Raw genomic sequence first — 1,101,743 nt, 5'->3', positions numbered from 1 at the left:
TAAAAAAAACGACTTTATTGTTATTTTTTGTTTCCGGTACATTAGAAAAATTAAAATAGGTTACTCTATGACCCACAGTTAAATATTAATTTGATCTTTCTTTCTTTGAATTAGTATAAAAGCTTTCGATGTACGAGCGAGAATTTTTTTATACTTTTAATAATTTCAATTATTTTAATAATTTTTCAATTAATGTCGTTTTATTTTCTAGAAAATTTCACAAAAGATCAACAGATGTATTTAATTTGTTTTTGGAGCCTTCGTGAACGACCAACTTGCATTGTTGGTTGCATGTATAATATAACATTGTTGTTATTAAAAACCGTCCTTTGCTCCTGTTGAAGACACACTAACGCATGCATTTGAAAAATACCTTGGCTTGAATTTTTTTTTAACCGGCATTGAATATTCTGTTAATACTTCTTAAAAAAAACCTTAAAAAAAATATTGCATAGATCATCTAGATTCAGATTTAATTTATACATACTATAAAATCATTTAAATAATTTTGTCATTCTAAAATCACAAAAAATTAAAATTTTTCTATTTATACATACAATACTCACATATAATACAAAAATTTGAAAAAAATACCAATTTTAAAATAAACTGGAATTATCTTTTTTGAATTACTAAAGTAATCTTTAATTTATTAATTTACCGGAAATCATTGAAAATTACACTTTTACACAATGAAGCAAGTTCCTCCAAATTGTTCTTTTATATGTATAACATGAATATTCAACATGTAACAATACATTCTGTTGATCATTAAAGTGGATTGAATTCTTTGATGACCGAGTTTTTACATGGGCGGTCACATGTGACAGGCGACAGAAATTTACTTTAGCATGAACATGTGCCGAAAATTACACTATTTTTGTAACTAATGATTTTAAAAAATGTTCAATGTAAAAATATAACGGGATTCGGTTAAAAAATCCACCGTCCACTCCCAAAAATATTGAATCATGGTATTACTTGGTTAAATCATGTGATAATAATTATAATAAAAAAATGCAAAGGTATTGATTACATTTCTGTAAAGTTTTTCTGTAAGGTATTGTGGCACAACTAGCGGTAGTGTGATCAATTTTCCGAATGCGAATTAGGAAGAACAGTCTGGTATGCATGCAAACAGCCAATGTCTAACGTTTGCTCCAATATTTTTATATGAAGGACGAATGTTGTAAGTAGGTAATTTTTCATAGGCTTAATGATACAATGAGAGATTTTTTGTGCATTGTTTGCTTCGTTTCCTGCTGGAGCCAACTTCAAAGCATTCATTATATGAAAAAAAAGTTAAATCCCTTGATACAAAAATTTTACTATTTAATATGTTAGGCAATCGACCGAAAGTAAACTTTCAATTTTTCAGTCAAATAAACATAAAATCTCTCTTTTCCCAGAAATGCACAAAGGATTCTAAACTTATTTATTTGTCAAAAGATTGCATTACCTCATAAAATTGATTGGTTACAATCCATTGAAATATTGGATTACTAAATAAGTACCAGCTATGAATATAACATAATCGTCTGCCATATTTACTTACCGTTTTTCTAAAGATGCGCATTAAAGCGGGTGAAAGTGATAAAAATTTCAATTTTCTAGCCATTTATTAGAACGAGAAATAATGTGAATAAATTACCTCACACAATATTTTTTAATGATTTTCATGCCTCTGTAAGCCGATTAGTTACAGTTTATATAATTCTCCTAGAAAAAATGAACTTCATATTTCCGTAAATTGGTAGAAGATAATTGAAATAAAAGTGGGAAGACACTTAGAAATCGATGAATAATTGAACAAAATTTGCATAAAAATTTAATTAAAGCTAGTTTCAATCAGAAAAATGTACCTACTCTCGTTGTTACATAGTCAAAAACTTTAAATGACTCAATTAGATCATTTGCAGAAATGCACATGATAGCAAAAAGTGGAACAACTTACGCCAGAATGATGCCACCGGGAGAAAAATGTGTGCAAAATACTTTTTTTCAGAAAGTTCTCTGAACATCAAAAACTGTACAAGGAATTATTTCGAGCAGAGTTCGAACCTTGAAATTATTCGTCAAAGTGTATGGAGATAGAATTTACGTTAGTCTGATACACACGACAACATATTTTTTGGAGATAACATGTCGCAAATTATTCTCACTCTACTTTTTAACTAGCTGCTAACATAATTACCGAAGTTCGCTAACTTATAAATAGTTAAATAAATACATACCTACATAATTAAACGCAAATTGCATCATTTAGTAAATTGGTTGAGAAGAACAGACGAAACACTTTCTACTTTCATCTGCCCTGCCCACTTCTGTGATAGATGAGGTCGACCCTCAGGAACACGATGTCATTGTTGCAAATTATAACTATAACACTTTCCCACGTATCGATTTAATTACTTTCTTTCATTAACGTAGACACTAATTCCAAGTTTATGTATTATCCTGAGACAAGTTTTGTCATTAATCATTCACAAATGTAGAGTAAAAACGTATGGGAACGAAAATCAGAGAATAGGTTCAGATTTTTCCGGAAGTAGATAGATGGGCAGATTTCTTTGTGACGAGCATGTCAGAGTTTTCGAACGTTTGTGTTGATTCCATTGTTCAGATAGTACGTACTTTCTGGATAATTAATAGACTTGTAAATGATGATCTTACTACGCTATAAGTTTCCACTAAGTGCCGACATCCGGTGCCAAAAACAAGCCAACACTTGTAAACTACACGGTGATAGTGTGAAGATAATTTTCTTCTATTATAAAAAAACGAAGTAATAGTTAACATCATATTACAGACACTGTTACAAAACTTGACATGAAGTGCTCATATCCGACTGTTGTAATGTATACAGTCAGAAATTCATTTAAATAATTAATTGGCAGTCGGTAAGATTATTAAAAATTTCACACTTTTCTGTGTATTTAAAACGTATTTATCTAGAACAAGGACAATGGTGTAGGAAACTTCACGTATGCACTTGCACAATGACTTTGCTTCATTTCATGGTAAGCAACTTGGCAAGAATTTTTTTACTAATTTTTAAATACTCATTACAAAAATTAAATTTACCGTTGGTAAACATGATAATGACAGTCGAGCGAATTGTTACTATTATTCTCCTAATTTCGCAATAAAAAGAACTTGTCTCTGTATAAATTAATATAGAATATGTACATATAAAAAATGTAGGTTGCAGTGCAGAATCGGCACAGACACAAAGCACAATGACTCCGGATGTCTTGAAAAGGATTTTCCAAAACAAATACCAATACCTACATTACATATAAGCCCGATGACTAAGAATGAAACAAATTCTTGTCCTCTTTATGTTCTATGAACGCGGACTTATAAATTTTAATTCACAATTCTGTGACACCAATTATTAAAAATTCTTTGTAAGTGCGGCGAATACCGTAAATCTCTGCCAGGCACAAAGCGCAAAAAATTGTATCATGTTAATGTGGGCATTCTAAAATTTTATTTGTATAATCATAATCTTGCCATGATAGACACAATTTATTTATCTTATTGCTTTGGTCTAATTTTCAACAAAAATTATAATACAACATTTTAAAAAGGTCTATTTCCTTTGATAATGCGACCTTATAAATGATAATCTCACATTTCTGTAGGGTGGTGAAGTAAATTACCCATCTTGTGTTTAACAAGCGATAAATCGAGAGATGTTACAGGTCATGGTTGGATTTTACCGCAGTAAAGGTTTAGACTTGAACTTAATACATGAACGATCTAACTAGCAAAATTCTTTATGGCTTTTTGTTGATTTATAATTACAACAAATTAGCTAGAATGGGTAATAAACTGACGATAGCTTCAACACTTAAAATAAATATGACAAGATAACGGAAACCCCCCCATCTAGAAAGAGAACAATACAACTAAATAATACGACAGTTAAAACGAACAAAAGGCCTGACATATGTGCGCATTATTATCATTGGTTAATTTTCACGTAACCGCATTGATTCCCGTTCTAGTTATTTATTCTTTTACAACACGTGTTTCAAGGCAAAACTTTTGTAAAAAATCATGCAAGTACATATTGCAAAATCTTATTTTATAATGTACGATATATCATAACAGATTATCAAGCTGCAATAATTATAAAAATTATCTTTCCATTGTTGGCTTATATCCTGAGTTTCGGAATATAATTACCTTGATGATATTCCTGTCGACTTAGTTTAACATTTATGTATTACTCGCAAAATCGTTTCTTCCGACATGAGGAAAAGTTCGTCAACAACATGAAACATATTTTGGAAATTTCACTTCGTGTACGTGATGAGTCAAACAACTATCGTAGTTGGGAATTCATTTTTAAGCTTTTCTCCAAATCTTCAATTATGTAAATTAACATTCTTTACATCCTAGCTACAATATGACTTTCTCTACAAAAAAATTAAAATTTCCGAGGATTCGGCGAGTATTAAAATGAGTCACACTGCTACTGACTTTCCTTTTTCGGATTTTAATTTGTAGTATAAAAAAGTTAGTTTAAGTTAGTTTACGATTTTGTAAACATTTAAAAATGAATGATGGTTTAGATATTCTTGGAATTCTAAGTAAAAGATATAGTGTGAGACATTCCAAACACTATCTCAAATCAGTCTGTCGTTAAAAAAGTATCAGTCGGTGTTAAAGTGCAGCCAGGTAAAAAGATTAAAATACCTGAAGACTTGTTGGATAGGTTCTGTAGGGTAACATCAAAGCATTATTTTTAAGTATGTCTGGAGAGTTTAGCAACTTTTTATTTAATTGTGTCTTCTTGGGTTGACCTTTCTTTTGATCTTAATCAGATGCCACGTATTTATACAAATTTAGTTTTTTCAAATGTAGGTACATGTGTGATGGTTGATAAAATTGTCAGATAATCAAACATTGTATTGTGGAAGTGGCATTTTCCCATGGGATGTGTATTCGTTTTTAGATAATTTATTAATAATAATTCTAATAAAACTAGATTTAGTTTTAAAATGATTCATGCACTAGATCAATCTTACTGCACAACAAATAAGAAGAAAATAAACAAATATTTACTGCAAAGGCAAATTGAATTTATATCTACTTAATTAATTAAGTAAATGGCAGTCTGTCAATTAAAATTTATTGCAGACGAAACCGAATAATCAGAAAAAGTTTTCATACTTTCTGCTAATTAATGTAAAGTGAAACTTGTAAAATTAAACTGTTTTTTATTCTGTTGCACATCCTAGGAAACATATGAGAAAGTAACTGATTTTTCAAAATATAAATTGTTATTAATAAATTTATTTCGCAATACTAGACTTAGACTGGTCGGTAACAAACTCTCATAAAATTTCAACGTGTGGAAAATACCTACATGATACTGATTTCTCTACAATAATAAACAGTAACAATGAGGAAATCTTCGTCTTTTGCATGTTAACATCGAACAAAATTTCTCTTCGAACTGTAAGGAAATAAGTTTTCCGGTTTTTTTATCATGCGAACAAAACATTGTGAAATTAGTTTAAATAAAAAGATAAGAAAAACATAAGTAATATCACGGGTAATATATTTTTATAGTCACAACACTCGAGTGAACATTGTTAGCGAAACATAATTTCTCATCCCTTTGAGCATTTGTCAAAAGTTCCAGACATTAATTGCTATCATTAAAAATTAAGTGGTAAAAACAAAATAAAAAGCAAAAAGACCACGAGAAACGAGTTGATACAAAATATACCAGTGAGTTAATGATAATTAGGTAAGAAGTTAAGCAAAAAAGAAGCAAATAAAAGGAGAAGAAGCTGGAGAACTACATATTTCGAAGAGCAATGTCTAGATTCTTGGTTTTATCTAACAAGGCAACCCTATGAAGTTTTTCTGAAAGCTTTTGAGACTTATGTTTGATAAGAACTCGGATAAAAGAGAAACGATTAGATTTTTTTTACATAATAAATATGACAGAAACTGTGTTTGCATGTTTGTGGCGTTTAATTCTAAAATAATTGAGAAAATACAAAATTAATGTAGTGCTTGTTAAATGCATTATTTGTTAACGTTTTTAAGCTTAAATATAATCTGCATCTGTATCAAATTTAAGTTGTTCTTTGAAAATAGCATTAGATACTGAATTTGGATCCGTTAGGAATGTTATCACAGAATAGCTAGTACACTGCTTAGTTCCTCGTTCTACAAACTAATTTTACAGTTTATAAGTGCATTTCCTTGATTTGTAAATAAAGGTTGATTCTCACCTAAAACGCTCCTTGCATTGTTGAAAATACGTCAAGAGAAACTGTCATAAAAATCGGGGTGTACCAGATCAAATCTTCATCTAGAATTCCTCGAGCTCATAGAAAATTCGAGCAAATCCCAGCAACTTGAGCTCACAGAGGGACCTTCAAATTCTAAAGAAATCCTGTATAATATTGAAAGTTGCAACATCAATACACTTGCGGAGTTCATCAATAAACAATTACCGTAAAATTTTATCCAAATCGCGTATATCCACATCCTTTTTTTCGCAACTGAAATGATTAATTGATTTCCAGCAATGTCAATCCCACCTTGCAGCCCATCTTCGCCTTGGTCGAAGGCGCTAATTCTTGGTCGTGGTAAAGTCGGTCGTCCTGATTCCAGAGCAGCAGTCTTCGGCTTCTGAGTCAGTGTTGCCGGTGAGCTGACAGGTGCAACAACACCGCGTTATTAACTGTTCTTCGGCGTCCGCGCGATGGTCGTGTGTCAGTGTAGGGGTTTCCAACCCCGGCGATTGCTGTGCAATTTACCTCTAATTGTAACTTTAGGAGTCACTTTATTGATAAATGGTGAGTTGAATTTTTTGTGAATTGAAGTGAAGTTTTGCCGCATTTTTAGGTTGCGGTAGGCTAACGGTCGCAACTGTGTAATTGTTATTTTCTTGTGGAGGTACCTCTGAAGAATTATTTCATTTTTTAAATGTTTGGCGTGCTTTAATTCGGTGTTTTTGGTATACCGTTAATTGGCTCAGGTGTTTTGACCCAGATTGACAATGAATCGAACTGGGATGAAAATCTTATTACAAGGAACTATAGATTTTCTAATGAACCTCATCATCGCATCGGATTCTTTTTTGATACAAAAGCCTATTGACTGTTATTCAACTTAAAGAGCTGCGCAAAACATCTTGCTTCAAAGATTGTAATTAAATATTTCCAATCTAATTCTTACACAAGTAGAAATATTTATGTTTACAACAAAAAGTTAATTGAAATTGTAAAATGTCGTAAACTTATCTTTATCTATGACCGGACGCTCAACTTGCACTTTTGGCAGTGGAGCCTGTTATAAGACCATAAAGAACTAAAATCTAACAGAATCATAAACTCAAAATAACTTAGTTTTCTTACTTCCAGTATTATACCCACCGCATTCATTCTACAATTTTGTATTCACAAAGACAAGTAATAAGTTTTATTTATATATCATTCTGAATAAAATCGTAAACCAAATATGCTAAAATCAGTAGAAAAATTTCGTGTGTCTTGGATACAATTTTCCATTTTTTAACATAAAAATGTAATAATCGTAGGTAATCGTTTGTTTCTTTTTTTGGTTGTTTTTAACTTTCTTAATCATGTTTTAAAATATAGAGCAGGAAAATTAGAACAAAATTTGATATTACAATCACATTTACGTTAAATTATTTGTCTGCAACAGAGCAAACTAGTGCATCGTTTAATTTCTTAACTTTAGTTCTACTAATGTTAACCTTAAATAGCTATACATAACTAATCTGGTAACGTTACATGACATACAAATATTTTCTTAAATGCTTCAACAATTTCGCAATTCGAAAACTGTCTATAAACTAATCAAGGCTTAATGTTTGATAATGATAAGCACCTCATCAGAATGTATGAATGACATGTTCTGGTAAATAAATATTTAAAAAGAATTTATTACTTTCTTTTTGCTATAAAACTTTATACTCCTACATGACTACAAATAAGAGAAAATAAAAACTAGCAGTTGCGAGAATATTAAATGCGCCTAAAAGTCATATTATCAAATAAATTCCGGTGTTAAGTGTTGCGTTTAGTTCGGATCAGTTCAAGTAACAGTTAATTTAAATAACTTGAAGATCTCGATTGGAATCAACATATTCGTGTAAAACTGCCAGTACGGTTAAAATATTAAACACGTTAGACATAAATAATAACTAATGTTAATAAGTTTAAGTAGATAATGAAATAAATATGCATGATTTTCAGACAACTGTAAATCTAAAACAAATGGCGTTAATCTCTTTTACAAATATTTATTTGACTTGGTGACTGGAGAGAACATAAGTCTTGGCAAATTTAGTGTTTTTCTTAAATATGTATTTCTATATATGATGTACTGTATTATAACAACTTGTTGGCTAATAATACTAACTAGGACTAACACAAGCTTTAATTATTTATTCTTTTAACAACAATCTTTTGAATTTATTGCCCCATCGTGCAAAGCACTGAGCTCTTTGTAGCACTCCAGCAAAATTAATAGTTATTAGCTAGAAAATGTCAAATAACTGCTGTTTAATTAAACGCTAATGAACATCGGCAACTCCTACACAACTTCAGGTGAAGCGAAGCCTCTGGTCAATACTAACTATGGTAATTCTACATAACAATAATCCCTATATTACAACACATAGATAGCAACCATCTGACATGAACGCAATTATCCAACAAGAAGTAATACATTAAGGTTTTAGCGCTTTAAGCCTTATTTCATTTGCGTTAGGTGTAAGTTATTATTAAGAACTCGTGCCAATAAGTTGGTATTTAAAACACGCATTCACGTAGACAATAAAAAGTAACTGTATTCAACAACCCACTGACATTTTTCAATAAAATTTATGTTAAAAAATGTCAGATTATTACACTAATAAAGGTGCTTCGGGATTCTTTGAATATTGCCACATTCGTTATTAATTTATAATTATTATCGTGAACAAGACATTCTTTTCGTGATTTGTAGTTACATCACTGTGGACAATTATTGGATGTTTTCTTGGCTTTTGAACATAATTACAAATTAAGACTGTGTAACAAAGTATAGTCAACTTTCTTTTTTCGGTTTAATTCAATTTTGGTTTGCACTTTTGTCACGCAGTTCCGCTTCCGTTTTCTTTATGCGCTCTTCTTGTGACAAATTATTGTCCACTCTGCACAATAAAAGCCATTAAAATTGCATTTTTTTAGAAAACGTCAGTTCTAACCCTTATTGCAACGACAGATAGTATAATCAGGAAGCAACTTTCTCTTGCGATTATTGTGGTTGCTCTTGCGCAAAAAATTGCAGGTTTAACTCTACCATAAGAAAATAAAAATGAAGATGTAGTCAACCCTTTTCCGACAAATCATCTATCTCCTATTACTTTGAAATAAACGGGTTTGCCAACTCTCTATCTTCAACCGTTACTACTGAACAGAACGGACGGCAATCAAACGGTTCAGCATGCTTCTCTCCTGAATGCTGATTCCGAAACAGATATGAAAATTTCTTTTGCGTCATTGGATGATATCAGTATGGCATCTGATACCATTAATCACTATCCCTTACATTTATGTCATCTTTATCCTACAACACGTGTTACTTTCCAACGGTTTACGCAATGGTCCTTTCCTTGTGACGCAGCGTTACCGATAGTTCCGCTTGTCGCTAAATTCACGACTCATTTACAACGTAACTTCATGTAGCTGTCAGTGGTTTTACATGCTTCTTCATACTACGATCTTGTAACTTATTGTTTAAATTGTGCCAGTAACCTAGAAATGAAAATTAAGGTGTAGGTCTATCAACGCCTGTTTAAACACATGAGAACGAGATCGGCCTCTTATTTTATGCCATCATCTAGATCCAATTTTCTCAAAGTTTCTATTCCTAGTTATCGTTATTATTACGCGGTTTGTAATTATTATGCAGGTATTTAACAGGCTAGGTAGGTACGGAGAAGAATATTAGACATGTGCTACTAGCATAATTTATGTGGAAAATTCTTTACTGTTTACTTCTAATTTTTCTGTAGACATGATATAACTAGAGAGCCGCTCAAGTTGTAATAATTACGTATTAGAAATGCATGAAGGATAATTTTAAGTGTTGTTCTGCTTTATTTAAATAATTTTTATAAAATTATTAAATTCTCCAAATTCGTTTACCAATGAAGTTCAGTCAATTTGTAGACAGTATCACATTAAAGAGAATGTCTCACCGTCATCGTTATTGTTATAAAGTTATTATTATCTTTAATAATCACTTTCTTTTAGCATAATTGCCTTTCATACCTTAAAGTGATTTTCTTCAACCGACTAAGGTTTAAATGCAAAATTAATTATTTGTTATCCGTTTAAAATAACACTTTTCCATTCTGCTTGTTCGCTGAAATTTACAAGATTTACCGTAGGAAACATAAAAAAAAAGAATTGTATAATAAGCTGTCGTCACTATTAAAAGATAATTTATTCATTTTCAATACCAACATATGGCCTATACAACAAACTTATTGTTGTACCTAACTATACAATCCTATATTTGTTTAACAGCTTCTTTCTTCATCACGTATTGAAGTTTAACGCTCTTTTCCCGACCATAAATGTTACCTAAACTTTCGTTATTTTTTCGGCTTAAACATCACTAATCATGGTTCCGCTCTACATGCTCCTCACCTGCTGCATTTCCGGTAACCATGCCCAAGATTCTTGTATGTCGCTCTTACGTTAACCTGCGGTAACTACAAAACACTTGCGGTGAAGTAAAATAATCCTTCACTCTCAACTGATGTTACATGACATTTTCAACCGTTATTCATTTCAGGAATAAATGGCGAGGAGAAAAATGGCTGTAGATTTCCCGGAGCCCCAGCTCACTCTTCCGTGGTGTTTTCCGACGAAAATCTCGGACCTGGAACGGTAGCTACATATTCGTGTGAACGTGGGTTTGAATTGTTAGGACCTTCCAGAAGAGTATGCGAAAATGGGCAATGGTTGCCTGAAGGAATTCCCTTTTGCGGTAAGTTAATTTTTTATTTCGTTGTCCACCTATGTAAATGAACTCGGCTATACCAGTCGCTGAATTCCGATTATTTTATAAACAGTTAAGTAGGTAAGCGGGCTTAAATGTAAGTAAACAAAGAGGCAAAATACAATTTCACTTAAGCGCGGTTCTCTGATGACGATGAGTAAACTGCGAAATATAACGGACCGAAAGCCTCCAAGTAGGTCATGCATAAGTCATGGGCAAATAAGAATCAGCACAGACAGGAAGCCGTCCTAAATTCCAACGATGTTCCGGTCCTTACATAATGATATCCTTTTCGGATGCGTTTTCTGTTTCGTTTTGAGTTAGTTCCGTTTTAACTGATCTGATAATGGAATCGTGTGAGTTTAGCCTTGAGATAAACAACTAGAATTAGAAACTTGTAGTAATTTTCGGAAAAAATATTTATTATATTTGCAGAAATACGGATTTTCTCTGATTTCAAATTTTATCATGGTTCCCAAAACTCTAAAATTATTATTATAGTCTATATTAAATTATAATGTTTTTGACATGAAACTAATAACTGGTAAAGCTAGATCTCAGCCTTTATAGTGATTACATTAAAAGAGTTTCATTAGTTCAAAAGTTATGTGTAGTAGTGTAGAAGTTATACATTTTGAACAACATTTGTACATCAGTGCAATTAGCCATTTTTTTTAATTTTGCAAAGGTGTCATAAAAATATTGGTAGTAATAAAGATGACTGGATTACCTTCAAGAATTGTTTTACAATTTCGGATGCCCAACAACATTGCTAAAGTTATTATTGAAATTCAATATTTCCTACCTTAGTAGGTACCTACTGTAATCTCAAATTAGATAAGTTTGCACCTACTTTAAATTTTATCAAATATTCTAAAGATGCACCCAAACAATGTTTGAAAATTTCAATTTATCTAATAAAATGAGGAGTATAAATAAGACTCCCGGAAAAACCAATGTATAAAATTTTCACGAGCTGTTATAATTAATTATTATTATCAATTCATTTCTCCTTAATCACGGTAGTTCAATATGTTAATTTAAATAATGTTTTTCTTCAATTCTCTTAAAAACTTGATTGACTATTATCGATAGATAGGTATTTAGTTTTTAATAAACAGAGTGCTTACTCCGGAAACACTTGAATATGTAAATCCAACAAGTCTTCTGGTCATTAAGTAAACACAATATAAAAATGAAAATGCAATTTAACAGACTCATTTGAATTGCCATTTAGCAATTTGACTCTTATGAATCTCATTTCCATCTACTTTTCCACATTTGCCAAATTAGATTATTTTATTTTTCTTCTTAAATTCATTGAGGACATGATCAATTACGATCATAGAAATCATGTCGCAAACACTGAGGACGTAAACAATTTTATGATTTTGTAAAAAGACATTATTTCCGACCCACACATGACGGATGAATTCTTTTTATAAAAATGACTTGAAAACAGTTTAAATTATTTTTATTCATGCACTTCCCGTGCTTTCTCAAAACCGCAAACTGTATTTATACCACCACATGTAGTATGAACATTCTAGAAAAGGTTTTTAAAAACTGCATCACGGATGTCTTCATAAACTCAGGAATTTGAGCACAACAGTCTATTATTCTTATTCAATAGGAACAATTTTTACAAGAGATTCTGCATGTATGTCTCCCGAAACATAATAAGCATTCATTTTATTCGTATCGCTAACAGTACTTGATGTATGTATAATGAAACACCTACAAAAAAAGTCTGAATTGGTAACACACTTAACTGCATTGACGTGTGGGTTTACTACAAAAATTGACATGTAACTCATTACATTAACTTTAATGAGACGATACTTTTTGATCGTGGAATATAGAACATTGGACAGGTTTGCGCTCTGATCTACCGTTGAAATCTCCGAAAAATCTTGCCGTTTTTTTATAAATAGGTGAATATCTAAGCTATGTGCCGTTATACTATTTATGTAAGATAGGTGGAAGCTCATGTAGGTATCAATTTAATGATGTGGTAGTTTTTAAGAGTAGCTTAGTGATATCTTTTTTAAATTAAACCGGTTTGACTAATTTTGGAATTTCTGAATTTTCTCACCATGAGATATGAAAAACTTTAAAAAAAGCCGTCGCATAATTTATGAGGACACTCATTTATTTAATTGATTCAGGTAGAAAAAACATCACAAATTATCAATATCCACAGACAAAGTTTCCTTTTAAATTAACGTTAGTTATAGGTACTTTCAAAAAATGATTAACGTCATACCTATGTAATATTTTTAACATTCTTTAAGCATAGATTACCTACACTTACTTTCCAAAAATAGTTTTTTATTAATTTATGCAAAAATAGGTGAACGATTCCGATGTGAACTCAAGAAAGTGATTTCCTTTCCATTAAGCATGTGATTTGTTGCCCGCAGAGACATTCATGAAAACTCGACCTTATTTTTCAAACTATGAATCACAATAGTGAAAGATATCTTTGATACAGTTCCAAACTTTCATTGAGAATAACAATCAAATTGATAATTGATTTCAATGATCTCGCTGAGAGACTGAAAAAATGAGGTCTGAAATTATGAGCTCACGTTTATTAGAAAAATAAATTACTTCTGCGATCTCACTTTTGTGATGCTTGAAAACGATAATAAGTGACTAAAGAAGCGATGGGTTACGCCTTCAAAATTAAGATTATGATAATTAACGATCATAATTCTATGAATGTTGTCTGGACAGGTGGGCTATTCGTACTAACGGTATCGACACGTTTAACTTTTCGTAGTTCGAGTAGTGCATATTAATGTTATGTAAATCTCAGGTGGAACTGTCCACGTTGTGGGTCAATGTCAATGATTCGTACCATGACTCTGACACTCACCTAATCGGAACAAAGTTAAATGCAAATAACGAGAGTTTCACTCAAGCAATGCAATTAAACGCAGACTGTAACAGTTTCCACATGATAAACATTGAAACACAATTAACCTTTGACAAGTCGATCATTGATTATGACTGAAATTATTGCTGAGAGCAACAACCAGAGCAGTATCTCGGTATCCTATAAATAGTCATTAGTCATTATGACACTGTTTCAGGATTTTTATTAAGGCGAAGTTTTCCGCGTTCTTCGGATACCTTTACATCCAGTGCAGAAAGGAAATAGATGGTGGGTTGGGCGTGTTTTCTTGCTGTGAAGATAATTGATGCTACAGTGTACGGCAGCTTGATATTAGAGTAGAGATTCCTCGTACAATTAGTTACTCCAGTTCATTCCAAGGTTATCTACTGAAGATAACCAAATACCTTAAATAATAATTGCAGGCTTGCTTTTACTGCACACCGAAACCCATTTAATACAAAAAAATATTGATTTGATAAAATTTTCAGCTTATCGTTAGTGGAGAAATAATAATGAGCTGCGACGTGAAAGGCTGAGATAAAATATCTACAAGTTTTGCTCAAGGGCTTTTGTTAAAGCCAGTTCCACAGCATCTAAAATGTATTTTACAGAAAACCGATGAAGATTTTCTCATATTTGCCATTGAGTTTTTAAGTCTACTCTAAAGTCAAATTTCTAACTTTGATAAAACTAGCTAGATCTATTTTGTTTACATTAGTAGGTATAATATAAGTAATGAAAGTAATTTAACATTGTCTTTCGATGGGTAATACAGTTTTAGGTTCATAAATTTTTATTTATTTATTCAATTTAAAATGATCCATGAAACTTATAAACTTCTCGAAGACTCACTTCATTTTCTTTCAGAAATTCCATTGTTTAACAAGACAATTATCTGAACAGCTATAAAAACTTGTAACTTCTCTGTTTTGACTGGTTAATAAAAACATATCTCCTTATTTTCGCCTTTGCTTCATTATCCCATTCTATAACTACGAGTAGATTAAATATTCCTTATTTTGTGTGCAGAATAATATCTAGTAAAATTTCTCTTCGATACCGAAAAGAAAAAATAGAGCTTATAAAAAATAAGAAGCAATTTCACACGGCACCAGTAGTTCTGAAAGAAACGTTGAGTTAAAATTATTTTAATTATTTCAATTAAATTCGATTAAATGTACCTTGTTGCTATACCATACAATTAATAAAGCATTTAACCAATTACAAAAATAAGCCTGTTATAACTACTATTACTTTCATTGGAAAGCAAAATAACAACAACTTCGAAAGTTTCAGAAAAATAGGTGATTACTTCTGGGACAAAAAGAACGAAAACCTAAAATTACGCTACATGTTTTTCTAATGTAGCCTGACATGATGTAATTAATAATTTCATAAATAACAATTAAAATAATTTAATTTGTTTTATTAAAAAACTACAATATAAAAGAAATAAATAATATAAAATAAAATAAATCAAACAAAATATTCATTTGTTTCATTGTTTTCAGTGGAATTTTTTTTCATCGTTTTGGGTCAAATAATTTTGTTTCATTGAAATTTTTTATCCTATCTGGAGCGCAGATTCTAAGTAACAAAAGCGCGAAAAACCTTAGCGAAGAAAACACATTTTTCTATATGTCATAGTTTCGGAGATATTAAGTATGAAAATTTTTACTATAAAAAACCAACTATTCGAAACTTTAATCTGCCATAACTCAGTTATTTGTTGTCATGTTTGAATTTTCAGCACAGATTTAAAATTTGCATGAAATTCTGCGATAAATGAGCACTAAGTTTGCTCAAAAAAATAAGCTAGATTTACAAAGTTTTATTCGGAATTTTATTTTTTGAAAAATTAATCCAAAATAACATGACTTGATGCATAAACTTCCTAAATAACAACATTCATAACTTGCTTTATCCCCGGATATTTACAAACAACCTTTAATTAATGTAATATACATAAGTTACTGCAAATACAGTAGAACGATTCGTAATCTTAAAAAAAACTGAAAATCCCTCACGCGTATCTGAATAACAGTAGGTGGCCATTTCTAGTTAAACAAGATAATAGCATTACATTGTAAGATAGAACAGCTTCTCAATATATCAAATTTAAAAGAAAAATTAAAAATGAAACACCGCTATATTCTTGGAAGTAATATTCTACACCTTGAACATTAACAAAGGTAATGTAAATAAATACTCAATTGATACCATAAAAAGCGCAATGTAATAATAACCAATAGAAGACAGGTACATACTTTGAATAATTCTAGTAAAAAACATGCGACTCGATTCTCCGATATCTAACAAGTCGATAAAAGATATGTTGTTCATGAGAATCAAACAAAACACATGTTAAAGTTTAAATAACGCTACTTCAAGTGCGGCACATGTGTAACTGTAGAAAAGAGACATATGCGTTACACAATAGCCACCGAATTAAAAATACGCAATATTTAGTGTGTGCATTGTCGGGAAACTGTTAATTACACAAATACAGGCGTACAGATGCACTATTATAAAGTTATAAGTGCGTCTGAGTAAACATAATATTCAATACGAGCAGTGCGATGCTAAAAATTGCTAATGAGTCTTGTGATCACAAGCGAAGCAATAAGCTTTGAGAAGTCTTAAACAATCAACTTATTGTGATTCCAGCGCTTCATAGCATGTGTTTGATTTTCCCAACGGACCATTGACATTTTTAAGTGCACTGTCATGTGCTCATCGTTTAATTTTGAAAATGCGCCAAAAAACTGTTAATTTTTAAACTAATCGCACACCAATAGAAGCATTCAGTGTCGTGTGCTTTAATTAAGCACTTGCGAACAATCAAACAATCTACGGATGTGAGTTAGTCTTTCTGCAATAATTGAATCTGTTGTTGCATTAATTATGTACGAATCGCAATATGCTAACAACTAGGAAACGATAAAATGCAGCTCATCTTGATGGTTTTAAAATACATAATTTACGTGTGCTACGCTTGAACTTCCTTTTCTTTTCATTGGCAAGCCAATTATAAAACCAGTTGTTTTATTTTAGATTCTTCACATTCATTGCACATGTGATATTACTGTTATAAACGATTCAACTTCAGTGATAGTGGAAATAATATCAAACACGTTCAGCTTTTTAAATCGCACTAACGTTCTTGGATTGACTTCTTCAAGCTTACGGTTTTCCTGACATAGTCGCAAGAAATGGTACTGAAGATTGGTTTCTAGAAATATAAAAAGTTCAATACCAAGATAAAAGAATTTCAAAACTTAGAACGGTAGATATTTAAATTACTTGTATGTTTAAAAGGTGCTTGAACATTTGTTTCAAAAGTCGTTCGGTCATCGACCATAGCCTGGAATGCAAGAAGAATCATTTCTACTGTCCCATGGCAAAACAAATTGCAAACGAGTAATCGAAAATAATTTATCAGTATTGGCAGGAGTGAATTAAGAAATATTACTGGAGACGTCTAGCGCTTTCTAAAATTAATTGCATTAAATGGGTTTGTCCGACTACTGCTTGACTTTAATTAACATCACGTTTAACATTTATGACCACATTTTCTAATTAGGTTCTATTAGTAAAATAAAATTACCAAAAAATCTATTTCTTTTTGCGATGGGTTAAATTTTCTTTAATGAGACTTGGTGCGAAGAACGCAATAACTTCTCTGCAAACGAGGCTACTAACAAGAGTAATAAATATTTAATATTTCCAGCATCTTAAATATTAATATCCTGAAAACGATAATACTGATACGGAATTAATTAGACGTCTTACAGAAGATTTATGTTAGAAAACTTGGTAAAGAGGAGGTTTAAGTGAGAAATTACTTTATAGTGAATTGAAACTGGTTTACGTCAAAAATATGTCCAAAGATTCAAACAAAGTTATTAAATCCGTCAGTTATGTAGCGGTTTTTCACGTAAAAAATAAGCTCTGAATGTTTACAGCTGAAAAAACTATCCTATAATTTATTACATTCACTGATTCAGTTCACTCACGCAAATGAAAATTCTAGGTATCATGTTTGCAAATACTCAGATAGATCTGCCTGTTTTCTGTTTACTGTTATAACTTCAAAATTAATATGTGGCTATAGAATCACGACCAATTTTGGAGACTCACGTTAGAGCGTATTGGTACATTCATCCACCATTACGCTGACGTTATTTAGTTTATTACTGCTGGTTTATGTGCCCCTGAGGATACTGATACAGTTTCATTAAACTGATGAAAAAGGTTTTGAGTCACATGTACAAGATTTAAATCGTTTGATATTACCATTTGGAAATCTCAAGTAGTAAACTGCAGAGCAATAGATTTACGAGATTAATTGGACGCACTTTTTTATAAGTAGGAGTTAACGTTTTTCCCGCAGCGCAATTATGGATTCACCTTTTTTTTGTTAAGTTTCCAATATACACTAATCAAGTTTGGCGAATTACTTTGCATATTTTACCGTAAAATTATTGTTTATTATTATTTGTTTTTATTGTTTAATTTCATTTATTTAAGTAGTGAAATATTTAATGTTTTCAGTATTTGCATAATATCGATTTGTATCGAAAAAGCAATTTATTTTTAACAACTAAATGCCTTAAGTTAAGTTAAGTAAACTCATAAAAAATTACAAAAGTCATGCAGTGTTAAGAAATTATAATTCATAATGTTTAATTAAAATTTATAAATAAATTGCAGGTATAAAATTTATTATGCATATCTAATAAGATACAGGTACGCTACCTACAGTAATTTTAACGCTTGTTCTTTATTTACATAACGTATCTCTACTCGTTTTACAAAAATATCAGAAAGTTTAGTTGTAGTACCCAGAATTGCTCTGCAAACTCCGACATTTGCATTGCACCTCAATTTTCGCTGGCACATTTACTTTTAAATGTTGGAAGACAAAAATTCGTTAGTTTGGAACACGGGTTTGTAACAAAAAGCTTATAAATTACGAAGCTGTATACCTTTTCAATACCTGTATAGAAAGGATTAGTCACATTTATGAAATTTAATTGCTGTGTCAAATTTCAATCTGATGCAGACGTTTGCGACTCACTTATTCGTCAAATATGTTGTAAGATTAATAATTTAATAACTTATTTTTACAAATAAATAAGACTACAACTTTCGGTCCAAAGTAGTATCATAGAATAATTCCATACTATTTGATTACCGCGATAAATAAGCAACGAAAAGTCAAAGTTCAAATTTTAGAAAACGTGAAATAACATAAAATGTGTTCCGGACATTGGTGAAAGACTCATGACCTCTCTCGTTTCAATTAGTATTATCGTTAGTTTGGACAACATAATTTTCATGGTGGGAAAATCTTACTTATCTACTGATTCACAATTTTAATTATGTATGTTAGGCACATCAATTATTTTAGCCTATATTCAGAAGGTGGATCCAGAAATTAATTTTAAAATCCTACACGACCTCGACCGACAAACACTGGTTATTCATGTGGACCTTGGCCTTGGTAATGGATATTCTCCGTACACTGACCTCTTTATAAACAAATTTTCAAAAAACTTTAAAAAAATAAGTACGAAGAAATACTAGTAATTTTCACACTTAAGTACTAGGTACTTGATAATTACTTTGAAAAACAATGCATTTTATTAAGTCTTAATTTACTCTCTGAAAATAGCATAGGAATAGCCACTTTCACGTCGCAAGTGCATTATATTTTACATGCGAAGAAAATGCCTTTCGTCCAACCGAGTAATTTTTTCACATAGTTTGATAAGGATCAATAATTTCTCTTTTTAACTAAATGCGAGTTTTAAGCGAATTTTCATCGTTTTAGAATTTCTCTTTAAAAGAATATACACGAACCGAGTAGGTATAACACACATGTCGCACACACAATTATGTGGGTCTTTGTGTCATCACGGCTTCTACATTTCGTGATTCAGATTAACGATTTGATGAGAATTTCGTTAAACATTATTAAAACAAGTTGCTAACATGTGATTATTCTATTGTTGCCCGAATGATTACAGGCTGGGATTCGGTATTTTACTAAGAACAGTTTTCTCTTCCATTGAAATTCAAGTATAATTTGAAATGGATAAAGAGGTTTAATGGTTTGTTCCTTGCATTAAATAAATTATGCGCTAAAATTGGTGAAAGTGATCCATTTTTCTAAAATTTTGTCGTTAACATGGTATGCATTGCATCCTCGGTTTTGCTCAGAAGGTAACAATGAGAAAAGAATTTTATTTATCTTATTTTATCCTTTTTTCTTTAATAGTGTTTCCCTCATAGAAAGCTTGCATATCTAATGACATTAACCTAGTTTCACTCCAATTATTATTTTTTTGTTACAGTGTTGAACGTGGCGGCTGGAAAGGCTCCAATGCAAGTAAGCACGGAGGCTGGAGGAATCCCTCAAAAGGCCATCGATGGTAGCACCAGCGCGTTCTTCAGCAGCGATACTTGCACACTCACTAAATCAGAGCGCACGCCGTGGTGGTACGTTAACCTTCTGGAACCCTACATGGTCCAGTTGGTGAGACTCGATTTCGGAAAACCCTGTTGTGGTAAGTTTGACTTTTTTCTAAAGATGAGTAACGAAGTGGAAAATTCGAAATTATACCTTAAAACCATCACGTAACGTTACGTTAAACGGAAGGAAAATCGCTTAATCATGATTGTTTAAAAACCACACTTTCTGCACAATATTGTAATAAAATGAAAGTAAATCGTGGATATTTGTCATGAAATCGAAATGCCTAATAAATGTATCAGCTGGACGTGGTCAGATTAAAACTGTCACCTGGATAATGTGAAAATCTCGGATCACTTTCGTCTGAAAAAAATTCTTGAACTTAACATCTGCTGTTTTGAAAATACTCAGATTTACGACTCTGCCACATTCATGATCATGACGTCTCTATTTTCTTAATAAATGTGTGAAAAAGTTGTAGTGAAACTACATCTTGATAACAGCAAATTAATTGCCCGCATTACGTGGTTTTTGATGTATCTGAGCACTGACTGTTTCAGTTCTGCTTCAATAATCAGCGGACACTTTCATAATAAAATGCTCTAATAAAAAGTCCCACTTAACTGTATCTAATGAGAAGGAAAATGTTTGCAAATTTTAGATTTTATCGCATCGACAGCTTAAGGTTGTAGAAAACATGTCAGTTGTGAAAAACTTTGTAAATATTTCAGGATGTTTCCAATAACCTTGTATTAATATACACATGTCATACCCCATTGTTATAATAATTAAATGACGACCATTTAAGAAAGTTAAACAATAGGATTTCCTATTTGTAATCTTATCGTATCTAATCTAGAAAGTTCAAACAAATCCACCGACCCTTGTAACTTCAAAAAGCATTATAAAAATGCTCATTCTTCTTCAATGTTTATGACATCTCGAAAAGCGGCCACAGATTCTTCGGCAACTAAATAAAATTTGAGGGCACCGCTAAATAACCCATCACTTCTTACCTTGGATTAATAAACAGCGGAACGATTATTTAGACTTAATCTACAGCGATGTATAAGATAATGTGGCGTGAATAATAAAAAAAACATTGTTTCTTTAGCGATTGCTTCTGTTCTGGACTATTTCCACGTAATTGATTAGTCTCATGTTGTGTAATCTGTCGGAATCATTGTAAATTGCTACTTGATGGTTTTAATAAGTGATTATCGGGGACACAGAAGAAATTCAATGATAAAAAATTACCCATTTACAGGTGCCAACAAGCCCGCCACCATAGTAGTGCGAGTGGGCAATAACCGCCCTGATTTAGGCACCAACCCCATTTGCAACCGCTTCACTGGCTTCTTAGAAGAGGGCCAACCTCTGTTTCTCCCTTGTAACCCGCCTATGCCTGGAGCCTTCGTCAGTGTCCACCTTGAAGTTCCAGCTCCTAGTCAACTGTCAATATGCGAAGCATTTGTTTACACAGATCAAGCTCTTCCTATCGAACGTTGCCCACAGTTCAGAGACCAACCTCTTGGCAGTACAGCAACATACAACGGAAAATGCTACCTGTTTTACACCAGCCAACCTCTTAAATTCCGAGACGCACTATCATTTTGTCGAAGCCGTGGTGGTACTTTAGTAGATGAGAGTAATCCAGCGTTGCAAGGATTTATAAGTTGGGAGTTGTGGAGGAGGCATCGAACTGATCCAAATGGGCAGTACTGGATGGGGGCAATCAGAGACAAGCAACATGGTGGTTGGCAATGGTTGAATGGAGAAGAAGTGACGGTGTCCTTCTGGAATTTGCCCGTTGGGAACGGGGAATGTGCGAGATATGATGGTACCAAAGGATGGTTGTGGTCGGACACTGACTGCAACATGCATTTGAATTATATCTGTCAACATCGTACGTTTTTACAATACAAACTTAACTTTTTTCTTAATGACTTTTTTAGAACCTAAAGCTTGCGGCCGACCAGAACAACCCCCAAATTCAACCATGCTAGCTCAAAACTTTAACGTCGGAACGACTATTGAATACGCATGTGATGAGGGTCATCTTCTAGTTGGTCCCAGCACAAGAACTTGTTTAGATACTGGATTTTATAATGAGTTTCCGCCTGTTTGCAAACGTAACTATATAAAAATTCGTTTTTACAATAATTACGGTCTCGTTTTTTAGGAATTCAGTGCGGTTATCCTGCTGACATAGCAAATGGAGAGTACCTTTTGGTAAACGATAGTGTTGGGTACCTTAGCAGAGTTGTTTACAGTTGTAACGAAGGTTTCGAGATGATCGGAAGAGCACAGTTAGCTTGCGATATTGATGAAAGGTGGAATGGTCCTCCACCTCGATGTGAAGGTAAGTTACTATTGCATTAAATAATAAATGTACTATTTTTTCTTTTTAGCAATTCAGTGTGAACCACCGCTTGAGATTCTAAATGGGAAGCACTTATCTTCTACGAATGAAACCCTGTTCGGTGCGGTTGTTGAATACACTTGCAAATTTGGTTATAAACTAATAGGACCGAAATCTATTACTTGCTTGGCAAATGGACAGTACGACGCTCTGCCGCCCAAATGTGAAGGTATTCATTTTAGTCGACATGAATTGACTGTTGTTAACAATTTTATTTTGTAGCGGAAGATTTGGTGTCCACCACAAATTCTCCAATCGGTTCAAAAATTCCATCTCGAACACAACCGCCTCGTTCTCGGACGCGCACACCCAAGCCATACCCAACTACAATTCGCGCCGATACCGATTCCACGAAAGGAGATGCCAAGACGAAAAAACCAACGATAAAACCAACAACACCCAGTAAAACTTCCAACACTCCAACTATCCCTCATATCATCATAGCCGGTCATCCACAAGACAACGAAATAGCCGGAAGTTCCAACATCCAACATGGTGAAGTTCCCAATGTCAACATTCCACTTTCAGTGGATGGTGAACGCCGTGAAGCCTTCGGAGCTAAACTCAACCTCGGGGCGATAATAGCTCTGGGTGCTTTCGGAGGTTTTGTGTTTTTGGCTGCCATCATCACTACAATAGTGATTTTAGTGAGGAGGTGAGTTCGACAAGACGTTTCCGCCTCGGTTCTTCCCCGTCTTCTCTCTGCTGTTTTCTTCTGGTTTCTTTCCGTTTCTTTTCTTCGTCTTAATAAAAAAAGCATTTGCGGTCGCAGTGCGGGTGCGTCAGCTCGGTCGTCGCACCGATTACCCTCTGCTAGTGCAATGCCGTCTCGATGGTATACGCTACTGGCGCTACCATTTCCCGACCAACAAATTGGCAGAAGAGAGTTCTCAAGAAACTACCGGTCGCATCGCGCTGGATATTTCTCCAATCCCATCTAGCAGTGTTTTGAAGTACCAGGTACGACTCGACCCGCACTGCACTGCATGTACCGCAAGGGCACTCTTCAATAGCACGTATTGTTTGATTCAACACTTCTTTTCTAGTTACACTTGGCACGGTAGCGTAAATAACAACACTGGGATAAAGACGGAAAACAAGTGCTCTAAGCAAATTATTTGCACCAACTCTTTCAGGTCTTCATTCGCAATTAAACTGTTTTAGCTCTTGTGGCTAGTGTTGAAAAACGAAGAAACTTCCAATCGATTAATTTTTTGTGCACTGTTTTTTATTTTTTCCGTTTTTACTAGCACTAATAAAAGAGAATGATCCGTACTATGCTCAGATAACATTTTTAAAGACATAAAATGTAAGTACCATTATAACTGTGAGCGGAAAACCACTTTCACAGCTGAAGAATTCACTTTTTTTATAGAAAATAGACAAGCTGATCACGTAATATTTCACATTGCGCACTAAACAATTCGGTCCTTTTATCAGCTTTGTATTAATTTTGCTGCTTTAACCTTTAGCGCGTCGATCTAATTGCCTTTCTCTTCTAGAAATCGAAGTGCCAAACATTACCGTCACCGTGCCTCTCCAGACTGCAACACTGTAGCCTCATTTGATTCTTCGAGTTCAGAATCTCGAAATGGGCTCAATCGCTACTATAGGCAAGCATGGGAAAACCTCCACGAATCTGCGGGCAGCAAAACGGGTCTAAAATCCAGTGGTAACAACCATTCTCCACTGAAGCGGAAAGAAACTTTAGATGAACCATATCGAAATGGTGAACGTCATAGAGACGGCTCAGAATTAGTAGTTTCAGAAGCATTCGGTAACAAAGCTTCTGAAAAGAAGAGACACCACCACCACCATCATCACCATGATGGAAGACAACAGCATAAAGATGGCAGGGATTGGCGTGACCCTAAATCACCTCTTCACCGAGATAATAAAAGATATTGACAACCCTGTATGATTATTACAGTACAACTGGAACAATAGGAAATTTAAATTATTTATTTAGTAGTTTAAGCTGCAATGCGTTAGCTTCCATAATTCAACTCTGATTCTGTTGATACCAAAAATAATATTTTGGGAATGCAGGGTTGGTAAATTTCGGACTGTGTTTAAGAGTTTGGTGACTAAAGTTGTGTCAACTAACTTTTAAATTTTTTTCTTTATTAGTGATGTATATAATTGCGGCAGAAAGGAGCTCACGAGAACGACGGCTGAATTCCTTGGCCTTACTTTATTAGTTAAGTTCTAGTTATGATCAAATCTAAAGTAAGGCTAATGTGATTCACAGTACAAAAGTGAAGAACAATGGATGACTGATGATATTCTTATCTGTGTATAAATATATTTTCCTCATTTTTGATTTTAAACTTAGTTTAAGTTAATTTATTAGGGAAGGTAACCACTTATTAGTGCCATTGAATCAGGCATCTACAAATTCTACCCAAAAATTAAACCTACTATTTGGTCGTGTTTTATGCATAATAACCCAAAAAACTAGCAATACGTACCCTTAATTAGTGATTAATTATACTATAATAAGAAATAAGTATTTACGTAAGTAAAATACACACATAATGTAATATAACAAATCATAATATAGAATATATTTACGTTGCTGAAATCTTAGTTTTTCTTTAAAGTTTATTAAACGGTGCGGATTTTCGTTGTCTCACAATTTTTAAAATCAATTGTACTCGATCCATCACCGACTACAGAAATAAAGTCATAAAAAATTGTCGTTATAACAACTTTACTAGGAACAAATACATTCTGAAAAATTCACAGCAAAACTAAATCTTTTCAAAAACTTGTATAGTATCACATATCAGTTGCCTATAATGTGTTCATTGCTCCAACCACGATCCAATTAAATCTTGAATCTGTTCCCGCGCTTCTACAAGCTGTGGTGGATCTGATGCTGAGGGAGAATACATATTTGCACAATGAGCGGTTCCTGAAAAATCCCAGCCAATTACACACAAATGTATATTTTTTTTACCATTGATGTAAATTGCTGGTGCAGCTGGATTTATAGTTTCTATAATTCCTAGAGCGTGCCATGGGTCAATAGATCCATGAACAAAAACAACATTGCTAACTTCAATGCCAAGGCCTCCATAAATTGTATTGGTACCTAAAGTGATAACTTTAGTTAATGTAGTACATGAACAAGCTTACGGTAAAAAACAGAAACAATAATTCTTATCAACATTGCAATAATTATGTCAGCATGTTATCATGACTTAAAACTAAAATTTTCTTTTATGTTTTATCATCATTTTCCCACCATTATTACATAGTTCTGTTGTTTTTTTAACTTTATGATACTTTTTAACTATAAAAACAACTTAATTTGAATCTACTCACGATCTATAGCACCGTCGATAAAAGCTTCATCGTAATTTTTTCCAAATATATCTTCACATTGTTGAATAAAGAAATCAATTGGAAATTTATCTCCAAAAATATGTGGTTCATACGTAGAAGTTTGATAAAAACCAAATTCGGTACAAGTCTGATAAGTCCATTGGCGACTACCTTCTGCTGCTGGGGCTTCCCAACTCACGTTCTTCAATCCTTCAATCATTTCTTCATATTGGAAGTCCATACATTTTTCGTCGTATGCACTCAAAATAAGTTGATTTACCGCCCCCAATCGGTTAACAGGTGGCCCAATAGTTTCATCTACCATCATATCACAAATCACATTTATTGTAATTGCATTCGCTTTAGGCCTATTGAATCTCTGGTCGTTGTTGTACTGAACAACTCCTGCGAAATTATCAGCAACATATTCATAGAAGTTTGAAATGTCCAAAGAATTATTAACGGAATTTTGAATAGGCTGACATAAGTTGAAAATTTGATTCAAATTTTCTTGACCAAGCGATTGTTTTAATAATGTTCCTATTTGTTCAACTCCTTGCTTTACAGCCGTAACACATTTATCACTATGAGTCGCCAAAGAATCCGCAACGACTTTGAAGTAGTCTAAAAACAAATTTTAGCAGACGTTAAAAGTAGTTGCTGAAAACAAACTCTCGAAATCAACTTCTGCTAAAATAGGCCCACTGGCAGACATTGCCCCATGAACAAGGTGCGGATATTTAAAGCGTAACCATGCTGCTAAAGAACCTGGATAAGAACCACCGAAAGCTATCCATTTTACGTCAGCTGGCAAGTTGTATTTCTCATTCATAGCCGTAATGAAAGTGGCCAAATCGGCCAAAGCTTGTTGACTGGTTAAATATTGGAGATTTTCTGTACTCATGTCCCTAAAAAGTAGAAGATAGGTCGTTTTTACAAATTGTTGGTAACCATTGCTAACTATTCTTAAATTAACAAATTGCACTGTAAATTAGCTTCCATTGTCAGATTGGTCAAATTAAGGCAGTTTTTCCACGTTTTGAATGACTAGTAAACGGATAGTCAAATTTTTTTCCGTAATTACAAATGATAAAAAACAATCAAATGTATTTCCAGTTTGAGATAAAAACTGATGAATTTTCCATCTTCTAATAAATACTCTCAAAAAATAATTCAATATGGCGATGTGTAAAATAATATTTTATAAACTTTTCGAGACAAAGCAACAAAAAGATTTATCTAAAATGCTATTTATATTTATGCTTTTGGTTCGTATATTTTGTAGGACAACGAATTGGCGATATCACAATATTATCATTTTGAAGAGAGCATGAATGCAATAACAAAACTATCTCTTCTTTTTTGTTTTCACTTCAAAGATAAATGAATTAGGTACTTCATCTACAACAATTGAACTAGAAAAATTTATTTCTCAGAATACAACTACTTCAAAAATTTAAGCAACTAATCTTCAGATCTTTTATAGCCTTCTCTTAGCAATTTCATCACCAATCTTGAAGTAGTGATGATTAAAGTTCAAGAAACTATTCAAACTTTATCAACAATAAATATAAGTAGCCTTATCATTCACATAACATGAATATTTATTTACTCCCAAAAAAAGAACTATGAAGTTCATAAAGAACAGCAAATTGAAAAAAACTTACTCAGTGGGATGGCTCGCCCCATAATATCTATGTTCCAGTTGGAATAAAAGAGCACCAAACTTTTTAGCGTAGGTTATCCAATTACCAGCAGTCATCCAAGCTGGTGAGGCTTCACCTTCACCTCCAATCATCAAAAAAACAGGACCCCCTTTTTCTGCATCAAAATATTCCTCATTACTGAAGAACCTCTGCAAGAAATTAATAATATAAAACTACGCTAAATGTAACCAAAAAATACTTGTTGCCAAGTCTTCTTGTCAGTTGGAGTAAAATGGTCCAAGTTTTGAGTGAACCATTCATCAGGCGGAATACTAGCTTTGACTTGTATGTTTCGCTTATCTATTCCAGGTGCACCCAGATTTCCACCAACCATTCGACCACTTCGAAAGATTCGTCCCGACGCTTTCTCAGCGGCGAGGCAGAACGTAATTAAAATCAACACACCCAATTTCATTTTGAAAAATTTTGAAACATTCCCTGAAAATAAAGATTAATTAATGTGCAAACGAAAAATTTAATTTTTGACGCACTTCGCGGAGATCACAATTCAAAATGATAAAACTGAACTGGCACTTCACGACCTTATCGCTGTATCTTCTGCAATAGACCACATGAGCTATTGAATTAATAGCCGCTTATTTTTTAAATACTACATAATGACAGCGGAATGACGTTAATGATATGGGGGAAACGATCTAGGGATTTTGGCACCGTCATAAATTTAAGCTTAGTCGTTTTAAAAAGTAAAAAGTGGTACAAATGATAATTATTTATATAAATAAACACGAATTCACAATAGTAAAAACGTAATGTGGAAACAAACGTTAAAAATCAATTAAATCGAACAAACATTTATGTTGGTAGCCCTGCGCGCGTGCACTCGTAGCGGAAATCCGTCACCGCCATCTCTTTTTCGTCTGTCATATGTCAAGTTGGTGAACACGAGTTTATTGGTGAAATATTTCCAATAAAATACGTAAGTATTATAAATTAAACTATGCCCATCATGTTTTGCGAAACTGTAAGACGATAAGTCCATAATTTCGTTTGTACTTATTGATTGTTTGTTGCTAGAATGGCACCAAGATACGAGATCGCTATTGGTCTCCAACGAGGCCACAAGACAACAAAAATTCCGTCTGGGAAGACGAAGGCAGACAAGGTCCGCCCTGCCAGGTTGAAGGGGATCCAAACAAAACATACAAAATTTGTTCGCGATCTTATCCGTGAAGTCGTAGGACATGCTCCCTATGAAAAGCGCGCTATGGAATTGTTGAAGGTCTCGAAGGATAAGCGAGCTCTCAAGTTCTTGAAACGTCGTCTTGGCACACACATTCGTGCCAAAAGGAAGCGTGAAGAATTGTCCAACATTCTTACACAAATGCGGAAAGCACAAGCTCATGCTAAGTAAATGTATTTTTTAAGTTTTGGACATTAAAAACGGTAAATTTAGGACTGTTTTTCTTCCCTTCCCCAGTTTAAACAAATTTCATGAGTTGTTATGCCTTTTTATTTTTCTTTTCAACATCACTATCTGCAAAGGTAACTACATCTTCAGCGTTGTCTACAATAGCTTCATCCCATGGACCATAAATATTCAACTTTTGCTGTTGATAGCGTACAAATAAAACTGGACAACCAACGTTGATAAAAAGTGCTGTTAAAATAAACAGCAAAGTAAACAAACTTGAGCTTTGCATTAAAAAATAAACATCAAAACTAAATAATAAACTTACAATATAAAATGATGTGTTTGTTTTTTTTCTAAATAAGGGAAACAACACAAATAGCTCAATAGCAACTGTTATTAATATAAATGCATGATATGCTGACGCTAATCGGGAAGCCAAACATATTGATGCAAAAATTGCAGCACTTAATGATAAACTATTGGAAACTATAGCCGCACTAACTCCATAATCAAAAAATATCAAATGTACAACCATCATAAAAAAAGTCATTGTATAAATTGTATCAGTACTTATGGTGTCTGTTAATGTATGCAACACCGGTGAGAACAAATGGCCGAAAACCATAAAAATTAAAACTGTTCGTAAATCATGTCCAAACTGCACTTTCACATCACCAGTAAAGAAAAATCTGTACAAAATAAAACCGATCACTGTTAAGACTGAAGAAGCTGTAAAAATCGAATCAGGGTGAAACCACTCGTTGAACAAATAGACGTAAACGAGTACGAAAGCAACGATGGTACAAAACTCTTCTAGTAGTAAAGTGGCCCCCCATAATGCTTCATGTAAGGAGACAGGCTTGATATTTGTTCTGAGATCTCTTAGAAAACTTTCATCTGTGTAATTATCAGGATATGGTTGATTTTCGTATAGAATCTTCTTCCATGGCTTCTTCATCGTCGTTTTTGGACCAGAAAAAACATATTTTTACTTCGTTAAAAGTAAGGTTAGAACATTATTGACAAATGACAAGTCAAACTTGCCGCTTCCACCGCTAACTGTACAAAATCAACCAATACAAGCCTTGCTTTTTGATTGTGCGCATAACATATGACCATTGAGCTAGTAAAATTCAATGCAATAAAACTATAAAAAAATGTTATTGCAATATTATTTTGTTCCACATCACAAAAAGACGCTAATATACCTATAATTATTATGAAAAATAACAAAAATAATACATCATCTTCAGATTTAGATAAGTTTTTAGACGTTTTTTGCGATCTTGTCAAGTAACTTCAATGAAAGAAATCTCTGACGTGTCCGATTTTTTAAACGTCGTTTTGACATATCTATGACATATGACATAAAGAAACGTCAAATTTAAGTAATTGTTTGATCATTTTGACTAAGAAATTCATTATTTGACTTATCTAGATCTGTATACGATGGTCTACATTACAGGAGGTAAGAGCACTGAAATAGAATATTAAATCAAAAGTGACATCATTTCTTTAGATGGAACAATCCATCAAAGCCCCCCATGGAACTTGGATCGTCTCAGTAAACTTTTCTATGGCACAATATTCTTCATTGTTTTCTTGTAAGTAACCCTTAACTGATATTTTAAAGTGTCATTAACATTTTTATAGTTTCAAGAGCTTGGTTGGTCTAGATAGTACTTCATCAAGTTCAGGGGGCTCTAGACCTAGTGGTTCTTTATTTAGAGGCAGCGGCGGAGGAGGAGGTGGTGGAGGCGGCAGCGGTGGTGGTGGAGGACCATTTAGGTACGTTTAACTAATATTTGTTATGTTTTTATTAAGATGTGTGTAAAAATCAGACCTGGTGGTGGAGGACCTTCAAAACGAATTATGACCATGAAGGATATCAATCCACCCACGATAGGCGGATGTCCAGGAGGTTCCTGTGGGAGATAATGTGCTTTTTCTATGTTATCAATGTTTATGTAAATTATTAAGTGGGAGAATTATTCCATTAAAGTTGTTCTTATGTTGGCAAACTTTTATTTTATATCTACATATAATAAGTGATTGATATCAGACCTAGAATGTGTAATTGAACAAATTTATAAACCATTGGCACAGGGAACACTAAATTATTAAAACATATAAAATGTTTAATAAATGCTAAATGAAGAAAAAATGGAATATGTACTTGTAGTTTTATTTAATAATAGTATAATCCACTAAGCAAAGAAATATAGTAAAAAGTTCATGTAATATTGTGTAATTATTTTATAATAAAGTGGCGATTTGTACGATTTGATTTTTTTGTTGATGATTCGGTAGCCAATTTTAAAAGGCGGAAGTAATATCAAATTTATTTTGATGTATCAAAAAAGTAAATCGATTTTTCATCAAGGACGTTAAATTGGATGAGAGTTGACGATTAGAAAAATTAGCAGTCCACAAATTAAACAATTTTAACTTCATAAATACATTATGAAAATTTCATTTTAGCAGTTACAAATTAATTAAATTCTAGTAAAAAAAACCTTTCATAATACTTCTATAACATTATTTCAAAGCTGTTAAACCCATTTCTCGTATTCCATATTCAAACCAAATAGACTGATGACAATTAAATTTAATCTTAGAAGACAAACGTTTAAAAGTATAGTTATAAATAATATTGGACGAGTAGGTAAAAATATTTTTCTGACATTCAATTTTTATTTATGTAAGTGCATTTTTATAGATTTAGCGACTGATTCTTCGTAATTAACCAATAAACACTCAATTCAACTCATTTTTTATGAAGTAATTAAAACGTGTTGTATTGTTTTCCTTGAAAACTGAACGGATAAAACGTGTATTACCTAGTTGACTGCATTAATTCTGATGGCCACGAAAATGTTTAAGAATGGATTTTTTTTGCCAAAAGCAAAACTAATAGTGTTTTTTCCGATTTTGAAAAAATCGTTGAAAGTCAAATTTATTGAAATAGGTAGTTGTTTTTGAATCACTAACCGATTTGGTGAACAAGCCTCAACGTATTTAATAAAACTGAAAGTATTTTATTTTTAAATAGATATACATACTTGGTGCAAAATGTGTTAATATGTATGTATACTTATAAGTATTTAGCATAAGTTGCAATTTTGTACTTATTTTAACACTACAGTTTGTAAAACCTAGCCAATATAATATTGAACACCGTTTTTTATGAATAATTAAACTAAACTAAATAGGTAAGTTATAACTCATAAGCTTAATTAAATTAACATTCAGTTGGACAAAAATTTTACAAAGAATATAAGTCACAAATAGGACAATTATTTGTAAATATTAATAAAAGTCTGAGCTTGAAAATAGCAATGTCAGTTTCTATTTATTTTTAATTACCAAAGGTAAAACAACCAAAGGTTCAGTTTTTTGTGGATTATCTGCATAAACGCTCCATGTCCTTTTCACACAATCAAATATTCCTAAAAACATATCGTCACCATCATGAAATTTGTATACATGATTAATATTACCAACAGCGATAGTCTTGACAAATCCCGAATCTCTAAAAACAGGATACTCTTTGTTAGAACTGTCACTCAACATTGTAACAACGTCTTCTTCAGACAAGGGATCTCTGAACTTTTTAAAGGTAGCCATTCGTTCTTCACTACTCCGTCGCATTTCAATGTTTATTTGTTTAACAGGTAATCGCAAATATCTGAAACATTACCTAATCATAAAACAATCACAAAAAAAACAAACAATAGTCGTACAGTTACATCAATGTAATAAATTATAAATTACTCACGAATTACAGTGCAACAAATGTTCTCCCGGACTTGCCGTGAGTACGCTCAGTTCAGTCTCTTCCGCGCTTTCTTGGGGAGCAATTTCGATATTATGGAAAACTCTATCACCTTCCTGATTTAAGAAAGTCATATTTACTGAACATCCATCTCCAGCTCCACAGCCTTCATCGGTCAGAATTTCTTGAGCTCGAACAAAATTATCAGCAGATAATAAAGCTCTTGTTAGAAAATGTCTCGCTAAAACGGAAACAATGAGACTTCAGTATTCGAAACGAAATATCGTACGTGTTCTTCCGGGTATCAGTTTTTTCGCACAAAGCGTGTTAATGGAAAAGACCAAACCGTGGTGGTTGTAACTCATTGTATAACCAGGCAAATGTCCAGCGTAACATAAAGAAGTGAATTTTTCTTCAGTAACATTCCAACGTCCTTGCGGTTTATCCGATATGATATGGGCCGAAACAAAGTAAAAGTGATTTAAGGTCTCGCTCAAAGCGTCTTCGGTATGTCCAAGGATTTCCTTAACAGAAGGACAGGTATTTATAAACAGAAAGGATAAATTCATTGTGTGCATTTCATTCATGAATGAACTAATTGGTACGAACGATTAGAACAAAAAGCTTTCTTTCAAGTGATTAATTTTCACGCATGATGCACGGATACATACTGAAACTAGGAGCTATTTGAATACGCAGTCAATCCGAATAATAGGATCTACAAATATGTAACATGCATGTTTGTGTATGTTTCCTACATGCCATAATTTAACGCCCATATGTAAATTGAACACACATTTTTAACACTTTTATTGTTGTGCGAACAAATACATGTGGGAAAAGGGTGATTCAAATTTTTGAGAAATATTCTACCGTGTTTAACTTTCTTAGTTCAATATTGTTTTGGTTTTGTGTGGTTATATTAATAATGAGAATAAATTTTTTTTATTTCTAAATGGGTATGACAATCCTTTTAAATAATTCCGACCACGGTTTCGAATTAGAATAATATCATTATGAACTTAAGAAGACTTCAAACTGCGCTTCTACCACCGTTAATTAGATTGACGTAATCCATTAATTCAATTACACTGCGTGACAAGGTTTTGGTACCCTCAAAACTGTTAGGTCCAATAAGTAGCCCACACTTTTTTAAGACATATGTCGTTTACCACAAATTACGCCGCGTTTAGAAGTTATGGGGACGTCTTTACAAGAATACCAATTTTTAAATTTAATTTTTAAATCAAGTAGGTTATGAGTATATTGCAAGTATTAAATCTATTTGTTTTCAAAATTAAACTTATCACACAGCTTAAGTACAATTCATTCAAAATTAGAGTAAAAAGCACAAAAAGTGTAAAAATTCGCATCGAAGTAGACGGTTCAAACCAGTTATGAATTGCATAGATTTTTATCTTTTTTTTTGAATTCTTGTTTTTTTTTTATATGTTTTGAATCTTTATGACTATAAATACGTTAATATTTTAAATAAACCTGAAAAAGCCCTTTTCTATGTTTTTTTTAACAATTTTTCAAATTGACATAACAAAAATATGGTAGGTGATACGGAGTTTTTGAGGTAAAGATATTGTTTGGCGGTTTGTTTAGATGACATAACAGCAACTTTCAAAAAAGGTACTCAAAATTAATTTGAATTTATCGCGCAGTGTTATTATAAAATGCGCTTAAATAAAATCTCACCTGTCCTGTCCGATTGACGCAAATAGTGGAACACCCATATGGCTGTTTAAACTGTTCTGTTTGGTTGTCACCCAGAATAATATTGTCCGTGTGCAGGAGAAATAACTAAAAATATTTTTTGTGTTTTGAAACCTACATATTACGTATAATCTACTATAAACACGTACTTCATGAAAAGGCACTTTTGCTCCATCAGCAGTGCCTTGCAGTTCATCAATATATTGAGGAAAATTTGCTTTAACACTGTTCAGAGTATCCTCGTAAGCTTTCCGTCCTTCTGGAGTGTCATAAGCCGGAAGAAACTCCTCGTGAAGAGCTTTGTACGACCCCAAAAAGTTACGAATTATGGATGCAAAATTGCGACCCTGTAAATATGCATAGAAGAGATTAAAAAGAAAACTATGTTTTCCGGGTGGTGCTTATTATTGCGGAGTGTGTCGCGTAATGAAGATGGCTAAGTTATCAGAGACTGACATAATAAAGAGAAATTTCTACTATTAGTAAATTTCCTGTCAAAGAGTTCTACGATTTTAACTATAGTCTAACAGTAACTGGTCTATTACATGCACACGGAAAAAGTTTCGTGTCTATCGTGAATCAAACACGCTCAACATTTTATAAAAGTTGTGCAGTTTACGTGCAAATTGAAAATTGCAGTCAGATAATAAATTGTTATGAGAAAAATAACTAAACAGAATTGGTACCTTTAAAGCTACCACCACAAGCATTTTTAATTGTTTTCCTTTTTTTATCCTCCAAACGTTGGAAATACTAAGGTCTCCAAAGAAGGTAGTTCCTACTTGATAATCAAACCAATTAACTGCATCTTCATTCCGAATTTCCTGTTATTTTTCACAAACGCGCACGTTATTACCGTGTTTAGAAAAATAAGACAACGTTAACATGTTAATGATGACATTAATGACAGACTTAATTTGTCGCGAATAATTATTTTTGTTACTGAAGGCAAATTTATCTATTTAAAGTATTTGATATGAAATGAGTAAAGGTTGTCTCGTCATAAATTGTTTTGTTTATTGTTTCATTTTTAGCTTATTTTGTGTAATTTTACCTTGTAAACTTGACATGCAAGAAACAATTTGGATTTTTATATGTAGTACGAAAATATAAAGAAATGTACGCAAATATTTTTCCAACAAAAGCATTTATTTTTTAACATGCAAAATGTCATAACTTTACTTTAGATAAGAAGTAACATTGAAAATGTACGCAAAAAGCAAAAACATTGGCAATGAGTTCTTTAAATATTATATATATCATCAAAACAATGTGTGGTAATCCAATACACATATCATTATGTGAAATATAATAAAGACAGCTGTATCAAGATTTTTTGTAGGATGAACACATTTTTAAATGTAATGGAAATAAACCTAAATTTAACCATCGATCTAATATCATAAAAATAACTGATGCTTTCCAGTTGTCCTATTAAATAATAGATGATACAGATAAAGTGCTTATTGATTTTTATGAGTAGGTTCAAATATTCACTTATCCTATGAAAAGGGTAATAATACTATGACAAATAAACGTCGCATTAATAAAAAATATTGTAAATAAATCAATTTTTGTTTGCTCTTATTAATTATAGCGATAACAACACAGATATCGTCTGCAAACATTTTATATAGCAATATTAGCGTTATGACACGATACTGTTAAAAAAAAATAAAAAAATTTAAGCCTACCAAAAAAAATACTTACAACATCAAATCCCACTTCATAATGAGTTCCACGTGTGTAAATAATGGGAATGCATTGCCTACGACCGATACTTTCTATAACAGGCATGTTTTTTTCAAGTTTCAGGAGCTTCAGGTATCACTTTGAACACTGGGTCAAATGTAACCGCGCGAGTGTAGAACGCCCCCAACTTATCGCTCGCGTTCTTAAATAATTCTTTGATATTTCCCCCACTTTTAAAACAAGCTTTTCTAATGTCACGCTTGTAAATATTTTTGTTAAATAATCATTATTTTATTCTCATGGAAATATTACCGTTGCAGTCTACTGAATTCGAAAATTTGGTGGCCGTGTTATCAAAATGTTATCTTTGTCTGCGTATGAGCGTCGTGAACACATCAATAATTGTAACATTTAATCTTAAAAGGGTTTCCGCTCTAAAAGGCTACGAGATAAGCTGGCTCTTTCCTTGTAATGATTTTTAAGATGTGTTTAGTTTTTATTGACGTATGTCATAATCATAAATAAAAGCTTATAAATAATATGCCTATAGATAAAAAAAAGATTTTATTATTGTAATCAAAATGTGTGCGAATGTTTTAACCAGTGGGTCTTGACATTAAACATAAGTAGTTGGCACCATCACAAAACAAAAATGTTATGTTAAAACCTAATTTTTCACACTCAACGTGGTAAAAGAGTTTAGCAGTTAAAATCTTCGTACGCAATTTGATTCCACCCAGTATTGAAATATCAGTCAAATTTTCATATGCTTACTCAGGTATTATAGCTTTTCATTTTTATCTGTTTATTATCTATTTGGAGTGGGTATGTAATTTTACACACTAATTTCACGTACGTACGTTTAGTAGATAAAAAAAAGTAACAATTTCGATAAGAACATTTTACGTTTTGAATTTACCTATACAGGACCCGGCAACACTTGTGTTCACGCCCAAAATCGTCTTTAATTTTAAAGATAAAATTTTGAAAATTTGTATACGCTCATAATTGACAAAACTCTAGAAGCTGACGCAAAAATTTGTTATTTTATGACGGTTCATTTGGCATCGCGACGCTTAGGAATTATAATTTTTAACGATTTTTTGTAGAAATATTCACAAATTCAATTTTTTTTTCAATATAACTGTGATACAAATATTTGAGTTTTTAATTTAAATCGCTTTTAGACGGTGTTTTATCAAGTTAGTTTTCAAAATTTTCATTAAAACTAAAATGACAACAATATATTTAACACGTTAATGTTGAAAAAAAAAATAATTAGCGGTTGCTTTCACAAACCCTCACAATTAGCTAAAACTACATTTTAAGACGTCGCGACGCCAAAACTATCGGTGATAAAAAACAAATTTTTGCGTTAGCTCTAGAGCTTTGTCAGCTATGAGCGTATGCAAATTTTCAAAATTTTGTCTTTACAATGAACGACGATTTTAGAGGTGAACACAAGAGTTGAACGACTCTGTATTTAAAAATAAAACTAAAAAATACTGCATGCATTGTTTCATTTTGTATGTAACGCATTTTACATCGAAAGACTAAATTGTTTTTTGTGATAACAATCGAGATAAACCATGCATGCACGAACCTTATTTTAAATCATTTATTTTTGTTTTTACAAACATGAGCCATTTTTTTGAAATACAGGACAGGAGATAGGTAAATTGAAATCGAGCCACGAAGCAAAAAATGGGCTTTTCCTAATAATACGAAGATTCTGACGCAGTTATGCGTCAATGGAGAGAGCAAACCTAAACCCAATCAAGGCGACCTAAGCAAATTTCTCAAAATTAAAATTTCCTAAACATCTTCAGCAAAGTAAAAATTTCTTTGCCGAGATCTCAGAAATTTGTTCGCGTCAAAATCTTGGAATATGATATAAAGATTTTCTTTTGGACACAGCTCAATCGTCATACATTGAACAAGATAACCCAATTAAAATAATTATGCTAACATTGTCGTTAAAACCTTTTGTTAAATCTTATCCTTAATTCGGAGGCTCAAGCATTTATTAAATTACTTCGTTCAGTGAAATGTAAGGTCAAGTGTCACGTAAAATTCCGTTCTTAAAGTTGAAATGAAAATTACGTTAATTAATGGATTAAATTTCCTTAGTTCTGTGAATTTTGGAGAAACGAATTCTCCTGAAAATTAACTTTCACAAAAGTAAACCAACATTTTGTACTTCGAATTATTTACATTGAAAATTATCGTATCATTTTCTTCCGTAACTAAGTAGTTCACAAAACGTTTTATTAATTTAAGTAGGTGAATTGAAAATATTCAGGTCATGAGATAAGTTTACCCTATAATAAAAATTAGTTTCTGGCGTTACAGCGCAAATTTTAAAGTAGCTGTTGTATACAAATAAAAAAGATAAAAAGATAAGATAATAAAATTAATACACTTCAATTAAATGAAAAATAGCAGTAATTCAGACTGTGAGAAAATTTTTGATCTTATTTTTTTATCTAAAATGTTTCTGCATGTTTCATCAATGTACTTCATAATAATTGATTAGACAATTGCTGCTAATAAATATGCCACAAACAAATGTCCGTATCCGTCTTGTGTAGGCATGAACAACACTGCAAAATCCGTGTATAAATGACATTTAGATCAGTATCCGCGTATTGTACTTTGTGGTCACTAAAATCTAATAAGAAATCATAATTCGTGTGTAATCACGGGCAGATTTTAATTACATCGTCATTGCATTAATGTCAATGTGTGTTTACGAATAATTATAATTGATATGTCTAACCATAGCCATGGCAGGTTAGCAGAAATTGTAGAAAATTCTTGTTGTTCTTAAAGTTCCACCACAAAACTCTAAAATGGATGTTTCAAAAAGGGTTTGGCTATATAAAAAAACACATTAAAAATAAATGTTCCTAAATGCATCCTGTTACAATAGTCACAGCGGAAATCGCAAGAAAATGCATGCAATAAATCATAAATATTGTCAACATTGCATTTTACTAATATCTATATTTTAATCATTATTTCCCACGAGTTTTGTGAATAATGACAGAATTAACACGTGCAAGATTGAAGATTGTTATACTTATTTGCATTTCCTCCTCACGTGTATGTCAGTGACGATGAAGCGAATGACAAAAATTGATATTCTGCATCAACATAATATTTATTTTTTAAAGAGATGTGATGCAGAGTACGTAATTAAATTACTTAAGGATGAAACATTTGCATTCAGTTTAGAAACTATCTAGGTAATAACGCTAACAATAATTTAATTTATGTTCTTACGTAATATTATCTTACTATAAATATGTATCTAATAAAAAGTGATTTCTGCTTCTCGCATCTAAATAAATAAATACACTTACTAAATAATATTTACAAAAAAAACAAAGCAATGCCTTAAGGAACTAATTAAATTAAATATCCATCAGAAAAGTTAAAGTCGAATAAATGGTTTGATAAAGCTGAAACATACGAAATGATCATAAAATCAATTTAAAATTATTATAAAATTTTACTTACAGTTATCAACAGTTGATAATTTAAAGTAAGTATACCTGAACTAGACAGAACTATTTGATCCTTCGATTTGGAAAAGAAAATCAACATAATTTTTTTATTTGTCTTGTTAAACAAATACCATGGTATATTGTAGATCGAATTAAAAATTCGTTCAGACTAAAATGTTACATCCAGCTTTACAATTGATAATAAATTATTAATATTTACCTCGTTTTCGAGTGATTGCCCAAAATTGCACAAAACTGCTGCAGCACCAATTATAATAATAGAAGAACTCAGACATGTAATATACAGATAAAAAGTGCTTTTCTACAAATGAAAAGTTAATAAAATGTAAAATTCTGATAATACGTTAATACAGGAATTAGAATGAAAGACAGGAAAATAGTAATGCATGTTGCGCAATAATAATACATCGGAAAATAAATAATATCGTTGAGTCGTGTACTGTACCTAAAACACATCATGAATTATGATTTTCAATTTATACAGGTGTCCCAGAACTCGCGCTCCAGAGAGAAAGGGCTTTGGAGGCAACAATTCTGAACCAAAATTTTGGAACTAAAATTTTTTTAACTCAAAAAATAATCGAGATAAGACGATAAAACGGTAGCCAATCCCGAAGCTGAACAGAATGTAAAAATCGGTAACTATGGACACATACTATCATCCATTGGTGAAATGAACATTACACTCTCGTTGTCTAGGAAATTGGGATGGCTTTTACTCCACTTCGCGAATAATCTTTCAGGATTGGTTGTTATTTTTTTATCCGTTCTCGAAAATTATTAAACTTAGTCAATTTTTGTTTTGAAATTCACCATCTGTATTGCTGTCGACACCCTCTCTTGCTCTCTGGAGTGCGAGTTCTGGGACATTCTGTATAAAGATTTTATTACTCCAGAAGACTCTGATGAAGTTTAATGCAACTGATCAACTCTCGTCTTATAAAATTTTGATATTGTGTGTCATAAAGAGCATTGGCATCAACTTTTTTCGAAATCCGTCTCAATCTTTCATTGAGCATACACAACTGATTCAGCAAATGCAATATTAAATAGGTAAAACATATAGCATTTGCAATTATAGTGAGTGTCGCGTGGTAAAAAACAGTATAAAACATAATAAAAAACAATTTTAAAAAAAATTCATTAAAATAGTCAACGGCTACTTTAACCGGAAACATGTTGTCATAATCGTTCCCAAACCACAGAACACCTAATGTAATTAAAAATAGCAACATTTGTGAAATTAGAAATAGGCTAAATTTTGCTAAATTCGACGTTTTTTTAAATCGAATTAACTCGTTTTCACCCAAGGCATCTAATTGCCAAAGACGTGGAAATATATTGAAGTATAAGTCATAAAACATTTTTATGTATGTTGGATGGTACATTGTCACGTAGTTAGAAAAAATCTAAAACATTACAGTACTTCCTGTACATATCGTTGTGGTTAACTTACCACAAACACTGAGGTACCAAAAGCTCCATATTGAGTTGCAAATTGATACCACTGATTTGTAAAAGCAATTACGAGAAGATCTAAAATAGTCAAAAATACCACGAAACCAAAATAAAAAATGCTGACTTTTCGCATTATTGTGTGCATAGCCACAGCTCTGGGAAGCAATAAAAGGTTTAAAAGAAAATCGTCTAAAATTGTAAAATTGATTAGGTACATTAAAAAATTGCGTGAAAAATATTATAGTTAACCTTTCAATATGCGAGGCATGTCTAATTTCATTACTGTATGCACCATTTTTACTTATCTCCTGTTTCACGTTTACTAACTAAATGGGGCTAATTACTTTATATGACAACTTCTAAAGACCAAAATTGTGAGCCGTTCTTAAAATATTCAACCGCCAGACGATTAAAGTAAACACAAAGCGAAAAACAATTATATCGATTATACCAGTTAATTATTATCATTAAGAATAAACAAGTGGTGTTTGGCCTAGTGGTCAAGATAAAAAAGGAATTTAGCGACCTATTAAGCAATTTTTCTGGAACGATCTAAGAATACATAATTTAAATTAAGTCGACAAAAATAAAAATATAGAACATTAATTTTAAAGTCATTTTACGTTATACTGACAAACTACAAAAATAATAGCCAATGATTAATTATAATTACTTAGTTTCTCACTGTACCCTCCTAAATCCACAACATGGCACAATTGTTACAGAACTAGCTATTAAAATAAATCAATCTAAGCCATATAAAGATGTTTTAAAAAACATATTTTTCCCTTTGAATCAAATAAGTTTATATTTTCCGTAGTTATTTAGGGACTGCAGTGCAAACTATTTATTTCAAGCTTCTTTTTGGAGTTAAATAACTGTGTAAAATAAAAAAATGTATTTTTAAAGCAATGTTTAAAAGCATTTTATTACCGAAGTTGTCAAACTATGAGCTATTTTATAATTTTTTCTATTTCGCGTTCATAATGAAGATATTTCGATACGCGTTTGAGCTTATTTTGGTGTCGTAATGGACCAATCCCGTGCCAATATTTCCAGGAACAAATATTTTGCTTAGGTTTGCAGCAGACAACCTGCCGTCAACGTTGACAATAAGATTTTGGTTTTGATAAACCATGATAAATCGATCAATACACTATTATTTCTTGTTGTACTTGGCTTAATAATTCATCGGAGAAAAACTCTTTGGATGCAAGAGAACCATCATGATCAACATCTTCGCTCTCTTGCCTCCCTTGCGCTCCGGTAACCTCAAAACGTCACACCTGTCAAACTGACTGAAATTGGATTTGGCTACTTCGAATTTTTTTCCCGAACATTTTGCAAATGCCAACTACCCTAAAATTCCCTAGATTTCGAAATCAAGTTTTTTCGTTTAAAATAAGGCGAAATAGAAAAAATAGCGTATGATACTTGTTCATAATGCATTTTGCCGCACTTACTACTTTATGAAACGTTATAAAAACGTGCGTGCGCAAAATGTTCATTATGAAACGCGTTTCATAATATACTATTGTCACATTTGTTTTTATTATAAATGCAAAACCGTAACTTTTAATGTGAGTCTACCAACGAAACACTAAATAACTACAAAAATTTGTGGCTGCTAATTTTAAACCAAAGGTTCGCATGGTAAATAATTGTTCGGGTAATTTTGAACACTGTATAGACGAATCATCACATTTATTTTATTTATAGAAATTATTATGATATAGGCAACCAGTACTACACTTGCCTAAAATTTTGGTGGAATGAAACACGTATGATTGGTGGTAGCAGTTTGACATTTGTAAAATTTGGTGGTTATGTTATGTTAAAAAGTTTCAAATGTTTTCAAATCAATTTTTTCATACTACATTTAAGAACATGTAATTTTAACCATATTATTTTTAAAGTAGTTTAGTTAGTGAGAAGTGGATTATATTTTTGTACTAAATTTTTAGATTAGACATTGGGTAAGTTTTAACTCAACCAAATTTCATCACAAACCATGAAATTACTTCTAGTTTGTGAGCAAATTGAAAAATGCCAAAAAATCACAAAAAAACGGTGTTCATTCCCGCGGGTATGTCTCTCAAGGGTCATAAAATTCAAGATACAAATACCCAAAAAACTCTGACATCTCCAAATGTAGAACCTTCTACCTCAAGTGGTCGAATTTTCTCTGCACCAAAAACTATTTGCAAAAATAAGAGTTTGAATATTGGAAAATACAATTTCCCTATAAATGAAAATGCAGGTTTCTCCAGCGATTTTAAGAACGCTCCCGGTAACTCTAAAGATATTTTTTCTACTCTAAGTAGGCCTCAAAAAATTGATCAATTGTCTCCATCTGCTAATCAAAATAAAGACATGTCAAATGACCCTGTAAATGGCATTTTAAAGGAGAATACCAAAACTCTAACAAGTTGTAGCAAACCTGAAGTTAGCCCTGAAAAAGAGAATATTAGAGCACATGGAAAAACTTTTAAGGAAATAATGCAAGAGAAATTAAAAAAAGCAAAACAGGATAGAAGAATTGGTGATTTACAAAGGGATCCCAAAGATAAATGTGACTGTGAAAATTGTGATAATTTTATAAACTGCGCTGCTTGGCGTAGCTTTAATACTTCTTTTGAAATCTCAAATGAAAAAAAACATGGTTTACCATTACTCAAGAACAAAATGGAAGATGTACCACCACGTATTGAAACAAATGTTGATAACAAAATTATTTTACAAGGGTAATAATAGTTTCGTTCTCTTTATGCATTACTTCATGTTCATTTTTAGTGTTATGATCCCAAAAGAAAAGAGTGCTTTAGACGAAACGTGCATAGATGAAAACATTCAAATTAAGTTAACTGAAATTAATTGCACTTCAGCTATCCATGTGCAGCGTTACATGTGGCCAGCAGTTCAAAGAGGATTGAGCGTTTTCATGATAGCACCACCTCAATCAGGGAAGACTCTTGCATATTTACCGATATTTTGCACTTTTTGTGAAGAAAGGATATGTCGTTATAAAGAACTGGCCGTTTATGATGGCCCTTTAATTTTGATCTTAGCCCCAAATGTGGAAAGTTGTTATGAGATACATAATGTCACTAAAACGATTATCTCTTATTGTTCTGAAGTAACAGTTGATGTGTCCACTGATGACTCTGCTATTCAGGTGAGTTCTACATTGTTACCATAAGCAGATAATAAAATTGAATAATCATTACAGAATTGTGATATTCTAATAACAACACCCGAAATTTTGGAGCAGAATGTAAAGAGAGGAAAAGTTCATTTGAAACGGTTGTGTCACCTTGCCATTGAAAATGCTCACATTGTCTTAAGAACCCACAGCGAAAGCATAGGAAATATTTGTAAAGTCATAAACAATATACAAGCCAACAGACCACATCACAAAAGCATCCAAACAGTAGTTACCTCAGAAAAGTGGTCAGTGGATCTTGAGACACTACTTAAAAGTTTACACATACCACCCCTGGTCTGTTTTGAAGACTTCCTGGAAGCGGCGGTCTACTCCAAAGTCGATTTCAGAAGAAAAAACTTGAAGTCTTCACACAAGATTTTCTATTTAATTGGTAAGTGCATTAACGGCGAAAGAACGCGTTTAGAAAAATTTATTACAGACCAGTTGAAAGGAAATTATATGATTACCAAGACAGTCGTCTTTTGCGAAGACGAAGACATATCTAAAATTAAAGAGACACTTGAAGTTAGTGGGATTGAATGCATTAGTATTTCAAATAGTTTAAGTGAAGATGAGATGTTCATTGATGAAGAAACGTGGGGTTCATTACGCATCGGTCAATATAAAGGTGAGTTGAAAAACAAGAGAATTTCGAAATAACGTAGTTTTTTAGTTTTGTTATGTACGGATGCAACATTTGAAAAAACAGTTCACATCCAGGACGCGAAGTGGTTAGTTCATTACAGTCTTCCCAAAGATTGGCAGCACTTCCAACAGCGTTTTAGATGTTTTTCTAAGAATGTGCGATCCCCGTTAAGTGCCGGAGAAACAAGTCATGTTAAGGCTATGACCAGTTTTATGATAATAGACGAAGTTTGTAATAACCAGTTATGTTTAGATTTTTTTGATATTTTATTACGTAATTACGGTAAATATCTGCAACTGTGATTAGGACTGAATTATTTATTTTCATTCATTCATTTCATTTCATCGTTGGAAATAAACCAGTTCTGTAAAGATCTTTCGACTTTTTTTTACCAAAATGTCATCTAATGTACAAAAGAAATTTTTGATATGTGAAATAGTGACAATGAAAAATAGGTGTACCGCCTGAACTATGATTTATTTTAGGATAAATAAAAAATCATTGGTTAATAAAAATATATTTTAAAAAACTGTACTTTATATAACTATAAACAAAAAATATAACGAAAACATCTTCAATTTACGTTTGACGACCGCTTTTTCGAAGCAAGTCTTGAACTTCTCCGTGGTTGCGTTTGATAGTCTGATGACTCTGATCCACTAGTGGAAGATTGCAAACGTTTTTCTTTTTCATTATGCAAAGTTTCTTTATCGATGTAAGTCCAGCGACCAACTTTACCATCCCACTGCAATTACTTTTGTTGGTAAAATTTCACCAGCGACTACAAAAACTCACCGATGACGTCAATATTTCGTTTCTGTATGGGTGCCAAGAAACATCGCGAACGCAAGCTTTGTGACCATGAACAAACTCTTCAATTTTTCCGGTGAGGGAGTCGTAAACTAAAAATGCGATAATTTGTAGTTTTTTTCAAGAGATAAAGACAACGTTCTCACTTATCAGATCTCCAGTTCCAGATCCGGTGTAGATGTATCTTTGCCCTGTTGTTTCTAACGGAGAGAATCTACATCTTACTAAAGTTTTAATAACAACGTGGCCTCTATAGGTCATTATAGATGTATCTCCCTCCAATTTATCTTTGTAAGTGAATACTGAAAAAATTTCAATGTGTAGTTGTTTATTGTCGACATTTTAAGATTTTAAGGGAGAGCAGACAGGGGATGGACATTTGGTAAGGATGGCTAATGTTTTTACTCGGTTTTCTCGATCATAATAAAAGTTCCAGACCATACTGTGTGTACTGAACGAATAAAGGAACCTATCCTGAGTTAAATGTTAATTTCATAATGATAATATAATGAACATAAAACCGATCATATCACTAAAAAGTGCAATTCATGATCTAACATTCCGTGAACTCATGATAAGAACAGATTTAAAAACCGCCGAGTCATTGTCAGAAGGTTAAACAAAAATGGGAAACTGAGTCTATTTACTGTTAATCCCAATGATTAAGCGCCACTTTTGCAACAATATTTGCACTTTTCCAACAAAACAAAAATTTAACACTTGTTACTTACATCTTTTAGGAACTTGTTGCCAGCGGTAATCCCAAGTCTGCTCATGTACAGCTTTCAACGATTTTTCCGCAGCTTTCTCTCCAGAGAACACCCTGACGTCCCATAATTTTATGCTCTGGTCTTTACTATTGGATATTAAGTGTCTACCGTCTCCCCGTGAATCAATGAATGTTATTCCATCCATATGACCCGCTAGAGTTCCAACGGGTTTAACTTTCGATTCGCCCAAAGTTCGCCTATCCCAGACTTTAATCAAACCGTCGTCTCCCCCACTGTAGATAATGTGTGAAGAATCATCCGCAAAAGCCACACTGTTGACGTCGTACTCATGAGCGAGAATCTAAATTTGGGTGAAATTACGTAAAGGAAAATACGTTAAATTTATACCTTTAGAGTCCTGCCATGTGATTGGAGATCGTAGATGTAAAGGCAGCCGTCATTTGCACCACCTAGTAACTCTTTTCCGTCGGAAGAGAATACCACGGAAAATACACAAAATCTTCGACTTGTGCTGGTAAGACAAAGAGGCTCTTGATGGCTACTTTCGTTTACCGAACACAAATGTACTACAAAGAAAAATTAACACATAAATTCGAAAAGTCTTTCACTAAGACTTACGTGAAGAAGACCATGTAGAATACACGAATTGATTCTGATCAGGGCTGATTGCTACGTCTATTATGCTCCAACCTATATCTCTAGCATTCAAAGTGTTGAACAGTTTATAGGATGAATCGTTTGATTTATATAAACGAATCTGTCGATCTACGAAGAAATGTTAGTTGCACAAAACGACTAATTTAAAGTGTACCCTGTGATGCCGTTATGAAGGTTTTACCGTCTTTGGAAAAAATCCCGCAAAACGCCTTCCCATTATAAATATCTAAGACTGACATACTATTTGGTAAAAATCTATTGCTTAATTTACATTTGTGGGCGTAAGAGAAACTTCTATAAGGACACATTCCTTTCTGCAAAAATTTTGGTACGTAGATTGAAGAACTTTTTATTTTCAAACTTACTTCTCTGTTTATAAGCATGGTAGATATATTTTGTGAAGACTTCATTTTACTGCTACTACTTTGTCCTAAACCTGAGGCCAGTCGGGTTGATAATGAAAATTCACTCTTCTAAAATGCAAGACGAGGTAATTAGAATGAGATAATGTTTTCCTGCCAGCAGTTAATCTCAAATGGGGCGAATCAGGAAAATTTAAAATGTTATTGTAATTGAAATACCAATCAAAAATTGATTTTGTTAGTAGAACGTGTAATCGATCAAGAAACAAGGAAAAGTTTTAGTTATTAAAGGTGTATTACATACTTTCTAAAGGTTCAATTTCTGAAACATTAAGCTACAATTTTATTGATTTACCAAATGTGTTATACACTGCATTGATCTAAAGGATAATAGGTAGGTACGTGGTTTTGGATATTATTGGATATTATTTTAAAAACAATTTTTTCCATTTTAATGTACGTTTTGTAACCTGATCGTCAAATAGTGTAGAAAATTTTGACTTCGTGTGAACTACTCGAAAAAAACAAAGAAACCGCTTAACTGCTTCCACAAGAAAACTCGCTAAATGTGCTAGTGAAGCTTCAGGCATTGAGTTTCCAATTATTTAAAATCTGCACAATGTGATTAACATGGAACTTACATCAAGTACAGAAGTGTTTGGCTTAAACTTAATTTTTGGCACTTTGGGACCATCCAGTGTTATGCAGTCTGCATCCACTATTTCTACCTGACCACTAAGAAAAACATAAATAATTATTAATTTAATGTACTGTTCTAGCCAAAAACACAAATAAAACACTCTTAAAACAAATATCACACTGACATGAACTTCATCTAACCATTTAATCCACCAACAGTCTTGCAATAACTTTGAATAGTTTCACTGTTTCATAACAATTTTACATGTAATACAATTTGCAAATACCTGTTTGTGAATGAATGTCAGTACCATTTCTGGGCATATCAGTGATACATTTTCAAATATAATTATTAAAATCAATTATTCAATCGTGAAATTACATAAATTTAAAAGTGCAATGACACTTTGTTTGGTAATGACTTGTAACTTACCTGTTTATTAAACTTTGTAAAAGTGATGCATACTGGTGTTCTGTTTCAAATTCGGAATCATCTTCAGATCCAGATCGAGACTGCAAATCATCTTCCATTCTTCGTGAATATAGTGATCCCATGGAATGTTAGGGCGAATTTTTTTGGCAAAACTACAATAACATCTCAAGAACTAACGTACAACTTCATAATAGTGTCTTCCTAACGTCGATAGTGCGTTGTAGTGATTAAAATAATTGTTAGAATAATCACAACGAAGAAAAAGTAAATTGCACTGTTACAATGGCTAGGGTTTTATTTTGACAACCTAAAATGACAATGTTTTGACATGATAACTGCGCAACTCGCTTACGCAACAGGATTGCCACTTCTCCTAACTTTTTGTTAGAAGAATTTAAACAGCTAGCAATAATTAATTAGTTCAATTACCTGAAGCAAAAAAACTCTGAAGAGTTAATCGGATCACGCAATTACATAAAAATGTATAAACTTGTTTCGACTTTCTCCCGAAAATTATGTAATGATATTAATGGCTTGGCATCACTGGTGATTGGCATTTCTGACAGCTGACAAGTGACATTCGTGCACTTCCGAAGGAAGCGGTGTAGTGACGTGGAATTTCAATTTTGGTTAGTTGTACATATTTTTTTATTTGTAAAAATATCAATTAAACTCACAATATTATATAAATTTCGTCATGGCACCACAAAAAATCAATGTAAAAGAGCGGTTATCAGATGGAGAAATTGATCTTAGCATGTCAGATTTACAAGATGTTCCTGTTAAAGAAATTGTAACATGATTAGTACTTATTTATAACATAATAACAATTTTTGCTTTTTCAGGCAGTCTTCAAAAAGGCCTTGAGTTTAGATTTATCGAACAATCATTTAAAAACTCTTCCTGTAAGTAAAAAAATCTCTTTATTAAACAAAAATATTGTTTGATGTTTCCAGGGTAGTTTTGCCACTTTGATTCATCTAACTAAACTCGATTTGAGTAAGAATCAGTTGACAGAACTCCCAGAAAATTTTGGAGACCTAGTGAAACTCAAGTACCTTGATTTATACCACAACAAGCTTCAATATTTGCCTTTGAGTTTCAACAAGTTAAAGGCTTTAAAGTGGTTGGATTTAAAGGACAACCCCTTAGTACCAGCTGTTGCAAAGGTAGCAGGTCCTTGCCTAAACGCTAAAGAGTGTCATGCATGTGCTAAAGATGTTGTGAGCTTTTTTACACAAGTTCAAGAACAGATTGCAAGTGATCTTGAAACTCGCGAAAAACAAAGGCAAAAACAACTAGAAGCTAACCAACAGAAAGACATGGAAAACAGGAAAAATAAGAAAAAAGAGAAGACCAAGCAGAAAAAAGAAAATGGACCAGTGAAAGAAAATGTTACCAAACCACCAGTCAAGAAGAACAAGAAAGCTGCTGCTATAGACAAACACCCCAAAAAACCGTCCCCGTTATTTAAATTATTTTTCGTTTTTCTATTTATATTTGTGCTTCTTTTTGTACTAACTTCTGTAAAACTGGAACTCACCCAAGTTGTGGAAGAAAAGTGTGTACACTTGTTTAATGTAGGAACCAACGCACTGCCTCCTAATCTACAGGTGTACCTAACTACAGTGGGGAGTTACATTAAACATGTGCATACCAGAACTGGGAACTTTACATTAGAAACTGTGAGTTATGTAAGGGACACAGATAAATTACTGAATTCATACAATTCTGTAACTGAATACATTAATTCTCTTTTACTAAAGATTAAAGAACAATATAACAAGTATCTTTCCTAAGAAATGTATTTGATTATGTGTTCATATCATCTTTTTGAATAAAAAGATCAGAAATACGTTTGTTTTAAATTCACACAGAACTTGATATTCACAACAAACAATTCTTCCCCACCCACCAAACTTTGCTCTCATGTGGTGGCCTATATGGAACAAATGTTTATTAATCCTAGCATTACCAGAATTTCGGAGACTAGAATGTCATGTTGGATTTTTCCCCGGCGCATCCACCATTTTCAGCAACTAAAAATTCTACAATTTTTAAATCGTGATTTCACATTCACTTCCGGCAAAATCGATTTACCGACTTTAAAAATGACTTTAAAAAAAATTCTTGACGATTCACATTAACTTAACAGGACTTTAATTTGATAGAACAAATATAGGGCAATCCAAAAGTGTTATTTTTTTGAAAAATTTCGATTTTAAATTGCCAAAATTGCTTTAATAAACATGTACAAGGGACCAGTTTGAGAAAAAATATTAATTTGTTAAAAAAAAATAAATTTTCAAATTTGGTGTTAACTTTGCGGCGCAGTCTAATAATAATAATAATCTTTGGTCCTATCGAATGATTTTATCAACTCAACTCCTTAATTTATCTAAATACATAAATAAAAATAGCTATATCTTAGTTCTCCTCTCAAGTTTTAAGTGTTTATTAAGGCTATAAGAATCGAACTGGAAAATGTTCATCATAGTTTGATACCGTTGACCCCAATGGCGCTTTCTATAACTGCTTTACTGCTTATATGTCTGGTTAATCAGGCAGTAAGCGAATATGAAGCGAATTGGGACAGTTTGGACAGTCGCCCGATTCCAGAGTGGTACGATAAAGCCAAAATTGGAATCTTTTTGCACTGGGGAGTTTTCTCCGTTCCTAGTCTAAGAAACGAGTGGTTCTGGTCCGAATGGAATGGTATTTATTTTTTAATCTTTAATAAAACAAATTTAATTTTGGTGTTTAGACGGCAATGACGAAATTGTAAATTATATGAAAGATTATTATCCACCCGGATTTACATATCAAGATTTCGCCAAAGAATTCACCGCAGAATTTTTCAAACCAGAGGATTGGGCAGATTTATTTGAAAAATCTGGTGCAAAGTAAGTTTAATTTTCCACCTGCGACTTTACCACCTTACTAAAACAAAATATGTAGATATGTAGTCCTCACGAGTAAACATCATGAAGGGTATACATTGTGGCCGTCTAAATATTCGTATAGTTGGAACGCTAAAGACGTTGGACCCGGACGTGATCTCTTGGGTAGGACAAACATTAGAAAAGACAAGTCGGTTTTAATCAATTTGTAGGGGATCTTGCAACCGCTGTTAGAGAAAAAAATCTACATTTTGGGGTTTACCACTCGTTGCTTGAATGGTACCATCCTCTTTACCTGTCGGATAAAAACAATCAGTGGAACACTTCCGAGTTTGTGGACACGAAAATTATCCCGGAGATGAAAGAACTAATCAATACTTACAAACCTGAAGTTTTATGGTCCGATGGAAATTGGGAAGTTACTGATACTTACTGGAAAGCAACAGAATTTTTAGCTTGGCTGTATAATGAGAGCCCTGTTAAAGACGTGATTATTTCAAATGATCGGTGGGGAAGCAACACCCAATGTGTCCACGGTGATATCTACACTTGCAGCGACAGATACAATCCAGGTTTCAACATCTTTGTTTATAATGATATAATTTCCCATTTCTAATTTTTGTATTTAGGAGTTTTGCAACCTCACAAGTGGGAAAACGCGATGACTGTTGATTTGCGTTCGTGGGGCTACAGACGAAATGCCCAATTTGCCGAAATAGTGTCACCTCATGAATTAATTACTACTCTAACACAAACCATCAGTTGCGGCGGTAATGAAATAGGCAATCTTTATTTCTGGTTCGATCTTCGTCCTTTTCAGGAAACATTCTTATAAATGTTGGACCTACTAAAGAAGGGACCATTGTTCCCATTTTCCAAGAACGTCTAATGCAACTGGGAACATGGCTGGGAATCAATGGTGAAGCAATATATGAGAGTACACCTTGGGAGGTACAAAACGATACTCTCACTTCTGGAGTTTGGTATACATCGAAGGATAATGCTGTCTATGCAATCGCCTTAGACTGGCCTGAGGGTAATGTTCTCAAGTTAGAGTCAGTTGCGGCGTTGTTTAGTGGTAACGATGTCAAAGAGATCAAACTTCTAGGATCATCAGATCCGCTTTCGGTACTAAAGAAATATTTTTAAATAAAAAACACATTTACTTTTTTCTTTGTAGGTGGAAAGTAGCGATGATTATGTAGCCATAACTTTCCCCGATCGAGCAACTGTTGAGGGCGAATGGGCTTGGGTAGTTAAAATAGCTCCGCCAGCATAAAGAAAAAATATCTGTAAAATGTACTAACAAAATAAAGATACATCTTATTAAAAACGACATAATTAAAGGTGTATTATTGTTTTTTTATTACTTTGAAGCACTATTATGCTTCGAGTAGTACGTGAACAACGATAAGCGAATAAAATAGAGCACAAAAAATTCCATTAAAATTTTGTAAACTCTTATTTATACATACTATGTAGATAGGTGTAATTCTCTGCTGAATTACCAAACACAGACGTCAAATTGTTCTTTTTACAAAACGTGAAAACCACTTTCCAAATACCACTACTAATAAAAGACCATGCAAATTAATTTGAAAAATCAATTAATTATAAGCTACTCTTGTATTCTGCACCAACGAGTTATCTTATCAGCTATTGTCTGCTTGTTATTATTAAGTGGCCAATAGAAGAACATTCAACTGATAATAAATAAATCTTCAGATCAATGTTCCGACGCTACAAGTAAACGTTAAGTGAACAAAATCTAGTTTTATTATGCTATATTTACTAACATTTTTGTCTTGTATTTTGGTGGGTATAATCTCAGCAAAGTACGAACCAACATGGGACAGTTTAGATAGTCGACCTTTACCCGAGTGGTACGATAAATCAAAAGTTGGAATTTTCATTCACTGGGGTGTTTATTCCGTACCAAGTTTTGGAAGCGAATGGTTTTGGTACAGATGGGAAGGTACGCTCTTTAAAAATACTTTGATAAAACTAACTTGTAAACTAATATTTTAAGAGGGAACCGAGGACCATGTTAATTTCATGAAAAAGAACTATCCACCGAACTTCACTTATCAAGATTTTGGCAAGGAATTCTCTGCCGAATTTTTCGAACCAGATCAATGGGCGGATTTATTCGTAAAATCTGGTGCTAAGTGAGTCTTGCGCACCAACTCTTCTCTTGATTAAACAGTTTCCTCCAGATACGTTGTGTTGACTAGTAAACATCACGAAGGATACACATTATGGCCGTCGAAATACTCTTTCAGTTGGAATGCGGCAGACGTGGGTGCTCATCGCGATCTCGTAGGTTTGTGGTCAATACTTTATCAAAAGAAAGTTCAGATTTTGGTTTCCAGGTGAATTTGCTGACGCAATTAAGCGAACAGATCTTCATTTTGGTTTATACCATTCTTTATTTGAATGGTTCAATCCAATCTATGTCAATGATAGAAATCATAACTTTACTACGTCCGACTTTGTCGACTACAAGGTTACTCCGGAAATGAAAGAGCTTGTTAATACTTATAAACCCGAAATTTTGTGGTCCGACGGAGATGGTGAAGCACTGGATGTATACTGGAAATCTACGGAATTTCTAGCTTGGCTTTACAACGAAAGTCCTGTGAAAGATGTTGTAGTTACCAATGATCGATGGGGCTCAAACGTAGGCTGTAAGCATGGGGGTTACTTTACCTGTGCTGATAGATATAACCCAGGTCATTTATTGGCACGTAAGTGGGAAAATTGCATGACTATAGACCGAGAATCTTGGGGCTACAGGCGAAATGCAACAATCATTGATATTTTATCTATTCATGAATTAATTACTACTCTCACTGAAACAATAAGTTGTGGAGGTAAGTAAAAAACACGCAGCAATGTAAGACTAAACTTACAGTATAGGTAACATATTAATCAACGTTGGACCAACGAAAGAAGGCACAATTATTCCCATTTTCCAAGAGCGCCTGTTACAGCTCGGGCAATGGTTGTCCGTCAATGGGGAAGCAATATATGAAAGCAACCCGTGGACCATTCAAAATGACACTTTAACTTCCGGTGTCTGGTACACTGCGAAAGAACCAGTTGTATATGCAATTGTTTTAAATTGGCCCGAAGACAACGTTTTGAAAATCGCCTCCGCTAATTCCCTATTTACAAAAAATGACACAAAAGTGACGATGGCAGGGAACGAAGAGGCTCTTACTGTAAGTTTCACAAAAGGCAATAACACGATTTTCTTTTACAGTTTGTGTTTTCAGTGGAAAAGTGAAAAAGATTACGTGGCAATAACGTTCCCTGATAAAGCGAGTGTTGTAAGCCAATGGGCTTGGAGCGTTAAGATATCTCCTACAAAGACAAAATAATGTAAATTGTAAATAAATAAAGAGATTTATAGAGCTCATCGCTTACAAGACGTACAAATATAACATAATCTTTTTTAACCCCGTCGCAACTCTGAATTGGAAAAGACAAGAAAAGCAGTAATTTCTTGTGGTTTAACAAAATACACTTTTTCTACTTCTCCTCGGGTTTTCAACATCCCTGCAGACATAAAAAACTATCACGATCCCTTGTTGCATAACATATGAAATTTATTATTGTTAGGATATTCCGAGATGTTTTTACTTATTTTTTGTTAAGAGACAAAACCTCTAGATCAAGATAAACCTCCAGATAAAAAAAACGAACAAATACATAGCTAAATAGCCATCCACTTCAAATATTGAATTGTTTAATTTGTCAGCAAACAAATAAACCACTCAACAATATTGTTGTTGTAATAAAACCAAACGTACTAAATATTATTATCTTTCCTGTTAACTGACAAGACAATTAATAAACAATACGATAACACGAATGAGCTCTTGTAACAAGAGAAATTAAATTCGTTACTGGGGGTTGATCAGTCCACACGTCTAATTGTGAGATTATAAAAGTAAGTAACTATAATTATACACTTTAGTAACACTTTGACTGATGCGGAATAGCCAAGCGATGCGACGTGAATATTAAACGACTTATTAACGGACGATTCATTTGCAGGTCGACAGGTCAGTGATATTATTGGCAAGACGATAATTTAAAGCGTTGTAACAAGATGAAACTTTTTCATTGTCTTTTGATATCTATTTTGCTGGTGATAGAAAGTGAAACCACCAGTCAACCTTCAATTATAAATGCACCTTCTCGATACGAGCCCTCTTGGGACAGTTTGGATACTAGACCCATTCCTACATGGTTTGACGAGGTTAAAATTGGAATTTTTATCCACTGGGGAGTTTTTTCGGTACCCAGTTTTGGGGGCGAGTGGTTCTGGATTGATTGGAAAAGTGAGGAATTTTACTTATAATGTAAAATGTAATTTTAATGTCGAATCTAACTCATAAATTTCACAGCTGATAATGAAACTGGCGATTTTACGCAATTCATGGAAAAAAACTATCCACCCGGATTTTCTTACCAGGAATTTGCCAGAGACTTTACGGCGGAATTTTTTGACCCAGATCAATGGGCGGAATTGTTTAAGAAATCAGGAGCCAAGTAAATTCAATGGAATTTGAATTAAATATGATTGCACATTTTTTAGATATGTTGTTCTGACAAGTAAACACCATGAAGGGTTCACATTGTGGCCATCCAAGTACTCCTTCGGCTGGAACGCTAAAGATATCGGACCTCATCGTGATTTAGTCGGCGATTTGGCAAAGGCAGTACGCGATAAAGGATTAACGTTTGGTTTATACCATTCGCTTTTCGAGTGGTATAACCCTCTATATTTGTCAGATAAGAACAATTCTTTCACAACACAAGAGTTTGTGGATAACAAAATGTTACCTGAAATGTATGAACTTATAAACAATTACGAACCAGCGGTTCTATGGTCCGATGGTGATTGGGAAGCCAACGACACATACTTTAGATCCACGGAATTCTTAGCTTGGTTGTACAATGATAGTCCTGTTAAAGACACAGTTCTTGTGAACGACAGATGGGGAATTGGTATTCCTTGCAAGCATGGAGATTTTTATTCATGCAAAGATAGATTCAATCCAGGTTAGTAAAAAAAAACGAAAGCAGTTAATTATACGATAATTTTAGGCGTTCTGCAAGAACATAAATGGGAGAATGCAATGACTATTGATAAGTCTTCTTGGGGCTATAGACGAGAAGCAAATATTTCTGATTACCTTACAACATATGAACTACTAGAAACGTTAGCACAGACCATCAGTTGTGGCGGTTAGTATAACAATAAAAATGAAGAAAAATAATGAATGTACCAACAGGAAATATACTAATAAATATTGGCCCAACAAAGGAAGGGACAATTCACCCGATTTTCGAGGAAAGACTGTTGGATTTGGGACAATGGTTATCAATTAACGGAGAAGCTATTTATAAGAGTCAACCCTGGACTGTGCAAAATGATACCTTGACACCAAACGTGTGGTATACGACCAGAGACAAGAACATTTATGCCATAGTTTTACAATGGCCCGTTAAAAATATTCTTCAGTTGGAGTCCGTCGTTCCAGTTCTATCCAGTTCTAGTTCCACCATTAGTGTACTAGGCAACTCAGGAAATTTACAAGTAAGTTGTTCGCAAATTAATGTTGCGACTATTCATTAATTCTTCTAGTGGAGAATTGGGCAGAAGATCGTTTCTATTCAATTTCCTGATAAAGCCACAGTAACCAGCGAGTGGGCCTGGGTTTTGAAAATAACCCCATAATAAAACTTTTATTAATGATAACAAATTGCATTGTACACTTCTTTTCGAAAATTAATAAAAATATTTGTGCCTTCGTTAAAGTAAAAATAACTGATAATTCAAGATTCCATAGGGAAGTAAAAGGTATTTCAAACATTTGATACACCGTAACGCATACCACAATGTCTGTTTGTTGAATTGTAAGACTAAAAGAATGTAGTGTTAGTTCTTTCTGAGTGCTAGCGTGGTAAGTAACCTTATTTATTCTGAATTATGTTCCTAATGAGAATTTAGGTATGTTGTTTTGACTAACTTTTCTCTTCAAAAGCCTTTCATAGCGCTATTTCTAACTAACTTTACGATGAATAAGTTGAGATTATCAAAAAAATGAATTACCTCAACAGTAATAAAAAGGAAGAAATTTAATATGCAATTTATTTAATTTTCAATCAACACAAAGCAAATATTAATGATAAAATATAACTGTTTATGCAGTTCGGCCCATTATAAAAATATATTTTTTCTGTATCATGTTACGAATATGCGCAGGTATAACGTAATTCAAAGGTTCACAGAATGTTTGTCCTTACCACCCTCGTTTACAATTGGCCAACTTCATACAGGTACGCCCCCAATAATTTGGTCTGTAATGCAAAAACAACTTTAATACAATGCCGCTCTGTTTTTTATTAACTTACTCCTTCAACATAGTTTCTTATGTCAATTTTTTCGTTTTGAGAGTGAGCACCATCATCCCCACAACCAACTGGTAACAAAATAACATTCTTTCCAGTTGCTTCTTGGAATGTTAAAGTGACTGGGATTGAACCGCCTTCACGAGTAAAATCGGGATCCACTTTATACACGTGTTTGGTTGCTTTAACACCTGCCGTGTAATGTGGATGTGTGGGATCTTCAGTCCAGGGGTTCCCACCATCAGTCATGTATGCCTTCATTTGGTTGGGGCTCCCATATTCCTTCCACTTCTGTTCCAAGTAGGAAACTACATATTTTTCAGTGAGGGCAGGTGTTTGATTTGGCACTATTCTTATAGAGAACTTTCCAATAACTTTTCCAGGGATAACTGTCTTTGCGCCTGGCTCAGCAAATGCTCCTTCAATACCGTGGATAGATAGGGAAGGGTATCTCCATCTGTGCATCAAAATTTGTTCTTTTTCTTCGTTGTGTAAGAGTTTTTTGCATCCAACATTGGAACGGTAATCCTTGACTTCAAAGTCGATTTTTTTATAGATACCACGTTCTGCGTCTGTTAGTGGGGCAACTTCATTGTAGATTCCTGTGACTAGGATCTTGCCATCCTTGTCAACTAAAGTGTTTAGCAGATGAACTAAATCAGTCATTGCCTCGTGCCTGTGAAATAGAATAATTTTTTTAATTCATAAACGAAATCAGCTCTAATTTAAATTAACAATATTTTTAGAGACAATTTCTAGTTTCAAAAACTGGACAGTCCCAAAAAATTGACGCTAAATTTAAATTTTAAACCTCGCGCCCTTAGTTCTTCATAAGGTGAAAAGTTAAAGTGCGTATTTTGAATTTTCAATTTGGTTGCCAGTTATCTAAGGTTTTATCAATATTTAACAAGAATTAATGTGATGTAAAAAAAATAATCTCTACATTGTTTTTTAATGCGGCGATGATACTCACACTGTACCCCCAAAGACCCCGCTGTGCAAGTCCTTAACAGCGCACTGAACTTCAACAAAGAAATAACAAACTCCTCTTAAACCATAAGTAATGCATGGTTTTGTGGTTCCCAACCAGTAATTATCAGAAATACAGACATAGTCAACACCATTTAAAAATTTTCCCTTTTCTGAATTAATCAAGTTATCCAATCCTACACTGCCAGACTCCTCCATTCCTTCAAAGACAAATTTGATGTTGATAGGAATATCAATTTTTAAATTTTGATAGCACTGAATTGCGTGGAGCCAACATAATACTGGTCCTTTATCATCACTGGATCCTCTTCCATACAGTTTTCCAGCGCGTTCAGTTAACACAAAAGGTTCAGAATTCCAACCATCTTCTTTAAGAGCAGGCTGAACATCTAAATGTCCATAAATCAAAACAGTCTTCTTTTTAGGATCTGAACCCAAAGTGCCAAAAACTACAGGAGGCAAGTCAATGGATCTTCCATCTGGTAAAGTTTGTTTCCCTAGTTCTCTCAATTCAGTTTTGATATTTAGTTTTTGCATTCGAGCCTGGGTCCATTCAACCATTCTTCTTACTTCGCCCCTTTTGTCGGGCCATGCTGACACTGATTGAATTGCAACGGCTTCCTTTAGAGTATTAATAAACGTTGCTTTGTTTTTATCGACTTCACTAAAAGGGATAATTATTTCGGTTTTTTGAGTAAACAGTTAATTGCTTACTTGAAGAGTTTCACTAGTGGTTCTGGCACAGACATGTTGGCTTTGAAAATAACTGTTTGATTCTACACTTCTGATTTAAACTGTTCTGAAAGTGAAATTGAAAAATATAAGGTTATTGTCCTATTACTGTTGACAACTCGACACTTCAAGACGATAAACGTCAAAAAAAATTAACCAACAAAAGAAAGGTGATAATGTGATAAAGTTGTGGGTTTTAATAATCGGCCCTGAACTTCAGTAAATAAGATAATGAAAATAAATAATAAAAGGAAATTGGATAAAGTAATCACAATCAGTCTGAGTTAGAACTGGTTAGAGTTTAAAAGGTCAAGTCATGCCGTTAAAATGGTGGTTCTTGTAGAGCCGGTTTTTCTCTTTGGAGAAATTCCACTTCACAACTAATTAAAAAAAAAGAAATTTACAAGATTTTACTTTGCCTCAAATCAAGAAAATTGGATAACAATGATACAGAATTAATTACTTCATCATATCAGTTCAGCAAAAGAAACTAACTTTATTTTTCTTGTAGCATTTCTTTAGAAATAAGTATTTTATCTTTAAATGCAGTTCTTTAAAAGGGCTACAAAAGCTAAAAAACTCGCGTCTGTAGCCAATATTAAAAAAAAAATACCATTTGAAGAAGAAATATTTTAAGAATATGCCAATTAAGGGGACCATACTTTATAGCATAGAAGAATTTTTGATTTTTTTCATTTTATTTGATTTATTGATTTGAAAGGAAAATGCGATAAAATCGCGGCGAAAGAGGACAACTTTTCAGCACTTGTAAGCTAGCAATCAACCATAATAATCTCTTTAAAATTGTTTCTTTTATTAACAATAAAAAAGTCAAACTTTATAGTACTCTAGATAACAACGTAAGCAGTAAATTATTTCGGATTTATTCAATACCTCTGTATGTCATATTACACCCCGTTGAAAATAATGAGTTTTTTTTTAATTTCTCACAAAAATAGAATAATATTACCTATACTATGTAATTGACTTTTCACTGCTTTATTTACGGAATTGGTCTTTAAATTTTTAGTACCGGTAACACCAAACCCAGTAAAAACGCAAAATTTGAATTTAGACCAAGGAAAATTGACTAAAACCTATACACTCAATTTTTATGAACAAATGGATGTGTTGAGTTTACCAGTGTGAAGACTAAAACATTTTCTATTGATAAATGATAACTATTAGTGACGTATTGTTCGTACTAGGTCGTACCAATATGAAAACAGATAAAAAAATTCATAAATAAAATAACACTTGGAGAAATAAACCAACTACTGTAGCGTGCATCCTTACCTTAGGGTTTCACTATTTCAGCTTCAAGTTATGGTGATCACTGGGGGATAATGAATTGTCAACTAAAGTTACAAAACGTTATCACATATCGCTTATCAGATCTTACCGCATTAAGTTGTAATAAGCCGCTTCTCATTATTTCCCCATTACTTCTCTTCAATTTTCTCAAAATAAAATATAACCGCTAATGTGTAAACAAAGGCTTACTGTTAATACCCATCATGTGTAATTTCAAAAATTAACAAAATTGTCGAGTAAAAACAGGAGGAAAATTACCTGTTTTTAATTATTGTTCACAGATAAGATAAATGGCTCTTACAAAAGTCAACAACAAAGTACTTATCAGACTAATGGTACAAAGGAATGAATTAATAATATTTTATATAACCCTTTCGATCAACAATCAAATACTGTTGCTAACCAGATCCTACATGTGCAGCCAAAATTAAAATAAAATCACGTACTTATATAATAAAATAAAAACAATTTATTGAAAAAAATTGAATTAGCATGAATAGTACAATTTTATGATGCAAAAAGATTTAACTAACCAGGAATTAAAGGAATGTTAACGTTAGGCAAACTTGAAAAATTCCAGTTTTTTATCAGTCAGAGAAACTAAAAAGTTTCCATTTTGGTTCTGTAAACCTTTCAGGTCTAAAACGCTTTCATGGGCAGTAATAGATGCGACTTTTTGCCCGGTGTTAATGCTCCACAAAAAGACGCTTTTACAGTTTTCTTGGTGTGCTGCTACATAATCATTAGTATGAGATAAAAAACAAGATTTGCTTAATAACTTCTGCATTCCTCCTCCTTGAAATGAATGTACAATATTGCAGTCAATTTTATCATCATTTTTATCTAAAGTGCACAATGTATGTCTAGCGTACGTAATCCTACTGTTAGGTCTAGAAGACACCAATAATTGCTTAGTATTCTCTTGATATTTCATTGAAACGAATGGTCCCTCTAGAGAAATAGAGTGTCTGACATGGTCAGCATGCATATTCTCGTATAGCCATAACGAGTTTAATTTACAAGACACAACTCCCCCTTGAGCTAAAACATTTCCTGGTGATGCTGGAATGGAAGCTACTGATACCACAGGCGACATGTCTCCTTCAATTTGATATGTTGATACAGGCTCTGTTAACTGTCTGATGTCATATTTAATTACAGACCCTGACTGAGTACCAACAAACAAGCATAAAGGATTGTTTAAATCCCAACAGCATGACCATAGTGGCATTTGATGGGGAAATTGATAAACTACCGTGTTTTCGTGGTTATTAATTACTTTGAAGGTTTTATCCATAGAGGCTGTGAGAACCCAATTATTTTCTTTATGAAAACAAATATCCCTGATTTGTAAACTGTGTACTGGAATGAACGCAATGGTTCTATAACCGGAAATACAGATTTTCTTCAAACCAAAACCAGAAAATAAACTTGTGGGGGACTTCATTGAAGCCATTAACAGATCCAATTCGCATCGCGCATCAAAAACACGACTGCCTCCAGATTTACAAATTTCCATTGCTTTATCCATGTACAGCTTAACTTGTTCCACCACAGGATTATTGTAACTAGACGTATATGCATTTCCATTCCTAGATAAATTACTTAGTTGAGTCTTCAACTGAAAAATCTGTTGTTTTAGCAGTAGTTCTCTATAAGCACATGTTGCCAGTTCTGTCTGAATTTTGTTTCGTTGTTCTGTTACTGCTTCTAATTGTTGCTTCATGTTTTCCAATTCTGAAGTATCAACCACTGTTAATTTTTTCGCGTAAATATACCGAATGTCATCTCTCCCTACACGCTTTTTGCAAGTGGGACAAGTTCGCTTCTTTTGCGAGTTTAACCAGTAAGTAATGCACTTGTGACCAAAGAGGTGCCCACATTTCAACGCACAAATTCTGTGTTCACCTGTGTTAGTCCAATCATCAAAACAAATTGGACACAAAGACCCATCATCCTCTTTTTCATCATCGCTGAACGTTCGCTTTTTGGAAGACTGATTTTCTGCATTTATATCTTCGCTTTGATTGCTTTCTTCATCAAAATCCGTTGACGATGGTACAGGAGATATTCTGCCCTCATCTTGACCGCTAGGTTCCGCGGCAGCAACGTCCAGTTGATTCACTTCTGCAATATTTTCTTCATTGTTGATGTTTGTTGCCACCAAAGCCAAAGGGTGGATGTCTTCAACGGACTGAATTACCACTTGAATTGAATAGTCTTCAAGATTTTCTACTTCCATTTGATTTTCCATGGCATCATTTTCAAAACTCTGAATAAATATATTTGTATGAATGATTAACTGTGCGAGAAGTGACGTAAACGCACACTTTTTATTTTGCTTACCTCGTTTACTCTAATTATGTGATTCCTTAAGCGTCAGTTTTGTAAAAAAAACTAGGCACAAAAACAACTTGACATAACCTCAAAAAACTATTCTGTCAGGTGGCTGTCAGTTTTCCTGTCAAACGTGCAAATGCAAATCACTTATGACAGGGAAACAAAAGTTAGGAAGAATGCAAATGGGGCCTTTTTAGGTCTTGGCATTTTAATTTGATACATAAATTTGAGAGGTCAAAAGGAAAAAAAAAAGATGCCGATACGAACCCGCCCACAAAATTATAATTACACTAAAAGTCTTGTTTTTGTTCAGGCGATTATTGCTAAATCATTATTTTTGTTGCAATACAATTACGTTGTGAAAACCTAATTTGCACGGTATGTTCACACATATTCTCATTAAGTATTCAAAAATCACATCAACACGCATTGGTCCAGCATGTTAATAACTGTGAAAATTGTTTTCTTAAACAGACCATGGTTGGTAATGACAAATTAACATGCCTAATAGCATTTGTAAAATTTTCCTTGGAACCGTGGAATGGGAATACAATCTTACAATTTGTAGACAAGATTAAATTTTTATTTAACAGTTTTTCAATCGCCAATTTACAAAACCAAAATAATCAACGGAAAAATCTTATACAAAGTGTTTCATCCAATTACTATATAAAGTGCTATGTAATCCTAAACTGCTGCATATTCAAAACTGGTGTTTCATACTAGCAAGATACCACTGTAATCAAATGAAAAACTTTATACATTAACAACTAACTTTAAGCAAAATTTGTAACACCAAGAAAGTTAAAACACCTTAAAATATAAATTAATTTTGTCAAACGACTTTTAAAATTGGCAAACTTGTAAACCAAAACAATGATTTTCCAACCGCGAAGTAAATGCAAACATTCCTTCATTTTATTTAAAAAGTAAAAATTGACATATCAAAATGATGGGTAAGCTGGTGTAGCTTTAAAAATATTGTACACTGTTTTGGATGAGATTGCTTGGAACAGGTGTAAAGAAAGTAAAACGGCGGATTAAAAATATGTCACTAACTAAATATCTGTTCAGTTGCTCGTTCTATATCCCAGTTATATGAAGACAATGCGACCCGCGCCTGGTGTTCTTCTACACCCATATCTACTAGCCTTTTAATTTTATCATCACATTCTTTATTTACATGGGGGCCTAAAAACTAGTAATTAGTGATTGTTTTTAAGAATTGGGACCTGTACCTCCTGCATACACATTTGTCCAATGTCTAGCTGTCATTTGAAACATTTCTATATTTTCTTTGAATTGTTTTGCAACAACTGCATCTTGTGGATCATCTGGTTCTGCAGCAGAAAGGAGAGCTTGAAGAGATAATAAAACTGTTCTCAAAGTCATTGCTGCAGCCCTACAACATATCTCTTTAATAACTGAAATTGAAGTCTTGAGAAATACCATTGGTCTTTTAATATATCTAAGCAAATTGCTCCTGTGACAGATGATATATTTGGATGCCATATTTTGGTAATAAACCTAACCTGTTAACAAATGTCTTCACATAAGGTAAAAGGGAAGGTAGCTGAAACTTACCTTGGGTGGATTAAAGGGGTATGTTTCAGGTACTTTAATTTCTAACACAAAAACGCCCCCTTCATAAGCTGTATCTGGGGGACCTGTGATTTCTCCTTTAAGCTCTGTGTAGCTATCATTTAAAAGCTCAACTTTGATGGCACATTTTGCTACCTATATTGAAAGTAAACATCATCATGTTAGCCAAGTTTGTTATTATTTGTTAAGTGTAAGTGACATTTGTCTGATAACCCCTTTGGTTTAAATCTAAGTCTGGGGGGCAATTTAAACAATTTTAATCGATAATTTAACAAAGAATACTGACAACTCAAGTGCCAAAATTAAACATGTCTGAGGAAAAAGGTAAGTGTTTTTAGACCATTAGCTGTTACGAAAATAATAACAAACAATGACATAAGAGTAAAAGTATATTCTACGATTCCTACCTCTTCACTTTTAATAACCTCTTTAAACTCTCGCCTTATTCTTTGTGCAGCTATGTTAGCCATTACCTTTCAGGCGCTTAGAAATTCAGATTAAAGAGTAAATCAACATAACATATAAACCGTAATTCTAAAAAATTATAATTTGGTGACTAAAGTAAAAAATACACTGACTAAAGATTGACTTTCACACTTAATTTCTCACTGAAGTTAGGCAAAATATGAAATGCTAAATGAAATGTCACTTGTTTTCAATGACATTGTAGCCAACTTTACGAAATTTAAGCACCTGTTCAAAGGAATTCAACCTTTGAAACACTTCAAGGATTTTCTTTTTAATCTTAACACAATGACGTACATAGACCCCCAAGACTCTTTTTGCTGATAATTCTAATGAAATTTTTAAGAAAAACATCCGATAAACAGGGATATTTCGTCACAAAGTTTATCACTCTGGAGCGTTGTTTGCTGATAACATTAGACCCGGATTCTGATTGGTCGTTCGATTTGCAGTTATGCCCGTATCTCAACCCGTCCGTGCTAAAACCTTGTTACGGGCGAAGCTTGAAAAGTCTTCGAGTTTACTACAAAGCAGAATGCCTAACATCAAAGTGTTCAGCGGAACTTCTCATCCTGATCTTGCCCAAAGAATCGTGGACAGGTTGGGGATCGACTTGGGCAAAGTGGTCACGAAGAAATTTAGCAATTTAGAAACATGGTGAGTTGACATTACCAATTTATTTTCGCGGCTAATGCTCTTGTTTCTTAAATTGACACTGATTTACGTCTCAGAATTGGATAATAAATCACCTGTTATCGATTTTAGTGTCGAAATCGGCGAATCAGTTCGTGGCGAAGATGTGTACATTGTGCAGTCTGGAAGCGGCGAAGTTAATGATAACTTGATGGAACTTCTTATTATGATAAATGCCTGCAAAATAGCATCAGCAAGCCGTGTTACCGCTGTTATTCCATGCTTCCCTTATGCCCGTCAAGACAAAAAAGACAAGGTGAGTGTGGTGAGTTCGAAAATTATAAACTTGCACATGTGCAGATAACCTATAAAACACGTGACATTGTATACATCCACAAGTGGATAACTTTACTCTGATTTTTGGAATAATTTGAAAATTTCAATGCAAACATGAAAAGTCTGTTTGACTTGTTACATTTCAATCTAAATCAGAACGTCATAAAGCATTAGCCAACTGTGATTGCTTAAAAAAATCAATTAATTTTCAAACAATTTTACACTGAGGATTGAGGATTTTCAGTACAATTCAAAAGATTCAAAAATTATTCAGATTGCACCAGTTTTTCAAAAAATATCCCACACAAGCCGGCTTTGACTAGGTGTCACATTTATGATGGATATCTGAATTTTATTTAAAGATCTATTAATAATGAGATGTTTTCTTGATTTGTCTATGGAAAATGACCTAGAAATGATCTTTTTGCATTAACTATAATGCATTCACGATCTTTTTAGACCAGAGTAGGCCATGTTTTTTTTTCTTTTTGTTGGCTACAATGACTGACAGAGGTAGTTTTTTCACTGTCACATCTGACATGTGTCTTTCATGCATGCAAGTTTGCCACTTTTCTGATACCGGAAAAATCGTGTGTTTCCTTTTAATCGTGAAAGTAACAGTTTAAAGGCATTATCTTCAAAATATTGCAATAAAATGCCCTAAAGTGATTTCGTTTTCGAACAGAAAATGTGCTATTTGCAGTTTCAAAAAGATCGCCTTGATTTAAGACGAGAACAAACGATCTGAGGTGTTACAAATATATTCTTTGTAAGGTACACGGTCCCATAGACGTTTGTTTTCAAAATATTTTTAGATGCGGCGGGCAACCATTTCCAATGTTCTGGACACCAAAGATGAAAAGTTTTGGCTGATAAGCGGCAACAATTAGAATTTTATGCCGAGAAAACAACACTTTTCAAAATTATTAAGTCTATGAGTTACAAACACAGAGAAGTGAACGATCACAAGACTTTATGTAAACAAAAACAATTCAAATTCTAAATTGCTGCATTTTTTAGTTAACGAAATTCGCCAAAGTTTGCTTTTAGTGTGAGATTCCATAACATAAAACCCTGGGTCAAATGCTAATTCGATCAAATAAACTTTTTTAAGGTTTTATTACTAGAATCAAGACCTGGCAGAAGTCCCTCTTGAGAATGGTAAACTTTTTGCCATTGGAATATACCAGCAGTAATGTCTTCCATTATAATTAATATTGCATTTGTTGAAAAATAATTTCAAAATTTTAGATAAAAATTCAATAAAATTATCAAGTTCTGAATGTTCGGTTCAAACTGGCAACAGAGGAAAGGTTTCAGACATAATTCATAACCAAAAAAAGGTGACAACTCCAATCGACATAACAAATATCAATCATTTTCAGGAAACTTTGGCTCACAAAGGTTGCCTACCAACCAAGTTACTAGATTTCCATGGCTTGCCGCGGTCTAAAAAGATCGTGAATGCATTATAGGACCCAATTAAACTCCTAGGCAACCTGGAGTTAAAACTGGCTTTTTAAAGTTATTGGCCGCCCTGGAGTATCAAACTTTATAGGTAACAGAATGCCAATGTGAAAAACAGCATAATATAATACTCAAATTTTTAATCTAAAATAAGAAATGAACGCGTATCATCACTATTTTCTTCTTTTTTTCAACATTAACTTTAATTTGTTTCTATAATATTCGACTTTATATTAAATACAAATGCACTTGAGAATAATCAACTACAAATTGAGGTGATTTGGATTACAATGGATTAAAAAAAGATCGATTACATCAGACATCACCTTCAAATTGTAGTAAATGTGGCACTGATTTTTTCTCTGGTAATTCTGATATTACGAATCGTTTTTACGGTTTATTCACCTCTAGGTAATTTTTCCATACATTTTGTTCACGAAAAGTTAAATAAAATCAATTATGATTCATTAACAACTTTAAAACAACCTTCTCTCATTTATTAGTTTTTTTTGTGAGAATTTGAATAAAATTTACTTTTTTTATTAAAGCATATTTTCTATTATCTATTTTTATGTAAATTAATACAAAATCAATTTGCTACTGCAACAATGAATGGTTCCCCGAATTGACGATTTATTATTAAGTAATGTAAGAATTAGAATGTCACCGCAATGAGTTTCAATAATTACAGTTTAAATAACTTTAGTCTAAAATCTGCATCTTCTTTATTTATTCTTTTACAAAATTCTTTTAGCCCTCAACTAGTAATGATGTTGAACGCAACGTGGAAAAATGGAAGTCAATTGAATGGAAATTCAGGGTAAAAAACGAAAACTATCTGAATGTTGCGGGGGCTTTTGGGGAACGTGACGTCCTAAGTTTCATGTGTTAATTCATAAAAAAATCTCTGAAAATCTCATTTATGTGTGCGTGTGTGAATTAGATTAGAATTATAGTACTAGTTTTGCATTTTAGAGGTAGGTAGATGCGCTACTGATTGTGTAAAGATTTTTTTGAAACTGACGACTTAAGTGAATGTTGAAATGTATTTGCGTTTTGTATTTGCTCACCATCGTTATGACCTGTCAATAAGCTGTTCTAATTTTATTTTAGTCACGCTTTGTAGCAAAAAATAGCCTTGTCAATTAAGTTATAACGATAGTGGATTTTACTGCGATTTTTAGAGATTATCATATTAAAAAGGTGAAAAAAAGTAATATATTGGTATGCTTCTCAACTGCATGCATAGTACATAAGTCGTGGTAAATTTCCAAAACCTCGATTGACGACATAACAATTTTTCTTCAAATAACAATAATAATAGAAGTCAAATGTTAAGAACTGTTTATCTGTTTACTGTTCGGACTAAGTGAGTGAAATTTAGCTTTATCACCAGAATGATGAAATTAATATCTCCAAATTTGTTTTTCTTACTTTTGATAAGGGGCAAATAATAATACCGCAATCGTACTAACACATCATAAGCATCGCTAATTATTTGTGGGAACTATTCGCTACTCATTCGCTTGGGATTTGTGTTAAATGCCTTTTGGTGCATTTGCAACACTCGCTGGTATTACCGTTTGTCCCTTATTAATCAAGTTGCAAATGTACCCACCTTATGCATGCTTTCATTAATTTTGTTCAACAGAGCCGAGCTCCGATCTCTGCGAAATTGGTAGCAAACATGTTATCAGTAGCTGGAGCAGACCACATTATCACCATGGACTTACATGCTTCCCAAATCCAAGGATTCTTCGATATCCCAGTAGATAATTTATACGCAGAACCTGCTGTGTTAAAATGGATCAAAGAAAACATCGTGGAATGGAGAAATAGTATAATTGTGTCACCAGATGCTGGTGGCGCGAAAAGAGTTACTTCCATTGCCGATAGGCTCAATGTAGAATTCGCTCTTATTCATAAAGAAAGAAAGAAGGCTAACGAAGTCGCTTCCATGGTACTTGTAGGAGATGTAAAAGACAGGGTTGCTATTTTAGTAGATGATATGGCGGACACGTGTGGTACAATTTGTCATGCTGCTGAGAAATTGACAGAAGCAGGGGCAACTAAAGTATATGCAATTTTAACTCATGGAATATTCTCAGGACCGGCAATCACGAGAATTAATAATGCGTGTTTCGAAGCGGTCGTTGTCACAAACACGATACCTCAAGATGGTCATATGAAGGATTGCTCGAAAATTCAGGTATGTTATTTAGTAGCCAAGAGACGGGTCTCTGACGTCAACAGCTTCTAGCGTGCTAATTTTAATGAGATTTCAAGGAGTAGCGTATCGATTATGCGAACCAAACGGAACGAGATAATCAATTTTGAAGTTGGCAAAAAATTCGCCTGTTAATTAGAATCATGTCTCAATTAACGATTACATGCCTTTTATTAGTTGTTTATCTAACCAGTTATGTCATTCAGTTTGGTTGTGGATAAAAAAGTCATCACAAAAAAAGTATTTTGAAAATTTTCTAAATTTACTTTGAGCAAAGGCTGTATTAACAAACTAAGCAGTAAAAACAATAAGAAAGAAGTCGTTATTGTTAACACAGGAAATATGGTGGGACAACTTTGAATCTTCATCGATTTTTTAACGAAATAATTTGAATATTATGAAAAAAATGTTACGTGCATATAAAATACGGTGAAAGACACTAGTAGTAGTTCACTCATTTTCAACATAAAATGGAGTCGGCCTCTTCTTGCTGCGTACCCTTCAATTGTAATGCTGGTTATAGTCCACTAGTAATCTAAATAACTTATTGGAAAAAAACATTGTCCTTTGATTACAATAACAAAATTGTGACCGTCAAGAAATTATATCAGATGAAGTTGGCAAAGTCGCTTTCGTAATTATTTTTGATGTCATAACCTGTGTTCTTAATAAGAAACGGAAAATTTGCAAACGAGATATTATCGACTGACATGAATGTCGAAAGATAAATCTTTTCCATCAATCATTATTTAATGATCTGTATCTATGTTTTTTCTTGTTGCAGTGTATAGATGTGTCCATGATGTTCGCCGAAGCCGTGCGACGTACACACAACGGTGAATCAGTATCGTATCTGTTCTCGAATGTTCCATATTAATTTTTTTCCTCACTAAAGAATAAAAATCAAATTTAGGTTGTATTCGTACAAAATGACGTTTATTTTATTCAGAATACTATTCACATTTAGTATAAATTAGATTTTTAGTTTATTTTAAACAAAATATGTAATAGACACTTTTAGTGTCGTAATACTTTTGTTTTTATGATATTGCCATGTTTTTCTAAAATTTGTTATATTTTTAGACAGAATTTAAGTAATTGCAATAAAATATATACAAATAAATTAGAATGTATTTTTACGGTACTAAAGAGAGCTTGGAAGTGATACAAATTATTTCGCAGCTTGATAAAAATTCATAAGTTTTGTTCACATAATCCACTATAATAAATAATTAAAAAAAGCCACACGCGAGCACATTCACAGCTTAGTTTTTAAAGTGTCCTTCAGGCAGGGGGACATCGAAAACTACTGGCAAGTTATTAGGTATATAGTTGATATCACATGTTGAAGCGTTGATATAAATAATTTTTCCATCCGTAAACACACCATACCCTGCAAATTTGTTTCGAGTTATATTCTTTATAAACGCAGAATATCATCCTGCAAGTATCATGAATTTGAAATTAACTGTTGATATTAGCAGAGTGTTGTAAATTACTAGCAAATTCTATAAATTCTCTTCTAATCTCCGCAAATTTCTTCAAATTCATATACGCCGATGTCAAGTTAGTCATGTAAATTTACAGAAATCTGATTCGTATTGCAATGCCGCAATGCAACTTGAAATCGACCTGTTGGTGTTTTTTACACCTACCTTCATGTATATGCCCAAAAACGTGATATTTCGGTTTAACTCTTTGTTGTACAGTAGACAACAATTCTGCACAGCCCGCCCTAACTCCGGAGCACACCAAATCTCCATACCCAAGAGGAGGTGTATGAGTTACAAGTATATCTGTATCATTAGGAATCAAATTCCACTTAGAAAGGCATTCTTCACCTCTTTGTAGATTAAATGCCCAACCACCAAATTCTGGTTGCCTGTAATTAAAATCAATAATTTCTAGTGATTATTCAATAATTTACTAGTTACCAGGGGGTACCATATATTTTTATACCATAAAGTTCAATACTAGAATCCTCTAAATATACACAGTTGGTTAAATACTGTCTGATATTTTCCGTGTTTACAGCATCACTAATATTATCTTTAGTATTCCCATAATTAGGAACTTCATCTTCTAAAGCTCCAGTATGTCTTGAGGAGACACTCTTTTTAAAAAAGTCAGAAAATTTTGTATCAAAACTTAATTCATGATTTCCACTAATTACAAGTTTATGCTTGTGTGGTAAAGTCGCTAGAAATGTCATTATTAGCTGGCTGGTATAATTTTTTATTGTAAAACTTACCTAACCACTTGTTAAACTGTAATACCTCTTCTTTTTGACCACATTTTGTAAAATCTCCTGCATGAATGTACACATCTCCATCTGGGACATCAAAACTAACATTTCTTAAAAGGGAATGTGTATCGCTCATGCACACAAATCTCACTTTATTGGAGTCAACAGGCTTGGAAGGTGTTTTAACGTTTATTTTAATTACTTTCTTGTTTTTAAATATTTCTTTCCAAGCAGCTGTTGGATTGTTTGTTAATTGGTGAACTGTAATACTGTTGTTATCCATTCTAAGTACCGTGTGCTACGTATTTGGTAGTGCTAAAAATGTTTACTTCCAAGGTTTGGATATAAATAAAAATTGAGACACATTTACCTTTAAAATGCAGCGCTGATTATGAATGAAAATAACAAAATATAGTATTTCCGCTCATTCTTGTTTGAAAGTTGTAATTAAACTGTTACAGTTTAATAAAAATCCTATGAATTTTAAATACAAAATATTGATATTTTTAGAGTTGTGCTTAACATGTGGGTGATATCTGTCAAGTTGACAGTTGACGTTTGTAAAGCTCCCCCAGTGACTTGAGCTCCCCTCCCAATGTTCTAGGATATTTCTTTTTGTTACGTTTGTAAACACATAAAATTCAATTCGCTGTCATTCAATTAATTTTTATATAAAAAATCTCGTACAAAATTACATTAGTTTTTAATAACCTTTCCTCTAATTATTTTGACTTCGTCGACAGGTCGGTCGTTTTTATCGGTTTCCACCAAACCTATCCTTTTTATAACGTTCATTCCAGACTGAATTCTTCCAAAAATTGCATGTTTTCCATCCAACCACTGCGTGGGAGCCAATGTAATAAAAAATTGAGATCCGTTGGTGTCAGGGCCGGAATTTGCCATGGAAAGTATTCCGGCCCCACTGTGTTTCAGTTCAGGATGAATCTCATCTTTGAACGTTTGTCCATAAATTGACAGCCCCCCTTTACCGGTGCCTGTAGGATCGCCTCCTTGTATCATAAAATCCCTGATTACTCTATGGAAAATTGTATTGTTGTAATAGCCTCTACGAGTCAATTCTGCAAAGTTTCTGCAGGTTTGTGGGGCGTGTTTCCAGTATAATTCAATGGTAATTTCACCCATTCTACAAGATTAAAATGATTTCGTGCACTTGCGGACGTAAGGAATGACTTACGTGGTGTCAAAGGATACACATGGCGGTTGCCACATTTTATCTGGAATTCCAGACTGATTCATTCCTTGCACGGCTAACATTTTGCTCAAATATTAAAGACAATCAAGCAATCAACAACAAATCGTTTGAAATAATGAGGTTAGAATGATTTAGTGCTTTTTGTAGTAACTTTTACGGCCGGTGTGGTGCTTCAACTGTGTTTTGACATGTGACAGCTGACGGCTCAAAATTTTTGACGTATTTTAATTTTATTCTCTTCTAATGAGTGACTGAGTTCCATACGTGTGATTCTCGTTTTGTGCGAGGTTCTCCGTTGTAAGTAAATAATTATTTTTTTTTCTAAAGTAATGTTGTGTTAGAACACTACGAAAATGGACCATGTGGCCCTTAATGTACCTGGTGGAAGTGAAAATATTCATGATAGAAGAAGAACCAAAAGTTTAAAAAGGGTAAATGAAACATCAATGAGTAACAACACCGAAATCATTTGTTTAATTCCAGCATTGGAATGAACTTTCAAAGTGTCAGAGAAATTGTATTTATACTATAGCAATAGTGTTATCTCTAACTGTGTTCTATTTAGCGTCAACAGAATCAGATAAAACACAGTTAAGTAGTATTACAGAGATTGCTAGTGATAGAAAAGAAGTTCTAAGTAACATAAGAAATGATCCTAGAGATGTTGATACAGTTTTTAATGAAATGGATCATGGAGGACAAGTTTTAGAAGAGCCTGCAGGTGTTGAGGCTGAAAATAAGAATCAAGTTTTGTTGCCCCCTAAAGTTTTAAGAAAATTCACAGGACCCACCACGCCAAGACAGGAAGCTGTTGTAAAAGCTTTCAAACATGCATGGCAAGGGTACAAGCAGTTTGCTTGGGGCCATGACCATTTAAAACCAATCACTGAAGGTTACAGTGATTGGTTTGGGCTTGGATTAACCATTGTGGATGCTATTGATACCATTTATATAATGGGTTTAACAAAAGGTAAAAAATGTATAGTTTTTTCATATTTTACGTAAGTATTTTTAGAGTATAATGAAGCAAGAGGCTGGATAGAAAAACATCTTCATTTTGATGTTAATAGAGATGTAAATTTGTTTGAAGTTACAATTAGGATATTAGGAGGCCTCCTCAGTATTTATCACCTCACTCAGGACAGGATGTTTCTAACTAAAGCTGTGAGATTCATTGACTAGTAACTGAATCAAATTGAATAATAATTTTTAGGTGGATTTAGCTGATCGTTTACTGCCAAGTTTTGACTCAGAATCAGGAATCCCTTACTCTGATATTAATTTATTCACAAGGAAAGCACACGCACCTAAATGGTCCCCAGACAGTAGTACTTCAGAAGTCACTACTATTCAGTTAGAGTTTAGAGATCTAAGTAGAATCACTGGAAATCCTAAATATGAAGTAATGTTCCTTTTTAGTTTTTTTGTTTATCCACTTTTTGCTTACAGAATGCAGTGTCAAAGGTTTCTCAACTCGTTCATAATTTGGAAAAGAAGGATGGATTAGTTCCTATTTTCATTAATGCAAATACTGGACAATTCAGATCATATGCCACTATCACATTGGGGGCGAGAGGTGATAGTTATTATGAATATCTGCTAAAGCAGTGGTTACAGACTGGAAAGAAAATTGACTAGTAAGTTGAATATTTAAAAGCTTAAGTTTTTGCTTCATTGACGTCATAGAGCTCATGAACTTTTAATATGTAATACAGGGGGCAATAATAGGAAAAATAGATTATAGATTTATCTAAATGTTAGAATAAAAAACAGGTCAGGTTTATTTTTGGATAATTAGAATATATCAAGACATTAGAGGCAATTATACAGTGTTATAAACGCTCAATAAATTGGCATCCATCAAATTAAAAAAACTTATTGACGATATATTTTTAGTTTGAAAGACGATTATGTAGCCAGCATTGGGGGTGTGGAGAAACACTTGGTCAGAAGAACAGTTCCTAACGGGTTTCTTTTTATCGGTGAGCTGCTCGTGGGTGGTAAAGATTTCAAACCAAAAATGGATCATCTCACCTGTTATTTGGCCGGAACTTTGGCTCTCGGCGTCCACAATGGTCTTCCAGAAAGTCATATGAAACTAGCAGAACAATTAATTACCACATGTTATCAAACTTACGCCCAGCAGCCCACATTTTTAGCGCCTGAAATCACTTACTTTAACATTCAAGTAATCTACACATTGAATACGACGGTTAATACATTAATTTATTTTAGGGTGAAAACTCCAATGATATTTACGTGAAAAACAATGATGCTCATAACTTGCTTCGTCCAGAATATCTAGAAAGTCTTTGGTACATGTATCAGTTCACAGGGAATAAAACCTATCAAGATTGGGGTTGGCAGATATTCCAAGGCTTTGAAAATTACACCAAAGTTAAGAATGGTTATACTTCCATTGGTAACGTGAAAAGTCCGCTGAACGTTAGACCAAAAGATATGATGGAATCATTTTTTCTCAGTGAAACGCTGAAGTATTTATATTTATTATTTAGTGATAATCCCAAATTGATAGATTTGGACATGTATGTAATCAATTCAGAAGCACATCCGCTACCTATATATAGGTCGTGATTGTCCGTTACAAGAAGTGGCTCTAGTCGAATTTTAATGAAATTCTTTTGTAAATCTTTGATAATTTTAAATATTTTTCTTACGCTCTGAACGCAATTTGTAACTCAAGTGGATCACCTTACATATCTGTCAACATTCTCCTAAGGGACTAAAATCAAAATGTTGATTTCATAATTTATTATCACTAGTACTATGTAAGCTGGAACACTTGAAACAAACTATCGCTATTTTCATTATTACTAACATTTTTAATAATTTTATTTGTATGTTAGTTGGGCCAGTATTGTAGAACCAGCAACAGATTCATCATTCCCAGATTAATTTAAGCTGAGTAAGTACTTAAATAGTGAGTAAGCATAAGTACTCGTTTAAAATTCACTCAATGATCGCTACATAAACACTTTCTTGAATCTGAGTTCACTTATCTTTCTAGCACGCAAAGACTGAAAATAAAAAACAGCGCAGATTATTGTCGTATTGAAATTACTTGTTTTTGTGTCGGGACTATTTACTTCTAAGGTGATTGTAAGTTTTAAAGTTTTAGGGAATGCTGGTAAATGATTTTACCACGGCTCTCTGAAAAGCGCTTTTTTTTAAATGTATAAATGGCTGTAAACTTTGTGTTTTATTATAGTAAATTGGTAATTGAAATTTTATGAAACGATGTAATGTGAATATTAAAAATAGTTAATTGTTGTAAATTGTGTTATTTAGTTAAATAATTAGGTGAAGAATGTTAATTTCACTGTTGAATATGAGATAGAATTCAAATTAGGATTGCACGCTTTTAGGTGTATATGTTTATTGAGATTGTTCTGCGCTTGATTGAACTCGTAAAATCATCTTTTATAAAACTTTCATCTACAAATAGCCATCTAGACAAAATTTAGGTCTATTATAACACTTATTTTTATAAGTGGGTAAATCTATTTCACTTTGTAGGAAACAATATAAATTTTACTCACCATTTGGGTTTTTATTGCATTTAAATTTGTGTCAAATAAAACACGGAAACTAGTCTAAATGAGTTCATTTAATTAAATATTTTTATTTCTACATTATATCTGCGATTTTCATGTAATGGAACGCTCACAAACAGTCCAATTATGTAGTAGGTACATTTTCGGCTGTACCTGAATTACATTTATCTTAAAAATAGAATTGAGGCACGAAACGAATACAAAATATCACAATATTAATTACCTATGCACCAAATTAAACAATGGAACATTTGCAACATTCCATGGTATAATATATGCAATTCACGATACACGTGTCGTCCTCAGCTTCTTCATCGTCAAAATCCTTCGATCTCGCGTATGGATTCGGCAATCTATCTAAACCTCCGTTTAACAAATTTTGTTCTTCTTTCTTATCACCTCTCCCAAAGTCGTCACCCTTTGGATCGTTTAATTCGAGCGTTTTGTCGGGGTCGGATCCTCTTCGTTTTTCGTTACCTCCGGGGTTAAGTGTCGGCGAACAAAAGTCGGGGTTGTCTTCGTCCTCTTTGTCTTTGTCTTTATCTTTACTTTTTTCTTTTTCTTTTTGCGGTTCAACGAGTACTGAGGCTGTTACGTAACTGCTTTGATTCTGATCTTTTGATGTGGTAGGTGCTGGTGAAGAACGGCCTTCTTTGAAATCGAATACATTTTCGTTGGTGAAAGCGTTCGGTGAATCTCCTGACATGATTGAACTGGAAGAAAACAAAGAGTTGAAAACAATGATGACTTTTTAAGTATTGTTTCTAAATCGAACTTTCACAAATTAATTAGGTTCTGTTTGTAGCAGGCCGACATAGATTTTGAATTGAGTGATGTTCTTTCTTGTCTGATTTAGTTTTGAAATTAAATTTTTATTTTTATTGTTGCATAATTTGATTAAATTAAAACAATGATTTTTCAAGACATCTGACTCATACGCAGGTTCTAGAATTATAACGTAGGCATTTTTGCACTCTGATAACAAATAGTTCATTACACTTTCTGATGAATATTCATGTCATTATAAACTGATCACCTATGAGCTGGAGGAATGCAAACACCACTGAATTTTTACGTAAAAACAACTAATGAATGGAATGCTTTGTAGAAGTTTGAAGTCATGTATATCCGCAGACAACACATGAGTAATCGTTTGCCAAGTCACTATTTACACATTTCTGAAGAAATTAGGATGATTATCAACAAATCATGTAAATTTGGCATAGATAAGTGATGTTAACTTACAATAAATAATAAATTAAATATACAATTGCAACTATTTCCACAACACACCACTCCAGAAAGCTGAACATTTTCCTCGTCCCTTTGTCAAATCATTTTGAAAACTGCCGGAGCACTACTTGCTTTTTTATCTATTAACCTTGACGTACAAAGAACTACGCATTGTTACCATTATGCAATGAAGCTGTTTTCAATTATCAATAGTAAAGCGAAGTCCATTTTATCGTTAACAAGCACTATTTGCGAGCAGATTCGATTTCATAAAAAAAACGTACGTTGATTCAACTTTTGCATATTTTGGAAAATGGGTTGTGTTATCGGCCTGATATTATCGCAAAGTTTACTGTGTTTATGACCTTACAGCTTATAATTTTAACTTTTTAGTAGTGACCTAACGACTATCGGACTATCAAATAGACATGTAAAACAACGAAGTGGTTCTAGTGAAAAATTTTTAATGTTGATAACAATACTTAAGATACAAGTCGTGAAACGTTAAATTGCCGTCATAGCACACTGAAAATTATTGCTTTTCTGCTAAAAAGTAACTGTTGTAGGAAACAATGAACTGAATGTTTTCTTAACTTAGCAATAATGTTCAGGTTCAATCTTGGACAGGTTAATGACTTCTATTGGCACTTTAAATTTAAAAATTGGCAATACATTTCAGTCCAGACAAAATAGTGATTATAACTGATTAAAATTATTAAAATTATCTCCACATTTGTGAATGGATGTTAAAAACAGGCAAGTCAAAGTCGGCGATCTCCACAATAAAACAGATTATTATTTAACAAAAATGATTCAGCCACGACGAAAAAATAATATAATAAAAACGTGATTTTATATAAATAAATTAATAAAGTCTTAATAATTAATTGTACAACCAAGTACATACCAGAAAACCAAAAATTTTCCGCATGATTACATTTTATCGAGTTGTTTCGTAAGGAAAATGATTACCTATAAATGATCTTACCTAAATATTTAAGGTGTATGTGTATGGAATTGTTTTACGCACTTTTTACTCTTCTGTGGAGAGCAGTAATAAACTCTCAATCAAATTCTGCTCAATCCCATGAGCGCAAGTTTACTCTATAGATAAGTATAGACACAAGATAAGTATATCATCAAAACAGACAACAAAAGCTGAATTTCATGAAGAAATAAACTGAAATTAAAAAGTTATAATTCTGTTTAATGTTTATTTCGGCTCTAAAGCCGATACTAATATCAATCGAATTTCAGAAAGTTCAAAAAGAGTAATAATAATGTCCAATCTACAATTAATTTCATTATTAAAGTAGAAGTGACTTAAGTGTTCGATTACATTACGAATTTTTAGTACATAATAATAGCCGAATATCATTGTTTATGACCCATAAACTGAGTTTATTTCTTTTGCTAATTGGTTAATTTAGGTCGAGAAAATTGTATTAGCATTAAACGGTCCACGAACTAAATTTCAACCGATTGATTCTCGTTGACAAAGTCGTGACAGCTCTAATATGCACATTTATTACTAAAATAAATCAGCACTTAACTACTGAAATTAAACAACATACCAGACAAACGTCGGTAAATAAGGACTGTCAATTAATTTGGTTCTTTTTAAACAAAACATTTTGTTGGAATTAAAAAAAAATAAAAAACTGACTTACAATTTTGACTGATTGACGACCAATTAACAGGTATCACTATTTTAATTTCTGTGTGATAGCAGTCACAAGATTACTGCTTATTTCCAATTGAATATTTCAAGAAAATTTGTTGCACCACTCTTCACACTTGACACAATAATTATTGCTTGACAATAAAAACTTCCTGCACTCGAGCATAACCAATATGACACTGAACTGATTGGTTTAAACATTTCGTTTGTTACTTAGAAATCTGTGCCGTCCTTGCGATTTTTAACGTAATTTTCAGGTGCACATGTCTGGATTTCCAAAGCGTCGAAAAACGTGGTGTCAATGTCTTTTTTTTTAGTATAACTGTGACCGCAACGACAGAAACGTTGGTAATGCAAGTTATGTACCTGCCGATAATCATGTTAAAAACATGTAGGTACACAATATCTAATTTTACGCCGACTTCACAGAAATAATGTGCTAATAAAAAGTTACAATACACTTTGTAGCCCACAAAGAAGTTATTGTTGACTCCAAAAAATGAAAGGGTTTTTACCTTTTATTCGAACGAGTCAAGATGTATTGTTCACTGCTAAGAAATGAGATATAAATATGCATTTGGAAGCATGATGATAAGTGATAACGCAAGTAATTATTTTATAACGTGTCTGTAATACAGTGACAATATTTGTGTTAAGATACCACTGATGTCACGTCTTCATAAGACTGAAATAATATTTAAATTTAGTCGTTAGAAAATGAGAGCAGTTAATTTATAATAAAAGGTTGAGGTTTTGCTAATCTTCTAAATCGCACTAGATTAGCTCTACTCAAAAAATACCAAGAATGAGAACATCTTTGGAGAACTGTATCGCACCACAAAATATTTAATAAACAAAAACCGATAAATTTTTACATTTCCTCAATATGTATTTTATGTCTGTGGCTTTTTATAATGCATTTGAAACAGTTCGACATTTGTGTTCCAGGACAAAGGTTACAATTAAAAAGGATATTTAATTTTTAAAAATTCTGTCGAAAATAAAGATAATGATAATGATAATAATCAACAGATATGATTGTAAAAGCAAAACTAATTTAAGAAAATCGTCGAGAAATGTATAAAATCGAAGGAATCCAAAATACACATCTTCAAAAAAATGCATTTAAGGATTTATATATCAAAAAGCAGAGCAGGAAATGCAAAGAAAGTCATTGTGATTATAAAATATCAAATTTTAGTTTGGTTTTACGACTGCCATTTTTACATGCTAGTTTGTAGATAGGTATGTTCTAATAAAAATTACTCAAGATTTTTCTCAATTTATAATTAAATCAGTGATGTTTTGTCATAATATTACAGTACAAATACCTTGCAAGTTCATGTTAACTGCCATGTTAATGTTAAAAGTAAATGAAGTTTCTTTGTAGTTTTTATGTAAATGCGACTAAATGCTCATTAAAAAATTAATTAATCTTACTATTCCTACCTTGTGAGTTAGAAAAAATAAAATGGTCATAGTTGTTTTTCAAGATAACTTTTATATTCCCATTTGATTTTATCGTTAACACGGTTTCAAGGACAAACATTTTGTGTGTGGGACGAATTTAGCGAAAATCAATGTATTTTACTTTTTATTTTATTTTACTTTGACTGTTATTTTATTCTTGTAATGTAGCTATATTTACCTAAAAGGTAAATTTTCTGAAAATACAACTAACATAACATAAATTTAGTATCCGAACCGAATTTCTTTTCATTTAATTTCACTTTTGAAGTTAATTACGTTTAACGAATTTTTTTCACCTAGTCGGAAATTGTAGTAAATGCATGTGCAGTAGTAAGTACATCTGCAGCGAAGGTTACATGCATAAATTACCAATTGACAAATGTTTATTAATGGCTATTTAAACTTGATCAAGCCTAAACTACTTGAAATGTGTTTACATTGTGCACATGTTATTACAAAAACATATTTAACTTAGCGATCACTACTTATAAGTTGCTAAAATTACAAAATTACCACATTGATATTCACTTACCGTGTAGGTGAATCAGAATCAACGTGTGACACGTAATATTTGTTCTTCTTCCTCTTGTGTGATCTCGGAATCCATAAGACCCGAAGGCCACGGGAATTCTTATTTCTTCCAGCCACTTTTATTTCTTTGATATTAACAGGTGGTAAGAATCATCATGGATGCCTCTCACTTCTCGACCAACACTGCAATTTCAGACTGAGTGACGTAGACGTAATTTGTAATTTAAAACCGCGTTAAATGGATAAAAAGGCTACTGTCGGCTCTATTACGTAATAAATACTGGATCTGAGATCGTGTAACATTCAACATTTTACAACATGAAAATACGAAGTGACGAATTTTTGATTTATTCTTTATATCTAAGACTTTTACCTGTACATACCTGGAGTAGGTATGGGTAAAGGTGTACCAACGGTCTGGGTCTGGCTTGGTTGACTTTGATCAAAACAAAGAAAATGGTCACAGCCGGATGTCGATTCAGCAACCAGCAAACCACGTTTCTGTTGTGAAAGATTTAATCTGTGGATTGTTTAATTATTCGTCGAGTGTGTCAGTTAGATCTGTAATTATTTGGATAAATGTGGTGCCGTTCTTTATGTTCTTTACAACTGGCAAGTCATTTTTTAATCAGAACCGGAAACCGCAGTTTTACCTTTTAAATGAGTAATCTGCTTTGCTAAAATTCTCCATTTTTGTGTTATCTAATACAATTTTCGTACTAATAACATATTACGTTATGGTACAGTTGTTATTTTAATTTCTAAATATCAAGATTCCAATTTATCGAATTACAGATATCGTTTATGTATTTATTTTGCACAAGCCGTAAAATATTGTTTCAAAATATTTTGTAGGATTGTACACAAATCTTCAGCGAAGTCGTATATTTTTAACGAATTTTTTGTTCGTTTTTATAAAACGATCACTTACTTAACCTAATGTGCGATGGGTAATAAAAAATAAATACTGTTTGTAAATTTATTTAGTAAAAGTGGAAAACTATTATTTCTCAAAATCAAAAAACAACTTAGGTGAACAACAATTGAAAATTAACAGAAAATTTTAGTGTCGCATCAAAGCAACGGTTTAACAACTTTTCAACATCAACAAAAACACTCAGTCTTATGCAAATTAAACTATCACTTCTTGTTAGCCTGCGGTGGGTTCTCCATTTTAGAAATAGCGAGCCATATATCTTTGGCAAGAGTATCTGGAACTTCAAACGCTGCGAAATGTCCCCCGTCGTACTCATTCACTTGAACCAATTTCGTGTATCTGTCTTCAAACAATGATCGCGTTTGATAAATAATTTCGTGATCAAAAAGAACACAAGCGGATGGAACAGTGACAGGAGGGCTGTAAAATAACATTGTATTTATTGTGTACAAACGAAAATTGAACTTACTTGTCGTCGAATACGTTTTGCTCTGAGTTTATTGATTCAGCGTAAATTCTCATCGAAGTTGTAATTGAATTTGTTACCCAATAAAGCATCACGTTGTCCAACAGTTTATCGTAAGTGTATTTCAAAAGTAATCCGCCGTCCTCACGATTCTTCCACTCTAGGTTCGTCCAAGTAGTGAATTTTTCTAAGATGTAAGCGGCTAATCCGACTGGAGAATCGTTGAGACCAACACCTGTGGGAATATTAAGATATATTGTATAAAATTGGTAAAAAGCGGCTTACCAACTGTATCCGGCTTCGTTGCTTGAATATGCATGTATCCAAACTCTAAGAGATTTGTTGAAATAAAATTCCCAAGAGGGTAAAGCTTGTGTTTATGTTTTTCATCAACGACCAGACTTGGATATATGCTACCTACTAATAATTTAAGTTTGGATAAGAGACTGTTTGATATACACATATTCGTATGAATTCCTTTAACATGTTCAGGGTAAAAAATTCCCATTGTTAGTGTAATAGCTGAACCCCAATCGCCTCCTTGAACGTAATATCGATCAAAACCTAATCTTTTCATCAAATTCTTAAACAAAACAGCAACTCCGTTCACTCCTAGACCCGGCCTTACAGCTGCTTGAGAAAATCCATATCCAGGTAACGATGGCGCTATTACTTCAAACACAAAGTCTTTACCGCTCTGGACTGTTGTTAAAAGAGGGATGATTTCATAAAATTCCCGCACTGAACCTGGCCAACCATGTAAGAGAAGAAGAGGTAAGACTTTGACCCCAGCTGGTACATTTTTCGGTTTAGCGTGTATGTAATGGATATCAAGACCTTGTATTTTTGTTTTGAATTGAGGAAATTGATTGAGGAACTTTTCGCGTTCACGCCAATCGTACTTTTTCAACCAGTGGTCTACAATGTTTTTTAATAGTCGAGAGTTTATGCCGTAATTTTGTTGCACTCCTTCGAGAGGTGGTGCGAAGTCTCGAGCTGTTTGTAGGCGGTGCTTTAGATCATCTAGAACCTGAAAAAAACGAAGGAGTTAAAAACGTTCAAAATGGATTTTATTAACTCATGATGACTGTACAAGCAATGACTTTGCAAAAATCCCTATCATTATTAATTAAATAGGTAATAAATATATTCCGAATAGGCACCGGTTTTCAGCAATAAATTTGCCGTTTATTAATTGAATTTGCGTATTTTATCGCATTGCAACTTTTTGCTTGTTTGTATCTTTGGCCTTATACTTGGTACGAGTATATCGTTAAAGTCTGCAATTTTAATTAACTGCAATTAAAGATATTTACTTGTTATTATTTGATATGTGTAATCTAATAAATAATTAATCAAATCAAAAAAGTTTCTCTTTGGAAACACAATTTTTTTAACGACCTTGACTATTGATCCCAACACCTCGTATCTGTCTACCTTGATATGATACAACCATGAATGTGTACAACAAAAGTGTAAATATTTACCTGGTCCGGAACATTAATTTTGAACGGAACGACAGCAGAGTCTTCTTTAGTTGGATTACCAGGACCCCACCATGTTTCCTGAGGAATTTTTACCTCTGGTTTCTGGTTTAATTTGTAAATTACATTGCCCACTGCTAGTGCTAGTAATAGAACAAGAAACTTTAAGAAACCATTCATCTTGTTATAGCGATCGCGGTTCTTGCTGACCGAGTTGCTTCTGATACGTGTTATCTTAAAAACGTGCACGGTTTGATTAGTTAGTAGTTCTGCGGTGTACTGGTGAATATTTATCGCTAAGTACAGACTGGCTGCCTTGACTGACAACGAACAGTAGGGCAACGATTGCGTTGAAAACCACGAGGAAATAAAAGTTTCGGTCCCAATCGAATTCGGTGGTAAATTCAGGGTCTTGGCAACACACGCAACACACAAAACGCCACAAAGATTAATATGTACGAGGGCAGACTATAAAGTTTAGAGATTGACGACGGAAAATAGAAATCTGACTGAAAACATGTTTTATGAGTCATAAAGGGTTACTTTCGTATCCGGAAATGTCTTTTTATAGTATCTTAAAGTGTCTTCGTTCCAAGTCGGTCTTAAAATAATGAGAAATAAAAACCAGATTCGTAAAATTAGATTAAATAATACAGAAACTAAACCTTATTTATTTACAAACTGTGCAATTGATTTGGAAACCTTAACTATAAAAGGTAGTTGGTAGATAATTTGTTAAAAAAAAAGGTGTTACTTTATTAACAAATTTGATTTTCTTCTTTTCTAACGTTAGGTGTACATGACGCCAGTCTTAGGGACTCTCTATCTTAGAAATCGCAAGCCATATATCTTTAGCAAGAGTTTCTGGAACTTCAAAAGCTGCAAAATGCCCTCCATCATACTCATTCACTTGGACTAACTTGGTAAAGCTGTCTTTAAAGAATGATTGAGGTTGATAAATAAGTTCCTGATCAAATATTGTACAGGCTGAAGGAACCGTTACAGGGGGTCTACGAAAATAACGCTTTAAAAAATTGTATAGAGAATTATTATTAATTTTACCTCTCTTGTAATATGTTTTGCTTAGAATTCATTGTCTCAGCGTAAAGTCTCATTGAAGTGGTTATTGAGTTAGTGATCCAATAAATCATTACGTTGTCCAAAAGTTTATCGTACGTGAACTTTACAAGTAAACCTCCATCTTCTCTATTTTTCCACTCTTTATTTGTCCAAGTGATGAATTTTTCAATGATGTATGCAGCTAATCCGACTGGAGAATCGTTAAGGCCAACAGCTGAAAAATTAAAAAGTTACAAATTGTATTTCTAGGAAATTTCTTACCAACTGTGTCTGGTTTAGTGGCTTGAATGTGTGCGTATCCAGATTCCAACAAATTGTATGAGAAAAAATTACTGAGAGGATATAACTTATGCTTGTACTGCTCCTCCACAACCAAACTTGGCCATAGGCTGCCCAATAATAATTTAAGATTGGCCAAATGACTATTAGACATACATATATTCAAATGAAGGCCTTTAACATGACTTGGGAAAAAAATTGACATGAAAGTCCCGATAACCGAACCCCAGTCTCCCCCCTGAACGTAGTATTGATCAAAACTTAGTCTTTTCATCAAATTCTTAAACAAAACAGCAACTTCCTTCGCTCCCAGTCCTGGCCTGACTGCACCTTGAGAAAATCCATATCCAGGGAGTGATGGTGCTATTACTTCAAACACAAAGTCTTTGCCACTTTGGACTGTTGTTAAAAGAGGGATGATTTCATAAAATTCCCGTACTGAACCTGGCCAACCATGTAAGAGAAGAAGAGGCAAGACTTTGACCCCAGCTGGCACATTTTTCGGTTTAGCGTGGAGGTAATGGATATGAAGACCTTGTATTTTTGTTTTGAATTGAGGAAATTGATTAAGGAACTTTTCGCGTTCACGCCAGTCGTACTTTTTCAACCAGTGATCTACAATGTTTTTTAATAGTCGAGAGTTTATGCCGTAATTTTGTTGCACTCCTTCAAGAGGTGGTACGAAGTCTCGAGCTGTTTGTAGGCGATGCTTTAGATCTTGTAGAACCTGAGAGAAAAAAACAGAAAATTTCACCAATGGTCTATTAAGATTGTCATTTTACTATGTTTTAAAAATGTTACTTATAATTCATCAATAAACATGCCAAAACTATTAGTTTCACTTTATTTTATAAAAGTTCACTGTTTTTTGCAAACTTACTATTCAAAAATTCACGATTTTTTTTTTAAATGGCCTTTATCAAATGCAGGTTCTAATGTGTGTAAAACATTTAAAATTTTACCTTATCTGAGACCTTGATTTTAAAAGAAACTATACTAGTGTCTTCTTTAGATGGATTTTCTGGACCCCACCAACTTTCTGATGGTACCTCAACTGGAGGAAACTGATATAGTTTATAAATCACATTGCCGACGACTATTGTTAGAATAAAAAGAAGAATTTTTATTAGATTGTTCATTTTGTTGATGTTGATTAGGTAAGCACCGTTGTACTGAACATTGGACAGCTGATTTTCCAGTTCAGCTCTACAAAGTTACACAAGTGGGAGAAGAAAAATATAGTAAGGTTTCTAGTATAGACAAATTTATGCTGATGTAACGTTGACATGCAATTGATGAAAAATTCGATAATCATGTTCAAGAGCATGACAGTGCGAAATTTATTTGTCAAGATATACAGAATGTCCCAGAACTCGCGAATGATGAACCAGAAATTTTATCTTGCATTCGTAGAATGGATTTGCGAAAACTTATTAAGTGTTAAATTAGAGCAATTTAAAGTCACAAAACTTTCTTTTTGAAACAAAAACTAAATGTATATTTCAATGCTAATTCTAAATTCACTTGTAGAATGCCAGACAGCATCTGGTGGCCAACGGGCGAGTTCTGAGACACGCTGATACATATTAAATACACCATATTATGTTTGGATTCAGTGTTGAATTGTAAAGTAATTTCAAATAATTCTTTTAATTAAGGTCAAAAATTGATTGATAAATAATAATACTCCTAAATAACAATAAAAGTTTGAGATAATAATCGAAGGTTCCAAAATATGTATTTATATTTAATGATTAAAAAATGGTGGAGGCGCCAGGTTAATTAATATTTCAAGATATTTTCTTAATTCTTTTATTAAGGCTTTATGCTATTAACACCAAGCATTAAATAAGGTAATTAGTGGTATTTATCTTTCTGTGTCAATTAATTCTTAATTTTAATCGCACAGTTTAATTACGTATAATCATTTTGGCCACCAGAATACAATGAAATTTCATTTCTTAAAAATCTGTACTTCTGATATTCGTTATCAAAATTTTGTGTCCATAACGAAACTGCTTTATCATTGTGAGACATCGAAATATAGATACCACGCAAGTTGTGTTCATTATTAATTATATTTTATGTAACCTCTAATTGAGAAACAATGATGTAGAAAAACTATTTTGAAGATTGAAAATTCTTCATTTTTAAAACGGCCATCCAAATGTCATGAGCAAGTGTTTTAGGAACTTCGAAGGCAGCAAAATGTCCACCGTCGTACTCATTGACTTGCAATAATTTTGAAAATTTGTCCTGGAATAATGATTTAGGTTGATAAACTACTTCATTATCAAAAACGGCACAAGCTGACGGCACTGTTATAGAACCACTAAAATAAAATAGCGTTATACATTACAACAGATGATAATAATAACTGGTTATTTACATGTCTTCGAACCCTTCACTGTTGAGTGACTCAGCGTAAAGTCTCATGGAAGTCGTTATTGAATTTGTTACCCAATAAATCATTATGTTATCCAAGAGGTTGTCGTAATTATATTTTAGGAGTAAACCACCATCCTCCCGGTTTTTCCACTCTGGATTTGTCCACGTGGTAAATTTCTCTAATAGGTACGCTGCTAACCCCACAGGAGAATCGTTAAGAGCTACACCTGAGAAAACGAGCAGTTAGTTGCATTTGGTTAAAGTAGTGGTAAACTACACACCCAATGTGTCTGGTTTAGTAGCTTGAATATGCATGTAACCAAATTCTAGTAAAATTTTCGAAAAGAAGTTACTGAGAGGGTAAATTTTATGTTGATGTTTCTCATCAACAACTAAACTTGGCCACACAGCACCCACCAAAAGCTTCAGTCGGGATAAAAGACCATTATCTATGCACATGTTCATATGAATTCCTTTAATTTGTTCTGGAAAATAGACAGCCATTGCAGAGCCGATACCTGCGCCCCAGTCGCCACCTTGTATATAATATTTTTCAAAATTCAATCGCTTCATTAAATTGTTAAACAGGACGGCTACTTTAGTAATTCCCAATCCAGGTTTAGCAGCAGAATCGGAAAATCCATATCCAGGCAACGATGGAGCTATTACTTCAAACACAAAATCTTTGTCTGCTTGAACAGTTGTTAGTAAAGGAATAATTTCGTAGAATTCTTTTATTGAACCAGGCCAACCATGTAAAAGAAGTAGTGGTAGAATTTTAACTCCAGATGGAACATTTTTGGGTTTAACATGCAGATAATGAATGTTGAGACCTTGAATTTTCGTTTTAAATTGAGGAAATTGGTTGAGTAATTTTTCACGTTCTCGCCAGTCGTACTTTCTTAACCAGTGATGAACAATTTTTTTTAAAAAGTTGGTATTTATACCATAATTGTGAAACACGCCTTCTAGAGGAGGGTTCAATTCTCTGGCGTTCTGTAATCTGTGTTTTAGATCTTCTAAAACCTAAAAAAATATTTGAAAATAGTTTGTTTGTATTATCTGCTTGATTTGTTAGAAAAAGTCACGTTACCATTATTTCAATTATGCGTTATTTTGATTCTATCTATTAATTATTTATTTAGGGTTTATTTAAAATTGTTAAAAAAATAATCAAATCTGTGTTGTGCTTATTTGTTAACATACTTTCTCAATTCTATGCGGTGCCTAAAAGTAAGGAAATTTTTAAGTTTCTAATAATAATACATTTTATGGTGATTTCTTTTTTTTTATGTTGCCACTTGCCTTGTTCCAGAAATAACGTTTTTATAAACACTATTAAATCTTGTTTAAAATAATTATCTATTCCAGTTTAATAAATTGACTCTAATTTTATCATCGCAATCTTTTTAATACATCGCAACCTTGACTTGCAATTGACATACAATAACTGGTAAGAACGACTTAAATCGTTTCAAAGTATGTAATACATAATAGTTAGTTTACCTGATCTGAAACATTAATTTGAAAGGGCACAATGCTTGTATTTTCTTCGGACGGTTGCTCAGGTCCCCACCATATTTCTTTGGGCACTGTTACTTGAGGACGTACTTTAAATTTGTAAATAACATTCCCCACTACTAATGCAATTATTAAAATAACAAACTTTAAAAAGCTATGCATTTCGGTTTGTTATTGTTATCGTAGCTTAACGAAAGAGTATTTCGAGAACGACTGACTGACTGACTCGTTAGTCATTGGGTGTCAGCTTAGGGCCTCTTATTTTTAGATTAGATAAATAAATTTATTCTGTGATTGTTGCTAGTTTTATCTACCGGCAAATATAGCAAATATGTGCGAAACAGTGAACGCAAAAAAATGAAAATAGTGACGTGCACTACAGTCGACTTGCTTTTCCAGTGAAAACTATAATACACTGTCACTGTGTCGGCGTCTTTTTTAATATTTTGAAAAAACAAATAACATTTTGAAGGGTGAGTAGGTCCACAATTAAATATTTATAAAATTAATTCATTATCAGTTTTCGTAAATTAAAAGAATAAAAAAGTTAATTGTCTGTTAACAAACTTTACCCTAGTACCATCGTTAAACAAACAGAAAAAGTTGCAAGTCAAGAAAATATTGATATAATATTTCAAAGTACAGGGAACATTTCTATATTTTATTTAACTTAATACATATTAGCTATTAAAATGAATTTATCTTTTAATAAGTACAGGTAACAGTATATATCAAGTGAAGCGACAGCCGCAAGTAGATAAATGTTTAAGTTAGGGACCTAATTGATTAAAAGCAGCAATTACAAACAAAATGTTAATAATTTAATTACGTTTGCTACTTTTCCAAACAGAAATAAAATATAATAACATGATATATTGCAATTTTCCAAAAACATGAATCATCTCAAATGAAAAACCTTATATCTCGCTTAATTACACAACCAGTGTAGTGAATATGATGCAACATTTTCAATATCACAATAATTTTAAAACACACTATCTAATCTGTGAAAAACTACCAATGCATAAATGGACTAAAAGCGACAGAACATACAAAAAACATAATACACACGTTTGATAGTATGTGGACTTCAACTGCAATTATCGCTTTAAGTAAAAAACAAATTGATACATAATTAGATATACGTAGGTAAAACGTTATTTTTAAATATGTTGTTTACAAAATATAATTTTTTACTCAAAGTACACCAAACAACTTCATGTTTTATATAAATAATAATAACGACAACAATGTCATGTAAAATCGTGTAAGCAAGTGCTTCGTTAATACATTGTGTTTTTAATTTTCAGTAATCGCGACCAGTCCGACTATTGTGTGAGATTAAAAAGCAAACACGGCTATGCTATGCATAAATAAATTTAAATATAATTTGTTCCGGTGTACTTATCAGTGAAAAACATTTTTACTACATTTAACTGCAGAAAATATTAGTTGTTTCAAGAATGGGGCGTTTTTGGACAATTCTAGTGGCTTTCGGAGTGCTGCTTGGATTTGCCGGATACAAAATTAATAAGTTAATCACACCAGGGGCGCCACCAAAATTGGAAGCAACGTGGTGGGGCAAAGAAGACCCATCAAAACAAGATAAAAGTATTCGGCCTTTTCAAGTTAACGTTTCAGATAAGGTTGGTGCAAAATTTAAATAGCGATTACTACTTTCATACCATTGGACAATGAAGTACCCAATGGTTTAGGAATTCTTCTTTAACACTGTTTTTTTAATTTGATAAAAAAAATCATTTCGGAAATTCTAGTTCTACGTATTGTGAATTATTACAAAATCAATCAATAGTACTTTGTTGAGATGTAAATTACGAAGTAAATTATTATTCGTTTTACTTAGGATTTGCAAGATTTAAAATACCGTTTGGACCATGCCAGAAAATTCACCCCGCCTCTCGAAGGAATTCAACAACAATATGGTATAAACACAAATTTATTAAACGAAATAGTAACCTTCTGGAAAACAAAATATGATTGGAAAGAACGACAACAACTATTCAACAATTATCCTCAATTTCTAACTAACATTCAAGGATTAGATATCCACTTCATTCATGTGAAACCAAAGACTACTCAGTTAAAAGTGTTACCACTTCTACTACTGCACGGATGGCCCGGTTCTGTGAAAGAATTTTTTGATGTCATACCTCTGTTGACTACCCCCCAAAAGGATAAAAAATTTGTATTTGAAGTGATAGTAGCATCACTTCCTGGTTATGGTTTTTCGGAAGCTGCTGTACGTCCAGGTTTAGGTGCAGCACAAATGGGTGTTGTTTTCAAAAACTTAATGAACCGTCTGGGATTTAAGAAATATTACGTGCAAGGGGGTGATTTTGGTGCCATTATTTTACATCAAATGGCGGTGTTGTTCCCTGAATCAGTATTGGGTTTTCATTCTAATATGTGTGTAGCCTATACTCCATTAGCTGCTTTGAAAGTGATAATCGGAGCAATTTATCCAACTTGGTTTACAAGAGAAGATCACATCCATAAAGTTTATCCAATATTTGAAAATATTGGTTTCAAATTGGAAGAAACTGGATATTTGCATATTCAAGCAACAAAACCTGATACAATCGGTAGTAGATCCAATAGTAATGGAACTAGTGACATTTTTTTTTTGCTTTTAGGAGTGGCTTTAAGGGACTCGCCAGTAGGCCTAGCCGCTTATATTCTTGAAAAATTTATAACTGGAACAAATATTACCTATCGTAATCAGGAAGACGGTGGTTTGAAAAAACATTATGATTATGCTCATCTTCTAGACAATGTGATGATTTATTGGATCACAGGCAGCATGCCCACTGCTATGAGGCTGTACTCAGAAACTTTTAGCAAAAAGCACCAATCGATGGGACTCAGCAGGTATGCTTCTCATCATGTTCAGCTTTAGGTTCACTTTTCAAAACAATTTTATTTTTAGAATGCCAGTGCAAGTTCCCAGTGCTTGTGCAAGATTCGAAAATGATTTTTATACGCCAGATGGAGTACTACCGGACCTTTATCCAAAACTTCTTCATTTATCTGATCACCACGGAGGACATTTTGCCGCATTTCAGAAGCCTAAATTATTTGCACAGGACGTTTTTGTAGCTATCGAGAAGTTTGAGCAGTTTCATTTGAATAATAAGTAATTCAAAAAAGTCTCACATTCAATTTAGTTCGTTATAAAGGGCATTCTTTTTATTAAATTTTATTTATTAAATTAAAGCTACTGCTTTTCTTAAAAACGATAGGATTCGGGTAAACGAACAGAAAAAAATTGAATTGATTTGTTCAAATGGTTCTAAAATAACAATAATAAAACACATAATAAAAGTGAATTTCCATTTTTATTCCACACATTAACAAACATGTAGACAAAATTTTACCATTTGTAGACAAGTTTTATAATTTTGTGTAGTTGTTTACGCACGAAGTGCTTCCATTTTCTCAATAGCATGGAAGATATCAGCAGATAAAATTTTAGGCTCTTCAAAGGCAGCAAAGTGCCCAGCTTCATAATCTGCTTCATGCACAATATTTTTGAATTTCTCCTTGAGAATGGGCGTGGGAGAATATACCAAATCGTAGGCAAATCTAGCGACTGCTGTAGGTACAGTAATTGGTATTCTGAAACAATAATTAATAAAAATAAAAGTCACATACAGAAACATATAATAAGTAAAAATGGAGATTAGTAAGTTTACTTAAAAAGAATTAACAAAAACTCTCTTAAATCCGGAATCAAACAATCAAAATCGTGTACATGTGTACAATTACATTAATTACCCCTCCTAGAATATAATATAGAAGTGATAAATATCAGGTATACGCACCTAGAAACGCCAAGTTTGGATTGCGTTTTGCCAAAAGCCTCAGAATACAATCTCATTGACGTTGTAATAGAGTTAGTAACCCAGTATATCATTACGTTATCCAAAAGGGCTGTATATGTGTATTTCTTTGTCAGTCCACCATCCTCCAAATTTTTCCACGCTGGATTGGTCCAAGTAATGAATTTTTCCAAAATATAAGCTGCCAAGCCAATCGGTGAATCATTCAAGGCAACTCCTTCAATTTTATCGTCACTCTTTTTCTTCACACCATTTTTAAAAATCGCTTACCTACAGTGTCCGGTTTTGTCGCTTGCAAATGCATGTAACCAGTCTCAAGGATAAGGTTTGAAAATTTCTTACTCATAGGATAAACCTTATCAATGTGCTCTTCCGCAACAAGCAACGTTGGATAAAAACTGTACAAGAAAAGTTTGATGTTTGACCACAAAGAATTAACACTCGTCATATTAGAATGAAGACCAAGGACATGATTTGGAAACAATGTCGCCATATTTTGGGTAATGAGAGCTCCCCAGTCACCACCCTGAATGTAATACTTTTCGAAACCCAATCTCTTCATGAAATTTTTGAAAACCACAGCCATTTGGACGGGGCCTAGCCCGGGTCGCACGGCGGCTTCTGAAAATCCATAACCGGGCAGAGATGGGACTATAATTTCGAACACAAAGTTACATCTCTGTCTTGGGGTTGTTAGCATCGGTATTATCTCGTAAAATTCTCGGACTGATCCAGGCCATCCATGCAAAAGTAACAGCGGAAGGACTTTATATCCTTCAGGGTTTTCGGGTTTTACGTGAATGTAATGAATGCGCAAACCTTGGACGCTGACTGTGAATTGTGGAAATTTATTAAGAAAAGTTTCACGTTCTTTCCAATTGTACTCCGTGGTCCAGAATTTGATAATTTTGCTGAGAAGATTTGTATTGAGGCCATACTGATGCTGTATGTTCTCCAAAGGAGGTATTAACGGTCTAGCATTGCTGAGTCTTTTCTTAAGGTCATCTATTACCTACAGAATGGTGTGATATCTACTTATGCTTTCAAGAATGAAACTTACCTCTTCACGTATGTTTATTGTGAAAGGTTTGATGGAATCATCTTCTTCGGTCTTATCTCGAGGGCCCCACCACGTATCTTCTAAATATGGGATAGTAGGAACTTTGAAAGCTCTCCGAATTTTATCCACAAATTTTAAGATGAAAATTACCACAACAGCGGTTAAAATTACACCACAGCAAGCCATTATCAATTTCTATTGAGTCACAAACTTTAAATTGTTACGATACTCCTTAGGTATTTAAGAAACTAGATAACAACACTTGTTGAAAGTAAACTGATAATTTGATTAAACTGTGACACAGCATGTTTCACTTGCCGCTTGTCTGAAACATGAGTTTTACTTGTTAGTTGTTGATTTGCGTACATGTAATGTACCGGCATTATCGCAAATTGTTATCATATGAATGATAAAGAAGAGGACTCCTGACCATGACAAGCTCTTATTAAATAGCATACAGGGTATTATTATGATCAAGACGCATTTTTATCGTTTTTTACACATTACATATTTATCACGATTTACCTTATTAAATGATGTTGTGTAACTGATTTTTTATTTTTAGAGGAATAAACTAGATATTGAAGTTTGAGAAATCCACTCCACGCTAATGCGTTCAATGATATCGAAAGAATCTTTTTTGCTGTTTTTATCGTGTTTTTCTCATTCAACTCGTCAGCCCCTACGATATCCATTATTACTTTATTTCATGGGCCGATCACATATTTTACAATTGTTGGAAACTGATGTTTACATCAATTTAAAGCGTATGAAAAAAAACGTATTTTGTCCCAATAATCCAGAGATCAGAAAAAAACTCAAAGAAAAATATGTTTTTTCCAAATTCACATTTTGACTATTGATTAATTTCAAACGTGTGTATTAAATACTTAATTAATAATTATAATTTGTACCTATAAAAAAAATAAAATGCTAATTTATTACGCAACAAAATTTGTAAGTTACCTTTTTAGGAAGTAATTAGCAAGTGTACTTTGTTGAATATATTTTTCACTAACTGAACCTTAACAAAATTTGCGCAAATGACTTCCCGTATTCCCTTTTTGCAAAAAAATGTCCTAACTTATCTATGGAAAGGCATGCAAACATTAGTTAATTTATAAGGATGCTATTTAATTTTATTTAAAAAACAAGTTTTTCAAAAATGCCTAAATCCTTCCGACGCACATTATTTTAAAGTTTAAAATCTATACGAAAAGCGTGGTGTGAACTGAGTCTAATTCTTAATAAGGGATCACAAAAATATCAGTAAATTTATTGTTTTATTGTAAATAATTCATTTATACAGGGTCCGGCAACACTTGTGTCCACCCCCAAAATCATCTTTAATTTTAAAGATAAAACTTTCAAAATTTGCATACGCTCACAGTTAACAAAGCTCTAGAAGCTGACGCAAAAATTTGTTTTTTATCACTGATAGTTTTGGCGTCGCGACGCTTTGAAAATGTAATTTTTAGGTAATTGTGAGGGTTTGTGATATCAACTCCTAATTTAATTTTTTTTCAATATAAATATGTTTAAAATATTTCAGTTGTTATTTTAAATTCAATGCAAATTGTCTTCAAAATTTGAGAAAAAAATGCTGTTTTATCAAGTTAGTTTTCAATTTCATTACGTCAAAATTGGGAACTACGTTTACACCCATCTGTCAACATCTTGTGTCACAAATGACACAAATTCTTTGGCTCGCTTTAGATTGTAACAAAAGTCTTACTTGGTGAAATTGTCGCTTTGTCGATGTTAATTAACGATTTGTGGTGTCCATAAAGTGCAACATGCCCGTGTTAATCAAAATTAGCCTTTATAAAAGTGAATGAAGTGACTTGTGAAATTTTGGTGTAAACGTAGTTTGCCACTGCGCCGTCATAATTTTGAAAACTAACTTGATAAAGCAGCGTTTTTTTCACAAATTTTAAACACAATTTGTATTTGATTTAAAACAAAAATTCAAATATTTTTGTTACAGTTATGTCGAAAAAAATTTGAATTCGCGAATATTTCCGCAAAAACTCAAAAATCGCTAAAAATTAGACTTCTTGGGCGTCGCGACGCTAAACAAACCGTGATAAAAAACATTTTTTTTGTCAGCTCCTAGTGCTTCGTCAACTGTGAGCGTATGCAAATTTTCAAAATTTTGTCTTTAAAATTAAAGACGATTTTGGGGGTGGACACAAGTGTTGCCGGACCCTGTATAAAATTGTCAAACATTTCTTAATTCTAAATTTTTAAAAATGCTTAAGTGTACGGTACAATGCGTCTCTTTATTTATACACAGCAGAATTAAGCCTTGCTAATTGTAAAATCTCGATTATTTATGGGTGTTAAGATTAAATTATTTTCATTGCATAAATGCAACAGTGCAACAAACGCCATTGCATGCGTCAATTCCTCCCTCATGTCTACGGGTAATAAGCGTGGTACATCATTACACATTGCTAAAAAAGTTGTTGTTTTAAAGTTAACAATTCCCTGTTGCTAAAATTAAAACCATTAACATTAATTATAAGAAAATGTATGTGTAAATTACTCCAGTCTCGTCGCTAATAGAATTGAAAACTGCTTCTTTCAGCTTCTTCATATTCATTTTCTTTGCCTGCATGGCATATGTGACTGGTGCACCGGATTCGGCATTTACAAGATTTTCGTCAAAGGCTTGTTCTTGTTCAGGAACTACAATATCTTCAAATGAGTGATCTGCCATGGCCCCGTTGTCTTCATTATCACTCTAAAAACATTCGAGTGTTAAAAAATTAACGAAATAAATAATTGGGATTTATTAGTATGTATGTTAGTCGCCTAAATGCAAAACTCGACATCTGCAGTGTGTCAGATAATTGTGACTAATTGGTTCTAGACAGATTTTGAAAAAGTTTACCTTCGTAATTTCCAAGCTTTTTACTATAAACTTACAAAATTTTATCATGCAATATTTGAAAGTTAAAGCGCTGGAAGAGCTTTTTGTATTGCCCGAAAAATTATGGCTGAATGTAGATGTCGGGTTTCGCATTTAAGTGACTAATGTATACATGGTTTGGTAACAAACGGCATTTTTATTTAGAAGTCACATAACCATACTTACATGTCTGGAACCAGTTTCAATGTTGTTTTCATAATTATATTTTGAAACTTCGAGATCAGGTTGGCTCTTTGTATTGTTATTGATTCTAGGACGACGTATTCCAGGTTTCATAAATAGACTATTTATCAATTTATCAAAGAAAGGCATGGATAACTCGTATTCTGGCATAGGAAGCGTGATCCTATAAAGGAAAAAATTAAAAATGTTCTATATTTTTGTCGTCATACTTGTCGGCCATCGTTGTCTGAGGCACTCTTTTAACAGTATACTTCCCAAACTTTTTTGTAATATCATCATTATCTATGTTTGACAAATCGATGGGAACGGCAACTTTTTTTTTCCTCGGTTCTCTTGCCACTTCATGTGTACTAGATCCTGAGTATCGAGGTGTTGAAGCTTTATTAAATTTGACCTTCCAATGGCAAGGACCAGCCCAGATTCTATCAATAAACTTTCCAGACGTTGTCTTGACAAGTTCATTAAAACCAAAGTCGTTTGCAATCCGAGATGTTTCTGGTACTGCGTCAACAATATGTTCAATTTCACCTTGCATTTGAACGTGAAATATCTCTTCATGTTGTTCTCCGTCACTAAGATCATCAGGAATTCTATCATCTTCGAAAATATCAACAACTGAACTATCGAGTTCTGCAATAGGCACACCATTCTCATCCAAAACAGCTGGAGGTACAACTGCCTTTTCAGCTAATCTGTAAACAATTTGTTAGAGTCGATATCAAATGTCACCAAATTACTCACAATCGCGCTTCTTCTTCAGGGTCCCACTCACCAATATCAAAATCTTTTAAAGGAATACATAAATCGCCCTGAAGTCGTTCTGGTAGAATAGGTATGTTTTCTACATGAATATCTAAAATTTCATCACCACCAAAAGACCAATACTTTTCAACACTCCTAGAAATTAATATTAAAAAAAGTCCAAGAAAAATAACTAACTTACTGTGCCACAATTTGATGACTACTTGGATCTTTCAGCAACCTATGCGCCAATAAATTGTCAGTTGCGCTAACTTCTATGTTCTCTTTCGTTACAAATATAGGTGATTCTATAATATCAATTGAAGTTACAAGAGTTTTCCCAGTTGTATCGATGATATTCCTTTTGTCTGCAGCTAATTTTTTAGCTCTCTTTCTTCGTACATCTTTATGCCGTGTGGTAACATCTCCAACCGCATCGTCCTCATTCTCTTCTTGTCGATTGTGTTTTTCATTTGTCATAGTGTGCGCCAATTGCATGGTCTTTAAATAAATATCGTCAACGCGTATACCATACACTTTGGCTCCAATATCTAATGACGTTCCAGCAACTTGTAATACATTAGAAGTAACAGCCGAAATTTTACGTATTGCATCGATAACATTAAGATGCCACGCATTCTTATTAGATATTTTCTAAAATTTCAAAATCAATCAACCAAAAAATACGAACATAAATCTTACATTCTCCACGAAAAGTTGTGTGCAAATTTTTAAATGTTCTTGCACTTGTGCCTCGTCCAGTGAATCTACAAGTGGTGATTGGGCGATTGTCCGCCGACGTTGTTTTTCGACGATACTTCGTCTGTTAGATCGTTCTTGCTCATCGTCCACTGGCTTTTAAATGAAATAAAACAGAATTAAAACTAAAAAATTCTCTTTATGTCATATAGAAATAGTGTACATACAACATGATTTATAGACCAAATTAAGAAAGTTCAATTAAAATGTAGACACCCAGTTGATTTTACTTGGTGAAGTGCTCAGGATATCAAAATGTTTTAAAAAATGCGACAGGCGAGAAAAAAAAACGTATTTGTATTCATAACAGATCATAAAGTTGGGTAATTGCCGATATGCTTCAATCAGTTTAGAACTTTTTATACCTATCACAATAATATTATTAAATAGATGATTAAACATTGAAATATCGTCCCCGATATGAACTGAACCTCCAAAATTAAAGAAAAAGTTTTTATACAATAAATTCAAAGGAACAAACAAATTATGACTATAATGTTTACATCGCATTAGACGTTTTCTGCTCACCAATAATGCTGCAGAACTTCCTGAAACCAGACTCCTTCTAAGTGGTGAAGCAACAATTGAACTATTTAGAATAGAACGCCGACCAAACTTGCGCACGGGTGTTGAAACCTCCTTGGAGCTTGGCCTAAAAGTAGAAATTTACTAATTTTCATCCAAACTTGTATACTATTGTCTATATTTTAAAGCTTTGAATTATAGCATAACCTTTAATAACAGAATTAACACATAATATGCAGACTGAGTTCCAAAAAAAAAGAGCCACCCTAAAGGAGTACCCATAGAACGTCTAAATTTGGCGCAAAGGTTTGATGTCTTAAGACAAATAAATGATTAAAATTTAACGGTAAGAGAAAAACTTAGAAATCTTTAGTAGAGGCAGTGGACATCCTAAAATGACTGGTAATCGCAAAGAACGCTTCTTAACACAAAGTGCACTTCAGGGCCCATCAGAACCAACACAAGCTGTTGACCAAAGAATATCCACGAGTATAATTTATCGGCGCGGAAATCTCTTATTTGAACTTCAGAGAAAAAGAACTTCAAATGGTCATTCCGGGAACATTAAATGCGCATCGTTACGTTAATAGTGTTGAAACCTGTTGTTCTTCCATTGATCCAGAACCTTCCATAAACATGTACCGACAAGATAAAGCGCAGCTTCATACAGCCTGCGTCTCTTTGAAGTTTATGGTAGAGAATGACATTCATCTTTTACCTTGACCATCTATATCAACGGATTTAAATCCTATAGAACATGTCTGGAACATGATGGATAAAAGGGTGCGTCGATTACACAACCTACCGAACACTTTAAAAGAGCTACATCATTCATATAGCCTGAAACGAGATGCCTCAAGACACAATGAACCCTTTTATTTCCAGCATGCCTAGGAGGGATGCTGAATGTATAAGATTACGAAGAGATGTTACGCATTATTAATTTTTGTCCAAGTAAATATTGTTAAATTTTCTTGAAAATCCAATCATTTGTTTTCCTCAATGCATCAAGACTTTCTACTAAATTTGGACGTTCTATGTCTATCCCTTCAGGGAGGTTCATTTTTTTTAAACTCAGTATACTTACATTGTGCTCGACTCTTTTAAATGCAGAAGACAAACACTTAACAACGACCACAGTTAAAATATTAAAACCATTCAAGTCAATTCGGACTTTAATACAAAATACTTTGACCGTTTTTAACCTAAACAAAAATTTAAAATGGAGTTATGTCGTCTGCCGCTAGAGAGCCGGGAACATACCAACTGAAGGAAGTAAAATCCACTAGTTTTGCGGTTATTCAATTCAAAAATTACCGCTAATCTAAACCATTTCCACATTATTTCCAAGTTTATGTTAAGGGGTAAGGAGAGAAACTTTTATGTAAAACTATAATTACGCTTTTTATTATTTTTAATAATTATTCTGCTCCGATGAGGTAATTTTCGGAAAAAGTTATTATTGAAAATAAAAAATAAAAGAAGAAATTATATTTTTAACAAAATATCTCAAAACGAAATCTTATTTCTTATTTGTTTTTAACATCTTCCCAATTCCCGTAAAAATATCATTCGCCATAATTTCTGGCAACTCAAATGCTGCAAAATGACCTCCATCCTTATAATCAGAAACATGAACAAGATTATGATATTTTTCTTTTAATATCGACGTTGGTGGATAAAGCAGTTCATTTGGAAATCTTGCACACGCGCTGGGAACCGTCACAGGAATTCTGCAAGTAAATATTTTTGGTTTATTGTCCGAGTCTTTAAATTCAAAAATTAGAACTTACTGCTCGACTCCTAGCGACATCTCCTCCTTGTTGAATGTTTCCGCATATAATCTGGTGGATGTTGTAATGGACCCAGTTACCCAGTAAATCATCACATTATCGAGAAGTTTTGTATAAGTGAATTTCTTGCTTAATCCACCATCTTCCAAATTCCTCCACTCGGCATTGGTCCATGTGATAAACTTTTCTAAAATATAAGCAGCCAAGCCAACTGGGGAATCATTCAGAGCTACTCCAACAGTGTCTGGTTTAGTAGCTTGTAAATGCAAGTAGCCTGTTTCTAGAATTAAATTCGAGAATATTTTTGAGAGTGGATACACTTTATCTTCATATTCTTTATCAACTATCCAAGATGGATAAAAACTTCCCAGAAATAGTTTCAAATTAGACGTAAAAGAATTAACACCACACATGTTAGAATGGACCCCCAAAACGTGTTCAGGAAACAAAGACGACATATGCTGAACAATAATGCCTCCCCAGTCCCCGCCTTGAATGTAATATTTTTCAAAACCTAAACGCTTCATCAGGTTTTTAAAAAGGACAGTCATATGTACAGCTCCTAAACCAGGGCGAACTGCTGCTTCCGAAAATCCATATCCAGGAAGAGACGGTACAATTAGTTCAAATACGAAATCGCGGCCTGAATCTGGCTTTGTTAGAAGAGGAATAAGCTCATAGAACTCTCGAACTGATCCAGGCCATCCATGCAATAATAACAGAGGAAGGACCTTGCGATTTCCTGGATTTGAAGGTTTCACGTGCAAATAATGGATTCGTAATCCTTGAACGCTAACAGTGTATTGAGGAAATTGGTTAAGAAACTGTTCTCGTTCCTTCCAATTGTATTTTGTTCGCCAAAATTCGACTATTTTGGAAAGAAGTTTCGCATTGATCCCATATTGGTGTTGGATGCCTTCTAGTGGAGGTGTAAATGTACGCGCCTTTGCAAGACGGTCCTGAAGGTCGTTCAAAACCTGTAAGATCATAATTAGATAGCACAAAAAATGCATTTCTCACGATTTTTAATTATTTGACGAAAGATTATGAAACGAGGTCATCTCTTTTTTTGAGCGTCCCTCGTAAATAATGAAATAATAAACAAGTTGTTTACTCACATTATCCGCCACATGTATTTTAAAAGGTTGAATAGAAGTATCCTCTCTAGATGGATCACGAGGACCCCACCAAGTGTCTTCTATTTTAGGTATAGGTATGGGTTCAAAAGATTTACTAATTTTATACGCGATAAAAATAGTCAAAACGACAAAACTGAGTTTTATTAAGACTCCCATGTTATCGGAACCCTGCCACTGACTATACACTACACAAACAAAAATTAGTCAAATTGTTTGACGACTCTACTAGCCTTGAAGCTTGAAGTTCAGACTAGGACAATTACTATCAATGTGATTCGTGAAATTCAGTCGGATTTATCACACAGCACGTTAAACAGCTAATCATGAAGGGGAAAAAAACCTTCCGATTTTGCTCGTCACTTTGTACTTGATTGTAAATGTTCAGGACGGTAACGTGAACAATTTTGAAATTAGAATACATTATTAATGGAATGTAGTGGCATTTCCACTTGTGCAGAAGTTAAATTTAGACTCATTATCAATAAAGCGCAAAAACAAACTGGGAAAGAGTAGCAAGCATACCCAACACGTTTAATAATAGAAATAACGAAGTACGGTGCTGTGCAAGTATTATTGATAACAATAATATGTAATGATTACTCAAGATATAGAAAGATAGAAGTAGCTATATGTATGTACTCATAACATGACGTGACTAGAAGCTTACAAGTCCTGACAAGTCTTTAAAACTTGTTGCTAGCCAGAATTAAATACATTTGTCAATTTTTTATCGATTTTTATCACCATATGCTCTGATTAAATTTTTCTGCACTAGCGTGCACAAAAAAACTAACGCGTTTTAAGGTAATAAGTACACTGCGCCACAAAATTTGAAAATTTATTTTTTTTAATAAGTTAAGGTTTTTCATTCTGGTCCCTAGTACATGCTTATTAAATCAATTTTGACAATTTAAAATCTTTTTTTTTAAATTAACACTTGTTGCAAAAATGCAAAAAACAAAAGTGGTAATCGCTGTGATTTTTACCTATGGAGTTTTTCAGTTGGCCTTGACACAGTGTTTTACCTCCTCGAATACTAATAACAGTGTTTACTCTTCGTGGCATACAGCTAATTTTCTGACGTCTTAATAATTAGCCATTTTTTGTCACATTTGTGTTAAATCAGTTAATGGGACTGTTAGTTTTGAAAGACAGCAGAATGCTGCTGCAAAAGTTTAATTTGCATTTTCGGATTGTCGTATAAATGCTCTATTAAATTAAAGTTTTGTTAAGTTGGTGTGCATCGACAATAATTTTTTAAGGCACTTTTAAAATCAGTATAAGTCGATTTTGCGAAGCAGTGCATAACTATTTATTTTGGTAGGTTCCGTACATTACATTACTCCTCATTTATTTTGAATACCACATTTCAAGGTCATAATTTGCGGAAATTGTGGAGCTCTACGGCAAATTTGAGAAGATTTATTCACTAAATTGAACATAAACGAGTACTGGAACACCCAAAGACCTGTTCGTGATTGTTTTCAATACATAAATCCTCTTAAATTTGTCGTAGAGCTCCACAACTGTCACAAATTTTGACCTTGAAATGCGGTATTCAAAATAAATGAAAAGTACATTACATTACATTACGTACATTTACATTGCATTTTTTATGTGGAAAGACTATTTTATAAATGTTTTTATTATTTTTCAAATATACCATACATCTTTGTTTTATTTAATGTTACATTTACTGGAGAACTGATCTTCAATTGAAAATAAAGATTAATTGTTAAACTAATACTTTTACTAATAAATTACAAACGATTACGATTAGATATGGATGATGGATCTTTTGCCAGGCTATTCGAAGAAGCTTCTTATTAGAAAACTCACTTTTTTAAACACGTTTATTGTATCATAAATGGAAAACAGATATTTTTAAAAATGGAGGCAATGTTGACGAATTACTGCTCATATTTTTTACAAAAGAAAAAATTTACGAGTGCAAAAAACGCATTTCAAAAGATATACCACAATATGTATAAAAATTGTACCAATCCAAATTTATTTATTGCAAGGAGCATTATGGCTTATCAAAAATCAATTCAATTAATCAAATCAACAATTTTTTACATAAAAAGGCAGTAAAACGAAATAATATTAAGTGCGACAGAATCGACTAGATTTAAAATTATCATTTTAAACTTTATATACTGTCATTATATGTTATCTATTTACATATTATTAGATACATTTTTCAAAAACTGATAAAAATGCAAAAACGTTGGAATAATAGCATTCACTTTTAAACAACCTCTCGTATATAGAAGATCCTAGTTACTGTTAGGAACTTTTGCTTTTATCACCATAGCTGCATTGGCGAAACATGTGACTTTTAAAGCCAAATTTCGTAAGGGTCAAAATCGTGGACCATCCAGAAACGTTTTAAATAAAAAAAAAATAACGGCTCTTGCGCGTGCTTGTGAGAAATACATCGTGAAGCGTGAAGTTTGATTTTCGATTCTGGATATTTCTTTAATGTAACAAATAATACCAAAAATGATGAGTTCTAACGTTGACGAATTAACCAATGCTTTTGAAAGCACTCGAGTTAGCCCCAGCGGTGTCAGTTTTGCAGGAAAGTCATTAAAACTTGATTCTATCGATGATGGTGAGGTTAAGTAAATTCCTAGATTGTTTATAAATTTGCGTTTTTGTAGCAAAAACAATTATTGAAGAAATTGAGAAATGCAGTAATCTCCAGTTTCTGAATTTAGAAGGCAATACTTTGGGTGTTGATGCTTCAAAAGGAATTGCCAAAGCTTTAGAAAAACATCCAGAATTCAAAAGGGCGCTATGGAAAGACATGTTTACAGGAAGGATGAAGACAGAAATCCCCAAATCTTTGGTGATTTGCTCGTTTGGTGTGGTAATTTTGTAATAGTTTAAGTTTAGGAATTTCTTGGAATTGGTTTAGTAACAGCAGGAGCAAGATTGACAGAATTAGACATGAGTGATAATGCTTTTGGTCCCATTGGTGTAGAAGGTTTAGCTGCGTTACTTAGGAGTTCTTCATGTTATGCTCTTGAAGAACTTAAACTTAACAACAATGGCTTAGGAATCACTGGAGGAAAACTATTAGCCTCTGCTTTAACAGACTGCTACCAGTCAAGCAAGAAAGATGGGAAACCTTTGGCACTTAAAGTCTTTATAGCAGGCAGAAATCGTCTTGAAAATGATGGTGCTACAGCCCTAGCTGAAGTCTTTAAAGTAATTTTTTAGCATCACAATACCACCATACTAAAAACATGTTTTAGATGATAGGTACCCTTGAAGAGATAGCAATGCCTCAAAACGGAATTTATCATGTTGGAATATCTGCATTATCAAAAGCGTTTACTCACAATAAGAACTTACAAGTGTTGAATTTAAACGATAATACAATTGGGGAAAAGGGTGCTGCTGCCATTGCTAAAGCATTACCAAATTTGCAGAATTTAAGAGAAATTAATTTTGGTGATTGCTTACTTAAAACTGCAGGCGCAATTTTATTAGCTAATGGTTTGAAAAGTGGTCACATTTTGTTGGAAGAATTGACCCTTGGGCACAATGAGATACGTACAAAAGGTGGAATACACCTAATCGACGCTGTTTCCAATAAACCAAAATTAAAAGTAATCAATTTGAATGGGAATCAATTTGGAGAGGAAGGCAGGACTGAGATTGAAGCATCGATTAAAAAAATCGGTATTTTTCTCCACTTTGAGACGTCATTTTTATCACTTATTTTTCAGGAAAAGTAAACGCGCTTGGAAGTTTAAGTGAAGATGAATCTGAAGACAGTGAAGATGAGAGCAGTGATGGCACCTGCCATGCCAGTGACATGGAAGAAGAAAAGATTGAAATTAAAACTGTTGAAGATTTCCTAAGTTTACCCTCAGCTGAGAACTTTCTAGCCCTAGGTGACGCAAGAAACGAGTTAATTTGCAGGGAAGCAAAGGTATGACATGTCTTTTCAGAACTTGTATCACTCTATGGACTTTACAGAAAGATGGACACATTGATATCAATACATTTCTTCCCATTGTCATGAAAGTAGCAGGTCTCAGTGTCAGTTCAAAAGAAAATGTTTCAAAACTCTCACTTGAGTGTTCTGAGAGATTATTCAAAGAACTGTTTACATGGGCAGAAAAAAGTAACAATTCTTCAGTGGTTAATAACTCAATTCTAGTACATGTGGGGTTAATCAAGGTAATTGTTAACAAGGTATTGTATTTTTTTGAAGTTGAATTTTTAGAGTGAAGATAAAAAATTCAAACCCATCTGGAATTTGGATGGATGTATGAAAGCATTGAAAAATATTATTGATAAGAATTACGTAGGACAAACCACCAAAAACACGCTGACGTTATTTTTATTAAAAGAAAAGGGCGCGGGATAGATAATTGTGTACACTTTTTACATATTTATAAAACATTGAAAACTTTGTTATTTCTTATTTCATTTGAAAAATAAAATAAAACTTAAACAAAAGTAGTTTATTCCCACATTTACTATACAAAATATTAATGAAAATCAGTTCGGTTATGTAAAAATTTTCATAGTTGAACTAATGCGTCTTCTACAAATAGGACAACGTCCAGTATATCGCATTAACCTTGGCGTACAATCCATGCACAAACATAAATGCTTACAAGGTAGTACTAAGATACATTTAGGGTGGTCTTGACAAATAATACAGGCACCACAGTCGTCACTGGTTTTTGAACTTTCAGGTTTAGATTGGAACGTCCCGGCATCCTCTCTTTTGGTTTTTGATTTCAGTCTAAATACAGTTCTTTTAAGAATATTATATTTTTGTTTGAGCCCACAAAAAAACAATAAGATTTTGTTCCGAACATAAGAATAAAAAATTGAATAAAACTGAACCAAAATGTACAAGAAACAAAACGCTATTACAATGCCTACAAGAGATTCTGCAGGAACATCAGTTAAAAAATTATAACAATCCTCCATACATTTCAAACATTGACTATAGAGTTGTTTCATGTAGGCACTAAAGTCACTAAAGGTAGAGATGAGCAGATTTTTTGTATTATTCAAGGTTTCAAGGCATAAAAATATCGCAGATTTTGGCATATAAATTGCAATGAACCAAACTCCATCTCCAAACATGATGACCACTTGTTTTAACCATATCAAAACATTCTTTATCCCAACAATGAAAGCGATTAAACTTCTTGCTCCAACGTTGCAGGTTGTTGCAACGAAATTATAGCAGCTATGCAGGAGACTTGAAGTACTGATCCATATTCTTGTTATACAAGCTATTACTTGCTCACATGTCAAAATCACACTTGTTATGATATTATCTAAATTATATATTACATCTCGAAGGAATATTGTGAAGTCTTCTATAATCACAGTCAGCACAGTGTAGAGTTTAGTGACCAAAACGATGCAGTTGGTCAGCAGGGAATGCCCAGTTGTGACTAGAAACTGGCCTATTTTGACACTGCCGTATAATGTGTAAGAAATTGCAGACTGTAGTGTGGGGAAGACGGAAAACATTGCAGCTGTGCACTTTTTACATTACTACGTTCGTTATTAACTGTTTGAAACGCCACACAATTTTGGGTTAGAATTTCAAACTTTGGAAGTGACGTTTTGGGGATTAGGAAGTGGAACACAAAAATCCCTAGCAAGGCGATTGCGTTTTATACGAGGGAGTTTCAAAAATTCCTGAATAGTGTGTGATACAAAAATCATCTTAGATTTTGATGGAGAATTTCCCATAAAACGAAAGTGTGAGCATTTTGGCTTACCTGAATTGTAGGTTCCGTTTAATAAAGAATAAAAAGTAAAAATCGTTTTATGTTTTAAAACATTTTCAAAAATATGCATAAAAAAATATGGTCACAAAAATCAATCAAATTTTTACAAAAACTGGTGAAAGTGCCATAATAAACACTAAAATCGTCACAAAAATTGGCAAAACCGCCCGAAGCGGCACAAAAAATCGTTTGTATCACAAAAAAACTGTCGACTAGTTACAAAAACAGTAGAATCGTCATAAAATCACCAAAATATAAATTCATATAAAGCAGAATGCACCGGGAGGCCAATCAAAGATGTTTCCAGAGCAGCAGTGCAAAGAGTATATTTAGTAGTCAAATGAGAAACCACTTTATAGTTATAAATTACATAAAGATTAATTAGAAGTATCGATTTATTTGTTCACTTACGAAAAATCAGTATTACAAAAATATAGATTTTGTGGCATATCATTGCAATATTCAATTTAATTCTTATACAAACTTAAAAATGATTTATTTTCTAGTTGAAGCCAATTATCCTCCGAATATTTAGTATCCTTCTGCTCGACGACGTGGAAAGTATATGCGTGTCTTGATTTACTTGATTTATTTGGGTCACTATAATGCACCACTTGACCATGAATGATAACGCATGTACCTATAAATTTTTAAATTTGGATAAAAAAAAATAATATCGTTATAAAATATTTTTACCTTTTTTTACTGGTACTGGTATAAATCCACTTTTTTGATAGAATGGTGGCGGGGAGGTGTAAACCAACAAGTCACTAGAGTTCTTATCAGGATTTCTAACATATCGCCTATGCACGCCACTTTTGTGCGAACCTTTAGAAAACCAAAGACAGCCATTTTCCAAAGTTGCGTCTTCTAAAGCTATCCAAAATCCAACGACTTTCACAGGATCGGTATGTAAATATGTAGCATCTTGATGCATTATAACTGAAATATAAACAATACTGTTTAAACAATTCTGTGGCATTTGAGCTCTGAAGCTTATTTTAGATCTGCAACTCTAAAAATAATGCAAATGTGATTCATATTTGGCAAAAGTACAAACACTTTTCATTTTAATCACACCAACTATTTGCCAAAAATGATCGTAAATGTTCCAAGTTCACGCTCTATTAACATTTTAGTATCATCATTTTATGATTAATATCCATAAAATTCAAACAATACCTTCACTTCCAAGGCCTGGATTTTTAAAAATGTACATGCTTTGAACTACAACGGGCTCTTCAAATCCCAATTGAAAACAGCATTCTTTCACTCTTTCATCGAATGTAATTTTTCTAAAAAGAGGATTTAATTCATGGAGAGCATGACCTATTTTATTTAGCGATAACTGTGGATCTACTTTTAATTCTCCATTCGATCCAAAGGCGTCCGCTTCAAAAAAATAACTTATTTTGTCTGCACTGTCTAAAAAGTATCTGTCTTTGTCCTGAAATAAATAAATGTTTGAAATGTAGAAAATTAGTTCTTTGTCTTATACTTGTTGAACATTGGAATCGGCCGAACTGAAAATTGTACGCTTTGATTCATCTGGCATTTCCTTTATTAAACGTTCACATTCTGCTCTCAGGGCATCTGCTTCCGCTTCGCTCAAGAAGTCTTCAAAGACGGCATAGCCGTCATTTTCAAACTAAAATGTACAAACATTTTATTTACAAGTCTGCTAAACAAAGTTTGATAATGAATTATTCATTTATCATAATAAATTAGAACAGTGTGATAGTGATAAAGATAATAATAGCACTGTTTATTTGTCAAAAATATTTGAAAGGTCAGATATGTATGTTTATAATTTCGATTCTGTAATCACAATCTTAATTGCTTCATCCAATTCCGTTTAAATGTTGTTTAAAAATACGTGGCGTTGAAGAATTTTGTTTACCTGCACCTCCCACGTGGTGACATATCGGTGGTATTTTCAGCCACAATTACAAAATCACCAAAAATGTTGAAAATGAAAATTAGTTAAAAAATCAAATCATGTATACTATTCCAATTTATTATTTTTGTATGGAAGTTAAAAAAAAGTTTTGTTTAGAACGTAAGATAACATCAAACAATTTAACACTCACCTGTTGTTTAATGTTCCACATGTTGGAAGAAATATCACAATGTTATCTCAATAAATAACCCACATCCACCTTAATCCCGTTGAAGAAACTAGTTACGGTGTATGAATAATTAAATCGTGGTGGTCTGTTTAAAACTATGAACCGCTAAGCAGATTACTAATTCACGCATGCGTGCTCAATTGCGTGGATTCAAACTCGAGTGGTTTTTGTTTTATTTTGATCTCTCATTTTGTAGAGACGATGACAGAAATAAATTATATGATTATGAATAGGAAACGTTTTCCAATATTTTTTTCTATGAATTATAGATTCATAAAATGTAATTGTATCTTATTCTTATTAAGGCATAAAAGTTTTTACTATTATCATACTACATACAGAGTGTTCAAAAAATGGCGGACCAACTATTCACTACGTGAATCTTCAGATAATAACTAGTAGCTAAATTAAGTTTTTTCAATTATTGAGTGCTTCGTTGGAAATCTACAGCCACTTAGAGGGGCGCTAATTATGGCACAAATTTTTCCTTATAATGAACTCAAGGTTTACAAAATTCAACTAGAGTTCATGTTTTGGGTGACATTTACATACTTACAGTCTTTAAATGCCTTAAATGTTGATGCAAAACGTTATTTTGCACTTTTAAAATTAAGGTCAAAAGCGCAAACTTATTAATCTGGCAACATTTCACTTCAAGAATTCAGTAATTAATTGTTGCCTAGTGCCTGAAAATGACCAGTTTTTTAGAAAAGTCAAAAATTTTTTAGGTGTCACAAACTAGAGGAGTTTATTTCTCTAAAGATGTATAATTTTGCTGAATATACCGACACCTGAAGGAAACAGTCGAGAAGCAGTAAGGGGCAGTAAGGCTTGTGAATTTCCTAACTGGCAAATTCCCTTTAAGAATACTTTTCAACGAGTTTATGAACAGGTACGTGAGATGGGCCGATTGGAACCAAATTTATCAGGATCATGGAGGACCCAAGACTATTCGCACACCAAGAAGAGAACAAATGGTTCTTTGTTCTACTTTGTGACTTTTACTGGTCAGGTGTTATCAAATTTAATTGCAAACCATAGTAACCAATTACATGATTTATTAATAATTGTAACTACCAAAGTGTTGCTCTGGTCTCAAAATTATACTCCTTATAATTACCGAAAGAATTGAACACTGTTGCCGTTTTTCGCAATATTTAAAGTTATTTTGCTCTCCCACAAAGCTTCAGATAAAAATTTTAAACAGCATTTCCAATTCACAGCGTCTTAGAGTTTGACGTTCTTATCAGTTGGTCCGCTTTTTTTTGAACATCCTGTATCTAAAATTCATAATTCTGACGAGTTTTTCGTTTATTAAATTATTATTGTCAACGGTGTGAAGCAAAAAAGATTACACATAATCCGATATAATTATATAATTACGATGATGGTTTTTACGTTTTACAGGTGTTTCTTTGTTCGTTTAAGCCGATAAACAATTTACAATCTGTCACTTGCATTAGTGTGTGCGCAACTTTGTATCGGTAAGCATTGTTAAAAATATCGATGAATCTCTCGTCTATTGATTCGTATTAACGTATTTTTCTCTAGGCACCACATCCGACCACATCTTACTCCGTGGGTCAGCGAATTGTGTTATTTGATTTGTAACAGTTGCAAGAATTGTAGGTGTTTTGAATTGCTTCCAATTTCAAATGCCAAACCAATTTTTTATGTTGTGGTAGAAGGAAAGTGAAGATGTTGCGATATAACACTATACATAACTATTTATTTTCCATATAAATGTACAAAACCGCCATTACAACAAAAAACCTTGAAATAAAAACGATTCCTAAAATTTTGTAATAAAAATTTAAAAAGGTAAGTATCTAAAACAAAATTGATAAAAGGTAAGTAACAAATTTTAACAAAATATACACAAACATAGGTAGGTATTAAGTCGAGTCCACATCAGTTTCTTTTCAGTGTGATAAGTAAATTCGATATTCACGAAATCATAACGTAACAGAATTTTTTGTTTTTTTGGCCGATGTGGACTCGGCTTTACATTGGACCTCAACTAACATAATAGTTTTAACAAAAGGAACAATCGACTAAATTAAATACTGATTCGAGCATTCATCTAAATGATTACACCCAATAAATACTTCTTAAGTCATTTATCACATGTGAATTTAAATGAATTGACAAGGATAATTCATATCCAACACTGGTTCTACATCTGTGGCAATCTACTAAATAAATAATAAATAATTTAGAACAATAGAGCGTCCTTAACAAATTATAGTGTTTAGAATAATTGACACCATTGTATTGTCCTATTTGGATGTCAAAATTGGCAATCTGCTAAGTAAGTTTCCCTGAGACAACAACGACTATTTCCTGCAGAAAACGTCAGCCAATCAGAATATTGAAAATTTGATAAATGAGATGCTAGTTTTCAAGAATTCAAGAATTTGACACAAAGTTGTCAAAGCTGTTTGTCTTCCTTGAGAAATAGTTAAAAGATCCTTTGAACACATCAAATTGCCTTATGAAAATTATCAACACTTTGACATAGTCCTAGGATCTTCTAAGAAAGCTGTGTGTAGATGCCATTTCAAAAGCTATTACAAAATATTCCAATAAAACATCAAGACAATTTGCATAGTATACATCAATATCTTGATATTTTATCACAAGGTTTCATCACATTCGTTGCAAACATTTTTAAAAAGAGGTTTCCATTTGCATTCGACAATAGCTAAGTAACTAAAGTCAGTTCCTGTTGGTCATCATCCAGTGAGCTTTTTGTTAGAGCTTGTTCAGGCGATGTGTACTGTGCCTCAAAATCTACCAAAACAACGAAAAGAAAAACAACATAAATTTATTTGTTCAATTATGTAACGTCGATAATAAAATTTGACAAAAATAACCTGAATTTGAAACTTTTGTGTAGCTGCATAATAATGAGTTAAAAAGTTTGTCAGTTTTATGTACTTGTCTCTTTATTACCTTGTCTTTTAATCAAATACTGAACAGCGCCATGCAATACAAACATTACAAGAGCCCCAATACCAAAGAGTCTAAACGTCCAAGGCCCTCCGTACTGGTCATATGAGACTCCTGCTGAAAGGCTTCCTAAGGATACTCCAATACCCTCGAAAACGGCACCGACCAGACCCTTTTAAAAATAAAGAAGATTTTAGAAGATTAAAGATTGCGATGACGCCTTTTTTACTATACAGATGGATTTAAAGATTAACGTTGATAACAATTGTTTGATAAATTCGTTAAGTGCTATTTTAATATTACATTGTCTCTGTATTGTTTCTATGCTGACAATACAAGCTTCAATAAAGTAATTAATTTTTAGATATCATTCAAAATATGTAACAAATCAGTTTAAAGTGGTTTATAAATTTAGTCAATGTTCAGTTTGATAACAATGCATTTGAAAAATTTCTCTCCTATTCTAGTGGTAAATAAATTAAGCATATCAAATTTAGAAGGGTTTGTTAACATTTAGAGAGTTGAAAATAAGGACAGAAGTGTAAAAATTTTTTTTAAAGCAATACAACTAAGAAAAAGATAATCCAAACTAGGCTTAACTCAACTTTTATAGTTCATCAACAATGATGAAAATAAAGTTCTAAATTTGATATGCTTCATTTATTTATCACTAGAATAGAAGAGAGGGATTTTTAAATGCATCGTAATCAAACTGAACATTGTCTAAATTTATAAACCACTTTTTAATTTGCCGTCCTAGAGATCTGACATTATTATCGGGGCGAAGATAAGTGTGTAATTCTATAAACTGGGTTATGAAAATATTAGTAAAATTTAACAATGAGTGGATTTATCTTCGTCTGTTTATTCAATTCATGGATGTCCCACATCCAGCTTTGTTTCGAATTGAATTCCTTATTAGTGGGCTTTATCACCTGGATTTCTGAAAGATCTAAACCCTCAACAAAAATCTGATAACGAGCCGAAAAAATACACTGTTTAAAACCAGTGAAAACTGATATCGTTTTATTGTCAGTGGTTTTAAATAAAATTCTTATAGATGTAATCACAAACTATACATACCTGCATTGTAGCTTCTGTTCCAGGAGGTGCCACGATACTAGCATACGACGCCATACAAGCATAAAACAACCCAAAAGTCAACCCATTTAGAAGTTCCACAGGAAGGAACCACCAAGGGTTAGGAATGATGGAATAAACAATATATCTTATTCCTATCACAAGAAGTACCAGCGACATTGCGTTTATGTGACCAATCAATTTTAAAATCTTTCCAGATGAGAAGAAAAACGGCATTTCTCCTAATAAAGTTTGGATGGCCATCACGAGTCCCTCTAGAGTTTTAATCCAGTTGTTAGAGTCGCACCCGTGTGCCTTAGCGAGATCTTCAATTAGGAAAAAGAAGAAATTCCACATTAAGGCGGTGCACATTCCTACTGCAATACACCATATCAAGAAAACAATAATGCGAATGTCGACGAGTAATCGGCTAACATCTTTGATAATGTTAACTGACTGTTTTTTCTGAGCATTCTGAAATTACTCGGATTAGTAAATTGGTCAGATGTGAATAAAAATATTATTACTTTCAAATTGCAGGAAACTACAAAATCTAAGAACAAAAACGAGCATGATAAGTAAAATGCTGATGATAAGTTTTTTGTGGAGGATCCTTTACTGAGGGAATCTACCATGAGGCCTGCTATCACAGTAATTATTCCCCATCCTAAAGCGCCCCACATACGTTGATATCCATACTTGTTGTACTTATCTCCTGAAATAAATATATATATCAATATTTTTATTTATATTATATTATATTATGAATATACCAGCTGTTGTAAGCTGACTCACCTAAAAGTTCAAAACAAATTGCATCTCCAATACTGACTACAATAGCTTGACCAACCCATCCAAATACCATGCACATGAGAAAGATCCAAAATTGAGATTTATCATAAACATTTTCATCAGGCACTGTTGAGTCCGACAAAAGGCTATTCAAATTATAATCATTACATTTTACATTACACTTGGTGGAAATGTGATTTTCACTGCCAGGTGGACATCTGGGTTCTTGATACTGACCGTCCAACAATGTCACGTTATCGAACGGAAAATATCCAATGTTATTCATTTTTAAAATCTTTGATCTAATAACATGTGCTGTAAAATCTAAAGTCGAATGACCTTCGTACTGACCACCATTCCAGTAGTTATATATCACCTTCCAATATTCTTCATTCATTTCACAACTCAACTAGAACAGAAAAAAGTAAGTCGATATTCAATACCATCAGCTATTGCCGTACTTCACAGTCAACGATTCCAGATGTTTTTTGTAAATTATCAATTATGCAAGCATCTAAAGTTGCATTTTGGTTGGTAGAAGTATCAAATACTATTTTATTGTCATCACAAGAAAGATGTACTATCTGATCTCTGGGAATTCCAGGGCAAAAATTTATTGCTAGAAACGATACTGCTGTTAGTAGCTGTGCCGCCAAAAACAAGAATTTCTGGCATCTAAATCGGTCAGCTACAGCCCCAACAAGAGGTTTGGCAAGCATTCCACTAACCGGCAGAATTGTGTAAATTAGACCTACAACAACCGAGGAAAACCCCAATTGTCTTGCGTATACGGAAAGAAAGGGCTGTACGGGTCCAGTTCCTGCAAAAAATATTTCTTTTTTATCGTTTCATGTTGTCCACTTATTTATTTTCGCCATACAAAATTTATCTAATAGATTACAAATTTGTATTTCCAAATTATAAGTTTGACTTTTATTATTATTAATTACGTAAATAAATAAATGGATTGTGAACAGAAAAATAACTTATTCCAAGTAAAACATCGTAACATTTTATTTTATAATATTATAATTTCTATTGCTTCCTTAGTACTGAACAAGCATAAAAACTATCGGCAGCAAATTGCTGCACATGCTTTTATCAACACATTTTATAATGCAGACTTGGACGGAATTAATGACCGCTGATAATGATAAATGTTGAATATTTTTGAAAGTTGTATTAGTCAGGTCAAATGAAAATTTTCTTGCATTAACAATAGTTAGATTTTTTATTCGGTGAGACATTGCGGCAATGAGATTAACATTTTTCAATTTTTCATAGAATGGAAGATATTTTTTATGTTTGTGATTTTTTTGAAAAAGAGGTACAATTACAGTACAACTAACAATTAATGCCACTTTATCATGTATTTAAAACGATGACTGATAAAAAATGCCGCGGACTGCACTCAAAAAATAAGCTTGCATAAGAAGTCGAAAATATTATCATAATTATCAATATAAAGTATCTACATGAAATATATGTATAGTACTTCTACAATAATAACAAGTCAAAATGTTTGGTAATTGTTTTACACAGCTGCTAATGGGTCTCTTTTCTTTGAAACTAGAAAATTGAAAGAAATCACGTTTTCACAAAAAAAATAAAAAAACGTGTTTTTGACTAAAATCAATCTGTATGAAAACAGTCGATTTTATCCACCCAACAAAAAAATAAAATTTTAACAATTAAAATCGACCTGTCCGAAGGTTTTTCGAAAAATTGTTTGAACTCGAAAGTATGAAATTTGTACAAAATTTTATCGTCGTATTTCGATTGTCTGTTATCTTGAAATGAAACTGCTATTATGGAATGGCTGATTTCATTTCTACATATTATTAATTCGATATCTAGAATACACGCGGTATAATATTAGATAACACTAATCTCGTTTTATGAATAAATCTCGTGTTTATAATCATCACTATGTTTGTCTAGTTTTATGTATAGAAATAAACGAATTAACCAAAAATAAATAAAAATGTAACAAAAGGTGACCGAGTATAAAGTCCCTATGGTAATTATTGTGCAACGTTTTTTTAGAGATTACAATACATTACGTCATTACATAATAAATTGGACGATAATGAATAGTGCACATATAAAAACAGTAAAAAATATTATTGTCTATATAAATTCATATGTAATTTGTTCAATTAATGTCTATAAAAAACTGTAAAGTCGGTAAAAACTTACCTGCATTAAACAGGAAATAGTGTGCCTTCATAGGAAGCAAATCTTTATTTATGCGGCTAAACATGATTTCGCCTAAATTTTGCACTTTTTATTACCTAAAAAATGCACATTTTATGGTGGATTAAAATACTTGCACAAAATTACCTCTTGTTTAACAAATTAAATGAAAATTGGTGATACAAGAGTTCGTTTCGGTATTGTCACGACATCAGAAAATATGAAAATTCCATCAAAGCAATAACGATGGTAAAAATTCTTCAATTGTTACACTTACGAAATATTATCGTTTTGTGAACTGACAATGAACATGACCATGTGAATAATAAATATTTGAAACGTGAGATAAAAATTTAGGTTATATTAATGACTGTCATTTATCCGTCACGTGTCAAACTAGTTTTTGACGCTCAATCCGACAGAGTACGGCGGGAATTCAAAATAGTAGTGGCAAAATCAATATTATATTAATTTCAATTACTTTACAAGATAAATTATTTCATTTTCTTGAGCTTAATTAAATGATTTCTAAGTGCAATTTGCTTGTCCTTAAAACTCCTTTTTCCTTTACTTTGAACTTTATGTTTAACCATCAAGTAGTTTTTATTCTTCCGTTTTTCTCTGTTCGTTTTTGAACAATGAATGTTCATTCTTCCATCCTTGTAACCAAATTTCTCTCGATCTGCTTGACCTTCCTTGACGCTTGCAATTCTGGTCTGTTTATCGTGCTTTCTTTTTTTGTAAATATTTTCAATATCTCCAAGTTTTACAAATTCAGACGTCCCAGTTGATACCGATTCTTGAACCTTTCTTTTGGCACCTTTTTTTGGACCTTGAATTTGTTTTTTGATATTTGCCATATCAATTCTTTTGAAGTCTTCATCTGTTAATATTCTATCAATTGTAACTTTGTGAGCCAATTCTTTTTTTGACGTTTTGTCATCATCTGATTTTGGTCTTTTGGCTTTTAGAATTTTTCGTTGTTCTTGTGATTCGTTTTCTTCCTCCGCTCCGTCGTCATCATCATCATCCTGGTCTTCACTTTCATCCTCTTCATTGCCATCTTCATTTTCCGAATCCTCCGCTTCTTCACCTTCTTCATCAGAAGAATGCTTTATATCTATCCATTGTTCATCATCTGATTCTGACTCTGAATTAATTTCCACCTCTTCGTTATCGCTTTTTAGGAGAACCTCAGCTCCCGGTACATAATCTTTCGCTTGAACTTGTCCGTAATTTGTCGAAACTATTTCTTCAGAAGCTTCAGTTGGACGACCTCTGTCTTTCTTGTGAAGAAGCTCTGGTCTATGATCTCTAAACAGATGAATTAACGACTTGGCTGCCATCATCACTGATCGATCTCTGTATGTTTTATACATTGCTAAATCTCGCAATAAATCTTCGTTCATAGCCAATGGACATCTAGAACAAATTTCACGTACAGCGTTCAATCCAATCGCCATAACATCTGAAGAATTTCTTTCAGTAATAAAATTATTCGCCAGTGTTTTTAAGATTGGCTCAATTGTATCAGGTGGGACCAATTCATGACTTGCTTGTGCCGCAAATTGTAAAATTCTTGTAACTTCCCGTTGGTGCGGCTGAAGAAACCGCTGAATGTAAGGATAGTAACTAAACAAGAATAACTGATGCAATCCAATAAGACGGGAAATGACGTCCAAAGTAATTAGTTTTACTTCAAACTTTTTATTGGATGATTCTAATTGTTGGAACAATTTTTCAGCCATGCCTAGAAAGAAAACTATTAATAAAATAAAAATTCTGCTATGATTTTACCTTGGGGATCATGCAGTAAATGAATTGCAGAAAAATTAAAGACTGGTGCAGCTGATTTTTTCTTATAAGCTTTTGATGCTAACTTTTTAACTTTACTCAAGTGTTTTTCTCTTTTTCTTGTCTTTTTATTTACTTTGTTGGCCATCATCACTTCTTTAGGATCAATTTCATCTTCAGAGTCTGAATCTGAATCTTTTTCTTCAGTGTCTTTACCAATGAAAAACTTCAAGGCTGCTACTGCAACCTATAAAAAAAATAAATTTGTAATAATTAAACGAGATAAAACGGCTAATACCTTTGTGAATTTAGAGAAACATCCTGTAGCTATAACATTAACAGTTTTAGCATCATTCCACACGTTTTTCTTGTATAGTTCAATCATTATATCAACAGACATTTTCGCGGCCCTCGCATTAGTATCCTTTAACATTGTAAACATAAAATTCTGCAATGATGTGTTCAGTTTTGCATTTTTGTGCTTTGCATTCATATTATTGATATCTGTGATAATGTGGGTTTCCAAAAATGCTCGCAACGCCTTATCTTGACAACGTAATAGTTTGAAGAATAACTCCAATAAATCTGTAGGTGTGAGTAAATTTTTGTTTCGCAACAAAATAAGGGCTCTGCAAAATGTCATTCTCATATTGTTGTTTAACACTGTGCTGTTCTTCTCTAATAAATCTATCAACTGTTGGGGTAATGTCAGGAGTTCTTTGGGATAACAATGAGCCACTTGTGCCATAAACATTACGAGATCGTCAAGAGTCTTATTTGTTTGATCTGGACTTAACTGAAAGGCTTCAATGGTGTTTTGGAAATGTTGATACTGCTGTATAAATTCCTCATGATATGATGCTGGATCACGTTTAATTAAGTTTTGCAACTGAGGGAGATTTTCTGGAAGCTGATTATTGTGTCGACGGACCATTTTCACATATAATAAAGCACTTGGTCACACTCTGGTAGGAACACGTGTAAAGTAGTTAGAAGTGCTTTGACACTTGACAAAGTAAGGTTATAAACAAAGTAGCCAACAGCTTGTAAGAAATTTTAATAATAATATGTGAATTAAGCTTTTGGTTACCAGTACTGAATTAAAGATAAATCATTTAGCTTGATGCCATCGTGCAAATGACCTCATCTCTTGCTGTTTTCGCTCTTACTTTCAAAATTAAAACACTCAAGTTAGTGTTTTGCTATTGGTACCTCTGCCTGTTGAGTTTGATTTTGTTTTGATGTTTGTGACATCATAAAGAGTGTGAGGTTAAATTCTGGCGGCTGTAAAAAGTTGGTTTTTGGAATGTCTTTATTAAAATTGCTAAAGTTAAACGCCACAGTTTTTTACAATCAAAAGTGGATCAAGTCACATTTTTTTGTTAGACATTACAATGATATTCCTTTTGAAGATATCCCAGAGGTATCACCCGCCTTGATTAAAAAGTTTTTAAATGAGCAAAAAGTTACCTTTGATGAAGGTTTTACATGTTTTATGATTGCTTGCTCTTTATGTAATAATAAGTCAACGAAGAACTTCAAAAACTTGTATATTAACAAGACTACAGGTTAGGTAAACAGTGTTATGTTCACATTATGAAATTTTTTGTAGGGATGTTTATGTGTTCTTCATGTAAATCTACGGGACAGTGGGATTTTTTAGATCACTACCTGAAGTTTAAGGAACCTAAAAAAAAGCTGAAGGAGATGCATGAAAGTGTAGATTACCAAGAAATGCTGATAAAGTCTCTAAACTCAATCAGGGATAACAGTGAAGCATTGGTAAATAGGACTGACTTTGAATCTGTATTACATCGATATAAGTATCCAGTAAGTTTAGTTTTGTTAAAAAACTGCATTGAACTGACAATTTTTAGATAATCTCAAATACCGCTTTAAAAAATTTAGATGTAAGAATAGACAAACAGAGTCTTTTTTTTCCATTAGAAAATGTGGAGTCTGAACTAGTAGGTTACAGAAAACTGAGTTTCCAAACAGAAGTTGATATAATAGTACCTGATATTAGATATGGAGGATTATTAATTGGTAAAGCATTGAAGAATAAAGATACTGCTATTCTGGTGCCAAGTATATCTGATTTCTTAACTCTTTTAAATGGTAAAGTTACACAAAATGTAGTATGCTTACCAAATGGTGTAAGCAATTTATCACAATATGTTCTTCCAACTCTTGAAAGGTTTAAGAAGTTGATTCTGTGGTTTGGTAATGACCTAAAGTCTTGGGACTCTGCAAGGCACTTTGCTAAAAAGTTGGGAGAAAAGCGCTGTTTTTTTGTACGGTACGTTATTCTTTTGTGTACAAAAATATAAATACTAAGTTGTGACGATTAATTTCAGGCCTTCTGAGAAGCAACTGTTGCCTCACCTTGTTGAACAGCAAGATTTTAAGTCTATCGTTAATTCAGCCCAGCCTATATGGCACAAATCCATCACCAACTTTAGCAATTTGAGAGAAGATGTATATTTGGATGTGAAGAATATCGACAAGGTTTTTCAAACATTAAGATGTTGTATCTAATACAATTTTCGATGTTCAGGTGGAAGGCGTAAAGTGGAAACGTTATACTACACTAAATAAAATCCTTAGAGGTCATCGCAGGGGAGAACTGACTGTCGTAACGGGACCAACAGGTTCCGGAAAAACCACCTTTATAAGTGAATATTCGTTAGATTTGGCTATGCAAGGAGTATGTACAACTCTGTGGATCTAATTTCGACTCCCTTTTTCATTATAGGTCAATACACTTTGGGGTAGTTTTGAAATAAGAAATGTAAGATTGCTAAGAACAATGTTGCAACAATTCTGTGGGTTTTCTCTGGAGGAAAACTTAAAACAGTTTGATACGTGGGCTGATCAGTTTGAAAAGTTACCGATTTATTTCATGACTTTCCATGGGCAGCAATCAGTTAAAATTGTCATGGATGCTGTAGAGCATGCGACTTATGTCCACGATATTGCTCATGTTATTATCGATAATGTTCAATTTATGATGGGAGTAACAGAAGATTATAAACATATGGACCGATTTTGGGCGCAGGATCTCATTATTGCAGCATTTCGCAGTTTTGCCACTAGGAAAAACTGTCATGTAACTCTAGTTATTCATCCAAGGAAAGAACGGGACGATTTAGATCTAACCACAAGCTCAATCTTTGGAGGCGCTAAAGCTTCCCAGGAAGCGGATAATGTGTTCATTATACAAGATAAGAGACTAACGTCAGTTAGGGGGAAGAAATATTTGCAAGTATTGTGATGAAAGTAATGTGAACAGCTGCATTGTTATCTAAACTGTTGAAGGTCTGCAAAAATAGGTACAGTGGGGACTTGGGTATAATGCCTTTGGATTTTGATAAGGCAAGTTTAAGTTACACCACCAAGAAAAAGAAGGACAAGAGTACTGAAAAAACCCCAGAAGCCTTAAATAAAAAGGAAACAGAGATTTGATATTTTCATAATGATCTGAATAAACAATTTTTGTATACTCGGCATTTTAATTTAAACTTCCCGCCACAAAGCCAAGTAGAAATGGCATCGCCCCTAGAAAATCAGCTGAGCACAAATTTTATTTAAAGTGTGGTTGGAAATTTTATTTTATGTAATTTCCAATGATTTTACGTTGAGATTCACGAAAAATGGTTCGGAGGCTCGTGTTGTTTTGTGTTATCTTGTGTTTCAAATTTGTGGCGTTGTCAGAATGGAAAAAACCGACCATAGTTATCGCAGTTTTGGCTAGGAATAAAGCTCACACTTTACCTTATTTTCTAACAACTTTGGAAAATCTACTTTATCCAAAAGATCGAATTTCGTTGTGGTAAGTCTTGACGTTTGTTTACACCGGCTCAGGTGTGAAGAGAATGGTGGAGAAAGTAGCGCCAAATTTGAATTTTTCAATTACAGGATACGCAGTGATCATAACAGCGATAAAACTATCGAAATTTTACAAAAATGGATTGCCACTGTTAAAGACGAGTATCACGCTATAAGTACTGAATTTGTGCACGATGAAGATTCGTATTCTGATGAACGTGGTCCTGCCCATTGGACTAAAAAAAGATTTAACCATGTTATAAGCTTGAGGGAATCCGCAATTAATTTTGCGAGGGGTCTTTGGGCCGATTATTTTTTAGTGAGTATTTCAATGTTCATAAATGTTGAGCCGGTTTGTATGTAAATGTATTAAAAAGTTTCTCTAACTTTTGCGGCTTTTGCAGAAATTTCATTTTTTTTTGTTTCTTTAGGTCATTTTAAATGGCTCATGTTTAATTAAGGCCACAGACGCAGACAGGTCATTTTAGAGGTTTTACAATTGTTAGTGTAAAAAAAATTAACGTCAGTTCATTTGCACATTTACTCCATTTAATTGCTATGAATGAAGTTATTTATGTTGCCCGCACTCAAAAGCTACCAATTTCACAGTTTTTGCAATAGATTCTCGTTAAAGACGTTTTTTTTCAAAACTGTTTAGGTGGTTTAAGATTTATTGTGCGTTTTAAAATTAAGCAATTAACCAACGCAACGGTTGAAGTTGACGGTTTATCAATAGCTGATCAATTGGGATGAATTATTTGCCTCAGGTGCAAGAGCAATAAAATATTTCTCAAAATGATAGGAGAAAGAAGTACCTCTCTAATTGATTTATTTGCTGGGATTTTTTATCAAACAAAGAGAGAAATCTTTGTAATTTTATTTGTGTTTCGATGTGACGTTCCATAACTGGTGTAACTTCTAATGAAATTTTTTGTTGAACGTAACGAATAATTATTTTAACAGGCTTTAAGTGTACGCTTTTCCAGATATAATCGTCGGTAAGAGGAGATGAATTGTTCATCTAAACTCTCGTCATTTCCTTTGAAGGTTTTCTTCGAAAGTATAAGAGCATTTTATATTAGAAATAAATGAACTATTTTTTATCTGCTTTTGATATTTAATACATAAAGTTCCGCATCTGAGCTGTGATTTCAATGATAGGATTCTGTTTTTGCTTATTTTTATTGCCGTCGCCTTTAATGAATTTTATATTAAGGAAAAAAAAAGTCGTGATGTTGTATTTAATTTATTATGATTCTTTTATATTCTTACCATTTTGTATACGTGTCGAGCCTTTCAGTTTTAGGATTAATACAAGTTCCACTTTTACTTTCAATTTTCGTTGTTTCAGACCATTGACTGCGACGTTTTCTTAACAAACCCCAACACGCTAAATATTCTGATTTCTAAAAATTTTACCACAGTTGCCCCAATGCTAAAATCTGAAGGCCTCTACTCGAATTTCTGGCATGGAATGACTGAAGACTATTATTACGAACGAACTGAAGAATACAAACCTGTACTAAATAGGGAAAAAATGGGTTGTTTTTCAGTGCCCATGGTCCACTCTTGTGTTTTAATAGATTTGAGAAGATCCATATCAGATTACCTAACATATGATCCAAAAAATGTACCAAATTTCGATGGACCGGTAGATGATATTATCACTTTTGCAATAGCAGCGAATCGAAGTGGAATCTCACTAAATTTGTGTAATGACGCACAATTCGGATATGTTATGGTGCCATTGGAACAAGATGATAAATTAGCCGTTGATTTTGAACAGTTGACAAATATTAAGTTGGAAGTTTTAAACGAAAGGAAACCTATTGTTACTAGTTCTTTGTTGGAACCATACACATCAATTCCTAAAAAAGATTCTTTAGGATTTGATAAGATTTTTATGATTAATTTATTGAGACGCCCGGAAAGAAGAAAACGTATGAAGTTATGTTTTGATGAACTTGGACTGCAAGTGACAATCTTAGATGCTGTAGATGGAAGGTGAGATTTATCATTTTATTTTTTATTAGAGGAACAACGTGGAAATTATGAAACACCAGTTCCTCTAAAGTAGTAGAGATAGATTAGTTGTCGAGAGCTAAAAGAACCTTCGAATGCTGAAAAAGAAGTTTTTCTTTAAGCTTATAAATTGGCAAATAAAACGGAAATTCGTTTTTATACCACCAGTAGCGGATTTCTCTAGGTCGTTAAGTATTATGTAATTATGGATGACAGTAATATATTGAAGATACTTTACAGCAAAGAAAGTAGAGCGAAGTTTCTTTTTTTGTAATTATGTAAAAACAACAAAGCGGCGTTTTGTGCATTTCCAGAATTTATTTACATTTATTGCCGGCAGTACTACAGTGGACTGGTTCTAATTAAGTTTTATTTGCTTTGTTACGTGTTTTATGAGGTTTTGTCATATTTCAGGTGAAACTTTAACATGTCGTGCGAAACCATGAGAGCTATAAAATATTAACTTTTATTTTTGAGACTTTATAAAGACTTGAATCGACTCTTTTATGTAACGAATATAAATAAAGCTTATATACTAGTGGAAGTTAGTACTCACATAGAACCATAGATTATGAACCGTATGGAAATTCACGCAATTGTTTTAGTTTTGCGACTTTAAACAATAAGTTTTTTGTTTTTTTTTTTTGCCACAGAGATACAATTTGTTATAAAATACTTAATTTAAACTGTATTTACTACGTACATGTAATGAACAAAGGAATAATAAACAGTTATTTTTTTTATTAGTTGATATTCGGCATACTCGATATATGATACTGTTAAACAGAAGGCACTTCACTCTTTTCATTGCCCTCTTATGTTCTGTCTGTATCGTACAAAAAGAAAAGTTTGTAGTTCGAGGTTCTCTAGCCAAACATGTTTTTTCTAAATTTACCTGTCTTTTGTATTGTGTGCGACTCTAACATACTCGTAAAATGGCATCGGGCTTTGTCGGTTGTCGTAGTGTACATATTGCCTTTTTTCTCTGATAAATTTAAAATGTGGTTCATTTTTACCTACAGAATAATACGCTTTGATGTTATTTGTACACAAAACGAAATTATTTTGGATGGAAATCTGCTTAACCAGTGTACACACATTTGGTGTAACTGAAACAAAATATCTATTTACGGCTCACATAACATGCATTAGAATGTTTTTAAACAAACTGGTTACATTTTTAAACAAAATTTTAATGATTTTCAAATTAATGTAGGGGGTGTTGTACATGCACAACGTCTAAAAGAATGAAAAACAGTTCGTTGTCGAAGGAATTTAATACTTGCTGTTCAATATATCAGACCTTGTACAAATAAATTTCGCTTCGGTTTAACACACGGGTTAATGACCATTTGAGAATAAAAATTGTAGTTATTTATCTTACTTATCTTTTTTCGCCCAAATGGTTTTTACAACCAAACGAAACATTACTGAAGTATCATCGAAATATAAATTATTGAAGGTGTATGTTAGGTAGCGTTTACGACAACGTCATTTCAACGATTTGTATTGTTTGTCTGATTTTAATATTTTTTGTTTCTACTTTCGTAAATTGATGGTATATGAATTAAATTAGGAGGGTGTACTATTTTTTGGGTGACCAAAATAAATAATTTCATGTTAATATTAGAGCGAAACTCTATGACAATTATTGATCTAAAATAAATTTAGCATTAATTGTAGCACTAATAGTGATAAAATAAATTAAAGAACGCAAACAAATGAGTAAAATAAATAGAGTTTTATTTTCCAACATAATAAACCTAAACAACATGTATTTAGCTATTGTTTACATTTATATTTATGACATAATTCAAATGGCTAATTCTAATAGTAATAACTACATCTTACAAACATAGAATGCTGCATTTTGTATATACAACAATATAAATTATGTTTACATAGAGAACACATTGATCTGATCATTACTCGTTACCTGCGAACAATAATGACTAAAGTAACATGTGAGCAAGAAAATCTGGGATCAAAACGAGCAATGACGTCTTGCCTATTGTATATAACAATCAGTCACAAATTAAAGGTTGAAAATCCTAGAAATAATAATGGGAATGAATCTATTGTTATTCTGTAACTTTCTTTACAATAGGTAATGGATCAAAATTGTGTTATTTTTAGCATTGTTTCAGTTTATACTTAACCATTTTAACGCGTTTTGAACACACACAATTTACTTTTTCACATGTCACAAAAAAGCAACAATTCATGTTTATGCTTAAAGTTGTACGACACTTATAATTGAGCACATTGTAGTGTAAAAAAGATTGTAAGTTAACCACTTTATAAAAAAGTAAGTTTACCTTGCTTTTATAAAAATTCGTCTTTTTAGATGCTTATTTGTATATCTATATTTGAGTTTTCGACGCTTTACTTTTGTAATTGTAGTCCAAATATTTTTTATTTGAGCATTATTTTTTGCATCGAAAAATATGGTATTATTTCTTAGTTTTATGGGATATGAGTGTGAGGTGGAAAATTTGGATACAAAAGATTTTACTGATTGTTATTTACTCATTATAAATATAGACGTTAACAAACAGCAAAAATAACAAAAATTGAGTCCCCCGATGACGGATAAATATAATCACCCTGTATACGTTCGCTTAACAATCCTAGCAATATTTTATTGGAAGCTGCATCATCATGATTGCAACCAGCAGACTTTTGATTTAATAAAACTCGTTCCAAGACGATATGAATAAATCAATCACAGTTATTTATTTGGGAATTACAACGTAAAATATTTTCACTTTCCTTTTGATGGAATTTGATAAATAAGCCCTATTTCACGATCTTTTGACGGACTTTCGCCCTAATAAATTACAATACTTTATAACAGTGTATTGACTATCTCAGCTCTTCCAATGCTGACATGATTGGCCTGCCCACAATTGTTTACAGATGTTGTTGTTAAACGTGTACGTAATGAACTGTTACATACATTTGGCGATCGTCTGGAAGCAAGAGTGTAATTGTTACTGTCAGGACGAGAGGGACAGAAAAAGTTCAGGAGACTGGATTGCATGCGTTTAGTTCCGTCCTGTAACAAGAGAAAAATATAAATCGATGTATCGACAAATTGCATTTCCTTCAATTCAATTACTGACCCGTAATTTCTCCAACACTAGTAAACTCGGGCAGATACTAATTGAAAAGGAGGAGATTAAAACAGATTATAAATTTTTACAGGATTTCTGTCATCAACTGTTTGATATTGATTGTCGGATTAAATTAGACTGAGATTTTCTAGAACGGGCAAATGAACCTTTAAAACCGACAACGACTTAATTCATGGAAAACTACGTATCAGATTTGTTCGGCTTTATTGAAGTTCGATTTATAGCATCCATAATCTCCAAAGAACGTGTCGGGGAATAAAATGGATTATCACACATGTTTATTGTCTGATAGTGCTGACGATTTGGTAATAAAATAAATGTAGGTTGATGTTTATTGTTATTATACTTTATTATATTGGCTATATCCATGTATATCTTTTATATGAAATTTTTTGCATATAATGGGGTGCTTATCAGTTTTGAAGAACAATTTCTTGCGAAACGAAACCAATTTGCTGAAAGATCGCATATAATATTTGTAACTAAAAATTTGACTATACACAAAAAAAATCATTAAACACGCAGAATATGTTCTATTAGTACAGGGGCTGTATTCTAACAAAATGGTAACTGTTTTATGAAAAACTATAAAAAGTCATGAAAGTTACGCGTTGATTGATATGAATCACTAATTGGTTTCAACACAATCGAGTTTCAATCAACTGAAAAAGGTTCTTTATTTTATTATCTTTTTTCCCCTCTTTTAGTAAACCCGTATATCACTAATATAAGTGCTGCATTTAAAAATTCGTATTAAACGCCGGAGTTACCAACTATAAATCCGGATAGATTGAGACATCAACTGTGACATCATTAATTTAAAATAAAAAATTTGAAGGCGTTGAAAGAGGCGTTTACTTGGTTATTAATTTATAAAGGTTAAAATTTTTTAGTATTTTTTGTTTCACTCTAAAAGTCGTAGTCCGAACTTGAAATAAACAAATGTTTGTATGTTAATCTTGTTTTACGTGGTTGTGTAGTTGAAATAATGACTTTAATGGAATAAGGGTCGATAAAAATTCAACAAAACGTTTACTGAAATTAAATTGAATTGGAAAAAACAACTGAAAATAAAAATACATTATTATGACCCAGCAGTAATAAATTATTTTGCGTCATTGGGTTGTTATTCCAAATATATTTTTCTCGACTGCATACAAATTTCCTTTAACTTCTTGGCATCTGCATAATAAATGCATGAGTAGGTGAGAAAAAACGATTTATAAGCAGATCCGTCAGTAAATCTGGTTTTAAAAGATAAAAGCAATTATATTGTATGAAACACAAGTTCTACTAATGAGTTCGGATTTTCTTCTCTTTTGTAGTTAAAGTCTGGAGTAGTGGAAATTTTAATTTACACAAAACTGTATTTATTTGATATTTTTCAGTTCTGTTGAACGTTGTTACATAATCCTTAATTACTCGGTATCTGTGTTTTCTTTTTAAATAAAAACAGTTGTATTAAACAAAAGGTAGTTACGGAAAATAATCTATTATGCGGCAACAATACGAGTTATTCTAGCAAAAATGATAGTTTTAGCAGAATTTTTTCTGACGTTTCTGATATTCCGCTCTTTAATTTTAGATCATTTAACTTAGCGTATAAAGAAGAAGAGAGTAAACTGTTCTGTATTCTCTGAGAGATTTTAAAACTCACGACTCTGACTTGGATTTTAAATATCCCTTTAGGAATAAAGAACTATTTTAATCTTTTATTTCTTAATGCACTATTTTCAGTCAAAGTTATTTTTAGAACTAGAAAAAAGTAACCGACAGCTAGTTTTTTTGACCTCTCGATAAATTACACGATCGCTTCAATAGCGGATAATTTGAGTAACTGAAATTGTTGTAATTACAATTTTGATGAACATTCATAGCAAACGTAATTTAAAGGACCAGGGAACTAACTTTTTTCCGATCTCGATTCCTAAAACCCAAATTGAAAGTGCTCTCGCAAAATTATTGATCAGAGGTCTGAGATTAAGAGGTTTCGCACTAATTGTGTTACATAGAGGTCTGCACTAACAGGGAAGGACGTTTGATTTGATTAATTTCTTTCATTTCAGTGATATTAAATAAGTTTTGTTATTTTTATTAACTGAAATAATATTCTGTTTGTGTTGAATGTTCTAGCCAAGAATAAAAGGTTTCTTCTTAAAAACGACATAATTTTGCCGCTGTAAGGTTTATGCACTGCTACCGATGCGTGGAATTCATTTTATAAAAGTATGCGACGGCCGATAAACGGGAGAAAAAAGATTCCTGAAATGTTAGAACCTCGTTCAGTATAATCGTGTAAATTCTCGTGAAACAACAGACATAGTTCTCACCTGAATTTCCTTCATTCGTATGCTATAAATGATGGGATTAGCTAGCATTTTGAGAACAATGAGCATGTTTTCCAGCAACCTCATTGACATAACTTCAATTAAATAATTATCATTTAAACTCTGCAGTTCGGATCCATGTATGTAACAATCTTCTTTACACATCAACACAAATATAAGAAGCGCTGGCATCCATCCTATAATACACGATCCCAAAATCAGTAAAGTTGTGTAAATTGCTCTTATATTTCCTTCGAGTTGTTTCTGTTCTTTATTTGCTTTGCTGTTCGGGCAATGTTTTATGGTTCTTCCCGACCATTTTGTACTGCCAATGCGTGATAAGTTTTTCCATATATTTTGTTGCTTCCTCACTATTACTAAGATGTGGACGTAGCAAATCGCCATCAAAAATATGGAGATGATGAAATAAGCAGAGTAGCTCATTCTGAATCTAAATGTGTCGATGAAAGTCGTTTTATTTTCGACATCCATCTCTATATCATTGTTCAAAATGTCGGTCCAGTAAGACTCTTCAGCTTGAGAAGTGAATAAAAAGATTACAAACGCTGTAGGGAAAAGCCATAGAAATAAAGTAGCTGCTGTTACTTTTCTCCGGGTCACAATAGAATTGTAGTGTAAAGGTTTTAATATTCCTATGTAGTGATTCAAACTTAGAGCCAATAAATGGGTTACTGTTATGAGAATTCCGCTAAGTTTCATCATTTCCATAATGATCTGTAGCCATCAAAGATTTATACCAATGGAGGGTAGATACGTGTTGATGAACAACGTTACTGCAAATATCGATGAGCTGAGGGCGTCCGCAGCTGCTAAGCTTATGCTCATTTTCAGTATTGGGGGCATGGGTCTTCGGATCCAGTGTACGCTGATAAAAACTATCACGTTCACGAGCATAGCAATGGCTGCTGTCACCACCAATATCGTAATAAAAGCGTTTACTATTGCGCGAAGGTTTTCCATGTACACCAAATTTCTGCTGTGATGCGATACGTTTCCGTACGAAGTGGAATTTTCCATTGCTCCTCTGAAACGGAAAAAACGTTTTCAATTATTTCAGTAAATCCTTTATCCGATTATACTTAAACGTATCAAAAAAAATAAAGAAATGAAACGAAGCTTAATTATTTAGTTATATTTCCATGTCTTTTTTACATTTTTATTATACATTTATGTATATTAAGACAAATTATTTCTGACATTCAGTACTGGTTTTAACAATACTTAATTATTTCAGTTATGTAGATTTGCAATCTTAGAATTGATAAAGTGCCTCTTAAATATTCCAGGTCCTTAAATGCCAGCGTGTTGCAGGAAATATCACCGCTTCCTGAATACACCGATCCTTATCATAAGAGGTAGGATTTAACCATGCACTAACAATTCGACAATTCTAACTATTTGCGTACTTAACTCTATAATTAAATGTATTTATCTCAACGTTTTAATGATGGCTTTTTAATCCGCTTAATAAAATTTGCTTATTAAAACGTAATTTCTGTTGGTTACATTTTTTTCATTTTCTAGGCCAATGACTTTGGGAGAAATTGGATGTTTTCTCAGTCATTATAATGTCTGGAAAGACGTAAGACAGTGGGAGACAGATGATGGAGATTATTTTAATTACGTCTATGTTGTAGATTGTTCGGAACGGATATGAAACCACTTTGGTTTTAGAGGACGATATTAGATTCGAACCATTTTTTAGGAGAAAAGTCCTAAATGTAATGGCGGAAGTTCAACGTGTTTCCGGGTGGGATTTAGTGTAAGTAAAATTGACTTTTAAATGAAACTTGGACTCCAGTCTCAACGCATTTAAATATTGATTGAAGTTTAATTATTTAACTGACTTCATAAATGGTTAATATCCAGATAAAACGTCGGAACAGTATTATGGAATCTTACCTTAAAATTATACTTATTACTCCTTTAATCTATGATAATAATTATTGTCAACTGACTTTTTTTAAACTCGTTATCTGAGTTTTTTAAGCCATGGCTTAAAATTGGATCAGCATCGAATTTTGCAGGAGAGCTAACACTAAAAATGTAGATACAGTCGCGTCCAAATTATTTTGGACATCAAAGTCATGTGTTTGTCATAAAGGGTAAATACTTTTAATTTTAATACATACTTTTTGCAGGGAGTTTATGTTATGTAGCGCATTTGTCCTTTCGTAACTTATCAATTATCCGATTACAAAGTTCGTTTTAATTAGCATAAAGTCCTAGTGAGTAGTCTCTGATTAAACTATTCTTAATTAGTTTAAAAATCTATAAGTACTTGTTTATTTATAGATACTTCGGCCGCAAGCGTTTGCAAGAGAATGATGAGCCTTGGGTGGAAGGCTCCAATTTGCTTGTCGAAGCTGGGTATTCATATTGGACATTGGGATATGTTTTAAGTTTAAACGGGGCGAGGAAACTTTTGAATGCCGATCCTTTGTCAAGATTGTTGCCAGTTGATGAGTACTTACCGATATTATTTGATAAGCATCCTCAGACAAGTTGGAAAGGCTATTTTCCTCAGAGGAATTTGGTTGCTTTGTCAGCTGCTCCATTACTTGTTTATCCAACACACTACACCGGCGAGCAAGGATATATCAGCGACACAGAGGATTCTGTTTTGATTAAAGAAAATGTTTCTTCGCCTAGGGATGATCTTTGATTTTTTCACGTTATCGTTACACAAGGATAGATTTTTTTTGTTTTATGTTCCTACTAAGTTTATCTCACGTTTTATTGGATTGTGAGTGTGTCATATTATTTTTATGTGCCATCTAGTTGGTGTCATAGTCATATATTTATTTGTGACGAGCTGTAAATTGCTTGTAAGAAGTGCCTTATAACGTTGTACGCCTAGGGATTTTATAATATTTAATAAAAGAAATAATAACCGAAAATCTTCTTCAATTTTTATAACCAGTTCCATAATAAATTCCTTCGAATTTTACAACTACACTACAGTAGGTAAATTCAATAACATCCTTTTATCAAAGAGTTGTCGTCTTCATTTTGTCCTCAAATGGAAATAAACGGAATTACATCTAGCGTGCCGAGACTTGCAAAGATATTTCCGTCATCACATATTATTCTTAAGTATGTATTTATATGTATGTATGGAAGGTCTGAAACATTGCAAAAGTTTCTTCCGACAAAATTGAAAAAAAATGTCAACATGACTCAACATTTTAAATTAAAATTAAACTTTAAAAATAATAATTCCGGCATTTGTAACTCATTTTACAATTTTTCGACGTTTGAATACTTTAATTGATTTTCATCTCGAATGTCCAATATTATCGGACAATACTATAGATCAGCGGAAAAATGTTAAAAAAAATCCATGTCTTCAATTTTTCGAGATATGATGGATTAAAGAGTAAAAGTTAAATGCTAAGTTAACGATTTCTGTACAATTATTTCACGTTCACTTAAATTTGTTACCTTAAGGACATTTTGCGCAAAGGCTTGGTACAAAGAAAATCGGAAAAAGGAAGATTTTTGAATTAACATTGTGGATCAGTGTGTCATTCCAATAACTAATAACGCCAACAATACAACAGCAACATAACTATGGCTAAGAATATTGGAAATTTAAATTATTGGGGGAACAGTTCAGCAATGTTGCCATTTTCCTAATTTTATTTTGATCCTACTGCGAAAACACAAAGCGTGGATTTTTTTAACATTTTTTTTGGTTAACTGGGAAGTCACCCAATTACCCCCTTTACACCTGTACATAATACAAACGTGTTTTCACAAAGAAAAAATTCGTCACTACGAACAATTTATAAGTAAAAATGTACCTACATCATTCTGTAACAACAATTCGCAAAAACCCAAAACCATTGCGTTAACTCAAAATTCAATAGCAATCTATTCATCCCTGCATGAACAAACACTTTGAATAGTTGTAAAATCTCGGTAAGTCCCTATTTACACTCGTTATTGCAGAAATTTGTTCGAAATTAATTTCTGTTAATATCGTATTTATTGAAACTGACCTGTCGCAATCGATTCAGTAGGTTTTTGCGGAAGAAAATACACCGGCGTGTTTTTGTTATCCAAACCATAATTGTATAGGACTTTTGGTAGCAAAATTTATTTCAATTCATTCATTTCAACACCTTATACATAATGTTATTTTATCGAAACATGAACATTAAGATGTATCTAATACGTTTCTATGCTTACATGTAAAGTACTTCATAATAGAGATGATAGAAATAATTCATAATAACATAGTTACTGTTTCATAATAGCATAGTTACCGTTTCATAATAGCATAGTGGTCCTTAATCCATAATATTCAATGTATTTTCGAAAATTAAAGCAACTCCGAAGACCAAAATCTGAAGATTTCCATTTATTTATATTAATTGTAACATAAAATATCTTGGGAAATGCTTTTCTTGCTGTTTCAATGCGTTCAAAAATTAAGTCAAAAATTGGAAATTTGCAGAACTGTTGGGTGGTAGCATTGCCTCATTCGTACATGTTTCGATAAAGCTTTGTATTTACTACGGATATTAACTAATTCATAAAAAACTCGGACGTTAACAAGTAACGTCCTCGTTCATTATGAATTACTTAATATCCTTCCCAAATAAATAGCTATAAATTTAATTACATTCTTTTTAAATTATTTAACAATATTGACAACTAAAATTTTACATGTAACCTCATATACATTTACAAAATATCATGTTTTTATTCTTTTTTATTAGATTTTAATTAATGAAATTGAGTGAATGAACTGAAAATGTATCAATGACTAGAATAATTAATGTACAATTTTAATTTTCTGAGTACAATATTGATTTTAAAAAGTATTGCTTACTCAAAATAAAGCTTTCAACATAAAGTTGTTTTCACTTATGGTGGATGCGCCGGGATAATCTTGTTCACACGTTTATATTTCATAAACAAAACGAAGAGTTTGAGGTGATTAGATTTAGCCAAGTATTTTTAAAGTACTGGCATTGTTTTTAGTGTGCATTAATGAAAGTAAGCTGGTAGTTTTTTTTAATATTACGTGCCTATTTTTACCACATAAATGATACTACAAAGAGTCAAATTTTGCAAAGTTAAGGGCCGGTTTACACAATTGAAATTAAGTTAATCTCGCAACTAATTTGACGATTGGAGACATTTGATTGGCGGAAAAACAATCACATGACACTTTAAGATGATGTTAAGTTTTTAATCGAAATTAAAGATTTAACGTTGCATGATAAAATTGCTTTCGTTGTCAATAGCCACCGATGTTGTTTTTTGCAGAATAGAAAATTTGTGTTGAGAGTAGAAAATACAATTTCGTGTAAACGAGTGATTCTTGTAAGGCAGAAAGTTAAAAGCATGCCATTACGATAAATTCCTTGCTTGCTTCAAAAATGTGTTATCTTATCGTGATATTTTCTATTTTTTACTGTAGTCACACCCGGCGCCAAGATCAAAACCCATTACGACAATGTTGGAGCGTACTTTAACACCGAACTTTCTCATTATAAAACTTCGTCGAAATGAAGCCTGAATTTAACTTGCTATGAGGAAACTGATTTTCCCAAATTTCTAGGAATATTTTATGAGAAACGAAGATGTTTTAATTATTTTAATCATCTTTTTATTTCGAACATCTTTCAAAGAATTGTAAATATTTTTCCTCAATTGCTATGTCGTGAAAAAGGTTTCCTTATTATCTTATCAATTACATACACTTAAAAGGTTTGATACTGTTGGGGGGACTACATTGCATACAATTGGTAATGCTACTGCGTTAGGCGTAAACTACCCTTTTAGTAGGTACATGTAGCAAGCAGCATGAAAGGAATTACCTGACGTGGGATGATTTAACTTTGCAAAAATTAAAGTTGCAGGAGAGATTATAATTATGCGGATTATGTTTTTTGCCATAATGTCAAAGAATAAAAAAGGAAACACATATTATTGCCCGTCCTGGCACTAATTTAGACTACGACAGTTAGCTTTTTCCATCCATTTTTAGAACATAATACTGTGGAGAATTTCATTTAGGTACGTTTGAACATGCAATCTATTCAGATTTTGTTCCCCACCAGTCGTTGAAATTATATCTTCAGCAGGCGTTGCTAAGCTTCATAATTCACAATTCACAATTCACATTCATGGATGAGTCTCCATAAAATACAAATTTATCTATATAATTTGTTATTTTGTGTTATTTCAAATCAAAATAGTTAACATTTTAATTTTAAAGTAGATATTTTACTAGTTTATACATACATTTAGTAATGTGGTTTTTATTGAATAATAAAAATTAATCTCAATTACGCATATTTAAACATCAATTGCAATAGACCGTAAAATGTTTACGTTATTGCTGGATTATGTTTCAAACGAATATACAAAAACTAAAATGTTTTCCATGAATTTCTGTTATGCGTTAACTAAATTTTACAGGATATTAATTCAAGTTCTTTTATTGCACATCACAAAGCTTTTAAATCGTCCTAGATTATTTGCTATTTTCATGTTTACTACTAAAACACTCTAAACGTATAATAAATATCGTATATTACGCACCATAATTTTTACGCAATTTTTTTCAATAACATTTTTATTATTTTTATTATTAGATTGCAAAGCCGGACTGGCGGGAATTTTAAATCAGACACTGGACATTTTTATACTAATTTCGAGGAGAAGACGCACCTGAATTTGGAGGCAAACAAAAAATATTTCGAGATAATTATTTTTTATTGTTTTTCAAGTTGATAAGACACCAGACAGAACCGTGATTGTATTTCTTTGTGGAGTTTTTTTTTAATTAGCTGGAAAACCGATGACGATTAGACGTTTCTTGGATGAAAAGCTTAATTAATTTTAAAGGTTTTATGGTTATAAGAAAGAAGGTATTTAATGTTCAAATAAAGAAAAAATGACAGCACCTGTATCTGATTAGTTGATTTGGCAAATCATATTAAACGTATTTTAAAAATGATAATAATTGATAATGTAATAAAATAATACTGTTTCAGTTAAAAAGCACAAAAATACTAAATGAATGTTTACACATTTTTTTTTAATTTGAAGGAACTTGAATTAGAGTTGAATATTGAATTCACTGTGTTTCAAAATCTTAAATTAACAGATTGATACAGTCACTTAAGCATTTTTTTTCAAAATGATGTGCAATGTGAACAATACAAATTGATTTTGTGTTTAATTTTTTTTTTGCGGTTCTAAACGTGTGAAGACATGAATTTAAGTTTTTGAAAAAAAAAAAATTTGTGTTTGTATTTAATATAATAAGGATAAAATACTTATTTCATAGAATAAGAAAACTTGCTTGTTGTTTATTTGTGAAGTTTATACGGCATTGTTGACTTTTCATGTACAAAGTCAATATTCTATTACATTTGATATTGGGAATAATATTAATTTAATTTTGTTAAATGTAATTGTCAATCAAATTATGTACAGCAATTGAATTATAGATACGAAATTTAATCCGCATATAATTATGTACTACATATATTAGATTATAACATTTTTAATTCACGGTGTCACTGCAACAAAAAAATTATTGCAATATGGAAATTAAAAACCAGTAAATGTTTTTTGTTGACAAATCACTTGAATTTAACATTTATCAACGAAACTACGATTACCTGGAGTTTATTTAGATTTTGAGTTCATTATATTGTGTATAATTCTTATTAATAGTTATTAGTGTTATTACAAACCATTTTTCCAGTAGCTTAGATTAACGTAATTTAACTCCCCGGGGTCCAATTTTTCACAGCAATTTTTGAGTTAACTACCTGAACTTGGGTCAAAGCATTTATCGGTATCGGGTTTAATACTGCAGTAAAAACAGAGCTGAATGATGCAAATATGTATCTAATTAAAAGTGACGGAAAAATAAAAAGAAGACCACTCGTATTCACTGAGTTTAATTTCATTCGCGGGAGTCTTCCTAACCTTTAATTGAAAGGTAAAACGAAGCTAATGACTTGAAACTAGATGTGAAACATTAGCAATGGCTAAAAAATTTGACACCAAATACCAAGAATTTTCCTGGATGATAGAGATTGATTTATAATCGCGTTATGATATACATAACTTATTATTTATTATCAATTTTTGCAAGATATTTTTCACTGCCTTTGGAGCATTCACTATTTCGTGAAATGCATTTGCACTATTTTGTGTTGTTCTAAATCTGATTCTATACGCTATGGAACTATAAGCGATGATCCCAGAGTGTGAAATCCACATCTACAATATCTGAAAATTGTAGGTTGCAAAGACTTGCGAATCATTGTTCCACTCCAATTCCATAATTGATCCGAGTCAAACACCAAGAAGGATTCATTACTTTCTACGAAGAAATTTCTTAAACAATCGATTTATTTTTTTATTTCTGAAGTGAACGAGTTGAAGATTAAATTTAGAGGCTTTTTTGCTAGAAAAATCTCCATATTTTGTAACGACACTAGATTATAATCTTGACTTCTTGACTTTAATCATTTTAGTCGTTCGACAAAAAATGTTCCGTCTCTCGCTAGTTGAATTAAGTTAAAGCAAATTTATCAGTCAAATTTAACTGACAACATGTAGCTGTAATTTTGTATTCTATAATTTCATTCTCTTGTTAGTGCAGTATTAGTGTAATTAATTTACTTATCTCTTCATTTAAGGTTATTAACACTCATAAATGTCTGTTTCTCTGATTGAGTTTTATGTAATTACTGCAAATTGTATTCATTTAAAAGTTCATCTATAGCCCCACTTTTATTAAAATATTTATTGAAAATTGGGTCTTAAGAATGCATTTTCATTAACATCATAATTAAACTGAGTGCTTTTATTAAATCTAGATTGTTACGGTAAGTTTTATATGCACGTAACTTCTGACTGACTTCTGAGTATAATCAGTTTAGGTATTTTATGTTATAATTGAGCGTAATAGGTAAGTCTTTAATAAGTTTCAAAGTACGTACTTAATTTAAGTTCGATTTTGATTTTTTGTTTTCTAATTACAAATTCTGTAGTAGGTGTTACCAAACTGTGTAAATGAGAGTTGCTTTTCTCTCTTACCGCCTTTTAGTAAACAGGATATGGAAATTAAATTTGGGGTATTGAAATATTAGTCTTATTTTCCACCCTTTTTTAAACAATTTTTCTGCAATAACAAATTTTAGAGCTTTTAGTTCTTGAGGTAAAGCTGGGACAAAGTGTAGTTGAACATTAAGATAACAATTTTGTAACTTGAGTGCGAACCCACTTTTGATTGTGATTTAAGCTAGAGCAAGGTTTAGTCTCTCAACAAAATCGAATCAGTTACATTTCTGTGCTTATGTTTTACTTTGCGAATTAACACCTTTGCATAATTTTAACTCGAAAAAGCAAACAAGAATTGTCACCAAATTGTGAAAGCGTAAACAGTAAATTTGATTTTATTATTTTTGGTGCAGATTAGGAGATATTTTGTTTCAACTTTATGTTGTGTGTTACTTTATTTTGTGGTTAATATCAAAGCTAACAGTGGCTAGTGGAATCATCTAATAAAAAATGTAGATGAATCTATAACAGATATCTAAGTTATTCTATCCAAATTCTGTTAATTTTAAAAATTTTGTAAAGGAGTAACTTTTCTGCAGGGGAAATGAATTTTAGGTATAAATCTAAATCAGTCATTTCAGCAACAAGTGAGGAGACATCGTTTTTTTCAAAAAAGTAAATCTCGTCTAATTAGAAACTCTATAATTGTGTATGAAATTATTATAGGATGGGTCCTAATTCCAGACAAAACAACAAAATTTTTAAGTACAAGTAGGTTCTATTTCTGACAATTTCAACAATTATTATTTTCAGCCGTTAACATTTATGTATCTCTATAATTATTGTAGTATCAAATATCTTGTTATATTTTTACAGTAACGAACTCTTGAACCCTGAAAATAAAGCTACGGGCTTGAGCACCTAATATTTTACAATATAATCTTTTCACATATTATAAGGAAAAAGTTCAGGATATACTTTACGTGGGTCTACATTCAGTGCACGTGGCGTACCTGCCCGAAATGAGAAATGTAATATTACAGAGAGTCCTTTGAGTTATTACACGTTTGTTTCCGGTTAATTTAAATGGGCATCAGTCGAAAGACTGATTTACTGATTTTATCATTTGTAGGAATAAACAATTTTTCTTTAAATAGTAAACGAGCAATTTTATCACATTCTTCGTTTTGTTAAATTTTTATGGAAAAAAACGAAGGATTTGAGATTTTTCACATCAAAGCAAAATTGTTTGGTTTACCTATGTATATTAAAAATTTGGTAAATTAAATTTAATATTTTTACCACCGCTCACCGTCGGGAATAGCGTTCAAATCTTATCGTTTTTTTTTTCATTTCCTTTGAGAGTTATTTATATAAACTATAAAACTTATAATTTACGTTTTATCGTAAATTTACATAAATGCATGTGATGTTTATGCAGTAATATAGGTAGACGAAATTTTAGAACTTTGTTTATTAGGTTTACTTGGTTATCAACAACTGTGTTATTAATTAACCACAAAATATTATGCAATCAGCCCACAGAGAAGGTTTGAGTTCTATGAATAAAATTTGTGCTACTAAGTAGTAGGTGAGAAAGAACGATTTAGGTAATTTCAACGGTCTAATCATTTATCATATAAAAATCTGGTCGTCATCATGCCATCAGTCTTTGTCTTTTAAAATAAGATTAATTGAGGCAACGCGACTGCTGCTAAAAATGTTGATAGTTAATATGAAGAAATAACTTTTAGACTAAGATAAAAAGCATGAAATTTGTATTGTATTTCTGTATCTCCCGGAATGATTTGACTTTTATTTTAGTTCACTGCTGATGTTAGAACAACTTTTCTTCAGAGCAAAGTATCGTAATATTAGTTTCCTCAGGCAATGTCAATATTATTTTCAATTGCATTGATAATATAGGAAATATAATATTATGCATCATATGCATCGAAACAGAGACTTTTCAGTGGCCGAACCTTTTAACTAAGAGCGCAACATAGCGATAGCGATATCAAAATACAAAATTTGTTATTTTGTTAGACTAAAAGTGTATCTTTTCATCAGAGTGTTGTTTAATTACCTTGTTTAGTTTAATGGGGATTAAAAGGACATTGTTTGAAATCAGGAAAATACATTTCATACATGAATAATTTGAGTTTAAATTTTGTGCAGGGACAAACTGCTAGACTGGTAATAAATTGTTCGCAGGCTGTGTAATGTGTACTGAGCTGTTAAGTTGATATATTATATGTAGCACTTTGAATTTATTTTAATACTTTCGAATGGCTTTATTCTAAATGTCAGAAGAAGTTTGCAAATGGAGAATTCGTAACCGCTAAAAATTGCTGTGCTCTGTCAAATTACACGCAAATTTTGTGTTAGTACTATTAGAATTACAATACTTAAATTGTTAATGCCTCAACTTTTTTTCTTTATCACTGCTACCACAATTTAGAGCTTTAATCTTGTCTGTGCTTAGTCCTTATAAACATTAATGTAAGCAAACCGTGGCTTTCTCATTTCAGTAATTTACTTTGCTGGGAATTAAGGTCTGTCAAAGCCAAGTCCAGAACAAATATTTTTCGAATTACCGCATACATTAATTATGTTTCGCTAATTTACTTTGTCATCTACTATCTACTTTGTTTGGACTTTTCGACTTTAGAAGCTTCTAAAATGAAAGTTACATTCAGAACAGGTCAATATTGAATTTATAACACACTTTTAATTAAATTTGGTCTTAGCATTTTTGTTCGCCCTATGTACGATACTCCTATTAAACCATTTTCTCCTTTTACCTGCCCATCAGGAATTAGCTTTTTCACTGACAAGAGTCAACAGTGTCTGAAATTGTGTTAGGGTTGTATGTAAACACTAAAGAAAAATTCTTAGGAGCTGAAGACTATGAACTGAACATTCCAGTTACCGCAAAACTTAATTAGTGTAATCCAATCTGTTAGAACTTCCTTTTGCTTACTTTTTGCTTTAAACCTAATTTAATTATTTAGGTATAAAGATTTTAGAGAGATAGATAATGTCTATTCACCAAACGTTAGGATCAAATTATCTTGGATTTTTGGTGAATCAGAGTGTACTAGGTAATCTGCAAAAATCGATTTTTCTTTGGACTGTACGTTGAAGTTTATTGTAAATGTCAGATCCGTTTATTTTATTTTAGTTTATCTAAAAGAAGTTTTGATGCCTTTCAAAGTAAAATTATTAATTCTAGTCGAATTTGAAACATTGAAATTGCACTTTTGGCTTTAGAAATGTTACCTGCCCACTGCCAACTGCCATGTTTAGGAAGTTTTGTATTCGCCAACCTTAGTAACTTTTATGTTTTGAGATTGGTTATTATTTAATTTATCGACTAGAACTGGATCTGTGATGTCACAACTTTCTTTTTTTTCTTACCCATTTAATTTCTGTAAATCTTCTTACATTTGCAAGAACGGCTCATTGAAGGAAGACAGGATTAAAGAGATTTTTTTTTATTAATTACCGTCGGAAAAGCATAATTAATGTTCAGATCTTTTAATCCGGTATTTAATTAATTACTAAATTGTCGCAGTGGTTTTGTGTACTTACATAAATTTGGTAAGGACGAACAATGTATTGATAAGAAAAATGTTGGCTAACGGTCTCTTTCCCTACACTGACTTTCTGAAGTAGTCCACATAAAACATAGATTTTTTCAAGGTTTTCTAATTTAAGAGTTGACTCTCAGAAAGTCGCGGAAATTCTCACACGAGATTCTCTCTCCGGTGTGTACAAGCATTTTTAATATCGCGCGAGTTCTTTTATGTTTTCTAAATTAGACGTCTGTGAGAAATTGCAAAAGCCAAAACTTACTAGATTCTCGCGCGAGAAACTCACAGTATTTTTCGCAAACACTGTTAACACGTAAGCAAGAACTCACGCAAGTCTATTTCCGCCTTTACAGAGGTGTGAATCCACAATTCTGATGGTGCTTCCATGTATTCCAATATGAAGGAAGGCCAATTGTTGATTGTTCGATTTGTACGTTTTCGGATAAAATTTGAATGATTTTTGTAATTTACGTAGGTGCATATTATATATTATTTGCGAAATTAAAGTATGGGTAATATAAAAACCGATTTTTCTATCATTAATTAACTTCCAATTAGACTAATGTTGACTTTAGTACAGTCGCCCAATATACTTAGTTAGCTGTCGATTATAACAATTTCATTGTTTTTAATATTGATCGCCTAATATAACTTTTTAACCAATAGGGTCGAAGTCTTAAAAGTTCGCTAAGTTGCAGAAGTTTGATGTAAAGCAATATTTCTTTTTAACTTTGCTAATTAATCAATTAATCACTCATTAAATGGTGGTAATGTAATTCTGAACTCTTGAAAGTATATACAATAGGTATGTGTCAAAAGATTGGTTTTTCACAGTCAGTCTTATTAGAAATTTATTTTTTTAATTGGTTTTTCTTCAGTTTGCTAGACGGAGGAATATACAAGCACGGATTAGTTGAACAGAATGAAATTAATATGGATATTGAAGGTTTCATGAAATGTTAACTAATTGAAAGTTTAATTAATGAAGCGGGTTTTAGTTATAAATCCTTAGTTATAATTAATTTATCCATTGATGAGCAGGTAAATGTTTACCCACCATAATTAATAAATAGGCTTGTGTGTAACGGTATGAGCAGTTTAGAACCGAAACGGATTTAAGTGTTTGCTTTAAAATTTTATAAATACATAATCTACCTTCATTGGAAAGTCACTAAATAATAAATAAATTAGGCTTAAATTTAATTTTATTAAGACATCGAGATACATTTTTTTATTAGTTAGAAACGCGAAAAATGTCTTTGTTTTGTTCACTTGTATTATATTTGTATTGTATTGTCTTGTATTCTCCAAATATAAAAATTGTGAGACAAAATTATGGTGCATATTTTATGATGGATTACTTTCGATTTATGATAATTGTACATAAAATATTTTGTTGTAACTGCAAGTTCTTATAAATAAACGTAATATGTAACTGTAATTTGAAAGATTGTGAAATTTTAAGTTTCTCTAGGGTCGCATTTAAATATTGCAAGGCAAATTTTACTGGTGTTATCAAAAACCAAAACGGAAGGGACTATACAAATTTCTACTTTTTGTTTATGCTGTTGAACCCGTGCTTTAAAAGGAATATTAAGCGAATTACTATTATGAAATAAATTAATTTCTTATTTTCAAAATATTTGTAGGTGTAGTATTTAATTGGTTTAATTATTAATTAGTTATTTAATTTAATTGGTAATCCGAATCGTTTACCAAATATAAAAGCTAATCATTCCACAGAGGTAACATTTGTAATCATTTACGTTAAGACTTGAAGAACATTTGAAACGTTTATGCTTGTTTATAAACATTAAAATTCTAATTAAAAAAATGTCTTTGTTAAAAATCTCATCACTACATTATATACCTACCTATTTCTCAGTTATTTTAATATTTGCAAAATTAAAAATTCTTATTTCTTCAAGCCCATCTGTAACAGTGACAGTTATGCATTTCAAAGTTGAATAGAATAAATTAAAAAATAAAATTACGGTATTCATTTGCATAACCGCCTTTTGTTTGAACAAAATCAGAAGAAAATTCTTGCATTCAAGCTGCGTTGGTGGATTTGCCCACATCGTTAAAAAGTGAATTTTAAATAATAATCTTATTAGAGGAATTTTGAAACTTGGGGACAAAACGCGTGGACAACTGGAGATGTAATGCAATTATTTTAGGATGTGGTTGTACAAGGTACAAGGACAAGTACAAGATTAATTTTAGAACAGTGTAACAACACGGAAACCTGTGGAAAAATAATTTAATATCATAAAGTTTTAATCTGTTAAGTTCTGGCTACTTAAGTTTTGGTGTTCTTATACATAAATACAACAAGTTTTAACTAATTGTAAGTGGTTATGGGTTTGGAAAAACTAGGAATAATTGTTTAGCTTAAATAAGATCGAAGCTCCTTTAAGTGGAAGATCTTGTTATCTAATTTATTATTAACAGAGTTGCAAACTTTCGATGCCTACACTATACCCTTCACTGCGTTTCGAAATTCTCTCTTGTTATAGATTTAAACAATATGCGCCAAATGAACCTAATTTGTTAGTTCAATTTGTTGTAAATTAATTAAAACGGACAGCATTATTTGGAGTTGAGATCGGTAAATAATTTCAATTGTGTTGCAGTTCACCAAGAATTTTTAAAAATGAACAAAACATATTGTTTGCTCTTTTTCAAATTGGATCTCTGGTTACGAGGATATTTAGTTTTTCCACAAATTTTTCCATGCAGTTGGGAAATTTTGAGTCATGTTGCTATCCATATTTAAAAAAGTGGAAGCACAAATATTGGGAATGTAATGAATTTTCGTAACTATGTATTATTTTTCATATTTTGCTCTTATTTCTGAACGTTTGCCGAAAAAACTGGTTTATCTCTCAACTAAAATATCGATTGGTTTTCACTCACGTCAAGTAGGCTTTATACTCTTAAATAAGATTTATAATAGAATCTATTGATAGCAATTTCTACCTACAATTGGGTGAATATGAGAGTTTGTAAGGACTTTGTTTGTAATTCAATTAAAATGTACCTAATCAATTACCAATTTGTAGGAAGACTGCATATTATATAAGACAATACTAATCTTTCAATTTTTGTCTGTAATTTTAACAGATTTTATTTTAAATAATAATAAGATGATAACATAATAGTTTATAAACATCTGTTATTTAGATAGATCTACTCTATTTTTCTTGACGTTTTCACATATAATTTATATTTTGAGTTAAAAATTCTAAAATTATCAAAAGCTTGTATTTCTTTTATTATGCTAACATTATTTTAATGTAGAAACGATTCTGCAAGCTGCTCATGTTTATGTTTATGTAAAATGTAGAGATGTAGGAATTTATTCTTGCAAATTGAATTGACGAAATCAAAAAAATTATTTAAATTAAAGCAACATTTTAATACAATGTTAAATTACTTACAGTTGACTTTTGTAAAATTCTTGATAAACTTTCAACAATTCCGCGCGAACTGTGCCGCCACCGGTAAACTTAGGGAACGTACAAGAGTAACAAGTGAATAACGCAGAAATGCGTTCCGACGCTCAGCGTCCGTTTCATTTTCATTGCTTCTTGCGCACGCTCATCGTTGACAAACGCACTGAAAATCAACGACGATGTCTATGCGAGTGCTATTTTCTCTCCATAAGAATAAGCTTCAAATTTGTTTATCGATCCTCACATTATGTAAATTGTTAAACATGACGGAAATGTGCGTTATGTTTTAACTCCTCGTAAACAAGAGTTACTTCTTGTTAACGACATTAACGTCTCTGGAATAAGAAATTGTCTTAGCGCAATGATGGTGGTGGTTTAAAATTAGGAAAACTTCACAGCTGCAACATGTTTTTATACTCTGTTGGAACAGTTTTATTAAATTCTATCCTAGTTTGTATGGCGACTTTGGATGTTTCTGTAAACATGTGATTTCAGACCACTTTTAACGCCCAAGGAAATGCATAAAATAAAAATAATACACAGGAAAATTTAGTTTGAACTAAGTACAAAAAAAGAGCCACACCTTTTACCTAAATTGCAGTTTTTGTAGTATTCCTGAGACACTAATCTAACGGTTCCTTTGAAATTTTTATTACTACATCTAAATTTGAATCATATTACTGTTGCCACTATTCTTAAAAATAAACCTAAAGTAAATATCACATGGCCGAGGCTTTGCATAATAATTTCAACGACTAATTTTCAAAGAACTTTTATTCTGTGAGTGCGAGCACAATCCTTTCACCCTTTTGCATTTATAATGTTTCCTTTAGTTGTCCTCGGTAATGGTTCATTAGTTCATTACATTCATCCAAGCCGAACAAAAAAATTCAATTCCACAGTTCAAGTAATAAATGAATTTACTGAATTTACCGTTGGTTTCAATGGATTTAAATTTTCGCACATCTTAATAAGGTTTTGAGAGCTAAAGAAGCTAAAAAAGTTTTCGGTTTTCTTCGTAGATGAACTTTTCTATGAAACGAATCCCTCTTATGTCCACCAGATCAGTCATTTTTGCGTGACACCTAAATAGATTTTTGGGTACGGTTTTTCAGTAAATTTTAATACACCCTGAGAACGTAAACAAATTAAAAAAAAAATTGAATATTATTCGAGACTTGATAGATGCAGAAATAGGAAGTAAACTTGTTTACCTAAATTTAAAGAAATGTGAGAAAGTTTTCCAAGCCGACTTCAAGCCTGCAAGCTTCAATTAGTTAAAAAGTTTGAACAAGCATTTGCTCCAGTTAAAAATGAGATATTTTTTATACTATAAAATTAAAATTTTATGTAACAGAGGCCTGGATTTGTAATGTAACAATTGTGAAAAACAAGACGTGCAAATCACGTACACAGTTTTTCATTACTTTGATTTTTAATTTGTCAATATCAAACTCTTGACTGTTGACTGACATAAACTCGGAGAATTTTAATGAAAAGATGAAACGTGGCAGGAATAAAAATAGTTACGGTTCATTTCATCGTAACATTTATTTTTACGTAGAAACAAAACGGCATCGGCAGTCTAAATTTTATTATGTAAGTATGTAGGTTTTTGTTAAAACGAATGTATGTACGTCATACAAACATCAGCAGGAGAAACAGCTTCGTAAATTGCGGTTAAAACGGGAGAAATACAAAAAGCAAAGTGATTGGATCCATGCACGTTTGAACAAAAGCGCCAAACAATGAAACCAATTTTTTTGGAGAATTCATACCAAAATAAAACGATAATAATCTTCGATTTTTTTTATTGGTGTCAATTAACTGATTGAGTGGATGCTTTGAAGGCAAGAGCGCATATTAATAGATATGGGGAGTTTGTTACAATATTCATGTGCATAAATCACATCTGCATTAAAATTTATATCATGCGATTCTCAGTTGGCTTTGAAGTTTCAAGTCATTTAACAACAAAAATCGGTGCAAATGGACTTTCGAGTCTTCAATTTATTATTTAACCGGTAATTGCGGGATTATAGAGATTATTCATTTTGGATTTGATCTGTGTTCAGTAGGCAGGTAAGTTAAAACAGTGAACACACTTGTTTACACATTTTGGTACTGAATTAATTTAAGAAGATAGATATGCATATTTAATGATTTACGGATATAGAACTTTTACTTCACACTTTGATGTCGAGAGACGTTTTGCATACAAAGGATAAATAAGCTCTGCTTTAAATTAGAACCTGTACTTATTCCATGTGCGGCTCAATTTGTAAATAATAAAGACTCTCAGTATACTTTTGAGATTTCTAAATAGTTTAACCTAGAGGTGGAACAAAACCAAAAAGTTAACTAACGGTTTCTTATTATCAATTCAAAATAAAACTATAAACTGCCATCTACAAAAATTCATTAATTATGACATTTGGGAGGATATCATTCGAGGCAAATATTTGAATATTCATTTTTATATCGATCAGAAACCCAGGATTGAAATAATTATGTGTTAAAACAATGGTTCCTTGCTCAATGCTCAACGAAGCTATTACTTATTGTCATCTATTTGATGTTGAAACAAAAAGTTATAAATGATTAATAAATATAAAACCTATGATGAAATTAATAAAGTTTTATAATACATAGAGTCATGATTTTAAAGTTTTAGTTCATAAATCCTTTTTAGGTCAGTTTTATGTGCTATGAAACACTGCTATAAAATGTAATCAAAAATATATACTTATAACCTGTATCAAGGATCATAACTTAGTATGTACCGCAAAGTTCGTCTTTCAAGAAACGACTTCATAACTTATCTGTAGCATAGACAGGCAGAACAATAAGTGAGCTTATTGCTCTATGACACTGAACTTGGCAAGTGTAACTTTAGAGACTAATTGCTGTGTTTTTATTACACGCATTGTATGGGTGACTACATACGTATTGTTTGAAAATGTAACTTATTTGTTTGTTTTGAATGTTTTGTTGGATGTATTCTATGAACTATACTTTTCGTATGCTAAATTGCAGTTGTGAAATCTTTTTTTCATTATACACATACCATTTATCGAGTAAAAAAATGTTTAAAGGGATTGATTCCCAGAAACAAGCAGTTTGGAATTTTCCATTATCCTTATTACCCTCGCTTGCTTTTTTATGAATCGTGTTTTTTACTTTTAGTTGCAAGAAAAAAGCTCACGTTTTCTATTAAATTTTGAGTACCTACGTAGATGTCCAGACAGCTGCCACAACTACTTAGGTGCTTGTAGATTAAAAATGTTATTATAAAGGTGCTCATTTTACAACATAATCTATCAAGGTTCGGCTTCTGAAGGAATAATATCTGAAAATGATTAGAAAAGTAATTCAAACTCGCGCCAGCGTGGGTGAACAAAAATATAATCGGAAAAAAGATTTGTTCAGGATTTCTTACTATCCAGAAATGATTAAAGTTCGTCTTTTCGGATTTAATCTGTGTGTTAATTACATAGGAGTAAAAATTACCAAGCGAACTAAGTCACGTTTGGTTTATGATATTAGACTTTAAACTATGAAAATGTGACTTCGGTCTTTGAGTATTAAAATTAAAATTTATATATTCAATGATTCGGTATAATTTAAAATAATGCAGAAGGATGTCAACTAGGTAAACAGTTTTTGCGTTAATCGATTTCGGCAACTTCAAAGAGCAACTGATCAAAAAATAATTGCAATAGATATCTACATACTAATTTTTAAATATTTTTATGGCGTTAAGAGGTCTCTTTCTATATCAACGAAGTACGTACACAGTTTGATTGAATTTTTTTTGCAAAACAAATAGAGGAATATTTTTTGCATGTAGGTCTGATGTTTACTTTTCTTAAAAATTTCTAAAAACGAATTTTTGGTAAATTATTATTATAGAAATGAAAATACGTAAGAAATAAAATAAATTACGCTTCAAACTTGGTTCGAAATTAATTTAGATGTTAATTAAAGAAGTTAAATAAATAACTATGCAAATTAAAACTTTTATCATCATTGAAATAAGAACTAGTTTAAAATGGTTGTGATGCTTTTGTGAAACAAAAGGACGTCATAATTGGCACTTAAATTTATTCATTAAGTTCATATTTTATTTTTTAATGAATTCATTTATTACACATGAAATTAATACATATACATACATATGTATTGTGTAGGTAATGATTGTAAGTAGCAAAATTAGATCATATCTGTAATAAATTATTTATTATTTATTTAGTACAACATAATAAATAATGTGAAAGTTTTTATAGGATTTTATAATCAACTCACAACACACAAGCCCCACAAATTAATATTAGATGCTCACTTTCGGTAAACCCTTGTTTTTGCAAACTTGAAAAGTAAGTGAATTTTGGGTGTGGTGAAAGGAGTAAATTTGTTTTGCCAACAATGGTTGTTATTGTAAATATTTCGCTGTGGGAAACATATCTACATATTTATTAACCTCAAGGTTTTCTCCCATTATATCCAATTTTCTGACGTTTTTGTTTGTAACTTTTTGTTGCAATTAAACTTTTTGAAAATATGTATTGTAGCAATTTGGTCGATGTATCTTAAAATGACCTTAATTTTTTAACAAAATTATGGATGGTTAACCTTAACTTATTTACAACTATGTATGTATATTCGTCGTAGAGGGAAATTGAAATATATTTTCCAATATTAGTCCTACAATTTTATTACATTTTAAGCAGGTTCTTCGAACATTTACTGATTAATTTGGAAACTGCAGAATTATTAATTTAATTTATTTTTGTAATCCGCTTCATTGGCAATTTAACAGATTTGATACGAACGTAATCAGATTTGTTTGAGCAAATAAAATAAGCCCATTTCTGAAACAGAAACAATACGTAAAATAATGTTAATCAAAATGATTTAAATTTTTTTTATTTAATTAAAGATAATTTGATAAGAATTATTTCTTCTGACGAATGAGCAAAAAATATTACTCTTGGTTAAATTAAAATTATTTCCAAGTCTATAATGTCATGTTTTGCGAAAGACCCCACGAAAATGGCTTTCATATTTATTTAACGCAAAAGTATTTTTAATCATTATTTAATCATATAACGGGCTAATCATTTTAATGAATAATGAAAGTGGTTATTGGCAATATGGATGACAGATGTGCACACTTATTAATTACATTTTCAATTATGTAATCCAAATTAGTGGAAAGTTTTTTTTTATTGATTTATTAATATTGGTGAGTTTTTAAAAAAAATCTAAAACGCGAAAAAGTGGAACTTAAGAAAAATCTACGGAAGTAATAAGAATAATTGCTTCCAATATAAAATTTTGTTTACAACTTTTTTTCAATTGCCCTATAGTTCATTAAAAAAAGGATACTATCAATATAATATAATACCACCTTCGCAATTTTGTTTACAACCCTTTTTCAATTGCCTTATAGTTCATTAAAAAAAAGGATACTATCAATATAATATAATACCACCTTCGAAATTCAACAATTGTGGATAAAATCGATAAAAACTATATTTACTTAATAAAGTTTTACTAATGCAATTATTGTTGTGTTTGATCTGCATAACACAGTGGTCGAATAAATTAATACTTTGAAAATTAGTAAACAAGTGCTAATTTTATAGACATAGTACAATATGTAATCAATACATATCTATCAAATGCTGCTAAATAATCTACCTAAACGTAGACTCAGATGAGGGTGTAATAAAAGCCCATAGACGTTTGCTACGAAATATCTTTCTACCTAAGAAATCTTAAATGTGATATAAGATCCCATATTACAACAGATAGATATTTTGTATAAAATAGGTATGACAATATCTTATAATGCAATATCATAATGTGCTCGAATCTTTTAATGTTGGCACTATAAAATTATCATTGTAATAAATCTAATTCACTATTAAATAAGTCTTCTGTAGGTCGATATCATTTTAATTACGTTGATATTGTAGACTCAGGTGCACAAAATGGCATTTTAAAGAAGGTATGACGGAAATTATATTGTCTCTTTAATATAACCCACCTGTGCTCTTTACATTCAAAAAGCTCAATTAAAAAGTATTTACCCGGTATCTGGAAGAAAGTTAGTTTATAGTTTACAAAAAAATTATATTTGCATGTCTGCTTTAAATTACGTTTATATTAAATGACGAATGAGTTTGTAGTAGCTAAATCGTTATCGTTATCGGTCTGTATGTTATACACACTGCAAAATTAATCGTTGCGAACTACCAGTTCCAGATTAGTCCTTGATTATAGCAAAGTTTAAACAAAAAGATGAGGCTTAACATTACAGTAGACTGTAGGAGTATGTAGAGAATGTTAACGAGATCTTCCAAACAGTAAATGGTATAACCGTAATTACTACCAGGATGTACTGATCGATAATGAAATATTAGACATAAGTTGAACTTTAATATTTATGTTGTTAACGTGTGATTTTTATGTATTATTATTGATACACATATTTATAAGAGAGCAACGAAGGTTTCGGTTGGATAACAAGCACAAAAGGACGATAAATGAACACAAAATAGATAGGTTAGGTGCTTTTTACTGATTTAAAATTTAAAATAAAAACAACACGAGTCGCACTTTGCTTTAAACAGACCACATTTCTTACTGAATTGCTCTTGAACGTTAATACTGGGTCAATTAGTTGAGAATTGCACATCTGTTGCAGCGACAGCGGTAGGTATTGTTAATTTACAAATAAAAATGCATACAAATTAATTATTGACGAAAAACATCAAAAACGCAATATAAATTGAATGTTAAATTAATTATTATTACCTAAGTACAGGATGTTCAAAAAATAGCGGACCAACTGATAAGAACGTCAAACTCTAAGACGCTGTGAATTGGAAATGCTGTTTAAAATTTTTATTTGAAGCTTTGTAAGGGAGCAAAATAACTTTATATATTGCGAAAAACGGCAACAGTGTTCAATTCTTTCGGTAATTATTATAATGCATTCACGATTTTTTTAGACCGCGGCAAGCCATGGAAATCTAGTAACTTGGTTGGTAGTCAACCTTTGTGAGCCAAAGTTTCCTGAAAATGATTGACATTTGTTCTGTCGATTGGAGTTGTCACCTTTTTTTGGTTATGAATTGTGTCTGAAACCTTTCCTCTGTTGCCAGTTTGAACCGAACATTCAGAACTTGATAATTTTATTAAATTTTTATCTAAAATTTTGAAATTATTTTTCAACAAATGCAATATTAATCATAATGGAAGACATTACTGCTGCTAGTACATTCCATTGGCAAGAAGTTTACCATTCTCAAGAAGCACTTCTGCCAGGTCTTGATTCTAGTCATAAAACCTTAAAAAAGTTTATTTGATCGAATTAGCATTTGAGCCAGGGTTTTATGTTATGGAATCTCACACTAAAAGCAAACTTTGGCGAATTTCGTTAACTAAAAAGTGCAGCAATTTAGAATTTGAATTGTTTTTGTTTACATAAAGTCTTGTGATCGTTCACTTCTCTGTGTTTGTAACTCATAGACTTAATAATTTTGAAAAGTGTTGTTTTCTCGGCATAAAATTCTAATTGTTGCCGCTTATCAGCCAAAACTTTTCATCTTTGGTGTCCAGAACATTGGAAACGGTTGCACGCCGCATCTAAAAATATTTTGAAAACAAACGTCTATGGGACCTTGTACCTTACAAAGAATATATTTGTAACACCTCAGATCGTTTGTTCCCGTCTTAAATCAAGGCGATCTTTTTGAAACTGCAAATAGCACATTTTTTGTTCGAAAACGAAATCACTTTAGGCATTTTATTGCAATATTTTGAAGATAATGCCTTTAAACTGTTACTTTCACGATTAAAAGGAAACACACGATTTTTCCGGTATCAGAAAAGTGGCAAACTTGCATGCATGAAAGACACATGTCAGATGTGACAGTGAAAAAACTACCTCTGTCAGTCATTGTAGCCAACAAAAAGAAAAAAAAAACATGGCCTACTCTGGTCTAAAAAGATCGTGAATGCATTATAGGAGTATAAATTTGAGAACAGAGCAACACTTTGGTAGTTGCAATTATTAATAAATCATGTAATTGGTTACTATGGTTTGCAATTAATTTTGATAACACCTGACCAGTAAAAGTCACAAAGCAGATCAAGAACCATTTGTTCTCTTCTTGGTGTGCGAATAGTCCTGGGTCCTCCATGATCCTGATAAATTTGGTTCCAATCGACCCGTCTCACGTACCTGTTGATAAACTCGTTGAAAAGTATTCTTGGAGGGAATTTGCCAGTTAGGAAATTCACAAGCCTTACTGCCCCTTACTGCTTCTCGACTGTTTCCATCACGTGTCGGTATATTCAGCAAAATTATACATCATTAGAGAAATAAACTTCTCTAGTTTGTGACACCTAAAAAATGTTTGACTTTTCTAAAAAAGTGGTCATTGTCAGGCACTAGGCAACAATTAATTACTGAATTATTGAAGTGAAATGTTGCCAGATTAATTTTGCGCTTTTGAGCTTAATTTTAAAAGTGCAAAATAACGTTTTGCATCAACATTTAAGGCATTTAAGGCATTTAGGTATGTAAATATCACCCAAAACATGAACTCTAGTAGAATTTTGTAAACCTTGAGTTCATTATAAGGAAAAATTTGTGCCATAATTAGCGCCCCTTTAAGTGGCTGTAAATTTCCAACGAAGCACTCAATAATTGAAAAAACTTAATTTAGCTACTAGTTATTATCTGAAGATTCACGTAGTGAATAGTTGGTCCGCCATTTTTTGAACACCTGGATATTATCATACTCAAAGCGTTGTTTTTGGGTACCTGTCAAATGCAAGCACCTTTAGAATCGATTACCTCATTTGGTTAGTCAAGTTAGTAAACTTATCCACTGTAGAACACTGAATAATGCAAACAAGCGGCTACGGTTTGCGACATTGTCATTCATTTCATTAACAATAGATCAATAGTTTTTGAGTTGTGCTATTAACAAAACTGGAAACAAATTTCAACACTCCGTTCAAGTTTGATTTCAAATTCAAATTGGGTCTCAACAGTTTGAACTCTTTCATAAAAAATAACTTTCGACTGTCCATACCAATAAAATTTCACAAAACGGCTTTTTATTGTAGCAAATTAGAATGTTTTGCTACCGCTTTTGCATTAGTATTCTAAAGCATGCTTCAGTTGGCATTGCTATGTATGTATGGTGTAATTTGCATTCAAATACATTGCATCTAAATATAGATATATGTATTTATTATTTATTCTCCATCAGTTGGTCTTTGAACGAAATCATGATTTTTCTTGAAATTTCGCTTTTACTGTTTATTTTCTTTCTATTGGAATATTTGCTTACAAGTTTTTACATTTTGTAAAAAAACTGAATTTTCTGACATCTTCTCTTCATAGTTGAAGCTAAAAATTAGCACAATTGCTTGACAAAGCATTTATTTAAAGCTACTAAAACTTCGAGAATCTAAGAATATCTTGTTTTTGTCTTTCTTGGTCCTGTTGTCTTTATTAGACTTATTAAACGATCAAATCCATACAGCATCTTTTTTCGATCACGATAAAACTTTCATTTCAACGTTATTTGAGAAAGTTTCTTTTTCTTCGTTCAAAAGACTTCTGCTAAACAGTTTTGAAACGGCTTGGTTTCTGGCCAAACCTTTTCCGGGATTTCCTCAGAAAATTACCGGAACGGGTTTGGAAGCCGTTAGATTTGTTGGTGGCAATTATCTTAATTTAAGTCTGACTGAGTATATTCAATTTTGAATTGATAAACAGAATAATAAAACGTATTTATGTACTAGTTAACAGTTTCGCGATTTCATAATGTTGAGTGTAAAGTTTAAAATATAGCAAAAGCAAATTACATATTTATATTTTCTATTTCATCAACTAAAAATGGACTGGGAACTACAAAATAAGGAATTTTACATGAAATTACCGGGAAATGTTGTTTTATTCTTTTTTTGTTAGAACAGGAGCAACTTAAAAAAATATAAAGTACATACTTATTCTGAAATTTCCAGTCAATTTCACCTGCGTCATCATGAAAATATTATAAAGCTTCACGGATTTCTTGCGTTTCTCTGCTTTCCAAACAGACAATTGTATTGAACGTAAATCGATCTGTCTTCAATTTTGTTGTAACCGATGGCGAAATATTTTTTGTTCGAATACTCAGGCAAGCGTTAACTATTGTCCTTTATTGTTCTTTAAAAGAACAGCGATCGGAAATGTGAATGGTAGACTTATTTTATTGTGATTCCACACACATCTTGATGTATGAAAGTAAAATCTGTTTGTATTTACTCGAATCAGACCGTTTTTTTTACACGGAATTTTGCACACAACTAATTGTACTGTTTTTTGAAGTAATTACAGAAACCTATAAAAAAATATCAATTAAACGGGTAGTTTTATATGGCTTTGTTTGTTTGCGATTTTGACTGAATTTAGGTTGATGAAAATAGTTTCTTTAAAATGTCGTAAAATTTAGTTGCTTCATAGGAGACAAATTACTTTTGTAATTTAATAGCGCACAATTCCGGCTCGAACACGGGGAAATTCATCTTGCTCTGACGAAGGAACTGCACTTTTTGAGTAACTTTTCTAAGAATAAATGACAATTGTAAATCCAATAGAAATGTATCGACATTTTGAGAATAGTTTAGACAAAATAGACATGGGATCCAAAAACGAAAGAAAGATTAATCCACAATAAAAACAGAATATTGCGTTTCTAGTAGAGGACGAAATTTTTATAAGAGACTTTTTTATGTGAAATTATGGATTGTTAACGATATTATAATGTTTATAAAGCCACTCAAAGAATCAGTTAGAGAATGACTCCAAATATGACTTAATAATTCACTTTTATAGTGTCACTGGACTCTACATACATTTGTTCATATGTCTAGGAAATTGCAATTTCCCCAGTTTCTCTTATATCAAAAGATGAAATAGCAAACTCGTCCACCGACGTCAAATACAATCAAACTTGAAAAGCGACAAACTTCAAAACAAGTAGAGAATATGTAGATGTCATGGTCGGTTTATTAGATAATTATTTCGAATAACTTTCAAGGATGATTGCTTTAAAAGCTTTGAACAACCTCGTCAAAGTTCGAGTTTCCAAGTTCATTGAAGACGAATCTAGCCACGTAAAATCTTAAATAAATATAGTTTGTATAAGTTTAAAAAAAAACAAATTTCCAATACTCTACATCTACTTGTAATATTGAATAGTAAAGAAACTTTCAATAGGTACAAATATATTTTTTGAATATTATACTTTCATTTGCTAACAAATTCTTATACAAAGGATATTATTATGAACTCTCATGCAAACCTCAATACAGTTATTAAATTTTTTGAATGACTAATTGAATTTGCTTTGATACGATGTCGTTTTGAAGTGCAAAACTAAAATTATATTTCTTGTGAAAATCTTGTATCTTTTTTATTTAAACAGAGGAAAACTAATTTAAGGCAGTAACTTCTCTAAATTAATACAAGCAGATTAAATTATCGCCCAGACCTTACATCCAATTTCTAATTTGGTGGATGCGCCGGGTAATGTTCAATTTGAATAATACATACATCAAATGCCAGGTCAGTGGTCAGTAATATAATGGGTTTCATTGTTTGTCAATAAGTATAGTAATTAATAGTAAGTAAGTAACAGTAAGTAATTTCTTTGATCTCAGAACTACACCTTCCCCAAGGGTATACCAAAATCATTAATGAAGAGGTAGATTCGATTTGATAATATTTTTAAAAATAAAGCTTACTAGATATATATTTTGAGTTACAATTGTATATATCTGAAATTAAATTTAATCAATTGATATTTTCTGAAATATTACTGGTAATGGTTAGAAAATATTAAATAAATGTTCAAAATATGCAAATATGAACCAAATACTGCGTAAATAATCTTCTGATTTATTGAAAATTTATTTCGCAAATCGACACGTTATGGCATTATACAGTTCAATGGTCTTAGCTAAGTTTATAACCTTGACTAAACAAACGGATAATCAATTTAAAAGCTTTTTAATTCTTAGATTTAATCGATAGATATTGAGTGACACTAATTTGTTGGTTAGATCAGTAAACACATAATTGTGCAACTAAAATTTGATATAAAAGAGTCATTTAATGAACGAATGGCCGTCCGTAACGCTCTGTTGGATGAAATCAATGTTAACTTAAGTTATTAACGTATAATTTAATTATCAATAAATGAAACTGTCGAAGGCACTCAGCCGGGAACCACGTTTATATAAAGTAGTTCTTTGGAAAATTACGTTTTTTTATTAGTATTACTTTAATTAAATACATTTGTTATTTAAATCTATTTATTTTGTATTTGTTATTGAACGTGACAGTTTTCCTAGTGTCGGAGTAGCAACCTAAAATAAAAAAAAAAACATATTAGAATCTTTTGTGGTTATTTATAAAAACATCTATTTTTTTAATATTAAAACATATTGAAACTCTGAAGCCTAAAACTTTAGAATAAATTTCCATTGTTTTCGATTAAATCTCTCAGATCTCGCTCTTCCAGGGGAATTATAGGTATTCGTAAAATTCCTGGATTTGTTAATATGTAAAATCAATGTTTTTATTACGGCGATTATTATTTTTAGAACAATGGTTTTTAAACACGGTAAAATACGGTCGAATATTTTAAATTTATGTAAACACCACTTTGTTGGTTTGTACCAATTTTATTAATAGAAATAAGTCAGTGTAAATTATAATGCAATTTTTTATCAATAAGTATTGGTGAAGATGATTTTTCCACCTATTATTATATTATATTTAATTTACTTTCATAATTTTTAAGTTTCCTGTGCAATAAACTCATATAAAGAAAATCATATTCTTTCTCGACGACTGTCGTTGATACCCGTGCAATAAAAAGTTATCTACAGAGCAGTTCGCGACAATTTACGGCTGCAGTGCGACACTCTCAACCAATTTGGTGGAAAAGCTATTTGTAACAAAAACGTGTGTTAGATAAACATTGAGAAAATACAGTTAACTTATTAAATTTAGGCAATAACGGAAGGACAGCTGTTACAAACTTTACCAACAAAGTTTCCAGACTTTTTTTATAAAAACATCTCTAAAAGTTTATTCACTGTTGGACCATTAATATGATTGTACCTAATAAATACATAATATTTAGTTAAATTGTAATAAAAATCATTGTTTGTTGTTCAGATTTGTTAACAGTTTTGCTCATTATACGTCCATCAAGAAAGTTTTCGGTCATATTTATTTGTTTACACAATTTAATTAAAACTTAAATTGTATTCCACGTTAGAATAGTTACGCTTTAATTAAATTCAATAGTGAATTAGTGTCCATAAATTTAACTGTACAACATGTTACTGAACGACAAAACCATTGCCTGAAAAAGTCTTGGAAGGCTGGTAGAGAATTTAAACCTATTTAACATTTATCATATTGTCACTTTGTTTTATTTTTTCAGATGGATTGGTTGATTTGGTATTTCCAACAGCTTTGAAAAAAGAAATTTGTTGGTTTTAACGACTGCAACGAAGTAAGGAATGACAATATTGTTGACTGATCCTTTGATGTGAATTGTTAAACCCGATAGACAACAAAGCTGCCAATACATTTTAAATTCCAATTTAAATTGAAATGCCCTACTGTCGTTTTTATTCAAATGAAAGTTAGGGTATGGTGCTTTGGCACTGTATTGTTTTTATTGAAAACAGTTCATAGCATATTAGTTATTTATTGTACAAAACCGTAAAGGACAAAAACAGCTAGGATGATCGTTCAAAATGATAAAATTGGCGCCATCTCTGACTAAATAGCTGAAGAGCACACACACAGGAGAAGAAACGATCACTTTTATTCTATGATGTATATTTTGTCTCAAGATTTCATCTGCAGATGGAAACATATTTAAACAGTGGGCTAATAGAAACATTAAAACCAAACACAACAATGTAAAAAAAGCAAAATACCTATTCTACTGTGGTTGGGTCGATTTATAAACTCGAAGCAGTGGTGGCCGCAATAGTTGTCGCAAGAGCCGACTTGAGCATATCGTCGGCTTAAGTTGTTAAGTTGTTAAGTCCATTTTTGGACAAAGTGGACTTTCAGTTTTATAAAAAGAAAAATAAAAAGTTATATCGTTAGGTTCTTTTATATGTAATTATTTCAGAATTAAGGTTGAACTATCCATATTTGAAGATAGGGCGTTTCAATGTAAAAGTTCGTACAAAATTGCACGAAAACGAAAAGAGCTATTTAAATGCGGTTTTTTGTGTTTGAAAGAGCACAAAAAGTTGTAGTGACGTTACCCTATGAGATTTATATCTTGGTTTTATAAATATTTTTTTCGATTTCAGAAAGTTATATTTTTCTTTATTAAAATTTGACTTAGTAACAATGCTACACATTTTCAAAACAAATCGATTGGCGCAAGAAAAAAGTCAATTTATTAATTAGGGCGGCTGTAGTTTTGGTTAAACTTTTGAAATTTTAGCGATTTCGGAATTATGTCTATCTTTTTCTTTCGCCTCAGGCAAAGACGACCCTCAGTGTAAAACCCTCAGTAAAGGTTATTGCTACGTAATTATTTTCTTTTGTGTGGCGATTTGTTGATTTACAACATAGTTATGGTCAACTAACTTTTAAGTAACTTTATTAATGAATGCAGTTCAATTTTCGGGCGAAGGCGGGTGCATTATCAAATTAAAAATCAAAAAAATCATCGCCACTCTTGATCCATTCTTGATGCCAAATTTGATAACAAAAGTGGTCAGTTTTCGACCCGTCGGCGTGGATAGAAAACTATAATTCTACCTTTTTGGGTATTAAAAAGTTTTAATTTTGAGGAAAAGTAGATATAATTTTTAAATGACTTGCGGAAAACACCGGAAAAAGTTTTAAATATTTCATTGGCTACAACGGATCAAAGAAACAGTGTTTTGTGCCACTGTAAACAAGAACAACAGCTGAACTGAACTGAACTGAACTGACGGCTAGTAATTTTGGTAGAATTTGTAAACTACCACCAAGTACAAGTAGAGCGAAGGTGGCAGTATGAATAATAGTAATCAAATTTTCGGGTAACAAATACACGTTTTGTGGCATTGAAAACGAACCCAAAGCTGTGGCTTGCACGTATAAGTTATTAGAAGAAAAGGAGAAAGGATGTTGTCCAGAACAACTAAAAAATATGAACCTGGACATTCACTGTGGAGATTCACCCCCACATGAACCAAAATTTCTCCCGGGTGGACTCTTCATATGTCAGAATAATCCATTTTTGGTAGCCTCACCAGATGGGCGACAATAGGCTCGAAAATTTGACACCGCAGGAAAGAATTGTTGCAAAAAAATAAAATTTTGTTTGATCACTGGAACAAACACGATTTCACTAAACAAAAACCAACAGTATTTTTTATCAAGTCCAAAGACAATTGCTAGTTAGAGAAGAAGATACAGTTTTTTCATAGTTTGGACTCCAAAGGGGTGTTTATATGATATTATTTTCAAGGATGAAGAATTTTGTGATGCAATGACAAAACAAGTAGGTAAAACATTATGAAACTAGCCTAAAACTAAAAGAGACAGAATTTTTGTATTCGAATTTTTGCAAATACTGAAAGTGCTAAAGCACTACTTACGGTTATATGAACAAACTAGAACATTTAGCAGCAACAAAACTTAATCAAAATTTTTAAATTATTTGACGCTCGACGTTATTGTGAAGATATTTTAAATAGTTCTGTTTTTCAAACACGTCATGGGACGATTCTCATTGCACAATCTATGAGGTCTTGCAGAAAGTTTATAAATGGGTTGGCGTTGGTGGCTGCAGCAACCGCTACTTCAACTTTATAAAATTGTAAATCGATCTTAAATCGAAACAGCAGCTCAAAATGTGTCTACAAGTTTACAAAATCGCATATTAATGGAGCTAGTAATCATAGAAGTTCCTACTTTTTTGAAACTTATTTTTTAAGCTACCTTGTATTTGTATTTAGAATGTTTTAAAATTATGATGATTTTTTCTATCAGATGATAAAAGATTAAATTGATAGAGATAATCTTGTTAAATCGTCGAATCTTGTTGATTCCTGTAAAATTATATTATAATTATTTTATAACTATTTTATAAGTCTGCGAAAACGGGTTTTATTGTAATTTTCAGGCTAAATATTAATCTAGCAAACTAATAGATATTTAAGAACCTACAAGTGTAAAAAGTTACGAGCAAAAGCGCGTGAGTGCAACAAATAGACTTTTTATAAGTGTGTCTTACTACGTTTTATCTACGATTGTGAATCATCATTGGTTTAACACAAATTTGCACAAAATAATGATTGACTCTATTTAGAATGAATAATCAGAGTCGTTTGAGAACACCACGTTGTGTAGCAACGTATACGTCAACAGTTTTTTATAATTTTCAGTCGGCATTACCGTTTCTAAAATATAAGGTAAAATGGGTGAAAATAGTAGTCTTAATGAAGCAAACGATCTGCGGAGCATTTTTTCACATGTATCTGAGATTGCGGAAAAGGCAGGTGTTGCTTCCGCAGATCTTTTGCTTCATTTCAAAAGCGTGCACTAAACGGCAACTAAAGCAACTAGTACACTAAACGGCAACTTTCACAACGATTTTTAATGCAAAAAGCGCCTATTTTTTACACGATCGTAGATAAATATGTATAAGGTATAGGTACATAGGTACTCAGATACACCTTATGAATCCTATTAGAAATGGCAAAGTTTACAAACAATTGATTTATTAACTTCAAATAATTAATTTATGATTGCTTAGAATCAAATGATCAAAATTACTTATAAAATAAATATCCGATCTATTGCAACCCTCAGATTTTGGTAGCCCTATTTAGCTGCTGTTCTTTCTATTGAAACAAATTATGTCGAATGTCGAATCCAGCTAATATTTCATAATAATAAGCAAAATATTAAAACTTTTTTGCATACCAAGTTAGAAAAAAAGTCGATGGAAGCAAACATTGAGGTAGGAATCATTTGGAATTAATTGGTTTCACTCTATCTCTCTTACTTCCAAAGGCATGAATTTTAAAGAAAATATATTTTTACAATTTGACAGCACCCTACAAATGCAAATGGTTCTAATTCCGTTATGTCTCGTGAGTTTTTGCTGCAAATTTTCGAGCCTATGTTGGGCCCTTTTAAAAGTATTTTTTTTCAAAAAGTAAAATAATTTCGTAAATATACATCTATACCTAATATAAAAAATATTAATACCTTATAATCGAATTAAATTTAATATCAAACCTAAAATGATTAGTTAATTTTATTGCTTTAAGTAACTCAGCGTAAAAGGCGTGGACGTCGAAGCACTCAGCGTAGCATGAAAGAACGGCATTGGTTGAGCAGGTGGCCAGGTGTACGATGCTCAGCCCCTCAACTGATTTGTTACCTGTCACCTTGGATCATCACCGCGTGATGCTCATTGATGTCTCTATCTTGATTTCTAATTTAACCATAACAAAATTATAATTACTCTTCTCAACGATTCTGAATTTAATATGAATAGGCACAACTAAAACTCACGTATTGCCAGAAGCACACTTACAATGTTACGTTAGTTACAACTAAAGACATCTTTCTAGGAATTGTTAATTCTTTAGGATATAACCAATTAAGGCTGATTTAACAGATGGACAACCGTACAAGCTGACTCGGCTAACTAGCTCCAGGTTTAACTTTATTTTGTGGGGAGAGATACCTGCTTTTTATAGGAAGGTAGAGTATAATTTGACAGCAGAGACATTCTTTCTACTTCTGCTATGAACAGACAAATCAGCAATTTTGTCTAGTGCAACTTTTGTCGGCTTTTACAATGTGTTCAAAAACATGGTAGCAATTCTTTTGAGCGTCTGTCTCTCTAAATCACGTACTGTACCCTACGAGGTCAAACTGAGTTTAGGAAATGTCGAGGTTTGAGCTTCCAGATTAGATGATATCTACATTTAACCGCTTCTGTGACGCGTAGGCCGTACCGGTTTACATATGTATATTGCAGTAGCCACACTTAGTAAAAAAGAAAATGCGCACATCTTGAGTTGTAATGTGATATTATGTTTAAGAAATACGACCTGTGTGATAGTGAGATACCTATCAGTTTATCTAGGTATGGCGGCTATAATAAAGTAAGTTGTGTGTGTTTATACCTGCTAGTTTTAAGTAGAAATGAATGATACGAAATCTTTTTGTTCTTTAAACACATAAACATAAACTAACAGACTTTCTAACATTATTAGTATTATATTCGAAATTTACATAGACCGATTTTTCCCTTTGAATCCACAGAAGTGAAGCTTTTGGTATTATTGGCTGCCTAACTTAGTGGGCAAACAAAGTTTTCATTCTTAAAACCAGAGAACCAAAAGTTGAATGTGGCACTAAAGGCTAGCGTTCTGTTCATTTATTCATTCTAGTTCTTGAAACATTTGACAAGCCGCCAACAAAAAGTTCTTTTCTGGAAGAACAAGTTTTGTCGTGTGGTGTTCATGAAAACATTGAAAAAAATGCAATAAATAAACTTTATAAGTAATTGCAAATGCGAAGCATCATCTTCATCTCATTGCGAATTAATGTATAGCAAATGCACCGTGATGTGTGTCCAAGTAGCAGCACCAACACGCAAAATTGTGAGCCTCTAATTATATTTCCCGCCGCTCATCGATATCTTTTATCTGAACCGCAAGATCAATTCAAAACGTGTGGCTAACAGCCCACCTACAAACCCTCTTTGTGTGTTGTGTACCTACTTGAAGGAAACTAAATAATCACTCTATTTCCAAGAAGAGATAAAAAAGAGGGCTTTTTCATGTTTACCGTAATAATTAAAACAATAAAATTATAAACTCCTTCTACGAGTTATCCTTGAACCAAGCGCGTTCATGAAAGCAGCCGCATGATATCGGTAACAACTTAATTTATGGTTAAAAGTCTTCGTGGATGGTTAAAAGAAAGCTTTTTTGTCGCTACTACTGCCTACTTATCTCACAGATACCTAAGATGATAGTCATATCCTGCCGGGCCCAATTCACTAAAAAACTTACGCTCCTACAATGAACCTGTCATTGCGTGTTCCAACCACAAGATTTGGCGTCGGGTGAAACACAAGGCAATAAAGAGGTGTTTTCGCAGACAGGACCGGATTGACTAAGATATTTTTAGAAAAAAAACACTAATAATCTTGGCTTCCTGACTAAAGCGATTAATATAAAATTAAGAATTTCTAAATCTGTATCAGTTGTGTGTTTTCTTAGAAGATTACAAGTAGATCTTAAAAGGGAAAAGGAAAGGATTTTAAATTCCGATCTTTCAGACAAATCTTCTGACGTTACTTTAAAACAAATGAACACAATGACAGCCCGAAAAATGACTCTCAGGTCTTTTAGGTTTTAATCTAACCAAATTTTAGATTTTTGATTCTATACTAGAGCTTATTACTGTCGGACAACTCATATAAAAGTAAAGTTGGCAGCAGGCCCTAGCACTTTTTATTGGTAACAGTTGGCAGGAAAAGCGTTTGACCTTGACGCAATTGTGACATGCGTAGCGGCTAATCGTCCTGTTTGCCAAGACTAGGTAAATCCTTATTTACCTTATTTATGTTACTTATTCTTATTTGAACGTCTCTATTGAAACAAATCTTTAAATAATTTTTAATTAACGTCAAATGTTAATCAACCAATTTTGACAACGTGTTAAAATCTAAAATCTCCTAAATTTAATTTTCTTGTAATCTTTTCCCTAAAGAATTAAAAGTTTGATTTACACCCAAGAATTTTCGAATATTTGCACAGAAGAACGGACTAATAGCAATGAGTTTGAAACCTTATTTTTCCTGTACATAAAATTTTGTATGCGCCAAAATTAAAATCCGACTGTTCAATTGGTCGCCCGTTCAGCAAAACGAGTTTACACTTGCTGCTTTTCTTAAACTCCTACAATTTTTGCAGAATGACAAACAAAAGAGTTATCTAAAACTTGGTTCTTTCAAATCCTGCTGATTTCTAAAATTGCTTTTTAGTAAATCGGGAAATTCTCTGCAGGAAAAATGACGTATATTCTAATATTGTAGATTCTTATATGTATTTGTTCTCTTGATTTTCTTGGATTTTGAAAGTTAGAGTTATTATTGGATTTGCATGTCAGAATACTTATTAGAATCATAAAATCTCAAAATATAGGCCTGTCAAAATTCGGGAATTTGTATTGACTTAAATTAAAAAAAAAATCAAGAATTAAACGATTTAAGAATTACTAATACTCTTAGATGAATTTTGAATGTGAAGACTATGAAAACTATAAAATAAAAATCCGAGATCTTCAGAAGCTAGAACTTAAACTCTAAAAATGACAAAATTAAAGACAAAAGTGAAAATTTTCAACACGACAGTTTTTATCTCTTAATTCTTATTTTTTTTTAACTGTGCATACCTAATTGTGACGTAAACCTGAAAACAAAATATGAAAGCGTGGACTAAAAAATATAAAATCATTGACCTTCTTTCATTGTCAAGTTTCTTCAACACCGATGACTGCGACTTTTAAACGATTATGAAAATAATGATGTCTGCGAAATTATAATCTGCCATCCAAAAGACAAAACCACTCTGCGTTGAATTCCAGTCACATATTTCAATCACTTATAACTAAACTTAAAATAATTGTTGAAAATAGGGGAGTAATAAAAATAAAAGGTGGATGCGTCCTGTTTATAAATCACTAAAGAGGTTTGCCGAATAAATCGGCAATTATTCAGGCCGCACGTCAACGTATATTATTGAATATAATTGAGTCATTTTCGTAGATTGTATCAAACATGAACCGACCATCATTTAGCGTCCGACAACTTAACAACCGAGGTACAGTTTTAGTCAACTCTTTTATTTTTTGAAATACCGGTCGGCCCAGCATTTTATTAAAATTTTGTTTGTTGCGTGTATAAAATTGAATAAAGGTCGTTATACCGATATAAAAATAATTACGGCATCAATAACAATTAATAATCTATTGTTCCTCTTTTTGATCGGACAGGCGTTGTGCTGGTGTATTCCCAAAAAGTTTAATGCTGGCACGCACGAGGCATATGATTCCGGTACATAAAACATTTTTTTTAATTAATCGGTCGATTATTACTTTCGAAGAGGTGTTCTTGTAACTGCTGAAACTAACAGTCGATAGACCACAAGTGGGCAAAACCAAACAATCTAATTTATTCTGCGAAAAAAAAAAATTGGTAAGCGTTGAACTCATAAAGTCATGCTGATGAAATGATAGAAATTAGTATAGAGTTAATTATAGGTGTTTGATTTCCTTTGTTTTGAAACAAGGCAGACTCTCGCCTGCTTGCAATCTCCACTAGAAATTAGTTTAATTCAAGCGGAAAATTGCTACTTCTTCTTCTGGCGCACAGAACATTAATTTTAGTACACGCACCGAGCCAAAAATTTCAAAGAGCTAAAGTACTAAAAAATTGCAATAACGCATCAAGGTTAAATTCAGCAAGATGACCTACGAGCAAATTGGTTTTAAAGTTTTAAATTAAGCTCCTCTTTCTTAATTGCTGTTCCCGAGTTGTGAATATTGGTGCCTGGTGGGTGTCTAGTCGGTTTGAGGTAATAAAAATACAAATTAGTTTTTGGTACCGTCCGCGAGCAGGTAACATGAAATTAAAAGAACCCACCTCAGCTTTTTAGGAGTCTGAGATAATTTTCGAACCCAATTCACTTATTTACGAGTTTCTTGTTAGTCTTACTTTTTGTGGTTTCTTTGTGATTATCCCACAAATAATTTTTTCAATTTGTCTAATGGGTAATTTTTGCGGTGGACTCCATTAGAAGCACGTAATAAAACTGAATGAAAATGAGTTCATTTGTCGTAGCTCTTGTTAGTGCTCTTCTACGAGATATTTATAAAACGAAAACTGTTGCCAACTGTCAAAACAAAACCAGATTATGTTAATGGTATCTAAATAATTACAGGAAATTAATAATGGGCACTGACATATCAACGCTTTTTGCCATCAAACTTCAAAGGTTATCTTCAGATTTAAAAACAGTTTCGTCAAAGATGACTGCTGACGTTTAAATAAACCATCGTAATTGGGGTAAAGGGGTCAGGCTGGTTTTCAGAATAGCTTCTAATTGGCGAAAAGTATAGATTGTGGTGTTTTTTGAAATAGATCTGTTAAGTCACATGCATATGCGCGTGTTGGAGCCAGATGCGGCTGGAGCCAAATATACAATAATGACTTCCTGTGGAGAGACAATTATATACCTCAGTCAGATCAGTTCGGACACAAATGGAAATGATGATTTAGCAGATAATAGACTATTATCGAGATTGCAAATAGGGATGCAAATTATAGGCGTGAGATTGACCAAACTGAGCAAAAGGAAAAGCTAAATAATTGATTTATCGTTCCTGATATTTATGTAAAATAGAACTGGATACTGATTAAGTAATACATTGAAGATATTTACATAATAATTCTAATTTTACTAATTATTCAGGATTTTCTACATGACTTTAGCATACAAATTTCGCACGGACCAAACGCTGTTTCATATAAATTAAACGATAGTTATTAAAATTTGAGTATCTTTCGGCCACCAGCATTTAGGCTTGTTTTATGAATTTAAAACTCGTTGGTGCTTAAGAAAATGAAAGGGCGCTGGCCTAAACTGCCTCGGGTGGCGAGTGCAGCTACCAGACAACTGAAATTAAGCTTTATTTTGGTCTTATAAATTTGCTATCGCTACCGAATTACTTATTCTTGTATGCCATTTTTGATGCAATTACCGTAATAAATTTCTTAATTTTTAGAACATGCATCTTCACTCAATGGCGAGAGCAATATTTTGTGGTTCAATGCTTGGGCCACATATTGTTATTTCTACTCTAGCTACATTATTTTGCAAGTTTCCGCTTCAACGATTTTGCTTTACCACGTAAAATAGAGACATGTCAAAGCAAGCAAAAAATTGCCGGCAAAATCTGGGACCCTCGTTCACCAGTCCTGTTTCGGCTAATCTCTTAATCCCAAAGTGTTCGTGGTCGACTTTGCTTGTTTCCCTCTCACACAGTAACAAATAATGTGAGATCCCCATATCGTTAATATATAATCCTACTGACAGCTGGCTCACTCTTCATAACATCCAAAGCCAGTTTGGGTTGATACATCACCTGGGGAGGTCGTTTCCTCATATCACCCCAAAGCCGAAAACATTCTTTGCACGTCATCGAATTTTATCTCTGTCAGAAAACAGAGCTACAGACGTAATTTACTAAAAATCGTCACGGTCTAAGACAGAGAATGATGTGGGATATTATTATCGACGACAAATTATCAAGAAAAAATCAATAATTGTTTGTCCATAACTGTCGTGCTCCTGGGAGTTATAAATTACCGCTAATTGCGATCTAATGATTCAAAATATATGGTAGGTTGACTGCAATCGATTACAGTTTGCAATCTTTGCTAAATTGTGCGGTGAACTTGTTTGTTTTGTACTGTCAGAGTAATATAAAATAACGAGATCCTGGCACAAGCGTAACGAGAAGACACAGTGGTGGCAGTTACGTGCCTAGAACACATGTTACATTTTTATCTGCGCATCATTACCGTTTTAAGTGGACAAGATCTAATGAAGTTGGCTTGGTTTACTCAGCAAGAGGCCTTTCTCCAAATGGGTACGTCTTACCCCTTGTGATGATGTACCCTAACATAATAATCCCACATATGACCAAATTATTATACTTAATTGCTCGTATTCAATGAACTCTTTTCAGAGTGAAGACAGAAGGAAACACGCTGGTATTGTCGATAATAGCAATTATAAGAATTTCCAAGAGACAGGGTGGAGCACCATTTCATTGAAAACAAACCCTTTACTTTATTCAAATAGTTTTCAATGGATTTTCACTCGGCTGATTTTTCATAACCGCGATAATAAATCACTTGCAGGATCGTGCTTTATGCAAAGCAACGGATTTTGTTGTTAAAACAATCGTACTGCAATCAACGATTCTATTTGCATGTAATCGTTTATGGCGTGAATTAAATTTGTTGTGATTTAATCTGAACAATAACAATAGAACTGGCATGTGCTCCGCCTGAATGTATTATGCATGTTTCGTTGATTCTGAATTAATTGTTTGCCATAGCTTCGACATTTTTAGCGCAGAGTTAATTTGAATTGTCTTAACGACTTTCGTTCAGTGTTTTACTATCAGAATTTATCGCCGCATTGTGCTATCAAAGAATTCACATTAAATAAAAATGTGATATTTCGTATTTGCAATAAGACACGTAAAACGATCCCAATGGCAGCAGATAAGTTTATGGCATTTGAAATGGATTTTTTCAACCTGGAATCGAATAAAAGCAGCTTTGACATTTTAAATTTGTTAGTGGGTTTGTTTGTCTTTTTTAACAATTCAATTATTTGTTGACGTACGGGACAAAAATAGGATGGTACTGGATTTTGCGTAACATTTTGAGTGGGTGTAATAACACCTAAATAAAGTTTGTTCCACGAATAAGTTATAATATATTGACCGAAGCCGATTATACATATGTTAGGTAGTTTAAGACGGAAAATTTTATTTCGAAAAATCTTGGTATCTGTCGTTGTTTCAGTTGAATGGAGCACCAACAATCTCGGAATTAATATCCACTGGATTCTTCCAATGGCAAAACCGAGCTACCATTTCTTATGTACCTAGCAGAAGTATTGTTGCGCTACAGGCTTGCTGTCGTGGTCTTCAATATATTGACATCCTTTGCAGCCTTCACTGCCTGTGGACGAAATCTTGACCCATTTGAAAACAATCACTATCGCATCGGTCCAAATTAAACAATTTTGATTTAAAGTAACTGCCTTTTTGATGAAAACAAGACTTCTTGTAGAAACGTTACATATTATGTCTTCTTGAATCATCAGTTACTAGTGCATTATATTCTTTTTATAACCTTGGAGAATTTGTACTATTTTGAAATCGCGATTTTTTGCTTTAGGTATTTACATCAATCTTTTAAAAAAGGTAGATGTCTAGCTTCTGGCTACCAGTAATGTAGTGGTATTTTTCCCTATTTGCATTGCTATCAGCCATTATTATCCAAGAAACCGAACGTATTTATCTCTTTAAATAAAACTATCGCGTCGTTAGTCCAACTCAGTATTTGTAAATCGGAAAACAAAAAATAAATGCTTCACCACCAAGTCTGGAGATTGGTATCTAGAGGTCCCCGAGCGGACACACGAGCAACAAAAAGTCCAGAGCTTAGTAACTTAATAATTGTTTCGTGTCTACGCCATATTACCTTCTCTATCTACGTTTACCGTCACAAAGGGCGCAATAACGACGCCATGATCAGCAGTCATTTTGAGAGGGATGTGTGTAAGGATCAGGTCTGAGAATTTATGGTTATAATCCGCTTTGCACAAATTAGCTGTTAATCTTTCACAGTGGTCGCGTTTCTCGCATGGGATCACACTCAGAATGCCGGCTGTCGGTGGCTCAATAGTAATCACATCGACCATCGTCGTTTAGGTATATAACGAGAGGAAAAAGCTTCTCTTGCCGGCTGCGCAAATTTTCGATACATAAGGCACATCATTATCGTGGTCGTTAGCAAATAGTGTTTGCCAAGGAGTTTACACAAATGAGTACAAATATGTATTGTAGTGTTGATTTGTTATCTTCTTAAACAACGGAAATCTATTGTAGTGCTGCTAATGTGTGGAATTTTGTTATTACTCTCTTTGCACTCAACATATTTTTAGCAAATACTTTTCTTTTTATTTTGCATCACTAAGAAGGGGCTATATACGAGTCTATGCCACATGATTTGGTTCGCCGGAAAACTTTTCTAAAAAAAATATTAATTTATTTTTTATTATTATTAGTGATTTAAATTAGCTCTGTGTTAATGACTGAAACATTCAAAAATTTGCAAGGAAAATTTTTTTGACACATTTTATTTTTTACCACTAAATTTTATAATTAGGTATTATTCTTATAGAAAGTTTTCCAAAATTGGCAAAAAATATGACACATAATAATAAACTGTTAATATTAACCAAAATTTTCATAAGTAATTTAGCAAGAAAGTTCGAAATTGTCGGAAATTTTTCCGACAGACGAGTAGTTTGTTTCGACGATCAATTGGGACGAGTGAGTGAAGCGAAAAATGATTAAAGTTTTTTACAGAAATCGCTGTTAGGGGTAAACCAGTTCAATGTCAAAGTCAGTCTCAGTTGAGAAGTTATTTTTCAAAACTCAATAAATTCATTTCATAAATTTTCATAAGGGTTTAGAAAAAACGATAATTTGTTCAATTTTCTTCAAATTTACTTGAACTATTTTGGCATAAGAGGGTAACACTATGTTTTAGCAAGAGGTTTTTCACTGACTAAAAAATACACATTGTTAGATTTACCCAAAATAATCTCTAATTCACATCAAACCCAATGTCAGTCAAAATTGGATTTATTGAGTTTTGAAAAATAACTTCCTCTGTTCAGTCTATCAAAAAGTTGGAAACAAAAACGCTAATGAACAAGTGGCAAAAAAATGTCTTTATCGGAGTTCCTGTCAGTTTAGCAATGATCGTCGTAAAGAAATGTTAATTTTACACTGCCACTTCAAATTTGAAATTCTTTGTCCGTAGTTTCTTCGAAAGGGTTGTGATGAACTTCAAGTTATAAAAAGTGTTCAATGGAGTGCCTTTGGTCATTTTTCGTAATAACTTCAGGTAACATTATTATTATTATTTCATTTCTAATTAAAATTTCAGTTTAGTCCACAAAGCAAGTCGGAAAAAGTCATCTTACGAACCAATTAAGGTTAAAGATTGACCCTTTCGAGGGCTCTATTTATTTTAAACAAATTAATTACATATTTGCAATTTTTGAAATGTGTCCTTTTTTTAAAATCAGTAATTAAGTGAAAGTTAAACAAATTTGATTAGATCAAGTATTAACGTTTTTTGCAATCTTTGGGAAACAGTGTTTAAATTCAGTTCCATTTTGTCTCATTCGAATTTCGAATATTTTTTTGCAGAATCATTATCTACATCGGTGTCTCATATTGCGCTTAAAATCTTTGCATTTTATTCGAGTTCAGTCTTTATAACAATTAGGCAGAACTTGGGTCATTGTAACCACTCGCAACATACACAACATACACTGTAACCATTAATTCCCCATTGGGCAATATGTTGCCAAATAAAAATCAATCTAAAATTCATAAAAATAATTCAGTCTAAAAACCAGAAAAAGGCGGTAAATGTAAATTTTTATAAACGAATAACGGGTTATTAATGTGTTAATCAACATAATTTGTTTCTAGTTTTATTTACAAATTTCTTAAATAAATCAGTTGAAATGTAGGTATAACGTTTTAAAGAAGACAAACATGTATTTTCTTCAAGATAAATTATTATTGTTTATAGTAATAAGTTCTACCTTGCTGTATGCTTTTTTGCGGCAATTTTGGGAGAGAAATTTTAGGAAATTTTTAGGAAAAAACCTAACGCAAATTTACGGTTAAAACAATCAAGTTTGGAGGCGTTACTACTTTCGATTTGTTTAGTAGCTTTGTCAAGTTGGAAGATTATATAACAGGTAAAAGGAATTTTCGTATTTTTTAGAACTATCCAAAAGTTCTCAGCAATTTAATGCTAAAACAAAGAGAATAATACTACTACCTACTGCTTTTATAAAATTTTAGCACACGAAAGAAATTTTAGAAATGAAGGTTGAATCGGACAATTTGTTAAACTTCTTCTTTGCGCACTAAGTTGTTCGTTTAGGACTGAAATTATTCCTAACATTAATTTAGGATATTTAAATCATAATTCTCCAACTGCATGAAGCACAGTTATGAAATTTGATTATTAATTTAACAGAACATCTACGTCTACCTTGACTTTATGTAAAGTTCCACGGTAATAAATTATTATCATTATGATGATGAATACATTATGAATTGTCATAAAACTTTTTTTACGTAATTATAAAAGAATATTTGATTTTGTGTAATTAAATTTAATCAAATGAATAATAATACCTTACGTTAAAACAACTGCACGGTTACAACACGGTTCATGCAGGTATTGAATGGCATTTCCATTTTGTTTGAAGATTTATTAAGGACCCAACGTTATATGTATTTAACTTTAGGTAGGAAAAACTGTTTCAAAAAGAATAAAAGTTCACACTTTTTTTAAATTATTGTTTGATACTTTGAGATGATGATTGATGATAACACCAAGGCACGCTTTAATAAGAAAAGTCAACTTTTGACACTTTACAAAGCTTCACACATCCACATTGTCTGAAACATTACCCATTCCTGTGTTAACAATTTTGGGTTCAGAGACCACAACCAAATTTGTTATGGTTTACAGTTTTCATTTGACCCTAATGACAATGTTTGATATCTTTTATGTAAATAATTTTTGAATTTTGATCTAAAGTAATAAACGAGTTGTATTTTCTCATTTTCAAATTATTGTTGCAGAAATCGATTTATTTAAATTGACTTAAGGTAGGTAGGTAATGCTGAGTGTGGTCCGTCGACACTCCGGGGTACGAAATAAGGCAAAGATTTACGTAGGCAGATGACGCACCACATACACATTATCTTGATAATAGTGTTGCTATACAAACATGCCGATCATTATAGGGGAAACTAGAACCGGCCAAGTTGATGTCTCACTCTCGTCGACCAGCAAGTCTATCAGGACCATTCCTCAATGTCGACAAGAGACGAGATTCAAAGCGTTCGTCGTTTCATTCACCGATCACATCTCCGTCTTCCAGTTTAGATTCCGCAGCCACAGCCAATTTCTAACGCAATAACTACCGTTTTTCGAGACAAAAAAAGGCGCCAGTTAATTCGTTAATGCCTTCCTCTGTGAATGAAATTTTTGATAGGCGCGCGTCGTCTCCAACGTGACGAACTCATCAGTCACCCTAAAGTGAGGGTAGGATGGGCAGGTTCTATTCGGTGGTTTCCCACGTGCTAATAGGGTGCGCCGTTCCTCGTCATTATACACATCATCATGTGGGGAGAATAATGATGACCCTATTCAATTACAGAGATTTAGTAAGAGCTCAACCTCCGCTCTGAATAGAAATGGTTCATCTAAGCCTTTTGATACATTTCAAGTAATGGCGGCTCTTCATATTGAAACAATGACAGATGGCCCTTGAAACTATTCGAATATTTGAAGATCAAATCTTATAAGTTGCAGAAATGAAAAATTGCTTTCTCCCTCCAGGAAGTTGAGACACATGTCTCGAACAGTAAACAACTTGTCACTTTCCATATGCGTAGACACGCATTCTTGGCTTTCAATGGCTGCTGTTGCCTTTGATGACTTTATTTCCTTTGAAATGATTTTTTACTTACACGCGTTTACCGGAATACTAATTCTAGATACAAACTCGTCGGTTCTAGGACTTAAACTTTAGCTGTTTCGAGTTTAATAAAAAAATTATAAGGATGTTGATACCGGACGCCAATGACATAATTAGTGGAGGTTCAGACGGTGTTTAGAAGTCGTCAACTTGTTTCCAAACATTGACAAATCACTTTTGGCACCATGTGTAGCGGAAACGTCTTTTTGTCATCTGATATTTTGGAAGCAGAAGCGGCGGCGGCAACGAAAACGTTACTGCTAAATATCGTGTTTCAATAAGATGCGTCTAATCTCGATTCTTGTTTCAGAAAATGAAGGAACAACATTTTTCCACGAGACTAAATTTTTACTTTAAAGCAAAAGCGATTGACCTTAACTAAATTATTAACCTGACATAATGAACCGCAGGTAATTTTTATAATCAAAAAAATTATAAATAATAAAATAAAAATGATAAAATTATCTTATTAATAATGTTACGGCTAGTTTTCTTAACAGCGGCGTTTTTGAAAGGCGATCATAACAGCTTCTTTCGATTAGAAGACGACTTTATGCGTAAGAATTATTTTATAATTCTGATGAAGGTCTACAGCTTAACTTTGAAGAAATTACTTCTTAATTTTTTTTTTGTAAGGAACATTTCTTTTGATGGATGTGTAAAGATAATATATAATTCTCTTTGCAAATGTCATTGTCTTGGTAAAATAGCCGAGAGTGAGAAAAGATTTATAGCGCCTAGACGATGAGACAGACAGCGAGGCCGCCAATGACGAGGTGGAATTGCATCTATTAACATGTTGTACCTTTAACCTTGCGCCTTCCATGCATTTACAATAAATCCTTGTGTTGTTACTTCTCGTTGCTTCATTCGAAGCTCAGCAGCGTCTCCAGCAAATTGCGAAGAACGGAAATTAAAAATTCAGTAGTCTCCTTGATGTAAAATAAGAAATCTGAGGAACATTTGCTCTTCTTTTTTACTCTTTTTCTATCTGGTTCTAGCCATCAGAAATTTTCTTGAACATACACTTTTTTATGATCTGGTAATACAGTCAGATCTCGCCGTTCGCGGGGGTTAGGTTCCACAAGAAATCCGTGAACCGCAAAAACCGCGATGGGCAAGTACCTACTGGCTTTCAATAAATTCGCGTACATTTTAAATATCAAATAGCAGCATTTTGATGATTTTTTGGCTATTTGCATTTTGGCATATTGACATTTTGATTAATTTTTGAATCTGTCAGTGTCAAGAAGAAGGTAAACTCAATGTAGCAAAAAATTGGTGTAGGGGAGAGGGGGGCATAGCGGGGTACCAGGCCATAGCGGGGCAACACTCTTGCTGCTCAAATCAAACGCCGTGAAAAAAATCGAATAGCGTATTTTGATTGGTTGTCAGTTGACAGTTGACCATGTGTGTTTTATAAAATAAAGTGTGAAAACCTACATGTTTTATAAAACAAAATGTGAAATCCAGTGTTTTTGTTAAAAAGTTCGCGAAGTTAGGGAGCAAATTTTTTTCAAATCTAGTCATACAAATGTAGTGGCTAAAAATGATGAACCTGCCCATTTGTGTGCAACATGCATTGATGCCTAAGTAATTTTAAAATGTTACTTTTTCTAAGTAGGTACACAGTTATTAAAAAATTTGATTTACCCATAGGGTACTCCACTTTACCCCTATGTGCGGGGCAAAGCGGGCAAATACCATTTTTCAAAATAAAGCTCACATGTCGTAAGTTTTTTATTGTAATAAAAAAAAATACAACAAAAATCATCCGCAATACATTAGTCTATGATATTTAGTAAAAAAAATTTGTTAATTTTTCATATTTTAGGATGCGTGGCTAATTGATTGTTAAGTTCCTCACTATGCCCCCCTCTCCCCTACTCAAATTTATTGAAATCTAGTGTACCTACATTATGGTGATTTTATACAATGTTAAAACACAAAATACAAAGTAAAGAGAGCAGACCAGTGTACCGCGTTAAATCAAATCCGCGAACATCGAGGTCCGACTGTATTTAGTTTTTCGCATATTGGTAACTTTATAAGGGTCAAGAAAATTTTAAAAAGCGTAACATAGCGGCGGAATCACCAATTTGGTGTGTTTTTTTGGTAATAATTTGATTTAATCACCACGTCAATCGAAAATTAAAGCCGATTCGGTGTCGAACAGGGCTAGTGAGGCGCGATCTCACGGTAAAATCGAGCACACTAAATAACAGCAGAGATAGTATTCAGAGAGGAGTCGTGATTGCCGATGATTACAATGTAAATCGCATGGGGCCCGTGAAGTGGTCGCACTCGACTTGCACAGCTCCAGCGCAGGTGAAGCGATCCGTTCGGGACTCACTGTGTAGTTAGAGATTATCAATCATCGCTGACAGCTTTATAACTTGGTTCAATTCAGAAACACATCAATATAAATTACGTTTGGAAATTTTTAAATATAATTACACAGAAAGGTGAGTGGTCTGAATTCGTGTGTTTGTTGGAGCCAATTATCGCTATTTATGGCGTACATCTACCATTCTGGATTCTCTGTTGGAAATAATTAGAGGGAGTTTTAACTAGGACTTTTACACGTCACGTTCTAATTTGAGGATTTACCCCTCTTAACTGCTCTTTTTTTAATCAAATTTATTCATACCACATGTCGGAAATGATGTTATCGGCAGACATAAACTGACTTAAGTTTCCGTATGTCGTATGATAAGAAGCTTATTATTTTATAAACGAATTAACTGCGGCCACCGCTCTCAAATTACCATATAATTAAAAGGTACTTTTAATAATGGTTGAGACGTAAATGGCGAAGCTGATAAATATCGAGAAAAAGAAGACTTTAACGATTTAATTTCATAAAATGCATGCAATTTGTCTGATGATGGTCAGCTTCTGGTTGGATACCTACTTTATATTGTTTAGCAGACCGGTTTCATACGTAAAATTGAATATTTTATTTACATAGGTATACAAGCGACGGCATAAAAATAAAAGTTTAACATTTCTTAACATCAATATTCTGCATTTCTAAAATCTTCAATTTGTGCTGGAACGGCAATGGTTGATGTGGAAACCGTAAAATTAGGGTAATTCAGGTGGGTAATTTAGGTCTTTTAAAGTTTTTGGAATCTCTGTCTATTCTTTAGATTTAGATTTCAGCTTCTAAATTGTTTGATGTGTTAAGTTTCTGTTCCTTTATATATTCGTTTATATAGTCCCTGAGAAAAAATAAAAAGCTTTGAATTTAAAAAACTAATAAGAAAATGTGGAAAAAACGGGCATAGGACTTAAAGACCAGATTTTTTTTATAAACTGTAATTAGCTACAATAAATTCGCTAAAAACTTACACTTTCATTCGCCCGTTCTTTAAAACTCCTGAAAAAATAATAATGTTGATCAATAAACATTAATTTTTGAGGTTCCTAAAAGAAGTTCTAAACTAATATCTTCTTCTAAAGTTGTAGTAACTTTCCTATTTGGTACGGCATTAGCATAGCCGTCTAAAAGACATGTCTTCGCATAAACGCTCTCTGTCAACAGCAGTTTACGTCTGGACAAGCTTGGCATCGCCAGTTCGTACGAACTCTGCCATAATGACTACATTACCTTTGCGACTGAACCATGAGCGCGACTAACGTGCCGACAAACACACCTGAAAAATCCAAGTAAATACGTGTAACTCGATTACGGTCATCTACTGCAAAAGCGTATGACCAGTTCAATCGTGGTTTGATCTCATGATGTTCGCGATGAAATTTTGTCTGGCTGGATATGGTGATAATAGGCTGCGAGCGAAGTTACAACTTTATTATTATTCTTTATGTTGGGGTCGCACCAGATATACCAAGTAAGCCGTCAACACTACGGCCATTGTCCGAAGAATTTTGAAGAGATTTGTGCCGCGGCAAAGGACACAGATGTTAAATAGGCGACTTTTCGCGCGATTATTGAGTAACGACGGGTTTATGTCGCCGACAAGTCATTATGCGGACACGATCAATCGCCGAATTGCTAGGCTTTTCTCTTGGGTTTATTGTTCTTGGCATTCCATATTATGGTTACTACCTAATTTATTAATTGTATTAACATGCAACATGCAAATTAAGGTAATTAATGTACGTAGGTATTCATACATAATAATAATATGTATATAAATTTATTAAAATGAATGCAGCTCCGAATTTATTAAATTCAAAGTTATAATTGTCTGGGTGTGATTACAGACCTCCTTCTCTAAAGCATTTTACACCTCGATGCATCTCGACGCCTCCTACCTCGATCTGTTATGAATTTATTAGCTACACCTACAATTTTTCCAAAATCTGGAAAAAGGGGTAGAAGTACCAGATATCTGATCGTCTACATATGTCATTTTCAAAAACATTTCTTAGATACTTGTAAGATAAAAGAAATATTTTACAGATCGTCACGAAAAGAATTTTTAACATGAATTTTTTACACATCATGATCATATTGCACAACATAAAAAGATCGTTCATAATGATTAGGTATTTACTGATTCAGAGCGTTGAAACTATACTATTAGATAAAATGTAGCTATGTAGGTACCTATTATTATTAGAAATAGCATAGTAACTTTGGTTATACATTTTCCCCATGTTTATTTCATTTAACCGCTCATATTTCACGTAACATAAAATCACGATCTTTTATTGCGAGATTAACGTAAAATGTTTTGTAACATTCACATAGCAATGCAGATACATATTTCCCTTTCTGATATTTATCATTTCCTCTTATTTTTTCCTGCCAACTTGAAAACAGGATAGTAAATTTGGGTGTTAATTTTCAAGCAGTTAATTATTTTGTGTGACACGGCGTGCAACATAGCACACCTTTCTCTGCAAAGAAAATCATAAATCGGAGAGAATTCAAGCAAATTCCCAAAAGCGAACCGCGACGGTGCTAAAACTGGTTTCAGCGCCCCTGCTATATTTATCACCGCCACCGTTTCGTGTTGCATGCTCAAGTTGCCTAAACGACTCCAGTTTCAGTTTACCAAACAGTAAAAACAAACCGCAAATGCAAATAAAAATAAATTGTTAAATGTCTTAAGTCGCGTTTCAGGGTATAGCCATCGAGTCCGACCTGTTCACGCCATCACCACTGAAAAATTCAGCATTCTTGACCATACTATAACATCTCGGAGTAGAACATATTCATGAACAATGGCTTCACTTTTAAACTAAACTATTATAGTTATTATCGTGGTTATTTAGTTATTTACATGTCTACTGATTTATTGCTGCAAGTGTTTTAGATACAGACCACAAACTCAACCACAAGCTCGACTACTACAAAATCGGTGTTAGAACGCTGGCAAAAGAGTTAAACTCTTGTTTCACCATTAAATTATTCAGAAAATCAACGGGGACAGCTCTGGTGAAAAAAAATGTCTTCATGTATTTCAAGACGTGTTTTATAGCCGTAACGAACAAAAGTTATTGTTTAATAAACATACTTCATGGATTTAGTAACCTATAATTATTAATTTGATGAATGTATTTCATGGTCTTTGAAATGTTAGTTGTTCTTGCAATAAAACAGATGATTACCATCTGTGCATGAAAATTTTGCAATTACATTTTTTAGAAAAAGGTTAATAAACTACAACTTGCCTCATAATGCTGCCCATTTCAATTTTCTTGAGAATATTTCTAATGCATGTGAATCCTCATCAACAAAACGAAGGTAAAGAAAAAAGAAAAAAAAAGAGAAAAATAAATAAAACAAATCTTTCTGCTTCTCCATCATTTTTCATGACATTTATGATATACTCATTTGTGTCAGAAAATAATCTTTTGAAAGTCTAGGCTAGAATTGTTGGTTTTATTTTGCTAGTTGGCATCACTGCATAAATGCCAATTGTGTCAATACGTGTGCCGATGTTTACGCATATGACCATCGAAAATAAACTGATTAAGTAAAGTTACAGCAAAAATTTATAGAAGACGCATTTAATACAGGTACGATATTACCACCTCACCATCGCAAAAGCCATCGTAAGCTTGCAGTTTTTGAGGCTGAGTTTATACAGTCGAACTTCCATAACTCGAAACGTGAAGCGAAACCACAATTGGTTCGAGTTAAAAAAAAATAAACAAAAAATAAAAATTTTATTGAAGGACCTACTTAAACTGTTATTAATTTTTAGCGGATATGTTTGTTCTTACAATTTATAGGTATTTAAAAAAATAGGTTTTTAAAGAATTATAAATGTAGTCATTAACATAATCTTCCATTGTAAAAAAAGAATTTCAATATTTTAAACGCATTTTTCACTTGTAAATGTGAATCTTTAAAATCTACATCGTTTCGAGTTGCAATTTTTATAATTTTCTGAAATTTTTGTTAAAGTTTTGAGTTTGATCTGGTTTTTTAAAATATTCTTCTTCTTCCACTTAGAAATTTGTTTTCTGGCTCAATTATCAATTCTCTCTCAATTCAATTTACCAAAACCAGAAATGAAATCCTAAATAGTTTTTTCAGTAACATCGAAACTCTACACAATTAAGGCCTGGTATTTCAGTACTTGGTTAAAAACACGGTTAACAAACCATGGTTAAATGTTTACCAGAAAGTTAACCAAGAAGGCGTATTTCAGTGCCAAAACGGTGGGATAAGATATTTCGGTTAACTAACCAACAATTTTCGTATGTTGGTAGTACTTCTTGTGGTGTTAACGGTCAGCGGGCTGTCAACTTAGTTGGAATCAGATTAGATTCTGATTTATTCTGATGTTTTCACGCACCAAATTTACGAGTGTCACAATTTCTCGTGTTTTTTGATCGAACGCCACGCTCTGCACTCATTACACTGCGTAACAAGATTTTGGTACCCTAAAAACTAATAAGTGCAATAACAAGTAACCCACATTTTTATAAGACATATCCATGTCGCGTTTAAATGTTATGTTTTTATTTTCAAAAATACTAATTTTTAAATCAATTAGATTATGACTGGTGTAGGTATTAAACTTACTTTTTTGTTTTCAAACTGAAAATGTTTACACTACTCCAATACAATTAATTCAAAATTAGTATAAAAAAACAACAAATTTTTGTGAGTGAAAAAAATCGCATCAAAGTTAGCTGCTAAACAAGTTGTAATCTGTACCTGATACAAAAATTTTGAGAAAATGATATTATTTGGTAATGTCTTTAGATCACAAAATACTAACTTTTAAAAAGGGTACTCAAAATTAGTTAAATTTGTCGCGCAGTGTTATTATTTACAATAATGTTATATTATACACAATAAAGTTATAACTTAACAAACTCAACAAACTCCAAACTTCGCAACGAACAGATCAAATACGACTGACATTCAGGTTTAATATTAGGTATATACCAAATATTTTTATTTTTCATGTGACGCAGAGTACATCATCTAAAAAGCCCTCATTAAAATTTTGAAATTAATTACAAATCTTGTAATGCCAGATGTGCCAGATTACAATTGAATTTGAAGAAATCTCAGAATGCGCGCGCAATAAATTTGGGTGAACCCACCCTCGCTACCTTGGTCAACTGACCAAGAAATTTAACCATCGGATGAGTGTAACCCAACACTGAAATACGCTTCAAACGAGTTAACCAAAAATTCTTGGTTTCCTAGTACTGAAATACCGGGCCTTAGAAGATCAATTTTGGGCATCTTGTTATAAGTTTCACAACGCTTTTGAAAAATTTCTAGATTTATATGGCATTAAAGCTATTAATCAGCTTCAGAAGTTTTAAGAAAGTACCACAATATCAACTATAACAAACTAATTTTGAGAAAATTTTCGAGTAATGGAAGTTAACACATCGTAAGTTGGCAAAATTTAATTCGATTTATAGAAATTTTCGAGTTAAAGAATTTCCAAATCCTATAGAGATAAAATCACATGTAAATTTTTAGAAAATCGGAAGGGAATAAAATAAATTTTGCCGACAGATTCAACCACACCTTACAATCATAGAATTAAAATTAGTAAATGAATATCAAAATTAGTAAATGAATAAGGATTATTTTAATTATTACACAAAGGTTCTCAAAAGTTGTCTTCAAAATGCAATTTGTCATTAGGCTTTTTTAATCCTGAAACCTTCAAATTTCTCCACGGAAGCTAATCTTATGCGAGACACCGTGTATATGTATGTGATAAAATTTCTGTTATTGAGTTTTAGTGATCCTATAAGTAGATATAAGTGATCGTATAAGTTCTTCATTCGATACACGACAGAGTGAATGACTTTGTGTTTAACACTCCTGGAAAATGCTTTGGAAATTTCCTCGCATTTTCAAAAGAACATTTTCTAGCTTAATGAGACAATTTTTTTATGTGGAGCTAATTAAGAAGATTGGAAAAGAAAACGTAAAGTGCTCTTTAAAACGCTAAAATGAATTTATTTCACGCTTTTAGCAATGGCCAAGAATATCGTGCTCTTAATATGCAAAATTACTTTAGGGTTCCAAGATTTTTACATCATTAATTTTTATTGCCAATTACTTGCTTTATTCTTACTCTAAACTCCAATAAATTAAGTTATCTTCTTGTAGTTAATGAAGAAACCTGTTAATTACTCCCAGCTGTAGAATAAGACACGATGATTAGACGTATTAGAGAGAAATACAGCAATCAAATGTGTGCAACCGTGCGTTTCAAATTAGACAGACAAAGCACTGAGCTTTTCGCTTCAAGCATTACATGTATTTTTAGCGACTTCGTATTCTTCGAAAATGTCACGATATTTGCAAAATTGATTGTGTTTTAATATGTCTGTTGTAAATTAAGTTATTTTTATAATGTTTAGTTTGTTTAGCCGTAAATGGAATTTAATTTCTGACGGTGACATTCTGCTGCCACTTTGGTGAATTTCCTGTAAAAAGCGTGAAGAATACCATCAAAATAGTTTTTTGTAAGTCAAAATAGCAAGAAAACTTTTTTCGTTTTTCGAGTAATTTCACGGCTACTGAAAAAGGTTATTGTGTCAAGATGAAGAGTGGATGAGGTTGGTATAATTTAAAATAGCGTGCAATCCAACAAAGAGCGTCGAAGGTCTCACTGATTACCTTTTTTCTACGACTTGGCGCCAGTCAATCTATTTTTTTATTTGTTGATTAATTTGGAACAGATTAAGACTTCACATTTTTGTCTTAAGATACTTAATGGTGTGTTTGCAGCTGTAAAACCACCTAATCTTGATTGTTTTTGTGTGTAATTAAGTGAGCGACAAAATTTTGTAATCGGCTTACCAGACAAATGGACAGAATAATGTTGGATTTTCGCCGAATTAATTCGACAGGTGGAATTTGATACTTGTAGAAAGGATTCTGTTACTAAAAGCGGTTGTAAGCCGTTCAACCACTGTTTCATTTCATGGCTGTGGAGTGAGGTCAAATTTGGTCCGGGATTATTTGCAAAGGCGCCGCGCTGCGTCGCAAAATAAACGACAAACATAAAAGGGGTTGGGTTGGGCGATTTTTCTTGTTTTATTCACAAGCAATAAGCATAACATAGCCATAAAACTCTCGCGTGTTTTAAATATTCCAAATATGCTTATCTTCCTACCAGTATCTTGACCACAAGAAAATCGAATTTATGTGGGGTAAATTACTTTATCTTATAGTTAAGCGTAGCTTGGTGTACTTACAAGGATTCTATATTTTGTTAAACATCAGCAGAGATGCAAGAATGTTGTCGTGATACCTGCCAAAGTATTGTTGTGTATTTTCTGCGTGTTTTGATTTATTTGTAGATGAAAGCCTCTGTTGCACAAAGTAAACTGGCAAAGATAAAGCCAAGTCTCAGTAGGACTTCTCTCAGGTTTGATGATGTTGTGGTTATCATCCTGCGGCGTGCGCGTCTCTAGAGCTAGCGTTAGCGGCAGGCGGCATCCAGCGTTACCATCGGTGCCTGCCATGGTACCTACCACACAAGGAATGCGTGTGAGCCCGTTAGTAAAAGGCTGGCGGGGTCGCGCCCATGACAGGGTGTAATATATAACGTCCTCAACAAACAGCGCCCAGTCCTCCCACCGCTCGAGATCTTCATCTTCGCCGCCACAGCTGGCTTGATTCCAAGAACGAGTACCTGTAACCTGGGGCCGAGCGCGTTGCATAGATCGAGATGATCTGCTAGGAGACCAGAGAGTGGTTATCGTCTCTGAGCGAGCTGGTCTTATCTGGATACTTTACGATTTCATAAATTCGAACTAATTATTGTTTTCTTGATGTGGTTTCAGCGATTTCACTTGGGTTTCGCGCCGTACCCACCATTAAAGTCACCGGCGACTCGCTCGCCAGAGACGAGTTCTTCATCCGCCGCAAGGCTGAAATCTGTGACTATGAACCTATTAGCGATGAGGGGAATAATGACTTAATTTAAGCACTGCCATCAACTTGGTTTAATACAACTTCATGCAAAATTCCGAAAGGTACTCTTGCATGACATGAGACAGCCAACATTACGTCAGAATTGGTGCGAATGTGCAACCATCATTTGCAAACAATATAATGTCTGTCACTCTCGATGAAGAATGGGAGATGTAATTTCAAAATTAATCTGAACTCAGTGAAGTGTGCTGATATACAAATATCCACTTTCATTATACGCTTCTTATCTTTCTCTTAATTAAGTGGGCAGTCATAAATATTTATGCAACGTAAATCGATCAGTATCTAGATTTCCAGCTCTGAATTTACCTCTCCATATACACGGGAAAAAATGATGCAACAATTTTTGTATTTAATTATAGAAAATTCATTTAGGTCCCCGTCGTGCGCCATAAATTTGGTTCTTCAATGTCACTTTTTTACAGAATAGAGTATACACCGCTGTCACATAATTCATTCATTGGTCGTTCCTGTAACTTTCTACATTTTTGTGCTTTAAAAGCGCTAAACATGCGGGACACTTTCTTTTGTGTTCTAACAAAGAAATCAACTAAAGCTATGGCAATTTTTCTCAACGTCCTATTTAATTAAGTTATCTGGTATCATCAAACTAACGAACCAGTCTAGCCACTTGCCACATAATATAACCACTAACGTTTAACATTAACACTGATTAAACACTGCTTTATCGATACTATTATCTGCAGTACGGAGAATAATTGCTAATTAAAGTTATTATAAATTATAATTTTCTTGGATCATTTTATTTTAACAAAACGTTGCATCGTTCTTTTTTCCGTCTGTGAATTGCTAATTAACACAATTACTGCCCACAAGAAACTAATCAAATTGTCAAATGACTTTATCGCTGTAATTACGATTAATCACATTATAGCTAAATGGTTTTCTACCATTTCTCACGGAAAGAGCAAAAGTGCCGACTACTGTCTGTATCTTAAAATTATTGAACTCTGCGATCGTTAATAGCGAAAATAAGCAATTTGCGCTAAATTAGTCGTGATTACCATAATGAATTTTAATTCTTTCTATCGGTTTCCGAAGTTCCCTTTTTTGTCTGTTTATGAAAGATTAGTTCTTAGAATTTAACTGAATGCTAAGGTCACCTGCTTCTTAGGAAAACAACCAATTGGTACAGTTACCTGTTATGGCTTTCTCAGCATTTCCATTTTATCTAATTATAACGAGATCATTGATTACCGGTAGATTTACGATTTGATTGTAGCCTTTTTTTATCTTTATGGTTGATGCAAGCAACAGGTGCATGTACGTGATTAAAGCTGAACAGTAAAAAGTTTTAATTAAGAAATAATTCAATTAGTCTGTATCAATTGGGACTGAAAAAAGTTTTCAATTATGTCCTCTTATGGAAAAGCGCCCACTTTCTTCATGCCATCTTCGATGATGAATGTTCTGATCTTGGTCGTAAAATATGAAAATGTATTCATAACAAGAGTTTCAGTGGCGTGTAGATAATTGAAACATTTATCTAAATTCTTTTCAGGGTGTAACTTTAATTATTTTTGTGCTGGAAGTACCCCATGCATGCGGTAAACTGAAGAATTATTAATAGGCTATTTGCATAGTCATTTACAACTTCTTAAAGATCCATCAAGAGCCGCCCCTGGCAAAACCGAGCCGTGCAGAAACCGAACTGGCAGAGGTTGAAAAATACTCTAAATTGTTTCGAAAATAAAAGATCAAGAGAATCACATCGTGGAGAAATTCAATAAACTGCATTAACGAAACAAAGGACGAAACGTCAAGACTTGGGCAGACAAACAAAAAGTCACCAAACAATCAAGGCGAAGAAGTCAGTCTTCCCATTGTACAAGAAACGTTTAGTTCTATTCATCTTGAATAAATGTGTCAAGTGACAACGGGGCACGTACAATATCTCACTCCGTAAATGAGTTTGGCTTACCTGGAATTGGGAACCATTCCATCATTCCATTCCAGGTTTATTGACACCGCCATAATTTTTTTAACGCTTCCGGTTACAAATTACCGTTGCATCTAAATCTTAGGCGACTAATTATGTAAATTCATTAATAAGCGACAACAGGCAATTCAAAAATGTCGCAAACTTTATGAGGTTTTTCCTGCATGGTCAATACACCGGGCGACAAATTTGAATTCTATTTCGGGTTGATCATCAATCAAGCACCTCCTCGAAAACGTGTCTTAATTTAAATGACCGCGAATGCAACTGAGTTGTGCCTTTGATTGTTGAAACATTTTTAGAGGCGACTCATTAATATTATTTACGGCCATTATAAATAGCAATACGAGATTTATATAATTTAGGACCTTGTCGACATTAATGTGACAGTTGAAAGGAAATAATAAATTTTTGGAAGATTCATTTGGGTCTTCAAACTCATCAAAATTATCATAGAATTATTCAAGTGTATGTTCTATTAAAAGCCAAATTGGATCAGGGCAGCAACTGGCCAGATAAATAAATCATGGACTAAAGCTATTAAACTTATACGGACATGTATGTTTATTTATTTCTTGACCATTCTTAGTGTTGATAGTTCTTTTACGTGTTAATTTATGTATGAGATGAGTTTAAAGTTATCTGCCGTAATCAGACGACTTAAGTCATAAGTGCTAAGATAGTTGCTGTATAGCTGTTAAATTCAAAGTGCCCCTTTATCATTCGTGGTTGATTGCAGAATTAAGTCGGTTTTAATTGGTATTAAATGACGCATAATTCAACAAGGCTCGCATTAAAATTGTTCCACGGACCATATTTCGTTCTTAAAGGTAATTAAAGCTTGTTTCGCTGGTGCTTTTGCTATTTATTGGTGAAACCGATATCTGCTTTAATTAAATTTATTTGCTTGGTACCTGTGTAATGGTTGCTACAAAAATTAAGAAAGAAGACAAACTGATCCATTTTCGGCTTTGACATAATTTTGACATCTAGTGCTTATGACATAGTTGAGTTTGATAACATTACTAAAATATTTATTTAAGAATATAATATATAATAATTGAGGAGTTATTTTTCAAAACTCAATAAATCCATTTCATAAATCATAAATTTTCATAAATTTTGACAAAGGGTTAATTAAAACGATAATTTGTTCAACTTTGTTCAAATTTACTTCAACTATTTTGGCATAAAAAGGTAACACAATGTTTTTGCAAAAGGTTTTTCACTGAATAAAAAATACACATTGTTAGAATTACCCAAAATAATCCAAATTTTACATCAAACTCAGTGTCAGTCAAAATTGGATTTATTGAGTTTTAAAAAATAACTCCTCAATTATTTAAACAATTATATACAGGGTGTCCCAGACTCGTGATCCAGAGAAAAAATACTTATGAAGGCAACAATTCTGAACCAAAACTTTGAAACAAAAATTGTTTAGCTCAAAAAATAATCGAGTTAAGACAAAAAACGGCATTGCCGCTTATTTCGCTGTGAGGTCTTTTCGGCGTTTATCCTGTAAATAACTATTATAAAACGCCGGTTTACAATAATGTGTTATCACTCGTGATACATTCTTTAATCTTTAGTGTTGTCGTAATAAACTTTTCCGACAAAAAATTTTTAATGGTAAAATCTCCAAACGATAAACAGCTTTGATAGTGCATGACCGGCTTTTTAGAATTACAGAGTAACCAGCCAAGTAAAAATTACAGTGTAATCTGATCAGATAAATCAGTTTTTATATGTAGGTATTACATATTAATTTAGAGATCAGATTGAGTTATGTAATACTCCAACATATCGACGCAAATTACACTTCAGAGAATTAACACGATAAAAAACTACAAGAATATTGTTTACTCGGACGGTGTGTAATTTACTCATCTTTCAGATCATTTACATCTTTTCAAAAACCTGACGAGAATGCCATCAAGTTATGTCTTCGAGTTGGAAGAGAATTTTTAGTCTAGCATTATACAGAACAGTCGTGGTTGTCGTGATCCTTCCAACACTCGGTTCTAATTACGTGAAGTGCGTCCAATTTGGTGCACTCAGCATGAACGAAACCAAACAGCATGTGTGTGATGGAACAATCAGGAGGTGTACGAAATCGTCTAAATACGGCGATAAAGAACCGCACACCTGTCCTTTCTGACCCTTAAAAGAAAATGACTACGTTTCGAAGTCGTCTTCGTAAATTGAGCGATTTTAGCCGGTCTGGCGGGATATCGTTTGTTCTTTGATTGCGGAGAGCCTTCAAATTATGAAATCGGATGACTGAAACCATTTATTTTAAAAAAGAGATGAGAGCAAATAAAAGAATTATATTTAACTTGATCTAGTATAGTTGATGGGCACACAAGATACCCATGACGCAAGAAGAAAATGGGACTGTTTCCAATAAATTAGACACCCAAGTTGGTTAACATTTCCAAATGTAAATATTACTAACAAGAAGCAATAAAAATAATCAAAAGACATGTTTATGATTATGATAGTCAGAAGACACGAGTGATTAGAAGTGAACGCTGCGGGCTACCAATTCAACCACAGAACTGAGGAATCTACAGAAGTGAATAACTCAATTGGAACGAAGTTTCAGCGAAGATATGGAGATTACAAGTCAACTGCCAATCTGGGACCATTGTCCGACCTGTCTTCATTTCACCGAAGGCAACTGAAATCTTATAATTTCTGATGCATTTATGTATGCTAATAAAGTCATGCTGAAGCTGTAACACGCGCGAATACAATCACTTGACAAGAGTTTCAGTACTGCATTGTTGTACATTTTATTAAATAAGAAATGCGAACGAAGCGTTACATAATAAACAAAGAACAATAAGATTTTTACTTGATTTCATTTCACGAGTTTCATCTACTAATAAAGAATTTAAATGTAGTATACATGATTGATTTTGCATTCGCCGTGCAATATTGTGATTGTTTCCCAACGTATCGTTTGCTTCATTAAAGTAAAAAAATGGATACGAAACAAGTATGTGTTTCCGAAAGGATGTAGAGCAACAAAAATTTATTATTACTTTCTTAAACAATTTTGAACAAAAACACTTTTGCGTCTTTTTTTCCATCTGATTAATTATCAAAGACTCCCGTTTAGTTCAGTTTACAAACATTTTTGAAGGCCAAAAAGCTCGGTCATTTCCCTTAGCGTGTGCGTTAAATGCAAATCGTGTCTTCATTAATGACCAGGCCTCTGATTAAGAACTTAACCTCTTCTTGTTTATTTAAATTAAACTGGACAAAAATAAATCCATCGGCACAATCAAATTCGAAAAGCAACACTTATTTAAACTCGTTTATCGTTTAAATTTGGCATAACATGTTCATTTCAACGAGATGAGAATGAATAAAAAATCGTTCGTTCTAAAGACTCGTTTAATAATATAATTGAATGATGATCTGTAAAATAACCAAACGAATTAGTAGAATAATCCATTTTCACGGTCTATGAGATGCATAAGCTCAAAACCCCTGGATCTATTGAATAAAAGAAACCTTTAAGTATGAGGGTAGCCGCATCCAAAACCTATTCAGAGTACCGAACCGTACAAAAGAATTTTTCGCTTTTGTAGTAAACACATGATATATTTATTACCATTGGAAGCCATCGGCAGAAAAGAAATCCACAACCTTGCTAAAGAAATCAAATCGTGAGACTTGTTGGTTTCATCAAGACTGCAAAAACGACGAAATACTTAGAATTTCGCAAGGATATCACCATTAGATGTTTGTAGTAGGTACGACCGACTGCATCCGCCAGGTAAATTTTCGAACACGAAATCACCGTTCGAAAACCTGCAAACTTACACTTAAGAACTGTCTTAAAATTTGTACTAATTGCCAAAACCTGTCAGAGAGATGCTTAGCGGAAACAGCCATTCAGGGAGATAGTTATCTTGAACAATTAGAGGGTAAATGATGGTCTCTCTTGCTGGAACTTGATCCGAATTGCCGAAACTATGATTAAACTTATCTAAACTGAATGAAAAATTATAAGATTTTAATTAACAAGTGCTCTTGAAGGAAACGTCTAGGTCTTAATTGCCTTATTAACAACGCTTTCTTGAACACAAATTAATTAAACAGGGTGAGTCTGCAAAAGTCGGATATTTCCACACATGATTATAAGAGAAAAAGAACGAACGCACTGTTTTCTAAATTTGTCGATCACCAGATTTAAAAATTTTATAAGCATTTCCGCATGCTTTCGCATTCTAAGCACTGACTTTGTGCTAATAGCGAAATAATTGATATTCTTCTTGTTTCTTACTCCTCACGCACTGACAGGTGGAAATTGATGGTGTTAAAGAGCCAAATAGAATGTAATAAGATATCGCATAACTTGGTCTTACGTTTGATGTAAAAAAGTACACTTAATTTAAAATCTACAGACAACGCATAAAACAGAAACTTCGGTCGGTTGTTCCATGCAAATTGCTGTTGAAGCTACTGGTGAGAAGTTTAACGATTTAAACACACGCAAGTACTTCAAGTCCTCAATCGCTTTCTTTAACAATGCTGTAAGAACATAATTGTATTAATAACATAAATACAGAGTTTGGATATGTAATTATCATCACGCTATCCACAATTACTCTAGATGAATATTCATTGACATTTTGCTTACATTAAGGACAATTAGGTATTCTAGAGGTATGTAGATAGATCGGTACTTTTTTTTTATTTTTTAGTGCTTCCTTTTCGTGTTAAAGAAATTGAAGTGTACAAAAAGCATGATTGATATCATCTAACTACGTGTTGTAAAATGTTTTATCTAGTTTGAAGGCATCAGCCGAGGACTAGAATTATTAAAGGAAATTACTGGAATGAAGATTTAAGTTAAAGCGCGGTGTAGGTTTAAATACGTATTACTGGCACTTTTTTGAAGGTATCTTTACAGGTTTCTCGGTATGAACCTGCTCATTAAAAGCCAGTTCGTGTGGGTAATTTAATGGGGATATTTGATGCTTTTATTCAAATTATAAAACACGAGATAAGTATTTTAAGAATAATAAATGATCAACGTATAGTTTTATAATAAGACTAACATTATGATTTGTAAAATATATTTAACTTAATTACATTCAATTTCAATTCTTCACGAAAAATTGGTCTAATAGCCGCAAGGTTTTCAACAAAAATTGTAGAAAGTTAATAAACAATGCAACTTGAACAAGATGCGAAATATTTCAGAGCGTTAATAAACTGTATTTATTTTTTATCTGTGCTCGGACTAGAGCGACCATAAACAGTGTTTAAATTTAGTCCTATAAGCGTCTAATAACGGGTAATCTTGGGGAGTTTCGCTCCAATTTTTGTCTACAGCGGTTTCTGATATTAGCGTTAAAAGCTTTGCACTTTATTCGGGCTCACCCTGTATATAACGAGAATAGAATAACTGAGTTATCGGTAGATGTACTAATTTCACTTCTGTAATTAATTATAATTGATATTATTTTGATCGTCCCGCAAAAAATGTCTATTTCAAAAACAGAAAGGTTTGCCCAAATAAAATCTATAAAACCTTTGGCAAATTTTCGCATACAAAAAGTAAAAATTTAGAAAAAAATGCAGTGTTTGGAATTGCTTACATGAACATACAAAAGAATGTAGATTATATTAGTTTACAGAAACTTTCGGTGTTGCCTACCTATTTAAATACATAAATTTACCAAAGTTAACTGCCCTTGAATGATTGATTTGACAGGATTACAATTTGTTTTGGTAATATTTGTAATTTTTATGAGGTGCAATTAGTAGACTTTACACATGTAATTAGTTTCATGAATATTCACCATCAAATTAATCATATTATTTCATATCATCCTACATTCTAGTCTTTTGTATTAAAGATAATTACAAATTGCCGTAATATTCCTGGTTATCTTGGCGCCAGTAAATTGTTTAAATTAAGCTGTAAATTTAATTAAAGAAATTAACATACTTGAATTAGTACTTAATTATACTATCAATCTAAATAGTAACAGAACTGAATTTTTCTACGAAGTTTCTGCTAAGTAAGCAAGCTTCCTGTTTAAAGCAATATGATTCTAGTTCTACTTTTAGTTTCCTTATCTTCAATGCAAATTAAAATTTTTCTTGAATTTCCCACAACTGAATTTTTAGCATTTGTAGCGGCTCAGAGCCAGGTAATGAATAATTTAAAGGAGCAAGCAAGACTTAACAAGCGCAGAAAAAGTGTCTCAAAAACTCACCATTCCGATAGCCATCTTTGAATCAAGGTCTAAGTTACTAGACCCATTGCAGAAACTTTGGTCTGATTACATCCATGCAAGTGCGGACGTTTAATGTTTTGACGAATCTACCATGCCGCTTGTCACATTTAAAATGTATCTCCCATCAATCTGTAACTTTCGCGATTGTGAAGCAAGCCGACTGCAAGTTGTTGCTGAAGAACACGAATCGGAATGATGAAGCTGTATCATACTATATTCCAATCAGAGGAATTTTATCTCACTAGCTGCAAAATGCAAATTAATCTTAAAAACAAGTCTATTGCTAAATGGAACTAAATCTTCAAAGGTTGTGGATTGTGTAAAGGGTGAATGTTGACGTTTTCAGTGCTAGAAGTGTGGTTTTGCTCATAAAACGTTTCGTTCCGGCCCGCCCTCAGCTGCCTTCCTTGCGTAAAGCGGTAACGTAAAACCTATCGTGTCCAACAATAAATAACACAAAATATCTTCATTCCGTTATTTTTTACACATAAAACTGTGACCTGTCACTGAAAAAAATCGTTAGTGTTTTCGGGTCTTTTGAAACGCCTCGTTCGGGATAAATGACATTCGGAGATTGTAACCTACCTTATTATTATATTCGACTTTAGTGCGGTTGTCCGAGCCGGTTTTCTTCTATCTTTTCTCTGACATCACGTAAAAGCGTCTTTACTCTGCTTCTTAAGTGGGTGTCGTTGTGGATACACAAAAGAAACAGTCGGTCTGCTCCCAAAGATCAAAAAGAAGAATTAGCGCTGTAATTAGTTAGTCGAAACAACTTGCAGATTAATGGGTAGTTTCGTCCCAAAGGTTCGTTTTTTCATCAAAATATCGGCATTGAAACGAGTTCTTTTCATAACTTCAAAGCCGAAGAGTTGAGACAGAAGCGTCCTCTTGTTAAAAAAATTTCACTGCATAAATTATTCTAAAATGGACAGCTTTAAAAATTTATTTGACGGGGAAATTACCTGCTACGAAAAGCTGGATGAGGTCTTGAATTATTTTTTTCTAATTATCACTTCTTGCAGGTGTTTATTATACCACGTTCAGGTGGCTGATGAAAAACCCATATTAGAAGTAATTTATTTTACTCGGAAAATAAATGTGGCAGCAAATTTCTCTTATGCCTGTGTTGATTTAGGTACGGTAATATTCTCTACAATAAATTACTAAACGTACATGTCAAATAAATTTACATGCAAATATGAAAGTTTAACAATGATTTGAGTAGGTATATCTATTTTTTATTAAAAGTTGAAGGTTGAAAATTTTTTCCTTTGTATGGTGATTTTGGAATTAAATATTGTTATTGTTTTATTTAAATATTTTTTGACTGAGCCTTCTGCTCAATGTGTCCGTAAATTACAAAGCCGGTAACCATATGTTTCGCCTTTGATAATTCGTTTGACGATAATCTGTCTATATATTTAAACCGAACAATAAAGTTATTATTTCGAATGTCCCTCCTCTAAAATAATCGACGTAGCGATTACATAATCAACAGACGACGTGGGCAGGTACGCTTATTCTAAACCCTATGTATAAAAAAATCATAATTCTTTCGAATCACGGTTATCCTCCGAACAATCACCAGCCGGAGGGAACATTCCCCAGGTATTCCATGTGGCCATGATCAAACTCAACAAGAACAACCATCATCACCAACAAGCAAAAGAATCCGTATTTAAGATGTGACAGGGCCATGTTTCCTATAATTAATACATCCAGAAAATTAGATATAGCTCCCGTGATTTTGCTGAGAGATATAATAATATAATTCAAGCGAGGAGAACGAGTGTGGCCACGACCGCCTAATGTCTTAATAACTTCATTTATATATTCAAGGTCAACCCAATCTTCTACACTCAGCTACGGCCGTTGTTCTTCTTTTTTGATCCACCCCGTTCCAACTCACTTGCTCCTTTGCTAGCATATCAATGAAATGGCAGAAGCTGAGATTTGCTGGTATCACGCGCTGTTTGAGCCATCAAATTTAGCGTCAATGGAAACGTTTTTTGTGTTAGAACTTTGACGTTGTGTCCAATTAAAGCAATTCCGCTTATGGCGGTAAAAAAACAAATCAAATTAGATGACTAAACTAAATTTTTCGACTGTTAAAGTCAGTCAAAACTGATGCCAACTTCATTCTCATTTCTGTTTTGCTACAGAATCATAACGTTCGCACCAAAGAGCGAAAAAATTCGAAACTGCGGTTTAATGGAGATATACCATATACCTAAGTGACAGCTGTTGGTAATTGTCCAATTAACCTTTCTGGTACGAACAACTTTAATTAAGCAGGTTTTATGGTGAAATTTGGAATACATACACACTGTGCACGCTAATTACATACTATCAATTTTACTTAAATTTCAGGTGTTACTCATATTGCATACAGCTCAGGGCAGAAACATTGTAACTTGAGTATTCTGGTGCTCAGGATGTAATAAATATCGCATTTTCAACAAGCTTGTATTTAATTTAGATTTAGAAATTTTCAAAAAAAATGGTCTCTCGTTCATTCATGACCCATCAAATTTATTATTCATATAGAATAATCATAAAATTATATTACAATTAACGTGAACGTCTTGAAAATTTGCTCAAGATCGTGCCAAACCTAATCCACATATTTTCTGTAGAGTCAAAATCCAAACGTTTTTTGAAGGCAGGCTAACCGCTTACTATTCTCTTGAATCGGAAATAAATAGCACGTTTTTTTGTCCTGTCCAGTTCTGAACACTGGAAAATCTATGTCATATACCAATTATTTCTTCACCTTTTCCAAGCTGATCAAGCACCCCCAGATAAATGTAATGTATCAATTTAGAAACAATCAATTTTTTATTGGAACAATTATTAGAGTCTGTTTATAATAAATTAGTTACATCTAATACGTTTTCTTGGCCTTGTTTTAATAAGCTGATACATTAATAATATCTCGTACAAACATATTGAAAAATATAATTAAAAAAACATTTGATAACCCATAAATTAATAAAATTTAATGAAGTCATCTCCACAAGCTTTCGCTTATAGTTGTTGAAGTAACAACACAGCTCGAATGAAGTAGGTCCTATGGAATTTGGATGCAGGTTCTTTCACTTCACTGCCCGCTGCGTCTTCCATCTTGCTTCATCTTACGCTATAGAGGTCATCTGCAGCGTACCTTTCTTCGTCGAACCTAGTAGTTTGGGCTTTGTCCGCGACTGAACCGACTGCTTCAATATTTCTATTTACTTTATAGTTTGAGAAGAAACTGAATACTCCTACGATTTGAAATCTGGTTCTTCTTTTGAATACAATTAAATAACATCGGGATTAATACCTCTCTTTGTAAATTCCACCTCTATTTTCGTTTCGTGTTCAAGTATCTAGCTCTGGGATTTTTTGAGGTGTAACAGTTGATTTTGAAGTCGGTCGTGATGGTTTATTATTACATCAGCAGTTTTCAAGGAAATTCTTGTAATGCTTTTGTAAACATTTAAATTAAGATTTATGAAAAACTCATCGCTGAACCGCAGGATACCTTTTTAGATTTTTTCTCAGAGAGATTGACGCTCAACAAATATTGTACGGATCATGGTTGCTATTTCAACAAAAAAGATTAGAATTATACGGAAATTGTATCATCCAATTCGGGTTAGCGACACAGAACTGAGCCCAATTGAGACGTTCGGAATTTGCTATGGAGTTTTTCGGTGATTTTGAGATGAGTTTGTAGTTTGACAAGACCATAAATTTGCATTGATACCTTCTCACATTTTTTCAAAAACTTCGGCAATTTTTTGTGTTTCGTGTTACTACCTCATAAAAGAGACAAAGGTTTGAAATTCCTCTTTCATAACACATTCCGTGGACGCTTTAAGGTATAGATTACAAAAAAGACTAAACATATTTTTCCATTTAAGGATTATCTACCGATCATCCAATTAGAAGCTGTTGAGGATAACTCGTTGGTTACAAGAACGAAAGAAAATTGATACGTCAATAAATTAACAAGTCTAGACAATTAAAACTTTTAATTACAATGTAGGCAAATATTTACGAGCGGCCGGGGGCAGTATAAAATATTTGTGTAAAAAAAATTCCTAAATAAACACACAGAGAGAGATCCGAATGTAAATTAACACATTAAAAGTAGGGATTGAAAGAGCAGGTTTCGGGAATTTTGTCATGATAGGTATTTTATATTTCAACCAGATGTTTGTAAAGACGCCTTGTTATTATATCGAGCACAAAAAATACTAATTTAGGAAAATTATAAGCGGTACCCCAAAGTGTTGGAACGGTTGGTGTTCTTTCGTCTCACTCTTCTTCAATTAGAACGTACCATCTTTCGCAGTCTACACCATTAATGAAGTTAGTAGAGGCTTCTTCGCCAAGCCAGAGGCGGAGGGCCAAATCTCACACGCAAACGAGATTCTTGAACAAATGCGATTTGGTCTATTTTACTAATGATTTGTTACACGAAACAAATAATATGTAAGAGAAAAATACATTGAACAACTATTTAAGCAATTTGACTATATAATGCATTCACGATCTTTTTAGACCGCGGCAAGCCATGGAAATCTAGTAACTTGGTTGGTAGTCAACCTTTGCAAGCTAAAGTTTCCTGAAAATGAGTGACATTCGTTCGGTCGATTGGAGTTGTCACCTTTTTTTGGTTATGAATTGTGTCTGAAACCTTTCCTCTGTTGCCAGTTTGGACCGAACATTCAGAACCTGAGAATTTTATCGAATTTTTATCTAAAATTTTGAAATTATTTTTCAACAAATGCAATATTAATCATAATGGAAGATATTACTGCTGGTACATTCCATTGGCAAAAAGTTTACCATTCTCAAGAAGCACTTCTGCCAAGTCTTGATTCTAGTCATAAAACCTTAAAAAAGTTTATTTGGTCGAATTATTATTTGACCCAGGGTTTTATGTTATGGAATCTCACAATAAAAGCAAACTTCGTTAACTAAAAAGTGCAGCAATTTAGAATTTGAATTGTTTTTGTTTACATAAAGTCTTGTGATTGTTCACTTCTCTGTGTTTGTAACTCATAGACTTAATAATTTTGAAAAGTGTTGTTCTCTCGGCATAAAATTCTAATTGATGCCGCTTATCAGCCAAAAGTTTTCATCTTTGGTGTCCACAACTTTGGAAACGGTTGCTCGCCGCACCTAAAAATATTTTGAAAACAAACGTCTACGGGACTTTGTACCTTACAAAGAATATATTTGTAACACCTCAGATCATTTGTTCCAGTCTTAAATCAGGCCGATCTTTTCGAAACTGCAAGTAGCACTTTTTAGGCAAAATTTGCTCGAAAACGAAATCACTTTAGGCATTTTATTCCAATATTTTGAAGATAATGCCTTTAAACTGTTACTTCCACGATTAAAAGGAAACACACGATTTTTCCGGTATTAGAAAAGTGGCAAACTAGCATGCATGAAAGACACATGTCAGATGTGACAGTAAAAAAACTACCTCTGTCAGTCATTGTAGCCAACAAAAAGAAAAAAAAACATGGCCTACTCTGGTCTAAAAAGATCGTGAATGCATTATAGGAACAAGCTTAAAAATTCAATTTCATCCTACATCAATTGCAATTACAATTACCGACCCGCTAAAGGCAAAAATGGCACTTTTCACACCTAGAGCCGAAGATATTTTTTTTCAGTTTACCACCAAGTGGCGTACAACCGGTGCAAAGTGTTAAAAATTATCTTTAAACGTAAAAATCAGCAAAAAACGCAAGTGTTCTCACATCACTACGTAATTCTGTTCATAATGATACACATTATTACTTGAATTATGGATATTAAAAGCTTCAGTGACGCGTTTTTTGACAATTTATTTTTGAGCTTCAAAAAGTGACTGACGTTCAGTCAATTCATATTTTTTCAGCTCTGAAAACAAAGAGTTTTGCACCTTTTGCAATTAGCTGATAAAAATGCAAAAAGATTGCACACGGACAAATGTATCGTCATAGCAATATCGTAAGCAAAATCCTTTTTGGCACAAAGATAATTTATTTGGTTGTCAATCAATGGACAAAAACGGAGAAAAAAAGATTTTAAAATAATTGAAGAGGCAAAGAGACAAATTTTAACACAATTAGTAGCACTTTACAATCATAAAATAATACGAAAATGCCTCTTCTAGCAAATTGGCTTTTTCTTTTTTTAATCACATTGCAGGTACATTTTATTTAAGCTTAAGTAAGACGTTTCAATAAGTGTTTGTATTTCCTTGTATTATTACAATTATTTTTAAATTAAAAATAAATATTTGTTACAACTATGGTTTACCATGTTGTTTTAATTACATACATAAGCAAGGTTACAATATGTATTTTAAAACGTTACATATTAAAATTTATTCTAAAAAATATTTACCTCCTAACACCGCTAATTGCCATTTTTCCATTACTTATTTCTTTATGTGTTTTGTTTATTTATTTACTAAAATAATGATCACAAACATTATTGAGTTAGAATTATTATTATTATTATTATATTGTGTTTATTTTCCATTGAATTGTACACATTGTATTGTAAACTATGATAGGAGTTTTTGTATAAAATTTAAAACTGACAAGTGAAGGTATTAAAAAATATGGACATGTCTTCACAACAGGTTGTACTTATCTATTTATCCCTTTCAACTACTGTTGATTTCTAAAATTTCTCCTTTGTAAATCGGTACAATAAATGCGCTGCAATAGTTATTTAAGCATTAAGAGCGGTAAGTGCGTTTTACCGATTGAGGGCAAATGTGTGGGAACCGAGGGCGCAGCCCGAGGTTCCCATTTTGTCCGAAATCGGACGCACCTAACGCTCGTGATGCTTATGACGTTTTTTGCACGAGGGCATTAATTTGCATTGTTTTAAATAATAAAATTGGTGAAAAAAAATGGCATTGCAGCTTTTAAAAGTTGCCTTTGATTCGTTGTTATGGATATACAATTTTGTTTTAAAACAAGCTCCGCCATATTAAATTTTTGCTGGTTTCAGCGTCGTTTGCTTCAAAAAATCTAATTATATTATCTCCTGCATCAATAATGAGTGAAAGTGAAAGTGAAAACAACGAAAACATTGAATTAGAAGCTGCATGGAAGATTGGTTGCAGTGCGGTGATCCCAGAAAAGTCAAAAGATCGTTATCGTTCAAGCAGTGGTGCAACAAAAAGAAGCTAAATGATTTTAATGAAAAAGTGCTGCTGGCCTATTTCGTTTATCGCAACGAAAAGCTAAAATTTCCAGGCAGTTTATGGTTTATGATATTTCGAAGTATGCGACATTAATTGCCTTTCTTAAGAGAAAGACATCTGGGTGGAAACCAAAAAAATCGAAAATCTTCACTAAAGAAGATCTTTTAAAATTTTTGACTGAAGCACCAGATAACGAATATTTAATTCTAAAGGTTAGTTGTGATTTCATTATTAAATATCTATTTTTAAATAATTTGTTTTATTAGGTCGCCATGATTTTTGGGATTGCGGGTGCTTGTAGACGAGAAGAGCTTTACAACATAAGAGCTACGGATATAGAAGATCAAGGATTGTTAATTATAGTTAAAATACCTTTCACTAAGACAAACACTTCAAGATGCTTTACAGTTACCAATAGTAAAGATGAAATAATCGACTATCTTAAAATTTATCGTAAATATGCTCGTCTTCGCCCAAAGAATGCTGCTTGTGACAGATTCTTCATGAAATTCTCCAACGGAAAGTGCTACAATCAAGTTGTTGGAAGAAATACCATTGGTAGTTGGCCATCAAAAGTTGCAAAATATTTAAATCTGAAAGATTCTTCTCTTTACACTGGTCATGCATTTCGACGAAGCTCGGCAACACTTCTAGCTAATAAAGGCACAGAGGTTTTAGGACTAAAACGTCACGGAGGATGGCAATCGACGAAGGTTGCAGAATCATATGTTGAGGATTCTCTACAAAACAAAATCGAATGTGCCAAAAAAATTTTGCACGACGAGAGTTATAAGAACATCAGAGAAGTTCCCCAAAGCACATCAAATTCTGTTGATATTTCAACAAATGTTTCTTCACTCCTTACGGTACCTTCTACTTCTAGTGCTTATTGTTTAAGTAATACTAATTGTAATACAAGTAACGTCCCTGTTGTTTATAATAATTGTACTTTCAACATTAATACAAATAAACAATAATTTCTTAATCAACTTAGCCTTGCATTTACCGCCCATGACAAACAAAAATAGTTACCGATGAGTCGTCGGTAAATTTATTCTACTCCCTTCCTAGCAACCCTCGTAAATATGCAAAAATGCCCGATCGTGCAAAAAAAAAATTACATACTAGGCAGAGAAAAACGGAGATAGCAAAACAAAAATCCCGATTTATAACTGCCACACTTTTTACGTAATTTCAGTTTTTAATTTCCATCAGTGCATTTGCTCTTTTTTCATTGCTCGACGTATTAGGTACATTATTCGAAGCGTATGCCAATAATATTCAAAATGACTTAGGCGAAATTTACATTTTTAATATCGTCGTTAAGTTGCTAAGTCCATTTCGAATTTTTTCAACCAAGGTCGAGAGTCGAGTTTACTTATTTCTCGTCAAATCTGGAATTTGAAAGTTTGGGGAATGAAAATAAAATATTTTATAAAAATTATAACACATGAAAGGATCCAATGCTGTATTATTCTGTTATTTTTTTATAAAATTGAAAACGCATTTTGTTCAAAAATGGACTTAGCAACTTAACAACTTAAGCCGACGATATATGTAATTCAAAAGGAGTAATGGAAATGAAATTAAGAAGGGGGAAATGAGCAAAAAGTACCTATTATTAGGATTATGGAATCCTTTGTCTAGAAAATTTAAGAGTAAAGTACGTATTTAGGTAGTACAAATTATTAAAATTGTTTTTTTTATGTTGTTGGAGCTGCTTCCATTTTTTTTATTTTCGGTATCTACTACGTAGGTGACATGCGTCATTGGCTTGACGTTGTTAATTAGAAAAAAAAGATTTATACTTAGCTACTAAATTAGTAGTAATAATAATAATAATAATAATAATTGTTTAAATAGTATCAGTTTGTATTTACTTAAAGAATTTTGTACAAAAAAGTACATTTGGGTAATTTCAAGACATCAGGTTTCATCATCACATGATTCATTCTGGTGCCGCATATTGCACACACAATAAAAAATTATATGCAATAAAAAACACTCATTCAGCAAATTCTACCAGTCAACGTTGAATTTTTGATAAAATAAAGTGCTTGATAAGAGTTTGAATCGCGAGCAAAGTATACGTATTTTAATCTTCATTGTCTTTTGGAATTGTTTTATGTAGTAGATGGAATAGGAAAAGCACTAAGGCAGGAATAGAAATAGGTAGGTTATTTACATTCGAGCTGCTGTAAGTAGGATTTTACGGCTGGATTCTACATCAACATTTGCATTTGCCTGCGGTTCAGGCGGCATTTGCTGGAGAAATGTAAAATCCTTCCAGTACGATTTTTGTATCAAGCTTTTTGGGCGATAAACAATTTAAAACTTAAATAAATATGTTGATCTCACACATCTGACAATTCGTTAACGTCACTTGCTATTGTCGAATCATTTAATAGATTAGGTAAATTTTATTTTTATTGTTAAGGTGAAAAAAATAGCTTAAATAACAAAACAAGATGTGTAATAATATTTTATTTTAGTATATAATCTTTGTGCTGGTAAAGGTTGCTTTTTTCTGCCTCTGAACTTCCAGTGTCTTCTGACTTTTTTGCCGCACTGTTTCAGTTTTTCCTCTCATCACAACGCAAAAGGAAGGTTACTGTTACCATTATGTGTAAAAATAAAGTATGCTTTACAATTCAAAAGGCCAAAAAAGTTTTTTGCACCGTTCACTATGATTTTCACCAGAGGCGTCGAAGGTTGCACAGGATTGACTCCGTTTCCCTCTAAGAAATATAAAACTGCGGATGTTCGTAATCATTTACAGTCAATATTTTATAAGACTTCCTCGATAATCGTGTACATATAATAATATTAACAAAATGAGTACTAGCTAAGATTCCCTGTGGAGCATGTGCTTTTGGAGAGGCTACAAGCGATGCTGAGAAGAAAAAAAGTGAAAAATTAAAAAATACAACGTTTTTACTTTAGCCTGCTTATAGGTGGCTCAAAGGTAAGAACATCGGACGTCCCAATCCCTGCTACGCCACTGTTGAATAAGAATACAGAATGTGAGTCCATTCCCTCGCAGTCAGGTCTGGGTTTGGCCCCTCCCCGTGCTCCCTTCTTCCACACTCGTTAGTTGAGTTGTAAGGCCGCTGTCAACTACTCGCCTGCCTCTACTCTAGTTAGTTTGTCCGTAGTCTATAGGCTGGCTGTGTCGTACTTTCCTCATTATCAAATAAAGCATGTGCCTTACGCATCAACCTTAAAATTAAAAGTGTCTTGGTAACAATGTCTGCACTAAACAAAACACCTCAATTACCCCAAGTGCTTGGATTAAGTGTCTAGACTGGATATCTAAAATTGTCTTCATCAAAATCTCGGTCAGAACCCTTAAAAAATAAATTCGCGATGTGGTCGAGCCGCCACTACGCCTCGACAACTCTAAGGCTCCTATGCGTGACGCCGAACATATCTGGGGACTGTCATTAATTGAGACATATCCAATTAGCTAAGAAATTGCTAGATGACAGCGCGGACGATCGCGAGCGCTTTTTTGTGACAATCAGTTGTGAAACGATTCAGTGATGTGACTAGTGCGATATGCCCGAAAAAGAGGCGGATTTTCAAGCCGCTATGTCTGCAGGTCTTCCGTTACAGTTCCCGTCGGCTTTTGCGGCTTTCCACGCACCTCTTCCCGTTGACCAACGCACTCACGAAGGACGGTACGTTTGGGATCCTAGAATGCAACCACCAGGAGCTCCCTTCCATCATCCGACACCTCCAGGGTGAGTGCTCTTCAGATGGAAAAGTTTTCTAAAATAGGACAACCATGAGACTTGCAGTAGATAACAAAGTTTTTTAAAAGCTTTACTAAAGACAGACAACAAACCAAAAAAAAGTTTTCTACTGAGTTTAAAGTAATGCAGAAAACAATAGTTTCTATAAATGAATTATAGTATCAATGACCATAAAGATAACATTTTGTTTTTCACTATATTCATCCATTTAAAAATTCGTTTTATAGTTCTTGTGATAAAATAAATGAATACTTGTGGAAGTAGTTTATTTCCATTTTATAAACAAAGAAACTGTACTTTACCCTTTTTGATTTATTGCGTATTTTTTTAATTAATTTCATTCATAATAAACTAGATTTAAGTGAAAAACAATAATTACAAACAAAACGGAATATCTCCAATAATTTACAGTATATTATCACGTCCTTTACATTTTTCAGAAATTTTCATTGTGGACAGACATTATTCTGCAGGGATTTTGAAAAGAACCTATACCAAAATTCAAAGACATAAAAATATCTATAATTTTTTGAGATCTTATTTATGATACTTACTTAATGTAACTACATGGTTCAACTTTATTACAATTTTTTGGAGAAAGCAAATTAATGTTGATTTATAAATTTGCTTAATTTTATCACTTAGTTTGCCAAACAAATAGTTATGCGTTGGTACCAAAATAATTTTAAGGTTTAGAAGCTGCTAAGACTCGGTTTCTCCATTTACTTTACAAATTAATTTTTGTCTATTTCCACCGTTTTTGTGTAATCGTTTGGGTACAACACACCTATCTCAGAAGAGTAAAAACGAAAGATTTCTCCTGTTTTTGATGAAAGCTCTTATGTCTTGTTGGAGAATAGAAATTTGGATTTTAAATTTTCAATATTCTTCCTTCTTTTGGGTTTTCAATAATAAATTAGGTGTTTTCATTTTTGTCTGCAAGACGCATAGCAGCATAAAATGCAGTTGCCTAGTTCGCTTATACATAAAATCAAGGTGAATTTTAGATAAAATTTTCTTATAATAAATTGTAAAAATCTTCAAATTAATATGTGTATTATATGTACGTTTAATTAAGTGTAAAATTTACTGTACCAAAACAAACAATTTTTCAAGCAGAACAAGTGACAAATGAGACCATTAATTTGTTATGGTCCGTTAGTTCAACTATCCTGACATGTAATATTTATATTGTATAATTATTCAAGAAGACGAGTATAAATTTTTTTAATCTAATAAGTTATTTATAGCAATAATTATAATTTTTCAAAACAATACATCTTACACTGAACATAAACTACCAACAGGTTTTAATTAAACTGATAAATTAAATTATATTTTAACTGAATTCTTCACGCTTAGCCCTTTCTTTTTTTATATTTAATTAAATCTTTATCTGAAGAATAAGTAACCATTGTTCAGTTTGCTTCATGTACTTATCTGGGGTAAAACAGCAACACATAGTTTGCGGTTTCACAACCGTTTATCGTATGCATTGTATCGGTTTAGAGGATATTTCTATCGTCCTACAGTACGTAGATAACAAGACGAGGAGTCCCGAGTTGTAGAGTCCAGCAATACCTAGCCCAAGTATAGTTTGTAGAATGATGATAAGAATTTAGAAGTAAAATGTTTTTTGATCTTTTCTCTATCGTTCCAAAATTGTAGCGGATAGTGTTTATGTTGACGCAACTCGACTTTACGACTTTCTTCCCCAACTATTAAAGTCTTTTAAAGCAAGGCATAAACAAACATCCTCTAATGTGGATTTTCTGCAATTTGTTAGATTTATTTAGGGATTTTAAACCGGAACATCCGAACTAACAAACATTTTAACGACATCGTTAAAGGTATAGGCCTACCGAAAAACCATTCAATCCATCTTTAACAATCTCCTTTCTTAGAATCGACAGCACGTAACATTGACGCATTGCTTGAAATCTTTAGGATTTCAACAAACTCATGATCCCTTTTGTATTCAAAAACGGACAGGTCTTAAATTTAAAACGACGGTCGGACCTTATTCACATCCCAGAGGCGGTCTTTGCTTTCTGTAGTTCGCTTTTACACTTTTCTGAGGATTTGTGAATTTCTCTGTATGTACAATGGTTGTGCAACTCGTTCGATATTTTTCGAAGGCCGAGCAAGAAGTTTCGGTATGGAATGTGATTGAAAAACAAAAATCGTGTAGATGTGACAGCGTCGCATTGTATTGAGATATAAAAAGATTCTCAGACGAATGATCAAAAGAGTTGCTAGCTAAAAGCCGAACAATATTCAATGATTCGGCACTTTCCTACTACTCTTTGAGACAATGAGAGTTGAGAACCACATTTTCGCCAAACCCACATTAAATTTTACAGATTATCACCAACCTACACTTCCAGCATAAACAAGTGTTGTGTGTAATTATTCCTCCAACTCTTGAAATATTACACCAAGTTTAATGTGCAATTTACAACGATCGGTAAATTCATTATAAATGAATGCTTTGTTAGGCCTTCCACCTTCTTCAGACAATGAAGCTTTACCTTATTACATTTCAATTATGCTGACTATAAAAACAACACGAACAGGTAAATGTTCTCAGAAAATACAGCTTCTTTTACTTTAGAATGACTTGCTGCTTAACAATTTCAAAGTAAATTGCATCCGATACAAACATTTAATTTTGCCGACTTAAAACATCATTCTCAATTTTTACTTGCAATTCAAGTTAGATAAATAATTAAAAAAAAACGGTTTGGAAACTGGATAAAATTTCACTATATCAAGTGTTTAGTTACACAAACGTTTTTAATCGTGACGAAGAAATGGATTTATAAAAAATGTTTTAAACCTCATTTGCGGTATATGTGGTTACAGATAAGTGAGCTGTTATGACTTCTTTGATACCTAAGCAAATCTTCGATTACGGGTGTTCTAAAAGATTGATACAATGTTAACAATTTTTAAATAATTTTTAAAGCGTTTGAAATTTCTTCAAATTAAGTTCACCCTGCTTGTTGCCGGTCTTTTATCTGCCTTATAAAATACCACAATTACCGTCTCAATCAAGTTGCAAAAGTAGTTACGGTTTTGACGTTTGAAGATAAAAAATTTTATTCAATTTTTATTGGTGCTATTAACCACAATTACGATGCTAACACTTTGTGTCAGATTTTTTCTACAAACTGATTGATGACCATTTAACAACTATTAAAGACAATAAAGTTTGTGAATTATCGTTCAATTGATGTGTCATAACCTAAGATTGCTTATGTGTGGGTAAGTTTTATAACACCCAGCATACGTTTTAAGTAGTTATTATTTTTTTGAAAAAATAAAATAAAAAAAAAAGTGAGATATTAGAACGTACCTATAGTTTAAAATATTAAGCGGCGTTACTAAGAAACTATAGAAATTCGTCTGTATTTTAACACATACAATAGGTGGACCCTGTATAAATACCTACATATTACGTTAATAATAATTGTTATTGGAAGCAACAGTCGTGACGAAGTGTAAAGCTCTTATTAACAGGTGGCAGTAGGCAATTAGCAATTAGAGATATTTGTCTGTAATTTCAATTAAGAGATCAAGAATATAATTTGCGAAATTACTCAAGTCTCTCTTGTACAAAAGCTTGTTTAAAGTGTAAACCTAACTTGGAATTAAATGTAATATGAAGCAATTACCAGCAAACTTGAAAACAATTTGCATCATTATTTACAATTTAAGCTATCATTAAGTTCTCTTGTTAACAAGTAAAATAACGAAATTATAACTACGTGAGAATACTTATCTGATATCTGCAAGCAGGGGTCCGACAACTAGTTTTGCTCAACGTTTGACGAGTCTTGTTTAATTCATTTGAACTGGAAGATGCCATTAAAAGTGGTAGTGAAAAAAATCAATTGTGTTTCTTGCTGGTCGAAGAGCAAGTTGAGGACCATTCCGAACAAACATTTCTTTATTTTCTAACGAAACTGCGATTGATATATAGACACGTCCGAAAGAATGCGGCTGACAATACAAAGATACGGACATCGTGACAAAAACCAGCCCAATCACGGCCGCTCGAGACGGCAGGGAGGCGAAACTCAGATCAGTGGGTATTGACAGGACAATCCGACTGATAAATGGACACTCAGTATGTTGGTTGGTATGACTGGCCAACAACATCGCCAGACATGCACATACACCTGTGGACGAAGGTGAAGCCGTGCTGTCAAAAAGACTTGCGTAACAACTCTGGAAATAGTTTTTTTTTTGGTTTGGTTGTTTATTTTGAATACGATGTATAATTTCGACACTGCAGACGAAAAATGATGTGTGGTAATTCCAAATGTCTGCTTCATAAATCTCTTGTTTGAAAATTGGTTCTTGTCCAGAAGCGCTTGGAAATGCTTTTCTCAAACACGATACTGAAATATCGGGCTTGTAATTGAGTTCAAACGTTTGAGTTTTCATATCTAAAGATGGTTTAAGAACGCGATTGAATTGCTGTAGGGATATGCTGCGTGGCAGAAGGCCGATGAAATTGCAGATTAATTTTCGATCGCTACCTGTAAATTAAATTTCTAGATCGGATCAAGTTTTAAATGTAATCGGATTACACATTATAAACTTCTTGTCACGACAACAATGGCTATACGAGACTCTGTAAAAGATTCCGTTGATTTGCTCATTTTGTACAATGAAATTGTATCAACATTCCGTAACCATTGCAGGTATCGTGTGAACTATAGATAATGGCCAACGATAGTGTTTGGTCTGAATTAAATAATCATTGGCCATTTGATGTCCAATCATAGCTGAATTCTATTTGGTCATTAGTGCAATCTTTTGCACATCTTGATTTAATAGACAGATCTTTTAATACTTAAGCGACATCTAAGGAAAAGTCATCAGGTCATCGCCGTAGACTGCCGAGTTTTATATTTTTATATGCACTCAGATAAGTTTACACTTAATTACGACTTAATTAAACCAGATAATAACAGGTTCACTGTATGCGCACCAGTCAACAAGGTTTTAGTAGTTGAATGTAGACTCTTTGACTTCTTAAATTACTGAATGTTTGCCATAGTCGAAATTTCACCCTCAACGACAAAAACAGTATCTCTTGGCGGGTCATGGTGTAGATGATTGGGAAAAATTGTTCTTTGGGCTGCCGAAAAATGCTAATGTTGTTTATCAGCAAGACCTTCTTCCTCCTCGTGTACTGGTTTCTCTATTTGCTCTACAGGAATGAGCAAAGTTTTGAATTTCTTAGTAAGGCTCTTGGCTAGCTCAGCTAATGATCTTAGCTGGCATTAACCCTGGTAGCACGGAATCCAGGTCCAAAGAGAAAAAAGGCATTCCTTTGAAAATTCGGCGAGCATCTTGCGTGCGGTGACAGTGGTTGTTAAGTGGTCCGGGTTTTTAGTTTGGAATAGCAACGTTGTGTTTATATCGTCTCGGCGCTCATGCCGACATATCACAGACTTGTTCCGATCGGTAAAAACGGGAACAACCGTACCGACCGCGTACACGTTTTGCAAAAGAGAAGTCGTATATTATCTCGGATTGACGTATGGATGTGTGCTTGGCGATTATTTTTGAGAACTACATTCTCGTTGGTATGTCTTTATGCTGCCATTGCACATAATGACGATTTATATGTATTAAACGAACGTTAAAAAAGTCGTTTCGCTAGATTTTTTCGTGTTCTCGTTTTATGCTCGTTTGTTCTTGGCCGTATTTGCGTTGCTTCTACTTATTAGGTAGCCACAAAGCTACATGAAAAACATTCCCAATCGGCAACGTTATAGTTTTATTATACGTTTGAACTACTTTGATTTCGTTTAAGAAGAAGTCATAGAATTCATTAGTTCGTCTTTGTAGAATAAAGAATCGACCTAACGGACTCTAAAGGTGCTTCGGTCATTAAAGGAAAATATAAAATAAAAGAAGCAAGCGGACGAAGCTCAGTGTCTTCTTAATCGGTAAATATTTTTACAACTTTATTACTCTTTAACATGTGCAAATTTTCGTCGTAAAAATGCAAATAAAAATGTAAATTTTCTGACACGGACTCTGCGGTCACGGCATTTTAATAGCTTTCAACTTTTTACTCTAATATCTTCCTTTAAACAATCATTCCTTGTTGTCTAAAACATGTGTGGTCTTATTGATATTCTAGGGCGTCGATAAAAAATCGGAAGGAAGCTCGTTAGATTACAATGCATCAATTGTACTTCTATTTGTAGTTGTAGCACATGAAAAATGTAATTGTGCATGGTGTTAACACACTGCATTGCCATTCCAAATGCATGATGGCACTTTATTTTATCACCGGGAACTATTACGCGATAATCAGTACGTCTCTAATCAAAATGATTTAAACTTAACACAAGACGAGTTGAATCAGAAATTGATTGGTGATAAAGTTCTTAACACATTCTGTGGGAGACTTTCGATTTTGGATGTGTTGTTCATAATTTACCATAAAGCTCGACGAGCTGACATGTTAACTGGTAACTTTAAATCGCAAGTCGTAATTTTTCTGCATTTTTAGCACGTTGGAGCTTGAAGACTTGTACAGGTATCTTAATTATATTCTGTGAAGAAAATTTGAGTTGCTTCAGTATACTTCGGTAACCTCACATAATTTCAATGTTCAGTGTCGTCACTGCTGGTTTCCCGAGTCAGGAATGCGGCTCTATTATGGAATCAAGTTCTACAAACACACGCATTAACACTAAGAGCGTCCGGTGACCAATTTACATCTCAATATTAACTCTAAATGTTTACTCTGTTTTATGACCGATCAGGTGTTGTCGAAATTTTGTATCTTTTCACATTATACCAACGGCCACTGACGGGCACCATCTAAAAGAATTTTTATGATTAACCTAAGACTGTTTTATTCGTTAATATATTTGGGATGTCTTCTCTAATCTTGGATTTCATGTGCTGACCTTTAATTTTGCCATTTGATTGCTTTATTTGTAAGTGGTAATTGTCCATCTTTGTTAACAAGGCACTCGTCTGAAGGGATTGAAGTGGAGCGACCGCAAACTACTGAATGAAACAACAATACAATTTCCTTTTTGTCGACCGCAAGGAACAAGAGCATGTGACATTTTCAGTGAGATTTAGGATGTATACTTAAGATGGGAGCAGTAGTTGGTCGGATAATTGGCTCAAGCCAGAGCAATTAACGTTGCCGTCTGCGTATCGCGCTTTTTGCCACCGCTCTTGGTAAATAATTGCCGCCGTCCCCGTCCGCATTTAAATGTTATCATTAAGAGCACTTTTTAATAGCATTAAGCCAGTTTTATGAAGACATATAAATTAGACCATGTGACATCCTCTAGAGACTAAACAGGGTGTAGGCACTACTTCCAGTTCAACGCCAAATTTTCATTAGTCTTGAATATTTTTGAAAAGGTGTTGTGCCACTGGTGCTTAATTATTTAAGAGCGTACAAGTCTCAGCGACTCGGAAATATTTTAATTGGCTTGTTATTTTGAATAAAATTGGTTTAAAGATTTACTACTCTCATAATAATGTTGATATTCGATATAATTGATGGTGTTTCTTAGGTGAATAATTTTCATGTGAAAAAAATGTTGTCGATGTCGGAATTCTTTATAGAGAAAACATTTTATAACATCCCTAAGAAATGTGGGATTTATTAAACAGTGTCGTATTCTTACTGGAACTATATTTCACCATACAGTTAACGATTTCACGTAATAAATTTCATACGAGCGACTGAGACGTTAGGATTAAGCCGTTTGTATGATTAACGACGATATGCACAAGAGATTTAGAGGGTAAAAGTGGGCGCATTTTTAACTCGCGTTACTGATTAGTAGACTAATAAATTGGTGATTAAGCGTTTAATATAGACATTTGTTGTTGTATTATTCCGTGAGGTTACGAGAGAACAGAATAGGGCGATAACCCTTTGTTAAAGTTCGTAACGTTAACACCATTATCACTTAATAAAACTCATAAATACGCCATTTATCTCTATATTTTCTTTATGCGTGAAGAGTAGAATCAAAAGCTAAGCAAGTGCTACTGAGTTGTAAAATAAATAAGCGTTGTGTGTACAATATGTCCTGATATGTAAACTTTACTCTGCTGCTTGATTCAATATTTATATTTGCGGTGTATTTAAATTTACTTTTGACAGATACGCATGCACACTACTCGAGATTAGGTACTTAGCACTATTTGTCTTCCGAAGGTGCTAACTGTTTGCTTTCGTTAATACCATGGTGCCAATTTCCCCCATTTGTGGGAACGGCTTTTCAGATTCTGCTGTGATGTTAAAATTTTATAAGCTTGAAGGAATTTACGATTTCACAGTACCATAAAATCATCCCTTGGCTCACTTGGTCGTGCATGTTGTGCTCTTTATAAATAATTCAAAACCGACAAGTTTTTTTGTTTATTGTATGTTGCTCGCTCGAACACATGTCCAGCAACACTATTTATCTGTGCAGATTGCTATTTTGCAATGGTTTTACACTTTACGGAATATAACAGGTAGGTAATTTAATATTTAACTAAGTTACTTTAACAGATGATTTACACTGGTCGTATATTAAATTTCAGGAGTGGTTTTACCAGTTACCGAGGATGTTGTTTGTATTAATTCATTAATTAATTCGTCCATATTGATGAACTTAAAAAATAATGGCAATAAATTTCAATTTTGCTCTCCACGAAGTGTTAAGCCAACTAATTACACTCAAATGTATGAATAAAATGATGCATGTGAGTCAAAGCAAGAAATTGATAAATAAGATGGATGGTCGCGCGAATTTTAATGAAATCTCATTAAAAACCTAATCTAAAATGAACACATGTCTGTTTACAATGATTGATGCGGTCTGTGATGCAACGAGAAAATTGCACCCTTTGATGACACTGTTGTTTCAGACTTCCAGAGAACCAAATTGGATTACTATTTTGGTTCAACCCCCTTTCGTTGATTTTTAAAACATTCTCCATGTTTAGATCGCATATTTTTATACATATTTTGTATGTCTCTTAAAAAAAGGCTCATTAAGTACCCATTTGTGTGCACCACAATTTAAAGAACTTGAACTTGAAGGTTGAGCAATGCTACTTCCACAAAATGAAAATGAAATCATAATTACCCTAATTTAGGCTTCCTGCATGGTCTACTAGAGATTCCCAGAAAGTGTTGATTGCTAGAAGAATGAGAGATAATGAGTTATCGCGTTCAAACCTCTGATTATCACACAGATAAACATCTTGAAAGCAATTTTTAGTAAAGTAATTGTTTTGTTTCAAGTTGTTATTGTGGTGTTTGCATTCGTTCACTAATTACAGATTTGTGGAAACAAAAGTTGAGTATTTTGTGAATGCTCATTAACATTTCTTTTTAAATACACTGGCGCCTCTAATTTATTTAGAGAGTTAGTAATGTCTACCTACTTACTTCGTTAAACCAGACATCTGAGGAAATAACGATGGAATAGCCTTGGAGATGGGCAGCAATCAGAGTTGTATTGGGTCCCCGGAGCTCAGTTTATTGTCTTCTGTAGCACAGCACAACGCCGCTCATAAAATTTTATTGCAGCGTCTGTGACCAAAATGACTGCCGATGCAAAAAGTCCGACAAGAACTGTTTAATGTTTATAGTTGATGTTTTGATTTTTTCTGACAGGATCTTGCTTAATTGATGTGTCAGTTCCTGGGAATGCCGACAGTTTGAATTGTTCTTTATCTCCAGTCCCTTTGAAGAGACAATCTCTTTAACTCTTGTTTCGAAACCGCAAAAAATCTCGCGGTTAAATCGAACTTGCTCTTTGCATGCAATTTCCAAACGTTAACCGATTCCAATTAAACGGCAGTCATGGTTGTTACTAAAAGTCGTATTAAATTACTTTGTAATTACATAGAACTGTATGTAATAAAATTTTAATTTTCGTTATTTGTTTGCAGGTGAGTTTGTTGATTCGTGGTGTGGTTCTAAACTCAACAAAGTCGAGGTTGGTAAGTAATCTCGAAGATTTATTTAGAATTCGAGTCGTGTTGGAGTATTCAGCATCTGGAGAACAGTGAAATATGGAGTGCTTTGTGCTTTCGGTTCCCCGCTGACTCCCCGATTGTCCTAAACTATGTTATTCGTTAAAAATCGTGACGGAAACCATACGATGTTCATAAAATACGTCAGGAAGTGTTAGTTTAAAGCCCATTTTTCGAGGAAGTACGGCAATTGAGACATCTTCTCTGTAGTGTTTAATGGTCACTTAAAAATTGCCTCCTACTCTCAAATGGAAGCACTTCCGTTAATCCTCCAGAAGTAGAAACACAGCTAAGATTATACAAACAGAATTTATGCCTTTTCAAGTACTCCCACTCGCAAGGATGGGCACCTGTCACTTTTAGAATCAATTAGATTTTTTATCTACATCCTACGTAAAGTTATATTGGCGCCTAAACTGGAGACATTTATTACAGATGTGAAGACAAATTGATAATTAAAAGATCACCATAAGACGCGACAAAACCCCATCGAGATTTACGAGCCATTTTATTTCGCACACGGGAAACTTTTAACCAAATTCCATCACATCCAAAATGGAGATGACCAACGATTATGTAGATACGGTGGGACCATCTTTCCGACTCAATTTCGTGCTTAATTGTGTAATTATTCGTCTTTTCTTGTCGAACAAGATAATTATAGTTCAAAACTGGTTCTATTTATTAAAATCAAATGCACCGATTCATAAGTTTCCGCTGGGTGCACCACAGTTTACCTTTCATATTAAATTTCAAATTTTTATCGCCACATCATCGCACAACTACATCATAAATTGGACAGATATTTGAAACACACTGGTATCCGGTTATAACGAATGCTCTTTCAAAAATGCGTCAAGCCGAAGATTAGATTAAAAAATATACAAGGTCCTCGCTATGATCGGGCCACAGTTCTCATATACAACATACAATCGTACTTTTTTTCTTCAGCTTCTTCTTCTTCTGATGGTCTACTTTTCTCTTGCCAGCTGTTCTTCCACTACAATCGTACTCACATTTATCATTTCTCTCATAAAAGTATGATTTTCCCAAATCCTCAGCTTTTGTTTGGATAATTTCATAGTCCATTTTGTTTCAGTACTTAAATTCTCTTTTTTTATACAATTCGGAAATAATATCCCCCTTGCGTTCTTATTTATTAACAGGGTTTGACGTTTTTATTAATTAACACGTAAATGTCACTTTCAAAGTCAACAACCACATGTTCACTTTTTATACAGCCGTGCAGGAGACATCTCAACCATGAATTTTGTTCAAGGGTAAAATCATGTTTTTTGACTTGTTTATAAACATGATATGATGGATGAATATTTTAATTTTTATGCGTGTCTGGGTGCATGTAAGCATGTCTTTCTCCTATTCAAGCTCGAACTTCCTGAGCTTTCTAATTAATATTGGTATAGTTTACAAGGATGTGTATTACTCTTCCTCAACAATCTTGTAAGTTCCGGTGTACTAAATTTGATGCGATCCGGGTACTTCCTTCAAATTTACCGGAAAAGTCGCACTGCGAATAGCAAGTGAGTACTCGAGCGTTCGGTGCAGCTAAAGAAGCACTTGTACTGATAATGATCAGAAAAATCGTCCGTGTATACCGCCTAGGGATTGTGGGTTAATTAGCGTTATTGTTGACGAGCCATTGGGCACGTCATTTAAAACGTATAATTATCATTATTGGGTTTGCAGCTTACATCCTCAGGTTTCACTACTTGATAAAACTGCGGACACTGGCTATTAAAGGATTCAAGGACTTTTCTGTGATTTAATGAGTGAAAACGATCAAGTTAATAACGTGGGGTTCTCTACTTTGTATCGGCGCAAAACAATAAATTCGAAAGAACAAAATTTATGATGACACCATCATCCGAAGTTACCCTTGATACTAATCTTCCCAAGCACCTAATTCTACTTAACGAACGAGAGATTCTTTCTTGGATTAAGATCTCGTCTCTTAATTTTAAAATTAATTTTTTGCTGGCGAATAGTTTCGTTTCAATAATTAACAAGCGAAGAGGTTGCTTTTAGTAGTCGTAAATTCTTTTGGATCTAACTCACTGTATGGACTTCTAGCAACACATTTGGCTGTCATTCGGTGCCGATTTAGTACCTACGTGCGGATCTTTTAAAATTATAGTACTACATGCTCAAGGTTTGTCGTAATTCAGACGCTGACATAAAAACAATCTTCCATAATTCATATTCGGCATTAATGTAAGCCTTATTGGGCCCGAATGTAAATGTAGTCTCTCTAACGACCTATTTAATAGCACGTTCAGCACTGTCCTTTGCCTGATGCCACAACATTATTGCAATTTTATAGTCTCGCCGAGTATGGGCGGCCCATCAAAACTAATTAATAACTCATCAACACCATATATAATGGAGGTATAATACATGAGGTTTATGTTAATACCAGGAACGCAACGACAAAGTGATAATTGTGATCAGTGATCAAGAAAATTTATTCGCTGCATTATCCAGTAATGGTAGACTATCATCCATCATTATCACATTATTAGTGCTAATGAAGCTCCATATTATCCAAGATGTGTAATGTGAGCCGATGTGCAATAATGAATTATCCAAGTGATAACAATTCTTCTATGAAAGAAAAACGGCAATCTGAAATTTTAAGGCTCCGCTCCAAATTCATTGATCTGGAGCTTTTAAGATGCAGTCAATTTTATCTTTGGATATAAATTCGTTAACTAGTGAACAACTAAAAACCTTTTTTTGAGTGGTTCGATCTTCAGAGGCAAACGTTTCGTGATAATCTTGCTTTATAGCTGGCAATGGTGCTAAATAACCCGGCACTGAATGGGTTAATAACCCGTTTGCCAAGTGATATGTTGCCGGTAATTTTGGTACTTCGCCGTATTCAAACGGGTGCGTTCACACCAAGAGTGGATCCAATGGGTATCCAGGAAGAGACCGTAACTCGTAGAATAAACATTATAACATGAAAGAGCACATTCATGCCGTTTTATAATCAACAGTAGCTGTATGACTAAAAGGTAATCAACAAAAAGAAGTCTCTCGGTACATTAACAGATGGCCCTGTCATCTCAACAGAAAGCATGCATGCGTTTGTAAGATTATCACGCTAGATTTAAGGAGCCGTCTGCCGGGTTGAAAAATGACAGGGACTTATTATTAATTACATAAGGACATTCCAGACTCGAGCACATGTTCTTTAGTACCTGTAACAGTCGCATAAGTACCGTAACGTTCCCTTAATGAAATCATTAACGGATTTCTTCAACCATGTTTCACAGACAATTTACTAAGACATTACGAAAATTCGTCACGTAAGATTGAATTCCATCAGCAGTGCTTTAGCGGAAACAAATTCAAAGAAATGAAGACTTTCAGTCGGAAGAAAAATCCTGCAAATAAAGCAAGAATGTAGTGAAACGTTTTAGGATTTGTTTGAGAATAGCTTAGAAGCCAAGTGCAACGTGGACACGGGAGAACACGGCCGAGCTGGTGCAACACAGTACAGACGGCAACACAACATAAACAAACTCCAAGCCGTAAAGAATTAAAATTCGCACATGCGGCACGATCGTCATATTTTAAAGTTAACCATGTTGTAACATTTACATTTCGAGCTCCATGCTTCAGCGGCCTTATACCGAGCTTTACGTTTCACATTTTTTCTTATTGTAACTGCCTAAATATTTTGTCTTCGTTTCACAGTTTCATTTAGATCGTCTGTTTTTGTGCTAAAATGACCCTCCTGAATGTTGGGTGAAGTGGTTCTTGGAACTTCTAGCATCATGGCCATGTTTAGATGCCAGCAATTCACAGGATTGTAAATGGTGCGTTTTTTATAAGGGCTGAATTTTCGAAGTGGTTTACTACCATTGTCCGTTTAGGGGATTGTGACCCGCAACCACACTGAACACAAAAAAATTAAAAGTAACATTTGTCGTAAAACCCATGTGGGATTGAAGGAGCAGCGACTAACGTTCCTTTTTTGTTTGGCTTTGAAAGATGGCAATGGACCAAGTGATGCAGAAGTAATTTATTGACGATATCATTCGGTCTGACGTGTCAATTAGTTTATATGTTATCAGTTTATTGATATGGTTCTTTGAATTACTGAATAAGACTATAAAGACTACACGGTAATTAAATTTAATTTATAATGTTGACAATTCGAGTTCTCAAAATTAAATGCATTCGATCGTTATGAATCGTACCGTGTTTTGAAAAACGTAATTATGCAGATTGGCGGTGTTTTCCTTGGAGTTACGTTTTGCGGAATAACGTAGGAAGAGCAGCAAAAAATGGCAATTATCTTTGGTGTGTTTGACATGAAAACCAATCAATCAAGCGGAGGCACGAACAAAAATTAACGCAAGTTTCCAATCCAAACGTGCTCGCCAAGATTGGCGAAACCAGACAATTTGTACTCAGGCTGCATACATCCAATTACTGGTCCAGACTTTGCTTGTAGCTATCCGCCAGCAAGCTTTTTATTCGGATTGATATTCGGAGGTAACAGCCAGAGAATGTCGTAACAATGGGTCTATTATCTACATGATGGTATTCGGCTTTAATTATGTCTCTTCGGCGGGTTGTGGAGGTGAAAATCGACCTTGTTTACGTTATGCATTTGTGTTTACTAAACATAAACTTCCCACACTCGTGTTTTTTATGGGTGCAAATGTCAATGTGCGAATCGTCGATTGGAATTTTATATCTTTGTTGAAATCTAGCGTTTCACGGGAACAAATAAAAGTGAGTGCTCCGTTGTCGGTGTGACAGAATCTCGATAAGAAACCCGAATTTAGAAATTTGAGGCAACTTGACATGAAATTTGGAGTAGAATGAATCTTCACATCGCCATCTAGCAGCGTTATCAAGTTGTAAACGCGCAGAACGCCACCTTACGGTATCTCTTCCATCTCGTATCGTGGCATCCACTGGTGATATCTTCCAACAATAGAGGCGAGTAAGCAACCCTGCGGTATCACGATGGCCGTGAGTTATAGAGGATGGATTTCACGGCCATAAATCGTGCACATCCCCGACTCAGATAGCATCTGACCTCCAGATACAAACAGAACACGCCCACGAGATTCTAGACAACTAAATCAGTTACCTTTAGATATAACTTGCGATCGGACCATCAAATGAGATGCATGGACACGAAGCAGCTCTTGGCTGGACGCCAAAGCCCATGAAAACGACCCCTAAACCCTCTAAATTCACACATTTACATCGTCCAGTGATTCATCATGTCCGCCCTGCAGGGCTTGCCTGTCCGTTTCGATGGTGGAATGGTACTGTTTGAAATTAGAAATTCCGCAGGGGGGCACCGGTTTTACATAAAATGCATGTCATACGAATAAGATATCACCAGCCTGTTTAAAATTCATGCTTTCGACCGTAATCTGAGATCAAGCGAACTGCACACAAACGAGTACCTACCTTCCACACGTGTCATAAAGCAGACTGGCTGCTCTAGTCGTCTTGAGCCGAAGGCACATCTTGAATTATTTATTAAGTGATTAATTCGTTACTAACAACTCTTGTTTTACCCTTTTTTCCGATCAGCTTCAGCCTCAAACGATAAAAGCGACCTTTGGAGAATTGAACTAGCGAAAATGCTGACATCATCTCGGCATCGAAGTAGTGCGATTTGTATTCAAATCGACATCCTGTTTGTGAAAAGGATCACGTAGGTGTTGGATTATTAATATATTAATATTAATAACTAAACCAATTCTTATTAGTTACGTGAAACGTTTGTCAATGACATGTAATAAATTTTATATTTTCCATCAAATGAGAATCCACGCAAGAGTTGTCGCACGAAATTTTCCCATCATCATGACTTGTCGATGACCCCGATTCCATTATTTGTCGTCAAATCTGAGCGTGTCGCGTTTTTATCAAAAGAAGCGTAATCTACGTGGTAATTGGCTTCGTCTTAAATTAATGTACAAACGGGAGCCGTCACGCTTTTGATGAGTCGGATAAGAATTTATGATGCCTTTAATTGTTGGAATAAATATAACTTCATCCGAAGTAAGACGGGATTTAATGTTTTTGTTTGGTTTCGAACAAAGGATAACAATGGGCTTTAAACGAGATGGTTTTTCTACGTCCTCTCTGGATGTATTATTCATATATAATGGAGGAGTAGATGCCTTTGGACTGGGCTCTTTACAATTCATGCTCGGCATAACATTTCTAATACTGAATTGTTCAAATTTCAGAACGAAGCAAATCTATGAGCTGCAGGTTGCCGCGAGAAGAATCTTGACTGTATCATAAATTGCCTCGGCAATATTTACCTTTCATTAAACACGCAGACATAAAAAAGTAACAAAGAAGCTGCAGTAAGTACTGATGCAAAACTAATTATGAAATGACGCAACTAATAGATGAATTCAAGAGATTAACCGCTGAACAAAAAAACAAAGTTCATCAGGATTCAATGACAAGTTACACTTGTAAACATGATCGCAATAAATTCAGCATAAATTTCCTTATTCGTTTGATCAAGTATTGCTGTTTTTGGAGGCAGAGAAGTGGGAATGCGAAATTTATTAATTTTTTGCTAAACGCGGATCAAGTTGTCTGTAAAGACTTCACTTGAACAGGACTATAACTTGCGTAGAATGTACTTTGTGAAAAAGCGTGCTTGTACGTAAGGCCCGCTGTGAATCGAACTAACAAAATCATGCAGCTATATCTATTAAAGAGTGATCAAAGCGCCCGCTCTGGAAACTAGTTTAGAACGACCATGATATAACCGGTCGTATGCGACCAGACACAATAAGCTTCGTCCAAACGGAATAGATCGATTTTTTCTCAATTTTTCTTTGGTTTGAAACAGATCGCACGTTAATTGGAGTGAAAATAATTTCATTTCGTCGGTCGATTTACTTGGTGTAAAAACATTTAGGAAAAGCTCTATGTGTTCAAACGCTTTCTTGGACTTGAACCGTCAAATTTGGAGCAAATTGATGCTACCGTGTGCCTTTATCCATCCGAACATGCAAGCGCACTTACTGCTGACGTTTGCCCATCAATAAAACGACCGCTCGTTGCAAGCAACGTTGGCGAGGACAAGGAAGGCTTGTCTTCGGTACTAATTGAATATCGAGGAGTGCGGGCAAAAAGCGGATCATGAGGTGGGGTACAAGTGTACTTTGGCGACGATTCTCAACCTTCTTACACTGAGGTACGAGTTGACTTGTGGAAAGTACAGCCTTTGGCAGTCACCGTCGTCCATTCCAATTTAATTACAAGTTCAGATTTCTCTGAAAGTGGCTGTGTTTAATTTGCAATTACGTCGCATTAGTGACGGGAGATCTTGTTCTTTGGGATTAAGCCCGACTCTTCCATAATTCTGCCGTCAACGGTCATTGTATTGTCCTCCGTCGGTGTTAACGATTATTAGGAGCAAACATGCAAGATGTGCTCGTGTTAGCGGTAATAATCGTTTATAGGTCTGGCTGGATTATTACCCTTATAACTCGTTCTCAGTGCTTGCGGTTGTCGGTTGATACACATCGCTCCGCCAACTTAAGATCCGATGATCAGATAATGAGTGTTTTGATTCAATGCAGTATTCATACTGACGAATAAATAACAGAATGTCTCAATTGCGCATAATGCTGGTCTTTGTTGTTCCGTACATCTTGTTCAGAAACTCAGATTCTTGGTTAAGTTCATGAACATCGCGGTTCAGGTTGTTACTCTATTAATTTCAACTTTATTATAAGACATGGGTGCAACGAAGAAGAATAACAAGTCTATTAGAAGACTTCTAATAACGGACTTTTATACACGTCTTGGCAGAAGGACGATTATTATTGATGATGATGGTGACATCACGTGACTTCCTAGGAAAAAGTGGGCGGCGATGTTCGTGCCAGTTCCTGTGTCCTTTCTGAAGAATACGTGGTATCCCTAACAAGAAGGCAACTTAACTGATTGTCATTGGCAACCATGACCACCAAACAAACGTTTACATGATACGAATACTGATAAGATATGTATCTACATTACTGCATAAGACGATTGTTTCATTGTAAGAAAAGATGTTTTTTGAAAATCATTGTTGTCAAAGAAATATATGATTTCGGAGCAGATCTGGCCCCATATGGTTAGGGCGAACTGACGTGACAAAGCAAATTGTCGAGGAAACATAAATATTAGCAGTTAGCAATAAGTCGTACCAAATATGGTTGCAATCATTTTTATTTCTGGAATTGTTATAAATAGAAAGGAAATAAATGGGAATATACGTTTTATTTTTATTTCATAAAGCATAATTTTCTCGCCTTTCATACCAACATTAATCTTTCTTGAATTAATTTTCTTGCTACAGGAACACATCAGTTCATTCCTTTGTGGAAAAGTACGTGGATGTACGTGCCTATGTTAATGTATTTTTTATTGATACTTTTGGTATGAGATCATATTAGAAATAAGTCTGTCATAGACTTTACTTGGATGCTTGAGATGCAAAAAAGCTGACCTACTTCTTGTAGTCAAAAAATTATCACATGCTATGTAGGTAAAGGAAAGTCAAAAGGTCGTGTCAAACAATTTTATTAAACAATCTTTATTTGGTTTATTTTGTATTAATTGTCACCATGAACTCATTAGAAGTTCTCAGATAACTAAATTTGATGTTTTATTTTTAAACAGTGATTAGCTTCCTAGTTATCTTGTTATGAAAATGTTTATAACAATTAAGGTATCTATTGTTGGATCAATGCATTTTAATGTTTTTTAAACGGCCGTAATTGTTGTGACTTATTCAATGACAATGTTTTATTGAACACACACAATTACCTGACATAATTTAGCATTTATTGCGAGGTAATGTTATGGCAGAAATGCCAGGAGATTTGCACGCAGAATAAGAATCAACTCACGTTTTGGCCAAAAAGGAGAGAAAGCGCTGCGCGTAGTTAACATGCAAATAACAGCTCACGTCAAACACCATTAACAAGTCTAGGTCGCGTTTGAAGCTCCTAGTGTTCGAGGCACGAAGAAGTGTTAATAGTTGAAGAACCCGAGGGGAATTCTTTTGGTGGTGGTAGATTGCTTCATTTACAGAGAACCTAACTGCGTACTATGATGAGACTTAAACACTTCTTTAGACGAGAGCAATATTTAAGAAAACAGCTCACGAAATCCCATCAAAACGAGCCGAAAGGCGTCATCAAGAGAACACCGTGATAAACAAAACGAGCACACCAAGCGAAATGAAGTATGAGAAAACAAAATTGCCGCAATTATGGGTTTCGGGATCGTGGTCGGAGACCGCCCATGTAACCACAACCTCCAAGATACCACAAGCCTTGACTTATTCGATCTTCATATCTCAATTATATTAGTTGGCTTGATTGGAGCGGACAACTTCGGCGGATCTCGGGGAAATCCAACATGGCCACGAGGTCTTAAATACACCTTGAGATATCTTCTTCCACTATGTATTTCATTTTTTAAAGTGTATATTGACAGCGAAGTAATTATTTTCGTGACGATGTTAAAACGGCTTATCTAAAACATGACAAATAGAATTTGTGTCTTAAATTCAATTTTGCCACTCAAGAAGATCCTCCTCTTCTGATATCAATCGCACATTTACGTGGGCTTCATTGCTTTCTTCATTTACCATGTTTTGTGGCAGCAATTTCTGAGATATGATTAAGTAATTATTAGACTCACAACTCAATCACGATTTTCTGTGTTCATTACACGAAGATTCTGATGGGTTCCAACGAAATTTTCGCCTTGTCTTTAATTATTTTAATTTGATTTATCTCAAACGCTTGATTATGAAATTAATTTTGAAATTCCATTATGGCACCTGCTCGCCTTAATATGGTCAACAATAAATCATAGGAAGAGTGACCACTTTTTACTCATCTTATTTAATATTTTAGAACTCAGGAAAGCAAAAAGTATAAAACAATTACAAAGCCGACGTACAGCCTTAAAAAAATTCAAGAGATTTCTAGGAAATTAGTGCCCACGTTTTTGACTCTTCACGTGCGAAATATACAAACGATAAGTCCATAAATTACATTCAACCGATGTATGCATGGTGTGTGCACCTAAATTAACACGTGCTTTTTTCAGCGACTCGATTAGTCAATGACACGTCGGTTTCTTTTGACCGCATTTAAAGGTAGAACAAGAATAAGCTACCGACATTTTCGTGCACGGCGCAATTAATTAAGCAATTAAATATGAATCTTTGATCTGGGCGATAGTATTATTTCCTTCTAGCAATTAGCGGGGAGTTTAATTTTAGGTTAAACCGAATATATGATTGTAGATAGACACTGGATTGTCTGATGGACTGGTTTGGAACCATTCATTATTTTAAATATAAATTACGGAATTAATTTTGTGATAAAATCTTCTAATAATCAATATTAAAGAGCAATAAATTTCGTTACAAGTCAATTAATAACAGTGTACATCTAAACCGTACCAACTTTGAACCGAACGTGATTAATGAATTTTGAATCTAGCCGCAATTAAAATCTCAATCAACCAATAATTACATTTCGTAACATCCGAATGTTCGATGGCGTACATTAATTCATAACCTAAATCCAGGTAAGAGCCCAGGGTTGTTAACCCGTACTTGTTCAACATAATTTAAGGTTAATTTGCTCGCTCCCGAGGTGATTTGTCATTAAAAAACTCTCGGAGCTGCCTTAACGGTGCAAGCGATAAATTTATTATTAAGTTATGCACACAGGCAACCACTGAAGCTGAAAACAAATTAACTTTTGATACAATTTTAATATAGGGTTTCCATCACCACCTGTTATACAAACAACTTAAAACTAGCGACCAAATAAAAACAAACCGTACTGGATTGGAATTTCTGCGAGAACTCGGTCCACCCGACCGATGCAAATTTTGAACAAAGAACTTCGGACGTTATGTGATGACGGGGGCCTGTAGTGGTTCCCAAGAATAAACCGCCGACTTGAATCTTAATTTTCAGCACCATATGCTACGCGTTTTATTTTTCATTATGTTATCCATCTTATGGTAAATTATTCTAGTGTATGCGCGTACATGAACATTGCCGCGAGAAATTGCTTTGATAAATGATTCTGAAGGACTACAGCAGAAGAGCTAGTTTCCAAATTACCACTCTTGGAAACGGAAAGGCAAGAGCACAACAAACTACAAGCGCTAGAGGCCTCAGTATAGCTAGATCGTAAATAAAAAATCTCGATTTCACTTGTATCTTGAAATTAAATTATGTATTTGTAATTTTTGCTAATTGATCTTATTTATGTCTAAAAATTATGTCCAAATAAATTTATGACATGGTTTAGGATCTATGTTTTATCAATATCTACTTTAATTTTTTTTTTGATCTTTAGTGGAAATTATATTAAAGACATGTTTTCGTAAATGAATATGACATAAATATTTATGTTTACCATAAAATGACCATCAAAATATAAATTAATGTTGATATAATGAGAAGCATTGCAACACGCGATTAATTAAGTTTTTTATAGGAGAAATTAAATTACAATGGTTATACATTGAAGTAATAAGTTGTTTCGCAATAGCTTTCGTTTTAGGTCTTAATTATCTTTTAGCACATTTTTAAAAAGTACCTTCAGAATTAAAAAAACGACTGTCGAACAAGTGGGACCCTGAAATCCGTCCGATATTTTTAAGTTGGTATATAGATACAAATATTTAAAACTTACCAATCAGCGTTTATTTTAAAAAAATGTCAAACGTAGCGTAAAGTTCTTGGTGATATTAAAATGGCGTAGTACCATTGGCATTAATAAATCTCCTGTAACGTGGTACACGTGTTCAATAAATAATTAATTCGACATTTTGACAAATCGTCTCCCCATTCATTGGAGAAGCTTTAGGGATTATTAAATGAGTAATGTTCTATCTCCTAAGACGTTGAAATTAATCTCCCAATTCGTTTTCCACGTGAGAAATTCCAGCTCCGTGTTTTCCCAAAAGCTCATCCGCCTCATCAGGCGAGCCGAAGCGCTGTCTGTCTACAGCTCATCCGCACGCTGTTCTTCACGCAGCACGATGAAGATGGTACTCGTTCCATAGATGAAGTCATTGTTTGATGTTGTGTATGCATTGTTGCGATTACGCGGTCAATTTCGCGTTTACGCCAGACACGGCGAATGCTAATAACGTACCGGTGGAGCCTAAATTGCGAGTCAGGATCATTAGTTCTGTCATCCGGCGCACGTACCTCGGCCATCTTGCGAAAGCCCCCAGCAGTCCGCAATCCACGGCTCAATCATCCTCGCGGTCTTATTTCGTCGTGATTGTGTTTTATTATATTGTCGGCCCGGGAATAAGACATTCTGAGCAGAGATTGGTCTAGCGGCATGGGTGGTCGGCCTCTCCTCCCGACCTGTTCCTCAGAGAACACCAACTTCAGTTTGACTTGAGCCTCCCTACATCATACTCGCGCGATCCTATCTTTTCTTCACCGTGTTGCGACCATGGCAAACGCAAATCTGCTCGATATTCGACATGGTGGTGTTGATGGTTATATCACTACGACACGTGGGTGTTGTGACTTCCACCTAGTGCGCCGTGCTGTGATCGAGTGCTGAATGCTAAATTGGATTTTGTGATAGTTACTCTTCGGTTTGGTGCTTCTTGTTTCTAGTCATAAAAGTACAACTGATGCTGTGAAGTTAAGTTTAAGTTTGGTTTAGAGAATTTGTGGCTCACCTGTGCACTTCAGTGGTGCCGAATCGACCTTAATCTCTAATTTTATGTGGGGATTTAAACGGGAAATCAAGAACGAAACTCGCTCGGCGGACATATAAAAAACTACTTTCAAATTATTTACAGTAAGTTTATAATTTATTTGTTAAAGTTAGCTCTAACATCCTGTCTTAAGTGTGTTCGTTCACACATGCGCATAAGGGTAAAGGCTTAATTAAGGAAACATTAAACTTTTCTGCCGTCCCATAAATTTCGGTGTGGTGACAAGACTGTCACGAGCTAGTGTTACATAAAATTACTTCCACATCATTAATCAACTCTCTATCGAAAAGTGTGATCAATTTCAAGTCCAGCACCGCTCTTCCTAAAACAAACGGCCCACGAATTCGGTCAATCTGTTTTATTATGCAAAGTGTTGACAGCTTCGCTTTTGCGCCATAAAAATTTTCATTTCCTCATAAAAGCGCAACAGTTAAGTGAAATTATTTTCAGCGGAATAACTCCTTAACCATTTAATGCATGTAATTACGTTTAATCAGCACAGTTTAAGCCATGAAAGATAGAGTCGATATTATTAAATAACGATAATTGCAGTTGCATGAAACCCGTCTTGAAGTTTATTAACAAATTATCACGAGTAAACAAGATTTTGTAATGTTATTATTCCATTAAATATCGCCGTCCCAAGCTTTTGGAGCATTCGAAATATTCCTGAAACGTTCTAATTAACTTGGTCGACGAAAACGTGTTTCCTGGGTTTAATTAAACAAAAATGCACCCACCTGTCCATGCTTTAACGCTTTTGAATAAAATTATCGCATTTTATTTGAATGTTAAAAACGGGAATTTTACCACTAAATGACCAGACCCTGGAAGTCGCAGGTAAAACCGGACGGTGCCCATAAAAATTTCTTTTCGGGTGACACCAGGCGATAAAAGCACCACCGAACTGACGAAATATAATGGCACCGCCGGGTGAAATGTCCACCGCATTAACGGTAACAACCCTGTGGAATTTATTAACCCACTTTTTTGCTGGGACATAATTTAAGTTGCGGTTGTTTATGTCAACGAACTGTACAGTACAAATTGCATTTCGACCTCAACTGTCTTCGTATCGAAGTCAATTAAATGGTTATCATATAGAGAGACGTCGCCTGTTGAACTTTCCAATTAATTTGTCGATGACAGCTGTGACAAATATGCGTGAGGCATCTAATCCCTGTGCCCGGTTGGAGTGCCGCCTATGTCTAAGAAAGTCTACTACCCGCAGAGCTTATTCGTACTTATCAAGATTAGAAGGAATAATTATAAATTTAAATAAAACTTTATAAGGCAGATCGGATATCGGGGGGCAGGTTTTAAAGCTACTATGATTAACGACTTTATTATACCCTCTTCAGAGAAAACCGGATTTTGTAACTTCATCATCATTTAAAGCTGTGGCACTTTACGTTCTTGTGCTGCTTTTATTTTCGGTCACGAATTTCAAAGTAAATTGTTGCTTTCGTGACGCGGTGAAAAATTTTCGCTATCTATCAATGACACACGAAATTACACCCGATTTTTCATCCTCAACAAATTATAGTTTCGGCTTAATCGCTCCAAAGCGGTCTTCGTCATCACAAGGAAGACATGCCCTGTTTCCTTGTTCGGGCACAAGTGACACGTGTAGTGATTTGTCAGTCCATCGAATTATTCAACAATTCTTTTCGCCGGCAACTTTCGTACTCTCTCTTTGAGTACTACTGCAATCATCCACTTATGGTAAATTTGTGATTAACGAGGATTCGTTAGGAAAGATCGACGTCCATTTGTCATGAGTATCTTGAAAGCTGCACTTAATCTTTCTCAGATTATTCACAATATTATGGCGTTGTGTAATTGCAGGATGTTCAAATTGATAGCTCTTCTCATCCTGCTTCATTACTCTTTCAAGTTTAATCAAATCGTTATGCGTTTTTGTCAAACTGCGCCATCATCCTTACAAATACAGGCATGGCACGTACGGACGCACCTTTACCACGCTGTCAGAATTCACAATGGAGCTAAGTAATGTTCATTTCAGTGATATCTTAAATAAGTGTATCCGAACTTGGCAAGATAAACAGCTCTTGCACTGTGTGTGAAATGGACGGCCGATGTAAGATTCTATCAGACAGGGTATTTTACTAAGGCTGCAATCCTTTATCGGCAGGTGGTACGCCTGCTCGCCCACTCCGGACCACAATTTACTCCCATATTCTCAAACATTCGTAGTAATTGATTTGATGAATACGTTTGCTTATCTTCAACCACGATTCCGAGACTCACGTCAGAAGTAGAAGCTGCTCCAGAAGGAAGACGTTTTTCAAGCCTATGCAAAATATTCATGCGTGTGTAGGTGTGACTATCGACAGTTATAACAAACATTGTTACAGTTTCTCGCAGAATCGTTTGTTTTGTGTTGGAAGTTATTGGAAAAAGTAGCTGATATATTGCATTACAAAATAGCAATTTGTATTGTAAGTGCATATATCTGAGAAAACATTCTTGTAGCTGCTCCGATATAGGTGGGCTGAATGGACGATAAAAGTCAACAATATTGTTACCAGTTATACTAGAGTAATAGTTTTTACATCCGGGAATTATATCTCCAAGTTTCTGAACACTATTTTAGCGAACGGGTTAAAAATCTTCATGTAAGTGTGACTTTATCACCCATTGGCAGATAGTAGAAACTTGATGATGACGATTTTGTCGCATCATAAACAAGATGGTGTGTCCAATAATTGCCACCATTTCAAGGTGTATTCTCAAAATGAATGTGGAAAAACAAGCAATTCCAAGATAAGAGCGGCTTATTAACACCTACGGTCACGTGAAGCTGGTGGAACAATCTAACACAAGGGTGGGTCACTGTAAGTTAATTGGCATACCCAAGTAGGTAGTGGGTATCTGATGCCAATGCAACCAGTTCGCAAGGTTTTGCACTAGAATGGTAGGCATTTTGTGTTCTGTCGCACTGGTCGAACACGCTAAAGCTGTAAATGCATCCTCCACCGTTTAGCTACGTGTCCAGTTAGTTAATGTTTTCAACATTTTAAATAATCATCCAAGCGTTGCCCTTTTATTGCTCTTTATTGCTTTTGACCTGGCGGAATGCCTGATTCTGATTTTTCCTTTATGCCACTCCGCATTTACGCGTAATTAATAAAAATTGGTAACAAGTTACGCGTTGTTGGTTCTGAAACGGGGTTAAAGGTTGTGCAGCTGATAACAATTCACACTTGTTAGTGGACATTTTGTCGTTTATGGTTTACCGTAGGTGTTCTGATTTTGTAGGCGCTCTCCTTGCGACTATATTTACGCTCATTTCCATCGTTTCTCGAATGTAAGAGGTTTATGTTCTCGTTAAGTAAACTCACATTTAGCGAGGAGCAGTGGTATCGTCTCGCAACCACTCTCGACCAGTGTGCAGGAGATAAATTTAAATTAATTGACACGTATAGTCTGGCGAAATAATAAGCGAACGGGCAATTCAGTTTTAAAGACATTATAAACTTCCTGAAGGTAACATCGCAATGAACACATTTGTTGACGCTTCTACACGCCACGGTCTTCTCGGAAATCATTAGGAATGACAGTACTAAATAGTCCTTTCAGAAACATCCGAAGCTCTTAACCCGTCTACCTGCTTGTCAGAGGACGAAATTAAGGTATTGTCGAAACTTTGTAAAAAGTCATCCCCTTAACCAAACTCTCCGGTTCAAGATGCTACCTTGAGATAACAAGAACCGCAAGGAGGGAAACTTATGCTCATCAAAAAATAATAGAATTTCAAATTAGAGGCACAAGTAAATCACTCCGAAGAGTGTCCCCCCAATCATAGTAAACCCTGTTCGAAGATTGTTGTTTCTTTCGATAGCCCGTGGAGCGAGCCTTCGTGGGCGGAAACAATTCGAGCTCGCTGATGCTGTGAAAGAAATTGATTGCGTATTGCTCTGTTGGACCGCAGTGGACATCAGTTGAGAAACGCGATGGACCATTAAAATTCATTTTACGTCAATGTTTGTGTTTATTGCTTCGATTTAATGGCATTTCGTAGTCGACCACATCATCCATGTTTATTTTTGCAATGAAGAACAAAACCAAGATCGAAAAAGAAACTGGAACTCGTGTGGAGTTAAAGTTCCATTCATGAATATTTAATCCGACGATTGTTGCCAAGATTGGAGTGTTCACGACACTGCACGTAGTGGTCAGTGCCAATTACATGCTAGACTTTATCATTGCATTGAATTACACAAAGCACGACACCGGGATTAAGAAAAGAAATATATGCGAACAAATTTTAAGTCCTACATTTACTTACATTAATTTTATAGCCGTAGAATGCGCATTTACTTTTATTATGATGCATTTTTATTATCAGTACAGAAATTGGTGGCAGCGGCTTTTTTAGTGGGTAAAGGTATCAGAAACTTGCAGATGATCTTAAGTATGCATTTACTTAGATGGTTGTTAAGTATAATATATTGAATTAACCATCTGCAATATTAAATTTTTGACATGCCTGTAAGTTTAATTATCTCTAGATATTTTAATTCGCAAGAGGCAAAAGGCTTCGAACGCAGAGATGACGAACTGCATTATTATAATTTACTTACTACAGAAGTATTAAATTTAACATAAAAAAAAAATTATATTTATTTTTTACTATTTCATCTTTTATTTTCAAAGTTTTATTATTAAAGATATCACCTAATGAGAATATTTTACATTAATTATTTTCTTACTATGACAAAACAAGATAAAGGAAAATTGAATGCACGAAACTGCGAGAAAAAATTAGGAAATCTAATTTACCTCTTGCTGCTCTTAACAATTAAGCAGAAGAAGATAAAAATTGAGTCTTATATCATACGAAAAATAATACTATTATGGCAAAGATTGATCGTTTCTATGTGAAATTCTGTAAAAAAATATGCCCTGCAGTGTTACTTGCAGATGTAGGGCACATTGTCAAACTAAAATTACCGAGAAGTTTTGATCTTTCTCTTTATTCTTTGAAACCACCACCATAAAGAGTAAAAGCGACTACAAAATAACGAAACTGAAGCACATATAATTGGTGAAGGAAGCGGCGAATGCAAAAAGTAAACACCACTAAAATTGCTTATTAGCTCTGGCTATAGTAAAGTTGGTGGTAACCGATTGTTGCTCCAGGTCTGCAGTATAGCCGGAGGAAAGGTTCGCGATCATCATTTGTTATAGGCACTATCATTAAACTTCTTTCTCGGTATACCGATTAAACGATTTGTTCCAGCTTCTGTTTTGAGGTGTTTTTGTCATGATTTCTTTTAGATAATAATATTGTAAGTACCTCTCTACTGTATTAATGTTGTAATCGGAAAACCTTGAACTTTTGTCTCGGTTATAAGTAGCAATAAATGAACATTATTGATCGAAAAGCGTATCGGAGATATATCAAAATGTCTGAGTTGTTGTAACTGCTTACGCATTTCATTTAAATAAATAAGTTCGCAGCAATGAGGTGACTTGGGCTTGCCTGTCGTAACTTATCAGTTTTTTCCCATATTCCTCAAAGGAACGTATAAATACGAAGCCGACTATTTAATGTTGCATTTCCTGCATTGCTGCTTTCGTTATGATTATTTATGACACGTTATATGATTCTAATTTAGAAGGCGGGACGGCAGTAGCTGTGTGAGCTCCAGATACGGTTTTCAGTCTGTCCCACACCTTAATAGAGTAGCCAGCAACAAGAACGTGTTCTATGCAAATGCATTTCTAGCGTGAGTTTGAATATGTATAGCTTGCACACATCAGACGTGCACGATCCTATAATAATTAATTCAAATTACTTGCGCCGGAATGAATCACAACTTGCTTTTTAATTAATGCTGATTTGAAGCATCAACGCCTTTTAAAGACGAACCAGACTCTAATTATCGCTTCTTCACAATCCTTTGCGGTGAGCTTTTTATAGACCAAAGCTCTCCACGAATGATCCATGCAATTAATAATTACTACTCTAATGGGAAACTGCCATTGATTCGTGAAATAAATAAATAGACCTTGTTATTGACAATTACACACTGGATTAAGTTTATTTCTTTGTATGGTGAAGACATGAGGCTAATGTTCCTTAGACCACGTTTTTCTCTAGGTTCAATTTTGTTAAAAGTGCTTATACTAATAACGGTATTCCGACTTAAACGATATCAATAAACGTATCCAAATTCTCTTTTCTTTATGACTCATTCAACATATTTGATGATAGAGCAGTCAAGCCCGCCGAATCCATCGCCGAAATTTATGTAAATTTCCAAGGCGCCTGTATACAAATTGTCAAATTATTCAGTTTGAAATGGTGTCTTGCTTTGTTTGGTACAACTGTATAAACCACCCACATCTAAGGTGCGAACAAAACTGAAGTGGTGTGCGTGTTTATGCAAGCCGGATTACACTGGTCCTGCAAGAAGATTGTCGTCTTGCGATCTTGTCTTTAGTTTTGTTTATTTGGTTGGATGTGGAACAACACACCTGATAATGCAGTCCGGATTAAAATTTTATTCAACCATAAAAACTTGTTGGCGTTTATATTGGCCGTATATTTCTGAAATCTACCATCGGCCACGATTACCTTGGAGGATTTCGGAATAATGTTTACGGAACGAAAATAGTTTTATTTTTCTTGTACAAAATAGGTTCTCTACCTGTCCGGTTAAATAACTCTAATTAGGTGTTGATTATCTTTGTTCTTCTGGTTTCTTCTTAAAGTACAATTACGTTTTTTTATTTCGAAAGGTACGCCACATATCTACGTACCCAGCAAATAAATTGCACCTGCCCAACACCGTGAAAAATTAATGAGCCGTTGGCAAACATTCTAATTGTTCAACAGTTTGTTACTCCCACACTTAGCTATCAACTCTAACCACCCCAATCGAATTGAGTTAACACTACGTAGGCGTTTGTGTCTTTAGTAAAATAACACTTGATTGAAATCAAACGAGCCTGAAAAACTTGTTCTTGTTTCAGAGTAAGCGGAAGTCCTGGAAGTGGTCTTCAGCTCCTGGGACGGGAATTACATCCCGCTTATCGTCTTCCTCCCCACATGGAGTACCTCTATTCTCTGCAGCATTCCACCGCCAACTCGATACACGGTAAGTGCAGGAAGCAGACGCAGTTTTTCACCAAGAGGATAATAAAATCGCGGTCGATAATCTCTGATTTAATTTCAATTGGTTAACGCTTCTGTTTCTTGCCATTCGGGAACCACTGATACGCAAAATTAGATTGGTTCCACAAGCGTGAACAGAAACGTAATAGAATGTGGATGATTTATAAGTAAACTAATCTTATTTTGCACTTAATTTTTAATGTACAGCGGAGGTGACCGTGCTATATTGCAGCGGAATTTAATTATCTTTAATGATTTCGTAGGCATATAGAACAAAACTATTGCAGACTGTTTTACGCACGAATAATCTGCACATCGTAAATTCAAATGTACTAGAGGTTCCTAAAGCTCCTTTGTTATGAAAACTATTATAGCAATTTTAACGATTGAAATAAAAGTGTCAGCGTTTATTGCGGAGTCTTATTCTCAATTTTGTTTGAGCAGTATTTGCATTTTTTTCTTTTTCCCAGAAGGTCTGTTCTTGTTTTCACATCTTACCTATTTGCGTTCCATCTCTATCTTGAGCTGCGCTTATTAAGCTCCTCGGAATGTGAACCGATTGGCATATTTCGGATGTCTTCAACTTGGACGTTAATGTTCATTCCGAGTTCGTCAGTCGAGTAAATGTATCGATAAAATCCGGGTACTATAAACGTCCACGTGTCATTTTTACAGTCATCCTGTTCGATATTTTAATATCTAATAAAATAAAGGCAGCATTCTCCCAGCTTGATTCCCAACATGGTTGAGCGTAATAAAATAAAGACTTTATCGACCCAACTTAGTTAATATCGACTATCATTAAAAATTATGATAATTTATATATGTATTAATAACATTGCAAATCCTTTTTTAAGCTTGTTGTAACAGGATTATGCTAGTAACTATTCGCTCCGATATCTAAACGAAGTAAAAGTGAACGCACTTGTTGCGTTTACAGTCCAATTAAATCAGCATCAATGGAGAATAATACATAAAAAACCGGATACGAGGGTGCTTTCTTGTGCCTTCGAAACCCGCATGGTCGTATTATTCACATACTTACACCCATTACTTTTGTCTTCTGCTGGAAACAATTAGTGTGAAGTACTCATAGTGTCACGTCTGCCTCCAGGTCATCCTTGCGATTTTCCGTTATTTATTTTAGTGAATTCAGACGTCTACGAGCTTAATGATTTATTTTTGCAGAAGACGCATGTTTATTTATTCAAGAATATTGGAATCTGTTGCGTTTATTTATACATTGCTTATGTTTGTTTTCACGAGCTCCTTATAAATGTGCGTTGACACAAATGTTTGTTGCAACTTGCTCGAATTTATTTATGCGGCATGTGCGCTACTTTTATTACTCCAATTTTGGATACAGGATTACAAAATAACGGATTTTTAATTCAATCGAAATATAAACAAAAATTATAGTTGTGTAGGGAAGATGTTTGCTGACAAATAATTACACTTATGAATCAATCAAAATGACTTCGTTTAGCCAACAGTTGTAAAAACTCATAGTCATAAAAATCAATAATCATAAAACACATAGACGCTTGCTATAAAATTTATCGCATGTTGTTACAAAGTAGTCATTCCGCGAATGATTTTTTTAGTTTTTGGTGAAATTCAAACAGTTTTTAATAGAGGTGCGTTTATTTATTCGTTTTGAAGTCGGAGGAGGGCAAATTAAACGTGCCTAAATGTTGAAAATGAGAAACTTCGTCCACTCAACGTTGTCTTTTATTCTAAAGCCCAGAAACTGAAAGAAACGCAGCTCCTTTATACCTGCACGTCTGTGCTAAACCATTAAAGAAATCTACGCGTTCTTGCTTCCTCCAGCTATTCGCCATGACATTGATGTATTTAGTATTTATTCCTAGTCACTTTTTTCAACTGTTGCCTCAGATTACAATGTAAGCTTTGTGAACAGCTTGCATGAAATCCTGAAGAAAGCGTGATCGCAGGAACAAAACCAAGATGTTTGAAGCGAACGAAAATAGATTATGGTCGTAATATATTTCACCTAACCAGATGCGTACAGCAGTTCAACGGGATGTTCTCAACCCCATAATAAAACCATGTGTTCAATAGCACATGTACTTTTTATGGGAGATTGTAAAGATTACTACCAGAAAACCTGTGAAGTGGTCACAGCAGCGTGTTCAAATTTTGCTTTGAAGTCTAAATATTCTAACGATAATTAGTTTTGACGTTAACATATTTTCTGAAATATTATTGTTTATTATACATGTCTTCATGTGTTTATCATTAGTACGTTACAAGTTTGTAATGCCCGGCAGCTTCTTGACATTACTGGCGTGGCTTAGCGAGTTCAAACGCGGGGATTAGTAGTAGATTTCCTGTATAAACTTGACGGATTTGGTGAAGAAATGCGTGGAAAAAACGATAACAATGATTCTCTTCATTAGAAGCAGATGTAGTAAGTGCTGGAAACTTTGAAGATTTACTTAATGAACCGTTGCCCTCGCTATTTTCAGTTCATTATGCGTTGGTCGGTTGGGTTAATTTTAAACATCTGAATATTGGTAACACAACATACGTCACGCATATGTACAATCGACCAAACAGCTTTCTCAACACTTGCACGGAAAAATTCTTGTATTTTTATATGGAAACGCACGGCTTCTAATTCTTAACTTGACGCCCAACTATTTCATCGCCCTAAACCAATTATCACCACTAAATGGCACCGTAGGAAATGTGAATTCCCATAACCGCGCGTGTAAAATAACACGAAATTTTCCGTGGTAATGAGTTTGTGACCGTTGAAAATTTTAATTGGGTGATTGTAAATGAAAGTGACACAACCAATAAGATTGATCGATCGACGAGAGACCGTCAACAAACGGAGCTCATTAATTATAATCATGCGTTTAAATTATCTCATTTCATATGTTAATCTGTCAGTTTCACTCCAGCTCCGTTTTTCTTTTACAACGGTTCCAACACCATCTATCCACGGAATCCTAGCATAAATAACAACTTCCTCTTATTAATAGGATTAGTTGACGAAATCTTGATTAATAACAGATTTTTTTAAAGCCTGCGTTTGTTCTTTACCGTAGGAAACATAAGTTCTAACGTAAATCGTGCGTTATTTTCAAGCGCTTTAGGCGTGCAGTTAGTCGTGGAGTTTATTTTATTTTTGAGGGCATTTCGGTTGTCGGCGAAGCGTAATTATTGCTTCTGTCTATATTTATTTCACGTCTGGCGCCATGTACGTACGAAATTAAGCTATAAGCACATTTCCTTTCACGAAATGTACTAAAACATTCAAAATATCTCATGGTAATTAGAGAGTTTTTTTGTCAGCCAAAATAGTCTTCACGTCTTTTGGTTTTCAGGATTGGGATTATCTCCTGAATATCTGAGCGCACGAGGGTTATCAGAACTTCATCCGTCATCAGCGTTGGCCAGCAGCGAATTTCCCTTCAGCATAGACGGTAATTAGTTATTAGCACAGTTTGCGGATTTTTTTAAACTAAATTTTCAACAGGTTCCCGGCTAAATAGCCCAAGACCCGGCAGCATAAGGCAGTCGCGAAAAAGAGCCTTGTCATCCTCTCCGTATTCGGATTCTTTCGATATTAACTCCATAAGATACTCGCCTAACTCGTTGGTCTTAGTTAATGCTTCAAGATCATCTAGTGCTAGTGGATCTTATGGGCACTTATCAGCAGGTGCTATTAGTCCTGCTTTCAACATGCATCCCGAACTCCACTTACAACAACTGCAGGCTCATCTCATGAGGAGTGCCGGATCTTTACTACCTTTACCCCCTGCAACCCCTACGCATTCTATGTACTCGTTAGGTCATCATCCTTTACATGTTTCTTCACCTCATAACATTTCCAAGACTGATGTAAGTGCCTCTTATCACAGTGAGAAAAAACTTTATTGCTTTGTTATTGCAGTCTATTGATAGGAAAAAAGCTGAGACTGGTACTTTAACACAATTAGATTCAGACGCTCAATCGAGGAAAATTAAAATTAAGAAAGAACCGAGTAATACCCCGGGAAATGGACAGTGTGGTACAACGAATGAAGGACAAAATGACCAAACTGATCTCAAGGATGAACCAGGAGACTTCATTGAAACGAATTGTCATTGGAAAGATTGTGCGACAGAATTCCAAACGCAAGACGAACTAGTTAAAGTGAGTTTTTAAACAAAGTTTGGTCTTTATTTTTAAACTTCCGTTACAGCACATCAACAACGATCACATACATGCCAACAAGAAGTCTTTTGTATGTAGGTGGGATGGGTGTTCGCGGGACGAAAAACCCTTCAAAGCTCAATACATGCTGGTGGTACACATGAGAAGACATACAGGGGAAAAACCGCACAAATGCACGGTATTTGACAAATCTTCTCTCTCGTTGTCCCTCTAACTAATTTCTTTGCAGTTTGAAGGTTGTGTCAAGGCATATTCCAGGCTTGAAAATCTCAAGACGCACTTACGATCTCACACTGGTGAAAAACCATACACTTGCGAATATCCTGGATGCTCCAAGGCGTTTAGTAACGCATCGGATCGAGCAAAACACCAAAACCGAACCCACAGCAATGAGGTAAGTCGTCATTTCAATTATCCAAACATTTATCATTATGACTATTTCTGTTGCTCTCTTGGAAGTTTTCACTGTAAGTAGAAATGGGGAAAGTTAACAAAAACCAATTTATTTCATTTTTTAAAGAAACCCTACGTGTGTAAAGCTCCAGGATGCACAAAGCGGTACACCGATCCAAGCTCCCTCAGAAAGCACGTAAAAACGGTACATGGTGCTGATTTTTACGCCAACAAAAAACACAAAGGAGTGGATGGAGGCTCTGAAGATGGTGCTACAGGTTTGGACTCAAGTCCTCGAAGTGAGGACATGCAAAGTCATAAAACTGCCAGTCTTAGTAGTCCAAGTATCAAATCAGAGGTAAGAATCAGGTGTCACTTTAATGTTGCCGTACTAACAATTTTTGTTTAGTCGGATGTTAATTCACCGGGGCATCAACAACAAGGAAGTCCTCTTGGAGCTACACAGCTGGCTGGTGGCTGCAACGACGAGTTTTCTGTAGACATGGCTGCACCAGTACAAAGAAACGGTCCTATTGATGATCCACTCTGGGCTTATGACGCGGATTTAGAGGGAATTGGGGTAACTACATTATCACGAATGGTGGATTTATTATTAATACTTTTCTTTAGATTGAAGACTTACCTGCTGCCATACGAGGGATGGTCGAGGTAGGTGGAGGAGGAGTCGTAGTCAGTGAAAGAAATCCACGGATCAGAATGAAACCACCCGTACAAACCAAACCAGCTAACCCTACAATGATACGCAGAAACATCGGAATAACGGAGATCAACAGGAGGATCAACGACTTGAAGATGGAAGGCACTGTGACTGGTGCTCAAACTAAAACACAGTTTACTGAATTACAACAAAGGCTACAACCACCTGGGGGAACACAAGCGCAAATTAGAAGAGATAGCAATTCAACAGTGAGCTCCTATTATGGAAGCATGAAGAGCGCGGACTACAACAGCAGAAAAAGCAGTTTGGCTTCTCACGTAAGACTGACATTTAAAAATCCGTTGGGTGTACTAGTCAAGATTTTATAGGCTTCAAGTATGAGACCGGGTGTGACCCCTGGATCATTCTACGATCCGATTTCTCCTGGAGACTCTAGAAGATCAAGTCAGTTGTCAACTGCTACAACTGGAGGAACTTGCGTGCCTCCATCACCACCTTCGCATTTACTCGCAGGTCAACTACAAGGGCTGAGAAATGTTCCAGGACGGGTGACAGTTGGCGGAGGGAATTTAGTATTACAAGTACGACGATTTAAAAATTACTTGAGCAAAATGTTATTTGGGTACTTTTTGCAGACACAAAATGTTTCTCTCCAGCAGACAGCCCTGCAGCAAACCTGGATGTCGAACAATTTCGGAGAAAACATTCCACCGTCAAGTACAGCGGCCAGCACCGATACAACCACAAGAAGAATGTCGGAGCCATGTCATACTCTCACGGACAGGAAGAGTCCCCCACCACGACCAGCTTCAGTAACCTTATCTCCATTGAAAGGAACTGTTAATTCGTCTGAATTACATCCTAATCAAGCGGTCGTTCTGGATGAAGTAGGAGAAGGAGAAATGGTAGAAAATAAGTTGGTGATTCCCGACGAAATGGTGCATTATCTGAGTCAAGTCGCTGATAATCAGAATAATGACTTCAGTACTGCAATGAGTTGGTCAGAATCAAATCCTAACTCCACGTTACAAAAACCTTTACCCAGTCCGAGTCAAACTTTACCGTCACCATCAGCGATTATGCCGTCTCCAAATGAAATCAATCAAGTGATGCCTTCACCAACAGGTTTGAATGAAATGATGCCTTCTCCGGGTTATCATGTTCCACAAATGATGCCGTCGCCAGCGTCGAACTTGACCCATATGCTACCGTCCCCAGCTAGCAATTTCAATCAAATCATGCCATCACCGTCATCGAATTTCGGTTCGATACAAAATCCAATGCTTTCACCGGCACCAAGCATGAACCAAATGGTACCTTCACCTGCGCCTAACATGAACCAGATGATACCATCACCAATGTCGGTCCGGTGTCATTCTCAATTAATGTCACCCGGCAGTAACCAAATGTCTATTCAAAGCCCGAATCCTCAAGTGGTACCCCAGAATTGTAACATGATGCAACACAATCAAGTGATGCAAAACGGTGTGATGTTACGCAGCAACCAAATGGTACAACAGAATCAGTGTTACAATCGAACAGTGAATCATGGTATGTGTTATGTACAACATGGAGTAACATGGGACAATAATCAGAGCCGACAATGCCACAATCCAAATATGATGACCCAGCCAAACGAACACCACAATGTCTGTCATCTGCAGAATGCCAACAATGACTACACTTGTAGACCGCAAATGCCAGTAAACAATAGTTATGTCCCTTCAGGTATGCCTGCAAATAACGGAGCTCAATGTGCAAATCATTACAGCCAAATATGTAATCCCAATGGTTATGTTCCAAACGGTTGTCCATCCACTAAACCTGTGAATAGTTACCCTTGCAACACTAACGTGTATCCCCGAATTCAAAGTCCAGGATACAACTGCATGCCCAATATGAACGAACCTTTACCATCTCCCGCGATGGCAACGCCTGCACCTACAGAAATGATGACACAACCCCAACAGGCTCAGATGAGCCGTCCTTGTACTCATTTCAATCAAACTTGCTACCAACCCCCGTTTAATCAGTGCATGCCGACGGCCCCAAACCAAATGCAAAATTGTAATAACTGTAACTGTCGAAATCAACCTCATAAGTGTTACCATCAGTGCAGAAGCAACACTGAAATTCAGTGCAAAGATATCAGTCAGTCGCAGATGTCGCCGGGAACTGTTAATCAATCGGCCCCGGCTAATGGTAATGCTAATAATGGAAACGGTGCTAATAGAACAACCGTGGAACCTCTGGGGATGCGACAAGACACGTATCAAAGAACATTGGAGTACGTGCAAAACTGTCAGTCGTGGGTTTCGAATTCGGACATGGTCAGTAGCAGTACTCATCCCTTAGCAAAGTGCACAGACACCACAAGTTCAAATATGGTAGTTAATGATATGACTTCATCGCTCAGTTCCTTATTAGAAGAAAACAGATATTTACAAATGATCCAATAGTTCAAAAACTGCCAGCCATATAGTAATCTGGCTGTGTGTTATTTTACATCAATTTTAATGTGTTTTAACGTTTTCGTATCGATTGTATAAAATGTAAATTATTGTGATATTAAACTTGTAATTATATAATTTTTGAGCAATATTTAAATAGAAAAGGCTTTAATGTTTGTATATTAATATTTGTGTATAAAGTTATACATATTTTAAACGCAATTTATTTATAACATTGAATTAATTGGAGGTCCATGATCTCATTTTAATAAGGCCATTTACTGCCATGTTCATATCAGACAATAAGTACACATATTTTATAAAAATAAGTTGTACATATTTTAGTTTTAGAATAATATTTTGTATTTGCTATAGAAGATTATTTAATAAATGAAACGCTTAAAATTTGTCCATGATTTCAAAATGTCAATCCGAGATTTGAATTTGAATTTACCGGTTTCGGTGCTCTCACTAACACCAACATAAGAGTATTTAAGTACTATCAAAGTTAATTAAAATGTTAATTAAGACACAAGCACAAGCTTTATGCCATAGAATAGTTGTTGATATAAAATTGATTAAAAAAACGTGAAGAATACTTTTTGTGAATTAGGGTCTATTAGGGTATTACAACTATCCTGTTGGCACCATTGAGTGTCAAAACAAGGTGTTTAAAAGTGAGGTTGTGTGTACATTAACCTAACTTTTTCACATGTTTTCGCATATTGTTTAAGTGAACAAAAACCGGAACATTTAAGGAATTTCCAGCATGGGTTTAACGAAACAGTATTTACGTTATATTCCTGCAGGAAACTTTAATATAATAGCCAGCCAAAACTGTAATGTTGCATTTGTAACTTTGGAAGGCCAGGAAGGCAGGTTTGTTGCTGCTGGAGCTTGTGAGCACATTGTTATTTGGGATCTCAGATTGGGCGAAAAGGTATTTTTTCCTGTTTTTACTGTAAAAATAGAAATGATTTTTTTATTAACAGGCTCAAGTGATTCCTGGAGAAAAAGCGGTTGTTACAGCTATTTGTGCCAGTCCTAATAAGCGCCATTTAGCTGCGGGTTATGACGATGGAAATGTACAAGTTTACGACTTGAAATCAGCTGAAGTGATCAGCATATTTTCAGGTCATCGATCTGAAGTTACTACTTTGGTTTATGACAATTATGGACACAAATTAGCATCAGGCGCTAAGGTTTATTCGTTGTATTAATGATGGAAAGTTGTACAATTTCTTTTAGGACACTGACGTTATTGTTTGGGACACTGTTGCTGAAACTGGACTGTGTAGATTGTCAGGACATAAGGGACCAATTACACAAGTTACTTTTATGGCACAACATCCAATTTTAATAACAGCGTCAAAAGACAGTTTTGTTAAATTTTGGGACTTGGATACCCAACATTGTTTCAAGACGTTAATTGGCCACAGGACAGAGGTGTGTAACCAGAAATGTGTAAATAAAAAAAATGCCAACACCAATTAATTTTAGATATGGGGCTTAACTTTAATGAAAGATGACAATTATCTGGTAACAGGCTGTGGAGATGCTGAACTAAGAGTTTGGAAATTGTCGCAAAAAGATCCTGACTCAGAAAGTAAGAATTCTCTTGACCATTTAACTACAACATTAGAGTTAGTTGATCTGCATGACTCGGATGATCCTAATGTAAGAATTTTTCCTAAGAGGATCTATCAGTATTAATCAATCAATTTTAGCATCCTCTACAATGCCATAAAGTGGGATCTCTATTAAGAGCAGGAAAAGGACGAGTAGTTTCACTTTTTAGTGATGGTAGTGGTCAAGTTGTTGGTTGTCATGGTACAGACATGCAATTAGAGCTCTTCTACTTTTGTTCTGATGATGAAGCTCAAATCCGTTTGAAAAAGCGATTAAAAAAAGAAAGGAAGAAAAAGTAAGGCTTTGGTAATCACCATTTATGATTAGTCATGTTTTTTGTAGCAAAGAGTCATCTGACACAGCAGAAAAGCAAGAGCAAGAAAATCAAGACTTGCAACTTAGCCTTAGAGATGAGGTGAAAAGGCTGGTTCCTATAAAATTATCAAACAAACCAAAATCATTGGACTTAGTCCTTGGAAATGGTGGTGAATTAAGAGTTGCAGTAAATTTATCCAACAATATTGTAGAACTGCATACAATTCAAACTCATGTAAAAAATGCTGAATCAAGCTGTTTGAGATCAATTCTAACTCAGGGACATCATAGTGAAGTTAGATCTGTTAGTTTCAGCAATGATAGCTTAGCTATTGTCTCTGGGAGTGCTGAAGCTATAAAAATGTGGAATCGGCCGTCCCAGGCTTGTTTAAGGACTGTTAATACTGGGTGAGTTTTTCTTTGTTTTCATTATGCAAGGAAGTGCATACTGGTAATTTAAATAAATGGAAAAAATATATTTAACGAACGGGTTGAGTTGATGGTTTCAATTAAATTTTGTGATTACTGTAATCCATTTTTTGCAATTTGAATATTAAGTGGGATTTAAACTAAAACAAAACCAGTATAACATCATGGAAGCTCAAAGTTTCGTAGCCTATTTTTGAATCCTGTCTTTCTTGATATAGGTGATTCACAAGTTCGAAATTTCCTATGATCTAAAATTAATTAAGTTAGTTGCAAGAGGCATTGAGAATACGAATATAACTTTGTTGGATAGTTCGCTTTGTCGAAGAAAAAAACTTTGGTCATGTCTGGTTTTAACGAACGGAAAAGGAACAATGATGTTATCGATTTTTACACACATGCATTATGCACTTTGCACTTCCGATTGTGTCATTTCAGTGAAACACTTCTCATAGTGGTTTGTCACGCGACAACCCAAATCCTGCAATGCATTAAGTTTTATAATGACTGCGACACGATCAGTTTGAAAAGAAGCGACAATTGTCGGATTACAGTTTGGACATACCAAGTTGGAAGTTCAACTTTACCATCGTCAGTTTCAGTCTTTTGCAATCATCTTATTATCCAATTTACGAATTGTTTTAAGTCCTTCTGAGTATAATTTTAGCAATGATAATTTATGTGCTTATTTTAAACAATATCTGACTTTACTAATAGACCAGTTACCGGTCGAAATGGAATATAATTTTGACGAGTTTTTGTAACAGACCCTTCACACTTACTTCCGAAGAGGTAAAGACTCATATTTATCTATCAACTGTGAAACAATAAGAATCTGATGTTCTGGTTATCTAATGAATGTGAATTTGCATGCCGGTTTTGTGTGATTTTGAACATTCATTGAATAATTTTCGAACAATCCCCGCAGTAATGCCACAATGAGCACTCATTGTGTGAAACAACTTGAAAGTGAATCTACTTTTCCATTTTCACCGTGGAACTGCCGCATACATACAATTTCATTTCCACATGACGTGTCTTTTAAGACACAATGCAGTTACATCTGTTGCAATAAAAAACAACCTTCGTGTCTCTTATCAATTTAAAAAGTTCTGATCTCACATTTGCGTAAAAAACATTATTAATGAGATTAGCGGTGCATTTTACGCAGTTTTTACTTGCGTGTCACCCAGTTACACTTGATGAACTTCATGTTTCATGTCATTCGAAAAAATCTTAACAAAGCTTTTCTTGCCTTTCATTCCTTTGTTTTCCTCAAATTTAATTCTGTTAAACAGGTATGTATTATCATCTATCTTTGTCCCTGGAGATCGTCACGTCTTGGCGGGTTTAAAGGATGGAACTTTGTTGATTATTGACATAGCGGCGGGAGATGTATTAGAGGAGATACCAGCTCACAACCAAGAATTGTGGTCCATTTGTTTACAACCTGATCAAGTACGAGAGAATCAACATTAGAGACACATTTAACGATTTTTTTCAGAGGGGTTGTGTCACCGGCGGCGGGGACAAAACAGTAAAATTTTGGCAATTCGAACTCGTGGTCGATGAGAAGAGCGAAAGCAAAGCTAAAGTTTTGTCTCTGTTGCATTTGCGGACGTTGAAACTCGAAGAATCTGTTTTATGTGTCAAGTTGTCACCGAATGGGAAATTCGTCGCTGTAGGGTTGTTGGATTCCACTGTGAAAATATTTTTTGTGGATACGTTCAAGGTAGATCTTATCTGTGGAAAAATGTGTTTCCTCCCTTGAACAGGAAATCTCTTTCCTTGTTCTTATAATAATATGAAGGAATGTTGCCTACCATATTAAATTGCTCATTATAATACTCGCAAAGTTTACTGTACGGCATTTTTTAATGGGGAAAGTTGCGTATTATTATATGTTGCCACAATTTTTTTACCAGCTAAACAGCCATTTATAATCCAATCGAGTCTGAATAGGAAATTAGTAATTAGCTTGCATAAACTATAAAAAGGCAATGAAGAAAGCATTTTCCTGTGGGAGCAAGAAATGTAAATTCTAAAGGGTTTTCTTAACTTCGTAAAACCTCTTCCAGTTCTACCTGTCGTTGTACGGCCACAAGCTACCGGTTCTCTGCATGGACATCTCCTCAGACTCCACTTTGATAGCAACAGGATCGGCTGATCGCAATGTAAAAATTTGGGGAATGGATTTTGGTGATTGTCACAAAAGTCTTTTTGCCCACGAAGACTCCGTCACTGGTTTACAGTTCGTCCCTCGCACCCACTACTTTTTCACGTGCGGGAAAGACGGGAAAGTGAAGCAATGGGATGGTGATACCTTCGATAAAGTTATTACTCTTCAAGTAAGTTACCTTTTCGCCGTCTAAAACCGTTTGAAACGAAAATTGCAGGGCCACGCGGGCGAAGCTTGGGCTTTATCGGTGAGCCCGAACGGTCAATATGTTGTTTCATGCGGTGCAGATCGCGTGTTGCGACTTTATGAAAAATCGGACCAACCTTTGGTTTTACAAGACGAACAAGAAGAAGAAAGAGAACAACAGGAAGTGCTCGCTACTGGAGAACAAACTGTTATTCCTGGCCAAAGCAATCTGAATTTACCTTCGAAGAAAACAGTTGGAAGTGAGAAAGCGGTAAGTGTTTCTATGGGTATGAATTTATATAATTATGTTAACATTCAATCAGGCTGAAAGCATTCTTGAGTGTTTGGAAATTTGTGAAAAATACAAAGAACAGTTGGCTGAACATGAAGCCTTGCAAGCGGCTTCAACCCAGAATTTACCATTACCTCAACCACCTTTGCTGATGCAAGCTTTGAATGTGTCAACACCAGACGACTTTCTTCTGGAAACCATTAGAAGGATACGTCCAAGGTTGGTTACCCGTTAGACGAATCGTACGATTTTAACATTTTTTATAGTGACTTGGAGGAGGCTTTATTGTTGTTACCATTCAACTCGGTTTGCGAAGTGCTACAAATTTTGCCGGCTCTGATAGCAAGAGGAGACCAAATAGAACTAGTATGCAAAATTTCAATTTTCTTGTTGAAATTGCATCACGCACCAGTCGTTGCTAATCATACGTTGTTGCTCACATTAAAACAGTTACAGAAGTTAGCTTTTACAAAAGTACAAGAGATAAGGGTATGCTGTATTTCTCGTTTTATCATTCTGTTTTAATACGCTGTTGCAGGACATGGTGGGATATAATTTATTTGGGATGCAATTTATGCAAAGGGAAATTGAAAGCGCTGAAGGCGTGCAGTTGTTCAGAGACGCAACACTAGACAAGAAGAAAGGAGACAAAAAAAGAAGACAACGAGAAAAACTGAAGAGATCGATGATCGTATTAAACAGTTGATAAAACAGGATGTGATATTGTAGGATGTAAATGTCATAAATGAAAATCAAGTACCATAATATTTCTTATTACTGTTTTAAGTTCATTACATATGTGAAAATAAACAAATCAGTATTCTAACATTTTTCAAAATTATATACAAGTATTTAGACAAAAATTAAAAAATGAGGCCAAATTAAAACTACACTGAAACAACTCAGTGTAGAAGTTGATCGTTTACAAAAGAAAATTAATATATTAACAATATTAATACTTGAAGTTTGATATATTCTGTACGGCTCAAACAAAACGTATCAATATAAAAAAGCATAAATAATATCATGAACAAACAAAGTGGTAAGCGACGATGTCATTTGAGCTGCACAAAAGATAACACTTGGGCTTTGGTTTGGGGGCGTAAATTAACAAATTTACGGCATTAACAACTGGCAAACAGGTATTTGGCCTAATACCAAAATCACAAATATCACTAGAGCGTTAAATAAATAGTTATATATTATGTTAGAATACTTGAATAATTTAAAAATAATACAATAGGGTAAAAGATATTTGTAGTTTTGGTATGGGAACTCGGTCTTCTAAAATAATACAAAAGTTTATTTACTTTAATAAGTTAGGAACCAAGTGCTTATAATAAATATTTAAATTACTAAATTACAATTATTATTATTGCCAATAATCGCGAATGAGCTAGCATTCGTTATTGGAATAAAGTTACTGCATATCTACATTTATACAACAAAAAATTCGATTCGTTTATCGGTGTTGTAAATTATTGATAGCGTGTACGTAAAAATTTACGAAAATATTTATTTGTAGTTCAGACATTAAGTGTATCTAGGAAATTATTGCTACTCTGCCTGATCTCAATCAATCACATCGTACAAATCCGACCAACATACTAAAAGTAGTATCTTATACACATCTATCAATAAATCAGTTATAAAAAATTACTCATTAAATCAACAATTTAACAATAACAACATTTGTTAGCGAGGTTTTGAATAAACGAATACATCCGGGAATGTAATATTTCAACAAACTAAAAAAAAGGATAATAATTTAAAATCATTCAATCTGCACAAGAAGTTCAAAACATACGTAACTGTGTATTATACAATTTGTTTTTATTAAAATACCTCGGGAAGGTACCTATATACATATATTTCATTTAAATAACTTAATAACTTAAAGTTCAGACTTACATATATCAGACTTGCTGTACAAATACACTGTTTAATACAGTTCTGCCACTGCGAGAATGCAAAAGTCATAGCTAACAAGGATGGTTAAACAATGCAAAACGTTGCATTCTGCATAATTTGACTACAGACAACCGAACGGACGAGTTAAACCAGATTGAAGTCGAACAAACTGTAACGAATTTGCGAAATGTTAGATTAATTAACATCAACTTTAAACCGTAAATTGCTGCCAAAGGATTGACAATCGAGTTGCAGAGAAAAGCTGCACGAGGTGAAGAATAAAAATGAAACGAGTTAACATAGCAAAGCTGCATATAACAAGTGCTACTCACTTCTGTATTAACTTTTTTATACAAGGCATTGATTTAGTCCGTGACTTTTTTTTTAATTTTATAACACAATTAAAGCCGACATCACTGTTAATTTGAATAGCAGTTTGCTAGCTATGCACTACACACATCGCGATTGATCGCATGCGTGTATCGTGGCGACCTGTTCCAGCCGACCTCCTTGGAATCGCCCGCCTCCTGCACCGCCACTGGTATATCCGCCGGCGGATTCGTCCGCCATCGGGTGCCGAATGTCGGCGTATTCAAAGGGGTAGTATGTCCATCCACGCAGTCCGTCCCTGCACGGGTTTTACTGTAACGTTTATACTGTAGATACACAACGATGCACACTATCACCACTAAAAAAACCGCTATCGTTGCTCCTCCTGCTATACTCGCCGTTTCCAACATGTACCTTCGTTGTGACGCTGCAAAGAAATTCACAAATTAGCGAAAATACATTCATTTTAATGAGGCTATGATTTCTAGTTCATTTCCCTTTCATTTCACTCGTTAGCCGGAACAAGAAAGAACGGTAAAATATGGAGAAGATGCCACCAAGGAGATTACTTAGTTTAATGAAAATGAAATCAAAGGCTTTTATTGCTCGAAAGCTTTATTTGTTAGTAAATTAAAAGATACTTACGCAAATACGAACCGTCTAAATCTTTGTATTCACATCTAGGACCCATATAACCGTCTGCACACCTGCAACAAAGATAAACTCCAATTAAAACACTAATCATTAAAATTAAAGCTTTCACTCTATTTTAATAAATATCCACTTGATAAGATTTTACGAGCATTACGGAACTGAGTTAATTAAATTATTGTAAATTAAAATAACGAACTACTAAATGAACTTGGGAACGGTTGTGAACTTTAACAAAATAGCGAATTACTCAACTGTTTAATCCGAAAGACACGAAATATGAATTATGTGAGGACTTGAGATCATTAATAATCATGAACCTTTTATTCGAGGTTTGAGGAAGAAAAAGATTACTTCATTAGAGGAAACGCAATGTTTGTATGTTTTATTTATTAGCTCGTGTTGCTACTTTTGGAAGATTGTCTATAATTGCACTGCAGAATGTATGCATTTATCATGAAAAAACTTACAGTGAATATTACTCAAATTAGCATGAACGTAATATATCTCAACTCAGACATTACGTGGACGCATTAAACATAAGACCATTAATAAAAGTGACACATTAAAGTGTCTTTTAATTAAGAAGGTGGAAAGTTCTAACACGATACACGTCAAGCAGTTAGCGTTTGCAAAAACGTCCAATAATAAATTTGAAATTTAACTCCTTTTCTTTCCATCTTCACAGAAAGTACTAAGCTGTTATTGAACAAGTTAACACGTTTTTTCCTACAGATGTTGAAGCTTAACTTTAAGGTTTCCTAATCTTTAAAAAATCTTCCTGTGAAAATCACGACACTGCCAAAAGCGTTATTACAAAATCTCCTCTTCCTTCACCGCAAAATCGACCTCTCGTTCAATCCATTCATCTTTTCATATGAATTATACATATCGTAACCGCAAGAATGAGTAAGTCGGAAACAATAATTTTTACTTTAATGTTTGTACTTACTCGCAATTGTATAGGAGGGAATCGCCAATTTTGACGGTAAAGCACGTTGCTCCGTTAAGGCAGTAGTAAGCCGCATACGCCGGCGGACATTCGTACGTGTGGAATGTGATGTTCGGCCGTGCAGTTGGTGCTGGAGGCCTCGGTTTCGGTGTGGTGCGTGACGAACACGCATCTGCAACAGAAAACAATGCAAATAAACGACATGACAACACATTACATGTAAATTTAAAGATGCTTTATTCGTACTGTCTTTACATCATGAAGGTACTCTCAAATTATATAGAGATAACAAAGAACAAATTGAGTACTTTATGTGTTAACTGTACATGATGGAAATTACTATCATTACACATGAACATTTACTGCACTTTTTTTTAAATACCCGTTTGGAAATATTGACAATGTTATTGGAGAAGTGTTTTTGTTATAATCTCATAATATTATTTTAACACTGTTACTAACAGCGCCTTTTAATTATCCATAATATCTAAGTATTACTTTTATTGTACTGTGGAAGACTTCGTTAAAATAGCAGTAATTTTAGTTTTCATATCCATATTTTTGCTGATCCTGCTATTACTCTAATGAGTACTAACCGGTGCAATTTTTGCCTTTTTTATTGATTGGAACTGCCACTTTCGGAGTCTGTATGCTCGAATTAAATATGTTACAAAATTGTACACACCGTAAGAAATTCAGTTTTTTCTTTTTAGATACATTAAATTTATTAGCTTGTATACGCTTATCCAATTTATTAGTTTTTTGCAAAAAGTAAAACCAAGAAATGCCGCAATTTGCATTATAATTGAATGTATGTATCTATCTTTTTGTGGCAATGATGTATTTATAAATGAAATAATTAGAGTATATTATAGTAAATTCATAAGGTCATTGGTTGATTAATTAATTATTATTATTTATTTAATGATTCGTTTACGTTACTGTTTTTCTGCTTTCCTGTTGATAATTGCATGTCATTATTAAGAAGCGATAATTCATGTCAACAGCACATTAATGAAAGAGTGAAATTAACCTAAAACAAAATGTGAACGTTCTTTTATTGCTGTTAAATCAGCTTACAATCTGACCACTATATGCTGAATCTAACGTTTGCGTGCCGCGACTAGGAAATGGACTAGTTTTTAATGATAAATGATCCATCAAACCCATTTGTTATTCTGATGTGATTTCTGTGATTTTGACAAAATTGTTGTTTTGAAGAGTTGATTAACCGAAACGTGCATATTTTAAACGTGACTGTACTGAATAACAAACACCTTTTCTCCCTAATCTATTATATCGTCGATCTCCCGATCAATCCCTCACATAAAATAGGATATCGGCATAATAAATAACCAGGCAGTGCATAAACATGTTGACAGAGAGACCTTGGGCATGTTATGTTGCGAATTTCACGGCACCCTGCTCGACACAATGCGCAGGGTTTACCATGCATATTTTCCCCATCCATAGGGTATATAATAGACGTCATTCAAACTGACGGCAAGATTACCGGTAATCCACTTTCACGACAAACGACCGTGGCAGAATGATAATCCTCCCTGGTTTCACTAACCGAAGGACGGTATCGAAAAAATGTCTGCCGTAATTAGTTCAATAAAGATCCTTTCGGCTGATGTATTTCGACGTCAAACTTACAGTAACTTCGAATAAGGCGCTCTGTTATTAGACCGTGATTTGTGAGAGGTTCGATTAATTTGCCGCGTTGCTACCTGCCTCCTACTGATTCTTTTACATTGCGTTCTCTCAGGAATGCACCTTTACGAATTTCCCACAACTGATTTTAAATAGCTTTGATTAAGTGGAGAAGTTGCGGGAAGAAAATTGGACACTTCAAGGCGTGCAGTTTCTCGCTTGAAGGACTAGGATATGTCTCGAATGTATTTGCTACTTGCATTATTAATTTGGTAGTAAAAGTCAAAGCAACGCCTGTAAATACTAAATTTATAGTACGCATTAAAGTGCTGCCATTCCCAATGTCGCCTATAATCCACTCACATTTAATAATATTTTGGATTACTATCTTGCAGTTCCGCATTAAAATAATTACATTATATACCAGTGATAAACGCAGGCTGCACTTTAAAAACCCATTAAAAGGGCCAAACTTATATTACGAGTTATTGGCATGGTTGAACACCACAACAGCTAGGAAAAAAAAAAAAAAACAAAAAAAAAATGGTAATTTTCAGTGTAATTTTCGTGTACTTAAATTTATTTATTTGTTCATATAAATCGATTTCAGTTGCTGACAAAAAATATTTGTGTCGGAACTATTTGATCGTGACAGGTTGCAATAAATATTTAAAAGTATTTACTAAGAACGAACGTTTTTGTTGACAATAAGATTGTGATAAACACGAAAGGCAAACACGGTTTTTTGTATGTCGCCAAACCACTACACTGCTTTGTTAGTTAAACAACATTGATAATAAACGCAATATCAATATCAATTTCGTATTCCATATTGTACCAGATTGACAAAACTAACCTTCTGTTTCCGTGTTTGTGAAAAGCTCCGCTTGAGCCCAAATGTTCCACAGTCAACTGCAAATAATTTATAGATTTCGTGTGATCCCTCCGTTTCAAAAATGTCAGTTTAATTTCGGCATTTCTCGGTTAAATAGACTTCTGCGTTTTCTCCCCTTAATTTCCGATACAACCCCGTCTTTAAAAAAAGAAACTTTTTTACGCCCGCAAAACAGATGCTCTAGGGGTGAATTAACTTGAAACCCCATCCACTGATTACCTAATATCAGCAAACACGAGATACTCTTCATTTTCTATACCCAAAACCTCACTTCTTATTCGATCCCTATTATTATTGTCACAATTGTACGGTAATTATTGTATAGTTTGCTCTTCTATGGCACGTGTTAGGCCATTTTTTTCCTAACACCATATGCCTGAGGAAAAAAAATTGGTTTTATATTAACAGTATACACACAAGGGCGGCGCCTGTGACGGCGCGAGCCATATGGTACGCAAGAAATGACGCGGTGTAGAATAACATCGTAGGTCCATGGGTTACAACCTAAGCTGATCCATTGTTCCTTGGGTCAAACCAGCGGTCATTCTGTCCGTCTATTGTTGTCCAAACTTTCCAATAAACTCGATGAAAAGATCCTCTCATTGCCCGGATTAATGGATCGGTTTGGATGGGGATGGTTTTATTAGTCCGAATGAAATGGGGGATGTCCTTTTATGTCAAAAAGGTAACAATAAGCGATGACGAACGACCTTTCACGTTTTGTTTTGACACAAATGATCAATATCGCACATTTTGTGAAATAATTACGACTAAACAGTTTAGTTTTTGTCCAAGTTGACATTTATTATACTGTGTGGAGATTGCAACCGACGATAATTATAAAACAATTTTCCTTGTAGCGATAAATCGTGCTCGTTGAAGTTTACAATAATGCGATTTAATAAAGTCGCAATTAATCAAACTCATCTAGGTAACGAAATTTCGCACATAACTCATGTAAACGTAATGTGGTTTGCATTGTTCGTGATTACGAATGAAAAGTTTTGCATTATGCAGAGCTAAACATATGAATTTTATGCAGTTTCCTTGATGTAGACATTGTGTTTCTTTTGTTGCATCGTTAAAATGGTCGGGCAGACAATGTGACAATTACAAGTAATTACTCGAGCAAACCACCGAATCGGCACACATTGTGGGACAAAAAATACACACCATAATAAATAAATAAATAATACGATAACTTAGTGGTAAGCCAATGCTGAAATTTTTCCACACCAAATGTGTAGATCGTATCAATGACAATCTTCCTACACCGGTCGTATTTTCATCCGGCCTATAATAATCTCCTCCATCAAGAATGGTTTATTTTACTGAAAAATAATTATAGTCGGGTAATCACTAATCATTAATCGGCCACAACGCACCGCGTTATTTATCTTAGCCATCCAATCTGGAAATCTCGAAATTGAATCTTTTGCCTGAAGCACTGTTGACATCACCTCTCACCACACACAACCATCGTGGAAATTTCATCTATAAGTTGTAGTTTATTTAGCAAATTAGTAAAAACACACCGTCAGCCATCTGTGCCAAATCCTCGTGCACACCCACCTCGTCGGCAAAGCTTAGAAACCGTGCCGGTCTGCAATTATCGATGTCCAATGACAACATTGACGTACTAATCGGCTCACGGACCGTGTAGACAGGATAATTTCATAGCGCCCGCCCGCAACACATCATCTTTTTTTTTTCGCTTTTCTTCTTCTTAATCATCTCCATGTATCTGATGCTTGTGCTTTATCCAAAACGCGGCGGCCGAACTGCCATCGACTCTGGTAATTCTGTATGATTAAAGAGTAGGTTTTTTGTTGCTATTTTCTTCGTTTCGGTCGGACAAAGATTACTTGCCAACTTCGGTAATTTATGGTTGCCGAAAGTGGTTTTCGCGTTCTTCTACTCTGATTATCAAAAGGATTACCGGCGCGGGTGGCTACCCGCAAAGGACCACCGCCTAATCTCGGGATTTGTAAAAACGATTACAAGTCCACGGAAATTGGGTGGCCGCCAGAAAAAATAAAAAGACAACGGAGATATCAAACCAAGATAAACAGTAATAAAAAGCCTTGTCAAATATTTCTTGGAGGCTTTATTTTCCGGCGTCTTGATACTTAAGAAGCTCTTTTTTTTTACCACTTCCACGCGTGCGATTTCGACTTGGCGCTGCGGAATGTCACGGTTTCCGTGTTGTCGGTAGAATAATTAATAATCTTGAAGGAATATTTGAAATTTCCGATGACCATCGTTTAGGAACCGTACCGGCAGGACCACCATCGTGGCGGTCGGTACAAATCAAACAAGATGAAATATCGCGTGATAAATAAAATAGAACCAACCCGACAAAACCTATTCGATGTAGAAGCAGCAAGCAGCAGCAGTGGGTTCATGACATGATGGAAGTGAACAGTGTACTCCGTCGCAGCACTGTGCTATGCAGCATGCCGTCCTTAACAAGGACCACCTACTACTGCAACTCTACGGCGTTTGATTACAGGTCCGGATTCGCTCTAATTATTGAACGGTCACGCACAAATCACAGGGTCTTTAGAACCATATACACAAACAATTGTAGGTATTTTCTTTGGAATAATTGCTTAGTTAACCAAGATAAAGAGAAAGTAAAGTCACTTCCTCGTCTGATTTAACTTTTTGATCATCGTGGCTGAGTTTTACCGTTCTAAAATTATTCTCATTGATGTAGTAAATCTAGTCTAAAGAAATAAATTTTGAATCAACTATTTTGATCAAGCTTGATTGAAATCATCATACATTTTCCAGGAAGTAAATATTATATCAATAAACTATTTTTGTGAACAACCTAAAGTTTTCTCAAAGCAGTGTTCATATCACGAAACGGATTCGATTAAATTTTGATCGTCTTAGATAAATCATTTTAATCAAATCAAATCAATTGTCAACATAACCTACATCGAAGTCCATCATTTCCGGTTCATAGATTTTTATGTTTCTAGTCAAGCTATAAAACCATTGAAGCATGATATTATATCTAAATCCTGTGACAAATGCATCAAAACTTAACGTGTAGAAAATATAAAATGCCAAGAAAAACACGCTAAACCGCAGTAGTGACTCGTCTACTATACCAACATAAAAACTTGATGGGTGTGTACAATTTAATTTATCTATTATATCTACTACTCCTTTTCGAGTGTCATTTAGTACACGTCTTCTTAACTATGCCTCCCCTTATCCTGATCAATCATCGTCCCGATTTTAATTAGCCTAGACCTCTAAAAAAATCGTAAACCCACGCCCCAAATTATTCGTAATTTCGTAATTAATTAAACCCGAAAGTGTGGGACGGTAACAGAACAACAATAAACGAGACGTGAGAATTTTTTCTTCTCTGCATCATCATCATCGTCGTAGCTTCGATCTTGTTTGTCATCGCGGTGGTCCTTGATGAGGTTCCGGCGAGGCCTTCTCAGGTCGGAGGCGCCTCAGATTCGATAAGTTTTGACAGAAGCCTGCTGAGATTCGCAAAATATAATAGAGCCGTCGGCCGATTAATGCGGGACGGGTTTTACAACATCAAGGTGGGTGTTTTGTTACCTCTTTAATTTCAGCTTACGCCACAAAGATGCCGAATTAAATCGACAAATCATCTTCTAATGACGCGTCGCTCAAAAAAAAGCATTCTCTAGAAGTTAACAAAAACGATAAACCGACAAAGGAATGAAGCAAGACGAGAATTGAAAATCGAAGAGGTTTTATGAAGAGTTTGGCGACAGTGGTCATTTTGAAGACGTGGGATGACAAGTTTTGACAATACTAATTTGGAAGACCGATCATCATAGAGGGAATTGTTACAGTGATCAAAAGGTTATCGATTTAATCTTTGTCTTTATGGGAGTAAAAAACGTCTTTGACCGAAACAGACGTTTGGGAAATCTAATCGGTTATTACCTGTTGCTGCTTTTGGACAGGATAAATATGTAATCTAAAATCAACATTCCGGTACTGGCAGTTCTAAGTTCAAAAAAGATATAAAAATTATGATTATAATAATTTCAGCATCAGTGCCAAAGAAAGAGTGTTTATACAACCAACATAAATGTGTCTAAAAACTGTGTAAACTTTAAAAACTAGGACTCTGATATGATTAAATGTGTGAAATTCTTTACACTCACCAATGGATCTCCAACAAATAGTTACCTAAAAATAAGTTTATGATGTAATGTTAACATCACACTAATTTCTGTTCTAAATTCGCTGTGGTTGTGTAATGTTACCACTTTTTCGGTGTTGATACAGTTTTGGTGTTTTTTGCACTGTTGTCCATTTTTTTGTGAATTTTGATACAGAAAACATAAAAAGTCATATAGCAGATACTGATTGATAGATGCCTGCATTTAATTTGTACGTTCACGTTCGCTTGTGGCCGAGTTGGAAATTCTTTTCTAGCCTGTTTTTCCTGTCGGACATGACGTAAATACCTTCCAACTTCCCAGCTGAGAAAATCAAATACGACTTACAAGTTACCAGTCACGTTTCAGTCATAAAAGGGAAACATTACTAAATTGTGGTTTTTGCAGGATCTCAGGTATTTTTATTGGGAAAGGTGTTTACTCTGTTACAAAAAATAATTGCCTATTTTAGAACACAGCTCATAATTAGTTTTTTATCTAAAGTAGAAGTATCCAATTTCGCACTAAACTTAACAATAAAGAAATACTGCATTTTTGCGTACACTTATAAATCTTCCTGTTACCGGTAGTACTGTTACGCGCATTTCACATTGAAATGTTTAGACCCTAAACGTGATGGAATGCGACAAAATGACAGATTCACCGTCAATTTTAACGTAGGTAACAATTTATTGCATTTTCTGAGAAAAATTGTGAGGAAGCGTATTATTGTGTGCCCACATTACCTAACTGCATTTTCAAACTAAAAATATCTTCTTTTTTTGTTAAAATAAATTTACTATGCTCCTTTTTCACCTCGTTCAAGTTTTAAACTGGAATACACAGAAAAAGCTAAATCGCAAGTAAAAAAGAGCAATACGCCCAAAATAGCCAAAGAGCTTGGATTTTCCGAAATAATAAATTACACACAGTGTTAACAAAGCACTTTGCTAATTTCAAGAATGCGATACTCTCACGCACGAAACGTGATCTATAATGGATTTGTAAAGAGTATCCCAGTGGCACACATTTCAGAAACGGTCCTTTAACTCAGTCACGTTAGAACCTCTGGGCATGCTAAAAATTTTAAAGAGTAGTTTATCGATAGCCACTCTAGAACTTTATCCTATCTCAGATCGTATTTGTCTGGATTAACTCGTTGAGATGACAAGGGCGGCGTTCGTAGACTTGGACGCAGGAATGCGAGACGAGATCTGAGTTTAATGGAATCGCTTCGTCAACAGTTAAAACACAATTACGGGACCCGGGTGGTAATTGCCCGGCACCGGGTGGCGTGAGAACATCACTGCCGGTGTTCTACGACGGCGGCGCTCTAATTTATGGCTTACTGTCAATACTATGGCCGCGTGATCCTTCCCCCATTCCACCATTTTATTACCTGAACTTGCTCCTGACGTTTACGACTTTGGTACTGAAGCTGCTCAATTCCTTATCAATTAATTAGTCTGTCTCTTACCGGGTCGCTTTGGAGCCACAACGCGGCGCTTATCCTGATCTCAGTTGATGAAAAATTACGTTCTGAAGATACACAGTATCAATTGTAGAAATTACCAAAGATATCATTGATTCGAGTGTTGGCCATCTGTCATGGAAAAGCTCTTCTTAGTTCATTTTCTATTTTTACCTTTTGCTTCATTTTCACTTCAGAGAATTAACAGCCTGATTTGATTAATTTTTATGTAAATCTTAAAGTGTTTTTAATTGTGTTTAAATCACGGCAGTTTATTTACTGAATATTATACCATATTTTATACAAACACCCGTACCTACGCCATTTACATAATTTTATTACAATCTTAAAATAGGTAGTGATGTATTAAAGAACGTATGTTTATGCCATGCAATACCTATTTGTCATTTAAATTGTACATTTTTAGGAATAATTTTCTTCGACTTTTAAAGCTCAAGCCTTCATGGTACATTTTTTTTCATAAAACTGCATAAACTCAATTGCAACTGATAATGATCAAAGTATCTAACAATTACTTCCAGGAGTAAAATTATATGGGGCGATTCGTCACCATCGTGGGCTTTAGATGGGGCGGAAAGTATGGGCGGTGACTTCTAATGAGTAGTCGCCGCCGTCGTCGCCGATCGTAATTCGTTATAAATGATAACATCGACTGTGCCGGTGTCTGTGACATGTCGAAGGTGTTCTTGTTTTTCAATAACGATCTTCCGCGGGTAGATTTATGAGATCTCCCACAATTCGTTTCGAAGACGACACAAGTGACACAGCACCGCCGCATTCCAACAAGTTTCCCCCAATTAGTCAATATCTTATGGGTTTGTTGAGACTGTGGCTACATCGCACCTATCATGCTCATCTTAATTCCATTATAGATAAACAGATAAGTCAATGTTCGTCATAATGTTTCAATCATGGAGATAACTAATCTAAATGTGCAGGTATGCTAAAACCGATTTTAATTTAAGTGATACGAAGCCACAAAACGATGTAAAATTTGTGTTAAGCTGCTTAGGTAATCTTTAATGTAAGAAATTCTTTTTATTCAAGAAGTGTGAGTCAAACGTCCTTATGTTTTTATCTCCCACTATTAGTAAGACAAATTGGGAGTTTCCTGCTGACGAAGTAACATTCCGGAGGCGGCCGGGGCGGACAGTCCATACCCACTGTCCAGGTAAATCACTGTACAAAACACACACTTCCTTCTCTGTGGTCACGGTGGCGGCGCTAGGTAGGATACGTCATTTCCCCTTCCGGCAGTCAGATGCTCATAGACTTATACACACCTGTACTACCCATACGAATCTGACCGGGTGGTACCTTACCAGACGAATCATAATAAGGAAAAAAAGCAGCGGTTCCGCGAAAATGGAGGCTAGATTGAGAAATACCCCAACAAATTGAATTTCCATTGAACTTCTAGTAAAACCAATGACGTACGAAATTTTACGAAGTTGTCGCAACAATGTTGCATTTTTTTTATAAATATTTCAAGTCGTTCATACTTTAGTTACCCTTTTTTGTAGAATACACACAGGAAGTTCGCATACCACCGTGTGGTCTTAAACGAGACTACTTTTACGAGCTGTAATTAGAGCAATGCCCATAAAGTCTAATTAGTAACATTTATTCGGACTTCTTAGTGCAATTGTCAGAATTGTCCGTTTAATTTTACCAGGATAAATTTAGAAAATTGTAATGTTGGACATCTGCTAAATGGAATTCTCCTGACCCGACCAATATCTAAAAAAAGTACTTTTTAATGCGTCTGCGACTTTCATCAGATCAATCTCAGGGTCTCATTAAGACGTGAGTAGGCGTTAAGTATAATATTGAAAATATCAAAAAACCATTCATTGTCCGTAATTGTTTCTCTCATCAATGGGAAAGTGAACAGAATCTGGTATCTCGTTAAGCATCTGCTTTAATTATAAATTAATTGCTTGTTTAAAAGCCGTCAGAATAATAATATACACGGAATTTTCTGGGTCAGAAGACTTGTTAGAAGAGTAATTGGACTGACAGTTAGGCTGGTGACAATTTTTGTTTGCATGGAATTGAGTTTCTAGATCTCCCTAATTAAACCTTGAAGAAGGAAGAAACCAACAGTGAAAATAAGATAATTTAGCAGTAACGACTCAAAATATAAATTTATAGATGTAACAACGGCAACCGTACAAAATTATTTTGTTAGTTTTGACCTCCATCTACCTCTCATTCAAGCACTCCTTCCTTTAAGCAGACACTGAAAACTGGTTAGCAAGCTATTTATTACCCAAAAAATTGCAGTACAGATTTGCAAAAAAGGCTAAAAGCCATAAAAGTTTTGCAAATGCAAGCATGTGTCCAGTTTACCAAATTGTAAAAATGAACTCGTTGTCCTACTGAATTAAATCAGATAGCAGGTCACCCGTTCAGACTAAACAAACCAAAGCAACAGGAAGCTCAGTAAAAAGTAATTGTTAGTTCTAAGCCACTGATCAGTTTTCCCATACAAAAAGTGCAAAAACGTCCAATGTGACGAGACTAGTAAAACGCGAAATGGTGTTTCCGACGTCGCAAGAGAAAGTGTTTTCAGGCCTCGGATAACCTCAGCTGGTGCGCTGAACAAACGAATCGCCCATAACGGGCACAGTTGCACATGTGTAAGCTGGAGGCGCTGAAACTCCAGTCCACCAGCCCAGACAGGTCGCGTTTATGAATGACTCGCGACATCACACACAGACGCACGGGAATGTCATTGAGCAAGCAAACAGCTTCACATACAAGCACACCCGCTCCACCCCACCTGTGCACCTATCACCTCGCTCACTTCCGGCTGCCGTGGTGTTTCGGGGCTTTCTAAGAACTTTGCACACCCAAAAGCTAGCGATGATGAATAGTAGCAGAGCCGAAACGTCAATTCCGACCAGACGGATGCCTCCACGTAATTGCTGGACCGTTACACGAAAAATGAAATGCGTTTTTAATGTCAGCGTTAACGACACTTGAATCGGCAAAAGTGCATTTGTCGGCCCGCATGCGGACACCGAAATCAATAAGGCAAAGATAGAGCCGGTATTGTTGGATGACGTTTAAATGAGGAAAAAGATAATGTCACTATAAAGACCACAAATGTTTTAATGAGACGAACGCAACGAAAAAAATGCTGCCAAGAATGGTAATCACGAAACATGCCACTTGTAAGGAAGTGGCGGAGTAGTAAAAGTGAAATGTGAAGTTTGCATGTGAGGTTCTTTTTTTTTTAATTAAAATATATCAATGGATTACGAAATGTGTACTGCACGAAAAAACGGAAGTGACCATAACAAATGATTTATATCAGGTTCATGCAATATTCAAATCTGAAAGTAGCAGGTATTTTATTCAGCTTGATGCAAAGTGCATTTTCTTATCAAATGCACTATTGGCGTGACCATGCTTATAAAACGGCGAATTACAACTCATAAAAATTTAGTTTACAGAACCATCAACTCGGTTATTTTAATCACATGAATAAACAATTTTGTATGCTTTCGTCTGGCAAATTATTGTATTATTGCACAGCCCTCAATTCAATTTCTTCGTGAAAGGTAAGGCATACAAGAAATGATAATCGTCTTCTTGATTCAGAACCCATGAAAGTATTTTCCGGCATTTCTTGGTGGTATTTCAGTTTCAGACCTAGGAGATCTGTGAATCTTTTGGACGGGTCGTGAAGATGCTAAATGCAGATCGGCTCGTCGGCGGAATGCCGGACAGAGGCCACAGAGTCTTCCGGCGTTGCGGCTATTTCAAGCAAGGTCGTAGACGTCTAGACTGTCGTCATACCGACGATCACGACGACGACGCCGACGTCTCGACAGATGTGGTTGCGCTTGCAAATTTTCAGTTCTGCACAAAGCCGTGGGAATAACAAATTGTAAAAGTAGAGAGTATCGTTAGGTGCTCCTTGATCACCTTTCAAACTGCGGATGGAGCAAATTATTGAGATTATTGGAAGATGAAGAGATCTATCTTGGAGTTAATAGACGATGTAATGAGCTCCAAGTACCGTATAATGATTTAAAACTTATGTGTTTTAAGACGAGTTTCACATGACTGACGACAAAACAGGCTTTTGGATTTCCAAAGATGTAGTTCTGTTGGTAAGCAGCTTGGTCGTATGTTCATTCGCAACATCCCCAGTTTGTTTTCTAGCGTCAAAGTTGAGTTCTCAACGATCGGTACTGTGTTTGATAAACAAATAGACGACTTATTATTTGGTCGTATTCAAAGCTTTCGATGGTTTAATGTACACACCGACCAAGCTATTTTAGATGTATTTACCTACTGGATAGATCATTGGGTCTTTGATTTGTATGTAAGAGTACACATTTACTAGCATACACTACACGAAATCACTTAAGAATATTTACTTTGGAATCCACGTGCGGTTTGTTTACATAACTGAACTTGATATTGATGCATTCACCTCATAGGTAGTTGGTAGCTATTTGATGATGTTTGACTTGATTTACACCGTCATTATCGGATGAATGCTCGCTCACGTTTACTAACTCATTGCCTCATTGTAAATTATGAAACAACCGCCAAGCGCTAAACGTCAATTTTAATCAGGTATTTAATTGAGATCTCTTCAAGGGAATTCTCATCTATCAATCTTCTTTTATGCAGCATGCCTTTAACCGAAGTACTGTTGACAGTAGTTTTATGTGATTAATGGCGCATCGACCAATCGAGCACGTTTTTCAGTGTTCGAAAGGCGAAGGCGGACTATAATATCTATCAATTTCATTCTTCGATATTAAACGTGAGGACGAGTTATATTTCAACCAGCAATGCTTTAACGAGCATTACATGTCTAGATCAAAATTAAAACCACAATTCAATTAAAATTTGATGATAGTTGCAAACAAAGAGTTTATTATAAAATATATATCCAACTCAGCTCGCCTCGCAGTCGTTAATTAAAATGAATAACAGTACATGGACAGCGTTCATGAATTCTTCATGCAAAAATTCCGTTCCAGACATTATTAAATTCTTTTTTAATACCAGGTGAAAGTCTTGAATGAATAACAGTGCAATAAATAAGAATATTAGAACTAGCAAACTTTTTGTTTCCCAATTTCTAGCAATGAACCACGACGATTTAAAAAACCCAAAGAACTCATGTTACAGCGGTGCTAACTCCTAAATCTCTGCAGAGATAACATAACGTAGAAAGTTCTTTCTAGTTTACAGAACAGAGATAAAGACATTTGTGGTTACTACACCTTCCGTGATGAAATGACCATGTAAATAATTACTAAATCTTCACGAAAGAAACCGCTAGTGTAGGTGCAAGAAACCAGAAACGGCGAGTAAAACGTTCGGTTCCGTTTTGTGCATCGGTCAGTAAAGATCATTCAGTTTATTCACATTTCCACCACGTTAAAGCGGCGGTATGTGAAGATTATTCCGGAGAATATTTCTAACACTTGAAAGACATGTTGTGACTAAGTATTTATTCATTTAACGGCGATTCAACAATTTACGAGAATTTTTTCATTTCCTATTTGTTGCGTTTTATTATGACGTTCATATGCATATCGAGGTCATGTGGTAAAAAGAATAATACTAGAAATAAGAACTTCAGATCTTTACATAGATAGTTCACATGGGAAATTTCGAACTTTCGCTTTCAATTGTGGATGTTCATTTGAAATCGAAAATGATTCGGTCAGCATCCGGCCTTGTTTTGTTCACTAAATCATAAAGATTTACTTGTGTTCCAGAATAACTAATAGAGGTTCTATGAATATCCAATTTTTTCCACCAGCAAAAAGGGTGAATTCCTTTGTATTTCAAGATAGAAATGTTGCAAAACAACTATGCAAATTTCGACAAACAAGTATTTAGAAAACGCTCTATTGTGATAGATCCAGAATGTCTAGTGTTTTGTATTTTCAATAGAGTGCTTTATGTATACTTTTCTAAAATGGATACCCTCTTTAAATCGCAATTCTACAGAATACACAGTGCTTTGCTAAGTAATGCGGACGCAAAAGTATAAAAAATTCTAATTACAATCACTGACTACAAGATAAAAGTAAGTGTAGTTGCCAGTACTCAGAACACTTTTAATTCAAGGTACGTACATATAAGATCTTTTATACCGTTAAAATGTATATTCACTCGCAAAATAGTTTCATTACGATTAAATATTCTTTTGTGTCTAAGAAAAAAATGGACGCGTGCCCAGTGACTTTGAAATTTAAAGACCCATTCAAGTTGGGTATTTTTTGTGTTGTTAATTAATATATTATGCAGTCAAAAATAAAAAAAATGGCCAGGTCAACATTTTCTTGAATTTAAAAAATGCCTGTTTCGGCCCATGAATTTTAGTATGTGATTAAATGGTCAAACAAGCTAATATCCCATTGCAATTTTGTGATCAAGATCCGCCGGTCCACGTGACAATTCGTGGAATGTGTAGTGAAAACCGCGACTAAAAACGAACAATTTCGTGTCAGGCGGCAGTAAAAATGGTCAATTCGAACAATCACGCTTTAAAATATATTAATAGTATCTGGTATCAACTACAACATCTTAAATTTCAAAATTAAAAGGCGTACAGTGTGTTTTACGTATCGCTACATCAATCTCACCCAATTAAGTTTCTGAATTAAAAATTTTAATGTTTCCTCGTTGCAGTACCGCCACTTGTTATGAAACATTCGCATGCAGCTTTATTTGGTTTTGGGTCTTTTTACTTTTTTGTCGGTCATGTCGTCCAGCTTTAATCGGCGAAGCCAACACGCGAAATTAAGCGCTACTTTAACACCGAATTAATTTTACGAGTCGCGATGTCCAGATAAACGGTGTCAAAATGCCTTTCTTTCTTTTGACGTCTTAATTATCTTGATTTGATGATTTACTCCACGACCAGTGATGTATTCGCTGGAAAACGTTTTATGAAATCTCTCCATGCGTGCCTAGTGACCGTGGCAAAACCATACATAATTAATTATCGTATTAATATATTGGAACGGCTATAGCTGATAATACCAAAAGAGTCCTCTACCGTGACGCACGCTGTCTGCGGCGCTTTCGTCGGAAGCTTTTTAAGAAAACTCTAAACGATTAATATTCACGGCTAAAGTTCAACAACCCTCGATCGAACACCTTAGCTTTGAACGCTCAGAAAATAATCACGTTCAAGTCATACAATAATGTCAACTATTACACACGTTGCCAATTGATTTTTCCAGACCAAAACGCGGATCTTGAACCTTGCTACAAATATTCAGAAATTTTTGATATTTTCTCTGCTAAGATGCCAGGAAATTATTAATTGTGCACGATAAAATTTTATTGCAAAAATTTTGATTACGCTACCACCTATCGTCCTGGGTGTAAAATAGTAATTGGAACCTCATTACGCAATTAAATTTATAGCGGACGATATCGCGTTATTCGCACATTTAATGGATGTTGTGACAGAAGAAAAATGAGGAAGTTTCTTAGCAGGAGTCTTCCATGCTATCTAACTAACAGAGATTAACAAGTCCTGTGCAGAGGTTAACTACGGTCAACAGTCACTAACGCGTGTAAAATAACGAGGAGCACATTAATGGGTTTAGAGTGTTACAAACTATAATAAAGGTGTTATATTCTTAGAAATGATGCGATTGATAAAAATGCACCGCGACAAGGTGACGATCGACAAATCCGACGATACCTCATAAATTTTCGACGATAACAGCGTCTAAAGTCAACATTCATTTATAAACTTCAGCCAGTAATTTTGCCAAGTCGCACCCTAAAATGCGATAAAACATGCAACTCAACTATTTGAATAACGAATTTTGGCAAGGCTAAAAACGTCGAAAATAAAAAAGAAATCGTTCTCGACACGACTCAGTTTCGTGGTTATTATTTATTGTTGCAAAATCTCGCCGATTTCTATCCGATAAAGACAGGCAGGCGATTAAAATCACGGAGGGCCGAGACGGACAGCCTCGTTTTTTTTTTCACCAAAGGTTGAAAAGAACGTAGTGCCATTGAACCCCCTTGGAAAATAGACTGTAGAACGAGGAAATTGCATGACGACACATTCGAAAATGTTAAAACCTACATAGAAGATGATATATGGCGGAATGCTGGCTTTTCATTGAGCTAATTTAACAGCAGTTTAATTACACGAGGTGTGCAAAAATATATATAAATGCCCTCTTTGTAATTCCAAGGTTATTACCTCTATTTTATAGGTATCTGCAAATTTATTCAAACATTTAAAGTTTAAAAGCTTGAACTTGATTGCCTTTGTTAAAACACAGAGACAGATCACTTGGCGATGTCTCTAAAAAATTTCTGAGATCTATCCAAATATTAAAGGCAAACTGAGAGAACAATATATTTTAAGGACATGCTATGTGAAAAATTAAAGAATTTACGTTTATGTCTTAAAAAAACAGAGTGAAATATAGATGAACATTTCACTTTTCTTTAGTATTTTTTTGGTTTCCCAATTAAAAAAATTTCTGTCTGCTGGTCATGCTTTCTACATTGCAATTTGACTGTCAGGAACAAATTGAAAGGTCCAAAAAGTGTGTGCTTTGTTCGAAGAGTATTAGGGCAATCCGTAAATCTCGAGGTCCACCAATAGAAGACCATAAACAATCCACATATCGACCATCAGTCCTCATGCAATTGTGTGCCCACTTTATGTTGTATGGATTCCGAAGCATTGTGTTTCTTTGCAGGAGCACATTACGGCAGCAAAGCTATCGAATACAATCGTTTCGTCATTAAAAAGCCAGTTGAGTGTTTTGTTTGCCGTCTTGAATCGCTTTTAATTCGACCTTTTCATTCAGAACCACGCTCTTGAAAGTAAATTGCCTTCATTCGTCGTCTCCCAACAGCCCTTTTCTTCCACGCAACCACTTGCTGATGCTGCTATTCTCAAACGAATTTGCCTTTCAATTATTGCGCAAAATAACGAAACGTTCTGAAATCCCGAAATACGCTCCCTGAAATCCCGAATAGCGGAACAACGGACCATTAGAACTTTCACTTTCACGTAAAAATAGAGCATAAAGTAGCCAAGACCTAAATTACCAATCGTAAAATTAGAATCCGAGATCTCGGTTAACGACACGTTATTACATGCCCCTTAAAACATCGTACGAGTAGATTAGCGAAAATAGCATCATGCTAACGGAAAAAGTGCAGCGATATGTGGGTATAGACACTGCTTGTAGGTTGAGGAGGAACATATCCGTTTTCACATTAATTAACGAGCAGGAAGAGAGAACGACCGACAGTGCTATTGAAACAACGCCGCCGGCACGAATCGGAAATGCATAAATAGTAAGTGACGCCTGGGACGCCACCCTGGCAATTGGCCAGGTTTTGGACGGCAAACACAATAAGACGGGAATTAGTTGAATTCATCGTGCGTTACTTTTCTTTCAACGCAAATGTGTGAATGAATTGACAGGTTCAAAATTAGCCGGCCAAAAAACGCAAAAACGTCAGGCATACTTTTTAAAGCCATAACCCTTTATGTAACATTAACAAGGTCACCAAAGCTCATTAACCATAACACTCATTAACTTGTAACTTCTGAAATATTTCCCCAAATAAATAAGTTTAATAATTATCAAATGGAACACATCTCCAACAACACAATTTAGAAAAAAGTGATGAAATTTATGTCAATTTTAAGTTCGCCGCAGCACAATTCCAAACCCTTACATATAAATAAGAATAATTTATACTTACCGACTATACTAATGAAAGAAGACGCTAAGACTAAAACTAAGAAGGCCCAAGGTGGCGGATATTTCGGATTATATCGATATAGTGATCGTCTTCGACCTGCAACAAAAAAAAAAACATGTTAAACAAATTATACAAACGAACTAAAAAAATTCCTCAAAACTATTTTAAGAATGTAAAAAAATTGGAGAGCGCAAAACTCGTTAGATAAGTAGTGTCTGGCAAAAATATCGCAACTCAGTTTATTTTTGTCCCAACAGCAGACACATCAGTCTGTCCACTCTCCGTGGCGGAAAAAAATGAACAAAACCCCCAAGAAAGCGCACTGTAATCCGATAAGTAAAAGTTGTACAAGAGGTATAAGTATTACAGTAATGCCAGAATGACAGCTGAGTAATAAATGATATCTTTTTACTCGATCGCTGCGATCTATTTTCGTGTATCATTTCCTTTACCGCGTTTTTTCCGGTACCTTAGCAGCATTTCTCAGTCAAGAGTATTTGAAGGGTTTCTTTGGTAGTTATGTGCGACGCGAGATTGTGTTTTTGGGTCAACGAACCCCATGGAGTTGGCGTGCCCCAAATCAGATGAGAGACCCATTACTTTTTATGCATTCGCGTATCGGCCTTTAACGACCCTGTTTTCGTAGAAAAAAACTCCAATATTGAATACGAAACGATAAAATAAATTTTACCCTAATCAATGTACCGACGCTGTATTTATGAAGTGAATTAACCAACTTTTGCCGAGGACAAACTATTTTAATATGTCATAAAAACTGTGAGAATCGTAATATTTATCGATTATAAAACTGTCGCGTGATATAAAAATTTGAAGGTCACTACTACCCTCAATTATTGCTTACTGTGTTTCATTTCCATGACATTTACGACTATCAAGATCGGCCAAAAACACCCTTTTTTGAATATAGTCGGGCCCAACTTTTCCGAAAAATATCACCATATATTTATCGTTTTCTGAATCACCACGTTCATAAATTAGTTTTATTTCGAAACCATTGTGAGAATGTTGAGTTTTACAAAAAAATGTGATAAAAGCTTTCTAGCAATCTAATTTAGAAATAAACATGCAACCATGCAACAGTAATCTTCCACACAATTTCAAATGATAAGTAGGTATAAAAACACTATGAAATATTTAATATGAATTTAGAAACCATAAAGCACACGCCAAAATTTTTGTTTATCTTTTCTATAGAAATTTCTACATTATGAAAGCGAGAATATAAAACTAAATTTCTCAAGTAAACACATTACAATTACATTTTGTTACCTGAAAAAACCCAATTCAATATGCTGGAGAACAATGAAAGTGAATTATTAAATCCAACACTATTAGCGGTTTAACAGTGCAAATAGAGCAAAAATTTGTTAAACAAATAAAAAACGTAACACGTTATTTGAATTTTTTTCACAACGATACAACAAAAACGAGATTATCCGTGTAGATAAACGCTAGACTTTCTCTGGCACTTTCAGACCCAAAGATAATAGATCCACCAATCTCTTATTACATCACTAATAATGTTCGAAAAATGAATAAGATATTTTTCCCAGACTCTAGGTATACAAAATGCATTTCTCTTAAGTCGAAAATATAATTGAACCAAAGTTATGTGAAGTGTGGGCGCACATTTGAATATAAACGGCACCGGACTATTTGGTCACGCGGACTGAACATCTCACCAACAAATCTTAATTGTTTTCTGACAATAAATTTGAGCAAGTGTTTAGTTTAAGTCGAGGAACATGAACAATATGTTTCGAGTTTTGTTGAAGATCAGTGTACAACATGATCTCATCGAATAAAAATCTCAAAATTAATATTGGAAGTTCCATTGTGTCTGAAACACTCCCATCGTTTAAAAATGGTAACGCTGCTTGTCTATTATGATAAAATGGGATGTGTAAATTATCCCGAACGCCAACTAAAGTAATTAGAATTACAGACCATCCTTTCAATTTTTTTCGGAAAATTTACCGTTAATTGGTTTAAAAGACGAATAAATAACGAATTTATGAGATGCTGAAATGCACCGTTTAAGCATAATTACGAAATTAAACAATCGGACATAATTCAGAATTAAACTAAATAAAAACGACATTATCCTTAAATCTACCACGATAAATGAATTAAACAATTATAAAATATAATGAGATAACACTGGTTCTCAACGGGACTGAAATGAGTGAATCAACAAAATTGTAAAACGGCACAGGTACGAGTATAATACAAATTCAACTACAAGAAAACAAGAATAAACGTGACCCTAATTTATGAGTTAGCAAAAATTTTAATTACCATTTAACTTTCAATTAGCATAACACATTCAGAGCTCCGGAACTATATAGAAATAATAATTTTATATTTTCCAGTCGTCGTCCCTCATTGAGGCATGTTAATTTTACCTAAAATACTACGACATGAAGTGTAATGACTTCACGAAAACGAATGGCTGTATTACGTGCTTCACTATTTCAAGACAGTCTATTTACTTAGATCGCGCGCATGATTTTTGCTCAAATTTTCACATTTCCAAGTTGTGTGCGGTGGAAATTCCAGACAACGAAAAACGTAAATGGTGCAGTATTTGATCTTCAGCATTGCCATCTCGCAACAATTATTTGTTATCTAGAAACCCGTTAATTAAACATTCACACCAGTTCAAAGATGCGTCAGTAGGTTGGATAAGATAAGTAAATGTCGATCGGCGTTCCCACGCGCATTTAAATTGTCTGCTCACCTACATAAGTACATATTTCAGAAAAATCTGATTTAAAGTAAAGGCACTCTACGCACGCTCAACAATGATTGTCCGTGTCTGTCTTTTCATAAATCTAACAGTTACGGAAACTGCGTGGAATAAAATTCAAATACCTCGTGTACAATCAACTGAAATGAAGTTGCAGAAAAAAACGAGTGTCATGTTCCGTGTTAGTAGTAAACTCTACAATGCTGGTTGTACGCTCAAGATCAAAACACGCAATGTTTATAAACAATGAAATTAATACTAAGTACAAACAACTCCCTACAACGATATTATAACGTTTAACGATTGAATAAGTTTTACAGAACCATTTTCAACACCAATTACATTACGTTTACAGAAGAGTAGAATTGCCTCTAGAAATAATTCTGCCCTGTTATGCATTCAGAGAAGCAAATCGGTTTAAAGATTTAACTGCACCGCATATAATTTTCTAAAGACTAAACGCGAAACTTGATAATCTCTGTGTGACATGTTCGTGTAACTTGAACGGTACCACTTATAAAAATGTTTCCTAATAATTATGCAACAATTATTTCATTATCACACGAGTAAGTTGCGGCCCCACGACTCCAGAATCGCAACGGCAACGATTGGAATGTGTGAACTGGACTTGTAATGCAAATCAATTTCCTTTATGTTCTATCAGTGGGATTTTTCGCGGCCGCGTATGCAAATTTCTGGATGCCGATCTTATTATTTACTTTGCATTTTGGTTACCAAAAGGGCAAATGTCAAGTCGAGGAAAAGACTGCAAGAATGGAGCAGCACAAAACAAGGCATGCAATCTTATTCTCTTGGGCATGATAAGTCCAAATTTTCCCTGTTGCATTCGCAAACTGTTGCCTTGATCAATTTGATCAATTTCCCATTTTCATCTTCACGCTAGCGATTCAACAGGTGTTTCAACGACCAAATAAGCGAACTGAGCACTTTTTGAATTATGAATCATAAGCGGTAGCTTGGAATCCCTCCAGACGTTGGAAGAGTAAACGCGGGCGATTAAAAATAGTTCGTTTTCGTACCTACGTTGTTGCGCCTAAGTATAAAATTAATATCACAAAAAACAGAGTTTTACGAGTGCTTTTAAGAAGTTTTTTTCCCCAGCTGGTTTAACGGTGTCGTAAATTTTTTTAGTAGACCGCTCATTTTTTATTGTCGCTTTTTTAATAAGCGCCAGAGCTCAAACGTATCCATTATTAATTATCGTGTAATTTCAGTTATCGAAAGCTTATCTATGAAGAATCCGATAATTGCAGGTTTTAATCGCCATTCCTGAAACGTAACCGTCTTTTTTGTAGACAACATATTACAGAATTCTGGTTTAATTAGAGGTAATTAGTAGATGTTTGTACGCTCGTGTGACGGTCCACAATAGCAGCTGATTATGTGTACATGACGCGTATGAGATAAACGGAGGCGGTTTTTCGGTAGGCTATTAAAAAATTGTTTCCGTGCCTTTATGCTGCCTCGTTCAACTAATTGTAGTCTTACGGGTTTCGTTTATAGTGATTTCTAAGGTGCCGTGAATGAGACTTATTAAAAAAAAGCAAAAATTTATGAAGCTGCTTCACAACCAGAAAAGTTGTCTGACTTCTCTTAAAAACGTTTAAAATTAGTAAAGGGTAAATGACACAAAATCACTTGAAAAATAATGCAATGACGAAAGCAAATAATTGAAATTATGTTTGGTTAACATTAGAATTGTTCCGCTGAAGAAGTGGACGGTATTCAGCTCGTGGATTTCTCACGTCCACGTCCTTGCCGAGAGCACTAGACTTGGACCACCCACTACCGTGTAAAACATAACGCAATTCTCGCGAATCGTCTTCACAAACCGCTTTCTCTTACGAATGTTGTGACGTTCTGATTATTCAGCGTCTAGATTACATACTTCACATTTGAGAATTTTAAATGCGAAAGATACTTTTACCTAAGCAGAAAAAAATTAAGAAAGTTGTTTCGGGAAGCCAACTCATTTTAATGCTGAGTAATCGGCGGCATGGACTATGACATTTTTTCTGCAGATAAATCGATAAATTTCCCTAATAATTAAGTTATGATTCACAAAGTTGGAAAATAATGTATTTGAATGGCCATAGGTACAGCACGTTAACATTAAAAAAGAAAAAGTCGTTTCCTTTCATCAACCAAATTTAGTACTTATTCATTTAACTCAAGTGAGTAATCACGTAAAAATGATGTATTTAAGGTGAAAACATGGTCGTTACATTTCAAAGGGATCTTTACCACAATCTATGTGCAGAAAACATACCACATACCTTTTACTTTTAATTTGAAAGTACGCATTTCATTCGCCGATTTATATTTAAAGACTGGTATTATTGCGATTGCCTACACGAAACTCCTACCGTTTTTGAATTATTTAGTCTTGAAGCATTATATAAGGTAATTGAGGGCATTTCGTGACTTTTACTATCAATCAAATCAGCAATAAAATGAAACGATAAAATGGTTACAAAACTTCCGAACTTGATTATATCTCACGGTTGAACAAACAAAAATGACCGGTACCCTAGCAAAAGTGGCTACATACCACTTGCGAAACCATTTCTTTGACAAAATAATTATCACGAGCAACAAAGTCGACGTTGCCTCATTCACGTAATACCGGCCATGTAGGTAGTGAATCTGTAGGTAAAATAATTTAATGTCAATGCCAACATGTACAGAATGGGGCGTCCGCCATTGCTCAACTTGTGTGTATATGTGACGGCATTTCTTAAAATAAAATCTCACCATTTTCCTTTTTCGCGTCCAATCTCTAGTTGACAACATAATGGGCTATTTGTTTACACAATCGTTAGGTCATCCTTCAAGCATTCCAGTCCATGATGGACATTAGATAAATGAACACTACACCGTCTGATTAAAAAAATCTATTTAACTTGTAGCTATTTTAGGACGAAACATTTTGCAAATAAGACAGACGTTGCTGAGCACGCAACTGTCTGGTCTGGAAACAATGACAAGCAGTTCGAACATCTATGAAAATCAGAGAACGTTTATGTTTCGGTGGCAAACTACATAAACTAACTGTACGATAATTGTGGCCGATTCTAAACCGTACCGTCAAGAAATAAGTTCAAGCTGTTTTGCAGCAATTTACAACCATTACCAGATACAAAATTGGATTTTTAAACCGGTACACGATTGCTGCAACTAAACTCTCTATTTTACATTGTATAGATAATGAAGCAATAATTTATTATACCTTAGAACTGATAAACGCGACCTCAAATTCGCCTGGCAAGTTTCCTCGAAAATCTTAAGATCAATTACAACGCCTTTAAACCATTCGATCACAGTTTGCTACATCTTGTTAAATATAAACAAACTGTCATAGTTCATTATCTGCTTAAATCAAAATCGATTAAAGTAAAAACATTACCAATTAACACGTTTCAGGTCATTACCGAAATCAGAATATCAACTTTTTTTGCTTTTAATTTTTGTTGTTTTAATTCAACAATAGTTCATTCGACTCGTTCTGTTTACCTACTGACCGAATCAAACAGGTGAGATTTTAGTTAAATTAAAATATGAAATCTTCTTCTCAAAGATGATAACACAAAATTCACTTGATAACTAAAAAGATCAATAGAAAAAACAACTGCAGCAAAATTGTGGTGTATTTATCCGTAATATTAATTCTTTTCACGGTTGTAATGAGCGAAATCTCGACCAAATCTGATTCAAGTCGGATTAGAATTTCATTGTACTAAATAAAATTACGATAACCACGATTTCACTTATAAGTAACGGATTTTTGGTACAACTTACCGCTAGCCAAATAATGTGGTTTAGTGAGAATTTGAGGAATTTTAAACACTTTTCTCGGTTATTTTTGGTCTTCTCTGCTCAAATGCTTATCGTTTCTGCAAGTCTCCTTGGCAACTATTGAATTAACTGCGTGAAAATAGACAGTCAGGATATCCATAACTTCTTTAAATATATCATTAGCTTCCCGTAAATGATCACTTTATTACATAAATCTTCTTCTATAACGGATGACAATGGTAATAAGCTTTCTAATTCATACGTAATGTTGAAATACATGAATAAATGGTTTTATTCCACATAACAATTTTAAGCTTCAGATTTGTGAGAGAAAAATTGTCTTACTTCCAATGCTGCCTATTTAATTTTCTTATAAAAACTTCCAGTAGCATGTTGAAGGTAAAATGAACTATAAATTAAGCGGCACTCTATGAAAGGAGTTATTAAAAACTATTATTGCGTGTGCGTTTTCCTGTCCTATTCAAATTCTAGTAATATTCTATTGTTCTTGAAATGATTGGGCACTGAGTTTCTTCCTACTCGTGAATGGGTTAATTTTTTCTTAGAATAGATGTTTTCTATATACTTGATACGTAATTACACTAAATTTTAAAGAATCATCTATAAAACCCATTAAATTCAGGTGTCAAAAACAGACACATTGTTATAAAACATATTTTTATTATTATCGAGACAATACATAAAGTCTTGACAACATAACACAATAAAAGAAGTCGACGAATTGTTATGCACATAATGTCGTCGACTATTCTGGTATTACGCCTACGTAATCACAGAGATTATCCATTTACTTACAGTTAGGGTGGATTTATGTAAACCAGAGTTAATCAATAACCGCTATGGAAATAGTGGAAATAACCACCGAAACTAAACTCCCTACCTCCCATGAATAGTGAGAAATAACTGATATTTCAAATAAAAAATACAGAAACGGTACAATTCTCGCCAATTCTTGGAGCCATCCACGGGTTCCATCTACATAACCGCGTATCCATCAGCATCCACTTTGTTTACCACACGTACCCAAAACCAATAAAAATTGATTTATTTCTTATGTCTCACGATCTAAAAATAAAAAATGATTGAATCAAAAACCTAATAATTCTATCAGTCGACATAACACATTGTGTAATCGTTTGCATTACATCAATTCCCACATCCCCATTTAAAATTAAAATGACCACAAAAATTCCGACGTGCTGGATACCCGGACAAATTAAATAATTCCCGTCGGAAGCTATCTTTTACTTGGCCCAAACAATAAAACAAGAGAGAGCACGAATTATAGCTTGAATTAAGTTGGGTAATTCGCAAATTGACGGTTTCCACCATTGTCAACAGTGCAATGTTTAAGACTTTACGAGTAAATAGCCGGATAATCAGGTGGTGGCCCGTAAGTGTGCCGACGTACGTGGTAATTCGGAAAGGAAGTGTCCAATTGCGGATTCGAGTGCGTGGGCGGCGCCACTCACGCGTGCTCTGAACCAAGAAGATTCTGCTGATCTCTTCCGACATCGCCACAGTTTTACACAGCTTCTCAGTTTCAAATGCTCAAACATGTAGTCATCACCATCATTTTTAAGGAAAAGTTTCAGTTGTTAGGTTAATTGAATTATTCTTCAAAATTTTCACTGGTAAAATGTTAAACGTGTAGGTACTACCACCAGATTTCGTGATAATGAAGAATGCAATTCTATTGTGATTTGAAAGCACGCAACTATCATTTGTCACCAATTTTAGTTAACGACGAAATTTTCTAAACATTTTAAAGAACTAACTTAAAGATTTTATTGTAGCAAGCGCAACATTTACGTTTGCGAATTCAGAATAATGTTGGGATAACTCACCAAAACTGATTCATTTTGCAAACACAATAGTTAAAGTTGCACGAAACACAAACGAATGCGATTATCAAGAAACGAATCGATTAATTGTTCACAGAGTACACGTCACCTTTCTATGCGTAATAATGTTCATTCATATAAATAACGGAAGTTGATATTCTTACCGGAAGTCACGATGATCAAATATCTTCTTTTTTTTCGGAACTTGTTTCTATCTTTATGTATGAAAAAACTCAATTCAATAAGACACAACAGTTCGTTAACTCTTTATTGACTAAATAAACTCACAAGTGTTGTCATAATAGAATAAAGACTGCATCAATCACTTATAAATTCATAACGAATCAATTTGGAATAATTTAATGGAAGCTCCTTACATTAAAATTATTGTCATCGTTGCATCGATCGCAATGTAATTACAGAGAGTGTTGGTATTAAAACCACAACCACATTTCACTTGACTGTGTTTACCATTGAAAAACCTGATTTTAAGAATGCACACAACCCCCGATAATGTAAAGATTTCGTGAAAATGTTTTTGACTTATATATCCTAATGAAAACATCGAGGGGAAAAGGTTACTGACCTGAAAATCTTGCTAGGAAGCGGTGGAAGCCGGTGGCGAGTGCTTGCGCCAGGCACCGGAGGACGAGAGGCAGGGGGCTCGCCGCCGCCGCCTCGGCGGGATGGCCCCATGCCGGCCACATCACGTGCGCCACTGAAAGCAAACAAAAATTAAAATCCACTTCATTAATACGACGATTAAGGTACTTAATTGCTCGCATAGTGATTGATAAGAAAATAATTGAGGCGAAGCATTCGCTGACAATAATAACAAGACAACTCCTGGTAGTTAGGTACTCCTTTGAATTGAAGCTTTAAAAACGGTAACTGACGTTTCAAACACGTACTTATGTTTGGAAGCGTAGAAATTTGATAGGTTGATCACAAGTGTAATGACAGAATAAGGTTTCTTGAAAAGAAAATTCAATTTGGATAATAACCCGTTTGGGAAAAAGGAGCAAAATTGTCAGACGTGCACAACGTTATTGCATGAACGGGATATTTTTATTCCTCTTATTGAACCAATTAGTACAGGTATGTTAATCATTTATTAGTCACCTGGTAGCAACATACATTACAGACCAAGACGGAACAGAATATTACAAAAGAATTAAAAGGATTGTTGACTATTAATTAGAGATCGTATAATGTTTAGCTTCATTTCATTGTAAATATTAATTTAATTACAAATCAAGGAAAACACGCCAATAAACATATCAATTATTTAAAACCGCAGAATATGATAACCAAACTTTCGCTAAAAATCACCTTTACGATTCCAGGCAATATTTTTTCATTAACTGACAAGAGTGACAACCCCCCTTCATAAATTCTATGCACAAAAATAAAAAACTGAAAAATTTGGAACGTTACCTACTGCAACCAAGAAGATGTGGCCGTTACACAAATACAGGGTCCGGCAACACTTGTGTCCACCCCCAAAATCGTCTTTAATTTTAAAAACAAAATTTTGAAAATTTGCATACGCTCATAGTTGACAAAGCTCTAGAAGCCGACCCAAAAATTTATTTTTTATCACTTATAGTTTTGGCGTCGCGACGCCTTAAAATGTATTTTTTTTTTTAATATAAGTGTGATAAAAATATCTCAGTTGATATTTTAGATTTAATGTGAATTGTATTCAAAATGTGAGGAAAAAATGTTGTTTTATCAAGTTAGTTTCCAATTTCGTTACGTCAAAATTGGGAACTACGTTTACACCGGTCTGTCAACATCTTGTGTCACAAATGACATCTATCCTTTGGTTCGTTTTAGATGATAACAAAAGTCTTACTTGGTGAAATTGTCGCTTTTTCGATGTTAATTAAGGATTTCTGGTGTCCATAAAGTGCAACATGCCCGAGTTAATCAAAATTCACCTTCATATGAGTGAATGAAGTGACTTGTGAAATTTTGGTGTAAACGTAGTTTGTCACTGCACCGTCAAAATGTTGAAAACTAACTTGATAAAACAGCGTTTTTTTCGCAAATTTTAAACACCATTTGCAGTAGATTTAAAATAAAAACTCAAATATTTGTATTACAGTTATGTTGAAAAAAAATTGAATTCGCTAATATTACCGCAAACACTCAAAAATCGCTAAAAATTATACTTTTTAGGCGTCGCGACGTCAAACAAACCGTGATATCAAAACAAATTTTTGTGTCAGCTTCTAGAGCTTTGTCAACTATACGCGTATGCAAATTTTCAAAATTTTATCTTTAAAATTAAAGACGATTTTAGGGGTGGACACAAGTGTTGCCGTACCCTGTATATGTATAGTAAAATGATTAATACAGAATAAGTACAATACCCGTAATTGTTCACCGAAACGCATCAGTTCCAACTACAATAAATCAAAACACTTTCTCCGACACATAAATAAATGTGTAAATACCTGTACATTACAAATTGTATTAAACCATAGCATCCTTTGTAGTTACGTCTGTGCTTATTCCGACCTCGCTAGGTGTAAATATTAATCCTATACGCTTTCCTTTTTTTAACAAACGAAACCTTTAAAATCCCTCCGGAAGGAAGCGGTGGTTTTTGCAAACTCAATCTAATGTATTGTCCTTCATCAAGATATGCATTCACCGTATTCAAAAATAATTCAAAAGATTTGTCACTCATTTGTCAGTGATTGTTACTGACACTACAGATAATTAAGAACGTTACGGAAACGAACTAGAAATTCCGATCATTCTCTTCTTTAATTACTTGCTTGAAAGTAACAAACGCCGAAATGTGTTCAGCTAGGCAGGTTTTACCAAATTATTGAAAAATTGAGACAAATGGTATTCAGTCCAGCCACAAGAGTAAACAGAACGCGCCGCCAGTGAAAAGTCCTCCCCAGTCGGTATCGTCAAGGCTGTGGGAACGTTTACAGTTCAATGATAAACAAAGCGAAGGTGATTCAATACCACAATCGCAGTGTTATAAGAATTAAAATTGAACGTCAGAGAAATAGAATGACAACCAAAAGGGGAATGAATCTACACAAAAAAAGTTGGATCGTCGTAACAAGGTTATTCTCATTATTCCGTTCAAAAACTTCCTCGAGCCAATAAATCAATTTTGTTAGGAAGATGTCTTATCCCACAAAAATTCAGAGAATGTAAACACGATTTAGATGATATCTCCTTTATAACAGACCAAAATGATAGCATTTATTTGCATGCTCTACACACGTACTTTTTATTGGCAAATATTTACAAGTTAAAGAACACCTGTTTAGCCATGAATGGCATAACAAAACAGATTGTTGCAAGTGATTTTAATGAGACGGGAATAGCACCATATTTATTATATCAAAATTTAATCGCATTAAAAAATTAATTAGATCCAATGGAAATAAGATTGTCTTTCGTGAAAAGATTACGATCAAAATTCCTGTATACTACATTTGCCATAAAATGAATGAAATTTAAAGGTAATGTTGTCACGAAAGATTAATAAAATATTACTTGAAATTATTGATTACACCAAAACAACCTCTGCGTCTCCTCCCATTAGATTATTTAATTCACAAGTTGTTCTAGTGGCGTTTTGATGGAAAGCTAGATCAGGTTTTGGCTTATGTCGTAAAAAAGACTGTTAATAATTAAAACAAAAAAAAAGTAAATTACAAATCAATATTTGGAAATGTTTTGTATTTAGATACTTTTCAGTGTTTCTAAAAATTAAAAGAATAGAATGGTAGGTATACTCAACAAAAAACATTTTGTGTAGTAGATTTATATTAAACATTTCTATTTTATTAAAAGCCAATAAATATTTTGTAAATGCTTTGATGTTATAGAAATTTCCCCTCATTGTAAATATTAATTCCGGCTATGTATATTTTCATATCTATATAGATAAATATCAACTCAAAATTTTAAAGCTACAATAAAATCCCTAAAATAAGACCTGCAAAATCCGATTCCATAACATTTTTAACACATTTTTGGAAAAAAATCTTATTGAACTTTATAATAGGTTCTAATGAATTAATACGTTGGAATAACCAAAATTACTTTAAAAGGTAGTTAGGAAAATTTGCACAATGTTGCGAACTTGCGTTTTTATGACTCAATAAAAAACTCTGATGGGAGATGCGTCCGCCTCCTTCATATTCGTAGTGATAATAAAATAAAACGTACAAAACAATGTTCAATACAACCTTTTAAAATTGTAAAGAAAATCAAATTTAGATCATTTAGCTTTTATTAAAGTTATTTGTACATACATAATTTTGTTTCTCCTGGACATCAATGTGAAGCGTTTTTTATGGTCGAAGTAGTTTCGTTACATCTCTAATTATTTCATAACGGTGTTTGAATTTAATTAAAAAATAATACGAAAATAAAGTTAAATATAATCATCAATTAAGTATTCATCGCGAAGGAAAAGAAAGATTTGTGAACACGACTTTATGAAAAATGTCTTCATTAAGAATAAAGGAATGACTTAAATTCCGTTCACACTCTAAAAGTAAATGTGAGTAGTTTTGTTATTTAATAGAGTTATTGACACTGTGTGAGAAAAGAGGCCAAGAAATTAGTTACGTCGAAAAAGTCTTGCAAAAAGCAAGGGCATCGATTTATTTACAGTTTTTTGAAATGTTGTAACGAAGTGTTAAAAATGAGTGTAGGTACACGCATTACCACAAATTACACAAGTGTCAAAAAATTTAAAACACGATATGTTAATTAAATAAAGCGTGATAATGAAGATATTATGAAAACATGATTGTTAAGAACAAGCTCAGACATGTTCCAGTAATCGAGATGTTTGACGGTCACACATGATTATATAAAATAGAAATAGGATCGGTGCGAGTCTCAAGTTGGTGTTTGTGAAAACAAACCACACATTCAAACCACCTACGAATACCTACATTCAAAAGACCTCAGCAACATGAAGGTGGTCCAATAAAGCTCACATTAAATAAAAATTCCATAGCACTCGGTCTGTTTGCGAAAAACATCACACCGTGAAAAATCCGACTTGTGCAGTTTCCACAAGTTTTCAGACATCACAAATCATCGCGGCCGCAAAAAAGCTCAACGAAAAAAAAATTCGCCGCACAAAACACAACACTGCAACGAAAAAATAACAGCGGCGTCGAACAGGGCTCACGAGCTTCGATTTAAGGGTCGAATCGGTAAAATTCGCGGTCAGCCAATTAAAATCGGGGCAAATGATCTGTATTCGATTTGCGAAAAACCCATCGAACAGCCGCAGTAGGTCTGACCGACAACGAGAAGCAATGTGCATGAACTGACGGCCCAGAGAACAGCATGCCATGACCGAGAACCGAACTCTACCGAAGCAAAAGGACGTAAACCGACGAGTACTACTCGGAAAGAAAGTGCAATTGTCTCGTCACCTGAGAGAGAAGTCCGGTACGACGTACCTAACCGGAGTAATATTTCTACCTGCAAGCGCGTATGTTAACCGTAACACACCAGCAATGGTGGAAGTGTTATGACGACCACACATTCAACTCGATCCTTGCAATCGGAAAATCAAAGTTTCACTGCTTCAAAATTATTTTAAAAAAATTACAAACAACTTGTTCGAATCATCGAACACACTCATCCTATTAACAATGGAACATCAAGAAAAAAATTACGATTAACCTTGAACCATTCACTCGTATCGATGAACATGTAAATAATTCACTAAATGAAACTTTCCTTAAGACTTGTGGCATCACCTAGTTCACAACACACGACGGCAAATGATCAATACAAGCCTCTGGAGGTGTGAATAAAAGATTTTCATCTAATTACCGCATGTTTTGCTGCATTTCTTGTAAATATAGCATCCACTGTTCAAATTCAAATTAAAAAAAAGATTGTGTTGTCAAAAATAGTGGTGCTAAATTTAATTTTTTCTTGTGCAAAACCAAGATTTAAAAACCAGTGAAGAATTTGATAGCTTCACATTCTAAAATTTTAATTTTTACTTGATAAGAAAACTAGACTAACAACTTGAAAACATGAATTTGAATTCTGCAAACTTGTAAATACAAAAACACCAAAATCTGAGAGAATTTCAATGCCGGAAATCCCGAACACCTAATAAAGGTAAGAACTGTTCTTCTGTCTTGGAATCTTGGCAATTTTTAAAAATCTAAAATTTGATAAAATAAAAGTTCTATTGCAAAAGCTTGAAATGACAGTTTCAGAAAGACCATTCAGTGAAAAGTTGTTCTAATAAGAATCTAATAATAAAGTTAAACATAAAAAGAAATATGTCTTCGTGAAAGAACTTTATTAGAGCTCCGTTAGCTCTTCATTATATTTCTTGATTATTCTAAGCAAATTATTATTTTATCTACAAATTTAAATAATTTCGATTGCGATAATGAATTGGAAATTAAATAGATTATACATAATAATATACGCCATTTTTCAATGTACTAATTACTCAGTAGCAGCACACAATTTAAACATTAAAGTCTTTAGAAGTTACCTATAATTTAATATAAATAATTTATAATTTAATGACAATATCTACAGAAACTTAATCTTGTTGTTAATTAGCTAAAAATTAACTAATAGTTTCCTTAGATCCATAATCGACTTAAACTTTCTGAATTATTTAAACACCATTTACATGGCATAATCCAAAGAATTTATAGATCATTTAATAATGTTTATTTTGCGTGTTAACTCATTTCATTGTTCCAATCAATAACGTTAAGGTCGTTAAAAGAAAACAGTAGTTACACCATTATAGGTAATATTTACCTACTGTCGCCTTTTACTAGACTTAATCAATGGGATTGGTAAGCAAGAAAAATATAAACGGCGTTGAGCTTTTATTATAGTCACTTTATTGAAATTTATTGACTCATTCAAACAATCTTCTTTCTGTAATAAAACATAAAAACTTACAGAAAATTAGCTAACTTTTCCTGAATAACTCGCTTATTGTATTAGTAGAAATACAAGTTAGTTTCGAGTAAGATCACAAATAGTCCCAAACTTATCCAATTTATCAAGTTGAGTTTGTCGAAAGGCACTAAAACTTTGGGCATACAAAAAAAGATAACTACATCTAATCCCTTATACCTATCAAAAATTAGGAGAAAATTTCCAAATAAATTTAGTTTCATGACAAACAACATAATGAGCTAATTCAGTTAATGTTTATTTCGTATCGACTTATTTTAATACAGATGTTGTTTTGCTGTTTATAATATTACTTTTATTCGAAAGGCATTCATGTAAGTTCCATACAAATCAGAGCATCACAAATACAAATTTCTCAGAGCTTTGGAGACACCATTTCATCATGCATTACCATACAATAATTTTTTTGAAGTTATAAATTCTGAAACAATGTACTCATTATAGTCGGCACAAATCTGAAGTTGAAAAAAGTTTTAACACACTATAGTTGGTAAAGTAGACCAATTACGAAATAAACAACTACAACAGATCAATTAAAGCAAAAGCAATTATCTGGCAAATAATTGCCTTACAAGGATTAACGTAAATGTGACTCCTTTCCCACACAAGCTACAATAATTTAAAAGGCTGTCTTTGCGTGTGTGCATATGTTCAGAGTCCTCCACCTAACTAATTACATCCAATATAAAATTATTATTATCCATATAGCAGATATCAGTAATGTGCATCGATGATGAAATAGCAGTTCGATTTTTATTTGATTTCTGCGATCAGCGAGTGTGCGTTTTATCGCTTAGAATATTAATTAAACGTGCGACTAAAATAAAAAATCAAGAATGTTCCATTGTGTAGTTTCTTTTATTGAATACTGGTAAAACGGTGATGTGTCAAGAAAAAGCATTTCTAAATGATTCATTACCGTCTAATATCAGCAATGAATGTTAAATTAGTTCACACGTCACTTTAATATTGTGCTAGTTTATTGTGTACTTATATCACACAAACCATAATCTCAACTGAAATGACTAATTTACGCGCTTTGCTTACGGAAATAATAGAAATAAGAATAAGATAAAGTAGCACAAGATAAAAACCAGGCAGATTTGTAAAACGAATGAATTACGTGGGTAAATATTATGTATTTTTTACTACTGTTGGTTTGTTCCGATGTGAACACTTTATAAATTATTCTTAGAGTTCGGTTAAAACTGACCAACAGTAACTTTAATATTCACAAAGAAAATTAATTCGTCACACCCCAGCGGACCGATTTCTGTTCTTAATTATGCAGACAGTAGAAATTCCTGTTAGTTGGTTTATGCAGAAATCATTCTCTGGCTCATTAGCAGAATGGAGGTACCAAGCTTATCCAAAAAAAAATGTTTCAACGGTAAAAACAGACACGGAGCTGAATCCGATCAGATACGAGGGAGTATGTAATTAGAATTTCACTTTTACGTGCAAATAATGCTGGTATATCAATTTATGATTATAATAAGTACTAAACCACATTTTTCATGCAGAAATTTTTTTGTAAGCGCCAAAGTTAAAATGTCACTCAGTGATTGGTCCTTCAGCAAAGTGAGATTTTTTTTAAATTGTCAGCAAATTGCAGATGCATCAGCAATAAACTCGTTTTTGTTATTTTCCGTGTAGATTAGCAGGATTTTATGTTTTTATATTTTGCAATTACTAAAATACTTGTCAGTTGCTTGTGGGGCCATCTTTTAATCAAAATTGACATGTATTTATTTAGGTATCTAGCTTATCCCTTTTAAATTTTGCGGATTTATAAAATTGCTCCTTTATAACTCGGTAAATTCTCTGCAGGAAAGATGACGTATAAGGCATTCTAAATTATCGCAAAAGTGTCGCAATGAAACTTCAATGTAAATATGAATACGCCTCTGCATATGCTAAAACAATTAATGCGGAACTAATTGTATTAAGCGGTCGCACTTTGTTTTTTTTTTCCCACGGGCCTTGGTGACACGGGTTTACTTCTTACCCTACAAGAAATGAAGCTGCGGTTTGCGGAAATGTAAACTAATCATCAGTTTAATAAAGGCTAAATTTATTTATAGAACAGTAAAGAATAACTAATAAACGACCTATTTTCAAATTTGAGGCTTTTGTTATATTATTCTTTCATTCTTCCAACCCTTTCCAGCTTGAAAAGTGAAAGCGATCTAAAAATTTACTATCTACTTGATTTGAATTTTGAATGCTTTTCTTTTCAAATGAAAATTAACATCTATGAATAACAATATAATAGCCCGCCACCTCATGCGTCATTCAACCCTTTATTCGTCGTATTATTATAATTTTCTGCAATGCGCAATTGACGTAAATCACGTTTAGTGAGAACCGCACGCTCCGTCCGACAAACACTAAATTTAATAATAGGCGATATCCTTTGAAGCAACTTGGCGCCCAGTGATAACATCCTATTATCAGATGAAACATTACGGTATAAACGTCATCGAGTTAAACCAGGGCGCCACAGATACTAAATCATGCAATTGTTCCTGTCTGACTCATGTTAATATTGTTAAAAGGTAGAAATTTGAGTGATACTTGCATGCGTAACCAAATATTCAAAACAATTTAAATGTGCACGTAAAAGTAGTATTCCTGAAGTAATTATTACATCATAACATTTGTTTTTAATAAGGATAATTAGTATAGTGTAGTGGTATAATATGTGGGCGAAACACTGATAGAAATGGTCCAAAATATTTGGCAACTGATAAGTAATTTGATGCAGGTTCTATAGGTTTTACTCATTTGCATGTTCCATTAAAATAACTAACAAATATGAAAAATGTTAGATATAAATAAACCCACAGGGTAATGAAACTACAAACATGAATGAACTAGTCGAGAAGATGCAAAGACATTATTGGAATTTTTTTGAGGCCCACACGGAAGCTAATCGCTTTTCGATTGATCTCCAAAACTGGCAAATGAGCCGCCTCAACCAAAGCTGACAATGAGATTTTACAGAGCTATTCTCACGTGAAAGCAGCAAGGTTTTCAAAGAGATTTATATTTCATTGACATCTTGCTATGTGTGCACATAGTAGAGGATTAGTTTAGTGAATGGGCGGCCCGCTTTTGTCAGCCTTTATTCCACATATCTGAAGTTTTTAAAACCAACTGCGCTCCTTCAGTAATCCAATTCGTCCATTACACCCGTCAATACACTGATTTGCTAATTAAACAATGTAAACAGCGTAGTTATTTTAAAAATGCCAGTTTAACAATAAGAGGTGCATACCTTCGGTGCTATAATAATAAAAATAAAACGGTTCCTTAAAGACGGAAAGATTTCGGCAAACAAAGTGTGAGAAACCAAAAATTGTTCAATGAGCAAGTTCAGTTCTCAAAGGGATTATACTAACAAAACATCAGCGGGATACGCCAAGTGAATTACAATAAACACTACAAAAACGCAAACAATGCGACTCTCACCTTCCGGAGTATTTACTTTGTCATAGATAGTAATTGACAAGCAGGTACTCCGTAGTAGAGTTGATTTTGCCTCACCTTGGAGAATAAAATTCCTTACCGATATTTAGTCCTAAGACTGAATTCCGAAGTCTCACCTTACGAAACAGTAAAATAATTTATCACTTTTAAAAATGAGTTCCGAAAAAAGGTACAAACATTTTTGTCTATTGAACTGTATCCGCTAATGCCCATGCTCGATTCAGAAGCACGTTTGCACTCGGCCTCCCAGCGTATTACCACCGCGAAAGACCATTGTGTCTGGAGACCAGGTGAGAATCGTCGAATTTTTCTACCTTTCTTGAATACTCTGTAAATAACACACTTTCGAGAAAAATGCAATTTATTTTGCAGTAGTAGCAAACTTTAGCAGATAAATTTGATTTAATTATGTGCACTTCCGATAGCGAGCACAACGCATTTGGAAATTATTCATTGAGAGCTTGTTATATTATGTATTGTTATAAAATTCATATACAATTTAATAAATTTAATAACAATGTATTATTATTCCTACACCGTGATTCAACTAATTAATACAATATCGTATAATATACTGTCAGGTTCACAAATTACCATGATTTTATAAACTGATGGATGCTAACAAGCACGCTGTATAATATCCAAGGGCGTGGTAAGTTACTAAACTGGCAAAATTGCATCTGTGAACAAATATTTGCTCAAAAGTAATAAAAATGCACCACTGATATCAGAAAGGCACCATTCAGTCTCTTCTTTTATCGATCTGTCCGCTGCATCGAAGACCCCTGTAGTTTCGATTTATTTATAAAGAGATAATTCTATCTCCAATCAAAATTAGTGATTCTTTCATTATATTATCCACAAACGTGGAAGTTATCAATTTTTACAAGGTGGACCCACCTCAGACTTTCCAGTATTAGTCACATTTTCAATAATTTTTTCTCCCAAAATGTTAGAATTAAAACAATGTAACAAAATAATAATATCATATTTGATTTTTGTTAAAATCTCTCTACCGTAAGAATGGCATGTTAATAAGCGCTTAAATGAGAATAACACATATCTTTTGAAAAGATTCACCCTTCGGAAGCACTGCCAGTGAAATAAATAGCGCACGCATGCTAATCCCGCAATTAATGTTTCCGCAAACAAACAATAAAAACAAATAATTCATAACTTAGAACGATAATTATTTCGAAAATTCACTGAAGTCGTTTGCACGAAAACAAATTAAATTAAAAAATTCCAAAGCAAACGGAGCCCACAAAAACTGAAATGATTTGTTTCCGTCAGGCCACGCACTAATTGATCTATCATGCAATTCATTGCTACAATTATTGTGTTATTATCGATCATAATAATTGTGAGTGCAATAATGCACTTTGCAAGTTACCTTGTACCTGAGTAATAAGTAACAGCTTCTAGGTACAATTTTCCCAGGTATATTACGGGTTCTTTACAAGAATCTCTTAGTTTATGTGTGATTGCCGTTAAACCATAAATAATAGCACATTTACATGTAAATATAGTGTAAAACCATAAATCCATGAACATGCGTTAGTCGTGTTATTATTACTGTTTGTATCAGGTTTAAATAGTTTACTAGTAGTTAAGTTTGTCTTGAGCACTATTATTTTAGTGTCAAACGTGAGATCACGCGACAAAAACTGAATACATGTCTTAACACTAGCATGCAGACAACAACAATGCGGTAATCTACATTTTCAAAATGTAATTGAAGAGTGAAGAAAATCGTGCGTGCGTCGTCGCATCTAGTTCATGTATGTGTAAATCTACAATTCTGATGTTCAAGTTCAATTTTAATTAAACCTCGCCAAGCATGAAAGACCCAGAAACCGTGACGACCGATCGCCGTGGCGTATTGCCAGCATCAGTGGATGAAGCGAGTGCGGTTCGACTTTTCCATTAAGACAATATCCTAATTAGTTAATTATAACATAAATCGCGATGATATACGATAGAATTATTACTTCAGTTCCTAGACATGACAGAACAAAGCTCTACTAGGAACTCGAAACGAAAATTAAGCAACGTCACTGGCGCAGAAAAAGCTTGCAATAAAACACCATCTAAATTAATTATGACGGAACACCCTATGAAAATTCTTGAAATAACTTCACGTTAAATAATGAAAGTCCGCACGAACTCACTGGCTCTCTATACAAACTTAATTGCGCCTAAAACGAGAACGTTTCCAGAAAACCCTCGAAGATAGGCAACAATGAATAATTCACCCCCTCGTCTACCACCGCCACATATTTTGTCAGTTCGCCTTAATCTATATTTATAGCGAATTCTACATGTTTAGCCCACACGAAATCTAATTTATTCAAGTTCGATATGCAGACACATCCAAGGGGTTGAGAGACAAATTCACCAAGAATTGCGTGTCATGAATTGAACCCTGGTGGAAAAATCCAACTTAGCGAAACCTGCTATACGGGGGCAGTCATGTATTGTACCCAATAAATCACAAACTCCTCCATATTCATGATGTAGGGAAAGTTGAAGGAATTAAAGGCAGGGGCGTAGGTGCCCACAATGCCTAGTAACGACCAAATTGCCCATGAGCAGAATTTGCGAGAACTCAAATTAGTCACAACGTCAAGAAATCAGGCAATAACCATTGAATTTTACTGCTCTTTACTTAGAATAAAGTAAAATTCCGGATTTTCTGTTGTGAAACAGTTAGACATGCCTCAGACTAGAAGTATAACGGCACGTGCACTTTAAGGTTATAAATATTATAAGGTATCTAATATTTGCATGGTGGCTTCTATATCATAGAAGGGTAATTATCCAACGGAGCAAGATTGTAATCACTCCAATTAAAGACTGTAAATTGTAGTACACGAGCAAAAACACGGCTAATTACTGAAGCACTAATGGAAGTGTGTATTTTGTGAATTATAAACGGTTAAGGTGAACTGTCTAAGTGGCTAAATTAACTGAAGATTAGAAACTGTAGCAATGTAAATTTATCAAAGCGTAAAGGTTAATGAGTAAAGAATATTCACAGTAATTGTAACATATTAAGAATAAACTCCTGCATGCGAGAGCTTTAATCGGTTTAATAGTTGAAGTGGGTTGATCCGTAATCCTTTTAAACACGATCTTGAAATGCATCCCACCAGTTATAAAGAACACATGTATCCGAAAAATGCATTGGAAATGCAGGAACTTGATTGATTTCTTGATTTTACGTCTGTTCGTTTCTGGATATTTTCGTTAATTGCTCTTGTTTGATATAAAAGTGTTCAAAGCAGGAATTTACAAATATTTATCTAGCGTTGTTTCAATATGGTAGCTTTCCACATGATATCAATGAAGACAAAAATCTTCCGACTAAATGCTATCAAAAGCTTTTTAAAACAGTAGTATTACCCTTAAAATATACAATTTTTCTACGACCCTATATGAAAATGGCATATTCTACACGGGCATATGTCACCGAAAGTTGATGTTTTCGCTCATCTATTTACGAAAGTAAATATCACACGTGCGATATAAATATATTCGCCTTACGTCAGAAACTGTCGCACTGTGTGTATTATGTCACTTTTACATAGGGTCGTAGGTAAATGACATTTAGAATAAATAAGAAGTAATCTATTATCGAGATCTATTGATTCTTTTAAATGCAGGGTCGTAGGAAAAATGGTGTATATAACTCGTCGAAAAGTATCTTTCTTGCACTCGTGTGATATTTGGCACTTTCCGCACTTGTTACGTGAATATCTATTTGATAATTCCAACTAAACTCAAATCACTTTTCGTTTAATTCAAACATTAACGGGTTATTATTATCCAAGTACGCAATCTACCAGTACTTGAGCACATATTAGGCGGGTGGTCCTACGCACGTGGCATGGTTATGCCGAACTTCGTGTCGCTTCTTCATAAAAGCTATCATTTCTCATCGATGAAAGTGATAAGCACCGCCGCTTCTCCAGTTACGAAATAACAATATTTTGTAGTACTTTATGTTCTTGCTCTAGAAACTACAGTCTATTTTATGGTTTCGTTTCAACTATCTGGTGCATAATTTTGAAAAAATAGACGTAAATTGAGGTTGAAGAAAATTTACCCGGAAGAAAGGTCCGTGCGAGAGTTGCAAGTTCCTTTTCCAAATAGTAAAGCACCGCTGAATAAACAACACAACAATTGAACCATTACGGACCACCTGTCGATAAATAGAAGGGCATCTGCTTACGGATGCGGATACACACAGTAAATCTCGACCACCTTTCCTGCGTGATAACACCTTAATAAATCTTGATAAACATGTTTAGAAAGAAATTAATGCATTTTAATATCATTTATTAATGCTAATGCAAAATTAATATCTCGCTTATAGTATTTGATGCTCAGCTGAAATTTCTTTATACCCATAATTTCAGTTATAATTTCAGCAGCATTGTTAAAATGTCACTTCATCTAACCCACTGTAATGTTGACAAGCATGGTAGGGTCGGGCAGTCATATGGAACATGTAGGTATGAGTATATCCAGCAAAATATACGGTAACATAATGATTCGGGCCGCTGAAAAATTAATACGAGAATAATTTCCAATCAATTAGGTTCTCTCTGTAGTTGAAGAGGGTGCAACTGTTTGCGGAGACCATGTGTCCAATGTAGAGACGAAAGGAAGAACGCGCACTACCTGCAACGTAACGTTAGAACCGTAGCTGACACGCGCCTACCTGATGATGGTTGGGCACCCAACAAATTTACTTTCTACTTTACTTAATATACTACCAGACAGAAATAAACCATGACAGTAATTAGGTGGCCACCGATACAATAATGCACCTAAAAAATGACTTCCAAGAAAAAGCGTAAACTACTGAGCTTCAGATTACTACCATGGGTGTAGTGTTGCTGTGGTAGCTGCGTTACTGACCATATTTAATCAAAATGCATTTACCTACACTCGAATTAAACTTCTCTTGGTAAGTGTCGTAACTGATTAAATATCCAATCCATTCAATTATTGGTATAACCAGTATTAGCGATTCTTCTGGTTTATTAAATTGAAGAGAAATTCAATTAATTTTATAACTTTATCTATTCTCAAATCGACTAAAATATCTATTTTCCAACCGTTAATTCTTCGCCGAGGAATTAATTATTTTTACTTCCTCATGTTAATCCTCACCATGCAGTAAAAGAGCCATTGTTAAAGTGATATAAATAATCATAAACAAAGTTCCTAGTTGCGAATGTCGTTTCTTTTGCAACAATACCATGCAACTATTGACTTGAATATAAAAGTTGCTGTCAAACAAATAGTATGTGTAATATTCACGTGGACTCTTTTATTTATTTTTCAATAAACCATTCCCGCATTAACATTGCGTAATTAAAAAAAAATATTAGTCAAACCATTATGTGTTATATGGGTATATGAGACGAGTCGTTTTCTTAAATTAGGCAACCAACACCACATTAAAATGGTTACAAATTCATTAAAATAATTATATTTATAAATAAATTATTGTTGAACATGAAAAGATTGAGCAATAAAATTACAAAAAGTTATGCAAAAGCAGTTGAACCCACACCGTTCTTGAAGTTCTTCTAAAAAGCGCTTTAAATTGTATCTAATTGCTATAATTTTATTTACCAATGCTATCTTATATTTTCTTCAAGATAATATTGGCGCTAGCTATCTGCACCGCCAAGTGATTAAAATACGACCAAGTTAAGTCACACACATACATTTTATATTTGGGGGTGGTTTTATATTTGAGCAGGTGTATTTGCAAGCAGTGATCCGCGTGGCCGCCCGCCAGCTGTCACCGTGACTGCGTCCCGCTACCGCATCAACTTCATCATCCTCTAGATTGATTACTTACAGAAGAACCGACCCAACCGCAAAACTAATAGTTTTTTCCCTACTCTACTTGCTCATAAAAAAAATAATTAATTCCGAGATCAAAGCGACAATAAAAATCAAGATAATATGGCGCGTGGTAGTCCCGTGCTCTACCAAGAGAATTGCCGTATTATGAGAGACAGCTGGTCCATTTCTTCAACCCTCCCGAGAGGGTCGGAGTCGGCAGGTCAGAGGGCATCGAGCCGTCGTGACTTACGTCGGACGTCTGAGTCTGCACCTGGCTGCAGTCTGTTACTAATAATGTGCCACCGACTAATAGCTAAAATATGTATTTGGTTTGCTCAATGCACATGAGGAAATTCAGGCTTACAAGTGATAAATGGAAGGCCATCATAATGTGCAGTCGTAGCCCGAGCTCAAAAACGGAACCATTACTCAACCAACAATGAAGTTCCATCAAAAATTTCATTAAAAGTGTAACTAACATAAGGGTAGACAAATAAAAATTTTATACATTGGCGTAATGAACAATGTTGACCGAGAGGATACACCATAATCTCATTTCATGATGACTAGACTTGTGATGAAGCACCGGAAAACCGAAACCTGATCAAATCATTGAATAAAAATTATATGTAATATTCCTGCGATGCTATTCAAAGTATGCGAGGGGCGATTTTTGCGACCTTCTCAAGAAGCCAATAGATGAGATTGTAATCTAGAATTATTCATAACATTTTTTTATATTCCAAGGTATCGTACCCAGGCTTCTGTAATCTGCGCGCAATGGATTAAAAAAACCTTGCAAGCATATTCATTATTTAAGCTTAGACATATGCAGTGAACGCCAGCAGAAAAACTGCAAAACTCAATTATATTTGCATATTACGCCGGGTCGGTAACGTCACACGATTAATCAAAGCAGGTTCTTAATTAAGTTTTCCTCAAAACAAAGATTAATTAGTGTTTTTTAATTAGCCAACTATAAGCAATTATTCTAATACTTCAACATATGAAAGGGCAAAACATCACAGTGACAAGAAATAAATCACAACCGAGCCAACAAAAATTTTCCAAACCCAATAACCCACTTACGCTGAAAACAAAAAATATAAAAAGCGTTCTTTGGTGTTCTTAAAAAAAATGAGACCCAAGTTAAATGCCGGCAGGTTTGAAAATCCTTCTGAAGAAACCATCTAATTCGAATCAACAAACCCAAATTAGACAAGGTGGCAGATAATAAAAAACTGACCCTGTAAATTTGTTTTTAATCAAGATTAGGCCACGGTGGGTCTATTTCTAGTTGTTCGTGACTTCAAAGTCTTAATTTTAACGCGTGAATAACCACTAAATCACGAGGAACATACTTATCTATTTAGTACAAACCGAATGGTACTTGGCTTCGGCTTATTTATAGCTATTAGTGAGCTATTTGTCCACTACAGTGTGTTAGGAAGTATCAATTATAATGAGAGATTCACAGGTTATTTCTATCGATGTCAACGCAATAATTAAACGCATCAATGTGCTTACTAGAATGGTCAAGTATTGTTACGTGAATTAATCTATTCAATTCTTGTGTGTTCGACCTTGACTGTTTTGCGATTACTTTTATAAATCATAAACATTTAATTATTAAATTAAGATAACATTACGCTAATTACAACGGAGCAATTGAACTTTTCCCAGAAAAATGAACTCAGAGCACGCACAAGTTGAATATTTATTTTTAATTTTTAAGGGTAAGTTTAATTAATCCGTTACCCTTTCGACACTCCTGGGGCTATTTTAAACCTATGCGTGTAAATAACCTTCACTCATTTATGAAAAGTTCTCAATAGTGCCTGTTCTTAATTGTAGTCAATAATTGAAAGTAATTCTCATATTTATTCATAGATTGACTGCCTCTCAAATATTGGTTACCTTGCATGACTCCTGTCTCACTTTCATTAATAGCCTAAAGGGGAGATTTGTATCCGTCTGGATTTTTGCACGCTGGATTACCGACTGGCTAGTGTGGAGTACAATCGATATTAAACGAACCAAAACTAGTCCGTTCCTTCTTGCATAATTTATGTCATGAATAAACAATGGCACGCACAACGACAATATATAAAGAAATTGTATTACTGGAGAAAAGACCCAATATTTATTCAAACGACACACACTAATATTCATCGTAAATTCATCCATCATATTATTTCGTTATACATACTACTATTTTCCAATGAGATAAGCGGATTAGGCATTTCGAAGAAATAAAATAAAAGCGGAGATATACACATTATAACAAAAAACCTGACCTTAAAAAAAGGTGGATATTTGAATATGAACAATTTATTTGATCTTGATGAGAAGAAACTATTTTTCCAAGTTTATTGGTCCAATGATTTTCCGTCTATACACAAAGTAATATGAGAAAAAAATCCTAATAGTTCATTATTTCGCCCTTCTTGTCTTTATCATACCTACTGGTGTTGTTAAAGATTAACCGTTGCAGTAAAATTCTTTGAATAAATAGCATATACCTTTGATCTCTCATTATGAAAAGCGGCTGCGCTTTTTAATTAGAAAAACGTTCTCAACATCAATTGAACACTTAACTAATAATAGCATATTGTACATTTTTCTTATATAGGCATTTTCTTGTTAGGAATGTTGATGACTTATTATTTGCATTATAAGATGGTAGATGTAATTAGATTAACTACTATGCACTTATTATAAATTATTCGCCTATCTTAATTAAAATATTAATTACACATGAGACGCTATTATTTAGGTAACGTAGTTAAATATGCATGATAAATTGCATGTGCGACACACTTGGTGGTCACAGCGCTCGAGAGAGAAAAGTTCGTTTTGATGATAAATTGCAAAATTTCTTTTTCTTCGTTGCACTAATTTTTATCTGTCACTAGCAATATTCTAATATGTATTGCGATATTACTGCACCTGACATCAGTTGTTATTTATTATTCTTTGAGGCAATACTTTGAGACCAATAATTATGCTATTAGTAGCTCAACAGTTTGGCAAACGAACGAGTGTAATATTCACATTTTATTGAGAGTACATCTGCATCTCCAATAAGATGCACTTGAAATTCAAGCGAAACGTTGCCAAAATATCGGACACAAACATTGCTAGACAAGTTTATCAAGTTCATTTCAAAAAATAAATGCAAAATGGCCAGTCAAATAAAATTTCAGCAAACTCGTAACAAGTCAAAACGAAATTTTCTCTCGATAGCGATTTTTTTAAAATAATGCTCACATGTCGTAAGTCTTTTATGGTAATCAAAAAAAGTACAACAAAAATCATCCGCAATACATTAGTCTATGATATTTAGTAAAAAAAATTTGTTAATTTCTATTATTTTAACATGCGTGGCTAATTGAATGTTAAGTACCCCACTATGCCCCCCTCTCCCCTACAAGGCAAGATATCAAAGCGAATGAATCCGCGGAACACAATCGAATTATACATTCATCGCTAAATCCGCAATTAAACAATTTGCTTGATGGATGATGCTCATCGAATTCGCGCGAAAACAATTGGGGTTGTTTGATTTTATTTTTCGCCGGATGAACCGGATTAAGCGTGTGCAATCCAGATCCGGTCCTATCAAATCGGACATAGCAACTCGTGCCTAATTTGTCCGTCAATGTCGGGGTTTCCGGAGCAGCGCCCTCCGGACAAGGTAACCCATTGACTGAGTTACGAACGCCAATGTCGGATCTCGTTATTCATAACTAATAAACATTAGCATACGAAGATGAGCACACTAAATAAAATTTTCATGTCAGGTACGCCGACAAATTGGCCACAGAGCCAAACCACAAGGACATCGGTTACGTGGCCACAAAAATAAATCATGAATAAATAACGAATCATCTTCTAGTTTGCACCCCAACGACTACTTACACTTATTAAACATGGCTGCCGTTCGCCTTACCAATACAATGAAAACTTGCGGAAGTTGTGCCGCATTTCGAGGGTTCCATAAATCACGGACCCTCTGCATTAGAAATGGATCCATATTCGCACGTGTTTATTGATTTCCAAACTCAAAGGAGTGGTTCGGAATAATAGAAAAACAAGTCATCGCATAGCATATCAAAGAAGTGGTGAACATGTGGTCAAATCCACTAACACTTAATAGAAGGAAACACCGGTTACTGAAGACAGAAATAAGTTAAATCTGCGCGTTTAAGGGGTGACCCTGCTTTGAGCTGCGGAAGTGTGGCGACATGATGCACCGGGTCATCAGGTCAGGATGTAGTGCAAGATTTCGAGAATCTGACACGTGCAGCGTATTAGCTTATTTGACAAATTTCCATATTATTTCGTCGTGTAACAAGAGTTGATCTTCATTGTCGTTCATCTGCCTGAAGCATATGGTCCAATCCGCATGTTATCAAATATCCCAACGGACTACTAGCAAATTGGACCAAATAAACGGTAAATTGAGTTATTCTGGGACATGTTCAGATTGGTATTCATATGTTTTGACGTGCTCTGTGATTGACCAACGGGGCGTGGACGACCAAACAACCCCTACGCATTGGGGCGAAATTTCCACACAGGTGTCGGTAGCCCATTAGGGGATGGCCGGCAAACTATACAAGGTAGCCCCTATATTATCGCATTAATGATGTAGTATATTACATTGACATATTGGAACAATCTCTGAAATCGACATGTCATTAATTTTCTCACTTGAATTTCTGTCTCCGTGTCAAAATATTCTGGAATTTGTCATTTTTGTAGCTTTCATCAGAACGCTGCCAACAAATAGCCTATTGTAGTGTCCCATTTTAAGTTTGTTTCCCCGGAAACAGTGTAGCAAATGGAACAGCCATAATAGTTAGCAAAGTATGTGTTGAGGACAATAATATCAAGTAGAATATTGTCGCAAGCAACCAAGAGCATCTGTCACCGTGCAAACATCGTAAACCGAAATCCGACACCCACCACATTCGGAAGTGGCACAAGGTGTCAGCCATAAAGTGTCTTACCTACTCCTGAGCTTCTTTCAAAGCCAATACGAGCATATCAAGTCACGGACAAAAACTATTTTTATTAAAATAGCCCACGAGCAAATTCTCATCCAAGAATCTCTGGTAATAAAATATTTCAGCAAAACAATTTTAGCATTCCCTGTGTATGAATAACGAAAATGTTATTACACAGAGCATCCAAATGCTGTTTATCAACCAAAATCTTCCTTATTCAGTCGATTGTTTTTCAATACATTTTGTATAGACACACGTTCGTTACCCAATCGAGTCTCAGCATATCAAGAGTGTACCTGGCTAACCCCATTATAAAAAATTAAAGATGTGATGATAAGTCTAGTTGGCAGACACGCCAGCCCTGTCTACCGGTATCCACTCCCGTCACATATCACGGGGTTAGTGGCGTAGGTGTGCAGGGGATGAAGTGCATGTATGGCGTGTGCGGATGTTGCGCCGGCGGCAGCTGTTGCAATGAACAGTTCAAGTTACCACACCGTTCTGGCGTAGGTACATTATTGCACTTTTCAAGAGGATAATCCTATAGCTACCTCCAAGGTGTCACGATAAATGATTGGCAATGGCAATTAAACATACACTGCGAATAAAGGATTTAATCAAACCTAGAAGAAATACGATAACCTTATTCAAATTTTTGCTTTAAGGTCTGAGCCACATAATTCTAGTTATAATAGAAAGCTGGTATAGTTGAATAACAAAATAAATTTGGAAATCATCCAAACAAGAAAGAATAAACAGATCATCTCATAAAATAGCAATATCCTAAACTGTTCCCATTCTATCACTTAAAACGCCAATCCTGCAAAACTCTTCCTGATGCTCTTAAGAAAAAAAAAAAAATTGCGCAACATGACCTGCTTATAAATTTTATGACATAAAAACCGTAATTGGTGTTAAATATTCACTTTAACTGTATTTAAGTGGTGCGTAGGCGATCTGAAGTGTCATACAATTATTAGAATCATTGTTTAATTTGCAAACCACTGAGTTGAAGGTTTCTTCCCTTATTATATAAACTTTTAAACTGCCTGAATCAACCCGGTGGTGAAACGTTGTAGGTTCATAAAAAATAAAACTACGTCTGAACTGCAAACAACCAACACCTTGTGATTATAAAATTTGCCCCTTAAAGTTCCTTGCCTTGAAAAACGTTATAAAAGCTTATCATCTTACCTACCGTTAGACACGCGCGCTGCTTGTAAAGAGTGAATAAGTAGATTTCTCTCTATATCCTACTCAAAATTCAAGGGGACGCAACCAGATCACATGATAATGTATCCCAGGATTATAACGCTTATCTAGATAAGTTATCGTTAGGTGTTGTATTGGTCACATCTCACTTTCAGGTTCCACAATACAAGAAAGTTTGACAATGTAACAATATATTATCGTAGATCTGGCTTAAATATTTATCAGTGTCTGTCTACAGCTTGCTTTTAGGTTTGTTGTAAGATAATTTAAACCGTGTTCAATTTATAGGAATTTTAAATAAAATGCTTTAGCGCTGTACCACAAATTTGTCAAATTCTAAAATATTTTTAGCCTCAATTAGATCAGACGGGAAGCCGCTTGTTTTTATTGTAGTGATTTATTAGTGAGGGATCACTTTTAAATTGCTTTTAAAGCTGTTTAATTTGTAGTTACGACAGTGCACCGTTTACATCTAAAATACTGCATAGCTTCATTCAAACTACCCGAAGTTTTTTTCATAAAATCCAGTGAGAAAAACAATCCCGTCTATTTATCTTGTGGAATTTGTCAAAACTGACAAAAAAGCCAAGTTGGCTGCGTGCGGTTTCCCGTAAGACGATATACTTTCCCGGCAAAAAATGAGGTAAAAAAACATTTAAAAAGGGAAGAATTCACAAATACAAAAAAAAAACAACTTTGGGGGCACCCTAATTGGAAGTTCTCTCTTGACGACAAAAAATCATTTTCAATTTACGCTTCTTTACGAGATATTTATCTTTAGTCAATGAAGTGACACACCTTCAACATTATAAAAAGTCGTTTCAAAAATGAATCTGAAAATCTTATCTGTACAGAAACAGGTATCTTACGAAGATGTCACCAGTCACCAACACGCCCTTTTAGTTATAAATATTTAGTAGCTAAAATGACTAAATTCGCATAACCGATGCTTCGTTTGTTAAGTATAACAAGTTCATTTTCAAAGCTAAAATGCGAAGAGGTAGAATCATATTTGTAGCACTGAATCGGCAAAAATTTCATGTCATGTTTCATTACTCGAATTGTAAAGTGGGTATAGAGAAAATTTAGACGAAGCACCTTGAAGAGCCATCTCAAGTAAAGAAGGATGCACACCAACATGTGTGGATGATGTATAATTGCGAACCACATGTGAGTGAATATGAAGTGTCTAACCGGGTATTAGTAAATAGAGACAGATGCAAGTCGGCAACACGTGTACACGTGGCACACTGCGACCATCTTCCGTCTTCCTGTTTATTCTAGTGTCTACCTGCTCGCATTCATCATTTCGAGGGTAGTATGTGTGTTATTCCGAAAAGCCGAATCCACAAAACGAAAATCATCTTAATTGAACCCCTCCAACACTATTTTTAGCAAGACTGAATATGATGTGTCGCGACTGTCACCAGGCTAAGAAGTACAGCTGGTTACAATGTGCATGGCCAGTTAAAATGCAAGTCGCGAGCAGACCGCTTGTCTAGGAAGCCATCCGGTCCACATCGCATCCGGCGTTTGCGGTGTGTTAAAGCGGATCCGATGAAATTTAGAAAAAGAATGAATCACCACAAAATATCAATAGTCTCCATTTTCTTTTAGTAAACTTCAACTTCAGGTCTACCATCTGCTGAAATACACCCGACGCAATATCGAGATGATAAAAAGTACAAATAAAGACCAGCTCCGATTTAAACTGAACCGGAAGAGGCGTACATTTGGCATAAAAGAACAAATTCACCTTTCAAAATCCACAACGGCACTTCATGTCTTGGTTTGTGGGTTGCCCCAATTCACATCTTACCACGCTCAGTGTCGTACAAAAACTAGACAGTTGCTCATTGCTTTCTGCATCTTTTCAATAGTAATACCATGAGTAGGTGAATATTCGTGATAATTTAGACGATTTATTAGCTAAACGAAATTTATGTTGCTATGAAAATACCACGAGTTGCGTAGCAACGAGTGGTATTTTCTAAGAGCAACATAAATTGAGTTTGCTAATAAAAGTCTAAATTATCACAGAATATTCATCCTACGAATTGTATTTTGCACGACTATTCCATGCATACAGTAGTAATAATAATAATAATTTCGTCAGCGGAATTATTAGCAAAACGACTCATTTTTAAACGTCAAAAAATTAATTTGCTTATGTAACCATGGTTGACAACACCAGCACCGTGCTAAGGCTTGCCGCGATAATACCATGGTAGATCTCAAATCTGATTGGATGTTAACTTATAAGCATGGAATAGTCTCAGATCTACCACGGTAAAAATCCTTTCCTGGTAACTGAGGCAAATTTCAGGAAGTCGCCTCAAACTGACCACGTTCTTATCATACGATTTTTATCCAAGTAGTAAAGTTTTCTAGTTTTTTTATATCGATGGGAGCTTCTTTTGGTCCTGACCAAAAGAGGCAGGTGATGTTAGATGCTTCCGAGGCTTCCGAGGTCGCATTTTCTTTCGGGGCAAGTTTTAACATGAGCCTGAATCACGTCTGGTCGATTCAAGGGGGAATTTATATGGACACCTCTTCTTCCGTTTTCTGACAACGGAACGTATTATTACCGGTATTATGTAGGTTCATTCGCGCGTACGATATGCAACTCATTGTATAGTCATGTAGCAACAAAGTCTTTCGCCTAATAGAGAAGAGAAAAAATCGAAATGCGATTATGTAAAGAAGAAGGAAACATGATTCATTCAGAAAAACGTACTAAAATCAATAAAGGAAATTTATCCGGGCACTGGAATACAATAGCTTCATTAATCCGGCAATTCATCTTATCCAAGTATCCTGTACGTGCTTTCAGTTTCTCGAATTGCAATTTTACGATTTCACATTACAGGCGGAAGAAATGAGACAGTTTGATTAAAGTCAAGGGAGGTGATTAAAGACGATCATAAAAAAGTTAACTCAGATCTGTTGTCTTAAGCTTCCACTAGTCCGACAAGTGGTGATTGCCAGCACGTGACCTAAAAGGCTTGGGCGGCGGATATCCTCGCGAGTTGTGCATCGGACTGTTGATGAGAGTGTGCGAAGCCCACTATCCTGCATCCACTGTCGGCCAGCCCGTGAATGACTCATTCATGCTGTCTGAACGTTCTTCGTATGCTGTGAAGGCGACAGCCATGGAAAAGAATAAACCGCACAAGAATTGCATTTCCATGAACTGTATTTAGATTCTCCTCCATAAGGAGTGATTGATGACACACAAGTATTGGACCTTAATCGGCGACAATCGATAAAAAACAGAATTAGGTATGAACGAATATACGAGAGAGACCTGATTGCTCAAAGTCCTGCCGACTTTTTATGTATTGTTAACTTGCGGGGTTATCGGTAAATAAAGACTGCTATAGACCTTTTGCCATCTTCTTTGATTTTTGGATGCAGAAATGGTCCAGTTTTCAAATTGAGAAGTTAATTATTTGATTGAGAAGTAAATAAGCCATTCTCTTCTTCTTCTTCAATAAAAAATATTTTTTATTTGTATACATTCAGTAGCTGTGCTGACATGCTTATCCTACGAATTTGTTTTTCCAATCACAGCTCGACAATTTTTTCTGATAAATCTTTTTTTTTAATTCGATAAAAAATTGCGCTTGTTTTAATCGGTGGATTATCGTAAATGCAAAGGTAAGTAAATAAAAAACGGGGAATCCTTATAATGTCCACGTCACTGAATTAATTTCAATTACAAAACTTACCTCGGACGACTGGGACGATGTGCTCCCCATGGTCTCGTCAATTCCCTGAAACTGAAGAAAAAACTAATTAGAACACATAATAATAATAATTATATTCTAAGATTTAGCGTGTGATAGTGCTAATTGTAGAATTTTCCTCCACGACATAACATCAACTCGTAAGTACTACGACTTCTTTACCATAATTGGGTAATGACTTGCTTGCATCATAAATATTTAAAGAGCATAATATCACTTACGAGAGCATTATCTTATTTATCATGTACTTAAAAATTGACACAAAACTAAATGAAATTAGAAAATGCCATGTAGTTCGAAGGCTCTTGTGACCCTGGAAAAATTCGGCCCCAACGAATTTTCCGTTTATATTTGCATTACTTATTGGTGTCGTGACTTATCAATAGTTGACTCCCTCCCCCATTCGCACCATTAATAAGGGGTGAAGCCAAGCACTCGCATAATCGTCAGGTCTTTGCCACCGTTCATGGGAATGTGCACGCACTCAATGGCTGAAACGCCGGACTTTATCCCACGCAATCGGGAAGACAATCCGTTATTACTATTATTTTTAGTTAAAAAGGTGCAAAACGGGTAAACATTTCAAATTTTTAACGAAGTAAATGCCCGTTAATTACTGTGTGCAGTCCGAATTGTAGTGTGCTCAATCGCAATAATTGGGAGACCTTCCGTTCAGTAATGAGGTCCACAATTTTGGCGGCGATTCTAAACACGCATTTTCCTTATCAGTCGTTATTTCCACATAACAACTGCAAAAGTTGAGAGTATTCGTCTAGAAACTGCCGACTATAACAACTTAATTTCTCTTTGCGTTCAGCAGTAACGTTAATAATGAACGGAAACATTTAAGTTGCAGATGCACAAACAAATCAGCGTTTTTTGTCCACGACGAGGTAAGGTAAAAAGTGATTGAATTACTTACGTGAAATTATCTGTCTGTTCGTTTCTTCACAGACCAACAAGAATAAGATTTAAACTTCATGCACAAATAATTACAAAAGTAACTTTAAGGCCAAACTAATACAGTGCATTATACGGAAAATACACCTGCCTTATTTGGCATAATAATTGGAGGAGCTGAACCATGATTGCGGCACTCGCCGAAAGCGGCGCCATTAGCCCATGAAACCGCAGCTTGCTGCAAACGATTGCAAGCTGGAGCACTCTTTTGTTTTAAACTAATGGACCACATAAATACAAAATTGTCCAGAAGAATACATCAGATACAGACCACTTCTAATTTTACAAGACCACGGCTTACATTCGGAACCGTTCAGCCCAAACGAATCGTGCGATAAAAATCGCTTCGTAAAAGCTTCAATTACACAGTTAATGATTATTTATAATAACAATGAACTTTTTACCAAAAGCATGGACCTGAACTGGTAAAAAAATACTTTTATTGCAGTAATTGAAAATGTTCAGTAGAAGGGTGAAAATTATTCACAAACTGCTCTTGCATGCTTATCCTTGGAAGGCCAGGACCAGCCGCAACCCATCAAACAGTGGCGTATTGCAGTGGTGTCGAGGACTCGGGGAGCGGCTAGCTGATTTACATCCGGCCCAGATATTGCCTCTATCATTATTCCTGCCGCTGGCGAGCACCTACTACATCGCAAAAACTAAACACGCAATCTAACATCCCCAATGGTTTTACTTTGATCTGCATAATTAATTTAAATTAATAGACGCTTCATTTTTTATTCTCAGGAAAAGGTGTAAATAGAAGACTAAAAATAATAAACCCATATTTTTTTTCATTGACCTCAATCTAAATCCTCATTAATCTAATAAAAAAGTTGATAATAAGTAAAAAAAAAGTAACATCGCCAGTACAAAGTGACATTATCACAGCCCTAAAGAAATTATAGAATGTCTACAGTGAGCTTTAACTTGTTTGAGGCAGCCTCTGTAACCATCAATTATCCTCAATTAAATGCTTTCATGACTAACTTCTATAAATTGAATTGAATCTTTTTGCAATCTCGTAAAAAGTAGACTATAAAAAGGTTCATATGCCACAATTACATTACGAATTAAGCAAGGACAACATGCAAATAAAAGCTCGCGAGTTATCGATAAATTATTGTTATAACTAACGATTTCATGCAAGCGGAAAAATTGCTCTCGTTTTATTTATAACTTCATAAAAGGGTGATGATACATAAATATGAACGAACATTGCGGTTGTTGACATTTCAGAAATTATTACCCAATTTATTTCTAAGAAAATTTTCTCTTTTATTAACTTCTTAAAAAAACTAATAAGATTCCAATGGGATATTCCGCGTTACAAACACGCTACCTGCAATTTTCACAATATTAACCGTTCTTGAATCGAAGGCTTCTATTTAATTGGACTCTGAACACACAATAAATGTTTATTGACCCAAACAGCTATAACATAATTTATTACTAAGTGTTAGTAAAGCCAAAAAAATATCTAATTACCGGGAAAACTAGTGCGTAACGGGAATGGAAAAACTATATAAGTAATTCGTTGCATAACTAAAGGAAGTCCAGACAAAGCAAACAACCCGAGCATTAACGTAATCGCGTTATTAAACTAAAAAAGACAAACATTTTTAAGAATACAGCAGAATTCATTATTTTGTTTACGAGCTTTCTGAGCTTATTAACGCTTACAAAAGTTTTTCACCGAGATTTTATGATCAATATTTGACATTTTTAAGATTCCTATTCAATAAATTAATTAATTCAACCAGCGTTTCGATGACACTCTCACGCCAATTTTTCCTGACTAATAGACATCCAAGTTTATAGAAAGAGCACTGAAAAAAATTCTCTGCTTTCACAAAGAAAATGACCACTTATCACGAGAAAACAACATGTGGAGAGCTTTAAAATCCCTGATAGAACAAAGAACAGATTCAATTTCTCCTTAACTTTTTTCCAATATCGACGACAATTTGCCCTAAATCCAGCTTTGAGTTGTGCAATTATGCAAACTGGGCAATAGTCGGTGACCATTTTGCAGATTGTCAAAAGTGAAACCGATGCAGAAAAAAATTCGTATGAAAAATAGAACAAAAAGATGCAAATAAAAATAAAAAAATAAAATACCAATAAAAATTCGACATTCTCAAAAATTGAAAATTAAAAGGAAACCATTTAATTTTCCTCGTTTTCCCCAATTTCCAAAAAGTTCCCAAGTTCTTATGTAGCTATCTCATTCAAAAATCCTACTTTTCAATTTTTGGCCTTTCTTATTGTTAAACTGTTATATTTTGAGATTGATAAATTACCGAATTCTTTATTGTCATTGCCATTGCACTACATTGTAGGATAATTAGGGTAAAAACTGAATAAGAATCTGGCAGTTTGAAAATTAAAGAAACAAAAATGTGCCTTCAGTCCTCAGAAACTGGTATGAAAACGCAAGTATCGGCATTTTTTAAACTGCCAAGGAATATCTTGGAGTCTGAGAGTTTATAAGAGAGAATCTATAGCCCAACACACCAACATTTTTAAGCTGAAAGTTGAACATAATTCAAAGGATGTACTATCTATCTAAAGCTTTTCGTTCCAATACCTGCTTTGTGTACATTTCATACTTCATCGTCCTTAGAAACGTTTTGCTATTGATAAAATATCCCAAAATAGAAAATTCATTATAAAATGTGTGTCATAGATACGTGATTGAATTTCAGTGGTTTTCTTCCTTTTTGGTAATTTGGGAATTAAAGGGTTACAATTAATAAAAGATTGTAGGTGTCAAAAAATCATAAAGGATCGCCCAAAAAAATTTAAATTTATGGAGCCAGATAAATAAGAGTCTGAAACAATAACCACAAATAAAACATAAAACTGAATGGAAACTTAACGGGAAACTTTACAGAACACTCAACTTGACATTGTAATATTATCCAACAATCGGGTCGATATAATATAATGTTAGTATATTTATGAGCATCGTAAATAATAGCAGAACAACTACTTAAGCAGGTGTACTGAAATGCTTGCTTTATATTACGGTAAAATCTAGCCAAGTATTTTAAAAACGGTGCGCTGGACCTGCTCGGTAATCCCTATGAAACGCACGTGCACACCTGTCAGAAGAACTGGTTGACTATTTAAAGGTTATGTCATTTAGAAAAACAATCATTGTTTATTTATTATAGAACAAACCAAACAAACCGCAACAACAATAAACAATGTAAAAAGTTAAAAAACCTTTCAACAAAAACAGATTCAATTTAACGAATAATAATAATAAATTATTCTGACATTTCACAGCTGAGATCGTGCAACTCGGACAAAGAAATGCTAATGTTTATTTCTGATTTAAATGCGAGTACTCACCTAATTTTTTGCTGTCCCTTTTCGTTTTTCTTGAGGTTTTAAATAACACTACAAATAAACCAACACAAGAACAACGTTTTATGGTAATTTTAGTAATTGTTCCGTAAGCACTACGCTACACTTATACCGATAGTAAGTTATTCGTGTCGTACTCGATTTCATTCAGAATACGACACTTTTCTTGTTATTGAAAAATTGCTTCAAGTGACAGAAAAACAGATCAAACCACGCCATGTTGTTTTATTTGAAATAACGACTGACGAGCCATCTGTTTGACAGGTGATGTACTTTTGTATACCGGGTGAATCCACAAATTTAAATTTTGTTGTGGATGTTTTAGGATGCACTTTGGGCTTGGTACTGTAGAATAATACTACAACCGTGTTAAATTGCGAAATAAGTTAAGAAAAGGAATTCATGAACATCGCAATTTTTATTACTGTAATAAGCGAACCCAAAAATAATCAAAAATTATCGCCATTTATCAGCGGCAACCAATAATCTAAATGAATAAAATATAAATTTAGTGAAAGTACGAAAGATAGAGATATCACCTTGTTATGATCGTGTTCTTATCTAGTCATCAAGGAAATGGGACTCTACCTACAAAAATAGAATCTTTCAAATTTTTACAAAACTTTCATCTACAGAGAGCACTCTAAATTCTTTGGAGGTTTAAAAAAAGCAAAAATTACCATTCTAAAGACTGTACAGTGAAAGTCACGTTAAAAATGTTGGTAAATGAAGCAAGGAAATGAACACAAAAATTCTCTCATCTCTAGTTGTAAAAGTGTGCCCAATAAAAAAAAAATAGCTTATGTATTTTTGTTGCAAGTTCCTAAAGTAAACTTTTTGCAGATTAATCGTTACTGTTTACGAACGAGTCCGAAATAGCAGATGAGTTAACTTATTTTTTTTTATACGTGTTTCAAACAACATTTTTCAGTTAAAGCTCCTAAAACTTGTTACTATTAGTGCGTTTCGAATTTTAGTTACAGTGCCAAACACAAAAGAAATAACGTTTTTTTAAATAAAATGCCAAATTCTGAAAAACCACGAAGTTTTACTTACATACAACCAGGTTCCCCTACCTATTTCTCGAAAATAGTGCGCTTCGGATTTAAGTTACCATGCCACTAAAGTGATCATACTTAATTTTATTCTAACAGTTTTCTTAATTAATACCAATGTCAACGGTATCGTGATTTGAAGTTATAATAATACTTTTACACCTAATTTACAAAAATTAGTGAAAACAGTAAAATAAATTCTTATCTTAATCTTATCTACTTTTTGTAGCTTGTGATATAACTTAAAAGCAAATTAAATGTACAAATTGTACCTACCCTGAAATATAAAGATGAATGTATTTTAACCAGAAGTCAGTTTGTTCTCTTTTTAAGAAAAAAATTAGAAAATGGATAAAAAAAATAAGAAACCTGTAAATAAATTAAATATTGAATCGCCTCATACACATTATGAAATACTTATAACTGTGTTAATGCATATGTATGTACATATACCAAGTAATCTATAAACATGTAAATAAACAATAAATTCGTCTAAAATATTAGAACTATAAAAGTATAGGCTCCCCAAAACAAAAATTCTTGTTGTTGATAGAGTAAATTCTCATTTTTATTTATCCTGCGTGTGCATGAAACCCTAAAATACAAAAATCCATAAAAACTTTAGATTTATACCACCGAGCTCTTGGCGACAGCCGAGGCATCTTATCAGTTACAAGTTACAATAAAAAGTTAGAAAAAAAGGCCATAAATCTAACAACTCTAATTTTTCAAATCATGAAACATTTCAGAGCTGTAATTTCTTTTACGCGATAAGTCTTCTAGTGTTCTTTTTCAGTGTTATATTCAATGACTAATAAGATAATCTAGTTCTGATAGAAATAGAATAAAAAAGAAAACTAAAGACAAACGGGATATCAGAGAAAACAGAACAGAATAATTTATTAAAGAAGTTGGATTACCAATCATGATCAGGAAATTTTGAAACACTGCTCTCTGCTAATAATATGCAAATTCGAGTTAAAAAAACGGAAATGTTGATGATTTTAAATTATTTACTAATCAGCTTCTTTTTTCGATACAAACATTTATTATTTAATTTAAACCGAAAAAAAAAACACAAAAACGTTTTACAAAATTTATAAATAGAATCCAGCCAACTCGCTTCTAATTAGAAAACAGTTCCATTCATGATTCACCCCTTCAACGGTTCATCGTACGCTTTGTAAAATATACTTGCCGGAATTTCCCAGAATTTGAAGTTTTTTCAACTAGTATATGCCGCATAACACTTTTTTTGGTTTCGATTCATGTGAACCGCTTTTGTACTGAAAAACGTGGAAACTGGACCACTTTCACTTTTTTAATTCTTGGGGAGCAGTTGTAGAATAAATTATTACGTCACGGTGGAACACGACGGGTTGCAACCTTGGCAATTACGTATTTTCAAATAACAATAATTTATTAAAATAAGATAAACTATTTAAAATTGTTGCTTTATTTATTACTTTTCGGCGGTCATAAAGAGTCCCAAGATTCAGATTACTGCAACGACTGCAGAAAAAAAGTTTATTCGCTGTGAGAAATGTATTCTACTTATAATTAATTTCTTCTCAGCAAAAATTAATAAAAATTTAATTGTATGTCAACATGTTTATTATATGGTAATAAGTATTACAAATTAAACTTCCTTCTGCTAGTTTCCATAGAATGTCTCCTTCCATCAATAATCCATTCATACTGACCATATTTACTATCAAATGTACCCTTTTGTAATGACCGTAACTTCAACGTAAATCGAGGTCCTAGCTCTTTTAGTCTGGCCTTTTTACCTTCTTCATCAAAGCCATATCTGAAATTGATAACATTAAAATCCAATCATTATTAACTCATTGAGAGCTAATACCTGTAATGTCTGAAAAATATAAAATCTCTTTGATTATGAAACGTTACTGCTCTTTTCCCAACAAATTCAGGGCTGTAATGAAACAGTGCCCCCAACATACGCCCTACTGTTAAACCCAACCTTGTAGAAAAATTATTCAATATAACTTCAGGGCGATGTGCGGTAATATCTTTATGATTTTTTCTCAGCTCTGTTGTGATTTTTACATTACTAAGTTTAAAATGAGCGGTGGGTCCTTCAGGTAAGTGGATTACCAATAAGCCATCAGGCTCTTTTCTGTTCTCATTGATTATAACAATGTCAGTGAAGTCTTTTTCTATCGCACTTTTTACGATTTTTTTAACACCTGAACGATTACGATACAAAGAGGTAGAATTTGGAATAATCCTCGTCAGTTCTCTTCCAAAAATCCTAGTTTTCTGAAAACATAATTTCAAATATTGTTTATGTATTTAATGAAATAATTACCCTCATTGGATTATCAGCGTAAGTTATTAAAACTTTTGGCTCATAAGACTGTTCATAATAACCACTAAACTCATCGTTATCAAGATCGTTACGAACTAATTCGTTTTCTTCTGTGTTTAAATCATTAACAGTAGTCTCATCTTTTACTCTCAAACTTTCAAGAGTATGTGGGACTTTTTTGGGGCCACCTTCAAGCTTACGTTGTTTTTTGGCTGCCTTCTTTGCCTACAATGGTAGAGTTAGTTAACATAACTTGAAAATTTATTGTTACCTCACCTTGCTCTGTTCTTTCTTGGCCTTTTTATACTGTTGAGCCCTCACAAGTTTATTTTTTATATGCGAATATTTGTTCTCATTTGGAAACAAGACGGAACCACTTTTCGACGGCTTTATCTCATTTTGTACTTCTATTTTCGAATCGTCCAAATCCACGTGCTCTTCCACCTCAGACATTTTTGTATTTTGACGTAATTTTTACATTAGCTTTGACAGTTGACAGATACTAAAGTTGGGGAGTTTAAGCGTGATATTGGCCAAGCTGTGTAGTAGCTCAAGTGAGTATTCATATACCAGAAACCCAAACAAACGTTTGTTATCGCGCTGAATTATTGTGATTCTAGTGGAAACTTGTTTATTGAGGTTATTTTTTAAAAATAGGTTATGCTCATTGTTGATATTTCGTGTTTGGCGGAAGTATTTTGTGTATTACGAAGATCATGTTTTATTAACACCGGTCCTTTTGGTACAAACATGAATCTTGAACTACTAGGTAAGTTTTAACTCATGAATTTTTCACACTACATCTGTACTTTCAGAATCTTTTGGGCAAAACTACCCTGAGGAATTCGATGGAACTTTAGATTCCCTCTCGATTGCTGTTACTTGTGCATTTAACAAACGAGGAACCCTTCTTGCAGTTGGTTGTAACGATGGTCGCATTGTAATATGGGATTTTCTTACGAGAGGTATTGCTAAAGTCATCTCAGCCCATGTCCATCCAGTTTGTAGCATCAGTTGGTCGCGTTCAGGCTACAAAATCGCGTCTGCATCCACTGATAACACCGTCTGTATTTGGGATATTCTCTCTGGAGAATGTGAACAAAAATACAGATTTCCATGCCCTGTTTTAAAGGTACAGTTTGAGCCTAGAAGTATGGAGCGCTTGCTTGTGTGTCCAATGAGGCATGCAGCTGTATTGGTTGACACAAATGGAGGCCATAAAGTTTTGCCTATAGACGATGATGTAAGTTCACATCGCAATTTTATTTAGAATAAATGTTTATTTGAAGGGCGATTTAAATATTTCGGCTTCGTTTGACCGTCGGGGAGATTATGTTTATACAGGAAATGCAAAAGGAAAAGTGCTCGTGCTAGATTCTCGGACCTTGGAAGTTAAAGCGAGTTTTCGAATCATTTTGGGGACTTCTAGCGCCACCGCCGTGAAAAGTATCGAATTTGCGCGGAGAGGAGAGTACGTCTTTTATATCGCTGAAGATCGTATTTTGATTTTTGTTTTAGTTGGTTTTTGATAAACACAGCCGATAGAGTGATCAGAGTCTATGATAGTAAAGAAGTTTTAGCTTGTGGAAAAGATGGTGAACCAGAACCCATTCAAAAATTACAGGATTTAGTTAACAAGTAATACCTCAGAAACCGCGAGATTGTTTCATTTCGCTAATTTTTTGTTAGGACGATGTGGAAAAAGTGTTGCTTCTCAGGGGATGGCGAGTACATCTGCGCTGGGTCAGCAAGACAGCACGCTTTGTACATCTGGGAGAAGTCCATTGGAAACTTAGTAAAGATTCTCCATGGAACCAAAGGCGAATTGCTTTTGGACGTCGCGTGGCATCCTGTTCGCCCCATAATCGCCAGTATTTCCTCCGGTAAAACAACAATAATGTAATTCTTTTCGTCTCACTCTCAATTTCAGGAGTTGTGAGTGTCTGGGCGCAAAACCAAGTCGAGAATTGGTCTGCCTTCGCGCCCGACTTCAAAGAACTTGACGAAAATGTCGAGTACGATGAACGAGAAAGTGAGTTTGACATCACAGACGAAGACAAATCTGTCGCTAGCGGGGGTGACGATAAAGAAGACACTGACATGGAAGTTGATGTTTGCGCAGTTGAGCCAGTTCCAGCTTTCTGTAGTTCAGATGAAGAAAACGAAAATACTGGATGTCTCCAATTCCTACCCATCGCCCCAGAAGTAAGACGTTCACTATTGAAAACTCATTTCTTAATTTATTGTAACAGATTGAAGATCCTGAAGATGCATGGACTCCCGCTGATACAACATTGCCGCCTGCAGGACAGGTTGCTGGACCACCGCCCCCGAAAAAGAAAAAATATAAATCCTATGATGTGGCTCTGGAAAACACAAGCGACGCCGGTAAGCCATAAAAGTGTCATTTAAACAAAAGTTATAGCTGTGTATGTATTCTTTGTAGAAGTACATCCACTACTCAGCAGTAAAACCAAAGAAAAACAAGTTATGGGTGGTAAAAAGGCGGGTGGACGACCTAGAAAATAGATGTATTATTGTAATTTCCTGTTCATTGTGGTTTCTGAGAAGCAATTATTTTCACAAAACAAAATATATCTTCAACAAAATTTTAATTTGTTCACTAGTTTACATTTTCTAAATTTGTAAATTGTAAAAAAGAAAAATAACAAAATAATGTTAGGTAACAGGCATTCAAACACAATAAAGAACAACTTGTTTGAATTATGCATGTACACATAAATAAAATCGCCTATGTGTATTTTACATAACCTGCTAATCAACAATGTATTTTAACTTCTCAGCTATTAGACTACACACAAACTCAAGTCTTGGAACAGTAATTCTGAGAAATATAAAAACAATTATGTATAATATATACAAAACTGACTTCACTTTATTCAAAAACGTTACAAATAAAAAATACTAAAACCAGTATTCCTAATGAAAATTTCAACAAGCTGTTAAATTTGAAAAGTTCTACCGTGAATTATCCAATTAGTATTCCCACACCGAGTCTAAACTGATTTTTATTGTGATTTATGAGCCCGCTAAGGGCTAACGTGAAAGGCAGAGGACTTAATTTTTTCTCTAAAACTGCTCCAACTGACCAATTGGAATCTACATGGCCTTTAAATACAACTTCACTCTTTGGCAAATCAACTTGGTACCCGATGGATGCGACAGATTCTTGCATCCTTGGATTGGCTTCCAGTTCTACACCTATTTGAAGCTGACTGCTCGCTTTCTGGTAGTAACATAAATGAATACCCGATACTCCAACTGTTCCTGAAATTTGTGTACTTTCTGTTGTATATCTGAAAAGAATTGATGTGATTTGGTAGAGTGGTTATGTATATCCTACTTTGCTGCTGCACTCAAGAGAGCAATTTCACCCCCAGGGATGCCAGGACCTTTTTGGTATGCAAGTTCAGATCCTAAAGCTAATCTAGAAGTAACTGCTTGGAGGTAATGAAGTACAACAACACCAGATCCTGCAATGATGTCAGGATTGGCCACTGTTACACTGGCAGTGTAGTCAGATCCCTTGTAATTCATTGTCAGTTGTCCAACTGTAAATTTAGAATTCTGAACCTGCAATAAGTCATTAAACTACTAGTTTTTAAGTATTAGCAACCATACTTGTGCTCCAAATTTTGCCTGAACTTTTGAACATAGCTGATGAATAATCGTCGCATTAAGATTCCCTGAAGGATCAATATCACCTAACATGATAGGATAAGCCTCACTAGGTGAAATTTGTTTGGTTCCTACATAAGTTGCCCCAAACCTGTACCCACTTGGTGTAATGGAACTCATATTGATAGTATGGGAAATTTGAAAATGATTGCTAAGACCCCGCGTAAGCATCACTCGCGCTCCTTCGAAATTCGTGGGAAATATATCTAAAGCACACCAGTTCAAATAAAGGTTATGTACAATTTGCAACTCACTTTTGCATTTTGTATGGATGTCTTCGAGAGGCCCAGGATTTTCAACTCCTTGAGATGGTGCCGGGGCTGGAGTTTCCGGTTTGGTAAACGAAGAGCTTGATGGGGGCGGTGGCGGCGGGGCTGGAGCTGAATAAGCGTGCACGTTACCCATTTTTTTCTAACATAAATTTGTCAAGAACCAAGCGACTTTGGTTGTCTTTTGCAACGGTCGAAAAAATGCACATGTACCGATAAGGGAAAAGGGGCCAGAAGTAGTCACTCAAAGAGATAACGCAAATTCTCACACATTTTCTTCTTCGGAAAAAATATGACAGCTCTGACAGGTGCCGATTTGATCGACAAAGAGCAGTTCGAGTTTGCAGCACAGATGGCGCGCACGATTTTACCGCAAATTTTTAATTACACAAATCCGAATTTTAAATTAACAAGTAATAAAGCCTAAAATTATTTTTCTGACAAAATATCGTTTTAGAAAACTCAACAGCTCAAAAATACAATGACAGTGGTATTTTAATCTGGCTTTTAATTTGACAAGTAATCAATATTAATAATGTGATTATAGATAATTTAGTTGATAATATTATAATTAACAATTAAAAAAGTTTGCATGTTTTAAATTTTAATAATAGACTTCGGCTGTGCAGTTAGTCTCATCAAAAATAATCTGCATGTGAAAAACTTTTTAATCTATTTTTTTATTACTGAAACTATTCCAGACAGTGCGCAAACAATTCTTAATCTAATCTTTATGACAAGTATTTTTAATTAAAGATTTAATAATTTCCGGGTACTAATTCGATAATAAAAAAAAACGTTTTAGGTTTTAATACAGAGTTTATACATAAAACAGTTGCATACATTACAAATGGTTTTTACATTTTATAAATAACTACGTTACAACATACAGTGTAGTAATTAGCAATGCATTTCCTTACCTAATGACTAGAATACTGATAGATTTAAGTCTTTTTAAATTGTTTTATATCCTATTTGCAGCGTGAGGCAAAGCATGTGCAGCAACTTGAGAGTCCACAATGCAGTAATAGAAAAATCACATCTGTTACACATACAATAATAAATAATATTCGTCCATTTGAAATATTCACAATACACATATAAAGTCGAGTGCATGGCTTTTTCAATAACAAATGTGATTTAGCAAGAAAACCTGAAGTGACAAATACTTAAAAATTCAGATTAAATACTGTTAATACATTGGTCAGATATATTAAGTACATCATTACAAATACATGTAAAAACACTGAGGTATAAAACATTATAAATAGGTACAAATCTTTAAAAATTTTCAGTGTAGAGTATTTTTTTAGATTTTGTGAGTTAATTATGAAAATACATCAAAACCTTCGCTCAAAGAATATAAAGCTAAAGCAGAAGTACTTAATGTAATGGCAATTAGGTACTAGCAACTCCAACATTTAATACCAAAATCAGTGTTGTATAGGTACCATCAAAACTGTGCCTGTTTTGAACTAAATTAATTATTAAAAAGCTATAAAATCACATTAAATACTTTTTATATTAGGAAAATAATCACCCATTTAAATAATCCAGGTTCTTTAAAAAAGAAAACTATAAAATTCTGTACAAAACAAACATAAAATTTAAGACATTCTATATACACATCAGTAAAAAAAACTGTTAAAAACAATTTGTACATTAGAAATAATTTCTGAAGATCTCTACAACGCGTTACTGTCTGCTTTCAAAGTCTTACATCTTTCTTTTTCCTGATTATTTTCAGGAGGCTCACATTCAAAACTGGCAAGAGCTAGAGCATTTTCATTTAAAATTGGTCCATGCTGCAAAATTGAAATAACTTTGGAATCCTTTTCGAACGGACATGTGACCTGCTTCCACGCCATGAATTCTGTTACTTGCTTTGCTAACTGCCAAAACTTTTCGAAGTTTATATGGCCATTTGGAAGCCTGAAAAAAGACAACATTTGTATTCGCCCTACAACCCACACTAATTCAACTTACTTGTTGGAGCAGCCTTGATTGAGAAAGTAAAGATCTTTGACGAGTAAACTGAAAAATGGAATCACGATTCTTTGCCGCTGGTCTTTAGCACCATGACTGCGCCACATTGCAGCTTTCAGAGTGCTGCGGTAACTACTGAAGTTGCTGCTGGGGTCCATTTGGTGTTCCAGGATGGCAAATTTGCCAGAGTGAATCTTATTCCACTAAAAAATATAAAGTCAAAACAACTGCTTCTATCTCGTATTAACAATGGGATTATCTTTATATTGATATTATCATTTCAAAATCCTTTAATACTGCATCTTTATAATACAATAATCTCGTTTCCGCACGGAATATACATACCGTTTTCTTCAGCCTTGAGATGGGAGACATATTTAGACCGGCTATGATGGCCATTAAACTGTTGAAATTGCCAATGTTAAAGCACTCTCGCCCCGTCTCTATCCAATATTCAACAACGCGAACTCTTTGTTTTTTCTTTTGATACTATAAAATTCAGACGTTAATAAACCAAAAAACAACAAGCGGAAACTTACTTTACAAACTTGCGTCGCTACAAAATAACTCAGTCTATTGAACCACTGCACATACTGCTCCAAGTTGTGTGTCTTCTTCATGTCTTTAAACGAGGTCTCTAGATGTGGATTTTCTTTAGCAAAGGCTTGTACAAATTCTTCAGGCCCTATAAACGAGAGTCTTTCTAACTCAACATGTGTGAGTTGTTGCGCTAGGAACGCTGGCACTGGGCAAACTTCTGAAATATCCGTGCAGTTTTCGTCCTGCGGCTGTGACGACGGATCCAGAGTCTTCTCATATTGTTCTAAAGCTGTCAATCTTTGAAGAAGGTTATGAAGAAGGGACGAAACGATCGTACGAATACTGGGATTGATTGCGCAGCATTGCTGCGTTATTGTCCGAACGTGTTGCATCACTCTCTCATCCCTAAACGTTAATAATTACGTAACTTTATAGAGTTTAACAAATGGACGTACCTAAAATCGTATGGGAATGTCTCAGTCCATTCTGCAAGTAATTGTACTAAATGCTCCGCAAATCTTGCTTGTCCAGGATGTGAACATCCACTACTGGCACTTCCCAAACCCTGTTGTGTTTCACATAAACTTCGTACTCTGGCAAGTAAATCGTGAGGTTTAATGAATAGGCGTGAAGACAATAGAAATGCAAATAGGTATGCCCTATCTGGGTAGTATATGTCAGTCGGAACCATATGTTGAATTAAAGCTTCAAGAGAACCAGACAGCAAGTTTCCATCGCGGTAAACCAAGGCCTGCGAAAACATTCACTATTTAGTTAAAAATACACAATACCAGATAACACATCTCGAATTTATCTCTCAAACGCGATATCTTACATTATCTTGTTGCAAAGAGGGATCTCCGGCGCTGTCCTGAACTGCCTCTCCGTTGTAAACAGCGGAGAAACTCTTACTTTGAGGCGTTTGCGGCAAGCTCTGAAGTTAGAGAAGGTTAATTGTTAGAAAGCATAATTAATCAAATGCCAAGCGCACACACGAGACAGAAGAAATTGTTGCTTTTGAGTTACATCATTTAGGAATTCGGCAAGTTCAGAGCTTGGGATTTAGTAAATGTTTGGTTGCGTTTACATTATGAGTTAGTCCAATCAGCCAACCACAATACTTCTCTGCAGGCATCGTAATGTGTAAAAAGCTACGAATTATTTCGTTTTGCCCACACATCGGGTTATAGTTTTTCTGCTTCATTTAAATACTTATTGTTTACTGAGTTCCAATTCATTTTGTCAAGACTTCTAAACGTTGTTATTCATTTTTTATCACAATAATCCCAATTAAATTCATACTGTAATCTATCTCACCTTTATAAGTCAGATAACTTTGTTTTAGTTGTACTTTTAGTACGTAAGTTGCCGAAAAAACATGGTTCATAAAAACATTCCTGTTCTTTTGTTATTGCCCCATTATGCAAATTTTTTACTTTAAAATTTTAACAATATGTCTACTGGAGTCTTCTTGTATGAAAACCGAGTAAGCAAAATCCTTTAATTTACGTTTGCATATTCGCCTTAATTGCATCCAGGTACATTAATCTTAATTTAGCATCATCTTACAACAAAGTTTAGTCTACTTCGAAATTGATATTGCCGCATGTGATGCTGCTGGAATTATGTTGTTAAAGTTTATTTCTCATGTGACACGTTAAGTAAATAAAACTTTGTGTTGTACGTGGGCAAAAATAGTTCGGCGTGATGAAATAGGTTTTATTCTTAGTTTTTTTTTCATGTTCACGTCTTATCCGAGATTACTTCTCCAAATAATTTAGTGCAACTACCATTAATAGGATCAATTGTGATGATCTTATTTTGAAAAATCACGCTGCTTCGTGTTAAAGAATCTTAGTAATTGAACTGATTAGAAAAGTCAGTGGTTAATATCCCAACTATAAATAAGAGAGAGAACTTACCCTTCTATTAGAACAGTCTTTTGGTGTAAGGTCGGAAGCTACAGTTCCAAATATCGTAGGCTAAAAATAAAACATGAGTGTTATTACTGCGAGTAGTAGGTGGTTTGGCAAACAAATATCGAGAACAACCGCAACTTGTCACAAAAATGATAGCAACTCAAAATAAACATATACAAGAATGTTTTGAATTTCACAACTATATTTTCAGTGGGTGTCCGTGTTTATCAAATTAAACTTTATTGTATAAACTTTGGATTTTTAAGTACAACGCCGACCTTGCAAACTTAATGTAAATAAAAAGCAAATTGCAAGTCGCGTCTTGACTTAAAATTGGGGAAGTTTCTGTTATCGGATCCGGAGATTCCGGAGCCGAGCGAATCGGTTAACACCTAAAAAAGTCTACTTACGGTAAACTCTTTGCGATAACCGTTACTACCATTGAACGGCGTGCACTTCCTGAATTGGTCGCTTAAAAAATCCGTCTCGTCCAGTGAACTGAGGGAATCTACCGAACTGGGCGTGAAATCAACTTTTGTAGAAGTGGAATTGCTCAGGTGTCCTGAGTCTTTGCTTAGACAAGTCTGCTGCTTATATCCCGATCCATCAGACTCATAACTCGAAGCGCTGGAACTCGACTCGAATTTTCCATCGCTGCCTGTCTCATACCCGTTATGATCGGAATATTTTCCATTCTCGTTAAATTTTCGGTTATTGTATTTTCCATTAAGTAGTTCAGCTGTTGGTATAATTTTTATAGGTTCGTAAACTTCCGTGATAGCGCTTGTGTAAAAATTCTGTTCTTTCGTTTCGCGGCTTCGCTCATCCACGACCTTTCCATCTCTTGAAACAGTGACCTCTTCTTTTGTTACAGTTGTAGATTTTACGCTCAATGAAGTATCCAATTTTACGGGAGCTTTGAGAATTCCTGTTTTTATCAAAAGAGTATTGAGGAGGTCACAGGGGGGCACCTGACCGGTAATTAAGGCCTGCTTTATTGCCAGCCCGTCTCTGCCCTCTAATGTTACAGGCATTCCATTGATAAAAAGAACTTCTTCTTCCTTGATTGTTGACTTCTTTTCGCAATCGACCACTTTAGCGCCTTTGCCCAAAATCGATTCCACTGTCTCCTGGATTTCTGGATCGTCCATGGCTAATTGAAAAGAGAAATAGAAAAGGAACTGATAGGGACGGTCACTTTGAGAAGCAAGTCACGTTATTAAGTGCAATTTAGTAGCTGTCATAACCAAATGGACTTTTTGAGACACTAGACATTGGATACTCTATTATTGTATCTCTTGCAAGTAGAGCGTTTCACCGAGAGAAGCTAAACATGCACTGAAATGCAGAAAATGTCAATACCGTTCGTCTAGTTATCACCTGGTTCACCTATTCAAACTGCAAACATTCATACTGCAATACCCTACAATCAGAACCACTAATCACAGTTTTGTACGAAACGATAAAACCATACTTTTTCGATTGTTAAATCCTTATCGGAATTGTTTATATGCAACCATAACGTTAACGCAACCAGTACCTTTCAAGGAAGTAAAAACGATATAAAACCCGCAAATAGCAGCATATTTGTTATTTTGACATTTTGCCATAGTGAGCATTCATAAGATTCATTTCAAATTTATTCCGAACGATCACGAGACGACTATAATTTATTGAAAGATTTTATTGTTCTCACAAACTGATTTACCGTCAGAATACTTGCCGTGCAAAAGGTCAAGTTCAAGAATGCTGCATCGCGGTGTCTTTTATGTTCATTTGTACTTTAAGTGGCGAAATTAAAATATGGGAGCGTCTTGTAATACGAAAAGCAACAATAAATTTACCATGTACGACTGAGATGTAAAAGTCTTGTTTTTTAAAAAGCAAAAGTTAAAATTACCAAACAATAAGTGCCAAGGAACGATTTCCTTTTCAAATACTTGTTTACTGCATATATTTGGACAATTTTGGACAAAAAAAATGTTTTGCATTGTCACCAGTTTATTTATTTTCTACTTTGTGTTTATATTTTGACATAATTATGATAATCAAGTTTACAATAGAACTGAATAAACAATCGGTGTTGATAATTAATAAACGGTTATTACTAATATTTTTTGTTTACTTTAATATTTAACAGTTGACTGTTTGTCATTCAAATATCTACCTACATTTAATAAAATAAAAATAAAAAAATTGTTCTCTGCTTCTGTATCAGCAATAAAAAAAAATCGCCATTGATTTTAACTTTTTTTTGGTTTACTTGAGAAGCGTTGTATAAAAATTTCGAGATATTCTTGAGCAAACAGATTTCAGTTTGTGTTGGTAGAGCACATATTTGCTCATTTAAAATCGAGTCAGTGATTTTTGGTTGCTGGGCAAAATAACTTGAAATATTTTTTTATTGATTCTTCAGATGTACAACAAAAAAACTAGGAGTAGAGGTATAATAAACACAGTTATCAAACCGCACATTTCAAAGCATCCATCAAAATCATTTAAACCAATTATGTACGAATAAATATCAAAAAAGGGATAATTTAAACAGACGCTGATTGATTACTTGATGAGGATTACAGAGAATTACTGTATTTTTATTGTTCCCGAAAAAAATGTGTGCTTGCTTATAAAGTGTTAACTTTTTGGTAAAAACAAAGAGAATGATCTTATATCTTGCAATGTAAATCAGATGTAGGTTGTTGCAATGCTGAACATTTGAACACGCTGGACGGTCTGTTTTAACGACAACTAAAATATCATATTCATTAATTAGTTTAATTACCTGAACGAAATGGCGTTCCGTCCTGCTAGTCTGATGAAGACCAAGAAAAGGAGCGACGGACGTTTTAATTAAATTCGGTCATGATGAAATTTCGTTACAACTGTCTATTGTTAATTGATGATTTTGTTAGACAAATCAGCCGAATTATTCACTTTAATTCAAATGTTTCGTAACAGTTTGTGGTTTCAAGTGTTTAGTTCCGGTGTTATCTAATTTTTCGAATAAATTTAAAATTAGTTTGTATAATGTGCGGTAGGCTGCAATATCCAAGAATAGAGGATATGGTTTTTAACACATGTATGTAAGTACTATTTCCAACCACGACCTCTTTGAGTAATTCAAGTCGATCGATTGTTTGTGAAGAGGTTTTTCAAGGAACTTGAGGATTTGTTTTCCAGGAAGCTCCAGTACATTCATGAATACGAATATAGCCTACAGTATGGAAAATATAAACCGATAAAGTGACTTCCTTGCATCATACGGTCTACATCAGTGGGTGTACACGTCAGGAAATTGAAGTTCCGGAAATATCATTTAATAACTGCATTATGTAGGTTATTATCACCCTGCGATGTATCTTTTTCATGCGATTTTGAACCAGAAGCACCACGTCCTCTCTGATTGATTTCTCCCTTCCGCTTTGCGTTTAATCATCAATAACCACGTTCGCAACCGGTATTCCGTGAAAAGTTTGTCCTATTAGTAACAAAATTGAACTGATTGAATTAAGGAATTAATTTAATCGTATTCTGAAAACGTTGGTCAACTGAAATGCAATCAACGTCGCATATCCCACAGGTTTGGCTACAATCCAGCGGGAATTGCATTTGGCTGTAATACTTGGATGTAATGTGCTGTTAAGTGAAATATGGAAGTACATCTGTCCGCAATTTTGATGAACTAAATTTCCGTCGTGGAAAGACTTCGAAATTAAAAAAATTAAGACGTTCCAAGTTCGCTAAAGAAATATTTTCATTTTCTCGTTCTCCAAACCCACAATGCTTTTATTTAAATTGTTTTCTTTTGACACTAATTTGAAGAATGATACTGTCGCCGTCGGAATAATTTAATTTAAACATCACTATTTTGATGCAAATATTTGTAAAAGTATAACATCCATTTGCCATCATAAAATCAAATTAAGCCAACATCAAAGTAAAATTAGTAACTAACAGCGATGGCAGGTTTAATTTTATTGTTTGTCTAAATTCGTCACAGTAATTTGCTTAACCAATTTCATCGAAAATAAAAGCCCACAATTCGGTTGTCCAACTTGGTGTGAAAATACTAAGCAACTTTCGCTCGCCACCTCCAGTACCACAGATATAGCAAAAACCGATAATTCTAAGAACAAGGTGCCTCCTCCGCAATAGAAATTCAGAAAACCTACTTCTCTAGTTGCATCACGATTAAAAATAGTCGTGAAAACCATTTTGTTAAGTGTTCTCCCCAATTAAAGTTATTCATGTGTGTACGCTTTATAGTGCAGCGGCGAAGAAAGATCCGAGTTTTTTCCGTATTGTCTAAAATTAATCTTTAAACATAAAGGCTGCATTCCCGAAATTTCACGTTTGACCTCAAATATTAGACGTTAACCTATTTGGATCTGGCGGCGATAAATTTCAAACGTTTATCTAATAAGAAGACCAATAAATTCTGACCACACTTTGAACTAATAGAGCGTAGCCTTGAACATGATTCGCATATAAATTTTCACGTGCAATTTCGGATGGATCAATCACTTTAAACCTCGTTCTGACCTCACGGAAGACCTAATAAAAGTTCACCAAGAGCCCATTATTTATAAATCTATGGCTAATTACAAGCATTTTATAGTCTCCGGAATTAAAGACATGTGGGAGCAAATTTGTTTAAACTGGAGGACAGGTGGAGGTTTTTTACCCTATTTATACGTAAACAAGAAGAAAACATATTCAACTTTTAGGAGCTTTCCCATCATCGCTTTGTATCAGTTATTTGCGGATCATAAAAAGCGTGCTCGGTATACACGGCGTTGAAAAATAAACAGCGGGATTTCTCGTTAACATTAAGAACCAATTTGTGTTGTCTTCGTGTAAAAAAATATACACACTTAAAAATATCATGTAGCAAAACTGTGGAGTAGCTCCGCTGAATTTTTCTTTTCCATTCATCAAAGCAAACTAATCCACCGATCAAGGCTAGCAACTACATAAACAATTAATTAATATTAAAGTTTTTATTGTGGGTTTCGCAATACAACCAGGTGGAAGATTCTACATTATAAACATTCACTATAATCATAATTGATTTAAGAGCGGTTAACGAACTGTGACAATTAGATGTAAAATGTACACAAACAAAGTTGATTGGAGTAATTTGTCTATTATTTTCGCCAACGGCAATCAAATATTATTAATCTTAACCTTGAGAACGAAAGGTGAATTGGCGCAATATTGTTTAGTAAACAGATTCTTGCAATTGCATGTCTGTTCAAACAAGAATAATATTTTCGCGGAAAATCAAATCCGTTGTGTTTGTTTTTGTAATCTCCAAAAAACATTTTGAAAGGTCAAATTTTGGAGAAAGCCCGACGGCAAATATTTGTTATATCTTCAGAATATTAATGCGGTGTCATGTATCATGACAAGTAGAGATCTATTCGTTTGAGATTTTGACAGTAAATTTTCGTAAATCTCTTGTCTGACAACTACTTAATTCAAGTTTCTGCTTTACGCTCATTTAAATTTTAACACAAAGTGATGGCAACGCGTGTTGTGACCTCTGGCTACGGATTCTTTAATTATGTAGGGTTACAAAAGTTATTTAACAGGGAATAAACCTTCTATGCACCTTTACATGTTAACGTATCAATTTGGTTGAGTGGAGTTTTGCCAGAACATAATGATCAAAGGAAACAACAAACGAGATAAATAATTAAGTAACTCCAAAAGCCAGTCTGCAGTAAAAATAAACGACACAAAATAATTGTACAGGCGAGATTCATAAAAAATTGACATAAATTACCTTATTTAAAGCGTAAAAGGAGCTTCCAGTAGTGTTTTATTCCAATAGTGTCTAGTATAATTCGTATCAATAAATTCAAACATTTCGCAACTCAAACACAGTTAGTTTTATTGTCCTGCTTTCTCTTTTATTGGCTTCACATAATTTCTCAATTAGTTATCAATATCACACTTACTGTGGTTAATAAAAATTGGACACACGTTTTGAGCTACGTGCATTCTATCAGAGTATCTTCTTTGCGTCATTTAGTGTGAACTTCTAAGACGGATTAGGTCGGTTAGCGTAAACAAGGCTTTATTACATCACATTATGTGTGGGTATCGTGGAAGTAAAGTTTTCGATGTTATCTGATACATCTGCTGACCTAGATATCGTGACATCAAGGAACCATTGGCGTTTAAGGAACCACGAATTTCTATTCTCCTGTAGATCTATTTTAATAAAAACTACTCCACAAAAGCTGTAAACAACTCTAATAATTCAAAATTAATATGAGTAGTTCTTAATGCCTTGACCCTAATAATATGTCAGTTCATTTTCTAATGAATCACACCCACAACAAAGTAAATCAAAACAGTTAAGCATTGAAGACTGTAAAATCCCGATTAGACCTCCCTTAGTTCCGCATCATGCAGCCCTTGCAATCTTCACCGATCACAAACAGATTATGCATAGTCATGCAAAACTGCAGACTTTATAAAAAAGTAAATTTACCGCCACCACTACAAAGAAATGCACCGTTAAAACAGGCGCTCATTTGAATGTCCTTTGGCGCCGACTATACGCCTGTAAAATTTAATGGAAGCATTTTACTTGAGCCAGTGTCACGAATTTCTAAAACTCCACTTTGCCACGGTTTTAATTTATCGCTATGCTATCGAAACTAATCCGTTTTCATGCTCAAAGAATAGTTCCTTTTGAAACGGTTAAATTTAAACCAAGTATTTGGATTCGCAACAAACGTTCTGGAAGCAAATCAGGTGCGAAAGTAACATAATTACAAGGAACACTACATCTAATAAATGTGAAAGTGAATGAAGTTGGCTGTTCAACGTTTGGGTGGATAAGTAGGTGTAATTAGCAGAGTACAGAGTACTTAAAAAACGTCAACTAAAGCTACCGTGTTACGTAACCTTAGCATGTTCTTATAAAGACATGTGGAGAATTAACCATCATTAAATTAATTATTGATCAATTAAGGAGAAGGTTAGTAACTGGTGGTCTGCGCAAAACCGTCATTAGTCCGCGTATCTGAACTATAATTCTTTAGTTGCAATGTCTATTTTTCCACTCGTTTGTGGTAATTAGTGTTGGTCATTATGTAAATGCAGGAAGAAATGCGATCAAGTTAAGAACAGAGCCGTTGAAAAAAATTTTACACTTTCTTTTAACTACGTGCAGTTATTTGACACCTCCAAGCGCTTTGAACATTGTAACTTATTTACCACAACAGATATAAATTAAACATAACACGGCGCTGATGTGTATAAAATGCAAAAAGATTAGGATTCATGGAAATTCCTCACGCATCTATAACTCAAAGACAAGAGAGCCTCCTCTTTTGCATAGATATTTTATCAGAGCCAGATGTTACACGGCCCATGTAATGATATTGCGTAATAAAGGTCATCACAAGGATAAAATCTGATTAAACTGCTCTCATATACTGAACCATTTGCAACAAATGTCTTTGTCGCTTTGGATTTGTGGGAAATTTATGATGCGTATCGTACACTCCTAAAGGATTACGCGAGTGTGTTTAACTAATTAGCTGTGGCCAAGGCGATTAATTCAACTGGTAACTGATTGGTAACTTTGAATCCTTTCGTTAAACTATCTCACGCAACATCACATTCTGAAGAAAAGTAAACTGTGCAACTGCATTAATTCAATTACCGTCGTTAAGATTGTGTATCGACAGCTGCAGAAAAACTCGATTTTGACGAAATTTGCAATTCGGATCTTGAAAATCGAATAATTCTCACGAACTGACGCTTGGACACCCTGGCATGTCTGGGTGTTAATCCCTAAGTTCGAACAGGACCGGTCGTGTTGAAATGCGACCTTGCTAGGATCTTGTCTGCTCCCATTTACATCTGACAAAATACAAGTGTGATTGATGAACGGTTTTATCATGCTAATGTGACTATTTCCAATGGGCAATTTAAATCGGGATAAATATGCCGACTTGGACAGACACTAAACCTTGACGAATTCCAGAGCTGACATCGTACAGATGGGAATTGCGTGCAGTGACATTTTAATGCTACAATTATAGGTTACAGATTATTGCAATGACACAATCGAGTGGACTCTTTCCCATGAAAATCAACAGCATAAAACTGCAGGTTGTAAAATTTGTGATCATGATCATGAAACTAATTGATTGGTACTGGCTGGTAATCTGTGACGCAAAAACCAAACTGGAGATTTCAATTATCAAATTGCGAAATTTCAAAGCAGATGGCCCGATCCGCCCCGTTAGTCAAGGAAATAACTGAGATGAAAAATGTTCGTTAAATTCCAGACGCGAAGGAACTCCTAGTGATGTTCCTCTTTCATAGTCTCATAAAAGAAAATACATTAGATATTAATAGGTACATTTCTTTACGCCTACTACAGAAGGTTTGACATGGCTATTTCGAATGCCACAATTGATGGTATGGAAGATAATGGCTCCGATCCATTACCGTGTGAACCGGGAAGATTATAGAAATACTATTTATAAACAACAGCCTGAAAGTTGTGAGTGAACTGGTAAAATAGTAAAACATAAATGAAGAACCGTCTGCTGCGTCACGCACAAGATTAAATAGTCAATTTAGGTCGATTTAATTATGAGAATGTATTGACCATTTATCATTCTAATTGAATTAAAACTACCTAACCAAACTGACAGTCACGTGGTGCTGGAAGATAAAACAGCATTAAAGAAAAGTTAAACAGTAGCCACGCGTGTAAACAATAGGGGAAGAAAACAATTCCCACTAATTGACAATTCCAGCAGGAAGACAATTTAACGGAATAACCAATTCGACTGAATTTACATTTGATTGATCACTCCATGCTGTGATACACCACAAGAGACCTGGCGTGAATTCTATCATTCACGAAACGAAGAAATCACTCAACTCTTATCGCACGGAACCGAAATTCCGTCGCCTTATAAATTTATTAAGCACAACCAGCACGAACGTCTCATAACTTTTCGAGGCTGACAATAATAAACTTTTCAACTTGGAACAATAAAGAGTGTTGGAAAATTCGTCGCGACGCCCCAAGCGTGAAAGTAAATACGTTTGTAGTGCGTCGACAGGCACCACAAAATAAACCAAAAAGTGTTTGCACTATAGTGAAGTGCGAAATGTAAGAAAAATAGGAAAGTGCATGTAGGGTGTGCGGAAGACGGCAAAAGTGCACTCGAAATCCACAAGGCGAAGTAACAGTCCATAAAAACAGTGGCGCGACCTCAATCAACACTTACGTGTTAACATAAGCCATATGGCACTTCAGGGTCGAAATGTGCACCCCCAACAGTGACACGTCGAAAATAACAGTAAAAAGATCGTTCAGACGAAGCGCAAACCTATTCTTGTTTATTCATAATTTATACAAGTTATGAATGCATCACTTCAATATCCTGCTGTACGCGGAGTGCGGATATATGGGTTATCTATAGGAGCAATTTCCGAGTTGTAATTTATTGGTTTTATATTGACAACTGATGGAATAAAATATGAGACCGGAGACAAATCAAATTGAGTCGAGTTAGCTTTTCTATAGGAGAAAAATTATGTTGTGCATTATGTGGCTTGAACGTATAATACCAAATTACAGGCGATATCAAAAAGATCATAAAACTTGTTTATACCGTGGTCGCATTAAATCTTACCGTTCACCGACAAATAATTATTATTGCCATAAAAAGTCATAACTTTGTGTTTAAACTTTTGAAAGAATTTTTCACTCTATTGTCAAATGAAAGCACTTGCGAAAATGGAGAAGTAAAATCAAATTTGTATTCAAGCAAAGTGAATGCTATTTAACGCATTTAATTTTTTAATTATTCTTATAGTCTGAGAGACAGCTGCAAAGCTTATCTTACGTCATTTTCGCCTTTCTCTCATTAGAATTTTTCCTAGTGGAAATATTTGATATTATACACAAACGTAAAACCTTAATTAGATACTATTTCACTTCAAAACTCTTTGAAGTTGTCTCGTTACTAATTCAAATAAAATTTCTGCATGAATATGTTGACTCTTTGAACACGAAACTCATCTGCTTAATGTGTTTAAGTTAGTCTTTACCTCCTTACTTTGTCAAAAAGTTAATGAAATTAGAGTAGCAAACGGTTATGTAAATTTTAATTGATTTCATGAAAACTTTATCTGCAAGATTTCCCTGTTACGCACGCAGTTTCAGCTAAGTGAAATTGGGACCGGTCGATTTAAAGATCAAACTAATCTATTTACAAAAGAATTTCTGACGTATCAAGCAGACAATTTCGTTTATTCAATTAGGAATACTTCGGTTTCTCAGACAACAATGAACCGGTAAATACAATAATGTACGGCGAATTTGTTCGTTATCCTAGCATCACATTATCCTTTGTTGGCAGAGATGAATATCCGATCGTAAATAATTCTGTTAAAAATTCAATCACAGTATGGATCGCGGCTTTGGTTCAGTTACATGGAACAAAATTGTGAAATTGTCTCACACATGTTACGTGATAAAGCATACGGCATGGCTGTGTGCGTGCCTTTTTTGCAAATCAATAGTTGGTAAGTAAACAGGACAATTGCAAATAAAGGCACGTATTATACCGTACCTTTATTTCCCCACACTGGCACTGTCAAGAAACCTACTTTTTCCTGTAAACAAGATATGTAGGTACATCCATCATACGTGTCTTAAAGACCCATATTACTGTCGACAAACAATACCAATGGGAATGTCGCGAAAACAGTTGGTGAAGAGAACTTCGATATGTAAAACTGTTGAGTTTGCGAAAGACTGGACAAAGCAAATCATAAATGTTTATTTTTCTCCATAAAAACCACTGGATAATTTTACGAACGTTGTTCCTCATAAAATTTAACGAGAACAAGATATGCTACACTAATTTTATGCCACTTCAGGCTGTCCCATCCACATCGATCTCAAATATGCTTCCCTATGGGTGGTTAGAACGAATACGCGACGTGAAAACAGTTTCTATTGAAGTCTATCAGTGTTGATTAAATTCGTGACATATAAATAAAAGTGGCCCCAAATTCCCGAAAAATAATCAAAGAGCAATGACCGTGTTAACAGGGTCAAATTCGAGATCCTTTCATCAAAATCACTAGCGTCTTGAAAATTAATACAGATTGATGTCTCATCGGAGAAATCGCAGAAATTTAATCAAGACGAGACGTGCCATCCAATCATCAAAGAACTTTCAGCTGCTCCTGAAAGGTAGCAGAACAGGACAAGGTGGTAAATAAGGGAATAAATCTGACGAGTACTTTATTAAATGCGAGAAGCAGATGTTTCTCCAGTTCATTATAGAGACAAATTTAGCAATTATTGATTTAGTTGTTGAAAAAACGTCGTTGCAGCTTGCAATACATTCCAAAATCATAATATCAAAACGATGCAAACAACTTCTTTCAATCAGAGGAGTCTAGATTAACATCACAAGAGCTGCTTGATTTGAAAACCGTAGATTTGAATTTCTATTACGAGCACCCTTCTTGGGCGCATTTATTAGTCTCCGCATTACTCCCATCTACAGGAAATAAATGTCACTCATCAAAATGGTGAACAACGTCATTAACTGAGTATTTCACACTTAAATAAATGAAATAAGGAAGTTTCATTTATCAGCAAAAAACTAAATTTCCTGAAAGCCCCAACGACCATAACTCAATGCAATTTCAGTTGATTAGTTTTACACACAAAATTCTTTACATTCGTTGTACTGCATCAAACAGATGTGGAGCCTATTGATTAAAACAACAATAGCTGAAAGTGTGGTCCTGTAAAACATTCGCGATGAAATAGGGAGCAAAAGAACTGTCGAGAATCTAGGAACCTAATTTGGATCGAACGTTCCCCGTTGAAACGGTTCGCCAAGTTCTAGAGAAATGTTATTGGAAATGTCAAGAACGGACACTGCGACGTCACAGCCACTACAATTACGAGATTTGTTTTCCACCAAAACTGTTTTCAACAGATCTTAATCGTAATGCGTGTTGCTTTTTTATTGCTTTCTTATTTACATAAAACGTCTGGTATGTGCTACTGCTTCCAGTTTCGTGCATTTTTCTAGACGATAAGTCGCCGCAACAACCCCCTTTATAGTAATTGTCACGTTAGAAATAAATCTTATGAATGCAATATTTTTTCCAGCACAATATATATCTACCAGACATCTTCACCCTCCCCTTGATTCAGTCTTCACCCTTGGAGAATAAATTCCCCTAATGTGAGTCATCGATACCGCCTTCCTCTACAAGAATACGAGTGCATCAACCCCAATGCATTTGAAGAACACACGTAGTCGAAAAGATGGCGAAAGTATACGAAATTCATCATGTGCAAGAGGGATGAAAATGACCCTCCGTGGTTAAACACGAACGTTGTTAGTGTCTTCAAGATTGATCTGCGATCTTTGGGGTCTGAGCATTGATCATATTTTATGTTGACGGTTAAGATGTGAAATGTGGAGATGGGAGTGCAGATTGTAATTATTGAAGAGCAGTTACGGACGCTTGTAAGACATTTAACGCTCTAATGAGACATGCGAGAGCAGAAACTTGATAGGCTAGGTTTAGCTGATACAAAAACAAATTTAATTAAAAGTGTCACACCCTGGTATTATATAACGGAACCAAAATAAATGTTTGCTCAATTTTAAACAGCAACATTGACCATTTAACCCTTCCAAATTGTAATTAGGTGGGACCCCACCGCGGTAGCTCACATTACAAATGCGTATTCGATGCAATATTTAACAGTGCGAGATTAAAATTAAAGCTGTTTTTTAACAACATCAATTTTAACAAAGGATTAAGGTGCCTGTTCAACTCGTTTCATTAGCTCCACGAAGCATGAAATCGTGACAAAAAAATAGAACCTACAAGTACTGACTGTATGAACAGCACAGATTCAAATGTATTGTTCATATGGATGTAAAAATACTGCTTTGCTGCACATCAAAAGCTCTATTGATTCAAGTTTTGGAGCACGTATCGTTTGTTTGCTTTATGCGCGAAGTGGGTAAATCAATGTGTATGTTATTGGCTATTGAAGCATCTACTGATTAATAAAGCCTTAAAATTTTAGGCAAAGGCAATCTAACCGAAATGCGTCATTAAAGTCGGTGGAATTTCCTAGCAATTTCCTTCTAGGCGAATAAAACAATGAAGTTATAACGGAAGACAGGCACAGCGATCATAGTAGGAAAGGAGATGAGGTGGAAAGTGATTTGATTAACTAATGCTCAAAGGCAAGAACGTCAAAGACGATTTTCGCCGATCTTAAACAATATGGTCTTAGTTTGATGGAAGTCGTGACAGAGGAAAAGATTAAATCGGCATTTTCGTAATAAGTGGATAAATAATTTTGCTGCGATAGAGGAGGAAGATTTATTTACAGCACGGATGTGTAGTTGCCAATATTGCACATTTATTACCACACAGCTTGTAAACATAATTACTAGTATTAAGTACAGAGCCACTCCAAAGCAGGCAAATCCAGAAAAACTAATTATGGTAATGGGACTTCGGAAGTAGTTACGGGCCAAACGAGAGCAGACTTCCAATAAATAAACAAGTGCTTTAATGAATTCATAATGAATCACAAGTGGTACTTCTTCGGGAACTCCGCCAGACTGGAGTTTACGAACCACTCCAGTACACAAACAAAGTTTCAATTTATGGGGAACCAAATCGAGAATGTCTAAACAAATTTAAATATTATTTATGGTTTGCAATACAATGTAGCCAGATATGGCTCGGCTCCTAAAAAAATCTGGTTTAATACACGCAGACCCTGAAAGATTTATTCGACCACTTTTTGTAGTAATTATTGGCGTGCATGATTGTTAAACCACGTTGTAATTTTGTCCACGAAGCCAACGACGCGACGCAAGCAGATGCTTTTTGCAGCTGGCCAGAATCGCTGAGAACAAGGTGTCAGATGCAGAAAATGCGCGATTTAGCAGATGAGCTACAAGAGCTTCTACTCAGCGAAACTGTGATTGTTACCTTAGCTCGAGATATGCGTTATCGCTGTGAATATTACGACAGGTCAGTCGGTGGCTCTTCTTCTAGAAACACTGAAAGGCTTAAACATCTAAAAACGACATGAAAAAGACGTAAAATACTGAAAATAGTCCATCGATTTGACGTAATGACCTCTAATTAAATGAGCAATTGTTTGTACTTTGGCGTTACCATTTAATTATCCTTGTTGACAACCAATCAATTATTCAAGTTTTCCTTTACATTACATAACGTCAAGTCAAATGACAACTTATCTATTTTCCCATATCGGCGCCTAACAATATTAACAAAAAATCTAGTTTTTCAAATATTTACTTGCCCTAATGCATTGATAAGATGTAGCTACGTTCGACCTAAAAATTACGATTCAAATGTGAAATATCCGGAAGAGAGAGCAATTAAAATTCAGTGAACGCACAAGAAACTAATTTATGAGGTCAGTCCAATGAAAGTCTTCGAAATAAATTAAATATTTGAGTGTTTATTATGTAAGAGGAAAAATGAATATTATCAATTTATTACTTAACACTGGTTATTACATATTTATTCACATGGAAAAGATTTGAACCTGAACTTGGACTTCTTATCAATGATTCATTGCTAATTATAAATTCACTAGTGCTCCGCCAGTGAGTCACATATGAACCTACAGTGTGTGATTGAATTTCAAAACTAGCACTAGCAGCAGATTTCATACAATAGGATCTAATAAAAAATAAGAGCTATGAGTAATATTGTTTACCATCCGAATGCGTATTACTGGTTCAGAGCAGTGGAATTTTCACCTTATCACTTCATATTTTGCAACAATAAAACCAGGTAATACGAATTCTCTGGCACGCCACTACAAACATTTCAAGTAGATTAAGTTTCTGTTTAGTTTTTTGGCATTACTGTAATGTTGTTGATATTGAACAAAGGTTCAACAAATTAAAAGGAATGCAAAACCGTTGTACAGTCCGCTTTTTACCTTATTTATTTATTTATTTATTTATATTTTTGTGCCCATGCATCAACAGCCCCCATGAAGTCGGCTCTTTAGAAGTTACTCGGTGAATGCAAAAACTAAACAATTAGACCATTTATTTATGTTGCGGCAATGTTGACAAGAAAGATACATTGATTGGCAGTCGACAGTAACAAGTGCGTGATCCAATCTCAAGGAAAACGTGTCTATTTTACATTATGCATCATTTAAAACAACAAAAAAACATTAGAATACAAAAAGGCGAAGACATTTTACACGTGTCTATCATACCACATTTGCAACAACACTAAGGTGCGTTATAATTATCTTTCAAGCGACTCGTCACAAAGTTAATTAACTTATGTCAAAGTTTTTGTTCTGCCATCACAATTTGATTAGACAGACTCCAACGTAATGAGTTTTTAATCAGAGAATCACACTCGCTCAAAATAAAAGGTCTAACCACTGGCCCGTGCTTCCTGAGCGACATTATAAACAAATTCATTGTGTGACGTTGACCTATTTTCTGTTTACTCTAGAGATTTTTTGCCCTTTGTTAACGCGTTATTGTCAACGGACAAAAAGGAATGAAAATTATAGCGACAGTAATCATATTTAACAACGAGAGGATGAACGAAATTAAAGACGAAATGAACGAATCTCGGCGTAGTCAAAACGAGGATGAAAGTACTCAAATAAAATAATTGCTTTATTGTGACGGCTACATCAATCATCCCTCGAAATTGTTTTTTTTTCTTATCGGTGCTAACGGTAACTCCTCGGGTAAGTCCCACCAAGGAATTTTTATTTATATTTATCTAAACCGTTAGTATTGACACTGACTCCTCTTTTACAAACACTGAACATAAAGAAACCTGACAGTACAGAGACAATTTAATTAGGACGCGTCCCAGAGCTATAGAAGCAAATACAAAACACGCCAACATGAGAAACATCCACATTTTTGGGCTTAGCCACAAAGAACTGTAATACTAGAAGTGGGTCTGTGGTTTTGACGCCAATGATAAAAAATAAGTGATCACACACATGGTGGCTACAATTACTTCAGAGAATTTCTCTTATCTAAGAAAAACAGAACAGATATATTTATATACTTCAATTGCAGTTTTGCGTTTCAAACTCTTCAGTAATTACCGAACAATTACGTAAAGGATTACGAAATATCCGCAGGAAGTCAATTTATAAATGCAGTAATTTATTTGAAAGTAAAATCAGAAGACATCTGCAATTTATTTTCAAGTAGATATGTATCTAATGTTACCGTACAGATGCTGCACGTAAGATCTTCGGTGTAGTTAAGCTGAGAGACCTTCAGGCTGAATAAAAAAGAATTCAATATTATGGAATGTTGAGTGAAACTGATATTGTGTTAACCATCGCTGAATACAAATAATTTTTATTGTAGTCATAATCCGCGGTAATTATGGTAATAAATTCATAAAGAAAATCGCTGGATCTGTAAGCAAATTAGAATCAGTTCAGTGTCCTACCGGAAAACGCCACGCCGAAAACTGAAAAATGGAAAGGTCATTTACACCCACCGGAACTGGCCCTCCTCGCCATTTCAGCTTGTTCAAATATTCATCAAGAGTAACTAGAGCTGCTTTTAACTCTTTATCTGCACTTGTTCCACCAGAACAAGTATCCAATTAAATATGCAGTATGTGAAATGAGAGCTCTGATAGATAGTAGGGTGTACTAGAGTTTATTTTGAAACGCGAATGCATGTTGCCTGGTCGGTCCTTCCATTAGTTGATGTTTCAATAATTTCAAACGAATTTTCAGGCGAATGTAGATCGTTAGGAGTGGTCAAAGCTTTGACCATTTTATCAATAGGCTACCGGACTGTTTTTTTTTTATTTCAAAAAATAAATCTGTCCAGTCTGAAAACATTAAAAATCAGTGTCCATTTTTTTTTGCGCACTTTATTTATACCAAAAAAAATTATTTAAAAAATGGATAGTTTCAAACACGCGCCTTGGTGACGTAACAACTTCTTAGTCGACGCCTATTGGCTGTACAGGTAATGCCGAGGTCATTGTTGAAAACGATGAAGTTGAGTTTGAATTGAGGTTATGAATGCATAAAATGTGTGTGCAGAACGTGAATTGCTGCAGTTTTTGTATCTTTCTTACTTTAGGGCTGCAATAATCGAAAAGCGAAAATGGACAGATGACGTTCGGTGCAGATGATTCCTGACCTGACTTATGAAAACAAAACTTCTGATTGGTTGACACAAGTGTGCTATAAATCGGAAACCAGTTAGGAATTATAACGATTACTCTATCTCACTCTCACCAATGCAACATTCCGTTGACGTATGCGTTTTCTCAATTCATATGCATAGAAAGGAGTTATGACGTAGTCACTGAAGACTTATTTAAACTAACAGCGCGAAGCTGGATTTCAAACGAATATTTAGCTAATAATTCCGACCTTTGGAGAACAAAAAATCTGTTTGATAATTGATTCATGCGTATACGTAACTCATAAACATAATAAAATGCATCTATTTTTCTGGTGTCCGGTAGCCTATTACAACTGATCAGAGAGTTCATCATTCGCTGTGTAGACAATCAATAAATTGTAATTGTAAACCTAGAGAAATGTTGGTTAAATACTGAGTGAAACTTCCTGAAACTCAAGAAAACGAATCACTCGGTAAATATTGATTAAAGGCTAATGACACTTGGTATGTTAATGTAAATCTGGGTAGACGTTTTTATCGCATTCTAAGTGGCCAACACTTTTCCTGCAGACGAAATATGACTATCAGATCCGAGCAACTATCTTTAACAATATAAGTCGTCAAAAGAAAATTGAATTTCATTTCAACATAAATTCCCACTGCAGTTTAACCACGTTTAACGCCCGTCCTTGATTCAGTCGTCTCACCTCATATAAATCTCTCAACTAATCAGGAAGTACAACGCCTGACAATATAGAAAATAAGCTTCAATATAAAGACTGTATTGTTTCGTGTGAACAATAGACACGGAAACGATGTTTTTACAAAAACGCACAAGCGTTATATTCATGCCTTAAAAGGTGATACTTTCTTTCATTTCTAGAACGCCAAGAATTTACCGATACTAAAATCACGACCAAACCTTCTCATGTCATCACTCATCCTTTTTCGTTTTAGGCGTCAACAAACAAACCCACTTAAACTTTGATAATTTAGTACAATAAAAACAACCCGTTATGATCACAGGAGCTAAAATAAACACCTTCAGACAAACCCAAAAAAAAAACCGACGTAAACATACACCCACGGTCACTGTGAGATCATTTTAGCAACTAGAAGTCAAATTTGTTCAGTGTTCATCTCAAGGTTTATCTAAGCGCATTGAGAAGATGCGACACGTTTTCTGATACCGACTTCGAAAGCTCCACAATAACAGCACGAAATGAAAGTTGTTAGATTTCCATTTTTTGACATTTAAAGCGAGGATGTGGATAGCTTCTAGTTTAAACTAATATACATGTTGCGGTTGCAATTACGTTGATCGTTGACTCCAACTACGGCGATTTCAAATGCTCTGATAACAGAATAGGGAATTAAATCCAGTTGACCTTAGCTTATCGAAGTTTCACAATTTGCCAAAATGTTAATGTTGCCAAGTAAAGTTTATTGTTCTTTTTAGCTAAAAACTAATATCCGGGACAACTAAAAAAAGTTTCTGTTTTGTCTCTAATTACTGACGTCAGATATTCGAGCATGCGGCATGGAAATAGTTCCGTCATAACTGAAATTTTGTCGTTTATAGAAGCGATGAAAGACACAATAAAAATAACTCGGGTAAAGACGATAAGTATATCAGAGAAGACAGTTATGAATGGGACGACAGTGATAAAGGATTATCTCTTACTATTAAAGTTACGGAACTTAATCCTCAAACCTAAATGTTGGAAAATGATACCTATAAATTTCAAAACAGAGAAACAACGAATTACGATTAAATGAAAAAGTTTCGCTTTTTAAAGGTCATTTAAAGAAAAGGGCAGGAAATGCATCATTATAAATATCAGTCGATTGCGGTTGTAGTACAGAAGGAATGTGCGAAGAATGTTTGATCTTTCACTGAGTGCAAAAGAAAATTATTTGCAGAGTGATAAAATGTAATGCCTTTTTAATGGATTCCTAAAGTGTTCGCGATTCAGTATCTGCGAAAAAATTATAATAGTCGCACCTATTAGTTGAAAAGCTGCACTCCTAACATAAAACGGTATTTTTAGAGAATTATTGCCAATTTTATCGCGTTTTTGAACGTCAATAGAGATACACCTTGGTATATGAATAATACTAGAACATTAACATACATGTGCGTAATTTTACGAAATTTTAGAAGTTGGAAGATAAAAAAAAATTTTAAAGTATGAAAATAAATAGAATGTCCTGTATTTTTTAAAGTGATCAAAAGTGTAACTGAAAAAAGGATAATGAGTTTAGACACTTTGAGATTACTGTTTTACTTTTGTATAAACAAACAGGATAAAATTTAAGTACATATTTTTTATAGCACATAATTTAATTCAGAATAAAAAGACTAATCCAAGGTAAAAACAATTATAAATAATAATAAAAATATTTGACATTACAGTCTAAATATATGGTATTAGTTACTTAGAAACAGTTTATGCTATGTATAATTTAAACATTTTTGCTACATTCCAGACACGTCATTCTAGAGTTCGTATAAAGTTATTTTTCTGTACGTTTTCAAATTTTCAAGGTTTCAGATTCTGATTACATCCTCGAGCTTCTTCAGGTACCCAAAGCACACCGATCCTCAGGTTTTTACTTTTTCATATTTAAAAATGTTAAGAGTAGGGGAGAGGGAGGCATAGTGGGGTACCGGGGCATAGCGGGGTAACACTCCTACTGCTCAAATCAAACGCCGTGAAAAAAGTCGAATAGCGTGTTTTGATTGGTTGTCAGTTGACAGTTAACCACGTGTGTTTTATAAAACAAAGTGTGAAAACCTGCATGTTTTATAAAACAAAATGTGAAATACAGTGTTTTCCTTAAAAAATTTGCGAAGTTAGGGAGCAAGTCTTTTTAAAATCTAGTCATACAAATGTAGTGGCTAAATATGATGAAGCTGCTCATTTATGTGCAATATGCATTCATGCCTAAGTAATTTTAAAATGTTACTTTTTCTAAGTAGGTACACAGTTATTCAAAAATTTGATTTCTCCATAGGGTAGCCCACTTTACCCCTAGGTGCAGGCCAAAGCGGGGCAAATCCCATTTTTCAAAATAATGCTCACATGTCGTAAGTTTTGTATTGTAATCAAAAAAAGTACAACAAAAATCATCCGCAATACATTAGTCTATGACATTTAGTAAAAAAAATTGTTAATTTCTATTATTTTAAGATGCGTGGCTAATTGATTGTTAAGTTTCCCACTATGCCCCCCTCTCCCCTATTTATTATGTTATTATTTCGCTCTTATTTACTTATTATTTCTCAGACAAGCTGATAACATCAGAAACTAAAAATCTAAAAATAATTTAAATTTTAAAACTCTACAATGTGTTTAAAATCTGACAATTAAAATCTAGGAAACAGGAAAGTCTGAAATTTTTTAATCTGAAAACCGAGTTCAGTGCGTAGACAGTCAACATGCAAAAATTAGAAACTTGAGCACTTATAACTAAAGATCAAACTTAATTTTCCTTGTTTCCTTTAATTTCGGTAGCCGAGAAATACGAAACAATATTGAGGGAAAAAAAGTTGAAACATTATAGAAATTGATTATTTTCATTTCAAGATTTATTCTTTCGGTCGGAGTTTTGCATGAACTTAAAAATAAATATATAATCCATAAATAATAATAAGCGGTCGTTTGTTTTCGAGGTAACTGACTTCTTTCATTTTTAGCAGCACCGACACGTTTAGTGAACATAAAAATAGCACTGAAATAAAGAGATGAATCCATTAATTTTTTACCTGAATTTTTTTGAAGATTTACTATGTAATTATATGAGTATTTTTTAATGATAGGGCAGAATGAAAGCAATTTTCATAATACACCATCTTTTGTTCGATTAGACAATAAACTTCCTAAATTAGAACCTTAAAATCTCAAAAGACATTACCAGTTTCAATTTTACCACAGTAAAGATAAGATTCTTCCGCATTCCAGCCTATTTCAAGCATGAGTTTCTCATATCCTAGCAATCTAATCATTTTGATCCTCACACTGCGACCGCCTATCTCTTTTCAAATGATATTCTGAATTTGACCATAAAACCCTCTATTGGTGTCGGAACCACAATCCAAAAGAATAAAACGAAATCTGAGTGATTCTTTCGTGGTTGGTAATACTATTTTTGTTCACTATTACTGTTACGTAAGTCGTGACCACACAAACAGATTGAACAGTTCGAAAAATCAAGAAAGCGAAAATTTGTTATGATTGTGTAATAGGAAATACCACAATTTGTATTTAAGATGTTTATTTTTATTACATTCAAGTTCAGAAATTGTATTGTATTGTCCGGAACACGCGAATTATAATCCTATCAACCTTGAATTTTAAGGTTTACTATAAATGGTAAAAATATGTGGTACACAAAAGGATAACAGACAAATCAACATCAAGATAGTCAATGACAAAGACTCGCATGTCTGTGATTGATTCTGTCGGTCTATAGTGGGTACAGGTCATAAAAAAGGTTGCTGAATCAAACTAAATTTTATTGTATCGCATTTATATGCTGAAAATATATGTCAAGGCACGAAAGTCAAGACATAAAGTCAAGGCTCGCAATATATCACACCTCGATTCTTATTGAATCATAATTAAAGATGCAGATGCTGAAATTAATGATTCGCTCTGACAGCCTAATGGTACACTGTGTTTCCGCAATTAAAAAATGTTAAATGACCCTCGGCAATTACGAAACGCTCATTTTTGAAAGCGAGTACTTTTTGCGTGTGCTTTTAATTACTATAGACATTCAACACAGCAAAATATAAATTGTAAACGATCCGTTTGGAATTTATCCGTGCAGAAAAACACTGAGGCAAATACCTAACCTAACTGAGAGCAGGTACAGGTAGGTTGAGCATCTCGCTTTTATTTGCTTTATAAAACCAGCTTGAACCTACAGACGAGATCCCGCCACAAAGTACACATTACTGGACCGAACAAGACTTTCTCCGTACCTGTTCCGTGTTCAACAACACAAAAAAATAAGAAATTAAAGGTAAAATAACTTCTTAAGTCGTGACTTGCTCCTTCGTGGACACGGATACTAGAAAAAAAACTTTTAAATACCTTAATTTATGGTAAGACCAGCAGGAACACAACAAAAAATCAACATAAACAAAACGTTCCAATCATAGTCGGCTTGAGATTTTTTAAACAAAATACAATAACAAAACACACACTAATGGCTGACCGCACGTGGTAAACTGTTTCAAATAAATACACTCAGAAATTGAGAAAAATTGTCAAGTTTTTAATTAAAAAACGCTAAAAACGCGATTTATTAGTCATATGTTGTTTACAAACATACGAGAACGCGGTAAAGGTGCGTGCGAACGTTCCAACAGACTGAGTGTAACTGATGGAATGAGTCACTTGTACAGTCGCCGCCATTGCTATTGTGTAAACCCGGCTGCGCTAAAAGGCTTCGGCCGACGCAGAGGATCGCTGGTTTCCAAGCAAAGGAGAAAAATGTCCAACCGGTTTTTGAACATTTTTACAATCAAAATTAACAGAAACTATCATTTCGTGACATTGCGGATGTTTGCCAATACTTCGATATCGAAAACTTACCCTCGATTTTGGGGTGTGTTTCAGACCTATGGCAGGTTGGCTTCTGTTACTCTAAAAAAAAAAACAAAAATTAATTAAATTTCTGTACAGCTGAGATGTGGAAGTAATTAATGCGCTTGGAGTTATGAAATATTATATAATGCACTAATAGGTTTAACTTACAATAAAGTAAACCGCCGCTAATTAATAGTGAGTAAAATATGGAGCATGTAAAAACTAACAAGCTCTGTGGAGGGTTGGGAAAATACAGCCACAGCACAGGTGGTGACAAAAAAACGTTCAAGCTCGACATGTGAGACCAAATATTAAAAACATGAATAGACACTTTTATAGTTTTATGGTAAAATTACGGCAGATGCAGACGTGTCATTAATTTTACGCACTTTAATTATATCTTACATGCCATTTTGTCGAGGAAGCACTGGCCATTCCCTCATTAAAGCACGCAGAGAGATTTTGCAAATTATTCAAATAAGCGATTTTCAACGCATTTATAGTCCAAATCACGAGAGAAGGCGGCTACGTCATTAAATTAAGAATTAAATTATTAAACATACGTCATTGCCTTGACGATTTCAAATGGAAAAGGACATTTGCAAAAAGTATGACTTTTTGATTGATGATGTATCCACCATCTCTCGTGATTTGGAGTTTAGGTAGGATGTTGGCATTTTATAAATAAGAAACTAGTTAAATATAAGCTATTTGTGTCAGTCCAGTTTTGTTCTAAATATGTATTAATATGAATGTACATTATAAATTTAAATGAATACAATTAATGTAGAATTATATAAATATTGTGCGATATAATAAATAACGTGTGTATAATTTGTAGAATAATTTTTTATGTACAGTAAACCCTCAACATTCGCGGGTTTGACATTTGCGAATTCAACATTCGCGACCCCCTGAAACGGTAAATAAAATTCTGGAACGGAAATGTCATACCGCTTTGATTTCGCAACAATTCTATGAAATGTTGGCCAAAGTGCGTTTCTTTTTTCTGTAATTTCTTTCTTAAAAATTTTGAAAATACCAGGAAAAAGAATGGTTCAATTTTTAAATTGTGAAATAGAAATTCAAAATTCGAAATCAGATTAAATGCCAAAATAAAAATACAAGAATCGAATTTTTTCAACAGACTCACATTGTTACATTAATTTTCTTATTGAGTTGGAGTTTCCGTAGCCGTTTTGACACAACGTCAATCTTTTTGTTGATTTTGGGTTAATCAAGTTAATTTAATTAAAACTCTGGAAATAAATTAACGTCACTGTTACGTCTAAATTGTTAATGTAACTCTCGGTACGTGTAAATACTTTGAACGCTTTCTTATTTCGGTCCCATTTAAGTTCTGCCAGCGATTCTGCTTGTCAAAAAATACATGAAAGGATCATTTCCTTGTGTAAGTTTAATTAAATATTCTGGAAATGAAGTAATAGTCAAAATACTGAGATTTATAGCGTAACTTACACTGCATACATTACGAATCGACAACGGAAACGAACCTAAACTTAAAAAAAAACAAGCTGTTTAATAAAATGTATCCTCATGCAGCATTCCGATAAAGATTCTTAATAATTTACCATAACTTGTATAAATAATAATTTAATAATATGCAATATGTAGAACAATAATATAGAAAATTAATTTATTGCAATGAGCAGCCGAATAATAACAACCAATTTGTGTTGTATAACAAGATAATTGTCATATAACTCAAATTTGAATGTTAATTTTTTGCGGCAAGTTTTAATTTTCTTATTTAAATTTGATCTTTTAATATGCTTATGTAAAAGAAACTTAATTTAAAAACAAAACAGTAACGATAAACAAATCGAAACCGCAAAAATACGAAGGAATGAGTAGTTCCATTAACGCAGGCTCATTCATAATAATTTATTATGCAAAATTATTATTTTATGCGAAGGCAAAGATCAAAGAAAATAGAAGTTGATGTTATAGCATGATAGAATTTATTGTAGTGTAGTTGCGTGATTCCGTAAAAATATTACTCCTATTAGTTACTTGGTGCATTGGCAGATAACTGCACTATTAAATGAAACAAAATATAAAATCTATATTGTTAGCTATCAACATTCCAAAAAATTTTATATTTTAAATTTTTAATTTTAAACCACATTTGTTTTAAACTTTGGGTATACAAATTTTTGGTGCAGCTGCAAATTTTTTTAATAAAAAAAATCTAAATTTTGTTCTTCGATATGAACGCATTGAAAGATCAAAAACCATGTTAGAGTTGTTTGATTTTAAAAAAATTGGCACTCTTTTTTATCTGTTGAGGATGTAAACTCATAAACCAAACAAGTCGCACATAAGTTAACTGCTCATAACAGTAATAAAAGACAAACATGTTTTAAAACATTAACAAAAACCTGTTGGCAATATTAATTGATTAACATGCAATATTTCTATTTTTATTTCATTTCATGTCATGATCTATATTTCTTTTTACTTGGGACAAACCAGTCCAGAATTACACAAGAGCAATTTTCAAACGTATCCACGTGTGTCGAAAAACGGAACACGTTGTCTACTAAGCGCTATATAGTAATTATCACACGCGACTTAATTATCTTATTCTTTGTGTTAATTTAAGAGTGAAGACGATCCTCAAGATTCTATAACAGTTGTCCTTTGATGGTTTTTACGAGGTGAAAACTTGAATTTTATTAACACATTAAATAATAAGAAGAAACAAACCTCGCTCCATTTCCGGTTTTGCGGTAGTCTTAATTCGATGCTTTGAATCTCTTGAATCTGCTTAACCGTCTGCTGCAAATCTGCTTGTAGTTTTTGCTGCATCTGCTTCTGGACCATCATCTTTTGTTCGACGTCTTGACTGCACTCTCCATCGACAAGGCAATTTTGACCTTTTCTTATCACTTTATCTTTTTCAAGTCTCTGGGATAGTAACTCCTCTAGTTTCTTCGTTGACTGTTGGAACTGACTTTGTGATATGATTTGGGGTTTTGGTTTCGTTTGAACTTCATCAGTCTTTTGAGTGGCGTTAAATTTAGCAACATGCTGCCGGAAATTCTCCTCAGGCCTTTCTATAGAATAAGATTTGTGTTGAAGAAACCTTTGTTCAGATTGTGGCAAGAATTGCGCTAAAGCTTGTGCGTTTGCTACAAAAGTTTGTTTATTTTGGGAGAATGATTGTCGAACTTCTTGTGATAGATAGTCGGGTTGCGATGCTTTTCTCTGATGCCCAGCATTTTTAGTTTCAGACAGAAATTCCGGTTGTGAAGCTTTTCGTTGATGAGAGATGGTTTGGGGTTCAGTTTCTGGGAGTTTTTTAATTAGATCTAATTGGATAAAATCCTTAAAACCACCTGAGTCTGAAGAATTGGAGTCTAGAGAGTCTATTTTTGTCATAGCTTTGCCAGTGAGATCTTTTTTGTTTACATTGATTATGCCGCAACAGTCTGTCGTGGCGTTTGATAAAATACTGCAACAAACCGTACTTGGGGAGCTCGGAGCTTTCGGGGTTGCACTTTCAATTTTTTTGTAAGTTTCATAGCTAGTACTATATTTATCACATTTTTCGCTAACGTAAGTTGCGGAATATTCGTCATATTTAACGTTTGTTTCCACGCCTACGTTTTTATAGTGCAAACTTTCCGTCGTTTTGCTTGAGAAAACCTCTTTGTAGTCCTTTTTTTCCGTTTGTGAAAGCGAACGTGACACTTCCTTGGACAATTCCTTTGGTTTATGATCTGCAACCGCTGATCTTCGTGCGGAATCGGTAACCAAACACCTCTCATTTTCTTTAACAATTTTTTGTGCCCTGACGTTTACAGGTGGGACATTTTTAGGCTTCGACGGAATTGATGGTTTAGGTCCAAGAATTTTAGGTTTTTCAGGTTTACTGCACTCTTGCATTTTAAACACTGAGACTCGTGCACATTTTTAAAAAAATAATTCCATCCGGGAGTTTATAGGCAGAATTTTTATATTATCGTCTGAGACACTTAATAACAGCACTTCGTTGATATACTAACATTACATTTATTATAGGGCAATACACATTTATTTACTAAATAAAATCTTACGTCAGTATTACCACACTAACAAACACGTTGTAATGTTGGGGTTGACTCCCTTACGTAGAAAAGTTGGTTAAGACGACGCTTGGCGGCGCAAAGCGTCGCGCTCGATAAGCTTATCAGAGGGATGAACAGGTTAGCTCATTGTATTCCAGGCGCAATACAACTAAAGGTATTTCTAAATGAAATTACAGGGCTGTCAATCATTAAATTAGGTATAACGACGCCAATCAGATCCTGATTAAGGTTCAGTGACACCTTCCAAATTATTCCATTGTTGACTACCCTCAGCGCCCTAACTATTTACGCACAATGAGTTACAACTGACACAAAGGGTAGAAGATCGCTTTTCGATAGCGACTGACTTTATGGTGTCAACGACATTCGTTATTATATTCACATTTTGCAATATCCGTTAATCCGAATGTAAAAAAAACGAATTACGAAAACAAACAAAGTTGTAAAAAAAAGGATATCAATTTGTAATCAGTGCGTAATCTCTGACTACACATTTCTTTATTAACATATGTATTTGTAATTTTTTTCCACATTTTTTTTTAATTTAATGAGTTGATCTACCCGATTTTTCATCAAAAAGAAAAATTCATGTAAGATTTAGGCGAACGTGTTTACATTTATCCTACCTTTCCAAATCCTCTGGTATTGGCGGAAAGTAGAGCCCCCAGCGCATGTTCACGGTATTCCTTGTCCAAGTGATCGTGCTGCGCCTGAATGCGTCTGCAACCAAGTAAACAGTATTTTGTCAGTTTTGATGTAGATGGCGGTAAATGTTAAAGAATGAAGAATTCAAAAATATACAAAATAATAAAAATGTTTGGCAACTGTGATGGTGTATTACTAGTTGCCTATAAAAGTAAGTAAAAAGAACAAAAACAGGATTAGAAGTGCCATATAAGAAAATCTGAAAATATGACGCTGATGTCAACTTGTAAAATAAACCACATTTTTCGAAGTTTTTTTTTACATTTTTATTTGTTTACCTTCACCCGTTTTATAGCAGTACAAATAAAGCACACGAAGATATAAAAAAAACAAGGAGAAATACGTACCTAACAAGTAATGTTAAGTTAAGAAAACAACGATAATAAAAAAATAAAAAAAACTGACAATCCAAAAAAAAGAACACTGCATTAATGCATTATATTCAAATATGTTCTAAAAAGATAAGAAAATATTTAATAAATAAATAAAATTATGAATTATGGGGAAATAGAGAAACGAGGAAATGGGAAACATAATAAAGAAATCCAAAAAATGAAAGAAAAGAGCCGCGGAAATAATTTAATACTAACACCAAGTAGAAAAAAACTAAGCACCAAAATGTTAAAAAAAGAAAATGAAAAAACAGAGTAGACAGAAGCACAGATAAAAAAATGCCAATTTTCATTAAATTCATATAATGAATGGGAAATGATTTTTAGGTAAAATTTTAGAGAGACTACAATTGTATGGATATGCTTCTTAACTCCGCCAAATTACAAAATTTTACAACAGAAAAAGCAGGAACCTACTAGAAAATATTTCTAGCAGGAAAACTTAATCTCCACAATTAGACTAAATTATGTAACTCGAAATGTTTTTAAAATGGAATAAAAACGATTAAACTCACAATTTTTAAGAAGAAAATAAAATACAAACTTCGATTTGGTATTATAACGAAAATTTTCAACACATTGCTCAATTTTTTATAGGTTATCGGTGACATAAAAAATTAGAATCAATTCGAATAAAACGAAAGTAATACTGCGAAAAATAAAGCTGCATATACATTAATACATTACATTACATTATCTAAAAAAAATAAAAATATGCGAAATTAATAAAAATATTAACGATACAGCAAGATTATAATTAGAATAGTTATAGAAAAAAAAGATTAGTAAAAGAGCAAAAATATATTCGTCGATATTACCATATGGCAACACAAAAACCAGAATGCAAGGCAATGAAAAGAGACACTAGAAAATCAACATCTAAAGCGGGTGGTAAATAAACAGAAAGAAAGAAGACTTAAGATCTCGAAGTAGTAAAAAGTGCTGCAAAAACAAGATCAAATTGAAAGAATCCAAAAAAATGTTAAATGAACAGTGGCAGTGGTCTAAATATAAAATATTGAATGAACAACTTAATAATGGCTCTAGTACGCAAAGAGCAGCCATAACATTATAGTAATGTAATAGCATTATGTAAGTAAAGTATGTCGTTGCATCCTATTGAACAAGAATGTTATCGATATCGACCTACGCTAATCAGTTAATTGTAATGACAGAAACGACACTTCCGTTTAAACCGGTTGACATAAGAGTAGTTCCTTCATAGTTAACAGTAGAATCAACAACATCCTATAAAAAATACTAACGATTGTAATATACTAATGAAGTAGTTACACCAGAGAACAAAAATAAACAGTAATGTTTTCAGTTTTTGTATTTTTTTCCAATTAGGAGTAATATACATAATATCCTATAATTACCGTTTGTTAAAAACAAGCGTATTTTACTTTTAATTTATACGGAAATGTCTGAAACTGAGTCAATACACGGACTAAAAATAAAAGTGGGAAGATCACCATTCATTTCCATCGAAAAAAAGATAAAATATGCTTGTACCATAATGTTGACTTGTTAGCAATAGATCTTGCCATTCGCATAATTAAAAAAAAATCTACTTACGTTATGGCAACTAAAAGTTCTTGTTTCTGGTGTTCCTTCGCTTTTATCGATCCCCCTTCTTCTAACGCCACTTGCAGTTCTTTTTGCAATACAGCTAATTTTCTTCTCTCTGCTTCTAAAAGCAGACTCGTCACCTAAGAACAAACAAGTAAAAACTGTGTTAGTATAAATTTAGTTATTCGTGTCACACGGAAATAATGTCGACGTCGAACAATTGTCCAGAAGAAAGTTACATAGAGCAAATACATTGTTCACAGCTTTTTTGTTCTTACTTAGTTCGTCCGTGTTCCGAATAATTAACTTACTAGCAATAAAAGTTAAATAGACGTAACACGATTCAACTGGATTTACAGGCTTTTCTTTGAATTACCATAATTTGCATACTCTCACGAAAAAGTGTTTGTATTTTGTAACAATTACTTTATCGTAAGAAGAAAGCATCTTTCATACAATGGAAAATCGAGCCAAATGTAATTTTTATTAAAAAACTACTTTCGTCTTTTGCAGATTAAACACACGGAATTGGTTCTGATTAGTTTATAATGTATTACTTTTTGACATAGCGTGTAATTAAAAATGGTGGATGCGCCGAAAAAAATCGGTTCGTGTCCGTAATAACCAGCGTTTTGTTAAATTTTTTCTAGTTTTCATTACCATACAGACAAAATTTCCCAGAACGAAGCAAGGCTAGCACCAATGTGCGACATCGCCACCATTTCGATTTCCATGTCTGCTTTGCAACTGGGTTAAATAAAATTCGCTTCAGCTGTTGGTGCCAACTTCGAAAACTGGAATGTTAACGACTGCTTCAGCGTGCAAAAAATTGCCTAGTTTTATGATATATCTCATTACAGTGTTACTTAATAGTTGCAGAAATATTCTCGGATAACATTCGCTGTAAACTTATTGAGACATTAAGCAAAATTACGACACGTCCTGTACTCATCAGTCTGACACATTACTCAAGTTTTCTTGTGAACTTTTGTAAATGTCGATTTGAAGCTCACGAGATTCAGTCTAGATTTGAATATAAAAGATAATGATTAAAATTAGTTCCGTTAGATCTTCAATAGAAAATTGTAATTATTGGTATTATTACAAGCGAATTGCGTGCTTATCTCTGCCTGTTTAGTGTCCTTCGTTTTTTTTTAATTAAACTTATTGCTGCAATTTTCAAAGTAAACAAATTAAAAACGTCACTTGCCATGAAGTAATGTGCAAAGTAGAAAAACTAGATCTTATAAATCGAATAATTATGCCAATTACACATTTACATGCAGATATATCAATCATGAATTTAAAATTAAATCTGGGACCATAAAATTTGTCGTAGGTATGCAGAAATATACAAATATGAATATTTCTGTGTTTTATTGCAACTGAGATAAACTTGTGGTGGACTTACAGAGACTTTGAAAAACTCGTTAACCGTCGATAAAAGCAAGTCGGAATTTGCAGTTTAGAGTTTACGACTGGTAGGTACATAATTTTCCATTTGATTGAAGCTTAGATAACTGTTCGCGATTAACTTTGGCGTAAATGTAAGCCTTCAAAGCAATACAACATATGTATTTCAACTGGTGTCACACTCATGTTAATTTTATAATTGAGGCTTAATGAGTTACATATTTAGTTAATGCAAATAAATGTAGTCCCAACGATTGAGTTGCTTGAGCAAATTATTTTTTTTTGTGTAAAAGATTTTCCGAGTTTGGTTCTTTTGATTGACACTTCTTAAACAATGTGAAAACAAGATTAATTTTTTTTTGTGTCGTCGAAATAGGAAATCATTTTCTGATTTAATAGACGCGATAATATAAATTAAAAACAACATTCGCTGAATAGTTTTGAAGTTGCTTTATAAGCGTTTTTTTGTTCTCAATCGAGAATTAGTTCATAACATTGTGTTTATAGGCTAGGAGCGAAAAACATTCAACAAAATTATCAAATATCCAATTTATTAGAACCCAACCAACAAAATTGCTCATATTTGTTTTAATTGTCATGGATTTTGAAAATTCTTCTTATAGATTCTTTTTATGTTCTCTTTTTCTCTTTGTTTTGCTTGCTCCTACTCTATAAAACGATTCGTTTTTTTGCAAACAAAGTCGTCACTTTTAAACTGATCGATTCAGACTAGGGAAAAGAAACCCATTAGATCCTTCAGATATTTTGTCTTTTAGGTACATACTAAAACTAGTACATACATTCTAATCATGTTTTTAGAATTCTCGAACTCGTCGCAATGTTTCGATGTATTTTCTAAAGTAGGTATACTCGATTCTTTTTATAATTCGTAGATTTATTTATTCATGATGTATGTATAAAAAAAAAACGCAAAAAAACATACTTACAGAAGAATATGAAAATTTCGGAATTGAAAATAAGTTATTTAAAACTGTAATCGACCATAAGTCAATTATTTGTTGTTATACGTGGACTTTGAGCCCGAATTTAAAATTCGCGTAAAAGTCTGCGTAAAGTGCAAAATAAGCGAGAAATCGACCAAACAAAGTTTACATAGTTTTAGTCATTTTTTTTTTCGAAAAATCAATATTTCGACTTCTGGAAGTTCTAAGAAGCAATTCTTAGCAAACAAAATTTCTGTCCTCTAAGTCGTAACTTTTTGTTTACATTGCACATCATGAAAACATTTTCTCCACTCCAAAAAAAACAAAACAAAATTGTGAGATTGGGTACATAATTACTATTACATATTAGCATTATCAAAATTTCGATACATTCCATTTAAAGCTTCCTGAAACCGTTTAAAATGTCTTCAGAGCTTGCACAAGAATGTTTTTCATTTTGTTTAATTATCTATGCACTCATCTGCTATGAAATGCAAAGTTGCGTAAATATCTTTTCTCTTTTAGTTAATTTTTGTTATAACATAATTGTCCATTAATATTATGTAAGTAAGTAGCTATCAACTTAAAACTAAAGAAATATTAAATGTAGTAAAAGTGTCAATATCAGCCTCATTTGAATAGCATTAAATTAAATTTCTTCTACATAATATCTGAATAAAATAGATAAAATGCAAATTTATTCAAATACGTAAGCATGTGATAGAAAAGTTTGTCAAGGATTTGGATGTTATCTTATGTTTCCTTGGAGGATGTAAAGTAATTACCTGCTTCTTATCAGTCTGTTGTATTGTATTCAATTATTTCTGGTACAAATAAAAACGAATACACATGCTAATGTGTTTATAGTTGCTATTATAAATACATATAAGTTACAAAATTATATAAATTACACATTTACATGTGTCCTTTTGTTAATTATGTATCCATGGAGAAAGACTTCAATCGCCATTAATACAATACGGTGTTTTCCAACTTGTAAGCGAAAAGCTCGCCGCAATGTAATTGATAATAATCAACCATCTCGATAACACTTTCATGAAATTGCTATGCCGCATTAATGGTAGAAAAAGAAAACAACAACAAAAGAAAATACTTCCGCACTAATGTTTAAAACCACGAAATGGTTTCTTAGCAACCAATACAAACACATGTACAAGCATTGATTCCTCGGAAAACTGGTTGAAACCGGAAAATAATCGATAAAGCAGAATGCCTAGGTTTAGCCGGGAAAATCAATTTGATTATATTGACACACAAAAAAAACTTTAATGAAAAGGTTGTGGCAAAGTTAGCATCGAAAGAGCATGAATGAAAAACTTCACTTAACAATTCACTACTCGTTTACCGTATCTATCAATGTGGGGATGCTCGACCTAGGGATATAAATATTTAAATTTTAAGACCGTCACAATCAAGAATTCTTTTATCGAAAATAGCCACGGTGAGGCGCTAGTTTATCATTATCAATAAAAAATGAACCCACGTGAAAGGCGCATCATTCACAGATGACTTTTTATTGGTGCCATAATAAGAATTACTCCAATGTGATTGCCTCTGATTGTAAGCAAAAATCAATATTTTGCTGAGGAATAAAATAGTTAATTTAATAATTCATCGGTTTGAACGCAATCACGTTTAGATTTTTTGAGGTCAATCGTATCAAGTCATCAATCAAATTCTGTACGCTTATGAGTTCTTTTTACATTAATTCTCACTTCTCAGAAATTGTAAAGTCTTTAGTCCTACAGAACAAAAAATAAACTCTGAAATACCATAATTTCAATTTAAATATTTTTGTTGCTGTTTCCACTTCGCGAACTAAGCATAATTACAGTCTTAACAGATTTATTATTTATTACTTTCACTACCACCGGTTCCCAGTACGCTCCTATTTAATTTATGACTCAAGCGTATAATCTTAATACAAATCTTCGCAAATATCAGTAACTTTTTGACGAGACACAAAATTGTGACACTGCGAATGAACTTTTGCTGGTCTTGTACATAATTTGCTGAAATGGTGCCAAGCGCGTAATGGAACTTCATTAAATCATAGTTTTAATTAGTTAAAACTGCGTGAATAAGATCAGATAGCGGTACTTCCTTATTAACAAGAGATTTTTGCATTTTCAGACGTTTCTGGACATAATAAATAATAGGATGTGTACATAAATTTATTAATGACTACAAAGCACATTAATTTCTTCTACAACTATCTTTAAGAGAAACTAAAATACGCAATAGTACTAAACTAAATAGTAATAAACATTGGATAATAAAACTAATAGGTGTAGGATGCAAAATGTTTATTTATAGGAAAATTGAAATTAATTTGAACTTTAGCTAATATTGCAGATTTTAACGTAAAAACTCAACACAGTTATAATTGAATTGGATAGGGAATTTGAGTTTAAATATTGTGAAATTCTGAGAGAATGGGAACGTGGATTTATGTTCCATGATTGATTTAGAATGTAATATTATATTACTATTTTATTATTTATTATTCCAATTGTATTTTTAAGCTTAAGGCTATAAGAACAATTTTATACTTTTGATTTGGTAGCAGAATTATTTTAAGTCAGCTCCTTTTAAAATTGACAGAACTTTCAGCAGTTTCAATTTCACTAAAATCTAACAATTATGATGCACAAGATTCTTATTGAACTTCGAGTTTTATTAAAAAAACTGGAGCAATTTACTGAAGTAAATTATTATAAATTTATTTAATCTGCCCAAGAAATTTTCTGTACCGTCAAAACATTTATTATAGAAATTAATAGTTAATAGGTTTTATGTACTATTTACTTTATATGTTTCTAATGTTATTTATTTAAGCCTAACTCATTAAAAAAGTATGCGGCCAGAACACGAGTAAAAAACGCTAAATGTTTAAATGTTTCCTCCTGCAATAAATCTCCTGTAACTAATATAATGAAATAACAAGCACAACATATTCCTAGGATTATGAAGATACCGTTATCAAAATATCATAAATAATTTACAGTTTGGATATGACGACGAATCAAAATATTTACTCCTAAAACGATCTATTATTGATGCTCAATTAAAACTGCTTATTGTGTCGTAAACTGATTGAAAATTCAAGCAATCGATTTTCCACTAAATTAACCGTGTTTCCAGTTTTGCATAAAATCTCAGGAATGTATGTCATTTTCTCTTACCTCTAGTTGAACTCCAAAAAGATCGCGCGACCGGTCCTGCTTATTCCTGAGTTCCACATTCACGTTGGTGGAGTTATCCACCAAATTAGGAACTACGTTCTCAATGGGACTCATCTGCAACAAAAAACGTTTAAAATAGCAGCATATTTATCTTGAATATTATTAAGAAAACAATACTGCGAACAAGCGGCGATCAAACAAGCGATATATTTTTAACGGGCGTGAAATAGTATTTTACATGATTAGTGCGGGAATACAATTTTTGCAGATAAGTGCGACTCTTTCAACACGAGTGCGCCCCGCGCACGAGTGAAGGAATGTCGCACGAATCAGGCAAAATTATTCCCGCACGTCTCTTGTATAACATTTTTTGCACGAAGTTTGTAACAAATTTTCGCCATCATATACAGGGTCCGGCAACACTTGTGTCCACCCCCAAAATCGTCTTTAATTTTAAAGATAAAATTTTGAAAATTTGCATACGCTCATAGTTGACAAAGCTCTAGAAGCTGACGTAAAAATTTGTTTTTTTTATCACGGTTTGGTTGGCGTCGCGACGCCTAAGAAGTATAATTTTTAGCGATTTTTGAGTTTTTGCGGAAATATACGCGAATTCAATTTTATTTCAACATAACTGTGGTACAAATATCTGAGTTTTTATTTTAAATCTAATGCAAATTGTGTTTAAAATTTGCGAAAAAAACGTTGCTTTATCAAGTTAGTTTTCAAAATTATGACAGTGCAGCGGCAATCTACGTTTACACCAAAATTTCACAAGTCACTTCACTCACTTTTATAAAGGTTAATTTTGATTACCACGGGCATGTTGCACTTTATGGACACCAGAAATCGTTAATTAACATCGACAAAGTGACAATTTCACCAAGTAACACTTTTGTTACAATCTAAAGCGAGCCAAAGAATAGATGTCATTTGTGACACAAGATGTTGACAGATGGGTGTAAACGTAGTTCCCAATTTTGACATAATAAAATTGGAAACTAACTTGATAAAACAGCATTTTTTCCTCAAATTTTGAAGACTATTTGCATTGAATCTAAAATAATAACTCAGATATTTTTAACATATTTATATTGAAAAAAAATTAAATTAGGGGTTGATATCACAAACCCTCACAATTACCTAACAATTACATTTTTAAGGCGTCGCGACGCCAAAACTATCAGTGATAAAAAACAAATTTTTACGTCAGCTTCTAGAGCTTTGTCAACTGTGAGCGTATGCAAATTTTCAAAATTTTATCTTTAAAATTAAAGACGATTTTGGGGGTGGACACAAGTGTTGCCGGACCCTGTATAGTTCGCATTTGTTGGTATAAAAAATCAAGTCGCTGAAGTTTCCAGTTGACAGTTGTCAATTCTGTCAAGCAAAAAGTTCAAAAATAAAGATTTGTATTGATTTGTACCATGTCTTCGGAAGAAGAGTTTGAATTCGAGTGTACACCACCCGAAGTGAAAAGTGCGGCAACAGCTGCAATAAACAATTTATTGCCGACAAAATCACGCCCCAGATATGAGAGTACGTTTTCTCAGTTTGTCAAATGGTGCGAAGATAAAAAGATCAAAAGTTACTCTGAAAACGTCTTGGTGGCCTATTTTGAAGAAATAGGTTCTACTAAAAAAACATTGTGGCCAATTTATAGCATGATACGATCTTGCTTGAATATTAAGAAGAATATAGATATCTCGAAATATCCAAAATTGCTTGCCCTTCTTAAAAGGAAAACGGAACATCACATTCCAAAAAAGTCACAAATACTTGAAGGAGAACATATTACAAAATTTTTGACAGAGGCCCCTAACAAAGAATATTTTTTGATGAAAGTGAGTGGTTTGTCTTTATTCAGAAATTTACATTCAAAAATTTAACATTTATATTTTAGACGATTTTGATTATGGGAATTTCTGGAGCCTGCCGCCGAGAAGAAATTTGTAAGATGATGATTGGTGATGTTATCTTTAAAGATGACATAATTTTGGTTTCTATTCCTGAAACAAAAACTAAGGTTAAACGGGAATTTGCCATAACCAAAAGGGAATGGGTCGAAATAATAAAGCAATTTGTGAAATTAAGACTACAAGTTGTGACTGACAACAGGAGACTATTTCTAACTTATCGTGCAGGAAAATGTATAAATTTACCTATTGGTATAAACACCATTGGGAAAATTCCATCATTGATCGCCAAATATCTTGAACTTCCAAACCCTCATCAATATACTGGCCATTGTTTTCGTAGGAGCAGTGCTACTTTATTAGCAAACAAGGGGCTTGACTTTCTAGCCGTTAAAAGACATGGTGGTTGGAAATCTTCCGCAGTAGCGGAGGGATATATCCAAGATTCTTTAAAAAATAAAATAGAAGTAGCAGACACTTTGACAGACACGGAACCTGTAAGATCCAATTCCAACAATTCGTACAATATTAGTAACGCCGTGAGAACTGAAAACACTGCTGGAGTTTCTGGTGTGTCGTTTGCTTCGTGCAGCAACTGCACATTCAACATAAACATCTATAATAATAAAAATTAAAAGTACTGAGTATACTTACTTGATGACCAACATCGATTACTTGAGTATTTGTAAAATAAAACGTTTCACAAAAGCTTAATTTTATTAATCGTTAAAATCATAAAACTTGTTAATGTTATTTTGAGGTTATGTTTTTACAAAAGAGCAACAATTATTAAGTTGCTAATAGATGGCGCTGATGAACTTTTTCTCAAAAAATATTAATTTTCTTGTAATTTGTTAACTTATTTAAATAAATATTAGGGGAAGAGGATCCCAATGCGTGTTTCTTTAAATTTGTAGTAACTGATATTTTCTATATGGCTTCTATGGCAAAATTTTTGCGTGCATGTTCCCGCACTAGTGCTCGAAAGCCTTAGTTACCGGTGATGGTTGCTATGCGCGAAATCGTTGTTCCTGATCTATGAGTGAAAAAATTATAATTACTCTACACCGGGAAGTGAAAGGAAAATCGTGATGAACAATGACTGTGCCTTGGATCTTGAAGCAAACAAAATTTGATTATATTTTGATTTGGGTTATAATTAAAAAATATCGAGAGTATTACGATTTCGATTAACGCTTTAATCAATACGTGGTGTGATAAAAAAATTCAACGATCATTTTTAGCATGAAGGTAATTATAGAGCAGGAGTGCTTTTAACATTTATTGATCTTTCGACAAACACCAGGCGCTTTTGCATTTACACTTCTTGCAAGTTGCACGAATTTTCTAAGGAAACAGACCGTAACTGTAGAGTTCACCGGCGATTAAACAATATGCTAATTTGATCCGTTTATAGTAGTTTTATGATCGTCATTATGTAGAAGTTTAATAATTTTTTATGACATAATAATTACGTGGATCGGTAGGTGGTGTGACGTGCTGCACTTTCAAGCTAATTTTAGCATGAGGTGTTTAGAGTTCTAGTTCTGGTTTTTAGTCATTTAGTTCTCAATCATTTGCAATATAAAAAAAATTAGTATTACAAATTTTGTTGGTCAGGACAACATAAGAATCTTCTGATTATTTTCTTCATTCTTTTCTTTTCTACCCCGATCAGAGTTTAGGTATATTGCCATATCTCAAGTTAACTGAAGCGACCGATTTTCCTAATTTTGAGTAGCTTACTAATTTGGTCTCAGTTGCTACGTATTTTTAAAATTATCATCGCAATATTAAAAAAAATGCGCCTAAATTTAAAATTTAAATTTCTTAATGTGAAAAATGTGATAATCACAAAAATTGTTAGATCAAGACAGAAGTGGTTGTTAACGTTGCTATGAAGTTAGCGTGACGTTAAATCAAAAGCGAATTGTCATATTGTCAACGCAATTTTATTTATAACACTAAGAGCCAGTTTACAGAATCTAAGTTAAATCTTTAATTTTTATTTACGTAACATCATGTTAAAGTGACATGTAATCGTATTTCCACCAATTAAATTGCCAGTCAGCAATTGTTAAATTAGTTGCAAAATTAACTTAATTTCAATTAAATTATTGTGTAAAGCAACCCTAAAAATATAAAGCAAAATTTGATATTGCTCAGTTGACACGTTAAATGATATTTCATTATAATTCTGACTGTGTTTATTGCTCATTTCTTTTTGAGCGAGATCAGTACTTTACACATCATCTGACTGGAAAATGCAGTTTAAAAGCCTTTAAAAGATTTGCATTCTAGTCGATGAAGTAAGAGTAAGCCGAGTGTCGTGTGTATCTAATTGTAATACAAACTGTAAGGTTTAATAGCTCCACCTGTGAAGAAAAGTGCATATAAAATTCACTTTCGACGACTTTTCAACCTCAATAGTATATTCATTTGCAATTACACGGACATAAAGCGACGTTCCAGACTCATGTGTTCGCTATAAATGTAATTGTAAATTCCTGCAAATGAACCTATAAATAGTCTCTTTTTTTGTGAAGGATATCGATGTGCTGGCTTGTTCTAAAGTCGTCCTTGCCTTCCACCATCGACCTTACATTTGACCGCGTACCTGCCACAGATAAAGGTTGCGCTCGATCTATTCTATTTTGATGAAGTAGGAGAAATTGAAATCAGGCGCCGACGAAATTCTAGATCAATTGGCGCGAGTGTGTACAAATCACTTCTGAATAGTCGTTGACATTGGAAGAAAGTTAGTGAAATTATTAACCTAAATATATGACGAATTTCTCCTAAGGTTCGACTACAAGAACGGATCTTTGCTGTTAACGTTGTAGGTGACATGTCGGTGTCGCATAATAGTGAAGAATAACACTGTCATCTGCACCTATGTTTAATTCAAACTATTGCATTGCCAGATGGATAAATGCATTGCAATGGATGCAGGAATACAGATGCGTTTTACAGTTACTGCGGTTGTGGGCTTCGGGTTTTACAACTTTGCTTTTTCATAATATAGTTTGAGATTAGTCTTTCTTGCGGTAGGACTATTCGTGATTTTTAGTGTGCTGATACGATTTGCATAATCATATTATAAATCATATCTATAATCTAATAATTGTACAAATATTTCCAACTTGCACTCTTAACTGTCAAGGCTTCTTTCAATTACGTATTGTGAAACATCATACAAATCTGAGGTCTTAATAAATGTAGCTATTAAGACAAGTTCAAAAATCGAGATCGTATTTTAATTTTAATAAGGGGTGATCACAAGAAACGTTACCTAGTTCCCAACGACAACGTGTTTTAAAAACTCTTTAAATATGCTGTTATTGGCAATATGCTTATAAGATCCTAATAAGAGACGTTGCTATTGGCTAACAAATAAACTTAAAAAAATAATTAAAATAGCTCGTTTAGTTCACAAAGATCAACAGCGCTCAGTTACGAAAATAAGGACCATTTTTTATTGTACATTATAACTTTAAATGTATTTTCCTTTTCTCAATTATTAGTAATAGCAATATTAACAGGATAAATTTAAAATTAATCAATATGCATAATTTTCAAGTTGCAGAACTGTTACAAATGATTTTTTTGTTACAATTGGAATGTGCAAGCAGGAGCAATTTATTATTGCAATTAAATACATGGCGAATTAAACGTTTTAACCACAGCCTTGCTATTGATTATCCTCCTTATTGGGATCAACTGACCTTTCACATAAGACAACTCTGTACAACCAGTAGGTGTTGTATAAAATATTTTGGATCATTTAATTTATGAGCTTTAATTCCAAGAAATCGATCGCATAACAACAAGCATTAATTAACAGAACCTTAACGAAACAGTCGTTTGTGTAATATTACTTTATTAATTTCCACCTGAAATGTATACTCTTATAAAAACATTTATTTTTTATGTAATAAAAATTTAAGGTGTTGAATTGTTATTGGTTTGTGTTAATAAGATCCTTTTAGTACCGATCACACAATCTCAATAATAATGTTATTATCACTTTACCACTCTAATTAACAAATTAAAGTGCGTACAGGTAAGTGATTACATTATTAATTCGCACATATACAAGAAAAACACTTTGCATCCATTTATAAAATAATAAAAACCCTGAATATCCAGCAAATCTTTTCTGTACAAAGTTCGTTTCTTTTAGCTAACTCATGGTAATTTCATGAATTTCTTTCCTTTTATACCTACAAAATAAAGCCTCTGTTATTATAGTTTCTGTGCTGTGGTTAAATCTATTTAATTTTGCGGTGTTTTCCACTGAATGATTTTAGAAAGACAAGGAAATTTGTCCTCAAAAATACTTACTTATTTATTTATCTGTAGTTTGCTCACGAACCTGACTTAAATTAACAATAATTACTTACCAATTAAGTGCATACTACAATGAAATGCTCGAATAATCTAATGATAAATTTGGGTTTTTAAGGTAACAATAAAACAACATACATTTATCAAAATTTTATTCGTAATTGCATGTTCATGAACAATCACAAGCAATTTCAACCCCAGTGGAGTGTATCGATCGTGATTTGATTACAGATAAGGAGTTTTCAGTGCATAAAAATTGCGTTTTGATGATACACTTGACGTAAATGATTTCTTTTTTATTGTCCTCGTTCTGAGAAGTAAGTTGGTTTCTAATACTGCCTAAACAACTTCACATTGCAAAAAATAAACTGTAACATTTTTATTCCTGACTACACGAAAAAACAGCTTGCAGTGCTGCGATCAGCTTTATAAATTGTCCTATACCAGATAATCAGCAATCTGCGAGATACAACATAAATCATATCAACTGACATATCTAAACTCTATATCAAGGGCTGTACATCATGTCAGGAATTTAACTTTTATTCTGAGGTTCACAGTTGACTGCTGTTCAGCCTCATATTTATGCAGGAAATAGAAAAAAATACGGTAGGCTTATAGCATAATGCGTTCTTCAGAATAACTATTACAATGTTAAGTTGATAACGTGCACTAGGAGCTTTCTTGCATATTTCTTATAAATGGTAGTTATTATCAGAACAATTAAGATGCATTTATGCTTCCCACGAAATATGGCATTAAAAGAATCACGATTCAAATACAATCTGTGAATTCTTCCAGTGCCAAGGTTCGTAAGAGGCTAAGGATACTCAATTATTGTACTAAAACATTCACTACAAAGTTGCTTAAACAAAAAACAAATTTTACATTTATTACTTAAGTAGACAGTAAATTCAGCCATGCATGAAACCTTTACGATAATTATGCATTTTATTATTTCTTCGTAGTTAAAAACCACACAAATTACACAAATTACGATTTAATTATGAGGTCCAAAAGCAAAAGTGATATTCTTCTAATGACATTTGCAGAACGCTCTATAGAAAGTAAATTTCGAATAAAACAAAGAAAGTTTAATAACCGAAAAAATGTCGGTAGAAAGTCAAAGCGAGAATTAATGAACCGTTAAGTTCGAATATAGAAAGAGAATGCAGTTTTCTCGTTGCATAAAGAAAAGGGTGCGTCTCATCACAGTCGGAAAAGCCTCATTTTCAAATTTTATAGAATCGTTGGCATGTTAAAACCATATTAACCTTTCAAGAAAGCAGAAAACCGATAAATTCAAATGCTAAAATTCTATTTGCATAATTTCACTTTTATGATAAATTTATTGTTGTGTAAACGACGATTTTTTTAAACAAAGTTTAAATAATAAATGTGTGGTATTAAACCAAATAATTAAGTCAAGAGATAATTAAATCACGATGATAAAAGCAATAAATGCAAAATTTTGCGTATGACTAATGCGCTGACATTTAAAAACGAAAAAAATCAAACTTGTTTACAGAAATTAATTCTAACTTGTTTGATAAATATAGAAAGTGTAAAAAGTTCCGTGAGTACCATCTAACCCCTAATAATTTATAACTCCCTGTCATGAATAGTTAATGTACACGCAAGAATTTTCATGTTTCGCGACTGAATTTAAACACGCTGTTTTAGTAAAATTTTTCTACATTACGTGTGACAAATGCTACTTTTTTAATCTGCGTGATTCTATGAGTACTCAGTAATGAATATGTTTGATGGGTTATTTGTAATATTGCGCGGTGTTAAAGCATGAGAATATAAAATTGCGAAAATAATTTCAAACTCTTCATACCAAGTTTGAATATGCAAAATATAATTACTTTAGAGATCTTCATTATCCACCTCAGATAACAACCATAGATTGGCTTTTATGACAATAATATTGTAATTTAATTTATACATCTAGGTCTATATCTGTCTAAAGAAAGTTGGTGGAAAATATTAAACTTCACTATAAATCTATGATTTCCTGCATTAACTTACAAAACCTAATTAGTGACACGCGGCTGAAATTATCACCTACATAACAAAGCTTTCACTACAAATTTTGTACATTCGCTGGTCATCAAAAGTGGTCCACACTAGTCGCTTCTTAAATTTCCGACCGTTTGTATCTAGTATGATATGACACCTTACCGCAACTTAGAAAGTTAAAGTGTAAATCAAGAAATGCAGTAAATCAGAAAAATCGCGGCAACTTATTAGAGCACACAAAATAACTGTCCGTAAAGCCAAAATCGACGAAACTGTATTTTACCAGCGTTGCAACCAGAAAGAGCGCAAGTCATAGATTAAAGACCGCCCCAAATTCAAATGTTTAGATGCACGCACGTTCAAACTAATCTAAGGTAATAATCAAAAAGTGACGTCATCAAGTCACGGAATGACTGCAGCAGTCAATATGATCGGGAGGCCGCACTGAAATTGCAGAGTTACTTAAAGATTCCATCAGAAGATGACATAGTGACTTAGCGTTGTGGGTAATTAGTTCAGATACAATTCCGGTGAATGATGCAAGTCGATAAATAGTAGATACGGTTGGACTCTTTTAATCAATACTATGCTTGACGATAATAACCTTTCACATTGATTTTTCCGCGAACATAACTGTTGGGGATAATAACACTGGTGAACTTTGCGTAGATTTAACACGAGGGTCGCTACGTCGGCTCGCGTGATTTAACGTGATTTCCTGATTTTCACAAGGTTTCCATGAAAAATTCACCGTGTAGGAGGGAAACAGTTTGAAAGCAAAAAGTCAGAAAGACTCGAAAAGTACGGGGCGTTATCGCAATCTCAGTTCAAAGCGAAAATGGATTTATTGAAGACAGTGCAGAACGTTTCTTGCTACCGTTGCCATAAATATGCAACAAACTTAATATACATCATGATAAGGGAATAATAGCCGCATTCAGCTGCCTCGTCACATGATTAATTAAATTGAAGAAGACCAGGTGTTTTAACGACAACAATAATTTTAATTTTTGTGCAGTGTAACTGTCTCAGTCATTTAACGTTATGCAAAATTAGCGTAAAATTCCCATACAGAGTGTAATTACGTAAACACAACAATAGTTTCTAGACAATCGCAATGTCAATTATAATGATAAGTTACACTTCCAAGTTGCCTAATTTGCGTCATACTAAACAACTTGTATGATCTATGAATAATCCGTTCATAGGTTATCTGTTTTGAAGAGCGCGAATCCGCGGTTCCGCTCCGGTGATTTATTAAACCGGAGCGGCCATTTTGAAAATGATAATCATAGTTAGCCGTTTAATTGAAAATGATGGGTTTGCTGAAGTGCTTCACAGGTTATTATTAGTCGATCGTATCAATTACAACAAAAGCACGTTACATAATTAAATAAGAAACGCTGAAACGGATCGAAACTTATTTCAAATCGGATTCGGTTCCGCGCGCAAATACTCCCAGAAGAATCACTAATCCCAGGAAATAATAATAGAAAACACAAAATTAAAGCACAAATGAGTTGAATTTGGACACAGAACTGAAAGCACTGAAATTCACATGAAAACTGTAAGAATTAAGGTGGCAAGTTTGACGTAGGTATTCAAATGTTTCAACAATGCATGTAACGCCTGGCAACGGTGGCGCATGCGTTTCGTCTTCGTCCAGTCAAGGCTCACTCCACTCCGGAAGTTCCCGTCATGCAACAGTGCTGATCTGTTTCCCCAACCATGCAACATTTTTATTCGATATGTCGTTTTTTTTAATACCTTCAAATATACCAAATGAAAGACAAAGAAAAACACTGCCGTCTATCAAGATGAACATTATTATTATCATTTCTACGCAAGTGTAGAACGACCTTATCGTAGCTGATTCATAGAATAAATACAAGCGAAGATGCAGAGTACCTGCTGACAGAAACTTTGGACAGCTGATACAAGTCATAAAAACACAGGTGACTTTTAACTTTTGCCACATAAATATAACGCACAGGTGTTTTTTACTTTACATGTTCGTGCCCCTATATACCTTTACCTATGGATTTTTTTGTGCCTATATTATCCACTTAAAATGTGCTTTCGTTTTTTTACAGTGGATAATTCTGCCATTGGGTGTTACCATCTGCTTAGACGTTTCATCCCTATGTTATATTTTAACACCTGCCTCGAACTTAATTACTACCCAGGGTGCATAATCCACCCTTTAGTCTCTGTGTTATCGTCAAAGTGATCTCTCACATCATTGCTACTTCCAATTTTTGTCAGTGAAATAGTACTGGTGTTGCAATATGTTGCAAAGTATGTACCACAGGTGAACTCGTATCATATTTTCCCATAAATTTTCTGGCGTTGATAAAGAAATTATTGCAACATTGGTCTTTGGTCGCGTTATGTAAATGCATTTTTGCATATTTTAACGTTTGTTTTGCTTTTAAGATAACCTGAATTTTGATGTGATAACATGGGGGGAATGATTTATAAATAGTCTAAACAATCTTTTTTTTTTCGAACAAATTTTTTAATATAGATATTTTTGGCTTTATACCTAAATGAATAAAGCGAACTTTATCTACAAAAAATAGTATAGTTTAGTTAATATTTTTGAGTGGATGAAATTTGTTTGTTCACGTGTATACCATATACCATACAATCTTCTTCCAATTTCGTTAAATTTTCAAAAAAAAAATGCTTATGTAAATACACTTTTTTGTAAACTAATTTTGTTTTTTCTCGCAAATAAATTGGATTCTGTAACTATTGTTTTGTTCAGAACAACTTGAGGGATCCTTATTTCGGTTATTTGTCATTTCAAACACACTTTCACCCTCTAAAAACGGTAAATTGCAGAATTTGTGTGAAGTGTCACGTATTTTACACACAAGTCATCCGTTGCAACGAAAATTTCAATGTTGGTGCTATTTTTTTAATTTTTTGATTTGCGTTGTGAATAAAGTGTTGATGTAATCATTTCATCATCATCGCCTTGTTTAGGCTTTTGAAAAGTAAATTTCAAATTGGGGTAGACATGCGGCAGTTAACTTCAAAGTAGGACTCTTTTGTCCTAAAACCATTATTTCGTAAAAATTTATATGTACAAATTAATATTTTGTTATGAAATCGAACAAACAAATTTTTTTAATCACTCAAGTTTCTCCATACAGTTACAGTCAAAAGACATTCAAAAATATTCACTAAATGCTAATTTTCAAGCTAAAACTGCAAAAATATTTTTTTACAATCAACGAACATGGACTAACCTTAAACAATAAAAAAATCAGATAAACAATGATTTGCTTCATATTGATTTGTAGCTATTTTAAAGAAATTCATTAAACGAGCTTTTATGGGCGATGATTGGAACAATCCAAACCTGTCTTTTCAAAAGCTTTCAGTTCACATATTCAGAGCAAAAAAATCATAAGTACTACGTATTTATAATTTTCTTGAAAAGGAAACATCCATTTTTATTATAAAATTGACATATAGGTATTAAAAAAAATATGTAGCAGAACATCTTTCTTTCGTATTGAAACCGAAAACTTCTCGTAAATACCGATGTAATCACTGAATAAAAAACAATACCTATTACATCAAGATCTTGCCACAATTGTCATTTACAAGCGCTAAGTAGACAGAATGGTCTTGTGTAGGAATAACGGGTTCGAAGTAAAAGAATGGAAGGTCATATTGTTTGTCGGAGATTTAATACATTGATTACTTTGTGAGAAAAAACCGATGTCTTCGAAAATGATATAACATGCACGTCAATTTTTCCTGTTTGCATTGTCAAAATTCCACCATAACGAATAGTTCTATTTATTCATATTTTAACCGAAAGGAGTGCCCAAAGATAATAAATTAGCTAGTTTTTCATCTTTCATTTAGATACTTTTATGTAGTGTTGTCATAGTCTGTTTGGGGGACCGACAAGATCATTTAACATTATTGCAACTTACAGGTTCTTGGATGAACTGTATAATGAGCTTCCTGTATATTATATTATTTTCTATTTTTAAACTAATTTATTATGTAAAACGCAAATATATAAAGTGTGTTGATGTCGAAGACAGCAGATATAAAAGCAACATAGATAAAAGTAAATCATTACTATAATAATAGGAGGTGCATGACGTTTTGTCATTAACGTAGGTAGAGCTTTATATCTACTTACATAATTTACAGAACCTCATTTGGTAACAAATTCTATTACACTTATGCTCGCTCTATTTATTCTTATAAAAATAAGAGAGAAGAAAGCAATTTTACTTATTTTGACTTTGAAAATCCCAATAGGTCGAAGCCGGTGGATTAAATAAACAATAAATCAAACCATAATACTTCCTCGTTTCTATGTCCTTGAGGAGACGGATAGATGAGTGTTAGTGCACATACCGTATTGTTTAAAAAAGGACAAAACAAACTGAAAGCGGTATTTACTCTACACAAATGGGAGGTAATTTAAAAATCAATGTTCCGTGACGCCAAAAAGCTCGATTTATGACTTATAGATGGGGATTTTACTAGACCAAGTGATTCGTTAATTAAACTTGAACATTACATTAAGTTGCTCATTACTCATTACTGAGAAAACCTGATTTTCTTAAAAACATGTTTTACCTTTCTTCATGGAATTTCCATATCTTCCGCTGTTGTCATGTTTGTACTTTTTGTTTTAGTTTTCATTATACTCATGAAACGTAATTAGTCGAGACATAATAAAAAGCTCCAAGTCACGTAAAACACACTACCTGTAGGTGGTAGCTTATTCAATTAATTAGCCATCACATTTTATTATCTCGTAAATGCGAGAATCTACATATCCTAGCAATGTAGTTCGTGACATCCGACATGCTGCTATATCGGTACAGAATTTTTTGTAAACGGAAAATAGCAATTTTTTGCTGTTAATGTTACCAAGCGGATAAAACAAAACGAGTTCTCAAAACTGTAAAATACGGTAATAAAGCCGGCGTTTTCTAGAGCTTAGCCACAAATGTTTTCAGGTAAATTTTAAAATAAACATATTTGTTACTGCGGTTAATATCGGTACTACTGCCACAAATGACTGCATAGCATTATTGATATAACGCACCAATAGATGTAACACTTCCCTAGAAAGCAAGTAGAATGTTATGTTAATCTTGTTCGTAAGTATGCGAATTGCATGGACACTACAAATAGATGAACGTGTTTTTTTTTAAGTTTCTTAAATGCCACTGGTCGATGTGGTGCATTAAAGTTGCTCACATATCTAATTGTCAGTGAAATTAAAAATTCCTCCAAGTAATTGGAGTAGCAGTTTTGAGAAAATTTGAGGCTTCTCTCGTTACTTAGCAGAATTGTATTTTTTTGGAACAAAAATGTACCATAACTGTGACCACCACATAATGTCTTCAAGGTGAAAAAAGTGTCACAAATTAGACACTATTCAATTTAATGAACGAAGGAATCACGCTGCGATTGAAAAGATACGTATGTGCCTAAGAAACCGCAAAATGACACGGCTGGTGCTTATTTATCGTATTAAAACTTCAATTTTATGGGAAGGTAATCTACTGCACGCCTCCAGTCGTATCTGCTTAATTAATTTTCGTTTGTAGTTAGGTAATTTAAATAAACATCCCTTTGTGCAGATTGTTCATTGTGCTAACACCTATTAAATCAATATCGCAAGTAATTAGGTGAAAGAAGCCGACAAAGCCCACTCATTCCATCCACAGAAGAACCTTGAGTCAAATTACCAGGATTTTAAATTTGTTCCAATAAGAACGCTCAATTGTAAGTGTCGGTAATCTCCACTTTCGATATTCGCAATGGTCGTAAATACGCAAAAAATAACTTTCTTCTGATCGGTCCGAGCAGTAATCTTACTGAGTTTAATTGGCTCCATATATTGTCAAAGTGAAGTGCACTTACAGTGTAAAAGCTGCCGCCGATTCATTGTAGACTAAGCACACCTGGAAGGCATTCCACGTAGAAAAATTCTTCCTATCTAAGTTTACACCTTCATTTTAGAACTGCTGTCATAACTTGTAGCACCAGTTGCACTTGATCAAATTAACTGACTGTTGCATTGCCCTTTTTAGAACCAAGTCAGATTGCTCTGATTAACGAAATAACTGGACAGGGAACATTGCAATGCACAATAATATTCAAAGTAAGTAGGTTTTTGTAGTGATGCATGCTCGTGGTCGGACGTGAGAGCAAGAACATGATTGCACTATAGATTCTGAAAACTGTACCGCATTAACATGAATTGTGTACAAATAACGCTACAAAACTACGTTCGGTACTGTTATTCACTAAAAGCAGAAACCCAGAAACAAAGACGTCAAAAATTGTGTTATTGATTGTTATTTTAGTAAGAAAATTCTTGATGATATTTACATAAATTAAACTTGCAATTGAAATATTTGCATTTAAGCGTCCGTAAAAGTTCAGGTTAACTACCTAATTTCCTGCAACTTCAAGATTGTGAAGGTTTGCTAGAGTCCAGTCACATGCACATATTGATCGGTAGAATTAATTCAAACGAAATCAATCTGTTCAGAATTCCTTGAACCACTTTTATAATTTATAGTGTCAGAAGAAGTATTCGGTGTTCATTATGTATCCACCTTGTGGTCGATTGTGATTAAAGACTGTCCATTTTAGTCTGTACAAGTTGATTTGTTGATCAATCTTATTATTCTGTTGTGAAACACTGTACACACTCTAGCACTTGTTAAATTAAACTTTGCATCTTTAGCAGGTGTTCTTGACCTTTTTACAATCATCGTTTAATTTGATTAAGTGACAACGACACAAAACTCTGAAGCAGATTCGATTTCAAAATTACACGAATTTCGCTCGAGTGCAAATACCGAAAAGTGTTCGTCGATGACTTGACTTTTATTATTTACTCTAATTAAAGTGCATTAATTGTCAATTAAACTAATTAAAACGTCAACGTTGGCACTTTCCTCAATCAAACAGGTTTCAAAAATGATTACGCGTATCCAAGAATTTTTAATTTTTTGAACCACCGCAGTTTTTGTATAGTAGGATTTAAATAACAAAATTCATTCATGTGAAGCGCTGAAGCAATTAGTTTTAACAGGAAAATATTTCTTGTCTCCAATTCAAAATACCGCTTCCGTCTATTTTGACACAAAATTTACCGTTTTCTTATTTTACGTGCATTAACTCCCACAAAGATCTAATTTTGTCTGTACCAAATTAAATTAGTTTAGTAATAAGTTATTAATTATGTAACAACACCATCATATCTACAATTCAATAGCGTTGGTGATGACTGGGTAAGGAAAAAACTCTTGACTAACATCTACTTAGCCAAGTTCGCTAGAGCATTTCATGACTCAATTTAATGATTAATGTAAAATCACGCTGCAATTAGATGAATTTAAGCAACCACATCGGAATTCGTATTGAATTTGTGTTTTATAACCCAAAATATTCGTTATTAGCTCTAATACCGTCCGTTAAATTAATGTGTTATTATCCATAATGGTGGCGACCACCTTCGATTTCTTTGATGACCGCCTACGTCTAAATTCGGTGTATACGCCTCGTTTTCATCATTATCATTTCACTTTCAGAACTCTGACAAGTACCTAATTGGGTTAACGAAGTTCCGAATATGGAGAAGCAACATTGCCATTCTGAAGCGTTCATTTCACATGCAGAGCCGCTGTCTTTGCTTAGATAGTTATTATCCTGAATTATAGCAAACGTGAAATATAATTCTACCTACAGACATTTTGCAGGCAAATTAGTCTGCTTGGTTAAATGGTGTTGGGTTAAGCATCTGCCCCATCATTGAAGTCACCAAATGCAGAGACGTATTCCTGATCCAAAGATAGTGTTGACAGGACAATAGTTGTACGATAATTTGTCAACAAAGACAGCCGACATGATACACTGGTAATTTAAAAAAATGCAAGGGTTTACCAACGACAAAAGTAAATGAATAATTTCAGGAAGTTCCATCGTTTACCCTAAGGTGACTCACGCCTTTGTTTGTAAGCTTGTGGGCGAGACGGCCGTATCAATGTAAAGATAATAAGAATACACAACGTAATTTTTACGTGTCTGGAACGTAAAAAAATTCACGTCTCGACGAATATACGGGGGCGATCGCCTTTATGCAATACCAAAAAGAGTTCCTTTTTAATATCGCTCACTGAATCATTTTGTGGTAAGCTGTCTTGGTAATTTGTTTCCAAGAGATTGTGGGTGCAACCGAATATAGACATCATTATAGTTTGAGCTGAATCTCGAAATGATTCTACGGTACGTTGAATTTTCAAAATTCCATTACTCAGCATATGTTACTAATGCATAAATATTCAAAAACCGGAGGGAGTCAACCGAAAAACAACAGGGTGCGGAAGGAAATTCACGCACCTGTGAATGGTTCACACGGTAAATAGCTCCGGACATGGACTTGACCAAATCGTCTGACGATGGTTTTAAACGGTCTCTGAACGCTTTAATGGTATATTGTTGTGTCCTTAAAGATTTCCTTCTATTGCCGTAACGACTATACTCTATTACATTATTAGTACCTTTTGTACATACAAGACCTGTAAGTTTAGCTACAAATCTGTAGGTCTGTAATTGCTGACGAATATACCAAACTAACATATTTTTTACATTTATGTATGATTGCAAAGTAAGTAAAATAACAAAACTGAAATGTAAGGACTGTTATGTAGAATATCTAAAGAATTCGTAACATTAAAATTAATATTTCATAAAAATGTAACAGGTGATGTACAATGTGAAGTTATGCATTTTAATTAAAAAGGTATGAATGTGAAAAAATAATGAAAGAACAAGCAGTGGTAATAAAAACTAGGTGTAGAAAAAATCTGAAAGTCTTTATAATAAAATTAACAACAAAAGATTTTAATTGTATTTATAAAAGATTCATTATACTTATCTTAACTTGACTTTTTTTAGTCTTGGAGATACAATCTAATTTAGAATGCTAGCGAAAGCGATATACTTTTATCAAATTATTCCATCGAAGCTTAGGGCGATGACTTACACAAGCTTTGATTGTTCCAAAAAGGAGACAAATTTGGCAAAAGTGAATGCAGTTCTATTGTTTCGTCGTGTTATCATTATGAAAAGTTTCATGACAAATACTTGTGAAGTGCTAATTTAGTGGGTTTTCTTCCATACCCATCGTATATTTCCACACTAAGAAGTTTCTCTACTTGAGGAAGCTAAAGAAACTGCTCTTACTGAAATGTTGATTGAAGAACTTTCGCTCTCCTCGTTAGATTCTCGAGTAGAGCAAATGCCATTTTCATGCGTTGAGATTTTTAAAATGCAAATAGAGAGTCAATAGAGCACAAAACTGAAAAATCTTCGTTTCCCACAAGAACTTGGCCCACAAACAATATTTGAGCTGCTTTAGGTTGATCTTTTGAAAATTTTCACTATATTCAACAAAGTGGCGTAGCATTGATTTCACAATTTTGACTTACAAAAATGATGTTATTAACAGTACTACGTCCTAAACGTCAGAAAATTATTGATAAAAGTTGTATTAAATATATAAAAAAAATAGTATTTTACATGATTAGTGCGGGAATACAATTTTTGCAGATAAGTGCGACTCTTTCAACACGAGTGCGCCCCGCGCACGAGTGAAGGAATGTCGCACGAATCAGGCAAAATTATTCCCGCACGTCTCTTGTATAACATTTTTTGCACGAAGTTTGTAACAAATTTTCGCCATCATATATAGTTCGCATTTGTTGGTATAAAAAATCAAGTCGCTGAAGTTTCCAGTTGACAGTTGTCAATTCTGTCAAGCAAAAAGTTCAAAAATAAAGATTTGTATTGATTTGTACCATGTCTTCGGAAGAAGAGTTTGAATTCGAGTGTACACCACCCGAAGTGAAAAGTGCGGCAACTGCTGCAATAAACAATTTATTGCCGACAAAATCACGCCCCAGATATGAGAGTACGTTTTCTCAGTTTGTCAAATGGTGCGAAGATAAAAAGATCAAAAATTACTCTGAAAACGTCTTGGTGGCCTATTTTGAAGAAATAGCTTCTACTAAAAAAACATTGTGGCCAATTTATAGCATGATACGATCTTGCTTGAATATTAAGAAGAATATAGATATCTCGAAATATCCAAAATTGCTTGCCCTTCTTAAAAGGAAAACGGAACATCACATTCCAAAAAAGTCACAAATACTTGAAGGAGAACATATTACAAAATTTTTGACAGAGGCCCCTAACAAAGAATATTTTTTGATGAAAGTGAGTGGTTTGTCTTTATTCAGAAATTTACATTCAAAAATTTAACATTTATATTTTAGACGATTTTGATTATGGGAATTTCTGGAGCCTGCCGCCGAGAAGAAATTTGTAAGATGATGATTGGTGATGTTATCTTTAAAGATGACATAATTTTGGTTTCTATTCCTGAAACAAAAACTAAGGTTAAACGGGAATTTGCCATAACCAAAAGGGAATGGGTCGAAATAATAAAGCAATTTGTGAAATTAAGACTACAAGTTGTGACTGACAACAGGAGACTATTTCTAACTTATCGTGCAGGAAAATGTATAAATTTACCTATTGGTATAAACACCATTGGGAAAATTCCATCATTGATCGCCAAATATCTTGAACTTCCAAACCCTCATCAATATACTGGCCATTGTTTTCGTAGGAGCAGTGCTACTTTATTAGCAAACAAGGGGCTTGACTTTCTAGCCGTTAAAAGACATGGTGGTTGGAAATCTTCCGCAGTAGCGGAGGGATATATCCAAGATTCTTTAAAAAATAAAATAGAAGTAGCAGACACTTTGACAGACACGGAACCTGTAAGATCCAATTCCAACAATTCGTACAATATTAGTAACGCCGTGAGAACTGAAAACACTGCTGGAGTTTCTGGTGTGTCGTTTGCTTCGTGCAGCAACTGCACATTCAACATAAACATCTATAATAATAAAAATTAAAAGTACTGAGTATACTTACTTGATGACCAACATCGATTACTTGAGTATTTGTAAAATAAAACGTTTCACAAAAGCTTAATTTTATTAATCGTTAAAATCATAAAACTTGTTAATGTTATTTTGAGGTTATGTTTTTACAAAAGAGCAACAATTATTAAGTTGCTAATAGATGGCGCTTATGAACTTTTTCTCAAAAAATATTAATTTTCTTGTAATTTGTTAACTTATTTAAATAAATATTAGGGGAAGAGGATCCCAATGCGTGTTTCTTTAAATTTGTAGTAACTGATATTTTCTATATGGCTTCTATGGCAAAATTTTTGCGTGCATGTTCCCGCACTAGTGCTCGAAAGCCTTAGTTACCGGTGATGGTTGCTATGCGCGAAATCGTTGTTCCTGATCTATGAGTGAAAAAACAAAATTTGCAGATGTTTGTAGTTGACAAGGCTCTAGAATCTAGGATCGCAAAATTTTGTGTTTTAGTACCCATAGTTTGGCGTCTCGACGCTTAGTAAATGTAATGTTTGGCAATTTTCGAGTTTCTATAAAACCAGCTATTTCAAATTTATTTAAATATAATTCTAATTCTAATGGGTACGTTTAGAAATTCTAGAAATTCTTAAACCAGCACTTACATTTTAATCACTTGATGCTTGTCCTGTATTTATAGTGTTTTGCACGTTATTTCATGAAAACTGTAAAAATCCAACATTTAAATAATAAAAAAAAATTACAGCTGAAACATGAAAGTATAAAAAAAATTAAGAAATCCACAGAACGTATATTTCGCAGTTCAAGAATTCATCATTCTCTTCAGCAAATCGAACACCCACCAATGATGGCAAAACAATACTCAGCCCACTAGATACCGATATAGACACCGAGTTCAACAGCCTCCTACACCTTTCATGGGTGAACTTGCACCAGTTCGAACCGAGTATTAGACAGAATCGCACAAATATTGAATTCTAAGTTCAAACGGTAATCGAATCATATTGCGCCATTTGTTCAGCGACTGGTTGCGTGGGTACTTTTGCTTATTTGGTCGGTGAAAGAGATTTTTCTATGGAAAACGAGAAGTCGTAATCAAATATGTATACTTGGTCACGGTGAAGTGCACCTTTGAAGATATCACCAGCAACAAAACAAAAGCAATGAGATCAGTTACTTCCTGTGCGCGTACGAATTATGAAAAAACGTGAATGAATCATTTTCCCGAAATAATGGAATCACTTGGTGAAGGTTAAAATAAAAATTTGCAAGCAATACTTGTAATCGATTCGTGTTAGATCAATGCGAAGTGCACTGACTTCTTCTCACCTTCAATTTATTTATCTAGGGTCATTCCATGGTACTTGCTTGACTCAATTTATTTTATAGTTGCAACTCTGTGTTGATCGCGCCAAGGTAAAGTATTCTGCTCTTCATATAAATCACGCAGTTTCCAGCCAGTTCACCTATTAATCTTTTCTTCTTTTATTATTTCATTACCAGATCCCATATTTAATTCTCTCCACTATGAAATTCTTCTAGCTTCCTTTTTTTTCACAAACTTACTCGAGAAAGCTCGTGACATATCCCACACACTTTACAATTTATAACCAAGTCCTCTATTTACAAGTACCGTTTTAAAAACGATTTCTTCATTAATTTATCATTTATTTCATTACTGTAATGCCATTATTGAACACAGCTATTATTATCACTCAATATCCGAAAGAAGTACTGGAAAGTTGCGTTGTGGAAAGTATGGTAATTACTATGCTAAGGCTTTTCTGCGTGTGCATGAATTTTTACATCAAATAAATTGCTGTATTTATCGAGTCTTCAAGGAAATTTGAATGCATGCGCAAGAGTTGTTTCGAAAAACGCAAGTTGCTTGTGCATGAAAAAATACATTTGAGTTTCCCAAGTAAGCAATGGGCTGGAAAAAATGTAACAGTAATGAGCCGGGACTCCGATTTAAATTCCAATAAATCATTCCAAAGTTGAATAACCTTAAACCTTAATGATATTTCGTCAGGTTATTAAAACCTACTTTCCAAAGTCCATTTTATCCTAATATCTTAATCAATTACATACCTACCAAACACAAAAAAATGGATTGTCATTTTGCTTTCAATATTGTTCCCATGACAGCTAATGGTTATTACTGTACTTAATGAGACTTTCAATTAAAATCAATAACAAATTACCTAGTTTATAGTTTTAATAAACATAAACTTACACATCCTTTATAGCTAAAAACCGAAAAACGTCTATTGACACTTAACTTGGCATTGACAACATAATCTGAATACTGTACAAACTTTTTCAAAAATTAGCACTTCTGATGTTCATTCCACTTAAACTAGATACTTCCAGTTTTTATTACTTTTCTTTGTCATTTCGTTTTTTAAACGACAAATGAAACTGATGATACGGATTCAGGTTCTTGTAGTGTTAATTTTCTTGGTAAAAGCCATCGCTCATCTGTCTAGGTGAATGTCCTTTAGATTTGTTCCAGCAGATCTGCGGCTGTCAGAAAAATCTAATTTTGTGGATAATAATTTCTAACAGACAAGTAACATTGGTTGAGAGAGGATCAACCATTTTTGATTGATACTGTAAACGACTAAATTGTAATTAACTCCTGGTTCTAATGTTTTGAGAATGTATCATATACAGGGTGTTATGGAAATGAGTACACAAAATTAAACTGGTAAAAGAACTCACCATTTGCAACAACTTTTCTTAATATTTTTTTTTGAAATCGCATGTTTTTAAACAAATTTTCCCCCCTACATTTTGACGAGTCGCCCACATACCATTGAATTGCTATAAAATTAAAGAACAAAAAAGCATAAAAAAACTCTTCACTTGTAAAACACTTTATTAATTTAACATAAAGTAAAACATTTTGGGAATTTACAAAAATTGTATTCAAAAAAATCATAACAGGTTATGAAATTAAATACACAAAATTTAACCGGTTAGAACGTATCAAGATCTACAACTTTTCTAGATAATTTTTTCGGTAAACGCATTTTAATTTTCGCTTTTTTCCACCCTTAATTTGGCCAACCGTTCGATATCTCTAAACAAATTCACTTTCATTTCTGCAACGAGGAGGTTTTTTGACTTAAACGTTACCACAATTTTTTGTCATAAAAACGACTGATCAGCTGTAATTTAATTAAAAACGCTCAGTTTGTTGTGAATTTTCACAGTGTCAAAGTTATCAGATCGTTCTTAAAGTGCAAAAGGTGGTACAAAATGGTTTATACCAACATGGAATACACGGATATGATGCTTCTCTATGGGGAAGGTCGGGGTAAAGCGTCTGTACAGTACTCGTGTCCCAATGGCTAAATGTGCACTTTGAAAACAAGTGGATAAGTAGAAATGAACCAGTGTTGTGGCCCCCTCGTTCGCCAGACTTAAATCTCTGCGATTTTTTCTTGTGGTTACATATGAAAGAGTTGGTGTACGCGAACCCCGTGAATTCAGTGGAAAAAATAAGTGAACGTGTGAATGCTGGGGCTGAAACAATTCCCTAAAACCCAGCGATAATTGTGAGAACACCAACTTCAATGGCCCGGAGAATTCAGGCATGCATTAACAGTGAAGAACGGCATTTTGAACAATTTTTATAAACAAATTGTTCAATTGGGTTTTCGTGATTTTACTGCTGTTTTTTTTTCCTACAAACAAATGAGCGACAAAGTATCAACCTGATGTAACCACTCGTTTTTATGAAGCAATGGTTTTTGTCGCATAGACGAAGGTTAGTATCCTTAATGCATAGGGGGGTAACGCTTTTCACAGCAAATTCATTGATTTTTAATTCGAAAACGAAAGCATTTTGGAATTTTTTTTATTAAGAAAAGTTGTTGCATATGGTGAGTTCTCTTACCAGTTTAATTTTGTGTATTCATTTCCATAACACCCTGTATTAAAAACGTAAAAAAATGAAAAACTTTCTTAGGCGTAACCAAACATTTTAGAGAAAATAGACACGTAAACAAATTAGTTTTTAGGAGGTAGCTTTGTATTTGTTGCTAATTATCTGTTCCAAATCACAAAATTATAGAGCAGAAAGGAACAAACTTTATACATTGTTTGAAATCTCTCCAAATCTTTCCATTAGATAACAATTTAATCCGGCGTCGTTATACTCTACTTTTACGTGATGATTGACAATGTCTAATTGAACCAAGAAGAATTTTTACTAAAACCATGAAATGCGGAGGAGATAGAAAATGTTAGAACAACTAAGAGCTATTTTATAAATGTTGATTTTCAAAATAAACTGAAATGTATCAATTGTCGTCAACTTCATATTGTGCCAAAATGCGAAAAAAAAAAATTTAGAACAAATTTGTAACTTCCAACAGCTTAAAAGCAACTTCCAAAATTGGAAATTGAGTAGGAAATCGACCATCGAATTTTAGATTCGAGAGCGGATTCTAATATGCAATAAAAGCGCAAGAAAAACGATGGCGAAGACCGCATCTTTCTGTTCGTAGTTAAACTACTTTGCAGAAAATTTTGTCATTCTTTTGCTGCATTATTCTCGATAATCTCAACCAATTTGGAGAAATAATAATTTATATTTAATTTTCTTTACTTCAGAGAAGACAACATTCCTAACAAATCAAGAGAATACTTTCCTCTAATACGAAACGCTGTGGGATGATAATCTAGCGTTAAATAAACGGTAAAAGAAATTATGAAGAATATTTTGGTTTACGCAATATTTTTAAATTAGAATAATGATAATTGATTGAAATACATTTTTTCATCCTACTGCTGCTGCGTTAGCTACATTCTATTCTTCTGGGAATTTACTATTTACCGTTAAATAAACTGCAGCTTGAGAATATTAAAAATTAATTTTTGCTTTTTGGTCACTTTATTCATTCATATCATCTGCTTTCAATTTGAAAGATAAAAGACAGATATTAAGGATATGATCAGCACATCCTGGAACACCTGCTACACTTTATCTTCTATTTCCTTGTTCGCCGCAGAAATGAAGTACAAAAGTCCCTGTTCTTGGAGTTTGGAGAGAGACTTTTCAACTACACGGATGTATTCCTAGTGACATTAAAATAATAGTGATTCATTGAGTGCTCAAGATCAATACAAAACAGGTTACCAGATTACGAGAGCACTAGTTATAAATTTCGTAACAAGGCACTTTATTGTATAAATATAACACGCTGTGTGATTTTTAATTTACATTTATTTCCACGCAGGAATTTACTTACAAGTCTGCAAAATCTGATGCGGAACGAGGTCAGAATTTTCATTTTCTGTGCTAAAGCAGTGCGCAAAAATGAGTAGGATAAAATTGTGAGCTAACTCGTGTGGGTTTCAATAACCAAATACGCTTCATCCTACAAATGACCATAGGTGTTTCAGATATTATCGACGAATTATATAATCGGCAATTTTTATTCTCATCACGTCGCGTTGGGCGCTCAAAAATTCAGTGTGCATCTTTGAGTGCGGATATATGCCAAGGATGACCACATACTTCCACTCTACCTTGATACATGCACTGGATCAGGGTTAAAGGAAAACTTCAGTCTGCTAATTACTGTTGTTGTCAATTTCTGTTTCTATTTTAAGTTTGAGAACCTGTTCTGCTGTTCGACTTCATAATTTCCGATGGAAAGAAGTCTTGTGAAACACATCAGTTATCAGATCAACGATGGCATTAATGCAGATAAAATTATTGGAAGGAATTGTTGAAGCGCAACGGTAACTTTCCGCGGGGTCAAAGAACGTTTTTTGTGAAAGTGATTGTGAGATGCTAATGTCCAAGTAATCAAGAATTTACTTTCGTCTGATCTCCGTTAATGTTACTCAAAAATAACTGTTCAACATTAGGCGACAGTCAGTGCCGTTGGAGCTTTTATGGCCATTCATTCACATGGAAGAAGCGTTATTTCAATCTGACTCCAAAATCTTAACAGTTCATTGGAGGTAATTGTTTCAACGTTGGGAATTGCACCATTTTTAACAAGTTTCTTCAATTGATTGGTCTACTTTCAGATAATTAACTTTGAAAGTAGTTAGCCTTTTAGAACAATTTAAAATTATATCGTACATTCTTATAAAATCAGTAGCTGTACAATACAATGTTTATAGCCAGGTAATTGTAGCAGGTGACAACTTTGCCTTTGCTTTTAAAATAAACTTTCATCGATTACTTTCGATTAAAGCGCTATGATATAAAAACAAATTTCTTTCCATATCTTACAATTCAAAGTGATGATTCTGATATGAGTCTATAAAAACATGACAGAGAACCAGAAAACCTTTCTCTGCCTATGAATTCAATATTGGAAGGTCAGGGTCTCAGATTAACCTAATTTATTACGCCAATTTTGGCTTCGATCAATAGAATAATTTCAGGAATCACGACACTGCTTGGTTAAAATCAATCATTGATTTGCTGTAGAAACTTACGTTTTTGAAATTTTATATAGAACTAATTAAGTATGAATCTATAATTGCATAATTTACTACTATAAGAGTCTACACTAAATTTTTTAAGGGTTTTACCCTGTTTTAAAAATTTATTGAAAAAACAATTATTTCAAAGATTTTAAAATGGGGCTTTAAAAATGGGGTAAAATTCTGAACAGGCCCTTGTAGTATGTAATTAATTTTGTAAAGTTCACATGCAATGCTGTATATTGATTGTTGCAAAATAAGTCGTAAAATAGATGATGAGTTGTGGAACGTGAAATTTTCAATTAACGTAATATAAGTTCATACAAAAAATGTTTATTTAGTAATGCACATAAAATTCAAAACAAATAACGCCATTAAATGGGAAAGAGATATTCTCTCATTGCGAAAGAGTAGTAGCAAGATGAATATGAAACGGTCATAAAAAAGCGGAAGCGAATACCTCAGCAAATTAAAGAGAAAATTATTTATTTAAACAAAGCCTGCACACATTGTTTACATAGTCTCGTTAAATTCTTAAATTAAAAGACTCAACAGAATTCCGCATTACCTTTTATGAGCACTAAATACCACATAGGAGCTGTACCTATTTATAAAGACTGCATAATTAATGAGAAAATATTTGCATATTTTTTACAAAATGCAAATTTCTCTTATTAAAATGTCGTCCATTTGGCGCAATAATTCACCACACTTATATTTGGGTCACTATCTTGTCCCAGAGCAAGTTTTCGAAGAGTACGACATGAGCAAGACCGCTTTAATTTAGTTAATCAAAATTTTAATTAGAGAAAGTGTCGCAAAAGTTCTAGTTTTAAATCGATTACTTTAAACTAACATTTCCTGTGATTTAAATAGTGATAAGTTGGTAATTGTATGCATGACGGCACACCACCTGTGATATCCTAGAGCAGATGAAATTAGAATCTAGTTATTAAAAATCGGATAATCTCCACTGATAGAATACGCCCAGTTCTACAATAAATAACAACTGTACCACGGAGCCTATTACACGTGCAAATTCACTGTTACTTTTAAGGGTACTACACGAATCATAACTGTAGTTCATATTGTTCCACGTTTTTATTAATGTGAAGCTGAGCTATCTCTTTCATTAAATTGAATAGGAAATGAAAATTAAATTAAAATTCTCGATATACAATCTTCTCACACGTTAAACTACTTCTATTGATAATTGGTTGTACCAACACAACCGTTAAATGACTACAGTAGCACTTTTTGGCGACACTGTGGTCTCCACGCCACGTTTCTTAATTGAAAAGCATCCAATTAGTGTGATAACGGTAAGAAGACGAGATATTAGGCAGGAACTAATTAATGCGTCAAAAACACATACCAAGATATGGTATAAAGTGGGCGGCTAAATGGGATAGTTTTGGTAGTAGAAACTTGATATGACTGAAACGAGACATGATGCGATTCTGAAGATGAAGCACTAGTTCATGAATATTAATCACAGACATTTCACACTACATTAATCACACGTATTTCAGAAACACTGATCCGACACTTGCATAGTGGAAGAACTGTTTAAAAGTACAACGAACGTCGCTCAGATTCTCAACATCCAACAAACAGCCTCATCATGTTAGTTATTAATATTATTATTATATTTTAATCCACATTGGTTGCGCAATTATCGCACCTAAACGAAGAATCTTCCTTTCAAAAGTTAAACTAAACATTGCGTAAGAAATTCATGCGGCTCTAAAATGATGTAGGATCTTCTCATGCAGATAACTTTGTATCTTCTAAGATGCAAAAGCGAGTGGAACTAACAACATTCATTGCAAAATGTCGTGCTTGCTTTTGACTAATTTTCTACTTCCTGCTGTCTGGAGTCGAGTTCCGGTAAGCATGCACATGCACATCGACTTAGTGACAGTGACACATATAAATATAGCCTCGAAGGTGCTGTTTATTCAGGGTCGCCAGGAAAAAAACCTGTAAATTTTGAAACTACAGAGTTCACTTTCAAGTGTTTAAAAGTTTAATAATGTTTCAAGCTAATTAACTTGCAACAGTCGTAGACGTAATAGAAAAGCTGCAGATAAGCTGTTAAGGAAAAAGAAAGTGAAATTTTGTAACTGGGCCACATCGCCAAGACAAAAAGGGAAGGTTTTAACAGTTACTCGAAAATTCTTTTCACGCCACGCTCAATTGTCGTAATATTATTTAAATAATCAATCATGAAAAACGTAATTCGTCATTGTTAAGGCGATCATCAAGAAGAATAGTTTTTATAACAAACTGCGGTTCAATTTTGAAGCACAAAAAGATCATTAAGCAAGGAAATAGCTTTAGAATAAGAAGAAACATTTTTGCTATGGAGAAAACTTATTACGGGAATGCAATCAAGCGAATAGTTCTTACAAGACTTAAAAAAAGGTGTAATAGATGACTGCATCGTAACGAGATTATTTATGTTTTTCACAAGTGAAAGAAATTTACCAAATCTCATTACTTCTCGCGAAGGCAGTGATCCTGACCATGCTTCAATGTTTCATCGGAAATGTGTTGAAATAATCATAAATTTCTCAGATGACAAAACGTAATGAATTTATATTCAGAAATTTTAATTTCAAATGCCTACATTAATTTAAGGTAGGTGTAGATTTAGACGTATTAGTGTCCGATGATTTATTGTGCACCCAAATTTGAGACATAATTATACACAAAAACAAAAGTTATTATCAATAATTAAATAGTCAAACTTTAATTATTATGTTAAGAAACATGGATCTAAAAACAACCAACGGTTTTCGAAATTATAATGCTATTCTTTTAATAATAATTACACTACTATTATGCAGAGTGACAGATGAAAAAAATCTAATTAAATGCTGCACTGCATAAGCAATGTTACTACTGTTACTTCTCTTCATCTGCAGAAAACAGTTGCTTTAATTATTAAGATGGGAATTTGAGTAGAATCCTTGGCTTTAATTTTTGCATTGGCATTTTACTGTGTCAATGTCGAGAATTTTTCGATCTTAAAACCCTTCTTAAATCAGATGATAATCTTAAAATTGATCATTAAATTTTGTTAGAAATACATGCTACCGTGTAATAAAATAAAAGCCCATGTATGCCAAAAGGATTAGTTCATGCAAATCCAAACTAATTCCTTAAGACAATATTTTTATTTAATTTCCTTATCTTAAGGGCAAATTTATAAAGCCTACTTTTTGCACCTGAAAGTGGAGGACGTATTTCTTTAAGTAACATTTATTTGACTAGACTAAATTACAGTAAGCTTCTCAGTGATATTACTAAGCAAAATTAGCTGCTCCATGGACAAAGCCGCACCGGAAACAGAATTTCATCATGACATTCATTAGCGTGATCGTTTTTTGGGAGATTTCACACCAATTACTAAATAATTATAATGATCACATCAGCAAGATGTCCATTTAACCATCCATTTGAGGATCGGACCCATCAGCTACCATCGAAAAGCGATTAAATCTTCCCACGTTTAGCAACAAGATGCTAGAAACGCAATTACAACGCCTTTAAAATCATCTCGATTAAGTTGACATTTACCTTACACGTCGAGACGAATGAGGTTCTGCAAACTGGTCGGTATATGATTAGAGTAAGCTTCCAATTAAATCACTTAGAACAGTCGATTTTTCTAAAACTTGCCTACATTCTCTAGATAGGCAATAATAACAATAAATATCATCTAAAAAATGATTGCTTTCGCATTTCACTTTTAAGTCAACGTTCACTTTTTGTCAAGTCTATGTGTCTTTATACGGTTAGTCTAGATATACTCGCTGAATTTGCAGTTGCCGGTTTTCTATTATCGTCACATAAATTACGCCTCTGTCCTTATATAGATACCAAACTTCCCCAGGTAGATTTATGGCGAAAAACGTTTTTAAGTCTACAGCTGAGTGGGTGTTTGTAAACAAAACTATTTCGTGCAATTATTTAATAAAATCGGCATTAAAATCGTTTTTTTACATCTCAATGCTCGCAAACAAACAATCTACAATATTTTTGCTTCATTAATTCAACCTACAGAGAGTTGGCTATTAATTCAATCAGTGACCAGGTCTGAGTAACAATAAGTTCGATCAACGTCGATTATTATTACGGTACCTACATAATAATTCAAGGATAGAGAAGCGAAAACGGTTAGATTGTCGTCCCATTAATACAAAAGGGAAATATTCTTTACGGTTTACAAGTTTTTATGTATAGGTTGAGGTGGGACTACACATCGTGGCATGTAATAACATTAATTTAACAAGTGGAGTTCCGCACTTGATTCCTTAACGCTAGTGATTTGCTTTTTTATTTTTCTTTTACGTATCCGTACTACGCAGTGCATGGATAGGTAATAATATGAAATCAGTACTGGCTAAAACATATTCCCGAGCTCAAACGTACATAGCTAAAAGCTAATACAACATTGGTTTTAATATTTTAATTTCTAGAAAAAACTAAAAAATTTCAGAATTCAACAGAAATAAAGCTCTTGCTTTTTAGTTCAGTTGAATCTGCATTGATCTTTTTTTTAAACAAATGCTGGAATTGGTATTATTGAAAAAGGAAAACAAATTTTATTGTTTGTGAAAATAATTTTTTTGAAAAACTCAAAATTTTCAAAAAATATGAAGTCAAATATCATTTTTTTTAAATAAAATTTCTTTCATTTTTTTTATAAAAAAAATCATAAATTAATATTAAAAACGCAAGCATACTGCCAATTAAAAAAAGTCTGCCTTGTTGATAAAAGCATTAATGAGCTCAAATGAATGAATTCTACATGTATCTGAATACGTTTTTAATTCTATGCAGCCCCCTACAAATTTAAAATTTAATTCTAAAATAAAAACTTGCAAATACACCTCTGTTTCTTCGCCGGATGTCTGTTTTATAAAATAAACTTATGTTATCTTCTGGAATTTAGATTCTTCATATTATTATCCCTTCACCAAAAAAAAAATAATAACAAAATTGCGTTTACGGAATCTGCTGCAATTTCATTCAAAATTTTTATTTCAAAAAATTTAATTAACGAATAATACCACAAAATGGTTTTCAGATGTGTACCTAATTAGCTCACAAAAAGTAATTTAATTCGTTTAAGTGCAGAAGGCAAAACCTCTGTTATGCATTGTCATTTTATTACCTATAATTTTCATTATTAGAGCCAACCTAATATTTTTTAAAAATTACAAAAAAAACCTTTCAGCTAGCTTATAATAAAGGGTAAATTACAAAAAACCAAATTTTGAAAATTTTATTGTAGTTGTAAGTTAAACAAAAATTTTTGATATTTTATTTTGGAGCAAATATGTAATATATACTAGAATTAGAAATGTTTACATTTACTACAAAGAAGACAAAATTCAAAACGCAAGATTTTAAAGAACCAAGTTTAATTAAAATGAGTGCCTTATCTAACAGTAATAAACCAAATTATCACCATTTGTAAACGCCTACAAAGTGTTAGTGATTAATACAATTACTACATTGTCATAAATTTAATCGCTGCTAAGAACATAACAATAATGATAATAATGAATCCTTACATAATTCTCCAAAATTTTCCTTTTTACTAAATTGCACTGACACTAATCTCCTCCTTCTATAATTTAGGTTGTTATTAAAAAAAGCCGAAATTATATCCAACACGTATTACAAAACAAAACATTATGAAATCGCACCGGCTAAAAATTTATCAAAACAAAATAAGCGGCGAGGCGGTTTTTAGTGAAAGTTTATTAATAAGTAGTGTAATGTTTATTTTGTGTAAGATGTTATCAAATGGTACATATTTAACTTTTTGCTTTACAACTTCATCCGGTAGCCGACAACGTCAAAAAATGCGGCATAATTGCAGGTACCTACAAAATAAATTTTCGAATTTAGATACATGTCATTAACTTCAAATTACAGGTTGCTGAAGTTTACGACATTTTAATTCCTTCAGTTTTATCTTTTTATGTGGGACCGGCGATGGGTCATTTTTGCAATAAATTTGCAAAATTTGACCCAATGTGACCTCCACCATATACGTCGAGATGTAGGTGTTAAAACTGATCGCCTTAGAGAAAAGATTTTGCCAAAAGCATAAATATAAGCAATAGCACAAAATCATCACTGTAATAGTTTTATTTGAACTCTAAAAAAGTTACAACTTGTAAACATGTGTTGCTTTACTGTCGCATCTATAAATTATAAAAAGCGAGTTTGTGGCAATTACTTTCAATGACTGTTTTAACTACGAACTGTTGGTATCCAGTATTTCAATAACTTGAACTCAATCTCCAGTGATCTAAATTATCGATAATTGCAATTGTGAAAAAATGTCTTATCTCACAATAATTATAGATACTGACGAAATGGCCAAAACCTCAAACTCACCTTTTAAGCCCGGATTAATCCTCTTAGATTCATTGCAAAACCAACAAGACACATTAAAACATTTTTCACTACACAAACTGTAAAATGAACCCAAAAACCACCTACACTTTGAATTATTTCACGAACGATCGCGTATCACACTAGATCTCAAGATCGCTTCCGCTTCTATTGTAACGTAATTGGCGGTGTTACATGTGAAGATGCATCAGCTGAAGAAAGCAGCATGTGTAAACTGAAGACAAGACAGCAAACTCTACACTCTCAATGTTTACCGGCGACTGACAATCACCTGTTGCACACCGAACGTGCCCGCGAATCCCCACTCGAATGTTCTAGCTCGTGTTCCGGAGAATGGTTTGTTTATTTATTATTTTGTCTCTTATTTACTTACCAGAAGCAAATTGAGTAGTTGAACACGAATTTCATTTGCATGGAAATTTTTACTTTGTAAAAATTACTTACAGTAGATGCGATAAGCGACGATAATCATAAGTAGCGAATGAGATAAAACAAGTGTGAGTCATTGTGTATAGGTGTTAGAGACAAAAGCAAATTTTCCGAGCGGTATCCTGTCTTTGAGGAAATTGCGTCGTCTAATCATCAATTTTATTGTTGGTGTAAATGTCCAACGATGCAACTACCATGCAGAATGTTAATTATCATGAAGATCTTGAGTGTGAGCAAATTTCCTCTATTTAATTATTATGCACCAAAGAATTATTTGTTGTGACTGAATAGAAAGTATTTATGTTTATGCAAAACAATAAAGGTAGTTTGACGAACAAAAGGAAATACGAGAATAGTTAAGGAACTATTTAGCAAGATTTCTTTTGCTTGCCTAAAGGTGGCATTTCAGTTTAGAAACTAAATGATAGGAATCGTAATGATTTAGAAATTCAAACAAAACAACGCTAATTGATTCTTATGATGGGATGCCAAAGTAATAATAACCCAAATTAATTTTTGCAACGTCCTGTCAGTACGACAAACTCGTTGCGTTTACGATGTGGCTAAACATGTGCGTGGAATCTCACTTGTAGATTAAAATTCGACTTGAATTATAAGAGTATTTTTTATTAATATGACAAGTTGATAAGAACTACGCTTTTATAGGATTTCAATAACTCACTTGCACTCATATTATGACAATTATGAGTACTTAATGTTATGTAAATTTAAATATTAATACTAAATGTTATGTAATATCTCATTGAAAGAATGAAATACATATTACATTTCAGTATGTATTATAATAATATGAATCAATTCCGAGATTTACTTGATCAAAAATTGTACTTACATCTTACACAAAGTGCTATTAGCCCTACTTGGTAAGTAGATACCACAAAGAAAGAAAGAACAAATGAACTACAGTTTCATTTATGAAAATTGTAAAGAATTTATTAGTGTAAAATTCCTTGTACGAAACTCGCTTCATACAAAGTACGCAAAGAAAATCTCTAAAATTATTATCGTTCACGTCAGATGGAATTTACTCAAAACAAGGTACCGATCAACATCTGTTAACTCTTTAAGGAAACAAAGAATAATTTTCTCTTTCACTCTCTGGTATAATTTATTAACCAATATATTTTTTTTGACAAAGCGAATTTTATTAAATTGTCTATTATTATCTATTGTTTTAAAATTTAATCATATTCAACACTGTGTAATCTGGAATTTAGAGTTCTCGTCAGTTATACAACAATAATCTAAATAAAGAGAAACGTGCATTTTACAGTGCTAAATTATTCAAATGTAGATTATTTTGAGTTAGGATTTTTATTTTTTGCCATTGATTTCTTCAAAAGTGTTGATAGGAACCTAAAGTGTTGTTGTTTACAGGTAAAACTAAATGTACGCGTGATATCATTGTGGATTGTCTAGTGGAGGACAACATTTGATCATTTTTCGTGTAATTCTTTCATTATTATGTTTCTAATTAAAATTTTTGGTCCACGAAGCGAGTCGAAAAAGTCACCTTATCGAGATAAACATTAGCCCTTTTGAAAGCTCCATTTATTTCAAACAAATTAATTTTTCGCAATACCCAATTTTTGAAAGGTGTCTTGTCTTTAAAACCAGCAATTAAGTGAAAGTTATACAAGTACGATTTAAGAGCGAGCGTACAAGTTCTTTGATCAATTGTTTTTGTAGTCTTTGGAAAACAGCTCAGTTCAGTGCCATAAGCCTTGAATAACGAGTAATCCGGAAAAGTTTTGCCCCATTTTTTCTTTGCAGAATTATTAGTATCTACAGCGGTATCTGATAATATGGGTTAAAGTCTTTGCACTTTATTCGGGTTCATTCCGTATATTAAAAAAAATCTGAAAAAAGTAATAAGTACAACACAAAAACTAAAACAAAAACTAAAATTAGCAAACATTCAATAAATCCACAGTACCTATACCTATCTAATAAAGAATATAGAAAACCTTAGTCTAAAACTAATAGCAATAGAAAAATAATGAATAAATACAGCCGGGGACAAAATAAATTATAATAATAATAATAATAATAATAATTATAATAATAAACAAGTGTGTTGCAATAGATTTTTCCCACGAAATTCACATAACATTTTTTTGTTTAATTACTACCTACCGATTTAATAGTAATTATTCCAAGAAGTTTTTTATAACTATCAGTACAAAAATTATCTGTTTTGACATTTAGTGTTAGACTACTGGGACTATAAAGTGGCACTTAATGACCGCAAGTCGTAAAGAGCATTTTATAACACACTAAATTTATTTTTGGTATGACAATTATTAGAAATTTTACTATTCAGCTCTTGCTTATAATAAAGACTAGCCCTCAGAAAATTTCAGGTCATCAAAATTTTGAAATTTCTTTTGTGGTCAGTGCGAATTATTGTTTGTTCGCAGCTATCAAAAATTATAGCCATATGCTGAATTGCTTGTGATAATTTTTCCAAGTTCGCCCGTTATTACTGATTACTGAGATTTATAGAAAAACTATCGGCAGTCTACCTATTAATATTTTTTTGTATATTGTGAATTATGAATTATGATAAAGCAAAAGAGAACGGCTTTCAACTCATTCACATAAACTCACCGGTTTTCTTTTAATTAGGTAGGTATATGTCCAAACTAAAAACTACTCAAAGGTCAATTCTGTTTTGTTGATTTTATATTACCTACTGTTACAATTACAGGTTTGAAAACCTGTTTTACTTTCTTTAAAAAAACCTGAGAAAATTGTGATTTTAACAGAGAAATGCCATGCGTAGAGACAAAAAGTCTTAACGGTTTGAATTACAGGATTCAACATTTAATTGCATACAACATATAATTTAATTATTCCTTAGATCTTAATGAAATCCGTATATAGTAATACTTCATAATTATGTATTCGTAATTGTTATTTTTTTATACAGGGTCCGGCAACACTTGTGTCCACCCCCAAAATCGTCTTTAATTTTAAAGATAAAATTTTGAAAATTTGCATACGCTCACAGTTGACAAAGCTCTAGAAGCTGACGTAAAAATTTGTTTTTTATCACTGATAGTTTTGGCGTCGCGACGCCTTAAAAATGTAATTGTTAGGTAATTGTGAGGGTTTGTGATATCAACCCCTAATTTAATTTTTTTTCAATATAAATATGTTAAAAATATCTGAGTTATTATTTTAGATTCAATGCAAATAGTCTTCAAAATTTGAGGAAAAAATGCTGTTTTATCAAGTTAGTTTCCAATTTTATTATGTCAAAATTGGGAACTACGTTTACACCCATCTGTCAACATCTTGTGTCACAAATGACATCTATTCTTTGGCTCGCTTTAGATTGTAACAAAAGTGTTACTTGGTGAAATTGTCACTTTGTCGATGTTAATTAACGATTTCTGGTGTCCATAAAGTGCAACATGCCCGTGGTAATCAAAATTAACCTTTATAAAAGTGAGTGAAGTGACTTGTGAAATTTTGGTGTAAACGTAGATTGCCGCTGCACTGTCATAATTTTGAAAACTAACTTGATAAAGCAACGTTTTTTTCGCAAATTTTAAACACAATTTGCATTAGATTTAAAATAAAAACTCAGATATTTGTACCACAGTTATGTTGAAATAAAATTGAATTCGCGTATATTTCCGCAAAAACTCAAAAATCGCTAAAAATTATACTTCTTAGGCGTCGCGACGCCAACCAAACCGTGATAAAAAAAACAAATTTTTACGTCAGCTTCTAGAGCTTTGTCAACTATGAGCGTATGCAAATTTTCAAAATTTTATCTTTAAAATTAAAGACGATTTTGGGGGTGGACACAAGTGTTGCCGGACCCTGTATAAAAGAATTTTTGTTGAAAAAAAAATCATTGCAGCTTACCATGTAATTAGTCAGAAGAGTATTTTTTTTATATTAATTTAATGAGTTAAATAAAAAATAAAACCAACAGTTATAAACTATTTACAAAATTTATTGATTCTAGACCTACTCAGGTAGAGAATGAAATAATAAACAATTTCAATATTTTTTAATACTTATACCTTATACTATTTTACAATCACTCGAAATCACCAATTTTTATTTCTAAATGTGGATTAATTTCCTGCAGCATTAAACATGTCATTTCAAAAGAAGTGGTCATAAGCATATCATCCAAACACAATATTTTGAGTTTCTCCATTTTATAAAGAGCTCCCAAACCTCTCTCTGTATAGTTTGGGCAGTTCCTTATATCTAAATAAACCAAACTATGACTGAAAGCATTACTAATTTTATCTAAGAACCAATCATCAAAATTTTTAACCCCATTAAAACTGAGCCACTCCACTTGTTTTAACTCTTTCAAATTTGCTAAACCCTCATAATACAAATTCATATCAGTACAATCTATAGCCTGTAAAATTTTATCCTCTTGGTAGTACCGTGGTAGTTTGTATTCGTTATTTTCATCAGCTTTTATCCACTTTTGTTGATGATAAAATTTAACAGCTCCTCCTCGATGAACTATAAAATGTGCTGCTGCAAGTTCATTGCCCAAAGTTTGGTTCCTTTCAGGAAGATATGATTGTAACATCATTTCTCTGTATGCTTTCCTTTCAGCCCACCATTTTTTAATAGCCGATGGAGACAGATCTATTGGAGTTTGGAGCATCTTCAAAATATTTGTTTGATTTTCTTCACTGTAAAATGTTCTCAAGGCGCTATACTGCTGGGCCTCCCTCTGATGCCATGGAGTTCGCCACTTCATGTCTTCTTTCGTTACCTCCTTCGGGTCGTATTTGCTTGGAGTTTTTGTGGGTAACTTACTTAGATCCTTGACATTTATTTCAGGTTCAACTTTGGAGTCATTGTCGTTGGACTCTGTAGGATTTGGTTTGACAGTTGAGAAGCATGTACATTGGATGGAGGCTCTTGGGACGTTTCTAAGATTTTTTACCAAATTATACATGTTCGACCAGAAATAAATTAAGTTTTTGATATGAATAGAAAATGTTAGGTTAGCTCACTTCGTGAAATGTCAAATCTGTCTACATGCGTTAAGTTGTACTGCAACCAACAATACATCAAAAAAAATTAAGACTAGCAAGAAAAAACCTCTGTAATCTTGAGTTTGCTAAATGCATTCTTTTGCTATATGTGGGTTAATACAAAAAAATAAGATGTTAGACGGTTTGATACAAAGTTGAGACTTTTAAACCTACTCAAAAGTGACATGTGAAACCGGCAACCAACAATACAGTGGTTACGTTCGGCTGTGTGCAACGGACTTGGTGGCGAAGATATGGTAGAGAAGAAAAGTATAGTTTATCCGGTGAGAGATTGGGATATTTCGACAGTTGACATATAGGTTGGTAGCAAATTATGCTACAAAATACACTAAAAACACTAAATTCCCACGCAAAATGGGTTGACAAGGTTGTCAGTAACTGGGGTTATTTTGTTATTTTAAATTTCGCGCGTATGGTACACTTTTTATCGCGTAGATTTAGTGACTTTTCTGTCATTCAATCTCTGACCGTACAAACTATATCAGAGTGTCAAAATTAATGTCAAAAATTTAAGGTTAAACCGGAACTCATAAAACATTTATTTATTTATAAGTTCATATTGATGTGATTATGGAATCGCCTTTTTAAAAACGATCGAAATGATTTGCAGAATTTGTTTGTTAGAAGTGGTGTCATCGGAAATTGTTGACATTTTCAAAGAGAAGCGAAAGGATGAATTAATATCTGATTTGATAATGAATTTTGCTTATGTTGAAGTAGTGCTTTTAATGTTTTTTTGGTGTTAATAATTCTAATCTATGTTTTTAAGGTATTTGAAGATGATTCACTTCCAAACTTTATATGTCTCATTTGCCTGAAACACTTACTAGAAGTTTATGATTTCAAAAACTTAATTATTCAATCAGATGCTCAATTACGAAAGGTCCAAAATGTAACTTCGAGTAGCGATAGTGATGATACAAATAATATGTGCAATGCCTATGGACCTATTGTTCAAATAGCATATGATGAAGTACCATTGAAATTGGTTACATGTGAAAAAAAACATGGAGTTTCAAGTGAAAACTTGTCAACTGGTGATGAAAATGGTTTAACAAACAAAAGTAGAAAATACCGATGTAATGAATGCCAAAATTGTTTTAAGAATAGATACAAGTTAATTTTACACAAAGCAACCCATACAGGAACTTTGCCTCACAGTTGTGACATCTGTAAAAAAGGATTTGCAACAAACTGGGCCATGAACGTCCATAGGAGAGTCCATTTTGATGAAAGACCATTTAATTGTGAAATCTGTGATAAATCATTCAAGTAATTAAAAGAAATTTTTAGACTATACCTAATGTTATTTTTTAGGACTAAAAGTGCTCAAATTATTCATAAAAAAATTCATTTAGGCATAAAACCTCATGCGTGTGAAATATGTGGTAAAAAATTTGGACAAGTTGGAGCCCTCTCAGCTCATCAATACACCCACTCTAATGAAAAACCCCTAGTTTGTGAATTCTGTGGTAAAAACTATACATCCAATAGAGCACTTTACAGACATTCTAGAATTCACAAAGGAGATTTAAATCAACCATGTCCACTTTGTGGAAAATTGTATGCAGGTGAAGAGAATCTTAAAATACACATGAAAACTGTTCATACAGAGGGCAGAATTAGATTTCCTTGTACTGTGTGCAGTAAGAATTTTTCATCAAAGTCTGTTTTAAAAATTCACATGAGAATCCATGAAGGTGTGAAACCGTTTTCTTGTGATATTTGTGGAAAACAGTTCAGGCAAGCTAGTGTTGCCAATCTTCATAAACGAGTTCACACCGGGGAAACACCTTTTCCATGCACATTTTGTGAAAAGAAGTTTGCATACAAACATCATTTAAAAAAACATATAGCAAAAAATCATGTCAAAACAGAACGTGATATTTAATAGGGATTAAAAGTGTGCATTTTTTATTGTGTGTATTTATTGAAATCACTCTTTTTCTTTTTTCGTCAGTATAATATTAATTAGAATTAATTTTAGAAACTTACCTGTTGCCAAAGACTCAGTTTTAAAGTCGATGTAATAAAAGTAAAACAAGGAAACATTAAAAAACAATTATATTAACTCAGCCTTTTGTAAACATGAAAATGGTAAGAAAATATATAAAAATCTAAACTAATCGGTATCGAGTACATTAAACCAGAACATACTTTATTACAGATTTTCAATAGAAGTAACAATCCACCCATCGGTTGTTCCACTTGATGGTTTGAAGTTTTGTTTCCGAACATTTTTTAAAACTCCTCTTCCAAGTTTCATGCCGAAGTATTTTCGTTTCTTAAGTTCTTGAGATGTCAACTGATCTAGTTTTTTCTTTTTCGTGACTACACCAGATGTATTTCCCTTTTCCATGTTTTCATCTGTGACGATAGAATTATGAAGCCGACGCTTTTTACCTCTCTTGGATGCAACTTCAGACGTCTCTGGCATCATCACTTCCACAGTTTCACTTTCGAATGAGTTTCTTAGCTTCTTTTTCCTATTTGAGGCGTTAGTTTGTTTTTCACTGGGCTGGATAACTTCTTGTTTCTGTGTTTTACTTTTTGACTCAATTTCCACATTTTCATCAGATTTATTAGCTTTCAAAGGTTTAGGTGTAGCTTTTCCTGATTTGGTATTTTTTGGAGTTACGATTTTCTCTTTTAGTTCAATGGACTCATCTGGAGAACTAATATGTACATTGTATGTGCTCAGTCGTAAAAGTTTACGGGTCTTCTGTTTTTTTTGACTCCCTTTATTTTCCTCTGATTTCAGAAAGACTTCACCTTCTGAGTCATCGGAGCTAGTTTTCTCTTTATCAATCTTGACGGATTCTTCGTCTATCATGGTATCTTTGCCATCTTCTTCGTCTTGTTGATCGGTTGAATCGGTCTCTGATTCACTCATGATCCACGTTGGGTCAGTAGAATCATTTTCTTCTAGAGACGTTGAAAATAGCTTGTTATAAACGCTTTCAACATTTTCTTCATCACTACTTCCGTCTTCTTCTTCTGCTCCAGAGACATCTTCAATTTCTTCAGAATCGATTTTAACGTTCGCCGGTTTAAATGGTGTAAGAGGTATGGCAACAACAGGGGTCTGTTTAGCTTTGTCTCGTTTTGGGCTCCCTGTAGAAGATCTTTTGTTTTCCAAGAAAGAAACTTTTGAACCCGTTTTAACCAAGCCATCTTCTTCAGACTGTGTTCCATCTGCATTCGATTTTCGCGTTTCTGTCTTTTCCGTAGAACATACTTCTTCCTCTTTGGAAACATTTATTGATGAGTCAGCTTCATCGCTGTCAGCCACACTGCACTCTAGTTCTGAAGTTTCTAGTTCGTTGGCGCTGCTGTAGCAAATCCTTCGTCTTTTACTACCTTTCTGAAATTCTGCTTCCCTATTGATGTCCGAGGCCGTCAGAGATACTTCAAGAATGTTAGTCTTACTTTCATCTTCAATTTCGGAAGACTGACCAACATACTCCAACGACACATTGATTGACACGTCAGCTTTGTTTTTAATACCAGCACAGAACAAATCGACGTATTTGTGGATGCGACCGCTCAAACCTTCTTCTGGAGTTTCGCCCAGTTTCATCGTTTCTTGTAAAGTCATGGAAGTTCTATCTGATGATCTTTTCTTCAAACTATTGGTGACAGTACTATCTTGTTCAGAAATCGCAACTTTCTCTTCACATATGGTTGTCTCTAAATTATTGTCATCAGCTAATTTTGAAGTTAAATTTTCGTCAGCTGTTTTAATTTGACTTTCTACTGCTTCAGTCACTACTTCATTATCACCAGTACCGGCTTCATTTTCAGATGTTTCTTCTCGTTCTTGGTTAACAGATTTATTTAGACTTATCTGTAGTTCTGCTTGTTCATTGACAACAGTACCGGCTTCTTTTTGCGGCGTTTGTTTTGAATCTGCTTCTAGCTGACCAACTGTAGATTCCAACTCCAAAGATCTCTCATACAAGTTGTTACTCTTTGGGTTCACCCTTTCTTCGTTTCTTACAATCTCATCAACATCTTCATCACTCAAGCTATAAATAAGTGATATAGAATTTGTAACTGGTGATTCGTAGCCATCTTCATTGTCAGGTGAGCTATCTACTTTGTCGTCGCCATTTTCTGAACCTTTGGTTATCATTTGTTTTTCTTCAGCTAGCTTATCTTCATTCTCGTTTTTTCCGGGAGTGGCAAAAATTGACGACGCAGATTTATCACGACTATCAGTCTTTTCAGTTATACTGTTTTCTTCGTCAACAGTATTATTTTTATTCTCCAGATTGCAATTTTCTTCTTCAAGACGTTTTCTATCAATTGCTGGATTATCAGTTACCACAGTTGCACTATTTTTTTTGGCTGTTGCAACTGTTTCTTTAAGTGGCGTAGTCTTGGACGCTGACTCTGCTACAATTATAACGCTTTCATTGTTGGTATTGTCTTGCACATTTTTTTCTTGGTTGACCAGCTCAGTACTTGTGACTTTTGGATTGACGGATGTTTCGTTCACAAAGATGACACTTTCTTCAAAAGTCTTGGGAGATGTTTCGTGTACTATCATGACGCTTTCTTCTAAAATTTGGGCAGGACTATCGTTCACAATAATAATACTTTCTTCTAAAATCTTGGCAGATGTTTCGTTCGCTATCGTGACATTTTCATCTTCAACCACTGGTACTGTCTTTAATGTAGCTGCTGCTTTAGAAGACGTTTCTTCTTGCAAGGGAGAATCGTGTTTGGCAGGAGTTGTGATAGGAGACACGACATCAGGTTTGGTTTTTGTCGGCTCTAGTTCATCTAAAGGTGAGGTGGTTTCCGGTTCGTCTTCACCATTCTCCGCCATCATTTGTTCTTCAATTTCACCTTCCACCACTTCATCTTCGGGCAATTCTTTCAAATCTATACTAACAGGTGTATTTTTTTCATACCTGTCGACTTTTTTTTCGATATTTATTTCAGGAGCACCATTTTCTGCTGCTTCGGGTGCAGGTTTTCCACTCTTCAAGTTTTCATCATAATTTGTTTCATTGGTTAGAGGCCGCTCTGTTCCCACCCCACTACCAGAGATTTCTGTTGTCAGATCTTTCAAATTTACTTTCGTTTCTTTTTCAACAGCCACCACAATTTCACGCTGAGTTTTGAGAGGTTTTTTGGGAGAGATGATCGTAATTTCTTCTGACAAAATTTTATCCATTTCACCGGTAATTTCTGCAGCAACTATTTTTTCGTGGTCACTTACATCAACTCGTTTTCCAAGTAACACCTTAGGTGATTGTGTTAACCTCTTCATTATCGGTGAGGGAAGTTCTGTCATTGAAATGTCTACTTCCATTGGTTCACATTCAGATTCATTACTCGATTTTTTTGGTGAGACGTTTTCTTTGTCGTCAACACCGTTTTCAGCACCGCCATAGGATAGATTCAAAGAAAATGAACTGCTGGAGACATTGGATGGTCCTATGTCGTCGAACTTTGGTGTGGTGTTGCTTGTTCCCAACTTCGGCTCCTCTTCTTTCAAGATTTTATTTGTTAGTGAAGTATTTTTTGACTTCTCTGACTGAACTTCATCTTCAGTTGCTTTAGACTTTTTGTTTGGAGAGGGTTCCTCTTCTGTTAGACTAGCTTCATTAATAACGCTTAAATCAAAATCTATTTTGCTAATTTCAGCAACCTTCCGCTTGATTTTCTTGGGTGATTCTTCAGGAGAAATAGTTTCTTGATTTGTTTCTTCAATGGAATTTAAAGACTCGATGAAGTCAGCAGAAGGCGATATTTTAAACGGAGTACTCCCAGGAACGTCTTTAATCACAAGAACTTTTGACTCTTCAACCTTTTTCGTTGCCGAATGACTTCGGGATCTTGTCGAGATCTTGGGTTCATCGTCGGCGATATCTTCAGTGACGGAGTTTCGACGCTTTATGGTCTTTTTTAATTCAACCACGAGTTCTTTTACTGGCGGCTGTTTCACTTCCTCAGCATCTGTCTCCTTACTAACCGACTTTCGACGTCTCGGAGTCTTTGCCTCCGCCGGTTGTTCTTTGGTTACTGAAGACGCCCTCTTTCCCGGCTTTGGAGTAGACTCTTCTTGAACTGGTTCACTTGTTTTTGTAATCGAACCTGTAGAAAAATTATAAAAACCACTGTTTAAAAATTCTTAAATAATTTACTTCTTCTGGTGCGAATAGTTGAAGTCTTTTTCTTATCAGTGTCTTCAACGGGTTCAGGCTCTTGATTGACGGAAGAGCGTCTGGTTCTGGTTACTTTCGGAGTAGAAGAAGACGCGATGTCACTTGACGAATTTCTTCTTGTAAGGACTTTGGTAGGAACGGGTGAACTGGTGTTTAAACGACTTGATCTACGAAGAGGCGAGGCTGCTACCTCTTCTTTCTGTATTTCTCTAACGGGAGTTTTTCTCGGCATGATCACGGCTGCAATTTGTAATCACAACTAAAATTTATTTGTATTTTCAAAGGTCAATCTACATTTAGTACAAAAAAAATTTACCACGTCACTGTTCGTTCATAAAAAATAAAATAAACAATTTTGGGATTTGGATAAAAAAAAATCTCATCAGACTCGATATTTGAAATAAAAAACTGGCGATTCAAGTGAATTAATTGAATAGTGTTACGCAACAAAGATCCAGCTAGTGTCGTCTAAAAACGGAAATCATGGCTATTCAAGCCTTAATTTTACCGATTCTGAAGTGCAGTAAAACTGATGTAGCACCTCAGTTAGACTATTAGCTTTAAGAATTTTAGGTCCATATGAGGCTTAACAGATGCTGACAATTTTTATCGATTTAATAACGCGATGAAGTCCATTAAAAATTTTTTGTAGGTTGAATCTTTGTTGCATAACACTATTCAATTGGCCCTCTGTCGCAGACAAATGAACTAAAAGAAACCGGATAGCATAAATAACATACAAAAAAAAGCTAAAAACCAGTCAACATGATGACATTTTGATATATTTAAAGTTCAAATTTAAAATTCAAAATTTTGACAAGAGCGCAAAAATGCACATTGCCGATTGAGAGATAATTGCCGCGCGAGCGAGCGTTTTTTCAATTTTCTCGCGCTAGAGTGACAAAGTGACAGTACTCGAAAAACGTCAACATTGCGTTGTCAAACACGAGCGTAAATGCCTACTTTCTATATCGATTGTGGAAAAATTAGTTTTTTGCACGGCCTCCTCCATAAAAAGCTAGACTTTCGTCTATCCGGCCTCGCGCGTGCGAGTGATTTTGACGCTAGGGGCGCTGACATACGGTGCATGTGCAGTTGCATTACTTGGTTAAAATTTGAACTTTAAACAATGAAAATATTCCTTAGTCCGTGCTTTTAATCCAAATAAATGGCAAACTCAAGTAAGTACGTAACTGATCGAAAGAACGGATGGGTGATTTTAATTTTTTATTTAAGCCCAATAGATGACTCTGCCCTACTCCCGGTTATCTGTCATGTGTCAAACACAAAGATCAGCCTCACGCGCGAGGCCGGATAGACGAAAGTCTAGCTTTTTATGGAGGAGGCCGTGGTTTTTTGTGTTCGCACTTTTAACTATTCAATTGTCTATTGGAATGGTCAAATCGAATTAAAAATATAAAAATTGGGCTTTCTGTGGAGCTTGATGGAAATATTACTACTATTCACTACTATTCAAGGTCAAAAATGTAAACTTATAATTTTGTTTTGTCTCTTTGCACTGACTTGTAATTAAACTATAACAACCGTTACTCGTGAAATTACAAATTTGTTTTCTTACATACAAGCAAAAATACGAAGTAGTAGGTGTGCAATCCTGTATAATGTAAGGATAATTAACGCACGGTTAATCGAGCGAACATCCTAGCTCAGATAATCCGCACCCGGATAATCGAGGTTGTACTGTAAGTATTTCTATATTAAAATTACAAAATCAAAAAAAGTAAAAACGATATTATTGTCATGTTAAATTATGTACTAAAAAGTCAAAAAGTATTAATACATAGGTTATGCCAAGAAAAACTATAAATATTCTAGTCAAAACAAAACAAACAGGAATATCATTATGTAGATTCGTGGAATAGTTGATTGTAGAAAAATTCGAAGGATGAAGAATGCTTTCTTTAATTCATGGAATACATTTTTTCCGTTCCCGTTATAAGTTGTGAAAACAACAGGATTTTAACCTTATTACATACCACGTTTTTTCTATTGAACCAAAGAACCGAACCTCGAAAAAAATTAAATATATTATAGTTTAAATTACGGAAATATATGGTATCTTTAATTTGAGCTCAACGTAGGAGTTTTACCCTCTTGAGATTGAACAGATAAAGTTTCACCTCCGTGCGAAAAAACATTGTGCGCTCTGATCGCACAAAGGACGTTTTTTAAGACTTCAGACAGCCAGAAATTTACTAGGCATATGTTCGTGTCTTTCATGAATTCGTAGAATACTTGTTCCTTTTCCTATTATGTCCTTTCTAAAGATAAAACAGCTGAGCCAGGTCGTACCTACTACCTGGGTCCATTCATTATTGTCCCAAATATATCAAAAGAAATTAAAGATCAATATTCTGTATCGTACTGGAAAGTTGCAGAGATGTTGCTAGCGATAAGAACCAAGAACCATGTTAACGTATGCAAGGTTATAAAAAAAGTATCTTATAGCACCAAACTGGAATACTGCCTTTACAAAAAAATATAACGATAATACGTCACTGTGACAAAAAGAAGTCATGATATCGTGACAGTAGACATAAAACACGTTTAAAACAGTGAAAAATCTTAAATGTTATGTAAAAATAGCCGTTTTTTTCCTGAAAACACGTTTGCGAGCAGTACCATTTAAACTCATCGACCGGTATAAAAATCGGGTTAATTCATAAAATTATAAAAATCAAAATGACAAAACACGTGACTTACCTTGAAATTAACGGCACAGAGACCGACAAGTTTACAAAATAAATTCACTAAAATTAACAACAAAAAACAAAATTAATTTAACAATGACCGTTTGGACAGAAAATTAAAAATCACGTGTGTGATGAAAGCATGGCCGACACCAAGTTGCAGATGTGTTTTTCGGGTATCTTCGGTTCTTGATTTGCGCCGGCAATATCCCCACTATGATTATTGAAGTGCAAAAACGGGAGCGCGAAAGAATGAAAGAATGATTTATTAATTATTTCGCAATAAAAACTTAAAATTAAATTTCAAACTTTTCATTGTTGCGTTGGGAAACTTTGTTTTTTGTAAATATAGCAACAAAAGATTTTGAAATGTACAATTAAGTTTGTAAGACTATCTACAATTTGATAACTTTATAATAAAATTTTTTGCGCAAGTTGCAACACTTTCCGATGATTACCGATAAAATGGGACATGCGCGGTTTAGGATCTCCTTCACATTCAAAAATTTAAAAAGAAACGGTGACCATGTTAATCAGTGAATTTTGAGTTTTATTGACTGAAAATTGCAACAACCGTCTAAATTGTTAAAAACGAGATCGTAACCAATGAACACTTTTGGAAACTTATTTGCCTTTTTCAAATAGTGTATTTCGGTTTTCAGTATTGGCGCAACTGAATAAATTTATGAAACGTCAAACTTTTGTTTTATGAACTTACGAATTTTTCTAGCCAATAAAATATAATTCAAAGAAAATTACTTTCACTTGCTATAATAGTTTTTCGTGTTTTCTTCTTTAAGCATGTCGTCCCCAGCTCCGAAATCCCCGGAACAGAGCGAAAAAAGCAAGAAATATGACCGGCAATTGAGGTTAGATCCAACTCTTCAATTTATTTTGCTTATTTGGTTCAATTTAGATTATGGGGTGATCACGGACAGAAGGTACTAGAAAACGCGAAAATTTGCTTGATCAACGCGACTGCCCTCGGAACTGAAATTTTGAAAAGTTTGATTTTGCCAGGGATTGGATCTTTCACTATTGTTGATGGAGAAAAAGTTACTGATGAAGATGTAGGAACAAAGTACTGTACATTAAACGCCAGCATCTTTGATATTAAATTGTACTTGTTGTAGCTTCTTTGTTGACAACGATTTAATTGGCATGTCTAGAGCTCAAGCATCCACACAATGTTTGTTGGAGTTAAATCCAGATGTTCGTGGGGATTATATTGATGAATCAGTGGATCATGTTCTGGCGCATAGTCAAGACTTCTTTGATACTTTCACAGTGGTTATTGCGACTTCTTTATCTGAAAAGTTGGTTCATGTAGGGAAATAGTTTTTGCTTAATCCTTATTTTTAGAGTTTTAATGCCACTTTCAAGACACTTGTGGGAGAAAAATGTTCCTTTGATCGTTTGTCGCAGTGTTGGCTTTTTGGGCTATATCAGATGTCAAGTAAAGGAACATACTGTAGTTGAAGCACATCCTGATAATGAAACTCTAGATTTAAGACTAGATAATCCATGGCCTGCACTGAAGGAACATTTGGATAAAATTGATATACCAAAACTTGATAATAAAGAAAGAAGTCATGTTCCTGCACTTGTTATCTTGTATTACTACATAAACCAATTTAAAGCACAACATGGTTGGTGCAGCTTTATTTAAGCAAATAAATGTTGATATTTTTTTTGAAGGACACTTGCCAGCTTCCAGGGCAGAGAAGGAAGAAATAAAAAGAAACATTTCTGAAAGTCCTACTCCTGATGAACATGGAATAAGACATTTAGAAGAAAATTTCAAAGAAGCAATCAGATATATTAATACCTGTGTTACAATAACAAAAATACCTTCAAATGTTCAATCTATACTTAATGATGATAGTTGCATTAACTTACATCAAAATAGCTCCCCATTCTGGGTACTCTGTGCGGCGCTAAAAGAGTTTGTAGAAGCTGAAAATGCTCTTCCTCTCAAAGGAACTTTACCAGATATGGCTGCTGACACCAACAGCTATGTTACATTACAGCAACTGTACCAAAAAGAAGCACAAAGACAGAGTGAAATAGTCTACAGAAGAGCCTTAGAAATGGCGCGGAATTTAGGCCTATCTCAAGAACTGTTTACTGAAACTGATGTACGTTACTTTTGCGAATTTATTGTGTAACTAACTTTCCATTTTTAGGTCCGATTGTTTTGTAAACACGCCAATGAATTATACGTAATACGCGGTAGCTGTATTGCAGATGAATACCAAAAAACAAGATTGGATTTTACTTCGTATCTTGAAGACTCTGACAGTCTGATGTTCCATTACATTACACTTCGCGGTTTGGAACGTTTTATTAGTGAATTTAACAGTTACCCTGGTCAATTGGATGATCATGTAGAACCAGATGTTCTCAAGCTAAAAAGTATTATTGGAAAACTATTAGCAGAGTGGGGCTGCACCCAAATCATTCGTGACGAGAGAGTACATGAAGTGTGCAGATATGGGGGAGCCGAACTGCATTCTGTTTCTGCCATTCTGGGAGGTTGTGCAGCTCATGAAGTAATTAAGTTAATAACTTCTCAGTACAAACCGCTAAATAATACTTTTATTTATGATGCAATTACTTCGACATCTGCTTCTTTTACACTGTAATTGGTGTGTTAAATGTTATTAACTGGATAAGAATAATTTTTCAATATATTATAGTGTTAATATATTTTTCGGAGTTTGCAGTTTTTATTTCAAGTTTCATTTACTTTTCGCGCCCCTTGGAATGAACGCTATTGGTGAATTTTTGGCTGATGTGCATTTATTGGTTCTTTCAGAGTGCCACGTGACAGAGTTGACTCATTTGACGTTTGTCCTGTTATCAAACAGGTTTTTTTTGAATAATTATAACCTAGTTAGTCATATATTTTATTTGATAACAAACAATGTGCGAAGTAGGGGAAGCCAGTAGAAACCTAGCGTCAACACCTTCTTCCACCACGTCAGGATGTTTATCCAATGACGAAAGTGCAGAAGATCATCTTTTACCCTCCAGTTTGGCAACTGAAGAACTGCAATTAGCGCTAAACAAAGTAAATATTAACAATGTAAGCAAATTTAGATTGTAGCTCGTCTCTTGTAGGAGGCAACTGAAGAAGAGTTACTCAAAGCAATATCTCGATGCAAAGACTTGGTTTTAGAGAGTGATCAGTGCTCATTAGAGAGAAAATGGCTAGTAAGGCATTTAATTGAGCTGCGATTACGTTTACAAGAATGTAGAGAAGCAATGGTGGATCCACAGTAAAATCACAATTTTTACAATTAAAATGGTATGACATTGTTATTTTTTAGACACCCTAGAAATAAAAGTAGTGGAGTTTCTAAAAGAACTGTAAGAGGACATCATCTAAATTTGCAGCCTCTGTTGAGGAGTACGTCTTCAAAGTATTGTGACCACTGTACAGGCACAATTTGGTATAAAGCAAGATTAGATTTTTTCATTTGTAACAATTGTATTTTTACAGGAGTGTAGTGCAGGCTTGGTATGAATGTGAAGACTGTGGATATGCATGCCACCATAAATGCATTTCTCAAATAATAAGAGAGTGTGCACATGTTGTTGCAAGTGAACGTGGTTGTTATGAATTGGAAATTTGCCCAGAAGAGGGATTATCAGCTCAAAAGTATTTATGTGCAGAATGTGCCTCACCTTTGCCTATAAGTGAGTTGATAGGTCTAAAGCAATTGTCAAATTTGCGGGGTATTTAATTTTTTAAAAACACTAGACAGTGTGGTGTGTAGTTCTAATTGATTCTGTATTGTGCTAGCTGCTCCAAAAGGAATAAGCTGTCTTGGTAGATTACTATTTCCAGGTAAAGTATTATAAGGTGACCAATTGTTCATTGCTTTCCACTGTGGTAATCACTTTTGATTTAACAAAGAAACCCAATTATGTAGTCAGCAGTTAATAAAGTTTAATTTTTACACAGAAGAATCAAATTAATCAATGCAATAACTTTGAATTGCTTGTAGTTTGCATAATAGGCACCACCTGCAAATTCAGCTTTTTTCGTGAAATAATCGTCGTCGTTGGTATGTTCTCTACCTATTTCCAATTATGTCATAAATGACACGTGAGCAGAAGCACCACACTAATAATTATCTTTTCTTTTTTATCCGAAATTTTATAACTTTATTTTGATGGAACTTGGAGCAATTTGGTATAGTATTTCTTGTAGATTTTTTTTGGTTCGATTATTGATTTTTTGTGTTATCAGACAAAGACTGGAGCGAAGCCCGCCGCTGCGACTACTCCGGTCTTTACTACTGCTCAGCTTGTCATTGGGGTAGCTCAGCGGTCGTCCCAGCTCGAGTTGTACACAACTGGGACCTCAACCCTCAATCTGTATGTCAAGCGAGTTTACAACAACTAAGAGTCACATCAAATCGGCCTCTTCTGAACCTAGAAGAACTAAATCCCCGTTTATTTTCTTTTGTTCACGAACTTAGTTTAGTTCGTCGTCTCCGTCAAGAACTGTACGGAATGAGGAAATACCTGTCAGTATGTAGAAAAGCCACAGAAGACCATTTATTGTGGAAAAATGTGGATGTTCCGCATTTAATTGATACACCGGAATTGTATAGTCTTCAGGATTTGGTTGATACGCATTCGGGAGAGTTGCCATCGAAGTTGCATACTGTTATTGATGTCTTTAGTAAACATATTAAAATTAATTGTGAGGTGTGTCGCGGAAGAGGGCATATTTGTGAGATTTGTTCAAATGATGAAGTTTTGTTTCCCTTTGATGCTGCTGCTGTGATTTGTAAAGAATGTAGTGCTGTTTTGCATAAAAGTTGTTTTAATAGGAAAAATAATAATTGTCCGAAATGTATTCGAATACAACGACGGAAAGAGCAAGAGCAAGATGTAAATGAAGTAACTGAGGAATAGCTGTGATAAAAAATTACACTTTAAATTTAATATACAAAGTATTTAAAAGAAGCGGTTGTTAGTTGTAGCTTGGTGTAAACTTAATGTTTGTGAGTGGAGGTATGTGTTTCCCACTTAATGTTTATTTAATATTATTAAATAAAAACTAAAAGAAAAATCAAGTTTTTTTTTCGAAGGCCCAAAACAGATCTCCATAATTTATCCCTGGAAAAGAAATTCTATTGCAAAAAATTTAAATGCGAGTTTATTAGTCACCACTATACACCATTGAATACTTAAAATAGCGCGATTGAGTTAAAATAAATTGATTTAAGAACCCGACAAGACATCATAATTTAATTTTCATATTTTTTTTAGTAAAACTGTAATAAAATGTAATAAATAGTAATAAAATGGCAAATCTTATTGAATCCGTGCATAAACAACATTAACAAACGCAGTTGCTCAATGAACGATGGAAGTGGAAAACGGAGGGTGAAATCATTGCCCACGTGCTTTCGAAGCCACTTAATTTGTAGTAGTTCGCTAGCGCGCGTGAAATTCAGTTTATCATTTCAAGAGACATCTAAATCTAAACTTAATTAAACTTACTGAATAAAAAAATTACCAGCGAGAGTATAAAATATAATATCGTGCCTTTTGTTTTCCGCCAATAATCTTCTTGCATTCTACATCTTCAATTAACTTCTTAACCCGTACACATATTTTATGTGGACGGACCGAGATAGTAAACAGTATAATTCGCCTCTCCATTTTAATTAAAACTATTGTGCTAAGCCTTCGTACGATTAAAGTGATCTTGAACACGCCAAATAAACTGTTTTATATTCCGGTTTCAACTTTTTGATTAGGAAACGACGAATATGTGTATGAAGGTTGATAATTTATTCAAATATTATCAAGTGATGAGTAAGAATAAAGTGTTCTGGGTTTATCTACTTGGTGAGTGTCAGCTTAACATATTTATATCACTTGACGGGTTGCAATTTCAATTGAATTAATTGGTAACTACAAAGCGGGCTCAAAATTTTTCTTTGATCCAATTCTTCAAAGGTAAAACAAAAATAAATGATAATTTATCAGCATTTTTTTGATAAAATTAAATGAACAACTTGTTTTATTCGAAAACAGTTTATTTTCTGAACACCAAAAAGTAGTAGAACCTTTTTATTGTTGTAATTTTAATTATTTCAACACCAAAACAATCGTTTGCTGCGATAAATCTGCAATCACAAAAACTTTCGAACAAATAAATGTGACCGGATTTGCCCAACAATAGGTGCATAAATAAGTCGGAAGTTGTACAGTTATCAATTTAATTTACGGCAAAATCTGTTTTATGCAGGAACGAAAAATAAAATTCGTCATTTTACTACGGAATTTCATGAGCCACAACCTTAACTATTATTAAGTAGAATGCATTAGCTAAATTAAAGATAATTCTGCTGCTGCCTATCCGGCGTAAAGAAAGCTATTTTTAATGATGGGAAATGATGAGACGATGGATTGGGTGTGGTTGGGGGTATCGTCGTTATTTTACTTACATTCAACCACGGCGATCCGCACCCCACGTGTTAACATGATGAGCGGTGGTGAATAACGTGTTAGTGGAATTGATTAATGATTATTTTTTTCGATCGCACGCGCCCAAATTATTATTTAAACAGAAGGAAGGTATATACAATGAACGGGTTTATACTCCTTTATTATGGATCGTTGTTTTATTATGTACTTACATGATGTAATTGCAATATTTTACATCGATTTACATAATATGCATGTAATATCTCCTTAATATGCATAATCAATTTTGCATTAATACTTCACATTATTTAAACTGTATTCATTTTACTAACAGCATCGTTTTATGAATAAAAAAAAAATTAAATTGCTATTCCAAATATCCAAATAGGTTTGGTTTAACTCGATCTACATTTTTTCTTGACACGTTTTATTTTAGTGCCATATACTAATGCGTCACATTATATTTCGTGTAGTAATTATTAAAGTGCTATTTGTGACCAGAATATTCTAGTTTTATTTGTCAACTGAAGCTGCATTGTGCTCATTACAAAATTTTAAATTTGTTGCTTTTTACTAGAAACAACCTTCATAAACAGGATGTTAAAATGTTTGTATGTACCTAGTTGTACAATAAATCGAATTTTCTAGGTTGCATGTTTTAACAACACCACAACTATGAATGAAGTAATATGACACCAATTTCAATTGCATTATAACGAATTTATTTGTCTAAAAATACTACAAAAGTACCTAAGTAATTCATTTTGCGGTTAATTTTTTTATAGTATTAGAGACATTTGATTTTAATGAACTCAATGGCAAGCATTTTTCTTTTTCAATATTCCACATGTAAATTATCCTGTTTTGTCCACATATTTTATTCATGTAATGAAAAATGAATAGATAAAAAATAATTTTTTAATGGGAGTATGTTAATTATATCCGTATTTTTTCAGATATAACTTGACCATCGATATAATATTATTTGAATAATCAGAGAAAGTTAATTACTGATTTTAATATTCATGAATATCAGAGACTATTAGGTGCATCAATATTTAATTACAGCAAGATTTATAGAGTTCCTGTTACGATATATAATCGACCAACAAAACGAAAAATACGGCACTCTGCTTTGAGATAATGGCCGAACATAAAGTTTTATTATTTTCTTAGAGTTCAATTTATCTTTTCAGTTGACATCTATTTCAGTAATATAAGACTGAAATAGAGGTTACAAATGACAAACTTACCACTACTAAAATATTGTCGTCGCCACTGTAATTTCATAGTTTAAATAACTATCAGGCGCAGATTTACTCGTAAAACGGACAATAAAGTACCTCTTAAAATCTGAACATTATTTTTAATTTACTAATGATATTGAGATTCCGGAACTAAACTTTTGCTTTCACGTAATAAGACTTTTTGGAAGAACAGTTGCGTGCATCACGAACGACGCCTTGTTCGTTTAATATGGATTTATCCTTAACAAATTTGTAATTTTCCAGGTTTATGCAGCGTTCACACCGTCTCCTCATTAAGGATCACGAGCTTAGACGTACCGAAGACTGCTTGGGATTCGGTAAAACTTAACTGCAAATATGATGTCGAAAATGGAACTCTTTATGATGTAAAATGGTACAAAGACACCAAAGAATTTCTGAGATGTACAGCAAATGGGACAATTCAACAATTTCCAAATAAAGACATATCGGTTTATCATATAGGAAGATCACAACCTGGGTCCTGCTTTTTTGAACTTACAGCACTTACCTCAAAAAGTGGAGGAAAATATACATGTGAAGTTAGTTTGGATTGGCCTACATTTTTGATTGATGTAAAATCGGCGTATTTACAAGTAATAGAGCCTGAGAGAATTGTACAGTCATCACCAACAACTGAAGGTATAAGCAATTTTCAGAAGTAAATATAGCTTTTACTTACTTTATTTTAATTTTTAGAGGTGATTATTTCCGAGAGCATCAGTTCAAGTACAGGTAAATTTAAAATTAATTTAACTGTAATATACTGAGCCGTAATTATTTATGGACATACATATACATGAAAAATAATGCAATCAGTGATTGTCTACAGAAAGTACATTTTAGTTAATAAATCCAATTTCTGTTAAAAAAACTGATGATGATTTTTTCAGGTTTACCGTACGTACCGTCAGTAGCAGACATTTTAATAGTGTTTGTAATGTATATTTTTTACTAATAAATTTCTTTTGTATATTTACACAGATAATGAAGATTTTTTTAGTCCTACTGTCGTCTTGGGATTGTGGTCACCCGGTACTCACTCTCATGCACTTGCATGATGTTAGCTTTTTTGATAGAATAATTATTAAAACAAATGGCGACAACTTTAGCAGCTCGTTTAAAACGTGAAAGAAAATTCTTTGTTACCTGAGTACAGAATGAATGATAAAAAAGAATACTTGAGTTCACAGCCTTCAATTTTGTTTTTTTTAACATTATTTAGGGCCCTATTCAACACTTGTTGGACGCTTGCTTCACAACTAAACTGTAAAAGACAGAATTTTCCCGGCGCATCCACCATTAAAATTTAGTTTTTGAGTAAGACTTTGAATTAGATGAATTGTTTTCTAAATACAAAAATTTCTTGATTTGAGACGATCTTGTTTATTTGCATGTATATTACTTGATTTAGTTGCAGAGTTTTTTTAATTTTTATAATATAATCACTTTTGGGAGTGAAATGAAATCCGTTGATTGTTTACAAATTTGATAAACCAGACCCAACTATTTTTAATTTAAACATAATTCAACTTAATTAAATTATTAGGAGTATTATTTAATGCAAAAAGAGCATGTGTTAGTGTACGAACATAGTAAATTACATCAATAAATTTTTATAATCTTCAGTTTTTAATATCAAACAATTTAGAATTCATGAATAATCCTCTAAGATGTCCATTTAAATCCTAATTTGGAGGTAGACTTCTTACTGTTAGGACCAGACCCTTCAAAGTGGGATCCACAATGATTGATGCGTAACAAAAAAGCAACGCCTGTTTTAACTGTGACAGTGAATAACAAGAAAGTTACACATACCGGGGGAAGTTATCTCTGCCGGGGGTGTTCACACCCTAGCTGTCATGTCTTTCCGGATACCTCAAATTATAGTTATAGTTATAGATTCATGGCAAAAGTGACCACAGGAACTCTGGGAATCTGAAACATACAAGACCTAACACAAACAAAAGCAACTACAGAAAAAAATATATAAAAAGGATATTAATGGGCACTCAATACAACTCTATCGCGAATCCTACTGCTTCTTCTCTCTGAAGACATCTCCTGGGTAGCCTTGAGATGTTGTGTTTGAGAGATAGGGGGCTCACCAGACAGAGGGGTGATGTGAGCGTGCACTGTAAAGTCTGAAACTTTCATATTGCATTGTTGTTAGTCCAATTAAAAATGTTAACTTACCAAAGACTTTCTTTAGAATAAAATAGAAGTGGTTAAGAATTGGCATTTGGCGTCTTAAAAAACAGGGTAGAATCCTACAAATTTAGCTGTTTTCCCAAAAATAAACAGTTGAGAAAAGTCTAAAATCTTTCAAAAAGATTAATTTTTATGCACCCCAAAAGTATCCAAATATTTATAGACCACCAAAAATTGGGCACACGAAAGAACAAGGTAGAATCCTACAAATTGACCACATTATTGTTATAGATATTTTTCTGCTGGCCTTGAAATGTGGCTTAGGCTATTATTTATAATAAAATCTCAAAACTAATTCATTAATCGGTTTTAATTTTAGTTTAAAAAGCAAGTCTTTAGTTACGAAATACGCAAACTCTATAAGAGCAACGTTAGTTATGCGTATTTTGTGTTGCATATCTAACTATTCAACATCTGGTTTTAATTTTTTTTTTCTTTTCAATCAATCAAATGCAAAAAAGTAATGTTTATTTTGAACAGCAAATATTTCTTAAGTGCCTACATAACAGGATGACAAAGCTTTAAAGATTCTTTTTCATTATATGTATTATTGTCGTCAATCTTGGATTATTGACATTTGTACCACCATCAAATTTATTTACAAGTGGATAAGCTTTTGTGCAAAAAAAATGCACCTATCGTTGAATTTAAAATAAAAATGCTGTCATTTTGTTTATAAAACTAAGAACGTATACTTAATTTAATCTTTTTCATGTGGAGTAGAAACTTAACTTTTTTTAATATTACTAAAATTATGTAAGTAAATATTTATGTGTTTACCTAGACCTATGTTTACCTGTTAATAAATACTCAAAGGAAATAAACAGTTATCATCTGAACCAAAGTACAATTTCTAAAACAAGTGTTGCATCTGATAAGAATGATTGATAAGTTATCCTCTTAAAATTTTATGTTAAATAATTATGTAGACCACTTAAGGCACATCTGTTGATAAATATATTTGTTCTATACTTAAGTACTTAAAACTTACTTTCTTTAGGTATAATCCTTAAAACAGCTTCTGACATCAATTAACACACAATCGAGAGATGTTTGCCCTTCTATTTCAAAATTTTGTTGTATACTTAGACGTCTGATGTCTTATCAGATTATTTTCAAACGAAGCCGCTGTTATAGGTATTAATATTGTTGTCAAAATTTAATGTTTAACGCTAAGTATTGAGGATGAAGTTCGTAATGTGTGAATTTTTGGCTTTTAATGCACATATTCAGATTATTCAATTTAAATTCACTTTTATGGAACGTTCTACAAAAAAATATTATTTTTTTTTATTAATTTAGATGATATTTATACGTTATTTAGATTGTTTTAAGACGTCATGAAGCAATATGTTACATTAGGCCACCGGTTTAAACAAGTTTACATTTTATTTCACTATGACAGCAGTTTACATCGTAATTTGTATATAAAATTGAAATACATTCAATAAGATTGTAAAATTATTGTATTACTATCAATAGAATCTTAGTTGTGTCTTAAAACCACTTTGTCTGATTACATCAATCAATCAAGGCAGACACCATCGTATGATTTGCTAGAACTTCATTACAATGGATTTGTTAACAAAGGCCTGAACATTTTTTTTAGATTACAATTTCATATAAATACTTCCACTCTTTGTTTCCGTTTTATTTCGTGCAAATCCTGAGTTAAAATGAAAATTGCTACAGGACTCCTTTTATTGCTGGCATCCAGCAATGTCATAGCAGAAGAACCGGTTCGTTACGACAATTTCAAAGTATACAGATTGGTACCGAAAACAAATGAAGCTGTTGAAATTCTTCGAGATGTTCAAGAAAACAATCCTCTTTACGATTTTTGGAGTTCAGTTAAAGGAGTTGGACATCCAGTTGATGTAATGGTTGCTCCTCATTTGAGGTATCGCTTTAACGATACAATTTCCAGTGGAGACTTTGAATTTGAAGAGTATATTTCTAATGTACAACAACTTATTGATGATGAAAATCCTAAGATTTTGAGCAGAGGGACAAGAGCTCATGAATGGACTAGTTATCACACTCTTGCTGAGGTAATAATTTATTTATTAGTTATTCGACACAAACTAGTTATTTTAGATTAATCAATGGTTGAAAGACTTGGCTTCTAAATATTCACAAGTTACGCTCATAACAGCAGGAAGAACATACCAAGGACGTGATATTCTTGGAGTAAAAGTTTCATATAAAACTGGAAATCAAGACCGCACTGTTTTCGTCGAATCTAACATCCACGCCCGTGAATGGTATATAAGAAATAGTAATAAGAAATATAACTGAAATGATATTGCTTTACAGGATCAGTTCTGCTGTCTCAACATACATTTTGAATGAGCTTTTGACTAGCACGAACGCTAATGTGCGTCAAATTGCAGAAAGCCACGACTGGTATTTTGTACCAGTTTTCAACCCTGATGGATTTGAGTACAGCCATACGACAGTAATATCTCCTATATCTTTAAAACCAATCTATTTAATTTTGTTTAGGAACGTTTGTGGCGAAAAACTCGCACTCCTTACAGTGGCTGCTATGGTGCAGACCCTAACAGAAATTGGGGCTATCATTTTAACGAAGGAGGTACTAGTAATTCTCCTTGCTCTGAAACTTATCGCGGACCAAACGCATTTTCTGAGATTAATACTAAAACTCTTGCCGATTTTCTAACTACAATTGGACCAAAACTAAGAGCTTATATTTCTTTCCATTCGTATTCTCAGCTTTTGTTGTTACCATATGGTCATTCGTCTGCACATGTGGAAAATTACAATGACTTGGTAAGTAAAAAGCAAAAAAGAATTTTTTTGTAAATTGGTTTTAGTATTCGGTTGGAGTAAAAGCAGCAAGCAGTTTGGCACAACGATACAACACAAGATATACCGTTGGAAACATCGTGGATGTTCTTTGTAAGTTGGTAAAGCGGTTTCGTTATTTTAAATAACTTTCGTACTTAAGATGTTGCTAGTGGAGGAAGCATGGATTGGGTAAAAGGTACGTTCGGAACTCCGATTACTTACACGTATGAGCTTCGTGATACTGGTCGCAATGGTTTTGTTTTGCCAGCGAGTCAAATTATTCCAAGCGGACAGGAAACGTTAGATTCTCTTGTTACCATTCTGCAAGAGTTTGATAAGATTTTGTAAATTACATTGTATCAGAAGAAATAAATAAATAAAATGCTCTAAATTCTTATTTCTTTCCTACAATTTTTAATAAAATGACTGAAATTTATAGTGTTCGACAGATGAGGTTGCTAAATTTTTTATTTGAGCTAAATTATCAATGTTTTCCAACGGGAAAAGTGAAACAAAAAAGTGTCTACGTTGTTCAGCACTTCTTGTTTTCATATTTTGATATTAAAGCCGGTCATAAAACTTATCTCAAGTTATGAAATGATCTTGCAAATAAAGACTTCTTCTGTACTAACCTATATTACATTGATACTGATAAGGGGAATGCGGATTACTACAAATCGTATAATATAAAATTTATTGCCGTTGTGTGGAATGTTTATTTTTGAGATGGTTGATGCAATGATTTATAAATGTCTATTAACGATGCATGTCTAGACACAAAATTTAGGCCAAAACAGAGCAATTTTATCTGAAAATTCAACTAGGTGCATAATTACCTGTGTTAGGTACCTAATAATGAATTTATACTTAATGCATAGACAAATTCAGTTTATTAACGGCGCAAAAATAGGGAATTTAACAACTCCAATTTCTTATTCCATAATTTCAAAATTCTGGAAGATAAATATTGACTTATTTCTTCCTATTTATCTTTTTATTAGTAGCATATCTTGGTCTTATTATTAGTGTTTAGACTTTTACAATCAATAAATTTTGGAGATAAGGAGCAAGTCTTTATATTTCAATTTGTTTTACCACTTACGACATGAGGGCATTATGTGTTTTCCATATCTTCAGTTTTAGTCAGCACTAGATTAGATCTAGGTATAAATACTATAAAACATCGTCTAGTTCTATTTTCAGGTCAGTTTTGACTTTAATATGTTTGTTATACTTTTATTGGCATTATTTTCTCCAGCGGTTTTAGGGGAAGTTCGTTATGATAATTTTCAAGTACTTAAGATAACGCCCAAGACTGAAGACGCCGTGAACTTTTTGAGAGGTCTTGCAGAAAGTAATAGTGGTTATGATTTCTGGACAGAGGTTCGAGGAATCGGATATCCAGTGGATATAATGGTTCCTCCAAACTTAAAATCTCAGTTGAGTTCGATGGTTGACAATGGAGCAATAGATTCTAGGATTTTTATTGCCGACGTACAAAAACTTATTGATATTGAAAGACCTAAAATTCGCCCTAGAGCGACTAATTTGGAGTGGACCGACTATCATACTCTTGAAGAGGTAAATAGCTTTACTAATAATTTTGGATAAAAGTTCACACAATTATTTTAGATAAATCAGTTTTTAATCGATCTTGATGCAGAGTTTGATTCTGTTACACTTGTTGATGTTGGTACTTCCTACGAAAATCGTAAGATTAATGGAGTTAAAGTCTCTTTTACGCCTGGTTTAGAAAAGAGAACTGTTTTTATTGAATCCAATATTCACGCAAGAGAATGGTATAATAATAACAAGTTTTAACAACTGTATACAGTTTTTCGTAGGATAACTTCGGCCGTGTCGACATGGATTCTAAATGAAATACTAAGAAATACCACCGAGACTGTACTCGACAGTGTGACTAACTATGATTGGATTTTTGTTCCAGTTTTTAATCCTGATGGATTTGAATACACCCATACTGTAACTATTATAAAAAAATATTTATTTATATATTTGGTCATGAACTTTTAGGAGGATCGCATGTGGAGGAAGACTCGAACACCATACTTTTTCTGCCACGGTGCTGACCCAAACCGTAATTGGGGTTACCAGTATAATGAAGGAGGCACCAGTGCTTTTTCTTGTTCCAGTACATATCGCGGACCACACGCTTTCTCAGAAAGAAGTACGTCGACTATTTCTGAGTACATTACATCAGTAGCATCAGAGCTTCGTGCTTATATTTCTTTTCATTCGTACTCTCAAATGTTATTATTACCATATGGAACTTCTGAACGTCCCGATAATTTTAACAACTTGGTAAGTTATTTGACGAGATAACCAATAGTAGTTAGTTAACAATCATTTTAGCTTAACATCGGGAATATCGCAGCTGAGACATTGAAAAGTGTTCACGGTACAGAATACACTGTCGGAAATATTGTGGACATTCTTTGTAAGTGGGTACTGAAAACGACTTATCGATTAATTGGTTTAATCTTAGATGTCGCAAGTGGCGGAAGTATGGATTGGGTAAAGGGAACTTTTGGAACTCCAATTACTTACACTTATGAACTTCGCGATAAAGGTGAATATGGTTTCATTCTACCACCGGAACAAATCATTCCCACCGCTGAAGAAACCTTCGCATCTCTTCTAAAAATATTGGAGGAATTTGATAAAATTTTGTAATGTACAAAATAAAGTATTTAGAAATGTGTTGATGTAAATTATAAAACTGTTATCTTTAAAGTGATGTCCTATTGTACAGGTGATGTCAACATAATTCCGGTTGTTGAAGAATAAACAATAAGAATAACGCAAAATACTTATCAAAAATAAACGATAAGTTAAGTGAACACTACAACAATCTAACACAATCAAATAATATAAAAGCGACAATCAGAACTAGATAACTCTTATAACAGTTCAATAACCAAAATGAAAACACTGTTGCTCCCGTTGATAATTGCAGCAACTGTCTGCGGTTCCCAAGAAAAAGTTCGTTACGACAACTTTCAAGTGCATCGATTAATACCACACAATAATGATAGTCTAAACTTAATAAAACAGCTTGGGCGTGATTATAATTTGAATTTTTGGAAAAGTGCTGTAGCTGTTAATCAATCTATCGATGTCATGCTGCCATCACATCACACTCAAAGCTTTGTAGAAGCCCTAAAAAATAAAAATATTTACTCTACAGTAATAATAAACAATGTTCAAGATCTTATTGATAATGAAAGAGGTGTACGGCAAAGTTCTGATTTTGGATGGGACGACTACCACACTTTACAAGAGGTAAGAGCAGAAAAATTACGAAACTGAGTTTAATAGGCTTTAGATAAATGTTTGGTTGTCAAATTTAGCGGACAAATACCCAAATCAAGTCACGCTTCAAAAAGGTGGAACATCATACGAAGGAAGGCCGATCGTAGGTATGCACATCAGTTTTGCTCCAGGTAACGAAAACAGATCAATTTTTCTAGAAGCCAACATTCATGCTTGTGAATGGTAAGTACGATAGCGAGATTTTTAGAAATCATTAAAAAATTCAAGGATTTCTTCGGCTGTGGCCACTTACATTTTGAACGAACTCCTCACAAGCGAGGATCCCACAGTACGTGAAATCGCTGAAAGTCATGATTGGTACGTTTTTCCCGTTCTCAATCCCGATGGATACGTGTATACGCATACCACAGTAAGTAATTTTTTTTTCTCGATTGAATATTTGTAACTTTGTTCAGGATCGTATGTGGCGCAAAACCAGAGCTCCATATGGTAACTGTTTTGGGGTTGATCCTAATCGTAATTGGGATTACCATTTTAATGAAGGTGGTTCGACTGATAATCCTTGTGATACTGTATATGCAGGACCTGAACCTTTTTCGGAACCTGAAACACGATCCTATTCCGAGTATCTTCAAACAGTTGGTGCTAGTTTGGAGGCTTACTTTTCTTTTCATTCGTACGCGCAAATTCTTCTCTTACCGTATGGATACACTCCAGATCATTTGGATAACTATGACGAGCTTGTAAGGTCATCAATTATTAGGTATATTTGACTTGTAACAAGACTTACTAATTTTAGTATGCAGTTGGGACGAAGGGTCTTGAGACTTTAAAGCAATATTATGGTACTGAATATGAAATTGGGGATGTCGCGGAAATATTGTGTAAATTTTAGAGATCATACTGTAAAATCAAACCGTTTACGTTGTAATTTTAGATGTGGCAAGTGGTGGAAGTCCTGATTGGGTGAAAGGAACATTTGGAACTAGAATAACATACACTTATGAATTGCGGGATACTGGCAAGAACGGGTTTATTCTTCCAGCTGCACAAATTATTCCAACTGGAGAAGAAACTTTCGCCTCAATCATTACAATATTGCAAGAATTTGCTAAATTAGAGTAATGAATCACTATTATATTACTGTTTGGAAAAATGTTATGATGAAATAAAAACGGAGTTCTGTGTTATTTACTTGATTTAGTAATAATTACGACCTAATGTGTTGAAAAACGCCACATCAAGCGATGTTTTTGAACACGATTAATTTGGTGACCAGCCAAAAGAACAAACCTAATTTAATAGATGGATTTAGCTGCCACAGATTTTACTCCAGTAAAACTGATTGGTTTCTTGTTTCTATAAAGAAAATTACGTTATATAAACGCATCTGCAGAAAATTGATGTTAGTAGTTCTAAAATCTAGATTGGGAAATAATCATCAATCTTTCTTGCCAATTTGATGAAAGTGTAGGTGTTAAAGCAACAGGCTCTCAAGGAAAGATATCGACACTTGTAACTGTTTTCCCCCAAAGTTGTATTTCACGTTCGGTCTCTTTCGGAGTGTAATTATTTTTCCAAATATAGATAAATGTTAAATTGGTTGTAAATCCAATTTATATACAAGAAGTAAAATTCATGCGGTTTTTACATGTCCTAGAATTTACGAGAATCAATAATTTCCGACTGCGAAGAGTAAAACATAATTGGTCGACTTGTATTTGGTAAATTTTCGAGATGTTACAATCATAATTTATAAACTTATCAAACTTTACTGAAATAATAAGAAACTCTACAGACTGTATTTATATTTTATGAGCTTACTTAAAATTTTGGTGTTTTAGATACTCTTATTTGCCTAATAGATAGTAATATCTTTGTGTAGCCTGTTACTTTACATCAAGTTTACATAAATTTGCCAGTTTTATCAGAGCGAACCCACGCGATACTATTAGAAAAATTGCGGGTACAAAGGAATACATTAGCAATTTCTTTTTGTTCGGAATAGATGGTGAAAGTTGAAAATAAGTTTTTTGTTATGTTGACAAAATCTCTTTAATTTAAGAAAGGTACAAATTAGGCCCAAATTGTAGTACAAATCCATAACTGTTAAAGATAAGAATTTTACCTAAACACATCTTTAAAACATTTTTATTCCCTAATTTTAATAGCTATACAAAAATATTGATTTCCAATTTTTTTCACAAACGTTTATCCGGAGTGTCGAAAGTTTCCCTCGTTAAAACTTTACGACAGTCAAAGCTTTCAAGATTTGCATGATATGTATGGAGATTTTATTACACAATAAGGAACTTCAATATCAGTGTAACTAAGTGGAAGAAAAAAAAACACCATTTTACTGATCCTTAAGTACAATTAAAGATGCACAGAATCGCTTCAAGTTTTCCGTCTGTGATTTTTATTTAGTTCTAAGTTCCGAACTTAAAACTAAAGAATGATACTAAAAACAAAAAAATGTCCCACTTTTTTATTTCGCGCTAAATTACTTTAATTAAAAAGAGTACGATAATATTTGATGAACCGTATTGACGTGACCATCGGATCATAAATTCCATAAATTAATATGCGAACACATCAACATTCCATCCCTACATTTTTCCACCTTATCATTCCATCTCATCAATTAAAAATCAAGGCAAACATGTCAGTCTAAATTTACGATAGTCAATATATTGACTTTGTGAAAAAAGAAAGCACACTTTTTATGAAATGGAGGCGCTATTCTTCTAAACATCCTCTTAAAGAACATGTGATATATGTGAAAGAATACACCACCACATAAATCAATTTATTTGAAAAGCATCACGGCGAAAGACAGCAAGTATGAGAAACTGTTGCAATACTGTCCTAGAAAATAAAATACGTGGACCGCGAATATCATGGCTCAATACTTTTTGTCCACAGTTAGACACAAAAAGTCTCGTCGACAGAGAAGTGTAGATTATGTAATGAAGTTAGCCTTTTCATGATCCCAAAACAAAATTTTATATCGACAATCATTAAGTGAAGGAAGCAAACTCAACAAAATTTTCTTCTGTTGTTTAGGTTCCTTCTGATCGATTTTTCTGGCAATATGAACAAACATACGATACGATAAGGTCCTACAATCAGCCTATTTGATAAATGACTTCTGCAATTTCTTTCAGAAGTATACTCGAGTTGTTGAGTGACAGTGGGCCAACGGTGGTATTCCGAACCCCGATGACTTTGAGTTGCTTTCTGCGAAATTGAAAACGTATTTACTTACCCCTCGTCTGGCACATCCAGGATTCATTTATACACGCCTTACCCTTGATCCCGTTGATTGTACATCGGCCTACGACGGCTTCACCATCACTGTTAATAGTGGAATCACGCAAATCTTCTTATTCTATTAATCCAATGGTTCCGACCTCTTGTTGAAGAGTTTGTCTTTTTCAGCGTCTCATTCCTCGATCAAAATGTTGTGAAACTAGAACTACTCAACTGCATTTTCATTCAAAGCAGCTGCATGTAGAATTTTTATGGAATCACATTATCTATATTGCATGTCTCGAGTTCCTCGCAATTTAATTTATAATTTTACTTCCGGACATAACATCACTCCATATAAATTACTCACTGGGACAAGATAATCCATTCATCTCTCCTCGACAACCCTTAGATTTAGAGTGTCTTGCAACCACAATTAATCACAACTGTAATGTTCTTCTATCAATGATGATTTCCACAATACGCGTTTTTCCATTGGGAGCTACATTGTTGAATTATTGTTGCAAACTTGAGCTTTTGAAATACTCATTTGCTAAAATTCAGTTTGGTTTAAATTCTTTGCGCTATTGTTTGTTTTCCAGCATCTTGGTTAGCTTCATTATGGCTGCTTTCATATTCGTTTCATGTTCTGGTAGACAAACGAAAAGTTATTGTTTATGCTTTACAACTTGCACATAAGTAAACTGTTATTTGTAAGAACCAACTCAAACAGAGGTTTAAATTATATATTCTCCAAACTACAAAATCGACTGTATCGAATGTATCTGTGAAACTCGAGTTTGATTATAATTAAAAACATTTTTGCTTGTTTTGCATTTATCACGATTATTAATATTTTCTGGCAGCTTGATGCTACCCATTTATTTTATAACTTCTGCAACATTATTTCGTAATATTACTTCTGGGAGCAATATCTGTCACTCCTGGTAATACTGCTCTTTTCTTTTGTTGAACAGTTGTTTTATTGTACAGTTTTTAACAAACTGACAACGACGATATCTTCCATTATTATGTAGTTGAAAAATCAGACACGTCACCAACTAATAAGAATATAAAAGTGAAAAGTGACAACTCCCTGTTTTATAACTAGGATTTTATCCCGTTGACATTTATATGAAGTCATAAATTCGGTATCGTTTTTGTTAGTGTAATGGAAGACACTACTCCCCTCATCATTTGTCACTTTATCTACACATATGCATTTCCCTAAGGATTCTACAGAGTGTTTCATAAATAAACGGCAATCTGTAAACGTAAATTAAAGACATGTATCAAGTTATGTTGCTGTTTGGGTCGGTCAACATGGTTTAAACCATCTGGTAATGAAAAAATTAACCATGATTGTAGGTAAAGACTGCATGAAGAAGCAGTTTTAGACTTCACAAAAAATGAATGGAACGTTTAAGGATGGATTGGGTTGTGCCAAAACATGCACCTAAGATTCAAACCCGATTAGAAAAATTCAGAATCTGGAAGTGAGTTCCATAATGCAAAAAATCCCTTTAATCACCTATTTTGATGTAGATTTGTCGGGCTTGACCACTTTTCAAAATGTCTATAACTGAATATATGCTAGTACTTTACCTTATAATTTTTTTTTTCAGAACAGCACCCTGTAGCACAAATTCCCGAAACGATCGTATTTATCAAAAGTCCAAGCCCAAGTGATTCCAATAAAGAAATTAATACTTACCTAATTAATACCTTTTCGTGAGCTAACAAAAAATAATCAGGTGGCGTTATTGCTATTACTAAGGTTATAAGATGAAAATTTGTCTTTTTTACAGTACTTTGCCCTCAAAAATCTGAATATTGTTCGACTGCGAAGAGCCACTTAAGGGTCTTCTAGTTCTTAAATGAAAGACTTTGAGACAAAAATTACTGCTTCCTGTTTCATAAACTCCCCAGACTTACCGGGTTTACATTGCCGTCTATTTACAAAATTCGAAAAGACAAAGGCGGGACACATTTAACAAGTTGCCAAACGATTTTCAATAATGTTGGTTGTACAAGATTACCAAACGCAACCATCTATTGCGTGTTTTGAGTCAACGATGGTAATTATCATTAAGTTCTCAACAACACATCTACAGTAATACAAATGTTATGATAAAATCGGATACTTATAGATTTAATTTTATACTAGTTCTGATTTGTATTTCTACAATCGTCTAGTAAACATACTAAAAATGTAGTTAAAATATTTAATTTTGTTAAAATGAATTGACACTGACAGAAAGTAAACTTGGTAACAAGGCGAAAGATTTTTTTCTGTGTCCTCAAGATCCGTCACTATACTGAACAGTGAATTCTTATTACACTCACGTAAAGAGAGCTTTTTCTGCTACATTGTCTACACGAATAAACTGTTCCTCACAAAGATCAAATTGATTTCTATTGTACAATAGCGTCAATTTTTCTTGTAGGAGTTTTCAATTCGTAGCACTCATCGTCAATTTTTTCCAAATTCTGATTTCAGAGTCAGCTATTTTTTTTACTTTAATTTTGTAGATAGAATAATCTCCTGTCGGTTGCACCACTTCTAATTAATCTTGAGTTCGTGTTGTTATTTAATTTAATTGCAAGTTAGAATTATTATTATTATTATATTATTATTAGAATTATTATTATTATACAGGGTGTTATGGAAATGAGTGCGTAAAATTAAACTGGTAAGAGAAATTCGTAATTTTGGTAATTTTAGTGCTACAGTTATGAAATTTGGGGAAATTACTAGCTTTTAATCGCTTATTAACTGTGACGAATTACGCAATATGACTCATCAGTACGCATTTCGAAATGTTAAAAATAATATTATGCCGGATTGGCGACGCCACCTTAATTTACCACTAAGATGTTAGTTATGTACTGTTTATTGATTGTGATTATTGAGGAAGATTGTAGCATCCTGGCTCAGGAATTGCATCACTGGGAACTCTTAAAAACTGCTGCCGTTGCCAAAATACTCGGTGGGAACCGCTGTGTTTGCATCAACAGATGACGAATCTTTGAGGGCCTACGACGCCCACACTGGAGGTGGTAACTTCGATAAATATTGGTACCACCGCCAAGAAAAAAGATTCTTGATTAATCATTAGAGTAAAGTAGAGTCAGTTATACGTGAATTTTATTCCAAATTTTTAAAGTGTTTTTTTTTTGTGTTTTAATTTTAATAATTATTCCTAACTTTTAAATTGAGTGTCCCCAATTGATTGCAACTGCCCTGTGTCTGGATATCTGGTAAGTCCTCAGAATTTTACTTGTTTTTAACTCCATGTTCGTCTACTTTTTCGTGTTTTGCCCAGAAATTTGGGAATTAATAGATGGGGGGACATAGTCAAAAGTCTTAGAAACATATCTACGACTAGCTTTACAACTTTCGTCCCTGTCTGATGCACGCATTCACTGGATACAATGTATACCTATCTCTCTCGCCAGGATGGAGAGTTTTTGATTGGCTAATTTTAAAACTTGACAAACAGATTGACAAAAATTGTAATGTGTGACAGTTCACAGCAAAATGAGTAATCCAACGTACTGTAACACAACAAGTTCTCTCAGTACCATAAAACCACGGATGTCGCATATTACAGACGACAGAAAGTGAGTTCAAAGAGGAATTTTTGGCTCAAGTCGCATTTGAACAAATTTGTGCGGGAATTGTCGAAACAGATTTTGAAATAAGCGTAGAGAAGAAATGGTACACATAAGGGCTAACTAGTGAAATAAAAATCAATGGAATATTACAAGTGGCATGTTTCTGAACTAAATCGTCGTCTGTGGAGAAATTGAGAAGCAAAATTTGAAAATTAACCACAGACTACAAAGTGCAAAGAAAGTGAATTATTATGCGATTAGCAGATGATTTATAAGTGAAACGGAAGTCACCAAACATACGGAGAGGAAGAAAAACATGGATTTTGACGAAGAGAGAAAAGAGCAAGATTCAATTGCAAGAAATATCCTAGTTAATAAAAATCCAAGGTGTACCTAACTAAATTGGATGAATGGAGAAATGTTCAAAGTATTGAAGATATATAAATGGAAGCAGTAAAAAAATACATTAAAATGGGACCCCAAAAGAATATGAAGCTCAGAACTGGTTAACAAAATAATGGACAGCTCTGACGACAAGTAAGAAAAGAAAGAAGAACACGCTAGGAAACCTGTGACATTGTAGGAAATAAGATTCTGTTTAAGATTTGGACAGAGGCAAAAAGGTTGACAATTAGTAGAAAGGAGTAAAAGCAGATCGTGGCAGACCGAGAGAAGACTGTGCTCTTTTCTTACACTCTGACGAGGAACAAAATCAAATTGATGTAAATAGTGGCAAATACATCTTAAAAGAGACCTTCTGCATTTTCTTCTTCAGAAGTCTGGGTCTAATGTAAAGTTTTCTATGTTCTTACAATTAGTCCAGGCTGTTTGAATTAGCTTCTCCACTTTGCCAGATTTCTGGTGTCAGACTAGAAAAGCGTTAGTCACACGTTGGTAATTTTGATTTTGTCATTAGTGTTTGACCTTAAACCTATTGAAAACTATGTTATGCACACTGAGAATTGTATCAATATCGTTTAATTGTGGAGCTATAAATGATCGGTTTTATCGCATTCATATTGTGGGAGTCTCCACTTGATGTAGAAGAGCTTCGGCCTATTAAGAAATGATAATTTCAACAATAAAAGACAGCAAAACGAAATCAAACTAGTGATGAGAGAACCTTGTCACAAAATTTAGCAACATACAAGAGAAATAACGTCTAAAACCTTTAAATTCACAAAACTTTACATTCAAAGTTCTTTACTGACATTAGCTATGACAATTTGGATTTGCCATTTAAAATTCGAGTAACGATCTACGTTATGATCCCTGATTGGTTCCATCCTGACGAGAGAGACAATACTGCATAAGCGTATCAGCGATAGGAATCAACGCAATAGATAGAGACAGAAATAAAAATTCTTGTTGCACATGTTTTGTGTAACGTATGTCCAAATTTCCATATGGTAACCGGATCTATTATTTTCCAAATCTCTGGTTTTGCCCAAGTTAACTAGTTTCATTATTTTTATTCCGATTTATTTGTACTTTATTATTTTTAATAAACATTTTTATATTGATCCGATTGACTATTTTCAACTTATTCACCTCTCCGAAGATCTTTGTCTTTTTGTTAATTCTTTCGTTTTTGGTTGCACACGCCATAAAAGTGTGCTGGTGGCAGCGACATTGAGCCTAACCGCTCGCAAACCAATCGTCCCCATAAGGGCCGATCTGCCACATAACTCTGCCAAATTGCAAAATTGTGAATCGAAAGACACAAATTTTTGAAATTTTTACTTTCAAGGCGAAGCTGAAATATGAAAAATTCTCCCAATTCTCCCTAAAAATTCGTAACTTTGGTAATTTTAGTGCTACAGCTATGAAATGTGGGAAAATTAGTAGTTTTAAATTGTTTATTAACTCTGCCAAATTGCAACATTGTGGATCAAAAGACACAAATTTTAGAAATTTTTATTTTCAAGGCGAAATTTGACAAATCCTCCGCGCCATCGGATAATTTTTTGTTCGCTAAAGACAAAAGCGGTGATTAGCATTTTAAAAATTACGTATTAATCTCTCTATTGGAATCAGTTGTGTTTTGACTTTTCGAGAAGAGAGTCGTTTTGATTGTGTGTTTGCTGTTCTGAGAAAAATTTTTGCAAGGTAGGTGGTAAAAATTCGTTACTTTGGTAATTTTAGTGCTACAGCTATGAAATTTGGGGAAATTACTAGTTTTCAATTGTACATTGACTCTGGTAAATTGCAGCATTGTAGATGGAAAGATACAAGAATCGATTTAGACAGAAACATTTTTCTTAAAATTAATCACCCAATTAATTAATTTTGCAATTTAGATTTTATTTCAAAACACATTTAGAACTCAATTTTGTAATCGCTGAGTCAGTAAGATTCACTCGACTGACGTGTTACTAGAAATTCTCTTGTTGGCTTGTGTCTTTTCCACCGTGCTGGAATTCATTGTGGTCTTACATATTAATTTCATCCTTCAATTATGTAACTAGTTGAAGGGCAGTCAAGTTGAGCGGTACCGCACCAACGACAAATAATTCTTTTTTTTTTGATAAAAAAAGAGTTGGATAACTGAAAAATTCGCGAATATTTTGCCCAATTCCAAGTCCAATTATACAAAATAAAGGCCACACTAATAAACCTTTGTTGAAGTAAACGCCTTTCGCTAAAAATCCTGGTGTGACTCAGACGCCTTCCTAACAAGAAATCAAAATCACTTGCGGTCTCTCGAAAATCAAATGTTTCAGTTTTATTGCTTCGTGAAATTAGTGCTTTACTAAAAGGCGTCCGTTAAAAATTCAAAATTTTGGTAATTTTAGTGTTACAGCTAAGAAATTTGGGGACATTACTAGTTTTCGATCGTTTATTAACTCTGCCAAATTACAACAATGTAGATCAAAAGACACAAATTTTAGAAATTTTTATTTTCAAGGCGAAACCGAAATATGAGAAATCCTTCCATCTAAAATTCGTAATTGTGGTAGTTTTAGTGCTACAGTTTTAGTCTTCAAAAAAAAAGAGTTAAATAATCGTTATTTAATAACGCCCGTAAAGCCATTATTTATTTAGTTGTGCTCCGAGTTTTGAGTAAGAAAGACGTGCTGCGGACTCGAAATTTATTTTAGTGTGTTTTACTGATTGCCAGGACTTAAAGGTAGGACTTGTACGATGGTTTAAAAATGAGCGTGTATTGCTTGTACATAAATATTCGATCATTTTACTAAACGTATTTATTTGTTGCAGATATCATCCTAACTTCGGAATGAAAGTCCGTAAAACAAAGTGAGTGAGTGAATGGTTCCTGATTCCTAGAGGAGGATGCAGAGGTACGAGCTTGACGACACAGCACGTGGTCAGGATTAAAGGGTAAGTTATTTCATCCCTCCAAAAATGTACAAATACTCATATTTATTTCTTTAATTCTAGCTACCATCGTAGAAGCGATAAAGGTAGGATCTGGGATTGTTGCGCATTTTCCGAAACTGTTCATTGTCGTTTGCCACTGTAAAATTTCCTCTCTTGTAGATCTTCGTAAATTCGGAAACCGCGTCTTCCGCGAGTGTTCAAATTCAAAGTCGAGTTTCACTAAACAGTGCCGAAGTACTTTTAGTGCGCGAAATAATCAAACGAAAGTCGAGTGAATAGTTCCTGTTCCTAGAGGGGGATGCAGTGGCAGGAGCGCGACGATACTGCTTAGGAATCAGGATTAAAGGTAGGTCCGTGTACGAAGACGATGGCGACGTTGGATCCAACAAGGTAGGATTTTTTTCCTTCTGGGTGATGGAATTTGAACGACGATGGACTTCGCGATGGGATGTTCTCTCTTTACGAGTTGTTCGCGGAGTGTAAGTGCATTCGTTGTTTGACAAGTGGTAGTGGTAGTGACACTGTGTTAGTGTGTTAACATACAGGTAAGACAAAATTATGTTTAGCTAAATAAATATAATTTTTACTATTTATAACTCTTCATGAATTCGGAACTTCCGCGAGTGTCAAAGTTAAAAGTCGAGTTTTGCAAAACAGTGCCGAAGTTATTTTTAGTGCGCGAGAGTTTAGTGTCTTAAAAATAAAATTAAAACCGTTTTTGAAACAAAGTGAGTGAGTGGTTACGGCTTCCTGGTGCCTATAGGGGGATGCAGTGGTAGAAGCTTGCCGATACAGCTTCGGGATCCGGATTAAAGGGTAAGTTAACTGACTGTTTGAGAGTGGTACCAATTTCTAATACAAAATTTCTATTGCAGTAGGTTCGTGTACGAAGACGATGGCGACGTTGGATCTCACAAGGTAGGATTTTTTTCTTTCTGGTGTTGGGATGTTGCGTTTGCGGTTCTTCGCGAAGTGTAAGTGAACCCGATTTTTTTTTGCGCAGTAGTAGTGTTAGTGCTGTTGTGCTAGTGTGTGTTAACATGCAGGTAAGAGACTATCAGCCACTTAAATGTAAGACCCGACATCTGCATATGGCCCAAAATTGACACAGCAATATAAATTTCATAATTAAATTTTGAAAACACCTTCGTAATATACCGTATGAGCAACAAAATTTTAGATAATAGGAGGCCATGAAAAACAAATGAATTTGTCGTTGATTGTCTAAACTAAGCCGTCAAAATTTGACAGTTCTCGGCATGGCATCTTTGGATGGTGATTATTTTATTATGGTATGGATTGGTGTGCAGTTATTTGAAGAAATCGGGAGCGTGCATCGTAGCAATGGTTCTGGCAGAACAAGAAATTCAAAGGGCCGAAGACATCAAACATTCAAGCACATATGATTGGGTATGACAACAAAAGCCGACATACGTTTCCAAAACAAAAATTTGTAGACAGCCATCCTTTATCTAAAGTTTTTTTGCTCATATGGTATATACTTTTATTTCATTTATTATTCAATATATATGTATATATAGAATATATTATTATTATATATATTTATTATATTATTATTAATTTTATTGTGTGATTCATTAAATTTCCATTCGCAGTTGGCTTTGAGAAAAAAATTCATGTCGTAACTAACACCATTACAGTAGTTTCGACTTAATATTTGCGAGATTTGCTAGTTATCGAACAAGAAGTCAACGCACGTCCAAAATACACGGCCTACCTAGAATGGAAATTTAATGAATCACACGATATATTCCTTTATTATTAAGCGCTAGAAAAGTTTACTCGCCTTGCTCTGAAAATTAGGGTAGAATGCAAATGCCGGGTTTTGCATTTAAGCGACTCGTATAGGTAAATGTCGTTTTCACTTCTCTAAAACAAAATTATAAGGTACAAAACAATCATATCCAGGTAAGCATATCATTTTGTATCATTTTATTACTTTTTAATTAACACTTTATTTTAGGTTTAACTCCGCCTGCAGCGTTCTGGAGCCTGTTTCATAAAATTTACTCTGATAAGGTTTGTGTTTGAACTAAAGACACCTTACCATAGTAAGTTTTATGATACAAGCCGGTCCCAAGCCCGGAAAAAGGAGGAGGGTTTTTAGGCTAATCTAGGAAGAAACCTGCCCATTGTAACACAGCTTTTGGTGATTTTTTTCGCGATTGGAGACAAAGCTGGAAACACAGATGACAATGAAAAGATTAGTTTCCTAGGACAGATTCCACGGCACCGACTTGTCTAAGTTTATGGACACCAGTTTTACCACAGAGTATTGTCTTTAATGAAGATGTTGGTCTAGCAAAAAGACAATAAAGTCTCAAGTCTGATTGTTTAATTTTTGATCTACATCTCAATGTGGATTAATTTATTATTATTTATGAACTAATTCAAATTTTAACAATATTAAAATTGTTTTGAATGAGGCGCCGGTGTTCTTAATTGTAAATTTGACACTGAACTCTGTTAGTTTCAACTCAAAAACTGTCGTAATAAATTTGAGGCATTTTCGATGAGATCGAGTAAAGTTAGCTTTAGTTTCATTTTTTTTTTCAAAATTGTTGTTTCCATAAGCCCTTTCTTTCTGGGGCGTGAGTTCTGAGACACCCTGTATTTATAAGACACTAAACTTTAGCCATTTAAGAAAGCTTATCGTGTTTCACCTGGAATGATATGGAAAATGCCCTCTTTGTATGCTCTTTATTTCAATGTGATTTTTCAAATGTTTACAATAAAAACCAAAAATGGTTTTCGTCGCATCTCTGTTACAAAAGTAAAATTTTCCAAATAAATAAATTAATAACCCGTTTTCCCTACAAGCATTGTCACATAATGGAATAGCTGTTTTTGCGTGAAGAAACACAATAATGTATGTAATTACGTCCAGTCCGAACACGAATCCACGCTTGGGGTGGTTCATGGGCAAATTGTCCGCGATGGTAACCACCCTCTAGCGAGAATGTAATGCGCGTGTTTCAGGATTTCAGCATCGGCTGAAGAACGCGGAACTGCTTCGGGGCAGTGGCGTTGAAAACGCCGGCCGCTCTGGTTTGGTAGCGTCTGCGTGTATCCTGGTTATCCTTACGTTTCGATACTATTCACTTCAACAATCGGTTCTCCACGTGCGGCGTCACTGTAATTAGATCAATTTCCGTTCGCCTGGAAATGGTACAAACGAAATAATTTACCTCGTTCGATCACACAAAGGTGAGTCATTTAAATGTTTAATTTTGTTCATCGTTTTTGGGCATCCACACCCAGACTTTCGGTCGAGTGGAAGCTGTAGCTTTTTTTATCTGAATTTATTCATGGATTACGACACTTTTAACTTTTTAATTGCGACGAACACGAATATGTAAAGAAGCTAAGGTTGGGGATTTTTATTTGAAAGCTCGAGTTGACGTGAAATCGGTAGAAATTAAATGCACTCTGAGTTGTGCACAAAAACTTAAATTTTTTATTTGCCACCCGAGAAAGGAGTAGACAAAGGAAAGGTTTCTACTTGGGGAAATTATTTCCTTTCATCCTTTCTTATCGTCGGTTTAACGTAATTTTCTACATAATCAAGTTAGCATTCTTTTACGTCTTTCAATTCTAATTGCGTCTGCTTTATTAATAAGGAGAATTAAACAAATTTCGTGTCACAAAAACAATATTTTATTCGCTGAGCTAATTATTCAGGCGTCGCGACTAATCCCTCTTTTCGTCCTTTACATTTTACAATTTATTTAATGAACCTGAAAATACTACGGCCTACCTTCAAATTAAAATTTCCACATGGTATACACCTTAAAACATAATTTACGTCAGCCGAATTATAAATAATAAAATAAATATTTCCCACCTTGCTAAGTGCGAAATAAATCAACGTTACTACAGGTTAATGGAAGGTTACCTAATTTATTATTTTAATTTACAATCCAAGTTTTTGTGGCCCCACATAAAGAATTATTTGAATCTGTAAAGTCGACCTGAAAGAAATCTCGCTCTTATTTATTGGTGCGTAATTTATAAATTTACAGAACACTCACTATAACAATGGAATCGGTTTGCTTATCTCGAGAAATTCTGAACTTTTTCCCGATTCTATTAAGTGATGACTCGTGTTCAGCGCTTTATAATGCTTGCAGCAACTTTATGACTGCCAGCAACTTGTATAGGTCGTTGCCCCGAGGTCCTTAAGCATTTAGATGCTTCTCGACGACGAAAGCTCGGAATAATTAAAAAGCAGAAATTAATAAACGAATTCGATTTTAAATGGAATTAAATTCCACATGTAAAGATTGTCTAATCAGATAAGCCGTATATTTTTACTTCGGTGGAGAAATGTTGACTTTTGCTTCAGTAAATGAAAAATAAATAATTTATAGAAGGGGTTGTATTTGCACGCGAGACTAAATTTGGAAATTAAGTTTAAAACAAATATTGATGAATGCGAGTACTCAGGGTTAAATACCAGTCAGGAGTAGCGTTTCGATCCTGGTTGTAATCAAATATCATTTGGTATTGTAACATATTTTTTGGAGGAAATGGTCAAAGAATGTCTTTTGAGGAAAAATGAATGGAGTTTTTATAGCGCAAAGAAATTTTCTTGAAGTCAAGTGGGGAAGCACAATGTTTTCCTCATAACGATTGAAATTGAGGAACAATAGATTTTTCTTACAATATAGTTTATTGAAGTCTATCAATAACATATTTTTATTAAAGAAAATCTGTGTTAACGATCCTACTTTATTAAGATGTCAAAAACTTAATTAAACATTTAGTTCGTGATTTGCCAATTCTTTTCTTTATTCCAATAGAATCTAAACGTTTACTTTCTGCAGAACATTTCTGCAGAACCAAAAAAAATTGATCAAATGTGAGTGAATAACATAAAACGATGTGGGATGAATAAAATGTTGCAAAATCAACAATAACGTCATTAAAATGTTCGTTTACATACAACACAACAATTTTTAAAATGTTGCCCCGTCATTTAGTGTAATTCTTCCAAAATGGAATTATGAATTACCGTCTACCCACCAAAAATCTGTTTTAATTTTATGTACTCTTTGGATATGATGGTGACACGTTAGTCGTTTAAAAGTTAAATGGGCGAAAAGGGGATATGATGTGTGAAATTCATGAAAGAGTACAGCAAAAAGGTTGACATGAAGATACCGGATATAATTATGTTTGAATTGTACTTTGTTTGTATATTATGTCGCATATTTTTTTTTACTTTGTAAGTCAAAATGTTATATTCCTTTTGAAAGTTTTTCTGCTGATGCTCCACTTCCTTATTTTCTGATTTTACGTCTTTATTCTTCTCTTTATCATTTTCTCTCATGTAAAATAAAGTTATTTCTTGTCACAATCTTGTCATTATATGTTCGGTTTTTGTACAATTGTTTAGTTTTTATCTAATCACTTTTCGCTTCTGTTGTTCCATTAATGTAGGTACCCTAGTCACATGATTGCTTTTTATAGAAAAATCAATTGAAAATGTCAAATTACATAAACCATTTGAATCACCGCCGCTGATAAATTTTTATCTTCATCCGTGTTAATAATAATCGGTTAATCAGTCGAAATTCTTCCGAAATAAAATTTCTGATTTAGGATGTGTCTACTTTTTCTATTAACGTTTGTTCATTGATTTGAACTAGCTGCCCAATTCGAGCAGCGATTGTAGCACGAAAATGACGTGCATAAAATATAAAAAAATAAAATCCAGCGGTTCATCGATTACACTACATTTTTGAAGTTTTTTTTTTAAATTCCTTTCAGATTAAAACAGTTTCCGTATTCAATAATGCCTACCGTTTCCATCTATGTAGTGCTTATCTTTTACGTGTTTTAAGACGTTACGTTACGTGTTTGGATAAACTTCATGATTATCTAATTACAAAAAAGGGCTAATAATAAATATCATTGTAATCTGGAAGAACGAAATGGTTCGAAATGTTATTCAAAGTTTGATGTGTTTCACACATGCTTGCCGCACTTTTTTTTTTGATGCACATTAGCTATCCTACACTTTCTCCACCTTCGCAGCCAGAGCAAGTTAGTAGACGAACAAACCTATAGTCTGATTACTAATAATAAAAACGTACCTACATGAAATCAATATTTGAGTTGGAGGCAAATAGATTTCGAGTGTTGTTATATCAATTTCACACTTTTACTCAATTTGATGTTTTACTTTGTTATCCCATCGAGTAAGTTTGTCATCTGAAAACTTTTAATTACATTACGTTGTAGGCGGGTAGCATGAATTTGGAGTATTACATAAATATTTGTTTTATCTATTATTGTTTATCTGAACCGTTACGAAAGAGTGCGTGAAAAAGAGTATGAAGGACCTAAACAAACGCACTGATGATAAATTAATTTTGAAAAACTACACAAACCATGAAGACGCAAGGAAACCGTTCAGTCCAGTAGATCTTCATAAATTTGACATTTCTTGTCTCTCTGGCGATGTGTTCTAAGCAAACACAGGCGTTGGTAATAGGACAAGAACGTTATCCGTTTCCTGTACGACATAAAATTTTATGATCATTCGGAAAAGGTCCATTTGACCAAAATTAGTGATCATTATACACACATGTAGCCTTCCAATCCTATACCCAAAAGAGTCATTTCTAATTCTGAACCGTTTTTTTAATGTCAGAAACTCTGTCTATTGTCCAGAACAACACACATCTAAATAACAATAAGAACTGCAACCGTTCTTTTCCTGGACATGAATTATAGCTTCTCAAATATCCGGACAATTACATTGCGCTGTAACTTTGTTAAGTTGCCTAGAGCTTTTTCCGTAACAGAGCTGAAATGTTCTTTGACATATTTATCGTGCTACAGTTCTGCAAACATTCACTTTCAAGTTAATTTCAGCGTTTAATTATCACAAAATTAAATAGTCGCAGTACCAGCTGCTGACTGGTGTGTCAAGCTCTAGAATTTTTAAGTAGGCAATTTTAGTTGAAAATTTCTCGAGACAAAGGTGTAAAAGGTCGTTATGGTTGGAGTTTTCCTTGATAAAAACTTTGAAAACTTTGCATCGTTTTAACGCTGCTGTGCGAAGCTCAACAACTTTCTGTTAAACTCATTTAGGTAATTTTATTGAATTACTTAGGCCGTTTAAATTCAGCTTGTCCTTAATTTTAGCTGAAAGTGTTTTATTATGGCTATAACTAGATTTATGGAAGGTTTTTTGTGTGGTCGTTCAATAAACGAATGAGCAGGCAGGACCAAAAGGAACAGATTACATAATATAATTAATATTACATAATCATCGACGGAATGATCATATGATCTAATTCCCCTGGTGCTCCTTGAGGCCAAAAGGACAACAAATACTGTTAAAAATAGAACTAAATCGAACTCGCAAATCCCAAGCACCACTAATTTCCTTTTCTCAATGATATTCCTTTTTGTAATATAAATAAAATAGGTATTTATTTTTCGTAAAACGAAAACAAAATGGTTCAACAAACGTGTCAATTTTCTGCACTGGTGCTACGAAAGTTTACGTCTCAATCCTGCAGCAAGACAGTTGATTTTCTAGTGTTTCATATAATTTTTCCTTTACGCAGAATTTTGAAGCAGAATTTACCGTTACAGTTTGTTAGATATCCCCTTAACTATCACTATTAACTAAGACAGTTTTATTAAACCGGTGTTACATTTTTAAAACATGGTAATGAAACTGTGCATTTCTTCTTATCCCAAAGACTAGAGCTAAATTTTACGGTCTCGATCCGTCCTATAATGAGTCCGTGCAGCAGTAAAACAGACAATAGAGCTCATCTTGCTGTTTATGACGTACAGCAGGCACTAAAGGATTCCACAATTTTTGACCTGATTTAAATCGGAGCTGGATTTGAAGAAATAAAAAATTTGATTAGAGCTTTATGAGAATTAGGAAGCTTTTTAAAGGCCGAATTACGACCAATTCTTATACCAGCTTTAAAGAAAATGTGGAGTTATTATAAACTTGGATTATAACAACATAAAATATGTTGCCGCGTTGTCCTATTTAAAACTTTTTTTTTAAATTGATTTTCACTCAATAGAGACCCTTGTTAATACGTGTCGAAAAGTTTTATAGCTTGTAGTGAAATTTGAAAATGTTTTAATTTTAAAGTAACTTTGAACCCTTTTCAAAATAAGTTTCGTTCACTTGACACGTCTGCTTAATTGCCTGAGACTCATGTTGTGTCCAAAAAGACCATTAACATGCCCACACGCTCAAACACACGTCGTCTGCAGTGACAACCTTTCCAACCTAAAAAATATTATTGCCAAAGTTTAATAAGACTCCCGCGTAGGGGGAATTGGAATGTTTTATAGCACCATAAAAAACTGGTATTGTTTTCAATCACTTCATACAGAAAATTTCGCTTTTCAATGAGTAAATATACTTCAAAGTCTAAGAAAACAGCTTTTCAGGAGGTGAAATGTTAAAAAGATTGGAACTTTGATTTCATGCGAGGCTTTGAAGAGTGTAGTTGTAAAGAAATATTGGTTGTGTACGTCACCCGCTTTCATTGATGCTGGAAGTTTTTAAGAGGTAAAATTAGACATTTTGTGTGCTGAACTAATGAATGAGTGAACATGAAATAGCAGACTTTTGATATTAAATGCCAAAAAGAAAATAAAACACTTTGAAATACATTTAAAGGAGTTGGTAGTTTAAAATAGCACAGAATAAGAAACAAACATATTTGGATACCCAACTTTCGCGATATTAAATTTAAAATGAGATTCCATAATTTCGACCATAAATAACAAGAGTGGACTCTGGAGAATTTTCCATAAATCATCAAACTTTACAACTCGTTGTAATAGACGTATAATGCTCGTTGGAAATTACGGCATTACAGTCATTTCTAACAAAAATTCCAGTATTAAAGTTGCCTCTTTAACCTAAACGTTCGCACCAGGTGTGCCAAGTTAATTAAGGATTGCAGTACTTGTCAGTTTGGTTGGTCGCACCGGTAAAAACGTCACCAATTTTTTTTTTATAAAGTGTATCTAATGCCTTTATCGCAGATGGTGCAAAGTTTATAAATTTTCCACGTGAAAAAAGGTTAACGCGTGTTTATGACTTAATAAAAAAAATAATTAAATTAAATTCCCGTTTCGCAGATTGGATAATTTAATAAAAATACGGCAAATAAATTGTAAAAGTAATCGTCCAGATGTAATGTTTTATGGCTTTAAACACTCGATTAATAGAAATATCGATACCAAAATAGCATAAGTGAGTCTAATTCTCGTCGTAAAATTCAGTGTTTACATTTATCTAGATCAATCAGTGTTGTTTGGTTTTCAAAGTTTCCCAATAAGCAAGACAGCCGAAAATTCTTCCGGTTCGATTTAATATAACCATTTTATTGCTATAAAAGTAATTGAACTTTTTTTTACTTTGGTAACAGTTCAACGGCATTTAACGGAATCATAATTGGATGAGTATCCGGCTAATTCAGTAAGTAAACAGTCGCTAATCTTCATTTCAAATTCCAGGCGGCATTAAGTGAACGATCGTTTTTTGCGGCTTCAATAATAGCGTGTAAACGCATCAGGGCATCACAATAAAAAGTTTTGACAGGACTGAGCAAATATTTACTTCACGATTAATAAATGGAGAGTGTGATGTTTTCGTTTGTTCGTATTCAAAGGGAATCGATTTATTTTATTAAAAGGCTTTTATAATAATATACGATGTTGCGTTGTAAATTTTATTCGAACTGAGAGCGGCGAGGAAATCTTTTCCGTTTACGAAGTGTGCATGAAAGATGAAGTTGTTATTTATTGCAAATCCATAGAATCAAGAAAAACCCGTCTCGATGTCAGTAAACACGAAATTAATGAGACTACAATTTTACTTTTCGTATTCTTTCATTCGAAAAGTACGTAAAGAAGAATGTAATTTGTTTCTGTCAGAATATTAAAATTGTGGCTCTCTAGAGATCTCTTTGTAGTGTAAAATGATAGCGCAACAAGTAGGTATTTATTAATTAATTCCAAGAAGATTAATTTTAGTAGCATGATGAATAAACTTCCATTTTTAATACCACATAGTTTTAAAGTCAAGAAACTTTTAAATCTGCTGAAAGTAATTGGTATTAAATTGCAGCAAAGAAAGCGTTGAGTTAATTCAGCTTCCCCTTTGTACTCTTATCATAATAGTAAGCATAGAAGTGAATACCTCAAAAATTTATGAGATGCAAACGTTCGATTTTATGTTTCAGATAAAATTTTATTTTTTCCACCAATATCAATAAACCTCACAAAACCTCTCTTCCCCATTTAGACTACATGAAATATTAACGTGTTTTTTGCAGAATTTTGAACCAACTGAGACGTCTGATTAGTTCTTGAAGATAATTTTTATATCAAGACCCTGCATTTCATTAGTTGCTTGATGAAATTTGATTTCAACACTAAAGAAACATTAGGACAGTCTAGAGTCTTTTTTTGTAGAACTAGTTATCAATGTAAGATGAAAGTTTTTTGACAAATCCAATATGGTTTAGACGTCTATTGTAAGCTGAACAGCAATATTATGAGATAAGCGTCAAGTCAAGTTTTTCTGCAACATGAAAGTTGTGTTTTTCCACCATATTCATGATGAGATGAGACACATGTAAAATTGGCTGTATTTCTAGATAAGCAATTGTTCACTTTGTTTCTGCTTACGTTGGTTCTTATCAAAAACAAAAGTCTGCATACGATAATAAAAAGAAAGCAAAGAATTGAAAAAAATCACAGCTTTACTCGACTAAAAAGTTCGCCGCAAAATAATAAAAACATTATTAAGGATGATTAGAAACAACCAGAAACAGAGATAAATTGTATTGACATGTGTAAAGTGGTAGGCGTCGGCGTCGATCTGATTGCTGAAATATTATTTTACTTTTTTATCAAGAGAACTTCCCTGTGTACAATGGCTAGATTGATGGAATTTGCTTCCGACCTAAGACTCTCTTTGAGAAATAACAGATTTTTGTTTGGTATGATTAATTATTATCTTCAGAGCGAACAGAAATTTGAAGGAAAGGATTTGGTTGATTGTCGGCAATATATAATAATTAATTGTTCCTCTTTGAAGCATAGATTTTAACAAGAAGAACCACGAAAAGCATTTTCAAGTCTTTTGTGTGCCTAAAAGTGTCACAGTTTTGCGAAAAACTCATTCAATTAATATCAAATTAATTTAATAAGATGTCAACAAGAATCTGTAGATCTATATCTACCCATACTGATTTGCATAAAATGAGTGAGTGAAATAAGAAATAAATTACGAAAGACAAACTGTAATAGGTACCTGTGTCTACAATAAATTAAAACTGATAACATAGCAAGAAAGTTCCAAAGATATCGATTTAATGAAGTCGTTCTGTTCTCGCATAAATGCGATAAGCACACAATAACACTATTTGGCTAAAGTTCGAGTATATTGCACAACCCTTTTGGAAAGTCCAGACTTCATTTCAATGTTATCAACATCTTGTTGTAGGCCTTATCTAGACCTACCTAACTACTCACGTTGTATAAAGTAGTAAAGTTTATTGCGACTGAAGTCGGAGTTTGATTTTTTTCAGGAAAATTGAACAAATAATTTTGGACCATCATCAATTTTCAGGGAACTAAAAAGTGTAATGAAAATTTCTGGAGTTTAGGAGCAACGTGCTTCGTGTATACCAGCAGGAATTGGTTTGTGAAATATTTATGCCTAAATTACATTGTTTTAGATAAATAACAACGACCTAAATGTTGAAATTAAGACCAATATACTATAGATTTTGTGTTTCATTAAATTTAAAATATTCGTTTTCCGCTCTAGAATGGAATATACGCAAGTAATATGTAGGTCTTCAGCTCGCATATTAAAATGTGTGTTGCATAAAATATGCAAATATATTACTTTTGGCGCTAACTGTTGTCACTTACACTTATATTTAAGTAAAATGGTATTACCCCAAATATCAAATGGGCTAATTAATTTTATTTAAGTTGTATTAAAAACGTAGATACATGATAAAAATACGCCAAACGTTATTAAGTTATTTCATTGTGAGTTTTTTCCTTCAAATTTAGAATCCACAACATAAATAAATTTGCTGATATTGGTTTAACATAAAAGCTGAAAGTGTAGCTATAAGAGCCGCACTAAATTATAATAAGGCAATATTGGTGTTTTTCATTATTTGTTCTGGGTGCACTAAATATTCATATCATCAGGATAAGCTGAAAATTCCATTTTAATAATAGAACGAGAATTTCAACCGCAACTTGGAGCTGCTAACGTAGAATTCAACCTTCTTTTTGCAATCAGTGTGTACGATTTTCAAATTCATTTAACTGTTATCAAGTCTTAAATTAGATGCTATTAAATATAAAAATTCCTTTAAAGGTTTATGCCTGTTCAAATATTCATTGTTAAGTTTATTTCTCCGTAGGTGTTTGTTTGTACACAGCTTTAAAATAACACGAGAACAATTCTCGTAAAATTTCTTGCTCTAATCTCCACTCCGATGGAAGATTAATAGTGATTAAAAGTATTTACTAAGGGAAAGTAAACACATTCTAGAATAATTTGTTCAGTCCTCGAAAACTTTAATAGAGTGTTGTACTATGGAAAGGTTTTGAAATAGTTTTAAGCGTTTGTTTCATGACTGAAGTTCATTCGGTTTTCGCAACCACAGGTGTCAAGTCTTGACATTTATTAGACCAAAAAGGTAAAGCTCATAATCCTAAGCTTTCAAATAAATTGCATTTAAAATAGATGAAGTTGATATTCGGGGAAGTTGCCACATTTAATTTTAATAACGTTTAAATTATTGTCTTATGATGGAAATTAGCATCAAGTTCCTTGTTTTAAAAGGAAATGTGTATATATTGTTGTAATATTGAACTAATGCTTTTTAATGAATTTTTCAGTGTAAAACTGATACATGATTGTAAACTTATCTATGAAGTGCAATGTCTAAATTGAAGGTGCACGTTCGATAATCTCGTGTCGTAAAAAGCACCCAAGAGCTGGATTACTGAAATTGCCGGATTATGTAGATGTGAATAATAGTATTTTAGTTGCAGAATTTGCAAGCTTATTTGAGACAGTTTGAATTAGCAGGACTTTGGTTTCTATGTTTAAGTGCCTGAATATTTATTATAACTTTTTTATAATCGATGATACTTAGCTTAGCTTAGCCAAAATTTGTTCCATTTTTTAAAACTCAGAAGTAGAGAATTTAATCTTTCTATAATTCGTCATTTTTGTAAAGTTTGTGTAAGTAGTTTGAACTAATTTGGTCCTCGCATTTTGTCTCTGTCGTATTTGTTACCAACGTAACTTGCTTCAGGTTCCCGTTTAATTGTTTCTTAAACTTATTTCTAGCACACTATACAGATACTCTTAGTTAGATATTTTAATGCAATGCCACACAAGCTTACGATTCTATTAATTTTTGAAGCAGAAATTGAACCATAATTTTGACGTAAAACAGTTTGGGTAATTAAGTTAAAACAACTTTTATCGATATCTCTAACGCGAAAAAATATGGAAAAGTTGCAAGATAAATCTTATTAGATAGACCTCACATTTTAATAATAATTCAAAATTAATACTTTATTATATTGTAGACATTATTATATTTTTACTAAACATAGTAATCTAGTAGCCATAAAATCGTGTCTCATTTATCCTTTTATGAATAAACGTGTATACCAGCAGGTGTTCAAAGAACAGGAATAGAGAGATAACTGCATTATAAATACAAGTGTTCAAAAAATGAAGGAAGCTCGCATATCTTTAAAGATTAAAGTTTCATAATCAATCACTTTTCTTTATTATAAGTTGTAAAAACTACGGGAAACTGGGCCTGTGGTTTTGGTTGCTCGGTTATCGAATTAAACTGATAATGCCATCTCACCCTACATTAACCATTTAACTAACGACTTGAGCAGAAGATGGCATAACAGAGACGACCAGTTGCAACTTTGGTATTAATAATTGACAGTAAAGCCCAAACTGTTTTAATAAATTCATTTTTTTAATAAAAATTCCGGGTAATCAAGAATATGTCTGATTTCAAAGGCGCGCTGAAAACTTAATAAAACAGCTTTAAAAGTATCTAGAAGAAAAACATTTTTTCATCTTCATAGTTTACGATGATGAGAAAGTCACCGATTCAAATTCTAATTTTGTTTGTAGAAGGAAAAACTAATTAGAGTCACAGTATTTATCAAAACTTTCAGACTTGAACTGGCTTAGTGTGAAATGAAGCGCATTTATCAAATGAAATAGAAGTTTTAGTAGCATCACGTAAATTGCGAACATATCTGTGTAATGCCGCTGAACACCAACTACAATATAGATAATTGATAGGGAAAATTGTACAGTTAACCTAAATTAACTTAGTTATGTAGTCATTAATCATTCATCATATATTGTGTCAGACATTAATCTTGTCGTTAGTGTTTCTTATATCCCTGAAATTTCATGCAAGAAATAGGTAATTTGTACTAATAAAAGGAGTGGAATTTCAGCTCAAATCAATACTCGTTAACTTTAACAGGTCGCCGATGAAGCATTAATGACAACGGTGACAAAAACTAACATCCCGAAAAATTCCTCTTTTTGTGACCGAATTCCAGAGCTCTTAGCTGGTCACAAGCAACGAAGTAAAGTTTTTCAAGACAACCTATAATTGGAAAGGGTAGTTTTTGCGGACTGAGAATGACTACCCCCAGTAACGATAAAATTTCAACGTTCGCCATGCAAAAAATATGTTTAACCGCAACACCCGAAGGAAAGTCACGTTTAGTTTATATCAATAACCTATAATAATTGAATGTTAACCCTATTTCGTCGAGTGTGAAGTTTGCACTTGCTTCGAACCTTAAAACACCGACATTTTTCATGTTCATTTTATGATACTTGGCGAAACGATGTTATCTTTCATTTTATCCGTCTCCTTTACCATTCCGTTCAACCACTTTAAGAAGCTTCCAAGACTTGATCAAACGTGATCAATTCTAAATTGGTTTTGCTGTTTAAATAAAGGCGTCAAAATTTTAATTGATAAGTTTTGAGACGAGCCAAGAACAGAGTTTATCATGTTTATCTTCGTTCGAGTTTGTGCTGATATCCGTAATGAATGAAAAGGCATGAAGAATGAAATGAAATAATAAAGTAGTCGTTATTTTCATTCCATCGTTTCATTGAGCGAAATTTTTCAAAAGAACGCTTTTTCTTTCACAACTGCTTTTTGATTTCTTTATTCTGAAAATATTCCATCTAATTCATTATGGGCGCAGCGACAGCGAAAATGTTTTACGTCAGAGAAAAAACAGCGTCAAGTGATTGGAAAATACTCCGATTCAATCAATCAATCAATGTGTCCATAAACCTAAACACATTATATAAATTGGTACACCTGTGCTCGATTTACAAAACTCGCCGTTTTATTACAATAATAGAACAACAAATTTGCATGCTTCTTATTACAGCTTATTGATTTATACTCTGTGTTATAACCGGAAATTACATTTTCACCGGAACAATGAAAAGAGTGTCTATTACACCCAATAATTCAACGGGAAGTGAAAAGTAGACTTGTAATTTTGTTGAGACTGTGACAATTTAGTTTAAAGTTAGAGGCATGGACAAATAGCGGTTTAGCACGCTGTGTTGAATGCAATATATTTACATAAATGGGAAACAGGGTCTATGCTCGGTTTGTTCCGCCTCGTTATTAAATTCGGTACCCCAAAATTAGATCTGAACAAAAATGAATCTGTTAACTGAAAACAACGATAAGTTTGTCAGTCTTCGTAATGAAGAGAGAATAGCTGGATGAAGCTATGAAAAACATCGGAAAACTCATAAATTTCGCATAATATTTATTCATCATCATCAGTTTGTTGTATTTTCGTCAAAAACAAGCTTAAATGTATGCTCCAACTCCAGTTCAAAATCTACGATTGATTTATTGATTAATTTAAGGTAATTTCAAAGTATATTAATCTTCATGTCCATCCTCTACTGGTATGCAACATAACAAAATGAAAATTTTGAAACAATGTTTCATTTCACAATTTTGCTTTCGTTGTTCAAACATATGTTGATTATTTAAGCTAATCCATTGAACCACAAATTACAGTAAACATTAATAAACTTGCAATTAGATTCCAACAATACACATGGAAATAATAAAGTCATATTTAGTTCAGTCAGTAGGAAGAAACTTTTCAAATCCAACAGCTGTATAAAAACAACATAAAATAGAAAGTTAATTTTGCAGTTTACAGAAGTTTAACTCATTTGGAACAGTTTATCCCTCCGAAGATTTTAACGTTTTTTATTCGGATCGTACAATGTTTGGCGACAAATTTGACACTATCTGAATAAAATATCCTGTAAAGAAAAATTACTCACTTTGTGCATGCCACGTCTAGTGCAGATAATTTAAAAAAGAAAATTAATGGTGTCTGGTAGTTAGTTTGTTGTTTCCACAAATATATCAAAGGAATGATCCGATTTGTTATGAAGCATCCATTATTTTTGACTTTATAAAATAGTATTTTAAATGTTCAATTCTTTAGGTGCAACTAGTTGATAAATAAAGGATAATTAATGGGATAAGTATTTTCAGCAGCAGCTAATAAGCCCAGCTTATTTTCTTCCAGTTTGTCATAAATATTGAATATTTGCTTATCAGTTTTTGTAAGCCTTCATCGCATTAACGAGGGTACACAAAATTTTCATGCATCAAAAAAGTGTCCGCTTGTAAACAGAACACTTTTAATTCAGCCTTCGTTGATTAATTAACAAAGAATTAGGTAACGCAAAATGTTGATGAAATATGTGGTGGCTCTTGTCGCGTGATGCCAACATTTTCATTAGTTCAGGAATTTCTAATAAATTTTCGTCGACAACATGTTTAAGATAGAGAAAGTCTTCCTTTTACGCTGTTGTATTTTAAAATGCGAAACAAACTTAACCCCCTCATTAATCTTACATTATTATCACAAGACTTTTATCTTTCGTTAAAGTTGTAACATTGAGACAGTCTCGGGAATTTCATAAATGGCACGATTCGTTTAATAACACAACAAACGTCGAAAGAAGAAAAAGCACGGGTCGCCCTCTTTTTTATAGCTTATTGTGGAAAATCTCCACTAAGACAAGAATGTTTATTTTTTTCAATGAAAAAATTCCAGACATAAGCAATGGTTCAACAACTTCTTCGTTGATTAACCCGTCAACAATTGAACTTGGAGAATTTCTCAGTGCGCCAAAACAAAACATTTGGTGGATGATTCTCCTGTGAAATGTTATAGTTTTGTTTGGTATCGCCGATACTGTACAACAAGTCAGTTGATGTGTGCGTTGCTACTAGTAACCCGTGCTCTGCATTTAATTAAAATCAGCTCAAATGGCACGTGTACATGCCCGCATAAGCCATGTGTGGCATCTGTCCTCTTTAGAAAATGCGTGAGAGTAATAAAATGTTAATTATATTTCGAACGTGGACCATTCAGTTGGACGTGTTTTTGACAAGACGAGCTTTTTAATGGATCCTAGCTTTTCGGGAATTATATATGGTCATTTGAACAAGTGCGATTTTCCGGTGGTCTTGATTGAATTTGGGGCATTAGTCAATCGCAATGCGTAATTTATTCCAAAAGGCGCTCGGGAAGGTAATTTGGAAAATGGGAGCGAAATTGCACCCAGATTTAATTCAGTGTTATATTGTCCTGTAGTGATAAAATCTTGTTTAAAAGTCTCTTCCTAAAAACCGTTTATAATAATTTTGATTAAATTTGTAACAGATGAATTCTGAACGTTTATTCAAACTCTCGTTTAATCGATTTTTCAACAAATCCGTGTTGTTGAACTGTCAAAGCTAAGACGAATAACAGCAATTCATCTTGTTCGTTTGATCAAATTCTTTTTTATTAGGAAAGCTTGCCTTTATTTTTAAATTCTATTACCTGAAATGCTTATTTAAAAAATTTCCGCCTAATGTATGCGTCGTTTTTATGTGGGCTCTGAAAATTTCAATGCCGAGGTTAAAATCTACAGTAAACTCCATTGAGAAACTGTAGGCACTTTCGATATAAAAAGCGTAAAACCGCTTCATCGTTTGCTGTTTTAACTGACAGATATAAATTACAGCAATCTAAAAAACAAATCCTCAATAATAAATAAAAACTGCTACGCTCTTTACTTAACGATTTCGAAGCAATTTCTGGTCTAATTTAAAAACTTGTGCAACTTTCAAATCCCTTACTCAGCACGAACGTGGACAGACGAGTGCAGAAACTGCTGGATTCGGTTGGAACGTGATATTTCCGTGAATTAAAAAAAAAGTTGATTTTTTATTAATCTTAGCTACGAATGCAGTATTTAATAATGTAACTGTTTTTAGTGCAGCTTAGTTGGACCAAAACTGTAAAACTTTTATTGGAGTTCAAACTTTGTAATTAATTTTTACTTTTTATAACCTTATTAAACTGTTATCAGCTTCTGTTTGAAGACAGTTTATTTAACCAACTAAAGACCGTGAATTTTATGTCAGCGATTAAAATTAAACTCCGTTTTAGACAATTTAAGAGAGTAATCCTTTTAGCAGACATTTTTACTGCTGAGAGATTTGAATTAATCTTTAGGATGTACGGTTCTGGAAACGTAACAATTAATTTTGATTATTAGTCTTTCCTAAGGTATCAGCTGGGCATGTTGTTGAGCCCTATGACGCTTTATTTATTTGTTTTTTTACGTTCAGTGCGGCAAATGTGACGACAATAGACGACCTTCCCTGTTGTGTACTTTTATGTATTCAAACGGGAGTGCTTTAATTTGAACAAAACAGAATAATTTTTGCAGATTCATTTATTCATTTTTTTGGCGTGTCTGTATTCGACACGTGTTTAAACTATTGTATTAATTTGATGTTTCGATCTCGCAAACAATACGAAAACAATTTTCAGCTCTCTTGTGTGGTTTGGAGTTTTACAATAGTTTCCCTGAATATCTTTCTCAGGGGGAATCGAAAAAATGAAAAATTCTTATGTTTCTATAAATTTATGCTGAGCTGATACTACATTATGTACATATTGTTCGAAAATCGTGTCGCAGTTCGCCTAATACAGAATCGCGTTGTTTCAGAAATAGAATTCTCAGTGTTGATGTTCAGTCTAACAGAATGGTTTGGTGAGAAAATTGGGATTGGGATCTTATTAAATACAGTCGACGAAAAAAGTTGTACACGTATTCCCATCTAATTAGAAATCTAGTTCTTCAACCGAGAAATAAACGCGATTAGGAATCCTATAATCAAGTAACTATTCTGTCAAGTTTGATTGAATTGTCTTTTGTGCCTAACAATAGCGTCTCTATCCCCAAAATCCGCGACCTTTCCTCCCAAAATAACTCCCCTTGATCTTTTTTTTAGAGTTGATAAGTTATTTAATAAAAGGCCACTTTTATACATTACATAAGAAACGTCAGAGAAGGTAATTGATCTCCATCTGGCTACCATTAGGTGCTGTTCTGTAAAAAACTCTCAAAGGAAAGCGATAACAGCTAGACCGAATCCCAGAAGTAGCTAACATAAATTTCAGGAATTTCACCAGGAACCGGTTGAAATTGGTTATAATATTGCTAATATTTTTTTTCTGAAAATAATTTATTATGGACTGTAATTTGGAAATGTCAGAGTGAAAATAGATTGGTGGTTTTTGGGGATAAATTCACGTTGAGCAAACAACGCTGCGAAATAGCCGTGGCTGCTTGAAATTAATCTAGAATTAATTAATTCACTTTTGGTTGTAATTGATTGATGCGATGTTAAATACAAAGCTGTAATTTATTTCCTCCGGCAAACACTTGTATTAGTCAAACAAATTGGGAGCAATCATAATAACGTCTGTTGTTATATCAGTTTGTAGTTCTACTGAATGAGCTCGGGAATTTATATCAATACAAAGGCCCCTAGTAATTATTTATAAATTAAATATGTATTTATAGATAGGATGATCAACCTCAAACCATGTTCAAAACAAAAAAAGATTTCAAGAGTTCTTTAAACAGAACAAAAAAAACTAATATCCAATTTTGGTCATCACATAAACACAAAATATTTCGCTTCATTGGTTAAACTCAACTCAAATATTTCAATATTTCTCATGCAAGATTATCAAAGTGTTTACAAGCTCGAAGTAAGTAATAACACGAAAGATTAAATATAACCCAATTTTGGTTCAAAATCGTAAATTTTCTGCTCTCATACATACATCATAAAATTTATTGTCCTACAAAACTGCAAAGCGCCAAGTCTTGAAGTTATGATATAAAGTTTTAAACCAGTTTCAGTAAACGATTAATGTCCGATTATTCGGAATTTAAACACCTCCAAAGAATAAAAAGTGAACAACTAAATTATTTCGCCTTGGAGAAATAATGTTCATTAAGATTACAACGAAGAAAAGCGAACATAACATGTCCCAAACCCCAAATTGTTTGTTTTTTCCCAAATTTATCACACTCATTATGAGATCTGACTGTAGCACACGTTTGTTTTCACAATACCATGATCATTTTTTTATTCTTGGTCTAACGCTGTTATGGCTTTCTAACGTCCCAAAGCCGTAATTAAAACTGTCTGCTGTCTGTAATTTTAGTGCAACCGAACTTTTCATGATTTCGTTTACTTCAGATGGCGGGAAACAAACACCACGTTTTCACAAACCTATTTATCCGACAGAAACTGTTTAAATGATTGTAGGAACTTGCTTACTAAATGTATTAGGATTTATTTTTTTTTTTCTTCAAAAGTTCAGAGCTAAATCAATCTATTGTTTAAATTAAAAATAAATAAAAGATAATAACTGCTTTGAAAGTATATTTCATTTTTGGAATATGGTGGATGCGCCGGGCAAATATGTTTTAGGGCCAAGGTAATAAATTTTCCTCTATACCTTCCTTTCACTTAAAAAAGACAAAGAAATATAACATAATTAAAATCTAGGTCTGTTTAAATACAGTATCGCATGTTCAACGGCCATCCTCATTTTTTCTTCACACCAAGCCGTAAATTAAATCAGACAGAAAACTCCGGAAATATTTATAATCGAGTATCTCGAAATCCGTTCTGATGGTTTCATCTCGATTTGTCAGGTTTCACACGTGTCTTCGCCCACGAACTTCCTCTCAAACATTCCTCTTTGATCGATTAAGTGGAATATTCGCACTATAATTTACGACGTTCGTGGAAAGAACGATAAAATGTAACGTTATTATTGAGACTAAATTAATATTAACCAGGAAATGAAAGCCTAATGGTGTTAGAGATAAAACTCAGAAGTGCAGAAAAACAGGCCACTCCTGACATTGTAAGCACGGAGATATTTCAGATCACGTCTGTCGTTCTGTCAAAGAAGACGAAGAATTCCTGTAAAGATCTGTTTGGAGGTCGAGGCAAACTTCCTTCCGGGTTTCTGCACTGAACTGGTTGAGTTCTGTCAATGATGTGGAATGGTTGTCATGAAGCTCTTCGTCAACAAGTTAAATTGGGCTTTTGTGGCGTTGTTTGCCCATATTTAACTTTCACTCAACCAGTTAACTGTTACTCAGCTTCTATAACATTTTCTTCATGCTGTGCCTTAACAAAAAATTTGTTTACCAACTTAAAGAGACTTGTTTTTTCTAATTAAAGAAAATGTAAAGTATTTCAGTTCTGCCCGAAACTGGGTTACTGTAAAAATTAATTGCACTTGTTGGTTGTGGAAAATTTAAAACTACTATTACTCTTACAATCAGTTTTTTCCACGCACCCAGGATAACCTACAAAGAAAATATCGGAAAACTTTAGTATGTACTTGCAGTAGCAAACGAAAAGAAATAATCAGTGTCTTTGTGATTCAGTAATAAATTTTCTAGATGTGGATCGGAGTCGTAACTAATCACATTATGTGATAAGCCACATGCATATTCACTAGTAGAAGAAATATGTATTAAGTACAAGGATACATGTCTAGATGACCTGAATTAAAACTTGCATGCCAAAAAGGAGGATAATACTTAAGGACAAATGTCTTTAATAGTCAAAAGTTAATTATTGCTGATTAACCCACATTATAGTTGGTATAAAGGAGGCGCAATTTATAAAGGCCCGGATAAAAAGAATTTACATAAAGGAATGTAAATTGTATGTAAATTTATGTGCTAGTAATTAAGAAAGTAGGCACAACGTTTTTCAAAACAGCAGTATTATGAGATCGAAGTTACAGTTATTAATTACTTTGATATAGTTCGGTCCTGTAAATTATCGAACTTTTTGGCTCAAAACAACATAAAAAATCTTGCCGTAACACATTGCGTTGGCTGTATATTTTTATGATTTATTTAAAAAATCAATCAATTTTATGGTGTTTAAAAAAACAGATCTACTTCTTGATTGAGACAGAAGCAAAGTCGATTTGTGACACCTGGGATTTATTCAAAAAATAAATCTCAAGTTGTGATTGACTTTATATTTTCTAATGAATTCAAGCTTTAAATTGTCGTTAAATTCTTATTTTCCCACAACACATCCCCGCGTTTGAATATAAATTTGCAAGGCGAGATTTTATTTTCAGATTACGGACGCACCGTTCGTCTTTTAAGAAGTCTAATGGTTTTTCCGGTAAATCCCATTTTTATGCGTTTATGTTAACGGAGACAAATTGGACTTTACCTATTAATCTGGTTGCCTAACTTTCACGCTATATGTCGCCATAATAAAGTAATCAATTTCAACAAAAACCGCCACGAAAAGTCATTAACACCGGTGACACCTTAATGGAAACGATACTTTGTTAAATGAGGTGGTTAGTTATAAAAAATATCGAATTTGGCGGGAGGTAATTTCTGTGCGCAATAAAGACATTTCCTGTTTTTCATTATTAACCTTTCCTCGCCTTTGTCATTAAAACACAGACGGATTTTTGTCTTTATTATTCAGGACGTGGGAGTTACTGCTAAATCATTATTTTGTTGGCAGAAACAATAAATTTTTAGTGTGGCTGCGTTTTTATTTTATATTTTTAATTGACAGAATTAGGGTTACTTTCGATAAATTCTTCCGGTTAGGTTCGATGGCTTTGCTTTATCGGAAGGTATTAAAAAGGAAATAAAAAGAACGTTCATTTCCTCCATTGCTCTTTTATTCAACACAATAAACGAACAACTTTTGAAAGAAACTTAATTGTTGCTGAGGAAATCGTCGGTTTTAGTGAAACCGATAAATAGAATTGTTTCAGTGCCTCGTAAACATTGATTGACTGTCACGGAAAGAGATCAATTGGAAACCTACATAAGTTTATTGTTAAAAAAAGTTAATTGTGTATTAAATGCAAATCACATAAATCTCACTGGTTGGCGAGATTACGAGGGAGTTGGGTAATTTATTCATTCGACAGTAAGTAGGTTTTATCAATAAAAAAGACATTTACCTTCCCGGCCGTACCGTTGAACTCTTACCGGTAAACAAATAGGAAATCAAAGAGGAACATATGTCAACAGGTGACGACGTACAAGGATAATGGCCTGTTCAGTGAAAAATTGACTAGTAAATTGTGATATAAAGTGCTCTTTCACGCACGTGAAAGCGTTTTCAGCAGAATTCATTAAAAATTTAGGCATATTTGCAATTTCCGGTTTTTTTCATGAACAAGAAAGCTCAATTAAGTGTGTACGCTGGATTTTTAATCACATGGGATTTTCTGTTTCTTCCTCATTCGCTTCATGTGCTGCTTAAAGCTCATGATGGTAATTCGTCTCATTTAGGATGATATTTTCGTGATTACATCCGAATTTGTGGGTTAATGTTATACTCTCGGAAAATTGCCCAAATTTACATAATTAGATGATGTTACACATGAAACAGTCGAACAAAAAAAGACTATTCGGTCGGTTATGTGCATTTGCTGAAAACGTTTTCCCAGATGAATCAATTTTACGAAGCTGCAATTTTGTACGTCCATTGTAATAACTGTTTGTTGATAGCGAATAATTAGGGAATAACTTTGACAGTTTGTGTAACATGTTGTTATTATGTTTATGGTTTAATTAATTAGAACGCCGCTACGTGTACTTTGCCTTGCATCGATCTTTACAAACTCTTTTTAATTAATTTAATACCTATCTTAAATTCATTTGAATGAATCTTCCCCCACTGATAATAAATTCGGCATAATTTTTATCTTTATTATAACCCGAGTTGGCCAAAAATATTCAACTCTGACCCACATAAAACAGCGCAAAAATTAGACTTTACTGTTCTTCAGTGCATGTTGGCCACAGAGCCAACCATAAATTGTAGATAACAGACATTTACTTATTTGTTCTGCATTCTTTTGGCGAGAATTTCATTATTTTAAGACGGACTTATCGCGTTCTTACTTCAAAAGTTAGCTGTACAGAACTCTGAAGCTTCAGAAGTTTTTTTTTGCTGTTGAACACAAAAAACGACCTCGTATTTTTTATATGCTTCGAAGTTTTATGAAAAACCGTTAAATTTCTGTATTAGATAATAACGGTTGAAATAGGTGAAATAAATCGACGTAAAGTGAACATTTCGTCAAGGTTCAAGTAGCAGGGTAAGATGAAATAACATTTTATCGAATCTCACGCCGAATTAATCTTTATCGACTTTCGTAAAAGTATAAATGAACATCATGTTCGTTGAAAATTTTTATTGGGCGTGGGTGTAAACTTCTGATTGTCATGTCAAGACCTAAAATCTGCTTTTATTGATGTAAAATTATCGTTGAAAGCTTTCTTTTACAATTTTAGAGGGGATTTAATAACACCCTATAAAGCGGTAGTGCGGAAATATCCTCATCTAGGCGGATTATGATCATTAAACTTTAAAACTCGGTTGGCACAGCATAGCATTGAGTACAATAAATTCGAGAAAATATGCCAGTTTAACCACTTTTAATCTTAGCTGTAATGGAACGTTATTCAAGCTTCTTGCAGTTCAAGACTTCAGCTTTTATTTTAATTCTGGAAAATTTTTACTATCAACTGGCTCTAATGGTTAACTAAATAATAAGTTGCATTTGTTAAATCCGTAAATAATAATCAGTTTTGACAGAATAATAAACGTTATTTCAAGAAGAAAATTTAATTTAACAGCATGTCCACTTTCAGGTCCAATGATTTTGACCCTTCTCACAGAAAAAAGGTCTTTATTAAAACATTCATTGAATCGAAAAATGAAATATAAAAAAAAGCTTGTCGGTTCAACTAATCCACAATTCAATTAATTTCATAAACACTTTATGCTTACCGGGATTAATAAAAAATTTTAACTAATGGGACATGTATTTTCGTTAGTGCAACAGTAAAAATAAAATTTAATTTTCTAAAAAAAAACAGAAGCATTATACATATTATAATTATAACACCACATTGCCTAATGCTGAAAAATACTTTCGCCTGACATACATTTTCCCCACAGGACTGAAATATATGAGGTGACTTGAGCAAAGGGTAGATTTACATCTCCATAAATTGTTCCTTGGAAAGCATGATTAAGTCGAAGTCGAATTTTCCTTTGTAACATAATGACAATGTCTATTAAAAAGCTCACGGCAAGTAATTCTACAGTTTAATTTAATTAAAATGGTTGCACTACGGCTGCTTGGCCGTTCACGTTGTCTGATTTTTAATTTCATTTTTTGTAGCGGTTTCATTAGTGCGGTGCGATTAAGGGTACTGATGCGGTCGTATAAAAGGTAATTCGAACGAGCTGCAGTTTCGCTAAATTAATACTCGTTAAAAAAAGGAAATAGAAGTCTCAGTGGGATATGTACGATAAATCATAGATATTAGATTCCCCTCCAGATATGTGAAATATGTTTGGAATAACTTATTCGATTTAAGAAAATATCTTGTAGGATCACGTTACCAAATCTCTTCTTTTCGCGCTATAAACAGTAGAATTTGATATAAGTTTGCACATTAATCACGATGTTACGAATTTCACATACAACTCCGTAAATTTGCATGGACAAGTTGTACAACTACTCCAGAAGTTGTAAAAGCGATCGATGCGGCAGTATTTTTGTCTTCACAGAGATTAAGTGAAAGCAGATCAGAATATAAAATGCACGTAGTGTGCCAATACTATATAGAAGACCGTCTTTCATTTTTCATGTTTGTAAATTTTTACTGTATGGATGTGTTGTATAACGCTATCGATCGGAGCATTTTTAATGCCTAAAAGGCAGAAAACATGTAGTAGAAACAAGTATTCCAAATGCAAGTACTTACCAGTTAAATAACAGATCTCTGTCAAGACGAGAGTCTAATATTATCTCCCAAATCTCTTATATCACAGAATGAAGATAATACTTCCTTGACCTTATTTCTGAAGCTTCACCCAAGAACTATGTAACTATTGCTACCCACTTGAGCTACAAGCAAAAGAGCCACAGTACTCATTATAAATTGAACATTAAAATTTGTCTCTATGCTTGGAGTTTCAACTATATTATATTAAATCCCCGTCAAACTTTTCTTTGTTGACTCTGAGACTTTTGTGAGTTTGATCGGACTGTAGATACAAATTTGTGTTGGTTTCATTCACTTGAGGTCTTCTCTAATCATCGCTTTTCGCGGTTTTCTGAAATAACCAAATCTAAATTCCCGAAACATTAGCTCACAAATGAATTAGCGCTCTCTCAAGTTCTCCTAATTAATCCTTAGCTGTAGATGTAATCATTATTCCCTGCAATCATTACAAGTTTCGTGTAACGACGTTCAAATATTCCGTGCATTAACTTTCCCATCGGATTTTGTTTCAGCTCCAGTTGAATTAGCTTAAATCCTCATAGATTCAGGTATCTGGAATATAATGTAATCACAACTAACTATTTGCTAGTTTGCAAACAATCTCGCAACTATGAGTCTGTATCGATAAAACAATAAGGATCTGTTTAACAATGGCTCAAAATCGCTTAGATCCGCGTTCTGTAAATTCCCTATCGCTGATGGAGAAAGTTGAAACAAAAAGACAAATCCAGCGGCAATGTAAAAATGTAACGTATTATTCGGAACAAAAGCTTGAAACATTCAGTCGTATAAAACGTGATGTATTTTTTTCCTCTGAAAGTTTACAAATACCAAACATCGAACTGCTGCGTCATGGTTTCTAAGAGGCAGATTAGATTTTTTAGCCAAGTTTTAATGCAATAGCCTAATGGCTCGGGTGATCAAACAAATGATGTGTTACTATTCACGAGCAAAAAGGGCAGAGAAAGAATTTGATTCCACTAAAAGCAGTTTCCGGGAAACTAAACTTTAACAGATTATTATCATTGGGATACATAATGGCAATTTCGTTTTCAAGTAAATTATGTTTTCTGTAAAATGCTACAGGACTCGTTTGATGAAAGATGATTGTTGGGAGTGAATAAATACTCCTTTGAAACGAATTTCCACTTGCTTTGGATGTTTCGTTGTGTGATTTCAATTTGCTAAATATACTTTGTGGAAAGCATACATGGATAAAGGCAATTAAGCAGCGGAGAGTTTTGACGATTTTAATAAAAATGAAGTTGTTAAATTAGAAATCTTTCCTTTATTTCATTCTGATTTATTCTCGAAGGAAGCAGTTTTAATATATTCATTAGAAATATGAAATTTGGATTAATTGTTTTCATCAATTCACCCACGATCGTATCTACACACAAAAATAAATGTTGCGGTTGAAAAATATTTGATTTTTATATAGCCTATAACTTTAAATACGATTTCATGTGGGAAGGCAAATGTTTTATAAATAAATGTGTGAAATTTATGTAGATGTGCATAAACATTTAGCTGCTTTTTGAATAAAATATTATTCCCCTATCTTTTTGGAAAATGTAGCAGCGCTGTCTGAGAGACTATCGTAAGAAGTTTTCATGCATTTTTAGTAAATCACGATGCACAAAGACATCACAAAAGCAGAAAAAGAACTAAAGACTAGAGTTGAGTTGAAATTCAGTATCTTTACAAAATTAAATATACATGGAATTTATTTATAGGGGAAGCAGGAAACCACTACCTTTTATCAGAAGAGTTTGATGTTTCCTCGAAGGAAACAAATTATTTATTTCAGTAGCAAAGCGATGAGAACGTAGCAAAGATAAGAAAACTGACTTTTTCAGCTTTACACACAAAGTGTTGCACAGCGGAATTGTTAAGAAACCCGTTAAAATATTAAATCAATTTTACACTTAGTTTTTGTTTTATAGATGTATTTCCATTTCAGATGGAGAAAATTGTACTCTCCCCAACTCATATGTGTAGTGAACTGTAAAAGAATTCAGAATTTTTTAAAATATTTTTCGGTTAGCAGTAGCAATAAAAATCTCGTTTTGTTTTGAAATTTAATTCATTGTGAGGACACACATTCGAGAAAAATAAATATTTAAAATAAAAAAAAGTCTTTAACACCTTGATTAATTCCAATTTATCGATGCAATTAAAATAAGTAAGGTAGGGAATTCAGTGAAAATTTTATATCCACGGTGCGCAAGGGTCCCGTGAGATTAACCGTATCCGCAAAATTGACCGCAGCGGCAAGTGACTCATGCCTGTTTAACATTGAGACAACCATTCGAAAATTGTGTTGAAAAATTCAGTTCAACAGTCAGGCTCAGCATACTTGTCATTTTCAGCTTTTTCAAAAAAGTTGACGGAACAAGTTCATTTTCGAGCGCCTCTCAAGCAACGAGTAAAACCCAATTTTTTGCTTAAAATTCAATCACTTCGCAGCCACCACATACAGACCTTCACCCCGACCCGGATGATAAATACGGTTTTCCAACCTCAACAAGGAAGTGCGGCTCTAAAAACATATTACACAACATTTCCACTCGTGTGCACAATTTTCTAATCCTGGTTCATTTGATTCGGGTGGAAAATTTATTAATAAATTATTATTTATGATCCCTTAATATCCCTCATATTTTTCCGTTGAATTTTCTGGCTAAAAATGTTTTTCCTGACAAACGACAAACAGATTAAGGCTGTCGACTTTGATTGGTGCGTTTTGACACCTACGCATCCTAAACTCTTCGTAGTTGACAGAGTAATCCCTCTTTACCCGCTTCAAACGTGAATTTTAGGCCACGACCCTTTCATAAATCCGTATCATTTTGCTCACTTCATAATTACTTTATTATTGGCAATATTAATCATGTCGGAAAGGAGTCCAGTATGGAAATTGATGCTTTGCGATGATATTATGTTCTTCATGTTATACCGCAAAAAGTTCATCGCTCGGAGGGCATCAGTTCAATAACTAATCAATAAAATTAAGTAACGTGAGGTGGAACGGAATAAACTAGCATCTATTTAAATTTATTACCTTTTACTACATTTTATTAATTAACCATATTAATTTTACAAAAAGAATTAATTAACTATGCAAACTACAATATATTTTCCGCTAATCTACGTCACACAAAACATTTTTTAAACCTACACACGTGTATCGTTAATTCTAAAATCTTTTTTTGTGACAAAATTTTCCAGGACAGGTATTATTAAACAAAACTTCACTTTCAGCATGTCTGATAAAGGAAAAAGATACAAGTGTTGGAACGAAATCTCTACGACAGTTAATTACGAAGTAAATGAGGTAAAAACGAGGTAAAAAGTGATTCTCAAGAAACTTTGGTGCTTGTTTTGGTAGAACTTTCAACAGAATTTAATTAAACAGGAAAACAAATATTTTCATGCAGTTGTTAGAAATATATTTTTTTAAATAATTACCAGTGAATTGTTTTTTCTTAGAAACAGATTCATAAAAATTACGTCATTAAACGGTTGTAAACATGATGAGCACGTTATATAATTACATTTTTCTCATCTAAAAAATGGTGGATGCGCCGGGATAAAGAAATTTTAAATGTCTGTGTTAACTGAACATTCAGCAATCATGTAAAACACAAATAATAGTTAATAACAGTTAGTTGGTTAACACAATTTATATGTTTGCAGCATATTAAACGAAAAGCAATCTCCTGTTGGGTCATAACCCAAATATGTACTTGCTCCAGGCCACATGACGCTGCCTTCCTGAAACGTGATTTTGCTGGCTTTGGAATAACGGCTATGAAACATTTGTGTCTTGAAAATGGAATTACAATTTATTAAAAAAGATAAAAGATAGGATTACAGACGCATTTTTATAAAATTAAAATCAAAGGAAAATGGATATTTATTTATACTCTGTTATTATAGACATTATTAAATTTAGAGTACCGAACCTAAAGTAGCGACAAATAAACGAACAAAAATGTGTACGCAATAAACTGATTGAAGCATTTTCCTTTTGATTTATTCGATATTTCCGTACAAAACTTCAGCTGCTCCTCGTGCAATGCCCCATTGTACTTCTTGTAATATAAATATCTATTGTTTTATTCATATTTATGACTGCCTAGGTAGGGTAATTATTATTTTGCGTGTTAAAGCTTCTAAAGAACTTCATCCACATGATTAATTTAAATGTTGAAACAACCAATGAACAAATTGTATTAATGAATTAATTTGTAACACAAATCTGTAGTCAAAACGTTTTGAAAACGATTCATTTACTTAATAAAATCAAAGAAAAAATTTACGTTTATTAAGAAATCTACTCTTTTGACGATACAGTTACCTTATTTCTTAATGTCCGTGAGAAATTTAACTGATGGCAGGTTCTAAAAGCAGCCGTTTTTTACCTTTATTAGACGTAAAAACTGGGAGATTAAATGCCACAAAATGATATTTTCTTGTCAGCCGCAAATATCCGTTAACATTAAAGAGTTTTTTAGCCAGAAAATATTTTTAAGCCGGAATGAACACATTAAAATAGAAACGTCTTTCGTTGAAAGATTTATTAGAATTATTATTATTACCGAGCAGGAAACGCGAACTTGGAAGGTGCCAACTTATTGTTTTCGGTTACATCAAGGCATCGTTATCTATTAATATTTCAAGGCAGCCATCCGGCCGTTTTCCCACAGGATTTCGTCCGGATGTACTAATTCAAAGAGAAGGCTGTTATTTAAGTGTTTTCATTCTCCGTCTTTTTGAAACGAAATTATCCGACCGCGGAGGAACCGCATATTTACTCTCTTTCCGTTCTCACAAAAGTAAATAAAATTTTCTGTTACAGGTGTTAATAAATCACAGTGACGTGATGTTAGTCGCCGTTGAGTACTTCTGATAAATGAAGAGGATGTCTCTCTTATATTCCAGTGAATCCCCTAGTCCTGTAACGCTCTGCTTAAATGGTAGCACTACAGAATGCTCTCCTTGTATGTTGAGCAATCTGTCTATTCCATCACCTATGTTAGGCACCGTTCCCATATCTGAAGATCCACGTATTGAAGTTCTCAGACGTTATTCATACGGAGTGGCTTTACCTTCGATATGTATGCTAGGCATTGTGGGAAACATTTTCAATTTAATTGTGTTAACCAGGAGAAACATGAGAGGCACTGCGTATATCTACATGAGAGGTAAGTTAAGAATCAGTGTTGTGATATTTGAAACCCAAACAACCAAGACTGCGGGAGTTAAACCATTTATAGTGTTTACGCAAACCTCAAATATTATAGAAAGTAATAAATTTTGTGAGAAAACAAAAAATAGATACGATTTCCGGTCATAAATCGGCAATAAAAACTTAAAACAATAGAGACATTTTCTTCTTTTCTAGACCAGGTAGAACTTTGCTAGACCATGTAACAAAAGTCCTAATGAAAATGTTAAATGTATTAGACTTACCAAAAAACCGAAGAGATCGTCGAGCACCGAACACGAGATGAGTCTAACAAGAACGTACAGCTTCAAGTACCTAAAGTATGGGTCTTGTGTTCGAATAAATTAAACCAAAACGACACTTTTTCGCTCTAATAACAATAAATTAAAAAGGATTTATCACAAAATCAAATTTCTAATTGTAACTAGCTAAAGACATGTAAATCTTCTTGTTTATTTCGAATCCAAGCTTTAGTATTTATAGCGTAGCGCACCGTCGCGACAAGTGCTACATATTTCTCCAATTTCGCAAACTTAGATGAAGTGCAACACTGAACAGCTCTCAGACACGAAAAAGATCACGGACTGCATCCGCGCATTTCCTCGTCTAACTTTTATAAATGGAGTTATGACCGACTGAACTCTATATTTTCACGCTGTTTTAGCCAGAATCCAAAGTATAGTGGATAATAAATCGTTTCGAATTTTTGATTAATGATCATTTTACCACTTATTCGTTCGTTAAAAGGAAATTTCTTCAATCTCTTAATCCTCCTAAAAGCAATATTCTATAAATCCGCATGTTTTTAGCGTGCCCGAGTTCCAAAACAAGCTGTTTTTGGTCTAATGCACAAATTTCCAATCAACGACTCTATATTTAATGTGGTTGTAATTAGTCATATCTTAATAATTGCGGTTTTGTCACAAACTATCAAGAAACATGTTTAAGAGAATGAGGACTAGTTCGACTTAATTAAAGCTGTTACTTATGGGTGCAAATAGAACGTTTGATGTGGCTAATGGGAGTCCATTTTGTGTTTCTTAATTTATAATAGAGATTTATTTGTTTGCTTGTGAAATTCCGGACAAAACTCATCCAAGATTGGTCTCTTTGTTTCATCCCGACAACAAAAAATTAGACCAATGTCCGCGTCATTGTTTCGGACAGAGATATACTATTGAACGGTCCAAAAGTTGCAATTGGGCAGATGTGGCTGAATATCAGCTATTAATTTTAAAGACATAGTAGATGTCTTGAAAGTTGCGAAATAGTTCCAGTTTAATTTAGACAAATTGACATATTTAAATTAATTACAGCATAAACCACTAGTTGCTTCATAACATGTAAATCTCTCAACTCAATGTAAAATAATATAAAAAGTAGTTACTGAGTACTAAAGGTAATTATGAAGTAACAAAGTCACAACTTAATGGTACTTGGTGTTAAAAACCTCTTAACAATGAGCGCGTATGTTGGGGAGTGTTTTACTCTTCTTATGCATCTAACTTCAATATTCAAAAATATGAAATAAAATTTAAAAAAATGTGAAAATTGCAAAATATGCAACAAGTTTTTAAAATATGTAAAGATATGCGACAGCAATTCTCCATCTTTTATCTTGGAGGGTTTTATTTAAATCCTTCCCTTGAATGCTTTCTTCGATTCTACAACCTCTTTGCACAATCTTAATACTTCAGATTTGCTGCAGATTTTTAAATTTATTTGGTCTTCTCCAATTAGACTAGTCAACAAATTTTTCACGTAATTCGTACTGGATCAGTGGTAAGTCATTTCTAAAGTAAAATTGCCTCCTGATTTTGAATCTGAAACCCATTTTGCTACATCAGGTCACTATTAAAACATACACATTCGCTAAAAGTTATTATTGGTGTTTCATGATATTTTAGACAATTTGCTTATATTTTCCTTACTGACACACGATCTTCAATATATTCAATTCTCTTGTAACTCCTTGATTGTTTTTAGATTTATTTAAAAATGCATCTAAAATATAATATTTAAATTCAATTCATTAGTATTTTTTAGAATATGAAGGCAATAGGCAATACTTCAAAAATTCTTCAAAACTAATTGTAACTAAACTAATAAAAAAAGATAATTTCAACAGTATTACAATTAATGAAGTTGTGAGTTTTCTTTTTTAAAAGAATACCTAAAGCTACTATTCAAAGCATTTAAAATTCTGTGTAACCTGAATGTCTCCAATAACTCATACGGTTACTGATTACAGCATTAAAACCGGGAAGCACTACATATGCTTATACTAAATACCTCTAACGTTTTGAGGAATAATTACAGAACCCTTAAAAACCAAGAGAGACCTTCCTTGTGTGAAAGTTTAAGTTAATATAACATAAAGTTTCCTCTAAGCTAATTTCAGAGAAATAACGGTGAAGTAATACGAAACTTTGGTCCTAGTATTCAGGGAAAACTAACGACACCAAAGTCAGGACCTATGCTTGACACATATTTACCAAAGAAATTGTCGAGCCACCGCTTAATTGAACCAGGGAATTTGTCATAACAAATGTTACCTTTAGAAACTATGTATAAACAAGAAATCCATTTTATTTTCAGGATTCCTAAATGATCCTAAACAAACTAAGTGGTAGTTTCAAAATTACCCATTAACTGTTAAATTATTGCCGAAAAACGGATTGTTGAGTAGCGGTCAAGAAGCTGCCTTTAACATGGACTGGGGTTCAAATAAGGTTCGGGTTCGGCCATTTATAGGGTCCTCTTGTGTTCAAATAAATTAAATTAACATAAATTTTCAAGCTAATGATTGCGAAGTAATGCAGTTAATTTAATGTCGTAGGTAGTAATGAAAATTTTATTGTTCCTTCATTGAAATAAAACGTAATTTAATTTATAGGTAAATATTTATATTTTTTCATCTAAAATGTACAAAATTCTGAATACAAGACTTGTATCAAAAATTCCGTTTATTTATGATAATAAAAATAACAACATAGTTATACAGCTGCTGGATATCGATAAATCCAATTACGCGAAATGTGTTTTTTACACTTTGATTGGAGTCTTGTTTCATCTCGAGAAGTTGGTGCCAATGAGTCCGGAGCCGACGTTGGTACATATCCCTCGATAAGTAACAGTAACAGACTTCCGCTTTTCTCATTTGCTTTAAGCCCGATACTTATGGGTGTTATGTTCGGAGCCTCAACTTCGCTTCCAGATCGTTCAAATAAGAGAAACAAATTAAAAATCGAAACATTTCAAAAAGGTATCTGCAACTCGTAAACGCTCCATCGACAGAACCATAGAAGTTTTAAGCAGAAAACACAACCTAAAAAAGCTTGGAATTTTAATCAAATGAGAAAAAAAACCGTCTCTGACCTTTCACTATTAAACGCTCTAACTATCGACAAACAAGTGCAATTTGCTACCTTCTAAATCCGGATAGTGTTAGAGAAGTTTTATAGAATAAAATGACAATAAATTGTTCAAAAGTCGCATAGGAAACTAAATTCAAATCAAGTTGGAGAATTTATCGTATTGGAGACTCGGTTTATGCAAAACTTACCGATTTGTGGAGAAAATCCATAAAACGTGGCGCTAAAATGGCTTGCAGACTCAACGGGACGGAACTGTCTTCATAGAAAGATTGAGGTGATGTATCATTAGCGTGCTGATTCAAGATCAACGCTTGAAATCTCCTAAGAATCAAGCCTCGGCTACAAAGAAACAGCTTAAGCCGGACGAGTTTTATTTGAAGTCACGTAAAGGCGAAAGATAACAACGTAACGTGTGTTTCGTACACAGACGAGTAAATAGAGGTTAGTTTTGCGTTGTCATCAAGCAGATACACATGGAAAATTGGTAGTGTATTTACATTGTAGACCATAACCATTTTATTAAATTTGACAAATACGTGAAAAAAGAATAAAAGTAATTAAAGTTGTAACAATAGTACTCCTAATTATTAACCAAAAGAGAGGACATTTTTCCGGCCCAAGCATTATTAGTGCATGACAAAAAATTGCATTAGAAGTATTTACAAGACGAAATATTACAAAAAGCAAAAATCGACTAATATAAATTTGTCATCATTCAAAGACAAAAATTGCATTTCATGGTTGCAAGTTAAGCCGCTTGTGTCGAGAACCACCCAAAGCAAGAGTACGAAATAAAAATCTAGAGCTTATCTGTTTGAAAAGTATTAAATTAAATCGTTTTTTCTTTCAAGTGAAAGCCGTAGATGTAGGTTTAATAAGTTCCGAGACCACCTCCAGTGCAGGTCCAACACAAAAATAAAATTAGATTTATTATTTAGAATTTTACCTAAACTACCTTTATGTCTAAACATACTGTGGGTCATTCATTATGCAGTTTTCAAAAAAATCTTTTTTAAAAGTTCTCATGCACTCTTGCATTTTGGAAATGAAAAATGGAAAAGTTGTGCGAACAATAATAGCAAAATTTAATTGATAATAATAGTTCTTTTATTACACGCAGTGTAAAACGGAATTAACTCATTTTTCTTGATTGGTTATTTTAACTTGAATGTTCGTAACAAAAGAAACTTATGGAGAAATCTGCGATACAACAGCATTTTATTATGGCCATTTTTCAAATAAATCATTTTCCATTACAGTAAAAAATACCCACATAACATTAATGTAACTAATATTTTCGAGAAGCAACTTAAAAAGCATGTAATTTCATTCGCGAGAGTTTATGTTCAGTGAAAACTCCGGAAATGTGCGTAATTTTTTACCGTTTTTCTCCAACATCGTCCAATTTATCAAATTCCATTCTCGTGTAGTGAGTTGAAATCGTTCTTCGTGGAACATAATATATCATCCTGAATTTGATTAGAATTACAAGTTACGCTTATCTTTTTACGGCAAATCTCGATCTTGAATACTTTTTTGAGTCCACTGAAATTTAAAATCTTTCACTGAATCGAGTCAGATTCGTTTTGAATTTCCTGCTCCATGTTGGACCCATTATTGTTTTCTTTCTTCAGGACGTGTACGGAAGTTTACTGAAATCTTTTTCAACCAACTGAAAAAAGGTAAATATATGTCACCTGCAAGGTAAATGTATTTCAATAGGGCAAACGTTTTTTCAAATTGTGTGGTAATTTAGCTTTCACACCCCAAAATGCTTTGAATGTGTCAAATTCACGACGGGTAAAAGTGTTCATTTCGTTCTTATTCCAAAAATATCTAAAGATGTAGATGTGATCACAAACTCCTTAATCGGATATTTATTTTGCGGATATGTTTACAGTAAAAAAAGCTGTTAATGATTAGCGTCCCCTTAAACTCTGTATGTAGCAACGTCCGGACGGATTATTAACTGGAACTAATTACGGGTGCTTTGATAACTGGACCTGATTAATTAACTTGACTAAGTTAAGTTTAGGATGCACATCCCTATCAAAGATTCATACTAAGTTGGCTAATATGGAAATGAGCTAAGTAAATTTGATTATGCTAAGAATTGTGCCTTGTTAGAATGTGTAACTGTAAGTTATCATAAAGGATAAGATTGAATTTAGTATAACGAAGTTGCTCCACTGAATTAATTATTATTTCTCCTCTATATTCAAAAAGTTTTTTGGATCATCATTATAAATCAATTGAAAATCCAACAGACTTTTTTAATTCTAATTTAAATTGCCTGTAATAAGTTGCATCATTTGAAAGCTGCTTGACAGAGTTAAAATTTATCTCCTTAACGGTTGAATTTAGAAGCAATTATCTCATTGTTTTCTTTGAATTTAATTTAAAAAAGGAATGTTTGTAATCACCCCTAAATATATAACACTAGGATCGTAAACAATGTGATATTGTCCAACCGCCTTGATTAAATAATGGAGCGTGTTTCATCTGATAGCATCACTTCCTTCACTTCCGACCATTTTCTAGCTCGTCCTCTATAAATAATTTCCTGCGTTTTATTTTCACCCCATTTTGTCAAGTGACCTAATAAATCGATGGTAATAACCTAACAATTCTACTATTAGAATAATAAAGAAAGACGCCACTAAAAGCCACAAGGATTTATTCGTTCAAAAATAACGACAGGATAAGCAGCGATATTTCATAGTTTTACAACTTTTATTGCGCTTTGTAATGCATGTACGGTGTCGACGGAAGTAATCTGAGCAATAATTCTTGATGCTGTGTATTTCTTTAGCGATAGTTGACAAATACAGAGCTTGAAAATTTAATAAAAGCCGTAATTACACGTCAAGTGAAAAGGTAAAATAATTGTTCCGGTTACAAAAAGTTTATAGGTTGGATAGAAAGGGGCAATTCAACATTATTGTCTGCCACCAGCGCCGAGATAAGCCTTTTGGCCGTTAAGCGCTAAAGTAAAGCTGTAATTCCGTTTAAATAGATAGATAAACGTGCAGGTACTACATGCTGGTCGCGAACGTCATATGTGCAACTTAACAAAATTTGTATTCAAGATAGAACCCCACTCCCATTATTACTAAATATACGAAGCTGGGGAACGAACAATTAGATAAAATCAGTAGAAAGCAATCATGTAAACAACAAATAAAACAAGCTCCTATTGTAAACTAACTTAATTATAGGAAACTTTTACTCATTCCTTTTTTAAATGTTGGAAACGGAAAATGCATTTCTATTAAGAGGAACTCAGACTGGAATTCAATACTTCTTGAAGGCAAATTGCTACTTTGGAGACTACAGCATTCTCGTTCCGAACTGAATACTAATCGCACTTAACCGAGATATCTAAAATAGAAACGAATTAAAAAATATTGATGCGGAATGATGAACTCTGCAATTTAAATCAAATGGGAATAATTACACCCACTTAAGCTACCACGTTAAAATTATAATTCCACGTTTCACCGAACAAACGTAGCATAATAATTTTTCAGCAGCGCAGGGAAGCTTGGATTATACATATTTTTATGCGAACATTTCAAAATGAGCACTCTACACATTTGTGAACAACGCAAAATGTTAAAACTTAACAGACTATTAAAGGAAATGTGAGCATTATTACATATTCTACAAATATCATCAAGGTTAAGGTACGTATTCTCGTAAAAAAAATTAACATGTTCGCCCGGCGCATCCACCAAATTTTTATTTTTTTTGCGCTGTGTATTTACGTATACTGAACCCTATAATTAATTTGACTTATTAGTTTTCATGATCTGGGCTCTACGAGAACTTTTATTTTATAAGTTTCTTTTTAAAAAAAAATTCTTTAATCACAAAGAATCTAGAAGTAATTATGAGTAAACAGATTTTTCTTCTTCGAGCTTAACCCTCTTTGATTGTGTTTTATCTATCTCTGCAGAGTCTCTTCAAACAACGTGCAAAGACATTAAACTGGTGGCGGAAGTAGAGGGGCGTAATTATTTTCAATTGCCTGAGACCGTATTGTACAACAACGAAATGAAACAGCACCAAAGCTGCAAGGCCGTTTTAGGCGTATAAAAAAAAAACAAAACTTGTGATAAATCTATCGCGATCGACAATTCCCATATTTTATATTGGTAAGCTTGGATAAGCATATTCTTTTGCCTGTTTTCCAGTTAACATGTAATTTATCTCTGAGATCGTTCATCACCCCTTTGAATTTCAAGTTATCAGCTCGTTTGAGACCACGCTGAAATTTACATGACCGAAGCCAAGTATTGTATAGTCGCTGGGGGCGTTAACGGATCACCCCTGAAAATTTATGTGATCAACAACCATGTGTTTGCACGAAACGGAAGTAAAAAATAAAATGCATTGCGGACAGGCCAGTGCACGAAATTTAGACCAGTTAATCTCACCTTGTGCCGTCGTATATCATTCTTCGATATAAATCTAAAGCCTGCATATTTATCAAAGTGATCAAGGGAAGCGTCAAACTTTTTTCTGGAGATTTAGAAGATTTAACCAAGGGAAGACAACCCTTATCCGGACGTTTCCACATAATGTGTCAACGTCTTGGGCAAACACATTCGCCGAGATTTTTGAATATTTTAGGAATATTAGACCAGTCACTGGTTCGACAAACAAAGCTCTATTGTTTCATAAGCTCGTAGAAAATACTGCCACCATCTGTGGCAATAAAAGCAACAACTAAAGTCGCATTGACTACAATCTTTAGTTCTCCAAACTTTCGATTATTACGACGATAATGTCTGTGCTTATGCAGAAACTTTCATTTTCGTGGACATCCATTTTCGCTAATGGATCATAAAGTTTGGATCAATAGCTGAAACGACTTCTTTCTTCCAGACAGTTAAAAAAATGACAAAATTTTATTGATAGCTTAATCGGTTTTTCCAATTCTGTATTCATAGAGATCCGATTGGAAGCAGGTAATGCAATATCAACAGTAAATATTAAACGATCATATAAAACTTCTACTCAATTTAAATTGAGCTGGAAACACAACAAACACTTATTTTAAAAATTGAACTATCAGGCTTCTTTAGAGTAATTAGTATGTCAAACATATAGACGCTTCAGATAGTTATCATTAAAAAAGCAATTGAATTAATACTGATTTTAAACCTGTGTGTACATAAAATTTTAGTCCCCCAGAGTTTATCTTCTTCTTAATTAATGGTTAGCGTAAAGTATGATACTTGCATCGTAATGGCTTAAAACTAGAGCAGAACTTGCATTCTCAGTCACCAAAAAGACAAACTAGAAGATAAAACGTGAGTCGGAAAACTAAGCGTAGGAACTCCAATAATCTCCTATAATTGAATAAAATTCCTACCCTTACAAAACTGGCACGTTTAACATTTTGTAAATTTTGAATATGCGTAAGAGTTACACCATCAACATTCTTGAGTTTTGTTGTAAGTTCTAACAAGACCGAAAATGTGTCTGGATTTATAAAAAGCTGAGAGAAACGAAGTGTAACATTCCACTAACTACCCGTCAAACTGTCAGTCTGAAATGCATTTCACATGGTTTGGATATATTTGCAGAGAGGGTGTGTGCAGCTGCTTCTGTTGCAGGTGTCTGGAATCAATAAAGCTGGGATAGGTCAGGAATTGCGCTCAAGCTTCCAGATTTTGACTTTTTGTTTATGATAGTTTGGAAGTAATTTATTTAGCCCAAAAAGCGTGAGTGTGAAACTATTAAAACTGCAGTGCGGCTTCAAGTTTGCTGAATGTTCGGTCTTCTTTTACAAACACAGACAATTTCAGTTATCGTGGTAAAACTGCACTAGAAAATTGCGAAAAATCGCTAGTCCTCCGGAAAGAGTTTAAAGTTCTTTTATTGTAACAAAAGTAGTACAAATTCTCGTATCTGCGATGAAGAATTTCTGATTTTTGGATCTCGTCTAGATTTACGTACCGCCGTCAGAAATGACACTGGCGGCGTAATATCATTACTATTCAACAGCTTCCGGTTGCTTCTCACGAGAGTAAAACGCGCTAGAATGAAATGTTTTGCAAAGTGTGTTCGGAAGGTTTTCGGGTAATTGTGTCAGTGCGGAAAGCAGTACAATTAAGTATTTGTACTCCGCACAGTTATTAAGAGCAACAACCCGGAAAAATTGTGACGTGTCGGCCATAAAACAGAAATAAGACCATCATTACGTATGCTGAGAGAATAGCATAATAAAAAGAACATATTAAAACTATAAAAAATTTATGTTTATTGATATGACCATGTTATAGACGTCATACCAAGAAGATTCAATTAATTAGTCTTACATAGCGATAATATGAATTACAAATATTCTGGGACTCCATTTATACGTGTGTTTCACACAAAGTTTGTGTTTATTTAGAAATAATTTTCAGAAAAAAATTTCTCAGTAGTTTGTTGTTACACAACAACTTTTTATTCAATGCACTTTGTATTCATGTGTGCAGTCAAAATCGATACCATTAATGCCTAGCAGAGATAAAACTGTAAGTATAAGAGTGCAACTTTTCTTCACCCGTAAAACCTTTCCTGGCCTTCGTCGTAAAAATTACCCGACACTTTGCCCTTGTCGTTTTTCATCTGAAATAAAAATCTCGATCGTTGGCCTCTGAAAACTGACAAATCTCTGAGTTAGAACGAAGAAGTCATATACAAAGAAGAACCGTTCAGTGGAAGAGAAATTTCCTTCGTTATTGCGGGTACACCTAAATGAAATTTTCTTTATTACATTTGCACTCTCCTGATAGAGGCTTCGATGTCTGTGTTCCACAGTTGAACGTATGCTTATTATAAAATTTCATTTAATATTAATCAGAACTACTTCTTAACAAAAATTTGATAAGAGAGGGGCATGTGAAAGTCGACTTAAAAGTCAAGGTTTTGTGACATTTTGTTTGTCGATCAATCTTGAAAAAAAAAAAGACAAATACGTGTGTTAAACGGGTTTTCTTAAGATAATGACTCAAGTGCGCAGAATAAACTTTATAATTACGCAACCACATTTCGTGCCTAATTGTAAGTTAAAGATGAATCGGTCGCCAACTACATTTCAACCGACACATCCAATTTCGCTAACTAAATCTACAAGTCCTTGAAGGTAGCACTCTCTGTAATTCAAAACTAACTAATTAATTTCCCTTTTATGCAAAGTCCCTTAACAACACTGTCAACACCTCCACCATCATAAGGGGTCTTTCATAACACTTCTCCCGATATGGTAATAAACGGTTTAGAGCTATTAACGCCAAAACCAGTAAGCAAACTCCTCCGTCTGAACCAATGTAATGTCTCTCCTTGTCGAATTAATCTGACCGTCTGTGGTTAGTCCGAGGATTGAGTGGTGTTATTCCGGCACTCTCAGGAAATTGTGTTATACATAGCCGACCACCCGCTAACAGAAAATTCCGTATTGGTTTTATTTTTAGAGAAAGTAGCTTGAAAAATCATTTTCATATTCCTACAAAAATAGAGATCAAAAAACAGTCTCCGAGTCAAAGCACGGCACATAGGAATTGTAATGTTTAAATTAAGAGCAATGTATACGGTAACAGCTGTAAATTTTGCCTAAAGTCGGTGTCGTGTAATATTAAACTGGCAAAAACAAGGGAGATATGAATGTGGTTAATCTTTGTAGTTTCACCTTATCCAAGTTGAGCCATCAAACTACGAGTTATGTAAGTGTTGATTCAGTAGAAATATTCATAATACCGATTTTAGAAGAATATTTTTTGTAAATAGATGTATTTCAGAAACTTCTTCTGCAATCTGACATGTAATATAAGCTGAGCATGTATTTAATCTGCGATAAAAGATTGTCTAAATATCCATAGTATAATCCAAAGTTAATATTTACTTCTTTCTTGCATTTTGAATATCTGTAGCAAATATTATTTTAGTGAAACATGTTTCCCATCGATGAAATCAATCTTTTAGCAATATGGAAAATGCTTTCCAACTTCAAACAGAAATTTAAAAAAAAAACATAGAGAGGCGTTTGTGCAGTGATTTTTACGAGTATCTCAAAGAATATGTGCAAATAAAAACAAGAAAAAATACATTTTGCGTTGCTCGAAACGTTACGATCCTAAACTCTGCTTAAGACGTTAAACGTGAAATCTAATTTAGTAGACTCTTCTCTTTTCAGAGTCAATTAACCCATTAGAATAACTTAAATCGGAAGGTGGAAATCTTCGGCATTGATAGATACGTGTCGTGGCAAAACCGGCAATTTTTATCACATTATGTGAATATAAAACAGTTAGATTTCCCGCTAAATTACACGGTGTTTTTTCACAGCTTATAAAAACCTATTTAGTTGGGCGTGATTCTATTTTCATGATACCTTATACGTGATCAATAAATTCGTAATGAATGTGTGAGTGGCAAAATACGGTTTTTGGTTACGATCCGCATAATTTTACCGATTCTTGTAGGTACATACCGCAAAATTTCCATTATCAATTCACAAGCATTAGCTGTGGTCATGAATGCTACCCTAATCTGTAATACAGAAAATTCGCGTTTTGTGTGTTCTCATAAAAACGTGATAAAGTCGTAGTATGAAACATATTTATTGTCATTTTTCACCATACCAAGCGACGCGTCGGTGAATAAGTAAATAGTCATATCTGACATTTTAGTTAAAAATGGAGCTTTTTGCTTCATGTCGCTGTGTAATTTATATTCGACAATTCCAGGGGTGTCTAGGGTCTCAGCTGTGTTAGTTTTAGCACAAATATAACAAAAGGAATCTCCGATATATTGTGAATAATGCGTGGAACAAATTCACAACGATAGAAAAGATAGATCCCTAATAGTTTTTTCGAGTTTTATGGTGTTACTGACCTTTGTGCAAAGTCAAAAATTGAAACAATAAGCTTTGGGATCTTCTTACGGAACCCGAAATATCAACACTGAACCATAGAAAAAAACAAGAAGCGTTAAACACGCATACAGATTTTACCAAAGAATTCATTAAGTGCTAGTAATGTTACATTTTACGTTCACTGCGAGACTGGTCCTGTAATAAAGACCGTCATAAGTTGGAAAATGACAGTTTAATAAAATTGCTCTGCAATAAATTTTAGCGCCCGTAGTATTCGGGTTTCGTCTTAATGTGAAAATCACTTCCTTCACTAGTTTTCAGTGACAATTTTCCTTTGTATTTGGCGTCACATTGGTAACGTCGTACCTGCATGGCTTATCAGTCTTATCACTTATCATCTTATCAACTTGTCAATTTAGATATTTATTCAATTGGGAATATCAAATATTTTCTGTTTATAGTAAGATTTCTAAGCAGTACTTATTTACAGAGGTTTTAAATTTCATTAATCATTACGTCCTCCTTGTGATCTTTCCCAGCAGAAAATTGAGACCTTGTCGGATTTTCTTAACATCGTGATAATTCAAACCAAAATTATTTTTTTCCACAGAACTAGGTGGACATATAATTTAGCTCAGTGAATGATTTCTTCGTTCCACAGTTTGTAAACTTATCAAACAAGTTTTTCTAACAGAAGTGTGTAATTATTACATAATGAATTCATAAGCATGTGAAAAATTCAGTTCTATATTTATTTGTCTTTACGTGAATGAATTAGTCGCTGAAGAGAAAAAGAGAAATGTTATTTGGACAAATGTGACGTGATGATGATTATTGATGATAAGATTTTCGTTTATACCATCTGGTTTAATAAAATTGGCTCAGTGCGTCACGAGCTACAATGTTAAAATGTCGCTAAATTTATTCTTCACGGTTGTAATTACGTTGAGTTCGATGTGAGTACCAACAATTCTGTTAAAATAAGTGGATGCTTATAATATACTATGTGAAATAACTGTCAACCCTTCTGTTTTCTAGTCACGCTTGTCATAAATTAAGTTTAGCATTGACAAAACAAAGCTTCTTGAGTAATGCATGAGACATTTTCCCCAAGAATGCTTCTAAAACAATGCCCAACCACAAGATAACTATCCTACCCTCGACAACAGAAAATCGGCTTAACGCTAACCTAAACCACCACCTAATTAATAACATTTTCTTTACTACCGAAATTACTGAATTAAAGTAACTGTACTTTAATTTACAACAAACCACACATTTGCAAATTACATTATTATTATGAATAATAAAGCATCACAATATTTTCGATTTTTGTTATTTTTTCCTCGAGATGTTTTGTGGCAACGTACGAAACCGATCAGAGCGTGCATTAGCCTCAGGTATTTTTTGTTATTTTTGTAGCTTGCTTGTGAGCTCGACACTATAGAAAAAGGTTTTTCTCTTTTCAATCCCTTTATTTAATTTGACGCTTAAGTCCCTTTTTATTCGTAAAACAGACAGCCAAGCAGTGTTATTCATGTCCTCTTCCACGTCTAATTTTTGTTTCTTTTGTGTCGCCGTTTTATGGTGATAATGCTTTAGTTAAAGAGGAAAATCGAGTGAAAAAAGATTATTGTACAGTCACACTAGGGAGATGTGTCTACATATTATCTTTCCTTTATTTATTGGCGAATTTATTCACTTTCTATGCGTGTAATTCCTCTTTTAATAATGAATCGTACTAAGAAGATTTGAAAAGATTATAAATTCATTCACGAAATTTAAAGTCAAATAAATGTGGATTTCAAAGCTTTAGATTAGAACTAAGTTTCAGAGATTGTATATTTATTTATGCTAAGTTTAACAAAACATTACAAAGAACATTAAATTAATATATTCGTTGGTTACAAAGACATTGTCGCAAGGTACTATCACCAAACCTCTTTCTTGTTTGTTTATTTATTAATGAATGTAAATTACACAATGCTCGACGTTATGAAATTCCGACTACAATTTCACCAAAGAAAATTTTAGATCGTAAAATATTGCATCTGACATAAAACCAATAAAGCTTTCCATCGGTGAAAATTAGCTTTGAAAAAAATAAATTTATTTTCAGGTAATTTTCGTTGAGAAATAAAAAAACTTTGCTAATAAATCACGAGAAAATAATTCTAACTTTCTGATTTATTTTTTTATATTAAATCGTTTAATTTTTTAAGTGTTTTCAAAAGTCGTGCCTAGTTGGCCCCACGGTGAACTTTAATGAGGGTAGCAGTAGACATTACCATTTATGCACCTTTAAGCTCTGTGAATCGGAAGTCAGACTGAGAATAGCAAATTACTCCATTGTTACGACATTATTTTCCAAATAAATTATTCGTTCCTTTTGCTCGGTTCTTAATGCCAAAGACAAAAAATAGACATAATATCGACAATATTACATCATCTTCTCATTATCACGCCAGATGTTTCTTATTCAGTCGACGTAATAGAATATCACAGAAAGCATAAAATTTCGTTCCCTGTCACACTGCTGCTCAATGTTACTTGAACCTAATTTAATATTTTTCATTAACTTCTAGTCTGCAACATTCCGTCGAAGGCGGTTTCACAGGAGGTGCAGCTTGCAGCGACCGCAACACCGCATATCTCAACCCCTCAAAAGCGCAATTTCCGTCAGATCCCGTGAAATGTGTTGACATAACAGGAATGGGAAAATCTTTAATTTTCTACAAACAATGGCCGATTGGACAGGCAGATACCCTCTATGCTGACCATATGCAAATGACAGGCATAAACAGAACGATGTTTACTTTCATGCCAAATTTAGAAGTGGTGGATTTCACTGGAAATCAAATTAGAAGAATACCTCTTGCAATAAACAATATAATTCCAAAGCTTACGTCATTGCTTTTAGCAAACAACAAAATTCAAATACCAAAAAGAAGACCTCTGATGCGATCGTTCACCATTAAAACGTTGATGTTGAGCCATAATAAAATTAGAGCGCTGCAACCAATGACATTTGCCAAAGTGCCATCGTTGAGAGTTCTCTATTTGGATAGCAATTATCTTAAATTTATAACGCCGAAGATGTTCACTCATTTGGCTAACCTCAAGTATTTGCATTTGGGGAACAATTTGATGAAGCGCGTACCTTCGAAAGCATACATGCCAAAGTCCTTAAGCATTTATATTACTAAGGGAAATAGGCCCGAACGCAAGATAAAAACAAAAAGTGCAAAAAAACGAAAAGATCTTACTGTTGAAAATCGGATTCCTTAATCTTTAATTAAATTGCGTTGTTGAGATCGTAATTTTTAGGAGTGTTTTTGTGTTTGTAACATTTAACAATTGTATCTAATATGTACTTGAATAAAAGTAACTTATTTCAGAAAAAGTCATATGCAATCGTTATTTTAACCCACACTGAAATATTTATAAAAACTACGAGGTATTAGTGCAGTGCCAAACGAAATATTTGTATTAATCTTTCGCATTGCAGTTTGAATAAATATTCACAACTGCAATACCACTCCAAAATGAATAAATTTCCTACAGTCATATATCATCAGGATTACAAGTATTGAATTTAGAGCGCCCAAGTTAATTAAACTTTAAATAAACATATTCATATCCTCTAACCGAGGACTGAATTACAATCCAGTACCTACTATCATTTTATATTATGTGGCGACATTAACTTACATTTTCTGGCAGAGAACTCTAAAAAGTTATAACCGGGAAATTCTGAATTTATTCATGAAAGTGTTAATTTGCTCCATAACATTCAAAACAGTGTTCCATCTACTTATAAATTTTCAAACATAAACATAAGTAGATGCATTTTAAAATCGGACTTTTCTCGTCAGTTTGAGCATAATTTATGTTGTAAGAAAAAAGAAACTGCTAACGTTCAATGTTTTAATCAAAATGACAGATACGTATGAAGCAATGACTGTTCAAAAAGTTCAGTTACACGTTATTACAAGCAAATTAGTAATAAAGTTACTTTGTCTGAATTTATCGACAAGCACTAATCGTTAAAACTCCATCAAGTTTTTCATATAACGAATAGTAAAGCAATCTTATCTACAAGTTTTGATTTTAAAGTCTCATAAAAACGTTCTGTACAATGACATATCCATAGTAAACAGACATTTTCCAAGTTTAACAGCCACTAAATTTGATTGATGATTTTAGATTTTGCCGCATTACAAAACCTATTTTAGAAAAGGGAGCTAAACCAGATAGTCATTCTACTTAAGTACGCCTTATTTAAAAATTAAATTTTTAATTAAAAACACAAATAAAACTAGTCGACGCACCATTATATCTGTTTTCTTGTTATCAAAATGATTCTCACAGCACCCCAAAAAAATCCCAAACACCTCACAATGACAATTCGACTGCGTCGAATATGACCCACTTGAGTCCATCCACAAACTAGCAAAAATCGCTTTATGTCCAATAAAGTGAATGTCTTATTGCAGGCTATTCGGCAGCAGCTTTGTTGGCCATCCTGTTTGCTCTACCATTCGCTTGGAGAGTGCTGGTCCACCGTGAACAGGGTCATTGGGAGCAACCCCTTTCAGCGTTTTACTTTGCACATCTGGAGCTATTTCTTGGGAACGGCTGCTTGGGTGTGGGTGTCCTAATGTTGCTAGCCCTCACCTTAGAACGTTATGTCAGCGTGTGCCATCCAGGACATGCACGCCCTATCTTGGGCTCTCCACGACGAGCCGTAGCTCTTATTCCCATCGTCACGTTCATCTTGTACTTCCCTGTTGCCTTCCGGAGCAAAGTCAACATGTGCCGTTTATCACCCGACAGCATCATTATCTATCAAAGACAAGAACTTACAGCTCTGGTAGAACATCCTTTATATAGCGTATACAAGGTGCTGCTTGAATTCATCTTCAAAGTTGTGCCGATTATTTTGTTGGCTGCTTTGAATTTAAGGATCTTGATTGTATATCGAAGATCTTGTGAAAAAAGGAGAAGAATGACGTTAAGCAGAACGGCTTCAGGAGAAGAGGATCCGCGAAAATTCGCCGAAGAGCGACGACTGGTGCTCTTGCTGGGGTCAACAAGCATTTTGTTTCTGGTTTGCATTACTCCGATGGTTATACTTAACGTAACACTGTCTCAGAATAATTTAACCAAATATCCGTATCAGGTGAGTGACATTTTTCTACAAAAAACTATTTACCCAGTTATCTGAAAAAAGTGGTTCGACATATTCGTTCAGTCACGTTGCTTAATTAAGAAATTCAATATTATCTATTAACCCACAAAAAACAAATCTTGTTTTTATACAAGAAGACAAAGAAACGTGTGCCTAGAGGTCAAATATTACATCAAGAACAACACGTTGATTTTGCGGATTTTCCTCCTATTGTATGAATACCTTATCAAATTTCGTTGTTTATGTATTATGTAAAACCCTAATAAAGTCGCTCTTTGCCTTACCAGTAGGGAGGACTCGCCGCAAATCATGTTTAAGTCAATCAGTGTTGCATTTATTAGATTCAGATTGCTTTAAAATTCAAAAATGCTTTTCAAGAGTAGCGCTAATTGGTCTGTGTATTAAATTTCGTTTTTTACTTTTTTTCATAAAGGCGCTCGAGCGCCATACCGTAAAAATTTCAATTTATGCACTTGAATACAGTTTCATTTTGCGTCTGTGAAAATTTGATTATTGCCTGTTTTTTAAACGCTCTGTGCGGTAAAATAATACGTAGCATAATAATTTAAAGTCGCAACCAGAGACAATATTTCATTAATAAATATGCAAATAGGATGTTCGCCTGTGGTGTTTTTGTTATCTATTTCATCCGCAGAGCTTTTGATAAAAAATAATAAAAGGGTAGCTTTCAAGCATTCATGAATTATTCTATGATATAATTTTGAACTGAAATCGTACTAATCAAGACAAGTCACTGTAAAAGCCTTTTATACAAACAATTTTTGAGAAAACCAACGTCCACAGGATTCTTTTCGATTAAATCAATGTTAAAATTTCATTCATTTTTCAAATATTTGTTTAAGCTGAAAGCTGAATCATTAAACAAATCTTTAAAGAATATTTAAAACCAGTGAATTAATATTGCTGATTATAAATTATTAACTAGGAAAAACTTTCATTCAAATGTAGTTATTTCTGTCTGTTAGACCAATATCAGTGAGCTTCCCGTTTGTAATTCAATTAGCTCCTTGCATTCAATGTTCCTAGAACCGAGCAATTTTGAGGTCTATTCTAATGAAAGGGAATAATTATTATTAAAACTCATATGTCAGCTTCAATCCAGAATATACCAAATTTCCATACTTTATTTATATGAAGCCATAGTCAAATGGAAAATTTTAAATGTGTTTATTCAACAAACAAGTATTCTATAAATAGAATTTAACAAAGATAATGACACAAAAAAAAACAAAAATATGATTTAAGTCTTTCCTAAATATTTCACAGCTCGTTTTAGATATTAAATAAATATCCGTTGATTCAAAAGTTTAGGTATATATTTACGTATAAGTCTTACATCAATATTTATTTACATTGCAGGTGAAATTTCACAGAGCTTACACATTAATTACAATTCTAAAAATATATGGACATAGTGCAGCGCTCTACTACAATATTAATTCTGGTTTAATTGATATAGAATTATTTAATTTATTTTATAAAAGCAATAAAATGAAGATTAATCCTAACAATTCGTAGCGACAACCCGTTCATTAATAATGGCATACTCCCATTTCAGAAGTTCGATTACGATCCATAGACCCGAAATAACTAAATGAGCAAAGTGGAAATCGCAACGTGTCACTAATGGATCTTTAGTAAAATGAATAAATTTTCGACTACGTAATTGAAATTTAAGTGACAGGAATCCCATGTTAAATAAATAGAGTTCACAACCAAAATTCCATCTGTTGCCATTAAATATTAACCTCCCCAGGCGAATTTACTCGAAATTATTTTTGTTTCAGGTATTTCGTGCAATCGCCAATCTTCTCGAGATAACAAACTACTCTATCACGTTTTACATCTACTGTTTATTTTCTGAAGATTTCCGGAACACTCTACTGCGAACTTTGCGATTGTCCGGGGGAACCCCAGCAAGAGGAATAGTTAAACCTCCACCCCCAACAGCCACCACGACCATAACACATCCACGCAGTGTTTGATACAAGTCCAGTAGACCAATGGCAACGTTGGTCTAGCCGAAAATAAACGAGATCAATTATTTTTACTCCTGGTGCTATTTAAAAACCATGACTATAAAAAACTGCCGAAATAATTGGCCTAAAGAAATTGTAGTACTTATGGCATCGTGCATTCCGAAATGATTGTTGAAGAGAAGAGACCTCGACATGTAATGTTTTTAAGCATATTTTTGTATATACCGATTTTTTACTACAAGAAGTAAAAATCTGTGTTAATACTGCTGTCTGTGAGTGTGAACGTCAGGTCTCAACTATTCAGAAAAGCAGCTGTGATATGAGGGCATCAGGTTGAAGAGTTTTACTCAACAGTCACTGCCCATGTACTTAAAATTCCAAAACTAAACGGGTTTTTCCAAAGTCAAAATTACCTATGTAGGCCATAGATGTATACTAAACGCAAAAATGCAACAGGATGCCTCGATTGAAAAAAAAGTTAAAACGACCAATGTTGCAATTTTGCATGTCAGATTTTACAGTGTCTCTGCATAATGTCTAAGCTCAAGTGTGATGTACTATTTATAACAACTTCTGTTATCTTATAATAAACTTTTTAATAAAATATTATCCCACACATCATAAATAGTTTATTATCTTTAGGAAATTCGTCACAACTGTATTTTTAGAATATTTGGTAAAGTCAATGTTCATTTTCTTCCTGGCATCAACAGCTGCAGAAGGTTCGCGACAGAAATCTTTCAATTTCTTATACAAATCATCGAGATTTTTAAATAAACACTCTGTTGGATATAATTCGGGATAAACCAAAGCGTCTGGGGCCAAAGGGTAGCAACCACAATACACTGCTTCCAACCTAAAATTTCTTTTTAATTACCTCCATATAACAAGTGGTTTTTCTTACATTGCGACTCCAAAAAATTCATGTTTTGTGGTAGAAACAACAACATGAGCCGACTCCAATATAGTATAATACTCTCGCTTACTGTTTATGTAACCAAAATTTAATATTTCATCTCTTAACGTGTCTTTGGCTAAGGTAAAAATGCTAGGATTGTCAGTAAAAGATTCCCCCAAAACTGATAGCTTGAAAGGAAGTTTATCTTTCTTAAGCTTAAATAAAACGTTAAAAAAATCCTCAGGTCCTTTGTCAAATTCCCATCTATGAGGCCACACTATGTGTAAAACTGACGTCTTCTCATTTAAACTGAGCTGTGGAAACACTACTGGAAAGTAGAGAACTTGTGATTTACTTTCTATTATAGCTTTTAAATCTTTTGGTTTCATGTCAGGGAGTATGTTGATAACTTTTTTGATATTCTCCAAAAACGAGTCTCTGTTAAAATTAGAGTTAAACAAGATAATGTCTGCTGCCAGGCTAAAACAATGTGTAATTTTATGGAAATAAAAATATGTATCTTAATTCACCATGTTGTTATTTGGTTGTAAGAGTACTGAATGTCTCGCTTTTTTATTTCTTGAACGGGGTATATTAGTTGGTTCTCATGGAAATAAACAACTTTCTTTAATCTCTGAAGATCTGGTCTAAGACCTAAGAGCTCTGTTAAATTTAAAACTGAACTGCAAAACAGTACTTGAGTAAATCTCACATCTGATATTAAATTGTATAACATTAAAGCGCCACAACGTGCCCTCCAATGCCATTTTTTAGCTGGAAGGGTAACGACTTGGTAATCATCCACATCTGCGGAAGATTTTCTTCCATTATAAACAGTTTTTTGTAAAAAAACAAATCATACCTACTTGCCAGAAGCGTATCTATTAGTACCTTATGAGAACCACCGTAAAAAGGCTCTATGAAAATTACTTTTGGAGTTTTTTGTTGATGCATAATGACTTTTTCAGATAAACAAAATTCAGTATGACACTTGAAAAAGTTTGGTTACCTTTTTGACAAATCTGTCAGATTGTGCGATATTCAATGTGGTAACTTTCAGCTGGAAAAAGCACTAGTTTCATCATTGATTAAAAGCACCATTTAGGGGAAAATCATTATTACATGTTGGATGTTTATCTTGCGTAGTGTCATTACAAATTTCCCAAACGTCAAATTCTTATCAGATGTCAATGTAAATTTTTGACGCGTGTGGTTCTTTTTTCGTTTTTCATGGAAATTCCACGAATTTTTGTTTTGCTCAACACACATTTCAAGGAGGGAAATACAATGTGCGTTTGTTGGTGTGTTAAGAAATCTCTGTGTACTTCTTAAAACATACCTCGCAATCTAACATCACCGTTTTGAATATGAACAATTTTTAGTTACACCTAATTGACAAATCTTTCGCGTTAGAAAATGGCATTTATTTACAAAGTTTTGTTGTTGTTATCGTGTTGTGTGTTTAGCTTAGGTCGAATACACAAATTGGATATCACTGTGAGTAGGTAAAGCATCCAATATTGTTGAAGTAAACATGTGATTTTAGAACGATGGACGAAAATACATAGCTTTAAGTACCTTTGGTTTCTACAAAGGAGGTATATTAAATGTTCAGCTAAAGAATTTTAGAGCATCGCCTGAAAATGAATCTGCTGTGGTAAGTGCATATTTGTAGGGTAAAGAAAACACAAACTAATGAAGAAATAGTTTGGCTTTAGCTTAGATCGTACCGTGAGTGATGCAATGAATCCCTACTTGGATAGCCATCCAGATCGTTGCATTTTGCAAGAACCTATTAGCAAAGCAGCTAATGAAGCTATCATCTATTTTATTCTTGAGCTTAAAACCAAAAAGTTAGTAGCATGAAAAAATCGATTCAAATTCACTAATGAGTTTTGTAGATTAAAAATTAAATGTGAGGACCAACAACCTGTGCATATTTACAAAACCAAGAATGATGTTCCACCTGTAATGTCAGTTCCAAGGCAAAATCAAGATGATCATTGCAGCAGTTTAGACTTTGACATCACGTCTGCAGTAATTGATGGAAACACTTACTACAACGCTACTGTAAGAATTGAATATTTTTATTGCATTTATTAAAAAGTGTTTTTAGTTTGTTCTCTCTGTTGCCACATCTGCTGAGGAGGGTCTCTACAATTTATATTTTCACAGTTGTCCCAACTACCACCCTGGGACTGAAGTCTCTGTAGACTTCACAATTGAAATAACTGAACAAAATATCAGCAGTTATCTCTCTGCGGGTGAAATGCCACTCCCAGCCTTGTACTCCATGATGGCTGTACTATTTCTCCTTTCTGGAATGTTTTGGGTTTTTCTCCTACGCCAATCCAGACAACCAGTTTTTAAAATCCATTACATGATGGCTGCTTTGGTATTTTTAAAAGCCATTTCTTTGGCTTTCCATGGAGTAAATTACCATTATATTGAGAGGCTGGGTGTCCATCTAGCTACTTGGGCTGTGCTTTTCTATGTTGCACACTTACTCAAAGGAGCACTGCTTTTTGTTGTTTTAATATTAGTAGGCACTGGATGGACCTTCATAAAACACGTTTTGTCACCAAGAGATAAACGTCTCTTCATGGTGGTAATTCCTCTGCAAGTTCTAGCCAACGTTGCTGAAATAATTTTGGAAGAAAGTGAAGAAGGAGCTCGCGAGCATGTGGCTTGGCGCAACGTCTTTGTTTTAGTAGAACTTTTATGTTGCGCTTGTATTTTATTCCCTGTGGTTTGGTCAATCCGCCACTTGCAAGAAGCGTCTCAAACTGACGGCAAAGCTGCTATGAATTTAAGAAAGCTGAAATTGTTCAGACATTTCTATGTTATGATTGTTTGTTACATCTACGCCACTAGAATCATTGTGGTAATACTGAAAATCACAGTCCCATTCCAATATGGATGGTTAGATGAGATGTTGAGAGAAATGGCAACGTACGTCTTCTTCGTACTCACTGCTTATAAATTCCGACCAGCAGCTCATAATCCTTACTATGCCCTCAGCGACGACGATGACGACGACGACGAAATGGATAAAGTGTAGGATTAGTAGTGAACTGTTAAATGGATTTGCTTAATTACTTTTTTCAGACTTACGGAATCGGGAGCTACTGAAGGTTTAAGCAGAGTTAACTCCAGAATTACCAAAGTGCCACTGCAATCTACTTTGACAGAAGTAACTGAAGAAGAAAAGGATGCATTGTTGGGTCAATCTGAAAGTAGTCATGAATATGACTAAGGTTTTAAAGCTAAAAATGAAGCTTTAACATTGTAACTTCTTTGTCCTACTGTGATAGTGTTTTAGCTTGTCATTTTTATGCACATAATTTTTGGTTAGGCTACTCATGCAGGATTGAACGCATTTCGTCTTATTTATTACCTGGATTTTCAATGAAATATGTGTATCGAAAAATTAATAAATTCGACTTAAAAATTTATTTCCTTTTTTTCAGCATGTCCGTCAACAGTTTTTTATTAATTAAACGCCTCTGCCGATATAACTCTTATTAAATAACAAAAAAGAAAAATTCATAAATTTTATCACCCGATCAATAAATCCTCTTTGTTTCAAATTCAATTTTTTCAAGCTAGAAAACCTGTTATTTTCAAGGTTTTATCAATTTTTTATTCGATTATTTGCGTTTAAACTTTTCAAGATCATTAACTCGCCACGAAAATTAAACACACAATTTTATTTTGAAATTTTAATTTAATGTAAAACCCACGTAAAAACATTCTTTGTTCAACATTGAAAACAACGATTTTACCCTTTTTTCAGACCGGATAAGGGCAATAACATAATTATAAGCGGTTACTTTTGTTCGTTTATCAAAAGTCAATATTTGCATAAATAATTTGTGTCCTCCAGAAGTATTGAGGAAACAACATGATTTACCACTACTCAAGTCAACTCGACATTCTTTAAGAGCTGTTCTTTGTCCGACGTACAGATAAATTACAAAAATACAGTTAACCTTTCTTATCTTGATAAATATATTGTTGAATAGAAAAATAATTATTTCAGCCTGTCTACCTAAACTGTTGGCAGCGATCAGTGCAATTTTATGTTTGTCTGCGGTTTATCTCCATAAGTAAGTAGGATACATTTCTGTACAAATTTGTTACATCATAATTAAATTGTTGTAATCAAATAGTATTATTTATATCAGTTAGCGTCCATTTATTAATTTATACAAATTACTTGAAACCATATGCATAAAAAAACATATACGGTAGATACAAATATTTATATTTCCACATTATTAAAAACGTTATTGAAATGTTTAATTTACTATCTTATTGTTTACCCGGAACTTAAAATCGTAACAAAGAAAATGTAGTGTTTGCTGGATATAACCAGTCAACGCGCTAGAAGTTAGAACATTAGGTGAAAGTTTATTTCAAACAGTAGTAATGTTTAGACCGTTTATAAAGTGCAGTCTAATGTTAGTCCGCAATTTGTCAATATCGAATAGTTCATTGTCTGAGGTCATCTTTATGTGATTATATTCAAAGAGGTTTTAATTTGAGGATTAAGGTGATTTATTATTTTGTTACATTTGCATTCAATCGATTATTTTACACAAAAGAATTTAAATTTTTGACTGAACGTTTCAAGTCAGATTTTCGTTTTATTCAAATTAGTTTTTATTCAAGTGAAGATGGTCTACAATTTTAAAGAGTTTTATTAGCATTTTTTTATTTTACGTAATTGCGTAAGTTTTTGTGTTGCTTATCAAAGGTATCGGAATGTTTATTTTAACAATATTACCTAATTATTTTGATACTCAAAATAATATGTTTAATGAATAATTACAATTAAAACACATAAAGTTAATTTAATTTTTTTTACAGCCAAATGTCTTCGACAAATAACATTTCCCTTCCGTCGATTATTCCAGATAAAGTTCTAGAAGCCCACACATGCCGTCTCTGTGACAAATATTTAACCGTGAGCCCCATCACAGTCCACCCAGATGGAGGAAACATTTGCGGAAGATGCCATAAAAAAGTAAACATCACTTCCGACTGTCTCTTCCAATGTGATTCAGTCGTTGATCTAATCGAACAAGTAAACATCCCTTACGCAATTTTTGGCTACGTAAACCATTTATTTCCATGTATCAACCGCTACGAAGGGTGTAAAAAGTTGCTAGCCTTCGACAACATCAGAAAACATGAAATTACATGTCAAGCAAAAAAAATTAAGTGCCGTTTTTGTGACGATTATGAAGGCACGGGCAGTCAACAATTAAACCACTTCAGAACGAAACATCCGATGAATTTTTTCGAGAAGGTTTATTTTCGGTTTCCTCTCAACGATCGATATTCGACAAATTTGATTAAGTGTGGGAAGGAATTGTTTTTTCTACATTTCGAAACGGATTTCGATGAGCAAAAAATTGTGTTTTACATGAAACCATTCAGTGGATGTCTGGACGATGATGTTGACTTTTTCTGTTTGCTTAAAGATTCAGAAGATGGGGAAGTTATCGATCAAACGACTTTGACCAAAAGACGGGTAGATGGAATCTATCACTGTCTGCGTGTTAAAGAGAAACGGGATTTAGAATTTAAATTAACGTGTGAATGTGTGCTAAAGAAAACTTCTAGGACTTTTTTTAAACAAGTTTTTACGTAATTAAAAAATACATTGACAGTTGTTTTTGTTTCCAACAAACCTTTATGTAAAACGAAGAGATTCTGGGGATCTGAACGTTGCCAAGTTACCTTCAGTTTGTTCGATTGTAATCCCTTTGATTGATTTCCTGTCAGACCTTCATTTCCAAATTCCAAATTAAATGGAGGACGATGACGAAGAAGTTTCTGGTGATATCTTTCACATAAAAGGTTTTCTCAAATACGAAAAATGTTTTAGTACCGATCAATAATGATCTGGAGCGCCGAATAGCAGACGCCTTCGAAGTATTCGACCATGCAGGTAACAAAACAGTTGATGCACGAGAAGTCGCAACAATAGTAAGAGCTTTGGGTTGTTGCCCCACTGAAGCCGAAATCCAGGAAATTCTAATGGCTGTTGAAAACCCCGAATCACCTGGTAATGTCCATCTATCAAATTTTTTACCATATATTTCACAAATCATCATGGAACATAAGTAAGTCGCTTCGTTTCTCATTATAAAAAGTTAAAAATGGTACTTTAAGATACCAACCTGCGAGTCCAGCCCAACTTCTAGAAGCTTTTCAAGTTCTCGATTCAGAAGGTAAAGGATTCTTGACAAAAGAGCATGTTTCTACACTGATGACCCAGGATGGTGAACCATTTACTCAGGACGAGCTTGATGAAATGCTAGAAATAGCTATAGATCCACATACCCAAACCGTTCCTTACGAGTACTATATCAATCAGTTGATGGTAACTTTTATGTGTACAACACTAACGCACTATCACTATTTTCTTAGCACGCACCTGAAGGCGAAAAAGACATATATAAGTTAGCTGATAGAGTTCTTGAAGAAAATCCGCCGCCTCCTCCTCCACCCCCACCTCGTAGACTTTCAGAATTTTTGCAAGATGTGGCTGTGACTGACACTTAGAAAACAGAGTGCATGTTGCTTTTAAGCTTATTTATTTTCTTGATAAAAAAGTCGCGCGTTTATTTATTACAATTTTGAGAAAACGGTGTCTTTTTGTTTTGTCGCTTGACCAACAACTGCGTTGATAAAATCTTCACTTTGCAGCATGAGTTGATTCCACGTAGCCTGGAATAGAAAGACAATATAAAAATTATGTTTCAAATTTTAAGCTTTAATGCATGACAGACAATTACAAAAAGAGTTGTAATAATTTCCTGATTTTTTTTTCAGCTTGACTAGTCAGCAAGATATATTTGAAGGACATTACATGCAATTTTCACAAAGTGTAGACGATTTTATTTAAAGATTTAAAATAAAAATTACAAGAGGACTTACAATGTGATCTAATCCTTCCTGAACCGTATGATCCCTTGAGTATACCAAACTTATTTTAGTTGTCTGCACAGCGACAGGACTCTTCTTAGCAATGTCGGTGGCGATGTTCATAGCTCCCTCAATTAATCTAAAAGGAATTGAAGCAATGAAAATGGATCTTATTTTCAATAAAATTCAAACCCTTCTTTATCCTCAAAAACGCGTGAAACTAATCCTGAACTTAAGGCTTCAGCAGCATCAACTTTTCTAGCTGTATAACACAGCTCCCTCACCAAACTATCAGAACCAACAATTTTTGGTAAGCGCTGAAGAGTACCCACATCAGCTGCCATACCAATATCTACCTAAAAGAACATGAGAGTTCGAATATATTAATTTTATGACTAAAAAAATAAAAGTGAAATTTGACATGCATTTTTAAAACCTACAATTATTTCCCCCTACATTCTGTATATTCAGTATACCTACTTCTTTGACTTGAAACCATGCATCTTTGGTGCAATACCTTATGTCAGCTGCAGAAATAAGGTCAATTCCTCCACCAACGCAAGCTGAATGTACAGCAGCCAAAATTGGTTTTTTACAAATTTCCAAAGAAGACAATGATTTTTGATAAGTTTGAATCTTTTTCAAAAGAACTTTTGCTTTTCTTGCCACATCGTCATGTCCGCCAAGCTCAGAGCCAGCTTCCATAGCATCTTTAAAATCTAACCCTAAAGTAATTTAAAAAAGATAATAATCAAAATAAGAACAAAAATAGTTAATTACCTGCAGTAAATATTTTCCCTGCAGCTGATAAAACAATAACTCTGCAATTTTCATCTTCACTTAGGTTCTTAAAACATTTTCCAATTTCCCTTTAAAGAACATGAAGAATAATTCTTAAACATAGCTACAATTAAATATAATAGCCCGGTCACCAAAAGTTTTAAAATTTTCATTTCATTTCAAACAACAAATAAAAAGGACAATAAAACCTAATTTGCAGCATCATATTATGAGGTCTGGAAGTTATGTACTTAAAAACATTAAACTTAAATTAACTGTGTAAATAAAATTACGAAAACAAATACACATTTTATGCAGTAAAAACAATCGTTATTTATGTTCTGTTAAATTTGCAGTTTTTTTGTAAGCATCAGGGCATAAAATTGGAACCTTTACTGTTCTATTAAATAAATTGTTGCAATTTACTAATTACTAATTCATAATGTTCTGGACGGCAAATAAGCTACAAATTTAATGAATTATATATAAAACAAATAGTGTTGCACTGTTTCAATTTTGCAGAATTTTTGTAATTTTGATCACATAATTCAATTATTATTATTGTATGCACAATTGACAAAAAGCTTTCGGAATTATTTCGATTTCATTTGCTTTTCTGACGGGACTACAAATAGAATTATCACTTACAACCACATTGTGTTATTCATTGCATTTAATTGCTTTGGTCGGTTAAGTTCCACATGATAAACATATTCTTGAGGTACTTTTACAGACAATGTTTCATAGTTTGATTGAGTGGACATTTTTACTACGTTTAGAAGTTTGTTGCCACCTAAATTTCAGTTTGTTATTAATAAATACCTAGATGAATGTTTTCTTTTCAACTCACCTCTTCTTAGATGCGACGTTAAGACCCCAAAAGTAGCGTTTGAAAACAAAGTCGGCAACATTAGATCTTGGTGTATAAAAAACAACAATTGAAGGACTTCTGAACTTTGTATGATATTTTCTAGTATCAATTTAATTGAACATTGACCTTTAGAGTGACATTTTTGTCTTCAACATAACCTCAATTCTTGAATGAAAACAGTAAATAATTATGCGACATAGCGAAAAAGGAAAGAATAAAAAGAACTTTAGATTTTAAATGTGTAATAAACCTCAAATTCAGTAATTTATTGATTATTAAATGCAAATTAATCAAAAATATCCCTGAAATGTCAATCTAATGTCACTTTTGTGACATACGTCAAATGTCAAATTGACAGTTGAATGCACGTGTTTATTTTGTTCCAGATAACCTAGAAAACCAACACGTTTTTGTGTTTTTTTTTTTCAAACTTGTTATTATTTAATTAATACCGTGATTGAGTATTGTAAAAAATGACCACTGCGACATTACGGGGGACCATATTATGCTACAAAGGCAGCAATTTTTTTCGCCAACGACTCGTTTTATCAGTTTTGAGTGGAAAACCAATTCGAATTTCTCACATTCGTGCCCTGGACGACGAGCCAGGTTTAAGAGAATTTGAAGTCAGTTTAATTCGTCTTTTGGATAAAATCACCAATGGTTCAATCATTGAATTGAATGAGACAGGAACATCTTTATATTTTCAACCAGGTTTGCTCTATGGAGGAAACGTTAATCATGAATGTTCGACTCAACGAGGAATCGGTAATGATTGTTAATTTTAGCTACGAAAATCGTAATTTTTGTTTGTAGGTTATTATCTGGAAGCACTAGTAATGCTTGGGTTATTCTGCAAGCAACCCTTACAGGCCACTTTACATGGTGTTACCAACAATAACATTGACCCTTCCGTTGATTTAATAAAAACCTCAATGCTTAACACATTGAAGAATTTTATTTTAGATGATGAAGGTCTTGAAATTAAGATTTCTAAAAGAGGTACATATGGCATTTCCTAAATTTGGTGTTAACTTAATTATCCTAGGTATGTTACCTCTTGGAGGTGGTGAAGTACATTTCAAATGTCCAGTGCGCAATAAACTCAGACCCGTTCAATTAGAAGATAGCGGCATGATTAAGCGAATTCGCGGGACAGCCTTTGCCCTCAGAGTCTCACCAGCCATGGCCAATAGAATAGTAGACAAAGCCAAAGGAGTTCTTCTTAACTTTATTCCTGATATTTACATCAACACAGACCAATGTCGCGGGAAACAATCGGGAAAAAGCCCCGGATTTGGCGTTCATTTAACTGCAGAAACCACAACTGGTGTGATCTATTCATCAGAACAAGTTTCCAATGTTGTATCAAATGGAGAAGAGCCTTCAGTTCCTGAAGATGTAGGTGAAGCTGCCGCACAACGATTACTTTATGAAATTTATTTAGGGGGAATGGTAGATTCTTCTTGCCAAGCTGTTGCTATTTTGTGCATGGCGTTAGGTCAACAAGATGTTTCTAAATTTGTTATTGGACCACTTACTGAACATGCGATAGGTTTTTTAAGACACTTGAAAGAATTCTTTGGTGTTACTTTTAAGTTAGAACATTATCAACCTGAAGAAGAAAATTCAGGGACTGGATCTCAAAAAGTTGTTTTAACTTGTGTTGGAATAGGGTACAAGAATATTAGTAAAAGAACTGTTTAAATAAGAAGAATGTGTTTCTTGAAGTTTTATTTAAAATATACAATAACACCTATGTTACTAGCTATTATAATAATTTATAAAATTCTATTGCGACGATGGCCTTTATTTGAACTTACCAATGTAAACTTTATATTGACAGATTTGTTTTTATTTTTTTTTATTTAGAACAAACTAAACTTTTTTTCCTTATGTTAAAATATCACGAAATATAATTTTATGTCCATCTAATATTTATTTTGTTTGTTCATGACATCCTAACCCTGCTGACCAATTGCAAATCCCTCCGATTGGATCAAAACTTAAATTTACAGGGCAGGTGTACTCCCAGCCAAGTACATTACCATTTTCCATTTTGGCACAATAAATGAACTTTTTGCACGACACCGGATGAGGGAAATTTCCTTGATCCAGACATTCAATCACTCCATTACTATGTAACAAAACTTTACTATTCTCTGGAATTTTCCCCAAAATACTCGTTTGCTCATCATCGTAATAATCGTATTCACTCAGAGGCCGATACGTGTTAGACACAACCGGATTAATTTTCTCGAACGCTTGAGGCGGAAGTTTGCGTATTATATACTTCTTGGTAGTAATTGGCTGAGGAGGCGGCGTAGAAAAGCGTAATCTCGATCTCACAGGCACTGAAAATGAAATTTTAATCACAATATTCATTGAATTGAAATTTCACCTCTTGTTGGTTTAGTCCTTTTACTGGTAATCGTTGCTATTGTTGTTTTTGGTGGTAGAGGAGCTTGTTGGATTTCTTGAAGTGCGACAGCGATGTCACCAAGTTCCGTAGTGTCGTTTTCTTCGAAGTTTTCTTCTAAAGACTGCTGATTACTTGACTCTTTATCTTGATCAGGTGCTTCTTGAGATTGAGCTTTTAAAGTTGTCGTGCGGAAAAATGGGCGTCTTGAGACGAATCTGTAGCGATTGTCGGTGGTTACTCGTGAGGACCTTGTAGTGCTTTCTGCAAGAGTATGAAAGTTATTGATTGTTGGGAAATGAAAAGCGAACACGATTTGTATTAAATGTCTTGAAAAAATATGGAATTTAAAGATCTAGTAAAATTGCATTATTTCTTCTGGAGGCGGATCTGAAAAGTGCCAGAAATTTTGGCGAAAATAAAGAAGTTTGAAATTAAAGAGGCATCTAGAGAAGAAATTCCATTTCAAGGATTCGAATCTGAGTAATAATATACGAATCCAAAACATTTAAAGGATCGAATCCGGTGAAGGCATGTATATTCAAAAAATGAAGAATTAAAACAAATTTTTGGAAAACAGGAAATAATTAAATAATTAAAAATTCACTTGTCAAAAAATTCTGAAACAAAAATAAAAAAACGTCAAAATTTTCGTGGAAGAAGTTAAAGAATACGATTAAAAAATATTAGAGAAAATCCAATAATTTCAGTTATTTACTTTAAAAAAATGGAAACGTTATATAAATGAATAGAAAAATCAAGTTGAGCAGAGAAAAACTTTCTAACCAAAAAATAAAAAAAATACAAAAAATGGTGGATGCGCCGGTTTAAGAGTAATTAAATTTTGAAAGGCTGCTTTCTAAATAACATTTTCAAAAACCAAAACTAAACAACTTTATTAACTTTTATTCAACTGAAGAAGGGGTATCGAAAACGAAGCACGTGACCACGAATAAATAGTTGGGCGTTTCCTTGTATTAGTGAAAGTAAAAGACCAGGCGCAAGTAGACAAATTAATTATATGTTTGTATATTTAATGTCCATAATAATTATTTTTTTAGCACTCTGTTAAACTAGTTGTTTAACAATTTAAATAAAGACTTGAGTAAATATTATACATAACACCTCGCAACAAGATGCAACAATCCTCGTAAATAATCCATATCCGACTTTGATTTAATGCAAATATACTTCAAACAAAGCACAATTAAAACAATAGCCAATATGCAAATAGATCTTGGAATCATTACGCGATGAGGAAATACGAACAGTGATTTATGTAACACCACGACATAATCGGGTGTCACCTACTTTAGAACAATATAATTACAATTAACAGGTGCTGAAACCGGTCATTTTGCAATTTTTCTACATTTACTAGAAAAGTCTCAAAACGTGAGAAACCGCATCACCAGGTTGATTAGCATATCGACTAAAGCCTCTCATCTTCTTTACCAGAGACTCACCTTGACTTTCTAATGGTTTGAAGGTTTGAAGTGGGTATTTTCTGCGTGTAAGTTTAGTCGGTCTGGTGCTTGGCTTTGGTGTGGTAGTCGTTGTTGCGGTAATCAGTGCAGGTGAGGTTTTTCGTCTGCCGCCAACGCGGAACAAGAAGGGAGTTGTTATTCGACCACTCTGGAATGAAAACGAAATTCGGGAGATTTTTACAGTTATCAGTGGTGGAAGAATTATTGTTAATTGTATTTAAATAGAACAATAAGAATGTTAGTGTAAGCAAGGCTTGGCCATTTATGTAAATAGGTATACAGTTTCAGAATAAATCTAAGGAATTTTCTGTGTTTTATTTTAATAGCAAACGTGCACTAGGAGTGTTAGTTATTTGTACGTCCATGCATAATTGGAAATAAGGAACAACATACTTACATTATCACCTGAGATTACATTGTGTTATCATTTAACTATCGTATTTACTAAAATAAATCAATGCACGTTACCCAATTACATATTGTTGAATTTATCTCACACTGAAATAAAAACGTAATTCAATTAAGAAATTTCTTTTGCGGTTACACCAATGATTGTCGCCACAAATGGTGAAAAAATGTAGAAAGTCCGAGAGAAGCGTTATTGTTCTGCACGATTTATTCGTGGCGAACATTTATTTTAATTTTATATTGCAGGTGTTTTATTATGTTACGCTATTCATAAAACTGGAGAAATGAACACACATAATTTTTATGAAACTGGTGAAATGTGTATAAGTCGAATCGTGATTGCAAAACGTTCGTTACATGTAGTTTTGCTCGCACTGATTTATTTTAATAAATAAAACGTAAGCATATAAAGTGCTTTTTTGTGCAACATATAAAAAATAACCTCTAGTTTTACTTATTTGTGAAATTATAGTTAATTAAAGCCGTGCAAAAATACGGAAATATACTAGTTGTTGGCCAGTCAATACAATCCCTTAATTTTGTTATGAATGTTTTTAATATTGAGCCTTCACCTCCGTGTAAAATATTAAGGAAAAATAAAGAAAATACAGAAATAATGATTATACTATATTTGAAACTGTTTAAAAATTTTACAATAACTCACTGGCCATACAACACTAAGAAAAGAAGTAAACCATTGTTATGGCACAAAGAGATAGGAAATCGAGAAGAATACAGTGCAAATATTATACAAAAGTGCAGTTATTTACAACAAATTTATTCTCACTGAAATACACACAATTTAAATTAAATCAAAATACAACAACATACATATTTACATACATAACATCTCAGTAATAATACTATCGATAATTCATAATAATTAATTCTAATTACTTATTTACTGATTTAAGTATTTGGAAATTGACTTTAGGTACACCATTTTCAATTTTTTTGTCAAAATCGGAATTAAGAATTAATTTTCGGGACATTTCGACTTGGATTGGCACAATTTTGATAAACTCTTTACTAATCTTTGGGGTAACTTCCACCACTTCTGCTTTCATCGTAATGTAATCCTCCTCTTTAGGTACCCTGACTGAGACAAGTTGGCTCTCCTCTTTTTCTTGCCCAAGAATTCTAACATTAACATAATGCGAATTGCCGGTTTCTAGTAACTCATCGTCACTTGATGTTTTTAGGGTGTCCACATTAAGATTGTTTAACTTCTGAGGAGTGTCTGTTTGAAATAACGCCTCGAGTGATATTGTAGAAGCCTCCGTGCTGTAATAAGGACGAGGAGTTATTATATTGATGTTGGATCGTCCATCAATAATCTCTGCTCCTTTGCCGCTGCTGTAATCGTTAATTTTGCTTGCTCCATAAACTTCGTATTTACGTTGTTGCCGGTCATCCGTAAACCCGCTTCGGGGGTCCACATTGGGAATTTCTCTTACAGTTGCTATTTCAAAACTATCAGCAGTGTCTACATCCTTCGAGGACTCGGTTGTACTTTCAGATTTCTCGCTCGCGATTTCGTTTTCTTCGGGATCGACTATTTTAACAACCGTGACTCGATTAATAACGCCGACTTTGTCAATCACCTTGTTATCTTTACGAATGACTGTATTATTTTTATCGTGTACTTCCACTATTCTATTGACTTCAATTAGTCTCTCTAGTTTTGTATTCGTGGGATTTAATGGTACTGATGGGTCGATAGTTGTTTTTTCTTTACCAGAAATCATTTCGGTTTCAGCAAAAATGTGATGCAGCGTTGTTAAATGTTCAGTTGTAGTTTCAAAGTCTTGTGTCGGTTTCGTAACTGATTCTGGAATAACAGGAGTGGTTGTAAGTGTAGCTGAGTTTGCTACATTTGTATCTTCTGTTGAAACTTTATCGTCTGGCTGCGCCTGAGCAGAGAGTGGCGTATTCATTTTTCGTTTCTTTGCGAACAAATTTTTGTTTCTGCTTCGTACGGCCTCGGTGTCAATGTCACCCAAGTTCTCAGTTACTTTAGGAACCTCTGTTGTTTTTCTAAAACTAAAACCTTCCGGTTTGTTACTGATTCTAGGCTTGGATTTTGACTTTGTTTTAGGTGTAGTTCTTGGTTTCTCTTCCTCGACTTCAATATTCTCTTCTTCATCATTGTATTCTTCCTCTTCTGTCACTTGTTTTTCGGTGGTACTGTACCGATAAAGGAATCTATTCTTCGCCGTTGTGGATCTTAAGCTTGGTACTTTTGGTTTAACGTTTTGACCCTGGTTTCTTTGATTAAATTTATGAGCTGCTCTGGTAGCGGCGGTGGAACTTTCAGTTGATGTTAATCTCTTTGGAACGGTGTATTTCGGTCGAGCTAAAATTGATCGCAACGTACTCTTAGGAGAATAAACTGGAGTGGTTTCTGATGTTGTGTCTGCAGAAGTGCTGATATGATCCACGGTTGTGTTGGCTTCACTTTCTCCGCTCTTAGAAAGATCTGACAAGGTTGTGTTATCGATATTAATCTCACTGTAATTAACAGTTGTCTCAATTGATTGTGCTTCAACTTCAGGAGTCTCTGTCGTATTGTTGATGCTAATAACAGTTGTTTCAATCTCAATAGCTTTAGATGTAGTAAGATCGATTACTTTAACTGTGCTTGTTTCTGGTGGTACTGTATTATTATCACTAGTCGTAAAAACTGATGTCTCATTCATTGCATCGTCAAACTCATTAGAAGTGCCATTGTACGGCACGGTTGTGAAAATCTCTTCAGTAGTTTCGATTCCACTGCTTACATCATGCGTTTCTTCAGTTGTGTTTATTCCAAGCGTTGCAATTTCAACAGATTCTGTAGATTCGTAATTTTCTTCTGCGGTAGTACTATTTTGAGAAACTGATTCTTCAGTTCTGTTTTCTCGCCCAGTACTGACATGTCTTGAACGGTTATAATTTTTTGGGACAAATTTCCGCTCTGTTTTGATACCATCAACTGCTTCTGTGCTTGTTTGTAACTGACTTGGACGAGGCGTTCTGCCTCTTGAAACGGTTCTATATCTAGACCTAGTAGCTGTTGATGACGGCAGTGGACTCTCTGTCGTCAATTTAGGTCTCACAAAGGCAGGTCTACTCTTTTGTCTACTTAGAATGGGGTTCACGTAATTTCTAACAGTTGTTGTCGTGGTAGTAGTTTCTTCTTCGTCTTCTTTACTTTCATCGTTTTTATCAGTTGACGATTCTTCGGTTGTTAAGTTTGCAAGTTCTTTTTCATCACTATCGTCATCTTTGTTTAATTCATGGATTTCGAGATTACCGTCTGTTGCTTCTATTTCAGTATTGGGTGTTAGTATTCTAATGTTTAATGGCTCTTCATCTTCCTCATCTTCCTCATCTTCGTCATCTTCGTCATCTTCGTCATCTTCATGGAAAATCGTTGGTCTGTATATTCTATATTTAGTTCTACCTTTCGGACTGACTTCTTCTTTTTCAAATTCTCTTTCCTCTGTATCGTAGTTTGAAGTAGTTGAAGTTGTCCCTCTGTTAATTGTGTTGTATTTAGACCTGTCGATGGCACGCGGCAAAGATTCATCACTTGTTGCTTTTGTCTTAGATGTAGGCTCTTTTAAATCATCATTTTCGTCATCTCTTGCTGAGCTAGGAGTGGTTCGCGTTATTGTTTTGTATTTAAACGCGGTACTTTTGTCAACTGGAAGCTCAGTGTCTTCAGCAGGTACGTTTGATTCCGTTGTAAATTGTGCCAAAAATGGTCGTCCTCGTACATACAAAGTCTTTTCTGTTGGAGGTTCTGCTGTCGACAACGACGGAATACCAGTAGGTCTCAAACGACGAATGATTTTCCGTTTACGATTTTGAGTATTAGCTTCAATCGATTCTGTGGTACTAGTAATACTTAAAAGCGAAGAATCGGTTGGTTGTAACTTTCTTACAATTTTTCTCGTTCGTACAATAATGTTGGGTTCCGTGGAAGTTTTATCATCCTCAACTTTGTTTCTTATTCTTTTTAGAACTTTTTTTCTGATTTTTTTTTCGTCATCATCGTTTAGATTGTTAACATTGCTATTTTCTCTGATGTTAGACTCAGATAATCTGATATTTTCGCCTTCTTCCCCACTAACATCGTCCGAAGTTTCGTTATGTTCTTCGTCATTCCTTTTACTATTTTTACTTGCCCGTTCTAAGCTTTCAGTAGTAGATGCTAGTTTATTGACTTCTTTAGCCACTGTTGACACGGGTCTGCTAAATCGTCTGTTATGTAGAGAATTTGATGACGCATTTTCTATAAGATTTTCTGTGTCTGTTCCTGGGGTACTATTTGATTGTCCTAATTTTTTCAAAACTAATTGATTGTTGTGATCGTCTGAATTTCGCAATTTCGAAGTAACAGTAGGTCTAAGTCGTCGAATAACTTTTCTGTTGCGAAGAGTTGCTCTGGTACTTCTTTCGGTAGTTGTGGTGAAATTGGAAGTTCTAGTAAAAGATCGTACACGATGTGTGGTGTCTGAACTTGAATTGATCTGGTCTTCAACTGATGGTTCGTTTTTGCTGGGCAAAACGCGTCTACTCTTTCCAAAAGTGGTACCATCTAACAATTTTCTTGCTAAAGGTAATGTTCTAGAACCAGTTTTAAGAGATCCTTCTGGTTTTTGCGTTGTGGTGGTCGCAGAAGATGGTCGTGGTCTTCTTTGTCTTGATGGATTGTTAAAACCATTGATTTCTTTGAACGCTGTGAAATCTACAGCTGTTAATGACGATAAATCGGCAATTTCTGAAGGTCTGTATGTTCGTTCTATGTCGTATTCTTCCTGGGATAATTTTTCAGTCGTTGTAGAAAACCGTTTTCTTGCACGTACTGACGGTTTAATGATTGGTCTTGAAGTTTCATGGTCTACCTGACTTGGAGTGCTTTGCTTATATCTAGAAGGTGCTCTAGATCTAAAGGGTGTCGGTTTTTCCGTTGTAAGAATAGTGGTGCTAACTACCTCTGTTTGCGTACTTGGTAGTTTCTGTTTTAACCGTAGTTTATAATTGGGATCACTCACCTTTGTCACGCGTGTAGATGTTTCAGTTACAGGTTTTAGACTTGAAGTTGGACCACTAGTACTTAATGAGAATGGACGTGGTTCTAACAGTTGAGGTGTTTGAGTTTGGTAAACTCCTTCACCGGAACCGTTAGAAGACAATATAGAATCGGTTTTTGAATGTTCAAGCGGTCGATTAGTGGTACTTATACTAGCAGTAGTTTTTAAAGTTAAACTGTCTGGAGATGAAATAAGTATTTGTTCAACTGTTATCGGATTTTCGGATTTGGAATTGACGGTCGTGTTCTTATCCTCTTCTTGAGTTGTTCGCGTAGCCGATCTGAAGAATTTGTTTGAGATTATTCAGAAATTATACTCTTACACGTACCTTGCAGTAGAGTCTTCACTTGCGGTTTCTTCAGTATTTGAGCTGGACACTGTGGTTGTTCCCCGCTTAAGAGTTATGTACCTAATAATACAATTTTAAACTTTCTGTTTATACTCAAATAAAAGTTGTCTTACTTGTCTTCATTGCCGGATCTTGTAGTAGTGGTTCCTCTTCTTTTAGACCTGTACCCAAAATATTATAAAATGACCAAAACTGTTAAACTAAGACTTACAAAATTGAATCAGCCTCAACCGTTGATGCTTCCGTCGTTGTTCCACGTCGAAGAATTTTATATCTAAAATGTATTTTTATAGAAACTGTTTATGTTGAAGGAAACTACTTACTTTGACTTCGCATCGATTTTTTCAGTTGATGAAGATTCCACGTCTTCAGGTTCGGTTGTCGTTCCTCTACGAATAACATTATACCTAAAATAGAAGAATAGATTGGATATTTGATTTAAAACATTTTTTTTTACTTTGAAGTTGAAGACTCTTCGGTGGTTGATGGTCGTTGTCGTCGAATGTTAACATATTGGGGAGAGACTGCTTTCTTTTTAATGGATTGTTCCTCTTCATCGTCATCATTGTCATCTTCTCCCAAAATTTTATTTCTATTAATTTGTGTTCTAGAAGTAAGAAATGGGAATTAACAAAAGGAGACAAGAGTACATCTTTGAAAACGTACTTGGAATTTTCATCAGGGTCCTCAGTGGTAGTGCTGATTCTACCTCTTCTAATGTTTACGTATTCAGGTTGTTTTTTAGAAGATCTTTGAGCTTTTTCGTCTTCCTCTTCATCATCATCATCCTTCTCTTCTGTTTTGGGGGACCTATGAATTACGTAAGTAGAAATTTCTTTATGGGATATTTATTATTAATTATTACCGTTGTCTTGCAATAGTTGTATATTGGGGGCGCCCCCTTTCGTGTTTTTCTTTCTCTTCACTTGATCTGAGTCCATCATTTTGAGGTCCTCTGCTGTTCCGATTCAAGAAACTGTACCTAATAAAATAAATACATACATAAAAACGATAATTGTACAAACACATCTACTTACGAATTTGTTTTTCTCGTATCTTTGCCCTTCGCAGCTTTTCCAAGGACTCTCTCAACTAAAGACTTGCTGATCGAAGACGGTGTTGTGACATCCGGATGTGAAATTGAAGCGCTACCATCTTCCTGCAGTTTCAATTGCTTTTCCAACTCTTCAATTCCTCCGGCTTTTCTAATAAGGTCTAAAAGCTCTTTAATTACTCTGGGATCTTCTTCGGAATTCTTGCTATCTTCTTCGTCTTCGTATTCTTCATACTCATCCTGTAAGTCTGTGGTAAAAAAGTTACAACTTAGCAAAACTTACCTCGTAAGGTTCTGTGGTGGTCGAAGTTCTGAAAACTGTCGTCCTGCTCGTCGCGGCTGTGATCTTCGGTGGTACTCTCACTGTTGATGTCGCGGATGTTTTTGTCGTTGTTGTGGCTTCAGTAGTGGTCGTTGTGCCTTTGGAGAGTTTTTTGTTGCATAGAACGTTTCGGGTGTAGTCACACGAATCGGCAGCTTTGTTGAAGTATAGTCCTAAAAAACTTTGTTTTTAACCAGTCTCAATGATGAAAATAACAAACCTGCAGGGCACGTGAACTGATGAGCTACGATACCAAGTTCTCCTGGGCCACTGAGACACCAGAAATATTTTTTGCAATCTTTCGGGTGTGGATAGAAACCTTCATCTTCGCATTTGAATTCTGAAAGAGTAATTAGTGCTTGTTTTAATTTACATTAACATGATATAAATATAGGAATGATAAATAAAGAAATGTTCTGGTTACGTACCTCCGCCCATGCCTGGAGTCGGGGGTGGGGCAGGTGTTGTGTAACTAGGCGTAACCAATTCCAAACTGCTATAGATGGTTCCTTCTGTGGTACTCCTAGTTTCCTTCCTACGCGTCTTAGCGCGGATATTGGTACTTGAAGATTCCGACTTGTTTTTGACTCTGTTTCGTCTTCTAGATCCGCCACTATTCGAAGTTTTCTTGTCGTCCTCGTTTTTGTTGCTTGAGGATTTTGAGGATGATTGCGTTCTGGTTCGGGTCTTTGATTTGGTGGGTTTGGCAGGGGGTGATACCAGGTTCTCCTCTGTTAATCTAGAAAAGTACTTTAAGTAACTGAAAAGATGTTTGGACAATGATGTACCCATAAGCAGAGATGAGAGCTTCTTTAGCAGCCTCGATAATGGGGTACGGTTTCCCATGACAAGTCCCTCGGAAATCGTCATTATCGATGGACCAGAACATAATACCACCAAGGTTTTTTTCCGCGACATAGGCAGCTTTCTTCCTTGCAATATCATCATCATCGTAACCAACCCATTGGTTTTCTTTGAAAGCGTACGGTCCCATCGCATCCGGATTTGATTGCACAACTTCCCAGTCTTGAGATTTGATGTTTTCACAAATCTAAACTCACTTTTTAAACACGGCACAAATCCGATGGGAAGTTTACCTCATAATAAGCCAAGTATCCGTTTTCTCGGGTAGCCTCTCCCATGTCGCCAGGTCCGTCGGCTGGTGCTCCAATTTCATTCGCATCAGGGTTAAATAACGTGTAGGACCGACCATATGTTGGAATTCCAAGGACGAGTTTGTTAGGATCGGCACCTTTTTTTAGGTAGTGTTCAATTGTATAATCCTGGAAGGTGACATTGGGAAAAGTGCCAAATAATTTGAATGCAAATGTCTTACAATGTTAAGTTCAGTGTCGTAATTGTACTCTGAAGGTTCTTCTAATGGGTATAATGGAGCGTGGTGATTGACTGCCGGCTCGAAAGCAGAGTGGTAATCGTAACTGAGGATGTTCATCCAGTCGAGGTATCTTAAAGAAAATTTTTTTGTTAGCGCTAAACGGTTTTTTACATTTGAGACGTCACCAAACAATTCAATTCTTTCAATTGGACTTACTTGGTGAGTTTTGGCACATCATATCCTTTATTGATGTATTCAATACCGGCCGGAACTGCCATTGTTAACAATAGCCTCGGCCTTCCTGTTTTTTCAGACTCTCGTTCGAATTCTTCTCTCAATTCCTAAAATACCATTTCAACATTAGTCCTCGATTACTTAACAAGCCACATATTTGGAACAGTAATAAAATGTTCATGCTTAATAGCCATGTTCATAAAACTGTGATGCGGTATAGTTTCCGCTTACTAAGCATAAAATTGAAGAAAATTGATGAATTATAAGAACCAATCGTGGGAACTTACTTGTACAAGTTGAGCATAATTATCTCTATCTCTCGACTTTCCCCCATCTCTAAAACTCGGATACTCCCAATCTAGATCAAGTCCATCAAAGTGATTTTGCCGCAGAAACTTGATGGCATTCCTGATGAGTTCTTTTCTTCGCTCAGGATTTGCCACCATGGGAGAAAACCGCGAAGAGCCTTCGTTCCATCCACCGATAGCCAACATGGTTTTTAAATTTTTGTTGTATGTCTTCAGTCCAGTGAATTTTGCGTAACCACCTGCGAATGGGAAAGTCAGATTAACTTTTGCAATGTTATTTTAATATTACATTTCCAGATATCTGTGTTTCTTTAGGTCAGACTTGTGAATAATTCTTTGGCATGTCCTTATGTAATTTGCAGTCGATATAGTCTGTTTCTTTTGGAGAACTGTCGAAGAGGTCTCGCAGAAACAAAGTGAGAGTTGCTTAATATCCAACAAGGTTTAAGGTACCATGAATTTAATTGAATATGCAGTTTATCATTTCCGCGTTTTATATTTAGCATACTGCAAATTAAGTCTGTTTCAAACAGACTTTTGTTGCGGGACTTGGTTTATGTAACATGTAAGTGTGTTAATCTGCTAAGTTCTTCTGTGCATAACTCAGCTTGGTATTTATTACATTCACTCTAATTTCATCAACATTACAAATGTTTTATTAACACAAATAAGACATTTGCATAACATATTTTCGTAACCTTGTTCGACTATCGATTAAATTAATCGTTAATTTTATCCTAATAAGCGAGCATTCCAATTTTTACCGCAGTCTCACCAACAACATGCGCTTCTAGGTTGAGAATAAAGTAACAATAAAAAAATGTATTTCAATTAAGACCAAGTGATTGTCAATACTTAATGAGAAAATAATCTAATCCTTTTGACCAGAAGATTAAATTTCACCGCTTTGAATGAAAATAATTGTTTTTTTCTCAAGAAAATATGCAAATGTAATTGGGCTTATCTGGTGCAGTGTTTCAAGCAAGTTAATTTCAAATAATATATCTGGTGTCCACTTTCTTCTTAGTAACTTTATCTGATCATCTTTGATTGATGTAAAGTTATATTCAAGGTTTATTTTATTGTTAAAACCATAATATTTACAGACCTGCTGCTGGGCAGAGATAGTGATGTGTCATTTTTAACAGACAAATGATCAATCAGTGGTTTTGCCAAATTAATTAATCTTTTAGACGTGGAACATAAACTGAAATTGGTGTTAACAGATCAAAAGATATATCACAGTTATTTGTTATAAAATGTATGTATTTATAGATGTAGGAGATTGGAAGCAGAAATAATTAATTAACTAAAAAAACTTTGCTCAAAAAATTTCACGACAAATTAGTATTGTTCAACTGCTTCCTGTTTTAATTTACAATTTTTGCTTGATCTAAAGTAGGTTGTTGGTAATGAGTATAAGCAGGGAAAAGTAAATGCAGGAAAAATCCGTATTTTCCTGATAGACAGAATCTTATTAATAACTTGGAAACTTGTTAACCGGACAATACGACAAAAGAGTGAAATTTTCTATGAAGTTTCTATAATTAGAAATCTGCGATTGTTTATTTCTTTAAAACCTAAATACAAGAAAATAAACATATTTACGTAAATTTAAGTGGGTACCTTAGAATTTTTTGTAATAACTGAAATTAGTTGTTGAAGCGGATCGGTATTTAGAAACACCGCAATTGATGGAATCTTTCGTCTGCATAAGGAATACAATTATTCATAATAACAACCTAGCAAAGCTTTTCTCGAAATAATAATACCTTGCAATTTTTGATGGAGAATGTAACATTTAATAACCGTGTCGATTTTATTAAATTATATCAGAAATTCTGGAAATAGTGCTCGAATTCAAGTTAGAGGTGCGGAGCTGCGTAATTAATTACATCATTCGGTCACTATATCAGATCAACTGTCTATAAAATGAGAAGTGGTAACCCAAATTCTTCAAATACCGGAGAGACAAGTCCACCACTAGTTAAAGCCATATTCAATTAGTTCAACGCAATTGCGTAAACCGCAATCTTACCTTTTTCAATATCTTGGTATTTGTCGAACGGTTTTAGCGTATTTTCTTTGGTGAAACCTCCGAAGGCATAGATGAGATGCGTGCATAAATAAGGGTTGATATTTTGTGGGCTAAATTTCGCCGTTCCGGGCCTATATACGGACCAGTTCGTGTAATAACAGACCACGCGAATCTCCTTGGAATCTGAAAAGACAAATTAAAAATCGTCCGAATTTTTGCGGAATTCCAAGGTAAGGTGTCACTTTGAAATCTTGACCAACAAAATTAATTAAGAAATAAATTATTAGCAGTATTTTTGATTTATGGAATATGTATTGTTAAAATGTACTACGACCACAAGGCGCATTAAATTTTGAATGATTTATGCAATAACTGCAATAAGTTATGATGTGGAATTTTTTTGGGTGTGTTAAACAGCAAACAATGCAGCCTTGAGCTTTCTTGTCGTTTATTTGCATATTGTCTTTTTACAAGAAGTCGACTTACTTGAAGATTTCGTCCATATTATTAAAAATAATAAAAGGAAAAGCCATCGACAGGTACCCGTCTGAAAAAAAAGAAATTAGTGGAAAAGTTCAACTCCAGTGTAAAAGTAAGTCATTGCTTGTTATTACAATGAGCACTTATGAATTACGAATTAAATTGAATTTAGAGCGCATAATGAAAATGATTGTAACAGATGTCGAGGTTACACAGTTCATCGTTGTGTGGAGAAAATGGTTATTGTGTTTTAGAAACATCAATTTTGTCATGATAGGGGGCATAAATAATCTTTCCTTAGCCTTTCAATTGCACAACAAAAAGCCGTTATCCGTATTATTGGTGGATTGAAAACGAATTGCCTTTTAATTGTGGGAATTTTTTTATCAGATCTTGAAGATACAACTGATTATCTTTATCCAATTTTTTGTTGAGCAACAATGAAGGTTTGTTCTATTATTGAGCAATTTTCTGGTTTGTTATTTTGGGTGTAGTTCGCAAGATCGCAAAGTTCACCGTGAAATACCAACGCGTTTCTTCAGGGATTCGGACACATTTTTGTTGTTTTTAAACCAGAACTTGTGCATGCTAGGTATATCGACATTCGTTTAATGTTGTAATGTTGAGAAAAACGTTATCAGATCAGAAAATTGTAATAGTTATTACCGCGCAAGGTCTGCATCTTAAGTGCCCATGTCATGTAGCAAACAGCATTATATCCTTCATTTGGGATAATTAACAATAGAAGTTTTTGAAATCCATTGTTCTTGTGTTGCAAGGAGGTTATTAACATCAATTTTCATTGTCATCTTAAACTGAGCTAAAAATACATCTAACAAATAAAATCAAGAATTTTTAACTCCTTAAACAAATATTTAATTGGTGTGGATACCTGTTAAGTAGGTGGCAATTATTTCGTGGCACTAGGTGTAACAAAGTTGCGGAAATTTTAATAATAGTGGTAGTATATTATATTATAATAATTAGGCATGCTATATCTTATTTATGTTATATAAATCAATTCGGGACAATATTTCTAATTATAATTTGACTTCGGGTGGGTTGTTCTGTAGGTCAATGTTATTATTACTAAACGAATTCTAGGTATTGCAATATTTATAACGACAAATAAGAATAAATAACAAATATAATTAATTTTTTATTGGCATTCTAAGTTCAAAGGATTTGTTCCGTTAAGCCCCATTTTGCAATGCGCTTCATTATCAAATTAATTTTATATGCATTTTTAATTTATTGTATGACAACTTTTAATTTGGCATTAATTATACATAATCGTACATAATTCCAAATGTTAATTGTGGTATTATGAAAATCTAGCACAACAGTGTCGCCGTTTAGTTTATGGATCTATAAAAAATTACCAAGAAAGTAAAGGTGATGGTATTATAGTCTAACCAAGATAATTATATTAGTACCAATAAAACTAAACTTTTTTGCACTTTCTTATATTTGAAAAAGGAGAATAAGAATTAAGTTGGTAATTAAACAAAAAGACATTTAATTACGGAAATTTTAATCATCATTAAAAATATCAATTAAAACAGACAATTAATTAGTTACGTGTCACACAATACATTACACCAATTTTCTTTGAGATGTTTTACAACACATCCTGTTGTGCATAAGTGGTTAGTTACGCATAAGAAGTTTGTCATTATTATAATAATATGTCGTTTAATAAAACTTTACTTAAATCAGTATTAAATTATTTTAATTACTCTGTCATAATTGATCTGATTTATTATTTACCTGCTTTCTATTCATGTCATTGTGTTTTTTCTGGAGCTTGTTACATTTATTATGCCTTACATAAGGCGGATAGACGCAATTAAAATTCTATACGAAGAGGAACACCCAGAAAATCTAAGTAGTCATAAATTATATCTACTGACATTATTTAAATGTAAATTATCTGTTTAAAATCGAATAAAATAATAAGGATGCCCTTAGTATTTTATTTTTAAACAATTTTCTTTCGAATTTGTCTCATTTCAAGCACAAAGTGGATCAGGAAAGACGTCATTAATTAAAGTCTCCATTTCGTGACGTAATTAGTTTTGCCAGATTACGTATAATGATGCTGCCCAAACAATCATGGAATGTCTTTCGCAAGCTTCCACTCGACTCGTCGATAGAGAAAGTAGACTTACAGCGCGAACTACTTGAAGTCCTAGAGCAGGTGAATTCGAGACTTATTAGATCCTCGAGGAATTATCTTTGAGCAACTTTCCACTTTTTCATTTTACTTGTTTGTTTTGATACTTATTCACACCATAGTATTGTCTTTGCTAATTATACATTTTAATTAAATGCTTATTCACATCCTACGTGTCGATTGTTTACATTTGTCAGTTTTCTACTTTTCACCCTTAAGATTTTTAAATATGTTAATAATGTCGTTTTGATCTTTCAGCTGGTGACATAAGATCCTTAAGTGTGCAACGACGAAAACCAAAATTAGTCGTGCACAGTAAATGGGATGATATTTGCAACATGTTTCTTTTTGCCTTTTAGGTACATATTATTATGCAATCGGTGCAGTTTACAGAATGTTAATATGGGTTTATTTAAACGAACTCATACAAACTTACGTAGAAAATTTTGTTACATAAGAATAGATTTTTCCTAGATTTTATACTTTGTAAGACTGCTACATTTTCCGTTTCTTTCTCAATAATAAAATGTGTCAATTCGTTCATTTTTTTTTCCTGAATGCATATTTCGTTCCGTCTCATCTTCATCAATTTTTATACGTTTCTGTTGATCACCTTTTTTCTTTCTGTTGATCACCTTTTTTCTTTCTGTTGATCACCTTATTTTCTCATCCGGCAGCAGAATTATTTCTCAAAATCTTTCTTCTTTATCTTATGCATTTTTGTCTTCTAAATATTCATTCTTCTGTTTCTATTTTGGCATGTTTTTAATTTTAAGTTAACATTAAAAAAAATTATAATATAATAATGATCCAGAATGATGTCATAAGTCACAAGTGCAGTTTTAAATAACGCTACATTCCGTTATGTGGAAATAGTAACATCTAAACCTCCCATAACGAGCGAAAGATGAACGTGATTTCCTCTTATGTACATGAATATTTCCTGTTCCTTTCAGAACAAAAAGCATTTGTTTTACAATACTCACTTTAACGTAACTAAACCGTTCTTTGTCTAAATTCTGGCAGAATCAGGTCGCATGAAGTGTTTATTTTAAGATTGACTTATTGTCTTATTGTTAATATCATCTATACCTACACTATATAAAAAAATGAAATTCATCTATTGTATGAAGTAATTACTAATTAACACCGTCACTTCCTAAAAGACGCATGTTATACAACAAACTTTAAGATGTCTTAATAACACGCAATCCGAAATCTTTTATATGTAGATAATCTGATAGAAAATGTGGAAAGTCTGACTTTAATGGATGTTGCTTATGTAAATGAAAACGATGACTAAAACGGAAGTTTTTCGGACACATCGCTAATTCTACTCAGCATGATAATCTTGTTATGGTTCTTAATTGGGCATGGTTCAAGTTGCTCATCAAAAAACGATTTGGAATTCTCGAAATGTACAAATTTATAATATTACCTTCTATAAATAACATTAAATTATTACCTATCTATTACCTGTATCGACGATGAGTCATAAAACCAACGTGGGTAGGCTCAAAAAACAAGTCGTTTACAATAAGAATTTTGAGACGGGTTTGTGAAGAGAAAAATACCGATAATGATAGTCGAGACCAACGTCCGCGAAAGGTTGTTTTATTAGCTGTTTTGTAGAAATTTAAGGTGCTCAAAAATACTTGAAACTTATGGTTACGCAGCGGCGCTATAGAAAGTGAAACCAAATTTCGATTATAAACGATGGGAAAATTTACTTTCTTTGATGAAGAAATATTAAGATGATAACATACGAGACGCTCTCTCTGAAAAGAATTTTTTATTATAGGAAACTACACGCACTTGTTTACATCACAAAAAGCTGCTAAAATGAATTAGCAGTGAAATCAGCCAGACAAACAATAATTATTTCGGTCTGTTTATGACGGTGTAGTGACGTCATTTGCATTTTTTAGATAGAAATCTACAAGAAATGTAACCACTCCTGCAGGCAAAAGTTCGATTATTTCTTTGTTGAGGGAGTGCACAGTGCGAGCTGGAGATAGGTATAAACAATTTTCGACATATTTGTGATTTGTATGCACATGCTGTAGCAGAGGTATTGTCACATCGCAGCAGTAGGTACTTCTTGGAAATTTGTTGCACAATTGTGCAATTCATTAAAGTACAAGAGATTTTTATTTTCCCAGAAAATTATTACCTATAACACCAAATCAATCTTCAGACAATAGGTCTCGTGCTTCCTTATCGCATTGTCTTAAATTATAAAATTAGCTCGAAGCTGTATTAAGTAAATCTAAAACTGGACCTTTCCACGTTCCAGAATTGATTTTCACTCCTGAAGTAAAAACTGAATTCCGTAAATGAGTGCAACGTCTACCTTTCTACGCTTTCAACCCTTCACTCCATTTCCTCACACTCTAAAATCAGTTATTAATTTATCGACGGTAAATACCACATATTGGTAATAGTAATGACAACCTTAGGAAATGATCAATGAGTGTAGGTGCGCATTCTTACATTGATTAGTAAAAAGGCTATAATTTTTATTATACAATGTTTTGTCCGGATGAAAACAGTGTCAACAGTAGAAATGGAAAGTATAAACAGAAGAACTTCTACTAAACCAGCACGTATCGATTTGGGCTTTAACCTAAAAACTGTGTTACACAACCGATTATCCTTAAACTAGGTACATATTGGTCCGAAATATTTTATTTAGAGAAAGTGGAGAAATTAACAACTTTCACTATTACCGCGAAGTAGCTGCGCTTTAGGGTAGGTATAATCTTTAAATGCTTGATATTCTCGCAGTTGACACACCTGATCAGGTATGTTGAATGGAATTCGCCCCGTTTTATCTGTACTTTATTAAGTAACGACATAATAATGATGATTTAACAGAGTTGAAACTGAAAGCGGTTTTGATCACACGTTCACCTTCGGCAGAAAAGTGAATTGCGTGCGATCAAAACTCTTCTTCATTGCACTTCTGGGTTCAACTTTTTTGTCATCACGAATAATGAGATAATCACCTTTTATACAAGTCAACGGGATGTTGCAAACATCCGTATCTTTGTTGAAGCGCGGTTTTTTCAAAATTGATCAAAAATGCACGCCAGTTACATGCGTAATTAGCGCCTTTAATTAAATATTTCCGTTTTGTACAATCAGTTTTCACAATCTTCTCGGTACAAGGTCTGTATAAATTATTTGAAATTTTTCACTCTCAAGATTGTCTATTATTTTTACTTAAACGTGTACGAAAAATTATCTTCTTAAACCCACAGATCATCATTTTTGTTCTTGAAATAGTTTTACGCAACATTCAGTTTTAAAGATTGTTTGACCTAGAGATAATTGTGGCATTACACCATTCACGATTTTAATAGCTTGTAATTATCCTGATTTAAAATAAGGGACACTGGTTCACTGATTGTGAGGTTGAACTGGATCACGAATGCGTTTATCTCTGTGTTAACTATTAGAACAAATGTGCACTTGTTGTGGTACGTAGAAAGGAAATGCCGTGAGCAACATCTTTGTACATGTTGTAATACGAACTCGAAGGAGTCTAGATTTCATCACGCAATGCTTAGAAAGGTAGAAGTGTTTAATAGGAAGATTAAGGAATGAAGGAAGGCTTTAAGTTATTAACAATTTTTATCAGTTTTAATGAGATTTGATGCTGAGATATGTGGTTACATTTAAATATCAATCATATCAAAGTATGCTGGCGTGATGGTTAAAGGTGCTGCATGATCAATTTAAATAGTTTTTGACATGGAATATTTGTAGAATAGTTGGATATGCTATTATGAGTATGAGATTGTTTTGAATTTTAAAGAAATGTAACTGAGTAGATAAAGAAAAAAACGCAAAAATCCGGGTTGAAAAACTTAAAGAATAAGGCATCTAAAATAAGAAACTGAAAAAAAAATCAATCTTAATTGTATTTTGCAAATAAAATGTACCAAACACTATGTTTAATCCTTGACCAGTACTTTATTTTATTGACTGCTTCTGACAATAAAATCTTTCTTTTGACTTGTTACTCAACAAATCATGTTAAGCTCTGAAACTTCCAATTATTTACGTGAACAAAACGACTTACCTTTTATAGGCAATAAATATCTTAACTGGCAAATATCATAAAGCAGTATCGCCCCCACAATGCAAAAACAAACAACAACGGCTATTTGCAGCTTGGACGTGAATTTATATAAGAAATTGAATATTTTTATCCGCTCATTCAAAATTTTATTAGGATGTAAATTAAGTCATAAAAAAGAAAAAAATGTTTATCTTAAATTCTCTTTAACGCCTTACCCAGATACATATTAAACTCTTGCTTGTATTTCTCGTTTGTAGAAAGCTTACTTTGTAATACTTTTTGTAAACTGATTACAGACTTTGTTTACAGAATCCAAATCCAAATAGAAATCAAAGCACAGATAGAGTGGGGTTTCTAATACAGTTGTCGCATTTAAGATGAATAACACTACCTATTGAAATTTACCTTTTATAGAACTTTATGACGCGAATTTATTAGTGAATTTTGAATAGAAATTTAGTACAACGATCTAACAATTGATTCTGAGCAACTTTTCTTAATAACTGTTATTGATATTTCCAACGCGAAGCAAAAAATTGCATCAGGCTTTGCTTACAATTTTCAATCATGCAGGTGGCAGCAAAAGTTTGATAATTTTTAAAATTTTACTTCAAAAATTGCATCTTTAAGAAATATTTATTTGAAGATCCACTATGTCTTCATAGCAAAATGTAGAATATCATTGAAATCGGATTAAAACCTGAAAAATAATTCCTTGATTGGTTAGCTATTATAAACTACTGTTTATTGGATACATTTTTTAGCTAATTAAGTCATGCACAAAAATGAATTAATTCATAGAATGATAGTAACATTGATAACAACGCACAAAACAAAAGACATCGCGTTCTGGCTTTGCTGCGTCCCTAACTATGTATTTTCTTAGTTTTTGTTTATTGCAGAGAAAAAAACAATTTACCCAATTACAAAATTTCAGACCAATCTTTTTACCTTTTCAGATGCTTGACAAATTATGGTGAATATGTTTCATCGTTAGACCTGGTATATTTATCTTACAATATTTTTTTAATTTCACAATTCACAGAAACTCGACGTTTTATATTTGGTTTTTATTGTTCGGTCAAAACAATACTTGGATATTATTATTTATAAACATATTCTAGGCTTCGTGAAAATGTATTATTATTATTATTATAAGTAGATATTTCAATTGATTACTCATTTAAGGAACGTAAGCATGATGTAATTCATCAAATTCCAAACATTGTTTTTTTTCACATCCTAAAATACCATGTTCAACAATATTATGAAAACGTAAAACACATAGTAAATTACAAACTGTAAAACGGTCATCAAATCCATGTAACCAACTTAAATGCACATCCTAATAGATTCGTCCTTGTGCATCCAGACATCATCGTATACGTAAACTAACAGTAATTTACCGGTAAATGTAATGATTATTAATAGTGCTAACGGTTGATTTCAATTTCACTCGGTAATTTCCTACACAGATGTAGGTAAAGAATGCAGTGCGCTATGGCCACCCATGGTACAAGACACACTTTCTTAAAAATAGTGAAACAGTTTTATTGGAAACCAAAAGTGTGCTAGTAGTATTTTTTATTTTCACTGATACGCTTGTTTCACAGATGCGAGTTTATGAAAGGAATTAAGAAATCTATAAAATTTTGATGGTATGTAAGTGCTGAGAAAAGTAGCCGTTTATTAATCGAGGGAGAAATACGGTCACTAGCACAGTTATTATTAGGATTTGCAAAAGTTTCTTTTTTTTTTTAGTGTAATTGTAAGCGGCAAAGACATTTAATTGTATTTTTATGATGGTTTGACACTTACTTTCAATTTGTAATATGTATTTTACTTAACAAACTTTCAGAAAATAATTTTGGTCGCCATATAGCGTTGTCCACTTAAAAACAAACAAATTATATGTTTTGCTATAATTAAATTTTCGGAAATAATCGTGGGATATTTCGGATTACCTCTATATTTTACCAGAAAACAATCAAACGAAAAAATGTTTTAATGATACTTCTCGACTTTGAGCTAACCTGTTTTGGACTAACAAAAAATCGAAAAAGATGATAAACCGTTGGTGAATATTAAGTGAAACCTACGAAATGAGTATTAGTCTTCGGTTAATGTCCACCAACGCAGAAATTCTTTAAATGGGTCTGACAACCTTCTATATTAGTGGGTATAGATGATACTTAATGTTTTTGAATTTTTAAATCGGTAATTTTGTTTCTTTTGTTATTTTTTTGAATGTCTACCTATTGTTAATAGTTAGTCAAAAGATCATTGATCCGAATCAAATTTTGATGCGAGCATTTATTAATTTTACTATTATTATCAACTTGGGTGCAGTTGTCGTCACATTTTTAGTCAACTCAATTTTTTTAAATCTGAAAAAATACCATTTAGAAACTATTATATGCGACAGTTACAACATGCGCTAAAGTTTATTGGGTGATGTCGTAAATTTTTAATATATTTAATTAATGAATTAATTATTTTCTCAACTTGTCCATCGTTTGATCATTTATCATTAAATGACAGAGACTCTCATTTCGTAAATTGGCGAATGCCGAGTACCCAAGGCCGAGTATAAATTCTTTGAGAAAAATGGTACAAATATGTAAAGATCTTTTGCCTATTACGTATAACATCTTTTTCGTGATTTTTACATTAACTGTGATGAGGCATCACTTTCACTCGATAAAGAATCCATACATATATTTAACATTTCCGATAACGTAAATTATACGGAAATGAACGAAATTGCAAAATTTCGATATAGTATCCGTAAACTTGTACTAGTGGGCATGACACAGTTTTCGAAGTGAGAGTTTGTCATTTCATAATAATCGATTACCGATGAGTAACAAAACTTAATTTCTGTTGATTATTAATTCAGGACACAGTTACCATTAAAAAGTGGTATCAAGAGGATAGTGGTGTCAAGTAGTAGCTTTATCAACACCATTTAAATGTATGCCCGAGACTTCACATCATTAGCATATTTTAAATTGCTGGCTATAACAATTTAAGAACGCTTAAGTATGTGATCTTTTGATAAAATGCATACAATGGAATGGTTTCGAATAGGGTCAATGTGCAAGAACAGAAATTCTTTCATTGAAAGTTATTTTGTTCAAAACTGCAAGAATTATGCGTTACAATGATTTAAATGTCACTACTGGTTCAAGGTTTGAACGGAAACATCAATATCATTTTGAAATAAATGGTTTAAAAGTAACTCACGGTTTAATCATTAAACGATTTATAATTACTACTGTGTCTGCCAATTACCACGTTTTCGGATGCCAAGATTTACGACAACGGCATTTTATTGCAAAATTAGAAAGGTGAGGCGTCAATGTTTTCCGCTATACAGGGAAATATTATCAATAATGTTTCAATAGAAAGTAGTACATACTAGAATCTTACTTAATGAAATCTAATTGCACGATCTAAAATAAATGGCCATTTTAGAAATGCACGTGAAGGTACATTATTTCACGCATCAGTAAACTATTACGTTTGATAAATAGTGGGTAAAGAATGTGCAAGAATATTGATCAACCAAAACCGCGACACATCTGTTTAGCCTAGAACCTGAGTTTTTAGCCGCAAAAAATTTGAGGCAATGAACATTTATCAAGGTAATCAATTTTTACCAATATAGTTCAAAGAAATCCACTCGGAGACATCACAAAATTTAGAATACTTTCGACTTCAGGAAAACAGGATGTGTTTTTTAAACATTTGTTAGCCAATGAGTGAAGAGAATAATGAATAGTTACTGATAAAAGTGATTACTCACTTTCTTTTGCCCGTTGGCATGTTTCCTTCTTAATAATACACTTCATCATATATCACTGTCACTTTTTGGAGTATGTTGTTTGGAGTTAGTTTGAGGTGATTAAATGAATTAAAAGAGTAATTTGTTCAACGCTGTAATAGAATTAATGGGACGTTTAAACAATTATTCAAAAAAATAAACTTAACAACTTCATTATTATCAACTGCTAGGAAACACAATTTGAAGAGCGAAAATATGTTGACCCTTTTTGATATTTTACTCAGCTTGAGAACTGTGTGAAGAACTAATATAACTCTACTTACACTTAGAATTTCTCACTCAAGAATGTTGAGAAGAAGAAAGTGATTTTTAACGGTTAGATAACATTTATTTGGAAGGTCTCACTTTGTTAATGACATAATAGAATGAGTTAGAGGTTACTAAAGCTAAGTCAGTCGGTGTTAAAAACATAACAACAAATAAAGTTGACACAAGAAAAACAAGACTTTTGGTTCAAACTAGGTTTCTAGGTACATTTTTATGTAGAGTTGTCTTCTGTGGGCAAGAGATAAAAGAATCTCTCGAAATCAAAATAGGTTCGTTATTCAGAAGAACAAATATAAAATAAACTACATACTTTAAAGTAGCAAAAATTGTTTACAATTATTATAGACATAGATATTTGCATTCAAGTAAATTGTAAATTGGAATTTTACGACTTGACTGTAATATATGCGATGGCGTTGGCGAAAAAAGGTAAAATCGTTTTATTTACAGTGTGAGATTTGTAAAAATCTTTTTGGCCGATAAACCATCTAAAACTGCATTAAAAATATTGTATCAAGTGGATTCAGTAATTAAAAAGTCAATCTAAGAACCATACAAAGTTGATGAAAATAATTGTTCCAAACTTTGTCTGTGTCTTTTTCTTACTTTTCCTCTTACTGGGTATTCAGACTAGCAAATTATTTGAAGATGTTTCTGTTTAATTAATTTATTTTACTGAGCTTATTTGAAGACCTCCATGTTGGTACTTATAATTTATTCAATTTTGAGTATATTTTTGATCTACAAGGTAATTATTTCGAAACGCCATTAAATTTGTCAACAAAGTTGATATTTTCCAAAACGAGTTCATAAGGTAGAAATTAAATGAACATTTTAAAAGAAATAAAATCAAGTTAATATTTAATACGTACAGTAACTACATAAGATGCTTAAATCAATCATTGCATTGCAAACAAAAAGAAAAATAGTTCTATTAGATACGGTCTCTAGCCGATAGATCAGATTGTCAATTTGATTAAATGGCAATTCCGAAGTCTTAGTTATAATTCCGTCACTTTTGGTTTTATGCACTATTAGTCAGACTTCATAAGATTGGCCATTTGTTTGATCGTAAAGGGTCTTTTTGGTCCGCAGGTACAATAATTATGATTATGACTTTTTATAGGAATTTGTGATTCTGATCTACTAAAATTGAACTAATCGATTATTATAATACATATGTATGTAAAAATGTACCTACCGCATTTTTCGAAATGCTATGCGAACAAAAGAATCTGTTTTACTTTTAAACAGTTACATATTTTTAGCTACTGTATGTAAGCAGACACAGATTATGTACTTATTCTAGTGGTAAAGTAAAAATTAAGTTATATAAAATAATACATTAATAATAATAATAATTATTATTGCAAGGAAATACGTTCATAATAAAGTGAAAATGTTACGATATCTGTGTCAAACAACGTTTTTTAACAATAAATTTATTTATTTAGCACGTGTTTTAATTATTATTAATGAAGATCTAAGTTCATTAGGTTCAATAAATTTATGACTAATAAATAATAACAATGAGAAGCTTGACTAAATCATGACATTATTTTCATTTTATGGGATCGTTACCTTCTCCAAAGAAAGGCGTAAAAATAATGAGCAATGACTCTTACTTTTACAAAACAAATCTTCATGACACTCCTTAATAATAACAAGTAATAACTAAGTACATGAATTATAACTTACCGACATCTTGCCTTTCTTATCCTATCATTAAAATCACCACAAATCAATAATGAAAAGCACACATATCCTGATTAACTGAACGTCAGAGCTTTCTTTCTACAAGAACCGAATTGCACTGAGAACCCCACCTCCAATAGTTAAAAATTCTATGCACACAAAAGGTCCGAAAGTCTGCACGGAATTTAAATACTAACAAATACGATCACAAGACACTCATGCACCGACAACACGACCTCCGTCAGTGAATGGTCTTCGTCAAAGTTCTTTAGCTAACTATTAAAATTACAAGAGACACCAGATGGGCTGGGTAAGGTGAAAGGTAAAGCAGCGGGGAGAATAATAAAAGAATTTGTCCGGTTTGAGAATTATTGGGAAAATCCAGGGTGAGTATTTTTTAAGAGAAATTGGTGTAATTGATTTTTAATTATTAGTGGCAGAATTGAGATGTAGGGCAAAGTGAAGAACTTATTCGAATTGTAACAACTGCATTGTTGCAAGGTTGTTCAGACACTCTCTCAACAGAGGAACGTGTCTGTGAGTTTAACTCCTTTTATTTGCAATTAGCTAGAATTTATAAGAAGTTTACAAGGTGAGAAAATATTGTTTAAAATGTCAAAGGAATACTTAATAAACGTAATATTTTGTACTTTTTGATTGGATAATTTTTAAATTGTCTGCATATTTTCACGTTAGTAGACTTTTTTGCCTTGAGGAACAGTTGAAGATGAGTGATAAGGTCACAGTTTAACATTTCAGGCTCACTTATATGATTTTATGAGATAAATCAATACAAATATCAACAAATATTAATAACCATTTCAGTTTTTTACACTAAGTTGACTTTGGTAAAAATTGGTTTGGTCTGAAAATTCTGAAAAATTCAAATATAAATAATTTAAAGCTATAACGTAATTGAAGTTGAGTGGTTAAAAGAAAAAAAAATTAAACACCACAGAATTATGATTTATTAACATTGAGTTTTACAATATTTTCATTTTTTTAAGAATAGTGTATGTTTAGGTACTATTACTTTCTCATTAAAATTTTAAAATTAAAAGTCTAAAATTTTTTTATACAAATCATTCTTTTTTGCACAATATTCATGAGCGGTTAGGCAAACTTCTAGTAAATAAGCCTAAATCTTATTTGACAACTGTGATTATAAAATCCAACAATTAAATTGCATCGTTACATATGTGTTGATTGTTGGGTAATAATTAAGATACCTATCGCACTAAAAACTTGAAAGTGCGAAGTGTTATAGTAAGATTATATCAAAATGCAACGTTCCACTATGTAACTTAATGTAAACAGATTACATTTAATTTTTATTACGTTACAAAAAAAGTGAATAGAAATATGAGCAAGAACTTTTCTGAGCAGTTACGTTAGAGAAGACTGAAGTTTTAAATTACACTTTTCTATCGGCATTCAATATTTTGTCACCATGAAATGGAACACAAATAACTTATGATTTTAATTAGAAAGTATAAAATTAATAACCGTATATTTTACATTTTGTGCGGACAAAATGTAGTGTCAGGCAAAAACGGAGTTTTCGCTACTTTTTACATAACTTTTAGCTTATTCGTTATGCAGTACATTTAACTATGCAATTGACTTTTATTGGTACTTTAAAGCGACTTGAAGCAAACTAATAGGTACTAATAAAATAATAGATAAGTATGCACATTCTGAATAATTTACCCACCCATTTCTTTATTTACATTTCTATCAATTTTGAAGATTATTTTGATTTATAGAAACAACAAAGATTAGTGTTAGATGCACATTTTTATTGTACGATAAATACTTACGCATTTTTCTAATCCAACTGATTTTCAGGTTAATTCAAAGGAAGTTATAATGGTAGAAATGATGAAATTGTATAAATTATAGCGTCAATAGGTTGCTTCTTTATTACCATATTTTTCTATGAAGTATGTAACTATGGGATGCTTCTTATTGGGTATAAAATGTCATGGTCAAATATTTGCTTTGGATGAAGAACTCTCTAGGAATTTTAATGTGTTTTAATATTATAATCTGAAAACATTAGCTAAATTTAGCTGTTTTAATACTACTGCTATTAATTATTCAACTTTAGCTGCAGGTGTCGTATTAACAGAGATGTTTAGAAAATCCTTGACTTTTAACATTTTCTTTATATTTTGAACTTCCACTTTCAACAAGAATGTGTAAGCCGGAATTTATAATCATAATATTTTAAATAACGAAGAAATAAATTGTAAGTGTTGTTTATAAAAATTGTCACGTGGTAGTTAACTTTCTTATTGTTTACTTTCTAAAAATATCGATACTGTTACAATTAGAATTTACATAATTCCCATCAAAAGCAATGTCCTTATTAAATATGGGTCATGGAATCTCTTTGCAGTATGTTAAAACGATACCTGTACAATAAAGCGGTAATAAAATTTAAATTTCACTATTTCATTATATTTATCTAACAGAAAACAATGCCTAGATTACGTTTGATGAAAGTGGCAGCTAAAGTTAATGTTCGTTAAAGTGTCGACATTAAAAAAGTTCGTAAACGGTCTGGGATGGGATATCCGGAGAAATTGCAGCATACGGAAGTTTTCTATTTCTTTTTCACGAACGTATTACATGTTGATCTTGCAATATTTTCTGATTAAACTGCTTAATAATAGTTATCTCTTTTATTATCTTTTGGGATCCTAATCTCATCATCTTTACGACCTTTTAGAATATCCACACGGTTTTTTACTCAGATTTCTTTACCAGATAAAAAGTGTGTTTTTTTTGGGCGAATTGTTGAACAGCCTTTAATTAAAAAAGTCTTAGGATAATTCATATATTCTGACAAAATCATAGCTATTTCAAATAAATAAATTAAATCTAAATCAAAAATTTGAAATTGTCTGGATTAAATAGATGCATATAGGCAACTAACTTTACATTCAGTTATTTGTGTAGACAGATAGCTTTGAATAATGTTATCCAATCGCAGTGCTTTATTCAAATTTGACATCTGTCATTTTTAAATCTGATGACCGTTGAAGTTTAAAGTCGTTACAAATTGAAAACGGTTGGAAGGCAACACCCGAAGAAAAGTCGCATACATTGATATCAATTATTGTTTTTCAATAGTATTGTGTTCGTTTGAACTGTATTCGTTTTTGGTTTTGTGTTCGTGGTAAGGTTTTAAATTATTTTATTCACATCCCATCACGTTGAATTTGATTGTGGTGACATTTTGTTATGAATGAAATCTGTTGTTTATCATGTACCATAAGAAGTCTTTTATATCATGAAATACCATGAAATGCATAATAATATCTCATAGTGGACCATCAATTTTAGAGTTTTAATCAAAGACTAATAAATAATTTATTTATTTATGAATCTTTGGTCTTAATTAATTTTTTCTTGATAATTTTGCAAAATATATTGGTTTTTTAAAAAATATTAAATATATGCAGGGTTATGGAAGGTTCCAAGATACCAAAACCTGGCTCAATTGCAAGTCGTCTAAAACCGTTGGCGGGTCCATCACGTGTGAAAAACGAAGCTATGCCAAAAAATACAAAGCCGCCACCCCCTGTGGTAAGGGCACTTCATAGAAGATCTAAATCTGTAAGTGATTTGAGATCACTTCAATCATCTTCAAAACCGATTGCACATGGAAAACTTGTAAAAATCACTGACAAACCTGCTCCCGTACGGCTTGGACAGAAGCGTCCCGCACTGCAAAAATGTGGCGACGAAAATAAACCAAAGGTTCTGAAAATAAGAATCCCGGAATGGGATTACAAGTCACGTTTCCAAGAATTGCAAAAAAAGTCTTCTACAGTTCAAGATGATTTAAAACGTTTAAAAACTCAAATTGCAGGTAAGCTCTGTTAGCTTATATACTTCTAGCTCTAACTTACACATATTTGTGCGATTTCAGAATTGCCTGCTCTTACCACAGAACGTGACTTTTTACGAACACAAGTAATTGAATTTGAAGAAGAAAACAAACTGTGTAAGGAAACAATAGCAGAATTAACTAAAGATAGAGACAATTTTAAAAGTAGTTTTGTGAAAATTTCGACGCAACTAACCAAACTGGAAAATCAATATCAAGAAATACAGACGTCTTACCAGGAAATTCAAGAAGAATGCACAGAACTTCGACAGTATAAAGCAAAGTTTGAAGTAAAGCAATGTGAAGTGGAAGATTTGAAAACATTAAATAGAGAGCTTCGCGAACAACTGAACGAAAAAGATGTCCTGAGAAGACAGTTGCATAATGCAATCCAGGATCTTAAAGGGAATATAAGAGTATTCTGTCGGGTTAGACCCCCTCTTTACAATGAAAATGAGAAACAACTTTGTGCAATTTTTTGTACCAGTGAATCAACAATAGAAATTCGCAAATGCCGGGAAAGTGTGAGCACTCTTACTGGAAAACCTACAGATTTAAAACAAGACTTTACTTTTGATAAAGTTTTTCCACCTGAAGCTCAGCAGGATGAAATTTTTGACGAACTTGCACCGTTAATTCAATCAGCAATGGATGGGTACCACGTGTGTGTATTTGCATATGGTCAGACTGGTTCGGGAAAAACACATACAATGCAGGGGACTTCTGAACATTTAGGTGGGTATTAAGTTTTTTAGTTCTAATACAAGTTTTATTTTATTTACAGGCATGATTCCCCGCACAATAGATGCAGTATTCAGCACTATCGATAAATTGAAAATCACCGATTGGACTTACACTGTTTCGGCCAGTTGTCTTGAAATCTACAACGAAAGCATAAGAGATCTGTTGGTTCCAAACAGTTCATTTAATTACGAACTCCGCTACAATGAAGGGCGTGGTGTAACAGTAACAAACTTGAAGACTGTACCGATAGATTCAGCCCAGGAATTGAAAAGTCTCATGGAAGACGCACACAAAAATCGAGCAGTTGCGGCTACTGACTTTAATGAACACAGTTCTCGATCACATGCCGTTACCAAAATTTATTTGGAAGGTTTCAATAAAGTCAATAACACGAACTTATATGGTTCGATTAATCTGGTGGATTTAGCCGGATCTGAAAGTGCTAAAACTAGTAGCAATGACCGGTTGGTTGAGACTAAGAGCATCAATAAAAGTTTGTCTACGCTTGGAAATGTGATGCTCGCATTACATAATAAAGATCCACACGTACCATATCGTAATTCAAAGTTGACTTTTCTTTTGCAATCCTGTTTAGGAGGGAATTCAAAGACTTTGATGTTTGTTAACATTTCACCATTTGAAGAATGCTATTCTGAAAGTATCAATTCACTGAGGTTTGCAGCAAAAGTTAAAGAGATAAAAATGGCTGCAAAAAGAAACAAAACCTACCAACCCATGTAATACGGAAGGATTGAAAAAGTGCAGTTTGGAATCTTATACAATGGATGTCTGAATTTAGTTTAAATGTGTAAATGTGTGTATATGATTAATTCTAATTATAATAATTATTATTTGCCTCTAACCGTTTCTGTAATTTTTATATTATTTCGTTGTATATCGTTGCCAATTATATCGTATAAAATTAATCTTTTTAAATTTAATTTTTGGGTGGATAAAAAAGTGCTGCAAAACAGGCATCAGTCGAAAGATTTTTCTAGATCTCTATGATCGGGTAGTAATTCACCACCAAAATTGCCGCCAAAATTTAATTATTTTTTTTATCTACGCATGCGCAATATCGTAAATTTGCCGAAGGATGTTCCGTTGCCGACATGGTTACGATGGCGGCGTTAAGAACGTAGTTGAAACGTTTGTAAACTTTGTTCTTGCTTGTGTAGTCCTAAGATTTTATCGAAACTTGAACATCGTTAATGATTTGAAAGCAGGTAAGATAATTATTACCATTTATTTTATAATTTGTAAGTTATCTGATACCCGGCAATACTAACACACAAAACACGCATGTTTTCGATTATCACTGCAGGCTAAAAATTGCGGGCCTGCAGATCTCTATTAAACGTGTTTTTGCTTTTCATGTTAAAAGAATAACTCTTCAGCATGTCGCTGCCCCCATACTTATTGGGGCCAAATCCCTGGGCCATGATGGCCCAGCAGCACCTGGCTGCAGCTCATGCTCAGGCCCAAGCAGCTGCAGCCCAGGCCCACGCTCATGCCCTACAACAACAAATTCCTCCTCCTCATCCAAAATCAGATGTGATGACGGAAGAGAAGCTTCAAGAAAAAGGTAAATTATCCGTCAATCGTTACAATTTCTTCAAATACCGGTTTTGTAGCCCAAAAATGGCATCAACTCCAATCTAAGAGGTTTGCTGATAAAAGGAAACTGGGATTTGTTGATGCTCAGAAAGAAGATATGCCTCCAGAACACATCCGAAAGATTATTAGGGATCATGGTGATATGAGCAGTCGCAAATATCGACACGACAAACGTGTTTATTTAGGGTAAATAACTGGTCAGATAATTTAGTAGATTTAAGTAAATAGATGCTAAAGTTTTGATTTTTAATCAACGTTTAATTATTATTATCTCAAACATATCATTTCATTCACAGTGCTCTAAAATATATGCCTCATGCTGTGATGAAACTGCTGGAGAATATGCCAATGCCTTGGGAACAAATCCGAGACGTCAAAGTTCTGTACCATATAACCGGTGCAATCACTTTTGTAAATGAAATACCATGGGTGATAGAACCCATTTACATAGCCCAATGGGGCACCATGTGGATTATGATGCGTCGTGAGAAACGTGATCGTCGCCACTTCAAGCGAATGCGTTTTCCTCCTTTCGACGATGAGGAACCTCCTCTAGATTATGCCGATAACGTTTTGGATGTTGAACCATTAGAAGCAATTCAAATAGAACTGGATGCAGAAGAAGACGCTGCGGTTGCAAAATGGTTTTATGACCACAAACCTTTGGTTGGTACAAAGTATGTGAATGGACCAACATACAGAAAGTGGAATTTAACGTTACCTATGATGGCGACATTGTATCGTCTAGCCAATCAGCTACTGACTGATCTAGTTGATAACAATTATTTTTATCTTTTTGATACTAAGAGTTTCTTCACGGCTAAAGCTTTGAATATGGCCATTCCTGGTGGCCCAAAGTTTGAACCGCTCATCAAGGATATGAATCCAGCGTAAGTTAACCAATAGAACGTAGAAATATCTACATATTTCATTTCTTTAGGGATGAAGATTGGAACGAGTTTAACGACATCAATAAGATTATAATTAGGCAGCCAATCAGAACGGAATACAGAATTGCCTTTCCTTACCTTTACAACAATATGCCACATTTCGTTCATCTGTCGTGGTGAGTTTTTTTTATTTTGGCTCTTTCCACATTTGTTTTGTGTTTGTTTGGAAAACGAAAACAAACGCACTAGCAGTGTGGAAAATCAATTGTGATATGATATTCGTTTCTTTATAAAGTTTAAATGAAAATGCTGATTTATCACATACATGTTATAACAAATTTCTGCCACAAACGCAAACGCATTTAAATTAAATCTCGTATTATTATTTGTGTTAAAATAGTCGTAAACTTGCAGGTACCACGCACCAAATGTCGTCTATATCAAAACAGAAGATCCAGACTTACCAGCTTTCTATTTTGATCCATTGATTAATCCCATTTCGCACAGACATGCTGTAAAAAGTTTGGAACCTTTACCTGAAGATGATGAAACATATATATTGCCTGAATTTGTTCAACCTTTCTTGCAAGAAACGCCATTGTATACAGACAACACGGCTAATGGTATTGCCTTGTTATGGGCACCACGACCATTTAACTTACGTTCTGGACGTTGTCGCCGAGCAATTGACGTTCCTTTAGTCAAGACTTGGTACATGGAACATTGTCCACCAGGCCAACCTGTTAAAGTACGAGTGAGCTATCAGAAGCTCTTGAAGTATTACGTGCTCAATGCGCTAAAACACCGACCACCAAAAGCACAGAAAAAACGGTATTTATTCCGTTCGTTCAAATCAACGAAATTCTTCCAAACTACCACTCTTGACTGGGTTGAAGCGGGTCTCCAAGTTTGTAGGCAAGGTTATAACATGCTCAACTTGTTGATTCATCGTAAGAATCTTAATTACTTACATTTGGATTATAATTTTAATCTGAAACCGGTGAAGACTTTAACCACAAAAGAAAGAAAGAAGTCACGATTTGGAAATGGTAAAAGAATTTTGTCTAAACGCAAAAAGTAATTAATTTCTTTCAGCTTTCCACCTGTGTCGTGAAATTTTAAGACTGACCAAATTAATAATAGATTCGCATGTGCAGTATCGTTTGAACAACGTCGACGCTTTTCAACTGGCTGATGGTTTGCAATATATTTTCGCCCATGTGGGACAACTAACGGGCATGTACCGATACAAGTATAAGTTGATGAGACAAATACGAATGTGTAAAGATCTGAAGCATTTGGTTTACTATCGTTTTAACACCGTAAGTTTCACTTTAATTTTTTCTGACTTCTAGTTCTAGTCATATTTCTTATAGGGACCCGTAGGAAAAGGTCCTGGCTGCGGTTGTTGGGCTCCTGGCTGGAGAGTCTGGCTGTTCTTCATGAGAGGAATAACTCCTTTACTTGAACGGTGGCTTGGTAACTTGCTCTCTCGTCAATTCGAAGGTCGTCACTCGAAAGGAGTCGCTAAAACTGTCACCAAACAGCGTGTTGAGTCACACTTTGATCTTGAATTGAGAGCCTCAGTAATGCACGACATCGTTGATATGATGCCTGAAGGTATCAAGCAAAATAAAGCGAGAACGATATTGCAACATCTATCAGAAGCCTGGCGTTGTTGGAAAGCGAATATTCCGTGGAAGGTAAGTTTTGGAGTCAGTTTTCTATAAACTTGGGAATTTTATAAATGATGAGTCGCGCAGGGGTCCTGAAGTTGGTCAAACTGTAGGCCAACAACTAATGCTTATGTTGACGTAGGTCGATACGGTTTTAGTTGGATAACGCGTTTCTGATTTGAATGATTGTTATTCTCTTATTTACCAACAGGTTGTACTTGTTTCTTATCAATCTAATTCGTAGGTTCCTGGTCTGCCTATTCCGATAGAAAACATGATTTTAAGATACGTTAAAATGAAGGCTGATTGGTGGACGAACACAGCCCATTATAACAGAGAAAGGATAAGAAGAGGCGCGACAGTTGATAAAACAGTTTGCAAAAAGAACTTGGGAAGGCTTACAAGGTTGTATTTGAAGTCAGAACAAGAGCGTCAACATAACTACTTGAAAGTAAGTTTTTTCTTCCACAATTTTTTTTGTGCCGTTCTCGGTTTGCCTAACAAAAAATTCGCTGTTGCTTGCTATTGGAATATTTTGTATTTATTATTGTTTAAAATAGTCATTAATTGCAGGACGGTCCTTACATTAGCCCCGAAGAGGCTGTTGCCATTTACACAACTACTGTCCACTGGCTTGAATCAAGGCGATTCGCTCCCATTCCATTCCCGCCTTTGTCATACAAACACGATACAAAACTTCTCATTTTGGCTCTTGAACGCTTGAAAGAAGCTTACAGTGTGAAATCACGTCTTAATCAAAGTCAGCGAGAAGAATTGGGTCTCATTGAACAGGCCTATGACAACCCCCATGAAGCCTTATCCAGAATAAAGCGTCACTTGCTAACACAGAGAGCATTCAAGGAAGTGGGAATTGAATTCATGGACTTGTACAGTCACCTGATCCCAGTCTATGATGTTGAACCTCTTGAAAAAATAACAGATGCGTACTTGGATCAGTATCTGTGGTACGAAGCCGACAAAAGACGGCTGTTCCCACCATGGATCAAACCAGCCGACACCGAACCGCCGCCATTACTTGTATACAAGTGGTGTCAAGGCATCAATAATTTGCAAGATGTTTGGGACGTTTCAGAAGGGGAATGCAACGTCCTTTTGGAATCCAAATTTGAGAAGTTATATGAAAAGATCGATTTGACCTTGTTGAACAGACTGTTGCGTCTGATTGTCGATCATAACATTGCAGATTACATGACGGCGAAAAATAACGTTGTGATAAATTACAAGGACATGAACCATACAAACAGTTATGGTATCATAAGGGGGCTACAATTCGCATCGTTCATAACACAGTACTATGGTCTTGTATTGGATCTACTGGTTTTGGGCCTACAACGGGCTAGTGAAATGGCTGGACCTCCGCAGATGCCAAACGATTTTCTTACCTTCCAAGACGTTTCAACAGAAACATGTCATCCGATAAGATTATATTGTCGATACGTGGACAAAATACACATGTTCTTCAGGTAAGATACGTCATCGAATTAAAGTCGAAATTGTAAAATAAAATGATGAGACGCGCAGGGGTCCTGAAGCAGTTCATACTGTAGAACTGCAACCGGCACGCAACCCTGACGTAGGTCAGGAACGTGTTGGTTGGATAACAGCGCTTCTGATTAAAAAAAATATATATAAAATAGTTTTTAACGTTGCACTATGTAATAATTAGTTTTGTTTTTATAGATTTTCAGCTGAAGAAGCAAGGGAGCTTATACAGAGATACTTAACTGAACACCCTGATCCAAACAATGAAAACATTGTTGGTTACAACAATAAAAAGTGCTGGCCAAGAGATGCCAGGATGCGTTTGATGAAACACGACGTTAATTTGTAAGTTTTTATGTGTAGCACTGATTTTTTTTTAATGCATAATTAACAGGGGCCGGGCCGTATTTTGGGATATCAAGAATCGCTTACCAAGATCTGTAACCACCATTCAGTGGGAAAACAGTTTTGTGAGTGTTTACTCTAAGGATAATCCTAATCTGTTGTTCAACATGTGTGGATTTGAATGCAGGATTTTACCTAAAGTACGTACCGTTTTTAATGATTGATTTTTTTTGTAAAGTGGTATAATTTAGTGTCGCACTCAACACGAAGAGTTCACTCACCGTGACGGTGTCTGGAATTTACAACATGAAGGGAGTAAAGAAAGAACAGCTCAGTGTTTCTTACGTGTCGACGATGAATCAATGAGTCGTTTCCACAACCGTGTCAGACAAATTTTGATGGCTTCCGGTTCAACAACGTTTACCAAGGTAAATCTCAATAACTAGTTTCATTTTGGTTCTAAAGTGTCATTTTTATAGATTGTAAACAAATGGAACACTGCTTTGATTGGATTAATGACTTACTTCAGAGAGGCTGTTGTTAATACACAAGAATTGTTGGACCTATTGGTCAAATGTGAAAACAAAATCCAGACTCGAATCAAAATTGGTTTGAACTCAAAAATGCCAAGTAGATTTCCACCTGTGGTCTTCTACACTCCAAAGGAATTGGGTGGACTTGGCATGCTTTCGATGGGTCACGTGTTGATTCCACAAGTAAAACTATTTTTTTATTTATGCTTCTTTTTGGTGACAATAGAATTTTCTAGTCTGACTTACGGTGGTCGAAACAAACTGATGTTGGAATTACTCATTTCCGGTCTGGTATGAGCCATGACGAAGACCAACTTATTCCCAATTTGTATCGGTACATTCAACCATGGGAGTCTGAATTCATTGATTCCCAAAGAGTGTGGGCTGAGTACTCTCTCAAGCGTCAAGAAGCAAACGCTCAGAACAGGTAAATTTTACAAATCTGATATTAATTAGGGTTAAATTTTATTTCAATGTAGGCGTCTAACGTTGGAAGATTTAGAAGACTCTTGGGACAGAGGTATCCCCAGGATTAACACCCTGTTCCAAAAGGACAGACACACATTGGCTTATGACAAGGGTTGGAGAATTCGTACTGAGTTTAAACAATACCAGGTGCTGAAACAAAATCCGTTCTGGTGGACTCATCAACGCCATGACGGCAAATTGTGGAATTTGAACAATTATCGTACAGATATGATTCAAGCTTTGGGTGGTGTTGAAGGTATTTTGGAACACACACTTTTCAAAGGAACATATTTCCCAACATGGGAAGGTCTCTTCTGGTGAGTTTGATTCTGACTTCTCATCTATGTGTTATAACTTTCATATTGTTGATCACAGGGAGAAAGCCTCTGGTTTTGAGGAATCAATGAAGTATAAGAAACTGACTAATGCCCAGAGATCTGGTTTAAATCAGATTCCAAATCGTCGATTTACCTTGTGGTGGTCGCCTACTATCAACAGAGCTAACGTCTATGTTGGTTTCCAAGTACAACTGGATTTGACAGGAATTTTCATGCACGGCAAAATTCCCACTTTGAAAATTTCTTTGATTCAAATTTTCCGTGCTCACTTGTGGCAGAAGGTTCACGAATCTATTGTCATGGATCTTTGCCAAGTAAGCATCGAATTATTTGTCAACTGGAGAAGTAATACGCAACCTTTGTAGGTTTTTGATCAAGAACTGGACGCACTTGAAATCGAAACCGTGCAAAAGGAAACAATCCATCCAAGGAAATCGTACAAAATGAATTCGTCTTGCGCGGACATTTTGTTGTTTTCGGCTTACAAGTGGAACGTTTCGCGACCTTCGCTATTGGCCGATACAAAGTAATCCCCAAGAGGAAAAAAAAAAGAGTTTAATTTCTTTGCTTTGTAGAGACACAATGGACAACACTACAACCCAGAAATACTGGATTGACGTTCAGCTCAGATGGGGCGATTATGATTCACACGACATTGAAAGATACGCAAGAGCTAAATTTTTGGACTACACCACAGACAACATGTCCATTTACCCATCTCCAACAGGTGTTCTGATTGCTATTGATTTAGCTTACAATCTCCACAGGTAAAATTGATACATTCAGTATAATCTCTTCATAGAAACATTATTTTAGCGCCTACGGTAACTGGTTCCCTGGTTGCAAACCGTTGATTCAGCAAGCTATGGCTAAGATAATGAAGGCAAATCCTGCTCTTTATGTACTGCGAGAACGTATCAGAAAAGCTTTGCAACTGTATTCCAGTGAACCTACTGAACCTTACTTATCCAGTCAGAATTACGGAGAACTGTTCTCCAACCAAATCATCTGGTTTGTTGACGATACAAATGTCTACAGAGTTACTATCCATAAAACGTTTGAGGGTAACTTGACGACTAAACCGATCAATGGTGCCATCTTCATTTTCAACCCAAGAACTGGGCAGCTGTTCTTGAAGATCATTCATACCTCCGTGTGGGCAGGTCAAAAACGTTTGGGCCAGGTATTCAATTTGAAACTTTTATTATAATTATGAGCTAAAATGAATGATTTTAGTTGGCAAAATGGAAAACCGCAGAAGAAGTTGCTGCTTTGATCAGATCGCTCCCAGTTGAAGAACAACCGAAACAGATCATTGTAACGCGTAAGGGCATGTTGGATCCTCTTGAAGTCCATCTTCTTGATTTCCCCAATATTGTGATCAAAGGATCAGAGTTGCAATTGCCCTTCCAAGCTTGCTTGAAGATCGAGAAATTCGGTGATTTGATTTTGAAAGCGACGGAACCTCAAATGGTTCTCTTCAATTTATACGACGATTGGTTGAAGACAATATCGTCATACACTGTAAGTGTATCGTTTTTTTTACTTTCCTTTTCTTAATTTGTAATTTAAAGGCGTTCTCTCGTCTCATTTTGATACTGAGAGCTCTGCATGTCAACACCGAACGCACCAAAGTTATTCTGAAACCCGACAAGACCACAATCACAGAACCCCATCATATTTGGCCAACCCTTTCCGATGATGAATGGATCAAAGTTGAAGTTCAGTTGAAAGATCTTATCCTTGCAGATTACGGCAAGAAGAACAAGTAAGTTAATTTATAGGGTAACTAATTGAAATAACGGAATATCTGTTATTTTCCAGTGTGAATGTTGCGTCGTTGACTCAGAGTGAAATTCGAGACATCATTTTGGGTATGGAGATCAGTGCTCCTTCAGCACAAAGACAGCAGATCGCGGAAATCGAAAAACAGACAAAAGAACAGTCGCAGTTGACAGCAACCACTACAAGAACCGTCAACAAGCATGGAGATGAAATCATTACTAGCACGACTAGTAATTACGAAACTCAAACGTTTAGTTCCAAGACTGAATGGCGAGTTAGAGCTATTTCTGCCACAAATTTGCACTTGAGAACGAATCACATTTATGTCAGTTCGGATGATATCAAGGAAACTGGATACACTTACATTTTGCCAAAGAACGTCTTGAAGAAGTTTGTCACAATTTCAGATTTGCGAGCTCAAATTTGTGCGTTTTTATATGGGGTTAGTCCTCCTGATAACCCTCAAGTTAAGGAACTGCGTTGTTTGGTTTTACCTCCCCAGTGGGGCACTCATCAAACTGTCCATATACCCAATACGCCACCAAACCACCCATTTTTGAAAGACATGGAGCCTTTGGGTTGGATTCACACGCAACCTAATGAATTGCCACAATTGTCCCCACAGGATATTACGACTCATGCGAAACTTATGGCAGATAATCCAGTATGGGACGGTGAAAAGACTGTAATAATCACGTGCTCTTTTACTCCCGGCTCCTGTTCTTTAACGGCTTATAAATTGACACCCTCAGGATATGAATGGGGTAGAGCGAACACTGATAAAGGAAATAATCCCAAAGGGTATCTACCAAGTCATTACGAAAAGGTCCAGATGTTGCTGTCGGACCGTTTTCTTGGATTTTTCATGGTGCCTGCGCAAGGTTCTTGGAATTACAACTTTATGGGTAATTTGATGGTTTTTTGGTAACGTCATTTTTGCAACATTTTATTTTTATTTTAGGTGTGCGACATGATCCTAGCATGAAATATGAACTGCAGTTGGCTAATCCTAAAGAATTTTATCATGAAATTCACCGACCAGCTCATTTCCTTAACTTTTCGTCTTTGGAAGATGGTGACGGAGCTGGGGCTGATCGAGAAGACGCATTCGCTTAGGTTTGTTTATTAAGTTCTGTAGAAGTAGATTTAAACCTGTAAATATTTTATTACGTAATTGTGAGAAATAAAAAAATACATAAAAACAGATCCAAGAAAAGGGACTTTTCTTTTTTATTCGGAATATGGAGTTTATTTGCTGTGACTAATAATGTACTCGTATTACTTTAGTGTCGGCTTTGGATTTCGGGACAAAGAAAGTAAAGTAAATTATACATAGTTTATTAAATATCCAAGAGAAATCTAATTAAACATATACATATACATCTAGTGGAATACAAATTTGCAAAATAAGAAAATTGCATAGCAAAAAAACACTTGGTAAGCGTCTTTTACATTTTTTGTTAACGAAGGTTTTGGATGACTTTACTATAAATTCGATTTGTTGCTACATGCAAACTACTTGTAATGAAATACTTTCACAATTAAAGAACTTATTTGGACTAAAGTTTTAAACCAATTTAAAAAATAATTACGATATTTTGAAGGCACACTGTTTATATTATAGGCAAAGTGGTTTTATATGACTGACTAGCACCACAGTATAAAACATTTATTATAAAGGTACGTATAACACTTAAGAGTAGAAGATGGGTGGGTTAAATTGCCGGCTTTTACCGGCTTCTAGTAGTCGGTAACATTTGTGATTAAATTCGTACTGAATATATTCATACATACTTGTATTTAACAAAATATTTAGACATAACACACTGTACACGATTAATATAATTCGGTACTATTCTCATTAATTCACGTAAATTTATTGACTACAACTAGTGATACCTCTAATAAGCTTGGATTTAATTATTTTGCTCAAATGTCAAAACAGAAAATGGAAATATTAAAAAAATTGTAATCATTTATGAAAAATAAAATATGCCTTTCTCTACTCAGATGTCCGTTGTAGAGATGTTTTACTGTTTTAACACAACTTAGGAATTCAGTTTCAGTGGTTCAAACCGTTAAGCACGAAACTCTATGGCACTTAAGAGAAGACACTTTCTGGCACGTGGAATAATTCTCGGAAATGTGTACATAGATGTGCAGCTAATTACATAACAGCTTACATGTTATTTTAAAATTCAGCAAGTTATTTGAAAATTCGTTAATTATGTTGTCCCGCTCTATTGTACAACTATGACTAAACAATAAACGTGAAAAGTTTTTCACATTCAATTTTAAGTACATCAATAATTAATATTACTGGGACACAGAATATGAGATCAGTTTTTTGACAAAATTCCACATCAAAGTCTATCCAAATTACAGTCATAGCCTTTTTAATTATATTGTTTTCGTAATAGTCTTCATTTTTGATCTTAAAGGTAATTAGCTTATTCAACTAAATAAATATTACAAGTGGTATAAAAGTACAACTAAATAGAAAACGTATTAAAATGTCATGGTATAATATTACTTAAATTTATTACCTATGGCCATAAGCATAATTTTTTACTAAAAATGCTCTTAATAATTTAAAAAATAACTTTCCCATTAAAGAACTCTGCTTAGACTCCGCTAGTTAACGTGCTGGTATCAGTAGCACCTCCATGTGGATCTCCATGAATTGACGAATTGGCCGTGGAATAGCTGGTCACTCTCGTTGTATTCGTTATTGTCAAAGAATGGGCCAAATGTGGTTTTCCAATAAACGAGTAATAGCTGAAAAATATAATACAAAATTAAAACTTGTTTTCGAATAGGAAAAGTCCGACATTTCACCAAATAGATTGTTAATAAAAAATAGTTTTCATGCGATCAGTTAGTTGACTTGTCGTTTTAAAGAACCATAAACCCGTATTTTTGACTAATATTGTAATAAATGTATTATTTATTATTGGTTTTTACGGAAGCCCCATTTAACTACGTCATTCTCTGTTAATAGTCAAATAGATTGAATATATGAAATCCCAATAAAATCCCTGATGTGCAATAAGAAATTATTTCTATCTTAAATAATATGTATAAAAGCGTTAACCAATACCCAAATGCAGTAAGTGTAAAATACATTCTCACACTTGGTAACTTACTGCCGATATTTAAAAAATATAAATCCGGGACAATTTTATGACTCGAATCATAAACTCGTAGAGATTGTTTGAATTATCTTTGGTTTAGCCCAGTAAAATCTAAAAGTTGTTTTGAACAAAAAGTGTTAAAAAATAACAAAAAACAAAACTCAAATCACAAAAATAATACAAAATAATTTACCGTTTCTTTAGTAGTTTCCAAGTGCTCCTTTTGAACACGAAGATGAAGAAAATGAACACTCCGTACAGAGCGTTACAGAAGTCTGTCAGGTACCACAGATATTGAGGTGCTCCGGCCGCTTGCCATAGTACTAACCATGATATAATTTCCATTGACCAATTTATGCCCATGGCAAAGAGCAACTTGACGTAGAGGTTAAATCTGTGAGGTTTTTATAGTATTTAGGTTGTTTTACAACAATGGTATGTAATATTTTATAGATATTCCTTCTTATGTACTTACGTTTGCTTGTCGTTTTCGTAAGAGTGCCGTTTGCTGTCCGCTTTTTTCAGCATAGAGGTATCCTTCTTTATACTTCGAATTTTGAAAGCCGTGATGATAAATAAGACTATGTTTGTAGTGATAAGAAAAGCTATAGGGCCATAGAAATATAGAAGTTCAGGATATCCCTCTAAAACACATTATAGCACTTAGTTTTAAATCATTTGCATACAGTTAATACTAAAAAAAAACGGACATTTCTAGCAAGCTTACCTTGCAGAAAGCATTTTCCGTAACCAATTCCTGGTTTGAAGGTGGGTGATATAGCAGCGTATACATCAATAAGATAAACAGTCAAAACAAGCAAGAATGGGACACCCAATCCATATCCACAGTATATGTAAAACCTCTTTTGCTCTGCCTTTTTCTTACTGCCGGAGAATCCTCGCAAGCCACTGTAATAAAATTGTCGCTTACAAAGAAGAAAATTTGTTTGACAAAGAGTGCAGTATGTAGATGCGAAAATTTGGATTATAACATTTCTATAAATTTTGTGTTTTAAAAAATCGATTTTTTTGAGTTACATTATAGCGAACTCAAGGGTGGACAGTGCAAACAAAAATCACTGTAGTCTTTCACTCCTCTTGTGCTAAATAAAAAACATTTCTCCACTTAAACCACCTTATGAAATGGGTAACTGTCGATAACGTTACTTAACAACTTTCTCTTTTCTGACAAGAATACGACATCTTCTAAAACTATAAATGTGCATGTATTTATCCGTACTCATGAATATGTATGTATTAATTACGTTTCCCGATTTGACTCTATTTTTAGGAAAATTTGATGCTCACTTAAAATAATATTAGCATTAAAACCTACTCGACAACATAATCCGACTCAAATTAAAACAAAAAGTTCCACAGACAAAAAACTTTGCTCGTATAATTCCCACAACCGAAGCTTATTTTAATAAGTCAGTTTTCCCATGCGTCATCTCGACAGTGAAGACTACAATTTATATAAACTGAAAACAATACTGGTATCAAATGCATACTTTACTTAACTAGATTTATTTTTAGCCAGAGCGTTGCATAATAGTGCAGTCGAAATAAACTCACGAAAAGAAATGTGAAACAGAAGTTTTTATGCTTACCTAAATGTTAACCAAATGTCGATGCAGATTATGTTCATCCAAAAGAAGGAAACCATGAAGAAAAACAGACAGAAGATACCTGTAAATAATTTAAAAGGTGTCACACGGTGTCATTTGAATTAACATTCAAGTTTGTATACCTGTTAATATACATGATGTTTGGCTAAATTTACTGTCGGTCAGTTGAATTATGACCAGCAGTAAATACCCCATCATAAGATTTATGACATAAATCATAAGAGCTTTCATATGAAGATTTCTATCCGGCAAGAGAGCGTATGCGAGAAAAGTCAGCAGAAGAAAGGGCATGGATATTATCATACCTGAAAACAGAAAACTAGTAAAATTCCTTAAATACAGTAAAGACAGTTTTGTGATGTTAGTAATTGGTATTTGTTGTATTTGTTTTAATTCAAGTATACCAATGTGATAAGTATTTTCTTTCAAACACTGTGCTATTCCCATTTTGCTTTAACATTCATATTTTTTCTTGAAAAAGCATTGGCAAACAGTGAGAAAGAAACCTTCAACTTAAAAATATCTATTCAGAGAATGTAATTTAAATTTTCTTAATAAACACGCTGGGTTGTTGGAAATTGTTAAAACTAAGGATTGGCTTATAAATAACTATTGAAAACAATGTTTTATTGTGTTGGTAATAAATTATTATTACTTATTGTTACAGTTGAAACGGTGCCATATATCCACACATACAATAAAAATATTACAACTTTTGGTGTATTTCAAGGAGAAAACCATGACGTTCTGAAAAAACCGAACTTTAGAAAAGCACACATTTTTCTGTTATAATGTATTACAATCCTTTTAGCCTTGTCGCATATTTAAAGTTGTTATAAGCATTAATAGTTAATAAATTACTAGAATGGAAACCCCTAAGTATTTAACTACTAATTACACAAAGTAACGATTTTTAAACAACACGTATCAATTATTTTATAGTTCCTAATATCAGTTGAGTCATATTGTAATTGTGTACAAAGAAAAGTCTTCCCTTGTTTTCTCATGTAAATTGCGTTAATAAATTCATCAACAATAATTACGGAAATTGTAACGTAATTTAATGTAATACTTTAACCTTCCCGTAAATCTCCGTTTAAAGTTCATTTACATACTTGTTTTTCCTAAATTTGGAACCTCGTTTATAATATCACAATATTTATTTCGAATTCACGTATTTTTTTATTATGATCTTATTTTGGGAACAGTAAAAATAAAATTAGTTGAGGCTATTTTAGGGGATTTATTCGTAGATATTCGTAGGCTTAATGCTGGCTGAAACATGTAAACTATAACTTATTTTAACACTTAAATTTGAGCCAAAAAATTTCAATTTATTGATAATAATCATGTATTGGAAACTGTGTTGTTGTATTTTAAAAGTTTTAAAAACTCTAAACTAAGAAACAATGTATTAGGTATCTATTAATTTACACCAAGGACACGAAAAACAAGAACTTCTAAAAAATGTTAATTGACGTAATATGTTTACAAGAGTATCTAAATCATTTGCGTACTTCATGTAATTTATGGTTCCATTTGCTCATTACAAAAGTTCAAGAATATTCTATTTTTATCGATAAAAACAATTGTTAATGACTGATGATACGGTGATTCAAAGTTTCCCTTAAAAACGTCGCATTGTCGATTAGATTAATAACTAATCATTTCGTGAAATTTTATTTTTCATTTTTTACTCAACAAGATTAACTCATCGGGAAAATGAATTTTGGATTATGGCTCAGTTGTGGATGAAGTATATAAATTAAATTAAAAATGTAGATGAGGAGATTATTATCTATTGAAAACCTGCATTGAGAGCTCTAAAGGGCGAGTCAAATATGCAATTAATGATTATTTGGCTTACCCCGAAATGAAATAAGTAAAAATAACTTTGAAGACTTTTGCATTGCATGAAATATGAATGGGCACCCATACGGTAGGGTAATTTTAATGCAATCAATGATGTATTTTTTTAGTATAGTTCCTAATTGATTCTTTAAATTAAAAAAGCTAAATAAAATTTAAATTCAAAACATTTTCCTTGTCAAAATACCAAAATTACTAGTATTAGGTACTCTTAGGTGTATCTACTCAAAACAATGAGGGGAATTTTGTTTTTATAATTTCAAAATCATTCAGTAGTCACTCAAACAACTTAAAATAAAATTATGAGCTCATAAACACACAATCATATCTTTCAAGCTTATTACTTTTCACAACAATACATCTGGATTAAATATGTTCGCTCATGTTTTGTTTTAGTCTGCTAAAAAATATTAAATGTTATTAAAATAAACACTAATCCAAGAATTCAAGGCGCCCGATTTAGGTTAAAAGATTTTAAAGCAAACATAAATCTTATCGGGAAATACAGTCTTAAAAGTTGAAGCTTCAAATAAGGCGTTTTTGATACAATAAAATAGAGCTTGCATCTGTTCTCTTATCTGTTAAGTAATTTTCCATTTATGTCATTTGAATCACAAAATGATTTTTTTTAACTGATTTATTAGTCTGTTAATTGCTTGCCGCTACAAATGCAACAGTCAACTCTCAAGTAATTAAACTGAAAGTTTAGTTATTAAGTAACCATTCAAATGGAATTTATGCATGTTTAAAATGGAACCAACCACAGCGCGTGGATTTCCCTGCATTAATTCCAGCTCCATTTTCAGTACAGAAATCAAGAATTGAAAGTGTAAACAATTTATAATACCTGCGGCGTTTATCTTTCTCGTTGTAATTACAGCGCTATTTTTTATGTAGCAAAAAAAAGCATGAACACCCCTGTCGTCCAGTTGCTCAACACAGTAATTATCATTACTTCGTAACCCATACTCGTAAGTCAAAATGTTCCCATTGTCTTGCACATAAAAGGGATCTTCCGGACTTTTCGGAAATAGGAAAAAATCACAATTCATTACACCCGCCAAAATCTCGTTGTTAAGAGACACTTCGCGTACGAAACTTCTTTCATTATAAACCGGAATTTTTAACACAAAATCCGGATCTTCATGCCGTAAACACGATCCTTTCGTCGCGTAAAATCCCACCGCACAACATTTTCGAATACACGAGGTTTTTTGAGTACAATTACAGTTTTGCGCTTGTTCATTTTTGTACTTATAAGAAGTCAAATTTGTTGACACTAAACTCTGTTGATCACACAAGTTTAACGAGTTTGTTGATCCAAATTTGAAAAGGACTAGAAGAACCACCGTCACATGAAGCATCGTTTCACGAACTGTGTTCACTCTCCTCTCACAAATAGTAAACAGCTATCCGAGTGACCCTCTACATATCTGAACAGGTGACTGATCAGACAGTTCAAGTTTTTAAATGTTGTTAAAAACTTGACGATATTTAGCGAGCGGAAACGAAGATTTGTTCAAAATGAATTCATGATTGATACACCTCGACTCTACAATGATCATGCTCTTTTACAGTAATGGATTGTATTGTAATGAATGGTTTATATTCAGCGAGTGTTTTTTATTACCGCTCTTGCTGGTGTCATTACATTCAGCTGATGTCAACGCATAAAACCACATTAAAACTTCAAGACGACGAATTAATTTGTCTTCAAATTTGAAAAAATATATATTTGAGTAAATAATTTAATTTTGAAATCTTGTTCTTTGGGCAGATTGGATAATCGCCAATAATTATGTGGCAAACTTGATGATACGAAAGAGTAAAACTTTCTGGTCCGGTTCACAATAACTTTATTAAAATAAAGTTAATCTAGCTTCTAATTTGACGATTGCGGACAATTGATTCGCGTAAAAATAGTTACATGTCCCTTTAACATGATGTTAATTATTTAATCTCAATTAAAGATTTAATTTAGGTTTTGAAAACTGGGTCTATAAACATTAAACTGTAATAGACATGTCCTAGATTTGAAAGTATTTTTGACTTTTCGACTCTTTGTTCAGTTTTTCTATTTTATTTAATATAGACAGTGACGTGGCTTTTTATTTATTTTTATTTGAAAACAAAGTAAACACGTTTCAAAATCATAAATTTCATTACAAATCTATTAACTTTTAGAAGGGTCGTGAAGTAAAAGTAAATACATACGTAGATATGATTAAAAGTGCGACAAATTTGTTTTTAATGGGGTTAAACAATATCGCTCGTCTAAATATTACCAGTTTTACATTTACACAAACGGTTTGCTAGAGAAATTTTAAATGAAAAAATAAATAAATATTGTCAGAAATTCAGTTGGTAACTATACCTTGAACTTTAAAATTTGTTGATGTCGCTGACTAGGCTAGCTTGTTCAGTAATTTGCCAATATTTTTTCCCGTTTTTTTATACGTTGAAAGATAAACTTGGAAAAAATGCAAAAATATTGAAGATTTCATAATATAATAATTGCAGTCAGAGGACATTTAAATAGGTTTTACAAGGACCACTATAATTTATACCTACAGATCACAATTTCTCTCCCTTGGCGTGTCCCTAGTATTATAGAATTGATAATTATTAATTAGTTAAATTACATCCAAACACATGAAATATTGCAATATTGTTTAGTTTGACTTTCTTAGATAAATAAGAAATCATATGCAAGTCAACACCCAAGAAATAAATTTATAATTAACTATTTTCGAATTGATTTTTGCTTTTCACATTCGGTTTTGTAATTTTTTTCTCTTGGCATAATTTCAAGCGTTATAAAATTCAAATATTTCAATGGGCAATGTGCGTATTCTGCAGAGATTGTTAGGAATTAAAATTAGCAATAAACAGCAGTGTGTAAACTCCAGATCTCCACGCGTCGACGTCATATTTTCAAAATTACGGATTTGTTGGCGGTTTAAACTTTCAAATTTTGATAAATTTTCCTGTACATTTCGTTCATTTTTAGGGCGTTTGAGAGGGGACAATATTCCCTAGATTCTATTTTGATGTACTGTTGAGAGGTCTTCTTATTGTAAAGGTCATGAAGTTTGAATTAAAGAGGTTTTAATGTATTAAAAATTGAAATATAAACCGGCTCTTTTAAATAGAGTAATCAGTCGTTTAAATAGAGTAAACAAAAAAATCAATTTGACGTTTGTTATTTTTGGAATTTGTCGAGACACCGAAACCTCTTAATGTAGAATCCATCTACGTTTATCTTTCGAGAACGTTTTGAATTACTTGAGTATTGTATAATAATCGTAATTAACTATTGTTATAATGATGGTTAGTTTCCATATGACTCATCAAGTTAAAACATAAATAAATCTACCTAATTTCCAGCCTTTATTTATTTTTACGTCAAATCTTAGAAATGTTTTCCACTCATGTTTAGTTTCAATGTCCTAATTTTTGGATTGCAGGATTTTCTTTTATATTCGTCATTTTTATAAATATTACATCTTTTTTGCGAAATTTTGTTGTTACCGAAAGTATTGTGCACATTTTTTCATTGTTGTAACAACATAAAATTCAGTGCAAAAAGTAATACAAGGGAAATACAGAATGATCAGAGTGATCAATTGAATTATTTACAAAACATAAAAGAATTGTCATATATAGGCGAATGACATTCACAGAGGAACAGTTAAATGGATAAATAATTCAATTGATCGCATAATCTAGCTAATTTCGATTTATTGTAAGAAGTATTTTCCTGCACAATTGTGACAAAAATTTTCAGTGTTTTTTAACTTTTAATCCTTTTATTTATTTACAACAAAAATGACTAATTTTATGTTATCAACGGGAAAAGTTTACTTTATGGGTGAGCTAGTTCCGTCTTATAAGTGCATGAGATCACGCGACATAAAACAGACAATCTTCTATTACCTTCTTGGTTAAAATCTTAATTTAATCGTAATCATAATTAAATTGTCTTTACTCCGTTCAGGGACAGTACACCAATTGCTTAAAATAAATACCTTTAAGAAAATTTCTTTATTCACGTGGACTATAAAGTAATTAACGGTAATATAAAGTGGTTTAAATAAGATATAAGAATAAACTTGCCTATTTTCGCTAAAATAGAATCGAAATTGTCTTCGGGACATGTTGAATCACGATCGGTTATAATATTATAAGGAACAATACTGGAGTTATTATGGCACTTGCAATCTACCACTGCAATTAATGCAGTTCCAAATAAAAAGAGAACGGAATTGAATACTGGACGAACAACCATACTTATTGGTCTAAAGTTACTAAAATAACACAGTTGAACTGAGGCAGTTCAAAAATTGCGATTAGATTAGATAATATAATTGGAAGCGTTCCGTTGCAAAATCAAAGAAAATACTTAGTATTGATAGACTTTTGGTTAAAATTATACTTCTCTAAATTACCTGTCGTACAAATAAATATTCGAAATGGTGAGATACTACTGTACTCGAGCTGACATACAACAACCTGAATTTCGTTCATTTCATTATTGTAATCAACACAATAATCATCATATAACAATTTTTCATGACAGAGTTTGTTGTCCCACAACACTGTAAATTCATCTTGATTTTCCTTTAATTCAAAACAACTTTTATTCGTGGCACTAGGAAAAACTTTAAGCGTAACATTAATAACTGAGGAAATTCCTATTTTGTGCAACCACTGTTGCAGATGATTACTGTTACGTTGAAGAGGTAAACACATTCCTTGATGGTAATACTCGCCAAAAGGACAACATTTCCAAATATTCGTAGAGTAATCATATTTATTGGTATCGACACTGCAGCCTAACAGAACACTTATTAAGTTACAGAAAACCACCAATGATAAAAACATCTTTTTATCGTTTAGTCCACGGAACTGTTTCATCTGGTGATGAGTCTATATTGGGTAATGTTACATCACGTGTCAAGCTATTACAATTACGAGGGAATTTTGTATTTAGACCAATCACTCTTGAGAGATTATTTTCATTTGCTCTGTAATTTTAATTTTGCAATCAAAACTTCGGCAAAGCAGCTAATGACCGACGCTATAAATTATTTTAAAATACCTCTTAATACATACGATTTATACGATTAAGACTTTATTGAAAAAAAAATTGTTTTTGAAAAAATTAAATTCTTTTAAATTTGAAGCAAGCATAAATCATACCCTCAAAATATAATACGTTTGTCACGAAAGTTACTTAACTTGACCAAGGTTTCCTGGAAATCGACTTTTATAGCAGTTATTCCACAGATTTGTTATAAAATCTATACATATAAGTACATAGTAACAATTATTGCGCTTACGATGTAATTTGCGTTGCCTAATTGCTTTAATTCATGGTGTTAATTTTGGGTGCAGCAAAGGAGCGTCTTGCACAAGCTTTCAGTCAATGAAAATCTGTTTTAATTGAAAGAAAGCAAAATAAAAAGCAAATGAAGATTTATGATTGAAGAAAGCGGTGTAAACTGATTTGTTTGTTTGACAATAAACGCAATTTTTATTTGTCTAATAAATAACTAAATAGTACATTATGTCATTAAGAGTAAAAATAAAGCTTTTTATGCTGAGCCTGTTCGTGTGTCTGCCAAACGTAGTGATTTTTTTGAAAACCATAGCAAATTGCTCTATTTTACTTTAAAAAACAATTAATTCATGCAAAATCATAGTGCAATGGAAACATTTCTATGGTTACGGTGAAGCACAAGCATATAAACTGCTGTGTTCTGCTTAAGCATATAAGTGAAACTTATTCCGTGACAATCGAGCTAGATAATGTGTCACTTTTATGACCTATGAAAAAAAAAATGTGTAAGGCTTTCGTTTTACAATTGGTCAAAATTAGGGTCTAAAATTTTTAACAAAACTCAAAAATCCAAATATCTAACAGAAATCAAAAACATTTGTGACCAGGAAAAGTTAAAAAAACGAATTGCGAGCACAAAAAAGTTAAATTCAATAACGAAATCCCTTGAATTTAATAGGTATAATAGGTATAAAAAATTTAAAAGTAAACGCAGTAAATTTTTAATGTATTACTGAAATAGTATAAAACAATTTATGATTTTGTGTTCACATGTTCTCCAACTATTTGGAATCATTGCACAATCCTCTTCTACGAAAAAGCCAAAGACAATAATTACAAATTTGTCATAACTCAAATAATACTTGAGTACATAAGGTAATCAAACATTATAGTCCTAAGTGAAGGTCAATTTTACATTACCCACAACTCTTATTACGTCGCTTTCGTCTTCCCCAGCTTCACACAGGAAGGCCACAAGTCGTCCTTCGTACGTATCAAGACATGAATTTTCATGATTATATTCTTCTTCCTCCCAAATCAGTTTTCTATTTTCAATTTTGAAAGAAAATCGTTTACTATCCAATTTGACTTTATCCAAACCTTCTGGACAGGTTTTTCCATGGATGATATTAGTTGGTTGAACACCTGTCAGTTCACTGAATGTCGTAGATGTGTCAGTTACACAATTTGTAGACTTGTTTGCAAAACTCAAACTTTCGTTATCTTCACAACATTTTCTTAAGCAGTCATTTTCACAAAGGGCACTAATCGAAATTAGTAAAAACTGATTTATTATCAAAAACGCGTATTTAAACTTAACAGACATTTTATGTGGTGCCTAATCACTAACATTCACTCGAGGAGTATGAGAAAAGGTAATAACGGGTAAGATTAGATAAGATTCGACTAAAAATTCTCCGTTAGAGGAAGCTCCGTTGCGAAAAGGATACTGGCTCGCAGTTTAACGTAGTCGCCGATTCACTGCATTGTTGTATAAATATTTGGGTAATGGTAATTGATTTTTGGCGGTTAACGAAAGCCCAGAAAAGAAAACACACGATTATATACTTAATCAGTTTTTTTCATATAAGAAAATAGGTATTACGCATATTTATTTTTGTAGCAGTTACTACTGAACTGTTTATTTATAAAGGTAGGTACTTATAACATGTTTCAATGCAAGATAAAACAACCTACAGGCTTCATAAGGTTTTTAATTTTTTTAAGTATAATCTCTAGTCTAGGGCTTTATGGTTTTATTTAAACTTGATAAGCATACATTTTTTATTTTTCATAAACTTAAATATTTGTCGCACATATTTTCAAATTATTTCAAATTTACAAAAATAAAAAGCAGAGGTACTTTGTTACAAATTTGTAACATTTTCTTATGACTTCACATACAAGTTCTACGAATAGTGAACTTAAACAGGAAGCATAATATTTGTTTTATTTATCTCCAGAATATTGCATATGGGATGTGTCAGATTTGAAACGAGGTTAGTGCCTTTACAATTGGTTGAAAATAAGAAATAACAGCTATTTATTGTATAAGAGAATAAAGACGGATTTTATACTTTTCGTTACTGTGGTGTTTTAATAATGATAGTTTTTTACATAAAATTAGTAAAATTAATATAATGTAATAATATACCTACCTAACTAAGTAGTAAGTAAATGTTTTTCTAATTAAAACTGGAGTAGCTATTTATTGTAAAAATATAATACATGGCGCAATGTAAGCATTAACGTAATCAATATTTATGTCAGGATTTATTTATAATTATAGTGGAGAACACAGTAATTTGGCAGTTTACATCTAAATTTAAAACAAAGTTATTAAAATAAACAAATTCCAAAACAATATCTTCTATTTGTTATTATTTCAATTTTTGGACAATTAGGTATAATACTGTAGCTCTATTTGTTTCATCAGGAATCTAATCTTTTATATCCATCTCATTATTTAAATTTAGAATGTCACTATGTTTTCACAAAACTGATTTTATCGATTGGGATTTGTGATTATTCTGTTTTGAAACAAAAATGTGTTTTATGCGTACACGATTACATTATTTGCTTATTAGGTCTGGTAATCGCAGCAGTAAGTAGATAAGAGTTGTGGCTAAATCGTTAAATAACTTAAATAAATAAAAGCTGCTAGGGCTATCTATCATAATTATCATGTCAATGATATGAATATAGATGTCAAATAGGGTAATATTATTGTGTAGTGAAAAATTTTAGCACAGAGTGACAATTTAAACATTTATGTAAACCGCATTTAATTTATACAGTCTGTCCGGAAAGTGACGCACCACCTTGAAAGAGGATAATTTGGTGGTCTTTTAGAATACCAAAATAATATTAAAAAAAAAATTATACATTCTCTGTTTTCGCGGTAGGGCCAAAATAAAATTAGGAAAATGGCAACACTGATGGACATTGTTGGTTCAAAAATCTTGTTAATAGTTTTCAGCCATTTGTACAAGATTTTTCCGATTTTTTGCACCATGCCTTTGCGACAAATGTCCTTTAAGTATCAAATTCATTTGAAAGTGAAATTATTTCGACATTAAACTTTTACTCTTCAATTCATCATATTTCGAAAAATTGAAGACATGGTTTTTTTAAACATTGTGGTGGTGCGCGACTTTCCGGACACCAGTATCTAGTTATGATAAATGTATTAATCTTATCACAAACAACTAAACTGGCAATTTTATAGCATTAAGCTGTTTGGTAAAAGCTTTGTTCGAAAAGATATTTATTTATCGATACTTTCTGAGGAAATAATTTATGAGTGTTCCGTGAATTTTTTTTTAGTTTTGTGCAATTCATTCCTTTCTACAGCGATTGAAAGACAAAATAATTATAAATAACTGACTTACATAAATTTAGCCAGTCAAAGACAAATAATTCTTATTTTGCAACGCACCGAAATTATGATTCAAAATCTAAGAAAAGCTTTATTCGGACCACTTGAAACATGTCTTGTTCGATGTTTATTTGATCATTTTGTTAAAAATAGATTTCTTTATTTTCATTTAACACAAGCATTGTGCCCATGTTGGCGCTCTCAGTTAAAAAATGACGAGCCGTGACGCGACCTCTTTAGATTGATTGGTATCTTTGATTTATTTGAATTATTTTACCAGCAATTAAAATCGGATATTACTGATTACAACAAAAATTAAAAAAAAATATACTTAAATGTGTGTCCTGTTATGGTGTTAGTGGTTGTGGTGTTAGTCTTTCAAAACATTTACCGAATTTAAGTATTACCTGTACAGGATGTTCGGAACCAGAGGACTTTATCCGAATAGGGGACCCAAATAAACGCAAAAGACGTTTGCATATCTTCTTGAAATTCTAAACAGAAGTCATCTTTTGCAAACCATTTCGAAATGTTGTTGAACGAATACACAAGAGTGTTATTTTTTACAATCTTGAACCTATCTTTGGAAATTTCCGCTTTTTGTTTTCCAATGGCATTGTGGGTTTCAAGATCTATATAACAGATTTTCTCGTGGGGCAGGTGGACATTTTGATTTACATTAATACATGATCTATTACTAAGGGAAAAAACAGACCATTCAGGACAACACTTATTGATACAGTCAAAAGAATATTTCACCAAATCAACACATACCGAAGCAGTAAAATTTGTCGAATTTATTTTGTCGACACAAAAATCTTCGTTTTTGAAATAGACGGTTTGATTGTTGAATGTATATTGAAGTGAGTTATTTTGAGTAATTCGGAACTGGTTGTTGCACAATTTTAAGGATGTTCTAGTCTTACTCTTGCAAAAATTTTGGCGATGGGGGCAGAGGTTCGGTAGCGACAACTCTTTTTTGCAATTCGGATTCTTCTTTGATAAAACTTGCTGATTAGTAGTGTCTGTTTCCTCACCTATCAGAAATTGTGTCTCAACATCCCTGGTACAGATAAATGCAGTCACTTTTTCAAAATTGTCAATAAATTCGAGACAGTAATCTTCTCGTTCGTAAAGATCTGTACCGTTAAATACAAGCATGTTATCTTTATTTCCAAGTATCTCATAAGAATCATCGGGAATGAGCATTGGAATCTTTGAGTTCCTGCATTTTCCTTCGTATGCCAAACAAACATTGTTGTATGACTCAATCGTTTTGTTCGCACTATCACACTTTTTACTTTGAGTTGATAAAATTAATCCGTTGTCACAACATTTTCTTATACAATTTGTATTGGTATGGTCACTAGTCACAAAACAAATAGAAATCGTAACGAGAAATTGATAGATAACGACCGGAGCGAAATTCATTGTGCGTAAAAATGACGACGATACTTTTAAAACACTGGAAGATCGTTCACTCATCAAGAGCTTTGTTCGAGCAAAGTCGTTTGTTTATTTTATCGCGAATATATCTAATATATCTAATCCGAACTTATTGCTGCAATATTTGCTAATTTAGGGAATTTATGTTTGCCGTTAATTTTCTTGTTAGCTTTACTAATTAAAAGAGCTTTTTGATCAATAATCATCGCAAAAACTATAATGAAACATATCGAATGTCTTCGATTTTTATACTCAGTTGTTCCATGTCATCAAATTAATATCAGAACTGTAAAATAATTGAATGAACATTATTCCAGGAAAACAGTTTTTTTAACTTTTCCTGATAAATGATTTTATAGATTGTATTGTATCCAAATTTGAATTTTTAAGAGATTTCACTTTGGTAGAATAATAAATGTTGCCATCAATACCTATATACATCATGGTGGGATTTTCTTCTGAAGCCGAAATTTCTTCCATTGAGACACACAACAGAGCTAAATCGGTAAGACCTTTCTGGCGATCATAAATTTTCTCTAGACAAAATTCATCAAAAAGTAACGGCTCATCCAGTTCTGTTGAATGAAGACGTCCATCCGGTTGAAGACTAAAATTATTGATCACTACCGAATTTTCACACTTCTTATTGGGTACAATTTCAAATTTGGTTTTTGGGGAATTGTAAGTATTTATAAAATAATTTAAATTTTGATGTGCCGAAGAGGGCAATGGTTTGCACTTGCGATCTATAAACACTTCGTTTTGTCCACAACATTTTGGTACGCATGATTGTTTACTGTTGCACTTGCAGTGAACTAAGGAAAATAACACAAACACTGTGTAAAGTAACGCTTTAAATATCATGATGAACTAAAGTTAAAATTAAAATAGAGGAGGAAATGATAAGTGATAAGATAGAAGTGGTGTAATATAATAGGGACAGATAAGATTTGTCATATTTTTCCAAAAAACGGTTAAAACGGTTAAGATAAATAAACATTTAGAGTTTTAATGAATGGCAAAATTGTTTGCGGTAAGCTACACAATAGATAATTTATTTTTTAATAAAGTGGTATAGCCATTCAAAAAAGGTAGAAAAGTCTAAAACTGGAAATTTAGAATTTAAAGATATGTCACAGTCCCGCGTTCTTGTATTACTGGTTGCACGACAATATAAAATTGTAATCAGTTTATTCAGTGTTTTTGCTCGTGTTTTTTTTATGATAGAAAGTTCTTTATGTATTTTAGTGAATGAATGTGGATAAATCTGTTTCTTAAAGTATTTTTCGCGCACTATCGGGAGATTAAAATTACTAGTTTTTACATATATACCTAGTAAATTAAAAAAATGACCCTTTTGAATGGACCGAAAGTTCATGCACACTTAATCCGAAATAAGTTTTAACTCAAATTAAAATTATCAATTTAATGGTGCGAAGATTCGTATGACGCCATTTATTTTTTATTCAAATGAAATGTTTAAAAAATAATAAAACAAATTGCATAAGTACCTACAGGTGTCTCAGAACCTGTGACCAAGAGAAAAAAGATTTATGGAGGCCACAGGAGGCCAAAATTTCGAAACAAAATTTTTTTAGCTCAAAAAATAATCGAGTTAAGATGAAAAAACGGTAGCCAATCCCGAAGCTGAACACAATTTGAAAATCGGTTACTATGGACACATACTACTATCATCCATTGATTAAGTGAACATTACTCTCTTGCTGCCTAGGAAAGTTGGATGGCCTTTTTCTCCACCTTTAAAGTAAACTTTCGGGGTTAGTTGTTATCTTTTTTCCTTTCTAGAATACTTATTAAACTTAACCAATTTTTGTTTTCAAAATTTATTATCTGTATTGCTGTCGGTACCTCTCCTTGTTCTCAGGGTCATTGAGTTCTGAGACAGCCTGTATAGCTCTATTTTCATCGCATTGTTTAAACATTCACAAATTATTGTGTAAGTATAAATTTTAAATAAATCATTAAATTCAGAAACACAAACCAATACTAATAATAATAATAATAATCAATAAACTCCAAATTATTATAGTTTTTTTAACAGTCTATAAAAAAAATTCAGAAAAAAATGTAAATGACTTTTGTAGCTCGGGCTTTAAAGAATTCTTTGCACGAATTTTAAAATTTCTGACATCTCTTTTCTCACCTGGAAACGTTTGCACAGGATCATCCTTAGAACAGACAAAAGCGGTCACATTTTCTAAATTGTCAATAAATTCTAGACAATAATCTTCTTTTTTAAAAAAAGATCCACCAGTACGATACGCAAGGATGCCATTATCAAGAATCTCGTATGAATTTTCAGGAATTTCAAGTGGAACCTTTGAATTCTTGCACTTTCCCGTGTGAACCAAACAATTTGTCTGATAAGACTCTACAGTGTGGTTTCCACTGACGCACTTTTTATTATAAGAAGATAAAATAAATTCTTTTTCACAACACTTTCTAATACACTTTGTTTCTACATCCTTATCAATCACAAAAGAGTAACAAACGGATGCAATGAAGAAATAATAAATGAGAACCGACAAGAATTTATGCATTTTGGCTGCATTCAGGAGAAGATCTATAACTTACTAAAGGAACCAACTTGTGAAAAGTCGTTTGTTTGAGAACAAATACACCAAACGAATAGAATTGAATTTTATTATTAGAAATGATGATATACGATGGAGTTCCCGGGAAGAGCAAAATTGTTTTGATTGGATACATGTCCTCTTTCTTTTTATACAAATTTTCTATTTAGATCTCATTTTTAAGGTTATCTATCCGAGTTGGACCTTAGTTAGGCGTTTCGAATGACTAAAACGAACGTACAAAATAAAAATTGCTAATAGACTAAGTACTGGAGATCACACAAATCTAAATCTAAGCATATGATTTATATGATAACTATATGGGGTATTCCACACTAAATCGACCACTTTTGACCACGACCCTTTCCGATTTGGCTGAAAGTTTTTTTACCCAATCCAAAAAAAGTTGAAATGGCTTTTCAGAACAAAAACTTACGCAGAGCCTCCTTTTATCAGAAATTTTTTTGTTCATATGATATTTTACACTTTGAAATTTTTACGTGAAAATAAAGGATATACAACCAAGACTCCCAAATCCGAATCCCCCAATATCCGAATAACTCTATAATCCGAACGGGTTCCAGACTCCCCTGCTTACCCCCACGTGATCGATTATGGGTCAGTTGTTTTGTTTCAGTGTGTCGGTATTTTATTCACGAGTAGACATTATACAGGGTGTCCCAGAACTCATGCCTAGCCGAAAACCGGGGATATCGGGAAAAGGTGTGAATGTGTAAATTGCTGAAAAAAAAGTTCCAGCTCCAACAGAAACTGAGAAAAGACATGACAAAGTTGACCAATGACAAGGCCGCGTGGAGATGGTCTGGAGGATACACTGGCGTGTTGCTAAGAAACCAGTTTAAATTTTTTGGAGTGTGAAACGGCGTTTCTTTTGGTTTCCCTTGCTTGCTGGTTTCCTAGTTGGTGTTTGATGGTAACAAATATCCTAAAACGGTTTAGGAGTACTCGGCGGTAGAATGCCTCGAAATGCGTCTTATTTTTGCAGAGTGCTATCGAAATTAGTATTAGCAGCAAGAACGTACCGAGGACGTTTTCCAGGTCGTGATTATTATCCGGACAGCAAAACGATTCTTAGTGTTGTTTCTTGGGCTGGCCACACTGATCAGTTATTAACAGATCGGCGCGAAGTTGGTGGAGCACCAAGACAGGCCAGAACTGTTGAAAATGAAGAAGCCGTTTTGGAAGCGGTTGATGAACACTCCACGCAAAGTATCTGAACTGTGGCACGCCAGTTAGAAATCGGAAAATCTTCTGTACAAAAAATTCTCGCCACAGATCATCGGCACCCGTACCATGTCAAAGTTTGGTTAGAAGAGCTCATCTGTGTGTCCAAAATAATGGTGGTTTGTTCAAGCATTTGATTTAACCATTACACCATGCCTTGTTCTGTTTCTTGTTGTAATAAAAATGTTCTTTTTAGAACCGTCATTGTGTGGTTTTTGTCTGTCAAATTGACATTAGATGTCAGTTATAAAAATGTAGTGGACCAAATCAATTTTCCTTTTTAGGATTTAATTATGAAACCTAGCAACGTTAATATTATTTGTGCTTGAGCGTCTGGGATTGGTCATTTTCGTTAAGCAATTTCTCAATTTTAATGCACATCAGGACAAAACAAATTGCATTTTTGGCGTCCTGATTGCTGTCGGCATCCGCCCTTTTTCGGCTAGGCGTGAGTTCTGGGACACCTGTATAATTTTGGCCCCGTGAAAACATAACACTTTCACTTGGGCGAGAAAGCAAAAAATTTGGACTTAAATAGTCAAAAACAAATAGCTTCTGAAGCAATCAAGAATTTGAATATTACAATCCAGTGGGCTGAAGAAAACTCCAAAGACAGTACGGAAATAATGTTGCATCGCGCATAAATTCCATGAAACATATTAGACATAATAAACTAAATGCAATAAAAACTGTTCATAGGAATACCAAAAATCTATCCAAGAAAAACTTTTGTAATCTGAACGATCTCGCAATTCGAACGATCCCTTTCCCCAATCTGTTCGGATTTGAGAGTCTCGACGGTATCGTAAAAAATGTTTAAAACAAAAATTAAAATTAAATTCTTCATAATGATCTCCAAAAAATATATCGGAATTATACTCGGAATAATCAGCTTTAATTTACAGGTTGTTAAGAACCTAAGTTAGCTCGAAATATTGTTGAGTAAACATAACTTCGTTTCCAATTATGTTTTATTCTAAGCTTTCGTTCAAAGACTGACAAACTCCTACGTATTTTGAAGTAGGACACAGACGCATTACGATTATTACGAACAAACGTTAACACCCCACATCATTTTTATCGTGTTTTTTGTGGTATATACTAGATAAACACGCATTGTAATCAATTAAAGTCACTCTAATAAATTAAATTGCCAATGAATGTCCGGATAAACGAATAAAAGTTAATAGGCATAAAAATAAAAGAACTTGATGAACTAGACATTGAAGTATGCAATTCAATTACCTATAGATTTATACCATTCCACTTCTTCAGGTGTTTTAAAACATACCAGCGCCGATAAAACTCCATCATCTTCATCGTTAAGTGAAAAGTTTTCCAAACAATATTCTTCCGGTTTAAATGAAAATCTTTCTGGGTCTATCGTTGGAGCGTACAAGTTTCCATTTGATTGAACATAAAGAGGATCTACTGTTCTGTTGGTTCCCACGAAAAAATACTCGTGTTTGCAGTATCTACTGTAGATTAAGTAAAAGGCAGTGGAATTTTGCACGGACGTCTCTTTAGTACCCTCGTAGATATCATAAAAGAATGTGGTGTTTGTTTTCACACACCCTGATTCTAGAGACATTTTTTCGTTAGGACCGCAACATTTACGAACACAAGGCTTGACGTTGCATACACACCCAAGTTCGCTCCCATTGTGGTAAAAATAATTTTCATTTGAATAACTAATATCATCTATAATTATAATACCACTTTTTTTAACACCATTTGTTATATCCACTGTAAGTTCCAACGGACATGGTTTATTTGTTGTATGGATTACCGAGCTTGCTAATCTCACGTAAACTAATAACAGGGACAATACACAGACAAACATGTTGTTTTCGTGTAGCTTATATGATTTCCGCACTCATACTGCAAACGTTTCAGGCTTAAACCACGTTACTGGAAAATATCATTAACATGTTCTCCCTCTAAAATTAGATGGGTGAAACTTTGTTTAAGTAAGCTTTGCTAATGTTACAAGAACATTGTCTAAATTTAATTAGGTGTGGTCTAATTTAATAAGCAAGCTGAGTATCGGATGTGAAGATGATTAGTGATGTGATAATTGATGGAGATTCGATAAAATTAGAATTCTGTTTTTAGAATCGATAAGAAATTTGAGTCAACATAAAGGACATTTTCCTAAATTTCGTAGTTTATGTTTCATTTTTAGGATAAAAGGAGTTCCAAAAACAATAAATCACTATTGAAGTTCGAGAAGTCAACCCCATTAAAATTAGAAAAAGCTGCAAAATTAAACAATTCTAAAGACTGATTTATCGTTAAAGTCAAATTGTGTTCACGAATTCGAAGGTTAAATGAAAATATTTACTTTTACTGCCGTTTCAGGTATGTATTATACATATAACCAACTTTTGTTTAGAAGATATATTAAGAAAAAATACAAATCAGATTTCTACACATGCAATTAGACCTAAAATACAAAATCTCAAAAAGAACCACAGGATCAGGCACAGAACGAAAAAGGAAATAAAAATTCGGTAGATAGAAGACGTAGATAAGAAAATCTAGAAATTGGATTTTGTATAAGTACCTAAAAATAAATCAATCAGAATTAAAGTGATAGACCTAAACAGATTGTTATCAAAGGACTAAAATGAAGATAACTCACGAAAAAAAAAGTGAAGGGGATACATCAATAGAAGAGCTGAAGCTTTCAACGGCATGAAAAGCAATAAATTCTAGCTCTAGAGGTATATCGATTGAACTCATAAAGCATGCTTCAACATGTGTGCGAACTAATAAGTGATGTTACACTGTTTTGTCACGCATAGATAATTAAATGTTTAAGGGGATATTACAACTTCTTTTTTTACCAATCTTCAAAATTTTTATTTTTTTTTAAATTGATACCTTTATAATTCCACTTGATTTATTATTTTGGCAGGCTTTTCTATCTATTTATGCAGCGTTTTAGTTCTTTATAGTTAGATAACAAATTAAATACTTAAACAACAATCATTAAAGCAGTTTTCTGAAACTGAAGAAATGTCTACAACAAAACAGCACTTTGCAAATTAGGTGAAACTAAACAATAAAAATATGCAGAAAAACGAATTTACCTTGCGACTATAAATAATTGTAATTAAGAGAAAATTTATAAAAAGATCCACTGATAAACACAACAGTCATGCAAACAAAAATTTGTCAAACATATTTTTAGTTTTGCCTCAATTTTTTTATAAACGAAATTCAGGTTACAAATAGGTATATTTCGGTTCTGACTAATTATTTTAAGTTCTAATACTACATACGTTGTCAAACAACATTTTAACGATTCATAATAACACAAAAAATTAGGACAAGATTTTTAGTTTAAGGCAATTAATTAAAAAAAAAGTCAGTCTTGCTTTATATAAATTTTCGTGTACCTACTTAGTAATTTTATAACAAATTAATATCGAACCCACCTGTAGAAATCAAACGATGAGATGTCACATTTGTCATGAAATCATGTTCTTCCAGACACAGAAGGACAGAAACTGTTTCTTCCATGTTCAAATTTGGAATATCAAAAGTTTCAATGCAATAGTCTTCAGGATTTCGCATGCTTCTATCAAAGTGAGGTAAATACAATGATCCATTTGATTGCAAATAAAACTGATCTGTGAATACCGCGTGTGGTCTTAAAAGAGTCCTGTTTTTACTTTTACATTTTTTGTTATGAATGTAAAATACATCAGGTGTGAAATTTGTGGACGTAATTCCGTCGTAAAATACGAACGACGTGGTTGAATTTCTAGAAGAACAACGTCTATTGACCATAATCTCTCCACTTTTACAACACTTCCGAACACATGTTTTAATGTTACAAACACAGCCAAAAGTGGTGTGATTTGCAACAAAATAATCTTCTTTTGAAAATATTATATCGTCTTTTATGATGGAATTTCCACTGTGGACATTTCCTGTTATATTGATTGCTAGCACTTTAGGGCACGGCAATTGTTCACTTTGAGCATAACAGAGAGATGCAACTAGGACAATTATATAAAACACCGTCATGTTAATTGATAGCACTCTTATCAAATACTGATTATAATGATGAATATAATAATGATTCGTTTATAGTTATTTGTCGTCACAGTGCGTGACCACAACAGGAAGGCAGGGTTTCCCTTCTATGTCGTCAGGTGATTATGTTTAAAATCGAGCTTTCTTTCTACACTGACAGACACTTAAGCAAAAACTGATTTGATGGAAAAAAATCTCGATTATGAGCCTCAGGTTAATGTTGTGTCCATATTACGCGCGGAAATGTTTGGAGACAGAAGTTTGCTCAGAGGTAATCAACCTAAAAAGTTTGTGTGTGAAATCGATCACACTTTTTTTTTTGCATTGCATTTTTGATATAAAAATCTGATTGTTTGAAATTTTTTTATACTGTAAAGAAATGGTATGTTCGATCAAGAAAATGAGTCAATTTTATATTACATATTTATTTAAATAGAGTAATGTCACTGATCTCTTTATTATAACCAATAGAGTTTTAAATGGCTGTAGGTGACGAAAACTTTACAATTAAATTGTGGTTAGACTCCCGTTACATTGCCGTTTTTGATTGAGTCATATAACCTGCAATAATAGGTATATGCAGTTGTACTTAGAACCCTACAAGATAGACCATTTTAAAATTTTAAAAATGTCTTTCCAAAATCTAATTAAAGGTACATACATACTAGCACATTTTAAGTCTATTTATATTATAAATTGTAAGTGTGTTGAAAGTAATTCCCTCTCCCTTTACATTTTATTGACTTTTAAATTTATCTCCGAAACCATATAACAATATAATCTAAGCTTAATTTATCATTTTAGACTGTTGTAAAAGTGGGATTATATTTATGTATTTTTAGATAATCATGTACCGTATGGTCAGATTTGCTCAAGGTAAAATTTACGCGTATTGCTTGCAATGACCTAAAAAAATATCGTTATTTATTTAAGATAATACATACAGGATATTCCAGAACGGTCGCACTTCTTTATAGTGAGGAATTCTCCATCAAAATCTGAGTTGATTGTCGTCGTTTCGCCCAATGTTTAGGCTCTCACAATTTTTTAGTCACAAGCACTATAAGTTGGCCAACCACAGCCCATAAATCGCTAAATAGCATTTTGTTGCTACGTTACCTGCAAAAAATTTTTCTTAAATTGAACAAAGAAGCGCTGGGAATGGCCAACTTTAAATGCTTGCATACTAAAAATGCCTGAAGATTGTGCGATACGGCAATCAACTCAGATTTTGATGAAGAATTTTTTATTAAAAGGAAGTGCGAGCGTTCTGGGACACCTGTATACATACCAAACATTACTAATTAAAGGGTTTGTACGGTATCTTTAAATATTTGGTTAAATGTTTGCATTCATTCCCCATTCCCATTCCTTCCTGTTTGTTTCAATTTCGCTTACAAAAAATAAATTGTATCTACTATATAGGTGTCCCAGAACTCGTGACCCAGAGGAAACAGGCACATGCAGACAGCTACATATACAAAGCCATAATTTGAAAATGAAAAATGTTAACGACTAAAGATAATCGAGTTAAGACGAAAATGCGCAAGCAAAACCATTCTTTTTGGTAACCTCAATATTTGTTACTTTTGATGAAAACAAATTATTATCAACCACAAGAAAATGATTTGGGTTGTAATACCGATGATTCATAAAAACTTTAGGTTTTTCTGGTAGTTTTTTCCATCCTATCTTACCTTTATCATCATTATCAATTTTTTGTAACCGCTATGTAATTTAGAAGTGAATCCAAAATATCCCTGCAGGACATTTCATTTCGATTATTAAATTATTAAAAAATGTCTACCGCACTAAAAACACTTTGATATATTTAAATGTTGTGTTTTAAATTTAAATTGTGTCCATAATATTGAAAAAAAAAGTAAAATTAATTATAAGAGAATGGATATTTATTAATTTTGTATGTTCACTTATCAAATTTTGCAAAAAAATATGTATGTCACTGTAAAAAGCGGGCTATTTTACCCTCAGGTACCTCAGTTAACCAGGTAGAAATGTTAAAAAGCAGCAATTTATCAATATGAATATTAATATCATTTTTTAACTTATATGCCATCTTAAAACTTACCAAAACCTTTAATAGCGCTTGAAACAACATTCAAGTTTTGCACATCTTCTTCCAAAACACAAAGATTGGCGGAAATTTTTCCGTTCAGTCGCCTAGCAGGATCAGTAAAAGAATCTACACAATAATGCTCGGGATCTCGCATTTTTTTCCGTGACTGAAAATTCGCTAAATATATAGATCCGTTTTCTTGTATGTAAAATAAATCTGTTTTGTAGAGGTGTGGTTCCAAAAGCATACTTCCATTTGCACACTTTTTATTATGAAACACGTGGTGTTTTGTTAATGAATTTATCATACTTGTGCCGTTATGAATTAAAACGGGTATACGAGAATTATTTGTTTCTTTACATTCGTAATTTACCATGTGTTCATTTAAAGCACAACACTTTCTTAAACAAGGTTTTCGAATATTGCAGATGCAACCATAAATAGTCCCATTTTGTTCGTAATAATTTTTCTCATCGTAAAGTACACCATCGTGTGTGATGACACTTTCTTCACGCAATCCATTTGTTATATTCACTGTTAGTTCTTCAGGGCACGGAATTTTTAAGGAACTCGCGATTTGAATTAGCATCACAATTAAAAGTAGATTCATAGTTGCTAACATTAACGCACTAAATGCGGTTTATATAAAATTTCAAACCTTTATCAATCAAACAGCGGAAGAAATGACTCAGATGCCTTGATTTTCCCGTGGTTATGTTACACGTTTTTCTTTAATAAAATTGCATAATTAATCTTTTCTTTGTTTCGAATTCGTACTGAGTTTTGCTGCGGATTTATAATGATTTTATACCGACCTGTATTAATTTAAGGGGGAATTAAAGTTCGTAGGTAATTTATCACAATTGTTTTGTTAGTCCCACACTTACCATGTTTTTTCATGGATCTGGCAGCAGTATCTTCTATATCTATATCTTCATTGAAAACACAAATATTCACGGTAAACGTCCTATTCATAGCCCGTTCCTCCTCAGTGAAACTGTCGAAACAATAATGCTCAGGATTGCGCATTTGGTTATTGTCAAAATTCGGTAAGTATATCGAGCCGTTTTCTTGGACATAAAACAAGTCTGAATCGTACAAATGTGGCTCTAATGTCATTTTCAAACCACCTCCACAATTATTGTTATGAAAGATGTGATGTTTTAATAAAGAATCTGTCTTGTTAGCCCCGTTGTGTGTTGGAACAGTCACACTACCATTTTTCCTTTCTTCACATTTTCTATTTACCACTTCTTCACTTAAACCACAACACTTCCTTAAACAGGGTTTTCGAATATTACAGATGCATCCATAGATGGTGTCATTTTTTTCGTAATAGTTTCGTTCGTCATAATTTACACCGTCGTGGGTAATAACGTTACCATTGCGCAGTCCATTTGTTATATTGACTGTTAATCCTTCAGGACATGGAGTTTTTAAGCACCATACAGTATAAATGATTAAGGAAATAAAAAATATATGAAGATTCATTGTTTCTATCACACAGATAAGCACCAACTGTGGATTGTTTAAACAATTCGTTGGTTTATCAACCACAGGAAGAAGTTTGATATTTTATGATTCATTTAGATTCTTACGAGTTCTCCTAAACAACCTCAAACTACAACGCAAAATACATTTTTATAGCTTTTGTGAATACTTGTTTTTGATTTTACAGATTTTAAATATGTATCTATTAATTCATTTGTGGACCACGCTGCATATTTAGTGAAAAAACATATTTGATAGGTGTAAAATTTTTGAAATCGAATTACATCTTAAAACCAGCTGTTTCCTATTATGTCATCTAATATACAAGTGTCCCAGATCTGGCGCCCCATAGAGAAAGAGCTTATGGAGGCAACAATTCTGAACCAAAATTTTAAAACTAAAACTTTTTAACTCAAAAAATAATCGAGATAAGACGAAAAAACGGTATCCAATCCCGAAGCTGAACAAAATTTGAAAATCGGTAACTGTGGACACATTCTATCGTCCATTGGTCAGATGAACATTACAATCTCGTTGCCTAGGAAATTGGGATGACCTTTTACTCCATATAAGCTTTCGAGATTGGTTTTTAATTTTTTATCCGTTCTCGAATATTATTAAACTTTATCAATTTTTGTCAATTCTACCATTTGTATTGCTGTCGGCACCCTTCCCTGCTCTCTGGTTTATGAGTTCTGGGACACCTGTATATGTATATTACCAAAATCTGTTGATATGAAGCGTTATATGTAAGCGGTATAAGCGATATGTTATAATGTGGTAACGTAGCGTTACTGAAACTTGTTGCAAACTAATATAATGAAGTGGTCTATTACAGGAAGTTTGCTGGCAATGTAATGTGTATTTGTTTTCCTCTTTGAGAATAGCATTTCGCCACCTCTTACACTACTGATTTAAATTTTTATAGATATAGAGAAATTAACTAAATAAATGTAAATGTAAATTTAAATTGATTTTACGATACGTTCTATCAAAAATATGTTAATTAGATAGAGTCAGGATGCTATTAGATACGAGTACATTGATACACCCTTCTTTGCTCTCTGAGGCGCAAGTTCTGGAACATCCTGTATAATAAATACAAAAATAGCCTATGAATGTTACGTAACTTATCTTAAGGTAAATAAATCTTAGAAGTATCTTTTCACTGAATATTGATTTATCTGTTCATACATATCACAAGCACATTATACTATGTTACTCAGATACATTTCGATCTTTAATTTTGTTTTTCTAGAACTTACCATTATTTACCATCGCTCTGGCGGGAGTGTCCTCATCTTCGATATCTTCATTAAAAACACATACCATTGCAGAGAACAATTTCTTCATATCTCGTTTGTCATGGGTAAAAACATCAATACAATAATGTTCGGGATTTCGCATGCGGTTGTCTTCAAAATTCGGTAAATAGATAGAACCGTTTTCTTGTACATGAAACTTATCGTCATCGTATAAATGAGGCTCCAATATCATTTTTTCACCGTTTTTACACTTGTCATTGAGGAAGGTGTGGTATTTTGACAAAAAAATAGTCTTACTAGTTCCGTTATGAAGTTGGACAATGAAATCATCATTTTCTGTTTTCTTGCATTCATTTTTTCCATTTTGAATGTACACCATTTCATTTAAAGCGCAACATTTTCGTACGCAAGGACTTCGAATATTGCAGATGCAACCGTAGATGGTACCATTTTGTTCATAATAATTTTTTTCGTCATAATAGACACCATTGTGTCTAATTATGTTTTTCATTCGAAATCCGTTTGTTATATTCACTGTCAATTCTTCGGGACATGGAGTTTTAAGAGAGCTCGATATATGAATTAGTATCACAATAAAAAATAAGCGTAGATTCATTGTTCCTATCATGAGAAGAGGAGATTTGTTAAAGGGTTGTAAGAGTCATTCTAGTCAGAAGGCAATGTCCGATCAAAATCATTCTTCACGCACTATTTTCATATGTGGGACTTCAACATTTTGCACCTTTGGGATTAGAAAAAAACGCATTAAATTGTGCTGTACGTTTGTTCAACAATTTTCAGATAAAGTCAAGTTTAAAATACATACCTAGTTTGTTTGCAAGAACTTCAATGCGATACTTTCAACTTTCGTGAACTCTGCGAATAACATAATATAGAATATGTTACCAATGTGACTGGTAAAAATCAATATTTACATTTGAGATATTACTATTTATTTACACTGTAGGTATGTTGTAAATATTTAAAGTTCAAAATTTGACGTTAAAAAAACGTTATCAGTTAACAGTCGTTTTCTGTATTTTAAAATTTTCCAACAGGATGTAAATAATATTTTTTTGTTTCCTTATGATAATGAGTCTAACCAAATTCACGTTGCAACCCAATATAAATTTTCAAAGCTTTCGTAGATTTTTTATTTTATGGGTTATAGACACAGTCAACTGAACATCTAAACTTTTTTAACAATGAAGCAATGAAAATATATTTTGGCTTATATTTGTCATTTCGTCAGACTCGTGGACTAGCCTGTATTTGTTATCCTTATGGTCCATTCCGACAAATAAGTGTATACAATTAATTTTGGTTAATTTGAATTGTAGTTCAAAATTGAACCTAATAATAAATATGTAAGCACTTTAAAATTAAATATTCTTTAGTTCACACATGCTTCTATCTATTAATAATATTTAATATGTGATAATACGTCGTACTTCTATAAAACAAAGATATCTTAACACTTTACATCAGCGAATCTATGTTTTTACAATTTTTGGAATGGAAAAAAGGTCAACGACAGTTTTTCATACTCAGTTAAACTTACTTGTAAATGATTTACATCCATACGACGACACAAATACGAACTAGTCCGGACAATTTACGCAAAACCAACTACGTCGGGTTACTTCATTCTCTCCTTTACATTTCAGGGTTTATCTCAAATTGAATACGTCATTTCACAAAGGCTTCTCTTATTTCAGTTAAACATAGTTTCACATAGCTTAAAACTGGCTTTTAATAAATTATATTCATAAACAAGATAAAAAAGGTTGATTTACTGTTATCCTGTATTCCTTAATCTACTTTGGCAGTATTATTTGGCGCATTACCAGAAAAATTTAAAAAAATATCAATGTACTTTTAGCATCCTGACTCCATCTAATTTATATATTTTTGATAGAACGTAACGTAAAATCAATTTAAATTGACATTTCCTTTTCTTTCATTTACTTCTCTATTTCTATAAAATTTTTAAACAGTAATAAGAGGTGGCGAAATGGTATTCCCAATGAGGAAAACCAATATACATTACATTGCCAGCAAACTTCCTCTAATAGACCACTTCATTATATTAGTTTGCAACAACTTTCAGTAACGCTACGTAACCACATTATACATATCACGCTTCATATCAATAGATTTTGGTAATACATACATATGTCGGTAAATTTGCGAGTTGAATTGTTTTCATCGCAACGAACGGAAATGTCTTTTTACTACCAAGTATGTTTTTATTGCCGTAATTATTCCTTATTAACACGTTGTCGTCTTCAAAATTTTAATCACAAGCATCCTCCTTTAATATCTAACAGTGTGATGTCAGATTTTAAAATATAACCGGATTTATTTAACTTTTAGTGCAAACTTTTCCCAATTTCTAATTTATTTACAAATTTGTGAGTAAAAATCAGTTCGATGTAGTTACGGTCAGTTTCTAAACACAAAAAAAAAAGAAAACTGTAATATATCAAGGTATTTTGCACAAAAACCCTTTTTTCCTGTAGAATTTTTTTTTGTAGGCGCCAAATTTAAAATGCGCCTCTATGATTGGTTGTTTAGTTTTTAAACTTCTGCTATTTCTACAGAATGTCAAACCAGAATTGTCACATGTTTAAAACTGTCACCAATTTGTCGGGGCATCAGCAATAAAGACATTCTTATGAAAATGTTGTGGGGTGTAAAAAACGAAATTGTTAAAATGTCAACATTTTTTATAATTAATATTGACGTGATATATTCCATCATTTTAGTGTATGCTTGACGACTATTTTTTGGATAGCTATATACCCATTTGAAAGTTAATTAGAAAAATGGTGGATGCGCCAGGTCCATTATTTTCATTTTTTTGCTGTAAACTCTCATATTAAAATTTTTTTTATTTGTTTTTATTTTTGATATATCGATCAGTAAAATACTGTAACTGTAATCTTTTAATAGCAGACACACTCCTATTTTGAAACACCAAGTTTAGTTTTTTTAACTTAAATAGGTAATTCTCAATTTCTCACTTTCATCATTTTTTTATTATAATGCACACCTCGGATGATAAAAAGTGCGTCTTAAATTCGAAAAAATTACTGTATGTACCTAATTATTATGAAAACTTAAAAATTATTTTGTAGTTTAAAACTGTTTTAAGCTATTTAAAGATTCTTTAGTAAAAGTGATTGACGAATCGTATTTATCGATTATTCCAAGGACAGCCTTGATTGCTATTTAGATAGCCATTAAATTAACAGCACTGGTTGTAAAATGGTCAAGATTTTGATAAATGAGTGTATTTTGTATGATAAGAATACTTCATATTACAGTTTGAAAACAAAAATAAACTACTGGCATTTATTTATCTTTGGCGAATTCTTCTGAAATCAATAATAATTCGTCTAGAAACAGAACAGTGTTATTGTTGTAGAATTATAGAAGGTGAATTAAATAACAAAAACCAGTTGATCTTCAACAATGAAGTACACATTACCCATAAATGGCAGATAAAAGTGGCGTACATTCCATTTGCAGTAAGCGCTGACATATGCGCAAATACGCAACGTGGATACATATGTTAAATCTAACAAATTAAATCTAAAATGAGTACTTACTCCATGCAGAACCAGTACTTTCCTCGGGTATAATGTCCTCAATGAAACACACTAAAGGATCTACTTGAATGATATTTCCCGAAACAAAAGTTTCCATGCAAAACTTATCAAAATTAATCATTCTATTTTCACCATAAAGCGGTCTAAATAAGGATCCATTCCGCTGCAGGTAGTAGACATCGGTTACGAATTTCTTAGGTGATAACCGTAGATTAGTTCCAAGAGTACAGGATTTTGAATGAATAACACGAAAATGTATAGAATCATTCACTACTTTTAACCCATCAAAAACAGTTAATTCCAGCTTTACGTTTTTCATTTCAGTGCATCCAGTCGTCTTCATAAGAACGAAATTTTCAGGACAGCACTTACGTAAACATGTATGATTCGCACAAATTGAATAGCCGTTTGTATCATACGACAACGTGTGGTTGACGCCGGTAATTGATAATATTTTAACAAAAACAATTAAAATCACTGTGTATTTACACATTTTGTGACAATTCACTCAACACAAGCATAAGACTAAGTGATCCTCACATCTAACGATGAATCAACAGTAATCCGGTGACAATGATTTGGTACCAAGATATTTCCTTTCTTGTCGATAACAAGCGGTTTCTCGCTCTAGTTTCCGAAAATAAGAAGAATCGGAGAATGACGTCAGTTAAAATTAAAAAGTCATATAATACTCTGTAATCTATTAAAGTAGAACAAAGAACAGATGGGTTAGTTTTTGTATTACGTCTTTTGGAAACGTTCACTCAGCCCCAGAATCAAGCAATCAAAAATTGTTCATTGTTAATTTTTTTTAGCTTTAAATAATAAATTATGGTCTACGTAATTTAGATAAAAAGTCAAGAAATAAAGCAACGAATTCAAGAAGAATTCATTTTGACAAGATGTTCGCTTCGAAGTTGTCTTTTCACCATTAATTTTTTCAATGCTACATTGAATTGATTATTATTATTATTCATATTAGTAGTAATAAAAAAGATCAAAACCTAATATAAGACTCACCGTAAGATGTGACTCCATCCGGTTCTTGCAAAATACCGTCAAAAAAACACACTAAAGCCACCACTTCAGACAAGTTGTTTCGTATTACAGTGTCCATACAAAATATGTCAAACGGAGTCAGATAATCGTCAGGAAGAAAAGGACGATACAAAGATCCATTTTGCTGAAGATAAAATATGTCAATTTCAAACAATTTTGGTGATAGTCGTAATGCTGTGCCTCCTGTGCAAGCCTTAGAATGAATAATATGGAAGGTGAGAGATTCGTTGACTTCTTCAGTTCCATCGAAAACTTGTAAAGTTAGTGAATGTTCTGGAGATTTCATACAACTCCCTTTAAATAGCACGAAATTTTCTGGACAACATTTTCGTAAACACGTTGTTGTGTTACAAATTGAGTAGTTGTCGTTGGTGGCATGAATAAGAGTATGTTCAACACACGACACTAAGAAAATATTATAGGATAAAAATACGAGAAAGAATAGAGACATTCTGTAAGAAACTTCTGGATGTACTAAGGGGTATGGCGTTGAACGGACGTTAATAATCGTGGCCATTTCCACAATAATATTGATAAAAGTCTCCTATTAATAATAATGTTCCGTTGTGATAAGTTCATTTTTGTGCATTTTTTTTTCCGTTGGGAAGGTAATACTAGTTATATAAAATCTTTAATAAATTTGTTTCTTTTTAAGTCAGAAATCGAAACTTTTTACACAGGATTTTTTATCTTAGCCCTTAAATAATACTCTTTGTTTCGTTCATATTTTTTCTTTAGAAACGTTTCAAAAATCTAAAATCTATTCGTATCGAAACTGCTCGATTTGCCGAATTTAGAACTGCTTATTGAGGTCGATTCGATTAAGTAAATATCAAATTAAATTAGGTTTCTGGGTTCCCACAATCTACTCCGGGAAAACCACCTCAATCAATGTAATGAATTTCGATTTTTAGGTAATAAACAATCTAATAAAAGACCGACAATTATCTTATCCTGTAGCCAAATTAATTCATTGAGTCCCGAACTATCCTGAAACAAATAGAGGAAAAAACTTCTAATAAACAAACTTAAACTTGTTATTGTTTGAAAAGTCAAAACTGTTATTGATGCGTTCCTGCCAAAATTATAAACATTTGATCAAAATCTAAAATTAGTTGTTCTGAAAAGCAATCTACTTAAAAACCAATTTTCCGCTAGTTTATAATTCATAAACGCAGAACAAAGCAAGAACTATTATTTGTTGCGTACATCGATTTTAGTGTATTTTATGCATTACAAAATCAGATGTTGTATTTAGGAAGCTTATCTTGACAACCGCAAACCAAAACGGAATTAAATTTAGATTAATTTTATCAAAATGCTTCATTCAACACAGCGTTTACTTACAATTTAGAGAAAAGTTATGTCTTAAACAAATTTTGCATAGAAAGGCGTTTGGGTTAGGTTCAAAAGGCAGGCAATTTCCCGAACATTTACAAACTTTTTGCTCATCTAATTCCGAAATATTCTCTGTTTATTTTATTGGGTAGCCGTATGTTTTATACAGTAACATAGAAAAAAGTGTTTTTCTTAACGAGTTGCATACAATACTTTTCCAAAAGATATAACAAAAAATATTTTAAAATTTCTCTAGAATACCAAATCGGACAATGTGAAAATGGCCTAAAAAGCCATTAAAATGAAAGCATTATCATCATCACCACAAAACAATTCCACAAGAGCCTTTTTGTTTTTAGGCTTGCTGGAATTGGTACTAATTTGAAGTATTAAAAGTCGATTAAAATTCCTATTTTACTCAAAGAAATTGCTCACAATTTCTATACCACTAAACATTGCAGCTTTACATTAATATGTTATGATTATCGATTATAATGCTAGTTCTATATCTATAATTCTATAAAAATATTGAATATTTGGTCCGCACATCTTCAAATGCAAATTTCCTATTTTGAGATTTGATGCTGCAACTCTAAATACTTCATTGTATAAAAGTGTAGAACTCTATATCATACACCAAATATACTATACAAAATTTACGAACAATTAAATTCTTGGGACTTTTAAACCGAATAAACGTTACTAGATAACACTATCTATTAATAATAATTCATTCATAAACTGGGAGAAATGCTTTTTTAAGTTTGTTTTTCTTCTCAAATGCTCAAAAATGACATTTTCATTTAAGTATGTATTTACTAATTAGCTGAGTTAATAATACATAATTTAGACATAAATACAATACGCTCGCACTTAATTTTGAAAGTGACAAAATCTGAGACCAATCTATAGAGTTTGAACATTTTAAGTCGACCATTCAGAGCTTATCTTCCTTGTGTCATATTAAACTTTTATTAAACACTAAATAAACAAACAAATTTCAGAAAGAAAAAAATAAAATTTACGTTAAAATTGACGAACAATACTAAAGTACTAAATAGTATACCTAGTGATACTAAAAAGCATTTGTTGTGTGTATCTATAAAATAAAACATTGTCGTAATTTTACATAATTTAATGCTCACAACAGCAATTACAGTTGTTATATTTAAGTTTCTATTTTTGAACACTTTTTATTTTCTAGTAAGTTACATTATACGTTGTACTTCTGCGGATATAAGCTGCATATTCTTAAAAAATTTCTTTCATTTTGAGGCCGTTTAGGTTAACATTTGCATCGTAAAAATCATTATAAATAAATATAGCAATGTAATAGTAGTATACATTCAACAGTAACATTTTGTAAATACATATAAATTTTTACTGAAAATAAATTTCCACGTTTCAGTACGTATGTATAAAAATTCCACTGCAGTGGAAACATTTTTTTCTCAACAAATACATATAAAAGTTAAAAATTTTCAATGTATAAGGCATGCCCTCAAGGCAGTTGTTAATGGTAATGAAGAACAAGTAAAACGTTCAACTGCAGTCATTTTTACAATTTGTAAATTCTTAATATTACGGTAACATTTTATATTATTTAACGTTCAATTATCACTTTGTGTATCAAACATCCTTTACAACCTTGATAATATCAACCTCAATATCGTTTACATTTTTTCTCTTGAAACCAACAGCAAAACTTGAACCAAAACAACACATATAAATAACTAAAATTTGCATTCAGGCATATAAATAATTGTAGCACATTGAGGGGTAAGCACTACTACTTATTCTTACTGTGGATCCCTGCAAAAACGGTCCTTCTATCCCTGTTATTTGTGAGCATACTACGTTTTACACTATTCTTGCTTAATAGTACGACTAAAGTAACTTCAACCAAAAAATAGACTATATAAACATAAAAACAATCAACAATAAGTCTACAAATATAACAGAGGTCATCAGCTGCCAATAATTGGGCAGAATTTATTTGGTCAGAACTTATTTAGATATAGACATTCGAATTAAAACTTAAGAAATGATTGTATTATAATTAATACAATTCTGGCTCAATTCTAATATAGAATATAGCTTAGTACATTAAAAAATGATTCGTGATGATTAAAAATAATAGAGTAATGAAAGTTTGTAAGAGTAATATTTTATTACCGTATTTACACGTAGATTATTTAATATCACAAAAAGTGTACTCTAATAATGATTATTGTCTTCTCTAAATACTTCCTGACCAAAGCGAACATTTTATGTACTTAAATTTTTCTTCTACTAGTAATAAACTTAATACTACATGATGACTACATAATGTGCATGTTTTATTTACAAATGTTGGATCGCCTTTTGAAGGAACACTTTTCACTGAACAGTTTTCGAGTCGGATGAGTGAACGGCTGTTGTGTGAAAATCTATACAAGACTGAATTTAAACTCCTGTTCATTACACATCCTCGTATTTCGCCAATTTATTCTGTAACATCAAATTCTCCTTTTTCAGTCGTTCTAACTCTTGACGGAGACCAACATTCTAAAACAAGTTAAACTATGACAAGCGCTGATCTTTTCTTTTCTTCTTACCTCTTTTTCGAGATATCCTGCTCTAAGAGCGATTTGATTTTCTTTCATTCGGCGGGCGTCTCGAGATCTTTTGGCTGCTAAATTGTTCTTCCTACGTCGAGCCCAATACTTGTCGTCTTTGAGGTCATCTGGTACGAATTGTTTGCGGGATTTTTTGATGATGGGTTGTGGCTTGAGTTCCTCATCTGAAAATGCTCTTGTCCGTGGGTCGAAGTCGCGACAACTCGAAGCCATTGACAACGCTTCAGAAAAAACTGCATTTTAGACATTAGTATTGTGCAACACACACAATAATTTACTCTCACGTGTTGCCTTACTAAATTTCTCATCCATCATCTGCCAATCTAGTAAGGACAATACGAGAATTGACAAATCATACTCGTTTTTCTGAAGTTTAATAAGGCTTTTTGCGCAAACTGAATTCTGTAAAAATTATGTTCTCACTTACGATCAGCGACAACATATTTATTTCAGAACTAAATTTGCACCTTACCACGATTTATTTGTTAGTTACTAACTACCACGTAGGTAACGCCGAAGTTATTATCTGACCTCAAACTGTGACTTACTGAGGTTACAAATATAAAGTTTCTACTTTAAGTCAGACACTTCAGAAACAAATCAAAATGAAGTGTAGTAACAATAAAGTAGTTACGAACAACTTTATAGTTGTCTCTGCTCAAAGTTCCTCGAAAACAATGTCATCCTTGTAAAATGATTTATTAATATCTTTTGTAAATCATCAATTTCAAATTAAATAAAAATCGATACATAATATATTACTCTGTATAAATTATAAATCGCCCACTTCATTTAACACCCATAAAATCAGTTTTAGTGTTTTTTATTAAGATTGAGATTGATAATAATCACGTAGTTATATAATTAATTTTACAAGGGTGACATTTCAGGTTAATAAAGAACGTTTTGTCTTCAGTTTGAAAAAAGCCGTCCTAAATCGTTGAAAACTCGAACATCTTTGTAGACAGCAATTTTTTTTCTCACAGATTTTTACCTATAATTGTTTCGAAGACAAAATAAAAAATGCTATTTAGAACGGCTTTTCCCACTTTGCTCTGGTCCCATTTTCCAAAACTTACTTGAATCGGCGGGTGAAGACGGATTAATGGTATCAGGGCTCATACAGTCACTTGGACTCGGTGACCTTTCCCTTTTCGGTAAAGGATGCGAACTGGCCAAAGGTCCGAGAGATCCGTGTGAGCCCAAACCGTCCATGGACACACCGTTTTCCGACAGAAACTCGTCCAAGTCGACATACTAAAACACACGGTTTTAAGAATAACAATCACATGGATACCAAAAAAAGATTACTTTGAGGTCTGTTTCGTATGTTTTGTCCCATAAATTAGGCCCCAGGAATGCTGTTTGGGCTTCAACATTGTTCCAAAGTTCTCCTTCGTCTTTTTTGTCATCACCTAATATGCTTCCTGCCAAATCTTTGATCGTTGAGTGGCCGTGACCGTGAGGATGAGTCGGTTTACTGTTTCCTAGAAGCAAAAAGGATTGTTCAGAAGCGAAAAGAACAGATTCGCAGAACTAGAATAAGTAAACTGGAGGTAACGAGGCGTGTGTTTGACGGACACAAATTCGCCTACAAGAGTGGATTTATTTTATTTAGTTAGTGTACTTCTCAATTAGCAAACATTCAAAACGTTCAACGTGGGCAGGTACTTGATAACAATTAGCAGAGATTTATCAAAACGTGTCCTCGATTTTGAAGAATCTCGAGTTGAACTGATATCAGTGCTAATTCGAATTTAATTTTTATGTTATGATAAAAACGTTTAAAGCTTACAAATTGCGACAATTTATTGAACTTATAAATAAGCACATATGATTTACAGTTGTTATAAATAGAGATTTTTGACAACGAGATGCATGACTATTTTCCTATGAGTTTCACGAAGTGGTGACAGCAATTTTCGTTGATAAATGCTGTTTTTTTTCACTCGTAAATTATCTCATAACTTTTCTATAACTTCTATAAAGTAGAAGCAAAAATAATTATTGATCAAAACAAAGTCGTATAAAAAAAGAAAGTACATCGTCGAAAACTTACAAATGGTTGGGTAACACTTTAAATTTCAGTTTTTAACACTACACTTTTTAACTCTTTTTATATAAATAACAATAATAACTACTCCAAAATTTACACGTGTATTGTTATCATAGTTATCGAATAAAATGCTCCTTTTTCTTGTACATTTATTTACGAGCAATTAAATTTTTGGAGAGCTTTATTGTGAAATAAATCATCACAACGATTTTATCGTCAACAGAAGTCTGATTACGAGTTTAACTTATCTCTTGATCATAAATGCACCAATAAACATTAAGGAAGTCAGTTATTAGATTTTCATTTCGGTTTGATAGAAAAATTGGAAGAGAAATCGATTCTCGAGAAGCAGTACATAGGAGCTATAAAGAACGAGTTTGATAATTGTTTATGGTTGTAAATAAGGTAATTTGCATGTATCTAATTTAGATTTATGTAGATTTGACTGATGAGTTTTCTAGTTGGTTTTCCCTTTGTGATTGAAGCGTTCTTCAATGACAGGTTTCTTCAGGAAATTCTATAGTATCAACTTTTCTTCAGCATTTCTTCGCATGAGTAATTACATCTTAAATAGTTTATAGCAGCAAGTCCTTCAGCTCTGAACTAACCTGACAAGTGTTTCGCAACCTCCGACTTTCATTTTCATGGAGACTTTCCTTGCGAGGAAAAGACGAACCCAACATACGCACAACATTCACACGTCCAGTAAATAAATAAAGTTGGATGTCATTAGTCATTAGACACCGACAGGTACAATAACGTAATTAATTATAATAAATTATTGAATGTTAATCCTGTTACAGAGAAGCTCGTATCGTTACAGTGTTAATTAAAATCTTTTGACCTTTTTTGCAGGATAAACACGAAGACATAATAACACCTCACGGCAGCTTTAGCGCTGAAACCAATAATGAAAGAGGATCAAAAAAGAGCCCGAAGCTGCGTCAACAAGGCCCCTGATTAGAACTTTGCCACACGATCGGTTTCGTGAAGGCACAAGGAAGTAAAAGTATTTGTTGGTAGTCCTACCTCCCACGATATGAGGAAGGTCAAGGAGGTTCTGTGAGGGCGGCACACCTGAACTGCGAGCTAAACCGTATAGAGACCTAACTCGTATGCAATAAATTTGATTTATCGCTCTATAACACCATGCAAAGAGGTTTTATTATGTATCTTATTATATACCCTAGCTTGTTAACGGTCACGGTTACTATTCAATGATGATGGTGGCACAGCCGCTTTTGGGGATAGTTAATCAAAATTTATTACTGACTTGCAAGTATAGGTACCACATTTTCCGGAACACTCCGGAAATACAAACCACTACGACCAACAAAAAAATGCAGATTTCTCTCTGTTTGCAGTTTCTTCCACGTCCCACGGGCGGTTTTAAAGGAAGGAATCGATTGATATTCAAATGGATTTAAATGAAAATCGTGATGGTGATTAGTCGGTGAGTAACTGCTGCTGATTACCACATTATAAAGCACGAATGTCAAAAAATATTGTTCTACCGTCAATCATGTGGTGTGGTTCAGGGCCAAAGACAAACCAAAGCCGTGGGCACAACGGGAGGAGTCCCATGTTTTTATGTCGAATGTAATTAATACTCGCTTATTGACTATAAAGCATGAAAAATAACAGTCATTGTTAATGGCGGCAAGGCCCACGCAAAATTAAATGCGAAAAAAATTTTGAATGCTAGTTTGCATCGAAAAGGACGGAAATAGAAACGAAGTGTGATTTTAATTAACACTTTTGCGTAGAATAGCTAAAAATATAGTTTGGTGACCAAACCATTGGCTGCTCTTTGATGTTGACAAATGACAATGGCTCTGATGCTGAAAAAGTAGGGGAAATTGTAGTGTTGTGGCGAATTAAAAAGGCGCTTCGAAAGCCTGAAAACTGGAAAACCGGAATTTTTGCCAGTCACCACCAAATTTTACGATCCTGAATCTACCATCACTCCAACTTTCTCCATCATTTCAACACTCCTGTCTGTCATCAAAGAGTTTTTGTGATTCGTAATTCTTTATATACTGACATTGATGTGAGTAATAGCAGAGGACTAAAATTCGATTCGTATGAAAATGTCACATCATCCTGTCACGGTTCAGGAGTCTATGTTAGATTCCCAGCAATTTCGCATGTGTGTATCCTTGAACCAGATGCTTTGTTTCCTTAACATTAACGACTTTTCAGTTAATGACATAAAATTTTTGTATTAGGTGCTCGAAAGACGAGGTCGCGATAGAAAATGACATCCTAGTGAAATAATAGTCGAAAGCAACTACCGAAAAAACAAGTTAATTTACTTAATGAATCAATTAAAAACGTGTGCATAATTTAAAATGTATAAAGAACAATGCTATTAAATTCATTCATGTTTCTCGTAACGCTGTGCTTTTTCAATGTCACTGTTTTTGTTCAAGTTTATCTTGCAAAATGCAACGCATGACAACATAATTACTTGCTGCACCGCATAATTTCTGTATGAAAACGTTCTATTGCTAACTTTAAGATCCTTTATCGTTTAATTTACACCAATTCTATATTATTTTGTAATTTATTCGTTGCTGCTTGACTTCTTTCGCCAAGGAAACGAGAGGCGGCGAATGCTTCATTTGGTTACATCCAGACACTATTAATATTGGAATTAAAACATCAACCACTTGAGCTATCCTTGACCATTGTCTCTCAGATTAATTTGGTGCCACAAAAACATCAGAGATGGCAAATCACCATGAAATTTTAAATTATCGATAAAAAAAAGAAAAAAAAACCGTCTGTTGTACTATAAAATAATAAATTTCAACGCAGAAGAAAGACGCCACAAGATTTCCTGGAGTTTGCTGTGATGCTGCCCGACTCAAGGTTGCCACAACAAAATACAATTAATTTTTAATTTTTGCTAGACACTTCAACACAACGCCTCTTACCTTGTGCATATTTAAAGGACTATTAATAAAATCTCTCGTTCAACAGGACGATCCTTCCCAAAGCTCTCGCCACTTTTTTGTAATTAAAAATGGTCGTTTAAATATAAGAAACAAATCATAAAATCTAAGTGCTTGTAATAAAAATGCAAATCTCAAGTCCTGACCATAAAGCTATAATTTGTTATTTATCACTAGTACCGTGTTGGAAAATTCTCTTCTCTTTTTTTTAAACTCTATTAACAATAGGTAAAAAATGTAACCTCCAATAACACCAGCCTTGACATTCACAAGGTTCGTATGTTTATGAACGTGCAGCTTTTGGAAATTTCAAATTCACCTGCTGGTAAACCGAAAGTATCAAACTTTTTTCGATCAAAGCTACATTTTTCAGCCTTCACTTTGACCTCGAATATCAGTTGTGTGAGACGAAGGCAAAGCGTTTTTATTTTAAACCAAACGAAAGAGAATGAATTGTCATTTTCCATTCGGCAGTTCCATGGGATTTTTCAAAGAGAAATGAAGAAACCTTGAAGAGATGTCTCCGCGACTAGGAGATGAAACACATTAGTGACAAGGTTGTAAAAAATCGCATTAAAACATAATTTACCAAAGATGGACATCGGGATTATTATACACTCGAGCAAAAAAAAAACTTAAGAATGAATCGACGCAATATGTGAAGAAAACACATTTGGATTGCTGATACTTAGTGATGCCAACCGAGTGTTTGATGCCTTGTTTGAATTTTAATACAAACACATTGTCGGTGCTAATTTTAAATTTCGTAATTGCATTTTTCTTGGAGCAGAACATCGGCGAGACCACACATCTTGAAAAAATGTGATCTAAATTGTATTGTTTACAGGATATTCGAAGTAGTTACCTTGAAATTTTTACAAATGCACTACTGAACTGACCTTGGCACATTCATTCATCAAGTAAAACGATTTATTAGTGTGATTTTGGTAAAATGGTTATTTAATTCCGCGGTTGTCCACATTCTTGAAATAACATCTGTATTTTGGATGAAACCAGATCAGGTGTAGAGCAGCTGAACTGAAGAGGGTTCGCAAAAAATTAGAAATAAAACAAAACTACATTTCCGTATTGACGGACTGTAATTAAAGAACTGATGTTTCCAAGGCCAACGACTAGCATCTAAACATGCAACAGACTAAAATAACAGAAGACAGCCAACATTTGTCTAACATGGCCGCTCGTGTAAAAAAGTCGCCGACGCTATTAAGTTTCTGGCTGAAAAATGTAACACTACAAGACATTTTACTAGTCCGTTCCGGCTGGTGCTCGGACTAAATATACGGAAATAAACATGGCAAAAGAAATAATATGGGTTACTATTATATCACAATCCACCACTTCATGGAAGAAATAATTAGATTATTCTTACGCAATTTCACGCATAATCGGCCAATGTTCAAAAATCCGCAAAGCCCGACTTTCTTCCTGTTACGCAGGAACAGCGGCAGTTTGCGGAAACTGCAGAAACTCGCATGAAAAAATAACGTACCGATTAAAGTTCTTGCGGTTAAACCTCAGCTTGCAACGTGATTGTCGTAAAATGTGGAGTCGTAGACAAGTTGTAAAATGTGATTTAAAAATCGTAAAAGTCAAAGAGGACAATTTAATATGTTACGTAATATTCCTGCTTTCCATGGAGGATGAACTCTTGTCTTTGTCCTTTTTCTTTGTTAACATTTGGTGGACTACCGGTCGAAGATTTTTGGCCAAAGCAGCTTGCGCCGGGTGTTTGTATCAAGGTGACTCTAACAACAAGCTGGCGGCACAAGCATCCACAACGAGTTTCTTAAAATCTAATTCCTAAGTCTAGTCGCAAATTCTTGGTACGAAACCCGTTTGTGGAACTACTCTAGGTTTAGAACTAGATATTGCCCATAGCAACTGGACGAACGTGCTCTCAACGTATCAGATGCTAGACAAATCGCTGTGTTGGATGATCGCAAGTTAAAATTCCACACTACACGATAAAAGAAAACTCCAAATAAGTCTTTCTCGCCTTCGATCTACCAAAAAAATTAAAATCGCATTAAGAACAATCTGACTAATTAACGTTTCAACTTTTTCAACCGACCACTTTCGCTCAAAGAACGGTTTAATTTTACTTTTCAACGTGATTATAAAAACCGTTCGTCTGAGTACGCACTAAACGCAAGTAAGAGTTTTCGACCATGAAAAGATAAAAATTCATTTGAATACTTGAACTGTCAAAATACACCCGCACATTGAGAAGAGAAAGTTGCACGGTTGTGGATCTTCGCCAAAAAAGGAGACGGTTGTTTTAAACATTATTTGGGTACAATGGAAAAACTGCCAACAATACACACCAATTCCCGTGTTTGGTTTGTACGTACGTAATGAAAGTTTTTACGGATTTGCGTCATGATTTCTTATTTTACTACATGCTTCATGAGATTAATCACAAATATTAGATTTTTTAACATTAGAACAAATAAGTGTAAAGCACGGATAATACAGTCGTGTCACATGTTTGACCTTGTCACAAAGTCTGCAAAATGTGAATGAATTGTACTAATGCAAGTGAATTATAATTAGTATTAAAATTCCATGTTGCATTATTTTCCGAAATTTTTCAGTCAGCGTAAACTGTGTAGCTTCCAAACTGGCTGTCCAAAAGGTGTACAAATATTTCAAAAAGAGAAAGGAAAATAGTTTTCCTCAAAGAAATAACGACTATATTTCCAAATAAAAACCGAAACTTTGGGAGATTTTTGCATTAAAAACTGTGCCATCTGGTTTACTATGAATAAATGAACACCAAGAATACAGCTTAATAAATAAATTAATTAATTAAACATGCTTTAAGATTGTACAGGGACGCACATTTCGTTTCATTAAAACAACTTAATTAATTATTACAGCTTAAATTGTAATTCAGATAGCAAAAAAACTGTAATGAAAATGTAGTTTTAACAGTTCCCCTAGCAATAGATTTTATGTGAAATGGAGCTGAAGATTACCAATAAAGGTCGAAATTAGTCATCCGAATCTACTTTTTCATTCAATACAATTTACCTTCCTGGCTGAGATTTCACCTTTGTCGGCAAATAAGCAAATCGTGATCGGTTTTCTAACTGAAAAATTAGAATAAGCGATTTTTCATGCATTTATGGTCCCAATCGTTTAATGATTTATAATCCAATATTGTTTTCTATATTCACTTCAAGTCGACATTTTGATAGTCAATTTAATTTCGAAATGACTTTCTTTTAGAGCCAAGTCAACCGAGTGCGTAAAAGTACGTCATTCTGACAGGAATTGAAATTGTAAGTAAACGATCGTTTTGTACCCTCATTTATGAGTAGTGAATCGTCTTTAGTTAGATTTGGCTAGAAAAACGGTCTATGGCCTCGTTGAGCAAACGATGCGTAGTGCGTAAAATATGTATTACTATTTCGCTCACAACTTGTTGCAAAAATAACTATTCTATTTTCCCTCTTATCAAATGATGCATTTCTTTTGCCCAATTTACAAAAAAAAACGGAAACATTTCCCCAAAGTAGATAATCTAAAAAATCTAGAAAATTTAACGAATCTTAAGAATTCAAATATGTACATACAACAAAAACCCAAAGATTTGGCAATCTCAAAAAATTATATATTTTGAAAATTTTCAAAATCAAGGACCCCTAAAACAAAAATTCAAAAATACAAATAGTGTAAAGAAAAGTAAGCGATATAAGAATATGGAAACAAAAACAGCATAAAACACTGCAGGTAGACATAAAAATTGATAAAAAAAAAACAAAAATAATACATATTTTCGATGCCACCTAATTTTAATTGTCACACCATGATTGCTTTTGTTATCGTCAACTTAGAATCACATCATTAAATCATAATTGCAAAAACAGTGTGGTTTCCGCACCCATCAAAATGCAATAAAAGTAACCAACTTGACTTGTTATTATTTATTTAAAAAATTCTGAAATAACGCCAACGCAAAAGTATGCTTAGTGGTTTCTGCATTAAATAATATATTTTATATATTGCAATAACCAATTGTAAATGAATTTCTAAGAAAATAAGTCATTACTAAAAATATATCGGAAATACGGAAAGTCCCGCCATAAAAGTCGTTTCTCACAACACAGGTTAATCCGAACTTTTCTTATAATACCTACCATCCTATCACTTCGTATTCTAAAGAGATTAACAGTGTCAGTGGCGACTCCTTAGAAAACTGACCAAATTTAAAAATAGCTACAATAGTCTAATGAATATAAAGAAAATCCTGGAAACTGTCTCCTCAAGGTTGATTTCTTTGTGCGAAACATTAACTAACTCCTAGAGAAATATTCACTAATTAAGAATTTCCTTTGTTGAAAATGCAATTATGGAAACTCGTGAGGTTTTACATAACCACATCTGAAAACGGACTTAATTGAATCCTACAAAGGCCCACAATGTGATGCCCAGAGGCGTTTTTTACATGTACAGTATTAAAAAAAAACATTAAGCCACGCGTGGTAAAGGTAGAAACTGTCAACATGAAGAAGGAAATAAGGAAAAGGAAACTACAACTGACTAGATCAGTAGAGTAGAGCAAGCGCCTGCTGTCTCGTTGCAGTGCTTCACTTCCTGTTTGTTAGCGTTGCAGTTTAGTGCATTTGCGTGCTCACACGGATATGCGGTAATATCCCTACCCACAATAATTCCTTTGTAAAACGCCAAGAATAAGAACTTCCAATTAACTATCATTTAGTAAGACCGTCATTAACATTTAAAAAGTGAACGGAAGTGATCTTTCCAGTTCGAATGGTATGCTCACAAGTCGATGATGGAAATTTCGCAAATCTGGTCCCAACCGAATACGTGTTGTTCGTCCAGTTAAACATGTGTAGAACCACAAGTTTCACCGAACGTTACTCAGAAAGAGACGAAACAACTCTCACTTTCACAAGGAAAAAGCAAACACATCGATTCTGGTGGCCCCGTTTATGTCGAACCACCAAAAGACTACATGTAGCAATCTAGACTTTTTCCGGAAAACTGTGTGGTGGCGTTAATTGAATTTTTTCAACATGGATCACAGAGCTGGTTTAGTTGAAAGAAAGTTGACCACGGTAAATAGTCTTCGTATTTCGACACTTTCGATACGCTCCGGTAAAGCAATTTGGACACGTTTATTAAAAGTTGTGACGTTTTTAATGACGATTCTTGGATAAAAAAGAAGAAAGTCCAAATTTAATAAATCATAAATCTGCGGTTGGATTAAATAACTGTTTTTGTTTCAACTAAACGAGATAGTACAAAAATGGATCATTGTTAAAAAGTACACGTGTGGATCTTAATCTCAAACTTCTTGTAGATTTTCAAATATCAACAAAATATGTGTACTTATTGCTATTGATGGTCACTGAATACGCTATGCTCACTGTTGACAGGTAATTATCTTGTACAATTTATTATGACTTATTTATCCACTTGTACCATCTCTCGCTTGGCAGGAAGTAAAGAAATAATTAGCAACGTTTGGAACCATTATCCTTCAACATCTAACGATCAAATTGAAATTGTTTTGTTCGAAAATTTTTGTAGATCATACTGAAAAAAAAATACCGAAGACTATAAAGCTAGTCAAAAAAATTAAATAACTTTACTAACTAAATCAATTGTGGTAATAGATAAAAAGAACTCTGTCTTTGTTTTGGTTCAAGTCCTTTTTAATAATAAAATAAAATGGATAATTTTTGGTTGAACGAAGCCCCAATGACGTAAACATATTATTTGGAAAGAAAAACAATATTTCATAACTCCACATTTCATTCAGCATCTGGTGTTATATTAATTATATTATAACATACAACAAAAATTGCATTAAGTAAAAAATAACGAAAAAATAGATCACAAAAATTATAGTGGCCTACAAAAACAAAAGCAATATTATAAATTTAATGGCATTTCTGTTCAAATTAGGATTAACAAAAAACAATTACGTAATAATAGGCACGCAACAATGTCTGAAATTTCTTGCACTGGTGCATGTCATTTCGATTTCGTGTATTACCCACTTGGTCAAGTTTTTGCAGTAATCAAATCAATCTGTCACACATCATTAGATACATAAAAATAAGATCTATTTTAAGTTGGGAGAATGCACTGAAATTTCAACATGAAAAATCAAAGTTTTTTCAGGTTGTCTTGTTTTTATATTTATTTTTATTGCTTTTTATTTATTACCTATCCACGATTAGGTTGCAAGTTTTCATATTTCCTCCCATTTAATTAAAATATAAAAAATTGAAACAAGCGGTATTGCGGTTTACGTATAGGTATCTATTTATTTATCGTGCGTGAAAAAATATAACTTGCGCACGTATTTCTAAGAAGCTAACACAATAAATGAAGTGATATTTAACGTCACTGAGATATGAAAAATTTGAAAACGCTTTGATAAAAGTAGATATGATCTAAAACTTAAGTTTCAATAATTTGAGGTAGGTACCTACGTACATTTAACAGGATGAATTTTCTCAGTTTAGTGCAACTGACAAAACTATAGTTATTGTTCACAAAAAATTATAATAAACAGGTTACCAACCTACAGATTAACATATAAAGCTAATTATTTCGTTTTGATAAATTAACTCTCACTTTAAAGCTTCGGAAATGCGCCATAAATTAACAATTTTTGTTTATTTTGATCATTTCCTGAAGGAAATTGTTCACACTAAAGTGTAGGTGTTACTTTTTAAAAGTTCCATTTTTAAGAAAAAAAATGTACTTAAGTAATTTAAAGATTTACATTTTCAAAATTAGGTACTCATTCAGTTTTAATGAATTGACTGCCTCCCTAAAAAGTTATAGGCACGTCTTTAAAGACGAGATGTCTACAATTCTTGCTAATTAATTTGGAGTTACTCTCATCCAAACTCAATTAACACTGAAATGTATTCGTGGGATTTTTCAATTTCAACTACATTTAAACTACATTTTCATATTATATCCATAAATTAATAATTACTCCTATTTTAAAACTTGAAAAAGTTACTATACGCTGAGTTAGTTCAATTATTTTTACTATTCACATGATAATCATGAGAATTATTTTGATATTTATAGCATTTTTTCGGTTCAGGCGGATTTATAGAATTTTTTTTTCATTGGATAGCTTTGGTGTTGCCATGAAACAGAAATCTTTGTGTTGTATGTATGTATTTCAGTTTGTCACCATCAAAAGGTTTACCATTAGCGTTGTTGCTTTACGTGTAACAAGTTTATATAAAGAAACAATACCGATAGACAGCAACAGATTACAGCGAAGCCATTTTTCATGTACGCCCCGTGTGTACAATTTTCAGTATTCAACCAACCACGAATACGAAATGAGCTTTTAAGCATCTCTACATGAATTACAATTATTACCGCGAATTCGGCCATTCTCATTAGTCATGTAAAATATTTATCATCGAAATAAAACGTAAAATTCCTTAGTGGTAGCTCGCAAACAAGTCTGTGACAACAATTAAAACGAACAATAACATAACCGAGTATGTGATCAGTACCGCCAGCGACCATAATTCATGAAATAAAACCAATTATTATTTACTTTCACTTGAATTCGCGCTTGCATCACATCTGCTCAAGAGTTCCTTTTCATCTGTTGACACAGCGCGAATAAAATAAACAAACGAAAATTTCTACGTACATATGTACATATTAACAAATTACGGTTGGTTTTTGGCTCATAAATTTTAGAAAACTTCAGTTCCAACTGCATTACATTTAAATTTGCGGTAGCCGTCATTATCACGTTGTGTTCAAATTAATTAAGACATTATTAATATTACGCATATTACTTAATTACAGATGTAAATGAAGTCACAAAGATATAACGTAAAATTGATGAGCTACTTAAAACGCTCAAATGTGCATCGTAAGAGAAAGTAAAATAAGAAGACAGTAAACCCCGTTCCTTCATTTACCATCATTACAACATACCTTAGTAATTAACATACATGGAAATACGTAGCTATCAATCGTAATTTTGGTTCCATCACTGTATAATTTGCAGAAAAGAAAACGAAAACGTCTTGATTGAAAAATCAGTGGCGGTACGTCAAGATTTACATCCGAAGCAAGTCACGCCACAAGTAACCTACATAAGATGCCTTCCCGCGCCATGCAGATGTTAATTTTAATTAATAATAAAATTATGGTGTCACATTATGTAAGAATAAGAACCACCCGATCGATCAGTTTCTGGGCAACAGAGACGTTGTAATTATTATTATTGGCCAGACAAGGTGCATTTTTTTGAATATTTTACACCATAACGGGCTGTTATGTAACATATTGTATTGCCATTTTTATGTTAAAGTGACCACTGTTCTGCTATGTAAGGTTTTCTGGCTAATTAGAGTTGGAGGATGTATGATCACTGCTGATATCTTCAAACTATAGCAGCATATTTATGTATTTTTGGAGGAAGATATGTTGTTTGGGCTGATGGCTATGAATAAATTTAGCATTTACCATCGAAGATAAAGAGTTATATTTAAAAAGGAAGTTGTTACTTAAAATACATGTATGCCAACAAAAATATTTCAACTATATCTGATGTTAATTTCAATCTACAAGATGTTGGAGGAAAGTAAGATGATCCAATTAGACACTTTTGTTGTAGTAAATTTATTTGAGTTATCGACATGAAACTTATTAAATTTTTCATACTGTGGTTGCCGTCTTCAGGCATTATTTTGCTTCAATCAATAAAAATAAAATATGAATAAATAATGTGCACCAAGAAAGGAGCTAACAGTAAAAATTAGGCAAAACAACAATGCAATAACATGAATTTTCAATAACGACTTGTTCATAAAAAATGCAAAATAGTAACTATTTTACACATTGAATATCATTTTCATTTATAACAAAATGTCTATAATTTGTAAAATGACTGTAATGGCTAAATATATCTTTACTTTTAAGCATAAATTTAGCAATACCTGTCTATTCAAAATATTTAAGTAATTAGTGAAAAAAAATATCAAAAATATGTACCAACATAAGTAGGCATAAGAATAAGTTTGGAGAAGAAATAAATGGAAGGAAAATAGTAAATAGTAAAAGTCTGCTACAAAACTGATAGGAATAGAGAAGACTTAAGAATAAATTTTGAAAAGTAAAAGAAGTGGATTGGGCAATACTGAGTACAATATGAATAATCAAAAGGATTTCAATCAAAAATACAAAGTTTTAAAAGAAAAGAACCTAAAGATAATAAAAAAATAATCAAAGTTTAAAAACCCAAAATACAAAATCTCTGACAAAAAAAAACAAAGATCTAGCAAACGTACAGAGAACATAAAAAAGAAACCAAATACGAGAAAGTCCAAAAAACATAGAATCTTGAAATTAATGATTTCCAATATCCGAATCCACTGACTGTAATAAAGGATTTTGCACTTATTTCAAAATTTAAATTACTTTGTAAAATGTAAAACAGTTTGAGAACTCAAATGATGTAAACATAAAGAAATAAAAAAAAGTTTACCACTTCTTACTCATGATGACAACTATAAGAAAAATCAATAGATAACAGAGTAACAGCATGAAAGAAGCTCATTTGCAAACCAACCCATTTAACACTTTATTGATGTCTGGTCAACTTCACTGCTTGCACATCAAGCTAGTTCAAGTAATATAAATTAACACGATAGAGATAAGTGTTCATAAATAACCTCATTTACTAGCTGATGAGTGAAGACTATTATCTGATGTTTTTTAAATTAAACTGGCCATAAAATTTCAAATAAACTTTTCATCAGTCAACTAAGAAAAACTATGTAAGAAACCTGAAACAATCTCCACTTTGTTTCTTATTTATTACTCACCTACAATTATTCAAAAAAACGCGGAAACGAAAATCTATTGTTATTTAACGTATAGAAACAGACCATAAAAGGCAATTAGAAACAAACAATTTTAATGTATACTTACTACTTCCCCCTATTTTAATTAAGTAAATTCTCTTTTATATTAATGCATTTTTATGATTTCTTGCGCAATCGTTTATTTTCTGACTGAACAAATTTTAAAAAATTCCCATCAAAATAACACATCACGAAACAACTTAAGCGTCAATTAGGTACATTTTTTTAATTGCAGCTATAGGTAGCAACCCGTCAAGAGACATTCTGAAGCAATTTATGGCAATTTATAATTTGTTTAATCAAACAAATACTTCAAATTGTTAAGAACAAGTTTTTAATTATGACTAGTGTTGAATACTTTCCTTGAACGTGACTACTCATCTCCAGCAATTCCAATAATTTATGACATAATTAGTCAGTTATCATATTATCAAACATGCAATTTTTCCGACTGTTTAATTAATTTTTGGGTGCACTCCACTGCTAATAACTTTCACTTCATTTAATTGTTTTTAACATAAAATTTGTATATATTTAGCGTCTCATTAAAATTTCGTTCCCTTCGCCATTTCGTTACATAATATGTCACACACGTTGTAAATGCTTTCCAGGATACTCCTAATTTATTGGATCGTTTTTATAACCACATAAAAATTTAAGTACTCGAATAAATAAACACCGAGATTAAAATAATTACGCATAGGGGAACTTTCGTTCGAGAGAATGCCGTTTTTATTATATGCAACCGAAGCTATCAATGAACGACTAGAAGTGTAGCACCCTGAAAGCAAAAGAAAGTGACACCAAAACTAGGATAAGACGGCAATTCGAGATAAACAGTGAACAATCGGCTTGTTAACGCAATAAATTCAGTACTTAATCTAGTCTTCCTGAAACTAATTATGAGTTTACAGTGCACGCTCTCGGTGATTTCAATCGTCGATTGTGAGAGGAAATCTCGACTTCACATGTTATCTGTGACTGTTGAAACGAATACTGTCAAGTTTCTACTTATTTCACTCTATCGGGATCATTTATCTGTGAATAGTAAATTCAAAGGGGCAAAAATAACTTTTTTACCATTGTCACGAGATCATAAAACAAACTACACAGGTTGAGAAAAACGTTTAATCTTATAAACGTAACAATTCCGATTCGATGAAATGCCATTACAGAAACATTAACATTAATACAATAGAGACCAACATTTTTAACAATTCTAGAAAAAACACAGCATCAATAACGATCGTTATTGCAGTTACTGAATAGACCATAATTGCAACGATGTTGACTAGGAAGTATGAAATTTCACTTTCTTTGCTATGTAACGTTGCAATTGTGCGGCTTGTGGTATCTTGTTGACCCAGTGGCGAGGCCGACTCTCCTACTTTCTTGAGAAAGATCCAATAACTCGTATGTCACCAACCAGACACATTTACTTGCATGTGATTTACGGGAAAAACAACTCCAAGGGGAAGACAACATGGCATGGAGAAATTGAAACGCTAGGCTTGACTAGCTTTGTACTAAGTCAACACCTCCGCAATGAAAAATTGTTGGGAGAGAATAGAAGGCGGTTATCAAGTCAAATAGTTATATCAAAGCTCAGGTACTTGTAGGATGATTCTGCTCCGCGGAAGAGGTGAAAATGTTCAGTATTCAAAGGAATAATTAATTTGTAATTTATGTTTTCTTTATTGAAATGCCAAGAAATTTTTTAACTATAATAATTATTAGTTATGGATAATGACAGCTTATATTATTCAAATTTTGTACAGTAATAATGCGTTATTCGCTACAGTTGAACGTTGCAGTAAATTCCGTATTCTGCTTTCATTTCGGCGATGTGTTGCTATCACTTACATTGTTAAAACGTGTAGAAGAAAATGTAGAATTTATAAAATGTAATTATATGAAACTAGACGTTTTTTTGATTTACCTTTATCGAAATAAATTTAGATAAAAAAATAAAAAAGTGAAAAATTCTGTTCTAAAATTTTATTTTCAAAATCAATGTTTGCAAAGATAAGGAATAACAAGAAATCCACAATAATTTGTGGATTTTGCTGTTGTCTAAAAATTTAGATTTTGGGAACTTTGCATTTTATTGTTAAAATTAAAAATCTAAAATTAAAACGTTAGCATTCAAAAATGTGAATAATAAAATAGAAGTAAATAATAATAAACGGTTAATAAAATCCCACGTCTTCAAATTCCGTTATGCAATTTTATAAATGTATTTATACTTTAAGAAAATTAAAACCAGATGATTTACAAATCTTGTAAGAAAATAATAATAAGATTGACGCCTTTTGATAGATAAATAATTTCAAAATAAGTTCAATTAAAAACGATGTTCTGAATGCTAAGATGTCGGCTATGAAAAAATCCCAAAAATTATTTTTTCATTTTGAGTTTATGTAAGTCACTTTCTAATGGAGTTTTCCTGGATTTCCAATGGAATTTTTTCTAACAAATTCCATACTTACAGTTTCGAAAGAAGCTCACAACAGCATAATTATTCCAATGGGAATTTTTCCCTCTGAATTCAAAAGTCCGCCTCGAAATGTCAAAATTTGAAACAGTTCAATGTTTAAGTTTAAAGGGTTTTAAAAACTGAATGAAAAAGACGATCAATTTGAACGAAAATTTAAATTCAGGTAGATGCAAATGCAATTCATTTTCATAGAATCTCATGTTACAGTCAATTCAAAAAGTGAAAACAAGATTGTTAACCACCATAAACATTTATGTCGTCTTTTGTTTGTTTACAATTACATTATAATTCATCATCTTGACAACAAGCAGTTCCGCAGTTGACTTTGCATTAAAATAAATGACACGCTAATTTTAAAGGTGAGTTTTGAATAAAAAATATTGTACTCAGAGTGATAGTCACTATTACCGTTCTGTAATGAAAGCTACACATTATTATAAATAGGTACATTCAAATACTGTAATTGTATTATCCCTAGGTAATATGTAGATGACATACGCGACCCGATTTGTTTCCACAATAGTCATTTAAATAGACAGAAAGCCGTCATTTAAACAATGAATAACATTCAATGTTTACTATATTAATTTCATACACGTATGAATTACACACTATAAATATCTCACAAAAAATGTTAGTATGCATTAATACCACGTGATTGCTACTATCATACATAAATTAGTGCAACTTCTGATGTAGTTGACCTTTAGATTGCAACGTGGTCTGTAAAAACTTCATTTATAACCAAAAAACTCTGAGATCACACGTGGAGGTACCTTGCATTACCAAGAAAGAAATCTGTTATGGTCTTTACATAATAACAACAAACGTGACAGCCAAAATAGATTTAACATTTTATTGTTTTACAAAACGTTTTACTTCAAGTCCATCCGAGATCCGTATTGCAATATAGTTCTGAAAAGCCATCCTCTAATTGTTTGTAATATCAACTTGCGGTTTTACTCAGAAATCCATCACAAAGTTATGTTCAAATGTACATCAGTGCGGTTTTGCTGCAGGTAATGTTAATTTTACAGAACGTGCCAACTAGGAACCAAGGTTGAAATAAAAGCAAATATTTAAGATCCCGCTGGTATACTCACATTGTTGGTTCTCAAAGAAAAAAATTAAGCAGCATTCTGCAACGTACCTGCAACAAAAATAAGCTCATAACAAACATGCAAATCAAATTAATAAGTTACATATGCGAGATATTCTACATCTGCATTCTTCATGTTATAGCGTGCGATCTCACTTTCATTACACTTCGTGGCACAGAAAACGCACTTAGCTGTCCCACTGAACCAGTCATCGAGTGAAAATGAAAGTAACTGACGTTCTCGGCGTAATTACAATAATTTGATTTATCAGAATCGTTCTTCCTGCTAAAACGGATTTAAATTAACACCACGGACAAGGATTTTACTTCGGAAATTCCTTCAATGACGCGATTGGCGGATTCCCCACGAGAAAGAGTAAAAACTTGAGACTAGAAATCTATTGCCATAGTTTCGGTTTTTTGCTGTGTTTATGTCTAGTCATCGCACTCTGAAATAAACAGTTCTTGTTGCAACATTGAAAATAACCAAATGCCAAGTTTATCGCAAGACATGTTAACTTAGGCGTTACAGGGTCCTGAAATATCCCATAAATTGTACCACCTCTTTACATTAAATAAGTTACACGCTGTCATGTTCAGGGAAAGTCCTACATAGCGACTGATCAAGTAGGCATGACTTATTTTAAAAAATTCTTAATGTGATCTCCATGGTGATAAAAGACACAAAACATTACTCAGCAAAAGCCGTATATGCGACAATAATTTCGGCAGCCTATGAAACTTTCACCGGTGCTGCTGCTTGGAAAGGAAATCATTATTGCTGCCGCTTGTTGAAACATAAAATAGTCCACGTTTGAGTGCATAATTCTTGGTTATAAATATTTATCATAAAATTCTATTTTGCTTTATTACGATTATACCCGGAGGCTTATACTATTTTCTGTGGTTTTCTACGTATTTTATATTTTGTTACGTCTCGAACTGTCGTTATTATTTTATTCTTTGATATGACCCAAAATTTGAAGCTTACCGAAACATTAGAATCGGACAGAAAAACAAGATATCGTTTTGTGCACTGAGAGATGAGAATTTTAACAAAAACGAGACCATTGATTTTTAAAATGAATAAAAGGAATGCAACGCTTTAAATTCAAGAAAAATATCTGATAAAAATACATCATAATATGTACTGAGCGTTTCAATCTGGCGAGATTCTAAATGCAATGGTGCGGAAATACCCACACTAAGATAATTTCCATTTAATTAGTCTACTTTACTACAATATTCTCATTAAAGCTCTTTTGATTCCCACTTCATATATTGTTGGTAAAAAATAATAAATCTTTAGCTACAGGTACCTATAGGTATTCCAATAATCTGTGGACTAAATATTCTGCCTAAAGTAATGGAAATAAACGTCGTAAACTCATCGATATAAATTTATATTTTCATATTTCGAAATTAAAAATTAAATTAAATTAATTTCGGTCCACTTGGTCCTCGCATAACAAAAACCCAAATCTTACAAGAGGAAGACAACTGCAACCAATTCGTGAATTTTTCACACTTGACTAGCTAATTATTACCAAACAATGAGTGGTGCTGTGAATATAAGAAAAAAGGCGAGACAGAAAGTGTATTGTGCAAGAGTTACTTCATTTGTGTCCCGCGATGCGTCGATTGTAACACTTCTAGCGTGTGTAGAAAATTATTAATTTACTTTCTCCTCAAACTAACGAGTTATAATGAACAGTGAACAAACAATACGTATGTTCAATTGTTACCAAACTGAATTTTTTTCGTCTTGATGCTCATTGTTAGACGTCAAGGCATCAAGACTTACAATTGCTCCAAACGCTTGATAATTGCTAATTAATCAAAGAATTGAAAGATAGATTATCGAGTGTAAATCCCACCCACTAATCTGCATAAAAGAACCAAACAATTGGTTGGAATATATTCGATACATAAAAAGTTGTTAGCCGTGAACGAAGAGATGCTAATATTTTCTACAACCAGTTTGGTCACCATCACTAGAAGATATCCTAGATCATAAGCGAACTTCCTAAGTGACTCAAGAAGCAAGCAAAAATGCTTCGTCTACCAAATCCAAATTGAGAGAAAAGATTCCTCGGTTTCGTTACACTTTTCACGATGCAGAACGTTTTCTCCGCGTGGTATTAACTGTTGTGAATTAAGCAAAAGATTTCAGATAATTGCTCTCTAATTATTCAAAATAAAATCGGTGAAAAGCGAAACACCATAAAATCAATGATGATTAAAATCAGTCATTAAGAAATGAATCTGTTGGTTTTGCCAGTCATCTTTTCGATTACTTCAGTACTGAAATTACGTCAATCAGAAAAGATTGGCAGTTCTACGCAATTAAAATACAGTTTTGGTATTCGAAGTCACAACCCTCTAATGATCTTTTACGAAAATTGTTTTTTATGTGCTAATAAAACTGTAAGTATAGACAAACACTCATCGAAGTTAAAATTCATTCAAATTTTAATTATTCATGACAATTTGCATGCATAAGTAAACCACAATTAATTCACAATGAAATTGTTAATATCTCTATTCGTCTGAAACTAATTAACTTCATCTTTTGTTTAGTTTATATCTATGTGGTCTTCCCTGCATTTTAACGACGCATAAATAGCAACTAAAATTTATGTTCTCACAAAACAAAAACATGAAATTGGAAAAACATTTTCATGCGACCTTTTTTTTAACTCGCCGAAAACAACCTGTCCTGAAATCGTGAGATATTAATATTCCCAAATACTCGTTAGGTACGATTTCAGAATGTTAATTTCTTCCTTCAAATCACGCAAACATAATTAACTACAACAGTAAAAATCAAGTGAAATTTTTCTAATAGATCAAGAAGTAGCTCGCAATTAGTAAAAAACTTAGGACAGACGATTAGGTGGATGGCTAGTAACGTGAAAGAGAACGATCTACATATTACATAAAAATGAATAATTAATAAACTTGTGCCACAACATAAAAGTACTAAATACCACAAAAATCTACTGCATTCTGTTTATTTAAAATGTGAGAGTATAGGAAAAACTTTCATTTTTAGCAATAAAAAACTGATTATGTTACAAAAATCTCAAAAATTTTTCCATCACTTATAATTTAATAAGCAATTATTATATGACAGGTAATAATTTAAAAAAATGATAATTGAAAAGGTTAGTGCAGTAGTGCATTTCTAGATAGACGTTTTTCACTTACGAAAATTTAAAAAACTGTTCTGTATCAGATAACATGTATGAGTGAACCACTTATAAAGAAGTTTTAACTATTGTTCTCAGCTGTCGATACGTTTTTAAATTTTAGCTACTTCGACAGATTGAAAATCGGTCAAATGACGAGATAATTTCGAAAAAAGGTATTAATTAAAAGCGGATACAAGCAATTTGTGTTTATTTATAATTGTAAACTTCCTATGTGAATCACAGAGCTAAACCCATAAACGGAAATTATTCCTCAAAGAAATAAGTTAGAATGTGAAAAGCGTTAGGTAATTATCTAATAAACACTCATTAATCTCATTATGAATAATTCTGTAAATACTATGTGCTCTTTATCCGATTTTTGATCTGTGAACAAGAAAATAAGACTACGAATACCCACACTGATTTTTTCTAAAACTGAGAAATTACGCGTGACCAATTTTTCCGCATTCGATAACAATTACGCAATTGATCTGTAACCAAAGTTAGGGTCTGTAGAATCCAATTTACCGTACAATTTAAAAAAGTATAAAACAAAAAGGTGTGGCAGTTTGCACCCAACATATGAAAGAAAAAAAAACAGAAAGTAAAGAAAGTTGCACCACAGGAAGTTGTGTAAAACTGTCTGTTTTTTCCTCCACTCTGTCTGCATCTATGCGTATTTTGACCATTCTGACTTTTGTGTTTTTTTAACTCCCAAATGGCAAATGATTTTAATAATTGTACCGAGCAAACAATGCACAAGAAATCTTTTTAAGAAACGCACGCTAATTGTACCACCAACAAACCTACAGCGTTAATTAGCTGCCGAAAGCGAATTTAGAAGTAATTTATTATAAAAAGTAAAAGTTTTGTTTAAGCAGCCAGCACTTTATATTTGTTTGGACGAACCTAAACCGAACTCGTTCGACGTCGTAAAATTTGGAACTTTCGCTTCCAGTTTTCTTCCGGGCTCACGTTTATTTTTACGGTAAACACGTTAGAATTCGTGTTTGTTCAAGTTTCAATCACTTGATTGTATTAACTGAAAATTACATATGCACGTTCAGAAGTCGAGGATGTCCATAATATGTTATTTCCTGTTGTATTTTCTGAGTATCGCATATAATTTGCTGTGATCGATGTGATTATTGTTATTGTCGTAAAAAAGCTGCGATATGTATCTTATGGGAAAGTCGTAACATACAATGTTGCTAAATCCTATTTAACCTCCGCAATTATCTTATCAAAACTGCAATTCTAAGATGATTGTAATTTTCATCGATCACCGGTGCTGAGTGATCCCGATTGACGCATTAGCGATGTCGGAATTCACGTCAATATCAATTATCAATATCAAAAAGCGTCCATTGTGACAGTTGATATTTGCGCAGCAGCTTGTGGTCATATTTGAAAGTTTGACGTGTCGAACGATTGAAACGAGATACAATATGCTATGTCCCAATCCCGGAAGACTCGCAGTTTGGAGAAAGTTAGCGCTCAGTCTGGCAAACTGGAACCGGTCTCCGGGGGCAGAAATGCTTTCAAGCGTGCCAATCCGAGTTGTGAAACACCTACGATAAGAGTTCAAACGGCATGCGCACGCACTAATTAGTACCAAATTCGAATACCATTTTTCGTGCAAAAAAACTGCGGAATACATTAATAGAATGTAAGAAAGTAGACATTTAAATTTATTCCTTTCTGGGTGGATGACCGCGTAATATTTAAATATTTATCCTTGTTTATCGACAAGGTATTTTTTTTAATTAATGATTTGGTGATAAAAACTATTCAATTTTCCATGTAAAACATTTCGCAGCACCAATTAAAGAAGCTACACTCGCGGACGGGCATATTTTTTAGAAAAAAAAGAACGGATATTACATGGTTGGGCTACTAACCTGTTCGGTACCCAATGAGTTTAAACGATTGTATTTTTGCAACAATAATAGGCAAATTTTGACATTGAAACTATAATAATCTAATACTTGTACCCAATTCAATGATACACACCTCACATTGTAGGCACCGCGGCTTGAAAAGAGAATAAGCTGAAGGACGATGTTAAGCTAATCAAGTGGTAATGTTATTTTCAATTAACTATGTGAACACTATTCAACACACAACTACCCTAAAATTCTGCTGTGGGAACAAAGCAGTTATCACTTTCGTCGTATAGGAAGTTGATCATCAATAGAAAAAGAACTTTTCTAAATAAGAGAATTCCACTTTCATCTACAGAAAAGAATTTATAGCTTGTTTCCTGTGACTCGTCAATCAAGAACTATAAACTTCTATAAAAATGTGAATTATTGAGACCAACAGTACCGATTAAGCAACAGTTTATTTGATGATTTATATTACTTAACAGATAATTTCATGTAAATACTACCTAAAGGTGATGGTCACTACTGTTATTATGATATTTAATTATCATAAATGATAATAATTATAGAATAAGTTCTGTAGACTGAAAATTATCGAATTAAACTAATTAGGTATAATCTGAAGATGAGTGTATGCAAAAACCGCAATTCACAGTACGGCGGCTTCCAGTTAGGCCAAATTTAGATAAACAAATAATAAAAATGAAAATAAATTTCGGAAAACTATCCAAACATAATTAAGGATTTGTTTACTTTATGAAAAGATTAAATAATTATGAAGTTGCACTGTTTTTTATTTCTGGTTTTTACTCGAGCTACTCAATAACTTTTGATATGTCACTTCTTTGGACCGCAGATTAACTTAGCACGGATCATTATTATTAACATTAAATAACAATTAACCCAAATAAAAATAAAATGAATTAAAAACGTGGCAAAATTTAACTTGTTGTTTGCGGTGTCAAGAATGATCATTACAAATAGATGAATAAATAAAAATACGACCAGAGTAAAATAATATTTGAACTCATTTCTCTATTCTTAAATCAGATCATATTATTTTATGATTGGGTGTTAAACTTTTACTGCCCCAGACAATAATTGTGATTTTACAAGCAAGTTAAGGTTACCATTAAACTTATCAACTATGAAGAACTAAAAAATAAAATACGTAATATATTAGATAACATAAATTAAAGAATCTAAATCCTTAAAATTTCACATATTTTTTAACATTCTACGGGTACATGATTTTAATTTGTTTAAACCATAAAGACGAAGCTCAGGGTGATTCCGTATCATCACAACCGAGTTTTGACTTTAAAAAAAATCATATTTCTCTGAACTGCTACCTATCTTATCACTTTTTATGTTAAAGGACACTTGAAGAAGACCTATATCATAAACACATACTAAACATAAATCTTTAAAAGGCACCTTTCAATAGTTAGTAGGTAATAAAAAAATCGTTTACATAAAGATAATAGACGTGCGCGAAAATAATAAAATAGGATTTCCACAATAAAAAGTCGCTTATTTAGTTTGTAATTAATTCTTTTCAAACCTCTGCATTTATTTGTCCCCCAAAAATTGAAAACTGCAGTTTCCATTAGAAGAAGAAAATGTACAGTTGTAATTTAATTGCCTACAAGAAAAGTAATTCAAAATGTATACACTACTTCCTCTTCAGCGTTTCGCATATGATCCTCTTCAGTTCATGCTTTAAGCGCTAAAGCCACATATGTTCCTATTTTTTGCCCACCAAAGTAAAAACCCGGCAACGAAGGCCATGGCAATTGACACATTGCATGGCTACAATACCAATGTTTATCTTGAATGAAAATTAATGTTTTTATAAAGACATGGGAGAATAATTCTCCATTTACCTACCCATTCAAATCATTAAATCGGATAAGATTTGCACTTTTTTTTTGAAACGACAAATTATTATTAATGGACTTGAACATCAGACACAGTCTTAGTCACAAATGATGATTTAACAAAAAATTTCAGTGTTCTTACAAGATGACATCACAATATTTTGGCAAAAACCTTTTTAATACGTACATTGAAATAACTCTTGATGGTGATGTGTTTAATAAATTATGTACAAGCAGTCAAAACATAAAATCACCGATAAGATTGATGATTCTCCAATGAAATAAAATGTAAGGAAAGACTTGAGATGGTGGGCATATTATAAGGTGGTGTTCGATAACTAGGTGTAACATGAAAGTGTCTCGTCTGTAAAAATACCCAATTAATTATGTAGTAATTAATTAGGAGTGAGTTGAGTTTAATTTCACATTTCACATCGAGTGTAAGGCGAAATTCTGGCTAAAAAGTGTAGCTTCATTTGAACAAAAAGAAAATCTCTACGAGATGTAATTCAATTATTATTTCTGGAAAATCCAGTGGGTCTGACGAATTAAGACATTTTCTACAATTTTTGCTTCCAAAACTATTCCAATTACACCTTGTATGGCGTAATGTGTATTTTTACATGTCCGGTATATCACTTTTGATGTAAATTTCACCACATACTTTCTAAAAAGTCCCTTTATCCAGTAAAACGAGTTAAAATCAGAACTCTTTTAGATTACCGGTTAAGGAAGGTTCTGTTTCAATTGGAAGAATGAATCGGAATTGGCAATTGCATTTTTTGGTATCTATGGTCAAACCGAAACTAGTGAGTTAGCACAATTGTAAGCAATTTAATGACAGTGAAATCAAAATTAGAAAATCACGCCTTACAAAATAAAAGACGGTGAAATAATCAGAAAAAAATGATCAGCTTTCGAGTTAGTACCATCAGAACATTAACAGAAATTGTCTTTACACTTCATTTCACTGTCATTTAAAAAACTCCTATGCAGTTAAAAATCCGCTTAAAATCCACCGAGACGCCAACAAGTAGCGCTCCGTTAATCAACAGGTGGTGTTGCGACTCTTCGTTATCGCAGGACAAAAAGCACGTTAATGGCAATTCCAAAAAATTTCAAAAAACTGTCGATAAGATAACCGCGTAATCCATGGATGTTCAAGAGGAACTCGTCTAACGTCGTACCGTTCATATAAACATGCTGCCTCCACAATTGTTGGTACTGTGTCCACCGGTCGTCCTGGGCCTGAACGTGGGTGAGCGTGCCCTGCATGACACCTACGGGCACTTGGTGAGGTCCAACTCCGGGAGCAGATGGCGGCGGCGGCAACTGGTACTCCATTCTTTGTGCTTCCTTCACCGGTACCACAAAACTCATGTTATAACATGCTAACTGCAGTCCGGCACTACCGTAACACTAAGCTGAGCGCTCTTCTACGAGCCGGAAGAGCAACTGGACATGAAGCAGGGCCTGCAGAGTCCGTGCTGAGTGAATGGGCGGTCGGTGCGGGTGGGGGACACTCTCAGTTTCGCAAATGCCGGAAACTACCGGCACTCTCTGCAATTGTTTGTTGTTGTTCTTTCTCTGTTTGGCTTCCCGTTACGCCGTTATCACTCTGATTAATTCGACGATTGTTGCAGAACTGCAAGATGACGCGAAGAAGCGCCGGCGATTCTCATAGACTCGCTTTTGGCGATTGTTTCCGGGACGTTCGAGGACCGGAGGAGCACTTTCACTTTGTCCGAATTTACCGAATCTCGTTCTCAGGCCTTAATTAATCCATGTAAGATTACATAAGACCTCATTAAGAAAAATTACTTTTCGTTCCGATTTTTCGTAATGTGCTTACTAACCCATCAACGAATTTCACGGAAAACAAACACTCCTTATTTGAACACTTCAATGAATATTTTTTTAAGTGACATCATTTTATTTTGTCTGAAAAGTACAACGCAGATCACCGCTTACTGAACCTGCTTTTTGTCGATTAGCAGAGTCAAACAAAAAGTGAAAATAATAAGAAAGTCACTTGGCGAAGTTTATAAGAAGTCGTGATTCGTTATAAGGACCACGAATTCTGTGAGTTATGGCCTTTGAATTTTAGAAACTCGTGACAGTAGTCTATACAATGAATTTACAAAGACTAGTACTAAGTTTAAACTTCTATTTCGATTCATTAATCTAATAGTCCTACCCTAGGTAGGTACTAAAAAATTACATTACATTTTTTTTTAATTCAATGTAAAAATGTCAATTCCGTCTTTTGTATGACACTGCTCCTACGAAATTTTCAACAGCAGAAAATACAATTTTTTAAAGCTAAGTATAAAATTATGTATTTTTACCACTTGTAAGCTGAGTATGAATAAAATTGATACAAATAAAAAACGCCAAATTGGGAAATCTTTAATTTTTCCACATTTAAATATGTAATTAAAACAAAAATCTAGCATTTATAATAGATAAATGTATCATGTTTAACTTGGGTGGTCTTCGCACGTTGTCCGATTTATCTAAAATTTTATCAAATAAAATATGAAAGTGCATAGTAGGTGTTTACATCCAATTAGCTCAAAAGTCGGATCCCACTAAAATAATTAAAATTCCTCCGAAGACAAAAACGCAAACGACAGCTGACTTAACATAAATTAATCAGAAATCTTAAAAAATTCTTAAATCATTATGGAGACAATTTCTCTTCCTATGCCCAGTAACAAAGGAGATATCTGATCAGATTCGAACATCTACTTTGTTATTTTAATAGTCTTCGGGGAAATACTCAAGGTCAATCCATTTTAAAACCATTAAACATGAATAAGTAAATCGAAAAAATAAATAATCATTATTAACCCATTGTTAAGAAAAATAATGAAATTTGGACGGATCCAAAAAACTGTTGCATGTTCTCCGATATAATAAACTAGAGTGTCCCCTTGTGAGTTCAAAACAATTTATCGAATAGGTAGCCAACAAAAAATTTAATATTATGAGTGGTTCATAAAGCAGATTGAACTGAAAGAAATAGCCATGATAGGGTCCTCACAAGGGAAACTATGATGATGAATCTATTAGGAAAATGAAATTATCTTTGTAAAATGCGGCTTGATTACCATAAAGCGCGCGCTGCTTTCCGTTAAGAAAATTTCAGTGTTATAGGCTTATGAATTATTAAAAAGTGAAGCAATGATCTCAATACTATAAACTTCGCAATCGTGATAAAACAGAAGATGATACTACACACGTCTTTGAAACGTGTTTGAGATGGCTGCTTGCAAGGTCACCTGCACGGTCAGAATAAAAATCGCCTAACAACAGTTTTATAAATATGTAACAATCCATTATTTACTATAAGTCACAGTGGGCTTTATAATTTTTAATGTCCACCAGTCAGAGATGGATAACAACAATAATGACAGCTAAAAATATGCATTATTGAGTATGTACTCGTATAAAGCCATTAAAACGTCACAGAAATAAACTGAAATTAATTTCGGAACGCATGCGAGCTCCAGTTTTTTTTTTTTTTTTGATTGAAGAGACATCAATAATACCTTGGCAATAAGGAGGTCGTGTCGAACCAGGAGAATGACTTCCTGGGTTAGTGTAGTAAGAAGGTACCCACTGTCTTGTTTGATTCCATCCAGAGTACGGTGCTCCGGAATCTTCATAGTATTGTGGTCGACTTTGGTAGTCGTTAGGAGGTGCGCTCATTGTAATGTATCCATAACTATCCCGAGGCCAAACTAAATGCGAAATTTTCGAAGCAATGTTCAAAATCGTCAGTAAGTCACGAAATTGCAAATGTTTTTCCGGGGAAAGTAACCGGCGGGTTTGATGACTAACTCACACGGTTAGGTTCTAGAGGAAGACAGAAACTGTTGTTAGATTAAGAAGAAAAAGAAAAATTTCCACATTTAATAATTTCAATTATGGAATATCTTCTTTCTTTTGTCACTTCAAGAAAGATGAATTTTATGTTACCAATCGTCTTGAGCTACTTTAATTTACTCGATCTAGGGCGTTCTACCTCCTACTGGAGTTAATAAAGAGATAGTGCCTCAAACGAATAAACTAATAAGCCTTTGTTGAAAAAATGTTGGCAGACATTTAATTAACTTTGATTTCGCCTTTGAAGCAAGTTTTTAAGTTTATGGTTGTGGTTGTTTAATGATGAATTGTGACTTCAATGGGCAACCTCGAAATTAACTAGACAACATTTTTTTCAAAGAGATGGATGGGATGGTGGAAATAAACATAAATAATATGATTCTTTAAAAATGGAAATATGTATAAGCTAGTGATGCCCACGGGACGAAAAAGACGAAATTAAACCTAAAATATTCAATTAAGGATTATGAATTTCCAAATTTTTCATTTTACAAGTTTTCAACATTGTTCAGTTTTTGGAGAATTTCTTGATTTTTTTGGTAAAATTTTCATCACTCCTCGAAATATGTATTCACAGTGGCATGTTTCAAAACTAGTAAGAGTAGTAAATTTCCAACTATTTCTATGATCTACTCCTCTAATTTAACATAAATTAGAATTGGATCCAACAAATGGTCTAAAAAATGTAAAAACTTATGTATCGCCACACTTAATAAAAAATTACTCCTAATAAATACGTACCTTCCTACTTTTGAAAAAATACAAACTACTTACTTTATCTTACAACTGGTTTTCTATCAACATAAATATAACAATGTGGTCGTCACGCGATCTATAAAACATAACATTCATTACCACTTTATTATAATTTTTTTCAAAAGAACAGGAATTTTTAGAAATGACATTTCCAGATTGTTACTGATTTTTTAATGTAATTCTATTCACTACCCTCTATCATTTTCCATTTAAATCAGATTAGTATTCAAAAACCTGATGACTCTGCCCACCAGTTAATTACTTTACAGCCACATATACCCATTTTTGTCATAATGGAATTTAAAACCGACATAGATAAAGTAGAAACTTCATGAACATTTCCATCCCCAACTTATATTTTCCTTAACCATAGTTGATACAAGGTAAGTATGAAAACTATGAAAAAACAAAAACTATTAAGCAAATGGAACCAATGACCGATTGAAAAACAAAGAAAATTTAGGATGTTACAACCCCGTTTGCTTAAAAAAAATTTCACAAACGATTTTTGTCGAAACTTGTAGCACAAAAAATTACTCGTGAAAACACTACCGAAATTGCAGGCTTATCAGCAGGCACTGAATACAAAGACATGCCTCCAGGTGAGAAGAGGCTGGGGGTGCAAACACACCAGATCACACGTGGACGTTCGATTCACGCAGCTTGCAACGTGCCCGGACCCGTGTCCGCTGAAGTCGCTAGCTGCGGAAAGTTCTTGCTTCTATATTTAATATTTACAAATGCATTCATGTCTATTCTATACTAATGGTATTGTGGACGCTGCATACAAAATTTACAAGATTAATGCACTCTTTAATACATTGCCAGCGTTTGATGTAACGAAAACATGTCACGTGTAAAGATAGGAAGACTTTAAAGTACGGATATTTTAGTGAAGAATTCACCTTGAAAAGTTTAATGCGTTTCGGAAAGGTATACATTCGGAATAATGAACTAGTGTTTGTTCAATTCGGAAAAATAGAGACCGATTGAATTGTGGAGCGGCGCAAATTTTCTCTTACACCTCATTCATATTCTGCAACATATGCAACAGTCCCACGAGATTAGACAACTAACATGTGAAAACTGATTCACACATTCTAATTCACTTTTCTCCATAACATATTCTTTACCAGGAAAACATTTGAATAACTCATAATAAAAGTGTTTCTTTTTCAATTTCGTCAAAAATAAATATCCTGCAGTTCCCAAAACCACCTGCCCTGAACTTTCAACATTTCATTTTTTCTGACATTCTTAACTTTATGTATGCACTATAGATATCTACAGAAAAACGCAAGAAAGATCATGTCAGATAAAGAAATATTAAACCAGCAATTAATTACATCAGCAGTACAAGTGTCTTTGTCTCCCACTGTTTCTTGATAAAACAGAACAGGTGCCAATGGCTATTTTTTTCTGATATGTCACACTTGCGCTTTACATACTTTATTCGAAAAGGATTAATAATAATGATTACAATAATTATTCGTGCATAACTTTGCATTAAATACAACAGTCGAGTAAATGCTCTACTTTTTTGCGCTCGTTAAGATAGAACAAGTTCATTTTTACAACAATTAATTCCTACATATACATATATTCAGCATTTCTTTCTGACAATAAAAGTGAAAGTTTCCGCTACGTAGGCGTCTGCTGAAAAGGTAGACTCGAACCAACCACGTACAGAACATGCTTTTAAAAATACACTTTCATAGAAAGCTTGAAATTTTGACATTTAGACACATGTTCTTTTAGATTCAACACAATGCAAAACTTGGAGACATTGTTTAAACCAACGAATTAAAAGCTCTAATGTCACTTCCTTGTCAACATCCTCACTCGAATGGAGATCCATTTTCACCAAAAATATTCACATAAAGCGCATCCATTTGACTGTTAATTAAGTGTTAATATAAAGAGAAAGACTTTTCTAAGCTTCAGATGAACACCGATAACGTGAAAAATCGTCTGTTTTTAAAAATTGTGCGGTTCCACTGAACGTATAATTAAATTACTAAATTTTAAACGCACTTTCTATTTCGAAGCGCAGGTTTGGAAGGCGAGTGTGTCTTAATTACCTAAAATTTCGTGAAGTGGGGACGAGTAAATCGCACCACCAAAAATTGAAACGTAACAGTCTGATAAATCAACATAAATTTGTAATAAATAATATTATAACGGGGAAGTGAAAGTAACGGAATCAAGGAACCTTAAAATTGTGATAATTTATTTAAAAGCAGACTTCGGAAATGTGGGCGGTCTCAACGTGTCTTACAACAATAGTCGACAATTTATTTGCTGCTCAAAGCTATGCTATTTACACTATTATTTCCATAAAAGCACGTCAACATTTTGAGATAGATTTTCTCTCAGTGACAAACTTTGAAAAACAAAGAAAATTTCCGTTCCGCATGTGTAAACATAGATGCGTCCAGTTTCTCCGAGCTCCAAGGCACAGAAAATGAAATCGTTAACAAACTGGTAAATTAAAAAAACGCGTAAAACCAAAGAAAATTGTATCAAATTCACCCCCATCAGTAACCCAATTCCTTCAGTTAGTCTACCTGATTAAAATCAATGTAAATTAAAAATACTTGCTACGTTTATGGTGAAAGATCAATGGTCACATGTTCGACATCGTGTTTACTAAACTCACGTGGACTAAGGTGCAACGCTTGCCAGGTAACTATGACAACAACATAGAAGTTGGACTTGTGCAGTTTAAAAAAAAAAAATCTGTTTTCTGGAAACTTCGTTAATTTTTTTCTTTCGGATCGGTGGAGAAAAACAATGATTTTGTTCTAATTTACAGAAGAATTTCTTGGAAGTTTACTGCAAAAATCTGTTAGACGTAGGCAACTCTAACAACAGATGCGTATGGAAAAATGTATAAGTTTTGAAGGCGTCAATGTATTATCATAATCTGATTGTTTAATTTTGATATTTTCCATGTGAGCATAATTAATAAAAAATGAAAATGTAAGATTGACAATTTATTGATTAATTAATTACACCTAATTTCGAAAACAATAATAACAATTACATATTTATATTAATTTTTATTGATCATATTCAAAAATAAAACCAAAACTTCTTAGAGCCGGTGCGCGCTATACCTTCAATCGAATTTAGGACCAAATTTATCTCTTAAAATTAATTAGTTAAGCCCAGTTTATGCTTCCACTGATCAACTAGCCTCATCTTCTTTATCTCACCGTTTTTTAATACTAGATTTTACAACTATCGAATTTTTTAAAATGAATTCCTTCAAATCAACACAACAGGATTGAACGATAGAGGAAGCTTCAGCTTAATGTTGCAGCGTCTAGTTTTTATCTTTAAAACTGATAAAACGTTTAACCACACGCGTCAAATTCCATTGTTTGGCTGTGTGGGCTAATAAGTCAATAAAATTTTCCTACGCTTTAAAGGCTTGCACATTTTTTGTTCACGGAAACGTTGTAATAACAAGTGCAGCTAATTACAATTCCGTCTGGTAGCTTCAATTCGCTCCGATATTTAACAAGCAATTATGTATGCAAAATTTTGATTAATTGCGCACTAGCTGATAGTCCTGTCAGAATCCATAAATTGATTATTGTACATGTCGTCGGGTTATTTTTAATACATTAAAATAAACATTTTGTATAATGAGTTCTCGTTTTCGACATCATAAATTTGGCGTCCTACTTCTTGTAAATCATTTTTTTGAAATTTTGCAAACTAATATTAAGCAACGTGGCTAATTTATGAATGATTAAAAATTTGTTTTGGTGCTTGTGTTAAACAAACAAGACGGTTGTTTTATTTCTATTCAATCTGGTCTATAGAAAGTGAAATAAGGACAAAAAAATAGATGTGTTAAATACACAGATGTAATTTACAAGACGTCGTAAACTTTTACGTTGCGGGTGTGTAATTATAATTAAACATTGTTTAGCTACAATTGTAATATTTTGTTGTAAGTTATTATTTGTTGTTAACAAAATCTACATATGAGTCGTCACAAATTGAATGCAAAAAGTTCTAAATATCTAACATCCAACAATAGAAAAATAAAGAAGCTGTTTATTCATATTATCCTAAATTTCCGCGACGACTTTCTTATTTTATATTCCCAGATTAATATCAATGTTGGAAATTTTCCTACCGAAAGTTTCTTTGGAACATTTAAATGTAAAGTATTTCGCGGTTTGCAATTCCAACAAATGCAAAATGTCAGGAACTCATAAGCCTGCTTAGACGTATCTTGTCCAGTCCTTACCAACAATTAAAAATAGCGCTAAACAACAATAAATCGTCCACACTAAACATTTCCTAGGATAAAAACCATGACAAATTGCTTCATTTTTGAAAACAAACACGCATTCCTCTACAACAATATTTTATTCGGTTCAACATTTGGAAGTTTCAGTACAAGTTACGTTAGAACAAATAGCACAGAAAATTTATAGGACACGAAAGACGCAAGTTGAGTATTTTTTGAGTAAATGTCCTTTACGAATATTCTTCTGTGCCGCTGCCAAATTTAATTTCATTGGCATGGTCATTTCTGAGTCATTCAGCAAAAAATCAGTTTTTCACAACTCTGCTCTGTCAATATGTCAAATAAAACTACAAAGTATATCGTCCGAATACACCAAAGTGCATACCGAGACGTCTTGCATTAACAGCAGCAGATTATGTTATTTTGAGCACCGTAGCTCAGCGGAGCGACTGCCAGTGCCAGACTGCAGTTGCATTTTGTGACGTCACTGCGACAACTGCATCCAACTTACCAGGATAGCAGAAGGTGGTTCAGTAGACGGCAAGCGCAGTGCATCCGTTAATGCACTTCATGCATGCACATATGCAATAGTCATGTGATTGTTGAGCGGCATCTACAACGTTCTGCAAACACTTTCACGTTGCCACCAGTTCAACACTGTGCTTTAGTGCGAAAATTTTTGAGATATGCGCTAGTCAAAGACAGTCGAAGTGGCAGCAAAATTTTGTGGTTCTTTTTGAATTGTGAAACTTGTGATCTAAACGACTTTTTACATTTTTAGGTGGAAAAATGAGTAAAGAAAATTGCGAGTTACGGTGAAAAGGCGGCCATTTTGATCAGCTTATCAACAATGGATATTTTCAGAGAAGTGCTAGAAATTATGATGTTTCCTAATGTACAGCGCAAAAAGTTCCAAAAATAAAAGTTTAGAAGGTGAATGAACGGATTCTCCAAATGTACTACATTTTTTTAAACCTGAACTGAATTGTGACACATGGTTTTACTACTATGTTTATCCAGTTCCATAAAATGAGCAAAATAATTTGATCCAGGCAGTAAAGTCTTAAATCTGAAAATAAATACCAAAGTAAGTCTGAAAAACATCATGGAAAGCTTGAAAATTGGTGAAAGTTTGCTACTACTACTACCTGTTTTAGATAAATCATTAGAAATCATTAGCTCTGCAATAGAATAATGATTAATTTGACTTCAAGTTCGGCCTGTACGTATGATCTTGGCAGTAAAAAGAAACCCATTTTTTATCCCACGTTCTAAGACGAAGTTTATGAGTGTGAAAGTCAAAAGTCTGTAGAAGAAATCAATTTAGATATGTGGACCCCCCAGCGATTTATTAATTATGAGATACCATAATTTTACACCCAACTAATTTATTAATGAGACCACTGAAGTTAAAATTCAATAACTTTATGTATCAGATGAAGTGTGCCCGAGGAACATGTAATTATAAAAGTAGAAGCCTTTAGAAATCAGAGCATTAAGTAAATACTTAAATACAATGAACAAACCAATTAAGGTAATTTTCCATGTCGATTGAAGCGGTTCGATTTTTACATGACATATCGTGTTTCACTGTCCATCCATTTCCATATTTACATACAATTGATAATAATTTATTACCTCATGAACATGACTAACTTAACGATAAAACATGTAGGCTAAGAAGTAACACAAATTACAACTTTTCTATCAAAAGAACAAATAATGATAATAAATAAAATGCAGTTTCAACAAACTAACCAAATTGATTTTTTCTACATATTTTATCGAATGTTGAATGTAAGAAAAGCAAAATAATAAATTGTTAGCCCTCTTTACCTTCAATGAAATTCAGATATTTCACAATGTCATTTCATTTAGTAAATCAAGGTTATAGGTACCTACTTACTGGTGCTGTATCATAAAAGATTGACAAAAAATTTTTCGTAAATTTAATTAACCAAGCAAAACGGTTTACTTATAAAACTAATATTGATTTTTTGTTTAAACATTGTGGAAGCTTTCCAGTTTGAAGGCTTTAAAAATGTTAGAAATCCGTGGGTTAATGATGATTATCTCGCTCTGTACACGATGAATAAATTTTGCCTTTCTATTTCCACAAACGACTTTATTTCTTCATGATTTGTAAATTAATAGTATTCCATGTCATACATCAAACTATGTGTTTTTTCATTTCTTAAGAAAGATGCTCAGTTTTAATGATTTAAGGAAGACTGCAAGAAATTGTGGTTATTAGCTGACTTGATGCAACTTGATGGTAAAATAAATGAATGAGAAAATAAAATAAGGAACCTGACTTGCCATCATAATCAGATAATTAATTGTTAATAATTATTATCTATAATTTCTTCCATCCATAACTTATTGGATCAGCAGTTTAAATTATTTACGCCAAATACTATAAAACAATGTAACAATGTTACAACTGTTTTAATCCATTTCTTATTCTCTGATTCAAAACATCCATTACTCAAGCAATGTCGCGGTCTCTGTTTTAAAACTTTTTTAATGTGAGCCCAATTTTCTTGTCGATAATATCCAATATTGTTTTCTGCTAGAAATACCAATGAAGATCCCCGAACCATGTCAAATTGCCTGTGATAAATTTAAATTAAAGTGCATGTGTTGGATAATTGTCGGTAATAAATTTAACTACAATTTGACATGACATGGTCCACAGATCTGTCACAGAAGGAATTTCTACCAAAATAAACAGTGTTAAAATACTAGTTTCACAAGTTTTACGTCGAAAAATTAGATATGAGATTACGCCCCCTGACTACAGCATTTAATCATATTCAGGACAAATAGTATAAAAAATCAACCCGTCAAAATATTCCTGAACTATTGCCCGTTCAAAGAAGTGGAGTTACAATAAAAAAAATATCAGTAATTTGACATGATCGATTTTTTTTTCGTTTAACGATTTTGAGATGCGAGTGTTCACGAATTGGCGATGATAATAAATTTGTGATGAATGATTGGCACATCTCGGTAAAAAAAATATCACGTATTCGCACCTGATGGTCAGAATTCAAAAAGCACAAACTGTTTGCTATTGAAATACCCCTCTGTAACGGCAAATTGATAACAACTTATCTAATCTAAAATGTCTTCAAGAATACCCATTTTCTAAAAAACACGTGTCATAAACCTCCTCACATATGTCACCAAACGAATCACAATATGCAGTTAGAAATTAATTAATTATATTAATTTGACCCAAAAATGTTGAACTTGTGACATTAATTTTTTTAATAAACATAAATAACGATAACTACACTCACTGTTAAGTACTTAGCGCTTCCAACTCAATTTAGATGAAATTTATGGTCGAAATTATCACAAAATAGTAAACAATACACTGACATTAATTTGTCCGAATTGTTATTTTTGCTCACTGATGAGTGACATTGCAAGGAAAGAAACCTTCGTGACCTAATGAAGATTCAACCTTACTCCATTATCAGTATCAACCAGACAAAAAAATGCAATTAAAACACAAATATTATTCGAGGTGCAATTAAAACAGCTTAAAGATTATAAATTAATCTATGTATTTTGACTAGGTGAGTTATCTAGGAATATTATGTGAAACGCATGCATATCTTTGTTTTGTAATGTAACTGCACCTTTAATGGTAAGTATAGATTAGCACAATGTGCAACATGCGGTGCAACAGCTCCACTAAAAGAACAGGAAGAAATGCATCACAATCTTCCGCATGGTGAGCGCAGAAATGTAGAAGTGCAGAAGTTCATTGAGAGCAATATGTTATAATAGTATGTTATCGGTAATATCCTTGGCATCGAGTCAAGAATTTTCACGTGACGGTAGTCCAGTACTATCCTAATAATAGTCAGCTGACTGCGAAAACTACAGAAAACACAGATTTTAAAATATACACGTGGGCGTTCCTGAAATACTAAACTAATGTTTATCTTTGTTTTATTTATATTCACTTTTTAATTTCTGAATGGTAATAAAAGAAACGATTGATTTTTGAAGACTATATTTATGGAAGCAGCACAAATGAAGTAAACAAGCAAATCAAGAAGAAATCAGACACATGGATCTAATATCCACTTCGGGTTACTATGTTATCAGTCAGACCAATTTATTGACATGAAGAAAATCGACAATTTTATAAATAGTTTTCAGAAAATTTTCCATGTATTGCCGGGTTCAAAAGGATGCTATTTATATGTTAACAAAAAGTTGCTGAAATAAAATCGAGAATTGAACTAAAGACTAGACATTAGTAGATACATGTATCAATGTAGAGCATGTTATCGTCTTATCACGATAAGATGACACTAATTACTATCTTTAAACAGATTTTCACAATTGTGAAAATTGTATTTCTGTCTTTAAACCACCTTATAAACATGTTTACTAATAATAGCAACTTTTTATAATTATATCACGAGCAGAACTACTTATAATTATAAAATTTTGGATGACCGATAAACCTTGGTCGGTTTGATAACCTGAGTATAGTACACACTTAAGTCCAAAGTTCTGCCATTATCATAAGTGAAAAGCACTCACACATCGGAGTCCCCTCGATTAAAACGACTGCAAAAAAAGCGTGACTAAAAGATGTGATATTCATATTTCAGACCCCAGGCGTAATATCAAATAAATGAATGCTGGAAATTGTCAAGGCTTCATTAATTATCTCAATAAACATAAAAATTAACTAATGTTACAATTCTCCGAGAAGCTATCATTTCTTGAATTTCAAACTCGCCCCTAACTTTGAAAATCTTTGAAAAAATTGTTCTGACGAGCTGACCGGTTGCGTGCGAAAAATAAAAATCCGCAAAAAAAGATGATATCCTGCATTTTGAACAAAATTACAATGCGGAAAGCAAACTGGTAATTTCTTCAAAATATCCACAGAACCTATTTCTTCGGTAATAATAGTATTAAATTACAGACTAAATGACATATTAAACAGTGTTGTCGAGGATGATGACGTATTTCAGTTTACTTATTTACTTTTACAGTATGTGTTAAACGACAAACAAACACTTGTCAGCTTATCTTTTGACATAATATTCGTTTTATTCTGTGGTTTGAGGAGAGCCAAGCTAAGAGTATGATTTTTGAATGCTAAATGCATGAGAAGATGTGAAAATTCGATGGATTTCGCAATTTAATATGTAGCTTACAGTATTTTGTGTGGAGATAACTTCCATGAATGTAATCACTTGATAAAATTGTCGTTGTTACTTACGCAGAAAAAGTCTTGATAATACATCAGAGATTTTAAAGTGTTACTATCTTAAGATCGTCCTGATATTTTAGAAGTTCGAATTTTACACTCCACGACCACATTTTATCGCTTTAATTTTGTTAAAAAAACAGTTTGCATTTGTGCGATTTTAGTCAAATTGCTATTAGTTGTTATATTTTGTTTTTTACAATGTAACAGTTCTGCAACGCTGCAGTAGTCTTGCCAATTTATTTAACTTTGAGGAAGTATTTTTGGTCAGTACTAAATCGATGTTAGGACACTTCACTAACTATGTTGTTTTACCAAAAGCTATAACTCGCTTTATAGTAACGAAATTTGTTCCTTCATGTAAGTTCATAAAAATAATGGCTCATTAAAACCACTACACAATTGAAGCCGTTAAAATGATATCTATAAATACCATAATAATTACTTTAACATTTTTTTTACATAAAACACTTACGATCCCATGAAGTGGTGTAAAACGGAACCACTAAAAGTTTACTGTACAATATTGAATTAAAAAGTTATTATAAAAGGTTGCTGCTAATCTTTTATTGTAATTTTTGTTCGATTACATGCTTATTTTTGGATTTCGATGACACACCGAATAACAGGTTGAATTTTTGGCAAATAACAATACTGCAATCAAAAGTAAATGTCAAATACCTACCCCTCTATTCTGAGTAATATGTTTTTAGATACGAAATGTTTATAAAATTTGGTGGTTTTTAAATTTGTAATTTATTTTGTCAAAAAATGATCCATTTCATCGTAAAGTACAGGAAACGCTTAATGTAAAAAGCGAGCGTACACTTATAATAAATGAAGGAAGTCTTTTAATGCATCGCGTATAAAATGCAATGATCATAAATTGCAATTAGTAATAATGAAATTTAGGAAGGGACCGCACAAGGCCACTGATAAAAATTTGGACGTCAAGAACAGTAAAAATAACATGTTCATGTGCTCAGTTTTAAAATAGTTCAAACACGAGAGAAGTCGTTAGTGCTATTTATTTTAACAAGTCAATTTGACGGCTCGTACTACTTATTAACAATTCTTAAGGCAGTAATGCCAGTAATGCGATGCCGTACGCATGCGCACCGCAGGAAGAAACATGTGACTACAAATATTTAGGAAACGAAGATAATATGCGGCTACCATGTTGCTTAAAAGGCTGGGAAAAGCTCGAATTTGTCAATGAAAAGTGAATGGTGAGAGATGGGAAGCGAGTAATTCCTGCAGAAGCTGTTTTTTGCGGCTCCGACCGGAGCTGGCAGGAGCGATCGCAGGAACACCGCGCATTCGCGAAGGACATGCCATAACTCACCGTTAATTAGGGGATAGTTGTGTCCGGGGTGTCCAAGAAGGGATTTTAGACCGCTTTCGAGTAAGTTAGGTGAGCCGCGGTCCTTGTAGCTCATCTCACTGTCACTGTCACTGAAATTATAAATTGAGCGCGGAATTTTGGCGGCTTTTTTGAGTGGTGTGAACACCACTCGACACTAGATCATAAAAAAATCGACGACCGCACTAGAAGCGGACTTACTGCATAAATAACACGAGGTTCGGCCAGCGGACCACCGCAATCAATTCGTACTAAAATAGTTCGCTCCACGACGCGACATTACTGCACTCTGGCGCGTCGACTTGCTACCGCCGCTCCGGGTTACAGTCCAAGGTTGATAACGATGCTGATAATGCTGATAGAAAATTACACATGATAGCCGGCAATTAAACGATGCTGTAATACATTACAACATAACCAATCTTCGTGTCCCTGCGAGCATATCTGACATTTTTACTGCTGACGGCGCTTGCGCCCGGACTGCTGCAACCCACCTACCGACAGACAGCTGATAAACAGCAACCGGAGTTTTTCACAGATTAGGCAATCAGCAATACACCCGAAGCGCCTGGACTCTCAAAGGATTCACAACAGTAGTAAAACTCGAAAAATCTCTTTTAAAGTCCCCAAAGGAGAAAGCAGTAAAGAAGCTTTCGAAGATAGATATTTTTTGCACAAAAGCAACAACAAGCGCTTTTGAAGTCTGTTCACGAATTCAGTCTAATCCGTGTTTATCTTTCTCGAGAAATTCTGTTATTCTTTATGATTGAATATTCAAGAGCATGTTGAAAATTTATGTTTTCATTAATTCTATTTTATAAAATTTGAACAATAAACTATAATGTTCCTATTATTTTGAAGTGTTCACTAAATGAAATTCTTCGCCATTTAACAGCTGCGCTGGCAAAAATTTCCACGCTTATTAAGTTAGTCATCTTCGACTATTGCATGATTACATCAATATCCTAGATTTGCCTAATGTTATCTTATTCCACAACGGAATTTTTAATGGAATTATGAAACCTTTCAAAATTGATTTATTATGCTTAAATGCATGATTTACCACATTCACCCCTTACATTCATAAAATTTTATTTTGACAGTTACATTTGATATGCAAATTGATAAGAAATGCTGCTAAAGCATCGCATTTAAACGTAAAAGGTACATCCTAAAAATTTTCCGGAAGCACGTTTTACTGAACCTAATCTAGATGTCCTTTTCATACAAGGTAACTTTTTCAGTTTGTTTAATCGACCGAAAAGCATTCAAGTTTAGAAATGTTTATACTTTATTATTACTAGACATAAAAAAAGTTCAACCAATCAATTATTTTCTTTTCGCATATGTGCCAATAAATAAATGAGATAAAATTATCAGTGGCGGAAAAGTTCGAACCCAGTCAACAATTTCTTATTTTGATGATATAATTAGTCTCCAATTAAGTGATTTTCCTAGTTTTTAATAAGTTGCCCCTGGACATCAGAACATGTGACAATTATTGCGTATCCAACTTATTAGACATAACTAATTAATAAATTAATTTATAGATAACTGTTGATTTAATATTTGCACTATGACTTCCTACCTTTGATATACGCATTCTGAGAAGGATGTTAAACTCGCATTGGGTATCTCACTAATCGCCTATTTTTTCTTATATTTTATATATTTTTTATTTGTTCTATTTCTTCAAATTTTTTAAAAATCTTCATAAAAGCAATAACATGATTTCAAATATTGATTGTAATATTAGTTCAACTTTGGAGCAGAAATAATTCCTTGCTAAAAATGTGGATTTTTAATTTTATTAATAGGGATGACTGTACTTCTATTCATATCTATCAAAAAAAAAATGAGTATAATATGTATAATAGCATTTTTCTTAATTCTTTAAAAGATACTTCTAAAAAATAGACAAAACGACCCTAATGAAAATAAAAGTAAATCAATAACTCAAAATTCATTAACAATAACAATTTCTCAAATTCCTAGATTTGTAGAACGAAACTTAGCAAAGCTAAATATTTAAAAAAAAAACAGAAACTCTTGATGAATTAATAGAAATTTAGAAAATTGGGGTTAGTCTGGAAAATCTAAAAATGTTGAGTGAGAAACCTGAAAAATTTACAAAATATGAAATTGATTATAGATATTTTAAAATCGAAAAATCTGTCGAGCAAGTGTTTAAAAATCGAAAAAAATATTCTTGAATCTTAAGATTTTTTATGTATTGGATTACTATCAGGTTGTTAGATTTCTATTTAAGCCTAGATTTTTATTTTAAGTATTATATAATATTTTCATAATAAGTATGTACTAGTTTTAAGTTTAAAATTTTTACATTTTAAAATACAATACAAATACATTTTTTTAAACTTTACTGTCAGAATCGCTAGTAATTAGGATTTTCAGACTTACAATTTTTGTAGGAATTTTGTCTTACGTTTTTAGTTTTTCAGTTTCTCAGGACATAGCTCTGAGATTCTTCGCGTCTCAAGTTTGCCGATCCCCTGTTTTGCTTATAACTTTGACTACATAAAGTGTTTTTACTATTTATCGCGAATTTTTAACTTTTACTGCCTAAAATTATTAAATAACTACGTTATGATTGTTTCAAAGCATCCAAAAATACAAGAATGATTAATTATAATTAGTACAGTAAACCCTCAACATTAGCGGATTTGACATTTGCGAATTCAACATTCGCGACTCCCCTGAAAGGGTAAATAAAATCCTGGAACGAAAATGCTTTTAAGAACTAACAAAGAATTCAAACTTTAGTTCCTCGACACCATAAAAATTAAATAAAACATTACATTTGTTTTTTTTAAATCTTATTATTACGGCCATTTTATACGGTTTTTATGTGTTTTCGGAACAATTCTACGAATTGTTGACCAAAGTGCGTTTCATTTACTAATATGAAACGAATTTCTTTATTAGATCGATTTTTAGTCACGGTTTTGCTGTACATGCGCCAAAAATAATCCCATCAAGATTTCTATTTGATGAAAACTGTCTACAATAGAACAAAGCATCTCCAACCTTTTAGAATACAAAATTATGACTAGCTACTGGTTGTATATTCAATGCAAAGTGTTTTTGATGACAGAACGGATAAGAGTATGTTAAAAATGAAACTATTCATACACACTTTAACTGCAACAGTTTAATTTTGTTTGATAAATAAATAAAGTTGATGTTACAAAATAAATAGGAGTAGAATTTTCAGATGCCCTCTCCAAAGCTTTCAAAATATACAAAAATTATTCATGGAATACAACTAATGCAAATGTTCAAGTAAAATATTTACATTTCCGATATCCGCTTTTCGTTTTAGGTACATATCAGACACCGACCTGCCGCACCTTCTTTCGACATTCACCTCTACATGTGAATAACCCAATAAAAAGTTATATTACTATCACTCATCACCTTTTCTTTGTTGTTTTACTGAAAAAAAAACATCTAAAAATTACACAATTTATAGCAATTTATTTCAAGTATTTTTTACATAAAACACTTACATAAGTTCAGAATATACCCAATTATTAAATATCTTAAACATACTAAATCTTATTAATATTATTGCAAAAACTCTAATACTAAATGACACTTAACATTAAATAAATATGAAATGAAGAATTTACAAATTTATCACATTTTTTCTTATCATTGTAAATATAAATAAATGGCAAATATTAAACTGTACGATATTAAACCCACAAAACATTCCCGGATTGTTTAGTAGTGGTACAATTAACAGGAGTTGAACTCCACCTTTTGTGTGACACATTATCTGGTCTCTGCCATAACTTAACGTCTTCTTCCAAATTAGATTTTCGGGACACGTTTTCCACACCTCCCAAGTACCCATTTAACTGTTCAACATTATTATGTAACATACTTCTTAACAAAGCATTCTTTGCATTCACTTCATCCCCAACCACGGGTAAACCAACATCTTGAAACGAATTCATTGAAGAGAAACCACTTTCATCCTCAACCGAACTGACACTACCAGCTGGAGGCGAACTCGATTTTTCAGTTTCAGGTTTAAATTTAATTTTTTCACTACTTAAACTAACGTGATCTTTTATTTCATTCATCGTTGAAGACATGAATTGGGATTCCACTCCGGTATTTGTCGAGAAGCGCTGAAAACCGTATTTATAAGAGGTTTTTCTCGTTTCGTTAAGCTGTAAAGAGAGTTTCCGGTTGAAGGCAGTCGAAATCTTCGTTTCTTTCTCGGGAGTAAGCAATTTAGGACTGAGGGAAAATGATGTGGCTCGCTGAGGTTTGATTTCCACAGTTTGAGGAAACTCTTTTGCTAACTGTGCTAAAAACTCGAAGTCGTCGGGAGATTCTCCTGGTGAAGCCAGTTTAGGTTCTTGAGTGTTCAATAAAGATTGAGCAGTTCGGAGGAGCCTAAACGCTTCTTGGGCTAGTTTTTCTGGAGGAATTTCTTCAGGGGTAGGTTCTTGCTTTTTGGGTCGACGCCTGCAAAAAACAAGAGTCTGAATAGAGTGGAACTAGTAATCTTTTTTTTCATTTTTTATTCAAGTGCAAGGCTTGGTGATTTACACAGCTTATTGTTGGAGCCAAATAGATCAAAACAAACGTCACTCAATTTAACTTTACTTTCAAAATAGTGTTTGACAGGACAGCTTCATTAGAAGCTTTTTTTAAGAACTTGAAATAGATAGCATAATAAATAATATGTGCTATTTTGGTTAAGAAAAGACAGAACTTAACAAAATATGAGTCATAAATTAAAGTTATTTAAATGAAAAACATTTCAATTAACAAAATTTATAGCAAAAGAGACTTCTGCAATTCCGAATTTTCACACAGTTTCACGGCCAAAATTTAAATTGAATAGCTTTTTCGAATTTGTTCAATTATGCATTATTCAAAACTCTGAATTTGTTCCATTCTCCTTCAACAAGCTTCAACAATGAAGCGTTCGAATGGCAATCTTCCAAGACCGAAACACCAAAAACAAATAAAATTATATTATTTGCAGAACAATTTATCAATCCTTCAGTAGTTTGCTAACTTACCAAGTGAAATCCCGATACATTGTAAAATCGTCCGAGTTGTTTTTAGAGTCCCCATTATTGTCGCCTGCGACAATTTGATGTTCGCTCTTCGACCGTGGAACCGACGACTTTGCGTTCATCCGACTTCCAAGAGCTTCCAGACTTCGATGTGTTTTCTCCAAAAAAGTAACAACTTGCTTCATTACGGCTTTGTACATTTCCCTACTTTTCTCAATCTGTGGAAAATTAATTTTAGTTTTAATCGTTGCCTAGACGCGGCGGTTTACCTCTTTGAGTTGCCATTGCAGCGTGTTAACTTTAGATTGATGAACGATGTTTTCTACTGGGATTTCGGAGATTCTACTTGAGCAAATCGAGGTCCTTCTGCTGCTACTGATACTACTACATGATAACCGGCGAATGTCGTTCCCGTTGATGTTTTGCGAGTTCTGAAAGAAAAAGTGAATTCTTAGTGTCAAGGTAAAAAGAATTGTTTGGTTTTTAGTGTGTAGCTCAGTGATTTAAACACTTTCTTCACTTTATCTGGTTGGAATAAGTTTTTACATTTTGATTTAGTCTACTAAACGCGACTTTCTCCGTGCTTCCAAAATTCTTCAAGTAACTGATCTATGCTTGCAAGAGCTAAAAATGTAATTATTGTAAACAAGCACGAATTCAATGAATGGGGGAAAATGCAGAAGAGGCATTGAACGCGACTGTTTTCGAGCACTTCCCACGCATGTAAGACATGAATATTTTAGTGTGTCGAAACGACGAACAAAAAGACTTCATCTGACATTCCAAGTTATTTAGAGATATCCTCGTGAATACGTTGCGAGCAAAAATCTTTAAGTAGCTCATTTGTTGTCTATACATACACTTCATTTTTTCATTACGAAATTGAATAGCACTAAAAGGAGTGGTTGTTACCACTTCTGGATTGATATTTTTATTTGTAATTTAATACAGTTTCATGATGTAACAGTTATTCAACAATTTACCTTCACTTCGTGAGGTCTCATTTTCTGATTCGTGATTCATACCTGTAGCCAGATCATCAGCATGTTAAAAAATAAAGCAATATATTTCTGAAGGCTGTAGATCACACGCCCTGGTTAATTTTACAAAGAGTACTCTGCAGGATCTTGCTAACATTTTTAATGGCAAAGCAATAGCGCACAAAGTCGTAATTATTACGGTTCTCATGAGTAGGATTTATAGAAAATTCTTGCTAGAGGAAAAGTAAGTTATATCCTTTACATGTTAAATGCACAACTTTGTGTTATTACGCATATTAAAACTAGATTATTAAAAGATTTGTCATAATTCAAAACTGCAAGCACCTAGTCAAGTACCACTTTCAGTAACACACATGAAACTCAATGATTAGTTTGCTTGTTAGTGAACATGTAAAGCATCAAAGACGAGTGGTTGTAATTTATTCAGTTTTAATGTTTTTTTCATTAGAATGGGGGCCTTGTTTGAATGGGCTTATGTTGTCTTACTGCGACACTGGTCTTGAGGTTATCATAATTCAAAGATTTAACGTATTTTGTTTAATTTTCTTTGCTTTCTTAACAGTGAATCATGAAAAATTGCAAACTTTTGTAAAATAGCTAATCATGCATTACACTTTCGAAGTTATTGTTGTTACAGCTTTTGTCTGTTATGAATCTGATGAGTTTATTGTCACTCCACTGATTTATTTTAACACATAGAGGTATGCAAATTGAAAACAGATGTTACCATTCACATTTAACGTATATTTATGGAAGTATTTGAGAAAAGGAGCAAAACATTTTCTGAATTAAACCAAGTGTTGTTTTGGGAGGGATTACTAGATGTTAACATGTTATTTTAATTTTAAATTCCGGTGAAAAGTGCTGTTTTCGACACTTTTTAGTAAAAACCTTCAGCTGTGGTAATTTTAACGATATAACAATTAAGTTTGTTGAGATGTTCCTAAACCTCATTTTTCCTGCAGAGATTTTTTTGTAGTTTCGTTCAGCAGAGTAACTTACACAATGCTGTTTTTTTTTTTAAACTCAAAAGTCTAACAAGAATTGTCACATTTGTCAATTTGTCACAAAGTTGTAGAAGCATCAATAATAAACTTGTTTTTGTAATTTTCAGTGCAGATTAGTCGGTATTACTATAAATAACTATGTTTTTCTTCATGATGCATATTTTGCGATTGGTAAAAAACTTGATAGTTGCTTAGAGCCATTTATTAAACAAAATTAACATGCATCCACCTTAGTTATCCCTTTAAAATCTTTTTGATTTCTAAAATTGCTCCTTCGTGAATCGGTAAATTCTCTCCAGGAAAAACTAGATATAGTTTGGATTGCATTAAATGAAATAGCTTAGTTTTTTCTGATTTAATGCTGTAACAAATAGATTTTTCCACAAATATGAATGATCTTAAATTACTGAATTATAGATGCAAAGCAGGTAATTGAAGAAATATTGCAAAGGATTTGTTAACCACAGATACTCTCAGGCAATTTGAATACAATACTATAAACTTTGAAGGCTCTATTAATATAATTATTTCCGTTGTTATAAGTAATGAACTAAAAAATTCACATTGAATTTATAGCAATAAAATTCACTAAAAAATATTTTTTTTGGTAAATCTGAACTAAATCCTCTCAAGTGGTCCAGACTCCTGACATTGTCAGTTTTACACATCTCAAGTGATATTCAAATCCAATTATTCACGCTTGTTAAATCTAATTTATTCACAAAATAATGGAATATTAATTAGATTCCACATTGAATGTTGCGTATAAACAAAGGTTCCAAATTTCATCTGTGGGAACCACTGTTTACTTTCTCATCATTGTTTACATAAATCAGTTGCTACCTAATAATAGTTTTTCAAAACAGACTTTTCTATTTAAGAATATCAATTTTTGATAGGAAGGCAGTTTAATTTTATGTATATACTTGATTATTTCTTCCATACATTTTTCAAATTTTATGTACTCAGCTGTTGGTCATAACATTTCACTTTCTAAAGCCATTTATGACATATGACAATACTTTAATTTACTAAAAGAATGCCCTACTATTACCCAAAAATTAACTACTCATTTCCTCTTACTTCATTTTGACTAGGCATTTTAATAAACTCAAAGACAAACGTCATATGAGTACTAACATATTTAATGTAATTAGAAAGCAGTACTGAGCCTGGTGATTAAAGATACTATCAGGAAACCAGAATACAATATTTTCTTGCTTCCTTCTAAGTCACTTACTGAAAACCGTAGCATTAAAAACTTAAAAATCAAATATTATTACAGTATCTACATTACTGATCGAAATCACGACTTTAAATAAAATGATACAAAGCATTCAAATTATCATAAATTAATTTATTACTCCTACCGTTAAAAAACTGACTTAAATGCAATTTAAATTTCGGTGTCGTGTTTCGGTTAAAAATGAGTCATAAATATACAACTCTCATCCTACTTATACATATTTAAAAAGAAAACTTAATTTATGCAAAAGCTCGTAAAATCTGCAAGTATGGAAATCAATGTTCAATGAGTTTCTATGCAGCAATGTTCGTTGACCCACCCTAAATTCAGGCTGGTCCATTCCTTAAAGAACAAAACCAGGCCCATGAATTGTAAATTCAACAATGCAAACTCGTTTTTTAAGGCTAATTAAGTAGGGATTTTGCATGGTGGAAAAAATAACTTACTTAACATCATCGATAATGATTGCATTGCTTCTCTTTTACACGTTCCGTGATTCCAGTAAAATGATTGCGTTTTCAGAGGAATATCTTTATGTATCTCATTATCAATTGCAGTTTTGTTGCGGAACGTCTGTTTGTTAATGCCCCAAACACGAAGGAGAAAGTTGCGTTAATAAAATTATGGTTAAAATGCGTATTTCCTGTATGCACTTGCTGTAGTTTGAGCAGGAATCAAGGATGACTTTTGTTTAACGAGATCAACAGTTGAATCGGTATTCTGTAACATTTTTCTTTATCTTATGTTACAGACGACCGTTACAAAAAAGTCACTTTATAAAGATTCCCTGCATTTATCTGCACGACAGAAATAAAATGGCTTGCGACTATATATACCAAACTGTAAATAATAACGGAATTCCTGAGATAGGTGGCATACAAGTTCTTAAACAAGAAAAATGACCCGTACAAATTTTTTCGACAAGTCGGTAACTTACAAAGAACGTAAAGTAAGTATGTTATGAAGGTAAGGTTAATTTATACAAACTCACTGCAATTAGCTGATCTTTTAACAATGTGTGTATAACAGACTAACGACTACTGTAGTATTGAATACGCTGGTTCTATTCATTAAAGACTCTTCAAACTGTAGAAAATTGTACCTCCATTACCACAACTTGTACCACTATGTAGGTGCTTTGTCATCTTACCGAAACGCCCTCTTTAAAGTCAATATATTCATTGTTGAAAACCAATACGAGCAATAAATTTTATAATCTATATCGAAACTATTTAAAAGTTATCGCAGCAAAATTTGGTAAAAACATTTGTCACATAATTATAATGTGTTGTTCCTATGGCATTTCCTGCTAACATTTACTATGAATTAACATTAATGCGTGGGAAAAACAGGGGAAAAACGATCTGAGTTAGAACAAAATTATAACAAAGGACGAATCAATAATTAAAATCTTTTTAAGGTAAATATGAATATTTAATTGAGATTAATCTTGTACTTGCATACCTACTATAAACTATTTTTTGACCCTCAATGTACGCCTTCTTATGGTGATTAATGTTGCCAGTATTAGTTCCAAAAGACCTATTAGGTATGTAAATTTTGTTTCTTAAGTAACCAGAATGTTTACATAAAGTTTTTCGATTTTATATTAATAGATGGTAGGTATTATTGTTCGTTTACGATATTTAGATATGTTCTCGTACGTTTAAATTATCTGTTTTTAGTCAGTTTACGACTTCCACCGTACTGTTATTTATGGCTGACTAACGGACAGTGACAATAACAAAATAACAAGGAATAAACTTTTTATTCATCACCAAATCTCCAAAACAATGTATAAAAAGTTTTTAAACGTTTAAGATTCTTGTTACCAAAGGAGATATTTTCGATCTTTTTAACCACAGATTCTTTTAAATCCGTCAAGTCTTCAGATTTAATTCCGAGCATTGTTTCTTGATTTGGAACTTTTGATAATCAGATAATCTGAGATTCCAAGAAATATTGTAAATGAGGCTCTGAATGTCTTCGAGATTCTTATTTATTATTTACTCTACGAAGGTAAATTTATAAATTGGAAATTGGCATAAAAAAAATTAAATCTAAAAAAACCCCATAATCTAAGTATTCACAAATTTGAAAATCTGTGAGGTGAAAACCTAAACATCTAAAGCTTGAAAATTTAAAACTAATTGTAAGATCCAAACTTGGGTATCTAAATACTTTAAAATAAAATCAAGAAAATTTCGAATTCTGCGGTGACCAAGGAAGTAAAAATGTAAACATCCGACAACTTCAGAAGCTTCAGAAAAAGCCTGAGAACTCAAAAGCTCTAGAAATAACTTGTATAGTCCAAATACATGAAAAAATCAGAACTTGAAAACATAGGAATCTAAAAAGTATGTAGGTAAGTCGATGTTTATAAGAATAGAAAAAAAACACAAAAATTTCAAGGTGTAAAAAACAAAGCGAATTTTGTAAGCTTATTTATTCCAGAACCTTACCAATTTGCAAAAAATTAACTTAAAAGTTTTATGATCCAAGAATTTTTAAAATTTTCGAAACTGGATATTGTAGGTACATTTTTGTTTTTTTTTTATAAAAAGCTATAAAAATGTAGGACAAAATTTAATAAAAATGCATCTATTACTGTACATTTCGTACGAATATTTGAATACAGTAATTGTTTGGCAAGAACTCGAAAATAGCACCCAAGACATTTTAATTGCAGTCTTCGACCGCAAGATATAACAGTCTTTGTATGTTTGATTGGTAATTTTAGATAAACATGCAATTATCTCTGATAAATGAAAACAAATGATTGAAATGTTTAATAGCTTTTAAAACAGTAATTTCTCTTTACTCCAACAGTTCTTCCAGCATATTTCTTCTGCAAAAAAGTTCTAAATTTAAAGACTGCAGAACCAGTACTGCTACAATTAATGTAATTGAAAATGAACCGCTTAATCTTTGTAGACCTTATTTTTCTCGTTCACTGCACATTCTTACCGTGACAGGAAATTTTTTGAGATGCTGTAATGCGTACCTTAAAATCACGTCTAATATTATCTTCCTTTTACTAGGAGATTGAAAATTAGAGAAATAAGGTCTTTCCACCGCATTACACCTACAACGTGCTGTCAATAAAACCAGTAATTGGCATCAAATTGGATTTACGCTTTAACCTAATTGAAGAAATATTCTTATAGGCATGATATCGTAGAAAATCAAATTCGGTCCACTTCTATTTGTGAACAAAATCTCGTGGATATCCGGAGACAAAAACTACTAACTGTAATCAAGTAATTTAGTGAAACGTCACGCTGAATTATTTTTTGGAGGGTCGTTCTTGGAACGCAAGAATTTACAAAAATTAATCAGCTTGTCAACAACAAAGAAAAAGCCGCAATTTTTAAAATAGCCGTGTACAAGATAAACAAATCAATTTTCTGTCGTTTCTGACATGAGGATGTTTCACTTTTACATCCTAACGCAGTCACTAAGACATGCTTTGGAATAATTATTTCCGGAATGGTTAATTATCCAAACGAAAATATGAGTCACGTTAAGGTATCTTCAACGAAGACAGTTTGAAAATTGCTTCGTCAAATACCTAACATTAGAGAAGAATTGACACGATTGTCGTTTGTATTAACGCTGGTTATGTAATTCTGAAATTAAAAAAAAAAAATGCAAAGGATAACCTTCAGCTTGTACAATTTAAGAAACAGAATTTATTCCCTGTCCTGAATTCTAATGGTGTCAATAACTAAATACAACTTGGACTCCTGCAGTGACAGTAAAATTCATACCGAACTAAACTTGCGTAACCAATAATAGTGGTTAAATTACGTCATTCGTTATGGTTCATCTGGAACGACAGTTATTTGTTGTCTTTTATTACTTACGAAATCATCAATGATTTTGCTAAAATTTGTCGTTTTTCACTTTAATGAAGCAGTTTCCAACAAGATCAATTTTTGTTGTCATTACCAAGTCTTAACGACCGTTGGCGACAGCACCTATTTCAAAAATAAATATAAGCTCAAGACCACATGTTGAAAACCTCAATATCACTAAACGTCATTGCAGTGAGTGACTTTGCAGAAATGTTATTAGTATTAGAATTAGCTGGTAGCTACTTTCATTTCCGTCTTATAACAATTTTAGTTTAAACGTTGGACGACTAACAGCAGTTACAACAATCCAATGATTTTATCACGTCAAGTTTACTAAAAAAATTTGGAATTATTTCGGCTAACTTCTCATTCTCTTTATTGTATGACTTTTTATAATAGTCATATCTTCCTAATCATACGGGTGAGCGAACTATGAACACTGTTTCAATAATTGCCAGGCTTTCATGTAACTGTTCTTTGTCTCAAATGAGACCCTTGCGAGGTTACTCCTTGATGGTATTTTCCGGAAAACTTGGACATTATTACGTCCTAATTTTGCCATGTTATTTAAAACTCATATTGTCATTCCTAAGTTATAATAATAACAGGCTTTCAACAATTGTACGAAATTTCTGATGTAAATTATAACCCAGATTTTAATAACATCCAATTAGAATTGAAGACCCAAATTGTATGCTTAGAATGACAGAATTATGATACCTTTACTTTAGTAATACAATAACTTTTGAAGAAATTTGCTCTCACAAAACACATCTTCATTACCTCATTGTAAGATTGCTAAAGAACCATAATGGATATTTTTAATTAAGATCTGTAGATAATCCGAACATGAGACAACATTAATTGGTTATTGTAAAAGTCGAATTCTTTGACTTTCCCCTGAGAAATCAGCCTGTTTTTCTTATTAGTTTATAGAAGCACGCTTCTGGTCTTACAAATCTCATGGCATAAAAAAATTTCATCACAATTTAATAACAATGAGTGTGTAAAATCAAGTCGAAATTTTGATAAAAACGGATTCTTAATTAGTTTTTCTGGAACACAGCAACTTATAATTGTGTAGAAACAAAATTGTGCACGTGTTGGTAAAGTTCGTGTTATTACGAAAAAAATCTGTGAAAAATTACTTGTAATTAAAATGGCAGAGAATGTAGAGAAATTTTCTAATTTGATACAACCCGCAGGAGTATCCACTGATCTCATCGGAACTTTGATTGCTCAAATTCTTTCAATAATTTAAAGGCGCGTTAGATCGTACTGTTCTTTCCCAAAGAAATTCGGGTACACAACCGACCAAACCAAGTTCGCACGGAAGGTTCAAGGTTATTTGTATAAAGGTCACGGTGATATATCATGAGTAAAGGCAGAATACGTGCGGACGATCCACTCGAGATAAATGACCAGGTTGATGTCGATGTGGATCCAACGTTTTAAAAAATGCCACATATTTTCATGAAAGACCAGTTTTTCCACATTAGAAGGGTCCTCGTAATACCTCTACCAGGCAATACATGTTATATTCGTAGCGGTGAGAAAACATAAGTCCTATCTCAAATAATTATTACTATTGTAAAACCACAGTGTTTGTTAACAACGATTTTTTATTGCGCCGAACAACTGTTAGCAGACTGTTTTATTTTTGTTACCCTTTTCTTTCAAACCGCGACTGATCTCTTCCGACCTGTGAAATCTACACCAGCTAATAAACAAATATATTTCCACTCAAGTTGTATAGAAAACATGGTAATAAGAGATGATTAGGTAGTAAGAACCACACTGTACATAGACTTGAAAGATACGCCGATATGCGAGCTTGGAAAGAGTACCATTTCAACTAAAAGATATCACACTACTTGTCTCTCGTATGCACGCTTATAATTATTTTCAATTCAATCAAGATTCTCGCCAGATAAACATCAAATCCATTGAAACCCTTTAACGGTAATTGTGAGAGGCTGTAGTAATGAGATTCATAAATCGAAAGAACCGTGACGCGTTTATTTCTATTGTCCTTTAGATGAAGAATTTAATATGGGAGGTCTATAAATTCTTCTAAGTGATGAAATTCGGAGGTCCTGTTACTTGCATAATACAAATTCAACAGTAAACACACCGTTAATTAAAAAACATGTGTATACGAAGAAATTCTTTTGGTGAAAATGTCATCGCTCGGAAATCTCCAGCTTCTGGAGAGTTGAAATGAGAGACGTCATGATGTTATCAGGTACAATTTTTATGATGAAATTTTTCCGACGAGCACATCCTTTAAACGTTTTCTATTGGTTTTCTGCATCGGTGGCTGCAAGCGTACGTTGCGGCAAAGTGGAAACGTAACAGTGATTTAATAAAGCATCTGATTTACACAGATTAACTCATAATAATTTTGTAAATTTTCCACTTTCACAAGCCGTTACAAAATATAATTTGCATTACTCTCCTGAGAAAATTTATAATAAAACATGCAATTATTTTCGTCTTGTACATTGTCTTCCATAAGCAGTCAAAGGTTGCTTGCAGATGCAGGTGTTGAAACTGACAAGAGACGACCTCAAATTACAGTTATGACTCAGAAAAACATTGTCATAAATCCAATTTCGTTTTCACTTTTTAATAGCACTTCCATAATTGTTTCGTTAAATTTAACAAACCTCAAAAAGTGAGTACAGTTAAGAATTTGTGAAACCTGACGTTACAGCTAAGTGGTTCTTTGGTGACATTTTCACCAGTTTCTTTCGACAGAAAATAATTATCGACGACGGTTTGGCTGCCCTTGTCTTTACGACATCAACATTACGAAAGAGCAATTGTTATAAAATTGAGTAAGTAGCGTTTAAAATCTAATATAGTGGTTATCCAGGATATGCATGTAAATGCTTGATTCTGATAGACGCGGTAACCGTGAAAAATGGTTCACGAGACTTTCAGAGCGTAGTACTGACGTATAATAAGATTAAAAAAAGGTGATGTCGTCTACCTCTGAATTCTTCGCGTGCAGAGGGATGAACTCTCGTCTAGTTCTTCCAGCTTCACCCAACCATGTGACAGGTGCATAGAGAAACTGTCAAGCTTTTATCCCGTTTCCTGCCACCACAGTCATGGGGCAATTAAAATAGTCAAGTTCAAAAGGAAGTCTACTCAATTAATTATGTATCACGCCTATTGGTGAAATATAACTAGTGTCTCTTCCTTGTTTGTAAATGTATACTTTAATAGTATTAATACCCAAGTTAGCTCTTATAAGAGCACTGATATCAGATGACTGCGGTTAAAATACAAAAATAGGAACAAGGTTGAGCACCTGAAATAGCTATCTGTCAATCTCTTGTTTATTTAGTGAGTTATTCAGGTAATTTTTCATTCATCGTGATCAATAATCATGCCAATTAGGCTTAAAAAACGATAGATTGTGGTTGGCAAGGACGTTCACTATCATTGAAACCAACAATTCACCTGTTTATGCAGAAATGCAATTGACTTTCATTTGCAATGCTCGTAATAAAGTTACATTTTTCATTTACGCAACTAATTTCATCTACCCAAATATAAAAATAGAGAGTCTCGACATAGTATGGAAAGAAAACCTGCACGTGCAGGTTCAAAGGAAATAATCAATTGCGATTTCTTGTGCCGAGCAAACATATTAATACCATAAATTAAATTATGAGTCTTTGCATGTCAAGAAACGCTATATTAATGATCCACACTCGCCACAGTGCGAAAACGTTCAAAAATAATTAAATTACAGGCCTGCGTAATCAAAAATAAATCTAAACTGTTATACTCATATAAATATTCAAGTGAAGAAGAATTAAATTGCTGTATTATGACTCTGTAGAAGATATCTCACCCTAAAATTTAAAACAACAATTAAACACGTGTTTTCCAGCCACATGATGTAAATATCAAAGGGTTGAAAAGCGCTCCCCTTCATACTTGAACAAAAGTACATCAAATATGTAGAATCTAGGCAGTCTTTACGATAAACGAATCAAATGATATGGTTTTAATGACACATCTCACTTTATGATTAGTTCCGCATAATTTCAGGTTTTATTACAACCCAAACCAACCTAATAAACGTAAATTAACATTTTTTGTTTTTATTTAGTGAAAAGAATTAGTGTTTTATTAAATGACATTACCTTGAAGCAACAAATTTACTCTATACTTATCTGTTGCTAATATTTTCCTTTATGCAACAGAGAAATAATAATTAAGATATGATCTTATTTATATTACCCAATCTAAAAATAAGATATACTTTTAATTATTGTAATTTAGAAATGTTTATGATTAATGATCGCATAATGGTTGGGTAGAAATATGCAAAAGCCTAATTGAGCGATGAAAGTGATCGTAATTCTTTATAAAGTACATTGATATCCTCGACCATCAATCACTCCTTCAATTTTTTGCACGAATGCCTCGAAGACTCCACAAGGTTGACTGTCTTCTGAACGGAAGTACAGTCAGATTCATTGCAAGACAAAGAAGATTGCGTCGCAAAGTTCGGTGTCCATTGTGAAGTAAATGACTCCAAAAATAACGCCTTGTACTGTTAAATAACATTAAATTATGCTCCTTTTATCGTTCAATGTTCCGCAAGGTTTACTATGCTAATTGAGAATTGCTTCATTGTTACAATTTTTTTCCGTAAATACAGTAAATAAAATATCCTAAAGACGGGCTGTAATTTATTCTGACATGAATTGGAAACATCCTAAACGAATAACGATGAATAAAAAAGTGATAATTAAGACATAATGGATGATCCTAATTAACACAACTTAATTTTGTGTTTTCAAGGATTCTGTCTGAGTTTTGTAATTTCCTTCAAAACCTATTTTATTTCTGTCTTAAAATCGATTAATATTTTGTTTTCACTTTCGACAGTTCTTAGTTGTCATGGGCTATTGTATTCGGGGATCGTGTTGTATGTTAATTTGAATTACCGGAAGTTTGTGAGATATGTTTATTACAGTACACGGGTATTGTAAAAACGGATTTAGTATCTTCCCATTCACTATAGAACAAAGCTAACGTAGTATTCTTGTGCACGATCCAATCTTGCTTTGCTGTTTCCCAATACCTGGCAATGACCGTTCAACACGACATTTTCCCTCAAAAGTTTTCCCACTTTAAATGGACCGTAAACCGAGCAAACAGGATTTCCTCCGGTGAAGCAAGATGTATCCTTGTTCTCTTTCCAAAGATGGTAAAATTGGTCTTAGATCATAAAGTGCCACCATGCGAATTAGAAGAGAACCGCGGTTGTGGAAGAAAGTTGTGGTTACCGGTATCGTCACGGATTTGTAACCGCCCTGATTGCCCATCTGATCAAAATAATAAGTACCCAAAGCAAGTCTGAAGCACTTCAACCGCATATTTAATAGAATCTTTTTTCAAAGCTCGCATTCTTAATTTGGGATGCGTCAATTCCTGAGGAATATAACACTGATACGTTCCATGAAACAGAAGAACTATCAAGGATATCCCACACTTGTTGAGTCATCTCATTAAAGTGACAAGTTGAAGATTCACATGAAATGCAAACCTCTGAGAAAGCTTCAAATACCTATATTTCTTCAAAAGATTAGGTCTCTGCCGTGAGAATAGACCCGAACAATAAAGCTGCATTTCGCCATTGTACAAAATGATGGATGAGTTCTACAAGATGTTCTATTTCCAATTTGTGGATTTTAAACAATCTAAAGAAAGACCATGACACCGCGGCTCCACCACAACAAAGAAACTTTATTATTCTGCATGCTAAATCAAGTAATTAGATACCACACGACAAAGTACTGTATTGTTTCAACGAACTAATGTATCCACACAAACATAGGGGTTTAATCAAAACTCGCTCATTAAAACCGTTGATTCACCGGAAACACCTCTTTCCTCGCGTCTAAAAACGAAAAACTCTATTTTTACGCACATTATTTGACGACATCTATCTCTCTTACTCCCGTTGTATGCGAAACGAAGAAAGAATAGTTGATATATTAGTGTGTGCTGCATATAATTTGAAATGGAGGTAGCTGGTGGTGTTCATTGACCATAGTTCCGGCAAGGGTGGTTCACGAAGTTCACGCTGTCTGACAATCAGATTTTACGCGAGTACTGCCACAAGGTGGTTCAGCTGTTAAATTTGTTGGAAAACTTTGGTTGCCTGCAGGAATTTAAATCGGTCATTACGCGAATAATTTCCCATCTCTGAAATTAATATGGCAGTACCAGCAAAGCGTGGCGCATAAATTATTTACTGAACATGTATGTTATATTCTGAATTATGAACACTTAAAGGGTAATTTAAACGCAAGGTCGGAAGATTAATAATGATATCAAACAGATGATTAATGATGTAAAACGGATTTTTTACAAGGAACTGGGTAACTGTACTATACAGATCAAGGTGCACAGAAAATTAGAAAGAAGCTTGGACCAATTTGCTTTCAAAAATCGTGTCCTTGTTTATTCTTTGTATAGTCGAAGCAAAATATTTAATGATGTTTATAACCTTTTACTCCTTCAATGCATGTACAAAAAACAACAGATTTTCCTGTTGAAATATTTGTTATTGTTAAATGATAATTTCTACAGGAACTTGATAACTTTATAAGTAATTACGAGTATTTGCCATCTACTAATCTAGAATATACAATGCAGGTTTCGTTTCTAATTCTGATAGTTGCATGTGCAATTTAGTTTTCACCTCATTAACGTTATCTTACAATTAAGAGAAGAATAGACATCCGTTCTCAAATATAATATGTGTAAAAGATGAATAAAAAGAAGTTTCCGTATGCACATGTTCATTTCCTATCATGCTATACTAAAGAATTTAAAGTGTGTAAGTATATTGAAAAGTAGAAATAAGTAGTTGCAAAATGGTAATATTTTACGCACTAGACGTGGTAACATCCATTTAACACAAGTAGCAAACAAGATTTTTTTTTTAATATGGAATTTGAGAAATCGGTGCAAATTTTTTGTTTTGTTTTAAAATTAAACTGTGTTGAGTAGTACTGATAATAACTTTTAGCATCTGTAATGCAAATTGGATACAGAATTTATTGGAGAATTACACCTAGAAAAAATATAATTGAACAAGAACGATATTCTCGATCCTGAAGAAGTTCCCCAGGTAATTGCCTTTCTGTGGCACGGCACTGAGTTTTACAATTATTATGTATGGAAAGTGAATAAAAAATATGAAATATTGCGAGTGTTTTTATTGTGTAAATTCGTTGCAAGCAGCCGGTTTTAGATAGAAATACGAATTTTTATATTGAATTCAAATTGTCTAAGTTTTATTTCTAAGCAAAGCAGTTAAGGGTCTACGAGCCTGCCCGAAAATTTCTGTTTGAAAAGTATGCAACTTTAACAACACCTTTGATTGACAGCTGCCAAAAGGGATTACCGAGGATTTGGTAATGAGGGGATCATAAACTTTATGGAAACGGTCGCTTGACCTGCACATTTCCTAAGAAACCCAGCGGTTGGAACAATAAATTCGTGTTGGACCAAAGATGAGTTTAAATATCAGGATTTGAGTTTCTCTGCGTTTTGAGCCCGTGAAATTTCTGGTTCTAGTAGGTAAAAATTTTACGGGCGTAATTTTTTTTTTTTCAATTAATGGAAAATGTATGTATAAAAGCCGCAAATTTCCAGTTTCCATAGTACGTAATGGCAGAATGTTTTTTAATTGAAAAATGTAATTTTCGTAAATGTAGTCCGAAATTTTTCCTCACTGGTCGCCGGGGAAAGTTTAAAATTACTTATTATTTTATTATTTTTATTTGAGAAATGGGTGATAGCCCCACTTCTTTATCCCACTACAACAACAAATAAAGGGATGAAAGCCCTATATATAAATATCTTGAAAAAAAATATTTAAATTCTTTCAGTCTGTGAACACTTGTGTTTTTGACTGTGCTCGACTTCTGAATCAATTTACTTTTCTAAATCTCTTTAGTGAGTTTTGTTGTTCAAAGTGGGTTGCTTGTATCAGAATTGCTGTTTATTACAGATATAGAGAGTGTTTATCGTTGCTGGCAAATTTTTGTTTTTTAGATTAGATTATTATTTGCTTTTAATTATTTTATTTTACAATGGCGAACGGTTCAATAAATCATGTAAGCACTAATTGTTGCTTTTTACGTAATTACAACATTAATCATAATAATCGTGCAATACTCATTCTTTGATCTTTTCTTGTGCGGCGTGGAAGCATTGATCATTATAGCACATAAATATTTTTGAACACATGGACGTGGTCATCAAACTAGAACTAAAAAATCTTAGGTTCCCCTCAATTAAACCATGAAATTATGTAACAGGAAAAATTCGTAGTGCGACAACACTTACAAGAAGGAAGACTGTACGTGCTTATGAAGAACAATTGTCGGATGTACGAATTCTTCAGTACCCATTTTTAACTTTTCTTGTTTTCATTTAAATATAAGTAAATTCATTCACTTTCACTTCCCACGATCCCTAAACTTTTATTGCTTTGTGAAAATGCCTATGAAAGTTAGTCATTCCTTTTGTTTGATCTGATTATGATAACAGGCACTCTTGAAGAAAAACAAGATCTTTGACTCGTCGTGACCATTTCCTGCGACAGCTTTATAACTATAATTGCAGACAGTCCCAACCCATTGATGTTTTGCGAATAAAAATCATCAAAATTAATGATGACCTTAAAATTCCACAAAACGTCAATCATATTACAAAATAAACAACAATTATTTTACAACAGGTGTTTCCGGATTACGGTTCTTAAACACATAAATCTCTTTTAGAAGCAAACAGGTGACACGTTATTATCATAAAAGCTGTGTCGAAGCTGTGATTTGACTAAATTCAAGCTGGCAAGGACGAGAAACTTACCAACCCACTTTATGCTATAACATAAATTTTCTGTGTTCTTGGGCTTCTATTTAACTTGTCCCTGTTAGGTGCGTCCACCTCCAAATAAAAAAGTAATAAATTAAATACGCAATTAGAATATTTCAGACAACATCAAATTAACGTTCTTAAAATAGATCAGAAGGAGAAAATTGAGGTAAACTAGTGTGGATTAAAAATAAAAAACCAATTGAATTGTTAGCTACATCAAGAATTGTAATTATGATTTTTATTTGCTTGGGCACCACCATAGTATCATAATTAGAATTGCAGCAAGCTATCATAAAACCTGTTCCTCAATCGAATAGTCAGGAATGATGGAGATAAGCGCATAAATTTTTACTGGAAATTGTTATTAAAGATTAGGATCTCGGTAATGTGTTCAACGAAAATTATCACAAAAGTACTTAATATTATGTGGTGTAAGAACGGTGCAACATATCACTTATTCGTTCAATAAGTCTTTTCCACCTCCTGTTAATTTGAATTATTTTCAATCAATTTCAAACAAAGAAATGAGCGTTAAGATCATTCTTGGAACCGCTTATTTTAACTGTCTGTTAAATTTCTCACACAGTTATTTGAAACAATAGTTACAATGCAGGTTACAGACGGTGCAAACGACAGTTTCTTAGTATGTACTCGTAAACTGGTGTTCATTTTTTAATTGTTTAGACATTTGCGGTAATCTTCAAACGGATCTTCTAACTAGAACACCATTTTTTTAACTAGGATTTAACGAGATATTGCAGTAACCTTTCACTTTAGCTTACTGAAAAACTATTGACGGGTAAGTGCCTTCTGCGAGGGATTATAAGATTAAAGTTTCAAAACGACGTGTAATCCGATTTATTTAAGTAAAATAAAAATCCGAAAAAAGGTTACTTTAGCCACTCTACCATACTTAAATAAATATCACGCGTCTGAGTAATATAGTAAAGACATTTTAATGTTAATGTAAGTAAAATTTAAGAAAGGTGAAGCCTGGTAGTTCGTTGGGAGCGCTATTATATTTCGAATTTGATATATCAAAAAAAAACATTTTACATTTAAATCAATGGTCAACCCCAAGCAGAACCAATATATTTTAAATTTCAACAGCTACTTTTTCGCAAAAATTATTATTCTTTCTATACGCAATTGGTATGCGAGAAAGACATGTTATTTTAAAATTTTTCTTGAAAGAGCTTTCAATGAAAATAAAAATTAATAAATTGGGTATTTATTGATGTTGGTTAAAGAACAATAACTAAGTGAGATTATTTCAGCAGAAGCATTTATTATACTCCTATATCATTCGTTGTGAACTCGCCAGATCTCTTTTTTCCCACTGGTACCAAAAAATTTGATGTAAAAAAAAGTCCCTCAAACTATTTTCACGACACACCCTGTATAGCAGATTTGAATAGGATATTATAATATATATTGTGTCTACAAAGTCCGTTCCCCTTTGATAACTACTGAACCGCATCACCCTTGATTTTTTAAACATATGTAGTTACGTTACCACATAGTTAATGTTGGTTCACGAAATGGCTAGACTTTTCGTGAAGTATTAAGTTACATAAAGCTGCGACCTTTTTAAAAAATCGGCGAACGGCAATAAATAATAGCCATGAATGACAATTTTTATTCTTGACAAGTTCAAAGTATTAAAAATAAAAAATCAGACCCAATTAATTTGGCTAAAATTAAATAATTAAATTGGACATGTTTTCATTAATAAATATAGGTACTAATTTCGTTATATCAAGCACATTCTTAAAAAAAATTCTAGAAAATATAAACTGTTATTTCTATCGACCGAAGAAAACAAATGTGACAACAACCGGAAAAATATTATGTAACAAATTGTAACTGGGATAGGTTTGCTAATGTAGGTAATATTCAATTGTACTCGACACATAATAGATCTGAGTGCAATGAATTTTCGAAACGACACTGCTAAGTGAATGTGTCTTTTTTCTTTTTTATGGCCTTTTTATCGTACATAAACCCATTCATTTTTACACCATAAAAAACCACCAACCTTTCTCAATTTAACGTCTTCGTCCATGGATTTAATGACAAGAGGCATCGGTTGAGCGGCTAAACTTTTAAAGGTCTCCCGGGAAGAATCTGTAACATCAGCTTGCAGCTGTCGTGGATCCGTTTTCAATTGTTTATACTGTGAATTCACTGCCACCGAACGAGCAAAACAACTTTTAAAGTTTGCGTCGTCAAAATCTTCACCCCAATCATATGTTCCTTTTTCACTAACCATTTTTTCGGTTATTTGTAAACACACAAAGTTCGATGTAAAACAGTTGTCACTTCAACACTTTCGACTTTTTGGTGAGGGTATTGTACATTGTCACATGATTTTAATTACAAAAAAGTGATTTTGTAACTATCGGCACAAGTTGACGTACACTACCCTCCATAAATGCAATCACCACACCACAAACACGGTCCTCTGAGGACTGGAAGAATGCACTTCTTTGAAAGTCATTTAACACGCGCCAATGCTTCAGTGAATGCGCAGGTCTGCGGTGGGTTTTACTGGTTGCAGAGATAAATAAATTTTAGTAAATAGAACGGACTTTTAAATTAATGAAAATACAGATAATTACATCGCACTTTTATTAGAAAAATAAATTATTGTTAAGACTTGTTTCCGTTTATGTTTCTGGTACTTATTTATTTAAATTTGTAATTAAAATATGTAAATGCACCAACAGAGTGTATTTAAAATTTATTACATTTTATCTCAAAATAGAGATGAAATCTTTTAACACTCGGAAAAATTCATTCTTTGTGAAAGTATGCGAAAACTGGCCTGGAAATGCATTCACTTTATAAGATCAGATAAGCGGGTGTACAAAAATTGCAATTTTATTAAAATTAGCAATGTTATCAAGCAAAATAAACTTGTGATATAGTCAAATTTAATATTTTTCCCGCACATTTGTAAATTTGGTAACAACAGGTGTTTTTCTATTTCAAGATACAGAAGAGAAGAACTTACAAATAACGATAAGTTCTTTACAATTTCTTAGTATCATCTTTCTGGTGTCATTGATATTTTTTTTATTTAATTTTAGTAGTTTAATAAAAATGAACAAAATTTTAAGAACCAAATAAAAAAAGTTTAATTAATAAGTGCAATGTTCCATTAATAAAACATTCGTATATCTTGCACTTATTGTGCAAGTCCATAAACAAACCGCATTGGGGAGTTTCTCCTGGCGAATGCGCAACGTCGTGTGAGCACTTGGTAGTGACGATCTCCACGGTTTAGTTTATCTACTACTACCGTAGTGGTTTCAGAATTGATTATTTAAAATCAATTTGTTTCGCACGAACTTTCCACATAGTGTCATAGATATTTTTGTGAATTTATGAAATCTACGCCTAATTAAAATGAACTCAAGACATCTGACTAAAGGTGAGTAACACTATTTACCGGCGAACGCCACGTAAAAAGTGATTTAGCAAGAAGTCTTCATTGGGAAAATAAAATAAATACTGTCACTTAAAATGTTTATTAAAATATGTATTGTCTCTCTAAACAAATTCACATGTTTTTAATTTAAGTGCAATGTGTAAACAAATGAAACATGCAAAATTGTTGATAAAGTGTTAATGCTTTAAAATGATAAGAGGATTCTGGGGTGTTCAAATGCACTATGCAAAAGTCAATATTTGTGAATGTGGGTATTAAAATCAAACCCACTTGGTAGTCAAGAATGAAAGTTTTTATTTGTGGATAATTAAACAATATTTACCTTTATTTACTTTTAGATATTAAGTAATTGTGTTCAGATGTTTGAGTGTTTTATTTCAGGTTATTATGCGGTATGCTGTCATATTTATTTCTGTTCTATTGCCTCACTTGAATTTCAAATTTCCTGCTGTTATAGCTTGTTGTTGACCTTATTTCCTTAATATGTACTACCTATGTATGTCCAACAGACAAAAATAAATTTTAGAGTTGCAGCTAACGGGACATTAAACAGATCTTTGTTTATAAATGCAATAACTTACTTCCCGATTTGAATCTGTAAGATTTTTATGAGAATAAACACCAAACTATAAATATAAATGATTTATTATTCACGCAATTAATTGATACAAATATTATAAAACGTATATCGATAATTTAAAGGAACTTAGAATAGGTACTGAAAATTTTTATATTAATGTATTTACCTATAATTTAATTAAATAGCTATGTGTTACTTCTATTAATTTATTATAATTATGTATGTATATTTTACATTGAAAAAGTGGCGCAATTCAATTATTCCAAAAAAAAGATGCGGTTAAAAATTGTTATTAAAATTAATTAGTCCGAACATATTTAAAAATTGTAATAATATGTTTTTTTAATTTTAGGAGCCAGACAACCATCGCCAATACCAAGAGGCAAAGTTCGTTTATACGGTAATAGATTTTGCCCATATTCTCAGCGAGTATTATTGGTATTGGACGCGAAAAGAATACCGTAAGTTGTAAACGATTTGATAAAACAGTATTTCATTCGCCGAAATAGCTCAGTTGGGAGAGCGTTAGACTGAAGATCTAAAGGTCCCTGGTTCGATCCCGGGTTTCGGCAATCTTTTTTTTTTCACCAAAATTATTAATTATAAAATTATTGCACTCATTAATTACAATATTACAAATTTAAAAATTACAACTAATTAAATATAAGAAAATTAATGTTTTCAGGCATGAAATCGTCAACATAAATTTGGTCCGCAAACCAGACTGGATTTACGACAAAACTCCTGGAGGGAAGATTCCCGCACTTGAATTAGATAATGGAGAAGTGCTATACGAATCATTAATTATTGCCGAATATTTGGATGATAAGTATCCTCAGCACCCCTTGCAAAGTAGAGATCCTCTCCAGAAAGCTAAAGACCAACTTCTACTACGACAGTTTACGAAAGTACATGCAAAAAATTTTTACTTTTTTTGACAAACAAAAATTGTTTTTTAGATTGTGAGTGCACTGCTCAGAACAGTTTCTGCAGGTCGTGCTGATGGCGACGAAGCAAACATCATAAGCGAAGTTCTAAGTTCGTTTGACAATGAACTAGCAAATAGATCTGGTCCATTTTTTAGTGGTGCTAAACCAGGAATGCTGGATTATATGATTTGGCCTTGGTGTGAACGGTCCGACGTTCTTAAACTTTTTGGAAAAGAATATATTTTGAAAAAGGACAAATACAAAAGATTGGTAAGTTTTATTTATACAAATTCAAGTTTGCATGTTTATGGAATTAAAATATGTAGTTTTTTTATTAAACATATCTTATATGATTTTCAGATGGCGTGGAGAAAAATTATGATGGAAGATGACACAGTGCAAAAGTGTTTTTGTGATACTGACACACACATCAAATATATGAAGTCTTCTAGAGCTGGCGTGCCTGATTACGATTTACTTTTTTAAAAAAGAAAAAGAACTATTTTATTACCACAATGATTAAAATATTTGCTGTTTTGTCATAGTTTTATACCTATAATTATACGTAATATCAATAAAATACTGTTTTTTTGTGTCTTTGTTAACCGAGTTATATGTTCATGTTATTTCATCGTTTATTATTATTTTTTCGAAAAAAGTTCCATGACTCCATTCTCTCACGTTAGCGGAGCTTTAGACACAACCAACCAACATTCTAAATAATCACGGTGACTAAATAATGACCAGATTGAGTTGGCGACCCTGGTTGTCACTTTTGATCTGACATTTGTGACTGATTGTCAACAAAAAGTTGACAAAATTGACAATTTCTTTGTTGCTTGTTCCGAAAATGTGTTGATTTTTGCCCAGTTATGTTTTGGAACAGGATGTTTCATATTCAAGCTCATTTCAAGAGTTTCTTCGAGGCCGCAAGTATAAATGTACATATCAGACAATAATTTTTCTGTGATCAGTGACCTGTATGTCGTGTCAATGTAAAATAATTACTTTACATTGAATGAATCATCTGTACAAGCATTTAATTATCTAAACAGAAAACATGTCCGAAGCAAATATTCGCGATGGTGACGCACTGCCTAAAGGTAGAGTAACTGAAGTGTGTCAAGAATGGATGGTTAGAGAAGATGGGGCTCTCGCATATCGTCTCCAAAATCAAGAAATATCGGAACATCTCTCAGGGAATAAATATCGAAATGCTGTAGTCCGCGAAGACTTCCCGAAAGCCAAAACTGAACAACTTCGAGAACAACGGTTGGCGGAACAAACAGCGATGATATATCAACGAATGTTGGCGGAACAAGAAGAACAGGACAACAAAGTCGCCCGACAATTGGCCGAGCAAATAGAGCGCGAGGAACGACATAAAAGAAGACTTGTAGAAATGCAAGATCAAGATGTTGCACGTCAGTTGTTGCATCGAGAAAGAGTCAATGTTGAAAGACATCAGTTCTCACCTCAGAGACCGCCGCCTCCACGCAATTATGATTTAAACGTCTCCCCTCATCGACCTGATTCTTATAACTACCAAGCGAATTTACCTAAAAGGCAGGCTAAACCAATGCCGTTACCACAAAATCTCCCACCTGAAGTCTCAGATTTGTACACAGAACCGTATCGCAGCCCTGCAGTCCTCGCTAATCAGCTTGACAGAATTGAAATCGCCGAAGTAGGTTTACCTATAGATGAACTGACTGAGAAACAAATTCAGGAAGAACGCGACGCTGCATTAGCGAGAAAGTTACAAGAACAAGAAGGTTCTTTGGAGGATACATTGATGAATAGAGATCGAATGTTGGCGATAGAAGCACAAGATAAAGAGCTTGCGAAAATGTTGCAAGAACGGGAAAGAAGTAAAGCGAGACGCGCACGTGAACGTGCCAAACAGAAAGCTCTTGCCAAAAAACAACAATTAGAGTCTCAACAGGGCACAACTAATCAAATTATGCCTGACGATTCATATTCATATCCTGCTGATTTAATACCTCCACGTGCTTCAATTCCCAGGAATCACATATCAGACACTTATGCTCTTCCTACTCAGAATGAAGATGACATTAATTATAGTTTACCTGCGGATGTTTTACCGTCACATAATTTAATGGACAATAATTTGAAATCAAACTATAGCCCTCAAAAGAGTTACGACCCTCGATTTGCCTTAAATGACAAAGTTATTAATAATACTGATTCAAACTCTCGTCCGTCCTTTGATATTGAAAGAAGCAAAGACAGCGTTCCTGCTGTCAGACCAAATCAATTGGATTTAAAGTGAGATTTTTAATTCATGTAACTTGTAATAGTCTTGATTTTCAGAGCTCCACTAAATCGAATAAATAAGCCGAGATATCCAGAACCAGAAGGCTGTGATAATGCTAATGGGCAATCTACATCTCCTGGTTCACAACATATCAACATAGCAATGGCGATTGACCCAACATATCCAAGAAGAGGAATGCATTCTTCCTCAAGTTTTGAAACTACTTCTAGTACTGTGACCACCAGTACTTCTAGTAGTAGTCCTGGTTTAGTGCTGCCACCTCCTGATATTGCAGAATTGGAGGATGATGGCAATATTCCACCATACATGCCTATTCAAGGACAACGCAGAACGGCGTCCTTGGAGAAAAAACAAAAGAAAAAAAGCAAGGATGGTGGATGTAAGCAGCAGTAAATGCGCTCCTCTAATTTCCAAAGTTTTTATAGTTTATACTCTCTATTTATTTCTTATTGTATTAATTTTTACTATATCAGTAGACCATATTTTCATTATTATTTAATAGATAATCACACCAAAATATACATGCTCAACCTAATTTTAGGAACTATTATATTGACATTTACAGTTATACATATTTATAGTGATGCAATTTGGTAGCTGGTTTTTATAACTTTATTGTGTTTTTGTACTTCTTTTTACAAATTAAACATTTCAAGTTATTAAAACATGTTTATCACAATTTTTCATTCTTGACAAAAGGAGGATCAAGGTTTTATTAAATCAACCTTGCTTTTAATTATATGCACAAATGGCAAAACACAATTGGAGCAACTACACTGTTGTCCTGAGATAAAATTAAAAGCACCTATTCTTGAATCACACTGCATGCAGTTTATTCTACCTTTGGCCCAGTTGTCCAATTCAATTCTATCTTTAATCCATTGCGGCACGTAGTCTTCGTTTAAAAAAATTACGTTTTCCACACTGCAGATACTTTCATTGTCACCTTCTAATTTCTCGCTATGGGCGTTCAGAAATAAGGATTTACATTCTTCCTCAGAAAATATTACATTTCTGCACTTCCTACATTTCACGAAAGAATACATTTAATTGTTAAAAGTTTATTTTGAGATAACCTCAAATTTTGAAAGCTGTCAGATGTCACAAGTTTAGAATTTCAGATTCCACTCTACATTGCGTGCAACTGAAAAAATAAAGTACAATGTATAGAAATCTCACATTTAAAGCTCAGCAACAGTTCAGTCATTCTTAAAATATCAATTCAAAATGTTAAATTTGCCAATTACAAGCCTTTAAAACTTGAATTTCAAACTTCCAAGCAGGGATTTTTCGGTCGTTTGTGGTGGTTAAATTGCTGTAAAACCGCGCGATTTTATCTGTCAAAGGGTTAAAGTAACATGGAGTGTTGTGTATAACAAATATTGTTGCAAAACATAAATGGTGCTGTGTGTGGAATTAATCAAACATGGATTTACTGGAGCATCCCGAATTAAAGAGTACATACGACAAATGCAAATACACTATCAAGCTGTGGGAACACAATTTCAAGAAGGCACATGGTCGCGTACCTTCAAAGGTACGTCTCACTTACTTGAATTACTAAGTTAATTTATAATTCTATAGCTGGATATTCGCGAAGCGGACAGGAAAGTACGTGCAGCCTATCGGGAATATTACCACCTCAAAACAGCAGCCCTAGAACAGAGTTTTAAAGATGTTGATGGTTTTTACTCAGATGATGAAAATACCGAAAATTCGGCTAAACCTGCACAAGACAAACCTGAGGTGGATAATACAGAAGCTAAAGAACAACCCAATGACGATGTTTGGGGTTTACATTTGGACAAAAAAGTTAAACCAGTGGATGACCTTAAAACAGATTTAAATTCTTCAGTTACTAAAAAATTATTTTCAAGTTCAAAGTTATCTAAACGATACTTACGAAAATCTCGGTCGTTTTCACAAAAGAAAAGTGAAACTAGCTTTGATAGTTCTCAACCAAGCCAGTCCTTTTTTGCTAATCTATCTCAGTCCAGTCAGACATTCAGTGAGAAGTTTACATCACAATCAAGTCAATCACTTATAGAAGATGAAGAGCAACACTTATCGTTTGAAGGACTATTTGCTAAAAGTAACGTTAAAATTGTGAGTGCCACTGAAAGAATTTCTGCTCAGTCCACAAATATAGTACAAAGTGTCTTAGAAAATAAACACAAACCTTTAAGAACTGTTGACTCAGGTTGGCTTGAAAGGGTTGGAGTGAGTTCAGGGGTTGTCTTTGACAAAAGTGCAAAATTTGTGCCCTCAGACGACTACCAAGACACTGATATGCATTTGAATTATGACAGTGACGATATAATTGATAATTCTGAAGAAGAAAATTCTGTTAATTTGGGACATCCAGCCAAGAAAGCTAAAATTGATGTAGAAATACTTAGACCACAACATTCTGAACCTCAGAATCAAAATGTTGAGGTCAGTTCCTTTGAAGCTGAGACTAAAACAATTATAGTAAAAGAAAAAAACAACGTCATTCTAGACACAATAAAGGATAAAGAAAAAAGTGAAGTTTTGATACAATCAACAGCTGAAAATTCGTTTGAGTTTAAAAAAGAAATCGTCACTAAATCCAAAAAGACTAAAACGAAGACCGTTGCGAAAAGTAGAAAAAAGAAAAATGGAGCCCTAAAAACAATCAACGAGGAAGATAAACCTCCAAGAGTGTCTAATAGAACCACCAAAAACCGCAAGTCACTAGTGGAATCTCACAGTGAAGATGAAGATCCCTTTCATTCTGACAACGATGATAAAGATCCAGAATTTATGCTTGAGCAACCAAAAAATAAATTTGAGGGAATTGCTGAAAGTAGCGAAGATGTCCCAGCTCCTCCCAAATCAAAAAAATCAAAGACAAAGAAAGTTATACAACAGAAAGAAAACAATGAACCTGAAGAAACCGACGTACCTTATGAACTAGAATATTCAATTCGACCCAGAGTTTCGACGCCCCGTTTTAAAAATCTCAAAAAACTGATTACGATTGAAAGTAATACCAAAGATAAAAACGAGGAGAATAGTGAAACTGTAGTTGAAGTAAAAACTAAGCGTCAACAACAAAAGGAAAAGTTGGAAAAGAAAATTGAATCAGGCAGTTTGAATGAGAATTTTATCACGATAAATCTTAAAAAGAAGATCTATTGTAGAGGAAAGAAAAACATGAATTTTAGTAAATATAAGAAGCAGCAATGGAAGAACAAAAAGAAGGCTCTGGCAGGACCGGATATGGACATGGGCGGGTGTGATGGTGGGATGCTGACTTGTTTTAATTGTGGAAATACTGGGCATTTTGCGCAAAACTGTACTAAAACAAATGGAGATAAATTATTGCCTTTGCAAGTAGATGAAGAACCTTGTCCGTTCCCCACTCTAGAAGAAGCGTCTAAAATGGCTCAAGAAAGTGCGTTTTCGATAAGAAAATCTAACAGACATATAGGAAAATCAACAGAATCCGGAGTAGAATCCGAAAATTTAGATAATTCAGATGACGATATATTTGATGACGGTGAAACTGACTTTATGCTTGCCGAGACTTTAAAACTAGAGAAAGACGTGGCTAAATTAGACCTACAGGTTTACATGGACCAAGTAACTTCTGTGGATTCATATTATAAAACTAACGAAGATGGCTCTCTCATAAGTAAGTTTCCCACTTATAAGTCTCTAATTTTTAATTACCTTTTTTTAGAAACTCCACACGAAGTATTTGACGCTTTAAAGAAATTTGGTCACTCGGCGTTCAGACCTGGTCAAGAAGAAGCAATCATGAGAATCTTATCTGGTAAATCAACGTTGGTCACGTTGAGTACTGGTTCCGGTAAAAGTTTATGTTACCAATTACCAGCTTTTTTATACACTAAAAGAGATCCGTGCATTGCACTTATCATCTCTCCTCTTGTGTCTTTAATGGAAGACCAAGTAACCGGAATTCCTTTGTTTCTCAAAGCTGCCTGTTTACATACCAATCAGACGAAAGTTCAGAGACAGAAAGTGTTAGAAGCGATCTCGTCTGGTCTGTTGAATATTTTATTAGTTTCTCCAGAGGCTGTCGTTGCTGGAGAAAAACAGTCAGGTAAAATTAGAATTATCGTTTTATTTTTTATCTAGCATTTATTGTAGGATTTGGCTCTTTGCTTCGAAAACTCCCTCCCATTGCATTCGCGTGCATTGACGAAGCTCACTGTGTTTCCCAGTGGTCTCACAACTTCCGTCCAAGTTATCTTATGATCTGCAGAGTCTTAAGAGAGCGCATGGGTGTTAAAGTCGTGTTGGGTTTAACAGCTACGGCCACTCGATCGACCAGTGACAGTATAATCAATCATTTACAAATTCCAGACGGTAGAGCTGGAATAATTAGCGACGTTCCTTTACCCGATAACCTTCAACTCTCAGTTTCTAAGGATTATCAAAGAGATCAAGCTCTTCTTGCTCTTCTTTCATCGCAAAGATTTGTCGATTGTAAGAGTGTCATCATTTATTGCACGCGAAGAGAAGAATGCAATCGTGTTACGAAATTTTTGCGGACTAGTTTACAATATCAAGAAGCACCTGCTACCAACAAAAAACGAAAACGTGTGAACGTACAAGCTGAAGCTTATCATGCCGGGTTAGCAGCTAGCAAAAGAAGGACAATTCAGAAGGCGTTCATGTCTGGAGAACTGCGAATTGTTGTAGCAACAGTGGCTTTTGGTATGGGTATAAATAAATCTGATATTCGTGCTGTGCTTCATTACAACATGCCCAAAAATTTTGAGAGCTACGTTCAAGAGATCGGGCGTGCGGGCAGAGACGGTCTACCTGCGCATTGTCATCTTTTCTTAGACGCAAAAGTGAGTAGACGACATTCAAAAATAAAACGCATAACCAACTCCTTTGTAGGGTAATGATGAGAATGAATTAAGACGTCACATTTATGCCAACTCTATCGATCGTCACGTAATCAGGAAGCTTCTACAAAAAATATTTTTGCCATGCTCGTGCAAGGAGATTTGCCCTAAACACGAAGTAGCGTTTTCAATTGAAAAGACTGTAAGGGAGTTGGACATTCCGGAGGAAAACATATCCACGCTCCTTTGCTATTTAGAATTACACGAGAAAAATTATATTCAACTATTAAGTCCGGCTTATACCGTATGTAAAATCATTTCTTATGGCGGGCCGATTCAGATAAGAAAAGCTGCGAAAGAATGTCCTCCGCTAGCCATGGCTTTGGCCCTGCAGAAAGACAAAGAGGAGAACCAGCAGAACGTTGTTGAGTTTGCCGTTGTGGATATAGCTGCCGCGATTGGATGGGACAGCGGAATTTGCAAACATAAGTTGAAGAATTTGGAGTGGACCTCAGGTAAGTGATTGAATTTTTGAGCGGCAGTTTAATCCTCAAAAAGCAGATGTTTTGATATTTAAGCGGGAGAAAAAAATTATCACGGCAAACGATGTCTTAATTTAATTAATTACTACATGGGCCTGTTCAGAACAATTTGATTATTAGCGTTCAAATATGTAAAATCATTGCCTAAATATAACTTCTATTAAAAACAAAATGCAAGAAAAATCGTTCAGTAAGAAGTGAATGTATGCAGAACGGATTATTGAGCAGCAAACTGACAGCTTTGGATGCAGAAAAGTTGCTCAGCTTGGTTTTTGGGGAAAATGTGGTGTATGGTGCAACGACTGTAAAATCTATTTTCTACTATTAAAAGAAAGTAAAACCAATTAGAAAAACGTGCGTATTTTTGTGACATTGACACGTGATACTGCTACCACACCTTCGTGTCATGTTTACTTGTGTGAACTAAAAAAAAGCTGTTTAACGTAAAAACACAATAAAGTGTTTAACAAAAAAATGAACGTTAATGTAATTGTATGTCACTTCGTTCTATGAAGTATAATTAATTTTCCAGCAAAAATCTCAAACTACAGTTCTACGCGGTATTTGAATAATTGCGGAATAATTAAATATGAATAATTCAAATTTCAGTCAACGGCCAGCCAAAGCGTTCAATGCTAAACGTGAGCTTTTCAAATCTCGGATTTCGACTTCTAGCTCCCGGCAACTTGGATGACGATCAGTTGGATGAAGCTTTAGATAGTTTGTACGACCATGTGGTCAATCAAGAAAAAACGTCTCTGTTACAGTTACGTGCGGTGCATCAAACACTTGTAGAAGTTGCTGCTACTTCGTATAAATCGTGTTTGTCTCAAGAACCCACTGAAAGTAGTAATAAGTTAAAAAGTAAAATTAGAGTGTATTTTGAGTCTCCGAATCCATTAGACGGGATCACACTAACAGAGAATAAACTGATTGACGAAGAACAAGTAGTCAATAATATCCGTGGGCTCATTAACACCTATAGGGACAATAATTTTACCGGAAGAGCAATAGCTAGAATCTTTCATGGTATCATGAGTCCGAATTATCCGGCTGTGATTTGGGGAAGATGTAAATACTGGAGGTGTCACATTAATGTTGATTTTCATACAATATGTAAACTTGCCACTAGAGAAATTTTGAATTTTAAATAAGATGTGATGTAAATTTCGTTTAATTTTATTTATTATGTCTGTATATGCTGGCTGGTAATGAAGGCAAATGTTTTATAAGGTGGTTTTTATTATAATTATATTTATTACAAATTCATAACTTTTTTCCTTTCCCTATATTAATCTTTATAATAACAATATCCAGCAGAGATTTAAACTTATTGTTTGTAACCAAACAAGTAAAATCTTAACGCTGTTTACAATCTTACATAACAATCCTCTTCACGTAATCAAGGCCATATTTTCTAATTTTATCGTCTCTCTTTTCTAGGAACTTACTGATCTTTATTTTTGACTCCTCTTCTTTGCAAGCACCACAGAATTCTTTGCAGATAATGTGTAAAGGACTTTGATAGTAAATATTTTTGTTCTTCATGCGGCTATTTTTTTTATGGGCCCACACGTGGATGATTGTTTCTATCATTACAATGGCCACACCGATAATTGGATAAAAAATTATACTTGTGGGTAATAAAAACAATAGGGCTGTTGTAAACGTAGAAGAATATTCATCTTTGATTATATCTTCAATTTTTTTTGTTTTCATGAACGAAGCGGGTACTTTGAAAGTTTTTGATTTTGTAGGGGGTATTGAAGGCACTATAAATTCTATTTCTCCAGTTTCTGAGTTTAGTCTAGTGATGTGCTCGCCAGTCTCGTCATCTTGCTTGAAATTCTGAAAAAAAAAAAAAACAAAGAATTATTGATTGGGATTGTTCTGAGGAATAATGTGCGTATAAAATTCAAGTTTTTATACAGCCTAATATTGCGTAATATTTTGAAGTCCGCATTAATCACTCATTGTTGATGTGGATTTATTTTAATCTTCGAATATTTCAAAATATTGTTTAAGGTTTAGGTCAAGAAACTTTCACCTTGTAATTTTTATCGGAATTTTGTCAGCAGCTGTTATGTGTTATAAATTAAACGAGACCATTAAGTATATAACTAAGTATTTTATTTATAACTTTAGCAATGTATTAAATTTATTAAATTTGGCCTAGAAATTTATAAAATGTGTACCTAGTTTTTAAAGGCTTCAATACTTTCATGGCATATAACATAAAGGACGGAAATTCCACCTGGGTCGTTGAGACCTAGGGTCAAGTACATGCACCAAAGTGAAAATTTACTTAAATTTATATTCTCACAAAATGCTCAAGGTTAAGTGGGATATTTCCATCGAGGATGTTATATCTTTAATAGCGATAAGGTATACCTCGGGCGCCATCAACTGCGACTTTGAGGAAAATGAAAGGACTAACACTGCATTAATTACTTAATACTTGCAAATTGCAAACATTATGCGCATTACATGGTGAAAAGAATGGGAGAATGTTAGTTTTTCAGGAACCAAATCGAAATGAAGTACTTACAAATTTCAACTTACCGTCATTTTACCACTGATGAAATGTAATCCAGTACTAACAACTGATGCACAAATATCTTGTACACACTCTTAAAACTCGATGTATTGTTACATCTAAACTTGTTATTTCACATCACTGTAATTTTTAATGGCATGCCAGCGGGCAAGGTAAAACAAAATAATTATTGGGTTACGCGAGGAAGACTACAACTTGTATGTATAATTGTAGATACACGTCATTGCTTTATGAGTTTGTTCGGCGCTGGAATCTACTATTTACACAGACATTGTTTAAAAATCAGCAGTTATCAGGTGACGACTATTTGATGAAGTCGTTTCAGTGGGAGCAGATTTAACAAAAATATTAAAATGTAAATTGATAACACCAAGATACGTTTATCGGATCAATTCACACTAATTCTTAGAAATTTCTTATCATATTCATTTTAAGTGTTTTGAGAATATAGGCGGACAAAAATTTGTGGATTATGTCGGGGTAGTTTTCCTACTGGTATTCTAAATTATTATTAATTTTAAAAGTAAAAAGGGCTTAAAGAAAGTTTTAATTTATATGAAACGACTTTTTCTAAATTTTAAACTAAATCGAATAGAATTGTTGTAAAACAAGTACATATTTATGTTCAAGGCACTTAGACTAATATGACATGAAATGGTGTAGTGTAATCTTTTGTAGTCATTTTATTTTAGAGTTAATAGAAAAGACAGTGGAACCTCGATTAACCCTTCCCTTCCATCACCCCCGATAATCGAGATTCCACTGCACAGTAATTTTTGCCAGTTTAAAAAACGATGTCAAGGCCCGCACAAACAATTATGGTAGACTTAAGTTATCCAAGTTTTTATATCCTGCATTTACCATATAAATTATAAATACCAAATAACTGTTGCATAACTCCATTGTTCCCAATTTCGCTTTTTTTTTGCGCGGATCCCTCATGACAAAAAAAATTTTTAGACACTTTATTTATAGTTTTCATGCTTATTTACAAGTTCTTTACTCAATGTCATTAATTCTTCCCCACTTCATCCGACTCTTCGTTTTTTCCAACTTCAACCATTGTGGCATATAGCCTTCAAAGTAAACTGCATTGGGATAAGGCAATGGTGGTGGTGGCGCCTTGAATGGGTGAACATTCTTCAACTTCCTTTCCAAGAATTCTTTATTAATTTGTTTAGAATCCCTGTATTTATCAAGGTATAAGTTGAATGGTCTCTTTCTGGGGAACCATTCCTGAGGTCTTATGTATGGAGGCGGGAAATCATACTCAAAAATGGGTTCTTTCATGTCTAAAATACAGGAATAAAATCCGAGTACTTGGAAAATTTGATCTTACTCAATGTATCGTGATAAAATTTTGTTAAACTTGAATCCCAGTCAGATTGAAAAAATGCTAGGCCACCAGGTGTTAAATCGTCTTGTCTTGGTCTGTAGAAATCCAAAGTCGAAAATGTTCTGTCTTCTAATTTTACACTGTTTAATTTTTTTAGATCAGAAAAGTCAATTTTTTTTTCTTGTTTGTATAAAACGAATATATGGCGATGATATCCTGTACCTTTAGGTGGAAATGGTTGTAAATAATCAATTATAGTTTCTCCTTGATCTATTTTGTTATTGGGTATATTACCACTAAAACATTGTCATAATTGAAAGACGTATTTTAAACCAAACTAATACTTACACAAACCAGTGAACATACTCCTTATCTTCTTGTGTTAAATGACCATCAGGATTAGTTAAAATTAGAGTCCACAATGTATCTTTATCACAATTAAATGAAACTTCAGGTTTTTGAGTTCCCTCTACTGGTTTAATAGTGTTGCCAAAATAAACAGGGTGCTTTACTCCATCATTTTGAAATGCAACATTTAATGGTACAGTAGGTAAAAAATATGCATCTCCAAACAAATGCTCAAATACTCCATAATGATCAGCTATTTGTTTTATATGATAAAAAGCAGATGTTTTCAGCCATTCCTCATTAACTTCTTCTAAATTGATCAACACTGAAAACACATTGCTAATTTTACGTAATTAATGTCAGAAAAAGTCACATTTCTTGTTCCTTGCAATTTTTTCTAGCTCTGGATTTTGCCTTTGGGCTTTTATTACACTCAGTCTTTCTTCAAGCTGTTTCTTCCGTGAAAATACCGGCGGAGGTAAACCAATGTCTACTCGGAAATGCAGATTGGGATCCCTGTAGTTCATTTCTAAAGGAACAATTTTAAAGACACCAAAAATGGAGCAACTTTGAACAGACCTTCCAGTCTTTGCTGCAGAGAACGAGCCACTCCGGGGGGTTTCCCTCGAAGATGGTGTCCATATCTGACTATATTTACTAATGTGGGGGTAGTTTTCGAATTTATATTCGTGGATAACTTCCAAAATGTACATGCCATTTCGGGTTAAAATTGAAGTAGAATGAGGATGAGGTTATGTTGAGAAAATGAGTGGGAAGTTTTCTGACATACCGACTCACAACGTTATTAAGTTTGTGGATAGAGTGCGCTAATTTATGTGCGTCAATTTTTAATATACAGAGGGAACCAAAGAAATTTATGTAATAAAATGGGGCAATGTTTATAGATATTACATATAAATTTGTAATATTGTCAATAATATTGAAAATTTTAATATTACCATGCTGCTGGCTTGTTTGGTATAATGTTTTTTTATATTTTATGTTTTTTATTTTCGTTGAACTCGTTCTGCACGTAACTATTTTCCAAACACTACTTACATTTTTTAACTTGTAAAAATAAATAAAATCACAAAACAGAAAGGAGTACTTTGCACACCTTTATTTCTGTAACATTTCACACTTACATAAATACATTTTAAATATATATGTAGAACATTTATAGGCGTAAAATCCTGTATTGATTGTCAATAAATATAGCAAGCAGATCTTTAAATATTTCCAGTTAGGAATACTGTAACAACAATTAGAAATTTCTGTATAACATTTTATAAAAAGCATTTTAAATTATTTATAAATTATATTGTAACCCTGCATTCTGTATGCGTTCGCAATGTATATATCCAATAATATATTAATTTAGTATATCACAGCAAATACATAAAAATAAACATTTAAAAAATATAGTTAACACACATTCCGTGTGTATTGTCAAAATTGGTCTTTCAATGGTCCTCTATTTGCTCTTAACTCTATACTTTGATAAGTACGTAAAACTTAAATCTATCTCTTTTTATGCGTAGTCCTTAATAAATAGTTCGTCTTTTATTGGTTTACTTGGAGTGTACCAAGTTAAGAAATTCTTCTCTAGTCTTGGGGTCATCTCTAAAAACTCCCAACATGGTGGATGTAACCGTCTTGCTATTGATTTTTTGGACTCCACGCATCACCATACACATGTGCCTGTAAAAATTTTATCAATATCAAATAAGACATGAATCTCATTTTAACTTACACTCCCTCGACCACCACGGCTACTCCAGCAGGTTGCACGGCTTTAGTCACAGCAACAGCAATCTGTTTAGTCAATCTTTCTTGAACTTGAAGCCTTCTCGAATAAATTTCCACAATTCGAGCCAATTTACTTAGTCCGAGAATTTTCCCACACGGAAGATATCCAATCGAAACTTTTCCGTAAAATGGAACCAGATGATGCTCACACATCGAGAACATTTCGATGTCTTTTACTACTACCATCTCGTCGTGATCCTCATCGAAAATTGCATTATTCAAGACCTCTGTAACAATTAATTCTGTTTGAAATGGTGCACTTTCCTATTGTTGCCACTAAAACCAAATCCGTGTAGAGCACACGAGATGATAAATTACCTTCTCGAATAAGTTTAGTGCGATAAAACCACACATGAGAGATTTTTTATGAGCTCTTGAAAAAATTGCTTTGGAGAAGATAAATTGCGTTTAAGAATTTCAAATGGCGCGACTTGGTTGTAATTTAATGCAGTGAAGGGGAGAATTAGGCGGATCTGTTGCACAGTGCGCAAGATGCGGAATTTTATAAATATTTAAGTAAGTTGGTGTGCTGATAAAAATCTTATTTTGAGGTAAAGACTTTGCTAAAAATAAAATCATTTTATACATTTTATTTTTATTTTCAACTGATTCGTTGTGGTAGAGATTTCACGTTTAAAAACCCACCCCCATTTATTTAATTGTGAATGAAACTGGAGAGAGCCGAATGAAACTTGAAAAGGTAAAATAAGAACTTGGAAAAGTGTTTGAAAGGCTTCATATTGTTTGTTGCTGAAACGCATTTTTTTATAGAATGTATTTACATGGAATAGCAGATAGCGATAAACAAAAAACGTTTGGTAAAAATTAATTCGATAATTCGTAATACTGATTGACCTTCTTAAGGTTATAAAAATGAAATGAGCATCCTTTTGCACTTTTTCAAACTAAATTACTTTCAATTTTCAAAGAACTACATTTTAAATTGTTTTTTTATTGATCAATAACCATTCTTACATAAATATTTTGTCTCAAATTACGAGTATGTAACGATATTGCAATTAGCTGATTAATTATATTTAGGTAAAACGAAATAAACCATAATTTTAAGACGATCGAATATAAAATTTTGTATGAAATTCGTACATTTCAGACTAAGTTTATAGGAGAGTATGTATATGTAGTAACAAACTATTATTTATAAAATCTGTAGCTAAACTGCTATTGTACTTTGGTATCTCTTGATCCACTTATTCCAATTTTTTCATTCTTGGATTTCTAATGTTTCGTTGTATCCAAGTAGAACTTGTCAAACTACCACGCAACCATGCACAGATAAAAAACGCATTAGAATATCACAACTTTTTCGGGTCAACAATCGCTCTCTAAAAACAGTCTGTTATTAACTTATTAATTATTGCTATTGATAAAAGTGTGCAAATATGTCCTAAAATTAGTAAGTAATTCGACCACAGATTAAACGGAATTTGCCGAAACATATTGCAGGGGATTTGTACAACCAGACAGATTAAAATATTGTCGAAAAAAATACACAGAAAAAATTTGCCGCTCAGTAGAAACGACGGTGAAGATTTAAACGCCATAGAAACGCGTTTGAGCTTTTAAGCTGCGGAAGCAGAGGTTCTCGAGCCATTGCCTACTTTGACCAAAGCCCTTTAGAATTTTCCACTTACTCCGAGAATTGTCCGCTAAAATAAAATTTTCACTCGTATTATGTGATTTTTCGAGGCAAGGATGAAGTATCGGAGCTCGGATAATTTGTCTAATTATAGGTTTAAATTACACGAAACGGAGAAAAGAGAGGCGATTGTTACTCGTGCCAGTGAATGAAAAGCTCTGTTGAAAGCCTAATTGGCAGATACTAATTGGCACTTCAGGAAATTACCGTCTTTATATAGGTTTCATTCAATGATCGTCCTTCATCTCCGTTGAAATTCATTCAACAGGTAACTAAGTTACATCGTTCGCTAAAACGTCGAGGTCCTTTCGATAATTCAGTTTCCGTTGAATATATGCAAGGATATTACGAGAATTTTATCTTTTGAAACTAATTGAGGACTCAATGAATTGCATATGAACATGTCTGAAGGTTGTCTAATAGATGTCTAGGTGATCATCTTAGGAAACTTTCGAGCTTACAAATCATTTTTTATTGATTTGCGAATGATTTCATTTACAAGATGAGCCTCCGAGGACTATCATAAAGACATGTCAACGAGACGGAAATTGAGCGGAAACTGAACAATTATATAGAGATGATTTCCCTTGGTGAGCTATGATCCGTTTTCTCAGAACAAGTGAGTAAAGAACAATGAGATTCGTGATTGTGCCATGATGATGGCAGATTGAATACTGTAGCCATGGAGACGACACGCTCCTTCTGCTACAACATACAGTGTGTTCTATTATCGACATAATCATAAAGTAGCTAATGGAAAGTTAATCTTCTTGGCGATTGTGATGAAATGTGGATACTTGGGATTTAATGAGCGCATTATATCGGATTTTTAATGAGTGGCTAGAATGTGAAAATTAAAATGAAATTTTGCTGTTTGATGAAGAGTGCCACTTACTACCCAGTCGATGTCAAAACCAGAATGGTTATGGGTATAATGGATATTGAACGGACAGGCGAGAATGTAGTATGCAAGGTTGCATGTTTTATTGTTTTATTGATTAGGTCGATTTACATTCCAAAACATCAATTTGATTTTTACCATTTTTGTAATATCTAATCTAAAGTTTAAATGACTCAACGGATGGCATTTTTCGCTAAATTAGTCATAAAAAAGACAAATATTGTTTAGTCATTGTTTGATATAGTCATATAGTCATTGTTTGATCAAAAATGAGATACATGGGAGTGTTTTGACAGCACAAAAAACAGCGAATTACATGTTCTGTTCAGTTGTACTGATTATTCAACAATAGTTTATTAAAAAAGCTTAAGGACTTGATATGAATTCACATAAGTTCACAAAATATTGATTTTTAACTACTTAATTGTAATTATTAGGTATTGATTTCTAATGAATTTGATGGCACTGCGCTTTGCAATTGGAAAGTATAGCTGCTTACGGTGTAAAGGGAATAAAGACGAATTTTATCCACGAAAAAATAATTTTTGGGTGGATAAAATTTGTTCATTGTTCATGTATCACACATTTGAATGAATTTTAAAACATATTGCGGCGTTTAGAACATATTGAGGGATGCTTTTTTGGTTATTCATCATTTCAAACAAACTTTCAGACTCTAAATCCGCAAATTGCAGAATTTGCATGAAGTGTCACGTACTTTACAAACAAGCCATCCTTAGCAACGAAAATTTTAACGGTAGTGGTAGTTTTATTTCTTTATTCGCCATGTCAATAACAGTGCGAGTCAAGTGTTGCTGTATCATTTAATTCATTTTTTTTTATTAAAGTATTGTTTTAATAATGAGTTTTATTATAGAAAATGAACATTTCATTAGTAGGAATTGGAATTTTTTTTCTAATTTCACAATACAGATTTACAATTTTCATAAAAGAAAAAAATTTTTAGGCTTGTTTAAATTATGCATCTAACTTAAGCCCGACTATCATAAGTAATATGTAGCTGAAAGATTTAAATTGCTTAGACCAAAAAGTACAGTTTTTGTAAAGTTTCAAGTATGTAGTTTTTGGAAAATTTTGGACTGAAATATGTGCAAATTTCTTGAATTTTAAAATACCGCGTATGCTGTATTTAAGTTTCTTGAACTCAATTTAAATTCTCCCCATGGAGTAAAAGGAATTTTGAACAATTTCTTCGGAAGTAAAAAAATATCGACAATTGACATCTTTTGATTTGCCTTAAACAATGCTTACCTTCAAGGCTTTGGTCGTATCCTTTCGTGAAAAACAACATGGCCTTAGCGGCTCTCTCTGGCGTTTTCAGGAGTCCGGGTCTGTCGGGGTTCTCTCCCAAAGATTCCAGAAGTAGCCTGTAGGACCTGGACATTTCAGGAAGCATTGCTTCTCTAGTCGGAGGGTTATGATCCAATTCTAAATCGTGATGAAACGTGCACTTTTCATGACCTTAAAATAGAACAAAATATAAATATATCTTGATCAAAATTGATCGCAACTAGCATTAATAAACATTAAAACCTTCAAATGAAACTTCCTCTCAATAGTAATCACCTTGATAAAATCATCAATGTCACATTAAAAATCAATTGCTTTCTAATTATGTATAGAAACTAACGCAAAGAGTCATTTTTGTTACCTGGAGTTGTCGACGTTCGCGGAGTTTTTGGAGTTCCAGGCACCTCGACGTCATTGATTTCGTAATTCTCTGAACAACTTCGCGAGAGAATAGGTCTAGGTTTCGATTTCTTAATGCCATTGGCGCGACATTCCCCATTAGTTGTCATTGTTTTATGTGAAAAATTCTTCTTGTTTAATCCAACTATAGATATCACGTGTACATTCACCCGTCGTTACCAACAACACGCTTCTCACCTTGTCGAAAGCGAACTGCCAGCTTTCGGTGGGAATGTTGGTTTTATATCAAAGCCGGCGTCAAGTGGGATTTTCGTAAAATTAATAGCGATATGACGATAAAAGAACTCTCAGCAACGGAACACTAAATTGTTATGATGTTAAGAATACGTTCGATTTCTAGGTACAGCCGTGGAAAAATCAGATCCAACTGCTTTCACAAATAGACGCGAATTGGTCAATTTGTTATTTTAATGTTATCGGGATTTTTCGCTTGACCCCTGATGAAATGTATTAACATTAGATAAATTAATCGTTTATCGATTAGAAAAAACGACCGTCGGTGGACCGTAAAATTATCCAAAAGTCGGGTAATCTAAAGCGGTCGACCTTTTTGACTTCCTGAGCAGTGCACTTTTTTATGATCGATGTGATAAACTTGTTTCTATGAACAGTAAATATGATTTTCTTTGAAGAGCCCTAAACAACATTTTCAAGAAGCAAAAACGGAATTTAGATATTTTTCTGATTAAGTTTCGCCCACTTTGGCGTTGCAACGAAGAGATTAAATAAAAATACGAAAACTGGTAACCTGTTGGAATCCTTTGATTCCCTTTAAAATGGAAACTAAAATTAAAACTAAAACTATCACAGTACCTATTGATAAAAAAATTTGTATTTTTTAAAGAAAAATCTTTCTTCCAATTCTTACTAATAAAATGCTACAATTGCAGTATTCAGTTTATTGTCAGAAAAATCAAAATTAGTTTACGAAAAAGAGTACCTAAGCAATATATTTTTTTAATTCTTGGTACACTATTTATGTGCTTAATAAACTTCGCTAGTGACAATATTTCTTAAATTGTTTTATGGACCAATTTTTGCAAAAGTACATAAATCTCGCCGACCTTCGTGATGAAAAAAATACTGTTGACTATTTTTAAAAATTATCTAGATTAGCCTTGGATAATTTATAAACTGGTCTAATTTTTTAGCCATTGGGTAAATTAGCCCCACAACTTGTGAATTTAGACGTGTTTGTTTGTGACAAAACGAAATAATTTTTAAATTAACAAAATAATTTCCAGACATTCTAAATAATCGTAAATATTTGTGAGATCGCAGATAATTATTGTTTTGACAAATAAAAGAACCCTAATCGCCACAATTCTTATAATGAATAATATATTTTTCTTCTTTTGGCGAATCAGTAAAAAGTTGATCGATATTAGCTGAGCTATCAAAATACATATCTTTAATTAGGTGCGCTAAATTTTACAGACCGCACAAACTTGTCCAGGTTCATTGGTCATACAATATTTATCCACTTTTTATTGTGGAATTGTACCAGACGTAAATATTAGGTGCATGAACCCAAATAAACTGATTAAATAATTTTGATCGGTGTTTCTAATTAGTGTGCGTTTTTTTAGATATTTATCCTATAATAATCCACCGAATAGTATTTACTTTATTATAACTACAGCTGCTTTGTAATCTCAAAGGACTGTTGATTTCAATCGGAAATTTACATCATCATGTTTTGCATACGCGGAAAATAAAGTTCTGTTGTAGTGATTGTAATTTTTTAATTAAAGTAGATTAAGTCAAGGCCATTTAATTGCAAGGTATTTCTAAATAACTAATTGTGATTAAAAATGATTGGATAGCCCTTCTAGATGCAAGATGTCTAGAATGGAAAAAATAACATCAATTATGTATGGTTTACAAATCAAATGGGTATTTCCCTTAAGTGCATTGTGCAAGAAGTAAAAGTAATATTATGAAAAATGGCGATAAAGTAAATACATTTGGAGATGCCGGTTCAATAATAATAAATAATGTACCACGTAACAATTCTAAACATTTCGCGAATTGTCATTTAGCCCAGTTTTCAATATTTTCACCTTGAAACGAAACTCGTTAATGGAAACGTAATCTGTATTAACCACAGTTTTGATGATATTAACTTCTAGGAACCCACGCTTCATTATCATGGTTAAACTCCAATTAGGGAAAGTCGTATTTTCCAAACTACCATACTGCATAAAAACCGTTCTAATTTTTCTTAATTTTGATGACGTAAAACGTGTCGTTGTGACGTCAGCTGGAAAACCAAAATCTCACTTAACGAACTGGTTTGTAAGAGTTAACAACCGTACATTGACCAATAATCCGTGATCTGTACATGGATTAACTTAAATTATTATTACTGCTGTCTTTTTTCTGTAAGTTGTTGCAAAATTGTCCTTTCTCTAATGAGTACCATTTATGTGAGGTGGAGGTGCTACACACCCCGTTCTGGTTTCCGCATTTTTTTCACCAAGAGCATCCGGTTATAAGAGTTTGTTGGAATACAGTTTATTTTATAAACGATTAAGGTGATCAAATTAAAAGAAGCGAGAGAAATGTCATGTACATGCGGTTTGCAGGAAATTGCCTGTTGGTGATCAAAGGCACAAGTTTCGAGGACGAGCTGCAAAACCATAATAATGTGGAAGGAACTGGTATCCTTAGTAATAAATAATGCATTCTACGACGGACCAGTGGGACTTTACAGTATAATACGTGTCTGAGAAATCTAAGTGTACTTTTTTAACACTGAACTGCATAAGTAGAAAAAGTAATTGGACTTTCGTGAAAAACCACTAGATTGATTTCTTTTATTAGAAAGACATTACCAAGAATTTCGTAATAACGTCAAGAATAACGCCAAGAGGGGACAAAAAAAATGGAAGAATTAGAAGAAATATCTAAAAATTTTAAACGAGGACTATATCACAAACGAAATGATAAAATACATAGCACGAGAATTTTAGGTGCTATTGGTAGAAATAAAGAAGAAAAAATAGCAAATGGTACGTGGGATGAAGCAATGATAATCCCAGTGCTAAAAAAGTCAACGTACTTTTCCAAATGTGCGTTTCTTATCGAAGGCAAAGATGTAGTGAAAAAAATATAAGCTAGAATTTGTTATTTTTGGTCTTTGGAATGCTTTGAAGAAAGGATATGAGAAAATTTAGAATACCTGGCAAACACGTTAGGCTTAGGATAATCAAGAAGTCAAGCAGGAACACACGTTTCTCAATTCTGAAAAAGCTGTTCGAATTGGAACAACTTTCCGAGAAGGTTCGGAAAGAAAATCGTATGAGTCTCCAAAGGACAAAAAATACACTAGAGAAATTGTAGAAAAAGAAAATGGAATAAGAGACTTCAAGATAAGAAAATGGGATGTCAAATATCGCTACTGCGTCATTCAAAGAAAATAATAGGAAAAAAAAAGAAGAATATAAGTGTTCATGAATGTGGATGGAAATCAACGACAAAATATTTCAGATAAGAAGAAAAATCACGAAGAGAACTTGCACCAATAAAGACGTTATTATTTTGAAACAAAAAATATATTAGTACCTAAAGCTTTGAAGCTATTTTATAATTTCATATCTACCTTCTAAATTAGAATTAAAATTTAAATATTTTTATTAGATGTCGATAAAACTGGATTAAATTTAAGAAAAATGTACAATTTTTGGCAAACCAAACTAATAATATTATGTAAATAAATTGTAAACAAACCGCAGTATAAAAACTTGCTCTGTACCTGCGGCATTTCGAATTTTTTGCTTTCGTTACTGCATTAATACAATTATTTTTCAATTATCCTTACAAAAGTTCAAGATCGGTTGATTAAAATTAGACAGAAAAGTAGAGAAAGAGAACACTAAAAAGTCCATGGCAAAATTTAATATAAACGTTTAATAAATTATCTAAAAACGGATTTAAGAGACCATGAAATAACCAAACAAATTGTATGAAAAAACCTGAATTGTGTAATTGTCTCATTTATGTCAACGCTCATGTACCCCTATGACAAAGTTTAATTTTTCTATGAAATAGAAAAGACAAAAGTTACAGCATAATAAGGGCTTAGAGTTTTGCGGATGAACCAAAGCACTGTCTTTCGTAATTTTTGTGCAAAGTTTCTAATTATACGTTGTGATGTAATTGTTTTACGATCAATTACAAGCAATTGTACGCAATTGACCAAATATGGTATAAATCAATTTTGTATGATTCGTATTATTTTCTACAAGGAAAAGTAAACATGTTATTTCGAAACATTTTTTTCCACTAGCAGTAAAATAAAACATTTTGAACCCTGATTTATCTATTTCTGTAAAATTTTCAAAAATTGCATAATACAAAAGTTACAAATAATTATTGACGTAACCTTGTATTTTTTTCACACTTTCGCAAATACAAATTAACTTAAATAAGAATAAGGGGTGGTTTTTTGGTCAGTTCCAGAAAAAATATGCGTTTCAAATGAAATATTCATTAAAAATCTGTGTTAATTATAATGTGTTTACGTCTTTTCGTATTTGAATAGCAAACATTGATGATTATTGATTAATAATAATAACCGGTAAAATTGATTCCCAGCAATTAATATTAATAAAACAGCAAAAAATTCCATCGTAAAGTAGTGGTAGCATTAATTTGCAACGAAATTCTCCATTAAACCCTACATTTGTAGAATGTACGTAAGCACGTGCGAAAACACGCGATTAGTTAATAAAAAAGTTAAATAGTTGTCAACAGTCACATGTTGTTTTAAGAATATTTTTATGTTAATAAGGGTAATGAGCACGTCAGGTTGAATAACCTTAAATAACTTTAGCATTCACAAAAATGGGTCAGGGTTAATTTTTTTCATACTTACCATTTTTGTTTTTGCAAGGACAACCAATTTGAGTTTCTGGAGTGATGCCGTTGCCGTTAGTTGTAATCGCCAGTTCCTTCATTTTTCTTTAAAAATACACAAAATTTGAAAAAATCGAACACGCGTTCCCGACAAAAAAAGAAAATGATTTTGGTACACTCTAGTCCACAGTGGGGAACAAAACAACTGTCAAGAGTTTACATGATCTTGTGTGTTATATTTCATTCTAATGGTGACGTCACGGCATTGATTAACTCCTCCCTTTTCTAATTTCTTACAATTATCCTTGCTTTTTACGTATAGCTCTCTCGCTTGGTATTTTTTATTTAATTTAGTACAGTGGAATATAGAACGGATCCTCTCAAATTGCACCGATTTTGGATGGAGCAATTTTATTTGTAATAACGTCAGCCGTTTTTTACCGGATCACGAAATTTACGGAACTTATCACATGAACAATTCTATAAGAAAACAAATCAAAAAAAATCGCAATTACCCTGTGTCCTATTCAGGAATTTTTAAACGGGGTCGTTTTGATTATCCCCTGGAAAACTTTTAATTTAAGTTAAAAAAGACACAAAAAATTGTCAGTAACATTGTCGGCTCCATGAGTCATTTCATTTAGCGAGGTTACATTTTGCAATAATTTAATAAAAAAAGGTAACCTTGACGAAAGAATTATAATGAAAATGATGAATATATTTTAGAGCAAAATTTGTTATTAAAAAATAAGTTTCCGGTAGCGTCTGTAGTATTACGTAAGATAAGGTGGTAATTAATAGAGCATGCAAGTAGGTGAACTTTTAATTATTGTGTACCTCCAAAGAACTAAATAAAATAAATTATTGACGTGATTGCTGATTATACGTAGTTTTAACGGTTAAATCGATAAATTAATTAATTTTTAACCCATTCTAATATAAGACGACTGTTAAAAAATTGAACATGTCATTATAATGAAAGAAATTATTTTAATTGTAGCCTAATTTTTTGGGTGCTGTACTACAGATTTTCCAAACATTTATCTACATGCAATGGGTTTTTCAGACATAGGGTACAATCAAGAAGGAGTTTTTAAAAGGTGAAAAATCTTAACTAATGATCTACTTTTCTCATGTAATTAGTAATTACTAAACTTCATTGTGTCATTTTTTTACATGATAATGGTAGTAGTAATTACTATCGTCAGAGTAAAAAAAGTCATTATCCACTGCGGTTCACTAACCACTCCTAAAAAAACTTTTAAATAAAGCCCAACTTTTTGTTGGTCTATAATAATTCCAGAGTCTTTAATTCGCCCTGATTTATTTGAATTCCTTCTTCGAAGTGGACGGGTTGTGCAAAAACCCACTGGTTTACTGTTAATTATACTGAAATGGTGGCGAGACACAAGTGGAGAACCCGAGGGGAAACTTGTAGCTCGACCTTCGAAGAAAATGAGTCAGATGGTAAATACTACTTTTACAGTGGAAATTTTAGGAGGAAACAAAGGAAACACTTTTTTCTTTTAGTTTTGACTGTTTTTATTAGTGGTAATAAAAATAAATGCGGTATCAATAATTTATAGATTCAGAAAATTAAGTTTAGGATTTTTTTTAAATTTTTATTATTTAATAAAAAAAGGGACGAAAGTCCGATCCGATAATTTCTAGCTTTATAGAACTTTTATTTTACACTTGAGCTTTTATATCAGGGAATACAGAAGAGAGAACATATTATATAAGAACATAAGCAATGCAAGTTAAAGATTAGAGCCCAGGAAGTCTACATCCAAAAAATCCATCAAGATGTATAACCAAGTATAGGTTAATTAAACAAGGTGTAAATTCAAAATCTGAATCACAAGAAGAAGGCAAGAATTCAACGATTCAGTAGAACCAAAAAATTCCATATAATCGAAAATTGGACAAAGGGCAAAGTTGCGTTGATGTCTTAATGCGTAGAAACATTGATTTTTAAAACATTAATTTGAATCCGTGTAAAATATAAAATTTTTATGACTGCCCATAATAATAAGGTAATAAAAAATAAATGCCATCGGAGATAATTTGATCACTACTCGGTACGAAGTCAAAATGTTACGTAATATGAAATACTTTGTAATTGTTGTTGAAAGATTACTCGTTTTTTTTTAGTTTAATATTTGGTATAATTTTTGGATCCACTCTGTATACCTACCAGCGCGAACATAAAAAACGTGTCGCTTATCTGTCAACGTCAAAATGAAGCTAACCTAAAAATTTTAGAAAATGTATTTATTTCACTGGAAATAAAAATATGATAAGTATTTTACTGTGAGCTAAAAAATATGTAAAAGACAATAATGACGTTCCTTCAAGACACCATAGTGGTGTTACTTTCCCAGGTTTGTTTACTTAAATTAATAAACTATTTATTAATTGGGCTTGATTTTCAGGTAACATTCTTTGTAGGAGCATGGATTTTTTTTGTAAAACAATTATTTAAAGACTATGAAGTTAGACACATAATGGTACAACTAATTTTCTCAATAACTTTAACATTATCATGCACAATGTTTGAACTTATTATTTTTGAAATATTAGAGTTACTTGATGCAAGGTAAGTATTTTTTAAATTTATATTTCTACTTTATCAAGTTGTTTTTAAGTTCTCGCTATTTTTACTGGTGCCTAATGCTGTATTTATTATTGTTTGTGGTTATTGTATTGAACCCATTTTACATTGCCTATTATTGTATTAGTAATGTTCCTTATGGTAAGTTTTTAAATTACTTTCATTCTAATGCCTGTATCATGGACTTGCAGTTAAACCTGACTATATAAAACATTTAACCATAGTAGTATGGATGATGTTCATTGTAATATTTTGGAAATTTGGAGATCCATTTCCAATTTTGAGCCCCAAACAAGGTATACTATCAATGGAACAATTAGTATCACGAATCGGAGTCTTTGGGGTGACTGTAATGGCGCTCCTTTCTGGATTTGGTGCTGTTAATTATCCTTACACATCAATGGCTTATTTCATTAGAGAAGTTTCTCTTACTGATGTAATGAACATAGAGAAAAGACTGATGCAAGCCATGGATATGATAGTCATGAAAAAGAAAAGAATAGCAATTGCAAAAAGACAGTCTTTGGAGAAAATGAATGATGGAATGTCAAGAAGATCTGGGTTGTGGAGCATGATCTATCCTGGTGGAAATAGCAGAAATCAAGAAAGTAATAACAAATCTTTTTGCAGCAAATTTTTAATACGACGTTTCAGACATATCTCAGTTAAAACTAGAAATAGGAGGTCTTGAAGAGCTGAGTAGACAGCTCTTTTTAGAAGCCCACGAAAATCGCAACATGTTTGAAAGGATAGAGTGGTCAAAGACGTGGAAAGGAATTTATTTTAACTTTTTAGGATACATTTTTTCAGTTTATTGTACTTGGAAGATTTTTATAGTAAGCCAGCAGTCGTCTTGTACTTCAATTATTTTATGTTACATTTTCAGTGCACTATTAACATTGTCTTTGATAGGGTCGGAAAAAAGGACCCTGTAACCAGAGGAATTGAAATCGCCATTCATTGGATGGGATTCAATTTTGATGTGAATTTTTGGTCTCAGCAAGTGTCGTTTTACTTAGTAGGATGTATTGTTGTTACATCCATCAGAGGATTACTATTAACATTAACAAAAGTAAATAGTAATTAATTAATAAAATTCGTGTTTATTTGTGTTGTGTTTCAGTTCTTCAATAGAATGTCATCAAGTAAGAGCTCCAATATAATTGTGTTAATTCTGGCTCAGATTATGGGAATGTACTTTGTTTCGTCTGTGTTGTTGATGAGAATGAATATGCCTCCACAGTACAGGACAATAATAACGCAAGTTTTGGGTGACTTACAGTTCAATTTTTATCACCGTTGGTTTGATGTTATTTTCCTTGTTAGTGCTTTGGGCAGCATTGTTACTCTTTATTTGGCCCATAAGCAGCCAATACATGATAATCTCTAATTTTGTTTTTTAATATATCAAGCTTTACTAGAGTCTAACTTGTGATAAATAATATAATATAAATTTCCAGTTAATAAAATTGTATGTATTGTTTATCAAGAACAGAAGATAACCTATTATACATTATTACATTTTTACACCTTTATTTCCCAGACACAAACTTTGATAATCCTTCTAGAAGACCAATGTAGGCAGAATGTTCATATGCTGTGCTGAATTTTGATAATTTCTCAACAAACTCATTTGAGATTCCTTTTTCTTCCAGGTAATTCAAAATTAGGTCATACAGGTACTGCAAAAATGAAGTTGTATCCTCAAAATATCAAAAAAGGAAAGTTACTTACAGAATCTATAACTTCTCCTGATACTGCATACACGTTATCATTCCAGTCTCCATTGTAGATACTGAGCTCATCTAATCCAAATACATCATCTATAAAGCAAAAATTAACCTACTTTTTCAACAATTTAAAACAAACGTACTGTAACCTTCTTCCTGCTCACCTGCAGAAATGAAAGAGCATAATAAATTCAGCGTGGTTTGTCCTCTTACAATTTCAACCTTAAAAGCTGGTTTTGATTTTAATTCACCAAACTCTGGTTTATCCATGTTTGGGGTAATTTCAGGTTCTGTGTCGGTATCAACTGTATGGTTAACATTGAAACTAATTACAATCCTGTAAACAATTAATTAGTTATTTACTAAATGTTGAAATCATCAACTTTACTTTTCATTTTCCAGTTGTTTAGTGAAGGTAACTTCAGAGCCGTCCAATTTCACCTTAAAACCATCTACTTCAGCAGGTAAGGTTTCCGACTGTCTTGCTTTCCTCTCAGAGACTATTTCTTCCGTGAGGAATTCCACCAGTTCTTTTTCCGCTACAAAGTAAATTAAGTGGTTTCTATTTCAATTTAGCACAAGCGTACCTCGGCTGTGGGCTTGTTGGGACTGATTCATACATCCACAAGTACACAATTTACTTAATTTGTTCTCAGATTCGATATTTCGAGCGTTGGACAAGTACCAGAGATTGCGAGCAATTTGCCGTTGTTGAATGGAGTTGGTAGACAACACTTTTGTCGCTGGATTCAAAAGTGTGCGATATTTGTAAATTTTAAATGCACTTCTTAGTAGGTTATTCATTTTGGAGTTATTTTCTAAGGGAATGAACAGATTAAGGTAGAAAACGCACGTGTTTAGCAGAAAGCAAGCTATTTCTGTTGACAGATAATTGGTAGCCGGTTCAACGAAAAATCCCTAAATTTTCATCAACATTGTCCGGTTAAAATCACCAGGGTCAGTGGAAACCAAAGTTCAATTTTAACCTCTTTAAAGAGTTACGGGTTTTTGCATAGTTAATTCTTACAACAATTTTTGGTAATCTTAGCCATAACGATTATGTTTTTCTCTGGGTAAAAAAGTACAAATTTGCAAGTGGAGTGGAATTTCAGACATATCTTCGTTCTCATTGGTCGAAGCGGAGGCGTCATTTGTTGTTAGTTGTCAAAAATCTAACCTCAATCTTTTCTTCCAAGTGCACGTGTTAAAATATCATAAACGATGTCAGAATTTGGTAAGTATTTGGAAATGTAGCAAGTATTTATTTTCTAGTTCTTTGTCAGTGTTAAATCTCATTATTTAACAACATTTTGCTTGATTGAAAATTTATTTCCACGCGCCGGCCGCTTCGTCATGATCATTGCTACTTTGAGCTAAATCTTCTTTTATTGTAGAACCTGACGCCCCTCTTAAAGAAAAGAAGAAGAAAAAGAATAAAGGAGACAAAGAGTTGGGAAATATCCAAAAGGGATCAGACTTTGCTGTTCAACCATCAACTTTAGTCACAAAATTGGATAGTTCAAAATGGCCTTTGCTACTAAAGGTAATCACTTAGTTTTCTTAATTAGCTCTTCTAAACGCTTTTATTTAGTACTTCGATCGATTGAACGTAAGAACCAATCATTATGTTCCACTACCCTTTGGTTCTTCACCTCTGCGGCGAGAAATATCAGACTATGTAAAATCAGGTTTTATTAATCTTGATAAGCCTAGTAATCCGAGTAGTCATGAGGTAGTCGCGTGGATTAAACGCATTTTAAAAGTTGAGAAGACTGGGCATTCAGGTACTTTGGATCCTAAAGTCACAGGTAGATCTTAACAAATGTTTTTCAAATTGAATCTCAATTTCAATTTATGCAGGTTGTTTGATTGTGTGCATTGAACGAGCAACGCGGTTAGTTAAGTCTCAGCAGGCAGCCGGAAAAGAATACGTCGCAGTTTTCAAATTACATTCAGAGGTTGAGGGTGGAATTCCAAAAGTTGTTCAAGGACTGGAAAAGTTACGAGGTGCCTTATTCCAAAGGCCGCCCTTGATATCTGCAGTTAAGAGACAACTGAGAGTCAGAACTGTTTATGATAGTAAACTATTCCAATATGATGACAGTCGAAATATGGGTAATATAGACTCTAATAGAGTAGAATTTTGTTTAAAGATTTATTATAGGTGTGTTTTGGGTCAGTTGTGAAGCGGGTTCTTACATTCGTACAATGTGTGTTCATTTGGGTTTGGTTTTGGGAGTTGGAGGACAAATGTTGGAACTGCGAAGAGTACGCTCAGGAATTCAGTCAGAGCAGGATCAAATGTCCACAATGCACGACGTTTTAGATGCGCAGTGGTTGTACGAGAACCACAAAGATGAAAATTACCTGCGCAGAGTTATTAAACCTTTAGAAGGACTTCTGGTAAAGCACAAACGCATCATCATGAAAGACAGCTCAGTAAGAACTCAATTCTTTTTAAAGCAATTTTTCTAATGTTTAATTTTAGGTCAATGCTGTTTGCTACGGAGCTAAAATTCTTCTCCCGGGAATTTTACGTTATGAAGACAACATTGAGCTCAATGAAGAAATTGTTATTGTCACTACAAAAGGTGAAGCCATTGCATTGGCTGTCGCTCTTATGACTACTGCAACAATTGCAAGCTGTGACCACGGAATTGTGGCTAAAATTAAAAGAGTCATTATGGAAAGAGACACTTATCCTAGAAAATGGGGATTAGGTCCACGCTCAAGTCAAAAGAAAATCCTCATCTCCAAAGGTCAACTTGACAAATACGGAAAACCAAATGAAAACACTCCCAAGGAATGGTTGAACAGTTACGTTGATTTTTCGTATGTCTCTTTCTGTCTTATTTACATTTTTTTAATGTTGCATGTTTCAGTGTCAAGACGGAGCAAATCAAAGAGGAGGAAAGTTCAGATGATCTCTCAAAAAAAGTAATTTTTTTCTTTCAATTATGTTTTTAATAACGTGGAATTTTAGCGGAAATTGAGTGTTGGTGCCGATACGTCTGTGCAATCTGAAACAACAAGCCCTAAAGAAAAGAAGAAGAAGAAAAAGAAGAAAACTGACGATTCCGAAAATGGAAGTGAAGAAGTTTCAACTGCTACAGGGGAATCAGTTGAGGGCGAAGGGGTATGTTATTTTATCCCGCCCAAAATTGTGAACTATACAGTGTGATTTATTTTAGGAGGAAAAGAAAAAGAAGAAGAAAAAGAAAGACAAGAATAAAGACAGAGAGGAGGAGGAAGCGGAATGAACCTTTTTGTTATATTTTTTTTATTGTAACATTACAATATCACTTATTCGCGATCTAAGATCTACTAATTTTTTACTCTGTACGATTTTTGTTCTCAGATCGTGTTACAAAGGTTTTCTATTTCTTACTTGTTTAAAGTAAATATATTTTAGTAACCATATTCTGCGACGTTAATTTGGTTTTGCAAATATTGTACGAGCTTTTAAATTAGAAACGGCGATAGGTTTTCAACCCAGACACTACTACATCTACTTTTACATTAAGTACACCTATTTAAACTTCTAAATTTTAACCTAACGTTTATTAAAATATACATTCTACGCATGGTGAGGGTGAACAGTTGCAAGTACATCATATTCAAACATCAAACGGTGAATCTTCAAACGTGTTCTGTATTTGGTGATTATTCTGACTACTCATTATGGTGAGAGTATTTGGGACCTTAGTCAAACACATCCATGAGCAGATTATTGAAGGCCAAGGTCAGCTAGACTTCTGGGGCGGTTTTCTCTCATGCTCGGTTCCTAGCAAGTTTTTTTCTACTTCATGGAAATCAATCTGTTGCTCCTTCATTGCTTTCTGGAATTAATTAAAATAGGAACGTTTCAAAACAGTAAATGCTTACTTTGACACATTCTTGATAAACCTTGAAAAGTGGAGCGCACATTGAGTCGTTTGTGTGCCCTTTCAAGAACTGTTCCGAGAACCAGCTATTAAAACAAGCATCGTAGTCGCGTTTTAGATCGCTACACGCTTCTCCGATGCTATCCATGGCCGAATTTCCAGTATGTGGTGAAAGTGAACCGAGACGTTGATTTTTTGACTCAAATCAGCAGATGTTTGTTGTTTACAACATTTTTTAATGAAAAGACATGTAAACTATTTGAGGTTAGGACAATTGATTATCAGAATGACACTGCGTTTTTACTGTTGCGATAACACTGGCGTTACCAGCTTGCGTTACGTTGCGGATGATTATCTTCATTTTCATTGGTTGGGGGTTGGGTGACTGATAAAATCACGTGGTCTTCAACTATTTTGACAATTGTCTTATTTTAGGTTATGAAAAGAATCGTATTTTTTGTTGGACCCAGCAACAAAAGGTAATTAAATACAAGGTTGTATTTTTAAGTCCACAAAATTGCTATTTTAATAGGTTTTAATTTCGTTCAATGTCGTCTATGACATTTGGTCAAAAAACCTTCACTCCGACGCCTCCAGATAAGGGAAGTTTTCCGCTAGATCATGAGGGAGTTTGCCGAAAATTGATGATAAATTACATGAAGTGTTTGAACGTTAATAAAAACGATAATTCAGCGTGTCGGAGAGAATCTCGTGAATATTTGGGTTGTCGCATGGACAATAATCTTATGGCCAAAGAAGACTGGAAAAAATTAGGTTTAGAATTAGACAACTGAGAAAAATGCTGAACATCCTCATTGGCTGCACCGGCAGCGTTGCCACAATTAAGTTGCCCCTTTTAATCACTAGTTTGTCTTCTTTAAATCCCCAAAAAATAAAAGTAAGACTTGTAAAACTAACTATGTCAGATTAAAACTGAGTTTTAGATTCGCGTCATTGTAACTGAACATGCCAAACACTTTTTTGATCCCCAGGAAATTCCTTCAGGCGTCGACATATTCTATGATGTAGATGAGTGGTCAGCTTGGAATAAAAGAGGAGATCCTGTGTTACATATTGAGTTGGGAAAATGGGCAGATATTTTTGTTATTGCTCCATTGGATGCTAACACCTTGGCTAAAATATCCAGCGTAATTTTCTAACAATCTTGGTCATTGTCAAATTTAAGTGAAAATTTTTCAGGGTTTGTGTGATAATCTGTTAACATGTACAGTCAGAGCTTGGGAGGTAAAGAAACCTTTGATCTTCTGTCCTGCTATGAATACTAAAATGTATGAGCATCCACTGACAGGAGCACAAATTAACACTCTTTCTTCTTGGGGGTATAAAGAAGTTCCTGTAATTGCAAAAACTCTTATATGTGGAGATACAGGACTTGGAGCCATGGCTGAAGTTCAGACTATTGTAGAAATTGTCTCGCCATATGCAGTTGACTAATAAATGTGTAGATTTTGATATGTAATTTAAACAAAAAAACTGTTTTTATTAATAAACAATAATACATATAATTATAGAAAAATAATACTTTTAAAGTTATGTGTTGTCAACAATTATTATTGTAAATAAATCCTATGAGCGATTCCTTAATTTGCTCTTTGGTGGCAACATGCGTTTAAGGACTTTCAAACGTTTTTGGTATAGTTCTACTTGTTCTGCTTCACTCAAAAATATTTCTTCGTCGTCTGTATCAAGTTCCACATCTTGATCTCCTTTATATCTCTAAAAAAACATTTTTACCTTATTTTTATATTATTATTTCTACACAACAAACTTCTATTTTGTCCAGCCTAAACTTCTCTTCCTGTTTAGTCCACTTAATTAAAATCCCATGAATTTCTTCGATAATGGTCAAAATATTGTCATCAAGAACAGCAAAAGAATGTTTAGAGAAAAACAGTCTGTAGACCTTCCACTTATAATTCGCAGGTAGTGAATCTCTCTTAACTCGCCAGTAGCTTCCTCTGTACCTTAAGGAAACAAAGAATCTGACATTTTTATTGACAAAGCGTGTCAATGCCTTAGGGCAGAAAGAAAATTTAATTTTTGTATGACGAAATTGATGAAATTCCATTCCTGTTAACTTAAATATGTGTAAATCCGAGTTTGCGTAGTTCAAAAATAATTGTTTGCGTGCTTCATCCAATGCAACTACTTCTAATTCGCGAATTCTTTGTTCTTCCCGGAGTTCACTTTCTGGAAAAAAGGAAAAACACGTTTTGGTGATACGCAATTGTAAGGTCACGGGCAAAAATAAAAAGTAAATCTTGTCTTACCAATTCTTTCGTCTGCGCTATAAGTAGTCATGTAATACGACGATGAATCACTGTCCATGTTGAAGAAAAACAAAACAGAGTTCACATGAAAACGAATCAAATGGATAAATAAATGCTTTCTATTTGGCCTTCAAGCATTATTTATTTGCTTCAGGTTTAATTGGTGGGAGTTAATCGCGCGTGAAGTTCAACAAAAAATCAGTTTTTGCTTGAAACGAAAAAAAATAATTGCGTTATTATCGATTCGAAGACAGGAAGGCATTTTTGTTTGGTTTACTTCGAATCTTGACATCATCGCTTTTTAAAACGATTGAATTTATAAGGGAGTAATGGATAAATTATGGATTTCGCGTGTATGGAAAGTCTCTTCCCGCACAAGTTCGGTAGGTGTGGATATAAATTTGTTTATAACTTGGCTAAAAATCTTCCCTGTATGGAAAGTATGATCTTCTTGGTAATTAAAAATATTACCACTTGTGCGAAATACACCAAACTATTCTGGGAAAGGAAACTATTTGGTATTAACGATACAAGGATGAGTAAAATATCTTGTTTATTTCAACAATGTATATGAAATCAACACTGATATACTCTTTGCAACTACAAACCATCACAAATGTGAGATATAAATTATTTAATATCTATTTACTATTTATTTGGTAAAAATTTTGTTGTATTTTCTCCATTTGAGAACAAACAAAAACGGTGATAATAAATACAAAATATACAGAAACTCAGATCTTTCAAGAGATTATCATAGGCAAGAGTGACAGTTTTTCACTTTTTATATCTAAAATTATACATTCACAAATCTAGAAAGCTTACATTGTAATATTTACTTATGTAAGATGAAGTCTTACAACTTCTATCACAAAGAAACACCAATTCCTTGATAGATATTAATACTATTATTAATTAGTTCTTCATTCAATATGTTTCATGAAAAAGAAAATGTACAGTTTGAAAAATAAATAGGTACCAATTTAAGTTTGTAACAAATTTAAAATAAGAGTATTTAGTAGTATGTAAAAAATGTTTACCCTACTCTGAATAGTTGTAACAAAAATAGGTATCTACCTAACAATTTTAAAAAATCTGCACTTTATTCTTACTATCACAAAGTAAAAATGGAACATTTGCTCAACAGCAAAGGATTTATTAAGAAAACTGAAATGATTTTTCTTGTTGTGAGATTCTTAATTACTTGGCACAGTTGATAATAGTCTTCTTATTAAATCCTTTAAATGTAGATTATTGACGGCCTTACTTAAATTATAAAAAAGATCGAATAAAACCCCAACATCGTGCATACGATTTGCAGTACGCACAAATCAACAAAAGACGGAAATTACCCAGCCTTATAATAGTAGTCCATGTAATGTCCCACTTAAAAACACTGATATAATAAAAATATTAGAAAAATTCAACAGCATGTATAGGTATAGATAAATATGTATAAGAGCAAGTCAGTTAAGGCGCTACACATTATTTTTTATCACATATAATAAAATTTGATACAGTTTTCGCCACTTCTTAAACCACACACTGCACTAACTATCCCGACTTTTAGAATGAAATCTCCTTGGCCACGGTAATGGCCAATCAAATTGTCTTGGAATTGGACCCCCTACGTTGCCTTCAAAATAAAGAAAGAAACAAAACCACCACTCTCGCCCTAATAAGTTGTTCGACGAGTGTTGCTGAAAACCAAACCCAATTAGACTTATTTACCAACGTACAATCATACATACTTTGAGGACAATATTATTGGCTAATGTGTGATACGTCCAAAATATCCTAGTAGTAACAAAATACGCTAAGATAACGTCGACGGTGTAGTGACCGTGGGACAGCTGAAGCATTACCACACCGACAATGCCCAAAACCCAATAAAACCAATGCAGCGGATATAATTTTCTGGGTGTGTCTGTAAACGACATGTTATCTTCTAGTTTTAGTGAGATTTTTCTGTACTTACATTCCGCGATGAAGAGGTAACTAAGTACTAAGATGACTGTGTGTCCGCTGTAAATAAAATCTCCACAGTATACGTGTTTGCCGTTGACAGACAGTCCGAAGCCGGACATGAGGCTAAGCACTCGTTTCGCCATCAATAAAGGAGATGTTTCATTCGCTTTTGGTGAACAAAAATACGTTTTACTAGATACAGGTAGCACCGTGACGTACATGGTGATGGACCGATACATGTACAATAACGACATAATCAAAAATATTCTCCTAAAGACTATAAACCTGCAAAAAAATTACATTGTTAGTAGTATCAAAAAGTTCTCCTGTTCTGTTTCTTACTATGTATTATATACCAACTTTAAAAGTTAAAAAACTAAATTAGAACCTTGGAAAACATGTATAAAAACAATATTATTACAACGCTCGTGATGAAGCAGTGTAACAATAAATATTTTGTTCCCACCCACAAACTGAACTTTGTGTAATTTAGGTTTTAATGAGTTTTTTCAGCTGTCAACAAACTATATTGAAAGTAAACTCAAAATTTTCGGGGCGTGACAAAAACGTCAATACTAATACATACGTGGGTGGTCAACAATGTATAAAGAAATAATCAAACGTCTTTTTAATCAATCATTTATCATACAGGATTTGTCCTAAATCGGGAGGGGTATATACTCGGTGAATTGTAAAACTATGCAAGTGAAAGTAAGCAAGAATTCGAATAGATCAAAATTAATAAAATACTTGGACATGCTGTAGAATTGCCTGTCTCTTAAATATCGAACGAGTTGTGAAGAAATAAAACAATAAAGAAAAACTGTGTAAGGGTACTTTACGATACATCCCGCAGAATAAGATGATTGGTTGTATTCATTTGTTTTATTTACTTCAAAAACTAAGGTAATGTTTATCTTTAGACTTCGACCTTATAATTTCAAAAATTTGCAAGTCGGCAGTGTTTGTTGTTGCCAAATGTTTATATTCCAAGATCATATAAAAATAATTTTAGTCATTTTGTAAAAACGTTTGTGGTGTGGGACAGTGTTTATAAACTAATTCGTATTAAGTTGATCCAAAACTTCTTGAAAACTTATTATTTTTAACGTGAGCTCGAGTAATTAAATTGAGCGAAAATGAACCACCCATGGAAAGCCATTGTAGTTATTACATGCTAGTGAACGAATTTAACTATTGGTTTAGCTGTATTGCCCAATTTAGTATAAATGCATTATGTCCTACTTTTATTGGAAATATGGAATTTAGCGACTCAAAAAAATTTATATATTGCATCATTAGAAATTGTATTACACTCTTATCATAAACATTGTACAAGTGTTAATAATTTTCTTGAAATTTTGTTAGTGGAAAATGAATAGGAAACCAAATCATAGCTATGATATGCAATTAATGTTTATTTAGAAATTGTGTTGGTGCAACTCTATGTGCACCTGTTTGTGAACATCCAGAATTGCAATAGATATTTTGGGTTTTCAAAGTAGAGGAAGAATAGCCTTAATTCTAAGCTTGTAAATTGGATAAAAATGATTGTCCTTACCTATGCTTGTGAAAAAAGATAGATATGATACACGAATTTACACAAACTATGATTATGTACTCGGACACATCTAAAGCCCAGTCGAAAGCAGGTACGTTGTCGAGGAACACATCGGGAAGAGGACCATAAACCTTTCGATCAGGTAGTCGTTCATGTACGAGCGACAAAGACGTGAGCGTCAGTACGAAGTTAAAGGCCATAATTATCGCAGCTGAAAACGACAGCAAACGATATCATTTTAAGGTAAACAAAAGCGATGGCATCATCACGATACAACAAACTTTACATACCTAACAGAGTTTTCCACCGTTCCTGAGGGAACCTGGGTTCCTCCCGTATGGGAGGTGGCATGTTGATTTTGATGACGCCATTGCTCTCGTTACTTTTTTGTATGATATCGTCTTCGTCCTCGTAGTACTCCTGGCCGGAGGAACTGTGTGCGTTGTGGCCCCATTTGTCCAACTTTCCCGGATTAGGCAATAAAGGCTGTCTTTGATATAAATCTCCTGCGAACACGAAGATTCACATATCAAGGCGCACTCTTGATAGATCTTTTAGTATTACGACGCTGCCGCATTCTATATGATTGTAATAATTTCGTGGATGTTGGAATGACTACTAAGCGTAATATTCTTACTTACTACAAACATCCTTCATTATAATTTATTATGAAATGTAAACCAATAAAGGTAAACATAAAGTTCGGAGGCACTCTTATGTATTAAACGAAACATTTCTTTTTTGCAGGACGTATTATCTATTACATGAGCACTACACGTAATTATTACAAAAAACTTTTCCAACAACCTAATCTTAATTACATACGAATGAAAGATACTTAAAAATAAACAGCATTAAGCACCAAGGTAATTACAATAGCATTGTCATAATGTACATTTTCAATGCAAAATTATGTAGTTTGGCGAAGTAAAAATAAAAATTTGCTATAAAAAAATTATCACTAATATCTTTAAAATAAAGTTAGAATTTGACCTAACACCACAATATAAACCCGAAAATCAGTAAAATTATATAATAATAATCATTATTATTATTACACAAAACATTTCAAATCTAAAAACCGATGAAAGTATCATTTTCATTTACCTTATGATTTTACTGTAAAATAGGGAGCTAGAGTTTTAGGCGTTTATGACTTAAGTAACAAAAAATTATCTCCTTAGGCTTTGGTGGTCTGCCCATAACATCACGAGAGCAATCAAAAATACTAGTCAGACAGTGAAAGTCAAATAAATTGATATTATTACTGATTGGATGAATTATTTTATATTCTTACAATTATATACTAGAGAATAATATTTTCAATCAACTGATAAAATGATCAACTGTAATCCTAAAACAATAAATAATCAATTGTCACTCTTCCAGAACAACTTTTTATGCGAGTGCAAAAGTAATTGTTACGATAATCACAAATAAATGTTAATTAACCAGTACACTGAGTACACATGACAATTGTTTTGTTAGAAAAAAAATATCTTCGAAACAAGTGACGCATTCAATTCAAAAAACTCGACAACATTTAATGTCATGAAATTGTTTTGTTCAAAAAAAATGTAAATAATGACTTTTTAATTAGTATTGCCGCATCGTTTTGTCACAGAAGAACAAACCTCTGTTTTTATTGCCCCTCAATTATAAAATTTAAAAATGTTTGGAGGTAGATAACTTTGTATACTTTTCAAATTGCTAAGCTGAAAATTTATGGAGGCAACATCAAAGTTTACACTTTTATTGCATTTATGACACAAATAATGTGAAGTTTCGAAACATTTTCCTCATTTTGGTCTTTTCTACTGGAAATTCATCCATTTTTTTGCTATTATTTAAAGTTGTTCCCTAGTTTTAAACCAAAATAAATTTTATTAGTTACAAAAATAACGCGTTTATATTTGTGCCGATGAGATGAACTGGCGTATTTTTTATATGTATTTCCACTTTTGCGTAGTAAAAGATTTCACATCTTTCAATTTCAGCGTGTTAGATATAATTTAATTCTGTAGTAGCAATTTTGTGTAATAATTAATTACCAATTAGTTTTATTTACCTTTAGCCTCTTAAAAATTGCACGCTTTTCCAAATAGGTAAAAATCTAGTGTATAAAATACGTTTGGGTAAAATTTTATTCGAAACCGTTCAGTTCATTCTAGCCTATAATACGCGTTCTTGTTGAATTCTTGTTTTTTTAATTATAAATAACTTATAAAAAGAGAAATTTTAATCGAACTAAAAGTTCGAGACTCATGTAGCCTCCAAACCAACGAAAAAGTAAAAATTTAAGACCTTCAATGGATAGAAGATCCACTCCGAAATGGTTTTGGTGTTGGTCTGTTGGTCGCAATATGATAATTTAACGGAAAGTCTTACACAATGTTGACTTTGAATTTAATACTTTACATTAATATGATCGTCAGTTATGAATGCAATGCATTTGCGAAGTACTTGTTTATAAGCTTCATAGTGTAATGGCGTAATGTAATTATGTAATTAGTGGCAGTAGTTGTTACTATGTATATGACAAATCTAATAAATGTTTCACAAACACGCATTTCTTATTTTTCAACATTCTTCATGTAAAATTAATTCACTTGTCGTCGAATGTGATGCCTGTCGAATCAGTAAAACCGGTATAAACAAAATCCCAGAATAACTCAAATATACACAACCTATTGTTGCCAGCACCTTTTAATACCACCATAAAACATAATTACGAAGATATTATAATACCTTGCGTCATATTCGTTCCCTTGGAGGTATTTGGCAGTTCCTCGTCGTCGAGAGGAGGTAGAGATAGGACCGAGCGTGGGCTCAATAAGGCATGTGAAGAGTTATGCTGTTGAAGCTGAGGCACATCTGCTGTTGGATGGATACTTCCATAATCAACGAACTTGGGCTCTAATACCATTCTGCAACAAGAAAGTCACTACTTAGATCAACATACTTCCGCTTTTCGCCTATTTAAAAACAGAACTAACCGCGCACATTAAAACAAAACCTAATGAAATCCGTAGCATCAAGCCGAGTTAATCTGACAAACGCGGGAGTGTGGAATTCCTGTTTCGTTCTCATTTCAGGAAGTGGGGTTGCGTTTTTCATTGAAACATCGAAATTGGAATCGTTACGATGGGAATCTTTTACTGACTAGCCTTGGAACGCATTCTCATTGTTTAGTAGCATGAAATTAAAAGACATTTGGAGAAAAACTGCCAAGAACTGAATAGTTGTAGGTGTTGATTTCGCCACCAAACTTCCACGTTTATTTCTAGCCTGTCAGGTGCACTTTACGAACTCTTTGTTTTTGCAAAAGAATAAAATCTCTAGTAGTGTTTACCTAAAAATAGGCGATTCGTCCCTGGTGCACGAATTACCACGAATTTTTCGTCGTCGTATAACACTGTCTAAAAGATTATTAAAGGGATTATAAAATATATTTTTTTCACCTAATGATTCGTGGTATTTGCGAAAATAATATGTTTCCATCACAGAACTGTAATGACCCAGATATGGTACTAAATTAATATTGTTGTGCTATGATGGTCCCTCAATGTAGCGATAGCATCAAAAACATACATGCATGTTATAATTTCAGTAAAAAAAATCTACGTGTTTTACCATTAGTACGTCATTTCCTGTGGGATCCCTCTGAATCCGTTTTATATCAAAGTGCATATTTATCCAGCGGTTACGATAACTGTGACGGTGGTTATGTTGTTTCCACTTTAAGTTTTATCAATCCTTAGATAAATACGACTTGTGTTTGGTAAATAATAATTTTTCTACATTTTGTATTATTTATTGTCAAACATAAATATTGAGTAAAAAGAGAAGTGCATTTAAGTGTATGGTTATAATGAATGCACGGAAAAGAGATAAAAAGTTGTGTGTAAAATTCCCTTTTTTAATGTACACGTAATTTAAATAATTAAAAAGACGTCGGTAATTTTCTGATAGTACGTTCGATTAAAAATGAAACTTATCTTGTCACTGTTATTACAAAAAGCCCACGATGACGTCTATGTTACCGTGGTTACCAATAAAAAAAACATTCAATCGAAAAACCGATCATTTGATTGACTGAAATCTTCTTTTTAAAAATAGTTAGTAATGTGTTTTGGAGTGTTAAAAATAATTTTATACCCGCCATTTCATTATCGAAAACTTATCAAGGCAAGACTTCTTTCAATAAACACCATGCAAACAACGTATAATTAACAAAAATATACAAACAAAATGTAAAAATTTTCCGCAAATCTCAAGCACGTCAAATTTTACATCATTTATTTGGAACAGTTTTCTAGGGTTATCAACTTATCGCAACCAGATTAAAGTAAGGCTAAAAAGACAATCAAAATGATGGTTTTATACATTTGACTATAAACATAATGAGCACCAAAGTTCTTTCATCGATTATTAATTTTTTCGTAGTCCCACTTTAGTTATGGCAGAAATGTGGCATAATTTTTGGTCTACACTTTGTAAGCTCTCGGAACGTTTTGAGTCTTCTGTTTGCTGTGTCGATACGAAAACATACAATAAAATTGGAGACAATTTGATGGTAATTCTTATTTTGTCATATTATAAGATCTATTAATATCAACGACATTGGAAAAGGAAAATAATGAGTTCTAAAAATAAAATAAATCCACTACATTAAATTTTTTATAGCTTCTACTTGTTGCAGGCTTCATTATTGAAGACCAACCGATTTATTAGTTGGTTTTTATTAGGTTTGTTCAGTCACTTACTCAATTATGCATAGTTAAAAATATTATTTCAGGAATTTCTCGGCCAAAGTCAACAAATGAATCTTTCATTACAGTTTTGTTATTAATAACCTTAAGTGATTAAGATCCTGATTTCATGTTTATTTGAAATGCACCTGGTTGGTATCCAACGTTTCTATCGAAAATGCAAACGGAATATTCAATATCTACGGAAGCCATTAACAAAATTGTAAATAAAGAGTAAAATGGGAAGCACGACAATGCAATTTATAATAATTTTGGTTAAAAGGCAAACTACATTATTTGAATGATTCATTATGAAAAAAATAAAGATTGCGTGTAAAATGGCACGATAAAAAAGAAATTTATCTTTCATTTGACCAACGAACGCACTAAAACAAAATTAGTAGGTTTATAATTCTAAATGTACATTTTTGTTGACCTTCAACTATTACGTGACAAAACTTGAGTAAACTTCACACTTATCGAACTCAAACTACACGTCAATAAAAATATCTCAAATTAAATGAACTGAAAAAAATCAAAATGATTCCTACAAATTGCACACAAGATCGTTTTGTTTGCATTAACTGGTAGTCAATGAACACGATATTTATTTATTAAACAGTTGGATACTTAACTGTTGGTCAAAACATGCTCTTTAAAGGAAACATAATTAATTACTTTGTAAAATGTCACGTTTGTTATTTCGGCGTTCTTTGCTCTTCAATGTTATTCAAACTCACCGTTTACATTAAACAAAAAATAAAATGTAAGCAAATCTAAACAGTTTGAGCCAGATTCGAACTGAGACGAGTTTATGAATACGGAGATTTCACGGGAAAGCTTTACGTTGTTTTGTTGTGTCGACGATAAAACATTTGTTATTCAAGCAGCTAGTTTTAACCGAAACAGCTTACAGTCAGATCTTTCTAGTTGTACAATACTGCCTTGATAGAAATCGAGTTAGAAATTAATCACTGAAGACAATAGTAGACATTTCTAGAATAATTCACTTAATCAATGAATCACCAACAGCTTCGAGTTAATTGAGTCCTACCGTTTCGAAGAAATGTTTGTAGGTAGCGAAGCCACAAGCACTAAACACCTGACATTTTTAAATTGATAACAAATATACAGTAGGTTTGTGAGCTGCGTCACTCAAGGTCGCTAAATATAAAGTGTCGGCAAATATCAAATTACATGTAAAGAGATATTAGATTACTAAACTAATTAAAATTTGACTGCTCCAGTCACAAAAAATATGCCTGATTTTATTTATTTCAGCCTGCATACTTTCAGAGAAATTTTTTTAACGATCTGATCTGGTAGCGGCGGGTCTTTTCAAAAATTTCACCCGATTGTCTCAACTTTTGTCTAAATTATTTAGAACATCAGTCATAACAATAAAACTTAAACTAATATCCACTTTTTTCAAGTGACAGGAGAACTCTGCTCGAATTACTGTGCTCGCTACTACATAAAATTGCGAGGTACGCAGTATAATCTATTGGTAATTCGGAAATGTTAAAGAAAAGCTTTATTAACAGTAAAAAATATATTAACATAAAAAATCGACAGACACAAATTTACCGACGCGCATTAGAACGATGATAGAATTAATAATAATTAATGTCAATAAATGTAATACATACCACTATTTCATAGATAGATTATGTGCCTATTTACGTATGTATTTGTTTTTTTCTTACTCATTGTTAACACATGCACATACAAATTAAGAAATTGCATCATCTACGATCAGACTGATCAACTATTAACTATGTATTTATTAGTGCAATGCAATTGTTAAATGCTGTCGTGGAACTTAAATTGAACTATAAATGATCAATGATCTTGATCAGTGATAGAAAGAGTGATTAAATCCACATTTAATTTTATTGATTTTCAATAGAAAATCTAATAAAATCGTGAAATTTCCGTTTACATTTTTTGTACATAGTGCTAATTTGGCAATAGTGATAGATATCACAATTTTGGGAATTTCTATAAACTTTATTCAAAAAAGAAACAGTACAGTATAAATAAGAATAAATAAAATAACTAAATATCAATTTCAAGGAATTTTCAAAACACGCGACAATTTAAATTGTTTAATTGTTTCCAGAGCCGCAAATGTTTCACTTGTTTAAAACGCCAAGGTTACTTTTTTTTCTAAACAGTGTGGAAGATACGAAATCTGATTACTGACGAGATGGACTAGTGAAAAAAGTACAGACATATTTTTTCGAACCGATGTTCTTCACATTAATCAAATACTTAAAAAAAGTAATTAAACCATAATATACTCGTATGAAATCGATTATCTAAACTCAAAAGATAAGATTCGTGCGAGATAGCAAGATAAGTAGATAATATGTGATAAAATATGATAAAATAAGATAAAATAGAGATACGATATCATTATTATTGTTTGGGGTTAATCGTGATTCCGATCCTAAAAGATTATTGTATTTTGAAATAATTTCTGTTTTGTCCGGATGTTTTGAAAGTTAAGGGGGCTATTTACAAGCTGATTACATGTCACAACCACTCTAGTGTTTCATAAAGTGCATGGCTAACCTTTTACACTATCTAGTAGCGTTGTATTTAGGAAGTGACTAAATTTTTAAGTATTTAAGAAGCTTACAATAATGCATAGCTGCACCAAATTTACAAAACTTGTATTTTTGAATGTTGGGCAGGTACAACCCAAATATCACGGTACACAATGCAGTCGTTTAGATGTGGGAGTGATTGACGTGGGTTATTGGTTCATAATGCTGTTTTATTATTTCATTTCGATAAATATCCTACAATGGTAACTCGCTTTAGTACCAATTTTTATGCTGCTTCTGTAAAAAAAAAATGAGTCTGTGGATGATAAAATACGGCCTATAAACTTTTAAAATTAATAAATATGAACTTATTTGTTCATGGAGCAAATGAAAGGTGGTATAGTTCGTACAGTGAGAGTTTGAATGACAGAAAAGTCACTAAATCTACGCAATAAAAAGTGTACCATACGCGCGAAATTAAAATAACAAAATAACTCTAGTTACTGACAACCCTGTCAACCCATTTCGCGTAGGAATTTAGTGTTTTTAGTGTATTTTGTAGCATAATTTGCTGCCAACCTATATGTCAACTGTCGAAATCTCCCAATCTCTCACCGGATATACTATAAGTGTACACTTTTTTATAAATTAAAAATGAGAACAGTCGTAGATAAAACGTTGTACACTGACAGGTTTGAAAAGTCTGTTTATGGCACTTGTGGGTTTTAAAACACTTGTATTTTAAACAACTAATTAAGTTTCTTTAAATATTCAAGAACATTATGATTCCCCTCTTTTTAATGACATTTTTTTTTGATCATTTGTTACTTGGCAATGCCGAATTCCTCTGATGACGCGCTATTTAAAATTGGGTCTTCTTAACCTAATCAATAATAAAACAGACTAATTAAAATTTGCGAGAAGAGTTTACAATATTATGCGAGTCAAAGACCCTACACTTTGAAAATAGCCGTACAATAACCTCTGAAATCATATAAATTGACCCTTGCATTGTGACAGCTTTAAATTTTACCATGCTGCTGCTGCTGCTGTTATAAGTTATTTTTGCTTCGTCATCTATTCAATTCAACTTTTCAAACATTTTTCATTATATTACCCTCAAACTATAAAAAATATCCACATGTCATTTTTAGTATTTATTTGGGAATCCCAAAACCGAATAATATCAATCAATATAAATGAATTTCGCCACGTGACCCCTTGATATTAAAAAAAATTGTAATCGACGTTCTCCGTTGTAAACAAATGTCGATTGAAAATAGGAATATTATTATCATAAAATGAGTCATTAAATATTTCAAAAAAAATGTGTCACTAGTGTTGTTTACATGCTAATGTCATCCCCAAGTTAAGGCACGTGGCTTTGTTTTTTTCCTTCGCAGGTGTAAAAAATGTTCGTTTTGATAAATGAATGATGGTGGAGTACAATGATGGATGGAAACAGCCGCCAGCTGCAGACTCTCGTAAAGAAGCCCAGTTGTTCAGTGTTTGTGACAAAAAAGAAAATCTGAACAAATAATTATGATTAACCCAGATTTTCGATGAGGTAACTAAAACTTTGTCGCTTAATACCAGCTACGACCTTGTGCAACAAATTGGCTAACCAGAGTGATCAACTGAGCCCCATAACCCACCTAATAAATCCAAACTGGTTGTCAACTAGTCATAGTTGAACAGTATGAATGAATGCTGAAATTTCGTAAGGCAGTGCTCCGACCCAGAAGAACTTTGTTCACAACAGACGTTCCTCAATTATCAGGTTTCTTCTGCTGGCACCACGACGCACTTCGGCAGGTGCATTTCAGATTTCACCGAGACACATAACCTAATTTTGTTGAGAAAAAAAAGAAAAATAATCGCGTCCACGGGATTCTACCGACCAAAACATGCGTTTTGGTTTTAATGACGCCACCACTGACAATTTTTTGACGTTTCAAGTGAGGAAAACAAGAAACAAGACAGAATGACGACGTGAGAACCAAACGATACCTTCGGAACGACTGTCTTTGGTTAACTGGCGCTTATGTTATGTTTTACGGTTTGCGTTACGCCAAGTTTCAAGCGGCGCAGCGCGAGCGCGTTTGAGGGTGTCATTAGTGGTATTTTGCTCCCTTTTCGCAGCGCTGAATCATGGTATAAAGTCTTCCCGAAGGAACTGTTTTTGCGGTTCATTTTTACTTCAATTGACGATTTCAGGACACAATTTGGGCTAATATTCAAAAATTTCAACTCCTTCTGTAATCCCCCTTTAAATAAAAACAGATTATCTCCTTCATAAATTATTCTAACAACTAATTTATTTTTGTTTATAATTAAAAAAGCAAAAAAATATACGAGTAGATAAGAGCGAACTATTCCTACAACGACCTACGACAGACGGCAATAAATTTTGGTCATAATCTGTCTTACGTAAATAAAAAAATAATGTAAATTAAGCTTTAAGTAAAGTCGCAGTTATGGAATGTCGGACAGGTTTTTTGTAATTCCAAAAACAAAAACGTTCTCTTGACTTCAGTCATCAGTTGCCATTATTTTTTGACGTGCCACATAAAGGTCACTTCACACTGTGTCATTAAAATGAACCATGACAGTTGACATTGGGAAATTACCCAGTCCATGGCCGCAAACATTATTTTTGCTGTAATTGACATTTATCTTTAAACTTTAAAATTCGTGTCAAAGCGAAAAATAAACACAGTTTAAAACATTGTATCAATAAATGCATCTAATTGGAGTCCGAAATTTATTGCTCGAAATTGTTCCTACTGTGACAATTAGTGGAAGATATTGGCGTTTTTATCATTGCTGGGGTATTGATTTCTAAATAAGTAGATTTGTTGTTAAAAACGATATAATGGATGGTCAAAAAAACGTTTAATTATGTATACTATTAGTTATTTAAGCTATAAGTTTATAAAGTCAATCTTTATTACATGGGTGGCTGGTTTAAAACACATGATTACGTGAGATTGTGAGATTTGTATCACTGTCTTATTATTTACCATTTTTGTCACTTACAATATAAATATCTAATATTTAACTAGGATATCCATACAGGTGCAGAATAATCGTAAAATAAGCATGAAGGTAAACCTTCACCTTCACCCATAAATTTCAATTCATCGATAAAAGATAAGAAAATTTGAATGACATATGTACGTATTATTAGGTAGGTATAAAATTCAAATTTTCTCATCTTTAAATACATATTATGTATTTACAACGTTAAAAATTCCAAATCTACTTCTATGTATTTGTTCAGTAGGATGTGGTTGCTTTAGTTCAATTTTGCAAAGGTTTTTTGGATCGTATTATTCACAAAACAACAAAGAAATAAATAGCAATAAAAGAGAACAAAACCCTTTAAACTTATTGACGCATTTTAATCTTTTAGGCATTTGAAGCCTAAATTAGAAGGATTAAGCCAAAATTTGCGAATATAATTAGGCAATATGCCCATATAGGTCGTCCAGTAGAACAATAGAAGAATTTTACAGAATGGCCAACCTGTAATATATAATTACAATGACAAAATAAATTTTTCCACATTCTCTATTTGTCATGGTACCAAACAAGAATTTAATTAACAACAAGACTAAATCTCACTTCTGAAAGTAGTTGTCTTACATGTCGATTTTAACAAGAGTTGTGATATTGCAACTAAAAGTTGCGCCACAACACCAATAAAATTGATACTTCTTTAGCAACTACATCGAAGTAACGCGCTGCGACATTAAACTGATGGCGGCTCGTTTTGTTTCGTCTTTGATACGTTTTTTGATTATATGAGTTGTAGTAAAACTAGAAATAGATGCTCAGATTCGTAGGAAATACAAATTCTTATGTTTGCTGTGCGTTTGACAGAGTAAAACAAATATGCAATACGAATAATGTTTACTTCTGTACAACCAAATTTACAGAAGTGGGGTTATCTAACAGTAGATATAGCTTGAGTAAAAATTCCGACTGTATGACGAGACAAGTGTAAATTAAATAACAATTACTTCGTCTTCTATGAACTATGTAGTAATGTTGATTACAACAGTAAAGATTGAAATGTTTATAAATACATAGTTTAATTTTATCAGTTTTTTGCAGTAAAACTGTAGTGAACTAACACTGTAATTAGGTTTTATTTTGTGCTTTAGTTGGGGGAAACTGGGATTGTGTGAAATGAACAGCTAAACTTTTTTTCTGCAGAAAATTAATTGATCTACTAAGGAGACATTTTTAAAATCAGCATCAGGATTAGAAGACGATAAGTAAAATACCACTTGTGGATTCATGTGAATTTTTTTAATAGTAGGGTTTTATACTAATCGCAAAATATGATGAAACACAAAAAATTATAAAATTAATACTTGCAAATTACAAAAAAGACTAAATAAAATTTATAAATGAAATGAAACGTTTTACCTAAATATATTCAGAAGATCTAAAATCGAAAATGTACATAGAGTGATTTTTTTGAAGGTCTAAGTCAAATTCAACAAAATCTGGAAGTTGTGTATTACAGTAAACAGGAAATATTTAGAGATTTTTAGATAACTCGTTGCTTGTGTAAAAGTGCTTCCAGTGACTCTTAAGCAATATTAGGAATATGCAATCTTGTATAATGTTTATAAAGCTCAAGAATTTGTATGTCGTTGAAATGAGCATTTATTTATTTAACAAAGTAAGTTAATTCTCTGATTAAACCAAATTTTCGTATTACAATTGTCTCTAAATATTCCCAACCATAATTGATTTTTTCATGTCTTTGATAAGAAAGTTGTTGAGTAAATTTACACACATTATTCTTTATTACGCCAATCTCTTTCTAGTGAATAAATTGTATGCATGATGTTGAAAAAAAACTACAGCATTTATACTGGTGTCATTGACAGTTTAATGTAAAATATTTGTTTTTTATGGTATCTAGTTTTAGAAACAACAACTTCGCTAACTAAAATTACAGTTTTATAACCAATAGAAACTTTAATAAGTGAGATTTGATTATCCACACTCATACCACAAAATGCCTGTTGACCAGCGTTATCATCTGAATTTTCGTACATTTGAAAAAGAATTTACAATAATGCGCCCATCTAAAATAAGAAATGAAGAGTTATATTAAAGTTATATCTCGTATGATGTTCCGTTTGGCTGTTCGTGCAAAATTAAAAAATTATACTTCTAACAAATTCATAAAGTACCTAAATAAATATATCAAATGTGAATAATTTAGTTCAAAATTAGAAAGTTTGAGTATTGAGCGAAATAATAATCAAATTTTTAAGGAAATAATATGAGTATGGATTTAACTCTGCAGTTTAATTTTTTTCACGATTGTTCAATATTATTTTCCAATTAATTAATGGTTTAATCTGGAGTACTCGCATTAATTATTTTCCTATAGAAATTTTATTTTTAGGCTTTAAAAACGTCATTTATTAAACGTCCTGGATATAACGTAATGAGTGAAAGCGAAAGGAACTTCAACAAGTGGTCAATGTGTTTTTGGGGACAAAACGATTACTTCATTATTTTACTGAAGTTTATTGTACCGCGTAACTACTACTTGTTAAATAAGTGCATGCAGTAGTAAGACTTTTTCCTCTTTTTGACAATTAATTATTATTTAAACGGTCGATTGACCCACTCCATTCAAATGGAACCATAGTTATTTCGTCAAAACTCGAATCAAGGCCACTAAATAATAACCATTGATCTGTCAAATACCTAATTATCAGCAATTGAATTTGACCTTAATTATTTAACAGTTATTGCGTCGTAGTAAAATCACTATAAAATCCAGAAAGGTATGTGTAGGTATTCAGTTTAAGGCAAACTTTTGTTCGACATTCGACCTTGTGGGTCTGTTTGGGAAAAGTGAACATTTTACAATGTACCCCAATTAAACTAATTATAGTATTTTAGTGTTTCAAAATATTGTAGAGATTTATAAGAAATATACCACAGTTAAAGCAGAAAAATAAAAAGTTTGCTCTCCAGACGACTAATCAGCACACCCACCGGGATCTGAGTGTGCATCCAAATACATACATTTCTATCATCCAAAGCATGTTTAAAAATAACCACCAAAACCTGAAAAGTAGATCGGTCGCTCTGTTTTATTGTTCCAGTTGTCTGTAATTAAATCTAATTAATTTCTATAGAAAGATTCTTCTTGATTAACCATATCGTAGCCTTGAAAACAGTGTCATTTACAGTCACTAAATATTTGAAAATATAAACCTGTGATCATAAGGTCGCTATTACTAAATAACTAAAGATTTTTCTATTCTTACTTAATTTAGTAGGAATGCAGAGTAGATTAAAAGTGCGTTATTAGAGAGATGGTTGTGAAATTAGATCGAAGTAGAATTGTAGTTATTTGCTAAGCATCTTTACTCACTCTCCATCAATCCATTCAATTTCGCTGGTATTGTCTTTTTCCTCTTTTTTCTTTGGGTTTGCTTCATTGTGATCCACTTTTTCGGAAACCGTTTCAATGCCCATCGTTACCGAGAAACTCGTTATAATTTAACTTTGACAACCTTCAGGACGCGCCATTCTTCACTTGCACACCTTTAAAATTTACAATAATCTTTTATTTGCATTATTGCAAAAAAAAGTATTGTAGATATCTTTGCGAGATATCCGACTAGAGCAAGATAATGTGTATAATTACAATGTCGCGTTCGTTAGACATCGACTAAGCGTTTTTTGCACATGAGCATTAGGTTATTGTTAACACGATTCGATAGTTTGCAATTAGGTACTTTGTTACTGCTCTTAAATATCGCGGCAGCTTGTGTTAATTGTCGCTTACGTAACATCTGGAAAATTTAGGGCTGTCTAATAGTTAAAAGAAGTTATTTTTCCACATAAAATGACAACATAAACAACGAATAATTTACGAGCAGTAAGAAATATTGTGTTTGTGACTTCTCAGCTTTCAAAGAATATTCAATTGATTTTTATGTTGCGATAAACGGGTGCACTGTTCGTAACATGATAAGAACATATACGCAATCTAATTATTCACCGGTAAATTTTCAAGTCATGTGAGATTCCGAGAGACAATTTGCATGATTCATTTGTGACGATATGTGTTTGCCATAAATAAAAATGACGGTCTGCTGGGTTAATAAAACGCTTGACCCCGATGTGATTGTTAACATGATTGATATTTAATAAGAACAAAATAATTCCTGGACTGATAATTGCACTGAAAATTCTAACAAAAGTTCAGCATGCTAATGCTACGTTGTGATACAGCGATAGCAACTAAAAATAAACACGAGTTTTGTTGTATTCATCGATCTTGCAGTGAAATGTCAACGTACGATTTCCTCACTCCAACGTTGACATTTTATACATAAAAACCCCCTCTAATGGGATTAAACAGCTTAGACAAGTAAGAACAATGCGGGGAAAATCTGAATCACAATAAATATTTGATGGAAATTGATCGACGTTTGATTTTACACAACTTTACATTACTATCTGCTGTTTCCTGTCTGTATATCGAGTTTATTAGTGCTTAATATTTTATAGACCATTTGGTAAATTAGGTTTCTCAATAAAATGAAATATTGCTACACTGTGACACAAGTTAACAAAGTGTAGCGATAGTTTTTCGTAAGTTTTGATCGATAATAATTATTATCGACATGAAACTGTACACTTGTCTGGACAACGAACGTAATAATAAACTTCACGTTACAAACAAACCCACATGTTGTCGGTTAACGTGAGGATTTGATTTGAATACATTATTGGTTTGGAAATTACACTATTTGTGTGGCCATTAATAAGTATGACGTTGGTATCTGGTAGTTCTTATGCAGATGCTCTCCAAACAAATAGCACAAATAAATTATTGTAAAAATCACTTCTTTGTCACGATTTGCGAAATCAAAAGTTGCGATGTTTCATAAGTACGGAAATGACAACATTGGTCAACAGAATGTCTTATTATATTTCGTCCTCGTCTCAAAAATAATAACATGTAGTCTCCCTGTGTACTATGCCAAACGGACAGTTTTAGAACAAAAAAAAGTGATTTTAAATTCACGTTTATCTAAAAACTGGCCCTTTTGAATATGTCAGTTGATGGTTCATTATTATTGATAAGCTTTATTTTTCAAACATTAGAATTTAACAAAGGAATAAAAAAAATTAAATGATGATGGAATGAGGATATGGAGATAAGCGAAAATTGAATGGGTGTTTGGAAAGATCAAATCAAAAGAAAAATATGAAAAGTCGAATGATTCTAGTAAGAATTTAAAGAGAAAATAAAAAGAATATAGAGAAAATCTATAGATTCTGAAATATTGAATCCATCAGTTCCAAAGACTGGAATTTGAAGAACGCAGACAGAATCTAGAACAAATTTTAGAGACGAGGTAGAAAGTATCTCCAGAGAGAATTTAATTTAATAAAATCATAGGTATTTTTTCAGATACGTTTTTCATTTAATTTAGCACTTTTTAAAATCTTAAAAAGTTTGATATATTGGTATAAAATTCACTTGTACGGAATATATTCCTAATTACAATAAACGTAACAAATTATGTACCTACATTTCTAACTTTATATCCAGATTATAAGTATTTTCTCATCACATCACCATTTACGTCAACGTGAAGTTTACGTCTAAATTATTTATTTATTCTATATTTTTAGAACCGGACACCTCGTGATTAACTTTTGTTACCGAACGTAGTTATAATGAAAATAATCTTGCATGCACATACGTTATTATTCTTCAACTGTTCAGCCGTCAAACATGTAAACAACACCAACAATTCGTTAGTAATTTTAATAAATATACACACCTAAATTTAATTGTATCACCATAACACAGTACAACTTTAAATCGGTCACTGTTCGAAGTTTACCTCTTCGACACAAATTGAGGAGGAGAACTGACATGACTCACTCTTGACCCTACCACATTCTTTGTAGACACGTAATAATCATTGAAAAATAATTGCCGCACTGGGGGAGATTATACTTTCACTAGAATTAAGCGTCAGATTTCATTACGAACTAGAGAGGAGAGTAGTTGTGTGTGTTTGTTTTATTGAATCTGTGCGGTGATGGTACCCCACTTCGATTTGTCGACAAAACGATGCTAATTTAAGTTCAATTACACTAAAAAATAAACTTTCAAAATAAAAAGAGTGCATAAAAATACATGTTTATTGCAATTGTTTAAGTGGGCTATAGAAATTTTGTAAAAATGTTTCCTAGTTAAAAATTTCTTTCCAAAATAACAAAATATCATCTAAACGAATGTACGAGAAACTAAAACGTACCATTAATTAAAGTAAAAAGCTTTAAATTAGATTTTGTAAAAATTTCAACTCCCGATCTTCATCCCAACGGAGTAACTGTTGAACAGAAAAACGCACTGTATACTGATTGAAACACATCTTATCATTTAAATTATTATTGTTTGTGTCGCAATGTTGCAATGAATGAGATAAGCCGCTGTATTGTCTTTGTTTAATTAAATTTATTTTCAGATTTAAAGATTATTTTACGAACCCCTCGTCCTGGTTGTTGAGGACAAAGTACTTGCTCATAATTTTGGCACCACAACACAATCATATGAAAATTGGTCTGTTGGAAGTTAAAACTTTACTGATAGTAATGCGGACTTGGTTGGTAATAAGTTGATAACATTTAGCATAATATAAATAAATCATAAGAGTACAGTGATAAAGAATTATGAGTTCTAGAAGGATAACTTATTAGAATTAGTCATCGTGGGCGGCATTCATATGCAGTTTGTTAAAATTAAACTAGTTACTAAAGGACGAGGCAAATAAAATAGAAAATTTTATCTTCATTCTCTACAAGTACTCTCACCTTAGGAGGGCACGCCGCCACTTTTCTCCAGTCTCGACGACAATCAGCTGCAGTTTCATTATTCCGAACCATTCACACTACACAATTTTTTTGGAAAACTAGATTTTAATACTGTAGGACACTGGCAGGATCGTTTAAGTAAGTCTGGAAGAGATGAAATAACATGTGCTGAATTACTACAATTTTGAAGTAACGGTTTAAAACGGAAGTAACGTTAGTTCCTAAGAACACGTAGGAGGAGGTGATGCTGTAAATATTGATTAGTCAGTCAGAATTCAAATGAGATTGCTTGAAATTATGAAAGATAAGTATCCGCCAACGTCTGTATGGAAAGCTACCAGCAGACAAACAACTGGCATTTTTCCAAAAGTTCACCACCATGTGTGTCCAGTTGCAAGAAAGTCAAAGGAAATTGTTTGCTCATGAGAGACGGGGAATTTAATTAAATTAGCCACATTAGTAATCAAAATGTTTACAGCATAGCACGCGTATCTGCACGGGGCTAAATATAAATTGACCCGTTTCGTTGACAGAAGTAGGTAAGGTTTCTGGAATATCACAAGGGGCTCATAACTCTGTTTTTTATAGCAAGACTGCTGATATTGGTCATGAGCTATAACTTTATTTATTGCAGTTAACAATAGAAGCTTGTTGACTTCATTAGAGATTATTTGTTTGCAAATAGAATGAGTATTATTCTGTCAATATGATGCTAATTTTAGGAAAAATAAGTTAATATGATGGACTGACTTAGCAAGGACGCTCTATTTGAAAGCAAGAATTTAGTTCGAAGAAATCAAACTCAGTCCTTTTGCTAATTTGTATTTTTACATTTTTGACTGTTTCTACATATTTTTAGGCATACTCAAAATACATGGGAAAATTATTGTTATAATGCCAGACGATTTTGTTGTCAAAATATGCAAAAATCTGAAAAAATGATAATTATTTTTACAAAAATAAACTAAAATAAATTTCGAATTGATATTTAGCCAAAAAATAATTAGCACTGTTTTTACCTCGTTAAAAAACCTCATAAAACTATAACTATTTTATGGCTCATGGTCTAATAAAAATGTTTTTTTTAAACCGGCAGCCACCAGCTTGTATTCAGTCAACCCAAGAATAAATACATAAATATGTGGTCAAAAATTATATAAGAAAATGCGGCAAAAAAACAAAATGAGATGAAAAATGGAACTTCTCAATCTCAAAAAATAAGCTTAGAAAAAACGTAGTTTCAAAAATAGGAAATAGAAATCTTAAAAGTGCAAAACGTCAGTCAAAGATAAAATAAAAATAGTTTATGGTAAACACCGGGGAGGGCATTTTTATGGCTGAAACGTTAAGTGAACGTTTATGCACAATAACACAAATAAAATAAAATTCTATTTATTTGGTTTTTCCAGCTACACAATTCTATTTCTGTGTATGTACGAGAGTACAGACACATTAATAGAGTTTATTGTCATGACCATGAGTTATGGAAGAATGCATTGTTGGTTGCAGATAAAGTCTTTTAAAAATAGGTCGTCCGAAGTGAGAAAAAAAAACAATTTAAATTAATGACGAGCTACGGATATTTTCAACGAATTGAACTCAAAGATTTAAAAATTAACACTTAGAAAGTAGGTCTGTTTATTATGAACCAAATTCGATTAGTTGGTTGACTAAAAGGATTGAATTATGTTGTCAGGTCATACGAAATAAACAATAAAAGTAGTCAGTAAAAAACAGGCAGTCCATTTTTGTATTTTTTTTATGATCATGAAGGTAAGAGTTGCATTTTGATCATTTTTTATAACGATCTATCAAGTCACGTCTTCAATATTTTTATGACAGCAGCTTGTACTCGTAAACTTAACAATTACGTCATTCTATCGATTTAGTGTGACGTGATCTAAAAGCTCTAGTAGAATTAAATATTTCCATTATTTTATTATTAGGAAAAAGTGTTTTTAGTTTTTTAGTAAAACTAGTAAATGTGCTTTGCGTAAAATTGCAGACACGCCTGTAAGCCGGTTTTCAGCAGGACATTCGTAAATAATTCAGCGCATGTAATAATAAATTCAGCACATAAATTCAACAACATCGATTTACCTTAAAAATCACGTAAAAATAATTTTATTTTATCCTGAAACACTGCACTAATTCGTTATGTTTTTATATTGTTAGGTTATGTTCCTGAAGATTTAGCTTTTTCAGTCTAGAACTAATTCAGCTCCCCGGCTGAAACTGTGAATCGGGCAGGACGACGTTAGAGTTCCGGTAAGCGCATGCTCTTCTCTTTCATTCAAGAAAACATTTCGTTTACTGAGAATTTGAGATATAAACCGTGAGTCATTGCCTCCTACGTTATGGAACTTTATCCTGAAAACCGTTCAGGCTCTTTTATGAAAAATATTACGACTACACATATTTTACTGAAAAGGTTATAAATGAGTAGGTCACCCACATGTTCTTTGAAAATATTGATTTTAAGACAAAGAATTTTTCAAATGATTTGATGTAAAAGGGCAGAATTAGATTTATAATAGAGTTTACTACAGCTCGTTTCAACGTGTTATCATGCAATAATGCATGTTGTGCTAGACATATTGATCGCGTTTGTGCCATACGAATTCTAAATGAATTATTAAAAAAAATGTGTTTGGGAGATATCATTTTCCTGCATCAAGAAATGTTCTTTATTTAGTATTTACGCAGTTTTTAAAATTATAACCATTATTTAAATATGTATTGTCATTTATTATAAGAAGCAGAAATAGTTTTTTCTAAATTTCTAAATTTTCCGTAAGGTCATAAATATGTACAATTTTCTAGAAATTAAATTTTTATTTATTTATAATTTTATAAAAAACGACTGCACCGACTTTATTCAAACATTCTTTCATGTAGTTTCTGGCAGATGTGAGAAATTTCGTAAAATTTTAGATCCAAAATCTTGGCCAAAATTTATAAGTAGTCACATCCAATTTCTCACATCTGCCAGAAACTACATGAAAGAATGTTTGAATAAAGTCGGTGCAGTCGTTTTTTATAAAATTATAAATAAATAAAAATTTAATTTCTAGAAAATTGTACATATTTATGACTACTTATAAATTTTGGCCAAGATTTTGGATCTAAAATTTTACGAAATTTCTCACATCTGCCAGAAACTACATGAAAGAATGTTTGAATAAAGTCGGTGCAGTCGTTTTTTCTAAATTTCTAAATTTTCCGTAAGGTCATAAATATGTACAATTTTCTAGAAATTAAATTTTCATTTATTTATAATTTTATAAAAAACGACTGCACCGACTTTATTCAAACATTCTTTCATGTAGTTTCTGGCAGATGTGAGAAATTTCGTAAAATTTTAGATCCAAAATCTTGGCCAAAATTTATAAGTAGTCATAAATTTCGTAATTTTGGCTCATCTTAAAATATCATTAGGTGTTGAGTATTTTCAAGGTTTAACTGCTTCGAGCATAGACTGGATAAATTCCGGAAACTTGTTTTGGTGGCAAAAATTTGAATAAATAAGTAGGTAGACACCTACTAAGAATTCACTCAATTAGTATGTAAAAATACTGTGTATAAAATATACTTGCAAATGTTGAGTCGCGCATCCACCACATTTATAACATTTATTTTATGGATACTTGGAAAATTGGATTGTCATCAGAATAAATAAGTAGAGGATTTTGGCATAAATTTAGTTTATTCTACAAAAAGTGCTAAAAATTTAACCCAAGTTTCAAATAAATTTAACCGCAACTAAGAAGGAAGATTTCTGAAACGATTTTGTTTTCTTATACATATCTAATATTCTTAAAATTGTATGAATATAACTATATGTTTTTTAAAAAATAGCATGAAACGGAAATCTTAATAATAATATTGTTATGAATGCATTTACCAATTTTAAGGGATATTTTAAGTATATTTTAAAAGTTAGTTGGAGTTTATGTAAGTGAATTTTTAAACAAAAAAGGATAAAAATGCGTTTTTAAATAACAAATTATTGTTGCACATCTCCTAAAAACAATTTAAATTAAATGGATGATGAAATCAACAGAAAATATGAAAAATTTCTCAAAATGCAAAATTAGTTGTTTCTTAAGTGTTGTTTATAAAACTGAATTTTCTTAAGTGTTTCTGTGGAATTTATAAAAAGATGAAACTAAATTTTTTGCAATAATTCGTTTTTTAATTGGCGCATTCACCATTGTTGCCGTACGTTTAAAAATTTTAATTTCTTGTACTTGTCTGGTTTAAAAAAAATGCTTTTACGTTTGAGTAAATAAAAACTTAAGAAAAATACTAGTGTCATGTTAATTTTTTAACCTACATAATATAGTTATTTAAATTAGACACAGTATACTCTCTATATTTAAGTTTGTTCATCGTTTTATTTGTTTAAATTTTGAAGTTCAATAGGGAATGTTTATCAGAATATTTCTACAGGTTTAAAAATTTAGTGGTAAGAATATTTGTACAAAAACAAAATTATAATTTACATCGAATTTAACCTAAAAATTCAAAATACATAATGATAGGATAGGAAGGATGATAGGAAGTACAACGGAGTAAATTGAAGCAAAAGATTGCAAATTAAATGACTCACATCTATAAATTTATAGATACTTGCAGTGCAGAAACAATTATTCGTTACTAGGTGATAAAATCTCATTCGACGCAGTAAAACAGGACAATGAGTTTGTTAACCCGGAAAAGCGGGTAAAAGTATACCTGCAGAAAGTGTAGGCCACGTAATCGAAGAAGTAAAGTGAAAAGAAACTTACTTAAAAAATAATAGCAATATTGTAGTTTTTATAAGTCCAGTCAGTTAACCCCTATTACATTTTTATTCTGATTATTGTTTCATAAGATCTTGCAATATCGCTCTTTTAATAATTACACGGCTCCACTGTAAAAGTATTTCATTAATTTATTCTTCATAAATAATGCACGACTGTCTGGAATTTTCACGAACAAATCGATACAATTCTTAGTATCCCAATTTATATCACTTTCACGATTTATTTTTTGTTCTACAATATTCCAAATGGTGGATGCGCCAGGTTATACTTGGATTTCTTCAAATTAATTAATCAGCTCAAATGTTATTGGAGTGGCGTCGTTTTTTATGTAAGATACTAAAAAAAATTAGGTCAAACTTCACTGTCTTTCTATCTTATACTTGAGCAATATCGCTAATCGATTAGTGCGATGAAACAAATTAATAAAAAGCTACTTTTGTTTGAACGAAATATCCCTGAGAATTTTTTCTGGAGGCTTATGGAATTCTGAATTAATTTTCAAGAGTTGGGTCAAGGTAACTACGTGGTAACTGAGGGTGTGGATGCTCGTCTGAGCCTCTGTGCTTTCATTATACTGACATGATTTGCATAGGAAATGGGATACGTAATAACAGTTTCAGTAGGTCGTGTTGATTTCACCGCAACTTCTTGAAATATTGATGTTTGTTCTTTCTTACTAAATCGGTATCAAGGGCCACGTGGAGGAAGACTTTAGTTTAGGAATGTTATTAATATGTCGTTGTAGAGTCAGGGCGAAAAGAGAACGAAACGCAAATTACAAATGTGCTGCATTTGTTACATATTAAGTTTGATAATCTAAGAGATAATAAACAATAATCATTACCAAAACTACTTACCGCTCTTGCTGTTCATAAAAAGATCGTTTTCTTCTTATCTTTAAATTGTCCACAAAATGATAGTTGTGTTGAGGCACTGGATATGCGATAAACTGTTCCGAGGAAGTGGTTGTCCACGGTAATCCACAGTCCTGTTCTATATCACTGCGATATGGGCGAATATTTTCGGATATGTTGCAGGAAGCAGTATCACCAGATAAATTGTCCCCATCGTTTCCACTGAAAATTCAGGTTTTGACTTGTAAAACAAAATATAGATAAAGCGCATATAATTTAAGCAAAACATGCACAGATAAGCACGGAGTAGACAGTTTGTTGTCTTCTTATATTGGTTGTTATTGTCATATTTTCATTTATTTATGTCGTAATCAGCTAAAAACATAATTATTTTTTATCAATGAAGGTGCGTGAAGGCCAATTTTTAAACGAGACGTTTTTGCGTTTAAATAACTGACAATTCTATTCGTGGCGACCTCTCTGGGGACATTCTGTAGTGCAAAAATTGAACCACAACTGATCGATTTGTGAGAGTTCGGTTACCTAATTTTAAAATCAAATAGGGGTGAAATTGGAAATTATTGCAAAACAAGATCATTTGGAAACAATATGTATGTAGGTATAATTATACAGGTGTCCCAGAACTCGCGAAGGACCCTTTAATCATGCATTCTGAAAGTGAATTTACGAAAATATCTATTATCCGAAATGCACTAGTAAAGTGGTCTTTATTCACTCAGTTGAGACAGATAAAGTACTCTATTACTCTCTAGAGGCCATAAGGAAAATTATGCTACATTTCCATGACAACAACGCTGCATGGCTTTCTAAATGCTAAAATTTTGTCACTTCTGTCAATTCTTTTAATGCCTCGATCTACAATCTCGAGAATAACTGATTTTTGTCGTGAATAATGTCTTTGCTTTTTACTTTCCTTTCCTTAACTCTTATATAATAAATATATATTAAATTGCGCTAATTTAAAATTTAATAAGTTTATAGAATTTTTTTTCCGCAGATTCACTCTCATATTAAGCCAAGATCTATAGTTAACGGGTTTTTCGCGAGTTTTGGAACACCTGAATTTATTTTTAACTGTATTTTACAATTTTTCGTGCAGTTTTTTTCTATCAATATTTTTAATAAAATAAAATAAATAAGAATAAAGTTCAGGTTTCAGTTTATATGAAAAATGAGTTTCCAATCTTAAGAAAGGTTTATTTCATTAGTATCTTTACGTAGGTAGTAAAATGATTGAGCGGCGCTTGCAGAAATACACAATTTATTAAAACGTGACGTAAGTGTTACAAATAAACTTGTTTAAACATTTTATAAAGAATTTTTATTCTAGAGCTTAGAGCTTTTATCTTACTACCCACCAAGTGTTTAAATAGACAACTAAATTAAATTTCAAGTCGTTGGTCGATTTTTTAACTTCTTGGAAAAAGCAATAAAAAATTTAGTTCCTGAGTTACTTTAAGGTAGTTCTATTAAACTCTGACGCGTTACTTATGAAAAACCGAAACTAGTAGCTAACCCTCACATTTTGTGCGTCTAATAACATTTCTCAAGCCAATCCAGTATTTCAAGGAGTGGTCAAAAGGGCGGCACCGCTAGATATCAGCGCTTTATGTAATTACACGGAAAACAAAAGTCTTTCAATTCCAGAAAACCTTGAATTTCGACAAGTGGCCTCCAAAAAAATTGATTTTATTAATTGTTTGAACTACGTAGTAACAATCGATATTTTTGTCCGTCTTTTGCAAGAAGACAATGTCGTGCATGCAACCTCATTTCACGATTCTTATCGATTATGAAATTAAGGAGCGGTTTGTGTCGGTGAGAAAATTCGACAGACATTATATTAATTATTTCAATGGAATTTCTTGAAGCAGAAAGCTTTTCGTTTGATACACGCAAGCACATAAGTGGTTTCGAAAGTATCGTGGATTAAAAGCTCGACTTTTCGTCCTGTTCGTTCTTTCACACCGTAGTCAATGGGAAAACATGTTTATTTCAAAATACAAACAGAATCGAAGATCGATGAGGTTTAGTACTGGAATTAATGCTTTGAAAATTACAGCGTGAACTGTCATTACTTTTGTCACGGTTTTTGAATTTTTTATTTCTTCATCGATTTCAAAGCTCAAGTTTTTTAGAAATGCATTACCTCAGTTACTGACGCAAGAAGAAAAAAATACGTTCTTCGTTTGAAAAATGCGCAATTTTAGAAATCTTTTGTTTGCTTTGATAGAAAGGTTGCAAATATAAAAATCTGAATTTGAAGTGTATTCAACCAAATACAATGATCCATTATAATGCTACCGCAAAATTGATGCTATTGTACACCTTAATGAAACAAAGCATCTGCCTAGAACTTAATTATCTGCAGCCTCCGACATAATTTAGAAAATTCACATTTCAGATTGTTTAGATAGCATCCCAAATGCGACTTTTTCATGAATATTTTACCTTTAGAGGCCCTGGCTGAATTTATTTTAGTACAAAAGCAAAAGGAGTGTTGTTACGTCTGCTATGCATAATTCAATCTATCATTGTGCTAGTGCAACCACAACAAAGCTCAAAAGCAAAACGTAGGCAACAGATTAGAAACACGAAAGGTTACTTTTAATGATGCACTTAATTGCAAATAGCCTGACAATCACAAAATGTCAGTAAGCATCGATTTTTCGCTCACTGCCATGCCATGTAATTTAAAAAACTTGCGGTCATCGTTATTTTTGTCTCAACTTACCAATGCAATGACAGGTAGTGTTAAATAAAGTTAGCACAACATAGCAGTGAATGCCTAAAAAAAATTTGTTAAAAGGGCAACTTATAGTGGTGTTGTTGTATTTACAGTTTCCAAAGTGCTGTTAAGTAAAAAAAATACCAGTATTTACTGAGTCATGTTGTTTGCTCGGCGGTAGAAATTTTTTCCGTCCGTCCTGCGAAGGGTTAAGCGCGACACTAGATGGACTTCTTGGATGTCGGTTCGAGTCCTGTTGATACAATAAGGAAGAGCGCAGTGTTTTGGTGAACAGGTTGCGCTTGCGTCTCGTTGTAACAGGTGTTGTTGTCCACGCAAGTAGGTCGAATGATTTTTTTGTTACTTTTATTAATTATGTAAAATATAAACGTACTCGGTAGTTCAAATACCAGATTTTTCCCTGGAATTGTCTCCTTTAATAATTGACAGTTTTTCAGGTACCTACTTGTAATCGATTATTATTATTTGTCAAACGGAGCAAGAATTTGAATATTTAATGTTGAACGTCTAGATACTAAAGTACGAAATTGGTATTGGTTTTAGCAGTAAAATAAATATACAATAAAAAGAGAAAAAGAAGTAAAGGTTATTCACCTTAAAGTCGGGCATTTAAGATTATTACTTTACATATATCATAAATATTGATGACACATAATGAAAATGGTGTATAATATACAATGATCACTGTAATTAAGGCAGGCTTTAACTGCTTCTACTTTAAACAGTTTGAAAAAAAAAACATATGAACCTCTTTCTCGCTCTTTTCGAAGATGCATTTTAAGTGATGTGATTATTATTAATTAATAAAGTTGAGGTTTTCCTTAAATAAATTTAATTAATATTTTTTGAATATTCAAAGATTACAGAATTCAAGGACAATCAATTAAGATGATTTATTTAAAAAAGGAACAAACCGCAGATACACAATGATGTTTACAATAAAATTTTCATTTCGATCCTAATTATTCAGTCACTTAAAGGAAAATGATGAACTACTGTAGATTTGTTGGAAATGTCTATTGATTTTTGATGATCCTTTGATGTATTGTCGACCATACATAGAAACAAATTTATTAAAAAATTACATAAAAGAGTGACCATGACATTTAGCATTATCATGAAATTAGGTACAATAAGGGTTACTTTAGTTATTTTTACTGAAGATTCTATTGGGCTTATTATTTTGTGCTTTGTTTCACATTAGTACTGTAAAAAGCTGATTTTGTAATAAAAAGAACTTAAGCAATTCCAAAGTAATTTAATGCGGGAATGAAAAAATATAATTTAATAAAGTGCTCCAATATTTTTTAAATTGAACAGCGTAATTAAATATTATTAATAAATAATTACTAAAAATCAACTTACAAGTTTTTAGGTAATTTTTCGAGTAAAGTTAATTATTGTTTGTCAAATTCGTCTGTTATTAGTATTAATTAGACAACATGAACGTGCTGACCACCTGCTTAGTTATTTAGTTTTATTAAATACTACTTCTATTATTTACTAATTATTTTTTCAATTTGTAGTTAAGTTCCAATTAGAGATTGGTAACTATAGCAACAATTATAACAACAATGGTAAGTAACCTTAACACTTAACTTCTAATTAGCGTTAATCAGCGATTGAAAATCTAGACCAATTTAAAAAGAACATGAGTAGTTTACTTTCAAAAACTCTGCTCTTTGAAAAAACGAAAAAAATTTTAGGATCGTGATGAATTTAAGAAAATTTTAAAAATTATAAAATCCAGTTTTAGGTCCTGACTGTCTATTTGAGAAAGTATATTTTCAAGTTTGTAAATCAACAAGCTCTGCTAAAAATGTTTTTTTTGTGCTGAAATTTTGTAGAATGAAAAAGATAAAAAAACGTCATTTTTTTAGAAGGATGTATAATAATTTACTAATACAAAACCTGAAGAAGCGGAGATCTGAGAACTCTAAACCTATTGTATTTAAGAACCAGATAAAATGGAACTTCAAAAATAAAAATAAAAAAAAATTGGGTGGTTACAGGGCAGAAGGGAAGTGCATAAAAACTAGACCACAATCAATCGAATGCTAGAAAAATTTATCTAGTTCAGCTTTCTTGAGCAAATTTTCGGTGTTTTAATTTTAAAAATAACAGTTTAGCGTAGTAAAAAGCATTCATCATATTGTTATGTTGGTATGTATGTACATAATAAAAATCCGAAAAATTTTTGAATTAACCTTTTAACTTGAAATTTTATTTGGGCGTTTGAAGTCTGTGAACCTATGTAGATAGATAGCATCGTACATGTAACAACTTGTCGACGTATTTTTTAAATGATTGCGTGAATAGAACGTTTGGAATTTTAATTAAGCTTTTTCACTAAATTGGTGGCAAAGACTAGTCAAAATTTCAGCCCATTTACCATTTTCATTTCAAAGAAATTTGTCAATAACGAGTTGCGCAACAGAGGTGTCAACTGGTTGCTGTCTTATTGCGATAATACCATGAAAATGATCGCAACAATTCTAATGGTGCACAGAATTTTCAGATATTAGTATGAAAGACCGTTTGTTCACTGTTCAATTTGCACGTGTCGTAGAGCAAAACTTTGGACCGCCCTCGTAATTTCAATAAATTACTAAATCGGTGAATTTAATGGAGGAAAACAATATGACAACGTAGCAAAAAATATTTACAAATTTATTACATCATAGGTATAAATTACTGTTATTGTCCATAGAATATTATTATAAAATAAGTGTATTATAATATTAAAGTCGCATGGTTCTGCCTACTGGTAAGACTGAGCGTAAAAACATCCGATACATAAAAATGAAACATTTTTGTTAGAATTCCACATCCCAATTTGAAAGTTCATCCGGAGGAATGTCGTTATCTTTCCCGAAACAGTCAAAGTTGGTAGTATCGCAAGGTCCTCTAACTGGCTGCTTAATAGGTGATGGCAAGGCTTGAGTGATCAAACCGTCCCAATCAAACCCTTGAAACCATCTGCAAAAAATCTTTGTCATTACAAATTAGATTTAAAAAAAATACTTACTTATGTTTTTTAATATCCTGAATGCCACCCTTCTGATAACCCAATCGTTCGGAGGGTGAATCTCTGCACAATTTTTTAATAAGACTTTGTGCTGCTCTTCCAATATGATGTTTAGTAAAGTCGATCATATCTATTCCTTTCAATATTAAATTATAAGTCTTCATCGGATCCGATGCCGTAAAGGGAGGACTGTGACATAACTTTATTCGTCAAAACTTCTAAATTTAATATTTTATACGTACTTGCCGGTAAGCAATTCGTGCATCAAAATTCCAAGAGCCCAGTAATCAACAGACCTGTCATGTCCTTTGTTCAATATTGTTTCAGGAGCAACATACTCTGGAGTTCCACAAAAAGTCCAAGTTTTACTACTATATCCGAGTCTTTTGGAAAAACCAAAGTCGACAAGCTTCACGTAACCATTTGCGTCTAAGAGAAGATTCTCTGGTTTTAAGTCCCGATAGATTATACCTCTACTATGTAAATAATCGAAGGCCTCCAATACACAACCTGTGATAAATTTTGTGGTATCTTCATCAAAACATCCCCTGTCTCTTAAAATCGTCCAGACTTCACCTCCAAGACAAGCTTCTAATAACATGTACACATATTTTGAATCTTTAAAAGTTCTGTACATTTTGGCAACAAAATTGTTACGACAACTCATCATTATGTTCTTTTCACTAAAAATATGATCTTGTTGTTGCGTGTCGACAATGTGCTGTTTTTTAAGGCACTTTAGGGCAAACGTTAATGATTTGTCATTAACATATTGAACTAGCTCCACTCTACCAAACCCTCCAATACCCAATGTCGCAATTACCTCCAAATCGTCCAAATTAATGTAATCGTATTCTGAAAGCAACAAGTTAGAAGATTGTATAATCGTTATTTTATTAGGTACCTTGTTTCTCCATTTGCGTATTTATTTGTCTGTTTAGTCTTTGCTCGTCTCCGTAATCTTTTTCTTTGATTTCACTGAGATCTCCAATTAATTTCTTGAACGAATCTCGGTCAAGAGTCAGACATTCAACACCCGGATGCATTGCGATTATATTAGCGGTTCGACAATCTTCTTTCAATAATGCTTGCTCTCCGAAGTAGTCACCACGACTGAGAACACGAATTTCCTCCTCGTCCTCCATTGACCCTAAACCAAGTATAAGTTTTTGTTTGAATAAAATATTGTCATTACCAGGTTTTCGCTGGGTAACTTTAACAGCACCGCTGCTAATAATGAAAAAGGTGTCTCCATTCGCCCCTTGACGAATAATGTAGACCCCAGCGGGATAAAATTCCTTGAAAGATTATAATAGAATTCTTTAGTGCTTTCAGGTGGTAACTTACCACTTCTAGTACGTCTGCGATCTTCGCGAGTACTTCATTACTGAGATTTTGAAGTAAAGGAACAGATCTAAGAAAATTAATGTTGTCTTGTAGTCTTTGGAGACCAGTTCGCACCATTATTTGTTGGAACACTTTTCTGTCCAAGACCCAAACTTTAGAGTCTCCAACGACTGAAAGAATAGTTTAGCTCTTGTGAAAAAAATGGGTATGAGAACCTCTGATCGAAGCGGTTCTAGTGCAGTTATATAAAATTGCCAGTTCCCCAAAAGCTTTTCCTGGCCCCATGTGCCCCAAGACTTTATCTTCTTTCATCACTTCAAAATCACCTTCCGCTGAAACGAACAAATGCGCTCCTGCTTCTCCTTCTCTAATCACATAAGATCCTGAAGGAATCTCCTTCAAGTACATGCAGTCCACGATTTCCCTAACTTGGGACGTGTCTAAATTTTGTAAGAAATTATTGTCCATGATGGCGTCTTTGATAAGTTGTTTCGATCTAATTTACATACAAAATTAGCATATTTTTTCAGAATTGTTTACTGCTTACCTGAAGTCTTTATCATGTTTTGTAAGGTTGATATCACTAGCTTGACCTGTGAATTCACTGGACTCGGCTGAAACTCCTTGCTTCTTTAAAACGTTGTTGCTGTTGAGGGACTGTTGGCTTTGAGGTACTCTATTTGCCATCGCGTGCTTTTCTTGTAAGCTCGTGAGAATATCACCATCTTGATTAAAACTCGTGGTTTGTTGAAGTACACTCTAAAATATTGATTGCTTTTTTAATTAGGGCAAAAAGTTTGTTAAACTTGATATAACACTCTTTAGATTTTAACTTTGAGAAAGGAAAATTATTATGTTAACATGAGCGAAAGTGCTAGTTAGGAGAAAAACATGCATCGGCTGGTACCATTATGAGATTTTTTACTAGAAAAAAGTCATTTCGAGCAATTTGAAGGAGTTCAATAGTTGAAGTTAAAAGCGTAAATGAGGCAAAGAATGTTTTGGTCCAGAACTGAACAGATGAAGTCAAAACATCATTTGGCACCAGCAATATAAAGATATGCTTAAAATTAGAATTACAGATTTGATTTATTAATTTTTAAACAGTCTATTGTATTTCATCTTGTTTGAGTAATTAAAATCATTTCTATTGGTATTAAATGAACACAATAGAAAAGAACAATAAAAAATGATGATTCAGGACTGATTGGGTACAAGTATCGGTATTGATTACGTATTTATGAATTTTTATCTTCTTAATTTATTAATCAGCGTGAAAACATTCTGCACACTCAAGAGATCCAGTCAATTCACAAAATAATTATTCACAAACAACAAACAAATGATGGAATTTAACAGAGGGCAATAACCCAATTGTATTATAGCGCTGTAAATTAAGTCGTTCACGAGACCTAGTGAAAAAGTGTACTCGAGAGGTCTTGTACAATTGTGGCAGAGAGATACCAAAAGCTGAAAAAAGCAGACGTATTGAGCACAATTTTAAAACAAATCATTGATAAGTTAGTCATCCTTCAAAGGAGAAAAACTTTTCTTAAAATAATTAAGCTTATCTCTCGAAATCTTTTGTGTTTCTTACAAAATCTGCAAACACTATAAAAATCTAGACGTTTTCTTTCAAATACTTGATTAAAAGATAAAAGGATAAGAGTTATACCCATAAACATAATTTTATGAAAATTTTCAGGATAAAGGGGAGGTCTAAAGAGAGCTAAGTAAATACCGCATTTTGTAGTAAAATAATAAGATTAAGTTGCCATTTAGCATTTACACTAGCTAATTAGATTAAACATGATTCTAATTAGCGTAATATTATGCAGCATTTAGACAGGCTTTGGGGTAAATTTCAAGTCGTTTGCGACGTCGCTATTTAGCGACGTTGCTAAGGTAGCCGTGATGTGATTCGCGTTGCTACGTCGCAAACACCTTCAGCGACGTCGCTAAATAACTTGAAATTTACCCCTTTATGTCATGGGTCTAATCAAAAGTGTACATAACCCTTTGAGTAAGTCAAAAATTTTGAAACAAACAAAATTACAGTTTTCTGCTAATAAATTTTGTGGTTTTAGAACGATTTTATATGTATATGAGTAATTTCAAGACAAGTGGGTTAGCCTAAAATTTTTGTTCATTCATTGTTAACGAAACTTTGGTACGTTCGAAAACGTTTTATAAATAAACTAAAAAAAATGTGTGTCAAAAAGTTTCGCATTTTTTGTATCCATATACTAAATAATAAATTCTAGAAATTTTTACAAGGCTAATATAGAAATTATATTAGTGGGATATAGTAACCAATTAAATACATTTTTAAGAAAAAAATACTTAATTGACATTACTTCTCTATAAAGAAGATTCTGAGCAAATTAAAAAATGTTTTGTTTTTAGTTGTTACAATTTTTTTTTATACTGTAGATTCTTGAGGAATGTATTATTTTCTCCTTACTGGATCTATAAACTCGGTATCTTGGATTAATACCGTATTGACACTAAAATGGCAGCAAAGTTTTGTAAGCAAACACATTTTACAATCACTAATTTAAAAAATTCTATTTATTAAAATGGGTTTTTTAAACGGACCCCACCTTGGATTTTTTTTCATTTATGATTACATTTTAATGTGCGTGTACATACATTTATTTCAGTTACTATCTTACTTTTCTGATAACCTGAATTGTCAAATAAAATATTTTGGAAACAAAAGAAAACAATTATTACAATAAAATAAATTTAGTTATTATAAATAGTTTAAGTGAACATAATGCTATTGTACTCGAATATAATACAATGTTTTATCCAAAACCTATGTTAGTCGCATTCAAAGAATTGACAGCATTGTTGTTATGAAAATGTGACATTAAGTTTGTACTTTATGTCTGTAGGGTACTTTATCAGTCCCAAATGAGTAAGTAATGCCCCTTTTTATTAGAGGAATTTAGATGAAAAATATAATTATTATAAGAGACTTGTGTTCGTTCTAAAAAGAACTTATAACTACAGACGTAAAAATAATGCTCCAAATTTTTGGTGAATAAGTTACACCTACAAATTCAAACAATTTGTAGAAAAATTGTTAGCAATTTTACATAGACTTGGGATCTTACATTCCATAATTTCGTTAATGCAAATAATAAAATGGTTCTAAAAATTTCCAAGTTTCGTAACATTAAATGACCAACGTTTATTCAAAGAGACAATAAAATTTTTTTTATTTACAATGGTGTCAGTTGATATTTTTAGAACTCGTATTAACCGAATAAATTGCTGTTCCGGAATTGTTGGCTTGACCAACAAAACAAACTATAAATTTGACTTTGTTTCTATAAAATTGTGTTTGTTAAACCAAAATATGTATTTCATTGTATTTTTCAAATATTTTTATATGGACGTTTTCGAAGGTTGGCAGTACATTTGGCAAATATTTCATATGTAATTTCACACATTAAAGTACATTAAATTACAAAGTATCGAATACAAAATTTTATTAGTAGGACATTTTATGTAAAGCTTTACAAAAAACTTGATTGCTGGAATTAAGTTTACCCGATTATCGCCTTGAAACGTGTTTTTGTATTTAACTCTTATCAACTGATCTAATATCGTAAAATTCACCAAAGTAAGTGTTCCATGTGGGTGAGTTAATTTGGAAGGTCAGAGGGTGTCATAGTACCTTTATTTTGGGGTGTTATTTTCGTAAAAAATACGATTTTTATTTCAGATAAAACGAGGAGAAAACGTGGTTACCTAGTGGAGTTTTAATTGAGTTGAGGGATAATTTATGATAATTTTATATCCTGCGCATACCTAAAATTAAGCTTGGTCCAATCTTGATACTAATAGAATTACGAACCATAAACACTTTTCATTAAGTATTCGGGGGTGAATTTTTAGATTTGTGTGCACGCAACTATTTTCTAGTACCCAGAAATTGAAGGGACAATGACTTTTAACTAATAGAACTATAGCGTGTCCTGGCTTTAATTTAGCACAACTTGATTCTAACTTCGCTTTTTATCTGATTTGTAGTTTTTATCTCGTCGTGAGTTATGTAGGTTGAAATTAAAATGGTATTGAATGCTTCTAAAACTATAAGTGGTATTGTAAAATCCCGATAGAGTTTGTAAAGAGCTGTCGCAAATACCCTGACATTTAAATAATACCACTGATAGTATTGTAGTGATGGGAATGTGGAAACGTTACATTTTCTTTGAATCGGGAAGCTAGGAGCGTAGAAGCACAATAAACTGACAACAATAGCTACATCTGATATTAAACTTACCTTCAGTTTATGAATTTCTCTTTGTAATTTAATAACTTCAGTCTCTTTGCAGGTAAGATCTTTTCGCGTTTCGAATAGTTCCGATTGCAACGTTCCATACTTGACTTCCAGTTCCGAGAGTTCTTTCTTTAAGCGAGCAATGACTGTTTTTAAGTATTCGTGCTCTTCCTGTGCAGTGGAGTTGCGGCGTCGAGAATCTGTAAGATTTTTTGAATTCTTCCGAATCTGTTGGATAATGTCGCCATCGATAGAGTTTCTGGAACTCCTTCGAAGGACAGTGGTCACTCCGTTTCCCATCGGACCAAAGATACCGAAGTCGCTGAGGAACTTTTTCGCTTCTTCGTCTTTAGTTGCGCTACACTCGTAAGCTAAAGCGTTGTATTTGTGATAGTCGAGGTTGGACTTTTTGATTTCTGCGTGGTCGATGCAGCTCGGGAGGGATTTGGCGAAATTTGGCACTGATCTGACACAGAAAAAATTATAAAATAAATAGATCGCTGTTCAAAAAAGCACAACTAAACCCTACAAATTTCATTTATTGTTAGTCATCTCTTATCACAACAGGAAATGTTTTTTAAAAGTAGTAATAACTGCTTACTGCGCTCCGGCTTCTTGTGGAAGTTGCACCGGAATAGGAAAAGTAATCTCTGGATGATTCAGGTAAACGTTAGCTTTAATCACAGTCTTCGAGTGGTTCTTGTGGTGCTTCGAGCTCGAGCTGTTGATTTCTGGATTGGAGAGTCGTTTTGCGTCCAACTTTGGATAAATGGAAGCTATGACCGGCGTGGAGCCCCTCTTCGGGGTATTGGGGGGCGGCTCCAACGACGGATTCGAGTAGGTTTGGACGAGAGGAAATGAAGAGTCATTGTTGCAACCACACTTTGCGTATAAACTACCGCACGTGTGCGGCGACTTTTTGAAGAAACCGCGTTGTTCGTTGCCTTCGGGGGTGGTTTCGAAGGGTGCGCATTCAGGGAAAGATTCTTTGCGCGCATGACCAATCATTGCCGAAATCTCACTGACTGAAGCGGGATACAGTTTTAAACTGCACGGTTCTTTCACCAACAAGTTATTTATTTGCTTCATTGAGGATGGTGCCCGGGATTCCACTCCAGAATCAGCCATTAGGAAAACTTTCAATTTTCGTCACACTGAAAAACAAATAAACATATGGAAACTTACAGGTTTCATTTCTAACAATATTTTTATAAAAGGACGACTTGGCAGTTGGCTTGTCAAAATAAAAACACTCGTTATAACTTCTACTTTAAGAAACGTGCAGAGACGCTAACGTTAGCAAACTTGAAATGCACGAAGTAAGGCGTGTTTACACATGAATCTTTGAAATTTTCTTTAAACTTCTATAAAACTAGATAGATTTATTATTGCGCTGATGGACACAGACCACATTTGTAATACTACAATAGTTTATGATTGTATATTCATTACAAAAATAACTCAAACGCTTTTATAACTTTACTCATAACTTTACAGTATTAACTAATTTGTTTGACACTTTTAAGGTTTTATCGACAACTTCTATTAAGTTCATCGTTTTTTGGTTAGAAGTGTAAGTACTTTCAGTTCTTGATAGAGATTCCAATACCTTACAATTAAGCTTTCGAGAAGTTTTTATAAAGAAAACACTTCACTTTTTGAGTACAATCAATAATAAAAAGTTTTGCTCTTTACAACTTGTTTCGCAGAGTGCATGCAACGAGTAGTATGGAAAAATATAGCCACTTTCTCCGTGGTTACATAAGCTTTTTGCTTTTAGCATAAAATTAAATATGTACCACGTCTTAGAAACAATAGAATCATGTCCAAATATTAAAAAGAATTGTTTTAAACAGTACAAAACATTTGTGAAAGTATTTAGTACTTAATTTAGTAAGAAAATACTACTTTCAGAAAACTTTGCACTGTAGTTATTACTAACTCCAAACTCATGCGAAAACTTTTCAAACGATTAATAGTGAAATATGGTAGTTATTTTTATTCAGACTTTTGACAAAATTTAAAATTCGAATTTTAAAGATTTTTGACATTTTAGATAAATACAAGATAAGAATATAAGAAGAATAAAATAGAAACATCATAAACTAAAAAATAGGAGTGTATTAAATTGCAATGAAATCAATCTCCTGTGTATTTCTGTGAAGCGACAATGAACCAAATACGTTTATGGAGTTTAACAGCTTAATCATTTTGTATGTCGAAAACCTAGTTTTGTTTACTCATAGAATTAACAAACCCTATTTAACTTTAAAATCCCGTGATAAAAAACGGAAAAGTCTAAAGGACGTCTGTTATTACTCACTTTTTTCCAAACCAGACTAATATGTTCCAAAAAATACTTCGTTGTTATAAACTCCTAGGGATTCTTATTGAAAAAGAAATGTTTGACCCTGTGCAGGTAAAGCAGACTTGTAGGTTATCTGTTTGTGATGTTAAACAATGAATCGCGAAATTTGCATATTGCGTAAATATTGTATTTTTAAAACCGAATTTTCCTTTGTTGCTTATTGGCAGCGTCACTTGTAAAAATTCAAAAGAAAACCTATCTACCAGTAATCAGTAAAGCGAAAGGAAAATTCTGCACTATTCACATGTAAATTAAGCAGACACCTACTCGTTAATAACTGGGGACGTACTTTGAAGTCATTATGAAAACCAATGTCAAGGATTGCGAGAAAACTGTTTTGACGCATCATTGAGGAGTGTGCAACAACAGGAAAACAACTAAACTAAGAGTTAGCTGTTGGATTCTGATTCAGTAGTAAACAAGATAATTTGAATTAGCTTGACGTTATAGTACTCTTATGTAAAAAAACGTGTGAAAATGTAATTAGTGAACAACCGCAAAACTAATTTGAGTTCGAGTTTATTCAAAAATAGATACTAACCACCATTTATCGCCTCTTCTCTGCTACAAAGAAATAGTAATTCTCCGACTAAATTTCGCAATTTTAACGTTCAAATTAAATTAAATTATTTTAATAAGGACATGCAAAACGGAGATCAAACTTACCTGATCCATTATAATGATGTGTGATGAATTGATGATTTCGACAAAGAACAAAAAGTCTATCGCACAGACACTTGACGAAAATGAACTAAGTATCGTTATTTATAGAGTCATTGAACAAGTTGTCGAGTACTTAAAATAAAAACAGTGAAGTTCTGTTAGGTTGGCTCAGTGTAACAAGCGCTAATGTAATCTGACAAAGTTGATTTCATCTAGTTCACTATTCCCTATCGACCTTGCTCTTCTCATTATAGAGAACACTATCACTGTAATCTTATCGTTGTTTAAAAATAGCACCTAATATGTGGATGAAATGTTTGTGTTTACTTTTTTAATGCGTCCCCTATCTGCCTATTGTTTAATATGGATGAATTTTTACCACTGTATGTGCGTTATTTATCCATTTCAGGATCACGTGGTTTGGTGGATATTGTTTTGTTTCAGAATGTTCATTTTAGTGAGTGTTTATGAGAATTTTCTTATCTGATTTTGTTTTACACAATTTCAGGAATTAATATAATATGACATATGCGTCTAACAGGAATCACAATTCGTCATATTATTTATATACAGAGTTGCTGAAATGTAAGTAAAAAACAATAAGGCTAAATATCATTAACATAAATATTTTTTTAATTATTAATATTTAATTTTCGAGGGGTCCAATTTAAAAAAATGCAAAAGTTTGTTTTGAATATTTTAAATGCATAAATGCAAATTTGATGTTTTATATATTTTTCGTGAACTTGTTTTGTACGTCACCAGACTGTTCTGTATAACTTTACAGATAAATTCTTGTACTCTCTATAAAAAAAATTATTTCTAAATATCTAATCTTCTGTCATATGCGGTCCCAAAAATAAGAATTTTTATATCACTTTTTATTAATGTAAAACAATAACTCTAAAGAGTGTTCTTGTCAAAATGTTGTGTTGTTGTAACTATATGCAGCACCCTGTATATCGATATCACTGTATCATTACATTACAGCGGATTTTTAAAGCAAAGCATGTCAATTTTATTGATATTGATGGATGTTTCTAGAGCATAGTAATTTGTTCTGAATGTAGTACAACACAAAAACAAAATTAATTAATTGTAATAGGTACAGATCTCTAAGATTATCATGCATGTAGGTGGAACAGCAAATATTTATATAAAACAAGAAGCTTTGACAATCTGATATAAATAAAAAAACATTTGTTTAGTTGATTGCCCTAAATGTTTAGACTGTTTAATGTAAGTAAGGTGAGTTTTTATTTAAATCTGGTGAATCTTTTAATATTAAATTAGTATCGAATTAACGATTATCAAATCAAGCTAGAGCGGAAGAAATTGATTGATCATTTTTGTCAAATCTTATAAAGTTATTATGTGATACCGCTTTTTTGTTATCTCAAGGTATAAATCCTGTAGATCTAAAGTAAGCAACTGTAATGAAATTTAGAATTATGTTAATAAAACTTATCTGTTAATTTAATGTTTAATTTGTTGTTAAAATGGCATGTGCCTGTTTTTCCAAAAACTAAATTATTTTAGTAACAATCAATAATAATATTTAATTATTAGGTCCTGTATCTGTTAAAAAACATTATTGAAGTTAAAAAATAAATTGTTTTTTTAGAAACGCTTTTTGTAAAATATTTTGTGACTTGCGTCGCTTGGAACATGTATTATTATTAACAACAAAAAGTGACTAATATCCTTGCTAATATTGTTAAAATATCATTAAGCGTTTAATGAATGAACTATTATGTAGCTAACTCTTAATTTACATTTGTATGTTTAGTTGCCTACTTAAGATTTTAACTTGATTTCTAAAAAACGTTTCTTTTGTTTTTTATCTACGATCCTTCAAGAAGTAGATGTTTTTTAACTACATTTTGATTTAAAAAATAGGCGTTTACTAAACTTTACTAAAAACTGTGTTTCTTGTTTTCATTATCTGTTTTTATCTTCTTCAACTTTTGCTCCTGTTTTAATTTTATATTTTGAGAATGTATTTTGATTCTTTATTTCTTCTACATTTTTTCATTTCTACGTACTGTTTTTTATATCTGACTAGTAGGAATTTCTGTTTCTCTTTTTTGTCCATCTTTTTGTCTATTATCGAATTCTCTAAAATTTATGAGAATAAAACAAATTTGAAAGTTAATAATAAAAACGCAAACGCCAAAAAATAAGAATATTTCTGGAATCCCAAAAATTTAAAAATTTGAAAACTACCAAATTTTAAACCATTTTAAACTATTTTGGTTTAGTTCCTGCTTAAATTTTAGTATCTAATTTGTAGTTTGCTATTATATTCTAATTATGGTTCAGCTTTTCCAATAAATTTATAATTTTGAAATTTATGAATAGAACTTTACTCTAAATATTTAGTTTGTTTTTTTATCAACAACAACCAAAAAGTAAATTCGCCACACAAAAGTGCTCTTCTGTCTTTTATTTTTAGTTAAAAGACTTTCACTTTTTTAAGTAGTTATTTATTTAAGTACTTGAGAATTTAATTTTGTGAGAAAAACATTTTTTTCTACACATTGCTTCGATTAACTCTGTTTGTATGTCTACTTTTATGAAGTGAAAGCACGCAAAAAATTACAAATTACAAACTTTATTTTTAAGACTCTTTAAAAAAATCTATTTCAATTTACATTATTTTCACTGACCAATGAAATACAGAACTTTAAAATTTGTTGGCAATTTAATTTGTACAACAAAGTGTACTATACTCGCTTAAAACTTGAAAACGACTTTTGGCTTTTTTTCAGTCGTTTTCCAATGATTATTGCATGTGCTAATTGGTTTGGTCCAGAAATAAAAAAGCCATTTTGGGTTGTTTTTGAGGCAATTATGCTTGATTTTGGATGATTTTCCACAATTTTTCGTGTATCCAATTTCTAGTGGTCTATTGACATTTGTTTATTTTTGGGGTGCCTAAAAATTAGTAATTTTTGATGGATTTTAGGTCTTTTTAGTTGTTTACTTTCAGAAAACATGTAAACTTTTAGGAATATACTTTGTTTTTCAGGCTCTTAATTGTCGGGTTCAGAAGTAATATTTTATATATGTATGTACTACACACTTAAAAAAGCTCATTTCTAAAACAATCGAACAATTTCTGGCAACACTTTAGTGTGCATGCGGCGCCAAAACAATCGTCCAGAAAATAAAACAGTTAAACAACATAATTATTATTAAGTATTTACAGTCCATTCTGAGATTGTTGTATTCTAGCGTTGCCGTTGTACTTTTTAAATTTTTACTAATAATAATCAAACTTTTATTGTTGTTTGTACCACAAAATAAAATGAGAATAATAATTATAAACATGAAAAATCTCAGAATGATATTTTAGCTCATGCATTGTAGAGCGTCTCAACCGAACTGATTAATTGTCTTAAAATAACTGAAAACATAAGTAGCGACTTTAGTTTCGTTTTATTTGCGGATATTTCGGAAAGTAAGACAATAAAACCTGCAAAATTACTGAAAATATTGTCGCTTGTCGGTCGTCTGCGGGTGGTATCGGCGTGAATCGGTTTGGACGTCGGTCAGCACCGACGCCTTCACGAAATTAGTCATCTGCCGGCCTCTTTAAACACTGCTAACATCACTGAATTTCCAACTGTGTCCGTTTTCATAAAAGTAAGTCTCATGACTTAATGCAGCTTTACTCACATGACATAACATAGCTTTTGCCTGAATAAATAATACCAATAACATCATCTGCAACATTTTTAACAACATTTGATCCTCGATAATTCAGAAGGGCGAGCGTCATTTAATTTATTGCAACAATTATTTGTCGTTTTGCAATTACTAAAAACTTTATTCTAACAATTGGTTGGATTTAAAATATTGGAAACGTATTCACGATACTGACAAAAACAAGTTCCCCTCAGCGTTCCTACCACGTTTATTTATGACCGTCTGATATTTTAAATTAGACACTAATAATTTACTAAAAGCAAAAAAGCATCAAAACGCAACCAAAATTAACGCAAAATCTTTATTAATTTTGCAAATAGAAGTGTAATTGCTTTAAAATTTTCATGTTCACGCTATTTATCTTTGAGAAAATGTTGGCAAAGTATGTAGCGACCACAACAACGGAACCTCGCTTGCTGAAATAGAATACCGACTTCTTTACCCGCCAAATGTTATTTTAATTGGAGCAAACAACTACCATTCTGGTGAATCTAAACATTTTGTAATGTAGTCTTACTCATCTATTATTTCGAAAAGATATTTATGGAGTATGCAAGGCGTGTGTTTTTACAATTAACAAATTGTTTTTGCTCACTTCTTCTTGGGGTTTTTCTTTATATTTGTCTGATCATGTTGAATTTAGGATTTAAGTATCACTTAACGATTGTTCTCACAGATAAGCCAATCTGGCACTTGGCCATGATTTGCAAGAACACATGTGTTGACGAAAGAATTCCTTGCTAAAAATACAAATATTTGCCGACAATGAAAAATTTTATATGTCGCAGACGTTGCATGGAACGTCCTCAGGATGTCATATTTTGCAATAAAATCTTTGTGGGAGATTTTACATTAATTGCACTATCTTGCTCCAATTACATTAACCTTTACCAGAAATGTTTGGCAGGCAGGTTGTGTTTACCTCAATGACGTGCCCGTTGTGACATATTTATTGTTCAAAAAGAATGCGTGATGTTTAGATAGGAGAAAAATTTGCTCTTAACTCTGTGAAAGGCTCACATTAAACAAAATGCGTGTCTCTGAAACGTCCCAAAATTGACACACAATTAATTGAGTCGTTAATGACGCACATAAATGCAAGAAATATTTAAAGATCCTCTCTAATTCTAAAAGTAAATTGACTTTGCTTAGAGAACAAACCAAGGTTTATTTTCACCGCCTATTTTTGATCCAAACTAAATTTGATAATTTCCAGGGTTCCATTGCTTTTTTTCTTGAGTTTACCCAAAGATTTGGCAGGTTACAGCGGAAAGGCGTCTTTACTTCATCTTTCAATGTCCGGTTGCGCTATTTTTTATTCTAGGAACTTTACTTATTGTTAGAAAAAATGATTATGCTTTATTGTCGTCCATGCTGTAAGGTTCGTGACATGCGCTTCCTGTGGTGTCTCGATTTGGCTCCTGGTTCGCCCTGGATGTCGCGACAGCCACCTGAAGTAGTTGTGTGTAAAAACTTGTAAGACCGCGATGAAACTGTTATGTGTAAGAAGCACTGCTTCTATTTTTTAAAGGAATTAGTCCAGGTCGTCACTCTTTCCTTGGCAGAGATTTTTCTATTTTGCTTTTTAAGTGTCCCTTTTTCTAGGTGAAATGGCAACATGTTGAGAGAATGGTTTGAATACTTTAAACTTTTGTTGTACAGACTGTTTTTCGGTGGTAATGCTGTACAAGGGTAAGTTGGTTCTTTCTATCTCTCCTTATTCTCTAATTAAATCGAGATTTCCTCTTGAAATCTCACCAATAAATCCATCACTTATTCAGTGATATACGAATTAAAAATAGAATGTATTCAATGCTAAATCGTCTTACATTTGACGATGTGCACGATCCGTGCCAATTAACATTCGTCGTCGTTATGTGATCTAAGATGTAGTTTGTATTAAATTTGTCTCTAGGCTCTAATACGGAATACATTGCAATTTGTCCACGTCCTTGTGCTAAGCTCCACGAAGAAGTCACGTCAAAACATAGGAAACTGCTTCTATTTTCGACGTGTTTAATTCATCCTATGTTTGTGGTTTTCTGTCAACGTTCGTATTAGATCTATCCCATTTGTGAGATATTTTAGTATCCGGAAACGCTTATTTGGCCAATTTTCCATAACAGTCGATTTAAACTTATTAACAGTCTTATTTTTATAATTACAGAAATGATGACAGATTTGCAAGGCTTTTTATCATAGCCTATGCGTGTTGGGATATATTGCAAAGGTAACGTTTACACCTGTTCGTAATCTCATCCCGTGATGTCCTATCATAAAATTATTTTTACCAAATAAAAAAACGATATTTTAATAGGGACTAAAGTTAATGCACTTTTAAAGTGGAATCCAGAAAAACATTGCCACACTGATGCCATTTATAAGTTGTTCCAAGAAAGTTATTGCAAAATATAGATCACATAAATTTTACTGCCTGGAAACCGTTTCTGACTTTAACTAACAGATAATGAAGTTTCTTACCAAGCAAATGTTTATAATATTGAGTAACCTGCCAAAACTTATTGTCGATTTGTTTCTGCGTTATGTAAGCTATTTCTTTTATTGTTCTAAATATACGATGATAACATAGGAAGTAAAAATAAAGACCTCGTTTCAGGACGCCTCATTTAACGCCGTTTCGATGGCAAGTCGAAAAATGTTTACGACTTTTTTAACGACTTTCGGCTTTCTTTATTACCAGAATTAACTCTCAAATTTTTTTTTTGGTTTTAGAGATTAAAATTTCGGCGATTGAAAGTAGTATATTTTTTCGTTGCTAATTCAGGCTCTGTAAATAAAAATTGTTTTTTAAGACCATACTATATAATTTTACTAATAAATCTATTAATCAGGACAAAAAAAACGTCAAATTTTAAGAGCATGTAATTCCAACTTCAACTAAGAAAAGTTTTGAAAGTTTTACTGGAAATATGAGTAGATACGAATATAAATAAACATAAACAATGCTTTTAATTGCAAAGACATTTAAATTTTTAAAATTCGGTCAAACAAAGAAAAAATTTAGATATCTGAGTCTACAATCTTAAAGGAAGTTTTTTGTTTCAATTTGAGCTGTTTCGATTTTGAGGATGTACCAAAATTTTTCAAAAAAAAGCTATTAGCTTTTGAAATTTTAGTAATTTTAACAGTACAGCAATCAAAGTTAAGGAGGTTACTAATGTGGTCTTAATTAATAATAATTTCAAAATAATAGAGCAAATTTTGAAATTTTTTATTTTAAGGATGAACAAAAAATAAACATACATATTTTTTTAATAGAAACATGTAACTCTGGCAAATTTAACGTCAGAGCAACCAAACTTGAAACTTGTTTATTAATCATGCTAAATTACAAAATTTTAAAGGATTTTAATTTTGGATTGTTTTGATTTTGAGTAGGTAAAACCAAAATTTTCTGAAAAAATATGTTAAGAGCTGTAAATCTGGTAATTTTAACGCCACAGCAATCAAATTTGGGGATATTAGTAACTTGGAGTTATTGACTCTGACAAATTGCAAATTTGTCGGTCAAACAAGACAAATTTTGAATTTTTTAGTACCTATGAAGGCGAACTAAAAATTGTCCAAAAAAAATTGTATTAGAGTTTGTAACACTAATAATTTTAATGTTATAGCAATCATAATAAAGAAGGTTACTAATTTAGTCTTAGTTATTAATTAACAATGGCAAATTTCAAGATTTTAAACCGGAAGCGACAAATTTTGGAATTTCCCCATTTTTGCATTGCATTCGAGGCTAATTCCATCGTATAAAATGTTATTAAGTTTTGGCAATACCGTTCGAATCTGCCATGGACAAAGTATCGCCACTACCCAGTTTTATTTACGGGTGAAGCTGGATCCAGTCTGGAAAGTTGCCAGATAGACAGTTGTAGATACATCGTAAGTGTTTTTTCGTATGGTTGAACCTCTCGAAAAAACTATTCTTAGCAACGTAATTAGGATTAAAAGACAACATTATTTTGTGTAATATCCGCGTACAGCTTGAATTCTGTTTTATTTGTGTACTTTATTTACAGAAATTCTGACGCCGAAAGAGGCAAAAATATCCACGGAGGCGACCTAACATCTGTAAAAATGTCTGACACTCAGGTTTCTGTAGTCGGTTCAGGAAACAGACAAGTGGAACAAGAATCCAGTGAAGAAACGACGCTCTCTGAGGTAGGTCATGTGTAATTGTATTTCACGATTTGTTAGGTTTTCTTTCTACTTCATATCCCAACACCTTATTAATGCAGACAACACTTGCCTTGGCACAGGTAGTAAAAGCCAATTAAAAGGTGCGTTAATGTGTCAACCGGAGAATTCATAGCGCTTGTTGGTGGATGCAAGATTTGTAGTAATTTAAGTTGTTGAGGATGTGATTTACATGAGCCAGATGTTACACGCTAATAATATGGAATAATATTTAATTTTTTCAGGTGTCGAAAGATCTTGGTCACACAAAAGTTTCAGAGAAATCCGCCGAATTTAAAGGTACTTCCAACACATCCATCGTGGAAGAAAACGCTTCTAAAAACATCCAAAGTAGTTGCAGCGTCGTTCAATCTCAGTCTCTTGCACAGTCTGTCTCTGAAAGCCGCAAGGTAACCACTTCTTCTTTTTCTTCTTCGCAGAGTTTTTCCTCTGAAGAAGTTGAAGAATATGTTTTTGAAGGTTAAAATTAATAATAAACGAAATTACCTCGTGCTTTCAAACTATCGTTATGGGTAAATCTATATAACATTCTAAAATATCAGCTACAATTTTTGACACAGGACATATTTTTTTATAATTTTTGATTTTTGAGGCATTTATTACTACCTATACAACACACTATAACAGCATGTGATACAAGAGGAAAAGACAATAAATTAGATGTTTTTGCGTAGGTAATTGAAAGTTATATAGAACTGACGCTTTTTTGATAGTTTCACTAGGATTGTTTTTGCCACTATTGTCTTTACTTGTAAAAGTTTTACAATAAACTTATTTTAAACTTGTCTGTTCGTTTATTTCCAGGCACTGAGCTTCAAAATGTTATACGAGCTTTCAGGCGCTCAGTTCTATATAGCTTCTCATCCTTACACTTAAACAAAAACATAACGTTTTGAAGCTTCAGTTCATAGTCACCTACACCTTAAAACCGCCAGTTTACAAAATCATTAATCGTAGGAAACGGAAACCTCAGTCCCAGCAACGACTCAGTCAGACGAACAAATTGAAACAACGTCAGAAACATCAACAAGCAACATTTACAAACCTTTAGACCCCATCAAATCTTTTGAACCAGTGAAACCTTTTGAACCCTTGAAACCATTTGAACCAATCAAGCCGTTTGAGCCTCTTAAATCTTTCGAATTAACTAGACAAGCAGAAAAAACGGTCTTACAAGTACAACAAAACGAAAGTGAAACAACGACTAACGGAGAACAAAGTCATGTAAGTGCAGGCATCAAAGTTCAAGAAGAAACAAGTGTTAATAATGGATTTCCTCCTGATTACGTACCTGTGGAAGCACTAGAACCACTTCCTCCCTTAGATCTTGCGAATATTACTTCAAATGGAATGTGTACGAATTCACAAAAAGCAGAAATAAAGGAAGAAAAAATCAAAAATTCTCTCAAGGAAATTATATCTGATTTAGATAGATATGCGGAAAAAGATAAAGAGTTGAAAGAATCATACACGCAAGAAAAGAGAGTAGATGGTAATAGCACATCGTACTCGTTTGAACAAAGTTTGGAATCGCAATCATACGTAAAAGAGGTTTGTCTTTTAACTACTGGTTTTATGTGGTTGGGCGTTAAAGCAATAATAACGTTTTCAAAAATAGGTGAAGGGAAAGTTAATTAGGCTTTATAAAAACAGAAAATTGTTCATTTTATTGAAAAGTTGTAAAATAATTATTGCTTTTACCCTGTTATCGGTTTATTTGTCATAATTGTAATGGCCAGTCAATTACAGACAAATAGCAACTAAAAATATAACATGAAATAAATAATTGATTTAATGACAAACTATTTTTAGCTTCTTATATTTTACGCACTGTACTGCCCTACTAAAAGCAAAAAATACAGAATTAAAGTTGTATTTGACTGACCACTAAAATTAAAACTAATATCACAATCAAAATTAAAAAAACATATTTCAAAGACGTTAAAACCGTTAAAAGTCATGGTTTTCACTACGACTGAGGTTTTTTTTTTAATTTTGCTAATATTTATGTATCAATGTTCTTGTTTCATACTTAAGTGTGTTTTAAAACATTTTAAACCCCTTTGTGTCTTTTCAACATCTGCATCTGCACAAACATAACACATTAAAGCTGTAACTCGATTTGCATGTCAATGTTGTAGAACGGAAAGCGATCCAACAAAGACAATTGGATTGCTCATTTGCCTTCAGTGTTGCCCAAACAACGCCCCTTGTCTTTGCCCACTGAAAACTCATTCAATTATGTGGATTTTTCAAAGGTACACTTATTTACACTTCATTTTCTTCTTACACATCTTATTTTTTAACATTAAAGAGCCTTGTTTAAATTCCTAATTAATTTCAGATTACCCAAGAGTTGAGTGGTGGCCATTTTCAGGTAAGAAATAAAATTTGCAATTAGAGAGCAACCTGATATTATTTTGAATACAAATTTAAAACTCAACCTGCTTTTAAAGCAATTGACACAATTTATAACGTATAATTATAGTATAGTTTAAAAACGAGATTTCTTCGTTTTCTGTCTTGTTGGGTGGTCTAAATTACAATCATAAATAAAACTAATATTAAGTGTGACCCGGAAAGTCCCAGACGTTTATATCACACCTGCTTGCAGAAGTATTCTTTCAGACGTCGTGTGCTTATTTACTTAATTAATTTTATGGTTTTCAGTATCAACAGTTCGTATTTTTATTGTCTACATTTAATAATTTTAATTTTAATTGTTAGCACTTATTTTTATTAGGTTTGTTTATGTCTGGATGGGCTATATCTTTTTGATCCCTTTCAACTGTGTTGATCTGTGACTTTTACGACGCCGTTAGTAACGGATATGTTAAACTTTATCTAAAATCTAAATTAAATTTTATTAATTAGACTATTAATAAGGTTTTAATAACAAAGAAATTCAAATTAATTTAATTAATTAATTCCATGCCTAAAATAAAATATACCTCATAAAAACACATGTTCGATCTCCACATGTACATTTTTTGTGGAAATGTTGGTTGCCTATATACAACTTTTTTATTATAAAATAAAAACAATTGAAATTGTTAAATATAAACAAATAATCAAATCTGCATACATATAATGTTCTTGCACATTACAAATAATATGTAGTTTAAAATTTTTTTTCTTTTTAATTGCCCCTTTTACGTTTTTTTGACAATAAAACAGTTTCATTAAATAATATTCATATGAATGCTACTTCTAGTGCCAAAATCTGAGAATGACTGACGACAAATATACAACAAGCTTTTAGGCTGGCACCTTTTCTACCGAACATTTAAATTAAATAACGTTGATCGTTGATAACCACAACAGATATTTTTGGAAGTGATCCAGACACTTACCAAATTCGTTCTCTCTCCTAGCAGATTATTTCGAGACGTGTACTTTGTTGTAATTTCATGCCCACAACGTCTTATCAACTTAACATGTTTCTTATATCAATAGTTTCTGCGAGCAATTTATAGTGTTGATATCGTGTGTTGTGTAAGTGCAACGATTTTCGTCGGATATCAAAAATATGCACCAATTGCAGCAACGTTAGATTTGGCAAAGGAATCAATGAAAAACTTTTGCAGTATTTAGGACAAACTAAATATATTTGCATACAAGTGTGTAAACCATTCTAGTAAATATCACTCACATAAACTGCGCATACTAACGCTTGCATAAATTTATTTTTCTTTCAAGCTGCTACATATCAAAATAAATTTATTTATTATTTTAGGTGTTGTGCATTACTTCCGCCGCCTTCAAACATATTTAAAAATACACAAAACAGGCATATTTTTAACTATTAGCATGCGTGAATCTATTCTAAAAACGCAATTATGACTCCATTGTTTGGCAAATGAGAATGTAATTTTATAGAATTTCTTTGCCAAAGTCTAATTATCTTGTGACAGAACTTTTTTAACCATGCGGTTGCTAAATAAAATTGTGGACACTAAAAGTGAAAGCATGTACTCCATGACCAAAAAAAGTTCTTACAACTTGAGCAAAAGCGCCACCACCAAATTTATACCATCATCTGAACCTACAACGCCATCGTGGCCAAAACCAACATCAAGCTTCCCTCTCCAAAAGTCTTTAAGCGCTTCAGGAATTGTTGATTCCGGCCGTGGATTTAGACCTTCAGATCGAAAAGACCCTCAAAAAAGGGTCTTTTTAACAAATTTAACCCAGAGAGTTTTCAAGGTTGGACTGGTAAGTGGCTCATCTTCAAACAATCATAAACTTAAGTCTGGCTTTCGACAGAGTGTGCGTTTAAACACTGGTCTCTCCAGACTTCGATTCAGTTTCATTCGGTCCGTTCCTGAAACATTCCAAACATACGAACGCATTTTCGAATTTTCGCATAATTGCAGTCACTGAAATAACTCATTTGTTGTTTTGAATGTACGCCAATTGACGATTAGCAGTAGTTATTTTTATATTTTTGCATTTAAAAATGTTTTTGGGGGGTCAAATTTGTTTCGTTCATGACAGTCAACGAACAACAGAAACAAATGTGTACAACAAGACAGAAATATATCGTAATAAAAAGTACGAGAAACATGTGCATTTTGAAGTAATATCGACAAAATTGCAAGTAATACAAGTTAATTTATTGTATTTTATTTGCAGGATGAAAATGCACCTCCACCAAAACCCATTAATCTTGAAAAGATTTTCACACCTGCTGATGGAGAGCAAATACAACCCAACAAACAAAGTGAGTATAAAGAATAAAATCCAATGTAATTAAGAGTAACTCTTATACTCTGTGCTATGTCTGACTTTTTATCCATAGTCATATCTTCATTGTAGATTTTCTTTATTGAAAAAAAGAAAATTTTATTTTTAGTTATTAGGCAACGCACTGTGTAGGCGTCCAGACGGTTCTTTTCTGAAAAAAAAAACATTCGTTCAGTATTTCATAAATCATAAACGAAATAAAACATTTGGTTTTTATACTTCCATACCTAAATTTGACACCACAATTATTACGATTAGACTTTTTCTTTGCAATGTCAAATTTTGTAAAAATAAAGACAAAGAGGAGACAAAAATTACCTTCAGAATAATAAATAATGAAAATCATTTGCTAAATACAAACACAATAATGAATGATCTCTCCACCGCTCAGTTCCTGGATATTTAAAGAATCGCGTAATGTGTGTATTTTCGTTGTCTATTTCTTTCAAATTTTCATACTAAAATATATTACAAACCGGCCGGTGAAATATGGCAATAAATTACTACCATTTTATACATAGAAAGAGATTACAAGTATTAATAAATTTGTTTGAAAGTTACAACAGTGCGCTACATAGCGACTTGAGTTTTATTAATGAGGTGTAACATTTCTGATTTTATTTTAGTAATGCCTATAAATTTTATCTGACTACGTAAAATGACATTGTTTCAGGGAAAATGTTTGCATCGTCGGCTTTTTACGCGAAAGGCGTCCATCCAACCGTTGAGGAACAAGTCCAACTGGCCAAAAGAATATCCAGCTCTTTGAGTGACATCAGCAACCAAAGTAGCAAAGGACAATCGATGTACGTGAATCGCAAGAAGAGATCAGTCAAATGGGTGCATGAAGGAGATGGTACGGTTTTCTATCAATCACTGTTTATCCCGATTTCCTGTGATCTGTTAACGCCAGTTTCCTGTTCCAAATAGATTGCTTCACAAATTGGTTTATAAATTAGCGTGAAATTTAGCTTCGAATCAGGATATTTTTATAATGCATAAGATAAATGTGACGTTAGTGCAAACTAAAGTACCTCTATTGGGTGGCCCATTTATTCAAATTTAGATGAAAACGTGTCAGAAGCTAATTTCTCTTCTTCGCAACACTTCGGACATGGTGCGTAAAGATATCGTGATAGTCCGGAAGTAAAAACAAATGAGCAAATCTGGCGTTCTGCCATATCCATCAGAGTATTGCGTAACTCTGCCTCCGTCCATGTACCAAAATATCTTCAGATAATGTGTAGCTGTTTATACAAACGTTAGATCCACACGGAAACTCTGGAATATTGCGTCGCTTCGCACATCGATTATTATTATTCGAAACTCGATTGATTCTAATTTTGGAGACTTGTCGTGGTCCGTTTCCCTATTTTTTTTATTTTTGATCTGAAGGTTAGTTGGTTTTATGTGAAGTTCTGTAAACTGTGTCTGATATGTTTCTTATTTCATTGTTTACTCAAATGTCATGTTTAATCACGTCCTGGAAAGAGATGCTTGCTCGTATACTTTTGAACTTTTCTTCACGGAAAATTTCACAGCCGGTAGCAGAATTGGCTAACTTCGAACGACGTTATTCGCGCCATGGAAAACATCCTTGCAATTTGTATGGATTGTCTGTAGGTGTATAAATAAAAATGTTACTAGGACAAATCTTTACGGTCGGAATACCGCACTATCTGTGTTTTCAATAATAGAAAACCAGAATGTTCACCGCAATTCTTTAAATTGTGGAGGAATCGAAAAAAGAGTTCAGTTTTGAAAAATGTTTTCTAGGCAGCATCCTCAATTTTGATGGGCAATATTCCAAAATTATTGTAGAAAGAAAAATTCCTGAGAAAAAATTATCGTAATAGTTATGTTATCATTTTAGTATAGGTACCTACATATTATTATTATTCTCATGACGACGCATGGAAAATCCATTGGATGAAAGTTACACAGATCAACATCACTTTTATTTTTTTAATTTTTACTCATCATACCCATTTAATTTTATTGTCATTTTATTGCCAATAATCAGAGACTTCCACAAACAACAAAAGAGGCTTCTGTGTAAATTGCTTACTCATTGCGTTTTATACTAAGAAAAAGGCCTTGTTTGAAGTGTGGAGAATCTTATAAATAAAAATGTAATTAACACTACAATCATGTGCCGTCAACAAAAATACTAATAAGGTAATAAAACAACTATGATTACTAAACTAGAGGTTTTATGGTTTAAGTAATTACATCAATTCAGTTTTGATTGAGCGTAGAAAAATGTCTAGTAAAGCAATTGGCCAAATACGATAACCAAATACAATTGTGTTGCAACTTGAATCACATCAATCAATCAATCAATCAATATGAAAGTAAACAAAAAGTATTAAATAAACGTAATCCGTTAAGAGTAAATCCTAGAAACCTTTCTTTAATATTACTCGAATCGTAATTTTCTTTTTATAGGCATCACAACGGAAAGTTCAGAATTCATCTCAGAGTCATCTGAAAACAGTAAAGATCCTCTAAAATTAGTAATGAACCCTCTTGGTCAAGTTCAGGATATAAACTCGTTACGAAGACAAGGATACACAATTGAACCTGCTTTATCCCCAGATCTTTGCTTAGAAATAGTCAAAGACTTAAATTCACCAAAAGGAAAAGGTAAAAAACCACGTAAAGCATGCAATTCTCTATTTTTTTAACAAATAGGGGCGGAACTGTTTGCCAAACGCCGCAAGCGTTCAGAAAAATGGGTTGTGGGTGAAACAAACGGAGCAAAACCAGCATGCATACCAGACATAGCTCCATCACCAACACCAATACTGTCGCCTCTACCTCCACTGAGTAGTTTGCCACAACCGGGATATTTGCCAGAAACTGTACAGAGGATACAACACAAAGAAAAACTGGATGAAATTCAGGTAACTTTGTTTCCTGAACTCGTTTCTTTACGTTCAATTTTGATTATGTAGGAGAAATTTACTCGTCCTCGTGTAAAACTGGTGAAGTCGCCATGGGATGCGGCTCTGGAAACAGGATCAGTGGATGCAGCGTTCCAAGATCTTCCTCCAACTTGGCCTTCAAAAGGGGGTTATGTCGCCCCAGTCGTCAGTTCTTACGAAGCTGCCCTTAAAAATGATACTTTGGATACTTGGACTGGTGCAAAGCAAAATGATAAAGTTTATGCTCACAATCCCGCCTATAACAGTAGCAGCATCAATAGGATTGTGGATAATTTGCAAAAAGGTGTGAGCAACGTTGATTTATACAAACCAGCCGTTCCACAAGCTTGGAACTCACCAGCACCAAAGCAACAACAATACAGTAAGTGCTTCGTATTATTGTTATAATTCAACTGTAGGCTGCTCAACTTTAATGCTTTTACATGCTTTACCACAGGTAGCATCAACCTTGCACTAACTAACATCATTAAACCATCTGCTCCACAAGAAGAGAGATCTATCTCGCCTTTTCCTGATATTGCAGACGTATCAGCTAACCCTGAACTTTTATCAGAAACTCCTTTGGAAACGCAAATAACCCGCCCTGTAACCCCAAGCTTTTTACCGCTTAAAATAGATCCTAAAAAAGAAGCAGAGAAACTGTTACAGCAACAAAAACTTGAAAGAGCGGCTTCACCTTTTCCAATTATCCCAGATGTTAAGCTGGAACTCGAACTAATGGAAAGCGATATTCAGAAAGTTCAACAAAAGGAATCTTTGACTGCTCGACCTGTTTCTCCATTTCCGGCAATTCCTGACGTTATATTTAATCCTGAAATTGTAGAACGAGACATTGTGCAATTGAGAGTCAGTCCTCAGCCGATTCAAATTACTTTCAACACCATTGAAAGTGTTGAGAATGTAAACGAATCAAAAACTGAAACATTTGAAAGCATTGAACAAGAAAGAGTTGTGGAAAAAACAAACGCACCGTTTCCCACTATTCCTGATATTAGTAAGTATTTAGCGAAACCTCAAGACCCGTTTATAAACCCAACTGCTATGAAGAAGTACGAACAAGTCTCTTTGACTAACAAATATACTTTAAACGAACAACTTCCAAAGCCTGCAGTTTTACCGCAGAAACCCGAGTTTGGATACGCCCGTCCAAGCTCAGAGCAGAAAGTTATTGAACAGAGTTTTCTCTCCGCAACTAGCGACCTAAGAAGTCTGCAGTCAGAAGTATTTGAGAGTCAAGGACATTTTAATGCAAGTAGATCATGCTCTCCATATCCCATCTTTATTCCAAAATCAAGAAGTGCAACTCCATTAATAGACAGTGGATTGGCCAAGACTGATAAAACAACCCAAGCAGTTCAAGCATCTGAAGATCAGATTAAAAAATCAGCAGTCGCTACTAATACAAATCAATATGAAGTGCTTCAAACTCAACAAATGTGTTTTGCTGAGCTACATAACATTCAGGCGGCTTACGACAACGCCGAAAACTTACAGATCAAGAATGAAGTCAAACAGGAAGATAACGAATTTACAAAAATTCTTCAGGGGATGAAAAAAGTTAGAGAAGGTCAAGTAATTCCCGAAAATCAAAGTGCTCCTGAGACCGCTAAAACTGAGCTACAGCCAACTTCACTTAATACTCAAAGTGAAGAGAATCAAAGCAGAACAAAATCTGAAAATGTTTCTACCGTGACAAGAAACATTATAAAATCCAACGAAAATGCAGACACAGAATCACAAAAGTACAAAAAACCGCCTGAAGCTATAATTGGTGCACGTCCTATTTTTGGCCAAACGAACATAAATAGCGAATTACAGAAAGCTTTTTCAGGTCGACAAAAATCAATTCAAGGCAAAAGAACACGCGAAGTTACTGAACAAGTCGACAAAAATCTGGGTATTGAACCGAAAATCAAGATCGAAAAAACTGAAACTATTACTGAACAACAACAATCAGAAAAGTCTAACTTATCCACGCAATTCACAAACAATGAAACTACTGAAGTGGAAACTCTCCGGCCCAGTAAAAATGAAGAAGTTGAAAAGATATTTTATAAGCAAGAAAGAGAGTACCATGTGGATTATCAAACTGTCCAGGAAGAGGTAGTTTATCCTGAAGACAACGAGATACAATATTTCACTTCTCAGTGTTTTGTATCGAACACTGATAATACTGCGTTTAGCAATCAGCTAAAACAAAATCTTCACCGCATTGAAGGACGTAATGTGCAGGTTGAAGAAGTAAGTGTTAACGAAGGAGACTATTGTCAAGTTCCTGTCAAATCTCTTATTAAAAATTTCGAACAGTCCTCGATGCCAGTGATGCGTTACAAGCAGATAAGAGAACCTTCACCAAAAATATTTGAAAAATTACAAGGTGTTGAGAAATCACAGTCGCAGCAAAATATCTCAACGCTGAATATCAATAATCAAGAGGCCATTCTTAAATCAGCTGAACAAGAATTTAATAATCTATATTATGTGTCCAATGCCAAAATTGAGACAAATTATTATCCTCCTCAACAATCAACAAATTTGCTACAATCCGAAAATAGTTCCTTTTATAAATACACCTCCCAAAGCTCCCAATTTCAGTCATCTTCTGCTTCTCAAGAAGAGAATTTAGTGCAGATTAACGAGAGAGGAATTGAAGGCAAGCAGCTAGTGTTCCCTTAATGTCACTGTCTGATTAATCCCTTTACTGTTTTATAACATCCATGGTTAGATTAATTTTTTTCTTTAATAAAACTTTCTTTGTGGTAATTTATATCAATATTGTAGGCTCTAATACTCTTCCAAGATCAAAACCAAAACCACTTGTATCTCCAAGCTACAAGCCCAACGTTGCTCCACAAGTGTATGTTCCTAAAGAAACCAACAGTCCAATGCCAGAGCTACACAGCGCCCCAGTGTACAACGCGCAGCCAACTCTCCTAACGCAATCTCCAGTGGCACCAGCGCGGCCTCCACAACCACCCCCAAGATTTAACTACGGTGCCTTGCAAAACTACAATACTGCAGCAAGGGGATGGGGACAAAACACCACCTGCTACAAACCAATTACATTTGACAAACCAGGCGTTTCCTACTCCGATTTTTAAGAAAACTGGTCCTCCGTGGAATATATTTTTTGTTTATTTTGCTGTTATTTATATTACTCATTTCGCCTCAATCTCTTCATTTGGGATTGTAGAATGAGATGTGTGAATTCATAGCCATAGTCTTGTTATTTTTATTTTAAATATGTATATACTTGATTGGTACTAATAACACGTCACGTGTAATAATATAACAGACATAGTTCAGTCTCGACAACGGATTGAATAACGTTTTAAAACTTGTCATCTAAAGTGTCTACCGTTTTTTGAATAGTTAAACTAGTTTTTGCTTTTTGAGTGCTATTATTCACGCCACACTACAGAACTGTTCGATTTTAATGTGAATATATAATAAAGTTTTGAATGAACACCTGCAATTAATTAATCGGAGTTTTAATTAAGTTATTAAGTATTTGTTATATGTTGGCTGAATCTCTTTAAAATTCACTGCATTCACTCTTTTGTCCACGTTTTGAAATAAGATTGAAGTATTGTAATAACTTTTTAAACCATTCCCTGAAAGTCCGAAGGCCTTTTCCGGTTTGTTTTTTGGTTTAACTCCATATCGATCAGCTTTATGTTCCGGGAATGGATTAAAGCAACCACCGTGACAACCACCTTGCTACAAAATTTATCATGAAAGTTGTCTAGTAGGTATTATACCACTGCACCTTTTTTCCCGGACCACTAGGAACTATATGGCCTGGAGGAATAATCAAATATTTTTTTTCTTTTGGTCTCACATATGTTGGGCCAGGTTTTATATTGGCAGGCTCCACAAATGGATTCTTGTCGAAAAACGGTTGCGGATAGTGGACAGGGACTATGGCTCTACCCAAATTTTTGCCATATATTGGATATTTGGGTTTCACACCGTAGCGATCAGCTCTGAAAATAAATGTAAATTTTGACTAAACCAATCGTGATATTACGAATATTCCGGAAATTTATTTATGCAAATATCTGCATATCCTGGCCCTCCAAGTTTTCCAGGATTACCGAGCAAATTTCTTCCATATGATTTTCGGGGAGGCTGTTTTCTCCTTTCGTTACCCATTGTGTGAATAACTCCACTGAAAGAACCGTAGTAATCGCCAGGACAAGAGTGAGTTTTAAATCCTGCGGGAGGCATAAAGGGACGGTCTGACACGTTTTTCATCCGTGGAGGTCCTCTAAAAAATAATTTTAAAGAGAGTCTTTGCAATCAAAGAACAATACGGTTTCCGTCCTCGTCCTTTTATAGCTTCTTTTGAGAAGATTCTTCGGAACTCGGTTTCGAAATAGCCGTGTTGGGTACCAGTTTTACTTTTTCTTCCTTCGCTGTACATATTATGAGGCTCTCCTAAGTTAGTGAAATTAAAATAAGTTTGGATAATGGAAGACTTACTCTCGGTTTTCTTTTTTGGGCGAGTTTGTGCAGTTAAGTAAGGCAGTTCACTAAAGAGTCCAACTCTTTCAATGTCTGGTTTGCCAAATTTCTGGCCAAGGTTTGGAGAGTTTGATCGGATTTTAGCCATTTTTAATAAATTTGGAAAATAAATGTCAATGTTCTGACTGACGCATTGTCACATGTCTTTATTACAGAATTTCACCAACAGGTAAGTGAAAGATTCTACAACTTATATGCTGTCGGCAAAGAAAATTTAATTATACGCTTGAAACTGAACGCTTTCTTTTGCGAGAAATTTTAAAACGTCAAGTTTTCAATCATTTAGGTCTAAATAAAAGACGGAATATTCGAAAAATATTTATCACTAATCAAATATTACAAAAGAATCACGTATGGTAAAATGTTCTCTACAGTATGGTACACATATACATAATAAATTAATAATTAAAACAACCACTATCCCGATAGAACGTCACTTAACTATAACAGTCTTTTCTAGAATCAATTTTGCTTATTGAAAGCATTAACTATCGCATTAATGCTTTCATAGGTTCCAGTGACGCAGCCGACGACTCCTATTACTAAAATTATCACATTCTTACAAACTGTAATTTTTTTTAGATCACCGTAACTATAACTCGTAACAAGATCTAAAACTGGAGGAAATAGCAACGCAAGAGCAGAACTGCTAACTGCTCCGACTAGAGAAATGAAGAGATTCAAGAAGGGAATGGCTTCAGCAAGAATGACTGTAAAATAATTTGAGTTAGAAATGTTAACATAAAAGTATAAGAAAAACTTACATGTGATTAAAACTAGGAAAGATCTAAAAGCCATTTCGGCGAAAACTGGATACTTAAAAGGTCCCAACAGACTTTGTAGATTCGGAAACATAATTTCCACTGCTATATAGAACTGAAGAGCATACGTCAACAGAATTCCCAGTGAAATGATTATTTTTACGGACTGGGCCAAACTAAAAAGTTAGTTGGAAATAAAATAAAACTAATCTTTAGAGAGAGCTTACATATCAGTTTCAGGCAAATTAAGAGTAACACTACCCTTTATTAGTTCACCATATTTCAGGTACGATAAAGAACCAATTAAAATGTAAAGCAGTGTGACTACAGTCATGCCAACGTTAAGCACTCCAATTGGTCTCTTGAAATCCTTTCGATTTTTCATCTCGTTGTGCAACGGCAGAACCTGAGAACAAGACATTAAGATCAAACAATAACATTGTTTTCAATACTTACAAGTCCGATACCTTCAAATGCAAAAACTGCTGTCCCAAAGAAAAGTGGAAATTGAGATACAGTGGCTACGTAATTTCTCTCCGAGATGTCAGGGAGATCTTGAGAAGTGTAGTAAACCGTAATAATTAGTCCCATTAACATAAAAACGTTGGCGATAGTGGAAAAAGGCGCCAAATACTTCAGATTTCGAATCAGTGAAGTGCACAGGATAGGCAACAAAATTATTGCCATGTGAAGATGAACGTCCATTACATAACCGTAGTAGTCTAAGACCTAACGGAAATAGATTAGAATTCAAACTTGTCTAATTCAAAAGTTATTACCTGTTTTGCGTTTTCTGAAATAAAAACAAAGTATACACAGCAAAAGCCTAACTGGGTTACGCAAAGAAATATATTTACAAGCCTTTTCATAGTTTTTGCAATTTTCTGCATGGCTGGAGGACCGGTAGCAAAGCAGAGTTCAACCGTTTCAGCGAAGTCGGGTGGTATCGAAACTTCTTTTTTGGTGGTCATTTTTCTAGCTGCCGACAACTGAAATAATCATTCAAATAAATTTGTATAGAGGAAATAATAACAAATAATCTAACTAAATTAAATTAAACTAATTATATAACTAATTGATTACAAATCACATTTAATTTTTATCATCGACGTTAACTAATTCATTTTAATAAGAAAGTATGAACTTGCCACTGTTTAGGAAAATTTTGGTTTAGAAAACTTATCTTTTAATCACCGTTTCAAATTAAACAAATTCTTAAGTCGGTGATTTTAATCTGAACTCTATAATCATTTTAATTTTATTGTAGATAATAAAATAAATCGCTCAAAATTTATTCATGGAAAAAATAAAATATCAATTACCATATTTAGACGATAAAATAAAAAAGTTTGCGTTTTCACTGCCAATTCTTTTATGTGGATATTCAAGTTATTCCGTAAATTGAAGTTATCTAATATAAATGAATAGGGTTAATACCAACTTTATTTCTATAATTTAAATAAATATTAACATCAAGTTAATAGTTCTTTCTAAGAAGAATAATAAAAACGATTTAGATAAAATGCCTTAATGCAAATCTAGTTTAAACAACAACTATTTACGGAAAGGTTCATTTTTAGACAGTTATACCCACCTAAAAATTCCATGAATCATCAATTTTTTACTCTAATATTCTGGTAAATGGGCCACAAAATATTTTCGAAAAAAAAAACACTATAAAATTGGTAATATATTTTAAGTATGTAATCCTATTTGATTTATTACTTTTATTTAATATTTTTTGCATAAATGTTTCCGCGAAATTAAAGTTAACCTTTATTGATTATTAATATTATTACTTTATTTATTAAACTAAGTACTTTGATTACTTATTATTATCTATACACACTTGGATAAAATTCTTGCAATTAGTCGTATTTTATCTGTTTTAATTACTCAAATATACAAGAGGCTTTAAATTTGTTAAAGAAATTGACGCACATTGGCGATAAAAATGTGTCAATCAATATGTTTTTGTCAGTTTAGATTATTATTTTGCGCCGTAAGCATTTGTGTATACGTTATTTTATAATTTTTATTTTTTTCACGTGATAAGTTGATGTTTTGACATGACAATAACAAGTAAGTAGGTAATGAAAAACTGATAAAGAGAACCCTAAAAGCGCTATATATTTTATTAATGTCTCACTATTTGTTTTTGTAAATTTGTAGTGAAAATAAAATTAAAGTTTTCCACAAGCTAAAGATGCGGATGATTAGCAAACTGGCAGCATAATTAAAAAAATTCCAACATGATACCACATCTCAATTTTTCTTAATAAACAAAGATTAATAGTGTTTTTATCGTTATACGAAGTACTAACAACTTATCAATAATTCATATAGGTACAATAATATTGTAAAATTTTTCACACTACCTAACATGCGAATTTATAACAAACTTCTGTCACACGTATAAATAAGGAATTCCAATTATGTCGAACCTGGCACCTGCAAAATCACTCTCATGAATAAATACTAAAAAAGCAATGAATCTGATCTTTATTATCATGATAAATCCTAATCATTTCTGGTTGCAGCTAAAATAATATTCCCTGATAAAAGTCGTTTTGGCACGAGTTTTATCCTTGCGAATCCATTCAATAACAGGAAACTATTGTCAGGTATAGTCAAGTAAAGGATCACGAGGCCTAGACCCAGTATCCGGATGTCTCTTCATTAGTATTCTGCACACGATCGTCGTAATTGCCGTCACAAACACAAAATGACTAAAAACAAACTGCTCCAAAACTCAGACCAAATAGATCATTACTTCATTAATAAGAAGTTGTGCGTAGGAGATCGTTTCCATAATCTTGCAAATGAAACACAAGAATTAAATGCCCACGGGTAACTTCTTATTGTAGCCGATCCAGTTCTGTCTGGATTCCGATTACCGTACCAATGACGTCAAAATAACTTGAGAGCTCTCCACAGGTTCCACAGAGAAAAAAGTGAAACTTTCCCTTGGTGCAATTTCAACGCCAAAACCGACAAAAATGGGTACTGTTTCTTTATGTGACTTGCATCTCGAAATAATTACTGTCGTTACCTTTTTAGCATGATGTCAAAATTATAATCATACATTAGTCTTTCCTGTGATGTCATGTTTTTTTCTGACTAATTTTTCGACAAATCCGTTATTTATAGTAAAAGTATTTTACATAGTTTAATTTTATCCAAGCATGAAAATCACTCGGTCATCCAACAGTTTAATTCAGATGTTCGTTTTTCTAGAATTAATTGTAACGAAATTGCTTGCATCCCGTTATTAGTTGGCAAGAACAACGTTAATAACAAAAAAAATTGAAGGCAGCGTGGGTGGACACGAGTCTGTAATGCGCGATTAAGTAATAAACTACAGAATAACAATAAATTATCTTCGTTATAGTTTCCGCAATTGACTACCTAGTGGAAGTGGATTGTTTTACACCTTTCTATTGATAGGTTGAAGAGCATCTTTATATGCAAAATCAACCACATATTTCGATCTTTCAGGAGCACGTTCAGACTTCGTCAAGGATAATAATTAAGCTCGCTATGTGGCGCAGATATGAATCTAAACTTGTTTCAGGAATCTTACATAAGAAGTCAGTAGTTCTCTGGTTTTTGAATGAAAAAATACTGATTGTCTCCCAATAAACTAACTAATATCTTAGGATTTGTTTCAATTCACACTGAATATCTAAATTCAGTATTCTTACTTTACCGCTGGTATGCAACTTTATGAAGGACAACGTGATAGAAACCAGAAACCTTTATTGTATTTTGTTAATTGACTGACACGTAATTGTCCACTGGAACTCTCAATAACATGACCTAAACGCTTCAATAAAAGCCATTGAACCGTAACATCGCAAACATGGAAACATATCTTGATGCCTAATTTTTTGCATGAGTGTGGAGATTTCGCATGAGACTCAAATCTTTTTCACAATTCATTGAAACATCAGAAAATGGTCATCAATAACACAAGAAACGTTTTAAGGATGATTTTCTCGCAACACCGCGGCTAGAGGCTAACTGGTTGAATGTCACAATTAATTTTTTTCTCGGTGAAAATTAATTAATATTGTTGCTACTGCTTCTGTTTAAAAGTAATTTATAGCTAAATATCAGCGCTTTTCTTACACATGAACAAAGTAAATTCGCAACACTTGATTTTTTACGTTCATGAACTGCTTTTGTTCATTGCTATTGTTAACTTTTAATTCCACAACAAACCAATTTGCCGAGGTCTAAACAAAAAACTTAATAACATGTTTAAACTTTTATACCGAGCTCAGAAAAATGAACGTCTAAACGACTTGCAATAATTATGTTGGTATTTTGGATTGTTATGGACCATTTTGACAATTTGGGATCGTTTGTTCGTTTGATTTATACAGTGATCAAATTCCAAAAGATTTTTTGCTCCTCTATTTTACACCGTGTTTAAAGTTTTTTTATCTTTTATTCTCAAACAATTTTTATCTGCAAATTATGTTTTAAATATGAAACGAACAATATCAACAAATTTTAAATAACTATTTTTACAGAACAGTACTGATATCGTTTTGTGACGATTTAATTGTATAGTAAAGAATGTCCTTTGGAGTAACCTGAACACCCGAGCGAGCAGGAAAACAGTAAATTACAACAAAACAATAAAATAATTGTGTTAACACTAATCAACTTCTAATTTGAATGAACAAGTTTCCCACCACACAATTTGCCGGTGAATAGTGGAGTTTCCGCAAGTACATACTATAGGACTATAAATCGGAACCACTTATTAATCAGTACAAATGTTGAAACCAGTATTTGTATCAGTTCTTATAATTAATTATAATAGTAGTAGCCCCAAGGTTCTAATAATAAGTTTACCTTAAGCTAACTTACCAGCAAGTGCTGACAATGAACGCAGATAATTCCTAATAATAAAACGATTCCTGGACCCACAAGGATTCCGGCGTTCCGGATGGCGTCCCCCATTGCAAAAATTCCCGAACCCACATTTCCTTTCAATAAATGCATCAAGGTCTCGCCGTATCTTGGAAAAAGAAAAGTATATCAGTGTTGGGAATAACTGTTATACAACTCTTGAGAATACTTTGACTATCAAGGCCGATTGGAAGAATAGACAAAAATAAAAATGAATCATAAGAGGTAATCAACGGAAAGTCATTACCTCCTTGTACTTACGACGTAGGATGTTCAACGGAAACACCATGACCGTGTCCACCCCCGCCCCCAGGAACTTTGTCTTTGGAGTCTTTTTCATGCATGGGAATGGAAATGATTGGGTCTTTAGACTGAAAAGTCATAAATACATTTTCATTGCTGCAAAAAAAATAGAAAGTCATTTGAAATTTTGAATGTCCGTATGGTTGAAGTGATAAGTCGTGGACCATCACGGGTCGACGAGTTAACCACTGGATTATACGTTGATTAGAAAAAATGGAGAACAAGGTAAACAAGTGGGTACCAGGAATTGAGTTAATCAAAGCTCGCCAATTTATAGACAATAACTTACTTATAATCATACTTTCAATAGATAATGAATGACATTCCGCAATTGGACGGAATAGCACATCTTAGACGGTTTAGAACAAGAATTTTATACAATGGTATGTGCATAAATTATTGAGGATTTTGATAAACAATTAGCTGAGCTATTAAAAGTTCAATACTCCTGACACCAAATTTCAGTCCCTAATAATTCAAATCGTACCTGTTATCTTTCGATTGATAGCTTGACTGGGATCCATGCCATGGCTGCTTATGGTCATTTGAGGGAAGACTGGAATTGTTCTGTAATTCCATACTGAAAAAAAAACATTTTTCTAAAGTTCAAGCTATTGCACAAGTGACAACCACTTGATAAATTCCTCAAGTAATTAATATTTTCAAAGAATGCAAATATGTTAAGTTGAAGGTAACATAAATTTTCACATTCACACTGTTCATTTCCTTCTGTCAATAATTAGTCTGCAAAAATGAACAATGTCGTGAAAGAGACTCGTTTCAGTTTCTATTAATATGAGAGTGGGGATGTTATTTTTTTAGTTTTACGCAACATTTTATTTTTTGGTTCCATAATAAATAAAATGCAACGAACTGGAATTAGATGTGTTCTCCATTCTATTTGTGGTTAGGAGGTTAACTATTATTAAAACGTATCTTTTTGACTGGACACATTTTTTTATCTATGCATATGCGATGTAACCTAAACTTAATCTTATTACAAATTATCTTGAATTTTAAGAAACGGTAAGCTCAACAACTAGGTGGAATTTTTTTGAAATTATCTTTTATAATGACTTAAGTGTTTTCGACGATTCTTGATGGGGAAACTTTTATGTAAAATTACCAAACATATTGACTTATTTGCTAATATTTAGTAGGTAATTCCAGATAACTAAGTTTAGTCTTTTCATTATAATTATTTATGAATTTTAGTTAGTTAAAAACTCTGAGTTTTATCTATAAATTTCCGGTTTACAGACGTACACTCTTATCCATAACATTAGTTTATTACGGCTCTTTTTTTATTTTTTATTTAATCTACAATTAATTTAAGACAGCGTACAAAGGACCAGGCCTAAAGACTTATGCATCAATATTAATATTAAATGAGATTTAGATAAAAGATTGTTTTTAATTCAAAAAGAATAAGAACTTATGTTTTGTTGTCACTAGTTATGCCGGGTTTAAAATAGTCTAGAACTTAAACTATGGTTATTTAAAAGAATATAAAGATAACTACTTACATACATTGATGCTAAAATGATTTGACAAATGTACGATTGTTTACACCAACAGTTTCAGGTATCGGATCACAACTAAATAAGCTTAACAACTTTACCTCCTTTTTTGGACAGTTGTAAAAACGTCGTGAAGGTTAAACGAGGCATTCTTATCAAAAATTTGAATTGAACTCTACATGACAGTGACCAGCCATCATTAAATAAATTGTTTAAAATACTTGTGCAATAATAAATGTATTTCATTTCAAAAAAATAATTATAGCCATTTCATTTCAGTTCCATTTCATAAACTCATTAAAAAATAAATTTTATATATGCATTGTTTTAATAGTCATTACTAATACATGACTGATAATTATAATGATATCTAATGATCTTATTGGTCTTTACCTACTAAACTGCGAAAATAAAAATATCGGTACATATAATTTATATCTCCATAATTGTAAATTTATAAAATTGAACAAAAGATCAGGAAATGTAATTTTTTACCACATACCGACTGTGCAATATTTCATGTACAATACAAAAATTACTTGTTACGATTTTAGTCTGCTAGTTTCTTTTTCTTTATGTATTTGCGAAATAACTGTTCTACTTAGATATGTTTGAAAATTAAAATTTACCAACTTTGCAAAAAAAAGAAACGGCTAAATGTTTGAAATTAAAAAAAATATAAATGCAATAAATAAAAAAAAAGAAATTAAACACTTCGAACGCGTGCTCGTGTTTATAAACATACCTGTATATGACGAGTTGTACAACAATTTACTGTTCGTGCTTGCTATACACACACAACTGACACGGAACATACCTTTGAAAGCCGACTTTAAAGATATACCTAACTAAAGCGTACTTAAACTATCCCTACTCTTGCTCAAAGATAGAGAACTATAGCTGTTTGTCTTGTTTATATTCCTCACTTGCAAAAATTTCCTTTTTTAAATTGAACTAATCAGTAGTATAAACCCAGTTTAACCAGGCAACAAAGAGGCCTAAAGTAGTTTAAAATATTTGGGATAAAGCAGTTTGTACAAAATCATATCTAGAGAGAAATACCTACATTAAATTTTTTACAACTTCATTTGTTATTGTAATTATTGTTGAAAACAATTTGTTATGAGTACAATTTTGTTTGAATTTATTTCTTGAAATTTGTGGCTTATACCCAAAACATGTTTTTTTAAATAACGTATTAGTATCCACTAGTGTAAAATATTTTTGTTTGTTTTTCTATCATCTGAGGTACATTTTATGTAAGAAATTTCATGGTTCACTTATTCTGTATAATTTAATTGTGAAGAGTTTTTATGTAATGAAGGCCGCAGGTGGAGTTCCATTGCCACCCAAAGTCATTTAATTTCACGAAATACGAGAGAATTTACACATGACTTGCATCTATCAACACTTTGATTTATCTTAGGTCTGACACTTAAAATTCAAGAACAATAATAACAATTAAACAATACCCATCATGTCATAGAGCCGTAGGTAAATCACTAATCAGTAATCAAGAGAGATGGCACTTGAGAGTTCACAAGATTTGTAACATAGTAACATAATACATTACTTATTGCACAATGCAGAGATTCTAATTGCATTGTTACTAACAAACAAAAATAAAAATTTTGACTATAAAATAATTAAAAAAAAACTGATTCTGAATTTTAGTGGAATATAGAGGCTGACAAGTAATGTTGCGGTCATAGACTACTTGAACGGTCATAAACTATCCTGAAATCTGTAATTATTTTTATTATTTTCGTTTTTATTTAAATAGCAATAACGCTTGAAAGAGTTACAAACATTTAACAGTCGTAATAATAATTACTTTATTGTGCGGCAAATAAATTTATTTTTACAATTACGAACCAACTACGCCACGGGTATAAAATAATAGCTGTCAAAAACTTTACAGTAATAGGTCTCCATGGATACAAAACCACTTTATCATTAAAACTGAATCAATGACCGAATTTCTTTGCGATAATTCTTGATGTACCTACTTGATTTGTGATAGTATGGTACTTAGATAAAGTTTTGTACACTCGTTAGGTTGTACAACTCGAAAACTGGATTTAATTTGTTCAAACAAAGGTGCCAAAATATGCAAGAGTCATGGAGTTATTTTTTGGATAATTTCTTTACATCTTTGATTTTACATCAAATTATGTTTTCATGTATATTTTTAATGTTTTAATATTTTTTTACATCACAGATTCGTACTTTTAACGTACTTTATATTTATATTTATATTTCTATACAGTCTCTATCTACTGGGTGTTATTTAAGTAAAGCACCAACTTTGACTAAAAATCTAGTGGTTTAATTATAATAAAACGAAAGTGACAAATATCTGTCACATATGACATAATTAGTCAGTCAGTGGCGGCACAAATGTGTACTTGGAACTGAATATTTCATTCAAATAATCATAATCATAATCATCAAATTATAACAACATTCAAATAGTCCTTTACTCCGATCTAGACAAAGATATAAACGCTGCAACAAGGAATAATTTACTGTTATCTCAGGACTACAACTTTTCAGCACAACTTGACAGATATCTGACTGCGTGCACCTATGTCTCTAAATGTCAGGTGTGACATGTGTGACATTTTGTTCCACGAAATTACTTGATTTCTTAAACTTTACAAGTATCCAATCTGAGACGTGATTGGTTATTTTTTAGTTTTTTCACTGCTTACAAGAAGTGTTGCAAAAAAAAGTTTTTCCAGATTTCAATTTCTACCATCTTCCCAACATTGCTGTTACAGTTAGGTGCTTTACGTACCTAACACCCTGTATATGTCCATTTTAAACATAAAAAAACCTAATGCATTTATTGAAATTTACTTAAAAATAAGAGCCGAATCTAACTAGTTCTTAAATATGGCGGAAGCGCTACTTTGCATTGCCATTTTGTCGGGCTACATTATATGTGTTAAGTAATTCTGTCAATCCCTTGGACATTTTTTTTAAATTCATAATTCGGTATCTAAACATATTTTTAATCCTTTTCTAGAACGTTTGTAATCTCTAGATTTTTTTTTGACTGCTGGTTCGGAAGTAAACAACATACGAGAAATTGTAAGTGTGCTTTTTTTTGTCTACTAAACGCACAATTTTAAGTCAATCAACGAAGAGTCTAAAATCTCTTCTTTTTTTTGCTAAACATTCTAGGTAACAAATAATAATTTCAAAGGTTCATCTTTAATTTTGTTTATGTCACTTTATTACTTTATTAGTTATTAGTTAACTTATTTGGGTGTTGTTAATTACTATTCTAGATTGCAAATATGCAAGAAGAAAACATATGCTTACCTTTCCTAATAAATACAGGTATCTACTAATTTATCTATTTATGTAGTAATCAAGTTTTGCGGTTTTCGGAATAACCAATAATTTGTTATTTATTTCTTTTCATATTTCTGCCGTACATTAACGGATTTGTGTACGTCACACATCATGTGCATACCTATAGAAAAACAATTGTTCCACATCAGTATCTATTTTATCTTTTGTACCCACATGCCATGGAAACAAATACAGTAACAAAGTTTTGCATTGAATTAAATTAATATATAAAATTATCAACAATCCCAATTTCTGAGGAAAATTCCATGTCAACTCTGTGGTACTTCAATTTTTGAAATTCCAGATAACGTCAAATAATCGATGCCAAGGTATGAGAAAAAAACAAGTAGGTACTCAACTGGAGTGTTTGCCCTTTGTATCAAAACATGTAACAATGAGCGCAAATACGTATTGTCTCTACACTGGGAACACGGAACATGCACCTAAACCTCGACCTAATAATTTGCCACCCAACATAATTCTGTCCTTTAATTTTTAATCTTCAAATCTTTCATGTGTCTGGAATAATAAAACAGTTCAAAGCGTCATTAACAGTGATAAATACTACGTGACTTGAAAAGAAATATATGACAAAAACGTGAATTTGGATGCCTTCTAGGAACTACAATTACCGTTCCATGCTTGCAATTTAGAATTAGTTTATTCCATTGACGTCCGAAACCAAAGTTTTGCTTCATTTATCTTACAAAAGAAAGTGTGACAAAGTTGTGGACCTTGAGGAACAGTATTGATCACGGGAGATGTTCGTGTTACAGTACCGTGATCATAATTAAAAAATTCATCAGTGTTTGATTTTTGACTACGGAACCATAACGTTCTCGATTTGGTACAAAATGGTACATAAAACCACGTTAGTCGTGCGTGACGTTATGAATGACGCAATAGATATGAAGTCAAGATTAATAATAATTAAGATTTCCTTGCAAAGTAAATTAGAAGAACAAGACAAGTGCGTATTGTACTAAGATTGTTAATGCTTGAAAGACAAGGTGTTCACTTTTAATCACGTTTGCTACTCTTGATAACACAATAGTAAATATATATATCTTATCAGTGAGTATATTATGTAAAAGGACATTAACAGATAATTTTTGAAATCTCTATGACATTTCCTAAATGTGCAAGATAATGCTCTGATTGAACATATTGTCCATTTTTATTTAAAATGAAACACGCATAAACCGTAAATTTCAGTGTCATGTTATTGACATGTACTGAAAGTCTTAATTCTAATAATTCTTATTTAAATATTAAATTATGTACTAGAATAATTTTGGTAAATGAAAAGCTTACACCACGCTTCTGCTTCAAGTTCCAAGTATAGGTATACATTGGAAGCATAAACAAACACTTTTGTATTTTTAATATTCACAAATAAAGTAAGCAAATATGTTGATCGCTTAAATAAGATGTAAAAAGACTTTGCCCTTCCTCTGGAAAAATATAAAAAGTGTCCATGGATTTGGTTATCGATTTTGCAATGACTCCTACAAGTGGAATCTTTTGGATACTTTACAAAATGTCACAGTTAAGGTCTTTGTAACTGATGTTGACGTCATCTTTGAATTTCAGAACTCAACATGAAAACAAAAAAATGATTTAATGAGCAGGTATGTAAGTTTCAAATTATAGCTTCTGGAGTACTATTTGTATCATTATTTTATTTGTGTTGTAACTGCTACCTTAGGTTGTAATTAACTTTTTTCTTTTTAAGATTACTGCTCATTATGATCAAAATAATGAAATGCTGAAAATTGTGAACAATTTTTGTTACCAATTTACACGATCTACAAATTATACATAGAAAATAAAAATACTATTTTTAAACTGAGACCATTTTTATATTTTAAACTTTTTTTTTCATCTCCATAATCATAACTTCTCGACCTAAAAACATAATCATTTTCCCAGTAATTTTTCGTATTTATTTGAATATTATCTAAATTTACTGAAACAGTTACTGAAATTTTTATCAGCACATGCTTATTTTTAAGTATTTAGAAGTGTAAGCATGAATATTATTCAGCACTGGTGTCGGCGTCATCAACGTTGATCTTGAAAAACAAAGTCACAATTAAATGCAACGTTTCTAGCCTTTCTCAAGGATTCAAATTTGCGACTTCAATATGTTCAAATTACCTCGCTGTATTATAATAATTAAATTATTCTAATTGTGTTACACATACTGTTTGATATTCTGATTATTAGATACTCTCCAATCAAAAACTTATCGTTTTATTGCCACTACCTAGACCTAGATGGTTTATCTACAGAAAGTCCTAGTTGTGAAATATTGGATTTATTACTTTATGAAACTATCCGTAAGTAGGATAATATTATTTCCTAATAGAGATTTAAAGGTATTGACCTCAACCTTACAAATACCTAGGATATGAGATAAAAATAAGTGAATGGAAAATAGTTTCTTCCTTGACTTTGTGCTCTTGAATTCTTATCTGTCGTCAAAAAAATGACAAATTTTCAGATTAATGAAAAATGTGTAAACGGCATTTTTAATACTTAATTTAAACTATCTATGTATAAAATTTAGAAATTAATAATCGAACATTCTAATTTTATAAACAAAACAACTCTATATTTTATGGTCTCCAAACTGGAAAAGTACAATTTGATAAGGCATTACAACCTGTGATAGGAAAAAAATTCCATTATGTTTGCCAAGTGTGACAAATATTTAATTAAATAAATAGATCTAATTGATAATAATCATTTCCTATCCATGTTTGCTTTTTTATGTTAGCTGAAGCAACCGAGGGCCTATCATAAATAAATTTTGCAAGAGTTTTGCCTCTTGAATGAAATAGTTACTTTCTTGAGCTAGATTTTTTAAAATAATTGAGTTTTTCTATTTCCTAAATACTAAACGCAATGAAGTAAGTAGGTACATTTCATTTTTTCGGGGGGAAAACAACAACAGTGTTTGCGTGAGGTAGGCGTCAAACGATTTTGCAAATATTTCAGTCATTCTGATAAAAAAATCTATAATTATGTAAAAATTTATGACTTCAAGTGCTCATAAATTTTTTAAACAACGAAAACTATGAGTGATGATAAATATTGTGTATTATTTAAAATTATTAAATTAGATTTCTGTACTGTGATTCATATAAAAAATACATTTAGAATTAAACGTTAAGTTGTTCTTTACTTCATTTATTAGTCACATAACGTAAATCATTAATTTTGTTAGTTTCACATTTAACCAATGTAAAGAACAGGTCATCAGTGCTAGATTCCGATATATTTTGTTTGAAAATGATTCTGGTATTTTAGCTTAACAATTATTATCTTTGGTAGTGATAAACAATGACGCTAAAAGTGCTGATGAGTTACATAGTTGTTATGTTTATTTGATATTAAATTGATAGCAAATAAGAATCAATTAGATTCGTTTTGAAAGAAACGTGTCAAAATCTAACAAGTTAAAAAAACATTAAAATTACCAAAACTTTGCAGGACACTTTTATAAAAAAGACAAAGCGCAAAATTATAACATTTTTTTTATTGTTAATAAGTTATTATATCCCGTAATTTCAGATCGCAGAACTGTGAAAGACATTATTTAAATTTCTCTAAAATTAATTATTATTGAAGTTAGATGGTTTCCAATTGCATTTAAAGAATATTATTAGCGCGTAATAAATGATTTAATACTACATTTCAGTTAAGTTATGTAATATTAAATTAATTAATAAGATTAAATATTTAAAAAATCTGCTTAAACTTTTCAAATCCACCAAAATTTTAGTCGGAGCGGGCAACCAATTATACACCACACTTTTTATTTAAACCAATAGGAAGCAGCATTGCCTGTCATACATTAAATGTCAAACTTTTCTAACCTAAAAATCATAAATCAACCGCAAGTGACTTACAGTGGTATTTTTAAAAATTAAAAAATGCAGTCACCTGACAGAAGCCAAGGACCCGAAGAACCCCATCAAGGACAGTCAGCCAGACATCGTCAATATGTAACTTTTGCCCTTTCATTACTTTATTTGTTATAAAACTGTTTTTAGTATAAATTTAGTCCTGAGGAAGTCCGAGTCATTAAAGAATGTAATCGTGAGAGTTTTTATCAGAGATGTTTACCTTTAGGAACACTTTTCGGTTTTGGGACTTACGCTGGCGTCAAATCTGGTATAAGTAGTTAAACCTAGTGGATCTATAATCTTAGTTTATTTTGTTTAAAGGATATTTCAGGGGCAATCCTCGATTTGGGGCTGCGCCCAAAGTAACTGTAGCTGTAGTTATCGGGTATTTCATGGGGAAATTCTCCTATCAAACAAAATGTGCTGAGAAGCTTATGCAACTACCCAATAGTCAAATAGGGGAAATGTTGAGAAGGAAGCGGCAAGGGACTTTCCAAGAAAGGTTTTATTATTTAGTGTCGCTCCATTATAATTTTTAATCCGATCTACAGCTTGGACCCTGGATTTGGACCAGGGATGTCTTTGGCTCCTTTCAGTGGAATATCCTCATCTGATACATACACAGACGTGGGGCCAAGGAGTAGCATGGATTTAGATACCACAAGACCACAGTTTGATGGGCTAGATGACAACCAAAGGCCTTCAATTGACAGTAGTGGGTTGATAATTACTTTGCAATCATAATTTAGTCTTACATTTATTCTAGATCCTATTTATGAAGAGGAGATGCCACCTGAACAAAAACACGTCACTACTTATGATGAGCTAAGAAAGAAAAATAGAGAAGAGTACCAACAGCGACGGACTGCAAGTTATAGAGAACCCGTCAGACCACCGCCCTCAACCACTGCCGCTCCACCACCACCTGGACCAGCTGATGGGCCAAAGAACAAATATGGAGACGTGTGGGAATAGGAAAGTGTAAAAGTGTAAAGAAATCATTAAAAAACTGTAGTAATTTACATGTTACTTTTTAATATCAAAACGTAACACAGTGCTGACAGAAAAAAATAAACCCCTAGATTTTTAGACTAGGATTACACAAAATGATGTAACGAAATTTAATTTAAACTTTTGGTTTTCGTTTCATAATTTCTCTTTGATAAGAATTGCAATAATGGGCAAGCTGGAGGGTTACCATCTTTATTGACAACTATTTTTCAGAAATTCCGAGCCATAAAATTTCCAATTTGAATTGCAACTACATTATTTGTTAACAATTTACGACAACTTCATTTCAAGTAACATAAATTCATGGTCAGTATACCAGCGAGTTTGAGTGTTGCATAATATTTTCACCGGATCAATCAAGACAGTGGACGTTAAAAACGACATTCATTATTCTTTTTGTCATAAAAAATTTGTAGTATTTCGGTAATATGGCAAAACCTAAATGTCACAACTGTGAAACCAAATGTGGAAAGGAAAAAATGAATCCTGATGTAATAAGAAAGCTGGAAGAAGGTTTCAGAAGGCTATTAACTTCAAACTCCCAGTCACTTTTAAAAAAACATTTAACGCAATCTGTGTACGACAAACTCAAAACAGTACGAACTTCATTTGGGTCCACCCTTTTAGATTGTATTCAATCCGGTTGGTATAACTGACAAATTAAAAAATGAGACTAAAGTCCACTCCAAGGTTTGGAAAATCCTGATTCGAGCATTGGTGTTTACGCGCCGGATCCCGATGCCTACACGACCTTCGCTGATTTATTTGATCCTATAATCGACGAATATCACGGTGGGTTTAAAAAAACAGCCAAACAACCCCCATCAAATTGGGGCGACGTCAATTCAATTGGAAATGTTGATCCAGACAATCAATACGTGGTCTCTACAAGAGTAAGATGTGGGAGATCATTACTCGGTTATCCCTTCAACCCTTGTTTAACGGAATCTCAATACAAAGAAATAGAGAAAAAAGTCTCTGGAACTTTGACCGGTTTAAAAGGAGAACTAGAAGGGAAGTATTACCCTTTGACAGGAATGTCGAAATCAGATCAAACTCAATTAATTGATGACCATTTTCTTTTTAAAGAAGGTGATCGGTTTTTACAAACTGCGAATGCTTGTCGCTTCTGGCCAACAGGTCGTGGAATCTATCACAACAAAAACAAGACATTTTTAGTGTGGGTGAATGAAGAAGACCATTTAAGAATAATTTCCATGCAAGAAGGTGGTGGTTTAGGTGAGATCTATCGAAGATTGGTCTCTGCCGTTTCTGAAATAGAAAACAAGTTAAAATTTTCAAGAAACGAACGGTTTGGTTTCTTAACTTTTTGTCCGACGAATTTAGGTGTGAGACTATCATTACGTGTAATTTTAAGCCATCAAATTTTTATTCAGGGACTACAATAAGAGCGTCTGTGCATATTCAAGTACCTAAATTAGCACAAAATAGAACCCAATTAGAGGCAGTTGCTGGTCAATATAATCTGCAAGTTCGGGGGACACGAGGAGAACACAGTGAAGCGGAAGGTGGAATTTATGATATTTCTAATAGAAGGAGATTGGGGTTAACAGAGTATGAAGCTGTGAAGGAAATGCATGATGGGATTTTGAAGATCATTGAAATGGAAAAGTCCATCAGCTAAAGTTAATAAATAAAAATAAATCATAACTATCAAGTTTAATAATCTTTACCAGTGGACTTAAGAAAAGCGACAGTTCCCAGACGTTTTGTCACAGATCTTTTATTAATGAATGTCAAAAATTTGTTTATGTGTTTTTATCATTCATAAAAAATACTTACAAGGAAACACTTTGATTGAATTTATAATTACTATTTAAAATTAACAACAAAAAATTAAATTTTTCAGAATTCTACACTGAGTGAATATGCGAAAAAAAAACTCATTACATTTAAAATTAGAGCAATTTAAAGTTTACCAATCACCGACGTTTACTAACTAGGAGTAATATTCAAAGATTACATTGTTAGTTACTTCGCAACATGACAACAGAAATTTGGACAGATTTAGAAAAATGACATTAAAACCTTTTGAATTTCGGGAAACAATAACGCTCGGGCGAGAAAAGTGTCTCCTCTTCCTTGGTACACTTAATTACTATTTATTAATATTTTTATTTTTAAGTATCTAGTAATTTTGAACTTTTATCAAGTTTGTGACAATTTGTACTTTCGAATTTTTTTGCATGTTATGACTTTTATAGTTTTAATCTTAAAAACTTTTGCTTATTTTTTAACACATGTACGTTAACACTTCGCGAACTCATACCTCAACCAAAATATACAAGAAAATATTATGATTCTGACTACAAAAGAGAATATAAAACAATTTGTTGGCAGAGTTAGTGAAATTATAATTAGCGAACTGAACTCCACAACTAACCCCACCTTGAATAAATTTAGTTAAATTATTTCGTCATACATCCGTCAAGAGTCAATCGCAAGAAGACTAACAATTTGATTTATAAATTAACAATTTAGTATAAAAATAACAATATAAAAATTATTGTTAGTTTGGAATGCAACTAATTCGAATTCGGTGAGTGTTCACATAACATTTTATAGAACTTCTTAATTCTTAATTTGGTTATAAATTAAAGAAAAAAAACGTGTTTTTTGTTAAATTAATTAATTTGTTAATCTCTTCTAAATCTACCTCTTGTTTTTAAGCGTATCCGCCTACGCATTCTTTTCTTTTTCCCGCTGCGCTTTCCTTTTTAATTTAAAATTTTCTGAGGATTTACTGTAAAAAAGGAACAGCTAGTGTCTACATTTTCTTGGTAGTGCAAAAGGTTCTGTAAGTCGCTTTTGACAAATTGACAAAAATTACCTATTTTGTAATAGAAATTTGCAATGCTCGTCCAACTTCCTCCTGCGTCACATATAAATTAATTACTCGTTAACAGAACAGTGGCAGAATTAACGTTTTTTATATTTTAGACATTAAAAAAGTCAAAAGCCGCAGGCCACAATTTGAAAATTAATCTCCACAATCTTTACTTAAGTCTCGCTTTGAGAGTTTTATAGTGATTGATAACAAAGAAAAAAATTCCATCACTACATGGGGATTTCCTTGGCCTCTCATTCTAAATGTAACTAACGTTTAGATATCAATTCCATTAGTGTTTTAAAGATCAATTAAATCTTTACAATCCCACATCTACATAATTTAAGAATGACTAGCAATATTCGGGGACTCCAAAGATCGATTTTCTAAATACCTTCGAAACCTGAAAGAATCCGAAAATCTCGTTTGAGACACGTGCAGTTCCAGTTGCTAGGGACAGATTCCGGATTTTCGAAACAGAATTACGTAACCATTAAAATATTAGAGGAATCAAATTATCTTAAATTGATGTAAATATGCCATCACAAAAAATCGAGGTTAAACCGTTTTGGAGTAAATAGGTCTATAATTTAATAAAGAATTTGCGTGACAAAAGGAGACTCGAACCAAACAATTTACTCGAAAACACAATAAGTATTGGCTAGTTTATGTTTTGGATGTTACGAAATCTTAGTGATTGGAGGAGTTGCGTCAGAGTACACTTATAAAAAGATAAACAAGATTTACTTTAAAGTGTTTTTTTTAACCAAATTCGAGATAAATTGAGGAAGCAACTGAGAAAACAGCCCAGATATCGATGTATTTCGTGTTGTTATTTCTGTTGTTGGTTCTCTCCTGACAAAAACATATTAAACAATTCATCTCGTTTAATAAAATAATGCTGCATCATTGTCTCTTCCCTCTTAGAACATTAAATCCAATGAGAGTGATATTGAAAAACATGTTATTTTATGTTAATAGAAATATTAGATTTAGACCAACCTCTGATTTTCCGGTATTTGTTTACCGACAAAAAATTGTAATGTAAATATTTCCTATGTTGACAGAATGTGACACGTGTTAATCGCATTGCGTGTTTTTTACAGAACTATTAATAATTAAAACAAAGAATTTTCATCGGAAGAAAAATAAGTTCGCGTGAGTCTAACGACGAGACCAATCAAGTTGTTTGGAGGTAATTGGGATAAAGGTCAATGATGGAAGGACTGCAACAATGTTCCCATCAGGATAAAGGATATGAAGTGTATCAGGTTTAATGTTCACAATGATTAATGAATAAATATCTCCCCTTGCGCATGTGTCGTGAGAGAGGGGAACTAAGTGCATAAAGGGAGTCGCCGACAAGTACGTTTTCAGTGGTTTTATACCCGCTACTTTCGTATGGTGTATTAAACGTTTATTTATAAACAAAAGCATAGACAGCACTCAGCTGATCGCAAGGTGAGTTGCTACTTCTGTTTTTCTTTTATTTTTAACACGAATTTATGACTGCGTGCACCGTCTGTCTTTCACGTTCTTGTAAGCGTTTTTTGGCTACTTTTACTATGGAGACCGGTGAAAGAAAACAAAGCTTTGAATGAAATTGATCAATGAAGGAAATTTTTATTTTTTAAATGAAAATGTTAAAATGAGTAGAATGACCTACTCACTGGTCGCACGTTGGAAAATGGGGTCAAATCGTTGAGGTTGGATTGATTTATAAAAACATGATTCGGGCATTTTCAACGACGGTGCAGATGACGTCTTGGCAGTAATTTATGAGTGAAAGTGGTTTCGCGAAACGTGCGACACAAAAAAAGTTCATTAGTTGCAGTCATTTTAATACAAAGTGGCATTTCACGATAATCTAAAAACACACTTATCACTCGTTATTTTTACAACGAACGGGAAACGTCGATGTTAATTATTATTATAAATAAATTAAATATTTTAATTCCGAGAAATTTATTAGGATTGTTTCTTTCATTTTAATATCGACCAAGCACGCGCGAAATCGTTCAAAGTACTGTGGGCCTTTATGCGGTCAACAGTTTATTCAGATAATAGGCAATAAATCATTGAATAATTTGTCAAAAACGAAAACATGTATCGGTATCAGCGAATAAAACCAATAAATTGAAGTGACCGTGTCCCATAAAATACACAAATAAACATGAGGTGTTATCATTCTTTATCTTAAAATTTTCCAATTTCAAACAGGAATATTCACGAAAATAATAAAAAACAATTTTTTACTTAACCAATTCAAAACTTTATCTCAATTGTTTTTGAGTAATAAACCCCAATTTTTGGCGGAATTAGACAATTACTATTTATTTTACAATGCTGTTTGTTCATAAATGCGAATTATTGATATTTTATCAGCTCATGTCTACTTTGAAGGGCTTTGTTCTTTGTTATGATCGCAATATAATGACCCTTTAATGACAGGCTTTCATGAAATTTTACTCAAATTGACCTGATCTGATACTGTTATCGTTAAACGATTTGTGAGTCTGAAGTAAATATCATTGTAATCGGAAATTTCTCTCTAGCGTTTGTTGTTTATAAGATTTCCTAGTTAATTATCTTCGTGATGAGATTCTGATTCTATTTTTATGACTCTCAATTAGGGTTTGTCTTTATCGCAAATCTTGTGATATCGACAATAAGTAATATCGAGTGCGTCTTTGTAACAAATCGATTTATGTTGTCATGTGGTTTGGTGTAATTATATTAACTAGGTCTGAAAGCAGATAAGAAGATGACCTAGTCATAATTATTTAAAGAGATCATCAGTAGTATTTGTGAGACATGCCATATCTACATACCTATTTTTTAAAATTATTTCATCGAAGATGAGGTGATAATTTAATAAATATTTGAACAATGCCAGCAGAAAATTCCCGCAGTCAAATCTGACTTTAACCAGATTTTGAATAATAAAATTTGTACATACCATCTGGCAGTTACTAGTTTCTATAATTATGGAAATAATAGTGATAACTTTATCTGGAAAATTTTTGCAGGTGTTTTGATTTTTTGTTAACATGGTCTAGTTTGTACGTCAATACTTTTTCATTTTGTGGGTGGTTCCTAATTGCACGTCAAATTTAGATCACGTGAAATTTGCATGATTGTTAAAACTGGAATATTGAATAACCAAATGACTCGTTAATTAGTCCCAACACTAACGAAATTGTAACGTCTGGGCAAATAGATACTTCTCAAATAACAGTTTAAAACGGTTTTACTAAATACCTGAAAGTGTTGTTGATTCATTTTGTTAAAAGCTAGACTTCCTCGGAACTGTTTAATTGAAATCTAACTTGAGAGATGGAAAATAAAGTAACTGAAATATTTTAAAGTAGTCTGGCTGGTTCCTAAAATTTATATCAAGGTAAATATTATTCTTACAAATCACGCTTCTATTTAATCTTCATTCCGTTGGCGCCTTATTAGAATTATGATTCGAATTTTCCGTTTCCTTTGCCATTGCCAATGGCATTCTCAATGAACATGTTATTTTTCTACTTTTAAAACAGACGTTTGTTTAAGTGTATATTCATAAAATTTTCCTTGGTGTAGGTTTGCGCAGCTAATTATAAAAATTGTTAACATGTTGGTACGTAGTGTAAATTTCCTTAAAATAAAGCGATAAAATAAAAGGAGTATCCTCCCAAAATCACAAGCAAATGTTAGTCGTCCGTGACCGGCAATTGGTGTAACAAGCGCAGCAAAATGGTAAGTGCAATCAATCGCTAATTAGAACAAAAAGCACATCTAATCCGAAAAACCCGTTGCTCTATAAAACGCTGTAGTTTATTCGCACAAATAAATGTAGATTTAAGAAAATAGTGTGGGCGTCGCGACGTGGTCAACAAAACCTAAGATCTTCCTGAAAAGATTCGACGCTGCGGACGCCGACGCCACGTGTAGAACAGCTGACACGAGGTCATTTCATGTTTCGTACTAATTTAACAGTACGCAGGCTGTTCCGCTGCAACACTTTGTTGTTATGTTCCTTGATAGTGCGTTGACTTTTTGAACACAGCCAAAGGTTTTATCTTTGTTCTACTTTAAGGGGAATCATCGTACTTCAATGCCGTAAGAAATTTTCTTTGTGTGTTGAGATAAAGAAAAGTGTGTTTTAAGTTTTCATTATCAAGAGAGGTGCTTATCTTGCTTTCTTGTCCATTTCAAGTTTTCGAGAAATGACTAGAACGGTAACACAAAATTTTGTTATTCCTGGGTGTAATGATACGCGGCCGAAATAGAACACTAATGACTATTGATTCAAAATAATTGTATGATAATTGCTTCGTAATAAAACACGACACAATAGTGCTTTATCGTTGTTTGTGTTTTCGCCCAATATTTGTTCCGTGTCTATTGCTTGTATCCAAAGTCAAAATTATTTTTAGCTCGGAAAATACATCCGATCATTGACTTCACCATACACAGCTGACTAATTCTTTCTGACGTTTTTCCTATTTTCCTGTGATAACATCTAATCATTTTGATTCCTACTTTGTCATTTTTTCTCTTGACATGTTTACACCAAAACAACGAAGCTTTCAAGATAATTGAAAATAAGACAGTCGACATTTACAGCGTCCGTCGTTTCCATGATAATTTTATGACGAGTGCAATGGGCGAGAGAATATTTCGCGACAAGAAAAATTTCCATTGCAACTTGCCAAAACCAGATTCATGATTTTACAAGTCATCGCAGCCTGCCAATTTTAGTCATTTGGAACACACTTTGACTTTTTTGGCTTTCATGTGAACACGTTATAAAGAAATTGCGAAATAAAAATTAGTAGAACAAAAATAAGAGAAAATTGTGTTCAATTCCGTGATGAACGTTGGCAACTAGTTTTATAAACAATTCAGAGGTCGGTTTTATTTTGATACGGAAGATATAATATGGCAAAATGATCTAATTCTAATGTTCGAAATTCGAAAGCAAAGTATTGGTTTATTATTGCTAAAAAATGTACGAACTGATTATATTATCCTTGATAGACTAAAGTAAGGAAGCATAATATCGGACTATTTTTGGATAAAATTTACATATTAATAAAACTTTTCCATAACAAAAGTTCAGATTAACACTAAAATGGTCTGACCTAGGGATGAATTACTATGTAGAATGTGAAGATAATGGTTTAAAAAATGAAAATTTAGCAGATCTAAATGCCAAAAAATCTGATTGTTGATATTTATTGTCAAAACAATTTTCCACTAAAACTTATAAATCCCGCAATTCCTCACCTTCTTGAAGCATGTACTACTTTTGGAAGGCTACATTTACTTCTTTTTACAATGAGATGTTACGTAGAGTTATTAAATATCGTCTAAAATTTTGTTTCACGTTTCAGCACGTGTAAAAACTAAACGTTTAATCCTTCTTTTATCCAGTTTCAACAGGTAAATGAACAAATAATATGTTTAGATAGATCAGCTGTTGCCTGGTACTTGATAACCCTAATTGTTCCCGATAAAAGAGGAAAAATTATTACTTATGTTTTATCATTTATCAATTCCAAACCAAAATTTTGCTACACAGTCCATAAAATGTGTAAATAAAGTAATTTATCATTGTTGTATCAGATTAACAAAAAAGCTGCTAACTTATTAATAGTAACATTTTAGACTTATACAAATCGCTACTGATAAAATGTCACCGTCTCTTGCGTCAACGTGGTATTCCTTTATTTTGATAAGAATTTAAAGATATGTGACAATAATTTCAGCGCGTGTTAGTGGAATTTCTCGTTGAAAGTAAACGGATTTTTATCACATCTGGCTCGCGTGGACAACACGTGAATTTATTATCTTTTTCTGAGACTTGCTGGCTACTGACAGTTGATGATGTAATAAAGTACGAAGTACGTCTTTTTAATAGTCGGAAGATTTACATACGGTGACTAAACAAGATTTTAATGAATTCTGTGCTCGATCAATGAACGAAGGAATCTAATTTGTTTATCTTTTCGTGCATTTAGGACAGGGTTAAATAAATATGGAAGTCAAGGATAACACCAAACTGCATTGTAAAAATGAGTTTGGAAGAATTTTTTAAATCTGGAAACAGTTTTGTAACAAACTACATATTAAAAGAAACAGTACATATGACCGCGAAAACGAGTCCCCAAGATAGCGTGATGAGAATCAGTAAACTCTTGCAATCTATATGTCCTCTATTGAAATTATTGAATTGTATTGGTGACAAATTCTAGGTGCAAAATGGTCCATTTTAATCTTTGTTCTGAGATAACAATACATACGTGTCTGATTTGTAATACAGAATTGTAGAAAAGCAAAACAATTTAAAAAATAGGTGGATTACTTCATATCTACTGTAGAAGATTTTGTTATCATTGATAAATAAAATAGATAATGTTTATGAAAAAATGCCAACATTTGCGTAAAAACATTGTAAACTGGCAATGCGTAAAAGACATAATTACTATTGTCGCATGGTTGGTACATTTTTTTCCATCACAACATATAATTTTCTGTCCTTGCAAAGGTAACTGTTAGTAATTTAATTCATCATAACAAGATCCATGAGTGTAAAATTAAAATTATATCGAAAGAAAAATACTTTGCATGTTTGGATACACCAATTACTACGGTTAATGGTGTAAAAAGTAAATTACAAAACTTTTGTTGCTGGGTATCTAGTCACGAAATGTGTAAAATTATAAGCCCCGACTTTAGATCAAAGGCCACGAATGTAGTCAAATTTTCCTTTGTATTGTCACGTACAATTATAGACTTTTTTTATCGGTTTCTACCAAGGTATCATTCCTATATGCATGATCAACATCAAATCAACATATTCTGAAATTATATTTTGCAGATTTGCAGATATGATAACGATAACTGTAAGTGGAATTTCGATTAAAAAATATTTTCAAAATTTATCGCAATCACAATCAATCGTTTTGATCTAATTAAACTCTCAGACCTATCTATCCTATCCTCCTATTGTACCATTAAAAAGGAAGAATCTTAAAATAGTGACATTTTTAACCTTACTATTATTACCATATGTGGGTCATAAAATAATTACTGTAAATACAATTTCAATTTCAAATAAACTTAAATAATGTAAAAACAAATTTGCTTTTGTTTGACCACTTGAGTAAACAAACTCTGAAGAAGAAGAGGGTAATTCCCGCGATTTTTAAAATTATTTTAGTTGTTTGAATTTTGTTCCCAATAACCCACTGAAAATTGACTCTATGACTCATAAACGTGTGAACAAAATTCATTAAGTCAGAGTGTTTCATTTCTCATGTCACACAGGAAGTATTTTAAAAATAGGTACCTACTCCTACAAATTAGTGTACGCGGTTTTGAAATTCGTTTCTTATAAAAGTTGATCGCGTATCTAATGCAAAAATAATAACAGTGCTGGGTTTTTAATAATCCAAATTGAATTCAGGTGTCTGCGCACAAAAGCGTGGAACTGCGTCATCCTTCCGCTTAAAAATTAAATATGAAGTCCAATATATCATAGAAAAATAAATCGTTATTAAGCCGCTGACAGTCAAATTTGTCACCTCACGCTTCATTTTATTAAATGCAATAACGTGCCAAACAAATAATTAGGAAGCTTTCGTTTATGCACATGTTGTCATTAAATTATTTGCACGCCCTTCTGAATTATTTTTCGCTCGAACGTAAGTTCACACGTCTATTAAAGTTGTGTACTCTTTTGAACAATGAGGATACAATTTCCACTTCGTGTTTATCTAACCTGTAATTGTAAAAATTACGTAATTATTCCCAATTAAGCTGATAAGAGGATGTGGGTCCTAATAATTATCGGTTCGGTGTTTCAGTTTTATGATTTTGAAATTACTCATTCAATGTACGTTCCTGATTAGACTCTTATCATTGTTTTTGCTCCAATGTATTTATCACGCATTGTTTCTTAATTTCATTTGGAATTCACGTGACACTTTTCACTGAACTTTTTCAACTAGACCAACCAACGAAGGAACATTTTTATCGGAGTTAAGTCACATGTTATGATTGAAATGCAATGATTTGCGTTATCATTGTAATATTTTTATCAAAATTATTAATGGATATGACGTCTTTTAAGTTGAATGATCTCAATTATTAATACTGAATTGGTGTAATCTGTGTCAGTAGTGGCAACGCGCCAGTCTTGTGTTTAATCAAAGTAAATCGTGCGCTAAATTGTAGGTGTCACCAATTAACATATTTAGTCAACATTTTATCAAAATTTATTTAGGTACTTAACCAATTTCGCGTTTTTTACAGAATATGCCCAATTCAACACTTGAAAATTCACCCAATGCGGTGTTAAATAAATCAGTGGCGGAGAGGTACAGATCTCTGCCCAATCCCGATGGAAAGGTAAAAGCCACCTACATCTGGATTGATGGGACTGGAGAAAATGTCAGAGCCAAGACACGCACGTTGGAGTTTGTCCCAAGTAAACCAGAAGGTAATTTTCCTGTTTTAATATTTGATTGACCTTTGATGTCGCATTTCTCGTGAACTATAAAGTGATTTGAAGTACACGCGAACCAAAATAGTGCTCATAAAAAAACAAAGGAAAAACCACAAGAGTTTTTGTCCGATTGTATAATTTTTTTATTATTTATCTGTCACACGAAGACCAATAGTTAATAAAAATTTAAACTAACTTGTTCGGGTTTAGTATTATAGAGACATGAAGCGTTTGTAAATACGAATATTTTCCTTTGATGTCTTATGTAACGTGTAAGAATATCCGCATCTCGACATAGATCAAAGAAATGCACTTATGAGTGATGACTATCCTTGGACGGACTCTACAATTTGTAGTCCATTAGCAATAAATTTTTATTTTTTTTATTACAGTTACGTTTATTGTAATTACAAATGTACTTTCAAACGAATTTATAATTACTTGGTTTCGTTTTTTTGGTTATAATAAGTTGATTTAGTTAGGACAATGGCTGTGCACAGATTTTATTTTAATTTCTTCTACTCAAGCCACGGAATTGAGCGTCTATTGGCGTTATAAGCGGTCAGTTATTTATTATGATCACATTGTTACAAATTGAGGTATTATCTTATTAAAACACCTACAGCTGTTATTTTTAGCTTTGCAAAGAGCAGAGAATAATAATTAATTAATACTTTACTTTGTAACACTCTTCAATTGCAATATAACTGATGTAATCGCAAAAATATAGTCATCAGATCTATTCACTTAAAAGGTTAAAAAGTGGAAAACGATTAATAATAATTACGTAAGGTGAAGATTGGCTAATTAACTAAAATGGCCAATTAACCACTATATTGTTAATTACAACCGTTTTTGTTGTAACAATAATTCTAACAAAGCTTAATCGATCTCAATTTATTCCAACTTCTTCGAAAGATCTTTGTTACATTTTATTTCTATCTTTTAGAACTGCCAGTATGGAATTACGACGGAAGTTCCACATATCAAGCCGAGGGTGCCAACTCCGACACGTATTTGTACCCTGTGGCAATTTACAATGACCCCTTCGCTCAAGGCAACAATAAACTAGTTCTTTGTGATACATATAAATACAATAAAAAACCAACGGAAACAAATAAACGATTCTCGTGTTTACAAGCAATGGAAGCAGCGAAAGACACGTTCCCGTGGTTTGGCATCGAACAAGAATACACGTTACTCGATATGGACTTGCGACCTTTGGGTTGGCCTAAAAACGGTTTCCCCGGACCACAAGGACCTTACTATTGCGGTGTCGGAGCTAATAAAGTTTATGCCCGTGATATTGTCGAGTCTCATTACAGCGCGTGTTTGTATGCTGGTGTTAACATTTCTGGAACCAATGCTGAAGTTATGCCTGCTCAAGTACGTCGGTTTCTCTAATTGTATTTTTAATAACACTGTCAAATTTTAGTGGGAGTATCAAGTTGGTCCATGTGAAGGAATTTCCATTGGGGATCAACTGTGGGTGTCGAGATATATTTTGCATCGTGTGGCTGAAGATTTTGGGGTCATCGTGACTTTCGATCCGAAACCAATTGAAGGTGATTGGAACGGAGCTGGTGCTCATACAAACTTCTCGACGAAAGCGATGAGAGAAGATGGGGGTATAATGTAAGTTTTCGTTAGTTATTGAAGACGTGATGTAATTTGCTGAAAATTTTAGTGAAATTGAGAAAGCTATCGACAAGCTCAGCAGAAATCACCTTAGACATATCCAGGCGTACGATCCTAAAGGGGGAAAAGACAACGAACGTCGTCTTACCGGAAGACACGAGACGTCCTCTATTCATGACTTCAGTGCAGGTAATGCTGTGAAATGCAATAAGTATTCAAATTGTACATTTTCGTACTTACAGGAGTGGCTAATCGTGGTGCAAGTATTCGTATCCCTCGTGGTTGCGCGGAGGAGAAGAAGGGTTATCTTGAAGACCGAAGACCAGCTTCTAATTGCGATCCGTATTCTGTATGTGAAGCTATAGTACGAACCTGCATTTTAGATGAATAATAACACAATTTGTGTTCCTAAACCAAAATTTTATTATTTTTGTTTACACGTTTTATGTTTGTAATGTATAATTAAAAAATAACTGATAACTTTACAAATGTTGAAGAAGTTTTATTCTTCAAGGGACAACTCACTCTATTCAGTATATGTACATATATCATATCAGTACCTAGTTTAAGAATGCATGCCACGAAAATGGTTGAAGGGGGTAGACTTTAAAGCACAAAACAAAACTGTAATGAAAATGTATTTTGTTACGTTGTAAAATAGTTTATACATGTTGTAATTCCAAGATTTAAATATATTTGCTATATTCACAATATTTATAGTTTTCGTTTTTACCTTTTTTTTTTAACGTACTGTCAGAGATTTTTCTGGAAATAAAGAAAAAAAGAATTTCTTCTATGTGTTAGTTTTATCTGTTCTGTCTGTAAACAGTAAACTTTTCTGAAATTCTGGTTGTAATTTGAATTGCATGACTGGCTGTTATCTTCTAGATATTGTAAGGTGTTATAGAACATATCTAGTCCACAATATACATAATTACGATTGTGTACACTTTACTAATACCTTTCCATATTTTTAGTTTCTTCTTTACAAATCTATTCTGAAGACTTCTTTCTCTTTAATTATTTTGTTTTAAAAATGCATCGGAATATTGAAAAAATGTTTATAATTTCGCTTCCAATTTTACGATGATAACATTTAAGTTTCTAAAAATAAAACAATAGAAAATTAAACAAAACGTGTATATTCGTGTTTACTATAATTTACATCTTACAGTCCTGCACACAATTGCATTAAATTATACGGATTGCCTACACTCAACGCAGCAAGTTCTTCGTCCTGTTGAGGATAATAACGAATCCATTTTCTTTCTCTGTAATAGTCCAAGCAACTCGTCAGTTCCTTGGTAGAATAATTATCAACAAAAATAGGCACAAATGGATCCATATGCTCAAAACCGTCTTTCCCTAAAAGATATCTAAAACCATAAAATAATATAGAAAAAATTTTATACAACGCCTGGGTCTCTACCTTGGTAAATAAGACTTATGATCTTTTTCTGCAATCGCAATTTCGTCCACAATTGCAACAACTGCAGCATTGTTCCAATCAAATCTAGTCAGATTAAGAAAGGCCTCAGTTAAAGTAACATTATTAGGAGGAACAACTTCTTTCTTCTCTTTGAAAATACGAGTGTGTGGATAAAAGAATGCATTAAAGCCATCTATAGCAACTAGAGTTTTGCATTGTCCTGCTTTACTTAAAGTTTTCAGTTCTTCAGCTAGGACAACAATACAGTCTGACGCGAATTTAATTCTGTTGATGCCATGATCAATTAATTCAACTAGAGGGGCATCTTTTGGTGTTGTTTCACGTTTACTCCAAACGTGGTCTTGACTTGTTTTCATCTCAGGTTTAGCTAAAAATTGCTCATTTTGTGATTTGAAGTGTAGCAACCACGCCGCTGCGTCTAAATTCAAATCTATGAAACCATCCTTAGTCTCTGAGTTGCTAGATTCTTTGCACCTCCTCATCCAGTTGCCCACCCAAGGAACATGAACAAGCAAATATCCAGCTTTGTGTGCGTAGTGTAAGATGTGGGCCAGAGAGACACTCTTTCCGCTGCCTTTCTTACCAAACAAAACAAATCTAACAACAGGTTTAGAGTAATCAATGTGTTTTAAACAATTTATAATATCAAGAGATGGTTTCCGAATCATGAAACAAGTCTCATTGAACGTTTTAGCTTGAATTTCAAACGATTTTGGTAGTCCTCCATAAAGAAAAATCTTTTTATCCTCTTCGGAAATTTGGTAAAATTGGCCGGCATGATCAAGCGTGTGTTTTAAAGGGTCGTTTTCATCGGTTCGAAACGATTGGGTTTTTTTATCTGATACTGGCTGAGCGGCTGTTGACAATGAGGCTGAGCGTAAAAGACGGCATGCTCTTCGTAAAAAGAACTCGGAGCTTATGGATTTAATCATGCTCATACCCTAACCTAAAAAAAACGTCTTTTGTCGCTAGCAGTTCCAGGGAAAAAAGAAATACTTACAACCAAAGGATTAGGCTCCTTTTACCCCCTTTTTCAATCAATAATTAACAAAGGTGAAGTTTTTTTCAAATTTTATTTTAAACCACGGGAATCACTGCTAAAAAAATCCAGTTTCCACTTAACTTGGTTGCGGCACAAATGCGGAAATGAAAATCGTACTCTCATTGGTTCTTCTGCAAACTGTCATATTTGAATATTCCCGGTTTTACAAATAAAATAAAAAATATAGTATGTATTATCAATCACAGAACATATGTGAAAAACTTGTATTCATGTTTCGTACAAAATATAATAACTAACAGCATGCTAAATATGTAGTTATAAAACCATTTTTTTTAAAGGTTTTGTGCGCCATACTTTAATACTTTATTTTAAGCTTATCCAATAGTGTACGATTACTCAGAAGTCTAGTGGATATTAGCTAAATTTTTAATTTTAGCCTTCCAAAATGTCAATAATTTTACCGCCCTCATGGTTTATTTTTAAATCCGCGCAGAATTTTTATCATACGATAATTCATTACGACAAAATGCTTCTTTAAAAAAACACTGAAATAATGGGAGTGCTTAGCGCTTTATTGTGCAATATTTTCAAATGTAGTAATAGCTTCCACGATTTACAACTATTCCAATGAAATAAATTAAAAGTACATAGATATAATAACGGTAAGAGCAAATTTTATAGAAATTTTACAATAGCTCAGCAGAAAATTTCGCTGGTAAAGTTGGTATATCATAAATTATGTTAAATTATCAACATGAGTTGAACTTATATAAAAAATTGTCTACTCATAAAATTTAAACTGTACGCAAAATAATGTGCACCCCAGAATCAGTAAATACAGGTTCTGAAAGTTCCCCCACTTTCAGTGCAAATGAAGCTTCTTCAAATGGCTTCTGCATGGCTCCCTTTTTGAAGGATCCTAAATCGCCTCCGCGTTTAGCTGATGAACAGTCTGAGTATTTAGATGCTAAATCAGCAAATGAAGCTTTTCCTTGGACAATTTGTTCTCGATAAGCTAGAAATAAGTGTTCAAAATCTATTAAACTGGGGCTCAGTCCAACTTACATTTAACCAACTCTAGTGCTTCTTCTTTTGTCCGTGTGATATTTTCTTCTCTCCATGAAGATGGCCTTCGAGAATCTTTGTGCTTCACAAGAAGGTGGGAACATTGTACCTGCTCAGGTCCACTAGAAGACACTGGTTCTGCAGGTTTGTCTGGAGCATCCCATTGTGATTCTTTGGTGTAGATATTCAGGTAGTAATGTTGGCCTACAAGTAAAAAACACCACGTTTTCTCTATTTACAAAAGCAACACGAAAAAAAATGAGACAAGAAAAATTTGCAAAAAAATTGGGGCTACTCCTCCTTTGACAGAGATGTATAAAGTTACATAATAATAAAATGAAATTTTAACTAACCAGTTGACCGACTTAACCGTTTTTCCCAACCGGCAGGCAACTGTTCGTCCGCCATTTTTCCTCGAATGCGTGTTTATTTATATAGCTAACTTCAGACAGTGCAGATTTTCGATGCCAAGCGTCAGCGGTTCGTTGTTTTCCGCCATAAAGTGATCTATGCGCCTTCGGTATTGGTTGATTTGAATATCTGTCAATGTCTAAACCAATAGAAAACTTTAAGAGTGACAAGCCACGTGTAAATGATCGTTTTTATTCCCTGTGACATTAGCCGCATAGCATTTTGTAATCAGCTGGGCGGTGACAGTTCGATTTTGGACGTTTGCGTGGTTAGTATCGACGCGTGCGACGCTCGACACGTCAATTTTAGTAACCACTGTTTTTATTTATATTTTAATTTATTTGTAAGCTTTTAATTTGTTTGGGACATTATTATTTCTGCGATTGTGGTGATTATCTAGATACAGTCCGTTCTGTTTATAATTTGGAGTTTAATCAGTGGTTGTTGGTGAAAGTGCGAGGGTGTTCTTATATGGTAAACAAAAACATATTCTAGTTTTCTGTTTCAAGTTAGGGTGAGTAGGATAGTTCTTTTAAGCAACATATTTCCAGTTTGTAGTCACTATTATTATGAGGAATAGGCAATAATCTGGTTGCTTCATCTAGGTCAGTTAATAATTTAATATTAAATCACTTGTATCAATTACATTTAGCGCAGTTATATCATTATTACCGTGCCGAAAGATAATTTGAGTCAATAGGGTTAATTTTTCTTAGTAGTTAATAGTAAGAGAAATTCCGCAGTTGGTTTTTGTGAAGAAAACACCTGTTGAAAATGAGACAGGTGAGATAAGACCTGTACTGTCTTTGCCGGATGAGTCATCATTGGTGTGGATGCATTCCACTTTTTCAGGTATCTTAAAAGAATGACATTAAATCTTTAAATCTAAATTATTATGAAAATGACTAAAATATAAGCCATTGTTTGTTAAAAACAATTGGGAAATAACAACCCTTTAGTGATGGTGAAAATTTTAAGGTCTCAGTAGAACGTTAATATTTTTATTTACGTAGTTATTAAGTTATTGTTGTTACACTGACGGCCAAAAGTAACTGGTACACTTATTTTTTGTCATTGTAGAACGGGCTAAAAATTAATCTATTGAACTACATATTAATAGGATGTTATTGGAACTACTGACAAATATACAATAAGTACGCAATAGTACATTCAAATGTAAAAGAAAATCCATAGCCAAAGTATGCCATCGCACCACATTTAGACTACTATGGTGGACACAGAATCTTGGACAGTATTTTCCTGTCATTTCAAAAAGTCTCGATGTAATCCTAGCTTTATTGTCATTATGATTGACGTTAATACAAAAGTCAAACAAATTTTGAAAACGTATTTCTGCGATATGCCACCAATAACAATTGATGTGCCGCAACAAGGAAGCTAGAATTGGTTTTGCGTTACAACATTTGGTCATGGGCGAAGAGTTCAGGAGTCGAGTGGTTTTATTATTGCTAAAATGTCAAAATGACAATTGAATAAAAAATTAGAAGTTTGGTTATGAACAAACGTCCTCCGTAAAGCCCGGTTTAGAAACTTTGACAATCAAATGACAATTCTGACCAAGATTCTGTGTCCACGATTGTATTAATGAAAATTTACCTTAATAGTAATAAATTTTTATGCCTACTAATGGTAATTATTTAAAAAAAAAAATTGTCTAATAAGACTTAATCAAGTAATCATTAGCTCATTTTTATCATAATTGGTAGGATAGATAGACTTGATAAGATAACAAGTAAATACGTTTTCCACTAAAGATCAAATTTGTCATAAACGCTTTGAAATTTAAGTTTTCTGTCAAAATCGATTGATTTTAGGGTTGTCATCAGCTTTAAGGCTATTTTTTTTTAAATTGATAGCCCGGTTTTAAAAATATTTGTCCATTAAAATGTTGACTCAAGAATAGTGTTGCTGTTGGCATATTTTATGGTTAAAATTTTTAAATGCTTCTAATCAAGTGAGGATCTTTTATCTTCAAAGCGAGACTAACATAATTAAAAGTGACAAAAGGTAAAGGCGATGAAAAATTTGCAAACTGAGGTGCTAGTGGTGATTAACTTTAAGGGTTTTACGACTTAAGATCACAGGTAATGTTGTAAAAGTCCAGGCAGTCAAGAAACGGTTATTTGCGAATTCCAGGGCCGCACCTTTTCTTACTCATTTTTACTCCTTTCTTTACCTATTTTAATGGGAGTTGCGGTTTGGGGTTTTGCAAGAATCATGAAACTATTGACTTTTTACACTATGATTACTGTAAAAAATACTCTTATTATTTTGTATCAACATTTCAACTAAAAATTTGTCTATCGGTTAATCAACCAACTGATTTTTGAGACGTCCAAATATTTAGATTTGAATAAGGTTGAACATAATTAGAGTTTTTTAACGAGAAAGTCATACTTTCGAGATTCTGTGTTTATTTTTTAACTTTAACTTTCTTATGTTTAATAGTAGCATTGAAATATTTGGCATTTAGATAAGTTTACATTTTTGTTTTTATTACTGTCATGCACGGTCATAAAACGTGTTATAATTACATTACGGCCGGCATTGATTTATTTTCGGTAAAAGCTTTGCTGAAGCAAAAATAAAAAAAGGTGTGTTAACACAGAAAGGCTTTTCGCTATAGCCGTATTCTGCAAGGGATAACTGATTCATGTGAGGTGTAGCACAACTAAGTCTCTCACTCTTACTTGTGCCAGTTTTGCTTATTAGAAGGAGGCAGAACAACAATTAAATAATTAATCTTAAAAACTCAACTTTAAGGTATAAATAACGCTTAAGTGATTTATGATTTATTGCTGTGGAGTCTTAATAGTTTATTGACTCATTTTTCGTGTCTTCATCGAGATAAGATAAAGCAGTATTGATTATACAACAGAGAATTTTGGAAATGTGTGATCGGTTCTGCTCGAAAGTATCTGGTGTTTTCATCGTTGTCTTCGATTTAAAATTATAGTGCTTATACTCTTGTAACTGCTGCGATGATCACGAAGAAATAATTTTTAAAAGCAGAGGCCTACTTTTGGAAAATTGGGCAATAGCTTTAGATCACCGTACCAAACAAAAAGTGGCTGGGTTGGGCTTAATTTTTGTTTTGCAGTTTTGCGGTTCCCAATAGTGTCCAGTGCAGTATTACCTAGAGTCTTGCTATTTATTTCGAACTGACACTTGAAGGTCATAATTCGTCAAAATTTTGCAACTTTGGCACAAATTTGAGAGGATATATTTTTTTAATTGTACTACAATTTGCAATTGTGTGTTAAAACCCCCTTTCGTGAACAAAATAATGCGTAAACCTTCTTAAAATTGTTTCCAAATATTCAGATGTTTTTTGGCTGTTTCGCCATAGATTACATTGTTCCTCTTAAAAATTATATAATAATTGAGTTTGACATTTCAGAACATTCATTAAGACTATTATGTCAACATTGGCATCTTTGCATATAAATTGATGTTTGCTTAGCCTCAAAATGTGACATTTATTGTTTTTACATCACTGCTAGAGTTACCAATAGATTTCAAATTGCTAAGCTAAAAACGTCGTTATAGTATAATCTATAATCGAATGAATTTGAAATTAAAAATCAACATGCGTTTGCTAGGTACTGATAAGATACGGCCCTGATACCAAGGTATAAGCCCCACAAAGAATCTTCTTTTTTAATGCAATAATAATGATGATGATGATAATACGAGCAGAAATTTCATTAGTTAATGTGGACAGTGTTTAACAAAGAACAAAATTGCGTTTCACAGAAAAATCGTTAAAAATTCTTCCTCAGAGGGTTTCTGATTGCGGCGCTGTTGATTTAATCCAGATTGAGTTAGAAGTTTTCGAGACACTTTAGATTACTGAATGTTTTATTAGGAGTCGTATTATTTGAAGCAGCTGTTCATGTTAATGCCCAGTGCATAATTAATTCACAGCCTTTTGTGTTCCGACATATTACTTTAATCTTTCTGATATGGACCGTTAATTCTTGAGATATTTATTTAGACATGGGCAGTCAGACGACTCAAGTTCTGTTTTAAAGAATCGACTCGTGAGAAGTGTATTGGGATCTGAATCTACAATTAAGATATTTAGATTAAAGAGATTAATAGTGGGATGTTACTATTTTATGTAGCTTTTAGATAAGTGTTACTCCATTCAAGCGGATAATTGTTGTACTCAACGAAATGCAGTAGACTCTCTTTATAATGCAAGATTTGTTTGCAAATTTGTAGTGATTACTGATGACTGATTGTATCCTAAAAATCAGCATCTGTGAATAAACGGAAGAGTCAATAAACTGTTTTATTAATAGGAAGAATTTAAATTTAGATATTACCCAAGTATATGAATTTGAATACTGTTATTGTAGCCGTCCAATGATGCAGACAATGTAATCGTATTGTTAACAGCAAACATGACCTACTGTTCCGCTCTGGTTGACTAATTTAGTTGATACATTTGCAAAAGAGTTTGTTCACATTTAGCGACGGCAATGGCAGATTCAATTACAGTATTTTATCAAATGTTTAATTTGTTTTATTGTCGGGTATGGCATATATTGTTATCTGATATTTTTTGTTGAAAACATGTAGTTTTGCTATCGATTATGTCAATGCCACGAAGAGGAGGTACAGAAGGTCAGTGACTAGGTCGGTGTAGGTGTGAAGCGCGAATGATGTGCGTGTGTGTGTGTGTGTGTAAAAATATGTTTAAACCGTTGTCTGACTTTCGTTAATAAAGTTAATCCCACCGTTTAGTAAAGATTTCTATTACCTACTTGCGTTAAAAAAACGTAGCGTAAATCCACCTTCAGGTAAAACTAACAACGTCGTGACATTTGAATTGGTGTTGGAAACCTTCACGGAAATTTTGAATGAGATGTGGTGATTAAGACTGTAGATGACATCACGTCGGATGAGCAATGCGCCTAGCATTCATGAATACACCCCTTGTTACAATTTCATTAGATAAATCCTAAAGGGTGCCCTCCAATATGGCATTTTTAATACGTTTGCGTTTAATTGGTCTACGTTTTTGTTCAAACAGCGTGGTTGTACGACACCTCGTTGGACTATAACAATGGGTAACCTGTAGGCATCCGTGACTAATTTTGTCTAAACCAATGCCAACTAGTTGTGTATAATGCAATATTCACTGATCAACTCGCTAAATCTTGTCGTTTTAAAACTTTAGTCTTTTAGGAAAACCGAATGAGATACGGACTGAAAATGTGAAAGTGTTGGTGAATATCTTCGCGTGGTGGTGATATTGATTTATGTATGTAATGCTGGGAGTTCAATTTGTAATTTTGTCGTAAAATCGATCATTTCCGGTCATGCATGAGACAAGGTAAGTCAATGATGGCTAAACAATCGATTTGAGTTGTTAATATTTCCAACACGCGATGGTTTGTTGAAATTTTGAAGACGTTTTGAAAAATAACGGAATTGTGCTATTTTGGTGGGCTATTTTTATGGCCACATGCAAAGTACAGGGCGATTCAAAATCATGTATAATTGGGACAAGCAATTTTTGTGATGTATTTCATACTTATAACGTAAGAAAAATTTCAGGCTTTTATTGCGTGATTTCTGAGATACACCGGCCCCGTGAATAGTCTGTTTAATGTTCAATAATAAATGAATTGTTTTAGATATGCATTAGTTGAAATAAATCGTAGCAGGAGTAGAGCAACACTTCTTACACTTCTTACTTTTTGTTAGAAAAGAAATTAAATACATGGACGATTAGTATTAGCAGTTATGCCAATATTTTCTTTGCGGGACAAAAAATAACTTTTATACGGATAACTTGAACGTGAATTATATTTTTCTTGGCTAGGATTTTTTTTTTGGAATTTAAAATTTTACTAGTAAGCAGATTTTACTCTTTTCTTTGAGAAAAGTGTAACAAAACTTGACATATAACGTCAAGGTGATAAAGATAATTAAAAATGGCTATTTAAATAGAAATATGATAATATCAAATCCAATTTCTTAGTATTATGTTTCTAACAAGCGTACATTGGCAGTCGTGTAATGTGAGTCTATTTTTTTCGTTCTTTGAGACATTTGTTAGATCCATTTATTTACGACGACCATATGTTTTTATCATTGTTGCTGAATTATTTTCAGTGACATTCAATAAAGCTTTGTCCATTACATTTATCATCTGTTCACGCGCTCTGATTTTCCACTGCTAAAAATTTCGCAGATGTTGATCCCATTATTTACCTTTCACCGACTGAATCTATTTACTATCGATGAAAAAAAGATTAGAAAACACTCAAAATGAATTTTTAAATATCAGTTCGCTGCAGTGTGTTTTGAATTGTCCGTGGAAATTTAATTTTAGATGTTACCCGATTAAAATTTTTATTGCCTCCTTGGTGATTACAAAAATAATGAAACGTAAACTAGAGTGAGACAAGGTAAAGAAGTAATTTGTTTATTTCACATTTTCCCCGTGTTTGTTTAAATTTTGCTGAAATTCAAATTTATGTTTTCGTTTGATTAAATTCTACTTTCAACATTCTGTTTTCTGATCTTATTTATAAAGCAAGTTGGTATAAAAAAATTAAAACTTTATTTACGTTTTGAACATGATAAATAAATACATTCAAGCTTTTAAAAACAGCCTTTATAGATGTCCTGTATAATAAATTTAATGAGATCCGTCTATAAAAAATGGTCCTTTGACCGCTCGGTATAAAAGCAGTCTATTGCTCTTTGAAAGGATCGTTCTATAAATAAGTATATCAAAACAGTATTTGTCTTCAGGAAGAAAAACGGAAGCATGTTCAACACAAAGGAGACATTATACCCATTAATCTGATTTTTTGGCTCATATTCCCGATAAACTACTTGAAATATCAGTTTAATGTGGGTTGTTAAATTTCATAACGACTTATTAAATTATAAATCGGGTTTATGATGGCGGTAGTAACGTTTTTGCGTTTTGTGGTTGTATTCGACATAAAATGAAAGATAATCCTCATGACGGTGCTTTCATAAACTAATTAATTTGGGATAAAAACAAACATTTATCATAATTAGCAATTTATGTTATGTTTTGGTTTATACTTTTCAGCCATAGAAATTAAAGATACCTACTTTAGACTTTTTTTATACTCCACTTATTTAATGTAAACATCTTTAATTAAAGTAATTGACCCAACCACTAAAAATATTCATGTGAGTATGCAAAAATGAATAGTAATAAAGACCGCTCTTTCTGGTCGTAACCACGTGCAGATTTATTCAATAGCTGAAAGCGTTTATAAACTTGCAAGCTCAGTAGTATTCGAAATGAATTAATTTGAGAGCAGAACTAGTTCCTAAACGTCTTTATGAGAGTTGGTGCGATTCCAACTACAGAGAAATTTTGTTTACACTGACTGTTAATCAAATTTGATGAGAATGCGGTAATAATAATAATAATTTTTCATCTCGTAATATGATTGTTATTTTAAGAATGTTTTGTTATGTTAATCCAAATATGTAATTTTTCATAAATAACTGGAATGTACTTGTCGACCTGAAGAGACATCTGACAATGCTGCCGCATTCTGTAATTACTTTCACATTAATTTCTGACCCAGTTACGTCAAAGTGAGAGTTGCGTAATTAATTTGCTGTACTTAATTAAAGGAGATTTATATTCAGTTGTGTTGATGGGCACTACTTTACTAATAAAAGTCTTAGTTTAACAGTTTTTACAAGTTAAAATTGTTTATTTGTGAAATAAATACATTATCTAATGGTAAAAACCTTGAGAAGAGGAAGTAAGCTGAGAGTAGTAAAAATCTTGTCTATATAAGAATCAATATTGCAAGTATAATGGGACTTCTTAAAAATTTTCTGTTTGAAACAAAGACGGTATTGTAGCAAAGCAGCGTAATGAGAAAATTTCATCTTTGGATGTTTTTCTCACGGTACGTTTTAATTGTGCCCAATTAAAAGGGAATTCAAATTCTAAAACACCATTTATATTCTTCCTTTTTTTTTGTCTATTTTTTAAGTTGGACCGTTTTCGTTTTTTAATTTTAATTAAATTATAATAAGGTCGTATTTTCTCTTAACTCAGCGCATTTATAATGATTGAAAGTCGCATCAAGAGACTGTTTTATTTTATTAATCGCCTACAGCCAATAATAAAATCGTGTCTAGATGCTTTCTGTATAATAAAACCTAAATGGGTTATATGTATTTAAAAAAACGCGATGGTGCCGAAGATAAAAATGTTTTTAATTGATTTGAATTGTGGTCTTACATTAATACTTTTCGCACAGTGTAATGAAGGTTGGCGTGAATTTTACATTGAAATATGTGGAATTATGCAAATAGAAAGGTTATAGAAAATATTTTTAAATTCCATGACCTATGTAGTATTAATCCAATTAATACTGAAAATTACATGTTTTGTGAATTTTATGAGCCAACAAATCGAATACTTAACTTGAATTTAAGTAAGAATGGGCGCACAAGTTTGGGAACATTTTTTGTGGAAGACGTAATTAAAGCGTACAAAAAGTAAATGAACTATGAGAAAATTACATTAATTGTTCTCGAGTCAAGGTGAAACTTGTTTGGAGCTGAAAAGGTAACAATTAAGTGGAAGTCAACGCAAAATCTGTGCCATTCAGTTCCGAGGCCATAATAATGAACTGTGTTTGACATAACGTCATTTTGCAATTTTCGAATCCATTCATTGAATAGCGTTACAGCTCGTTAATAATTGCGAACGCCGAAACCCTCGGGAATAGATTATGGCACGTTGCAGGTTGTTAACTCGGGATAAAAAATGGGGTAAATGGCAAATCTCGAAAGTAAATGAGGCCTGATCTATCTTGGAATGCCTGGAAAAGGCAACTGAACGGAGCCCCACTGAATAAAGCTGACCTACATTAAACGTTTGGTTAACGTAATAGGATTTCCGTGTAAAATATGTAGACGTACGCTAGTTAATTATGGTAAAATTACATAGTAAATTAGCGCCAGAATTGCAGATGACTACGGCGTCATAAGATGCAGTTTATAGCTTTTGGCGTCTAGCTCATCCCAGCACCATACCAGATTACCTCGTCTTGTTACATTTTGAGTTATGTCACTAATTTAGATTATATCGATTTAGGAGTTGCTAGAACCTGCACTAATTCGCATTAGTTTTATTTAATTAAAAGTGGTGATAAATGCGCGATAATTTTCCCGGAGTTTTACCGCTCCGGTGATTACCAACCCACACTGACCACACCAATAGGGTTTGTTCAAGTCTAAAATAAAAATTAATTAAACGCCGATCGAATTCTAGGCGGGACCACTTCTGGAATCTATTTTTTGCATGATCAGTGGTTGAATCAAATTTTGAGTAATTCAATTCTCTGGTTAGTTAGTAGTCAATTACCCTTTTAGACCATAACCGGGATCGTGCTAATTACGAATTGCAGGCAATTAACTCAGTCTTGCTCTGTTAGTCCATTTTAATAGGTTTCTCCGTGTCTTTCCGATCGTATATTTCAGTTGCCCCAGTTATTCCGATTCTCACTTTATTGTCGTGTAATAAACTTGCCTTCGGTAAAAATTTAGCAAATTGAAGGAAGCCATCTCGTTCTTGTTTTGCAACTGAATTTAATTGGAAATTTTCTCCGAGCTCTATAGCACAATGCGTAGATATTTATTCTTGTAGCAAGAGTTTATGGCTGAGGGCTCCCGTGCGTTGGTTGGAGCTCTTGCAAAATTTAAATCCTAGCATATTTTAGTGGAAAAAAATCTAGGACTATCTTATTCAGGTCACATACACCACCAGACGTTCCATGAAAAATTTTATACAACAAGTAACGACCACGTTTAATTCACTTTGGTGCTAACACGGGAAAGTGGCGATGCAAAATTTAGCGAGTGCAACGGTAAACTTACCATTTGAAAGTTGGTTAGGTAAGTGCAACTTAATTATGGCCCCATCGTTTACAGTAGAAAATTCAACTTACGAGTTTCTCTGCCATTACATCGTACGCTACAGTTAGCTTTAATTAATTGTCCTAATTCTGAGATTAGCATCAGCCCTTACATGTAATGCTTACAACGCAGGTTTAAATGAAATGGTCGTTTTATTGTTATGATTATGAATGTATGTAGAATATATTGATTAAACAGGAAGGGTTGCTTGTAAATTTATTTACTAATAAACAAATCAAAAATTCCACAGGAAGTAGCGACAAAGTGCACCATAATTATAAACAATTTTTTGATGATTCCTATGAATTATTTTCAGAGCACTGGCCCAGAAATTCGTAAAACGTTTTGTCACGCAAGCTGATTTGACAATAATGTGACCAAGATAAAATACAGTTCAGTTTAATTAAACTAATGCTGCGTTTGCTGAAATTCTGCATAGTTAATTAAATTTTCCTTCCGAATACGAAGCGTAAACAATATAAGTGAAAAAAGCGTTACAGTTTTTAGAATTACTTTAGACCGAGTTACAAAACCGGATGTTTGAATGATTAAATTTTGAGTTCGTTGGATGTTAATATTAGCTTACACTGCTTGAAATAAAGTCGCTAATTAAATATTTAGAACGCGGAGGCAAGTTCTTTTTAAAGTGCAACTTGTTTCATTAGGTAAAACTTCCCGGTCTGAAACATTAATTTACAAGTCGTTGTGATAAAATATTGTGGTTAGAAAATTTCGGGGGGCATCGATTTTTAGTTTGCTAATATTAACTTTTTAGGCAGTTCTAACTTTTTCAATTTTAATAAAAACTAAGCCACGCGGAGATAACGTACGGTGGAGGATTTGGTGGAAATAATTCAGCAATAAATAACTGAAAGAGTAACTGAAAAATATCAAGGAGAACAGTTTTGAACCCAACGATAACGTCAATAAACCATTATCTAAATGTAAAAGGGAAGTCGTTCAGTTTTATTATTACTGCCCTTGCCTCTTTTTTGATTTTTTCTGTTTTGTGGAGAATCTCCATGTAAATACCGTGCTGCTTTATTGGAGGAAAAATAAAAAAGAAATATTATATTTCACGTCGCTGTTTTCGTATCTAATGGAGGGAAAATTTATAATTTGTGGTTTTCTGTGTCGTGTTCCGAGGTGATTCACATGTGGTTATTTTGCTGTGAGGAAATTACATAATTTAAGGAAAACTGAGAATTTGCTTGTAGAGCCATTAAAGAGAAGAATGCTAGTATTGTTGCTTTCATTCCGTTGAGTTCTTTTATTTGTCGGATCCTATCAGGTTTCGCCCGGAATCCTCCGGGGAAGCTGACCGTCTCGTAAGTTTTGCGGTCGTGGAAAACGTTCCCCAAATTTATAAACAAGGGGGAATACGATACGCAAAGGAGCACTGAATGTCTCGTTTGAGAAATATGGTTTTCCAACACGTTCGTTTATGTTTTATTAAATATCATTTGGGGAAAAAGTTGCAATGGTTTATCAGGCGAGCGAGCAATTATTTGCCCCTTGAAGTCTCTGAAATGCCTCCAGCATGAGAAATTATTACTGTTTCAAAGGATATTTGAATAGATTGCAAGCTTAATTGTTTGACAAAGGGTTTTCAGTGCGAGTTACATGCTTATGAATGCATTTTACCATATATTCAACAGAGTGTTTGCATGTTTCTTTGAATATTTAGGCTCGTTTATCAAATATTTATTCTTTTTATGGATACTTTCTAGAATATATGGAATTTATAAGCCAAAGTTGTCTCCATACCTACATGTTGGATTATTTGAATTGTAGGAAAATTCCTCGAGCTTAGAATTCATTGTTTTGTAAAATATTAAATCTTACCTCACGAAGCAATATTGAAATTGCTTTGTCGGATTTTGGATGGCGTCTTGTTAAAAAAAGATTCTTTGTTTTTTTACGACAGGGAGGCTGGAAGATTAACGTGGTAACACATGTGACAGTCCCCATTTATACTTGAATCAAGAAAATTGAAGAGTTCCGTTTAAAACCCAATATTTTAATTTCGTGTAAGAATTGGCACCGCTTCAAGCAAGGACTCAATATAAATCTCTCTGAAAGAAGGTGGATGACATCACCCGTTTTTCCATTTGATATTCAGAACAACGCGGAAACAGAGTTTGTTTTCAACCTGTTCATTGATTAATGGAACAAAAGGCTGAGGAATCATGTTGATTTGAATTATAAGAAGATAATTATGTTATCAGGAGCACCATTCGTAGCAATTGTTGAAATTATTTGCGTAAGTGGCATCATTTTTCACGATTTCCTGGCTTATCATTTTAGCTGTCGATGTCGGGGGAGCTAACTCCCTTCATTTATCTTTCTACAATTGCTAAAACTCATTGCGAATCACATCTGTTCCGCCAACTCCCTGTTTAATAGGGTTGGAGTGATTAAAGGGAGTGAAGGTTATGCAACTAATAAAACACGTCCGGATTCATTAGTGAAGCCATTGAGCCGATTAAAACAAGCAGGTAGTTTTAACTGGAACTGCAATAAGTAGTTTTGTATAAATATTTCGACTTTTTTGATGCAGATGCTAGTTATACAATCAAATTTGCACCTTTCCGTGGGGAACGTCGTATAATGCAATTTGCATAATAACTCCTACTAAACCTATCCGAATGCAAGGGAAGGGAGAGCAAAATAGGGAGACAAAATAGAAAATAGGTTAACGTCGGATCGGGTAATGTGAATAAATAACAGTAACGATTTTGCCCTACATCAAGAACTGAATGAAACCTTTTTATAGTATTAATTTGCCATGATTCTCTCAGAAATTTGGAATGCTCTATTGATCGGGTCCTTTCGGAAACTGCCCGGAGTTTCCGATCCTGACCGAACGTTCCAGGATGAATGTAGATCCTTCGCAGTATACTTCCGCGAACCGCGGGATCTTTTGCTACTGTTTTGACGGATTGGTGCTGACGAGTGATGGTTCGTGAATAACAAAGGGTATTTGTAAATTTGACAAAATCCCCAAAAATCCAGCTTTCATAATGGGCGGAAACGCCAAAGATTCTTATTGATTGTAATTTGTGTTGTTTATTTTGATTATAAACAATTATTTTCAGTAAAACTAGTTTTTGTTTGTTTACGCGCGTTAGTTATTCAAAGGCGGTTAACGCCCAGTTGTTGAGATAATTAAATTTTTTATGTTTTCAATTGGGAAATTGTGTTGGGAGAATCCATTGAAATTTCAACACTAATCGATTTATTGATGTTATTGCGAAGTCTGGATATCTTTCGATTATCTGTGATAACGAGTTCGTTTGTATCTCTCGTTATCGCTGATGTTTCACATATCTGCTCGATGCCGTTGCTGAGTCAGTCATCATTACACGAACCCACACCAGTTAAATAAAAAATATGTAAATTTCGCTGAATTCTTCTCGCTATTTGTATGAAGCTACGATTTCAAGTGTTGTTCTTTAAAAATGTTGCAGAATCTAGCTGAAAGCAAAGAAGAAATATTTACATTTTCAATGACATAACATGCAGGCGGTGTACACTACTGCATATCTGAATATAAGTTTACAACTGCTCTATATTTTGAAGCTCATTTTAGACAATGATCTTTTGGCACCGTTGGCTATAAAACAAGCAGTGTTCAAAATCAATGTCCGCGGAATAGCGAAATCTCCGATAGTTCAATGGGTTTATGAGATTAAATCTCGTTCTATCATTCTCCAGTGTTAGTTGTTATGTAGTCTGGCGAAGACTGCGAGAATTCTTCAACTCTATTATCTGGTCCTTACGAAAATCACAATCTCTTTCACAATTGATATAAACTCGTCTTGGTCTTTAGAGCACTTCTAAAACTTTGCTTAATTACATCTACACGGAATATTCCGGCGTAAACAACTTCTTTTGCGTGCTGTTCTGCTTAATGCACAGATTCTTTGGTAAGCTTACTAGGCACTAAGACAGCGAGTGCATCAATTACGGGAGATTTTACTTTTTGCAGAGTTTCATTAAGAGGATTGCCGTCGGAACCGGCGCATCCACCATTTTTGTTGTTGCTGTTCAGGAAATCAATTAAGTATTTCTTTTCTTTGATTTGTTTACGTAATTGCCTGGTGATCCGTAAACTTTAATTAATTTAAACTACTCGTAATTAAACTTTTTGTTGCAAATGTAATTTGCATCTTGGAATATTCACAACCATCGAGCAGAATGTCCGAAAGTCGCCGTGTCTCCATAATCCGTAACAGTCCAGACGCGAACTTTGTTTTTAGATGCCACTTTAGCCCAGTCATGAATGAAAAGCGTCGAAAACGATTTGAATAACGTGTTTCATGCACAGCATGGTTCTGCAAAAATTTGTGTCTTCGAGATACTGGTACACACGCCGGCCACGTAAACGGTAAGTTTATGTAAATTGTACCATATGGGCTATCAAAGTTGGAATAATGGTCTAGCGGCATTGTCACAGTTATTCCTTTTAATTTTCATTTATCACACATTTATCGTTGTTGGAATAAGCAGTTGGCTTTTATGATGTCGCTTCTCATAATCTGCTCGTTAATAGCCGTTAGTATGAACCTTCCGAAAACATAAGCTTTGGTGAAAATTGGAATTAAAACAATCCGGGTGGTACATTTATTCGGGTATACCAAACAGCAGGAATTTAGGGGATTAAAATATATCATTGAAACTTGAGAAATTTTCACGAGAAAAGTTGGTTGGCTGATGGCGAAGAATGCGCTGTTAGAGTTTTTATGCTTGCGTCATTGGTATGTGGAGTTTTACTGCGGAAATCCTAGGAAGTGAACGACGGTTTTTTGGACTTTGCGGCGGATAAAATGGATGGAATGAATGGTAAACCTTCAAAATGATAAATAAATAAGGTTTAAATGCGTGTAAACTTTTTGTTCTCATTTGGGTGAACATGTATGACTACAATCTACTTTTAGATTTTTCAATTACGAGTTCTAGGGTTAATTCAATTTGTACAAAATGGGGGTAAGCTAAATAGGGGTATTAAGTGATTATTTCTATGAATTGGTGTTATAAGGCTGTTCAACCAAGTTTCTCAGAAATTAATCAATACGAATTAGTAAATCAAGTACAATCATTTAACCTTGTTACAAATTACTGCCCACATTAATCGATATAAAAACCAAACAAAAGTAGTAAAAAACGAAAATATTCTTCCGTAAACACCATTGGAATATTTATTATTTACATATTATGCGGATTTCGGAATTTACAAACTGTTTGCACAGGGAGATAATTTACTAATAATAAATTAAACACTTTCAGAATTGGAAATCAGAATTTAACGTTTATTTAAAGACTGTTTAGTCACCCTCACCTTCACATTTATAAAAAAAATATTTTATGTGCAAACTAGAACAAACTACTCGCTACATTAACTTACTAATTAATTAATAATAATTAAATTTGAATAACTAATAATTTCTCCGACGCATTATTTAAATTAGATGATTTCAGTTATAATTTAACTGTTTTAAATTTTTGCAATAGTTCCACGGAAATAATTAAGTAATTAATTTTGTTTGTTTTACGAAGGATGTGCTGAAAAATTAATGTTATTAGTTATGCAGCCGCAAAAATTACATTTTTTTGAATAAGCAGACGTAAACTAACAAGATGTTTTCTTGTGTCAAAGATAAATGTACGAAGGTGATGCTAATAGAAAGGTTCTGCCTCTTAAGTTTGTGTGCTTAAAACTTGAAAGCTTTTTGCAAGCATTCACCTTAACATCCTTTTCCTCTGTGCCGTGCTGATGTGTCAATAACTAAATATGTTGAGCCCAAGGATGCATTTTATAGTTGGTTCAACATCCGTAATTGTTTGTACTTCTTTTGCAATATTCTATATTTATCAAATTCATCGAAAACTAGAGTACAACGTTGTGATTTATAGTTGTGGAAACAATGCACAATTTGTTAACGGCACACGTCTTCCGACCGATAACATTATCGAACTTCCCGACCCCGAACCTGCAATAATTCTCATCCACACTGACCTATATCATAAAGAAGTGTTCAGGTGTTATATAAACAAGGGGTGGTCGTTGAAGGTTGATAAACGCCCTAATAATGTAAAAGCTGATAGCCATCAGCTCCACCCTGCAACAGCCTCTAGACAAATTATCGACAATTATGTGCTTCTGGGTCCATTCCCTGATTTATCAGTCACAAAAAGGCGGAATTAACAATCCCGGTTTTTTATAAGAAAAGAAAATACGTCGTAAAATTACAACGTTTTTTTGCCTTCATAACTTCCGACAAAATAGAGGTTTTAAAACTTCGATTTTCTGTAAACATTGTTGAAAGAAGATAAAAGTTTTATCTGTTCAACAGAGACCCGGACGAGATTAAATTGGAATTGTTTCTAATTTATGTTTTAAGGACTGTTCTGGTTGTGGAGAAGGGTCATGAGGCCGTGGGGTCGTCAAGCAGTCTACCAATACGATCAATAGATTTTTCTTAACCGGAAAGGTTCCTGTAGCAATTTGCTACACCATACATCATTCTTTGCGAGAGTTTTCCGCAAGTCTTGCAATATTTTATGTGGAGCAAATTTCGGTTACCACAGAATTATAAGTGGTTGAAAGGAGGGTTCGAGAGGATTAAATGTCATCGGTGTTTGTGTTGGCTGGCGCGTGTCTTTTGTAAACCGATTAAGTGAAAGTATAATATGCTTGCTATCGGTTTTTCGAATTTCCTGACTAATGCAAAAAATATTACGTTCCAGTTTGACAATGAGAACAGTACGCAATAATAACAATAAATAAACACATTCTTTGGTAGTAAATTTGTATTATTTAACATACTTTAAATGTTTTTACATTTTTAACGCCAGTTCAAATGGTCATATCCGTTATATACAGCGCTTGTCTTCCTACATGTATCATGAAACTGCGTGCTGTCGCTTCTTGAATGCCCAGGAAATGTGCCTAGAATTAGAACAGAACTTTATTGCCATTTGTATATGACCGCTGCATTATCTCCCGGAATTGTCCCAGTTTTGAGCAGTCAAACTCGACCTCATTAGAGCCAGGTGTAAAAAAAATTGACAATCCATAAAATTCCGTCCAGGGAGAGTTTTATGTTTTTTTGTTTGAGTACAACGGCCTCAGAATCCGAGCTTTAAACTAAAATAACGTAGATTTATAGTCTCGACTGTATATTTTAGTATAAAAATAAACACTGATTTACGTAATTAACTTGGAGCTTCCAGTGTGATCGATTTAAATTTTCTCTTATAAACATTAGAGAGGTATTTGGAGTTTTATCGGTAAATAAAAAACAGCGGGCCTTGAGGCGTTAAATAATACGGTGAAGCTATAATAAAAAATTATGGCGGCATGGTGTACATTTTTCTTTATTACATCCCAATTTTATTTTAATTAAAATTATTTGGATCGCAGAGGAGAGTAGTTCATGTTAAATACTCGCATTTTAATATCTGTTAATAAAATTATTGGGTACGTCAATGAGAGGTCATACTTTTTAAAACTAACAGGATTTTCAACGAGAAAAGTACTTTAAGCTCTGCTCTTCCTGCAAAATTGAATTAAGTGCACTTTAATTACCAAGCGACGCTGCAATCTCCATCTCAAATATGTATGCTTAAATATAGTGTAGAACGAAGGAGAGCCTCTCGGGTTTAATAATGCAACACAGTTTCAGCGAAATATCTAAAATAACTTTTTAAATGTAGTTCTTGGATTTTTATGTAATTGCGTACTTACAAAAAATTGTGTTCGAGAACATTTTTCTACATTTTATGAAAGAAATAAACATTTTATGTTGTATTGTTATACGAACAGAATTCTCGGAAGATTTTGTTATCAGATCAGACTTTTACAAATTGGAATACATTCGTATTAAGTTTGAGGCAACTACTTATAAAAAGAGCATTTGCGGCCGCTCTCCATTTATTACATCTAACTGTGGTTATCATTGGAAGTTTCTTTTAAACTTATCTTCTCTTAAATAAATCACAACTTTCCTGATTTATCGGAAACATTTCAAGCTGTGTGGAATTTTTCTAAATAAATTTGCTGCCCAACCGACGAAAACCAGTATCAGCTCAGAGAAGACAAAGTGCATAATTTTTGAATCTCAAAGTTTCTTTTGATCTCATTCTTTTCGAGTATTTGCGAACGAAGTAATGTTATGTTGTGATAATGCAACGTTATGCCGTTATCGTAGGGTTTCTTTACATTGTTGACATTTATTGCTTTCTCGTATGCTTTACCAGAGCTTTTACTAAACACTTAGCCTGTCATCTGATCTAATTTTGACTATGTAAATTTTGGGCAGTAAAAATGTGATGTTGGAACGGCTGTCATAAACCAGCCGCTATCAACTTTATTGATACAGTAAACGTAAACGTCGACTCCGAGGTGAAATAAAGAGGAAATAGAAAAATTGAACGTGGTTAGGGAAGTGAGAGGTTTTTGCTCATTTTTAATTTAATATTTTTTGGTTCGATTTCATGTCATCGTAAATTAAAATTAGAATCAAATGTACTGTTTCTTTCAATTTATTTCTGCTGGTGACCTCTGCTCGTCAACTTTCTTTGTCCCCAGTAACTTCGTGTCTGATAATTGCTCTTAAGGATAAAGCTCTAGACGCTTATTTTGTAATTTTTAGAACACTTTCAATTCCAGTGTAAATATATTCAAGCAAAAATAACCCGTGCTTAAGACTGGCAATGTGTAGATTAGAATTCAATTAGATTGAAACATCATTTAAAAATAACCTCTTAATTTCAGTAGTGGTGGATCCTTAAGCTGTCTCGTGGTCGAATCCGATGGGGGCTGCTACTCAGCAATGCCTCCGACAGCCATGAGGCTTGAGAGCTCTCCATGCAACAATAACAACAATAACGCATCTGGTGCCGAACTTGAATTGTTAGCCAAGCTGGAGGAGGCCAATCGACTCTACGAATCCGACGCCAAATCCCTCAACTCTCTGAGCGGGGCGTCGGGACACTCAAGGAAAAGCTCGGATACCTCCCAAATTTCCCTTACATCGGGTAAGTTAATAGTTGTTTAACCGGGAGCTTTCTGACCACAAATTAATGTGGATTGTAGGCACGAGCTCCACGCAGGATCGGCCGGAAGATTGTGGTGAAGAGGATCTTTGGACCACTTGGGGTACGATAGTTAATGACTGGGAAAACAACTGGAAGAAGCAAAATGTTCAAATTAAGGAATTAGTTAGGAAGGGAATTCCCCTGCATTTTAGGGCCATCGTGTGGCAGCTGCTATGTAGTGCCGCCGAGGCCCCGGAGAAAAAGCTTTACGCGGAATACATCAAAGTAAGTTCTAGATGTACGGCGGTCACGCCTCACGATTCCGTCAAGGCGATAAAATCGTTACAAAATAGTAACTTTTGTAATCATACGAAGAAAAAATGTATGTCGATTGTGGATTACATCATGGATTAGAACTAATCAGATAAAAGAAAATTAAGGAAAAATAATGTTGAACAAATAACCGGTAGTGCATTCCGATCGTGTAATTTTATAATTAGAGCTAGTTTTTTTGTTTTTATGTTAAAATAAGTGACTAAATTAACTCTGGCTAATTACATTTACCATTTCAGACAAAATCTCCGTGTGAGAAAGTGATACGTCGCGACATTGCCCGAACCTACCCAGAGCATGACTTTTTCAAGGAGAAAGATGGTCTTGGTCAAGAATCGCTCTTCAATGTCATCAAAGCATATTCCTTGCACGATCGAGAAGTCGGTTATTGCCAAGGCTCTGGTTTCATCGTGGGTCTCCTACTTATGCAAGTGAGTTTTTAGGACGATATCCTTGTATTTTTAAAGCTCAATAAATATTTTACGATTTCTCCCAATTTTAATAGTCGATTATAGAAAAGTTTACGATTTTTTAGATGCCGGAAGAAGAAGCCTTTGCAGTTCTTGTCAAGATCATGCAAGACTACCGAATGCGTGATATGTTCAAACCTAGTATGGCAGAGTTAGGACTTTGCATGTACCAACTAGAGAATCTGGTGGCTGAGTACTTGCCAGATCTTAACCAGCATTTCCAGTCACAGAATTTCCACACTTCGATGTATGCTTCCAGCTGGTTCCTGACGTTATTCACCACAGCTCTGTCATTACCTTTAGCATGTAGGATTATGGATGTCTTTCTTTCAGAAGGAATGGAGATTATTTTTAAAGTAGCTCTTGCTATGTTAACATTAGGAAAAGACGAATTGATGTCGTTAGATATGGAAGGGATGTTGAAGGTGAGCATTGTTTGGTAATTACTCGTTGATTTTGTAAGATGTTTACGTTTCATATCAGCTTATCTGAGTTGTTATAACATCACTGCTTAAGTTGATTAATCACAGTTACAATGGCGGCTAAATATTTAGAATCATTCAAAGATGTAAGTGAAATTTTCTGAAATAAATGTGTTATTACTTGTTTGCAGTTTTTCCAAAAAGAGCTTCCCGGGAGGGCGGAAGCTGATCCCGAAGGGCTCATGCAATCGGCTTACAGCATGAAATACAACGCTAAGAAGATGAAGAAGTTAGAAAAAGAATACAACGTCATAAAGACGAAGGAACAGGAAGAGATGGCGGAGCTTAAAGTGAGTCTACTTTACATACCATCTCACGTTCTCATGACATAATTTTAGCGCCTGAGAACCGAAAACAAGCAGCTCAGACACAGATGCGAGATGTTGGAGGAGGAAAGTAAAGCCCTTGCCGACAGATTAGTGAAAGGCCAAGTTAGCAGAGCCGAAGAGGAAGAAACAACTTTTGTAGTTCAAAGAGAATTAGATGTACTGCGACATACTCATTTAGAAACAACTCATCAACTAGCTTTAGCCAACGAAAAAATCAAATCCTTGTCTTTGATGATGGAAGAGACAGTAAGTTTTCAATGGTTCTTTGTAACATTAGTCTCACTTGTCCTTTTAGCACACTTCAAGGCAATCTTCTATTGACGAAATTTCCTTGAAACAAGAGCAACTTCAACAAAGAGAGGAGATGATCGAGTGTCTTCAAGAAGAGTTAGTTAAAGTTAGACTAAGAGAAGCCGAAAATGATGCTCTCATTCGCGACTTGAGGGCTCGAATTCACGAACTGGAAGAAGATAAGAAGACGTTACGCGAGATTACACCTGACAACAGCGTGGCGCATTTACAGGAAGAACTCATTGCGGTGAAGTTGCGTGAAGCCGAAGCTAATCTCTCTTTGAAAGACCTTAGGCAAAGAGTGTCAGAACTTAGCAATCAGTGGCAAAGGCATCTACAGGAGCATAAACAAGAGCCGACATCTTCGGGAGAGCCACATAGTACACCTAAGAAATTATTATTCTGGGATAATCGAAACAACGAAACTCAGAAGTTAGAAGACGAACTCATGACTACTAGGATAAGAGAAATGGAAACTCTCACAGAAGTGAAAGAGTTGAGACTGAAAGTGATGGAATTAGAAACGCAAGTTCAGGTGAGCACCAATCAACTCAGGCGCCAGGATGAGGAAATTAAGAAACAACGAGAAGAACTTGAGAAAGCGGAATTAAAAGATCGAGAAGCTGCAGCTCGGTTGTTGGAAGAACACAGACGTTACGCCGATTTGGAAAGTAAAATGCAGGATGAACTCATGAAAGCTCGAATTAGTGACGCCGAGAAAACTCAAGCCATTGCTGAGCTTACACAGAAAATTAGCCAGCTTGAACTGAAGGTAAACTTTCCATTGTTGCTATTGGATTTACATTTTTCTTTTGTAGAGCCAGGAAATTGCCACTGAAGGAGAGCTGCGAATTCAATCTGTCGATGACAGCGACAGGGTTAGAGAGCTGCAGGACAAAGTTGCTGATTTACAGGCTGAGGTAAAATGAAGTGTTTTAGTGAAACTTACATTGGATGGTTTTAACACGTCACACAGAATTTAAAAAAAGCACTCGCTTCAGCTTACTAACATGTCTCCCTGTATATAATAATGCTTAACGTTGAAGGAATAGTGTGTGCTAATATTGTTTATTTAGTTTCCCACGCCCATCACCAGTCCGGATACTGAGCCTTGGAAGTGGCTCGAGTAAGTGAATACTGATGTAGCTTTGGAGTAGTTTGGAGACTTTGATGGAGTTGTATTTGCATGATTTTGTTCTTCTATGTCTATATGTTGTCGTTGTCATAAGTTCATCCATTTACATTTAATTAGTTCTTTAGTTTTTATGACTACTGTGGTCTTCAGTTCTTGATTTTGACAGGGTACGCTTAATTCACTTAGCTTTTTTCCATACTCTGCCTGCTGTTCACCGAGACATTTCTTTGCCGAGAAAAACTCTATGATACACTTCAAATAATATTGAGACTAACCGCCTCTAAAACCATTTGTGGTGTAACATTTTTTTTACTTTTGACTTGGGAAACGCTCCTTGATCCGTGGTAATGAATGTAACACCCTGGCAATCCCACCATTTGTTCTTGTAAGGAAAATTATTCTAAGCGTATTTTTTCGTTAGGTCTTGAGATTAGAGTCTTTCAAGAGACGAATAATGACCGGGGTTGCTCGCTTGCCATCAGAGAGGTCCTCGTCCATCGACAGCACTGATGATGACACAAAATTTAGATTGGACGACCCTTCCCTTCGATTAAACATAGTTGAGTCTCCTACCTCCAAATCTGAGCTTACGTTTAACGAATTGTGTAACAATCCCAGTGTAAAAACCGACGGCAAAATTGAACTTGATCCCAACATGAATACGCACACTTCTTTAGATGCTCATGAAGGAAAGTGTGCGCCAAAGGTCTGACACACGACTGAATTTTTAGGAAATAGTTCAATTTAGAATAAGTTTTTGTAGTATTTTTTGCCTATACATTGAGAGGTCAATATAAAAAAAAGAATTTGTAATTCACTTTATAGGCAATTTTGATGAATGAATAGAAAATATGGTGCATTTATATTTGTGTAGATTTAACTTATTGTATTTTTTATTAAAACATTACAACTTTAGGTTTATGTACTTAATCAATGCGTGCAATTTTCATGTATTTCTATAATTTTGAGAGAATATGTGGTATGTAACTTAGCAGTTAGAAATCTGTGAATAATGTTAGGAGATTTTTCTTGGATATGTAACCAAGATTTAACTTATGAATTGTGAGATTAGTGAGATTAGACGATGTTAGAATAGATTTTCTAATATTCTATCTGTGTTAAAATGGTAGTATTAAAACCGAAGAACTGTTTATAATGATTATATTTTGCTGAGCAAAAATCGTTGAGACAGTTTTCGTTAGGTGAAAAACCAGTCACTACCTATTTATAGGTGCTATTTTTTTGATTAGTTGCAATAATTCAACAACATTCCATCGTTGAACATCGAAATGTTTTATTTCTAGATATAAAACAAAATACTCTAAGGATACATATTGCACGTTTTAATTGGTGTGGATATTTATTTTTATATTTTAATTCGCAAAATTTATTTATTTTTAATGTAATAATACAGCAATAAAATTATATTGATGTTGCAATATGTTGAGTCGAAAAGTATTTTAATTTATGTATTGTTTTGTGCTTCTTTTTATTCTTTAAATATATTTGTATCAATGAACGTTGTTTTTTTAAACCGCAATGAAAGTACCTTACCTCACCTCATCTGAAATCGATGATTCATATTGAACAATTGCGTCATAAAGTTTGAGATATCCATACACCTGTTTAACTTGCACCGAATTTCTGATAAGAGTTACGGTTATTCAGATAATAGTAGTTATTGTTATAGTACAACCAGTGAAATGAAAAATGTTCCTAACCAAAGTACACAATCAGAAGGTAGAATTAATGGTACGTAGAAAAATAAATTGATATTGTTTAATCATATCAATGGCAAACATTTTAGCGCGCCGTCTTTCGCAACATGTATCTGAAAGAAAAGTGCGAATATTTAGATGGCGAATGCAAAATGCTCGCTGAACAGGTTTTGTCCACCCAAGTCACAAAAGAGGAAAAGACTGAAATAAAATTAGCGTTAGAAAAAGAACTGACAAACTTAAGAGAACTTCATGACAAACAAATGCAAGAGTTTGAGGTGGTGAACGAACAGGTGGTTTCAATGTCAAAGGTTTGGGAAAATACGGTAGGTAAGTGTGTCAAGAGCAAAACCGGAACCTGTTAATTCGCGATATTTGCAGAAGTCCTCGATAATAACGTCTCTAGATCAAAACGAATCGATTACTGACGAATTGGAAGTTAAAAACGAAATGATAGTCTGTTTACAAGCCGCATTAGTTCGCTATCGTCTAGAAGCAGCCGAACAGTGGGCTTTTATAAGAGAACTAAGACAAATAAAAGATGAACTTGCACGAGAAAAGGAATTGTTAACAAAGGCAAAACCTGAAACGATCGCACGATTGCAAGGAGAGCTCATCCAAGCGAAATTATTGCAAACCCAATATTCCGTCGAGTTTGATAAGATAAAAAAAGAGCTGGAAGTGATAAAAGTGCAACTTAACAAGCATGTTACAGTAAACACGTGATCAAATACTAATCCAAAAATAAATTTAATTTTGTAGGAAGATAATGCAACAAACGAAAGAAAAGAAGGTCATGTAAAACTGTCATTGAAGAGTGTTATCTGGAAGAGTAACAACAATAAAAAAGATGTAGAATCAAACAAAGTAGAAGCAGAAATTCAGAAATTAGAACATGAAAAATCGTATCTGCAAACAAGGGTTGGTCAAATTCTTTATTTTTACAAGTATAAATTAATTTTTTTCGTAGATACCTGAGTTGCAAAATAAAATTGCAATTCTGGACAAACACATACAGTTTAAGGAAGCTGAACGAGCTAAACTTCAAGAAAAAATAGACAGTATCAAATTAAAACAGAAAAGTATAGAAAGCATCACTTTAGAACGAAGTAGACAGTATGATCTGCTTCGAAACAGCGCATCTGAAAAAGTATGTGTAATACGTAACAACACTGTAGAAAAGGCGCAAAATATCGACGAACTTTCACATAAATTGGGTCGAGTTTCCATGCGACGTGAGGTGAGATAATTGAGATGTTGATATTTGATTGCTTTAACTTGTTCTTTTATTGGTGGAATTTTATCATTAAAGGAACTACAACTAAATGAGTTTTGTTGAAAATAACCGGCAATTTTAGCCATCTTAGATAGTTTTCTTGCAGTTCTTTTTATGTTAATTGCTTCTAGTTGTTACAGAGTACCACAAACAGGGAGGTTCTATTAAGAGAATCCAAGACCATCCAAAACTTAGAAGATAAAATTTTCATACTAGGAAAACGAGTAAGTAAATTCAAATTTGCAAATATTGACGGTTTTTGAGTTAAATTTTCAAATTCTTAGCTTGTACATTTTTAATTTTAAGTTATCTTGTAAATTTTTAATAGATAATCATTTTTACTTTTTCTCTCTTTCAGCTTGAAGTTTTGAAGAGTGAAATGAAGCAGTTACATCCAAAAAAGGCTGAAAAGAACAGACCTACATAATAAATGTTCAACGTATACTTAATTATTGTTATAAATCGATTTTGTTAAGTTTATAAATTGTTTCATTTGAGAGTTCAAAGCTGATTCATTTCATGACTCATTTTTATCGTCTCACAATCTATTTGTCGACTTCTGGGGTAGTTGTTGTCCTGTAAAATTTTATATTAATTACTTCTATTAACTGTGTTTATCTTGACATACTGAACAAAACAACCATAAAAGAACATACAACCATTGATTGACCTAATCGATTAATTAAAAACTTTGAGATTCAGAATTTGATTAGGACTTGCTGGATTATATACCTACAGCTATCATGAACCCTAAAAAATCCTATTTTCTGAAATTACTGATCTGGTGTAATAAATAACCCTTGAGAAAAGGGTGTAGGAAAACAAGTCGTCTCACTCACTCTTCACACTTTACCATAAATAGCATGCAAATTATGTGCTATTTTGGTCCCAGGAAATAACCACATGAACAAAAAAAATTCTTTTTGCAAAAATTGAAATTTCGGTACGAATTTTCTTATCTCTATCAATTTACAAATTTATTATTTTGCATCAACAATTTATGACTGCTATTGTAAAGGTTTTTACTCAACAATTTATCTAGGTTTTAAATTTGGCACCTAAAATCTTTGTACCACGTCATGAACAGTTAAACCGAAATTTCAAAACTTTGTTTTTATGTTGTGATGGATTTCATTTATTGATACTGATGTGGTAAGTAAATTGACTAACCACTTTATCTGATAATGATTAATTACAAAATATTATTATTCTTAATAAAAACAGTGAACTGACTTTAAAGAAGTTTAAAGGATAACACTGCCCAAAATAGACAATAATTGAAAATTGTAAGGCAAAATGAGATATCAACAACATTTTTTGTTATCTATCAACAATCACCTTTTTTAATACTTCGGTATTACAAAAACCTTTTCTCAAGTATTTGTTCAATTGAAGTCTAATAACAACATAATTCAATATCTTTGTTATTTGTAAACTTTGGTTCCTTATTACACATTTTACGCCAATTTTGGTTATGCATTCTAAATGGTCACGTCTTCAGGGACGAGAAAGCTAAATTGCTTGCTTGACCGAGCTAATTCGATTTCACTGCCTATTGCCAAGGGACAACCGACACTTTGTGAAGTTTTGTTGTACATTTATACAATTTCCGAGATGATTTAGAAATCGCCAGGCGCACGTTATCTTACAATTGGAAAATAAGCAGAGCAAGGGCCAATTTCTAGTTTGCTCGATTGGAAGAGAGAAAATAATAAAAATTCTTGAGGCAATATTTTGAATATAGTTATTAAACAATGTGACAACTAAAGGAAGAAAATTTATTTATTTATTTAACTCCTTCGTCATTAGTTTTGATAACTGAGGGTTGTCGCAAAAAGTTCAATGAAATGCGATAACCTCATGAATTTCCAAAGAGGAAACTGCAGACGATGTGCTAATCTTCTTTTAATTAATTATTGTTTTTATTATTTGTTATTATTTATTATTTATTACTATAGGGAAATCTAAAATTTTAAACTCTGTTAAACACAATTAATGTAAAAAAAAGGAATAGACAGAATTTTTGTAAACATGTTATTTTCAAGGCAATTTAGTTTCTATCTTATTTTTTAGTAATATCAATTAACTATTTAACACAGTGTTTGTGATTACTTTAGTCATGCGAAGAAAATTACAGAGGACGTCATTTGTTGAAACTCAACTATACATTAAGGCGGCTTAAGTTATAATGCTCCTATTTAAATTGCATCTTATTTTATCAAAGAAAGGAAAAATGTACGAATTGTTGTTTCTTTATTCTATAATTAAGTAAGAAGTGTAAAATTGTTCAACATTATATCTACATTTTCTTTTCCGTTTTAAATGTCTGACGGAATGAGTACATTGATGATTACATAACACTTAATTGAACTAAGAGAGACTCCTATTAAATTATTATTCTCTAGGATAAAGTATTTCAGATTAACGTAGTAAAGATTTGACTCTGACCTTAAAAGTCACGTGGTTGAAGATAACTATGTAACGAGAGTAAGAGTACTTTACCAGATACGATAATCCTAGATTTGTCATAGTTTAGTATAGTCGTGGTCGACAACCAGTGTGTTTCACCATGGCGAAAACAAGTATTGACTTACCCGATATTGAGGTAATTTTTTTTATTTTTTTTTATTATCCAACTATGAGGAAAGTATGTCAAAATAAAATTGTATTGTTGTAGAATATACTTGCTTTAAATCCACGCGTGCGCTCCCACTCTACTTTACAACCTTCCATAACAACAAAAGCAAATAAGAAACACTGGAAGCGGAACGTGGACTGTCAGGTAGATAGATGATACAAAATGTACTGTTATTTTAAGTAAGTTCTGTGCTTTTATCAGACGTGTGACCTCGAGAATGATTTCTCTGATATTAAACCAACAACACTGAGCGAACGAGGCGCACTAAAAGAAGCCTCCAGATGTCTTAAATGCGCCGACGCTCCTTGCCAGAAGTCTTGCCCTACGCAACTTGATATTAAGTCTTTTATCACCAGCATTTCTAATAAAGTGAGTCAAAAATCAAACTCCACTCTATTTCTACTTATATTTTCTAGAATTACTATGGAGCAGCTAAAACAATTTTCTCCGACAATCCTCTGGGAATCACATGTGGCATGGTTTGCCCAACCAGCGACCTCTGCGTCGGTGGTTGCAATCTCTATGCGTCCGAAGAAGGACCCATCAATATTGGTGGATTGCAACACTTTGCCACTGAGGTATTCAGTAAAATGGGAGTTAAACAAATTAGAGACCCTAAAACACCAACGCCGAAAAACGCTTCACATAAAATTGTTTTGATTGGAGCCGGACCTGCGGCTTTATCTTGTGCCACGTTTTTGGGGCGATTGGGGTATACCGATATTACGATTTACGAAAAGCAAGACTTTGTTGGCGGTTTAAGGTAGGTCTAAATGAATATTTGTTAAAAATATTAGTCAAAATAGAAAAAATGAACTCAAATTGGTCTGTCATTTCGTATCAGGACATTGTTTTTTATCTAAATATGTTTAATTGTGAATTAAGTAGAGCACTTGACAAGATATGTGAACTTAAAGAAAAAGTTTTCTATTCAAAATTTGTAGATAAACGATTGAAATGTTTTCAAATTTTTGATAACATTGTGGGGCAATTTTCAGTGACATAATCATAATTTATCGCTTATCTTTAAATCTTTAACGCTTAGGCCACTGATGCTTCAATTTTTTGCTAAATGCGATGAAATCGTGGAACATACTTATATTTCATCATTTGATCTCATTAATTTTTTGTTCCAATATTATCATTGTGTTTTTAGTTCTTCTGAAATTCCGCAATACCGCTTGCCAATATCCGTGGTAAACTTTGAAATCCAACTGGTCAAAGATTTGGGTGTAAAAATAGAGACCGGCCGATCTTTATCCAAAACTGACCTTACCCTAGAAAAAATGTTGAAAGATGCTAAAGCCGTGTTTGTCGGCATAGGTCTCCCTGAACCCAAACTAAACCCTTTATTCAAGAGATTAACATCCAATATGGGTTTCTACACATCCAAAGACTTTTTACCAAAAGTAGCAAAAGCCAGTAAACCGGGCTTGTGTCCTTGTAAAGCCACTTTACCAAATTTAAGTGGCAATGTAATAGTTTTGGGCGCAGGGGATACAGCTTTCGATTGTGCAACATCAGCTTTAAGATGTGGAGCTAGAAAAGTTTTCGTTGTCTTTAGACGTGGTTTCACTAACATAAGAGCTGTTCCTGAAGAGGTAATATCAGTTTAGGTGCAAGCTTTTTTATAGAAAATTTATAGGTCAATGTGGCGGTTGAAGAAAAATGTGAGCTGATTGGATTTTTATCTCCTCATAAAGTTAACGTAAAAGATGGGAGAATCGTGTCTGTGACTTTTAGCAGAACGGAAGAAACCGATGAAGGAAAATGGATTCAGGATACTGAGCAATTAACAACGATTAAAGCGAACTTTTTGATATCGGCGTTTGGATCTGGATTGGAAGACCCTGACGGTAAATTCTACTTTTTAATCACTGATCCGTATTGATGCTTCTTGTTAGTGATCGAGGCACTCAAACCCCTGACATTCAACAAGTGGAACCTTCCAAATGTTGATACTAATACGATGCAATCTTCACATCCTTCTGTTTGGATCGGTGGAGATCTGGCAGGTGTAGCGGAAACAACAGTGGAGTCTGTAAATGATGGCAAAACAGCCGCTTGGTTCATTCATTGCCACTTGGAAGTCAGTACAAATAATTTTATTCTCACAGAACTTAACAATATTTGTCAGGAACTACCAAAAACTACAAAACCAAACCTGCCGCTCTTCTATACAGAAATTGATAATGTCGATATTTCTGTCGAAGTCTGTGGAATGAAGTTTGAAAATCCATTTGGGTTGGCTTCTGCACCTCCTGCAACATCTACTGCTATGATAAGAAGAGCTTTTGAACAAGGATGGGCCTTCGCGCTGACCAAAACATTCTGTCTAGATAAGGTATTGCTTGGTTCTAGCCTAAAATAAGCTTAACATAACTGTGAAATTTTAAGTATTGATACTTAAAATCTTTATTTTTAGGACATGGTCACTAACGTTTCTCCTAGAATTATACGAGGAACGACAGGCGGTCATAACTACGGACCACAACAGAGTTCATTCCTTAACATTGAACTAATTTCCGAAAAATGCGCCGCTTATTGGCTTCAAGGCGTTAGAGAATTAAAAGCCGACTTTCCAACCAAGGTTTGAGATTTTTTTAATAAACTGGATAATTAAGTAGATTTCATAACTAATACTAATGTTTATTAGATTGTGATTGCCAGTATAATGTGTTCTTATAACGAAGAAGACTGGAAACTGCTGTCGAAAATGGCAGAGGATTCCGGCGCTGACGCTTTGGAACTAAATCTGAGTTGTCCTCACGGCATGGGAGAGTCAGGAATGGGTCTTGCGTGCGGCCAGGTGCTTTATTTACTACAATAACTCATGCAAAAATTTACCGAAATAATTCCAGAAACCAGAGCTCGTAAAAGGCATTTCCGAATGGGTAAAATCTTCGATAAAAATCCCCTTCTTTATCAAACTAACACCAAACATAACCGATATTGTTGAAATTGCCCAAGCCGCTTACAACGGAGGAGCATCTGGAGTTGCCGCTATCAACACAGTTTCCGGATTGATGGGCTTAAATTCAACTGGCACACCCTGGCCATCCGTTGGTTTAGATAAACGCACTACTTACGGCGGTGTTAGCGGAAACGCAACAAGACCCATTGGATTACGAGCGGTTTCTGCGGTCGGCAACGCTTTGCCAGGTTTCCCGATTTTAGGCACTGGGGGTATTGATTCCGCAGATGTGACTTATCAATACTTACAAGCGGGAGCATCAGTAGTGCAAATTTGTAGCGCGATTCAAAATCAAGACTTTACTTTAATTGATGATTATATTACGGGATTGAAAGCACTTTTGTATTTGGAGGGACGCTTACCGAAATGGGATGGGCAAAGTCCTCCCACGTTTAAACACCAGAAAGGCAAACCTGTGGTATCTGTACGGGACGATAATAACAAGGTAACGAGGGTTGTTTGAGGGGTTGTTTTTAAAGGTGTGTTAATAGGCATTACCACATTTCGGGCCGTTTATTAAAGAGCGGAAGGAAAGAACAAAGAATTTGAAGGTGGAGGTTGATTTGCATCATAACGGACGTGAAAACGGATATCCAACTGAAGGAATTAGTCAGACTACAATACCGAGGGTTGCTGACATTATCGGTCGGGCTCTGCCAAAGATAGGAGCTTACAAAAAATTGGACAACTCCAAACAAGTCGTGGCACTTATTGATGATGTAAGGGCTTTTTTGCACTTTAGTCGAGAGTTTTCAATGATTTTTAGGATATGTGCATTAACTGTGGTAAATGCTACATGACTTGCAACGATTCCGGATACCAAGCTATCACTTTTGATGCAAGGACACACATCCCGCAAGTCACAGACGATTGCACTGGTTGCACCCTTTGTTTGTCAGTGTGCCCTATAATCGATTGCATAGCGTAAGTATCACTACAACCAACCCTGATTAGTTCCATGAAAACATTTTTACAGAATGGTGCCGAAGACAATACCTCATGTCATCAAGAGAGGAACGACAGTAAAACTTGTACATGCTCTTGATTAATTCAATTTTATTTTATCACCAATATACATTTAATGGACTTTTAGTTTTATTACATTATTTGCAGTGACATACTTGGGAAGAACTTCGATTTGGGTAGTCCGAATCCTCTTTGGTTTCATCGACGCTAACGGTAACGTCAGTGTCGTCCGTCGCTTCAATATTTGAAAATGAAACTTTTATTGTTCTTGAGGATTTTTCTTTTAGTTTGTCCGTTGCAGGACACTCCTCGTCTCCACAGTAGTTGTACGGACAGTCATAAGCTCCACAGAAATCTTCATCTAATTCATTTCTACTTTTTGATCTTACAAAATGACAACACCAGTTTAGTAGACACACTGCTAGAAGCATCTTCCCTGCGATGGCAAGAGCCAAGATCTACAAACAAAGAGTAGAACAGAACAATCGAGGCTCTCTTAGTACCGTTAAAACTAAAATCGTCATTAGGAACTTTTCTGTATTACTTCGTCCCCATGAATTAAGTTCAATGTTGCACATATGGTAAAGATTAAGAGTAGGGTGGTAAGCCTTTTCTTTACAAGTCGAGGTTGTCCATCCATCATCACAAAAACATTCACCTGTTCTGTTGTCTTGAGTACCGTGATGACATTGGTAGTAAACCTAATTGAAAACATTTTTGTTCACATAAAGAAGAGTGGATGGGATTTATACCAAATTTGAGACCATGTGACATTTTTCAATATCCCCGTTTTCAATCATTTCTAAATCACTTTTGCACACCGGTTCGTGCAATTTTCTACAAACGTTGCTATTTGGAAGATACACGGAATTTGGGGGACACTCAGGGACTGGCTGACATTCTTTACGTTCTTTATCATAGTAACTTCTTCTTGAGGAGTATTTAACAACACAATTTACTGGATTGCAATCTTCAGAACTAGTAAGATCGCCGGAATTACAGTCTGGTCGCACGTCTTCATCAAATATGAACGCCTTTCTAGAGTTAAAATAAATTTCTTTGCGAACTTCCTCGACTACCTCATCTGTTTTAAAATGCAAAGACACGAGACATTTTCCAACTCTGTTTTGTAGGTACTGAAACTCTACGTCACGACAAGTAATAATTTTTGTTTCATACCAAATTTGGATAGATAAGTGTGAGATTTTTTGTGGACTTGCTTTTTATGTAGCCCATATCACCACCGACTAAATACATATGATTGGATGTTGCAAAATAAAAATCTCCGTCTTCGACACAGTCGAGGCCGTACACCGAAACTGGCATTGTCACGTCGAACGTGTTTTCCACGGTCAAAACTAAAAAATATTTGGGGGAGTGTGAAAACTATCTGGAGAGGTGTGAAAAACTTACAGAGAATCATTGCTATGTCGTCGCTTTTAATTTGATACAAGCCGGAATTCTAGAAATTTTAACTGAAAAAAATTAAAAAAGTTGTTGAAAGTGTTACCTGGATGACGATTGTACTAAATGTTAGCTTCAAACTTAATAAAAAGCAAAATAAAAATATAAACATGTAATGTGAGGACACATGACATTGTCATTAGTAAACGTCATGGGCAAGTTTTTTGTTGCTAAGGAGTGAGAGTTTTTCCACAAGTCTGCAAAGCTGAAGAAGTGTGAAATGAGTATACTTCAATGTTGTCAGTTTATTTCTGTATAAACAATATTGCACCATAATACCTATATTACAATAAGCCCATTTGTGATACAATAAACAACATTTTAGAAGCTTATATAAAGGCGAGATATAGAGAGAGCAAGCCAGCAAAATCATAAAGGAACAACCTACCAGAAAACCTACAGAAATGTTAAACTACAAAGTAGTTGGAACAAACGATTCTGGTTGACTGCGGAAAGAAAGTTTAAAGTAGTAAAATTTGACCCCGAAAAGAATCTCCATGTGCATTTCATTTTCTACATTGCTGCATTAACATCCCTCAAAACTAGTTTAAAAAATATTATTATGTGCGTCATCTATAAGTAGAAAAGGAAATGCATATGGCTACCGTCGAGACAAACCGTCCATGTAAGAATAAAGACAGTCATGAACGGTGTGTCTTTGAATTTTTTTTATAAAATTTTAAGTTATCACAAGACTACATTTACTAAAACAACATTATTATTAAAATATTCAGTTCCAAAATCAGAGTCACCAAAAATTGGACAGATGCAGTGATCTCGATATTGATAATTGTAGACGTGGCTACAACGAGGTCTGACAAACTTCTTAAATAGGTACATTTTCTTCTTAACAATTATTTCCTAAGATATCTTCGTGTCAAAATCATGCGGAGCGAAAATAAGAGAAAATGAGATGATGATTTTGACACTCAGTTTTTTTTGATATTAGTATAAAAAGTATAATTTTCAAGTAATACGAAACGAGTTGATATTTGTATGGTTTGACCACTAATGGAATTTAAGGGTGGTCCAGACGACAGCGCTTGGGTGGTTCACTGCACCAATTTCACAATTTACTGTTCGCGACCGGCCATTTATCACGAATAACGCCTCACTCGCTGGCGTCACCATATATTGCCCAAACAGACCTGAAAATAACCGATTAAAACTCAACTACGACGTTTTTGTTGATTTTACCTGATCCGCTGATTGGTCTGTTGGGATTATTCCATTTGGTCAGTTTCAAGGGAATTGCTTTCCCGACTCCCGTGATTATCTCCACTTTACCTGAAATTACACAGCAAATAATGCAACAGTTTACTTAAAAACGCCTGAAAGAAAAAATGCAACACCTTCTAAATTACTTCCGTTTAGTGTATTTTTCGTCATGAAATGTCTGAGCTTATCAATTTAGATTAAATTGAATTTTTCAGTTTCTGGTGTATTAAAGAGAAAAAGTAAACAAAGCACCACTAGCTGAAATGGTAGTAATAACAGCGTCTGGTGCAGCAAGCACTCCCGAAGATCTTGGAACTACAGCAGGTGCTCTAGGGATTTGCTGAGGAAGTTCAGTAAAGATACAAGTTTATGAAGCTTCAGAAAATTGATATAAAATCACGAAAGAAAACTGAACTGAACTCAAACAATCTATTCAGAAAAAACTCAACTGTTTGATGGTGATTTCAACAACCCAATTTTATATTGCAGAAGGAAAGAAAAAACTGGTAAGTGTAATTTCGTGTTTAGTTGCAGGAAACAGTGTTAAATAAAGATGATTTTTCTAAACTCTTTGTTTATCCACTTAAAAAGAGGGAAAGAAGAGAAAATAGCCACATCTAATAAAAGTTTTAGATGGAAATTTAATAGCGTTTTAATAGCTTCAAAATGCTAATCTTTGTATGTGTCTAAAAAATTTAAATCTGTTTGGGAAGACAAAATTCAAAGAAAATGTCTCGATATTTTGAAGCATAAAATTTTGCTCGAAAATGGCATTTTTGGGAATATTAAATTGTGTGTTTCTTAAAACCGGAGAATAACTCTTTTTGTACTCAAAACAATTAAATGTAGAAGCTTTTGAAAAACACACAAATGTTAATTTAAATTATTGGAAACATAGAAGGTATTATTTGTTGTGGATATAAAATAAAAATATGAAAATTGTTAAAATTTTGTCTATATTCTAGGGATAACTTCTTAATTCCTTCATAATTAACTTCATAATTAAAACAAACTACAGTATTTGATAAAATTAAGGATACCGCTAAAAATTTGTTCTGTATGCGGATTTAGCGCATCCACCATTTTAAAGAACATTAAAAAAGAATTTGTATTTTTCTTAAATAGTGTTTTAATTTTGTGGATATTTAGATTCGTTAAATTCCAGGTCTATAAATAGAAAATGTGGAAGAACATAATCTGATAAAATATTTATAATTAGATTTTTTTAATGTCGATTTTTAAGATCAAAGCTTTCCCAGCATCCATAAAAATTCATGTTCTTATATTAATGGGTATTTCGATACTTCGTCTTTTCTATGTGTGCAGAAAATATCTACAAGGAAATAACCGTATTGGCAAAACTGCGCTTCTTGAAAAAAAAAATTAGAGATATTATTTTTGCCACGATAAATAAAAATGTTTATCTTTTATTAGTTATTTAGGACACAAGTTTAAAAAGCCGTTATTGCATGAGTGGCTTGTTTGAAATATGAGTTTAAGAGTTTTTTTTAAAACCAGGTGTATTTTACAATGTTTTATCTACGATTGAAGATCAGACAGAAAATAATTAAAAATTATCTGCCAATTTAAAAATAAATTTCATAGATAATTTAGCGTATCCATGCAAATAGACTTTACTAAACGGCTTCTTTTTTAAACCAAAATCTCTTCAAAAAACGTAATAATATCCAATTCATAAATTTCCATTCAATAAATTACGTTTAGAAAAAGAAATCTGCTTCAAAAATTTTAACAAAACATTCCACCTATGCGGTCCTGACAAATCACACTCTTTTAATTCCGCAATCGAACCACCATCTTATCAGCTTATTACCAATTAACAATACGAAGTATTAGATATCATTAGGTCATGGCAGAGGCGGGACTAGACAGGTAGTGGGGAATAAGATAGGGTAATTAAGTTGTTGGTAATTAGTGCCATTTGTTCATTGATTCAATATAATTTAATCGGCTTTGACCGTGAAACTGACGATAAATATGTAAAGTTAATTCTTCACTTAAAAAATGTTCGAAATCAGCCCTTCAGCGTTGAGTGCAGGTGTTATATTTTTAAAATTTAGACAAATTGAGTTATATTGTTGCACGTTATACAAACCTGTCAAGAGATTAAGGAATAAAATATCTTCTTTGTTTTGGGCACTTGCGTAAATATCATAACTGTGAGTGGTTTGACTAGGGTAGAACGTGACATCCGATATATTCAGGGTCGTCTTCACATCAAACGAAAACAAGAGTCCGTTTTCTACAAACAGGAAAAAATCAGCAATATTTTATCTAAAAATAAAAGAGCCTACCTGTTATTTCTTGAACGATGAGGGTAGCTCCGTTGTTTGTACGATCTAATGTAACGAGTTTTCTGGAATCTGGCGATATATACGGGATTCCAGGCAAATTTGGTTTAGTTCCGATTACGGTATCTGTTAGATAATCGAGAATCAATTGACCGGTGGGTCTGTTAGTGACAGGTTCGAGACATTGCATTATTACTAAACCGTCTGAAAAGAGTCAATTGCTAAATGTCCAACAAACGCTACACCAATAACTTACACAGCGCAGAAAACTGAATTTGAGTCGGAACGCAATTATATGGAGTTAAGTCTACCGATCGAGTGTATCTCAAATTAACGAGATCAAGTTTGTAAAGACCTCGTTGATTGGTGTGTGTTGCGTATCCGTATTTGAAGCTGTAGTGCGAAAGCTCCTGAAAACGTAACGAGGAGATTATTTCTGCGGAAACGAGTTTTATAGAAGAAATACTTGATCTGGAGATGGTATGAAAAGACCTTTCACTAAATCAAAATGACCATCGATTGGTTCAGGATGTACAGTGTGATGCTTCCTTTTCTGGCCCGCATCTCGTATTACCTATAAACGAACAAATATGTTCAGATCGTCGATAAGAGTCTCTATATTTCACCTGTATCGTTTTAATCCCGGTATTGTTGGTAGACCTCCAATTGAGAATCCACACTTGGTCTAAATGGGGAACGTGGAACAATTCCACAGGATACTTATCAGTGCTAACGACCTGCAAATGCGGAAAATTTTAAGAGTTTTTTATGGACGATGCCTGCTGACTTACATCGACAACTACCATTTGTACTTTGGAAATAATAATAACTCGATCTCGCTCCGGTTGGCTTGCGTAGACGTAGCGATTGGCGACGTTAATGGCACGACCCCAAGAACACTTTATTCCTTTGTCGCCGCAAACATATTCCTGAAAATGCGTGCTGATAAAATTCTTAATTAAACATGAACAAACTTTTCTGAGACACTCTGTATAAACAGAATCTCTAAATACAACTGTTGTGTACGGCACTTAATCACGGACATTTTGGCATGACCTTGTTTGTAACAACAAATCTCCAATTCCTTTGAGAAATTAGTTAAGGTCAGGAGAACTTATATAACTTGAACTTTAATGGAAAGAGAGCGATTACAAAGAAATAGGGCAAGATACCAGATGCTTAGGTCCAGACCACAGTAAAAAACGAGTCTTCTGAACTCCGTACAAGTCACGCCGAGGAATTTTAAGTTTACCGGGATACATTTTAATTAAAACAACACTTAATTAGAATGTAAAAAATTGTTCAGTTTTCTATTAAAAGTACGGAACTTTGCGTTATAAAATTGAGGGATTGTGGGACTTTATAACCACAAAATATTATTTTCGTTTGTTTTTAGCCACTTTATTGCATTTCAATGTAAATTTGGTCAATTTACATACCCATAAGTTCAAACAAATTATGCCACGTTTGCAGATAAATTTGATTCGAGATAAATAGATAGCTTTAATGAATTTGCAAATCATTATTTCAAGTATCTACAATTACGGCAAAATGAGTATTGAGATGATTCTTTGTCTAAATTAAGTCCACTACATAAATTTTCAAAGTTCGGTGGTTTAACTAAACGAGCTTTCCTTCTGAATAAGCGAAGCCGTTGAAAATTCACGGTAAAAATTCGATATTCAAAGTCTGCCTTGCGAATGTTTCGGTTTATTTCTTAGCTGGTTCGTCGCGATTGTTATTCATTGTTCCACTAAATCTGTTTCTTTAATTTAAGCGCTCGTAAAGATCCGCTTGTTGAATTGACTTTTACTTGAAAAATCAGAATGAACGGAAAGGTGGGGAAACTTAAATCAAATTCAACGCTGGGAAATTACCTGAGTGCCTGGAATGATATCAGTAGATTGAATCCTGTGGTAAAGTCGACAAGTAGAGGGCTCATATACTGACACTCCCCAATCGTGGAATGCAAAAAAGCGGCGCTCTTCGTTAGGCGAAGCTAAAATCAAATTTTCAACATTTACATACTTATTTATTACGTCGGTGGAGTCGTTTTCGCTCTACTTACTGGGAGTCGGCTGCTCTTGTACAACCAAAGAACTTATGTCTCTCGTTAATCCACCTGAGATGAGAAAACGTAAGTTTCATATTATACTTCCATTATATTCATACCTATATTAGTTGCTTGGCACATGTAAGCTCCAGTATCAGCGAAAGCTATATTCCTTATTTTTAACGCCGTTCCATTACCTACGACTTGATATTTTCTTGGATTTTCCAGCCTAAGGGTCTCGTCATTTTTCAGCCATTCTACCTGAAATTAATTTCCGCAACAATAAAACGTCATGGAAATTTTATAAAAGGTTCTTCGTGTGTATAAAAGGTGTGCTAAATGTACCGAAAGCATCTATTAGAAAAGCTTCTGTTTCATCCTGTTCGCATTAACTTTTCTGAACGTGTTAATTACACTGTCGCATCAGAGTTTATATGTCTATTTTTGGTAGTTAGGACTAAAAGCAGCACAAACTTGAGTTCGTAATTTGTAGGATTTGCAGTACGGATGTTTCCAGAGCGAATGTGTAAAATTACAAAGAGACTTTCAGGCATTATGATTATGTAACGTATTGTATTACCTCCAGCCGTATTTGCTTTTATAGATGCACAATCATTTGATAAATCTGATCGTTTATTCTGTCTTGCGAAATGTGAGTGACCGAAAATCGATAGTGCAGCCATAACAGCAAAAATGTACAAAATGATCTAGCGTGTGCATTATTCGAAAAATATTTGAAGCGCAATTTTCTAGTTTATAGCTGCGACGTGCATATTGTACAATCTGCAAGCTTGAAACTTAAAATTTGACTTGAATGCCACTTACTTTAGGAAACGGTTCCCCTGCCACATGACACAGCATAGTAGCGTCTTCCCCAGGTCGTTTCGATTGAATCCTCGGCGTAACATGGACCTCTGGCACGGCTATAAATTGATTCCATTAAAGAAAGTCAAAGATCAATTATGGCACCCTTACTATGGACAGTAAGGATGTGCGTCTGAACAACGTCTTTGTTCCTTTGAGCATGGCAGGTGTAATTTCCGGCGTGTTGAAGCTGTATCCTGGTTAAGTAAAGACTACCGTCGCTGAATACTCGTATTTCTTCTTCATTTAAAGTGGACAGATCCAACTGATTTCGTCTCCAGACGATAGGCGGAACCGGTGATCCGGTAACATCACACTTGATTTCCACGTTGTCACCTACTCTTGCACTGAGATGGTTTGTTTCGAGGGCCTTGTCGAGGGAAACGACTGACACACCTGAATGTCGAGGAGTCGTTTATTTATTCTTCTACGTGAGCTCCGCGTCAGTTATACTTACTGTACAATTTGCTAAAAGCCACGTAGAATTCGTTTATGCTCAGTTTACCGTCGTGGTCTGCATCGTCGTATTGGATCATGTTTGAGAGGGAACAGCCGCTACTCAAGCTATCCAGACGCTCCTGAGCGGCTATCTGTGACATGGTTTTTATAAAAAATATTTGATACTGGAAGTTGGCGAACTTTTAATTAAATTGACGTTAACCGGGCACCAACATTGTTTGTTGTCCAAACAACTGCCGTGACATGAAAACCAGAAATATTGCTCTTTTATTTAAAGATAATTAGAGCTGTCCAGTACTGCAGGTGTGTCAACTGTTTATTAAATTATTGGAATTTGGCAATTTTCAATCAGTAGATATGTCGCTTATGCCGGAGAATTAGATATTTTCCTGTTGGACTCAATTCATAACAGAAACACAAAAGATTTTTCATGGCTTTTCCGGTAGCCATGTAGTCCACAAGGACAGACGCGAAATCCAGCAGATTAAAATGTAATATAGCCGAGTGTCGTCTGCAGAATCATGCATATGGCAATATACAGCAGCGAAGCTCACGCTGAGCTGCGTTGCTCTGACTTCTCAACGCGAGTTGAAAACAACCCTCAACTTTCCGCGGGGTTGGCGCAAATTATATCAAGACTAGGAATTTCGGAGAATATTTTGCTGTCTTTTACTTTCCCAGTTTGTAATAGAAATGCAATAAACTGCCACTGTGCACATTTGCGGGTGCTTTTTATCGAAAAAGGGACAGAAAGCGTTTTTCACTATTCATCAATTTCTCTGAAAAGTGAGTGAAATAAGTGTTGATGGAAACAACATGTTTCTGGTCAGATAAATTCTAAAGTATTTGCAACGAAATCAGTTAGATGGAAAGGAGATGATGTTATCGTTGACCTGAAATCTCCTTGGAATGTTATATTTTAGTCTATATACACGAAATATCGAGTTATGTTTTCGATTTGTAGTGCCAACAAATCAACTTACAAAATAAACCGGTTACTTCCTGTTGTAAACAAAACTAAGTCAAGTGGGAACGTTTTATTCCACTCTTTTACCAAACTTCAGCGTTAATTTGCTTCGGATCTTCATTACTTTGTATAATAATTATTATATGACGTGTGACGTTTTTGCGTTCAAAGTTATAATCTGCTATAATGTGAAAATAAAGCAGTGCACCTGTTTCATAATAGAGTTATAAATCAATTATAACGCCGCTAGTAGAAATTTGTAATTTCCATCAACCAGTAACTCGGTTAATTTATTAACATATTGTAGTGCGTGATGACGCCTTGTGAAGTGCCGATCTTAGGTGAGAATTTAATTAAAATTAGCCTAGAAGCACGAATTAATCTCGAATGGATTTGCACCCAACAAAATATATTACAAAGTAATGATATTATCATAGGAACTATTGTGCCGCGCTCTACCTCGTTTAATTCGGTCGCCTCCAGGTTACCATTGTTGTTGCTGTCATAATGGGAAAACATAATGGAAACCAAGTAATCTTTGCTATGATTGTCCTGGGACATCAGCCTGGCATGGTTGTACAGCAATAAATTATCCTAAAAACAATTTAGTTGTCGGTGAAAAAAGCCAGTATATTGTTTGACGGAAGCGCTTACTTTCATTATTTCATACTCTTGCATGGAGCAGTCTTCTTTGTCGTAAGCCAGCCCGTCTCCTTTTTCCCTTCCGTAGTCGATCTCGTTCTCCACATAACTAGGATTTTCGGTCTTGGGTTTTGAAGATACGAAAACTTCGGCAGTGGACTGAAATTATAATCAATAAATAAACCATAAAAGCATAGAAATCCTCATTTACGGAGGGTGTATTGACGTAATAACCACATTAACGATTAAAGTCACGTCATGTGACTATTTAAAGAAATGTCAACTATTTTTAAAGTCTTTAAAAATGCATTTGCTGTGTTTTAATCTTATTATATTCTCTTTATAAAACGCTTTATCACCCAACAGGTTATGATCTGAATATTTATGAGTGGAACGAATATTGCTTACACATTCATGCCAAATATTTAAAGCACTACATTAAATTCCGAGAGGTTCATATAAACGCTGATAAAATGCTAATAGTAATTAAATATTTCAAAGGTTCACTATCTACCATCATTTAAAACGACACCCAAAGTAGTTAAACAAACTACGTAACACCATTTAAAAATGTAATAAATATGCAGGAATTCGCAACCGGAATTGAAAATTCCACATTAAGAAGGAGCTTTTAAATCAATTATCTCTGAACAACTAGCTTATTTAAGTCTACAATTTGGCATGAAACTTACAGGCATGATGTTGGCATCTTTAGTCGGTGTGACTTGCACGGCCTCCGGAATGCTTTGTGTGTAAGTTCCCGTTGTGGCATCATGAGTTTCCTGTTCCGGAACTGCTGTGGCGAACTGATTGAAATATAAGTTTGTGTGCTGCACCGATGGAGCCCAACCCTTTCCTGTAAATTGTCCTGTGTAGAGCAACGTAAAGCGGCAGTTATCTACCACCCTTTAATCTACATGCATTATTATAAATTACTTTAACGAGCAAAGGGTGGCGAGAATGCTCATCCGCCCATGCCATGTGCACTGATTTCATTTGCATATGGCTATTTCTACTGCAATTAAATCATTTTGCGTTTTAACAACGTTGTAGCATTAATTTATCGCACTCGCTATTAAATATCCAAAATATTAATCACTTGAATGAGAAATGTTTGGTGGCTTTTATTAATACATCACTCACATTAATAGGTACTATTTTAATAACAACTAAACTTTGCATCAGTTTTACCGTATTGAATAAATCTACCACCTTGAATGCTTGAATCTCTGAAAATGAAAACTAGACACATTCCAGAAAAACATCGATGTGTAGGTTCAAATTCAATAAAATAGTTCGCATGCTGTTCGTTACCATAAATAAAACACATTGACTTCACAATGATGTCAAAAGTGTTTGTACATGTAGGTGTTATTCATTTTATAGGTACTTTAGATAGGAGATAGTTACCCGAATGATACCTGCTAAATCATACTCTAATTAAACTACCGAGTTTCAATTAATCTTTTTACTTGCTATAATATCAACTAGTCAATTTTGTACCTAATGAACACAACCAACACTAGACATGATTTATGAATTATTGCGAATTATGAGCATTTCAAAATACGTGTCAATTCCATAAAAAGTAACAATATCAATTAGTACAAATAGGACAATTCAAATGAATCGAAACTCTAATAAACCAATAGCAAATTATTCATGAATTTGGTTAGACTTATTTACACACGTCAGATTAATTTTTTGTTCAATTTCAACAAAACTTTATTCATTTTATTGAGAGCATCTAGCAGAAGAGCTCAACGCTTGCGATAGATCGCTCATTGAAAGGATCAGCGCAGGCTTTTTGTACAACTTGTCTACACACTTGTCTGTTTCTCATTTTGTTTTACTCTTCTTCCTAACTTAATCTAATTTTTTATGTTTTCGTATTGTTTTTCGTTTCCTCTTTTCCCGTCTGGTTGATACTCATGTGCTTGTGAAAATATTTGGATTGCTTGATTCTTTTACCAAAATGACATAACGCATAGAAATAATAATTTTTATTCGGAACCAGTGGTAAGTGATGAGGGGTGGCTCCCACAGTTTGACATGTGAGTAATTTTATTCAACTTGAACTTTTAATTTTTTTTTATTCTTCATATTTCGATTTTTACATTTTTTATTGTAGTATTTATTTTGGGTTGCCTTTTTTAGAGATTTGCAGCAGTTTGAATCTTTAAATAAAAAATTTTGGACAATTCGAAGAATCGAACCACCCCTAAGAAGCAGAATTTGCATAATATCAAGTTTTAGTGAGTCCAAAAATATGTTTAATCCAAAAAATTGATAAAACAAAAAGAAAACCATGTTTTAATCCAAACAATCTATAAAAAAACGTCTAAAAAATTTAAACTAATCTGGAGAAAATCGGTATTCTGTAGAATAAGAAACTATCTAAAATGTAATGGTTCCAGAAATACATATTTTATGTATTGGGAGTATAAATGTAAATGTAAAGGTGCTAAAAGTAATAAAAACATCTGTAAATTCTTTAAAGGTTGAACTTGACAGAAAGATCTAAAAAAAAGTTCAAATAACACTATAAAAAATCTGCGATTTAAAAAATATAAGGAGCTTATAGAGTCTAGAAATTTTAATCTTATAAGAACGTAAAGAATTAAAAAAAATGCAATGAAAAAAATAAACATTCTTTTAAAAATTAAAAAAATTTAATGTAAAAATCTAAAATCGAAATATGTATAAAAAAAATAATAGAAAGTTTAAAAGATTACAAAAGTCCATTATAAATAAGCTGCCTAAAACTAATTTCAAATAAAGATAAAAAAATTGTTGGAAGTTTTCAGGCGAAAGCTACCTCCATTTCTGATTGTGAGATGATTTGGTATAATCACTAGACAGATATTCAATCGCTTTAAGGCAAAATTATAATTGAATTGTAATTTCTTTCAAAACGAACCTACCATGTTTGATGCAATGCACTCCTCTCTCCACCGTAATTTCTGTAGCGGTCATGCAGGAAGCCCTGTGTAATTCGCAGTGGTTGGGATAAACGTGACCATCTGAGCCACAAACCAACCTACGGTGTACGGCACATTGCCTTTGACAGACACACGTGGCTTCTCCATTCTCTACGATGCATTCCCTTCCTTTCATACAATAATGTATAAGGCAGGGATCTGTAACAATATCACATTAATGAAAATTATGATGATTTATGCCAACACTATTCAAACTAAAACTTATTACTGAAACAACAAAATTTGATTACGCCTTCTAAATCACTATTCTTGTCTATTTAAGTGAGTACTTCTAGACATTTCCTTAAAATAGACAAAGCAAAGTGTCTGGAATAGTCACGCAAGCGTTCATTGAAACGGTACAAAAGAAGGAATTTTATATTAATTCAAGAATCTCCAAGCCTCGAATCTTTTGAAGCTTTAATAAAACACTGCGAAATGTAGTCGTTCATGACACGATTCAAAAAGAAGTAGATCTGTTGCCAGAAATGTGCTATAAAAAGAACTTATTATGATCGAAACTTTTGAACAAAGGGAATAATAAAGCATATAGAGAGCGAACCTAATCAGCTTTGCTCAATTCAACAGACGGAAACATTTTTATACCTGCTTAAGAATATTTCAGACATATTTTTATACGAATTTTATCTGGTTTTCCTCAGCAAATTCTCAAAACCAGCCCTAAGTTATTATTTTCAATTTTTTTCTGAATTAAAAATTGTTGTATTATTGTAACTTACTTGTTTCCAGTAATGTGATATGTGTCGTTTGGGGGCTGTCAGAAGTTACGGAGTCTCTATGATGTCTGGATCTCTGTAACAATAAAAAGATTCTGAAACCAATGTAGGAAAACTCGGGGAGACCAGGACGGTGATACAAAGCAGAATTAATGATGAAGTGACATCTTAAAAACAATAAGAAATCTTGAGTGAATCCGCACGAAGCCCGCTTTTAAGAGATGAAAGATGACAATTCTATCTATTAAAGATATTTGATATTTGGTCCAAAACAATATCACTAGTAAAAGACCGAGAAAACGTAAAGTTTTATCTGCGTACAGAATAAAATTATATTTTTGAGTGAAAATTCGAGAAGTAGCAAATGTAATTTCCTGTAGCTTTTATTTAAAGATATTTTAAGAAATAAACGGATACCGTTGACGAATACAATAATTCCGCCTTAATCTCTCGTGCATTAAAGATTTTATCGTTTTTACGAGTAATTTAGAACGAGTTTCTTCAAAAATGTTCTTGCGTCGTTTCCGACAATGTTAATTAAGTTAAAAAGTGCAGCTTTTGGTAGAATTTTGTTCCACCCGACATGGTTCCATCAATTTTACGGTTATTAGTGCTCGCTTTCAATTTATAATGTTCCAAACTTTTTCACTTACACACACTTTATTGAAAAGTAAAGTTTCCAATCTTCGATCGAGCGTGATTAAAAAGAAAATACATTGCAATTCAGTCGAGTGAGAGTCCGAATTACCAATAAACTAGATGAAATTTAGATTTACGATCAAGTTTGGTATATTGCGGTTACATTGGTGCGTAAAATTAAATTTTAATCAACAGTACTCAATTCGGCTGAATGAGATATTGCATCATCAATTATTTCTTGTGTCTCTAACCCGAATGTCTCGGATTGATAAATCATGTATCATTTTTATATGATAGATTGATGATAAAAAATTCATGAACGAATATGAAAAATGACAACTTTAATCTAGACGTATGAAATTAACTAGTCGGTAAAAAGGATCTAGCAAATTCAGTTGGATGCCAATCTAAAACAGAATTCAAACTGTTAATCTACACTAGGTGTAACTGCAATACCATCAGGGCTGGCAGGTACACATACTGTGCCACAGCACCTCTGGGAATCTGAATCTAACACTACAAACTTCGCTAGTTAATAGATTCTGAAATTAGAGCACAAATGAAGTGGTGAATCGAAGCATCCACTGAGTACAGACAGGGTGATAAACATGTTGGTTTGATGTAATTTAACTGTATGTATTTGCATTTCATGATTTCATGCGAGGAAAAAGCTTAATAATACATAGGATTTCGTCTGTGTGTACATTGGCTAAAGATTCAATGCTAAACTTCAAAATGTTAATCTAAATCTAAGTAATAATGTATAACCGCGGATTTATTAAACAATGTTGCAGACAAAGCAACAGTGGCCAGACTTTAAAAATTGTGACTACATAAATACATAATAGATATTTGACGTCATTTTTCCTCCCGATAATATACATTTACAGATTTATAAAGAAGCAACTATAGAAATCAGCAGTATTTGAAAGCGGTCATAAATGCATATGTATGTCAATTTTGTGAGCCCGATTTTACTGCGCATCTAATATCCATTTACAAAACATAAAAATCAAGTTACCTTTGATTTCTGTAAAATCAGAGTGTACTTTTCAATTCATGGGACTGTACTTTGAAGTTTCTTGTCAATGTCAGTTCAGTTTGTTTAATTTTAATGTACCTTAGAGAACTTCTTAGTGTCTTGTTGAAACTTCCCAATGCAGAAATTATCTAGTTCTTACGGTTTCTTGCAGAGTGAGTCGAAATTAAAAATTTTATTTTGAAATTTTGGCATTATAATTGTCAAATGTCCATTTGGTTACCAATCTCACCAACTGTTCCGTTTAGGGTTATTTTTTATCGCCAACCATAGTAACTTTTATCTTTTGTGAATGGATATTATCGTTCTCGCCATCTTGAAACGCACGGGCTGTACCTACTTAGTAATTTGCACTGAAAATAACTAAAATATTATTACTGATACTCCTACAATTTAGTGACAATTTGACAGTTTTTGTTTGATATTTCGCAGGAATTGCAGGAGTTTTGAAAAAACAATATTATAATGCATTCACGATCTTTTTAGACCAGAGTAGGCCATGTTTTTTTTTTCTTTTTGTTGGCTACAATGAGGTAGTTTTTTTACTGTCACATCTGACATGTGTCTTTCACGCATGCTAGTTTGCCACTTTTCTGATACTGGAAAAATCGTGTGTTTCCTTTTAATCGTGGAAGTAACAGTTTAAAGGCATTATCTTCAAACTATTGCAATAAAATGCCTAAAGTGATTTCGTTTTTAACACTGGAACAAATGATCTGAGGTGTTCCAAATATATTCTTTGTAAGATACAAAGTCCCGTATATTTTTAGGTGCGGCGTGCAACCATTTCCAAACTTCTGGACACCAAAGATGAAAACTTTTGCCTGATAAGCGGCAACAATTAGAATTTTATACCGAGAGAACAACACTTTTCAAAATTATTAAGTCTATGGGTTACAAGCACAGAGAAGTGAACGATCACAAAACTTTATGTACAAAAACAATTCAAATTCTAAATTGCTGCACTTTTTAGTTAACGAAATTTGCCAAAGTTTGCTTTTAGTGTGAGATTCCATAACATAAAACCCTGGGTCAAATGCTAATTCGATCAAATAAACTTTTTTAAGGTTTTATGACTATATTTAAGACCTGGCAGATAGAAGTGCTTCTTGAGAATGGTAAACTTTTGCCAATGGAATGTACCAACAGTAATGTCTTCCATTATGATTAATATTGTATTTAATGAAAAATAATTTCTAAATTTTAGATAAAAATTCAAAAAAATTATCAAGTTCTGAATGTTCGGTTCAAATTGGCAACAGAGGAAAGTTTTCAGACACAATTCATAACCAAAAAAGGTGACAACTCTAATCGACAGAACGAATGTCAATCATTTTCAGGAAACTTTAGCTCACAAAGGTTGACTACCAAGTTACTAGATTTCCATGGCTTGCCGCGGTTTAAAAAGATCGTGAATGCATTATATGTAGCTCGCTCTAATGAACGTCCAACCACAGAGCCGTATTTTAAATTTGGCGCCTACAAAAATGATATTTAGGTATGAAATGAATTAATTTCAGGTTGATTTAATAATGTGTTCATTCTAAACCATTGCTATAAATAAGGGTCTAATTATATTGTACAAATTAATGGTAGCTAACCGGCAACTGCAACTTCCAAGCTTAAATTTAACGTAATTTGCAACAATTAAATTGAAGTAGTTACATAAATTAGATTCTTTGTAAAGTAAAACTAGCTAACTACCTATAACAATGAATAAAGTTTTAACGATAATTGTCCGACGTAACATTTCAAAACTCTTTGTTGGAAAGAATTATTTGCTTTTTATAAATGAAACAAGCACGAATTAGCCGCACCTACATTTTGTTAAAAGCTCAGCACTGTAAAGTGGAGGGAAATTTTGTTGACTTTTTTCTTTTAACAAGTTTAGTACTCTAACGAATCCGAATTTTTAATGTCGTAAACTGCGGAATACAAATCATATTGTTCAGAGATTCCGAGGTAAAAAGGAGATAAAAACTGCAGTTTTTTATTCGAATACATTTTTGATACAACCAAAGCGTTGGCTTTATGAAAAGTGCATTTGCATTAACTCGTCTTTTTCCAATGTGTGGGCTAATTACGGCGTCCATGACTAAATTATTATTTGTTTTCGTAGTTTGAATATTAAAATAAATATGAAATGGCCATGGTTACTTTTTAGAGTTGCTTCTAATGAAATTATTATTAAACCATTGATGTAAACTTGCTGCATGTAAATGTAAATTAGAATACGTGAATTTTGGGGTAGTAATTTTATAACAAAGTTTGTAATCCTATTGAGATAATAATATAATGTCCATATGACATGAATGTCAATTACGGTTATTATCCTACGTGCTGTGATAATGTGTGTGCACAAATTGTATAAAATAGACACAGCGAACTGGAAAACCCATAAACTTGTTGGTCATTACTATAAAAATAAGCTTCGTGGCAATTCAAAATAATTAAATATTAAAAAAGTATTCTGTTTTCCTGAGAAACTGTACACCTACCTTCAATAATAAACGGATATTTTAATAGAAAGCAATCAAAACAGATTATATTCCATTACCTCCGCTTACTTATAAGATCGAATCATTTATCAAAAAAGCTATTAGTTGGAGAAAGAATCAATCAAAGTTTAATATAAAACAAAGAGCCCTATTTTTAATAAAAAAATCATAATTTATGCAGACCCGAGACGGATTATTTCAGCTACAATGTAAAATCTTTAAATCAGACGAATCGACATTTTCAAGTTAACAACGTCTTGTCATGTCGAGTGAGCCAGTAAAATGTTTACGACAGACCTGTTCTTTATGATTTTAATATGAGACCAAGATAAACACGTAGACGTGGTTGGATTACAACAACTTGAAATTACGAAAGGTGTTGAACTAGGATTTTAGCTTTCACTGTATGAGCCTCATACACAAACTTGCATAATATTTGAGTCAAGTAGTGCTTACAACACACTCGTATCTTTATTGAGGCTTCACTTCCTGTACGTGTGACTAGAATTCAAACTTTGTATTCTCAAATAGTCTTCGGAGATTAAGTGGTGCAAAATTGAGGTAAGGGCGCAACAACCATGCCGAAAGAAACCTCCTTAATGGGAGAAAAACGATCAACCCAAATTTTTTCGACGTGTTCAGCCCTGCGTGAAATATGTCGCTGGCAGTAAAAAAAACTTCGGCATTTATTCTGAGAATCATAACACTTTGTGCATGGATTCAGCAGTAAAATTGCCTTCAATAAATTGAAAATTTGATGGAGCTTCCAGTTCCTAGCAGCGCCGCCGGAGTTCTTATTTCAGTCCGTCGGACATATTCGTAAGGTAAAAGGAGAAATAATGCACTTCGACCAAGAAATTTATTAGTTAAATTTCCGGTTACTAATAGGAACGGATGGATCAAGCGATCATTCTTTTTACACAAATGGAATTTCTAAGCTTGAATGTGCCAGTGTTAATTGGATTCGTATTTTTGCGATATTTAGACTATCGACATAGGAAGCTTCACTTCGATGTAGGAGGTCGAAAGTAAAGTGCTCAGGGTTCATTTAACGACGAAATTCATCAGGCTAATTAAATTGAATCCTAAGTCAATTTCGAGTCGTCTACTTTGCACCTGGCAGCTAAAGGCCGAACCACTTGCGTCAAATTGCACGTGTCTGTTGTAAAACCACACCCTTAATTATTTCTGCATCATAATGTGTCGGTCGAAAATGTGTCAACCTCTGTAAAAGCTCTTTACCATCAACTAAAAATTTAATTTGACAAAGGAATGATTATTCTGACTTTCCTATGAAACCGAAATGACTACATAAATTCTTCTTCTTGAAAATAGATGTTTCACTGAAAAAAACATTTTTCTGAGGGCAGAAAATAATTTCCTGCTTGACAAAATTTGACTTATATTAAAATAGATGTTTTGAAAACAGTAATCTCTTGAAAGGATATGTTTTCAATTTAAACTGAGACATTCTTTTTTTATTTTACCTAATATGATTGAAGATATAGCTGTTTAATCTATCAGCTGTCTTTGAGAAAAAAATCAACAATCAGCGCCAAAATCCTGCACCTCTTATTTTTTTTGTTCTATGATTTGACTTTGTTGAAATCACGAGAAGCATTTTATCCTAAAGAAATGGTAATTCTTTCCTTGGTCGATCGGATTCAGGTGCCGTTTTTTTGTTTGAAATGTAAGTACGTTCTATTTGGCATTGGCTTCAAAAATCTCGACGGCATTGAACACTGAATGATGAATATCCTCGTTTAACAATTCAACATTTTCTTTGTAGTATTTCAATCCGCACTCACAACTTCTTCTGTTATCCTTATATGATACAAGTTTAATCGGTTTTTGAATCGATGACACTGTGACTGGCTAGCAATAAATGATTCGGGAGGTTCGTGAATTAATAATAGCGGTGTCTTTTCAAAAATAGAACATGGCAAACCTGGGAAATTTAAAATATCATTGTCATATAAGATTTATTATCAAAATTTGAATTTTGCTAGCACCGGACAAAGCTGATTAAAACATGTGAGAGTTTAGCCTTTACGAGTATATGCCTTATTATCGGATTAAGAATGTTTAAACCCCAAGAGAGATTTTCCATAAAATATCAGATTTTACATTTGAGCCCAGGAAATAAGATTAGATGAATATTCTGCTAAGTGCCTTCTTATTTCCTGAATTTCATATTTAACTACATTTAAAAACATGTTTCAAAATTTTATTTGCATGTAGCTTTTAATATTACAACACAGCGAATGCCATTTCGGTTTGTTAAAGGTTATAATTCGTACAATTAAATGCTTTAAGAAATTGTTCTTCATTAATTTAATGTACCTTCATTTAAAATTACGCGTAAATCTTTTGGCATACATTGGTTTAGTTGATTCGAAAATTTTAAATTCAAATAAGTGAATCGTTTTAAGTTTAAGTCGCTTATATTTTGAACAAATTTTGACCAATTTGTACAACATCACAGACTTTCGCACTAATCGCACTAATAAATAAGCGGTTTATAGAATAAATTTATTATCTGCTTCAACGCAATGAGTAATATACCCTAATTGTGTTTATTTTAGATAAGTCTAACAATAAATCCCTGGAATGATTCGCAGAGAGACAAATGTAATGAGATACATTTAGGAGGGCGTTGCTAAAATGATTAGGTTTTCCAAGAACTAGTGATTGTTTCATGTTGAAATATGTTTTATCTCAAAGTAAGTCACATTAGGGGTTAATTTCTTGGTCTCAAATAGTGAAATAACCCTATTTATATTCCAATTTCGGTTCGAACTAATAATTAGATTTGTCTGTGACGCCGGAGGATTTGGTGTTAATTGCGTAGTTAAGGTTATCTGATTATCATTAATTATGAGAATCGATGTTAAATTATTGCTCAAATGAGGAACCGACAAGGTGAAATACGGCTGTATATCAAGCAGCAAATAGTTGAAGTTCCATTGTACAACTGTAGGTAATTACGTAGTAAAATGCAATCTCATTCATGAATATGGAATAGTACAAACGTAAAATTTGGCTGGGAAGTTTTTGTTTTTGTTTTAAACTGGATGTCGGCGCATCGGAAAATCGTACCTCCATTTGCATAAATGTGTACTCGTTTACATTTTTGATTAAGAAGACAGATTTTTAGATAGCCTTGCACGAGTTGTTTCCCAAAAAAATAACAAGCTCATAATTCATCCAACCTCTAAAAAGAAACAAATAACAACGACCCGGACATCCGAAACTATTGTCATCAGTAGCAAACAAGTTTTCAAACATTTAACCAACGCTTTAACAAAAATCTTTTTAAACTATTGGATTTCAAGTGGTAATAAAGGCCTTGCTTGAATTTAATTAAATTACATCGTTATCGAGGGAGCAGCAGATTTAGTCAATGGCAGTAGCATCGTGGTAGAAACCAACCATTATGTTTGTACGTGGAACATACCCTCGAGTGCATCGTAAACGAGGCATGGTGTTGTAGAGTGTTCTCACTACCGACGGGCAATCCGTATTTTGTTCCTGCATTTCCTGCGTTCAATTAACCTCTCGTGATAACGCCAGATATTACAAAGGGGGAAATGCTTCTTTTAGTTTCGCTTCAACCCTCAGGCAGTAGTCGTGTTTGTTTTGAGAAGTCGGTCTACTGGATAAGTACCCACGTAACCTCTTTATAAATTAGTTAACCGTTACGAGAAATTCGAATGCAGATTAGGAGGCTGACTGATCTGACACGTGCAATGCTTTGGTCAAAGAAATTCGTGCACAGTTTCTCACAAAATTTTAGAAGCATAATGAATAAACAATTTGTGACCATGAAGATATTTAGGTTTTTAGGAATTTTGAGTTAATTTCTCGAGACTTTTAGCAGCCTAACAAAGTAATAACATTAATTCCAAAACCAAAAAAATGTTGATTTTTATAGTCCATTTTTCAAACTTGTCTTAAATTAAAATCCCTAAGATCTAACTGCGTATAAATAATTTCTATTTATCAAAAAAATCTTCTGATTTATAGCTTCATCTATTACCAACAGACGTTCTTTTAATACTTATCGATTGAAACAATTTAGTAGAATAAACACTACATATAGGAAGCGCACTGGAGATTTAATAAACTATGACATATTATCTCCCTGGTTTCTAGGAAAACGAGCTACGATAACCATAGCCGTCCAATTTATCGATTAGATATAAATGTAAATAGAAAATAACGAAGATATCCTGCCTAAACTGGCTAATAGTCGAAAAGTGAAACGCAATATTTACTGTTTAAATATTTATTAGAGAACATCCCTAGAAATGTTGCGGTAAAAGCCACAAATGTTGAGTTCGCTGTAGACCATCCGATATTAATGTGACAATCTTCTTGAATATTGAATTTGAAATTACTGCAAAGTGTCAACGTGTAATAACCAAAATGCAGTCTTTAATCATTTCTGTCGGAAATCTGCGAGAAGATGAATTGGCTGACCTGAATCACTTCGTATATGTGGTGCTTTATTTGTCTTTCTACTTGCTGTTATTTGATGTTATACACAACTCTTTCTAATAAAATCTATAAGTATGTACTCAATTTTCGTTAGCGTTGTTGCGATATTATAATGAAAAAATGAGACAAAGCCAAAACAACAACAAATAAAATTAGGAAGAACGTTTCCGTAAAACATAACTCGATTTCAAGATCTCGTACTCTTTCAGAAATAAAAATGAATTTAAATTTAGTCCTTCCGCCACTAAATTTGTCACTCTTTTGTAAAATTTTACGAGAAATAGGCTAAACTTGAACGGTTAATCACTCAAATAACTTACACATTCATTACGGAGAAGTCACTGGAAATGATAATTTTCTCAACCGAAAAAAACGGAACAAATTTTTAATAAATGAGCTGTTTAAGCACCGATCATTTTCTGAAGTATCAATTAAAGCTTGTTTGGGGTTGGTTCTTTGTTAAAAAACGTGCCTCTACTTGTGGGATTAGAAATATAAATTTATTCATCAGATAAAATTCTAATTCAACATTCTATTTTTGTCGACCTTGCTAAATATGCGCTTCATGATAATAGTCTCATTTGTGTGGTTTCGGATGGAAGGACTCTGTTTATGTAAATTATTGTCCATTTTACTTTTCAGGAGCGATTAATTAACTCTATTCCTGTATAAACAGTAATGTTTTATTTGAGTTTCTACCACGACAATTACTGACTAGAGACTAATTGCCAAACTCAATATTAGACAAACAAAATTTGTGTTTGCGGACAACGTAAAGAGGCATTTACGGGAAACTACGTGCATTAATATTACGTTGAAATGAATATACCTACCTACCAAACGAAATATTTCAATTACGAGTTAGATAAAAATAAATTGGAGTAGTTCTAGTTCTTAGTTTTGAGTTTTAGGTAAAATATATTCTGTAAAACTTACGAAGTTTGATGGCTTGAGAGATCTAAGATATTTCAAAGAGATTAATAGGAGTTATGTGTAGTTCACTCAAAGTTGCAATTTCAGGAAGCTTTGTTGTTTAGAAAACAAATTCTATGTTTATCAAGTTATTATGAAATAAGCAAATTTTAATAAATGAAAGAATTTCAATAAAGTTTTAATAACATATTCTGAGTCAATAATGGTGGAGGCGCCGGGACCGGCTAGCGATATTGAATAAGTGCAGAACAAAATTCATTGTTTCGTTAATTTAAAAATTATTGCAAGTTTCTTAAGGATTTCTTTCGGCAGCGTCTATTCCCCGTATGCGCCCTAAGCCCAAAACTCCGATGATTTAAGACAAAAAAATGTTATAAATATAAAAGTAGATCTGCGATAAAATATTCGCGAAAAACTTCCAAGATAAAAAGCTATTTAAATACGCTTAAGCATTTAAGTAAAAATTTATGAAACGAATAAAGCCGACCCGAGTGGAAGTCTGTCCACTGGATACAACACTTTCTCTTTTATGACAGAAAAATTTACATTGAGTCTCAGGTATAGATGGTGTCGCGTATCTCAATATCCAGACGGGGGTGCATTTTATAGCGGGAGGGGGTTTTATTTATGGGTAGAAGCCTGCCTTCAGCGGACTATTTCGTAGATGTTTTATAGCTACAGTTTTTCCTTGCGAGCCGTCTCTGGTCGTCACAATGCTCTCTTTGCCCTTCGGCTATCACAGTACGCGAAGGGTAGAAAGATACAAACCGCATGCAGACAATGCATAACCAGAATAGGGACAACTGGGCTTTCAAGATAAACTAGGTGGTGGAATATACCGGTGAGTCACGTCAACACGCTTTATTGAACTTTCACAAAGCGGGTTAGAAAATGTGAAAGCTCATATTGCGAAAAATTTATTCGTCTGAATTCAGTTAACCTCATTATATGCGAAATAGCGAATTGAAAAACGAGTTCTTCAACACAGATTTTTATTGTGGCTGAGTTTGAAAAGAAGATTTTTATTTGCATAAAAATTTGTTAATAGAGACAAAGCTATTTATAAAGTTTCAGTAATCACGTCCGCGGCTTTATCAACTGCCCTAAATCTGCTTAAATAGTTAAGATACATAAGATGTTTAGACTTGGTGGTCTGCATAGATTAATCTTGCCATCTTGTTATAAGTGAGCATAGTAATTATGGCCAGAGTTAAACGGATAAGCGAGTATAATCCCACTTTAAGTTAAATGATTCGTAAGTTAACTCCTTAACTGAAGATGGACTAAATAAGTTTTGCCCAACGAAAATCCGTATTGTGTTCGATGATGGTTTAGTTGAATAGTTACGTGTAAATAAGTCTGCAGAAGACAGAAGAATTTATTCTATCTACAAGTTTTTTTTTCTCTAAAAATGTATTTTTACACATTGAAAACGGATTTTCAAAATCAATTCTCGATAAATGTCCCTATATGGTACCAAAATTTATTATATATATTTTTTTTGTAATACATTATTTTGTTTTTTGATGATTATATAAATTATGCTCGCATGAGCAGCAGTGTCACAAAGTTGCAGCTTATACGTTGGAAAAATGTGTCTCATGAATTATTTATTGCACGACCGTGAAAGTTGTAAGAAATCTTTTGTGATAAAAAGCGACGATCGAGATTTGAGGAGCTAGCAGAATAACAGAAACGGTTCTCTAAAATATCTACTAGATGGTTGATCGTGTTGGGCACTTCATTATGAAGCAGATAAGCGCCGGCAGCATCTGAACACAGTCGGAACATGATGGATGTCAGTCGACGTCCTGAAGATTTCGCGCGACGGGAATTAATGGAAGGAGCGTTCTGATCGCGGCTTCGATTATCCTTTCAGAATGTTCTATCAAGTGGGCTTTCCGGATCACGTCAGGTATAAAAGTATATTTCCGCCATCATGGCGGTTTCATACAGACTCGTACACACTTTCGCCCAAGCGCCCGTCTATATTTTATATCGCTGAAAACGTTTTTACGCACTGTTTGTTTCACGCTTCTACTCATTTTTTTCATTTCCAAAAGTCGCGATATTTCTATCTATGAAATTTACAATACGTCGCTGGGAAAAAATTCAGAAATTCTTTTTACAACTGGAAATTTATACGAGTGTTGAGGAGGGAAAGAACCACAAAAAGAGGACAAGCTTATTGCTGCCTTTATAAGGCGAACAGAGGAAAATGCACAGTTTGCGATTCTAGAAGGACTCTTTCTTATTTAACAGTTATTTTGCTGCTGTTTATTATGTAAATGGTACGTTGTTATGTACACCAAAATATCAACATTACTTCATGCTTTTAGCTCAGCACTTTTGCCCTACATTTCCGGTTTTTTTTTGCTCAGATTACATGTATTGCTTGAGAGATTTTAAAACTTTTAAACTCAATCTCTCGCTCATAACTGCTATTATTGGGCTTCATACTCTTAAGCAACTTAAACAATACAAAGAAATGTCTAAAAAATCTAACAAATCTAAAAATTCTAAAGGATGTAAAATAAACATTTTTAAAAATTGTTAGAAAAAGCACGTACCTTTAAAAAAATTTAACAATAAAAAAAATACAAAAAATTCAACCGTTGAATCTGTGTATAATTCACGTAAGTAAGTGATTTAATCCACATCCCAAAACAGTGCAGAAATTCTGTCAAGTGATTTTATTAGATATTTTTGTTTCAAGTACATAAAATACAAGACGCGAAGAAAATTGTGTTAAATTTACTTACAAATCTAATAATTTATTCATATTGGTGTACCAATTAGATCAAAATACGTAGAAGTAGTAATTAAATCTGTTTTGGTTTCGATTCTGCAGTTTTAATTGAAACGCAGTTTGTAAAATTCATCATTTAATATACAAAAAACGATTTCACATTTTTGTAAATGGTGACAATACAACTGTTTCGAATTAAACCGTACAACACTCAATGAGCTTCCAACACAATTTGATTGATTTTGTAATTAAAACTAAATTCCGGGTTTGACATTCTAACGGGTAATAGCTTACGTGCCACTCGTAATTGGACAAAATTTATACATCCGGACGAATTTTCATTACATGTCAAAACAAGTTTCTCGTGCTTTAAATCTTCAACAAGGTAATAATAAAGTCTTAAAACCTAGTTGAGTTATTAAAGGAAACACCTACACTTGAGAACTTTTTATTAAGAATTGAATGACTTTATACAAAATTCAAACATATCCGATGGTTATAGTTTAAAATTTCTTAGCAAGACGGCGAAAAAGTGTTCTTTACACACTAAATCATTAATCTTCCTATTAAGTTGCAAAGGCCAAATATCTTACCCGAGAAGCAGTTTTACGGCATAAAAAGAATCCCTGCAAATCATGCATATTTAAAATAGACTATATTTCAAGTTTTACTACGTCCTTCTTGAACTAATAAATTCAGAAAACTCCATTAAAATTTCCACACTCTTCTTTTTCGAAATTAAAATTACTATTTAGGTCGTGCATATTTACACTTTAATTACTATACAAATTGGTTTTAAGTCATTTCTACCCTAGTTTATAAAGGAGACAAAAAACTTAACTCATCTAATTTGCTCTCACATTGTAATCGTGGAAGATGAACCTCCTCCGAGACCTTCATTTTTCTTTCGCAAACTCTCTGATGTTCATATTTTTTCCTTGTTTGGGATAAATTGAACACAGTGCAGTTTTTCTCTTCATCCTTTGTAGTCTGTACAGACTAGTTTCGCTGAGTAACCGTCAAACCAGAAAAAACTAGTATTTTATTTTTGTTTGAATACATGCGTGATTAATCAACTTTTTTATAGATGAAATTGTAATAAGCATTTGTACATGGAGGCCGTTTAATTAAGTTAATCCAAAACCAATTAGCGATCAATTTGTAGCAATTACGTGCTTGTTTTCATACTATTTTGCGAATACCAGTATAATTTTTTTCCATGTGCCCTGAGGGCTTGTAAACTGTTGTGCCAAACGACCAGCTTCAATGAATACGAAGGATCAAAAAAATACTGTTTTTCTCTGTCTCTTGGGAACGTCAGTTTCGTAATTTAAGAAAACACAAAACAACCGTATCAGTATCACAAGGGTTGGGGATCAAGGAATTTTATCTAGAGAAAGAGAATTCGTAAATAACGCAAAGGGTAAAATGTTATTGGTTTAGTTCTTACACAGCAAACAAACTTGAATGGATAAGTACCTAAAGTAAGAAATCCTAAAACAAAGTTATTACTTTAAATTTTTATTGGAGTCTTTCGAGCAAAAAGCTTGTGATGTAGTGATTAAAAAAGTTTGCAACTTAGAAGTCAGAGTTGTAAAAAATTGAATAAAAAGGTGACCGACACAATTGTGGCTATAACTATGATGTAAAAGGGTGTTAAAAAATGTTGCTGCAACTGAAGTTTTATTTGGTTCATTTTATTACTTTGTCACAAATAAGTGCACATGACAGGACACGCGCATATTAACTACAATTCCATTAATGGTTTTGACATAAAAGTTAAGACAAATTAAACTTATTTACAGCATTATTAGTTATTACTTTATACAAATTGACCCGGCGCATTCACCATTTTTCAATATAAAGTAAAACCTTATTTTCTTCCGCTTTATTATTAGTCAGTTTGTAAAGTTCTTGATTTAGTTTCTATTAGTTTACGCACTACTCAATTTACCTTTAAAGCTAAATATAGAATAATGAAACAAAGTTTACAACTCTGTGTGTAATTGAAGTGGGAACAAAACCTCTGGGCTAAAGTTAAGGTCAAGTTCGCAATTCTAGTGACGAATAGGGTATTTGTGTGACACGATGTGTAAGCAAACCCTATACAAATTGCTTCGTCGCCGCTCCCAGACGAGAATGTGTTGTTGGTGGATTGCAATTTTGGGGAAAGTATCGCCGCAAATCCGACGGTGTTTCAGGGATATTTCACCGTGTGCACGTGATCGTGGTGGTGAAATGCGGGGTGCAACGGCCTCTTTCCGTCGAGACGCAACAGGAATTCCATTTACTTAATTATTCAAGCTGATACCGGAGCTATATATCACTCGGCTCTTAAACATTTACCTAATAGGATAAATTACGTACTACACTTTGTACTCATTTATTAAGGATTTACTTGAGTAAAAAATGAACGTGCTATCGTATTGGCTAAATACCGCATAATTAATTTTGTGCAGTCAGGGATGAGCAAAAAAACAGCTTAAATACAGAAACACTCGAAAGAAGTTATAACGATCTTTATTTAGTGTTGGAGTAGAATATTATTGTTGACACTTTAAACAAACCAAAGCATCAAAATTATTTAGCTTAAAAAAAAGTAGTTTTTGAGCTTGAAAGTTCAATGCAGCTAAGAAATCTATAAAAATTTAACAAACATGGAAAATTTAACAGAATCAATTGAAGTTGAAACATATCATCGATTAGAAGAGGTAAAAATTGAAATGAGTCAAGAAGTCGCACATCTAAAACTATAGAACTTATATAGAAAATTCAATAAGTCTAAAAATAACAATAATAATATAATACAAAAACAAAGAATAAGTGCTATAGAAGCAGTTTTATAATACATATTTAAAAAAAAGATATTTTAACAGTTTAAATTTCATTTTGAAGATGGTGTTGATAAATTTGGGAAGGTATTAATAAGATCCAAAAGTTTTATTACAAATTTTGATGCATTTTTTGCAGGATTCTTAATTCCGTGTTCATAGATAAAACTCTGTTATGTTATAACAGTAATAACCAACTTTACATTCATTTTATTTTTTATTAGATTCTAAAATAAGTTCAAATTTTAATAAAAATGGCGAGTGTAGAAAGATATTTCAAAATTTATAACACAGTCTTAAAAATTCTTTAGTCCTTGAGTTTGCAGTCTCATATACTTGCTGTAGGTATCGCAATAATGATGCAGATATAAACTTGGTAAGTGGCTAAAAATATTTCTTCAAAACAGATTATTAATATGTTACTAACTCACTTACTTAAAGCGCCGTAAATCCCATCACTTCATTTTAATCATAAAGTTATCTCGATAAAATAATAAATTTCTCAACGGAAGGATTAAACATCCCATTTAAACTTGCAAACTTTGCATGTTATGAAGCAATAAACCATAATCTGACATTATTCCTACTGATCTTCTGAAAATGCACATTTACAAATGACTTTAAAGCTGTTTGTTGCAAAAACTAGCGACTCGAGCAAAATGAATATGAGAAGCATACTTGGGTCACAGAAATACATTTTTATTATTGATTTTAGTACAGTAGAAAACTGTACTGTACTTTTATATTCCCGACAGACAACGTGAGGAGGAAAATATATATGTTTTATTCTGGTGCCAGGACATTTACATAGGGAATTTTTTTGTCATCATGAGATTTTATTCTTTTAGACTTGATTTATGAGCTAACGTTATACACACGGTGATGTTTATTTTTAGAGCAAGTTGGTGGTAAAAAATATTTTATTGCACAAAAAAGGATACTTTTTATTACTAAGTTTGCGAAGTGACGTGTGTATATATGGAATGTTTTTTATTTTCCAGGTTTTTGCGCAGCATTTAATTTTCATAAATCCCACAGTAAAATTGTTTTTGCAGTAAACTGTCTATTGCTTGACAAGAATGGTAAAACATTTTGTTACTAATTTAAGCATCTAATCTTGACACTTTTATTAAAATGTTGATCCTAGGTTAATAACAAACATTTTCACCAGCAAGTAATTAAATTTTATTAAAGGTGAATATTCAGTTCGAAAATTCTGAATCAGAGGTATGTCTGTCGTTTCACTTGATTACAACAGACTATGACATATTTCAGTGCTCTGAAGTAATATCGATAACATCACGGAGTTTGAAATACAATTTTGCATTTCAGAAATGCGTGTTCCATCCATTTATGGCAACATTCCGCATCAGGTTGATGAAATTATCTGAAAATGACAAGCGGCATCTATCCACACATTCAAAAAAAAAAGATTGATAAAAGACACAACCAATATTTCTCGTACATCTCGTCCCTATAAATATAAATTGTATTATTTCAGTCGTCGCTCAAATAGATAAGAACTGTTTCTACAGCTAATTTGCTCCGTGTAAAAGCTTTGTTGCCTGAAATGAGGAACAATTGTTGAGTTTATTTCCTACTAAAGCAACAAGCTATAACATTAAGTACGATAGTTGATCTGTCTTTGTTTTCGTAATCTCGTTACATTTCATTCCATTGTGTTGCAAAGTTGTCTATAAGACGTTGAGCTACACCTAAATGTTATCTGAGAAACTTTTTCTTTTTATTTCTGGAGCAGTTATTTGAAGTCAACCATTCGATAATAGATCGTTTGTCTTTGAATCATATTCTTTTCCCGCATCGAACTGTCATCGACTTTCTTTTACTTAGTGTATATTGAGAAAATATGAAAGAGAATAGAACGTTTTATTTTGGTGACACAATTGATACTCTTCCGAGTAAGTGGCTTTGTGGAGAGAAAAAGAAACATTTCATTGGCCTGAAATGAAGCAAAAACAAGTTTTTGCTTTAACATTTTCGTTCTTATCAGTGGTAATAATAAATTGAAATTGGTGGATGCGCCGCGCCGGGCTAGCAAATCCATATAAGCAGTACTTGGTAGTTTTGGCAGGTTGAAGTGCCGTAAATAAAATTTTGTAAAAAGCAAATCCAATAAGTCCCGCTTTTTTCAATATCCGATACACGTAACCGATCCGTAACGAGGGTAAAAGTAATTTGTAACTTACAAAACCCGCTTTTAATGAGCATTGGAACTGGAAATTAATTAAGTTAGATGTTTGAAGGTTCGAAAGAGATAAAATTGTTCGCACCATCCGATACGAAATTTGGAAAGCGAAAGCGCTAAAGCCAAATGTCATAGCACGCGGCTGTGCAAATAGCCATTATCAGACCATTACGCGATAACCCAGACAATGGAAACGGATTTCTCCATTTCACGTTCAAAAATCCAATGAAAAGTGTTGATCTTATATAAGCTCTCTCATAGAAAAACTCACATAAGCCTTTCATACTGCTCTCTAGTGAATAATGTTTTGCAATAATCACTTTTAAAAAACACCTGCTTTGTTTTAGGCTCTTTATGTTATCACAAACTCCACCTTACCTATATTTATTCTACACATGAATGCCCTTATGGAATTCGTTTTGTCCCTTTTCGTTCAGAGAGTACATTTTATGAAAGGTAAACGTCACGTTCTCGAGGATAAAATAGCCATGTCGCAAAGACGACGCCAGTTATTTCGAGAGAAGTTAGTTTTATTTTATCGCCATTGGTCATTGTTAACTTCATAAGACCCGTCAACTTTATAGTATGAAGCTGAGAAGAATTGTATGTTAGTAATAAAATTTAGAAATCCCTCGCTTCGTGTAAAGGGATTACTACTGTAATTTTAACATGTCCATCATTTACACTCTCACCAAATCACTTTATATAAAAATTAAAAAATTACTTCGGAGTTTGCTAAAGTGTAATGTCTAACTACCGGAAAATGTGGTAAATAACGTTTTAGTTGATATTCATTACAGACTTGTTTATTTGTTTGCTTTCTACAAGCAACACTCTAAAATAAATATTGCATCATTTCATGTCAAAACAGATTTTAGTTGACTTAAATTTAGCAAAATTAATTTTACGTTTAATTAATTAGATTTAGAAACAAATCAGCGAATAATCACAAAAATGAAACCTATTGTTTGCTAGTTTTAAATTACATTTTTGCACGATAGAACAATTTTGCTTAGTTACCGCGCCTGCTGTTGGAACAGTAAGTTGAGTTTACTGGTTACCAAGATAAACAAAACGGTAAGTAAAAATTTAAAAATAGTCATTAAAAAAGAAGGATTTATATCCATTCTCAGACGAAAATTTTGACTTTTCAGGTATTATTGAAGAACAATTAATGTCAATTATTTTACATTTTTAGTTTTATAAAAATAATCGAAATTTGTCTATCGTGCAAAAAATTTTATAAGCATCACGAACGTTAAGGACTATACCGATCTCAGACAATAATTGGAGTCGTCGCTGCGTTCCTCCTCCAAACAATTGTCTTCGATCGGTAAAGTGTCCTTACCGTTCTTAATACTTAATATACTATTTTGTGCTTTTGCTAGAAATTCCAATTTAACCTAGCTTTTCACGAATGTGCGAGAATTTCCTGCATGACAATGCTTGCATATCGAACAAGCATTCAAAGCTAGCTCAAATGTTATGCAACATAAACTTCAATATAAATATTTTGCGCTTGACGCTTTTCTCTATTTAAGTACATCTCCATCGTAAGGAACTCTTCTGTTAGAATTGGAAGTGTGTCACTAGAGAAATAGAGTACGTGTAATGAGCGACAGCACTGATGAAAGCACATTACAAGAGCTTTCAAATGCATGCGACTGCTTTGACGAAGTTCGCATTTTTAAATGTGCATAAAAGCTTTTGAGATTAAGGTTTGACCAAGAATAAATAATTTGTCTTTGCTTAACTGAAGCTCTTTCGACATTTCGTTTTAAAATGCACTGTCGAATACAGCCAAAGCTTTCAAATAAATGGTTGACCTACAAAGTAAATCTTGCTATGAGCGGATTTAGTACTACATTTTGTTTCAAAAAAAGGAAACTGGTCTTATTGCACCTGTTGTTCAGTTCTGTTAGCAAAATAAGGAGAATATAATCTGCATAATGGCAGATAAGTAAGCAAATGTTATCTCGACTTCCCTGAAATTGGTTGCATAAATAATCAGAATCAACTTATTCCGCAAAGCTTAATCTAAAACGCTAAGATCCTTAACAGCCCTTGACTACCGAGTTGATCAGCTTATGACGTTGTAATTTTTCACGTATGAATAGAGTCTTAGATGCGAGTGATCGGCTCAAAGAGCTGAATTTCGATTAGAATTCGCAAAGGAAGATATCGCCGGAGAAACCTTCTAGAGATTTATGGCAGATAGAGGACATTTCATTAATTGAGAGCGCGCGTTTATAATCCCTTAACCAGATTATTCGCGCTGCTTTGGAAAGCCGGCGTGGTTTTAGAATCCCATCAATCAATGAGAGATTTAAAGGTGTACAAGGGCAGCCAGAAGTTTCTCCACAGCGTTTGACGGAACTTGATCTAGTTACAACGTAATTTACTTGTCTCTCTTGCATTGTTATCGCCTGAAACACACGTGGACTACATTCAAGAGAAGCCAAAGTTTTGTGAACGGACGTGGGTAGTTGAAAAACTAATATAACTAACCTAAAACATATCTGATGTTAAAACTAGTGTAACATTACATAAAAGTTTGTGACAACACTGCAAATCTGCGCGGCGATGTGTCACCCCATTGCTTGAAACTTGCTAGGTTTCATGTTATTAACATTGTCAGTGATCAAACCACATTTTTAAGATCTTCACTGCGATTTCAATCATGCAAACATAGTAAAATTCATTTCGTTTAAACCATCAGAAAATATTAACGGAGCGATTACAACGGGAAAGGGTTTGAATTTTAACTTAGATCGTACTCACCTTAATTATAAACGAAAATTTTATTTAACTTTGCCAGTAAAAATTACAAGTAGGTATATAAAAGTTAAATTCATTTCTAAACTTCCCATCGAATGCCAAAACACTTTAAAAAGTTTTAATTAATACATTGATGGAAGTCAAATACCAAGCGGTAGGATACGGCAATAGATAAATGAAGAATTCAAGAATCTCGGCAACAGAGAAGTTCTGTCCTTCATCCCTTCACCTCGTGGTGTCGTAATGGAAGACATTACAGCGCTTCAGAAACAAATGTGACTTTTCCTCCCTCTGGCGATAACTTCGATCAGAGTTAACCATTCGGTATCGAAAATCAAGTTTAAGGAACTTTCGGAAACTTTTGCAATCTGCCTATACCAGAACTGATACAACAAGAACGATGATTTCCTTTCTCATTTTATTAACATTAAACTCGTATTATCTCAGCTCTAATAAAACTGCCGCCTAAAAGCAGAATTTTAATGATTTCTTATAAAACAACCCGGTGAGCAGCAGATCGTAAATTGGTCAATTATTTCCATTCACTGCGCTGGATATAAATAGTGAATTTACGGTGCTTAAAAATCACCTTAAAATATTTTAATTGGATTTTTTTTCGAAATCTGATGAGATTGCGTATTCGGTTTAATAATCCGAGCAATTATTGCAGCGAAACTTTTCAGATGATTGGTCTAGACATCATTTTTATAAGGATTATGCTTAATTACGTGCAGTTTCAGGGAAAAATAAAATTTTAACAATTAAAACTTTTCGATTGTTAAACATGATATTAATGATTAATAACAAGTTTAGCAATAATTTACTCAAATGCTTCAAGTTATTCCGATCATTTCTTTCGATAGTGTAAATGTTTAAAACAATTAAAACCTTCTAATTCTTCAGATTTTTTTACTTCTACAGATTCTTTATTCCGCAATTGCTCAAATGTTAAAAATTGCCTTACTTTTTGTAACATTTTTGAATTCTTTAGATGTTTAGAAAATTTTGTATTTCTGTGATGTTTTTTGCTTTAGATTTTTGGGTTATTAAATTTAATTTAATAAACTAAAATCAAATTCTCGGAGAAATCCAAAAGCAACATTACGAACTTGAGCTTTAATTACTTTATTTTTTATTTTCATAATTTTTTTGCATCTTCTAAATCCTTCTGATAATTTAAATGTTCTGGAAATTTTCATATCCGATGTTCGCTGGAATTGATTAAATTTTTTAGATTTCTGGTCTTTTGGAGAAAAATATTTACCCAATAAAATTTGCTAACAAAATAATTAACAGCATATAAAAGATTTGAATGAAAAAACTGTTGAAATTGAGCAATGCTACAAGAACTTACATTCGTGTCAAGTTTTGATGTCCTTGGGGCACGTTTTGTCAAAAAAATGCGAAAACTAGTGGATGCCGGATATAACCACTGTCCCGGAATGACAAACGACCCCCCGGAATGTTGCTATTACAGTATTTAATTAATAGTATGTCGTAATTTAAATCGTAGCTTATTTGTCGCTTTGTAACTAGATTCAGGACACAATTTTAGCTCTTATAAATCCATGTAATTATCCAAGCTGATAGTTGAGAGTGGCAGAGTGTCTATATGTGTATTCTAAGAAGCGATAAATCATCGAAGCGAGAAAGGGCCGTAAGCGTGTTCTTGGGCGTCTTTGTGTTCTAATCCGCTATACGATGTAATTATTATTCTCGGTCACGTCTATTTAACTAGAACGTGAAGGAGCATATTCCGGACAGAGCTTTGCTTCTTAGAAATATATTTGCACTAAGAAGTTCCACGATTTGGCATAAGCCACTATCATCCATAATTTATCGCTTTCTAAAGGACGTGCGATGCAAAAACTACACGCTCTGTGGAACTGACGTTTTATATTGGGCTGGAATTTGACGGACCATTAATTATTTGAAGAGAGATTTGCAATAAAATCATTTCCGGAGAAGCACTTAGGATTTTGTTATATTGGAAGCTTATTTTCAGACTTGAGTAAATAAAACGTTAGTTACGAATTTCCGATACTATCTACTTTGTCACTAATTTCAAATCGTTAATGATCTACAAACATGTGTCAACTCCTGATTACTGCTTTGCGTGTCAGTTTCTTAATTTAGTTACTTTAGATACGTAGCAGTAAATAAGACTAATGAACTTGTAGGTACATCATTAAGAAAAAAATGAAAAATATTTAAGCTGGAGAGTGGAGAGTCACTTCACAATTTAAAAATGGGGTCACACTTTGGTGCTGTCAGTTGTTCAATTTTTCAAACAAAAAAGCTAAATTGCACATTCAATATGCAGGTGTTTAGTTCTATTTCAAGTACTTTTATAGCAAATATCGATTCGATAAATGTGACCTGTCATGCCTATTTTTCTGCGAATTTGTGGAACACTGACTATTTCCATTGTAATAGCTCAGCTAAAATACTTATTTATCGAACAAAACTCTGGGATACTGTTTGTCTGTTGTTATATTTACATTCCAACTGATTAAAACGCAAATTTTGTGGTGTTTTTAGGGTTCAAAGGAAGATTCTATCTGAACATAACAAATTCCATACTGTGTAAAAACAAAAAAGACCCGAAGGATGGCTTTTTCCACGTGACCCACCCTGTATAAATAGACTGACTATCACAAGTATGTGCAAGTATCTTCAATAAACCATTAAATCCGCAGGTCGAAGAGGCAAGCAGAAAAAGCAAAATTTATTTTTATTTTGTCACGCATCGCTTCTCGGTACCTCGTACAATATAGATAAGGTGTTATGTAGACTTTGTCATCCTAACGGAACGTATCCTGTCGAAAAAAATCGACCAATGAATGATTCAAACTGTTGGGAAAGTTCATTATCGACATTTCTATCCATGGCGTTGTTTTATAGTCCGTAAAAAATCCGAATGCTGACCTCTCAATCCGCCCCTTATCCTGAAAAAAGCGCCGATCTTTGCGAAGCAAATTTCGCGGTCAAGCTTCGGTTATGTCCGTAATTTATCAAGCAAAAGCATTATGATTTTCAGCAAGTTTGCCGATTTTCCGGATCCAAAAAGGAAAAAACTGCACACAAGCACGGTTCATAGGTTTATAAGTGTTACCCCAGCTTAGCAGTCGTGATAGCGCCCATTCATTTCTCTAAGTCTTTTGATCTCTGCGGTTATGTTAAGCTGACAGTGCTTGGTAGTGATTGATTGTGGGATCTTGTAGGCATTCTTTTTTTGTATATTTTATTGTTATAGTTAACGGGTTGGCAACGCGTGGTCGTCAGTCAAGCGGGTGCAACGACAGGGTGGTAATCTTTTGGTGACGGAGGGAGCATAGCAAGCACGCATCGCCCTCATCCGCACTTCTGGTGTGACTTGAGACCCCATTACTCTGCGGCTCACGTCTTCTGCTGCCCGCTCAGCGCAGATAAAAATGTAATATGAGTGGAAAGCCGTGACACTGCGATGGGAATTTTATTAGTTGTCGTCAATTGTTGACGACATCGCACTGTGCTCTTTTGCAAGTTAGTTACCATGCGGCTAATTGAAGAAAACCATCGAACAAAAGTCAATTATCCACCAAGAGTAATCCAAAGGTATTTTTAAATAATGCTAAAAACGTTCAGCCAAGCAGGTATTTCGCAAAATATGTACAAAGGATCGGAGCTAGAATTGCAAGAATTTAACAATATCTGCTTACCTTTCGAGTAGGTTTAAATTCGGGTAAAACCAACGTTATTGATGTTTCTTTGCGCAAATCAACTTCCAGCGCTGAACTCAATCATATCCTTGAATATTTCATTGCTAGCACTTTGCTTCAATTTCGATGTTTCGTTTTTTAACTTTGATCGTGATTTTTAATGTTTTTTCCAATTTTAAACACTTTGGGTGTAAAAATTCTATCTAGTGGAATCTCATAATTTGCCTAGCTTGAAAGCAGTTTAGACTCTCACAAAGAACCTTCTTTGAAACGAGTGACGCATATCACCCTTGCCTAGCGTTATTAAAAATTGATGTCCTCGATACTTGGCACGTTTTTCATGCAAAACGCACTCTGGCTCAAATACATGCAGGGAAAAATCTAATTTAGTTCTCTGACCCCTTCACTGCACCCTCGTAAAAAACCGTGACAACAATTCCCTACTAAAGTTTAACCCTACAAATTATTTAGGCACATTTTCGTCCCTTTTAGATGGAAAACAAACAACACAACCAACTGATCAATACGTTCACTATGTATATAACAAATGACCTAATTTTGTGTGAGGTGATGACAATAACATTATAAACGCACCGCTGACAAGAATGTGACAAGCCTTGTTATGTACGTAAATAATTTTTTACGGGTAATGGAATGGTTTTCCCACAATAGTGTAGGCAACAATGCGACAGGAAAATCCAACAAAAAATTATTAGAAAATTACAGTAATTGTCCTTTTTGTGTTGGAAACGCTGTTATTACTCTGTACGAGTCAACCTTTTATTCTGTCATTAATTGAAAATAGGAAACAACATTTCGCCTAAAGTTCATTTCCAGGAAGCGCAAACAAAAATTAAATAGTATTTTAAAGGCTTTACATCATAACCGTGGCGCATTTGGGTTTAAACAGAGAACATTATACAACAGCTGTTATTTTTGAGTTAAAGTTAAATTATGAAGAATATTCTCGCTTTAGTAACTCGCTACAAATCAGTGGAGATTCAAAATGAAACATATGTTGCTCCAGCGATTATGTGTATGTTAATCCGACAAGCTTTTCGCATCAGACCCTGCTAAATTCATTAATACTGAAACTGACTCCAGGAAATTCGAAATTGCTCTTTGCTAAACTAAACTTTTTATATAATTATTCTGATTTGTAAAAGTACCTAACTCCTCTCCAAACTTTGAAACAATTTAAAATGGTGTTAGCTAAGTTATCAGCTCGACAGATCTAAACAGTCAGTTGAGTAAAAAAACTGATTTCATTCATTGTGACACAATTTCCAATTTAATTTTTGATGAGAAAGTTAAATATCGTTTGGATTCTTCCGTCCAGAAGATTATAAATTAATCCAATCGACATAAGCTGGATTTATGGCGAAAGAATCGATCTTTCGCAAAACTTGATCAATCTATTAAGCAGAACTTGCTAAGCAATATAAAATGGCTCATTAATCTCTTCGCCTTAGCTGAACTGGTTTCACAGACGTTATTAAATGGTTTTCATAGATGCTGCGCTATGAAAATCTAAGGAACACATAAATAATACTAGAAAGCGTCAGATGGAAACAATTTCTTTCCTACAAATCGTAAAGTTAATTAGACGTTAGCTGTTTTGATTTAGCAACTTAGCGGTCCGTATTTGCAACTTTAATTACATTTTGTCCGAGAAAATCCACTTATCTTTGAGAACATGGATTTTACAAAGAAACTGTTCTTGCGAGAAACTAGCTATCGGTTTTTTTGAGTGGGAATTAGTAATGGTAGATAAACAATTTAACAGATTTGGAGATTTAAATATATGTACCTAGATTTCAATGTGTTTAAAATACGTTGTTGATAAAAAAAAATCCAGAAATACGAGGATATTCAACCCAAGTTATTCTTTCTGAATAAATTGGTTAATGAATTCATTCAGGGGTTTAATATTACAATAATAACACGCTTCAAAACTCTTTTGATTACACATAAAATGCAAAAATTTAAATATAAATTAGTTACTTTGCAATTTCCAATTTTCTTCGTTTTATATTTAAAAAAAGGTTTTCACAAAAAATAGCGAATAAACAACGACTTCAGTTATAAAAGATGTAGGTATGCATAATATTTCCATAATTTTACTTACTTAACTATAACACTGCGCGACAAATAAAAATTAATTTTAAGTACCTTTTTTGAAAATTGGTGTTTTCTAATCTAAACAAAGTGCGAAACAATATCTTCACCTCAAAAACTATGTATTATGTACCATTTTTTTGTTATGTCAATTTGCAAAAAAAAAATAGTTAAAAAAGCATAGAAACGGACTTGCTTTTTTAGATTTATTTAAGATATTAACGTAGTTATGGTCATAAATGTCACAAAAATTAAAAATATATCAGAAAAAATAAGAATTTAAAAAAAATGATGAAAATCTGTCATAAGTGGTTTGGACCGCCTACTTTGATGCGCATGTTTACTACTTTTTTTATTGATGGTTAATTTCAAGCGATGTTGCCACTTAATAAAATTTAAACACATTACTGAAAATTCAATAAATCGATTAATGATAACTCATTTAAGTACTCAATAAATAATGTTTGTTCATGGTGGCTTTGTGTTTAAAGACTGGAAATTTTACATTAATATTGGAATATTCTACACTCATCGACCCAGTATTTTTTAATAAACTAAGTTGATAGTATTAAGTAGAAAATTGATTATATTTTCTAAAATACTGTAAGATTGGAAAAATTTTGGCTAATTTATTTGTTTCCAGGCGTTGTTTCGATCAACAGGACTCTTAAAAAAATTAGTTCTGAACAATTGGCCGCACGACTGTTGTAAATTTCAGTCGATTGACATCGAATTTCATTCAATTCGGCCATTCACTCAACAAATCTGGTACTGTAAACCGATTATTGGTTGCAAAATATTTGCATTTAAATTTTCCGAAACGGCGAAAATTTTAACGGTGCCAGCAGTCTACCTATTATTTCTAGCGATGCAGTAAAAGTAAGGTTTCTAAGGTCTGGCTGAAATGAGCCATCACAATCATTCGTTAATTACCGTTGGAATTGGTAGAGAAAGCTCAGGCAATATTTTCTTTTTATTGTACGTTTAAAAAATTAGTTCTTGGTTTATAACCCTCAAAGAAGAAATTATTTCCCCGAGCGATATTTATTTAACTCATCTTGTAGGTAATTCTGGTGTAAAAAATAGTCTATTCCACCAGTTGCAGTATTTTCATGTAGGATAAAACTGGTATTAGATCCACAAGGGGGTTGCCTTAGAAACGTAACCCTCTAGGCAATTTAGTAGTCGGGCAATAAACTCGAAATTATCCTGTCTAAAATTCATTATAAAACTTTATGTTTTTATGCGTTATTAAAACAGCAGTATTAATAACTTACCTTAATGTGTGAGGTGCTAACCATGGAATACAACGTCGCCGTTAGAAGTAAAGTCACCCATACCGAAGTTCTTCCGGTTCTCCCGCAACTTCCCATCTGAAATTTAATAAACAATGTTATATTTCAAAGCTTCCTACATATTTTAATCGCAGCTTCTACAAAAAGATACAAACTTAGCTAGAGCACAACCAGGCGCTATAAATTAATTAAACGGAGTACCTACACATTGTTGTTATGACAAGACAAGTAAGGTAATGCATGCTAATGTAATTAAAAAAATATGATAAATCCAGTTCTCCCACTTGCCCGGCGCATCCACCAATGTTACACTGAACCTACTTCAAACTTTCAAAAAACGTTTAGCTAGGATTTGCATTATACTCTTACTCATATTTATAGAATAAATCTCGAGTACCTGATTAAAACAGAATTAGCAGAGTTGTGTGGAATTAAATAATCACATTTATGCATTTCGCATCCTGATATTAATGGATGGTCTCACACGACAGCTGCGACGTGGAGGATCATGGTAGAATAGCTCGTATTACAAACTCAAGATAAATGATCTCTTTCACGTAATTAAGCGGACATTAATTAACTTAATTACTGGGACTGCTTTTGAGGACAATATTATTATACGACCAAATATCGAACTTTTTTAGGAACCTCAAAAAGTCCGTCTTTTTAATTTGAACATTAAAGGAGGTTTAAACCACCATTTTTAATTACTGCAATAAACAACTCAAAGGAACTATTTCATTCGCGACATCTATTAAAATAGCTTAGTGAAATTAAATATAAAAGGACACTTTCGAAATTAGACCATTAAATAGAGCTTTGTTAAAGGAACACTTAATTGACTTGAAAGAGGAATTACTTGATTAATTCGGTAGAAATAAAATCGGTAATATAATAAGAGACGACAGACGGATATGCATTCTCTAATTACTTACGTTCTTCTGAATATTTTTTATTTTTCAATAATCTAATATTAATGCTCTTAACTTCGAGATCACAGGCGACACGTTGCTAATTGGCACTAAAAGTATCAGAGTTACGTAACTTAAAATAAATCCCGTAGCTGGTGGCACATTTCAGCATTGCTGGTGCAAATAATTGTTTATTTTATCGATCTCTTTATTTTATTATGGGGCTAAAAGTTTGAGCATTAGCTTAATGATGTCCTGCAGCTGTCGCCAAAACTTGCAGAAATAATATTTCATGTGATTCAATTTTATTACCTTCGTCAGCTTGTACTAAAATCATTTTCGAAGTTAGCCAGCATGCAAATACAGTCTATTATCAAAATTGTTTGTTTATTGTGTTAATTATCAACCTCCTAACCCTCTATTATTAGTATTCGCATCGAAAACGTGGGTCAATCCTTTGGAATAATTATGCTGAAAATTCGAGGTAAACCGAAATATACATCCATTGTGAATTTACTGGAAAACATTTTTCGGTTTCCAGAAGCCTACAAATGTCGTTTCGAGCGAGTTGCTTCATTATGTACGTCTAAAGTTTTGATATAAGTCTCTTAGGAAAGACATATCCAGTCTTAAATGTAAATTAGGAAGACATAATGTGGGCTAAATAATGGATAAAATATGTTGACGAAAATTTAACGTTCACAGTGAAGAGTCAAATTAACAACATTTCAGACTGGTAGATAATGAGTTTAAGTAAAGTGTTCTGCAACGAAAAGTTGAAAGAAATATCTTCATTTTAAGCAATAAATAAAAATGCAAGTACGGTACTTCAAGATTTAATAAAGAACCATCAAGCATGCCGTACAATTAATTATTTCACCGACAGAATAAAGTTTGAACAGTTAATCACATTACAAAAGCTGTAAAACAAGGTAGAGCGGAAAAATGCAGAAGATTCCAAGCTAGACGTAAAATAACATTACAGGATACACTTTGCCTATCCTGGAATTTATTTCAGCAGTATCTCTTCTCTCCGAGCTTATCAAATAAGAATGCAATTTCATGCAAGTTCTATTTGCTATTATAGATCCTCTCTTCCATTTACGAAAATATTTTTAAAGAAGAACGGTACAATTTTTCAATTATCTCCTACGTTAACTGACAATAAAGTTTCTGGAATTTCGCACAATTAGATTAACCCAAATAGAATACGTGCAAGTTTCTAGTGAGGTCGTCTTAAAGGCGCGCGCACGTGAATTCATTATGTGCACTTCCGTGTAATAATCTGATCCAGTTTGTGGTTGGAAATGAAGACCGTAAATTATAACTGACTTAAAGTAAGCTGTGCTCCTGAAGGTAATGCAGATGTTAAAGAAGTAATAGGAGTGTGGCAGATGGTAACTAACTTCATACGTGCGTCTATAAACTTGACGCAAAGAGGGTAATAAAATCTGCGTTTCATATTCAACGTGTTTTTCTTGTCGGATTTTTTCGGTTATTATTGCATTTTGTAACAAGGATAATTGTCTCCTATTCTGATTATCCCAACACTACTTGTTTTTGTGAAGCTTTTAGGTATCTACTAGAGAAATAATTGCTGGCCTTTGAAAGTTTTTGTGGTATTATCTGATTTTCACTGCTCGCTGCGGAACCATTTCTCTTTTGCAACAACTAGTGTGGCAGTAATAATAGTTACCACAATCCCTGCTCTGCATATTTGGAGCTAATGGTTATGATAAATAAATCGTATTTTTGTCAGATTAAATAAATCTGTAGTCTTTTAGAGAATAATGAATTAGAATATTACAACCACCCATTTAGGTGTTATGTTTAAAACCAGGACTGCACTGGTTAAACAATGATAGTGCTTCAAGTTTATTATATTTCAGCCCCATTATTCAGAATACATATTCAAGCCCCCTCGCTCTATCAGTCTCTAGGAGAATATTTATTTTGGCATATTAGATACTTTTTTATGAGTAAGATAATACATTATTATAAAATATCTTTGTACAGAATTTTCTCATCCGTCTTTGTTTATTTTGGAGCTTTCCATATTTTGTAAATTATATTTATGTTAAAGTACAGGATGCCATCCATCACGACTGAAAACTGCCAGACTTTTTGTTCATATACATTGTAAATTACAGTATCTATATGCGTTAACAGAACTATTAATATTCCATATTTATTTAATAAAAATCAATCAGAATTGTACTTAGAAAATCACCGCCCACATAATTTTCTCTTTATTTGTGAGTCAAAAATCGAGTTCTACTAGCATGCTTTTGGTCTTTTACAAAGCTTACAGATGTCGGTTTTCATCTTGGAATTCATTACAGTTCGTTCAGACGACGGACGGCTTTCAGGTTCAGTTGACATTTAAATATCACTTTTGTTAATAGAGGTCATCAAAAATAATTATCTATTCTAAAAGAAGTTCTCTTCATTAATAATGAAAGATATTTTAATTACACTAAAATGAATTACCAATAAAAAACTTTACTCAAACAATTAAATATGGTTGGGCGTTTCAAAGAAAAGCAGCGGGTAGAAGATAACTCAAATGGTAAAAATTTAAATTGCCAGTTTTCACGCTACTGTTAATTTGTATTACCATTAATTAAAGTTTTGTGAAAATTATAGTTTTAAAATACAATTTTACAGAATAGTCCAAATACAGTGAGTGGGATTTACAATTAGTAAACCTGGTTGATGGAAATTACAGTTGAATCCATTTTGAATATACACACTACTGGGAAAACTAATCAGGAGATTGGATTTTACAAACAAAAACGAACGTGTTAAAACTAAACAGTAAAATGTTTTCAATTAGAACGATTAAAAGATGGTGTGAATGCACAAAATCAAGGTAAAGATCGTACGACATAATACAGTGAAAATATATAGATTTGAATTTTTTAAACAATTTTGTTTGACGATTTCACAAATTTAATAGCCATATTTCACCTTTTTTTACTGGCACTGCTATTTGCTTCTGTGCCTACTTTAAGTTAAGTAAAGTACATTACATAAATGATAAATTAAAAGGAAATTAAAAAATAAACTACACACCTTAAAATAACGTTGGCGAAAAGCTTGAATTTTCTTTCACCAGTCTCCGGTTTTCGTTTTTGTCTTAACTCTGAATATTCACATCATCTTTCATTAGCGTCTATTTCAGTACAGACGAATTAGTTAAACCTCTGACATTATTACGAAAGTGTCAAAGGAATCTTATAGTATAGATACATTTACAGAAGCAAACCTCCAACAAGTGCGATAACTTTTTGTGCTCAATTTTCAATAAATCGGAACTTTGCGCTTAACTTTAAAATTATAAAACTTTTATCAGCTTTACTAATTTAAAAGTCTTTACATTAAATTGCCAAAGAAAATAAATTTTTCTCTGAGATTTTCATCGAAAAAGAAATTAAATACATAACTTTTGCGTTTTCTAATTAAGATTAAAACAGTTGAAAATATTGCATTTGTCTCGATGTTTATTGTGTTTGTTTTAAAGGTTCAAAAGCACTTAAAACTTTCTTAACAAATGTCATTAACGGATTGAGAAATGCTCAATTTCCACAATCTCACTTCAATATCTGCTCTCCAGGATTTCGACTTTTCGGTCTTATCTAATCAAGAAGCTGAAAGAAAAAACGGACGGAACAGTGTGTTTTCACATTTTTTTTTCTCGTCTGACAAGCTTCTGCCAATTTCTTGAAAAGGGAAAAGCGGCAGTGTCGACTTAGTGCCTTACGAAATTAGGCTTCTTTAGATGAGATAAAATACACACGAGGAAACCGCTCGCAGCATTACTCCAACCATCAAAACAGGTCCGCTTTGTGCTCTATGTACCGGTTTAGCTGGCTTTTGCTAGCGATTACAATCTACATCTACACAACAACAATGTTGTGGATATGTGTTCGGTTGGTGCCGGACGGGCTCTATTGATCGCTAAAAATAAATCACTCCAACACTAACTCCTCTATTGTAAACCGAGGTTTAGTTGCAGATTAACACTTTAAAAGCCTATTCAATAAATAAAATCTCCTTTCTTGAAAAACTGAGGAAAATCCTAATAATAGCCGACCGCAAATCAGGTGGCAAAATGGGTTTTATAGAAGATTTCGCTTCGAGCACCAAACAATTAAAAAATTTTTATTCTAAAATTCAACAATTTACATTAGAAACAAGGTTAAGCAAACATCTGCAATGCCTGAAAATTAAAAGTTATGTGGTACGACTTTTTATAAAACAGAGACGAAATTTCTACTGGGAGTTCTCTTGTGTAAACTCCAAATGTAATATTTTTAGAAGTTTTTAATTAAGGGAAACTAGCGTCTAATTTGCATGCGGAATTTTTTTAAAAGCTCTCGTCGACCAAGTCATTTTTCACTTTCTCGGAATGTAAGTGCTCTAAAACCGACATGAGTTTGCTGTTACGACCAGGGAAAAGATACTTTAAAAGTGATTAAATGGTTGAACAAATGAAATGAAATTTTTTTGAGAACTGAAATGAATAATTTTGAAGACGGGTAAACATAATAGAAGCTTGGCTTTCCATTCCTATAAATGTAATAAAGTGACAATAATTTTCTCGAATCTGCAATGAAACTTTGCCACTTCAGATTAAAATGCAACGGCCGTGTTATAAAAGTGTCTGTGTCATTGTTGGCCGACATAAAATAGTAGATGTACTTGCGAATCTCGGTGGAAGCTTCATTTCAGCCTCACTTTATTAAAGTAACGGCTAGAGTAACTTACGGCTGAAAGAGGGGAAAACGTACAGCGAAATTTACGAAAATCCGGTTCAAAAGTTACACTTTTTTGACCCAAGCGTTATTTTAAAGAAAAAGTTGAAGTAAGGCAAAAAAGCCTTAAGGTATAAATATCGACATTTGCAATTGTTAAATAAAAAAATTCTAATCTAAAACCGATAAACCATTTTAATTTTTGACGTATCCATAATGTTTTACCACTAAATATTTACCTTAATAAAGGAAACCTAAAATATGTTTTACTTTGACTACTTGTAGAAGTGAAATTTAATTTCGCAATTCGGAAGCAGACGACATAATATAGCTATTTATTTGAGAAGGATATTAAGTAATTCATAATGAACGAGGACGTTACTTGTTAACGTCCGAGTTTTTTATGAATTACTTAATATCCGTAGTAAATACAAAGCTTTATCGAAACATGGACGAAGGTGGCAATGTTACCACTCAACAGTTCTGCAAATTTCCAATTTTTGACGGAAGTTTTGAACGCGATGAAACAGCGAGAAAAGCATTTTCCAAGATATTTTATGTTAGAATTAATATAAATAAATGCAGATCTTCAGAATGTCTTTAATTTTGGTCTTTGGAGTTGCTTTCGTTTGCATAAAAACGTTGAATATTATGGATTAATGGCAACTGTGCTATTATGAGATGGTAACTATGCTATTATGAAACAGTAACTATGTTATTATGAATTATTTGTATCATCACTATTATGATGTACTTTACACGTAAGCATACAAAGGTATTAGATACATCTTAATCATCATGTTTCGATAAACATGTTTTCAAGCTAGTAAAAAAATATTTTTTTATTGATACAGCCTTTGGAGTTTTTACTCGCTTTAAATTGTTTGAGTTTTTTTATATCTCTCCGATCCTGTCAATATGCTTCTTTATATTATTTTTTACTTGAATTTTTCTGAACAATAATTTATTCATAAAATCCATATTCAGTCCACCCTTTCTCCAGATTTATCATTGGGTTCTCTAAATTCTAGAAAGATCTGCAAATTTTCTGGATAGTCTAAATTCTTTATTATTTTCAAATAATATATAAATTATTACTTGGCTAACCGTTCAATTTATAAGTATTAGAGAGAATACGATGTGACTATAAATGATTAAAGTAATTGACCCATCAATCAATCATAATAACGATTGTTGTGAGTTTAGAGAGCTAAATTTAAATCAAACAAATAAATGAAAAGTCCTTTTAATACCGGAAAACAAAAATCCACAAATCTCGTTTTGTTATTGTTTTAATTTAAAAATTGAAATTGTTACAATCGTCTATAAAAACAAATCGTGGCTTATTCAAATTGTGAGATAAAAAACAAATCTACAAAACATGAGTTAATTTGTGCCTCATCCGTCATACGTTACAAAAAATTGTATTGTTTTTGTATTTCATTCTTCAAACCGCATGAAGGGGAAATTTTTCATTGCTGGGTTGATTTCGTATTTAATTTTTTCCAGCCTCTGTTTAATTAATATCACTACAAGTCCATTTAAGTTAAACTATATTCGACTAAACGTCTGCTTCGTTCTAATTTGGTTAACTAATATTTAAACTAATATACAACATTTATGTTACAAACTTGCTGAAACGTCGAAATGTTGACTATTAACACTGGCAATTGACATGTTGACAAGACAGACACTGGAGAGTATTGCAGTAGTGCCACCTGCACAACTCTGCTAACTAATGCCATATTGTGTATTCCATCCAATTCTTTAATTTTTAACAAGATTATGATACAATGTAACCACATCTAATTTCGATATAAATCAACTCAGGGATAATTTCGTTAAAATTGGTCCATAAAAAATGAATCATAGCATTTCCTGGAATTTACGTGTATAGATATGATTACAACTCTAATTGCAACGCGTAAAACATAAACAATGCATGTGAGTGTCGTTCATGCATGTGCTGTCTCAAATTCCCATAATTTCGCTAAATGTATAACACCGTTGAAACCACCATGCAATTACAGAAATTCTGCGAGAGTACCGGTTTAAATTTCGCTGTTTCTAGGTTGATTTATATGGTAAAACATTCATGTGCTACGGGTTTCACCATACACGTCTCTGAATTGGAGACCACGGGGCGGTGCTTCTGTTTTACCACTTTTTCATATGGAAATTACATGGAAATATGCGTTTACGCGAGACACCCACATAAATAAATCTCAGTCGGGTTTAAAAGAGCTTTGCAAAAAGCCAATTAAATTGTAAGAAGAGGCAAGGCCTCGACGCGGCAGGGACTGTACAATAATCAGATTTTGGTTGCAAAGGTAATCAAGTTTAAAATGAAAATACACCTGTAATCTAGTTATAGCGGGGCACTCTTAAGTGTGTAGATAAAAACGAGAAAAATCACAAACCGCCATAAATTGACTGTGAAAACTAGCTCTCAACTTTTCGATTATTTGTAACCCCCGACTAATAAAAACCATAAAATACACATTTTATATTGCAGGACCGAAACCGGGCTTCCGTCTTTCGCTCAAAACGTCAGCATTGTTCTTTTCACATATCCTTCATGCATGACTGGTCTCACGTTTTCAGTTAATAGAAACTCAATGTTTTGAAAACCGATACAGTTTATGGGTGCCCCCTTTGATTTAACTTATTTTCAATGTATGAAACGTTGCACGATTTGATTTAAGCGCTTCAATGAATTCCCGGCACAAATCAGTGAAAAATGCCGATTAAACATGACGATAAACGCAATTATTTGGCGGGATCCACAAATTTATGTTGGCACGAAGACACGATGTATTCAGGCCAAATTGTAAAACATATCAGTCGGAAACAATATCGTCGTAATCCCCAGAAAATCCCGCAAATTATGACCTCAAATGACCCAAACAGCGCACTTTATTTTCAAAAATTAGACAAGCATTTCAATGTTTCCGCGCGGCTATTAATTGGCAAACAAACAATGAATGCTATCTATGCAAATATGCAGTTTTATGTCTCCATACATGACTTCCTCGCTTTGAAAAATTGGCCTTATGACAACGTGTGTAGGTCAAATGAATAAAATCAATATCCAAAGGCTTGAAAGTTAAATAAATCGAATTTTAGTTTGTTGAAGTGATGAAGAATTTCCAGACAGTTCTGAAGTATATCCTTGCAATTAGTTTATAAGAAAAGCAGAAATTCGTCCGGAATCTAATGTCCTTTTGTTCTCTCATTTGAAGTGTCTCAGTGTGAAATCGGAAAACTTTCCTCAAACTGTTCAAATTTTACAGCTACAGTTAACATTTTAATTTCAATAAAAACATGAATAAATCTAAATCGAGCAAATTTTATTCCTAATTACAAACTTCTTGCGTCGGTACGGATGCCTTTTTTCCAAGATATCGTAATATAGGCGTTTATTGGTTTAATTGAATTTCGCAACTTTACGACAGATTAACTCTAATCCGTGCTTAGTATGGTTCAGTGGGCCAATGTTAATTAACTCCAGTACTAATTGAATTGCTCAGTGTTTATGAGTTGGTGTAGTTTACATTACAAAATGATTTTTGCTCAGCTACGAATTGTTTCGCCATGATTAGATTACATTTTAATTAAATTTGGTCCTTCTAATATTGAAAAAGCAGTCAAACTTTCCCTTTTAGCTGAAAGTTTATACATCAATTACAGTAATGTGTGAAATGATGAAAATTTTGACTTGTTTCGTTTTTTGTTTTTTTTTACATGCCATACAATACTGTTGATATACACTTATCGACATTACAAAATTTTACTACTTTTGAACTAAAAATTTGAATTTCATAACTTTGATCCTTTCTACATTAAAACAATAAATAAACGCTTTTTACCGTATTAATTAAAACATTTCGTAATTGTCTATTAAATTCCTTGCTAGCTTTAAATCTAACACAACCACATTTTAAATTAAATTTATTCATGTATTTAAGCTTATCACGTGAATGCTACACATGGCAAACGCAGTGCCAAATAAAACAGAAAAACTTAATTAAATAAAGACTAAATTTGTTGATCAGTGAAATTAAATACTTTAAAAGAGTTTGTTGTTATAAAATTGTTAAACCTATTTTCACTCAAACCAATCAAAAACGATACTTTTGTGTATTCGATATTTTATTGAAAATAGATATACCTCAGTCCTACTTTTATTCTTTTCAGTGGAGTTGAAACTAATATTTTCAAGTCAATAGCCAAACCTAAATAGAAAAAGAAACTCTCAAGTCTAAGTAGTATTACATCTATCTACATCGCCACAGAAGCTTTACTAGTTTTATTTTTATGACGAAATATTGATTTTATTATCTGAATCTTGCAAACCTTCAATTTTCATTTTTCTCAAACGCAGATTTAATCCATATTTCCTTAAAATCGCAATGTTGGAAGAATTGGTTTTAATTAAATTTTTATTAAAAAAAATCTTCATAAAGAATTTCCCGAATGATATTAAAATTCTACATTTGATAACAAAATCAATACCACCGTGAAAGATACATATTTTAATGTAATTTGTTCAAAGACGGGAAAAGGTTGCGCCATTAGATTATCTCTACTTGATTTTGCATGGCTGCTACTCACTTAAGTGCCTGATCAAAATCAAAATTAGGCTCATGAATTTTTCAAGGCAATTTTTATGTCTGAAATATTACTTTAGGAAAACCTTTCGCGAAATGAAAAGGAAAAAAGGTCATTTTATTGGTTATTCACCACGCCATGTGTGTACAACGCTGCATTATGTTCAATACGTTATCACTGGTTGGTTATAGAGTGCAAAGTCATTCATTCATAAGTTAGTGACTTTATTTCGGTCTATGAGAAGAGAAATTATTCAGTTTCTGCGATAAAAGAGCTGGATCGTCAAATATTTTTATTTTTCATAATCTTATATCGGTGCTTTCTACCATGTTATGTACAATTCAGAAAAATAAAAACAACTATTTGTTTGAAAAGGATTTTGAATATTACATTATTTATTCTAATGCATAATAGAAACCTGGTTCAACTGTTACTGCTTTTCTATTACGATGTTGCTTATCGTCTGCAGAACTCAAAGTTTTCAACAGATGCATTAATTATTATTACTCTCAGTATCTCGGCAACTGTTACAGTGAAGTTACACACAGTTTACTTTCAAGTTTGTAAATCTGCTAACAGACAGGTTTGGTACATAATGAAGTCCACAAAATCAAAACAAAATATCTTCGTTTCCCGCCAAACTGCTTTTTTAAATTCCACATTGTTCGTTGACGTTCGTGTAAACCTCGAGTTTCCGGAGAATCCACATTCGGTTTAGAAAGAGTTTTTCGTTGACATCCACGATTTATTTCGTATTTAGGTAATCGGCTAAGGATCTTGCAAAGTTGCGTTTTACTATATACAGTACTGCAGGCGGTGCATTCTGCACGAATTACTAAATCTCCCCGAGGAAGTTACCCCACGATGTCATTTCATTACATTTTATTTTCCTCACGTACACATCAGGATTATCTGCTTCTAGAAATAAAAGGAATAATGGCTCTGAAGGCAAACAACTTATTATGGGATTTATGTAGCCGACAGGATTATTCTTTGTATATTGTGATGAATTTTTTTGGTGGCTTTTAAAACGATGTTTTTACGAGTAAGGTATTGTGTACACTGTCTCATTAATTTTCTCAAAGTCGGGACTAATATTAATGAAGGTTTATTGGTTGTAAATCCTTGAAAATTTGAAGCTAATAACAATAGAAGTGATCTACTTTATATCGTCTGCAGCGTAAGCGTTAAGATAAGTAGATGCTTTTATTTGTTGTACATATGAACACGGTTTACGGTTCTATTGTTCCGGACAGAGATAAGGTTGATGGGCTAATTTTAATCTCAGACTAGGAACACCATTGTTGTAAGAAAAAAGATATCTGACGTTAGATGGAGCTAAATAATTAACAGAAAAGGTGTATTGTCACTTCTGCTTCTTCTTGATAATCCTAAAGTTTGTCATTCCAGGCATCAACTATTTGCTACTATAATGAATATTTCGCAAAATGGGGCTGCCTTGTTTTTGCAACTAAACCTTCAGTCGTAGACAGGAGTATACAAGACAATTCTGCCTTACATAAAGCCAACAAAGGTGTTCATTGCTGTCTACAGCAAGGGTTTGTTCAAACTACATTAAAACTTAAAGTTAGCCTAAGGATGTTTTCTGCTTTCAAAAATGCATCAGTACGGTTTCAAGTGTTATTTTGTTACACTTGCTAAGGAATTTACACAATAGTGCTTATTAAAATTTCATACAATTAAAATAAAACAATGCTTTTTGTGCTACATTCATTCCATTCAAATCAATGCTATTTTTCCCCTAAATAGTTTTATATTTCATATACGCTAATGGGTACCTCAGTTGTAGCATCAGGTTGCGTTCAATTCATAATATTTAAAGCCTCATTTTATTAAAAAAAAAAGATAACATGTATTTGCCTTTAAGCTCATAATGGATTAACAAAATACTTTTATTCAAAAACAAAAAATGGTGGATGCGCTGGGCGAATATCAAACTGCTTTTCATAGAAACTACTCTTTTATTAATTTGCAAAATTTATTCGTTGTTTATGGCTGTTAATGACAAATATGTTATTTTTTAAACCGACTATTACAAACGCTTCTTTTAATACTGAGCAAAAAATTTAATCACCTCAAATTGGTGTTATAGCTGCGCATAAAAATAAACAAAAAAGAAGGAATTCCAAGGGCCATGAAACACAAATAGCCGTTATAAAATGCCCGTGCAGAAAACAGCATAACATATGAATATATATCATGTGCCAGAGGATGAAATTTTATCCTTTTACAAATCGCTTCAAATATCGTCTTTTTATTTTTAAAATTGTCGTCGTTAAAACACAGTTTTTGTAAAAAATATCAAGCAATAAAATAACATGATAAAATCTTAACCTTTTCCAGCAATTCGTAATTCTGCAGACGACACTTGCGATTAAGCAAAAGTAATTTAACTAGTGTCCTAATACATCTTAGGGAGACTGTTTTAATTTAGCCATTTCCTGCGAGAAACAGAGAAGGTCGAAAATTCCATTAAATTGTCAAGAGGGTTCTAAGAAAGAATCTTGTTTATAGTAATTCTAATTTCTTAATAAGAACGAAACATTGCGTAATCGCACATCAATATGCAGAAAGCGCTTCAGAACGATCTTTTTAAAACGTTTCCGCGCTAAAATTTTACGACGATACGGGTTGTGTGTCTGTTTCTCTTGCTAATTGTGTGTGGAACGCTGCGCTGCACTGCTAATCTTCGATAGTATTTTTCAAGAAACGTCGGAAACTCGACAGTCTGTCTGGCACATGTTCCAGTTAGATTTATGTAATTTTCCAGGTTCGTGACTCGATGCAAATGTGCCAGCAAGGCAAGCTCAGCCGAAAAGGACGTTTCGAGTTCTCTACAAACCACCAAGAAAACTGAAACGATTATTGCGTTCATAATTTTCCCTTAAGAAAAACAAGAAGATGCAAAGGCGAAACGAAATCGGCTAAAATGAGCAATTCTGAAGTGAAGCTGTGTTGTTCTGGTTCAATTATTTCAACTCACATGTATTTCTCTGGAATGATACATATTTCGCAGCTATGAATTTGCAAATGTATTTTGTAAATGTATGTACCAGTCGCAACCCGAAATCTCATGCTTCTCCCCTCTCCCTAAACTTTTATCATCTGGTTAAACCGTGCCGCAGAGGGGTGGAAATTATAGCACAGCATGCAAGTTTGTTCATAAATTCCCACAGAATTTATTCGCATACTGACTCGATTTGAAATTTTATTTGAGCTTCGGAGATATTTTGTGTGTTTAGAGGTCTTCCAGCAGTTCAACAATCTAATGCAATTGTGCATTTAAGCCTTGGGAACTACTTGAGGCTCAAACAAAGTGCGGAAAACAAAAGTAAGTTAAATTTCAGTTTAAGTTGTTTAGAATTGTAACAAAGTTTATGCTTTGAGGCTGCCCTAACGAAGATTTTATTGGCAGGTTTTGCATATCCCTCAGGGAATGAAAAGAAAATTTTCATTAAAAAGTAAACCCCGACATGACAAATATACGGACATTTTTGTAGCAATATTGAAATATTTCTCTACTCTATTTTTTTATTATAATTCCACCAAAATCCTGTATTCGTGACATCACATCTATTGAACGAGTAAGCTAAAAAAAAGCAATTAATTAAGAAATCATTATATTCAAAATCTTGCGTCAATAAAAATACACAAATACGGCTTCAGCTTTGATCTCGCCACAATATGTTCGAGCTTATTAGTATGCTGAGTTTTTCATCACAGCCGTTATATGGCGTCGAATAAGAACCATTTCTATAAATTTTAAATTCATGGCTTTGTAAACTGCCTGTAATTTCGACATTTACAGGCGAATCGTCAGCTTAGGCTCGAGCTGGTTCCCCCAACGAGGCGTAAATGCACAGAGGCGTACGTTCCGTGATTCATAGATTTCAATCACACGAAAAATATCGACACCCTTCTCTCATTGGCTTTTGTGAAACACATGACAGGCAAACCCACAAATAGGTTTTGGAAAAATCGGAATCTTTTGTTCGATGAAATATTCAATCTATACACATATCAACAAACATGCCAAGTTAATGATTATTTCATTCAAGCAGAACGAAATGTTAATGATCTGACAAAGTTAACAAAATTAAATTTATTGTACGATACGAAAAGTGTTTGAGTAAACTCATTTATACCATAAATTTAAGGCGTCACATTTAATATTTGAAAACAAAAACAGACCTGTTAACGAGCTGCTTAAATAATTTAATTGTGCACGCGTAAGCAGACAAAATACATGAGCTTTTCTAGTCGTTGGCAGAATGAGACTTTGTGCTCGCACTTCTAGGCAATACAATTAGTCACAGCAAATGTACGCCGGAAGTTGAAAATACCAATTAGACTTTAAGAGGAAATTTTAGTTTTACTAATTTTTATTTATATGCACGTTGTCCGCAATGAGTTCTAATTAATTTCACTCACCAAATTTCCGGAAACGGAAACAAACCATTCATTTTACACTTAAAAGCAAATCTGAAACTCATTTCAGAGGAGAACTAACTTTTTCAGCTTGAACCCAACTAAGCCTCGTATTTGCTTGCTTGCAAAGATATTTACATTAGGGAAAGTTCCAACACAGCCTATAAACACTTTTCAAATAATTACATAGGTACTCATATCAAGCTGATATTCTCAAGTTAAATATTTGCCATCCTCGAATAACTAATAGTAAAAAGGTCCGAACTTCCATTCCCATGAGTGTAAAAAACTTGTCAAGATATTCCAAGAAAAGTTTAACCTGTAAAATGTATGTAAGATAGGTGCGTAAAAAAAATTTTACTGAATGACATAACGCCCACGATTTCATTTTATTTGAAGCAGAGTGAAATTGGATGCTCACTGTTCAGAGAGGTGATGAGGGTAGCGGTGGCTTATCCAATTTTCGAGAATATATTTAAAATTTATTGCAGGCCAGGGAACAAATTTGTTGACAATTCAGGAAAGCAGATTAACTGCACTTTCAACATATTTCTTCCTGATTAAATTTCGTAAATTTTTGGAATTAAAAACTTAGTTAAGTAAATATCCGAACTTAATTAACTTTTTTGTGCTCTGTCCTGTTAATATGCAAAACTTCCGTACAAACCTTGCAACTCGATTGCAAATATAAATTATCTTCTTCGCCCCATTTGAGTTGAAATATACGTTTATCGTATAATTAATTGGTTTACTCTCCATAACATTAATCAAATCAATATCATTCGTCACCGACTGATTTCCTTTTGTGACTAAATCTGCTGTTGACATGTAAAGCTGCTTAACACTAAACCGGGTCATCACAGACACATCAGGCCCTCTCAATCAAACTGATCAGAATTAAACTAAAATCTATTGAAAGCCAACTTTTTTTAATTAAAACATTTTCACCCACTTAATACGACGTTTGATTGATCGTTCAGACCAATTTGACGCGGATGAAAACCAGTGTATTCAGCAAATTGTTGATTTTTAGTCATCTCTGTTTGAAAACTTAATAACCATAATTAATTATCAGTCACCGCGTGCTTGTATTGCGATTGACATAAAGGAAAAAATATATCGAACTCATTGTGACTGTTTACACGAGCTTCCGCCACGCAGTCGAGCAAATTTTTGTGACAACCACTGGAGGGAAGTTAATTTACTTTTCAATCACTTTAACTCGAAACTTCTTCGTACATGAGTCATTATACAAATTGAGACACAAATTACAGAGCAATTTCATTTCGAGCAACACCTGATTACGGAAAATTATTAACCCTCAACTCTCCGAAAATGAGATTTTTTATTCGTTTATTTCGTAATTTACAGAGAGTTTCTCATTTTACCAAATTTTGCGAAAGTGGATTTACAATTACAGGGAAAAAGTTCATTTTTACAGTTCTCTTTCGCCGTTTACGGTTTCGTACATAAAAAATAATTTTGTTCCAGAAAATGTTAAAACCACATTAAGAAGCTTAACTCTATCAGTAATTATTAAATTGCCTTATCTTATTCTAAACTTCGGAGGTGGTTAATAAAATATAAACTTAATTTTAATTCAGTGACAAAGTTTCAGCTTTAAAATATTCCCAGATTATGAAGATAGGTAAAAGTGTTTGTACCTTTAGCGGAACATTATATCTAATTTTCTTGAGTATGAAGCAGCGGCGTATCCCAGGAGTGACATTTTGGATTCTTGTTACCTCCACACCATTAAGCTTCATTTATTATAAATTATATTAAGGCACACAATCTTAATTTCTACTTGTTTTAGTTTCCATTTCGCGTTTATATTCAGTAATATAAAATTACTACTTTAATTCGAAATGTAAGGCATAAGTAGATGCTCCCATCTGAAGAAAAATAAAACGTCCATAACGACTCAGAAAGTGATCAAGTTCGTAAGCGTTATTGCTACATTATCACTACGCTTATGCAAAAGAATGTGTTGAACACATCTATGAAGAGCTCCCTTGCCAAGACATTTCAGCAGTCATAACGTCGATACTCGAAATAAATGTACAAAAGCTGCAAACACTTCTGGCGCACGTTTTCTTAATGTGGATTTTTAACGCAGCTCATCATCAGATTTTATGCTATGTAAAAATATAATTTTGTAAGGAAAGAGATTATAGATGAAAAATGTCTACTTAGTTGGTTTCAACTAGTGCAGCAATTGGAATAGTGGGTACGCTGTAAGAATTTTTACGGAGATTTTGTGAGAACTGGGCCATTCTAACATATGCCAACATCTCCAGCAATCCTGCATTTCAAGATTAAATCGTCCCTTCTTCACGAAGCAAGAGTCTACTTGACTTTCATTAGATGTCAAAGTTTTGAGCCTGAAGTATTTGAAAAAGAGCATTTTCAATTATCACTGAATGTTAATTATCAATTTAATTAAAAATTAACAGAACTATGCACGCATTTCGTTTGTTCTAGAGAAAAATATTGTAATGCTTTCTATTTTGAGGGTGCTAATTTTCAATTATAAATTGAGAGACACACCAAAGTGTAGATTAGATGTTGTCTGGAATAGTAATTTAATTACTAATTTATTAATTTGATACGAAAAACGATACGAGACGACACTTTTCTGAAGTTTTTTTGTTTAGAATCGTTTCGTTCTGAAATTAAAGCGTCCTAAAGATGACCAATGAGATGCGTTAGAAAAAAATTATTCACATATCAAGTTACGTTGCTAAACAATTCATATACTTGTACGATCCTAAAGATAAATTTGTTAAATTTGAAAAGTTGGATCATTGTGGCCGGTAGGTGCAGAACAAAGAAAACAACAGGAATATAAAAAAGTATAACAAACCAGAAACATCTCAATCTCCGGTAGAACTTTGCTAAATACTTTGCTAAATGTGATGCGGTTTTCGTTTATTGGGAAAATTTTCATCATATTCTGAAACCGCTTGCTGCCAAACAATTTTGGTGCACTTCACCATAAACTAAAAACATGTTGGCAAACTTTTGAAATGTGTAATTTACCATTTTAAGAGCTTAGATACTATTTTATGACTATTTCCACGAACTGCACTGGTCTCACTGTCACTTTTGAGTTTTAGAAAACTGCTAAATCAAAGTAACTTGATTTATTATTTTTAATCCGTCCTGCTCGCTCATTGGTCAGTATTTAGAGTCTCACTAAATATTTGACTGAATGTAATAAATTGACCTGAAATACGCTTTTCTTTCTAGGAGAGAAATTTAATTTCACTAGTCAAAAGCAAACAACATAATAACATATTTTTAGTAGTGGAAAAAGATATGTTTAGAGAAAAGTTTTAATTTTTAACCTTATTTTTTTTGCTTAAGTTTTCTCGCATTAATATTTAATATAAGTAGATTTGTGATTCTTAACAGCGAAAATCGAATTTTAGGTTCACAACAGTAATAAAAAAGTAATAAAATTTTATTGTAAAACTTCTTTAATTATATTTTTGAGTAGAACAATGTAGAAAAGATTCTTTTAACATAATCATCTGCAAGAATAAGACTGAAAAAAATATTGTGGCTTCTATTCTACAAATCGTTAAAAATGAAATTTTTGATATCGAAATTCATTTTTATATTTACCTAGAAGGAAAGATTACCTAGAACTGTAAATCATATCTACATATGATTGTTCTTTGTGGAAAACCCAACGAAGCAACTCAGACAATCCACTTTTCACGCAACGAAACATAAATATTTTCTGCAAATTCATCGAACGAACACGCTTTAGAACTCTTTTAATTAACACAATTCTGGAAGAACTTCTTGACGTCCGACTCAAGTTTCTCTATTAAGAAATCGCAAGTAAATAAAATTTGGGTCGAAACTTTGTACGAATTGAACAAGTGGTGAAGTTCGCGCACAGTTAATTCCACCGTCCGCATTGGGATGTGTGGAGTTTGAAAGGATCCTTTGGGACATCGCTGTTTTTAATAAAGTCTGATGAGATGGCAAACAAGAAGCGATACGAAATATAGAAATCTTAATAATCGTATTATTTGGTGGACGTGCGTCTGAAAAAGGCTTAGAAGCCAATACGCAGTCCTGCAGGCCAATTTCAACCGTTTAATGAAGCCGAGGTGCCCTTTGAAGTAATCGTCGAGGAGAAACCGACAAAGTTTGTACACACATTGTTTAGGGTTGAGCTATTCGTATAATGGAGTCCCAAAAATAACAGCCGACGAAGCATTTATAGTCAGCCACAACACGTTTAGTGCTGCCCCAGTTGCAAAGTGCGTTGCTGCGGCTGATTTATTACAACTTTTCAATAGAGTTTGTATTTTACGACATTCCACATTGATTAAAAATTATTTGGCTTTGCGGAGACAATAGAGGCTTTGAAAGAGAAGAAATAATACACTCAGCGGAGCAGAATCTCCACTCAAACATTGTACCTTTTAAAAGTCTTTTAGTCTACCAATATATTTTATTGCTAATTAATACAATGTTGTAATTATACAACGCAAGCGATCTTCACATTCATCACGCAACGTCACTTTGTTGGATGAGAAATGAACTGTAATGGTTGAATGAGTTGTACGTTATTGTTTGAATAGTTTGGAAGCGAACGTTTGTATGAGTACAAGATAATGCGTTAATAATACAATTGGAATAACCGAAAACTAAATTACAATATCAACCAAAATGGATATGCCTTTGTATCTATACAGTTGCAATTTTAACCCAAAGGCTTCCAACAAATCGAAAATTGTCTTGTTGATTGCAAATGTGACATTCTGCGTGAAACGCTTTTAACTTCGATTTGGTACAGCCTTTTTTTCCGCAACCGTTTAAAAAGTTAGATAGGCTCTTCTAAAGTGTACATAAACTAATCGATTTATCCACAAGCCACATTTCCCTCCTCTGTTACAATCTACAAGTGAGCAGTTGGTAACAAAAAGTCAAAGTTGTTCTAACGGCATATTTACTCGACAAGGCAAACTTTTACGTTTACTTTTCAAACTCGAACGTTTGCTTTTCATTGAAAGCTCGCCAAAAGCACACATTTTCAAAATGTGAGCATCTTGTCCTATCGCAATTAGAAAAGGGGAGTTGTACAACTAGCGAGAAGATAACACGATGACTAACGCCGGCCATTCTAAAAGGGTGATCGTTGTTTCCTACGCTTCCATATCGATTTCATTTATCTGCCTTGCTGATTTCTTATTCATCTAATTTATATTTGATGAGGATTGGTTAAACCCTTATCAGCCCCGTTACGTACGGAGCGTAATTTCCAAGTCTTATAAGCAAACTTAAAGTAGAACTAAGACCGAGAAAATTTTCTAATTCAGATCAATCCAGGTATTTGCATCCGCGGAACTGGATTTAGAGAGACGAAGCAGTTCGTGTGTCTCACGTCTTAGCGGGTTAAAGACAATAGTCAAAGTAACATCGAACAGTTTCTTGATAATGAGTTCGGTAACTTGGGGTCTTGTAACAAAATTATAAAACATTACAGTTAACTACAATCATAATTACGAGCTAGACCTATACAAACAGTTGCTTAATAACTGTTTGCACCACCACCCTTAAAATACTTTCAACGAGATGTCTACTCGACAGATTTTTACGCCTTTTTCACACAAATTTAAGCCACTTTTTATAGTCTAAAATTAATCTCTTTCTAGATTTTTAGGTATTTCTAAGATATGGAGTCATTTTTCATGAAACTTTTATAAAATCTCAACAGTTTTAAAGGAGGGATAGGAAGCATTACGCCTTCTTTTGTGACGGTAACCAACGTATAAAGGATAATTTTCAGTTTTATAACTTCACGAACATTCTTTTCAGAAATTAATTAGCGCTTTGTTGAAAGATAGAAACTTGAGTTGGGCTGTCAAATCAAAGCGCGCGCGAATCTGCTTGATCCACTGGTCAGATTGGCTTTTTTCGACGTAAATACATTATTTGGTTCTATTTGAATTTTAAATTGTTCGCCCACGAATTAAGCTTAAAATTTAAATGCTTCATTGATGAATATTTAATTGAGTTTTAAATTTAAAAAAGTTTTCACAGTTTTTCTTAACGTTTATTTAACACTGCAGTAATTTTTCTCATTATTATTTTAAATGATTCAAGAGCTGAAAAATGAGGGAATACAGAGCTAAAATCCATGAATTAAAATTTATGCGGCAAAACTATAAATTATTGCATCAGGAAATATTAAAAAAAAGGAATGTACCTCAGTTGCTTAATGACTCTTTAAGAAACAAATTACAAAAAAATTGAGAGGGCATTAAAAAACATTTATCGTTGACCTCTTATTAATGTCGATATTAATGAATCAGTTTGTCTGAAAAAGGATGCGTTAATGGGTGTCATTAACGCTCTCTTTTTCATTATGCAGCTCTTTTTGTAATTTTGACATATGCAACCAGAAATACACACATAAATAAAACAAAAACTACGGCATTATCTTCAACTATGTTTCTATTTCTGAATATTTACTTTTACTCGGTAATAAACTTGAACATGCATCGTTTGCGCTTTGGACCACTGCAGCCGGTAGGGTATTATCACAATTTTCCAGGTCCATAATTACGACTTCAGCAACAACTTTTTCAAAATAGTGACACTTGTTGATAAAATTCGCATGTCATTTTTTTCAATGGTAACTATGTTTTTTTATCATAATGATTTTTCCGTGAAACTCTTGCCCATTTTGTCACCCAAATAAAGGTATTGTGTGGTCAACGATAAAACGTTGTAATAAACTCGTTTGTTAATGGGCGATTAATGATCTCCACTATTAAAGACACTCACTCGCTTCGCTCGTTCGTGCTTTAAACAGTGTCGATTATTAATCGCCATCATTAACAAACTAGTTTATTAAATAACTATTTCCTGGGACTGAAAGGACAAGAACGGATTTTGACACAAAAATAGAGACATTTAGATGACATATTATACAACCGAAAAAATAAAATAAAAAAATCGAATTAGACGTGATTGAAATATAGAAATGTGTATCAGTTAGAATTGTATATAACTGTGTAATGAAGCATTATTTGCAAATCCCAATAGAAATAAACATAATAGATTCATCATACATATAATATATTAGACATCGGTCATGCCCGCCTCCAATTTACAAATGCACCAAATTCACAGAATTATTAAGTAGTTGGTGGCAGCAGAATAGCATATTGACAATTAAAATAAATTTCACATTGTCCATTATGCTAATGAAGCCTCATAAAATTATTTATTTGTTTGAGGAAAATTTATTTCAGCAGTTATTTATAACTACCGCCACTTATCATAAATTATTATAAATGGCTGTATATATCTATATAAGCCATAAATAATGGTTTTAACATGTCTTTTTCTATACTCTAAAGAGCACTGTTTAAATTACAAACTTTGTTCTTCTTTTCCCTGAGTATATAAATTACAGCGGCCATATTTTTCTTCGACATAAATGAAATTATTGAAGTTTATGACAAGTACTAATAGAAAATGGGTATTTTAGCAACATAAATCAAGTTCGCTTCCCATAATCTTACAACAGACCGTGCACCGTGCCACAAATCAACATGTTATTGCTCGAAAGAAACGAAATTAAAATGGAATGACGATTTATTCCTCTCTTTCCCATTTGCCAGGAACACAATTTATAACGTGGAAAGAAGGCATGTAAAATCGAACCACTTTGTGATCTCTCGAACGTTTCCATACATCTTAAGCGCAGGATCCGCAGGAATCGAATTTTTTACTGTTTTAGCATTCGAGGTTATATTAATTTCAAAATTAGTTACAGGAGCGGATAAAGTATGGATATTAGTCATTTCCATCTGCTACTTTTTCTTCATTTAAATCGCCAAGTTCCGAAAAGTATCGACTTATTGCAAGTTGGACTGCGAGTTTGGATCGCGAACAAAAGTTTTAATTCTTGGATTCTTCCACTTTCAGTTGGAGCGGTTACGAGCCTCAAGTAATAAATTGCATTCAGAATGGTCTTGTATGGAATATAAGATATGTATGTCTTCTGGCATCCGAAAAATATGTACATGAAGTCTGCATAAAATAAATAAAAAAATGCAACTCTTTCAATTTTTTATTAATTATAGTTTAACTACTCCAACTTAAAGTCTCAGCTGCGGAGTTAATTTAAGTTTTCCTAGTCTGAAAATTTAATCAAATAATAATGAAAAATGATGGCGCTTTTGAAGTGCAGTTACGAGCCGACGTTCATTTACTTTTAATTGTTATTACTAATTGATAACTTTCATACGAAGTTAATTGTATCATACTTAAGTTTAGAATAGCAAATATTCATAGCCACAAATCCTTTTCACGTCGTCTGTGGTCCTGTTCAACAAGACCTTAATTTTAAAGAGATTATTCCAAATGGAAATATATTATAGCTTTTACGAGTACGTCGCGACGTAAGTTTTTGCACTGCATTAAAATGAATGTGATATGAAAATTCCAACGGCGCCATTCTTTCTTGACATGTGTAAGAAAGCTATCTCTGGGTTTCCAGCGGTTTTTCTTGTGGTTTTTTGTTACTAAGCGTCTAGAAAGTTTCGAAGGAGGTGACAGAATGTTATATTATATCACGCAATTTTGCAAAGTGCATAAGCAAAGTTTTTAATAGTGCGGCCAGCCGCACCTCTACGAAACCGCAAGCGTCTACGCCAAATTTCTTCGAACATTTGGGAAGTTTATGAATGCAACTACATCAACTGAAGTCTCGTTTAAGTTTTATTTCTATCAACTAATAAAACTTTTAAAATAAATAAAAGATTTTACTATGATGAATATGGATGCATTAGAAAATCATATAATTTTACTCCACTTCTGAAAATTCTTTCATAAAATATTTCATTATCTGAAACTACTACGAGGCGCTATTACATTGCTATAAAAGTCGTAATTTGACGTAACTGCCCTCCAAGAGGATTTTTTACGATTTCAATTCCACCCGGGCCCAATATAAACTCTTATTCTATTAAAAACTAAAAAGATAATATTAAAATAAATTTATGACAGCTTGGAGATAAAAACCAAAGAGTCAAAAATAAACTTGTTTGTTTATGACATTAACTTGATTCTTAAATCTTAAATAGAAAATTTCTCTTGGGAGCACACATATTCATATTTCCTTACTAAATCAATTTGACGCATAAAAGTAAACGTCCTCCCAAGAGCCTCTTTTAATCAAATCAATGTTTCATTAGTTGATTGAACAATTAGAAAGCGTCACGAATAACAGACTTCATGTAATAATTCGAAAACGTGTCAAGATCTACAAATATATTAAATGGGAAATGTCTAATATCGCTTGGTCAATATTCGTGCGAGCTCATATCCGTAAATGGAGTGTTCTCCTTTCAACAAACATAATAATTTCAAACCAATTCATTTCCTCAAATATAATGCGATTAATTGAAAGGCCTCTTCATAAAACATGACAATCAGTGAAAACAAGCGCATCCGAAAATTAACCGCATTTCCTTCTGCATGTTATCCGAACATCTTGTAATTTATTGCAGAGAAGATCGAAGACGATAACACCAACCCTATTGATCACTACGAACATTCAAATAGAGAATTTAGAATTCTAATAATTCGAATACCAAGGCGAATTAGAGTGGAATTTCAACGAGTGAATATCAATAAGGGGGTATATCTTGTCGCAAAGGCAGGCAATGCAGGATATTAAAATATTTGCCCTAATTCCAGTAAGATCCTTTTATAGCTGTCTCACTTAACCTACTGACAAATTAGCCAAGAATAAAGAATACAAAAAGGATTTTCCTGCCAGTTGTTGTTCGTAAAAATATAAAATCAATTCGTTTAATTGAAAAATTTAGTTTGTAATTAAAAGCGTCGTATCTGCCACGTTCAGAGCAAATAATTCTTTGTCGGAATGTTTAAATATTCAATTTAAATGGACCTAAATATAAAATTGTAATGGAAATCATGGTTGAGTGATAAATATACATTTAAATTAACAAATTTGCCCGAGAATTTTGAATACCTATTTATACAGGTGTCCCAGAAAATTCAGTTTTTAGTTGAGGTCGCTTAAAAATATATTTTCTACATAGATGTCTAGATGATAATTCCCCGTTAAAAAAATTCGACATCTCAAAAAATTTGAAAAATAAAACGTATAGGTAAATCAAACGGATATGTTAGATGCAAAATATGAGCTAATAACAGATATGCGTTTTCTTATATCAAAAAATTTAATTTGACAAAAATTAACAATAACAAACAAGCAAAATCTGTAAAATTGGGTGCTTTTAGAATACTTACAGCTTTTATTTAAAAAATAATCTTCAAAAAAATCCACTTTATTCTCGAGATATTTTGTTATAACTTAACATTGTAATTCCCATAAGCAAAATACGGCTGGAATCCCCTTAATATAAACGGTTAGAAATAACTCTAACGTTGCTTTACAACCCCTTAGGTCTCTTAAAAACGCCTTTGTCAGTACGTTCTTGGTTTCAATGTTTCAGCAACTACAATTTTTCAGTTTCAATAAAACGAATTGAATTGTATTATTCTCTCTACGCTCGTAACACCTTTTCATCCCATGCGTGTTGTTTTAAATTTATACATGTGTAGCCGCAATTGTCTGTTTAATTTAAAATTTATTCTGATGTAAAATATCAATAATAAATTAATGATTTTATAAACAAATCGTAAATACAACAAAAATTGTTAGATTTTGCAAATGTGAATTCATACCCCGTTGTTAAATCAAAACAAAAAAAATATTATTTTAAAATTTTTACAAATAGATTACCATTCATATCCATTCATTCATATTTTGTACCATCCAAACTTTTAGGTGAACAACAAAGTTTGTGATAGAAGTAATAAATGAAATCGTGAAGTCAGGTCGAGTCTTGCTACAACAGTAATTTGACAAGAAAAAACTAAAATGTCAAAATTGACAGGTGTCAATGTAGGTACATAGACACGTTTTTCCATCAGTTAAGGAATTATTGGCGTGGATTTGTGCATATCCTAACTGGCGAGCTATTTTAAACTTCGTTCGAAAAACTTGTATATTTTAACATCAGTTTCTCAATTAGATTACTGTACTAATTGCAAAGATCCTCCCACAAAATTAACTAAAAATACATTATATTTTATTTTAATTAAAGGGAAAAATAGGGTGAGACGGTAGAAAAATCGTTTTTTTTTATTTTATAAATTGTTAGAGAAACTTGAAAAATATGTTCTCAAAATTTTAAACAAAAATTCAGACTCGTTCTGTTGTTATACTTGTAAGCCATTAAAGTCAGTACTCCTCCTTCACCTTAGATAGAAATTTCTAAACGTATTACAAATGGCATTTGTCAAAAAAATACATCATTCATTGGTCAGATGAACTACACTCTCGTTGCCTAAGACATTTTACTTCATCTCTAGAAAAAGCTTCAATAAATTATATTCTACTGTTATACTGTAAAAAAAACATGAAAATCAATGAAAAAACGCTGTCCTAACCCTATTTCCCCCCTTAAAAGAGCTAGCCATTTCTAGTCTCTCAAAATTCTTGACCTCTTCTGACTTTCTCTACCAAAAAAAAAAATAACAAAAAAAAACTCATCAGACCAGACAAGCAAACAGGGCGTTTAATATGCATGTCGTGCGCTGTCAAACACGATGTCTCTTACCACCCCCAGCTGTCATTCTGAGTCTGCACCATATGTGAATTGTTTGACCTCGAAAAGCACTTGCGTAGTCCAAGCGGAAGGGTCACTAGAATCTAATTCCGAGGGATGAAGAGTAAACAGTGTTGTTTAAAAATTATTCAACTAAATTAAATTGGCTTCCGTGAACCCAGACGAATTCAACGTTTCACATGGAATTAAATTAATGATGATTTGAGGTAAATACGTAAAGTTACTTTTGGAGTATTTTATTTGGTTTTGGGTGTTCCTAGATTCTTCCGGAAACAAATTGCACCACAAGTTTTGTTAACTCTAAACAAAGTTTTGGCAAAACAATGCGAAACTCACATTTTACTCGATACAAGTTTATACAGAAATAAATTCCTTTGGTGTTCTCTGACCATATTTTTCAACGAGCGAAATTGAGATTGATTTTAATCAATCATTTGTATGCCGCGACTCCACTATTTCCTGTTACTACAAAACAAAAAATATTTTTAATAAAACCACATTGTCACATTAATTTATACTTTCAAACAAATATTTTAATTTACAAATGTAAGAGAGATTGAAGTTTACATAAAATGCATAATTAATACTGTTTTAATGTTTTTATTTTTACTCATCTATAAAACAATTCCGATACATTAACTTACTGTTTACCACTAATAAATGTCTCTTCTGGTCATTTGACTTGTTCAAGCAATAAATTCCTATAGGCTGGTAACTCGAGCCACTACTATAAAATTTAAACGAGACGAGAATATTTTATGACTCTTATATGCATACATAAAACAAAATCTGTAGGAAAATCTTTACTTCGATTCTTCGGTTGCTGAGTGCGTGACTGCACCTGATATGATTTGTTTTTGAGAAATTACAGCGCTCTTATATTTTTATGACCCTGTTATGTTTCCTATAAATCCAAACAGCCTAATACGAGTAGGTTAAATTGCTACCTTTAATTTCAAGACGATAAGAGCGGCAAACAATGTATTGATTGTCGGTAAAAATTGTCGGTTTATCTTGGAACTGCTAGAGATTAAATTTAATAGAAATTTCCAAGTTTGACATTTCAATTTGATCGATTGCTATCTATTAAAATGATTGTGTGCTTATAAGCCGCTACGCATATTTTTCCTCAACTCCATGATAAAATTGTGTACTTTTGCATTAAAAATTAAATTTGGTTTAACTTTATTGACAGTTTTGAATGAGAAAATAGCATCTCATCTCCTAAATTAATGACTTTTTCGGGTATAAAAAATGCGGTTAAAATTCAATACTGTTTGTTTGAACAATGATAAAGTTTATGAAGGCCTAGGATTCAAAATTTAATGTGCTTGTTTACTTAGTTCATTGTATGATTTTATCTCCACTTCTGCCGGCGGGAATTAACATATTTATGTTTTTATGCAAGGGGTTCAAATATCATTCAATTTTCAAATATTTTGATAGCTAATAAAAAGTTTTTTTAAATTATAAGCAACACGAAATCATTATTTTTCTTAGTATTAGTAAAACGAACGTATACGTAATTTTTCTGATTTACAAAGGAGCGATTTTTTAAATCGGCAAGATTTAAAAGCGAAAAGTTAGATACTTATGTCAATTTTTATTAATAGATGGCTTCACAAGCAACTGTTAATTTTTTTTACTAATCACAATATATCATCATTCATCAATCGCTCCTACAATTTGACAAATGTGAGAGTTTTTGTTTGACATTCCGCGAAAAATGCAGGAGTTTAAAAAATGTTGCACTGTGTAAGTGCTAAATCAACTTTTTAAACAGCATTTTAAATTTGGCGCCTATAAAAATTCTCTGCAGAAAAAATCAGGTTCAGAATGAAATTTAAACAATTTAAATAATGCAATTTTAAAATGATAAACACTAAAAAGTATAAATATATAAATAATTCAAAATATACAAAACATATGAGAAATCTAAAAACTGAATGAAATTGAATAATAAAATGTATTCATGTATTTTCTTACATATTTTCGATTCACTAATTAATAATAGAAATAAGTAAAATCGATCCTACATTTACATTAGAACACTATTGCGAGCTCCACTCCATTAAAATGTTTTTGTGATAATTTGTGTCCTAACCAAAGGACCCCAAAAGAACTCTGAACGACTAGGGTCAAATAAGAAATAAGCGATTAAGCCCAATGACTGTATTCCTCCGGACGTAAAAAGCTAAAAGTCTGATCACACGAAACGATTTATGTAGCCCCAAAAGTTATTCCAGTTTTATTTGCTTGAAAATTAAATAAAAAACAATAAGGCAAAAAAACTTATTACCTTCTCGTAGAATTCTTTCCTCATGTAAAGTTGGTTTTACATGGAGAATATTTGAATTTTAAATTATATTTATAATTCTTACAATAATAAAAGTAAGAGATCCGAAAGTCTAACTGAAATGGTATAAATTGCACATGCTACAAAATATTGTAAAAGTAAAAAAACAGCAAGTTTTTCTTTGCCACAATCTAAACGAAAATGTAAGTAATAAATGAACTCAAAGTTGCGATGAAATAAGAAAAGTTCTCTTGAGGAGCTTTATTAGTTTCTATTTTAAGTTTGATTATTTTAATGAAGAGAACTCTCCGTTAAAATATGATAGAAATTTCATGAGTTCTATAATCGCACTGCATTTTATTCATAATTTACCTTATCAATATAATAAACTGTCTTTAACGTTTTACTTTACTTTAGCATGATTAGAGCTGAGGGGTTATGGTCTTATTACATTTTTATAATAACACCATCAGATAGCAGAGAAAATCATAACGAGAACAAATCTGCATATCACGACGTTAGAAACGATAAAAGCAGCTTATAAACATGTTTCCATATTTTCCTCTGACGAAAAGAATTACTCAAATTAGTTATTACCAACAATACTTTGTTATGAAAAGTCTAAGCTTACATTCCGCAAAACGTTTGTTTAGGTGCGGTGCGGAAACAAGTTCCATGAAGACAATACAAAAAGAGATGAAGCAGATAAATTTAAATAAGTATACTACAAACATCGACAGCTATACAAATGCTCTCTGAGTATTTTCCTGAATACGAAATCAATTTCCAGTTGAGCTGTGAAATGTATCGCACACGTTTCCTAGTCTATAAATGCGTCCCATTTTTTCGTCGAACAAGTCTTGCGTGAAAAATAGAAAACGTCTGATTGACACATAAATTTAACAAAAATAAAACCCTACGTCAACATTGATCCAACACTTGGAGCAATCTTAGAGAGGCCGCCGCCCCCATCCTGTTGTCTATCTCTTATTCATTGCATACACGTGGCAGCTTGCGTGTCGACACCTATAAACATTTAAATACCTTAGTAAAAAAATATAAAGGTTCAGCTTTGTTTGTAATCGCGATATAATCTTACCTAGGCCGGCAGGCCTAATTTATGGGCGTTCCCTGTAATCCTTTTTTGATCGAAACATCATAGTTATTTCACCAAAAGAGGCTCCACTTTTCACCCGAACCTCTGTTAATCCAGATAACATCAAACGCAGTTTAAAGTAAAACAGCGCGCTTTAAAAGTCTAATCTTGCCACGTCGCTCCTTAAAGTGGTAATTAAACTTTCGAAATTCTGGCGGGTGCGCCGGGCAAATCAACACAACAACAAACCAACACTGTACAAAGAAAGTTAAGAATCTTTAAATAACTTCAAAGTAAATTATCCAAGACAAACAAACTGGACAAGTAGTGGAAATTGAAATTTCAAGGAAATTGCCGAAGTTGTCATACAAAAAATTGGTGTTAAACGGACAAAATGATTAGAGTTTGTAATCAAGCCGCACTAATGAGAGCAATATGCAAACTTTGCACAAGTTTTAACGATAGCAAACATGAGACCATGCCAAGAAATATTTCTTTGGAACTTAATTCTGTCGTGGATTTTCTTTGAGTGTAAACACTCGTTCCTAATTAGGTACAAATTGACTTAAATAAATAAGAGTTAAATGTACTTACGTTGTCGCTCTTGCAAACACACACAATGTGAAAATTATGAGATCATATTACAGGTCACCACCAACGCCAACGTCACGACGTAAACTGCCGTATAGAAGGGATGCGCGTCGTGACGACCCCTAGGTAGCGCATGCGCCCCATGAATATCAATAATATGATTGTCATATAAATGCTGCTGAGTAACCTAATGCAATAAAAAGAATTATCTTGTCGTGGTTTACACTCTTAAGAATATTTATTAAAATCTAAACTGGTTATCAAAGCAAACATTATCGAAAACTCGCAAGCGCGCCCGTAATTTATTGGAAACCTGTTTCTCCCGCGATAAGGCTTAATGTTGTGAAAAATTGCGCAAAACCTGTTTTGAAAAAAATATAAACGCGTGCCTTGGGATTAATAATTTTCATTAGAGTGGCGGATATTTACGTTTCGTTTTCTTGGGCTTTTCTCGTTCGTCCCCAATTAAGGCAGTTCGGTCATTTGGAAAGTCGAAAAACTTGCCGATTGTATCACCAGAACTCCTTCCTTTCTAGCCTAATTACGATCGTTTCAGATTTTAATATCATGGGAGTATTTGTACTTTTCCAATAGTTTCTTGAGTGTCGACTGAAGTCATTATTTATGCATTAATTGCAAGAAATTGCTCCAATATGTGTGAAAATCACTAAGCAGAAACTTCGATACCCGCAAGACTTCAAACTGTAAATGTAAATCGACTATCGAAGAAAGTTTGCAATTTCCTGATTGTTTGCGAAGTATTGTATACATTCCACAATTAAGATTTTCACATCGCTAATTTACTTATAGACTAAATACAAAAGGATTAACGTTTAAAAAAAGTTTAATAAATATCAAACATCAAACAATGATATCAATCTTTTGTGAATACATTGTCTATTCAACATAATATAGCTTGCATTGGTACTGTTCCAAGAGTTTCGCCCTAAATATTTTAAAATATAGACAATGCGAAAGAAAAACGAAAACATCAACAACTACTTTTTTTAATAAAATGTTCATGTCGAGGAATAAAACATTCGTAAGAGAACGGTATGTCTGAAAACCTACAATTCTACAACATTTATTGCGAGGCGTCGATACATTCGTGCTGTGTTATGTACAGTCGTATATTTTATATCATTTGCATCAACAAATTACAAGTTTTATATTGCAATTTAAATTTATGGAATCGATACAATTACTTGTTTGTACTAAAAATAACACAATTGTTAAAACTAACTTATTCCTAATCGATTTCCGTTATACTTAATTGTAGGTTTCTTCAATTAATTATAGACGTCGCGACGTCCTATTTTCCACCAACTTAAAAATAAGTGAATTAAACGTTATAACTGTTTCTTCTAATCATTGATTACAGAGTTACTACCGCTCCAAATATGATGACCACGAGTTTGAAGAGGACCGAATGAATTCTCCAAGCAATATTTCACGCTCTATATTCTCCAGAAAAGCCAATGTAAAAATTTATTTTTATCTTTGAAACAGGACCAAACTGGCTAAGAGAACGGAAAAAAACGCGGTCAATTTTTATTAATATTAAAATATCTGGAATACAAATTAAACAAAGTTAAACATGGAACACACTTGATAAACCAAAAACAATTTTTTTGGACAAATTTAACTTTATTTTTTAAGATGAAAGTGAAATCGAAACGTCCAATTATTTCCATCAACTTGCTTATTAGCGTTGAGTTGTGAAGCTCATTTGATTCGCATTTGTAAACATGTTTGTGTTGGTAAATTTGAAATACATAAATTTAGTAAAATAGTGATTACATAAATTACTATATAGTAAATAAATGATAATAAACTGAACCACAATTGTATAAACGGGTCAAAAGTGGGATCATGCTTCTACACGCCGCATCTTTAAATTTAATCTTTCTTTGTTCTTTGTGGTCATTTTCCTCCTGAAGTTGAAGCAAAGTTTTATCGAAATTTTATTATTTAAATAAAGTTTCATCGTAAAAATAATAATATTTAAAGATCATGATTTCGACTGCCCTAAACCATGTTTAAATGAAAGATTCAAAATAATCAAATATCTTCTTAATGAAGAATTGTTCCTGTATTTGAAAGCACTTGTTGATCATATTGTGTAATTACTTAGCATTGTTACAGGATTTTCCAAATGTTTCCAAAATTAACTTTTAAAAACTCAAGATAATAACGAAATCAAGTCAACCTGAAAACTTTTAACTTAAGTAAATCTTGTTACCACCAATGTTTATTTTACGTCCCGTTAAACTCAATCAATGCAACGTTATAACCAACTGTTTTTTGCCTAAAACCTTGCATCGACACCTGTCAATCAAATGTATTAACGAAATATGTTTATTTTGCGCCCCTAATTATATTAGGACACACAACGTGTTGCCCTCGTTTGTCGCTTTTTCATCTTAAAAATGCTTTAATAACATTATTAAAATATATATTCGTGTTCCTGAATAAATGAAATAAATTGTATAAATGTACAGCACGTTCACTTGGTGCCATATTTTTAGAAGATATGTTTTGAAGTGCTGAAACCGCAAAAATGCCAACGTATAAAAAATGTGTAGGAAACCCATTTCCGATATAAGAAATATAGTTATCGAATATAACCCCAGCAATAATTTTATCGATAGTAATCAAATATCCTCAAATTGTTCAACGTCAAGGATTTCACATTTATGCTGACATTCTTATGATTGCTGCAATCATAAAAAAATCCAAAGTTGTCCTCTATTTCGTTCCACACGAATACGAAAAGTAGTAAATTCCAGCCTGTGCATTAAGAAACTTTAGAGAAATTTAAAATAAAAATTTAAACAAAAAATAAAGAAGATTATTTGAAGTTTTTATGTTAAAAGACTTTCAAGTCGCAGGTTCTGCTGGTGCCTCTGCTTCTGCCTCTGCTGGTGGCTCTGCTGGTTCCTCTGCTGCCGCCTCTGCTGGTGTCTCTCCTTCTGCCTCTGCTGGTGCCTCCTCTTCTGCCTCTGCTGGTGCCTCCCCTTCTGCCTCTGCAGGTGCCTCTGCTTCTCCCTCTGCTGGTGCTTCAGCTGGTGCCTCAGCTGGTACATCTTCTGGGACCTCTGGTGGTGTTTCACCTGTATCTTCTTTAGGTGGAAATAAGTCCTCCCAGGAAGGTAATAATTCCTCAAGGTGTAATTCATTAATAACCAAAAAGAAGTACCACAAGCAAAACATACATGGCGGATGTTGATAATTTGTGAGATCCTGATAATCAAAGTCCATTTTTACACAAAAATTTTTATTTTGATATTTTAAAATGTCAGTCGCAAATGGTCGCAAAACTTCAATAACTTGAATAATTTCATCATCCGCACAGCCATCTTCAAACAATATTTTTCAAAATGTGGCATTATAAAAGAGATAAAAATATTAAGTCCAGTGTTATGTTCATAACACCCATCGCGTCTACGTTTCACGTCATCTTCACAAAGAAAAGCTAAATATTTTTGTACATTTCCTTTGACGGCCATATTATTTGAAGTTGGTGGAAAAGTTAAAAAAAATACTCGTAGCATTTTATCATTTTTATCTATTTAAACTCGGCGAGACATCCACAACAAAACAGATTGAGAAATCAAATGAAACATTCATGTTAATTAGACCAATTCGATCTCCGATGTAAAAATTTCAGCAATACCTCTAGAGGTAATTCAAAACTCGTTTACCACATATTCGGTTTTCATTTAGAAAGTAAGTTTGCGTAAAAAAAATTTCTAAACTTCAGCTTAAAGTTCACCTCTAACAAACGTTTTATTAATTAATTTTCAAATATCTATTGTTAGCAACATCGCAAAAATTTTAAGTGGTGAACACCAAATAAATGACTAATTTAAAAAAAATCGCATATTTAATTTTAGAAAACAAGATAGAGTCTGCAGTTAACGGGACATTTTGTATTACAGAGAACGAACTTGATGTGTAGATATTCGGTGAATTAGGTAGCCAACGTGTGTTGAATGTCCCATGAATATATTGGTCCAGGAAGAGTGCGCAGCTTGTCATCGCATTAATGAACATTCTAAAATATGGATGATCGAATATTGCCTCGCATCGTACTTCGTAGGTACGTAGTATTAATGCCCAATGTGAACATCTATAGGAACAAGCAGTCAATAAATTACACTTCATATTGGTATGCAAATTTGGCTTCATCGAAATTCTGATGCAACTCCAATTTTTGTAGAATTAATTTGAATTAGTTTACATTGAACGACTCTCAGTAATTAAAAAAGTTGAGTTACCGGATTAATCAATATTATTATATTATGTTAGACTATAAAAATAGATGCATATCTTTTTTTTCACTAAACCAAAATTAATAAACAAAATATACAGAATATTCCATAACTCGAGCCCTAGAAAGAAAGGGCTTATGGAAGCAAAAATTCTGAACCAAAATTTCGAAACAAAAATTTTTTAGCACAAAAAATAGTCGAGTTAAGATGAAAAAACGGTAGCCAATCCAGAAGCTGAATTTGAAAATCGGTAACTATGGACACATACTATCATTCATTGGTCAGATAAACATTACACTCTCGTTACCTAGGAAATTGAGATGGCCTTTTATTCCTTTTTTAGAATAAGTTTTCGAGTTTTCGAATACTATTAAACATAATTATTTTTTGTTTTAAAATTTACCATCTGTATTGCTGTCAGCACTCTCTCTCTAGGGAGCGAGTTTTGAGACACCTGTAATTAGAAAACGAAGAACATTACATTTTATAATATTATTTTGATTGATATATTGATATATGTATCTCGTAATAATTTCAAAAAATCCTTTAGTGTCAAATTTTGAGAAAACATTATTTTGTGTAAATTATTTTATGTGAAACGAAATTTAAATAAAAAGTGAGATTGATAGAAATGCAATTTTGACAGCGGCACTGCAAAAGTTTTCAAGATGAGTTACCTGAAATAATTTGGAATTCTAAATTGATTCATAAGTAGATTTATAAAAAAAAATATAAAAAAATCAACAAATGTTCATAAATTAATTACATACATCGAAAAATTGTAATGTATATAGCTATAAATTTTTTTTCACAAAACTCTTTCACTAAAAATCACGGTAAATCTATTGCTTCCGATAAATAAATACTAGTAGTTCTGAAATCGTAACCAGAGTAGTTTACTTTAGCTTTGTGCTTACCACAACAGTTCTTATCGCACTTTTTATTGGTGATTTTATTTGAAAACGAAAAAAAACCTAATCTCAATAAAAAAAATCCGCGTAACTATTAAACATAGATTAACATCTCTTTAAATGTAAATTTAACTTGTTAACAAAGACAAAAGCCTTTTCTTTTTGGGAAATTGTTCATATTGTGAGTTGGTTCTATCTTGCAATAATAATGTTTTTCTGCGGCAATTTGGAACATAATTAAATATTTTAATTAAGTGTTCTTTAGCCAAAATATTTTTTTTACTAAGAACTTTATTGTAAAAACATCACCCAGAGGTTTTCCCCGTTTACCCAAATAAGGAAATGAAACTGTACTCAAATTCATTTAATTCACAAATTCCGTAAAAAAGAAACCATAAATTAAGAAGTATCACGCTCGCTCCAATCTTAAGCAAATTTTTAAATACATATCAATTGGAAAATAAGAAAAAGTCGTTATAATTACAATTTCTTATATTCTAAAATTGCTGAAAACGTCAATCTGAAGGTGAAATATTTTGTGCTGCTGCAACCAATGTATCATGAATTTCTTTAGCATAAGCCACTTGCGCACTTGCAGTTGCAAGAAACTGAGGGTATGTTAACATATTTTCACTCATGCCCAAATTCTCGCTTCTATGTGGTGCCACAGGGATGTGTAAATAGCGATTGCTGCTTTCAGCCTGACCAAGACATTTAATGGAGGTTTTCTAGAAAAAAAATTAGTCTTCTCTAAAAATTTAAATACAGCTCTTACCAAATGCAGTTCTATCTGGTCACATATTGAGTAAAATTCTTCTAAATTTTTATCAAAACGCGGTATAGACACGTCGAAGCCTTTCCTACAAGTAAACTCACAATAAGGTTTGAAAAGTTCTACATGATTTTTTGCTTACAAGGATCCAGCATCTACTTGACTGTTATGATTCAAAGTCTGTGCTGCTGTTTTTATAGTATTCTACAATTTAAAAATAAAACAAAAGTAATTTAAATACGGATTATGGCTTACAGAAAGAGATTCTCTAAGTGGTCCAACCAGTGTCTTTATTTTTGAAATGTTATCTAGGGGTGGCGGAGGTTGCTGCTGTTGTTGTTGCTGTTGCTGTTGTTGTTGTGGGTTCTGAGGCTGCTGAAGCATTCCCATCCCAACTACATTCATTTTTGCGACAGAATTTATTTACCAAAATGTAAACAAGCTAACCTCAAACTGTCAAGAGCCACTTTGACAGATGTCAATATTTTACTTTACAGGTTTCATTTTATTTCAGTTTTAGCTCTGCAACAAAAGATGGCGCGTGCAAAATTAGGTCTAACTTAATCAAAAAACAATCTATTTTTAAGGTTCTTGCCCTTTATTCTTTTTAAATTAAATTGTTTTTATTATGCAAACATTTAGTTTAAAACATTATTTTTTAATTTTATAATTAAAACTTTTTGTTAAACGATTTGCATTTTTTTGTGTTGTTTAGTTGCTACTTTGACTATCATAAGGTCAAAATCATATGATCAATCAGGCTGGCACACACTTGACACAAGTAATTTTGTGTTAAAGGCGTTGTCGTTACTTCTGCAGTTAAAAGTGGTTTATATATCGTACAAATCCACAAAACCTTTCCACCATGGCCCTTAGCGATGTCGATGTTCAAAAGCAGGCAAGTATTTTCCCAGAAAAACATTTTTCTGACTTTATACATGTCTGGGTCAGCCCCAGTTTGCATATTTATATCTTATGATATTTATATAATTTATGGTTTTTGGACTTATTTCGCTTAGATCAAGCATATGATGGCCTTCATTGAGCAAGAAGCCAATGAAAAAGCCGAAGAAATTGATGCGAAAGCTGAGGAAGAGTTTAACATTGAAAAGGGGCGCCTTGTCCAACAACAACGCTTGAAAATCATGGAATACTACGAAAAGAAAGAAAAACAGGTTGAATTACAAAAGAAAATGTAAGTAAATAGTCTTTCAAAACTCGTCTTGTGAAAGTCATGTGATGTTATAGTCAGTCATCTAACATGCTCAACCAAGCCCGTCTTAAAGTATTAAAAGTACGTGAAGATCATGTCCATACTGTTTTGGACGAAGCTCGTAAACGTCTTGGTGAAATCACCCAAGACCAGACTAGATATGGTCAACTCTTGGAGTCTCTCATTCTTCAAAGTCTCTACCAGGTAAAATTTTCTACAATACTGAACGCATGTTTTTTTATATTTTTATTTTTATTTTATTATTTTTATTTTTATTTTATTATTTTATTTTTTAGTATATGGGAATGAGCGAGGAGGTACCTTTATAAGTTTTTTTTAATTTTATTTTTCATGTTTAGACAATTCAGTTGTGTGTCCCTTTAGCAGAACTACTCTAGTTTAAAAGTATATCTAGCAACGCAACCCAGAATGAGCCCTGGACAACTCACGACAATAGATTTCTTAGTTGTACAATATAATTAACTATTTAATATAGCAAATAGATAGATGGCACATTCGTTTGTGTCATCTCAACAGAACTACTCTAGTTTATAAGTATTTCTAGCAATACAATCCAGCAGGAGTTCTAGACAACTGACAAGATTAGATTTATTAGCTGTAGAAAATAATTAGTTATTTACTGTAGCCAATAGACAGATTAATATGCCACTACAGGTAAACGACACAGTTCTAAAATATTTCTCTTTGTAGATCTTCGAGAACAACATTATGCTGAAAGTTCGATCGCAAGATCGCCAGTTGCTTCAAGGACTTCTGCCCGTCATTGCTACAAAATACCGAGACGCCACCGGGAAAGAGGTGCATTTGAAAATTGACGACGAGAGTCATCTCTCGTCTGATACCACCGGTGGAGTAGAATTATTCGCCCAGAAGGGAAGAATTAAGATTAACAATACTTTGGAAGCTCGTCTGGATTTGATCGCACAACAGTTGATCCCAGAAATTCGTACCGCATTGTTCGGTCGCAACGTTAATCGTAAATTCACAGATTAATTCACAAGAACGTTTTCTTTCGTTGTAATATTTTTATTCTTAATTCCAAACATTACAAACAATTTCAATGCCACTCAGTGTATTATAAAAATTTTGCTGCTTGTATGTAAAATGTTATATAGAACAGAATGTAATTCAATTCCATTTTTTGTGTAGGGATTAGATATTAAGTAAGGATGTGTGTTGGTTGGTAAAGCTGATACATGATTTTACAACCGCAAGTGTAAATAGAGGATTTTATGTTACAAATATACACAATTTAAAAACTATTTTGAGTGTTCAATTGAGTTATTGTAGGTATATAAATAGTGTCTGTAAATTATAGTAATTTTCATGCAATGAACGTGTTACCACTTCTAAGGTGACGCTAAACTGCCGACGTGTATCTGTAGTAGTGCACTAGTTAATAACAATGTCAAAAATTATTAATTTTGTTAATTATAATAAATTCTATAAATTTAATTATTTGTCATGAATATAAGACAATCATTCGCGGACGAAAGATGGTAATATATTAAAGAGTTGCGTAAATTTTAAAAGTAATTTGTCAGAAACTTACATAACAAAGACAACACTTCTTCACAAAAAATTGTAAGAAAAGCCTTGTTTTTATCAATTTATAAATAACACTATTCGACACGTTTTTTTTCTTAAATTCTAATTTGTACACCTTTTGCAGTTTTTGATGTAGTTTCTGCAAATACCATCCGAAATATGCCTATATTTCAACTTGTCTTCTATGCATGGTGGTATTATGGGCATAATTCACATTTTAACATTATGCTTTAGAATGACGCAAAGATCGGTTTCATCCCAAACTTGCTGCTTATGAAATAAAATGTTTATATGAACATCGGAGCGGTGCTAAAATGAATAAGTAAACCGCGATAAAAACGACAAAAAAAACGTTTTTGTTCCACATTTTTTAAACTTTTGCTAAATTTTGATGGAGTGGATTTTTCAAACTACAATTAAAAAGATAAAATGTTTAAAATATATAAAATATTAATATAAAATTTATCGTTCAGTTGGCAGATTAAAAACGATTTTGGGGCAATAATCTCAAAGTTTCCTTGTTTTCAACACACGGTATACCTCAAGTTTCAGCAAAACTTGATTAAATGAACATGTCACGTTTGTTGGATTTAAATCCCGTTGAAAATGTGTGAGGAATCCTAAATATGTCAGTTATTATTTTCTTCATTATCTTTAAAAAAGCCATTTTAGTCTGACGTATTTAATTATTTATTCTTTTAATACTTATTACACAGATACCTACTTACTCTGAATATAAAAAAGTTCACAATTAATTATAATAGACATCTTACTTTTACGAAAATATGAAATCGCTGTCAATATAAGTTCAAACATCATCAAAATTTCTCTAAATGTCTGAAGCAGCTAGGTAAATGTGAATTTAATACCTGGTAAAATGACTTTCATTACAGAAAAATAGATACTAGGATAAGTAAGTTAATAACAAGAAAGTTAGTTCAGAATTAAAACCCAAAATACTTTTAAAAGATATCAAAAGTCCTCAAAAAGAAATAGAGCTACAACAGCTATAAAGCTAAACAATCAGTTTGCCATTTTTGGCGTAGGTTCAATGTAAATATTTAATATGATTCTGTATACATTTATATTGTATCCTTATAAGTATAATAGCAACAACAATTAGTGCAAAAGCTATCAAAGGTTTTATTTTTACTTTTTGATAGAAAAAAACATTGATTCGGCTAAGCTCAATTGAATCCACTCTTATATGGATTGAAAGGTTAATGAAATTGGTCACGTCTGTAAGGCATGGAGTACGTGCCTAAAATAATTAAGCTTAGACAAATGAAAAACCGGGTGATTGTCTGTTTTCGGAGGAAATTTGGATGAGATAAAAGATGACAGAAGAAACACGTAAACGCTCATTCTGTTTTCGTGTAGTAGGTACTATTTTTAGTTTCTGTGGATGTTTAATGTTCAGAGCAAATAAATGAAGGAAATCATTCTTCTTCAGCGCACAAAAACAAGTTCTTATTTCACCTATTTTAGAATCATCCCAAAATAATCTTAACCTTGTCGAAAAACACGTTCTATCTTCGAATTTATGATTTATTTTTTCCGATTTGTTTGTACAGTTAATGTTGACAAGTATCTATCGTTTATCTTGTAATTAGAATAACTAACAGACGTGCCTTCCCTCACTTTACATTCCAACTCATTGAGCTGATGACGAGAGCTATCTCATCTCATTTGCGGTTTGCTTTTCGCTTGTTCATAAAAGATAAATATTTAAAAATTACAAGTCAGTGTTCAACATGTCGCGAAATGGTAAGTACCTACTTTAAACGTACTCTCTCATTTATAAATAACCAATCGTGAACTTGACCTCATCCGCTGATATCTGGAGGTCACACTTGTTGCTAGTTGCCACTTATTTCTTCGCTTTTCTCCTAACCAGGTCCTGGATATGCCACTCCTTTGGATGCCATGAAAAATGGCCCAAGGGAAGAGCTTCTATATGTGGTTTGTATTCAACCGAATCAAACTAAAGAAAAGACTGACCTGCTTGCAACAGTAGACGTCAATCCATTATCACCTACTTATTGCCAGGTACTCTATTGGGGTCTTTACAAGCCAGTAAAGTTAATAAACCTTCTTATTTTGCTGTCAGATTATCCACAGATTGAAAACTGGAAGACTCAATGATGAACTTCATCACAGTGGTTGGAACATTTGCTCGAGTTGTCACGATTGCTGCGAAAGTCCCGCCAGAGATAAACTTATTTTACCAGCTCTGGGTTCTGACAGAATTTATATTGTTGAAACCGGGAAAAATCCAAGAGCTCCAACCATGCATAAAGTATGCAAGTGCTGTTAGCATTGACAAAATTTTCATGCCACACTTCCAGGTTATTGAAGCCGAAGAAATGCATCGTTATAACTGTTCTTGTCCGCATACAGCTCATTGTTTGGCTAGTGGCGAAGTTATGATTTCCACTATGGGCGATAAAGAAGGAAACGGAAAAAGCGAATATATTCTACTCGATGGAAAAACATTTACTGTTAAGGGGACATGGACGAAAAACAAAACGGGAGCTTTTAATTACGACTTTTGGTATCAACCTCACTTCGATATAATGGTTTCGTCGGAATGGGGGGCGCCTAAAGTGTTTAAACGTGGATTTAAAGACTCAGATCCTGAAGATACCACAATCTATGGACGTTCGATTAATTTCTACTCTTGGTCGAAACGTGAGCTTATCCAAACCATAAATTTGGGATTTGAAGGGGTCACTCCACTTGAAATAAGATTTTTGCATAATCCTAAACAACCACAAGGTTTTGTTGGTTGTGGCTTAAACGCCAACATCTTCAGGTAACTATGAAACTACGTTGAAATTTACATAACTTTTTTTACCACAGATTTTACCTTAAAGAGGACGGAACTTGGGCCGCTGACAAGGTTATCGATGTTCTCCCTAAAAAAGTGTCAGGCTGGAGTGGAGAATACATAGGTGGAATGATAACCGACATTTTACTTTCCTTAGATGACAAATATCTCTATCTGAATAACTGGCTTCATGGTGATGTTAGACAGTACGATATAACTGATCCAGCTCATCCTAAACTAACCGGTCAACTATTCCTCGGTGGGAAAATTTTGAAGGATTCGCCAATTAAAGTTTTGGAAGATCGCGAACTACAAGAACAGCCCGATCCCGTTTTTATAAAAGGAAGACGGCTCTATGGAGGTCCTCAAATGATGCAACTCTCTTTGGATGGAAAACGATTGTATATTAGTTCAAGTTTGTTTTCTCCTTGGGACCGACAATTTTATCCAGAAACTGCCGAACATGGCGCGACTATTGTAAAAGTTGATATTGATACTGAAAAGGGAGGGATGAAGCTCGATGAGAATTTCCTGGTTGATTTTGGGCAGGGGCCTGACGGGCCTCTTTGGGCTCATGAAATGAGGTTTGTCTGTGATGCTAATGATAGAATAAAGTTGATAAAAATTATAATTGTAGGTATCCAGGCGGGGACTGCACTTCAGATATTTGGCTCGCACAGGACTAAAATTATAATAATCATCAAATTTTCTTCTTTAGACTAGTCTACTACTTTGTGTAATCGCTCAAGATTTTTTTTATTCGTATTTAGATGTTACATAATACTAGGAGAAAAAGTCTATTTTAAATGTCAAATAATAAGATAAAGTATGAAAGAGGAAAAATATAAAATTAAAAAAATAAAATTGAAAGCATTTTTTTGGCTTAAAAAACCTATTTCTGACTTTACATTGCCTGCTTTTGAGTTAGTTAGCGTAGCTTCGAACCTCCGCTTCTAAACACTCCGTACAGTAGCGCCTCCTTGGCACTCAAGCACAAGTTAGTTTAAACCTGACGGAGAAACTGATTCGAAACCACCGAGTGAGCCAGCCGAGTGTAATCAGCTACAGATCAGTCAGTCGAGCAAGGATGGTTGGTGTGTGTAGGAGAGTTGAGGTGCGTGCGTTATTTAAATAATGTATTGACCTTTACTAGTGACCTCTTAAAAACAGTAAACACCAAGTGACAGCAATTTATTTTAACTAAAGTGGTCTCCAATAAATTACATTCTTATCAGGAGTACTACTCTCAAAGGTCAGTTTATGTTTTTTTTATTATCGTTTTATTTTAATTTGAACTAGTGCCAGTCACAATTCCAATTTTACTTCGACTTAAAAAAATTGGACTATAAATACCAATCCTAGAGTGACCAAGTTCTACCAAAAACTTATCTCTTTCTAAATGATTGTCACTTAAAGTTGTTTTTTTTAATGGTGCGGGGGTTTTTAATTGAAGATTCCGTGGGTCCGGCGCTGGTATTGTACCATAATCAAGCATTACTGCTGTTATGTAAATAATAATGGGATTGTACACTTTACACGAGGTGCCGCTATGTTTGTTTGTTTTAATTACCACCATACACACCTTTTTTATTTGCTCGATCTTGGCTCCCGAACTTCGGAATGACCTTTATCAAAAAAAACTTTTTAGCATGGATAAGAATAGTCATGTCTAAAACATGCTGTGCAAAAATAATCAATAGCATTCGTGTTTGTATTCACCTCTACACAAATGTCAAGATCAATACTGCAAAGTAATTTGATTCATATTAGTTGCCCCTAGTTTCCAAATCATCCTACGTAAATAATAAATTTCATCTGGAAACATTTAGTTTTGAGTGGAAGATTTAATTTATTTAATGCCGCCGGTTATAACCCATTAACCTTGCATTTCGGCACATAATTTGTTGTACCGAATGCAAAACATTGTAATTAATGGCGATCTGTTAAAAAATATATTAGCACGACCTGCAGTGCTTATTTTTGGAGCTTTAGAAATCCGAAAGCAATCAATACTACGATTTATTTCTCGTAGCGAAATAATCGATAATTTTCTACGAATCTTTAAATAAATTATAAGGAGTTGTGTACCTGTAGATTTTTCTGACGTTTTGTGTAAATCACACGAGATCGAGAAAAAAATCAATACCTAATACGAAGCACGGAAATCTAAATATGTGCTTATTCAGCAGGCCTTACTTTTCCGTATCTAGGAATCTGGTTCTTAATCGGGTAATAGCATATAAAATCATTAACAGTACAAGTCATTGTATGCAGAGCAGTTATTGCTATTTTCTAGCACTATTGTCTCAAATTTTGGTAATCAGGCTGGAATAAGAGACAAATAAACTACCCACACGTTTTTGCAGTTTTGTGTGCACTCAGGAAGCGGAAAAATCATAAAGAACCATATCTGAAAAATACTCATAAGCGGAACCAAAGTGTCGTCACGGCCATTGTTATGATGTGGGCAAATGCGTCGTCGTGGTGAAACGACACTTTTTATACACTTTTCCGTGACTTTTTTTGCCTACTAACTGTCCTAGAAAAAATTTGTTAGTTCTTATATCTCAACCTGATTTATTACAAGATAAATCAATCATGATTATCGAAGCTGAGTTTGAGAAAGTGATCGAGATAAAGAAATTGCTATTCTTTCCTCGAAAGGAGGAATGATAAATTCACCCTTCGTTAAGGGATGCAAATCTTTCGGTTTGTTATTAATTTCCTTGGAGATGCAGTAATGAATGCAGCACGACTTACAAAGTTTTGCCACAACTTCAGGAAAACGGGGTGCAGATTGTAGCCTGTCACGCACATTGAGGGTGTTTCAGCACGGTTTATTTTATTTCAAGATTTACTTCACGTTATTGCGAGTTTGTTGCTTATTAACTGGACTCTTCCAAAATTTAATAAAGCATCGTTTTACTTGTTGACATGTATCTATGTTTATCATTTGTCTTTATTAATTTTGATGAAAGCAAACAGAGCTAATTAGTCATTTCATTAGGTATATTATTTTTCCGTGTCTATTTTAGTAATAGTTTCTACGAGAATATTGAAATTTACTGGACAATAAACAACAAGACACTGTAACTGAGCTCAAACTAAAATTGTCTTCAAAGAGCAAGACGCTTGAGTTCTTACGTTGATTATGCTTGATATTACAAAAGCCAGCAATTTGGGTTATTTTGGAACTGGTTTCTACTGCAAGTCACAAATAATAAATGAACGAAATATAAAAAAGACCCTCGCCGAAGCCATTTATTTAATTTGATAAAAAATTGTTTTAAGACATTTCAATTTCAGCATTTGTTTTGTGCAATTCTTCATTATTCTGTTCTGAAGTAAATAAAATGAAATAACGTACCGAAAGAAACAAAACAAGATTGTGGTTAGTGGTCAATGTCGGTCCACATGCTTTCTTTTGTGTTTAATTTTATATTTACGGTCGATTAAATATTTTGTCATGACCGAAATTCTTGGTCTGTTTTCAATTTTTCATTTCATAAGAACTTGAAATAAATAAAATGTTTATTGGTGTCAGTTTCTGAGTTATGGTTATGAATATTACAAACATACTTAAAATTACAACGTCTCTTTGTTTAAAGGAGTTTACGGTAGAGCCATGAGTAAGTCATAATCATCGATCAGTTACATGTTGTCAGAATAATGCTTCAGTCATAAAGCTAGAAACAATTACTGAATAATGATAAGTGCAATGACATGGGAATTTGCAGTAAAGCTGAAAAGCTCCCGTGTAGTCTAAACCGCACTTTCACCAACAATGTCCCTTGAAACATTTTTCTAATAATTTCTTCTTCGTCTTGGAAATAATAAATTCGCTTAATAAAAACTGCCAAAATAAAATATTCAAGGTCTGGTAATTACACGATTTCTCCTTTGACTCATTTCGTCTGCTAACAAGAGAATCCAGAATCCAATCAGCAGCAGTTGTGACTTCATCTTTTATGAATTTGCCTCGCAAAAAGCGTGAATGAGGAACAGCCGTTTTTGATAGGATTTTTAACACATATTTAGTCGAACCCTTCTCGCAGTTCGTGATAAGTGCCCACTGCAACTTCAATTAAAATGTTAAACATGATGTAACACGACGCAACTAAGCGAGAGCGCGTGCAAAGCATTTTAATTGTTCACGAGCCAACGACTCTTGAAAACTTAACGAACCCTCTTTCTTGACTCATAAAGAAATAGCAACCCTGATGATGTGTCCGCAACAAATACCAAGAGAAATGTATCATAATCAAGAAAATCGTATCGAGTTTTCTGCTTGTAAATTGTTAGTTTGCTCTACTTTTGTAATCACCAAGAGATCAATTAGGACCACTTGTTTTATTATGTTGGCAAAGTATCCCAAGAAAGTCTGTGTTTAGAAATCGAGAAGCAATCCAAGACTTGACATTTTAGCAACGCAAATATATAGGTGCAAGTTCGTGAATGAACCAGATGTAGTCTCAACAATTATCTACAATTGAACTAACTTTCTATTCAGTCGCCTTAAGGTGCATTTGCTCGCACTTCCTTTAAAGTCAAGCGCCAAAATTTTGCGAAAGTTGATGATGACCGTTGTGTCGAAAGACGGAAGTTGCGAAGATGTAACGTTGCTGTGAACTGTTTCACCTGAATGACCTTGATCCAATCAATTTATTTCGATAACGAACAATGATTCATTCGATATCAATCGAGATAACGTCGAATTTCAGTAAACGAAATATTTGGTCGTATGATTAAATAGTTTATAAGGCCAAGAAAATACCTTCCGGCTAAAGATGAACAACATTCGCTCAGTGCATTCCAGCCAGAAGAAGATGGTGTCGTAATGATCAATTTAATCTTCAGTTTAACAATTCCGTCATGTATATTCTCACACAAAGTGGGACAAAATATTAGCTCCCACCAGTGAATTATGTAAAGCGTATTGCATGAACGCTATTTTTTATGAATAATTGGGACATCAAAATGCTGTGTACGCTATAATAAAGAATCGTGTTTTTACACAATTACTTGCGTAATTATTATTTATGTTCTGTGTGATATTCAATCTTGAATTCCCTGTCATTAGAAAATTACACGCCAATTTTTGTCGGACGTCTTGACTGTACATTGGGAAATCTTCAGTTGCTCGGATGCCTATTTTTCTATGTCACATGATTAATCGAGAGATCTGACAATGGAAACAAAGATCGCTATTGATGGTCGTTGATATTTTACATAATTGTACATTTAAATCACCTTCTTCTTACCACATCAATGCATACTAATCACTTTTATTTCACGGGCGTGGTATTAATATTTCGAAGAATTTCAGTTACCTGACTCCTCGTCTACCTGGACGTCTCAGCATACCTGTAGAGAACCTTCATACATTTTCAAATGAAAACAAACTTAACTAACGGTTTTGCTGTTCCATTAGCACTCATTCCACATTCGACACTGTAATAATAATAGGAAACCGGCCAACGTGTGCTGTTAACTCAACCGTAACGTTGATGAGCAAAAATGATTAAATTACTTTCAAAATTGTCTGGTTATTCATTTGAAGAGTTTGATCTAGATTTGGCCGAAAAAGTTGTTGTTAACAATGCAAATCTTTTTTTCAGTCAATGAACCTGGAAAATGTTGAACCAGCCAAGTGTCAACTATAAAAATTGCCACTAAGGTGACCGAAAAGTTTGGCGTTGTATCAGATCGTAAAAGTATGTAGGTTATCTAACTAACAAGCTATGAAAATAGTCTTATCAATTATCATTCATGTTCTGGAGGTTGTTATTACAATACCGCATAATGCAATAGGGAGTACTAGTCGACGTTAAAAACCCACATTTTTAGAAACTAACAAAGGGGAAGATTTTTAATTTCACTGTACTAATTAAAAGGCGAGGTGTTGCGATTGTAGTAAAAGTATGGAAATCTTAAACAATACATCATGTAATTACCATTGCGGCTACAAGAAATTAATTGTAATTTTTCCTACTTCTTGCTCTTTGTTCAAACAGGTGGAAAAATTTAATTGTGTCGCTGTCCAATTTTTATCCTCAAGGTTCAATTTTAAATCACTTCTATAAAAAGAAATTATTTCTTCTAATCGTTTCCTTGCAAGTGGCCGTGGTTTTTGTGAGAACAAGTTTTGATAAATATTGTCAATGTACCAAATCCAAGACGCGGTCTTGAAACATAAATTTATTAGACGCTGATTGTTATTGAACTTGACTCCGTATATGGCTTGTGAAAGTACACTCTAAATTTAGGTGTCTTTAATTTAAAACCCGTCCGGTATATCTTTAAGCTATCAAAAACAGAGTAAATCACTTCCCACCTATCACTTTCGTGGTAATTTCGATCATGAGAATAAAAAAATCGTGAAACTTATTATGAAATGTATCAAAGACATGTCCAGTTAAAACATTTCTTTTTTGCCAAAGAAGCTCACACATATTTTATGAACTGTGTGGTTGTGATTGCGAATACACGTCTATTTAAATGCATGAAACGCAATTTTTTGCTGTATCCACCGGACAAAACATCCCATCGCAATTTTGGCATGGTTATGAATGCTGCTGGAATTTCTCGTTGGTCGATATTTAAAATTAAATATAAACTACATTTCCGCTGTTTCACAAATTGAGAATGTTCATTTTTAAATTCTCGTGCATCAGCAAACAAAGATTTTTTTATCGCGTTTTTAATTAAAACGTGATCATTGAATCATTGATTTGTTTAAACAAGTATTATGAAAAGTTGGAAAGTTGACCGTGAGGTTTTTTATTGGCGTGGAAAATGAATGAATTGATTTACATTTTCGTCGTATCGGGTACAATAAGTAGAAAAAAAGGGTGAAAGTACCATTTTAGTTTTTGTTTCATTTTGGGTTCGGCATATGTTGTTTTCTTTTATGAATGGCAATATCATCTGAACTGACAGTGAAAGCAGACTAGCTGAATTAATATTGACAATCACATCTTTGGCGATCAATCAAGCTTTGCGTGGTAGAAAAGTTCTCACATTCTGTTATTTTTCATTTGGATCTGTGTCACTGTTATTGGATTTCATGAGAGAAAAATGATGGAGAAATAGAACACTGCAGGGAAAATAAGCAGATTTAAATAAATTTTCTTTTTGTATTTAAATTTTTAAAGTGATTACTAAAGAAAATGTACAGTATAAGAAGAACTAGAACTAATTTCAAAAGAGTGATGCAGGTTTCATGTCAATACAACTGTCCTAGTTTTAGTGCAAACAGTCATTCGTCCCGAGAAAAATAAATCACTATCAGCTCGTAAAAATTGAGAATGACTCATTTAGTATTTAAAAATAAAAATCGATTTCAGGTACCTTTTCTAAATGTATTACAAAACACAGTAATACATCATTTCCCACAGGTGGTAAACAGTAGTTTGATAATACTCATTTTCTAGGTTCTGCAAATCATCATATCAGTCACCTTCCGGGACGTATCAAGCCATTAATTAACGCGAGTTTGATCAATAATGCATAACAATATAATGCAGGAAATTGCCAATAAAGCCAAATACTTTGTATCACAAAAATAATTATCTTTATTTGTGTAACCTGGATAAACATGGCTTAACCTTCCGCAATTCAAATGATTTTTACTAAAAAAGCGGGATCCTGTTAATCCTGTCAATTATGAACAAAAGCAGCGTAATCCTTCCATTTTTTCGGTTTCGAAATTGAAGCGAGGTTATTAGTCTTATTAAATTGACGATCAATTCGTCCAAAAAGCTAAACATTCCACTATAATTGGCATTGATTTTTTGGAGAACTGTCAATAACGGTCGACAAAACGCTCAACAGTGACCAGACAATGGATCAACTTTGAAAGCCGTTACCAATTAATTGGCGAAAGAAGCTACCTTGAACGCTCAAGAGCACATTACGTCGCTTACATAAGCAGCATTACAAAGTCAGTAATGATTTCTGGTTTCTCAAATCAAGCAATTAAGAGACACAGAATCATTTCCACTTGGCCAACGGTCGGCGGTTACTTGCCCAACAAGTAATCTCTCATTGCGATCAAATTCATGGAATACAGCTAAGCGTGAGCGGTTAAAGCAAGATACAGGTTGGTGTACTTTCTTGTATTTTATTTATAGAAACAGTTACCAAGAGCACGAGCCATTTAAAGTACGCCAGACACCTGTATCGACCAACTCCATGTCTTGTAATCGTGTTTTCACCTTGATATCCTTTCATTCATCACTAGTCATAAAATCATCGTTTATGCAAGTTTTTTTTTTAAATAAAATTACTGGAATATAACGAATACGGGTAGCTCAACGATCGACCCACATCTTGATAATGTTGAGTGGTTGCTTGCTCGCTATCAGCGTGGTGGATGTTGCGTTCAATATTTATGGTAGCCTCTTGGATAAATACCGATAAAAGCAAGGGGACAATAACGACCGGTCTGTAGCTCTATCAATAATAGATTAAGAAGCGAAGAGCATTTGCACAGCTTCCGATAAGTCACTTTGAAAGGCGGCGAAGAAGTCATTGCCTGAATTAAGCAGTACACCCTGACAAAAGGTCCATTTCGTCAATTCTCTTGCTGAAGGCTGAAGGATTTCTCTGAATTTTCGGTGTAATAATTCTACCTTGGCGTACCTGGGACCAGCTGATGAGCTAGTTTCTGGGAAGTCAGCGATGTCAAAATTCTCATCTAAGGTATAACAAATTTTCCAGTGGGTTGCTGGCTATTAAATTGCCTACCACAGTTTTATGCGGTAACCACAAACAATCTGGGACTGGAGGAATCTCTAACCACAACTGACATCTAGAGATGGTTTATCATAGTGAGATGAACAGGATATGAATTTAGATTGTAAAATATCGTGAGATCTGGAATATTCAAGCAGAAAGTTTTTAATAAGTTTATATAAAAATTATTTGGTACGTGACAATTCTACAAAGTTTGTCTTGGGATCTACTTTCGCTGTTTATCCAGTAGCTAAGGTAAATGTTGTTTCTTCAATATCTGTTGGGAACTTACCGAGCCAAATAAATATTTAGTTTCAAAAAGATAGAGTATTTAAATTGCGTAAAAGGAAAAACTGAGAATCATTGTTTCGCAGTCAAACTTACACAATTTCTTTACTTAAATTTCATTGAAACACAACATTATCCATGGCCTCGAAACACACTCATGTTTCATATAAAATTTAAATAAAGCAACTCATTGGAGATTAGATAACTTCACTTTAACAAAGTACTGGATTTTCCTTTCGTTTCCTTAATTTGATATAATAATATGACTTTAGTCAGAAACGCAATCAACAGCTAGCATTATGTTGTTGAAACCAGCCTTTCACGCATGGAACATCTTGAACTGATATCTGCTTTGCAGATGCTGTTATTTAATAAGAATCAATTTTACCATAGAAAGTGTACTGTGAAAATAATTTGCTTTCGGTCAATTGCATGACGAGCACAAGTAACTGTATATTCATCGGTGGACTGAAACTAAACACCATACAACACTGTGGTAATTATTTTTATCAAATCACATTCGTTATCTAAACGGTACATTCTACGTGATGGCATAATCGCATTTGCATAGCTTTACGTGTTCAAGTTTTATTATAAGAACCGGTGTAAAAAGTAGAAAGAACACAAAGTCGAAGCCGGAGAGATTTTAAGAGAGTTATCTTTGTTGCAGATCCTGTTCTAAGGCTTCTAGTTCCTCCAGTATGGAATTGATGGAGTTGTCCCCGTTAGAAGTTTCAAGGAGCAGTAGAAGACGAAATAAACGCAACGACATCATGTAACTCCAAGACTGACTATCTTTTATCTCCAATGGGTGCCAACATGGGCAAAAACACATCACTGCTTGATGCGTTGCCATCAGGTCAGGGCACCCTGCATGTGGTCATGCTAGGTTTAGACTCGGCGGGAAAGACAACCGCCCTTTACCGTTTAAAATTCGATCAGTACCTGAACACCGTTCCAACAATAGGTTTCAATTGCGAGAAAGTGAAAGGAATGATCGGTAAAGCCAAAGGTATCAACTTCCTCGTCTGGGATGTGGGTGGTCAAGAGAAACTCCGACCTTTGTGGAAGTCTTACACAAGGTGCACGGACGGCATAGTGTTTGTTCTGGACAGTGTTGACATCGAACGGATGGAGGAAGCCAAAATGGAACTGATCAGGACTGCTAAAGCGCCGGAAAACTCCGGAGTGCCTATTTTGGTGCTAGCCAATAAACAGGATCTTCCTGGTGCTCGAGAACCACGGGAACTCGAAAAACTGTTAGGACTGACTGAATTGGGCAGTGGAGGTGGACATTTGTGGCATGTCCAACCTGCATGCGCCATCACCGGAGAGGGTTTGCAAGAAGGACTGGAAGTTCTCTACGAGATGATTTTAAAACGAAGAAAACTCGCCAAAATGTCCAAGAAAAAAACGAGGTAAAAATGTCACGCTGTGAGTGCTTTGTGTAGTCAATAGATTTTTTTTAATTTCGATGGATTTTCTGTGCAGTGTTTTCTCTAATAATAGCGAATGCAACATCAAAATTAGATTAGTGAGAACTTTCGACACGTCCATTCTGTTATTTTATGGAAAACCCCTCTGTGATATTCTTATTGAAAACACTGTTGTACAAGCCAAAAGCTTGCCTCTATTTGGGAATAGTGAGTGTTTTATATCAATTTAAACGAATACATAATTTTTTTGATCTCCCTTGTTACAAAACGACATAAATTCTAAACTGTATATACAAGAGATGTTATTGGTAATTTTTGTAATTCCTTTCGATGGCATAGTTAATAGTGACAAATGCACAAAAGAACAATTTCTCCAAGTGTTTCCATCAACAATAATTACATGTATTCTTCTATGCAAGAAATCTATCGCAGTTTGTTAAGGATTTACCTTAATTATAGTTTGCACGCTTGAAAGTGAAACGATGAGTATTATATCATTGTATAATGAGAAAGCAGTGTGAAAAAATACCCAGATGATTCCCATACGCTTTATTACGTCGAAATGTGCAATTCTAGATCATAAATAAGTATTTTCTTGAATAGAATTGGCACTCATCCCCTTCATTTGTTCATTAGCAGACAATAAGCAGCCTATTAGAGTAAATTAGTAGAGAGAGGAGCTTGAATGCTGCGTCAGTGCACTATGTGTACTTAGTAAGTTGATAAATCTTATCATTACGCGTTCACACATCACACGAACTTGTGACAATTCGATTCAAGAGAGTAATTTTCATTATTACCAGAACCAAAGGTGCTCATTTATTTTTAAGTAGATTTTAGTTGTCTTACCACATTTCATTATTACATTAAATTGAGAACGCGAAATTTTGACAAAATTTGTTACTGTTTAATTCATCTGGATATCAAAGGCCATCCAATATAAGCTGTGAAGATCATTCTCAATTTGAAGTAATAATAGTCGAACCAATGTAAGTCATTATTGTTCGATATCGGCCTTTACCCCAAATTTTTGCAATGAATGTATCGGTCTTTAATTCTCATGTTATTTTGTTGTTACTATCCTATTAATGTTAAATTATTCTTAGACTTATATAATTAGATTCATTATTCCTGTTGCTCGCCATGTTTATATAACGTAAATCTGTACATATGTACCTAAATGTAATATAATTTCTAAACATTATTATTAAACCATATTTGTTTTATAAGTTGTAGTTTTTTTTTCGTTGCATCTTGGGAAACGTTTTGATTTCAGTCAGTCAAGCACAAAACACGGTCAGAATACAAGTTTTAATAATTGACTACCTGCTGCTTTACAAGAACCAACCATCTGCTCCATGCATTCAACCAGGGATATTATATCACGGCATACACTGGTGAGGTCTCAAGAAACCTTTATTTCATGTGGATCAGTGGCGGTGCACGCAAATACAGCAAGCATGCATTAAAACTTAAACAAATGCGTACTTTATATTTAACTGACTCTTACAAACTGTTTGTGAAAGGCTTAAAGCAGAAAACTCATACAGGATACGATAATAAAACGATGATGAGGTGCGTATACGACATATCACCCTCCACCGCTTTGTTATGTAAACATGTATGTTTAAGAAATGTTTAGTAAACTCGAAATGCTTAAAAAGGATAATAAACGTACCGTACAAGACTTATGTTTCAGTGGGAGTACAGTTTTGTGATTATAAATACTTGTTATTGTGCAGTGAAGACAAAAACTAAAGTCATAGCAACACGGACGTTCTTTGGAAGTTATCTAATATTTGCAAATCATATCACTGTTTGTTCAAGCAAATCCGTTACGGCATTCTGGAAACACGTAAATCACTCCCATATTTTCTGAAGAGTATAGAAAATACTTCTCATTTTTTCAACCTCTTGAGCCACGGTACAAAACTATAGAATAATTACCAGGAAGTAATAACTCATTTATCGCCGCCTGTCTTGAAAAAAAAATTGAGTTTTTTAAAACTTCGCTACCATTCCTAGGATGTGGTGAATGTGCATATACTTACTTCTAGTCATTGCCTCCACAGAGATGATAGATTTTTGTGCATATGCTTCTGTTAAAGGTTAATTCATTGCTATTAACGGCACTTTACGACTTTTGCTCACTTTACGGACCCTAATATCATTTTATGGCTGCATTTGTTCTGCAAATGGATCACCATAAATTAACTTTACTGGAGACCTAAAAGTTGTTACGTTTCTTTGGTTTTCGCCTTGTTTTTTGGTCTCTTCCAAGCGTACATTGAAAGTAAGTGAGATAAATGGGTTTGTCCTTTACACGTGCAGTTCAGTCCTTTGCAATAAAATTGGGGGCACCGTTCATTTACCTTGGAAACAACATGAAATATAACAATAAACACGTTTTTATTCCCATGGAACCACCACAGTTTGTGTAATTGATTTTTTGTAATGTTTACTCAGCGAAAATTAAATGAAATCAATTTTTTTATTTCAATTTCCAAGCGTCCAAATAAAATTCTGGGTCATCTTTGGAGTTATAAAAAACTTCGAGTGTCCATCGACGTGGATAAATCAGCTCCTAAGTGATTTCATTTCAGTCGTCAAATATTTGTTATGAGCTGTGATGAAATCTAAAAAATCGCTGACGCTTTGAAAGGACAGCTTTCGTTATATTCGACCGTTGAAAAAGAAATCCATAAGGGATCATTGTGATGGGATCCAACAACCTAGTCGCTATAAAGCTGTGATTACGAGATTTAATTTTTAGAGCTAGCTATTAACACTCCTTATATGGTAGCCTTAATTTAATACTCTGGATCGTTGGTGCGGAGGAGGACGTTACGTCGACAGTGATTTAACTCGGATACCAGTGGTGGAGAATTAATTAACAATTTATCGGGGAGTGACTGGAGATCCTTTCGACTTCTTGAAGGTGGAATTTTATTATAGAGAGTCTCGCAAATTTTTCAAACTTTCCAACTTTGAAGATGGAAGTACAGAGAGATATAGGTATATCGTCAGGCCACTTTTCTTTTTGAAACGACAATTTATCTCGTGAAGTTTCCAACTTCATAAAGACCTCGCTTGTCCCTGATCTAAGACCATTAATTAAATTCCCTTTGGATGCTCAAGCGACCTTATCTCGTGGTAATTTTTGGACACATGCAAGGTAATTGTAGATGTCTTTGTCGCGGTTGGAGATGATGCGTGGGAACCCCTCTGTAGAAATACACTAACCCAGTTGACTCTGGATCAATACCCGCACAAAGCACAGTCTGATCCAGGTTCGAGGTTCGTACTTCGTACCAACCCTTGGCCATGGACATGTCACTATTAATGGTGATACATTAGTCAGGAACCCTCCTTGCCTTGGATTTTGGTTTGCTAATTTTATTTCAGGGCAAGGCAAAAAAATTAGGAGTCGTTTATCGTGTTTCATGCACTATATTTCAGGGAGCTTTTCTTAAAAATCTGGAAAAACGGAATAAAATTTTTTACCCTCAATTTCCAGTTATGATTGATTTTCATATAATTTAATAAATTAGGTATTTTGATGTAGAGACGCCTGGGATAAGCATCCACCAGTAGGTAATTTCCTTGCGATTTTCTTTAGTAATCTAAAGAATTTTTTTTTTATGAGACATGGACCTGCAGATAATAGTCTTGATCCTCTCATGAAACGCTTTGAATAGAAGATAATCATGCGGGTGCTGGTATTTAGAGTTTATTGCAATGCTTTATCATCATCAGCATCACATTATTATTCATCAAAGATCTTGGTTTTAAACTTCCAGCTGTTTGATTCAGCAACAAATTTCCATGTACTCAAAAGTCTATTTTTATGCATAAGTACCTTGTTGATTTTAAAATAAATCACCGTTTCCCATCGTTAATTCCACAATAATTAAAGTATTTCCTTTTATTTTAACGTGGCGCTTCTTTGAAGATGAAAGAACCCGTAAATTCAAAGCATTAATAATAAAACCAAGATAGCCTTATTTCAAACAACAAACTAACTTTGCAGTTTCCAGTGAAACTTTCCCTGGCCACGAACTGCAGAGGGAAGTCAATTATGCCACTATTTCGGCCGAAACTGTAGTTATAATCAATATGAAGTTGCTCGAAATTTGTCACCATCTTGCGAATGTAAATTTTAAACCAGAAGTGGGGAACCATTAAATGGAGTAGCGCCTAAGGCAACACTCTGTCGAGGAGAATTGTTTATTTTCTTTAAAAAATCCCCCTCGCCTCGTTCATAACAGGGATTTTCAAGCTTTGTCTAAAATATACGTCCCTGGAGCTATTCTATTAGTAACCGAGAGGTTTTCTTTCAGATTATTTTCAAAACATTGAATACAAAAAATCGCAGACAAATAAATTCGGGCGAACAACCCTCGACTGAATCTAAAAATAACGCCCCTTCGTACTGAGGGATCGTGAAAAATAACAGTCCCTAATTAATTTCTTCCTGTTTGTGTTTTTATGTGAAAAGTTTGAATTGTCGAAATTTGGAGAATGTTATGACCTGATCGGCCATTTCCGCAACACAATAGCTCATTGTGTGCTCCCTTCTGTATACATTTTCACAAGATATGATAAATATTCCCCTTTTATTATAACAGCCTTGGGATAAATGGCCGTTAAATCCAATTTTTGTAGTTATGTGTTATAGATTTCCAGTTAGCGCGGTAATCGGGTTAGAATTCAAAAGATATGAGTTGAACAAACCGTGGACAATATATCTGCGTACGTGAATACATTGTACAAATACCTCTGGAATCTTCACCTTCTTTAGTCATGGAAGAAATGATAAAATAAATTACACTCTGCGTGAATTTGACATCAACACGTGTATTATATAACACGATCAGAAGTCGTTTATCAATCCAAAAAATAAAACTACTTTTCCTCATTCTAATGCCAAGCAACAGAGCGTTCATATCAAAATAAACAAGGCGTGCTTAACAGCTGACGGGATAAGAAAATACATATCATAATTGCACTTCGAACAAGAAACAAAAAGAAAGCCTTACTAAATCCTTTATTTATGTGACATTTTATGGTCCAATGCACAAGGAGGATTTTATGTGATGGGGATGAATCCGCAATGGCTATATCGGAATGGCTTCTTATAAATTTTGCCATTATAGCCGAAGACATTTATAAGAGTGCCCACATTAAGTGACAGCAATAATAACTGATATTTTACGAATATGTCAAGGAGAAAAACTAATAATCGCCAGTTGGATGAAGCAATCTTTTAATTAAACAGGATTCAGTTTTTGGACAAACGGATTAAAACAGATAAGGAAAAGCCAAGTCTTAAAATAAGCAGGTTACGGCTCTGTGCGCGGTCGTTGCTTCTTTTATTAGAGGATCTGTTGTCTATTATTGTCATTAGGGAGGTTATTGATCTAGTGGAAAATTTGTAAATCCAGAGTTAACGATTCGAGGGTAGATAAATGTTTCAAATGGGGAGAAATCAACCAATAAAAAAGGTGTAGCATTATCTGCTGAGAGCCATTTCAATCAACGCGAATTTAAAATGGATGAGAATCCACGTCAAAATAAAAGATTTTTACAACATGAAATGTGCCTTCTGTTTCAGCTTAATTCGGAACAATCAGATCATAAATCATTTCTGATTAAAAGCTTGTTAAGGACAAGAATTATATTATTACTTAATCTGCTTGCATCAGAGAAAGAAGGTCTTTTGTGTGTGTTTTGAAAAATTGCACTCATGTTTACCATTTTATGTAGAATTTTCCACCAGTTTGTTTCCACAAACATGAACATTAGTAATAAAAGTCTTGGTTTACCCAATTCTAATTTTATGTATCTTTTTTCACATGATGGTTTTTTTCCGACAATATAAAATGGGCTCTTAATGAAATTTCAGCCATCAAAAATCTACAAAGTTATAAAATGTAAATATAAATACATAAGTCTAATGAACACCTATTTTTTGCTACATTTTTGCTACACCTTGACATTGACAGAACAAAAAATTAATTAAAATTACGAATTAAAATGTCAAGAATACTTGAGTCGCTTAAATGCAAAACCCGACCTGACTTAAAATATCTATAAACTGTAAAATCAAATTTAAAATTTCCCAAAAAAAAAGAAAAACAAATTAATTATTAATTGTCAACATCTATTACACATAAATGGTCAAACAAATTGATTATAAAATAATTGAAAGAAACACGAGAAATGAAACGACACCAAAGCAAATAGAAGGCTTAGATTACAAGAAAGATCCTTGTATAGCTAAAAGCATAAATTTGAATTTTTCCATAAAGCAAGATTCAGATCACAGTATTGAAGAAAGTTACGACAACAGGATCCTCCTGAAGATAGTGTCGAATTTACAGCAGTCATAAACGAAGAAACTGTCCAAAGTGTTTCAGATAGTGTAAAATAACTAGAATAAGTAGTAAAAAAATGAAACGGAAATGAAATGAAACTCCTCCAGGTCAAAACCGTGTATCAAAAATATATTTACCAAGAAAGCTTTTGTGTTTCCTTGAAAATTGACCTATTTCCGTGGCTTTATAATTAGGCCGTCGTCGCTACATTTTAACGTGTATTTATAGAATCGATTATTTCTTAACATTTTAATTCCCTTCTTCCATTTTACCAATTTCCAGCCGAAAATAGCCATAACTACAGTAAACTCTCCACAAAACCTTTGCGTCCGAATAAAACAGACAAAAATTCTCCTACAAAATTCATCTTAACACTTTCCAATGCAGTCGGGTTTAAATAAACAAGACAAAAACGACCCGTCTATCTCTAAAGAAGTATTGATTAAATAATTTATCTCTATAGCAACCTCAGATAGCAACGAAATATTGATAAAACTTTTTCTAATGTCTACACTCTGTCTATTTGAAATTTGAACTCGTAAAAATACGTCATGTCTAGTGTTCAATCCTCGGATTCTTCTATTAAAGTAAATTTTGAAACTACTTCCAAAAAAGTTCGTTTTGGAGAAAAACCGAAACCAAAACCGCCACTGACTAAGAAAGCACCAGTGAAATTACCTAGAATCAAGCCGAGATATTTTACGTCTGGAGGTGGAATTAATGATAAGAATCAACGGGATTTACTCAAAGAACCGTCGCCATTTCGGTATCCTAAAGATCTGGAAGAATGTGCTCACAAAGTAATGACTCAAGAATGGAACTCGCAGCTGAGACGAAAGGAACTGTCGTACAAGTGGAACGAAAGACATAATTACAAATCTAGACAAAATGCAGACATGTTGAATCGACTGTACGTCAAAGAACCTGAAACTACTAGTGCAAAAATGATCGACGATATTGATTCTGAATTTTTCTCGATAGTGGAGGGACGACCGATACCTGAAAAGCTGAGTTTGAGGAAATACATTGAAACTGTTCGTGAAGTTCTTAAGACGAAAATCCTGACTGGTTACAGAGGTGACGACATCCTGCTTATTGATGAAAGTTTAATTCTTGAACAGAAGGAAATTGACAGAGTCAGAGAAAACTACCAAACCTACGTGGACTCTTTTGAGCAATTCTTGTATAAGGATCACACGGAGTCCATGAATTTGTTGAAAACGTCGGACCGTGAAGCAATGCTCGCTCAGGAGAAGTATGAGGAATTCCGAAAACTTTCAAGAGACTACAATGCGTTAAAATCTGTGCTATACAGTACCGAAGAAAAGTGGAAAAATCTAAAGTTGTACCAAAGATTTTTATACTTGGTGAGTCCCATGTGGTGGAGAAAAGAAAATGATTACTATTACATCCGAGAAGGTGAATTACCATTTCATGAAATCGGGACAGTTTTTGCAAAATACAGAATAAACGTGACTGATGAATCCGCGTCTTTGGAAAACTTAATTATGGAATTCAGAGAACAGACTGCACAACAAATGAAACCAACTTTGTATTTTACCGACCCAAACCAAGTTATGGATGTCTTCCGATTCATGGAACTCCAGAATTTAAATTCCTTATTGCACTCAGAAGAACTAGCTGTTCCCTTAGAAAACGTCAAGGAAGGAATGGCACGAGCTGAAGAACTATTCAACGCAGAAATCAATTCATTACAAGAACTCATTGATAAGCTTGCCGGAGGCATTTTGTAAGTGATATTCCCTTTAGTAATAATTAAACACTTATTTTGACTAGGTGGGAGGAAGAACGTGCGCGCTACTTAGAAGAACTCGCTTTGGAACTAATTAACGGCGTGTTTAAAAACCTGATTGTCGCAGAGGAAGTGCTAAATCTCCACGTTTTTGTCGAAGACGTGTATGAGACGCGGATAGGTCCCAATGATGCCAATTTGAATATGAGTGAAATGATGAAAATGATTGAAGCCAAATTTCGGGAAGAACTGATTAATTTGGATCAAATGCCGTCTGAGCAAGTGGCTCAACTGGAAATCAGTTGCTACAAGGAAGAGTCTAAAACGATGAAAGTGGCGCAACAGGCAGCTCGGCAGCTACTGGAGTTTGAGATGTTGTTCCAGAAGCTACAAAAGGTGTTTTCGCCTCCTCATAAAAGAACAACCAGAGGTGAGTACAAAAAGTATCCAACACGACAAAAAAAAATTTTTTAGAACTAAAATGGAGATCTCCTCCTGTCAATCCACCGAAACCAGTACCTCCACCGCCAAGACTACTGACAGATGAAGAGAAAGAATACCTGCAATTCTTTACAGAGTATTGCAAGTATACAGACAAACTAGACGATTTTGGAATAAATATAGCACAGAAACAAGAAGTCGAGTCAGCTAAAACGTTTGTCTCCAAGCCAAATTTGCTTAAATTGCATGAATAAAGTAGTAGAATTTCATCAAGAATTATTTTTTTAGTTTTAAAGAGATATGAAATTATGCACTTTGCTGCCTGCCAGTTATAATTTATGTTTAATGTATAAATGCGAAGAATCTTATCGCATTATCACGAACATTACGGGACAATACAGATAGGTGGCCTCGCTTTTCTCATTGTTTCCTGGTTCCGGTTAATCGTCGTCCGGATGTCCGCTGTGTGAACAATAATTTATATTATGCATCGTTACCTGTTGAAACAATTTTGAGTTTTTCATTGGGGACCCCTTTTCCCCACTTGCTCTAATTATGTCTGTCATGCCCTGATTTTTAATAAAGGTTACCCTGTGTTATAATTATAGCTTTAAAATTTGAAATCTGTTGGTAGCAATGTCTGTTTGTGACACTTTAAGTTAACCAAAATATGTCATTGTCGTGACAGTTGTAAAAACAGAGCTACAACATTTGATAGATGTTGTTTTTCGATCATAATGTGCTTTGTTTAAAAAAAATCACTGCAATTTTAATCTTAATTTAATATGTTGATGCAGTTTCTAATAAAAAAAAATTGTGGAGGCGCCGCCGGGTATCGATCCCGGTACCTCTCGCATGCTAAGCGAGCGCTCTACCATCTGAGCTACGCCCCCTGTTAAAAACAGGTGCCTTTGAGATAGTTTTATTGCAATAGTTAACTAATTAACCATATTAATTAAAAGGACTACTGTAAATAAGAAGCTAACTTCACTTTAATAACACTAAAACTGAACCTCTTGACTAAAATTTGATAGACAAAAATCAAAATTTTCTATTAAATTTTGCAATTCGAAATTTTAAGGCTTTTGAATTTTGAATTTTGAAGTTTTTTTAATTTGTATTTTTATTGTATTAAAATCTACTCTTTCTTAACAATTTGTTGTTTGTGCTTTGTTTGAAAAATCAAAACTAACCAACTCTTTACGAACCCAGCCAAATGTTTGATATGTAATCAAATAATGTACAGTGTGGAACAAAAGTATCAAATAATGGCTGTAACTTTTTATTTGAAAAGTTCAAAAAAAAATTTCAAATAAAAGTTGGTTGCCTTATTATTCTTATTTTGAATTTGAAATTTAGTTTGTTGCTGCCTTCTTTTGTTTTGTTATTATGGTAACCAACTTTGTTTTTTTAAATAGTAACCGTACTTTTTTTTACATTTTGAAATAATCATGTTTTTCCTCATTCAAACCTAAAATTTTGTAATTTTTGACAAAAAAATAAATCAAGAAAAAATATTTATTACGACCCAGTGGTCGATTAGGTCATTGTCTAGCAGTTAATGGAGCAACATTTAATTTAGTATTGTTTTTTATATAAGTACCTTATTTGATTTTGTTAATTTTTTGATAAAATTTATTTTTTTATGTAATTTTAGTTGTGAAATTTTTTAGCATTTGACTACTGGATCGTAATAAACCTTCTATTCTTTGATAATTTTTTTGTCCAAAAATTGCAAAATTTTAGGTATGAATGAAAAAAATATACTTATTTTAAAATAAGAGAAATAAAGCATGGTTGCTATTTGAAAAAACACAGTTAGTTACCAAACAAAAGAAGGTGGCAACAAACTGTATATCTAATCTGCTTACGAATTTATAAATACTCTCAAACGTAATTCTCCAAAAATTTAGAAAAATACTATGAAAAGCTGATAACTGATAGCTGATTCAAGCTGATAAAATTTCAACCTCCACCTGAAGCTTCAGATATTGATCACGTAAGGTAGAAAAGTTCGAGTTGCAAAACATTAATAAAAGAAAGGACAGGAATATGAAACCACATGTCAAAAACAGAAACTAACTCCGTACAAAGTTATCGGATTAGGGGACTAGGAACCACACATGTGCTATTTTGCTCGCCTCCAATTGAGAAGATTTAAAGCAGGATGTAGCACATAAGCAGCTGGATGTTGCCCTTTGACACTGATGTTCTCTGTGCCGAACTTTTTAAAAGATGAAGCAAGGAACTAAACATCAGATGGTTTCCTTAGGTTGGATATTTCTAATTAGAGACGTATTTAACTCAAACAGTCAACGGGTAATTTGTTGCGACAGTTACGGAAACACACATTTTACTCAAAATAAAGTAGGTTTCACTGCCTCTTACAATTAATTAGGTGTTAATGTAAAAAACCCTATCACGAGAAGAAACGCATAGAGAGGTGAACATTAAAAATAACGGGGCACATTCGACATCTGGCGTGGAAGAAAAGCAGCACTCGAGCATACAAATAATCTGTGCAATGATCCGAAACGAGGATATGCCGTCTTTTCTTGAATAAACATAAAGATGCAAATAGTTCCGATTAAATGGTTTCACGCGTCGTGTGTGTGTATAAATATTGATTATCTACGATAAATTTTCTGCAATAAGGTCATGACAGGAAAAATGAAGAACTTCCTTCCTCCGACACAATAAATTCATTAAGCATAATTGTAGCAAAGAATATGTTGTTATCTCAGCAAACAATAATAAATGAGACCACAATAGCGACAGAAATTGTAACAAAAGCCATCCATAAGGACGAATTTGCTGCAGGAACAGGATAATGTCCGCCGTTCCCGGAATCGATTCAGTCTGGAAGCGCTAGGCAACAGCCACTCGTATACGACACTCAACTTTTAAAGTGCACCTGTGAAAGTTAAACGTTGGTTTAAAGGATAATCTTTATGGAAGATGTCAGATCTAATTAAATTTTAAAATTCTTGTTTGAGATGTACGAATTCGTTCGTGAAATTCCGCATCTTCAAAGTACAGAGCTGGATTCAATCTTATACTAGACAGAATTCAATTTTGTGGTTTATCGGTGATTGAATGTAGCAAATTCTGGTCTAATTCATAAATAAAGCTAGGGAAATATATTATGTACAAGACACTCTGTTGAACCAACCTTTGGATAAGACAAGATAACAAACATGGTAGGTAAATGTTGTGAAAATATCTTACAACAAAGTAAATTTGGGCTTGGAAAGATTAAAACATTACCAAGGTTCTTGTTCTACAAATTTCCTCGCATTATTTAGGATCGTTTTTAATAAAGTTTGACTGCCTTCATTATCTGCATAAAGGTTTTACTGCTTTGAACGAATTGGATCAGTAAAATTTGTTATTTTCATGGTTAATACCAACTGCTTTTATCTTATTTTGCCTTTATAAATACAATAGAGTTTACAAGGAACAATTTTCACAATAAAAAAAAAATTCACGTTGCATTATGAACGCCCATTCCCAAGGTAGATTCTGAATAACTTATTACAACATTGTTAATTGTCTTGTGTTTTACTTTCACCTGTTTTGGTGCGGTAAAAATTCATTTGTTCTAAATGAAGACATTCCATTAAGAGTTTAAAAAGAATTTTACAGTTCACTAAGCATAAAACAAAACCAATAGACAGTTTTGAGATATATATGTAAGTGTGAAAAGACAAGCAAAAATAACGTTTGTGAAACGAGCGAATCGCGTTTGTATCAATTTCTTTAATCAAAATATTTCATCTTCAGCAACTTAAATTCTAGAAAATGTAACAAAAAAAACAACAAGATTTTCCGGTTTGTACGATTTTTTTTACAATTTCCTTCTTAGGTTTCTTATTTAGATTTACCAATAACGTATTGGCATAATAGTAGCAGACGCATTACAAATCATTTAGTTTCAGGAATTAACTAAAAAACCGTAAAGTAATAAATTATTAAAATAATAATTATCTGGAAATACAGTAAAATAAAAATGATTGATAATAAATAATTGTACCGTTTTTACTAAGCTATGCACTAATCTTATCTGCTGATTTTTATACGGCCAAATGTGAAAAATAATGCAATAAACTTTAGGACCGCTCTGGAAAAACGCGAAGAACACCCTTCAATCCTCTCCACACACTATTCAGCGTATTCAGTTTAGTTTGTCTTCCCAATGCGACTCTGGAGGATCGCGATTTAAAGGTAAAGTCGCAGTAATGTTTTTGCACTTCCATAAAGATGGCGAAAGTGTGGATGCAATAAAAAATAATATATCCGAAGAAAATTTAAATCAATTTGTAATACCTATCTATAATAATTACGTTGGTATGATAGTCAATCCCTTTCTTATTTCATAGCTAGCAAAATATAAGTTGCAATAATAAAAGTCAATACTGACCTTATCGAGCTTCTTCAGCTATAAATACTAATGATAACATTAGTCACAACCACGTCAAAGCAAAATGAATGAATTAGTTTTTACTTTCAACGCGTAAGACTTCATTCGCTTTGTCGAGATCTAATTAATCACATACCCATAAGACAGGAAGAACTGTGTTCGTGTCTTAATTGCACTATTAATTATTTTATCAAGGTTTTTCCTTTCAGTAAATTTAACGAAGATAATCTTCTTTTTGGAATGCGACAAGATTGCGCAAACTACGTGTTTAATGATAACTCTATTATTACAAATTTGATATCATACCGCAGAAACAAAATCAATATAAATTGCGCTGAGCTGAAACCAGAGAAAATTTGAGTCTCTTTAAAACAACTGTTCGCTTTAAATTAGTATGAAAAATTTATGTAATTAATGAAACTAGTGTGTTAAAGGAGTGTAAAAACTACTAAAGTTCATATGAAGCAGACTACTTATTTGTCAACAAGTCGAGTTGTTTCACAAGTACGTTTCTTGTCGTTTTTATTTTTAAACTACGAATAAACACCAATTAAGTAAATGAAAAACAAAACGAAATATAAGATAAACACTATTTTTACTAGAAGTAGCTATTACAAATATACATTGCGAACCCAACATCTCATAAACAAACAGGGGCATATGTTTCTAAGTACCGTTAAATTACGAGTTTTCATACACTTTCTTTTTTAATTATTTGTTCAAGGAGCTGAAGGAAAAAGCCAACACAGATGACTAAAACAGTCTGTTGAAAAACACCCAACTCTTTAATTTAATTACAACTTGCCTGATATCATCGTCTAATCACTTTAACTCATAGTTTCCGTCTTTATGCAAGCACGAGATAATAAATTTATTGTCTAGGAACTCATTTTCTTGAAACCCAAAGGCGTCTGCAGCTAACTGATAACATTAAATATTGTTTATTGTTTAGCACATCTTAGAATCTTCCACGAGTATCTTCAGTGGTGATTTCGTTGCCACAATTTCCAAGTTTACTATCAGTGCCCGATGGAGACAGCAGCTGACCTCGGGTTACCAAACAGGGGAATGCAAGACCCACACACGAGATCAAAAAACCCAGTCGACTGGCTGCTATTGAACCCTCATCAATTCGGATTGTTCAGTCTGTAATCCGACTTTATCAGCAATTGTGACAAATGAGCTCTTCTTTAAAAACAAAGTAATATGTAACAGCCTATTCAGGGAAAAAACATGAGCCCGGGGATGGGAAATATTGACGTACTTTCCTAAATAAAGTTTTCACTACAAACTGCATATTTACCTTACGTCGTGCATTTTGTGTACGTATTTTGGATTTTTATTCCACAAAATTGAGCTTCAGGGCTTTAATAGTAATTATATACCAAAGAAGAGAAAAGACTTACATATCTAGCCAAAGAGTTATTATTTCTCGAGATCCAAAGGATTGAACTCATTTATTTTCACGTTTATTTTTAAACGAAATTTATCAACATCGCGCAACTAATTAAGACAAATACATTTGAATTTTCATCAACATGAGACTTATCAGCTGCTAATTAATTAATATGATTTCCCAAAAGAGTCATTTAACTTTAAATATAGCAGCCTCTGCACGATTTAAATCAGTTTAATTATAACGGAATGATTGAATTAAATTGTGGGAGACGAGTGGGAAGCGTTCGTCAATATAACTGCTTGTTACAAAGTTTCAACGAGCGACTCAAGTTTTGACGAAGTTATTACCACTAATAATATAAATTCAATTGATGATAGAAGTTTTCAGTTTTGAATTAACCCAGAATTCTAAAGACTCGAAGTGTAATTTGATTGAAAAGTAAAGAAAAACGAAAATAAACTACTGCCTAAAAAGAACAAGAAGTTAAGATTAAATTAAAAGTCAAGAAACCAAAATTTACTAGATAACAGAAGAACAATGACCTTAAACAATGAAAAAGGATTTCTGATAAGATGAAAAGGAACGCTGCTTTGGAATCAAACATCAAAAAACGCAAGATACAAAGAAAATAGAAGATCAAGTTGAAAAATCTAGAAAAATACGTTAGAGTTTTGGAAGCCGAGTGATTTAGTAGGTGGAAATTCATTTATCTCTCCTCTAATTTAGATTTCAGTTCGCCGGTCAGTCAGCCTAAATACATTATTTGTGTTATGATAAAAACTTTTATCTTCAATTGCTTTACGTGAAACTCATTGTTATGTCAAAATTTTTCTGTGTTACCTAACAAAGCCAAACAAATTTTGTTGACACCAACATTAAAATTATTCGTAAAAGAAGAGAAGAAATATCCTGCGCTCACTGCTGTAATTTTTAAGGAAAGTAAATACACAGCGTCAGCAGAGATTATTACACGTTATCTTCCGTTTTGTCTCCGCTTACAGTACCGCTGCAGTGTAAATATTTTATCTCAGGTTCTACGTCGAGTAGGTGACAAGTACAAAAATACGTAGGAGTATGAACAATCAATCTGTATTAGTTTATGACAAGTCTACACCGGATTCTTCTGAAATTGCACTTGACAGTGAATCGAGGTTAAAAGAAACTGAAATGGAAACGTTGACTGACCGATATATCTTTGCATAAAACTACATATCGGCTTCTTCTCGCATAAAATTACAATGACCCACTATCGAATGGAATGTACCCAAAGTTTGCAAGCAATGCTGCAGGTGTTTTCGTGGGTGTATTGTGTTTGTCACGTTGAAATCCGCAAAATAAGAACTTGACACCTGTTTCACATCACTAACCTTTGATTTATTTTAAGTAACAGATGTTACTGATCTTTCCTCTTTTATATGTACCTATTGTAGCGTACGTATGTGACACATTTATCACGTAATTTGCCACTTTTTCGACAAGGTTTTAATCTCTGCAGCTTTCGATCTAAAGCTTTCATTAGAGGAGAGCTTAATTCTACTCACGTGACGAATTTTTGTCGTTGCGTGCTAAATTACCCAGAATTCCAATATTACCACTGTAACTCATCCTGACAGAGCTCAGTAGAATGAAAAGAGATTAAATAATCCGTATAAATAAGGTATAATGATTCAATTTCCGTTTCTTGTAGTGCGATGGACCGTAAGCCATCACAGTAACCCAGTTTACTGCCACGCCAAGAATTATCGTATTCCACGATCTGTCCAATTTGATATCAGTTTTAATATTAGAAACTTACTTATTTCTGTGGATTTATAGAGGTGAAATTGATATACCTGGAGGAATTTTCGTTTGGACGTTCTATTATTGTGGTGTTCGAGGCTGACGAGACCTGAATCTGTCGAATATCCGGAGGCTATACATGCCGCTAGATGCCAAGACTGCTCGCATTCTTCATTATGATGATATACAGACGGTAGCTAATGCACCTATATCCACCTGATGTGATTCAGGATTTTAGTACTTCCTGCAGCCGCGCCCACGTGCCGGTAATTGCTCTCTAATTAGCCTAGTTGTCGGTAATAAAGTAAAAATGGACTTTAGTACATTTAACAACTAAGGAGGGTAGAAGCATAAGCGTGAAATAGCCATTATTTGTAAGTTTACAGCTCCAAAGGCATCATAAAATTAAATAGATATTTTTGTTCATAATAATTAAGGTCATTCTCTCGATTTCTTTAATCAGATACTCATCTAATGGTAAAGTGTGTAAAACACGATGTTGAACATCCTCATGTTGTTACCTCATGAACAATTCATATATCACGGATTACGAAAGTTAATGTAATTGCGTGTTCAGGGAAAATAATAATTTTTGTTTGAAGACTATCATGAACATAAATAAGAAAGAATAACGGTTAGCTTGTTGGATATTGAGTTATTGCGTAAGCATAGGCGATAAAATATGTAATTTCATTGTGATGCCGAATTGTTATTATTGTAAGCCTGAAGGTTTCTTTAACATTTAAGAAAAAAGAACCAGCTCACACGAGATCTTTAAAATACCCATAGTTATATCCCTAATTATTATTATTTTGCACTTATTCTTCACATACATACCTTGTATTGAATTTGTATGATGTAATTTAAAATTTAATACATTGTAGTTATCCGTACTTAACATGTTAATTGCTGAAAAATAACGTTTCTATTTAATTATAAAATTATTAATAAGTTTAATGTGTGATGCTATATCTATAAGCGCTTTAATAATGATAATGCACATTAAGGATATAATTAATCAGAAAAATACAGTGAAATACACATTTTCTCTTCATTTTAATTGCGAAAGCAGTTTTAGCTTTTAGGTGTTTAACTTAGTGTGTATAAATAAATAAAGTTGATAACAGATCTGCTGAGTTTTTTTTATGTGGGAGTAACTAACTCCTGCAACATAGATAATCCACAGTCTCGTTTAATATTGCTGTTTGCCTATATTAAATTACTAAATCCGAAATAAAATAATATATAAATATATTATCTGGTAAATTCTAACTATTTAATGCAATTAACACAAAATTAATGAAAACCTGTTTTTAAAACAATGCAAATTAATCTTAAATATGTATTTATTATTTAGTAAATATAAAGTTGAAGAATTAGGTCAAACAATTTTCCTTTTATTGTTTGTCAAAGAACTACAAAATCCTTTTTAATTTAACAAAAGTTTGTGAAAAAAAGAAAGAAAATTGTTTTGTCATTAGTGTATATTTGGTTGCATAGTGTATTTAAAAAATAATATATCAACACGTTTCACCACTAATTAAAATTATGATTTCCCACTTCTTTGCATGTTAAACTAGAAACACGTAGTGCGATAATACTCTTGTACTTATGCGCGCTTTTCCCTGGTTTCTTATTCCTTGTCCGCAACACATCAGCGAAAAAGGTCAACTTGCCAATTATCTTCTCCTTTTGGCGGTTTCTCTCGCAAAAGTTTTGCTCGAGCACAATTATTCAAAGTACTTTTAACTTCTACTGTAAAACTCTTGTCGACTGTCACGCTTGTATGCAATAAATTTTAAAACAGGACAAAGTTAAATTACTTCTGTTTCTAATCTATTCTTGTTTTGGTAGTTTAAAGTATTAAATTGTTCATATCAAGTACAAAAATTTTAGTTTTTGTTGTTATAAATAGTACAGTCTAGTTTGAAATTCAAGAAATTTTTACTGGAAAAATAAAACAAGACAGTTTTCTCATGCAGTGCCTTATTAACTTTTCGCACACAGACTTTTTATTTCATTAATTTAGACGACTTTTCTTACACGGCAGTAACGTTGGAAGTATTTCTAAGTTCTTTCGACTCTTAAAAAGCAAAATAAACTTTCTCGATATGTATAACTAACTTACAGAAACTTTAAAAGCAGTGAAGTCATTATTTATTTTATATTATTATTTTAATGTTTTAGTTTTAGTTTCGATTAAAACGTATTTTTCCTACAATTTTTAGAACATACAAAACTTTGTCTTTTCTCCAATTTGCAATAAAAATTCCCCACTTTTTGTTCAACCAATCAATAATCTGGAGGGGATACATCTTTTGTTACGAGCAGATAGTGTTTTCAACCATTAAATCAATCCAATCAAGCAGGCAATTTCACACCATTTGCACAAATGGGCTAAGTTATTAAAAATTTAGGCAAGGGAACTTAATTTGAAAACACCTAAATTAATATCGAAGAAAGAGACTTTTGAAGTAACTATCTCGTTCACACGCTTTTCACACTTTTTACTGATTTTATTGTAAAATAAAAATAATAAAAAAATGGTGGATGCGCCAGGAAAACAATGTTATGTAAGCAAACTTAAGCAATAAGCAAAGAATGCAGAGACAAAAATACTTTTTTGTTATTAAATGTGTTCATAAAGTAAATAGCGTACTGCTTAATTCCAACAGGAAAAGCAAATGAAGAATTTCAATCCTGTCTAGTACAATATTGTTACACAATTAAATGTCCAATTACTTGCAAGACAATGGTAACGTAACAAACTTTACAATATGACATTAATTACGCGAATTAGTTTCTCAATTATTTTTGTCACGATGACGCTAATTCTATTCCGTAGAGTGTATTTCTTGCAAGGTTATGCCATTAAAATTTTTATCCACTTTTTTGGTGTCTTGAATGAGTTGAATGACCTGCAAAGGGTATCTGATAGTATTTTTTTACTTGTAATGTATGAATAGCAGACTCCACTGAACATAAAACAGCAACTAGACCGTTTGCATGAGATAAAATGTTATGATGATGGTAAAAAAAGATATTTACATCCCTCATGCTACATGTTCATGTGAAATGTAATGTAGTCTGATACCGTGCAACAAATATTTCATTCTAACTGCATATTTTCGCATCTAGTACCAGTATGTATTCAAATAGCAATTAATGTTAACGACTATGTTAAATATGAATGTTTTTCTTTTCGTAAATTAGCTCGTATGTATTTTAAATTATTGTCGTCATGCACTAGATCATATTCCACGAAAATTTTGGCAGGTGTGATTAGGTCAAATTATACGAATATTACGCTGATGATACTTACATTTGTAGAAAAATATAATGACATATTTGTTACGGAATTAATCAGCTTAGTAATTAAAAACTGCAAAGTATGATTCATCATTCGTCAATCATCATCACAATGTTTTTATTAGAAATAATATTAGAAAAGAAAGTGAATAAAAACAGGATGTCCTACAATTGAAGGACTAATTCAAGAGGATTTTATGATAAAAAAAAAATTAAATTGCTTTCTCGGAAAGTCACCTTTTTAAAAACAGCTTTCTTCAATTTCTCCTTCCTGGACTACAACATTTCTTTTGGTTCAAATTAAAGATTATAAAGGATCATTTCAATTTACTGCGTTTTACTATCGATTTATGGATAGTCACGATCTACGTTACCAGTAAGAATTTTGATATAGCAATTAGCACTGTTTTCATTTTCAACATTTTTTTAAACTAATTTGCCATATATCATTAAAGCACCTGTATAGAAACCAGATAAATAAAATTCCACAACTACGGGTTTTATCTAAATCAGTAATTAGCAAATAAGTGAAATTTTATTCCAGGGATAGGTGTACAAAGAGATGTTACAAAAATAATTGTATGTTTTTTTAATTAGATATGAACCCTTTATTTCTTTTACATCTTATCATTTTCGTCACTTCAAAATTGGTTCTTTATTGCGACACTTAAATCTCAAATTTCTTATTGTTATAAGGCCGAACTCTTTGTGCTGGAAACTGTCAAAAAATCGATACAACCTTTACCCACAAATCATTTAAAATAATCAGCAAAATTTGCCTCATGTATACATAAGTATAAAATTACCGCAAACATTTAGAACAAAAGTATTGTTATAAAACAAGAGGAAATCGAAATGAATAGTGTAACGTCATCCAATTTTTTTCTTAATTATCTCCGCTGCAACGGTCGTGTTATTTTGGAGACTATACTTTCTTCATCAACCGCCATGCATGTTTCCCGCATTTCACTGGAACCACACGGATTTCTAGACATTCGCGGCAACAATAGTAGAGCGACCTGGTTTAATTCGTGTAAAAGCTCCATTATTTCTTAGAGGTACGACGTTGGCCATGGTTTAACTTTTGTGCCAGTGCTAAGAAGACACTCAAGTCGAGCGCACATACAAACGGGTTAGTACTAGTGAGAGTCTGCACACTCAGAAAGAAATCCAACGGTCTGATTGCTGTCAACAATAAATCATCAAGTTCCATATAAGTTACCTTTTGTGTGATGTACCTTCAAATGTGGATGCTATTTCTTTGGGCCCTTAGTTTTACTGATATCGTTGTGTCTATTCTTGCTGAAGATACGGCATCCCTTGTTGATTCACATGGTGAGTACGTGAGTGGAAGCGCAATCGTTCCCTTTTCACACAGTTTCACAATTTAATTAGTCTGTAGTCTTTATTCTTTGTGTGGTTTATCAATTACCATCATCAGCTTTCTGTTTTAATCAGATTTACATAAACAAAGAAATGTTAAGAAAACTAACAGTTCGTTTAAATGTTCAGTCTTTATACAATTTATGTTCATATTTTAACAGTAGATTTATCTAGAAAATGCTGCTTTAACAATGTGCTAACCGGATTTTACGACCGTTTTAAATTTTTAGGAGCGCTGCAAAAAATTTCACCTTCCACAAAAATATTACTCCCCTGTTAACATACTTATGTAGTACTAATGTACTAATCAAAATAGGTGACTTCATATCGAAGCTTCTAGAAATTTAGCAGTCTAAACTCATTTAAGGACTTAATACAGCGTTATTGTCTTGACGAAATGATCTTTGCTAATATTGTTTTTGTTGTACCCTATTCGTATTAAAATCTGATGTAAAAATACAAACATTTTATTATTTTTTTCGTGCGGTTGGGAAAATATTCGCTTTTGCATTCTAAATGTTAAAGTGTAGCAATTTTTATTTTATTAGTTTTGAAACACATTAGTCACATGAAAAGTACCAAATCTTTTTTTCCAAATTAAGATTTAAATGCAGGAAATTATATAATGTGTACAATGGATAAAAAATTTTGTAAAGAAGAGGATTATAAATGGTCGCTGAAAGAATAATCCAATTTACTCGAATAAACCAGGTAGAACTGAGAAGTAAAATTAAATTGTTTTATTTTACATTTTATAAACTGAAAATTGTACCATTTGTTCGCAAGGTAATGAGTTTTCAGCGTGTTTGCGTGCGGTTTATGCAAGGATCGATAGCTACATTTCGTATCTTGTATCTCAATTAACTTATTTTTAACGAAATTTTAACTAGTTCATAAGTAGATGACTAGATACCATGCAATCAATAAATTTGTAATTAGAGTAAATTAATTGTTATCACTTTGCACCTGAGAGGTTAAATTTTTTTTGCTTTTTTCGAATTGATCTCTGGGGCAACAATATCTTCTGTTTTTCTGAATATGTAAATCAAACCTTTGGTTAAAATTTGGTAACAAACAATCATTCAGAAAAATTACTAGTTTTTTCGCACTCGTATGATCTTGTGAAAATTGAAATAAAGCTTGTTGTCGCTTACACGACGAAAAAAAGTTTAATTGTTTTCATTATGACAACAAAATAAAATAGACAAAAAGTTGTTATTTGCTGTGTCCCATTTTTGATTTTAGCTGTCTGAATCCAGTTTTATTCTCCAGTTAGTTGGTCACGCTAAATGGAAAAAATGACAAATTACAATGTTAGTGTTTCCAGTCGGCTCTTTTTACTCTTTTACACTTTCAAATTCATCTAAGAAAATAAATATTTGTAACTATAATTTATTCAGTTTTGTATCTTGATTTTAAATAATTAGTTAAATGCCTGCTCCAAATCTATTTTTTTAGAAGTGTGAGATTTTCACCGCTATCGGCATTTAAAAGTAAATGCTCTGAGTTGTAAACTTTCAAGACAAAAAACAGCTAATTTAGTTATTTTGAAATTACTTTTGAAGCATGTTTGTTTCTGATACAAATTTTTTTTATGTCACGATGTTATGTAAGTTATTTGAGTCTAAGTAATACCTGTTTGTCGTTTATATTAAGCATTTTAACGAAGAAAAAGTTACCATTGGTGTATAAAATCTTTTTACTTCGTAACCATAACAATTAATTTAATTAGGCCCTTCGATATTGTATGATGCTCAAATGAAATTTAGTGAAATCAATACCAGCAGAGAAGAGACCGAATTGAAACGCTTGCAGTACACACTTATTTTTTACAAAATTGTTAAAAAAAATCTTCATTATGAAATGAGAATAAAAAGACTACAAAACGTATCTAAAGCATAATGGGCAAAAATTTAATGTAATGGAAACCGGCGTTTTCTGCTTGCAGATTCACTTTAGCTTTTATGAAATGACAGAAGATTTGAAGGCGTGCTTATAAATGTCGTAATACAGAAGTGGATAGAAACCATGCCCTAATAATAGATTTTTCCTACATCCTAACATGTTTTACACATGATTTTAATACTACCTCGCAGAATAAAATATTTAAACAAACCAAATTTTTTCATCGAATTCAAAGTAGGAGTATTTGCTAAATCTGTTTGTGAAAAAATTGTTAACAGGCATTAAATAAATCATTAAGGTTTTATCGTTTGTCAATCAGAAACCGTAAGCAATAATGTTTTTATGTTTTTCTAAAGGCAATATAGCTAACTTGCTCCTAATAAATATGGAGGTTGGGTTTGCAGAAATATATTGCAACAGATAAAGTGACGAAGTGCTGCACAGGCATGATAAATGATTACAGCATTGCAATGTTTTTGCACCTGTCTTAAAGGCTACTTCTCAGTTCCTTTGCGGCATTGCAAATCAAAACTTCGACACACCATTAATGAAATTGATGTTACATTATCATTAGCAACTTTATGCTACCAACTTGCAACCAAATGTTACAAATAAACCTCAATACTTCTATAGGATGTAGGTAATTTTAAATTCGCATCAAAAATGTTAAAAATACACATAAAGGAATATCGTTCCGCCAGTAAAACTAGGTCGCTTTTGCATTGCCAAGGTTACATGGATTACTTTGCTGTATTAGCCATATTTAAGCAAAGAAAATTAGCTTGAATGAAAAGAATTTTTCTGTTATATTCAAATTTTTAACAATGGTACCTTGCAGTTGACTTAACACAGTTTCTTTATGCTTATTCACAAAAGGTCTTGTGCTCTAAATGGTTATGTTTATATAAATTAGTAACGAGCAATTTAATAATTATTGTATTACAGTCAAGAAGTTATTATTTATGGTACATGACATATATTTCGTTTGAAAGTCTTACATTTACGACTTACAACGTTTGAATAATTTTATTACAGTAAGCATCTGTCGCGGAAAATCAAACGTCTTTATAATAAAGCCATTTATTGTTGAGAGAAAAACTGAAGACGATATGAAAATGTATACTCTAATTCGCTTCATCAGTAATACAAAAATTGTGGAAGAACTCGTTAAATGGTAATACAATCATATTCAAGTATCCAAGTTTAAGCTGCTTTAGCAAGAATACACATTTCAAACATTTTGTTTCGTTAAACTTCTGCAAACTACAGTTTTATTCGTCTCGACAAATGTTTGAAATCTAAGGAATCTTGTTTGAGCTAAGTTGAAAAGTATTAGAAACACGAACTTAAGACAAAAGGACAACTTTTTTCATGTGTAAAAAAGAATCAACTTCGTACAGTTTAGAAGCCTTTCTTTGACGATTTCAGAAAGATTCTCTATATCCCTGCTCTGAGCCATTTTATAAAAGTACGAACGATATATTTATGCTGCTGCCCTTTTTACCTAGACTTTTATTTTACCGACGTTTTATGCCATCGCCTTCATATCACTTGTCAAAAAAGTGAAGGTTCTAGTCGAACTGCTTTTACTTTCATAGATGTTAATTACAAATCAGATGAATGGCAATACAAAATACTGTTTGAATATTGGGAAATGGATCTCATATCCTTCCAATTTTGCCGACTCTTTCCAATCGCAAATTTCACTTCCCTCTCCAGATCCGTTTTGAGAAAATCTAACACGTTTTATTGTATCTGTTTTATTTCCTTAGATCTCCCAAGTAGGCAGAACGACAAATTTTCTACGGCTGAATACCCTTATGTTCGCGGAAATGGAAACAACCTCAGTAACGACGACGATCGTCAGCCATACAACCGTCGTTGTTCCGACCGTCTGGAAGACGCTCTCGATCAAATTCGCCGACGACAAATTGCCAAACAGAAAACCTTACACCTGAACGGATATTCCCTTCATCAGCAGCTCCGTTCAGCACCGTACGACATGTACGTAACCGATATGAGAGTTCGATTGCCCACTTCAAATAGTTGGGTGAGAGTAGACCAATGTCGCTTTAACCCTAGAAATTCAAGTTTGGAAACTCGATTGTTATTTAACGATCTCACAATTAGCGGCAAAGTGAATTTGTTCAACGGCGATATGCTACAGAGAGCGCCAATTGATCCTAATCCGGAGGATTCTTGCAGCATGATTCTGCGGCTGAGGCGAGCGGGCATTGGGTAAGTTCTTGCGTTGTCGAATTCTAGAAGGAAATTCCACTCTCTCGAACAATAGAGGCTTAAAAACGATTTCCCAGGTTAATTGCGAGGAATTGACTTGCATTTATGTAATTATCGATTAAGATCAAGTTTCCGACACCATTTCTCACAGTTGTGAAGCAACTTGTCGTAGAGCTCCCCTTTCATCGTTGCACACTTTTTTTCGGGAGCAATTATTACAAACATCCGCAGAAAATTTACATACAATTAGCAGTTTTCATTAATCATAATAATTTATCTTTGTCATGTTTCCTCAAAATTGCATCAATGAACGATTGTGTTGAGATTTCTAATTAATTTATTATGGTTCCTAGATTTCACACTGAACCCATCCGACGAGAAAGGGGCCAATTTAATGTAAAAACAGACTCACATTTTCTTGAGCCTGGTTTTATAAGTGTTTATGCGTACGGTTGCGAACCGAGACTTCGAGAACACCGCCGAGCTTTCCGAGAGGATGAAGACAGTGAAGAACTGTCCAGAGAAATGGAAGATATTTTTCTCAAAGGAATCAGATCCTTACTCACTTCCTATATGCAAAAGGAATTGCAGCCAGCCATCAAAGAAACACTTATGAGGAATATGGGATACACAATATCTTATGGGTAGTTAAAATAAAACGGTATTTATTGTAAATTTGTATAGTATTAGGATTTGTAAGTTTTTGTTGTACTTTTTTTAGGACTAGATAAAATTTTATTTCCAACGTTTTTTATTACGATTTTTTAAATAAATAAATATTGCATAATACGAACACAATACCTTACAATTCTGAGTTTAACGATGTTAAATAATAAATAATCAGTCTACTACACTGATTGCAGGTAGAAAGTGAACACTTGTTACAAACATCACAGACACGTTATGACTATTACACTCAAAGTTTAATCTTCTTTTTCTAAAAATTTACAGATCATTTCGTAGCTACTGAAATGTAGAGCGGTGGTACAAACTGCTTTTAGCATACTTGGAGACAACCCTTTGAAAAGTCCAAAAAACCCTTCAACTTGATAGATTCTAATAAGACAGTCATTTAAACCTCTACATTTGAAAAACTCTCCAAAGTACACCCGCGCTTCTTGAAACCCTTGTATTTGCATTCTCTTTTTTGCCAAGTCAAAGGGATAAACAACCGTCTTAGCACATAAACCTGCAAAACTACCTGCCACAAAACTACTCACTAATGTGGTTTGATGTGTGTTTGTAAGATGTTTATACAAATTGTTAAAAAATTTATAACACATGAATTGAACTCCTGCATGTGGCGCTATTTGAATAAATGTCGGTAACATGCCTCTGTACAAAGTGAAAAAACCCTCTTGTGCCACAATTTTTTGAAAAGCTTTGATAACACCTGAGTATACTTTTAGATTTTCACTCTGAGCTATCAACCTAGTTCTCACCACATCAAATGGAAAAGAAAATACTGTGGCTGAGCAACCTGTAACAAATCTATTTAAAACAGTTCCATACCTTTTCATAATATGACCTGCTATTGCGCCACAAGTAAAATTCACTATTGGTGACAAACTTGGAAATATATTCGAGCTGTAAGCTTGTTTACTTAGAGCTTCAAAAGCCCAAAATTGTGCCATTCCATAACTTATTGATAAAAACTGAGCAGGGATGTGTCCTTTCCATAGTGCTTTCGCTCCTTCTTCTTTTATAATAAGACTAGTTGATTGAAAAATTGATTGGTATTTTGATACTCCAGTTTTTGATATGGGCTCCACTTGAAGTTGAAAGCGAATTTTCAAAACATCAAGGGGCTGACAGATCATTCGAGTTATGCAGCCTGAACCAGCACCGGCGATAATACTGTCAAGCTGTGTTAATTTCATTTTGTCATTATCTTGGGCCCCCATGATTCACCATAACCTAGAAAATGTACAGTCAAGTTACTCTTGTATGACAACCACGAAATAAAAAGGTGAAGAGGTAATTACCGTACTGTCATTGTAAATTTAAACCAATTGTCATTTTAACTCTTTAAAATCCGATTGAATGACATTGAACATCTGACATTTTACGTAACCTCAACACCGAAGAATGTACACATTTTACCAAATTGCATTGGTCGGATGTTGCTGCTTGTTTTATGATTGTTGTTTATTGGATATCCATTTCACTGACTGCTTTTATTTATAGCTATCTTATCTCTTACGTAAGGAAATTCGGAGTAAAACATTTCAACATTTGAATTCCTTGCTATTGACATTCGTTTGACATTTCCACGCACGGCTGCCACTATAAGAACAATTCATCCCCATCATGTGTCAAACAGAATTTTTGTGAGCAAAACTAGTTTCTTAGTAAAACTGGTAAAAATAACAGAAAAATGGTGTGTGACGACGTTTTAAAAATCAAAAATCTTCCCAAAGAACTAACCGACGTTGAAAAAGAAGAATTTTTGAAACATTTTGGGGCCACGAAAGTTAAGGTTATATCTTCAAAATCCAACCAAAAAGCCGTAGTCTTTGCTCGATTCGATTCAAAAGAAATAGCCAGAGAAGTCCTCTTCCGTCTTCATCAAGCCTACGTTCTAAAGAATCGTTTATGTGTTGAATATGCCGCCCACGACATTGGTTTACCAAAAATTAAAAAAATTGAACAAACAACTACTGATAACAAGGAGCATTTTAAAGTCTTTGTTAATAAATTAAATTCGTTCAATAGTTCAGTAGGATTTCAACAACCACCGCCCCCACATTTAAAATACATGTATCCTAAAGCAAACCGTCTGACAGTCAACAATATTGGTCATGCATTGGCTACTGTACCGAAATTCTACACTCAAGTGTTACACCTTATGAATAGGATGAATCTGCCGCCACCGTTTGCTGTTCCAGACCCGATGAGACAAAGAGTGCCCCCTCAATCAGCACAACAGAAAGCTGCAAATCCACCCGCTCCAAAAGTACTAGAGAGTTCTTCAGAATCAGAATTAGAGAGTGATGAAGACTCAAAAACCAATGAAATAATACCCCAGAAACGAGTTCTTAGACAGAAGAAGGCCGTCAAGCGACCAAAATTCATAAAACCTATGACAGCAGTCCCATCTAGTACCTCCAAACAGGAAAAACCTGAAGATGTCTTTGAGAAAAGTGACGTGCATACGCAACGAAAAATTGAGCTAAAAGTTTCAGCTTCAGCACTGGATGTAAAGCAGGGTGAACCTGAACAAGTGGGAGTAATACCATCAAAAGAGGATGAACAGGAGGAGAAAGGCGACCAGAATGTGATATCTGTGGAAGAACTTGCTGCAAATCAAATTCCAGAGAAGGATTTAGATGTTTTGCCTGTTTTCAAGAATTATCACCCTGGAGCCCCCACTTGTAGACTGTACATAAAAAATATAGCGAAAAACGTGGAGCTGAAGGATCTAGAGTATATTTATAACAGATATAAAGTGGAGAACGAAGCTGAGAAAGCTAGCACTTTTGATATAAGACTTATGCAAGAAGGAAGAATGAAAGGACAAGCTTTTGTAACCCTAAATTCTGTTGAAATAGCCCAAAAAGCGTTAAAAGAAACGAATGGTTACATTTTAAAAGATAAACCGCTTGTTGTTGTGTACGCTCGTTTAGCACCGGTGAAGAAATAATGGTTTCAATTTGTATTTATTTTGGTACCGCAACAATGGATTTTATTTTCAAACTTGTGTTATTCAATCTCCCTATAAAATTCTAATATTAGCAATACAAAGTTTTGAGCTATTTTTACATTAGGTAGAGAAATTTTTTCATTGTTTTATTTTTAGGATTTCCGTGAATTCCGTCGCATGTTGTTTTTGTTACATCACATTATGCAACAATATAAAATTGTAAACACTAGTCCATTGTTTGCGTTGTATAATAATTAGTTGTTACAGAGACGCATTAGTAAATTTGAAATAACCGCGCATAAAAACGACGACCCGCGCGATTGGTACTGCGAAATTCCCTAAAGTGCTCTGTCAATGTTGACACGTTGCGCAAAAGTGCGGCGCAAAGTGCAGAAAATAAACATATGTGTCTGTTTACGTCACAGCCGCGTCACCAAAAATTAGATTTGCCGTGGTTTGTTGGTTCCGTGGCAGCTTCTCATTTTCTGTATCAATTTTTGGCCGCAAAATGGAAATAGTGAAAGATTTTGTAAATAACCAAGTCACCCTCTACTTGTTACCTGTGGTGTTGGTCATTGTTGTGGTAATTTTAGTTTTCATATTTGGATTCAAATCGGCGGAACAACCACCTTTTGACAAACTCACCAATGATGACCGAAAACAAGCAGGAAAGAAGAAGAAAATCAAGGAAAAGGTGAGCTTTAAGTGAGGTAGTTCATCCCAAGAACAAGTTGTCTTGCTGATTGTTCATTCTTTATTCAAATTGGCGTCTCAAACGTCAATTGAATTTTACCCAACATATGCTGGAGCTCCAAATGGGACTGAATTGCGCGGTTAATTCCCTGAATTTTGGTAAATTCTAAAATAAACCGGTCGTTTCAGTGACTTGTATGTTTGCCAGTTTCAGATCAAACAGATATAACCGCAAATTTATATCAAATTGTTTTGTAACGAATGTGCGCGGAACAAAAGAATGTGCGGTAATTTGCATTGTTTCAAAAATTTCGATTATCGACAGAAATTAATCGAATTTTTTCGGTTACAAATAAGTTAATCAGCGTGACAGTCATGCATCTTTATTAAAAATGAAGGGTGAAGCGTGCCAACTTGATATTTACACTCGAGTGCCTGCGGTTAGTCATTTGTCAAAAATTGACAAATGAGAAAAAGGTAAATTGGACATGGCAACTGGCGATTTTTTGTGACATGCATTCGATATGTCAATGCAGAAATAAAAATAAAAAACACCAAAGGAGCTATTGAAAACGTACGTCGCAGCTAGCACCATTCACTTCTCAATTTTTTGAAAATGAGTGACTTTAGTTTTAATTTGATTAAAAAAATTATTATAAAATTTTTTCTTACGTTCTAAAAATAAGTGATTAACCTAACAGATCCAAAGAATAAACCACAATAAATACAAATCTAGTTTATCATACAAAATTTTCCAAATAAACAAACTTACCGTGCAGTAACAGTTGCAGGAGACAATGGTTTTATATTGTTTGAATATTTATTATGTTGTCTACAGTAAATATTTATAATGCTACCTATTACAGTGTAAAAATACAGATTCAATGTGTTTTTTTTTTAATTTATATTAAAGCAAAAACTTATCTATTAAAGTTATTGATCATGTGATAGCTAAAAGAAATACGTCTTTTCTGAATCAATTGTCATTTTTTCTTTTAATCGACATCCTTATCATAAATTAAATGTTTGTTGCCACTTGTTTTTGACTGGTCAGAATTGCTTTGTTCAGCAATTGATATCTCTAAACTTTTTTGTGTATTGGGTTTAAAGTTGCACAACAGATAAAGTTTTTAATCTTTATTATTTATTTCTTTTGACTACACTTTACAGACAAATTTTATAACTAGACTTAAAATAACTAAGATAGCCTTTTTTATTTTATCTTTACAGGTAGATAATTATTGCTTAGTTTTTTGTGATTACAGGTTTTTTTCAACCGTTTTATTATTCTCTTTATTAAGTCATACTTTCACACCACTTGATATTATTATATTCTTTTTATGATTTTTTTAGAAAACTACCGCCAACGGGCATATCGCCGCCACTGGAGATAACAAAAGCGAGAAATCCCCAGTGAAGGACTCCAAAAGGTCCCCTGCGAAAGATTCTTCTGATGTCCAAAAACAAAAAGACAAAAAAGTAGACAACAAACAAACTGAAAAGAATAAGAAGAACGAAGCCATCAAGAACAAAGTCATCGAAGAAGTGAAGAATAAGAAAAACATTAAGAAGTTACTCAGTGAAAAACCTGTCGATTTCGATGATGGTAATTGGGAGACGGTGCCCAGTAAAGCTGATAAGAAGAAAAAAGCAGAACAAAGCCCAGCTAAGAAAGACAAAAAGAACAACAAGAAGATTGAAAAAGCCGCCGAAATTGAGAAACTGGTGAAAGAAGTTGTCAACAAAGAACTGCGTGAAAAGGAAAAAGAAGTTAAAATAGAAAAACCAGTGGATGAGGCGGTTCAAAATGAAGAACCCGTTGTCATCATTGAGGAAAAGAAAGAAAAGAAAAAAGAGAAGAAAGCCAAGAAGGAAAATGAGAAACCCGAAAAACCGGTGATTGAAAAAGAGATCCCGGTTCAGAAGGAGGTTGTGAAACCGAAAGCTGAAGTTGTTAAAGAAGAAATAAGAGAGGAAGTTCCTAAACCTCCTGTCAAAGAAGGGGGATTGGCGTTCGATGAACTTGGAGGTAATATTCAATATAAGTTGGCAGAAGTTTTTTTACTGTTTTTGTTATTACAGATGTGTGGACAGAAGCAAAGGCAGCGAAGAAAAGCAAGAAAAAAGCACGTCGAGACAACTAGAAATAGTTCGATATTGTGTCAGGTATGTGATTACAACTATGTGCTACGAGACTAGATCTCAAAAAGACTCAAGTAGCTGATATCACAGAAATCGGAACTCATCATTCATTTAACATACTCAAAAGAATTCTTAAGTACTGATGTGGCATGGAGATAGTATTTTACAATCAAATGAAAGCTTTTTTTAAATAAATGTTTAGGTAGGGGACGGCAGCATAGCTGCAATATTTAATGTGCATTCCATGAGGTATCTTTGTTTGTTAGTTTATAGATTTTCTGTATCGATTAGCAATCTGTATTTTGTGCCAATGAAAATCAAATTAATGTCTGACCTATCCAATGAAATAAATGGCCTTATAGTCTTGCAGTATGTTGCAAATATGCGATATTTTTAATAATATATTTTTGCGAAAGTATGGTAACAATCGTAGGTTAACGTCTTCCATATTGTTTATGAATTAAAATGCTGGCGTTACTTTATTTCGTTATAGCAGACATTTTGCTCAGATATTTTGTGCATTACTAGGTTAAAAGAGCCTAATTGATTAATTTCTGTTTGAAATTATTTTTTACTAATTTACTTGAGGTTATGTGATTTAGGCAACAACCTTTGCATCCGATCAAACTAAAGTTCACTTGGTTTTTTAAGAATATAATTATTCTTCTGTCATTTTGTAACATAATTTCAAGTAAGAGATCTTGCCAGAGAAAATGTTACTGCAAGTTAGTCATTTTTTATTGTAGGTTTAAGCAACTAAATGTAGTGTTTTTTTGTTTGTAGTTAAACTATTTTAAATGCGTGTATTATAATGTAAGTAATGTGTAACATTAAATATTTCAAATAGCCTTTTTGATGAATTCTGTAAAGTTTGTGTTTAGTCTCTTGACCAATAAGCGTTTTGTCACTTGTGCTTTTAGTTCTACTCAAAATATTGTAAATATCTTGTATTTTATTTGATATTTGAAGTGTACATGAAAATTCTAGTTTTGTTGTACTTTCTCATTGTACAGACTTTTTTCTGTAAACACTAACAGGGTGTATAAATTGTTTTAAACGGTTGTTTGTTACTGTCATTATTTATTTTAGTTCATTCGATATAGTTGCGGTTTTAATAAATGACAAGCTTATTTGTTCATAAGAAGGAATAAGTCGCCTACATGTAATTATATTGAATACAAATTTTTGTGTATATAACTGTGTTATTATATTAATAATTGTAGACATTTTGTACAAGGTCTGTGGAGTGTTATCTTTTGGGGACCATTTTCAGAATATATTTTGAAAATTTAAACTTGAATTTTATTATTTAAGTTTAAATTGTACGACCTTCACACCAATGCGGGATTTTAATAAATAAGAGTTAATTAAAAATATCTACTTTATTATATTTTACATGAAATTATAAACATTTGTTAAGAAACAATTATTACCATAGTAAATTAATATAAATAAGGATTTGTCATTTACCTTTTAGATATTCAAATATTTGATAATATACTATGTAAAAGTATTGTGTTCACTCTTCATTAACAACGTTTAAACAAACACATCAATATCAGGAACTTCACATGAATTCCGATGTTAAAAATAAATAAATAAATAATTAATGACACTACAAGAAAAGCTAAACAAATAAGAATCACAGTGTACTACCCACGTGAATAAAATTCGATCGTTTCCAACAACTTTAATTAAGTTGTTTGAACAGTAAATTAAAAGACAAAACAACATAACTGAAAATTCAGTCTTAAAAATTGTTAATTTGTTAATCTAACTTAACTGTACTTATCACTTTACTACCAACATTTGTATATGAAACAAAGTATGTGGGCAGTTATTTTAACACCTGGCACCAATATTTGCAAATGGTCGCAACGACAAGACTGTTTAACAGAAACTGTCGGCAATAGATAAGTATTGTGTTATTGTTATCACAATTATGGAATGTTTTGTTTTACGAAAAAATAAATGTTCTTCCGTAAAAAAGTTACAAATTTTTATTTGATTTAGTAAAAAACATATTAAGTGACTTTTTGTATTCATGTGAAGTGCTAAACTTTAAGAAGATATCACAATGTTGTCTAACCATAAACATACATATAAAAATAATACAATAACGAGATCAAAAACGAAGAAAAAGAAAAATGCCTGACTAGGAATGGACTAGCTGGAAATCATCCTTACTTTACCTTACCCAAAATTGTGGGCTCTTCTTTCAAGAAGGTACTAGACCTCTGCATTGTAGGCATAGGTTTAGTTTCCTTACTTTCATTTGCGTCAGTTTTCCTCGGCGACCCAACTTTTCCATTACGCATTTTCTTCGGCGAAGGCGTCCTCACATCCACCTTAATTGGCGACGTCACCCTACTGTCCAATTTCCTTGGGGAACTCGCCCGACTATCCACTTTCAAAGGCGAACTCGACCTGCTAATAGGTTTCTTGGCCAATGTTGGATTCGGAGTGGGTTTTCTTAAATTAGGATTTGATACAGAGGTCCTCGTCGGTGCAATTGTTTGCTTCTTCTGAGTTTGTTTCGCGCTCGCAGGTGTCGTTTTGGGCGGAGGGTTTCTAGAAGTGGTCTTGATATTTTTGGATGGAGCCGTTTTGGCAGCACTGCTTTGAGTTGGTTGCGTTAAGGTACTGCGCCGGTGAGTGGACGGGCTTGGGGGCACCTGAGGTGCTCTCGCCGCTAGAAGGAGGCTTCTTCGAAGAGAAGGACTACATCCGGAAGTATGGAGACGAGATTGGGCTTGGTTGATTCCAGGACTTGAATTACGAGACGAATCTGAAGAACTTATTGTCGGGCTTTGACTGTGAGATTTAGTCATTGATTGGAGGGGCGGTTTTTTGGTTCTTTTAGGAGTCGCGCGAGGCAGGCGACTTATCGGTTCACTGACCGGGGTTAGATCTTTGATCCGACATCTGAAATTTGCAATACAAAATATCAGTTACAGTTAGAATGAAACGTTATGAATAAATATTTTTGCTTATCATGCTCAGAAGTGGTTTCAGAAATGACGCACCAACTTTAAGAGCAACTGAACTAACATTGAAGTAAAAATATCAATATTGTTTGAAGTTACCAAGAAATAGTTGATAGGTTTTCTTGGAAATCTGTTGATGCTTTGCGATTAATGGAGTTATAAAAGGATCGTTACTTCAAGACTACAGTTATAGCAAAAAATCAAAAGAATGAACTTGTATCGATGTAATCACTGCAAAAAACAATTTATTTTTTGGGTCTTGTGGTTAACTCGATCGTGCGAGAAATTCTATTATGTGTTTATTTCTTATGTTCTTGACATTAGTAGTCACCATCAAAATTATGATGTAATTACGTTACAGTTACAACTACCAAAAACTGCTTATGCAGGACGTTCAACTTGACCTGCATTACCGAATAAAAAAAAGATTCTAATGCAATGAGCTTCCGAGAACCCAACAAACTCTTATTTTTTAAACAATCGCACTTGTTTCTTACCTTAAAGTCGAATCCAGCCTCAGCCAAGCATTGCTTCGGATAAGCCGATCCGACTGAGCCACCAAACATTGTTCTAATTGCACTTTAATTTTGTACAGCAGATCATTAAACGGTCTACTCCAATTCTGTTCGATCATTTTGCAGCACCTCGAATAACTTCTACACGCTTGTTCTACGCTCAAATTTCCGGCAGCAGACAACAACTGATCTTCTACTTGTCCAACACTCCACCCTAACCCAGCATCTAAAGCTAAAAATGACTGCGATCCCAACACTGCAGCAAAATGTTGCCTATGATACAGATGACAAGCATCAGAGAGTTGTAGCACCAACTGTGTAACAGGTTCTGCCCATCTCAGAGCAGGCAAAGTAGCTAAAACTTTGTCGCAACTCACTATAGTTTCTAAAACTCTATCCGCAGTCATATGAACTACGTGTTGTTGGTAACATTTTTCACGTAACTCGCGAGGCAAGCTGGCAAATGCTCTACTTGGCCAAACTCGTACAAAGTGCTGAGTTATCCACTGGAGGCACTTTTGATAAAGATCGTCCAAGCCATATGCGGCTGATAATGGGAGAACTTCTAAAACACCGGTGCAGCAACCGGCGCAAGGTTTGTGGAAATTGTGACAATGCCGTTGTTTTAAAGCGTGTTCTACTACTTCTTTGAGGCCTTCTAGACCTAACATGTCGGCTAGAGAGGCGAGTTCCACTAAGCTGATGGAGTCGGGCACGTGAGCGGCTCCACTGTAGATGTGGCAGAGAGCGAAGTAAACAGATTCGTAAGAGAATCCCTGAAAAAAAAGGGTTTTAGTTGATATTTATACACAATACAAAAGATTCGCTGGAATGAATAAAAAAGTAAATCCAAAATTTTAATGAGTTCTTCATTGAAGCGAGATTACCAAAACGGGGTCAATGTTAATAACAAATTGATTTTCACTTTAAACGACTAATGCTTTATATTTAAAAGTGTTAAAGAAGAATTTCGAGCAATCCCAGTTTTACTAAAAAAAGTAAAAACCAATAAATACGTTTTAATTAGGTAATTGCGTGCGGTTGATAATAATAAACATTGCTCGGGAGTTATCTTTCCTTGGTGGGTAAACAATACTGTTTTATAATAATTGACCAGACCAAAATTAATTGACAAACAAGCAATTATAACACTGAACTGTCTGTATTATCCTGGATTTTTAAGTAACTCAATTACGAAAGTCAGAGTTTGGCATTACCCAACACTGAAATCAATAATTTTTTTTGCCCTTTTCAAAGGAAATATCAAAATCTGACCACTGGCATTGGATTTGCGTGTCAGTTCATTTTCCTCTGCGTGCTAAAAATCAGAACGCACCTTCGGTTTATCCCAATATGAATCTCAATGAGTCGTATATTTAACTTTTGTTGATAGGATCGAACGTATAAGTCTATTTTGGACAACAAAGTTTACAGATATTACGATGCATGCATGGGTTCTGATTATAATACATTTTGTCGAAATATACATAAGTGCTTCGATTATGTTCCAAGAAATAGCTGGAAGTTCATGTTTATTCGTTTCGCAGGTTCAAGGATTAACTTCATGTGCTTGCTTTTTCACTTTTTGGCAAAAAAAACCAGTTTTTTTTATGCCGGTGACGCAAAGTGTTATAAAGTACGCAATACACGAACTTTTTTTCTACATGTTACACAGATTACGTCCAATTGACTCGATAACAATAAAGAGATAAAGATAATTTTTAATCAAAGACATGGATCGTTAATTGGAAACTGCAGTTTTTCAATTTCAGTGCTGAACAACATTAAAGTGAAGTGACATTTCGTTTTAAAGATCAGTAATTAGAGTGGGTGTTAAATTGTTTATACACACATAGGATCAAAAACAAAAATGGAAATTTATCTACATATGGAATATCTAATCTTTAGATAAACTTTTCATTATGCATTCGATGATTTATCTCAGCTTTATTTTGAAATTTCCCACAGGAATAAAGCTAGCAAGTAGTTTACCTTCCGGGTAAATCAAACGAGAGAAGCCGTTAAAGAAAAACTGGATTACAAAATGTAGATTTTTAAGAAAAAAAAGGCATGGTGCATAGAAACGAAAGTGATTATGATAAACTTTATGTCAAGTTGCGTGCAAAATTTTAAAAACCTCCTCCGACAAATATTTTTTATTTGAGTAGTACATCACTCATCGTTTGCATTTTTTTTTTATATTTGCCGATCACTGATCAATATTTGCAGAATGTTTTCTTTCAATCTCACACATTTTAGGCGGTTTAAAATAATGTTCATTCGATTTCAATTTCAATAATTGCAAACAATTTTTCTCTGCTCGATAGATTTTAAATGAAACTGTAATAATTCATTGAGTGAAATTGAGTACTGAATAATTGTAAATGTGAGTCACTTGTTATTGCCCCGACCACTAAAAAGGGAGACAATTTTCCGAACGTTTTTATTTTGAAGTGCATTTATATCTGACCGGAACTATTATACCTGCATCGTTCCACGCTGAATATCCCTCAGCAATTTGCATTATTTATTTCCATTATTGAATTCTGATCACTCGTTTTTGCGTCATTTTCTTTTTGTATTCAACGCAGCAATATTATCACATAAACAAAAAGAATACGAACTTGTAATGAAATAATATTCCCGGAAGCCTCCAACCAATTCCCACTCAACAAAGCAGCAAAGTACTGGCATCTCGACGCTAAAATGCATTTATGTGCTTTCAGCTTATGCCCGTCGACTTCAACAGTAACATCCGGTCCAATCTCCTCCAAAAACATCCGAAGCAGATCCGTCCCCAAACGTTGCACTGAACGTCTAGGTTGTGAAACACTGGTGTCTGTCGCACTACCAGAATCAGAGAGATCTCCAGATTCAGGTTCTAAAGGGTGTGGAGCACTGCGGTATCCTGCTGACCTTGACATCAAGAGAGGACTCTCCACCCATGAACTCTCCGGAATGGATTTACTCATTCGTGGGGTGAAATTTAAATCCAGTCTTGGTTTCTGGCATTCTAAATCTGAAAGCTTTACAAACTGAGGTCGTTCCTGAAACAAATGAAACAACACTTTGTAAGAAGAGGATTTTTTTTGATTGAGGGTCAGATAGATCATGGATCATGCAACAACACATTTGCGGTTATTCTTGATTCATAGACCTTGCTTATTAAACGACGTAATTATAGTATTCCTGGCGGAATTTTACAGATTATACTGGGTGTGATTACATCAGGTATGCGTTGTTTTGAGAAGCGTAACCTCAAGCATTACCAAAAAAGAAGTCACTTGTGAATCACAATGTTTACTGTCGCAGATTTGGTCATATCTATTCAGTATGCGTAAAATCATGATTACGCGATTGACAGGCTGATAAAAAACATTTTTTTAAATTTCCGGTATCAAAGAACCGGTAGTTTGCACAGATTTTCGAAAAAAAAAGTTGGAGAAAATAAAATATAAGCTAAAAAGATACTGTCGTATCGCATTTATAGCCACACCTAGTAAAATAATCACAAATAAATACGTAATTAACCAAATTTACACAGCTTTGACCTTAATTAGATGACAATTTATTCTGCTTCTAGGCTAATGTAAATTAAATAATTAAGCCATTTAGATTAATACCCGCCAAAAAATACAAGACTTTTGTTAGTATATTTCCAAACTGCTGCTATTTAAAATTTATAATATCAAATTACATTATATTAACTCCGATTAACGTTGTTAAGTCAATTTAATTTCAGCTGGGGGAATCGGGCGTTGTCAGGCGATGTAAAATTAAACGAGGAATGTTGCACCCTTGGCACTGGAACGATTTCCACATGAAATCGATTTTAGTATTTCCAAGTTTTACATAATCGTACTCAAAAACGTGCACAAAAGCGTAGCTACACTCTATTTATGTAACAATTAAATAGGTAAAGCACATTCGTTGATAAAATTGAATCAACTAATCATGTGGTGATTACCTTTATTAGCTGAGTTTTTTAAGGCTCAGTTTTCATGTTTTATGAGCTGTTCAAGGCAAATAGCTTTAAATTATAGTGGAATTCTGGTTCACAATGGGCAGTTTTTACAATGGTCGCCAATAATTACGACGATAGAATGGAATCGGATGCATGTCTTTTCAGTTTTGTAGTTCATTACATTACATGTACGATTTTGGGCACCACTATTTATTGTAACCCACGAGGGACTAATTTAACTTTACAACTCATTACAAGGTAGTAAAAACTTTGGAAAATGTCAACAATAAAAAATAATACCAGGAATACATCTCTGCTCGATACAATAAGCAATTAAATAACCAAATTATTTTCTCATCAGCATTTAAAAGTGCCGTAATATGAAATCATTTTTCTTCCTTTCTCTTGCAAATTCTGAGAACTCATTTGTCTGCCATACATGAAGGATGATGAGCCTGTGAAACACTACAAACATAATAGATTTATAGGAGTTATTAAAAATTATCGGTAAATTTTATCTCAAGTCATAAAAGTGTTGCTAAAGTAAACACAGATTTCGATAATCATACACTTTAAGGTTCATTAGGTATTATTAAATTAAACGGAGTTTGAAAGATACTGCAATACACCAGTTGTCGATTTCACCAATAAATAGCTTTATCTAATCGATTTTTTTTATCTGAAAGATTTGGTGTCCCTCTAAATTGCAACTTTCACGCATTAAAAGGTTCATCAAAATCGAATTGACGTCTATGACAGGATTTTAAAACCTGAATGGCAAGCAATTAATTTTACCTCGATACCCCATTAAACAACTTCATATAAATCACATGAGTTGATGATCAAATCTATTACGAAGCAATCATACATTTCCTTTTTCATAACTAGATTTAACGATAAAAAATTGCCTTTTCGGTGAAACAATGGAGCTTAATTCAGCAAGGACAGTGCAACTTAATTTTGGCGTTGGCATTTTGCTGTCTTCTCTCGTAAAAGTATGACACAGAAATTATTAAATATGCAGACCGCTTCATTATATTTGCCCATAAATTTAGCAAAATTACTCATACTTTCGTCTTATAGTCTGGACGAGGAATTTTCATGTAAAGTGCAAAATCCACTCAGTAAAAATAACATCTTTACAAGACGACCTGAAATTTACAGGTTTTTCTATAAGTGACAGGTGTACAACGGGATTGGAATTCTTATCGACTTGAAGAGCGATAAAATTAATTAGCCTCGTTTACTAATTTTAACTAATTTACTTAGATTTTTCACACGCTTTTCATTTCCATAGTCGTTAAAATTTCCTATTAATAAAATTGGAATAAAAATATTGCAATGGAGCCTGATGGAAACTTTTTAAATTTACTTAAAGTAATAAGGCACAGCTTCTCATCAGATTAACTTTCTAAATTTAAAAAAATGGTGACAGTAGATGCAGTTAATTATAAATACCGTATAAATTATAAATTATGCAAAGATATCATCATAACAACTATTCAAAAATTTAGTACATCCTGTACTAGACAATTCAGTTCACTCTACTGTAACACCCACATTGTTTATTACCATTACAAATATAAATATTGAAAGCATAACTATTATTTATTTTCATTTAAATTAATCCTAAATTGATGTATGTACCTGCATTGTGCAGATTATAAATGAGATCTTCTCAACGAAATATACTGAATTAAATTAAAATGTTGCGAATCCTTCGATCACACAGATATGTTGATGATTCATATACCTACTTCATAGCAATCATTGAATATCAAAGTATTAAAAGTCCTGATTAAAGATATTATTACTATCGGTTAAATTTATTATAAAGTTCACCGTTACATAGCAGATACATTAAATAAATAGTCTAGTTCATTTTTATATGATGTCCAAATTCTGTTCTAATACAACTACTAAAGCCCCTCGGAAATCCGTATGAATTATTTGTAAAATTAATGAATGAAAAGTTGTACCAAATTACAAACAACTTTCTTATTTTTGTTGGCGATAAATTCAGAGATTCGTAAAATGATGTACAAAAAAACATTAACAACATACAATTTTTATTAGGATAGCCGCAAATCCGAACTGCCGACACTAAATAAAACTTTTTCATTGTCATGTCACATTTTCATTGCACATTTTATTGAGAACCTTAATTTTGTCGAGTGCAATAGACATTGCATTTTTTGATAATGTTGGTAGCTCTGTTATGGAATTGAATGTTTTAGAACTGCCAACTACAATAACATTACAAATCCATTAATGTTTAACCTCGAACTGTCAAGATGCTTTTAGTTAACAGGAAGAGCTACCAACTGATTTCAAATTTCAAGGCCTGCGATCTTTTTTTTTTCTTCTGGAACATTTAGACATGCATTTTTTATTTGTTTCAGCAATATACTATGCCTAAACAACAATCGTTCAAAGTACGACTTTTTACTTCAGAATTTTTCTTTTTTTCTGCCCATTAGACTCTTTGGCTCAGGGCGGGTAATATTATTGGTATTATGATTGCTGTTCATATCAGTCGCTTTGTGAATAAGCCAACTTCCTAGACATTTCGCAAACTGATAGTGTTTGCATACTGTCAGTACACAAAGAATTTGAATCAATAGCCTTGCAAAATAATTGGCAAACGTAAAACCCATCAGTAATCGCATGTCAAAAAACTGAATTTAAGCTATGGTTAAAAGTCAACGCTCTGTTGACTGTGATAACGAGTTAACTAGGGAACAACGAGGGACAACAACATGATATAATAATAGCAAATAAACCAATTGCCGACAAAAAACAATTCACTTTTTTGCATAATCAAACCGTGTAAATATGAATAGGCGTATTTCCCATATCCGCGATATTTACTTTCAAAATATTTATAGATATCGACAGTTGCATTTTGGTGCTATTGGTAATTAATATTCCACGAAGCGCTTTTACACAACTATTGTATTATTATGCCATGTTTAATTAAAACGCATTGTTAACATTGTTTATCCATCTAGGAATTAATGCATGACTTTGATTTTGTTCTGACAACTTACTTGAGGAGCGTTGTCTTTAGCAGGTTCTTCGTTTTTAATACTTTCTTCTTCTTCTTCCTGTGTGGTTCGTTCTGATTGTTTTTCCATTTCCTCTTCCTCTTTGGTTTTTTCTTCCGGAGGCTCGTCATGTCCACATCCCTCATCTTCACTTTTTTGTAAGGCGAAATTTTCGCTAGAACTTGATGATTTCGAAGAAGCCGACAAGTGATGAGTGTAGTTTTGGTGCATCTCTTCTTTTTCGTTATTTAGATCAATATCGTCAATCTGTCTACTTGGCCCAGCCACAGAGCTGACAGAGCTCACGCTGGATGAAAGGCTGCTATTTCCATTGTACTTGCTAGTGAGACTTAAATGTTTTGAATTTCTGATTTTCTTGTACGAAATTAACGAAGAACTGAGTTTAGTAGGTTTGTCTTTTTTTGGCCCTTCGAAATCGATGACCATAGAGAAAATGTTCTTTTTCGCCGAAGTAGAAGGTGGTGTTTTAGGAGGATCTGGCATTTCGTTAAGATCGACATAGAACCCTAGTGGTGTTTTCCTAGCGGCTTCTTCTTCGACATCGAGGTGGACGATGGAATTGTAGGGTGTGCTAGTTTCGGGATAATTGGGACCACTTACATTAATTTCGTTGGCCTCGTTTCCGGCCATCTGAAGCATAGAAAACTGAGGTATTGATGATTGAAAAATTAGGGCTCCTTGTCTGCGTTCATCGTTTCTTCTTTGGTCAACAGGCACATCTCCATCATCGGAGAGGCTCGCGGCGTCAATGAAGCACCCGCTCAGGAGTTGCTGATTCCTAAGCTGCTTCTGCTCTTTGGTACGACCTCTGCGGTCTTCATCGCTTCCTAAACCTGAATCCATGATTTTTCACATAATTCATGCACGAAGAAATAAAGAGTGATCGATTAGTTGATTCCAGTGACAAAAGGTTGGATTTTTGCATTCACGGACGAAACACATAACGCATAACTGTATGAGCTTTTTTAGAAACACCTGTACTACAGTGAAACATAACACCGACACTACTTTATCGACTACCTTTATTGTATGTATCAGGTATTAAACTGAATGAACTTGAACAGGTTCTGTCAAACTGTCGGTTTCACTCGCAGACGATCGATTTTCACTCGGGGACTGAACTGAAGAAAACGCATGCGTGTTGGCCTCATTAGGACAAAAAAAACACACGCGAGTTTAGATTTGACATCATTTTTATTTGAAACAGGCTTTGAAAGCTGACTGTGCTCTTTTATTTCATAAAAAGTTTTTGGATGATGAAGGGAATTACTTTAAAATGTAAAATTAAAAGAAGAAATAACGTCGTTTGAGTAGGCTTTGAAATTACCAATATTAAAAAAAAATGTAGGGGTTACTAAACCAAAACCATATAAATGAAGGACACAAAATTCAAAATTAGGGGTAATTTTATTAAATAGTTATTTTATTAAATTATTATTAAATAAGCTATTAAATTAAAATAACTTTTAAGTCTTTAAATAAACAGTTTATTTCTTCTCTGCATTTTTATAAAACAAAGATATCAATGGCCTGAACAGGCAAAAATCGACTATTTTATCTAGAAATCGTTTAATTATAATTTTGCACATCAACATGGTCAATAAGAAATAAAATCAAAAAGTGAAATTTAATGTTTACGATTAGTTTTATTTATTATTATTTGTTTGCATGTTTAAAAGAATAATTTTCTCTTATTGGCTTCTATCACGTTTATAAATTTGTATTTATTATAAAAACAGATTCTAATTTGCGAACGTTTAGATATTTATTTGAAGTAAAAAACCTTGTATAATAATAATTAGAATGGTCACGTCTTTTACATTAATTTTACACTCCAGTTCACAATAATTTGTTAAAACGAACATGTTAAGATATTCTAAAAACTTACTCTAGTCATGATGGAGCACAACATTTAATAGCAGCAATTATACTAGAATTGGTATAAAAACAATAATAATCTAAAATAGGGATAACCTTTTTGACATCTGAATAGATAATTGAATATCATATATTTCTTTAAAAAATTCCATAGAGCAATTTGTAAAAATGTTAATCAGAAAGTAATTAATATAAGTCACTTAAATTGTTCATCTATTTTATCTGACAGTAAAACCTTGGTAATCCAAAATAATTGTGATTTATTCGAATTGCCATTTCTGTGATTGGCATTAACACTATGCAGCACTGAAAAATTTGCTACCATTTTGAGCAACAATTTATACATGTGTATGTTAAACTTGAAGTGAATATAACGTAAATGAACAATAAATTCGGATATCACATCATAGAAATTTTAGTTCAAAATTTTTAGGAAATTTGATGAACTCACATTTCTAAGGAATAATCTTGCAATTCTAACACGCAATGTGTTGCAAAAAATAAAAAATATTTAAAATTGATGCATTGGTTACAATCTTATTTGAATGCTTTGCAGAAAAGTATGGCTGATGTATCTAAATACTAAAAACCTGATGTGAGCCAGTATGTGTCTTATTCAGTTTTTTATTATTTATTTAATTCTTAACTAGGAATCAGAAACACACATTTAAGAGTTGGAATAAAAAATTATTAATGTTTTGTTTTATTTTAAAAAAATGTGAATTCGATCGTATTGCTAAAAAAAGCGATGTTCGGATCGGAGTAAAAGTTTTACTGTACATATTATATTTTTGGTCGCAGTACGACTACAGGATGGAAAAACACGAAAAAGAGGGCGTTATTAGAGTCCGAAATCTATTGGTAACTGACTTTAACAGTTTAAGATTAAACGTTTGTTGAATGACAACTCGAAATCACTAACTAGTAACACTATGGCCAAAATCCAAAAAAGAAAACTTTTATACAAGTAGTTCTCCATATTTTACTAAATTAGACTATTATAGAAAATCGATCGACGCGATTCTCAATATTCCTTGAAAGTTTAATTCAAATAAAAAACAGTTAGAGTGTGGTGTGAAAGTGCATGACTTTGAGAATACAGAAATTGGGTCCTTTAAGTAGATGAAAGTGTTTGCATAATTGGTTATCGATAAATACACGCATTTGATAAAAAATTACGATAAAGAAGTCCAAACAGAAATTTCTCTCAACTTTCTTGATGTCGTTGAAGTTAGCTTGGGATTGGCTTTTTGGTTGCGCCGTAACATAGGCAACACAACGAGCACTCGGCTTTTTTTACAGTAGACCAGACAAATTCTGGAATTTCGTGGGTATTTTCATGTTTTCGCTACTTTTCTTTCAAATTTATGGCAATTTGACTTTGGAATAATAACCTCCCATTGTAACAATCAATACTTTGGTGTAAAATATACAGAAAAGGGATAATCAAAGGGGGTTGTGCTGCCGCCTTTTTCATCACCGTTATCGTAAAAATCCAGCATCTACCCCGGTCGCAGTGATCCCAAAAAATAGAGAAAAATTCACTGATAAATCTCCCATATCAAGTTTGTCCCCACCAGCCGTCAGAGGGTTGTAATCTCGCCCCATTTATATTCACCCTCTAAAAATGTGAAAAGTCGAAAATGTACCCCAATGGCATTAGACCCAAAAAATAGAGAAAAATTCACTGATAAATCTCCCATATCAAGTTTGTCTCCACCAGCCGTCAGAGGGTTGTAATCTCGCCCCGTTTAAATTCACCCTGTAAAAATGTAAAAAATCGAAAATGTACCCCAACGGCATTAGACCCAAAAAATAGAGAAAAATTCACTGATAAATCTCCCATATCAAGTTTGTCTCCACCAGCCGTCAGAGGGTTGTAATCTCGCCCCATTTATATTCACCCTCTAAAAATGTGAAAAGTCGAAAATGTACCCCAACGGCATTAGACCCAAAAAATAGAGAAAAATTCACTGATAAATCTCCCATATCAAGTTTGTCTCCACCAGCCGTCAGAGGGTTGTAATCTCGCCCCATTTTAATTCACCCTCTAAAAATATGAAAAATCGAAAATGTACCCCAACGGCATTAGACCCAAAAAATAGAGAAAAATTCACTGATAAATCTCCCATATCAAGTTTGTCTCCACCAGCCGTCAGAGGGTTGTAATCTCGCCCCGTTTAAATTCACCCTGTAAAAATGTAAAAAATCGAAAATGTACCCCAACGGCATTAGACCCAAAAAATAGAGAAAAATTTACTGATAAATCTCCCATATCAAGTTTGTCTCCACCAGCCGTCAGAGGGTTGTAATCTCGCCCCGTTTAAATTCACCCTGTAAAAATGTAAAAAATCGAAAATGTACCCCAACGGCATTAGACCCAAAAAATAGAGAAAAATTCACTGATAAATCTCCCATATCAAGTTTGTCCCCACCAGCCGTCAGAGGGTTGTAATCTCGCCCCATTTATATTCACCCTCTAAAAATGTGAAAAGTCGAAAATGTACCCCAACGGCATTAGACCCAAAAAATAGAGAAAAATTCACTGATAAATCTCCCATATCAAGTTTGTCTCCACCAGCCGTCAGAGGGTTGTAATCTCGCCCCGTTTAAATTCACCCTGTAAAAATGTAAAAAATCGAAAATGTACCCCAACGGCATTAGACCCAAAAAATAGAGAAAAATTCACTGATAAATCTCCCATATCAAGTTTGTCCCCACCAGCCGTCAGAGGGTTGTAATCTCGCCCCATTTATATTCACCCTCTAAAAATGTGAAAAGTCGAAAATGTACCCCAACGGCATTAGACCCAAAAAATAGAGAAAAATTCACTGATAAATCTCCCATATCAAGTTTGTCCCCACCAGCCGTCAGAGGGTTGTAATCTCGCCCCATTTATATTCACCCTCTAAAAATGTGAAAAGTCGAAAATGTACCCCAACGGCATTAGACCCAAAAAATAGAGAAAAATTCACTGATAAATCTCCCATATCAAGTTTGTCTCCACCAGCCGTCAGAGGGTTGTAATCTCGCCCCATTTTAATTCACCCTCTCAAAATGTGAAAATTTGAAAATGTACCCCAATGGCATTAGACCCAAAGATTAGAGAAAAATTCACTGATAAAGCTCCCATATCAAGTTTGTTTTCACCAACCGTGAGAGAGTTGTAATCTCGCCCCGTTTAAATTCACCCTGTAAAAATGTAAAAAATCGAAAATGTACTCTAATGGCATTAGACCCAAAAAATAGAGAACAATTTATCGAATAATCTCCTATATCATATTTGTTTCCATCAGCCGTTAGGGGGTTGTCAGGCTTATTAAATAAATTATTTTTTTTTTGGCAACCCATAATACACTATCTGTGTATTGTATAGTGCTTATTTAGATTTTCGGAATTTTGAATTTACCGGCACATCGTTATTTTCTATTAATTAAATTTAGAATTTTTAAATTATCTCACAAGTAGATAAAGTTAGGCATCTGAGCATATTTTTTTTAATTCAGAATCAGTAAAATGTGTACATATTCTGTTTTTTTCTCGGAGGAGGCCGTTTCAGTCATCTTAGCTCTGTGTTTTTTAAAATAACTGGAAAACGTAAAAAACACAAAATTTAGAATATACAGTAAAACTCAGTACAACATTAGCATAAAATTATGGCTTATCACTTATCACTAATTGATTGTGTTTTGTGATGCATGAAACTCATACCTGGCGTAATTTTGTATTTAATTTTTGAAATACATTTTTTGAAAATAAAAACTGAACAGAAATTGGAAATTGTAGCTCAAATTTACACAAAATTATGAAGTTTAAACTTATTTTGCGATCCTCGAACTGGACTCACCTAAAATAAATTTGGTTCATCTCAGTTTTAAACCCCTCATTTGTGATTTTTTTTTTAAAGTTTTTAACCAAATATGTAATTTTTCTGATAAATTGGTGTTACTCTATCCTGAAGAAAAAACAATTTGCCGGTAAATTCAAACTTAAAAAAAATGACACTGCAACTTATTACAAAGAAAGGTGTATTCTGGGTTGCCAGAAAAACACTCTCTCTTTTGTTTTAAAGGTAAAATAATTAAACATTACAATCTGATAGTTTTTGGAAGCAAATGTGATTAATGGAATTAATTAGGATTTTTTTTTTTCTATTTTCTAACATTAATTCCATTGGGGAACATTTTCGATTTTTTACAATTTTAGAGGGTGAATTAAAATGGGGCGAAATTACAATCCTCTGACGGCTGGTGGAGGGAAACTTGATATGGGAGATTTATCAGTGAATTTTTCTCTATTTTTTGGGTCTAATGCCGTTGGGGTACATTTTCGACTTTTCACATTTTTAGAGGGTGAATATAAATGGGGCGAGATTACAACCCTCTGACGGCTGGTGGAGACAAACTTGATATGGGAGATTTATCAGTGAATTTTTCTCTATTTTTTGGGTCTAATGCCGTTGGGGTACATTTTCGACTTTTCACATTTTTAGAGGGTGAATATAAATGGGGCGAGATTACAACCCTCTGACGGCTGGTGGGGACAAACTTGATATGGGACATTTATCAGTGAATTTTTCTCTATTTTTTGGGTCTAATGCCATTGGGGAACATTTTCGACTTTTCACATTTTTAGAGGGTGAATATAAATGGGGCGAGATTACAACCCTCTGACGGCTGGTGGAGGCAATCTTGATATGGGAGATTTATCAGTGAATTTTTCTCTATTTTTTGGGTTTAATGCCGTTGGGGTACATTTTCGACTTTTCACATTTTTAGAGGGTGAATTAAAATGGGGCGAGATTACAACCCTCTGACGGCTGGTGGAGACAAACTTGATATGGGAGATTCATCAGTGAATTTTTCTCTATTTTTTGGGTCTAATGCCATTTAGGTACATTTTCGATTTTTCATATTTTTAGAGGGTGAATTAAAATGGGGCGAGATTACAACCCTCTGACGGCTGGTGGAGACAAACTTGATATGGGAGATTTATCAGTGAATTTTTCTCTATTTTTTGGGTCTAATGCCGTTGGGGTACATTTTCGACTTTTCACATTTTTAGAGGGTGAATATAAATGGGGCGAGATTACAACCCTCTGACGGCTGGTGGAGACAAACTTGATATGGGAGATTTATCAGTGAATTTTTCTCTATTTTTTGGGTCTAATGCCGTTGGGGTACATTTTCGACTTTTCACATTTTTAGAGGGTGAATTAAAATGGGGCGAGATTACAACCCTCTGACGGCTGGTGGAGACAAACTTGATATGGGAGATTCATTAGTGAATTTTTCTCTATTTTTTGGGTCTAATGCCATTTAGGTACATTTTCGATTTTTCATATTTTTAGAGGGTGAATTAAAATGGGGCGAGATTACAACCCTCTGACGGCTGGTGGAGACAAACTTGATATGGGAGATTTATCAGTGAATTTTTCTCTATTTTTTGGGTCTAATGCCGTTGGGGTACATTTTCGATTTTTTACATTTTTACAGGGTGAATTTAAACGGGGCGAGATTACAACCCTCTGACGGCTGGTGGAGACAAACTTGATATGGGAGATTTATCAGTGAATTTTTCTCTATTTTTTGGGTCTAATGCCGTTGGGGTACATTTTCGACTTTTCACATTTTTAGAGGGTGAATATAAATGGGGCGAGATTACAACCCTCTGACGGCTGGTGGGGACAAACTTGATATGGGAGATTTATCAGTGAATTTTTCTCTATTTTTTGGGTCTAATGCCGTTGGGGTACATTTTCGATTTTTTACATTTTTACAGGGTGAATTTAAACGGGGCGAGATTACAACCCTCTGACGGCTGGTGGAGACAAACTTGATATGGGAGATTTATCAGTGAATTTTTCTCTATTTTTTGGGTCTAATGCCGTTGGGGTACATTTTCGATTTTTTACATTTTTACAGGGTGAATTTAAACGGGGCGAGATTACAACCCTCTGACGGCTGGTGGAGACAAACTTGATATGGGAGATTTATCAGTGAATTTTTCTCTATTTTTTGGGTCTAATGCCGTTGGGGTACATTTTCGATTTTTCATATTTTTAGAGGGTGAATTAAAATGGGGCGAGATTACAACCCTCTGACGGCTGGTGGAGACAAACTTGATATGGGAGATTTATCAGTGAATTTTTCTCTATTTTTTGGGTCTAATGCCGTTGGGGTACATTTTCGACTTTTCACATTTTTAGAGGGTGAATATAAATGGGGCGAGATTACAACCCTCTGACGGCTGGTGGAGACAAACTTGATATGGGAGATTTATCAGTGAATTTTTCTCTATTTTTTGGGTCTAATGCCGTTGGGGTACATTTTCGATTTTTTACATTTTTACAGGGTGAATTTAAACGGGGCGAGATTACAACCCTCTGACGGCTGGTGGAGACAAACTTGATATGGGAGATTTATCAGTGAATTTTTCTCTATTTTTTGGGTCTAATGCCATTGGGGTACATTTTCGACTTTTCACATTTTTAGAGGGTGAATATAAATGGGGCGAGATTACAACCCTCTGACGGCTGGTGGGGACAAACTTGATATGGGAGATTTATCAGTGAATTTTTCTCTATTTTTTGGGATCACTGCGACCGGGGTAGATGCTGGATTTTTACGATAACGGTGATGAAAAAGGCGGCAGCACAACCCCCTTTGATTATCCCTTTTCTGTATATTTTACACCAAAGTATTGATTGTTACAATGGGAGGTTATTATTCCAAAGTCAAATTGCCATAAATTTGAAAGAAAAGTAGCGAAAACATGAAAATACCCACGAAATTCCAGAATTTGTCTGGTCTACTGTAAAAAAAACCGAGTGCTCGTTGTGTTGCCTATGTTACGGCGCAACCAAAAAGCCAATCCCAAGCTAACTTCAACGACATACTTTCTTGCAGATCAGTACTGTTACTGGTTTGGTAGGTAGGCAACCTTCTATAATAAAACAGAAGAAAACCATTTCATTTTATATAAAATTTATTTAGAAGAAGTTTATTCACAAGGTAACAAGTCTAGTAAAAGTAAAAATTGCTTGAAAATGGACATAAAGGGATAACATATTTGTCATGTAATATTTGTAGGCCTGGGTCTCAAAATGAGTTTACCTGAATCATCACATGACATATTAAAGTCGTTTAAAACTTCTCTGGTTCTTGAGGTGATGATGGAAGCTGCAATCACTCTTTTGTGCACACCAAGGAATAAAATAATTACTAAAAAATAAAATCTTTCATGAATATAAAACAAAACTCGTGTTGTGAAAACTTACGGAACATAATTGTAGAAACAATAAAGAAAGGATGATTCGTAAGAGATTGTGAAAGAGGGACTATGCGTGTTTCTGGATCCATTAGCCATTGACCAGCGCCTGTCGCTATACATATCGATACCACTATAAGCACAACTACAAAATGACAATTTAATATGAATACAGAAGGGTGGATAACTTCCTACTTCTCCATCTTATCGTTGATGGGTGCAAACAAGCTATAACTTCGGTGAGCCGCCTTTCAAAGGCTTTTAAATCTGAAATAATATCTACCTTATAGGTTACGATTATACTTTCAAAAAATGAGAATATTTATACCTTCACATGCTGTTTGTTCTAAGGACATATTTATAAAGACGGCACGGGTTTCTTACAATATGGTTTGTTGTATGAAATTTTTGAGAAAATCATTTAAGTTAACTTAAATAGAATTTGACAACCACACGAGACAAGACATGATTGAATTTTGACATTTTTGACAGAACAGGAATCTGCAATTTTAGACGCCATTACTTGTAAGTTAAAAAATCTGTCAGTAGATGTCGGTACAGTTTTTAAATACAATTTTCAATTTATTTGCTTCTTAACAATTATTGCTATTTTTTCTTAATTTCTTGCTGGAATAAAGAGTTCGAAAAATATGAGTTGGTACACGTTTTTTTTGTAAATTTCTTAATTTTAACACTACGATTAAAATATATACGATTAATTTTATGTTTGCGCTAATAAATTACAAGTTTAATTGCAGTTTTATGCTCTGTAAAGCCAATTGTTTCTGCTAATTCCATGTATTTTGTTTTATGATTAAAAAAGAAAATAGAAGCACTCGTAAAGGTGACCTGCAATTTTACTAATTTTAAGTTTAGGTAATTACAAATACATATTTGGTCAAAGATAATAATTTATTTTTGTATCTCTACGTGAACATAAAACGTACAGAAGCAAAGAGTAATAAATTAACGTCTTGAAAAAAGTGATTTTATTAAAAGTTGTTTTGATCGATATCTTCAATTTTGAAGGAATTTACGTGCTCTTCTTTGCTTTTCAGCGACTTCCTAGAATTTAATTTAAGCAATTTTTTTTATCAATTTAATGTATACATTTTAAATATGTAATTAACGAGAATGTGAAGAAAAATTATTGTTCAAAATGAGATTATACTAAGACAAATAAGAAAATAAATAGGTAACTTATTACGTAACTTAATAAAGTAAAAAATATAAAAATAAATGTAATAGTTTTGTTTGAAAAAAGTTTTAGTCAATTTTTCATTTAATTTAGATATTGTTTCTAAGTTTTATTAAATGTTTTTTACATATTACTGTTATTTCATTATTATTTGTATACAAACAATATTTTTCTGTTTTACAAAAGCAAATAAACCTATAACAAAAAAGCACATAGCGATTGCAAAAGATACAGGGTGTTATGGAAATGAGTGCGTAAAATTAAACTGGTAATAGAACTCACCATATGCAACAACTTTTCTTAATAAAAAAATTCCAAAATGTTTTTGTTTTTGAATTAAAAATTAATGAAAATTTGCTGTAAAAACCGTTACCCGCCTATGCTCCAGTTTACATTGCATTGCCCATAAGGATTGTAGGTAGCGACCGCGAATTTATGAAGAGTTATAAATAGTAAAAATTATATTTATTTAGCTAAACATAATTTTGTCTTGTATGTTAACACACTAACACAGTATCACTACCACTATCACTTGTTAAACAACGAATGCACTTACACTCCGCGAACAACTCAAGTAAAAAGAAAACATCGAATCGCGAAGTCCATCGTCGTTCAAATCCCGTCACAAAAAAGGAAAAGACCCTACCTTGTTGGATCCAACGTCGCCATCATCTTCGTACACGGACCTACCTTTAATCCTGATTCCTAAGCAGTATCGTCGCGTTCCTGCCACTGCATCCCCCTCTAGGCACAAGAACCATTCACTCGACTTTTGTTTGATTATTTCGCGCACTAAAAGTACTTCGGCACTGTTTTGCGAAACTCGACTTTGAATTTGAACACTCGCGGAAGACGCGGTTACCGAATTTACGAAGATGTACAAAAGAGGAAATTTTACAATGGCGAACGACGATGAACAGTTTCGGAAAATACCCAATAATCCCAGATCCTACCTTTATGGCTTCTACAATGGTAGCTAGAATTAAAGAAATAAATATGAGTATTTGTACATTTTTGGAGGGATGAAATAACTTACCCTTTAATCCTGACCACGTACTGTGTCGTTAGTTAGAATGATATCTGCAACAAATAAATACGTATAAGTAAAATGATCGAATATTTATGTACAAACAATACACGCTCACTTTTAGACCATCGTACAAGTCCTACCTTTAAGTCCTGGCAATCAGTAAAACACACTAAAATAAATTTCGAGTCCGTAGCATGTCTTTTTTACTCAAAACTCAGAACACAACTTAATAAATAATCGCTTTGCGGGCGTTATTAAATAACGATTATTTAACTCTTTCTTTTGAAAAAAATGCTCAATCAATTACGTATTCTGCGTAAAAAAAACAAGACGTAAACTGTAGCACTAAAATTACCAAAATTACGAATTTTAGAGAAAAGAATTTTTCATATTTCGGTTTCGTCTTGAAAATAAAAATTTCTAAAATTTGTGTTTTTTGATCTACATTGTTGCACTTTGGCAGAGTTAATAAACGATCGAAAACTAGTAATGTCCCCAAATTTCTTAGCTGTAACAGTAATATTACCAAAATTTTGAATTTTTAGCGAACGCCTTTTTTAAACGCAACTCCGAACACCAAATAATAAGCAATGAAGCACTAATTTCTCGAAGCAACAAAATTGAAACATTTGATTTTCGAGGGACTGCAAGTGATTTTGATTTAATTTTTTAGGATGCAAGAAGGCGCCTTGGTTACTCGAGGATTTTTAGTGAAAGGCAATTAATTCAACAAAGGTTTATTGGTGTGGCCTTTATTTTGTATAATTGGACTTGAAATTGGCCAAAATATTCCCAAATTTTTCAGTTACCCAACTCTTTTTTTGCCAAAACAAACGAATTGTTTGTCGGTGGTGACTGCCCTTCAACTAGTTACATAATTGAAGGATGAAATGAATACGTAAGACCTCAATGAATTCCAGCAAGGTGAAAAAGACACAAGCCAAAAAGAGAATTTCTAGTAACACCTCAGTCGAGTGAATCTTACTGACTTGTGTCTTTTGATATACAATGTTGCAATTTGGGAGAGTTAATAAAAGTTGAAAACTAGTAATTTCGCCAAATTTTATAGTTGTAGTACTAAAATTACTAAAGTTACGAATTTTAAGGGAGGATTTCTCATATTTCGGATTTGCCTTGAAAATAAAAATTTATAAAATTTGTGTTCTTTACTCCACAATGTTGCAATTTGGCAGAGTTAATAAACAATTTAAAGCTAGTAATTTCCCCACATTTCATAGCTGTAGCACTAAAATTACCAAAATTATGAATTTTAAGAGAGGATTTCTCATATTTCGAATTTGCCTTGAAAATAAAAATTTCTAAAATTTGTGTCTTTTGATCTACAATTTTGCAATTTGGCAAAGTTAATAAACGATTAAAACTAGTAATTTCCTCAAATTTTATAGCTGTAGCACTAAAATTAACTAAATAACGAATTTTAAGGAAGGATTTCTTCTATTTCAGTTTCCGTCTTAAAAATAAAAATTTCTAAAATTTGTGTCTTTTGATCTACAATTTTGCAATTTGGCAAAGTTAATAAACGATTAAAACTAGTAATTTCCTCAAATTTCATAGCTGTAGCACTAAAATTACCAAAATTACGAATTTTTAGGGAAAGATTCTCATATTTCGAAATGATTGAAAAAAAAAATTTTTTTCTAGAACAAACATCTGCAAATGAATTTTTAACTTTTAACTCTGATCATGTCCGCCAATATAAAAATTACATAAAAGTAGTAAATGCGTAATATATTAAGAAGAAGAATTTAATGATCAGATGCAAAGAACGTCTAAAAATAACTTTGATGAGCGCATTAGTTTCTTGCAAATAAAGAATCTTTACATACTCAAAAAAATTCAAGAAAATTAATCTACTTATTAGAAAGTTTTAATGATTTAAGAAAACCAACAAAACCTCAAATATCAAATTCTAAATAATCCAAAGAATTAAAATTTTGTTTAAAATTTTTTTAATTAACTGACAAATATCTTAAAGGTTTTCAAAATTACGAATAAGAAATTTGAAAGACAGGAATCCGAAGAATCTAAATTATTTAATAAATCTAAACATGCATATGCATATATTTAAATATTTAAAGTTTAAAAAGCTCAACAGCGATAGAAATTGTTAAAATCTCGTGTTATTAAAAATGGTGGATGCGCCGGGTTGTAGTCCAAACCTTTTCTTTTACGCTTATTTACTTATTTATTGTTATAATTTGTCAAACATTTGTAGAGAAAATAATTGCATGTAGTAATATAACTTTGCACATGGTTTTCGTGGAAACTATTTTGAGAAATAAACGAAATACTCGGTAATAAGTTTTATAAATTTCATTAAAGTGTTATTAAACTTCTTGAAGGTCTGTTTACTACCAAACAATTTTCAATTGTGTACCTGTTTCCACAAACATTTGCCCCACGAGCTGTACAATACTTTTTATATGATCTTTCAACGATGCCTTTTCTCTTTTATTTTCATTTTACTGTTAGTGAAACTGTGGCAATAACTAAACCTCTTTTACTTTCATACCACAATTTTCCGGTTACTGTTATGCCCAAAAGACGAGTGCCTGTTTATGCGACACAATAAACTTGACGCCGGTAGATAAGATTTCGGACATTTTTACTACTCCAATTTTATCTTTATTATTATTTTTTCAACCATTGTTAAAATGTAAGTAAATGTTAGCCCTGTAACTGCTTCCCACTGTTCGGATGAATAGAAACTTGTTCGCATGCATAATAAAAATTATCTGTAATAGAAGTCGTGCCGTGTGTACGAAAAGGTTTCGTCAGTGTGTTGCATTTTGATGTGTGTTTGTGATGCTACAGGTGCGCGTTGTTGGGATAGGATATGATATGAAATGGTATCTGCAGAAGCGACAATGGCGGAGGGAGATGGCCGCCCGGGCGTCCACGTGATTCGATATCGACCGGTGCTCCCTACTACGGCGTCCCATTTTAAACACATACACGTTCATATACGCATTCATTACAAATTTCTGTAAATTAATGGCTCATTTCCCAGAAGATCGGTTTTTTGCCAAAATAAGCCTTTTAAACTAGAAATTTCATTTCATTATGACCGGACTTTACCGCGGAGCGGGGTGGAGAACGGTACCACTTGTGGAATCACATGCCTTCGCTTGCTCATTATCATGGTTATTGGTTCATCTTTCAGCCGCGGATAGCTGCTCAAGACGTGACAATTTCATAAAGAATTTTATTTTCATTCCTCACTCTCCTTGGAAAAAACCTATTTGCCGTGGTGAATTAGAGTATGTAAGTTAAAACAGAACGAAAGCACATTTAAATTTTTATTTGATTTTTAAGTTTGCCGGAAAATCATATTTAAATTTCTTTTTGAACGTTCGGATGTTTGATTTCAAGTTGTTGTCATTTGACAATTTCTTTTATTCCTCGTCTAAGCTTACACAATATTACACTACTCTCACTTAAGATGTTCTAAACGAATCGATAAACAATAATCCAAATTCTTAATATTGCTCAACCCCAAAACAGAAGTTCGGATAAGAGTTTTTTCTCATTTCCTCCTAGGCAGACTTTGATGGAAATATGTTTCTTTAATTTGAATTATTAGAGAGATTATTGTCATTTTATTACTGCTTTATGCAAAAAAACAGAAAAAATACAATAAAAATATTGAAACAAAGAAGTATCTTTTGATTCTTAATTAGTATGAAGAAAGTTTGGAAAGTGGCTTACTTCTTCTTACCTATCTATAACATTTAGAATATTTATGGCATCAAAGTTAAAGTTCTTTAATGAAAAAATATGATGTGGTTAAGATCGGACTAACATTTCTATTAAACGAGAAATTTTAATGTTGGAACGTCAAAAAACTGTCGTTTTAAATTTTTTTCCATAAATATTACTGTGTGCACAATAATATAAGTTTTTTATTTTTCAACTCAATCCCCGGATACGCAGAATATGGTTTATTTATTTTTTAGTTAGTGTATGTAATTATGATTTATTAAAACGGTAAACTGAAACTGCTGAATAACTTTTTTTACATCCAACTGTAATGTAGTGCTAAAATATAAAAGCATTTTAGATAAATAATGAACACAGCAATACTAAAAAGTGCAATTTATAAGGTATCGAATTGCATTGTTTGTTCCACTTCAAAGGGTTGAATAAAATTCTGAATTTGTGGGTCGTTTGTATACAATAACTAAATGTTTGTATTTGACATCAACTGTTTAATAAGTAAAATTATATAGTAGTGTGTCGATGAAAATTAAGTTCTTCTGCATTTTTAAGGTTCAATAGGAACAGCTTGAGCCACTGATAATTGCAATCGAATCGTTTTATGTAAAGTTGGTTTTGTCGTAGCTATCATTTTCCAGTTCTATTCAATTTAAATCCGTATTATGTAATCGAGGTTTCATTTTGTACGGTTTTATTCCAGAAGGGACACTTCACCGCCATATGTTTCCATTGTGTTTATCCGTTGTGATTACTAAAATGAAAAAAGTTCATCGCTTCTGTGATAATATTCGTTTAATGCTAAACGAGATAATTATATCGCAATCTAAAATTACGCACAAAATATTGAAGCAGTTTCGAAGTTTAAGAAGATTTTTCTAATTGCAACGTACTGAGCTGCAACATCGATAGTGAAATAGATATCTTCATATAATCAATTTTTTGTATAATTAATAAAAAAATATGAAAAAATGTTCGTCCATTCGTCGTAGGTGGTAATTCACAGAACACTTTGACTAACAACGCACCAACGATCGATATCGTACTACAATATTTTATTTTAATTTCGATAAGTAGTCAAACAAATATTTTTGTAAAATCCGTAAACTTAGCTGGTTAAGTGTTATATCGTTCTAAAGTATTTTGCTTGCGTATATTGCTTTGTAGCATAGTGCATTGTGTTGGTTGTTATAACGTCGTAGCTGAACATCTACCCCCGGAAAACGATGAAATGTCGTTTTGTTATATCCACAATAAATGTCTCATCACATGTATGCTATTCTGCGACATAGTTGAGTATTTTTTCTTACAGAGAAAAGAATTTATATGTTATTCGAAATGTCGCCAACGTCAATTTGAGATTTTAATTACATACAAGGTATTTTAAAATACGATTGATATAGACAATATAGTGCTTTTTATTTATCCTTTAAGAAACTTCTTAAAGCACTATTTAGTGAGTTGGTACTCCTGCCAATTGGTTGTCAAAACTACGAGCTTAATTGAATAACAAGCATTATTTGATGACAGAAAACACTTGAATGACACAAAATTTAAACAAATTTTAGAAAAATGTCTCTAAATAAAAACAAAAAACGTTAAAATAATGCTTTAATAGAAAAAAATGTATAAAACACACACATTTCATAAAAGAGTCCGTTCTTGGAACTTGTATGTTAACTTTAAGTATCGATTTGATTTATGAGATATATGCATCAGCTGAAAACTTGTTTTTGCTATTTTCAGTGCAGATTACCATCATGATATTTTGCGATTGGTAAAAAACTTGACAGTTGCTTGTGGAGCCGTCTGTTAAACAAAGTTGACATGTGTCCACTACAGGTATCTAACTTATCCCTTTTAAAGTCTCCAGATTTCTTCTTTGTAAATCGGTAAATTCTCTGCAGAAATGCCATAAGTATAACTTATTTTTTCAAATCCTGCTGATTTGTAAATCGGTAATTTTTTTGCAGGAAAAATGACGTATTATTATGTACCCATAAAAAATGAATAATTAAATTAATTATAAAATTAATTATTCATTTTACTGGTGTATAAAAATCGATGCCAATTATAACTTGGACACGATCTAAATACGCTATATCAAAGTCTAATAAATTCGGTTGACTTGTGTAATTTTACCACCCTAGTTGAAGATCCTTCTTGAGAGCAAAATTAGATTTGTTATAAAACCATCAAATTTCTGTTGAATCTTTCAACATCGTACACTTTTTCATCCACGTCGTTAATAAAAGCCAAACAAAGAAATCGAATGGATATTAATGCACCCCTTCGTCTTTGAGAGCGACGGACGTCAAACCTTTGAACCAAGAAGAAATAGCAATCACCGCAAATTTTATCTGTTGTTTTTTAGTTCTCTGCTGGCTGCTAGTCGAAGTACAAAATATTTCAGCAATTTCGCTAGTCCAGGTACAAAACGAAAAGTTTGTTACGCTTCGATTTAAAAAAATCTTTAAAATATGAAATGCATCAAAAGTATAATTGACCATGTTTGCATTTACGAGTAATTCGTTTACAGTGAGAGGATGTTTTCAAGCTTAATCTGTAATCTGTGTGTAATGTTGGCGTAAACAAAGACTATATATTTGGAATTAAAATCTCGTGTATTTTCAACAAAAGGAAGGAACGAATTTCTGCTTTTACGTTCTTAACAAAAGTTTCGACGTAATTCAAGTGTTGTTTTCAACTTAACTACTACATTCGTCACCAGAGAAAAACACATAATTCTTTAAGAACAACAACAAATTTAATTACGAAAAACGTAAACAGATGCGCATACATCTATTTTGATCAAAATAGATTAAATAAAGCACCAAAAACTATGAACATTAACAGAGAAAATCGTAGGTCCAGAGCAAATTGGAGCGGCTGAAAATCATGGCAACCAAAATGATAAAAAACTCGTACAAATTGGTTCGCTAGTGGTAGACAGAAAATTAAAATAAACTGAAAGTGTTTTTATATTTCCGCGTCAAATAGTGGTCGTAATTAGTGTTAGCTCATTTTATCTTGTTAAGCTTCAATGCACGTTTATTTAAACAACGTTTATCTGGTTTTGTTAGTTTATTCCAGAAATTGCAGCAAATTTCTGTGAAAAAAAAACATGTCTAGCTCTGCTCGAAACACAGGTTACAAGATCGACGCTGTCTAAAACAAGTAATCACAGTCAAGTCGTCCAACCCATCTTGCCGCCTTTAACGGAGATAATTTTCAAGGGATAAAACATCGTAACAACCCCCATCGTAAAACAGCTTGAACTATCTTCACATCGGATGTAAAAATATCTTCTTGTAGCATTTATCACAGATATCCAATGAAATATCCCATTTATGTGTACAACAAGTGTATACATGTCGCTCTGTGACAACGGCGTTCGATGTATCAGCATTGCGCGCGCACTTTAGCCCGGCCACCGTCTACCTACTTGTTACACCGGAGTCTTGTCTGCCTGCTCCGGGCCGTTGGCGGGTCTCGCTCCGGGAGGTTACAGAAAGCTCGTTTTCTCGGCTCTAGTTGTGATATGTGCGTGATTGCGTCGTGCTGTGACTTTCTACACTGCAGCTATTGCTGCCACAGGTTGCTGTTAACGTCGGGTGGTCAAGTTGTTTTCTCAGGTACAACACTTGTTCTTTTTTTTCAAACTTATCTTCATTGGCGGCGCTCGCGATCAACTTTTTACTGCTCTTGATGGAAGTTATCTGAGCGGCATCGATATTTCTTACCGAGCGGTTTTAAAAACTGTTTTTCCACTTTTTTGAAAGTTGCGATGAGATTATCGATTGGGGACTTCATATAGGAATTCGCAACGATATGTGTCTTTAATCGACAAATTACTACAACAAAGCAAAAGTTTGTGATTATGTTTTTTTCATTATCTGATGAATAATAAATACGAAAAACGCTACAGGTGTCTTATAAATAATATCTATTGATTGCTCGAAGCTCTGCAAAAAACTAGAAACGCAGCTTTGATGCTCCAATTTCCATTGTTCATAAAGTTAGGCACAAACAAAGCGTGGAAAACAAATTTATATAACAAAAACCGTTAATTTTCATTTTACAAACGCGGAGAAAACATTTATTCAGAAGCGACCCAGAAAAAAATCCAGTTGTCATAAAAGAAATTTTAAATTAAAAACACCCAGCTTATTAAAATTGGTATTACTTGCTCCCAACCGTGATATTTTCTCGCTTTGAAAATGAGATACAGGATTATAGCAAGCGTTCATTTAGTATTGGGTTAATTGAAATTTGTCCGTTACATCCGCATAGATATTTTTATAAATTGCTGATAAGTTTCTCCCCACACTAATTTCCACCGGTCATTAAAAAACGTTGGACATTAAACGCTTTAATGCAAAACGCCCACGTTAATAACGGTATAGTAAATTTTCATTACGCTGAAGTTAATAACGTCACATATAGGTACTTGGCAAAGGTCTGTTACGGCCATTTTAAACTAAGCTCTCAAATATTTTCAATAGTTCAGTTATTCTGATTATATTAATTACGATCTATATATTTGTGTTATGGTGCATTAGAAGTTTAATTATGCTATGAAACTATTGTCATTTTACAAATCTGTTATGGTGACATTTTCATGCCACAATTTATTGTTGTTTCTGGTTGTGACACTATTATAGGCAAATAATTGTTTCATCTCACTGCAATTAATAAATTTATTGGGATTTGACATTATTTATTGTATTTGGTAATTTATCAGAGCTGTAATTAGTTATTAATGCGCCAAGCTAACAGGTGAAATAATTACACGTGAAAATAATTCGAATTTGGATAATAAATAGGTAGGTGATTCTACGTAGTGGTAAATTTGGTGGCAACGTCAAAAATAATAATTATTGCAGTCTGAAAAAAATTAAGTAGATTTGACATTTTACAAGAACCACTATTATATGTATACACTTTAACCACTTTTTTGAAAATAAAGTTTGAATGCACAAAATTTCTCTCTCTTGGCGTGTTCCTCACACGTATTCAAAAATTAATAGTTAGTTAAATTACATCTAAACACAAGAAATCTTGCAATATTATTTAGGTAATCTTTTTTGCCAAATTTTGTATTTCAATGAAAACAACATTACAAAAATTTCAAAATTTTGAATTTTTTTTTGTTTTTTTATCAAGTTTTTTATTAAATTAATTAATTTTTTATAGAATTCATCTTCTACCTTTTTATAAAGATTCTACAATGTTTAATAAAATAATTGACAGTTTTAAGTTAAAAAAGCGAAATAAAAGCATGCAACAGACGAAGCTTGTTTTTAATTACACTGATGAACCACACTATCATGTCCAACTATCTCCTTTTCATTTGATTTAAAAAGTAAAGTGCTAAACACACAAATCAGAAAATCTAAAGGAGATACTTAATCTATGTGGTTAATTAAATTTGTAAAAGTGATTCAGGAATCAAAGTAATTAGAAGTTCTTAAAGTTACCACCGAAAGGTTAATATAACTTAAAAATACCCATTTGCGACTTATTACCTGTCACTTAAATTCACAATTTATTACAAAAGTTCCAATAAACCATTTCCTAACTTGCACATGCACGGTAAATTATTCTTTTTCTCCAGCAGCTTGGAACGGTAGCGAAGCAGGGATTTTTACCCATAGTTGTGCAAAGTACCAACAACTAGAAGGTGAAATGAGTTTAAACAGTACAATAGGGGTAGCAAACAATTTGAATTGTAAAACAGATTTCCTCGGTTTACGATCACATATTTACGCAGAAAATTCGGGAGAAAAGGCAATTAAATTCTGGACAGCCAAAATTTGGTTCGAACATAATGTTAGGATTATTATTACTGACAAGGTGTGGGGTAAGAAATCCGGTGGCACGCAATTCCGGGATACAACAACATAGTTCAAGTTTCACCACTTCAAGATAACTGCCGCAGACGGGAGAACTTATGTTATTGAATTAACTTTAGTGATATAATGGAACGAATGCAAACGCAATTTATTTCAGTTTATGAAATTCAATTTTTATACGTGATTTTTATTTTTGGGAATATTGACCTCTGTAAGTTATAGAAATAAGAAAAATAATCGTGAAATAAATTTCACGCCATTACTGTTTAATTTCGCGAATAATGACTCAAGATTCATAACTGTCACAATCGTAATTGCTTCTCATTCTTTAGGTTGTCATTTTAATAAGGAAAAAAGTAACAGAGCACATCCTTGCCAAATTAAACACAGCGGAATTGTGGCTCCGTGTTGCCTCTCTAATTACTTTATGTTCAATCAAAAAGTATCTTTAAATTAACTTTTTTAGCATGAAAATAAACATACCTATTTAATTTTTATGCCTCCCAGGGAGCGGCTTTAATTAAAAAATGCAAATATTTTTCTAGCTGAAATTACAACTAACAATTTTATACCAAAAGTTTAATTGCAAGGAACAAATTTATGTTTGCTCTAAATCCTTTCTCTTGACGCCACAGTTGCCCGTCTTGAGAAAATCAAATCTAATCTGAAAACCGACAGATATCATTACAACTAATAAATGATTTAAAAAATTAACTTTACAATGGATCTAATTTACTAAAAGCCAGCGAAGTTATTTCCCTTTGAGCCTCCTGCGAGCGCCTTGTATTCGCAGCTTTTGTCCTTTATGATGAAAAAAAATTCTGTGCTTGACAGAATGTGCTTCGAAAAATTATGTAAATTGCACACGAAGTGATTCTTGAGACAGCAAGTTTTCGAAATAAATAAGAATGAATCGAAGACTTAATTAACGTTATTCACGCGACGAAACGATCAAAATACCTTTTATCGACTGAAGACTTAACGTTCTGGGAGAAAATCTCTGTTGTGGTAATGCCGTAACTTTATTGATTGTAGTTTTTATGTATCTATAGAGTGAAACTTATTATGCCATTAAGAGAGATACATTTTTATATCAGCTGCATCTTTGAATCGCGATTTAAATTGAATTATTCAAAGGCGTCCTCAGGATATTAGTTATTATAACGCTAAAAAGTCGAAGAAAAGAATGAATGCGGTTATTATTTATAATAAATCACCCATTAATGCTTTAGAGTGTATTCTTGAGAAAGACGTCCTGTTTATCGAAATACCTACCCAGAATAATTTAGTATAATGGAGCTGATGAAAAGCGATGTGTATAATAAACTGAAAGGCTTCTGAATTCATGAATAAAATGATTTGAATGAAACGCAAATTTGAACGCAGGGAAATAAAAGGAAGCTGTTGATATCAGTTTACCAGTGATTGAAGTTTGGTTAATAAATTCTACGTTGTATCTAATAATGGCTTGATTTTTAAAATATTGAGGCCTCCAAAACTTAATTTCCATAAAATGAGCAGCAGTGTCTGAAGCACAATTTTATTTGGAGTTGGAGAACACAGAAAAGTGCATAATGCAAAACCTGCACTTACAGTTAAAACATATTTATGTAGCGAATATCTGAACAGATTTGAATAATAAAAAAGAAATTCAAACACACAATGGAATATTTTCTGATTAATGTAAACTAAGAGCTTCAAAACTCGTCGTAATTCCGCGCACATAATTTATCATTGATTCATAAAATATTTCTCTCATCCCCATTAATGTTTTATTTTCTCAAAGAAAATTTTAATTTGATTTTGAGTGTTATTAATGATAAAGGATCACAGGAAAAAAGTAATATTAGAGGCAGTTTTTGCAAGGGAATTAATTCTGTGAAATGACTGGCTGCTCCAGTGATTATTAGATATCAAAATTGGCTTTGATTTTAAGTATTTTACTCTCAGTAAATGAAGCTTAATTATAACTTAATAAATTAAGACGAATTTTGCAGGTACTGTGAATTATGACTTCCATTAGCTCGTATTTTGAAAACTGGCATCAGCGGGGAAAATCTATTTAGAGTTATTCAACGAATAAATTAGAAATTTGAATGTTCGCTTGAGTGGAGCAATTTAAATAAAATGTCAATTTAATATTATATCTAGAAATTCAGTTCTGTGAATCACTTGTAGACAGTTAAGCATTAAAATTATTTGTCCTGAATAGTTGGTATGTTTTATTTAGTCCAGAAAATTTTCTTATTTAAATCCTGACAGTGTTTCAAAAATAACCACAATTTTAAACGAATGAGTTCTTTTATTGTCTTGAGTTTTCAAAGATCACTTGGTGAATAGATGCAGAATCTGCGGCAGACAAATTTTCAGCGAATACGAATCATTTAATCAAGTCTTATTGTTAGGTTTTCTACTTGCAAAATTTTTAAATTTTAGGGTAAGATTCTAAAAACTTGTAAATTGCTTAATTTCAGGACTGAGAGAATAAAAACTCAAGAAAAGATTTTTAAAAAAGCTCCAAAATAACACATACTTAGTTATTTGATCATTTCTTTTCTAAAAAAATACTCCTATATTTTTCTTTTAAATACTTACATATTTTGTATTTTGTTTAGCACAAAAAAGAATCTTTACCAGGATATTTACAGACTTCTAAAATAGAATGGAGAATGTAATTTCTTATAGAATTACATATTTTATTTTAAAACAAAGATTAACTTTTCCCGGATGCAGAATTTAAAAAACGATTATTTAAAAATGGTGGAGGCGCCGTTTCATTCAAAAAAGGTGAAATAAAATTTCAATTTATTTTACAAAAGATTGGGTTTTTTGAAAATCACAGCATTTTCTTGTAAATTTCTTTTAAATAAGTACATACCTAAGTGGTAGAGAAAACTTAAGCTGAAATTTGGAATAAAACTTGTAAAAAAACCTAAAGAGCATTGGAATTTAAAGAATTTTAAGAACCTAAGCGAACAAACCTAACAAGTCCAAAGAACATAAATAATCTAGACGATAGAATGTACTCAATCTAATCGAATCAATAAATCTAAATTGCCTGCTAAAATTTTAAAACCTCAGATGAATATCAAGACTCACACCTAACAGAAGTGTTCTTGGTTGGTCGTTATATATGTTCCAATGTCACAACAACGTAAATTGCAGTAAATGATGAAAATATGCCATACTTACGAAATTAAAGCTGAAACCACCACGCAATTTCGATGGTAATAGTTACATAGTTGATGCACACCGTCACCGCCTAAGCTGACATGTTATTGAAGATAAATAACGACTCATATATTTCCCACAGGAAAAGCAGGTCAAGTACATTCAACATTCTGCCCTAATTGTGTATAAACAATCAATACTGAACTTTGTTGTCCGACGTAATCTTTTTTTGTTTATTCTACAAATTAAGGGGAAAGAGTTTACGTTAAGCTTGTTTAATTAGTGACTTAATAGCAGCAAATACAGGATTACTGACACTGTGTCTCTTAAAACGTGACAAATTGCAATATGACTTCATACAACCTGGTTGTGGAAGTTTAATAAATTATTGACTAGGATGAGGCGCGTTTAGTTCAATGACTCGTTCTGAATTATTAAAAGCGCCGGGGGCCGTTTTGGCTGCCGCCTACAACTTGCCATTTCGTTATCTACTTATAGGCTCGATCCAACTCTATAAGTATTAAGTTAACTTTACAATTTCGGCGGTAGGTTGCTTTTGCCATAATGGTAAGTATCTGGTTAGAGAAAATTTATGGGTAACACTGATGGCGCTAGTAGTCTCAACTGTATAAAAACTTTACAGCACTCTGGCTGGCTAATTATTATTTCATGGAAACTTCAAATGGTAAAGCGTCTGATGTTCAGGTTCACTGCTCGGCCACTGACTGATTGAGTTGCTTCCAAACCACCATTTATTTACTTACTTTTCATTTTGGGCACAACTTCTTTTTAAGGAATTGAGTTCATGTCCACGGCTGTTATAAACGATCTCTTTCAATGACAAAAAACCTACTCATAATTTTTATTAATGGTTTTATTGCTGTACTTGTCAGTTAACTGAATTTCGTACAAAGCGCGTCGCATTTTGGTTTAGTAATTAAACAGTGTGGAACACCAGCGACACAGTTAAAACTTGAGAGCTAAACACTCTAGGAAATTTTTAACGCTTCACTAACAACTTAAGTACAAGTTAGAGACTGTTCAAACTTGTAATCCTGTTGACCAGCAAAGACAGTTAATTAGGATGTAACTGTTATTTTTAATAAATTTTAACAAAAAACACTACGTAATATTTTCAACTTTTTTACTAAGCGAAGTTTGAATTCGATCCTGCAGATTTTAGGGATCATTAAATCGTTTTAAATAATTTTATTATCAGTTTGGGAGTTGTAATGGTTTTGAGCGTACTTTCTATAAAATGTCCTTCACGCTTTCAACTCCTCAGATCTCATTAGCACCGTCAAGCTCGAAAGGTGCAAGTTACAGACGATGAATTTCTGCAGCTATTTTAAAAATAAAAGAAAATTTGTGGCAACCTGTTAATTTCACATGAAGATATTGTTCCTTCTGGAATTCTCGCTATGCAATTCTGATTACAAGGGGCAAGGTTACGAAGTGGGTATGCTGAATAACGACTTACTATAATGGGGACAGACTACCGAGAATTAATGTTTAACGATGAGGTTTAAATTCCCCTTAAAATCCCGATTATATAATCTAGAGTCGATTTATTATCTGAAATTATGTTCGCTATCTTTAAATTTTGCTGATTTCAGCAAATCTTTCTCCACAAGGGTTCAAGGTAATTGCGCTCAGTTGGAAAATTGTTGAGCTGGTTTCCCTGTAAAGTTTTTCTTAGATGTATAGGTAACTTTATCAAAGTGACGTAAGAAGTGATTGATAGATTGGTTTATTAAGTGCAACTGTATGTATTCCGTTCTATTAGTTTGCGGGTTTGTACGTTCTTTGAGTTATTAAAAAAGGTCTTAAAACACAATTCGAAAAAGTTAGTTCAAAGTTTTGATATTTTTATTAAAAGTTGTCGAACTGACAAAAGTTTGTACTTTGGATAAGTGAACGTTGTGAATGTGAAAAATATTCAGTGTGTTTGTCCCTTCAGGTTTCAAATACATACCATTAGCTAATTTCGCATGTAAATGACCAGCGTAATTACCTTGGTTATAAACATACTAATGTTGGAAAACAAGCAAACATCAAGAAGTAAAAATGTTTGTAAACAGCCGCACCTTTTGGCGTAATAATTCTAACATAAACCCTAATTGAAATAAAAGCAGGATAATAAAAATTTTTAGACGGTGCCGTAACAAAATAACCAAGTCACAAATCTTAATCAAAATAAAAACCTTACCTACCGAAACAGGAGGGTAAAATGTTACATGGTCATTGCACGCCCTTCTCATTTAATGGAAATTTTTTTCTTTATTATTAAAACGGAAATAAAGATGCTTTGAAAAAAGGAAGAAAATCGAATTTGCTTTGTTGAAATAAGAATACAACGAAAATGAAGTTAAATTTTATCACGATAATCTTGCATGGTAAGAAACGGGAATAAATGGAATAACATCTATTTGAAGTACAAACAACGGTTAAGAACCATCTGTTACGTAGTAATGCAAAATTTATGGTGGATGTTTAGGGAGTGCTTTTTTAAGAGATGTTGCAGCTTTTATTTCACAAGTTTAATTCTCAAGTTTATGGCAAATAAACTTTACTTATTGTCAAGCAAATCATGTTTATGCATCTGATCGTCAAAAGTTTTAATTAACTCGCCACACTTCAAACAAGTTGTAAAAGAAGTTCTGTTGTTTATATGACCCAGAATGTTTGCAAAGAAAAAGCAATAAAAGAAACCAATAGAAAGTATCCGTGCATTTATTACATATTTATCGACAATTCAGAGGAGAGATCACCGCCATGAATTTGACGCTGTGAGAATGTCGATAAAGAGGTTCACTGTCAATAGTGATGATAATAACGCTAAACAAAGGGTGCTTTATTAGGATAATCTAAATTTAATAGGTGACGTGTCGTTATAAAAGATTACAATCACCACTCTATTATTTTCTGGAGTTCCCGCAATAACACTAACTGGCGAAGTTTGTGAAACAGGAATAAATAGTTAAATCTAAAAAAATGGTAAATTGTACAGTCCGGCAATTTTAGAGTAAAAAAATATAAGATTTAGGATTTAGCTTTAGGATCTGACAAGAAATTTGTTTGTCATCGATAGTTGGCGTAGCAACGCCTAAATATTGTAATTTCTAGCAATTTTCAATTATTAGTTTTAGTAGAACAGTACCTATCAAAAATTTCTAAAATTCTATTTTAAATTTTATGCAAGTTGTATATGTATATTTAAATTTTGAGGAAAAACGCGCTTTGAGTTAGTGATTGTTTCTCCAAATCTCGAAAATCGCACAAAATTAAATTTGCTAGACATCACGACACCAAACTATCAGTGAACAAAAACAAAATTTTGCGTCAAATTTTAGAATTTAGTCAACTATATGCGTGTGTAAGTTGCTAATTTTTTTTAATTAAAGACGATTTGGACCATATCATGTACATCATTTCATAATTTTGCTTCATTAAAAATATAAATTTTCAGCTAAATCTTTATGAAGTCCATAAATTAATTGCTGAGCTATGAAACAATAAATTGAATTCATAATTTAGAATAAAGTGAATTTACGAACTTTCTGGGAGATTTTAAAGCGCTTACGAGTTGGCACAAACTGATTGTTAATTAATTACATTTGTTGGAACGTTGAAAACGATAAAATTTAAAGATTTAAATAATTCTGTTTTAAAAATTTTTTGAGTCGGAAGGTTATGTCAAGTCAAGTTACAGTTACATTGAGAACTACTAATTTCAATTCCGTCTGAAGCGAAAAAAATAAAAAACAGACTCAAGGAAGGAAAAAGCTTTAAAAAAGGAAAGGAGATTTAAGTTTATTTCAAACTACAAAATGAAAATCACCCCAAAACTGTTTTTTGTCAAGCGAATCAGCGCTACTTTTAGGCTGAAATCGAAATTAATAAACCCCATTTGTTTGTGAACGAGTTTGTAAAAATTAAATTGCAAACAAAAGGATGATCCCCACACGTTTACTCTGCCCATAAAATTAGTTGATCACCAATATTTGAAGCGTATTTTGTTTGCATATAAAATTTACTTTGGAGATTATTTACCTTTTCGGCTTATCGCGAACACCAATTTAAATAAGAGGCTTAAGTTGCTACATATCTACTGTTGGATTTTATTAAGCTTATCGACAAGTCTAATTAATGTACGAACTTTAATGCTTATACTACGATTATAACGAAAATTAAAAACCTGTTTGTGATAATTAATAATTTAACACTCCTGAAAATCCCACCTGAAATTTCAAAAGCTGTTCATGCAACTTGAGAGTGTAAAACTTAATGCGGATATGAAAATTTTACACAAGCTATAAGTGTAACTTTATTGCCATTTTCATATTGGTAAACAGAATTACAGCGTACCTGTTGTGCTTCAAAATAAAAGTAACTTCAACTACTGTATTCGTATTTAATTTCGTTAAATTATGAACATGTTTTTTTATTTTAAGCTTTGAAAACGACGTTGTGTACACATACCCATCCCTAAACCTTCTCTTTGTGAAAATTGGTTTAAATTTCTATGTTTCCACTTTGTAGTATGTTTTGTGACCGAAACTGAAGCAGATAAAATGTAGAGTAAAAACCCGATTTACCATTCCGCTTAAATGCACCGCATTTCAACCCGACTTTTAGTTCAAGGAAAAACTCCGAGTTTGAAGAGAGGATTCTCTAACTTGATTTTAATGTCCCAGTTGTCGCTGTTACAACAATCAGATTTGCTCCAAAAAGTGTTTTAGAATGTGATTCAGTCGAGCAGAGACAAGGTATTGCTTTTTTAAAGTTTCCGATAGTCAACTGATGTGGAGTACAATCAAAGTTTTAATTTTACAAGAAGACACATTCACTAATCCTTAAATTACAAATTTTGATAAAATAGAAATAAACCCTAATTAATTCGGGATAAATTTTAGAGACCATTAAATATGCAAGGTTTGTTCGGGTAGATTTATTTGTTCCGTGATCATAAAAAGATATTCGAACTCCATTTGTTGTTTAAAAGTGAGCATGAAATCTTAATTTGTGCCACCTATAGAAAACTTTTATTAATTTCTAACCCTCAGAATAGAGCTCGTCGGATTGTAAGCTTGTTCTGAGAAGACAGAAGTTTGTAGGTAATACCCTACAAACATAAATAACTATTATACATGAAAGCTTCCACGTTGCACAAAATGGAGCGAAATTTTTTCTTTTTAAAATTACGTGAGGAGACGTACAAAAGTTTGCTTTTAAATTACTGGGGAAGCTCCATTAGTTTTATTAGATAGATTCGGTTCATCATGTTGTCTAATACTAATTTATAATTCTTAACTTCTCTGACACCTCAATCTTGGTAAGATCAAAAACCAATAATTTGATAGACTTTTATCGGAACAAAGTTAGCTGAAAACTAAAAGGTAATTTATTTTATAGGTTCAACTAAATTTATCGTTGAAATCAGTAAGTTTAGAAACGCCTCGTAAAATGTGTTGCCACTTATTTTAAATTTACGGTATCTTGTTTTTTTCAGAATGTAAAAATTAGATAGTACGTACCGTACATGTTTGTTTGAGGATAGTCATTTGTTTGCATGCTACTTTTGTGCTTTTTAAAACAATTATTTGTGTTATCGGCACAAAATAAGATTTATCAAGCGCACATATTGTCAAATAATATAGTTACGATAGTAATTAGATTACACAACTACATTCGACAACAGGTCGTTTTGTTCAAACAATTATTAATTTCATCATTTAGGGTTCTCTTCGAATGTTCTCCAATATGTAGATAATTAAGATTTATCTTAAATCGATTACAAACTCTTAAGTGCATATTGAAGTTAAGATTAGTTTCACTGTCTAACCTAAATTTAATTAAAGCTACCATCTGAAAAGATTGATTCAATATTGGAATCAAAAGGTTATGTAAGCGAAATTAATTAATAATGCATTATTTGAAATGAAAATTATGAAAAGATCACTCGGGTGATAAAAATATTATAATTTTGATTATTTCGTAAATGATAGAGTTTTTGTATTTATATAAATACTTATATTTGGGTCAAAAATAATACGATAATGTATAATAGTAATAATAAAACAAAGCTCGACAGTAATACTCAAACCGTCAGCAGTCACGCGAAAATCGCATTATTCCTTCGAGTATTTGAAGTATTACACTAATTATCCTAGAACTCTCTTTTGTTTATTTAGTAATATATCTAGTACTTAAGTCTCAAATCAAATCATTACCACATTGCATATTGTGGCTGAAATAATGCAGGTGCTCAAATTTCTCTTAGTTAACCCGCGTAGACGTCTCTGGCAAAATGTTTGACCTCCCAAATTTATAACCTTGATAATTTCTTAAAAAAATTCTTTAATTTACTCGCTAGCTATCTGTTTTATCAATGTAAAAATCGGAAAAAGGAAAAATAAATTCACATAGAATAATTAATCGTGTTGTGATATATACCTACATATTCCATTTCATGAAATTTTAATTTACATTGATTTACTTGTTTCATTACGCACGCATATAATAATTAAAACCATTTTATTGTCTAATTTTAAATGTATTTTTAGTAAATGTAAAATCTAAATTCTTGGAAAATGCTTCGTTTTTTTATTTTAAAATTTTGGACTAGGTTTGCCTTCTAAAAAATCTTAACAACAAAACTCTGAGATTGATCTTACTTTATTTCTCCTGCAGCAAATTTACCGATTTACAAAGAAGAAATTTTAGAAATCAGTTGGATTTGAAAGATGTGATAGATACCTGTTATGGATACATGTCAATCATGTTTAATAGATGGCACCACAAGCACTTGTCAGGTTTTTTTACCAGTTGCAAAAAATCACAATAAAAAACGTAAAGTTATATTTAATTACAAGTGACAGTTTTTGTTTGACATGTCTTTAGTAATGCAAAAATTTAAAAAAATAGCATTGACTAACTCGCTAACTCCTAAATAGCTGCATTTTAAATTTGGCGTCTTTAAAAAGATCTCTGCAGGAAAAATGGATTTTAGTTATATTATAGAAATATTAATTTAGTGGCCAATCGGCCTGGAAAATCGTAGAAGATTCAACTGGAAGTCACGGAATTCTAAAGAATCTTAAAAATTTAGCAAATCTAAACAATCTAGGAAACCAAAAAAACATAATAAATCTAACGACTCTTAGAGAATCTTAAGAAATTATAGACAAAGCTTAAAAACTTTAAAAAACATAAAAAACTGAAATGAAAGTTTTATAAATCTTAATGTTGTCAATTAACTTACGCTATCATATTTTAAAGATAGAATAAGACTTTTTAATAAAAAATGTTGCTCTTTAATTTTATAATTAGACACAATAATAATTGTTAAGATAGTTAGAAACAATAGTACATACTAATTTCTAAATTCCTGTATCTTAAAATTGTAAAATAAACAAAGCTCTAAAATATTTTAACTACTCAATTATAACTTTTTTATCCTTTAAAAAATAAAATGTCAATAAAATTTCGATAAATTATTCAAAACCTACTATCGACAATTTTCTATTCTATTCGCATTTAAATTTTGACCATAAAAATTATGACTTGTTAATTTCGTACCCTTGTCATTTAATTTAAAATATTTTTGTTTCAGATGAAATATGAAAATGCAGAGGACGAAGAAAAAAACGTTAAAATGTGAAAAAAGGTTCATCCTGCGATAAACTTCATCTTTTATTGTACAGTAAGCAAGCTTTGGACAATACGCCGCTATGTTGCCTACAAATGTTATGTCTTTTATGAAAAAAGTAAGTAAAAATTTCTGCCACATACCGAATTCATTAAGATCTAAAAGTTGGTAGCTCTGATTGCATAGATTAATGCTAAAGATGAGATAAATGTCAAACTTGATCTGCTACAAACCTACCACCATATAAAAACTGTTTTTTTATTTCATAAGTATATAAATACAGTGTGTTTAATTTAGTGTTTTATGAGTTTAAAACAACTCTATTTATATCCGATAAAATTAAAATAAAATTTACGTTATCGCTATTGGTTTTATAAGAGAATATTGAATATTGGTTGTTCCAAGCCAGACAAATGAAATATTTATCTCCCTATCTTTTAATTAAATTGACTTTCATAATCATCTACTGTTTTAGACTTATTTTCAGTAATTTTAATCAAAACCCAAAAAATTGTTTATTTATTTCATTAGTTTAATTGTAATCAAAGACATGAGAAGACCGCCTCATCTTCTTCTAATCTAAAATCTTCTTACTCCTCTGTTGAATTCTAAGGAAATTTAATAAGACAAAGTAGAATACCTTCCCTCGCGATTTTTCGCGAACGGTTCTTTGATAAACTTGCTTATCAGATAAGAACACGACATTTTTCCCTTAACACAAAAACGCGGCAAGCTTTATTCACGCTGTACATTTCGTGTTTCTTTCTACATTGTTTTCGTAATCAGTCAAGTGCGTTAAATGATAAGGGTGAGTAGGACAGCACTGTCAAAACAAGGTTTCAGGTAAGCTTCATATTGCGTGATCAATAGCCAAGAGCCTCAGTAACCTTGTTTCACAGTTTCATCGGACTATTGATTTCTCAATCTGCTTTCAGTTGTCTTCTTTCTATTGACATCAACTTCACAATAAATAATTGTTGTTAAAGCCTGGGCGCCAGTTGTAATTAACCAGCTTTTAATTCAACAGCGATTTCCGCAACATTTACCAACGAAAATTTGTATTTAATTAAGCATATTTTGCAGGGTGTGCACGTTCTGTGATTATTAAACATGATGTTAAGTTGCGGTTTGGAAGGAAAATTCGTTTTCCTAAGTAAGAGAAATCTCTCTTATTTGATCGATGTACAAAGAAGAAGTCCAAATATAATTAAAGTAACAAAGTTTCATGTTTCTCTCGCTTTCCGAGTTGTTTGATCCCGCATAAAACAAGCGGGATGCAAACACTTCGAATTTATATTACTTTCGACAAATTGAAATTACTTGAGTTTGGAGAATCAAAAATTTTTTTTGGACTACAACGCACGAAAATTAAGAAAATTACACATTGTGTTAATTTTTATTAAATTTTATACACGTGTTTACAAAAACTCTCCACCAAAGGAGGTAAAAGGCAGTTTTTTTCTTGTAAAGGGTTTTATTTTTTTCTACACTCTAGTAAGTACCTTAAATACGGATCATAATCTCTAGAGATTGTCGTAGAGGCTCAGAATAAATTACACAGAGGTTGACCCTAATTAGTAATAATTAGATTCTCTACTGCAAGCATTTACTAAATAAAAAATAACTGTATCCGCACAGTTTATTTAAATTTTTGTTTTTAGTTTAGAGGTAATTTAACACGATTTTGGTGGATCCAGTTACATCATCCCCTCACTAAGTGGTGTTGTAATATTTCATAGAATAATTGCTTTCGCTAGCACAGACTAATTTAATAGAGTTTGTAGATACGAATGACTGTTTTGAGTTAAAATTAGCTTTTAAATAAATCCTCTGAAAGCAAATTATCTCAAGCGAGAATAAGGTGAATTATTTCCACCGAGTTTTAACAATGCTGAGATGTTTTATTATTCCTTGTTAAAAAGATGCACTAAGAATTTTTAATTTATTTAAATCAAGATCCTATTCTTCTTCCACCAAAATTCTTATTTCAGAGAATAATAAACGAGGTTATCGAAGATAAACTCGTGAACCGTAGGCATATAAAATTTTAGATTAATTCATCGCAGAGCGAACTCCAAACATTAACCGTCGTTTTCAGTTTAAAGAAACTTTTTGTGGTCGTTTATCTGAATATTTCAGAAAGTTTTTCCCGCTAATTACAAGGGCAGACCGAGGGCAGACTAAAACATATTAACCCACCCCCAGCCCCGTATGCTCAACAATAGCTATTCGCCTTGGCGCTTTCTCGCTTCAACGAGAAACTTGCTTAGTAAGCTCATTTGGAAGTCGCGGCTTCAAGATTTACATGTGACTGGGCTTTTTAGAGCGGATGCGGAGCTTCTGAAATCGGACTTGTACATTCCTACCCTCTTTAAATGTCCCTTAAATATATAGCCTCAAAGGGATTACGAAGTGTTGCCTAAATTTTTATCTGGCTCGTTTGTGGGACATTGGTTAAAATTTAAATCCGCTATAATTTTCCTGCTAAATTTCAACCACTTAAAGAGGTTTAACGAGGAAGTAAAACTACGTAACGGTTTTACGATAAAACATTTTCTAAAGAGATTTTCGTTTTACCTGTCTAAATTCGTATTTATGGAGGAGGTAAATTGGGAAAGATCTTTGACCTTTCGATGTAGCAGTAATATTTTCCAGACATGTACATTCGCAGACAGCGCAATGACACATCAAGATAACATTATATAACTTTTCGGTTGTGCGCTACAAGTGGCAAAGTCCTGAGGGAAGGAAATGTTGTTTTAAGTTGGATGCAATTTGACATTTTCCGACATGGGGTGCAATAAAAATAAAGAAATATTTAGACAAACTGGTAAATTCAGATTTTGCATGATTCCTACTAATAAACGTACAGAAGACATGTAAATTTAAGAATATTCGATTTTACCGGCTTTTGGCTTTGGGCCAACATGATTAATACACCACTGACAATGACCTAAATGCATGAAATTGTTGAGTGCGCGTGAAAGGCACATCACATTTCACGGCTTCATGAGGCTCCTTCATCATTGTTTCTCACTAAAATTGATGAATAAGAAAAAACAAGTTAATTTTGATATAGTGTAAATGACTTATAAAAGCTTTCGTACTTTCATCCTTTTTTTTATCTGAATTAATCTGAGGAAGTGTACAATTTACCCAGTAAATTAAAGCTTGCACTAGTTCCGTATAATTGGATATCTTCCTGTAAATACTCTTGTGCCACCAGAATGAGTTTATAACGATGATTAAAATTAAATAGAATACACTTACAAAGAGATACATTTAAGTAAACCGATTATAATAAATCCACATTTGTATTCAGCAACGTAATCTTGAATTTCATGATAGCCAAAGAACACGTACCTACATATGTAATAAAGTAATGAGCTTTTACATGAACAAGAATACGAAATCATAATAGAATATTATGTACTCGATTTTAATAGTGAAAAACGTTAAGAAGATATAAACTGAGCCCACCTGAGACTTTAAAGTCAAATATGTTTAGTATTTGTGAACGAATTTAAAAAACATTTAAATCGAAGATTGTTGAAAACTAATTAACGAACTAGTACAGTTCTATATGGCCTAAATATTTCATGATTTCGTCGCATAAGCGTACTTATTTTTTTTATTTTTTTTTATTCCTGAAAAACTAATATCGCTCGTTTAATTTCAAGATCACAACATCCTGAATCAAATACAAAATCTCTTCAAAACATTCTTACTAGTAAGGAGTTAAAATTTTAAAGGATTGTATTATTCTACTACTACTTTTGATATTAGTACGCATTTCAAATTATTCAATCACATTATCCAATAAAATAGCAGAACATATCAATCGTCTTGTCACTTTATGCTATTTTCTGTCCTGCTGCTGATCGAATCCTGACAAGTGAAAAGGATTAAACAGCGCATCTATTTTCTATTTTTATTGGTATTAAACAATGCATTTACAAAATTCAAAACATTTGCAAATTTTTACTGCGTCGCGTCGTATCATGTAAAGAGTCGAGCATTTATCCTAGAACGCTTTGTATAGAACTTCAATCGGCTTTACCCGTAAATCACTTCTGAACACACACTAAAATCAATCTTTTAAGACACGAAAAGTCTTTAGTGAACTGGCATTTCATTTCTTATTTTTTTCGGACCATGAAGAAATGCTTAGCTTTGCCAATGACTGAGTGAAGGTGATAAAATCGTACATAGATTTTCCGGTAAGTGTAAAAAAGATTAAGTAGGCAGAACATACTTAATTTTAAAATACGTAGTTTTTAGAACATTGAAGTAAAGAGGCAATTCCTTCTTTAGAAAAATCTGCCGATTATATCAATACAATCTCAGCCTTTTCTGCTCTATGACTTTGTAAAACATTTTATTTAATTTTTGATGTAAAAATTTTGAGAATTTTTAAGTTAAAATATTGCTGAAGTGGAGGCTTAGTTTTTGCAAGAAAAATTATTTGTATTTGGATACAGCGTAAATATTTATTAGATATTAGATTGCTATTTTAGTAAATAGATACATTTTCAGCACGTGCCTTTTTGCTTCAACCACTGCAACTTCAATCAAACCATAAGCACCGTAATTGCGAGTTCAAGTGCAATAGTTTCCAAATAACTTTAATTTAATTTAATTTAATGAGTTGATATTCAAAATATTTCAGAAATTATACAGTTTGTGTTGTTACGAATGTTATGATATGGTTATTTTTAACGCAAAATTTTGAGACTGAAAACGCAGGTAATTATGTATAATTTCTCGTCAAATGAAACACTAAAGTGCATACGTGCGGTATAAAGCCCTTCACATCCTAAAATTAAACTCAGAGAGCAGCAACTAAAACATAAAAACTTTCGAAGCGACCCTATATTTTATCTTCCATCTTTCATAATTACAGTTAGTTGTCTACCACTCTTACTCAACGTTTAAATAAATAATAAGTTGAACAAAGTTGCTCTTCAGCTAGAGCAAGATTCGTAAAGCCATAAGTTTTAGTTAATTTGAGTTTTAATACACTTATCAGATTTTACACTCTCAACGCCGCCATATTCGCCTTTCATATGCACCCCATACAATTCCAGCGGGAGCAAATGCCAACGTAGGAAGCATTGTTTGTAGATGCATTTAACATCCTAGTCAAATCTGAAAGGCTGATTATACCAAATGCAATCTTTGGGAGGAGAGTTAAGCTGCTTACGTCAGAAGGCTTTCAGTGCAGGATCTTTACCACACCCTTTTGCACTCATTCGTTTTTGATAATCTACCGACTCAAAGTTTTTTTGTTATATCGAAGCATTTATTAGTGGTAAAGTTGATTTTATTGCGCCGTATAAGCAAAGTTTATGTTTGAAAGAACTTAATGCAAGCAACACGAAATCTCCGTGAAACGCTTCATTAATTTTGTTCTTCACCCCAGCTTAAAAAACCTTCAAAACTGCTGAAAATATCGACGTTAACGTCTCAGTTGGTCCGGTAATTAATCATGAAATGATAGAAATGCGAAAGTGAATTTTTTTAATTTTCTCAATTTTGTCGAAACTTGGGGGTCTTCATTAGTTGTAATTTAATCTTGCAATTTGGTTATTTACTGTAATAACTAATTTGAAAATCAAAATTATTATAGGTTCTGCAAAGTTCTGAAATTTAATTAGCGCTCCCGCACATCAGGTTGAATTCTCTACCTGTCGACAGCTTCAGCAGTAAAAGTATTTTAATATTTTATAATTAAAACCATGACTGTTTCATGAAAGTGGAAGTTCGTAATTCTTAACGTTCACTTTATTTCAGAGTTAAATTTAATTCATTGGAGGTTTTGTCGCAAAGCTAAATGACATCCAGTCTAACCTCACCAAATGGAAGTGAGTTAAACGGTGCCGAAGGAAATCGTCCAACACAGGTCGAATTTACCATATCAACCCTTAAATAAATAAACTTCCCTTTGAGGTGTCCACTGGTAATTCTGCTAAAATTTATTTTTAATTAAATCGTTTCATTTCTCCCATTTCAAGTATGAGTATGTGAATTAGAGACAAATTGCAACCCCATCAGGTCCTCCCGTAATTTATTATAGGCAGCTATGATCGTAAAAGCTTACAATTATCACGATAAAATTTAATAACGTAGCCCTACCTTTGGCTAAAATCGCGAAATTCCCTATTGATGGTGCTGCAGCGGAGCGTGCCATTAGTTAATAAAAACGAAGCGTCCTGTTGAGCGCAAACGTGTCTATTTTCTTTCAAAGCTGTGAATTCGCATCTCTGAAACAGTTACTTAGTTAATGTAAGTTTTTATGCGGCATAATTACAGCTTGCAGCTGTAAAATGAAGACGGATCTGAGTCTACTCTGAAGTTTTTATAATGTTGGCATTTATTCTGTTCACTGTAGCATTTCTTCGTCGAGCTATGGTTTATTTCTCTAAAGAAAAATCTTTCTGTGCGGATACCAATAATACTTTGAGTACAAACGCGTTCCTGTGGTTAAAAGCGGCTTTGTTTTGTACCCCCGACATTATTAAAACTGCAAAAAATAACTATAAAAAATATTTCAACGAAAAAGCTACTAGAATTTGCTTGAAATTTTATGAATAAAAGTAAGCATTTTTATAAAAAAATTGAAATAATGCAGCCGCATAAAAGATAATAAAATTGTGACAATTTTACAGTTTAAGTTATTTTTCCCGAGACTATATTCTGCAAAACTGGTTTGCAAAATTAAATTTTATTAAACGTAAATGTAGTACGACCGCAATGGCTCCCGAATAACTTTCTTTCAATTATTTATAAATGTGATGCAAAATTCACCCGGCGCATCCACCATTTTGCAAAACAAGATTTTTTTACAGTGCAAAGCAACGACTAAATTTAAGAGCCATCATTAAATTTAACTCCTATAGAATGCAGAAACCATTAATTTAATTTGACGTAATATCCAAATATTCAGTCACAAATAAACCATCACAATAATCAATTTCAGTAAATTATATCTGTTTAATCATAACACTCGTCAACAATGAAGGGCTTAGTGTTACCGGAAATGAAATGTTAAATTAATGCTTGGCATTTGCTTTAATTTTTTTTTGTGATTCTAATAATTATTTACCTATAGGGGGTTGAAAAAGTCAATCTTTTGGTCTAAGATACAAATGTAGGTACAACATTTTTATACATAACGCATTTTATTAAAAAAAACCTAAAAAAAAAAATTATAAAGTCTTTGACAATTTTGACAATTGTTGGAAATTGATTTGATTGACCTAATACATATGTAGTTATCAAGCCCTTTTCATTATTGTTTTGTTGCAGGTAAGCTTTCGTTAGTTTTTACGGCCCGTTAAACTACAGCCCGTACGTGTAAAGTTAAATTTTCAACAACGGTAACTAACAATAAGACTTGCATTTCTATAGCGTTGTGCATAAAAATATTAATTTAACGCAAATATGTCATCGAATTTATTTAATAACTAATTTATTAAAATAAGGACCATCCTTAGCTAATAAGACTGAAAACTGAAAAGATTTCAAAAGAACCAAAGTACAGACTGCGAGTACCAGCAACCATCAATAAAGAGTTGGATTCAAAAGCTTCAACAAGCAATTAAGCAAATCACCAGAGAAATCAAAAGGAAAACGATTGGAAACTCTCCGCACGAAATCAAACATTGGTGGAAGAGAGGAAACGATGAGAAATAACCAAAGCGCCAACAGATAAAAATTGACCAAATAACATGGTTCAATACACTGAACAACGAATCGTCCGACAAAGAATATTTAAAAAAAAACACCTACAATATAAATGTAGAAAAGACTTTATTTTTTCTTATATTTCACAAATTCTCAATTTTTTTTCAATTGCCATTGTAAATATTGTGGTTTTTGGGTCGTTAAGACTCTCATATTGTCAGAATTTTAGATCTTATAAGTTTTTATGCTTTAGTTTGTATGGCACATACATCACAGTTTTTAGATTTTTGGCTCTCAGACTTTTAATTCACAGTTTTATCTTGCTAGATTTTTAGTATTCTAACCAAAAAAATTAATTCTTAATAATTGAAAACTTTACAACTTAAAATATACAAAAATCGAATATTTAATTCAGATCTTGATCTAGGAACTTAAGAACCTAACAACACATTTAGAGTCTAAAAGAGCCTGAAAACATGAGAATGTTACAAATTCAACTAAAAATTTTTTAATCTAACCAAGAGAAAATCTGAAACCCAAAATTTCAATCTAAATCTAAATTTTAAAATTTGGATATTGTTAAAATTTACTTGTGTATAAATTATTGTTTAAATCAACATTAGACCACAAGATCCAGCGTTTTAGAAACAAATTCTGAAGAACATTGTTACCCATCCGTAAAACAGTAACATGCGCAAAGACCTGTAAATGCTTCCAGTCTTTTACGAAATCCAAAGAACCTTGAAGATACTGCAAGACACACTTGATCACCACATCAAGACTGATCCACTTTAATTCCTCGAGAATTGTGATCTAGTTCTAACAATTCCACTGGAAATGAAGGCAGTGCACAGTGCAATAGATGGTAATCTTAGTTAAGAAACTCTTATAAATTTAATGTAAAAGATGCAATCATGCTTAATATAACAGAGGCTTTAAAGTATCCTCACGTACAACTAAGATATTTTATTTTTTTAAAGAGGTAAAATTTAACTTTTTACTGCTCTATTAAGCTTGCAGATGTTTATAATTATACGTATCATCAAGTATGTTTACTTTATTGATACATAACTTTTATTTGAAAAAATAAAGGTAGAATCAGGACTCCACAATGCCCATAGTTAAAACTTCTACAATATAAACTTTTTACGCGTTTCAATTCCAGGGTCTCAATAACGATTCCTTAATTTAAGTTTTAAAACATCCCCTATTTACCTTTCTCTTTACTGAAAAACCGTCCGATTTAACTTTCAGTCGCATTTCATGAAGTAATCCCGGAACGAACATTTAAAAGTGTACGAGTAAATAAAAAAAGAGTCGGTACATGCAAAAAAGCAGATTTCAGCGATTTTTAGGTTTTAGATTTTTCTGATGCGTGTTACATGCGTGTTTTAACACGGCAATAAATTAATTTGGAAACATTGGTGTAATCTTTTTTCAGACGTGTCCAAATATCAGTTTTTAAATCACTGTGTTGAGAGCCCTGACAGCCAACATGAATTCTTGTTAATATGATGTTCTCTCTTTTACTTCGCATAAATTTGTTTTGTACCAAATGATATTCATGGAAAGATATGTAAAATACATATGCTAATATATTAATAATTCAGTTTCCCTTTTTAGCGCAAATATTTCTAGATCTTTCCATGACTGCAAACCACATCATATCATTTTTCATAATCTGTTTGAAATAATCACTACACTACAGCTGTGTTTCAAAACAAATTTAACTCCAGCTTCTATAAGTTGTTACGTCTTGCTAATCGCCCTTTTGGGTTGAGAGTAATCGAGTCGAATCATTTATCATTTGAGAATGATGAACATTACATTAAATGTAGAATTAATTACTTTCGCACAGTTCATCATTGCTTTGACAACAACGTCAATGTTTTAAAAGCAGATTGAAGAAGAATGTAATAAAAGTCTGGAAAAAAATGGCGTGTTTTCAACAGATCAATTCAATACATTTATTTGCTAAAAACAATAGGGAGAAAAGCATTTATTGCGTAATCAATAGCCAATTTAGCGACAACGATTATACCATAAATAATTTTACTTGAAATATAAATCCTTTGATATCCATCTAAATGGAAGGCGAAGAATTGAACGTTTCCATGAAACTATTCTTTTAATGCACTAAATTTAAGTCTATCGGAATGGTGATCTGATAAAATCAAAAAATACAATTGATTTAAGACAAATGTGTTCTCCATTCTGGAATCACCATAACGCAAATGGAGGGTAAAAGATTTCCACACTCTCTTTAACCTTTTGACATAAATATGTAAAAATATGAGACCACGCTACAGCGCTAGAATACGTGATAGCGAAGCTAGGGTCCTATCCCGGGATTTTAGGGAGTTTGTCTCGATCCGCTTCACGGAATTACAACCAACCATAAATTTCTCAAAACGTCACAAGTTCTAAATTGAAAATGACATATTTTACTGATTTTTTTTTCATTTCTTCACTTATCGTAACTCTGAATTAGTGAAGACAATGTGTTACCTGTTATACCCGTTCCTTGCAAATTGACGCCATTCGTTCCAAGAAGTGTTTGCGCTGACTTCATTTTGTCAGAGTAATGTCCTCGACGTGGTGCAGAAAGACAATGGCAACTTGAAAAATTAATTATGCTTGGTTTTTAAGAGGTCAATACGAAAAATCGGAAGAAGATATTTTCATTACAATCGAAGTGTTCTTATGAGACAGTTACAAATGTACATTCAGAGATGTAATATTCCTTTTACACCCGAGAAAATCCAATTTGTTTTCTGAATTTCCGGGCTGTCACTTGCATCCCTTTACCTTTCCAGATTTTTAATGAGAAGATGACTTCATAAATATATCGTCATTTTTGGGTAAAACTAATTGGTGAGTCACCAACAGTAGATAAATTGAAAATTAATTATCGCCTGCTAATGCACAAATCAATATTCTCCGTGAATATTTTATAGTGACTATAATCGTAATCGCTGCAATTGGGCGGCCCAAAAATACAACATTTAACAATCTGTAACTAATTCAATACACTTACAGATGGTGGCGGCCGAGCCCGGAGCTGGAAATACCGCCGCCGAGCCAGCCGACGGAGGCACAACATTTGGAAAATTGAGACAAACACTTTCTTCCTCTCTTTTGACGGCCCAAGATAAAGGTATGTATTAAAACAGATCGGCAACTTCAGAAAAGAAACCTACATGTTCCGACTTCCTGCATTTAGGACGATTCACTTGATAGTATTACAGATCGGGTACTAAAACTTCAAGTTGAGAGTGGATGTTCCATCTGGCAGTTTTCGGAAAGTGAACAAAGTTCGCTAAATACTTCACAACTTTTTTATTTAGCAATAGGAAGTTGGGTCGTTGCGATTGTATCTTGATGAGACGAGGAAATTAATTTTAAAACTAAGGAGATTCCAATATATTCATGAAATTCGGAGAATCCATAATTTAACAGAGAGATAAAAATGAGTATTTTGTTTCAAAACTAAAGAGGGTTTTTCGGGTACAACAGGGTCTCTCTTAATCTATTTTTGATTTTGAGAATAAATATTTATATAGAAAGGTAGAAAAGTTCGACCAGCTACCCCTCTTAAAGTTTAAACAGTTTCGGGTGGATAGGATATCCACCCTCCGATATCAACAAAATATATCACTCTGTATCTGTTTTCAGAAGCAGACGTATTTAGCTGGGTAATGTACGGAAATTTATTGCTTACTTTCACATCAAACTAAGTTATGTTATGGGTTATAATTTTACGAGCAGGTCGGTGGAGAGTTTATCGATTATCCATCGCCTTGTGTAAATAGGAAATCGGGGGCACTCATTGAACTAGCTTATCCCGGAAAATAAGAAAGTGATCTCCGAGGAAACAGTCACTCTCACATCTCCAACACTAAACCATCGATGAGAACTTTAGATTCCAAAAAGAATCTCATATGAGAATGTATTATGTTCATCATGTCAAACAGAGAATGTTTTGTTATTGTTCACGTAGGTGCTAAAGTACGAAAATTTTGTGATAAAACTCAAAAATATCGACAAAGAGGACAAGTCTTGATGATAACAGTAATACAACCATAAAACCAGTAATTTGTTCAAACTACTTTTCTTACGGCTTCACTGTCATACCAATAAAGGTGGATGCCATAAATCATGTCACAGACAAGTTGCTGACTTTGTTTATTCAAAAGCAACCAATCTTTTGTAGGGAATAACGACAATTTAGATAGCAAGGTTGTCACTGAGACTGTTGTAATATTTAAGAAGTGATTATAGTGGTGGTGTTGGAATTATAGTCTGAATTGGAAAATATACACACCTGTTGCCCCATTCAGGGTACAGTAAAATAGAGCAATTTAAACCAAATCCAAAACTGTCTTGTTTGAAATGAAGGAGAAACTTGTCTTAAGAAACACAAATTTAGTTACTCGAAATAAATCCTTTGCAGTCATTTGCCCTCTCATAATTTACAAACGCTGTTTTTAGTTAAAATTGAAACTTTATTGATCTGTTTTGCTATTTCATCAAACAAAACCAAAATGCCAATATGTGATTTTATACTGCTGCTATTTATAGTATCAAATTTACCTTTACTGTAATCCCTAATATTTGAAATATTTCATTACTGAAAATGTGGAGGCGAAAATCTGCTGCGTGATACTGAACAAATTCAATTAAAAATTAAATGGACGGAGGTGTATTATCATGTATTTAAAATAACAAAAAAATCGAGAAAAAAACAAATTTAATTAATAATTCTCGTCAAATTAACTACGCGTGAGAAAAGTTTTAATAAAATAATCACTTTTAATACTCAAAATATCGTTTTACTGTGATTTGGCAATAATGTAATAAAGGTGAAAAATTAAATAATATTTTATTTTTTCTACAATCGATATAGAAAGTAGGCAATCGCGCTCGTGTTTGACAACGCAAAGTTGACGTTTTACGAGTAAGTACTGTCACTTTGTCGCTCTAGCGCGACAAAATTGAAGAAACGCTCGCTCGCGAATTTTTTTTTCGATTGTAGAAAGACTGATTGTAGACAAAATAATATGTCTATTTCGAGTGCAAATGCACATTGCCGATTTCGAGAGATTGACGTGACATGACGTTTGTTATAATCCTCACTAAATGTTTAGCTAAATATAGACAACCCAAAGCAAGCTTTTCTTTATTTTCTTTTAAAAGAGATAATTTATTTTCACAGTTTGTAAACAGTCAACATAATGACATTTTTCACTTTATCATTATTTGGTATTGAATCTTATATAATACTGAAATAAGAAATCCAACAATACTTTGAAAGTTTTAGCTTTACTTTTAATCTAGTTGAAGGCTTGAACACTTTCGATATCGTCCAGCCAAGTCGTCGAACATAACCGTCTACACCATCGTTTCTAACCACATTTTCAACATCCCACTAAAAAAATTAGATTTTCCTTCCACATGCTGCTAAAAAATACCAAATATTTTGCTAGCAAGCACAACTTAAGTTTGAAAATAATTCCTAAGGATGTTCAGAAATTAAATTACTCCAACATAAATTCCGTCTAAACGTCAAGTACAATAACGAAAATTTGAAACATACCAGTTTGCTTGTAAGTACAACATAATATCGTTACTTTTTATCCCAAACTGCCAACACCTGTAAACGCCTAAACGAACAATGAATAAAGTAAAAAGAAGAAACGTCGTCATCGATTTATCAGCAATTTAAATTAGCATAAAAACAAGTTTTCAAGTAAAATTAACGTATAATGAAAAAGGAATACATCTAAATTTCCCGAGTATCCATTATTAAAATCGTCGGTGAAGTCATGAAGTTCAGGGTTGCGTGACTTGGGTCTATTTATTATGACGCCTGATGGTTTTGCTGTTGTATTGAAAATGCATACCATGAGCTCATTATAAATAATACTCCCTTCGTCTAACCTTCTACTTTAAAGAATAAATTATTCAGGCGACACCACTTGTTGATATAAAACATGTCCGATAATCAAAATGAAGTTAAAAAATTCAATAAACGCTAACATTGTTAATGTGGGCGAGAATACACTGACATGTAATTAAGGCAAAATGTAATTACACGCCGACGCTAAGCGTTATTAGATGTCAACTGTTCTAAAATTCTATGATGCTGCTACCTAAAAGTAGTAATCTGCAAAAGTTAGTACATGACTTTTATTACATTTCTAATTAACACAGCAAAGGATCAAAACAGTTTCCAACTACTTTTCATTCGTAAAAATAATTAGATCCCAAAGTTAAACAGATCTCAAGAATTTCTTAATTTCAAATTCACTGAACTTACCGAAGTAGCAAACGTTAAATAGCTTCGTGCACTTCACCAACGGACAACTCCAAAAAGCACAAAATGAAATTTATTCCGTATCACCCGTCAGTATCATAAATATTTATTTAGTTTAATTTTAATGAGAGAATGCATCTGGCTATAAAAACTTTCCTGGCGAAGATTTTTCTAACTTTTTAAAAGGCTAAATAACTTTACTTTCTTTGTAAGACCCGGAACGTGGGCGCGGGGATATTTTATGCAGGGTGCACACAGACAAATGTTCGAGAATTAATTTAGCGTGAAAAGCTTTAACACGTACAAATAATTTCTATGCGGAAGGAATAAAAATAGAAACGACAGAACAAAAGTTTCAGCTGTTAAAATCACGGGAAAGTCATATTTCATAAATTACGACCAGACTTAGGGTGGCTGAAAATTTTTTAATTTATTTGGAGTTGAGTAAAGTAGAATCTATAGAAAATGTTTTCGAATAATAATTTTTGTTTTTAAATATTTGCTGATTTTTAACTTTTTTAATTATCCAATTAGTTCCTAAAAAGCGCAAAGAGCAAATAAAAGTTCGTTGGAAAGAGAACAGGAAACAAAAAGAAAGCAAAAATCTGCGAAGACTTCTTAATTAATAAAACTACTTTTGCGGCATAATAAATCTGAATGAAAATAGCTACACAAAATAAGAGTGCATTGCGGAGGTGCTTACTTAAAAACTTTGTTTAATAAATCAGCTGATATTACGATTTTTTGTTCAAAACTTACTATATTAGCACACTTTAAATTAAATTGTGTCGAAATTTTAGTGACGAAAATGTCTCCAAGACCGTCATTAATACCCGATATCGAGCCGCCAGCCCCCGTCGAAGAAAAACCGCCCGTTACAACAGCACCTCCAACTCCTCCCGTGGCGAAACCGGAGCCTGGTAAACCCCCCAGCAGAGCGGGAGCGTGCCGGGTGTGCCTGAAGGCTTTCAAACCCGACGACTTCAGCAGAACGTGTGCCGAATGTACACAGCGTGTATGTGAGGATTGCGCCAGCTATAGTAAACTAGCCGAAGACGAAGACCCTGCGAACTGGACCTGCAGCGTATGTAGAAGGTTAGATTTTTTATAAATTAAACGTGTTTATAATATGAAACTTTTTCAGTAAAAAAATAAATTGTTGCGCTTTGTTGTGTAGTTTGTACAGGCTCTATTAATAAACCTCATCAAGTTATTGCCCTTTAACTAGACAAAAAAGCCTGTGAACTCTACGGGAAGTTAATCATGTGATTGATTGGGTTGTTGTGAAGCTAAGGGTTGGATTAACATATTTGCTCTTGTAGGAAATTGCAATCGAGGGCGGCATTGGCTCAAGACTCATCGGAGAGTTTGTTGGACATTCCAATACAAGAATTACAGAGAAGGCATTCTGAGGCGCGGCTTGGAACAGGGGGTGGTCTATCGGCGGGATTGGGGAGCGGTTTAGCACCACCTCGTAGCCCGGAACTTAGAAGGCACTCGGATGTGTCCCCTGCTTCGCTCAAGGAACTGGAAAAGGTGAATGTAATTCCATAATGGACTGTTGTTCTTCCTTACTAACATTAAAGGAAGTGACATCAACTTCCACACACATAAAACTAGCCTTCTTTGGCTTTATTAACAGGAGTTATAAGACGAGACATATTTTATTTACTCCGCGGAAATTTCGCATTTACATAGTTGGTAAAGAAATGATCTTGCTACAAAGCAACCACCATCTCTTCAAATGCATATTAAATATAGTGCATGTAAAGGGCTCTAATTTTGAATTCGCAGTCCTGACAACGCAACATAACGACGTCAGCTGCATGCATATGAATAAACAGCGAAGTATCTTTTAACATTGTGGACAAAGCAATACACAGAGACTTGAAGTTCGTAATTGAATCATGTGGTTGAATGTAAATATCTGTATATCTAAAACTCCCATTATAATAATAGGCGTAAACAGAATAACCCAAATTAAATTAATTCGAAACATTTTTTTTAGCTAAAAGGTGGCGGTTCCAAAACTCCCGACCCTGACTGGACTAAGCGCGGTGGTCGCAGCACAGCGTGCAGTCGCCAAAATAGCCCTCCTCGTGAAACAGCCCCCATAATTCAAGCTCCACGATCACGTAGAGGTTCTCGAGTAGCTAGACAACACAGTTATGATGATGAAGTGAAGAATAATCTCACACCATCGACAACAGGTGACACCGGGTTGGGTTTACCACCACCTATGCCGAGAAGAGCTTCAGCTTACGATGTGTATGCAGTGCCGGGTCTAAGTACTGTTACCGCTCCTACATCTGTTGGTAGACGACCGTCGTTTAGAGTACCTGCAACAGAAACTACTAGTCCACCTAGTCCTGAAACCGCTCCCGTGACTTTAGTAGCGCCTGAAGATGACAGGCGGACGAGGAGACGAGGATCTCAACTGTAAGTTCTGTAATTTTATAGAGCTGTTTTAGATACTTGAAAAACTCTAAGGTGTCGACTTAAACCACCAATTTGTCATTTTACTTTGACTTTTTTCAACTGCCACTAACTGGAGACAAATCATATCTCTCTTCCGTTACATCTAACATTAATTACAGAATATCTCCTGTATTTTTCACAACTGAATTATTAGTTAGTATCTTGTTCTTGTTTTTTTTTTATATCATATTTATAACACTAGACTGGACAGAAATATATTTAAAACCCATTGAGTATCGAAGAAATTGGAACTTCATCGCTAAATCGATACTGTAACGCCCTAAATTTAGCATTCTCAGAACAAGGGCTAGGCATCGATAACTCGCTTTATCCACAAACATTATAATAATTAGATCCGTATTACTTTAGTTATAAATTATTTCAGACATTTTAATAAGTATTTTATAAACTGTAAAATTAATACTTAATGAAAAATCGGTAGTAAGTTAATTCTTTTTCCAGGCAACTTTAATTTTAGTAAAGCTACTTAATACAAAAGTACATCACGTATAATCCACAGATCTAACCAATAAAAAACTCGAAAGCAAGCTCTCGTTATTTAACTCTTCATTGTTCGAGTCCTTTAAAAGATCACAAGGGTAAAAAATCTTTTAATCTGCTTTGTTGCGGTAAATTGCCTTTTTATCAAAACCGAGAAAGTCCTCTGCATTTGACGTATACACAATTATCATCAATTTACCTTCAGACACCAAACAACCAGTCCTACTGATTGATAAAATAAATAATTAACCTGAAAAAACCATGCTACCATTAAATAAAAGTTTTCTTTGATCTGAAAACCTTTCCAAAGAAATCGAATGTCACTTCAACAACAAAATGGAGCAAACTACTCGTCAAGCGGTAATTTAGAGCAGGCAACCATCACTTCCGTAGTATCCTTACACAGATCCGGTTCGTTTTCTCGTTTTCCGGGATTTCCAGGTGCAAGGAAAGGTGGCGAGTTATTTAATTTTATCCAGATGAATCTGATTTACAGAGCGTTATCGACCCGTTTTTGACTAATAGTTGAACCTCAAAAGGGTCTGATGCTTTCAGGAAAAAGCTCTTTCAAACAGAGCAGTTCAACGAATAAGTTAGTATTATTGAACTTTTAATAATGGAAAGGAAAATTGAAATTCTGCTCTTAAATTGGGACTCGATGTGAAATCTCAAATACATTGAAAAATTTGGAGTCGACAAATATACGCATTTATGTAATAACTTAGCTTACTTAATTTTTCATATTTCTTCCAACACAAAGACTTACTACTTTGCGGTCATAAAATTTTATTTATGTGTACCTACTCGACTTTCTTGTATAGTACAAGCGAAACAATAAAAATTTTCAATTTATCGTGAGTTTCCGCGTGAGGAACAGAATTTTAGTTATAAACTTTGGTGGATGCGCCGGGATACATTTTGGGATTTTAGATTTATTAAAATTTTTACACAATAATAGCGTCTTTTCAATAGGCGAAGCTTACCAACTCATATTAAAACAAACAAATAAATACTGAAATGCGTGAAATAAATCTCTACTAGTAGTACAGCGTTTTCCCAGTGAAAGCAAAAATGGATTTTTAGCAGTATTGCCTCTTTTAATGCATTATTGCTTTACTCTTAATAATGAATAATCCAAAGAAATTTCTTTGACATAGAACTCTTAATTTTTGATGAATATAGAAAATAGTTAGATAGGGTTTTAATCAGTTTTTTGTACAAAAATGTCTTTCGATGGTAATACTTGATGGTGTTCTCTAATGCGAGTAATATTCCATATTTGATTTACATTTCAAAATTTCGTCAATTTACATTCATAAATTCATACATTAAGTTCTTCTGTACAAAAAACAGTCTTCATGAATACGGCATTCAGAAACTTACAAGAAACCTCAAAAGCTGGTTAGAGGTTGAAAGCGTGTCAAGTCGAACCAAACCAGGTATATGAAAATACAGCGCATATACAAATAAAATGGGGATATTTGCCGGTTGAGTGGGGCGAAATGACGAAAGTCTCCGGTGAGGTGGGAGGATGGTGGCGGCGGACCTGCTTGACGTCAACCGCCTCCGGATCGCAGATCAGCCCGGGCATCAAGCAGTTCGCGACCCGGCCAATTATACACACTAACATCAACTAGCTAAACTAAACATTCAGGTTGTATCACGTCACTCGGTTTGTAAACCACCCACCTGATCACATTAATCAACCAACAACACCATCTCGATATGTACCATCTCTTTACTTTGTTTAAACAGGGTCTCTATAGATTTCAAGCTTGTCAAGAGGAGCTACATTCCTAAAGACATGTACCCGAAGTTACCCGCTATCAAAATTATGCACGAGTTTAATAATTATTCAGATTTAATTTGGCTCTGCTATAATTATTTCAACAGCATTCGGATCCCTCCCAGGGAAGAACTTTACTTGATTATTATTTTATTACAAATGAAAATCTTTCTTTGAATCTTGGCACATTTGCACTGTTCAAGTTAAATCTTGGTTTAATTTCTGGAAACACAAAGACACTGAATTCATGAAAACTAACGGCCGATTTATAGATTGGAGCTCGTTCAATCTTCGTAACTGCTTTTGTAAACTAAATGTCAAATAGTTAAAAGGTTTAAACTGATAAATTACGCCAACAAAACTGAAGTTTTGGAAACTCAAATCTCTTAGTTATATGTATATGTAAGTCTATATTTAATGTCTGTGTATGCTCGCGCCAAAACTCCACTCCATTAGGAATTTAAAAGGAATTCGTACGATGTCTGAGTTACATATTTTCTTTCCGTCTCATAACGTCAACGCCACCCCCAGCTTAAAAATTGCGAAGAAGAACTAAGAGCCCGAAAATATTATTAAAAGCGAATACGAAAACGTCCCTTAAGTTGATACCGTATGCTTCTGGTCCAAATCTTAGCTTAGATATTGTATCAACCCTTAATTTACTTTTTATGTTATCGTATGAACTTAAATTTTTATTGAAGACGAATGATGAGACCTGAGACGGATTTATTAGATGAGCTTTGAGAAACCACTTCCATGCCCTTGTCACGAATTCGGCTCTCTCTATTTCGCTGATTTCACGTTTCGCAACACGTGTAGTGCTGGCTATTTCGCAGCGGCCGATTTATTCTGATTTTAAATTACATTGAAACAGATCTATCCCTAGAGCCGAAGGAAACTGACCTCTTTACGATTTATGACGTCCAACAAACTGTTGTTTTTTTTTGTTTTTATGGTATTCCGCCGAACAACGCCGTAATCAATTATTATTATTAATTTTACAGGTTTTCAGCATTCTTGCTGATTCTCCACTCTTCCAATTGCTTTTTGAATAATTGCCTAGCACAACTCTATGAGGTAACGAGTTTTCACGAATGAAAACTATTCAGATAAGAATGCAAACAAAGTATGAATTTCTACTTAACCCATTTTTGATGTTGATGGCTGTGATACATTAAAAGTTTGTAAACTTTCAGGACATTAAAAATTCATGTGTTTGGCGTGTTGGTATATTCTAGACGCAAAAACCGTGTAATGACAGTTTATGACGCGTAGAAAATTCTACCGGAAAACACACCAGAAATCCTAGGCGCTTTAATCCTCGAGAGTACGGAGGCTGTGGAGGTACACTTTAGTAATTATACGCAGACATTAATATTAAAAATACGCCATTATTAAGTGCTTAAAAAGTTTCAAATATTAAAAACGTAAAAGCATTCTGCTATTAAATCAATGGGTATTGATCGATAAAAATATTCCTCCTATTTTATTTTAAATTAATTATGAATTCAATTGTACAACGAATAATATTTAATAATTCAGGTAATACTGATTGGGTAGTTATTACTTTTAAAAACTCATTTGTGAAGTATTAGAAAGTTACTGCGTTTAATTTTAAAATAGGCAAATAGTTTCTTGAATTTTAGAATCACGGAAGTTTCACGACTCGGAGTTCACTCGGAAGTTCACAGAATATACTCGATCACTTATCGAAACTATATTGATTGAACGAAAATGCTGTAGATTAGGAACCTAATTCTCTAAGTAATTTGGGTAAACTTCAATGTTACTGTAAATTAGCTTGGGACTAAACATCCCAAAAGCAAGAAATTGATCACCGACTTTTACCTTTGAAATTCAATTTCCGGTACTTTTACATAATTTGTAAAAAAAAAATTGCGTAATGTTAATCCCTGATGCAGGTTTTACATTTTCCAGTATAATATTCTTTGAATAATTTTCCTGACTTGATAACATAAATACTTAATAATAGGGTAGCAGGAGTGGTCAGTGAAGGATAATATTACACTTCATTGAATTATTAAATCATGTGTATGTGTGATACCTTTCTAGGTTTGCGGTTTAGGAGAAAGCAACGCTCATGAATAACATTACAGGTAAACTTATATGATATGGTGGTTTTAGGGTGAGTTGACACGCCCTCGGCAAATTATTATTAGGATGTGCTTCACTAAATTTATACTAACCGAGCATCCTGAAACTTTACCTAGAGAAGTTTTAGTTCAGATTCCGTTTGGGACTATTACGTTCAGTTACTATGGATACAACATTTGTAAGTAAATTTCCAAATTGATTTCGTCTTATTTGAAATACACATCATTATTACATACCTTACGTACCTGCTCGACGTGACCTGAAAATTTGCCCGAATGTAATTGAATTTTCAGCGGATGTGTAGGTAGGTATCGAAATCGAATGCTAACAAAAACGGTACAGGTTCCAACATTTGTGTATCTTGCTCATAGCAGTAATAATTATCTGCCGACCGACCGCTTCACAGAAACCATACATCGCATTTGCTTCACAGCAATCCACACGGCGACTATGAGGGTTCCGTTGAGGTTCCATTTCAACACGCTTCGTTGAATGTTACACTAACCAGATCAATACAAGAGAATTCAACAAAACTAGTTTACTCTCTGATACATTTCTATACCACTATCATAATCAAGGAACCAGAAATGAACATTTAACAAAGAAACCGGGACTCGGAGATTCTCCAGAAATGCAAATTTTGGAAAAATTTCTAAAGTAGAATATTCTCCTAAATCGGAATCTGAAGACCATTCTTCTTCATTAGATTCGGATTCAGAGATATTCTAGAAAACGATTTTAGGTTCTACTGTACCTATAAACTTTTTTTTTCTTCCACTTTTCTTAAAAATTAGCAAAGAAATGTATGAAATGTATGAATAGAAATGCTCGACAAAGTTTTGAAAATTCAATTTAATTAGCTTTACAACGACCTACAAATCTATTAGTACTTCTTATGATATTTTTGAAAAACTAATTTCATATCTCCAAAAAAAACAATGTTTTTCAAGATTTTCTAATGCAATTCTGCATACAAGTCAAGAATTAGTACCTACAGAACAAAACAAAGAAAGGTTTATCAGTTTTACAAAAATTTCATCTTGGACGAAGAAGCATTTGAAATTGATACGAAAACGTTTATTAAATTTAAAAAAAATTAAATCAACAACAGTTGCTGCATAATTTTTGCCTATAATCTTCTATTCTAATCCGCAAAATCATGAAGAAACGCAAAATTTATCGAAAAATAACAATTTGGTGAAGCTTAAAATTAAAATTTTTACAAAAACTTTAAGTTAAGAAAAATTTCTTTAAAAATCACTCCATAATCTTAAAGTAAAAAGTTGTTATACTGTTATACTGTTCGTTTTTCGTAATTTTTATTACTTTTTTTCAAATATTTTGGCTAAAATAACTCTTCTTCTTTTATAATTCTTATGAAGCTTATTTAATTACTTTTTCAAAGTTATAAAGTTTCATAATTTTGTAAGTTTTTAAGCAAAACTGAAAAAAAACAAAAGTGAACATGCTGAGTTCAAAAATTAATGTTTTACCAATATCTCTGAATCCTGACCTAATTAGCCTAGAAGTCGTCTTCAATACCAAATTGGTTTCTAACGTGACCACATTGAATTAAAAAGTTACTTAAATAAAATCAATACAAAATTGTATTTTATGTTAAAATAACCAGGTGAGAATTAAGTTATAGGTTTCTTCTATACGACTGAGAAACTTACATTTGGTGGAAACGTTCGACTTTTTCCAGTGCCTAAAATATCGCTTTCATATTTCACTCCTAGCTTTCTGTTTTTAAAGGCAGTTTAATCGTTGTAAAATTTGTGCTAGCTAATTGGCGTGAATGATGCCTAAAAAGCAAATTTGAACACGTACTTTCACAAAAAACTCCAAATTGATCTGAAACAAACAAACACAAAATTGCTCTCATTTCAACAAATTTTACTCGTGCTTCCAATTTAAAATATAAGAAGCGAGGTCAAAAATTCAACGAAGTAATTAAAATGTTTCGACTGAAATCCAATATTTAATTTGCAAACGCAAAAAACCAAAAGAATAATTGAATTTGTACTGAAACACTCCTAAATAATATCTAAGAAAGTAATTTCACATAAAGCAATATTTTACCTATCATTAAAGTTGACGTTACAAATCTTTCTCCTTGCGCCCACGCTGGACGGAAATTGAAAATCGATGCATAAATAAATAAAACTAGCAAATGATAGCCTTGGAAATCACAAGAAGAATTTGATATTTAAGAAGGTGAGCGATGTGCTGCCTAGCTAAAAAATCAACCTAAAAAATTCAGTGATCCTCGAGACGTTTTTATATGGCAGGAAACGTAGATGTCAAGAATTTACATCAAATTGTTTGGAGCACAGAGGGGTATTTCAATATTTCTTAAAAAGCAAAGTAATGAAGTGTTGAAACATTTGTTGCAGTGTACTTATCTTTACAAGTTTGGTGCAAATAAACGGTAAAATAAGACTCACTTCCCCTTAAGCTCGTTGTATGCAATTGAAGAAAACGACAAACCGTTAAACGCGATTATACTTTATGATCAAGACAGGCGCAATAAAATCCAACGTGGAGAAGCCCTTTGTGCAGGAATAGAGAATGGATTTAGACGTCATTAAACGATTTTCGACGATATGCAAACTATATTCGATCTTTTATGGGTCTTTTCCGCGCTTACCCATTCATCATGCATTTGCTAGTGATATCAAGTCCTTCGAGTATCATCCCTCATTGTTACGCACATCCAGGGAGCTATCTGCCCAAGGAGACACTACGGGCTTTTCCAACCACCACACTTTATGCCAAAATAACGATGTTGAATTTTATTCAACATTTAATATTTAAAACACTGCCAACACCTTTCGTTCGGGATTTTTTGCCTTACCAATTGATTATTTATAAGGGCATCATTATTACATCGGTTTTATGAGTTATCGATGCACGAACCTTCAACAAAGAACATTGACTGTCAGACAAGCACAAGTGTTTCAGTTTTTTCTCTCTCGACTTTCCTGAAATGTCCTCCAACTTCTAGGATAAACGGTTGCTTAAAAATGCTCTAAGATCGATAAAATCGTAAAGTGCTACGTCTGCACCAGTGTCACTCCAAAAATGCTTTGTTTGTGCACCAAATTTTGGTTTTAACACGTTGGCATGAATCTTCTGAGAACAATGTTATATAAACTACATGCTAAATTCATTTATTCAAGAACGCTTTTGAATGCTCAACCTTGCTAGAAATACCAGAAACTTTACCAACATTTATAAATTCTGCTCAAACGCCTATTTAAGAGTAATTGTGTTTCCTTTGAAACTTCCGAGCACATGAGGAACTCTAACATTTTCACATTGCAAATTGTTCTAATTCCTATACGTGAATTTTCTCACTGTAACTTTGTTAATTTATTAATCGTAGCTATGGATATTTTACAACTCGAGAAGAGAATAAAGATAAGAAGAAAATTTACATTACCCTGGCCATTACTTCTTATTAAAAATGTACACCTTAAAAGCCCATTTTGTCTAAAGCTAAAGAAACACATCGGGATAGAAAAACAAGTTCTTGCAAAGACCGAAAGTTAGCTCTTTTGTGGAATATTATTTATTCAAGATGCTCTAAATTTACTGTCAATTAACAAATGAAACTAGTTTAGAATATCGATGTTCCATTATTCGGAGAAAACTGGTGACAGAACCACTTCGGAAACACGACAAAGGGTGGGATATAATAATAGAATATGAAGAGAAAAGAAGTAGCAACTTGAATTGACAGTAGGAGAAATAAAATACAATAAAGAAACCGGCTGGGAAAATAAAATGTCCTTACGAAGATGGGAACATATAAACCTAATAAAAGCAGTAAATAAAAAATAATCGCAAAATATGGTGCCGCCCATGTGTTGATGTCTTAATATTATATTAAAACCACTCAATTCTTGGCAAATTGTTCCATTTCTTACGTTATTCGCGTATTTCACCAAATGTAAAACCAAAGCGTCTTATTGATCTTTCTTGGCGTGCTTATTAAAGAGGAGAATTATGTCGAACATCTAATGATCAAAGGGGATATAAAGTGGCGGAAATTTCTTCAAAGTTTAGTCACCGCAACGGTTTAATATCACAAGTAAATTGCTATTTATCGAGGTGCGCTTCATTTATAATTAAATAAAGTTATACGTGATTGAATTAATTTAGGATTATTGAAATTTTTCGGATAACTGAATATTTGATTCCCGTCTTAACAGAAAATGAGATTTAAAAGTAGAACTTTCTGTTGTTCTTTATAAAGTCGACTATCCAATTGCTCAACTACTTGCAATAGCTTCAATTTAAAATCAATAGACTGTAGTATATAACCTTTTTCATCATCTATTGAATAATAATGCAATTATATTGCAAAATAATGCAAAAAATAACGCAATTAATATGTATTACAATGTCTCAAATAATTTTATAGCATCCTAAGAAAATAAGCTGATGTCTTTACAACGAAAAATGAATAAAGCGTCTCTTTCATTATGTTGAAAATACGTTATACTTTCGTCCAACGTAAACATAATAACGCCACGTGAAACGTCAATATTCTCTTACCTTACATTACTCTAGCCCAGAAAATCGAGTTATTTTTAACGCTTGTAGGAAATATTTGTATCGACTACATGTACATTTTGTTATTTTGTTTTTCTATTACAATAAATTTTAGTAAATGTTTGAGATCCTCTTCACATATTGCGAGCTGCCATTCGAGCTCAAATGGGAAGCAATAAATGGTAAATGCAGTGACTGGTTCAAATTTATTTATCTTTTACCGAGTCGATAGAAAATTTCTGCAGTATCATTATTTTAAGCTGTCACTCCATTTTTAAATAAAATATTCAGCTTTAATTTCTCTATTTCGGAAAATTTATATTTACAACATAATAAATAAATAAATAACTCAACCATCGACAAGAGTGACGATTATCTTATGCAAAATATAAAAAAAATATTTTTCGTTGCTTGGATGGTTCCAAAGCAAAATGCGATAAACTCTCATCATGTTGCTTTGGACGAGGGTTCAATCCTGCAAAAAAGAAGTGAAAAACAAAATTAGAATATGTCATATTTGGTGAGTTTATACACCAATCATGTTAACTAATACAACGTCCAATTAACCACATTTTGTGGCTCCCACTGAAATAAAATAAAACATGGAGATTTCCTCGTAAAATTTTTATGGATATAATCGTCCCACCACTGCTCAGCTTAATTGTAGATTACTTTATTTTTATTCCACTAATATAGATTTATTTGTCCAGATAACTGCAATGAAAAAGTTCATTTAGGATTTATTTCTTCATTACGTGTATTTGTGTCGCTTTTCCGACTGTTTGTAATTCTTAAATATCTGGACACTCCCGTATGAAAATAAAAGATCGCCACTTCGCCTTGCAACAGGTTGAAAAGAAATCTGCATAGTTGACATTGTTGCAGACCGGACATAGCAGGATTGCGCACAATGGGGACGCCTCGACCGACGCCAGCCTTAGAGGACTTAGAAGCAGCCCCTCGACGCCAAGCATCAGTGGACGCGGAAGCCATTCGAATCGTCATCCACGATGTAGATTCAGGCTCAGCTGCCGCAGCCCAGAAACGAGTCATCCTCCGGAGAGATCCAACCGACAAAGCACACAGAAGTAAGTCCACGTTAATTTGTAACCACAAGGCGGGCTTGTTCTAAACTTGTTTTACGCGTTACTAATGTGTTGTTAAAGTCTTTCGGCTTCAACGACTGAATACTAATAACCGATTTTCAGTCCTAATCTCGATCGATAGAGGCATGTCTCGCAATTATACCATGACCACATTAGTGCAATATCAGAGCAGAATATTCCTCAATGAGAATTCTCGGGTTGTGGAATTCCATTTCATACTTTATGAAGATCCTGCTCTACTTACTAACTGCGGGCCACCGGATTCCATATTTATATCGTCGGTATTTCAGAACGGCTTCAACTTTCAAGTAGATTTCATTCTGGAAACTCGCAGTCCGAACATTTTCATAAAAGGCTGTCTTCAATTTATAACTAAAGCGCAACAGTATTGATTGAAAACTGGGATCCACACTGCCACAGTTTTGGAGCAGCTGCTGCTTATACAATGCATCAAATTACAAAGAAATTCTTCAGAAAGATGAAGAATCATCGCGTGGGTGCTAACCAGAATAATCTAGTTTATTCACTATTGATACTCCCCACGTAAAGCATTGGTTGCTAAAGCGAACCGTTTTAGACGACAAAATATGTTTGAGTTGTTGCTCAAACACGTAGTATTGTTATGCTGCCGAGTCATTTGTAAAATTGACACACCAAAATAAATTTGTTCAACCTTTTCGTAGCTAACTCCGAAAATTTACCTTCTATGAATGTAAAACACGAGCTGCCTACTTTCAATCTAAAATCTCGTTTTTAAAACAAATATTTAGCAAAGAATTAATTCTAACTGCTTCAAATTTAATTTTACATCATTTATTATACGTTGGCATATTTCTATTTTTGCTCCATTAGCCGTCTTTAAATCCAGGAAGTCAGGATTTCATTTCGTCCAAACCTAAAACAGTAATCAAGAACAATTAATTAAACATTCTCATCGAAAAGAAGAAGCGGAAGGGAATTTCAACTCCAAAATCCGTCTAAGGGATTCAAGTACCAAAACCATCGAAGATTTCAGATTATAACCTGAAGCTAGAGAAATAGTAAAATAGTTTTAGAATTAGTTTAGTTAATTGAACTGTCTTCAGCAAGGATTCACTAATCTGATGGACATATGAATCTTGGTAAACTTTAATCTGAAATAGATGACACAAATAGAAATTTCAATTTTTAGGAAAAATTGTCAATAAAATAATAACTCCCACATGATCATCCCGTGGTCTTCTGGTGGCATCTTCAAGTCTCCAGTTTCTTTCCTATAGCTATGAAAATATAAAAATTGTGATAAATTACTATTTCCAATTCCTACTAATAAATTGTTCATCATTAAAACAGTTTAATCAAAAGGAATGAATAAAATACCCCCGTGGGTATATTTCCTGACTCTGGCTATCTAATTTTTACTTTTTTTTCATTTTTATTCTCAATCCCAAAAACTCCCCTTCGGTGGTCAAACTGAGAATTTTGTGGAAAGCTGTCAAAGTTGGCTCCAGTTGACTTTGTGGTTGTAAAAACTGTTACTGCTAGAGACACTGGTATTGGGGTTAACCTGCTTGTAAATGAGCTTCGTTTTTTTGTTGGTCTTCGAGATGTTCTTTAGGCCTTTCCGTTCTTCTTGCCGGCTGGTTTTATGTGGTAATCTGTTAAGTTACAAATCTTAAAATAAAAAAAAATGACAAATTTTTCTTTGGATTTTCGAAGCCAAACGTTTAGTATTAAGAAATAAAAGCTCATTTTTATGCTAAAAGAATACATTCTAGATGTGACTATTTCTAAACTATTTGAAGTAGTGTATGAAATTATTACCTCTCATTTCTAAATAACAACCAAAAAATGTTTTAAAGTCATCCTACAAGATGCTCTGAACGTCGCTACGGTTGCAGTATCAAATTTATTACCAGAAAAGTGAAAATTAATTTAGATAGAGTGCCTAAGCAATTTTTTTTTTGAAAACCGAAATAGGAAAAAAATATGATTTTATCATACCGACGAATTATTTTATTCATTAGAGTAAATCGTAACTAACTTTAAAGAGAAAAGTGCATACACTTGAAAAAAACAGTTCTAAATCAGCAAACCTGATAAAAGCGAGAAATCTCTAATGAAGTGATATAGCTTGGAACTAATGGATACCACTGAAATCTAATATAATTGAGTGTCGGTAGTGGGTGCTTATCGATCTGGAATCTGAGACAGTTAATTTATGAACCGAGAACATACAATTGACCTGTTGCCAACTTTGAGCTAAGGCGAGAGCTGCTAAAAAACGAACGGCGCAGTGATTTATTAATTTTCCTTGTCCTATAAACAGTTAATGTTTCAGTAAGTCTAGTGCATTAAAAATGTCTGAAGACTTTTTATTCCACGGTTTAAGTATCTTAACAGATTTCAAAGAAAAGCTAATTTTTATTTTTATTGAAAAATAAAATCTCATTACTGTTACAAATATGCTACAATGAACATAATTACACATATATGATAAAGAGGGACATTTCTTGACCGCACATTTTGTGAGAGCACCCTAACCTGTTGAACTCCGTAACATTTAAGAGCCGTGAACGCTGCCTACAACCACCCTAGTAATTTAAGTGATTACACAAGATTTACTTACTGATAACGCCATATTAAGACATTCTAAGTCTTGAGTTTTGGCCATTTCGCAACAAATCTGTATTAAGTCCATGTTTTAGCCTTGAGTTTCTCCAATAAATCAATTTACTTCAAAATTACAAGAAAAATAGCTACAAGACGTTCCCTTTCCTGCCTTTTTATATTCCGGACATGTGTGGTTCAACAACTGGATTCTAAAGTTCGATCTTTTAATCCACTTTTAAAAGAATCAGGACGAAGAATCTGTGGCAGTAAAAGATAAATCGTAATTCCCTTCTGTCCATGTACGAAATAAACTGTTACGAATTTCAAACTTGACGATGTCTACGTTGGTGATATTCAAAGGGTTTTATTTGAATTTGAACACGGGAACTCCGAACTCGTTAAATGGTTGCTAAATTAGTTGCGTTATCTAACAGCACAACTGCAGACTTGATGAATGACCAGAAGTATTTCAACTTACCTATTAGATTCGTGGAATTTCTATAATTCATTTGGGCGAGTCTCCCGAGAGACTTGTAGGAAACCGAGATTTTCAACAAAACAGAATCTGATATCCGGCAGGGCTTGGTCTAGCCAAGCGCGGATTTGGATCATGATCCTGATATGAAATTGTAGATACGAATCTTTCTCAAGATAAAATAACTAAAATGTCACAAACAAATTACCAGGATTTCTCCCAATCTCAATATTTTACTCCGAGCAACAGTTCAGTTACATAGCGGAGCCAATTTTGGTGTCTACTGAAATAATTTTCTTTTTAATTTATGACTGGGTTCTGAGATATTTAATACCCGACCTTTCGTTTAAATATCATATTTTTCATGGAAATTTAATTAACGAGGAGTTAGGTACTATCCCATTCAACACCACTGTTCATCCCCTCAATGCCAGTATTTCTGTACTTCTGGTGTTCTTAGATAGCCCCTGGCTAGTTATTTGAGTTCGTCTCTAGCGCGCGTTTAACGTCCAACTAAACGAAATAGATGCGGTTTTACTTTATTTATTTAAGTCCTTTAGGTGATAAAAACTTCCTCAGTGTCGGTGAATCGCTGTTTTTTCTTCCAGCTCGGGGCTTTGGAATGCGCGTAGTGGGCGGCAAGACAGCTCCTGATGGTCGTCTTTTCGCTTATATTGTTTGGACCGTCCCTGGCGGTCCTGCAGAAAAAGGAGGTTTACAGCAAGGCGATAAAGTGCTTGAATGGGGAGGCGTTTCTCTCATCGACCGCTCGTTTGAAGAAGTGTGTTCCATAATGGACCGTACAGGTGACATGGTCGAGCTTATGGTCGAACACGCCACCGACTTGAGAATGTGCGATCTCTTGGACGACCCCATCCCTCCCAATGTGGGGCGGAAACCGTCGGATGTTGGGATAACGGCGCTACATGTCGGTAAGTTTATAAAAAATCATAATCGTACCTTTCTTTGGAAATAAATTAGGTCTATTTGTAAGAAAGTTGGCGAGCATTTGTAAAACGTTTTTTCAATTCAAATATTATCTCACATCCCGGGAGGGATAAAATTACTTCATTCTTTATTTTTTCCTTTTGCTTTAATATTGTTTAATCCAATTTAAATCAAAAGTTTGCAGCAGTTTTATATAACAATAAAACAATTTCATCTGCTGGGTATTATCCGCTTTGTACAAATTTTAATTCTTTCATTTCTTTCAGAGAATCTTCATAATTTCGAGGAAAAACTCTGAATGTAATTTAAAATAATAAGTGTCTCTTCATATCCATGTATCAGCACGAGATTTTCGGAAATTTGTCGTAGTCTGGTATACTAATACATTATGCTCAAGGCTAGCTAGTCTCCGTTAACTTCAGAAAATTTTACGTAAAATTTATGTATTTTGTGGGCCATCACTAACTTTAAACTGTCCTGAAATTAAAAAAGTTTAGATACTCGGAAATTTGACGATAAAAATGACAACAACATAACAGCTACTGGTCCGCAAATATTCGCGAGCACAATACATAATAAAAAGCTACTGCAATTTAAAGATAAAAATGCATCACTGCAGCACTTTGTCACTTTTAATAATCGCCTATAAATAATAGCTTTAATGGACAATTCTGCATGCTAATTGTCGCATTAGCGTATTCAAAGTTCCTACTCACTTCATATTCAAATAAGCGCAATGGATTGAGAGCCTGTATCGGTGTTTAGAACGGTAACCAATAATTTATTTTCACCCAAAAATGTCCAATAATTTTAAAGTGGTTGCCATTTACCAATTCGTGGAGAAAATACAATGGAAGTTAATATTTTCGGATCATTTAATGGAGCATTTATTCGCCCATTCTTCTCAATATAACGTCATGATATTGTCCGGCTGTTAACTTTATCCAATTTTTGACGGTTTTCCGCTTTTTTCAATTTTGTTCGACATCCACCGTCATTTACCTAATTTCAATTTCTCCTCGGACAATGTGTTGATTTAAAACTTTAAATATTTTTTATAGGTTCGTGTTAAAATTTCACCTTTTATGTATGTTAAGTTTAATAACCAAAGATAATATGATTACTCTATAAACAGTTCCTTAGAATATAAAAATTCCAAGTAGATTTAACCTGTTTCCCCCTGTTATAATAAGAAATTCTAACTGGTAATAATTTTGTGATAAAAAGCTTTTTTAATTAAACTGTGCTTCATGATGAAACTTTCGTAAAAATACGGTCTTAACCAGTTCTAAATACGGTTTTTAAACATCGCGTTTGTAAAAACACTGATTTTAGTCACATTTTTTTTAGAATGCTACAAAAATGGAAAAATGTATTAACTTCACAATATTGAAAGGTTGAACAAATTTTTAGTACATACAAACTTCTACTTTTTTCAACTTGCCACTCGTCGCAGGTAGAACTTAAAGAAAAGAGAATCGTCATATCAGACCCCTCGTATCTATGTAATTGCAAACGTTAAATATATCAAGCTACATAACATAAAATATGCATATTGCTAAAAAAAATGGGCAAAAAATAAAAATTTGACTTTACTTCTTCCGCTTTATTTTGTTTATTATGACATGAGTAAGAGAAATTTTTAAATAGAAAAAGTTTATTTCCTAAAATTACAATGCATTTCAGTATCAAGTTGATACGATTATAACATTAGATACATCAATAAACTTTGGGAAAGTTTAATTCTTTTCCAAAATAACAATTTCTGAAATTCTGTGTTGCTCTAAATTTTCTAAATTAATTGTTTTAGCATTAAAACTGTAAAAAATTAATATCCTCAGATGTTGTAATCTGGCATAGATTAATAAACGTTAACTTTAATTCTTCAATAACTAAAACTATCGTCTTCAAACATGAGATTAATTACAGTCAAAAAACCAAAAACCATTTTATAAAAGTCAAAATCTTCTGCTAATATTAGCAACCAAATTATGAATCAATAGCGTTAGCCTAGTACACAGCTCGAAGGTATAATGTTATTAAAAATGTATACACATTTACCCATAATTTGTTGTAACCGTTGATTCAATTCAAACGCGCAGATACAAAGAGCAGCTCTCTAAAAGCGTTCAACAAATCCATAATCCACAAAGACGGATGGAAAGGTATACATAAATTATAGCCTGAACATAAGCATTTTCGTTATTAAATTTATTACATTTACTTTACACATTTAGAGCACCTAAATGTGGCTACGACGCGAAAAATTGGAGATTCTCTCAAACTGCTTTTAGTAATTGTCACTTTAACGCGCAACAATTTAATACATTTGTCTTTTTTTCAGAACCAGAGAATGACAAAACGCCTTCGTCGCCCACAAGACGGAAACTTCCCAAAACGCCGGTATAAAACATTTTCCATTCAAATATTAAACTAACATTCGAACAGAATTTAAAAAACTCTCAACTAAAAGAAATCTCTAAATGGAATATTTGCGGTGAAAACCCGCAGATTTATTAATTTTATAGAAAAACCAGTTCCTTTCGTTATTGAAATTGTTGGAGTACTTACTTTTTTTGAAGAAAATAATTAGAAAATTCAGCTGCAAGTTATTGAACTAAAGTACAAAGAAATTGGTCGTAAACTTTAAACATTTTTGTTTGGTGTAACACAAAGAGTAAAACAATATTGACTAACCTATCAGGTAACATACACTCTTGAACACTGAACTGCACTAAAGTTTGTTAAAAAAAAAATTTAAAAATGATATGATAAATCGTTCGGTTTCTACTGACATCTTTTCTATCAATGTGAACACCAATTTCACGTACATTTGCACAAATTCTATGAACGCAATTTGAGAGAATATTTTTTGGACAAATTTTCAACTACTAATTAGACTGGTAGAGTTTTCCTCAAAATAAGAGTGTATAAACGAATTATCTGCGTCCGCATGGTATAGGATAGAATATAAATTTTATAAAGCGACTTTCGAAAATCGAGATAACGAGCAAATAAACGTCTCTTCCCATAATCCATATAAGAATCGAATTTCTAATTAAAACTGTGGCCCCAATAAATCGCATATTATTGACTCCTATAATTATCAACTCGTTATCTGTAGATTAACATGTAATCGGTGTTCTTGGCTCGTATGTTGTCCTTGATCTACATCTCTGTGATACTCTACTACTAACTAATGCTAATCTCGTTATCATTTTATATGAAATTGGCCTTTACTTGATCCATGTCTAGCATGAAGTAATGTTTAGTTGTATCATAGTTTTGCTTAGCTAACAAAGCTCATTGTATTTACATCTAACAGTAGATAAATCAATGGTTGTATTATGTAGCATTTTTGTACTTCATAAGAGTGTATCCTTAGCGTACGTTGACAATGTGGTAAATCTATCCGTCGTGGACCAAGCTTGTACCTAGCATTATTTTCAGATTTTTTCAAAACATTCTTTCTGTAGCAACTCAAAATAAAAAACCTTTAATCTAGACAAGAAGAGAACGGTAAAAGCTCGGTTCAAAATATCAAACAATCAACAAGGTAGTATTCAGATCGACACGTTTCTAACTTTTCTACATGTTGATCATTCATCAAAGAAACTGTTGTTCTGAAAAATAAATCTATACTTAAACTGAATTTAAAGTTAAAAATATAATATAGCGTTAGAACCCCAATAAGAGCTTTTAGAGAAATATTATATTTGTTACTTAGGAGTTCATTAACATATCATGATGTGTAGATACATAAAATTTAAATTTATAGACTGTTAAACAATTAAAAGTAAGTGTCCGCTTTAAAATTGAAAACCAAGCATTCAGTAGAAAATTAAATATTGCGCTGTTTCAATCAAAAAACATTATAAAAGCGTTCCCTGAAGAATTGCTTTCATATTCTTGCGCTGAGTGTTCATTTAATTTATTTAATAGCTTTATTGCTTCCTTGATTACAATTTTCTTTCAACATCCACCATTGCGATATTACTCTTTATATTATGCCCAATGAGTAGTTTGGCCTCTTCATCAAAATCTTCAATAACACAAGAAAAAACGGCTTGAGTTTATAAAACGGATTTCTGAGAAGTTATTATACAGCGCGTACAGCGCGTGCATAGAAATATTTTTCGTAAACACCCCATTTTGTCTAAAAACCCACCCTTTCTTGTGGATTTCTTGAAAATGGTATTAAGCCATCACCATAAAATTTTCTTTGTAGCATTCTTCACAAAGTACATGAAAATGTAATTCTGCTAAAGAATTGTGAACTTCTCATCTGGCAATATATTTAACATGTAGAATCGCCACAGCCTTTGAAAGATTAATCACCCTTTCTAAAACGGAAACGCTCTACTATTCATCGTACAATTTACCACCCTCTGTTTTGATCTCTAGAGATCAACTCTCTGTGTGTAACATCAAACTTCTTGATATTTACACAAAATTGTAAAAACCCTTTTCGGCAGTCTGTCGATGAATTGGTGAAAGTATGGAACAAAATTAATCGTTTTGCTAAGCTAATTTCTTATGTATTTATGTTGATTTAATTTCTAGCTACGCAATTTTATACTTTATTTTATCATACATCTGCTGTATGGAAAAAACAATTTTGAGCTAAATTTCAGTCCTAATAATTTTTTCTTATTTTTTTACCGGGGATCTTAATGGTAGTCAACAGTCATTCCTGTTTCTCAAATTAGATGCTGAAAATTACGCATTTCCGAGTTAGTAGCTATGACAGATTATTAGGAAACTGTGAATAATCTGATAATATGTATGGTTACTGTCGTAGCAGGCGTATTATTCATTATGCAAAATATAGCTGTAATATGTCCATTACAATTTTCCTGCTGAGGTACACTTCTCGAGTTCATGCGAAACAATTACTCAGAAATTTCCACAAACGTGTCATTCGCAAATATTTTCATGGGTTGTTTTCAACCGTTCGCTTTCAACGATCCTAATCTAAATCAGCAATAAATTTCAAATTAAATCAAATAAAATCATTTTCTCAAGTTTTTAAATTTATAGTTTATTTATCAAACCGAATAAAATTAGGAATATTCTGTCATTTTTATTTTCGGAATTCTTTGATTCTTTATATTTTTATTCTATTAAAACCGAAAAAAATTCAGGTGGTCTTGGTTGCCATTTTTCTAAACTCCAAATTCACGATTATTGGTTTTGGAAGTTAATTTTTTTGTTTTTCAAATTTTTAAGATATGGGGCCACGATATCGGACTCCCACTAAATATCTATTTTTTTTCATAATGGCTACTATTCCGGTCGCCGCTAGTCAAACAATCAAATCAAAGTACAAAGCAAGTAAAAAAATTAGTAGTCGATTTTTTGGTTGCAAATCGGAGTTTTCTAAATCAAAAAAAAACTGAAAATTAACTCAAAATTGTTTTCTATTGATTAAAATATTCCGTCAATGTAAGGTAAACGTGATACGAAGAGTAATCATAAATCAAAGACGTGAATTAAATGAACACTGCTCGGCGACAAATCATCGCGGAAAACGGGCACTTACTCTCGTAACTCTTTGAACTGATTGTTAACACAAAGAAGACAATATAATCAAATAGAATGTTAAACCTATAGTACCAGTTTATGTGATTTTTTTTTTGAAAACTTTCCAATCATTGCAGCATTTCTGAAAATGCTAGAATGTTTGTGAAAATTTTGCAACAATGTTAGTAGAATCACTGTGTCGGTGTCAGCTGGGACAGGTGTCCAATCTAGGTGCTCTCTATGTATACAGTGCCCATTAAAGTGATAAAACATTGATTGTTTTTGAAAACAGCCCTTCCCTTAATATGTTGTCGCTGAGGACTACGCGGGACTGCAATCTAGGTACGCGAAAACCCGCTGTCTGTCCCAACTGGCACGAATCTTTGCTCTATCACTACTCCTCTACTGATGCTTGCTTTTAGTCTGTAGCAGATTTTCCTGGAGAGCAGCACAGACGGTGGATTGCCTGTATTGTTCTCCAATTTAATGTTTAGCTTCATTAGTGTGCCATTTGTAAGACGCTGAACTTTTGTTAAAATATGTTGTATGTGCTTTATTATAATTTCCACGCATGACTTTAAAGCTTACAAAGTATACATGTAATTCTGTCTCGTTACTCGTCAACTTTTCAGACTAATCAACGATTGCCACAACAGCATAAACATCGTTATTTGCACGATTTTCCAATACTGAAACCAAACCTGGCGAATACTAATATTATCACAAAACTAACTAATCCAGATTACTAAAAATAAGACAAAAATGCACCTTTTGATCACATCGTTTTCAGGAACAGCTCGCAAGAGAACGAACTGTATCAGGGAGAATACAAATTCAAGTCTGGTATCACGATGAAAGAAAAGAATTGGTGGTCGCAGTCCTTGCAGCAGATGATTTGGCCCCTCGAGACGAAAGTCTCGGTTTTGGATCACTTCCCGAAGCTTACGCCCGCCTATGTTTAATGCCTTTAACGTGAGTAGAATTAACGTTCAAAATAATAGGGTTTAGCTTCGAAATGGCGGTCTTTTAAAACTTTTATGCTAAACTTTTTATCTTCCAAAGTCCACATTATCGGCACTTCATCACGATCAATTGGGGACGATCATTAACAGTTTAATTACATCAATTCACAACTGCGAAATTACTTTCCAAGTGTACTTTAAAAATCGAAATTAAACAATCAGAGAAAATTGTTATTATTAATGCTTACTTTCTATTAAATTAAATTCCACATTTCAGTATAATTGTAATAGAATTATTGTTTTCAGTTGATTATCGGATTTATCTATGATCAAATTAAATGAGGATGAATACATTTATTTTCACTCATGTTACAATAATTTTACTGTTTTAGTACGTCATACTTCACAGCTTCAAATAAACTGAACCAATTTACTTCCTACTAACTGAAATTAAAAAAAAATAAAAGTTTTAATTGAGCCGGTTTCGAACGCAGTTATCGAATGTCTAGTTTAAGCCAGTTTCACCAAAATAAAAAAAAAACCTGCTGGTTTAGACAACATTCACAATAGTTTGAAAAACATATTAGGTCTTAAAATAGGTCTAATTATTAAACTGCAGCTGATAAAAATACTGTCAAAAATCTATTTGAAGACCAAATATCCAAAAATAAATGTGCTTCATACAAATCCACGTAAAAGATCATCACCACATCTTCTGTATTATATGCTGCACACTAATTAACCACATTCGTTACTCAATTGCTGACTTGAAACATTTTGCTAACCACACCAAACAGAACTGAAGAACACTGTGTCCAAACGGAAGTCGCCCCGGCCAGTCAAAACCCCATTTGGAACGCTAATTTAAGTTTTCCCGGAGTTCCTGGTGATGAACTCATGGAACGTGTTTTAGAAATAACCCTATGGGATTTGATTCCCCACAACGAACACGCTTTCTTAGGCGAATGTTCAGTGGATCTGCAAAAAGCCTTTTTGGATGATCGTGCAGTTTGGTGCCGTCTCGAAGACCCCAGACAACTCCGTGGTAAATCCCCGCACACCTCACCAAGAGGATCAATTGCTGGTGGTGGTAAACGCGGTGAATTCGGATTACAAAGGAGCGTCTCCGATGATGTAGATTCAATAGGAGAATGTGCGAGTTTGTTACATCCAGACCATGCTTGGGGATCGAGACGTGGTTCAAGTCAGTCGGAACAATTGGAAGTGGAAGTTTATCAATTAGGAAAAGACTTCTCGAGGTCTTTACCGGGGTCAAGAAGATCGTCTTTTCAATCGGCTCAAGAACAAGCGGAGCAGGAGGTTCCTGCAGCTCCACCTCCGGCTTCGTACAGTAGAGATAGAAGAAGGAGCAGTTGTACGAGGATGTTGAGAGATCCGGAAGAGATACTTAAATCACTCAAAGCTGTAAAAGGAGAGCTCGGAAGAACTATGAGTTTGTCAGCAGAAAAGAGACACAGACGTAAGTTGCCATTTACTATCTTAGACACCTTAAACCCTTACTTATGTTTCTAACACTAACGCACACTTTACACTACTCACCAAATTCCAAAAGGTCCTCAAAATATAGACAAAGACTAGTGGCAAAGTTTTTCTATACTTTGAGAGCTTTTCGATTACTGTAATGGTGCCTCACGCTTTCTAATAATATTCCTTTCTCTTCTTACACATTTTAAACATTTAGCGGATCTTTAGCCGCATATTGGTAAGATATTCACTAATCAGCACGTATTTGCACCTTTTTTTACCAAAACATTTATCTACCCAATGTTTTATTTTTGGTAAAAAGGTCATGTGGTACATCCCTTGTGCTTGTGTGATGTCGGTACCCTTTGCTTATGCCATTATACTTGTTTCTTTTTCTATAAATGTAAAACTATCATACACTTTTAACAATATATTGTTGCCCATTTTAAGAATTAAACTACAATCAGTGAGCTTACGGTAAAATGATACTTCCAAAACTAATCAGAAATATTTCTCGCTCTTCCGGAAATACTCTCAATATTTCCATTGCCTCATAACACAGTTCGAAATTTGATATGCATAAACTTAGTTGTTTGGAGTTCTGCAATGATTTCCAATAGGGATGGTTCGATGGCTTTCTAACTAGTTCAATTTACTTGAATGACTGCAATAAATACGAGGAACACAATTATGAGTGAGAAATCCTTGATTTTAAACGACCAATATAACGGAAATTTTACTGTACGCTTAACTGATTATTATTATTAAAATGTTCAATGGAAACTATTTTCATTCAAGAGTTAATGCACACAACAAATGTAAACTTAAAAATCTAGAAAGTATTAAAAATAGTCCTTAATTTTATATTTTAATTTAGATAGTTTGCCCGGCGCATCCACCATTTGGAATTAATAGACTTAAAACTAAGTGTCTCAAAATGACTCATTTATTGATTACACCAAAAGGGTGATATTTGAATACTTCTTAGATTTAGCTGACAGGTAATGAAAATATCACGTATCTACTAAGTAGCAAAGCTTTTTGTCCCTTTATATTTAGCTTGAGAATAGAGTTGTCAGAAGTTGCGTAACTAAATTGGCCATTAGTTAAAGTCCGCGTATTGGCATATTACAGAAAATGAACTTAGTAGTTGCTTCTAGTTTCCATCATCATCATTACAATTTAGCTTTAGGGAATTAGAATCATGTTCAGTGAGTATTGACGAATCGTGAATTTCTCATCCTTCTCTCACCCACAGGCGCAAGTAGCAGTGCCCCGAACAGAGAAGGCCGTAAAGACAGCGTAATGGAAATAGTGGAACCGCCAAAAGAGATCAGCCCCCCTTCAAGTCCAGAGCGCACGTCTCCTCCTCGATTAGGCCCAGGACAGATCAAGCCGCGCGGATTTCGCTTGTCAAGCACTCGACCTGTGGAGTTAAAGCTTGGTCTCTTGATGACCAAAGGTCAGCTGGAGGTGGAGGTGGTGTGTGTGAGACACATTGCTCCTCGTGAGACGCCACCAGATACTTACGTCAAGTGTTATCTAAGAGACGGAGATCGATGGCTACAGAAGAAAAAGACAAGAGTGGTACGACACTCTTGTGAACCGCAGTTCAGACAAACCTTAAAATACCAAGCCTGCGACGTGCTGGGAAGGAGTCTTGTCATTATGTTGTGGGAGAGACAAGGCGGCTTCGAACATAACCAAGGGTTGGGCGGTGCCGAAGTGGCTTTAGATTCACTTACTCTTACCCATCTCACCACCGGATGGTATCCACTATTTCCGATACATTCTCTGGGTTCAGATTCTAACGATTCACCTTGACCTGCTCCAGACACCCCTCCCGAGGATAACATAGAATGAATGGTTGTTTTAGAGCAAGATCCCTGATAGACGTAACTACCCCATCCTGCTTGCTTTCATTCACGCTTTCATATACTTGAGTGGTGTGCGAGATAGCTTCCTAATTGAGTTCATTATAAATTGTACTTCGTATACAACAAAGTAATACAGCCTTCATCTTTCTTTTGCAGCCGAAATAAGCCAATTTAGGCTTCCTCCATAAATCGCATCAGCGATCAAGAATTGTTTTTTAAAATACAATTTGGTAACCTTTTATTCCTATACACGCCTCATGAGAAATTGTTGTTTTATCTCGTTACGACGTACAAAGATTCCGTATGCGGCAAACGTCCTAATAACTACGTACCAGAACTTTACCTAAACACACAATTAAAATGTAAACGTTTGCACTAATTTGTTTTACTTTATACTTTAGAAAGTGTAAATTTAACAAAGGTAATAATAAAAAGGGAAATTTTCTTTGTAAACTTGCACAAAGCGACCATACCGTATCAAATTATTGCAAAAAAAACCTCTCGAGCCGTATACCTTTGTTAACAAATAAAGGATGTAAATTCACTAAAAAGTTATAAACACATTTTAAACTTGAAAAGTATTTTGCCTATAAGACAAGGGCCTTCTTATACGCGAAAAACTAAAATAAAAAAATGTTGCTTGATACGTGACTGCTTTAAAGAAGCCTTTTTTTATAAATATGTGTAAGTCGTAGTTTTCGAAGTGATTAGCTGAAAAAACAACCTATTAAATCATAATAATAACAAAAACGTTAAAAGTAGGACTGAGTTTAATTTCGACACAAAGAAAGAGTCTTATAAATCAACTTCCAACGTAATTAATTTGTTTTTAATGTACAATTTTTAGTCGCTGATCTTAAGACTTAGTATTGGACATAGCAATTGAAAGCCAAGGCCTATAACAACGTAATTAACTCCAAGTTATTTAGCCCCGTAATTCGAATGAATGTAAGTGTAAACCTTAATTGCCTAATATTTTGGCCCTTTGCTATTATAATTGGCAGAATTAAAACCCAACTGATATCACCCATACTATACCATCATCGTACATATAACATCAAGCACGTCTTGTACCTACTCAAAACGCTACGTAATTGAATTCATATCAATAATTATCAATTAATTAATTATTTATCGAAAAATAATTGATTGCAAGGACCAAAGATTTTGTACAGATTCGTTGTTCACATTATTTTTCTACGGATTTATCTGCGATTCATTTTAACACTTTAATATTTTTAATAAAATAAGTTTGGGGGTTACCAAACGCATTATTGACACGGATATAAGATAGAAAATTAAGTGTAAAATATTAAATGTGCTAAACTACACCAATGTATATAAAAAACTTAATAGTTAGTACCTACTTATAGGTTGTTCGAAAATTTTCCTTGACCAGTCGTTTACTTCACTGGTGGGGACTTCCTTTTTACATAATCATAAAGTTTTATATAAAATAATTTTGTAGGCAGTCGAATTTTTAACACCTTATAGTTAAGTAAATGGATGATCTTAATTCGTTTTTGAATTCAAGACACTGTTCAATTTGGTTTTCCAATGTTGCGACAATCTGTAGAAATAATTTAACGTACGAACCTTAAACATCAACAATCCATAGATGCTAAAATCGATTTCATGCCGCACCAAACTTATTTTTGGAACACATTTTTATTAATTGCACTCTATTTAAGAAAAGAGTCGGTTTTCCGAAACAGTGAAATTTTAATAGTAGCAACGGCAGATTTGGGGTAAAATCGATATAGCGTCATCCTCTAATCTCACATCCCTCTAATTAAACAATCCAACAGATAAGAAATCATAATCTAAAAACACTGAAAAACAGACTTTAAAATGCCGAAACTTTTGCATAAATAATTCTTCGCACCAGAAAAGAAGTAGTTTACTCGTTTTAAGTACCTACATAATTAACAAACTTTTTGTACGAAAATGTTTACACCAAAGTTTGATATTTTACAAAATGCTATGTTAGTAAAATCGACTTTGTTCGCCGATTTTTTAAGAAAGTTTTTGCGTCTTTCTGATCTCTCTAACTATATAAACTTAGTGTAGACTGTTGGATTAAATGTGCTTTCAACACAAATTAAAAATCAAAGTTGACTTGCATTATACCAGTTACTGTATTAAAGAATTTAAGCCTGTTCATAATAAAAATAGTTATAGATTTCAACTTTAACTAATGAATTCACAAACTAGAATGTACATATTTGAAATAGTTCAATAATAGAAACAAATTTTGCAGTACAGTAAACCAATTTTTTTAGAGAAAAATCACGCCCATCAAAGAAGCTCAATCACAATCGACCTAAAATATGCAAGTAATGATCTAAACTAAAATGTCCCCATTGTGAGGACATATAAAATGATTATGACTGAAAAGCCCTGTTAGTGAGATCTTCATAGGTTCTGTCTTCCGTAGTGTAGCAGACCACATCTGTATCTCCCCACTCTGGATGGTACATGTACTAAAACTATATTTTTATGAAAAGAACCGAGATTCTTAGCAAGATCGTGTGAGACTTTTGATACAAATTGATCAACTTGTGTATTTCCTAGCTTGTTCTAAATAATCAATGGCCTAACATTGAAACGCGACAATCCTCTCTAATATAATTACTCTATGGACGATATTCGTTTCTAAATGTTATAATTGTGTGAACATATCCCTTATACTAGCTAGTGACAATCTGTTCATGTGATGTAACTTGTTTGTTTTGGGCTTGGAATTGGTTTTTTTTACTTTATTTTTTAGTTAAAGTATTATCAATCCAAGTCCAACAATTAACCATAATTTATACATGTTATTACTGTGCCATGGAGCATGATTGTTGACATTGAGCATTTCATGCTTCTGTTCTGTTTAAACATAGATATAAAATGTTATTTTAACAGGCATTTAAAATGTGTTGAAAATCCGAATTATTTTTGTTATATTGTAACTAATAACCATAAATGTGTTGTTCATAAATGTAAGAGCTGGAAAAATAAAGATACTTGTAAAAATTTATTATAATTTAATTAATTTCCACACTAACAATATTTACACCAACAAATTTCAATCTATTATTCAATTCCATCTTGATTACTTTTAGCTTGGGATAAGAAAGCCAAATGTCCTTTAGGGCACCTATTGGCATAATGTCCTTTTGTCCCACACTTATAACAAGTAACATCTTCTAGTTTTTTAGGCAGCATTTTCTGCAAATATGAGTTCTGAGTGTCATAATTGTTATCATTCTGCTTCTTATTTTCATCAATCTGTCCATCTTTATTATCACTATTCATTTTATTACAATGGATCGCTTTATGTCCGTGCTCATTACAAAAGTGGCAAATAATAACAGGCGCTGCTTTCTTATCTTTCTGAACTTGATCTGGAGGCGCTGGTAATTCAAATCGCGGATGCATATACTTGCAATTTGAACCTTCAGGACAAAATCCAGCCAAATAATTTGTACACAAAACTCTTCTAACATGTCGGTGCCTACAATGTGGCCCGTGCCGACAAAATCCGCGGTCATACCACGGACAATCTTTAATTTTACTTTCAGGATCAATGTGTAGAAATGGACACTCCTTATTATGACAAGCATTAAATCTCGAATAAAAGTAACACTCAGGCATTTTAGTCATGTCATATTCATGCAGAAATTCGCACTGGTCTCCTTTTTTACATAAGCCTCGTAACCAATGTTTGCATACAATAGTCCTATCGCCACGAACATGCCGAAATGGGCATTGGGGGCCCTTTTGACACCCCATTGGAGAAGTGTAGAACTGACATACTGCAGCAATCGACTCTGGAAATACAAATTAAGAGTTTCAAGTGGGATAAACATAACCTAACCTACTGTCCATTCCTGAAAACGGGAGCGGTAAGGCACCAAACTGCTCGTCGAGAGCCACCTCAATGTCAAATTTTATATGGTCAACACTTGCCACCAAACACTCCATTTTAAATGTGATATTTTAAGAGAATTTAAACAAATTTGAGGAGACTTCGCGAATGTCAACACTACTAACTAACCTAAAAGTTGTGAGCTGACAGCGTTGTTGACAGGACGTGTTAGTAAAGGTACGATTGCGCGAATTCTCTGAATTGTTGGTTGCCTGACTAAATTCTAAAACACGATCAAAAAAAAGGATTGAGCGATTTTCTTAAATAAAACTGTACTAGTCGGTTTTTGTTAAATACTTTGGTTTATCGCTTTCTACATAAACAAAAAAACGATTTGGCTTTATGTCAGATACATTGTATTGCAAGATTTTCGTTTTTAATGTGTGAACTGTTTTAATTACCAAGACAAGAGGGTAATGAAATACAAAATTCTTGTCCTTAATATTTTAATAATCTTGAAAGTAGGAAGATGAGCTATTACAAGCTCGTCAGTTGAACTTAACTAATATATACAAAATAACAGCTATTTATTACATAATTCCTACTACGAATTTTACAAGAACTAGAAGAAAAAGCACCGTCTTATTCTGCCATTGAATTATACTTTTCAAGTATAGATGGCAAGGTATAAAAATATCAGAATTATTCAGTGTGGTTTTCTGCATTTCTAGTGTTTGACAATAGGCATTCTAATGTAGCAAAAATTTATTACATTTGATGCTATTTTCTTAGTTCAATTGCGTGTTATCAAACATTTTCTCAATGGATCTGATATTTTCACTGCCAAAGTTATTCAGTACTGGAAAAATCTTTAAATTTATGTACATACATGTGGTGAAAATGCACGAATCTGCTTCGAAAATCATAACAAGTTGTAACCAGTGCATACAAAACCAACAATTTGAGGTTCTTTTTTATCATGAAATTAATCCAATAAGCAAACTAACTACAAGAGTTGTCCCAAAACTCAAATCTTTTTATTATGTATTACTTTTATTTGGTATATTACGCAAACAAAAGTAAAAAGAATCTCATCACAGCATTTTTATTAAAAAAATATTTGTATTCATCAATGCTGCAAACAAATGAAGTACGTCATCGTTATAAATATGTAACATCCTTACTACACAGTTGATGACAAATATTACTTTTATGGTGTTGTCGTCTTTTTTGTACGATATGAAGTCTAATTTTAAATACAAGTTCAAACACATAGAATGGACCTAGTTATTTAAAGTTGCACTTGCAGGAACTCTGTGAATAAATTACACTCGATCAATTGCATGAATATAGCTGGACACAATGTTAGGGCAACCCTTATCAATATAATGAAAAATCCACTTCAACAAAATAGAAGTATGATTAGGTACTTCTTCAACAAAATATCCACTAACAGTATTACAGTCACTTAATTTATAAAGTCCTCTGAGCATCATCTGAATTCGGGTGCACTAGTCAATATACGCATTTTATCGTTGTTGTGTGGGCTGCGGAGACTGACGAGCTTGTGGTGTACCATTATTGTTGTTGGTGGCTGGACTATTCCCGTTGCCCGTCGACAATTTTGAAAATGCTAACAGAGTATCGGGAAAATTCGGAGGTGTTGCCGGCGTGTTGCACGGCGTCATTACCTGAAACAAAAACACCAACAGTCAGGGACGAAGTGCGGCTATTGTTAGCAGACATTCCGGCATTCTGGATGGCGGCCAGAAGCCCCTTGACCGAATTATACTCTTCAAACAGCCTCATTGCGAAATTACAACCTCATTTGAAATGGTCCCTGATGGACACATGCTGCCGTTTTTCACAAAATGTCTAGACTACACCAACCAAATAGGTTCTAACTTTTTAAAAAACAATAAACATGAAATTTGCAAAAGTAAGTTTACTTAGGAAGAAAAGTCTTCTAAAGTCATTTCTAGAAGATGTTGATAGTTCTAAATTCTAAATAATAAAGTAAATTAAATGTCAAAGTACGGCTATGACCGTAAAAGTAGGTGGAACGGAAAATATTGACTTCTACAAAAATAGACTAGAAGAAACACCCGGCTCCAGCAAGGTCGCCATCAAAATGTCAATTTTCAAACAGATTTAGCATCAAAGCACCTAGAAACAACCTGAGAAAAATTAGACAAATCGCGATCAATAGAGAACGTCACAGAAGATTCCGTGCTACTCCTGAACATAAATTATTGTTTCCAGGTCACGATACACTGAAAATGTCATCGACCTCAAGTTTAAAAAACTTGGGGTATCTCTTAAGTAATCAATCACCTAATTATGGACACGTTTAAATGTAGTAATTACGAGACATGTTGTAAAAAGTATTACATAAATAAATATGATTAAAACTCACAGTCGTGAGTAACAAATTTTCGTGGTCAATGTCACGCTTTTTATACCATGAGAAGTTTTCAATGTTGAGTAATGGCGTTGTAGGAAAAAAAATACCCACCTGTCCAAAATGTGCAGACGCTCCTGGTGGACACGTAGGTAAAGCTGCATCTTGCTGTAAAAATATACTAAGCGCTGTCTGTAAATAAGAAAAATGTTTAGAATTAGAATATGCATAGAAAATTCCTGTTTGATTATCTTTTGCAACATTATTTACACATTGATCTTGATAAACTGTGATTTGTTTGTCAAAGTAGTTGACGAGAAGATGAACTTTGTTGCGTTATCATTATCAAGTAAACTAAATATTATTCCAAAATATCCTGCCACAAGGAGATAATAAACTAACATTGCGTAAAATATCGTAATAACGTGGTGCAGTTCGATAAAACGCTTCATTTTCAGTGTAGAGATCTTGTTAACATATAGCTAATAATAAACAATTCTAATCACAAACGGAATAGTGGAGAGGATTACCGCATGTTTATTTTATCAATTTTCTAACAAAGTAGCATTTGTATGACACATAAATTGATATTACTCCAATGTTCGATTAACAACTTTGAAAGATAACAATATAATAACAATTTAGATAGAAATCCCTCAGATGTTCAAAAAACGTTATCGTGAAGCCATGATCTTTTGCAAAAGAAAATTCAAATTAATTTCGTTCAATCGCCATCTAATAAGTCGATACTAATCATATATGTATCATCAAATAGTACGTTTTGGTCTATCACGTTCTGATAAGAAAGATATGAGATATTTTTATAACATCTTTGTTTGGAGGGATTTACCAATTAAAAATTTAAGTATACACTACCAAGAACTGAAAGTGGCTCATCACCGTTTTATTCATTATCTATTTTCAAACCCAAAACAAAGAAATAAGATATCGCCGAATATGTATAACCCACGAAATTATTCTTCGAGACACATTTGAACTGGGATGTTCTGAATAAAATATCTTCCTGCAATGCGCGATTAAGCGGCAATTGTTGGAACACGTTAGCTTTACGTCATAAACTTGGACGTTTTTAGCAAAAAGATTAATACTTTCCACGTGTAGTAAAAAGCAAAGTACTAATTTTTCCTCGACTAAATAAAGTTTACCATGACGATCTATTTATATCGTTGAAATGATCAATTAAAAGGTGGAGCTTGTATTTTTGAGTCATTTATTTTAATTCTAAATGTTAACGATTAATTTACAAATTGTCACATGTGACCTAGCATAAACTAGTCAATTAACATAAGAAATATAAAGGCAACTAATCATAATGAATAATAACAATTAAAGTTAATTCTGGTTTTATACCCAATTGAGGGAATTTCATAATTAATATACATACAGGCTAAAAATGAAATGATTCTACACAGAAAATCCATTATAGTGGAAAACTGAAGCAAATGGTAAAATTGTAAATTATTTCTAAGAAAAACTACTTTAGTTGTGATTAGTCTGATTAGATATTGCTTGTAGGTGCGTCACAACAATAAGCAAATTATTACAAAAATTATTAGTTGCTTTCGTAACAATAAAGTTGTTGTGGAAAATTTTCTTTCTTTACAGAAGAACTCAATCGCTTACTCATATCCATATCATAATTTCATAATCATAACCCTCAGATAGCCTCAATTTTTGTAACTGCATTGTTTCAATTACACTCTAAAAGCTAATAGAGCCCAGAAATTAAAAAGCATACATAAGAGATTGTTTCCATAAAATTAAAAAACAAAGAACAAAATTTCCAGTTATTTAATTAAATGCAGCTTCTTCTAGGTATGACATTGTCGTAAACATTACACAGATTTTATTGTTTCTTTGCGCTTGTTTGAAACATTTTTATAATTAGCCCCGACTTTCTCAGACATCAAAATCTTTAATCGAACGATAAGATTAGCAACTACGCTTAAGGTTTAAATAAAATCAAAAGATGAGATTTTCTTTGAAGAAAATTAGATACACTTTAAGAGTAAACAATAAATCAACATAAATTCAGAAAAATGCGAATTGATCCAGCATTCTGCCTGAGATAAGATTAATCTTGTTAAAAATGTTACCCTGGAGATATAAACTAAATTATTGCTCATCAATTTAACCAATTTCACATTAAAATTCAAATAAATTTTCAAAAAATCTAGAGATTATTACGATCATACACTTGTTTTTAAAATAAACAAAGCACAAAAAGGATATCACAAAAATTATCTTAAACAAGATACGACTTTTTTTTTCGTTCTATTCAAAACCAAGATGTTAATGTCATAATAATATAAAAATAGCAAACTGACACTACTTCCGTAGTAAATAAAATTGTAAGAATTCAAGGGCACAATCAGTGTAAAAATTACTTCAAATAATGCCAAATGTATCACTTACCATTATGAATATTAATAGGGGAGTAATTTATAACAATCGTACTCAATTTTTAATAATTCCACCGTCGAGTTAATGTATACAATAAATTAAGCTGTTGTCGTAAATTTTGTCAATACAATAACAATAACTGTTAAAACCGGATAAAATCATAAACTGATAACATTAAATTGTTGTTATAAAAATCAATAAAGCACGTACAAACAAAGCCTCCAATAATAAGAAAACTAAAAACATAACATGATTATGTTCTCCATATTAAAGTGTTTGAAACACATTTACAAAAAAATTGGTTAATATTCTTATTGAATAAAATTTCATAAATCCCTTATTTGATGAAATAGATATTTGTAAAAATTAATACTTACTAAATTATTCTATAATTTGTAACAATTGCAGATATCCTATCCTGCGTTTATGTTTTTTTTAACAAACTAAAGTGGATTATTCGTATTAGTAGTCGTTTATTAGTGGATATCATAGGCATTGCTATAAATAGCTACATCGTGTTCTAAAAAATATCGCAAATTGGCTTAACTGATAAAATTATATCTAAACGACGACTGCATTTATTTCAAAAATTACTATACTGTTTCAAGATTATATTATAAAATATATTTATAGATAACATTATAAATTTAAGCAAATTCAAAATTTTGACGCCATCTTTTATTTATTTTCAGTTCTGCTCATGCACCATACAGACTAAAGTAATTTATCTTCACTTTACAATTGTTTACCATTGATTTCGAAACATTTTCTTTCAGGAATTAGTATGAAATCAAAATATTTTTTTTAATCAACCACCTGCAAATTATACTCATATTATTTTGGCAAAGCCACAAATTAACCAATTTTAAAATCATAAATGTCTAAAATAATAAAAAAAAAGTTTTCCATACTATTTTCTCAGTTCAACCAAAACGGAGGAACAGGAAACATTGTCACCTGATATAATTGGTCAAAAATCTTTATTTTTTCATTAGATGTTTACTCTTCATATCTTGAAAAATGGAAGTTTAACATTTTTTCTGTTAATGCAGTGTCAAGATAATACGCGACCTTCCGGACACCTCTATAATAAGTGTACATGATTAATTTAAACATACAAAATCTAGTAGGTCCTCATGTCATTTACAAACTGTCAAATGTGCAAATTTAGAAGAAATCATTAGTTCTATTGCAAAAATCGTTGCATTACTTTATAGAAGAGTTTAATAAGATTAGCCATCAGATAGAAGAAATGGCAGACCAAAAAACGTTACTTCTTGTTGGAATTTGTGAACCACAAATTTTGCCACTACTTTCTGGTAAACAAACGCAATAGGTGATATTTTTATAAATGAATGATTAATGGATTATTCATTCTTTTGAGATCATTGTTTATTTTCTGTGATTAAATTTCAGTCCATTAACCAAACAAATTAACACCAACAAGTCATCTCCTATGAGAATAATTTCGTTCAATTTGAAAGGAATCTGAGGGCCGACGACACCTTCACGGTGCCATGCTAACTCCGGTTCCAGTGATAAATATTATGGTCACGTGGTCGTGTTGTGACGATTATCCCAGCCCAAGGATTGGGGCAAGCGGAAGCAGTGTTCGGGGGAAAAAGGGGGGCAAGGAAACGGAAATAGAGGCGAGAAGAGGAAGCAACTAACACCGTGACCTTGAGGCCCTTGACCAAATCGCGTCGATAAAACGTCGTTTCGATCGAGAAGTGCGGGCGAGCTGGGGCCGGAGGGACGGGGACAGCCGCCATGTTTATGTCCACGGCTGTTTGTTTACAAAACGTTAGCCATTTACCTCAAATTGCCACTGTGCAGACTGTAAGATTTGCGTTGCTTGTTCTCTGGCACAACCCGCCGCCACCACAAACTGGTTAATCATCACTTGTTGTCGTAAAGATGTATCCATTTTAATAGCTGCTATTCACAACAAAATCGCGCAAATATGCGAGCACACCACACCACAGACAGTTGTTTTCAAAACTACTTGTACTCACTCACTCTACGAATCGTCTCTCTCTGTTTCGCTCTCTGTTTTCCTCCGATGTTGAATGTTGTAATCATGAATGACGTCAGTTGTACGAGTGACAGGACGGGGAAAATGGGTAGAGGTGGGGAGAGAAAAAACAAAATTAAATCGAAGTTCACGTTGGCCTTCCCGGTCCTACCGGGTTCACGACAAGATGACGAATAATGGACATTTTTTGAAGATTCTCTCATTATCTATTCGACAACTTTTTTTCAAGCTTCAGAACTTCCAGAAATTGAAAATGACTATTCATGCATAAATGAGTCACAAAGTAAGTAGTATTCCACTTTTCCTAATAACCAATTGGAAGTTTTTACTAACAACTAATTGCCATTACTCATACACATGAATAAAAAACAGAACTCAATAGAAAAAACAAATTTATTTGAGCTGTCATGTTAAAAAACAGCTGAATAGCAATTATCATGATTCAAAAAATTTCACATCAAGATATCCATGAAAAACATGACCGAAAACCGTAGGGCGTAAATTGAATTTAGATCTTAAAGTTAACGGGTTGTTACTGTAGCAATTCAATTTTTTTTTTCTAGTTTTATTTATAAACCTCTTAACAAATCAAGAGAATGTTTACTTTTTTAGGGGAAATAATGTTGCGTCTTGCTGTATGTTTTTTTATGGCAATTTTGGAACAACTGTATGTCTAAACTGGTATTTTGTTTTTTTTAATTGCAATCGTTAAACACGCCAATCTCTTACCATTTGTAATATATCGAAATAAGTGCGTTTTCGAAACAAAAATGCTCATTTCCACACCCGAATAACTATTAATTAAAAAGACTAAAAAAACAAATTCTGAAGATCATTGTTTACTTCAGTGAAAAGTACAATTAATTAATAAAGTACTACATCAACAAACTGACAAATTTTTATAAACAAATATACATAAAAGTATGTTTTGTGCCTTTTTTATGTGACGCACTTAAACTCAAAATATTGTGTTACATAACACCTGTCAAAACCTGTCGTGGTATCACTGCTGTGCTAACACATCAAAAACTATGATTAATGCAATTTTCAAGTCGCGTTAATACTTGTATTGAAGAATTCATAAGTCTTTTGATCATTATAGGCACATATTAATCCTAACTCAAAATCTTATGCAAAACAAATGAAATAATAGTTATTTTATTACACTACTATAATGTACAGGCTATTAAAATCACAATTGAGTTTACGTGAATGTTCTTACTAATACTAGTAATCAGAAGTCAACACTAAACATCAGTCATTTATTAACTTACTCTATGTAAAGCACCTAATTTGAAATCATCCATGTAACACATCAATGACAATTCTACAATTACTATTAGTGCTGATACCACACATCAACCATGTGTCAAGGGGGAAAAACCGGTTTAGGCAAAATCCCTTATAAAGGAATTACTAGCCATATAATCATTAATTTACTTTTGACCTCTTTTTTGCTATTGCATCCTCCACAGCTTTCAACTGTTTTAACAACTCTTCTCTCCGCGAAGTGGCTTTCTTTGACTTCGGGTCGGTCGGTGGCGGTGAACTCACCGGTCGTTTCTTGCCTTGTAGTGCCTCTGTCTTACGCGCGATATCTGAAATCTCTGGCTTACGTACTCCAACTGGATTCTTCAAATTTAATTTTATTTGACGTTTCTCTGATGAGCCTCCTTTCAATGCATCCATAGCTTTAACTATGGAAATATCCACACCTGACGCTCTTCTAGGTGAACTTCCGTCTCTACTAGATGAACTACTTGATCCAGATGAATCTGAGTCGCTGGAACTTGAGCCTGAGCTGTCTGAAGAAGATTTTGATGACCTTCTGCGGCTCTTTACCCGTGCAAGAGCTGCTGCTATGGCCATTTTGCTTCTGGTGCGTCCAAACTGATCCTCTTTTAATGGTGCTGGGGGGTTTGTGGCAGTCACTCTCATCATGCCTATTAGAAAACATTCACTACAATGAGATTTGAAAGAAAGAAGTTTTACCTGGCGAAGGAGCTCGCTTTCTAGGTGCAGGTGGATTCATTAAAGCCGCTCTTTCATTCGCTGCTTTTCTTTCAGATACAATAACTGAAGGTGAAACATGTCTGCTGCGATGTGTTCTTGCCGTCTTTTTGTTGTGAGATCTAGATCTGGACCGGAATGAGCTACGACTAGATTCTGATGAACTTCGAGACGAACTAAAAAACAAAACCCATAAAACGTTATATTGACCACAATTCCGAAAGAGTTTCTAATTACCTGCTGGAAGAATAACTTGACCCAGAACTGTAAGATCGCTTTCTGCCACTTTTTCTACCGGCAGGAGATTTTGACCTCATCCAAGGATCTGACCATTCATCTCCTCGCACGGGCCTTTCTGCTTCTGCTCTCTGTACTATCACTTCACGTTTGGGTTTGCGAGTCTAAACACATTTTTAGTGAAAATATATCACAAATTAAAGTAGGTTCAAAAAACCTTTGTACTTGCTGGTGCAGCCTCCTCCTCGTACTTGTTATTATAATAGTCTGGCATTCGATGTGATGGTAGTTCTCTGTAGGTTCTAATTCTTTCACGAGGAGGTGGCACAAAGTCTGGTTCATAAATAACTTGTCTTCGTCCATAATACTCTTCAGTGGGCGCCGGCCGAGCCACAGGCGGGTACTCTACTGGTACATGTCTGACGTACCTACTGTGAAGCAGAAAATTGAATGTACTAAAAAAAAACAATAGAATTAAACTCACCTTGGTTCAGGCGATGCAACTCGACCGTAATATCCATTTTCTTTGTCAAATTCCTCTTGGGCTAAACTCAAATTCATTTTCTTTTCCTCAAAATCGATGTCCTGTTCCTTGCGTTTAATAGATTTTCGCAACATTTCTTTGGCCGTTCTAAGTCCTCTTTCCCACGCGGATTCAATAGGAGCTGGATCTGGTCTTCCGTATGATCGCTCTTCTCTACCATATTCGCCCGGAACTACTGGTCTAATTAATTCGAACATTGTATAGTTTCCTAGAATTTTGTCAAATTTAGCGTCTAAAAAGTGGAAATACGTCGGAGTTAGCAACCTTTATCAGTAACGCCCGGATGTAAAAATCGGCAACTAGCGCCCCACGTGCACTGTCCTCTGGAAAAAAATCTGCAGACTGGTCTAGGTTCTGTTTCTTCTGGCCTCACTTCATCTTCATCAGTAACTTCACCTTCTTCAAGCTCTTCACGTTGTTTTTCTTTCTGTTCAGCAGTTTCGCCATCTTCTGGTATAGAACCCGTGTCTTTATCTTCTTTGTCTTTTTTCTCTTCCATCTCACATTCTCCATCTTCTGCTTCAAAATCCAACTGTTCTTCTCCATCTTCAGCTCTGTTGGCTTTGTCTGGAATTGCAAGGTCATTGTCGTCCTTCGCTTCTCCATTCGGTCTTTTGTCTTCTTTGTCTTCACGGTCGTCATCAGAGTGCCCCCCAATTGATTCGTCCAAATCAGATACATCAGATAAATCTTCATGGTTAATATTAATTTCCCTCCTAACATTTACTGCTGGTTTCTCTTTGATTTCTTCAATTTCTTTCTCATGGTCAGATTCCATATCCCCTAAAAAAACATTAGCCTGCTATTAAAACAAACTGATATTTCTTACCATCTGAAATTTCTTCTGGTTGTGTATCAACATTCTTTGTGATATTCTTATTTTTGCGACTTGATGAGTCAACACTTGCCACACTGGAATCTGAAGTATTTCCATCATCATTATCTGATCTTTTGGCGGCTCTTGAGCCCCGCGAAGAACCAGACCTACCAGAAACATTCGTAACTCTGTCGGGTGAAATAGATTTATTAGAGCTACGACTACTCGCCGACTTTGCGTCACGATTTGACGCGGGACTTTTTGGATTTTGAGGTGAGCTAGAGCGAGATGAATTAGCTGGAGATGGAGATCGAGGACCGTCACCGTTTATAGGTGATCTAGGGTGATTTTCTGGTGAATTTGGCGAACGTGTTCTACTGGCTGGTGAACTGTGAGATGAAACACTTCCTGGGGATTTTAATCTACTTCGAGATCTAGAATGTGTCTCAGATCTACTATCTTCTGGTGAAGATGATCTGCTTAAAGCTGATCTAGCGTCTGGCGATCGAGGAGATTCAGGTCCACTTGGTGGAGACGCGGATCTACTTATAATAGATCCAGCTTGTGAATTTCGACTTCTGGATCTAGAACTGCTGGGACTACGCGGTCCTTTTCTTTCACTTTCATTGCCAGAAGATGCATCTCGTGAATCTTCCGAGTCCATGTTATCAATGATTTATGATGCTAAGGGAATAAGAGTTTTGTTAGAAATTGGAAATGTTTCTACTAAGTTTTACAACAAAAAAGAGATTTCTAAACACTTTTGATTTAATCTTTTTGAGACCGATGTTATTTTAATCTTACCTTCGGTCTGCCGCCAGCTCCATTGTTACCATTAAAACACTTTTTGATTACATTTCGCTTCTTCAGGCATAACATTTTTTCCCAAACAACTAACTTACTTGACTTTTAACTTCAAAATTCACAACACAAACTACTGAGTCTTTCGCGTACTTGTACTTTTTGACGGTGATTTGTCGGTATCGACTTAACTGTATTTGTACTTATAACGCAAACACAATTCTTAAGTAGAAGGAACTGTTTTAATGAGCACTGTACTTGCACAGACTTGTGATCTTACCTTAATTTTTGTTCAGCAATTCCTGCAGCAGAATGTATTGGCCTTTTTCCGAATAAAAAAACACTTGTAATTATTTTTTTAATAATGTATTTTCGACACCTCTTAACTTCCACAACGGGAAATGGCGTCTCGCTAGCCAAGCTACTTCAATAATTTAGGGACTTTATTTTTTACACCAAGTTGTTTTTGGCGGGGGGAACAAAAAACCCTAACAACGACACCAAATTTAAATTTTAATTCTTTATTACAAAAAACTAATCATTTCTCCACGTAACTTGGACCTCATCTGTTCTAAACCGTTGTGTAATAAAACAATCTTCCCATTTCATGACTCCTCCTGAGTTAAACATCTCAGCTCCAGCTTGTGCTATCATAACTCCATTATCAATACAAAACCTCTCATCAGTGGCAAATAATTTGGCTCCTCTTTCACAACACATTTGTCCCATCATTTCTTGTAGCCGTTCATTGCAACCCACACCACCCACAATAAGAACTTCTTCCGAGTTACAATGAGCTAGGGCGCGTTCTGTCGTTTCAACTAGCATGGCAAAAATAGTTTCCTGCAGTGAAAAGCACAGATCTTCAGAGGAGTAGCCTTCCTTCAAAAACTTCTCAGCCCTTTCTTCCATAAATGTGAGGATTCCTGAGAAGCTTACATCCATACCCTTGACACAATATGGTAATTCTATATATTTGCTTCCTTTTTTAGCCAATTGTTCTATGTTGTATCCTGGACTGGGTTCATTGGATAGTTTTAAAACGCGTGCAAAGCGATCCAGACAATTTCCCACGGCAATATCGATAGTCTCCCCAAATATCCGGTATTTATTTCGAGAATATGCGATAACTTGAGTGTTACCTCCGCTTACATAGAGTACTGTGGGATTTTGGGCACCTGTTATAAGTCGCCCCATTTCAATATCTACACACTGTTAAGGAAAAGCTAGAATAAGTTTTTTTGCTTCAGATGAAAAAGGATACGACCAATACAATGGTTGACGCCTAAAAGAGGTTTGTCCCAAAGTTGCGCAAGTGTTCTTGCAACAATAGCCACACTTGCCAGAGGCGCCCCCATTCCGGGGCCTTTGGTGTAACATATAACATCAATTTCAGAGGGTTTAACACCCGATTGGTCAATAGCATCTTTCAGTACTTTTATTACATTTTGCCTGTGATGTTCTGCTGTCTCTTTTGGCAAAAATCCTTCGCCTGGAGGGGTAATGTAGGTCCGCCTGACATTTGATAAGACCTCGCCGTCTTTTATTATACCAATGCCCAGTTTGTTGGCACTTCCTTCTAAACCAATTGCAATAACCATCTTTCGGAAGCTCTTAAACGCTCTTGAATGCTCTAGAAGATGTTGACAATTTTTTTGAGGTTATGTGATCTTAACCTCAAATGGTACAAAGAGCACTAAAATGCAGAAATAAATGTGTTTCGATATTAAATAAAGTTCTCTTTTTGTGAAAATGTCGGCAGCATCTGAAGTGAATCTTAAACAAACTCTGCGGAAGCTAGATTTCCCTTTGTGTGCTAAAGAAGCTTTAAATAAAATAGGTAAAGACAAGACATAAATCTGTTATAAAAACCCGCAGACTTATTACGAATTTTAGGAGAGTTAATATGTGGTCGGATCACCAGTATAAAAAACATGGATTTAGCCTTGGATTTAATGTCTGAATTCATATTTTGTGAGGTGGACCGTCGCGGTAATAAACGCTCTTCTCCTCTATCAGCCTTACTGGAGCTCCAACTATTAGAAATTCTGTTTGAACACTTTAATGGACTCACCAATGAAGCTTCAAGAAACACAGTTTTTCTTTCTCTCTTCAGTGGAACTACAGCCATGCAAAGAGCTGGAATTTTAAGCAAACTTGTCTCTTTAGCTATTGGGATTCCTTCCCCTGCCATTCTAATATCTGCCAGCACTTGGATGCAACAATTGGGATGTACTTCTGTTAATAGTTGTAAATTAGCCCAAGCAATTGTTTACGATTATTTTCATCTTGTTCCAAGCGCGGCGGAGCGAATGAAAATTCTGCCAGATGTAGCTCCACAATTTACAGCGAATTTTCTAACTGCTGTGGCAGAAAATTATTTTAACTCAAAGAAAAAAGAACAACCATATCCAAGCGAAACATTATTACAAACAATAACGCTATGGGTAAGCAGCACTGATTCTTGAACCCCTGCTAATGTAAAAATTTCAGATTTCACAAAATTCGTATCTCTGCATAGCTGCCCAGCAAAAACAAGCCGCTTTACCACCAGGTGCAATAGCAATGGAGGCTACCACTGCAATAGCTGGATTGATAAGATGGTGCACCTTAGCACCAATTTATGATGAAGATTCTGAATTGTACTGCCACTTACACCTAGCGCTACTCAATAGTATTCTTGAAATTCCACAAACAACTCCACCAAAAGCTGTTTATGCTCAACATTTAACGACAGCATTAAGATTTATTCTTTTATATAGCAGTAAAAATGGAAAACAACACCAACATTTACAGCTTTCATTAGATAGGTTTGCTCAGGCAATACAAGTGGCTCTTTCAACAAACTGCGTGTATGGAAAAATCGACGATTTAATGAATCAACTACAGCAACTACCATTTAATAAACTTATGAACATTGTAATAAATACACATAAAGAACGTAAATAAAATCAGTAGGGTTTGAAGTTTCTCATTTTCTTCATTAAGTTGACTTTTTCTTTAGAATCTTGGAAGTTTTTTCGTAAGACGATAATGTTTTTCATTTTCTGCTCCTTTAACTGGAATGTGTAGAAGTTCTTCAGTTCTTTTTTCCTAGATTTAATTTTATTTTTCTGGATAATTTTATTTTCAACGCTTTCTTTTCTTGACACACCTGGGTTTCTCCCTTTCTTTGTGACCACTGTCCATCCATCATCATCTACTTCTTCCTTTTCTTTTGCTTTCTTTTCTTCTTCCAGTTTGTCACTAGTTTTTATAAACGTGTTCACTTCCTCATATAACTTTTCATGATTGTAAACTGAAGAGTTGTATTCATAAACCCATTTACTTAACCCCACTAAGACAGGACTTTCTTGAGATGACAAAGGATTTAGAGATTCTAGTTTTAATGCTTTTAGAAGTCCATCTTGTTTCTCGTAAACAACATACGCGACTTTAAACCCACAACTGACTTTAGTGCCATCACTTGTGTTTTCAGCAACACTTTCTTGTAAATAAACCACTTTTACTTTGCCAGCTGCTGAAAAGACAGTTTTCAGGCTCGCCTCGGTGGCATACGGGGGTATATTTAGGACGAAGAGAGTTTTTCCCGGAGGTTTTTTCTCGTCGTAGTTTCGGACACAGTGCTCCTTTATGAATATCTCATGATGGCTGGAACTATCTTTGGAAAACTTGAGCGGAACAACTGAAAAAGGTCACAGGATAAGGGCTAATTTCCCCCAGTGGTAATTTCAAAGATACCTTTAAAACCTTGGATACTTCGGGGCGGCATTTCCACGTGCGTTTGTGGTTGTCTGTTTAGATTTTTTAGGTTATCTGGTTATCACTCAAATGACGTTTGGAAGTTTTTATTAAATGTTGGCAACCAACATTTTTGAAATAAGTTGTTAGCATCAGAAATTTGGATTTTTGGGAATTTATGCGTATATAATGAGTGTTCTAAAAGTAATTATAAGTTTTTCAATTAAGATTCTACAAATTGCTTTTCCTGGGTTCAAAATTTTTAAACCATAAAATTAAGTTTTCCTTCCTTGATTCATAAACCACTCCCCTTTCCTGTTTTCTCATTGTGGTTCGTTTATTTCCGGTTGTTACGAACGCAGCTGTCAAGTCTAGTGTTTGTGCTGCCATCTGTATCGTGTCGGATGAGTCATTGTTAAATTGAAAACAAATGGCTTTTGAGATATCAGAAAAATATGTCAAAATACTTCAGATGTGAAAAATTTTTCTGTTTAAAGATGAAAGAAAAGGGTCAGATTAACCAACTGTTGTGTTCTTAAAAGAAATTAATGGCCGGAATTAGCTGGTTTGTAGATATTTAATTATCGTCAATTAAGACAATTACTTAAAGAACAGAAATAAAATATTTCCAATTCAGGTATCAATCAAATGGAAAATGCTCCTCCGGAGAGCACGGAATGAGCGACGATCAAATACCTTTGTACTCTTTAGGGGACGTTCAACTGCGATTTTTGTGTCCTGATGATTTGGATGAAGTACGAGCCTTGTGCCAAGACTGGTTTCCTATTGAATATCCTTTCTATTGGTATGAGGAGATAACTTCCAGCACCAGGTATCTATTTTTAAGTTTGCTAGAAAGCAATATAATGGAGCTGAAAAAATCTCCTTTTTTAGCAGGTTCTATTCTCTTGCTGCAGTATATAACCAAGCGATAATAGGATTGATAGTTGCTGAAATTAAGCCATATGCTAGTCTAAACGAGGAAGATACAGGAATCCTTGCTAAAAAATTTGCTGAAAGATCAGATATTGCGTACATTCTGTCTTTAGGGGTACTCAAACAGTATCGACGAAATGGAATTGCCTCTCTACTCCTTGATTCACTCATCACACATCTTACCACTACTGAAAGAAAGAAAGTAAAAGCGGTCTTTTTGCACGTCCTCACAACGAATTCTGCTGCCATAAAGTTCTATGAACATAGAAAGTACAAGTTGCTGACTTGCACTTTTCATTTCTAATCTTGTCATTGTAGATTTAGACTTCACAGTTTTTTGCCTTATTATTACTCCATCAAAGGACGTTGCAAAGATGGTTTCATGTATGTGTTATACATTAATGGAGGGCATCCGCCATGGACTATCTAATATCCTTTTTTAAACTTTACTAAGTCATCCTACAAAAACTAGTAAACTTTGGACCTTTTTAGGATACTTAATTCTATAATTGAATTATTTCCGAGAATCGTCATTTTTTTTAATACCACAGCTCATTACCTACTTTTGCTATTATCGATTTATTATGTTAAATTTTTTTTTTTCGATATTGCTCTCGGCATTTGAAGACAAAGGTTGCATGTGTTTGTAGAATGACCAAACTGCAATTTTCCAGTATTATTGAAAAAGTATTTCCTTAACAATGATCACTGATTATGTGAAATTTATGTGCGGAAAAGTACTAAGCGGTGGAGGTTTTTTCCCATGGATTTTACTGAACGTAAATAAAGCAATTCACTGGATGTGGGGTAACAAATCAAACATTCAACACGAAGAAAATTAAAAGAAGTGAAACTAGTCCAACAAACTTTGAATTGTTTGTTAATAATTTTGTAAATATTGCCTGTCATTATAGTCATCAGCATAAAATTACCAGTTATTTAAGGTACCTGTTGTATTATATTTTTAAATTGAATACATTTAACTTCATTGTATCATTACTTCTCTTATCATTTCAGCTTACAAAATTCATTGTTATGATATGAACTTTTGTATATTTTGTTATTTAATTATTATATTTATTGAAGATTTTATCTTTTGTTATATGCTATATTTTTGTCATACCAGTATTACACTGCAAGTATGTAACCAGTTGATAAGTTTTATTAAAATGTATTTTATAAAAGTAATTTGATTTCGACGACGTCGTGGGAATTCAGAGAACGTTAAAATTCCTGAAGTAAAACAATTTATTTTACAAAACTCCAAAATATATTTCTTTGAAATTATAGTTAATGCTATTATTACGTTGTCCCCACTTTTGATCATTCCCGTGAAGAATACAAAGTTGAGCAAGAAACAAAACACCTTAAAAAAGACGAGGCTCCAATCACTCCTGATCAGAAGAGGAAGAGTGTTCTATCTCACTAATGGCAGAGTTCAACTGCAAGGAACTAATTCTTTCCATGGTAGCCTGTAAGTCGTGTTCTTCTCTTGGAGATTCTCTGCCACTTGTTGGACTCTGTGGAGTATTTGAGGGTGTGACTGGTACTAAATTGTCTTCTATCCTTCCATCATTACTTCTTAATTCTGAGGAACTCTCAATTATTGATTCTTCTGTTCTAAGACCAGCAATCCCCTTTTTAGGAATTGTAGCAAAATCTCTTTTAATTTTTCGTCTGCGACTGGGGTCATTTCTTCTGAGTTGAATCATGTTTTGTAGGTCAACTATGTACAAAAAACCTGCGATGAGGAACTCACAGGTCTGTTCACCTTTTTTGTATGAAGATTCTAATTCTTTGCTAGTGCGCTCATCATACTGCCACCATCCTGTAAATTAAGGTTTTTTTATAAAATGATTTAAAAACTGTTAAAGTAAAAGATCTGGGTGAACTTTATAAAAAAATAAAGTTTGTAATTACGGGGTTATGAAAAGTTTAAATTTACAAAGTATGTACAAAATTACTAAAAACTATCTTAAGCCTGCCTCCCCTTTAACAACTAAATTTTCGATTTTGTCGCGTTTAATTGATCTTTTTCTTGATGGTGTTCTCTTAGAATACTGCCAAAAGTTGGTGAGATCAATCACGTAAAGTTCACCACAAATAAGAATTTGGAACTCTGATAAATTTAATTTATAAGCCTGTTCTATATCTTCATTTGTACGAGGATCATACCGCCACCAACCTTAAAGTTTGCATGTTTAAAATACTAGAAAAATTATTCTTTACAAGTACCATTTCTGCCTTCGTAAAACCATTGGTAACCACCATCAAATCCTTCTGGATTTTCCGGGGGCTGCGTTTTTTCCAGTAAGTGTGGTTGGTCAATAAAATCTCGAGGGATTTCTTGTCTGCACATGGCACATTTTTTGCTTTGATTCGCAATACCTTTTACGCACAGAAAGCAGAATATGTGACCACATGGTAATTGGGCGGGATGTACACAAGTTTGTAAACAAACGGCACATTCCAAAGTGTCACCTGAAATTAACTGTCAGCTGGACGAGAACGATTTGACACACAAACCTTTTTCGGTTGATTCTTTGACGTCTGGTTCATTTGGGGGGTCTTTACAAGCTGCCTCTGCCATTTTTGTTGCCAACTTTAGACGGAATTCTAATTTTCACATTTATTTTTGTTACAATAACCACAACTGTCTTCAGGTCTGCTGGTCTGTGACGTAATGACGTAATTCTGCGCCATTCTCCAATCCGAAGTTTTTTTTGTCATGTGACATCGTATCTAACATTTAATTGGTTGTAATAAACATTCAAATTCAAAATAAATAACAAGAACAAAATCGTAATGAAATTGTAAAAAATCGATAGAAGATCAAATTTGTTTTACGTAAAAAGTGACAAATAAAAAAAAGAATTTATAGACAAGCGAAAAGTTCATCAAAAATCAGTCTCAATTTTTTTCACGATGAAAATAACGTGTGTACAAAATTTGTTTATTCATTTATATTGCATACATTTTTCATGAATACAAAAATTTTTGTTAATTCTAAATTTTTAAATAATGGAAATGAATAAATTCATTGATTAAGCAATTCCAGTAGCTATGGATACAAAATCGTTGCTTCGACAGTTTGCGTAACTCTCTAAACAATAAAAAGTGATAACTATTTAAATTGCTTGGTTTCATCACTGATTACAGTTTGACAATGCCAATTTTTATTAAAGAAGTGGAATGGAGTGAAACTAAAACCAGCGTAATCATCAAGGTCCCTTTAAGAGGAGTCCATCATTCGAAAGTAGACATTTTTTATTCCGACCTCTACATTAAGGCTTCATTTGAACAATACTTTTTTGAAGTCTTTCTTTTATTTCCAATCAAACGTAATGAGAGCAAGTGTACTTTTACATCTCAACACATATTGTTTGAGTTAATCAAGAGCGAGCCACAAATATGGGGAAAACTAGAACAAGAATTAAGCAAACCAGCCAAACAGGAATTAAAAAAGCGTTACATCGAAGCGGAACATGAGAGGATACAAAAAGAACAAGCTGAATTAACGATTAAGAAGAGCGAATTGAAAAGAGTAGCTGTACGTGAACAAATGGCACTAGACACGAAACACCATGTGACCTTAGAAAACATAAAAACGTATGAAAAAGTAAATGCTTTAAAGCAAATGGAACTTTGGAAAGAACCCAAAAAAAGTATATCCAAGAAGAAAACCAGAAATGATCGGAGTATTGAACCAACACAGCCACCACCACCACCGCTCCCGATTCCGCCACCTCGAACTACGACAGCTCTCAACGTCTCTTTTACGCCTCGGGAATTTCCAACTCCCTGCAGAGAATCGAGACTTGACGAAGAAGACGAGTGGCTTAGAAAACAAGCTGAAGCTCGAAGATCTGTAGGATTTATCAGTGAGGATCTGCGTCCGGAAGAACATAATCCGCATTTTTTAAAAAGCAAAGGCAACGAGTTTTTAAGAAGCAGAAATTTCTTGGCGGCTATAAGTGCATACAGCTTTGGCATCAAACTAAATGATAAATTCGCCGATTTGTATGTTGGACGAGCAGAAGCGCATCTGGCTCTTGGTAATTATAACAAAACTGTAGAAGACTGTACATCTGCCTTGGATTTAATGAAACCTGCAGTTCCATCAAATCTCCGCGAAAGGGCTGCCTGTATTGGAAGACGAGGGATAGCTCTGGGTAATTTAGGTTTGATTCCGCAAGGAATTGGCGAACTTAAAGCCAGTGTAACCCTTCTACCAAACGAAGATTTCAGTATGAAACTAAACGAATTTGTCGAGAATTTAAATGAAACCAATGACTAGTTGTTTGAATTTATTAAAATAATTCCTACATTATAAATTAAGTTATTGCTTTTCGGTTTTACTCTTCTTCAGTCCTAAGGAACGAAGCAACGCATTCGGTGACGGGTCTCGACCTCGGAATTTTCTAAAGATTTTACTGGGGTGACAACTACCTCCCAACGCCAAAAATGTATTCCTAAATCGTTTTCCCACTTCCTGAATCTTTTGTTCATCTCCCTGGACCTCGTGAAAAGCGCTGTAAATATCAGCGGCGATCATTCTAGACCAGACGTGGGAGTAATACGCCGCGGCCCATTCTTCTATGAAGATTTGTGTGAAAGAACAAGGGTGCGAGTCGAATTTATCCAAAGGAAAACTTCTGAATTGTGGCCACAACTTCTTAACAACATCTAACCAGTAATCTTTGGAGTGGTGCAGTTCAAGATCCAATGCAGCCAAATACAGCTCTTTTGATAAATCCAGCCCTGCTAAATGCTCATGTACTTTGGTCAAAGAATCAAACATTTCCGACGGAAGAGGCTCTCCTGTGTTACTATGATAAGAAATGGCACTAATTACATTCTTATTGTACAACCAGTGAGACAGAACGTGACCACTAACTTCTACAGCATCCCACTCAATATTTGAAGAGCCAGACACCTCAGAATAGTTCGTATTTGTCAATAAATGCTGGAGAGCTAAACCAAATTTATGGAACAAGTATTTTACTTCTTTGAATGTTAGGTGAGGAGGCTTCTTCTCTATAGGTGGATCAAAGTTAAAGATAAGCGCCGCGACGGGTTTACTTCCGGTGCTTTTACTTTGATTCTGAATTCCCACCATCCAACCATTGCTCTGCTGAATCTTAATTTTTTCATCTGAACGTGCATATGGATCAAGGTAAAAGCCAGCAATTGGAGCACTGGTGTGATGTTCAAAAATGTCGTAAAATCGCACGTCTTTATGCCATGTAGATATGTTACTCCTTTGCTTGATTACAACGTTAAAGAGGTTTTCACATAAATCAAATAAACCTTTTAAAACTGTCTGCAAGGGAAAGTACTCTTTAAATGTGTCCTCACGGTAATTGAACAAACTCTTCAACTGCTTATTTCTCCAGTAAGGAACATCCCACAATTCGATTCTACTGCCTTTAAAGCCTCTTTCCAAAGCAAATTCGTGCATATTTTGTAATTCAGCGTCCTGCGCAGGCTTTGCTTTATCAAGCAGTGTGTTGAGCATATTATTTACGTTGGAAACACTTTCTGCCATTTTAGTCTCCATAGACATGTCTGCATATGTTTCAAAACCCAACAGCTGAGCAAGATCGCGCCTTGCAAAGCGAATCTCTTCTAAATGTATTCCTGTGGCTAGATCTCTGTCACCATAACCAGATCCTCGATTAACCAAAGCTTGCCAAATATTCCATCTTAACTCTCTATCAGGACAATTTTCCATCACAGGCATATACACATTAGGTTCAAGCGTGACTTTCCATGGCCCCTCCAGAGACTTCGCTGAATTATGAGCAATTGTTTTTAACAAACTTGGCGGAAAATCTCTAACAACGTTAATATCTTGAATGACATGGGAAAACTGTTTAGTACAGATGTCGACTTTCTGTCTAAACTGTGTCCTTTCAGTTGTTAATTTATTGAGAATTTGTTTCAAGCCAATTTTTAAGGAATCTGAGAGTTCCAACCCATTCAGTCTACCTTCCAAAGCAAACTTTTTCAATATCCTGATTTCTTCATCAGTATGATTACTACTTTCTTTCTCCAACTCGGATTTCACACATTCATAAATCGGTAGGCTGTTAAATTTAGCCGCGCGAGCTCTTTTTGCTCTATCATGAATGGCAAGGTAACTTTTTGTAGGCATTAAACTACTATTTCCAAGATACAGTGTTTTGGCCAAACCCCAGGTTAGATCCAGAGGTGCTCCAACTTCTTCCAAAACTTGAAAAACATCTTTGAATATGTTGGACGGGGTTTTGTTTTTTATAGACTTTTCAATATCTTGCACCCCTGATTCAAGTTCAAGAGTTTGTTTAGCAACTGCGGCCATACATTGTTCGATACTAATGTTATTAAACTCGGGAAGACCGTCATTTTGAAGAAGAGGGTTCTTTTCCGGCGAATCTTCACCAATTTCAGGTACTCTGAGAATGAAGAGATTAGGTCAAATTAAATACTTCAATTGTGTGCAAAACGTACAAAACAATGTAACCGTTGTTTCTTACTGTATGTAAGGGTAACCTTCTGCTTAATAAAACACGTCTTCCAAGGAAAGATAACGCCATTATTTATAATAAATTATATTTAAACTATAACCTCAACATTTTTACCGCACGCATTTGATGTTTGCTAGTGACATTTTTGTTGGTGCATTTGTCATTTCTTAGGTTGGTCAAAAATTATTGTTAGAAAAATTTGTGGGGACGGGGTGAAACGTAGAGAACTTTTTTATGGAGGTGCAAATCGCGATATTTATTACAATCTTTCGTTTTTTAGTTTGAGTTTATACAAATTCAGCGGCGGATTTGAATAAAATTAACCTTGAATTTGAATTTCCTAGGAAACCAGTGTTCCCAGTCTTGGGATTTTTGGTGGGCATTAAAAGTTTCTAGAATTGACAAGGTGTAGAGAAAATTGAAAGGTGCAGTTATTACAAATTATTTTCAGAACTAGTTTTATCTATAAATAGTTGGAAATTTATGTAATATTCCGTTCTAGGTTCTAGGACTTTGTTTATGTGAGACACTTGGTTTCGTAAATTTTGCGATTTCACCCTCAAAGTGACACTTCATCGCGCTGCTTAGAGATCATGGCGGCTCCATCAACCGGTGTGGGCAAGTATATTTTAATTCTTTTTATTTAAAACTGCTTGGAGAACTGCTGTTTTAATTGCGCCGATTGTTTCAATCATTCTATGTCCGTACTTTTTTTCATTAGTGGTGCCCCGCAATTTTCGACTTCTGGAAGAGCTAGAAGCTGGTCAAAAAGGCGTTTCGGATGGCACTATTAGTTGGGGGTTAGAAAACGACGATGATATGACTTTAACACATTGGATGGGCATGATTATTGGCCCCCCTAGGACCCCATATGAGAATAGGATGTATTCAGTGAAAATTGAATGTGGACAAAGGTACCCAGATGATGCCCCAACAGCAAAGTTTATTTCTAGGATCAACATGAATTGTATCAATAGTAGCACGGGTGTGGTAAGTTTTTGGTGTTGGTAAAAGGATATTATGACTAGTATTGCTCTTGTACAGGTGGATAATCGGCAAGTCCCAGTGTTGGCCAGATGGCAAAGGGATTACACAATTAAAACAGTTTTACAGGAATTGCGTCGATTAATGACGCTGAAGGAAAACATGAAACTTACACAACCCCCAGAAGGCAGTTGTTTCTAGCCCTTGCGCTCTCCCAACACGTCCCCGTTACCCTCTGCTGCCAACTGCCCTCTGAGTGTTGATACCTGCACAACTCAGTCTTGTTCTCTTTTGTGAATAAGTATCAATCATTATATTAGTTACCTAAATGACATGAACAAGGATAAGATGCAGAGGGGGCTATGTTATGTGTACAGCTTAATGGCTACACCGCTAAATTAATTTTAGGTCATAAAGTTTAGATTCGCCATAAGTTTCTACTGTCCAGCATTTATAGAACTATTCTGCTGATGTCATTAATTTGTTCATAATAAATTTTTATAATAGGATGTGTTGCCGTTATTTGTGCAGGTTTATTTTATTATTAATTAATGTTAATCTTATCGTAATTTTGTGATTATAATCAAATAAATTTGTAACTCAACATTATTCTCTGTTATTTATAAGATAATGCCGAAGCTACTGTACATAATGCGTAGACACAACATATTTCATATAGGTCACACTTCTACTGTTTCTGACATGTAATGAAGCTCAAAAGCATTAAATAATAAAATAAAGTTGGTATTAAGTTTCTTTATCATTATGTATTCTTCAACTGTTTACTGGTGGAATTAAATTATTCCAATACAAGGACAGAATAACACTTAGGACAAATCATATTTATTCATTTAAAAAGAACATGCAACGAAAGAGGTAATAAAATTCTGGCAAAATGTCACACGCTTTTTACCTAAATAAAAAGATTTTGGTTTTAAATAATATATTGTAACAAATAACGTGACACCTCTGGTATCATGACAAAAGTAAAAATGGTAATGCAAACCACCATACTACGCCGAGTAAAAACAATTATTGGGAATTTTATGTTAGATTTTCTACTTATGTACATGACGTGATAAATAAATCTTATAAAATTAAATTTTACTAAACTGAAAGAGCCAGTAAAGTCACGCTATGTCTGTCTACTAATTGTTTACTTCTTCGGTTTAAATTCAATTTTACGCGTTTTAAGAGAAATCCACTTATGTCTCTTAAGGTAGAACGTAATTCCAATTAGCAGAGAGAAAATACCGACGCATTTAATCAACATTCGTTTACGATCGTCAAACTCGGGCTCTGAAGTCCACTTCAGGAAAGTCGCTACATCTTTAGCTAATTGACTGGCAGTGGCTGGTGTTCCATCATCATATTCCAGCACTTCATTAAACAGCGCTTGTGCCATTGAAATAGCACCTCCTGGGAAATATGGGTTGAAGTATTGTCCTTCTCTCAATACAACTCCAGCTGGTGCGTCACAATAACCAGTGAGAAGTGAGAAAATGTAATCTTCACCTACAATTCAGTGTTTTAATAAAATTGAAACAAAGTTCTGAATAGTACCTCCATGGCGAGCTAACACAATATAACTAAGATCTGGAGGGAAAGCTCCATTGTTAGCGGCGCGAGCGGCTTCCTCATTAGCATAAGGACCAGGGAAGTAGTCAGACAGTTTTCCAGGTCTTTGGAACATGTTTCCGTTCTCATCAGGTCCATCAGTTACCATGATTTCTTCAGCTTCTGCTTTAGCTTCTTCTTCTGTGTGGGACACTCCTACCAAGTTACGATACGCAATAAATCTCATGGAGTGGCAAGCAGCACAAACTTGTTTGTACACTTGATAACCTCTTCTTACACTAAAAAAAATCGCAGATAGAAACCAATTTCATCGCCATTTAACCAACCTTGCATGATCAAGTGAGCTCAGGATACCATTGTGGCTCCATGGATTTTTGGGGGGATGTAATTCCAAGTCTGATGCCTTAACAGATTGTTCAAGGGCATACACCAAAGCTCCAGCTCCCCCAGTCAACACACCCAAAGTGCCTAACAACTAAATTCACAGTGTAAGATGAAAGTGTCTTCAAAATGTTCCAACTTACAGCTTTTCTGCTCCTGGTCCATTCTCGCGTTGTTGAAAATGAGCTGATCTAAAATGTGAGGTTAAAGTTACATAAGTCTTGAAAATTCACAGTGCAAAGAGACAATCTTGTGCGAATAATACAAGTGATGACATAACATGCTTTGAAGTATTATTTTATCAAAAGTATCCAATTATTTGGCACATCATCAACTTACTTTAGGCATGGCATGTGAAATATAAACCATCCACACGATTTTTATTAAAAGGGCCACAGAAAAATACATTTGTTTACTTCTATGACTTACCTGGCTCGTTGTTCTCCCACAGGACGACTTTAGAAGTCCTGCTCCACAAATTCTCCCTACGCTAGCAGCCATGTTGACCAAGGGTGGTAGCCGGTCCAAAAATTGCCCCAATTAAAATCGACTTTACCTGAATATGCAAAAAAATGCATAAACTTTTGCCGACACACTGGAGATTATCCTTCACGTGAACGACTTCGTTCCAAGGGAAGGATAACAGATTTTTGACAGTTTACGTAACAGCGGTCAGGACAGGGCTATTTGATTTTCGCTGTTTCCTACATTGGTTCTTTTTAATATTTAAAATTGGCAAGAAAAAAATCGAGTTTGAAAATTTGCAAAACTCTGGGAAAAGTGGTAATGATATCTTTTTTTATAATTACAATACACCGAGAAACGTGTTTTATTTTTGTACCAAATTACGTGGCATTATTTAGAGAACGAGTTGAAACTTTACAAGTTCAGACAGTCATTTCTCCTCGCAATTTTTGTGAATTTTCTAAGCAACCTTCCAATTACTGATTTCTTGTTAAAACCTCAAGGTTCTGCCTTCGGTGCTTTTTTGCAAAGAGATAAACTTTTTTCCCCTTTCCCCGGCGCGCCACTGGTTTTTAATTAATATCGTTAGTGTGGTACACCTGCTTTGCGTCATTTCTTCCAGCTGTTTTGGGGACGCCATTCTTAGAATTGTGTGCCAGTATTTCGTATAGTTGGACATTTAATCGGCTAAAATCATCGGCATCCTTCTTGCAAAGTGATTTATCCAAGATGAGTGCGGGGATGCCGGAGCTTGGCTCCAAAATAAGTTTAATTTCGAAAGCCGATATCCGGTATGAAGGACGATTATTTACAGTGGACCCGAAAGAATGCACAATTGCTCTAGCTTCCGGTAAGTGTCTCTTTATTCATTATTTACAAAAAAATATTTGCAATTTTGTGTTAACTCCGTCTTGGTAATACTTCGTCATGGCTTTGTTCGGTATTACGTAGCCTGGACGAGAGTTCATAACTGTGTTTTTATTGTTCATTTTGATACGATCTAACGGATTCTGTCTAAGTAAATTGCTGCAGTCGTGTTCTTTTTTCACAGAACGTGAAAAGTAATCGCTATTTCGTTGAAAAAAGAGTTTCACAACGCAAATTTTTTATTTCTTTGGTGGAACAAAAAAGAGGTACTGATACCTGTTTTTTTGTCTCTTCAAAGAGACCTTCATTGTAAAATTCAACCGAAAAGTCTCATTTTACATTGGAAACTAAATGTGAACTCGCATTTTTTATCACCTGCGACTTTTTTTACAGTTCGGTCTTTTGGTACCGAAGACCGAGACACTCCTTACCCCGTTCCGGCCCAAAATCAAGTCTACGATTACATCTTGTTTCGTGGATCTGATATCAAAGACATCCGAGTTGTGAACAATGTTACTCAACCCCTCAACGACCCTGCGATTATGCAACTATCCGGTCCACCTTCTTTGGGCCAGCAGCAGTTCCAAAACCACCCAATGTTGGGCCACATGGGACCACAAATGGGACAATTTGCGTCGGGTTATGGAGCGATGGGTACCATGGCAGGTCTGTCTGGTGGTTTAATCCCGGGTATGGGTATGGCAAGAGATCCCCGAGGTCTCGCTGGTAATAAACCAAATGAGTTACTTATGTCGGGCACGGAACAACAGGTCCTATCTCCTGCAGTCGAACCCCCTCGACCAAGCGATCATGGTAACGTTATGATCTGTAGACGATTCGCTTATTGTTGCTTAGCTTTGATTGAGACATTTGCATTGCAAGGAGCTAGGAGGTAGTTGTAGACGATGAGTGGGTAGTTTATAATGCATGCGAGCCCAGGGGGGCCCAAAACAGTAATTTCATTTCATTAAATTTCATTCAGCTTTCCTTTTTGTGTCAACAATATGTTATTTTGTTCGTCTGTGTTAAAAAAATGTATGAATATGCAATGACTATCGTCATTGTTGTGTGTACAGTTTATTCAACATCAAATTTATATTCGTAATTTCGTGCATCTTAACACTTCTTTGTTTTCCGTTTTTTACTCTTTAGACGAAAGTAATCAGTAAATTGAAAAAAATAAAGTGGGAACGATTGCGGTTAATTTATTCTATGGAAATTGAATGAGTGCTTTTTTGTAACATTTCTAACTTTTTCTTTTCTGTCTTCTTTGATTTTTTCTCTTGCGTTTGTGAAATAACCAAAGGTCATATCATATTTTGATTCTGACGATTCGATTTCAGATATAATTGGAGGAGCTTCAAGAAGTACGACACCAGCTAGTTTAGGGTCCCGCAAATCTCCGACCAACGATCAAGGTGTTCAAACGGGATCCGGCAAACAACTAGACAAGAAAACTCCAAAACCTATTCAGCCACCAAATCAACGTCATCAACAAAGGAAAAGCACTTCTCAAGAGAGACGAAATTCAAGAGGAGATGGCCAAGTACAATATAACTTGTGATTTTTACTTAAATAAAATGAATTGTTTTGTAGCAAGACCATCAGAGAAATCAAAACAGACCACCTATGCGCAACCAGAATCAACAAGGTCAAGGACCTCACCCCAATCATCAAGGCAATCAGCAAAGAGGCGGTTGGGTAAACCGTGGACCTGCTAGACCGCGAGGAAGACCGAGAGGAGGTTTTAAACCTAATCAAGGACAACCGCCACAAGGGAATAAAGCGAAGAATACTTTGAAGTTTGAGAATGATTACGATTTCGAGCAGGCCAATACAGAGTTTGAAGAGCTGAGGATTCAGTTATCAAAAGTAAGTGAACTTTTGCGTTGTTGCTCTTTGGTTCGGTATATCTTTATATTGTCTTGGATTTTCTCTATTGTTTCAATACTATTGCTTCCTAGATTCTTCGTTTTTCAAGTTCTTTCTGAATATCTGTAACTACTTCTGGACCTTTTGGAGATCTTTAATGTCTTCTTAATCTGTGATTTTTGCGGATTCTACATTTTGTTTTTATTTTATTTTTTTCGAACTCTTTCAATTATTTTGACTAAAATTGCTTTAAATTATAGGTAAAAGTTGAAGACACGAGTAAGACTGAAGTAAACGGTGATATTGACAAGAAAGATGATTCAGGTAATGAGACAGGTGCTGGTGAAAACGAACCTGAGGAAGAACATGAAGTTTTCTATGACAAGAGTAAGTCCTTTTTCGACAAAATTTCCTGTGAGGCTGTCGAACGTGCCAAGGGTAAATCTCAAAGGACTGATTGGCGCACAGAACGTAAACTTAACTCGGAAACATTTGGAGTAGCGGCAACAAGAAGAGGAAAGTAAGTTAATTTAACTAAAGTTGTTAGCAGTTTGACTAATTAAATGCATTAGCTTCAGAGGACGTGGTGGCTTTAGAGGAATGGGCTACAGAGGTGGTGGTTATCGCGGGGGATTCAGACCACAGCAACGTAGAGATCAAGGAAACCGTACAGGACAGCCTCCTATGAATGACCAGCAGCGATCAGGCAATCAACCTACCACAACATCTGTGCCTGCTGCAACAGGTATGTAAACTATTTTGACCTTTGAACAAGAAGTTGTAAATTCTCATGTTGAGGACACTAAAATCTGATTTGTGAATTTTGGTTTAGGAAAGTAAAATACTAACTGATCTGACTAGATAGAAAAACAAACAGTCGCTGACACAGGAACATGGAGACATGACTGCTTTGATTTATTAGGGGAAGGATGTGGATTTAGTTAAATGTGGACTGTGATTCAAGGTACTTGATTAATTTGTAAATTAGTTTTGAGTCAAAACATGAATTTAGTCATTGTTTCTGTACGTGGAATTGTTATGAAAAGCAATGCTTTCTTGAGTTTCCTGGTGTCAGTATTACAGTAGGATAGTTAAGGTGTACCTTAAGTGATAAATATTTTATTTTATATATAAAAGGCAGATTAAAAATTTTAGTAATGTATATTTTTACTGCCAATAGAAATTAATGATTTTTTTATACTTCTTGTAGCTTTATATGGTTAGAACAATGTTTATTTCTTTAAATTATACACTAATTTTAGTTTTTAATACTGGGTCGAAATGAAATTCTAATCGATTGTTCTAACTGGTTGTATCAATATAATTTGCCAAATGGTTGTTGTAATTTATTACTGATTATTACTGTTGTCATAGACTTTGTAATATTAAGAAATTTTGAAATAAACAACTCTTGAAAATGTTCATCTTTTACTTGAATCACTAGTGCACTTACTACTGAAGAACTGATACATGTTTTCTAAATCTCTCATCGAATATTTTAGAATTGTATTTTTTGCTTGATTTTGTGGTTAGATTTTTTTAAATTAGCTAAGAATTACGTTTGAGTTTATATGATTATTAAATCAATTTTTATGTGAAACATTTAAGTTGTACATGCATTATGAAAATATATTTAAAAATAAATGTTCAAACTAATTTGTTGTTTAAATATCGTCCCTCGTAAAAAATGAAAAGTTCAGGATTGATAATTTTATTAATTTTGCACACAACTTAGTAACAACTGAAATTCCCAACTCATACTAAGATTTTATTATCCAACTGTTATGACCGGCATGTGCATACAGATTTGGGTTTTGGTGCAAAAACATCTTCAGCAGATAAAGAGAACTCGAACGGGTCTTTCCCTCCTTCAGTTATCCAGACAGATCCAGGTTTTCCCATTTTAATAATTGCGACCATGGCAAGAGCAACGCTTTCAGGTCTAAGGTTGAATGATTAACACAATACTATTTGTACTTAATGTCGCTGAAGTTAGCGTCATTTTATCGGATTCAGTTTCTTAAATTAAACGCCGCAGTACTTCGCCTCAAATGACGCATGCATGCCGGTCGCACTTTTCACATGCGAATTTCCACCGATCGTCGTCTTTTTTTCACACAATTTTTGACCAAATGACACCGTAATGACCTTCTGCCCCATCTTCAATCAAAATTCTCCTTCTACATGAGAACAAAGTGGTAAAACTCAACCCTTAACCTAACTAGAAAATTATTATTCATTTCAACCTCCAATAGTAATGTAGCTTCATAAATACGACATCGAAAAATTACAAATAAATCACTTAGTAATCCCCCATATCGCATATACGCCCACCACCCGTCAGAGGGTGGCAATCTCAACCCCTCAAACACCACCTCCGATTATCTTGAAAAATCCGCAATGTAGCCTTTTGAATTTGACATGGAAAAATTACAAATAAATCACTTAGTAATCTCCCATATCGCATATAAGCCCACCACCCGTCAGAGGGTGGCAATCTCAACCCCTCAAACACGACCTCCGATTATTTTGAAAAATCCGCAATGTAGCCCTATGAATTTGACATGGAAAAATTACAAATAAATCACTTAGTAATCTCCCATATCGCATATATGCCCACCACCCGTCAGAGGGTGGCAATCTCAACCCCTCAAACACGACCTCCGATTATTTTGAAAAATCCGCAATGTAGCCCTATGAATTTGACATGGAAAAATTACAAATAAATCACTTAGTAATCTCCCATATCGCATATATGCCCACCACCCGTCAGAGGGTGGCAATCTCAACCCCTCAAACACGACCTCCGATTATTTTGAAAAATCCGCAATGTAGCCCTATGAATTTGACATGGAAAAATTACAAATAAATCACTTAGTAATTCCCCATATCGCATATATGCCCACCACCCGTCAGAGGGTGGCAATCTCAACCCCTCAAACACGACCTCCGACTATTTTAAAATCCGCAATGTAGCCCTATGAATTTGAACTCGAAAAATCACAAATAAATCACTTAGTAATCTCCCGTATCGCATATACGCCCACCACCCGTCAGAGGGTGGCAATCTCAACCCTTCAAACACCACCTCCGATTATTTTGAAAAATCCGCAATGTAGCCCTATGAATTTGACATGGAAAAATTACAAATAAATCACTTAGTAATCTCCCATATCGCATATATGCCCACCACCCGTCAGAGGGTGGCAATCTCAACCCCTCAAACACGACCTCCGATTATTTTGAAAAATCCGCAATGTAGCCCTATGAATTTGACATGGAAAAATTACAAATAAATCACTTAGTAATCTCCCATACCGCATATACGCCCACCACCCGTCAGAGGGTGGCAATCTCAACCCCTTAAACACGACCTCCGACTATTTTGAAAAATCCGCAATGTAGCCCTATGAATTTGAACTCGAAAAATCACAAATAAATCACTTAGTAATCCCCCATATCGCATATACGCCCACCACCCGTCAGAGGGTGGCAATCTCAACCCCTCAAACACCACCTTCGATTATTTTGAAAAATCCGCAATGTAGCCCTATGAATTTGACATGGAAAAATTACAAATAAATCACTTAGTAATCTCCCATATCGCATATACGCCCACCACCCGTCAGAGAGGGGCAATCTCAACCCCTCAAACACGACCTCCGATTATTTTGAAAAATCCGCAATGTAGCCCTATGAATTTGACATGGAAAAATTACAAATAAATCACTTAGTAATCTCCCATATCGCATATACGCCCACCACCCGTCAGAGGGTGGCAATCTCAACCCCTCAAACACCACCTCCCACTATTTCGAAAAATCCGCAATGTAGCCCTATGAATTTGAACTCGAAAAATTACAAATAAATCACTTAGTAATCTCCCATATCGCAAATACGCCCACCACCCGTCAGAGGGTGGCAATCTCAACCCCTCAAACACGACCTCCGACTATTTCGAAAAATCCGCAATGTAGCCCCATGAATTTGAACTCGAAAAATCACAAATAAATCACTTAGTAATCTCCCGTATCGCATATACGCCCACCACCCGTCAGAGGGTGGCAATCTCAACCCCTCAAACACGACCTCCGACTATTTCGAAAAATCCGCAATGTAGCCCCATGAATTTGAACTCGAAAAATCACAAATAAATCACTTAGTAATCTCCCGTATCGCATATACGCCCACCACCCGTCAGAGGGTGGCAATCTCAACCCCTCAAACACCACCTCCCACTATTTTGAAAAATCCGCAATGTAGCCCTATGAATTTGACATGGAAAAATTACAAATAAATCACTTAGTAATCCCCCATATCGCATATATGCCCACCACCCGTCAGAGGGTGGCAATCTCAACCCCTCAAACACGACCTCCGACTATTTTAAAATCCGCAATGTAGCCCTATGAATTTGACATGGAAAAATTACAAATAAATCACTTAGTAATTCCCCATATCGCATATACGCCCACCACCCGTCAGAGGGTGGCAATCTCAACCCCTCAAACACCACCTTCGATTATTTTGAAAAATCCGCAATGTAGCCCTATGAATTTGAACTCGAAAAATCACAAATAAATCACTTAGTAATCTCCCGTATCGCATATACGCCCACCACCCGTCAGAGGGTGGCAATCTCAACCCTTCAAACACCACCTCCGATTATTTTGAAAAATCCGCAATGTAGCCCTATGAATTTGACATGGAAAAATTACAAATAAATCACTTAGTAATCTCCCATATCGCATATATGCCCACCACCCGTCAGAGGGTGGCAATCTCAACCCCTCAAACACGACCTCCGATTATTTTGAAAAATCCGCAATGTAGCCCTATGAATTTGAACTCGAAAAATTACAAATAAATCACTTAGTAATCTCCCATATCGCAAATACGCCCACCACCCGTCAGAGGGTGGCAATCTAACCCCTCAAACACGACCTCCGACTATTTCGAAAAATCCGCAATGTAGCCCCATGAATTTGAACTCGAAAAATCACAAATAAATCACTTAGTAATCTCCCATATCGCATATACGCCCACCACCCGTCAGAGGGTGGCAATCTCAACCCCTCAAACACGACCTCCGATTATTTTGAAAAATCCGCAATGTAGCCCTATGAATTTGACATGAAAAAATTACAAATAAATCACTTAGTAATCTCCCATACCGCATATACGCCCACCACCCGTCAGAGGGTGGCAATCTCAACCCCTTAAACACGACCTCCGACTATTTTGAAAAATCCGCAATGTAGCCCTATGAATTTGACATGGAAAAATTACAAATAAATCACTTAGTAATCTCCCATATCGCATATATGCCCACCACCCGTCAGAGGGTGGCAATCTCAACCCCTCAAACACCACCTCCCACTATTTTGAAAAATCCGCAATGTAGCCCTATGAATTTGAACTCGAAAAATCACAAATAAATCACTTAGTAATCCCCCATATTGCATATACGCCCACCACCCGTCAGAGGGTGGCAATCTCAACCCCTCAAACACGACCTCCGATTATTTTGAAAAATCCGCAATGTAGCCCTATGAATTTGACATGGAAAAATTACAAATAAATCACTTACTAATCCCCCATATCGCATATACGCCCACCACCCGTCAGAGGGTGGCAATCTCAACACCTCAAACACCACCTCCCACTATTTTGAAAAATCCGCAATGTAGCCCTATGAATTTGACATGGAAAAATTACAAATAAATCACTTAGTAATCTCCCATATCGCATATATGCCCACCACCCGTCAGAGGGTGGCAATCTCAACCCCTCAAACACGACCTCCGACTATTTTAAAATCCGCAATGTAGCCCTATGAATTTGACATGGAAAAATTACAAATAAATCACTTAGTAATCCCCCATATCGCATATATGCCCACCACCCGTCAGAGGGTGGCAATCTCAACCCCTCAAACACGACCTCCGATTATTTTGAAAAATCCGCAATGTAGCCCTATGAATTTGACATGAAAAAATTACAAATAAATCACTTAGTAATCTCCCATATCGCATATATGCCCACCACCCGTCAGAGGGTGGCAATCTCAACCCCTCAAACACCACCTCCCACTATTTTGAAAAATCCGCAATGTGGCCCTATGAATTTGAACTCGAAAAATCACAAATAAATCACTTAGTAATCCCCCATATTGCATATACGCCCACCACCCGTCAGAGGGTGGCAATCTCAACCCCTCAAACACGACCTCCGATTATTTTGAAAAATCCGCAATGTAGCCCTATGAATTTGACATGGAAAAATTACAAATAAATCACTTACTAATCCCCCATATCGCATATACGCCCACCACCCGTCAGAGGGTGGCAATCTCAACACCTCAAACACCACCTCCCACTATTTTGAAAAATCCGCAATGTAGCCCTATGAATTTGACATGGAAAAATTACAAATAAATCACTTAGTAATCTCCCATATCGCATATATGCCCACCACCCGTCAGAGGGTGGCAATCTCAACCCCTCAAACACCACCTCCCACTATTTTGAAAAATCCGCAATGTAGCCCTATGAATTTGACATGGAAAAATTACAAATAAATCACTTAGTAATCCCCCATATCGCATATATGCCCACCACCCGTCAGAGGGTGGCAATCTCAACCCCTCAAACACGACCTCCGATTATTTTGAAAAATCCGCAATGTAGCCCTATGAATTTGACATGAAAAAATTACAAATAAATCACTTAGTAATCTCCCATATCGCATATATGCCCACCACCCGTCAGAGGGTGGCAATCTCAACCCCTCAAACACCACCTCCCACTATTTTGAAAAATCCGCAATGTAGCCCTATGAATTTGAACTCGAAAAATCACAAATAAATCACTTAGTAATCCCCCATATTGCATATACGCCCACCACCCGTCAGAGGGTGGCAATCTCAACCCCTCAAACACGACCTCCGATTATTTTGAAAAATCCGCAATGTAGCCCTATGAATTTGACATGGAAAAATTACAAATAAATCACTTACTAATCCCCCATATCGCATATACGCCCACCACCCGTCAGAGGGTGGCAATCTCAACACCTCAAACACCACCTCCCACTATTTTGAAAAATCCGCAATGTAGCCCTATGAATTTGACATGGAAAAATTACAAATAAATCACTTAGTAATCTCCCATATCGCATATATGCCCACCACCCGTCAGAGGGTGGCAATCTCAACCCCTCAAACACGACCTCCGACTATTTTAAAATCCGCAATGTAGCCCTATGAATTTGACATGGAAAAATTACAAATAAATCACTTAGTAATCCCCCATATCGCATATATGCCCACCACCCGTCAGAGGGTGGCAATCTCAACCCCTCAAACACGACCTCCGATTATTTTGAAAAATCCGCAATGTAGCCCTATGAATTTGACATGGAAAAATTACAAATAAATCACTTAGTAATCTCCCATATCGCATATATGCCCACCACCCGTCAGAGGGTGGCAATCTCAACCCCTCAAACACCACCTCCCACTATTTTGAAAAATCCGCAATGTAGCCCTATGAATTTGACATGGAAAAATTACAAATAAATCACTTAGTAATCCCCCATATCGCATATATGCCCACCACCCGTCAGAGGGTGGCAATCTCAACCCCTCAAACACGACCTCCGATTATTTTGAAAAATCCGCAATGTAGCCCTATGAATTTGACATGGAAAAATTACAAATAAATCACTTAGTAATCTCCCATATCGCATATATGCCCACCACCCGTCAGAGGGTGGCAATCTCAACCCCTCAAACACCACCTCCCACTATTTTGAAAAATCCGCAATGTAGCCCTATGAATTTGAACTCGAAAAATCACAAATAAATCACTTAGTAATCCCCCATATTGCATATACGCCCACCACCCGTCAGAGGGTGGCAATCTCAACCCCTCAAACACGACCTCCGATTATTTTGAAAAATCCGCAATGTAGCCCTATGAATTTGACATGGAAAAATTACAAATAAATCACTTACTAATCCCCCATATCGCATATACGCCCACCACCCGTCAGAGGGTGGCAATCTCAACACCTCAAACACCACCTCCCACTATTTTGAAAAATCCGCAATGTAGCCCTATGAATTTGACATGGAAAAATTACAAATAAATCACTTAGTAATCTCCCATATCGCATATATGCCCACCACCCGTCAGAGGGTGGCAATCTCAACCCCTCAAACACCACCTCCCACTATTTTGAAAAATCCGCAATGTAGCCCTATGAATTTGAACTCGAAAAATCACAAATAAATCACTTAGTAATCCCCCATATTGCATATACGCCCACCACCCGTCAGAGGGTGGCAATCTCAACCCCTCAAACACGACCTCCGATTATTTTGAAAAATCCGCAATGTAGCCCTATGAATTTGACATGGAAAAATTACAAATAATTTACTTAGTAATCTCCCATATTGCATATACGCCCACCACCCGTCAGAGGGTGGCAATCTCAACCCCTCAAACACCACCTCCCACTATTTTGAAAAATCCGCAATGTAGCCCTATGAATTTGAACTCGAAAAATCACAAATAAATCACTTAGTAATCCCCCATATTGCATATACGCCCACCACCCGTCAGAGGGTGGCAATCTCAACCCCTCAAACACGACCTCCGATTATTTTGAAAAATCCGCAATGTAGCCCTATGAATTTGACATGGAAAAATTACAAATAATTTACTTAGTAATCTCCCATATCGCATATACGCCCACCACCCGTCAGAGGGTGGCAATCTCAACCCCTCAAACACCACCTCCCACTATTTTGAAAAATCCGCAATGTAGCCCTATGAATTTGAACTCGAAAAATCACAAATAAATCACTTAGTAATCCCCCATATTGCATATACGCCCACCACCCGTCAGAGGGTGGCAATCTCAACCCCTCAAACACGACCTCCGATTATTTTGAAAAATCCGCAATGTAGCCCTATGAATTTGACATGGAAAAATTACAAATAAATCACTTACTAATCCCCCATATCGCATATACGCCCACCACCCGTCAGAGGGTGGCAATCTCAACACCTCAAACACCACCTCCCACTATTTTGAAAAATCCGCAATGTAGCCCTATGAATTTGACATGGAAAAATTACAAATAAATCACTTAGTAATCTCCCATATCGCATATACGCCCACCACCCGTCAGAGGGTGGCAATCTCAACCCCTCAAACACCACCTCCCACTATTTCGAAAAATCCGCAATGTAGCCTTTTGAATTTGACATGGAAAAATCACAAATAAATCACTTAGTAATCCCCCATATTGGGTATTCTCCTACTACTTTTGAGAGGGTGGCAAACATAACCCTCTTTCTACAGTATCCGGCATTTTTCGAAACACCTCAATGTAGCCCGTTCAAAATAATATAAAAAAATGTATAAATAAATCGTCTGTTAATTTACATAAGGATTGCCCCCACCGTCAAAGGGTAGAAAACCAGCACCCTTTATGTATTCACGTTCTGTAAATGTAAAAAATTTAAAATTTAGCATAACGTCATTAGTATCAAGAAAATTTAAAAAATTTACTGAATAATGTTTTATTTCAAAAATAGCTTTACTAACTCTCAAAGAGTATCGTTTTATTTAAACAAAATAGCCAGTTTTTTTTATCTGGCAACCCAGAATACAGCTTCTCTTTTTTAGATTTGCAGACTTTACAGGGGATACATTTTACAAATGAGGAGCAGACTTTCAAAATGCAGTTTGTCCTTATTGCATATTTTTAGAAATTAATATAATCTGCAGCTCCTTTAAGAAATAACTTGCATTTTTAAACATGTAGCAATATAATAAGGAAAATTATGTACTATTTGCACACAAATTTCACGACTAGAATAGAAGAGAATTTCGCAAAAAAACAAAATGGCGCCAATATCTCAATTTGTGAAAAAATGGATAAACTGCACTTTGAAAGTCTGCTCCTCAAATAGGATCTGAAGAAACGTTATTTCATTTGAAAACATCGTAGACAAAATGGCGGGCCGACTGATTATGTAGCCTAGTGCATTTCATATTGTAAATCAAATAGAGCTAGGTAAATTGAATTGAATTAAAGGAAATTAAATGGTTCCGTCACGAAACTAAATATTACAATTTGATGCCTAATAGGTGCTAAATGACAAAATGTGCAAGAGGTTACAAAATGTTACAAATCGAAATTGCAAATTCCAAGTAAAATTATCTATACGCATGTACCTATTCCTTAAAATATCAATTATTATCCTGTGTAGGGTAGACACCACCCAGGGTTTTCCATTACAGTTCACCAAACGATCTAGTGCGGTTGTGGCTTTGACTTTTTAAACCGTTTACAGCAATTTTACCGCAAACCTTCATAAACATAATCGTCCTCAAGTGGTTGGGTCTTATCTGCATTGAAATAAACCGGTAGGATAGACGTATTTTGAAGAATTCTATTGTTTCGATTTGTAAGACTGACCAGCTGGGTAAAAATGTGTATTCCGGTTCAGATCTAACCACCAGAGAATGTTTATGTTTATGGGGGTTTGCGGTAAAGTAGCTGTAAACGATTTAAAAAGTCAAAGCCATAAAAGCACTAAATCGTTGCGTGAACTGTACCTCCGTGTCGACGCAGCTCCGAGCCTTGACAAACTCACGTACGTCTGATAAGTAAACGATTAATGAAAACAATCACATACATAAATTCCTTGCTGGTGACGTGTCAACGAAAAGGATGGTCAAAACAAAACAACCAACTTAGCGAATTTTTTATTGTTATTAGTCTAATTAGATAATTAGGTGGGTACTCAAAACAGAGTGTCTCAGAACTGGTGAAGATGAGTTAACAGATCCTGGCTAAATTTGCTAAAAACAAATTAATTAATGCAATATAAAATTAAACAATCAAATACGTTTCTTTTTGTGACAAAAACGATGTTGCTAAGTATCTAACAATGTAAGGTACATTTGAATATTGATTCATAAAATATTTGTGATTGGTTGGCGTTACATTGCTGTAATGTAAAATCTAAGGAGCTATTTCAATTTCATTTGCTTAATGCAATAATTAGGCAGAACCTGAGGTTATCGAGTCGTTCAGAAATTCTGAGACACATACATAGTATGTATATGCATTGATTTTCTCAAAATTATTTGTATTTATTTACCTTATAAATAAAAAGTAAATTTAGTTAAAATAAAAATCCAAAGTCCATGCAAAATTGAAATTTCAAATGTGTTACGAAAACCTGTTGCAGCTATTTTTTATAGAGACAGCGGAAGAGGACATAACAGATAGCTATTTCCTTTAAATAACAAAAAAGTCAAGCAAACCTGCTTGGTAATCTATAATCTATAAAACCTCTATTTTTGTATCTAAAGTTTGAAGAAACTCTAAGGAAAATTTAATGAAAACCTCGAGACATTTTGCGTAAGATTATACGGCAAAAACGGGCAGTTTTAATTTTCAGATAAAATATCGATTTTAACGTATTCTCGCAAAAAATCCCATGTTCAGTAATTACTTAAAAAAAATTCTGGTGCATAGTCAAAAACACAATGGCCGTAAATTCAATAAAAAAAATTAGAATGCAACCTACAATTTTACAAGGTGCATTCTGGGTTGCCAGACTAAAAGGTATTATTTTGTTTAAACAATTACACCTTTACCCTCTAACAGTTGGAGGGTGTAAACCGGATATAAGAAATTAGCGATGTCATCGGACTAAATAAAAGTTTTTTGAAAAAAGTTGAAAGTTGTGGAAAGGGGTTGAGATTGCCACCCTCTGACGGGTGGTGGGCGTATATGCAATATGGGAGATTACTAAGTGATTTATTTGTGATTTTTTGATGTTAAATTCACGAAGCTACATTGCGGATTTTTCCAACAGTCGGAGGCGGTGTTTAAGGGGTTGAGATTGCCACCCTCTGACGGGTGGTGGGCGTATATGCGATATGGGGGATTACTAAGTGATTTATTTGTAATTTTTCCATGTCAAATTCAAAAGGCTACATTGCGGATTTTTCAAAATAGTGGGAGGTGGTGTTTGAGGGGTTGAGATTGCCACCCTCTGACGGGTGGTGGGCATATATGCGATATGGGAGATTACTAAGTGATTTATTTGTAATTTTTCCATGTCAAATTCATAGGGCTACATTGCGGATTTTTCAAAATAGTGGGAGGTGGTGTTTGAGGTGTTGAGATTGCCACCCTCTGACGGGTGGTGGGCGTATATGCGATATGGGGGATTAGTAAGTGATTTATTTGTAATTTTTCCATGTGAAATTTATAGGGCTACATTGCGGATTTTTCAAAATAATCGGAGGTCGTGTTTGAGGGGTTGAGATTGCCACCCTCTGACGGGTGGTGGGCGTATATGCAATATGGGGGATTACTAAGTGATTTATTTGTGATTTTTCGAGTTCAAATTCATAGGGCTACATTGCGGATTTTTCAAAATAGTGGGAGGTGGTGTTTGAGGGGTTGAGATTGCCACCCTCTGACGGGTGGTGGGCATATATGCGATATGGGAGATTACTAAGTGATTTATTTGTAATTTTTCCATGTCAAATTCATAGGGCTACATTGCGGATTTTTCAAAATAATCGGAGGTCGTGTTTGAGGGGTTGAGATTGCCACCCTCTGACGGGTGGTGGGCATATATGCGATATGGGGGATTACTAAGTGATTTATTTGTAATTTTTCCATGTCAAATTCAAAAGGCTACATTGCGAATTTTTCAAAATAATCGGAGGTGGTGTTTGAGGGGTTGAGATTGCCACCCTCTGACGGGTGGTGGGCGTATATGCGATATGGGAGATTACTAAGTAAATTATTTGTAATTTTTCCATGTCAAATTCATAGGGCTACATTGCGGATTTTTCAAAATAATCGGAGGTCGTGTTTGAGGGGTTGAGATTGCCACCCTCTGACGGGTGGTGGGCGTATATGCAATATGGGGGATTACTAAGTGATTTATTTGTGATTTTTCGAGTTCAAATTCATAGGGCTACATTGCGGATTTTTCAAAATAGTGGGAGGTGGTGTTTGAGGGGTTGAGATTGCCACCCTCTGACGGGTGGTGGGCATATATGCGATATGGGAGATTACTAAGTGATTTATTTGTAATTTTTCCATGTCAAATTCATAGGGCTACATTGCGGATTTTTCAAAATAATCGGAGGTCGTGTTTGAGGGGTTGAGATTGCCACCCTCTGACGGGTGGTGGGCATATATGCGATATGGGGGATTACTAAGTGATTTATTTGTAATTTTTCCATGTCAAATTCATAGGGCTACATTGCGGATTTTAAAATAGTCGGAGGTCGTGTTTGAGGGGTTGAGATTGCCACCCTCTGACGGGTGGTGGGCATATATGCGATATGGGAGATTACTAAGTGATTTATTTGTAATTTTTCCATGTCAAATTCATAGGGCTACATTGCGGATTTTTCAAAATAGTGGGAGGTGGTGTTTGAGGTGTTGAGATTGCCACCCTCTGACGGGTGGTGGGCGTATATGCGATATGGGGGATTAGTAAGTGATTTATTTGTAATTTTTCCATGTGAAATTCATAGGGCTACATTGCGGATTTTTCAAAATAATCGGAGGTCGTGTTTGAGGGGTTGAGATTGCCACCCTCTGACGGGTGGTGGGCGTATATGCAATATGGGGGATTACTAAGTGATTTATTTGTGATTTTTCGAGTTCAAATTCATAGGGCTACATTGCGGATTTTTCAAAATAGTGGGAGGTGGTGTTTGAGGGGTTGAGATTGCCACCCTCTGACGGGTGGTGGGCATATATGCGATATGGGAGATTACTAAGTGATTTATTTGTAATTTTTCCATGTCAAATTCATAGGGCTACATTGCGGATTTTTCAAAATAGTGGGAGGTGGTGTTTGAGGTGTTGAGATTGCCACCCTCTGACGGGTGGTGGGCGTATATGCGATATGGGGGATTAGTAAGTGATTTATTTGTAATTTTTCCATGTGAAATTCATAGGGCTACATTGCGGATTTTTCAAAATAATCGGAGGTCGTGTTTGAGGGGTTGAGATTGCCACCCTCTGACGGGTGGTGGGCGTATATGCAATATGGGGGATTAGTAAGTGATTTATTTGTAATTTTTCCATGTCAAATTCATAAGGCTACATTGCGGATTTTTCAAAATAATCGGAGGTGGTGTTTGAAGGGTTGAGATTGCCACCCTCTGACGGGTGGTGGGCGTATATGCGATATGGGAGATTACTAAGTAAATTATTTGTAATTTTTCCATGTCAAATTCATAAGGCTACATTGCGGATTTTTCAAAATAATCGGAGGTCGTGTTTGAGGGGTTGAGATTGCCACCCTCTGACGGGTGGTGGGCGTATATACGATATGGGGGATTAGTAAGTGATTTATTTGTAATTTTTCCATGTCAAATTCATAAGGCTACATTGCGGATTTTTCAAAATAATCGGAGGTGGTGTTTGAGGGGTTGAGATTGCCACCCTCTGACGGGTGGTGGGCGTATATGCGATATGGGAGATTACTAAGTGATTTATTTGTAATTTTTCCATGTCAAATTCAAAAGGCTACATTGCGAATTTTTCAAAATAATCGGAGGTGGTGTTTGAGGGGTTGAGATTGCCACCCTCTGACGGGTGGTGGGCGTATATGCGATATGGGAGATTACTAAGTAAATTATTTGTAATTTTTCCATGTCAAATTCATAGGGCTACATTGCGGATTTTTCAAAATAATCGGAGGTCGTGTTTGAGGGGTTGAGATTGCCACCCTCTGACGGGTGGTGGGCGTATATGCAATATGGGGGATTACTAAGTGATTTATTTGTGATTTTTCGAGTTCAAATTCATAGGGCTACATTGCGGATTTTTCAAAATAGTGGGAGGTGGTGTTTGAGGGGTTGAGATTGCCACCCTCTGACGGGTGGTGGGCATATATGCGATATGGGAGATTACTAAGTGATTTATTTGTAATTTTTCCATGTCAAATTCATAGGGCTACATTGCGGATTTTTCAAAATAATCGGAGGTCGTGTTTGAGGGGTTGAGATTGCCACCCTCTGACGGGTGGTGGGCATATATGCGATATGGGGGATTACTAAGTGATTTATTTGTAATTTTTCCATGTCAAATTCATAGGGCTACATTGCGGATTTTAAAATAGTCGGAGGTCGTGTTTGAGGGGTTGAGATTGCCACCCTCTGACGGGTGGTGGGCATATATGCGATATGGGAGATTACTAAGTGATTTATTTGTAATTTTTCCATGTCAAATTCATAGGGCTACATTGCGGATTTTTCAAAATAGTGGGAGGTGGTGTTTGAGGTGTTGAGATTGCCACCCTCTGACGGGTGGTGGGCGTATATGCGATATGGGGGATTAGTAAGTGATTTATTTGTAATTTTTCCATGTCAAATTCATAGGGCTACATTGCGGATTTTTCAAAATAATCGGAGGTCGTGTTTGAGGGGTTGAGATTGCCACCCTCTGACGGGTGGTGGGCGTATATGCAATATGGGGGATTACTAAGTGATTTATTTGTGATTTTTCGAGTTCAAATTCATAGGGCTACATTGCGGATTTTTCAAAATAGTGGGAGGTGGTGTTTGAGGGGTTGAGATTGCCACCCTCTGACGGGTGGTGGGCATATATGCGATATGGGAGATTACTAAGTGATTTATTTGTAATTTTTCCATGTCAAATTCATAGGGCTACATTGCGGATTTTTCAAAATAGTGGGAGGTGGTGTTTGAGGTGTTGAGATTGCCACCCTCTGACGGGTGGTGGGCGTATATGCGATATGGGGGATTAGTAAGTGATTTATTTGTAATTTTTCCATGTGAAATTCATAGGGCTACATTGCGGATTTTTCAAAATAATCGGAGGTCGTGTTTGAGGGGTTGAGATTGCCACCCTCTGACGGGTGGTGGGCGTATATGCAATATGGGGGATTACTAAGTGATTTATTTGTGATTTTTCGAGTTCAAATTCATAGGGCTACATTGCGGATTTTTCAAAATAGTGGGAGGTGGTGTTTGAGGGGTTGAGATTGCCACCCTCTGACGGGTGGTGGGCATATATGCGATATGGGAGATTACTAAGTGATTTATTTGTAATTTTTCCATGTCAAATTCATAGGGCTACATTGCGGATTTTTCAAAATAATCGGAGGTCGTGTTTGAGGGGTTGAGATTGCCACCCTCTGACGGGTGGTGGGCATATATGCGATATGGGGGATTACTAAGTGATTTATTTGTAATTTTTCCATGTCAAATTCATAGGGCTACATTGCGGATTTTAAAATAGTCGGAGGTCGTGTTTGAGGGGTTGAGATTGCCACCCTCTGACGGGTGGTGGGCATATATGCGATATGGGAGATTACTAAGTGATTTATTTGTAATTTTTCCATGTCAAATTCATAGGGCTACATTGCGGATTTTTCAAAATAGTGGGAGGTGGTGTTTGAGGTGTTGAGATTGCCACCCTCTGACGGGTGGTGGGCGTATATGCGATATGGGGGATTAGTAAGTGATTTATTTGTAATTTTTCCATGTGAAATTCATAGGGCTACATTGCGGATTTTTCAAAATAATCGGAGGTCGTGTTTGAGGGGTTGAGATTGCCACCCTCTGACGGGTGGTGGGCGTATATGCAATATGGGGGATTACTAAGTGATTTATTTGTGATTTTTCGAGTTCAAATTCATAGGGCTACATTGCGGATTTTTCAAAATAGTGGGAGGTGGTGTTTGAGGGGTTGAGATTGCCACCCTCTGACGGGTGGTGGGCATATATGCGATATGGGAGATTACTAAGTGATTTATTTGTAATTTTTTCATGTCAAATTCATAGGGCTACATTGCGGATTTTTCAAAATAATCGGAGGTCGTGTTTGAGGGGTTGAGATTGCCACCCTCTGACGGGTGGTGGGCATATATGCGATATGGGGGATTACTAAGTGATTTATTTGTAATTTTTCCATGTCATATTCATAGGGCTACATTGCGGATTTTAAAATAGTCGGAGGTCGTGTTTGAGGGGTTGAGATTGCCACCCTCTGACGGGTGGTGGGCATATATGCGATATGGGAGATTACTAAGTGATTTATTTGTAATTTTTCCATGTCAAATTCATAGGGCTACATTGCGGATTTTTCAAAATAGTGGGAGGTGGTGTTTGAGGTGTTGAGATTGCCACCCTCTGACGGGTGGTGGGCGTATATGCGATATGGGGGATTAGTAAGTGATTTATTTGTAATTTTTCCATGTGAAATTCATAGGGCTACATTGCGGATTTTTCAAAATAATCGGAGGTCGTGTTTGAGGGGTTGAGATTGCCACCCTCTGACGGGTGGTGGGCGTATATGCAATATGGGGGATTAGTAAGTGATTTATTTGTAATTTTTCCATGTCAAATTCATAAGGCTACATTGCGGATTTTTCAAAATAATCGGAGGTGGTGTTTGAAGGGTTGAGATTGCCACCCTCTGACGGGTGGTGGGCGTATATGCGATATGGGAGATTACTAAGTAAATTATTTGTAATTTTTCCATGTCAAATTCATAAGGCTACATTGCGGATTTTTCAAAATAATCGGAGGTCGTGTTTGAGGGGTTGAGATTGCCACCCTCTGACGGGTGGTGGGCGTATATACGATATGGGGGATTAGTAAGTGATTTATTTGTAATTTTTCCATGTCAAATTCATAAGGCTACATTGCGGATTTTTCAAAATAATCGGAGGTGGTGTTTGAGGGGTTGAGATTGCCACCCTCTGACGGGTGGTGGGCGTATATGCGATATGGGAGATTACTAAGTGATTTATTTGTAATTTTTCCATGTCAAATTCAAAAGGCTACATTGCGAATTTTTCAAAATAGTGGGAGGTGGTGTTTGAGGGGTTGAGATTGCCACCCTCTGACGGGTGGTGGGCGTATATGCGATATGGGAGATTACTAAGTAAATTATTTGTAATTTTTCCATGTCAAATTCATAAGGCTACATTGCGGATTTTTCAAAATAATCGGAGGTCGTGTTTGAGGGGTTGAAATTGCCACCCTCTGACGGGTGGTGGGCGTATATACGATATGGGGGATTAGTAAGTGATTTATTTGTAATTTTTCCATGTCAAATTCATAAGGCTACATTGCGGATTTTTCAAAATAATCGGAGGTGGTGTTTGAAGGGTTGAGATTGCCACCCTCTGACGGGTGGTGGGCGTATATGCGATATGGGGGATTACTAAGTGATTTATTTGTAATTTTTCGATGTCGTATTTATGAAGCTACATTACTATTGGAGGTTGAAATGAATAATAATTTTCTAGTTAGGTTAAGGGTTGAGTTTTACCACTTTGTTCTCATGTCGAAGGAGAATTTTGATTGAAGATGGGGCAGAAGGTCATTACGGTGTCATTTGGTCAAAAATTGTGTGAAAAAAAGACGACGATCGGTGGAAATTCGCATGTGAAAAGTGCGACCGGCGTGCATGCGTCATTTGAGGCGAAGTACTGGGGCGTTTAATTTAAGAAACTGAATCCGATAAAATGACGCTAACTTCAACGACGTTTGTACTTACACAAATAATAATTCTTACTTTTGACGTGAGAATCCGCCAATTTGTTCCAACACAAGTTTTTTATAAGGTTCGCCCAAACTTTTATTAGATAGTTCATTAAGTAATGCAGTTTCTGTTAATCCTGGACATAATGTTAGTACCTTAACTTTGGTCCTCTCATAGTGGTCTAAAGTTCCAAAGGATTTGCTCATTCCCACTATCGCGAATTTGGTCGCACTGTAAATTGGAAACAAGCTGGACTCAACAAGACCAGCAATTGATGATATGTTCACAATGACTCCTTCTTTTCCAGATTTGTATTTAGGGATGTAGTGTTCTAAACCCAATATAGTACCATTCGCTACACCATTCTTGAAGGAAATATTTTAGGTGAAATGATAAAATCATAAACGAGGTTATTTACAAGATTAATTGCTATTTCTTTTTCCCAAATGGTATCGTCTATTATCCCAGCATTATTGATTAAAATATCCAAATTTTTAAACACCTGGATGGTCTTTTTAAAAGCCTCTGAAAGTCAAATTGTTTATTAGTTTTATAGTTCACATTTTTGGAAACCGTTACCCTCATAAACCTGCTTGTTTGTAACGTCTGTTCGAATATAGCTTGCTCTTTTTGGTCCGAACTCGTTTTCGATTTCTTTCAAAGCTTGGTTTCCAAATTTATCATTGATATCGGCCAACATGACACCCTGACAATAATTTTAGTTTATTTTTAAGTGGATTTTACACTTACCCTTAAACCATTTCGTAAAAGTTCTTTGGCATACCTAAGTCCGATTCCAGAAGCGCCTCCTGAAATAAGGGCTACTTTACCTGAGATATCAAAAGACATTCTTTGTTGATGTGTTGTGAAGCAATAACGTTAAACTGATAATATTCGGTAAAAGACGGTTGCGTTCAATTATATTACGTTGCGAGTCTTAAAATAGCTGTTTTATAACTTGACTAATTTCTTTTTTTTTTCATACAAATCGGTAATTATAGATATATTTTATTAATCATTTGTGTAATTGCCTATAAGTAACAAGGTGCTCTAATTATTTCTTTCGCTGTTTACTTTCCCAAGTTTAGTTACGGAGGTTTTTCTTTTATCCGCTGAGGATTATATAGGTACAACCAAAGTTTGCTTCTTACAATTCTGCGGAATTTGATGGTTTGTAATCGCCTATAAGTCTAATTCCAGTAGTATCTAAATTAATATTTTCAAGACACAGTTAGTTTTTTATCTTGGAAAAATTTTAGTTATCTAAACAAAAAACATCGATTAATGTGAATAGTTCAAATAAAATATTTCCGACGAATTGCAACAAAAACTTTATTACCCCCCCAAGTTAAATTTGTTTACAAATAATTTATTTTCGTGCAAAATTTTCTCTGTCAGTCAAAATATACTCGTATGGATCTTTCCCTCCTTCAGCAACCCATACTGTTCCGGTTTTTGCGTTTTTGATGATTTTTACCATAGCAATAGCCACACTTTCAGGTCTAAAAATATGTGGTGATTTTTTCAATATCCATTCGTGCAACTTACTTTTGACTTGGAAGTTTGCCCGAACTTTCTTCCAAAAGCTTTTGATAAGGATCTCCCAAATTTTTACCCGTTATTTCCGTAATTAGAGAAGTTTCTGTTACACCTGGACATAATGTGAGTACTTTAACTTTAGTTCTCTCATAGTGAGCTACATCTCCAAAAGATTTGCTCATTCCTAGGACCGCGAATTTGGTGGCAGTGTAAATCGGAACCATAGTGAACTCTTTGAGACCTGCTATTGAAGATATGTTTACAATAACTCCTTCTTGGCCAGTTTTGTATTTAGAGATATAGTGTTCTAAACCGAGAAGAATGCCATGCACTACCCCGTTCTTGAAATATATTTTTCATGAAATGGCAATCACAAGCGAATTTACTTACGATATTGATAGCAATTTCTTTTTCCCAAATTGCGTCGTTTAGAATGCCAGCATTATTGATTAAAATGTCCAAATTTTTGAACACATCGATTGTTTTTTTGAAAGCCTCTGAAAAGTGAATTTTATGTATGGTAGATGTGATCAGATTCGTACCTTCGAAATTCTGTTTGCTTGTTACATCTGTTTTAACGTAAATTGCTCTGTTTGGTCCAAACTCGTTTTTGATCTCATCCAGTGCTTGGTTTCCAAATTTATCATTGACATCGGCCAAAGTGACACCCTAATTAGTAGATATAATAGTTTTATAGGGTGAAATTAACACTTACTCTTAATCCATTTCGTAATAATTCTTTTGCATACCTAAGTCCAATTCCAGAAGCACCACCAGAAATAAGCGCTACTTTACCTGAGATATCAAACGACATTATTATTATAATGTGAATAGAAGCGAGTCCTATTTTAAATGAAATAAAACTCGGTTGGAACTATTTATTTTATAAACACCACTTATTCGTTTCAAGATTAATGTATTAATATAACAATTAAAATTTACACTAAACTGATAAAAGTGGTAAAGTTGGACAAAAGCAATTTACTCTCATAAAGTTTATGTTTTAGTAAGACTCGCAAAATCACATGAAATGCAGAATTGTAGAAACGTTGTGTAACAGAAAGATAGCCAATGTTTAAGAAAAAATGTTATAAGATAAGAATGTTGTTACAGATTTCTTGGCATTAATAGATAAAGTTTAATACGATTGTTAAAACAGAACCAACAAACAATTTACCTCAAATTATCTAACTACATTGTTGTAAAATTGGTAAATATTGATAACGTCCAGAAAATTCTTTTCTTAAAAATTGCGTTTTTGTCTGAAGTCGAACTTAATTTACACATTACCATAGAACATTACATAAAACAGGAACTTCTTATTGTTCTTATTGTAAATTTAATACAACTGCATTCAAACTACTTTTTTGCTAATAGAATGATAACATCAGACGCAAAGATCCATATCAAATAAAATGTATCCGCCGGAATTAATAATATCTGATTAGATAACTTATTTTGGTATAAAACTTTCTCTCTCAGGCAAAATAAATTCGTAAGGATCATTCCCACCCTCAACAACCCACACTGTTCCAGTTTTTGCGTTTTTTATTATTTTTACCATTGCAATAGCCTCAGCTTCAATTCTAAAATTAAATAATATGGTAATTGTCTTTCTTACCAAATCGTGTAACTTACTTTTGAGTTGGAAGTTTGCCCGCATCGGCTTCTAAAAGCTTTTGATAAGGTTCGCCCAAATTTCTCCCGGAGATTTCTGCTAGTAGTGAAGTTTCTGTTGCTCCTGGACATAGTGTCAGAACTTTAACTTTAGTTCTCTGATAGTGGGCTACATCTCCAAAAGATTTGCTCATTCCTACTACCGCGAATTTGGTAGCGGTGTAAATTGGAATCATGTTGAAATCTTTGACACCTGCTGTTGATGATATGTTTACAATAACTCCTTCTTGGCTAGTTTTGTATTTGGGGATGTAGTGTTCTAAACCGAGAAGAACACCATGTACTACCCCATTCTTAAAATAAATTTCTCATAAAATAGTCGTAATAAGCTTTGCTTACAATATTAATAGCAATTTCTTTTTCCCAAATGGCATCATTTAGGATACCAGCGTTGTTGATCAAAATGTCCAGATTTGTGTACACGTCGATTGTCTTTTTGAAAGCCTCTGAAAAGAAACTATTGTCATTTTATAGAACTAATAAGGTTCGTATTACCTTCATAATTCTGTTTGTTTGTTACATCTGTTTTAACGTAAATAGCTCTGTTTGGTCCAAACCCGTTTTTGATCTCTTCCAGTGCTTGGTTTCCGAAATTATCATTGATATCGGCCAAAGTAACACCCTAATTAGTAGTTATAGTTTTTAAACGAGAAATTGATACTTACCCTTAATCCATTTCGTAATAATTCTTTCGCATATCCAAGTCCAATTCCAGAGGCACCTCCAGAAATAAGCGCTACTTTACCTGATATATCAAATGACATTGTTGTTCGTATAATTATTCTGAGTTCAGACGGGTATAGTTTTATTTTGAATTAATTAAATTTATTTTATAAACATCACTTATTCGTTATAAGATTAATGAAGTAACATAACAGGTAAAATTACTCCAAATTAATAATTTTAGACAGAAGCAATTACTCCTATAATGTTAATGTTTCAGTAATACTCGCAAAATTATTGAAACGTTGTGTAATAACAGAAAGATACTTAATGTTAAAAGATAAGAATGTTATTAATAATTACAGATCTCTTGGCGTTAATAGATAAACTTTACTACGATTGTTGAAGCATAATAACAAACAATTTACCTTAAATTATTCAAGTACCTTACAGTGTTATGAAAATGCTAAATTTGATAAAACTCAGAACTTATAATATTACACATCACATAATGAATTAGATTTTTTTATTACTTATATTTCCAGCTTTGAAGAGCTTTTTACTTTATAGAACTTCCAATTATTTCAAATTTGATGTAACTGCATTCACATTACTTTTCCACTAAAAAACGACACATCAGACGCAAGGGTTTGATATCAATATCCGACGAAATTGCAATTGAAAATTTTATTACCCACCCAAGTTACATCATCTGTTTAGATAAGTAATTTATTTTGGAGCGAAACTTTCTCTTTCAGGCAAGATAAACTCGTAAGGGTCTTTCCCTCCTTCAACAATCCATACTGTTCCGGTTTTTGCGTTTTTGATGATTTTTATCATTCCAATAGCCACATTTTCAGGTCTAAAATAAAATATGTTAATTGTCTCGTTCATCCATTCGTGTAAATTATTACTTTTGAGTTGGAAGTTTGCTCACATCTGCTTCTAATAGCTTTTGATAAGGTTCGCCCAAATTTCTACCAGTAATTTCCGAAAATAAAGGAGTTTCTGTTACACCTGGACATAGTGTCAGTACTTTAACTTTAGTTCTTTCATAGTGGGCTACGTCTCCAAAAGATTTGCTCATTCCCATTACGGCGAATTTGGTAGCAGTGTAAATTGGAATCATGTTGAAATCCTTGACACCTGCTATTGATGAGATGTTTACAATAACTCCTTCTTGGTCAGTTTTATATTTGGGGATGTAGTGTTCTAAACCGAGAAGCATACCATGCACTACCCCGTTCTTGAAATACATTTCTCATAAAATTGTAGTCACAAGCGAATTTACTTACGATATTGATAGCAATTTCTTTTTCCCAAATTGCGTCATTTAGAATACCAGCATTGTTGATCAAGATGTCCAAATTTTTGAAGACTTTGATTGTCTTTTTGAAAGCCTCTGAACAATAACAATAACTGTTACTTATTTTATAGGAGTAGAACTGTTCAGATTTTTACCTTCATAATTCTTTTTGCTTGTTACGTCTGTTTTAACGAAAATTGCTCTATTTGGTCCAAACTCATTGTTAATCTCTTCTAGTGCTTGGCTTCCAAAGTTATCATTGACGTCGGCCAACGTAACACCCTAATTAAAAATAATTGTTGAGTTTTTCAATTAATTTTGGAGACTTACCTTTAAACCATTTCGTAATAATTCTTTCGCGTATTTAAGACCAATTCCTGAAGCACCTCCAGAAATAAGAGCTACTTTACCTGAGATATCAAATGACATCGTTCGAACAGTTGAGACTACGCTGTTACAAGCAATATTAGTCTAATTTAAGTTAAGTAAAATTGGGTTAGTATTTGTTTTATAAACACGACTTTATTTCAAGATTAATGTCACAACAACCAAAAATGACACCAAACTGATAAAATTGGACAAAATTAGTTATTCTTATAAAATTGATATACGAGGTCATTGAAATTGAACATGAAATTCGCAACGTGTGCAGATTAAAAAATGAAGAAAAAAGGCATTTCTTCGTAATACATATAGTATAATACTCAAATAAATAAAAAATATCTGGAAACTCTGCACCATCAGAATTGGAATTGTTAGGAATTATCGCGCTGAAACAATTTTACACGTCTGTTGTGCGGTTCGTTATTGTTAAATTTCTTTGTAAGGAAAATGGTAAACTGCAGAAATTTTGACTATACAGTTCTGTGAAGAAGCTCTAGCAAAGATGCAAGCGTTCTACTGATGCAACCATTTAACAAAAAAATAAAACGAGTAGAAAACTTTCAAAGAATTGACTGGCTTTGATACACAAATTCTCTGATTTACCAACATCGAACAAGCCCCTTACTGCATTTATTATTTATTTAAAATAAAACCGAAAATCTGTTGAAAAAAGCGAAATAATTTTCTTGTTCTATTATTCCGTCGTGACAACACGCAGTCAAACACAGCCAAATTGACTAGAGGCGCATTTGAAAAACACACATTTCTTAATTCTTTTTCAGTCTTGATTTGTTATCTTGTGATTGTAATTTGTTTTGGGTCACCACAAATCTTTAGCAAAGACTGTTGTCCACCAACTCCATCAACTGCATTGAGTTAGTAAAGAAATAGGTGGAAAATTATTATTAAAAGCAGATGGTGTCTTTTAAAATACTCTCGAATTTGAAATGAAATTAAAAATTATAGAAGCGTTGAGTAAGAGAACAAGATATCTAATGTTAAAAGGAAAGAATGTTGTTACAGATTTCTAATAATTAATAGACAAACTTTTATAAGAGAACAGCAATTTACTTCATATTATCATACAATGTTGTAAAAATGGCAAAATTTGATAAAACGTGATTGCTTATAAATTAGATTTTAATTATTTATATTATTGACTGGCAAGTCAATACATTTTTGTCCAACGCCATTACAACGCAATTTTAACAAAAAATGGATAAAGTGACCTTCGAGGTCACGATTTGTTGATAAAACCCACACAAATGACGCAAGGCGTAATGAAGAATAGTTTACTTCAATTTAACAATTATTTTTAAATCTCAAATCGGCAACTTCAGGAAACCGAATTTCGTATGGTTTGCTATTATTTTCCACCACCCAAACGGATCCAGGAAGCGCTTCACATAACAGATCTAAAGTAGCAACAGCAACGCTTTCCGGTTTTTGGAACATGCATCCACTAGATTCTTCCTTAAATTCTTTTCGAAAATTGTCATTAATTGCAAGATATGGAGCTTGTTTCAATAATTTTGTGTTGGTTAAACCGGGACATAGGGCTGTGACTTTTACCCCAGTTCGTTCGAAGTGGTTTACACTGCCAATAGCTCGTGAAAATCCAACGATTCCAAATTGGGTTAAAGTGTGAATGGGATAACCGGAGGAGGGGATTAACCCCATAATAGATGCCATATTTATGATTGTTCCTCCTTGTCCTAATGAAGTTTTAGACATGTATTGCATTCCAAGTAGAGTTCCGATGATGGTGCTCGACTGAATTACCGACAATTAATTAGTTTTAGTGATACGTAACATTTTAGTTACCAGATTTGTGTTAACTTGGCTTTCCCAGTTAACGTCGGTCATTATACCAGCATTGTTCACTAGGATGGTCACGGTTTCAAACTGATCCAGTGTCTCTTTAAAAACACCTGAAATGATCATTGTAAACTCTACACCACTATAAATTTTCCTATTACAATCGAAAGTTTTTGAATGAGACATGTCTCCCTCGAAGAACAAAACTCTATTTTCGCCATATTCGTTGACTAATTTCCTGATGGATTCACGCCCTTTTTCTTTGCTGTTGTCTGTTAGAGCAATTCCTGATATTCCATATTGTAAAAATATTTTTGCTATGGCCAATCCTATGCCATCTGCTGCACCTGTGATAATAGCAACATTTTGATCCAAACTCAGAGTCTAAAATTAAGGACATAATTGGGTCTATTACACATTCAGAAACAACCTGCGAGTAGCCTTTCGGCGTTTTTATCCTCTTTCTGTCGCAATAACTTCGAAACACCAAAAATCTCCTAAAAATGTTGTTTAAAAAGTTTTAAATATAAACATTTTGATTTTACGTTTGCAATAAATTTCCCGCGGTTCTAAAAATAAAAGCCATTTCTTTCAGTAATTTGACACTTAGTATTTGAGACAAATAAGACAGCTTGATTAAAAAGTTTATATTAATTGTGATTCAAGAACGCAGTATTCTTTCCACTTTGGAAAATTTAGAGAAAATAATTTTGATCCATCCACCACCCAAACAGTTCCAGATCGTGCGTATTTTATGAGATGAAGTGCGGACTGTGCACAAACATCAGGTTTCTGTCGCTTTAATTTTCTCAGTATTATTTGGAGATAGCTTCCCATTTTTGAATTCAGAGCTCTTTTATCCGCATCTTTTATAAATTGAGTGTTCGTAATTCCAGTGCAGAGAGTTAAAACTCGCACCGAAGTGTTTTTGAAGTTGGTTTCATGCCCGAAACTTCTCGAGAGGCCAACTATTCCGTGAAAACTTGCAGAGAGTGTTGGTGCTGCGTAAAAAGGTTTCAATCCATGCAAACCGGAAAGGTTAAGAATGACTCCACCATTTCCGTTTGCTTCTTTGCTCATTGTTTTGTATGATTCTAACATGTTGTTGATTGTTCCTACCTACAAGAAGGTAAAGTGAGCACCCATTTGGAAAATTAGAGGTACGAACAAGATTCGTCATTATTTCTTTCTCCCAGTTGATCCCATCGAAGACGCCTGCAGCGTTGACGAGGATGTCGATTTTTCCAAACTCTTTGAGAACTTTACAGTAGCAAGCTTGAACTTCAACTTTTGACTGTACATCGCAGGTGATGAAAATGGCTTTGTTTTTTCCGTATGTGCTGTTCAACGTCTGAACGGAATCGCGACCTTTATGAGTGTTGATACCAACGAGAACAACACTTTTTAAATGTTCTGATAATAGCTCGTGTGCAATTGCTAGTCCAATGCCTTCAGCACCACCAGTTATCAAAGCCACTTTACAGTCGAAATTGATGAGAGGCTGTTTGTCTCCACTTAAACAAAAAATAAGAAGAATTGTGTTAAACTAGTGGTGATACTTGCCACACAATTTTCATTGGAGCATTATTTTGTTTATGAAGTAGTCGTGACGGATGAGAAATCCGATATACTCGAAATATGGGTCTTAATTTAGGAAATAATTGAAACATAATTTTGGCAGTTGTATAAAAGATACATAAATATATGACATGATTGACAGTTATTTTGAGACATTAGTCAACTTGGTTTGATTTGTCGGTTTCAGCAGTCAAAATTAAAAAATTCGATTTTTTAGAATTCTCTTCAGGAAATAAGCGAAAAAGTGGTCATACAACATAATATGGAATTTATTACAAAATGACAACTCTTATACTTACATTTTATGAATTCTGTGTTTGTCTAAACGCGTTGGATTTCTTCAACCCTTTTGCATTTGAAACACAAAAACTTCATGCTATCAAAAGATAAATTTATTGTATAAAACTGACAAATTTAAATAATAAACAAGGTATAGATAAAAAGAACCACACATATTAAAATCTTCAAACAAATTAAGTTGTACCCATCTCAGCGCCTTGTCCATGTTCCTGCTGGCTCCTGCCCAACACTGAATACTCTTTAGTATTTGGCAACCCGCCGATAACACAAGCACTCAAAGCCGATCTATTCAGATTCATTGGAGACGCATCGTACCAATCATCCGCTTCAGGATCGTAATACTCCACAGAGTTAATGGTCGATGAACCTGACACCAAGTTGTCTAGAAATTGTACCAGGAATTGCAAGAATCTAACAACTCATCAAAATTTGACATCAGTTCACGTTTAACTTGAAATGATGTCAAACTTTGTGGTGGTCTAACTAAATAACTCACCGTTGAACCCTCCAATAACGTAGATATAATCATCGAGGATAACTGTCGCAAAGTTGCTTCTTGGTGTCATCATGTTTGAAAGTTCTGCCCACCACGGGGATTCTCCGGGAATGTATTTTTCTCCACTTGTTAGTCGGACGTAGCCATTAAACCCTCCCAATGCATATAATGTGTTTTCATAAGCAATCAGAGAAACTCCAGATCTCGCTGAACCCATTTGTGGTATGTACGACCACTGGTTCGTTTTAACATCAAAAACTTCAGCAGATCGCATGACTTCTTGTCCGTTAAATCCGCCGACAATGTATATCTGAAGAACGGATAGATTAGATCTAGATAATCGTACAAACATTGTCAACTTTTTCGTTGAGAGCAGCAGCGCTAGCGTCTGATCTTTGCTTCTGCATTGGTGGAATGAGTTCCCATTGATTTTTTAAAGGGTCGTATCTTTCAGCAGTGCTCATTCGAATCCTCCCATTGTAACCACCCATTGCGTATATTTTATTGTCGAACATGACCACGCTGACGTAACATCGATGGTGGTACATGCAAGCGCATTCAGTCCAAGTATGTTTTATGGGGTCAAAACGGCGAACTGTGTTGAAATACTGATTGCCATCGAATCCTCCGATAACGTAGATGATGCCGTTCAAAGTGCACAAACCATGGTATGCTCTGGGGACTGAATCTGTATCAGAAGACAACAACCATCTGTCTGCTCTAACATCGTAAGTTTCCACAAAGTTTGTTGGACTCCCGGCACTCCATCCTCCGATGGCAAAGAGTACATCGTATGATACTCGAGGACGGAATATAACATTTGCTATATCTAGCTTCCCTGGACATTCTACAGTTTCTATTTGACTCAAAACTCTGCCCATGAAACTTTTGCACTCCTATAAAAGATTGTTAAAAAACGTACAATTGCTTATGAGCTGCTACCGGTTTTTCTTGCACTAAAGGATGTTTGGCAATTGTATGAAGACTTTCCCGCGACATGTTTCCAAACCTGAGACACCGCAGTAGCTCAAAAAAGTAAATCTTTCTGCCTCTTGGAGAGAAATTGACCCATTTTACGACAGCATCAAACACTAGTTCTTCATTCTTTATGTTCAATTCGTCATCGGTTATAACATCTTTGAGCTCACTCTTCTCCAAATGGACGAATTCGCTGCTCTCCGTTAGCACCTTCGAGAAGTTATGTTTAACAAATCGTTGTCCCCGTTTCACCAAATCGTTGCAGAAATACTGATTCGCAAAATGTAAAATTCCCAAGCAGTTTGTGGCACAGAGTTCGTCTACAACCACAAGAGTGTACACTGCGATTACCACGTTTTGCTAGCATACCCAGTAGGTACCTGCAACAAAGTTGAACAACTCCAAGAATCTCGTACTGATCAGCAAACTTGAGAAGATCCTCAACATTCGACGAATTTATCGAGCAATTCCCGGTATACGCAAAATCAAGAAGTAACGCAAAAATTTTGCTTGATGCAGCAACATTTGCTTCGAAACTTTCGGGTTGTCCCCGGTTGATCGAATTCGTAAACAGTGCTCTGAAATAAGGACTAGCAGCAGAAAGAATCGCTCGATGGATTTTAAAATCCGTGCCGTCAGCGCAGTGCACAACTCCGTCACAGAGTTGATTCTTGAGACGCAACTCTTTCCAAACCCGAGGGAACTCAAAGGAGCTGGGCTGCATTGGCATACACACGCATTTGTCGTTCTTTCGACAACTTTGCTGCTTTCGTTTCTTACAGGATTTTTTTGAGTTTGTCAACTTAATTTTCGTTTTGGAAGATACTCGTCGAAGCTGCATTGTAAAATCCATCTTAATGTGGTTCTTTGTCTTGTATATATGAAAACTGATTAATGTGACATTTAGTGATTTCTACACTTCAATTTACTCAAAGCCACTGTTGTTTTTTCTGAGTTTTTGTCTACAAGTTTTTAAGACTATGTAAAAAATGGCCACATATCATTAATAAAAAGAGGAAAATGTGTATAATAAATTAACATATTATATTTTTATGCATTTTGCTTAATTGATTTTCCCATATTTTGCTTTCTTTCACATCTTTACATACCTACATCTTTTAAATGCTAGAATTATTAAAACTCTCGCATGCTTAAACTCGATTGTAGTTTAGATAGAAATCCTCTTTTCATTAGATTTTCTAGATTGGATTCGATTGGAAATTCTTTGGATTTATGTAGCAATTAGTTTAATTGATTATTGAATTCGATAGATTTTCTACATTCTTTAGATTTCAGGGATTTTGCACACTTAAGATTAAAACTAGTCAAGTCTGTAGAATTTTCATAAAATTTCAATTTCCAATTAAAACAGTCACAGTTATTCATTAGTCTTGCAAAGGCCAAGCATGAATTTCCATCTTCAAAGCCCGAAGAAGTTATTACCATGGGCAGAGTGCGGAACACTTTAATGATTCATTGAAGTTCAAAGAGGTAAAAATGTTGACAAACACACGCACGGTGCCACCTGCGCATTGAGCCCTTAGTTCTCCCTCTCAGACGTCGCGACGCTCGCAGGGCGCGGTCCGCAGTCTGCATAAACTCGCCAACTATACCGCATACAATTTTTTAGACTGTACTATAACTATACAATCCTATTTTACAACTTTACTACTTTTAGAAAATATCTTTTATAAATAACTCTATCAATGGATCTAAAGGGGAAAGTAGCTCTTGTCACAGGGGGTGCATCAGGATACGGGAAAGAATACTGTAAAGAATTGTTCAAGCATGGATGCAAGGTACAGTAATAAATTTGAAATGGACTTTATGGTGGTTTCTTTAAGGTGTCTATATGTGACATCAACACGGACGCGGGAGAAGATTTGCTACACCAGTTATCAAAGACTGCCAAAGACAGAGTGATTTTTTGTCCATGCGACGTCACTGATTATCCACAGTTTGAAGGTATAACTTGAAGAGTCGAGACTATTTATAATTCTATTTTTCAGAGGCTTTTAAAACCACAATATCAAAATTAGGCGGAGTGGATATAGTCGTAAATAGCGCGTCGGTGATGAATGACAGACTTTGGGAGCTCGAAGTAGATGTCAACTTAGTAATAACAACTGTCCAAACTTAACACTATAATTAATGAATACATTCCAGAATGGTGTTATCAGAGGATTACTATTAGCATTCCGTTTCCTGGGAAAAGACAGAGGTGGACCAGGGGGTGTTGTGGTGAATACCGGCTCAAGCTGCAGTATTCACCCCCTAGTGTCTTTACCAGTTTTCACGGCAACTAAACACGCGGTTGCTGCTTTAACCCGATCATATGGAGATCAATACCATGTCAACTTAACGGGGGTTCGTGTTGTAGCGTTATGTCCTTCACCCACTGAGGCCGTGCTTACCGAAGATCCTCGTAAACGAATTCTCAGTGGGGAATACGAGCAAGCATGGCAGAAAGATATCGGTAGCACCACTGGAGTTAAGTAAGTTCCTTCTTTTTGTAAAAATTAATTTAATACTGAAAATTCATCAGGCTCGAGAACTTGGGAAAAGCTCTCACTGAAATTATCCAAAAGGCTCCGAGTGGTTCGTGTTGGGTGGTAGAAAACTCGAAACCACCCAAAGAAATCACGCTATTTTCTTAATTTGATAAGATCGTCACGTACATAGCACAAAACTAAAGTCATTTAAATAGCTTTGCATTGCATATTTTCATGTCTCACCATTTAGTACATGCAATACCTACTCATTCATAATGCTTGTATGATAAAGGCGCAGATACGTAAATATATCAAAATAGATGTTAGTCGGTATGTTTGTTTTTATTGATTCATTATTAATTGTTAATTGCAAACAGTTAAAATTTTTATCTAATTATTGTTTTTATAAAGAGAAATCAATATGAGAGTGGAACTCAAAATTATTGTAATGCTTATTAATGACGTTTATAAAATGACTGTAACTTTTTTTAAATAAAGAAGGGATCTTTGCCTGCAAGACTTTTCGTCCATTAGCCATATAATTTTAATAATAAATTACAGATTCACTACGTCTTCATATCCAGAACCGTAGGAGGAGCCAGCAGAAATAAAAAGCGTCAAATTGTCGTTTTGTCAGTAAAATTTTCTATATTCCGTTTGTAGGATTAAGATTCCTATTTTTAAGAATTTTTTTTAGATATTCTTATATTTTGGAGCTACTTGAGTTTTGGAGGGTGTCTTAAAATTTAAAGTTTTTATATCGTCAGCATAAACTCATACTTGTAGAATCTCAGTTTATTAATTTCAAAGTTATTGCGATTCTGAGATTAATCTTCTATCTTGAACTTTGAGGTTTTCAAGTGGTTTTTATTTTTTAGCTTCCTAAGTTACGTTGTAATAATTTCCGAATTTATGTTAGATAATCCCTCTTATACCGTTTCAACATTTTTGCTACAAAAACTGCTCAACGTTCAGATAGGTTTTTTGCTCTTTGCTTTCAGAATTTACACAACATGTTTAGTAAATCACCATCTTTTGTTCAGAGACGTTGTCTAATATTCGTGACGAACGGTCGTGGTTTTCCTGTGGTCAAAATGGCACATAATATGCACTTTATTTATGAGGACATACGGAGAATGGGCAGGTCGTTCTTTTCTCTGGGGAATTATTTGTTCGACTACATCACCAGTTTCGGGAAACAGGATCTTTCCAGTGTCCTGACCGAATTGTGAATTTCGAACAGCAAAATGCTGGACGGCGCTAAGCATTTTTGTAAGGTAAGCGATCTTTCACAGCTAAGCTATAAATAAAAATACATAAAATAAATGTCTACAAAAACTCGTGCAATTTTTTTTTATTATTTATAACGTGATTGAGTTTCATTCAAAACAATCATCCTGTATACAGATTTTGACATTTGATTGAATTGTCATACATTTTTATCGTTGATAAACATGACTTCCGAGCCCAAAACTCGAATACATGCCATTTCGGCGAAAGCATTAACATCTCATGGTTATTCCGTGTGGTAAGTGATCTTTTAGTTTCAGGTAAAAACATTACAATAATTTTTAGCCTGTTTCCAGAACAACCTAAAAGAGTAAGTTTTTTTTCAGTACATACCAATCCCGTAAATACATTTTTGTAGGAAATTATCATCGAGGAAGTTCCACCGCAACCGCAGATTGAAGTTGAAGAAGTAGTAAAACAAATTAAAGTTACACCGGTGGAAGCGGTTTTTTCAAAGCCTCCATTGGAAGTAAACAACAAAAAAGTCTTAATTCGGTCAATAAAACATTTTTCAGGTGGTCCGGTTGTACTGGAGAAACCGTTTGGTGTACATTCTCGCATTTATTTCGTTTAGTCTGTCTTTGAACAATATTTACCATTTTCCTATGAAGATATATCAGTACGAGTCGAGTATAATTAAAGGAAAAATCCTCCTAATCCTTAAATCCTTCCAGGTACGGTGAAAACTTCTTCATTCCGTACACCGTGGCGACAATTTTAATCGGTTATCCCATGCATATTTTACAAACTGCAATGGGTCAATACAGCCAACGTGGCTCCTTATGGATGTGGGAATGTGCTCCTTTATTCTGTGGAGTAGGGTTCGCGATGGTATCGGCTTGTGCAGTAAAGTCGTTATACTACAACATTTTTGCCGCGTACTCGTTGGTCTATTTCGCCCATTGTTTTAAAAATGTTCTTCCATGGATCTACTGCAGTGGTGTTTCTTTGGAAAAAAATCACACCTGTGTATCCCGTTTGTGGTACATTTCAGAAAATGTGACTCTGCCATCGAAAGATTTTTTTTATGACGTGGTACTAAACACCCCTCAGAGATATCCAGCCGAAGTATGGTCATTCACTTCTTTCAAATGGTGGTTATGCGTTTCTTTGCTTCTATCGTGGACCTTCGTTTATATTGTAACCTTTCGAAGTAGTCGCAGCATTGAAAAAATGGCAGTTTTCATTGTTATTTTTAGCTATTTCACGATATTAACATTGTTAGTTGTGGCTTTTCAGTTAAAAAGTTCTGGGAAATTGCTATTACGAAACGAAAAACCAACAAGTATGCTCAATGTTCGCATGTGGGCTTCTGCAGTTATGCAGGTTCTTTTAGAACTAGGAATCAGCCATGGAATTCCAATTGTGTATGGATCGTATTGTCGTTTCCAAGATTCTTTTCTTACTGATTCTATTATATTGTGTGTAATTAATTATTTCAATTCCGTAATATTCTTCTATTTGTTTTTTTCTTTCTTGCGTGCGTTTTCTTGTGAAACTGATAACATATCGTGGAATCTACCAGACCACGGTATTGGGGTAATTTATATGATATATTCAGAGTTATTTTCGACACTCTCAGGTTCTCATCTTTGGTGTGGAATTTTTTTCTTTGTGTTATTTTTACTCATTATTGGTACTCAAGTAGCACTCGCAGAAGCCATAATGGCAGTTGTCTATGACAAATTTTCAAAATTATCACATTATCGCTACTTAATAAACTTAATTATTTGTTTCGTGTTCTTCGCAATCGGATTAAGTTTTTGCTTTAGTAACAGCTATTTTGGTGCCCTTTTTTTTCATTATGTACCATCATTTTTTATTACTGTTCCTCTTTCTTGTCTATTTGTTATTGGAATAATTTACGTTTACGGTTTTAAGGAATTTGCCGACAATATGAAGGCTATGCGTTATGATTTAAGTGCAGGATTTAACTTGTTTCTTCGGATTTTAATAATTCTATTCACTTTAGTATTTATGGTTATCATATTTTCTATAGACTCTTTAATATTCAAAGAGAACGAAAAGCATAATTTTGCAGTTTGGTTAGCTCCAGCTGTGATTATGTATCCCGTTGTATTGTGTGGACTTTTCTGGATTTCTTATTGTGTTTATTCGAAAAGAAAAATTTTAAGGCCTACCAATGCTTGGAAAAAATTTGAAAAAGAAAGGAAAGAAGAGCATCAGTTTATGTAGGAAAATGAACAACACGAAAATCTGTTAAATTTGTGCACTTTATTAATATGTTTCATATCATTTATGTTATTGTATTAAATATCCCAGATTAAAAATAAAGCTAGAAAAATCGTAGAAAAGGATAATCCTGTCTCTTAAACATAAATACATAAAGGAATGTTACCATAAAATCTAATTAATTCTGATCTGAATATTACGATTATAACGAATTATTCACTCTTTTGTTTCTTTCATTTGTGCGAATTTTTTTCTCTATTTCAAATCTTCGTAAATCAGCTCTATTCAGAAAGTCCTGTTTTTCTAAGTATCTGTAAAAAAATATTTTTATATCAATAATAATTTATAAACAACGTACCCATCGCGCCCTTTGTTAAAAGTCTGAAGTTCCTCCTCGATATTTTCTTCTCTCTTAAATTGATCCCAATCTATTTTAGATTTTTCTAATGTACTTATTTTAGGTTTTTTGCCCAACTGACTCAATATTCCTCCAAGTCCTTTTTTATCATTTCTAGTCGTTTTCAATGTGGAATTTTGTTTAAATGAACTTTCAGGGACTTGTTTTTGAACAGTAACTTCTTCACCCGCAAATTCAAAAACTTCAGTGATTGTTTTGGTTTTAGGTTCTTCCGATTTTGTGGGAGTTTCAGTGGTTGCTGTTTTCGTTTTATTGACATCTACTGATTTAGATACATTTCCTTTTGATTGAAATCCAGTGTCCCTCATAAAATCTGCCCAAATGTCTTCTTGAAGTTTCTTTTTTTCTTCTTCTGTTACCTGCTTAGGCCTGTCTGTAATGTTGATACAAAAATCAGATTATAATTAATTTCAGTTTAGTTGTGTAAAATAAATCCGTTGTTCAAAGGAAGTTTTTTGTTGAAAAAAATGTTAGAAGAGAAATTTTAACAGGTTCTTACAAAACTATCCAGTTTTTTTATTAATAACTTAATGAGGAAAAACCGATTTTGTTTATGCAATATGCTACTAATTATAAACCATTTTTTTAACTCTTACCTTTGCTGTCCTCCGCATTTGTCTCAATTTTTTGCTTCTTCCTATGTTTAGTGGAGTTCTTTGTTCTCCTTTTAGAGTTGCACTTCCCTTCATCATCTACAGGATCCTCTTCAACGTCTCCATCTGACTCTTCTTCTGACACGACTTCAGACTTTTTATCAGGAACATAATCGTCATCACTACTGTCACTATTTTCTTCTAATTCAACAGAATTCATTCTGCAAATAAAGAGAATTACATTGACCCCACAGACCACATCTTGATCAATTTCATTATTAAACTTTAGACATTTTCTTCTAACAAAAAGTGGTTTGTTGGTATAGAAAAGTAACTAATTCTTTTAAAACCAAATCACTGATTTACAATCTAACTGAAAAAACAGGTTAGAATGATTTAAAGGGCTAAACCGAAAACAAGATACTTTGCTTACCTTAAAGTAAAGAGAATAATACTTCAAATCTTCCCACAATTGTTAGAGGTTACACAGTCTTGTAGTTATCCGCGTGATACACTAATTATATTTTTAATACTTTATCGATTAATTACAAAAGATGCAACAGCAACGTCTGACAACCCACTATACAGCTTCAAGTTACAAAGTACGTCAAATGCGCAAGTGCACAATTCGGTGATTACAGAACGAACCAATCAGAGTTAAGTTGTAATAATAGAGCTACGAAAGGTCTCGGTAGCTCCAGTGCTTCTAGAACTGCGGAAATATTTGTGACTTCTAAAAGGTGGCGCTTATATTTTGACAGTTTAGGGGGTTCGAATTTGAATTTTTTCAGAATTAGCAGAGGACCGGGGGCAGATCCCAAACACTAAAACATGTTTGTCAACTTTATATAAGCAATAAAATGTAAAGTTAAGACTTCTGTTGGTCCATTTGTCTTATTTTGTTGAAAATTCGAACAGCTCCTAACTAAATTGCTGTTATATATTATCACGTGGCCCCAAGGGCTTCAAAAAAGCATCATCGACAAGGGAGTTCCTAGTGAAATTCCATTACAAAAGTTTGCAACCTGCAGGTAACTGATAAACAAATTATGTTGAAGGTTATATACATAATAAAACTTAATTATGTTAACAAGGTTAATAGATTTTGTACAATAATTAAAAAATATATGAATTTGGGTTTAGATGTAAAGAAAATGAATATTTCAAATTGCTAACAACTGATAAGATACCAAATGTAAATATTATAAGTGATTTATCAATTTGATTTCAAATTCTTATCTATACAGGTGGGCCAAAATACTCGCACAAAAACCGACAAAATCTGAGTTGATTTAGCTGTTGCACAACAACTTCTTTTAGATATTTATATTTTTTGAGTTACCAGCATTTAAGTTGGCCAACATCGCTTGATAGCATTTAGTTGCCAAGTTGTCCGGGAACTTTCCCATTTAATGCATTCAGATATGTGGTTAGTCAACTTAAATACCATAAATGAACGTTGTTAAACACAATATTCTTCTCAGATTTAAACTATGAATTTCTTATGAGAATTAAGTGCGAGCCTTCTGGGACGGATACCTATATAAGTAGCACGTTGGAATGCTAACATTTCGCTTCGTTCTACTATATTTACACTTTATTACAAATATCATGTATACATAATCCATACATATATTCATTTGTGTAGAGTTCATACCAAAATCTACATGAAACTATTTTAGGCAAAATTTTCTATAGCACAAACTACAGTGCCTTTATTATTATACAAAATAATGTAAAATGTGTTCTAACATCCCCAAAAATAAAATTACACATTTATGAAGTAATTGAACTGAATGTACAAACGTTGTCATGTGGGATAGCACCATCACATTTATTAAAAAAGAAGAATTATTTCTAATTCAAAGTTCTGTCTGTTTAAAGTGTAGCTAGAATACGTGTAAAGCCCATGCAAGCTGTCACGACAGTTTGCCCACAGCCCCAGAATAGAGCATATAAAGGGTTCATTGGTAAACTTGAAGCTCGGTAAACAAATGCAATGGCTGCACTGCTGACCACTCCTGTTACTGCTGGTGCCACAATACCAATAACTAATATAGCCAGTGGGAAAAATTTGCCAAATTTATGTTTTCTTAATGTAAGAAACGCAATTAGTCCCGCAATCTAAAAAAGATTGTAATTATAATGTGTACAAGAACTTTTGATTGGTTACCAGATGCACAATTATTGATGAAAAGAAGGCCCACAGGAAGACATGATACCACATCTTAGTGAAGGTGTTGAGAGAGTCAGCTTGTTGCAACCACAGAACTGATCCAACAGAGTCTAGTTCCATGTTACTGACCATTTTCAGATACAATGTAAAGGTTTTATGTTATGTTGTCAGCTTCACTATTGGTTTTTACCATCATGAGCCATTCATCTTGTGGTCTAAATAATAACATTTTATACAGATATTAACTTACACATATCAAACTTACTTGGTAAACATCAAAGACATAGTACTAGGTGCTTTATTTCCTACTAATAAATGATATGACTTGTGATTTGATTGTAGACCATAGTCGCTTCCTTAGGTGTCCAATTTACATAGAATCATTATTAAACACTTGATTGATCCTTAAATTTCAATTAGAGAACAACCCTCATCCAATCAAATGTTAAACATTAAAGACTGCTGATTAATTGTCAATGTTTTGGTACACTGAAAAGTAATATGATAACGTTCTAGCAGAGAAAAATGATATGAATGAATGAACCACCCCAACTTCAACAATGAACTATATCTACTACGAGTTTTTTACGTATTTACCTCTTGCAGGTAGTGAAACGTTATTGCAATACAAACATCAAAAATAGTAAACTACACGCACATTGCGTTTTACTTTAAATTCTATACAGTACAAAAGTCAATTGTGCTTTAATATTTGTAATCTCAAGTGTCAAATCTGTCAAACATCGAATTTGCTGTCAGAATCGATGGAGTAGGTCATTTGAAGTTGGTGACTTTAGAGCTACGCCGTAGGAGTTGTGGCTAAGTTTCCGACTACAGTGAGATGAAAAGTGAAGAAGGGTCATTATTTTTCGTTTTTGTGTTGTTTATTTTTTGTTATTTGTTGTTTTCTATAACCTTCCGACACTAAAGCAGGTGACATTAAATTTGTTCACTGTGTTGATAGAATCATGTATGAAGGAATGAGTGTATTTTGTAAAAAAATGTTTAAAGTCAGAAACATTAATTTTTAAGTAATTTTGTGGTTGGCATATTTGTTTGATCAAAGAGATTTGATTCTCATCCATTTATTAATTATAAAACGCACTTAATATGTATAAAACGCACCTCAATTTTTTCGATGTAAAAATTGACTAAAAAGTGCGTCTTGTATTTAAAGGATTACGATATTTTTAGTACAAAGGTTCTAAATTCCTATATTTTTTTAATTTTGCGAATATTTAGTAGATTTATGAGACTCTTGTATTAAACAATGATTTAAACTGTACATAAAAATGGTGGATGCGCCGGTACAATTTTTTGGGAGTAAAGAATATTAGTACACAAAATAAATAATATTCCAATAAACTAAAACTATGCATTGTTTAAGATTAGGTAATTGATTGGTTGTATTAAAAATGTTAATCTTTTATTACGTAAATTTATTATAACTTAAAATGAATATTATGATAACTACGCGAATTAATAATGATAACATAATTAAGCAATCACAATACACAGAAAACCACAATTATGCAAAATTCATGGTTTATCGTACAATTTTAAAGCTAAATATTGTTTATGCAGTCTTTGCTTGCAAAATTGGTAAAATTCAATCTCTTTCGAAAAGTTAGTTCTAACAATGTTTTTCACATCTTCGCTAACGGCAGGTTTAAATGCATTCTTGTTTATAGGCTTAATTCGACTTATTTCATCTGAAACACAAAATTAAAACAGAAATTATTACCAGACATTTCTTACTCCAATAAACATCAGCCGCTCCCGAAAAAAATTTAGGAATATATTTTTCTAAAACTGTTAGAGTTTTATTTAAGTCTTCTAGAACTCCAACGACAGCGTAATGCTGCTCGACAACTCGTTTTGCTCTTTCTAAAGCTCCTTGTGTATTAAATGGCAAGCATTCGCTGTGATGTCCACAGAAAAACATGGACTGTCTTCTATGATCGCCAATTCCCTCATGGATTTGACCAGAGATGTATCTGCATTCTGGGTCTCCACTTAGCACACAGTGTTCAAAGTCCTAAAAAAAATAAGAAATAATTCCAAACTTACTTATTTATTCCTGTGTTTATACTTTTTTAAGCCACTTTGGATCCGGCAGTGGAATATCAGGGAAAGCTATTTTTCTCTCCACGTAATACCATGGTGCTCGGATGTAGTAGTACCAAGAGATAACGCGCTCAACAGGATCACGCACTAGGTTGATGTAAATTGGATTAGGCATCCCAAATCTGCACGAAATTTTAATAAAAATGTAAATATTTTCGTCCAAGTTACTTACTCGGAAAAGTTTGTGAAACAAACATGTTTGATGTAAACTCCAGGTGGTTCAAAGCTTGATACCAACGCTGATAAACCAGCTTGATCATCAGGAGATAATCTAATTGTTTCTACTCGTTGGACACGATCTTGATGAAATCCGAAATTATTTTTATGACTAAGTCGTCGAACTAGCTCCATTAATGTTTGTGAACCAACTTTAGGAACTCTGTTGAAAAAGACGATATCTTGTTGGGCCCTCCTCGTGTTATTTAAGTAATCTGGTTCTAAGATTTCTATCTGTAAAACGACAAAAACTCAATGAAACGGTAAGTTAAACTTGATTTTATTTTAAAAAAGTAACTGTCCTGTTATCTACTGAAGTGTTGTAAACCCGTTTACTAGGAATAACTATAGAAGTAGGTGCAATAACTGCAATAACTCTTATAAAATCGACAAAAGTATGTATGTCACATCTTTATGCAACTCTCCAGTTATTAATTTTCTTATTAATGACACTGGTGCGGTGTTTTATCCACTCCCATTATAATATTTTCTTAGTGTAACCTTTTGACCTCACTCCAAACCTACCTCATCTGCATTTTGTAATATTTTCATTACTACTGGAATCCCTGATGCATCTCCTTCCGCAGTATTTTCTAAAATAAATATTCATTAATAATTTAAATAGAATATGCGTTTACATGTGTAAACAGCCATTTATACAATTAGTATCTGTGTGTTAGCTAATGCAAGAAAATTAATAAAGCCCGACCACTAGTAAAATGAAATGTGTTCAGTGAAAGCGGTGTGTTCATTTGCGGTATCACTTAGCAGTAATTATTTGGAGTATTGAGGAAATTTTATTTTATTATAGGTTTACAGTTAGTGAAATTACTAGACGGCTCCAATACAGAGCAATTTTTTTTAAAAAGCTCCGTTTGTAAGTGGCCGCTAACAGCTATGGAGGTAGGAGGTCGCAAGAATTTTGAACCGTGGGCAGTTGCCCAAAAACGAGATAATGATAATGACTTCTGTATTACAACGAACGAAGACGAAAAAACTATTTTTAATCCGAAACAAAAACGTAGCTCGTGTCTACTGTGCGTGTAAATCTTAAACAGCGATTATCCGTTTTTTTTTCGAGACTCACTAAATAAACAGGAGTCACTCTCTTGAACGAACTTTTGATTTCTAGTGTTTGCATTACTCTCAGTTTTGAAAAAATAACAAAATGGACAATAGAAATCACGCCTTGATGAGTAATTTTTATACAGGATTGTTTACAATACCATGACTTTCTATCTGTACATAATTTGGTTTACTACGTTCTGGTTATCGTAGTGGAAAAGTACCTGAGTACTTGACCCAGACAATACAAGAAGCGATGAATGGTCTCCGGTGCTAATGGATTATTTGTGTTCACTTCACATTAATTCGCTAAAACTAAGAGGAACAGCAAATAATCTTTCACTTTTTGACAACAAAGCGAAGGTACAAGTTATTACAGTTTGTCGGAAAATGCAACCATGTAACATTACAGTTGCAGCTGGTATACTTACCTAAATGACCGTTTAGCAAGATTTCTGGTTGTAATTTGACTTCCATTTCTTTTAATTTAGTATGCAAATCCCTTGTGTGGATAAAAAGAAATAAAGTTGTCGACACCGCCAATAACGCTATTAGTTCACTAGTCCTGAAAAAAGCACTATCAGTTTCAGAGAATTAAAACTCATTTAAAAAAAAATGTACACAAAGAATGATCTACTTTTAAACATAATCATAACGTCTTTATGCATTGCCTCCTTCCGAGATGGAAAATCTCGAGACATTCACCACGACCGTCAATAAAGTTGAAGGTCTCGGACATGATGCCGTTACCTCAGTATGAATATTTCCTGAAACCTCTTTTACACATTTATCCGTTTTGAGTTTAATGCCCACGTCGGAAGCGGAGCACACGGTCAGTAATTAAAAAAGATTGTTACTATGTATGGGCATAAAGAGCACACTTGTCAGCGGAAATACTAATGTCTGTAATCGTTAATTGCGTCTAACTGTCATCTTCATTAAACTTCTTAGATTAAAAATGGATCGTTATGTTTAAAGATTGCTTAGATATCTACTAATTTCATAATTAACTGCTTAATTAAGATTTACGTAATATTGTGCGTGAAAGGAGTAGGTCTCACACTTCGGTATACAATATGAGGAACAAGAAACTGCGGAAAAGGGTACTACCTGAAGTGGTAGTCCGGAAATTTTAATCGTTTTAAATATGTTTCCATGAATTTATTTTAGGCTAAGGTCTCTCTTTGCTAACTTTGTAATTACGTGACAATCCCTGGTTTCCGTGACCCCAATGAGTCTGACTATTGTTTTTGAAAATGATTACAAGTCTGTGTGTGTATTCAAAAATAATAGTTCAAAAAGGTACTAATTATATCTCAATTAGAGTTGCTAAATGAAGATTACTTTTGCTTTTCTCTTACGGTTGGTTGAGAGAATGGCAAAAAACAGGACGATTTGATGGACCGAGCTCCAATTCAAAAAAAATTCTTCATCCACCTCCATTTCTTGGAACGTGTCCCAAATACCTTTCACCACAGCAATCGATTTTACACATCAATGTTCAATAATTTTTAAGTGTAAATCAACAATACCACTTTATTAAATAATTGTAGAAAGTAAATTAAAGCCGTGACAGATGGTCTTACAAATTTTAAAAAATTGCGTTGGTAGATGCCTGTCACTACTCCTAATTTGCTAATTCCATTAGTCATGATCTTTTCATTTGATCAGAATTAATAAAACAAACAAGAGATTTCATTCTTTGGCACAATCTTCTCAAAATGTGAGTGAGAGGCTTTTCCTGGTTAATTTTGTCTCAGGGAGATATAGTAAGGTTAAGCCTGATTCTTCTAAAACCTCCGGGAATTTCTGCTACAAATAATTTTTCATGAGTGAGTGAAGATTTAGCATGATGTCAACAGAAAAGACTATTCATATCTTCTACCGTAAAATCTGTGCTGAAAATATGCGTTCCAAACAGTTGAGTTTCCAGATTGCAGCCGGAACTTCTGACAATAAGATTGTCGTAAAATATACCTCAGCAACAGTGACGGCTTTTTGCCTCAGTGCCTGTACGGTGTTGTGTCATGCTAAATTAAATTGCAGTAAAATTCAAAATAACCTTATTTCTATAATAAGTGTCTAGAAAAGGTTTGATTAAAAACAGACACAAGTTCTTAGAAGATGTGTTGAAACGTGTCTCCATTTACATTAAGAAATTAAAAAATTATATGCAATCTTGTAAATACGTAAGTCGTAAAAATCAGCTTATTTTTCTGGTAGCAAATTACTTGAGAGTCACGCACAGACAATTAGTGTCCCAAATTGAATACAAAACTTCATCAAATAATAATGTAAAGAGCTTAAATTGATGTAGATTTGATGGCAACCAAATGATTTTTTAAACAGACGTAAAGATTAGATCACCTCTCTTGTTCATTATCTTTCGTTTTTTGTTACTTGTTCCAACTATTTACGACACGTTCCAAACAAAACGTCGGAAATAAAATTTGATGGTATTAAGCAGGTATTAAAAAGCCATTGTGTCAGCTAACGGTTTCTTCAATTTGAATGGGAGAATCTTTAAATCACAACTCAATATTCTTGACCACACACTGGTGATAATGTACACCAATAAACGCCCAGAAATATTTTTTATGTATTGTGTAAATTTTGACCTCGGGTTAGATTCGTTTGATTTTTCCGGGTCAAAATTAACATGGTTTCAGGTAATTGGGGGAATCACACAATAAAGAAGCTTAAGATTTCAGTTTTTGATAAAGTGGCACGCTTTTATTGCACCATAAAACTGAAAAAGTTGATTACTGCGAGATCTAGTAATTAAGAAATAGTTTTTAATGGAGGAGATTGTAAAGTTTTATACAGATGGATGGGAAGGAAACTTTACCATCTGGTACGAAAGAACCTAGTTTACTTCCAGATCTATTCATTTTCTGCAATAATAATTCATTGTGATGTTGTGTTAAATCTAATTTATCCAGAGTACATTCTCTATTTTATGGTTGACTACGTCTACATACCGTTCTAGATTCACCCAGAGCATAAAAACCTTGCCAACGTAATTCATTTTCAGTCAACTTATGTAATGAAGTGTAACAATAAAAATACTGGTCGGTTATTCCAATAGTATTTTGATAAAATTAAAAGAAAGTGAAAAATTGCTAACTTTTTCAGGACTCAGGAGACTACTCTATATTCCATTTGCTACTTTACTATCCTAAGTTGATTTTTAAATGCTGAAAGCATAGTATAAATAATATTCGTCACTACTAGCATGAGTAGAAGCCCTTATGTCATCTGCTTCAGAGCTGTGAAATTAAATTTATTTTCTACAAATACATAGATAAAAAACGTATTATCGCTTATAAAAAAGCTAAAAATTTAGTGAGAATTCTTTTAATCTCGAGAAATAATAACGCTCGAGCCAGAAAAATGTCTTCTTTTCCTTGGTATATAATTACTATAATGACGTGCTGATGAGATGACTTGCTTTAATTTTTTTCCGTGATAAAGACTGCAAAGTGGATATTAAAAGATGAGTTGTATCATCACTTCAATGGTCCGCAAATGATAAGCAGTTTTTCCCACATAACAATGGCAAATCTATCTGTTGTTATAGTCACAATACGAAAAATTTCGCATATAAACTATAAGCGATCCATTATAAGCATAAAATTTCCAAGATCTTCAAGATTAGTGCTCCAATTTTGCAACAAATTATGTGTTTATTTGCATAATGTACCGGTAGATTTGGCTATTAATCGCGATTTTAAGACATTTTTCTAGGAAATTCCTCTCAAGCAGGTCAATTACGCTCATCTTTAACTGTAATATTTTGCAAAAAATAAAAATTGTTGAGTAAAAAAATCTACAGTCATTGCGTGTTATAAAACCTTGAATAGACTACGTATATGTAACATCATTAAAGTATAACCAGGGGAAGGCCATTTCTGATAGTTTTGTACTAATTTTGAATCCATGAAGCGGAACAGGAAGGGGTGACTGGGCAGGATATACAATTGTGACCAAAATGCATAACCATTGTGAAATGTGATTGTCATTGTATGCAGTTTTTGAAACTAGAATAACGCATTTATTCATATTATACTACAATCGAAAATTGTAACGGTTGTTAATTTTGTTCCTAGAATTTTTGGCACATGACAATTGTATTTTTGTTGTGATTGCTATCGGCTATATTTTAATTTATATTTGAGTTTATAATTAACATTTTTGGCCAAGCGAGTTTAGCGTCCGTAGACCTGCCATACATTTATGTCTCATACTCTTCTACTTGTTGAATAAATTGTATTTGTAGTAACAAAAAAAACTTCGTTTTACTAGTACATACTATAATGTGCTAGTTTATGGCCAGATAATTATGCTGTAAAGAGTGCCTACTTTATAAAGGAGTCAAACTTTATTATACAGCTTAGCTTACATAAATCTATACTGTAACTTTCACGTTGTATCAAAAAATTTCAAAGTTGTCTGGTGTCAAAATAGTTTTGTTAATATAACTGTCATCAAAATGACAAATTAAGTAATTGTGTCAAATTTATTAATAATATATTATAAAACGCGTTTTATAAAACACGAGTACTGGAAAGAAAAAAGAATGCTTTTAAGTTTTATAAAACGAATTTTTTTATGCTATTTTTCTTAATTTGCATATTCAATACGACTTTTTTACAAAAATTTTCTACGTTGCTATGGTAATGAATCTATTAACGCATCCGAAAATACGGATACGGAAATAGATTTGTTACAACAGCAAATTAGAAAAAGTCGATTAAAGCATCGGTTTCTAATGTTCGTTACTTAGCCAATTAGTCAACAGACTTTGATGTCATTTTATTAACATCCACATTTTATCATTCTTAGAATTTTAAAATATTTTTTGAAAATTACTTCTTTAAAAGTAACGACTAAAGTATGAGTTACAAAAAAACGAACATTGAAATTGTAATTTGTTGTATGAGCTAAGGAGCAGTGAAGTATGTAATCGATTATGTATTAAATTCTAGTAACATAATGTTAAACTTAACAAATACATAAACATTACGAAAAAAGTTTCCGTTCATAAATACAAACAAAATGTGAGAAATTCTATCACTTTTACCAAGGAATTGTGTATTATGGCCGATATAAATACAATTTTTATTAACAAGACAATAACTCATTATAAACAATAAATCGATATAGAACAATGCCTATACCTATAATTATTGTTTTCTAATAAAAATTGTGAATAAGAGTAGAGACTAAAGTACTATATTTGTTTAAAAAAATAATGTCAATATTACCTTTTTGGCAGCGAGAATCTCCTATGTCTTTGGAATAAATCCATCTTTAAATCACAACAATTTTCGTGTAACATCCACAACTACATGCTTCATATAAAATAAAAAATCCATAGTAACATATTCATGTGTTCACAGCATCTTTCCGGTGTTTAATTACTATTTATTTGAATATTTTAACCACAATTTGCGCTTGTACCGCGCTGATACGCTTTCACAGCAAAATGTAACTGAGGTGCTCAACGTATGGTCTTCAACCTTTGTTGGAATCTGCTGGTGAGCTCTCTAACTGTTTTACTTCCGCGGGTGACCTACTGTACCACAAAACATGATCATGTCTGTCGCTGATTTATTTTAAAAGGTTTTTTTTTGTTTTTAACCCAAACAAATGTTGTATTGACTGTTTTTATTTGTGTGTAATAACTAGATAAATGTATAATAAGACTTTCACCGGGTATCTTGCGTGATTCACCGGGTATCATTTTTGAATGGTAAGATCTATTTGGAGTCTGCCGGTAGTTTATTAACTTTATTAGCACGGACTAACAAGTCACGTTTTAGAGAAATATGCTTTTTTTTTGTCTGCGTTAATTAAATAGAATGTAAAGTGGCCATTAAGTTATACCCGGAAAATTAGATATATTTATGTTTCATTTCGGACGTTTAAAGCTTGCATTTCATAGCTTGGAACGTGGTCAATATTAACTAAATACTACAACTACACGTACTGATATAGTCGAACACCCACAAACAACGCAAAGAGAACCATCATAGGTCAAAGTGGAGACATCGTAAATCAATTTACAAAATAATAATCATTATATTAAATGGAGGCTTTTAAAACAGTGTTATTTTATCGTAGGAATCAATTACATAACTTGTTGTTTTAAAGTACATAATATTACTGATAGAGCTCGTCATTTTGATATTGCAATTTTTTTTATTAGAGGTAGGTATATTACATTTTTGAAAATTCGCCAAGTTACGTGTCTAAGAGTGGTGAACATTATATCACCTTATAATTGTTTGCCCCAGTTATAGAACATACTGTTATAATGCGGGTAAACTGTCCAGCGATCTCTTCTTGATCTAGATTGATCACTGTGCGACTTCTACTGAATCGCATATAAAGTAACTACAATTAATTAAATCAAATAAGTTCAATTTGTTTCTAGAGTCTTTAAGGTATACCTATAGGAACAAGTTTATTAAGTATCAAGATTGTTCGTGTCTAAACCAGCAACACTAGATTTCTTCTTAGTTTGAGATGACAATTTCCGTTGTGCCAATACTCTTTTTTTAAATAAATTAATAATGAACTGTCGGAGTGTCTTTGTCATTACCCTACTTTTTCCTATATCATACATCTTACAGCATTTTCTTTTCTTGGAATGAAACAGAATATTCATTTATGGATATGTGTCTCCACATACATGAATTTGATATCTAAATAAATCAGCTTTCTTCAGATGGCATAATGAAATCTTAAATGGCAAATTTTAAAGTTAATAGAGAACTATATATTTGCAAATTGAGAGAAAAAGAAAAACTTCCATAAAGATGTGAACAGAAAGTTAATACATCTATACCAATTATAAATTAATGTTAATATAAGCTTGATTATGTATATTTATTGGTCTTTGATACAGATTTTAAATAAGCCTAAAAGCATTTAAAAGAGAAATTAAGTATAATATTTTTTCTTTAGGTCATTATAGTAAAAATACCTACAGATTCGTGTTTGACATGTTTTCTTCATAATTTTCTACGTACTTACATACTTTAAAATTCTATTGTGTTAAGTTTTTGTTCACTTTCTCGGTTTTGTTTTCTTTTTCCTCGTCTATGCTTAACTAATATTGTTTGTTTACCTTTTTAGCTAAACCACGAGAAGTTCCTGCAATATTTTTTTAATGTGTTTTTAAAAAACATTTCAGGGCCTCACAACCATTGTAAGAAAACTTTTTCCAATTCTTACTAATAAAATGCTCATTATTAACAATACTTTAATCAAGAGGATAAATAAAATGTTTACATCAACACTTCATTTGCAATGCTTTTGACAACGCCAATAAAGAAATAAATAATTAAAATTTGCACTACCACTAAAATTTTTGTTGCTACGGATAACTTGTTTGTAAAATACATGACAATTTACGTAAATTTTGCAATTTGTCTATTTAGAGCTTGAAATTGTGTTTGAAATAATAAATAACCAAGAAGAAAGCATCCCACAAGAGGTACTGAACAAAGCTGCGGTTACAGTTTAATTTATTGCCAGAAAAATCATAATTGGACCACGAAAAAAGTACAATAAATAAAAAGTGTTTGAATGTTTCAGAGCGAAGTGGACAAATAAAACTGTGTGGTATAAGAGTGTACTAGTGTACTAATTTTTCACTTAAAATTTTGCCTAATTTACAAAAATATAGAGCAAAAAATACGAGATTTAGAATATCATCAAATAAATTATTAACCTTAATGTTAACACGATGAGAATTAAATTCAGGTAGTTCTAAAAAAAAGTTTTTTAAAGATGTTGTATGGAGCAGAAACGGAAAAATTCGGTATAATTAAAGAAGCTGTAATTCTAGTGGCTTTAAGGAAATTTATTTTTGATCTGTTTACAAAATGTGTGAAATTAGAAAATTGTAAATCATAATAAACACAATCAATTTTTCACACTTAAATATTTTTAATGACATCTAAAAACTTTTCTTAAACATTGTATTTCTGTAGTTTAAAGATTACGTACTTAAATAAAAATTATTATTATTTCGTTGCTATTTTTGAATTGCTTATGAACTTTGCTTAAAAACAAACATAATAGAACAAAAAAAAATTAAGTAAATAGGTACTATTTTTAAAATTAACCACTTATGATTTGATTATTTCCATTGTTTTGTATCAGCTGTTAATTTTTTTGTATTTATTAACTTACAACAAATTATTCAGATTCTTAAAAACAGAAACCTGTTTTGATTCAAACTTTTTTTACCGCAAACATTAGGCAACTTACTTTACAGCAGTGTTTACCAGGTAGCGATAAACATCTTAATCCTTAAAAAAACGTAACAAACAATTGAAGAATTTTATTCATTCTCCTATGTAGTGGTTGAAAAAAGACTAAACGATTAATCAGAATAACAATCTTACCAACGATTGCTAGATGAAAATGAAGGAATGTCTCCTTTAGATTCCAAAAGTTGAATTTGAGATCTCTCATTATTATTTATTTCAGTTTAATCAATTATATTCTGATCAAAAAAACTCACCGAGACCTTTTCAAGAATTTTTTGAGTTTGAATTAAACATAGATGTATCAAAATTGTTGTATTTTCTATACTAATGTTGCATACGCTCGCGTTTCAACTTTCTTGTTCAAGTATTAGCACAAGGTGAGTCTCTAAAGCCTCATTTCCACGGTCCGTTCTAGAGAGAACAGAATTTGATTTACGATGGAATTTGAGTTATTGCACCATATTTTGCGGTCAGAAAATTTGCAAATCCTATTGCACCCTTGGTTTAGAATCCTCTGTTCCGATTCGGGCGGACAAGCTGGTTGAAACGCCGAACCACCACACGGACTTGCTACATTTGATCGTAACCAAACAGTTTTAATTACTCCAATTCTTTTAATTTGAACACTAATTTTTTATCATAATGTTAATAACGTAAATAACACATATAAATGTGGATTAATTTTAATAAATATGCTGATAAATGTAGATAGATGAACATACTTATTTCCTGCATTGAAATGTACAGAATCATTGTATGAAAACAGGCGCGAATGAATGCAGGTAGGTACGTTTCTTATCTCTGTGAGTGGATTTATCCTTTTGAAATAACCGACAGGTCTGTATTTTTGTGGATTTGGTCAGTTATTACCTGAGGATTTGCATTTTTAATTTTGTTCTATGAATTAAATTTTCTGAATATTAGTGAAAGTTAACATACCATCCATATCCACGAACTAAGTAACTTGAAATATAAATAAAATAAAATAAATTTATTAACATTCTGTACTGGTTCAAATGCACGAACCATCTTGTTTGTTCGACGGACATTTCAACGCAGAACCAAGACAGAACGCACCGGACAGTTCAACACAGAACGCACAGAATAATTGAAATTAGCCGCTCCTTTGGAGAAAACTTTCAATAAACAATGCATTTCAGAATTTTTGTATAATTAATCTCGTTAAATAGGAATAAAAAAATGTTACTGTATTTCAATTGATTATTCCTGACATTATTTTACTGGTGGAGAAGTTATTTTAACATCAAGCTAAATATTGCAATGAAATATACAAAATTATTGTATGAAAACAGGCGTGAATGGATACAGGTATGTAGGTTTTTTATCTCTGTGAGTGGATTTACCCTTTTGAAAAAACCGACAGGTAGTATTTTTGTGGATTTGGTCCGACTTATTACCTGAAGATTTGAATTTTTAATTTCGTTCTATAAATTGAATCTCTAACTTACGACGGTTTATATGAGAATTTACCTACAATACAAAGTTTACTGGTTTAATTGAACAAACTATCTTGTCTGTTCGACATCGGTTCGGCGGACATTTCAACACAGAACAAAACACAGAACGCACACTAATAAAATTGGTCGCATAGAATGAACCTAACTTATGAAATTATTTTGTACGTTCGAAAAAGAGGGATTTTTGTATGCTTGGTCTGCGTTCTATGAATTGAATCTTTTGGATTTTGGTCAGAGATATTACCTGAAGATTTAAATTTTTAATTTTGTTCTAAGAATTAAATTTTCTGAATATTAGTTAAAATTACCATAGCTGACATATCCACGTAATAAGTAACTTGAACTATGAATAAAATGAAACAAATTTAAGAACATTCTGTACTAGTTCAACTGAACGAACGAACCATCTTGTCTGTTCCACATCGGTTCGGCGGACATTTCAACACAGAACCAAGACAGAACGCACCGGACAGTTCGACAGAGAACCGAGACGAAACGCAGAGAACCTAATTAATTTTTTTTAATTGCACTTCATGATTGCTGACAATTGATTGGTAAAAATGAAAGTTATTTAACATCAAATAGTAGCTGCAGTTTTCAGATTATTATTTATGAAATGGCCAAAAAAAAGTTCAAGTCATAAAATTTAAGGTCATTCTCAAATATCGAACGTGGCTTATTTGATACGTAGCTATTTATTTCTCCTAAAAATTATAACACGTCGGACGAACAAGTTGGTTCTGTCCGTTCTGCCTTGGTTTTGTGTTGAAATGTCCGTCGAACCGATGTCGAACAGACAAGATAATTCGTTGAGTTGAACCAGTACAGAATTTATTTAACTTCATTGATCCTTCAAGTTTCTTATTTCGCAGATACGTTGTGTAAGTAAATTCTCCTAAAATCTATTTAGCAGATTTAATTTACAGGATCATATAAAAAATTTAACTCTCCAGGTAATAAACCTAACTAAATCCATAAGAATACAGAGACCTGCCAATTACTTCAAAAGGGTTAATCCACTTACATAGATAAGAAACCTACCTGTATTTATCCACCTTTTTTCATGCAATGATTTTGTAAATTACAATGCAGGAAATAAATATCTGCATTTATCGCCATCTTTATTAAAATTAATCCACATTTATATGTGTTATTTACCTTATATTAACATATGATAAAAAATTAGTGTTCAAATTAAAAGAATTGGAGTAATTAAAACTGTTTAGTTATCATCAAATGTAGCAGTCCGTGTGGTGGTTCGGCGTTTCAACCAGCTTGTCCGCCCGAATCGGAACAGAGGATTGTAAACCAAGGGTGCAATAGGATTTGCAAATTTTCTGACCGCAAAATATGGTGCAATAACTCAAATTCCATCGTAAATCAAATTCTGTTCTCTCTAGAACGGACCGTGGAAATGAGGCTTAATAACGAGACTCTAATGACTTTAAAACGCAACGCAACACAAAATACATCTTCCACTTGTTATTAGATACGAAAATATTTCTTATTTTATAGTTAATTTGTTTTCTTTCATTTTCTTTGTTGTTATTGTTGTCTTTGTTGAATAGCTTTAACAAATAAATACTCTTTGATAATTGCTGTAGTTTATTACAATAAAATGTGCATTTATGATGGATGTTTTGAAATTGCTGGAATCTGTCAAAGTTAGTGATATTTCATTGAAGACATCTTAAATTTTAATCCACCGGCCAAAGTTGTTCAAATAGACGATACTTTCTTGGTCCCAAAATAATCGGTATATTTTATATAGATAAATTAAGCAATCAATAGCTATGAATCAAATTTTTATTTTCTATTCGTAAAAAATATTGAACTTGCATGTTCTTCAAAAGTAATACGGCTTTGCCACAAAAGTGGCACAGATGTAAAAAATGTTAGAAATCAAGGAAATGTGACAGTGTCGTGATTAACCCGCTATGATTAAATAATGGAAAAAAAATAACTAAATAATGACGTCTTGGTCAAAGTGCAGTTAAACAAAATGTATCGATTATTTTCGGACAGAGAAAGTATTAAATAAATTACTATTAATTGGTTTTATTGCTATGTAGATCATAATAAATATTTCTATAGAAAATACTAGAGAAAACATATAAATATTTATTTTTAACAAAATAATAACGTCCAAGGCTTTGTCACAGTATAAATTTATTCTTAAACAACCGTACGTAGTTACAATATTTACAAAACGTATTGAATACGCATAAGAATTAAGCACTCAAAAATTAAAAGTCTACTGCTTAAACAATTTTTGGCAAAGTACCAGAAATATTACTAAAGCATTACATTCTGTAAGAACTACATTACATAAGTACTACAAATCTGAAATTGGCACCTAATTGAAAAATTCTACTCGTCGGATATTTAAAATTATGTACATAATTTTGGTTCTTACGAAACAAGTTACAATCTAAATTTACTTTTTTTTCAGGTACATCAAAGGAAAACCCGAAAATACATTTTTAACTTATTTTAGTGTCAAAACTATGAGCAAAAACTAATAACAATAAATAACGTGTTTAGCTTCAATGAACATGGTCGTGATGGTGCCCAACTTCGTCGTGCTCATGATGCCCATGATGATGGTCAGAATGTCCGTCACCGTGACTATGTTCATGACCAGCTGGAAAAGGAAATTGATTAGAAATTTCAAGTTGAAAAAGTAAAGTAGCTTCTAATCACACGTACGTTTGTTTGTCTGAGAGAGTTTTGCAACCTTTTATTTTCCAAACATGTCAAATGTCTGTGGACTGATATTGGGTAATCTCGGCGCCTCCACCATTTTGCTCGTTTCGAGATAATTTCGTCATGTGAACATTTGCACAGCGGTATTGTTCTTAATTTCCACGTTTACTTCATTCAATAATAGAAATTGTGATGTCACTTCTTCCCTCAAGGACATGAGGGTGTATACGGGTTAACTACATCCGTGTTGGATAATTTGATAAAATTATAGTTATGGTCTACGATAACGACACTTATTGTGCTTAATTAACGTTGATTATACACGAGTTGTTTAATTTTGTTTAAATTGTGGAATTTTGTCACCGCTTTCGTTTTTAAAATTGAAGTTTCTTCACCACAATGTTAGAAATTATTGGAAAGCAATAAATACTCAGTCGCCTATTTTTATAACATGTTTTTGCTTTCATTTAAAATATGTATATCAAGTTGATTGAAAAGTAAACAACAATGGTTCTATTTTTATAAATTGATTGCCGTTTAAAATAAATATTGACGAGTTTTATATTTATTAATTACATTTGTTATGGAACTGGTTTTGATCAAATCCTTCAACAATTTTCGTCTTTCTGATTCGAAAAAAAAAATGGGAGGAATAGATAAACCTAATTAAAAGTAGAGCTCCTACAAAAATGGCATGAATAAAAACCTAATGATTTTTTTACGGTCTTATTTTCTATATTTTTTTTGTATCTGAAAAATCATGATATTTTTGGTTTTACGAGTTGTTTACACTTTGTACAAAGTAAACAAAGTTATAAAATAGAATTAAGTCCTAAGAAAAAAGCTTTTGCGCGAGAAGTCAACTTGCGACTATAAATTTTTTAAAAAGAAACAACGGAAATGCCTTGGGACTTAACTTTCTCGCCCTGCATATGGGCCATAACTTACTCTCTCTTTTCATTAAGATGGACATTGGACCTTTAACTTGTACGAAATTTAAAATGACGTGAGAGAAAATATTTTCTTTTGTAATTTTTATTTTATTTTCCGTTGTTAATCTTTATGGAAATGTCTTTATGTAATAGAACCTATTACGTTACCAAAATAAGCCTCTAATCTAATAAACTTCGTTTACATTCTACTTCATACCAATAACGTTAATTGCTGAAAAATTAATGATTTTACGGTATTATAAATTATAATTAAATAGTTGACGAATTAAAGTTTAACAACCTTTTGCAGAAAAGAGAATGTAAACTATTTTTAATGCAAATTCGCGATCAAGAGTAACGACCTCCAAATCTTGTTTGAATGACAAAAAACTTCCAAACTTTCAAATTAAAATGTTTATTTTTATCTCTTGTAGAAAATCATGCAAATATTTATTTTAGTAAAAATTTAATGGGCTTGATCAGTCAAGAACGTGTTCAATTAATCAAAAGAGTAGGTTTAGGGGACAGTGCAATTACGGTAATTTGTTGACCTCATGACTTCTAAAGCGCCTAATGCACGCATAACTGAATACATAAACAGGCAGATATCTTGTCTTGTCTGTACAAATAGCGGAAATAAATAAATGGTTGATTTGTTGCTAGTTTTTTTAGCAAACTGAAGTCATTTTATCGGTATCTGGATCAGTAAAAAAAGTGTCAGACCGTTAATACTTTTTTGAAGCTTTCAAATGCAGTTTTTGATTTTTTGGGTCAGTATGGCGAAACTATCATCTAACATCAGGAAATATTTCTGAAATGGCTTCGAATGGGTGAAACCGTTCCGTTAATTTTCAACGCACCGTGAATGAACCCTTGCTTTGTCAAACAATAAATCCAAATTAATTATTATTCTTTCCACATAACACGTCAGCCGTGAATTACAGCCGGACAAAAAGTGACTGACCCGATGAGTGACCTTCACACCACAACTTTTGCTTTTACACATTAAGAGCACGTCGTGGTTCCGGCATACCCTACTTTCTACAAGAACTATCTTAAGTCAAGTTCCATAGTTAAACATGACACAAGTAGAAGCTTCTACTTCTTAATTTGAATTTGAAAGAAATAAAGTCGGCACCTTTCTAAATTCGTTTCATTTATTTTAACAATCAAGGTGATCAATATTTACAGATAATTGAAGGTAAACGCACAATTACAACACTTAACACAATTTCTTCCTTTCGAATCAGATAAGCACGCCAACCATTAAAACGAGGACAGTTTCAAATAACATTTTGCTCCGGCTAAAATGGTTGAATTTCACAAAGATTTTGCAACACGCTTCGCAAATAATAGCTAATGTTAGCATTTGATGCAATGAGTTGTTCAATAGGATTTATGGGGATTTGAGTGAGGCTGGCGAAATGCACCCGGTTTCTTTTGCGCTGTTATGTCAGGAATTAATTTTCACTCAAGCGAGAAGATTTTAATTTCTTTCTCGACGCAATTAACACAGTGTAAAACCTTTAGGATGTCTCTAATTGCTATTTTTGTTATGACATCATGACAGTAAAACTAAATTAAATGTTCGTGCACCAACCATCAAATTTAAACAACATTGTCGTAATTGCTTGAAAAAGTTGTTTTTTACAATCCTATTGTTTACAACAAAAACTAAATTATTGAGTTTATGGTTTTTCCAAAGTTAAGCAAGATCTTTAATTTCCTGCAAATCAGATTGATCAAGGAAGTAATGTTTCTTTGAAACTGAAACCAGGTTGTGAACATTTATCAGCTTTCCATACTCAAATCGACTAAATCATAGATTATTATGTAATCGACGGAAGTTTGATGGGAATTTTTATAACGCACTTGCGTTGAGGAAGAATCGATGGTGTAAGTGACTTCACCTTTTAATGATTTAAATAAACGCCTAAAGGTATGAAATTTCGCTTATGTAATTTTTAAGGTACAAATGGTAGGGGCGCCGGTTACAATAGTCATTTTTACGACTGCTATTCACTAATAGGAACAGGATATTCTTAATTTCATAATTGTCTAGCGAAACGAAGCGTGCTGAAATTGTAAAACTTATTCTTATCAGTAGTAAAATCGAAGTTCAACGTCTCGCTTACATCAATGAAATCGAGTTTTTAATTGAGTAATCAAAATGAAAGTTGAAAGAAACGATTAATTAATGAACTAAGCGACTAATGATTATTATCATTATGTTGGCAGAACTGAAGAGACATTGTAAACTGGCATTGACCTTGCAACTTTCTTTTACCTTGTTAGTGTTACAATTTTGTATTGTTTATAAGTGAAAACAACAATAAAAACTTAATCAGTGTGTCAATACTGCTAAAATTGCCCACACACTAATGCCAGTTTCTATTTGTTGTGGTGAGTCAGCGGATCATCACTTTTTTTCAAACATGTGAATATTTCAAAGTTTCTTCTACTTTCACTGTATTGTTACATTTAGATAAGCAAAACCGCCAAAAATAGGATGTTACCTTGTATGTTCCAAGGTATCACCTGAAAAATTTACATTTCCTGATGTGTATAGTTACAGTTTATTAATTGTTTGCCAATATGGAAAAAAGTCGCGCTAAATGTGCATGGTAATGTTATTCATTCATATTTATATAGTGTAAATATGTGGTTGTAACCTTTCCTATGTATGTACTTTTTGTATGTGCGCATACTTTTAAGAGAAATAAAGAAATGAAAAGATCTAATCTTAGTGAAACGTTCCATTTTTTTACACTTTTTGTGATAAACACTGTTTATAACCTTTTGTTTGTTTGTGGAAACAGGAAACACGTGCATAACGAATTATACATAAAAATTAAATATTTATCTATGTATCTCATTACGACTGTTTTTACCGAAACAGCAATTACGGAATCTAGATAAGTTATAGTTTTATAAGTGGATTCTTCTAATCAGTGCAGACAGTAAAAAATAATATTTCCACATATTTGCTTAATTTAAATCAGTATTTATATTTCCGGATTGTCTGGATTTACAAATAAAGATAACGACTTTGTAATCTGACTGGTCTTTTATTGCACAAGACGGTATTTATTTAATTGCAGTGAAAAATTTTAGACTCAGTTTGTGAAAATGTGTAAAAAACGTATAGTACAAAAGTCAAGTTACAAATTTGCAATTTATGATAAAACTGTCATAAACTGTCATTATTTTATTCCTGTTTATAAGTTATTAACCTGTTATCAGAAGCTATTTTTACAGACATCTTAATTAATCGTCGTATATGTATATTTAGCTACCTAATAAAAACAACTATAATTGAATTTTCTTCGGCGTAATAGAATAAAAGTCATGGTTTCCTTCACTACAATTATAGTGTGATTGCTTAATAAATACTTATCTTAAATTTTAACGAACCACACTTCACTTATTTTCAATTTTTTCCATTTGAGGTTACTCTTTAAGAACCAATTGGTGCCAATCAATGCTAATTAGCATTACTAAAACAACGGTAACTGAACTAGATCAATTACTGGTCATTTAAGTAGGTAAAATTTAGTAGTACCGTCGTTCACTGTTCCCGTTTCCTAATTCATATTGCACGACTGAAAATTATAGAATAATTAAACTCTCATTTTAATTATCTAACGACTGTGTTGTAGTCATCCAATTAAATCAAAAATCGGCCAGTGAAAAATATTATTTAAACATTACAAAATAATTTGAAACTTATGTAAGTAATAAATTTTCATTACGCACTGTTTTGTTTTCTACAACTCATTGGTTAAGCTAATTAGCCAATTTATCGAGATTAAATGCTATAGAGAAATGAAAACTGTTTCTTTAGTGCAATAATTGCACCATCTCTCAAATCGCACCTGCCATAGAAACATAGAAAGTCGCAGACGCATTTATGGACTTCTCCAAACAAGCGTCAAATAATTCTCAACATGCAGAAACTTTCCACATTTTGTTGTAAGATAGTTAAAGTACGTGAGTGAGATTAATTGGACTTACTCAAGATTTGTAAGCCGAACATGACGGCAAATCCTAATAAAATTGCAAATAACTGCCAGATTCCACTGTGATTATTGCCGCGTTCTCTTGCGAGAACTTCGAAGAAGACAACGTACAGCAGAGTTCCAGCAGCCATTCCTTGTAGAACGACAGAAGTAATGTCTTCATGACTGTTTTCTTTTTCGCTCAAGATGATTCCGATGCCTATTCCTGAAAAGAAAATTTGTAGGTGTGTTGGTGGAAGGAATTAGATTACCTAATGGTGTGACAACGGCGAAGGTTCCAATGTAGAGAATGGTCAAGAGCAGCTTCGTTTTCGAGGTCACCAGTTCTATGCCCACACAAAAACCAATAACAAACTTGTGTGTGGCTATAGCCGCGAACAAATACCAAACTTTCTGGACGCTGTCTTCAAGCCCCACCGCAAGCCCTTCAAAAACAGCGTGGAAACTAAGCGCCAAAACCGCCAACAAACCGCTGAAGGAGTTCTTCAAGGCTCCATCGATATTATGCGAATGCGAACTTTTATCGAAATTTATCGTAGATTGTGAGTTTAAAAGTTCCTTGTTTGAATTACTAATATAGCTGATGTTCCCATCGTCGAACTTATTTAAAGTAACTCGAGGAATGGTGAGGTTCCGCTTTTTGTTGCTGCATCTGACGGAAAGCGAGCGATGCAAAACGTCGTTGTCTAGTTTCTTATGAAGAAAGAGATGAACCACTTCTTCGATGAGATACACGAAGAAGAAACCGAGGCAAAAAACTAGTTCCGACATGGAGATTCCGTTGCCTATACTGGGGATTTTGTTCTGGGATTCCAAATACATAAAACTTTCGCGCACTTCAGGTTGCAAATGGAGAAAAGTCGTAAATAATAACACTCCACCACCGAAACACAAAAACAACGAGATCAACAAATTTTTATCACCGTCGGCCGCTTTGATATTAATTAGTTTAGTAAGTTTGATTGGAAGAAGTCCTATTAAAAAAGACGCGAGTCCTAAAACAGCCATGGCTACCACTTTGGCGAAAATCAGGTCGTTGGTCCTTGCGGCCTCGGTCACGTTTGTCACAGCTTCCATGTTGAGTTGTTTTCTTCGTTTTCTACCTTGTCATATTAGTGTTTTCTTCTTCCTAAATTAAAAAAAATATATTAGTGGTTATCACTGAGACACTCAGTGAAAATTGGATCACGTAGCTTAGCTATATTAAATTTTACAGCGAGTTGCTTTTGACGAAATTTTCTGTAAACGTGACGTATTAGCGTGCAGTTTTAGTAACTTTATTGACCTCTTTTTGTGTACGTGAGATCATTAATTATATCAATGCGTTTTTCAACCCTTGACTTTCACTTTGAAAAATATGGTTTTAGAATGCAAATAAGTGCAAGGCGATTGATGCGTTTGAATGGTGATCACAGTAGCCAGTAGGCACGCACATTAGATGTGCATTTAGAAAACGTGAGGTCGAATTTAATTTGAGAATAAATGCATTACAAAGTTGGCAAAACATTTAAACTTTAATTTTAAGATTTGAATCATTTGAATCAGATGAAATTTAATACTGTAGAAGAAATAATTTTGAAAAAAAAAGTAAAAACTGTACAACCAAAATACCCAAAAGCGGACTTTCTTCTCTAGAATGGGAATAAACTTCTTGTTGAAACATTACATTGCAGTTTTATTTACAGTTAACATAGATTGATTATCCTTTTTTTTTCTACTTATATTTTAATATCTTGCTTTTACCTACTTACAATTATTATTAAAATAATTATTGTAATCACCTATCAACAGTTGTTTATAAATTACAATAATATTTATTTTACCCAATTGAATATGGAAAATGTAGTACATACAATGTTTATTTTACTACATACTACAAATTTATAAGCATTATACCTATTAGTTTCAACAGAATTTTTACTTTATCGATGTTATTAGGAAAATTAAATTTTCAAATTTACTGTTGCGGACCAAATTTATAAAGTTTTTCATAGATTCAAAAATTTCTTTAAAATAAAAAAAAAACTTTCCTTTGTTTAAATTACTCTAAAAATGAAAAAATTTATAAAACAAGAAACTAGTTTTGAAATGTACAGAAATCTTCTTAATACGTAGAAACCGAGTAAAGCTATCCAAAGTAAAGCGTAAAATGTCGTGAAACCCTATTTTTTTGTTTATTCTAATAAGGCTAAAAAGAAAATCAAAAGCAACAATTTTGTTAATGTTACTTTAAGCTGCATCAATGAATTGTTATCATTACAAAATTACAATTATTATTTATAACCTGCTTGCACTACTTAAATGAACAGTACCAGAACAGCCACTAAATTAATTATTCCAATTACAGCATTAAAAGCTGGCTTAAAAGGAACACACATATAACTCTCACACAATTATTATGCATTTTGAAAGGTTTTTAAGACGATTACACTTACAAAAGTATTTTGCAAGTAAATGTAATTTCTAAAATGAAAGTAGTAAAATTTTTAACTTTATGTTTTCGATAACAAAAAGTTGCAATAAAGAGTCTTGACAAATTCGTGGTTTTACCTTTAAATATATTCTATATTGTGTGTTGAAATTATTTCCTTCAAATTTTTTTATTGGCAATATTTTGCACTTTCACATAATATTGCATATTACGAAATGTCGATATGTTTCCAAAGAATATTTTCTTCTCATTATACCTATTGTTTTTTTCAAAGAACTAAAAATTTATGTCTAATGAATAATAATAGATCATAAATTTTAACATAAACTTTAAAGTTACATTTGCAGTTTTCTTCAAAAGTGGAAGTATTTAATGTTTTCTTGTTGAAATACTCAGTCACGATTTTACCGTCTTCTACACCCAAGAATTACGAAGTAAATTGCAGAAGACATTTAACCTTAAAAGTGAAAGGACATATTATGTCCCAAGTTGGATTTTCTGTTAAAAATTACAGATGAAGTAATCACATGTAATTAACAAATGACTCTTCGTTACTAAATAAACTTAGCACTTGCAAACGACTCCCGTTACTTATGGTAATACGGAACATATCTTTAGACATGTCGTCTGTTGTAATACGGGCACCTAGCGATATGTGCACATAAAATTCGATTAAAAATTAATCTAAAACTGTCTAAAGTTTGTATTGTTAAAAACAAGGTAACTTGTAAATAATCTACTTAAATTGACCTTAGCACTATCAGCAAATTTTTGTTGTCTATTTAAGTTTAAAAATATAACATAAAAATTGCTCAAGCAACGTATATTCATGTTCAATTATAATAATTACACTCGCCTCCAAGATCCTTGAAGACGGGTTTAACCGCATCGGTTCTAAATTTCTTCACTCGCATGCAATTTCCTTTTGGGATTTACAATCGCATTCAACCTATTGGCTACGGCAGCAGGAATTCCCGAAGATTTCCAGAATACAAAAATGCATCAATTGCAAACTTGAAGGTCAGTGTTTTAGAAACCTAGTCTAAAGACTTTCTAATTTAAATACCGCGCCCATATCAGGAAATGATTTTACATTAAGTCGAGTTTTTCTCGGCTTGAACTTGATTTTTCAATCGAATTTACCACGACTGATCAATGTTGCGGTGGATTACTGCACTCAATTTACAGCTGGAAAGGTGTGACTGGTGATTTAAGGTCGTTTTTAAGAAGTAAGAGTTTGGCGGAAGGTTTTAATAATGCAGCCACATTAAAAATTTAGATGAGTTTACGATGCTCTACAAACTATTCTCTTAAGAACGAAACTTGTTGTTTTATGGTCGAGTATTTTAAAAATTCACAGGTTACATGAGGTGATTAAAAAGATTCTTTCTTGTCAGTATAAAAGTTCAGAACAATAACAGCAACAACCATAATTTCCTCTATTCAATTTAAGCTGAATATTACATCCAGTTTAAATTAATTCAAGTAACGTGCAATTTTTACACGTGGATTTAAGATACAATGATTAAAATAAAATGAAACTAGTTTAATTTTCAATTAAATTAAATGAGGTACATAATTTATAAATTTACAAATACCTGTGTAATTTTTGTTCACTACACAATCCACTAATTAAAAACGAAACAGTTCTTCCTCACATGTTTCAGAGGAGTGAACGCGGCAACGCTAACCTCATGACGAGCCGTTGAAGACTGAAGAGAAAAGGACACCGGCATTTTACCCACACTGGGATACATTATTGTACTAAGTACATAACAGTGATTCAAAAAATGTTTTGCATACTATTCACCTTTAGCGAGTACTCTTGACTGGTTTAACATACGAAAATAAAAAAATTAAACTTCACCTAAAAAAATCTTATTGATTTGCTATGGCACAAATTTAAGATTGTATTAACTGTAGATAGTGTTTAAACGACCCACATTTTGTTAACTGTTTATGCTAACATCACATTGTCATCTAGTAATTGAGTCTTCGTTCAAATGTGCTAAGTGCTAAATTAAATGAGTCAAAGGCTAGAAATTTTAAGAACCTCTGGCTTCAGAAACCTTCTATGTTTAGTTGGGTGCTTGCTTCTTTGGAGTGTTGGAGAATTCAGTGCGTTGGAAGAAAAATAAAATAATATGGAGAATAATAATCGGGACGTAATTAGCAGAGTTCAATCCGGTTTTATATTTACGGTGTGACATTTTATTACGCTCCGAGCAGAATCTTTATTCGACTAGTCACAAGCTCTGCATGATAACAGAACTCTTCTTTATAATGACCAAAATTTTTAATTAGACCTGTTTATTTTTGCAAACTTGGTTTCAGAAGACGTATTCTGAATTTTTAATTGTCATTTTTATTCGTGCGATCATGTAATTAATTATTATAAACAGAAATGTGCACATTTCGTATTGTAATATGTAGTTGCATGTAATTGCTACTAATATTTAATTTAAAATTTTAAATATTTTTGGTTAGTTTATTCCTCGCAATTTTATTTGTAACGAAAGAAAATGCACAAAATCTATTTACACAATCTGTTAACATGAAAAATTAACACGAAGATTTTCATGACGTATGCTGTACAAGTTTTTTTTTAATTTGATAAAATTTGAAATTTGCCGGTAGGTGCAGAAGAAAAAAAAAGAACGAAAATATAAAATACTGTAATAAAGCAAAAAGTTACAGTGTGTGTCTCAAAATCTTGAAGTCTCTTGCAGAACTTTTCTAAATATCCTGCTATGCGGTATTCGTCTATTGGGAAACTTTTTATGATATCCTCGAACCGCTTTCTGCTAAACAATTTTTGTTCACTTCACTATAAACTAACAGCGTGTCGGCAAACTTTGAAATATGTAATTTACCATTTTAAAGGATATTCGCATGTATTCGCGAACTGCACTGATTTTACTGTCAAATTTTAGAAAAACTGCCAATTCAAAATAATTTGATTTATTTTATTTTCGACCCGTGCGCTACTGCTCGCTCATTAGTAAACTTACGGGCGTTCTAGTTCTTAAACAAAAGACAATAGGGCAAAAGTTACTGCACATTTTTGTTCCATAAAGTACCCAGATTTACCACTTCACGAATTGTTGTCTATTTACGAAACACCTAGTACAATTAACTTTTATAATAATTATGATAAAATAAAATAAAATTTTGTTTTAATTAACGAAACGGATTCAAGTAGGTAGCCATAAAAATATAAGAAGTTTTTCATTGTTCTACGTATGATTAATATGAAATTACCACTCCACATTTTTAGTCGTGTAATATTCAAAACCACAAAGCGGACATGAGAAATAATTGGATCCATTTGAAGATTATGATGCTAAGAGGATCAACAACTTGACTGATTGGTGGGGAATCCCCAACCTCAGGGACCATAAAATTTTTGTGAGCTGGAAGATTTTATAACGTTATCTAATGTGCGAAATCGAAACTACTTTTGATGCCAATTATCCAAAAATTTCTGGGTCAACTTTACATTAAATATGTTCGACTTTATCTTCCTGTCTTTTATTTTTGTACCTCACTTTTATTTGAAAATAGACAACTCTCATACCAATAATTAATAATAATCTTAACATAATTGATTGAATGAGCGAAGGAATTTGTCATAGAATTGTGCATTAAATTGGTGAAGTCATGGTTGATACAAAAGTACTCAGGCTACGTTAGAAGTGGAATCGTAAGAATAAAAATCAGACATGAAATAAAATGGCGCAATGCAATGACAATTTTCCTGCTCACTCGTTATTCTATTTACTGTTAAAACTGCATTGTGAATGGATCAGTACAATTATACATGTATATTCGTGAAGGCCATAGTTTCCTAACACTAATTCTGTTTAGCCATCCATTACTAGGGAAAACAGTAGGAAATGCGGGCA

At 33.5% G+C, this 1,101,743-nt stretch overlaps 133 protein-coding genes, 3 long non-coding RNA genes, 2 other non-coding genes and 1 pseudogene across 210 annotated transcripts; 65 read left to right on the top strand and 74 right to left on the bottom strand.

The window, feature by feature from the left end:
* Positions 1 to 6,615: 6,615 nt before the first annotated feature.
* Positions 6,616 to 25,441, top strand: LOC148179036 (uncharacterized). The gene is made up of 9 exons (XM_088031130.1): positions 6,616 to 6,830; positions 10,849 to 11,043; positions 20,317 to 20,529; positions 21,703 to 22,341; positions 22,391 to 22,567; positions 22,618 to 22,797; positions 22,847 to 23,026; positions 23,080 to 23,512; positions 24,360 to 25,441. The coding sequence occupies exons 1-9, from the start codon at positions 6,737 to 6,739 to the stop codon at positions 24,763 to 24,765; spliced, it is 2,517 nt and encodes an 838-aa protein (XP_087887256.1). The 5' UTR covers positions 6,616 to 6,736; the 3' UTR covers positions 24,766 to 25,441.
* A 112-nt stretch (positions 25,442 to 25,553) lies between these two features.
* Positions 25,554 to 28,555, bottom strand: LOC148179035 (putative serine protease K12H4.7). Its single transcript, XM_088031131.1, has 7 exons — positions 28,385 to 28,555; positions 28,093 to 28,331; positions 27,855 to 28,042; positions 26,860 to 27,095; positions 26,188 to 26,811; positions 25,820 to 25,954; positions 25,554 to 25,774 (listed from the first exon to the last, which is right to left on the bottom strand). The coding sequence occupies exons 2-7, from the start codon at positions 28,306 to 28,308 to the stop codon at positions 25,665 to 25,667; spliced, it is 1,509 nt and encodes a 502-aa protein (XP_087887257.1). The 5' UTR covers positions 28,309 to 28,331; positions 28,385 to 28,555; the 3' UTR covers positions 25,554 to 25,664.
* Positions 28,556 to 28,712: 157 nt separating this feature from the next.
* RpL36 (ribosomal protein L36) lies at positions 28,713 to 29,306 on the top strand. The gene is made up of 2 exons (XM_088031134.1): positions 28,713 to 28,830; positions 28,929 to 29,306. The coding sequence occupies exon 2, from the start codon at positions 28,930 to 28,932 to the stop codon at positions 29,263 to 29,265; it is 336 nt and encodes a 111-aa protein (XP_087887260.1). The 5' UTR covers positions 28,713 to 28,830; position 28,929; the 3' UTR covers positions 29,266 to 29,306.
* Positions 29,307 to 29,341: 35 nt separating this feature from the next.
* PIG-C (phosphatidylinositol glycan anchor biosynthesis class C) lies at positions 29,342 to 30,441 on the bottom strand. Its single transcript, XM_088031133.1, has one exon. The coding sequence runs from the start codon at positions 30,221 to 30,223 to the stop codon at positions 29,354 to 29,356; it is 870 nt and encodes a 289-aa protein (XP_087887259.1). The 5' UTR covers positions 30,224 to 30,441; the 3' UTR covers positions 29,342 to 29,353.
* A 130-nt stretch (positions 30,442 to 30,571) lies between these two features.
* Positions 30,572 to 31,547, top strand: LOC148179032 (uncharacterized). Its single transcript, XM_088031135.1, has 4 exons — positions 30,572 to 30,733; positions 30,785 to 30,869; positions 30,919 to 31,053; positions 31,107 to 31,547. The coding sequence occupies exons 1-4, from the start codon at positions 30,715 to 30,717 to the stop codon at positions 31,201 to 31,203; spliced, it is 336 nt and encodes a 111-aa protein (XP_087887261.1). The 5' UTR covers positions 30,572 to 30,714; the 3' UTR covers positions 31,204 to 31,547.
* A 735-nt stretch (positions 31,548 to 32,282) lies between these two features.
* Positions 32,283 to 36,874, bottom strand: t (C45 family peptidase tan). The gene is made up of 7 exons (XM_088031132.1): positions 36,473 to 36,874; positions 34,912 to 35,109; positions 34,745 to 34,849; positions 33,330 to 33,564; positions 33,044 to 33,281; positions 32,766 to 32,953; positions 32,283 to 32,714 (listed from the first exon to the last, which is right to left on the bottom strand). Exons 1-7 carry the CDS (start codon positions 36,557 to 36,559, stop codon positions 32,614 to 32,616), a joined length of 1,152 nt encoding a protein of 383 aa, XP_087887258.1. The 5' UTR covers positions 36,560 to 36,874; the 3' UTR covers positions 32,283 to 32,613.
* Positions 36,875 to 43,217: 6,343 nt separating this feature from the next.
* Positions 43,218 to 45,667, top strand: LOC148179030 (putative ATP-dependent RNA helicase TDRD12). 2 transcript variants are annotated; one of them, XM_088050792.1, is made up of 6 exons: positions 43,218 to 43,418; positions 43,872 to 44,186; positions 44,236 to 44,617; positions 44,672 to 45,038; positions 45,087 to 45,275; positions 45,321 to 45,667. In XM_088050792.1, exons 2-6 carry the CDS (start codon positions 43,942 to 43,944, stop codon positions 45,593 to 45,595), a joined length of 1,458 nt encoding a protein of 485 aa, XP_087906918.1. In that variant the 5' UTR covers positions 43,218 to 43,418; positions 43,872 to 43,941; the 3' UTR covers positions 45,596 to 45,667. The 2 variants fall into 2 exon arrangements, with proteins under 2 accessions (XP_087906918.1, XP_087906917.1); XM_088050791.1 differs by having other exon boundaries at positions 43,470 to 44,186.
* A 127-nt stretch (positions 45,668 to 45,794) lies between these two features.
* LOC148179029 (DDB1- and CUL4-associated factor 11) lies at positions 45,795 to 49,578 on the bottom strand. Its single transcript, XM_088050793.1, has 11 exons — positions 49,355 to 49,578; positions 48,926 to 49,232; positions 48,495 to 48,588; positions 47,857 to 47,964; positions 47,646 to 47,805; positions 47,453 to 47,599; positions 47,222 to 47,400; positions 46,835 to 47,174; positions 46,250 to 46,405; positions 46,089 to 46,195; positions 45,795 to 46,038 (listed from the first exon to the last, which is right to left on the bottom strand). Exons 2-11 carry the CDS (start codon positions 49,045 to 49,047, stop codon positions 45,868 to 45,870), a joined length of 1,584 nt encoding a protein of 527 aa, XP_087906919.1. The 5' UTR covers positions 49,048 to 49,232; positions 49,355 to 49,578; the 3' UTR covers positions 45,795 to 45,867.
* Positions 49,561 to 50,780, top strand: LOC148179028 (uncharacterized). The gene is made up of 3 exons (XM_088050795.1): positions 49,561 to 49,718; positions 49,771 to 49,830; positions 49,882 to 50,780. The coding sequence occupies exons 1-3, from the start codon at positions 49,623 to 49,625 to the stop codon at positions 50,722 to 50,724; spliced, it is 999 nt and encodes a 332-aa protein (XP_087906921.1). The 5' UTR covers positions 49,561 to 49,622; the 3' UTR covers positions 50,725 to 50,780.
* A 593-nt stretch (positions 50,781 to 51,373) lies between these two features.
* LOC148179027 (alpha-L-fucosidase-like) lies at positions 51,374 to 53,175 on the top strand. Its single transcript, XM_088050937.1, has 7 exons — positions 51,374 to 51,640; positions 51,690 to 51,828; positions 51,884 to 51,990; positions 52,038 to 52,397; positions 52,455 to 52,595; positions 52,646 to 52,953; positions 53,006 to 53,175. Exons 1-7 carry the CDS (start codon positions 51,442 to 51,444, stop codon positions 53,102 to 53,104), a joined length of 1,353 nt encoding a protein of 450 aa, XP_087907063.1. The 5' UTR covers positions 51,374 to 51,441; the 3' UTR covers positions 53,105 to 53,175.
* A 334-nt stretch (positions 53,176 to 53,509) lies between these two features.
* Positions 53,510 to 55,244, top strand: LOC148179026 (alpha-L-fucosidase-like). Its single transcript, XM_088050762.1, has 6 exons — positions 53,510 to 53,800; positions 53,855 to 53,993; positions 54,042 to 54,148; positions 54,198 to 54,698; positions 54,745 to 55,049; positions 55,104 to 55,244. Exons 1-6 carry the CDS (start codon positions 53,605 to 53,607, stop codon positions 55,206 to 55,208), a joined length of 1,353 nt encoding a protein of 450 aa, XP_087906888.1. The 5' UTR covers positions 53,510 to 53,604; the 3' UTR covers positions 55,209 to 55,244.
* Positions 55,245 to 55,655: 411 nt separating this feature from the next.
* Positions 55,656 to 57,651, top strand: LOC148179025 (alpha-L-fucosidase-like). The gene is made up of 7 exons (XM_088050761.1): positions 55,656 to 55,780; positions 55,888 to 56,174; positions 56,241 to 56,385; positions 56,432 to 56,898; positions 56,944 to 57,084; positions 57,132 to 57,436; positions 57,485 to 57,651. Exons 2-7 carry the CDS (start codon positions 55,943 to 55,945, stop codon positions 57,575 to 57,577), a joined length of 1,383 nt encoding a protein of 460 aa, XP_087906887.1. The 5' UTR covers positions 55,656 to 55,780; positions 55,888 to 55,942; the 3' UTR covers positions 57,578 to 57,651.
* A 322-nt stretch (positions 57,652 to 57,973) lies between these two features.
* Positions 57,974 to 61,351, bottom strand: Cndp2 (Cytosolic non-specific dipeptidase 2). Of its 2 annotated transcripts, XM_088050323.1 has the most exons (5): positions 61,270 to 61,351; positions 59,956 to 60,040; positions 59,225 to 59,905; positions 58,255 to 58,927; positions 57,974 to 58,200 (listed from the first exon to the last, which is right to left on the bottom strand). In XM_088050323.1, the coding sequence occupies exons 2-5, from the start codon at positions 59,988 to 59,990 to the stop codon at positions 58,156 to 58,158; spliced, it is 1,434 nt and encodes a 477-aa protein (XP_087906449.1). In that variant the 5' UTR covers positions 59,991 to 60,040; positions 61,270 to 61,351; the 3' UTR covers positions 57,974 to 58,155. The 2 variants fall into 2 exon arrangements, with proteins under 2 accessions (XP_087906449.1, XP_087906448.1); XM_088050322.1 differs by lacking the exon at positions 61,270 to 61,351 and having other exon boundaries at positions 59,956 to 60,339.
* A 382-nt stretch (positions 61,352 to 61,733) lies between these two features.
* LOC148179023 (E3 ubiquitin-protein ligase rfwd3.L-like) lies at positions 61,734 to 63,963 on the bottom strand. Its single transcript, XM_088050321.1, has 2 exons — positions 63,634 to 63,963; positions 61,734 to 63,559 (listed from the first exon to the last, which is right to left on the bottom strand). Exon 2 carries the CDS (start codon positions 63,539 to 63,541, stop codon positions 61,844 to 61,846), a length of 1,698 nt encoding a protein of 565 aa, XP_087906447.1. The 5' UTR covers positions 63,542 to 63,559; positions 63,634 to 63,963; the 3' UTR covers positions 61,734 to 61,843.
* Positions 63,964 to 64,188: 225 nt separating this feature from the next.
* Ubc4 (ubiquitin conjugating enzyme 4) lies at positions 64,189 to 66,003 on the bottom strand. Its single transcript, XM_088050332.1, has 5 exons — positions 65,637 to 66,003; positions 65,212 to 65,364; positions 65,077 to 65,159; positions 64,866 to 65,029; positions 64,189 to 64,818 (listed from the first exon to the last, which is right to left on the bottom strand). The coding sequence occupies exons 1-5, from the start codon at positions 65,697 to 65,699 to the stop codon at positions 64,682 to 64,684; spliced, it is 600 nt and encodes a 199-aa protein (XP_087906458.1). The 5' UTR covers positions 65,700 to 66,003; the 3' UTR covers positions 64,189 to 64,681.
* Positions 65,436 to 71,480, top strand: Prps (phosphoribosyl pyrophosphate synthetase). 4 transcript variants are annotated; one of them, XM_088050325.1, is made up of 6 exons: positions 65,439 to 65,553; positions 66,147 to 66,351; positions 66,460 to 66,652; positions 68,885 to 68,950; positions 69,782 to 70,339; positions 71,142 to 71,480. In XM_088050325.1, exons 1-6 carry the CDS (start codon positions 65,538 to 65,540, stop codon positions 71,232 to 71,234), a joined length of 1,131 nt encoding a protein of 376 aa, XP_087906451.1. In that variant the 5' UTR covers positions 65,439 to 65,537; the 3' UTR covers positions 71,235 to 71,480. The 4 variants fall into 4 exon arrangements, with proteins under 4 accessions (XP_087906453.1, XP_087906451.1, XP_087906456.1 ...); XM_088050326.1 differs by having other exon boundaries at positions 65,442 to 65,553; positions 66,460 to 66,643; XM_088050327.1 differs by lacking the exon at positions 68,885 to 68,950 and having other exon boundaries at positions 65,436 to 65,553.
* A 98-nt stretch (positions 71,481 to 71,578) lies between these two features.
* Positions 71,579 to 73,168, bottom strand: LOC148179020 (UPF0046 protein C25E10.12). The gene is made up of 5 exons (XM_088050331.1): positions 72,973 to 73,168; positions 72,609 to 72,917; positions 72,292 to 72,556; positions 72,013 to 72,239; positions 71,579 to 71,750 (listed from the first exon to the last, which is right to left on the bottom strand). Exons 2-5 carry the CDS (start codon positions 72,883 to 72,885, stop codon positions 71,623 to 71,625), a joined length of 897 nt encoding a protein of 298 aa, XP_087906457.1. The 5' UTR covers positions 72,886 to 72,917; positions 72,973 to 73,168; the 3' UTR covers positions 71,579 to 71,622.
* A 79-nt stretch (positions 73,169 to 73,247) lies between these two features.
* On the bottom strand, positions 73,248 to 73,987 carry Cypl (peptidyl-prolyl cis-trans isomerase-like 1 Cypl). Its single transcript, XM_088050338.1, has 2 exons — positions 73,798 to 73,987; positions 73,248 to 73,746 (listed from the first exon to the last, which is right to left on the bottom strand). Exons 1-2 carry the CDS (start codon positions 73,875 to 73,877, stop codon positions 73,299 to 73,301), a joined length of 528 nt encoding a protein of 175 aa, XP_087906464.1. The 5' UTR covers positions 73,878 to 73,987; the 3' UTR covers positions 73,248 to 73,298.
* A 22-nt stretch (positions 73,988 to 74,009) lies between these two features.
* Positions 74,010 to 77,377, top strand: alpha-Man-Ib (alpha-Mannosidase class I b). 2 transcript variants are annotated; one of them, XM_088050320.1, is made up of 8 exons: positions 74,010 to 74,102; positions 74,157 to 74,246; positions 74,299 to 74,785; positions 74,831 to 74,979; positions 75,029 to 75,217; positions 75,265 to 75,452; positions 75,712 to 76,003; positions 76,051 to 77,377. In XM_088050320.1, the coding sequence occupies exons 2-8, from the start codon at positions 74,169 to 74,171 to the stop codon at positions 76,408 to 76,410; spliced, it is 1,743 nt and encodes a 580-aa protein (XP_087906446.1). In that variant the 5' UTR covers positions 74,010 to 74,102; positions 74,157 to 74,168; the 3' UTR covers positions 76,411 to 77,377. The 2 variants fall into 2 exon arrangements, with proteins under 2 accessions (XP_087906446.1, XP_087906445.1); XM_088050319.1 differs by having other exon boundaries at positions 74,020 to 74,112.
* Positions 77,378 to 77,425: 48 nt separating this feature from the next.
* LOC148179017 (uncharacterized) lies at positions 77,426 to 82,848 on the bottom strand. 5 transcript variants are annotated; one of them, XM_088050335.1, is made up of 3 exons: positions 82,679 to 82,848; positions 82,307 to 82,488; positions 77,426 to 78,103 (listed from the first exon to the last, which is right to left on the bottom strand). In XM_088050335.1, the coding sequence occupies exon 3, from the start codon at positions 78,094 to 78,096 to the stop codon at positions 77,626 to 77,628; it is 471 nt and encodes a 156-aa protein (XP_087906461.1). In that variant the 5' UTR covers positions 78,097 to 78,103; positions 82,307 to 82,488; positions 82,679 to 82,848; the 3' UTR covers positions 77,426 to 77,625. The 5 variants fall into 5 exon arrangements, with proteins under 5 accessions (XP_087906461.1, XP_087906460.1, XP_087906462.1 ...); XM_088050334.1 differs by lacking the exon at positions 82,679 to 82,848 and having other exon boundaries at positions 82,307 to 82,669; XM_088050336.1 differs by lacking the exons at positions 82,307 to 82,488; positions 82,679 to 82,848 and adding an exon at positions 80,294 to 80,395.
* Positions 82,849 to 83,270: 422 nt separating this feature from the next.
* LOC148179016 (juvenile hormone epoxide hydrolase 1-like) lies at positions 83,271 to 85,627 on the bottom strand. The gene is made up of 4 exons (XM_088050324.1): positions 85,196 to 85,627; positions 83,994 to 84,738; positions 83,712 to 83,943; positions 83,271 to 83,662 (listed from the first exon to the last, which is right to left on the bottom strand). The coding sequence occupies exons 1-4, from the start codon at positions 85,370 to 85,372 to the stop codon at positions 83,446 to 83,448; spliced, it is 1,371 nt and encodes a 456-aa protein (XP_087906450.1). The 5' UTR covers positions 85,373 to 85,627; the 3' UTR covers positions 83,271 to 83,445.
* Positions 85,628 to 85,821: 194 nt separating this feature from the next.
* LOC148179015 (juvenile hormone epoxide hydrolase 2-like) lies at positions 85,822 to 87,841 on the bottom strand. Its single transcript, XM_088031327.1, has 4 exons — positions 87,514 to 87,841; positions 86,534 to 87,278; positions 86,255 to 86,486; positions 85,822 to 86,202 (listed from the first exon to the last, which is right to left on the bottom strand). The coding sequence occupies exons 1-4, from the start codon at positions 87,688 to 87,690 to the stop codon at positions 86,004 to 86,006; spliced, it is 1,353 nt and encodes a 450-aa protein (XP_087887453.1). The 5' UTR covers positions 87,691 to 87,841; the 3' UTR covers positions 85,822 to 86,003.
* A 508-nt stretch (positions 87,842 to 88,349) lies between these two features.
* On the bottom strand, positions 88,350 to 90,713 carry LOC148179014 (juvenile hormone epoxide hydrolase 1-like). The gene is made up of 4 exons (XM_088031326.1): positions 90,446 to 90,713; positions 89,221 to 89,965; positions 88,941 to 89,166; positions 88,350 to 88,883 (listed from the first exon to the last, which is right to left on the bottom strand). The coding sequence occupies exons 1-4, from the start codon at positions 90,620 to 90,622 to the stop codon at positions 88,673 to 88,675; spliced, it is 1,359 nt and encodes a 452-aa protein (XP_087887452.1). The 5' UTR covers positions 90,623 to 90,713; the 3' UTR covers positions 88,350 to 88,672.
* Positions 90,714 to 90,800: 87 nt separating this feature from the next.
* LOC148179013 (juvenile hormone epoxide hydrolase 1-like) lies at positions 90,801 to 93,807 on the top strand. 2 transcript variants are annotated; one of them, XM_088031323.1, is made up of 5 exons: positions 90,801 to 90,933; positions 91,913 to 92,106; positions 92,325 to 93,063; positions 93,115 to 93,349; positions 93,408 to 93,807. In XM_088031323.1, the coding sequence occupies exons 2-5, from the start codon at positions 91,924 to 91,926 to the stop codon at positions 93,616 to 93,618; spliced, it is 1,368 nt and encodes a 455-aa protein (XP_087887449.1). In that variant the 5' UTR covers positions 90,801 to 90,933; positions 91,913 to 91,923; the 3' UTR covers positions 93,619 to 93,807. The 2 variants fall into 2 exon arrangements, with proteins under 2 accessions (XP_087887449.1, XP_087887448.1); XM_088031322.1 differs by having other exon boundaries at positions 90,803 to 90,933; positions 91,771 to 92,106.
* On the bottom strand, positions 93,798 to 95,740 carry LOC148179012 (juvenile hormone epoxide hydrolase 1-like). The gene is made up of 4 exons (XM_088031325.1): positions 95,381 to 95,740; positions 94,591 to 95,332; positions 94,303 to 94,537; positions 93,798 to 94,096 (listed from the first exon to the last, which is right to left on the bottom strand). The coding sequence occupies exons 1-4, from the start codon at positions 95,564 to 95,566 to the stop codon at positions 93,892 to 93,894; spliced, it is 1,368 nt and encodes a 455-aa protein (XP_087887451.1). The 5' UTR covers positions 95,567 to 95,740; the 3' UTR covers positions 93,798 to 93,891.
* Positions 95,741 to 97,643: 1,903 nt separating this feature from the next.
* barr (non-SMC condensin I complex subunit H) lies at positions 97,644 to 101,781 on the bottom strand. Its single transcript, XM_088030913.1, has 9 exons — positions 101,611 to 101,781; positions 100,527 to 100,650; positions 99,942 to 100,094; positions 99,442 to 99,893; positions 99,240 to 99,395; positions 98,708 to 99,190; positions 98,481 to 98,661; positions 97,929 to 98,126; positions 97,644 to 97,876 (listed from the first exon to the last, which is right to left on the bottom strand). Coding segments are annotated over exons 1-9 (1,944 nt in total). The 5' UTR covers positions 101,613 to 101,781; the 3' UTR covers positions 97,644 to 97,681.
* Positions 101,782 to 101,999: 218 nt separating this feature from the next.
* LOC148179010 (juvenile hormone epoxide hydrolase 2-like) lies at positions 102,000 to 103,888 on the bottom strand. Of its 2 annotated transcripts, XM_088030310.1 has the most exons (3): positions 103,435 to 103,888; positions 102,317 to 103,293; positions 102,000 to 102,256 (listed from the first exon to the last, which is right to left on the bottom strand). In XM_088030310.1, the coding sequence occupies exons 1-3, from the start codon at positions 103,609 to 103,611 to the stop codon at positions 102,046 to 102,048; spliced, it is 1,365 nt and encodes a 454-aa protein (XP_087886436.1). In that variant the 5' UTR covers positions 103,612 to 103,888; the 3' UTR covers positions 102,000 to 102,045. The 2 variants fall into 2 exon arrangements, with proteins under 2 accessions (XP_087886436.1, XP_087886437.1); XM_088030311.1 differs by lacking the exon at positions 102,000 to 102,256 and having other exon boundaries at positions 102,313 to 103,293; positions 103,435 to 103,886.
* Positions 103,889 to 105,838: 1,950 nt separating this feature from the next.
* On the top strand, positions 105,839 to 107,934 carry RanGAP (Ran GTPase activating protein). The gene is made up of 7 exons (XM_088030689.1): positions 105,839 to 106,072; positions 106,122 to 106,309; positions 106,357 to 106,671; positions 106,719 to 107,148; positions 107,196 to 107,401; positions 107,449 to 107,652; positions 107,699 to 107,934. Exons 1-7 carry the CDS (start codon positions 105,961 to 105,963, stop codon positions 107,840 to 107,842), a joined length of 1,599 nt encoding a protein of 532 aa, XP_087886815.1. The 5' UTR covers positions 105,839 to 105,960; the 3' UTR covers positions 107,843 to 107,934.
* On the bottom strand, positions 107,900 to 109,095 carry LOC148179008 (uncharacterized). The gene has a single exon (XM_088030690.1). It carries the CDS (start codon positions 108,970 to 108,972, stop codon positions 107,986 to 107,988), a length of 987 nt encoding a protein of 328 aa, XP_087886816.1. The 5' UTR covers positions 108,973 to 109,095; the 3' UTR covers positions 107,900 to 107,985.
* Positions 109,096 to 109,612: 517 nt separating this feature from the next.
* On the bottom strand, positions 109,613 to 111,497 carry LOC148179007 (uncharacterized). The gene is made up of 5 exons (XM_088029688.1): positions 111,326 to 111,497; positions 110,734 to 110,883; positions 110,418 to 110,682; positions 109,932 to 110,177; positions 109,613 to 109,875 (listed from the first exon to the last, which is right to left on the bottom strand). Exons 1-5 carry the CDS (start codon positions 111,344 to 111,346, stop codon positions 109,703 to 109,705), a joined length of 855 nt encoding a protein of 284 aa, XP_087885814.1. The 5' UTR covers positions 111,347 to 111,497; the 3' UTR covers positions 109,613 to 109,702.
* Positions 111,498 to 113,073: 1,576 nt separating this feature from the next.
* On the bottom strand, positions 113,074 to 118,776 carry Sugb (Sugar baby transporter). The gene is made up of 8 exons (XM_088030440.1): positions 118,532 to 118,776; positions 118,388 to 118,482; positions 116,650 to 117,008; positions 116,192 to 116,597; positions 115,924 to 116,111; positions 115,400 to 115,870; positions 114,320 to 114,488; positions 113,074 to 114,157 (listed from the first exon to the last, which is right to left on the bottom strand). The coding sequence occupies exons 2-8, from the start codon at positions 118,449 to 118,451 to the stop codon at positions 114,069 to 114,071; spliced, it is 1,746 nt and encodes a 581-aa protein (XP_087886566.1). The 5' UTR covers positions 118,452 to 118,482; positions 118,532 to 118,776; the 3' UTR covers positions 113,074 to 114,068.
* A 56-nt stretch (positions 118,777 to 118,832) lies between these two features.
* Positions 118,833 to 121,354, bottom strand: Mys45A (SDA1 domain containing protein Mys45A). Its single transcript, XM_088050303.1, has 3 exons — positions 120,477 to 121,354; positions 120,182 to 120,425; positions 118,833 to 120,134 (listed from the first exon to the last, which is right to left on the bottom strand). Exons 1-3 carry the CDS (start codon positions 121,110 to 121,112, stop codon positions 118,879 to 118,881), a joined length of 2,136 nt encoding a protein of 711 aa, XP_087906429.1. The 5' UTR covers positions 121,113 to 121,354; the 3' UTR covers positions 118,833 to 118,878.
* Positions 121,355 to 121,365: 11 nt separating this feature from the next.
* mtDNA-helicase (mitochondrial DNA helicase) lies at positions 121,366 to 123,673 on the top strand. The gene is made up of 7 exons (XM_088050304.1): positions 121,366 to 121,746; positions 121,791 to 122,008; positions 122,056 to 122,477; positions 122,536 to 122,686; positions 122,736 to 122,885; positions 122,934 to 123,443; positions 123,497 to 123,673. The coding sequence occupies exons 1-7, from the start codon at positions 121,485 to 121,487 to the stop codon at positions 123,641 to 123,643; spliced, it is 1,860 nt and encodes a 619-aa protein (XP_087906430.1). The 5' UTR covers positions 121,366 to 121,484; the 3' UTR covers positions 123,644 to 123,673.
* Positions 123,674 to 123,699: 26 nt separating this feature from the next.
* Positions 123,700 to 134,413, top strand: LOC148179003 (glycosyltransferase 25 family member). The gene is made up of 7 exons (XM_088050305.1): positions 123,700 to 124,010; positions 124,097 to 124,325; positions 125,358 to 126,010; positions 132,800 to 132,868; positions 133,038 to 133,095; positions 133,151 to 133,275; positions 133,809 to 134,413. Exons 1-7 carry the CDS (start codon positions 123,832 to 123,834, stop codon positions 134,176 to 134,178), a joined length of 1,683 nt encoding a protein of 560 aa, XP_087906431.1. The 5' UTR covers positions 123,700 to 123,831; the 3' UTR covers positions 134,179 to 134,413.
* Positions 127,860 to 147,701, bottom strand: LOC148179002 (uncharacterized). The gene is made up of 3 exons (XM_088050306.1): positions 147,598 to 147,701; positions 131,496 to 132,537; positions 127,860 to 129,086 (listed from the first exon to the last, which is right to left on the bottom strand). The coding sequence occupies exons 2-3, from the start codon at positions 132,219 to 132,221 to the stop codon at positions 128,877 to 128,879; spliced, it is 936 nt and encodes a 311-aa protein (XP_087906432.1). The 5' UTR covers positions 132,222 to 132,537; positions 147,598 to 147,701; the 3' UTR covers positions 127,860 to 128,876.
* A 58,368-nt stretch (positions 147,702 to 206,069) lies between these two features.
* Positions 206,070 to 244,842, top strand: ci (transcriptional activator cubitus interruptus). 2 transcript variants are annotated; one of them, XM_088029162.1, is made up of 12 exons: positions 206,070 to 206,728; positions 236,585 to 236,709; positions 240,083 to 240,181; positions 240,235 to 240,599; positions 240,652 to 240,894; positions 240,944 to 241,093; positions 241,145 to 241,309; positions 241,436 to 241,666; positions 241,718 to 241,888; positions 241,939 to 242,304; positions 242,356 to 242,568; positions 242,623 to 244,842. In XM_088029162.1, exons 1-12 carry the CDS (start codon positions 206,544 to 206,546, stop codon positions 244,444 to 244,446), a joined length of 4,137 nt encoding a protein of 1,378 aa, XP_087885288.1. In that variant the 5' UTR covers positions 206,070 to 206,543; the 3' UTR covers positions 244,447 to 244,842. The 2 variants fall into 2 exon arrangements, with proteins under 2 accessions (XP_087885288.1, XP_087885289.1); XM_088029163.1 differs by lacking the exon at positions 206,070 to 206,728 and adding an exon at positions 229,210 to 229,662.
* Positions 244,843 to 245,086: 244 nt separating this feature from the next.
* Positions 245,087 to 250,263, top strand: LOC148179000 (WD repeat-containing protein 3). The gene is made up of 13 exons (XM_088050508.1): positions 245,087 to 245,377; positions 245,430 to 245,639; positions 245,686 to 245,883; positions 245,938 to 246,114; positions 246,165 to 246,361; positions 246,409 to 246,789; positions 248,106 to 248,265; positions 248,312 to 248,539; positions 248,886 to 249,155; positions 249,204 to 249,443; positions 249,496 to 249,683; positions 249,731 to 249,953; positions 250,003 to 250,263. Exons 1-13 carry the CDS (start codon positions 245,207 to 245,209, stop codon positions 250,168 to 250,170), a joined length of 2,811 nt encoding a protein of 936 aa, XP_087906634.1. The 5' UTR covers positions 245,087 to 245,206; the 3' UTR covers positions 250,171 to 250,263.
* Positions 250,264 to 251,795: 1,532 nt separating this feature from the next.
* LOC148178999 (uncharacterized) lies at positions 251,796 to 310,991 on the bottom strand. Of its 2 annotated transcripts, XM_088050510.1 has the most exons (7): positions 310,344 to 310,991; positions 306,003 to 306,053; positions 280,302 to 280,433; positions 271,265 to 271,360; positions 253,309 to 253,480; positions 252,351 to 252,412; positions 251,796 to 252,132 (listed from the first exon to the last, which is right to left on the bottom strand). In XM_088050510.1, the coding sequence occupies exons 3-7, from the start codon at positions 280,420 to 280,422 to the stop codon at positions 251,819 to 251,821; spliced, it is 765 nt and encodes a 254-aa protein (XP_087906636.1). In that variant the 5' UTR covers positions 280,423 to 280,433; positions 306,003 to 306,053; positions 310,344 to 310,991; the 3' UTR covers positions 251,796 to 251,818. The 2 variants fall into 2 exon arrangements, with proteins under 2 accessions (XP_087906636.1, XP_087906635.1); XM_088050509.1 differs by lacking the exons at positions 306,003 to 306,053; positions 310,344 to 310,991 and adding an exon at positions 284,662 to 284,780.
* Positions 310,992 to 313,010: 2,019 nt separating this feature from the next.
* Positions 313,011 to 314,253, bottom strand: LOC148178998 (putative ribosome production factor 1). The gene is made up of 4 exons (XM_088029382.1): positions 314,022 to 314,253; positions 313,746 to 313,970; positions 313,278 to 313,696; positions 313,011 to 313,223 (listed from the first exon to the last, which is right to left on the bottom strand). Exons 1-4 carry the CDS (start codon positions 314,196 to 314,198, stop codon positions 313,046 to 313,048), a joined length of 999 nt encoding a protein of 332 aa, XP_087885508.1. The 5' UTR covers positions 314,199 to 314,253; the 3' UTR covers positions 313,011 to 313,045.
* A 77-nt stretch (positions 314,254 to 314,330) lies between these two features.
* Rbbp5 (retinoblastoma binding protein 5) lies at positions 314,331 to 316,472 on the top strand. The gene is made up of 8 exons (XM_088029381.1): positions 314,331 to 314,514; positions 314,561 to 314,988; positions 315,035 to 315,216; positions 315,264 to 315,383; positions 315,435 to 315,628; positions 315,676 to 315,950; positions 315,998 to 316,133; positions 316,192 to 316,472. Exons 1-8 carry the CDS (start codon positions 314,406 to 314,408, stop codon positions 316,272 to 316,274), a joined length of 1,527 nt encoding a protein of 508 aa, XP_087885507.1. The 5' UTR covers positions 314,331 to 314,405; the 3' UTR covers positions 316,275 to 316,472.
* LOC148178996 (mitochondrial import receptor subunit TOM40 homolog 1-like) lies at positions 316,341 to 317,941 on the bottom strand. Its single transcript, XM_088029383.1, has 4 exons — positions 317,699 to 317,941; positions 317,388 to 317,650; positions 317,110 to 317,339; positions 316,341 to 317,062 (listed from the first exon to the last, which is right to left on the bottom strand). Exons 1-4 carry the CDS (start codon positions 317,847 to 317,849, stop codon positions 316,735 to 316,737), a joined length of 972 nt encoding a protein of 323 aa, XP_087885509.1. The 5' UTR covers positions 317,850 to 317,941; the 3' UTR covers positions 316,341 to 316,734.
* A 571-nt stretch (positions 317,942 to 318,512) lies between these two features.
* Positions 318,513 to 389,757, bottom strand: LOC148178990 (ras-GEF domain-containing family member 1B-like). 4 transcript variants are annotated; one of them, XM_088050837.1, is made up of 12 exons: positions 389,474 to 389,757; positions 357,325 to 357,438; positions 351,768 to 351,901; positions 349,719 to 349,812; positions 345,005 to 345,055; positions 322,162 to 322,221; positions 321,075 to 321,173; positions 320,695 to 320,990; positions 320,239 to 320,644; positions 320,045 to 320,188; positions 319,700 to 319,902; positions 318,513 to 319,645 (listed from the first exon to the last, which is right to left on the bottom strand). In XM_088050837.1, exons 2-12 carry the CDS (start codon positions 357,436 to 357,438, stop codon positions 319,399 to 319,401), a joined length of 1,848 nt encoding a protein of 615 aa, XP_087906963.1. In that variant the 5' UTR covers positions 389,474 to 389,757; the 3' UTR covers positions 318,513 to 319,398. The 4 variants fall into 4 exon arrangements, with proteins under 4 accessions (XP_087906963.1, XP_087906960.1, XP_087906962.1 ...); XM_088050834.1 differs by lacking the exons at positions 349,719 to 349,812; positions 351,768 to 351,901; positions 357,325 to 357,438; positions 389,474 to 389,757 and adding an exon at positions 347,729 to 349,157; XM_088050836.1 differs by lacking the exons at positions 345,005 to 345,055; positions 349,719 to 349,812; positions 351,768 to 351,901; positions 357,325 to 357,438; positions 389,474 to 389,757 and adding exons at positions 322,569 to 323,311; positions 344,501 to 344,818.
* On the top strand, positions 358,649 to 359,896 carry LOC148178995 (uncharacterized). Its single transcript, XM_088030981.1, has 2 exons — positions 358,649 to 359,168; positions 359,228 to 359,896. Exons 1-2 carry the CDS (start codon positions 358,752 to 358,754, stop codon positions 359,873 to 359,875), a joined length of 1,065 nt encoding a protein of 354 aa, XP_087887107.1. The 5' UTR covers positions 358,649 to 358,751; the 3' UTR covers positions 359,876 to 359,896.
* On the bottom strand, positions 359,156 to 359,987 carry LOC148178994 (uncharacterized). 3 transcript variants are annotated; one of them, XR_015769671.1, is made up of 4 exons: positions 359,895 to 359,987; positions 359,736 to 359,835; positions 359,487 to 359,687; positions 359,156 to 359,333 (listed from the first exon to the last, which is right to left on the bottom strand). It is a non-coding gene; the product is annotated as an uncharacterized LOC148178994 (long non-coding RNA). The 3 variants fall into 3 exon arrangements; XR_015769669.1 differs by having other exon boundaries at positions 359,487 to 359,835; XR_015769670.1 differs by having other exon boundaries at positions 359,487 to 359,856; positions 359,895 to 359,986.
* On the top strand, positions 367,349 to 374,012 carry LOC148178993 (uncharacterized). The gene is made up of 3 exons (XR_015769624.1): positions 367,349 to 367,567; positions 373,211 to 373,535; positions 373,592 to 374,012. It is a non-coding gene; the product is annotated as an uncharacterized LOC148178993 (long non-coding RNA).
* LOC148178992 (uncharacterized) lies at positions 375,198 to 376,624 on the top strand. The gene is made up of 2 exons (XM_088030966.1): positions 375,198 to 375,896; positions 375,956 to 376,624. The coding sequence occupies exons 1-2, from the start codon at positions 375,480 to 375,482 to the stop codon at positions 376,601 to 376,603; spliced, it is 1,065 nt and encodes a 354-aa protein (XP_087887092.1). The 5' UTR covers positions 375,198 to 375,479; the 3' UTR covers positions 376,604 to 376,624.
* On the bottom strand, positions 375,884 to 376,715 carry LOC148178991 (uncharacterized). Of its 3 annotated transcripts, XR_015769660.1 has the most exons (4): positions 376,623 to 376,715; positions 376,464 to 376,563; positions 376,215 to 376,415; positions 375,884 to 376,061 (listed from the first exon to the last, which is right to left on the bottom strand). It is a non-coding gene; the product is annotated as an uncharacterized LOC148178991 (long non-coding RNA). The 3 variants fall into 3 exon arrangements; XR_015769658.1 differs by having other exon boundaries at positions 376,215 to 376,563; XR_015769659.1 differs by having other exon boundaries at positions 376,215 to 376,584; positions 376,623 to 376,714.
* Positions 389,758 to 393,953: 4,196 nt separating the features above from the next.
* On the bottom strand, positions 393,954 to 394,995 carry LOC148178989 (distal membrane arm assembly component 2). Its single transcript, XM_088031411.1, has one exon. The coding sequence runs from the start codon at positions 394,887 to 394,889 to the stop codon at positions 393,999 to 394,001; it is 891 nt and encodes a 296-aa protein (XP_087887537.1). The 5' UTR covers positions 394,890 to 394,995; the 3' UTR covers positions 393,954 to 393,998.
* A 478-nt stretch (positions 394,996 to 395,473) lies between these two features.
* LOC148178988 (uncharacterized) lies at positions 395,474 to 396,907 on the top strand. The gene is made up of 3 exons (XM_088031409.1): positions 395,474 to 395,705; positions 395,759 to 396,261; positions 396,307 to 396,907. Exons 1-3 carry the CDS (start codon positions 395,589 to 395,591, stop codon positions 396,878 to 396,880), a joined length of 1,194 nt encoding a protein of 397 aa, XP_087887535.1. The 5' UTR covers positions 395,474 to 395,588; the 3' UTR covers positions 396,881 to 396,907.
* Positions 396,908 to 397,035: 128 nt separating this feature from the next.
* On the bottom strand, positions 397,036 to 404,077 carry LOC148178987 (uncharacterized). The gene is made up of 3 exons (XM_088031405.1): positions 403,893 to 404,077; positions 401,148 to 401,408; positions 397,036 to 401,097 (listed from the first exon to the last, which is right to left on the bottom strand). Exons 2-3 carry the CDS (start codon positions 401,398 to 401,400, stop codon positions 397,151 to 397,153), a joined length of 4,200 nt encoding a protein of 1,399 aa, XP_087887531.1. The 5' UTR covers positions 401,401 to 401,408; positions 403,893 to 404,077; the 3' UTR covers positions 397,036 to 397,150.
* A 274-nt stretch (positions 404,078 to 404,351) lies between these two features.
* Positions 404,352 to 406,609, top strand: APP-BP1 (Nedd8-activating enzyme E1 regulatory subunit APP-BP1). The gene is made up of 6 exons (XM_088031406.1): positions 404,352 to 404,748; positions 404,796 to 404,960; positions 405,013 to 405,195; positions 405,242 to 405,528; positions 405,578 to 406,017; positions 406,066 to 406,609. Exons 1-6 carry the CDS (start codon positions 404,681 to 404,683, stop codon positions 406,522 to 406,524), a joined length of 1,602 nt encoding a protein of 533 aa, XP_087887532.1. The 5' UTR covers positions 404,352 to 404,680; the 3' UTR covers positions 406,525 to 406,609.
* Positions 406,610 to 406,711: 102 nt separating this feature from the next.
* On the top strand, positions 406,712 to 408,968 carry DEF8 (differentially expressed in FDCP 8 homolog). Of its 2 annotated transcripts, XM_088031407.1 has the most exons (6): positions 406,712 to 406,952; positions 407,003 to 407,160; positions 407,212 to 407,334; positions 407,385 to 407,581; positions 407,688 to 407,732; positions 408,138 to 408,968. In XM_088031407.1, exons 1-6 carry the CDS (start codon positions 406,806 to 406,808, stop codon positions 408,809 to 408,811), a joined length of 1,344 nt encoding a protein of 447 aa, XP_087887533.1. In that variant the 5' UTR covers positions 406,712 to 406,805; the 3' UTR covers positions 408,812 to 408,968. The 2 variants fall into 2 exon arrangements, with proteins under 2 accessions (XP_087887533.1, XP_087887534.1); XM_088031408.1 differs by lacking the exon at positions 407,688 to 407,732.
* A 326-nt stretch (positions 408,969 to 409,294) lies between these two features.
* Positions 409,295 to 412,578, top strand: LOC148178984 (uncharacterized). Its single transcript, XM_088030050.1, has 4 exons — positions 409,295 to 409,753; positions 411,847 to 412,242; positions 412,300 to 412,335; positions 412,494 to 412,578. Exons 1-4 carry the CDS (start codon positions 409,675 to 409,677, stop codon positions 412,556 to 412,558), a joined length of 576 nt encoding a protein of 191 aa, XP_087886176.1. The 5' UTR covers positions 409,295 to 409,674; the 3' UTR covers positions 412,559 to 412,578.
* Positions 412,579 to 415,487: 2,909 nt separating this feature from the next.
* Positions 415,488 to 416,970, top strand: LOC148178983 (zinc carboxypeptidase-like). Its single transcript, XM_088029741.1, has 6 exons — positions 415,488 to 415,862; positions 415,909 to 416,075; positions 416,128 to 416,269; positions 416,317 to 416,604; positions 416,649 to 416,733; positions 416,783 to 416,970. Exons 1-6 carry the CDS (start codon positions 415,488 to 415,490, stop codon positions 416,968 to 416,970), a joined length of 1,245 nt encoding a protein of 414 aa, XP_087885867.1.
* Positions 416,971 to 417,843: 873 nt separating this feature from the next.
* LOC148178982 (zinc carboxypeptidase-like) lies at positions 417,844 to 419,316 on the top strand. Its single transcript, XM_088029502.1, has 6 exons — positions 417,844 to 418,203; positions 418,255 to 418,421; positions 418,467 to 418,605; positions 418,657 to 418,944; positions 418,996 to 419,080; positions 419,129 to 419,316. Exons 1-6 carry the CDS (start codon positions 417,844 to 417,846, stop codon positions 419,314 to 419,316), a joined length of 1,227 nt encoding a protein of 408 aa, XP_087885628.1.
* A 225-nt stretch (positions 419,317 to 419,541) lies between these two features.
* Positions 419,542 to 421,106, top strand: LOC148178981 (zinc carboxypeptidase-like). 2 transcript variants are annotated; one of them, XM_088029766.1, is made up of 6 exons: positions 419,542 to 419,925; positions 419,969 to 420,138; positions 420,184 to 420,325; positions 420,372 to 420,659; positions 420,716 to 420,800; positions 420,854 to 421,106. In XM_088029766.1, exons 1-6 carry the CDS (start codon positions 419,566 to 419,568, stop codon positions 421,039 to 421,041), a joined length of 1,233 nt encoding a protein of 410 aa, XP_087885892.1. In that variant the 5' UTR covers positions 419,542 to 419,565; the 3' UTR covers positions 421,042 to 421,106. The 2 variants fall into 2 exon arrangements, with proteins under 2 accessions (XP_087885892.1, XP_087885893.1); XM_088029767.1 differs by having other exon boundaries at positions 419,807 to 419,925; positions 419,994 to 420,138.
* Positions 421,107 to 433,172: 12,066 nt separating this feature from the next.
* On the top strand, positions 433,173 to 481,793 carry LOC148178979 (putative G protein-coupled receptor B0563.6). Its single transcript, XM_088029299.1, has 4 exons — positions 433,173 to 433,356; positions 461,358 to 461,703; positions 478,469 to 479,154; positions 480,972 to 481,793. The coding sequence occupies exons 2-4, from the start codon at positions 461,412 to 461,414 to the stop codon at positions 481,167 to 481,169; spliced, it is 1,176 nt and encodes a 391-aa protein (XP_087885425.1). The 5' UTR covers positions 433,173 to 433,356; positions 461,358 to 461,411; the 3' UTR covers positions 481,170 to 481,793.
* On the top strand, positions 474,849 to 477,375 carry LOC148178980 (uncharacterized). Its single transcript, XM_088030128.1, has 2 exons — positions 474,849 to 474,928; positions 476,558 to 477,375. Exons 1-2 carry the CDS (start codon positions 474,882 to 474,884, stop codon positions 477,258 to 477,260), a joined length of 750 nt encoding a protein of 249 aa, XP_087886254.1. The 5' UTR covers positions 474,849 to 474,881; the 3' UTR covers positions 477,261 to 477,375.
* On the bottom strand, positions 481,778 to 483,141 carry LOC148178978 (tRNA-queuosine alpha-mannosyltransferase). 3 transcript variants are annotated; one of them, XM_088029301.1, is made up of 5 exons: positions 482,928 to 483,141; positions 482,796 to 482,868; positions 482,592 to 482,744; positions 482,068 to 482,541; positions 481,778 to 482,019 (listed from the first exon to the last, which is right to left on the bottom strand). In XM_088029301.1, exons 1-5 carry the CDS (start codon positions 483,013 to 483,015, stop codon positions 481,782 to 481,784), a joined length of 1,026 nt encoding a protein of 341 aa, XP_087885427.1. In that variant the 5' UTR covers positions 483,016 to 483,141; the 3' UTR covers positions 481,778 to 481,781. The 3 variants fall into 3 exon arrangements, with proteins under 3 accessions (XP_087885427.1, XP_087885426.1, XP_087885428.1); XM_088029300.1 differs by having other exon boundaries at positions 482,592 to 482,868; positions 482,928 to 483,140; XM_088029302.1 differs by having other exon boundaries at positions 482,592 to 482,868; positions 482,924 to 483,015.
* Positions 483,142 to 483,163: 22 nt separating this feature from the next.
* Positions 483,164 to 485,516, top strand: LOC148178977 (protein GPR107). The gene is made up of 6 exons (XM_088029298.1): positions 483,164 to 483,558; positions 483,608 to 483,718; positions 483,769 to 483,914; positions 483,963 to 484,131; positions 484,178 to 485,118; positions 485,170 to 485,516. The coding sequence occupies exons 1-6, from the start codon at positions 483,478 to 483,480 to the stop codon at positions 485,315 to 485,317; spliced, it is 1,596 nt and encodes a 531-aa protein (XP_087885424.1). The 5' UTR covers positions 483,164 to 483,477; the 3' UTR covers positions 485,318 to 485,516.
* Positions 485,517 to 485,968: 452 nt separating this feature from the next.
* Positions 485,969 to 489,007, top strand: LOC148178976 (dynein regulatory complex protein 8). Of its 4 annotated transcripts, none has more exons than XM_088030079.1 (5): positions 485,969 to 486,170; positions 486,981 to 487,908; positions 487,958 to 488,195; positions 488,245 to 488,455; positions 488,503 to 489,007. In XM_088030079.1, the coding sequence occupies exons 2-5, from the start codon at positions 487,881 to 487,883 to the stop codon at positions 488,635 to 488,637; spliced, it is 612 nt and encodes a 203-aa protein (XP_087886205.1). In that variant the 5' UTR covers positions 485,969 to 486,170; positions 486,981 to 487,880; the 3' UTR covers positions 488,638 to 489,007. The 4 variants fall into 4 exon arrangements, with proteins under 4 accessions (XP_087886205.1, XP_087886207.1, XP_087886203.1 ...); XM_088030081.1 differs by having other exon boundaries at positions 486,934 to 487,908; positions 488,908 to 489,007; XM_088030077.1 differs by having other exon boundaries at positions 486,934 to 487,908.
* On the bottom strand, positions 488,653 to 490,889 carry LOC148178975 (delta(3,5)-Delta(2,4)-dienoyl-CoA isomerase, mitochondrial). Its single transcript, XM_088030076.1, has 7 exons — positions 490,631 to 490,889; positions 490,429 to 490,573; positions 489,781 to 489,869; positions 489,481 to 489,725; positions 489,193 to 489,356; positions 489,013 to 489,139; positions 488,653 to 488,802 (listed from the first exon to the last, which is right to left on the bottom strand). The coding sequence occupies exons 1-7, from the start codon at positions 490,689 to 490,691 to the stop codon at positions 488,704 to 488,706; spliced, it is 930 nt and encodes a 309-aa protein (XP_087886202.1). The 5' UTR covers positions 490,692 to 490,889; the 3' UTR covers positions 488,653 to 488,703.
* A 56-nt stretch (positions 490,890 to 490,945) lies between these two features.
* Rtc1 (RNA terminal phosphate cyclase 1) lies at positions 490,946 to 492,581 on the top strand. Its single transcript, XM_088030075.1, has 3 exons — positions 490,946 to 491,419; positions 491,468 to 491,653; positions 491,700 to 492,581. Exons 1-3 carry the CDS (start codon positions 491,125 to 491,127, stop codon positions 492,356 to 492,358), a joined length of 1,140 nt encoding a protein of 379 aa, XP_087886201.1. The 5' UTR covers positions 490,946 to 491,124; the 3' UTR covers positions 492,359 to 492,581.
* Positions 492,371 to 494,759, bottom strand: LOC148178973 (uncharacterized; the record flags this gene model as incomplete). Its single annotated transcript, XM_088029501.1, has 3 exons — positions 492,371 to 493,005; positions 493,053 to 493,334; positions 494,537 to 494,759. Coding segments are annotated over 3 exons (921 nt in total), but the record flags the coding sequence as incomplete, so codon positions are not given.
* A 965-nt stretch (positions 494,760 to 495,724) lies between these two features.
* On the bottom strand, positions 495,725 to 518,773 carry LOC148178972 (uncharacterized). The gene is made up of 20 exons (XM_088030074.1): positions 518,243 to 518,773; positions 506,174 to 506,234; positions 505,688 to 505,870; positions 503,629 to 503,888; positions 503,324 to 503,448; positions 503,108 to 503,237; positions 502,869 to 503,054; positions 502,560 to 502,822; positions 502,200 to 502,510; positions 501,992 to 502,111; positions 501,733 to 501,944; positions 501,433 to 501,689; positions 501,261 to 501,377; positions 501,062 to 501,205; positions 500,853 to 501,002; positions 500,719 to 500,802; positions 500,607 to 500,669; positions 500,509 to 500,556; positions 500,375 to 500,455; positions 495,725 to 500,326 (listed from the first exon to the last, which is right to left on the bottom strand). The coding sequence occupies exons 1-20, from the start codon at positions 518,246 to 518,248 to the stop codon at positions 495,859 to 495,861; spliced, it is 7,269 nt and encodes a 2,422-aa protein (XP_087886200.1). The 5' UTR covers positions 518,249 to 518,773; the 3' UTR covers positions 495,725 to 495,858.
* Positions 518,774 to 521,259: 2,486 nt separating this feature from the next.
* ncd (non-claret disjunctional) lies at positions 521,260 to 523,807 on the top strand. Its single transcript, XM_088030875.1, has 4 exons — positions 521,260 to 521,423; positions 521,710 to 522,119; positions 522,180 to 522,872; positions 522,922 to 523,807. Exons 2-4 carry the CDS (start codon positions 521,714 to 521,716, stop codon positions 523,620 to 523,622), a joined length of 1,800 nt encoding a protein of 599 aa, XP_087887001.1. The 5' UTR covers positions 521,260 to 521,423; positions 521,710 to 521,713; the 3' UTR covers positions 523,623 to 523,807.
* A 157-nt stretch (positions 523,808 to 523,964) lies between these two features.
* Positions 523,965 to 533,252, top strand: Prp8 (pre-mRNA processing factor 8). 2 transcript variants are annotated; one of them, XM_088050458.1, is made up of 24 exons: positions 523,965 to 524,107; positions 524,279 to 524,466; positions 524,516 to 524,684; positions 524,795 to 525,388; positions 525,439 to 525,564; positions 525,803 to 526,437; positions 526,484 to 526,710; positions 526,765 to 527,091; positions 527,309 to 527,515; positions 527,638 to 528,548; positions 528,766 to 528,912; positions 528,962 to 529,112; positions 529,164 to 529,340; positions 529,392 to 529,628; positions 529,682 to 529,872; positions 529,925 to 530,230; positions 530,289 to 530,565; positions 530,617 to 530,777; positions 530,827 to 531,018; positions 531,068 to 531,434; positions 531,488 to 531,775; positions 531,826 to 532,019; positions 532,076 to 532,941; positions 532,998 to 533,252. In XM_088050458.1, exons 2-24 carry the CDS (start codon positions 524,280 to 524,282, stop codon positions 533,150 to 533,152), a joined length of 7,092 nt encoding a protein of 2,363 aa, XP_087906584.1. In that variant the 5' UTR covers positions 523,965 to 524,107; position 524,279; the 3' UTR covers positions 533,153 to 533,252. The 2 variants fall into 2 exon arrangements, with proteins under 2 accessions (XP_087906584.1, XP_087906583.1); XM_088050457.1 differs by having other exon boundaries at positions 524,266 to 524,466.
* Positions 533,253 to 533,358: 106 nt separating this feature from the next.
* On the bottom strand, positions 533,359 to 563,255 carry LOC148178969 (G protein-coupled receptor Mth2-like). 3 transcript variants are annotated; one of them, XM_088050579.1, is made up of 10 exons: positions 563,114 to 563,255; positions 562,379 to 562,428; positions 561,553 to 562,294; positions 536,921 to 537,103; positions 536,781 to 536,859; positions 535,898 to 536,079; positions 535,646 to 535,814; positions 535,364 to 535,564; positions 535,183 to 535,281; positions 534,722 to 534,814 (listed from the first exon to the last, which is right to left on the bottom strand). In XM_088050579.1, exons 3-9 carry the CDS (start codon positions 562,178 to 562,180, stop codon positions 535,230 to 535,232), a joined length of 1,494 nt encoding a protein of 497 aa, XP_087906705.1. In that variant the 5' UTR covers positions 562,181 to 562,294; positions 562,379 to 562,428; positions 563,114 to 563,255; the 3' UTR covers positions 534,722 to 534,814; positions 535,183 to 535,229. The 3 variants fall into 3 exon arrangements, with proteins under 3 accessions (XP_087906703.1, XP_087906704.1, XP_087906705.1); XM_088050577.1 differs by lacking the exon at positions 535,183 to 535,281 and having other exon boundaries at positions 533,359 to 534,814; positions 563,114 to 563,249; XM_088050578.1 differs by lacking the exons at positions 535,183 to 535,281; positions 561,553 to 562,294; positions 562,379 to 562,428; positions 563,114 to 563,255 and adding an exon at positions 553,918 to 554,530 and having other exon boundaries at positions 533,359 to 534,814.
* Positions 563,256 to 568,683: 5,428 nt separating this feature from the next.
* Positions 568,684 to 611,663, bottom strand: Pdp1 (PAR bZIP family member Pdp1). 5 transcript variants are annotated; one of them, XM_088029638.1, is made up of 6 exons: positions 611,397 to 611,663; positions 611,178 to 611,287; positions 571,493 to 571,668; positions 571,261 to 571,438; positions 570,161 to 570,414; positions 568,684 to 570,110 (listed from the first exon to the last, which is right to left on the bottom strand). In XM_088029638.1, the coding sequence occupies exons 1-6, from the start codon at positions 611,399 to 611,401 to the stop codon at positions 570,024 to 570,026; spliced, it is 810 nt and encodes a 269-aa protein (XP_087885764.1). In that variant the 5' UTR covers positions 611,402 to 611,663; the 3' UTR covers positions 568,684 to 570,023. The 5 variants fall into 5 exon arrangements, with proteins under 5 accessions (XP_087885764.1, XP_087885762.1, XP_087885761.1 ...); XM_088029636.1 differs by lacking the exon at positions 611,397 to 611,663 and adding an exon at positions 599,222 to 599,528 and having other exon boundaries at positions 611,178 to 611,269; XM_088029635.1 differs by lacking the exons at positions 611,178 to 611,287; positions 611,397 to 611,663 and adding an exon at positions 596,855 to 597,136.
* A 3,010-nt stretch (positions 611,664 to 614,673) lies between these two features.
* Positions 614,674 to 634,796, bottom strand: LOC148178967 (uncharacterized). Its single transcript, XM_088030861.1, has 4 exons — positions 634,333 to 634,796; positions 616,528 to 616,689; positions 616,262 to 616,476; positions 614,674 to 615,698 (listed from the first exon to the last, which is right to left on the bottom strand). The coding sequence occupies exons 1-4, from the start codon at positions 634,564 to 634,566 to the stop codon at positions 614,915 to 614,917; spliced, it is 1,395 nt and encodes a 464-aa protein (XP_087886987.1). The 5' UTR covers positions 634,567 to 634,796; the 3' UTR covers positions 614,674 to 614,914.
* A 722-nt stretch (positions 634,797 to 635,518) lies between these two features.
* On the top strand, positions 635,519 to 637,866 carry LOC148178965 (pyrimidodiazepine synthase-like). Its single transcript, XM_088029848.1, has 5 exons — positions 635,519 to 635,730; positions 636,681 to 636,789; positions 637,014 to 637,236; positions 637,288 to 637,527; positions 637,618 to 637,866. Exons 1-5 carry the CDS (start codon positions 635,706 to 635,708, stop codon positions 637,741 to 637,743), a joined length of 723 nt encoding a protein of 240 aa, XP_087885974.1. The 5' UTR covers positions 635,519 to 635,705; the 3' UTR covers positions 637,744 to 637,866.
* On the top strand, positions 636,828 to 636,900 carry TRNAF-GAA (transfer RNA phenylalanine (anticodon GAA)). The gene has a single exon. It is a non-coding gene; the product is annotated as a tRNA-Phe (tRNA).
* A 135-nt stretch (positions 637,867 to 638,001) lies between the features above and the next one.
* LOC148178964 (uncharacterized) lies at positions 638,002 to 640,221 on the top strand. Its single transcript, XM_088050556.1, has 2 exons — positions 638,002 to 639,546; positions 639,592 to 640,221. The coding sequence occupies exons 1-2, from the start codon at positions 638,318 to 638,320 to the stop codon at positions 639,947 to 639,949; spliced, it is 1,587 nt and encodes a 528-aa protein (XP_087906682.1). The 5' UTR covers positions 638,002 to 638,317; the 3' UTR covers positions 639,950 to 640,221.
* Positions 640,222 to 640,544: 323 nt separating this feature from the next.
* RecQ4 (RecQ4 helicase) lies at positions 640,545 to 646,177 on the top strand. Its single transcript, XM_088050555.1, has 6 exons — positions 640,545 to 641,093; positions 641,141 to 643,214; positions 643,263 to 643,646; positions 643,694 to 644,403; positions 644,453 to 644,915; positions 645,552 to 646,177. The coding sequence occupies exons 1-6, from the start codon at positions 640,983 to 640,985 to the stop codon at positions 646,094 to 646,096; spliced, it is 4,287 nt and encodes a 1,428-aa protein (XP_087906681.1). The 5' UTR covers positions 640,545 to 640,982; the 3' UTR covers positions 646,097 to 646,177.
* LOC148178962 (uncharacterized) lies at positions 646,165 to 647,818 on the bottom strand. Its single transcript, XM_088050570.1, has 2 exons — positions 647,505 to 647,818; positions 646,165 to 646,790 (listed from the first exon to the last, which is right to left on the bottom strand). The coding sequence occupies exons 1-2, from the start codon at positions 647,508 to 647,510 to the stop codon at positions 646,320 to 646,322; spliced, it is 477 nt and encodes a 158-aa protein (XP_087906696.1). The 5' UTR covers positions 647,511 to 647,818; the 3' UTR covers positions 646,165 to 646,319.
* Positions 647,819 to 648,450: 632 nt separating this feature from the next.
* Positions 648,451 to 649,992, bottom strand: mRpL38 (mitochondrial ribosomal protein L38). Its single transcript, XM_088029369.1, has 5 exons — positions 649,763 to 649,992; positions 649,557 to 649,712; positions 649,184 to 649,508; positions 648,839 to 649,131; positions 648,451 to 648,791 (listed from the first exon to the last, which is right to left on the bottom strand). Exons 1-5 carry the CDS (start codon positions 649,899 to 649,901, stop codon positions 648,499 to 648,501), a joined length of 1,206 nt encoding a protein of 401 aa, XP_087885495.1. The 5' UTR covers positions 649,902 to 649,992; the 3' UTR covers positions 648,451 to 648,498.
* Positions 649,993 to 650,288: 296 nt separating this feature from the next.
* Positions 650,289 to 660,356, bottom strand: Pu (GTP cyclohydrolase punch). 2 transcript variants are annotated; one of them, XM_088030288.1, is made up of 4 exons: positions 660,161 to 660,356; positions 654,823 to 655,032; positions 650,937 to 651,219; positions 650,289 to 650,884 (listed from the first exon to the last, which is right to left on the bottom strand). In XM_088030288.1, exons 1-4 carry the CDS (start codon positions 660,240 to 660,242, stop codon positions 650,755 to 650,757), a joined length of 705 nt encoding a protein of 234 aa, XP_087886414.1. In that variant the 5' UTR covers positions 660,243 to 660,356; the 3' UTR covers positions 650,289 to 650,754. The 2 variants fall into 2 exon arrangements, with proteins under 2 accessions (XP_087886414.1, XP_087886413.1); XM_088030287.1 differs by lacking the exon at positions 660,161 to 660,356 and adding an exon at positions 655,223 to 655,672.
* A 1,969-nt stretch (positions 660,357 to 662,325) lies between these two features.
* Positions 662,326 to 664,282, top strand: GPHR (Golgi pH regulator). The gene is made up of 7 exons (XM_088050565.1): positions 662,326 to 662,525; positions 662,577 to 662,740; positions 662,790 to 662,896; positions 662,947 to 663,363; positions 663,410 to 663,591; positions 663,642 to 663,827; positions 663,879 to 664,282. The coding sequence occupies exons 1-7, from the start codon at positions 662,484 to 662,486 to the stop codon at positions 664,143 to 664,145; spliced, it is 1,365 nt and encodes a 454-aa protein (XP_087906691.1). The 5' UTR covers positions 662,326 to 662,483; the 3' UTR covers positions 664,146 to 664,282.
* P32 (complement C1q binding protein P32) lies at positions 664,209 to 665,412 on the bottom strand. 2 transcript variants are annotated; one of them, XM_088050566.1, is made up of 5 exons: positions 665,073 to 665,412; positions 664,874 to 665,024; positions 664,629 to 664,822; positions 664,490 to 664,578; positions 664,209 to 664,437 (listed from the first exon to the last, which is right to left on the bottom strand). In XM_088050566.1, exons 1-5 carry the CDS (start codon positions 665,287 to 665,289, stop codon positions 664,288 to 664,290), a joined length of 801 nt encoding a protein of 266 aa, XP_087906692.1. In that variant the 5' UTR covers positions 665,290 to 665,412; the 3' UTR covers positions 664,209 to 664,287. The 2 variants fall into 2 exon arrangements, with proteins under 2 accessions (XP_087906692.1, XP_087906693.1); XM_088050567.1 differs by having other exon boundaries at positions 664,650 to 664,822.
* Positions 665,413 to 665,532: 120 nt separating this feature from the next.
* Nop60B (dyskerin pseudouridine synthase 1 Nop60B) lies at positions 665,533 to 667,903 on the top strand. The gene is made up of 9 exons (XM_088050557.1): positions 665,533 to 665,719; positions 665,880 to 666,028; positions 666,077 to 666,293; positions 666,346 to 666,600; positions 666,650 to 666,924; positions 666,974 to 667,317; positions 667,368 to 667,422; positions 667,469 to 667,621; positions 667,677 to 667,903. Exons 1-9 carry the CDS (start codon positions 665,707 to 665,709, stop codon positions 667,743 to 667,745), a joined length of 1,530 nt encoding a protein of 509 aa, XP_087906683.1. The 5' UTR covers positions 665,533 to 665,706; the 3' UTR covers positions 667,746 to 667,903.
* Positions 667,904 to 668,031: 128 nt separating this feature from the next.
* On the bottom strand, positions 668,032 to 668,517 carry LOC148178956 (TP53-regulated inhibitor of apoptosis 1-like). Its single transcript, XM_088050574.1, has 2 exons — positions 668,371 to 668,517; positions 668,032 to 668,324 (listed from the first exon to the last, which is right to left on the bottom strand). Exons 1-2 carry the CDS (start codon positions 668,515 to 668,517, stop codon positions 668,229 to 668,231), a joined length of 243 nt encoding a protein of 80 aa, XP_087906700.1. The 3' UTR covers positions 668,032 to 668,228.
* A 287-nt stretch (positions 668,518 to 668,804) lies between these two features.
* LOC148178955 (cytochrome c oxidase assembly protein COX19) lies at positions 668,805 to 669,163 on the top strand. Its single transcript, XM_088050571.1, has 2 exons — positions 668,805 to 668,848; positions 668,902 to 669,163. Exon 2 carries the CDS (start codon positions 668,918 to 668,920, stop codon positions 669,161 to 669,163), a length of 246 nt encoding a protein of 81 aa, XP_087906697.1. The 5' UTR covers positions 668,805 to 668,848; positions 668,902 to 668,917.
* Positions 669,164 to 669,168: 5 nt separating this feature from the next.
* On the top strand, positions 669,169 to 669,895 carry Ppcdc (phosphopantothenoylcysteine decarboxylase). Its single transcript, XM_088050569.1, has 3 exons — positions 669,169 to 669,267; positions 669,314 to 669,517; positions 669,570 to 669,895. Exons 1-3 carry the CDS (start codon positions 669,169 to 669,171, stop codon positions 669,822 to 669,824), a joined length of 558 nt encoding a protein of 185 aa, XP_087906695.1. The 3' UTR covers positions 669,825 to 669,895.
* A 61-nt stretch (positions 669,896 to 669,956) lies between these two features.
* On the bottom strand, positions 669,957 to 670,806 carry LOC148178953 (uncharacterized). Its single transcript, XM_088050568.1, has 3 exons — positions 670,661 to 670,806; positions 670,159 to 670,580; positions 669,957 to 670,106 (listed from the first exon to the last, which is right to left on the bottom strand). Exons 1-3 carry the CDS (start codon positions 670,716 to 670,718, stop codon positions 669,957 to 669,959), a joined length of 630 nt encoding a protein of 209 aa, XP_087906694.1. The 5' UTR covers positions 670,719 to 670,806.
* A 390-nt stretch (positions 670,807 to 671,196) lies between these two features.
* LOC148178952 (phosphatidylcholine:ceramide cholinephosphotransferase 2-like) lies at positions 671,197 to 700,048 on the bottom strand. Of its 6 annotated transcripts, none has more exons than XM_088050558.1 (8): positions 699,946 to 700,048; positions 697,046 to 697,264; positions 676,938 to 677,116; positions 674,480 to 674,695; positions 674,190 to 674,400; positions 672,639 to 672,913; positions 672,412 to 672,587; positions 671,197 to 672,360 (listed from the first exon to the last, which is right to left on the bottom strand). In XM_088050558.1, exons 1-8 carry the CDS (start codon positions 699,951 to 699,953, stop codon positions 672,211 to 672,213), a joined length of 1,434 nt encoding a protein of 477 aa, XP_087906684.1. In that variant the 5' UTR covers positions 699,954 to 700,048; the 3' UTR covers positions 671,197 to 672,210. The 6 variants fall into 6 exon arrangements, with proteins under 6 accessions (XP_087906684.1, XP_087906687.1, XP_087906686.1 ...); XM_088050561.1 differs by lacking the exons at positions 697,046 to 697,264; positions 699,946 to 700,048 and adding exons at positions 691,381 to 691,524; positions 693,481 to 693,623; XM_088050560.1 differs by lacking the exons at positions 697,046 to 697,264; positions 699,946 to 700,048 and adding exons at positions 687,911 to 688,083; positions 690,342 to 690,494.
* A 2,420-nt stretch (positions 700,049 to 702,468) lies between these two features.
* Positions 702,469 to 711,727, bottom strand: Pkg21D (Protein kinase, cGMP-dependent at 21D). Of its 4 annotated transcripts, XM_088030037.1 has the most exons (11): positions 711,516 to 711,727; positions 709,083 to 709,635; positions 708,485 to 708,947; positions 704,735 to 704,946; positions 704,403 to 704,683; positions 704,188 to 704,357; positions 704,036 to 704,138; positions 703,745 to 703,990; positions 703,083 to 703,695; positions 702,841 to 703,029; positions 702,469 to 702,791 (listed from the first exon to the last, which is right to left on the bottom strand). In XM_088030037.1, exons 2-11 carry the CDS (start codon positions 709,607 to 709,609, stop codon positions 702,629 to 702,631), a joined length of 2,967 nt encoding a protein of 988 aa, XP_087886163.1. In that variant the 5' UTR covers positions 709,610 to 709,635; positions 711,516 to 711,727; the 3' UTR covers positions 702,469 to 702,628. The 4 variants fall into 4 exon arrangements, with proteins under 4 accessions (XP_087886163.1, XP_087886160.1, XP_087886162.1 ...); XM_088030034.1 differs by having other exon boundaries at positions 703,745 to 704,138; XM_088030036.1 differs by lacking the exon at positions 711,516 to 711,727 and adding an exon at positions 711,117 to 711,211 and having other exon boundaries at positions 703,745 to 704,138.
* Positions 711,728 to 714,998: 3,271 nt separating this feature from the next.
* Positions 714,999 to 730,614, top strand: LOC148178949 (uncharacterized). 5 transcript variants are annotated; one of them, XM_088050491.1, is made up of 14 exons: positions 716,652 to 716,725; positions 716,829 to 716,915; positions 719,264 to 719,405; positions 719,666 to 719,830; positions 720,399 to 720,992; positions 721,583 to 721,699; positions 721,786 to 721,818; positions 724,077 to 724,164; positions 724,861 to 725,043; positions 726,636 to 726,833; positions 726,882 to 727,093; positions 727,145 to 727,496; positions 728,967 to 729,788; positions 729,917 to 730,614. In XM_088050491.1, exons 2-14 carry the CDS (start codon positions 716,842 to 716,844, stop codon positions 730,234 to 730,236), a joined length of 3,300 nt encoding a protein of 1,099 aa, XP_087906617.1. In that variant the 5' UTR covers positions 716,652 to 716,725; positions 716,829 to 716,841; the 3' UTR covers positions 730,237 to 730,614. The 5 variants fall into 5 exon arrangements, with proteins under 5 accessions (XP_087906619.1, XP_087906617.1, XP_087906615.1 ...); XM_088050493.1 differs by lacking the exons at positions 716,652 to 716,725; positions 716,829 to 716,915 and adding an exon at positions 714,999 to 715,160; XM_088050489.1 differs by having other exon boundaries at positions 716,669 to 716,915.
* Positions 727,532 to 728,959, top strand: LOC148178950 (uncharacterized; the record flags this gene model as incomplete). Its single annotated transcript, XM_088031401.1, has 1 exon — positions 727,532 to 728,959. A coding segment is annotated over one exon (1,428 nt), but the record flags the coding sequence as incomplete, so codon positions are not given.
* Positions 730,611 to 731,565, bottom strand: LOC148178948 (cilia-and flagella-associated protein 96-like). The gene is made up of 4 exons (XM_088050495.1): positions 731,452 to 731,565; positions 731,166 to 731,405; positions 730,905 to 731,121; positions 730,611 to 730,855 (listed from the first exon to the last, which is right to left on the bottom strand). Exons 1-4 carry the CDS (start codon positions 731,559 to 731,561, stop codon positions 730,631 to 730,633), a joined length of 792 nt encoding a protein of 263 aa, XP_087906621.1. The 5' UTR covers positions 731,562 to 731,565; the 3' UTR covers positions 730,611 to 730,630.
* A 402-nt stretch (positions 731,566 to 731,967) lies between these two features.
* On the bottom strand, positions 731,968 to 740,026 carry LOC148178947 (proton-coupled amino acid transporter 2). Of its 2 annotated transcripts, XM_088029444.1 has the most exons (9): positions 739,915 to 740,026; positions 738,137 to 738,229; positions 737,608 to 737,745; positions 737,305 to 737,455; positions 733,203 to 733,412; positions 732,880 to 733,152; positions 732,651 to 732,829; positions 732,427 to 732,599; positions 731,968 to 732,372 (listed from the first exon to the last, which is right to left on the bottom strand). In XM_088029444.1, exons 2-9 carry the CDS (start codon positions 738,226 to 738,228, stop codon positions 732,125 to 732,127), a joined length of 1,464 nt encoding a protein of 487 aa, XP_087885570.1. In that variant the 5' UTR covers position 738,229; positions 739,915 to 740,026; the 3' UTR covers positions 731,968 to 732,124. The 2 variants fall into 2 exon arrangements, with proteins under 2 accessions (XP_087885570.1, XP_087885571.1); XM_088029445.1 differs by lacking the exon at positions 739,915 to 740,026 and having other exon boundaries at positions 737,608 to 737,717; positions 738,137 to 738,228.
* A 6,352-nt stretch (positions 740,027 to 746,378) lies between these two features.
* On the top strand, positions 746,379 to 747,468 carry asrij (OCIA domain-containing protein asrij). Of its 2 annotated transcripts, none has more exons than XM_088029962.1 (5): positions 746,379 to 746,545; positions 746,594 to 746,714; positions 746,768 to 746,948; positions 746,998 to 747,158; positions 747,213 to 747,468. In XM_088029962.1, exons 1-5 carry the CDS (start codon positions 746,474 to 746,476, stop codon positions 747,419 to 747,421), a joined length of 744 nt encoding a protein of 247 aa, XP_087886088.1. In that variant the 5' UTR covers positions 746,379 to 746,473; the 3' UTR covers positions 747,422 to 747,468. The 2 variants fall into 2 exon arrangements, with proteins under 2 accessions (XP_087886088.1, XP_087886087.1); XM_088029961.1 differs by having other exon boundaries at positions 746,998 to 747,161.
* Positions 747,469 to 747,816: 348 nt separating this feature from the next.
* On the top strand, positions 747,817 to 749,102 carry LOC148178945 (arginine kinase pseudogene; annotated as a pseudogene).
* Positions 749,103 to 751,654: 2,552 nt separating this feature from the next.
* On the top strand, positions 751,655 to 761,154 carry Gs2 (glutamine synthetase 2). 3 transcript variants are annotated; one of them, XM_088050468.1, is made up of 6 exons: positions 751,655 to 751,766; positions 758,613 to 758,799; positions 759,755 to 760,191; positions 760,241 to 760,440; positions 760,493 to 760,632; positions 760,686 to 761,154. In XM_088050468.1, the coding sequence occupies exons 2-6, from the start codon at positions 758,616 to 758,618 to the stop codon at positions 760,832 to 760,834; spliced, it is 1,110 nt and encodes a 369-aa protein (XP_087906594.1). In that variant the 5' UTR covers positions 751,655 to 751,766; positions 758,613 to 758,615; the 3' UTR covers positions 760,835 to 761,154. The 3 variants fall into 3 exon arrangements, with proteins under 3 accessions (XP_087906594.1, XP_087906595.1, XP_087906596.1); XM_088050469.1 differs by lacking the exon at positions 751,655 to 751,766 and adding an exon at positions 754,295 to 754,412; XM_088050470.1 differs by lacking the exon at positions 751,655 to 751,766 and adding an exon at positions 758,432 to 758,530.
* Positions 761,068 to 763,042, bottom strand: mRpS29 (mitochondrial ribosomal protein S29). Of its 2 annotated transcripts, XM_088050467.1 has the most exons (4): positions 762,894 to 763,042; positions 761,873 to 762,839; positions 761,599 to 761,819; positions 761,068 to 761,547 (listed from the first exon to the last, which is right to left on the bottom strand). In XM_088050467.1, the coding sequence occupies exons 2-3, from the start codon at positions 762,829 to 762,831 to the stop codon at positions 761,612 to 761,614; spliced, it is 1,167 nt and encodes a 388-aa protein (XP_087906593.1). In that variant the 5' UTR covers positions 762,832 to 762,839; positions 762,894 to 763,042; the 3' UTR covers positions 761,068 to 761,547; positions 761,599 to 761,611. The 2 variants fall into 2 exon arrangements, with proteins under 2 accessions (XP_087906593.1, XP_087906592.1); XM_088050466.1 differs by lacking the exon at positions 761,068 to 761,547 and having other exon boundaries at positions 761,570 to 761,819.
* A 405-nt stretch (positions 763,043 to 763,447) lies between these two features.
* dod ((peptidyl-prolyl cis/trans isomerase) NIMA-interacting 1 dodo) lies at positions 763,448 to 764,434 on the bottom strand. Its single transcript, XM_088050667.1, has 3 exons — positions 764,315 to 764,434; positions 763,962 to 764,165; positions 763,448 to 763,911 (listed from the first exon to the last, which is right to left on the bottom strand). The coding sequence occupies exons 1-3, from the start codon at positions 764,367 to 764,369 to the stop codon at positions 763,691 to 763,693; spliced, it is 480 nt and encodes a 159-aa protein (XP_087906793.1). The 5' UTR covers positions 764,370 to 764,434; the 3' UTR covers positions 763,448 to 763,690.
* Positions 764,435 to 764,583: 149 nt separating this feature from the next.
* Positions 764,584 to 787,942, top strand: Evi5 (ecotropic viral integration site 5). 9 transcript variants are annotated; one of them, XM_088050664.1, is made up of 12 exons: positions 777,233 to 777,320; positions 778,604 to 778,731; positions 783,121 to 783,383; positions 783,442 to 783,668; positions 783,956 to 784,147; positions 784,252 to 784,611; positions 784,800 to 784,958; positions 785,007 to 785,243; positions 785,293 to 786,060; positions 786,107 to 786,208; positions 786,365 to 786,414; positions 786,845 to 786,938. In XM_088050664.1, the coding sequence occupies exons 2-12, from the start codon at positions 778,664 to 778,666 to the stop codon at positions 786,849 to 786,851; spliced, it is 2,433 nt and encodes an 810-aa protein (XP_087906790.1). In that variant the 5' UTR covers positions 777,233 to 777,320; positions 778,604 to 778,663; the 3' UTR covers positions 786,852 to 786,938. The 9 variants fall into 9 exon arrangements, with proteins under 9 accessions (XP_087906789.1, XP_087906787.1, XP_087906786.1 ...); XM_088050655.1 differs by lacking the exon at positions 786,365 to 786,414 and having other exon boundaries at positions 783,124 to 783,383; positions 786,845 to 787,942; XM_088050654.1 differs by lacking the exon at positions 786,365 to 786,414 and having other exon boundaries at positions 786,845 to 787,942.
* Positions 787,943 to 788,027: 85 nt separating this feature from the next.
* LOC148178940 (uncharacterized) lies at positions 788,028 to 789,975 on the top strand. Of its 2 annotated transcripts, none has more exons than XM_088050666.1 (7): positions 788,028 to 788,175; positions 788,231 to 788,467; positions 788,523 to 788,855; positions 788,904 to 789,062; positions 789,112 to 789,381; positions 789,558 to 789,641; positions 789,776 to 789,975. In XM_088050666.1, exons 1-7 carry the CDS (start codon positions 788,134 to 788,136, stop codon positions 789,842 to 789,844), a joined length of 1,194 nt encoding a protein of 397 aa, XP_087906792.1. In that variant the 5' UTR covers positions 788,028 to 788,133; the 3' UTR covers positions 789,845 to 789,975. The 2 variants fall into 2 exon arrangements, with proteins under 2 accessions (XP_087906792.1, XP_087906791.1); XM_088050665.1 differs by having other exon boundaries at positions 789,549 to 789,641.
* A 1,938-nt stretch (positions 789,976 to 791,913) lies between these two features.
* Positions 791,914 to 796,116, top strand: su(r) (dihydropyrimidine dehydrogenase su(r)). Of its 2 annotated transcripts, XM_088029826.1 has the most exons (14): positions 791,914 to 792,022; positions 792,095 to 792,199; positions 792,257 to 792,424; positions 792,472 to 792,818; positions 793,212 to 793,656; positions 793,701 to 793,911; positions 793,960 to 794,144; positions 794,193 to 794,399; positions 794,481 to 794,645; positions 794,712 to 794,864; positions 794,917 to 795,474; positions 795,521 to 795,748; positions 795,796 to 795,953; positions 796,006 to 796,116. In XM_088029826.1, the coding sequence occupies exons 1-14, from the start codon at positions 791,987 to 791,989 to the stop codon at positions 796,076 to 796,078; spliced, it is 3,039 nt and encodes a 1,012-aa protein (XP_087885952.1). In that variant the 5' UTR covers positions 791,914 to 791,986; the 3' UTR covers positions 796,079 to 796,116. The 2 variants fall into 2 exon arrangements, with proteins under 2 accessions (XP_087885952.1, XP_087885951.1); XM_088029825.1 differs by having other exon boundaries at positions 793,960 to 794,399.
* Positions 796,117 to 796,132: 16 nt separating this feature from the next.
* Positions 796,133 to 797,571, bottom strand: LOC148178938 (uncharacterized). The gene is made up of 6 exons (XM_088029824.1): positions 797,506 to 797,571; positions 797,409 to 797,457; positions 797,175 to 797,353; positions 796,748 to 797,131; positions 796,499 to 796,696; positions 796,133 to 796,453 (listed from the first exon to the last, which is right to left on the bottom strand). Exons 1-6 carry the CDS (start codon positions 797,569 to 797,571, stop codon positions 796,133 to 796,135), a joined length of 1,197 nt encoding a protein of 398 aa, XP_087885950.1.
* Positions 797,572 to 797,684: 113 nt separating this feature from the next.
* LOC148178937 (follistatin-related protein 5-like) lies at positions 797,685 to 867,480 on the bottom strand. Its single transcript, XM_088030314.1, has 21 exons — positions 867,396 to 867,480; positions 836,962 to 837,057; positions 809,696 to 809,768; positions 808,899 to 809,114; positions 806,667 to 806,830; positions 805,987 to 806,133; positions 805,792 to 805,926; positions 804,364 to 804,496; positions 804,018 to 804,302; positions 803,868 to 803,965; positions 803,162 to 803,303; positions 803,058 to 803,111; positions 802,867 to 802,988; positions 801,781 to 801,918; positions 801,616 to 801,726; positions 801,456 to 801,563; positions 801,246 to 801,399; positions 800,993 to 801,193; positions 800,794 to 800,940; positions 798,657 to 798,746; positions 797,685 to 798,607 (listed from the first exon to the last, which is right to left on the bottom strand). The coding sequence occupies exons 2-21, from the start codon at positions 837,055 to 837,057 to the stop codon at positions 798,468 to 798,470; spliced, it is 2,754 nt and encodes a 917-aa protein (XP_087886440.1). The 5' UTR covers positions 867,396 to 867,480; the 3' UTR covers positions 797,685 to 798,467.
* A 5,446-nt stretch (positions 867,481 to 872,926) lies between these two features.
* On the bottom strand, positions 872,927 to 873,859 carry ix (mediator complex subunit intersex). The gene is made up of 4 exons (XM_088030023.1): positions 873,605 to 873,859; positions 873,492 to 873,553; positions 873,353 to 873,437; positions 872,927 to 873,305 (listed from the first exon to the last, which is right to left on the bottom strand). Exons 1-4 carry the CDS (start codon positions 873,752 to 873,754, stop codon positions 873,093 to 873,095), a joined length of 510 nt encoding a protein of 169 aa, XP_087886149.1. The 5' UTR covers positions 873,755 to 873,859; the 3' UTR covers positions 872,927 to 873,092.
* A 221-nt stretch (positions 873,860 to 874,080) lies between these two features.
* Positions 874,081 to 875,845, top strand: Vha26 (V-type proton ATPase subunit Vha26). The gene is made up of 4 exons (XM_088030737.1): positions 874,081 to 874,247; positions 874,369 to 874,544; positions 874,598 to 874,766; positions 875,274 to 875,845. The coding sequence occupies exons 1-4, from the start codon at positions 874,215 to 874,217 to the stop codon at positions 875,574 to 875,576; spliced, it is 681 nt and encodes a 226-aa protein (XP_087886863.1). The 5' UTR covers positions 874,081 to 874,214; the 3' UTR covers positions 875,577 to 875,845.
* Positions 875,846 to 877,742: 1,897 nt separating this feature from the next.
* Positions 877,743 to 879,825, top strand: LOC148178934 (methanethiol oxidase). Its single transcript, XM_088030694.1, has 6 exons — positions 877,743 to 877,898; positions 878,029 to 878,180; positions 878,242 to 878,430; positions 878,480 to 878,946; positions 878,994 to 879,545; positions 879,599 to 879,825. The coding sequence occupies exons 1-6, from the start codon at positions 877,886 to 877,888 to the stop codon at positions 879,645 to 879,647; spliced, it is 1,422 nt and encodes a 473-aa protein (XP_087886820.1). The 5' UTR covers positions 877,743 to 877,885; the 3' UTR covers positions 879,648 to 879,825.
* Positions 879,826 to 879,967: 142 nt separating this feature from the next.
* Arl4 (ADP ribosylation factor-like 4) lies at positions 879,968 to 890,650 on the top strand. Its single transcript, XM_088030736.1, has 2 exons — positions 879,968 to 880,213; positions 888,656 to 890,650. The coding sequence occupies exon 2, from the start codon at positions 888,793 to 888,795 to the stop codon at positions 889,405 to 889,407; it is 615 nt and encodes a 204-aa protein (XP_087886862.1). The 5' UTR covers positions 879,968 to 880,213; positions 888,656 to 888,792; the 3' UTR covers positions 889,408 to 890,650.
* Positions 890,651 to 896,349: 5,699 nt separating this feature from the next.
* On the top strand, positions 896,350 to 898,261 carry LOC148178932 (cilia- and flagella-associated protein 100-like). Its single transcript, XM_088029500.1, has 3 exons — positions 896,350 to 897,548; positions 897,596 to 897,981; positions 898,026 to 898,261. Exons 1-3 carry the CDS (start codon positions 896,350 to 896,352, stop codon positions 898,244 to 898,246), a joined length of 1,806 nt encoding a protein of 601 aa, XP_087885626.1. The 3' UTR covers positions 898,247 to 898,261.
* A 548-nt stretch (positions 898,262 to 898,809) lies between these two features.
* On the bottom strand, positions 898,810 to 898,885 carry TRNAA-AGC (transfer RNA alanine (anticodon AGC)). Its single transcript has one exon. It is a non-coding gene; the product is annotated as a tRNA-Ala (tRNA).
* Positions 898,886 to 909,970: 11,085 nt separating this feature from the next.
* On the top strand, positions 909,971 to 915,171 carry LOC148178930 (uncharacterized). Its single transcript, XM_088031080.1, has 3 exons — positions 909,971 to 910,234; positions 913,960 to 914,425; positions 914,779 to 915,171. The coding sequence occupies exons 1-3, from the start codon at positions 910,132 to 910,134 to the stop codon at positions 915,071 to 915,073; spliced, it is 864 nt and encodes a 287-aa protein (XP_087887206.1). The 5' UTR covers positions 909,971 to 910,131; the 3' UTR covers positions 915,074 to 915,171.
* Positions 915,159 to 916,618, bottom strand: Tpc1 (Thiamine pyrophosphate carrier protein 1). Of its 2 annotated transcripts, none has more exons than XM_088031078.1 (3): positions 916,529 to 916,618; positions 915,954 to 916,342; positions 915,159 to 915,905 (listed from the first exon to the last, which is right to left on the bottom strand). In XM_088031078.1, the coding sequence occupies exons 2-3, from the start codon at positions 916,327 to 916,329 to the stop codon at positions 915,349 to 915,351; spliced, it is 933 nt and encodes a 310-aa protein (XP_087887204.1). In that variant the 5' UTR covers positions 916,330 to 916,342; positions 916,529 to 916,618; the 3' UTR covers positions 915,159 to 915,348. The 2 variants fall into 2 exon arrangements, with proteins under 2 accessions (XP_087887204.1, XP_087887203.1); XM_088031077.1 differs by having other exon boundaries at positions 916,411 to 916,582.
* A 76-nt stretch (positions 916,619 to 916,694) lies between these two features.
* LOC148178928 (RNA-binding region-containing protein 3-like) lies at positions 916,695 to 918,295 on the top strand. Its single transcript, XM_088031076.1, has one exon. The coding sequence runs from the start codon at positions 916,803 to 916,805 to the stop codon at positions 918,066 to 918,068; it is 1,266 nt and encodes a 421-aa protein (XP_087887202.1). The 5' UTR covers positions 916,695 to 916,802; the 3' UTR covers positions 918,069 to 918,295.
* Positions 918,296 to 918,439: 144 nt separating this feature from the next.
* Positions 918,440 to 922,197, top strand: LOC148178927 (uncharacterized). The gene is made up of 3 exons (XM_088031079.1): positions 918,440 to 918,762; positions 920,115 to 920,790; positions 920,844 to 922,197. Exons 1-3 carry the CDS (start codon positions 918,577 to 918,579, stop codon positions 920,903 to 920,905), a joined length of 924 nt encoding a protein of 307 aa, XP_087887205.1. The 5' UTR covers positions 918,440 to 918,576; the 3' UTR covers positions 920,906 to 922,197.
* Positions 922,198 to 922,270: 73 nt separating this feature from the next.
* Positions 922,271 to 932,686, bottom strand: LOC148178926 (uncharacterized). Its single transcript, XM_088031075.1, has 4 exons — positions 931,420 to 932,686; positions 927,030 to 927,452; positions 924,388 to 925,181; positions 922,271 to 923,828 (listed from the first exon to the last, which is right to left on the bottom strand). Exons 1-4 carry the CDS (start codon positions 932,278 to 932,280, stop codon positions 923,087 to 923,089), a joined length of 2,820 nt encoding a protein of 939 aa, XP_087887201.1. The 5' UTR covers positions 932,281 to 932,686; the 3' UTR covers positions 922,271 to 923,086.
* Positions 932,687 to 940,284: 7,598 nt separating this feature from the next.
* LOC148178925 (nuclear envelope phosphatase-regulatory subunit 1-like) lies at positions 940,285 to 941,075 on the bottom strand. 2 transcript variants are annotated; one of them, XM_088029921.1, is made up of 4 exons: positions 940,913 to 941,075; positions 940,780 to 940,863; positions 940,595 to 940,729; positions 940,285 to 940,538 (listed from the first exon to the last, which is right to left on the bottom strand). In XM_088029921.1, exons 1-4 carry the CDS (start codon positions 940,938 to 940,940, stop codon positions 940,390 to 940,392), a joined length of 396 nt encoding a protein of 131 aa, XP_087886047.1. In that variant the 5' UTR covers positions 940,941 to 941,075; the 3' UTR covers positions 940,285 to 940,389. The 2 variants fall into 2 exon arrangements, with proteins under 2 accessions (XP_087886047.1, XP_087886048.1); XM_088029922.1 differs by having other exon boundaries at positions 940,780 to 940,851.
* Positions 941,076 to 950,003: 8,928 nt separating this feature from the next.
* Positions 950,004 to 1,006,633, top strand: Fife (regulating synaptic membrane exocytosis protein fife). Of its 2 annotated transcripts, XM_088050676.1 has the most exons (13): positions 950,004 to 950,182; positions 963,189 to 963,342; positions 973,950 to 974,067; positions 978,027 to 978,321; positions 978,549 to 978,762; positions 979,235 to 979,665; positions 989,552 to 989,754; positions 993,448 to 993,771; positions 996,132 to 996,190; positions 1,000,101 to 1,000,282; positions 1,001,070 to 1,001,752; positions 1,001,975 to 1,001,995; positions 1,003,016 to 1,003,100. In XM_088050676.1, exons 2-12 carry the CDS (start codon positions 963,307 to 963,309, stop codon positions 1,001,983 to 1,001,985), a joined length of 2,556 nt encoding a protein of 851 aa, XP_087906802.1. In that variant the 5' UTR covers positions 950,004 to 950,182; positions 963,189 to 963,306; the 3' UTR covers positions 1,001,986 to 1,001,995; positions 1,003,016 to 1,003,100. The 2 variants fall into 2 exon arrangements, with proteins under 2 accessions (XP_087906802.1, XP_087906800.1); XM_088050674.1 differs by lacking the exon at positions 1,001,975 to 1,001,995 and having other exon boundaries at positions 1,003,016 to 1,006,633.
* A 10-nt stretch (positions 1,006,634 to 1,006,643) lies between these two features.
* On the bottom strand, positions 1,006,644 to 1,007,707 carry Clp (Cleavage and polyadenylation specificity factor subunit 4). The gene is made up of 2 exons (XM_088050677.1): positions 1,007,504 to 1,007,707; positions 1,006,644 to 1,007,452 (listed from the first exon to the last, which is right to left on the bottom strand). The coding sequence occupies exons 1-2, from the start codon at positions 1,007,604 to 1,007,606 to the stop codon at positions 1,006,716 to 1,006,718; spliced, it is 840 nt and encodes a 279-aa protein (XP_087906803.1). The 5' UTR covers positions 1,007,607 to 1,007,707; the 3' UTR covers positions 1,006,644 to 1,006,715.
* Positions 1,007,708 to 1,007,979: 272 nt separating this feature from the next.
* LOC148178922 (UBA-like domain-containing protein 2-A) lies at positions 1,007,980 to 1,014,431 on the bottom strand. Its single transcript, XM_088030614.1, has 3 exons — positions 1,014,132 to 1,014,431; positions 1,010,006 to 1,010,083; positions 1,007,980 to 1,009,181 (listed from the first exon to the last, which is right to left on the bottom strand). The coding sequence occupies exons 1-3, from the start codon at positions 1,014,240 to 1,014,242 to the stop codon at positions 1,009,020 to 1,009,022; spliced, it is 351 nt and encodes a 116-aa protein (XP_087886740.1). The 5' UTR covers positions 1,014,243 to 1,014,431; the 3' UTR covers positions 1,007,980 to 1,009,019.
* A 1,061-nt stretch (positions 1,014,432 to 1,015,492) lies between these two features.
* On the bottom strand, positions 1,015,493 to 1,019,185 carry LOC148178921 (uncharacterized). Of its 2 annotated transcripts, none has more exons than XM_088030607.1 (8): positions 1,018,763 to 1,019,185; positions 1,017,971 to 1,018,642; positions 1,017,406 to 1,017,924; positions 1,017,082 to 1,017,349; positions 1,016,815 to 1,017,028; positions 1,016,598 to 1,016,761; positions 1,016,343 to 1,016,536; positions 1,015,493 to 1,016,293 (listed from the first exon to the last, which is right to left on the bottom strand). In XM_088030607.1, exons 2-8 carry the CDS (start codon positions 1,018,620 to 1,018,622, stop codon positions 1,015,782 to 1,015,784), a joined length of 2,523 nt encoding a protein of 840 aa, XP_087886733.1. In that variant the 5' UTR covers positions 1,018,623 to 1,018,642; positions 1,018,763 to 1,019,185; the 3' UTR covers positions 1,015,493 to 1,015,781. The 2 variants fall into 2 exon arrangements, with proteins under 2 accessions (XP_087886733.1, XP_087886732.1); XM_088030606.1 differs by having other exon boundaries at positions 1,019,040 to 1,019,185.
* A 74-nt stretch (positions 1,019,186 to 1,019,259) lies between these two features.
* On the bottom strand, positions 1,019,260 to 1,020,360 carry Tcs3 (Probable tRNA N6-adenosine threonylcarbamoyltransferase Tcs3). Its single transcript, XM_088030610.1, has 2 exons — positions 1,020,024 to 1,020,360; positions 1,019,260 to 1,019,964 (listed from the first exon to the last, which is right to left on the bottom strand). Exons 1-2 carry the CDS (start codon positions 1,020,358 to 1,020,360, stop codon positions 1,019,294 to 1,019,296), a joined length of 1,008 nt encoding a protein of 335 aa, XP_087886736.1. The 3' UTR covers positions 1,019,260 to 1,019,293.
* A 151-nt stretch (positions 1,020,361 to 1,020,511) lies between these two features.
* On the top strand, positions 1,020,512 to 1,021,728 carry LOC148178919 (integrator complex subunit 15). Its single transcript, XM_088030609.1, has 3 exons — positions 1,020,512 to 1,020,599; positions 1,020,656 to 1,021,206; positions 1,021,253 to 1,021,728. Exons 1-3 carry the CDS (start codon positions 1,020,512 to 1,020,514, stop codon positions 1,021,706 to 1,021,708), a joined length of 1,095 nt encoding a protein of 364 aa, XP_087886735.1. The 3' UTR covers positions 1,021,709 to 1,021,728.
* LOC148178918 (ribosomal RNA-processing protein 7 homolog A) lies at positions 1,021,644 to 1,022,681 on the bottom strand. Its single transcript, XM_088030612.1, has 2 exons — positions 1,022,501 to 1,022,681; positions 1,021,644 to 1,022,444 (listed from the first exon to the last, which is right to left on the bottom strand). Exons 1-2 carry the CDS (start codon positions 1,022,529 to 1,022,531, stop codon positions 1,021,711 to 1,021,713), a joined length of 765 nt encoding a protein of 254 aa, XP_087886738.1. The 5' UTR covers positions 1,022,532 to 1,022,681; the 3' UTR covers positions 1,021,644 to 1,021,710.
* A 198-nt stretch (positions 1,022,682 to 1,022,879) lies between these two features.
* Naa60 (N-alpha-acetyltransferase 60) lies at positions 1,022,880 to 1,024,620 on the top strand. The gene is made up of 5 exons (XM_088030611.1): positions 1,022,880 to 1,023,065; positions 1,023,138 to 1,023,332; positions 1,023,395 to 1,023,706; positions 1,023,755 to 1,023,865; positions 1,024,146 to 1,024,620. Exons 1-5 carry the CDS (start codon positions 1,023,049 to 1,023,051, stop codon positions 1,024,276 to 1,024,278), a joined length of 768 nt encoding a protein of 255 aa, XP_087886737.1. The 5' UTR covers positions 1,022,880 to 1,023,048; the 3' UTR covers positions 1,024,279 to 1,024,620.
* A 46-nt stretch (positions 1,024,621 to 1,024,666) lies between these two features.
* Positions 1,024,667 to 1,026,162, bottom strand: Rnf146 (Ring finger protein 146). The gene is made up of 3 exons (XM_088030613.1): positions 1,025,963 to 1,026,162; positions 1,025,672 to 1,025,917; positions 1,024,667 to 1,025,264 (listed from the first exon to the last, which is right to left on the bottom strand). The coding sequence occupies exons 1-3, from the start codon at positions 1,026,024 to 1,026,026 to the stop codon at positions 1,024,825 to 1,024,827; spliced, it is 750 nt and encodes a 249-aa protein (XP_087886739.1). The 5' UTR covers positions 1,026,027 to 1,026,162; the 3' UTR covers positions 1,024,667 to 1,024,824.
* Positions 1,026,163 to 1,026,602: 440 nt separating this feature from the next.
* On the top strand, positions 1,026,603 to 1,027,733 carry LOC148178915 (dynein axonemal assembly factor 4-like). The gene has a single exon (XM_088050749.1). It carries the CDS (start codon positions 1,026,603 to 1,026,605, stop codon positions 1,027,731 to 1,027,733), a length of 1,131 nt encoding a protein of 376 aa, XP_087906875.1.
* LOC148178914 (uncharacterized) lies at positions 1,027,731 to 1,030,207 on the bottom strand. Its single transcript, XM_088050748.1, has 2 exons — positions 1,029,929 to 1,030,207; positions 1,027,731 to 1,029,873 (listed from the first exon to the last, which is right to left on the bottom strand). Exons 1-2 carry the CDS (start codon positions 1,030,012 to 1,030,014, stop codon positions 1,027,776 to 1,027,778), a joined length of 2,184 nt encoding a protein of 727 aa, XP_087906874.1. The 5' UTR covers positions 1,030,015 to 1,030,207; the 3' UTR covers positions 1,027,731 to 1,027,775.
* Positions 1,030,208 to 1,030,264: 57 nt separating this feature from the next.
* Positions 1,030,265 to 1,031,680, top strand: Uev1A (Ubiquitin-conjugating enzyme variant 1A). The gene is made up of 4 exons (XM_088050751.1): positions 1,030,265 to 1,030,370; positions 1,030,448 to 1,030,563; positions 1,030,667 to 1,030,935; positions 1,030,990 to 1,031,680. The coding sequence occupies exons 2-4, from the start codon at positions 1,030,539 to 1,030,541 to the stop codon at positions 1,031,128 to 1,031,130; spliced, it is 435 nt and encodes a 144-aa protein (XP_087906877.1). The 5' UTR covers positions 1,030,265 to 1,030,370; positions 1,030,448 to 1,030,538; the 3' UTR covers positions 1,031,131 to 1,031,680.
* A 70-nt stretch (positions 1,031,681 to 1,031,750) lies between these two features.
* On the bottom strand, positions 1,031,751 to 1,033,600 carry Cyt-c1 (Cytochrome c1). The gene is made up of 5 exons (XM_088050750.1): positions 1,033,318 to 1,033,600; positions 1,033,032 to 1,033,079; positions 1,032,834 to 1,032,982; positions 1,032,493 to 1,032,785; positions 1,031,751 to 1,032,444 (listed from the first exon to the last, which is right to left on the bottom strand). The coding sequence occupies exons 1-5, from the start codon at positions 1,033,387 to 1,033,389 to the stop codon at positions 1,032,086 to 1,032,088; spliced, it is 921 nt and encodes a 306-aa protein (XP_087906876.1). The 5' UTR covers positions 1,033,390 to 1,033,600; the 3' UTR covers positions 1,031,751 to 1,032,085.
* A 324-nt stretch (positions 1,033,601 to 1,033,924) lies between these two features.
* Positions 1,033,925 to 1,037,748, top strand: tral (LSM14 family protein trailer hitch). 3 transcript variants are annotated; one of them, XM_088031549.1, is made up of 7 exons: positions 1,033,925 to 1,034,203; positions 1,034,614 to 1,034,886; positions 1,035,564 to 1,035,766; positions 1,035,817 to 1,036,092; positions 1,036,353 to 1,036,612; positions 1,036,665 to 1,036,837; positions 1,036,925 to 1,037,748. In XM_088031549.1, exons 1-7 carry the CDS (start codon positions 1,034,083 to 1,034,085, stop codon positions 1,036,930 to 1,036,932), a joined length of 1,314 nt encoding a protein of 437 aa, XP_087887675.1. In that variant the 5' UTR covers positions 1,033,925 to 1,034,082; the 3' UTR covers positions 1,036,933 to 1,037,748. The 3 variants fall into 3 exon arrangements, with proteins under 3 accessions (XP_087887675.1, XP_087887674.1, XP_087887673.1); XM_088031548.1 differs by having other exon boundaries at positions 1,034,614 to 1,034,946; XM_088031547.1 differs by having other exon boundaries at positions 1,034,614 to 1,035,033.
* A 39-nt stretch (positions 1,037,749 to 1,037,787) lies between these two features.
* Positions 1,037,788 to 1,055,622, bottom strand: LOC148178910 (15-hydroxyprostaglandin dehydrogenase [NAD(+)]-like). 2 transcript variants are annotated; one of them, XM_088031542.1, is made up of 5 exons: positions 1,055,429 to 1,055,622; positions 1,055,258 to 1,055,384; positions 1,055,097 to 1,055,203; positions 1,054,712 to 1,055,043; positions 1,037,788 to 1,038,034 (listed from the first exon to the last, which is right to left on the bottom strand). In XM_088031542.1, exons 1-5 carry the CDS (start codon positions 1,055,525 to 1,055,527, stop codon positions 1,037,875 to 1,037,877), a joined length of 825 nt encoding a protein of 274 aa, XP_087887668.1. In that variant the 5' UTR covers positions 1,055,528 to 1,055,622; the 3' UTR covers positions 1,037,788 to 1,037,874. The 2 variants fall into 2 exon arrangements, with proteins under 2 accessions (XP_087887668.1, XP_087887669.1); XM_088031543.1 differs by lacking the exon at positions 1,037,788 to 1,038,034 and adding an exon at positions 1,046,865 to 1,046,973 and having other exon boundaries at positions 1,054,834 to 1,055,043; positions 1,055,429 to 1,055,620.
* A 372-nt stretch (positions 1,055,623 to 1,055,994) lies between these two features.
* LOC148178909 (15-hydroxyprostaglandin dehydrogenase [NAD(+)]-like) lies at positions 1,055,995 to 1,057,031 on the bottom strand. Its single transcript, XM_088031545.1, has 5 exons — positions 1,056,933 to 1,057,031; positions 1,056,760 to 1,056,886; positions 1,056,608 to 1,056,714; positions 1,056,227 to 1,056,558; positions 1,055,995 to 1,056,180 (listed from the first exon to the last, which is right to left on the bottom strand). Exons 1-5 carry the CDS (start codon positions 1,057,029 to 1,057,031, stop codon positions 1,056,048 to 1,056,050), a joined length of 798 nt encoding a protein of 265 aa, XP_087887671.1. The 3' UTR covers positions 1,055,995 to 1,056,047.
* Positions 1,057,032 to 1,057,081: 50 nt separating this feature from the next.
* Positions 1,057,082 to 1,058,846, bottom strand: LOC148178908 (15-hydroxyprostaglandin dehydrogenase [NAD(+)]-like). Its single transcript, XM_088031544.1, has 5 exons — positions 1,058,560 to 1,058,846; positions 1,058,390 to 1,058,516; positions 1,058,234 to 1,058,340; positions 1,057,856 to 1,058,187; positions 1,057,082 to 1,057,803 (listed from the first exon to the last, which is right to left on the bottom strand). The coding sequence occupies exons 1-5, from the start codon at positions 1,058,656 to 1,058,658 to the stop codon at positions 1,057,671 to 1,057,673; spliced, it is 798 nt and encodes a 265-aa protein (XP_087887670.1). The 5' UTR covers positions 1,058,659 to 1,058,846; the 3' UTR covers positions 1,057,082 to 1,057,670.
* A 440-nt stretch (positions 1,058,847 to 1,059,286) lies between these two features.
* On the bottom strand, positions 1,059,287 to 1,060,391 carry LOC148178907 (15-hydroxyprostaglandin dehydrogenase [NAD(+)]-like). Its single transcript, XM_088031546.1, has 5 exons — positions 1,060,194 to 1,060,391; positions 1,060,019 to 1,060,145; positions 1,059,853 to 1,059,959; positions 1,059,472 to 1,059,803; positions 1,059,287 to 1,059,419 (listed from the first exon to the last, which is right to left on the bottom strand). The coding sequence occupies exons 1-5, from the start codon at positions 1,060,290 to 1,060,292 to the stop codon at positions 1,059,287 to 1,059,289; spliced, it is 798 nt and encodes a 265-aa protein (XP_087887672.1). The 5' UTR covers positions 1,060,293 to 1,060,391.
* A 1,158-nt stretch (positions 1,060,392 to 1,061,549) lies between these two features.
* LOC148178906 (15-hydroxyprostaglandin dehydrogenase [NAD(+)]-like) lies at positions 1,061,550 to 1,062,651 on the bottom strand. Its single transcript, XM_088029499.1, has 5 exons — positions 1,062,611 to 1,062,651; positions 1,062,493 to 1,062,562; positions 1,062,227 to 1,062,449; positions 1,062,072 to 1,062,178; positions 1,061,550 to 1,062,020 (listed from the first exon to the last, which is right to left on the bottom strand). Exons 1-5 carry the CDS (start codon positions 1,062,649 to 1,062,651, stop codon positions 1,061,550 to 1,061,552), a joined length of 912 nt encoding a protein of 303 aa, XP_087885625.1.
* A 59-nt stretch (positions 1,062,652 to 1,062,710) lies between these two features.
* Positions 1,062,711 to 1,063,642, bottom strand: LOC148178905 (15-hydroxyprostaglandin dehydrogenase [NAD(+)]-like). Its single transcript, XM_088029498.1, has 3 exons — positions 1,063,629 to 1,063,642; positions 1,063,234 to 1,063,579; positions 1,062,711 to 1,063,184 (listed from the first exon to the last, which is right to left on the bottom strand). Exons 1-3 carry the CDS (start codon positions 1,063,640 to 1,063,642, stop codon positions 1,062,711 to 1,062,713), a joined length of 834 nt encoding a protein of 277 aa, XP_087885624.1.
* Positions 1,063,643 to 1,064,116: 474 nt separating this feature from the next.
* Positions 1,064,117 to 1,066,270, bottom strand: LOC148178904 (kelch-like protein 10). Its single transcript, XM_088030758.1, has 5 exons — positions 1,065,787 to 1,066,270; positions 1,065,382 to 1,065,737; positions 1,064,799 to 1,065,335; positions 1,064,440 to 1,064,749; positions 1,064,117 to 1,064,325 (listed from the first exon to the last, which is right to left on the bottom strand). Exons 1-5 carry the CDS (start codon positions 1,066,268 to 1,066,270, stop codon positions 1,064,117 to 1,064,119), a joined length of 1,896 nt encoding a protein of 631 aa, XP_087886884.1.
* A 695-nt stretch (positions 1,066,271 to 1,066,965) lies between these two features.
* On the top strand, positions 1,066,966 to 1,068,426 carry LOC148178903 (15-hydroxyprostaglandin dehydrogenase [NAD(+)]-like). The gene is made up of 5 exons (XM_088029814.1): positions 1,066,966 to 1,067,216; positions 1,067,262 to 1,067,382; positions 1,067,427 to 1,067,533; positions 1,067,584 to 1,067,912; positions 1,067,963 to 1,068,426. The coding sequence occupies exons 1-5, from the start codon at positions 1,067,124 to 1,067,126 to the stop codon at positions 1,068,072 to 1,068,074; spliced, it is 762 nt and encodes a 253-aa protein (XP_087885940.1). The 5' UTR covers positions 1,066,966 to 1,067,123; the 3' UTR covers positions 1,068,075 to 1,068,426.
* Positions 1,068,427 to 1,069,363: 937 nt separating this feature from the next.
* Positions 1,069,364 to 1,071,427, top strand: LOC148178902 (sodium-dependent nutrient amino acid transporter 1-like). Its single transcript, XM_088029497.1, has 5 exons — positions 1,069,364 to 1,069,437; positions 1,069,485 to 1,069,509; positions 1,069,558 to 1,069,668; positions 1,069,715 to 1,069,818; positions 1,069,874 to 1,071,427. The coding sequence occupies exons 1-5, from the start codon at positions 1,069,364 to 1,069,366 to the stop codon at positions 1,071,393 to 1,071,395; spliced, it is 1,836 nt and encodes a 611-aa protein (XP_087885623.1). The 3' UTR covers positions 1,071,396 to 1,071,427.
* On the bottom strand, positions 1,071,416 to 1,073,035 carry Yeti (yeti). Its single transcript, XM_088029409.1, has 4 exons — positions 1,072,837 to 1,073,035; positions 1,072,407 to 1,072,624; positions 1,071,751 to 1,072,183; positions 1,071,416 to 1,071,703 (listed from the first exon to the last, which is right to left on the bottom strand). Exons 2-4 carry the CDS (start codon positions 1,072,621 to 1,072,623, stop codon positions 1,071,595 to 1,071,597), a joined length of 759 nt encoding a protein of 252 aa, XP_087885535.1. The 5' UTR covers position 1,072,624; positions 1,072,837 to 1,073,035; the 3' UTR covers positions 1,071,416 to 1,071,594.
* Positions 1,073,036 to 1,073,982: 947 nt separating this feature from the next.
* LOC148178900 (transmembrane protein 170A) lies at positions 1,073,983 to 1,075,346 on the bottom strand. The gene is made up of 4 exons (XM_088029732.1): positions 1,075,177 to 1,075,346; positions 1,074,845 to 1,075,068; positions 1,074,577 to 1,074,794; positions 1,073,983 to 1,074,527 (listed from the first exon to the last, which is right to left on the bottom strand). The coding sequence occupies exons 3-4, from the start codon at positions 1,074,709 to 1,074,711 to the stop codon at positions 1,074,282 to 1,074,284; spliced, it is 381 nt and encodes a 126-aa protein (XP_087885858.1). The 5' UTR covers positions 1,074,712 to 1,074,794; positions 1,074,845 to 1,075,068; positions 1,075,177 to 1,075,346; the 3' UTR covers positions 1,073,983 to 1,074,281.
* Positions 1,075,347 to 1,075,995: 649 nt separating this feature from the next.
* Positions 1,075,996 to 1,083,507, bottom strand: pip (heparan sulfate 2-O-sulfotransferase pipe). 2 transcript variants are annotated; one of them, XM_088029297.1, is made up of 7 exons: positions 1,083,255 to 1,083,507; positions 1,078,419 to 1,078,552; positions 1,077,448 to 1,077,515; positions 1,076,879 to 1,077,156; positions 1,076,672 to 1,076,828; positions 1,076,338 to 1,076,617; positions 1,075,996 to 1,076,291 (listed from the first exon to the last, which is right to left on the bottom strand). In XM_088029297.1, exons 1-7 carry the CDS (start codon positions 1,083,326 to 1,083,328, stop codon positions 1,076,119 to 1,076,121), a joined length of 1,164 nt encoding a protein of 387 aa, XP_087885423.1. In that variant the 5' UTR covers positions 1,083,329 to 1,083,507; the 3' UTR covers positions 1,075,996 to 1,076,118. The 2 variants fall into 2 exon arrangements, with proteins under 2 accessions (XP_087885423.1, XP_087885422.1); XM_088029296.1 differs by lacking the exon at positions 1,083,255 to 1,083,507 and adding an exon at positions 1,078,609 to 1,078,695.
* A 6,350-nt stretch (positions 1,083,508 to 1,089,857) lies between these two features.
* Positions 1,089,858 to 1,099,588, bottom strand: LOC148178898 (zinc transporter ZIP1-like). Its single transcript, XM_088029251.1, has 4 exons — positions 1,099,437 to 1,099,588; positions 1,095,659 to 1,096,536; positions 1,095,403 to 1,095,612; positions 1,089,858 to 1,090,394 (listed from the first exon to the last, which is right to left on the bottom strand). The coding sequence occupies exons 2-4, from the start codon at positions 1,096,482 to 1,096,484 to the stop codon at positions 1,090,297 to 1,090,299; spliced, it is 1,134 nt and encodes a 377-aa protein (XP_087885377.1). The 5' UTR covers positions 1,096,485 to 1,096,536; positions 1,099,437 to 1,099,588; the 3' UTR covers positions 1,089,858 to 1,090,296.
* Positions 1,099,589 to 1,101,743: the final 2,155 nt, after the last annotated feature.

Source organism: Gnatocerus cornutus, chromosome 2 (assembly GCF_029298725.1).
Source record: "Gnatocerus cornutus isolate USDA-ARS CGAHR chromosome 2, icGnaCorn1.1, whole genome shotgun sequence".
In the NCBI taxonomy this organism is placed as follows: domain Eukaryota; kingdom Metazoa; phylum Arthropoda; class Insecta; order Coleoptera; family Tenebrionidae; genus Gnatocerus; species Gnatocerus cornutus.
This window is presented reverse-complemented; position numbering and strand designations above follow the sequence as displayed.

What these genes read in the sequence shown, in the direction of transcription:
- LOC148179036 (XM_088031130.1), top strand. Translation starts at nt 6,737, where the DNA reads ATGGTCGTGTGTCAGTGTAGGGGTTTCCAACCCCGGCGATTGCTGTGC. An exon ending in TCTGCCGCCCAAATGTGAAG is followed by an intron (nt 23,027 to 23,079) that starts GTATTCATTTTA and finishes TTTATTTTGTAG; the next exon opens with CGGAAGATTTGGTGTCCACC. An exon ending in ATAGTGATTTTAGTGAGGAG is followed by an intron (nt 23,513 to 24,359) that starts GTGAGTTCGACA and finishes TTTCTCTTCTAG; the next exon opens with AAATCGAAGTGCCAAACATT.
- LOC148179035 (XM_088031131.1), bottom strand. Translation starts at nt 28,308, where the DNA reads ATGAAATTGGGTGTGTTGATTTTAATTACGTTCTGCCTCGCCGCTGAG. An exon ending in ACAAGAAGACTTGGCAACAA is followed by an intron (nt 28,043 to 28,092) that starts GTATTTTTTGGT and finishes AATTTCTTGCAG; the next exon opens with AGGTTCTTCAGTAATGAGGA. An exon ending in GGGGCGAGCCATCCCACTGA is followed by an intron (nt 27,096 to 27,854) that starts GTAAGTTTTTTT and finishes TCTACTTTTTAG; the next exon opens with GGACATGAGTACAGAAAATC.
- RpL36 (XM_088031134.1), top strand. Translation starts at nt 28,930, where the DNA reads ATGGCACCAAGATACGAGATCGCTATTGGTCTCCAACGAGGCCACAAG.
- PIG-C (XM_088031133.1), bottom strand. Translation starts at nt 30,223, where the DNA reads ATGAAGAAGCCATGGAAGAAGATTCTATACGAAAATCAACCATATCCT.
- LOC148179032 (XM_088031135.1), top strand. An exon ending in ATATTCTTCATTGTTTTCTT is followed by an intron (nt 30,870 to 30,918) that starts GTAAGTAACCCT and finishes ACATTTTTATAG; the next exon opens with TTTCAAGAGCTTGGTTGGTC. An exon ending in GGTGGTGGAGGACCATTTAG is followed by an intron (nt 31,054 to 31,106) that starts GTACGTTTAACT and finishes TGTAAAAATCAG; the next exon opens with ACCTGGTGGTGGAGGACCTT.
- t (XM_088031132.1), bottom strand. Translation starts at nt 36,559, where the DNA reads ATGCCTGTTATAGAAAGTATCGGTCGTAGGCAATGCATTCCCATTATT. An exon ending in ATGAAGTGGGATTTGATGTT is followed by an intron (nt 35,110 to 36,472) that starts GTAAGTATTTTT and finishes GCATATTTACAG; the next exon opens with GGTCGCAATTTTGCATCCAT. An exon ending in ACTGATACCCGGAAGAACAC is followed by an intron (nt 33,282 to 33,329) that starts GTACGATATTTC and finishes TTTCCGTTTTAG; the next exon opens with CGAGACATTTTCTAACAAGA.
- LOC148179030 (XM_088050791.1), top strand. Translation starts at nt 43,489, where the DNA reads ATGCCAAAAAATCACAAAAAAACGGTGTTCATTCCCGCGGGTATGTCT. An exon ending in AACAAAATTATTTTACAAGG is followed by an intron (nt 44,187 to 44,235) that starts GTAATAATAGTT and finishes GTTCATTTTTAG; the next exon opens with TGTTATGATCCCAAAAGAAA. An exon ending in CAAGATTTTCTATTTAATTG is followed by an intron (nt 45,039 to 45,086) that starts GTAAGTGCATTA and finishes AATTTATTACAG; the next exon opens with ACCAGTTGAAAGGAAATTAT.
- LOC148179029 (XM_088050793.1), bottom strand. Translation starts at nt 49,047, where the DNA reads ATGGGATCACTATATTCACGAAGAATGGAAGATGATTTGCAGTCTCGA. An exon ending in CAAACACTTCTGTACTTGAT is followed by an intron (nt 47,965 to 48,494) that starts GTAAGTTCCATG and finishes CTTGCATTTTAG; the next exon opens with AAGAGTGAATTTTCATTATC. An exon ending in CACATGGCAGGACTCTAAAG is followed by an intron (nt 47,175 to 47,221) that starts GTATAAATTTAA and finishes ACCCAAATTTAG; the next exon opens with ATTCTCGCTCATGAGTACGA.
- LOC148179028 (XM_088050795.1), top strand. Translation starts at nt 49,623, where the DNA reads ATGGCACCACAAAAAATCAATGTAAAAGAGCGGTTATCAGATGGAGAA. An exon ending in ATGTTCCTGTTAAAGAAATT is followed by an intron (nt 49,719 to 49,770) that starts GTAACATGATTA and finishes TTGCTTTTTCAG; the next exon opens with GCAGTCTTCAAAAAGGCCTT. An exon ending in ATCATTTAAAAACTCTTCCT is followed by an intron (nt 49,831 to 49,881) that starts GTAAGTAAAAAA and finishes TGATGTTTCCAG; the next exon opens with GGTAGTTTTGCCACTTTGAT.
- LOC148179027 (XM_088050937.1), top strand. Translation starts at nt 51,442, where the DNA reads ATGGCGCTTTCTATAACTGCTTTACTGCTTATATGTCTGGTTAATCAG. An exon ending in ACCCGGACGTGATCTCTTGG is followed by an intron (nt 51,991 to 52,037) that starts GTAGGACAAACA and finishes ATCAATTTGTAG; the next exon opens with GGGATCTTGCAACCGCTGTT. An exon ending in CAGCGACAGATACAATCCAG is followed by an intron (nt 52,398 to 52,454) that starts GTTTCAACATCT and finishes TTTTGTATTTAG; the next exon opens with GAGTTTTGCAACCTCACAAG.
- LOC148179026 (XM_088050762.1), top strand. Translation starts at nt 53,605, where the DNA reads ATGCTATATTTACTAACATTTTTGTCTTGTATTTTGGTGGGTATAATC. An exon ending in GTTTTGGTACAGATGGGAAG is followed by an intron (nt 53,801 to 53,854) that starts GTACGCTCTTTA and finishes TAATATTTTAAG; the next exon opens with AGGGAACCGAGGACCATGTT. An exon ending in TGCTCATCGCGATCTCGTAG is followed by an intron (nt 54,149 to 54,197) that starts GTTTGTGGTCAA and finishes TTTGGTTTCCAG; the next exon opens with GTGAATTTGCTGACGCAATT.
- LOC148179025 (XM_088050761.1), top strand. Translation starts at nt 55,943, where the DNA reads ATGAAACTTTTTCATTGTCTTTTGATATCTATTTTGCTGGTGATAGAA. An exon ending in TTTAAGAAATCAGGAGCCAA is followed by an intron (nt 56,386 to 56,431) that starts GTAAATTCAATG and finishes CACATTTTTTAG; the next exon opens with ATATGTTGTTCTGACAAGTA. An exon ending in GCAACTCAGGAAATTTACAA is followed by an intron (nt 57,437 to 57,484) that starts GTAAGTTGTTCG and finishes TAATTCTTCTAG; the next exon opens with TGGAGAATTGGGCAGAAGAT.
- Cndp2 (XM_088050323.1), bottom strand. Translation starts at nt 59,990, where the DNA reads ATGTCTGTGCCAGAACCACTAGTGAAACTCTTCAA. An exon ending in GGGGTCTTTGGGGGTACAGT is followed by an intron (nt 58,928 to 59,224) that starts GTGAGTATCATC and finishes TCTATTTCACAG; the next exon opens with GCACGAGGCAATGACTGATT. An exon ending in TAAGAAACTATGTTGAAGGA is followed by an intron (nt 58,201 to 58,254) that starts GTAAGTTAATAA and finishes TTTGCATTACAG; the next exon opens with ACCAAATTATTGGGGGCGTA.
- LOC148179023 (XM_088050321.1), bottom strand. Translation starts at nt 63,541, where the DNA reads ATGGAAAATCAAATGGAAGTAGAAAATCTTGAAGACTATTCAATTCAA.
- Prps (XM_088050325.1), top strand. An exon ending in TTTAGCAATTTAGAAACATG is followed by an intron (nt 66,352 to 66,459) that starts GTGAGTTGACAT and finishes TATCGATTTTAG; the next exon opens with TGTCGAAATCGGCGAATCAG. An exon ending in CAATTGAATGGAAATTCAGG is followed by an intron (nt 68,951 to 69,781) that starts GTAAAAAACGAA and finishes TTTGTTCAACAG; the next exon opens with AGCCGAGCTCCGATCTCTGC.
- Ubc4 (XM_088050332.1), bottom strand. Translation starts at nt 65,699, where the DNA reads ATGGCTAACATAGCTGCACAAAGAATAAGGCGAGAGTTTAAAGAGGTT. An exon ending in AGGTTATTAAAAGTGAAGAG is followed by an intron (nt 65,365 to 65,636) that starts GTAGGAATCGTA and finishes CTTTCAATATAG; the next exon opens with GTAGCAAAATGTGCCATCAA. An exon ending in GATATATTAAAAGACCAATG is followed by an intron (nt 65,030 to 65,076) that starts GTATTTCTCAAG and finishes GATATGTTGTAG; the next exon opens with GGCTGCAGCAATGACTTTGA.
- LOC148179020 (XM_088050331.1), bottom strand. Translation starts at nt 72,885, where the DNA reads ATGGATAACAACAGTATTACAGTTCACCAATTAACAAACAATCCAACA. An exon ending in ACAGTTTAACAAGTGGTTAG is followed by an intron (nt 72,557 to 72,608) that starts GTAAGTTTTACA and finishes TGACATTTCTAG; the next exon opens with CGACTTTACCACACAAGCAT. An exon ending in TTTTGGGCATATACATGAAG is followed by an intron (nt 71,751 to 72,012) that starts GTAGGTGTAAAA and finishes ACAAATTTGCAG; the next exon opens with GGTATGGTGTGTTTACGGAT.
- Cypl (XM_088050338.1), bottom strand. Translation starts at nt 73,877, where the DNA reads ATGTTAGCCGTGCAAGGAATGAATCAGTCTGGAATTCCAGATAAAATG. An exon ending in TGTGTATCCTTTGACACCAC is followed by an intron (nt 73,747 to 73,797) that starts GTAAGTCATTCC and finishes TTAATCTTGTAG; the next exon opens with AATGGGTGAAATTACCATTG.
- alpha-Man-Ib (XM_088050320.1), top strand. Translation starts at nt 74,169, where the DNA reads ATGGACCATGTGGCCCTTAATGTACCTGGTGGAAGTGAAAATATTCAT. An exon ending in CTGGAAATCCTAAATATGAA is followed by an intron (nt 75,218 to 75,264) that starts GTAATGTTCCTT and finishes TTTTGCTTACAG; the next exon opens with AATGCAGTGTCAAAGGTTTC. An exon ending in TCACTTACTTTAACATTCAA is followed by an intron (nt 76,004 to 76,050) that starts GTAATCTACACA and finishes AATTTATTTTAG; the next exon opens with GGTGAAAACTCCAATGATAT.
- LOC148179017 (XM_088050333.1), bottom strand. Translation starts at nt 78,703, where the DNA reads ATGTTCAGCTTTCTGGAGTGGTGTGTTGTGGAAATAGTTGCAATTGTA. An exon ending in TATTTAATTTATTATTTATT is followed by an intron (nt 78,104 to 78,635) that starts GTAAGTTAACAT and finishes GTTTTCTTCCAG; the next exon opens with TTCAATCATGTCAGGAGATT.
- LOC148179016 (XM_088050324.1), bottom strand. Translation starts at nt 85,372, where the DNA reads ATGAATGGTTTCTTAAAGTTTCTTGTTCTATTACTAGCACTAGCAGTG. An exon ending in AACGAAGCCGGATACAGTTG is followed by an intron (nt 83,944 to 83,993) that starts GTAAGCCGCTTT and finishes ATATTCCCACAG; the next exon opens with GTGTTGGTCTCAACGATTCT. An exon ending in CAAAACGTATTCGACGACAA is followed by an intron (nt 83,663 to 83,711) that starts GTAAGTTCAATT and finishes GTTATTTTACAG; the next exon opens with CCCTCCTGTCACTGTTCCAT.
- LOC148179015 (XM_088031327.1), bottom strand. Translation starts at nt 87,690, where the DNA reads ATGAACAATCTAATAAAAATTCTTCTTTTTATTCTAACAATAGTCGTC. An exon ending in CACTAAACCAGACACAGTTG is followed by an intron (nt 86,487 to 86,533) that starts GTAAGAAATTTC and finishes TTAATTTTTCAG; the next exon opens with CTGTTGGCCTTAACGATTCT. An exon ending in CAAAACATATTACAAGAGAG is followed by an intron (nt 86,203 to 86,254) that starts GTAAAATTAATA and finishes TTATTTTCGTAG; the next exon opens with ACCCCCTGTAACGGTTCCTT.
- LOC148179014 (XM_088031326.1), bottom strand. Translation starts at nt 90,622, where the DNA reads ATGCATAGCTTTTTAAAGTTTGTTATTTTAATAATTGCATTAGTAGTG. An exon ending in AAATTAATGTTTCAGATCAG is followed by an intron (nt 89,966 to 90,445) that starts GTAAACTAACTA and finishes ATATTTTTTTAG; the next exon opens with GTTTTAGAAGATCTAAAACA. An exon ending in AGTGAAGGGTTCGAAGACAT is followed by an intron (nt 88,884 to 88,940) that starts GTAAATAACCAG and finishes ATTTTATTTTAG; the next exon opens with TGGTTCTATAACAGTGCCGT.
- LOC148179013 (XM_088031323.1), top strand. Translation starts at nt 91,924, where the DNA reads ATGGGGCGTTTTTGGACAATTCTAGTGGCTTTCGGAGTGCTGCTTGGA. An exon ending in AACAAAACCTGATACAATCG is followed by an intron (nt 93,064 to 93,114) that starts GTAGTAGATCCA and finishes TTTTGCTTTTAG; the next exon opens with GAGTGGCTTTAAGGGACTCG. An exon ending in CAATCGATGGGACTCAGCAG is followed by an intron (nt 93,350 to 93,407) that starts GTATGCTTCTCA and finishes TTTTATTTTTAG; the next exon opens with AATGCCAGTGCAAGTTCCCA.
- LOC148179012 (XM_088031325.1), bottom strand. Translation starts at nt 95,566, where the DNA reads ATGGCTTGCTGTGGTGTAATTTTAACCGCTGTTGTGGTAATTTTCATC. An exon ending in CAATAAACATACGTGAAGAG is followed by an intron (nt 95,333 to 95,380) that starts GTAAGTTTCATT and finishes ACCATTCTGTAG; the next exon opens with GTAATAGATGACCTTAAGAA. An exon ending in TCCAAACTTGGCGTTTCTAG is followed by an intron (nt 94,097 to 94,302) that starts GTGCGTATACCT and finishes TTATTGTTTCAG; the next exon opens with AATACCAATTACTGTACCTA.
- barr (XM_088030913.1), bottom strand. An exon ending in GAAGTTCTGCAGCATTATTG is followed by an intron (nt 100,095 to 100,526) that starts GTGAGCAGAAAA and finishes TTCATTTAAAAG; the next exon opens with CCAGTGGACGATGAGCAAGA. An exon ending in TTGAAACTGGTTCCAGACAT is followed by an intron (nt 98,127 to 98,480) that starts GTAAGTATGGTT and finishes GAATGTTTTTAG; the next exon opens with AGTGATAATGAAGACAACGG.
- LOC148179010 (XM_088030310.1), bottom strand. Translation starts at nt 103,611, where the DNA reads ATGGGAGTCTTAATAAAACTCAGTTTTGTCGTTTTGACTATTTTTATC. An exon ending in AAATACATGTGGCGGATAAT is followed by an intron (nt 103,294 to 103,434) that starts GTGAGTAAACAA and finishes ATGATCTTACAG; the next exon opens with GTTTTGAACGACCTTCAGGA. An exon ending in ATGTCGCTAGGAGTCGAGCA is followed by an intron (nt 102,257 to 102,316) that starts GTAAGTTCTAAT and finishes ATTTACTTGCAG; the next exon opens with AATTCCTGTGACGGTTCCCA.
- RanGAP (XM_088030689.1), top strand. Translation starts at nt 105,961, where the DNA reads ATGATGAGTTCTAACGTTGACGAATTAACCAATGCTTTTGAAAGCACT. An exon ending in CCCTAGCTGAAGTCTTTAAA is followed by an intron (nt 106,672 to 106,718) that starts GTAATTTTTTAG and finishes AACATGTTTTAG; the next exon opens with ATGATAGGTACCCTTGAAGA. An exon ending in AGCATCGATTAAAAAAATCG is followed by an intron (nt 107,149 to 107,195) that starts GTATTTTTCTCC and finishes CTTATTTTTCAG; the next exon opens with GAAAAGTAAACGCGCTTGGA.
- LOC148179008 (XM_088030690.1), bottom strand. Translation starts at nt 108,972, where the DNA reads ATGTTTTCCGTCTTCCCCACACTACAGTCTGCAATTTCTTACACATTA.
- LOC148179007 (XM_088029688.1), bottom strand. Translation starts at nt 111,346, where the DNA reads ATGTGGAACATTAAACAACAG. An exon ending in CCGATTCCAATGTTCAACAA is followed by an intron (nt 110,683 to 110,733) that starts GTATAAGACAAA and finishes TATTTATTTCAG; the next exon opens with GACAAAGACAGATACTTTTT. An exon ending in TCCAGGCCTTGGAAGTGAAG is followed by an intron (nt 110,178 to 110,417) that starts GTATTGTTTGAA and finishes TTTATATTTCAG; the next exon opens with TTATAATGCATCAAGATGCT.
- Sugb (XM_088030440.1), bottom strand. Translation starts at nt 118,451, where the DNA reads ATGTTTAGCCGCATAAATAAAGATTTGCTTCCTATGAAGGCACACTAT. An exon ending in AATTTGTTTTGAACTTTTAG is followed by an intron (nt 116,112 to 116,191) that starts GTGAGTCAGCTT and finishes TATTTATTTCAG; the next exon opens with GAGATAAGTACAACAAGTAT. An exon ending in GTATTTGATTAAAAGACAAG is followed by an intron (nt 114,158 to 114,319) that starts GTAATAAAGAGA and finishes TTGTTTTGGTAG; the next exon opens with ATTTTGAGGCACAGTACACA.
- Mys45A (XM_088050303.1), bottom strand. Translation starts at nt 121,112, where the DNA reads ATGGTCCGTCGACACAATAATCAGCTTCCAGAAAATCTCCCTCAGTTG. An exon ending in GTTTCTCTAAATTCACAAAG is followed by an intron (nt 120,426 to 120,476) that starts GTATTAGCCGTT and finishes TTTTTTTTATAG; the next exon opens with GTTGCAGTAGCAGCCTTGAA. An exon ending in TTTACTGCATGATCCCCAAG is followed by an intron (nt 120,135 to 120,181) that starts GTAAAATCATAG and finishes TTTTCTTTCTAG; the next exon opens with GCATGGCTGAAAAATTGTTC.
- mtDNA-helicase (XM_088050304.1), top strand. Translation starts at nt 121,485, where the DNA reads ATGTCTTTATTAAAATTGCTAAAGTTAAACGCCACAGTTTTTTACAAT. An exon ending in TACATCGATATAAGTATCCA is followed by an intron (nt 122,009 to 122,055) that starts GTAAGTTTAGTT and finishes GACAATTTTTAG; the next exon opens with ATAATCTCAAATACCGCTTT. An exon ending in TAGATTTGGCTATGCAAGGA is followed by an intron (nt 122,886 to 122,933) that starts GTATGTACAACT and finishes TTTTCATTATAG; the next exon opens with GTCAATACACTTTGGGGTAG.
- LOC148179003 (XM_088050305.1), top strand. Translation starts at nt 123,832, where the DNA reads ATGGTTCGGAGGCTCGTGTTGTTTTGTGTTATCTTGTGTTTCAAATTT. An exon ending in AAAGATCGAATTTCGTTGTG is followed by an intron (nt 124,011 to 124,096) that starts GTAAGTCTTGAC and finishes TTTCAATTACAG; the next exon opens with GATACGCAGTGATCATAACA. An exon ending in TTAGATGCTGTAGATGGAAG is followed by an intron (nt 126,011 to 132,799) that starts GTGAGATTTATC and finishes TAAATATTCCAG; the next exon opens with GTCCTTAAATGCCAGCGTGT.
- LOC148179002 (XM_088050306.1), bottom strand. Translation starts at nt 132,221, where the DNA reads ATGGAAATGATGAAACTTAGCGGAATTCTCATAACAGTAACCCATTTA. An exon ending in TACGAATGAAGGAAATTCAG is followed by an intron (nt 129,087 to 131,495) that starts GTGAGAACTATG and finishes CTCTTGTTACAG; the next exon opens with GACGGAACTAAACGCATGCA.
- ci (XM_088029162.1), top strand. Translation starts at nt 206,544, where the DNA reads ATGCCCGAAAAAGAGGCGGATTTTCAAGCCGCTATGTCTGCAGGTCTT. An exon ending in CGCAAGACGAACTAGTTAAA is followed by an intron (nt 240,895 to 240,943) that starts GTGAGTTTTTAA and finishes CTTCCGTTACAG; the next exon opens with CACATCAACAACGATCACAT. An exon ending in ACCGAACCCACAGCAATGAG is followed by an intron (nt 241,310 to 241,435) that starts GTAAGTCGTCAT and finishes CATTTTTTAAAG; the next exon opens with AAACCCTACGTGTGTAAAGC.
- LOC148179000 (XM_088050508.1), top strand. Translation starts at nt 245,207, where the DNA reads ATGGGTTTAACGAAACAGTATTTACGTTATATTCCTGCAGGAAACTTT. An exon ending in ATCTCAGATTGGGCGAAAAG is followed by an intron (nt 245,378 to 245,429) that starts GTATTTTTTCCT and finishes TTTTATTAACAG; the next exon opens with GCTCAAGTGATTCCTGGAGA. An exon ending in CAGTTGGAAGTGAGAAAGCG is followed by an intron (nt 249,444 to 249,495) that starts GTAAGTGTTTCT and finishes ACATTCAATCAG; the next exon opens with GCTGAAAGCATTCTTGAGTG.
- LOC148178999 (XM_088050509.1), bottom strand. Translation starts at nt 284,683, where the DNA reads ATGTTGCTGAGGTCTTTTGAAT. An exon ending in GTTGCTGAGGTCTTTTGAAT is followed by an intron (nt 280,434 to 284,661) that starts GTAGGTATTCGT and finishes GTTTGCTTTCAG; the next exon opens with TGGCGCACGTGATGTGGCCG. An exon ending in TTCTTTCATTAGTATAGTCG is followed by an intron (nt 253,481 to 271,264) that starts GTAAGTATAAAT and finishes TTTCTGTTGCAG; the next exon opens with ATGCGTGTTCGTCACGCACC.
- LOC148178998 (XM_088029382.1), bottom strand. Translation starts at nt 314,198, where the DNA reads ATGTCTGAGGTGGAAGAGCACGTGGATTTGGACGATTCGAAAATAGAA. An exon ending in CCAAGAAAGAACAGAGCAAG is followed by an intron (nt 313,971 to 314,021) that starts GTGAGGTAACAA and finishes CTACCATTGTAG; the next exon opens with GCAAAGAAGGCAGCCAAAAA. An exon ending in ACGCTGATAATCCAATGAGG is followed by an intron (nt 313,697 to 313,745) that starts GTAATTATTTCA and finishes TTATGTTTTCAG; the next exon opens with AAAACTAGGATTTTTGGAAG.
- Rbbp5 (XM_088029381.1), top strand. Translation starts at nt 314,406, where the DNA reads ATGCTCATTGTTGATATTTCGTGTTTGGCGGAAGTATTTTGTGTATTA. An exon ending in GAATTTGCGCGGAGAGGAGA is followed by an intron (nt 315,217 to 315,263) that starts GTACGTCTTTTA and finishes TTTTTGTTTTAG; the next exon opens with TTGGTTTTTGATAAACACAG. An exon ending in TCCTACCCATCGCCCCAGAA is followed by an intron (nt 315,951 to 315,997) that starts GTAAGACGTTCA and finishes TTATTGTAACAG; the next exon opens with ATTGAAGATCCTGAAGATGC.
- LOC148178996 (XM_088029383.1), bottom strand. Translation starts at nt 317,849, where the DNA reads ATGGGTAACGTGCACGCTTATTCAGCTCCAGCCCCGCCGCCACCGCCC. An exon ending in CATCCATACAAAATGCAAAA is followed by an intron (nt 317,651 to 317,698) that starts GTGAGTTGCAAA and finishes GGTGTGCTTTAG; the next exon opens with ATATATTTCCCACGAATTTC. An exon ending in AGGCAAAATTTGGAGCACAA is followed by an intron (nt 317,340 to 317,387) that starts GTATGGTTGCTA and finishes GACTTATTGCAG; the next exon opens with GTTCAGAATTCTAAATTTAC.
- LOC148178990 (XM_088050834.1), bottom strand. Translation starts at nt 348,910, where the DNA reads ATGCAAGAGTGCAGTAAACCTGAAAAACCTAAAATTCTTGGACCTAAA. An exon ending in AAGACTGTTCTAATAGAAGG is followed by an intron (nt 321,174 to 322,161) that starts GTAAGTTCTCTC and finishes CTCTAACTTCAG; the next exon opens with AGCTTGCCGCAAACGCCTCA. An exon ending in AATCAAGGCTGCTCCAACAA is followed by an intron (nt 319,646 to 319,699) that starts GTAAGTTGAATT and finishes GTCTTTTTTCAG; the next exon opens with GCTTCCAAATGGCCATATAA.
- LOC148178995 (XM_088030981.1), top strand. Translation starts at nt 358,752, where the DNA reads ATGTCTTCGGAAGAAGAGTTTGAATTCGAGTGTACACCACCCGAAGTG. An exon ending in AAGAATATTTTTTGATGAAA is followed by an intron (nt 359,169 to 359,227) that starts GTGAGTGGTTTG and finishes TTTATATTTTAG; the next exon opens with ACGATTTTGATTATGGGAAT.
- LOC148178992 (XM_088030966.1), top strand. Translation starts at nt 375,480, where the DNA reads ATGTCTTCGGAAGAAGAGTTTGAATTCGAGTGTACACCACCCGAAGTG. An exon ending in AAGAATATTTTTTGATGAAA is followed by an intron (nt 375,897 to 375,955) that starts GTGAGTGGTTTG and finishes TTTATATTTTAG; the next exon opens with ACGATTTTGATTATGGGAAT.
- LOC148178989 (XM_088031411.1), bottom strand. Translation starts at nt 394,889, where the DNA reads ATGTATAATTTGGTAAAAAATCTTAGAAACGTCCCAAGAGCCTCCATC.
- LOC148178988 (XM_088031409.1), top strand. Translation starts at nt 395,589, where the DNA reads ATGATTTGCAGAATTTGTTTGTTAGAAGTGGTGTCATCGGAAATTGTT. An exon ending in TGAATTTTGCTTATGTTGAA is followed by an intron (nt 395,706 to 395,758) that starts GTAGTGCTTTTA and finishes TATGTTTTTAAG; the next exon opens with GTATTTGAAGATGATTCACT. An exon ending in ATCTGTGATAAATCATTCAA is followed by an intron (nt 396,262 to 396,306) that starts GTAATTAAAAGA and finishes GTTATTTTTTAG; the next exon opens with GACTAAAAGTGCTCAAATTA.
- LOC148178987 (XM_088031405.1), bottom strand. Translation starts at nt 401,400, where the DNA reads ATGCCGAGAAAAACTCCCGTTAGAGAAATACAGAAAGAAGAGGTAGCA. An exon ending in AACTATTCGCACCAGAAGAA is followed by an intron (nt 401,098 to 401,147) that starts GTAAATTATTTA and finishes ATTTTTCTACAG; the next exon opens with GTTCGATTACAAAAACAAGT.
- APP-BP1 (XM_088031406.1), top strand. Translation starts at nt 404,681, where the DNA reads ATGTCGTCCCCAGCTCCGAAATCCCCGGAACAGAGCGAAAAAAGCAAG. An exon ending in AAATATGACCGGCAATTGAG is followed by an intron (nt 404,749 to 404,795) that starts GTTAGATCCAAC and finishes GGTTCAATTTAG; the next exon opens with ATTATGGGGTGATCACGGAC. An exon ending in AACTGTTTACTGAAACTGAT is followed by an intron (nt 406,018 to 406,065) that starts GTACGTTACTTT and finishes TTCCATTTTTAG; the next exon opens with GTCCGATTGTTTTGTAAACA.
- DEF8 (XM_088031407.1), top strand. Translation starts at nt 406,806, where the DNA reads ATGTGCGAAGTAGGGGAAGCCAGTAGAAACCTAGCGTCAACACCTTCT. An exon ending in CACTGTACAGGCACAATTTG is followed by an intron (nt 407,335 to 407,384) that starts GTATAAAGCAAG and finishes GTATTTTTACAG; the next exon opens with GAGTGTAGTGCAGGCTTGGT. An exon ending in TGGTAGATTACTATTTCCAG is followed by an intron (nt 407,733 to 408,137) that starts GTAAAGTATTAT and finishes TTGTGTTATCAG; the next exon opens with ACAAAGACTGGAGCGAAGCC.
- LOC148178984 (XM_088030050.1), top strand. Translation starts at nt 409,675, where the DNA reads ATGTGTATGAAGGTTGATAATTTATTCAAATATTATCAAGTGATGAGT. An exon ending in GTCATCACCAACAACTGAAG is followed by an intron (nt 412,243 to 412,299) that starts GTATAAGCAATT and finishes TTTAATTTTTAG; the next exon opens with AGGTGATTATTTCCGAGAGC. An exon ending in GAGCATCAGTTCAAGTACAG is followed by an intron (nt 412,336 to 412,493) that starts GTAAATTTAAAA and finishes TGATTTTTTCAG; the next exon opens with GTTTACCGTACGTACCGTCA.
- LOC148178983 (XM_088029741.1), top strand. Translation starts at nt 415,488, where the DNA reads ATGAAAATTGCTACAGGACTCCTTTTATTGCTGGCATCCAGCAATGTC. An exon ending in AACATCCACGCCCGTGAATG is followed by an intron (nt 416,076 to 416,127) that starts GTATATAAGAAA and finishes ATTGCTTTACAG; the next exon opens with GATCAGTTCTGCTGTCTCAA. An exon ending in TTGAGTACAGCCATACGACA is followed by an intron (nt 416,270 to 416,316) that starts GTAATATCTCCT and finishes AATTTTGTTTAG; the next exon opens with GAACGTTTGTGGCGAAAAAC.
- LOC148178982 (XM_088029502.1), top strand. Translation starts at nt 417,844, where the DNA reads ATGTTTGTTATACTTTTATTGGCATTATTTTCTCCAGCGGTTTTAGGG. An exon ending in ACTATCATACTCTTGAAGAG is followed by an intron (nt 418,204 to 418,254) that starts GTAAATAGCTTT and finishes CAATTATTTTAG; the next exon opens with ATAAATCAGTTTTTAATCGA. An exon ending in CCGATAATTTTAACAACTTG is followed by an intron (nt 418,945 to 418,995) that starts GTAAGTTATTTG and finishes CAATCATTTTAG; the next exon opens with CTTAACATCGGGAATATCGC.
- LOC148178981 (XM_088029766.1), top strand. Translation starts at nt 419,566, where the DNA reads ATGAAAACACTGTTGCTCCCGTTGATAATTGCAGCAACTGTCTGCGGT. An exon ending in ACTACCACACTTTACAAGAG is followed by an intron (nt 419,926 to 419,968) that starts GTAAGAGCAGAA and finishes AATAGGCTTTAG; the next exon opens with ATAAATGTTTGGTTGTCAAA. An exon ending in TGGATAACTATGACGAGCTT is followed by an intron (nt 420,660 to 420,715) that starts GTAAGGTCATCA and finishes TACTAATTTTAG; the next exon opens with TATGCAGTTGGGACGAAGGG.
- LOC148178979 (XM_088029299.1), top strand. Translation starts at nt 461,412, where the DNA reads ATGAAGAGGATGTCTCTCTTATATTCCAGTGAATCCCCTAGTCCTGTA. An exon ending in TGCGTATATCTACATGAGAG is followed by an intron (nt 461,704 to 478,468) that starts GTAAGTTAAGAA and finishes GTCTTATTGCAG; the next exon opens with GCTATTCGGCAGCAGCTTTG. An exon ending in TAACCAAATATCCGTATCAG is followed by an intron (nt 479,155 to 480,971) that starts GTGAGTGACATT and finishes TTTTTGTTTCAG; the next exon opens with GTATTTCGTGCAATCGCCAA.
- LOC148178980 (XM_088030128.1), top strand. Translation starts at nt 474,882, where the DNA reads ATGTCGCTAAATTTATTCTTCACGGTTGTAATTACGTTGAGTTCGAT. An exon ending in GTAATTACGTTGAGTTCGAT is followed by an intron (nt 474,929 to 476,557) that starts GTGAGTACCAAC and finishes ATTAACTTCTAG; the next exon opens with TCTGCAACATTCCGTCGAAG.
- LOC148178978 (XM_088029300.1), bottom strand. Translation starts at nt 483,015, where the DNA reads ATGCATCAACAAAAAACTCCAAAAGTAATTTTCATAGAGCCTTTTTAC. An exon ending in AATAGATACGCTTCTGGCAA is followed by an intron (nt 482,869 to 482,927) that starts GTAGGTATGATT and finishes AATCTTCCGCAG; the next exon opens with ATGTGGATGATTACCAAGTC. An exon ending in GAATTTTTTGGAGTCGCAAT is followed by an intron (nt 482,020 to 482,067) that starts GTAAGAAAAACC and finishes AAGAAATTTTAG; the next exon opens with GTTGGAAGCAGTGTATTGTG.
- LOC148178977 (XM_088029298.1), top strand. Translation starts at nt 483,478, where the DNA reads ATGGCATTTATTTACAAAGTTTTGTTGTTGTTATCGTGTTGTGTGTTT. An exon ending in TACACAAATTGGATATCACT is followed by an intron (nt 483,559 to 483,607) that starts GTGAGTAGGTAA and finishes ATGTGATTTTAG; the next exon opens with AACGATGGACGAAAATACAT. An exon ending in ACACTTACTACAACGCTACT is followed by an intron (nt 484,132 to 484,177) that starts GTAAGAATTGAA and finishes AAGTGTTTTTAG; the next exon opens with TTTGTTCTCTCTGTTGCCAC.
- LOC148178976 (XM_088030079.1), top strand. Translation starts at nt 487,881, where the DNA reads ATGGAGGACGATGACGAAGAAGTTTCTG. An exon ending in CAAATCATCATGGAACATAA is followed by an intron (nt 488,196 to 488,244) that starts GTAAGTCGCTTC and finishes TGGTACTTTAAG; the next exon opens with ATACCAACCTGCGAGTCCAG. An exon ending in ACTATATCAATCAGTTGATG is followed by an intron (nt 488,456 to 488,502) that starts GTAACTTTTATG and finishes CTATTTTCTTAG; the next exon opens with CACGCACCTGAAGGCGAAAA.
- LOC148178975 (XM_088030076.1), bottom strand. Translation starts at nt 490,691, where the DNA reads ATGTTGCCGACTTTGTTTTCAAACGCTACTTTTGGGGTCTTAACGTCG. An exon ending in AACGTCGCATCTAAGAAGAG is followed by an intron (nt 490,574 to 490,630) that starts GTGAGTTGAAAA and finishes ACTGAAATTTAG; the next exon opens with GTGGCAACAAACTTCTAAAC. An exon ending in AGGAAGGATTAGATCACATT is followed by an intron (nt 488,803 to 489,012) that starts GTAAGTCCTCTT and finishes TTTCTATTCCAG; the next exon opens with GCTACGTGGAATCAACTCAT.
- Rtc1 (XM_088030075.1), top strand. Translation starts at nt 491,125, where the DNA reads ATGACCACTGCGACATTACGGGGGACCATATTATGCTACAAAGGCAGC. An exon ending in TTCGACTCAACGAGGAATCG is followed by an intron (nt 491,420 to 491,467) that starts GTAATGATTGTT and finishes TTTTGTTTGTAG; the next exon opens with GTTATTATCTGGAAGCACTA. An exon ending in AATTAAGATTTCTAAAAGAG is followed by an intron (nt 491,654 to 491,699) that starts GTACATATGGCA and finishes TAATTATCCTAG; the next exon opens with GTATGTTACCTCTTGGAGGT.
- LOC148178972 (XM_088030074.1), bottom strand. An exon ending in CCACCACAGAACCTTACGAG is followed by an intron (nt 501,690 to 501,732) that starts GTAAGTTTTGCT and finishes ACAGACTTACAG; the next exon opens with GATGAGTATGAAGAATACGA. An exon ending in AGTGAAGACTCTACTGCAAG is followed by an intron (nt 500,327 to 500,374) that starts GTACGTGTAAGA and finishes CAAATTCTTCAG; the next exon opens with ATCGGCTACGCGAACAACTC.
- ncd (XM_088030875.1), top strand. Translation starts at nt 521,714, where the DNA reads ATGGAAGGTTCCAAGATACCAAAACCTGGCTCAATTGCAAGTCGTCTA. An exon ending in TTTAAAAACTCAAATTGCAG is followed by an intron (nt 522,120 to 522,179) that starts GTAAGCTCTGTT and finishes GTGCGATTTCAG; the next exon opens with AATTGCCTGCTCTTACCACA. An exon ending in GGGGACTTCTGAACATTTAG is followed by an intron (nt 522,873 to 522,921) that starts GTGGGTATTAAG and finishes TTTTATTTACAG; the next exon opens with GCATGATTCCCCGCACAATA.
- Prp8 (XM_088050458.1), top strand. Translation starts at nt 524,280, where the DNA reads ATGTCGCTGCCCCCATACTTATTGGGGCCAAATCCCTGGGCCATGATG. An exon ending in CATTTCGTTCATCTGTCGTG is followed by an intron (nt 525,565 to 525,802) that starts GTGAGTTTTTTT and finishes GTAAACTTGCAG; the next exon opens with GTACCACGCACCAAATGTCG. An exon ending in GTCAAAAACGTTTGGGCCAG is followed by an intron (nt 531,435 to 531,487) that starts GTATTCAATTTG and finishes GAATGATTTTAG; the next exon opens with TTGGCAAAATGGAAAACCGC.
- LOC148178969 (XM_088050577.1), bottom strand. Translation starts at nt 562,180, where the DNA reads ATGATAGGAACAATGAATCTACGCTTATTTTTTATTGTGATACTAATT. An exon ending in GACATTTGGTTAACATTTAG is followed by an intron (nt 536,080 to 536,780) that starts GTAAGCATAAAA and finishes ATTTTATTACAG; the next exon opens with TGGCTTGCGAGGATTCTCCG. An exon ending in TACGAAAACGACAAGCAAAC is followed by an intron (nt 535,565 to 535,645) that starts GTAAGTACATAA and finishes AAAACCTCACAG; the next exon opens with ATTTAACCTCTACGTCAAGT.
- Pdp1 (XM_088029635.1), bottom strand. Translation starts at nt 597,047, where the DNA reads ATGAGTTTTGTGGTACCGGTGAAGGAAGCACAAAGAATGGAGTACCAG. An exon ending in CATACGAAACAGACCTCAAA is followed by an intron (nt 571,439 to 571,492) that starts GTAATCTTTTTT and finishes CGTGTGTTTTAG; the next exon opens with TATGTCGACTTGGACGAGTT. An exon ending in CAGGATATCTCGAAAAAGAG is followed by an intron (nt 570,111 to 570,160) that starts GTAAGAAGAAAA and finishes AACTTGTTTTAG; the next exon opens with AATGTTGGTCTCCGTCAAGA.
- LOC148178967 (XM_088030861.1), bottom strand. Translation starts at nt 634,566, where the DNA reads ATGGTTAGTGAAAAAGGAACATATGATTGGGGTGAAGATTTTGACGAC. An exon ending in AAGACGTTAAATTGAGAAAG is followed by an intron (nt 616,690 to 634,332) that starts GTTGGTGGTTTT and finishes TTTTTCTTTCAG; the next exon opens with AACTCGCAAAACATCAACGG. An exon ending in ATGTATCGGGATTTCACTTG is followed by an intron (nt 615,699 to 616,261) that starts GTAAGTTAGCAA and finishes TGTTTTTTGCAG; the next exon opens with GCGTCGACCCAAAAAGCAAG.
- LOC148178965 (XM_088029848.1), top strand. Translation starts at nt 635,706, where the DNA reads ATGAACTCAAGACATCTGACTAAAG. An exon ending in CTCAAGACATCTGACTAAAG is followed by an intron (nt 635,731 to 636,680) that starts GTGAGTAACACT and finishes TTTTAATTTTAG; the next exon opens with GAGCCAGACAACCATCGCCA. An exon ending in TACTACGACAGTTTACGAAA is followed by an intron (nt 637,237 to 637,287) that starts GTACATGCAAAA and finishes ATTGTTTTTTAG; the next exon opens with ATTGTGAGTGCACTGCTCAG.
- LOC148178964 (XM_088050556.1), top strand. Translation starts at nt 638,318, where the DNA reads ATGTCCGAAGCAAATATTCGCGATGGTGACGCACTGCCTAAAGGTAGA. An exon ending in CCAAATCAATTGGATTTAAA is followed by an intron (nt 639,547 to 639,591) that starts GTGAGATTTTTA and finishes CTTGATTTTCAG; the next exon opens with AGCTCCACTAAATCGAATAA.
- RecQ4 (XM_088050555.1), top strand. Translation starts at nt 640,983, where the DNA reads ATGGATTTACTGGAGCATCCCGAATTAAAGAGTACATACGACAAATGC. An exon ending in ATCTTTTCTTAGACGCAAAA is followed by an intron (nt 644,404 to 644,452) that starts GTGAGTAGACGA and finishes ACTCCTTTGTAG; the next exon opens with GGTAATGATGAGAATGAATT. An exon ending in GAATTTGGAGTGGACCTCAG is followed by an intron (nt 644,916 to 645,551) that starts GTAAGTGATTGA and finishes TTCAAATTTCAG; the next exon opens with TCAACGGCCAGCCAAAGCGT.
- mRpL38 (XM_088029369.1), bottom strand. Translation starts at nt 649,901, where the DNA reads ATGGCATGTACATTTTGGAAGTTATCCACGAATATAAATTCGAAAACT. An exon ending in TCTGCAGCAAAGACTGGAAG is followed by an intron (nt 649,713 to 649,762) that starts GTCTGTTCAAAG and finishes TTGTTCCTTTAG; the next exon opens with AAATGAACTACAGGGATCCC. An exon ending in ATTTTATCACGATACATTGA is followed by an intron (nt 648,792 to 648,838) that starts GTAAGATCAAAT and finishes CCTGTATTTTAG; the next exon opens with ACATGAAAGAACCCATTTTT.
- Pu (XM_088030287.1), bottom strand. Translation starts at nt 655,370, where the DNA reads ATGACAACTAATGGGGAATGTCGCGCCAATGGCATTAAGAAATCGAAA. An exon ending in ATACGACCAAAGCCTTGAAG is followed by an intron (nt 651,220 to 654,822) that starts GTAAGCATTGTT and finishes TAATTGTTACAG; the next exon opens with AGGTCTTGAATAATGCAATT. An exon ending in GCCGTGGTGGTCGAGGGAGT is followed by an intron (nt 650,885 to 650,936) that starts GTAAGTTAAAAT and finishes AAATTTTTACAG; the next exon opens with GCACATGTGTATGGTGATGC.
- GPHR (XM_088050565.1), top strand. Translation starts at nt 662,484, where the DNA reads ATGACGTTCCTTCAAGACACCATAGTGGTGTTACTTTCCCAG. An exon ending in AAATAGCAGAAATCAAGAAA is followed by an intron (nt 663,364 to 663,409) that starts GTAATAACAAAT and finishes ACGACGTTTCAG; the next exon opens with ACATATCTCAGTTAAAACTA. An exon ending in GTACTTGGAAGATTTTTATA is followed by an intron (nt 663,592 to 663,641) that starts GTAAGCCAGCAG and finishes TTACATTTTCAG; the next exon opens with TGCACTATTAACATTGTCTT.
- P32 (XM_088050566.1), bottom strand. Translation starts at nt 665,289, where the DNA reads ATGAATAACCTACTAAGAAGTGCATTTAAAATTTACAAATATCGCACA. An exon ending in TGAGCAGGAAGAAGGTTACA is followed by an intron (nt 664,579 to 664,628) that starts GTACGTTTGTTT and finishes TTTGCTTTATAG; the next exon opens with ATGATGTATTTGGATTAGAT. An exon ending in CAGGAGAAGTTATAGATTCT is followed by an intron (nt 664,438 to 664,489) that starts GTAAGTAACTTT and finishes TCATTTTTGCAG; the next exon opens with TACCTGTATGACCTAATTTT.
- Nop60B (XM_088050557.1), top strand. An exon ending in TGATGACAGTCGAAATATGG is followed by an intron (nt 666,601 to 666,649) that starts GTAATATAGACT and finishes GATTTATTATAG; the next exon opens with GTGTGTTTTGGGTCAGTTGT. An exon ending in TCATCATGAAAGACAGCTCA is followed by an intron (nt 666,925 to 666,973) that starts GTAAGAACTCAA and finishes GTTTAATTTTAG; the next exon opens with GTCAATGCTGTTTGCTACGG.
- LOC148178956 (XM_088050574.1), bottom strand. Translation starts at nt 668,517, where the DNA reads ATGGATAGCATCGGAGAAGCGTGTAGCGATCTAAAACGCGACTACGAT. An exon ending in TTTATCAAGAATGTGTCAAA is followed by an intron (nt 668,325 to 668,370) that starts GTAAGCATTTAC and finishes AATTAATTCCAG; the next exon opens with AAAGCAATGAAGGAGCAACA.
- LOC148178955 (XM_088050571.1), top strand. Translation starts at nt 668,918, where the DNA reads ATGTCGTCTATGACATTTGGTCAAAAAACCTTCACTCCGACGCCTCCA.
- Ppcdc (XM_088050569.1), top strand. Translation starts at nt 669,169, where the DNA reads ATGCTGAACATCCTCATTGGCTGCACCGGCAGCGTTGCCACAATTAAG. An exon ending in TAAATCCCCAAAAAATAAAA is followed by an intron (nt 669,268 to 669,313) that starts GTAAGACTTGTA and finishes ACTGAGTTTTAG; the next exon opens with ATTCGCGTCATTGTAACTGA. An exon ending in CCTTGGCTAAAATATCCAGC is followed by an intron (nt 669,518 to 669,569) that starts GTAATTTTCTAA and finishes AAAATTTTTCAG; the next exon opens with GGTTTGTGTGATAATCTGTT.
- LOC148178953 (XM_088050568.1), bottom strand. Translation starts at nt 670,718, where the DNA reads ATGGACAGTGATTCATCGTCGTATTACATGACTACTTATAGCGCAGAC. An exon ending in TAGCGCAGACGAAAGAATTG is followed by an intron (nt 670,581 to 670,660) that starts GTAAGACAAGAT and finishes CCTTTTTTCCAG; the next exon opens with AAAGTGAACTCCGGGAAGAA. An exon ending in TTAGGCTGGACAAAATAGAA is followed by an intron (nt 670,107 to 670,158) that starts GTTTGTTGTGTA and finishes ATGTTTTTTTAG; the next exon opens with AGATATAAAGGAGATCAAGA.
- LOC148178952 (XM_088050558.1), bottom strand. An exon ending in TTACCTCTTCATCGCGGAAT is followed by an intron (nt 672,588 to 672,638) that starts GTAAGTACAGAA and finishes TGTCGTTTACAG; the next exon opens with ACACACCCAGAAAATTATAT. An exon ending in CCAATAATATTGTCCTCAAA is followed by an intron (nt 672,361 to 672,411) that starts GTATGTATGATT and finishes TTTGGTTTTCAG; the next exon opens with CAACACTCGTCGAACAACTT.
- Pkg21D (XM_088030034.1), bottom strand. Translation starts at nt 709,609, where the DNA reads ATGGCTGATTCTGGAGTGGAATCCCGGGCACCATCCTCAATGAAGCAA. An exon ending in TACGCAAATGGAGAAACAAG is followed by an intron (nt 703,696 to 703,744) that starts GTACCTAATAAA and finishes TGTTGCTTTCAG; the next exon opens with AATACGATTACATTAATTTG. An exon ending in CAGGATATTAAAAAACATAA is followed by an intron (nt 702,792 to 702,840) that starts GTAAGTATTTTT and finishes GATTTTTTGCAG; the next exon opens with ATGGTTTCAAGGGTTTGATT.
- LOC148178949 (XM_088050491.1), top strand. Translation starts at nt 716,842, where the DNA reads ATGTTGAGAGAATGGTTTGAATACTTTAAACTTTTGTTGTACAGACTG. An exon ending in AAGAAACGACGCTCTCTGAG is followed by an intron (nt 719,406 to 719,665) that starts GTAGGTCATGTG and finishes TAATTTTTTCAG; the next exon opens with GTGTCGAAAGATCTTGGTCA. An exon ending in TAACGAGAGAGGAATTGAAG is followed by an intron (nt 729,789 to 729,916) that starts GCAAGCAGCTAG and finishes TCAATATTGTAG; the next exon opens with GCTCTAATACTCTTCCAAGA.
- LOC148178948 (XM_088050495.1), bottom strand. Translation starts at nt 731,561, where the DNA reads ATGTACAGCGAAGGAAGAAAAAGTAAAACTGGTACCCAACACGGCTAT. An exon ending in AAAGGACGAGGACGGAAACC is followed by an intron (nt 731,406 to 731,451) that starts GTATTGTTCTTT and finishes ATTATTTTTTAG; the next exon opens with AGGACCTCCACGGATGAAAA. An exon ending in CTAGTGGTCCGGGAAAAAAG is followed by an intron (nt 730,856 to 730,904) that starts GTGCAGTGGTAT and finishes TAAATTTTGTAG; the next exon opens with CAAGGTGGTTGTCACGGTGG.
- LOC148178947 (XM_088029444.1), bottom strand. Translation starts at nt 738,228, where the DNA reads ATGGAATTACAGAACAATTCCAGTCTTCCCTCAAATGACCATAAGCAG. An exon ending in TATCAATCGAAAGATAACAG is followed by an intron (nt 737,746 to 738,136) that starts GTACGATTTGAA and finishes TTTTTTTTGCAG; the next exon opens with CAATGAAAATGTATTTATGA. An exon ending in AATTTGCCTGAAACTGATAT is followed by an intron (nt 732,600 to 732,650) that starts GTAAGCTCTCTC and finishes CTAACTTTTTAG; the next exon opens with TTTGGCCCAGTCCGTAAAAA.
- asrij (XM_088029961.1), top strand. Translation starts at nt 746,474, where the DNA reads ATGCAGTCACCTGACAGAAGCCAAGGACCCGAAGAACCCCATCAAGGA. An exon ending in CAGCCAGACATCGTCAATAT is followed by an intron (nt 746,546 to 746,593) that starts GTAACTTTTGCC and finishes AACTGTTTTTAG; the next exon opens with TATAAATTTAGTCCTGAGGA. An exon ending in AAGGCCTTCAATTGACAGTA is followed by an intron (nt 747,162 to 747,212) that starts GTGGGTTGATAA and finishes CATTTATTCTAG; the next exon opens with ATCCTATTTATGAAGAGGAG.
- Gs2 (XM_088050468.1), top strand. Translation starts at nt 758,616, where the DNA reads ATGCCCAATTCAACACTTGAAAATTCACCCAATGCGGTGTTAAATAAA. An exon ending in CTGAAGTTATGCCTGCTCAA is followed by an intron (nt 760,192 to 760,240) that starts GTACGTCGGTTT and finishes GTCAAATTTTAG; the next exon opens with TGGGAGTATCAAGTTGGTCC. An exon ending in AGAGAAGATGGGGGTATAAT is followed by an intron (nt 760,441 to 760,492) that starts GTAAGTTTTCGT and finishes TGAAAATTTTAG; the next exon opens with TGAAATTGAGAAAGCTATCG.
- mRpS29 (XM_088050467.1), bottom strand. Translation starts at nt 762,831, where the DNA reads ATGAGCATGATTAAATCCATAAGCTCCGAGTTCTTTTTACGAAGAGCA. An exon ending in CATAAGTCTTATTTACCAAG is followed by an intron (nt 761,820 to 761,872) that starts GTAGAGACCCAG and finishes TTATGGTTTTAG; the next exon opens with ATATCTTTTAGGGAAAGACG.
- dod (XM_088050667.1), bottom strand. Translation starts at nt 764,369, where the DNA reads ATGGCGGACGAACAGTTGCCTGCCGGTTGGGAAAAACGGTTAAGTCGG. An exon ending in ACGGTTAAGTCGGTCAACTG is followed by an intron (nt 764,166 to 764,314) that starts GTTAGTTAAAAT and finishes TTTTACTTGTAG; the next exon opens with GCCAACATTACTACCTGAAT. An exon ending in AGCACTAGAGTTGGTTAAAT is followed by an intron (nt 763,912 to 763,961) that starts GTAAGTTGGACT and finishes ACTTATTTCTAG; the next exon opens with CTTATCGAGAACAAATTGTC.
- Evi5 (XM_088050654.1), top strand. Translation starts at nt 778,664, where the DNA reads ATGCACAGCATGGTTCTGCAAAAATTTGTGTCTTCGAGATACTGGTAC. An exon ending in ACACGCCGGCCACGTAAACG is followed by an intron (nt 778,732 to 783,120) that starts GTAAGTTTATGT and finishes TCTTAATTTCAG; the next exon opens with TAGTGGTGGATCCTTAAGCT. An exon ending in CTTTGATGATGGAAGAGACA is followed by an intron (nt 785,244 to 785,292) that starts GTAAGTTTTCAA and finishes TTGTCCTTTTAG; the next exon opens with CACACTTCAAGGCAATCTTC.
- LOC148178940 (XM_088050665.1), top strand. Translation starts at nt 788,134, where the DNA reads ATGTTCCTAACCAAAGTACACAATCAGAAGGTAGAATTAATG. An exon ending in ATCAGAAGGTAGAATTAATG is followed by an intron (nt 788,176 to 788,230) that starts GTACGTAGAAAA and finishes CAAACATTTTAG; the next exon opens with CGCGCCGTCTTTCGCAACAT. An exon ending in CAAAGGTTTGGGAAAATACG is followed by an intron (nt 788,468 to 788,522) that starts GTAGGTAAGTGT and finishes CGATATTTGCAG; the next exon opens with AAGTCCTCGATAATAACGTC.
- LOC148178938 (XM_088029824.1), bottom strand. Translation starts at nt 797,571, where the DNA reads ATGTTTATATTTTTATTTTGCTTTTTATTAAGTTTGAAGCTAACATTT. An exon ending in GTCACATGGTCTCAAATTTG is followed by an intron (nt 796,697 to 796,747) that starts GTATAAATCCCA and finishes GTTTTCAATTAG; the next exon opens with GTTTACTACCAATGTCATCA. An exon ending in TGACGATTTTAGTTTTAACG is followed by an intron (nt 796,454 to 796,498) that starts GTACTAAGAGAG and finishes CTTTGTTTGTAG; the next exon opens with ATCTTGGCTCTTGCCATCGC.
- LOC148178937 (XM_088030314.1), bottom strand. Translation starts at nt 837,057, where the DNA reads ATGGGAAGTTGCGGGAGAACCGGAAGAACTTCGGTATGGGTGACTTTA. An exon ending in TTAGCACCTCACACATTAAG is followed by an intron (nt 809,769 to 836,961) that starts GTAAGTTATTAA and finishes TTATTGTTACAG; the next exon opens with AGATCCAGACATCATAGAGA. An exon ending in ATATCATTCCAGGCACTCAG is followed by an intron (nt 801,919 to 802,866) that starts GTAATTTCCCAG and finishes ACGCATTTTCAG; the next exon opens with GAATATGTTTGCGGCGACAA.
- ix (XM_088030023.1), bottom strand. Translation starts at nt 873,754, where the DNA reads ATGAATGTAGTTGGGATGGGAATGCTTCAGCAGCCTCAGAACCCACAA. An exon ending in CAAGTAGATGCTGGATCCTT is followed by an intron (nt 873,438 to 873,491) that starts GTAAGCAAAAAA and finishes GTTTACTTGTAG; the next exon opens with GAAAGGCTTCGACGTGTCTA. An exon ending in ACCAGATAGAACTGCATTTG is followed by an intron (nt 873,306 to 873,352) that starts GTAAGAGCTGTA and finishes TTTTTTTTCTAG; the next exon opens with AAAACCTCCATTAAATGTCT.
- Vha26 (XM_088030737.1), top strand. Translation starts at nt 874,215, where the DNA reads ATGGCCCTTAGCGATGTCGATGTTCAAAAGCAG. An exon ending in ATGTCGATGTTCAAAAGCAG is followed by an intron (nt 874,248 to 874,368) that starts GCAAGTATTTTC and finishes TATTTCGCTTAG; the next exon opens with ATCAAGCATATGATGGCCTT. An exon ending in TTCTTCAAAGTCTCTACCAG is followed by an intron (nt 874,767 to 875,273) that starts GTAAAATTTTCT and finishes TTCTCTTTGTAG; the next exon opens with ATCTTCGAGAACAACATTAT.
- LOC148178934 (XM_088030694.1), top strand. An exon ending in GAGCTCCAACCATGCATAAA is followed by an intron (nt 878,431 to 878,479) that starts GTATGCAAGTGC and finishes CCACACTTCCAG; the next exon opens with GTTATTGAAGCCGAAGAAAT. An exon ending in CTTTGGGCTCATGAAATGAG is followed by an intron (nt 879,546 to 879,598) that starts GTTTGTCTGTGA and finishes TTATAATTGTAG; the next exon opens with GTATCCAGGCGGGGACTGCA.
- Arl4 (XM_088030736.1), top strand. Translation starts at nt 888,793, where the DNA reads ATGGGTGCCAACATGGGCAAAAACACATCACTGCTTGATGCGTTGCCA.
- LOC148178932 (XM_088029500.1), top strand. Translation starts at nt 896,350, where the DNA reads ATGTCTAGTGTTCAATCCTCGGATTCTTCTATTAAAGTAAATTTTGAA. An exon ending in AAGCTTGCCGGAGGCATTTT is followed by an intron (nt 897,549 to 897,595) that starts GTAAGTGATATT and finishes TATTTTGACTAG; the next exon opens with GTGGGAGGAAGAACGTGCGC. An exon ending in TCATAAAAGAACAACCAGAG is followed by an intron (nt 897,982 to 898,025) that starts GTGAGTACAAAA and finishes AAAATTTTTTAG; the next exon opens with AACTAAAATGGAGATCTCCT.
- LOC148178930 (XM_088031080.1), top strand. Translation starts at nt 910,132, where the DNA reads ATGTACCTTCAAATGTGGATGCTATTTCTTTGGGCCCTTAGTTTTACT. An exon ending in ATCCCTTGTTGATTCACATG is followed by an intron (nt 910,235 to 913,959) that starts GTGAGTACGTGA and finishes TTATTTCCTTAG; the next exon opens with ATCTCCCAAGTAGGCAGAAC. An exon ending in CTGAGGCGAGCGGGCATTGG is followed by an intron (nt 914,426 to 914,778) that starts GTAAGTTCTTGC and finishes TATGGTTCCTAG; the next exon opens with ATTTCACACTGAACCCATCC.
- Tpc1 (XM_088031078.1), bottom strand. Translation starts at nt 916,329, where the DNA reads ATGGGGGCCCAAGATAATGACAAAATGAAATTAACACAGCTTGACAGT. An exon ending in TACTTGTGGCGCAATAGCAG is followed by an intron (nt 915,906 to 915,953) that starts GTCATATTATGA and finishes GATTTGTTACAG; the next exon opens with GTTGCTCAGCCACAGTATTT.
- LOC148178928 (XM_088031076.1), top strand. Translation starts at nt 916,803, where the DNA reads ATGGTGTGTGACGACGTTTTAAAAATCAAAAATCTTCCCAAAGAACTA.
- LOC148178927 (XM_088031079.1), top strand. Translation starts at nt 918,577, where the DNA reads ATGGAAATAGTGAAAGATTTTGTAAATAACCAAGTCACCCTCTACTTG. An exon ending in AGAAGAAAATCAAGGAAAAG is followed by an intron (nt 918,763 to 920,114) that starts GTGAGCTTTAAG and finishes TGATTTTTTTAG; the next exon opens with AAAACTACCGCCAACGGGCA. An exon ending in GGCGTTCGATGAACTTGGAG is followed by an intron (nt 920,791 to 920,843) that starts GTAATATTCAAT and finishes TTGTTATTACAG; the next exon opens with ATGTGTGGACAGAAGCAAAG.
- LOC148178926 (XM_088031075.1), bottom strand. Translation starts at nt 932,280, where the DNA reads ATGGATTCAGGTTTAGGAAGCGATGAAGACCGCAGAGGTCGTACCAAA. An exon ending in CTAAAGACAACGCTCCTCAA is followed by an intron (nt 927,453 to 931,419) that starts GTAAGTTGTCAG and finishes CATTTGTTTCAG; the next exon opens with GAACGACCTCAGTTTGTAAA. An exon ending in AGGCTGGATTCGACTTTAAG is followed by an intron (nt 923,829 to 924,387) that starts GTAAGAAACAAG and finishes TGCAAATTTCAG; the next exon opens with ATGTCGGATCAAAGATCTAA.
- LOC148178925 (XM_088029921.1), bottom strand. Translation starts at nt 940,940, where the DNA reads ATGTCCTTAGAACAAACAGCATGTGAAG. An exon ending in ATCAACGATAAGATGGAGAA is followed by an intron (nt 940,730 to 940,779) that starts GTAGGAAGTTAT and finishes GTCATTTTGTAG; the next exon opens with TTGTGCTTATAGTGGTATCG. An exon ending in TGTTTCTACAATTATGTTCC is followed by an intron (nt 940,539 to 940,594) that starts GTAAGTTTTCAC and finishes TTTATTTTTTAG; the next exon opens with TAATTATTTTATTCCTTGGT.
- Fife (XM_088050674.1), top strand. Translation starts at nt 963,307, where the DNA reads ATGTTGCCTACAAATGTTATGTCTTTTATGAAAAAA. An exon ending in AACCGACAAAGCACACAGAA is followed by an intron (nt 989,755 to 993,447) that starts GTAAGTCCACGT and finishes TTTTTCTTCCAG; the next exon opens with CTCGGGGCTTTGGAATGCGC. An exon ending in GGAAACTTCCCAAAACGCCG is followed by an intron (nt 996,191 to 1,000,100) that starts GTATAAAACATT and finishes CATCGTTTTCAG; the next exon opens with GAACAGCTCGCAAGAGAACG.
- Clp (XM_088050677.1), bottom strand. Translation starts at nt 1,007,606, where the DNA reads ATGGAGTGTTTGGTGGCAAGTGTTGACCATATAAAATTTGACATTGAG. An exon ending in CCCGTTTTCAGGAATGGACA is followed by an intron (nt 1,007,453 to 1,007,503) that starts GTAGGTTAGGTT and finishes TTGTATTTCCAG; the next exon opens with AGTCGATTGCTGCAGTATGT.
- LOC148178922 (XM_088030614.1), bottom strand. Translation starts at nt 1,014,242, where the DNA reads ATGGATACATCTTTACGACAACAAGTGATGATTAACCAGTTTGTGGTG. An exon ending in CTGCACAGTGGCAATTTGAG is followed by an intron (nt 1,010,084 to 1,014,131) that starts GTAAATGGCTAA and finishes TCTTATTTACAG; the next exon opens with ACAGCGCTTAGTATATTTTT. An exon ending in CGTCTGCACATTTTGGACAG is followed by an intron (nt 1,009,182 to 1,010,005) that starts GTGGGTATTTTT and finishes TTTTTGTTTCAG; the next exon opens with GTAATGACGCCGTGCAACAC.
- LOC148178921 (XM_088030607.1), bottom strand. Translation starts at nt 1,018,622, where the DNA reads ATGGACTCGGAAGATTCACGAGATGCATCTTCTGGCAATGAAAGTGAA. An exon ending in CTGCACCAGCAAGTACAAAG is followed by an intron (nt 1,016,762 to 1,016,814) that starts GTTTTTTGAACC and finishes AAATGTGTTTAG; the next exon opens with ACTCGCAAACCCAAACGTGA. An exon ending in TCAAGTTATTCTTCCAGCAG is followed by an intron (nt 1,016,537 to 1,016,597) that starts GTAATTAGAAAC and finishes TTTGTTTTTTAG; the next exon opens with TTCGTCTCGAAGTTCATCAG.
- Tcs3 (XM_088030610.1), bottom strand. Translation starts at nt 1,020,360, where the DNA reads ATGGTTATTGCAATTGGTTTAGAAGGAAGTGCCAACAAACTGGGCATT. An exon ending in CGTCAACCATTGTATTGGTC is followed by an intron (nt 1,019,965 to 1,020,023) that starts GTATCCTTTTTC and finishes AACAGTGTGTAG; the next exon opens with ATATTGAAATGGGGCGACTT.
- LOC148178919 (XM_088030609.1), top strand. Translation starts at nt 1,020,512, where the DNA reads ATGTCGGCAGCATCTGAAGTGAATCTTAAACAAACTCTGCGGAAGCTA. An exon ending in AGAAGCTTTAAATAAAATAG is followed by an intron (nt 1,020,600 to 1,020,655) that starts GTAAAGACAAGA and finishes TACGAATTTTAG; the next exon opens with GAGAGTTAATATGTGGTCGG. An exon ending in TACAAACAATAACGCTATGG is followed by an intron (nt 1,021,207 to 1,021,252) that starts GTAAGCAGCACT and finishes TAAAAATTTCAG; the next exon opens with ATTTCACAAAATTCGTATCT.
- LOC148178918 (XM_088030612.1), bottom strand. Translation starts at nt 1,022,531, where the DNA reads ATGCCGCCCCGAAGTATCCAAGGTTTTAAAG. An exon ending in AAGTATCCAAGGTTTTAAAG is followed by an intron (nt 1,022,445 to 1,022,500) that starts GTATCTTTGAAA and finishes GACCTTTTTCAG; the next exon opens with TTGTTCCGCTCAAGTTTTCC.
- Naa60 (XM_088030611.1), top strand. An exon ending in GAGATAACTTCCAGCACCAG is followed by an intron (nt 1,023,333 to 1,023,394) that starts GTATCTATTTTT and finishes CTCCTTTTTTAG; the next exon opens with CAGGTTCTATTCTCTTGCTG. An exon ending in AAGTTCTATGAACATAGAAA is followed by an intron (nt 1,023,707 to 1,023,754) that starts GTACAAGTTGCT and finishes TTGTCATTGTAG; the next exon opens with ATTTAGACTTCACAGTTTTT.
- Rnf146 (XM_088030613.1), bottom strand. Translation starts at nt 1,026,026, where the DNA reads ATGGCAGAGGCAGCTTGTAAAGACCCCCCAAATGAACCAGACGTCAAA. An exon ending in CAAAGAATCAACCGAAAAAG is followed by an intron (nt 1,025,918 to 1,025,962) that starts GTTTGTGTGTCA and finishes AGTTAATTTCAG; the next exon opens with GTGACACTTTGGAATGTGCC. An exon ending in GTTTTACGAAGGCAGAAATG is followed by an intron (nt 1,025,265 to 1,025,671) that starts GTACTTGTAAAG and finishes CTTAATTTACAG; the next exon opens with GATGGTGGCAGTATGATGAG.
- LOC148178915 (XM_088050749.1), top strand. Translation starts at nt 1,026,603, where the DNA reads ATGCCAATTTTTATTAAAGAAGTGGAATGGAGTGAAACTAAAACCAGC.
- LOC148178914 (XM_088050748.1), bottom strand. Translation starts at nt 1,030,014, where the DNA reads ATGGCGTTATCTTTCCTTGGAAGACGTGTTTTATTAAGCAGAAGGTTA. An exon ending in AACAACGGTTACATTGTTTT is followed by an intron (nt 1,029,874 to 1,029,928) that starts GTACGTTTTGCA and finishes CTTCATTCTCAG; the next exon opens with AGTACCTGAAATTGGTGAAG.
- Uev1A (XM_088050751.1), top strand. Translation starts at nt 1,030,539, where the DNA reads ATGGCGGCTCCATCAACCGGTGTGG. An exon ending in GGCTCCATCAACCGGTGTGG is followed by an intron (nt 1,030,564 to 1,030,666) that starts GCAAGTATATTT and finishes TTTTTTCATTAG; the next exon opens with TGGTGCCCCGCAATTTTCGA. An exon ending in TCAATAGTAGCACGGGTGTG is followed by an intron (nt 1,030,936 to 1,030,989) that starts GTAAGTTTTTGG and finishes GCTCTTGTACAG; the next exon opens with GTGGATAATCGGCAAGTCCC.
- Cyt-c1 (XM_088050750.1), bottom strand. Translation starts at nt 1,033,389, where the DNA reads ATGGCTGCTAGCGTAGGGAGAATTTGTGGAGCAGGACTTCTAAAGTCG. An exon ending in GGACCAGGAGCAGAAAAGCT is followed by an intron (nt 1,032,983 to 1,033,031) that starts GTAAGTTGGAAC and finishes CTGTGAATTTAG; the next exon opens with TTGTTAGGCACTTTGGGTGT. An exon ending in TGTGTTAGCTCGCCATGGAG is followed by an intron (nt 1,032,445 to 1,032,492) that starts GTACTATTCAGA and finishes ACTGAATTGTAG; the next exon opens with GTGAAGATTACATTTTCTCA.
- tral (XM_088031547.1), top strand. Translation starts at nt 1,034,083, where the DNA reads ATGAGTGCGGGGATGCCGGAGCTTGGCTCCAAAATAAGTTTAATTTCG. An exon ending in CACAATTGCTCTAGCTTCCG is followed by an intron (nt 1,034,204 to 1,034,613) that starts GTAAGTGTCTCT and finishes CTTTTTTTACAG; the next exon opens with TTCGGTCTTTTGGTACCGAA. An exon ending in ATTCAAGAGGAGATGGCCAA is followed by an intron (nt 1,035,767 to 1,035,816) that starts GTACAATATAAC and finishes ATTGTTTTGTAG; the next exon opens with CAAGACCATCAGAGAAATCA.
- LOC148178910 (XM_088031542.1), bottom strand. Translation starts at nt 1,055,527, where the DNA reads ATGTCTTTTGATATCTCAGGTAAAGTAGCCCTTATTTCAGGAGGCGCT. An exon ending in TTTTACGAAATGGTTTAAGG is followed by an intron (nt 1,055,385 to 1,055,428) that starts GTAAGTGTAAAA and finishes AATTATTGTCAG; the next exon opens with GGTGTCATGTTGGCCGATAT. An exon ending in AAGAAATAGCAATTAATCTT is followed by an intron (nt 1,055,044 to 1,055,096) that starts GTAAATAACCTC and finishes ATTTCCTTCAAG; the next exon opens with AATGGTGTAGCGAATGGTAC.
- LOC148178909 (XM_088031545.1), bottom strand. Translation starts at nt 1,057,031, where the DNA reads ATGTCGTTTGATATCTCAGGTAAAGTAGCGCTTATTTCTGGTGGTGCT. An exon ending in AAGCAAACAGAATTTCGAAG is followed by an intron (nt 1,056,715 to 1,056,759) that starts GTACGAATCTGA and finishes TTCACTTTTCAG; the next exon opens with AGGCTTTCAAAAAAACAATC. An exon ending in GGCAAACTTCCAAGTCAAAA is followed by an intron (nt 1,056,181 to 1,056,226) that starts GTAAGTTGCACG and finishes ACATATTTTTAG; the next exon opens with ACCTGAAAGTGTGGCTATTG.
- LOC148178908 (XM_088031544.1), bottom strand. Translation starts at nt 1,058,658, where the DNA reads ATGTCATTTGATATATCAGGTAAAGTAGCGCTTATTTCTGGAGGTGCC. An exon ending in AAGAAATTGCTATTAATATT is followed by an intron (nt 1,058,188 to 1,058,233) that starts GTAAGCAAAGCT and finishes ATTTATTTTAAG; the next exon opens with AATGGGGTAGTACATGGTGT. An exon ending in GGCAAACTTCCAACTCAAAA is followed by an intron (nt 1,057,804 to 1,057,855) that starts GTAAGTTACACG and finishes ATTTAATTTTAG; the next exon opens with AATTGAAGCTGAGGCTATTG.
- LOC148178907 (XM_088031546.1), bottom strand. Translation starts at nt 1,060,292, where the DNA reads ATGTCATTTGATATCTCAGGTAAAGTAGCTCTTATTTCTGGAGGTGCT. An exon ending in AAGAAATTGCTATCAATATC is followed by an intron (nt 1,059,804 to 1,059,852) that starts GTAAGTAAATTC and finishes ATGTATTTCAAG; the next exon opens with AACGGGGTAGTGCATGGTAT. An exon ending in AGCAAACTTCCAACTCAAAA is followed by an intron (nt 1,059,420 to 1,059,471) that starts GTAATAATTTAC and finishes ATTTTATTTTAG; the next exon opens with ACCTGAAAATGTGGCTATTG.
- LOC148178906 (XM_088029499.1), bottom strand. Translation starts at nt 1,062,651, where the DNA reads ATGGCTTTTATTTTTAGAACCGCGGGAAATTTATTGCAAAC. An exon ending in CGAAAGGCTACTCGCAGGTT is followed by an intron (nt 1,062,450 to 1,062,492) that starts GTTTCTGAATGT and finishes CCTTAATTTTAG; the next exon opens with ACTCTGAGTTTGGATCAAAA. An exon ending in TCATTCAAAAACTTTCGATT is followed by an intron (nt 1,062,179 to 1,062,226) that starts GTAATAGGAAAA and finishes TGATCATTTCAG; the next exon opens with GTGTTTTTAAAGAGACACTG.
- LOC148178905 (XM_088029498.1), bottom strand. An exon ending in AAGAAATAATGACGAATCTT is followed by an intron (nt 1,063,185 to 1,063,233) that starts GTTCGTACCTCT and finishes ACCTTCTTGTAG; the next exon opens with GTAGGAACAATCAACAACAT.
- LOC148178904 (XM_088030758.1), bottom strand. Translation starts at nt 1,066,270, where the DNA reads ATGGATTTTACAATGCAGCTTCGACGAGTATCTTCCAAAACGAAAATT. An exon ending in CTGCTGCTCTCAACGAAAAA is followed by an intron (nt 1,064,750 to 1,064,798) that starts GTTGACAATGTT and finishes TCCGTTCTTCAG; the next exon opens with ATATACATTGTCGGCGGATT. An exon ending in CGTTATTGGAGGGTTCAACG is followed by an intron (nt 1,064,326 to 1,064,439) that starts GTGAGTTATTTA and finishes TACAATTTCTAG; the next exon opens with ACAACTTGGTGTCAGGTTCA.
- LOC148178903 (XM_088029814.1), top strand. Translation starts at nt 1,067,124, where the DNA reads ATGGATCTAAAGGGGAAAGTAGCTCTTGTCACAGGGGGTGCATCAGGA. An exon ending in TGTTCAAGCATGGATGCAAG is followed by an intron (nt 1,067,217 to 1,067,261) that starts GTACAGTAATAA and finishes GGTTTCTTTAAG; the next exon opens with GTGTCTATATGTGACATCAA. An exon ending in GGTAGCACCACTGGAGTTAA is followed by an intron (nt 1,067,913 to 1,067,962) that starts GTAAGTTCCTTC and finishes AAAATTCATCAG; the next exon opens with GCTCGAGAACTTGGGAAAAG.
- LOC148178902 (XM_088029497.1), top strand. Translation starts at nt 1,069,364, where the DNA reads ATGACTTCCGAGCCCAAAACTCGAATACATGCCATTTCGGCGAAAGCA. An exon ending in TTCCAGAACAACCTAAAAGA is followed by an intron (nt 1,069,510 to 1,069,557) that starts GTAAGTTTTTTT and finishes ACATTTTTGTAG; the next exon opens with GAAATTATCATCGAGGAAGT. An exon ending in TTTCAAAGCCTCCATTGGAA is followed by an intron (nt 1,069,669 to 1,069,714) that starts GTAAACAACAAA and finishes AACATTTTTCAG; the next exon opens with GTGGTCCGGTTGTACTGGAG.
- Yeti (XM_088029409.1), bottom strand. Translation starts at nt 1,072,623, where the DNA reads ATGAATTCTGTTGAATTAGAAGAAAATAGTGACAGTAGTGATGACGAT. An exon ending in AAATGCGGAGGACAGCAAAG is followed by an intron (nt 1,072,184 to 1,072,406) that starts GTAAGAGTTAAA and finishes TCAACATTACAG; the next exon opens with ACAGGCCTAAGCAGGTAACA. An exon ending in TTTAACAAAGGGCGCGATGG is followed by an intron (nt 1,071,704 to 1,071,750) that starts GTACGTTGTTTA and finishes ATTTTTTTACAG; the next exon opens with ATACTTAGAAAAACAGGACT.
- LOC148178900 (XM_088029732.1), bottom strand. Translation starts at nt 1,074,711, where the DNA reads ATGGTCAGTAACATGGAACTAGACTCTGTTGGATCAGTTCTGTGGTTG. An exon ending in CATCAATAATTGTGCATCTG is followed by an intron (nt 1,074,528 to 1,074,576) that starts GTAACCAATCAA and finishes AATCTTTTTTAG; the next exon opens with ATTGCGGGACTAATTGCGTT.
- pip (XM_088029296.1), bottom strand. Translation starts at nt 1,078,688, where the DNA reads ATGTCTCGAGATTTTCCATCTCGGAAGGAGGCAATGCATAAAGACGTT. An exon ending in TATTACAAAATGCAGATGAG is followed by an intron (nt 1,077,157 to 1,077,447) that starts GTAGGTTTGGAG and finishes GTCGTTTTACAG; the next exon opens with ATAGAAATCTTAGAACCAGA. An exon ending in ATCCAAAGTGGCTTAAAAAA is followed by an intron (nt 1,076,618 to 1,076,671) that starts GTATAAACACAG and finishes TATTTTTTTTAG; the next exon opens with GACTTTGAACACTGTGTGCT.
- LOC148178898 (XM_088029251.1), bottom strand. Translation starts at nt 1,096,484, where the DNA reads ATGGAAGCTGTGACAAACGTGACCGAGGCCGCAAGGACCAACGACCTG. An exon ending in CGCCGTTGTCACACCATTAG is followed by an intron (nt 1,095,613 to 1,095,658) that starts GTAATCTAATTC and finishes TTTTCTTTTCAG; the next exon opens with GAATAGGCATCGGAATCATC. An exon ending in GTTCGGCTTACAAATCTTGA is followed by an intron (nt 1,090,395 to 1,095,402) that starts GTAAGTCCAATT and finishes TTCCTTTTCCAG; the next exon opens with CTGGTCATGAACATAGTCAC.